Genomic DNA, 1153433 nt, shown 5'->3' on the forward strand with positions numbered 1-1153433 from the left:
ATAGTATATAGTATTTTTATGAAATGATCTGTTTGAGGTCACACAATTGGTGGAGGACTTGGACTTACCCATGGGTCATCCGACTGTAAGTTGAGTTCCCCTTCCTTCAAGAGACAGCTGATATTATGTGAATTGAAGGAGACAGGTAGACAATCACCATTACTTTTCTCTATGCCTGCCTGGGCATTAGAAACCCTTCAGGAGTATGGTAGACTGCCTAGGTTCCCCACAAATGTCCACATATGGCTGTCCATCTATAGACATAGTTCTTAGTCGAGTGACTAAGTCCCTCACCAGGGGCCTGGGAGAAGAAGTGTGGACCACTTCTGTCTGCCCCACTTGCTGATAAGGAGACTGGCTTGAACCTCTACTGTTTACCTTCCCAAGAGCCAGAAAGTGAATATGTCAGTGAGCTCACTTTGACCAATCAAGGGCAACAACCTAGGCATCAAGTTTGTAAAAACACTTCTTGGTTGTAAGCTGGTAGTATGGATGAACAAGAAGGAAGGAAATTGGGATCTTTAATGATTAGGTGGAGTCCAGCTACTCTGCCTATCTGAGTTGCTCATGGTTGACTGCTAAGTGAGAAAGAAATACATTTGTCTCATTTACATTGCTATATTTTGGGTGAGAGTGTGAAAGGGGAGGAGGTGCTCTTTGCTTCAAGAGCTTAATCTTCAAGCCATTTAGAGTTATTTTAAAAATATAAATGTTCAGGCTCATCAGACTTTGAAACCATACGTTTGAGGCTCAGGAATCCATGTTAATAAACTGAACTGATGTACAGCTAGACCTGGAAACTACCAATCTATGTAACAAAGATCCCTGACTCTGGGAGCCTTTACTTTTTGTATAACAGGAAGGATTACAAGGAAAGGAAGGAAAAACTAGAGAGAAAAGTAAAGCAAACGAACAGAGAGAAGCTGATACAAGACAAGCTTCTTGATTTTTCTGGTGGTGTTTCTATTTTTGAATCCAGTCACTTTTTAAGGTGGACTTAGCAGTCCTGCCCTTGAGACACTTATATATCCTTAAAATTGTGAAAAGAAAAAGTATTTATTATTTACAATTTTCCTTGCCTTCCAAAGGTGTGGGTACCTTGCCAACATGGGAGAAGCACATGAGGCTGAGGAATTAGAGACTTCAATTATTCTGCATAAAAAGAAGGGAAGGATTCAGGTCTCAGTTCTAGGGCTTAGCTGGAAATAAATTCTGGACTTGGAGAGGAGAGACACACACTGAGAGATCTTTTGGGGGAAATGATAGAAGTTTGACCATACTGTATGGAATATAAGCCCTTTTTGACATGTCCCCACAAAACCTTCAATAAGACATCTTTATGTGTGTAGCTAGTATGTTGAAGAGCTAGATATATGTCTGGATGCTTGGGATGTTTCAGGGTGCTAAGAGCAGCTTCCAGGTTGGTGTGAAGGGAGATGAACAGTGGCCCATGGGTTCTAACCAATATCACTTTACAAAAATTGGTTTCTGAATTAGCAATCAAAAAGCACCATTTAGGACTCTTTGTACTGAATAGATACAAAATAAGCCTTTCAGTATAATCCTCATGTTAACTTCTATATACCTACCTATTCTATTTTTGACACCTATCTCTATGTTTTTCAATAATGGCTATCCTATGTTTATTCCTTCTGCACCTAATACTCATACTTTAGATAACAAATTGAGTTTAGGAAGAGAGAAATGATGCCAGCATTTGCAACTGGGTAGAGTAGTCATCTTTATCTTCCTGTTTTAGACTGCTACTCATATTATGATGAACAGCCTCATTTCACTTTGCGACAGCTGCATTTTATTGATGTAGCTTGTTATGTTTGTAAAAAACCCATAGGTTACAAGTTGGTTTGAGTGCAATGTGTTCTGATTAATGATCATCTTCAAAATGACAAGTGATAAAGCACTTGAAGATTCAGCGGATGAAGAGACAACCTTGTAGCATTATTGGAGGTTCTAGAATTTCTAGTTAGTGTAAAAATATCTTTATAAAGATGGTCTAACACCCATATCCTCCAAGAGATTACAATTTGGGATAAACACCTCCATCTCTTGTCAAAGAGCTGTTGCCAAATATTATTACACCTTAATCAGATAAAGGAAGAGTGTGTGCATAGCATTTGAAAACTATAGAAGAGTTTCTAGTATAACACATTATTGTTTTTATCTTTTGCAGTCATGTTATAAGCTAATAAAATACAGGATTTCCTTTTATAATCAAAAGATGGTACACTCAGAATTCCAGGAATATCCCAGAAGTATTAATAAAGAGGGCTATGGCAGCTGAGTTGATTTGTTTGTGAACTGTTTTGCTGTTGTTTTGTTTGGCTTCATTTTTATAACTTTTCAGAATAGGACAATAATTGCTTTTACTGTCATAGCATTTCCTCAGGACACCCATATAGGACATATTTTAGATGAAGTGGAGTCTCTTGCTGACAGCAACTCCCTTTCATTTCACTCTATTATTAAGAATCTTTTACTTCAAACCATTTCTTAAAATTTACATCTGGATAAGAAAATAGACGATTCTAAGTATGTCTTGGAAAATTAATATTATAGTAAGTTTTCTTACCATCTAGGGGATTGAAACTTGGCCACAGATTCCCTTTAAGTGGCCTCTCTGGATGCAGAGCAGGATTCCAGTTAGTGAGTAAGAGGAAGAGGGTATTGAAAACAAGGGAATGTTAGTGATGGTAATCAGCAGGCATTAAACAGTTCATGTTTTTAAAAATGAGCTCTGAATCAGAAGTCATAATCACTCCGTCACCTGCTGGGTTCATTTGCCCTTCAGAAATGAGGACATCTCAAAGTGTAGAACATTTTAATAGAATAGTGCCAGACAAGCTAGTTATATAGAATTTTATTTGACAGGCTGAAGCTTGTTTCTAATATTCTTTTTCTGAATTACAGGAAAAACTATATTCTAGGGTACATCGTGGAAAGATAAATTGGAGATGATAGAAAAATAAAAAACAAACTTGTTCTGTTTCTTTACCCATATTATCTTGCTATGGCTGTGACTACTAGATCCCATGATAAGGCGATTAAATAGTAGTTCATTGAATAGAGTTACTCCAATGACAGGCTAGAAAAAGAAAATAACACAAATAGACATACTGTGTGAGCATGTAGTTCAGTAAAATAAACCTGATAGAGGAGTTATCATGAAAATAGCAAGGCATTACAACCCATCATTATTTTTTCTTTTTAAAGTCTTTGTAAAGACCTTCACACAAATTGACTTTCCAGTCTTGTCCTCTAAGAGAAAAACAGCATTAACGTGGTTATTAATAGTTTTTAATCTTTGTTGAAAATTTTAGACACATTTGCTATTTCTGATAAGAGGAAAAGAGTTCATGATCCTGCTGACTATCAACCTATGCTCGTGAATGTATAAAGTTCTACAAATTCATACGTACACAATTTGACCTACAGTTCACAAAGCAAAACAGACTGAATTGCTCTTCCATAATCTATTCTTTTCCTGGTTGGGAACAGTATGTATAAGAGTGACATTTGAACAGTCCATTTTAGGGGTATCCTGGGATTTCAAAATATCATCCAGCCTTGATTCTCTAGCTACGCATTCCCAGTGGTATGTCCTCCATCTTTTTGAAGGGCATCATAAATCAGAGGATCTGGCACTTTATAATTCTTACTGTAGTACTATGTTAATTGTAGAAAATTTAGGAAAGATAAATAAAAATCCCATAATTCTACCTCTCCAGACATAATTAATAATAGCATCTTGGTTTCTTTTCTTTCTTCCTTCTCTCTTTCTCTGCTTTCTATCCTCTTTTCTTCCTTCCTACCTTTCCTGTTAGATTAAATCAAATTGCAAGTAAAAAAGAGAATACTCCATATAATACATGAAGAAATTCATCATTTGGAAGCAGAATCCCTGCTAGACCTTTTTGGTCCTTCGATTCCTCAGGTATGCAATGGATCTACACATGCAAAGACATTTTCTCAATATATAGAGTGCTGCTTATGAGCTATTTAGCTACTTCTCATATAGAGTCTGTTCATAGCATCTTATCTATAGCTCATAACATAGGCCTTAGAGAATTGAATTGCTGTTATGAGAGAAAGCATCTTATCTCGGCTTAAGTATCAACCCAGTTCATGAAGAGCATCTGGGAGAGAATGGTGGGAATTATTTTAATTTCTTCATTCCCGGCCTAGTAAAGAGCCATACAAGGGGAATGGGCTATTTATGAGTAATACAGAAGTAAAAAGATAAAATCTTTTTTAAGATTTTATTTATTTATTCATGAGACACACACACACACAGAGACAGAGACACAGGCAGAGGGAGAAGCAGGCTCCATGCAGGGAGCCCGACGTGGGACTTGATCCCAGGTCTCCAGGATCAGGCCCTGGCCTGAAGGCAGGCGCTAAACCACTGAGCCACCTGGGCTGTTCAAAAGCAAAATACAGGTTCTTGAGTCAGACAGACTTAGCCATGATGAATGACTTTAGAGAAATCTCTAAAATTATCTGAGCTTCTCAGGTCTTCATCTATAAAATATAGACAATGTTAGTGTACAACTTACAGGATTCTGTGAACATCACTTTCTCTTATTTGCTTGGTTCTTATAATATTTTCCTCCAAATAAGTTGCCATATTCACATCAGAATGTTTTAGGTTGAGTTCCCAGAGAAAGACTCTGAGATGTATTTCTGAGCAGGAACTTGACTGACGCATGCTTTCTCACTCAGAACACCACCTGAAGACAGGAATAGGCAGAGGGAAAAGCTGACCTGTGATGCAATTGCATTAAAGGTCTCAAGTGACCTCATAGGCAGATCTGGAACAGGGGTGGCCATTCTGTGGAACATTCTGAATTGTTCCAAATTGAAGCAGGGCCAGGACCTTGCACCCCTGCCCTGAGCAGGCATTGGATAAGGGCTGCCCTAGGGAGGGAACATGAACTTGGATTAGGAGGCTCCCCTTGACTGAAGGTAGTTCCCAGAGGACTTAGTTTTGAGGTGTCAGCATCCAAGACTCCTGGAGCTGATGAAAAACCATTGCCTCAGTCATGAAGGGAAAATTTGAATTTTCTATTCTTCACACATATGTTGCTTAGAACCTTTTGCTTCTTAAAGTAAATTTACCCCTTTTATGAATAGATCCTCCAGGATTGTGATTTTTTAAATCATTTCCTGGGAAACTTACAAGACAAAAGTTAGTGAGAAGAAACTGTACCCCCTACCACTATTGCTGATCTCAGGGATGCAACTGATACTCATCATTTCCCTCTTCTACTATCCCTGAGAAGTCTAAGCTCCGGGTCATCATGCTTTTCTAGGGATGTAGCTACTGCTGCTTTTGTCCATTTACCATCAAAATTTTTCCAGTAAGTACCAAGAGACAGTCAAGTGCCAACTGTATTCTTATTTCCATGTGTAAGAACAGCTACTTCCCAGTGATGGGCAGGGCCATTTACCCCTGTCAGTGTGGTGAGCCCTTTCTTTGGCTCTCATAGCTTTGTGTATGAATCCTGGAATGGTTGGGTAATAGCCAAATCTTACTATGTTCTCTAATGGAAGTATTCAGCCTCTTGGAACCAGAATTTCTACATTGGCAGAGTCCAGATATGTAGGAGTAAAAAATACAAATTCTCCCAGTGGTGTGGGAATGTGGTAAACAGAGCCATTCTAATTTTTGCTCTTGGTTTTTGGGTTCATGTATTTTATTCAGAAGGGGCTCAAAACCATGCAATAGTCATTGCTTTCTGACATATACTGTGTCCTCAATGATGGTGCCCCATCCTCATAAGCATCTCCTCAGCTGTGCCATCAAATGACTGTTGCTTTTCAACCTGGTAGCATCTGGCGGTGTGAAATAGAATCAATGGATACCGTGAACAAATATATACCCATTGCCACACTTACTTTATTATAAAACATGTCCCTCAGTCCAATGAAATGTTAAGAGGAATTCCCATGTCAGTGGATCAAATATTCTTTTAATCCTTTTAGAGTGATTCTGGCCAATGGCTGGAAGGCAAGAAAGACAACACATATTTGGAATATATATTGATTTTGATCAAGAAGGCCTTCTGCCTCTTTGAGAATTAAAGAGATCCAATAAAGTCAAATTGCTACCAAGTACTTGATTTGGTCTTCTCTAGAACTGGTGACATTTCTGGGGCTGCTCCTAGGAAAGGAACAAGGTAGCTCCCTTTATCCAAAGGTAATTTTTGAATTATATGATGCTTTCATCATGCCAACTGGAGGAATGAGTATCTTAGTCCTAAAGGGTATTCTGGGGTAACATACTACTGCATCTACTACATATGGAAAATAAATCTGGTTGGCTTAAGTTAAAAAAATGGGGAGGGGGGAGGGAAATATATCAGAATACTGCTGGATCTGGGGTAATTCATGGAATCCAAACATATGTTAAACAAGGAAAAGGCAGAAATCAGACTGGCTCTATGGACTTCAGATAAAAAGAGTATTGCTGTCAATTTGATTTAGGTCCAGTAACTTATAATATTTGTTTGAATTTCCTGCTCTGAAATTTCATATCCCTAGAATAGTAAAGATGATTAGTCCAGTTTAGACCAGGTGTCCTTTTTCAATCATCAATATGAACAATGAGGTGGAATCATGCTTCAGCGATATAGCTTCTAAGAATTCATACTAAACAGGCTATATTGAGATGAGATGAGTCACTCTGAGTCTAGCAGCCAGTTTAGTAAATATTCAGTCATTTTCCCTCCTTTTTTCACAAAAAGACTAGTTTTTCAACTTTTTGCAACCATAATTTTCCAGATCTTAATATATTATACATATTTATTAAATTATATTTATTATATATTCTGATTTTACACATATATATGTATACATACATATACGTATATATATCCTAAATCAACATTACATAATTTACATAAGCCAAAGGTAGTCGTAGGTAGTCCCACATGAGTTGCAATTAAGGAAATATTTCCTGTAGTCAAGATTTATTCCTAACTGGATAATTAGAAATATCTCTATCTTTACTGTCAGTAATGTTGAAAAATACATACACTGAGGGTATACTAAAGTATATTATACAGCAAAAGTCACCAAAACTCCTTTAAGAAAGCTTTTAAAATTATTCTTGAAAATGCCAAGGGAAATGTAGTCATAATGCTTCAAAAATTTCCTGAAATTTTTCTTTCAACATCTCTCCTGCAGTAGACTGATTACACTGATGGTACCATTATTCTGATTCCTTCCCCTTATCTATCCCCCTAGAAATTTAAAACACTAATGGTCCCCGATAACCACAGCTCCTAGGGCACCTGAGTGACTCAGTGGTTGAGCATTTGTCTTCAGCTCAGAGTATGACCCTGGGGCCTGGGGATCGAGTCCTGCATCGGGTTGCCTGTGAGGGGTCTGCTTTTCCCTCTGCCTATGTCTCTACCTCTCTTTGTGTGTCTCTCATGAATAAATAAAATAAAATAAAATAAAACAAAAATAACTTTTGCTCCCTGTATCCATGCCCTTGTATAACTCCTGTATTGACTCTGAACTTAGCTCTGTGATTTTCTTTGACTGTGGTACTCACTTTGGTTAATGGGACATTAGCAATCATGACACAAAGCACTTGTTCATTGGGGCTTGCTCCCTCTTGCTTTTATAAACTAGTTACCATAAGAAATACTGGTGTAGCCTCATGAAGATACATAGCCCAATGCCAACACCAACTGTCAGACATGGATGAAAGGACATCTTAGATGATGTAGTCTCAGCTAAATTGTTGACTAAGCCCAGGAAAGATCTGCAGAAGAATGACCCCAAATAGCAAAGTAAAAGGTAATGGTTTCATGTTTTTAATAGAATGTTAGATAACTGATATGACACTTTGCCTTATGATTTTGCATTTTCTCCTACTAAAGGGATGGAATCCATTTCACCATCTCTTGATTCTGAGTTCTTCAGAGGACTTGCTTTGGACAATGGGATACATATTAGCAGTTATGATGCAAGGTGCTTGAAAAGCCTGTATGTGGCTTTGTTTTCTCTTTTACTTCTCTTCCCTTTGTCATGAGCAATCCTAGCTTGCTGGAGAAGAGACCCAGTTCAGAATTGCTCAGTTAAAACTGAGGCTATTCAATATCAGGTGTCTTGCAGCCTATTTGCCAGACATGTGAACAAGCTCAGCCAGAATTGCCAAGCCAAAATTGCCAGCCTAAATAGAAGTCTCACAGACTTGTGACTAAATAAATGTCTATTGTTTTCAGCTATGAGTTTTGGATAATTTGTTATGCAGCATTATTGAGAATAGATAACTAATGCATCTCCCTTGCCTAAATGTTATGCATTCACACCAGCTGCTAAAACATTGTCTCATCTATCCTAATCTTTCTGTACGGTCTTCTCACTGCTCTCATTTCTCAGTGTGTATTTCAGCTTCATTACTCAAGCCTATCTTGGTGACTCAGATCTGACCTGTATTTTTTGGTCCAGCTCCCAAAGGGCCTCTAGCCTGATGACCTCAGGCCTCAGACCTGATGACCCTCATAACTCTGAGAATTATGCAGTTCTCACTTTTACTCTAGATTTTTGAATAATTGATGGGTAAAAATCACATTTGTTGGGACTGACCCAATCCATTCTGGTGCTCAGAACTTAGCTTACTGTTCCTGGAGAACTGCTCGCCACAGCAGTCCCTCTACTAGAAACATAAAAATGGAACATTTCAAAAAAAAAAAATGGAACATTTCTCTCCATTTTGATATTTGGTTATGATTTCCATATGCAAATCCTTGCTACTCTTCAGTCTACTATACAAGCTTTCTATGGCAAGGAAACAATCTACTAGGGACATGGAGAATCTGGTGTTTTGAATTCCTTATCTAAACTCAAATGCTGGGTCTTGTACACTCTCACTTAATCCTCCAGCCTTATCTGTTGCCAATACCTACTGCTCTTTATTTTCAGTGCTGTGTGCTAATCATTCTTCAAATGACTCCTGCTGAGATAGTGTAGTTTGGATATTGCTCTTATAATGTTGGTGTAGCCTGTTATCACTTTACAGGCTACTTAGGCCAATTGAAAGACCCACAGCAGCCACCAAGTCTCCCGGGGATCTAGTGAGGAAAACAGAAATATGAATTTGAAATAGTCCAAGCATGTCTGATCAAGGTTTCTCTTGCAAAAAAAAAAAAAATCTAGTTGCTAAAGTATAATGGGCATGCATTGAAACTGAGTTAAAAAAGTATCTATCATGTAACTTTAAGAGTAAATTTTCTATGATTTCTCACTTTAATAAATTCATATAATGCTCTATGATTCTGGTTTCCACCCAGAACATCTATTCCTTAACTACATTTTCTTCTTAAACCACTGTTCTAAACTCAGCATGATCTCGTCAATATCCCTCTGATTTACCAGTTATTCCAAGTACTACTATGACTCAGGTCTGGTTCAATGCCAGCCCTTTATGTGCTTTTCAGTAGACTGTTAGCACTGTGAAAATGAATTCAGAAAAGTAGGATTTTGAATTAATCACACATATCTGTGTGGCTTCAGAAACCTAGGGAAGTTCTCATTTCCTTGTCTCTAAAATGAGATTAATAAAAGAGTAGGAATACTATTATAATAGTAATGTACAATAAAAATGTTTTTATGAGAATTAAATCAGATCATATTTGTAAAGCACTTAGCACCATAAGTAGCATATGATAAATATTCTATAAGTGTCTGTTGTAATTATTAAAAGGAGGTATGAAAAATATCTATTGCTTCAGCCATAGTTCATAGCTTAGTAGATGATGAACAAGACCAAAGGAAATATTTAATCCAGTTGCCATAACAGATTATCAATTAATTCATTTCTTTAATAAGTATTTTCTGTGTACCTACTATATACCAGGAACACTTCAGGAATCCTGCCCTAGTAGAGCACATATTTAGAATTTAGACTGATAGATAATAAACACATAACTACCTAGCTAATTAATTAAAATATTACAGTTGTAGTAAGTCTTGTAAGATATCTTGTGACCATGAGGATGGATGGCAAGGATCCTTACTTGAAGGCCCAGGGGTCCAAGAACAATATAAATGAAGTGACATTTTTTACCCAAGACTTGAAGTTGAGCAGGAGTTAATCAGGTAAAGGGAGAAAGCAGAGTAGCGGAGAGAGTACTCTGTGTTGAGAAAAGAGTACCTATTGCTTTAGAATCTAGTAACAGACTGGTCTATCCTGAGTCTGGAGAATGAGGATGAGAATAGCACTAACAATATTACTGAGATAACAAGGGGCCAAACCGTGAGGGCCTTTCTGGTCACATTGAAGATCTTGAACTTTATTCTGAGAGCAATGAGAAGTCATTGAAGGGGTTTTGTTTTGTTTTGTTTTTGAGTTGAAATTCACAACATAAAATACCATTTTAACATGTACAATTCAGTGTCATTTAGTACATCTACAATATCATGCAACTATTACTTCTGTCTAGTTTCAAAACATTTCATCACTCTCAGAGGAGACCCCAGGCCCCTTAAGTACATTCTTTTCATTCTGCCCTGGCCCTAGTCCCTGACAACCACTAATTTGCTTTTCATCTCTATGGATTTGCTTATTCTGGATATTTCATAGAACTGGAATTGTGTCATGTGTAATCTTTTGTGTGTCTTTTTCCTTTAGCACAATCTTTGGAAGTTCCTCCATGTTGTAGTATATAATGATTTTTCAAGTTGATGATGGCACAGAGCGATGTGTGTTCAGTAGAGGCTATACTTCGAATTTTGAATTTAGATATTTTCTCAGGCTAGTGATATGCTGTATGGTATTCTCCTGGGATGATGAGCAGCAGCAGTGAACCACAGCCCCCCCCCAACCCCAGTTAGCCATGTGATCACAAAGGTAAACAGCTGGTACACTTTCAATTATGTTGCACCCATACGATCATCCTGCTCTCACTTTCAGTACAGTATTCAATAAATTACATGACATATTCAGTGCTCTATTATAAAATAGGCTTTGTATCCAATGATTTTGCCCAACTGTAGGCGACTACAAGTATTCTGAGCATGTTTGGTAGTCTAGGCTAAGCCATGGTGCTCTGTAGGCTGGGATGTGTTAAATACATTTTTGACCTATGATATTTTCAACTTATGATGGGTTTATCAGGACATAACCCCATTTTAAGTTGATAAAGATCCGTACTTCATTTCTTTCTATGGTTAATATTCCATTGTATGAGTATGTCATATTTGTTTACCCATTTATCCTTTGATAGATTTAATGGGATGATGACATGTTAAGAATCCCTTTGTTAAAGTTCCAAGGACACGTAGACAACCAATTCCTACGGGAGAAGGGAACTGAGGAACTTTCCGTCCATGCAGTTGAGCAGTCATAACTATAAGGAAATAAATATGACAATTGCGATAGAAGTTATAATAGACTTTGAAACAACATTTTAAAATATTTTTATATTTGAATAATTTCTTATTTTTAATGGACTCAATTATTTCTTATCTACCAAAAAAAACAAAAAACAAAAAAAACTCATGCCTTACTCATTTTTGGGTTTTGTTCAAATTGTAATTTAGATACTGAAGGTATAGCACTTAGACCTTTTTTATTTGTGATATAATATGCTTTCATATTGTTTTGAAAAATTCTCTAAAAAAATTTATATAAATACTTCACTGTTTTGAGAAGGTGTCTGTTATGAATGAGATTTTTAATAACCTAGGTGGAGATGGTCACAGTATTCTTCTAAAAATTGAGTGAAATAATAATGAGAGAGGCAGAAGGCGGGAACTTATGCTGAAATCTCTATGTGAAAGATCTCTAAGAATTACTACAAAGCCACTCACCTAATATAAATGATTATTAATATGAATGGGGAAATCACTAATTGCAGGGATACTTTTCTCAAAATTCAGAATATAACATATTCATATTCTGCACATATTATTTAACATACCTGTTTTCTGATAAATATTTTTACCCCTGGGATACAACAAATTTGCTGTTTATAAGAATTTGTATCTTAATTCTTTAAGATACAAAAAACACATCATTAAAAGTAGTCATAATTATTATTCACTTTACAGAACCATATTCTACTCTCTCAAAAAGTTTTAAGCTCTGATTATTAACAGTATTGAAAGGCACTGTAAATTTAATGTATTAAGTAGACCATAGTATCCTGTAGATTTTTTAAAGGGTCTTTTTCCAATTCTTGCCAATAAAAGTACACTTCATGGATAACGTTTACTGGCCCAGAAATAGCAGGATTATTTTATAGTAATTGCTGGTATAACTTTCATTATTTAACTGTACTATGATATCTTAAAAAAGGATATTCTTGTTTTGCCTAAATGATGAGATGAGTACTAAGGACAATGTAATACCTGCTTTCTATCCATCATCTTGTATTGTCCTCCCTCCTTATCTCTTATGATTGACCTTTACTTGGCTGTGGCTACGTAAGCTACTTCCCTTACAAGTGGTCTGAGGGATCAGTAAATAAACACTTAGCTGCACCAAGGGAATAGCTTTTTAAAGAAGTCCTTTTGTAATTCAAATAATTACCCCCCCTCGTGTTTTATAAGGGCTTTTCCCAGGGAAGCTTGCTGTTGCACTGTACAGTGTCCCCTGGGGTCAGAGTACTTTCTCCAAAAGATAATGTGAACACAAGTTTAAAGGACATTACATGGTTTGAAGTAATAGGAGGTAGAGGGGAAAGATTATTAAGTTTAAAAATGCAAATACAGGGACTTCAATAATTACTGAAAGATTTCTAATGAGAATTAATATCTCAAGGATTCATAGCATGTCAATTTAACAAGAGGAAGAACAAGTCTATGGGGCAGGGGAGGAGAATCCAACTGACATACACAAGAAAAAAGAGCAAGGAGCAGTTGAATATTTTTTTTAAAAATAAAAGAAAAGCAAGAAGGTAGGATTTTATAGAGTATTCTCGAGTCTCTCTTAATAACTCTGCCTCTTCTCTCCCAAGGGGTCTTCATTTTATACAGTCATTTTAAATGTCAAGTGTTGCAACAAATGGTGATGCCCTTTCCTTGCTCTCAACACCTATTTATGCTGAGCACAGAGAAAGCTTCTCTGATTGGAAATCATTGACAGAGAAGCTCAGCATGGTTTCTTTTGAACAGGCATAAGTAGTTGAAGACAAGTTGTATGCATCAAATTATAATCCCTAATAGTTTCCAACAGAGAAAATATCGTCTTCTATAATTTAGAACTATGTTTGGTCATGCGTTCAAATGCAATATATATTCTGATCCCAAGTAATCACACCAGTCTCCTTTAATTAATATTAAACATAATATTTAAAACACTGGATCAGATTCTCACAGGATCTAATATCTTTTCTAGTTTTTATCTTTGGGGACTACATTTCTTTCATGTAACTTGAAAAGAACCATAGCATCATAACATCTCACAACTGGAAGGTCTTTAGGCCCCATTTTGCTTTGCCTAAGTTAGTGGCAGGGCCACTGCCAGAACCTTCCCAACTGCCATTCCCCAAGGTCTTTCTCCAGCAGCACTATTGCATATTTCAGAATTTCAAATTTTAATACAATTATCCTCCAATAGAGACACGAGGCTGTTATTTACTTATTATTTTCTTAATGGATGCAAAGTTTTGAGTCCTTCTGGCTCTGCTTTTAACCAGATAAGAAGTTTAATCAAGTTATAAAGCTTCTCTGGGCTTAGTTTTTCATCTGTCAAATGATCAGGAAATTAGATTAATCTTTAAGGTCTCTTCAAACACCCAGATTTTGATTTTATGTTATGCTTTTCACTGTGTTTAACATCTGAGAAGAATTTATCTGATGTCTTCCTATTAGTGTGTGATGAGGAAATCAGTCTTCATAGCTCACAGAGCTGGTTAAAATCTAATACCAAAAAGATTTATCATGTGTGATTCCCTTGGACAAAAACTCTGGATTTTTATGGATGTTCAATATCTTTTTGGACAATTATGGAAACATATTCTTGACATTGCTAACTGTGACTTGTCTTTTCTCTCCTGTCCAATGGTATTTCTTCCCTTCCCTGAGTGTCACAAAGCCCATCTTAACCTGATGACATCAAGACAATGGGAAGGGGGCAAGTTTGTAATCCTAACACGTTAAGGAATCAGGTTGAGGTGGTCTCCAGCCTCTAGTGTGTATACACTTCTCTTGTCATTGCCTGACATGTATTTTTTTATCTGTGATAGAAACTAATTTGAAATTCCTAGTCTGTGGTCCCCCTCCCCCGCCCCACAACATGTGCAGATGCTTTCAGAATAATGCTGCATATTAGCTCTATAGATGCTGTAAAGAGTTAGACAAAAGGAGAAGGCATAAGCAACATTTGGATTCTGTAAAGGTGGAGGTCTCTAAGTGGGCCATTGAGTTCTGATATTTGGTGAGGGCCAGGGCGGACAGAGGGGAGTGAAATTTTAGGGAAAGGTGATGGTAAAAAGTGATTCCTGAGCCAGGTAAGTACCATCAAAGTGTTTATAGCACAAGTTGATTTCTCCATTCTTATTTATTTTTCAAGTTTTATTCATTTAAGTAATCTCTACACCCAATGTGGGGGGTCAAAATCACAACCCAACACCAAGAGTTGCATGCTCTTCCAACTGAACCAGCCACATGCCTGTGATGTTCCCATTTCTTACAACTGAAGACCTAGGTTCAGGGAAGTTTAATAATTTATTCAAGGTCATATAATTAGTAATTAGCAGCAGATTAGGATTATTTATTTATTTATTTATTTATGAAAGACATGGAGAGAATCAGAGACATAGGCAGAGGGAGAAGCAGGCTTCTCTCAGGGAGCCCCATGTGGGACTCTATCCTCGGACCTGGGACCACTCCCTGAGCCGACGGCAGTTACTCAACCACTGAGCCACCCAGGGGTCTCCAGATTACCTTTTAAATTCGTGGCTGTGTAATTTTACAAGACATGGTTCCCCTATCCAAATCCCTAGGTGCTGGATATGTTTTAAATATCAGAATTTAGAAGGCGATACTGTATATATATATATATATATATATATATATATATATATATATTATGAACAGTCCCAGCAAGGGTCTGGGGCTCCTTGTAATCAAACATACTTCTATTTTGGCAGAGAAACATGAATTGTTCACCTGAAGTGGGATAAATGAGGTCTTAAATAGCCTCACACTAGTTCAGGTCAGGTTTTCCAGCCAAATGATTCAGGACAGTTTAGTTTTGCTATCAAAAAACTTTTGGGCTTTAGAACTGTGTGAATTTTAGGATTTTTGATATAAGTATTATGTGCTTATCAACCTGCTTGAGTCTGTTGGGCAAAATTTGCATAGGCCCTGGGTTTTCTGACTGTGAAAAGTGTGTCATTATCCCAGGCCCTAGGGCAGTCTTGTCAGAATTGGTGCTAAGCAACAGGGGCTTGAGTCTCTCTGTGGGGATGCAGGGTATATCTTGACTCTGGCCTGAGCAGCAAAAGCCCACAGTCACTGCCACGCAGTACTCCACACCAAGGGGAGTTTCCTTCCCTTTGAATCTCCATGCTGAAAGTTTACAGAGTAAATCTCTTCAATGATACCACTTATTCTATTCTATTTGGGAGGTCATTGAAAAATATAGGACTTATTCTGGATAGATACCCATTGCAGCCAAATGCAGTAAAGCATAACTAATTTGAAAGAGATGGATATCTATCATTAATGTGCTAACGTTGTGTCATAGGGAGGTTATTTGAAACTAGAGGGAGATTGGAAGAGAAAGTGATAGTGATTTTTTTTTTTTTTCCATAGGCCAGGCTACTAAGACTGGGAAAACCGAATATGTACCTGAAATATTTTAAAAACTAATATGTAATCATTATTTTTCACACAGTATTTGAAATATAACTAGTTGATGGCCTTTGTTGCTACTGTCATTCCATAGCCCCTGCTAGTTCTAAATATGAATATGGTATAAGCATTAATAATTTCTAAATTGTGATTGAGTATAAAGTTAATGTTATGAAGCCATTAAGAATTCATGCCATGGCAGTAGTCTGAAATACATAGGTACATTATGTTGTACCCAAAATAAATTTGACCTTGGTGCTTCATATGCATTAATCACTTTCTTCTGGGCACAAGAGCAGAGCACTAACTGGATATGAATAATGGATGCAAAAATTTTAGATTAATTTTTAGCATTTTAGTCTTTGTATTAACACAAAATGAAGTTACATTAGGATTCTGGTTTTCTTTCAAGTGTTCCAATTGTCAGATATCCTTAATTTATTAGGTGTAGAGGTTAGCATTAACTAGCATTAACTTAATAGCTGCCACAAGAAGGATGGACAGTGTCTATAGGTGTATTGTTTTCCTTTATCTCTATAATCAAATTCACATTGATCAGTGTGGATGATAGAAACTCAGTATGCTAGATTCTAACAAAGCACCAAGGATAAAACAGTATGTCTTTATGATAGTAGGTGAGAATGAATTTATACAAATAAGAATCATCAAAGATCTATCTGATAATGGAGCTAATCTGAATACAAAGTTCTTTTTTTTTTTTTTTTTTTTTTGAATACAAAGTTCTAAAGTCAAATTAAGTTATTTCCATAAGTTGACTGAAAAGTATATATGCTAAGAGCTAGTACTATCCTTGGGCTGGAGAAAGGTCTCTAACCTGAGAACCTGAACCAAAGACACTGGTCTTTACCCATTATGTTCTATGTTCTAAGCCTTAGGACATAATTTGAACTTAATTTAACTTGGATATACTCAAGATACTAAAGTAATTTTGTTTCATAAACATTCCCAAATATAGAACCTAAAATATCTTAACATTCCATATATAACAGTTTAGAGTCTACCTCAACATTGTAAAATGAATAGAGGGATAAATATCAATAAATAAATGAAAATACAAGAGCTAAGTCAGTGTCTATGCTTAAGATACAAGACATCCATATTTCTTTTACATTTAGAGAGATAATGTTCAACATCCAGTTCAGTTATTTTTGGGGCATTACTTTTCCTACTAAAGAAAAGTTTGATTATGCAGAAATGTTCAAATGATGTTTACACATAAATTATATTTTTCTTCCTGCTACCAAGATATCTATTTTCAAATTATCCTTAAAGGCTCTTTTGGTTGCATCTTCATTCTTTATGGGGATTATTTCCGTTAAAATAAAATCAGCATGAAATAAATCTTCAATCATATAAGTGACTCAAGTTTGTATTTTGCATTAAAATTAGAGCCTAGAGCTAGCTAAGAATTGCTTTGTAATTAGGTGATGTGTCAGTTTTCTCAGATACATTTTCTCCTGAAGGAATGTGGGAGGATATTCTCTTAGGATGGTTTTAGTATCACACTGGTAGCTGCTGTTCATATATGTCTAAATAGAAACTATTTTTTCTTAATCATTGTGAAATGAGGGTAGCATGTGCTTCAAGTATTGTTTTCATTTTGGGGCTGCACACTCATGATTATTATGACATACTAAATTCAACACAGTCAATTAAATGTTGATATTTCCTAATCCAGTTATTTAAAAAAATAATAAAGAATGTAGGGCATGATATGGCTTCTGGTGAGCATACTATATTCTCCTGGAAGGGAATAGTTGTGGTGATTTACTGTGCAATTTATTGATATCATCAGCAGATAAAACACAATTATAATTACATGATATATCATGAAGAATGGGAAAATTAATCCAGCCACAGAGTCTGGCAATCAAAAGAAATTAATAAAGTTATTTTAAATAAAGGTTTTAAGTAGAGAATATGTCAAATTAAATACTTTCAACATATGCATTGATTGTGAAGTCTTTCTTGAAGAAAGAGCCTTTTTCTTGGAGACTTTAGTCACTCAGTAATCAGTACCAGGATTGTGGCCATGGATTCATGACCAGATCATATTTTCCAGGGAAATGGCTGTATAAATTATTTAAATGACACTATACATGACACTATGTCACATTTTTATGAGCCTCTGAGATCTAATATAAAGCTGGCACATTGCAGTGAAATAAGAGATTTTCTAAGCCTTATTCAGAATGTCCATATGGGAATGTAGGTAATACTTGTCTAGACCTTGACTCCCATGATATGACCATGACAGCAAAATCCTGTTAAGTTTATGTAAGAAACAAAAAATAAAGGAAAAAGGGAGTGACAAGACCACTTTTATTTCATTTTATTTTGTTTTTATTATTTAAATTTTTGGTAGTTAACATACAATGCAGTATTGGTTTCTGGAGTAGAATTCAGTCATTCATCACTTACATACAACACCCAGTGCTCATCATAATAGGTGTCCTCCATAATACCCATCACCCATTTAGCCCATCCCCACCCACCTCTCTCCGTCAACCCTGTTTGTTCTCCATCATTAAGAATCTCTTATGGCTTGTTTTCCTCTCTCCCCCCGCCCCACTTCCCCTATGTTCATCTGTTTTGTTTTTTAAATTCCACATATGAGTGAGATCATATGATAATTGTCTTTCTCTGATTGACTTATTTCACTTAGTATAATACCATCTAGTTCCATCCATGTCATTGCAAATGACAAGATTTCATTTTTTGATAGCTGAGTAGTATTCCATTATATATATATATATAATATATATATATATGACATATATACATACGGTATATACCATTTGTGTGTGTGTATATATATATATATATACCATATCATCTTTATCCATTCATCTGTTGATGGACATCTGAGCTCTTCCCATAGTTTGGCTATTGTGGACATTGCTGCTATAACATCAAAGTGCAGGTACCCCTTCTGATTACTACATTTGTATCTTGGGGGTAAGTATCCAATAATGGAATTGCTGGGTCATAAGGTAACTCTATTTTTAACTTTTTGAGGAACCTCCATACTATTTTCCAGCTGCATTCCCATCAACATTAAGAGAGGTTCCCTTTCTCCACATCCTCACCAACATCTGTCATTTCCTGACTTGTTTGTATTAGCCTGATGCCAAGTGATGTTGAGCATTTTTTCATGTGTCTGTTGGTCATTTGTATGTCTTCTTTGGCAAAATGTCTGTTCATGTCTTCTGCCCACTTATTGATTGGATTATTTATTCTTTGGGTGTTGAATTTGAGAAGTTCTTTATAGATCTTGGATATTAGACCTTTATCTGATATGTCATTTGCTAATATCTTCTCCCATTCTGTTTGTTGTTTTTTGGTCTTGTCAACTGTTTCCTTTGCTGCGCAAAAGCTTTCTATCTTGATGAAGTCCCAATAGTTCATTTTTTGCCTTTGTTTACCTTACTTTCTAAGTTCTTTGATAGTGACAGTTTTGCTTTCCATCACCCCTAGCAAATAGCAAATGGTAGGGTAAGCCTTATTGACACTCAAACACGGAGTAGATATTTAGTTTTTCATTCAATACATATTTTCTAAACAAAAACCATTTGCTCAATTATGTCACAGAAAAAGTTCCTGCCCTCAAGGATCTTTCATGATGGAAGGAAAGGATATATGAATAAATACAGAAGTATATAATATATTGGTTGGTGATAAGTTCTGTGAAGGAAAATATGGCAGGATGGGTGGCAGGATATATTTAGGCAAGGTGGAGGTGGGGTGTCTATTATATATAAAGAAGTCAAGAAGGGTGTCACTAATGCAGTGAAATTTGAGCAGAGAACAGAATGGTTATCTAGGGAGAAACAATCAGGCAGCAGGAGCAAGTGCAAAAGTACTGGGTGGGGCAGCTTGTAACATTTGAAGCAACAAGCCAGTGTGGCAGACTGTGAATAAGGAAGCATGCTAGGGTATGAGTTCAGAGAGATAACAGAAAACCACACAATGCAGATCATTTTAAGAATTTAGGATATTATTTTAAATGATTTAGGAAGCCACTAGAGGATATTGGTCAAATGAATAACCTGATCTAATTTTTATTTCAAAAAGATCAATTGGATTTGTGAAAAGCCTATAGCTAGCATTATATTTAATTGTGAGATTGAACGTTGTCCCCTTAAGATCAGGAATGAGGCAAAGATTTCTGTTCTAATTATTTCTATTCAACATTGTACTGGCAGGCCTATCTAGGACAATAAGGCAAGAAAAAGAAATAAAAGGTTCAAGACTGGAGACAAATAGTCAAAATTACTTATTCTCAAATGGCATTTTTTTTTAAATGGAGAAAATCCTAAGGAATTTAACAAAGAACTGCTAGAATGAATTAAGTGAATTGAGCAAGCTGTAGTTTAGTAGGTCAATAGATGTAATATTGTCAATTATGTAATAGTACATAATATTTCTATGTACTCTCAACTGACAATTGAAAAATGAAGTTAAAAATAGAATTCAGAATAACATACTAAAACCTTAAAATACTTAGGGATAAATGTGACAAGAGATTTGCAAAATCCATACACAGGAAACTAGGATATGTGGTTTGAGTGATGGTAAAGAAGACTTGACTAGATTGGAGATATAGCCCACATTTAAGAATGAGAAGACACAATGGTAAGATGGCAGGTGTCCATGAAATAAGAGCCAGTTTGGTGAAATGAGGACTCAGACTTGGAGAAACAAGTCTGTATGGAGAAAGCCACAGCACTTGGGAAATTTCCCTGAGATTTATAGATACCTGAATGACTAGTCATTAGTCAAAAATTTCTTTCTTCCTGGAAGAAAAACAAAAGACTTACAATTGTTTATAGGAAGTGATGAGTTTTATAAAGCTCTGATCTTTAACTAACACAATATAAAGGTTCACAAAGGTTAGTGCCTAGGAAGACTTAGCTTTTGAAAACCAGTCAGCATGTTTGAAGTCAAAACAAAAAATTTTCTCCTATGGAAGCCACACTTTGGAGGATTCCATATTTAAATAGACAATCTTCCCAGAAAAAGAAAAAAGCAATTTGCTAGTTTCTCCAAATTATAGTTTTATTAATTTGTGGTATATTCCTCCCTGGTTTGCAATTTGCTTGGATGTCTGGGATTCTCAGGCCAGTATTTTATAGAACAGTCAGGTTTTATATATGGCTACTCCACACCTAGTAAATCAGGGACAATATTAGATAATTTGTGGCTTTTATAGATACTCATTCGGAGTCATTAGACTCCTGTGGGATTTAGGGTGGTTAATGACTACTCCCAGGCAGAGGAGTTAGAATTGCTAATGCGTGGTTATGTTTTACCTGCTTCTCATTCTTCTCTGCCCCCTCCCTGTTTTAAATTTATATTTTCATCTTCTAGAGCTACTTTTCGGGGAGCTGGTTGCACATGTTTACTATGAAAGACAGAAAGATAATTTTTGTTTAATGTGCTGACAGCATGACCTTGCTAGTTAATTATTGCCAAAAAAGGACTTCTAATCCTCTTTTCCCAAAACTAAAATTCTTCTGGTTTCCATTCCCTGCTTCTAAACTGGGCAATGAATAGAGATCCCATATAAAACGAGTAGTTACTCAGTTATATTTTTGGATAATCGTTTATTCTGTGACTAATAGGAGGAAATAGCATCACCCAAAGCTCTGCACACTGACGTTGCTTAATTGAGAGTTTGTTTTGTCAAGGCAAAATTCTGGTTGTATTTGCCTTTAAAGTTTTTTGGGCTAAAACTCTTTTGACATCCACTTTAGACGAGAACTTTTAAACTTTGCTCATTCATTTATCTTTGTCCTGGAGGACATTCAGAATAATTTTCTGAGAAGAATCCTGGCTCTGCTAGAGGGTGTTCTCTCTGTTCAGAGAGTAGGTGATATAAGTCAGGCCTTTTGATGCATATCTTTTTTTTTTTCCTTCATAAGGAACAGAGAACCACTCAAATTAGCTCAAATGGAAATGGGTTTTATTGGAAAGTAATAGGGGTTATATTAGTTTGCTAGGCTGCTACAAACTGAATGGTTTAAACAACAGGAATTTATGGTTGCAGTCTGGAGGCCAGAAGTCTGAGATACAGTTGGTTCCTACTAAAGGCTCTGAGGGCAAATATGTTCTAGAATCTCCCCTAGCTTCTGGTGTTTGGCTGGAAGTCTTTGGTATTCCTTGGCTTGTGGAAACTTCACTCCCATCTCTGCCTTTACCTTTAAGTGGTGTTCTTCCTGTGTGTGTGTATGTGTGTGTCTGTGTCCCAATTCCCCCTTTTTATAAGGATACAATCATATTGGAATAAGAGCTTACCCTACTTCAATATCACCTCATTTTACCCAATTCCATCTGCAATGACCCTACTTTCAAATAAGGTCACATTCTGGCTTAGAACTTCAAAATATGAATTTCTTGGGCAAACAACTCAATGGGTTATATAAAACTCCTTTGTACAGTGTATACCTGTACCTCACAGAAACTGGAAATCCCATCAGGCATCTCTGGAATGTCTATCACTTTGCCTCAAGGGTTGTGTTTCTGCTTCTTTCTGCAGGTGGGGTTATATTTTCTTCTCTCTAAATCGTCTACAAGGCTTCTGATTGTGGCTCCTCTTAGCTTTGGCTTGCTATGGTGCTGACTCTGGCTTCTGGGGCTACCATTCTAGCAGCCAGCTCCTTATTGCTAAGTGGTTGATTGACTGTTAATTCTTGAGAGACACTGTGATTGCTTCAGCTCAGCCTTGGGTTGCCTGAATTGGGAGTCAATCTGGGGTTCAAGCAGCTGTGGCTGGAGGTAGGAGTGGGGCTGGATCTGCAGGCCAGTAACTACACACTCCGGGTGAAATTCGTTACTTTGAGAAAGTTTCAGGGATGGAGCATGGAATAAGAAGTGATGTGATTGAAGATAGCCACAAATTCTTTAACCCTCTTCCTTCTGAGAGGTAGAATTTTATGTTAGCAGGAATTCTTGAGAGCTAGAAACCAAGATAACATTAGATGTGCAAGAAGGTTAGTGGAAAGTGATGTCTTCGTGAAAGCAAACAGAGATGAAGACAAGAGAGGCTGGGAGAGACATTAGATAGCAGTGCAAGTCTGATTGAGTGAAGAAGGGAGGGAGATAAGAGTGAAAGCATCCTAGATTGCTGTGTATCCAAGCAATTTTCAGCAGAGCTGTTGGGGAGTCCTTAGGCCAAAGCTGGCTGACAGACAGTCTTATGTCTTTCAGGAACAAGTCTGACATATTATGTCTGACATATTCAATCCCTGGTGGGAGATACAGACTTCAAAGTGCAGTATCTGGGCCCTTGGTCAACTACACTCCTTAGAGTAGGAGAGCTACACATCTATTTCCCCTCCAGTTGAATCTGAGTGGGGCCTTTGGCTGCTTGGAACAATAGAATATGGTAGATGTGAACCTCACCAGTGTTCTAGCCAAGGCCAAAAAATGTCAGCTTTCACTTCCTTTCTCTAACAACACTCTTTAAGAGTCTTCAGCAACCGTGGAAGACTTATGACTACGCCAGGAAAGGCCACATGTAGGTGCTCTGGTTGACATTCCCCACTGAATTCAGCTTTCCAGCCATGTCTGCTGATGTTCTTACACCATAAGAGCAGGTGTATTGGACTCTCTGGAACAGCTGAATACCAGCAGATGACCTTAGTAAATGCCATATGGAGCAGAAGAATCACCAGTGGAATCCTGCCCAAAGCCCTGACTCACAGAATCATAAAAGATAATAAATTGGTTATTGCCTTAAGCTTCTAAGTTTTGGGGGGTAATTTGTTACATGGCAATAAATAACCAGAACAGTAAGTGTCTTATATAGGTTACACTATATCAGATAATTCAATCACAGATGAAAGCTTCCATTTAGTTGGGCCTTCTTAAAGGAATAAGCAGAGGGCAAAATAGCATGATGTTGGGGGAAGCAACTTTGAGACTTGAGTTCTGAAGATTGATTTTTGTTACCCTTTGGAATTCTAATAAGTCCAGAATATCATCCTGTTCAACTTGAGAAGACAAAGAATCAGAGAAGTCATGTTGATGCTACCTGTATTAAGGATCCATAGCAAAGAGTTTAAATAGGCTTCCTTTTCTCTTAGGATTTTGGTAATTTAGAAGGGTTTGGGGGAGGGATTTTAGTGATAATAAGACAGACTAGCAGAGATTGTCTCTCAACTTAAATTCTCAGGTCTAGCCAGCATCAATGTGTCCCCCATTATGAGGGAAGGATGAGAGCAGGTCAATGTACTGGGAGAATCCTAGAACTAAGTGGAGAAAAAGGGTAGAAAAACCAAAGGTAGAAATATGGTAAGAGAGCAGATCATAAAAGGTCTCATCTCAGGGGAAAAAGAATTGCAACTGTGGTGGTGATGGCTGCTATCTAGACTTGTTGAGGTGATCATTTTGCAATATATGCAAATATAGAATTGTTACATTGGACACCTAAAATAACATAATGTTATATGTCATTTATATCTCAATAATAAGACAAAAGATATGACAGGTAAAGAGTGTTAGAAGCAGGGCCTCAGACTCAGGAATGCTAATATTCCTCCGTGAATGCTGGCTAGAAGTTCAACATCAGCTGGTTCCTCTACCAGAGTCAAGATTATAGTTGTAATGTTTTGATGTCCGATTAATGCCCTGTCTATCCTGTGCCATAAATGTGGCATGGCTTGCTCTACATCTGTATATGTTAGCGACCATGGATGTAGAGTACATAGTTTCTCATGAAAATGATAAATTAAGAAAATCGCACTGATCACAGGAGAGTAAGTGTGACATATAGATGGGGAGAATTTTTATCACCTGGTTAGGATCACTAACCTGTGAGCTGCCAAAGATTAAGGCTTGGGGTAAAGGTGGGGATGGCAACAGAGAGATAGATGTTGAGGTAAGGTAAGAGAGGAAAAATAGGGAAAAAGCCTGTAGTTTTTCCTGTTATGATGGACTACCCCCTCTCATCACTTTCTTGACTATAACTTTTTTCAGCCATCGTGAAGACACATCATGAGGGAAAAAATAATTCATGTGTAAGTGGAAGAAGATTTATAGTTAAAATCATAAAAAGGAAGAAAAATCAAGAATTGTTAGAAACAGAGAGTAACAATTATGAACATAATTACGACCAAAAGTTAACCATTTGAAAAACTGAAATACATGAATTATAAATCATTTTGAAACCTCACAAAGTTAGAAATAAGAAGCAGGCTAATATCGGAGAGTTAGAATGTTAAGAACATTATATGGGATGAACGTCAAAGAAAGATTAAGGACAGGCAAAATCAACATATAAAAAGTATTTAATGAAAAAATGACAGAGCAAATAAAATTTTGAAAAAAATCAAGAGATTTAGAGGAAGTAGAAATAAGTACCTTAAGCATAAGAAATTAGAGCACAAAACAAATGACAGAGAATCTAAAGAATAGAAAGAAAAAGCACAGGAAATTATTAATCGTTTTTGATGAGACACACTGGTTCAAGCAAGTATGGGGTTTTAGTAGAGATTTGGAGTTGGATATGTATTCTCGAGGCTTCCTTCTCTGGCCATCTCCATAATATGGTGAGGTCCAGAGCCCAGCAGAGAGCAGCACCCAGCTGGGCCTGGTCATGCCCTCTTTGGTTACCTGTGCCCTACATTGTGGGCACACCTGTGAGACCCAGTTAGAGGTCATGGGCAACATGGGTCTGAACTGGGCTCAGTGCCCAGATCAATTTAGATACTTGGCAGAAACCCATTTTCTAATTATATATTAACAAATTACTTCTATATTTTAATTTTTAATCAAACACACCACTTGTAGCTAGCCTCAAAAAATACAAACATGTAATTATCACTTTGAAGCTTTTTAAAAATCTGGTACAAGGAGTTTATTGTTTTGAATCTTTAAGAGAAAAAATGTGCTATTATTTCTTGCCTACTCTTTTCAATAAGCTTCACTATCAATTGTTCAATTTGTACCAAGTATCCTGTATAGTCATTTGAATCCAGTCTTTGTCACTTACCACATAGTGACTATAGACAAATACTTGACTTCTCTTAACTTCAACTTCCTTGACTGTGAAGAGATTAGAATTTGCTCATAGGATTAGTGATTAAGCAGAAAATGCAATAAAGCCCTTTCCATAATACCTGCCACATAGTAAGCAATAAATGCTATTTATTATCACCATTATTTTACTATCTATGACAACTATAGACATATTGAAATCTTGTCTATATTTAATTTTTCCAACCAGAATTCTAATAGATTGCTTATTCTATTATGTATTAAAAAACCCCAAACCCTTATGACCTAAATTAAATGAATATTCTGGCACTTAAATATCTTGACCTCTATTATAGTGAAATTAATTCTGTTTCTACATTATTCTAATCAGGTATCATTTTTATAAAGAGATGCAATTAAGTTTGGTGGATTTATCTTACAGTCTGGAGCCTTGCTGGATGATTGTCTCTAGTAATAATTTCTTTTTTTTCTTTTTTTCTTTCCAGATGCATATTCATGTCATCTGCAAACATAGTTCATTTATATCTTCATTGTTATGTTTGTAATCCCTATTTTCTTTCCTGCTTGAATGGTAATTACCAATAATACTAAAACATGAATTGCAAGTATTACTCATATATTAAGCAGAAGTGGTAAAAGGGGGGTGGCATTCATTGTCATTTTCTTAAAGGGAATGACTCCAGCAGATTGGTATTAAATATATAAACACAGGACTTGAAATACACATATGATGGTCAGTTAAATTCTCAATGACATTAGTTACTGACTTCGTTATTGGGCTTAGTTATTCGACTTAAAATTTAGAACAAAGATATTAGATTTTGCCAAATGTGTTCTTGGCGCTTACTGAGAAGCTTAGAAGATTTTAGGTTTTTTTTTCCCCCTTGTTAATATGATGAGTCACGTTGGTTGTTTTCTTTGTGCTGCATCAGTTTAAAGTCCTAGGATAAATCACTGGCAGTTTTTATAATATTTGGATGCTTGTATATCATTCTGTAATTGAAATTGGCCTAATAAACCTTCTGTGGTATTTCTTTTTTTAGGTTTTGGAATCCAAACAGTTTTTGCTTCATAGAATTGTTTGGGCTATGTTTTAATTCTAAATATTTCTGGACTGTTACTGTTATCTATGTATGATCCTTTGACATTTTTACAAAGTTTTACAATGAATCTGTAACAATGAAATGCACATTATGTAATGACTCTTCCTATTTTTGTGTCATTGACTTTATTAATGTGAATCTTTTATGAAATGTTCATTTGAATACCTCCTTTTTATTAAATAGTTATCCATGTTACTTTGATTTCTCGAGGAGTTAATGTTATAGTTGAGAATATTTGTCATGATGTAAGTGATTTTTTAAAATAGACTTATTAAATATTTTTTTGAAATGAGCCAGTGGTTGATCATTGATGTTAGGCTTTTCTGTTGATTAATGAGTTCCCAATGCCCAGGGTTGGACTGAAAAACCAGACTCACATGAATCAGAAATCTTACCTAGTAACAAGCTTCACCAAATAAGAGCAAGGATACAAGCAGTCAAAAAGTTCAGAGGCAACAGACAGAGGTTCTTCCAGCCCTGAATATGTTCCTCTGATCTGGAATAGAGAGGTCTCTGTGTGAGGCAGCCAGGAGCACTGCACACTGTGAGAGCGTTTCAGTTCTAAAACTGCTGTATTTTATATCCTGGGTGGCATTGTCCAAGGAGCCACCCCCCTTACATCTTGGATTCTATTTGCTTTAGGCAATCTTTAGCCTGAGATTTCCTGTTTAAGGCATTTTAGAAAGAAGTACTCTCCTTCCTAACAAATATTTATAGTCTATTTACCTGGAGGTCCAGTTGACAGGATGGTCACCTGCCTTTTTCTCTGGGGGTTTCTCCTCCTCCTGAAGGAAGTGAATGACTTCAAGGCCAGTTACTTTAGCCTTTTCTTCCCAGTTAATTACTGTTTTTGGTGCTCAATTTTTATTGATTTTTCTCTCCCCTTCCCCAAACATGCTTATTTCTGCTCTTAAATGCATCATCTCTATCCAACTTATTTTGTTTAATTTGTTTCTTTTTCAAGTCCTAGAATAGTCTCAGTTACCATATATATTCAGAAAAGTATATATTCTTTTGAATATTACTTTGGTAACATGCATTTTGATGTGTTTTCCTTATATTTTTATTGTTCAAATGTTTTGGTATCTTCTCTCTCTCAAATAAATTTTGAAGTAGTAGTTTTACCTTATTACTAGATAACTATGTTTTTGTTTAGTTTTGCTATGAATATAGCAAATGTAGCACAAATTTCTGCCTTTTGGCATCTTCCAAGTAAATACTTGGACTTCAGATTAGCATGTATTTGCAAACACTTACTGAGTCCCAAAAATGTGCCAAGTACTACTAAAATGGAATAAGCATACTTGGATGCTAATTCCTTTCATTTCTTAAGGATTTTACTATTGTGTCCTCTTTCTCTGGCATCATCGTTTTTTCCTTTTTACTGGATTATTTTCTTTAATATACTTGAGTATCTCCCATCTTGAGTGGGACCGAAGGACTTTGGGGGCTCAGTGTGTGTCCTAATACCCCAAACCTATGAATCTATTAACTCACATGGCAAAAAGGACTTTGCAGATGTGAGTAAACTTTAAAATGAGGAAATTATCCCAAATTATCCTGGTTGGTCCAATGTAATCACGAGGGTCCTTATAAGAAGAAAACAGAAGAATCAGAGCCAGGGAAGGAGAATTGATGATAGAGCCAATGATGGGGAGCCATGACCCAAGGAATGCAGGCAGACTCTAGAAACTGGGAAAGGCAAGAAAATAGATTCTTCCATAGATCTTCTACAAAGAACACATCTCTGCCAACCCATTTTAAACTTCTGATCTCCAGAACTGCAGGATAATAATGTATGTCTCTTTAAGGCACTAAATTTATGGTGATTTATTACAGAAGCAATCCCTGTGAGACCAAGTTTCAATATCTTTGCCAGGTAGGCACCTGATGGAAGATTAACTGTGTCTTTTGTTGCCTTTCTGTCAATTACTGTTTCATTATAATGGCTATGCAGATAAAATGATAATAAATTGCTCTGTAGTCTTGAAGGAGTAATACGAGAGCTATGCCCTTTTAAGTTACTAGTATTTTTGGATTTAGGCATACCTGTTATAAGCCACAGCTTGTTACAGTTATTTTTAAATTTAATTAAGGCTAATTTTGTTTTACAGGAAAATTTAGTTTCCTTCCTCATAGTTAACTTTTTACTTCATTCATTTGCATTATTCATTATCTATTCATAAATTAAAATGTAACGATGCCATTCTTTGCTTTCTCTTTTCATTTATATGATATCTCAATAGACATTAAACTTTTCAAACACTGTATTTTGTTTCACACTGATCTGAGAGATTTCAACATATCAATATTAGAATATATATCCCTATGTCCAGAATTTCCATTTACATAAAATATCATAATTATTTAGTTTGCTTTGGTTTCAGTACTTCTATTTCATACATTCTATTCATGATTTCCTTCATTATTCTGCCATTATTCTCTCAAGAAATCCTAAAGAGAAAGAATTGATTTTGTTCTTACTAGTGAATCCCATAAGGATACAATGACTTATATTAAATTAACTACCTCATTCAATAATAAAACAATGCATTTTCACTCCCTGTTTTGAAAAGTAGGAGTTCCTACTCTTGATCTACAATGTTCTTTCCAATCCTTGTAAACTTAATATGATAATAATAATGCTAGAGCTAATGTTTATTGAGTACTTATCATGTGGTAGACACTGTTTTACTTTCTTCATTAATTCATTTCACCCTCACTATAACCATATGAGTCACTATTACTCTTGTCCTAGTTACCGACAGAAAAATTGAGCTGCTGAAAACTTGTATGTGATGAAGCTGGACTTTGAAACCTTAAATTTTGGACTTAAAGCCTATACATGTAACTGCCACATTAAACACTTCTCAGAAAGTTAATAACATATTATTCTGGTTTATTGTACAAATTACATATTTTTCAAGCATTAAAGGAGCATTTGTTAACATGAAATCTTAACTAGCCCCCCCCCAAATCAATAAATTTTAAAAGTAGAAAGTGTACAGAGATTGTTACAATCAATTTGGAATATAATTTGTAGTATCTTTCCAAGTTAAAGATGTGCACAACCCATATACCGTATAAAAATTCTTCTTCATGCTCATAGGGAAAGCTACAGAACATTGTTTATACTTGGAAAAATTGAAGATAACAAGAATAGATGCTGGATCATACATGCAATATAAAGTTTTATATCCGTTCAAATGGATACTCTATGGCTGTTTAAAATCATGAGTGGATCTAAAAAATAGACAATTCAGCTAAAACAGAGGATAAAACGGATACAGTATGATACCATTTATATAAATTAAAAAATATATATTTTGTTAACAGACATAGAATATACACCATAAAATTTTAAAAAATGAAAATGAGGGCTCCCTGGGTGGCTCAGCGGTTTCGCACCTGCCTTTGGCCCAGGGCGTGATCCTGGGATCCCGGGATTGAGTCCCGCATTGGGTTCTTGGCATGGAGCCTGCTACTCTCTCTGCCTGTGTCTCTGCCTCTCTCTCTCTATGTCTATCATAAATAAATAAATAAATCTTAAAAAAATGAAAATGATAAGTATTAAATGCACTATAATGCTCACCTCATAAAAGATAAGAGCCATACAGGCCATATTCCTTGGTTACCTAAAATAAAACTCATTAACAATTTTAATAAAAATTCCTCAATCACTTAAATACTTAAAACATCCCCACAAATTACCATAGGATAAAGAGCAAATAAAAATTCAACAGGTTAACAAAGAAAGATAATATATAAGTCATATCAAAGCTTATGTGATTTAGCCAGATAGACTCAGAAGTAAACACTTTCACATGTTTTGAAAATCAAAAAAGAAAAAAAAAAAGAAATGAGTCAAGCATTCAATTAAAAAAAGATAGAAATAAAAAACAATGAAATTTAGGGAATCCAAGTGGAAGGAGGCTATATATATTAATGTAGAACTTTAAAAATAAAAGACTTATGGGCTCCTGGGTGGCTCAGTTGGTAGAGCAACTGCACTATTGATTTTGGTTCAGGTCCCAATCTCAGGGTCTTGGGAGCAAGCCCCAAGATGAGGCTCCATGTGGAGTCTGCCTGAGATCCTCTCCTTCTACCTTTGCCCTCCCCGCACATAAGTATATCTTAAAAAAAAAAAAAAAGAATTTAAAAAGGAGTTACAGGGATGCCTGGGTAGCTCAGCGGTTGAGTGTCTGCCTTCTGCTCAGGGCATGATCCCACAGAGTCCCAGGATCGAGTCCTGCATCAGGTCCCTGCAGAGAGCCGGCTTCCTCCCTCTGCCTATGTTTCTGCCTCTCTCTGTGTCTTCATGAATAAATAAATAAAACCTTTAAAAAATAAATAAAAATAAAAAGGAGTTGCAGTTAAATTGACAGATATATACAAGAACTAGGGTGGGTTTTTTTTTTTTTGAAGATTTTATTTATTTCTTTGAGAGACAGAGTGATTGAGGGAGAGCACAAGTGGGTAAGGGGCAGAGGGAGAAGCAGAGTCCCTGCTGAGCAGGGAGCCTGACACAGGTCTCAATCCAAGGACCCTGAGATCATGACCTGAGCCGAAGGCAGATGCACAACCACTGAGCCACGCAGGTGTCCCAGAACTAGTTTTTAAAAATAAGCCAAGCCAATGGAAAATCGAAAAAGGAATATACAAACCTAGTTTGTAATGAGAGAGGATTTAACAATAAATGAAAAGTAGATCAAAATCATAAGGGATTTTATGCCTATTAAAGCATACAACTTGAACATTTCAATGACATGAATAACTTTCTGAAGAAAAAGTATTAATATTTACTCAAGATATAGAACACCTTTCTAATGTAGTCATTAGGAAAAAAATTTCAAAACAGCCAATTATTTGAAAATATTGGCTCCAGAGTCGCAAAGTCATTGAAAATCATCTGTTTAAATTTTCAAGGAATACCTCATTTCAGTAAACACTCCAGGGCCCTGACAACCTGTGTGTGCTTTGTGTTCCTGTGCCTCTCAAATTCACTTTCCTTCTCCACCTTGCCCTTTGCAACAGACTGCTACATCAAATGACTGCCCGCCCTCTACTTTTGATCTGGGTTCAGCCAAATGAGAAACCCAGCAGGAGATAGGAGGGAGGGAAGAAAAGAAGGGTACAGTATTTATTCTCTTGGGTCCCCTCCTGAGGAGCTTACTGCTTGAGACCCAAAAGGAAGATCACAGGTTTCCTCAAAATGATCATTTTCAAGTTAATCTCTCATTTTGGTTTCTGATGACTATTCCTTTGTAAGATCTAAGTGTGTTAGCAGTTCTAAAATACTGCAGTACACTTGTGTCTCTCCCTAATTCCTGCTCACCTGTCTGTACTTTGTAACTTTATTAATCTGTTTTGGAATTATCTTTTTTTTTTTTTTTTTTTTGAGAGAGTGTGTGTGCACAAATGGGGAGTTGGGGCAGAGAGAGAGAGAGAGAGAGAGAGAGAATCTTAAGTAGGGTCCATGACCAGTGCAGAGCCCCATTTGGGGCTGGATCCCAGGACCCAGAGATCACGACCTCAGTGGAAATCAAGAGTGGGTAGCTTAATTTACCGAGCCTCCCAGGTGCCCCTGGAATTATCTAAATTTGATTAAATGGTATTTGTTTCTCGCTGGTACTCTAATACAATAAATAAATCACTTAACAAAGTATGACATACGATACCAAAACCTGAAAAAGATGGTGCACAAAAGAATTACCAGCTAATCTCATTTTTCATTAGAAAGAAAATTCTAAATTAAATGTTAACAAATTCATACACTTCACCATGGTGAAAAACATCATGAATAAGTGTTTGTATTAAAAACACACAAGGATGGTTTGATATTAATGCATTTATTTCATATCAATAGACAAAATAAGGAAAAATAATCTGGACACTGGAAAAATATTTAATAAAATCTAACATATCTATTATTAAAAATCAACCAATACTTTAAAAAATTAACAAAAAATTGTCTCAAACTAAAAGCTCCATCTTTTATTTTTTAAGATTATTTATTTATTTATTTGACAGAAGAGAGCACAAGCACAAACAGGAGGAGCAGCAAGCAGAAGAGGGAGAAGCAGGTTCACTGTGGAGCAGGGAGCTGAATTTGGGGCTCAATCCTGAGATTCAGGGATCATGACCTGAGCCAAAACCAGATAGATCCTTAACTGACTGAGCTGCTCAGGTGCTCCTAAAAGCTCCATCATTCTTTTTTTTTTTTTAATTTTTATTTATTTATGATAGTTACAGAGAGAGAGAGAGGGAGGCAGAGACACAGGCAGAGGGAGAAGCAGGCTCCATGCACTGGGTCTCCGGGATCACGCCCTGGGCCAAAGGCCGGCGCCAAACCGATGCGCCACCCAGGGATCCCGCTCCATCATTCTTAATGGTGAAACAAAAGACCTTTTCTTACTATTGAATTATTTTTTTGTAGTATATTATTTAATAGTATTGCAGAAAGCCAATGCAGTAAAACATGTCACAATAAAAGCTAGAGTGTGTTGAAAGAATGAAACAAATTATGATTATTTGTAGATGACATAATTTTTTGTATAGATATCCTAGACTTAAGTAATCTCACTAAAGTTACTGGATTTAAGAAAATTATACGACATTAATAATTATTAATAATGTAACAACCACTTAGACAAAACAACAGGGGAATTTCTTTCACAATTGTAACAGAACAGATAATACAATCAGGAATTAACTTGAGAAATGTAAACAAATATAAAAATGCCCCAGTAACATTTAACTGCTACACATGTAAGGATTCTACAATAGATAGAAGGATATATATATTCAATGAGAAATAAATATTCAATGAGACAGCAGTATATCATGGTAATTAACATCATGGGCTTGGATTCAAACTGGCCTAGGCAAATACCCACCATTAGCTTCAACGTGGATGGAACTGGAGGGTATTATGCTGAGTGAAGTAAGTCAGTCGGAGAAGGACAAACATTATATGTTCTCATTCATTTGGGGAATATAAATAATAGTGAAGGGGAATATAAGGGAAGGGAGAAGAAATGTGTGGGAAATATCAGAAAGGGAGACAGAATGTAAAGACTGCTAACTCTGGGAAACGAACTAGGGGTGGTGGAAGGGGAGGAGGGCGGGGGGTGGGAGTGAATGGGTGACGGGCACTGGGTGTTATTCTGTATGTTAGTAAATTGAACACCAATAAAAAAATAAATTAAAAAAAAAAAAAAACAAAAAAAACCAAACAAACTGGCCTAGGCTTGGATTCTGGCTTCTTCACTTATGACCTGCTTAAAGTTCTTGAACTCAGTTTCACTATTTATAAGTTAGGGACAATAATGATACTTCCTAGGGTTCTTGTGAGTTTATCAGGTCACAAATTTTTATAAAGCTCTCAGCACATGTCTAGAAAATTCTAAGGGCTCTAAATGTCAGAATGACTTAATTTTCCTCAAACTCAGTGATAGGTTTAACAGACTCCCAATCAAAAAATAATTTTTCAAGAGGGAACTTGACAAAGATTCTGATGTTAACCTATAAGAAAACAAGTAGGTAAGAATGGTCAAAAACTTTTTGACAAAGAAGAGTTATGCCAATGTCCTAAGTGACATACTTAAAAATATGTGACAAAGATTTAAGAAAAGGAAAACAGAAAATGGAAGCAGACACAAGTCTATGGGAGGATTTAATATATCAATTAATGAAATAGGCAAGCATATTCACCCAAGTTGCATTGGCACTTTTGGTGGTAAAAAAAAAAAAAAAAGCAGTTTAATAACAATTTTTACACAAATTGGCAAAATAAAATCCACATAGTTAAAATTTTATTTATTTATTTATTTATTTATTTATTTATTTATTTATTTAATTTATGATAGTCACAGAGAGAGAGAGAGAGAGAGGCAGAGACACAGGCAGAGGGAGAAGCAGGCTCCATGCACCGGGAGCCCGATGTGGGATTCGATCCCAGGACTCCGGGATCGTGCCCTGGGCCAAAGGCAGGCGCCAAACTGCTGCGCCACCCAGAGATTCCCATAGTTAAAATTTTAAAGATGTATCATCACACTATCAAATCACAGGGGGAAAATGTATGTAATTTGATTTAAATTCCTTATTAAAGCCTACCTTCCTGTACATTGATAAGTGTACTTTAACTTAATTGATAGATTGTTTAGGTTTTCCAGGTGTTAAAATAACTTATCTCTGCAAGAGCAAATTTACAGGCTTGGAGAGTTCTTGCAATTGCTCCATTTTTCATTTTAAATTTGGACTCATTCTAATCCAAATTTTCTACAGTAGTTGCATGGCCACATGCAAAGTCATTAGTATTTGGTGCTTTAGAATAGTTGCCTCCATTCTTCCAGGCAGATTATCAGATCCAGCCTCGATTTACATTTAAAATCTTGTCCTTATGACATAACAAAGTTTGTATTACAAGCAGTGAATTTGGGTAGTTACAGAGTTTCTCCCATCTCTATATCCCACAGACTTTAAAAATTGGACTTTATAACAGTTTCGGCCCCATTCTGAGAGTAGTCCACTTAGTTAAAGATGGTACTTTTCCCCCTCATAAAGTGTCTGTCTCACCAGTACTAAACAAAAGGGTTTTTTTTTTTTTCTCCTCTAAGAAAACGGTCTGCTATTTCTGTCTTTCAAGCTGCAGAGGTTGACTGTGTTCTACTGCAGGATCACTAAGACCTCTGAGAGAGCTTTGTTATGATGATATATGGTCCATTTCTCACCCAGAATGCTCCGTTTCACTCTCATTACAGTTTTCTTTTCCTGGCTCTGAGGTGACATTTCATAGACTTTGCCTCTTTAATTCTTAAAGTGGCAGAAACTTGGAACAGCGTGGAAAGTCAGATCTGACATTTTCATTTCCACCATAAAGTGATTAATAAAAAGCTGGACTAAAAATTTAACTACAGTGTCTAGAGCCAATGGGGCATGGACCCACTGTATTGGCATTGGTCAAAGTCAGGTCATGTGATGGCTCCTGGGTACCTTTTCATAGTAGGAAACTTGAAAAGTTGGCATGTCAGAAGAAGAAATGAGGATGATGACATGTCTGGAGGACATAGGACACAAAGCATAGATGAAGGAACTGAAGAGATACAGCCTAGAAAATGAAAGGCTTCACTTCTAATTCTAAGGCAATCATATTGTCAAATGCTATATTGAAGAGAACGCTGGGCTTGAATTGAAATCAGGGTTTCGGTAGAGTGTGTTTGCCATTGATCAGCACTATGGTCTTGGCAAAAACCCTTAATCTCTCAGGGCCTCAATGTCTTTTATAAATTGAGGGTGTTGGATGAGATCACCTCTATATTTTTATGATACAATCATTTCACTCTATATTTTGCAATACTAGGATTAATCTATGATTTTTTGACCTTATTTTTTAGAAATGTGGATCTCTTTCTTTCTAAATGATATTTACTGGGATTTCAATTATATAAAAAAGATAAGAAAGCAGAGCTTTTCTGGTTGAATCAATGACAAAGAGCCACAGAGTTTCCTCTCCACATGACGCTAGCTCCTGCCACTCCTCTTGAGTAGCAATGTAGACACGGACAGAACCTCTTTATGGAGAACACAGTCTAAAACCACAGAAAAATTGGATTGAAAATGAACGTTGAGTTTATAGGCTGAAGGATATGGAATTGCCAATTCTGTGCCTCCACAATGGTCAAATGTCAGTAACTTCAGGTGGTTCGTCCCAATATAGAGACTGACTGGAGTTAGAATTTTCCCTTTTCTGACCTTTGTATTTGTTCCTTAAATGAATGTAGGATTTGACACCTACATAGCTGTTCGTTGTAGAAAAATAGAATTCCCAAAACTTCATAATCCTCAATGAAACATCTTCCTCTAACATCAGGTGAGAACAATTCACCTTGCTATAGCAATGAGAAAAATGTATATTTATAGTAGTTAGTCTGCTCTAATGTTGGTAATTATAATAGTTTTCTTTAATTGGCTTCTAATAAATTGAGAAATTTTCATAGTAGGAAATGTTTTTAAGCCCTAGAGGAAGGTTTTCTTGGCTTTCTGACTACAGAAGCAGATCTTAATAATCACTACTACTACTACTACTACTACTACTACTACTATCTATATGTATATATGTTTTACTTTGCAGATAATTTAATCTATTTCATAGTAGGACATTTACAGTTAAGAACTATCCCAAGGGTCTTCAAAACCACTGATATTTGTAGCAGTGATTGATTTCTTTTAAATCTGCTTTAAATAGGTTATGAAATACAAACCCAACTCCAGAGGATGAAATAGCATCTTCTCTCATGGAGAGTACACAGATTAGAACAGTTAATGTTGTTGACGTGACTTCAAACCAACCTTTGGATAAAGAGAAAAATGTTGACAAAAGTTATAATATGCTTAAATGAAAATGAACTTCAAATAGAATCTTAATTATTAAAGTAACTGGACTGGAAAAGACTATGATAGCTGAAACAGTAGTTAATTTTTCAGAAAGTACCATGGAATAAATTTACATCCTCAAGTTAGGCAGGAAAAAATAATAGCGCCAAATATATGAAGCCCTCTTGGTTTTAACATATTACTTTCTGAGAATGTAGATAGAGGAGCAGGAAGGTGACTTTAATACAGATGCACTTGAGGGTTTAATTCATTAACAATCCAAGAAGGAATAATAAATACTTCAAATAAGCTGTGCTTTTCATATCTGCTCACTAATGAAATTTTAATTAACTGTGGAACCAATTATAAGATTTTGTATAAAATGTTGCAAGATTAATTTTTAAAATAGAAATTAAAGCATTCAAGCAGTTTTTCTACTAGGCTTTCTTGAGAAAGACTTTCCTTCTTTCTTTTTCTTCGATTTTTTATCATAATAAATATGAAGAATTTGTAAGTTTTTAGGTTTTAAAAATCAAATCCATTTTTATTTATATTTTTCATATATATATAACAATTAAAAAAATAACATTAGGTATCACATCATTTAGATAAATCTTAACCAAAGAGAGACTTTCGTCTACTTACTAGGTCCTAAATGAATAAATTGGTTCCTTCATTTGGCAGTCCAAGAAGTAGTCAGAAATCTAAGGAGCAGACATCAGCCTAAGTTTTTAAATAAAATTCCTCTTATTTTCCTATCAAAAATATTAAGTAATAAGCAGATATTGCTTGTAGTGGTTTGTAGCTCTACAATCGGAAAGTTGCTTTGCTGGAGTTATTTCAAATGACTGAACAGTGAAGATGTTCCCCTTGTTCTGCCCGAGTAGGTTCCCCATCACCTCACTTGCACCACCCACCCCATCCCATCCTTGTCTCAAAAGGCAAACTCAGGGGTGGCTAGGTGGTATAGCTGGTAGAGGATCTGACTTTTGATCTTGGCTCTGATCTTGATCTCTGGGTCCTGAGTTCAAGCCCCATTTTGGGATCCACACAATAAGTGGAGCCTACTTAAAAAAAAAAAAGAGGTTGGGGATCCCTGGGTGGCTCAGTGGTTTAGCCCTGCCTTTGGCCCAGGGCGCGATCCTGGAGTCCTGGGATCAAGTCCTGCGTCGGGCTCCTGGCATGGAGACTGCTTCTCCCTCCTCCTGTGTCTCTGCCCCTCTCTCTCTATCATAAATAAATAAATAAATCTTTAAAAAAAAAGAGAGGTTAACTCAGTGGAATAGATTGGTGACTACTTACCTGGGAGCAAGGTGACCCTCTTTTTTTTTTAACACCTGAAATGATTGAGAGCAATGACCCTGAGTTACAATTTTTTTGTTTGTGACATAAAGAAGTGAATTCCTTCTGTTTTTTCGTAGAAATATTATACAGAAGCAAGTATACAAAATCTTTGTGAGTAAGACACAAAAACTTTGCCAGATATCTCATGGTTTTTTCATTCTTTCATTATTAGCTTTCTATTTATAGGTGGCTAGAACTCAATGTATAGTCTTATGATGACAGTCTTTCAACTGAGCTAGGAGTACCTATGGGAGTTTGCAAGACAGTTAAGGATATTATTTTCTAGATCCTCAATTTCCATACATATTTTTCTGAAAACATATCTGAAGAGAACCTTCCTGCATATTCAGGCAGATTCTATTTCGCCATCTTCTTTTCGTAACAGCTATACCTCCACTGCATGAAACAGGCATAGCCTTCATCCAAACCATACTATGGTACATTTTCCCAGGATGTAAAATGTTCTAGGGCTCCAAGCAAAAGGACATTTGAGTATTGGTTGAGTGTTGTCATGTTCTGAATTCAGATACATTGTAGAGTGGAATAATGGGAGTGATTTTGCTTCTTCTATTGCCTTGTGAAGTGTGGAAGAACACGGTGTTCTTGAAAGAGAGTGTCTTGAGAACAAGGTTTGCCATTTAAAGAACTGATTCTTTCCAACTATTTTCAATAGTCATCCTCAAGCCAGGCATCAGCTCAAAATGAAGAGCCAAAGGATTAAAAATTGGATGTTAAAAAAAATTGGATTGTTGATTCTTTTCCATATAGCTGGAAATTATTTTGACATTATCAAATTTTTAAGATACTGGATTAACACTGTGAATGTACATTTTATATGATTTCTTTTAGATTGGAGTTAATCATTTTCTAATGTAGTTAAACTTATTTTCTCAAATCATTTAATAAAATATTTATTCTGATTTCAGTCAGACTAATCTTTTTTGCCTATAAAATATTAAATATTTCCTACCTCCTATTAGCAAAAAATACAACTATGCTAATTTTTGGAATAAATAATTTTTAGCAGTACATATCATTTCTTTCATGAAATACATAGGGAATTTTGATTCTGGATTAATGATATTTTGTATACAGGCTTTATTCAATTATATACCAGAAGTACACATTTACCAAAGGAATCCTATACCTGATATCATACTTCTCATTTCTAAATAACTCATGAATTTTCACATAACAGGCTTATAAATTAAGAAATAGAAATGGCATATTATCGTGCTTTCAACTTACTAGAATATGGAAAAAATCTAGTCTTAATCTCTGTTACAAGGTCTGATTCCTAATTAATTTCACAGAAATTTTGTATTTCTAAAAAATATGTAATAACACTTTTATTGGAAGTGAAAACTTGAACTCAGATTTTTTTTTTTCCTGATTTGGCTGATTGGTTTGACAAGGAGGGCTTGTTTTGCTAATTAGGTTGTATGCTAGACATTTTCCATTAATGAAGTGAGTTAACTCTGTAGCTCCCAGACTTTGATAGAATAATACTGTTGAAAAAGATTGTTGCACTAACAAAGATGTATTGAATTTAATATTTCATTTTTCCTCTCCCTATGTGAGTATATTGAATTAATAAAATACCTTTAAGTGAAAGAGTTACAACGTAAGGTTAGTCATTGGATGAGTCTTAGTAAAGCCTCTGTGTTCCTCCAAGAAAACTGAGAGCTTCAGTGCCTACAATAAAGTCCTTGTAAATAAGTTGGTTTTGAATTCTTTGCTTTTAAAATAACAGAAGGGCTACTTGACAAGTTATGAATTGATACAGTATTAAAATATTTTTTGATAATAGATTATTGTGTGATTTTGCTATAAAATTCAGAACAGCTTAAAGAACAGAGTGATATTGTTCATTGTTAGAAAAAAACTCTTTCACACCTATTATTTATCTGATTGTTTGCTCATTGCTTATATTTATGAAATAAAAATAGATTTTGTGCTGAACTCTCTCTCTTTCTAGCAATAAGTAATATTCATTCATAGATATATAAACTAATTGGAGATAAATTAGCTTGATCCATATCATTATGAGGTGAATTTCCAATAAATTTTATTTTTTTCTTTAAAAATTAATCATTCATTTGTAATATATTTATGCTTTTGAATAATTATTTATAGAAGAAATTAAAGAAACTTATAGAGTCCATGGGCACAGGAAAAATTATATACATATTTTTGTAAGAAAGATATATTATACTTCCTGATGTAAAAGACTTCAAGTAAAAGCCTTTCTAGCATAAAAATATATTACATTAGTATAAAATATGCTGGTGAAATGAAATGTGAAAGTTCAAAAAGATAAAGAAACTATATAAAATTAGCCGAGTGTTTGTTCACTTACCTTTTAGAAAAATCCAGAGTATTTAGATTCTACTAAATACTTTTAAAAACTTGATATAAAGATTTTGTTTCAAAATCTCAATATTTACAATATATTTGAAATTACATGCAACTGTTTAAACTTTTTATAAAAAGTCATGAGTGTAACTTATAAATATACAGGTGGATATATAGTTTTACAAAACTCTTGAGGATTTTAAAGATTTGTGAGCTGAAGACCTTGTTTTCTTAATGACATGCTCCCTTGATGACAACTTCTAAAGCCTTTTGGTCTTTTCAGGAACTATTCTCCCCTGGCTAGTGACCAAAACCGTTTACCTTCAGGAAGGACTGTAAAAAGGCCTTTGGAATTCCCACATTAAGGATGAAATGCTTGGTTTAACATGCAAGGGCTTCAGTCTATCCTAGCTGATTGCTATCCACCCTGGCCCTGACCACAAATCTACATTCCTGTCACCTCAAATTCCCAGTGTCTCTTGGACAATACCAGGTCCTTTCATACTTTGGTGACTTTGTTCATTATGTTTCTTGTGCCTGCTGTCATCTCAGTGTCAAAGGCGAGAAACCTAGACATGTAGGAAGATTGACTTTAGAATATTGCAAAAGGAAAACACCCCAGATCTGAGGATCAGGTCTCGGCAGAGTGGTTTTGCCTTAGATTTTGCGGAGAATAGAAAAGTTACAGGTGGAGTAATTTTATAGGTGGGATTGGTCTTTGTAATAAAAAGAAGTCAGTCAGATGAAGAAGCAAAGTTTATTTTTTGTCAGTCTAGCTTTGAGGTTACAAAGAGTTTAGCCAATAATTTAGGAGACAAAAATGAGAATTTTGAGGGTAGGTGTTTGGCCTTGTTCTGTATAAATAAGGGAATCATCTGATACACTTATGGGAGTCAGGAGAAGGAAGAGTGTTTTCTAAGTCAAGCTTGAAAACATGGTTCTTTGTAGTAAGCCCTTTCCTGGAATACAACAGGGTGAGGGGTTTGGAAAACAAAAAGTTGGGAGGATGAACCATCTTTATGTTCTAGGACCACAGAAAAATAGCTTAGGTAAAATCTATATTGTCACCACCTTTGTCTAGCAAACTCTTGGTAAACATTTGAGTCTCAATCACTTCCTTTGTCAAATCATCATAGGCTTTCCAGAAAGCAAACTGAGACAAAGGTTTGCTTGCAGGATGTTCACTGGGAAGTCTCTTTGGAATCAACTGTGGGAAGCAGGCAAGGAAGCAGTTTTGGTTGGAACAGGGTTCAGCAAAGCAAATCTGGCTCACAGACTGTGTATAAGGATGCAGAGTTGTCCTGAATTAGTGCGAGGAGGATAGGCTCGGAGTGGGGTCTCCTGGCGTCTGTCCATGCTCCAATTCTGGTGTGGGGGTGTTGTGTGCCCTGGTTGGGGTGGTGGCAGCATCCACAATCCAAGCCTTCCTTCACTTCCCCAGGGAAAATTTGCTACTCTCATCTGTTCTCTCCCAGTGCATAGTTTATGATTCTGTTTATTATTTACTTAGTTCTTTAAATGCCAGTACCTCTGACTCAGTTGGGACCTACTCAGAAACAAGAAAAGTGTCCTATTTTCTCTTGTGTTTCCTGTGCCTAACACAGGGTTTGTATGAAGAATAGGCTTAATAAATATAACTGAATGAGGGAATATTCTTGCTTTTCCTAAGACTGAAAAATAGAAAATAAGCTGTTCAGCAGATCAGAGAATAATTCATTGGAAAGGTCTTTTCGAATTCATATTTCTTATACGTTAGACCTTATTTTCATGAAATGGATAGAAATGGATTCTTGACACCCAAATACAAGAAAAGTAGGATGTCCAATTTCAATCACATAGTTGGTGCTGGGAGTAATTCCTCCTTTGTTTGCATAAGCAACCCTGCCAGTGTTCCTGACACTTCTTGCCATGTGTGGGAAATAGTATATTTCTGCCAGACTTTCATTTAGCCTCACTTGTCTCTACCTTCAAAATACAAAACCTACCATCTCTTGCCACTCGGGGATAAACCAACTTAATTCACTTTCTCTAGATCTGAATCAGAAAAAAAAAACAAAAAACAAAAACAACCCAAAAAACCCTGTTACTTTTAGGACAAGGGATTCCAGAATTCAAAACTCTGTCTCATAAAAAAATATTACTTTTTCATTCTTTTTATTGTTTGGGTCTATAAGAGCAAAGAGCAAAGGTATCAATTTCTCAATAACAATCTCTGTTAAAATTATCATCTCCAAATGGTGGAAAACTTGAAGTTTCGTCATTAAATACTAATAGCTATCATTCTCTATAAGGACACTAATTATATAACATACAATTATTCCTGTTTCCTCAGCATTGCACCTTCAAGATTTTGGAGAACAACGATCATCACTCATGTTACCTATCTAATTCCACAGGTCCTGGTACAGTAGTATTTTCAGAACAATGACTTGTAGAATAAATTGATGAAAACTAAATTAAATATATGTCATAAATCCAATGCTTTATAAACAATGGTTTATATTTTGTTTCACCAACAGTAGATGAATTCATCTTGATTTAGATATTCCCATGTTCTGTAGATCTTTGGAAAGAGTTTAATGTTGGCATCGTGTGAGTCTTCTCCATGGTTGCTTTCCCAAGAGAGGCTAATAAGGGGGGAATGCAGAAGAGGGGAATAGTTTTACTTGGTGGATAACATACATATATTTCTAACTCTGGATTTGATAGATGGCCATTGCAGACGGGTTGGAAGAGAATCTCTTGCATTCTATTGACTCCATAAGATACTTTCTCAACTGTAGTCATTCCAAACACCTTTTGGCTTTAGTGTGCAAGAGACACATTTTAGTAATATGTTTAAAATGTTAACATATATATTTTAAGCTTAGCTATAGGGATTCCCATAATATTTTCTACTGTACGGTAATTACTTTGGAAATGCACTGTATTCCCCAGAATCACATATCTTGGGGTAGTTGTAAATTGACTGTCTAATATCAAGTCTTGCACTGTCTGTTCTTTGTGCCAGAAACTCCAGGGCATCCCGAGAATACATGTGATTGTGTGGAAGGGCACCAAGCGTCTGCAATACCTATTTGAAAAGTGTCAACTCATTTTCTGTTATACTGTCATTTCCCGGAAAAATATCACTAATAATTTTACAGCTAAATTCCTCTGAATGCAACACTCTGCTTAAAGATAAATGGATTTTAACTTTGTGGTTTTGCTTTTTCTGACATACTCATTGAACTATAATAAGTAAAAATTTAAAAGTGAATAGTTCAGCAACTTCTTTCTGCAAATTTTCTTCACCATCAGGAAATAGGTGAGGCAACAAGATAGAAATGAATACTATTGAGGATCAGAACGTGAGAAACCAGAGAAGCAGGTAATTTATGTACTTTGTAAAGCAGTTTTATTAAACAGAAATTTGTTACAATTTTGTGCAAGTCACAGGAAAGTCATGCTATATTTTTGTGGTCAGATTTTCATAACCTTCTGAGCTGGTAAGAAATACACTGACTTTCCAATTTCCTGGTGGGAACTCTATGCCGGGCACGAATCCTGTACTCTTGCTCTCTTCTGAACAATGCCTTAGTGCCAGTTTGGCAGCTACGAAGCCAAACTCACCTTCCAATCATCTAGACGCAAAACCAGAGATAGAGTTCATTGCCAGTTTCACTTTGTTCTTATCACGAGGAGCTCAACCTCAGACACATGAGGGGCACTGCTGCCTTGATGCAGAGCACAGCCTCACCCATTTCTCAGCTCCAGTCTTACTACTGCTCATCTTTCATGATGACATGAGCTGGCAATGAAGCGCAGTGCCTTTTAACCCCGGAGGAGTAAGGGGAGATGGGGGCACTACTGGAGGATATTTCAGTTCATCTTTGGGGGCTTAACGTTTTCATGCTGCTTCTAGATGAGTGAAAGTGTTTTTACTTCTGTTTATTTTCTCTTCACTTTCCTCTTTTTGTGCTTTAGTTGTTTTCTTATGGTTTATTGTTTTTTCATTTATTTCCTTGGTTCTTTTCTTTTGTTTTTGTTTTGTTTTGTTTTAATTAACCCATGTTATCTATTGATTTTATTCCCCATTGCTTTTTATCTGTCCTGTGTTGGAAATCATTCTAATACACTCGATGTGGGTTTTTTTTTAAGTGTGTTCTTGAAAAATGTGTTTTACTTCTGAACATCTATTTTTAATTTATGCAATTGTTATTGTGATAGACATTGTGTCTTACTCTTTGTTATCCAACAGCATGTTTTTAAGATCCACTCCTACTCTTCTCTGTACATTTGTTCTGTTATTTCCAGCTGTCCATGGTACTCCTTGGTATGCTGTTACACCTTTACCCTTTAATTCATTGGTGGTGGACTTCTAAATTGCTATGAACTTCCTGCCACCACAAACAATGCTGCAATGAACATCCTTGTACATGTTTCCTTTCAGACGAGTGTAAGAATTTTGGAAGGAAGTACTAAGGAATTGCTAAGTCATAGGTTATGCATATGTTTCATTTGACTAAATAGTGGCAGATTGCTCTTAAAGAACAGCAGCTTTTGCTTAACCTCCCATCAGTGTCACATGAAAATTCCTACACATGCACATGCACACATACACATGTACTTACACACATGTATGCACACATGTACGTGTACACAAATGCACATCTTTATCATAACTTACTTAAACTAGTGTCTATTTTTTGCCTTTTTAAATAAGTGTAACATGAAACTAATGGTTGCTTAATTTGCATGTGCTCTTGTCAGAGGCGTTTTGGATTGCCTACTCTGTAAATTACCTATTTACTTTGCCCATTTTTCTGTTAGGATTGCTGTCTTCTTCCAGTTCACTTCTTGTGTCAAACTGTGTGCATGTTATCAGAAGAAAGATAAGATTTACTTCTCTCCATTTTAGGTTCCCACTTAAGGTCTGTATAATTGTGCCATTCATCAACCACATGAAGATAATGTTAAAAGACCTGTTAAAAGTTATGAGTATTAGTGTTAATTTGACTTAGTAGGAGATTGTAGATTATTTCCTTTTTTGATACCATCCACTTGTAAGGAGATTGGCCATGTAAACGGCAATGGAGTTGTTAAGACTCTCTTTGTTAGGACAAATCCCTTCCAATTATTAGAAGGTAAAGGGGAAATAAAATTGTCCTCTAGTCCCACTTCTGTCAGAATGAACAAATAATAAGACTGCTCCATTCCAATGGAGGTGGGAGTGGGTCTTACCAAACATCCTTCCTGAGGTTAGGTGCTGCTTAAGCTCATCGTTTGGGTCCAGCCTCTAATATATACTCTTTTTAATTTTGCTTTGTGGATTTAGGAATCATAGAGAAACTAGAACAAAATGTGACTATAAACTGGACCAGGACTAATGCGTTAATTTGAAAAAAAGTACACAAATTCTTAGGGCCTCATTTCAATTTCCCAATCAAGGAATGAAAAAATAAAGCTGTATGATGGTTGTCTTAGTCAACACCAAAACCAAAACAATAAAGAAACTATGAAGTTCTTCAAACTATTTCCAAGCTTTTTAAGGGCTTGAAGAAGACTTGAACATGAGTTTTTCAAGACAAGGATGGAATCAACTGTAAAGAAATATTCAAAGAAAAGGAGAATTCTTTATAGAAAGTAAAACATATAATGGCTAATGAAAATATATTAACACAGTAGATGTATACTGTCACCTAATTGTCTTGACATATACTGTATAACGGATTTTTGAGCACATGTGTTGTATTTCTACATCAGAATTAAAAAGCTTTTGTATGTGGATAGAAATCTTAATTCTCTGTAGCTATACACAGACTTCTTATGTAAAATGGTAACTTGACAGCCTACATTTGACTTTCCCAAAATGCGTTGTGTGGAACATTAGTAAGTTTTACTTGAAAGAGGGTCCCATGCACAAACATATTTGTTCAGCAAATACTTATTCCCTCTCATGTGCTGGGCATTATTTAGGTTCCAAGGATATTCAGTGAGCAAGAAAAACAAGGTTGTTGCCTTTATGGGGTTTGTATTCCAGGATAGAAGGTCAGAATTTTTAAAAGTTCAAATGATGGTGAGTGCTATGAAGGAAATAACAGTTGGCGATGTGGTGGGTATTGTAACAGGTTGTATGGTGACAGATGGTAGCTGTGCTTGTGGTGAGCATAGCATGATGCAAAGACTTGTTGAATCACTTTGTTGTACACCTGAACCTAAAGTAACATTGTGTGTTAACTGTACTTCAATTAAGAAAAGAAAGAAACAAAGAGTGTTTGAGCTGAGACTTGAAGGCTGAAGAGTAACTGGTAATGAGAAGAGCTGAAGAGTGTAAGTTTTCAGGGAGAGGAAACTTTAAAAGTATAAAGGCCCTCATGCCAGTAAGGAAAAGGCATAAAAGAAAGTTTAAGTGGATTTAAGAGTAGTCAGGGTTGGTGGTTGATCAGTTTGAGTGTGAGGCTTAGGCCAGAGGCCCTAAGACCCTATAAGCCAATATACTTAAGATTAGATTTTAAGAACATTAAACATGTTGGCATGCTTCAGTAAGCAGATGGTTAAAAAAATTTTTTAAGCTTATTTTGGCTACTTTGTTGAAATGGTTTTGAGAAACTAAAAGTGGAAGCAGTGACATCAATTAGGAGGACATTGCAGTGCTCTTTGGTGAAAGGATGTGCCCTGGACTGGAGCGATGGCAACAGTGATGGAGGGAGGTGGGCAGATATTCTTTTGGAGGTCAAACTCACAGACCTTACAGATAGATTAGATGTGAGTGGTGAGCAGAAAAGGGAAGAATCACAGATGACTTCCAGGTAACGCTCAACTAAATTATTTTTTTTAAGTAATATACTGTCTCAAAGCCTTTAATGTGCTAATGTACTTTGAGAATCCAAGTAGGAGCACATATAGCATTTTGAACTTGTTTGTCCATGGAATGGACATTAAACATTAGGACATCTTTTGTGCTTACATTCTCAAATTGGCATTCACCTCTTAATGCTTTAGAAATTAAAATGTTTAGTGGAAAAAGTATCCATTTAAAGGGAATGGTAGTAGGATTGTTGAATCATTGCCTGAAACTAATATAATACTCTATGTTAATTATACTAGAATTGAAAAAAATAAAAGAATAAAATGTAATAAGATAAATAACAAGAAAAAAATGAAAACAAAAGAAAAAGGTAAAAGAAACTGTAGTAGATTTAATTTTTTCCTTTAATGCAGTTATCCATCTAACTCTTCATTTCATATTCAACAAATATCTACCAAACACTCATTATGCTCCAGACTCAGTAATGGGATCACCAAAGTAAATAAGATAGAATCCTTTTCCTCAGAGCATATTTATAAAAAATTATTTTTGAAAATTAATTTAAAAGGAGAAATTGATTAATAAGAAGTTAAAAGGGAAGCAGAGTTAGTTATATTGAAAATATTTTGAAAAGAATTTTGGGAATGAGCTAAATAAATTTGTGGTAGCATAAGGGAGGCTCCTGGGATTCCAATCCCTTAGGAGGAAGCTGCAACTCATGTATGAGTGGGTTGGTAGCAATGTCAAATTGTTCTACTAGGTCTTGAAGTGTTTGATGTGAGGTGTTCTCAGGTAAAACAAACACAGTGAATGTTGGCAAGTGGGTTACAAGTGTATCTTGGCCCAACCTAAGTAAGTTAATGCAGGTTAACTCAAAATTTCCATAAATTCTTCATAAATAGATGTGTGCTGGGAGTCAATTCAGTTCCAAAAAAAGTACTGAATGGTACCACATAATCATAAAAAGCCACTGTCACCAAATTTTCCTTTTCTATTTCTTGAGGTCTAGCCGTTAGAGATCAGGTTACTCCTACTCCTCAAGTATTTCTAGAAATCTGAACAGATCAGTCTGACATATGATCACCAGTGGAGACATAGCTGATTTAATTCCAGAAAAACACTATAAGCCCTTCTTAAACTTTAGGTATTTGTTATGCTCTGATAATAACTTTGCAAAAGAACCCTGATTTTCCTTTATTTTTATGTTTTATAAATCCTATATTTTTTAAAAATCCACAAGATTTTGAGCTGTTGATTGAAGATTGTTGATCCAAAGATGAGGTGGGGAAAGAAGTCCTGAAGTGAACATGAGAGATACTCATTAAAAAACATTACGATACTGTTCGGGTATCTCTGGTAAAAACACATATAATGCTTATGGAATTTTCTCTTTCTTCCATCTCAGGCTTTGACTGTCTCTGAACTGAGGGCTGCATTTGCATGCTATTAGGGTCACAGATCACATTCCTAAGGAATGAAAAAATAAATCTGTCCAATTAGTAAATCCTATTCAGACAATAAATTCTTTTTTATTTGTATGAGTTTGGAACATGAACATGGTGCTTGCAGAGTGAGGGCACTTTACATATTCTAAAATGAGAATAAAAAGTGACTAGGGAGATAAGAAGAGTATGATAAGCATTATATTTATGCAATAAAGTTAATTCAGGAAAGCTGTTGCATTTATAACCTGGTTGTTCTTTTCAAGGCAGTTAAAATGGACTAAAATATTCAGAAAAATTACTTGAAATCCTTCCAAACACATCTTTTATGTAGCTCTATAAAATATATTTATTTATTTAAACTAATGGCATTTCTAAATGAACAAAAGGACAAAATATACTTAGTAAATGCCAGATGTTCATCTTATTAAAATAAAAGCCCTAAAAAAAAAAAAAAAAAAAAAAAAGCCCTATAAAGTGTCAGAAATCACATTCAGATAAATGAATGTGTGTCCGGTATCCTTCATCTAAATCTATCTTCTTTCCTTCCCCGTTCTACTATTGGTTTTAGGAGGCTGATATACATGGTCCATATTAACAGAGTCCCTTGTCCTCTGGCTTTTGATCAGTTTTGACAATGGGGAGCTCTGACAGAAGCTGGAGGTAAAAAAAAAAAAGGAGGGCACTTATACCCTTCTTCCCTTCTTGAGGGGTCTCTTCCTGAGATGTCTCTTTCTTAGAGGCCTCCTCACTCTGGCAATGTCCCTTCACAGATGGTTACAGCCCTCCTTCTTGTGGCTCATTATATTGACCCTTCCCTCCAGGTTAGTGGGCATTTCCTAACTTTCCCCTAAATATGTGAATGGCTTTATTTATTTTATTTTTAAAAAGATTTTCTTTATTTATTCATGAGAGACACAGAGTGAGAATCAGAGATATAGGCAGAGGGAGAAGCAGGCTCCCCATGGGGACTCTGTGGCAGAACTCAATCCTAGGACTCCAGGATCATGACCTGACCTGAAGGCAGATGCTCAACCGCTGAGCCACCCAGGGGTCCCTGTGAATGGCTTTAATGTTATTTTGCTTTCCTCTATATTCCCTTATCTGTGTGGACAATCCCTTCACCATATTTTCTTTGAACAATCCAGTTTGTATTTGTCATCTGTTTTTTGTTGGGGCACGCGCTGGTTAAATTTGTAAAGCAAATCTAGTCCCTGGGGCCTCCTTAAGGTATCTGTGTCCACATGGCATATGGCATATAATATAACATCAATAATGAATTATCAGGGAAACATAGTATGGGAATTGTATTCTTATCATGTGCCAGACACTATGAAAGATCTTTCAAATGCAAAACTATACTTCCAACTCAAAGGCATTTATAAATTACAGTTTCTAAAAGGTAGAGAGTTTGGTGGGATTGATGCTCTTTCTTTTCTTGAACATTTATTTCTTCGCCAATCATTTATTGCCCACACAGTAGGTGTAAAACATAATGCTAAGGATGCATTCAACTTTCACTTAGCAAATGGAACAACTATCAAAGAAGTCATGTATTTTATTTTATTTTATTTTGTGACATTATTTGATGTCACAAAAGTAATAATTGGTAAAATCAAGACTTGAACTTAGATATTCTGATTCAAAGTTTCATAGATTTCTACTGCACTGTATATAAAAGAAACAAAAATCTCTCCTTTTAGTCTATTAAGAAAAGCAGAACAAACACATCTGATATTAAATTTAGAGTAGACAAGTACCAAGGCAGAATTAGATAAAATGTGTTCACATTTAGGAAATGTAGCGAGTACTTCTGGTGAAGCTTCTAAGAGAGGGTTCTTGGAAGAAGTGGTTAAGTCCAGCTTAGCCATACAAGGTCCATGGAAGAGAAAGGGGCACTTAGATCATGAGAACCTTGGAACCCTAAGCCAGAAAATGAAATATATCCCGTAGTTAATAGGTATCTTTTAATGGTGTTTGATGAATATTGTAAGTAACAACTGTGAGTAATCAGTTGAGGTTTATGAAAATTAATTTGGCAGAACTTCATAGAATAGATTGGAGATAAAAAAAAAAGAAAAGAAAAGAAGGCAAACCTGTTAGAAAACTTGATAAGTGTGAAATAAGAGAGATTATGGATTGAGAGAGGGAATAAATAAGAAAAGTACTTTCAGGGATGGACATAAAAAGATTCAATGACTAATTAAATTTTAGGAAATAGTAAAGAAGTTAAGAATGCCTGAAATTTTGACCTTGAGTTATTGGCAAGATAGTGCTGCTGAGAGCAGGAAAAAGAGAGGAGCAGGAAAGAAACAATGATTTGTTTCTTGAAGGAGAGAGGAGCAGGAAAGAGAGAGGAGAGGAAAGAAACAATGATTTTGACACTATAAGGTAGGACTTGTAGATAAAATTGGAAATGAAGCCCAAAGTCAGGTTGATTAGAGTTATCTGTATTATTATTTAGTAGATGCCTTGTTTTCATTTATAGAGCATAGGCAAACTGGGATTGGATGGATGTGGGATGGGAAGGGCAGAGGGAATGGACAGAGGAGAAACATAGAGGAGAAACAGTGCCAACATGGGATATTCTTGGAGGTCAAAGTAAAACTGGGAGATATGTTTATGCAAAGCCATTCTGGCAGAGTGTGGTCAAGGTTGGCTTTCACAATAAATGCAGTGCTTAGTGACAAAAATGAGCAACGAGTTTTGAAGCCAAGAGGGAAGGGAAAAAAAGATCCATATGCTATTAAAAACACTGTTTGGAAGAACTACTTAGTAATAGGCCATGGATTGTGAGTACTGGAGTTTTCTCCAGTCCTGTTGTACTTGATGAATATTGTGATACATATTGTGAAGAATGGGCTGGTTGCTCAAGATCTTATTGATTGAAGGTGATAATGTGAAAAGAAGAGAATGGAAAACTAAAGTCTGGAGAATTGCTTGTGTTTGTGGGGTACAGTAGAAGAGGAGAAATGAAAGGAATTAGAGGAGGGGGAGACTAAAATGCAAGTACAACTGAGGAATTAAATGTTTTTCTGGATGAAGAAATAGTCATGCTCCCATGGTGATAACTGACAAGAGGCAATTGGAATAAACAATTATGATATTGAAAACTTTTGAGAATGGCTTTTTCTTAGACTATTAGCCTGGCAGCCAGAAAGTGCAGAGTTAGGGCAGCATGATATGGTATAAAGAGCAGGAGTTTTGAAGTGTGACAGACCTGATTTGGAATCCCAGTTCTGTCCCTTACCAGCTGTGTCAATTTGGCAAAGCTACTTAAGAACATTCTTAGTTTTCTAAGCTGTAAAAAATAATTCCCACTTGTATGATTCTTATAAGGAATCAATGAGGCAGATGAAATTGCCGGTAGAATGCCTAGAGCATAGCAATCTCTTAATTAAATCCATTCCTTAAGTGGTAAGGATGCAGAAAAAAAGAGTAGGATAATCTTTTGACAAGTTTCATTGTGAAGGGATCTGAGAAACTTTTAGGGAAAATTTTTTAGGCTAGTTGGAACTGAGTCTGCTTGCTGGTGGAAGAGAGGAGCCATGATGGGATGGGGAGATTGAGGAACTAAGAACCAAAAAGGTAGCTCAAGAATTAAGAGCCTGGATAACCAAAGATCAAGGATTTAGGATCACATCTACAGGAGAAGAGTTAGTCTTAGGAAGGAATGTATAGGGATGCCTGGGTGGCTCAGCGGTTAAGCCTCTGCCTTCAGCTCAGGGTGTGATCCTGGAGTCCTGGGATTGGGTCCCACATCGGGTCCCACATTGGGCTCCCTGCATGGAGCCTGCTTCTCCCTCTGTCTGTGTCCCTGCCTCTCTCTCTCTCTCTCTGTGTCTCTCATGAATAAATAAATGAAATCTTTAAAAAAAAGAAAGGAATGTACACTCTGGAAACTACTTGGAAGGAGAAGAAAATAAGTATATTTTTAAGAGTAGAGAAAGGAAGCTGTATAAGCTCTTTTTGAAACCACATGTCTTCTTAGTAAAGGGACAGAGCCATCTAGTAAGCAGAGGAATGATGGAGAAGCAGAGCTTAAGCAGAATAGAGAAATTCAAAAGCATGTCAAGAAGGCTATAGGGATTAATAGAAAAAACTAAGTTGACTGCTTATCAGAAGGGAGGCCAGAGACTGATGTGGAGTTGAGATAGTTTTCACTAGAATATAGGAAGTAGTAGACTAAGAACCCATTCCTTAACAATGGTACGATAGCATAAGAAACTGCTGAAATTATCCAAGTAAAAGGGTCAGGATCTGAGATGTGTCATGATGAGGAGTTTGAAGAGAAGGTGAGATAAATAAAAAATTGGTTGGGTGGCAGTGACCTGAGAGTACTTTCCTTTCCTTTTTTTCTTTTAATTAAAGATTTTATTTATTTGAGAGAAGAGAGAGGGAAAGAGCACAAGGGGTTGGGCAGGAGGAAAGGGAGAAGCAGGCTGAGCAGGGAGTCCGACTCACGGCTCCATCCCAGGACCCCAAGGTCATGACCTGAGCCAAAGGCAGACACTTGACTGAGTCACCCAAGCACCTGAAAGTACTTTTCATATTGATCCACTAAACTCTAATCAACTATGGGACCTTCATAAATATGCAGCACCCAGAAGGAACTCTATTTGATTACTGAAGATCTGAATGATAAGTAGAAAGGAGTTGCTGGGTTTTGTATACTGTGATCAAAGTCCCAACAAAAAAATAAAACTGAAGTCTGCTTTAGTCTCAATGCATGCCTAAGTCTAGGGCACGTCCCAGAATAGCAGGGACTCAGTCTGATGGGGTGGGGAGGTTGGGGGGGTGGTTGGGGTGGATTTGAAGGATCAGTGCCCCTCCTGAATCTCTGTTTGAATAGAACATGATGTAGCCAATATATCCATTGGGTAGCTCTCTGGACCAGACCCCTAAGAGGAAGGGCACAAAGATCTTTGACAGAGGATCATGTAAAATTGAAAGATACATGACTTTTAAAGAATTTGATTTTCTTTTTTTTTATAATTTGATTTTCTTAAACTTGTTGGAGACCAGCAAAAGTTTTCATCAGAGTCGTAGGCAGCCAATGGCAGCTTCAGAATGCAATCACTTGCCTTAGAAGGAAGGGTCAAACATCAGCTTGGGGGAAGTCTGCAAAGGAATATTCAGTTCCTTTTTTTTTAAGTTTTTTTTTTTTATTTTTTTTATTTATGATAGTCACACACAGAGAGAGAGAGAGAGGCAGAGACACAGGCAGAGGGAGAAGCAGGCTCCATGCACCGGGAGCCCGACGTGGGATTCGATCCTGGGTCTCCAGGATCACGCCCTGGGCCAAAGGCAGGCGCCAAACCGCTGCGCCACCCAGGGATCCCGAATATTCAGTTCCTAAAGGGACAGCAAGAATTGATGTCTTACAAAATCTTAAGGCCAACTAAACTTAGCATGTTTCATGTTTTTGTTACCCTTATTCATTTGTTTATTCATTCATTCATTCATTGAGTGACTACCAAATAACAGTCAGTAATGGGCCAGACCCTTGAGATAGACAAGGTCCCCATTCTTAAGGAGCTTATATTCCAGTTGGGAGGGATGGGGAGGAGAAAACACTGGAATATTAAAAAATGATGCATTGAGTCCTCAGGATCTGAAGCATTTTTTGTCTATGTGTGTATATGCCTGGTCATGGGTGTGTATATATGTATACTGCTAGAGAGTAGGTTTAAGTTTGGGGGGGTATTTGTGTGTTTGTGTGTGTATACATGTGTGATAAAGGTACAGAGAGGAGGAGTAGTAAATTTTTCTGGCTATGCCAGCTCCACACAAAGAAAATCACTACCAAATAAAATCAGTGTGGGGAAGTTTTTGGTATAATATACCATAAGTTAGTGAACACCTTTTTAATTCATTTATATTCTTTTAAGGTCTGTTGCCTATCAAAGAAAACATTTGATGTGAGCTAGATATTCTCTTATGATGGGATTATAAATTGTTAAATTTTTCTGGAAAGCAACTTGGCAATATGTATTGAAATCATTAATATGTTCATATCTTTTCAATATGCAATTTTAGAGAATTTATCTTAAGGGACATAATCCACAACGTGGCATAGCTTTATGCATAGAAATGTTCACAATGGCCCAATTAATAACAGATATAAAATGCTAAAAATTTAAATTATGTATGAATAGAGAAATAGTTTTCTTGTTATGGTGCATGAACAGTATGAATATCATGTAAATAATTAAAATTATGTGCTCAAGGAATTTTAATGACATGGGACTATATATATAGGACGTTATAGAAAAAGAATTGGATAAAATTTTTTATATGTCATAAATTCTTAATATTTAAAACAATTCCATAAAATTAAATGGGGGGGGCGGAGGAAAGGCCAAAATGCTTTATACCTCAAGCATTTTTTATGATTTATACATGTGACTTTTTATATCCAGACATACAAATAAATATTATTTTAAAAACCCCATGTTTCAGGGGGAGCTAAATGCTTCTGTGATTGTTCCATAAACCATTAAGTCCTATTCTGGAATGTTCTGGCAAATCAACACTTACATATATAACCATAATCAATTTAAATTTTTGCTAAATAATCTGTCAGATAGGTATATTTTAGTACAATGAGAGCAATTGTCTTTGCTACTTTTCTTTAGAAAGGTTTTCCTTAACTTTTATAACAGATGAAGGTATGTCGTTAGTCTGTGCATGGTGAATCCAGTAAAGTAGCAGACATGACCTTCATTTGACAGTAGTTTTATAAGGAATGATTTTAATTAAGTAAATAGAAAGCATAAGATATGTCACTTTATAACTGGACCAATATTTCTTAGAATTTGGTCCTGGGATCCCTTGCAACAGAGTAATCTCTGATAATTGCCTAAAATAGAGATTTCTGAACCTACAAAATCCGAATCTGAAGATGGGTACTGGGAAGTTGTATTTTTAAAGATATGTTCTAGGTAATTCTCCTGAGATTCTCCAAGAACCACCAGTTGAGGTAGAAAGGTTTGAGATTTAGGAATTCCAATATTGTCTGCTCCAATGTTTCTAAGGCAGAATAAGATATTTTCTCAACAGCATGGATCCAAAATACAGAGTATTTTGCCTACCAGTAATCAGAATAAGGGGATGGGGCCTATCTACTGCTCTATCGCAATCTTATTGGAGAGGTTTAGATTTGGAATTTGAGACCAGAGGCAAGTGGTCAGTAACCTTGCTAGGAATAGTGATAAGGTAAGTGAATAGTAGTCTTGGCTAGAAAACAGCAGTCCACCCATTTCAGTTCCTATGGAAGTGTCTTTTGGGTGAAATACTTGCCTAAATCACTGTAGAGTTCACAATTCTTAATGAAACAAGCCTCCATGGAGAGCAGTCCTACTCTAGAGGTTAAAAGCAGAGTCAGACACACTTGTCACTTACTATGTGCCTAGATGAATTAAACAACTTGAAATCTTAGATTTTTTTTCTCACACAAAATGAAGTTACTACTAGTGCCAGCCTAATCATGAAAAATTATGTGCAAATCACTTAGCACAGGGCCTGGCATGAAATAAACACTCATAAATGTTTATAGTGATGATTTCACAAGATCCTGACTATATAAGCTTGAGAGGTCAGGCTTTTTGAGTTGATTTTTCAAAGACCATGTTAGTTATCAGAAAAGCCCAGAGATTTGAATAATTGCGATTCTTGGAGGACAGGGAAAGGCATGATGGCAGTGGATTCAAGTTTACTAATAGTTCTTCATCTGAGGTAGATTTTTGATATCTTTTGGTTTCATGGAAAATCCAACACTAACATCACTTAGTGAAATCCACTATCTCTGGGTTGGGGTAGGACTCAATTGAATTATATGAAGTATCACTTGCAGAGTGACTTTCATCTCCATACCTTCTCCAGGTACAATGAAAGTCAAAGGTCCTTCCTACAAACACACACACACACACACACACACACACACACACACACCCCACATACATATCCTAGCCACCTTTATAATACTTCTGAGTGCCACATTCTATCAAGTTGTTTTAGGTTCTAATAAACATCTCTGGCTTTATGATGGTTACTACCATGAAACACATTTAAATCATCCTTTTCTTCCCTTATTGGTTAATATTCCCTGAGTAAAATTATTTGTTACACCTTTCCCTAATTTAAATTTGCATTTGTCATATGATAGGCATCTCCAGTGGCTTTTCAACTTTAGGAAAATCCCAACACCCCTCCCAGAAACACAACTACATCAGGTCAAGACAATTACCAGGAGCAATCCTTTATATTATCCAGTTGCATAACACACTTCTTGAATAAATGACATATCCTAATTTAGGATACATCACCAGATTCAAGTCAGAGAGTATCCTTTGCCAGTCAATAAGAGTGCGGGTCACTGGAAGATCTCTTCGTAGAATTTTTCTCAGGGCTTCGTTCGATAACTCCTGTAATTCTTCTAAGACTGCAGCTTGAAATATATTCTCTTGCTCTTCCACAAGCCTTGCAAAATTTAAAGCCAGTTGAGCTTGGTTAACTACTTCCAAGCTTTCTTTCAGGTCCTTGGAGATTTCAATATGAAGGTTGACAGCCCTGAAGAAATGAGCTTGCACAAAAATTCTTCCTGTTACTTGGGTTAGAAATGGATTTATTTGGAAAATCCACTTAGATTTCCAAAGGCCATTCCAGCAATCTCTTGTTTCATAGCTGTGATCCTCAATGCAGGCTATCAAGAACTCCTTATTTTTCACCGATTTTCTCAGCACGTTGCAATTTCCTGTTGGATAGTGGTCATTCACATACAGTTTTAAGGCGCACAGAACAACATTTCTCAGGTATTCTGTCTCATTCCGAATGATACCGTGACTTTGGATGTCTCTTAGCTGGTTTTGAAGCAGGTCGAATTTGAAAGAAAGTTTGCTTTGATAGTCAAAAAATCGGTAGTCACCCACTACGTTGTGGTGAGATAAGAGTACTGGATTTCCATCGATGCAGAGTGGTACAGAGTATTTTTGGCAGTGTTGGTGGCCTGCACACTCACCTTGATGGTGCATGAGTTTTTCATCACGGATAAGCAGACAGAGATCATCAAAAGCATTTACAAATTCTCCTGGAGGAGCTTGTATTAACAGTCTGCGAATTACTCTTTCTTTCTCTTTCCTACTCAGAACACTAAGTGACATGTTTGGTTGCAGCAGAAGCAAGGCTTCTGAAATTAAGAGTGTTCAAAGGATGAGAAAACATTCCATGAGACACCTTTCCCATCAAGGTGTTAAACATTCAAGCTTAAGATTACTATGTCTAACCATGAAAACAGGCTGTCTGGCAAGCTCTGAGTCTCCTGATGAAGTCATAAAGAAGCTTGCTCTATGAAGCATGGAACTTTCGATGATATCACAATGGGTGCTCAGATCCAAAGAAAAACATGACAGTCACCTGACAGCGTGGTACCCAGCCAACAGCTATACATATTTTGAAGATTTTAAGAACTTAACCTCCTGAACAGCTTTCTTCAAAAGTGGTGTGTCTCTGTGTGCATTATATGTTGCCAGGGATCTATAGAAGCAGCCCAGAGTTTCTAGAAACTGTTTGGCAGCCCTTTCACCGTGGGGAACACAGTGGCATTGATTTATTCTCAGGCCCTCAGGGTAGTTGCCCCAAACCCACTGGAAGCACATTATGTTGAAAAATTTCGGCGGGAGGTGAGTCAACAAAATAGTAAAAATAAAACAAGATATGATGGCAGTTGATAGACAAATTCCAAAGAGCAGAGGATGGTGCATTTATAAACATGGAGGGTTTGAAGATGGGCGAAATGTAACAAGAAGCTAGAGATGTTCAAGGGCAGTGAAGTGCAGGGACCAGCCTTGTGTATGGTTTCTGTGGGATTGAAGTGTGAGCGATCTCCAAAGAACACAGTCACAAACCACTCTGTATTTTCTGCTTTCTCTCTAGAAAAAGGGCAGAGGCAACAGCTGATGAATATAAAGAAATTCCTTTACAACAAAAGGGCAGATTTAACTATATTTGGAACCCATGACAACACGTAATGGGGAGAGACTTCTAAGCAAGGAGAAACAGAGCAGGTCATGAAAACATGGAGAACAAATATCCACTCAGAAGTCCTTTCTCTTCCTCTTTCCTCTTCTTTTTATTGATTTATCCCCTTTGCTTGATTCCCCTTTCATTCTTTTTGAAGAGTTCTGAAGTTAAGCCTCTCTCATTTAAGTATAAACTGCTTCCTTCCATCCATCCTAAGCTTTTCTAAGCTTCCTGTGTTTTTCTTATAAGAACATGAGCTTTGCCATATTAAATCATAGCCGTTATATTTAAGGGCTTTTTGTTTTAACGATCTGAATTTGAGTGGGATTTTGAACATTCTTTACCTATACCTTTCATGATTTTATAAACTGTCATATCAATTCTCAACTGTAGTTTTTCAAATTGAAGTGTCCTAATTTTTATAGTTTATCTGTATACAAGAAGTAAGCTCGCTTATTTCAGTTTTCACTTCATACCAAACATACACTCAGCATGGCATTTTTAACCATTTTTGATGGTACTTAAAATGTTGCACTTTTTTTTTGGCATGTGCATAGCTTGACATTTAACTGATGTCATGATGATAATAATTATACCAGACATGGTTATTATTTATTGAACACTTAGTAGCAGAATAGCAGAAACTGGGTATACTAGTATGTTAAGAGCTCATTTAATGCCCCCACCTTCCTAAGTATTAATTTGCCCACTTTTCAGACAAGGGAAGTGAAGCTGAGAGAGGTCAAGAGACAGGGAGATCTGGAAGCCCAGCTGACCCCAGGCCCATTTCTTCAGGAAACAGACTACATTTCCCAAATAACTTGATTTCTCAAATGTTTATTTTTATTCTTTTCCTGTAATTCTTTCATACTTTTAATACGGAATAGTACCTATTTAGTTTTGCTTTAAATATTATTTATCATAGAATTATGTTGTTACTTAAGCACAAGATAGGCTATCCTTTAAGAATAAAATAAAAACGTTAAACTGAAGAGAAATAAAATACTTCTTTAGGCATTTTAAGTACTTCATGATTTTCTGTGAGAATTTCCTTAACTTCTTTTTTTGTGCTTTATACATGGTTTTTGTCAATGATTCGGGATGAATTTAAAGGTGGAAAAATTAACCTAGAAAAAACTCACAGATTACTTGAAAAATTAGATATTCCGTGCAATTATACTCATGTCAAATCTATTTTCAAGGTGAGATGATATCTGCTCCCTGTCTATCCCACCCTAGAAGGACTTAATTCAATATAGGGAGATGTCAATAGCTACTTCTGGATGCTTTCTGCAGAAAATACATATGAAAAAGTAATCTTCTAAGAATTAAAACAATTAATTATGCTAAATATATTTATAATCAAGAAGGAGAGAATTTAGGTAGGTGATAAAATGAGTTATTGATAAAATTTGAAATAATACCAGATTATCAATTTAACACAATTAGGTGAATATATAGGAATATTCACATAAGATTAGGATTGCTCATATGATTAGATCAAAGTCATAAATGATGAACTGGTAAATGGATTGGATCTTAGAAATTTAAAGAAGGAATAAGTAATCTTGAGAGAAATGGCATTTTTCTCACATCAAAGTAGAAAATCATGCCCTAAGTTCTCTGTTTGAAGAAGAACTAGTAGGTAGGGAACCTGGCTCAATTCTCTCACCTGAGGGCAGAGGGAAAGATCATAAATACATGAGAAAAAGTCAAGAGTTCAGCTGATTTTTACACTAGGAAGATGGCAAATTTCTTGGCAAATCAGGCAAGAATTCTAGATTGGTCAATCTAGATATTTAGGAAGATAGAATTCCTGAATATGATAGTGTTTTTAAAAGTGACTACCCAGATAACAATCTATGTTGGTATTGTTACTATTATCACAAACTTCAAAGCTTGTGTTACCTACTAACACGCTAATTAGTTAGCCTGATATAATTTCATGGATGATGGCAGAGGCAGATTTGGGATTCAGGGAAAATAGCTGGTTATTCACAAAAATAGCAGATTGAGAGTATCAGCATTATGATGCCATTTCCTCCAGCCTCAGTTCCCAAAAACATGATGTGAAGAGGGCCAGTTAACATATGCGTATGCAGTGGGTTGTGTTACCAGAGAGAGACCTCAAACTCAAAGAACCCAAATCTTTTGTTATGGGCAGTAAGCCTGTCTGATCTTTGCCTTGGAGAGTGTCATTATCATTATTATCACTCACAGTAAACTTGCTTTTTCCTATGGAAGGAGATACTATCTCTTCATTGTGGTAAACACATATGAAAAGCTAGTTCTGAAGAAAGGGTTGGTGCCTCTTCTCTGAAACTTGCAGACACAGAAGACCATGGAGAGCTGCCCCCATCAAGTACTTCTCTAGTAAGATGTAGTTCCCCCACCCCTGCCATGTTCACAAATCACAAAGAGGAAGTCCAAAATAAAAGCTGTACTTCTCAAGAGATTATGGTAAAAGACTAGTTTCAGGTTGTTTTTATGAATGCAAGAAGTATATGCTGTCATAAGCTATCAGAATTTTAATCAACTCATGTCTAATACTTACCTGAAGAACGCAAGTTTTTGTGAAAGATCTTTACGTTTAGAATTCCCCCTAGTGGTGTCACTCAAAGGGAGAAACAATTATGTACTTTCTAGTTTAATAAAACTCACATTTAACACAATATAGAGGTAATGTATTAAATCTGTATCAAATGTGAAATATGACAGTTCTTATTCAGTGATTATCAGGTTGCTTTGAATTATTTGCAAAAATAAAGATATGTGTCTGAAATGCCCTTGAGTAAAATGCATGCCATATTTAAAAGCATAATGTAGAATGTGCAACAGTTATAACAAGTAAAGAGCTAGCTCATTAATGGAAACTGACAATTATTTGGACAGGGCAGGAAAGAAGGTCTATTTTGTTTAGCAAAACCTTTCTGGAAGGGCTATGAAAACAAAGCGAATTGTAAAAATTAGAGAGACAGAGGTTGCTTAGAATTCTTCAAAAGCCTCTTTTAAATGACCTCAAATAATTTAAAGCATAATTTGCATATAAACAAGGCTGATGATCTGGATAAGTAATTCTTATCTATTAAAATAATTCTCCTAAGCCCTTTAATAGATAATACTCTGCTGTTTTAGGCTAAATTGCCATATATGCCTTAAAATGTTAATTAAATAGAATGTTGGGGAAGGTGTATTGGCTAACTGAATTTTCTGGATAGCTAAAAATTAAGCTTCTTAAACATTGGACTGTTTTGCTTCAACTTCTGTTGTTCATCTTCCACACTTCATGGGTATACCTTATAGTCAGAGTAAATAAAATGAATCATAACGAATCTTATTTTGGTGATCAAAATCTTCCAATGTTTCAAGGCTGTTGTTATTGGCAAGTTCAATGGGCATAGAGATTCTTTACTCCATTAGATCTTAGCCCTGTAGTACTTGGCAAATCAGAAATTTCTAGGGATCCCTGGGTGGCGCCGTGGTTTAGCGCCTGCCTTTGGCCCAGGGTGCGATCCTGGAGACCCGGGATCGAATCCCATGTCGGGCTCCTGGTGCATGGAGCCTGCTTCTGCCTGTGTCTCTGCCTCTCTCTCTCTCTATCTCTGTGTGACAATCATAAAAAAAAAAAAAAATCAGAAATTTCTCTGAGCAAATGTAATCTGCAGAATGAGGATGCTGATATAGTTATCTTGCAGAATTGTGCTGAATACTAAATATTATTTGTGAATGTGTCTAGTATCAGGCTTGGAAAAGAGAAGGCAACTAAATAAATATTAGTTGAAGCTGTAACAATCATAATTGTTAAAAAATATAGAAAATTACATTATATTTATCGATTTCTACGAAACTGACATAAATTCTGATGTGTATTTATTTCCTTATTGGGAGAATATTTACCATGAAATTTAGGTAAAGAAGATGTATCTTTATGACCCTGGCAAAATATTCTAAATTTCACTTTACAAATTAAATTATTGAGTCATTACTTGAGGAACGGTGCCCTAAGGTTTTTTATCCCTTTATTAAAAAAATCTTTATTGATTTTTATCATTGTCTTTAATTTGTAGCATGCAAGTTATTTTATAGGAAATATCATGTGTCATTTCAATACACATTACTAGTCTGAGATTACCTTCTTGATTGTTGGTTGAATATGAAATAGCATCCTACTTAATTTTAAGAATTCATATTATTATTAGACTTAAGTTTTCAAATTCTTGAAGTAGTTAACAACCATGATTAAATCTACTGTATATGCATGGCACTCTGCTAGAAACTGTGAATTGTAAAAAATTAGTAAAGCACTCTTTTTCTCTCATCAGAAGGAAAATAAATACAGAAAATTTATTTAATAAGTAGATTATAATAAATTTCATAGGTAATATATGCAGGGAATCCAAAGAGACAGAGACAAACTTGGGCTTTTATAGAAGATGCCTTTATAGAGATAGCATTTTTGTTGGCCTTGAAGAATAGTAAGCAATATGTGTAGAGTACAGTGTGAGAAGTACTTGGGGAGTAAAAGGTAATGAAGCATGACTTGCATGTAGGATGCATGAAGGGAGTGGTGAGAAATGGTTGCAAGTGCCAGGCATGGCTAGATGTCAAAAATCCTGAGTAGTAGGCTATGGAATTTGGATTTACTTTTATAGGCAATGGGTAGCCATTGAAATTTTTTAAGTAGGGAAATAATGTAAATTATAGGGTAAATTTGGCAACAAGCAGCGTAGAGTGGTTTGAGAGAAGGTAGAGAGAGGAGGGAGAGTATATCTCTGCTGCTCTGCCCTACACATCTTCCTACCTTAGTTCATCTGCCACAGCCTAAGCTTATTTTTTATCTCAAAAATAAATAGCTCCATATCCTTTTCTAAATGTTACACTCTATCTTTTAGCAAATAAACTGAAATAATCCGTTATATTTCTTTCTTCGCTTCTTCAGTGATTCTTGCAATTAATTCTGCCATTAGTAGATCTCTACCTTGAAAACCTCTGTTTTTAAAATGGTAAATAAAGTGGCTAGCCTCTCTGTGCATTTTATTTATTCCTCTTTTCTTAAACTACTCCCCATTCTGACTCCTGTGACATCATTTTCTCTTAGTTTTCTTTTAAAATTTCTGATCATTCCTTTTCCATCTGTCCTATTATTTTTTCTTTTGCTCTCTTCTTAAAATTGAGTTCTTAATTTTCTTTCTTTTTATTTTATATGCTATTCCTGAAAATCTAATTATCCTTTATTTTTGTCCAGTTTTATTTTAGGTGTACAGCATGATGATTTGACATATGTATATATTGAAAAATGATTACCACAATAAATTTAGTAAACATCCATCAGTTCACATAGGTACAAATTTCTTTTTCTTGTCATTAGAACTTTTAAGATAATCTTTGTAGCAACTTTTATTTTTTTATTTAAAAAAATTTTTTGCAACCTTTAAATATACAATATGGTATTGCTAATTTAGTTACCAGACTGTGTTACATCCCTAGAATGTATTATTATACATCCTACATCAGTGTTGGCTATAGTCATCATGTACATTTCATCCTTAGCATTTGTTTATCTTGTAATTGGAAGCTTGTATCTTCACCCATTTCTTTCACCCCTAACCAGCCCTGCCTCTGGCAACCATCAATCTGTTCATCTGTTCTTTGTTTCTATGAGTTCAGTTTTTTTAAGATTCCACATGTAAGTGAGATCATATAGTATTGATTTTTCTCTGACTTATTTCACTTGACATAGTTTTAGGTTTATCCATGATGTCACAAATTATTGCAATTCCTTCTTTTCTATGACAGAATCATATTCATATTTTCTTTGTTGACCTGTTGATATACACTTAACTTGCTTCTACGCCTTGGCTATTGTAAATAATACTGCAAGAAACATGGAAGTACAAGTATCTTTTCAAAATAGTGGTTTTGTTTCTTTGAATCAATATCAATAAGTGGAATTCTTGTATGATATAGTAGTTAGTTCTATTTTTAATTTTTTTGAGAAGTCTTCATATTGTTCAAAACCATTATTTGAATTCTTTTTCAGGTAAATCACTTATCCCTGTTTCAGTAAAGTCTGTTTCTGTATGTTTTATCCTTTTATTTGGAACATAGTCCTCTGTTTCTTCATTTTCTTTTACTCTCTGTGCTAGCTTCTGTGCATTAGATAGAACAGCCACCTCTGCCAGTTTTGAGGGAGTGGTCTCATTTAGAATTAGCTTTATTGTGCATCTCAGCCTTTACTTTTGATTGTCTTTCAACCTTTGTGATTGTCTAAGCAGCATACTTTATTCTTAGTGGTCCCCAGTCATTGAGGCATTGCTAAGACCTATCAATATTCCAAAGGGTAGGATCCCAGTCAGCACCCCGAGATGGGCTGATTAGAAACCTGATCCTCCAGGTGGCAGCATGTAAAATTCACAGGTAAACATCTTCCAGGGAAAGACTGGAAATGGTTTCTCTGTCAACTCCCTCTGCACCAAGCTCCTGGGGGACAAGTAGCCAAGGATTTTCTCTGTTTGCCACAGTTCTGCTGAATCTGTAGGCACAAACCCCATCAGAATCAGGCTGTCAAGGATTTTCATCCCTTGAGTGGCAAAAAGCCAGGGTATCAGATGTGTACACAAACTTTTTTCAGGGAGATACTGGTGATCTGGAGGGAGACAGAGGGAAAGCCCAAATATGGCACCTGCTGGCCTCCCTGGTCTCTGAGGAAGATTGCAGTCTGTCCCTACACCTGTGTTAGATTAGAAGCATGACTTTCAGGCTATAGCTTTTAAGATAACCAAATAGGCCTCTGTTAGAGAAAAACTACTGGTTAGTCTGCTACCTCTGTGCTGAGCCCCTGGGGGATATCCACCATGAGTCCTTGTAAGCTGTTAAAATCTGTTTACTATAATATACAAAAATAAATAAATAAATAAATAAATAATAAGAAACTTAAAAAAAACATCTGTTTACTATAGCTTTGTGGATCTTATGGACATAAGCCCCAGTTGGCTTTCAGAGCTAGATATTTTGAGGGCCTACCTCTCAGGTGGAAGTCTTAAAAGTTGGGGCCCTAGAAGTTGGTTCCAAACTCTTCACTCCTCAGGAAGAAGCTGCGAGTTGTGAGTTCTCTCCCAATTATATGTTGCTATGTTGTGGGTGAATTTTGGGGAAAGATTATGTCTCTGCCTCTCCTGCCCATTTTGATATAGAATTTTTTTTTCATTTACTGGATACACACACACACACACACATACACACACACATATATATATATACATATATATAATTTCACTCAACTGGTTTCTGGATTTCTTTCAGAGGGAATTGTCCCATATGTAGCTGTAGTTTTGTATGTCTATAAGAAAGGTGAGTTCTAGAACTTCTCATGTCACTACTTCATTACCTTTCAATGGCTTCAAATTACCACTTTAATGGGAACAAAGCACAGTTTTTAAAAAAATATTTTATTTATTCATGAGAGACACCCAGAGAAAGGCAGAGACATAGACAGAGGGAAAAGCAGGCTCCCTGTGGGGAGCCTGATGTGGGACATGATCCCAGGACTCCAGGATCATGACCTGAGTCGAAGGTAGATGCTCAACTACTGAGCCACCTGGGCACCCCGAAGCTCAATTTTTCTAATTTAAATAACAAAGCCATGTACACACTACTATTTGTTCATCACTTACCATATTCTAAGCAATGTGTTCGGTTTTTGCATGCATTATTTTAACATCCAAGGAAGTTCTTATTAGCCTCTTTTTACACATAGAGATATTGAGGAAAAGAATGTTGACATGATTTGTTTATATCATATTACTGTGGAAACTCATATCTGAGTCTATCTGCCTGCAAAATCCTTGTGTTTTCTCTTGTAATACACCAGTCCTCATTCCTATTCCAAACAATTGTCTCCTGACTGTCTTGGCTTGGATGAAGATACTTCACATTAGATATGTTTAAAATAAACCATCTTTGCCTTCAAAACTGTCTTTCTCTTTTTTCTTGATTATGGCAGCACCACTCTCTGAGTTATCCAAGCCAGAAACTCAGGAGATTCTCAGACGCTTCCTCTTACCTTACCACTACATCAAATTTTCAAATCTTTTAAGGTCTATTTTATTCCTACACAAAGTCGATTGGTCTCCAACTGCTTGCTACTTACAGCATGCTCTAGCATCTCTGGCATTCCCCTGGGAGCTTGATAGAAATGCAGAATCAGACATTATTGAAGCTGACTCTGCATTTTAACAAGCCCCTCAGTGACTTATATGTCCATTAAAATTTGAATAGCCCTATAAACTGGTTCCTTGCTTTTAATTCTACCTTGTGTACAGCTTCCAGAGTGATCTTTCTAAAACAACATCTATATAATTTTCCTCATTAAAGCTCATCAGTAAGTCACTGGTTGGGAATGAAGTCTGTGAGCCTCAGTGTGGCATCCAAGGGCCTCTAGGCTGCAATTTTGACTTCATCCTTATCTCTCACTGCAGCTTCACTAACATCCTCCCTAATCACACTCCTGTTTTGTACCATCATGTGTTTATTTACTCTGATCCCAACAATTAAAATAACCCTTCTCCTCCCACTTTCAACCATTTTACTTCTCATTGAAAGCTCAGCTCCAGGATCACCTCATCTATAAAGACCTTCTTTTATCTCCAAGAAGAATTGCCCAACTTTCTTTGTGTATTGTGTATAATAATACTTTCACCTCCCCTTTCCTTTTCTAGAATATGAGTTCCCAGAGGGCACTGATAATGTGTTTCTTCTATCTAATTACTACCCAGTTTCATTTCTGATTCATATATTTAGTTAGGAAGAAAGGGAAAACAGAAGACAGAATTGCTAAGCAGTTTAAATTAGTATGTCAGAGTTGGGGGGAAAAGGTGGCAAGTCATGTCGTTTCCTGTGATATATTTTGAATACTTTGTTTTTAGTGTAATTTCAGAGACAAATTTAAAACAACTCAACTTAATTTAAAAGTGAATTCTGTGCTTTGATAGACGAACTTTCTCATGAGGTCAGTTATTTTAAGTGACACCTCATCTTTTTACTAGCAAACTGAGCAATCGTAAATGGTAACATGAAAAAGCTTTATTTCTGTTTTCTGAAAATATACTATCAGAATATCAATAGAATCATTTCAATATGTTCTTTTATCTTCATTTTTTTTTTATCATTAGTTTAAACCTACAGTTGGTTATGTCCTATGCTAGGAAAGGTCCAGTACTAGGCATTGGAAATAAAAAGAATACAATATCTCCCTTCCTGCCATTCATGGTCTTAAGATATGTCATATGTTTTTAAATCATACATAAACATCGAATGGGTTGTTTGGTAAAGTTTGTTTTTCAATGTTTTGTAGAGATTAACCACTTAAGGAATTTTTTATTTATTCATGAGAGACACCAACATATAGGCAAGGGAGAACAGGTCCCTGCAGGGGACCTGATGTGGGACTCCATCCCAGGACCCTGGGAATCACGCCCTGAGTTGAAGGCAGACACTCAACCACTGAGCTACCCAGGCATCCCAATGAATATTTTTTTAAACAAGAGAAAAATGGCTTCGTTACTCTTATTATATGCTGTTTTTATAAGTGATTAATATGTAATATTTCTAAAAGCTGTAGTATTCCCTGTAGTGAGGTCTGAGATTTTGCATATTTTCTGTAATATGTATTTAAAAATATCTTTTCCTATTCTTCCTAGGTTTAGGGATATATTGACTCTTTATCCAATTAAATGCACACATTTCACCAGAATCAAAAAATTGTTTAGGTGATAGATCATGTTCTGAATACATTTAGTCGGGCATTCTTTTATTCTTTTTGGTACTAAGAGTACAAGAAACAAATGGCAAACTTCCTGTCCAAGGCAATTCTAGAAGGGATTTAGGAAAAAAGGCTTTCATTTCAGTGTAATAAATTCTATGAGAGAAGAAGATGCATAGTCTTATAAAAACCCAGAGGTGGGCTATATAATGTGGCTTGTGGGTAGACCCAGAAGTATGTTTGGGAAGATTTCTAGAGGAGGATACTTTTTTCAAGACTTAGTAAAAAATTAGTAGGTTAGGAAGTGACAGAAGGGTTTGAAACAGAAGAAACAACCTCTACAAATAGCAAGATAGTTTGGTGTTTATACTGTAGCTAATTTAGAGCACCAAAAGTGTGAGGTAAAAGGAAGAAAAGCAGACACCATTAATGACATCTTAAGGGACCATGGATGCCACATGATAGAGTTTGAGTTTTGTCTTGAAGACCAAAAAGAATCCTGAGCAATTTAAGAGGTAGTTGAAGGCATCAGATTTGTATTTTACACAATTTATTTCTACTTATATACTGTCAGTATGCATGATGGTATATGGATTTCCTGCTGCTCCTCTGAGTGATTTTGGAGTTAGTTCAAATCCTGGTCTACCATGCCTGTAGTATTGGGGACAATTGACATAAGACTTCTGAGACCCAGTTTCCTCTTACTGGGGATATATTGAATTAATATATCAGCCCTTTATCAGTTTTTCTACTATTATGTGTCTCAGTCTTCAGATTTGAATCCTTCTTGACGATCACTTTCCTTCTTCCAGCTTCCCCTGCTGCTGATTTTGTTACCCAGGCTCCATCCTTACTGATTTCTGTTGCTTTTCCTTTTCCTCTCTCTTTCTACTAAAATTAAAACTGCCCATCTTCAGTAATACAATTTTCACCTATTCTGTGTGGTGCTTATTTTTCAGTGATTTAATTCATTTTTGACTGTTAACTCCTTTGGGGTTGGATTAATTATAGCAATTTTTCGGATTTGTGGCATTTTATATGAATTTTACATCTCCAGTTCTTTCTAGTATCAGATGACCATTTTGATCTTTTGTGAAAAACAAAACAGATCATGTCAGATGGCTAAGCTTAAGCCTGCTCAATAGTAATAAAACTTTCATCAGTTAGTGGATAATCGATTTTATTTTATACTGCTACTTAGTAGGACTGTAATTTTTAATTTACACAATTTTATATAACCAAATTTGCAGGAATTACAGGCATGCTTTGATTTTTATGGGCTTCTTAAAGACCTTATAACAAAATTAGTGGAATGGGGCTAAAATAAAATAAATTTAATTCTATGACATTGACTTATGTGGCCCTCAAAATCCAGAATTTAAAAATAGTAAGTTGAATCTTGTTAGTCTACCAAGATAATGGATAATATGAATTACTTTAAGATTATGCAATTTTAAGGTGCTGTTATTGCTGAATGAGCTCTGGACCCAATTTGACAAGAACAGATCCCAACTTATCTTCATCCCATTCCCACTTGAGGCTTCATCCCAGTCCCTGCTTCTTTAAGTTGCTCCATACACATGGGTTAATCTTTTGTGAACTAACTTGGTGCTCTTCATATTCGATTCCGAGCTCAAATTGCTTCTTGGATCCCTCCTATCAAACTGTCTGGCCTACCACTAAACTTTTGCTGTTGTACTCTAGGGATTCGTTTTATGGGCAAAAGTGCAAAGGATGAGACACTAGGCTGGATGATGTGAGGGAAGCAGAACTTGATAAGACATGACAATATATTGATATCTAGAACTACCATTTATTGTATATCTGCAGTCCTCACAGTGACTTGATGACATAGGTGGTGTTAACTATCTCTATTTTTCAGATGAAGAATATGAACCTCAGAGTTTAATTTATATGTCCAAAGTCCCACATACTTTGGAGCTCAGAATATAATGTTTGCTCTATTTGCTTACAAATTGTCAGATTTTACCACAGTAGAATGGTCCTTCAGCACATGTTCCAGCACTACAAGCTGTTTATAATGTCATGAGAGAGTTAAAATATAAATAAATACCCTCATTTGAAATTAAAGGTCCTTATAAGGTGTACTTTTTACACTCCAAAGATTTTTATTTGTAAATGATTCTACTATTTTTTTAACTCTCTCCAACGCTAGACATTCCTGACTTCTCTGCTTCACACATATCACATTTTAACACATTGAGTCCTCTGACGTCTCTGTTCATAATTTCACTAATAACTGTTCTTTAGTTTCTACTTATTACCCTCCAATCTGGATTGCACTTCTCTGTTCCATCCTGCAGTTCTCTTATCTCTTCCAGTTGGTCATGCACAACTCGTCATTCTAAACTTTTACTTCTGCTAGTCATTTTCCTACTTAGAACCTCACAGTGTTTCTGATACTTTTAATAACTGGACACAGCCCATTGTCTTGTTTCTATTGCATGAAGGTCAAGCATGAACTTTCCAGAAGAGCTAGATGAATCCACTCTTTCCTATCAGAACCTATCTTGTTTGTCCGTGCCCCCAATTCTTCAATGATTATGTACATCCCACTTCCTTAAGATGCTACATAACTACTGCAGTTACTGTAGTACTACTACCACTCCTGCAGCTTCTGTAGCTTACAGTGATCTTGAATGTCTCTGATTTACTCTGATGTTTATGCATATCAAGGAGCATGGGATTGCATATCATTTAGGAGGGTTTTAAGATACTGAAGGAGAGTGGAAGAGAAAAAAATTAAACATGATTGAAAGACAACCTAGAATCCTTATCCTCTTCCACACTTTTTTCTGTTCCTACAGAGGCCACTGGGTTTTAAGTGGTGATTTTCCACTTATCTTTTTCCAACTTTGGCATCTTTAATGCAATTTTAAATATTTTATTTGAGATAAGAATCTAATGAGATTAATTTTATTTCAAGTGTTAGTTGTTATGTATATTATAGAAATGCTCTAACCTAATAATTTTGTGTATTTTTTATATTCACAATGTGAGCCCACCAGTCATTTTTTTTTTAGTAGGATAATGACAGGCTGAAACAAGGACGAATCACCATAGAAGAATTTAGATCAATTTATCGAATTATTGCACACAGAGAAGAAATTGTTGAGATTTTCAACACATATTCTGGAAACCAGAAATTTCTTTTTGAAAAAAACCTCCTCGAATTTTTGAAACAAGAACAGTATGCACTTGACATGAGAAAAAATATTGCTTTTGAGATCATTCAAAAATATGAGCCTATTGAAGAAGGTATGCTTACATTTCAAAGTATTCTCAAATATCTAAATACAAAGTATTTTTTATGAATTACAGTTATTAAATTCAAATTTTTGGATAGGTCAAATTTCTTTTGGATAATGTAAAATATTGGCAGTTTTATTTATGTATTTTATTGACTTTACATATATCTTTCAGAAAACTGCACTAAATAAACAATTACATTCTTTCCTACTTCATTGTCCAGTTTCCTTTTCTTTTCTTTTTTTTTTTTTTTTTTACTGCTTTGGTGTAACTCTTAAGTGTTCAGAGAGGAGCTTAGGCATGCAAAGCAAGATGAGCTTCTGTTACATACACTGTAATGAAAGAAAGTGTCTTCATTTTCATTAATAAGTTAAAAACCAAGTAATACTCTTCTAGTTTTATACATTATACTATTGAAAATATATGGAAGTATTACATTAGCTAAGTGAAAACTATTCTAGGAAAAAATAAAATATTACAAAATCACTACCTTCTTCATTGTACACATAATTGTCTATAACATTCCATAAACATTGAACGTTATTTGCTTTTCCTTATTTTTGAATATAGTCATCTTGTTCATTTGTTTTACTTTTTTAAGATTTTTTTTTTACTTTTTTGAGAGAGAAAGAGAGAGGGAGAGAGCAGGACATTGGGCAGGGGCAGAGGGAGAGGGAGAAGTAGATTCCCTGCTGAGCAGGGAGCCTGACATGGGGCTCAATTCCAAGGACCCCAAGGTCACAACCTGAGCTGAGGGCAGAAGCTTAACCAACTGAGCCATCCAAGTGCCCCTAGTCATCTGGTTTACATTAAATGACAATTTAAGCAAATGATATGTCATATAATTTTTGATCTTTGTCTCACTTTTTAATGTCAAAACATTTTGCATTTTTTCACTTATTCTTATCTTTAAATGAAATCATAAAGACATTATATAATAAAATATTCACATAATTATGGAAAAGTACCACAAAAGAAATGTTTAGCCCTGTACTAATTAATACAATAGCTCAAAATATTTATTTAACAAGGGCAGTATAAAAGTTCAAGTTATGCCTTTGAAAGTTGGTTTATGTACCAATGTTTAATATATGATAATATGGGTTTTAACAAAATCAAACATTTCTTCATTGAGTCATATATTCATAATTGATTCAAATATTTATTTGAGGCAACCAGGTTTGCTTCTGGGGGCTGGGGATACAGTGAAGAATAAGGCAAACTAGATTTTATATTAATGATGGAGGTTTGAGGGAAATTGACAATAAATACATGTATAAAAGGATGATTCCACAGAATGCTGTGTACTGTGAGTGTTAGAGAATAAACAACCCAGGAAGACTTGTATTAGCTCTGGTTGGGAGTTTAGAGTGGTCCACTCTGAGGATGTGACCTTTGAGCTGAGACCGAAATGACGAAAAAGAACTAGTCATGTGACAAAGTGTGAGAAGTTTCTGAGGTCAAGAGAAGTATTGAACTTGAGTTAGAGAATTCAAGGAATAAGAGGAGGATATGGTTAGAACTCAGAAAATGAGGGCAAGAGGAATTTGGGAGACAGGCAAGGATCAAGTCACGTCTGTCTTGCAGGTCATAATTAGGATTTGGGTTCCATGACACGTTCGGTGTCATGAAAAGATTTTGGAGAGTTGTGGTAAGACTGAATGCAGTACTAGTAGGAGTTTGGTGTGACCACTATTACAATTTTTGCAGGTTTGCAACCAGAGAAAGAGCTTGCATCAGCATGTAAAACAACTACATCGCTAAACATGCCTGATGAGTTCAGCTGACTACTTCTTCTTCTTTTTTTTTAATAGCAAAAACTTTCTCTAAAGAAGTGGTGAATTGATTTATGTTCTGGATCAAGTTTTTTATGTCATTGCAAACTTGAAACAACTAGTCTACAGATGAGCTCTTTGAGTAGCACAGATGCAGTGAATATTAAAAAAAATTACTTTGGGACCATTAACTGCAGGTGGTAAATCAAAAAACACAAAAGGATAATGGCATGGTGGCATTGACATTTTGGAATTGTGTTTGCATTTTAACTATGATACTACAACTGTTCATCCATTTCATCATTTGAGCCTCCCTCAGCCTCAGATACTTTCACACACAGCCAAGACCTTGTGTTTCATTTACATGCTTATTGATCACTTATTAAGTCCAATTAGAATTACAATTGGATAGTCCCAAATGCCAGGGGCTCCTCAATCTCATCCCACTTTGGTACACGATGTTTTTAAAAAAATGAGGTTTTTAAATATTCATGAAATTAACTCTCATGTCAATCTGGTAGCTTTTAAGGGCACAAAATTAGTTTGTTTTCTATTCCATTATCAAAGATTTTAACTTAATTATTCAACAATTCAAAAGGGCTATAAACCAGTCACTTCCCTAAAAAAAGAATAAAATCATGCAAATCTTTACTATTACAATATATGATGCATTTACCCCATATGCTCTCATACTCCTAAGTTTGCATGTCTTTGAAACAGAGTTTGCATGCCTATAAACATTTTATGTATTCTCTTCTAGCTTTCATTTTTTAAGCCAGAATTGTAATAGCATTTTGAATGCTGATTTTTTCACTTTTATGAAGTCATAAACATTTTCCTTTGTCACTATATATTTTTTTCTGATACATTATTTTAAATTACTTGGTACTGTATCATATTTTGAGCTTTAATTTGTTTTCTTCCCTCATTTATTTTGCTTTTATAAATAATGCTAATGTAAGCATTCTTACACATCAATCTTTGTCTGAGTCTCTATTTCTGCAATGTCAATTCCCAGAAACAAAATCCTTTGCCAAGGATCACTTTCTAGTTTTTTATTTTATTTTATTTTATTTTATTTTATTTTATTTTATTTTATTTTATTTTATTTTATTTTTAAAAGATTTTATTTATTTTTTCATGAGACACACACACACACACAGAGGGAGAGAGAGAGAGAGAGAGGCAGAGACACAAGCAGAGGGAGAAGCAGGCTCCATGCAGCAAGCCTGAGTGGGATTCGATCCTAGGTCTCCAGGATCACACCCTGGGCCGAAGGCGGCGCTAAACTGCTAAGCTACCAGGGCTACCCTCACTTTCTAGTCACATCAGCTGTTATTTTGAGACAAATTGAATTATGAACAACAAAATAATAACAAATAGCATTTATAGAGCTAATTCATTTAACTAATATGTTGGGATAAGTGCTATGATTACCATCGTTCTAAAGATATGGAGAAGTTAACTAACATGCCTGATGTATAACAAGTAAATAGACTTAACAAAAACTGTCTGATTCTGGAGCCAGTGTTCTGCCTTAATAGGTAATTTTGATAATCTTATGCCAAAAGCATAGAAGTTCAGAGATACTTTACTAAAGATGCTAATATGCAAAAGATCCAGAAATTCCAGTCATAGGCGTGTACCCAGCATAAATGTGTACATATTTGCACCAAAAATCATGTACTGGTTAATTATAGCAGCAATTCTTTGTAAGTGCCTCAAATTGGAAATTATCTAACTGCTCAAGAACAGAACTGATAAATAATTATGGTGTACTCACACAATGGAATATACAAAAATGAGAATAAACATCTAACTATATGCAACTATAAGAATAAATCATAGAAACAACGTTGAACAAAATAAATCAGCCACAAAAAAAGCCTACTGTATGAATTCATTCCTAGAAAGCACAAAAAAAACAGAGAAAACTAATCTAGGTGATTAGAAGCCAGACCACTGAATACACTTGAGTTAGTGGAGAACGAAAAGTTAGCAGAAGGCAGGCTTCTGGGGTGCTGCAATGTTCTGTTCTTTGAGCTGGGTGCTGCTTATCTGGAGGTTTAGTTTATGGAAATTCATTGACCTATGATACATATATTTCTTTATATGTATTTTTAAAACATTTAAAAATCAAAGATTAATTAAATAATATACTCTTTTAGAATGTTGATATAGAAGGACTTAGAGGTACTCATCAGAAAAATTTCATTTCCACAGAAAAATTAGAAATAGTATCAATATTAATTCTAAATGAGTATTTTAGAAACATGCTCTACTACTGAATAAGTATTAAAGTGAAATGTAATTTTTATATAGTTAATGATATTTCTGCATCCTTTTAACTTACATTTTATAGTTAAGAAAGCACACCAGATGTCATTTGAAGGTTTTACAAGATATATGGGTTCACCTGAATGTCTAGTATTTAAAACTGATTGCACAGAAGTTTATCAAGATATGAATCATCCATTAAATGATTATTTTATTTCAAGTTCACATAATACATACTTGATATCTGACCAGTTACTGGGACCAAGTGACATTTGGGGATATGTAAGGTATTTATTTTTATATTTATATTCATTACATTTTACAACATTTGAAAGTTCCAATGAGTGGTAATTTCGAGTAAAAGCAAACTGCACATTGTGTAAAAACATAGAAAAAGAAATTTTGATTTGTGAATATCTTGGAGAGGTAACCTTTGAATGGCTATATAATTATTCTGTATTTTAATATCATACATTTTCCTTCTAATTCTTCCTATTGACCTCCTTTCCCTGGTTATTGGTTATCCCTTGTGAGGTTTCCTAAATAATTTGGATACCTTTTATAGGAAACCATATGAAGAATTTTCTTATCCCCAAAACATCTTAGATTTTAAAAAATATGGTTAAAATTAATTCCCAGTCATCAAGACACCATGCTATAAGTAAATGCAACACATAAGTAGATAAATTATATACTTTGGCATTTATAGATTAGATAGATAGAGATTTATATGTCAAATAATTTACATAAATTAAGTACATCTACATCTCATTAAGTACATGCTACATCTCTAATTTTGCATTCTACAATGTATCACACTGTCAATATTAGGCTTCATCTTAGATAGTCAGCTGAAAATACATTGGTGAACAAGATTTTCAGAGCGCATATGTTCATGAGAATAGACATAATAAGCAGGTAAACAGATTGATATATTTTTTTAATATTTTATTTATTTATTCATGAGAGACGCAGAGAAAGAGGCAAAGACATAGGCAGAGGGAGAAGCAGGCTTGTCGCAGGGAGCCTGATGTGGGACTCGATCCCCAGACTGGGATCACACCCCGAGCCAAAGGCAGATGCCCAACCACTGAGCCACCCAGGCATCCCTCGATTGATATTTTCAAGGACAGATGAGTCCTTGAAATAATTTCTACTCATACTTAATTACTTATGAGTACTATGAGTCCACATAGAGAAGGTAAGCTAGGGTAACATGAGAGAGAGTAACTATGGAATGGAGGGTGTTCCTTTAGTTAAAGGGTCAGGAAAGACTTCTCAAGAGGTGACATAGTTTGGTCTGAGTGATGATAAAGAGGAAGCCTCAGAAATATTTGGGCATGCTAAGCAGAAGAAATAATAAATGCTTAGGCATGTTCAAATGAGAGAAAGCAAGTGTGGCTAGAAACAAGAGAATGGAGGATGAAGGCAGGTGAGTTTAAGGAAGTAGATAGGGTCAGTTTATGAGGGTTTTACAGGCCATGGGAATAAGACTGGATTTTATTTCAGTTGCAGTGGGAAGCCATTGGAGAGATTTTCCATAAAATAATGTCATAATTCAATCTACTTTTTACTGTGCAGGAAGGATTGATGCTTAGGTAGAAGATGATTGGAGAAGATATTGTAGCAATACGCTGACGATCGTTATGTAGATGATGAATTTATGAGGTAGCTGTTGAGATCAGTGGTTGAATTTGAAATACATTAAGGAGGCAGAGCCAAGAAGACTTACCAGGTGGTCTGAAGGGAGGTACAAGGCAAAGAGAGAACTATCAAGATTTTTGGCCTGATAACTTAGCATGTGATGATCCTATTGACAGAGATAGTGAAGTCTGAGAAGACCAGTGTAGGGTGTGAGGCAAAAGCAAGAGTGTAATAATTCCCACATTCCGTTGAGTTACCAAATCATTGTCAAAGGGCTAGGTCAGACAGTCAGTTAAGTATAACTGTCTGGGACTTAGGAGAAATATCTAGACTGGACAAACAGAATTGGAAGTCATCAATATATAAATAATACTCAAAGCTATGTGGTTGGTTGGTGTTAATTAAGGAAATCATGGGTGTAAAAGATATCTCCATGATAATATCAGATTTACAAATAAACATGGCTTCTCCAATATAAAATCTTACATAAACACATGAATCCATGAGCTCAGAAATATATCTAATTAGAATCCATAAAGATAACCCAATTTATAGCTATACTTTCATTATAGAAATTCTACTCATACTTAATTACTTATATATTTTTTTAAAAAAGAGAAAATATGCATTTTCATAAAGTTGATTTAACAATGCGGAAAATTTACTTTTGAATGAAGAAAATGTTCCACCCAAGTAAACATTTAAATTTTAATTTAATTGAATTGTACTTAAATTTAATTGTATTTCTTCCACCCACTTGTGGAAGATACCTTTTTATTAATGCAAATTTTTCAAAATTTCTCTATGCGTGAGAGGTGGTATAATGTAGTGTTGATTGATTAATGCTAAGTTTCTGGTGCTGATCTTTCCTGTCTTTCCCTCCTTTATAAATTATGTGACAGTTACAACCTCTTTGAATCTCAGCTTCCTCATCTCTAAAAGAGGAAGACTAATATTAACTACCTTAGAGTATTAAATATTTTAATCCAAGAAAGGCCCTTAAACTTATGTAAGTGGGACAGATTTTTTTTTTAATGTGACAGAAATTTCTACTATTCATTTTCAAAAGATGAATTAGTGTGAAATAGTAGAACGTGGCTTCCCTAACACCACTGGGGGAGACACAACTTTCTTTTATGTGCCTCTGAATTAAATGAGTTGGCCTGACACAGTGAAATCCACTCAAATCATTTTTGCTGGGGACCAAACCATGTAGTTGAAATAGGCAATTTGGTAAAGGTTGGCTTGATCTAAGGATAAAATCAAAACTATCTAGAGAAGTAGCAAGAACCAGTATTAGTTAGGTTGGCCTTCATGGAAAGTTTTCTTTCACAAGTCAATAGTTTTTTTGTTTTCCCAGAAAAGCGTTCAAGATTAGTCTCTGCTAACAGCACAGAGGACTGATATTCTGTATAAGAAACGGCAAGACAATTTACTTAGACAATCAACTAAGAGAGAGTAACGCAAACATTTTTTAATGGCAATTAATAAAGTTTACACATAAATATTGCTTCTCCAATTTAAAATCTAAATACATAAATAAATCCACAGATGAGAAATACATTTATTTTGAATTCTACAAATATAACCCAGTTTAGGACTTGTACATAAATTAGATAGTCAGCTTATTCACCCTTGGAAAAATTGATGGGAAAACAAAATTTTCTTAGAAGAGCATGCTAGGTCATTTCTCCAATACAAGGACAAACAGACTAAAAAAAAAACTCTTAAATTTTACATTTTAGTGCATCACTATATACCCAAATAAAGTCATGTGCATTTAAAAAAGGAAAACAAAAATGGTCTTAAAAAAACAAACTAATCTCAGAGAAACTAAAAATATATATATATATATATTTATTTTTATATTTTGCATTGTTTTGGTGAAGCATCCAAAATAGATGAAATTTTCTTCCTCCCTAATACTCTACCTCCTGGGGTTCCCTCCCCTTTCATTCATATTATTCCCAAAGGAGCATTAGGTCTCCTTGTTTTCTGAATTCAGCACCTGGATTTTGGGATTATAATTGTTTTATCTTTTCTCAGTTAATACCCCTATCTAAATATTGCTTGAGTCATCTTAGAAAGTTGACTAAATTTGATCCCCCAAGAAGTATTAGATCTAAACGGTTTATTTTCTGATATGGTTTCTTTGATATTCTGTGTTTCTCTTTGGAAGAACTGCTGATTTTCTCTCAAGTACCTGGTGCTGGTACCATGCTCTCTTTTCCTATTATGGCTTAAGGCAGGATTTTTCAAATCTTCACATTTGATGTCAGATCATTCTTTGCTGTGCATGGTAGAATGTTTAGCAGTAACCCTGGCCTCTACCCTCTAGATGCCAGTTGCAAATCTCCTTTCCATTCCCAGTTGTGGCAACCAAAAGTGTCTCCAGACGTTGCCAAACGTGCCCCAGGAGGCAAAATTGTGACTAAAAACTACTGGCCTAGAGACAGGATAAGTTGATATACTTCTTGGAAAACAAATGTTAATTTGGTTTTCTATGGGCAAAATACCTTCAAGTATGGTAGGAGGCTTCTTTGATCTATTCCCTGAAACATAGCTGTCAATTCTAAGGTCCTGATGTCTCAAGTCAGCCCTTTTTTCATTCAGTCTCTCTTCCAAGATTGTATTTTAGGAGATCACATCTGTCTGCCTTCCACTTGTTTTCTTACGTCCCTATAACTCCCATTTTTTTCTAATAAAACATAATAAATGTTTATTGATAGTGAATTATAGATAACAAACATTTTTTATGAGACTGAAATTTTAGTTCCTTCCCTTGTAGAAATTATAGCATAAGGGATAGGGAGAAATTGCAGGATTCAGAGTCCACAGCACTGCACATTGCACTATCTTGGGGATGCTGGAAATGTGGATGGCATAGATTACTTCCATGTCAAGCTGTGCTCAAAGAAAAAAGAAAAGTGTGTTCAGTTCAACACAACAACTTGTCTTCGTTATGGATTTGATAATACATTTATTGCAAAATCACGAATAGTCTTTGGGATATTTTGACACTATAGCATATATTTTTAATGATCCAGAAATGACAATTTATTTTGCTTAAATTTTACTAGTGCCCTTGTGAAAGGATGCCGTTGTCTGGAAATTGACTGCTGGGATGGATCACAAAATGAACCTGTCGTATACCATGGTTATACACTCACCAGCAAGCTTCTGTTTAAAACTGTTATCCAAGCAATACACAAATATGCATTCATAGTACGTGCGTATCTTTGTTAAATTATAGTTATTTAAACACAATATAATTTACTTGCTTCAAAATCCTATAATGCTTGGCTTTAGTTTAGATCAGTGAAATTTCAAATTGTGTGTTATGATATGTAGGATATAATTAAAGGTAGATTTATCAAAGTTAATCTCAAGTAGTAAGATGAATGTTTCAGGGAACTTTCTGTTTAGTTATATAACATATATAGAATGTGTGTGTGTATTTTGTTACAATGCAAAATATATTTCTTACTGTGAGTTACAGCCAAAAACGTTTAAGAATTACTGGTATATATAGTAGTAAATATTTTAGCAATATTCAACTACTTTACTTTCAAGACATACAATAAAATATGTCAAAAGTGTATTATATAGATTGTTGACAGTTTTTATGACTATGATGGCAGCTAGTCATACAACAAAGAATGTTTAGAAGTTTACTTGGATTTTAAAGTTATCGTTGGATTTACTAAAGTCACAGATTCAAAGATCTAGTTCTTTTGAGAGCTTCTAAATTCAGCCTACAAATCCTAGTCTATAAATTGAATGGGTTTTACCATTAAGTTTAGAAAAATACTTGATTCTAGTTACAAATGTGACTTGTAAAGCACTTGTGGACATTTTAAATTGTTTTTGTAAAGTTAGTATGTTTGATTTTTTAAGTATTTCAATCACAGTGGCATTGAAGAGATTTAACAAAATCTCACTGAGTATTTAAACAATGTATATCTAATAAATTAAACATACAAATTTGATAAACCTAAAGTTCTCCTAAGTAGGTCAATACATTATCTATGAATATAAACATAACTTAAAAAATAACAAATTTAAAAAAATAACAAATTTAAATAAGCTGCTCTATTATTTGAGAGTGTAAAATACTAAAATGTATAAAATATACATATAAAATATGAAAAATTTCTTTTAGTATAAAACATTGATATATGGCATTGATTCTCTTAAATATCTAATTTCTGATGATTTCTAAATTTATATCTTGCCCTTGAACTCTATACCAACATAGATAAGGACATATTGGACATCTCCTCTTGCATATTTAACTAGTGTATTTAACTTAACATGTTTAGAACTGAGCTCAAGATACTCCTCTTCCTTGCAGGCCTGCTCTTCCCATGGTCTTCCCCATCTCAGTTATGGGTAACTCCTGTGTTCAAGCTTAAATCGTTGTAGTCAACTTTAACTCTCCTCCCTTTGTTTATCTCCAATCCTTCAATAAGTTCTTTAGCAAATCCTCTTGGGTCTACTTACAAAATATATGCTGAATTTAACCCCTTCTCTCCATGCTCACTGTCACTGTCCTGGGCAACTACCTTCACTTCTCACTCGGGTTTTTGCAATGGCTTCTTATTCAATGTTCCTGTTTCTCTCCTGGTTCCCCTGCAATTTCATCTCAATGTTTCAGCCAGGGTTACCTTTTGGTAAGTCAAATCATGTCATTCCCCTTCTCAAAACCTTCAGTCCCACTAAAAATACAAACTAAAATCCATGTCTAACCTGTTTTCTGTTACCTCCAACTTCTACTCATCTCTCCATTTTTCACATGGCCATTCTGGCCTCTTTACTGTCTTCAGACACATCTCAAAGCCCTTGCCCTCCCTATTCTCTTTATCTGAAATACTCTTACCAAGTATTTGCATAGCAAATCCTTTCACATCATTCAGGATGGATAACTGAGAAAATAGAAGCAATCTTAAAATTCAAAAGCCTTGCAAGGATGGAATCCCTTATAGCTTCTAAGACTTAAAGGGAAAGAGATGAAATGAAAAAAGGTCTTTGAAGCAACAAAGACTCAATGAGACTTCTCAGCTGAACTAGGGGACTCAGTTTTGTAGCAAAGGTTGGACTAAAAGTTGAAATTTCTACTCAAGATAATCACCATTAATTCGGGGAACAGAGCAGTAAAATAAAATAGACATGATAATTATGACTAGGAAAGAACTTTAGATATAGTGACTGGTACATGTAACCTAACTAAAAGGATGCATATAGGGAATCTAACATTTTAAGGGAATTACATTGCCAAAAACACAACACAATACCAACATAGCAAAATAAAACACAAGCATGACTCTTAAGTGAGCCTTAAGACAACCCTTGGTCAAGAAGTGAGCTGCAAAAGTTGCCTAGCATTAAGGAAAGCAAGCCACTCAACACCTACTTTAGTGTGGCAGAGGATAAAAGACAAGTGGACTCCTTCCCTGAAAGTGGGGCCAAGGATCACAGAAGACCAAAAAAAAAAGAGCTTTCCCTAATGAGTGTCAGGGGCTAATTGAGAAATCTGTTTGCTGGCCACCACTTTGTCTAGTCTCAAAATCACTTTTTATATTTGAGAAAGATTTTAACGCTGATTTCTTGATATTAGACTGAGTCTATATATATATATATATATATATATATATATATATATATGTATATATTAGGTTATTATAGTAGGCTGAATAAGGGCCCAGGAAGGTTCTAATTCCTGGAACCTGTAAATATTACTTTATTTGGAAAAAGAGTCTTTGCAGATGGATGAAATCAAGGACCTTGAGATGAGGAGATTATCCTGGATTAGCTGGGTGAGCCCAAATGCCATACAGAAGAGGAGAAAAAATGAAGATGAGGGGTAGAGATTGGAGTGATATGGCCACAAGCTAATGAATGTTGGCAAAGACCAGAAGCTGTAAGAGGCAAGGAATAGATTTCCCTTAGAGCCTGCTGCTCCCTTGATTTTAGCCAGTGAAACTGATCTTCAAAATTTGGCCCCTAGAATTATGAAAGAATAAATTTCTGTTGTTTCAAGCAACCAAGTTTGTGGTCAATTGCTTCAGCAGTCACAAGACACTAATATACTTATACATTAAAAAGGCATAATATTGTATCTCCTATTCGAAGGCTGTAATAATGCACCAGACCTTGGTTTGTTTATAAGTTGGTACATTTGTGCCCTGATAAGTATATAGGAAACAAAATAAAGAAAATAATTTTGAATGAGGCCCTAAAATGAGTGTTGTTTTTCTGTTTTGTGGCATATTTCAAATTTACAGTGGTGACAAAGGACAGAGAATATCTTTGTAAAGCCATCTTTACTTAATAGATTCTTTTTATTATTGTATCTTTATCTTTTTTTCTAATTATAATGCCATGAGTTTTGATTATAGGATTTGGAACTAAAAAATCAGAAAATTAACATCTCCTCTATCTTATCCATGTTAAAGTTTTTCTTTCACATTGAAAAATATTTAAATAAGAATATCTGATAAGCAAATATACATGCTTAAAACATTAAAATGTAGAATTATACTCCTTGGCAACTTGTTTTTTTCCTTATAAGACTATATTATAGATAACTTTCTATAATATAGTAAGATATGTAGCTCTACCTCCTCCTTATCAGGTTTTTATCATTCCTTTAAGTGGACAGAATTTACTTAAACAAATATCTACTGTTGGATGCTTCAGTTGTTTCCTATATTTCTAGTATAAATAGTAATAATCTTCCTTTTTATACAGATTTAATGCTCCCTGTTATGTCAAACTCAAAAGTACTTTCAGTTTAAAGAATACTTATTTTGCAAAAGTACAGAAACATTGAATGTAAGTTTTAAAATAGATTAACTGCTTCTATTAATTGCATTAAAATTATTGAGGAGTTCTGATCAATAACCATAGTAATGGTTAATTTTTTAGGCATCTGACTATCCAGTGGTGCTCTCTTTAGAAAATCACTGCTCTCCTTCCCAACAAGAAGTGATGGCAGACATTTTGCAGTCTGTTTTTGGAGATACCTTGCTTTCTGATATGCTTGATGATTTTCCAGACAAACTACCTTCACCAGAGGTAACATTTTGTCTGAGAGGCTCAGGTTAATAAAAAAAGAAAAGCATGTCACTATTATATTGATCCATAGAAAACTGGGTTACAGATCAATGAAAGTGCTTAGTTTTGATTGTTTATAGAGGTGTGTCTTTGCAATGTGTTGCCTGGGAAATGTTCCCATGAGCATTCGGGTAAATATATTTTGATAAAAAATAATATATAGAGATATATGTAAAAACTTACATTTTTTATTGTGTGTCATGCCCTATGAGTCCAAAATTTTAAGTCAGTTAATATTAAGGCACAGGAATTTGATATGTTTTATAGGCAAAGCCTAAGAAAGATTGTGTCCAATTCCTTAGCATCTGGGTGGTAGGTTTCCCTTTTTTAAAAAAAGACTTATTTATTTATCTATTTATTTATTTGAGTGGGAGAGAGCTGAAGGAGAGGCAGAAGGAGAGGAAGAGAGAATCTTAAGCAGACTGTGCTGAGTAATCTCACAAGCCTGAGTGGAGACCAAGAGTCGGATGCTTAACTAACTGTGTCACCCAGGTGCATCCTCCTCCTTTAAATCTGCTCTTTTTAATTCCTCTATCTCTTATGGGCCTTCCTCCATCTTCAACTTAACTTCAAGTACTTGGTTTAAAAAAGTGCCTGCACCCTAGCCTCATGATTTTGATCTCTCTTCAGCTATTTCTTTATTATTCTCTGTTTCAACCTAAATTTCCACTTTCTCATCTCACAACCTAATGAGCTTTGTCTTCCAGCTGCTCCTCAGTAAGTGTCTCATTCTCATCAGAGGCTTTCCTACTAGTAAATTCTAACAGACTTATTTCTGTCACCATCTGACTTCTTTCCTTCAGAATGTTCAATGCTGGGAAGGCTCCTTCCTTTCCTTGAAACATGGAAATACCACATTTTTTTAGGTTTTCCTCATTCTTCTTGGGCGAGTCCTTAGTTTCCCTGCCAGTCTGTTCTCCTCACCCCAAATTTCATCAGAGGATAGGCAAACTTTTTTTTTTTTGCATGGCATGATGGCATTGTCTAACAACAAATAGTTTAGTTTTGACATGTCATCATTTTGGTATGTAGAGCAGTATTTCTGTAATATTTGAGTATTTTCTTTATCTTATTTAGAAGAGTGGAAAATTTAAAGGTGACAGTTGTAACACTGGCGATAAGAAGTATAGGACTCATGATAGCATTGAAATGTACAAAAAAAATTGAACAGATGGAAAAATTGTGACTCTTTCACCCCGTAAGAATTCTCATGACTAAATGCTCAATTATGATAGAAAATAAATATTAAATAAAGACCTTGTGTAAAGTGCTGGAAACATATCATCAAAGATTTAATCAAAGATGTAATCTAAGGTTTAATCTAATGGCCTAATTCAAGAAATTATGATAATTTTTAGCTTTCTAAGAATAGGACCCGTCCTCCTATTATTTATAAACAACTTTCTAGAATCCAGATATGTAGTTTTCATTAATGTTTTTGTTTCTATACCAAAGTAAGGAGATGCTTTCCAATGAGTAGAGGAATTAGAGATAAGGTCATTTTCTCATATCTCACTCAGTCACTGGAGTAAAAAGGATTGCTTAGAGTCTTGTTAAAGAGGCATAATTCCAGCTCTACAACTCAATATTCTGATTTTTTAATTTGGAAGTAGATCCCAAGAACCTATTTCTTAATAAGAACTCCAGGTGATGCTTTAAAAAAAGAGATATTTATTTATTTATTTATTTTGGAAAGAAGGAGAGATAAAGCAAGTTGGGAGGGACAGAGGGAGAGAGAAAGAGAGAGAATCTCAAGCAGACTCTCTGCTCAGTGTGGAGCCCAACACAGGTCATGGTCTACTACCCAGAGGTCATGATCCTGAAATCAAGAGTCAGATGCTTAACTGATTGAGCCCAGGTGATGCTTTTGATACATGTGTTTGCATAGTGCATTTTGGAAAAACTCTGCATTAGAAAGTAATATAAGGACCATAGTAATAGAAGGTCTAAGGTGATGGAGTAACTTGAATGGGTACCTGGGATAGCAAAGTGAAGGGACAACTCAAAGCTCCTTGAAGAAAAGAACTTTTTTTTCATAATCCAGATTTCTGCAGCATTATACATAAAACATAGCAGATATTTAATAAGTACATTAATAGGGGCTCTTGGCTGCCTCAATCAGTAGAGAGCATGTATCTCTCCACATTGGGGATGGAGCCTTCTTAAAAACAATATACTGATAAATTAATTTAATAGTTGAAAAGGACAGGGATAAATAAGGGGAAGAAGGGAACTGGAAATCTTTGGATTTAGAATGACTGACACTGCTGGTGAATTTTGTTATGCTTTAAGTTTTGATGGACAGGAAATATTAATTTGATGATGCTTGTGGCCAATGCAGTTAAAATATGAAGAAGACTTACAAATATTTAATTTAAATTTAGTCCATTTTAGGTGTCAAACATTAGACATTTTTAAATACCTGATCTCATTTAATATTTTTTAATGTTGGATAACAGAGTGATGATCTGAAGCATTTGCTGCCAGAAGTTGTAACATTCTAACTTTTATAGCATTGCAAACATTTTTACATATATATAAATGTATAAAAATATATAAATTATATAAAATATGTACAGTGTGTGTGTACATATAATTTTCATGTAAGCCAATTTCTTAAAATGGTAGCAATTTGTGGAATGTAAAAGAAATGGAGCCAGAGTAAGTCCCAATCATAACACGCTTATTTTGGGGTGAATTTTGGTCAATACTATAATATAACTGGTTTCTATTAAGGTATTATGGGGTATGGAAAAAGAGGGCGTTCTTACATATTTTACTACTGTGGGCTAACTGAAAACATGGTGAAAGACTTTTCAATGACTGTTAAAATGCAAACTTCCCTGTAAATGTGTAATTGTATCTCTCTTTCAAATCATTTCTGTAGGCATTAAAATTCAAAGTATTAGTTAGAAACAAGAAAATAGGATCCTTAAGGGAAACCCGTGAAAGAAAAGGTTCTGATAAGCATGGTCAGGTAGAGGAATATGAAGAGATAGATCAAGAGGTGGACGAAGAAATCAAAGAATCAAAAGCATTGGCTGTTTTAGAAGACGATTCAGAAAAGGAATCAGAGACAATAAGTGCAGCTGGATTACCACTCTTCAAGAGAAGGAGGGTGAGATGATACTTTGTGAAAATCTTACAAGTGATTGAAAAGTTGTTTTGTTTTTTTACTGGTGGAGAATTAAACATTTTCTTTTTTTTGGAAGGAAAATTCTTTTTCCTCCTTATAAAAATTCTAGTCTATCATTTAAAACTTGTTTGGAAAAAATTAACATGGGAAGAGAAAAATTTAAAGTTATATCTTCTCTTGCATTATCTGTTTTAAAATTCATTAATTTGAGAGAGAGAATGCATGCGTGAATGCACAAGTTGGGGGAAGGACAGAGTGAGAGAGGAGAGAATCTCCAGCAGCCTCTGGCTGAGCACAGAGCACACAGGCACTTGATCTCATGACCCAGGAGATCATGACCCAGGAGATGAAATCGAGTCAGACACCTAATTGATTGAAGCACCCAGGTGCCCTTGGCTGTTTATAATGTTTTCTCAATGGTCCAATATTATGTATTTTTATGTAATAGGCATTATGCAATGTTCAAAATACAAACAAAATATTTCTGCCTTCAAGGAGACCATACTAGCAGAGACAAGAAAATGATTGTTACGATATATAGTATTGTAAGTATACAAGTTGGCATGACAAAAGAAGGTTATCTTGAATTACAAGTGACATAAAACTAATTTAACTGGTTTAAGTAAATCGTGAATTAAGTTAATTGGCCCACATCAATGAAAAGTTCAGGGAAAGGGATTCAAATTTCAAGAATGACATGGTATAATGTCTCAAGCAAAGTCCACAGAACTTTCTTTCTCCAACTTTGGATCCACTTTCTCTACGTTGGTGCAAGACTTCACAAAGCATTAGCTTTATATGCTTTCAGGCTCACATCCAGTGGAAACCTACTTATCTCTCAGATGACCAAGCGAACTTTTATGTGCATTGGCTACAATCCAGGTGTGTGCACATCCCAGAGTCAATTGCTATTGCTATGGGACTGCAAATCTCTGATTATCGAGGTCCGAGCCATATTATCAATACTTAAGCCCATGGATTGAGCTTGATCAAGGAATATTTTCCCAAAAACAAAACTTGGGAAGGTGCTAACAGAAGTGTAGAGGATGTAGATGCTGGCATGTGAAAGATCAAATGTATACTATATAGCAGAAATTATTCCCAGATGTTTGATTACCCTGGGCATTTACTTACTCATGACTAAATATCCTAAAGTTATCAAATTCATGAAAATAAATTGATATCTTTGGGAAAAAAGGAATTAGTAATAATTGTCATCTTCAATACTTATTATATTAGTTGGGATTTTATTTTATTTTATTTTATTTTTTTTAATTTTTATTTATTTATGATAGTCACACAGTGAGAGAGAGAGAGGCAGAGACACAGGCAGAGGGAGAAGCAGGCTCCATGCAACGGGAGCCCGACGTGGGATTCGATCCCGGGTCTCCAGGATCGCGCCCTGGGCCAAAGGCAGGCGCCAAACCGCTGCGCCACCCAGGGATCCCTTAGTTGGGATTTTAGATGTATCCTGTCTCATGTTAACATTAAATACTATCATCATGAAAAATAATTACATTAACACCTTCCAAATGGCTTTTGAGAAGACACTATTATGAAAAGACTAATGTAATTGATCTGAAAGCATGTTTTCTTTACTGGAAAAGGAATTTTTCAGATGATTAGTGCAAAAATATGAAATTCCTGCATTTTATTTTTATACCACAAAGGTAAAAGTGGCTATGGCCCTATCTGATCTTGTCATTTATACCAAAGCTGAGAAGTTCAGAAGCTTTCAGCATTCAAGGCTATATCAGCAATTTAATGAAACTAATTCCATTGGGGAGACAGAGGCTCGAAAACTTTCAAAGTTGAAAGGTAAATAATTCTTATGATTCCAACAGATGAAGTGTTTAAAAAACTTTTATGCACTGCTAAGGTGTCAAGATTGGTCAATGACATTTATAAAAACTATATTCTCATGAAATGCCAACATATTTAATGTAATTTTAAAAAAGACAATATGCCTCAGGTCACAACAAGTGATTTCACCGAACTTGTTTAACTAATTTCTTTAGGTCATGAAATTTTGTTTGAGAATGTCCAGTGTGGAAACTTGGGTGGGCAGGGCTCTGATGAGCAGTTTATAGAGGAGAGTGGTAAGTGACAAAGGTGAGCAGGATTGAAATCTCAGGAGTCATATCATCCCCTATGTGTTTCTGAAGGATGCCTTTGATAGTAGTGTAAAGGCAAGGCCCTGTAGGGAAGAGATGATGAAGGCTCATGGTAGAGAGAACGGAGCCATGGTGAACTTTGTGGACTCAGCATGCACCTGAGGTAGACAATTAAATAGACCTAGAGACTAGATCCAAGGTGGGGGAGAAGGAGGACATGACAGCCAGGTCAGGCTGCTACATGGCTGTGCAGAATGAGCACTGTCCCTGCACGTCTGCAGTTGTACCATTTGTCTCTACATCTTTTAACTGTCTTCTGATTCTGAACCTGAGGTGGATTATCCTGTTTGCTAGAGCCCAGGATGCAGCTAGGCCTTGGAAAGAGAATGGGAAGCAGACCCAACCCTTTTTTCAAACTTGAATGATGGGGAATAACCTCAACTTTAAAAAAAAAGAATGAGTAATTAACTCGGTAGTTAAGGGACTCCCCAAATCCTTCTTTAAAAATGCAACCTACCCCCCCCAAAAAAGCAACCTACCATCCTGTGTCGAAACAACATGGCAAGGAAATCAGTACCTGCAACTGACTCAAAAAAGCTGTTGGCTGCTTGGAAATGTGGATTCTGATGTATTTGATGGTTAACCTCTTAGGGCTGGCCACTGGTGCCCAAGGGTTTTAAGGTATACTTCAGATCATCTCTTCAAACCGACTCTAAATATTTTAGGGTCCTTTTGTTTGTTTTTTAAACTCTAGATTATGACAAAAACCAATTCAGTAGGTCTCAACTACAGTTAAAATAATAGAGTAGAATAGAATGGAATAGACTAGACTGGACTAGACTGGACTAGAATCATAGAGATTCAACTAGAGTATTATATTGTGAAACAAGCATCTGTGTATATTGTGTGTTGGGTGGGATATAAAATATATTTCTTATAGTGAGTATTGTCAACTGAGTTTGAATTTGGATGACCTACTTTGCTAGCCTCTATTCTTTCAAACTATTGAATGGTTATGTTGTTGTTCAAGGTAACAAGACCTCTAGGCACAGCAAAAGTAGTTATAATTCTCTTACTCTTATTGTATTAGACACTTGCTCAAAATTTGTAAAGGGACTGGGCAGTTCTGAGCAGAGGCATAAAATGTAACATCACCATCTCTTTGGAAAGAGTATAGAAATTTTCCTTGCACCAAAAGCCAATTATAAATAATTAATGATGTGGATGAAGTTGTACTCCAAGAATGTCCATCATTATTAAAAACTTAAATGTCACTAAATTTACAATGCATAAGGATCAGAAACGACTTTTCATATGTGTGGATACTTTTCAATCACTTAAAAATAATGTAGTAGGTGAATGTTATTGAAATGGAATGATTTTTTCATGTTATTTTTAAGTAAAGAAATGGAAGTTTAAAAAAAGAAACAACTTATTCAGTTAAAAAAATACACCTATGACAATGGAGTGGAAAGAATATAGCAAGAGGTTACCTGGTTATTAATTGAGTGATGAGATTATATAGTTTTATTTCTTATTTTTTCTTATTTAAATTTCTCATTTATCTAAAATGAACATAAATTGCATTTATAATAATGTAGCATGTTTAATTTCTAAAGGCCAATTTCAGAAGTAACAAGATCATATTACGTTAAGGGTCTTTAGTAATCATTCATGTTTATCACTTTGTAGATAGGAAAAATTAAGATCCAGAGAGTATACATTTTACCAAAAGATTAGCATCTTATTGAGGGCTGGATAAGGAATCATGGTAGCTGGACACACGTGGTGCATTTATACATGAGTAGCTTCAAAATAAACTTTCTCTCAAGGAGTGCATAACTTCTATACTTGAGAGCTGATAAAGTTAATTATAATTATTAACATCAGTAATTTTAAAGTTTTACTTGACGATGCTTCCTAAAGAATAGTATGTGGGATAAGGGTGGCAGCGATTCCATTCCAGTTTGACCAGCAAATATAGTAGGTGACAGGCATTAACCATTTCTCCCAATACTGGTCACCATAGTAGCAGGAGTAGTTATGGGAACAGGATCTGCTTAGTGAAGGAATAAAAGCCTTGGAAAAACATGAAATCTATGTTCAAAAATTTGAAGGGTGTCCAGTGGTAAAGGATATAAATTAGTTTTGAATCTCAAGCAACTTAAATAGAACATATATAAATAGGAACTTATAAAAAATATGTAAGTAGAAACATAAAAAAATAGAAACAGACTCTGTGTAAGTGTATGTGTAGTATACTGTAAGTACAGACCTTATCTCAGTAAAGAAAATATTTGAAATACTCAGAACTACAGTAGTCCTCCTTATCCAGAGGAGATACATTCCAAGACCCCCAGTGGATGCCTGACACTGTGGAGTGCTGAACCCATATATGCTCTGTTTTTCACTATACATACATATCTGTGATAAAGTTGAATTTATAAATTAGGCACAAAGATTCACAACACTAACTAATAATGAAACAGAACAATAATAACAAGATGTTGTAATGAAAGTTATGTGAATATAGTCTCTCTCAAACATCTTATTGTACTGTACGTACCCTTCTTATGATGAGGGGAGATGATAAAATGCCTATGTGATGAGATGAGATGAGGTGAACGATACACACATTGCAATGCATTGTTAAGGTACTAGATACCTTCTGGTGATTTGTCAGAAGTAGGATCATCTGCTTTAGATCCTGGTTGACTGTAGGTCACTTAGATCACTAGAAGCAAAATCACAGATAAGGGGGAACTGTTGTTCTGGGAGTTTGCAAGTTCTCTTTCAATGGAGAGATGCAGAGATTGAAGGAACTTTGAGGGAAGATGCTGTGGTAGTTACGAAGTTAGGCAGCTGAACTGAATGTTTTTAAGGTTGCCTTTCAACCCTGAGAATCTGTTGGCTATTCACTGGGTTAATTTGGATGGCATTATATATCTTTATATGACTTACATATGATTCTGCCCTAATACGAAAACCAAAGTAAAAAAAAAAGACAAAGTGGAGAAAGATACAATTTTTGTTTTAAAAAATGGATGCATTTTATTTTGGAATTTTATATATTCCCAAATATATATTTTTACATATTCTCATATATATTGATGTCAAAGTGAGATTAATTGGGGTGTGAAAAACAGAAATATATTATTTAACCTTTTTTACATCAAGTGAATGTTTGGTATACATTAAATTGTGTAATAAAAAATCATTTGCTTCTCAATAACAGTGTATTATACTGTCAAAGGCATGGATTTATTTTGATTACCATTAATTACAAATATTTTTGCTAAAACATACGTATCAAAAGTATTGAGATGATTATAGAATAATATATAGAAGCATAGCAGTTCATTTAATTTATTTGAAATCTTTTGCAGTGTTCTAATATATATATATATTTTTTTAGCCCACGAGTTTATTCTTCACACCATGAAGTTCATTACCAGAATTTATCCCAAAGCAACAAGAGCAGACTCCTCTAATTTCAATCCTCAAGAATTTTGGAATATAGGTTGTCAAATGGGTATGTTTTATAGAATGTTGAGTTTCTGCAAAAATAAGATAAAATAGGTTCCTTTTTTGAATTAATGAAAGATTTATGAAAAGAGCTTCCCAAGTAGATTATTTGGGGGGCCCTAGGTGTTTTGGGGTCAGGCAATGATGAGTTATTGGTTTCAAGATCTGAAGTTATTCCTAAATGGGTCACAGAGGGTAAATCTAAGGGAGGGTAAGGAGCATGGAGCTTAGGTTCATGAAGAGTTAACATGAGAAATGTAGGAAGGGAAAAAAGAAATCAAAATGGATTTACAATGACAGTGAATATCAATTCCTTTGCTTAAAAGATTTGGTAAGAGCTTCTTTAAATCAAGTGACCTCTACCTTTTATACTTTACACCAGTTTCTGCATTCACAGTATTGAAAAGTGAATGAGAATGCATAGCACTGTTATTTGCCTTTACTAGACTCTCCCTATTCCAAATTGATTAGTTGTTCACAGTACAGACACTGACCAGTCAGCAGGTACCAGGTGTGAACCCCTCTGTCCCTGGATTGTGACCAGGCCCCTTGGAGGGAGGGAGAGAGTGGGGTTAGGATAAGTGGGTGAGGGGATGAGGGGGGAGTGGAGGATATAGTGGCTATTTACCAACCTATATGGAGGGACTTCTATATTTTAAAAGCAATTATTGCTCTGTTTGTCACTTTCAAGTGATAACAATATCTCTTTGGACCTGAAAGTTTTGAAATATACTTGGTGTCTTTTCTTCTGGCATTTTGTGTACTGATTTTCTCTATTCTCATGTTTCTGGAAAATCATCTGACCTGTACATTGCTATTTTGTAATGTATACTGTGTGTCATTTTGATTTTTAACTCAAACTTTAAATTACAAAATAATTTAAAAGTTAGACTTTGAGACTCACCTTCATACAGTAATTTACACATGGCAGGAAGGAATGTCTAAAAATCAGGAATTATTGGCTAATGATACTTGCTCTTAAAATGCTTGGACATATAAAATCCATGGTTATATTTCAGTAAATCTTTGAACTGTGTTTCTTTAGCTGTACCCTCTCTTTCCTGACAATACCAAAATACTTTTTTTCTCACAGTGGCCTTAAATTTCCAGACCCCCGGTCTACCCATGGATCTTCAAAATGGGAAATTTTTGGATAATGGTAGTTCTGGATATATTTTGAAACCACAGTTCCTAAGAGATAGTAAAACACCGTTTAGTCCAAATAAAACACCAAGATACAGTAATCCAGTGACACTTACAATAAGGGTAAGATGAGTAACTTTTTCTTTTTTTTTTTTTTTTTTTTTGGTTATTATGTAAGCTAGAGAGTCAGCATTAATATTTTGAGTTCCACTGATTTCCTGTAATGTCCTTTAAATTTCTGCTATTCTTTTTAGATATTATAGGTGGGTGGTATTTCAGTACCTCTCCATACTGAAAAATCTTTCCATTTACTTTTGCATGAATGATTACCTGCTTATGAATAGAAATATTGAGGATGAAAGCTTCTCTTTCTGAAGTCTATTATTTTTCCATTGTCTTTAGGCCTTTAGTATGTGATAGAGAAGCCGGAGTTCAGTCCACTTGTTACCCTGTGGATATGCTACTCTCTTCCTCCTTAACTTTACAGAATTTTACTAGGAAATTTTAGGAGCTCTTGGATTTTCATTAATCTACAGAATTAGACTTTCACAGTTCAGGACTTTTGCTCCTTGTCTCTGAATATTCTTTGATTAGTACTGAGAAACAAAAAGTTATCCATGTGCTTTTCTTGAGTATCTGCCTGCATGTTTACTAGTTCCTATCAGCCTTATCACTTTCTTTTTTTCCCTGCCATTGGTTTTCCTCTGAATTTAATTTTATTCTTCACTGATTCTAATGTAGATGTGAATTTTTCTCCTGCATTATCAGTTTCTCTCCTCCAGTTTTTATTTACCTCATACTGTTTCCTTTGTACTTCTGTCTCTATCCTACCTTGCACCTTGCCCCTGCCACCACCCCCCTCCCTCCCATCTTATTACATCCTGTGCATTTTTATTAGGATCAAAAGTAGTTGTCTAAAATTTATTGTTTCCCATAGTATGGATATTATGAAAATAAAAGAGATTGTTTCCAATAATATAGATTTTTTGGAAAACTTTCTTATTCTTCTATAACCCACATGCTATATTTATTTCTTTTTTAGAATGCCCCTGAATCTTCTGAAGAGCCTCTGGCTTTTTCTCTCCAATTAGCTATAAGTAATTCTATTTTAGATTGTGTCTGTACCTGTGGTTTGGAATAAATTGGGTAGGTAGGACTCTTTGGTCCCTCTTTTTATTTAGCTCATTGCCCCTAGAACCATATGAACCAACTCAGATTCTGCTCTGGAATTTTGGTACTTGTATGGCTGCGCCTGGTGAAGACTTTTGTGTCTCCAGTTCTGACTAAGGGGAGTGCTGCTGCCTTGCTGGCTGATGAGAGCTTCCCTGCTCTGGTGCCCTGGTGCCCTGGCTATCAGGGTGCAGGAAATGCTACAACCCAGAGTGCACACCCCATAAGTCTTCCTCTCTCAGCTCCTTCCTCTGCTGTGCTGAGGTCATAGGACTTGGGGACCACTTTCATCCTGTACAGGTCCTAGCCTTTTTGTCCCAGCTGAGGATGGAGATTTCAGAGATGTTGCTGTTTTCCAGAGATAAATATGGAGAGGGTAGAGCAAAGTTGAATGAGACAGAAATGTTCCAGGCCACTGCAGAAAATAGTATCAGTGAAATATGTAGCTGACTTTTTTCTTGGTTATTAGGGGTTTTGTGACTCTGAAGTTGTTGTTGTTGTTGTTGTTGTTGTTTTAAGATTTTACTTATTTATTTGAGAGAGATAGAGAGCGCAAGCCAGGGAGTGGGGAGGAAGAGGGAAAAGCAGACTCTATGCTAAGCATAAAGCCCCAGTTGGAGCTTCATGCCACAAAACCAGAGGAGATAGTGATCTGAGCCAAAATCAAGAGTCAGGTGCTTAACCAACTGAGCCACTCAGGCACCCCGGATTTTGTGACTCTAAAAGTAGAGGCATATGGTAGCTAGGTAGACATTGCCTCCTGCTCTGGATGCAGCCCCAAATCAATTAGTTGGCACTCTTTCTAGGATCCAGCAAAATATTGACCATTAAGCTTACCTTGCAAATATTATTATAACTTTGGTATTCTTTTTGTATTTTTAATACAAAAATTTAAAAGATTAGTAACTTGTTCTTTTACTTTTTGGTTATAACATAAGCTAGAAAGTATACATTAATATTTTAAGTTCCAGTGATGTTCTTTGGTACCTTTTAAATTTCTGTTGATCTCTTCAGCCATTATAAGGTGGGTAGTATTTCAACATCTTTCTACATCAGAACCAGTGTCTCCCTGTTGCCTTTTTGCATGAATGAAAAAATGCAAAAGGCTGCATTGTTCTAAACTCCTCATCTTGTCATTGTAGTTGCTGTTCTAGTGAGATAAAGGGATGAATCAGCCACTTTGTATGGTCCTCTCCTATTCCTCACAAATCTCCTTGTGTCTGGGGCTTTCCTCTCTTTTTTTCCCCTTTCCTCCTAGGTGATTCTTTCTCTCACAAATTTATGGGCTCCTTTTTCTCTACCTGCTTCTGAAGTATTTATATTGTTAAGGGATTTCCTTTATAAAAAAAGTTTTAAATTTAAATTCAATTTAGTTAATATATAGTGTATTATTAGTTTCAGGTGTAGAATTCAGTTGCATGTAACACCCAGTGTTCATTACATCATGTGCCCTCCTTAGTGCCCATCACCCAGTCACCTCATCCCCCTACCCAATCTCCCTCCAGCAGCTCTCAGTTTGTTGCCTATAGTTAAGAGTCTTTTATGGTTTGCCTCCCTCTTTGTTTTTATCTTATTTTATTTTTCCTTCTCTTCTCCTATGTTCATCTGTTTTGCTTCTTAAATTCCACATGAGGGAAATCATATGGCATTTCTCTTTTTTTTAACTGACTTATTTCAGTTAGCAGAATAGCCTCTAGTTCCATCCACATTGTGGCAAATGACAAGATTTCATTCTTTTTGATGGCTGAGTAATATTCCATTATATCTATCATCTATCTATCTATCTATCATCTATCACCTATCACCTCTTCTTTTTCCATTCATCTCTCGATGGACATCTGGACTCTTCCATATTTTGGCTATTGTGGACATTGCTGCTATAAACATTGGGGGTTTAAATCAAATCAGTGTTTTTGTATCCTTTGGATAAATATCTAGTAGTGTGATTACTGGATTGTAGGGAAGTTACTTTTAACTTTTTGAGGAACTTCCCTACTGTTTTCCAGAGTGGCTGCACCAGCTTGCATTCCCACCAACAGTGTAAGAGGGTTCCCTTTTCTCTGCATCCTCACCAACATCTGTTGTTTCCTGACTTGTTAATTGTAGCCATTCTGACCAGTGTGAGGTGATATCTCATCATGGTTTTGATTTGTATTTCCTTGATGCTGAGTGATATGGAGTATTTTTTCATTTGTCTGTTAGGCTAAGGTTTTGTTTGATTCTCATCTCAAACTAAATATTCTCCTTGTGTCCTTTTATATACATTCATCATTTCAACTACCAAGAATGCTCAAAACTTTAATCTGACTTCATTTCTGAAATGTAATGGCATATTTTAAATATCCTACTTAGCATCCTTACCTGTTTAATACCTATACTGTCAAGCTTAACATTTTAAAGGCTGAACATCCCTTCCTAGTCTTATCTTATTTTCTTTAAAGGTCAATGAACTCCATCGAATTCTTTATGCCAATTAACTCAGGGTAGAAAATTGGGAACATTCCTCTCTTCCACGTCTGTCACTTCCCATGTCCCATCTCTAAATTTTATTGATTCAAAATGTCTTCTTTATCCAATCCCTTGGTCTAATGCCATTTGCCTTAAAAAAAAAAAGTTAGAGGAATTTGTTAGTTGTCATCACATTTCTTCCTTTGGCCTCCTAACAGTTTTTTATATAGTCTGTCTTGGTCCTCCTGATCCATTTTCCACAAGTGACCCAGAGACATTGTGCCCTAGTGCTAAGTCTATTTAATGTTTCTTCAGGCTTCCTGCTTGCTTTCTTAGTTGAGGGTTAGCCTAATTCTCTAGGCCTATCTCTCACCCCTTCCAGTCTGACATCTTGTACTGCTACCATATGACATCTCCATGCATTACATAAACTTTTTCCTTTGACTGGATTATTCTTCCATCCTCCACCTGCCTGTTGCACTCAGACTCATTTTTCAAGATTTAAGGGTCACTTCTTTTTGGAACGTTTTTTCCTAAACTAAATTAGTTATGCTTCTTTTCGTAGTTTTGTTTTTCCGTAACATACATACACTGCGCCACTATATTATACAGGCGTACGTCAGACAAATTGCAAGTTTGGTTTCAGACCACCACAATAAAGTGCATCTCACAATAAAACAAATCAAGTGAATTTTTTGGTTTGCCAGAATATATGAAAGTTATGTTTATACTATACTGTGGTCTATTAAGTGTGCAATAGTATTATGTCTAAAAAAACCAATGTACATACCTTAATTAAAAATACTTTGTTGCTAAAAAATGCTAACCATCATCTGAGCTTTCAGCAAGTCATAATCTCTCTTTGTTGGTGGAGGGTCTTGCCTAGATATTGATGGCTTCTGACTGATCAGGGTGGGTTGCTGAAGGTTGGGGTGGCTGTGGTATTGTTTTGTCAACTAAGTTGATGTAATATTCTAAATCCTTTGTTGTCATTTCAATAATCGTCACAGCCTCTTCACCAGGAGTAGATTCCATCTCAAGAAACTGTTTTCTTTGCTTATCCACCAGAAGCAGTTCCTCATCTGTTCAAGTTTTATCATGAGACTGGAGTAATTCAGTCACATCTTCAGGCTCTACTTCTGATTGTAGTTCTCTTGCTGTCTCCACCACATCTGCAGTCAAAACACATACATGTCTTAGTTTGCTGTCTTTATATGGGCAAGGTTCATTGCACCCCCAGAAATTACAACAATAACATTAAAAATCACTGATCACAGATCACCTTAATAAATATAATAATAATGAAAAAGTTCTAAATATTGTGAGAATTATCAAAATGTGAAACAGAAACACAAAGTAAGCAACTGCTATTAGAAAAATGGTGCCCACAGACTTGCTTAATGCAGAATTGCCACAAACCTTCACTTTGTAAAAAATGCAATATCTGCAAAGTGGAATAAAGCAAAGCTCCATCACATGAACATGCCTGTAATGGTTTATCTACTTGTGCTTGTCTTCTTCCCCCCATTGTCTGAAGGCCCTGTGAGGATAAGACTGTTTTTTGTTCAGGTCTTATCCACAGTGCCTGACACAAAGTATATGATCAATATATGTCAGTTAATTGAATGTTACATCTGTATCTTTCGGGTAAATACCAAATAATGCAATTGCTGAGTCATAGGGTAGTTATATTTTTAACTTCTTGAGGAACCTCCATACTCTTTTCCAGAGTGGCTGCACCAGTTTGCATTCCCAACAGTGTAAGAGGGTTCCCAATCCTCATCAACATCTGTTGCTTCCTGAATTGTTAAGTTTAGCCATTCAGACTGTTGTGAGGTGGTACCCCATTGTAGTTTTGATTTGTATTTCCCTGATGACAAGTGATATTGAGCATTTTTCACATGTCTGTTGGCCATTTGTGTGTCAAACAAAGGGGCACCTGTACTCCAATGTTCATAGCAACAATGTCCACAATAGCCAAACTGTGGAAAAAGCCAAGATGTCTTTGAAAGATGAATGGATAAAGAAGATATGGTATGTATGTATAATGGAATATTACTTAGCCATCAGAAAGGATGAATACCATTTACATCGATGTGAATGGGACTGGAGGGTATTATGCTAAGTGAAATAAGTCAATCAGAGAAACACAATTATCATATGGTTTCATTCATATGCTGAATGTAAGAAATAGTGTAGAGGACCATAAGGGAAGGTAGGGAAAACTGAATGGGAAAAAATCAGAGAGGGAGATAAACCATGAGGGACTTTTAACTCTGGGAAATAAAATGAGGGTTGCTGAAGGGGAGGGATGGGGTAACTGGGTGATAGAAATTAAGGGGGGCATGTGATGTGATGATCAGTGAGTGTTTTACACAACTGATGGTTTATTGAAAACTACATCTGAAACTAATGATGTGCTATATGTTAGCTAATTGAATTCAAATTAAAAAGAAAAATGTTGAACGAATGATTTCTTTTTCAAGTTAAAAATAGTAAAGAGAACATCTGTGCTCTTTTATTGAGGAAGCAAAGATGGAAGATAGTATGCACACATGGTTACAAATGCCACCTGTTTGTTTCTGAAGGGTCTCATATAGAGATGTAAGGGGTATGATATAAAACAGGCAGGATTAATGATTTTCCCAGGAAACTGCTGCCATAGCCATGTGGGTCCTTCTCTCTTGCTTTGATCATCCCAGAGAGTTTTGATTACAACTTGTACAAATTTTGGAAGGCATGCCTTGAGAATCAAAAGACCTAGTTTTGCCCTTAGCTTTATGTCCTTGATGAAGACATTTCAACATTTCTGGTTTAATGTTTGTCATCTGCAAATTGAGAGTTTTGGAATATGTCAGTCATTTTCAACTTATAAAATCTATACAACCATTTTCTAAGTTCAAAATCTTATGCATACGGCCAATAGAGAAAAGCATAGGTACTCTAGTTGACCACTAGGGTTTTCTTTCTGACATCTATTTTCTGTAGTGGCCCTTGGAAGGGCTCTGTGAATCAGAGTGTAAAGATTGTTTGAATAATAGCTTCTAAATTCTCTTTCAGTTCTCATATTCAACTATGATTATTTTTAGTCAGAATTTTTTTTTTTTGACATGAGGTGTGCCAAAGCTGAACCTTCTTCATATCAGTAAGGGTCTATTACCTGAGGAGGAGATTTTCAACTGGTAGGCTCTGGTAGCAGTATACTTGTCTATGGCCAATATTCTGTATAACTACCCTTATAATTTCAGACCCTTAAGTCTAATTAGTTGATTGATCAATGCCCATTCCATAGTAGCTGTTAAATATTTGCATAGTCACTCTGGTTTCCAGCTAATGTTATAATGTAGAAAAGGAAAAATTATACCTTGGCACTTTTATCATTTTTCCCTCTTGCTTTCTTCTTTCCTTCCTCCTTTCTTTTTAAAAAATTAATTATTTATTTGTTCCTCTTTATTTTATTCTTCAGAAATTGAACTTATGCTTCACTTTTTACATTAGTACATTTTACAAACTAGTACACTTGGAATATTGTTTTTTGTTTGGACTTTGTTCCCCATAGTAAGACTAAACTTTGCTTCAGCAGTTAGTTTGACGAATAAAAGTGGAAATAAAACTATTGTTAATTACTTTAAGTGTTTGTAAATTAATTTAAGTGTCCCATATATATATTAGGGACTGATACATATGAAATCATTAATTTTGTCAGACTCACATTGCTCATGATAATATTGACAACAATAAATAATACAAAATTTTGTCATAAATTATCCAAATATATACATTATACTATCAAAAATGCTATCTTAGGAAATTATGCAGTGTTTTTACTCACATTTCAAAAGTAATATTAATATTGTTTAATTTTTGGCTGTTTATATACAATATGAATTTCAAAATAGTTCATGTTATCAGAGTAATTCAGCCTGAGTTACAGTAGACTGTGATTGTAACAATACTTGTAAGCAATGTTTTACAACAACTCTAACAAAGACTTTAAAAATAAGAAAATATTTATGCTGAACTATGAATTCAGACAATATGAATATTTCTATAATTATATATTGGTGAAATAGAATAATGTAGATATATTCCTAGTATTCTGCTACTGATACTTGAAGGTAAAAGAGTTAAATTTTAAAATTTGTGTATATTACACTTTTAACATCTTTGTGGGAATAGAGAGTCTATATTTTTGGGGAATATTTATTTTATTTTGAAATTGTGTGATTATGGAGTTTGATATCCTGCTAAATTTCTGCGTTCAAAAATTTTTGTGCAGCTCATCAGTGGTATTCAGTTACCTCCCAGTAACCATTCATCATCTAACAAAGCTGACACATTAGTGATTCTAGAAACTTTTGGTGTTCCAAATGATCAAATGAAGCAGCAGACTCGTGTAATTAAAAAAAATGGTGAGTTCCTAATATATTTTTATTGAACTTCTACTAGACTTCTTTCTGGAAATCCTAAAATTTATCTACTGATAGAATTTTGATACATCTTTATTATTCGTAAGGCAAGGGCTTTGCATGAGGTTTAAGATGACCAAAGTGTTATATGCAGCAAAAACAATTTGATAATGATTCAATGTGTTGTTTAAATATGTGTTGTTTTTCAGATTACAGAAAAAACATGTATCTGACCTAAAAAATTACTACTTTTTTTTTCACTTTGACCTCCTTTTTTGTGTCTCTTCCCATATTGCTGAATTAAAGGGGGCATTTTGATGGCTGCAAATCTATTTAGCTTCTAGCCTTTGTGTAAAATAAAGAACGTATAATTGTTCTGATACAATATGCTATCCATTTTTATTTCATTCTTTGAATTATTTTAGGTCAAAGGTCTGTGGCTTTTTACTTTGACTAAGGATGCCACAGAAACCTACTCATAATTCAGTCATTTTTTTTCCAGTAGGGAAATGTAGAAATGGAAGAAATGACTTGGGTAAGATTTTCAGTTCCAGTGTACCATGATATTTTATGAAATACACTACTGACATCATCACATCTTCAATGAGGTTGAAATAATTAAGGACATTAAAGTATAGATTCCTAGGATTGACCTGTAGTCAGGATCACTTTGGAGAAAACCTTGGAACTGATTTTTGAGTCTAGAGTCTTCTCTAAGTGGATATTCCAAAGTATAGTGGGGTTCATTTCAGAGTCTGGAAGTATGTGCCAGGTTAAATGGCACCAACAGAAAAACAGTGCAGTTTTAGTGGTCTTTTTTTCTCTTGGGTGATAATCCTCAATAATATCCACCATCTGCCCCTTGCATTGATACCCCGATACTCCTCCATTTCCCCCTAGTGCAAAGGGTATGGAAAAAAATGTGGGGAATTTTGGCTATTTCACCCTAGGTTATCTATGGGAAGGGATATTGGTGATGATTTACTGCCTTATTTGCCTGCCTTAGAGTAGAAGGCATACTACAAGGGCAAAGTCATGAAATGGTAACTGCTTATGTCGGGAAGCTTATAGTAACCTATCTCTTGTTCTCTTCATCCCCTTACTTGAATCTTCATGACAAAATGCACAGAACATTTATTTATTCAGTGTACCTCTTATTATATGATTCTAGCTCCCATTAGAATTTAGATTATATCCGTGGGTTTTATGGAAGTATCCCTGCTGAAATTAAATTTGGTTTATCTAATAATACTGAGCCTGTTATTAGAAGCCTGGTGATAAGTATCAAAAAACTTAAAATCTCTGTTTATTAAATATATTATTATGTATGCCTCAATGAACTCTATTGTAGATAGTTTTCAATTTGCTATGGGTGATGAGATACAATAAAACTATTATGATAGAGTCAGTGTTTTAAGGAAAATACAGAGAATTATAGTGGAAGGTGCAAATTTGGAGATGGTTCCTGGAGAATGAATAGAATTTTTTACAGAGATTGAGGATGAAGGCATTGAAGGCAAAAGGAATAACATGAGTTCTAAAACCTGGAGAAGACTACATTCAAGCATGTTAGGAAAAAGTACAGAGGTTTGAGATGGGTGACATACAGGGTACTTAAGAAAGATCAGTGTGAGATAAAAGGAGAACGTTACATTGGGGATGGTCATGGAAAATTGTGAGAGCCATGGTAAGATGTTAGGTACTTTCTTTTCTGTAGAAAATGAATAAAATTAAAACTCTTAAACAGGAATATATCATTAGCATATTTGGGCTTTAGAGAGGTAGTTTCTGCAGATTTGGTAGGAAGACGTGTATGTGAGGGAAATGGGAAATACAAAGTAGAGTCAGGATATGATTTCATGGCTAGAGGTATGGGGAATTCCCGTCAAAGAAGTCCCGTGGCAACAGAAAAGGAGTGGGGGACATTTGTGAGGAAGACTAGCAAGAATAAAAGTCTAGATAGCTGGATAACAGGGATTCTTTTTTTTTTTAAAAAAAGATTTTATTTGTTTATTCATGAAAGAGAGAGGCAGAGACACAGGCAGAAGGAGATGCAGGCTCCCTGCAGGAAGCCAGATGTAGAACTCGATCCCAGGACCCTGAAATGATGACTGAGCTGAAGGCAGATGCTCAACCATTGAGCCACCTGGGTGCCCGCCCCATCAAGAGGGATTCTAAGATGGCTTAGCTACTATCATAATTGTGGCCTAATAAAAGAAATGAGAGTCTGGAAGGAAAAAGATCACATTTGGATAAGGTGTTAAAGTAATTCTTCGGTTTTGATCATGCCAGAGAAAAACTGTAACTAACAAATTTGGTATCCTGGTTTCCTTCCCTCTTTCCTTTTTTCCTTACCTTCATTTCTTTCTTTCATAACTAAAAGGGCTTTCTCATATAATACATATTATCTGTGTGTGTGTGTGTGTGTGTGTGTGTGTGAGAAAGAGAGTTTATAGTGAATTAGGATTAGAAGAGGAAGATAAATCAGTATAAAAATTTTGTGCAGACATTTTAAAGCGTCCATAAAGAATTGACTCTTAGACCTGCCCCTGTACTCCATGGAATTATTTCTTTTCTTAAGGCAAGGTAATGCATTCATTATACTAGCATCAAGTCAATTGGTTTAATATTTTCATGGGCATAGACTGCATCCTGGATTACTATCTGGTAAATGCGTGCTTGTGACCACTGACACACCACAGAAAACATAAACTCTAATGAGTCACAAATTCTGTAATGCTCTGGAAAGGTAACCCAGAGAACAAAACCTATCGACATAGCAAGCATTACTATCTGTACATGAAAACAATACATATTATACATATTATTTCTCTCTGAACCTAAGTAGATTTGATCTGGATGTGAATTTCTTTTTTTTTTCTTTGCATTTTATTTTATTTATTTTTATTTATTTTTTTAATTTATTTTTTTATTGGTGTTCAATTTACTAACATACAGAATAACCCCCAGTGCCCGTCACCCATTCACTCCCACCCCCCGCCCTCCTCCCCTTCTACCACCCCTAGTTCGTTTCCCAGAGTTAGCAGTCTTTACGTTCTGTCTCCCTTTCTGATATTTCCCACACATTTCTTCTCCCTTCCCTTATATTCCCTTTCACTATTATTTATATTCCCCAAATGAATGAGAACATATAATGTTTGTCCTTCTCCGACTGACTTACTTCACTCAGCATAATACCCTCCAGTTCCATCCACGATGAAGCAAATGGTGGGTATTTGTCATTTCTAATGGCTGAGGAATATTCCATTGTATACATAGACCACATCTTCTTTATCCATTCATCTTTCGTTGGACACCGAGGCTCCTTCCACAGTTTGGCTATCGTGGCCATTGCTGCTATAAACATTGGGGTGCAGGTGTCCCGGCGTTTCATTGATTTGTATCTTTGGGGTAAATCCCCAACAGTGCAATTGCTGGGTCGTAGGGCAGGTCTATTTGTAACTCTTTGAGGAACCTCCACACAGTTTTCCAGAGTGGCTGCACCAGTTCACATTCCCACCAACAGTGTATGAGGGTTCCCTTTTGTCCACATCCTCTCCAACATTTGTTGTTTCCTGCCTTGTAAATTTGCCCCATTCTCACTGGTGTGAGGTGGTATCTGATTGTGGTTTTGATTTGTATTTCCCTGATGGCAAGTGATGCAGAGCATTTTCTCATATGCTTGTTGGCCATGTCTATGTCTTCCTCTATCAGATTTCTCTTCATGTCTTTTGCCCATTTCATTATTGGATTGTTTGTTTCTTTGGTGTTGAGTTTAATAAGTTCTTTATAGATCTTGGAAACTAGCCCTTTATCTGATATGTCATTTGCAAATATCTTCTCCCATTCTGTAGGTTGTCTTTGAGTTTTGTTGACTGTATCCTTTGCTGTGCAAAAGCTTCTTATCTTGATGAAGTCCCAATAGTTCATTTTTGCTTTTGTTTCTTTTGCCTTCGTGGATGTATCTTGCAAGAAGTTACTATGGCCGAGTTCAAAAAGGGTGTTGCCTGTGTTCTTCTCTAGGATTTTGATGGAATCTTGGCTCACATTTAGATCTTTCATCCATTTTGAGTTTATCTTTGTGTATGGTGAAAGAGAGTGGTCTAGTTTCATTCTTCTGCATGTGGATGTCCAATTTTCCCAGCACCATTTATTGAAGAGACTGTCTTTCTTCCAATGGATAGTCTTTCCTCCTTTATCGAATATTAGTTGCCCATAAAGTTCAGGGTCCATTTCTGGATTCTCTATTCTGTTCCACTGATCTATGTGTCTGTTTTTGTGCCAGTACCACACTGTCTTGATGACCACAGCTTTGTAGTAGAACCTGAAATCTGGCATTGTGATGCCCCCAGATATGGTTTTCTTTTTTAAAATTCCCCTGGCTATTCGGGGTCTTTTCTGATTCCACACAAATCTTAAAATAATTTGTTCTAACTCTCTGAAGAAAGTCCATGGTATTTTGATAGGGATTGCATTAAACGTGTATATTGCCCTGGGTAACATTGACATTTTCACAATATTAATTCTGCCAATCCATGAGCATGGAATATTTTTCCATCTCTTTGTGTCTTCCTCCATTTCTTTCAGAAGTGTTCTATAGTTTTGAGGGTATAGATCCTTTACCTCTTTGGTGAGGTTTATTCCTAGGTATCTTATGCTTTTGGGTGCAATTGTAAATGGGATTGACTCCTTAATTTCTCTTTCTTCAGTCTCATTGTTAGTGTATAGAAATGCCACTGATTTCTGGGCATTGATTTTGTATCCCGCCACGCTACCGAATTGCTGTATGAGTTCTAGCAATCTTGGGGTGGAGACTTTTGGGTTTTCTATGTAGAGTATCATGTCATCGGCGAAGAGGGAGAGTTTGACTTCTTCTTTGTCAATTTGAATGCCTTTAATGTCTTTTTGTTGTCTGATTGCTGAGGCTAGGACTTCCAGTACTATGTTGAACAGCAATGGTGAGAGTGGACATCCCTGTCTTGTTCCTGATCTTAGGGGAAAGGCTCCCAGTGCTTCCCCATTGAGAATGATATTTGCTGTGGGCTTTTCATAGATGGCTTTTAAGATGTCGAGGAATGTTCCCTCTATCCCTACACTCTGAAGAGTTTTGATCAGAAATGGATGCTGTATTTTGTCAAATGCTTTCTCTGCATCTAATGAGAGGATCATATGGTTCTTGGTTTTTCTCTTGCTGATATGATGAATCACATTGATTGTTTTACGGGTGTTGAACCAGCCTTGTGTCCTGGGGATAAATCCTACTTGGTCATGGTGAATAATTTTCTTAATGTACTGTTGGATCCTATTGGCCAGTATCTTGTTGAGAATTTTTGCATCCATGTTCATCAGGGATTTGGTCTGTAATTCTCCTTTTTGGTGGGGTCTTTGTCTGGTTTTGGAATTAAGGCGATGCTGGCCTCATAGAACGAATTTGGAAGTACTCCATCTCTTTCTATCTTTCCAAACAGCTTTAGGAGAATAGGTATGGTTTCTTCTTTAAAAGTTTGATAAAATACCCCTGGGAAGCCATCTGGCCCTGGACTCTTGTGTCTTGGGAGGTTTTTGATGACTGCTTCAATTTCCTCCCTGGTTATTGGCCTGTTCAGGTTTTCTATTTCTTCCTGTTCCAGTTTTGGTAGTTTGTGGCTTTCCAGGAATGCGTCCATTTCTTCTAGATTGCCTAATTTATTGGCGTATAGCTGTTCATAATATGTTTTTAAATCGTTTGTATTTCCTTGGTGTTGGTAGTGATCTCTCCTTTCTCATTCACGATTTTATTAATTTGAGTCTTCTCTCTCTTCTTTTTAATAAGGCTGGCTAATGGTTTATCTATCTTATTAATTCTTTCAAAGAACCAACTCCTGGTTCTGTAGATCTGTTCCACAGTTCTTCTGGTCTCGATTTCGTTGAGTTCTGCTCGAATCTTTATTAACTCTCTCCTTCTCCTGGGTGTAGGATCTATTTGCTCTTTTTTCTCTAGCTCCTTTATGTGTAAGGTTAGCTTTTGTATTTGAGTTCGTTCCAGTTTTTGAATGGATGCTTGTATTGCGATGTATTTCCCCCTTAGGACTGCTTTTGCTGCATCCCAAAGATTTTGGATGGTTGTTGTATCTTCATTCTCATTAGTTTCCATGAATCTTTTTAATTCTTCCTTAATTTCCTGGTTGACCCTTTCATCTTTTAGCAGGATGGTCCTTAACCTCCACGTGTTTGAGGTCCTTCCAAACTTCTTGTTGTGATTTAGTTCTAATTTCAAGGCATTATGGTCTGAGAATATGCAGGGGACGATCCCAATCTTTTGGTATCGGTATCGGTATTGTGACCCAATATGTGGTCTATTCTGGAGAAAGTTCCATGTGCACTTGAGAAGAATGTGTATTCAGTTGCGTTTGGATGTAAAGTTCTGTAGATATCTGTGAAATCCATCTGGTCCAGTGTATCATTTAAAGCTCTCGTTTCTTTGGAGATGTTGTGCTTAGAAGACCTATCGAGTATAGAAAGAGCTAGATTGAAGTCACCAAGTATAAGTGTATTATTATCTAAGTATTTCTTCACTTTGGTTATTAATTGGTTTATATATTTGGCAGCTCCCACATTCGGGGCATATATTGAGGATTGTTAAGTCCTCTTGTTGAATAGATCCTTTAAGTATGATATAGTGTCCCTCTTCATCTCTCACTACAGTCTTTGGGGTAAATTTTAGTTTATCTGATATAAGGATGGCTACCCCTGCTTTCTTTTGAGGACCATTCGAATGGTAAATGGTTCTCCAACCTTTTATTTTCAGGCTGTAGGTGTCCTTCTGTCTAAAATGAGTCTCTTGTAGACAGCAAATAGATGGGTCCTGCTTTTTTATCCAGTCTGAAACCCTGCGCCTTTTGATGGGGTCATTAATCCCGTTCACATTCAGAGTTACTATTGAGAGATATGAATTTAGTGTCATCATGATAACTATTCAGTCCTTGTTTCTGTGGAATGTTCCACTGAACTTCTTCTTAAAGGGGAATTTTAAGAGTCCCCCTTAAAATTTCTTGCAGAGCTGGTTTGGAGGTCACATATTCTTTCAGTTGCTGCCTGTCTTGGAAGCTCTTTATCTCTCCTTCCATTTTGAATGAGAGCCTTGCTGGATAAAGTATTCTTGGTTGCATGTTCTTCTCATTTAGGACCCTGAATATATCCTGCCAGCCCTTTCTGGCCTGCCAGGTCTCTGTGGAGAGGTCTGCTGTTACCCTAATACTCCTCCCCATAAAAGTCAGGGATTTCTTGTCTCTTGCTGCTTTAAGGATCTTCTCTTTATCTTTGGCATTTGCAAGCTTCACTATTAGATGTCAAGGGGTTGAACGGTTTTTATTGATTTTAGGGGGGGATCTCTCTATTTCCTGGATCTGAATGCCTGTTTCCCTTCCCAGATTAGGAAAGTTTTCAGCTAGAATTTGTTCAAATACATATTCTGGCCCTCTGGCCCTTTCGGCGCCCTCGGGAACCCCAATTAAACGTAGGTTTTTCTTCCTCAGGCTGTCGTTTATTTCCCTTAATCTATCTTCATGGTCTTTTAATTGTTTGTCTCTTTTTTCCTCAGTTTCCCTCTTTGCTATCAACTTGTCTTCTATGTCACTCACTCGTTCTTCCACCTCGTTAACCCTCGTCGTTAGGGCTTCTAGTTTGGATTGCATCTCATTCAATTGATTTTTAATTTCTGCCTGATTAGCTCTAAATTCTGCAGTCATGAAGTCTCTTGAGTCCTTTATGCTTTTTTCTAGAGCCACCAGTAGCTGTATAATAGTGCTTCTGAATTGGCTTTCTGACATTGAATTGTAATCCAGATTTTGTAACTCTGTGGGAGAGAGGACTGTTTCTGATTCTTTCTTTTGAGGTGAGGTTTTCCTTCTAGTCATTTTGCTCAGTGCAGAGTGGTCAAAAGCAAGTTGTTTTGGGAAAAGGAGAAAAAGAGAGGAGAGAAAGAAGGAAAGAAAAGAGAAAGAGAACAAAAAGGAAGGAAAAAAAAAGAAGAAAAAGAGAAAGAAAAAGAAAGAAAGGAGAAAAAAAGGGGATTGGGGGAAGGAAACAAATCAAAAAGAAAAAAAAAAAAAAGAGAGAGAGAGAGAGAACCACAGGGGAGTATCTTCTGATTCTGTGTTCTTTAAGTCCCTTGGCTTCCCCTGGAAGTTGTCAGTCAGTCTAGCTGGTCTTCTGGGGGAGGGGCCTGCTGTGCTGATTTTCAGGTGTTAGCACTTGGGGAGCTGCTCTGCCCCCTGCCTGGTGCAGGGCTCAGTGGGGGTTGTTTACCCCGTGAGGCTGCAGGAGGAACAGCCCCAGTGGCGGGGCCAGGTCTGCAGCCCTGGAGTCAGCCCCTAGAGTAACCACAGAGCTCTCTGTCTGCAGGGCCTGGAGGCTCCGGGGCGGGGCCGCTGATCTGCTCAGCTGGGGCAGGAGCGTCGTCGCTGTCCTGGGCCCTCCCCGCCTCTGCCTGTCCCAGGGGAGGCCGGATCCTGGGCTGTGTCCGGCGCCCAGTGCTCCGGGGCCTGCGCTGTTGGATTCGTGCTCCCGCCCGGCAGCCCCCTCCGAGCTGCTCCTGCCCCGCAGCCCCCTCCGCGGAGCCGCCCCCGAGCCCCCCGAGCTGCTCCCGGGTCCCGCCGTGCGCGCTGCAGCCCTTAGGGAGCTCGGCGCACTCTCCTGGGTGCGCAGTTGCTGTTACTGTCCCCGGGAGCCCGAGGGCATCCCCGCCCTCCTGGGTCCTGCTCCACCTCCCCGCGAGCCCCTTTCCCCCGGGAAGGTCGGTGCAGCTCCTGCTCCTCCGGGACGGGGCTCTCCTGTCCTGGGGACACTCGCCCCGGCCTCAGCCCGGCTCCTCGCGGGGCCCCTCCCCCTTGGAGGCCTTTTGTTTCATTTCTTTTTCCCCGTCTTCCTACCTTGATAGAAGCACAAACTCTTCTCACTGTAGCTTTCCAGGTGCTCTCTCTTTAATTCTCAGTCCGAATTAATAGATTTTCAGGATAATTTGAAGGTTTTCTAGGTAATTTGGTGGAGACAGGTGATTTGGGGACCCTACTCTTCCGCCATCCTGCCCCTCCCCCCTGGATGTGAATTTCTTGATTCCATTACATTACGCTTAAGTATTGGATTAAGTATTGGATGATTTCAGTCATATTGTGACACAATCTGGATTTCTTATTTGACAAAATTGCTGTTTGGGATGATTATTTTTGCTAAGAACTAAATGACTCATCAACTTGGGACTTTAAAATGAGCACTTATTCAAAAGAAGAAGGATCAAAGGCTAGCTTTGGAGCACTGAGCTCTCAGGCCAACAACTGTCTATGGAACTCTTCCCATAATAGGAGCTGGTAGAGAAAAATGCTATCATTTAATTTCTTTGTTAGGAATCTGCCTAAACATAGAGTCATATTGCCTAATGATTAAATGTTTCTGCTCTGAAATTGGATTCCATTTGCTGGAATTCCTGTCCTGCCCCTTAATGGCTGTGTACGTGAAACCCTGAGGAAGTTACATAACATCTTTCTGGCTCAGTTTTCTCATCTGTAAATGTGGACAGCAATAACCCTGATGGGTTTGTTCTAAGGACGAAATGAGATTAGCTGCTTGAAGTTCTTGTCATATTGCCCAGCAATACTAAACACCCAATAATTATTGTTACTGTCATTATTATCCTTTCTCATTGGATACGTGAAAAATTCAAGAGCTCAAAAAAAAAAATAAAAAAAAAATAAAAAAACAAAAAAAAAAAAGAAAAAAAAATTCAAGAGCTCTAAAGCATCAACTATTAATATTACTAAGTGTTGAAAAGAAAAATTTCAGAGAACAGGTACTATGCTTTATTCCCTAGAGATAGTGTTTATGATTCATTGATGATATCTTCCTTTATATTTCAGCTTTTAGTCCAAAATGGAATGAAACATTCACATTTATTATTCATGTGCCAGAATTGGCGCTGATGCGTTTTGTTGTTGAAAATCAAGGTTTAATAGCCGGAAATGAATTTCTTGGTCAATATACATTACCAGTTCTGTGCATGAACAAAGGTAATATTCCTAAAAGTAAGATGATTGTGCTAACAATTATAACTTATATTTACCAAAGACACACATTAATATGCTAAATAGCTCTATCCACGACAATCAGATGTACAGGAAATTTTAAGCATTGACACATATTTTCTCTCACTGGTATTATAGAAATGTGTTCTCATATAGAAGGTGGGGTTGTGGTTTGGGATTGCTAGGAAGATAAATTAGACAAACTTGGCATGTATGAGCATTTCTTTACATGGATCATCGCTCTTTTGTTTCAATTAAGAGTAGTCATGACTACCACAGAAGAATAAAGCATGGGAATCAAAGAGAAGGGAGAAGCAGTGACTCATTCTTCCGGCCCAAGAAGAGCCTGGGAGCCCAAGACAATCCTTTCTTGACTCTTTTCAGGGCTGCCTTTTTGTTGCAGTCACCTGGCTGAGGTGATTTATAATATGCCAATTACCTTGTCTCAATGTGTTTACTTCTCTAACACCATCTGAGCTGTACCTCGGAAACACAGTCTTTCTGAAGCAGGAGGGTGGCGGCTAATTTAGCACACTGCACTTTGAGGGAGGAGAAGTGTGAGCTGTAGGCTCAGTGTTAGGCAGTAAGAAGTCAGAATAGAAACCAGATATTTTATTTTTTTGTAGGAAATTAATATACAAGAAGAATTTAACTATGCAGCCGTGGTTTTTACTTATGCTTGGTAAAGATAAGAGTCTTAGTAGCACTATGGAGAACACTGCTGATTTATTTTTATTGTCCTAATTAGATATGATTCCTTTTGCAGGTTACCGTCGTGTTCCTCTGTTTTCTAAAATGGGCGAGAGTCTTGAGCCTGCTGCACTGTTTATTTATGTGTGGTACATCAGATAGCAACTAACAGTCCCTGACACATCGTTAGCTATACATCGTAATAAAACAGCCAAAATGAATGTCTGTACCTTTTCTTTTTTCTTTTAAACATAAAACAAAAACAATTATTTACAAAAACAATATAGAGCAAGTTCCCCTTTAATATGCAATATAGAACAGTGGGGAAAAAAGAAAGCAAAAACAGTTCAGAGGATCCACACAATGTTTCATTCTTATGGCCAAGTTCTCTTGCCCCTCTGCTGCTGAAGCTGCTCTTGCAAGTTGCTTGTATCATTTTAAATTACTAGGACTTACAAGCTCTTAAAATATGTCTGATTATGTAAGATATGTCGGAAAATATTTATCAGTAAGGAGAACTGTGAAATCTAAGAGGGTTTTAACTTCTAGACACCCACTGCTGCATGTTGTAGAGAAATGGAATTAGATTCCCAGGTGTTTTGTGCCCTGTTATATCCTAGACAGTAATTAGCCCCTGCCTTCTCGAGCCAGTTCTTAGATGCTGGGCATTGGATTTGATACCCTATAATTACACAGACATTTTTATGAGTTGCTGTGAAATTGATTTGTAGTCAAACGGTATTCAACCTCCATGTCTGTAAAAGAGATCTACTATGCAGACTTCTATGCTTGGATCTCTGAATTCACACTATTTCTGAGTCTGTGCTAACTGTGCTTTGATGATTGTCTTCGGTCAGAGATGAGATTCCCGTGCTATTTCAGATGCTGGGCTCCTCACCATGAGCAGCTCTTTGATATACTAAATGTTATTATGTAGAATAATATGGTTCCTTATTAACTCTTCTTTAAAAATCCACACCTATTAATACTTATTCTAGCACATTGTTGCATGGTAGTGAGACAAATTTTACAGCACCGTTGTTTTTGACTAATTAGGGGACCCTCATAGGTATTTGTTGAAATTAAATCTGAACTTGTAACTAACACGACAAAAATGACTGAGATGTTCACTAATGCATTCTCTCTTGATGGCCAGGAAAATACAAAATAACCCATTTACCATATTTTACTTCTATGATTTACCCTCAGAACCAAATGTTTAAAACAAAGATGCCACTGGGAATTCAAATACCTAAGCTATAGTAAGAAATGTCCCAATGCATCATCATCCAGGTATTACCTCCTGGCCATTCTAGATTTAAGAGTGAGGTCCACTCTTCCTAGTGCAGAGCCACAGCCAGTTCACAGAAGGATATTTTTATTTTGCCAGATAATAGAAAGATCTTATTTAAATCCTCGGTCGTTCAGTCTAATCACAGGTGGGGTTTTCAGCCCATTGACTTGAGGCTTTAACCTTTCTAAATTCCTAAAGTGTTCTGAAGATCTGGCATTTCATGAGATTTAAAGACTCTGATCAGGTGAGTTTTGCAAGAGTTCACTAATTCTATAGCAGGATAAAGTATTTCTTGTTTATACCACCAAGATTTAAAATGAGGGAAAAAGGGATATATATAATTTTTTTCTCACTTTTTCTTCAGGTACTAATCAAATTCAGCTCACTAACTTTGAAGATCAAATCTTTCAGTTTTCAAAATCCCACTCTACATCAGAAATGCACTTTTGAAAGGAAACATTGGATTCTTTTATTTCTTGTCCAATTTTATAATGTCTTTAAACATCTCTGGTTCTATTTATTTGTATGCATTATTTGTCATTTACTTTCCTTTAGGATTGAACTGACATATTACTACTACTTTACTATTATTGTTATTAATTTTCACACAATAGAAACTACTTTAGAAATTCCACAGTCAGGGAATGTTCTCATTTAGAGAAGGTTGGGAATGATGTAAGAAGGCAGCTTTGATTCATGCTGTCTAGGTATAATTTTTTTTTTTTTAAAGATTTTATTTATTTATTTGAGAGAGAGTGAGAGCAAGCATGAACACAGTGAAGGGAGGGGCAGAGAGGGAGGGAGAAGGAGAGAATCTCAAACAGGCTCCATACTGAGCAGAGCCCAAGGCGGGACTCCATCTAATGATCCTGAGATCTTAGATCATGACCTGAGCTGAAATCAAGAATTGGCTGCTTAACAGACTGAGCCACCAAGGCGCCCCTAGGCATAATTCACTTGCAGGAAAAAATAGCATTGGTGAGTGGAAAAAAACTGAAAAAAGGGCTCGATGAACCCCTGGGCTGTGACAGCAAAAGACTTTTTTACCTTTTTGATTCCTAGTTGAAATGTCAGTTCCTGGGGGAGGCCATCCATCATTCCTTAGACCAGGCCATGTTCCTTGGTGTATGTTTCCATACAACTAACAAAATGACAGCTAGGAATTGACATTGCACTACCAGGTGGGCCCTGTCATTGTTAGGAGCTGGTCTGACAGTTGCAGTTAGACCATGGTGTCCTGTTGTACATGACCGGCTTCATAGAACAACACTAGACAAGACCACTCTGACCGTGACTGAACACATGGGTATTGTCCAAACTCAGAAATGCAAAACATTCTCCCATCTTGGCTGACATGAATGACCGTTGATTCTTTACCAATTATACCTTTTATCCTGATTCATTCTTTTTATCTTATGGGTGAGATTTATTTCAATCATAGAATTGCCCCTACTCTTGACATCATCCAGTGCAGAGAAGAACCCTACTTCCTTGAACTTCCCCCCACCCTCCGCAATCATCCAACACAAGCCTAAATCCAATATAAGTGCTTTTCAACATCCTTTTACGGACGTTCCATTCTGTATTATGTATATAGTTCCGTGTTTATGTATCTCCGTATTGCAATGAGTCATAAACCCAACTCTGTGTGTTCCTGGGGGTCTTTGGCTGGAGAGCATTGACCTAAACTTGGCTTTGCTTCTGTAACATGTGTTACCTAATAGTGATCTGTGTAATAGGAAACTTTTGTTATGTTGTTACATTGATCTTTTTTTTTTTCTGCTTGTGGTTGTTTAGGACCTCAGGAAACAAAGAGCACTATCTCCCCATTTAGATTTATTATGACTTTCATTTGGGGGATGGTGACCACTGGAGGCCACTGATGCTGGTTGCTGAGGAATAAAGTTGCCCCATCTCTGAAAGAAGTGTGGAGAAACTCCCTGTAGTCACAAAAAAAGAAGTTGTTATTTTAATTTTGGGTGTGGGGAATGTATAGTGATTTTGAGGGGTGTAGACAATGCACCCAAGATAGTGCCTCTGAGGGTTGCAGTTAAAACCTTTATGCAAATTTCAAGGGATATTTGGGAACCACATGGTAAGAAGCTCATGCTGTGGACTGGTATAGAGAGAATGGAATCACTCTCAGTGAAGCCCCTATGATCTTGGACAATGAACATTTTATTGGGGGAATATGTGAGTTTCATTTTTCAGGAGTTGGTAAGACTCCAGAGTTTAGGTGCTACATAAACATTTATTAAATTGCATTTATTTCAAAGTAATAACCTTCTGGCAATATTTGTACCAACAATGGATTCTTATGATGCATTTTGGATTCTTAGGCCATACATTTGAGCTCTTTGTATAATCAGAGCAAGCATTTTTACCAGCCCCTAGAAATTTCCATTTCACACATCAAAGAGGTGGATTAAAGTGGAATTTGAACTTGATTAGAGGTTGGAATCTATGTGTCTTGTATAGTTACACACCAGCCCAACACCTGGTGGTAGTGAGGGGAGAGTTGATGTTAAATGCTTTACAAACCTACACATTTTCAGCAACCAGTGTCCTCTTTGTACTTTCCATGTATATACAGTTTAACTTTCACACTTTCAGTCATCTTTCCTGTTTTTCTCCCAGGGCAGTTACTTTTCTAATGTGATACATATCTGCAGCGTTAGCAGTACCTAACGTGCTGAATATTAACCTAACTCCTTTCAGCAATCGTCTATTTTATTGTTAATGAGATAGCCCCAGAAACATTGAGTTGCCTAAGATCTACAATAAATGCCAGAATCTAGGTTACTGATCCAGGGCAGTCTGGGAAAAAAATGCTTTGATTACATCACACAATATACAAAAATTAGCTCAAAATGGATTATAGACCCAAGAGTCAAAATATGAAATTAAAACAAAAACTATAAAATTTTTAGAAGAAAGCATATAGAATATCTTTGTAACTTTGGGGTAGGCAAAGGTTTGTTGGAACATTAAAGCATGACATACATAAAAGAGATGGAAGGTGGTAATTTTAAAAAACTTTTGTTTTTTGAAATATGAAAATGAAAAAGCAATCTTCAGAATGGGGGAAAGTATTTTTTAACATATCTATCAAAAGATTTGTATATACACCATGTAAAGAATACTCACAAGTCAATAAGACAACTCAATAAAAATAAGCAAAATATTTGAACATTCACTTCCCAAAGAAAAATATGTAAGTACCCAATAAATGTATAAAAAGATGCTTAACATTCATCCTAGTCATTAGGGAAATGGAAATTAAAAATACCATGAGTCACCAATAGAATGGCTAAAATAGAATAAAAAGGGCCATACAGATGTTGGGAAGGATGTAGAAACTGGATTTTTTATATATTGCTGATGGGAATGTAAAATGGTACAGTCATTTTGGAAACAGTTTGGTAGTGTCTTGTAAAATGGAACATATACTTACACATGACTCAGTTACTCCCTGAGTATATAAACATAGACCCACACATGACTCCTAGATATTTACCCAAGAGAAATGAAAACATATGTCCACACAATACTTTATATGACTGTAGATAGGAGTTTTATTTATAATAGCTACATATTGGAAACTACCCAAATGTCCATTAACAGGTGAATGGAGAGACAGATTGTGTTAGATCCATATGATGGGATACAATTTAACACCACAAAAAGGACTAAACTATTGAAATATGCATAAGTATCAATGAATCTCAAAGTCATTATGATGAATAAAAGAATATAGACAAAATAAGTACATATTGTGTGGTTCTATTTATTTACAATGACAGAAAGGGCAAACTAGAATGACAGCAAACAAATCAGTGAAGGGGGTTTGGGATGGAAGTAAGGCTGGATTAAAAGTCCCAAGGAAACTTTTGGTAGGGATGGATATGTTTTTCTTGATTGTGGTGAGGCTTTAATAAAAGTATATATATATATATATATACACACACACACGTATACATATACATATATACATATATGTCAAAACTGCTGAAATTGTACACTCAAAACGTGAGGTTTATTGAACAAAAAAGTCGAAAAAAATATAGACTCTAGGAAAATCATAGTGTCACCACTAATCTGCACCAGTGGTACATAGAAGGTTTACCTGACTCATCTGTGACACTATGTTCTAACAGTAAAGTTAGCCAATCCTGTAATCAGATCGGGTGATATAAGCTTCCTGAGATTGGGGGACACTAGATGGAGTGGAGTGCTAAGCAGAGAGTGCTATTCTAGATTCTGGGGTGCTGGATGTGAGAGAAGCTTGCATGGAGTTGCTTGTACAATGTTTGTGGCCAGCTCACATATACTGAACACTACTCTTTTAACCAATGAACACTATTTCTAATATCCCTTATGCTAATTGACATACTCTAGCTACAGGCAGGGATATTTGAAGCCCATAAAATAGTCACCTTTGGGATGTATATTCCTCATTAGAGTTTTTTAAATGTTAACTAATCTCTTCAGGAGGTCTATTAAAATTAATTTATGCACACACAAATATACACATGCACCACATATATAAGCACACATACATGTGCACACACACTCATATGTATGTATTATGTTTTTTATTCTGAGGTTAATGAATTATGGATATTTAAAACAAAACAAAGGATAGACTTGTGCTTGAATTTTTTAGATCTATTTGAAATACCCGAATAATTACTTTTGTTCTTAGTCTAGACTAGTGGTTTTCAACCTATCTGCACACTGGAGTCCTTCAGAACATTAAAAAAATATTTTCAGAGATTCTGATAAAATTGGTGTGGCATTGCTTGAGCACTGGGATTTTAAAAAGCTCTTCAGTTTACCTGAATGCAGGGCTTTCTAAGTATGGTCCTCAAACTAGTTCAATAGCATAATCTGAGGACTACTTAGAAATGCAAAGGCTGTGAGGAGAAGTGTGCCAGGGGATCGAAGAGAGAGAAATGAGCTCAGTGTATGTCCTTCTCTGGTTCTTCCCAATGAGGTCACCTTGGAGTGGTGGCGGTCCTCAGTGAGACTTGCTTCTCTGGGTTTCTGGTCTGTAAGGGAGTCAGAGTCAGAAAATAAAATGTCAAAGAATTAAAAGAAATATTCTGATTTTCTTTTATATTCATTCAAGTGTGGAGCATTGTAGGAATAGAAATCAGCTTCCAGCATAGGGAATGTTAAAAGTAAATTAAATGCTACAACATATTTTTTATATAGTCTGTTTACTCGGGATTTATATGTTTCCCTCTTTGTCAAGGTATTTGACCTGATTCCAAATTCTGTATTAAAACTTACATGATCAGAGATAACATATTAAATGATCCATTGAGAAATGAGGGGGCTAGCACACAGCAATAATGAGTAAAAAAGCAAGAGACAATCAATTGAAAGCCTAACTTAATTCAACAAAGTTTTTGGCTAGATGGGCAATGAAGATTGAGCCTCTGAACTAGAAATGGATTGTTACAGGAGAGACAGTAAGTAACAAATGTGCTGAGAACTAAAAACAAGATGCCAGCATTATTTTCTCATTAAAAGACAGTGAATGAAGTGACAGTTGTATTTTCTTATTAAAAGATTGTGACGCAAAAACAGTTTTTTGAAGTGATATATGTTAATTATGTAAAAACTATAAAGTTATAAATCATGATACACCATGGTATCAAATAATCACTTTTATTCTTTTTTTGTATTTTGAAAAATAATCCAAATCTCCTTTCGCTCATTTCTCTAGAGCTGTGCTGTCCCATAGGATTGCTGTGAGAGAATTATTCTGTACCTCTTGCTCAGTAGGGAAGCCACCAGATGAATGGGCTTATTCATCACTGGTGATGAGGCTAGTGTCACAGGGGAACTGAATTTGTAGTTTTGTTCTATTTTAATTAATTTAAATTGATGTAACCTTATGGGTTGGGTCCTACCCCAACCCATGGGTATAGCTCTAGAATGCTGGCCTCACTTCTGCCTTTCTTGGTTTCAACCTTCCTCCATTATGCTGACTCATACACCATCCGTTATTCCACAGAAAGGACATGATGTTAATTATTATGTCATCTTCTCTTATGTGTCTCTTCCCAGCCCTCCTCATTCTATCGTGGTCCAATCCAATAAGACAATGCATATCTTATTTGGATGGCACTTAGCAGTTTATAAAACGTTTTCATACACGTTGTTTAATTTTATCCTTACATATATGTATCTATATAACTATAAAATGTGTTTTTTTAAGTGATTTTCCCATGTGAGAGCTTTCTGATTTGACTGAGTAAAAGAGTACATTTAAAAGAATGTTTGACTGACGATATAAACCTTGGTATTTTGGAGTATTACAGAAAAATATACTTAAAATTGGTCAGTGATAATGTAAAAGAATAGTGGATTGGACGTGAGGAGATCATGTCTACCACCAATGATGATGATGATAATAATGGTGATGATAATAGTAGCAATAAAGACATATATTGTGTACTAACAATACTCCAAGTGTTGTGCTAAATGTTTCATACGCATTAACTAGTTTAACCTTGGTAGCAATCCCTGGAGATTTTGTAGATAAAGACACTAAAAGTTAAAGAGGTTAAGAAATGTGTTCAAAATAATATTTTGAAGTCTTTGGTAGGCCCTTTCCCTCTCATTGCTAATTTACTCCTTTTTAAAAGGAGGTTTCTGGACCAAATAATCTTTAAGTTCACTTCCAGTTCTCAGTAACAAAGACAACTGACCTGTCCAAATCAATAATTTGATTTTTTGGCAGTGTCCATTCTTTGTGTTGAGTGTGTGTGTTTTGTGTGTAAGTTTTGTAATTGTGGAAATGTAGCAATCAGGCATAGGATAACTTTTGAAAAACGTTATTCCCCAAAACACTTTCCTTTTATGTTGATCTTGTTTTAAAGTAGCATATCTCTATTTATTGTTCTGTTATGTACTGAATGTTTGCATCACCCCAAAATTCCCATGTTGAGGCTCTAGCCCCCACTGTGATCGTATTAGGAGGTAGGCCTATGGTAGGTAATGAAGATTAGATGAGGTCATGAGGTCAGAGCCACCATGATGGGATTTGTGCTTTTATAAGAGGAGGAAGGGTCACAAAAGCTGTTCTCTCCACCACATAAGAATGTAAAGAGAAGGTAGTATTCCTCAAGCCAGGAAGAGAGCTCTCACCAGGAATTGAATCTATTGGCACCCTGACCATGGACTTCCCAGCCTCTAGAATTGTGAGAAACAAATGTCTGTTTTTTAAGTCTTTCAGTCTGTGCTATTTTATTCTAGCAGCCTGAGCTAAGACAATATCCTCTAGATCTTGCTGAGAATAGCAGTTATATCTGTGTGTGTGTGTTTGTGTGTGTGCGCCAACCCAGTCTGACCCCCTTTATTTTAATTTTTAAACATTATTTCTATTGAAGAGTAGTAGAAATACAATATTAAAGTAAGTTCAGGTGTGCGATGACATAGTGATTCAACATTTATATACATTAAGCGGTGATCACTGTGATCTGTCACCATACCAAGTTGTTACAATATTGTTACTACATTTCCTATGCTATATATTGTTTATTTTATAACTAGAAGTTTGTACCTTTTAATTCCCTTTCCCTATTTTGCCCATTCTGCTACTTCTCCCCATGAATTAGATTTTTAGAAAATGAGGATAATTTCTACCAAACAGATTTATTATAAAGTTAAATAAAATATGTAACATGTTTACTACTGTCCCTGACACATAATAAGGATGAAAAAAATAGCTGTAAGCATAATTGAAAGGGAATATAGCCCAGTGATTAAGAGGATAAATTCTGGCACTTGGTTTCTTAGGTTTATAGCCTCTGCTACCTACTTGCTGTGGGACCTTGGGCAAATAACTCAACTTTTTTTTTTTTTGCTTTCTAGTTTTCACATCAGGGGAATCAAGATGATGATCATTGTTAGAAGGATTAAATTAACAGATGTATGTGAAGAATTTGAGACAGTGCCTGAAACATAAGTGCCATATATTTATTGGCTATTGTCACTGTGATCATCATGTTTGCATTAGCTTTTTTTTTTTCAAAAGGAGAAGTTGCTCTGATTACTCCCCTGGAGTTTCTCTATTATTATTTTTCTCCTGTGTCAAATGATTTGTTTTTTTTTTGGTCTCTGTTCACATTTGTAATTGAAAATCTATGAAAAAGATTAGTCAGAATTTCTTGCTCGGCCTCCCTCTGCACTTGTGTGTTCTGATGAATGAGTAGATGTGGATCAGAGCAGGGACAGGCCTTCAACACTTGTCTGCCGGCAGCATCCCTGGACAGCAAGCATAGCCTTGGGGTTTGAGCGCTTCTACCCAGAGAGTGACAAATCTCCCTCTGTGGGCTGGTAACGAGTTGATCTGCAGCGAGAAGAGCCTCGCAGAAGGGAGATGACTTACACTAACTAACATCTGTGGGCTTCCCCAGCATGTAGGTCTTGTCTTCAGTGTTTTGGAAGATGGTGGTCCAGTACTCCTGGCTTCCTTGAGGAAGGCTGCAGCCCTGATGTTCCACGAGTGGCAAGTGCTAGTGCTGCTCCTGTCCTGTCCCCCTGGAGTAATTTTGACGCTGTAAGTATGTAGGTCAGGCTCCAACTAGTTCCCAAGAGATGAGCAAGGTTTTCCTCTCAAATGTTCTTCATTTAAATCACCTCAGTTGGTGCTTAGTAAACTGGTAAAGTGGCGAAGATGTTTTCTTAGATTCTCCAACTCTCCAAGGAATTATTATCAGTGGGGAACTTTTTCGTGAATAGAGATCTATTATAGAAACATTTTATGTGTCTTTCTTCTTAAGAAATAACATCTTTAAGGTGATGTTCTGTAGAGGACATTATTGAAGGGTATGGTTGTTGTTCTCTCAAATACCACTATGCACTAGTCCGTGAGAGACATAGGAGGTTACGATAATGAGGAGGTGGAGGGGAAAGTTTCTGATAAAACAGCTTGAGACTGAGAGACAGGATTTTTTGTTGATTTTTTAAAAGCATAATTACCAGTAAAAGATGCTAGATATTAATTTTGATGACATCAGAAATCTGATTCTCTCTTGGGTGTTATCTCCTAAAGGTAGACCTTAGCTAAATACTTTTTCCATCCCTTCTATTCCTCCTCAGGATCCAAGTGCATCCCAGATCCCCACCCAACTCCCCACCATGTACTGTTGGCTAGGACTGTACTGTTCCTTCCTAGGAAAGGAATCTGGTAGACTTGAGGGTGAGTCCCTCATCTTCAAGCAAAGTGGGATGGTAGAAATTGCATGGACTTGAATTCAAGCCAGAACTGGATTTGACTACTGGGTTCAAAAATATGTCTTAGCTTTCTTGAGATTTCTTTCTCTCTCTCTTTTTTAATGGAGATACCATTGCTTATCATGAGTTTTTTGAAGACTAAATCATGTACTATGGTAGAGTAGAGTGCCTTATGCATACAGATCTTCAGCAAATGTTAATTCGTCCCCCCCCCCCCCCCCCCCCCCCCCCCCCCCCCCGTTTCTCACTACAGGAGTTCATGAATAAGGAGGTTGGCGAAAGCAAAGGCAAAGCAAGGCAAAGGCAACAATGTCTGAAGATTAAAAAAAAAAAAAAAAAGCAAACTCTGCCAAATCCTGGTTGTCTGTTTCGTATTATCTCTTTATTGATATTCTTTATTTAGTGAGGTATCCTCCTTATAGTTTCCTTTAGTTCTTTGTATGTGATATCCTTCAGCAACTTGAGCATATTTAAAACCTTTTTTTTTTTTTTTAAGTCTGTCTACTAACTCCAATGACTAGGATTTCTCAGGGACAATTTCTATTACTTTCTTTTTCTTCCCCTGTGTATAGCACATACTTTCTTGTTTATTTGCATTCCTTATAATTTTTTGCTGAAGTTTGGACATCTTGAATATTATAATGTGACAACTCTGGAAACCAGATTTCCCCTTTTCTTTGAAGTTTGTTGCTGCTGCTTCTTGCAGTAGCTGTTTGTTTAGTGAATTTTCTGAACTAGTGTTTAGTAGTTTGTATTCTTTATTGTGTATCTTTACTGAAGTCCCTGTTCTGTATACTTGGTGGTCAATTAATGATTTGCCAGAAATTTCCTCAAACTACTGGGATCCATTTTTTTTAAGTTTAAAAAATCCTTCTGGTCTTGGTATATGGGCTCTGTGTATATGTTAGGAGATGCCTTCAACGCTTAGCAAGAAAGCTAAACTTTGCCTTTGCCTTCACTTCTTGTTGCATGGAGCCTGGAGGTCAGCAAGGGGTGAGACCTTTGTGCCTTTCAGTGGTCTTATCTGAACGCGCTTCTGCTCTGGGCATGTGTGTGGTCTTAGAGGTTTCTAGGGATCTATGAAAGCTTTTAAAAGCCCTTGTTCTCCAAATTATCTCATTCCCTAGCCTTTCTTTCTAGGCATTTCAGTTTGTCTACTGTTTGCCCAATTATTATATCTTATCCCCAGCAGCAGGGCTAAGACATTTGCTCTTGAATGTTTTCAACAAATGTTCCCTGGACAGCCACCTCAGCCCTGGGAGAGTTCTAATTTAGGTGAAATAAAGACAAGCCCTTAGAGCTAGTCCTTCAGGGAACACCAGACAGGTCAAAATAACCACAGTTCATTTAAAACAAGATCTATTCTGCTTCCTCCCACATTAGGAACCTATACCAGGAATGTGAGCTACTGTCTTTAATGGGGCCACTAAACTGGGGAGTGGGGTATAGGACTAGGGTAATTTAAAAGCCACAAAACTCTGTTATCAAAATTTACTTTTCTTTTGATTAAGCATCCTTTTTTTTTTTCTGTAAAGTTTGATTTGTTTCCATAATTCCAATAAAGTTGGTTTTGACAGTTTTTCCACTTTATTTGCTGTTTTTGGGGGGATTTGTGAAGAGATGGATCTTTGGAGTTCCCTACTTCATCATTTTTGCTGCTGTCCCTCTCCACCAATGTTGTTAATATCTTGTATTAGTTGCAATAATGAGCCAGTATTGATTCACTATTATTAACTAAAGTCCATTCTATATTCAAATTTCTTCAGTTTTTTTCCTAATATCATTCTTCTGTTCTAGAGTCCCATCTAGGTTACACATTACATTTACAAGTCATGTCTCCTGAGGCTCCTCTTGGCTGTGACAGTTTGTCAGGCATTCTTTTTTTTTTGATGAACTTGACAGTTTTGAGAATTACCAGTCAAGTATTTGGTACAATATATGTCAATTGGGTTTAACTCATGTTTCTCGTGATTAGACTGAGGCTATGAGTTTTTGGAAGGAAGAACTCAGAGGTCATTTTCATCAAATCTTACACACTGTCAACATAATTTTTCACTGTTGATATTGACCTTCATTACCTTTGAGTTAGTGTTTGTCAAATTTCTCCACTGTAAAGCTATTTTTCTTCCCATTTTCCATACCATCTTCTTTGGAAGGAAGTCACTATGCCCAACCCTCATCTAAAGAAATGGTAGTTAAATTTCACCTTCTAGAAGGCAGAATAACTGGATAAATTATTTAGAATTCTTCTGCATTGGAGATTTGTGTCTTTCCCCCTGTTTATTCATGTAGTCATTCATATCAATACAGACTCATGGGTAACTATTTTATTTTATTTTATTTTTTTTTTTTATTTTTTTATTTTTTAAATTTATTTTTTATTGGTGTTCAATTTACTAACATACAGAATAACCCCCAGTGCCCGTCACCCATTCACTCCCACCCCCCGCCCTCCTCCCCTTCCACCACCCCTAGTTCGTTTCTCATGGGTAACTATTTTAAACTTTGGGCAATTAGATTGTACAATATTTTTTTTTTAAAGATTTGTTTGCTCATGAGAGATACAGAGAGAGGCAGAGACACAGGCAGAGGGAGAAGCAGGCTCCACACAGGGAGCCTGACGCAGGACTCGATCCCGGGTCTCCAGGATCAGGCCCTGGGCTGACGGTGGCACTAAACTGCTGAGCCACCTGGGGATCCCCTACATTATACAATCTAATACTTCTTGCTCAACCTATCCCAACCTTAGTCACTGGGAACTCTTCCAGTTGACTCCATGTCCTAGGGAATATCTTTATCCCCATCACCACATTTATTTCAGCAGGAGGATCCCTGGCCACAGATCCCTTACCTGAGGCTGTGCTTGATGTCTATAAACAATAGGAGTCTAGTGATGATTAATGTTTTTGCCATCTAATCTTGAAAACACTGTCTTTCCTCAGGTTTAAATTTTATGTGTTTTTCTTCGTTCTTTATTTTTTTTAAAAACATTTCTACATTTTTTTTCTTTAAATTTATTTATTCGTGATAGTCACACGGAGAGAGAGAGAGAGACAGAGATACAGGCAGAGGGAGAAGCAGGCTCCAAGCACCGGGAGCCCGATGTGGGATTCGATCCCGAGTCTCCAGGATCATGCCCTGGGCCAAAGGCAGGCGCCAAACCGCTGCGCCACCCAGGGATCCCTTCTTCGTTCTTTAAAAAAAAAACCTTTTTTGGGGGGAGAGAGAGAGCGTGCAAGCGTGGGAGTGAGTGGGGGGAGGGGCAGAGGGAGAAGCAGACTCCCTGGGCAGCAGAGATCTCATCCCAGGACCCTGGGATCATGACCTGAGATGAAGGCAGACGCTTAACTGACTGAGCCACCTTGAATAGTATTTTCTTAGGTTAAAGTCTCTGGTATTGTTTTTCCTTTTCTTGTTTCCATATTCTTATTCTTTTCAGATAGTTTCAGCTGGGTTTGTAACTTTGTATTCAGCTTCTTCTTTTGGCTTCTTTACTTCTCTAGCTCACGGAGGGACAACATTGTTTCCTGAACCCCAGTGCCTTTTTCCCTTTGCCCTCTGGCCCAGATATTTGTATTTCTAACTTTCTACTCTCAAAGTTTTGCCTTGAGAAAGATGAAGTCAGTGAGTTTCCATGTTTGTCACACAACCGCTTCAAATATATCTTGACTATCTTGACCCTTTTGAGTAGGGCAGTCCCACCTATAAGATAATATTCCTCTTAGACCAACATGTGTTCCAGGTCAAGTATTCACCGGTAATCATCTTGTCTGACTTCCTTTTAGTAAGTTCTTCCTTTGCCTAATTTTCCTTTATTAGAGTAGCAGTTCCATAAATTTTCCAAATATGTTTTCCAAATATGCCACCCACTTGGCAATACTTCTATTCTGAATGTCACACAATAGTTCTTGCAGTCATTTGCCCCTATCTTCCTGGGATTTCCCCTTTCAAATCTGATCATATTTTCTTTTTTAAAGATTGATTTATTCATGAGAGACCCAGAGAAGCAGAGACATAGGCAGAGGGAGAAGAAGCAGGCTCCCTGTGGGGTCCAAGCAGGACTTGATCCCAGGACCCCGCTATGATACTCTGAGCCAAAGGCAGATGCTCAACCACTGAACCACCCAGGTGCCCCTGACCAGATTTTCTTAACCACTTTTACTGCTCCATCCTAGCTTTTAAGGGATGATTTGCCAGTTTTTCTTGCAAAACGCTGTTGCTTTAAGAGGAATCTTTTAAAATTTTTTCTGATCTTAGTTCTCTCCAGGATGTCATTATACTGCTCTCTAAGGCATTTCCTCTTTTTATCTGATTGATTTTTTTTTAGGTACCAGTCTTCCTTTCTGAACTGGTAACAACTGAAATATGTTGCCCTTTTCTATCACCTTCCTTCAGAGAAGTTAGACTTGAGCGTTGTCACCTTTTTAACTTTGTAGTTCTTTTTCCCGGCTCTTAGCGTTTCATTTCTCCATCATATCTGCCCAGCCTATGTTTTAAGATCTCAATATTTCTTTTAAGGAAATATCTTTCTCATTACTACTCAGTTTGACATCTTCTATTTTACTTTCCTTCTTCTATTACCCTTGTTCTGATGGTAAGAAATAAGGCACCTATTTAAGCTACTCCAATTTCTTCTTGATTCCTGGGGAAAATCAGAATTTCAGAGCTATAGGCTGACAGGGCCTTTAAATTGCTTTCTCAATTTTGGGGCATTTAATAACATCAGTCAGTTATTTTTCGACCGTAGCCTAGGAAGAGGGCATATTCTCTTTATAAAAAGAGTCCTCAGTCCTTTTGATTTAAATATTAATACAATCAACATTCTTTTGTATGACTGCAGCCATAGTTTGAACCTCTGAGCTCTAATAACCAGAGTTTCTTTAATGATCAAATGCAGAGTCTACCTGAGACTGTTTTGTTGAAGTAATGGAGGTCTAATGGGCACACCACATGAATTTAAGTTTGGTTTTGTCTCCTCCATTGCTCTGTCACTATAAGTTCATTTCAAAATAGTGCACATACACATACAGAAGAACGCAATTTGGGGTAGGTGATATAGTAGGCATATTAGTGTCTGGAGCTAGGAATTTTAAGCTGTAATTCCACTAAAATTTGTAGCACATTTTGAATTCAGCCGCTATTCAAATTTCTGTCCTAGTATTAGAGATCTGGCTAAGAAATCCATTAAAGAAAATAGCCAATCTTCTTCTTCTTCTTCTTTTTTTAGGTTTATTTATTTACTGAGAGAGAGAGAGACAGAGAGAGTTAGAGAGAGAGCATGTGCATGTGTGCACATGTGGGGGAAGAGAGTGAGAGAAGAGGACTGCCTTCTGGGCTCAGTCTTAACAAACCATGAGATCACAACCTGAGCTGAAATCAAGAGTTAGATGCTTAACTAACTCAGGCTCTCTGCCAATGTTCTTTTATCACCTAATGCTTACAAATCTTATTTAAGAAAATTAAAAAAGGTTGCCTTTCCTTATAGTCTGTGTCATTCCAGGGACTAAATCTTCTGTGGTCTGTATTCATGAATGCCTAAGGTTTAATGCTACATCCTTTTAATGTTAAAAACCAGTCATTTGATGCAATATAAGCCATTACAAACTACCAAGATTAATAAATTCACATGGCCTACACCTAACAAAGCCTAAAGTCTAAGCAGTGTGTTTTGGTCCCCTGAAACTTCTCTGTCAATGCACGGATGGCCCCAACATTATTTATGAAGAAAAAACCTTAGATTTAATTATTTCAACTAAAATATTTTCAGAGCATACAAGATCCCATGCTAGGAAATAAAATATATCTTAATTTGTGCCATGTGTGTTGCAATATGAGGGCCGAAATTGCTGAACAATTGCTTTAGTCACTAGCCTTGCTCCCATGTACTTTCAATTCTTCACTTTAGGCCTGGGTAATATATAAATGGTGGAAACCTCCCAATAACCCATTCCCTCTGGGAATCAAATCCAGACCTTGAACTATGCTTGCTGGAAGTGGGTCTCTGCTACCACAGCTACTTAACTGTTATTGGTAACTACATTGTATCTGTGATCTTCAAATTCTTTCTCTTTCTCTTTTTCTTTCTTTCTTTCTTTCTTTCTTTCTTTCTTTCTTTCTTTCTTTCTTTCTTCTTTCTTTTTCTTCTTTCTTTCTTTCTTTCTTTCTTTCTCTTTCTTTCTTTCTTTCTTTCTTTCTTTCTTTCTTTCTTTTTCTTTCTTTCTTTTAGATTTATTTTTATTTGTTTGAGAGAAAGAAAGGAGCATGAGTGGGGGTGGGGGCAGCGGGAAGGGCAGAGGGAGGGTAAAGCAGACTCCCCTGATGAGCAGGGATCCTGATACAGGGCTCAATCCCAGAACCCTGGGATTATCACCTGAGCCGATGGCAGATGCTTAGTCAACTAAGCCACCCAGGCACCTCTGATCTTCAGATTCTTGTAGCTTGTGCTTTTTGAGATGTCTTACTTTTCTGTGGAGGTTTCTTAGGAATTTTTAAGATCAGAATGATGGTTTGGGAGGGGGTTGAGGAGGTGGCCAATTGTCAGGTTCCTCATATCCAATAACAATACCTTTCTTGGGGTGCTTGGGTAGCTCAGTCCGTTAAGTGTCTGATTCGTAATTTTGGCTAGGTCATGATTTCAGCCCTGTGTTGAGCTCTATGCTGGGTGTGGAGCTTGCTTATGATTCTTTCTCTCTGCCCCTCCCCTCCTAAAAAAATATCTCTCTGTTTCTCTCTGTTTCTCACACACATGCACATACACACACATTCCATTTAAAATTTCATTTGCCTAGAAAGTTGATGCTATGATGAGACATTTGAATGTTATTACTCTCTAATGATATAATAATCCCTCCCTTTCCCATCTCATTAGACTTCTTGTAGGGAACAAATAAAGTACATTTATAAAAAAGACTGAAGTAGCCTTAAAACATTATATCGATGAAAATTAACATTAGGGATCTTGTGTTTTTCTTTCTTTCTTTTTTTTTACCTTGTGTTTTTCTTGTTTGCTGGTGTGACATTCAGTCATTTCTTTTGGCAACAATCACAAATACTTATTGGGCATCAATTATGTGCCAGGTATTTGTGGGGCTGAAACAGGAAAATAAAAGAAGACCCAATGTGTTTGGTAGCTAGCGCTGCCATAACAAAGTATCACAAAGTGAGTGACTTAAACAATAGATATTTATATATTTTTTGTCTCATTGTCCTGGAGACTAGGAGGCTGAAGATAGGGGTTGGCAGGGTTGCTTCCTCTTGACAATTTGTTCTATGCCTCTGTCCCAGCTTTGGGGAGTTTTTTTGGCAGTATTTAGTGTTCCTTAGTTTGTGGGTGCATCACCCCAATCTCCACCTTCATGTTCATGTGATGTTCTTTCTGTGTATGAGTTTGTGTCCATATTTCCCTCTTTTATAAGGACATCAGTCATATTGGATTAGGGGCCTACCTTATTCTAGTATGACCTCATCTCAACTAATTACATCTGCAGGGACCCTATTCTAAATAAGGTCACATTCTATGGTGGGAGTTAGGAATTCAGCATATGAATTTTGGGGAGACATGATTCAAGCCATAAAAACTACATACCATCTGCCTAAATTTAAAAGTTATAAATAAAACTAACAAGCTGTTAAATACAATATGCTTTGTTCTCCTATCGTGACAAATGCATCTTCATAAACACCTGGAAAGACAGGTTTTAATTTAGAATTCTTGAACTTCTTAGAGATTGTTGTCAGATTATGGTGGCCTGAAAAGGGCTGGCTCCTCTCCTGGAAACTTTTCTGTGTCCTGCTTTTTCTTCCTGCCCTGATCTGTCTTTTGCTCTGGATGCCTTATGCACATCTGTGGACACTCCAGCTGACACATTCAAGCTGCATCTATATACCCTGCAGGCAGCCTCCCTTTGGCCACCATTAGGGTCTATGAATTGCTCATGCTAGTGATGCAGTAGATGAATGGGCCCTTAGAAGAAGCCTGCAACATCTGTTCAAGCAGGGAGTTCTAGGGTCCTGGTACCAGAGATGTGGTCTAGAATGAGGGTTCTGGGTGTGACACACAACCAGAGGAAGGAAGGTTCTCTATGGTGAGGGCACCAGAGCAAGGATCCTCTTGCTTGAATCTAAGCTTGTACTGTCAGTGAACAAAACTTCTTTATAGTCTTAGGGTTTATTTTTTAGTGAAAGGAGACAAAACATAAATAATAAATAAAAGAAGTAAATTGTATAGCATGTTCAAAGGTGGTAGGTGCATAAGAAAAAAGTAGAGCAGAGGGGAAAGGATCTGGTGTTTATCTGGGCAAAGGGCAGTTTACAACATTACAAAGAGTGGTCAGTGTAGGCCAGACAGAGCTGGAAACATTGGATCAAGACTTGAAAAAGGTCAGAGTTTGGCAAGTGGATTTACGAGACAAAAGCACCTTTTGGAAAGAAGGAGATATCTGATAAAGAATCCAGGGTTCAGGCTCCCTGCATGAAACCTGCTTCTCCCTCTGCCTGTGTCTCTGCCTCTCTCTCTCTTTCTCTCTTTGTGTCTCTCATGAATAAAAACAAACAAACAAACAAACAAAAAAACAACCAACCAAACAGACAAAAAAACAGGGCAGCCCGGGTTGCTCAGCGGTTTAGTGCTGCCTTCAGCCCAGGGCGTGATCCTGGAGTCCCGGGATAGAGTCCACATCAGGCTGTCTGCATGAAGCCTGCATCTCCCTCTGCCTGTGTCTCTGCCTCTCTCTCTCTCTCTCTCTCTCTCTCTCTCTGTGTGTGTGTGTGTGTGTGTGTGTGTGTGTCTCATGAATAAATAAATAAAATTAAAAGAAAAAAAAAAGAATCCAGGGTGGAAGTGTGCCTGGAGTGCTCAGGGAACAGAAAGAAGGCCAGTGTTGCTCGAGTGCTGTGAGAATAGGAGGATGTAATGGGAGTTAAAATCAGAGTAGCTTATGGGAAGCTAGAAAACACAGGGCTTTTTAGGTTATTTTAAAGGTTTGGGCTTTTACTCTGAGATTTGTGGCTCCTGGAGAGTTTTGAGCAGATGAATGACATGATCTCTCTAGCTTCTGTGTTGAGGAAAGAGGACAGGGTAAACATAGAAACAGGGAGACTATTTAGAAGAAGGTGATTGTAGTAATTTGAGGTAAAGATGACAGTGGTAACTTGAATCAGAATAGTAATAGATGGAGAATGATAAGTGGTTGGCTTTGGGATATGTTTTAAGGTAGAGCCAACAGGAATTTCTGATGGACTGAATTTCATTCAGAGAAAGATAGGGGGAGGGTATCAACAATTACTTCACGATTTTTGCTCTTTAAAACAGGTTTGAGGGGAAAAGATCAAAAGTCTAGTTTTGGACATACTGAGTTTGAGATATTAGATATTGAAGGGGAATATTCAATAGGCATTTGGATAAGTAACTCTAGAATGTGGGTAGGGGGATCTGGGCTGGAGTTATAAAACTGGGAATCTTCAGCAAACAATGTTATTTACAGCAATGAGAATAGATGAGATCATTAGTGAAGGATGATGAAGAAGAGGACCCAGGAATGAGCTCTACTCCACGGCATTGGAATTTGTGGAGAAGATGATGCTCCTGTACAGAAAACTGAGGAGTGACCAATGTTATAGAAGAAAAGCACAAGAGGGTGTGGGTGTCCTGGAACCAAGTGAAGAAGGAATACTGAGGAAGACAGAGTTACTGATTGTGTCAAATACTGCTGATAGATACGATCAGATTAGGGCTGAACATTGATTTTGGATTTCAATTTAGCTGTGGGCAAGTCAGTAGAGACCTTGATAAAAGTAGTTCTGGTGAAGTATTGGGGATAAATACCTCCTTGAATGGGTCTGAGAAAAAAATGCAAGCAAAGAAACTGTAGATAGAGTAGAGAGAACTGTTTTTGAAGAGTTTTGCTACAAGAGGAATAGGCAGTGGATAAGTATTTAAAAGAGGAAGAAGGGTGCTGGTAGTTTTTTTTTTTTTTTTATAGCACATAATGATTTGCTGAAGAGAATTATCCTCGGTAACAAATGATGAAATTATGCTTTTAAGCAGAAAGAGAATTCCAGCAACTTTTGTGAATAGGTGGGAGGGGTTGGGAATCACATGTACAAGTTGAGAGGTTGTTTTTGCTCAGGAGCACAGATAGTTTTCCTATGGTAATTTGTAAGAAGGTGGAACACATGATCTGCTAGGTGGGCAGATGCCATAGTGGAATCTGCAGAGGACTTTTGACTGATTCCAGTTTCTAGGTCAAGTAGGAGACATCAGCTGGAAGAGAGGATTAGAGTAAAAAGTGCTAGGGTTTCAGCAGAGAGAAGAGCTTATAATCATTGTCTAGCAGAAAGGGAGAGTGAAGGGACCCGGAACATACAGAGTGATTGCCCAGCAGCATTGATGACTTACTTCACTTGCATGATCATGTATTTTAAATAGGATCACATTGGGACACCTGGGTGGCTCAGCGGCTGAGCATCTACCTTTGGCTCAGGGTGTGATCCTGGAGTCCTGAGATTGAGTCCTGCATTGGGCTGCCTGCATGGAGCCTGCCTCTGCCTATGTCTTTGCCTCTCTCTGTCTTTCATGAATAAAAAAAAAAAAAATTGGGATCACATTAATTCATACCAGGCACTCAAATATTTTTAAGTTTTTATTTTAATTCCAGTTAGTTAATATACAGTATTATATTACTTTCAGGTGTACAATATAGTAATTCAACAATTCCATACATCATTTGGTGCTCATCACAGAGGCACTCCTTAATCTCCATCACCTATTTAAGCCACTCTCTCACCCTGCTCCTCTCTGGTAACCATCAATTTATCCTCTATATTAATAATTTGTTCTTTACAATTAATTGTCTGTTTCTTTATTTATCTGTCTCTTTTTTCCCTTTGCTTGTTTTTTTTCCTAAGTTCTACATATAAGTGAAGACATATTTGTCTTTCTCTCTGCCTGACTCATTTTGCTTAGCATTTTACTCTAGCTCCATCCATGTCATCATAAATAGCAAGAGTTATGAACTCAATAAAATATATATTATATTTATTATATACATGCTGTAAAATATATATTATAATATTGTAATTATATATAATATTGTAAAATATTTAAATATATGTGAATTCATATATATGTATGTATGTATACCACATCTTCTTTATCCATTCATCAATCTATGGACACTTGGGCTATTTCCAAGTCTTGGCTATTAATATAAATAATGCTGCAATAAACATAGAGGTGTATGTATCCCTTTGGATTAGTGTTTTAAATCTTGGGTAAATACCCAATAGGGCAATTGCTGGATCACATGGTAGTTCTATTTTTAACTTTTTGAGGAAATGCCCTACTGGTTTCTACAGTGGCTTATGAGTTCACATTCCCACAAATAGTGGGATTGCAATTCCTCACTAACACCTGCTTGTGTGTATGTGTGTGTGTGTGTTGTGTTGGTTTTAGCCATTCTCATAAGTGGGAGGTGATATCTCATTAGAGTTGTGATTTGTATTTCCCTGATGATGAATGAAGGTGAAAATCTTTTCATGTGTCTGTTGGCCATCTGTTTGTCTCCTTCAGAGAAATGTCTGTTCATATCTTTTGCCCAACTTATAATTGGATTATTTGTTTTGAGGGTATTGAGTTTTATAAGTTCTTTATGTATTTTGGATACCAACCCTTTATCAGATATTTCAATTGCAAATATCTTTTCCCATTCTGTAGGTTGCCTTTTAGTTTTGTTGATTATTTTCTTCATCATGCAAAAGTTTTTATTTTGATGTAGTCCTAATAGTTTAGTTTTGCTTTTGTTTCCCTTGTTTCAGGAGACATCAAGTAAGAAGTTGCTATGGCCAATGTCAAAGAGATTATTTATGGTTTGAGTTCTTTTCTAGGATTTTTATGGCTTCAGGTCTCACAATAGGTCTTTAATCCATTTTTGAATTTATCTTTGTGTATGGTATAAGAAAGTGGTCCAGTTTCATTCTTTGGTATGTAGCTGTCCAGTTTTCCCAGCATCATTTGTTGAAGAGAGTCTCCTTTTCTCATTGGATATGGTATTCTTTCCTGCTTTGTCGAAGATTTGTTGACCATATTGTTGTGGGTTGATTTCTGGGTTTTCTATTCTGTTCTATTGATTTGTGTGTCTACCTTTGTGCCATTACCATATTGTTTAGATTACTACAGCTTTGAAATATAACTTGAAGTCTGGAATTATTATACCTTCAGCTTTTCTTTTCTTTTTCAAGATTGCTTTGGCTATTCAGGGTCTTTTGTGGTTCCATACAAACGTTTGGATTGTTTATTCTAGCTCTGTGAGAAATGCTGGTAGTATTTTTATAGGGATTGCATTGAATATTTAGCTTGCCTTTGATTGCCTAGACACTATAGAATAGTATTTGCTCTTCCAATCCATAAACATGGAATGTTTCCCATTTCTTTGTGTTGTCTTCAATTTCTTTCATCCATGTTTTATAATTTTTAGAGTACGAGTCTTTCACTTCTTAGTTAGGTTTATTCCTAGATATCTTATTATCTTTGGTGCAATCGTAAAAGGGATTTTTAAAAATTTCTCCTTCTGCTGCTTCATTATTGCTGTATAAAAATGCAACAGATTTCTGTATGTTGATTTTGTATCCTATTTTACTGAATTCATTGATCAGTTTTAGCAGTTTTTGGGTGGTCTTTCAGGTTTCCTATAGAGAATCATGTCACCTATAAATAGTGAAAGTTTTACTTCTTCCTTACTGATTTGGATGCATTTTATTTCTTTTTGTTGTGAGTACTAGGACTTCCAGTACTATGTTGGTTGAGTAAAAGTGAAGGTGGACGTCCTAGTCTTGTTCCTGGTCTTAGGGGAAAAGCTCTCAGTTTTTTCTCCATTGAGGATGATGTAGTTATGTGTTTTTCATTTAGGTCCTTTATTATGTTGATGTATGTTCCCTATAAACTTACTTTGTTAAGGGTTTTATCATGAATGGATTGTGAAAAGCTTTATCTGTGTCTTTTGAAATGATCATATGATTCTTATACTTTCTCTTATTGATGTGATATATCATGTTAATTGATTTGCAAATACTGAACCACCCTTGCAACCCAGGACTAATCCCATTTGATCATGGTGAATGATTTTTTATATATATATTGTTGGATTTGGTTTGCTAGTATTTTGTTGAGAATATTTGCATCTATGTACATGAAGGATAATGTCCTCTAGCTCTCTTTTTTTAGTGCTGTCTTTATCTGGCTTTGGAATCAGAGTAATGCTGGCCTCAGAGAATGAATATGAAATTTTTCCTTCCATTTCTATTTTTTGGAATAGTTTCAGAAGAATAGGTATTAACTCTTCTTTAAACATTTGGTAGAATTCACCTGTGAAGCCATTTGGTCCTGGACTTTTGTCCTTGGGGAGTTTTTTGATTCCTGATTCAATTACTTTGCTGGTTATCAATCTGTTCAAAATTTCTATTTCTTCCTGTTTCAGTTTTGGTAGTTTATATGTTCCTAGGAATTTATCCATTTCTTCTAGGTTGTCCAGTTTGTTGGCATATCATTTTTCATAAAATTATCTTATAATTATTTGTATTTCTGTGGTGTTGGTTGCTATTTCTTCTTTCTCATTTGTGATTTATTTGAGCCTTTTTCTTTCTTTCTTCATAAATTTGGTGAGAGACTTATAAATTTTCTTGATTTTTTTTTTTCAAAGAACAGCTCCTGGTTTCATTGATCTGTTCTATTGTTTTTCCAGTTTCTATATCACTTCTGTTCTAGTTTTTATTATTTTCTTTTCCTGATTTTAGATTTTGTTTGTTAATCTTTTTGTATCTCCTGTAAGGATAAGTTGTTTGAGATTTTCTTGCCTTTTGAGGTATTGCTGTATTGCTATAAACTTCTCTCTTAGAACCGCTCGTGCTGCATCCCAAAGGTTTTGGACCATTGTGTTTTCATTTTCATTTGCTTCCATGTATTTTTTTATTTCTTCTTTTATTTCCTGGTTGACCTATTGATTGTTAATAGGGTTTTACTTAATCTCCAAGTGTTTGTGGTTTTTCAAGATTTTTTTCTTGTGGTTGACTTGTAGTTTCATAGTTTTGTGGTCAGAAAAGATGCATAGTATGACTTCAATATTCTTGAATTTGTTGAAGCTTGTTTTATGGGCTAATATGTGATCTCTTCTGGAGAAAGTTCCATGTGAACTTGCAAAGAATGTGTTGTCTGCTGTTTGAGAACGGAACGTTCTGTATATATCTGTTAAATCTATCTGTTCCCATGTGTCATTCAAAGCCATTGTTTCCTTGCTGATTTTCTGTTTAGATGATCTATCCATTGATGGGAGATGTTAAAATCCACTCCTATTATTATATTATTATTGATTAGTTCCTTTGTTATTAATTGTTTTATATATTTGGGTGCTTCTATACTGGTTGCATAAGTATTTACAATGATTACATATTCTTGTTGGATTGTCTGCTCTATTCTATAAAGTACTTCTTTGTCTTTTGTTACAATCTTTTTTTTTTTTTTAATTTTTTATTTATTTATGATAGTCACACACACAGAGAGAGAGAGAGGCAGAGATACAGGCAGAGGGAGAAGCAGGCTCCATGCACCGGGAGCCCGATGTGGGACTCGATCCTGGGTCTCCAGGATCGCGCCCCGGGCCAAAGGCAGGCGCTAAACCGCTGCGCCACCCAGGGATCCCCCAATCTTTGTTTTAAAGTCTATTTTGTCTGATATAAGCATTGGTACTCTGCCTTTCTTTTGATCTCCATTTGCATGATAAATGTTTCACCATCCCCTTAATTTCAAATGCAAGTATCTTTAGGTCTAAAATGAATCTCTTGTAAGCCACATGTAGGGGGATCTTTCTTTTTTTTAAATCCATTCTGTCACCTATGTCTTTTTTTTTTTTCACCTATGTCTTTTGATTGGAGTATTTAGTTGATTTACATTCAAAGTAATTATTGATAGATATATATTTATTGTCATTTTATTATTTGTTTTCTGGTTGTTTCTGGAGATTTTCTCTGATCCTTTCCTGTCTTTCCTCTTTTGTGGTTTGCTGATTTTCTTTAGTGATATATTTGGATTTCTTTCTCTTTATCCTTTGCATACTTATTAGTTTTGATTTATGGTTACCATTATGTTTGTATATAATCTCTTTTGTGCAATATAGTCTATATTAAATTGATGGTGTTTAAGTTTGAACCCATTCTTTACTCTTTTCCTTCCTGTTTTAGGTATGTATTTTATATCCTTTTATTTTGTGAGTTGACTGATTTTTTAAAGAAATATTCATTTTTACTGCTTTTGTGTTTCCTACCTTTATACTGCCCCTTTTGGCCTCTCCCTTTCACTCAGAGTCCCCTTTAATATTTCTTGCCAGGTCGTTTAGTGTTCATGAACCCTTTTGGTTTTGTTTGTTGAGGGAAATTCTTTATCTCTTCTTCTGTTCTGAATATTGGCCTTGCTGGTAGAATATTCTTGGCTGCAGATTTTTCCCATTCAGCACTTTGAATATATCATGCCCCTCTCTTTTGGCTTGCAGTTTCTGTGGAAAAATCTCCTACTAGCTTTAGGGATTTTCCCTTGTAAGTTACTGTTTTCTTTTGTCCTGCTGCTTTCAAAATCTTTTCTTGGTTACTATAATTTGCCTATTTATTTTTTTCTTTTTATTTTATTATTTTTTTTATTTTGCCAATTTAATTACAACTATGTCTTGGTCTGCTTTTGTTGATTTTGATGGGCGTTCTCTGTGCCTCCATGATCTGGATATCTCTTTCTTTCTCCAGGTTTGGGAAATTTTAAGCTATTATTTTTTCAAATAAAATTTCTGCTTCCTTTTCTCTCTCTTCTTCTGAGATTACTATAATATGAATATTATTACATTTGATGGAGTCACTGTGATCCCTAAGCTTATTCTCATTTTGCATAATTCTGTTTTCTTTTTTTTTGTTCAACTTCATTGCTTTTCATTTCTGTCTTCCAGGTCACTAATTTGTTACTTTGCTTCTTCCCTCCTGCTGTTCATTCCATCAAGTGCATTTCTCATTTCGTTTTATTGAGCCCTTTATCTCCACTATGTTATTCCTTATCTCTGTGTTAAGAGTCTCACTCATTTCTTCCATTCTTTTCTCAGGTGCAGTGAATATCCTTTTAATCATTGCTTTAAATTCTCTATCAGCCATTACTTATATCTGTTTTTGCTTAGGTCTAGCTATGGCTTGTATTATCCTTTCATTTTGGATAAATTTCTCGGTCTCCTCATTTTGCCCACATCTCTGTTTCTCTACTTTAAGAAAGTCAGCAATATCTTCTGCTTTTGAAAGTAGTGACTTCATGGTGAAGAGGTCCTGAAGTGCCTTGCAGTGCAGTGTCCCCTGTTCACCAGAACCTGGCACTTCAGTAGAGTATCCTGTGTGTGTTGCTTATGCCCTGCTGTTGTGTCTGAATCACTTTTCCTTTCAGTACAGTTGTCTGCTCTGCCTTTCTGCCTCTTGTAGGCTGGTACTCAAATATTTTCAATGAATAGATTTAGAGTCCTTTACATGTTATATGGTTATGTAGATGATCATATATAAGAGCTTAAGTTACTTTGTAATTTATTCACAGTGAAGCATTAAAAAAAGCAAAAGTTAAACTTTTTTTTTTTTTTTTTTTTAGTCACTTAAATGGCAGGCACTAAAAGAGAACTCCTATTTGAGTTCTCTTAAAGAATGTGGCATAATACTGAGTTGTACTTATTTTTCAGGTGGAAATCTGAAGTATTGTCTATTCCGGTCATGATGGATATGGAAGTAGCTTCAGAATTAAGGGAAATTCTTGATGTGCAAAGAGAAGAGGATTTGATCAGAGGGGAGAGTTTCAGAGTTTGACATTTTGGAGTTAAGGGGTAATGAAATTTAAAATGTGATCATGCCTGTAGTAGGGTGAAATCTAGTGATGATTAATTGATTGACATTGAAAAGAAACTACAAAGAAGTTTCTTCCAAAAATTGGATTTAAGAATTTCAGGCATTTATCCTTTGTTTTTCTGATAAAAAACTTGGGCTTATTAATTTCCTCAATAAATAGGATTATAAGTCAGAATGTAGGTATATATATTTAATTCAAGCTTAAAAATTTGTTAGAGATATAGCTAGGTCTTGAATTAATTGATGAGTCTTATTTATTACTGTATTGGAAACTACAGTAATAGTGTTGCCTTTAACTGTAGGTACACAATTTAAAAATGTGAACACATATTTGATTTAAAAGATAAATTGAAATGTTCTGCTATTATTTTATATATTGAATTTTACACAATAAATTGACATTTTATTAAGAAGATAAGATTCTAAGAAAAGAATGAAACACAAGTAGAGAATATATAACTATAAAGACTAGTTTTTATATCTTTATGTTGTGTCCTTGGTACACTAAGCTATCTTTGACAACAAAAATGTCCTGCTCTTGTGATAGAGAGGCCCAGGAATGGAAAAAGATATAAGTAGCTATTGAATAATGCATTGGTTGATAGAAATGGTCAAATTATACAGTTTCCTAGTGGGTACCATTTTTCTTCATTGAGAGGGACACTATAAAGTTGGATGTTAATTGCTCCCACAAATACAGTTTTGCTCTTCACGATAAGCATTAAGACATGTCCTCGGAGCTCTGTGACTTCATTATACACCACCTAAAAAAGGATAGAATAATGAAAATATAAATCAGATATACTTAAATGCACATTTAAAGATACTATTTTTAATAAAAATATTTAGCTGTTAATATCATTTAGCTTGGAATAGATTGGTTAATGTAGAATCTTTCATTTCTAACTCTAATTCTGGAAAGCTAAAGTTTCTGCTAACATAATGGAGTTTGATCACAGAATATTTCTCTAAGAAGCTTAGAATTTATTCTGATTCCATTAATAATCGTCCATTCCACATTTAATATGACTGTGAATTATTCTCTAGGAAGAAATTTAAATACCCATCGCCTTTAACTGTCCTTGAATTTACTGTGCAACATGGGACCTTGAACACTATCTCTTTTTGTTGAAGACTAATGAGGAGAGTAGATTTCCTTGTGTTAATTTAGTGCAGTATAACAATATTTCCATCTACATCTGAAGAATTCATTCTGTGCTTACTTTATTTAAAATGGTTTAATTTTTAATTATAAAAACACATGCTTATTAAATATGAAAAAAAAGAAGGAAAATCTGTATTTCCACCCCTGGGAGATAATTATAGTTAACATTTCAGTGTTTTTTTTGTTTTACATATATAATTACTTTTTAAGAATCTGAGCTGTAATTTTGCTATATGTAGAGTTTTGTGTCTTGCTCTTTTTCACTTGCTAGGCATGTAAGTAACTAGTTTCTAAAAAGGGATCTGTTCAACTGTGTTTTATAATATCCAGGAAGTAAGCAATGGGCATTACCACCGGGTGCCTACAGTAGTAAAGAAACTTCAAAAGTGTAGTACTATCAAGAAATTAGTTACCCATTATGAAGGGAGGGGAGAGCTGTGTATAAATCCAACATGGTTGCCAGGGAAACTACTTAGAACACATTTAGAAAGGAGTTTCATATGCGGCTACAAACTTGCTTTTTATAGACAAGCTACAAGACAGAAAGAAGAGTTCTCTATATATGTAAAAAAGAAGCAGAGGAAAAACTTGAGAGGGAAGCCCTTTGAGTCAGTTGGAAGGCTCCTCAGTGTATATGGATATGGTTTCTGGTCCATTGCATTGCATCTGTCTGGTATTTATGAACACACAAAGTTATCGGTGAAATTCCATTCAAAATCAGTCTGATAGCTCCTCTGAACAATGATTTACTTATCAAGTAAATAACAATTCAATCAAGAGACATGAGACGCTATATGCCATGTGAATGCAATCTACCCTGCTTCATGTGACAGCTCCTGGCTACCTCCTCTTCTAGCATCCTACTCTCATTCCAGACAGAAGATGATCTTTTCAGTTTCTTAAGAATACTGATTCAAATTATTCCATTTTATTTATTGAGTTCCTCTGGGATAGTAGAAGATTTCAAGGGCTGCCTTAAAAATCTCAAAGCCCTACCACTTTAATTCCTCTTCTTTAACAGCAACAGGATTCTCAGTATGGACTCTGAGCCACATCTCTTCCTGGACTCTTTTTTTTTTTTTTTTTAAGATTTTATTTATTCACTCATGAGACACACACACACACACACACACACACACACACAGAGGCAGAGACACAGGCAGAGAGAGAAGCAGGCTCCATGCAGGGAGCCCGATATGGGACTCGATCCTGGGACTCCAGGATCACTCCCCGGGCAGAAGGCAGGTGCTAAACCGCTGAGCCACCCAGGGATCCCCTCCTCCTGGACTCTTATCTTTCCAAGACTTCAGAGTAAGTTCCTTTTTCTTTTCTGTACAGTGGCTATTTTGAACTATCTAAAATACCCTCCATTTTCCTTCACACAACACTTTCAGCAGACAAACTCATTTATTTTACAGAGTAAATAGATGAAGGGGTCCTCAAAGTGTTACTGTATGTGAAGGAGAAAAATGGAATAACTCTAAGCATTAGGATTTTGTGAAAGTCTGGCTTAAGAACTCTGTGAATCATATAAGTAAGATCTAAAGATATAAATTTCTCTGACACATAATAATTTATATTTATATGATTCTATTGTTAACTATATGTTTTCTCATTTGCATAATGGTGATAATAATATTTGCCTTTTAGCACTGTGGGGAAGAATAGGAGAGATAATGAATGCAAGTTTTACTGCAAAGCCTGGTACATATTGAACACTAATAAATTATAGCTGAAAAAGATCCATCAAATACACAAAGAACAGCTGTTTCTTGGTATTTTGGATTAGTTGTCTGGAGAAAACAGTTCCAGACAGAATTGAATCTCTTTGGTTTTTAGCAAGCTGAAATTCTCAAGAAATGACTTTAAGAATTAATTGCCTTTTGGTTAAAATACAAACTTTTAACACCAGAAGTTATATTACCTTATAGATTTCTTTCCCTGTGCTTTGTTATGCAAAAATTATTTTATGAAAAGTAACTGAAGTGTTATAGACAGGTAATCATCGCACATCATAGATGATACATATTTTAATTGCTTTACTGCATCCATAACATTGTTAAAAAAAATTAGCACTCTTACTTGTGATGAGCACTGAGTGATGTATAGAAGTGTTGACTCACTATATTGTACACCTGAAACTAATCCCACATTGTATGTTAACTAGAATTTAAACAAAAATTTTCTAAAAATAAGTAAAAAAGAAAAAAAGCACTCTTTTCTTATTGTTCAATGAATAATTAGTGGGTAATGCTAAAGAAGTACACAAATGATTATATTCTTTGAGACTTTTTCACCAAAGGCTTTAATATGTATTCTGTTGTCACATAAATAGAACCAAAATGCACAGCTCTTTCAATTTCACTTTATAATACTTTTTACCCATAGACATGCACCAAGTCTTCATTGCCTTCTGATAAATACTGAACTCGTAGGTTTGAAATTATTACATCAAACAGAAAAAACTTCAGGGTACTTAACATCTGTTAACTTGGATATAAGCACTCATTGCATGTTATTTGACATGAGGGTATAGTAAATAATTCTGGAGTGTATTTAGTGTATTTAGAGTGACTTCAGTGGAAGGCTAATAATATGGAAATTGGAATGTGCCTACTGCTGGTGGGAAGGGGAGTGAGGAGGCAGGATAATGGGAAGGAGAGTTCAAAACAAGTGAGAACGGGAGAACTCTGTGGGTGAAGAGGAGGGGCAGCAGCATAACAGTGGGGTCAATATGAGTTTTGAATCTGGCAGTTCTGGATTTGAAAACTAGTTGCTGAGGGGGGCACTTGGCGGGATGAGCACTGGGTGTTATGCTATATGTTGGCAAACTGAACTCCAATTAAAAAAAAAAAAAGAAAAGGGGATCCCTGGGTGGCTCAGCGGTTTGGGGCCTGCCTTCAGCCCAGAGCGTGATCCTTGGGCCCCGTGATCAAGTTCCGCGTCCAGCTCCTGGCATGGAGCCTGCTTCTCCCTCTGCCTGTGTCTCTGCCTCTCTCTCTCTCTCTCTGTCTATCATGAATAAATAAGTAAATCTTTTAAAGAAAAAAAAAAAAAGAAAAAAGAAAGAAAACTAGTTGCTTAACCCTGGTTGAAATGTTTGACATCACGGCTCAATGTCTTTTTTTTTTTTTTACAAATAGAATTTTCATCATGTTATGAATATCAAAATGAGAGGATGATAAGATAACAAAGGCTATGACTTACTGTGTATACCATATACATACTGCTATCCTAAATAATCAGGCACATTCTGCAAGATATTTTAAGGAATGTAAAACACATAGAATATTCCTATTCTAATGTCCTTTTTAATTTTTTCCTTTATATTTTATAATAGAACAGTAAGAAAGGAACACAATGTATAAAATACATTGACTATAACAATATAATCTGTATTTCTAAAGAGTAACTGAAAAAAAAGATAGTTTTTAACCAGATGCCAAAGGCAACAGAGTGGAAAAAGCAATGGCATTGGAGCTAGAATCCCAGCTCTGCTTCTTAAAAGCAGTAGGAGAGTTTTGTGAGCATTCCAAGGGTCAGCTCCACCCTACCTTCAGCCCAATGTCCACAACATGGATTTGTATATGATAGAGGTTTTCAGGGAGACTGCTAACAAAGTCTGTTGGGAATCACTCTGGGAAGTGTCAAGTAGACAAGCTAAATCTTGTATCAAAAAAGTTTAGTATCTGAAGGGTGGATATGAGAGGGACCCTTGGCAGTATCCCTGACTCAGCCTTTCTCAATCTGGGTATTAGGGGGAGAGAGTGAGTGAGAGAGAGAGAGAGAGAGAGAGAGAAAGAAAGAGAGAGAGAGAGAGAGCTCTGAATAAAAATGGAAAGAATTATTTTATGAAAAGCTTTGTAGGACATTGGTGATGCAGTGTAATATGCCCTTTGTATTCCTTTAAGAGATTTATATAAAAAGGAGAGTGAGGTCATTCTCTCCTACTTCCCAGAACATTGCACAGCTTTGGCAGTTTGAGAAATCCCAGTCATACTGAGAGGTTGATGTAGCAGTGCTCAGGAAGCAAAGCAGGGGAGAAGTTAAAAAGGTGGATGCTGGGCAGCCCGGGTGGCTCAACAGTTTAGCGCCGCCTTCAGCCCAGGGTGTGATCCTGGAGACCTGGGATAGAGTCCGACGTGGGGCTCCCTGCATGGAGCCTGCTTCTCCCTCTGCCTACATCTCTGCCTCTCTCTCTCTCTCTCTCTCTGTGTGTCTCTCATGAATAGATAAATGGAGTCTTAAAAAAAAAGGTGGATGCCATGTGATAACTTAGTGGGTTTCCTAAAAAACACATATACATGGTTGCTAAGGGTGCACTGAAATAATTAAAGGGTTTGGCACAGAGAGAGGCCTGTATCACAGAGGGTGAGAGAAAGTAAAACCAGTCTACTTCTTTATTTGCATTTCTTATAAAGATTCTTCTATTGATACAGAACATAGTGGGAGAAAAATTAAAATATCATCTTTTTTAATCTCATGGCTTTCTAAATTCAACCAGCTTCCCCAACAAACTTGTTTATATGATGATTATTACTATTAAAAATAGTCACTTATCTACATATTAATTCACATTTCAGCTTATTTAGGTTATGTATAAATTGGGGTGTAGTAGACATGGATGATGGACTCTTGTTTTTAAAACAGTTTTAAAAGTATAAACAGTGTGTGTCCAAGCTATTAGTATTGGCTGATGAAGAAACTATTACAGTGATTTCTGATCAATGGGCCATGAATGTGGGAGGAGTCAGAATTATTACAAGCCATCAGAAAATGTATGGAAACAACAAGCATTATAATCTCCATGCATGTATATTTACTATTTTTTAAAATAATACAGATAGCTTGAAATAAAACACAAGTTCATTTAAACTCCTGAATTGTTAAGTTGCTTTTTGTCATTACATCCCTCCTGAGATTAGAAATGTTGAAGCATAGCATTAGGTCTGGAAAAATTTCTTGATGTTGATGTAGGGGATCTTGTACTCAGAAGATATAAAAACTAATGATATACTGTTGGGAGGATATATCTCTAGCTATTGACACCATGACAAATAAAATATCAAAAGATCTTTCCTTACTAACTTACAAATATATATATAGTTTTACATTTTTTACATGCATATAAAGTGTCACAAAACTACAGCAAATATTTTTTTCCACAAATTTATTTGGAAACAACTAAGCATTAAAGATACTAAGAAGATAAGGTATTTTCCTCATCCTCAAGAAATTTATAATATACTGGAAGAAAAAGCCTGTAAGACTAAGTAAAAGATGTTAAATGTGGTATAAGAGTCTAGGAGGAGAGAGTGGTTCAGAGTCCACATTTGAGGTGAGCTTCAAAGTTGGCAGAGAAGAGTAGAAAGGGCAAAGGGAATGAGCTCCATCACAGAGGTCAGAAGGACTATTCAGGGAATGACAAGGTGTCTTATGTGACTTGAAAACATGATTAGATATGAGGAAATAAAAGGTCGTGAGCACACAAATATTCCTGACTTATTTTTGACGAAGGTACAGAAGACATTTGTTGCATTGTTTTTCCAATAAATGGTGCTGAAGTAATTGGCATTCACAGGTAAGAAAAAATGAACTCCAACTTAAACCTCATACATTATTCAAAAATTAACTCAAAATGGATAATGGGCTTAAATATAAAATGCAAGACTATAAAACATTTAGAAAAATACAGGAGAAAATCTTTAGGACTTAGTGCTAGGTGAAGAGTTCTTAGACTTGTAGTCTATAAAAGGAAAAATTGATAAATTGTACAAAATGAAAATTAAAAACTTTTAATTTGAAAGACCCTGAGAAGAGAATGAAAAGACAAGCTATAGGCAGGTAGAAAGTATTTGTAAACCAATTATCTGACAAAGGCTACCATCTATAACATACAAAGAACTTTCAAAACTCAGCAGCAAAAATGCAAACTATCCAATTAGTAAATGAGCAAAGACATGAAGAGACATTTTACCAAAGAGGATGATATATAAGTACATGACAAAAAGTTCAGCATCACTAGTTATTAAATAAATGCAAATTAAAACCACAATGAGGTATCATTCTATACCTATCAAAAGAACTAAAATTAAAAATAGTGATAATAACAAATGCTGGCAAAGATTCAGAGAAAACTAGATACATTGCTGGTGGGAGCGTAAAATGGTGTAAAAAGGAGTATGGCATTTTTTTTCAAAACTAAATATGCCACTACCATATATTCCAGTAATTACATCTTAAGCATTTATCTTACAGAAATTACAACTATGTTTACACAAAAACCAATTATACATTACTGTTCACGACAGTTTTGTTTGCAATAGCCCAAGCCAGAAATAACCCAGATGTCCTCTAATGGGTGAACAGCATTATACTTCCATAGCACTACGACTATTCAGAAGTGAAAAGAAACAAACCTACTGATGCATGCAGCTACTTGGATAGATGGCTATGGAATTATGGTGAGTGAAAAAAGCCAATCTTGAAATGTTACAAACTGTATGATTCCCATTTATATAACATTTGCAATGACAAAATTATAAAGATGGAGAACAGATTATTAGTAGCCAGTGATGGGGAGAAGGGGAAGGTAGGCATTAGAGGGAGGGAAATGTCAGTGGTTATAGGGTAGCACCAGGAGTCCTTGTGATGGAATTCTATACCTTGACTGTGGTGATGGTCATACAAACCTACTCATGTGATAAAAATTCATAGAACGAACTGGAATTATAATTAAAATGCATAGGACAGAATACATATGAACACATGTAAAACTAGTGAAATCTCATTAAGGTCAGTGAATTGTACCAGTGTCAATTTCCTGGTGTGATATTGTACTGTTGTCATGCAGGATGTTACCACTGAGGGAAAGTAGCTAAAGGTTATTTGAATTCTCTGTGTATTATTGCTTCCAACTGCATGTGAATCTACAATTATCTCAAACATTTTTTTAAGTATATGAAGACGATATTACTCAGAAAGACAACTCAGGAAAGTTACTGCATCATGTTTCAAGGGCTATATTAATGTCATGTTTAGGATTCTGTACATTATCCAGTAGACAGTGAGGAGTCTTTGAAAAAAATTTTGAATAGTAGAGAAATAAATATGACTGGCTTTTGAAAGACATCTTAGGTAGAAATGTGCATGATTTAATTGAAAAATGCAAGAGGCATAGAGGAGGCTATTATATAGTGGCCAAAGTCACAGGGACTTCAAACAGATAAGCAGTGGTGGGGCAGACAGAAGGTGATGGATTCAAGAAGCAGATGGTTGCACGTGTATCAAACTGTTAAACTGACAAAACTTGGGGATTGGTTGGAAAAATGAGTGAGAGAGAAAGCAGTGTCATTAGAATGTATCTTTTGAGATGGCAAAGGAGGAAAGCCTGGTTGAAAAGTACCTAGGAGACATTCAAACGGAGTTCTCCTGTAATGAGGCAGAAGCGCAGGTCAAAAGGTTAGGATAGAAGCCAGGTCTTGAGGAATAAATTCAGATGCAACCTACATAGAGATGGTAAAGGAAAATCTGTAGGTATATAAGGTAATTTCAAGAGCGTATATATCAAGAGGAAAAATGAGGGTAGATCATGGAGCTCCAGCAAACAACAATATTTTTGAAAGGAAGAATGGCAATGAAGGAAATTGAGTGAGTGGTCAGAGGAGATGGAAGGGAGTTAAGAGAGCCATTAGGAGTCCACGGATGTCACTCTAATACAGCAGCATCAATTAAGTTCAGAATCCACACCACAAAGGACTGAAGGATGAAAAGGAAGCAATGACGTGAGAGCAGGAACTGTGAGTCACTTTTGCAAAACTCTGGGGGTCACAGGGAAAGAAAATATGGATGCTTTAGAAAGGTTGAGTTGAGGAATTTTTTTTTTAAGATTTCTGACCCGAGGATCCAGTGGGTGAGACAGCCTTAAGAAAGGCAAACAAATAATCATCTGAGCAAGGTGCAAAGGAGATGAAAGGAGATGGAATCTAGGGAATAAATGTAGGGTTTGCCTCAGAAAAAAGTAGGGAATTGGATATTCAAATCGTGGAATACAAATGAATTAGAGAGCTACATATAATATAAATTAATTTAATTTGTGCTTTGTACTTGCTTATTTTCTTTTGTTTTCAAAGGAGATTTTATAAAGTTTATGTTATACACAGGATACACTATGATAAAGTTATTAGATAAGGAAGACCAAGTAAAGGAAAATAAGGTTGGAGAAAATAAGATGAAGTCAGGGATGATGTTAGGCAAAAAAAACCAAAAACCAAAAACCAAAAACCAAACCAAACAAAACAAAAAAAAAACCAAAAAAAACAAAAAGCCATCCTGGGCTCTTGCTTGGAAGCTAGCCACAATTTGAAAATTGGTTCATAAGTGCTTTAAAAGCAGAATCTGTATTTTCCAGTTCCCATAGAATCTAGAACAGTGATCAGCACATAGTGGCTATTTTGTGAAATGTCTTCCCTTTATGGAATAATGCTGCCAATTACTGCAAATTTTCCATATTTGGTTGTTAAGCTGAAAAAATGGTAAGAAAAATACAAAGCGACTGGACAAGAGATGAATCATACTTACAATTTCATTATAAGTGGGGTCGGTACATTTTGGAACAGATTTTGTTTTCCTCCTACGAACTTCACTGGGATATGGTAAAAGATAAAATTCAACATGTGCACTGGGCGCAGAGCCATCTGGGAGATGCTGCAAAGGAAAATGGTTATAAATATTAATGCATGTTGCTATCAAAGAAAAAAATACATAGCTACTAAAAACCGAGACCAAAGGCAGGATCAAAATTTATTACAGTACTGTTTATCAGAAAATAAGAGAACAATCAAAAGAAATACATCATTGCTCAAAAATATTCCCAAAGCACAGAGTAAAAGAGTAAAATTGTCCATTTTAAATTAAGTGTTGTGTCAGAGAACTATATTTAAAAGCCTATTAAATATAATTTAGTTTTTTTACAGTAAAAAACACATTTGCATTTTTGACAGAAATGGTCAAGAGATGAATATAAGCCACAACAGAGACAGGAATTAAGTGCCTCGGGATATTGTCCACCACTTGCAAATAAAAAAATGGCAAGTTTAACACATAAAATAAAATGTAGCATTTAATGATGCGTATATGCATATTAAATAATATCACATTTAAGGTAGAATTTAATTAGAATATCAGTTAGACTTGCAACTTTAATATACTTACAAGATTTTAAGACAATTATGATAATTTTATTATCTAAATTACCCTAAAATATATCGGATAATCCTTTTCAAACTATGTACTATGGAACCTCCAAAGTTGCCTAAAGTGCTGCCCGATGGGTAGATCAATATTGTCGATGGCTAGATCTTTGGATCCCCTCTTCTCAGTTTGTCCTAAATGGCCCCCCAAATACCACTCATCCCAGCTTCCCCATTCTGGCTTCAGAACTTCTCTCTTTCTTTTTCTACCTTTCTTTATTGTGGATAAGGATTGTGGATTTTCATTCTTCCTTTTTCTTTCTTTCTTCTCTTTTTTTAAAAAGATTTTATTTATTTCTTTGACAGAGCGAGCATGAGAGAGTGATCCCACAAGCAGGGGAGCAGCAAAAAGAGAGGGAGAAGCAGGCTTCCCAATGAGCTGGGAGCCTGGCTTGGACTTGGGGCTCAATCCTAGGATGCTGGGGTCATGACCTGGGCCTAAGGCAGATGCTTAACTGAGCCCCACCCAGGTGCTGCTGGATATTTTTATGTCTTAATATTCATTTGAGGAATAAATCCACTGTTTCAAAAATTTGGAAACCACTGCACTTCAAAGAAACGTTTCACCTTTGTCATCTTGACCAAGTGGAGAGTAAGTCATACTAAAACTCTGTATATCTAGTTTGATAAAAAGAGAAATGTTTATATAATTTATATTTAAAGAGGATGATTTAAAAGTCAAACTTGAGGAATTAAATGCTTTTTTTGTTGACTTCATTCTAACTATTAAATTAGTAATTTTCAACAAATACATTTTAGTGTTCTGAATCACAGTGACACTTACATGTGAACATCCAGTACCATCTTCAATGTCATTAGCTTTAATTTTGTATCTTTCTTTTAGCACTCAAGAAAGCATAGTGGAAAGTAAGAAAGTATGATATTATTACAGTACTAATTTTTACTCAGTTCTAATTTACATAGTAAAAATTACATTAGGAAAGTTTGGCTTTTTTTTAGTACTCACAAATTAGATACAATACATCTGGATATATCATATGTCAAAATGCTAAGATTGTCAAAACTACTGCTTTGGATAAGAGCTCAAGGTTTCCTCCCCTTCTGAGGCCCTCTTCCAGGACAAAATGCTCAGTATATCAAATATATCAATGGCATAATGGAATACTCAGTGACTCAAAAAGACATTGCTATTAATATTTGCTTTTGTTTTGTCTGATTTGGTTTGGTTTGGTTTGGCTTGGGGAGAAAGATGAAGGGAGTATAATGTTTTGCTCTATATAATTCTCTCTTGTCCACCATGAGGATACTATACCTATAATCACTATATGTTGCAACTTAGTGGTTAGAATCATGGTACTGAAAATGGACTTTTTGATTGCAATCTGGGCCCGCAAACTTGCTAGCTATGTGGCTTTTGGCAGGTATCTTAACTTTTCAGTGCATTGTTTCTTAAGCTGTAAATGAGGATAAAGGTGATATATGCCTTACAGCATTCAAAAGATAAAATACACCATGTAATGTGAGGACAAGGGGTGAAATAGAGTAAGACTTAATAGATGTTTGATACTATTTTTATTTTCTATGAATTAAATTTACATTAAACATAAATATACTATATACACTGATTGGACAAGATACCCCTAATATACTATGGCATTTATGAACAGAGTTTCCTAATACTGACACCATCAACATTTGGTGCCACATAATCTTTGTTGTAGGGGGCTGTTCTACACATTGTGAATATTTTAACAGCATCACTGATCTATAGATTCCAATAGCAACATCTTCCTAGTTGTGACAATCAAAAATGTCTCCAGACATTGCTAAATGTCATTTGGGGGGGCAAAATTAACCCTAATTGAGAACCATTTAGATGGTTCATTCATCCTTTGAATCCCAGCCTAGTGATCTGTATTTCTACCTGAATATCTTCTTGGTGCCCTAATATCAAATCTAACCAACATCTATCTTCTATCCTTCTTTAACCTTTCCAAAACAAAATTTTCTAAGTTGTTCAACCTATATTAAGTTATACTGTTTGTCTTCTCTAGTGTCTCCTTTGTCACTGATTTTCAAATCCAAGTGTGTACTGAGATCAACATCCTCCGTTTGCCCCAGTTCATCTTCCACCACAGATCTTTATTTCCTAACTTACTGTAACTGGATTTTAATGACTTTATATGCCCTAGTTTTCCCATCTCTTTCCTTCATTCATTCCATAGATCACTGTTGTACTTAACTTTTCTATTAAGCTGTTTTGATCATGTCACACCCACTGCCTGAAGAATAAAACCCAAACACAGAGAAAGATATTTTGCATACCAGCCTTCACCAAGCATTTAGCAATGAAAGGTCTGGGTTTCTGTTTCCAAGTTAATGTCCTTGACAAGGTCCTTGAATATCCTGAAGGTTTTAGAATAATAGAACAGCACGGGTTTCAATTTAAAATCAGGGGTACATTATATCTGAGCAGCACTGGGCTTATTCTGTCCTTAACAGATTTCAATGCAGACATTGACTTCTTGGGTCTTTCAGAGAGTCCTTCTTTGTTTTTTGTTTTTGTTTTTTTCCCCCAAAGCAGCTGACTTATGGATGTTATTTTCTTTCTTTCTTACTCTCACCATATCCTGTTACTTAAAGATCACAGCTAATTTATTAAAAAAAAAAAAAAAAACAAAACAACTCTAGCTCTCTTATCAATACTTCTCATTTCATCCTTTGAATTAAATTCAAATTCAAAATGTTTAATAACCCATGCTTGTCTAAATGTTTTAACCTAGGATTTTTACTCTGGTTGCATTTTAGACCTTGACAAAGATTTAACACTTTGACCTGAGGAGTTATAAGGCTTGGAGATGCAGAGCTCTTAGTCTGATGCTCAGTCCAAACAATGGAAAGTTTCCTTGTATCATCCAGAGGGTTTTCTTATTCACAGTAGATTGAAGTCAAACAGCGCTACACTTTCTTCTAGAATTCTGGCTAATATTTTTACTGTACTCAGAAGATGAAGTGAAGTCTTCTAAACCTCATTTTTGTTACTCATCCTAACTTTGAGTTCTATATATTCTAGTTATTGTGTTAAAATGTTTCTCATTTTTTTATGTTTCTAAAAGTTTTATATATGTTATTTCCTTTATGAGCTTAGAAATTCTTTAAAAGACAAATCCGTCTTAATGTTTTACACTTTCCTCCCTTAACAATTCCTTTGGGCTTTGCTCCATTGGTTACTCACTATTCTACTACCCTAACCCCACCTTCAGTTCCTTTGTCCTAATCTTTCAAAGGGTCTCGAATCTCCAATGAAAAATTTAAAATCTTCCTTTGATATTGGGCTTACCTTTATCATATTCTTTCCTTTCCTTTCATAGTTCTGCCTTTCTTTCACAGCATGCCTTTCTTTCCTAGAAATCCTGTTCCTAACAGTGTGTGGCACGCGGTGAATACTAAATAAATAGTTATGTAATGACTGAATGGATGAGCTATATATTTATAGCATATAGCTCTTTGAAAGTACTCCATAGCTATTTATTGAATCATTATTTATAATGCAATATAAAATCTAGCAGTCTTCTTAACTTCCTAAGGCTAAAGTGGATGTGTCTTAGATCTGTTCCCAAGGTTTACTCTGAATGCTTAGCTGTTTGATGGCATCCCTCTGCAGATGGAGCAGATCCTCATATGTGCTTTGTTGGATTTCATGGCTGATGGGGTATTCGTGTTAAGATCCGCTTTTTATGTCTGATATCTCAATAGTTCACTTCTAAAACTTTGATTTTATCTCATCACTCAGATCATATTAAACAATTAGATTCTTACTACCTTTCTTTACCCCTTTTTGTCTGCAACTGGAGCTAGACTGGATTTGTAACATAATTACTTATCACAAAACCAATCCTTAGTCGCCATCCTCACATTCCCCTGAAGACTTGGTCTCTGATTGTTGTCTTCCTTTCCTGACACCTTGTCCAGTCTTCTATGACAGTCTTCTCTATCTCTCTGGACTTTTTCCACTTCACTCCTTAAAAAGAATCTCTTTAACAATAAGTACAACAGGCTATTTAAATCTCCTTCTAGGAGCTAACAATGACCTGACAATTTCTCGGAGGCCAACTAGATGGTAGAGTGTGAACTAAAATAATTTTGTTCTCATGCCCTTACTCAACCTTGTGCAGTTTTCCCCTCTGTATACCCCATTTGTGGAGTACATGAAAGAAACAAAAATAGGCACATTCAATTTAATTAGAGACCTGCCTACTGGAGACCTTTGGGTGGAGGCTAGGTGCTAGATCCACATTTGCACCAAGTATTCCCTACAGAGGAAAGATATATGTCTCTTATATATGTGCTACTATTTTTTCAAATATATGTAGGTCTTTTGTTAACACAATTTTAATATTTTAAAAGCACTACTGAATTTATAGTAGTTTAAATTTTGTTTTACATTTCTTAAATTTATCAGATTTTTTAGGAAAAAAAATTGTAAATTTTTCTAGTTGAAAAGATTGGAAATGAAGGCCTCAGCATATTCTTAGCATCACTGATGCAGACACTTCTTTTTCAATTAAGAATGAAGTATAGGAGATTCTTAGCTTGGTTATTGTTTTTAGGTTATAAAAATTAAGGTGCATATATATATTAGTAAATCATTACTCACAATGTTGACTTCTTAATGGTATTGTCTTAGGTGTATAAATAATTAAATATGCTAATTTCTGCCTCCCTTTCTTGCACTACTTTGCACACAGCATTTTAAATGGTTTTCAATGCTACTGCTGTTGTTTTTATGGTTAATGAAGTTTTATTCATGAATTCATGAATAAAACTATTCATTAACCATAAAACTATATTGAAAAAGAGGTTAATTTATCAAACAGTAGCATATTGCTATAAAAACAAAGCACGATATAAACTGTGTATTAAGTAAATAAAACTATTTCACATTGTAGGGTATGCTAGCAACCCTTTAATATTTTCATGAGTTTATGAAGATGATAGTCACTTTTCATATACAATAATAATAATAACTATCACATAATGAGTATTTATTTAAAACACTCTCATAAAGTAAACTTTGAGCCAGTATTATGGTCTTTATTTTATTGAAAAGGTTTTATTATGACTTGTGCTCTTAACCACTACCCCTATATTGGGCCTCTACAAAGAATGCAAAGGAAACCACCAGATTCAAAGTAAAAGCACTTCTAGATCAAGTTTTATCAGAAATGTGATGAGGGTAGATGCTTTAAAAATAACTTCTGTAGATTAATTCAAAGCTTAATTGTATTTAATAGGCTCTTATCTTTTTGATGAATAATTTATGAGAATTTCCCATCTAGTTCTTTTTTTTTTTTTAACTTAAATGTTTCCAATCATATGATAAGATAGGCTTTGGTAGAAATCAACTGATGATTAAAATATGATAGTGCTATCAAAACCTGAGGTCTATGCCAGAAACAAAATAACAATAAAAAGCATTTTCCTCATCTATGTGCCTGCCAAATTGCAGGTCTGAAATTCAGGCTAGCTAACACAAAGAGGGTCTTTTTATAAAATGACAATGTGCAATAAAAGTGCTTGTGGTATGTAGTTTGCTTAGTCCTTCAGTTAAAGAAATGGGATGATCTTTCCAAACTTTCTGTGTGTGTTTGTTAATATAGAATGGGATGAATTTCAGATCCTCCTGAATTAAATTAGGGTGGTCTTCTGCTTCATTTCACACCAATAAAGGCTTTAAAGAATTATTGTCACTAATAGGTGATTTTCAATAATTTTTTTAAACAATCAACTCCAAAATCAAACCACCATGTGTCTAACACTATGAGAGGTCGCAGAAAAGTTGCTAAACCATTTCTACTTTCAGAAATAAAAAACTCATGGCCATGATCATCTTATTATATACATATTAAAAAAAATTTTAATCCTCAACTTGATGCAGTTAACAATTAGTCAGAAGCCAGTCCAGTAGATAGAATTCCTATATTTTCTGACTCAATGCATAGGAATTGAATTGCTTCTAAAAATCCAGAGTTTTAATTAGAGCTCCAGACTTTGCTACTAAAGTGTCTTGTGAAGTTTGGCAAGTTTTTCCATTTCTCAATCTTAATAAAATGTAAGAAATAAGGCTTTAAACCTCATTTATTTTTTACAATCTGCTCCATAGAAAATGCTGAAGAATTGTTTATGAGTTAAGTGGTAATTAAACTTTTTTTTTTCATAATTGCACCGAACCATTCTAAATGATTTTAAATCCTCTAACCCTCAGCTTCTATCCGCCAATGCTAAGAAAGTTGTACAAATAAAAAATAGACTACATTTTGCTAATGATTATTGAGGAATTGTGAAAAACAGATGAAATACGGGAAGATTAGATTTATGATATTGTTATACTTCATAGTATAGGAAACTTTTTGCAAAAAACCCAGAAACTAGTAATTCAGAGGTAAAGTATTCAGAGTTTTCTACCTATACACCTCAAATATTTGCTTGGATTCTGTCCTACTAAACAGTTTATCATGATTTAAATAAAGATACAGATATATGATGTACAGCTGTCAATAATCTATTCAATCCACTTACATGTAATTATTGATAGCTAAGGACTTTACTAATGTCATCTTATTGTTTTCTGGCTATTTTTTAGTTCCCTGGCCATTTTATTCCTCTTTTGCTGTCTTCTTTTGTGAACTGATGATTTTTTGTAGTGCTATGCTTTAATTTCCCTTCCCTTTATCCTTTGTGATTTTACTACACAGGTTTTTGCTTTGTGGTTACCATGGGGCTTACATAAAATATCTTAAGTATAGGGGCACATGGGTGGTGCAGTTCTTTGGGCATCTGACTCTTGGTTTCAGCTCAGGTCATGATCTCAGGGTGGTGGAATTGAGCCCCGTATCAGGCTCAGAGAGGATTCTGCTTAAGATTTTCTTTCCCTCTCCCTTTGCCCCTCCTGCCCCCTCAAATAAATAATCTTAAAAAAATTTAGGTATAATAGTCTGTTTATGCTGATAAATTTATTTCAATCACATGTGAAAACTCTACCCTTTATTTCCTCATCTTTTATGTTATTGAAGTCACAATTTACCCCTTTTGATACTGTTTGTTCATTAACAAATTATTGTAGCTATAGTTAATTATAATACTCTTGTCCTTTAACCTTTATACTAGAGCTAAGTGGTTAGTACTCCATTGCATTACACTATTTGAGTCTCTGACTTTGTATACTTATTTTTGCCATGGGTTGCATATTTTCATATGTATTTATGCTATTAGTATCCTTTCATTTCAACTTGAAAAGTTTCTTTCAGCATTTCTTATAAGGCAAGCTTAGTGGTGATGAGCTCCTTCAGCTTTATTTGTCTAGAAAAGTCTTTAAAAAAAAAAGAAAAAAAAGAAAAGTCTTTATCTTTCCTTCATTTCTGAAGGACAGCTTTGTCAGGTAAAGTATTCTTGGTTGGTATTTATTTTAGTTCAGTTCTTTGAATATATCATTCCATTCCCTCCTGGCTGGTAAGGTTTTTGCTGAGAAATATGCTGATAACCTTAGGAAGGGCAAATTGTAAGTTACAAGATTTTTTTCCCTCTGACTGCTTTGAAGATTCTCTCTTTGTCTTTGATTTTTGACAGTTTCATTATAGTGTATTGTGAAGAGGACCTCTTGAAGTAGAGTTTGGGAAACTATGAGCTTCCTGAGCTTAGATATCCAAATCTCTCTTCAGATTTGGAAAATACTCGATCATTATGTCTTTAATGTGCTTTCTGTCACTTCTCCCTTTAGTCTTCTGGAACTCCAATAATTCAAAGTTCTTGTTATGGTATCCTAGGATTGCATAGGATATCTTCAATCTTTTTCATTTCTTTTTTCTTTTTTTTTTTTTTGTTCTCCACTTAATGGGTAATTTCAAAGTTCCCATCCTCTATCTCACAGATTCTTCTTCTGCTCGATCCATTCTACTGGTGATGCTCTCTGCTGCATTTTTTTTCACCTTTCATCTATAATATTCATTAGTTCCAAAATTTGTTTGCTTCTTTTTAAAAATTTTCTCTGTGATAAACTCATTTTTTTCATTATTTGCCTGATTTTGTTGAATTGTCATTTTGTGCTTTCTGTAATTTACTGAGTTTCCTTGTAAAGCTATTTGAATTCTTTGTATTATGCAAATCACATATATCAGGTCTTTGAGTTTGGTTAGTGGAAGATGATTGTGATCCTTTGGTGGTATCATGTTACCTTGATTTTTCATGTTCCTTGAAGTTTTGCATTGCTGTCTTCAAATTTGAAGTAGCTATCAGCTCCTCCAGTCTTTACTAACCACCCACTTTAAAGTGTTCAGACTCATGGTTTTTTCTACAATAGTGTGATGAAACTTGTCTGCAAACCTGGACTTCCACAAAGGCTCTTTCATCTGTGGATGACTATTAAAGACAATGCTTTCCAGGAACTCTCTGACCATGCCTAAGAGGAACTGGAACCAATTCATGAGCCACTTCAGGGTCCTCAGCTGGGACTGAGGTCTGTATGTCTATTATCTGGAACATAGGTAAGGGAGAGTCCTCCTGGATCCCTTGGTATATGCTCCCACAAGCATACTTTTGTCTGTGAATGGATGCCAAATTTTTTGTTGTTGGTAAGGTATGTCTTTTGCAACTATGATGCTAATGTGACTCCCAAGTTGATTTCAGAAAAGCCATGAAGAAATCAAATTAAGAGAACCAATGTCAGGATGCTAGCTTATGTTTTGTTTGTTTGTTTGCTTGCTTTTTTGTTTGTTTGATTGAGTTAGAATGTCAAATTGAGGAAGATTTGGATAAAGAATAGCAACTAGGATACAAGCTCGTCAGTAAAGGAGAGTGATTAGATAAAATCTGCATCATGGGATCCCTGGGTGGCGCAGCGGTTTGGCGCCTGCCTTTGGCCCAGGGCGTGATCCTGGAGACCCGGGATCGAATCCCACGTCGGGCTCCCGGTGCATGGAGCCTGCTTCTCCCTCTGCCTGTGTCTCTGCCTCTCTCTCTCTCTCACTGTGTGCCTATCATAAATAAATAAAAGTTTAAAAAAAATTAAAAAAAAAAAAAATCTGCATCATGTGGTGACCTGTACATTGATGGCTATGTCAGCTAGAGATATGGTTAGTATCCAGAGTTGTTGAATATTTAGAGAAATAATCCTCAGCAGGAAATCACTCTATTTTCAAGTAAGACTGATGTGAAGGTCAAATATTTATCATTCTCAGATTAGTATCAAGTATTATAGGCAGCGGAATTCACAGAGAAAAGCTATTCATTTATAAATATAGCTAAAATTAAACTGCCCTGCATTGTGGCTATTTTTCTCAGTGATGTACACTTCAATGAATATTCACTTATTTAACAAACATGTATTAAGGACATAGTATTATGCTAGGCACTGAAGAGTATACAAAATATATTTCTGACAATTTTTACAATCAGTATATTTTCAAATTGAAACTACAAGATGAACCAAAAAGATAAGTTTCAAGAACTGAGATAAGGCATCATTCAGAAAGGATGAGAGGTTTGAGCTGAGCCTGGAAGTTGAAATGGATATAGAAAGTAAACAGAAGGTAAGTAGAAGTATGATATAGGTTGCTAGAAGGACTACAGTGTGTTTGGTAAAAAAAATGAATGAACCATTTCGAACATAATATAAGTTTTGTGTGTGTGTGGTGGATATCAAGGTAGGTATGGCTAAACTGTGTAGTATCTTAAATATTAGGCTAAAGAGTTTGAGTTTTACAAAGGTTCTATTAGCATATTTGTTGATATGTTAAAAATGGAAATTTATTTTATTGATATGTTAAAAATGGAATTTTAGGATGTTTTGTGAAAATGGATTAAAAGAAGTAGAAAACAAGGATAGGAATATAACAATCAATCAAAATAATCCACAAGTGAATTAATAGATAATATAGGATAGGATTTTGGCAATAATAAAAGTAACAGGGAACTAAAATGATTTGCTGATGGGATACCTTGGTGGCTCAGTGGTTAAGCATCTGTCTTTGGCTCAAGGCATGATCCTAGAATCCCTGGATCAAGTCCCACATCAGGCTCCCTGCATGGAGCCTGCTTCTCTCTCTGCCTATGTCTCTGCCTCTCTCTCTCTCTCTCTGTGTCTCTCATGAGTAAATAAATAAAATCTTTAAGAAAAAATAAAAGGATTTGCTGATGATTATACATAGAGGTACTGGAACAAGTTAAAATATAGAAAATAAATAATAGAGAATTTTGATCAAGGTTACTTGAGATTGGTGTAACAATTTTTTGAAATAAGTAGATAAGAGTGAGAGTTGATTTTAGTGAAAAGTAGAGAACTATAATTTAGAAATATTGAGTTTAAAGAGATGGCAAGATATCAGAATGCACATGCCCATCAGGCAGTTGAAAATATGTAAATTGAGTTCAGAGAAATATTTAAAGTAGAGATATAAATTTAGGAGTAATTCACATAATCTTCGAAGCAACAAGACTAAATGGAATTTTTGAGGAAATCAGTTTGAAGAGTTAAAGCTCTGAATACTGGAAACTCTTCTCATTTAAGGACTAAAGGTGAATATGCCAGCATTTATTAAGCCACTACATACATTAACTAGTTTAAATTTATAAGAGCTAAGGAAGCCTAAGAAAGAGTGCTACCAAAGAAGTTTAGAGAATAGATGGACAGTGAGGTTTCATGAAAATTCCGAGAATAGTAAAGTTCACAAAGGAAAGACTAGTTAAAGATACTGATGTTGGAAAGAGATCTATTATCATTAGCATATGATTTATTATAGGTTTAAGAACAATTTATGGTTTGCTTCATTAAGAGATAATTGGTAATCTTTGAGGGTCAGTGTTTCCTTGGTAAAAAAATCAATATCTATATCTAGGTTGGCTAGTTTTCACTATCCACTGCTTTGCATCATATCCTTTAAAATAGGAGACTGATGTCATAATGGGCCAACTCTAGAAAAATAATTTTTCATTAATGAAACATAAGCCAAATACAATCGGGATAATTATTATTGGAAAGTTGCCTTTTATCAAGAAATTGATGTTGGTTTATATTGAAGTGCACCTAGGATGGAACAATGACAAATTTCTGTTAAAAAATCTAGATTAAAAAATTGAATTGGGATAGGCAGAGGACTTAGCTAAGTTAGTTTTAAAAGGATACACAGAACATTGTTGTTTTTATATGTTGAGCATTGCCATCATGTGTGCTTTATTTTCACAGCCTCTTTCTTTTAAAAAAGATTTATTTATTTTATTTGAGAGAGAGAGAGCATGGGCACGAGGGGCAGAGAGAGAGGGAGAGAGAATCTTGACCATATTTCACGCTGAGCATGGAGCCCAAGGCAGGCTTATTTCACAGCTGTGAGATCAGGACTCAAGAGAAAACCAAGAGTCAGCTCCTCAACTGATTGTGCATCCAGGCACCCTTATTTTTTCTTTTTTAGAGGGAGAGCAAATGTGTGAATAGGGGTGGTGAGGGAAGACAGAGGGAGAGGAAATCTCAAGCAGACTCTGCTGATGGGGCTTCAATTAAGGACCATGGGATCATGACCTGAGTTAAAATCTGGAGTCAGCTGCTTAACTGACTGAGCCATTCATGTACCCCTCAAAACCCATTTTTGTTAACTTTACTAAATCTAAGCGTTTTCTCTAATAGGCACCATAATATGCTTATTGTCATGTACCAAACTCATTATATGTAAAGTGCCACTTGTAGGGTATTTAACCACTTGAGAAATGTTTCTCAAAATGTGGTCCATGGACCACTTGTGTCAAAGAGCCTTCTGGAACGCTCATACTTGGGATCAAGAGAGAACAAAACAAGTCTAAGATGGCGGAAGAGTAGGGTCTCCAAATCACCTGTCTCCTCCAAATTACCTAGAAAACCTTCAAATTATCCTGAACATCTATGAATTCGGCCTGAGAATTATAGAGAGACCAGCTGGAATGCTACAGTGAGAAGAGTTCACGCTTCTATCAAGGTAGGAAGACGGGGAAAAAGAAATAAAGAAACAAAAGGCCTCCAAGGAGGAGGGGCCCTGCGAGGAGCCGGGCTGAGGCCGGGGCGAGTGTCCCCAGGACAGGAGAGCCCCGTCCCGGAGAAGCAGGAGCTGCACCGACCTTCCCGGGCGGAAAGGGGCTCGCGGGGAGTTGGAGGAGGACTCAGGAGGGCGAGGATGCCCTCGGGTTCCCGGGGACAGTAACAGAGCAACTGCGCGCCCAGGAGAGTGCGCCGAGCTCCCTAAGGGCTGCAGCGCGCACGGCGGGACCCGGAGCAGCTCGGGGGACTCGGGGGCGGCTCCGCGGAGGGGGCTGCGGGGCGGGAGCAGCTCGGGGGGCTCGGGGGCGGCTCCGCGGAGGGGGCTGTGGGGCGGGAGCAGCTCAGGGGGCTCGGGGGACTCGGGGGCGGCTCCGCGGAGGGGGCTGCGGGGCGGGAGCCCGAATCCAACAGCGCAGGCCCCGGAGCACAGGGCGCCGGGACACAGACCAGGATCTGGGCTCCCCCCGGGACAGGCAGAGGCCGGGAGGGCCCAGGACAGCAAGGACGCTCCTGCCCCAGCTGAGCAGATCAGCGGCCCCGCCCCGGAGCCTCCAGGCCCTGCAGACGGAGAGCTCCGGGGTTACTGCGGGGGCTGAATCCAGGGCTCCAGAGCTGGCCCCGCCACTGGGGCTGTTGCTCCTGGGGCTTCACGGGGTAAACAACCCCCACTGAGCCCTGCACCAGGCAGGGGCACAGCAGCTCCCCCAAGTGCTAACACCTGAAAATCAGCACAACAGGCCCCTCCCCCAGAAGACCAGCTAGACGGACAAGTTCCAGGGGAAGTCAAGAGAATTAAAGTACACAGAATCAGAAGATACTCCCTCGTGGTTGTTTTTTTCTTTTTTTTTTGTTTTGTTTTGCTTTTTGATTTGTTTCCTTCCCCCACCCCCGTTTTTTCCTTTCTTTCTTTTTCTTTCTTTTCTTTTTTTTCGTTTTTTTCTTCCTTTTATTTTCCCTCTTTCTTTATTCTTTCCTTCTTTCTCTCCTCTCTTTTTCTCCTTTTCCCAATACAACTTGTTTTTGGCCACTCTGCACTGAGCAAAAAGACTAGAAGGAAAACCTCACCTCAAAAGAAAGAATCAGAAACAGTCCTCTCTCCCACAGAGTTACAAAATCTGGATTACAATTCAATATCAGAAAGCCAATTCAGAAGCACTATTATACAGCTACTGGTGGCTCTAGAAAAAAGCATAAAGGACTCAAGAGACTTCATGACTGCAGAATTTAGAGCTAATCAGGCAGAAATTAAAAATCAATTGAATGAGATGCAATCCAAACTAGAAGTCCTAATGACGAGGGTTAACAGGGTGGAAGAATGAGTGAGTGACATAGAAGACAAGTTGACAGCAAAGAGGGAAACTGAGGAAAAAAGAGACAAACAATTAAAAGACCATGAAGATAGATTAAGGGAAATAAACGACAGCCTGAGGAAGAAAAACTTACGTTTAATTGGTGTTCCCGAGGGCGCCGAAAGGGACAGAGGGCCAGAATATGTATTTGAACAAATTCTAGCTGAAAACTTTCCTAATCTGGGAAGGGAAACAGGCATTCAGATCCAGGAAATAGAGAGATCACCCCTAAAATCAATAAAAACCGTTCAACACCTCGACATTTAATAGTGAAGCTTGCAAATTCCAAAGATAAAGAGAAGATCCTTAAAGCAGCAAGAGACAAGAAATCCCTGACTTTTATGGGGAGGAGTATTAGGGTAACAGCAGACCTCTCCACAGAGACCTGGCAGGCCAGAAAGGGCTGGCAGGATATTTTCAGGGTCCTAAATGAGAAGAACATGCGACCAAGAATACTTTATCCAGCAAGGCTCTCATTCAAAATGGAAGGAGAGATAAAGAGCTTCCAAGACAGGCAGCAACTGAAAGAATATGTGACCTCCAAACCAGCTCTGCAAGAAATTTTAAGGGGGACTCTTAAAATTCCCCTTTAAGAAGAAGTTCAGTGGAACATTCCACAAAACAAGGACTGAATAGATATCCTGATGACACTAAACTCATATCTCTCAATAGTAACTCTGAACGTGAACGGGCTTAATGACCCCATCAAAAGGCGCAGGGTTTCAGACTGGATAAAAAAGCAGGACCCATCTATTTGCTGTCTACAAGAGATTCATTTTAGACAGAAGGACACCTACAGCCTGAAAATAAAAGGTTGGAGAACCATTTACCTTTCGAATGGTCCTCAAAAGAAAGCAGGGGTAGCCATCCTTATATCAGTAAACGAAAATTTACCCCGAGGACTGTAGTGAGAGATGAAGAGGACACTATATCATACTTAAAGGATCTATCCAACAAGAGGACTTAACAATCCTCAATATATATGCCCCGAATGTGGGAGCTGCCAAATATATAAATCAATTATTAACCAAAGTGAAGAAATACTTACACTTATACTTGGTGACTTCAATCTAGCTCTTTCTATACTCGATAGGTCTTCTAAGCACAACATCTCCAAAGAAACAAGAGCTTTAAATGATACACTGGACCAGATGGATTTCACAGATATCTACAGAACTTTACATCCAAACGCAACTGAATACACATTCTTCTCAAGTGCACATGGAACTTTCTCCAGAATAGACCACATACTGGGTCACAAATCGGGTCTGAACTGATACCAAAAGATTGGGATCATCCCCTGCATATTCTCAGACCATAATGCCTTGAAATTAGAACTAAGTCACAACAAGAAGTTTGGAAGGACCTCAAACACGTGGAGTTTAAGGACCATCCTGCTAAAAGATGAAAGGGTCAACCAGGAAATTAAGGAAGAATTAAAAAGATTCATGGAAACTAATGAGAATGAAGATACAACCGTTCAAAATCTTTGGGATGCAGCAAAAGCAGTCCTAAGGGGGAAATACATCGCAATACAAGCATCCATTCAAAAACTGGAAAGAACTCAAATACAAAAGCTAACCTTACACATAAAGGAGCTAGAGAAAAAAACAGCAAATAGATCCTACACCCAAGAGAAGAAGGGAGTTAATAAAGATTCGAGCAGAACTCAATGAAATCGAGACCAGAAGAACTGTGGAACAGATCAACAGAACCAGGAGTTGGTTCTTTGAAAGAATTAATAAGATAGATAAACCATTAGCCAGCCTTATTAAAAAGAAGAGAGAGAAGACTCAAATTAATAAAATCATGAATGAGAAAGGAGAGATCACTACCAACACCAAGGAAATACAAACGATTTAAAAACATATTATGAACAGCTATACGCCAATAAATTAGGCAATCTTGAAGAAATGGACGCATTCCTGGAAAGCCACAAACTACCAAAACTGGAACAGGAAGAAATAGAAAACCTGAACAGGCCAATAACCAGGGAGGAAATTGAAGCAGTCATCAAAAACCTCCCAAGACACAAGAGTCCAGGGCCAGATGGCTTCCCAGGGGATTTCTATCAAACGTTTAAAGAAGAAACCATACCTATTATCCTAAAACTGTTTGGAAAGATAGAAAGAGATGGAGTACTTCCAAATTCGTTCTATGAGGCCAGCATCACCTTAATTCCAAAACCAGACAAAGACCCCACCAAAAAGGAGAATTACAGACCAATATCCCTGATGAACATGGATGCAAAAATTCTCAACAAGATACTGGCCAATAGGATCCAACAGTACATTAAGAAAATTATTCACCATGACCAAGTAGGATTTATCCCCGGGACACAAGGCTGGTTCAACACCCGTAAAACAATTAATGTGATTCATCATATCAGCAAGAGAAAAATCAAGAACCATATAATCCTCTCATTAGATGCAGAGAAAGCATTTGACAAAATACAGCATCCATTTCTGATCAAAACTCTTCAGAGTGTAGGGATAGAGGGAACATTCCTCAACATCTTAAAAGCCATCTACGAAAAGCCCACAGCAAATATCATTCTCAATGGGGAAGCACTGGGAGCCTTTCCCCTAAGATCAGGAACAAGACAGGGATGTCCACTCTCACCACTGCTATTCAACATAGTACTGGAAGTCCTAGCCTCAGCAATCAGACAACAAAAAGACAATGAAGGCATTTAAATTGGCAAAGAAGAAGTCAAACTCTCCCTCTTCGCCGATGACATGATACTCTACATAGAAAACCCAAAAGTCTCCACCCCAAGATTGCTAGAACTCATACAACAATTTGGTAGCGTGGCAGGATACAAAATCAATGCCCAGAAATCAGTGGCATTTCTATACACTAACAATGAGACTGAAGAAAGAGAAATTAAGGAATCAATCCCATTTACAATTGCACCCAAAACCATAAGATACTTAGGAATAAACCTCACCAAAGAGGTAAAGGATCTATACCCTCAAAACTATAGAACACTTCTGAAAGAAATTGAGGAAGACACAAAGAGATGGAAAAATATTCCATGCTCATGGATTGGCAGAATTAATATTGTGAAAATGTCAATGTTACCCAGGGCAATATACATGTTTAATGCAATCCCTATCAAAATACCATGGACTTTCTTCAGAGAGTTAGAACAAATTATTTTAAGATTTGTGTGGAATCAGAAAGACCCCGAATAGCCAGGGGAATTTTAAAAAAGAAAACCATATCTGGGGGCATCACAATGCCAGATTTCAGGTTGTACTACAAAGCTGTGGTCATCAAGACAGTGTGTTACTGGCACAAAAACAGACACATAGATCAATGGAACAGAATAGAGAACCCAGAAGTGGACCCTCAACTTTATGGTTAACTAATATTCGATAAAGGAGGAAAGACTATCCATTGGAAGAAAGACAGTCTCTTCAATAAATGGTGCTGGGAAAATTGGACATCCACATGCAGAAGAATGAAACTAGACCACTCTCTTTCACCATACACAAAGATAAACTCAAAATGGATGAAAGATCTAAATGTGAGACAAGATTCCATCAAAATCCTAGAGAAGAACACAGGCAACACCCTTTTTGAACTCGGCCACAGTAACTTCTTGCAAGATACATCCACGAAGGCAAAAGAAACAAAAGCAAAAATGAACTATTGGGACTTCATCAAGATAAGAAGCTTTTGCACAGCAAAGGATACAGTCAACAAAACTCAAAGACAACCTACAAAATGGGAGAAGATATTTGCAAATGACATATCAGATAAAGGGCTAGTTTCCAAGATCTATAAAGAACTTATTAAACTCAACAGCAAAGAAACAAACAATCCAATCATGAAATGGGCAAAAGACATGAAGAGAAATCTCACAGAGGAAGACATAGACATGGCCAACATGCACATGAGAAAATGCTCTGCATCACTTGCCATCAGGGAAATACAAATCAAAACCACAATCAGATACCACCTCACACCAGTGAGAATGGGGCAAATTAACAAGGCAGGAAACAACAGATGTTGGAGAGGATGCGGAGAAAAGGGAACCCTCTTACACTGTTGGTGGGAATGTGAACTGGTGCAGCCACTCTGGAAAACTGTGTGGAGGTTCCTCAAAGAGTTACAAATAGACCTGCCCTACGACCCAGCAATTGCACTGTTGGGGATTTACCCCAAAGATACAGATGCAATGAAATGCCGGGACACCTGCACCCCGATGTTTATAGCAGCAATGGCCACGATAGCCAAACTGTGGAAGGAGCCTCGGTGTCCAACGAAAGATGAATGGATAAAGAAGATGTGGTTTATGTATACAATGGAATATTACTCAGCTATTAGAAATGACAAGTACCCACCATTTGCTTCAACGTGGATGGAACTGGAGGGTATTATGCTGAGTGAAGTAAGTCAGTGGGAGAAGGACAAACATTATATGTTCTCATTCATGTGGGGAATATAAATAATAGTGAAAGGGAATATAAGGGAAGGGAGAAGAAATGTGTGGGAAATATCAGAAAGGGAGACATAACGTAAAGACTGCTAACTCTGGGAAATGAACTAGGGGTGGTAGAAGGGGAGGAGGGTGGGGGCTGGGAGTGATTGGGTGACGGGCAGAGGGGGTTATTCTGTATGTTGGTAAATTGAACACCAATAAAAAAATAAAAATAAATAAAATAAAATAAAAAATGAGCAAGTGAGGGATCCCTGGGTGGCTCAGTGATTTGGTACCTGCCTTTGGCCCAGGGCGTGATCCTGGAGTCCCGGGATCGAGTCCCGCGTCCAGCTCCTGCTATAAGGCCTGCTTCTCCCTTGCCTGTGTCTCTGCCTCTCTCTTTCTCTCTCTGTGTGTCCATTATAAATAAATAGATAAATAAATAAATAAAAAGAAAACAAGTCTAGATATGAAAGTACAGAGGGATATATGAGATCAAGAGATGCCTGTAAAACACATAGAAATACCAACCTACAGGTGCCTGAGTGGCTTAGTTGGTTAATTATCCAGCTATTGATTTTGGCTCAGGTCATGATTACAGGGTTGTGAGATGAAGCCCTACATCAGGTTCCACACTGGGCATGGAACCTGCTTGGGATTCTCTCTCTCCCTCTCCTTCCACCCTTCTGCTCCTCCTTACTCATGTACACTCTCTTTCTCTCTCTCTCTCAAAAAGAAGGAATACCAACCAATAGTTACAGAATCAATCACTGGGAATTGCACATAGGAAAGTATATTTTATTTTAAGATTTATTTATTCATTAGAGAGAGAGCAGCAGGCTTCTCGCAGGGAGCCTGATGTGGGACTCCATTCCAGACAGGGAACCATGCCCTGAGCCAAAGGCATATGCTCAACTGCTGAGCCATGCAGGTGTCCCAGGAATGTATATTTTAAAAGTAAGAACCTCCAAGCTACACATATACATTAAAATTGTGAGAAAATTTTTAAATAGAAAATAAAATGTAATGAAATGTGTGTGTGTGTGTGTGTGTGTGTGTGTGTGTGTGTTTAGCCAGGGGTTCTTATCAATGTATTTGAGTCTGCTTCTTTCTCTCCTGTTTCTTTTCTTTTTTTTAATATTTATTTCAGTGCATTAAAGGTCCAAATGTGTGTGTGTTTTAAAATCTAGTACCCGAGCTGCGCTGCTGTGCTGTGGGGAAGAGAGACAGATTTGTAAACCCCGGAGCAAGGTTCTGCCTACCCGAGGCCACTGAGGTGCGGAGACCCTGGGTGAAGCCACCATCACCATGTCTGACCAGGAGGCAAAACCTTCAACTGAGGACTTGGGGGATAAGAAGTAAGGAGAATACATTAAACTCAAAGTCATTGGACAGGTTAGCAGTGAGATTCACTTCAAAGTGAAAATGGCAACACATCTCAAGAAACTCAAAGAATCATACTGTCAAAGACAGGGAGTTCCAATGAATTCACTCAGGTTTCTCTTTGAAGGTCAGAGAATTGCTGATAATCACACTCCAAAAGAACTGGGAATGGAGGAAGATGATGTGATTGAAGTTTATCAGGAAAAAACAGGGGGTCATTCAATGATTTAGATATTCTTTTTATTTTTCTTCTTTACCCTCAATTCTTTTTTATTTTTAAAAATAGTTCTATTGTAAAGTGGTGTTCAAAACGGAATTGAAAACTGGCACCCCATCTCTTTAAAACATCTGGTAATTTGAATTCTAGTGCCCATTACTCATTATCACTTGTTTTCATTGTGCTGATTTTTGGTGATCAAACCTCAGCCCCCTTCATATTGCCCTTTCCTTTTTAAAAATTACATGTGTGCACAGAGAGGCCACCTTTTCCAGGACTGTGCATTTTCAGGCTTGTGATAAATAAGATCGACCAATACAGGTGTTCATGATGACTTTCCAATTGGCCCTGAAGTTCTAGCATGTGATTGCTTCACTCCTGGACTATGACTTTCAGTGGGAGATGGGAGTTTTTCAGAGAACTGAACTGTGGAAAAATGACCTTTCCTTAACTTGAAGCTTCTTTTAAAATTTGAGGGTCTGGACCAAAAGAAGAGAAATATCAGGCTGGAGTCGAGAAGACAGAGATGATGAGGATAAATGACTAACTCCAAAGATGGCTTCACTGAAGAGAAAGCATTTTAAGATAAAAGTCTTGTCAGAAGATCCCAGAAAAGTTCTAATTTTCATTAGCAGTTAATAAAGTTATTCATGCAGAAGTGTATTCAACAGAACACTGCTCTTTTTGATTTTATTTGTACTTTTTGGCCTGGGATATGGATTTTAAATGGACATTGTCTATACCAGCTTCATTAAAATAAACAAAATATTTGTTAAAAAAAATCTAGTACCTGATGTCTATCACCCCAAATGTTTAAGCAAATCCAACAATAAAAAGGACATACTAAATCTGTATTTTTATATTTGTATATTCTGTCCTATAATTAGTAATATTAGTAATATTAGTAATATTAGTTGGAAATAAAAGTGAAAAGAAAAATAAAGGACAAAAAATAGAGGAAGAAAATGGGTAGAGGAGGGAGAAAAGAAATGAGAATAAAGTTTTATCCTTACTGCTTCTGAAGCCAATTCTTTTACTGTTGGAGAACTTGATATGGTCAGAAGATAGATTTAGGGCTATAAATGATGAGATCAAGTTTTTAACCAGTACTATCCCTCTAGATACATATGTCTTCTAATAGAATGAGACAAGTCCCATCATTTCTGCTCCTTCATCCATTTTGAGCCTATAGCTGGAAGATCTAATGCCATGAATATTCATAGCAAGATGAAACAGGCCTTTTAATTAATTACATACGAGTTGCTTATTGGATAATAAGGCTACCTAAATCTTTTTTTTTTAAATTGTAATTGGCTCACAATGTTACATTGGTTTCAGGTGTACAACATAGTCTATATGTTATACTAAGTCAGATTCAACAAGTCTATATGTTATACTAAGCTCACCACAAGTGTAACTAACATTTGTCACCATACCATGCTATTACATTATCGTTGACTATATTCCTTATGGTGTATCTTTTATCCCCAGGATTTTTTCATGTCATAATTGGAAGCCTGCATCTCCCACTTCCCTTTACTCATTTGCCCATTCCCCTACTCCCCTCCCCTCTGGAAAACAATAGTTTGTTCTCTATAGGTCTGTTTCTTCTTCTTCTTTTTTTTTTTTTTTTGTTTCTTCTTTTATTTATTTATTCATTTGTTTTTAGATTCCACCTATAAGTAAAATCATATGTTACTTATTTCACTTAGCATTATACTCTCTAGGTCCATCCATGTTGTCACAAATGGCAAGAATTCATTCTTTTTAATGGCTGAGTAATATGATTATACATACACACACACACACACACACACACTATTTTCCTGATCTATTCATCAGTTGATGGACACATGAGTTGCTTCCATATCTTAGGTACCGTAAGTAATGCTGCCATAAGTATAGGGGTACATATATCCTTTCAAATTAGTGTTTTCATCTTTTTGGGCAAATATCCAGTAGTGAAATTACTGGATCATATGGTATTTCTATTTTTAATTTTTTGAGGAACTTCCACAATGTTTTCCACAGTAGCTACACCAATTTACATTCCCATGAACAATATTGCACAAGGGTTCCCTTTTTTCCACATTCTCATCAACACTTGTTATTTCTTATCTTTTCACCTGTTAATTTTCATATAGCAACTATTCTCTCCTATTTTGTGTCTTACAAAAGGCTTAAACAGCACTCCATTTGAGGTGTGTCCTGCTTCCCTTGTTCCTCATTTGAAATCATATTATTTTGTTACAGTGTATGAGTTTCTGACAGTGTGAGCATATTTAATATCAGAAGAGAGTCTGGAATCCTTATTGATTACTTTTAGAGCCTTTAAGAATGCACATATTCTAGAGCAGGTAAAAGAAAACTCTGGAAGTATCACAGCCTAGGGGAATACAGAGATGAGGAGAGACATTACAGACATTGCAATGCATAGAGAGACATGCAGATGTCAATGGAAGAGGCATTTTATAGTGGGCTACATGGGAAAATGCTAGAAAGATTTTTAAAAATGTTTCAAATCTAAATTATTTTTATATATTTCTTTGTTATATAAACTGAAATATTATTTTAAAAAACCTTGGCCAAACTTCTAAATAACTGAATTACTTTGTCAGTCTCTGTTCACTAGGATAAATCATTTTGGGCTGCTTTAAAAGGGAAAATCTTTTTAGCAATTTTGTTTTAGCTTATGAATTCACAGGAGAGAAGTAATTCTTAGAGCAAATCTTCAAAGATTCAATATAAGATAAACAATTCTTTTCATCACACTTAATATTAAATATAACAGAACTGCAGGCAGAATAATACATTTTAACATTAAAATAAAATGAAGCACAACTTCTTTAGTCTGATTACTTCAGCATATTAAAACACTAAAGGCTCAAAAATAAATAATAATTAGTTAAAACTTGAAATGAGCAAAAAAAAATCTGTGGAGAATTTATAGATAGATTTTCCTGTCATTTATATTACAGTGTTATCTCTGTCTTCAGATAAGCAAAAGAAATAGTCATATAAAGGAAGCTGTGAAAAATACAAGGCATGAGAACTTTGTTGTGATGGGTTCTGCAAGGTGAACAAGATCCTAATTCTTATTTATTCACATCAGAAATTGGACATTCTTTTATTCAATAAAGTATTCATTGAGCACCTGCTATGTACTTGACACTGTTTAAGCCCCTTGGCTTATAGCAATGACACAGGGCAGTGGAGAAAGTAAAGGAGGAAGGGAAGTTTGGAAGTGGCAACAAGTAGTGGCTTTGTGGTTTTACATGTGGGAATCAGAGAGGACCTCACTGAAAAGGTGGTAGTAAGCCATAGTCCTTTAGGACATGTGGGATTGCGCCATGAGCCTGGGGAAGGGCATTCCAGTTAAAGTGAGTAACAGGTACAAATGTTTGTGACAAATGTTTGAGCCATGAGCCTGGGGAAGGGCATTCCAGTTAAAGTGAGTAACAGGTACAAATGTTTGTGATATTTAACTTCAGTAAATGAAGTTACTGAAGCTGGAGTGGAGTGATTGAGGGAGTCTGTGAAGATGGGGTTGGAGAGGTCACGGAGGCCAGATTGGCAGGGCTTCATAGATCATTAATAAGTACTACGGCTTTCATTGTAAGTGATGTAAGGCCTCGCTCTCTGAAGGATATGAGAGAAGAATGACAAGATCTGACTTTTACTCTCAAAGGAATATTCTGACTCCTAGGTTAGGAAGAGATTAGAAAGAAATATAAGCAGAAGCAGGCAGATGCGTTAAGAAATTATGGCAGTGATTCAGGTGGGGGATGATGGTGGCTTGAACCATTTATGGTAGTTGTAGCAGTGAAGGTGCAAAGTTGTGGAATTCTGGATTTATTGTGAAAGCAGGGCTGACAGAATTTGCTGATAAATTGGTTGTAGTTTGTAAGAGATGTCAGAATGGTTCTAAGGACTTAACTTGAGTAAATTGTAGGATAAAGGTGCTGTTTCCTGACATGAGAAAGATTGCAGAGGAAGCAGGTTTAGGGGGCAATAATCAGAAGTTTGATTTGGTGTAGCTTAAGGTTGTGGTGCCTATTCAATTTCTACTAGAGTTGTTGAGTAATCGGTTACATACATGCCTCTGGATTTTAGGGAGAATTCCAAGCTGGAGTTATAAATATGGAAGAGAAAGACACGTAGTGATATTTCAAGCCACAGGGCTGGAAATAGAAGAGAGAAGAGGTGTAGGAATGAATTCCAGGGCAATGCTAAGAGATTAGGGAGAAAAGAAGAACTGGCATTTAGACTGAGAAGTTAGACTGCAAGGAGTATTACTTCATTATTAATAACGTTCTTTCAGAGGACATTGGCAATGTATAGGCTCTCGTGGCCCTAGATGGTTTTTTACCTTTGGTAGGATGTACCTGGTCATTTGCCATTTACCCCTCACTTGATGTAAATCTTGTATTTTTGCTCTTACTCACTTTCCCCCCTCCCTTTATGCTGCATCACTTTTTTTTTGAATATTCTTATTGTCAGCACAACTTCATCTCGCTATAAAATGCATTTTTGAAAACTGTCAAAAGTAATTTGGGGATTTATCTGGTGAATAAAATGGGTGACCAAATTGGTTAATACTGCTTTTGATCAAATATTAGGCATGACTATTGAGTAATATCTCCAAGTTTACTGTGTGGTTTATATGCCAGATTGAAAAGCAATGCCAACAAGAGTGTTCTAAAACATTCTGAGCTATGACACTACTGGAATAAATACATAATTTTCAAGAGGACTATTTTCAACTAATAATCATATACAAATGTAAGTTCTGTTAACTTGATTGACATCATTTCTTAACATTCTTTTACTTTATTACATATATTTATACAGATTATTAAAGTCTATGAATATGTAGACAGCCATAAATAATATCTCATTGAGTCTTCATTTCCCAGACTAAGAATTTCTTAACAACTCCTATTCTCATTTAACATGATAATCTTATCAAAAGCAACTAAAAATAATTACTTTAGTTAGTAAAAGTTTTACAAAACACATCTAATAATATTTGTCCAGATATTACAAAAATTGTTGATTATGAGCATCCTAGATCTATAAACAAGCATTCTTGGCTATCTAGCTAATACTAAGTTTGTAAAGGATGTATCCCCTGCAAATTATGCCAACTATTTGTCTACTGAACAGATATTGATTAAATTCTAGTATGTTCCAGATGCACGTCACAATGAAAAGAGTTTGCTTTTTTAAGTCTTTCCAAGCACATCATGAGAGACATATGTGTGTAAGGGATAGAGCCAAAATAGGGCTACTGACTTTCTATAGAGCAGTATCCTGGGAGTTTTACCAAATGGAGGATCTGTTTTGAGTAGACTAGAGGAAGACTGGACAAGTGGCAAAGCTTAGAGTTACCCCTCTTGGTTTATGTACCCAGACCTGGACCATTAATCAATTACACTGTGATGCAGAAAGCTCCTTCTCTTACTTAATGACAATGCTCCAATTGCTCTCTGTGCCTCTGACTTGACCCATCTTCAGAGACGAATGGGGTATAATGGAAGAGCTTTCAGTTTTCTTTAGAGGCTAACTACCATTGTTGTCCTAGGTTCTGGGATACAAAGATAGGGTTCCTGTCCTCAAAAAAATTATTATTTTGTGAGGGGAAAGGTATATCTTTGAGTAATTACATCAAAACATAACTGTTTTGGTGGTATAAGCTCAAGGTACTCCATGGGTATCTAGGAGGAAAGCCTAAGAGTTCCTGGCTTCACAGAGAAAGTGCTGGCACTATTCAGAGATGAGTTAATGTTCCACTAAGCTCAGTAGGATGAGATAGATGTAAATTCTTGGGACCTAACTTTTTCCCTTTGGATCTTAATACTCCAGTTAGTCCTGCATTTTCAAACCTTTTTCACTAGATTTGGCCTGATGCTTCATTGTGAATAAAGTCTAATTTTCATTCTAGGACTTTGCCTATAAAACATTTTATAGTCTTTACCCCAGAGATCACAGTCATACTGAGGCAGAACATTGTAATTGGCCTACTGTTCCTCACTTAAACTTGGTGGCTGGCCCCATTTCTCTCACTAATGTTGACATTAATTGCTGGAAGGAGGGAAGTGATTTCTAAATGTAGGCTTACATGTTTCTTATTAGAAATAATAAACTTACAATGTTTTTCATGTGTTTCACTAGTATGGTCAGCTTCGCATCCTCATGTGATATCACTAACTGCACCATAGGCATCTTGTCAGGAAACTTCTCACCTGCTAAAGCAATAGAATTTTGGTGGGTTAAATTGGAAGTGGTTCATCACAGTATAAATTAAACATTTAAAGACTAAAATGGAGTCAATGAATAATATGCAAAAGAAACATTCTTCAGGGACGCCTGGGTGGCTCAGCAGTTGAATGTCTACCTTTGGTTCAGGGTGTGATCCCCGGAACCTGGGATCGAGTCCTGCATCGGGCTCCTTGCAGGGAGACTGATTCTCCCTTTGCTTTTCCTTTTGCTTGTGTCTCTGCCTCTCTCTCTCTGTGTCTCTCATGAATAAATAAATTAAATGTTAAAAAAAAAAGAAACATTCTTCAAATCACGCAGAAAACATAATATTCTTTAGGAAACAATTGGTTAAAGATGAGATTTGTGTCTAATCATCCTCAACCAACTCTTTCTCCTCATATCTTGTGTTTCTGATTGATTTTGTGTTTGTTTTGATTGATTATTTTCCCAATTATTTAAGCTTGAAAACTTAGTGCCATTTCTGGCTCTAATTTTCTCAACCTTCAGTACCATTAAGCTTAAGTATTAGCATGAAGTGCTGGCTTTAAAAGTCAGTGAGCCTGGGGTTCAGGTCCCAGAACTATACTTAAGATTGTGTTATGTGTGTATAATTAACTTATGACTAAGATAATTGGCTTCTTTAAAATGGAGATGATAGTTACCTACTGCAGGGTATAGTTGAGATGATCAACTGAGAAATTCAACAGTTTTCACAATGTAACCTCTCAGTTCATTTTGCAATTAGTAATGTCTTCTCCATATATTTGCATTCATCTCTTCCCTTCTATTTCCACAGCTCCTAGTTCAGACTCAGATGAATCTCTTGTCTGAACTACTAGAACATTCTCTTCCCCTCTCCTAGAACCCCAACCGATTTATACACAATTACCAATATATTGCTCCTACAGCAACTTCTATAAAATTATTCTTTTGATCATGGCTTTCCAGTACCTATGAAAAAAATCAGAATTTCTCAGATTTATATTGTTGCTCTTTTTTTAAAAGATTTTTAAACTTATTCATGAGAGACACACACACACACACGGTGGGGGGGTGGTGCAGAGAGAGAAGCAGGCTCCATGCAGGGAGCCCAATGTAGGACTTGATCCTGGGCCCTCCGGATCACACCCTGAGCCAAAGGCAGATGCTCAAACGCTGAGCCACCCAGGTGTCCCAGTATATTGTTGCTTCTTATTGAGTCTTTTTTTTTTTTTTTTAATTTCCCACTGTTATTTATTCCATGCTGTAGTCTGTATGTTCAGTTCTACAAACATGCTCTGCTATTTCCTTCCAGTCATTCATATTATTCTCTTTATTTGAAATGATCTCTTTTACCATTTTTCCTATTGAACCTTTATCTTTCTAGAGGCCTAATTAAGATGCAAAATAGTTTCTGTGGTCACCTCCCTTTGAACTCCCCTAGCACAGCCCTTATCACTTAATAGTTGTATCAAAATTATTATCTGATGTGCCTCAATTTGTTTAGTGGATTATAATCTCCCTCAAGGTTTACTTTTTGCGCTATATACCCAAGGGATATATAAATCAGTGCTTGCTCCATAATGTCACAGTAAACATTTATTTAATAATAAGAGTAGTCTTATTTTTTCTCAAGTTATATCATTCCATCATTGGAATGAAGGCTTTAGTTTTTAATTAAAATTTTTTGTTTTATACAGATTAAGCATAATTTGTAGTTTTTCTGATATTTCCATTGGCTATCTCTGGTTGTATATTCTCTGAGGGAAATTAGAAATTTATTAATAACAGGAATTTGGTAATGTTCTACTATGGGCTCATTGTGGTCCACATTGTTTTCTGAGAGTAAGTTTCAGCTCTCCAATTCTCTCCAACTTTTGATAAGAAAACCTGACTGGTATGTTTCCTTTTCCAAAGATTTTTACATGTTTGTAAGAGTAGTTTATACATTACCTGTAGGTAATATTTACTAATGTTCTTGTTAATGTGGATTATTGACATTGTGATAATTAAAATTGGCATTGTTTCTTATAATTGAAATGGTAATTACATAAAAATAATAATAATATTCTTCCTTAAAATATTTTTATTTGATTACAATGACTGAGAGATATTGTTGAGTTAGAGATACTATGAGATAATTTACTTCAAATAGTACTGAGGTAAATTGAATTCATAGTAAAAAAAATTTAATTGGATTTTTGGTATGAGAATGGCAAAAATGTTGATGACTTTTTGATGCACAACGAACATTATTTTTTAATTAAAGAGTGAAAAGATTACTACATAGAAACTCAATGTATTTAATCAGAGGAGTTTTAATTCAAAAGTAAGAAATTAGCATAAGTTTATGATTGAGTGTCTAAATAGTAACTATAACTGTTAAACTAACCGAAGTGATATTCTACTCTGAAACTCTAGTGACAGATTAGTAAACCAGTATCTGTCAATATAGGCAGAGCTCAGAACTCAGTGAAAATTCAGGCCTCCAGGAAGTTTTAGTAGTCAATGTGGTAATCGTAGAGGTACTTAGCATTTCTAAAACTTTTACTGTATGCGTAACATTGGGCTAAGAGCTTTATGTACGTGAAATAACTCAATCCTCAGCAAATCTATAAAGTTTTTGTTACTTCTGTTTTACACATGAGGAGCCAAAGGCATTTGGTTAAAGGTCATGCAGATAATAAACCATGCAGGGTTAAATGATCTCTAAAGTCTGTGTTCTTAAACACCATGCTGTAAAGGGGCAAAGAAGGGGCAATAATCTAAGGGAAAGAGTTTAAATGAAGAATCCAAAAAGGAAGAATTTTGAGAATCATTTCATATGGACAAGAAGATGCTAGAATATTTTGATTTTCTGCTTCAAGTTAGTCTGGAGAATCTGATTATGTTTAATACAACCATTTATGATAACCTTAAGAGCTGTTGAAATATTATTGATCCAAGGATGATTGTGTTGAAATGTTTGAATGCATGACACTATAGCAGCTAATAGCACTTATGCACAATGTGTCCATGAATGTTAAAAAAAGTAGCATTTCCAAATATTTTTTCAGATGATAATATATTCATATAACTAAAAAATAAAAATGTATTTTAAAAATATACAGTAGTGCCTATTCATTCCTAATACCTATCCATTCCTAATACCTATGCACCCATTTCCTCCACCATTTATCCCTCCAGAGGAACACATCCTTCCATAGTTTCTCCATATAAGCAAATATGAATAAGTACTTTTATTGTCCCCTCCCACTATTCCACAAAAGAAACAGCATATTTACTATTCTGCACAAAGATCTTGGAGAAATTTCTATAATGTACAAAGTTTCTTTATTTTTTAAAAAATACACTTGTATATTATTCCATTATGTGAAATGCCATAATTTATTTAACCACTTCTCCACTGATGGGTATATGGGTTGTTTCTAATATTTTTCAGCTGTTATAAATCATGCTGTAATAAACAGTTTTGTATGCATATCATTTTTGTACCTGTGCACAAATATTATAGGATAAATTTCCAGCAGCAGAATTGCTGGTGGAAGGGTATTAGCATTTGTAATTTTGATTAATGTTGCCAAATCACCTTTCATGGAGGTTGTACTAATTTGCATTACCATCATCAGTGTAGAGCGCTGGCTGATTTGTAACCAAGCTTATTAATTAAATTTTGGAATTTTTGCCAATCTGATGAGTTAAAAATGGTATCAGTGTAATTTTAATTTGCATTTTTATTATGAGTGAGTTTGCGGATCCTTTTTTCTGCTGAAGAGCCTTTGTATTTGTGTGTGCATATCGTCTTTTAAATTCTTTACACAATATTCTATTTGGTTGTTGGTCTTTTTCTTATCAATCTCTAGGAGTTGGTTGTATATTTGATGACCACTGTTTGTGATAAATTGCAAATATCCCACCCATTTTGTAATTTATCTTTGGATTTTTTAAAACTCTGTTATAGTTTTTTATATACAGCAAAATTATTATGGCTTCTGGATTTTTAGTCATAACTATACTAGCTCATCCTCAGACTATAAAGGATTTTTTTCTGTTTTCTTTGTCAAATATATGACTTTGTTATTTACATTTAAAGTCTTTCGTCCATTTGGTATTACACTGGCACATGGTGTGAAATATGCTCTCTCTGCACTATTGACTGAATTTTCCCTTAATGGTCTGGCCACATATTAAATCCCTGACTATATTTGACTCTATTTATGGATATTCTATTATGTTCTATTTATTCATTTTTTTTTGGGCCAACGCCACAGTATTTCAATTATTTGGGGCTTTGTAATATGTTTTATATATATGGTAGGGCTAATCTTACTTCATGCTTTTGTTAAAATTTCCTGGCCTTTGTCTATTTTTGTTTATGAACTGTAGAATTAACTTATCTATTTAAAAATAAATCCATTAATATTTTTAAAAACTATATTCAAAGTTAAATCAGAAATATCTGACATTTTTATGATGTAGAATCTTCCTTTATGAGAGCATACTATGTCTTTTGTCTTTCCATTTGTTCAAGGCATTTTTGAAATTCCTCAATAATGTTTTGAAGTTTTCTTCATTTGATCTTGCACACTTCTGTTAAATTTATTCCTAGGTGTTTTTTTCCCTGCTATTCCAAATAGGATCTTTCTTCTATCTTTCTTTTACTTTTATTCTTTTATCTACATTCTATTGCATATATTTATATGCAATAGATAGCTTTATATCAATTTGGTACCTTCTACCTTTATTAGATCTTCATAATTTGTGATAGATTCTTAATTGATTCTTATTTCTCCAGGCATGTAATGGTATTACTGGTAGACATTGTTCATCTTGTCTTCTAAAGTTTGTTTCTAATTTTTTTAAAGTTTCATACAGTCATTTCATAAATATTTATTGACCTTTTATGGACAAGGCACTGCTCTAAGCCCTTCGAACAGATTAGACAAAATTCCTTTCTTGGCATTTCTATAGTTTTGGGGGAGATACAAAAAAGCAAAACACATAATAAATATGTAAAATTTATGATAACTGAATATGATACATGATCAGAATAAAAACCCAGAACATGACAAGACACTGGAAACTAGCAGAATAAGGGTCAGTTTGCAATTTTAGATGAGACCATCAGGGGATTTCTCATGGAGAAGGTAAATTCTGAGCGAAGACCTGAAGGAGGTTAAAAGAGTGAGTCATCTGTTGGTAATTGTGATGATCATGGGCATAGTGTCTTATTTTATACTTCAGTGGAAATGTTTTCCCACTGTTATCCTGTCATACCTGATGTGGGCTTTGGATAGCCAAGACAGATACATTTTCTCATGTTGAAGCACTTATTTTTATTTCAGCGCTTTGTCAAGAAAGTTTACTGAAATTTATCAAGTGTCTTTTCAGCGTCTGCAGAGACAACCATATCATTTAAAGATGATAACATGTATATTGTATATTACCAATATTGAACCATTTTGCATTTCTGGTCCCGGTGAATTACATATCTGTAGTGTGCTCATGGATTGTTTTGGCAAATATTTTATTTATAATTTTCCATTGATACTCAGAGGTGAGATTAGGTTGCGATTCCTTTTTTGCTATTCTTGTAATCCTTACAGCTACTGGCATAAATACTTATTTGGTTCATAAAAATAATAAAGAAAAATTTCCTTACTTTGCTCTGGAATTGTTTAAATAACAGTGGAATTACCTACTTTTTAAGAGTTTGTAGAATCCCTCTGGAAATCATCTGAACTTGGTGTTGTTCTGAACGTTGCTTTGGAAGCTTTTCTTTTCTATCAAACTTAATCTTTTCTAGGGTAAGTAAATTGGGTTTTCCTAGAACACTATTTCAGACAGATTTACAAATTTAGTTTTGTAGACTTAAAGTAGTCTCTACTATTTTTAGTTTCATCTTTTTCTATGGTTACTTCTTGATTCTCTTTTTGTATTTATTTCATTCATATGTATATACTGTAAATACTATATATTTCTTGTATTTGCATCTGCCCTTACTCTTTTGATTAGTTTAACTACTGCATTCTTTGTTGTTTACTTTTAGCTTCCAGATTTATTTATTCTATTTTCTGTGTTCTAAGTCATTAATCTCTCCTCGAATCTTTTTTTCTTTTTCTTTTTCTTTTTTTTCTTTTTCTCTTTCTTTCTTTCTTTCTTCTTTCTTTCTTTCTTTCTTCTTTCTTTCTTTCTTTCTTTCTTTCTTTCTTTCTTTCTTTCTTCTTTCTTTCTTTCTTTCTTTCTTTCTTTCTTTCTTTCTTTCTTTCTTCTTTCTCTTTTTTGTATGCCTTTGGTTTGTTTTATGGTCTTATTCCAATTATTCCAATTTTTGAGAATTGCTTTATCTTCTCTGATGGTATAGCTATTCTTTAGAAATTTTGCAGTTTTGTTTTTTAAGCCCTTTTGGCCCAAGAGTTGTTCAAGAGAGCTGCCGTTTTTAAATTAAATCTCTAAATAAGAATCTTACAGCTTTCTTAATTTTTAAAATTAATTTCTCACTTTATTTTCTCATGATTAGAAAATGTGTCTGTACTATTTCTACTTTTTAGGATTAATTGAAATTATCTTTGTGACCTAATATATAACCCATTTTCATGATAAAGAGTTTGATATATCAAATTGATAAATTTTGTCTTATTAATTTTACTATTTAGTTTTCTATATATATACTTTTTTCACTGTCTTTCATAAATCAAAAGAAGTAAATTAGAATATCCTATTACCAGTCTGTTGTGTATTTTTCCTTAAATGTTCCATAATTTCTGCTTTATATATGTTGCTGTCATATAATTGAGTATATATACAACCTATATATATACAACCTTTATATATACAATCTATATATATATATGCACACACACGTATATATATGCTTATATCTTTATTGAGAATTGTACTTATTATAAAGTTGCATCCTTTTTTAATTCAATGTTTCTTGGCCTAAATGCCACCTTTTCTTTATTAAGACTGTGACTTCTGGTTTCCATGTCTTTGCATTTGCCTAATATACCTGTGCTTGGAGCTTAATTTTCAATTCCTTTTTTTAAAGATTTTATTTATTTATTTGAGAGAGAGAGAGAGAGAGAGAACAATCAGGGAAAGAGCAGAGGGAGAGGGAGAAGCAGACTGAGCAGGGAGCCCTATGTGGGGCTTGATCTTAGGACCCCTGGAATCATGACTTAAGCAGAAGGCAGATGCTTTAACAAATTGAGCCACTCAGGCGCCCCTAATTTTCAATTTTTAAAAATCATTTTGTCTTAGGTGTGTTTTTACATAAAGCATAGAGTTATGATTTTTACTTTTCTCCAATCAGAATTTTTTTCTTTATGTATGAGTTAAGTCCAGTTATACTTATCAATAGATTATCAATTATCAATAGATTAATTTCTCTTTGTTCTTATTGTTTTATGTTATTAAAGAAACACATTTTTGTTTTTATGATTTTTAAAGAAAGTCTTTTGCTAAGGAATTTGTTTTCATTTTTATGTACTTGTGATACTTAGAAAAAGCTTTTACTTTTGTTCTAGTGGTTACTTTTATTTAATATTCTTAGACTTTTATTTTTTTGACAATATTTGTTTCCTGATAGAAACAGAGATAAAATTAATAAATGCATAATCTTTTGCACTCTGCTTTCATCTACCATTCAATTATATTCAATGTTGTGATCTTAGTGTTTCTCTAACACTAATATTACATGTTGTTTTTTATTGCCTGACTTGTTAGATTTTAGCAATATCCTTTGATACCCAGCTATTAGAAATGAAGTCATTAGAGAAAGTCTTCTAACTCTCATCTTCTTTTCATCTTTTTTTGTCCACATCAGCCACAAGTAAAAGCCTAAAATAATTTTCTAATTGCAAACATGATATTATATGATATAACACAGTAAAATGTACAATATTTTAAAGCTTTCAATTTTCAGAAACAACTTAATGTAAGTTTTTATTTCTAAGTATTTACTTCCCTTTCTGTCCTTCCATATAATTACAATTTACATTGAAAACCTGGGTAACATACTTCAACCAACCTATAGATAATTAATCTGGGCTCTGCTAGAGCAAGTAGTGTAACATTAACTAGAGAGACTCTGCCTTGGAGACTCTGGCTTCAAGTTCCCTTTTAAATTAGCATCTCCAATTAGAAATAGTGATGTGAGGTAATGATTGAAAGCTCTGGTTTGTAACCATTTGTAATTATCAATGGCATTCAAACGCTTGTTGATTCATCCTCTTAACCCTGACAACTGTTATCTTTGATCACTCCATTACCTATGTTATTGTCTCTATACTTTGACAAAAATCTATCTTACATGTCAGTGTTGTGTACAGGTTGAGGATGGATAATTTTATATTTTTATTATATTAATATAGGCTATATTAATATAGCCTTGGGACCTATATTAATTTGAAGGGACTGGAGAGGATCATGTTAGCAGAGAGTTAAAGAATATACAAGATAAAATCCAGCAACTTTCTGGGTAGTGCTTTGGTTGAATGTGGTTGAGTCTATAATCTTAAATGTGATAATGCATAGATTTTTTTTCTAGGTGATACTTCAAGAGAATTGTAGTGATGGGGAGGCAGTGAATTCCTTGTGTCAGGGCACTGCCATAGGAAATAATCAGTGTAGGGGGAGTAGCATGGTTAGGGATTTTAGTTTCTTCTCTCTCTTTTGTCCTTTTCATGAACAAAGCTACCATGACAAGCTACCATGGTAGAGAATATAAATGTGTCTTCCATTGTTTTTTTCCATTATCAATCATTTGTTCAGTAATTATTTATAGAGAATCTAGAGTAGGCTAGACACTGTGTTAAGCCCTGGGGGTACAATGGTGAACAATATAGACATGGATTATGTCTTCACGGATTTCTAGCCTACAAAGAAACACACAAGCCATAAACATGACTGCAATAATTTTGAAGAAAAAACATTTTAGGAGTATATAGCAAAGACAAATAAGATGAGAGCTGAAGGATCAAAAAAAAAAAAAAAAAAAAACATGATGAAGAAGGTAGAATAGGAGTCAAGTGGTCCAGGCAGAGAAGGTGCATCTGTTAAGTGCTGAGGTGTTTGTCTTAGTTGAGGAACTGGAAAAAACACAAGAATCAAGATAAAGAAGGGCCTGATATTAAGGCTGGAAAGGGAAATTGGGGGATGCCAGATTCTGCTGGGATACCATCATGAGGAATTTGGTCTTTATCCCATGGGTAGGGGTAGCTTTATGATTTCTGAGGCTCAGTGATATGAAAATGCAAAATGAAAATGCAGGGTTCCTTTTACAAAAATTATTAAGAATTTCAAGATAGTGACAGCTGAATATTAATCCAAGTGCAGGACCTTTCTAAGCACAGTGCCTAGTGTGACTGCACAGGTTACAAGCCCATTACATTGGCCCAACCTAACGGTAATGAGAAGCCAAGGAAAAAGTGTGAATTAGAGAAGAGTGATGATTGGACTGGCACTTTAAAAAGATAAATTTTTATATTGTTCTACCAAGGCATGGTTAGTTGGTGAGTAAAGGCAAAGGAATATTACTATTTCCCAGAGCCAAGATTACAAAGTATTACCAATATGATCTTTACAAGTCATGTGTCTAGATACAGTTATCTAGAATACCCTCAATTTGTTACTAGAAGTAGTAAATATGGTAAATTCTGAGATTTTTGCTTAAGGTCATCCTATGTCAACCAATATTTTGATACACTTAAATTATTTTGTCCTCTAATCATTTAATAACATAAGCAGAAAGTTTCACCTGACAAGAATAGTGCTTAAAATACAATTCTTTCCTGTTATGAACATGACGAAAAGTATGAAGAATTTGTAATTACGGAACAGAAAATAATTTAAAGAATACAAGAAGGACCAACTTTCTGCTAATCCTTGTTTGATGTAATGATTTGCATATTCTGCTTAGGTGTGTTCTGTTTTATTTACTTATTTATTTATTTTTAAAGATCTTATTTATTTATTCATAAGAGACACACACACAGAGAGAGAGAGAGAGAGGTACAGATGCAGGCAGAGGGAGAAGCAGGGAGTCTGATGTGGGACTCGATCCTGGGGCCTCCAGGATCACACCCTGGGCTGAAGGCAACGCTAAACCGCTGAGCCACCTGGGCTGCCCTGTTCTGTTGTTTTAAAACAATAGGCTATATTTCATATGCAGCCAAATATTGAGACTCAAATCTTGTGTCCATCATTCTACCAAAATGTCTTGCATATTGTAGGATGTAGTAAGAAATAAGTGAATGAGAAAAAAATTCAGATAACCATTTTATTTTTTACAATAATAATCCTAATTTGGCAATGAAATTTTATTACAAATGCTTAAAATTGATGGGATTCGAAGAGAGTCCCTGCCAGTCTAGGAGAGATGTTAGAAAAGTTAATAAGAATTAACACACATCTGGCAGAGAATAGGGTGGATAATTGTGCTGGGCTAGTTTGGGATTCAGGTAATAAAAAGAAGACTTCATGAGGAAGGTAGAGTAATTACTGAGCTTTAAAAGATAAGAGTGAAACTGCTAGATAATTCATAATCACTACTATCGCCTAATATTTATTTTTGTTGCTTCCTAAGATGTTGAGTAAACTAGAAGACTTACCTGCAGGGGAAAACAGGAACTTTGTCTCTGACATGCAATTCCACCTCAATGCACAATTAATTAAAATGAGTTAATAGTGCGACATCATGTAGTTATTATAATTAGACAAATGTATGGCAGTTTAATTTAATTTGAATATATTCTAAGGGATTAAAAAGCTTTGAAAATAGAAAAGATCCTTTAAAAAAAAGAAAAAGAAAAGACCCTTAAAGCTTATTCTTTAAAAAGATTTTAATTTGAAAGTTGAAAAAAATATAGTTGTGATATTTTTTGCACCATTATATTGAAACTCAAAAATTGTACATAATAATACTGATAAAATTACTTGCCTAGGTCCAGAAGGGATGACTCTTCAATTGTTTGTTGCACAGGCTCAGAGAGGAAAAAACTAAGCACACAATCACTCTGAAAAATAGACAAAGGATAATATTTCTTCATGTCTTAGATTTATTTATTGCTCCTATTCACTGGTGGGTGATGTACCCCTAATTAATATGACTGGTGTCCTTATAAAAAGGGGAAATTTAGACACAGATATTCATGTAGGAAAGACAATGTGAAGAGACACAGGCAGATGATGATCTTTTATAAGTCAGGGAGAGAGGCCTGGAATAAATTCCTCCATCACAGCCATTGTAAGGAACCAACCTTTTCCACACCTTGATTTCAGATTCCAAAAATGTGAGACAATGTATTTCTGTTGTTTAAATCACCCAGTGTGGTACTTGGTTATGGTAACCCGAGCTAACTAAGATAGCACCCAGTGGTGATCCCTTCATCTATGCCCTAGACTCTATTCCTTCCTCCTCAAGAACCTTGTGGAATATCTCAATCTATACTTTAGTACCATCATCTTCTTCCTTTCTTCGTCATCAGCATAAAGTAGTCACTCCATTTTAATAATTAGCAAACAGAAGAGACAAACCACATAAGGTATACTCACACATAAATAATACCCTTTCAAATGCCCCTTTCAAATCCTGTGTTATTACCCCCCATGTCGACAAAACTTATGGGAAGAGTTGCCAACATTCATGCTGGTTCCAGTTCTTCAATTTCTACTGATTTTATGATGTACAACACACAGGTTTTTGCCACTGATTGGCCTCCAAAAATGTTACCATTATTTTAAACAACTTTTTCTGTTTGAATGTATTTTTTTTTCAAATCTATTGGGGATTTTCTTGGCCTTTATATAGCTGTTCCATTTTTAGTGAAAAACTCTCTTTCATTTGCTTTTATGATACTAAGTTCTCCCAGTTTTGCTTTCATTTGTTCACCTCTTCTCTTTGAACTGTTTTTCAGGCCTTTTTTTTTTTTTTTTTTTTTTGGCTTATAATTTAAGTTCTACTGTTCCTCACTTTCAGGCTATCTCTCTCATTACTGACCCATTCTTTCTGGGTGATGTTATCCCTTTTGGTGGCTCTTATAATGATGCACAAATCTGAACCTTTATCCCAGATCTATCTCCTGAGCCTCACCCCTCTATACCAAAATACCTATTTGTTGGCTTCCTTAACTGTTTAAAAGACAATTAAAACCAAAAGTGCACCAATAAATGGATTTTCTTTGCCCTCAAATTGCTACTTCTCCCTATGTACAGGCTCAAAAAAGGTGTATCTTTTTAGCCTGTCTGTTCTCCCTTATCGCACACATAATATTTATTGCTAAGTCCTATTGATTTTAATTCCTAAATACCTCAACTATCCATTTCTTCCTTCCAGGTATGCTTCTGACTTCTAGCATCACTACTTCTCACCTAAATTACATCAGCGTTCCCAATCCTTATTGTGTTACCCTTTAATCCAATCTATTCTCCACTTAATTGTCTAACTGATCTTTCAAAATAAAAATCTAACACTTAACTGCTTAAAACATGTCAGCGGCTCCCCACTGCTCTTAAGAAATAGTTCAACTGCTTCACAAGGCTTGGACAACCTTTCTTGGCTGGGATCTTGTTCATTTCCCCTCTTCATCTCTCACTATTTCTCTTCCAGTGCTTTATGCTTAACTATGTTGAATTATATTTATTTCCTCAAGTGTGTTATGCTCTCTCACTAACTTGTCTTCCTACACATTCCGTTATCTCTCTTTTCTACTCCTATCCACCCATTTGCCCACGGCTTATCACATGCTTTCTTTTCTACTCTTTTAGCCTTGACAGTAAGATAATAAGAGTAGGTATTGCCATTTACTCACTCAGATGTAATACAATATTTTTGCTCAACAGATATTTCTTAACTGAGATCTGTCTTTAGATATAGAATACACTGCAAATATTCTTATCTTTGTAGCAGTTTTATGCATCATAGTAAATTAATTACCAATTTTGATCTCTATGTATTGATCTCTTGTGAACTTGCTTAATAAGAATTTATCCTCAAGAAATGTATCCATATTCAGGATGCTGACCAAACCAAGTTTTTTTTTTTCTTTGAAAGCTTGAAGTCAAACTTCAGACTGTGCAGAATTTGTTGAGGAAAATTTGACCTTCTTTTGGTCTTTTGACAACTAGTCAATTATTCTTCTCTGGTGACATTTTGGCCTCACCACCCAATGGCTATTAAACTTCAATAGTAGGCAGAATATCTTCTCAATTACTGTCTGAAATGTCACCACTAGCTAATTATTCCCTTGTGTTTACACTGTCATATCCTTGAAATCCTCATTTGTAATTCTGGTGTGGGTGACATACTAAATACTGATTCCTTATTGTAATAAGATTGTTTTCATCCTCGAGAAGAAACACGACTCCGTGTCAATGCAGGCAGAAATCAATAAAAGAGATAAAGAAGATAAGAAAAGTAACGTTGCTGGATCTCAAAATAATTGATTTTAAAATTTTCTCAGACTTGACTTTACTCATATGCATGCCTCCCACTGCTTTTTCACACAACACCACTGAGTAGTTTTAGTTACAGAAATTTCAGCAACTACAACTGTTCTTACTGATAACATAAATCAATGTTCTCAGTTGGGTTTGTATCGACTCCCAAGCAATGTGGCTACATTTAGCTGTATAAGTTGTACACTGAACAACTCTACGGGTGCCATTTTTACATGGACTACAAGTATAATCCTACTTAGCAGTGTTGCCCATTGGTAGGGCTGGCAGATATAGGAAATAAAAACAGGATATCCATGCAATATTTGCAATGTACTTATTCTAAAAAATATGTATTTGTTTGTCTCAAACTCAAATTTAACCAGGCGGCCTGCATTTTATCTCACTACCTTACAATATGAAATGTCTAGAAAATGTGTGAGCACACTTTTGGTTGCCTCAGAGGATACAATTGGCAGTTAATGGGCAAGGTCATTTGTCCTAAATGTCCTGCAATACACCTAGGATATTCTCACATGAGGACTGTTGCTTTTCTGCTTAATTCTTCAACAGGTATTAGTTTCCCAGGTTAAAAAAATAAATAAAAAATAAATTTAAAAAAGCACAAACCTCTGATTTTGATTACTTTATTCCATAAGTGAGAAAACTGAATACTATATAGTATAAGTGATTCACTGATTGAAATTAGTACCAAAAGAAAAAAAAAAGGACTGTTGCTTTTCTGCTTAATTCTTCAACAGGTATTAGTTTCCCAGGTTAAAAAAATAAATAAAAAATAAATTTAAAAAAGCACAAACCTCTGATTTTGATTACTTTATTCCATAAGTGAGAAAACTGAATACTATATAGTATAAGTGATTCACTGATTGAAATTAGTACCAAAAGAAAAAAAAAAGGTCCCCAAAACAAAGACTGGTAGAGTGTAGTCAGTAAGCCCAGGCCCACCTGTATTACCACTGCTAAAGGCCTATAGATGTGAAGAATGCATATGGGGGACAGATAGGAAATGTGGCCAGAGCTTTGTAGGAGTCCTAGAGCATGCTAGCTCTACACAAGCTTGAAACTACTGTAGCCTGTTGATGAATTTTAAGCAGACAAGCAGATATTTTTTAGAAAGAGGACTGGGCAGCATTGTGGAGGAAAGAAAAAACAGTGGCCAGTTTTGGAGAATATTATCAGCAAAACTGCTCAATATATTGTATTTTCTGAGCATTCCATTCTGTTTCCTACTAAATCTCTAAAATTGCATTTGTGTTCTTTCCCATTCCCTTTATAACCTTGGTCCTGGTTGTGAGGTAGCTATCCTCCTTGCATCTCCTTGGTCTTCTAACTTCCATTCATTCTTATTTTCTAAAAATACACTGCCTTGAAGATTATATCTGCTGACTATACTGCCATCCCAGCTTTCTGTTGCACTTATCTACTGATCTCTTGGTCCTTCACCTTCCTCTGTTGAACATTTTCCACCTTGAATATTGTCATTGTTTTCAATAGTACTTGTCATAATTCATGCTTATTATAATATTCACAGAAATTATCCTTCCCTATTGTACATTCTTTGTTTTTGAACTCTTTTCATCCATTGATCTCGTTCTGCATCCCATCAGCCACTCCTGTTCCCTTAATCTTGTCTTGATCAGTGAAGAAACCTCTTCCATTATCTTGATTTTTAGCTGCCTAGTCTACCATCACCATCTTCTTCCTTTCCAGCTCATTCCCTCTAGTTATACAACTCAAACAATCTGTTGACTCTAAGACCTTTTTATTGGCCTTAACTCCTTTCATATTCTTCTGTCCTTTTTTGGCCAATTTGGATCCCATGGTTGATACTAATAACTCTATTGCATATTTCTTTCAACTGTTTTGGCCCTTTCTCCTTTTATTATACTATATACTTGTCAAAAAAAAGAAAAACCCAACTTGGGTTATTCTCTGCCAACTCTGCAACTGTAGCAGGCCTGCTGAATGTTCCTGGAGAAAAGGGCTAAACCACACTTACTGGTCTTACTATCACCTAATGCCCACTACCCTCAAGTTGGTGTTTAAGATTTTCTGGCGAGTCTGTACATGTCACGAGTCCATTTATCCTTCTACTAATCTATAGGTTTATTTAATACCTTATCCTTATTCCTCAACATGCCAACACACTTTCCTCCTCTTTTAGTCTTCTCAAGGCTGTCTTCTTGTTAACAGAAAAAATAGAAACAGCAAAGAATTTCTGCGAGCTCCCACCAACTCATCTATCATCTTACCTTACTTCTGCCCTTTCTTCTATTACATGGGAGGACTGTCTGTGCTTTAATGTAAGACTGATTTGGGCACTAGATCCCATGCCCTGTTTTCTACTCAAGGTCAACATTTTGGTCTCTGGCTAAGTTCTCATTTCTCTCATCATCAATTTTTGCTTCTTTAATTGATCTTCCTAGCAGCATACATATATGCTGTAACTTATTTCAATAAACAAAATTCCTTACCTACATTTCCCTGTACAGTGTCTTATTCCTGTTCATCCTTAGAGAAAAGCACCTTCAACAATATTTTACTTTCTATCCCAAATTCCTTCATAATCTCTTTTGAACCTATCTTAATCAGGGTTTTGTTCCTAACACTCCCATCAAACTGCTCTTGTTAGGTTCACAAATGACACCCATTTTGCCAAATGCAGTGGCCAATTGCCAAATTTTGACCTATCAGTAGGACTTGAAACGGCTGTTTTTTTCCTTCTTTGAAATAGATTTTTCTCTTGGGTTCTGGGCATAAAATCCTTCTGGTCTCCAACAGGTTGCTTTTTCTCAGCCTCTCTTGATGGTTCTCTCTCATCTTCTCAAATTTTAAAACTGGTGTGTTGCATAGTCAGTCTTCTTCAGGTATATATATATTTTTTTTTCACTCTAATTTCATCCAATCTCATGGCTTTAAAAACCAATTACTTGCTGACAACCCCAATATTTCTATTCCAGCCTCTCTTTTTCCCTCAACTCAAGACATCCAATTTACCATTTAACATCTCTGATTAGAAATTTCATGTGGAGGGGTGCTTGGGTAGCTGGCAGTTAAGTATCTGCTTTTGGCTCAGGTAATGATCCCAGAGCCCTGGGATCAAGTCCTGCATCAGGCTCCCTGCTCAGTGGGGAGACTACTTCTCCTTCTCCCTTTGTCCCTTCCCCTGTTCATGTTTGCTCTCACTATCACTCTCTCGCTCTCACTATCACTCTCTCTCTCAAATAAATAAAATCTTTTAACTAAAAGAAATCTCCTATGGAACTCAAACTTAGTGTGTTTTGATTTAAACTCCTGTTTGCCCCCACTCTCCACTGCTCCTAGTTTTCTTCATCTCAGCAAATATTTAATCAATACAAGCTTGTATGGACATAACGGTGGGTTTAATGTCACTTATCCTGACTGGTTAGTGCCCTAACACTTGTTAAATATTTGGAACATCCTTCCTATGTGGAATGATATATACTTAGTGAATAAATTATTAAAAGGTTGGTATTTGTTCAGGGACTCTAAAGTTACTGGTTTTTGATATATCAATGGTTCAGGTAAATGCATTAGGCTATATTAAATGCTTTATGGGGTTATATATATATGTATATATATGACGTTCATCTAATAAGGGGTTTTAAAAGTCTAATAATGTACTTTAAAGTTAGAAATGCAGTCAATAAAGAACAAATTTGAAAGCCAATTGAACAATTTTAAAATTAAAATCTGTATCAGCTTATTTTTTTGTTAAGTTCAGAGCTCTAATTAATATAGTGTTTACCAATTATATTATTAAGCCATTTGCAATTTAAAATGATTGATTTTTGAGGTCGATCAATTCAAAGTTGCTCAAAACTTTAGTGTTTTTCTTATGTCATATGAACATATTCTTGCTCTCAAAGACTACAGAGACAAAGTATTTGCAAGCATCAGAAGTAATGTAATATAACGCTGAGAACAATTTTTCTTTCTTTAAAATAACACATTAAGAATTTCCATTTATTAACTGGCCAGCCAACATCTAAAATTGGCTGCAAGATTTAGTTTCAGTGAGTTAAAACAATAAGCTAAATCTCTCTCTCTCAAACACTGAAAGTCTCTAAAAATGTGAATTTAAAAATGAATTCCCATAAGAGTTTTAAATCAAAGTTGAACAGTAATTGTATTTTATTGCCTTTTTCATAAAGCAGCTTGTCAGAATGTCCAGTCTTTAATGTAGTTCAACCCACTATATTTGTATTAGAGCTACATAGAATGATACTATGAAGAACGGTGAACTTCTAAAGAATCTTTCATAATTCTGATTCTAAAATGTCATCAGTATTTCACTAGACTCTGAAAAATAATCTTGGTTTTACTGATGGTACACATATGACATTTATCCTGCCTGCAGTGTTATCTCAGCCAGCTCTAAATAGGAAAAGAGCAATGTAGTGACAAATGTAGCAATTAACATCTGGGTTTAGCAAGGAGGGAACAAGAAACATATGTTCATTATTAAGCTAGGATTTACCCATTTGGATTTATTTTGACATTTGATTTCTGCTTAAAAAAATAACATTGCTTAAACCATAAGTGATATTATTTCTTATTTTAAGAGGCTTTTAGAAATTAACAGCAACATTACAAAGAGCTAGACATGACAATTAATATGGCTTTAAAATTTTAAAAAAACAACAGCTGTTTATATATCTCAGCTGAATCAAATGTGGGTACATGTGTGTTTAGGTACTGTAATCATTTGCTATAACTTTTATTTTATGTTTATATTGTTTTTTATAAAGATCTTATTTAGTTTGCAACAAAATTCCACCAAAACAGAGCAAAATTTAAGGCAAGAAATTCCTGTTACCACAACTATTGTTTGCTTGTGGAATGAAATTACATTGAAAGAAAAGAAGTTTCTATTAGCTTGAGAGAAGAAAGTAAAGCTAAACAAACAAAAGCCAGATAGATATAGGACTAGGATGTCTAAACTGATGCTTCCAACTTCATTAGAAGAGATAATGGGGTACTATGTAATTATAGTTTTCATTTATGTCTATTTTCTTTTATCAACAGATTACATGTATGTGTGAGAGAGAAAGAGGCAGACAGATAGACATGGTCTCAGAGATTTACAGAAATCCCTCTATCTGGGTTGCTCTTGTGTCTTTAGACTAAAGCCCCAGAGATGTCTTTCCCATCTAAACTTAGATACCTGATACTGGACTTTTTATCTCATTTCCTTGACAAAAAGCAAGACTGCTTAGAATCGCAAATGACCCTAGAAGGGAATGTAACAGTTGATTTTATCAAGATAAAGTTGTCCCGTTTTATATTCCAGCTGCATCTTCTACTTCCTTTCTCCCCTTTTTCCATTTACTATCATATATTTCCTAATGCTCATGTCTGTATTTATCACCATATTATAAACTCATTGAGAATAAAGTTTATATGGCATTAGTCGAATCTCTCCAATTTGTTCTCTACAACCAATTTAAGCTCTTAATCTAGAGTGTTAATACATAGTAATGTTATAGTTTACATGCCCAATAAAAATTTAAAAATCTTTACTAAGTTATATATGTGATATAAAATATTTTGGTTATAAATAAATGTACTAAATGTACTTTAATAATAAATATACTAATGTAACTAAAAAAGTATGAGTTTTAGTGTATAAGCATAGTAGGATTATTTGCCTTTGCTACACTGCCAAATGACAAGCAGCTATGAAGGAATAAAACTGTTTTTTTGTGGGTTTTTTAGATTTATTTATTTGAGAGAGAATGATATATATCTCTATATATATGATCTCTCTCTCTCTCTCTCTCTCTATATATATATATATATATATATAGAGAGAGATAGAACAAGTGGTAGGGAGGGGTAGAGGGAGAGAGAGTCTTAAGCAGACTCCGCACTGAGAGAGGAGCCTCATATGGGGTTCAATCTCACACAGATGAAATAAAATTTCTTATTTTATTAGAAAAGGAAAGGAAACTTGTGTGCGCATAAAAATTTCCTCTAAGTCATTCACATCATTAAAATAATTAAAATATTCAAGTTACATTTATGACTTTATAGATTTTGATGTCTGTGTGGATAACTTTGTTGTTATGTAGATAACTTACACAGATAACTTTTGGTGTTTATGTAGATAACTATGTTTACAGAGAAAAACTGTATCAATAATACAAAATTAAAAAAAAATCTCAACATGACTTAACTTTGAAATGATTTATGTGATTTCTAGGCCAAAAATGTTTTATTTAGTTGATCTTAAAAATAAATTTTCATTTCCAGAACATAAAAAAATAACTGAATCAGAGAAGTGTCCACCAACATATGGAGACCCATAAAGCTTTCACCGTGATGAATCCATTTGAAGATAATTGAAAACTGACCACATTATGCATTATGCACAAAGAACCTGAATGATTAGGCAGGTCACACTGCTTATTAATGCTAATCAGCATCTGATGATAGCCCTGTCAAATTATTATTGTTCTATTACCATGTAATCCACATAATGAGTATTATATCAAGACCCATAAAGTTCCTTAGGAATAAGGGGGAAAAATCCAAATGAAAAAAGTTATGAAAGTCTTTATGTGGCCACTGGCACTTATCACCATAGACAACTGACAAAGACTATAAGCTCCTTAGAGTACTAACTTAGCTTTCGACATTCTAGGATAGAATTTCTTAAATCTGCCTGAGCATCTAAATCACAAGTGATACCTAGATACAGTAGTGTTTCAAAGTGGCTAGTGTCCACATGTAATTTTTATTGATTTGATTTTTATTAATATAGCATAACCTTACTTATTTTGTAGGACAGACATGACAACTAATGAATAGATATAGGATTTACATCTCAGGAAGGTATTTTAATGTACTCATTGTACAAAATTCAATTAAATTATTAGGGGAGGTGTTACTTTGGGAGAAGGCACGCCTATAATATTGGCTTCCTTTTGTATGAGATAAATCGGATTCTCCTTTTTGGAAGTCCAGTGTTAGAAGATGGCTGACTTATTCTCACTTGGAGCATTTCCAGGATCTGTGATTTTACAATAGTGCCTCATGTTTGATGATATAAATACCTTCTTTTCTTTTTCTTCCTTTTATTTTTCTCATTCAACTCCCAGACCTTAATTCCACCAAGAAAAAAAGTATGGTGCCTGAAATTTGCTTAGCCTTCCTTTTCCTAAATACTGACCAACAGAGATTAAAAACAACACAAAGCAAAATAGAAACATCTCTTCCTGGGGGTATCTATAGTAGCACTTTAGTAAGCACATTAGCAAAGGTGAACATGATGAAACCTGTGAGCTACATATTTGGTGGTTTTGTTCATCTATGCATATGCACTGATTGTGATGGGCAACAATATTCACTGAGCCTTGCTATGTTAAGCTGCACTTTTGCAAGTCTTCCCTACTTGTTATGGGTGACTCCTTTGCTTTCCCCTCTCATAACAGTCCTCCGTTAGCACTTCTATATGAACTTATCCTGTGAGCAGCTACATTTAAGAATTCCCTAATGAAAGCCTGCTGCCATATGAAAACAGATCTCAGTATTTGTCTTATTCACACTAGGGCCAGAAATCATAAGCCTCTCCACTTTGCACTTACTTGTCTCTGCCTAAACAAGCTAAAGCCTGGCACCTTCCATGGTTACTAGATATTTTGTCAGTTTATCCGGAAAAGGCATTGCCTTTAAAACAGCTTTAGTATAACCAATGAGGCAGCCTCTGGAGGTCATACAAAGATGACAATCCCATCCACTATCCCCTCAGCATTTTCCGTTATAGACACCTGCCATATCCATGAGGTCCTTTGACTATAGTGTAAGTTAATGGACATGGCCTTCAGAGAATGTCAGAGTAAGGAAAGGACATTAAGATGTCAACATTCTAAAAGGAAGCACCTGGCTAGCTCAATTGGTAGATCATGTGACCCTTGAGTTCAAGTCCCATGTTGGGCATAAAGTTTATTTAAAAAGATGTCAACATTCTATATTCTTAAATATACAAAAAGCACTTGAAATCCAATGAAATAAATTAAGTTGCTTTGATCCTATAGGGCAGAAGTCTCTGCTATACCTTATTTCCCATTACTTACTGATTTAAGACATAAAACCAAATATATTCAAAAGATTGGATACAATTTATATTGAATATGCAAGGACAATAGTCTAAATTCATGCATATGTAATATATCTACACTTAACCATTTATTATAGTATAGCCTTACTATCATCTAATACTGTTTTCAATAATTATTTTACATCTTTGTTTTAGTTTCCTTATCATATAGTTCTATTTCCATGATGAACACACACTGTTTACTTCTTTCTCTTTGATAACAGACCTATTAAAAATGTGCTTTGAGCAGTCTTTCTGAAAGGTACAATCATGACTCAGTGCACTCTTAATGCTCATTCTTTATAAGCATGACCAGGTAGTATTCCAGGGCTTGGTACTAGGTAACCAGTGGAATCTGTCTCTAAGTTAGCAGCTAGTAGGACTCCCAACATTATTCTCTAGCAAACCAGAAGTCTCTATCATGTGGTTCATGTGGGATTATATGCTGGGGTGAGGAAAAATATCAAAATTACATTAATTTTTATTTTGTAACATCATCCAAATTTTCAATTTTTCTACAACTGTTATTTATTTATTATTTTTTCAGATTCCAAACATTCTCTTATTATGTGTTTGATCCAGAGGAGAAACTAAGTGTGGGTGGGGGAGGGGAGGGGAGGGACCACTTTGCCTGGAAGTCCCATCTTTTTTTTTTTTTTTTTACAAATTTTAAAACATTTATTACTTATTAGGTAGTATTTTCTGTGTAAAACATAAATGAATAACATATTCTGGAACCATGAGCTAATTTCTTAAAAAATCTGAAATTTGTAGGATAGAAGAATAAAATAAGAGACCACTACTAGGTACTTTTCAGATGCAAATTTCCAATCTTTTAGGTTTTGAAAAGCAATATAAACCCTATGGTTAGTATATGCTAATGATTCTGTTATTCATTTAAAATATCTATTAAATATTGATAAGTTTCTAATTGTGCTATATACATGGGTAAAAATTGAATGAATATAGTCATTGAGTTCTTTAAGCCTCAAAACAAGAGAAAAGCATATAACTATAGTTGATGCTGTGTCTTTAGAGTTCCCTTTATCTGGCACAACTTTCTCCCAATTTCTATTTACTAACTCCTATTTGCCCTTTAAAAATAACTTGAATGTCCTACTCTCTGAGATGTCTTCTCTAACTCACTTGGAATTGAGTTAAATATACCTATATAAGTGCTCAGCCACTTGTCCTTTGATACCAAACAGCATCTCCAGCTGAGTCTACCAGCCTGGAAATAATAGTGTAGCAGAACCTCCTTGAGTCCACATTTACTGAAAGTCAATAATACAATAAAATACATGAGTATCTACTCTATTGAAGGCCGAATGTCTGACCATCTCCAAACTGAAATAAAAGGGAAAGAAGTAAAAAAAAAAAAGTGTGAAGTAATTTTTCTTAAACAATAGTGTGCATTGGAATGTCTTGCAAGGCTTGTTAAAATATAGACTGCTGGGCCTCATCTCCAAAATTTCTGATATTGGGTCCCTGGCTGGCTTAGTCAATAGAGCATGAGACTCTTGGTCATGAATCTGAGCTCCATTCTGGGTAGAGAGATTCCTAAAAATAAAAAATAAACTAAAAAAATAATCAATGACCAAAATTTCTGATTTAGTCTGTCTAGGAAGCGGTCAAAAATTTTTGTTCCTCTAAATTTGCAAGTGAGATTCCTAGCACAATCCAGAAACTGTGTTTGAGAACAACTGAACAACTAGTCTTAGAAAATAGGAATTCAAAAGTTTTACCTCTTGCTCCTGACTATATGGAATCTAATGTAGTCATTATTGACAATTTTGTTTTTGTTTTTTTTCCCTAATAGCCATAAGACCCTTATTGCTGAATTGTGGGATTTTCTTCTGTTAAGTGAGTCTATTAATCATCAAACCACAATATTACTCAATTGGGAAGTATAGCAGTAAGCTAATATCCTAAATCACTGAGCCTACAGTTGAGACAGAATTTTTAATACATTCATTAATCCACTGTATTTTCCAATTCCAGTAAGGTTTTCTTAATATACACTGATTTACTCTATGACACAGCATGTTATTTTAAAAAATTCAAACCATGGCTGTACAAGTAGTCTCATCTAATGTCTTTCCCAAGCTACAAGCAGAGAAGAAAGATTGTTGAAGTAACAGCTGAGAAAAACAGGATTCTTTGACCCTTTATTGAGTCCCAGTTGTGGGATCTAGTGCAGTTCTCCTATTATAATGCCTGTGACTTACTGAAGCTTTTATCTGCATATACAGCATGATATTATGTACTGTATACATAGTATAACCCACATGCTTCTGGCATTTAATTAAGACTGCAGAAGGGTCTGTTAATGTCCAAACCAAGGCTGTGCTAAGAGAGACACCTGGATGGGGGAGGAGAGCCATATGCATACTAGGGGCTATTATTATAAGTGCTTCTGTCAATCATTCACAACTCCATAAACAATGGGCATTTTATTAATTAGCATCTCGAATGTCAGAGATAGATTTTTAAAATAAAAATGGTAGCTTGTTGGCCAGCATAATAAATATTAAAAATGGGCTCCCATTGGCAACATTAAAGTTATTCCAGATATGTGGATTACTTAAAAATATTCCATAAATAGTTTCTATTTTTTAAAAGGCAAAAAACCCTTAGAGGCTTGCCCTCTATACCCTTAGTGATAGTGTTCTAGATAAATCCCTAAAGGGTCTTATATCTGTCCTAGAACTCTGGAGGATTCTATTAGTTTGGTACTTGCCTCTGAAACCTTTTGTACAAATGGTGATACGAACACCTAATAGTAAAGAGAGCTAGTGCTCCCTTGAACATTCAAGATGAGTTGTAACATCTGTATGCACGTATAGCTTATATACATAGATGTGGGTATATGGGGGGGGGAATCTAAGAAAGCTTTTTTTTACTCGTATGAGAGAGAGGAGCAGAATTGGGGTCTGTTATTTCTTTTCAATTTTCTACGCTATTTTCATAATCACTGGTGAGTACTAAATACTTCACCAAGAAATTCTTAAATATTTTTTTCAGATGGGAAGTGTCAATAGACCTAGGCCCTCCAAAATGACTACCTATGAGAGAAAAGGTATATTTGAGCATAGGATGGGGGTTAGGAGACAGAATGGTAGATAACTCTGAAAGCTGAAGGGTGGTATGGTTGAAATTGCAGGTCTAGACTCTTATTTTTGATGATAGTAGATTAAGTCATTTAGTGCAAACCTCCTGCTGAGGATAATTGGATTACTACTCAATTTGTTTCTTAAACTTTGCTTGGAAGCATCAGAGAGATAACAAGATAGTGAAGAATTACCAGGCAAGGATCTGGGGCAAGAATTTGGAGATGTGAACTGGGGTTTTGGCACTACTTGTTTTTTGTTGTGGGTGTTTATTGATATAGGTTGAGGCAGTGGAAGGGCTGAGAGATTGAGCTGTACTTTTGACCACTTTGCAGAGATAAGAGGAAAGGAAATGAAATTCAAAGCTGCCAACTAGGCTTTTGGTGAATCTGCCTTATTTTGGGTTTAGATTCAAAATGGCTACATCTAAGGAACAAAGATCAGCTAGAAATAGACTCTCATAAACGCTACAGCTTGGGTTTGAAAAATGTGAATCCCTGCAATTGAATGTCAGCAATCAATCCTAGATTGTTAATGTCCTCAGATATTACAGTTCTTTAGGCTAATATAACGACAACATAGGCCTCCAATTATTTCTGCAAAGGACATTGCAGTACAATATCTGGCCACAATAAAAAGGAAAATAACCAGGCTTACAAAGGAATAAGACTGAATGATTAAAGATGGGTAGAAACCCTAGACAATAGAAATATATATGCAGTGGGCCCCCATATTGAAGTGTGTAGAAAGATTTAAAAATAACTATGCTTAGGAGCACCTGGGTGGTTCAGTCAGTTGAACATCCCACTCTTGATTTCAGCTCAGGTCATGATCTCAGGGTCCTAGGATCAAGTGCCATGTCTGATTCCCAACTCAGCAGAAAGTCTGCTTGAGATTCTCATCTCTTTCTCTCTCCCTCTTTGTCTGCCCTTCCACTCTTCTCTTTCAAATAAATAAATCTTAAAAAAAAGTTTATTATTTTCAAAGAAATAAAAAAAGGAGAGATTTTCAGCAAAGAACCAGAAACTGAAAAAAGGAAATTCTAAAACTGAAAAATAATTGAAATTAATAATTCAAAGGATGGATCTAATGGTACATTAAACACAGATTAGTAGAGAAGAAGTAACGCAGAAGATAAGTCAGAAGAAAATATTGAGAATAAGTTTGGAGAACAAAGGGATAAGAAATATTGGAGTGGAGGTATGAGACATGGAAGATACAGCACGAAGGATCAACTTATATGTGATTATAGCTTCAGAAAAAACAAAGAGAGAAGAAAAATATTAACAATATTTGAAGCAATAATGACAGAACTTTCCAAAACTGATGAATAACATCAGGGAAGAAATTTCAGAAGAGCTAACAAGCATGATAAATAGAAACAAACTTCTATCTGAGCAATTAAAATTGTGAAAGCCAACAGTAAAAAGAGAAGCTTTAAAAGTTGATAAAAAATAAAGAAAAAAATAGTTTAAAAGAAAGAACAATTATAATAGGTGGATTTTAAACAGAATCAGTGGAAGCTAAAAGACAGTGAACTGATAGCTTTAAAGATTTCAAAATAATCATTGCTATCCAAATACTATAGTTAGTTAAACTGTCTTCTGAATGTAGACAAAAACTTTTCAAATACAAATTCAGATTTTTCTATTAGCAAATTCATATTAAAGGAAATAATAACTGGTGTTCGTCAGGTATAGGGGAAAGCAATGTCACATATAAAATCAGAGTTATAGCAATAGAAATGAGATATAAGGGTAATATTAAACATACTGATTGTATAAAACAATGATAAGTACTTATTACATTTATGGGATACATTATTAGTATAACATATAAAACTCAAGTGGGTTAAATAGACTTAATCCATGATCATGGGAAAATCATAGTAAACATTCATAAATATTTTAGAAGAATGATAAAGAATATCATATGTAAAAATCTATGGGGTGCAATTAAATCTTGATTGGGAGGGGAGATTTAGAATTTTAAATGTGAGGACAGGTTGAAAATAAACAAATAATTATTTGAGAATGTAATAAATAGAACAACAAATTATAACCAAAGGAAGCAGAAGAAAGGAAATAATAAAAATCAAATGAAATAGAAAAATAATACAATAGAGACAATAACTCCCACATTTCATTCTTTGCAAAGACTGGTAAAATTCATAATCCTCTGGAAAGACTGACTAGGAAATGACATATGTAAGGAATAGAAAACACCTTTTCAGATTCTATAAATGTTAAAAAGATTGTGAGAAGATGCTTTGAATAATTTTATGCCAATAAATAAGCACAAATTTCTAGAGAGCTATAACTTAGACCCAGGAAGAAATAGAAAATGTGGATTGTCCTATAATTCTTAAATAAATTCAATCTCCGGACCTAAATGGCTTTCCAAATTAAAGAAATAAAACCAATTTTATACAAACTCTTCTAGAGAAAATAAGAAAAACAAGAAGTCTTTGCAACTAATATTATGAGGCCAGCATACCCTCCATTCTAAACTGGTAAGGGCATTATAAGATAGAATATCTTTGTCATAAATAAAGGTGAAAATGAATGCTAAAGAAATTGTTAAATTCAGCAATACATAAAAAGGATAATACATTAGACCATGTAGGTTTTATCCTGGTAATGCAAATTTGTTTAAAATCAGAAAATCTATCAGTGCAACTCACCACATTAATGGAATAAAGGAGAAAAAACATTTATTATTAGGTAATCATTGATCAGTGCAATAGAGTCAGAAAAAAATTCGATAAATTAAATTTTCTGTATTGTCAAAACTTTTACAACAGAAAGAAACTTTCTTAAAATAACAAAGGGTACCCACAAAAACCTGTGTACTAAATGAGAAACTTGAGACAGTTCTTCCCTGAATCTAAGAATAACACAAGCATGTCTGCCATCATCATTTGGAGTCTATGGAGTACAAAATAGCCAGAAAAAGAAATATAAAATATAAATATTGTAAAGAAAAGTAAAACTTCTGCTACTTACAGACGATATGATAAGCAGAATATTTTAAAAACACAATTAAATCATTAAAATTAAAAGTGAAGTTAGTAAGTTCGTTGAGAAAATCTCAATATACAAAATCAGTTGTATATATATACTAGTAAAAGAAAAAGAAACACAAAAATTTTAAAAAGGTACCATAATATATCAAGTAAAATAAAGTGCTTTTAAGATCTCTATGCATATAACAATATACTTATTGAGAAAAAAAACTTTTTAAGGTTTAAATAAGTACATGAAAATGGATTGGAAGATATTAAGCTTCATTTTCAACTAAAATCCCAGTTGGCTTTTGCATGGAATTAACAAGAAAAATTTGAAATTTTTTGGGTGCCTGTATGGCTCAGTTGGTTAAGAAGTTGCATTTTGGCTCAGGTCATGATCTCTGGGTCCCAGTATCAAGTCCCGCATTGCATTGGGCTCCCTGCTCAGCTTCTCTCTCTCTCTCTCTCTCTCTGCCCCCCCCCCGCCCTTCTTCCCCCCACTAGTTCTCTCTCTCTCAAATAAATAAAATCTTTTTTTTAAAGAAAAATTTTAAATTTACATGGAAATGCAGAAGTCCACGAAGAGACAAAATATTCTTTAAGTATAAGGGTAAAATGGGTGCCTTTGGCTCAGGTCATGATCCTGGAATCCTGGGATCAAGTCCCGCATCGGGCTCCCAGCAAGGAGCCTGCCTCTTCCTCTGCCTGTGTCTCTGCTTCTCTGTGTCTCTCATGAATACATAAATAAAATCTTAAAAAAAAAAAAGAAAAAGAATAAAGATAAAATAGGAGAACTTACTCTGTTAGATTTCAGACTTATTATAAAGCTACAATAATTAAGACTGTTGGCACAAGGGTAGACAAAGAGATTAGTGGCATAGAAAAAAGAGGCCTGAAGTAGACACATACCTAGATGGATATTTAAATTATCACAAAGGTGGCACAGCAGAATAACAAGAAAAGGAAAGTCTTTTAAATAGAATTGGAACAATTCAAAATCTACATGAAAAAAAAAATAAGATGACTTTTATTTCATGCCATGCTCTAAAAGGTCTATTCTAGATAGATTGTAGGCTTAAATGTGAAAAGCAAAACAACAAAGCTTCTAGAAGATAATACAGGAAACTGTCTTTATGACATTGAGGTAGGGCATGTTCTAATGTAAGAAAATATCAATACATTTTACTATATTAAAATGAAGAGTTTTTGTTTATCAGAACACATAATAAAAAGAACAAGGGGACAAAACATAGAGTGAAAGAAAATCATTACAACATATTTAATTAACAAAGAACTTCTATCCACAATATATGAAAAGTACTATAAATCAGTAAGAGGATGTCATATAATTTAATAGAAAAAGGGCAAGAGACATAAACTGGCACTTCACCAAACAGAATATCCAAATGGCCAAACAACATACGAAAAGATATTCCAGCTCATTAGTAGTTAGGAAAATACAGACTAAAATGCAGTGAGATGTACCCTCACCAGAATAGCTAAAATTAGAAAGAGTTGGCAACACCAAGTATAGACAAGGTTGTGGGAAATGGTAACACTATTCATTACAAGTAGGAGAGTAAATTGGTCATTGTCTATAATGTTGAAAATAAGCATATCTAGGGCAGCCTGGGGCGGGGGCTCAGCAGTTTAGTGCCACCTTCAGCCCACGGCCTGATCCTGGAGACCCGGGATCAAGTTCCACGTCGGGCTCCCCGCATGGAGGCTGCTTCTCCCTCTGCCTGTGTCTCTACCTCTCTCTGTCTCTGTATCTCTCATGAATAAATAAATGAAATCTTAAAAAAAAAGAAAATAAGCGTATCTTAAAATCCAGAAATTCTGTTCATAAGTGAATGAAATCCATGGGCATGAAGAGACATACAAGTAAAAGAATATTCATAGCAGTATTATTTGTAATAATCCCAACTTGGAAGCATTCCAAATGTCTACGTAGAGAGGATTCTACAAATTGCAATACATTCATGTAACAGAATGCTATAGAACAATGAAAATCCATGTAACTTGGATGTGGTCTATCCCTGTGTTGCTGGTTTAAACAATCATTTTGTCACTGTCTCTCAGTCCTGGGGTTTGGCTGAGCTCACCTATGGTATTCTTGCTTGAGGTCTCTAATAAATAGTTATTTGGTGATTGGAGCTGGAGTCATCATCCACTCAAAATACATGATGTTGATGTTAGCTGTTGGCTGGAACCTCAGCTGGGCTCTGGCAGAGTGGTATCCCTTGGGCATCTCTCTATTTGATCTCTCTATAATTGTTTCTCCATGTGGTGGACCCAAGGGAGCTCAACTTATTATAGGGCAGCTGGAGGTGCCCATAGTGAATATCCTGAGAGAAACTGGCAGAAAGAAGCCCCTTGGCTTTTTTCTAACTTGAAAGCCATGCAGTGCACTTCTACCAAATGTTTTGTAGACTCTCCTAGATACATGATGTACAATTTAAAAAGCTAAAAATTGAAAAGAACATAGCTCCAGTCTAGTAAGGAGGCCAGGATCTGGAATAATAGGTTATTGAGGAAAATATCAATGTATCTGGGATAATAGTATTGTTTTTATTTTCTCACTACCCTCTAAGGTTTAGCTCTAGCTCTTGACAACCTGGCCCTGACCTCCTTGGTGGTTTTAGTCTTCCTTTCATAGATATTTCACAAGAATGCTGAGATTCAACTGAATTGTGTTCTTGCACTTTTTCATGTTATCTCTGTGACAGAATAATGGCCCTCCAAAGATGTTCACCTTCTAATCCCCAGAGCTTGTGAACATGTTACCTTCCCTGGCAAAAGGGGTTTTGCAGATAAAATACTGAAGCATACTGAAATGGTGAGATTACCCTGGATTATTCAGATAGGCCTAGTGTAAACACAAGGAGAGTCAGAGTAAGAATCTGAGAAGGAGATGTGGTGACAGAAGCGGAGGTCAGAGTGTGCAATTGCTGGAAAGGGCACAATCCAAGGGATGCAGGAAATATTTAGAAATTGAAAAGGCAAAGAAATGAATTTTTTTCCTCTACTATCTCCAGAAAGATCCAATCTACCAACACCTTGAGTTTGGTCCCTTAAGACCCATTATCTGACCTTTAGAACTGAAAGAAAATAGACTTGTGTTGTTTTAAACTGCCAAATTTGTGGTAATTTATCACAAAAGCAATAGAATCTAATGATATCTCTCCTCCTCCACCTTCTTTTCACTTTTGACATTTATAGGAAATTGTTTGGTTCTACTTGAAATACTTCCCTAGGCCAATGCTTTTTAAAATCCTACCTGGTGGGGATGCCTGGGTGGCTCAGCGGTTGAGCATCTGTTTTTTGCTCAGGGTGTGATCCTGGAGTTCCTAGATGGAGTCCCATATCGAGCTCCATGTAGGGAGCCTGCTTCTCCCTCAACTTAGGCCTCTGCCTCTCTTTCTTATCTCTCTTAATGAATAAAATCTTAAAAAAAAATTCTACCCAGTGTTAAAGATTCAGCTCAGATGTTCTCTTCTCCTCAAATCCTTTCTACCATCAAAGTCAGAAATGATTCTTAATTTTCTAAACGCCAGGGCACTTACTATCCTGATGGCCCACTAATCACATATTATTTCAAGTTATTTGATATCAAGGTGCTATACCTTTTTTGCTGTTTCAGTTTCCTCTACAGGAATTTCACACATATTAGGCATGCACATTTGAATGAATATAGGAATAAAGCAATGTTATCAATTATTTAAAAATATTTCTAGTAATAATACATAAAATCATCAATATTTTATGTAAAAAAATATAAAAGTAAATTGTAACATACGTTTGCAACTTCATATGATCCATTTAATATCTGTTCCATGTAATGATTTAGATCTCTGAATCTTTTGTGGTTTGAATTTGTAAAAGGTAAGTGCCACCAATGAGGAAACCTGTTTTAAAGAAAAAAGTGTATATTTATTAGTTTGAAAATTGGCTTCTGCATCTTAGGGCTGTTCATGAATTTATACCATCAGATTGAAAGGCCAATGAAAATATTTTTTAAAAAATGAAACACATGAATAATCCTGAGGGTTTCATTAACATAGTTGTGGTACTTGCACTGTTTTAACTTTCATTAATATTAATACTAATTTAATTTAATTTACCACATTAATATATATGTTGTTTCTTACTGTTTATAGAAGACCACACATTTTATCCTTTAAATATATATGGAGGCTTGATAAATGCTTTCTGAAATTTAATGATTCATAATTTTCAAAAACGGTTAGATTGTATTGTTTCTTTTAGGTTCACTAGAGATATTTCTTCACCAACTAAATTAAACATTTTACCAAGTGGCATATGTTTCCATCTGGTATTAGTCTTTTGGAACAAAGTATCACTTTCCTCAAGAGTTAAACTTGCGGAATTTCCTCTGCTCTATCTAATGATTCCTCTTGTTGGGGTAGATGTGATTAAGACCAATTACTAAGTGGAATGATCTGTTAATGGTTAGCATTTGGTAACATATTTTGCTGGATAAATATATCTTTTTAGGAACTCTAGCATATTCCTCTGACTGCAATCTTGCTGCTGCCTCCTTCATACCTTTGCTTCTTTGGTGTAGATATTTCCCTGGTGTAAGGGGCATGAAGGGATAGTGAAATGCTGTCAGCAAATACAGAAGTGTATAACTGTGAGCCATCTAAACTATTCATGGCTTCCTGTTGGAAATGTTAAGGAAGTCCAAATCATGTTTGTGTACTTAAATAATTGACATTTTATTTTGTAAAGGTTTTCCTGCAGTTCTAAGGCCTACGGTATTAAAATTTTTCATCCAGATTTAATTATCACAACAATTAGTACCATATACAATTAACCAAAACATAGAAATGCATTTGATAAACAGATTGGGCAGGTTTTACATATTCATTTGTATATCTGTAGGTGAATTCTCCTTATGTTAAAATAAAATGGAGTTCGGTATCAATTTTATTCCTTTGCTGATGTTTTTACAGAGGTATGTACTTAAAAAATCTTGTATATAATTAAGTATCAGAGAATTGAAGAATTTAGCCAAAATAAAGTTGTTCAATTGTTTGAAATGTTTTTGTTATATGCCAAATATAGCAACATTTTGTGAAAATGATTTTTTATGATCTTTTATCTGACAATGCCATCATGTCCTCCCTCCATTTTGTTCAGGCCAAAGATTGGGACTGTCAGCACCCAAATATTGTCAAGGGCACACAGGAACTATATGCCTTGCTTTTCCCCACCCTGCGCCCTCCCCCACCCCTGCCCGTACACAAATACACATTGCTGGAATGGTTTTTAAATCAATTTAAATACCAGGTGGTAGTTGTTGAGCAAGGCATAATCCTAACTAAAGCTGAAAATTGAGAAGAGGCATATGGAGAGAGATTACTAACACTTTTAAGGTTTTACAAGTTGTATTAATACGTAGTACAGAGATTAAAGTGTAGAACAGAGAAGTTTTTGAAACCAATAACGGCAGCCACTTAACAATGACAAACATATTTTAAATCATTAATTAGTAGAGTACAATGGCAACCACTGATGTTGAATTTGATATTTGCAGTCAAACTTGGATTTTTTTTTCTTTTTTTTTTTTTTGCTAGCACATCTTTTTCCGTTACTCTATCAGATGTTTTTTTGGTAATTCTTAAAGCTGGTGCTGCCTTTAAGTTTCCATAATGACATTCCTTCCCTCTCAATCTCTTGAACATACTCTAAGTTGTTGACTTCCTGATTCTTAAAGCATCTGCATTTCAAAATTTCTGTGACATCTGCAAGCACACTTTTTCATAAACATGAACTACTTTGCTCTTCAATATTGCACAGTATCTCTCCATCCATTGATAACTTTACTTAGATTCAAATTTGGAAAGTGACTAAATCCTGAAAGCCTAGTGAAAATCCACATGTATAAAGTATGTCAGGTTAGATATGGGCCTTCACATTGTTAAAGGACCATTTACTTAAAAATCTCAGTATAAATAAAATAACATTTGATTTCCCTACATGCCAATATAATCTCTGGCAAGGTCATTTTTTTTAAAGTCAAGATACTCCTTTGGTATACACTGAAATCTATGACCTAAATTTGGCTAGTTCTAAGTGATGAGTTTTAAAAAGTCTTTTGAATGGAAGTAATTTTCAGTTATTCTTAATGTGTTTATGTTTAGTATTTTTAAAATTATAACATGAACAAAAGCAATGGTTGTCGAGATTGTTTGACAATGAACATAACAATAAATTAAATTTAGATTATCCAAGTAAAAGTTGACAATTCACAACAAAAGTGAGTTGGAATTAGTAAATTTTACTTATATACTAAATAATACTAATGAATTGTTTTCTGGTATAGGAAATAATTATATCAGAGCTTTTTATTGCAATTATTTGTTGAAAGAGTAGATATATCCAATTTAGTTCTGCATTTTCAATTTCAATCTTATTTTTATAGAAAAAACTAAAAAATATATTAAATATAAAAATGGGCAAATAAAACAATTTTTCTTAGAACTGATGAAAAATGAAATGGCTTCTGAATTTTCAATCTACAAAATCAATGGCTAGAAGCAAACAGAGAAATTGCAAACCTTGTCCTGTTTTTATGAGACAAAGGTTCTTTACTCTGGGAGCAATACAGACTCTGCTGGGATAGTTTCAATGGCATTTGAGTCAGAATGCTGTGTTGCTTACAAATAGAAAATCCCATAACCGTAATTTTTCCTTATGTTCAAGGACAAGTACTTCAGGCAAAACACTGGGGAGGACAGTGCCTTACTCTGGGAGAGTCAGTGATGCAAACTGCTTCTGAAGTTCGCTGTGAAGTTTGGAAAACTGGTCAAATGATTTTTCTGAAAAGCTTGTTTCATTGTTACTGTGTGTCACCTGGATTAGATACAGCTGCAGAAAATAAATAGACAAAAATCAAAAGATGGCATTATCAACCTGTGATACATTTTAAAAATCTGTTTTCATGTAAGCTAAATAAAGCAAGAACTTTCTGCAAAAAGTCATCACAAGAGCTAAAAGATGCAATTTGTAAAGGCAAAATTACCTATAAACACACTATATGAAAATATCATAATCTTATGTGCTGGGAACAGACTGCCTAATTTCTGCTCTTTTTTCATGTGGACACTTTAATTAGCTTTTGATTTATAGTCTACCAAAGGGTAGGAACTGTTCTCTTTGATGGTTCTCTACTAATAGCTCTGGTTGTTATGATTTCTCCTTAGAACATTCTCTTTTAATGGTACTTCTGCTCAAATTGTAACTGATTTATCATTTGCATAGTAAAAAAAAATCATGATATAAAGGAGGATGTGTAGCATAGTGAAGGGAAGTCTGAGACGAAGTCAAATGAAATTTAAGTCAAATTGACAGACTTGAGACTTACATGACTAGTTTTCTTGCTGAACCCTAAAATTGTCGCTCTTTGAATTGACCTGGTTGCATTCAGCATACAGGATTCCTGGGAAAAATTCTGTGAAGCAGATTTAGCAGGATTTATGGATGTCATTTGTGCAAGTGTATGGATCAGGTTATTTAATTTAACAGGGAAGCATTCCAGACTTTCCTTTATTTTCCTAGAGAAACAAAAAAGAAAAGATAGTGAGTAACATTTCTCTGAGTTGACTCATTTCATTTAAAATTTGTTTTCTTGTGTTTGTTAGATGTTGAGGAAAAAGTCAAGAACCATGTCTGTTTATTTATAAAATGTTATTTTTATAAACCCCAAGTTCACATCTTGAGTTGTTAGAATATAAAAGAAACCTTCTTGGTGAAATATAAAACTAACTATAATTTTGTATTTTGACTTATTTTAGGTTTGTTTTAGAAATAATTCATTTAAAATTCAATTTTAGTTTAAAATTATTTAAAATATTTAAATAATTCCAGAAGTTAAAAACTATAGAACAATGCATATTCCATGAAGCTGAGCATCTATCCTTGTACTCTATATTATTCCTTCTCTCTCCATATTTAAATATTTAAAAAGTTATGGTTCAAGTCTTACTGCTTTATTTTATTTTTGTATATATTTGTGTTCTCTCAACTATGTTGCAAAAGTGTTGCATATTATATACTATGTTTAATATACAGTATTCTCTATGAAATATTTTTCACTCTGTGGTCTTAGTTTTTGGTGTGTTTCTGCTTTTTAAAGTTTTGGGTTTTTTTATATTTGAAGTTTGCAGTTGTGTTCTAATGATATAAATATCTTCATATAATGTTCTTCATCTTATCTGTACCATCTTCTCTAGTATCTGATTTGGAGTGTTGTCCTTTTTATCCTGGTTAATACTATAAAGCAAATGGTGTGCTTATTCTGTTCATATGTACTTCCTATTCCATCATCATTATGATTAACATCATTAGGGAAATACAAATCAAAACCACAATGAGATACTATCTTACATCTGTCAGGATGGCTAAAATTAACAACAACAAAAAAAACCAAGTTTTTGGCAAGGATGTGGAAAAAAGGGGAACCCTCCTGCACTGTTGTTGGAAATGCAAAATGATGCAACCACTGTGGAAATCAGTATGGAGCCTCCTTAAAAAGTTAAAAATAGAACTACCCTACAGTCCAGGAATTACACTATGGGTACTTACTCAAAGAGTACAAAAATAATACTAATTAAAAGTGATAGGGCACCCCAATATTTATAGCAACATTATCTACAATAACCAAATTATGGAAAGAGCCCATATGTCCATTGACTGATGAATGGATAAAGATGTGGTATGTGTATACACACACACACACACACACACACACACATATATATATATATATAATGGAATATTATTTAGCCACAAAAAGAATGAAATCTTGTCAATTGCACTGACATGGATGGAGCTAGAAACTATTAAGCTAAGCAAAATAAGTCAATCAGAGAAAGACAGGTACCACATAATTTGACTCATATGTGGAATTTAAGAAACAAAACAAATGAGCAAAGGGGAAAAAAGAGAGAGAGAGAAAGAGAGAGAGGCATTCCAAGAAACAGAGTCTTAATTATAAACAATCTGATGGTGACCAAGAAGGAGCTGGGTGGGGGATGGGTTAAAGTGATGACAGTAAGGTGTGCACTTCTGATGAGCACCAGGTGTTGTATGGAAGTGTTGATTCACTATAAATTAACTACTAATACACTGTATGACTTGCAACTAATATTGCATGTTAACTGATATTTAAATAAAAACAAAAAATGCAATAAAAGTGTTTTATTTTCTTTCTTGAATTCAATCACCTTATTTCTGAGTTTTTCTAATTGTGATACATATTGTTCTGTCATGTCTTTATCATTGTGTTAATTTCTTTTAGCTCAATTTGAAATAGAAGGATACAATTTCTTTTGTGGGAATGTCTTTCTGGCATACTTCACTGTAGGAATTTTGTTTTACATTTTACTTCTTTATTGATTAATATAATTTTGTATGATGTTCAAACAAGATCCATTTTGTTTGCTCATTTGAATATGAAATTAGCATTCCTGAACTTTTAGGAAGGAGTAGAAGATTTTTGAGGGCCTGAAGCTCCTTTTTCTGTTGCTATTACACAGTGATAAAAACTGTTTAATATTTTCTGAGATATGCTTCTTTTGCTTATTCCCTCACCCCAAATTTTTTTTCTAGACTTTGGTTTTATTTTTCTCCTATGATCTTTCTCCTCTCTCATGTTGGAATATACACCTAGCAGTTTCTCTTCGGTGTAGAACTTTTTCCTGGAAGGGAGCTCCAGTTACTTTTGAAAGCTCATAAAGTTCTCTGACCTTTTCAGATCTGCCACAGAACCCTGGTCCTTCCCAGTGAATTGAAGTGTGTAAAAATTCTTTCCAGTTTTAGCTGCTGTTATCAAAGTGGTCTGCTCAGCTTTCCAATGAGTACCTGTGTCGTCTTTGGAGTCTTGTTCTCAGATCAGATGACCTATTGCTTCTTTAGTTTCTTCCCATGATATGCTGATACATAGGTCTTAAAGCTGAATGGTTTGTCCTACTTGCTCATATTTTAGTGTTCTTGGGAAGACTTTGTTGCCTAGTTTTGTTGTAGATATTGTTCATAGTTATTGGGTTTTGTTACTCTATTTGATAGGTCTGCTTATTTGGAAGAGATTCAGGGATATTAAAAAACTTGACTTTATATAATAGATAAAACTCAAGCAACACAGCAAAACATGAAGAAAAACAGGAATTCCCTTCATTCTTCCTCCAACAACAACCAAAATTTCTCCTTTTACAGAGTTTATATAATGTGAAATTCAGACAATAATGAAATAAACATTTAAAGATTAAGGATTTGAGAAAGAAACATACACTAGTGCTAAAAAACACTGAAATAGAAATTGTAGAGATAGACTATGAGGTAGGTAACAGTGTTGCAATTTTAAATAGGATGGTCAGAAGTAATGTCACTGAAAAGAGAGTTGAGTGATTTGACACAGATCTTAATTTGTCAAGAGTGTAGGCCATGGGGATTTCTGATAGAGGACATTCAAAGTGGAAACAACAGGTAATCCAGAAACTCAGAGGTAGTTGGGTGACTGGTGTTTGGCAGATGGCAAAAACAGCAGTGTGGCTGACAGAGTGAGGAGGGAGAGAAAGGAATTAGACAAATAGAGCACTGTTTTGTACGGATTGTGATGTTGTGTGATATAAAAGTAAAATAGACAGGAGTAAAAAAAAACACAACTCTATGCAATGTTGTAATCTGCTATTTTAACTTAGTAATATATCACAGTACCTGAAAGTATACATACAGTCATAAATTTAACCAATATTTTTTATTACAAAGACTATTCTTTCCTTGGTGATTCAATTTTGTCCAATACTAAGCCTCTATATATGCCTGGGGCTGCTTCTAGCCTCTTCACTGTGTTGCACTTGTCATTTGTCCATTTCTGTGTCAATATTACCCTTCCTCAAAATCTGGAACTTACAAGTTTTGAAATCCACAAGCTCTTTTACTCTCTTCTTCTTTAGATATTTTTTCACTGTTTTAGGTCCTCTAGTCTCCCAAATATATTCTGTTTGTATTTTATTTTTTTAATTTAAATTCAAGTTAGTTAACATATAGTTTAGTATTGGATTCAGGAGTAGAATTTAGTGATTCATCACTTACATATATAACCCTTAGTGCTCATCAAATGCCCTGAACAAATGCCCTCCTTAATGCCCATTACCCATTTAGCCCATTCCCCTATCCACCTTGCATCTCCAGCAACCCTGTTTGTTCTTTATATTTAAGTGTCTCTTAGGATTTGCCTCCCTCTCTGTTTTTATTATATTTTATTTTTCCTTCCCTTCCTCTATGTTTTCTGTTTTTTTTGTTTGTTTTCTGTTTTTAAATTCCACATGAGTGAGATTATATATTTGTCTTTCTCTGACTGACTTATTTTGCTTAGCCTAATACACTCTAGTTCCACCCATATTGTGGCAAATGGCAAGATTTCATTCTTTTTGATTGCAGAGTAATATTCAATCCTATATATATCTACCACATCTTTATCCATTCATCAGGTGATGGACATTTGGATTTGGACTCTTCCCATAATTGAGCTATTATTGATAAAGCTGCTGTAAACACTAGAGTCCACGTGCCACTCTGAATCAGCATTTTTATACCCTTTGGGTAAGTATCTAGTAGTGTAATTGCTGGGTTGTAGGGTAGTTCTATTTTTAACTTTTTGGGGAACCTCCATACTGTTTTTTAGAGTGGCTGCACAAGTTTGCATTCCCATCAAGAGTGCAAGAGGATTCCCCTTTCTCTGCATCCTCACCAACATCTGTTGTTTCCTGAGTTGTTCACTTTAGCCGTTCTGACAGGTTTGAGATGGTATCTCGTTATGGTTTTGATTTTTATTTCCCTGATGATGAGTGATGTTGAGCATCTTTTCAGGTGTCTGTTAGCCCTCTGGATGCCTTCTCTGGAAATGTGTCTATTCGTGTCTTCTGCCTATTTTTTACCTGGATTATTTGTTTTTTGGGTGTTGAGTTTGATAAGTTCTTTATAGATTTTGGATACTAACCCTTTATCTGTTATGTCATTTGCAAATATCTTCTCCCATTAGAATCAGCCTATCAGGCTCACCCATACAAAAAATAAATGTGTAAGTATTTGAGTGGTATTGCATTGAAACTATAAATCAATTTGGGGAGAATTAATATCTTTACTGTATTAAGACATGCGGAGTGCTGAGTGGCTCAGTCGGTTAAGTGGCTGCCTTTGGCTCAGGTGATGATCCTGGGGTTCTGGAATGGAGTCCCAAGTCAGGCTCCTGGTCAAGCAGGAAGCCTGCTTCTCTCTCCTCCTCGCTCATGCTCTCCTTATCTCTGTTGCTATCTCGGTCTATTTAAAAAAAATAAATAAAATCTTAAAAAATATATATTAAGATACGCAACTGGCAAACATGATAGATTTCTCCATTTACTTAAGTCTTGTTTTACATTTCTCTGTATGAGCTTAGATATTTTTTTCCTATGAAAGATTTGCATTATCTTTTGTTGGATTTATTCTCCAGTTGAACATGTTTTTGTTAATGGCAAATTGTGCATGCTATCTTTTCCTAAATTTTAAATAATATTTGATAATATGTAAATGGTTTTAAACTTTTATTGATTTAAACAATATTTCTGTATAATCTTTTGAAATTTGTATAGACATAGTCATGTAATCTGTAAAAATGATAGAGTTTTTGTTATCTTTGCACTGCTAAGACCCAGTTCAATATTAAATGGAAGTGATGATAGCATTTTTGGTTTGTTCCTGATTACAATATTTCACCATTAAGAATAATGTTTTCTATTCAGTTTTAGCTAAGGCATTCCTTTCTATTCTGGATTTTATTTTTTAAAAAAGAGTGATTCTAAACTTTATTAACTGCATTTTCTGTATCAATTGAAGTGATCATATAACGTTTCCCCTTTAACCTCTTTTACTACGGAGTCTTGGTTGTTTATCTTGTAACTGCTTACTTTACTGAACTCTTGTTATTCCAATTTTTAAAATTCTCTAGATTATTTTATTTGTTGTCTTATTCAAAAAGAAAATAATAATATATAAACTTAAACATAGAGCTTTACTTATCAATATAAAGACATTATTATCTTTTCCTGACATTAATGGGAATGCTTGCAATTTTTCACTTTTAAAAGTATGATGTTTATCTAAGTTTCCTTCTATTCTGAACTTCCTAAAATTTTCTAAGAGGAATGGATATTGAATATAATTAAATACTACTTTTCTGGGTTGGCATCTATCAAAGTTATCATGCAATGCCTTCTTTAGACTAATCTGCCATGTCCTCAGTGTTAACAATGTAGTTCAATAATGTTTAATAATTTTCCCCTCAATTTTACAAAACTTCAAACCCATTTATCTTGTTCTAGTATTAGACTCTTTAAAATAAATTCCAAAATTTTCCATTATTATACATCAATCTAGGTCAAAATTCACTTAAAAAGTTAAAATATGGCTCTGATCATTATTCATTTCCACAGTGTTCATATTTCTAAAGATATTCTTTGACTTTATGAATTTATGGGTATATTGTACAGTATAAAACATTCATTTCTTTTCTCATTCATAGTTTAAAGAATTAAGATAATAATAGTAGTATTAGTACAATGCTAATTATGATTTATGGAGAGCCAACCATTCATTCATTTCTTCAACAAATATTTACTGAACATATTTTATGTGTTGGGGTGGAAAGCTTGAGGGTGACAGCATGTACTCACTTCTCATAAAGATAGGCTATGAATCATAAATCATAAGTTATGATCTATTCACCTTCACAAAATCTCAAACACATCCATGTCTTACTTTTACATTGCCCAAAAGTCAATATGTACGAAGACTCAAGGTGACAGATGAACTTTTATGATAAGCCTATAGTTTTAGGGTAAACTTTGACCTAAATCCATCTCCTATCTCACAGGTGGCAGATTTAACAGCTCAGATAAAATAGCACTGTTTGGGATTGGGGCCCTGATAGTAGTAGGTTTCAGGCTTCTGCAAAGATCTGATTTATGCAAGTGGCAGCCCTACAACTTATTTTGTTTAATGGCAGCATCAGCAGGATTATACTTTGGAGTATCCTCATATTACAGGTTCAAAGTAGCAGCTGGAAGGAACTAGTTCTTAAATTTCTTAGAGGAAACCTCCAGATCATCCTGATAAACACTTCTAACTCCCTGCCAGGCACTGTTTTATGTGCTGGGACATAGAGATAGAAAGAAATCAGATATCTGTCCTCAGGGAGTATATATCCTTTGGCAGGCGCTGCACTAAATGCCTTATGTTAATTTTTTCATCCTTATAGGAAAGCAGTAAAATTATTTTAGCAATAGATTAAAAAAAAAAAAAAAAAAGGACCAAGGATGGTTAAATGAAGACCAAAGGTGACATCATTTAGAAAGTGGTATTCAAAAATTTCAGCTGATGTTTACCTGATTCCCAAGTCTTTGCTCTCATTATTTATAACAAGCAGCCTTTCAACTTTGTCTTTAAGACTAGCCAATGGGGATCCCTGGGTGGCGCAGCGGTTTGGTGCCTGCCTTTGGCCCAGGGCGCGATCCTGGAGACCCGGGATCGAATCCCATGTCGAGCTCCCGGTGCATGGAGCCTGCTTCTCCCTCTCCCTCTGCCTATGTCTCTGCCTCTCTCTCTCTCTCTGTGTGACTATCATACATAAATAAAAATTAAAAAAAAGACTAGCCAATAAATATGTTTAACATGGAACTCTTAGGTGGAATAAAGGCACTAAAATAACGATATTTCAGTTTTTACATAAAAATAACCCTTGGAAAAACACTTAAAAATATTTCTTATAGCCAGGGAACATAGTCCAAGTGGTTATATAATAACCATAAAATTAAGCCTTAGATCCTATCTTAAAATGTATACAAAATCTATTGTATTTCATAATATATTCACCTTTTTTATGACATAAACATTTTAAATTGCTTATCAGTAGAAACAACTGCTGCTAACAGGTTTCCTAGCTATGAGCGTGTGAAAGAGCAACTGAGTTTATTAGTCTCAGAAGACTGGGTTGAATCTAGGAGGTCTGATCTTCCATGCCAGGTTCAACATACAGACAGAGAGCAGTAGTTGTCTTTTTTTTTTTTTCTCAGATTAAATTTTGTAATATTTTTGAACTCATATTTATATTAATATGTGACTGTTAAGGGGCAAAAGTTTTTCACTGTTTTATGAGCCATAACAGAATAACCACTGAGGAGAGGTGTCTATAATGCTGTGGAATGAATGGCAGTTGAGTGAAGCTTTTGAGGCAATAGGATAGAAATTTCAAGAGCATATTTCTATTGCTGAAGTTGTTTATATTGCTTTGTGGTTTGATAGAATACCTGTTGTACCAGTCAGTCTCTTTAATAGTCTCAGAGAAATATTTCTCAAAAAATTTATCTGTGGAGGAATTTGCATAAGAACATTCTTATTTGCCACTGACTCTGTAATTTTATCATATATAAATACAAGAGTTTCAAGTGACTCATACTTCCCATGAATGAATTTCTTCATCTAACCTCCAAACTTCATTTTCATTGCATTGGCTTTGGCATGTGTGATAAACACAGTTTTTTTTCCCTTTCTGTATTCAAGTTACTGATGGAGTGTCCAGCTTTGTGAGTCTTTCTTAACAATTCAGAGGGAACAATGGCTTAATACAACTTTGTCACAATTTCTTTTATTCTGTGAAGAAAAATAATAGTTCAACGTTGAATTTGTAATCTCTAAAATATCTGACCAACACTTTCTCATTCTTAAGCTTGTAAAGTGTGCTATCGAGATAATTCTTACTTTGTTACAAGTTTATAACTGGAACAATAAGTATTCAAACCCACATATTTTAACCAAAAAAATTACCATTCTGAAATGAATTCAGTGAGTAATTATTGCTGATGAATTCTTGATACACAATAAAGAAAGTTCTTCTCTATGCATTTTTAGTTTTAAACATTCAAGATTAAAAAATAATAAAAAAAATAAAAATTCAAGATTGTCTGGCATGACAAAGAGATGATTTTGGCTGCACAGGTATGCACACATGTATGAACACAAACCTTTAACCTTCATGTTCTAACCTTTTAAATAAAATAGATACTATGAAAGAATATCTCATGCTAATCCTTGTGGCTTCAATGCCCTGGTACCCTAATTTAAGATACATAGATTATAAGCATGTAGACATTTTCTTATTAAACATTTAGATGTTTGGATATTTTCTTACCATATTCACCCAATCTGAAGACACTAAAGTTAAAAAATATCTATATTTATCTGAGACTATCAGAGCATTAGAAGTTTCACATGTAGGATTTTTCACCATTTGAAAAAAATCACTGTGTGATTTTGCTTAAAGTCCTGGAAGAGGATCCATTATGTAAGAAATCAATTTTGCTCTATTCTGAACTCACTTATTAGTTCTGCCCGTGATCTCAAGAAAGTCAATTGCTTCCAGGAGACTCAATTGTTTCATTTATAAAACACAGATGATGACTAAACCATGCCGTTCCCCCAAGACCATTGATAAAATTGAATTAGGTAACATATGAAAAGTAATTGGAAATAGAAAAATATTACACAAATATTATTTCAGAAAGCTTACTACCAAATAAGTAAAGAAATGAATATATATGAGCCCAAAAGGTAGTAAACTACATACAGAGGGATACAAAAGAAAACAAAAGTGGAGATTTATGGTTTTATGGAAAATGACTTGAGGTAAACTGAAATCCTACAAAAGAGAAATTAGATAATGGTTAAAACAAGGGGCAGCTTTAGGTTTATCTTTCTTTCTTCTCCTTTTTTTTTTTTTTTTTCTTCTTCATTCTTTGGAACTTGGCTTACAAAAAAAAAAAAAAAGAAAGAAAGAAAAGGAGAGAAAAAATTGCTGTTTTCCAAGTTAAAGTTTGAAGTCTTCAAAATTTACCTACAAGGTTAGGGAGCCTTATGTAAATGTCATCACAAGCACTTAGCTCTGCATATAAACAGGAATTCTAGGTTCCATGGTCTGACTATCAATAAGTAATTCTTACACTTAGGGATGCTATTTAGAAAAACCAGCCAAATCAGAGCAAATGGAAGAAGGGGATTAGAAAAAAGGTTGATGGACTGGTTTTATTATGTAGAAGTTTTATGCCAGTGAAATGATATCCCAGGCTTCTATTCCCACCAACCCCCCACCAAAGCCAGCTTATTTTATTGATAATAAGCAGGAAAATAAATCTTAACATGCAATAATATAGAAAAATCAATAGCCATAAATGGTGCTGTAATTAAGGTAATAAAAATCTTTAAAATGTGAAAAAATACATTTTAAAATAGTAAATTAGTCTAGTTGTGTGCAACTCACGGAGTCAGGAATAGCAGTGAGGATAGGCTGATGCATGTAGCTAGCTGTTCTGGGGGTTAGCAGCTGTTGTGAAACAGCGCCACCTGGGCTATTCATCTTTTTAAACTAATGACTTTTGGCATTCTTGGTGGGTATGTTGAACTTTCCAAAGGCTCTTAACCTTCAGCCTGATAGTCACCTAAAGAGTTAAAATATCTTTTTTAAAAAGCTAATAGCTGGGATCCCTGGGTGGCGCAGCGGTTTAGCGCCTGCCTTTGGCCCAGGGTGCGATCCTAGAGACCTGGGATCGAATCCCACGTCAGGCTCCCGGTGCATAGAGCCTGCTTCTCCCTCTGCCTCTGTCTCTGCCCAACCCCCCCCTCTCTCTCTCACTGTGTGCCTATCATAAATAAATAAAATAAAAATAGCTAAGGTGTATCATGACTTGATATTTAGGGAAACTGGGCAAATTCTCAGTTTAGCATATATAATTCAAAAACTGAGGCTTTCCTATTGCAGAATTTTAGAACAGTAGCCAAGCCATCAAACATTGTAATGAGTGTGACTGGGTCGTGCAACTTAGGAAATACAGCATTGTAAAAAAGTGTACCTGCGATTAAAAAAGTAGTTTATCAAATGAATTTAGTTCAGATTTATTTTAATAATTTATTTCTTTTAAATGAGAGACTTTCACAATTAAAGGGAAACTTCCACCTGGTTTAATTTGCATTTCTCTTTGTTTTCCTAATTTAGGGAAAGTTGGATATCATCATTGTTAATTCCTCTAGGTTCTGTTTTTTGTTTTGTTTTGTTTTGCTTTCTTATGGTTATACATTTTATTTCTGTGGGTATCAATGGTTAATCTAAGGCAAAGGAAGACTTTGACTCATATTTGTGGAATTACAACAATCCATGAGATAACAACTTGCCAAGTACTAAAAAAGCATCAAGAAAATTTAATGAGAGCATGTGGGTGGCTCAGTCAGTTAAGGGTCTGCATTCAACTCAGGTCATGATCCCAGGGTCCAGGGACTGAGGGGCACACATCAGGCTCCCTGCTCTGCCGGGAGTCTGCCCCTCCCCTGGCTTGTGCGCATGCTCTCTTTCTCTCTCTTTATCAAATAAATAAATAAAGTTAAATTAAAAAGAAAATTTAATGATAAAAGAATCCAGGATTCTGCATCCCTCTCCCATATTTTATTTCTCAATTCTGAGGATAAACTAGACAAAAGGTCATTGAATTATGTTTTGAGACATTTGAGCACAAAGGGTCTCATCTCACCCTGTAGGCATGAATAATCTCAGGAGGAATGACATAAACACTGGGAGTTGCTAGTATTATGTCTACACACGCTCGGTGGCTCACAGATTCTGGCTGTTATGAGGAGTCCAGGAGTACTCTTTCCAGAGGTCATCGACATTTCTAGTAGTTTCATAGTTGTACTTGTTGAAACAGTCATTGTGCCTGTCCAGAGGCCTCTCATAACTACTAAAACTCTTCTCTCTAAAGCTCAAAGTTCAGAGAAGAAACTCTAGGCTGTCCTTTGTAAGGAGTGGCCCATGATAGGTGAAAGAATAGGCAACAGAATCCATGATGACTGCGTGAAGGGTTCTATCCATTTGGAACAAAGGCAACTAGGTAAGTCAACTAGACCATCTTTCTCTGGAATTTAGACTAGAGAAAACTGGCCAATGGGCAAAGAGGTAAAATATGATAGGTAGAGTAAACAGAGTAGAAGGTACGTGTCTACTGGAAACTAGCCAGGTCCTATTGGTTTCTGGGATTTGTTAGGTTACAGTTTGAGTACATATATGTACCCTTTTCTCTAAGGATATCAGATAGTATTTTTGGTTCTTGCTACCAAAATACTTCACTAATACAAATAATTTTTTTTTTTAAGTTTGGAGTTTCAAGCTGCCTTCAGTTTTAGCCAAAGGGCAGGCGATCTTACACTTACTAAACCAAAGAATCTGTGGCAGGTCAAATGGAATATCTGGGAATACATGGAAAATTTCCTCTCACAATTTTGGAGCAGAAAATGGATGAAGTGAAAAAGCATGATCTGTATGTGGGAGGGGAGGTAGGCAGGGAAGTTTATGTTTAATGATCTCAGTCTGGTCTGTGAAATAGGTTATCTGTTTCTAAGGACAGCTAACCTGAGGTTTGAAAGTGATTGAAATTTCTAAAATAACCCATTTGGACGGCATTTTAATGGATCGTTGCCTTTGTTGCCTAGCAGTGGGCTCGGCAGAGATATTACATGAGAGCATCAATTTGCAGGAACTGAGTCATGAGACTTTCTTGATTCTATTCAACAGCACTCAGCTGTAAGGTGAGTGGGAAAAAAAGTAAGGGAAGCAGAGAGGAGTTGGCAGTGCTGTGAAAAATCTTTGTGGCCAGTAAACCAATTTTATTCTCATTTTCATCTAAATGCCATTAATTGTAATACAATTTTTAATGCTATGTGGAGCACAGCATTTTCTGAAACTTTTATGATCAGCTCTTAACCCTGAATGTGAATATCCAAGAATGAGGTAGGATCTTGTTCATAAATAGCGTACTCTCTTGGAGAGGAAGGAAAGCCATTTCTTTCTTTGGAGTCTCAAACAATGTCAAGAGGACAGCCTCTTAATGCTAATACTGTAGTCAGCAGTAAGGTGCTTAAAGTAGCCACACATGCTATGTCTCAGATGGTTTAGTCCTCATTCACGACCCAGATCTGTGAGCCTGGCAGTGGTAAAGGGTGGATTTTCTTATTTTTATTTCTATCTTAGTGGTAATATTAGAATAACCAGTAGCATAAAGCACTTTTAGCCTGTCAGAACAAGGAGAAAAAGGACTTTAAATATACAAGAGCTCTCATAAGTATATTGGAGTTAATGTCACTCATTGAAGTACCAAGACCAATGCTGGATCTATCATATAACTTCATTTCTTTTTTGGTAAGTTATGTGCACTGACGTCTACACTTCAAGTACCTCCTTAAGTTTTGAAATCCATGTGATGTCAGAGAACACAGCTTAAGATAATATTATTTACACAGAAAAGTAAATAAGTGCACATAATTTTTAACATTTATTTTAACCATATGGATCATGTCATTTAAAGCTCCACTCTTGTTTTTAATTATTCAGGCTACTTTTATATAGTCACTCTATACATTAAGTGTTGACAAAAGAAATATTCTATAATCAGTTGTAAGAACTGTAAATATGTAAATAATAGAGAGATCTTAAGTAACTTTTTAAAATGGTTAAGAATCACAGCCACAATTAATTGAGGCTTCTCAAATCTCCCTAACAGGGTCTTGACAGTGCTGTGTGATAGAAAAGATCCTCAATGCTTGACCTACATTTGTTTACCAAGGAACTTAGAGAACAGGAAAGGCAAACTCAAAATACATTAAACCATATCTAAAAATAAAGATATGTAATTGAGATTATAGGAAAAAATATACTATTGAGACAGGCTCTTGGAATTTAAAAGGAGAGTGAGTCTCATGCTCCCATGAGAGAAATCTCCTTTTTCAGCAGAAAAGGGTAAAATTAGAGAGGTTTAAGGCATCTGGTAAAGAGTCAAAACACAGAAAGGAAAGAGGTGACTATCTTGGAGTCACCAGTCAAATTATCCCATGGTGGTCCCCCAAGGCAGCAATTATAGCAGCTCTTAAACGGAACATCCAGGGAACACCTAGTGATGGCACAGAGATCATGCTCCTGGGAAGGGACACCTGTCCTCCATCAAGGCTTGGGATATTCAGGATATGAGGATTATTGCCTGAGAAAAGATCTACTTTGTTCAAACTGTAGCCAAAGTGGGCTATAAGGAACCTTGGGAAAAACTATGGTCTGATTTATGAAGCAGCATATCCCAAAAGCCTGCATGTGAGAGAGATGGTTTTGAGCACACAGGGTAGAGGTTAAGACCTCATATTCTACAGTATAACCCCCTGGATATACATTGTGGTTCTGTCTACAGCTGGCTATGTCCTTTGGTAAATTAACCCCTCTGGGGTCTCAATGTCTTAATCTAAAAATTTACATTAAAATGATAATATCTCGGGTGGCCCCGGTGGCTCAGCAGTTTAGCACCGCCTTCAATCTAGGGCATGATCCCAGGGATCTGGGATCGAGTCCCATGTTGGGCTCCCTGCATGGAGCCTGCTTCTCCCTCTGCCTCTGTCTCTGTCTCTCTCTCTCTCTTTCTCTCTCTCCCTGTGTCTCTATGAATAAATAAAATCTTTAAAAAAAAAAAGCACTTAGAACAGTGCCTAACCCGTAAAAAGTACTATATTAAATGTTAGCCATTGTTTCATAACTTTCATAAACTTAATGTCTGATGTTTACATAGCATTTTCTGTTAAACTTTTAAATATATTTCAAGGGGAATAAAAAGTTGTTTCACATTCAGATATTTTTGAAAGTGGAAAAATGGGAATATGTCCCCTGTTTTCATTGGGAGAAACTGGTATAACCAACTAGTATATTAAGGTGATATACTAGACAGCATGTAATTTAGTAATAAATTAAGTATAGCATGAAATAGTACATGTTCTATAGAATTATAGAAAAAAAGACTAGTCACTACTAAAATAATCTGAGAAGGCTTCATGGATGAGGTACTAGTTGTCCCGCATCTCAAGAGACAGGTAGAACTGAAAGTTAGATCAGACTCCCTCCTCTATTCCAGTAATTTTATGATTCTTTGGAAGCATTTCTGATGCTTTAAATAGACAAAAGAGGGATGGATATATTAAGAAAGTTATGTACCCAGAAGAAGATTCATTTGGGAATTATAGAGGTGGGGTAAGGAAACCTTGATAAAGATAACCAGATCATAAGGTCCTGAAAAGTAAGAGGTCGGAAATGGCAAGTCAAAGACAATTATTGAACAGAGAAATTATGTGCCCTCATTTAGTTGACTAGATGCTTTTAGGTCTGCAATGGAGAACAAGTTTCTTTTACCATAAAGTTGTAGAAAGAAGTTTAATTAACAGGACATAGTATATAACATCTGAAAGTGAGAAAATTAGACTGGCAGAGATATGCGGGTGAGACAATGAGGTCTAGCTCACTGCCAGGAGATTAGTGGCTTCAGATCTACTTCCCATATTAGTTCACAATCACTTGAATAGGAAGAGGAGATAAGTCAACATAGGCAAGCTCACCCATACCTAAAATTATTCTCTTTATAGATCTGGATGTCAGGAAATGTGAAGGGATGGAATTCTGGTGAACAAATAAAGTCTATCTACATTTTTCCTGTGACCAGGGCCTGAAGGAGCTTTTCTTCATCCAATATGTAGGGGTTTTTTTTTTTTTCTTTGCTTTAAATGGTAGTAGGGATTATTTTATAAACTGCCTAAACAATGACACATCAAACACACGCTTTAGCCCAATCACATGTTTCCAATCTCTACCTTTTCTGGACCTTTTCATCCTCCTCCTTTAGCTCCCCACCTGCTTCCACTGACACATCATTGTACCTGTTGTGCAGCTGCCCACTTTAAAGAAAGGTATCCCACTCAGATCCTAATGGAATAGGCCGAAGGGGCTATTTTTGGTACCATGTGAACTTAGGATGGAGTTAACTGGACGGGGGGTGAGCAAATAGAGTGAAAGGCTCTTTCCTGTTGATGGGATCCCAGAGCTGTCTTGGACTCTGAAGGACCTTCCAGCCTCTGGGACAGAAGACCTCCTGCTTTTCCTGATGCAGGTTGTTAGCTTTTCCTTGGGATTTCTCACACAAATCCTCTGTCCCTGTTAGTTGAGGCAACTTCAAAGTCCCTTATCCATAAAACCAGGGATCTGAAATATTTATGAAAATCCTCAGGACACCTGGGTGGCTCAGTGGTTTATCACTTGCCTTCAGCCTAGGGCATGATCCTGGAGACCGGGGATCGAGTCCCGCATCAGGCTCCCTGCATAGAGCCTGCTTCTCCCTCTGCCTGTGTCTCTGCCTCTCTCTCTCTCTCTCTCTCTCTCTCTCTTTCTGTCTCTCATGAATAAATAAATAAAATCTTAAAAAAAATCTTCAAGCTAGTGTCTTTGGTCACAAATGATAGTCAACTAATATTTGAAGCTTTCTAAATGGACATAAATCCTTCTTTCAGAGATAACTTCTACTATTAAAGGGCATTTTTTTTTTCAGGACTCAAAAAACCTACCAGACTCTACTAAAGAATCCCTAATGGTAGAATTTCAGAAACAAATTAGGTAGCAGGAAGGTATAGTTTTGGCAAGGGCTCTGCCTGGTGTTCCTTAACGGCATCATATAGTTTCCAATGTGAATGTTGAAAAACCCTAGACCAGGGGATTACAGTCCTAGCTATGGGCCCTAATCTTAGCTCTGTTTCTTATTACTTTTTTTTTTTTTAAAGATTTTATTTATTTAACATGAGAGACACACAGAGAGAGAGAGAGAGAGAGAGAGAGAGGGAGAGGCACAGACACAGAGGGAGAAGCAGGCTCCATGCAGGGAGCCCAATGTGGGACTCGATCCCGGGGCCCCAGGATCAGGCCTTGGGCTGAAACACTGAGCCACCCAGGGATGCCTGTTTCTTACTACTTCTTTAATTGTGGGCAAGGCCTTTGTTCTTTGAATCTTAGTTTCTCCATTTGCGTATTTATTGTCAGAATAAATAAAGTGTAAGGGCTTTTCCAGCTCTAGTTTTCTATAATTCTGCCATATTGCTACTCAACTCCTAGGGCAGCCTATCCTTGAAAGTTCACAAAACAGAGATTCTGTGCGAAAGTGAAATTTATCAAGTATGAGGATGTCCCAATTAACTCTCATTATTCCCGTGTAATAGAGAGTCCTCATTGTACATTGTGGAAGGTGGGGGGAGAAAAAGCAATAATTGGGGGGTAAATACTATTTTCATCAGAAGGACAAAACATACATTCATTAAAAAGAGTATTATCTGGGGATGCCTGGGTGGCTCAGCGGTTGAGCACCTGCCTTCGGCCCAGAATGTAATCCTGGGGTCCAGGGATCAAGTACCATGTCGGGCTCCCTGCATGGATCCTGCTTCTCCCTCTGCCTGTGTCTCTGCCTCTCTCTCTGTGTCTCTCATGAATAAATAAATACAATTAAAAAAAAGTATAATCTGTGTTTACAAATTTCTGGTTAAAAGTATCAGAACAATTAAAAAGTAGACTAATAAGATTCGATATTAAGAAGTTACAGGAAAGAGCACTGTATTTCTCTACTTAAACTGTTTACTATGATAATAATTATGGCTAACACTTATTGAGCACCCAAAATTTGCTAGCAATTATGTGATCCATTCAAGTATCGAAGTTCAAAGGAACCTTCTATTATAAAATGTATTATCCTTTTGACAATGATTTTGAGTCCAATTAATATTCACTGTATTCTGCTCAGACTCTTACTTTGATGTGTATTAGTGTTTTCCCAGACTTGCTTAATAAAAAATAGATTAAAAATAGGATAGTTACCAAATATTCCAATATTTGTATTGTCTTAGAGATGAAAGTAGCAAATCCATATCTCATCATAAATCTCTTTTTCCAAATTGTTTTCCTGGACATAGTTCAAGTAGAACAACCAATCTATTTATGTCAGCCTTGCTCTTTTTAGTGACCTCTTATTGAGCAATGTATTAGATGAAGAGGCTGGGTAGCAAACAATAACATGCTACAGAAACATGGACTAAGGCCTTCTGCTAGACATACACATTGCTCCCTTTCTGTCCCTTGGGAAAGAAGACATAGTCTGGTTCTAGAAATGACAGTTTTATACCAATGATCATTCACCCTGAAATCATCTCAAATGTGAAACACGTCTGTACACATGAGTAAATGCACACTCATATATTCATAGCTAATCTTACTTGGTAAAATGACTTGTTGCTTCCAGGTCTGTGTCTTGTGGACGAAGATTATTATACACATATTTCAGGTCTTGGATTCCACCCAGCTCAGGCAATCCTGCATGTAGCATCTTACCAAAACAAACAAAACAAAATTAAAAAAAAACTCAGAATAAACGTAAAACAAATCTTACTTAGTTAAGTTTGGTTAAGTTTACTTGGTTAATTCTATAAATGCATATAAAAGTTATATAGCAATGCCTTTCAGTTTGTAAACGTGAATGGATTTTTTAACTTCCTATATTTACTAACCGAAGCAACAAAACAATAAGAAGAAGAAGAACCAAAGAGTTGTTGAAGTGCTTGCAGATTAATAATTTAATTTTATCTTCATCATAGTCCAGTGAAGTAAGCATAGTCCAGTGAAGTATGATTATCCCCACCTCATCTTCTTGTAGAAGAGGCATATTTAGCACTGGACAGTAGAATAATAGAACGATGGACACTAGTTCTAGTGTCAGAATTTCTGGACCCACTATTTAGAATCTGAATAATCATGAAAAAAATCTCTATAACCTCTTTGAATCTCCATTTTCTTTTTTAAAGTAGAGATGAGAATACCCAATATGTTCTGGGGCAACCAAATTGCTAATGAATAAGAAAAGGCTTTATATACTATAAATTATTACACAAAAATTATATCATAATACCCATTTTAAAGAAGAAAAACTTAATCTCCCTAAAAGTGTAAGTAAGTGTCCAGATCAAATGGTGTGTAAGCACAAAGAATAAAACTCATCCCTCTGGTTCTTAATCTTACATTCTTTCATGACTCTATGAATCATACTCTAAAAACACAATTTTCCTTAGTTAAGTGGTGATTCTATTTACTAAAGATGATTTTAAAAAAAGATTTTATTTATTTATTCATGAGAGACACAAAGAAAGGAAGAGACATAGGCAGAAGGAGAAGAGGTTCCCTGAAGGGACCCCAATGTGGGATTTGATCCTGGAACCCCAGGATATGCCCTGGGCTGAAGGCAGATAGATGCTCAGCCCCTGAGCTACCCAGCTTCCCCATTTATTAAAGATTATTAAAACAATAAAGTAATTAAAGATAAAATTGTACAAAGGCTCAGATATTCTTTCTGCCCACCTTTGGAAACATACTATGTTAATATTATAAAGTAGACTGAAGGGATAATATTCTTTTTCATTATAGGCAAAAACAAAGAATTTTTTTGAGAGAAAGTAGATCTTTTCTGAAATAAATTTAAACTTTGAAAAAAAAAGGAGGAGGAGGAGGAGCACAAGGAGGAGGAGGAGGAGAAGGAGAATTTCAACAGTACCTCTATGACTAAGATGATAAATTATTTCCTGCTCTGGAATAGAGGCAACTTAGTGGGAAGTTAAGAACAATGCTGCTAATGCCAAACATAAAGGATAAAATGAGAATATGGTTAGGAAGGATAGGTGAGATTGTGATTGACTTGATGAAGTTCAAGTGAGAAAAAAATGGATTTGAAACTTTTCTCCTTTTCTACTGTGCCTATCCAGGCAGAGCGAGCAGCCTTTAGAGATATACTGAGGGAAGCAAGACATCTTTCATAAGTTCACAGAAAGAACTCCAGGAGAGCTTCCGGAACATAAGATATTTTGTGGGTGGGCGACAAGAAATGGGGCTAAAGAGGTAAGTAGGGCAGGATTTTTCAGCAATGTAAAAGTTTTGAACTTTATCCTAAAGGCAAGAGAAAGCTCTTTTAGTAATTTTAAACAGTCATTAAAATAACTAGTGTTTTGAGATCGTCATTATTTGTGGAAAGTGGATTAAAGTGAGGCCAAATAAAAAGCTAAACTAGGAGAATGTTTAAGAATAAAGAAAAAAGTTAAGTTATTTAATTTTAAATATATGTAAGTAAGAAGTAGAGTTGAGAAAACTGGGTGATTAACTGGCTATATTTGGAAGGCTGGGTGGGATCTAAAATGTATAGCTGTAAATATAGATTTGGGAGTCATTAACACATAGATAGTAATTAAAACCATGAAATGGCTCGGGTAGTCCTGGAAAGGTGTTAACTACTTCTCCCTATGGGTGATCAAAATTCGTGCTATCTAAATTTAAGCAAATTCTCTTCTCCCATAACCTTTTCCTCTTTTTTCCTGTTTTATAGCTCCATTTACACTGCCACCATTATCCAGCTAATAAGAACTGTGTATGTTCTTTGATTCTCTCTTCCTGATTCTCAATGCCAGTTATATTCTATTCTAACAACCACCTCAACGGTCTCCTGTATTCACTCCCCTTGCCATTGCAATTACTGTCCTAGTTCAGCTCCTCACCTTCAATTGCTTAGGTAACTTGAGTAGCCTTTTTCTAGTTCTCTAATCTCTCTTCTAATTACATAATTTCTGAGTTATCTTTTTAAAATCCAAGCTAGAGGATGGTACTCTCTTCATCAGAAGCAAAGAAACTTCTGAGTTCTCAGGTATCTATATATCAAAGTCCAAAATCCTCATCCTGTTCATAAATGTCTTTTATAATCTAACTATGACCTTTTACTTCATCTATTGTCTATATAGATCTTCCTTTCTACCACAATCTAGGTACATTTAATTACCTCTATTTCCAATACATATCATGTACATGCTCTTTGAGCCTCTATCCATATGTGTATTTTTCTCTCAGCCAGGCTTCTTTTTCTCTCCCTCCTTATCTATTGAAATTATTTTTGAAATCTCAGCTTAAATATGTTTTTCTTCTAGAAGCACTATAGGGCCTCTTAATAAGATTTAATTACTGCTTTCTCTGTACAGCAATCTTATCTTGGTCACCCCTCTTTCACACTTATTGCTGCCTCACTTTTACTATGTTCTGTTCACATGTTTGTTACATTTGATTTTAACTTCTTTGAAGACAGGAACTGAGTTTTTATTTGATGTTAAATTGTTTATGTCACCAAGCATTGTGCCTTGTAAATAGAACTCAATGAATATCTGTAAAATAATGCATGCGTGCATGCATGCATGAATGAATGAATGAAAAAAATGCCTGGCCTTGTTAGGCACTGAAAGCCTGTAAGTAGCAAGTTCAACTCTGACTACTAAACTTAAAATCAACCATAGAGAGGAATATTCCTGAAAGCAACTAAAGTCTAGATTAGGCTTTATCTTTTTGGTTCTGTACTTAGAGTTTTAAAGACATCTGTGTACTTATTGAGAAAGTTTCTCCTTTATCTGACTGTGGTTGTCCATTTGCTAAGAACAGACTTCTTCCCTAAATCTGAATTGCTTTCTGGTTTCTCTAGATGCTCAGAATTCACATCTGCTTGCTTAGAACTCTGTCAAACATTTTCTTGGGAAGTACACCCTATGCTTACTCCTTCTCCCCCCCGCCCCCATTATACACCAACTGCCAAATGCAGATGGCTTCAAAGTAGGTGAACCAAGCACTCTCCTTGTTATGTAGTTGATTAAAGAAAACAAGTACAACTTTACTTTTCTTTGTTGATGTGCTCTGTTCCTCAGAGAGGAGGCTTTGAGTATCATGACTCTGCCATTGGAGTAAGAATAACCTCACACCAGGGTCCATCTAGACCTCTCTGTTCTCTGACTGACAGAGATATGGTTCAAGTACCGCTTAGCCTAGATTACATGGGTAATAGCTTGAATTGGGGCAATAGGAAAGGGAAAGGGTGGCTAGGCTTGTATAAGTAATGAACAGATATAGGTGATAAAAAGGTAAGTCCCTTTTAAAGGACAGGGACACTTTTAAATTTTCACTTCTGTTCTCCTCCTAAGTCCAAATCTATTTTGATAGTTATGCTTAGGGAAGCAGATACTCTGCCACCACATAGAGCAGTTAGAAAGATTTCTTCTGGGAAATATCTGATATAATAATGGGTGTGATAAACATTTTAAACTGGGTGAATGGTCCTTGTGTTCTTTGGGAGCCTTCCATAATAGCTGATATTGATTTTTTAATGAGAGAAAAGCTGATGAAATACAGGCTTTTATGTTAGTGAATTCAGCCAGCAACACTCTTGGGTCTCCTACAGATGTTTTGCTTTTAAGCAAGATGAGAATTTCATGGATTATTTTTTCCCTGCTTCTCCCAGGAGTAAATAAAAAGGACTGTGGATATCTGGAAATATGCTGCTCTCAAGAAGGGATGAGGCATTAACCCCGTAGTAGACATGACAACCACTTGTGACTCATAATCCTGGATATTGACCATTCACAGAAGGTAGAATTTATGACCCATGTCAATTATTTCTCAAGTTATAATTGGGTCATGGAGTAGTAAGTTGAGTTCTTTTAAATGAAGTTAATACAGCAAAAGTCAATTTGAAAGAGAATTTGAGGGAAATATTGATTATCCACATGGGTAGAAAGTAATCTTTCACAAATTTATATTCGGTTTTTATTTTATAGGAATCTATCCCAGAAAAAAGCATGGTTCTGAAACCTTTACTGATGCTTTGATTATCTACAGAATCCCATAAGAAAGAAACTTCAGAAGCAGAGACTGGAGAGGTAAATGACCAGAAACAGAGGGAATAACATACTACTGTTTGATATGTGTTTCTTCATTGGCCTAATTGGTCCACATTGCTTCTGGTCTATTTCGATTTCTGTGAGACTCTAAATCTAAGATTATTTGCTTAATCTGAATTAGTGCTCTTTACTGCCAAAATTTCCTCCTTAGTCTAAAAGTCAAGACTTGAATAATTAGAACACAGGGAGATTTTCTGGGCATATGATGTAACAGAAACCTTCAATCTTTGATTTTAATATTATTTTATGAAAAATTACTTCAGTACTTGATTAAAACACCATCTACTTCTTTAAACAAAATAACATTATATAAATTCTTTATAGTTTTGTTTTGTTTTGTTTTGTTTTAGGGAGAGAGCACGTGGATGTAAATGAGTGGGGAGGGGCAGAAGGAGAGGGAGAGAGGATCTTAAGCAGGCATCCTGCTCAATGTGGAGTCTGCATGGGGCTTAATCTCATGATCCTGAGATCATGACCATTGAGCCGAAATCAAGAGTCAGATTTTTAACCGACTGAGCCACCCGATGCCCCTAAACTCTTTACTTTAATAATTATCTTATATGATGCATGTGCTAAAAGTTTTGTGTCTAGGTAGGTAGAAAAGTTTATTAAACAAGAAAAAAAAAAAGCCCACCAATAGCTTTCTCAATCAAGTTTTTTTTTTTAATTTTTATTTATTTATGATAGTCACAGAGAGAGAGAGAGAGAGAGAGGCAGAGACATAGGCAGAGGGAGAAACAGGCTCCATGCACCAGGAGCCTGATGTGGGATTCGATCCCGGGTCTCCAGGATCGCGCCCTGGGCCAAAGGCAGGTGCCAAACCGCTGCGCCACCCAGGGATCCCATCAATCAAGTTTTTTCAAAAAGCTGTCCTTTCACATTATTTTGATATGTTCACTTTTGTTATTCAGCATAATTTTAGTGTCTCCTGAGAAATAGCATAATCTGTAGTTGTGCTTTTCTACTATGGGTTTATTTTTATAATGTCTGTGACTGGTTCAAGTAGTTGTTAGAATATGGCACTTACTCCTTATATGCTGTTATTTATAACATTACAGACATTTAGAAATGCTGAATACCTCATTTTACTGTGTACACGAATTTTATCTTCCTTATCATATTGAAAATTTTAAGGCTGCCTGGGTCATATAAGTTAATGTATCCTCACAGTTTCTGGCATACAGTTAAGTACTCATGAACTCATGGATTCATGATTTAGAGCCTGTTAAAGCCCAAGAGATTATTGGAATGATACTACCTAGATATTTATATGTAAATAGAGTAAAGGTCACAGAGTTAGTCCTTATAGAGTTTCCTTTGTGGTATGAACACAGATTATGAACCATAAGCCATCTCATAATTGCAGTATGGCTTAAAAAATTGAGAGATAGAATGCAAATCTACCAATGTGAATCATCATTGGCTATTATTGGAATAGCCAACTTGAAAATTCTGGAGATGGGCAAAACTTTATATATCCAGTAAACACATAAACCAAAGTATCCTTATATATGAAAGACTACATGTTTATAATTTTGAAAATATCTATTTTTTAAGACAGGGTAAGGTGCATATGTTGTTTGAAAGTTAAAATAAGGATCTAATCTTCATTGTAACAAGGTCAACATTTGTTCAGCACTACCCAATAGAACTTTTCTGTAACGTTGTAAATGTTTTATATTTGTGTTGTCCAATATGGTATCACAAGCCACATGTGGCTACTGAACACTTGAAATGTGGCTAGTGAGAGTGAGGAGCTATATTTTAAAGTCTAGTTAATACTAATTAATATAAATTTAAATAATCACACATGAGTAGAGGATACTCTATTGGAGAGTGCTCTTTTGGATTAATAAGGATCTAATTATCTAATTGGGTTATTATGAAATATAAATCAATTAATACACATAAGGCACTTAGTATAATGTTCATGCAAAACAATCACTATTAGGCCATTTATTCACCAATCCTATAAGGTAGATGCTATTATTTCCATTTGATAGATGAGATTTGATAGATAAGCAGCATTGTCTTATTAGAGTTAAGAAGTCTGTGCCCTTAATAGCATCTAGGAGAATTATTGTCATCTGAAGGTTCGAAACCAGCTAATTTTTATGATGGCATTGACTCCATGGTATACTGATTTACCAAAGGTGTGTTTCTCTCCTACATTTTGCTTCAATTACTAGTGTGTATGTATGTTACCTAAAGGCATCACCTCATCCTTCTCCCAGAAGATATTTCTATCAGATCTCTCTCCTCTCACCCTGTCTACCTGGTCTCCATCTCTTTAACATTAGACAGTGGAATGAAACTTGAATTTTCTACTGTAAGTCAACAGAGAGCATGTGGGAGCATGACTCAGTAGACCCAATGTACATCACTAAATGTACTACTCTCGAGTTGAGTTGCTAGGAAGCTGTCTTATATTTTTGAGCCCATTTCTAAATCTGGAAAAAGGCAGAGACTTGAAGGGGAGCCAGGAAAAATCCTTACCTGGTGTCTACATCATTGGATTGCTATAATGTGTAAATGAGACAGTGTTTTTTAAAGTACTTTTGCACAATACAACTCATACAATATTCTAAATTACTGTCCTTAATCTTTAAACAAAATATACTGAGATAACCCCTGAATACATCAATATTATTGTGAATAGAAATGTTTGAGACGATAACTGTGAACTAATGGGATGAATTATTAAGAAATGTGTTTATAAGCTGTACAATGGTACTTTTAGTTTGTTCATTCCTTTCTGGTTTGAATAGCTCTTTGGGGAATGCCAAGCCATTAGCAAAAATAGACTACTGAAAGAGAGACATAAATGAAGTTTATTACTTTTGTTATTTCCCCAAGGGACTTACCATTTCTAACAGGTTCAAGAGCAGTCGACTGTGCCTTCTGACAATATTATAAGCTTGACAACAAAGCTCCACAAAATCTTGGAAATGCTGTGGATTTTTCCCACCCTCTGTAATAAAGTATTCCATCTCTGAAGTAAAAATAAAAGGTGCTCGGTCCCTACAAACCACAAACAATAGCAGCCATAAGCAGGAGGAGAAATGGTGTGCAGATTCAATTAGGCAGTTACAATAACTTATTTTCATTTGGATATTTTATGTTATTTACTCTCTGCTCTAAGGAATGGAACCACCTCCTTTATGGAATAGCTGAAGAAACTTGCTAATTGTAGGTTTTGAATACCCTAGCTGGGCTGCAACAGAGAAGGAAGAACAAGTTACTTTACATAGATTTATATGGTCTCAAACATTTAATTCCAAGTTATATTTGATAAAAATATTATCCATTAAAAATTAATGTAAGATCAATTAATAGCAAAGGTGATTTTACAGAAACCATTTTACTAAATTACTCCTAAATTTTAAAATGATAGAACAGATCATGTATTTGACCTTATGCTGTTTTTTTTTTTTTATTAAGTTTTTTCTTTTTTCCTTTTTTTCTTAGAAGGTATTGACTCTAGGGAAAAAGTTTCCAGTAATAGCTAAGATACGTAATGACAAATTCAGAAGGCAATCTATGAAAAAAAAATTAAATTCACTTTCATAGCTTTGTAAGGGAAAAAAGAGGCAGCTGTATTTCATTTCATACATGCGCAATAAAAATATTGATCAGAAAGAAGGAAATATGAGCAAACCACGTTGGTACGTAAATAATATTGCCTTCCATAGTCCCAAGTTTGAAAAAATTAGGAAAACAAAGGACCAGAGAAATGATCCTGTTTTCTCTATTTTTGTCATTTTCTTTTATGTTCTTTGAGACATGAAGAGACTCAATGTGAAGCAAGAGCATTTCTAAGAGATTAGCAGAAGAAAGACTGAAAACACTTTGCTGTGATGTGAAGAATAACGATGAGACAAAGTGTTGATACTGATTTGGATTAAGGTCCTCTAGAAACATTTGAAATAGGAATACAGTTTTGGGTAAAACATTGGTTTAAAAGTAAAGATTTTTGAAAGAATTGAAATAAAACATTTTAAAAGTTGAGCCTAGCAACCTAGATATAATTAAGTTTAGACTAAGCAATAATTGAAAGAAGTCATGGACTATTGAGAAAGCTTCTTAATGATTTATTTTTTAAATAAAAAATGATTGTGTTCGTTATTGTTATATGCTTAGCATCTGAATAAAAATATAATAAAGTGGAAAATCTTGCTAATCTGACTAAGACCTCGCAGAAGGATATTCAAATCAGAAAGCTACAACCCAGGCATTTTGTAGCTGATCTGGAGCAGTAGAATCTGATTATAGGCAAGTATTTTGAAGAAAATAAATAATCTGCATCTGTTTGATTGTGATTATGTCATTTTATTTTTATTTTATTTTAATTTTTATCTTAGTGATCCATACTACTATTGCCTGGAGGGGAAGCTAGTGTAACAATATCGTTATATTCATTCATTCAGTCATTCATTCATTCAGCAAAGTTTATTGAGCACCTCAGTACTTAGGAATGATCCTAAGAATCAGTTCCAAATTTTAAAATTTTTGCCTCAAATTCTTTTATCTTTGGCCTTCATTGATTTATTCAATCTATATTCTATGAGTTTACTTTACAGCCCTTTATTTTAGCCAAGCTGAAATCAGGAAAACAGGAAATACACCATGGGTTCTAATCCTGGACCTGCTGTTTTTTAATTTCCTCATTTCTGAGGTGGTAAGTAATACATAGTTCTTAGAATTGCTGTGAAGATTAACTAAAAAATGTGCACAAATGCCTGACACATAGAGACGGCTACAAGTTTGTGAATTGCTATGATTACAAACTCTATGCAGAAGGCAGAGAGTGCAGGCCCTTGCCTGCCATGTTTCAATCATGTTCTAGCACTTACTACGTTTGTGATCCTGGGCAAGTTACTTGTCCTCTCCATGCCTTAATTTCCTCCTCGGTAAAAAGGAGCCAAGGGCCCTTGATCTGAGACTTTTAAGAAGATTATGTGGGTGAAAGCCTATGAAAGTGTTAGAATACAGTCAGGCACATAGTGAGCCTTCAACAAATGTTAAATACTAGTATTAGTCCTCAAACTAATAACAAATAAATGGGTTCTCAGAGCTGAATCTTGTCATAGTTGAATCTCCGTCTCTCTTCAAAAGTGCTGCCAGTAAATTTCCTTCCTTCCTTCAAGGTTTAATTTGCTCCCAGCAACTCCATGTAAACTCTTTGCAAGAATCCTTAAGTGGACCTTTGAATTTGGTAGCACTTTTTATATAACATTCACACACGATAGTCATCACTATCGCTAACATTTTAGTAGAGTTTTAGCAATATCCCAGACTTCCATAATCATAAAAAAATATTTTTTACATACAAAAATTTCCTAATTTTTTCCTACTCTTTATACTAATTTACTATATTGAATGGAACTTTTGAAATAATTTTGAGGGTCTTAAATTGTACAACTTCCTAAAAATTTTCTTTCTAAATATGATAGACCGGCGTTTTTCTTCCATATGCTTGACAAACTGGATTTCTTTTAGAGAGTTATTGTAATTTTGCTCAAGTTCATGTGGTAATACATTTCCTCCTTCCATGAAGAAATACCATAGCAGAAAATCAAATACACAAAAGAAAATATATCTAAGTTAGAGAAAACATAAACTAATAATAATATCGAAGGACTCAATCTTAGCTATGTTTAAATATTATCATAATCTAAATTTTCAGTGGGTCCAAAAAAATAAAATGCTACATTTTTTCTATATGATTTGCATGACTCACTTCTCACCCACTTTTAAAATGATTTAGACTAAAATTTTTTGTAAATGGAAAGAAGCTATACATGTGAAACAGAATCCTATCCCATTCCTACAAGCTGTAGGAGTCGTAACTGGGATGTGCTTTATCAGTTCACTCAAATGAGAACCTAATCCAAGGTCACAGAAGTAATGTATTATAGACTGTGTCTGAAGTTTAAGCATTACTTATAAATTTGAGATAAAAATTAGTTGTGGCAAGAGAGAAGATTGGGAACTATTTGATCTCTTGGAGTCCATACTGTTTTTGCATTCTGAATTATATGCTGAAAATCCCTCACTTATAGCTGAACACATTTACCAGAAATTTCTTGTTGTGATTATCCTGTTGCTTTTATTTATAGTTTAGTGGTGTTACCATTATTTGCCTAAGTTCTACCTGTTCTTGCTTCTGTACATTTTACCTGTATCGTTTCCTGCTTCTGGCTATGTTTCTCTCTTTGTCTCTCACCTAATACCCTATTTTTTTCTAATAAGTCTTCTCTAATTCACCTAGCCTTTGCTGATTTCTCTCTTACTTTGCCTTTTTACTTAGCCTTACAGCTAATATATTTCATTCTTTAGAGTCTTTTATTTGTCTTACATTCCCCCCCCCCCAATCATCTGTGTAATTTTCAAGGGAAGAGACATTATTTTATCTTTCCTTTATATATATTCTTAATGTCTCAAACAATATTTTGATAGTACTCTGCAATGGATGCAGCGGTAAATATACATAGCTTATGCAGTGAAAAACTTGGGATAATTTAACATTTATGTGGGAAGGAAGTGTGAACAATCTTATTTATTATAATTCTGTCATTTTGTTGTGAAAGTTAATCTTTTTATTGCCTTATAATCAGTCCTTCTTTGAAAGTATTATTCTGTAAAAATACAGATAATGTTTTATAGATTTCCAATATAGGTGAGAAGTAAGTAGTACTTTAAGAATGCATAAATACTTGAGAAATTTAAGAATATTACTGTTATAAATGAATCCTAATTATTAAGGAGACAAATAACTTCACTTGATATGGGAAACAGCAGGAGAATTAATAATTTGCTGTTCATTATTACTTGTGCATAAACTTCCCCTTTACATAAGGAGGTAATATCCTTGTATAAAGTCACTAGAATGCTAAACTCATCGTCATTAAACATTTACACATTGCCATTGCACTAAGGGTGCATAAAATTTCAAGATATGTCTCTCCATTAGGTGACTTCAATCTAGCTAGGGAGGCATGTACTCAAAATGTTAGAGTACTATAGTTATTTATCAACATTTATTGAGCATCTACAATAGTTATATGTAAGGCTTATAGGTGAGGTTAACATTTTAAAAGTAAATATCCTAAAAGCAATAAAAATATATTGATAATAATGATAGTGTTTTGAAAAGGTCCCTCCAGTTCTAACATGGAGAAGGACTTGAAACAGGCAGGGTGTATGTGAGAAAGGTCTTGGAAACCTTGCTTCTAGACAAGACTTCTGCAGAAGATTTTGATTAGATATCAGCATAGCTCAGATTAGATTGTGGCATGCAAACAGAGAAGTGGGAAGACAAAAAATATTCTGAATCAAAAATCAGGAGGAATTCATATGGTTCAAAATGAAAAAGGAGAAGAGTGTGAAGAATAGCCTTAAATTTTTGTCTTGTGCGATTTGATTATAGTGCAACATTCAGAGTGGGTTCAGCTTTGAACAAGTTACATTTGAGGTATCTTTGAGACATACAGAAGCAGATGACAATGAAGTATTGTGATACTTATTTCCAAACCGCAAAGAAAAGGTCTAGCCAGGAGGTAAAATTTGTGAGTCACATTTCTACTTTGACTACATAAGGACCTCAGGACTCAAGAAACAACATGGTGGTGAATTCTCTGGGTTTTCTTTTGCTACATGTGTTCCAAACATAGAGTTTAAGAAGCTGGCAACCTGGAAATGCCAGTGGGTGCAGACAAAAAAATGTGCCAAGAAAAGCCTGCTCTTTCTAGCCAAAGGCCCAGGAAGGGGGTGGCCTAATGAGACAGAAAATGTTTAGACAATAACCATTTTACTCCAGCCAAATATTGCAGAAAATAAAATGTGACTTCACTCTCCCACCCACCAGCGAAGGCTTCAAAGGGAGACTAAAGTTCCATTCTCACCAAGCTAAAATGAGGGACCTCAATCCCATGTATGGTGTTAGATAGTTGAGTAAGGAACTAATGTTGATGGAGGGATAGATACATAGAACATTTGACTAGGATAAATAACAGAAATAAACTCACACAAATATGCCCAACTGATTTTTGTGTGAAGGTGCAAAAGTATAGATAGGATACAGGCTTTGGATCAGATGATACTGGAACAACTAGACATTCATAGGCAAAAATAGACCTAAATTTCATACCTAATATAAAAGTTACCTTAAAGTGGATTATAAACTTAAAGATAAAATGTAAAACTATAAAACTTCTAGAAAAAATGTAGAAGAAAATCTAGGGCTATGCAGAGAATTTTTAAGAGGATAAAAAGACAAGTTATAGACTGGGAGACAATAGTTGCAAACCACATAGCTAGCAGAAGACTAGTACCTATAAAGAGTTCTCAAATTTTAACTATAAAAGAAAATCAAGCAATACAATTAGAAAATGGGCAGAAGACATGAAGAGACATCAAAAGAGGATATGCAGATGGTAAATTAGCACATGAAAGAATGTTCAACATAATTAGCTATTAGGGAAATGCATATTAAAACCAAAATGAGATATCACTACATACCTATCAGAATGGCTAAAGTAAAATGTTAATGACAATACCAAATGCTGGCAAAGATACGGAGAAACTGGATCACTCATACATTGATGGTGGAAATATAAAATGCTATATAGCTACTTGGGAAGACTACTTGGCAGTTTCTTAAACAACAACATGCAACTGATATAGAAAATGGTTGGAGTACGGAGAATTTTCGAGATGTCTTTGGTGCAAAACTGTGGTTTTATTAAAATATGGGGATGGGACCTGTGGGCAGAAAGAGCTGCCCTGTGGTCATGAAGAATGGCCGATTATATACTTTCAAGTTAGGAGGGGGTCAGGGATAGAGTAAGTCTCTAAGGGATTTTGGAAGCCAGGCTTCCAGGACCTTAAGGGGGTTGGTTTTGTTAGGAAAAGGTCACTTATTACTATCTAGTAAGACCCTAGTCATGAGATCCTTTAGATGTATATCAGTGGGCCATATGCTGGAGAGTTGATTACCAATGTATATCTTAGAGGGTAAAGATAAAGGAAGTTTCCAAAGGAATTTTTATATGTTAAAAGTAGACTTACAGGATCCTAGGGTATCAGGATACTGTTAACCTAAATTGCTTTTTGCCCTTAGCAAAGTATTAACATCAAGGCAGCTGAGCTGCTAGAGGAATGTCACCCTGCCTGTTTCAAGGACTTGTCAAAGGGCTGTAAGTAGTTAGAAAATTTAATTTTTCTTTTGCTTTTGTTTCCCACAGCACAATTACCATGCAACCCAGCAATTATGCTTTTGGAATTTGTCTCAGAGAAATGAAAATTTCTATTCACAGAGAAGCCTATACATGACTGTTTATAGAAGCTTTTTTTTTTTTAAGATCTCGTTTATTTATTTGAAAGAGAGCATGAATGGTAGGGGGATAGGAGCAGAGGGAGAGAGAGAGGGAGAAGACTCCACACTGAGCAGGAAAACCAGTGCGAGGCTCCATTGCAGGATCCTGAGATCAAGACCTGAGCTGAAGGCAGATGCTTAACTGATTGAGCCACCCACGCACCCCCATAGCAGCTTTATTTGTAATACCTAGAAACTGGAAATAATCCAGATGTCCTTCAATCAGTGAATAATTAAACTGTGGTTTATCCATACTATGGACCATTATTTGTCAATAATAGGAACAAACTATTGATACACAGAACAGCTTGGGTGATTCTCCAAAAGTTTATGCTGTGTGAGAAAGGCAATCCCAAAAGGGTACATACTGTATGATTCCATTTACATAATATTCTTGAAATGACAAAATTATAGAAATGGAGAACAAATTAGTGGTTGTTAAGAGATAAGGATGGAGGGGGACAAGGGCGAGAAGAAAGTGGATATGACCATAAAAAGGCAACAAAGGATACTAGGGGCTTTAAAACTCCTCTGCATCTGGACTCTATCAATCTCAATATCCTGGTCATGATACTGTGATACTTATCATAAGATGCTACTGTTGGGGGAACTGGCAAAGGGTACATGGGATTTCTTTGTATTATTTCTTACAACTGCATGTGAATCTACAATTATCTCAAAATAAAATGTTTAATTAAAATTTGTATGGGTCGTCTAAATATTGATATTGATAGAAACCTTGAGTGTGACTGATACCAGTTTGGTGGAGACTGCAGAAGGTTAAGAGGAGAGGGATAAGATGAGTCTTGTGGAATTTAAAATTTAGTGGCATGGCAAAAGGGAACCTCCTGCACTGGATACTGAGAAGGGGAGAAAAACCAGAGAGTAACGATCTATTCCAGAAGGCAAATGGAAAGGTATTTTGAGGAAGGAGAGAGATGTCAACACCATTGAAATCTGCTGATAAATCAGGTGAAATGAGGAATGGATATCGTTGAATTAAATGATACATAGGTCGCTGTTCACCTTACCAGTTTTTAAAAGACTTATTTATATATTAGAGAGAGAGAGCTAGGAGAAGGGGCAAAAAGAGAGAGAGAATCTCGAGCAGACTCCCTGATGCTCAATGCCAGAGCCCTGAAATCTAGACCTGAGTCAAAATCAAGGGTCAGTCGTTTGACTAACAAAGCTACCCAGATGCCTCTGATCTTATCATCTAATAAAGAATAAAGTCAGATCGAAGTGGTTATGGAATGAATGCTAAGGAAAAGATGTCAAGAATTTAGACAACTCTTTCAGGAAGTTTGTGATCAGCAAAGTGGCATGGAAACTGGGCATTTGAAGCAAGGTTATTTAAACTTTGGAGAGACAAGGGTATTTAAAAGGATTATTTAAGGAGAGAGGATAAATATACAAGGAAAAATGAATTATTGATAGTATAATGTATGATAGAAGGTGAGAGGAAATGGCTGCAAAGCACAGCTGGAGGGATTGGCTTTAGAAGGAAAAAAATCTAACAGGAAGGAAGAAGTTTACATAATTAAGATGTAATTAAGTTTGTAAGTATTTTATTTTATTTTATTTTATTTTATTTTATTTTATTATTTTATTTTATTTTATTTTTTTAGTTTGTAAGTTTTGTATTGAGTAGAAAATCTGGCCCTATTACTGTTTCTATTTCCCCAGTAAAGTAGGAGCTGTGATTGTATATCTAAATAAAGTAGGGAGAGAGGAATAATGGATAGGAGGGATCTGAGGTTCATCCTACAAGAATAAAGTACATATTGTTGTGGAACATGAAATGGTAAGATGGCCACAGAAGTGTTGTGGGATTGCTGGGCTGTGAGGACAGCCTATTTGAAAATGGGGACAACGCTTGTCCTGTAGTGTCGATGGTTTCTTATAGCCCTTGGATGCTGTGGTGTGGCACAGAGAAAGATGAGTGCGTTATTGCACACGCTTATCTTCTGCCTTTGCACTTTTATTCACAGAACTCTACAGTTAGATACAGGCTTTTTCTTTCTTTTTCCTGCTAATCTCACCCCTTCTTCAAAGTCCTGCTATTGTTGTACTTCCTCTTGAAATCTTGAAATCTTCTCAATATCACTGGTGCTCACAGGGGAGACTGCCCTATTCTGAAATATATCTTATAAGGAAAAAGACCAAGTGTCCTAATTGTAATGGATGCACTCTGAAATAGCTGAGGTGCTATATCCTTAAAATGAGAGGTCCTCCATTTATTGTTCTGTTCCTTAAGCAAATATGTATGTACTTTAAAAATGAATGATGTTCAATTTTAAAGTATTGAGCACATAAGCTATTTAAGGACATCATAATTCACAGAAGTAACTTCCTCAAATGTGAATTATACAATCCAGATAATATCACTGGGCTTCATCCCAACAGTTCGGGGTGGTCTTGGCCATCTGACATTCAATAAAACAGTCCTTGGTGGGCTCTGAAAACTAGTCACATCCCATAAGCATTTAACATCTCTTAGTTATTCCTATTAGATGGCTTTTTTTATTTTTATTTTTTTAAAGGCTTTCTTTATTTTTTTATTTATGATAGTCGCAGAGAGAGAGAGAGAGGGGCAGAGACACAGGCAGAGACACAGGCAGAGGGAGGAGCAGGCTCCATGCACCGGGAGCCCGACGTGGGATTCGATCCCGGGTCTCCAGGATAGCGCCCTGGTCCAAAGGCAGGCGCTAAACCGCTGCGCCACCCAGGGATCCCCTAGATGGCTTTTTTTAAATGTAAGAAAAAAATGTTAAAAGAATGACAATTGTGCCTGTGTTTTCACCCATAAGAGAGCACACTGCCCATAGATGGGAGAGTGGCCCTGCTACTTTAACATGTGGTCTTAGTTTGTGAATGCCTCTCACAGTGCAATCATTTTGCAACATATTTGATTGTAGTTGTTAAAGATACTAATTTAATATATATCATGGCCTTAAATGCAGGATTATTGAGAAATGAGAGTATTGGTTTCCCACATGGCATCTTCCCAAGGGTCCCACCACCTACTGCACATGATTTTGGACAGGTTATAACAACTAAGACTTCTCTCTGTCTTTCTTGATCTATAAATTAAAGAAAATAACAACAGCTACCTCAAAAAGTTCCTGGGGGATGAATTAGCTGATGCATATCAAGTATTTATGAGGCTTAAAAGGGTAATTTTGACTATTTCTTTTAGAATCTGATCCCCTAACCCAGATGAGGCAGCATCACACTAAGGAGTGCTTACTTTCTGCCAGTCCCAATGATAATCCAGTGTAAGGTGAGAAGAGCTACCTATTTCAATGTTGCTGTTGGAGGGAGGGGATCTGGAGAGTGAAATGGAAAGATAGAGAACACTATGAAGTATTCACAACAGAATCTGTCTGCTGGGCTCTGTGAACATATATATTTCTTCTTTTTATAGTAATTTTTCATTTGGTATTCATTTGTGCAACTGATAATGTTAGTAAATGGACATAAACTTTAGTCCCAAACTTTGGACTCAAGTGTTTGAATATGTATTTGTACCCTGAATTGAAATGTGGGACTCAGTAAGGAGGTACATTTTATTTTTACTATTGAAATTATTATTATTAAGTTCATGAATTTCAGATGGTTTTATCCTCAGGAAATATAGTAACATAAAATATATTGCTTTGGAGAGTTAAAAAGTTGCAGACTTTGACATACTGAATGGTGATATTAGTATACAAATAAATGAATGCAGACAGAGTACACTGGGGAATGGTTAAGCCTACACTTTTCCTGATATCACAAACGACCTACATTTCAGAGAACACATTTTGCTGTCCAACAGAAACAACACAAGTCTCTTGTCTAATATCCATGAGTTAATTGAGAAGGCAAATTTAGAATCTCCATTGGATAGGATAGAACATTGTATAATTAGGCAACACAGGAAACCTCCTATGTCCAATATAGAGAAAACATTAGGGTGCACGTACTATTGCAAAAAGAACATTTAATGCCCTGTGAGATCCTCAAGCTCTCAGCAATTATTAACCAAGGGGACTCTCACCAATAATCTGTTAAGTGTAAAATATGTTGTTTTTTTCTCCCAGTCTAGCCTCTTATAGAGGCAGTGTGGGTCCATGGATAGACTCTGAGAGGTCTCTGATCTTAAACTGCTTTGAAACTTTAGATACTAACTCTGGAGTTCCTGTCAGACTCAGATACATTATCTCTTTATTTGAAGAGGGTAGTTAAAATAGCTACCTCTTCAAAATGATCAGTCATACTTTCTTAAGTCTGACATTTTGGGTGTGAGTTTATAGTAGGTCAGGATTTTACGAGGACAAGAAGAGGCTGGTCAGCTCCTCTAAAATCTCATGTCTCTTCCCTTGAGTTTGAGTTCAAGAAAAAGTAAGAGTACAGTTATACTTTGCATGGAATTCCAGTGTATGCTTAGAACAGATGTTAGTCTATGAGGAAAAGATTATCAATGCTTGTGTGAAATTGGATTGCGGTATCACATTTTAAATAGGATTAGGTTCTCAAATCAAGTTGGAAGTGAAAATCAAGAATAGTCCATATTACCTCTGAAAACATTTAAATTATCCATTAAGCTATCATTTGCATGACCAAAATTTATGAATCATGCTTGAAATGGACATCTAATCTCTTACTAGGTTGAGAAAGATGAAATGGATATTTTATCTCTTATATCATAAGTCAAACTCCGCATAGGAGCAGGTACTGTTTCTTCAGTTGGACACCAAGTGGAAGTCCTTATATTAGGCTCATGTTTAGGAGACACATGTAACCTTCCTTTACAAACTAGATTCAGAGTCAACACTATAAGATGCTTATATTGGCAGGTACATTGTACCTTAGACTAAACAAGGAGAGTACGTGGGTCTTCCATGTCAAGCATGCTTTTTCACAATGGGGCAGATTTGTTGAGGGCCAGAAGGCAGAATCCTCCCACTATTTAAGTTGTTCTCTTGGGGATCCCTGGGTGGCTCAGCGGTTTAGCGCCACCTTCAGCCCAGGGCGTGATCCTGGAGTCCCGGGATTGGGTCCCACATCGGGCTCCCTGCATGGAGCCTGCTTCTCCCTCTGCCTTTGTCTCTGCCTCTCTCTCTGTGTGTGTGTGTGTGTCTCATGAATAAATAAGTAAAATCTTTAAGAAAATAAAAATAAATTGTTCTCTCTTCCTCTGTTCTACTCTCTCTCATTTCCTTCCTTTTATTCCCTCTTTCCCATACACTTCATCCTTAATTATCCTTCACTCTTCATCTTAAAACTTACAAGTCTCTCTCTGAAGAAAAGTCATGATTTGTTTATTTTTTTAATTGGAGGAACTGTTTTCTACATATACTGGGAAGGGGGGTAGATATAAAAGATACTCAGAAGAAACCAAATAATCAAACATAGTGGAATGATAAGGGGGGTGGGAAAAGGATAAATGATAGTGTGTAGATGAAAATGACAGAACAGACTTTATTTCTGGAAATAAGTTTCTGTGAGAGTACTTTGAACATCAAATCACTATTCAGATGTTAGGTGCCTGGGACTGGCTTTGTGATTAGTAAAAGCCTTAGTGAAACAGAGTACCAACTTTTTTCAATTATTTCATTGTGGTAAAATACATATTACATAAAATGTATCATCTGAACAATTTTTACGTGTATAGTTGTGTATTAAGTGTATAGTTCATACAATATATTTAATATAGTCCATACGATATATTTAAATATATTCATAATATTGGGCAACCATCACTGTCATCTGTCTCCGTAGTTCTTTTCATCTTACAAAACTGGAACACTATACTCATTAAACAATAATTCCCATCTGCCCTCCACCCAGATGCTGGCCACCACTATTTGGCTTTCTGTTTCTATGATTGTGATTACCCTAAGTACCTCATATAAGTGAATTGTTTTTTTGTGACTGGTTTACTTCACTTAACATAGTGTCCTCAAGGTTTATCCATGTTGTTAGTATGTGTTAGCATTTCCTTCAAGACTGAATAATATTCTATTATAAAATATGTCACATTCTGCTTATCCATTCACCTGATGTACTCTTGGGTTGCTTCCACATTTTGGTTATTGTAAATAATGCTGTACAAAGATCTCTTTGAGACCCTGCTTTAGAAACTTCTGAATATATATTCAGAAGTAGAATTGCTGGATCATATGGTAATTTTTTAAAATTTTTATTTATTTATGATAGTCACAGAGAGAGAGAGAGAGAGAGAGAGAGAGAGGCAGAGACACAGGCAGAGGGAGAAGCAGGCTCCATGCACCGGGAGCCCGACGTGGGACTCGAACCCGGGACTCCAGGATCGCGCCCTGGGCCAAAGGCAGGCGCCAAACTGCTGCGCCACCCAGGGATCCCCATATGGTAATTTTTTAATAAAATTTTGAGAAACATATTTTTTGAGGCCATACTATTTCCCATAGCAGCCAGACAATTTTACATTTCCACTACCACTGCACAGGGGGGTCCAATTTCTTCTCATTCTCACCAGTACTTGTTCTCTGTTTTTTAATATTATCTATCTTAATGGGTATGAGGTAACGATGATCAAATTTTGAGTCTCATTCCCCAGATTCCCATATTAGACTGACCATTAAGTAAAAATCCCTTGATAAATTTCTAATTAGAATAACAGAATATGGCAAGTTCTTAATAATTTTATCTTCAGAAAAATTGTACTGTTTCAGGTCCAGAGTGGTAAATTTTATGACATTTTTGTAGTGGTCCTTCAATCAACCAAAATTGAGCCTCTGCTAAGTGTCAGGAACTAGCTGATACAAAGATGCCCTTAAGGCACTCACAGTTGGAGAGGTTTTGAAAAGTATGCTTCTTTCAGATACTGAGGCCTACTTTGAGTAAAAAGAACCACAATGTTTATTAATAAACAATTGTGTGAATAATAGACCAAGGAGACTTACCTAATTTCAAAATACATTAAGGTAGTAACTAAAGCATGTGGGAGATCACTAATGCCTATATAGCACTTGTATTACTATGAATATAACATTAAACCAGAATGATTGGAGCAAGACAAAAAATCTTAATCTGCTAAAGGAGTTTCTTTTTTAAGGATAGTTTTAAATTGAGTTTATTTGGAATATAAACATGACAATACTCAAATTGGATTAAACAAATTTTTAAATCAGTGGTAATTAACTATTGAAGATAATTGGCTGTAGATACAGGAATTTTTATGACTAATATTGAAATGAAAAATTTGAGATTAATTATATTCGGTGATTGGTGATTTATTGAGATAAAACTTGAAAAGGGTATAAAACCATGCTATAAAAAGATAGATATGTAATATTTTGGTTATGTTCATGTAAATATTTTAATAGGAAAAGAAAAGAGTGCTCGCTTCGGCAGCACATATACTGAAATAGGAAAAGAGTTTGAATTTTGTTTGTGTTCTGGAATGATTTTTCATTTGTTTTAAATGAATTTATGTCCTCTGGTGTGGTGGTATATAGTTAATAACCAGCTCACTTTTTTATGTAGAAAAAAAAAGCAGCTCTTATTTGTGACATTTGCCAATTTTCATGGTGTATATATTTCCATTATGGCTGATTTCAGGTTACCAAAGTAATGTCATTGAACACGGAGTTGAGAAAGAATACAAACAATACACTCTTGCAAGCTAGCATGAACAAGGCCCAGCACACGTTTCCTTATGTCTGAAATGATATCAGAAGTCAGGAATGATTTGGTAAAATTCCTTATAGTCTAAATAAATCTGAAGAATCCTGCAATGCAATCCAATCTGTCAGTCAACAAGCCTCAGAATCAGAGAACTTTAAAGACTAATTGTTCAACTCATGAATTTCAGAGTGCATATTTTTAAAAAGTACCAAAATAAGACATTTAGATCATTTTAAACACACAAAAAAACGATAATCACCTAGAGATACAGTCTTATTTCTTGTCACTTCCTTTGGAATGCTTAAACTACAGTTAATTATAACAACATTTCTAGAGCCTTTACTCAATGCTAGGCACTCTTCTAAGCACTTTACATTATCAGTTAATCTTCAAAAAATCTGTTTCATAAAAAATCTAAATTGAATCACAGAGAAGTCATTTTTTTCAAGGTCACATCAATAGTACATTGTAGTATGGGATAAAAAAAAAGAATCATACAGTCTATCTCCAGGGTATCTGACCTTGACCACCATTCATATAACTTCTCAAATTAAAGACTTCGTGCAAGTCTAGTGTTACTGAAGTGAAAGACCATATAGACTGAAAATATGGTTTGAAAAAATAAAAGTATGAAACAATGAGTTAGAAGATCAATAAACATCACTAATAAAAGGAGTTCCTTAATTTCTTCTCCTCTGTAAGAGAAAGTTACCATCAAGAAATTATTAAGTTGAAATTTACAGTATATTACAATAATGTCTTTTATGTAATGAAAAAATGCTATATAGAAATCATTATTACAGGGGAACTTTGAGTGAAAAATTGTGGATGTATAATTTGCTAACCACTTTAATTTGAGTCTTTGTGAGAGAAAATAGAGAAAGAAGATAATAATTAAGCAATATTTCAAAAGAAAACCCAATTGGTTTCAGAAATTGGTGAAATTCTTCATTGTTTCCATTGTAAGGATTAGCTAGAAATTTTCCTCAGAATCATTAAGGAATGCTAGGGCTGAATTGCCCTGTGATTTAATCCAATGGTATAAATCCTCTTTTTCTAATCTTATAATTAAAACCAGTAAGGAAGGATTGTTTGTTTATACACAGTATCTGAAATTCTTCATATTCATAACTGAGAAAACTTTTTTTCTTTCTTCAAAGTTAGAAAGTCTACAGGAACCTCCAATTCAGTCTAAGCATGGGCTTTCCAGATTTCTGGGAAAGTGAATTCAGAGGAATGGTTCAGGGATATCTGGACAAGAATTCCAAATGAGGATGCTGCTGAGCTGACTCAATATAATCCAAGAATCAGGAGGGCCAATGTCTATGGATATTTTTCCTAACAGAATCACATAGATGGTTAGTATGAATGGTGATGTAAGCATTACTATAAAGGGACAATGGCCCAGCAAGAAATCAGTTTTCTCTTCTTCTTAAGGAAACCAAGGATCAAAAGAAAATCTATCCCCAGATATACTACATCTGGTTCTGCTGTGTTGGCCTGCCAATATCCATTATCAAATGCTATATCCTTGGCTACAGGGTATCTCTACAACTTAGAGGGCATCTTCAGTGTGTATGTGATTTCTTTTTTGCCAACCCATAAACCAACTACTGGAAACTACTACTACTTATGTGCAGTTGAGCAAAGATTTAGACAAGTGTATTATGAAATGAAATTAGTTGATATGTGTTAGTAATCTTTTGTAAACTTTTTAAGTTTGTATAAACTTTGTTTGTATAAGTTTGTATTTGTATAACTTTTTAAGTTATACAAATACTTTCCTCCTCCATGTTTCTAAGGAGTAGACAATAGTAGAAACACATGTACTTTCTTATCCCAGTGGGTGTAGCATTTTATGTTAAGAGTATTATCTTGGGCTATTACTGGTTATTACCAGAGCATGATATGGCCTTGCTAGACTGTGAGAGATTTGGATAGCCCTAGGGTATGATTTAATACCTGGCTTCGTCCATTACGGGTAGGTTATTAATATTTCTACTATGTGTTTAGAAGAAGCTAGGTGAAGCTAGGCTTTTCCCCAAAGATCAGGTGTATAAGGTAAAAAATGTAGTATAACTAAGAATGTTCATGTATTCTAGGGGAATACAGGGGTTCAATTTATAAGAAGCCCACTGCCAACCTAGCAACCAATAAGAACAACCAATGGTACTAGAACAAAAGAAGTCATCTATCTTATGAAACAACACATTCAAATGAACTCTTGAAACAGCCAAAAGAGACTTGGAAGAAAATTATTAGAATACAATTCAAAAGATAGAGTGAGAAATAATGAGTAGAAATAGTTCAGTTTAACTGTTAAACTCAGGGAAGAAGTATCAGTGTCAATAGAGAAATCTAAGGAGACACTGCTAACGAGCCTTACATGACCACTGTAGAGATACAATCTTGCAAATGATAATCCAAATGGATCATAATGCTGCATTTGGCCCCCTTAGCTGATGAACAGTAATCAACAATCTCAAGGGAAGTCAGTGCCAACTTCATTTACATTCATAGAATTAATAATTATTGAATGATTGAGGGCTTCCCTATGAGTGATTTATTACCTGATAAGCAATATTAAGAATCTACTATGAGTGAAGCTCTGTGTGGGGTACATTTTCATGTACCTTAGATATTACATAAAAAAAGATTTAAAATTGCCAAAAAAAGAGAACCTGAATAGACATTTTTTTCAAAGAAGGCATATAGATGGCCAACAGATATATGTAAAGATACTGAAACCATTAATCATCAGGGAAGTGCAAATCAAAACCACAATGAGATATCACCTTACACCTGTTAGAATGGTTAGTATCAAAAAGACAAGAAATAACGAATGTTGTTTAGGATGTAGAGAAAACGAAACTCTTATGCACTGTTGGTGAGAATATAAATTGGTGTAGCCACTACGAAAAGTGATATGGAAGTTCCTCAAAAAATTAAAAACAGAAATACCACACAACTCACTAATTCCACTTCTGGGTATTTACATGAAGATAATGCAAACATTAATTTGAAAATATATATGCACCTCTATTTTTATGTCCATCAATAGATGAATGGATAAAGATGTGGCATATATGAAACGGAATATTGGCACAATGTAATATTACTTGGCTATAAAAAAGAATGAATTCTTTCCATTCATGACAGCATGAATGAATCTGGAGAGTATTACACCAGGTGAAATAAATCAGACAGGGAAAGACAAATATCATATGATTTCACTTACATGTGGAATCTAAAAACCCAAATGAAACAAACAAAGAAAAAGTCAGAGACAAACTCATAAATACCCAGAATGGTAGTTACCAGAAGGGAGAAAAGTAGGAGGTAACAAAATAGATGAAAAGGAATAAGAGGTACAAACTTCCAGTTATAAAATAAATAAGACACAGGATGAAATGTACAGCATAGGGAATATAGTTATAGTTAATAATATAACTGTGTGGTCACAGATGGTGACTACACTTGTGGTATTTTTAAATATATTATGTTGTATCACTATATTGTACACCTGAAACTAATATAATATGTCATAAAACCCTGCCAAATGTAGAAGCAGTTGTAACTGTTTAATATTAATAATAAACAAACAAATTGGGATCTACCTTTTCTATCAGCTCTGGTACATATCTCCATTACAGCACTTACCATTTTGTTTAGTAACTTGTTCTTTACTTTTTATGTCTCCCTCAACATTTTCTGTGGGACTGAAATATCTTTATTCCTTTTTTAACCACCCCATGGTCAACACTGTTGCTGTTTAAATAAATAAGAGTTAACCCAAATTTCCAGTGGACCATAAATAAGGAAAGATGTCAAAATTGTAATCTAATCTTTAAATTTCTGGGATAGAGTGGATTCTAGGGAAAACAAGTTATATGAGGAAGTAATATGCTCATGTATGTTAATTAACATTTGTCTTTCATAAACTAGGTATCCTGCCTCTATGGATGTTCTGATAGTCCATACAACTCTTTATTTCTGCTCTTTCCACATTTTATGTGATTATTTATGTGTTGTCTTCCAGTATTCTAAGGAAGTGCAAGCCCCATTGAGGTAGTAAATGTGGACTATTAACCTCTGTGTCCCCGAGGTCATAATAGTCCTCGGCACACAGACCATCCTCGGTAGATTTTTTTAAGGAATTAATGCAGATGTGGTGAATTTTCTCAAGGCAGTCAGTATAGAAGGCAATATATTGAAAAGAATAGCAAGTTAAAAGATTCCATTTGTATGTCTCTACAAAATAGGAGATATTATGTAGTTTATGCTGGCATTTTAATGCCAGATAATGGTCATCTAATGAAAGTTCATCATGCTATATTGTAGGAGTCATTATTATTTCTTCTATGGGGAAGTTACTTTTAGCTAAAAGTGATTGATTACTCTTTAGAATGGTTTGATCTCATTTCTACTTTAAGGTAAATTATCTTTTTAAAGCAAGGGACATTTAGTCTTAAACTTTAGGTCTCCTTGCCCCAGTTCAAATAAAGGAAAACAAAAACTTACTCATCCATCAGTCTTTTAGGTTTCAGTAAATGATATAATTATTTGTTAAGACCAAAAATCCAGGAGTCATCCTTGAATGTTTTCCATTCTTCTTCTACCTGTTAAACCCCTGCCCCTGCCCATTAGTCATGGCCAGATGTCTGATCAATCAGCAAGTTCTATGGCTCTTGCTCCAAAATACATTCTCAATCTGTCCGTTTTTACCACCTCCTTTCCATTAAGGTCTTGCCCTAATCATCAATAATGAACTAGTTTCATTATTTCATAGGACAGAAGGAAAGAGTTTTGAAATCCACTGAAATCCATCAATGGTTTGCCCCTGAGCCCAAAACAAAAGCCAACTTCTGTACTATGTCCTCAGTGCCCTACCTGATCTGGTTTCCACTGAACTCTTCACCTTTACCCCTACTGGTTGCCCTTTCCATCTACCTCTAGGCCCAGACCTCCTTGTTATTGGAACATACCAGGCTTATTTCCATGCTCACGACTGTTATTTTTGCTATTCTCTTTTCTTAGAATATTATTCTCATGGATTTACACAGGAAGATCATTAATTACACAATTGTCTCTCATCTCCTTAGAGGCTTCTTTAAAATAGCATCCCTGCTCCACTCTCTACCCCATTTCTTTGTGTCAGTTTCTTATTAACAAGTTAAACTCCTCATTTCTTCATATTATTTCCTTGCATGCTAACTTGTTTAATGTCTGTCATCTCTATTACAAAGAAATCAGGATTTGTGTCTGCCTTGTTTACTGTTATAACCTTAGAGCCTTAAATGGTAGTTGCTCACTAGGTATTTTTTGAATGATTCAAGGCTATTTCAGTGTAGGAAATGTGCTAGTTTTATGATATGTAGACTAGGGGTGGTGATTGCTCTGGGCAATATAGCAGATGTATTGAGAGCATGAATTCATGCCTCATTGTTCATTCAAGGTTTATAAGAAAATGAATATACTGTATTTCAGACAATTCCAACTGGAACTGGATTACTATCTCATGGGAGAAGTCCATTAAGAATTTGAGGAAACTTAATTTTTTCCATTAACAATTTATTAAAAAATATTTCCTTCAATCTTCTATAAACATGTTTATGTCATCTAGAGGGATGTAAGAGATGGGGAGCAAGTCATTTGCTGGGTTTCTATGCCATTGCATGTTATATATCACTCTAGGATATTGCTTCATTACTGTAATAAACATTATTTGCACACTGACCTTTTTATCCCTCCAAATGTTTGTGCATGACCTAGGAATTTTCCAAAGTCAATATGAAACATGTGGCCTGACTTTGTCAGCATGATGTTGTCGTTATGTCGGTCACAGACTCCCAGGATGAACGTTACCACACACCAGCCAGCACAGGAATAGAAGAAGTTCCTCAAGGCCTAATCAGTTGAAAAACAATAACACAAAGATAACACACAGACAAAATAAGCAAATGCAGGAGCATCAGAGCTAATGGTAAAAAGTATCATAAAAAGCAAAATTACATAATCGAGAGTCACTTCTACATCTCAGTGAAGAGAAGATTATGATCAAATGACTAGTTCTTGATATGCTACAGAAGAACATCTATTCTTTGGCCCTAATAGATGAATGTTTTTGTTGAAATTGTGCAAAATATCTCTTTTACTCAGTTGGATCTAATTTTCATAGTTTATTGAGGAGGATTCCTGGTGGTTTTTTTTTTATGTCTCAAATATACAATATTGAATGATTTTTTTTCAAAGTAAAAGAAGGAGCAATATGGCTCAATATTGCCTATCCCCAAAGAAATGTAAAATATCAATTTCGGTGGCACCTGGGTTGGTACAGTCAGTTGTGTCTGATTTTGGCTCAGGTCATGATCCTGGGGTTCTGGGATTAAGTCTCCCAACAGGCTCCCTGCTCAATGGGGAGCTTGCTCCTTCCTCTCTCTCTGCTTGCTGCTCCTCTTGCTTGTGTTCTCTCTCTCTCTCTTTCTTTCAAATGAATAAATAAAATATTTTTTTAAAAATAAAATACCAATTTTGGATATTTGAATTTTTAACACAAAAAAGCCATACTGAGATATACGTAATATTTTATGTTTATCCTTACAAATAGGTCATCCAGTTGATGTCCAAAAACATTTTGGTACAGTATATATCAGTGAATGTCTATGTGGGTGAAAGCAGATTGGCGCCACACTGAGTCAATCATGGCTTCTGTTTCTTTAAGAAATAGAGATTTCTTGCCAAAATTACTCTTTATTTTCAAAATGGTCTCCTGGGTATACATCATTTTCAACAATGATGCAACTTTAACTGTAACCATGGTGTAAGCATGAGTGATTGGTTGGGTCATAGTAATAGGACTACTGGAATGGTGTGGCTGACATGCTGGAGTAGAAATCTGTGTCACTGAATTTCATGTCTTATTCTAGATATCCCAAGTGCCTGAACAAGTCATTTAATTAGTCTCTCTAGACATTTTTCACTTATAAAGTGAAGATAATAAAAGATGCCTTTACATGGTAGTTGTGAAGAACAAATGTGTATGAAGACATCTCAAATAATATAGCCCCAGAGATTTGTGCAAAACTCAAGTTATAATCTCCAAAATGGCTAAAAATAGATTTCAAGATAATATCATCTTATCTTTGTTATTTGACCTCCCAAAAGCCTGCATTTTGTTCTATTCCAACATCATAGAAATCTGTAGTAGATGACCTCTTGTGTTTCTCTATCATGGCCTGTGCTAACTAGGATGACCAATCATCTCAGTTTCCTCAAGACTGAGGGATTTCCTAGGATGAGGGAATTTCAGTGCTCTGAATAGTTCTGAGCAAATTCAATGCTAGCCCACCTTGTATCTTTGTGTGAATTAGTATAAAGGTGCCTCTGCCTCTGGGCAGACCTTGTTGTACCAGTTCATGCCTCGATGCCTCGGCAAGTGGAACAAAGACTATCTGTAACCAACTCATCTTCTTAGCTGTGAGCCCTGGGATGGGCAGAATTAGCACAATGGTACACAGCAGGCTAGATGCCAGCATGAAAGTGGGAAAAAGTGTTTGCAGTCAAATAAAACACTACATTTTGTTAAGTTCTGAGATATTAAAAAAAAACAATTATGCATTCTGCAAATATTGAAAGAATAAGGCATGAAAAAGTAGAGCTCAGCAGAAGAAATGCATTGCAAAGGAAGGAGGTGGATTTATAGAAATCAGACATTGTGTACAGACAGAAGAATTTGAAAGAGATAGTTTCAAGAAGCATCATCTCAAAAGAGATAGTTATTAGAAGTAAAACCAAATATAGAAATTTTATCTAGGTAATAATGCCACTTAAACTGGATCATTATTACTAAGCTGATGATTGAGTGAATTAGAACTCAAGGTGTACTTAATTTACTTTTTCAGAAATCACAATAGCTGAGGATCCAGAGCATTATTTTTATTTAAGTACATTACTTAAAATTAGCTGCAGCAAGACAAACCTTTTCATAATCTGCCTTTAAATGGTTGTGTTGACTGAACCACTTTTTGATTGTGTTTTCTTTCAACGGTCCTATCAGTCCAGAATGGCGATGGATCTTTGCTAGGGTTATGGCATCGGGTACCATCTGCACCAATCCTGGTTGATAAAAAAGAGATTATTGAAATAATTCTTTCTTCCCAAGATGAGGAATACGTAGGAAACACATCTTGAAATACATAGCAACAATAGTTGCCAGCACTAGTTGATTGATCCTTTTCTTTGTAAACCTTCTTCTCTGAAGGAACCTTATCTAGACTGCCTTCCTTCTAAGTTTTCCTAAATTCTGGGGAGCAATGGGTTACTTATAGTGTTTGGATTAGATCTATCAGAAGCTTTACTATTTTTTCTTGAACTACTTAGAGAGCCAATCTAGCTAGTCTCACAGAGTTCCCACTGAGTCAATAAAGTAGTGGGTTAATTAATGTATGACTTATGCATTCATTTACAGCTTAAGGGAGGGCAAACTTGTAATAACAAGCATATTTATGATGAAAGAGAACCAAATGCAATTGCTATAACAAACTTTTCAAATATATTATAAAAATCAATGTTCAGGTTAATAAAGGCTTCACTGTTAAGTGTCCCATTCCTAGGAGTGAACAGATTAACTGTAGTAAACATGTAGAGAGCTGCCTGCTTCTTCCTTCTTAGTCAACATTAAAGAGAAACTATGGTAATAATTTTTTAAGGAGGGCATATATTGTTTGAACTTGAATAGGACCTTTGCCCTACTGACCATGTATCCAACAAGGCTTCTTTCATTGTATTTCTAAGGTTATTGAAATGTAAATATTTTCTAAAATCTTTTTAAAAAATGGGCCCCTGAGTGGCTCTGTCAGTTGAGTCTGCCTTTAGCTCAAGTCATGATCCCAGGATCCTGGAATTGAGTTCTGCGTTGGACTCCCCACTCAGTGGGGAATTTGCTTCTGCCTCTCCCTGCCCCTCATGTTCTCTCTCTCTCAAATAAATAAAATCTTAAAAAAAAATTTTAATGTAAATATTATCAAATCTTCTGATTTTATTCTGTACAGAATAGCAATTTAGACCAAGTATTTAAAACTGTCCCAGGACTAATGTCCACAAAGAAATCTGTAATATGCAGTTCTATAAATAAAAGCATTGAAAGAAATAAAAGTCTAGAATTTCTGATTTCCACAATCTTGGCAATTCAAGAGTTGAAAACTTAAATGTCCTAAGAGACCAAAGAACCAAATATAACTATATAAAAAGAGAGGTGCTTGAATTTTAAAAACTATTTCATGATCTATCTTTAAAAGTATTTAAATTAAACAAAAAGCAAGCAAATCACCATATTGGTAAATGAAACACTCTCTGTGCTGGATTTGGCCAGTAGTAACTGGTTGCAGCATTAACCTCTCTTGTTATTTAATAGCCCAGTTGTGACCTTTAGGCATCTGCACTGCTGGATCAGAAGAAACTTAAACATGGGGAGTGGGAATAGAATATTGAATGGCTACAGAAATACCTATAAAATATATTTAAAGAAAGAGAAACCAACAACACTGCAGAGGTAAATCTTGGGCATATCCTCAGAATTACAGCCAACGTATTTGGCTCTTGTGCAGATTTTCTCATGTGTATTAACTGAGATAGCAAATGTAAACATTCCATTTATTTATTTATTTTAAAATATTTAATTTATTTATTCATGAGAGATACGCAGAGAGAGGCAGAGACATAGGCAGAGGGAGAAGCAGGTTTCATGTTGGAAGCCTGATGTGGACTCCATCCCAGAATCCTGAGATCATGACCTGAGCAGAAGGTAGATGCTCAAACACAGAGCGACCTAGGCATCTCAACATTACATTTAGTAGTAACATTTCCCTCTTCATTTTTCCAATTCCTTCACTTGATACTTCCTAAAGGGAAATCACCTACTATCCGGGTCCTTAATGCTTCAGTGCCTCACATTTGACCATGACCAAAATTAAGACTTTGATTATTAGCACAGTTTAGATACTATGCTGTGGCAATGTCAATTACTTTTCAGATCACATTTGTCTTCAGGGAATTAATCTTTGCTAAATCCCAAGCCATTTATCATAATACTTACATTGCTGACTACTCTGAAAACCTTGCCCCTAATTTATAATAATCATGGTGGCTAAGTTTTGTCTATCAATTAAAGCCATAAATTACATTTTATACGTTTAAGCTAGAATGTATCATACATCTTTTAAATACTTATAACAATTCTGTGTGCATTGAGTAATATGAGTAGTTCTATTTTTACTGTCCTTTAATGCATAATTTCTCCAATTTTAGGGCATATATGTATCACTTGGGGTTAAAATGTAGGTTCTGACTCTTTAGGGTGGGGGTGAGGCCTGAGATTCTGCACTGCTAACATGCTCTCAGGTGATGTCAATGCTGCTGGTTCATGGATCATATTTTAAATAGCAGCATTCTTAGGGACAAAACTTTTTTTTTTAAATTTATTTTTTATTGGTGTTCAATTTCCTAACATACAGAATAACCCCCAGTGCCCGTCACCCATTCACTCCCACCCCCGGCCCTCCTCCCCTTCTACCACCCCTAGTTCGTTTCCCAGAGTTAGCAGTCTTTACGTTCTATCTCCCTTTCTGATATTTCCCACAAATTTCTTCTCCCTTCCCTTATATTCCCTTTCACTATTATTTATAGTCCCCACATGAATGAGAACATATAATGTTTGTCCTTCTCCGACTGACTTACTTCACTCAGCATAATACCCTCCAGTTCCATCCACGTTGAAGCAAATGGTGGGTATTTGTCATTTCTAATAGCTGAGTAATATTCCATTGTATACATAAACCACATCTTCTTTATCCATTCATCTTTCGTTGGACACCGAGGCTCCTTCCACAGTTTGGCTATCGTGGCCATTGCTGCTATAAACACCGGGGTGCAGGTGTCCCAGCGTTTCATTGCATTTGTATCTTTGGGGTAAATCCCCAACAGTGCAATTGCTGGGTCGTAGGGCAGGTATATTTTTAACTGTTTGAGGAACCTCCACACAGTTTTCCAGAGTGGCTGTACCAGTTCACATTCCCACCAACAGTGTATGAGGGTTCCCTTTTCTCCGCATCCTCTCCAACATTTGTTGTTTCCTGCCTTGTTAATTTTCCCCATTCTCACTGGTGTGAGGTGGTATCTCATTGTGGTTTTGATTTGTATTTCCCTGATGGCAAGTGATGCAGAGCATTTTCTCATATGCATGTTGGCCATGTCTATGTCTTCCTCTGTGAGATTTCTGTTCATGTCTTTTGCCCATTTCATGATTGGATTGTTTGTTTCTTTGGTGTTGAGTTTAATAAGTTCTTTATAGATCTTGGAAACTAGCCCTTTATCTGATATGTCATTTGCAAATCTCTTCTCCCATTCTGTAGGTTGTCTTTGAGTTTTGTTGACTGTATCCTTTGCTGTGCAAAAGCTTCTTATCTTGATGAAGTCCCAATAGTTCATTTTTGCTTTTGTTTCTTTTGCCTTCGTGGATGTATCTTGCAAGAAGTTACTGTGGCCGAGTTCAAAAAGGCTGTTGCCTGTGTTCTTCTCTAGGATTTTGATGGAATCTTGTCTCACATTTAGATCTTTCATCCATTTTGAGTTTATCTTTGTGTATGGTGAAAGAGAATGGTCTAGTTTCATTCTTCTGCATGTGGATGTCCAATTTTCCCAGCACCATTTATTGAAGAGACTGTCTTTCTTCCAATGGATAGTCTTTCCTCCTTTATCAAATATTAGTTGCCCATAAAGTTCAGGGTCCACTTCTGGGTTCTCTATTCTGTTCCACTGATCTACGAGTCTGTTTTTGTGCCAGTAACACACTGTCTTGATGACCACAGCTTTGTAGTACAACCTGAAATCTGGCATTGTGATGCCCCCAGATATGGTTTTCTTTTTTAAAATTCCCCTGGCTATTCGGGGTCTTTTCTGATTCCACACAAATCTTAAAATAATTTGTTCTAGCTCTCTGAAGAAAGTCCATGGTATTTTGATAGGGATTGCATTAAACGTGTATATTGCCCTGGGTAACATTGACATTTTCACAATATTAATTCTGCCAATCCATGAGCATGGAATATTTTTCCATCTCTTTGTGTCTTCCTCAATTTCTTTCAGAAGTGTTCTATAGTTTTGAGGGTATAGATCCTTTACATCTTTGGTGAGGTTTATTCCTAGGTATCTTATGCTTTTGGGTGCAATTGTAAATGGGATTGACTCCTTAATTTCTCTTTCTTCAGTCTCATTGTTAGTGTATAGAAATGCCACTGATTTCTGGGCATTGATTTTGTATCCTGCCACGCTACTGAATTGCTGTATGAGTTCTAGCAATCTTGGGGTGGAGACTTTTGGGTTTTCTATGTAGAGTATCATGTCATTGGCGAAGAGGGAGAGTTTGACTTCTTCTTTGCCAATTTGAATGCCTTTAATGTCTTTTTGTTGTCTGATTGCTGAGGCTAGGACTTCCAGTACTATGTTGAACAGCAGTGGTGAGAGAGGACATCCCTGTCTTGTTCCTGATCTTAGGGGAAAGGCTCCCAGTGCTTCCCCATATTTGCTGTGGGCTTTTCGTAGATGGCTTTTAAGATGTCGAGGAATGTTCCCTCTATCCCTACACTCTGAAGAGTTTTGATCAGAAATGGATGCTGTATTTTGTCAAATGCTTTCTCTGCATCCAATGAGAGGATCATATGGTTCTTGGTTTTTCTCTTGCTGATATGATGAATCACATTGATTGTTTTACGGGTGTTGAACCAGCCTTGTGTCCCAGGGATAAATCCTACTTGGTCATGGTGAATAATTTTCTTAATGTATTGTTGGATCCTATTGGCCAGTATCTTGTTGAGAATTTTTGCATCCATGTTCATCAGGGATATTGGTCTGTAATTCTCCTTTTTGGTGGGGTCTTTGTCTTGTTTTGGAATTAAGGTGATGCTGGCCTCATAGAACGAATTTGGAAGTACTCCATCTCTTTCTATCTTTCCAAACAGCTTTAGGAGAATAGGTATGGTTTCTTCTTTAAACGTTTGTTAGAATTCCCCTGGGAAGCCATCTGGCCCTGGACTCTTGTGTCTTGGGAGGTTTTTGATGACTGCTTCAATTTCCTCCCTGGTTATTGGCCTGTTCAGGTTTTCTATTTCTTCCTGTTCCAGTTTTGGTAGTTTGTGGCTTTCCAGGAATGAGTCCATTTCTTCTAGATTGCCTAATTTATTGGCGTATAGCTGTTCATAATATGTTTTTAAAATCGTTTGTATTTCCTTGGTGTTGGTAGTGATCTCTCCTTTCTCATTAATGATTTTATTAATTTGAGTCTTCTCTCTCTTCTTTTTAATAAGGCTGGCTAATGGTTTATCTATCTTATTAATTCTTTCAAAGAACCAACTCCTGGTTCTGTTGATCTGTTCCACAGTTCTTCTGGTCTCGATTTCGTTGAGTTCTGCTCGAATCTTTATTAACTCCCTTCTTCTCTTGGGTGTAGGATCTATTTGCTGTTTTTTCTCTAGCTCCTTTAGGTGTAAGGTTAGCTTTTGTATTTGAGTTCTTTCCAGTTTTTGAATGGATGCTTGTATTGCGATGTATTTCCCCCTTAGGACTGCTTTTGCTGCATCCCAAAGATTTTGAATGGTTGTATCTTCATTCTCGTTAGTTTCCATGAATCTTTTTAATTCTTCCTTAATTTCCTGGTTGACCCTTTTATCTTTTAGCAGGATGGTCCTTAACCTCCACGTGTTTGAGGTCCTTCCAAACTTCTTGTTGTGATTTAGTTCTAGTTTCAAGGCATTATGGTCTGAGAATATGCAGGGGACAATCCCAATCTTTTGGTATCGGTTCAGACCCGATTTGTGACCCAATATGTGGTCTATTCTGGAGAAAGTTCCATGTGCGCTTGAGAAGAATGTGTATTCAGTTGAGTTTGGATGTAAAGTTCTGTAGATATCTGTGAAATCCATCTGGTCCAGTGTATCATTTAAAGCTCTCGTTTCTTTGGAGATGTTGTGCTTAGAAGACCTATCGAGTATAGAAAGAGCTAGATTGAAGTCACCAAGTATAAGTGTATTATTATCTAAGTATTTCTTCACTTTGGTTATTAATTGGTTTATATATTTGGCAGCTCCCACATTCGGGGCATATATATTGAGGATTGTTAAGTCCTCTTGTTGAATAGATCCTTTAAGTATGATATAGTGTCCCTCTTCATCTCTCACTACAGTCCTCAGGGTAAATTTTAGTTTATCTGATATAAGGATGGCTACCCCTGCTTTCTTTTGAGGACCATTCGAATGGTAAATGGTTCTCCAACCTTTTATTTTCAGGCTGTAGGTGTCCTTCTGTCTAAAATGAGTCTCTTGTAGACAGCAAATAGATGGGTCCTGCTTTTTTATCCAGTCTGAAACCCTGCGCCTTTTGATGGGGTCATTAAGCCCGTTCACATTCAGAGTTACTATTGAGAGATATGAGTTTAGTGTCATCATGATATCTATTCAGTCCTTGTTTTTGTGGACTGTTCCACTGAACTTCTTCTTAAAGGGGAATTTTAAGAGTCCCCCTTAAAATTTCTTGCAGAGCTGGTTTGGAGGTCACATATTCTTTCAGTTGCTGCCTGTCTTGGAAGCTCTTTATCTCTCCTTCCATTTTGAATGAGAGCCTTGCTGGATAAAGTATTCTTGGTTGCATGTTCTTCTCATTTAGGACCCTGAATATATCCTGCCAGCCCTTTCTGGCCTGCCAGGTCTCTGTGGAGAGGTCTGCTGTTACCCTAATACTCCTCCCCATAAAAGTCAGGGATTTCTTGTCTCTTGCTGCTTTAAGGATCTTCTCTTTATCTTTGGCATTTGCAAGCTTCACTATTAAATGTCGAGGTGTTGAACGGTTTTTATTGATTTTAGGGGGGGATCTCTCTATTTCCTGGATCTGAATGCCTGTTTCCCTTCCCAGATTAGGAAAGTTTTCAGCTAGAATTTGTTCTAATACATATTCTGGCCCTCTGTCCCTTTCGGCGCCCTCGGGAACCCCAATTAAACGTAGGTTTTTCTTTCTCAGGCTGTCGTTTATTTCCCTTAATCTATCTTCATGGTCTTTTAATTGTTTGTCTCTTTTTTCCTCAGTTTCCCTCTTTGCTATCAACTTGTCTTCTATGTCACTCACTCGTTCTTCCACCTCGTTAACCCTCGTCGTTAGGACTTCTAGTTTGGATTGCATCTCATTCAATTGATTTTTAATTTCTGCCTGATTAGCTCTAAATTCTGCAGTCATGAAGTCTCTTGAGTCCTTTATACTTTTTTCTAGAGCCACCAGTAGCTGTATAATAGTGCTTCTGAATTGGCTTTCTGACATTGAATTGTAATCCAGATTTTGTAACTCTGTGGGAGAGAGGACTGTTTCTGATTCTTTCTTTTGAGGTGAGGTTTTCCTTCTAGTCATTTTGCTCAGTGCAGAGTGGCCAAAAGCAAGTTGTATTGGGAAAAAGAGAAAAAGAGAGGAGAGAAAGAAGGAAAGAAAAGAGAAAGAGAAAAAAAAGGGAAGAAAAAAAAAAAGAAAAAGAAAGAAAAAAAAAAGAAGAAAAAGAGAAAGAAAAAGAAAGGAGAAAAAAAGGGGGTGGATGAAGGAAACAAATCAAAAAGCAAAACAAAACAAAACAAAAAGAACCCCGGGGGAGTATCTTCTGATTCTGTGTACTTTAAGTCCCTTGGCTTCTCCTGGAAGTTGTCAGTCTAGCTGGTCTTCTGGGGGAGGGGCCTGTTGTGCTGATTTTCAGGTGTTAGCAGTTGGGGGAGCTGCTGTGCCCCTGCCTGCTGCAGGGCTCGGTGGGGGTTGTTTACCCGGTGAGGCCGCAGGAGGAACAGCCCCAGTGGCGGGGCAGCTCTGGAAACCTGGATTCAGCTCCGGCAGGAACTCCGTCTGCAGGGCCTGGAGGCTCCGGGGCGGGGCCGCTGATCTGCTCAGCTGGGGCAGGAGCGTCCTCGCTGTCCTGGGCCCTCCCGGCCTCTGCCTGTCCCGGGGGAGGCGGGATCCTGGGCTGTGTCCCGGCGCCCTGTGCTCCGGAGCCTGCGCTGGTGGATTCGCGCTCCCGGGCCGCCGCCGCGTAGCCCTCTCCGCCCCTCCGAGCTGCTCCTGGAACCGCGCAGCCCCCTCCGCACGGAGCCTCTTCCTCTGCCCGAGCCCCTCCGAGCTGCTCCCGCCCCGCAGCCCCCTCCGCGGAGCCGCCCCCGAGCCCCCCCGAGCTGCTCCGGGTCCCGCCGTGCGCGCTGCAGCCCTTAGGGAGCTCGGCGCACTCTCCCGGGGCGCAGGTGCCTGTTAGTGTCCCCGGAGCCCGAGGGCATCCCCGCCCTCCTGGGTCCTGCTCCACCTCCCCACGAGCCCCTTTCCGCCCGGGAAGGTCGGTGCAGCTCCTGCGTCTCCGGGACGGGGCTCTCCTGTCCTGGGGACACTCGCCCCGGCCTCAGCCCGGCTCCTCGCGGGCCCCTCCCCCTGGAGGCCTTTTGTTTCTTTATTTCTTTTTCCCCCGTCTTCCTACCTTGATAGATGCGCGAACTCTTCTCACTGTAGCATTCCAGCTGGTCTCTCTTTAAATCTCAGGCCGAATTGATAGATTTTCTGGATAATTTGAGGGTTTTCTAGGTAATTTGGTGGCGCCATCTTGCCCCTCCCCCAGGGACAAAACTTTTTAAGGTGGTATCATATAAGGCAGTAACTCTCAAAGTGGGGTGCATAACAAACACTGGATCAGCTTTTTACAGTCACAGAGACTTGATTTTGACTTCAATGCCTAAGTAGAAAACCTGATTTAGTACCTGGATGGAGCCTACTTATATCTACTCCTCCAATTTCCCTAAGTAATTTTTATGTCCATCGAATTTGGAGAGCCAATGATAAAATAAATCTTAAAGAATTTTTATTTTCCCTGATGGTCTCCCTCATGATATCCTAGGATATCATCTGCAAAGTAGTCAGAATTATAATAAACAATAATGCTGATAAAGTCATACAAACTTCCAGCCTGGAATATACTCTCCTTTATGGGCAGCAACTCTGTTTAGCTTATTTTAGTATTCCTTACCTTACATTTGTGATATTTCTTGAAATAATAGATATATTTTTTCAAAGAATTATTTATTTATTTATTCATGAGAGAGAGAGAGAGAGAGAGAGAGAGAGGCAGAGACACAGGCAGAGGAAGAAGCAGGCTCCATGCCGGGAGCCCGACGTGGGACTCGAAAGGCAGGCGGCAGGCGCTAAACCACTGAGCCACCCAGGGATCCCCAAAACAATAGATATTTAATAAGCCTTGGAAGCATGTTAAAAATGGAACCTGACCTCCCAAAAATGATGTTTGCTTTAATGATCTCTATTTTTCTCAAAGAAGTATTTTGTCAGTGCAATGCCCTTTCAAATCTTAACAACTATAGAAGATTGTTGGTAGATAGCTGGGAATAATAGCTTGTTTGTCTTATGACATCTACAACTTTGGGCAGATCTACATTCATTTTTGCTGAATCATTTTATTAACTTTAAAAGATCTAGCCTGTGTTACATTCTATAGTTTTAAACTGAGAAATAAGTAGATGCAATTGAAGAATTCCACTTGAGGTCAGTGATGTATTCAATTTCTGAAGAAAAGGTTATCCATGTGACATCAAGAAGTTCAGCTTGGTTCATCCAGCTTTATTTTTACTCTTGCAATACATTAGGATTTGAAAGAATTAAGTTACTTTACATAAGAAAAAGGAGAGAAGGGATCCCTGGGTGGCGCAGCGGTTTGGCGCCTGCCTTTGGCCCAGGGCGCGATCCTGGAGACCCGGGATCGAATCCCACATCAGGCTCCCAGTGCATGGAGCCTGCTTCTCCCTCTGCCTGTGTCTCTGCCTCTCTCTCTCTCTCTCTCTCTGTGTGTGACTATCATAAATAAATAAAAATAAAAAAAAAAAAAAAAAAAGAAAAAAAAAAAAAAAAGAAAAAGGAGAGAAAATACAAGGAATTACAATCTCAGAGTAACAATGATAAAGACTCTTCTAGGAAATAGAGATTTAGAAAGGGTTCCGAGGTGGCCACTTGCCATGGAAGAAAAGCCCTATTACCAGAATCAAAAGAATTGGGTAGCATGACTTGTAACAGACTAATCCTGAAGTATCAGGTTGCAAGTTAAGCTAATGCAGAGGTGCTTCCATACTGAGTTTCTACAATCTCAAATCACAGTTGGCTGGGGTACTGAGCCTATTGATGGGACCTCAGGAACTGGGGGGCAGACAGTGCTAGTTTTTCTGTTAGGTTTAAATTGCAGTCCTGCCTGAATAACAACTACAACAACATGGTTCTAGTCCCTTTTATAGTTCTCTGGGTTTTTATCCTTTTTAAAATACAGATTTATCTGCTATAATTCCTACCAATTAGTTTAATGAAATCCTGGGTGGTAGTGAGCACATTTTAAAAAGATTATAAGGTATCTTAGGAATTATTTCAATTCAGGGTGATTGTAATTAAGTACAGCTTTTACCTGTAATGGTAATAATTTGGGTGGACTATCAATATTATTTTCTTTGAAAATGTATATAAATGTAATTATATTTCCATATTAACATTTGGCTTTTATAAAGGAAAAGAATTACATTCAAAATTTGCATGTTTGGTCATCTTTGACTACTGATATTATGGTTTATTCAAAAGTCTTTTAGAAATTAAATGCATATTTGTAATGTATTTATACTCTTCAGAACCCCTTTAAGCATTTGCAACTTTGTAAATTTTGTGTTAATAGGCAACAATTGAATTTTTTTGAATAAGTTAGCTTTTCTGTTATCTTACAGAGAAAAGAACACACAAAAGACACACAAAGGGACACCACAGTTAACATCTAGATTGTCAAAATCCTAATTAATATCAAAAAAGACATTATATTCTATGTAAATTACTTGGCTTACCACTTTCGAAAATAATTCTTTTTAAGAAAAAGGAATGGCTTTGTATAGTTCTGTTGACTTTAAAATTTATAGTCTAAAATGAAGGCTGTGTAAAGTCTGGTGTCATGTTACCAGCGAATGTTTGAGATAAATAATGTAAGTCAAATCACTTTCTAATCTATACTGACCTTGACCTTTTCCTGTGGATAGACATCTATAAATGATCATTTGCATATCCAGGCCCTCCTGCAGCCAAATATTGTCCATCACTTGAATAATCTGCAGAACAAGCATATCCTGACGAAGATCATCTCCGGCCTGTTAAACACAAAATCATAGACTCTGGATTTCTCCTTGAATTCCATTAAAAGCCTTCAAATATGGATATGTCATTTCTTTCCTCGAATAAATTTCCAGCTTGACTTAAGGTGATTTCAATTATTCTATTCTAAGAACACCTTGTGTTTCTAAGAGAAGATCAAAGAAGTAAGAATTTTTCTTTAAATGATTACAGAAGCTTCAGCCATTAAATTAGAAGTTGCTTGGAATGTTGTTCGCTGATAATAATCTTTTAATTTATCATTGTGCAATGTCTCAGGTTCAAAGTCTAGTGAAGAGAGGCTCCATGAATGTTTATTCAAATTTCAAACTCAGCCAAGAGAGATCCCTTTCTAACTGAAACATTATTTGGTATGCCATAAATGTATATACTGATATACAGTTAGAATACCAAGAACTTCTTGACTAGGAGTATAAATAGCACACATAAGATTCATCAGACTTTAAATCATTGACTTCTCATATTATGAAGGTGGTTAAAAAGTTTTCAGAGTACACAGCCTTTGATAATAAGAAATGATTAAGAGATAATTTTCTAGCATAGGTGAAGGAAGTGGCATATGTCCAAAGGGGAAGGATAGTTTTCTGCTTTTAAACTAAGAGGTTTGGTTTTGAAAATGCTTTCTAAATTATATGCAAAGAAATACTGCAAGATGAACTTTTGTGGTATTTTTTTTCTTCACCCAAAATCCAGTGTTTCATGACCATTCATGCTTCAGGTTACACAGGTCAAAGCCAAAGTATGGGTGTGTTAAAAATTATACTCAAAAATAGTCAAAATTCACCAAATAATTCACTCTGAGACCTGGTTGTCTGGTTTGGCTGAATGATTGATTAGATTAACTGAATGACTCCAAATTTTTCCTTTCTACTCATAGCTTCTTCTTTGGCCCCTCTTTCCTACTTGTCTATACCTCTATCACTACCATTTACTCTACTTTCCTATGAAATTCATGATAAAGACTGGCCTATATTTAATTGAAAAGAAAATAACCCAAATTACTAAAATAAGCTAGTGCCTGAAGATAAGAATTTTATGTTGCATTAACATATCATTTGAATTTCAGATAATATTGATTCTAATTTAGTACCTAAACCAAAAGAAAACTCTCCTATTGGGGGTTCATCATACATTCCATTTTCTGTGCTACTCAAAAGTGTTTAATTTCATTTATTGAAACAAATCTTCTTAAGTTTTCCATTGAAGGTTCACTAGCTTGAGCCAGTAATGATCAATTTATTGTCAATCATTGCTTGACATGTACTATAATTCTGTAAAAATGCAGAATCAAAAATAACTGGAATCCTCTTTGTTGCCAGAGGAAAACAAGTAAAATAATTTCTTTTTGTGAGAAATCAATAATTCTACCTGTGAAATCAATTTGATGTTTTAGGAGGGCTACTGTACCTTAAAAATGATGCTGATGTTTTTGCCCATTGGGTTAGCATTGATGAAAGTAATCTTCAGTGGCAAAGCATGAGATGTGAAATATGAACACGCCTACCGAAAGAGAAGAGAAAAATGGTGAGCAAAATAAAGCCAAAAGAACACTTACCCTGAAATCATGGGCCTCTTGCATAATTTGTTATATGAGTAAGTGTAACACATATAAATAATTTTTACACTTTGGAACAAAGAAATTATGTTTATTAAAAACAAAAATAAGCCAACTCTAGTTTATTAGCCAAAGACTTTTACTTAGAAACTGAAAATCCAGCTTCTTGGCAGGTTGTAAACCTTCAACTACATTTTTTTCTCACTGAACAGTGGTGATATGTTGGGAGTTTAGATAAACAAAGTAGTATGTAAATATTGTGTTTATGCTAGATGGTTAATATCTGAAAGATAAAATTGCTATTCAAAAATCTATTTTCTTTTAATTATTTTTCCCCTGCAGCACACTTTAAGGAAATATAGAGTTAAGAAATACCTAAATTTAAATTAGAACTCTGTAACTAAATTTAAATTAGAACTCTGTAACTTAGCTGCAAGGTCTCGGGCAAGTTACTTAAATGGGGATAACAGTCCCTATCTCAAACATATTTGTAATAGATATATGGGCTAATAGATATAAAAGACCTTCTACAGTGCAGTGCCTGGCATTAATTAGGTACTTCAAATAAAATAATGCATTATTTTTCTCTTTTTGTTAACATTTTTTTATCTTTACAAATAATAGTACAACATATGTTTCCTCCTTTCTTTTCTTTCAGTTACACTTTGCATTTCCATTTCAGCTTTATAATATTGACAACTTTCCATTACACTTTCATTGTTGGTTATTTTCCTTTTATGTTCTAACAGTTGTCTGAATGCTAAAAGGTTGTATGTCTTTAGGCTATTAGAGACTTCATGTTGACAGTGAAGAGTTAAATCAATACTAAATAAAGGAAAAGAACTTGATGGTTTCAATTTATCAACTTAGTAAAATATGACATCAATACATGTTGAAGGATCAGTTTAAATATCATTGTTCCTGAGAAGTCTGAAATCAGTAGACTTAGAAGGGAAAGGATATGTTGTTTAACTTAACCTATCAACAGAAAACTAACCTAATCCCTAAGCAAACAGAAACCCTTGCTTACTGAATCAATTGGAGGTTTATAGTAAATGGGTGAGACTGCTTGTTAAGTAATGAATTCTTGCTTCAAGAATCAATCAGGGAACATATGACCTTCTGTCATGGTATCAAATTAGGAAGTCCTGTATTAGGTTAGAAATGAGTCTAGATCAGTGGTTTTCAAACTATGCTCAACCTATTCTTGGAGGTCTCTTCGAAGCATCTCAAGTTCAGGGAAGAGGAAAAGGGCGAAGGGTGGCTGAAGATAAGACTTAGCCCTTCTTAATTATGTCACTCAGAGCTATTTTGTTTTCATTGTTTTATATTTTGGTTTTCACATGCAGTATACTTTTTGAGAGTCATGTCAAAAATATTTTGTATTTGACAGTTAGTATGCACAAACCACTATCCATATGATATCAGAGACACAGTATCTATTCTCCAAGAGCCTACAGAAAGTTGGTATGAACACATACACATACGCATTAGGTTGAAAATAATTGACAAGGCCATTTATCATGGTTGAATGAAGAAGCACTTAAAGAAGAGAAATCTTTCAGAGATGGGCTGGATTTGAAGATTGTGCCAGAGATTAGCTAACAGCTTTTAAAATAAAAGGGGGGTTCTAGGTAGGGAAAGGCAAACAATGAGAACTTATATTAGATGTGAAAAGTACATTGCAAGGGCCACAACCAAGAGAAGGGAAAGGATGAGTAGGAATCTTGGAAGATAATTTTATGTAAATAATGAGATAAAAGAGCTGGAATAGAAATAAGAAAATAAGAAGAGCTGGAATAGAGAAAGGAAGATATGACCCCTGTTCTTGAGAAGCACACACTAATGATATAGACTTAAAATAGTTTCTAAAAAAAGGAAAGAAATCTATTAGTAAATGAAGTGTGTGGTCCTTACTTTCCCAGGAGTGGAAAAGGATTACATTAAGTTAAAACCACTCTCCCAAATGCTGGATCCATTCCCTAGTGACCCAAAGGAAAATAGGAAATGATCCATTGTAATTAGTGGTTCCAAGGAGAGACAAGGGTGAAAATTCTTTGAAAGAAGGCTTAATTCAAAGCTAAGACCTTTGTCCTCCATCTTGGAGAGCCACACTTTAAAAAATAGATTGAGCCAGGCTTGAGTGCTTCTCCCCAGTGTAGTTTACTGATGACTACAGTCAACATTAAAATAGAAATGTTGACTGTACGCTTTCCTGTACTCACTACATTCATAGGGCTTCTTTCCCATGTGAACTCTCTGATGCATAATAAACTGTGAACTATCACTAATGGCTTTCCCACAATCATTTCATTTATAAACTTTCTCCCCAGATGGGTTCTCTGACATCATAAAATTCATGCTATCACCAAAGAAACTTCCCATACTTATTACATTCATAGGATTTTTCACCAATGTGAGTTCTCTGTTATATAACAAGATGTGGGTCTCCATTCTGCATTCTTCTGGAGCTTTTCATTTGTGTGAAGTCAGATGATGTAAAATAAGACATTTACTCTCACTGAATATCTTGCCACACTGCATTCCAAACGCTTTTCTGTGGTAGGAATTTGCTCATAGCTAACAAGTTGAGAGTTCTTTTTGTTTTTGTTTTTGTTTTTTTAAAGAAGATTTTGTTCATTTGAGAGAAACAGAGATAGCAAGAGAGATCACAAGTAGGGAGGAGAGGAGCAGGTTCCCACTGAGCTGGAAGTCTAACATGGGGCTGGATCCCAGGACCTTGAGATCATGACCCCAGCAGAAGGCAGACGCTTAACTGACTGAACCACCCAGGTGCCCCAAATTGAGAGTTCTGATTGAAGTCTTTTCCATACTGCCTACATTTATTGTACTCATTCCCCAGTGTGGAGGCTCTAACATCAAATAAGACATTTATTCTGACAGGCCTTACTATGCTCATTATACTTGCAGGGCTTCTCTGCAGTATGGATTCTCTGATGACCAAAATGCTTTTTATTGGAACAGAGAGCTTGCTCACACTCATTCAACTGTAATGTTTCTCACTAGCGTGACATACTTGGTGTTAGAAAAGGATTTTACTCTGAATGCAGGCCTCCTACACTTATGAAATTTAGGTCTCCCCAGGATGAGTTATTTGAAGGTCAATGAGTAGGGAACTCTGAGTGAAGGTTTTTACGCATAAAGCACATTTGTAAGGTTTTTCCTAATTATGGAATCTCTGATATTGAATAAGTGGGAGTAGTGATGACAGCTCTTCCCATGCTTGCTGCATTCATAGGGCTTCCCTCCTTAGTAGATTCTCAAATGAACCATTAGCTGAGAGGTCTCTCTAAATGTCTTATCATACTCATTACACTCTTAGAGGTTCTTTTCCGGTATGGATCCTCTGATGCAGGCTCTGATTGAAAATTTGCCACATTTACCACATCTTCAGATGTGATGTGTTTTCCTTCAGACCTCCTTGTTTGGCAGGACTGTAGGATGGACTAATATGTTCCCCAAGGGAGAGTGTCACCTGGCTGCATCTGCCCTGTTTATTGCTCTATGCACAGGTGCCCAGCATTGTGCCAGGCACAGCTGACCAGAGCAAATGGAGCAAGGGGCAGCTTACTTGGCATACTTTCCAGACTCAGGGAAAGTACTACTGTCTGCAGGTAGGTATAGGAAAGCAGTGTGGTCCCAGCTAGAGTGCTAGGGGTGGTAACTCCTGGGCTGATGACCCTTAGCCTGACCATCTCACATCGACACCCACAGCAGTCACCATTTAGAACTGATATCCCATATCACCAAGGCCCACAAAAAAATAAGACTGGGGATGCCTGGGTGTTTCAGCAGTTGAGTGTCTGCCTTTGGCTCAGAGCATGATCCCGGGGTCCGGGATCGAGTATTGGGCTCTGTGCATGGAGCCTCCTTCTCCCTATGTCTGTGTCTGTATTGGGCTCTCTACATGGAGCCTGCTTCTCCCTCTGCCTGTGTCTCTGGCTTTCTCTCTGTGTCTATCATGAATAAATAAATAATTAAAAATTTAAAAACAAACAGAAAACCAAGACTCATATGGAAATTTAACTAAGAAAATTGTTCTACTCCTTAAACAACAATAAACCAAGAAAGCAGAAACAAAAAATCAACATCTGGATTCAATGATTCATACTGTTCTTTCTACTTTCAGATACCGTGTCTTGAAATGCTGCATTTCCCTGTATTTTCAGCATTAATCAGTGGATATCGCCGATGATTAAGAAGTTACAAATTTTTAAAAAGTAGCAACGATTCAGATTTTCACCCAAATAGACATATCTCAGTTTATGGAATTTGATGCCTTATTTTGTTATTTTAAAAAATATGCTATGTAGCATATTAGGAAGGGTTCTAAGGCTCCTGTGAAACAGCAAAGTTGTAAAGGTAACAGTGCCAACTTTTTAACAGAAGTTTTAAATTTCATACTAATAATGGTCTGATTTTTCTCCTAATCATTGGATTTGTTTTCTTTATTGTATTATGACTTCAGTCAAGTAACATTTATTGTTCATGCATGATAATTTAACCTCTTTTCTTCTAAGTCTCACTTATTGATCCTACCTCTATTAGTGTTTTCTACTCTTAGGCTTTTGAGAAGGAGGCTAATCAAGTTAATGGAGATAAAAGGAGAAAGAATAATTCTAAGTTAGAGAAGTGTGACTTGTAGAGGCATAAAAGAGAAAGAAATTGTTTCTGATGGCAGGAAGGTCACTCCAGGCATAAGTAAAATCACAAAATATATGGTACACTGACACATGAGTTTCAGTGAATTTTAAATTAAATAAAACTGAGGTGTTGTAGCTAATAATAGTGTACTAGGCATGGGTATGCACATAATCTAAATAGCATGAAATTAAAGCCAAGCCTGCATAAGGTCACCAAATCAACCATTTTGAATAAATTGAGAAATCAATTTAGTGAGAAATATCTTTTTTTAATTTATTTTTACTGAACTGATAGTTTATTTCTAAATCAACAAATCATGTGATGAGGCCAATACAATCTCAGCCTTACACAGTGCATCAAATGTGGCACATAGTTTGGATTGAATTCAATTACTTTTTTTTAAATACTTGCAATGACAATTCATAAATCGTTTTTGCCATTTCAAAAACATACAGTGAACTAAACAATACGAAACAAAAATACTCAATTTATCTACTGAATAAACTGACTTACATCACGATCAATACCCTTTATACACAGGGCAGGGTTCAGAGGAAGGTGACAAGTCTTTATACACTGAAAGAATTCTTCTAGTCTGCCAATCTCTTTCTTCAGTACCTCCTGTGTAAAAATCATTTGAAAAGCATTTTAGAAACTGTAAAGAACTTGCTTTTCTTTCAAGTTATAATTTTCTTCTATTGATTAAATAAACTCTTTAATTCAGGGGTTGCACACTTGTAAGCTTTGGGGTCAGGTAGGTGTTGTAGACACATATTAGGAGGCAGCAGGCTAAAGACAATATGGAGTGTTGAGGGAAATGGGGAACTAAAGAGTTCATGCCTTTTCTACAGGATTTTAATTTCAATTAAAAACAAAACCAAAACAAAGAACTATTTTATTTTTTAAAGATTTCTTTGTTTATTCATGAGAGACACAGAGAAATAGGCAGAGTTCCGAGAAGCAGGCTCCCCACAGGGAGCCCGATGCGGGACTCAATCTTGGATCCCACGATCACGCCCTGAGCCAAAGGCAGATGCTCAACTGCTGAGCCACCCAAGCATCCTAACAAGGAACTATTCTGTTCAAACAAACACAATGGGTTAGATTTGACCTGTGGCCTGCCATCTTGCAATACCTGCTTTAAGTAATTATTAACACGATCCATTTCTGAAAATTTCCTGGAATTTTAATTTGTAACTCTCAAGATTCATACTTAATAGTGATTTACATTTTAGAAAAAAAATTCACATGGATTAAGGGCAATAATGGCAAAAAAATGACAATTGCAGACAATTGATAATAGTAATAGTAACATGTTTGAACAAATGGTTCACTAAATGCCAATGAGTATATTTCTGATACAAAAGGGGGAGGAACAATAATCCAAAATATAAAAAAACTCCTTTTAGCCCATTTTCAAAAACTCTTTAAGTCCAATTCTAAAAATGAAGGTATCAGATTACTAATGTTTAATTAACTCCCAAGAGTTTCTTGGCTTTTACTCCTGGGTCATTGGCAAATAATAGAAAATACTGCTTTCAGAATCCAGAAGAGCAAGGTGGAAAAATGAGGCAGATTCCACCATGGCACTCTTTCTGTATGTCCTCCTTTGTCCTATCTACACCTGGATTTCCCTAAGGAATATCATGGAGGGGAATCTCTACTTTCTTTAACTAAAATATCTTCTTTACAGAGTTAATTAGTACTTTTAAAAAATTTAATTTAATTTAATTTTATTTTATTTTCAATGAGATGACATGCTTTAATAGTAAACAGCAGAGAAAAACAACCTGTAAAGAAATAACCTCTAGGAATCTGAGGAAAACTAATAGAGGAGACAATTTTAATATATTAAAAGTCTAGCCTTTATCAGAATAAGCAGACATAAATTTATAAGTAGGTTTGCAGAATTATGAATTATCTATTAAAGAGGTTTTTCACAGCTTTTATTTAAATTCCAGTTAATTAACATACAGTGTAATATCAGTTTCAGGTGCACAATATAGTGATTCGACACTTCCATACAATACTAATTAGTACTTTTTAAAAAAAGAGCTAAAAAAATAGCTAACAATAACTTGAATTGTGCAAAATTATAAATGCTTCTTCCATCTCTTTATTTTTATTTTCTTATTTTTATGTTAAGAAATGTTATCACAAAATCAGTGTAGGTGAGCAAAGTAATTTGAGAGAATAATGTCATATCACTTTGGAATTTAATGCAAATGGTCAAAAAAGGCATCAGATTTATTTAACTGTAGTATGCATCTCAAATATGTGTGGAATCTTAAAATGTAAGAAACAAAGACTACTCTCATACACTAATTTTGTAAATTTTATTTCATTTTTTAAAAAATTTTATTTATTCATGAGAGACACAAAGAGAGAGAGAGGCAGAGACACAGGCAGAGGGAGAAGCAGGCTCCATGCAGGGAGCCTGATGTGGGACTCGATCCTGGAACTCCAGGAACCACTCCCTGAGCCAAAGGCAGATGTTCAACTGCTGAGCCAACCCACCAGCCAACCTCCCAAATTTGGGAGCCACCCAGGCGTCCCAAATTTTATAAATTTTAAACCAGTTTATTTTACTTACTTTCAACTTTTTGTCTATCACCAGATAATAATTAGTAAGTCTGCAGTAATATGAAGAAATTATAGAATTTTTTTTTGCATTGCTCATCATGTTCTTTATCTTAAGTTTTTCTGTCAATTTAGAGTTTATATATGTTTCCCATTTAAGAATAAATCCCATGGTTATGCCTCTTATTTTTTATTTATTCCTATAGAGGTGAAGTGCCAGAGCTTCTGGCATTTCTAAATCAAATGAGTGACTTCCAGCAAGAAAAGTATTGGGGTGGGAAAGAATTCTGGAACATTTTGCCTGTCAATGTTTTTATATTATTGTTGAAAATTCTTTTTGATTTTAGAGAGTGCACTGAGAGAAGCTGTGTGTGCCCTTTGAGGACAAAATTCAAGTTTCAGTCATTTTTCTATCCATAACTCCTGCTCTGTAAGTACTTAATGACTGAACAATGTCATTAATACAATGGGTGGATAACCACTGTCACCCTGCATCCAGAATGTTGAACATAAGAGAACCTACTCAATGCTCTATGTCAGTGAGGGCAATTAGTGATGCATATAATTAAAAAGAGCAAAAATACTTTAATCAGATCAAGAACAAGAAGAGCTAAGTCCATTATTATAATCAGTGATGAAAAAGGCACAATATTTTGACTATCATTCATGGAACTTAGTATAAAAGTTTTACTATCCATACCACCATTGATTTAATTAATTTTATTTGTTATGCCAAAAAAGTGTTTAAAATATGATTTTGAGGGGCACCTGGGGGGCTCAGTGGTTGAGCATCTGCCTTTGGCTCCGGGTGTGGGCCCGTGGTCCTGGGATTGAATTCTGCATCAGGTTCCTCATGGGGAGCCTGCTTCTCCCTCTGCCTATGTCTCTGCCTCTCTCTCTGTGTCTCTCATGAAGAAATAAATGCAATTTAAAAAAATAAATAAATAAAATGTGATTTCGATTAGTGCAGTGTTAGAAAAATCTAGACCTAGATTTTATACCCTGGACAAAGGTGCCCTAAAAAGTCCCCTTTGGACTTCTACTATCCTGAATTGTGCTGCCATTTTGAGGAAATTACTTCATCTGGTCTTTTTAGCTAAACTGCCTTTAAGTTGATTTCTTTTTGTCAGGTACCCTCCTTATGCTGCAAGGCTACTTAAATCAAAAAACCATATTGGAGTGCCTGGGGGTGGCTCAATCAGTTAAGCATCCAAGTCTTGGTATTGGCTCAGGTTATGATTTCAGGGTTGTGAGTGAGCCCTGCACTGGGCTCTGCACTCAGTGCAGACTCTGCTGGAGATTCTCTCTCTCCCCCTCTCATTCCTCTCATCATTCACTCATGCTTTCTTTCTCTCTCTCTCTCAAATAAATAAAACCTTTAAAAAAACATGTTCTCTTAGTAGACATTATCATTAACTTTGAGACTGTAAATTGAAAAAAATCTTGATTAAAGTAATAATTTGGGTGTCTTATACTAAGTATAGGCAAGGAATTTGCTTTCTAAGCTATGAAATTGAAACAATTGAACAAAAGATTAAAGAAAACACTACAGGAAGATTAATTTTTCAACAAACCTGTCTTTGAGGGTCACTGGCAGACTTGACTTTTTCCCCTATGTCTCCCAGAATTTTAATAAGTTTCTTCTCCTTGGAAAACTCATCACTCAAGGCTTTTCCTGAACAGAATTGAAGAGCTGCCAACAGCTTCTGATACCAGCTTTTAAAGTAAGTTTCATTCTGTGCATCCTTTAGCAGCCTGAAGGGAAGAGAGAACAAGAATTCTTGTATCTATAGCTGATTTTTTAACCACCTCCAGCAGGAACAATCAGTGCATTTCAGACTAATCTGTATTTGGTGGCTTTGGGCAGTTTAACAGCCTTGAATCAGGGAAAATGTTGTTTGTTCATTGGCAGTCATCAAATTCCATCTGATAGCTAATGAGATTCCTAGAGTGAAGAATCAATAAGAGACCTGCCTTTTCTCATTTCAATTCACAATACACTTTTTCTTTTTTCAGGCTTCTTAATTCTATCTATAACAAATACTTAACATATTTTGACTTCTTATTAAAATAAGGACAAAGAATTTTAGAAATAGTATTTATAAATGACCACATTATCATCAACCATCAACCCTACCTTTTTCTACTTTTCTTCAAAAGGCTCCCACACTGTCACATACTACATATTTCTCTTTCTTACAGTAACTTCCTTTGATTACTTGGAGGTAGATGTTGTAAAGGCAAGAGAATGGTTTTGTTTTCAGACATTTCTGGATTCAAATCTCAGCCCTACAACTTATAAGTAATTTAGGCAAGTTCTTTAACTAGGCTGAGATTTTATTTATCTATAAAATAAAGTAATAAACTGATTCTGTAGAGCTGTACAGAACACAGATTGAGCTGATGCATTTGAAAGGCCTTAGCACCATGTACCTACTAGTCAACCAACATTAATTAGTCCCTCTGTATTTTGCGGCCTCCCCCAGCCAACTTCTGTCACTGCCTGGTAGTCTGCTCATGTAATGAACAGGGGAAGCATAGCACACAAAGAAATAAGAATACTCTGCTAGATAATGGAGCAGTAACAAATATTTTTTTACTGCTTGTCATGTGACAACTTCTACTGCCTTGAAACGAATTCCAATATGCTCAAACGTTTTCTATTATGTCCCAAACCACTGAAAAAGAATTAAAAAAACTAATTCTTTTGAATGTTAACCTCTCTTTGATTGGTTCTTTTACTCTTAACTGGTCTCCAGTCTTGTCCTTCTCTGTAAAATTGCCATTCAAGAAACTAGGAGAAAGTTATTGTGAAAATGAAATACTAAAAAAGAAAAGATTAAATGCAAAGCAGTTGAAAAATATATAGATGAATTTCATTCTGAATTCTTAATTTTGCACCTCTGCCTAATATGTATTATGGTACAGAGACTATAACATATTATTTCATTTGTTCTATGCTTTTTGTTTCTACATATTTAAAAAAATTAAGTTAAAAAAGTTAAAAAAATTGAGACTTTTTTTTTTAGGTGAGGGCTTGCTCTCTTGTCATTGTTATGAAGCCAACTTAAATTCTAGCACCTCTTTTGCTTTTAAGTTGAGTAACAGTTCTTACCTACCTCTGGAAAGCACTAAAAAAAAAACCCTCAGAGGGTTAAAGATGTATTGATGAAAAAATATAATCCATTGACACCTGCTTATTTTCAATGTAAGAAAAATAGTAGATAATAATGAAATTTTTTATATGTACCCCTATGGTGATATTTTGAAATATCAGATGTAGTAAGTGAAATCTGTCATTATTTGGAAGCTCTGAGAAAATGAATGTTGTGTGAGTATGAACTGGAAGGTCGCAAATGCAGGCATTCACATGTAAAACTTTAAGACATTTAATATAAAATTGTATATCTCTCAGATTCTCTCAGTATTTTGAGGACTTTGGTAATATACCATTTGAGAGTGTACTGGGGTTTCAGTGAGATAGGTACTTGATGGGTAGTGTATTTCTATATCTCTATTGATGTTTGCCAGCATTTTCATACACTTTAAATATTGAGTCACTTGTTTTAAAAATATTTTTAACCAGTTCTTGTACATAAATATAATTCTATAACCTCCTGCTATATACATGATAAAAGGAAAAGTTATTTTGTATAGATGAAGTCAACTTTTTACACTAAAATAATCTTTTTTAAAGATACGTTTAGATATTGTAGGGCTCATGGGAACTGTCTGAATTATATAATTTGTATTCATACTACTCTTAATTTTTTTGTTAGAAATGTATTTGATTTTTTTAAGGAGAAAAAACTCAAATTTTATTCCTTGCTCAAAATAAAACAGAGCAGGGAAGATTTGCAGAAAGAATATGACTGTGTTTTAAAAAAATTATAAAAGCAAAGAATGAAAATTCAGTGTATTCCACTGTCATTATTTTCCTTGTAGAATATGCCTCATTCCAACCCTGCATCTCCGCTAAGATCATATGTTCTCCTGGTGAGATCTGGTTCAAGCTCAACAGTTTTTTGCCTCATGAAGAGTTTGTCTTTACACATTGCAAAACTGAAATCATGGAGTGGTAGAGTGTAGGAGATGACCATGAGAGGTCAAATAACCATTCCTGTGTCCTTAGATATAGTTAAGAAAAATTAACATGTCCTTCATTTTAAACAACTGCAGAGAAAGTTGGACTATACAGCTTGAGGTAGAGGGTTGGACAGTTTTGCATTGATGACTTCTACATAAGGAAGCAGTAAGCCCCTCATTGAGTATTTTGTATCCATTGCCTCTATTTTAAGATTAGCAAAGAGCTGGCCACTCTCTGGAACATTACAGAAACCTTTTTCTATTCTTTTCTTTCTTTCTTTTTTTTTTTTTTTTTAAAGACTTTATTTATTTATTCATGAGCGACACAGAGAAAGAGGCAGAGATAGGCAGAGGGAAAAGCAGGCTCCTTGCAGGAAGCCTGATGCGGAACTCCTTCCCGGAACTCCAGGATCACGCCCTGAGCCGAAGGCATACGCTCAACCACTAAGCCACCCAGGCGTCCCAGCAGAAACTTTTTCAAAAAACACTGTCACCTAAGAGCAGCACTATTGTTTATGCCATTTTTTTTTTAATTTTTAAAGTCAAGGGACTGAGAAATATGAAGATTTAGTTGTGAAAGATCAGACTTTTAAGGTGCATACAATGTGACTGCATATAAACTATGAGGTAAATCTTAAAATGCCAGAGACTTGTTTATCCTAATATCTGAGATCCAGGGATATAATTCAATTTGATATGATTTTGTACACATCTTATGGACTGTAAGTAATGACAACGTTAAAATGAGGATAAATGCATAAAGTCTAGCTGATTAAAGGTTTTGACAGTGTTAAGGATGAGAGGCAGAAGCAAGAATGAGGAGGAAACCCAGGTAATAGCATGCTTGTAAGATGTTATGAAGGTATTTGACTAAATTAAGGGGATCGTGGAAGACTCAGAGAAACTAGCTGTTTTTTAAGATAGAAACCCCAGCTAGCATGATAGGGAGATTTTCCTTGATTATTGAGCTTGTCTCTGTTTCTCCATGCACGTGGCTGCTTCTAATTCTACAGGGAATAACTTGCTTGAGCCACAGGAGACATAGTTCTCACTTCTCAGGCTACCATTAGGACAGAATAGAATCATCACACGATCTCTGCCCTCCTCGCCTCCTAACTCTCTTCAGTGAGGGTCTAATTGTAGTTCTAATAGCAGGGTACTCCCCATCTTAGGAGCTCTCTTAAATTTTGACCCACTTGAGTTATATCCTGTGAGTGAAAAGGGGAAACAACATCTTAGAGCAGAAGAGAACTGAGTTACACAATGAAGATGAGTGACTTCAGGTCAGTCCAGAACCTCCTCTTCCCATTTGGCTGAGCAAGCAAGACAAGGTGTGTGGCTCAGGAGACCAGTTTCTAGTGAGCACAGGAAGATTCTAGAATGTCACTTCTTCAAGTGTATTTATAACTCTAGGATATATAGACTGATATTCAATACTTGATATAAAATTATTAATTTTAAGATTTTAATAGTGTGATTAAAAAGTAAAAAGAATTTGGGATGCCTGGGTGGCTCAGTTGGTTAAGTGAGTGACTCTTGATCTCAGCCCAGGTCTCGATCTCATGGTTGTGGGCTCCATGCTGAGCCTGGGGCCTGCTTAAAAAAAAAAAAAGGGATCCCTGGGTGGCGTAGCGGTTTGGCGCTTGCCTTTGGCTCAGGGCGCGATCCTGGAGACCCGGGATCGAATCCCACGTCGGGCTCCCGGTGCATGGAGCCTGCTTCTCTCTCTGCCTGTGTCTCTGCCTCTCTCTCTCTCTCTCTGTGTGACTATCATAAATAAATAAAAAAAACTTAAAAAAAAAAGAAGAAGAAGAAAAAGAAAAAGCATGTATCTTTTTAGACTTTACAACTTTATTTCACTTCTTAGTGTTTCTTTAGATATTTATTTAATATTTTCCCAGACTGAGGAACTTGTTACATTTTTTTTAAGAGAGACAGAGAAAGAGCACATCAACAGGGGTGGGGTGGGGTGGGGAGAAGGGGCAGAGAGGGAGAGGGAGATAGAGAATCTTAAGCAGGCTCCATGCTCAGCACAGAGCCTTTGTATATTTTATCTCATGACCTTGAGATCATGACCTGAGCTGAAATCAAGAGTCAGATGCTTAACCAACTGAGCCACCCAGGAGCCCCAGGAACTTGATACATTTTATAGTCCTTGCAAAGATAATCATTTCCTAGGACTAGTTTATTCTTAGAATACTAATTTGCTTTTTTCAAAATGTAACACTAAACTTACATTGGATTTTGCATGCAAGGAGCTTTATATTGGCCACGTCTGCAGAAATGTAATTTCCAATCACTAGCTATTTTGCAAAATCTGTCAATACACTATTTTGTAACAATTCTTAAATATAAAACTGTTAAAAGGAAATAAATTCAGAAAGTAATGACATTCATACTCTAGAGATTATATACATTTTTAGAACACTTAAATATATGAGAGGAGGCCCATAAAGTATGTAGCTGAATAATTGCATCACCATAATATAATTTATATATCTAATATTTATTACCACCTCGAAAGTGTTCTCTTTGAAATGTACGTTCAGCCTAATGATATCCCCACTGTGCTGACTCGCTGTGGTAGATCCGATTATTGTTTCCAACTCTATGCTTTCTCTGAAGCATAGGTTTCTCTGAACCTCTGAAGGAGGTTATACATAATCTAGAGTCTTTGTTCTATGACTTCCAGTGCCTTCCCATAGTCAGAGTCTATTTCTCTACCCAGTGTCAGGGTTGGTCATGTGATTCGCTTTGGCCAATAGGATGTGACTGATGTAATGTATGCCCTTGTGCATGCAGATATTTTAAATGTGCTATTATGGATTGGTTTGGCAGCTTGTACTTCTGCTTTCTGCCATGAAAACAGTATATCCCCTCTGGGGGCTGTTCCTCCAGTTGCAGAGTAACAGGACATTGTAAAGCAGAGCTAAGTATTGCTGTGAGGAGTCCAGTGGAGCCCAGCAGAACTAGAGCAAGTCTGCAGCTTATGTATTGAACGAGTGAGAAATTTGTGTTGTAAGCCACTGAAACTTTGGGGCTATTTGTTGCTATAGTAAAAACTAATGAATATGCCAGTTTTCATATTCTTTCTTTTCCCATTTTGTTTTTATTTATTTATTTGTATTGCCTTTAGAATATGCAGCATAATTTTTAAACATCCACCGTGTTAACCCTGAGGATATTTGGGGGCATATCTAATTGCTGAAAATAAACAAAATTCATCTGTAGCCAAGTCTGGTGAATTAGATGAGTGATCAATTTGAGCATACTATTTCAGATTAAAAAAAAAAAAAACCTATAAAATAATAAAAATAGTTTTTTTATGGATCATAAAAAGCCCCAAAGGATTTTAAAAATGATTTGAACAGGCTCATTTGGGCATGTATATTCTGTTACACTGCTGGCATTTTGTTGTTTTATTGCTACTAACATACTTTTTGACCCATTTAAAAGTGTGAATAGGCCCATGTACCATCTGTTGCTTTGTCTAGCCAAGTGTTTGAGTATCTTGTAGGAGATTCTTTCTGAGGAAAAGTGTTGTACTAATGAGTGCGATGGGGCAACAGCAAGATTTTGTTTTTAGGATGTACATAACACAGAACTAGACAAAGGACCTGATGGCTTCAGGCAGTGAGGAAGGCAGTACATGTAGCTGCTCTGGTAAACTAAGAGCTCTGCTTTAATCCTAACATCTGGCAGGCTGGAATGGCTGAATAGGCAAGGGACCAATGGCTTTGGACAGGGAAGTACCCATATCAGTATGTTTAAGAGTCATGGGTCATTGGTCTAGTGAGGAACAGACTAGTTCCTCTATGCCCAGTTCTCTCTGCAAAGTCCAAAGAGGAAAGCCCAAAGAGACATTTATTTAGCTGTGTGCCAGAATTGGAAACTGTTGCCTCATTCCCAGGTTAGATTTCTGTTCTGAAAGAAGGTTTGTTGATTTCCCCTGTTCTTATGTGAACAGGAAGAAAATACTAGGGCAGGATGGAGAGAAAAGATAGGAAAGGAACAGCCCATACTCTTGCACCTCAACTGTTTGGCAAAGCAAGGATGTACAAGTTTTTCAAGGTTCAAATAAATAGCTGAAGATAATTATATATGATCCAATCCTTATGTAGAAAGGGGTTGATCCAAGGCCAGATCTAATGGGAAGCTCCTGTAAGACTGCCCAAAGAATTCACCCATATGAGGTAGCCAGTTTTCACAGTGAAACAACACAGGGCCTTGATGGAAGATCAGAGACCTCAGACAGAGGACTGCAATTATTTGTCCAAGTGTGAAGGTCACATTTCTTTCTTTTCCCTCTATCCTCCCAAGTCAGGAGAAGTAAAAACCAGAAAAGAGAGAGGAGTGAAATATCAGATCATATTCTCTACCCACTGCAAGCTCCCAAACTAAAACTTGGCTGTACTAGAAAATAGGGAGGAGGTGTTTGTCAAATTGGAGAAGAAAATGAAGTTTTAAAATGGACAAAACTAGTAGGAGTTTTTGATCTACAAGTGAGCAGGAAACTGTAGACTCTACTCTTGTTTTAATTAGGGAATATGAAAGAGCAAAGGTAGTATTTTAAGAATAATAAAAACTTTCATTGGAGACTACCAAGATCAGCCAGTCTAGAAAAAACTAGGTGAGATCATTAAAAATCTGTCAGCATAAAAAGACAGCTTCAGGAAATGCACTGATCGCACTGCATGAGAGAAAAAGCCTCAAATGGAGAATAAGAATTGAAGGGATTTTATCTCAAAACTCTTAAGAGGGTTGGCTGAGATTTTTTTCTTTATTCCCTTGCCACTTCTACAAAAACAGTGCCCATTTTGACTTTGTGGGCAATTATTGCTACACACAGAATTCTTTTCAAGAAGTCGAACTTGTTTTTTCAGCAATAGGTTATTAATTCTGCATATATATGGATACATAGGTACGCATTTACTATTATAATTGATAGTTTATCATCATAGCTAAATAAAATCTTTAACAGATATGACCAGTCACATGTTTAATCGTAAAATTAAATGGTATTTTTTTCTGAAGGAAAATTAGCCATTGATGGTATCCAGTTTATGTAAACATTTGTCATCAGGATTACTGTTGTATAGCCATGATGCCCTCTCAGCCTCAGCTGGAAACTATGAAGGGAAAAAAAAGAAACAACAACAACAAAAAAAACTTCCCACAACCCAAAACTATGCTGAGCATTCCCCTGAAGATATTCCCGAATCTATAATAAGGAATTAGAGCCCTTTCCACTCATCTTGTTGATCTACTCACATGTATTCATTCATGTTTACATGTTAAATATACTGAATAATGTGATTTAAAAGCAGCAACTCTGTCCTCCCGATTTCAAAATACACTTGCTGCTTTTAAGATATTTGATTCAAATCACTCTTCTAAATCAAGCACCAAGCTGTGAATAACTCTTAGTGATCCTTCTCAGCCCCCACCATTATACTCCATATGTGCTTTTTTTAAATTCTAAAACAAAACAAAACAGGTGAACACCCTTTGGAAGAAAGCTATCTGTGTGACCCTCCTGAATTGCATTTCTTTTTTTTCACATTGTTTTCTGCTTTCCCAGATCCCTAGGAATTTTTGTGCTCCTGCTGCTCTTTGCTGAAAACGCCACCTAGCTCTGCTGTTTCCTCTCGTTCTGTTGTCCTGGACTCCCAAATAGTCTAGTCTGGACTCCCAACAGTCCTTCTTAGCCTAATCAACCACATTACCTCTCACTGTACATTACTCATATACTCAGAGAATACTACTACTTGAGCATGGGGCTGAACAACGTTTCCAGATAACATCTTCCACCCCTCAAATTTATTAGGTGAGAAAACTGAAAGATTAAAGGACTTGCCTAAGGTCTTATGACTAAGAACCAGAGTTCCTAAACCACTGCTCCAGGCTCTTTCCAAAGAATCACATTCTGTGTTTGTTATGGACTGAGTGTTTGTGTCTCCTCCACCCCCACATTTATATGTTGAAGCCCTAACACCCAATGTGATGATATTTGGAAGTGGGGCCTTTGGAGGGTAATTAGGTTTAGATGAAGTCCCGAGAGCAGGGCCCACTTATGGCATTAATGCTGTTAAAAGAAAAAAAAAAAAAAGAGACTGGAGCTCTCTGCTTTTTCTGCCACGTGAGGACACAGTGAGAAGGATCCAGCATCCATCTATAAGCCGGGAAGCAGGCCCTCCTGGGAAAATGGAATTGGCTGTAGCACCTTGCTCTTGGATTTCCCAGCCTCGAGAACGGTGATAAATAAATTCCTGTTGTTTAAGGCACAATAATTATGTTACTTTTCTTTATTGCAACTTGAGCTAACATAGTGTCCTAACAACTATCAAAATATGATTTGGGAGACATTTTTCTGCCTGTATTACCTCTTGCAAGAAACTTAAATACTCTGGCCCTTCACTTTCCTAGTGTGTACAAGTTGGCATTGATGAGGTTTAGCAAGCTACCTTCCAGCTATAGGGTTCTATAATTTTAATTCTTGATGAATTTACCAAGCATTTACTCTGTGCCAGGCATTTCCCAAGCATTCTACATAGCTGTGTTAGGTAATCTATTTGCTCCAGGTAATGACTCCTTCCATCTTACAGACAAGGATATTATGGTTTATAGAGGTCAAGTAACTTGCACAGTCACCCAATCAGGGATCAGGGATTCAAATTCAAGTTTACCTGACTCCAAAGACTTGGTCATAACCATCATGCTATACCTGAATCCCTGACACTGGTACCAGCTAATGACTTAGCCTGAAACAAATACACAATCCAGGAATCCTTTCTTGCAACTTTCCTACTGTGGTTGTCTTTAATCTCTTTCTCTGGCTTCCTGTTTTCTTACCCTCAGAAGTCTCATGCTCTCCAGACTGCCTTCCTTCTTTTCAAAGTACCTCACTTCATTCCTTCCTGCTATCTATAAACTTGCTGCCCAATCACCAAAATATCTAATAATATTTTCCTTGCTATTTTTAACTTTTTCCTTGAACTTTTGAAGAAAAGCGTGTCAACCGAAGTATACTTTTGTGTGAAAAATTTATAAGCAGGAACACTTTTCTTTCCCTGGCCTAGCCTACCAAAAGAACAGAAGATGGGGACTCAGCTTTATGTGTGGACAATGCCTTAAAATAATTTGTTCTAACTCTCTGAAGGAAGTCCATGGTATTTTGATAGGGATTGCATTAAACGTGTATATTGCCCTGGGTAACATTGACATTTTCACAATATTAATTCTGCCAATCCATGAGCATGGAATATTTTTCCATCTCTTTGTGTCTTCCTCAATTTCTTTCAGAAGTGTTCTATAGTTTTGAGGGTATAGATCCTTTACATCTTTGGTGAGGTTTATTCCTAGGTATCTTATGCTTTTGGGTGCAATTGTAAATGGGATTGACTCCTTAATTTCTCTTTCTTCAGTCTCATTGTTAGTGTATAGAAATGCCACTGATTTCTGGGCATTGATTTTGTATCCTGCCACGCTACTGAATTGCTGTATGAGTTCTAGCAATCTTGGGGTGGAGACTTTTGGGTTTTCTATGTAGAGTATCATGTCATTGGCGAAGAGGGAGAGTTTGACTTCTTCTTTGCCAATTTGAATGCCTTTAATGTCTTTTTGTTGTCTGATTGCTGAGGCTAGGACTTCCAGTACTATGTTGAATAGCAGTGGTGAGAGTGGACATCCCTGTCTTGTTCCTGATCTTAGGGGAAAGGCTCCCAGTGCTTCCCCATTGAGAATGATATTTGCTGTGGGCTTTTCGTAGATGGTTTTTAAGATGTTGAGGAATGTTCCCTCTATCCCTACACTCTGAAGAGTTTTGATCAGAAATGGATGCTGTATTTTGTCAAATGCTTTCTCTGCATCTAATGAGAGGATCATATGGTTCTTGGTTTTTCTCTTGCTGATATGATGAATCACATTGATTGTTTTACGGGTGTTGAACCAGCCTTGCCAAATCATTAACCTGACCCCTTCTTCTCCATCCTTCCTCATTTTCGAAAGTAAGACCAACACCACCGTTTCTAAGGATCTGGCCTCCTGTGGTTTACTTAGGCTAATGATAGTTCTGGGTGGGGCTGAGAGAGTAGAGGGAAAAGATGCTAAATTGAAAGTAACACCCTGACTGCATTTGAGGATCTAAGAAACCAGATGAACCATGCACACACAACAGATGTGCCTTGAGCTACCCACCTTAATTGGGCTTGTGGTTCAAAATGATTTCAAGTTGTGGCAAAAGAGAAGTGGGGAGTCACTAACATCAGCACATGTGCTGTAATAAAGTAATTTCTGCTTGACATATAATTAATGCTGAAATCCATGCTCCTGGAATTTTAAATTAGTCTGATAAATGTCTACATTTTCATTTTCCATTCCTTACTCTTTGAAAATATGGTTCTGAACCGAGCTCCTAACTCAGCGTTTTTTTCTCTCTTTTTTTCCTGAATACATGTATAGTTGCTTTAAAGGCAGTATAAGCATCTTTTTCATAAAGTTTCCTTAACAAATTTCTTTTAACAGCAAGGCAATTCCTCTGCTATATGAATGTTTCATAAGAATAGCAACCTAATAATAAAGATCCTCTTTACCCTCAGCCTTTTGTTCTTGCATAGCACTCTGGTGAAGGCTGGATAATCATCATATTGTGCACTGAACAATTCATGTGTTTGAACACAGCCAGAGGGGCAGGTTTATAGGTGTAAGGCAAAGCTAGCTTTGAAATACCTAGTTTCCCTGGAACCTCAGTTTCAAATCACAGCTGGGGTGGCTGCTTCACCCTTCTTCCCTGAGTTACAAATAGCATGGTTTATTCTGTGAGGATATTAAAGGTTCCCTGGGATGGTATCCATAAGACTCAGAGCTGTGTTTGAGGTCCTGAGAAAATTTCTGGGACATTCTTGCTCACTGTCATGAAATCGCATGTCCCCTGAGGTTGGCTAGCACCATTTAATCCCATTCCTTTTGGAAATTCAATAAAGACTTATCAGTGTTCTATAAGGCCTCTACAATTGACCTGGCTAATTCTCTCTTGATTAATGTGATGGTATTGTCATTGTTCTTGTGCAGATTGAACTTGCCAGTCAGGGATAATTGTCCTGTCCACTAAATCACATGCATGAAAAAAGCGCTCTTTAGATCACTGCCCAAAAAACTTAGCAGCTCACTGCCTACCTCAGTCTCTCCATTTGTAAAAGGATGATGGTATTGTCTGTCCTGTCATCAAATCTATGTTTCTGTTATGGTCGGAATTTTGTCTCCAAAAATTCAAATGTTAAAACCCTAACTTCCAGTGTAACTATTTGAATAGAGGCCTTCAAGGAGGTAATTAAGATTAAATGAGGTTATAAGGGTGGGAACCTAATCCAACCAATCCAGTGTCCATAGAAGAGAGGATGAGAGACCAAAAGAGCATGTACACAGAGAAAAAAGGTCATGGGAGGACCCAGCAAGAAGACAGCTGTCCACAAGACAAGAAGAAAGGTCTAAACAGGAACCACTCCTCCTGACACCTTGATTTAAAACTTCTAGAGAAATTTTCTTCTTCTAAAGAATTGTGAGAAAATAGATATTTATTGTTTTGGCCACCCAGTTCAAGGTATTCTGTTGTGGCAGCCTTAGCTGACTGATGTAGTTTCCAGCCTAGGACTCCCTTTTTTTGTGATCCAGACCTGCATGTTTAACTGTCTATAAGATATCACTTAAATTCTCCTGAGGTATTTCAACCTTAACATGACTAATTTCATTATAATTTCCCCCCAATACCTTCTTTTTCACCTGAATTACCTCCATGAATAGAATCACTGTCTTCCATCACTCTAACTAAAAATGAAGCAGTTGTCCGTGATTCTCTTACCATTAGCTGCATCAAATTTGTTACCATGTCTTAATACATTCACCATCTAAATAGCTCTCAGATCTAATTTCTTCTCTCTGTTCCCACTGACAGAATTTAATTGAGGCTTTGATTTCTTGAAGGAATCTTCTGGTACTTGATTTTTCTACCATCTCCATTTAAATTTTTTTCCCTCCCTCAAATTAGTCCTCTTTACTTAGTCAAGTGAAGTCCTGTTCTTGTGATTACGATCCAGATAGCTTTCAGGATAAAATATAAAGTACTAGTGTAACTTAAAGGGCACTCAAGATTTAGTGTCTTTGCATCCTGAAGCACTGTTTATGTACTCACATTTCAAACATAAAGTCCTACTTATAATAACTGGAATCTTCTCTGCTTTCCCAGGCTACAATACTTTTACATCATCCCGTCCTCTGGGTCTGAAATTATAGTTCAATATGCTAACACCTGTTTATCCCTTAATGTTCAACTTAATTTACACCTTTCCCAAAAAGACTTTCCTGGGCAGGGGTGCAGCATTCCCCGTGTAAAGGTGAAGTACTTCCCTGTATCCATTATTCTTTTAACACTTGTTTTATTGTGTTTTGTTTTGTTTTTTTAGAATTGTGCTTTAATTGCTTTGTTTTGTTTTAATCTCTTCCCTATTTAACTTTAAATTCCTTAAGGGCAGTTCTATGACTCTATGCTTTTTGTGGCCTAAGAGTAGCCAGTCAATTTTGCTGGATAAATGAATTGACTACAGTTAAATCTGGTTTTCCTAAAATTGGTTGCTTCTATTTCTTGATTAAAATTTTAGGGTATGAACCCTAAATTTAATATGATCCTATTAAATTATATTTTCACATGCTATTTCCTTTACTGTCCAAAAATGTAATACTATACATGTATATGCAGATATTTAAAATATTTTTATTAATTACCTATTTAAAAATTTTGACACCTTCCAAGAGACTACTAGAGATGCTCCATCATATTGTGATTTCAGGACTCAGATCATGGGGACAAAATATAGGAGCAATTTTTACTAAGTAAAAATAATTGCCTAATTAAATGAATTTAGTTGACGACGATCAGATGGAAAGTCCATCATTGGCAAAGTTACATTAAAATGTTAGGAAGTTTGAAGAAAAGCTCTTTTCTATCACATAAACCATCTCATTTTAGAATTGAATTTCTTGAATCTCAGAGGGAAAAAATTACAAATATAAGAACAAAGTGATATGTGTTTGTGAGGGAGTATGTCTGTGTGGGAGACTATATCTATTTAGGTGGTAATCAGAGCATTTATTTCCAAAGGATTTCCAGGGCAGTCCTGGTGGCTTAGCAATTTAGTGCCGCTTTCAGAAGAGACCCAGGAGACCCAGGATCGAGTCCCACGTCAGACTCCCTGAATGGAGCCTGCTTCTCCCTCTGCCTGTGTCTCTGCCTCTGTGTGTGTGTGTGTGTGTGTCTCTCATGGATAAATAAAAATCTTGAAAAAAAAAAAAAAAAAAAGGATTTCCAAAAGATAGATTGTAAGATGTTTAAACTCTCTGCTACCAATAATATTGGTTCAAAAAAAAGTCGGACCCTTTAAGATATGAGCAGTTAAAGGTGTATTTATCAAAATAAAAATAGCCTCTAATAATCTATGGGTGAGTCTTATTTCAATGGTTATTTTGTTTTAGGTTCTCTTTAAAAACAAGTCTTTTCCATTTTGAACTACCAAGTTATTTAGTCCTTAATGGAATTATCCCTTCATAATTATCCTTTAAGAAAAGTTTCAGGAGGCTTACTTTAATGAGACTCTTTCTTTGTCTCTAAAATCATCAGTGGAGGTTGGACGATAGTGCTCAAAGAGCAGATAACTGAAAATGCTTTGAAATTCATTGGTTAGCAATTCTCTTTCTTTTTTTTTTCTGAAACACATTAAAAAAACAAGTATTTTACGGTTCACATTTCTAGAAAATGGCATTTATTTTTAGTCAGAATTTGAAAATTATTAATTTGAATTATGAACTAAATAATATTTACATGCTCTGTCTTTCAAGGATGTTCTTCCCTAAAATAGTATTTTTCTCTTTATTAGTATTTTACATTAGTCAAATATAATAATGCTTACATCCTTATTTTCTTATTTTTAACTTTTTTCAGTTTCCCTTTATTTCATTTAGCAACAGAAGAAAATAATTTATTTTAATGCTTTTTCTGATTATAGTGTAATGATTTTTATTTTGACAAACAGGGAAAAAAAGCAGAGTGGTAGGAGGGTATGTTTCTGATAAATATTGCTTGTTTCCTTTCCAAGAATTATGGAAAAGCGTACATAGACAAAGAATCCAGCAAGATAAAGTCTATCATTTTTGCATGGCAAATTCTCCTTCAAAGCACCTCATTTATGGTCTCATTTTTCTCCCTTTGATTGGTCATACCATTGGTAATCAATAAAGTTGGACTTTCAGTTTGAAAGCCTTAAAATATAGGCAATAAATGGACTAAGGAGTCAGATATATTTGAGTTTGTAACATGATTGAGCCGTTTAATTGCTGTGTGACTTTGGCGTCTGACAACTTCTCTGAGCCTGAACAGTATCTAATAATTACAGTGAGGATTAAATTATATAATTTAGGAAAGTACCTAGTGAAAGTCTGACATTAATATCAGCTCAAAAAAGGGATGCCTGGGTGGCTCAGCAGTTGAACGTCTGCCTTTGGCTCAGGGCATGATCCCAGAGTCCCCGGATCGAGTGCCACATTGGGCTTTTTGTGTGGAGCCTGCTTCTCTCTCTGCCTGGTCTCTGCCTCTCTCTCTCTCTCTCTCTGTCTGTCATGGATAAATAAATAAAATCTAATATATATATATATATATATATATATATATATATATATATATATATATATATATCAGCTCAAAAATAATAGGAGTTGTTGTTCCAGCTATTCCTAGATATATGGAGTTTGAATTTTAGCTCATATTTCTTTAGATTTCATAAATATTTTTCATTACAGTGTGGCTCATTTAAAAAAATAATTTCCAAAATATGACTTAATGGAAAACCTAAGTTTTCTCTATCAGAATAAATGCTAAGTTATAGGTATTCCTTATTTGAATGGTATTTAGCTAACATGCTCAGTTTATTAAAAACAAGAAGAATGGTTGAGCTTTCTCCACTGTTCAAGACAATTCTGGCTTCAAGGATATTCAAGCTCAGTACCTTCAGTTTGTTTCATGTCATTGTCAAAAGCACTGGCAAAACAACCACTATAATAATGAACCACACAAATGTATAATAATAATAATAGCAATAGTTGAAGTCAAGGCACAAATGAAAGAACAATAATGTAACTAATTCAGGCACTCTAAAATGATCATGACTATTACTGATAAGACTGAATATATCTGAGTAGTTTTCTTAGTTTCTTAACAAACTCTGAATAGTTGCTCTAAATATATCATTTATACTTGACCCATAGAGCTGAGCTTATTATTTTCAGTACTAATCTGAATTGGTTGAGCAGGCAAAGGAATAACAGTCATCAGAATAAGATGGAAATCGACATTATAAACTTCAATACCATATAAATGGCTAGAGCAGCCCAGAAATACAACAGCATCTTGATTTTTTCATAAAACTCATGTTAATCACTTCTGTTTTAGAGTTTGCATAGTAGTGGAAAGAATAATTATTTCTTTCAGTGTTTGCCCAATAAAAAAATGCCTCAGAAAGATAAGCTGTAAAATAGAAGTGGAGACCATAGATTTATGGAAATAATATTATTTAGAAATTCTTTTTTTTATTGTAAAAATAGTATTTTTTTATTTTTTAAAGACTTTATTTATTCATGAGAGATAGAGAGAGAGAGAGAGAGAGAGAGGCAGAGACACAGGCGGACTCTAGGGTCACGCCCTGAGTCAAAGGCAGACGCTCAACCACTGAGCCACCTAGGCGTCCCAACAGTATACATTTTTAAACAAAATCTTATCTAGAATCATCATCTATTTTTTAAAAAAAGATTTTATTTATTCATGAAAGACATGGAGAGAGAGAGCAAAGACATAGGCTGAAGGAGCCTGATATGGGACTCGATCCCAGGACCCTGGGATCACACCCTAAACCAAAGGCAGATGCTCAATCACTAAGCCACCCAGGCGTCCCTAGAATCATCTTCTTTCTCCTACACCCACCCCCATTAGGACGGAAGATAAAACAAGATTTTCTCAGGTAAGAGTGAGATAGGCACTAGACCATTGTTGGTTTTATTCTACTCTTTCAAATATTAAGATAGCTTGAAGGGAACTCTGTGGTTTGAAGAAGCACATATTTAAAACAAAGCAGAATAGATAAACTTTTCTATATTTAGAGATGCAATGGTTCAGGCAAAAAGAGTAACAGTAACTTGTTCTAGTTTATGCAAGTATTTATTTATTTATTCAAAAGATAGATTCTCAACAAAACTAAAAGATAGCCTACAGAATGGGAGAAGATATTTGCAAATGACATATCTGATAAAGGGTTAGTATCTAAAGTCTACAAAGAACTTCTCAAACTCAACACCCAAAAAACTAATCCAGTTAAGAAATGGGCAGAAGACATGAACAGACACTTTTTCAAAGAAGACATACAGCTGGCTAACAGACACATGAACAGACACATGAACAGACACATGAAAAGATGCTCATCATCAGGGAAATACAAATCAAAACCACAATGAGATACTACCTTATACATGTCAGAATGACTAAAATACACAACACAAGGTGTGTAAAAATACACAACAACCTCAGGTGTTGGTGAGGATGCAGAGAAAAGGGAATCATCTTGCACTATTGGAGAGAATGCAAACTGGTGCATCCACTCTGGAAAACAGTATGAAGTTTCCTCAAAAAGTTAAATATAGGGGCGCCTGGGCAGTTCAGTCAGTTAAATGTCTGACCATTGATTTTAGCTCAGGTCTTACTATCAGAGTCATGAGTTCAAGCCTCACATTGGGCTCCACACTGGGTGTGGAGCCTACTTAAAAAACGTTAAAAATAGACCTACCCTATGATCCAGCAATTGCACCACTAGATATTTACGCAAAGGATACAAAAATACAGATTCAAAGGGGTATAGGCATCCCGATGTTTATGGCAGTATTATCAGCAATACTAACCTCGGAGAGAGCCCAAATGTCCATCGATTGATGAATGGATGAAGAAAATGTGGGGTGTATGCGTGTGTGTGTGTGTGTGTGTAATGGAATATCACTCAGCCATCAAAAAAGAATGAAATCTTGCCATTTGCAATGATGTGGATGTGGCTAGAGGGTATTATGCTAAGTTAAATAAGTCAGTGAGAGAAAGACAAAGACCATATGATTTCACCCATATGTAGAATTTAAGAAACAAAACAGATGAACATATGGGAAAGGGGAAAAAGGGGGAAAGAAAGAGGGAAACAAACCAAAAGAGGCTTTTAAGAAAGATTTTATTTATTTATTCATGAGAGACACAGAGAAAGGCAGAGATATAGGCAGAGGGAGAAGCAGGGTCCCCATGGGAACCTGATGTAGGACTCGATCCCAGGACCCGAGAATCACCTGAGCCAAAGGCAGATCTCAACCACTGAGACACCCAGTTATGCCCCATAAGAGGCTCTTAATTATAGAGAACAAACTGAGGGTGGATGGAGGGAGGTGAGTGGGGCATGGGCTATATGGGTGATGGGTATTAAGGAAGGCATTCGTGATGAGTGCTGGATGTTGTATGTAAGTGATAAATCACTGAGTTCTGCTCCTGAAACCAATATTGCACATACATTAACTAAAATTTAAATCAAAATGTTTAGAAAATCATAAAAAACCCAAAAGATAGATTCTGACTACCTACATAGACCTATTAATATGGCAGTACAGTAGTGACCAAGATACCATGGTGATCTGATGGCCAAAATTCTTGTGGCCTGGTAGTTTACATTATAGTAGGGAGAGAATGGATGCTAAACAAATACGAAGATGAACAATAAGCAAGATAATTTTAAGACATCATATAAAGCAATTGGAATGTGGACCTTTAGATAGCTAAGTAGAGGCAATAAAAGATCATCTTTAGACACAAAGCCAGAGTCCAAAAAATATAATTAAAATATCTACTGATATTTCATTCCTAAGATGTAGATGCATTTTAAAACAAAGTTACTTTAAGCAAAAGAATTAAAAATGTATAATAAAATCACTTGTACTAAATTATGACTGCTTAGGGACACCTGAGTGGCTCAGCAGTTAAGCGTCTGCCTTCGGCTCAGGGTGTGATACTGGAGTCTCAGGATCGAGTCCCATATCAGGCTCCTTGCATGGAGCCTGCTTCTCCCTCTGCCTGTGTTTCTGCCTCTCTCTCTCTCTCTCTCTGTCTCTCATGAATAAATAAATAAAATCTTAAAAAAAATAAATTATGACTGCTTAATAATCAGTTTCTTCTTTTCATGTTTTCATATATTTGAAATTACCTTTTGTTTTTTTATGATTTATTTATTTGAGAGAGAGAGAGAGAGAGAGAGAAAGAGATAGAGTGAGCGAGAGAGAGAGAACATGAGCAGGGGGGATGCCAGAGGGAGAAGCAGACTCCCCACTGAGCAGGGAGCCCGAAGCAGGGCTATATTCCAGGACACTGGGATCATGATCTGAGCAAAAGGCAGGTGCTTAACTGATTGAGCCACCTAAGTGCCCATAAACTTACTTTTTGAATCAAGAAGTGCTGAGTGTCCTTTCAAATTTGAAAATAAAGAGAAGTTGAATTAGCTTCTATTTTGAGTAAGTTAGTGAGGAAGTTCACTGTCTCAGTCTAAAATAATGGAATCACATTTCTCACAATTTTCTAAGGGTCAGCCATTTTGAGTTTTTGGATGAAGCTTTGAATTTGATATAAATACACCCTATTGTGGATTTCTAGATCTTCCATGAATAATTAATACCCAAATATTCATAAATATTTATTACTGACCATGGGTATATATTGTTAGGCATTGTGAGAAAGCCATTGAAGTGACAGAATTTCTAGCCTTACAGGCACATACAACTTCAGTGGAAGAAGTAGAATATACTTAAATACACAAGATCTTAACATTATGAGAATCATCAATGGCTTAAAATTTTTTGTTACAGAAAATTAATTAGGAAGAAATTGCTATTGTTTAGAACGATGACAGAAAGGTCAGATGTACATTAACTCTTAAGAAATAAGTAAGACATGGATGTGGTATGGTTGGAAAAGAAGTAAGTGGTAGGAAGTTTCCAAAAATGAGACTGTCATAAATAAAGGCTCTGTGATGGGAATAAGCAACGGTTATTTAGGCAATAATGACTGAAAAATCTGACAAGAGCAGAGAGCTTACAGAGGGAACTAGTGGAAAAAGAGTTGTGAAGACGGATTTGTGATAGATTATGAAAGATCTTAAATAACCTAGCTAAGAAGATGGGATTTGTTCTATAGCTAGAATTAGGGATAGTAATATGCATTCCAGATTTTTGAGTAGGAAAGAGATGTTAAATTTATATAAGTTGAGATAGATCAAACCCGTGCACTCATTTTGCAAACAAGTAGAGTAAGGTCCATAGAAAGTAATTATCTTGCCTGAGTTAAACTGGTTCTATAACAGACTCTTGGTTTCCAGTGCATATTTATAGCTTCTTGAGATGAGAACAAGTTTCCATTTATTCCTTTTCAGATAATTGCATTGCTCCATGGTACATGGAGGGGCAGAGAAACAATTTAGACCGAGTCTAATAAAATGCCTGAGGCCTCATAAAGGTCCAAATCAGTGTTTCTTGACTTCTTAAAACCTATTCTCTTTTTTGATACATAAAATCAATCTCACTTCTTTAGTACTCTTTGGAAACTTTGAGATCAAGTAAATTATTCTGATGATGAACAACCAAATATTATAATGCTGAACTTGATTTTTCAAGCTACACATACTCCTATTGATGTGAGCTACATCTAACTCTCCTCACTCCTACTGACAATGAGAACCACTAATCTGAAAACAAGTGGTAGCAGGAAGAAAGGAAGATTTGCAAGAGATTCTTTGAAGAAAGAATTCCTGGGACTTACAGAACTTGGTGCCTGAAAAATGAAGCTGAGATAGGAGGCAGTAAGGATGCAACCAAAGCTTAAGTTTCCAGAGTGTTCATTCATGGAATGTCAACAGGTCAGATAGCTTTGGGAAAAGTCACATAAACAAAATTGTTCTACAGGATAGGATTTTTCAGAGCCTACGAAGTACACTGTGACTCTCCATTACTGGAACAATACATCCAGCCCCTTGAAAGTTTACTTTTGACCACTGAGCCCTAACTGCATGGGACTCTGTCTCCTGAAAGACATTTTTGAGATATGCACTTCTAAGTTATCAGGAGGTCTCTTTACCTGACAGCTCTCTGACCAAGTGACAGAGACCTTAGACTCTGTGTCTTCCTACCTTGACCTTATGCCCTAATTTTAACACTTCTACCAACGAGTAACTTTGCCAAATACCCTAACCTTGACTAATTCTCAATCCAAATGTTGATCTGGATCTATGTCTATTATGACCTTAACTGCCCCATGCCAGCCACCTATCTTTACTCATGCTTATGTTATAATTAATAATCTCCCAATTTATAATGCTATCATTAACAATAATTTTCCAAATATTATTACCCCATTTTGCATAAATTGGAAGTCCCCTTCCCACCATGGTCAGAAACAGAAAGATGAGTGGGTTAAAACATGAAATGCAAGAAAGCAAGCATGCTGGGCTTTAACCCTCAGGTCAACTTTATGCAGGGTTCCAAATCGTCTAACAAGGTTGGTAGTAATAAATATCATAAAACCTAAATGGAAAAAAAAAAAAAAGTAGCAGGTGGCTGCTCTTTGTTTTTCCTGACTTGAAATTTTTTAAAGATTTATTTATGTATTTTAGAGAAAGACAGAGAATGTGAGTAGGGGTAGGAACAGAGAGAGAAGGGGAGAGAGAATCCCAAGTAGACTCTACGCTGAGCATAGAGCCCAAGGTGGGGCTTGATCCCAGGACCCTGAGATCATGACCTGAGCCAAAATCAAGAGTCAGACACTTAACTGAGCCATCCAAGTGCACCTGTTTTTCCTCACTTAAAAAATTTTAAGCACATAGGGGAAGATAGCTAGGAAGAAGTGCTGCTACCCAATACTGTGATAACTAGTTTGTTGAATAAGCTTTTTAAAAAAGAAACTCCAAAGGTGAAAGAAAGATGCATGCATCTTGTAAAGAGAAAAATAAATGGAAAGATCAGAAGATAACATAAGAAACAAAATGCGGAGAGGAAAGAGTTGATGGAGAGGAAGAGAATAAAATGGAGAAAATTTGGGAAAGATGGGTTTTTAGAAAATGTTTAAAGGAGCTAAAGTGATAAATATGAGATGAGTATAGTATAAAAGTCAGAGTAATATTTTACAGCTAGTTTAAATAAACTTCATCTATAATTTGAAATATGATTAAATGTCCAGTATAATTTGAGCATATCACGTCTTTGAAGAGGTCATAGTTGAAGTAAGCAATTTACTGCCATTAATTGCCTAGTTTATGAAAATATTTCTGAGGAGACATTCCCCTCTCCCACTTCACGGGGGCTACTCTTATTTCTAATAAAAAATGATCATTTCAATTTTATGCAGAGTCAAAAGCTTCATTGCACTAACATCAAAGAAGTTATAAACTACTTTGCAGGTAAGAGCCTTCTTATCAGAAATGTGCCTTTCAGACAGCTCCAAATTAGGAGCAATAGTTTAGGGATTGAAGGGGCCAGAGGAGGTGCTAGTCACATTTCCATATGAAGCACATTGAACTCTGACTTGGAAAAAAATGTTTGGAAATACAATACCAAGGCTTTATCTGAATAGTTGATTGAAATAACCTATATGCATGAACAAAGAACATATTCAACAATATCTACAGACCCTCTGCTACAAAAGTGGATTACAGGCTTATGATGTTATAATTTCAGAGAAATAAAACCATGTTGAGTTTTTTTTCTTCTCCCTAAGATACATTTCAATTATTGGTTTATCTTGTGCATTATTCACCTTTGACATGAAATTAAGCCGCTCAGTTTCACATCAATACACTGACTCATTTTCTGGTCGTTAAGCACATGCTTTTTTGTTCACTGCAACAAGGGTGAGATTAAAATATTTTTTAAAAAGTAATCCATGTCAGCATTTATATTCATTATGTGTTTTATTAAACTCAATCCTGGAAAAAAAACAATTCTGAATCATAAATGGTCAGAAATTGGTTTTTAATCAAAGAATGTAACTCCTCAAAGACTATAAGATACAACAATTAACGATGATGTATTATTTATAGGCAATAAAGGGAGAAGATGTCACAATAACTATTTGTTCTCTGGAGTATCATGACCTTAAACTGAACTTAAGGCAACTGTGTCAGTCAGATCAATTGAACAATAAAACATAAAGAAGTCCAAGAATTTCCTTTGACACATTTAAAGAATAGGCTCATGAATTCAAAGATGAGGCATTTCTAAAAGCAAGAAGGAAGAATAGTTGGCAGTTGTGAGTTAGTGAGTAGAGCCTGGCAGAAAGATTTATAAGAAAAGGGGCAGTGATCTTTGTAAGAAGGTGACAGCCCAAACATTTGATCATGGAAAGTGAGGTAGATTCCCAGGGAAGGGCCTTATTTATCAAAAGTGAAATATTTATCAGGATTCTCGTCAGGTAAATCTTGTCTTATATTGGTTCCTGATTCATGTCTATTTTGCTTGACATAGTTGAAAAGTTTCTGAAAGATTAACTGTAAATGAAATTTTAGTTAAAGTATTTTAAAGGCTATGTCTAGGGAAAGCATTCAAGAACCAACAAGGAAGCCAATCAAGGATAACATGTGGAAATGAAAAATATTATTGTCTCATTCCTTTGCTTTTTGATTTTGGAAGTCAGCATTCTGTGCATTGGGTTTCTATCAGAATAAATACAATTATACCCAGAACGATTCTAAGAGTAGGAGATGTAGAATCAATTCTCTGAAGCAGTGTCTGTATATTTAAAAGCTGTTTGCCAGCTTGTACCTTGTTTGACTGAATTGGTGAATCTGTAATCATGATTAACCAGTTAGGTAAAAATAGCAAGTACATGGATTCCTATCTTACAGCATTTCAAAAATAGTACACTATGAATAACAAAAGTAAGGTCATTGAGTACTTGTTCTTCTAAAACATGGTAAGCTCCAAAAGTGAGCTCAGTGAAAATAACAATGAAGGGTGAAAATGAAGAATTCTACTGATTGTGTGTGTGTGTGTGTTTTAAGAAGTGTAATTTTGCATTATCCTATTATATTAGGAACATACAAAGTAAAAACATACGTTATTAATTCTATCTGTGTCAAATGTTAATACTTTATTCATGTGTGATTGAATTAAGTTTGCAGCAGATGAAGGTTAGAGAAGGGTAATGGTGATTATCTGACCCTGGAGTCATCTAAACAGAGCTTCCTCTTCCTATGCTGCAGTAAAGTGGTTTGCTATTGACTTTTTCCCATGTGCTAGTTCGTGAAACTTTCAAGCTTCCCTAAATAAATTCATCCATCCATTCAGTTATCATGCCATTCAACAAAGGTTTAAGTTTCATGAAGGCACTAACTTATTTTATATTCTTTAAAATAGTCTTATTACTTAACTGAATAAATTTATTATAAATGTTACAGGCTTGGATTTTTGTAAAACATCTACATGAATAAAATATAATGATGTATTTTATATATTGTGGTATGGTATAAGATTTTATTTTTTAAAAGGGTTCTACAAATAAAAAAACCTGTAAAACCAATATACTAGTACCAACCCCGAAGATGTTTGGGGTAGAAAGCAGAAATCTGAATATTTCAGGATGGAATGTGACAATTATTAAAGACATTATTCCAATTTTTATTGACATTTTGCTTTTTTTTCTAAGTTCATTAAGCTTGCTATTTCTTCTTCTATTGTTGATGGGAATTTTGCATGGTTTCAAGTTCACACCAATCTATATCAATAAATTGTGTTTTTTCTACCTTTAATGCATATCCTGAAACTGATTGCTTTATAACAGTTTCATCACTATTACTTTACTCCAAATTTGGACCACTTGAACCATTCTGCCTATTTTCATCCTTAAATTCCCCACTTGCACACAGACATATATAAAATCTACTTACCACGCAGGAGCCATGAGGCTTTTATATTGTGAATCAGTTCATATCCTTCCCTGCTCAAAATATATTAAAAAAGATTTTCTATCTCATTCATAATTAAAATCCAAAAGTCTTACTATGGCTTATGATAATCTCATCCCTACTTACCACCATGGCCTCACTTCTAACCCCATGGCTCATTCTAGTTCACCACCTGGCGTTTTCTGGTGTACCACATAACCCAGCCCTCAATCCTAAAGGGTTTTTTCCAGGAATTCAAATGTATCTCCCCAGCCCTTCACTTCATTCAGCTATTTGTGTAATATCTTACTATTCCTACCACCAGCATCCTGAACACTGCTCTATTTGTCTAAATAGTGCCTGTTACTACTTGACATTATACATTTATTTGTATATTTTCTTTTTTCCTTCTAGAATATAAGCCCCTAAAAGCACAGATTTTGTTTTTTTGTTTTTTGTTGATACAACCCAACAACTAGAAAGTACTCAATAAAGATTAGATAAATGAATAGATAACTTAGAGAATGTACATGCCTTTTCTCTTACTTATCCTGCTGAGGCTAACGCCAAAGTAAGCCATGGAAATAGTGCTTACTATTTTACATTATTTAATCCTGGAATACCTTCACAACTCTGACATGGTGACTGTTTTTGAGATGTAAACCCAAGGTTAAAGCAATTAAAAATCAGAATTTTAGAAAAATTGACCCATCTAAGATAATTTTCAGTCTGATTCTGTAATAATTTAAATTGTGTAATTCTAAAAAGATAGTCCACTGCAAGTTCTCATGCAGCCACAGTCTTTATCATACTTTATCTGGTCTCAAGTGAGCCTTCATTTCCTTGGGTCTATTATACCAAAGAGACACTAGTAGTTAGGAGTGTCTGGAATCACAATGCTCAAATCCCAGGTTCAGTACTTATTAGCTGAATAACTTTGGGCAAGTTACCTAATGATGTAAGTCTCATTTTCCTTATCTAGAGAATGAGGATATTAACATAGTCTGTTCTACAATAGCATATGTTTCTTTAATGTGAATTACCTAATGTCAGATTAACATACGGAGAATGATGTTAGCATAATGCAGAAGTCACACTGGTTCATAAGCAATTTTTCCCAGTATGTTAATGTTAGGTGCCACTAAGTAGCAGAAGCTGAATGTAAAGTATAGCAAAAGAGTTGAACACAATAAACCATGGAGAAAATCAGCAGTATTCTAATAGTTTCCAGTGGTATCTAAGTCCTTTTGGTTTGAAATAGCCACAAACTCTCTCATGAAATATTCTAATACAAGGGTCCATCTATAAGGTACCTTTATCTTACATTTTTAAATTAAAATCTTGTATTTATTTTATTATTTCTTTATTAGAATGTTTAGATCTTTAATCATTCTGGTATTTACTATTAAGATTTACTATTATTTTGGCTAGTGCTCTAATAACAATGTTGATAGAAATTTTGAATAGTCAGGTTAAACAGTTTTCCCACATAATCCTCATTCCTTCAGCAAATGATTGATTCTACAGAATGTGAGTTTTCTTTAGGAAAAAGAAAAGTTGTGGTGAGGATTACATGAGCTAATCCTTGTATAACTTATTAGAGTGCCTGCCACCCAATAAATATCCAAAAAACAACACCTGTCCCATACTCTTAGTGTGTGTATGTATACATATATAATTTTTTGGAGGACTACTAAAATCAAACACTGTGTTAGTCACTAGAAATACATAGTAAGCAATAAGTCATAATGTGCATATTGCTTCTTACAACAGTTTTGAAAATATATTTTAAATTGATTATTGACTTCTGTTTCCATCAGTACAAGTTTAAATGTTCTGAGTTTCCTGAAGGAAAAATAAAAACTCAAATGCTAGATTATAATTTAAATATTTATTTTTAAATGCATTAAATGCATCAATGAGCCAGGAAGAAAGTAAAGATTTTTCAGATATCAAAAAATTTTAAGATAAGACAGAAATGTGGAGAGGTAAACAAGACTCTGAAGCCAGGTTCTGGTTTACATTTGCTGAACCATAGCAACCTGGAATTTTGTTTTTCACACAGGCGATTAGAAACAAAGATTTTGCCCTCAGAACAGGAAATTTAATAAGAGATCTACACAAAAATCTTGGAGCCCAAGGGGATTGGTCTTTGGTGTAGGAATCAACTAAAATAGGTTGACAACTTCCAAAGCAAAAGGAAAATTAACTTCTTGAAACTTTAGTGCTGAGTGGGGAATTCTTCTAGCTCCTATCTGGGTTTATATCTCACACAGAGTACACCAGTGGTCAAAAAAATCCTTGAGTAAATAACTTAGTTAATATTCTGGATCAAAAGAGCTCTCAGCCACCTGACAGAAACAAAGGCAAACACTCTTTGAAGCAATCTACCCTCTACTGAGCTGCCTCATACCAATAGATATCTTCTACTGAGCTGCCTCATACCGATAGATAAGAATGTCCACAAATATGTTTCCAGAAAATACGAGCTCTTAATCAAATACCTACATTTAGATAAAGAAACAGAGAACCATGAATTATAATTAGCAGCAATAAAAGATGGAGGGATCAGATCCATAAAGACTTCATCTATAAGAATTATCAAATATGTAGCAAAAATATTTATATTTCACATTTAAAGAATTAAAGAAAGAATAAAATGAACAGTAGATAGATAATAATGTAAGATAAATAATAAAAATATCTTTTGGAAACAAAAATGTGATTAATATAAATTTAAAACTTTCTATATATACACACAAACTGCAAAACATTAAAAATAGCTAAAGAGAGAATTAATGAACAGGAGGAAAGATTTGAAAAGAAATATCTAGAATCTAGTACAGGAAGACAAAAAAAACCATGGAAAAGCAAAATAGAATACAATATATATCTAATTGGATTTCAAGAAGAGAGTAAAAGCAAGAATAGAGAAAAAGTATTTGAAAGAATAAAACTTGAAAAACTTTCAGAACCGATGAAAAACATTAATTGTTAAAATCAGAAGGCCAAAGTTCTAACTAAGCAGTATAAATAAAAACAAGTCAACATCTACAAACATCATCATAAATCAAAGAACAAAGAGAAGTACTTAAAAATGACAGAAAGGAAAATAAATATCGACAAAGAAACAATTAAAATGATGAATGATTTTTCAATAACCACAGAAGTCAGAAGAAAGTAGAATATAGTCAAACCACTGAAAGAAAGCAATTGTCAACCTAGAATTGTATGAATATACAGCAATATATCTTTCAAAAATGAAGGTGAACTAAAGTTATTTTAGAAAATTACAGTAGCCAGAATTTGCATCAGCACATCTCTACAGAGAATGTACTTTAGATAGAAGGAAACTGATTCCAGGTGAAAAGTCTAAGATGCAAGAAGGAACAATGAACAAAGAAAGTGGAAAATATACACAGATATTCACTAAATATACAAATAGTAATGATATATTAGAGAACTAAATATAAAACAAAATAAAGCTATAATACATAACAGCAATGCTATATAAACTAGGAGGCAAGTTATTCACAGATGATAAAGTGTGCTGAGATCACGAAGATGTAAATTTCCACAGAATCAAAAAGAAATTTTAATAGGGCAGGGCTTTTGTCTGTGTGTTTTACTGAGATATTCTAAGAGCTATATCAGTGCTCTGAATGGATGAATAAATGAATAATGTTTCTTATTTTTCCATCTTATATTCTGATAAGTATAAATATTATAATTTCTAATGCAGTTATTACCAGATTAGAAAGAGCTGAAAGATGTCACACTAGTAAAGGAGAGATAATAAAATAAATAAATCATTCAAAAGAAAGCAAAAAAGAAGAGAAAAAAACCCCATAAGATAAAGGAACCTAAAAAACACAAAATAAGTGATAAAAATAAATATAAATGTATCAGTATTTATTTATTTATTTATTTATTTATTTATTTATTTATTTATTTATTTATTAAGATTTATTTACTTTAGAGAGAAAGAGAGAGTGTGCACTTGAGAGTTGAGGTGAAAGTAGAGGGAGAGAATTTGCAAACAGATTCCATGATCAGTGAAGAGTCCATTGTGGGGCTTGATCCCACAATACTGAGATCATGACCTGAGCTGAAACCAAGAGGCTGCTTCACAGACTGAGCCACCCAGGTGACCCTAAACATGTCAGTATTTAAATAAATATTCCTAACATCCAAAACAAAATAAATAAGTTGTGATACATTTATTCAAAAGAGTACTACAAAATAATGAAATTTAATAAATTAGAATTACAAACACACATAAATTTCAAGATAATATTTTACCAAAAAAGTAATTTGCAGAATATATACACAATGATTCCATGTACAGAGTATTAAAAACATATACAATTAAATAGTATATTTTTGTAAGGGGATAAAGGTGAATAGCAAAATCACAGAAATGAATCTGAATAACTTAAAAGTCATTCTTTCTTCTAATAGGAAAGATTAAATGGATGTACTTTGGGTAGGTCACACAGGTGTCAAAATTCATATTTTAATATATCTTGAACTTGATGATACGTGTAATGGGTGTTTGTTATATTGTCATTTATAATTTAGACCTGTTTTATATTCTCTTTTGATACCTAGCTAATGAAAACAATTATAAACCAAATCTATACAAAATATTTGTGGGACATCAAACAGCACTGATGTACTCTAAGTGTCTGAGACCAATTCTCTCTCTTTTTAAATATATAACACTACTTAATGGCATAAGGAGCCAGCTTTACACTTAAAAGGCAGTCAATTTTCAAGTTTCACCACCTCATTCATTCACTAATGCCAGACAATTCATTTCATTTTTTAACAGTTTACGATTTGGTGATGTAAATAATTTTGGAGAAGGTAGTAATGGAATCAAGTATACAGTGATGTGTTAAAGTCTGAGATAAGAGCTAAGACTGACTTTGATATGAAGAACAAGGGAAGTACTGAAAACCTTTTAAGAGGTCAGGGAAGAAGTGAGATAAAAAGTAATGGGCAAGGGATACCTGGGTGGCTCAATGGTTGAGCATCTGCCTTTGGGTCAAAGTGTGATCCCAGAGTCCTGGGATGGAGTCCCACATCGGGTTCCCCATGGGGACCCTGCTTCTCCCTCTGCCTATGTCTCTCCTCTCTGTCTCTGTGTCTCTAATGAATAAATAAATAAATAATATTTTTAAAAAAGAGTAATGGGCAGGATGGAGAAGCAAAGAGCCTATATGATCTTTTTAGGTTTGCCTATTGGCAGCTCTGAGGCCATCCATAAACACATTTAGAGCTAACACAAAGGGGTTTGGGTAGGGAGACACTGAGTCTCGTGAGTATCAGCTTCCTCACTTGTAAAATGAGAGAAAGGTCATGAAGACATATAAAGTCTCTTCCATTTTCACATTTTATGCTTCGGTGATCCCACAAATACAAACACCATCTTAATTGCCTTAGTTTGCAATCTAGAATAAAAACTACCAAACAGCCTGTGCTCATTAAATCCCATTGAAATTATGAACACCTGCTCAGAAACACAATTAACACATATTCACCCATGCAGTCCACTGGTGATTAATTAGGGAGCATTCTACCCCTCGTGTAAACATTTAACAGGAATCCTCCATGTTGCTTATGCCCAGTTTGTCTGTGACAGGAGGAACTTGGGTTGAGGCATTGAGGAGGAAAGGGGGAGAGGAGAGGTGGATAACAATTTCTATTTGCAGAATTTTATTTAACTGCTGAACTATCATTGCCAAGGGGAGATAATGTTTTGGTTTGTTGCTGCCTTTATATTTTATTTCCCTTAGATATGTTATGAAAATTGGTATGTTCTACCATAAGTATGCTTAAAAATCATATGGTGAGAGAGACTATTCTGCACGTTATGAAATTTTTTGGTATGTGAGGTATACCACGACAATGAATAGCTCAAGGAAATCTCAAAACTCTACAAGAATGATAGAAATCAGATCACAGCAATCAACGCTGATGATAGTGATTATTAATAATTACATTGAATCAAAATCAAATATATCCTTATCAACTGCTGAATTTTCCTACGCTTTATAGAAAAACTGTAGTTTTAACACAGTGATAAAGGCTGTGGTATCCTTGTGTAAGCAGTGATACTATCTATGCCAAATGAATGCTACATTTCATAAATGACAGCATTCAAAAGTTTTTCCAAACCATTGAAAATGCTGGATAATTTAGTTTTATTAGTAATACAGAGTATAATACTATACTGTTGGTAAGCAAGTTGGTTTTTAGGAAGCAGCCAATATTATGTGTTGAAATGAGGCCAATGTAATCAGTGAGAAGAATTCCTCAGTCAGAAATCCAACTTACAAATAAACTGACATTATTTGGAATAAAACCAGAGCGTCCACATTTAAAACTTCTCTTATAAACTTGGCTCTAAGTTTTTGGACTTTCTCACAGGTTAAAAACATGCAGTTGTCTCATTCAGCTTTCCCATGGGCATTGGACCAGATTTCAGAGTCAATGCCTTTTGGCCTATCCTCTGTCAGTGATGTAAAAAATAGGCCTGAACCAAGGTAGTCATGATAATGAAAATATAAGGAAATGAGAGGAACAAAGACTGCTTACATGATTTCACTATAGTTTATCCTAATATCAGCTATAATATGCATGTATTATCCGTATAAAGGGAAAAAAGCACATTGTGTGTGTGTATGTGTTGCTTCAAAGCGCATTATCTATCTTTTGCAAAAGGATTGTGTTTGAATTTAAACAGTATCCAATATTCTGTATTAGAGTTGAAGCTCTTCAGCCTTTTAAAAATAATTAGCTAATATATTGCAGATTAAAGTGTGGCTATACTGGAAAGAAATGAAGGTAAATTGTGGTAAGCCAAGTAATGCATCCCTTCTCCTCAATATGTCCATGTCCTAATCCCCAAAACCTGTGAATGTATTTCCTTATATGATAAAAGGGACTTATAGATATCATTAAGTAAGGATTTTAAGGTACAGAGTGTCCTGGATTATTTGGGTGGACCCAATGTAACAGTTTCTTTATAAGAAGGAGCTGGAGGGTCAGAGTAAAGAGAAGGGGTTGTGATGGAAGCAGAGAGCAGAGTGATGCCCCTGGTGTAAGAGGGCTATAAGCCGAGGAATGTGGGCAGTCTCTAGAAGCTGAAAAAAGCAAGGAAGTAGATTCTACCCTAGAGCCTCCAGAAAGAATGCAGCTCTGCTACTATGTTGATTTTAGCCTGATAAAACCCATTTTCTGATTTTTGATGTCCAGAACTAAGTTGGTGGTAATTTGTTACAGCAGCACTGGTAAACTAATACATTTATTGGTGGGCCTTACTGAGAAATAGAATTCTTTGTAATACATATTGTACAATAACCCTTTTAAAATAACTATACTATTTGGTTAAAAAATACTAAAGAAAAATTAACAGAAAACCATGTCCAAACTCATTTGTAATTCAATTAATCCAACAATTAAATATTATTATCAAAGCCAGTTAGAGTGCAAGTGTGGGTGATGGTATAGGAAGTAGCCACTCTTGTGTATGCCGTTGGGAATTAAGTCCCTACACATTAAGAGAATGCAGTGTAGATCAATGAAGCATAAACATTTATATTCTCTGTTCCAGCAATTCCACTCTTAGAAAGTAGTCCAAAGATACAAAAATACTGATTATAAGGGGCACATGTACCCTGATGTTTACGGTAGCATTATCAACAATAGTGAAATTATGGAAAGAGCCCACATGTCCATTGACTGATGAATAGACAAAGAAGATATGGTATATAAATACAATGGAATACTACTCAGCCATTAAAAAGAATGAAATCTTGCCATTTGCGTCAACATGGATGGAGCTAGAGTATATTATGCTAAGTGAAATGTGTCAGAGAAAGACAAATACTACATGATTTCACTCAGATGTGGAATTTAAGAAATAAAACAGGAATATAGGGGAAGGAATTTTAAAAAAAGAGAGGGAGGAAAACTCTAACAGAGTATTAACTATAGAAAAAAAACTGAGCATTTTCTAGAGGGGAGGTAGGCAGGGGATGGCTAAATGGGTGGTGGTACAAAGAAGGGGACTTGTGATAAGGACTGACTGTTATATATAAGTGATGAATCATTAAGTTCTACTTTTGAGACTAATATTACATTATATATTAACTAGAATTTAAATAAAAACTTGAAAGAAACAAAAAGAAAATAGTCCAAAGAAATAACAAAAGACCCATGCAAGTATTTAACCACAATATCAATAATATAATCAATATATAATCAATAATAATAACTCAATATGAATGTAATAGAAAGCTATTTAAAACAATGTGAATATCCAATAACAGGAGTTAGCTAATTATATCATAACAAATCATGATATAATAAGTAATGATATTGATTAACAATAGAATATAGGTCAGTTGTAAAAATGATACTTGAAAGTGCAATTACTTTTTGGAAAGATATTGAAGGTAAATTCTTTTTACAAAGCCATGTGCAAGGCAGTATCTACAATATAATACATTTTTGTATTATATATATAATACATACAGATTATATACATACACATAAACACATAGTTTAGAAAAATGTTCATCATTAGGGTTTACTAAAGTCTAATGTATTTATCACAACAGAATTACAGGATTTGTTCTAAGTATTTACATATATGAACTCATTTGATCTTTACATCAAACCTACAGAGTAAGTACTATTACTACTCTCTATTTTATAGCTGAGGAAATTCAGGCCTCAAAAGTTGAAATTTTTTCAAAGTGACCTAAAAAGTGAGTGGGAGATCTAAGAGTCTACCCTTTTAAGTAATGTGCATAATCTGTGTGCCTAATCACTAGTCATACTGCCTTCCTTGACAGGGGCTAAACTTGAATGCTTGGATTAGTGAAATTAAAGAAAAGTTTTATTTATTTATTTATTTTGCTGATCTATATTTTCTAATTTTGATATAAAAACAATAAAATAATAGCTAAGACTAAGATATATTGAGTGGTTTAATTACTCTGGGCATTGTGCTAAGTGCTTTAGAAGCATGATCTCAATCCTAATTAACATCTTATGAAGCAATATATTTTTTTAAAGATTTTATTTATTTATTCATGAGAGACACAGAGAGAGAAAGAGAGAGAGAGAGAGAAAGAGACACAGGCAGAGGGAGAAACAGGCTCCATGCAGGGAGCCTGATGTGGGACTTGATCCTGGGTGTCCAGGATCCTGCTCTGGGCTGAAGGTGTGCTAAACCACTGAGCCCCTGGGGTTGCCTGAGGCAATATTTTCAAACATACTGTTTTACATATTAAGTCACCATATCTCAGAGGGGTTAAGAAACATTTTTACAATCACACAACCACTCAGTGTCAGATTCAAACTCACATTTACCTGAATCTAGGATCATCGTTCTTAACTACTATATCATGCTGACCAAATAAATAGGCCAGCGTACAAGAATTCATTAAAAGAAATAAAACCCTACCATTCCAGCCTTAGGTTCAGAGAGCTTCAGTATAGCATTTAATGTAGAGTAGCATAATAGCAGTGATTCTTTATACAGCACAGACTTGGTTATAGTGAGTATATTTTTATATTTTATTAAAGATTTCAATTTAGGCACAGGTTAAGTACTCAATAGACTAGATATGAATCTCAATATAACTAATGTGTTTCCAATATAAAATCCAAGTAGGAAAATTAGAATTTAATTGTTCATAATAGGAAAGCACTAACTATATAACATAAAGATGTAAAGCAATCTACACATTCATAGGAATTGATATGTAAACAGTAGAAATGAATCTTTCATCTTCTCCTGTGAACATATCCTTGAGGATTTTGTTGTAATAAAAGGAAGTGTTCAACCAAAATAACTGCTTCCTAATGTAGGCAACACTATTAATTGGTTCTTCATATAGGCCAGTCTCTTTTCCTTTTTCTAAATGCCTTAGAATTAGGTGAGTAGCTGCAACAATTCATATTGGATTGACTTCTGCCAAACATCTACTCTTTTATATGAAATTATTTATGGGAATCCATATTCTAATATTGGGGGATGATCTGAGGAATAGTTCTACATTTTTTAAAAAATGGCTGAGGTTTCCAACTCATAAACTTCTTAAAACTCTTTCTCCAAGAAGTTTTTTCTTAGATTTTAATGGAAATGAGAGCTTATAGACTACAAAATGAGTGGCTTGAAACAAAAGCCACTTACAAGGTCACAGTTACATCGGTCAGTGGTCCAGGTATAGCACGGTTGGGTAGTATGCTCAGGGTATCAGAAGGATAAAATCAAGGTACTGGCCAGACTGGGTACTCATCTGGGGGTCCTGGGGGGAAAAATCACTTCTTAGCCCATTCAGATTGTTGGCAGAATTCAGTTCCTTATAGTTGTAGGAATGAGATCTATGTTTCCTTGCTGGGTATTAGCCAAGAGCCCCTCCTAACATCTAGAGGTCATTAATATTTTCATCACATGACTCTCTCCATCTTTAAAGTCAGCACAGAGCATCTTCTTTTACTGATTTCCTTTCACACTTTGAACTGTTTTAGCAAATTCTTCCTCTTCTGCTAGTTGTAGGCAACTCTCTGCTTATAAGGGCTGAACTGACTCTTTAGGCCACTCACGATAATCTCCTGTTTGCCATAAAATATAACACATTGTAGCATTACAGTAATAATAGCTCATCATATTCACAAGTTCTTCCCACTGAAAGACAGGAGATCTCACAAGGATGAGGATCATTGGGGGGTCATCTTAGAATTCTGTCTACTATAGCTACCCAGCACTTATGTCATTGATCTATTTCAAAGATTAACTTAACATTTATATTATATATATAATGAGCATCAACAAAGTGCCAGGTACAGTGGTAAGAATTTGATATAATAAGATCACACAAGCTATTTATTCTTGATGGTTCCATGGATCATCACAAAGGCAAATTGGGATATGGAAATATATTATCTCTAAATAATATAGTGTGCCTGGTCAGCTGTTGATTCATATTGATATTTTTTCATTCCTTAAATTGTGTAATATATTAAAATGTTCAGGGATGCCGAGGTGGCTCAGTGGTTGAGCATCTGCCTTTGGCTCGGGGTGTGATCCCAGTCCAGGTATCAAGTCCTGCATTAGGCTCCCTGTGGGGAGCATGCTTCTCCCTCTGTCTCTCTGCCTCTCTCTCTGTGTCTCTCATGAATAAATGAATAAATAACATTTTTTTAAAAAAAATGTTCAATCCACTTTTGGAAATCAAAAGCAACTGGAAGATCTATTCCTAATTTTTTTCTCACCCTTTCATGTCTATAAAACTAACCTAAGTAATGGTGGATATGACGACAGTAGTTAATAAGAATAGAAAGGGTTAGCCCATAAAATTTCAGATGTTTAAATCTTTTAAAGATTGATGTAAAACAAATAGTTAACACTAAAAAGAAAATTATTAAAAGTAGATGGTATAATTTTTTTGACAAAAAGATCATATTATTTAATATTTAGATTCTAATTAAATAATGCTTATTTTCTGATTAGGTTTAACTCACTGTAAACATGATTAACACAACTCTAAATCCATGTAACAATCTACTTCATCATTTATCATATTTACTACGTATAGAAAGCCCAAAAATTGACAGCTAACTCTCCCATGAGTATCACTGGATTCATACTGATTGAAAGACAGTCTGGAATAAAAGTTGTAATCTTTCATGTGAAAAAAATCAGTGCACCTGATTCTTATTTTGTAGAGATTGAAAAGTTTTTATTTTTATTTTTTAAGGGAGGATAGTGTTTTTTTTTTTTTAAAGATTTTATTTATTTATTTATTCATGAGAGAGAGAGAGATAGAGAGGCAGAGACACAGGCAGAGGGAGAAACAGGCTCGATGCAGGGAGCCTGATGTGGGACTCGATCTTGGGTCTCCAGGATCAGGGCCTGGGCTGAAGGCAGTGCTAAACCGCTGAGCACCTGGACTTCCTGAAAAGTTTTTAAATAAGCACAGATGATTACAATACAAATAAGGAGATTTTGGGAACATGTACTTGCTGGAGAGTTGCAACATAAAGCCCTAGGGAAATTTTTTGGAACAGTCTGAACATACATACATCTTCCAAAATCAGTGATGTGGTTTAGACAGGTAGAAACAGGGTCACTAAGGCCAGTGCTAGTGTTCCTGAAAAATGGGTTATGTTTTTGGTAGCCTACTTAACAGTATAACTTCCTGATGGCCACTAAAAAAGGATTATTAAATTACTTTTCTCTATTGAAGAGATTATGCAGGAATATACTGTATGTATATCCATTTTTCTACTTTTTCAGTTACTGTCATAAATAAAAGAAAATTTAGAGAGAAAGAGATAATATAATTTTTCAGGCTAAAACAAAAGCATCTGACTATTCTCTGATGATATCAACCTTATATTCACATTTATCTAATAATTTCCTATGCACGAACCCCAAAGTACAATATAATATGCATATCATTATCCTACCCACTCTTTGCAGCTCCATTTTGGTTTTATCTCCTTCCAGCCAATTTCTCTACTCCAGTTCACCCTAGAGATTTTTCATTTTTCTAGGTTTCAATTTTATTCTCATTTTATATTAAAATGCTTTGTAAGTAACCACTTTTTGATGGTTTCAAGGGTATTGGTTTTGTCTCTCAGGAATACATAATACCTTATAAACTGAAAACTGTTGTGTAAAGAGGATGGACTGTAAAATAAGACAGGCACATCTCAAATCCAGCTCTGCAAATTACTAGCAGCATGCCCTTGGACAAAACTTTTAACTTTTGGAAAGCTTAACTTATCCCTAAACTTGCGTCTAGATTAATTTAAATCTCTTATTAAACTGACTAGTAAACAGCTGTTCTTGCTGAGTTCTTCTTGAGGGCAAGGACTCTGTGTTACTGCCCTCTAACCCAATAATGGGCACATTTTATACCTTAATAAATAAATGTGGGTCACTTCTGGGCACTCCAGAATGGTGAAGAAAACAAGAGATGGAATAAGGCAAATGTCAGTGACAGATTATGAATGGAGGCAGGTCTTTTAAAAGAAAGTATCATGAAGATTTGGAACTTAAAATCTATCAAATTTTTCAAGGAAGAAAAATTGAAATGTAAACTGACTTTATCAAATAAGATGATTCTATTCACTCTTATTTACAGAGAGCCTTTCTAGCTTTTTTTTTTTCCTTCATACCTCAAGTAGGGAGCATCTTTTGACATGGTTCCCAGTGATCCATCTCTCCTGGTATTCATGCTTTTGTGGAACCCCTCCACTGAGTAGGGGCTGAATCTGGTGACTTGTTTCTACCAGTAGAATATGACAAAGGTGATGGGCTGTCACTTCTATGATTATGTTATAAAAGACTTTTATCTTGCTGGTATTTTCTCTGGCTTTTCTTGCAAGCTTGTTCTGATAAAGGGGGCTTTCTGACAAGAAACTGAATCCTGTCAACAATCACTTTGAACAAATCTGGAAGTAAATCCTGTCGCAGTTGAATCTTGAGGTGACTATGGATTCCAGGTTACCTTGATTATAGCCTCTTGAGTGAGAAACCCTGAAGCAGAGGAACCAGCTAAGCTATGCTTGAATTCCTGATCCACAGAAACAGTGAGATAATAAATATGTGGTTTTTAAGCCACTAAGATTTTAGGGGTAGTTTGTTATGCAGCATTAGGTAATGAATCCACTTCACATTCAATTCAACAGTAAGTCGTCAGCTCTACTTCATACTTAGAATAGAAAATTATAAAATTTTCTGAATTCTAAAATTCAATATTAGAATGTAATCTTAATATCTCACTGTTTCCACCTTCACATAATGCAATATAATTTCTCACTTGATTACTGCATTAGCTTCCTAGAATACATGACATTTCTGCTTTTGCCCTTGCTCCCTTAATGCTATTCACAAAACAGCAGGTAAAGTGATCCTGTTAATGGATTCTATTCTCTTTCACATACTCATCCACCTTACAAAAACCTATAAGGTCCTGTATGATCACTTCCTCTCCTTGTGTATATAACCACACGACTACTACTAGTACGACCACACTAGTTTCTCACACTAATATGCTATCATACTTTGATATCTCTGCACTGTTTTCTTAGCATAGAATTTTTTTACCCAATATTTTCATGGCTGGCTCCCTCCAATATCTTCACTCAGGTGCCTTCTTCTCAGAGGTCCTTTTCCTGGACACCCCACCTAAAATTGCACCTTCTCCCCCCAACACTGTTCCCTGTTTTATTTTTTTAGTATTTATTACAACAGAATATTTTATACACTTCATTCATCTTATTATTTGTCTCTTCCAGAAGAAATTAGTAGAAAAACCCTAGTTTGAAAAGAGGATGTGTATCACATAAGTATGCAATGGCATTCTTAGATCACTTAAAGCCACAAGGAACTTTACATGAATAATATGCTAAGCAGTGGGGTAGAATTAATCCGACTCTTGGCTCTTCCTAACAAACAGGAGTAAACTTTAACATTGAATGCTCTAAACCACAGATAACTGACAACATTCAAATTAGGCGCTGAGTCAGAACACTAATTAAAACTTACATTTAAAAGCTAATGGAGCTGTGTTCACTTACACAAATTATTCAATAGCAAATTACTTCCTCTTTCTCTTATTTTAATTAAAAAGAACAAAACAAAGTTGATGGAGGGTCTCTCTTTGTTGCTTCAAAATTACTATTCAGAATCAACACCTGTAAGAAAATTCCTACAGGCACTTTCCAGTGTGTTTGGTATTGCCATTAACCCCAAGATAAGAGTGTTTCCTTCAACTTTAATGTTGAACCTGAGGCTTATCCTTGACATTCAGGACCTGCAAGTCAGTTATTAAAAGCACAGGTCACCCAACTTTTCATCACATACTTCTCAGAGGAAAAAACTGTGGAGCAACTCTCAGACATACATGCTTTTTCAAGAGTTATATGCATATTCTTTCAAACTAACGTATTGTACTATAAAACATAAAGAAAGGAAAAATTTTAAAAAAACAAAAACAGTAACTAGTATTTAAAAATAATTAAAATTTCATTTGTATGTTTTAACCAAAACGTATTTTTTTGTTCTCTCTCAGCATTATTATTAATACTTCTTAGTGAGAATTATATTATTGAATATTCTGGAATTTATTTAAGATCTTAGTTTCCCATTTTATGGCACAGAAGTCTGGTTTACATATTTGGTTTCTTTGGCATCATTGCTGTGAAAGATTTCACAAAACTGTTGTTGGGAAAATGCAACAGAATCTGTACTGTCATTGATATATTTTTAATAATAATAATAATAGTAATTTTTAATGTTATTATTTAATAGCTAAGCAAACATTTTAAACATTTTGTGAGAAATTTAAGTATTACCTGATAGTTACCAGTTGTTCTCACAAACTAGTGGCAATTGTTGCACTTTTATACATTTTAATTTTTTATATAGAAGAATTTGTAACAGCTTAGAAAGTTTATCCCCAAGTTTTATTTATTTATTTTTTAATTTTTTTATCCCCAAGTTTTAAAAGTATACATATATGAGAGATTTTGCGAGTAATGTTTTTACATAAATTTTTGGTATTGAATCCACTTAGCTATGAAGACATCCAAACATAGCATTTTCAAAATACTCCCTCCATAGTCCATTTAAAAAAATACTTACCTTTCCTACTGTTAAAAATTACCTTTATCTTGAAGGGGCACATGAAATGAGGGGTGTGTGTTTTAAGAGAATATCTGCCAAATAGCATACTACTAGACATTACAAGACAGGCTGCACATTTGGAACTCGTTTTGTAAATGATAGTGCATAACTCATTTTTAGATTTGACAACTTTCTTAAGTGTTCTGTCATGAGGTAACCACTGAACATCTGTCTGGACCAAAACTCCTCATGGTTACTTCCTATAATATTACAAAGTATTGTAATGATTTTGCCATTCAAAATAACATAAATCTATTTGACCAAGCCTAAGTGAAAAGTGCCACTGTTAATTACTATATTTTGTGGAATTCACTCTTCTTTCATGATGTCATGTAGTCATAATGAAAAATGATGAGTGGCACATGAATCAACTGAGGGTACCAATGACTCTCTTCATATTAATAATGAAATAGTTACTACAACATGTAATTCGATGTCTATATTTAATCACCAAGCACCTTGAAAAGAAACTGAAAAGATTTAAGATTTCTTACCTACAAGGAGATATCAGTATGTTTTTCATTCCTTCTAAATGAAGGAATTTCACTGAACTCTTTCTACTCTTTATTCTATAGTAGGTGTACTATTAAATAGTAAAAACATTGAACAATAAAAATTTTCAAAAAGAAGCAAAATAGAAAGCTTGGCCTTTGAAAACCAGGAGACTAGATAGAGTGTACTTTGTTTTGAATACTCTATTTTAACATAGATATTATTTTGATGTAATAGATAACTCTCTAACCATGATATTCTCGTACATGGTTCTTGCCAATGATGAAATACATTCTTTGGCTCCTTGGTATTTCAGTTATAGCCATGACAATCAGCAACAACACAACTTACTTCTTTCACTGTAAGTCAGAGTTCAAATAGGAAATAATGCCCATTTAAATGATTCAGGGAAGATTTAATGAGACGGTTAAAAAAAGGTATGGATGTGGTGGAGGGAAAGCACAATGAACAGGCACTAAACTGAGGACAGTAACAGTGGCTTTGTTAACACTCTCAAACCTGAACTATGGGAATGTTCTGGGACAACCGGAGAGTGTCCTTAACTGAAAGGAGCAGTGAAGACATAGTTCATTGAGAGAGCCTTAAAGAACTTGAGGCAGGGGATGCCCATCCACCCCCTATCCCAGGTAACACTCCAATTGCACTTCCTACTTTCCTTGTAATCTCCTGCTGGGGCTACCCACTGGCTGTATCCAATCATAGCAAAAGAAACTCTGTATGCTATCCATGTAGGTCAGCTGCCCTGGGCAGGGAGCAGAGTGAAGGGAGAGAGTGGTTCTAGAGAGGCAAACAGAAGATATCTGGTGAGATCATCCTTGAGTTTACTCCCTTCTATATGATAAAGTAATAAAATGGACTGGCAGTGCCTAAGTTATGTTTTTTTATAAAAAAGATATGAGGAGATTATACAGTTTATTGCCCTAACACATTGCTAATTATAGTTTTTTTTAATTATCTATTTCTTTTACTTTTTGAATAGGTAATGAATCTATGTTACAAAGTCCAAAAGATGTAAACAGGACTATAGTGAAAGTTAAGTCTCTCCTTTCCTTTCCCTGTGCCAATTTTCCCTTCCTACACAAATCATTGTTACTAGTTTTCTTTGTTTTTTGTTTTAAGATTTTATTTTATTTATTTGAGAGAGCAAGAGAGAATACAGAGGGAGACAAAGAGCTGGAGAAGCAGACTTTCTGCTGAGCAGGGAGCTGGATGCAGGGCTCAATTCCAGGACCCTGGGATCATGACCGGTGCAAAGGTAGACACTTAACCAACTGAGCCACCCGCGCATCCCTCTTTTTTAATTTTTTATCCTTGCCAAAGATTTTCTATGCATTTGCTATCAAGGGAAAGTAGATAAATATATATTTCTTATTTTTTTAATAAGAATAGTAGCATATGACACACAGAGTACACGTTGCTTACAAAATGGAGTAATACATCTTGAGACAGTTTTAAATCAGTATAGAGAGATCCTTCTGAAGTATATAGAGTTTTATCTTTATAGGTGTAATAAAACCTTCACCAGTTCTCTGTTGATGAGTATTTGTTTCCAATTGTTTTCTACAACCAATGCTACAGTGAATATTATCATACATACACCATTTTCACGTGCCCTACTGTATTTGTAATAAATAGTCAAAAGCTAAATGACTTTCTTAAAAGGTACGTGAATTTAAAAATGTAAATTATGAACCAAATAGGTCATGAGATTTAAACTTCCCCTGCACCTGGGAGTCTGTTTCTCCACATTTTCACTAGTAGAATGCCACCAAATTTTTAATTGTTTTTATTATTGCTGCCTGCCAATCTGACAGGTTCAAATGGTATATGTTTGTATTTAATTTCTATTACTATGACTCGGGTTGAACACCAGTTCATGTGTTTCAGGACCAATATATTTGTTTTTTATTAAATTACTCATCAATATCTTTTAGTCATTTTTATGGATTTGTAAAGGTTCTATATTCATTAAGGAAATTAATTCTTTGCCACTAAAAAAACTTTATATATAATATACTTGATTTATTAAAGTTTTTTCTTATTTATAAAAAATTCTTTCTTTTGTTTCTCTAACATTTTTATAATGTTCCTCTCTCTCTCTGTAAGTCTTTGATACATTTGGAATTTAATGTACTGTGTGAGTATGTATCCAGCTTCCCCCACCCTAGTTGATTATCCAAGCACTATTTATTAAATAATCTATCTTTCCTTTACTGATTTGAAATTTTTTAACAGCTAAATTCTTGAACATCATTGGGTATAATTCTGGACTTTGTATTGTGTTTCATGAAACATTTTTTTGGTAGTCTCAGTTTTAATTATGGATAATGATTAGTTTTTGTCACAAATGTACTAAAATTTAAAAAAAAATCCATTGTGCTGGATGATATATTCACGAACATATTAAGCTCAGAACATAATTTGAATGAATTAATTGGGTTTTGTCTGAAACAAACAGGCTCAGAGAAATATTGTTTAACAAAAGCAACAAATAAAAACATTCATATTGTGTTCAATAAAGGATCAAATCAGCTCAAGCACATAGAAAGAAAATAATGAAGGAGAAAATAGTCACTGTTGATATTGTCATACTTGTCATTGTTGATACTGTCAGATTTGTCACTGTCCTCAGTAGCAGCAATGGCACCACCACCTCTTATTGACTATTGTATGCAGAACCTGGTCATCACTACCCCCATTCTCCACAGTGGAAACTGAGGTTCAGAGAGATTAAGATTATACATACAGCTAGAAAATATTGGAACCAAAACCCAAGCTCAGTAAAAATATTGATGAGCATTTGTTACACATATTAAGTGTGAGAATTCGTTAAGATATAGACCTACATACAAGACTGAAATACACATGTAGTAATCCCTCCTTATCTGCAGTCTCATTTTCCATGGCTTCTGTTATTTATGGTCAACCACAATCCAGCAAGTGACCCTCCTTCTGAGGTATGGTGAGCAGGTCAGTGGTAGCCTAATAGACTGTCACAATGCCAACATCATTCAGCTTACTTCATCTCATCACACAGGCATTTTATGTCTCACATTACCACAAAAAGAATTGAATACAGTACAGTAAGATATTTTGAGAGGAAAAGACCATATTCAATTAACTTTTATCATAGTATATTGTTAGAATTGTTCTATTTTATTATTAGTTATTATTGTTAATCTCTTACTATGCCTCATTTATAAATTAAACTTTATCATAGGTATGTTTGCCTAGGAAAAAACATAGCATATATAAGTTTTGGTACTATCTCTGGTTTCAGGCATCCCCTGGCTGGGAGGGGTGGGACAGGTAGACTACTGTGCCAAATGACTTGATGGAGACAATGTGATGTAAGTCTTGGGCAGAGTTAGAAATTCTTAAGATTGAAGTTGTTCAAGTAAGACTTCATATTAGTGATGAAATGGTGAAGATTATGACTCAGGAGATAAAGATTATGACTCAGGAGGTCATTCCAGGAAGAGGGAATGAAGGTCAAATATAATCTTATAGAGAGAGGATGGCTTCTATTGTTCGGAGAATAGTATAGATTTTATTGGGATGGGAGATTTTATATTCATCAGTTCATTTACATATTCATTTTGTAAGAGAATAGTGCTTTGGTACTCTCTGATAGACAAGAAGAAAGCCAATATTTGTTTCTTATCAAATGAAATACATTTAATACCTATGAGAGTTATGAATAGGAGTCAGGCTTGAAGTGCATATTTGCATAGTTATGTAATGCTTCATGAATTGAGAATGCTGAAGTGGCAACTGTGTAAATAAACAGCTCTTAGGTGGTGAGGAGAAGGTCATTACACTCTAAAATGTTTTCCATAAAAACTTTACCAGCCAATACTAAAGAAATCCTTGTACTCTTTCTTATTATGTCTAAATGATTAGAGATGGCATTTAGAAATATTAAAGAATGGGAAGAGATAAGGAATAGGATTTTTAGTTATATATTTTGATTTAGTAATCCATTTTCTTATTAGAATAATAATGTCACTTTTGGCATAAAATATTTTTCTGTTTATTCCATTCTGCCTCAGTTTTGCCTTATTCTTTATTTTTAACCAAAATTTCAACTTTTTGAGGACAGGCAATAATCTTAAATTTTTAAATTGGTCCACTGCATATTTTACAGTACTCCACACTTAGTATCATAAAGTATCTCTGAGGGAGGGGGGGTGCCTGGGTGGTTGGTGAAGCATGGACTTTTGGCTTCAGCTCACGTCCTGATCTGAGGATTGAGAGATCAAGCCCCGCACAGGGCTCCACATGCAAGTGGAATCTCCTTGAGATTCTCTCTCCCTCTGCACCTCCTGCTTGTACTTTCTCTCTCTCTCTCCAATAAATAAATAAATTAAAAAAAAAAAAATAGATAGATAGATAAATATCTCTGAATGAGATGAATACCGTTATTTCTCATAGTTTGGGTGTTAATATTATCAGTTGAAACAAAGTAACAGTGACCATTCATTTCAATATAGCTTTCATTTAAATATGTTATGCAAAAATATAAATTCCAATCTAATGTCTTTAAACTAACAGAGTGCAGATCTTAAATGCTGCTGGTTTTTGGTCAATTTCTTTTCTCCTTAATGGAAACTAATATTCAGTCCCACTACTGAATTAAAATGTTGTTTATTTAAAGTTTAAAGTTTTGCATTTTATAGCTTCATTTGAATAATAATATGCATCGCTAGAACTAAGAGATTAAAAGAAAACAAAGCTTAAAGAACAGTTTAATCAGGGGTTTAAGTAGAACAATCTGCATTGCTGCATTCGGCACTTGTACTTCTGTCTTTAGCACACTGTTATCCTACTTTTGTTGTGCTTTTATCATCTGCTCCACTGGTTTGTTCTTTGCTGTATCATTGGAAAATCTTGGACTTCTATTACTGTAAATAATTTTGAGTTTGTTGCTTATAGAAAAATAAATAGGCCCAATCACAGTATTTTTGCAAATGAGTGATTAAATGGATGAATAAGCCAACTAAACACTTTGGGGAAATAAAAATTTTGAATTCTAGCCTTAGATATAGGCAATTATTTAACATAAAGGTCAGAGGTTCAATTAAAAAAAACAGTAGTGCAACTGGACAAGTGAGCATTCATATATTGACTGAAATAAATGTATCAGGTAGATACTTATGACTCCACCCCAAAGTTTTTTATCCTTGAACAAGCAATGTAGCTTTTTAGAGGCTTTTCTCATGCATAATAATAATAACCCTTACTTTATCCTATCGGGTAGCCATACAATTGCCAGATTCACCAAATAACTAGAGGACACCCAGTTAAATTTTAATTTAAGATAAACAACAATTTTTTAGCTTAAGTATGTCTTAAATATTACATGGGATATACTTATACTAAAAATGATTCATTAAAATGATTCATTGTTCATTTGAAATTCAAATTTAACTACGTATTGTATTTTATCTGGCAACCCAACTTGGAGATGATTTGTTAAGTATTTGGTGCATACCAGACACATGACAAGTCGTGATGAAAGTATTGGTGCTCTAATGTTGTTCATAATGCTAATAACAATACATCCATAACTGTGAGAGGCAATATGGTGTAATTGTTAAGAGTGGGAACTCTGGAGTCAGATGGCCTAATTCAATTCTCATTCTTCCACGAACAGCTTTGTGACCTTGTGTACCTTACTTAATGTCTTGATTTTCTTATCTTTAAGATAGGGATAACAATAGTACCCAGTGGTAGAGTTGTTTTACAGACCAAAAGAATTAATTTCAATAAAATATGAAACACAGTGCCAGAAACCATGAATATAAGTCCTGGATATATGCTCCTTATGATTGTGGTGTAAGGTGAAAAACAGTCCCAGTCTGCCCAGAACTAACGGGTTTCCTTGGATATGAGACTCTGAATGCTAAAACCCAGATAGTCCAGGACAAATTAAGTCATGTAATTTATGTTAGTGAGAGAAACAATTCACATACATGAGAATACATAGCAGTTCATGCTAAGTAATAACAGAAATCAAGCATTAAGGTGCTGATTATATTCTGTATTTATTAACTCTTGACTAAAGTTATTCAAAGAAATTATTGTAGGAGAATTTAAGGAAGTTAGGAGCTTAGGAAAGAGAAAGAGTTTATTTATTATTTATTAAAGCTCATATTTATTTATTCATTAGAGACACACAGAGAAAGGCAGAGACATAGGCAGAGGGAGAAGCAGGCTCCCTGCAGGAAGCCTGATGTGGGACTCATCCTAGGACCCTGGGATCACCACCTGAGTCAAAAGCAAATGCTCAACCACTGAGCCACCCAGTTGCCCCAAGAGAACAGATTTTAAACAATTAATTCCCAAATAATTTGATAAGCAATATAAACAAGAAGTTGGCAATCCAGAGAAAGGCTTAACTGACTCTAGCAAAGAATGGACAAGCTTTAGAGAAGCTATTTAAACTGGGTATTGAGAGATGCCAAGAAGTTTCCCAGGAAAAAAGGGAAGAAGAGTATTTTAGTATCTTTAGCTAGCAGGAAGATGTGAAAGTCAGGATATCACATGCCTTAGCAGTGATAAGTATGATGTTGGTATGGTATGACCATGAGTGTATTGAGGGGACAGTAAAAAATGAAGCTGAAATGCAAATGAGGAACCAAATGTGAAGGATTTATATGGTTTTCTATTTATGTATTTGTTATTTATGTATGCAATGTAGAAAAATAAAATTTAAATTAAATATGGAAATGATGTAAAGGGAAGGTATAGACTGGAAAGGCGAACCCAGGAGACAGGTGAGTATTCAGAATTCATTCTACAAGGTTGTGTTAGAGGTCAGCTAAATTTTTGACGCCAAGCATGTAAGCAGCCAAAGGGAAGCAATGATATGTACTGAATGTTTACTATGTGCCAACCACTGTTCTTAACACTACTAGTCTTCTGGTGTTTTTAAACACTTTGAGCCTAGAAAAGATATTTCAAAAATTATTTTGGCTTTAAAAAGTAACATTCACTTTATTAACTTTTAAATTTAAAAAACACAAATTTCCTTAAACTTTTAAGTTTAATTTACATATCTTATACTCTATAATTGTACTAAATTTCAAAAATGGCTTTCAAGGAGGGACGGTCTTTAATTACTGTTTTCTCAGTTAGAATTCTAATGCTCTTAAATATTTTGAACTTCATTTATAAATTTAGTATATTCAACTATCTTTTTAAGTTATTTAGTGGTCTGTCCTGACAGAAAAAAATTCTTTATTATATGTGGTACATAGTACTGTAAATATAAATGCAATATACTATTTACTTAACTATTTCACATGACTTATAAATGCAGTGCCATTTCAACTTAAAATCACAAGCCTATTTAATTATTTGGTTAATCTATTATTTTAAAGGCCAAATTCTCTTAAATATTAAAAAAAACTAAGATAGCATACATACAAATATAATAATAAATACTATAGTTTAATTCTCTCAAATATTTCTGTACCTAATTATAAATCTAAGAAATAAATGACACTTTCTCAAATGTACCAAAACTTTGATAATTGTTTGAAACTTGTTGACAGTATGTGTCTATAAGGGGGTATGTGGTCATGGTACTATCTTCTCTATTTTTATAGATGTTTGAACATATTTATAATAAAAAAATAAAAATGCTTTGTCATTAAAAAAAGCAAACATGCTATCCCAAATGATCTTCGAAATACCTTTCTGAGCAATTTTTGTGTTGTTTTCTCTGCTTGATTAGGTTTCCTAGCCACCAGAGTGGTTTCTGGGTGGGATGCTGACCGTTGAGACCTATTTTGGTTTTTCTAGGTCAATGCTTTCCAACTGAGGGAATCTTTTAACCCATGTTCCTTAGAGTCATATTAGAAATTGCATAATTTTTCAGACTGACATTAACATTCTGCTATATCCCCTCATATCTGTCTCCAGACCTCATTCCTGCCCTCCTATCTCCCCACCCTCCTGCATGCTGCTATGTCACTCAAATAAGTCTTGTATTTCTCTGAATCTTAAAGTATTTAAAGGGCTTTCCTTCTGGCTCTGTGACCACTAAACTTAAGAGAATTTCTGATTCACATAGATTCTTGCCCTAATTACTTGACCTATTAGTAACATTTGACACAATTAATCATATCACTTTTGCTTTTATACTTTCTTTAGTCTTGTAGGATTCAATACTTATTTGGTTCATCTTTTACATCTCCAACTCCTTCTTTTTAGTCTTCTTTTGTTTCTGCCTTATCTCTTTGGCTTTTAAATGTTGGCTTTACCACCATATATTTGGACTTCTTTGCCTTTGTATCTGTTTTGACTCTTCCACAGTATCACCTACTCTTATACCTTTAAACTGTATCTTTCACTGATATGATGATTGCTTCATTTTTATGTTTAGTTCAGATAAAGCTGTTCAGTAGTTCTTTCAGATTTTAATAGTCCAACTTGATCTCTCTGTATTTTTTTCCTACCCTTAGAACATGCTCTCTTAAAAATCTAACCTTTCAGGCAACAATTTTGGTATCATTATTTAATTGTTTCTCTTATGCCCTTCAGCCAATCCATCATACAATTCTGTTCACTTTATGTTTATAAATAAACCGAGAATATAATGATTTTTCACTCCTTCTACTACTATACCCTGATCTGAGCCACTATACTCTTTCATCTGGATTATTGCATTAGCCTCCTAACTGATTTTCTTGTTTCTGACAACTGATCCTTAACACAACAGCCAGAGTGATTCTTTTAAAATATAAACCAAATCGTGTCTTTTATCTTCTAGAACCTTCTAATGACTTCCTGTTTTAGTCAAATTAAAGCCAATATTCTAATAATGGCATAGAAATTTTTATATAACCTGTCCTCACCTTTCCCCCTTTCCCTCTGACTTCATTTCCTATTATTTTTCCCCTTGTTCAGGTTATACTGGTCTCACTGTAGGCTCAGAAAGCTACACTGCTTTCTCTCTAACATACCTCAGTGCCTTGCATATGCTATTTCCTCTTCCTCATATTCTCTTCCTTAGACACCTAGCCATTCATTCTCTTACTTCATTGAGGCCTTTTTCTTAATGCCACCATTTTAATAAGGCCATTCCTTGCTACTCCATCTTAAAATTACACTTCCTTAACCCTCATATTCCTTATATATCTTAATTGTTTCATTTTTCTCCCTAGCTTTTATCAATATCTTATGAATATATATCTTATTTCTCTTAAAAGCTATATAAGGGGGGAATCCCTGGGTGGCTCAGCAGTTTAGCTCCTGCCTTCTTCCCGGGCCATGATCCTGGAGTCCCAAGATCAAGTCCCACGTCAGGCTCCCTGCGTGGAGCCTGCTTCTCCCTCTGCCTGTGTCTCTGCCTCTCTTTCTGTGTCTCTTATGCATAAATAAATAAAATCTTAAAAAAAAAAAAGCTATATAAAGAAGGGTAGGGATTTTTGTATGTTTTATCCATTGCTGTATCCTTGAAGACCACAACATGATTTTACTCATGGAAGGTGCTTAATAACATTTGTTAAATGAATAAATTCTTCCTATGAGATAGGACCACAACTTGCAACTGCAAGCCTGACACCTGGTTGGATTCTGTGTCATAAGGCTGTCCAACTCTATGGTCCCAAATTCTCAAAACGATGCTGTGAAAGTGAATATTATTATTATCTTCTTTTTAAAAAAATATTTTATTTGTTTATTCATGAGAGATACAGAGAGAGAGGCAGACATAGGCAGAGGGAGAAGCAGGCTCCTGTCAGGGAGCCTGATGTGGGACTCTATCCCTGACCCAGGGGAGATCACGCCCTGAGCCGAAGACAGATGCTCAACTGCTCAGCCACCCAGGCATCCCTATTATCTTCTTTTAAATGACTGACAAAAATTGGTCTTATAAAAGTTAAGTACTGGAGTGTTTGGGTGGCTCAGTTAGTTAAGCGTCTGCCTTCGGCTCTGGTCATGATCTCAGGGTCCTGGGATTGAACCCCACATTGGGCTTCCTGCTCAGCAGGGAGCCTGCTTCTTCCTCTCCCTCTGCCTGCCACTCTCCCTGCTTCTGCTCTCTCTCTCTGTCTCTGTCTCTCTCTCTCTCAAATTAATAAAATAAAAACTTTTAAAAAATTTTAAAAAGCTAAGTACCTTGTGGAAAGTAAATAGCAGAATCAGGGTTTGCATTCAGGTAAACCCTAGACCCTAAACTGGTACTTATTACCCTGCAAGTTAAGAAAACCAACATTTTCATATGTTGAAAACAAACTGGTTGCTTCGGAGAAATATAAGTTTTTCTGACACTGGTAATAAAATTTATTTTGTTGGATATTCTATATAGAACAAGAGTAACGAATTTGATCTTTATGTTTTTAAATTTTTAAATGTATTTTTATTTTTTATGTTTTAAAAGATTTTCGTTACTAGAGAGAGAGAGAGAGAGAGAGAACAAGTGCTGGGGAGGAGAGGGAGAAGCAGATTCCCTGCTGAGCAGGGAGCCTGGAGCAGGCCTTCATCCCAAAACCCTGATATCATGACCTGAGCTGAAAACAGATGCTTAACCAACTGAGCCACCCAGGCACCCCTGGTCTTTATCTTATGAGCATTGCAAAACCATTGAATTGGGTAGATGAAATAATAAACAACAGTAGTATTAATCAGGAAATCAGAATGTCCTGAGTTAAGAGTTTAGTGGAGATGGAGAGGGTAGTACTAACTCATGAGACATTTTATAAGTGACTTGGTAGATACAGAGGGAGACAGAAGAAATTAACAGATATGTAAATCAATAGTTAAGAAAATTGCTAGGAAAGTAAGTCATAGTCTGTGTGGCTGCATGATTCTCAAGAAAGACAGACATTAGGAGTCAAGTGTCTACTGGCAGTGAACTCCAGGTTTAGTATACACAATAAAGTCAAAATGTGATAGGGCTAATATATTATATTTCTGAGTTTAAAACTTTGGATAAAGAGCTATTCCTAGTGATGAAAAGATTTAATATGTAGCCAAGGAAAGTGGTTGCTGAAGTGTGAACAAGCTAAAATTTATTGGTAAAATAGGATGTGAAGAGATCTTGAGGCATTTTTTTAGCTGAATCATCCAAGTAGAAATGAAACTGTCCAGAATAGTGGCAAGATGTGGGATGGTGAGAAATACTAGAAGTGTCCCAGAACTTTTCCCAATTACATGGTTTTCCCATTTACACTTAGACAAAATGTGCACGAATTAGATCACAGAATTGTAGATTTATGCCCACTTATCTGATAACATACTTCAGTTGGGAGTGCTAATTAAAATGTTCCTAAACTATACTCCAACAAATGAAGTGTTATCATTTGATTAAAAAAAGAAGATAAGAAGAAATATTTGTTAAGGCTAGGAGCAGTACAAGGCATATTGCATAATTTTATGTCACTTATCCTTCAAAAAAATTTCAATTCTTCCAATTATTGGTTTATTCAATGTGAATGTACTGAGTAGCTATAGGTGTCAGGTCTCATGCTAAGTACTTTTGGTAAGTATTTTATTCTAGTTTTACAAATAAGAAAATGGAGGCTGAGAAATTTTAAGTTAACCACCCAGAACCAAAAAGCTTGATGTGTCATAGCTGGTATCACTAGTTACCTCCATATAAAACACCAAAACTGGTGGATATAGTGTTATCCAGAGGCTGGAATACCAACTGGTCCTAACTGTAGTGTATGTTCAGAAACAACAAATGACTTCTTCGAGATAATCACTGCTAAGAATCCTGGGTAGAGGAAAGAGAAAAGAGAATCCTGGGTAGAAGAAAGAGAAAAGAGAAATGTGCAATCATTTGTTTATATTTTCTATCCCTTTCTTAAAGAGCTATAAATTATGTATATAATAGGCACTAAATAAAAACTTAGAGAACAGATGAATAAAAGAATGGATGATTAACATAATATTCTTTTCCTTAATATACTTATGCACTTCCCTGTTATCTGCTCACTGAAGTCCACTGGTCTACTTGTGCAATTATTCCCACAACATTTAATTACTGAAGCTCTAGATTAAGTCTTGTGAGATTTTCAGAATCATCAATCAATTCATGTCAACAGTTTGCAGCAGTCTCTCTAAGAGAGAATAAATTTTACTTGGAAGAAAATAATAAAAGTTCCACCCTTTTGGTAAATTAAGGACATTTATAACAACCTAGAAAACATTAAGTGTACAATGGCCTAATTTAAAAAGGAAAGTGACATGTACAATAGGGCTCTTCCCTTTAACAATTTCAGATGACTAAACCCAAGCAAGAGACAATTATGTGGCATATCTGTCAAGAGTGGTTAGTGTTTCAGGCAGACTGTCAACTCTAGAAAAGACTAGAATTATTTGTGCAAGCTGTTCACTTGTCATTGGTCAAAACTGAATCACACATGCCAAAACAAAAACAAGAATTCTGAGTTATTAAACATGACAAGTATTTGATTTGAAATCCAAGGCTGGATTTTGCTGCAATAAAAGCAACACATATGAAGTTCTTTAAAGAACAGCAAAGTAACTTTCTATTGTAACTACAGTAATACAAATGAAATAGAAAACTGAGTTAGAACAAAAGCAAGAAAAACCTCCATTCAACCTTTTCAAAGAGTGATGTTTTGATGGGCAAACAGAGAAAGTAAATTTGAGCCTGAAAATAAAGGACTTACTTACCAATCTTCTGAGAGCCTGGGTGGCACAGTTGTTGAGTTGTCTGCCTTTAGCTCAGGTCATGATCCTGGGGGGTTCAGGGATCGAGTCCCACATCGGGCTCACTGGGAGGAGCCTGCTTCCCCCTCTGCCTCTTTCTCTGCCTCTTTCTCTGTGTCTCTCATGAATGAATGAATGAATGAATGAATGAATGAATAAATAAATAAATAAATAAATAAATAAATATCTTTTAAAAAAGTGTCAATCTTCACAGTCCAAAACAAACAAATCTAAACAACCAAAAAAATAGGATAGGAGCCAGCAAAAATCAGAAACTGCTCAGTAATTCCCCAAAACTCCTAGTTTTAACATAGAAAATTATATTTTAAAATAGAGATTTTTTTAAGGATTTTATTTATTTATTCATGAGACAGAGAGAGAGAGAGAGAGAGAGAGAGAAGCAGAGACACAGGTAGAGGGAGAAGCAGGCTCCATGCAAGGAGCTCGATGTGGGACTTGATCCCGGGACCCCAGGATCACACCCGGAGCCGAAGGCAGACACTCAACTACTGAGCCATGCAGGCATTCCTTAGAAAATTATATTTTAAAAGATAGTAAGTAGCTGCTTACTATCACTTAAGATTTCCCCATAAAACACTTCTTGTCAAATTACTAGGTACAGTCTTTTATTCATTTTTTAAAAAAGATTTTGTTTATTTATTTTTTGAAAGAGAGAGGATAAGCAGGGGGAGATGCAGAGGGACAAGCTAACTCACCACTGAGCATGGAACTCAATGTGGAGCGCAATCCCAGGTCCTTGAGATCATGACCTAACCTGAAGTCAGACGCTTAACAAACTGAGCCACCAGGGCACCTCTATAGCCTTTTATTTTTAATCAGGGTTTTAAGAAACAGCAGAGTTAAGTTTAAGCACCTCATTCTGTAGACCCAATCATTGATAACAACTGATAGCTCTTCAAAAACTTTTATTCCAGAGAATCATATTTATCTGCAAGTCATTTAACTCAACTTTCCCTGATTGCAGAGAGCTAGGGAGTTCTATTTTTTTTAAAAGTAAAAGTGATTATTAGAGTACCAATGGGAACTTATATATTTAATGTAATGACTTCAGTATAATATGGCTTGTTCAGTATAATATGACTTGATTGTCTGCTGTTTTAAGTACAATAGTCAAGATAAGTTAACCTATAGGCAGTATAAATGTATGTGGTATAATTATTTTAATTAATTCAACAGGTATTTATTTATTGAATACTAATTATATGTGCTAGCTGCAATGTTCTGTGTTAAGGATGGATGATTAAGAGAGGGCCTCACAATCTAGAAAGGGGACATAGGGTTTTATCTATAACTAAATCTAGTCTCCCCTTCACAACTGAAGAAAGAATCAGATTTTGTTAAGATATCAAAAGCTTCAGGGAAGATGACCAGTTTAGGGGTATATTCTAACCATTCTAAGCCAATTAAGTAAGTCAGTTCACGTAATTGCCATCTGATCAGGTGATTGGCTCAGGATAATACAAGACCCAATTCTGACAAATGATAAAGGAAGTTATCTTATCATTCTAATGAAGTTTATAAGAAAATTTTTCTTGTCGAAGAAGGATCAGTCCCTTTTCTTTTGCTACATGGTGTCATATGTATGAATGTGATAGAACATGTGGCAGTCTCCTTGTAACCATGATGTAAACTGGACTAAGAGTAAGTAAACACACTGATAGCAGAGCAAAAAGATGCACAGAAACTGGGTTTATGAGAAAATTGGTGAGCTGCTATTAAAAAAAAAAAAAAAAAAAAAAAAAAAAACCTCTGGAACCACTTTACTAATGGACTTCTTGTTACGTGAGATTATTTTTCATATAATCTAAGACAGTTAAATCAGAATTTTCATTACTTACAGTCCGAAGAATGTTAAGGAAAAGGTAAATAGTGAAGTAAACAAATTATGTAATATGCTAAGAACTGTATCAGCAGTGTGTACAACGGCTGAGACATCTTCAAAGAGGAAAAATTTTGAACTGGGTCCTAAAGGACTCTGTGCAAACAACACGGCAACTGCATTTCAAGAAGACAGAAATATGATGTACAAAGCCATCAGGGCATCAAAGATCTCTAGAAATTTGAATAACTACTTGAGAATAGAAAACAGTATGTTTGGATGTGGAAAGTTACACACAATGGAGATGGGAAGCAGGTATAGTTGAAATCATAAAAATCTATTGCAAGGTCATATTAAGGGAGAATTGATTTTTTTTCAACATCTAAAAATTTTATACTCTATCCACAAAAAAGAGCTGATTGGAGTTGTGGAATTTGCTAGCCAGCTGGGGGTTACCTTGGAACTAAAACCTACTTTACGAGTTAGGGATCAAATTGTATTACATAAAGATTATATCAAGAGCAGTGTGGAGGATGTACGGGCTGAAGGTAGGTAAGAAATGAAGTGAAAACAACAACAACAAAACACAACAAAAATAAAAAAAAAATAGAAAGCTGTTGTAATCATCCAAGTAGGAAATACTGAAGGCTTGAAGTAAGGTGCTAGCCCTGGAAATAGAAAAGGGACAAATTTAAGACATATTTATGAGAAGCATTGGTCAGGTCTGAAGGACTGATTGAATGAGGAAGGTTGTTGGGTAAGAATAATGCTTTCCAGATTTTCTGTGTTGGATATCTTGGTAGTGGCAGTTAACCAGGATATTGCATATAAAAAAGGAGGTTTAGACATGGTGAGGGCAAGGATTGAAAGAGAAGGAGAGGCGCCCCTGGGTGGCTCAGTTGTGTCTACCTTCAGCTCAGGTCATGATCCTGAAGTCCCAGAATCAAGCTCCAGTTTGGGCTCCCTGCTCAGTGGGGAGTCTGCTTCTCCTTCTCACTCTGCCCCTCCCTACTTATTTTCTCTCTCTCTCTCTGGCTCAATCTCTCTCAAGTAAATAAAATCCTTAAAAAAAAAAAAAAAAGGAGAGAGAATTAAGGAGAGGGTAGAGATATTTAATTCAGTTTTGGACCTCTTGGGACGAGATACCAGTTGTCCACCATAGCTACATAAATAGCTTAATAATGAGCCATCTAGGTAAAACAGTTTAAAAATATACCTATAAGTTAAATCTCTTGGACATACTTACAGAATTGTTAGACAAAAGACATTTTTAAAGGGTATCTGCCAAAATGACTCTATTCAAGTAGTTAGGCAATAGTCTTTTTTTGTCTATTGAGATCAATATTAGTCTTTAAAAAGAAAGTCAACTAATATATGTGAGAGTGGGTACTGGTTTTCCTTCCATGTCCTCTTTCTCTGCAACTTGATGGTCAAATTTCTTGAGTCATTTACACTGCTTTACCTCTGTGGCAGACACTGCTGTGGATTTACCAGATCAAACAGCATTTTGCTTCTGTATATAGATATACACCTGCTCCTCTTTCCTATTTTCCCTTGCATGTAGATGGGGTCTTGTTACTGACTTTTGACCTACAGAATGTAGGCAAAAGTGGTATGTGCTCCTTCTAGACCTGGCATCCAAAAATACTTTTGACATGATGCTCTGGTTTTCTCTCTTTTTAAAAATAAGATGGAAGCCTGGCAAGTACCATCAATATGCTGATACATTCCCATTCTGTTACCAGTCCAGATGTTTCTTCTGTTCTTTAGGTTTCTGTATCCAATTGCTTCCTGGGTATTTTCACTTAGAAGGGAACCAAAGATGGATTTTGCTTACATTTTTATTGTTGCCAAGTTCTGGCCGGGACTACAGGAATTTATTTTCTAACTCATTTAACTTCATGAAATGGGTTGACTTGAATTTCATTAGCATATTGCTGGCTTAATTAAATAGTGTTTTGGAGAAAACTGAGTCTTGGTTTTATATAATATAAAGTCTTGGTTTTATATAATAAGTATTAAAAGATAATACAAACCTAGTCTACTAAACAAATTACTTAGGAATTGTTTTCTTATCACTCATGGTTTGATAGTAAAACTAAGAGAACAAATTTAGTGTTTTAGGTACGAATCAGAAGCTACAAAAGAAAAATTCTAAGAAAAACCCACTCTTCTCTTCAAAACTCCTTCAAGTACGCAATTTTTTTGGAACTTCTTACACATGCCTATTAATTAATATTATAATTGACAGAACTTGTGGGTTATGCCAACACCTAATGGCAAAAACTTTGAGTATTAGATATAAAGATCTCAATTTGGGATACTGTTTCCTCGTTAGTTTTGCATTCGCGTTAAGGAAAAGCCACCACATTAGTGTACTTGAATTAGTTTCTTATTATTGATAGAAAAACAAAAATTTTATGAATTCTTCAAGTTGTACTTACTTAAAAGTAGGTGTTGAATTGGAAAGAGACCTGAATTGGGCATGAGCTGTCATGAAAAAAATATTTTAATCTCAATTCTTTAGCTAGCTAAATGACTGTCATTGGATGAATCACTTAACTTGTTGAAATCCCTTTCTGGGTGAAAAAGAAAATGCTATAGCAGTTGATTCCTAAGACTATATGGGTAACTATATGGGTATTTATTAGTATATGGGTATTTATTAGTTTGTTTATTTTGGAAGCCAAATTCAAATATTATTAAAAGACAAAGATAATTACTAAGATTAAGGTCATATTAAGGAAGAATAGATTTCCTTTTTGTTGAAGGGCTAAAGTAAAGTAGTCTGGGCTAAAATAAAGTAGTCTGACTGAGAAACAATGAAAATTAAGCAGTATAATGCTGTTTTTCAAGGCCTTTGCCCAAATATCTAGCATAAACTATGACAGAAGACTGATCTTATTATAGGAACATCAGATTCCTATCTAAGGAAGCAGTGATACAATTGCATGTGGCTGTTGTAATGAAAAATTGCTGGAGAGTGGATTAGAAAGTTTAGTTTCCAAAGGCCAGATCTGGTACAAGTTCCAACATTTGAGGTCAGTATGTATGCACAAAATGTTCATATTTATAACTGTTTAATTTTTTTAACAAAATAGAGGAATTTGAAGAGGAAATAATTTAAATTAGGGATAAATTTAAGGTGGAGTTTTGTTCCTGGCTTTTGAATCAGTTTGAGGTAAAACTTTGTATAAGATTGTAAGATTCTATTTAATAAAAGTGTATTTCATGTGTTTTTAATAAAAGTAATAATACAAACAATATAAAATAATATAAAATGCATTGTTTAAAAATACTTTTATGAAAAGAACTATATAAAATCCTTATTACATAAAATAGAAATAAAACAGAAAAAAACCTAGCTGTTCCCCTATGTGCCTTAAACTAGAAAACTAATAGATTTTACAGGTTATTGCATAAAATGTAAAATTCCTTAAAAATATCCATCACTTTTTTCAGGTTGGTTGAATTAGAGAATAGCTAGCTACTGATAGCAAATCGCTTATTGTAGGGATTTTATCTTATGTATGCTTTTCTGAGAACAATAACAAGAAAGATGATTATAAGAGATCAATATCAAATGACAGCGAAACATATCTTTCCTTTATAAAAGAGTGAAGCAATAATTTATTACTCGTTATATTGTAAAGGTAAAAGGTGAGTAATAATGTAATGATTCTAGAAGGTAAAGGATTGAGGCTTTAAACCTTCTATTGATTCTGTATTATGCATGCTCTGTTACACTGTGATAACTCCCTGAAGTACAGCTCTTTACTCTTTCTTTAGAGAGTGTTTCAGATCTCAAAGCGGAGAGAGCATTTACCTCCTTTGTGTATTCATTTGTACACCTTCATCTGTGCATAACTATGGCATATTGGGAGTGCATGTTAGGCATATTTATCTATTTGATGACCAGCCTCGCCCCTCTACCTTGTAGTTATATTTGGGGTGGATCATTGTAAAGTGGACAGGATTTGTTGTCAGTTTTCTCCTTTGCATAGCCAGTGGGCTCTTTCCTGCTGCCTGGATGCTAGCTGTTGTTTAGGTGAGGACTATTCTATTTCTCCTCAATAGTTCAACAGTGTCTAGTATCTCAATGTTTGTCACATAGATATGCAAATGATCATCTAATTCATCATAAGCATTATGTTCTGAATATATATATTTCCACATTAGAAAAAATATTCTGGGAGAAAGCAACACTTAACCTAAAGTTCTGATTCACTGATGACAGAATTTCAGGCATCAGGTGAGGCATATTTAGGAGAAAGTATGAGAAGGAGGCCAGGATGGGCATCTGGTCCAAAGGAAGACCTGTGCCATTGTTGCCTTTACACAGGTTAACTTGGAAGACAAAGGAACTCTGGCTAAGCTGGTGAGACCCATTGGGACCAATTATAATGACAGATATGATGAGATCCACTTCCATTGGGGAAGCAACACCTGGATCTGAAGTCAGTGGCTCACATCACCAAGCTGAAGAAGGCAAAGGCTAAAGAACTGGCCACCAAACTGGGCTGAGGGGACACTGTTGAATTTTCTATACATAAAAATAATAAAAAGTTCTCTTTCAAAAAAGCAAAAAAACAAAGCAAAACAAAAAGGATGAGAGGGACATGTGTGACCTCAAATCACATAATGTAAAATTTTCACATTATCTTGCTTTATTTAGAGTAGTCCCTGATTTGAGAAATTGCCCCAAAATTCTACATAAGAAAATTTTAGGATAGAATGTGTAGAAAATGCATGGGCAGATTTTGCATCATCTCAATTTTATGAGTGGCTTACTAAAGCTCATAGGATTAGATCCTTTAATACCAATGCCATCTTGGAAAGGCTGTGCCATAAATACCATTGCCTTACATCATTCAGGACCGGCGTATACTGCTGCAACAACTTGTTCTTTGGGCCTCAATTCTTGATTTACGTTAATCCCTGACTTCTGCTTACATTCTCTCTCCAGTCCAGTTTTGACTTTACCAGTGATATCAATTGCCTAATACCTGATTAGGTCAATCTCCTGAAATTGCTTTAGCCTCCACAGCTCTCCTTTGGCATCAAGCCTGATAGACTGTTTGAGAAGCCCTCTTCTGCCCCCTTCTGTCACAAGTCTGCATGTGTACAACTGGGCCCTGGTAACTTCTAGTTTTACTGTGAGAGCAGACCACCAGGTGTATCCACTTAAGTTCCCTCAGCAAGGTAGCAGATTGAAAAACTAAGGAGAAGAAGTCCTCATTCAGATCTTGATGAAAGAGTCCATTCAGTGAAGGGCCCAGTGCTAGTCATGTGTCTGATGTCTTCCTACACCAACATGGTAGAGGAAAATATTCTGCTCTTTATATTAGGCATTTGAAATGAAAATGAACATCAAAACAAACACTGGTGCCTAACAATTCCTTGTATATCTACCTTGCTATGAAATGCTTGAGTTATTTTCATGGGAAGAAACATTACTCATATTTCTTGAAGCAGAAAAACATACTCAAAAAAGAGACTGACTTTTTTTTTCCTGTTAATTAAAGTTCTTCACTAGCAATTGAAGCTAGTAGATATTGCCATTCATATGTGAGCATATGCACTCTCTCGCTCTCTTTTAAAAAAATAATATAACTATAGGAAAGGTATCATCTGGACATAAAACTTTGATTGGATTTAAGCAGCAGCAACTGTACAAAAGGAAGACTTTGAAGATGAAGACAGTTAAATTATACTCATAAATTAAAATAACCTTAACAAAGACTTGGATTTGGCTGAATTTTAAGTGGAGGTTTATATCAAATACAAGGTAGGAAATCTCCTGCTTCTTCTAAAGCTGCCCCATAGCGAGAAGATGACAATAAAAAAAAGGCATCCCATCCTATTTTAGTTAATCTTACCAGTAAAGACGATGGGCAATCTGGATGCTTTGCAATGAACGGTGCAATAGGAGTTGGACCAGAGGACTTTCAAGGTTCCATTCAAACTTGACAGCCTGAAGTAAGAGATATAATTACTTTACTCTTCTCAGTAACAAAATTCTAGCAGAATACAAAGAGGCTTAAGTAGCTTATGAAAAGACAAAGGAAAACAGCATAAACATTTTAACAAAATGTTAATATTATATCTGATAACCTTATTAGCTGGTATATAATAACAAAGCACACACACATCATTAATTTGGATTTGTGTAGTCTCTTTATTATTTATACTTTAATATCATAGGATAATAAATAAGAGCAGATGGTTGGTGAGTTCAACCATGCCTAGGAGGAGAATCCTGGCACACACAAAAATACATAATATCAGGATTAGTGTCCTAGATATAAAAAAGGACACTATTAAACAGTAGATATTTCTCCTCTTTTGGAAATAAGATTAATGCACGTTCAAAGCCTTAACTGAAATCATCAATTTATATATCAGTATTAACTGGCAGAACTTGAAACTTTACTTAGAGGTTTCAAAGCTGATTATTGCCACCCTAACCCACCACCCCTCTCCAAATCCTTTCCCTCATCTCCCCTATGAACAGCTCTTTAAGATTTTCTAGGTACCCAACCTAATGGAAAATACAGACAGCAATGGCAGCCACTAATATCCTTATGGACATAATTCAGACCTCCCCCTGTACTCTGCAGGGGCTTCACTGTCAGCAAGCATACCTGGGCTCCATCATCATCCCAGAAATCTGAATATGTTTAAAAATGAAAACCAGGCTCTCTTCAAAAAAATTTCCATCCCTGTTTAAGAAGCAAAGCTTCTATCTTTAGTTGCTCAATAACCATTTAAGTCACACACACAGGCCCCCTCCCCCCCCAGAGTTTAAGCCAGGTTTTATACCACAGCAGATAGTAGACAAAAGTGGGCACAACACGCATTCACATACACACTGAAGAAATACCTCAATATGAGGACCATACTCAAGGATGGGAAAGTTTATGAATTCCTAAGGTACAAGAGTGCCAAAGATAATTTCAGCAAATTTGCATAAACTCTTGATGTTGTATGAATGTATAAAAACCATAATGTATGTTGTCTTAAACTGCAACCATGGCTTGTTTTCACTTACTTGCTAATACTGGGCTGACTAGGTCATAAGTTGTGTTTATGCCCTAATAGCATATCATATGAGCACATGAGCAAGAGAGATGTCTTAGAATTTACTTCCGTGCTGGTCTTTTTAGCTTTCTTTTTAGATTTACCTATTATTTCTTCTTGAATAACTACTTGTTGCTCTTAAATTGCTTCACTTGTTTCCAAATTCCCTGCATCACTCTGTGCTCTGGTACAATTTCCCCCTAAATCCTACTTCACCATCTGGGAGGCAGGCAATATTTCTGGCTCACATTGCATTATTAGGAACTGTTCTTGGAACCTACCCACAGGGTGTTGACCTGTGGTTGCTGTAACCTCTGGATCTGGATCTTAATTACTTTCTGGCTATGAACAATATGTTCTGTTTTTGTTATGGTCTTAGAGTCCTGTCTTATTTATTTAATATAGCTTGCATAATTCTAACAATATAATACATACCAAAATAACATATTTCAAGAAAATAGCAGTAAGGTAGATTTTTTATGTGTTTCAAAAGTTTTTATGTGTTTAAAGCTTTAAAGTCAGGGGAGACCATGGAAATTTAAAGGCAAATTCTATAATAAATGTTTTGAAAATTCTTCCCAGTTTTATTTATTTTTGAGTCATTTCTTTCCATCTCAAAACATTTATAATCTTCATTTTTAATTAGAGAGTAGTTGTAGCACTTCTTAATTTTACTTCTGTGGATTTGCTATGTTGAATTCTGTATGCACCTTGTCATATGAATTTGGATTTGCAGGTATGTGGCTCTCAGTGATATTCCTGGTGCCAACTGTATTGCTTATTTATTCCAGACTGCTATTTCCAATTGGGTTTAATATGTATAAAGTTTTGTAATAACTTAATTTTTTTATTTGGGTTAGTTAGAGCATGCTGCCAATACTCATGAACCATGAGATGAACAGTGTTCCTACAAGTTTGATTTTTTTTTACTTCTACTACACTATTCTGGCAAGTATAGAAAAATCACAATGATAAAAATTGGTAAAAGTACCTATACGGTATAGCTATTTCTGAACCAGCTTTCGCTTTTGGAGTCCTTCAGAGAAGTGCATATTCCATATGCAAAGCAATATGGTATTCCAGTCATTGATAGGGGTTCCCCCCAACTAGTCCTCAGGGCACCTGGATAGCTCAGTTGGCTAAGTGGTTAAGTAGCTGACTTTAGCTCAGATCATGATCTCAGGGTCCTAGGATCAAGCCCCGTGTTGGGTTCCCTGCTTAGCAGGGAGTCTGCTTGTCCCTCTAACTCTTCTCCCTCCACCCTACTTGTGCTCTCTCTCTCAAATAAATAGAATCTTAAAAAAAAAAAGTTCTCAATGTTCAAAAACTGAGGCACTTGACATTTAAAATAGCTTGTAATTACAACCTGATCTTTCAGATAAGAAAACACTGCAGTTAAGAAATAAAACAAAAAACATAAAGACCACTATACTAGAACTACCTATTCAGCCTTCATTACATAATCAATTTAGGAAAAAATATTATTTGTAGTTTGAATATTCAGTCATTTATGTGGTCATATGCAAGATGCATAATTGTTTATTTTTCAAATATTTATATTTCAAAATATTCAGACTAAATCAGTTTTTGCTCATATTTCTATATAAATTTATATGATTTTCTAAAATTACTTCAAAATTGTGATAATTAATGTTGTGATTAAAAACAGTATTTATTGGCAGAATTCAGGTATTATCTTATAAAAAAACCACTTTATAGATTTATGATCAATGTCAGAATGTTCTAAGGGAAAGGCAAAAAATACATACGAGGAGCTGTCCTAGCAAAATACTATTTTCTCTATAACATTCGATTAACTTTTAATTGTTCTACATAGTTAGATGAAAATATTTTATCACCAGTATCTCTATTTTTCTCCCTAATAAGTGAAAGTTTTATTTTGTTGGCGTTTTTTTTTTTTTAACTGTCTATTTCAGCTTTTATAGACCTTTTTTGTAACTACCAGTTTGGGCTAAAGAATGTCTATGTTACCCATGTTGACACATGAGCTATAGTTTACTGTTGACTTATTGGAAACTCTTTTTAGAGGATTATTAGTTAAAATCCGAGAATCCTTTGGCAACTCTGCTGTTCTTACCTGAACTAGCTGTGGGAGATATTCCAGTAGTTCATCATTCAAGAGGTTGTCTAATTGTCGAACTGCCACTTTACGTATTTCTTGATCTGGAAAACTAATACAAAGTAAATATATCTATCAAGCTATTAATGGAATGGAATAATCCATGAAAAATTTCAGGAGAGGATGAATTGTACCCACAGCACATAAGTTAATATCATAATCTCACAATCAATTAAGATGATTATTAGCATCAAATTAATTATTTTCCCACATTCCGTACTCTCATGTAAACTGCAATAAAAAGCCTTTTCAACTAGATTTTGGAAACTTGAGTTTAAGTCAGAAACTGCCAGCTTCCTTGTCTATAAAGGATTGTATGATATCTAAAATATTTTCTAAAGTGCATGAAAATCTTTGCTTATTATTTAGCCATGCATTTGTTAAGTAAGTTATTACCAGCTGGAGACCTGATGATTTATATGATTAAAAATGGGAGATAATATATTTAAATGAGTTTTGGCAGCTCTAATGAAAAACCAGAAATCTAATAAAAATTATTTAATAAAACTAAACCTTACTAGGATATGAAGGGCTTGAGGGTAACTGTGCCTTATTCATTTTTGGACTGCATGTCTGTTGTAAGATTTAGCACCCATTAGACAATTAATAAATGTTTGTTACTGAACTAAATTTATGAAAGTATTTAGCATTTGAATATCTATCCCCAAAACAATTAATCCTCAGATGGGTTCCTCAGGCTGCCATCATCTTGTTTCATCAGAAGAATTAGATTCAATTATCCCCGAGCTTCTGGGAAGTGCCTAGAGATAACTTTTGGCACCATACTGTTTTGACATGCTTTTGACATACTGCTTTGACATGATTAGATATACCTGGGGCTTTGGTAAGAACAATTAATTTTAAATAAGCAAGTTTTCAGAAAAAAAATTGATATAAGGAACTACTTATAGTAACCGATTGAAAAACAAGGAAGTAAATAAACAAAAGTCAAAAATCCTTTTGCATGGAAACAAAATGAATATTTTCAACCAATCAGGTGACAGCTCTAAAGATTGGCCCCCAATATTATGGAGGTCAGGAAACTTTAAAATCTTTAATGTCCAGTCTCTTCAGCATATCATGTTACTGAAGGGTGAAATGAATACTAATGCAGTTACCGTAATGCAGTTACAGTGTCAAGGAAAACTGGTATTACTTAGTATCTCTCAACTGTCCTTGATAGCAGTTTGAAATGCAATGCTTAAATATAATATTTTACATATTTTTTCTTAAATTAAAGTGAGCATTCTAATTGCAACAAAAATTTCACTTCCACGGTTAGTCACTCGACCTGCAAATACTTTTCCAATAATTTTCTCCCTTTGAATGATCTAGCAGTAAGACCTAGTGAGAACTGTAGTCCAGACACATGTCCTAAAGTACTGCTAAGGTCAGAAGATACCAGCATAGCGTCAAGTGCAGGTGGAGAGCAGACAGGGTGCAATAAAAATGCAAAGCTAGAAGGTCAGCTTGTCTTAGCACACTGAGACTACTTTCTCCTAACTAAATGTGATTGATTCTAATTTACTGCTCTCAATTACTAAACCATTTGTCTGGGGCCTGTAGACATCAAGGTCAATTTGAGGACAGTCTGAAGTCTTAGAAGGAATACTTACTTGGAGCATTTTGCTGCTGAAGTGATGACTTAAGTCAGATACTAGTCATCCATGCTTTCTTTTGTGCTTATTTTATCTTACTGATATGAATGAAAACAGAAGAAGAAAAATAGAAACATCCCAATGAAACAAAACTCTTTGGTGAACACTATATCTCTAATTATGTATTTATTTCCAAATATTGGAACATAAACTCCATTAAAGCAGAATATTTTTGCCTGTTTTGTTCATGGATGCGTCCCAGATGCCAGCAGATTGGTGAATAGGCTCTACATATATGTTTGCAGAATGTCTCAAATGAAATATTTTCCCACTTAAAACATCTATATTGCTAGACTTTTCTCTTATGGTCTGTGTTATCTTTCTCCAATCATGTAGGTCTAAAATTTTGAGTCATATTTCCCCCCCTCTTTTGCCCTCTTCATTGAACTCCTCCCACCCCCCTTTCCCATCTGGCAAAATTCAATTCATCTTTAAAGTCAAAAGTCAAGGACTGATTTCCCTGGGAAGCTATTCCAGTTACTTGGTAGCCTCCCCCCCCCCCCCCATAGAGTTTAATCACAGCCTTCTCAGTGGCCTTCTGCAGTACATACTCAGTTGAGAGTAGGCTCATTCATTCTGAATCCCTGATACAAGCACAGCTGAATAATATGTTCCTAGTAGTCTCTTATGTTTATACCTAATCAGTTGCCAAGTTTGGTTGGCTTTTTTATCCTAATGGTACTCTAGCATAATGGCTGTTTTTAGTTTCTTCTGCAACTAGCTAGTCTGGGCCACAATTATCTCATGCTGGTACCAACATTTTTCATAGTAATAATACTTTATAAATTTCCCTGAAGTATTGTAATACTGCATAAACTGCTTGGGCTCACTGGTTATTTTTACCCTGAAAATGTCTTGTGCATTGTCACCTTTGGCAACACTGTAACCCCCCTACTTGGAACAGTTTCTCTTTTCTTCTTAAAGTTCCAGTTCTCCTTCAAAATATGGCTCAAATCCTCTTAAAGATGACTATCCTAATCTTTACTAATCTCTTCTCTGAACTCCAAGAGCATTGACTGGCTGATTCCATTGGACAGTTAGGATATGCTAGTGTTTATTAGAATTTATCTTTTTTTTATATATGTGCCATCATTCCTCAGCTAGTGAATAAATCAATGGAAGATAAGAATTCTTCTATTCCCTTTTTTTTGTAGTTCTTAGGATTTAGCACCATGCTCTGTAAATAGTGGGTCATTAATAAAAATGCATTGATCGTGATGATAATAATGAGAAAAATCATATTATTGAGCCCATTTTATTTTTTCCTGTCCTCTGAGATAATTTACATTGGTAGCAATAGATTTAACTCAAAAATACCACTTACATAAGTCCTATGTTTTTAAAATTTGTTTCCTCTCAGTCAAAAGGGTGAGTGAAAAACAAATCTGAAGGTAATGAAAAAGAAAGATGTATTTTTTTCAGACTCTTCCAGAAATAGGAGAATAAACACTAGTTACATCTGTACAGACCCAAATAAAAATCATATATTTGTATTAATATGTGAAAATGCTGGGAAGAATACTTTTACATGTTAATGGGAAGGAATGTATCTTTTTATTCACTACTCTAGCATGAAGTTAGGAAGAAATTGGAAGAGAAATTGCTAAGAGACTAACCACATGACATCCTGGGATGTGACTAAGAGCTAACAACAGTAATGCATATCCAAATATAACTTTCATTTGATTATTTTAGGAAGAGTTGGCCACATTAAGAGAGATGTTGGCAGTGCTAGAGAAGCTACTGGGAAATGTGTCCCTTCATACATTATGGCAATATATAGCACCATGTATTTTTAAAAAAATCTTTAAAACTTGATTATTCTTTGATCTTTTGGGAAGATCTAAGAAGATAATCAGAGATATGCGTGAGGATATATGTAATTAGAAATAACATAAATGTCCAAAATAAAAGTTAAACAAGCTATAACCATATAATAGAATACATGCAGTCTCAAATATTAAAAGAATATTTAATTATGGGAAAATGTTATGAAAAATATATGAAGTATAATACCATTTAAAATTCTGCATAATTCTCCATAAGCTTGATAAAAAGATGAGAAAAATAAAAATCTTAATACCAAATAATCAAGTGGAAATTTCATGGATGATTTTAGTTTTCTCTTTTAAGCTTAATTTTTAAAGTTTTTCAAACTTTCTATTTGAAAGTTTCATTAGTTACTAAAATGTAATGATTTTTAAAAAGGCTCATTTAACTAATTATATGAATATATATGAACAAGTGCAAGTTCGTTACCAGCCCTAGCAAAAAGCTCCAAATCATAAGTCTCTTTAAGAATAAACATCATGTGTAAAAGAACAAGTATTATGTTTTTTTGGTTGACTTAAAATATTCTTTTAGCCCAATAGATCCAAACAGGGATTTCTGCCTCTAGAGAATTTATGCTAAATATCTTTTCAGGGCCCAGAACTCAGGTAAAGATCAATGGACAAATATGTCCACAAATCTTGGCATTTCTTCCCTGTGATTTTGTCTGAAACTGTTTAAACATTCTCTTGGGATATAGTTATTGGCATTTCGTGCTTGGTAACGCATTCCTCAATGTGAGGGCTACCCATATTTTCTGACTGTCGTGTGATATTTACAGACTAAAATGTCATATGTGACAGAAGAACTGTAACCTATTTTGAATTTTCCACATTCATGTTATTGTACTTTAATGACCTGATTTGCTTGAAAAGTACATACAATTCCTGCCAATAATAAACCAGGAGCCACTCTAGTGATTCTGTTAACCTTGGGACTATTAATTAGTAGAGGCAGGGACATTATACCTTGAGTCTGGGGAAGAAACAAAAGTATCATGAAAAGATTCATTAGGCTAATATTAACAGGTCCTTATTTACTTAAATTCTTTTTTTTATTTATTTTTTATTGGTGTTCAATTTACTAACATACAGAATAACCCCCAGTGCTCGTCACCCATTCACTCCCACCCCCCGCCCTCCTCCCCTTCTACCACCCCTAGTTCGTTTCCCAGAGTTAGCAGTCTTTAAGTTCTGTCTCCCTTTCTGATATTTCCCACACATTTCTTCTCCCTTCCCTTATATTCCCTTTCACTATTATTTATATTCCCCAAATGAATGAGAACATATAATGTTTGTCTTTCTCCGACTGACTTACTTCACTCAGCATAATACCCTCCAGTTCCATCCACGTTGAAGCAAATGGTGGGTATTTGTCATTTCTAATAGCTGAGTAATATTCCATTGTATACATAAACCACATCTTCTTTATCCATTCATCTTTCGTTGGACACCGAGGCTCCTTCCACAGTTTGGCTATCGTGGCCATTGCTGCTATAAACATCGGGGTGCAGGTGTCCCGGCGTTTCACTGCATCTGTATCTTTGGGGTAAATCCCCAACAGTGCAATTGCTGGGTCTTTCTTATAATCATTCAGAAAATAGATCATTTACAACGTAATAAATGGTAATCTATAGGATTTGAGATATTAAAAAGATACAAGGTCAAAAAAATTCTGTGACTTGTTGGAGAGGAGATCATTTAAGGTGAGGAATATTCATTTATTATGAAGTTTTAAAATTAGGTATAACTAAAGTTCATGTGGAATAATCACTTCTTTAAGATTATTCATCATTTTTTTAATTGTCCATTTAAATAACTTTAGGTTATCTAATTTACTTTCCAAGCATGTCTGAATACAGAGCAAAACCAATTTTGGTCAAAAGCAAAGTATCAGACTGGCTTACTATTCAGTTTTATATGAGTTTCATGAGCAGTGATTCTATCTATTCAGGTCTCAGTTCCCTCTAAATTGAGCTAACAATGGAGTCTTTGGCATCTGTAGAAGGACATAATGCCACAGCTAAGATAAATATAACCCTGTACAATAATTGTTAAGAAAATATTTAAAAATTGCACATAGTTCATTGTCCAGTGAGTTCACTCAGATGCAAAGAAAAAACTACTTGAAGACTAGAATTGTAAAATTAATAAAAGGAATCTAAGATATACGGCAAAAAAAAAATCAAAGGTGAAAAAATTAAGTAAAATGAAAGCAATTTCAAGATAAACATTTTCAAAGGAACTTTAGTGAAATATAAACTCTGTATTTTGCCAACAGTGTAAACACAAAGTTTATGGCCAAGCAGAGGATTAAGTTGGAGTGGTAATCCTTACCTGGGCAGGAAAGTAAGAGTATCAAGTACTTAGGTAACTCTTAAGGCTTAAGGTGAAGTAGAAACTACCCAGTGTTTAGGTTGCTGTGCAACAGAAGTTCTCCTATTTTTGGTCTCAAGACAATTTTAACACTCTTAAAAACTATGGAAGATTCCAAAGAGTTTTTGTTTATGTGGGTTATACATATCAAGAATTGCCATGTTAGAAACAAACCCAGGACATTTAAGAAATATTTATCAATTCATTCATTCATTTAAGATAACATCAACTGCCCCTTTATATGTTAACATAAATAATATATTCCTGTGAGAAATAGCTATGCTTTTAAAAACAAAGAAAATATTAATAGAGAAGAATGATACTGTTTTAGATTTTTGCAAGTGTCTGGAATGTCTGGCTTAATAGAAGACAGCTAGATTTCCCTATCTGTTTCTGTATTAAATCTGTTGCATGTCTGAAAACACTCCACACCCATGAGTGAATACACATGACAGATGCAAGTGACATATTAGAGTTATTATGGAAATAATCTTGACCTTGCAACACCCCTGTAAGCATCTTGGGGACTGCAAAATTAGTTTTGGGTTTTGGCATGTGTATTGTTTTGGCATGTGTTATTGTTGTGGGGCCATAAGTTAAGGAATCAGGTTAGTTTTGAAGATAGCAGCACATCAACTTATCTTTTCCCTGAATGACAATTGGCTTTGAAGTCATGTGACCAACACTCAGATTTGGGGATCACCATTCCTCTTCCCTTAATCATTTACAACTCTTCTCAGAGGGCAAAAGGGACATCACCAAAGATCCAGAGAAGCTTCAACAGGGCCAATGGCATCATGAAGTGAAATTTCAACATAATAATACACTTTTCAACTTCTTCCACTTGACTTGTTATTTTGTCATTTCTATTCCTTTCTATTTTCTCCCCACATCATTGTTTTTCTCTTTTGTTCTTCTTTTTCTAGTTTGAAATATGATACAGGGTCAATATCTTACTAAAAAAAAAAAAAAAACTTTTGAAGGGATGGGTAAAAGCCAAATGGCAATGTAACAAATGTCGACCTTTAAAAAAAGCAACTTTGGGTAAAATGGAAAGCAAAGAAATCCGAGATCAAATTTAAGTGTAACAGAAATGTCAGACTTCGGAATACACAGTGAGAATTCATGCAGAATGCCATGAGGCTATTCATAGTTAAAAGCCCCAATGTCAGGTTAGAACTAGAAAACTATCAGAAATGCAGAACAGTTTCTCCAGCAGGTTTTGAGTCTGATGACACATCAGCATCAGCTTGGAATAAAAATGTCAATATGAATATATTTGCTATTTTTCTAGTACTAAAAATGATCAGATATGACATAAGAAATTTTTTTCTAGGGAAAGTGAGGAATAAAGATTCTTTAAGATGATTGTAAACCTCTACCCACTGAATAATTCATGTTACTTCAAGGATTTTCACATGATTACAGAATATTAGAACTCAACTTGGAGACCTGGATCAATCTCCTGATTATACAGATGAAAAAACTAAAAGAGAGTTTGAGCTGTTTGTCCAAGGCCATTTGTTGGTGGCACTGAAACTAGAATCCAAATATCTAGAATACAGACCAACAGGCTTTCTTTCTCCTCTTTTTTTTTTTTAAAGATTTTATTTATTTATTTGAGAGAGAGAGCATGAAAGAGAGAGCACATGAACAGAGAAGAGGGGTAAAGGGAGAAGCAGACTCCCAGCTAGGCAGGGAGTCCAATTCAGGACACAATCCTAGAATCATGACCTGAGCCGAAGACAGACACTTAACCTACTGAACCACCCAAGCACCTAGCCAGCAGGCTTTCTATAGTGCTTCTAGGAGGGCCTTTTTATATTTTGACTAGATATCATCATATAGACTTATATGAAATCCACAAGATGAGCTTGAACTTATTTACTTTACTGTATTATTACTTATTATTTATCCATAGAGACATAATAGTAATGTACTTTGTCTAACTGGACTGGGATATTGGCCCAGTAGAAATAAAAATGATCCAAAGAGACATTAGGAACTGTGCAGAGATACTTTCTGATGGATAGCTCATGGATTTGCATATAGGAATTGAGAATTAACTGTATATTCATGGTATTAATTAGACGTATTTATAAAGAGTAGCTATTGATTTTGTTCTATATGATTATATTTTTGATTTAACATATAGACAAGTTTAGAAAGGCATTCCATAAAGCTAGTGGTGTACTAGAGGCACCACACGGGAATTTTGTGTTTTTTTAAAAAATATTTCATTTATTTGAGAGAAACAGAGAGAGCGTGGGCGCATGAGCAGGGGGGGAGGGACAGAGGGAGAGGAAAAAGCTGACTCCCTGTTGAGCAGAATCATGATATGACATGACGCTTGATCTCAGGACTGCAGGATCATGGCCTAAGCTGAAGGCAGACCCTTAACCAACTGAGCTACCCAGGCATCCCAGAAATTTTGTGTTTGGATGGATTCAACATTACATGCAAAAGCAGCATGATGTTACAAAAAAGAATAAGGGATTTTGAGTTTAAATATGAAAGATCTTTTTTTTCCTATCTTACACTTTCTTTCTAAGGGATTTTGAGTTTAAATATGAAAGATCTTTTTTTTCTTACACTTTCTAAACAAATTTATCTATACCCTTGACTTAATTCTTATCTTTCTGTGGATGATTTCCAAATTGGGATTTCTAGCTTTGATTTCTTGATTGAACCACCACAGCTATCTCAAGCACACATCAAAGCCAATCTACCCCAAACTGAATGGCAGGGTTCTTCTTCTAAAATCTATTTGTCACCCAGAGTGGCCTGTCTTAATGAATATTTCCATTTTCTTCCTTCTTGCATTATACAAAAACCTAGAAGTAATCCTTGACATCCTCTTTTTTCACTGCCCTTCCTCATTCAATCCTGTCACTTTTGCTCTTAAGGGTTCTGATTCTGTTCATTTTATTACATCACCACTACCATACTTCTAAGGCTCATTTCCTATCCTCTAACACTTGCACTATTTCTATAGCTTCCTAACTGTCCCCTCATTTACTTTTGCTTCTCTCTTCAAATTTGTGCTTCACTCAGAAGCCAGAGTGATCTTTAAAAGATTCAAAGTTGTTCAAAATATTCCTTTACTTAGAAACATTTGTGCTTTTCTATTGCTACTAGAATAAAGATCAAGTCGCTTAATATGGTTCTGTTTAGGAGCCCTTAGAAAACCAGTTCTAGCTCCATCTTTTCTCTTTTTTTTTTTAAGATGTTATTTATTTATTTATTCATGACAGACACAGAGAGAAAGCAGAGACATAGGCAGAGAGAAAAACAGGCTCCTCTCAGGGAGCCAGATGTGGAACTCGATCCTGGAACTCTGGGATCATGCCCTGAACCAAAGGCAGATGCTCAACCACTGAGCCACCCAGGCGTCCCAAGTTCCATCTTCTAAACATATCTGTTAATCTTACATCATACATTCCTTCCCTAGACTCCAGGCACACTGGCTCTCTTCTAGTTTCCTAAATGATGTTACTGTTCCAGGGCCCTTGCACAGATTCCCTCTTCCCAGAACACTCTTCTCTTACTCTACCATTTTCACCAATTCATTCCCACTCTTCCTTTGGATTGAGCTCAAACATAACTTCCTCAAGGAAAACTTTTTCCAACTTGAAGAACAGGTTTGGTTCCTTTGTTATACATTTTCATAGAACCATGTACCTTTCATTCAGGGCTGTTAGAACACCTGCCATTTTATATTTATAATATGATATGACCTATTTCTCCCCACCTCCAGTAGACAGCAGTCCACAAAGGCAGGATTATATTTCTTTTTTGTGCATGATGCTAGCTTTAGGGCCAAATGAGGTGCTTTATATGAGTAAGAAATGAGTAAAAATCCATTGAGTAAATGAATAGACAAATTGGGCTTCAATATCTTCATCTGTAAAATGGAGGAAATTGTAAATGTTGGTAATAAGGGACGCCTGAGTGGCTCAGTGGTTGAGGTCTGCCTTTGGCTCAGGGCATGATCCCAGAGTCCTGGGATCAAGTCCTGCATCGGGCTCCCCACGGGAAGGAAACTGCTTCTCTCTTTGCCTCTCTCTCTGTGTCTTTCATGAATAAATAAATAACATCTCTAAAAAAATAAAAATAAAAAATATATGTTGGTAATAATATTAAAGAGGTTGTTTTGTAGAATAAATCATGTATTATGAAAGTGCTTTAAAAGCTATGCCATTATTCAATTGTGAAATATTTATTAGCATCTAAATATTATTAAGATACTAATTCTATCATATAAATTTTAACAAGTGAATTTAACTTATTTAAGCTTAGTTGAAATGAAATTATTCCCAGAAATTTACCAATTTTTATAGTTTGACATAGAAAGAATTGAAAACTCTAAATTCTTCATATAATTATGGAGCAGATAATAGTGATAAGGACGATTGGTAGAATTTTACTGAGCACTCTCATAAGTACCTTATCCTATAAGGTATACAATGTTATTACCCCTGCTTTATAGATAAGGAAATTTGCCTAAGGTCATTCAAGTAATAAGTGGCAGAGCCAGATATGTCTGATTTCAAAACTTATGCTGTCTACTGTGAAATTTGGAAGCAACTCCAAAAACTCTCTAAAGGTACACAAAAGATAAGATATATACTTTTGGGTTTATGCTATTCCACATTTCTCATTCTCAGTATAACAGAAGAATATTGACTCTTTCTTTATAGACAATATTAAAACTTCCACAGTTTTCTCTTGCATAGTCATACTTATCTATAATTGTATTCCTACTCTTCCTTGTCTTGCACCTGGGATGAAGAAGTTACTCTCTTCCTTTCCTTGGATAAAGTTCCCATATGTGCTTTTGTTCTAGGCTATTGGCCATTGATACTGTCTGACTATACCACTTCACCATCTCTCTACTTTCTGATCTTCTCCTCATGCATCCTTTATGTCAATTTGTAAACATGCTTAAAGCATTTTTAAAAATATTTTTATTTATTCATGACGGACACAGAGAGAGGGAAGCAGAGACACAGGCAGAGGGAGAAGCAGGCTCCATGCAGGGAGCCCGACATAGAACTGGATCCCGGGTCTCCAGGATCACACCCTGGGCTGAAGGCGGTGCTAAACCGCTGAGCCATCCGGGCTGCCCCGAAGCATTTTTATTTGAACAAGCATACAAACCCCAAACCTCAAAGCCTTTTCCATAAATCCTATTTCAAGAGTCCTAATTTATTTAATTTATTTTTATTTCCTCTTTAGGATCTTGAAGTATGGCATCCAAATTTACTGCAGTATCATAATTTTCTCACAAATATCATCAGTGACTGCTCTATTCTCAAACCATTTATTTGTCTTTAGACTTAATTCTATTTAATATCTCTCCAAAACCTTTGACAACCTTTTAAAAATATATATATATTTATATATTTATATATTTATTTTAGAGAGAGAAAGAGAGCATGCATGAGAGTGTGCAGAAGCAGAGAGAGAGAGAGAGAGAGAGTTTCAAGCACACACCCCACTGAGCATGGAGCCCAATGTAGAGCACCATCTCAGGACACTAAGATCATGAGCTGAGCTGAAACCAAGAGTCTGATGCCTAACGGACTGAGCTATCCAGGCACATCTTTTGAAAACCTTTTTTATGAATTCTAAATTACCACTCCTTTCTCGATCTTCTCTGACCTCTTGGTCACTCTTCCTATTGCCATTCCTGGCTTTGCTTGCTCTATACTCATCTTAAAATGTTGTCCTCCAGGATTCCATCTTTTGTCTCTTTCTATACTTCCTCTACATATATCCACATAGTCCCTCTATTTCTATGGCTTCAATTACTGCTTTCAAGCCAATAATTCACATATTATTTTTCAAGATTTGTTTTCTCTACTAGGCTTCAAGTCTGAACATATAAATGCATACTGGTCATCTCTTTCTAGGTACCCCCACAGGTTTTTAATTATACAACATGTCCAAAACAGAACCTGTATCTTACATCATCCAAGTTTTCTCTTTCTTCTATAACGCTTGTCTTGATTAATGATACAGTTTTCCATCATTTACCCAAAACAGAAAGCTCCAAGTGATCCTTATCTCCTCTTTTTCCACTTTCCTTTGAAATATGTCTCAGATCTGCTCTGTGGATCTCTACTATTTTCAGGCCCAGACCATTTTTCAAATGGACTATTTCAATACCTGACATCTATTTAATATCCTTGCTCTCATTTTCTTTTTTTAGTCCATCCTTCACATTGATACCAGAATTATTCTTATATAACATAAATCTGATTGTATGACTCTCATTCTTAACAAAATTCCATGGGCTGCAGAAATTTCATAGTACCTACCTGGCTCATGAGGCCTAAAACATCCTATCCTTTTCTGTCTTGTCTCATAGTACAATTCCCTTCTAATATATTAAATTACTCACTATTCTCTGAACCTCTATAACTATGCACATGCTAGTCTTCCTGAAATGCCATTTCCTCTGTTTTCCACATAGGAAATGACTATGAATATTTCAATTCAGAATTCAATTCCCTTGTGAAGATTTCCTTACTTTCTCAGAAAGAATCTGTCCCTCTCTCCTGTGGGCACATATAGCACTTAATACTTTGGTTACAGTATGGGATATCCTATGGGGTGATCTTTAGTATTAGTCTTTTTCTCTAAATTGTTTCTTTAGAGATATTCACTGTGACTTATTATCCAGTCTCTTTGATTCATTGCATGTCAATTTCCACATACACATACTTGTGCCCAATATATAAATGGGAAAGATACACCATTAACCATCACTTAATTATTTAGTCTAATGTGGAAATTATAAATGTCTCCCTTTTCCATGTTCCATACTACCTATTTACAATGCTAGTCAATAATATCTTTAGTATAAATTAATCACAACAATAAAAGATATAGTGGTTTTGTGCAAACATGTTTTTGAAACATGTTTCAAATATGTTTTGAAACATGTTTGAAACTGATCTTGGAAGCTAAGGCACTGTCTGTGAAGTCTTGCTCTTCTTCCTGCAAAATAATAATTTTACATCATGTGGGATGGCAAGTTCTAGTACCTTGTCGAATTTTTATTTAAGCTCCTGATGTAATGCTCTGATGCCAACTCAGAGTTGCTATTTTTAAATGAATACTTTCCTTGAACTGTCTTTTAATTCCTTGGGTAATTTCTGCTTGCTATTAGCAGTTGAATAGTTATGCCCATGCATCAGACTTCAAGAAAATAGCAACCATCTGTCAAGAACCACAGACCTTAGCCCTTGGTCTCTGGTATTCTGACAGCACTGCCTTCTCTAATGGAAATATCAGTACCTGGTGAGCACACGGCTGGCACTCAGTAGTGGAAATATTAACACCCCATGCCCCACACTAGGTAAATTAAATCTCAACATGAGATTGTCAACATGTCAACATGTTGACATGAGACATGAGACCATGTCTCTTGCTAAAAATAAACCAAAAGGAGGGGGTGAATCTTTGGACAGGGTTAAATAAATAGTAATATTAGAAATTCTCTGAGCTAGAAATGGAGCACACCGGTTCTCAAGAGGTTAAAACATTGGAAAAATAGACTATTCAAAGGAGAAAAAAATACAGATCTCTGAAGACCTCACTCTGACAACTCAGTTAACAAGCACAAACTGTTTGTTCTCAGAAAAGTCAGCTTTTGAATTTAGAGAAGTTGAAAGGTTCATTTTTGGAAACAGCTTGTCCTCAAGTTTTTTAGTAGTTCAGTTAAAGAGAGTGGGAGTCATAGAAGGAGTGCAATGGAAATATTTTAACCTTTCCTGTGACCTTCTTTGATGCATGATAAGGAACTGTCCAATGCTCAAATAAATCAAATTTCTACTAAGTTTCCTGAATGATACTTAATAAACAATACTCTACTTTAAAACCAGTCCCTATAATTTCTAAAAATCTTTTCAGGAAAAAAAAATTACACAGTGAATGAAGTAGAAACATCCAAGCATAAGATAATTAAGTACTACTATATACTATAATAAAACCATTTAAGATAGTTTTATTTACATATTTAATATGTATATAGCTTAGAATATTTCTGTAGAAAGGTTGTAAGCATCTTAGTTAAGATTTCAAGCTCTAAATCTCTGGATTTAACTTGAGCTCCTCAATTTACTAGTGTTCCATTGGGTAACTTAATGTCTGTAAGCCTCAAATTCCTCACAGGTACAATTGGGATAATAATAGTATTTGCCTCATAGGATTATTGTGATTATTAAAATTAGATAGTACTATGGGGCACTAAGGAACAATTTGATCTTTATATTTAAAATATTGAGTCAAATAGATTTTCAGCATCTATTTAGGTAGAGGAGGCTCACTATAAACAGAATTAAGCTTATTTATCAGGTATCAGAGAATACTGAAGTCCATCTAGCAAATCCTTTCATTTTCCAAGTAAGAAAATTCAGCAATATTATAGGCTTCATTCTTATAAAGATCTTTGAAAGAGGTTGCCACAACTCTGAGCACAAGCACAGGGGGTTGGGACTCAGAATCCCACTAGAGCAGTGAGCAGCGTGGGACACTTCCACAGGCCATGGTCGATCAAGTACCTATTGCTTGGCTTCAACCAGCTCTTTTGGCTGACCGGGTCAGCTGTCGTTGCTTTTGGACAATGGTTTTGGTTTGGAGGCACCATGACGGATTTATTGTCAGAGGATGAGTCACCAGAGTATTTCTACTGGAGCTCTATGTTCTGTTTGGAGCAGGAACCCTGATAATACGTGTGGGCTTCTTTGGGTGTTAAGAAGCCATGAGGCAGCTGCAGTGTGTGTTTGGCTCTTTCACCTGCCTACTGGTGATATTTGCTGCTGAAGTAACCACTGGAGTATTTGTTTTTATAGGCAAGGGTGTTGCCATATGACATACTCAGACCATGTATGAAGAGTCTTATAACTATTACCTTCCAGATAGGGAAAAAATGAAATAGGACTCTCAGTACTTTCCACTCAACATTTTAGTGCTGTGAAACAAAAGCTCTGAACAGGTCCAACCCACATGCCCAAAGATGCTTCTAGGACACAGATATTGTATTGATGAAATTGAGACCATAATTAGCATTCAGCTTCAGGTCATCAGAACGTGTTGGTATTGGAATTATGGGTCTCACGATCTTTGGCATGATGTTCAACATGGTACTTGGCTGTGCAATGCTAAACTCATGAGATGTGATGTGAAGCCACCTCTACATGAAAATTACAAGTTACAGCTTTTACACAGCTGTCACAAGAGAGGTCTCCTAGCTCATTTCTAATATTGATGGATACTTAGGATCTTAAATAATTTGTTGCTAATTGTACATTGCACATGGATGCAGGTTTGGTTCATTACTGATTTACTCCCTGAATGAATGCCTAGTACCTATGTTAACTGAAAGTATATTCATGTGTGATCTGCATGTTTCCGGTATATGTATTTTACACAGTAAAATCTGTTTGCTGGGAATTCGATTTCTTGTTATGTCAGAACAACCACCTATTTACATCTAAGGGGAAAAAAAAGATCAAAAAGCATTTATAAAGTTTAAAAACTTGAGTATTCAAAACAAAGATTTTTCTAAGATATGTTCCATAAATTCTATAAAAAGGTATTAGTTGACACATTTAAATGTCTTTAAAAAAGATCAAGGTATATCTCAGTAAAACAATAATAGTCCTCCACCTCCCCCAATTAAGCCAGTTTATGCTTTAGGAACTAGGAAGCTGTTATACCGGTGAGAAATTAGGTGAGAAAAATTAGGCTCACCTAAATTAGGCTCAGAAATTAAATTTCTGGTGAGAAAATTAGGCTTTAGAAATCTAGAGATTCAGACTTCTATTTTTACCTTTACAACTAATATTCTTTTTTTTTTTTTTTAGAGATTTTATTTATTTATTCATGAGAGACACACACACACAGAGAAAGAGAGAAGCAGAAACACAGGCAGAGGGAGAAGCAGGTTCCATGCAGGGAGCCTGACGCGGAACTCGATCCTGGGACTCCAGGATCATGCCCTGGGCTGAAGGCAGGCGCTAAACTGCTGAGCCACCCAGGGATCCACTACAACTAATCTTTTAAAATTTTAATAGCTTTATTGAGATGTAATTCAAATACCATACAATTCAAGTGTATAATTCAATGGTTTTTTCATGTTCCCAGAATTGTGTAACTATAACCATAAAAAGAAACTTAATATTCACTAGCAGTCAACCCCCTTTTCTCCCAACCTATTCTAGACCTAGGAAATCACTAATCTACTTTCTATATCTATAGATTTGCCTATTCTGGACATTTCTTATAAGCGGAATCATAAAATATGTGTTCTTTTGTGACTGGCTTCTTTCATTTAGCATGTTTTCCCGGTTTACTCATGTTGTAACATGTATTATTATTTATTCCTGTTTATTATTGAATGATAGCACACTGTATGGATAGATCATATTTATCTATTCTTTAGTTGATGGATACTTGGGTTTTTTCTCCTTTTTTGCTGTTGTGAATACTGCTGCTCTGAATATTCATGTATGAGTTTTTGATTGAACATATATTTTATCTGGGTATATCTTTAAGAGTAGAATTGTTGGGTCATACAGTAACTCAATGTTTAATATTTAACTGAACTGAACTGAAAATTATTTTCCAAAGTGGTTGCACCATTTTACATTCCCACCAGCAATGCATGAGTCTTGCAATTTCTCCATATCCTTGCCAATACTTATTATTATTTGACTTTTTGATTATAACTATATTAATGAGTGTGAAATGGTATCTCATTGTGGTAGAAAAAGGGAACCCCTTCACCTCCTTTTTCATCCCAGAAGTTTTGGAAAGTACCTAATTTCAACATAAACGTAAGTAAATCAGTTTGAAAAGTGCTTTGTGTCACTCTCTTTTCCACATTTCTTCTTCTGTCCGGACCTTGAAAAAGAATCCAGAATAGAACTGGGCTCCACAATTCTTCTCTGATTCTAGAGATTGCAGACTTTATTCATGGCATCAGTGAACTGATGCTATCAAGACAGTTTTAAAATAACTCTTCTTGGCTCTATTAATATAAAATAGAAGCCAAGGAAGAGCTGTTTTCCCAAACCACAGCCAGCTTCCATATTTATTCCCACATGTTTCTCTGTAACTAAAAGAAGACATCATTACTCCATCCCCAACTGCATCCCTGTATGTTTTATTCTGAGAGAAGACCTAGAGAATATACAGGGATAGGTTTTTCCCTCTTATTCTTATCATTATCATTGACATGTTATACACCCACTATAAGTGGGGCGTTTTGTATAAAAGATACAGTCTCAATTATTAAAGACTTTTTTAGAGAGGGGTAAGGAGTATTTTCTTCTCTGTTTATTTTGTTATTTTTGTAAGAGTAACTAAATTCTTCATTTAAGAAACTATGACTATTAATTATACTTCCAGTTTAATACAGAAGATGCAATTATAGCTTAGATCTGTTTAAAATTTATATTCATAGTTTACATTTATATAAATTTATTATCTATAGCTATTGAAATTGGGAACAACCAGAATAATTATTGAATTAATTATATAGTCCTATTTTTTTCCTCTTCAAATTTCTCTCATTAGTAATATCATGCTTGTTATGCAATTCTTACCTAGAAGTCAGAAGTCCAAGTGCCTCCAAAGGGCAAGAAAATTGCCATCTTCTCAAAATGGTATGTATTTCTGAAACAGTTCTTACATCCCATCCAGGAGCACTACCCAGGACCAAAGGAAGGGAGCAGTTTTCATTATTGCAGTAGAAGCGATAAAACCATAAGTATCTTTTCTTTTCCTCAGAGAGTCTGCAAAACCAGAGTGGAAACTGTAATTTATTGGAGTTTGCTACACTAACAAATGTTATAGTACAAAATCTGACTCAGTTCTTTGAATTTCATTTTAGTTCACTTTGGAAAACAAGTCTTTTATTTTCTTGAAACAATTTGATAGGTTATTTTATTGTCTTTTTCCTATTAACTTCATTCTTTTATAGAAAAATAAAGTTCAGTTCAGATAATTCACATTTATTTTATCTTCCTCTCATTCTTGCCACTTTTTTTTTAAAGGCTATTTTGGTTAACAGAATCTCTGTCTCCTTTAGGGCAGAGCAAGTTTTATTTGAATCCCACAACATGTACTAGTTAGGACAGAGATAATCGAAAATTTACTCTTACTTTCTTTATAAATTAATTTAGACTCAAGTGGGCTTGTGAAGAAATGACATATTTTAAAGGTAATATTCCTTCATCTCATAGGGAGTTTCATCAGAGTTCAGAAAACTCTACACTAAACTTCAAAAGATCTCATTTATCCTTGGATTTGGGCTTTAAATTCTCATATTTAGCTGAAAGTTTAGAGTTAAAATGTCAGTGAACAGGATTTCTGTAAATGCCCAAGTGTTTCCCCCTGGAGAATGGTTCCAAACAGAAGATTGAAATCTAGGACTAGGGCCATTGACTTGCTGACAGTTTATCATGTTTTGCTCACACTCCAGCAGAAGCATTCAGAACCACAGTTCAACTGGAGGACAGCATTTCTCACATGACAATGACAGCTTTTGAACACAGTCTCCTCCAAACTGACAGTGTTGCTTAGCTGAAATTAGCTAAAACTTGAGAAAGATAATGAGAAATATTAAAATATTTTAAAGGTTAATATTTCTTTACATTTTCCAAAGCCATCTTTATCTACAAAATGGAAGGGTTGGATTATAGAGATTTTTAAAAGTATGTTTGGGCCCCTGTCCTATTTTCTCACGACCTTCCCCCGCCAGAAAGTCCTCAGAAGAAAAAGTTCCATAATAAAATTATTATTATTACTAAGCCAAGTTATTTTGTTCTGATTAAATTCCTTTTTCCCCAATATTGACAAGATATTTTTCTTTTACTTTCTTTTAGTGAAGCATACATAATTAACATCAAAAGGAATGCACACATTCAGTTCAATACATTTTAACAAATGCATATACTGAATAAAAACTACACTCGTTTCAAGATAAAAGTTTTCTCATGCAAACAGAGATAAAACACTGGCAGGATTTCTTTCACTCTATATTACTATTATCTATTTTAGAACTTGATGTAAATGGAATCAGAATAAATACTTTTATTTATAGTTCCTTTCACTCAGAAATTTGACTGTAATATAGGTGTGTGGGTGTGTCTGTGTGCTTGTTTGGGAGTTGCTAAGTTTCTTATATCTTTATAAGTAAAGTTATTTGGGTTGAAGTTTAAAACAAATTTGTGAAATTTTGACTATTAGCACTTTTTTTTTTTTTTTGGCCTTGATCTTTCTCTCTACTCCTGTGTGTCCAATACACATATTGTCAGTATTGTCTGACAAGTTATAGAGATCTGTCACAATTTTTATGATTATGTTTTTCTGTACTTAAACATGGTGTATTTTATATTGCCCTCTCTTCAAGCTCATTGTTGTTTCTTTATTATGCAATCTAAGCCATTCCTGGGATTTTTAGAAAATTTAGATATTGTGTTTTTCAGCTTTTAAAAATTTCCAATTTTATTTACTGAGACTTCATTTGTTCACTCATATACATTTTTTTTTGTAAAACCACACATGTCTTTATGATAGTTGTATTAAAATCATAATCTGCTAGTTTAAATATATTTGGATTTGTTTCTGTTAACTGCTTCTTCTATTCTGGGCTATGGTTATATATTCCTGAGTCTTCCTATGTCTAACAGTTATTGATTGTATGTTAAATATTTAAGATGCTACACTGCACATTGCCATCTTTTGGGTGTTGAAGGTTTCATTTTTTAGTAGGCAGTTTAAATACTAGCAGATCAGCTTTAGCCTTTTGAGGTTTGTTTTTATGATATGTTAGGTTTGGGCCTAGCATAGTCGTTAATCTTGGGCTACAGAACACTTATTCTTAGTATGCATCTTTCTGGTTTCTTTGTTGAATGGTTGGGGTGTTCTCGGATCTTCTATAATTCTTACTGGTTAATATTTCTTTTTTTTTTAATTTTTATTTATTTATTCATGAGAGACAGAGAGAGAGAGAGAGAGAGAGAAAGAGACAGAGACAGAGACATAGGCAGAGGGAGAAGCAGGCTCCATGCAGAGAGCCCGACGTGGGACTCTATCCGGGGTCTCCAGGATCAGGCCCTGGGCTGAAGGCAGTGCTAAACCAGGGAGCCACCTGGGTTGCCCACTGGTTAATATTTCTATGCCTTCCAGCATTGTGTAATCTGTGGAATCTACATTCATTTCACACCTCCCTGTGGTGGCTCTTTCGTAGGCCTTACAAAATTTTTACCTGCTCATGAGTAACTTAGTACTTAGTTATGTATTTCTGTAGCTCCTATCTGTACTGTTATGGTCTAGAAATTCCAGCTGCCTCAGCATCATTAAACTCTGATCTCTGCCCATTTTTTTTTTTTTTTAATCTCAGCAAGACTACTTTGATAATCTTCTTTGATTATACCTCCCAGAGCCATGATGTAGAAAGTGCCTCCAGGCTAAAAGCCACTTTATTCATGAGTTCACCTCAAACCCCATCCAATTTCTGAAAGCAGTTGTTTCATATATATTTTTCTTGTATCATATTCCTTTAAGTCAGGAGGATTAGTCGAGTAATAAGTGCCTAGCTATTTCCATAGCTAGAAATGGAAGCATTAATTTCTTTCAAAACATGGTTTTCTACCTTTTAGCCTGGAATATTCTTCAAATTAGAAACATTCTTTTAGCTGTTATCAAGAACATATATTTTTAAAATTTTTACAAATACTATACGTACATTTTTATTGAATCTCATTGAGTCTGAATTTCCTGACTCTGATTACATCTGAGAAATTTAAAAAGAATAATTGTCACCGTCTAAATGACAGAGTGTAGTATTTTGAAACAAGTTAATCTGACTTTTTTTTGAAGTTAATCTGATTCTAACACAAATTTTATCACATTGAAGGCCATTCTTCATCTTTTTCACAATCCAGAATGAAATACTACTGTACTGAGCTTAATAATTGTATTGGAGTAAATGAAACAGAGGAAAATTCTGCTTGTTTTATGTATAAATTATTCATTTAAATAGAAACTGAAGGTCTAAACTGAGGTCTAAAACAAGTTGGGATTCATTGGGGTAAACTTAAAAATACAAACTTCTAATATTTTTTTTTAAAAGATTTTATTTATTTATTCATAGAGCTGCAGAGAGAGAGAGAGAGGCAGAGACACAGGCAGAGGGAGAAGCAGGCTCCATGCAGAGAGCCTGACATGGGACTCAATCCAGGGTCTCCAGATCATGCCCTGGGCTGCAGGCGGCGCTAAACTGCTGCACCACCAGGGCTGCCCACAAACTTCTAATATTTAAAGGAAGTTACTATCCTAATTTGTTGCTTTTGATCTTTCTTGTTTGAATATACTTAAATTTTCAAAGCATGGCATCTTCTTCATATTTAAAAAAACATTACAATATGTTAGTCTGATATGTGACATACTTGTTAAATCTAATGTTTTATATTTTTGAGTAAATAATAGAAATAGAGTAAGAAATGCTTCACCTAGTTAATAGTAGTCTAATATAACAATGGATTATCAAAATGTGTCATGAGGACTATGAGTATTCTTGTTCCATCATTTACAATCCTTAAGGCAACTTTTTATATCAGATATTACATGAAGGAACTTTATTTATTTATTTATTTATTTTCATGTATTATTTATCAGCACAGTGTACAATACTGAAAATATAGTGACAAATAAGATAGATGGGTTCCCTGCCCAATTCTTACAAATTTATGAGGAAGAAAAGAAAAAAAAACACATTAACGAACAAGAGGATAATAGATTGTGTTATGTGTGATATTAAAAGGTAATAAGATAAAGAGTAAAGAGAAAAACTTAATTAGATAGAGTAGTCAAAGAAAGCTTCTTCGAGAAGACCACAATTTAGTGAAGACCCGATCTACAGGATAAGATGATTCAGTTATGTGATGAACTGAAGAAGAAGTATTTCAGTTAGAGGGAACACCAAATGAAAAAGTCTTGAGATAGGAGAGGGATCAGAACAATTGAAGTATAAAAAGGAGACTGATTCATTGGCTTGAAGTGAATGAGGAAAAGAGTATTACAAGGTGAAATTAGAGATTACCCAAAACAAAACTCTTGATCATACTCAACACCTCAGTCTGAAATGGCCCAAATTTATTCCTTCTCCAGAAAATGACTCTAACATCTGCCTATTTAATCATTTCAAAACTTTGGATTCTCCATTGACTTCACTTGGTTTCTTGTTTCTCAGTTGGCTTATCCTCTTGTTACTATTAATCAAGTCACGTCTTCTCAATGTCCAAAATAGATCTCCCAAATCCAGACCTTCCCCCAATATCTATTGCCATCCCCCTAGTTTTAGCCACCATGCCCTCTTGCTTAAAAAGTCACATCAACCGTCTTGCATACAGCTTTCATTCTTACTTTCTCAACTTGTGGTACAAGGTATCACTCAAAAAGATTACTTAGATCACATGACTCTCCTGTTCAAAGTATTTAAAAAATTTCTTATTTTTGGAATAAAAGGCTTTATCACATTTTATATCTTCTCACAGTATACACATAAAAACTTATTTCCATAGCTTTATGCTTTTGCATGCATTAATCAGCACAATGAGCTATGGCTTAGATATTACCAAGGAGAAAGTACCAATATCACTAATTCTTTTATAGCTCTTCCTGGGATTTTATTTTATTTTTCAGAGAATTACTATTTGACAAAATTTAAATACTCCTTAGTCGCTAACTTAATGTTAATAAAACATTATTTATAAATTTTCTTTTTAAATCTGCCATGAAAATTAAATTTTGCTTTTTCCTATTTACTAAAACAACTTTTACTCAGTTGAAGGATGGTTGAGCAATGGTTTATCACTGTTAAATGCTGATATACATCTAATCAGTCTCTGTTGTACTGAACTGAATGATTTCCAATATTTTTATTTGTCCTTTGACTGAAGTAAAGTTGCTAAAAGCAATGGGAAAAGTCTTTAAAACCATACAAAATTACTAATTTAGCTCCTAAACATTAATTGATCATCCAGCAGGTGTGACTTCAGGTAACAAAAGGAGTTTTGTTGAAAGGTTCACTCTTCAAAGATATTGGTGCTTCCAGTATGACTGATCACCTCAAAAACAACACGATCTGGGTCACTTACAGTAAGGGAGACTGTTTCTGTGAAAGTCTGGCAATATGTTTTAAACACTCTTTTGGTGGTTCTTCAAGATTACTTCTATTTTCTTCAGAATCGAATTTCATATACTCCAATTCAGTAGCTGGAAAATCAATCTGAAATAAAGAAGTGATTTTTCCATGTATTGAATGCCTCAAAATACACCATTAATTTAATATTCTCTAAGGTTTGTAGAAACTAAAGGAAAATTCCTGTTTTCTGTGCTTTTTACAAAAAATAATTTATAAAAGAATCATTTGGATTGGAGCACCTGGGTGGCTCAGTTGGTTAGGCGTGCAACTCTTCATTTGGGTCAGGGTTGTGGGATTGAGTCCTGCATCAATCAGGCTCTATGCTCAGCACAGAGTCTGCTTCAGATTCTCTCTCTCTTTCGCTTTCTGCCCCTCCCCCCACTTGTGCACATGTGCATGCACATTCTCTCTCAAATAAAGAAATAAATAAAATCTTTAAGAAAAAAAGAATCATTAGGGTTTGGACTTGGTATTTAAATATACATGGCATTTAGCAATTCCTCATTTAGATTCATGGTATAAATTAATCTGTAATGTCTGAGGAAAAGAGAAAAAACATGACATTTTATAAATTTAAATGTTATATTTGTTTAATGCTGAAATTATATCCTTTCTACAGTTCAGTATTAAAATTTCTTTGTATTATTATTATTTTTTAAAGATTTTATTTATTTATTCATGAGAGACACAGAGAGAGAGAGAGAGAGAGAGGCAGAGACACAGGCAGAGGGAGAAGCAGGCTCCATGCAGGGAGCCCAATGTGGGACTCGATCCTGGGTCTCCAGGATCATGCCCTGGGCTGAAGGCATGCACTAAACCACTGAGCCACCCAGGGATCCCTTATTTGTATTATTAAATGATAAAAATTGTAGATGGTAATTACACTTTTCTCAAGTAAATACCTGAGAAAATAAAGAGTTACTCTGTTTATTTCTATTTCAGGAAGTTTACAGGGCTGTGAACCACTCTGTATACATGAAATTTCTGGTAAAAATCTGTTTAAGTGTATAATCAAATACAGAATTGTTGCTCTTGCTCTGTAGTTCAGATTTATAGACAGAGCTAGTATTCAGGCCTCCTTTTTTTTTTTGCACAATGTGCTTTCCATTAAATCATGTTTCAGTAATAATCTGATTCTAGTAAATTTGAAAATCAGTTAACAAAATATATAGTTTCAAACTATGTAAATGAGCTAGATATTTTAGTGCCCCATATGTGTGTTTAAAGTTATCATATATTTTTTCATATTAAAAAATCTAAATAATTTTTTCTCTGCTGACCTATGTTGGTTTGGGGTCTCAGAGAAAATTGAGGAACACTATAAGGTGGACTGTGTGAGTTACAGCTTGAAATACAGTTGAATTTATTTGGGTTATTTGTTTTTAAGATTTTATTTATTTATTCATGAGAGACACAGAGAGAGAGACACACACAGGCAGAGAGAGAAGCAGGCTCCACGCAGGGAACCCAATGTGGGACTTGATCCCGGGACTCCAGGATCACACCCTGGGCCGAAGGCAGGCGCTAAACCACTGAGCCACCAGGGATCCCCTATTTGGGTTCTTTAGTGGAAAAATGTTTTGGCAGTTTCATAACCTCTAAAATTTGTCACATTCGTTTTTGGTATAATTTTTGTTATACTGTATCATTTATTAGTCAAATATGAAAAAAGAACTAAATCATAGAAAAAGCAACATTATAATAAATTTTGCCTTTTCACACAAAGATTAATTTTAGTCCCTTAGGGAGAAGTAACTCCAGTATTAGCAAGAGTAACTACAAGTTACTCTTTGTATGCTCAAATGTTTTTAAACACATGAAACAAAAATAGTAGAAATAGTATTTGATGAGCTAGTTTAATATTATGTTGGTTTTAAGCAAAGAGCAGGGTGGATGAGTAAACTAAAGCTACTGGATGAGAATATAGAAGTATCCCTATGTACAAATATATAATAAATTATTTCATATATTTCACTTATGAATTTTTAATTTCTGATATATGAATGTGGCCCTATACAGATTGCATTATCTCATATGTTATTACTGATTCCTGACCCATTGATAGAAAATATTAGAATTTCTCCCAAAAGCCTCTTATTCTAAGTTTTTCAAAGAAGTGAAGTTCCCCCAAAGTATATGTTATTATATTTGCTCTAGAATTTTTTTGAGTATCATGCATTATGGTAGATATAAAAAGTATCCATCACTTTCAGAGAACTTAAAGCCTAATTAAGGTGAAAAGATATACATTAACAGTTAAAGTATGGTTATGGTACTATATATATATATATCACCCCAAAGTTGGCTTCAAGTCAGTAATGGCAAACGTGATTCTGGTTTTCTCCTTCTATGATCGTGACTAACCAAGCCTGGCTTTGGTCTCAAAAATATTTTTAATAGAGTGTTCCACGAGATCTCCTCAGATGTCTCCATTGTATATGCCATGACATCTATTTATTATATTACATTCCTGTCTCAAGCATTGAGGATTCCTGATTTTTAAGAACAACAAAATTATGAGGCTCTTTCCTCTGGCATACAGGATAATATTCAAACCTGATTACCCTATCCTCTAATTCATACCTCCTTATATGTCTGGATATTGACTTCTTGTGTTCCATTTATGCCTCTTACTTCATTTCATCTCCTCATCTTTCTCCATTTACACTTGACCACCATGGTTCTTACTATGACTTCATGACTTGGAATTCCATGAGAAAGCTTCTCTGAATATCCACAGTGTCCATGACCTACAAACATGCCCATAGGTACCCATGGGCCCAGGTTTGGGCCCTCATGATTCTGTCAACTTGTTCAGAGAACTACCCCCTGGACTGCAGATGTCTTTTGGATATTATAGGGCATGTGAATGTTAGACCATAAGTACTATAGTAGTTCAGGGGAAGGAAGAATGCCTACCAACTAGATGGCAATTATAGTGAGTTCTAAGGAAGGAACTGTAAAAGAGTAAGACATAAGACAGTCCAGGTGTGATGGAAAAGAAAAACAAAAAACAACAACATCTGCAACATTAATTAGGATACAAAATGTACTATGTTCTAAGGACTTGGTATCAATAAGACTGTTGCTTGCCCTAAGATTGTTGATAATAGAGAGTAAATATCTAATAAAATATTAGGTAAAGTAAAATACTTTGGGTGAGTAACTATGAACTGGTTTAAGAAGAAGGCCACTTACATAAAATGAAGAATCAAGCACTCTAGAATCTGGATTCCAATAATTGCAATAAAGTGCTAGGTTGAGAAATATCTGTAAGTTGGGCTATTATAGTGATCAGAGGTATGGACACATAGCACTGATTTTACAAATATATTTCAGGTACTATGCTAGATATTGAGGATAAAATACACAATGCTTTCAGAAATCAAAAAGTCAATGGGCAAAAAGCCAGTGAGAAGGAAATATAATGTCCATGTGTTGACAAAAATCTTATTGGTTATTATGTGAACACAGAGGAATGGCAATTAACCCTGCTTTGGATGGCAAGAGAGGACAGCTGATGGGAGAGATTTCTAGAGGAGGGTCTGTGGATCCTAAAAGATGAATATTAATTACACCAAGTCAGAGAAGAGGTAGGTAGTGGATGATGAAAGGAAGAGGGAGGGCACACTGCAAGCAGGAAAGTGTTTGTAAATGCACATAAGGTAAAAGCAGGACAGTACATGTCAGAAACTACATTTTCAAAGTTGCTGGAGCTTGAAGTGTCAGATAAGGAGTGGTAAGAGAAACAATGGGAGGGGAGTCAAGCTGTAGAGCGTGACCTTAATTCTCTAGGCAGTGCTGAGTTATTGAAGAGTGTAAATAGAAGAGAGGCAGGTTCAAATTTAAGTTTTAGAAGGATCACACTTATGGATTTTGGATTGGAGAATGATAAAACTAAAGGCAAGAAAGCCAGCTAAACTGTTGTTCCTAGGAGGGGATTTCTGAACTAGGGCATATATGGCAAATTGAAAGGATACACTTGGGGAACATATGGGAGATAAATTGGGAGGATATACTACATACTGAATATGGGTAGGGATAAAGTGGGAAGAGGCAAATGAAACAAGTAGGTGTATATGGGGCAAATGAACAGACATAAATAATTCAGAGGGTGAAAGCAGTTTGGAGAGAAAGGTGAGCTCAGTTTGGGATATGTTTTCTTTGAAGCTGTCTATAGAATATTCAGGTGGGAGTTTCAGCAGGTATGTGGCTATATTTGTCTGAAGCTTGTAGTGTGAAGAATCTGAACTAGAAATATATTAAGAAGTGGACCTGGATAGATACTGTGAATAAAACCTTAAAAATGAATGAGATCTAGCAATCTAGTGCTAGATATGTGTGTGTGTGTGTGTGTGTGTGTGTGTGTGTGTATACACATCTCCAAGATAAATGAAAACATATGTCTGCACACAAACTTGTATACAAATGCTCACAGCAGGGCCATTCTTAATAGCCAAAAGGTAGAAACAATCTAAATGCATATCAGCTAATGATAAGAAAAAAAGTGTAGTATATATCCATGCAATATAATTCAACAATAAGAAAGAAATGAATACTGATACATGCTACAATGTAGATGATCTTTTTGAAACATGATGCTAAATGAAAGAAGCCAGTCGCAAAAAAACCCAAACATTTTATGATTTGATCTATATGTAGAATTGGTGAGTCTATAGTGACAGAAAGTAGATTAACAGTTTTTTAGAACTGGGGAAAATGGGGAACAGGAGATGATAGCTAGAGGATATGGTATTTCTATTTGAAGTGATGAAAATGCTACAACATTGATGTTGGTAGTAATTGTAAACATCTTTAAATAAACTTTTAAAAAGCCCCAAAACAATGAATTGCACACTTTAAATGGGAAGGCTGAATGGTATGTAAATTCTATCTTAACAAAGCTTTTTAAGAAATTCTCCCAGGGAGAGTATATATACTGAGAATAGCAATGGGCAGCAGATGGAAACTTTGAGAACTGTCAACAGGGAGAACTAGCAGAAGGGAAGACTAGGAGGAAACAGAGAAAGAATAATGAGAGAAGATAATGGGGAAGAGAGAGTGCCAAAAGTTGCAGAGACAGCTAGTATGAAGAGAACTAAAACCACCACTGGATAGAGCAACTAGGAATAACAAATAAGCCAAAATACAGTGAATTTAGACATGAATGGGGAGGTGGGGAGGTAGAGGAGTATAGATTATTACTAAAACTCTGCTCTTAGTTCTTAAATTGTGATAGAGCCACTCCACTAGATTGTATACAGAGACAGGGAAGAAGTTGAGGGAGATCCAAGCTAATGGAATCATGTAATAATCTGTCCCCATTTCTGAACTCAGATCTACTTCACTCCATCCATTGCTTCTGGTCAGCATTTCAGCCACAGAAACTGAAAAGAAGGGGGGTACTTAAAGGATTCAGGTTCTGTGATATATTATATCCCTTCTCATACTAGGGTAGCTACCATGGGGCTGTAACTGCCTATCTAATAAAGACAACTGGAAAAGTATAGTTCTGAAAGAAGCTGGATAGAAATAGTGGAACCCTTTCATTCTATAGAGGTGACAATACTTTTGGTGACTTGTTCAAGGTCATAAAGTTTTCTGTTAAAAAGCTAAGAATATAATCCAGATTTTCTAACTCTGACGCTGATGTCTTTCCCTGAGACACATCTTAACTCCTTAACACAAATACTGTTTGCAGAACTTGTTAATTTCCACACTATAATCTTTAGGCTGAAAGATTCTGCTCTAAATTTAGCTGTATAGGGCAGTCCAGGTGGCTCAGCAGTTTAGTGCCGCCTTCAGCCCAGGGCCTGATCCTGGAGACCCAGGATCGAGTCCAGCGTTGGGCATCCTGCATGGAGACTGCCTCCCTCTGCCTGTGTCTCTGCCTCTCTTGTCTCTCATGAATAAATAAAATCTTTAAAAAAATTAGCTGTATATAATTAGAGTGATATTGGTTATTAAGGGTTTTAACTTTAATACCCTAATAATTCCTATTTTATTCTGTATATTTTATCACCAATTAAAAATATCCTGAGAAATTTCCTTTTATGTCTATACCATTTGAAATTATTTTGTAAAAATTAGAGATTTAACTTTTTTCATATTGTTGAATGATTTACATGCCCCTCCTTTTTTATAAGATAAATTTGGTTATACCTCCAGATATCTAGTTGGAAATCTATGCTGCTATTGAATACTTGAAATTAATCCTCAGATTCCACTTGCCAGGATCTGTGTTCTAAAGGAACTATTCCTCTCATCAGAGAAGGATCATCTGATAGTCTCCCCTACTTCTTCCACCCCCATCACTGCAGATAAAGACCTCTCAAATCATAACTTCATATCCTCAAAGCTCTGTCAATGGTCACACTCAGAAGATTCTCATTAAGCTGAGGTAGTTTGTATCTGGCAAGCAATAGTCTGCTAAAAAATCCCTTTGTCTTTTTTTTAAATTTTATTTATTGACTGATCACAAGTGGGGGGTGGAGGGGTAGAAGGAGAAAGAGACTCTCAAGTGGACTCCATGCTGAGCATACAGAGTCCAACTCAGAGCTTGATCTCATGACCCTGAAATCATGACCTAAGCCAATGTTAAGAGTCAGATGTTTAACCGAGTGAGCCACCCAGGTGCTCCTGCATTTGTCCTCTTAAAGAAAGGCAGTTGTTCTGTTACAATGGAACAGCTGCTAAATAATAAGTGACTATGATGCTGTGCCAAGATGGAAGCTGAACAAACACTCTTTTTCATCATCATGTCCATGAATTAGAACTAGATCTTTGATTGTTCAGTGAGGGCTTCCTCCTTTGCAATACAAGCCATGTTTTATTGGTATTATTTTTCTCTTCCACTTTGAACGTCTTGCTAAATTTTGTCCCTTGCTCCAAATTTGGAAACTTAAGAACTTAGAGACTCCACTGGCTTTCTCTAGAGCAGCTGTATTAAACTGAGAGCAGTTTTATCCCTAGAGAACATCTGACAATATCTAGAAGCATTTTTTGATTGTCAGAACTAAGCAGGCTACTGGCTCCTTGTAGGTAAAAGCCAAAGATGATGCTAAATATTCCAGAATGCATAAGACAGCCCCTCCAATAGTTTACCTGGTCCAAAATGTCATTAGTGTTGAGGTTGAGAAATCCAGTTCTAGAGAGTGCTGCCCAGATAGCAATTCCCTATAGAGTTTTTCCGTACAGAGATGGAAAGTTCGTATTTCCTGCCTTTGCATATGTGGGAGGGGTCATGCCTCATATATCTGACCAATATGATCATTTATAATCAACACACAAGGAGGACTCAATAAGGACCAAAGCCTGGAATCATTAGCCACCTTTATTAATGATTACAAATCACAGAGAAAAGAAAAAATGTTGGATGGGTTTTGTTTGCAGTTTCTCTTCCTCCTAGACCTAATTGCTAGTCATATAGGAAATGTACTAGATTTGAAAGATTTTAAGGAAACATGATACAGTGCAGAGGCAGATATAAGATACCAAGTTAATAATCTATACCAATGACTATTTTCAGACAATGGAAAGAAAAATGGCAACACTCCATTCTTTCCTTCATGATCATGTTCGATGGAGAATGGCTAGAAATTGCTATTATATAAGCTGGGAGAAAAGTGCTTTAAGAGTACTGAATACAAAAATAAAAGAAATAGAGATTTTACAAATCCCAGCAGGTTAGAGGAAGAGAAGACTATTAAAATGTATGATCCTAGAAGAGAATTGTTTCTATAATTGAGAAGCTACTTATCTACTAGTATTTGCTGTGTATACTTTTTTTTTGCCATGTATACTTTAATTTCATAGCCTGACACTTACCTGCAGGATCACTGAGGATGGCTGGCTTATATCCCACACTCCTGGAACTATCATTTCTATGGGAGGCTCATTCTGTAATGTCATGCTGAATAGCACAGACCCAAGAATGGATTTGCTACAAAAGAAAACACAGACAGACAGACAGGAGTCACTTCAAGAGGGAAGCTATTATTATATATAGACACTTTCTTTTGGAATGTAAACATAACCAGCTATTTCAGTGGCTGCATTCAATAGTTAGAATAGAAATATAATATTCCATGAGCCTAGATATTGATTAGTAGTTAATTCTAATATATAGCACACATGACTATGTTCACAGCTACATTTATTTTCCACATGAAAAAATGATTTCCACAATGGCTTCTGACAGGTATAATTTATTCTTAATATACAACAATATTGATTAAAAGATGGGACTATGAATCTTCGATTTATATTCTTGGACTTATGAGTGCCTCAAGTCAATAAAGATATCATTAACTCTTCAGAACATTTTTGCTCCATGAAGTGACTAAATTCCCTGGGCATTGTTAAAGGTATGAGCTCTAAATTTATAGAAAGAAAAGATTTAAATTAGCATATGATCTGTAGAATCAAAATAGTTGTGGGACTTCACAGAGGAAATGCTTCTAAATAGAAAGATTATTCATAGTCTGAATGTTTAAAAACAGGCTTTAAATTACCATTGTAAATGAGGGTGAATACAGGAAGAATTTAGACAGGAAGAATTCATGGATGGTTTTAACAGTTTCAGTAACATCCAAATCCACAGATCCTCATAGGAATTAAAAGAGAATCTACACTTGACTGTATGTATGAATTAGATTATTGGTAAAATGTTCCAATGATTACTGAGGACAGTCTGACTTTAAAATATCAAAATAAAAATGTAAGCAAGTCAACAAAAATTAAATATAAGTTTATAAAGAGCTTTAAGACAAAAAGTAAGTCTTTTTGAAAATGCTATAGAGGGGGAAGGAACTAAGATGGCAGAGAAGTAGGAGGCCTCTAAGTTTGCTTTGTTTCTCAAACACAGCTATATAAATAACAAATTATTCTGAATACCCACAAAATCAATATGAGGATTTACAGAGCAAACTGTACAAAAAGAGGGAGAGAAGAGGCCACATCATGGAAGGTAGGAGGTGTGGAGATGTGTGGAAGGTGGGAACTCTGGTCACAGAAAAAGAAGAGAGAAAGAGGAGCACACAGGGATTGCACAAGGAAATAATTCCCCAAAACTATTGACTGGGAAAATAAGAGTGGCTGATTTTCACATCTGCAACCAGTAGGGCTCAAAAACTGGAGCTTTAGAGGTCCATAGCATGGCTGGAATAAAGCCCTGAGGGTGCTGCAGTGTTCCTGTAGAGATGGCAGGTAGGTAATCCGGGGGACAGAGGGTGTGAACTGTGGATCCCCTGAGACACACTGGAAGATGATTCCCCCTTCTTGGGGTGCATCTGAGAGTGGAAGCATTGCCTCTCTGGGGACAAAGGAGCTGGTGGGCAGGATTTCCCTCCCTCCACCCCTCAGCATAGATGCAAAGACACGTGCTGAGGGCAGCTAACCTGGACACTAGTTCTTTAGTGTGCTTTGCTCCAAACCTCACACTCCTGCACTCTGGTGTGACTTCCCTTCTGGGTCAAACCTGCACCAGTCCCAGTGCAGTGAGATCCTCCCCCAGAAGACCAGTGCAGGTCCCTGCCACACCAGGTCCCAAAAGTTTGGAGATTGATTGATTGATTTTTAAGTAGGCTCCACCTGGGGCTTGAACTCACAACCCTGAGATCAAGACCTGAGCTGAGGTCAAGAGTCAGACACTTAACCATCTAAGCCACCTAGGTCCTCTTAAAGGTTGGAGTTTTAAAACTCAACTTGCCTGACTGGGCTAGAGCCCAAAGTGTACTGTGCTGCTCCAGACAGGCAAGTAACCTGGATACAGTATGGGAATAGTAATCTGAAAAATACCCATGATGCAGGCGAGCAAATTATTCACTCTTCTAGGAGGGCTTCACTGACAACAGCAAGCACAAACTCTCCTCTGTGGGGACAAAGAAGCTGGCTGGTGCCATTTTCTTTCCCCACCCTTCAGCATAATCCAATTTCAGCCCCAACAATGGTGGCCTAAACTTAAGCCTTGCTCCACTGTGCTCTGAGGATGCATCCTTTCTCCAGCAAGTATGCCTAAGGACCAGCATGGCAGGCCTCTCTATCTAAAAGCTAGCACAAATCCCTGCATGCACCATGTTTACTGACCATAGAGTTCAGCAACATTTCAGTTCTAGTGGAAATAGTTTTAGGTCTCTCTTAACAGGCAGATCAGAGCACACCTAGTTAAAATTGCCACATTCTGGCCACTACAGGCAAGGAAAAACCCCCTGCAGAAGACTGACCTGAGGGATAGAACAGCCATAACACAACAGCAGAGTGGATGTAGCATACACCAGAGACCTGCTCCTACTATCAGGAGCAGGGAACATAATAGGCTTTCCTAACACACAGAAGAAGACATAAACTGAGACAAGATACCAAGACAAAGGAATTCATCCCAAAATAAAGAAAAAGAAAAGGTCATGGCTAGGAATCTTATCAAAACAGATATAAGTAATATGCCAGATCTAGAATTTAAAGCAATAATCATAAGGATACTATCTAGACTTGACAAAAGCATAGAAGATACCAAGGGGTCCCTTACTGCAAAGATAAAAGAGCTTAAAATCAATCAGGCCAAAATGAAAAATGCAATAAACAACTGGATGCAACACTCATAAGGATGGAAGAAGCAGAGGGATGAATAAATGATAAAGATGATAGAATTATGGAAAATAATAAAGGTGATCAAAAGAAGGAAAGATAAATCTTGGATCATGGAATCAGTGATTCCATGAAATGTATTAACATTCATATCATAGGAGTCCCAGAAAAAGAAGAAGAAAGAAAAGGGGGCAGAAGGTTTATTTGAGGAAATTATAGCTTAAAACCTTCCTAATCTGGGGAAAGAAACAGACTTCGAAATGCAGGAAGTATAGAGAACTCCCATCAAAATCAAGAAAAGCAGGCCAACATCAAGACATATTGTAGTTAAATTTGCAAAATATAGAGATAAAGAAAATATCCTAAAAAGAGCAAGACAAAAGATTCCCTAACTTACAAGTGAAGAGAAAAAAGGTTAGTAGCAGATCTATCCATAGAAACTTGGCAGGCCAGAAAAAAGTGGCATAATATATTCAACATGTTGAATGGGAAGAATCTACAACCAAGAATACTCTATCTTGCAAGGCTATCATCACTCAGAATAGAAGAAGACAAACAAAAGTTAAAGGAGTTTGTGTCTACTAACTCAGCCCTGCAAAAAATATTAAAGGGAACTCTTTGAGTGGGGAAAAAAGACTAAAAAGGAATAGAGAAAATCTCCAGAAATAACAACAAAACAAGCAATTAAATGGCACTAAATTGATATCTGTCAATAATTCCTCTGAATGTAAATGGACTAAATGCTCCAATCAAAAGACATAGGCTGTCAGAATGGATAAAAAAGCAAGATCCTTCTATATGTTGTCTACAAGAGATTCATTTTATACCTAAACACACCTAAGATGAAAGTAAGGGGATGGAGAAATATTTTTCATGCAGATAGACATCAAAAGAAAGCCAGAATAGCAAATACTTATATGAGACATTTGGACTTTAAACCAAAGACTGTAACAAAAGGCACTATATCAAAATAAAGGAGTCTATCCAACAGAAATCTAACGATTATATTTTCTCCCCAACTTGGGAGCACCCAAATACATAAAAACAGTTAATAACAAACATAGGACTCATTGATAATAATGCAATAAATAGTAGGGGACTTTAACACCTCACTTACATCAATGGACAGATCATCTAAGCAGAAAATCAACAAGGAAACGATGACTTTGAATGATACAATGGGCCAGATGGGCTTAACAGATATATTCAGAACATTTCATTCTAAAGCAGAAGAATATACATTTTTTTCAAGGACACATGGGCCATTCACCAGAATAGATCAAATACTGGGTCACAAATCAGTTCTCAAGAAGTACAAATAGATCATACCATGCATATTTTCTGACCACAAGGCTATGAAACTTGAAGTCAACCACAAGAAAGAATTTGGAAAGGCCATACATACATGGAGGTTAAAGAACATCCCAATAAAGAATGAATGAGTCAACCAGGAAATTAAAGAATAAATTAAAAAAATATGGAAACAAATGAAAATGAGAGCACAATAGTCTGAAACATTTGGAATGCAGCAAAAGTGTTCCTAGGAGGGACTATATAGCAATTCAGGCCTACCTCAAGAAGCAGGAAAAAATCTCAAATACAATCTAATCTTATACCTAAAGGAGCTGGGAAAGGAACAGCAAATGGAGCCTAAACCCAGCAGCAGAAGGAAAACCATAAACATTAGAACAGAAATAAATGATATAGAAACAAATAAACAAAACCAGTAGAATAGACCAACGAGGCCAGGAGCTGGTTCTTTGAAAAATTTAATAAAACTGATAAACCCCTAGACATAATAATCAAAAATAAAAGGGAAAGGACCCAAATAAATAAAATCACAAATGAGAGAAGGGAGATCACAACCAACACCACAGAAATACAAATAATCAGAATATTATGAAAATTATATGTCAACAAATTGGACAATCTGGACGAAATAAAAATATTATTCACCACGATCAAGTGGGATTTATTTCTAGGTTGCATGGGTGATTTCATATTTGCAAATCAATTAATGTGATACCCTACTTTAATAAAAGAAAGGATAAGAACAATATGATCCTCTCAATAGATGCAGAAAAAGCATGTGACAAAGTACAGCAGCCATTCTTGACAAAAACCTCTCACAAAGTAGAGATAGAGGGAACATACCTCAACATTATAAAGGCCATATACAAAAGATCCACAGCTAATATCATCCTCAATAGGGAAAAAACTGAGAGCTTTTCCTCTGTTGTCAGGAACAAGACAGGGATGTCCACTCTCACCACTGTTATTTAGCACAGTAATGGAAGTCCTAGTGTGAGCAATCAGACAACAAAAAGAACTAAAAGGCATCCAAATAGGCAAGGAAGAAGTTGAGCTTCCACTATTTGCAAAAGATACAATACTGTGAGTAGAAAATCCGAAAGACCACTAAAAATTGCTAGAACTGACACATGAATTCATTAAAGTTACATGATACAAAATCAATGTACAGAAATCTGTTACATTTTTAGACAACAATAATGAAGCACCAGAAAGGGAAATCACGGAATCAATCCCATTTACAATTATACTAAAATCCATAAGATATTTAGGAATAAACCTAACCAAAGAGGTAAAAAATCTGTACTCTGAAAACTATAAAACACTTAAGAAAGAAATTGAAGCTAACACCAAGAAATGGAAAAGCATTCTATGCTCAAGGAATGGAAGAACAAATATTGCTAAAATGTCTATACTACCCAAAGCAATCTACACATTTAATGCCATCCCTATGAAAAAAACCATCAGCATTTTTCACAGAGCTATTGCAAATAATCTTAAAATTTGTATGGAACCACAAAAGACCCCAAATAGTCAAAGCAATTCTGAAAAAGCAAAGCAAAGCTGGAGGCATCACAATTCCGAACTTCAACATAAGCTTCGTTACATAGCTGTAATCATCAAGACAGTATGATACTGGCACAAAAACAGACACTTAAATCAATGGAACAGAATAAAAAATCCAGAAATAGATCCACAATTATATGGTCAGCTAATCTTGACAAAGCAGGAGAGAATTTCCAATGGCAAAAGACAGTTTCTTCAACAAAGGTGTTGGGAAAATGGGGCAGGCATATGCAAAAGAATGAAACTGGACTACTTTCTTACACCATACAAAAATAAATTCAAAATGGATCAAAGACCTAAATGTAAGACAAGAAACCATCAAAATCCTATAGGAGAATCCAGGCAGCAACTTCTTTGACCTCGGTAGCAACTTCTTATTGGACACATTGCCGGGAGGCAAGGGAAACAAAGGGAAAATTGAACTATTGAGACTTCATCAAGATAAAAAAGCTTCTGCACAGTGAAGGAAACAATCAACAAAACTTAAAGTCAGCCTATGGAATGAGAGAAGATATTTTCAAATGACATATCTAGTAAAGGGTTTGTATCCAAAATCTGCAAAGAACTTACCAAACTCAACATCCCCAAAACAAATGATCCAGTTAAGAAATGGGCAGAAGACATGAATAGACATTTTATAAAGAAGACATTCAGATGGGCAACAGACACACAAAAATAAGCTCAACATCACTCATCCTCAAGGAAATACAAATCAAAATCACAATGAGATACCATCTCACACTGGTCAGAATGGCTAAAATTCACAATGCAGGAAGCAAGAGATGTTAGCCAAGATGCAGAGAAAAGGGAACCCTGTTACACTACTGGTGGGAATGTGAACTGGTGCAGCTACTCTGGAAAATAGTATGGATGTTCTTTGAAAAGTTAAAAATAGATCTACCCTACAATCCAGCAATTGTACTACTAGGCATTTACCCAAAGGGTACAAAAATACTGATTCAAAGGGATACATGCACCCCAATGTTTATAGCAGTATTATCAATAATAGACAAATTATGGAAAGAGTCCCAAAAGTCCATTGACTGATGAGTAGATAGAGAAGCGGTGGTAAATACATACAATGGATATTACCCCACCATAAAAAAGAATGAAATCTTGCCATTTGCAATAATGTGGATGGATCTAGAGTAGTATGCTAAGTGAAATGTCAGTCAGAGAAAGACAAATACCACATGATTTCACTCATATATGGAATTTAAGAAACTAAAAATGAACATGAGGGGTAAAAGAGAGGCAAACCATAAAAAGACTCGTAACTATAGAGCACAAACTGAGGGTTGCTGAAGGGAGGTAGTCAGGGGATGGGTTAAATGGGCATTGGGGATTAAGGAGCGCAGTTGCTTTGATGAGCACTGGGTATTGTATCAGTGCAGAATCAGTAAATTATGCTCTTGAAACTAATATCACACTGTATGTTAACTATTATTTAAGTAAAAACTTGAAACTAAAAATAATGCTATCAAATTCCATTATTCCCTTTAGTAGACACTATGCAAAATGTGAAGGAAAAATCCAACAAATAGAGCTGCCTTTAAATCTTTAGCTTTCTGAGGTTTGCTTTTTTATTTTCCATGTCTAAAGATATTGTTAGAAAAACATCTATCCAAGGGAGTGTAATTTGTAAACATTATTGGACAGATATTTTATATGACCTAGGATTATTATTCTAAGCAGGATGAATTTTGAATTTTCTTTATCCCTTTTTTCCATCCCCCCCCCCCCCCTTCAGCTAGCAAAACTTGTTTTTTGGTATAACAATCCAGAGGGGATGGTATTAGCAACCTACAAGTCAGATTAATGCTCTTAGGATTAGAAAATTATTAATTTTTCATGATAGAGTATACAACCTTCCCCCAAATGGCCTGAAGCATCCATCTGCTTGGAAAAAGTTTTGAGTTAGCTTCAGGCAGAATGCAAGAGAATGAAGGAGCACATCTAATACCAACCTTGGAGGGTTTAGACATTAATGTTCTCCATGGTATTCATAGAAAATATTCTGTCCATGGTGAAGGGTTAACAGGAAGGAGGAAGGAAGATGTGGCATATTGAGTGGAGACTGACACCATTTTCTGGCAATTGGAGATGATGGGAAGCAGAAGATAAAGAAAGTGGAAAAAGAATAAGTATGGCAGATGTAAATGTCCCAGTCTACCCCTCTTCTGCCTTTGGAAGGCAAATGCAGAGTAGTGTTAGATAAATGAGCATAGCTCAAGGCAGAGGGTGCTCCTTTAGCACTCCATGTTTCAAAACCTGGAGGAAAATTATATCTTGAGCTACTCCTGTAACTACTTGTGTCATGACCTTAAACTTGGGCCACATGGCAAAGAGACAGAAGGAGTTCCTGAGTTTAGCTTTATTAGGCCTTCTTTGGTTTCTCTATAGAAGGGACGAGATGTAGAAACAGCTAAAAATACTGGGTGAGGGCTACCCCCGAAAAGGGTTCTGTGGTGGGGAAAAGGGGTCTCTGTGATAAGGGCATCTAATTGAACTACCCAAGCTGATGTCTACTGGGAGTCACAGTTAAACCTCAGATGGCTTTATAGTACCTGAGAGAGCCCATTCAGGGAATGCCAGTAAGCCCTAGCCAAGCTACAAGAGCCCCAATCATGAGCTGCACTAGCTGTAACAAGCATCGCCAGCTTAAAATAGACATTTGATTTGGATATCAGAAGTCACCAGGTCAAAGCATCTGTTCCTTTCTTACCCTGTGAATGCAGATACTATCTTAGAAAGGGAATGAGGATGTCAGGTAGCTATTTGAGTGACTGAATGCTTTACCCAAAAGAGACTGTGTATTTCCAAAAGTACTATTTAAATTACTGAATCAACTAATATTTTGTCATTTGTGTAAAGCTTTTTTCTCATTAGTTACAGTGCGGGGGCTCATAAGGAAAAGCGTGATTTATTTATTGAAGTTTACTTCACATTCTAAGTTGTATGATGAATTATATTTATGACCTTACTATACTTATATGTTTTGGCCATACTTCACTTTGAAAATCTCAGTGATCTAAGCTAATTCCTACAATGGATGAGGGGACTCAAGAATACTTGTCAGTATCTGTCATTACTCTCCTTAGAGGAAGTCTGGATTAACCGTTGCCATGGCTCTAACCCTGAGGCATACTGTGCAGAATGAAGTCAGAACATTTAAATCAAGTATGTGTATAAGACTTATCAAGCAATAGAGAATAGTGAGGATAGACTTCAAGGCAATTCAAGGGGGAAAGGATGTTTGGCACCATTCTTTGGGCTCTCTGTATGCTTAATATTAGCTAATTTACTTTCTGATAATGGATTGTACTTAAACATCTTTTGAGATATTGCAAATATCTCTGTAAATAGATATTTTTAATATCTTATACATTATATTAGTATATGTAATATCTAATAAATTCCCAAAGACTTCTATAAATAGAAAGTATGGGGTTATGAAAATAATTAGTGGAATTAAGATGTGAAGGAATGCATCTAAGATGGTGGTCTCAGGAAGAAGATGAAAATAGAACCTGTTAATACCCTGGCCAGTGGGGACCACAGTAATTTTTATATTACTACAGTTAAAAGATTTATTAAGTCAATTTAAAATTAAGCAAACAAATTAAAACATTATGAAGATAGGAAATGAGAAACAGCTTCTTTTGTGAAAAACAAAACAAAACAAAACACCAGAGGACATCTGTACCCTTTAAGTAGCCTGAGTTTAACTTCTTTGAACTTCATGGATAAAATCAGTGGTTTTCAAAGGAGTTTTATATTTCATATGGCTTGATGATAGGAGGTAGACTTTTGAAAGGTGGTAAAGAGATGGCAAATAGGTTGGATGCCAGGATTTTAAATTCTTCCCTCTTCCACTACTCACTCAACAAAACATATGGACTGGTCATCATTCTTATACTCTGAGATTTTTGAATTAGATGCCATTAGAAAGAGGGCCATAGTGCTAAATATAACATTTCAAAATATTTGTTCTGGAATATCTTTAAGGATTTATTTGATTTCAATATTGTGTAAATTCCTATGCCTAGAAAAATCTACTCCAAATCTGTGACAACAGGAGAACAGATGGGTTGGTTTACCTTCTCTGGACTCCTGTTTCCTGTAGGTTCGAATAAAATAATTATTGTCACTTTTAGGTTTAGGATTTTATGTGCATTCATGGTTTGGCATTCTGCAACCAAGAATAGAAAAGACTATCTAGGCAGCCAGCATATCCATAGGACCTGACATTATAAAACTACTTGGGATTCTGCTGATCATAGGTCTAATAGGTTTCATGCCCAAGAGCAGAATGTAGGCAAAGCTGGGGCAGGAACTTCATTATATGTTGGTGAGATTGTCACAGTGTATTCATGGAGCAAGGTGTGACACCTAAGGGCAGGAAGTGAGGCAGCTTAAGATAGTAATACATGGAGAGAGAAGTCAAACCTGCATTCTGGTTCTTGTTCTATTTGCAAGCAGCCTGGTGACTTAGAAAAAGCTCCTTAACCTTACTTTATAATGGAGATCTTCATCTGTAAATGAGATATGTGTACTACTTAAACTCTGTGGGTCTCTCTTGGACAGGAAGGATGCACAATAAAGAATTCTAAAAAAAATAATTCTCATCCACAACTTTTTTATATTTAATTTTGAGGATATATCTGAAATGATAAGATACAGTGGGGTCAGGGTTGGCTACTCAGGCAATAATCTAAGGTATCGTGTTGTTTTGAAATTAGGATTTAATTTTGCTCTCTTTTGAACATCTGAAAATATTCTAATTTTTGTAGGCTTTAACATATCGGGAGAGCTTTGGGAATACCGATACCTGGGCCCCACTGCAGACCAATTAAATCAGAATACTTGGGAGCATTTGGATTTTGGATTTATTTAAAAATCTCCCCAGGAGAATCTATTGTTCAATGTTGAGGATTTTTGTGTTGAAGGAGTTTACCACAATTTAGAAATGCTAAGTAACTACCACACTATTTATGCTGAATTTTAGTAGGGAAGGTAGCTCACAGAAATTGTTGAGATGAGAAAAAACACTTTCTTATTGCAGTGTGGAGGCACTGTGAATATAAATGCAATGGAAGTCCTATCAGCAAAAGAAAGGATTATAAAAACTTCTGTGGCCAAAATTTTACCTTTGTACTTGGGATTTTTTTTATAGACCTGAGGATGAATTTGTGTGCTTCAAAATGTTGAAGTTTATTTGTATTTGTAGACATTCCCGATGTAGCCATAACTGATATATCTGACTTTAATCACTTGTTGGTCCTTCTGCAAACCACTTTTGGAAACCACAAAGAGATAGAAAGCCTTTAATTCTATATAATTTCAGGTTGTGTGTAGGTAGGAAAAAATAAAGATATAAGTGTTTATGACAACTCCACATGGCTAGGTATGGGCAATTCAAACTGTAATAAGTGACAGATTTAATATGAAATGTTTATGGACAGGGGTCATTCTATGAAAGGAAATGAAATTAAGTGGCCTATTTGCTATGATCTGGAAATACCTGCATCAAATAAATAGGGTTAAAATCTCTGTCACTCAGAGCAATGAACACAGTGGGAGTCATCACACTCCCTAGTTGCCCTACATGATGGATTTTTGATGTCTTGAAAAGATCTGGATTTCTTAAAATTGTTTAGCCCAGGAGAGAAGCAGATTTTCATGAGAAACGATCTTCTGGAAATATATTTACAAATGCTTATCGAAATGTTCATTGAAAGAAGTTTTATTTTCTGATGTGATGTCTCATCATTCACAATTTCAATCACTTTCCCTTAGGAAAACACTACCTCGTATCAGTCCTAGATGGCATTTCTTAACGATGAGCATTCACCTAAAAATGTTTACTAATGGTAAGTGATACATGACAAAACAACATGGAGGTAGTATTTTTACTATCATAACTACCTGGAAAAAAAATCTTGAATTTTAGTCTGAAAGACAGATACATTCCAAACTTCTCATATATTTAATGTTTGTTGACTGCCTGTTATGTGCAAAGTATTGTATTAAATTATGGAAGGGAATAAAATGGACTGAATTTTTTTAGTGAATAGCTAGAATTTTTATTCTACAAACAGGCTAGATGTTACAAATACAGCAACTAAAACTTTTAAAAAACTCACTCAAGAGAAGGAAGGGCACTTGTATGGGATCCCTGGGTGGCTCAACGGTTTGGCGCCTGCCTTCGGCCCAGGGCGTGATCCTGGAGACCCGGGATGGGGTCCCATATCAGGCTCCCTGCATGGAGCCTGCTTTTCCCTCTGCCTGTGTCTCTGCCTCTCTCTCTCTCTCTCTCTCTCTCTCTGTGTCTCTCATGAATAAATAAATTTTAAAAATCTTAAAAAAAAAAAAAAAAAGGAAGGGCACTTGTAAAGATGCTCCTAGTAAGAAAATAATGAAAGTTCTTAGCCCACACATCAGATTTTTGAAATATCTTTTAACAGTAGAAGGTATTCCTTTTAGGCTAAACTCACTCTCCTTTCCCTTTCCCTTTCCCTTTCCCTTTCCCTTTCCCTTTCCCTTTTCCTTTTCCTTTTCCTTTCCTTTTCCTTCCCTTTCCCTTTCCTTTCTCCTTTCCTTTCCTTTCTCCTTTCCTTTCCTTTCTCCTTTCCTTTCCTTTCCTTTCCTTTCCTTTCCTTTCCTTTCCTTTCCTTTCCTTTCCTTTCTTTCTCTCTCTCTCTCTCTCTCTCTTTTTTTTTTCATTTTTAAGTAATCTCTACACCCAACATAGGGCTTGAACCTACAACCCTGAGATCAAGAGTCACCTGCTTGGGGCACTTGGATGGTTCAGTTGGTTAAGCATTCAACTCTTGATTTCAGCCCAGGTCATGATCTCAGGGTCGTAAGGTCAAGCCCCACCTTGGGCTCCATGCTCAGTGGGGAGTCGGCCTGAGATTCTCTCTCCCTCAGCCCGCCCCTCCGACATGTTCTCTATTTCTCCAATAAATAGATAAATCTTAAAAAAAAAAAAAAAAAAAAAGTCACATGCTCTACCGACTGAGCCAGCCTGGCACCTCAGCCTAAGTTTCTTACAGACTTTTGAGACTTTATTGTAAATCTCCTATATGATTTGACTTTTTTTTTTTACATTTTTTATATAAATTCAATCTGCCAACATATAGTATAACACCTGATTTTTTTTCTAGTTCATTTTAGTAAAAAAACCTCTACCAATTGCTTATTTATAAGAGTTACAATGTTAGATGATAGCTATCACAAAGATAAATACATTACTTGTCCTCAAGAAAAATATATGCAGAAATGGGCTATTGCCTGATTAATCCAAAAAGATGATCTTAAAGATTTACCTTGATTGTTTTGATGATAATTTACTTATAATGACTAAATTATAAGTTCCCACTAAATGTGGGAATAAAAACTGATAATTTTCTTAGGATTTTTTTATTATTTATATCATACTATCATTTTATATGTTGTAAACATTCTAACAATATTAAAATAGCAATATACATTCTAATTTTTTGAAGGTCCTGTATTTTGTGATTTGGTTGTAAAGCAAGTCCTGCCATGTGAAAAATAACTAAGCTGATTAATTTTAAATATTGTTCCCTTAATTGCACAGGAAACCACGTAATTGACTTTATCAAATAATCTAGTATTAATTGCTCCAAATCGTTATGGTTAAGTCATGAGTTAATTTTGCAACAGCCATTAGTTCTGATAGAGTATCTGAACTTATAGTTGGTTTACTTTTCTGAAAAAATTCATCTTAAAGTTACCAAATATTTTCTTCTTGGCAATGAAAGATCAGAATACCAGTCACATTGTATAATTTAACTTCAGCCAGAATTCCATGACTCACATGGTTTCTAAATGACAGTATTGATCTAAGTCATTTTGAATTACTAATGCCAGAGAAACTGGCTGGTCAGAAAAGGAAAAGCAATTGAAATTGGTCATGCCAATATCTTTTTATTATAAATGACCCAGTTGACAAGTTGAGCATGAGACCTGTTTATAAAGCCATTTCTACATTTTTGCTTTTCAGTTCCACTTTCAATAGTCATGATTTATATTGAGCTACCTCAATTTTGGAACAAAATGTGTTCTTGATTTTTCATTATGCCATATACTGCAAAATAGTCATTTCCAAGGAGGTTTCTATTGACAGAGGAGCTTTCTTAATAAAAAAAACTGATATACTTACTCCTTTGGAAACAATGGAAGACAAGTCCAAGCCAGTAAATTGGCATTATTGGTTGCACAGACAATCCCAAACAATCTTATAGTGAGCATGGATTCCCTTGGGAGTGACTTTATTTCAAGAGGAAAGTTGATCCTTAAAATAAAAGGTAAAAGTAAGATTATCTACCCAGTTACAATGATATTTCCATAGATATTAACTTTTTTTGGTAATATAATGGTATGTGATAAAATAAACTATTTGAATTGAGGGATCCTTTTCAACTTTTGTGTTTGATCTTTTAAAAATGGAAATTTGACAGAAATACACGGAGTAATGAGATTGGTTATCCAATCAATCGGAATTGCTTTAATTATAATTTTGACATGTAAGCTTATTTTAAAAAATTACAATGATTTAAGCATTTACTCTTTGTAAACAGGGAGGAAAAATGACTAACATTGTCTTAGGAAATGCGGGAAGGAAGGAAATAATTTGAAATAGGTCTTAAACAATAAGTTGGCTACAATTAGATACAGATTTGGAAATGAATATTCCAGGAAAAGGAAAGTATACAGACAAATCATTTATGTACAGAAAGATTAAGTGTAGCTGAGAAATGGTGAGTAGCTCATTGTGGCGAATGAGGGATATAGTCAGGTTGGTTGGGGGAAGTTATAGAGGATGTTGTTGAAAAGGTAGGTAGTTGCCAGAATATTTAAGAACTCTGCATACCCAGCAAGGGAATTTAAGCTTTTTCCTAATGGCAAAAGCAAATATTTGAACAAGACAGATACAAGTATAGAGCTGTTTACAATTTTAAATGTGAACCATTTTGGGTAATGATGAGATATCCAGGCATTTGGGGAATTATTGCTAACATGTAATGGACATACCAATTTCTGGATAGGTGAAGGAAATTCAAATACAGACCCTGGACAGATTGTAGATATTGGGCAAAACAGTTGGCCAAGAATAAACACAGGATTGTTAATGGTGAGAAAAACTTGAATTCAGGTACTGAATCCATCAATCTATGAAAGAGAATATCTATAAGTTTCCAAATGACACTATAAAGACTGGGAGGGGTATACTTGGGTGGTGTAAGTACCCAAGAAGAAAAACCTTTGACAGAAAGTTAATAATGTGATTTGAGGTCTCTAATGGTGAGCAGGGAGAAGGATACCTTTCTTTCCTTTCTGGAGTCATCTGTTATATAGAAATGATCATATTCTATTACAAAAATATCAAGATAAATATGGCATTTAGGAGAGATCTATATATGAGACAAGAAAAATGAAAGACATCCAGAAGCTTAGATGGAGCAGTATGTTCACTAGAAAATGAGAATGCTAGGAAGAAATGGAAAAATTGAACAGAGGTTAGCAGATAAGTAAAGAATCGGGGGAACTGTTTCACCAAGGGATAGGAAAAAGAAAAAAAGTGACTGGAAGAGGAAATGGGATAGCTTGTATTGTATGATACCTGATGTATTAGGTATGAGGAATATAAGCAGAGTCCACTGGCTTTGTGATTCCCAGTTGAATTTTGACATCTAATTGTCTAAGCAGTAGGTAATTAGTAGAGGACTGATGATGACCAAAGGCAATGTCCAATTGGAAGGTGCTGACTGAGCCTGGCCCAGTTAAGGACTCAGGTTAATATTGAGCATCTTCTCACATTAGGAGCTGGCTGTCTAATTCAAGTAGGGAGAAGTCCTTATTTGAGGTGTTGATAAGACATTGGTGACCCCCTTTTATGAGTGATGGGCCAGTATCCAGCCTAAGAAATAATGAGGAGTCAATTCAGCCTAGTGACTATACTGACTTTGAGGAAGTACACATCCATCTCTCCAATATGCTCTTCCCTATGATAAAGAGCCCCAGTTCCAGGATGGCAATAAAGCAGCTAACAAGAGGGAAGACAGAAGGGCTATTTTAGAGGTAAAATGAATAACTAATATTTGACTGACAGCATATTAGTAGATTAGGATAATGAAGAATTCAAGATAAATTCTAGGCTTCTATATTACGTTATAGTGGATAACTTTAATACAGAAATATAAAATAAAGAGGAAATTGGGATGGGGTAATATATGTAGAGCATGATATAATTGAATTAATAATAATGCTGAGATGTCAATATGTAACCTGTGTGGAGAGGACAAGTCAGAAGTTTGGATCTGGATATATCCTCATTCAAATATTGACTAATAAGCATCATTTTTCCTTATCCATATAATTGATCAAACATTGTATAAGACAATAGGTGGCAAATGGTAGGTTGTATATCAGCAATACATTCATTTTTCAATCAATGATGTAATAATTTATATTAGCCATTGTAGACAGATGAAATTTAATTCTAATCAAAAGCAGGAAAGGAAAATAAAGGAAACACTATGGTGCTAATCTGTTTTTTCAAGATTAGCAAAATTTATATTACTAAAAAATTAATTTGTTTTACATTAAGATATACAGAAGTCTTTCTTTTCTCTCTCATTCTTTCATACTCATAATATTCACTTAAGATAATGTGGACATGGGGATCCCTGAGTGGCTCAGATTTAGCGCCTACCTTCGGCTTAGTGCCTACCTTCGGCCCAGGGTGCAATCCTGGAGTCCTGGGATCGAGTCCTACATTGGGCTCCCTGCATGGAGCCTGCTTCTCCCTCTGCCTGTGTCTCTGCCTCTCTCTCTCTCTCTCTCTCTCTCATTCTGTGTCTCTCATGAATAAATAAATAAATAATCTTAAAAAAAAAAGATAATGTGGACATACTTCTCAGCTTAAAGGAAGCTCTGAAACTCAACACAAAATGTTAATGATCTTGTGGAATGCAGTTATTTCTTGAATGTCCTCTCTTTTACTTGTAATTGATTTTCTATTCAGTTTTCATATTTCTATGCTAGGATGGAAGCTATAATTTCACTGTATTCCTCACATAATCTACAGTGTTCTTTTTCTCATTGAGTCTTGCTTCTTCATGTATAACTTCACTTATTAGTGAGCTTTCATATCACGAATGACAAAAATTCAATAAGTTACAGTGAATAGTTACTGTCAATCTCCAGTTTGTCATTTTTATTAATAAAAATAAATTATTCTATGGTAGGAATACATGCTCTCTAAATAGTTATTTATTCATTTCTTGAATACATATGGACTTTTAAAGCTAGAATAATCTCTCACTCACTGGGAAATCTTTTTTTTAACTTCTACATAGCTAGTAAAAAAGTCAAATGAATGAACTTTTAGAAAAAAAAAAAGAAGAAAAATACTTTAAGGGACAATTCAATAAGTGGAGTTGAATTCCTTCTTTTTACGTAAGCAGCTGTCATAGACCTTAAGTTTTAACCATATGTTTGCCTTACTCTACTGTTGAAAAGGAATAAATATTAAAAGTTTTCTGAAATGTGTTTTTCTTCTATCTGAGATAGTTTTCCTAAGATTGGAGTAAGTTTTTCATAGTGATAATGGGAAACTTAATAAAGTCACAATGTTTAGAACTCACAATGTTTAATACTGATATATAACAATGAACCACTGTAAGGACTTTGATTTTTGTGAATGAAACAGAGAGCCATTTTAGGATTTTTAAACAGAATAATGACATAGCCTGACTTATATTTTAAAAGAAATCACTTTAGCCACTGTGTGAGAAGAACTATAGGAGCTGCAAGAGAAGTAGGGAGACCATTATATAGCTACTGTGGTAATTCAGGGGAGAGGGAATGGGGGCCTAGACCACTGAAAGTGATGAGAAGTAATAGTTTGGAAATATTTTGAAGGTAGAGCCTGTAGGATTTCCTGTACATGGGGTCTGAGAGAAGGAGATTCAGAGTAAGGATATGACCTGAACAACCGAAACTGAAAAGGATCATCCAGGGTGGCTATCCATGGATGGAACAAGTTTGGAATGTAAGGTTAAGAGTATTGTTTTAGACATGTTAAATGTATATGTATGGAGTCACAGACTGGGTTTGTGATATAATTTTTGGAGATGTTGGCATATAGATGGCATTTTATGCTATGTAATGATAAGAGAGAAATAAAGAAGCAAGGTAAATACAACAGAAAAGAGGCATAGTGCTGAGACCATGATCAGCCTGGGGAAAGAAAATAGATAGAGAAGGAATGTCCAGTATAGCAGAAGGAAAGTGAAAAGAATATGGGAGCCAAGACTGAGGGTGAGATCAACAGTGCTATATGCTCCTAAATAGATCGTGTAAGATGAAGACTGAGAAATCAACACTAGATTCAACTGTGCAGGTCACTAGTGATTCCAATGGGCAATTTCAGTGAAGCAGAGGTGATGAAAGCCTAATTAGAGTATATTTTAGAGCAGAGGGGAAAAAAAAAAAAAAAGACTAAACAAAGTGAATATACACAATTCTCTGGAAGGGTTTTGCCCTAAAGCAGAGGGGGTAAATGAGGTGGCTGCTGGTAAGAGAATGGAATAGAACTTTGTTCTTTAAAATTGAAGATGCAAGAAGTATTTACAAAACATAAATATTCTGTCAAGGATTTTATATGTTTTAAGAAACAGTGTAGAAATCACAGTAAAAATATTAGCTTTGGAGTCAGAGTAGGTCTGAGCAGTAGTTCTGCCATTTACTAATTGTGGAACCCAGGGCAAGTTAATTAAGCTTTATAAACCTCAATATTCTGATCCTTAAAAAAGGATGATAATACCTGATTCATATTTTTATTGTTAAGGTGAGATAATGTATTTGGGATACACTATGATGATTGAAATATGTAGTCAAAATCTATGTCATATATTACTAAACAATAAAGTTTCTGTCCTTAAGTGTACAGTCTAGTAATGAAATGTATAATCAATTATAGTGTAATAGATATATGTTAATAAAATATATAAAAAATACAACAGGCACCTAAAAATGGTAAATAACTATTTTTTAAATGAAAGGAAATAAAATGATTCTAGGTTGAAGTCACTAACTATACTATTGGGGGAAGCAAAAAACCCACAGGAAAGATAATACATGTACAGTCCTGAAGGAAGAGAAGAATAATATATCAGTGTAGTGATTTTCAACTTTTTTGGGGAATTTGGGGGAGGCAGATTTTTTAAAAATTGACCTTAGAATTAGTATGTTTTTTCTTGAATTGTTTAAATCATAGCACATATCCATCAGCTGAAAATTAATCTGATTTTTTGAAATAGCTAGGAATAAGTTTTAATTAAGTCAGAAGAATAATTTTGTCATTGAGCTGATTAATAACATTTTTAAAAGAATCACTTGTTACATGAAATTCACTCATTTGCTGAAGAACACTTACTGAATTCTTACTTTATCTCAATCTGCTTATGCTGCTATTGACAGAATGAACAATTTTAAAAAGAAAATAAAATGACGAAAACAAAGCCAAAAGATCTTTGTATCATATGGCAAAAGCAAACAGAAATATAAGCAAACACATTCAGTAAGGGACCATAAGAGAGGAGACTGAGGTTCACATCAACCAACAAAAATGGCCAATTATTTCGATGATACAAAAAGGAGTTTACAGAGAAGGTGAAAAAGTGTCTTGCAAGATAATTAGGTGTTCTCAAGGTGGGCAGTAAAGGCACTGTGCTCTTCACAGAAGAAGACCCCTAGCAGAGGCATATTTCTCAGTTTAAATTAGGGTAACTAGATCAGATACAGAATGACTAGAGTGGAGCTAACTCAAGAGACAAAGGTGCAGAGGTAGGCAGGGACCAAACCACTGAGAGTCTTGTGTGCTTTGATAAAGGATTTGTATTTTACCTTATGAAAATTGGGGAACCACTGAAGAATTTTACAAGCAGAATTCATTCTGTGCAATAGAAGAGGATTTTGTAATTGAAGAGCAGGTCTTTGGTCAAAGGAATTAAGAATCTAACCAAAGAAGGGAAGATAAATGTCATAGTCCTAGAGGAAAGAGGAACTGCTTTTGCATAGAAGGAAAAAATTGAAGGCCACATGTCATGTGCCCATTGATTGTGGTAACACTAAGATTAGGATAAATGGTGCTATATAATGCCATCCTGAGAGTCCCAGAAATTTCAGCACATATTTCTCAGTGAAAAAGCACAATACCGGGGAGTCCAATCATCTCCCAAGAAAAGCCAGATCTGGTGAAAGGGCTGATGGACAGTGGGTTAGTTTTCTTCTATATGAGGTGGAAAGAAAATTGGCTGTCTGTGTAGTATTAGAAACCCTAGAGAAATGACTGATAGCTAGTGGAACAGTGTCATAGGAACAGCAAGGAAAAGTGGAAGTAATCACGAAGTAGCCATATATAGGGCCTGTGAGCCCCCTGAGATTCTGAGTAAAGTAAGGATTTGAGGAGGTGGGAGGGGGACAGAGGAGAGCAAGAACAAATGAATTGTGTTAAGAAGGTCCTTTTTTCATCTTTATTTAATGCCTCTATACAATGAGAAAGTAGGAGCCAGTCACCCAAAACTAGATGGTAGTTTACACATGCATAGATAATTATTATAAAAAAACTTGCCTGTATTAATAAATTTATAATTGGCTTTCATGGGAAAAGACAGTACATGAGTACATGTTATTAGGTAATTTCTTTCGTCTTTGGTATACCCGGATTCTACTTGTCCCAATCCCCAATAGAGGGTATCTCTTATATCCACAGTCTGTGAAGGATTAATAATTCTGTTTTCTCCAATCTCCTTTTTTGATCAGTTAGGTAATGTGGATTGGACATTTGTCTAGGTTTCTCAATGGACTTTTATCTGTTGACCTCTATGGTCCCGTTATCTATTAGCATGAGTGTATTTGTCCATCACTGAATCACATCAACTTTCAATATTTACAAAAAAAAAAAAACAAAAAAACAAAAAACAAAAAAAAAAACACATACCTTCTACCTAAGAAAAAAAGGGAAAAAATAATCCTTGATCTTTTTTAGATAAATGATACTGCCAAAATAAAGATTAAACTTACGTTTCATTCCAGTTGACCAAGAGAAAAAACAATTTTTTGAATGGAATATTTCTGTAGCTTCTCACTTGACACAACTTCTTTCCAGCATATGTAAGGCAACAGGAAAAAGAAAATGCTTTATAGCTAGAAAAAAAAAAAAAGATTCCATAAGCTAAAAACCATAAAGAAACCAGTTTTGTATATGGGTCAATCATTTTTATAAGTTAAAAGTCAAAAGATAAATTTATACCTACTTGTATAAAGCAAACTTCATCTTTTTAAAAGACTTTATTTATTAGAGAGAGAGAGAGAACATGAGAGTGGGGAGAGGGAGAAGCAGACTCCTCACTGAGTGGGAAGCCCAATGCAGGACTTGATCCTGGGATTTGAGGATTGTGACGTGAGCCAAAGGCAAAGGCTTAACTGACTGAGATACCCAGATGCTGTAAAGCGTGCTTTAAAAATTACTTAAAAAATTTATGTTGGGTGACATCAGCAAGATGGTATAATAGAAAGCCCCAGACTCTCTTTTCCCCATGGAAACAACCCAAGTCAACAATACACAGACTAATTCTCTTTGTGTCAAGTCAACAATACACAGATTAATTCTCTTTGTGAGAAATTCAGAAATTAAAAGCTCTTGCACTCCAGATAAGTAACATAGAAATCAGTGAGAAATTTTGTGGCACTCCTTTTCCAGAATTCCTTCCCTAGCAGAATGCAGTGTAATCAGGAGGAAACTCCCAACTCCCAGCTTTTCCCTGGGGTAGGAAGGAGAAAACTGGAAAATATGTCTAGCATTCAGACTTTTTAAGAGGCTATCCAAGGGACTAGTTTCTGTCCTGTCTAAATCTAAATGCTACATAGGAATAGGTGCCAGTTTGGGAGCCTCTGAGAGCAAAGCCAATGGTTTGAACTGGCACAACACAAATTCAGTTGCCACTGTCCCTTCACTGTGCAAAATGAACAGGAAAAAATCCCCAACTTCTGGCTTCTTTGGGGGGAGAAAAAGAGTTGGAGTATGTGTCTAGTATTCCAGCTCTTTGGATGGTGGCCTGAGGGACTGGTTTCTGTCTTACCCAACTCATAGCATAGTGAAACCTGGCATACTCTAAATGCCATGGAGCTACTGAGAAACAAAAACAGCTGGGGATGGGGCACCTGGGTGGTTCAGTGTGTTCTTTTGAAATCAAATTATCAAATTATCTGCCTTCAGCTCAGGTCATGATCCCCTGCTGGGCTCCCTGCTCAGTGGGGAGTCTCCTTCTCCTTCTGTCCCTCTTGTTCTCATGCTCACTCTCTCAAATACATAAAATCTTAAAACAAACAAACAAACAAACAAACAAAAAAGAGCTGGGAAGCTTACAGCAGCACTTGGGAACTTGTAGTACCATAGACAGACACAAGGGAGAATAAGAAATTATAAATTCCTGAAAAAAGAAGCAAAATCTCCATAATTAGGAATTTACAACACACAAATCCACAGAAGAGAAAAGGTTTGAAAGGCACCCAAATCTCTAGTTGTGCTGATTGGTGACATTCTTTCCCTGTATGAAACCAATCTATAAAGACTGTATTTTTTCAAATGCACAGACTCCAGTACAAAGTAATAAGGCATGCAAAGATAGCGGGAAATATGGCCCAACAAAAGGAATAATATAAATCTCTGGAAACTAGCCTTAAGTAAATCAAAGTATATGAATTATTTGACAGAGAATTCAAAATAATCATCATAAAGATGCTCAATAAGCTCAGGAAAGTGATGAACAAAATAAGATTATAAACAAAGCGGCAGAAAATATTAAAAAGAACCACATAAAAATTTTGGAACTGAAGAATATAATAACTGAATTGAAAAAATAATCACTAGAAAGGTTTAAGGGTAGACCTGATCAAGCAGAAGAAAGAATCAGTGAACTCAAAGATAGGTCAGTTGAAGTTATTCAATCAGAGGAACAAAAAGAAGAATGAAGAATAGTAAAGAAATCTTAGAGGAAAAAAAAAAAAAAGAAAAGAAATCTTAGAGGACTTATGGGACACCATCAACTGAACAAATATACATATTATGTGAGTCCCAGGAAGAGAAGATAGAGAAAAAGAGGCAGAAAGCTTATAAGAAGAAATGATGGATGAAAAGTTTTTAATTGTGTGGAAGGAAATGGACATCTAGATTCAAGAAGCCCCACAAACCAAATTAGGATGAGCCCAAAGAAGATCACACTAGAACACATTAAAATCAAATTATCAAAAGCCAAAGACAAAGAATTTTGAAAGCAGCTAAAAAAAAAAAAAAAAAAATGACCCACCACATAAAAGAGAGATCTTGTAAGATCATCAGCATATGGTTCAGAAGAACCCTTGAAGGCCAGAAGGAGGTAGGGTGATATATATTTAAAATTCTGAAAGAAAATATTGCTAATAGAGAATATTATATCTGGGAAGCCTGGGTGGCACAGCGGTTTAGTGCCGCCTTCAGCCCAGGGCCTGATCCTGGAGACCTGGGATTGAGTCCCACATCAGGCTCCCTGCATGGAGCCTGCTTCTCCCTCTGCCTGAGTTTCTGCTTCTCTCTCTCTCTTTCTCTCTGTGTCTCTCATGAATAAATAAATAAAGTCTTAAATAAAAAATGAAAATAAATAAATAAAAAGAATATTATATCTGGCAAAAGTGTCCTTCAAAAATAAAGGAGAAAGAAATACTTTCCCAGATAAATAAAACCTGAGGAATTTCATCACATTGACTCCTGATTTACAAGAAAGGCTAAAAGCAGTCCTTTAAAGTTGAAATGAAAAGATATTAGCTAGATAGCAACATAAAAGCATACAAAAGGACAAAGGTCACTGGTAAGGATAAATAAATATGTAGATGAATACAGAATACAGTAAAACACTTTAGTAGTGGTGCATGAACAACTAAACTCTGGTATAGAATGTAAAGTACAAAATGTTAAAAAAAACTATAATCATAAAAATATGTAAAAACAGGGGGGGAGGGGCAAGATGGCGGAAGAGTAGGGTCCCCAAATCACCTGTCCCCAAAAAATTACCTAACCTTCAAATCATCCTGAAAATCTACGAATTCGGCCTGAGATTTAAAGAGAGAGCAGCTGGAATGCTATAGTGAGAAGAGTTCGCGCTTCTATGAAGGTAGGAAGACGGGGAAAAAGAAATAAATAAACAAAAGGCATCTAAGGGGGGGGGCCCTGCGAGGAGCCAGGCTAAGGACGGGGCGAGTGTCCCCAGCACAGGAGAGCCCCGTCCGGGAGAAGAGGGAGCTGCACCAATCTTCCCGGGCGGAAAGGGGCTCGCAGGGAGTTAGAGCAGGACCCCAGGAGGGCGGGGATGCCCTCAGGCTCCCTGGGACACTAACAGACACCTGCACCCCGGGGAAAGTGCGCCGCGGAGCTCCCTAAAAGGCTGGAGCGCGCGCCCGGCTGGACGCGGGAGCAGCTCGGAGGGGCTCTGGCGGCGGCTCCGTGGAGGTGGCTGCGGGCCGGGAGCCCAAATCCAACAGCGCAGGCCGGGGAGCACAGGGCACCGGGGACACAGCCCAGGATCCGGCCTCCCCCCGGGACAGGCAGAGGCCGGGAGGGCCCAGGACAGCGAGGACGCTCCTGCCCTGAGCTGAGCAGATCAGCGTCCCGAGCTGAGCAGATCAGCGGCCCGACCAGGAGCATCCAGGCCCCTGCAGAGGGAGAGCTCTGTAGTTACTGGGGGAGCTGAATCCAGGGCTCTAGAGCTGGCCGCCACCACTGTGGTTGTTCCTCCTGGGGCCTCAGTGGGTAAACAACCCCCACTGAGCCCTGCACCAGGCAGGAGGCAGAGTAGCTCCCCCAAGTGCTAACACCTGAAAATCAGCACAACAGGCCCCTCCCCCAGAAGACCAGCTAGAGGGACAACAGAAATATTCCCCGTTTTTTTTTTTTTTTTTACTTTTTGATTTCTGTTTGCTTCCCCCACCCTTTTTTCTTTCTCTTTTTCTTCTTTTTCCTTTTTTTCTTCCTTTTTTTCTTTTTCTCTTTTCTTTCCTTCTTTCTCTCCTCTCTTTTTCTCCTTTTCCCACTACAACTTGTTTTTGGCCACTCTGCACTGAGCAAAATGACTAGAAGGAAAACCTCACCTCAAAAGAAAGAATCAGAAACAGTCCTCTCTCCCACAGAGTTACAAAATTTGGATTACAATTCAATGTCAGAAAGCCAATTCAGAAGCACTATTATAAAGCTACTAGTGGCTCTAGAAAAAAGCATAAAGGACTCAAGAGACTTCATGACTGCAGAATTTAGATCCAATCAGGCAGAAATTAAAAATCACTTGAATGAGATGCAATTCAAGCTACAAGTCCTAACGACGAGGGTTAACGAGGTAGAAGAACGAGTGAGTGACATAGAAGACAAGTGGAGGGCAAAGAGGGAAACTGAGGAAAAAAGAGACAAACAATTAAAAGACCATGAGGATAGATTAAGGGAAATAAATGACAGCCTGAGGAGGAAAACCCTACGTTTAATTGGGGTTCCCGAGGGCGCCCAAAGGGACAGAGGTCCAGAATATGTATTTGAACAAATCATAGCTGAAAACTTTCCTAATCTGGGAAGGGAAACAGGCATTCAGATCCAGGAAATAGAGAGATCCCCCCCTAAAAACAATAAAAATTGTTCAACACCTCGACATTTATAGTTAAGCTTGCAAATTCCAAAGATAAAGAGAAGATCCTTAAAACAGCAAGAGACAAGAAATCCCTGACTTTTATGGGGAGGAGTATTAGGGTAACAGCAGACCTCTCCACAGAGACCTGGCAGGCCAGGAAGGGCTGGCAGGATATAGTCAGTGTCCTAAATGAGAAAAACATGCAACCAAGAATACTTTATCCAGCAAGGCTCTCATTCGGAATGGAAGGAGAGATAGAGCTTCCAAGACAGGCAGGAACTGAAAGAATATGTGACCTCCAAACCAGCTCTGCAAGAAATTTTAAGGGGGACTCTCAAAATTCCCCTTTAAGAAGAAGTCCAGTGGAACAATCCACAAAAACAAGGACTGAATAGATATCATGATGACACTAAACTCATATCTTTCATTAGTAACTCTGAACGTGAATGGGCTTAATGACCTCATCAAACGGTGCAGGGTTTCAGACTGGATAAAAAAAGCAGGACCCATCTATTTGCTGTCTACAAGAGACTCATTTTAGACAGAAGGACACCTACAGCCTGAAAATAAAAGGTTGGAGAACCATTTACCATTCAAATGGTCCTCAAAAGAAAGCAGGGGTAGCCATCCTTATATCAGATAAACTAAAATTTACCCCGAAGACTGTAGTAAAAGATGAAGAGGGACACTATATCATACTTAAAGGATCTATTCAACAAGAGGACTTAACAATCCTCAATATATATGCCCCGAATGTGGGAGCTGCCAAATATATCAATCAATTAATAACTAAAGTCAAGACATACTTAGATAATAATACACTTATACTTGGTGACTTCAATCTAGCGCTTTCTACACTCAATAGGTCTTCTAAACACTACATCTCCAAAGAAACGAGAGCTTTAAATGATACAGTGGACCAGATGGATTTCACAGATATCTACAGAACTTTACATCCAAACTCAACTGAATACACATTCTTCTCAAGTGCACATGGAACTTTCTCCAGAATAGACCACATACTAGGTCACAAATCAGCTCTGAACCGATACCAAAAGATTGGGATCGTCCCCTGCATATTCTCAGACCATAATGCCTTGAAATTAGAACTAAATCACAACAAGAAGTTTGGAAGGACTTCAAACACGTGGAGGTTAAGGACCATCCTGCTAAAAGATGAAAGGGTCAACCAGGAAATTAAGGAAGAATTAAAAAGATTCATGGAAACTAATGAGAATGAAGATACAACCGTTCAAAATCTTTGGGATGCAGCAAAAGCAGTCCTAAGGGGGAAATACATCGCAATACAAGCATCCATTCAAAAACTGGAAAGAACTCAAATACAAAAGCTAACCTTACACCTAAAGGAGCTAGAGAAAAAACAGCAAATAGATCCTACACCCAGCAGAAGAATAGAGTTAATAAAGATTCGAGCAGAACCCAATGAAATCGAGACCAGAAGAACTGTGGAACAGACCAACAAAACCAGGAGTTGGTTCTTTGAAAGAATTAATAAGATAGATAAACCATTAGCCAGCCTTATTAAAAAGAAGAGAGAGAAGACTCAAATTAATAAAATCATGAATGAGAAAGGAGAGATCACTACCAACATCAAGGAAATACAAACGATTTTAAAAACATATTATGAACAGCTATACGCCAATAAATTAGGCAATCTAGAAGAAATGGACGCATTCCTGGAAAGCCACAAACTACCAAAACTGGAACAGGAAGAAATAGAAAACCTGAACAGGCCAATAACCAGGGAGGAAATTGAAGCAATCATCAAAAACCTCCCAAGACACAAAAGTCCAGGGCCAGATGGCTTCCCTGGGGAATTCTATCAAACGTTTAGAAGAAACCATACCTATTCTACTAAAGCTGTTCCAAAAGATAGAAAGAGATGGAGTACTTCCAAACTCGTTCTATGAGGCCAGCATCACCTTAATTCCAAAACCAGACAAAGACCCCACCAAAAAGGAGAATTACAGACCAATATCCCTGATGAACATGGATGCAAAAATTCTCAACAAGATACTAGTCAATAGGATCCAACAGTACATTGAGAAAATTATTCACCATGACCAAGTAGGATTTATCCATGGGATGCAAGGCTGGTTCAACACTCATAAAACAATCAATGTGATTCATCATATCAGCAAGAGAAAAAACAAGAACCATATGATCCTCTCATTAGATGCAGAGAAAGCATTTGACAAAATACAGCATCTATTCCTGATCAAAACTCTTCAGAGTGTAGGGATAGAGGGAACATTCCTCAACATCTTAAAAGCCATCTACAAAAAGCCCACAGCAAGTATCATTCTCAATGGGGAAGCACTGGGAGCCTTTCCCCTAAGATCAGGAACAAGACAGGGATGTCCACTCTCACCACTGCTATTCAACATAGTACTGGAAGTCCTAGCCTCAGCAATCAGGCAACAAAAAGACATTAAAGGCATTCAAATTGGCAAAGAAGAAGTCAAACTCTCCCTCTTCACCGATGACATGATACTCTACATAGAAAACCCAAAAGCCTCCACCCCAAGATTGCTAGAACTCATATAGCAATTTGGCAGCGTGGCAGGATACAAAATCAATGCCCAGAAGTCAGTGGCATTTCTATACACTAACAATGAGACTGAAGAAAGTGAAATGAAGGAGTCAATCCCATTTACATGATCCTGAGATCATGGCTTGATGCAAAGTCACACTCTAAACCGACTGAGACACCAGACACCCCTCATCTCATGGATTTAAAGAAATATGTTTATATGTATATAGGTAGATAGTGTTTTTTACATACAAAGGTAAATTTTTGTTTTTGTTTTTTTTATTTGAAAGACAGAGTGAGCAAGCGAGAGAGAGTAGGAGAGGGGTGAAGGGCAAAGGGAGAAGCAGACTCCCTGCTGAGCCAGGAGCCCGATATGGGGCCTGATCCAGGACTCCAGGATCATGACCTGAGCTGAAGGCAAATGCTTAACCAACTGAGCCACCTAGGCACCCCAAAGGTAAATTTTTCTTTCTAATTAACTTTATAACTGTTTGTACAGGTCAGTTACTTGCAAAAACACATACAGTAATTTTTTTCATTTTACTGAAATGGTTTCAGCTTTTCTTTGAGATGCTAAATGCAGTGGGTACAATAAACCCATTTATAAGTTGCTATTCTCTATTAACTTTAATTGATTTAATCCACATTCTCTTATAGATTAAATCCATAAGGAGTTTAAAATAATGATTATAATATTAATCTAATTATGTTATTCAAAAAAAATACTGCATAATAGAGCCAACCTAAAATCTAGCGATGCTCTACACATAATTGTGGTTAATTTCCATTGTAACTGAAATAACTCTTGGCTAATTCCCACTTTATCAAGGTACTAATTTCACAAAATATCTACCACTCACAACTTGATGGGTATCAAGAGTGATTTTTTTTCTATTAAGTACTTCTCCCTGTGTGTGTGCTTTCTCTCTCTCTGTTCTATTAATTAGCATTGGTCGTTTAAATTCAAATGTAAAAAAAAATATAGGGCAATCACTAAATAGGATGAGCATTTATTGTTTCCATAATGATATACTGGCAATAAGCAGCTATTTTTAATATGGAGAATGGGAAGACTTGAAGACTTGAGAGAAAAGGAATGTGCATTTGGGAATGAACCAGTTTTTAAAAATGGTTTTAAGATAAATCTACAGTGGTTAAATGTCAAAATTTCATGAAATATTTGCTCCTGCAAATAAGAACAAGACAAATTATATTCTAATTAGAAACCATGTGAAAATTAGCATTTTTATGAAAACTTAACCACCACTGACCTGTGCACCCAAGTCTCTGGAATGTTGTGAACTGCATACACTGTGAAGCTAAGGTGGGAATGGAGCCCAGGATTTACATAGGAAATGTCATTGGGCACATTTAGAGGCTGGAAATCTGCATAAAAGCTGCAGCAATAGACACTGATAAGCTGGTAGATGGACCTGGATAGTGCAGTTGTCACTCTCTCTATCAAGCCTAAGGGGGAAAAAAGATAGAAATCAGGTCATCTTTGAAGGGCCATACTTATTATAAGCCATCGATTACAGCTTTGAAATTTCTTACTATAAATTTTAAATAAAATTTAAAAAAATAAAAAAAGATTTATTTATTCATGAGAGACACACAGAGAGAGAGAGAGAGAGACAGAGAGGCAGAAACACAGGGAGAGGGAGAAGCAGTCTCCATGCAGGGAGCCCAATGGAGGCCTCGATCCCAGGACTCCAGGATCACGCCCTGGGCTGAAGGCGGCACCAAACCGCTGAGCCACCCAGGCTGCCCTAAATTTTTTTTTAAAATTGTTTTTTTTTAAATTTTTATTTATTTATGATAGTCACACAGAGAGAGAGAGAGAGGCAGAGACACAGGCAGAGGGAGAAGCAGGCTCCATGCACCGGGAGCCCGACATGGGATTCGATCCCGGGTCTCCAGGATCGCGCCCTGGGCCAAAGGCAGGCGCCAAACCGCTGTACCACCCAGGGATCCCTGCCCTAAATTTTTAATAAAATTTAATTAAAATGACCATCCACTAACTAGAGCCAATTAGCCATCTGTGCCTCTGTATGTAGCCCGAAGCAGCTGATAGTGGTGTAGCTAATCAATAAGCTTTCATATCTTCTGTTGCAGAAATCTTGGCACATGGCCTTTAATCAAAAATCAGACTTTTGGATTATTAATTTGGTATTCTGTCATTTGCAATATTTTTTGTCTAGTTTATGATTGTTTAGGATTAATTTCCCAAGAAGGAACAAGTTTTCTACACGGCTTGTAAGTACATCAAACAAACCCCACTTAAAATTAATCATAATAAATTTGACTATGCTACGGTGTTTACCATTAACTTAACACTAATCATATACATTATGCTGCTGTAAAAAGAGAATAGTAATAGTACCTGGCTGGGATCTGAAATAAGCTTGAAATGAAAGATTTATGATGCTTACTAAAACTCTTCAAAATCAAAGCCTTGCTGAAGTTTTACTATTAGCTATTTAAATGGCGTTTATTGATTATTCCTAAAAGTGACTTGTCACGGAGGAAGAAAAAATGAAAAAAAAAAATAAGACTAAGTACCGGGGCTAATAGCTCTCAAGTGTGTACTAAATGAAGGCATGCCAACTTCTCGTAGACCATATGAAGAAACTTAATCACTAAATTTAAGGTAAACTTTTCCGGCTTTCTTCCAATAAACTCTTTTTCCTGGAAAAACTCCTATCCAAAGATGAAGGAAGTAGAAGAGACTGATGAAATGGGCCAGGTAGCACAAGATAGTGGACTTTGAATCAAAATCAGGAAAGGAAAAAAAAAAAAAAAATCAGGAAAGATGGTGCTATAACAATGGAGAAGCTTAGGAGGAGGATAAATGTTATCCTAGGAGTGGAGTTCAGGGTCAGACCTTTTAACGGGCCAGTGAATAATTCTCACTACTGACATTTTTTGTTGTTGATCTCCCCCAGAAGCGGGAGATCTAGTCAGGAGGCCCGAACCCCGTGTCTCAGAGGTCTTGAGCGCTACTTGGCCAGTGGGCGCGACCACCAAGTGGGCACTGCGGGGGAGGGGTGGAGCCAGGCCGTGGAGGAACTGTGGTGCCAGACACACAAGGTGGCAAAAGATGGCACAGCAGAAGATCTCAGAACTGTTGTGCTACCAGGCATCTGCTGGGTGGACGCGGATTGGGAGAACACCTCTCTCGGGCTCTGCTTCTGTAATATCCTCACTCTCCGGCTTCCAGTGAGATTTGGCAAGCCTGGCTCCTTAGGCTGGATGGCGGAGCCTTCCCTCAGCAAACCTGTGCTGACTGCGCACGTGTCTGCCGATGACGTCAGCGGTTCCTACCGCGCGGGTCACGGGGGAGGAACGTTCGAGTTTAGTAAGCTTCAACCCCAAGCTTAGCCCGTTTGCCGCCTACAGGAGCCGGTGTGCAATCCTTTTTGGAGAAGGCGTCCACGCGGTACTGGGCGCGCTGGATGAGGAAGACGTGCTGCAGGGCCCTGCCTCTGTACTGGTCCAGCCTGGGCCCCGGTTCTCCAGACTCCAGACTCCGCTTGCACCCGAGGACCCGGAAGGACAGTGTTCTCTTCCGTCGGAGATGGCGTCCCAGTCACCCCTGCGGCACGCAGCCCCGCCCTCAGCACGCTTCTGCGCCTGCGCAGAGCTACCCAACGCCTCAGAGAAGAGCCCTATGGCCGAATCCCCAGGCAGCTGAGGAGGCTCAGGAAGCTCAAGTAAGCACATGGTTAGAAATTACGTGCTTAAAACCGGTCGTGATTTGGTTTGATTTGATGTGTGCCCAGTCAAATCACGCACTGCCGTTGTTTGCGCAAACACACGCACTCCCTCCTCAGGTTATTTCTGAAACTTAAATTCCTTGTAGTTTCTAGTTGTTTTGCAAGGAAGATAATACAGAAGACCTAGCTTTTCTCGCCAACAGTCTGCAGCGTTCCAATACCAGACAACTTGGCTAACTCAAAAAACAGACCAATTTCAGCATGGAGCCTCTTCCCACAGCCTGCCTCTCAAGTAGGTCTGTCCATAATGAGGCATTTGTTGTTGTTGTTCAACACATGCTATTAATCACTCATTTATAAATTTGTACAAAATTTATAAAATGGCCAAATTTTACTTAAAATGGCGTCCTTTGTTGAAACAGTCTGAGGGGACAAGCAGCAATGAAAGAGCTCTAATTAAAATTCTCTGAGAAATCAGCAAGTGGCAATTAATAAAACAGAAGACTAAAGCAGCATAGAAATAGTTTTTAAAGAGGACTCATGACACTCTGGAGGCCAACCAACAGGGATTGTACTGAGCAACAGGAGGCAGGGAATTACAAGTTTATAGAAACATGTTTCCCAGTCACCACATTGTGATGTTGGCCCTCCGAAGCAGGAAGTACAAACTTCTTGTTAATAATTCCCAATCTGGTGCAAATGAATACACATCTAAAATAAATCCTAAAGTTGGGTTAGAGATCTTGTTAATTTAAGCCCCAGCACGTATTTTGGGAAATCATAATCATTTGGATAATGACTCAAACTCTACTCTTGACTTTTTGTGCAGAGATACAGTTCTTGGTCATGATTTGCTTCTCTGAGGTAGTATAGAGATGCGTGCTTATGCATTATAGCATTACTTCCAAAACTGGATGAAGAGTCCATTTCAAATGTTAGAAATGTATTAGGGACTCAAGATGGGCTTGGTGGTGAAATACGGAGTAATGCTGTTTATCACACCTGATTTTACTCTGAGGAACCAGTTTACAGTATCATAAAATTGAGAAACAGTGACAAATATATATTTGGCTAAAATACATTAATTAGAACCTGTGATGATTTAGCATTGAATATAAACCTTTGGGAACATTCTTACGCAGTTTTGTGGGATCTTATATCTCATCCCCTGAGGAATATGGGATGAAGAGATTTTTATTCCAACATTCCTAAAAGAAAGGAAGAGAGGTCCAATTCCATATAGGCATACCTCCAGCTTGTTAACTCCTCATTCTGTCACTTAGACTCGGTGTTAGTGATATTGTTAGGGGATATCTATCTTGTCCCTTCCTTAATGGTGTTCTGGAGTTTAGGAATGCCTGGAACAGGGGTTTTTTTGCACTAGCAGTTTGTTTTTTCTCCATGCCTTCTGCCATCCCTTTTCCTTTGTGATGTGAGGTAGAGAATTTCTTCAAATGTTACTGTCTTCGTTTGAGTGGTGGGAATTAGGGTTGAGAGGATAACCCTCTGCATATAGCTCTGTCCTAAAAAGATTAAGGCTTGGAGGGCAGATTGGGGTTATCATTTGCGGTTCACTGTGACCTGTAAACCTAGAGTGTTAGTTGAACATAGGTGAATCCGTTTCCTTGAAGATGCTCACTGTTCATATGCCAAATACCATTTGCTTTTGCAAACAGAACAGCTCTGACCACACCTTGCACATTAAATACTATCATGTCTTCTATGCATATTAGGGAAATTTAGGATCAAAGAATTAAATTTCTAAGATCACAGAGTCAAAAAGTGGCAAAGTTGAAATTAACCAGATTTCAAAAGCCAGGTCTTTTGTTCTGCATCACACTATTACTCCTCCACTATTTTTCTGTAGAGGCAAAGTCCTCCTGTGGCTTGCAATTTTATAGTCTGAGTCTCTGTGAACCGTAATTATTCCAGAACCTAATCCTCCTACATATTATGTTAGATTGGACTTTCAAATAGAGTTTGAATTTAAATCTGAAATTAGTGACTTTAAAGAAAGACAGCTGCTACTTTTCTGACTCTTCTTTTACATCAAAATATAATTAGCTAAATAAAATTTTATAGTTTCTTGGAATGGTTATAAGAATATTTTCTGTATTCCTTTCATTTTTACAGATCTCTTGACTTTTCCCATTTCTTAAAAATGTCAGGCTAAAAGTTCAGAGTGTGAAGTTTTATTCACTTGCAGAATAATCGTTTCCATCAGTAAAAAGTTTTAGCAGTGCATTTTCACTTCAAAAAATATTTCTGTATATGTGTTACCTTAGTATTTGGATGAAAAATTGAAAAGAAATTAAATTATTTGGATTCTGTAACTTGTTTTTTTTTTTTTTTTAATTTGGGTACGTGTATGTTTTACCTTTTGCTGAAGTCTCTGAATTTTGATGAAAATTCTAAAAAAGAAAAACAAGTACAAAGATACAGTTGTTATTTAGAAAACAAACTCAAAAAACAATCAAACTGATAATATCCAGATCTAAACATTGAAATTTCTCTGACACGGTAAAAAGACAAAATGTTTATTGAGGTCATACATCAATTGCTTAATAAACAGGGGGAAGCTAAATTGTAAGATGAAAGAAAAACCTTTTGAATGTTTTAAAAAACAATCTAGTTTTTTTGACGGAAAAAAATTTAGAGTAAGTTCAGCCTGTTTAGTATATTGGAATAGCTTTATATTTATTGGCTAAACTCAATTCCCTTTCCATAGCAGTGAATGATTTTTTGAAATAAGTGCATTTTAATTATTTGTTTAATATGCTAATTCTTATTATTAGCAATCATTCAGTTGTAACCTTTGGACTACAGTGAAAAGAGGGCTGGATGGAAGTAGGCAGAATTATGCAAACTCATAATATAGTTTAATTATTTTTAGGAGATTTTTAAGAACTGATAGTAGAACACTTGCAACCATATCCTAAATTTAAAAAAATGTACTGTCTGAAATTTTATTTTCTGTTGTCATTTCAGTTCACATCCATTAGTATGGTTTTATTTATTTATTTGCTCATTTGTTTATTTGCATTTATTTTTGTAGGAGGTATAGAATTACTTAAGTGGTTTAGAAAGTGCTAGTGATAAATTCATTATCATGAAAATAATATAAGTGATTCACAGATTCACTAAAAATAAAATTTCAGTCCAAAAGCAAACACATTTTCTAATATAATCCATTTTTTAAAAAAGATTTTATTTATTTATTAGAGAGAGCGAGCTAGTGAGAGAAAGAACAAGAACGGGGCAGGGAGGGTAAGAAAGAGAGGGAGAACCCAACTGTCCGCTGAGCTAAGCTGGGAGCCCCATGGTGGGGCTCAATCCCAGGACCCTGAGACCATCACCTGAGCTGAAGGCAGATACTTAAACTTGGTGCCCCAATATGATCCACTTTAATTGACATTAAATTTTTTAAAATTTTTGCTTGGACAAGTTTGCTTTTAATTAATGAAACCCCAGATTCTCAAACCAGCTAAGGAATAATTGTTTTCTTATAACAAAGAACTTTCTACAATATTCCTTTAGAGAGAAAACACTTCTACCATGTTTAAAATGTAATTAAATTTATATACAGCTTTTCACTTAAAAGCATTGTTCACATAAACCTTTTCAGAAGCGTTTCTCTTAGGTATAATATTTCATCTGAGCATAGTTTCAATTACTAGGCTTAACAACTACATGTAAGATCTTTACCCCTTCCATGTGGCTGAGACTATTAAAGATGTTAGCCTGACTTAACTACAATTCAGTTTATTCAGAAATATAAATTTGTATTTTAAAATCACCATGACATCCACCTACAGCACAATGTTTAAGACCATATTTTTCACTTTATGTTTCATTTATTGTGGGAACATGTAATGGAAATATATTATGTGAGATTCTGGAACATAATATTGAAGGATGGAAAATTGTTTCCAATACTGAATGAGAGCATGAACAAGAGTATAACTACATTTGTGATATGATTCATGTAGGTTACATGGGGAGGAGTCTCAAAAACTACCACCAGCACCATCACCATCCCCACTACCTCCAGTAATGATAATGACTCATGCAAGAAACTATCATCTGGACCTTTACTAATGTTATTTATAATGCTCATAGGAACCCTGCAATTTCTGTTATTTATTTATTTATTTAATTTTTTATGCGTGCATGCATACATGCAATGAAGAAAGCTGAAACTCAGAGATGTGAATTAATTTTCCCAAAGATATTCAGCTAAAGACTGGTAGATATTGAGTTCAAATCGTATATTTATGTCCCTAAGCTCTTTGTATTTGATTATCAGCTCTAAGTGCTTATAATGTTTCCCAAATGTGATTATTTAAGAGAAACTAGTTGCTTGTGGAAAATTAACTCTCACTACCCTGTTATCCTGACATAACTTCACCTATTGGAACGCTCTTAGCATCATATAATTCTTAAGTTCTTGAGTTCATCAAAATACTTATTTTTATAACATAACAGCCATTTCCCACTCTGACATAGAATAAAAAATATGACCAGATTAAGTGAAAATTTATTTTCAATTTTTTTTCCTTGTTATCATTTGAGAAGACTATGGATATTAATATGTACATAAAAAAACAGCCTTGGAGACTACATAGTTATTTCATTTTCCACTATAGGTTGGAAGGTATAAGAGTAGATATTTTCCCAGTAAGAAAAATGTAAGGAAATAAAGTTATTAACTTCAGACATCAAATTTTGGTATTTATTGATTATATTATTTAAATTTTGATTTCTTCTTTGCTCTGGGATTTTAGCTTTGAATGAATGTTATCTAGGAAATATTTTGGTGGGATGATTCCACTGCAAATGAGTCATCACTGTCAGTATGTAATACCAACAAGGTATTTTAATTTCTATATTCATTATTACTCTCTAATTACAAAAACAAGTTCTAATTAAGATAATAGAAAATCCAACATTAAGAAATTACTGATTTTTTTCACCTATTTGAAACAATGATGATGATTTATATATACTAATATAATTGTCCACTTTCTAAATCAATCTCTTTGAAATTTCAAGGCTGGCATATTCAGGGTAGTATAATCTGTGCTGTTCCTCTTTGGGCAGATAAAGAATACATGTAATCACTCTCTGTTATGAAAGTTCACATATATTGAGGAAGAGGCTTGGGTTCAAATCTCTTTTTTGCCACTTATTAATCCTTTTTACACAAGCATTCTAGACATCAGATTTTATTTATTTATTTTTAAAGATTTTATTTATCTATTCATTAGAGAGAGAGAGAGAGGCAGAGACACAGGCAGCAGGAGAAGTAGGCTTCCTGCAAGGAGCCCAATGTGGAACTCGATCCCAGATCCCAGGATCATGCCCTGAGTCTAAGGCAGACGCTCAACTGCTGAGCCACCTAGGCGTGCATAGGCATCAGATTTTAATAATAAAATTAACATTAAAATACCAATTTCATGGCATTGATATGAGGATGAGTTAAAATAAAATAAAAGTGGTATAATAAGTGAAACTCTTTTATTATTGCAATGCACTATCAAGTATTAGTTATTATTCTAATCATCATATCTTTCTGCTTCATCATTTGCTAAACTAATAACAAGATTGAATTGATTTATTGTGACCAGATATCCTAATCTTTTTATTGGGCAATAATCACACCTGTAATTCTACATCAGATTTCTGAGATTTTTAAAAAATCACATAATACTTATTTTTTAAACTGAAAAAAAAAAAACAGGCTATTATTGCATCTCTGGGATAATATAAGCAGTGTGCATTGCAAATTCAACCAAAGATAGCACAAAAACTGGTCTTTTCTTTTCTACATGTATGTTTGTCCATATAAGCATGAATACTTACCCCTGCATATACTGGGTGTATGAGAACCATTAATAGTCTATATACACACTAGCCTTTGAATGTTATTATATAAGCATATTCCTCTAGGTAAGATGGTAGGATTGATTTCAGTCTCACTTGGAAGATATATTGCAATTACAAACTTCAAAGATGTAAGAAATTTCCTTTTAATTTAATTAAATCCTTTTGGTATAATAGAATCAAGTTTCCATTAACCCCAAATGATTGAAATATATATGCACAGACACACGCACACACACACAGACGCACAGTATTTATTTAAAATTCTTTCACTCTTCTTAATTAATTATTGAAGTCAGGTCTAAAATAATTACTGTCTAATAAATTGGTATATTTACCTCTGTTTTTCTCTGAAGAATTTGATTTAGTTCATTTACAGCATCTGTAATTTGTTTGGTCTCCACACACCCCAGGACACTGCATATATTTTTTACATCTTCAATAATATTATCTACATGTTGCTATTGATGAAAAATAAGAAGATGCGATTTAATTGGGATACATTTTAAGTCTTTTCCAGATTAAGAAAACACAACTACTCAGTTATAATATGGAGAAGAAAAATTTATAAGTAGTTCATATGGAAAAAGCAGTTGTTTTATTTGTGTGTGAACTCAATTTGAGTCAACATCGTGACATGCTTGATGGATCTACTTCATTATTAAACTGAAAGTCATATACTCTCCGTAACTAGAAAGTTAAACCCACCACATTTTCCATATGTATTATCTGAACTGGAGTTTAGTTTTGGGTACCACATTTGAAACTAGACTTGACAAAGTAGACTTTTCCAAAGAAGAGCAACGCAGCCATTGATATATTCATTCAAAACAATGTAGTAGACTTCGTTTTCAGCTCTCCAGTAGGGTTTTGTGTGTTAAAATCCTGGTTCTGCTCTATTTGTAGCTGTGATTATCAAATTATTTAACTTCTGTGGATCTAAGTTTTCTCTTCTGTAGAATTGGAACCATAATAATTAATTAGAGGGTTGCTATAATGATTAAATAAAATAAAATATGAAAAAGTTCCTGGCAGAGAATAAGGGTTAAATTTTAGCTAATTAATTCATTTTTTATTAATTTTTACTCATTTACATAAATTTTTCAGTTTATATGAGAAATCAGACACTGTATATGTACACATATCTAATAAAATAAAAATTAGAAGGTAATAAAAACTATGAAAAGGATGTATTTGGTGCTATGATTAGTTTCCATTCAGACATTTGAAGTTGATGTATGACATGAATTTGTGGAAATCTCTAAAATATTGCTAATTAAGATGCAAATGCTGAGTTGACTTGGTCAGTTGGTAGCTAATTTATGCCTTCTTTTACTCTAGTCTTGAAGTGCTTTGTATGTGATCTATTTATCTCCTTTAATCTTCCTTAAATTCTGAAAGATAAACATATTCATTACATTCGTAAATCGCTGAGATTGCTAGAATGTTAAGTGAAATGTTGCAATAGTAGAATTAACTTGATGATTTATTGGATGATGTATAGACCAACAGAAGTTTGGATTTAAATGATTCCAAAGTTTTATGCTTGGGAAACCTAGAAGTTAGGATCCCACTAATTATGGCAACAAACAGGCAAAATGGGAAGATTTTTGATGGTATTGTGATGCATATGGTTTTTGATATGCAGAGCTTGACCTTCCCTGGCAACAGTCAAGCAGACACAACCTTCATATATTGGGAAATGCAGTGAGGTTCTAGCTCTGCCAACTATTGGATTGAGAAAAAACACACACACAGAACACGTGCTCATATAAATGCTAGATGAACTATAAGAAAAAAGTGTAAATGTATATATATATAGCTTAGTCCAAAACAAGGATAGGATAAGTTTCTGGGTGATAGAAATTTAAAGAGGAATCTTAAAGCCAGAGCAGTGTCTTCACTGATGTCTTCATTGATGCTGCAATGGACTGTGGGAAATATCAGATTAAATTTAGACCCTCAGGCTTCAAAACTGGTGTTTACTGTTCTCAGTGGGGCAAGTGCTGAGATTTCAGACCTAATTTAGTAGGGGGAAGTAGGGAAAGGAGCAGATCTGGAGCTAAAATCTCTGAATAAACCTCTGACACTGGATAGGCTGTCACCTGCAAAAGGTGGGAGAAGAAAAACAATGCCTACTGACCAAGAGAGTTTTTGAGGAAGCCTCTCTCTACTCAGGAGCTTTGACTGAGTAAAATGATTACCTGAAAAATTGTGTGTGTAGCTGTGGAGCATGGATTTATACTATGGCAGGAATTTATGCCCAAAAAAATGTGCCAGAATATAGTGACTATTTTGGACACAGGCAGAAACAAATGCAAAACTTCTGTATGGAAACACATTTCTACACTCCAAAACCATGGAGTTTCTCCTTATATATACACACATGGGCATATGTTCTCTCTTTTACACACACACACATACACACTCTCCCTGGTAGAAGGGGAATAAATAATCAGCCTAAAAATTACAAATCCTATGATGACTGATCCACCATATGAAAGATTCTACAGATATGAAACATGCATTAGCACCTGATTTTAAGGGATATCAAAGCTAGATTTGAGCGTAATTTTCATAGAGATGATACCTGGCCAAGAATTTAGATATTATTGTCCAAAGAGAGAATATAGAAGAAATAAAAATTGAAAGCGGGATATGTAACATTAGAACATCTCATATTTAGGTATTGGAGAAGGGAATTTGGGTCACAGATGGAGCACAGATGGAGACCTAAACTAGAAAACTATAGTGTAATGGACATAAAGTAAAGGTAGGTGATGGTACAAGGAAATTTTACCTTGGAAGAGAAGAAGGAAAAGGAAACATGGTAACTCTTTCCAAGTATTTGAAGGCTGTTTAAGTGAAAAAGTGATTAGATTTACTGTAAGTAGCTCTGGAATGATAAATTAAAACAAATGATTGCAAATTTAGAGACATTCATTTTCACTTAGTATGGGAAAAATCTTTGTAAAAACTGGCTTGTTCAAAAATTGAGAGACTGTCCCTCTCACACATGTAGAGTTCTCCACATTATAGGCAGGCGAAGAATCAGGAACATTGAGAGATTTTTGCATTACATAGGAGTTTGAACTGGACTACCTCTTAATTCTTCCTATCTCTGTGACTCTTTGGGGTAGTGAATATTGACAATAATGCAGTTTTGATATTTTATATGCTATATTCCAAACCTATCATAGGATATATTTGATGTGTCATAGACTCTGAAGGAGCAGCATTCTAATACTTTAGATATTAAGCATATACTAAAAGTATTTTGAACATTGGCGAAGATTGGTGACAAACTTTTCTGTATCTTTCTGGAAGACAAAACAAAACAAAACAACATATCCTTTCCTCCCCACTTTCATTTAGTTGTGCTGGAGACCAAAGGAACAGCCATGTAAGAGCTTTCCATTTTCCAGGGTTTTTTTTTTTTTTTTTTTTAAGATTTTATTTATTTATTCATGAGAGACACAGAGAGAGGCAGAGACACAGGTAGAGGGAGAAGCAGGCCCCATGCAGGGAACCCTATGTGGGACTTGATCCCGGGTCTCCAAAAATAGGCCCTGGGCAGAAGGTGGCACTGAACTGCTGAGCCACCCAGGCTGCCCCATTTTTTCCCAGGTTTTATATAAACCTTACTGAATTTCAATTTATATATACTCGCTGAAAATTGCCAAATTTAATTAATGAGTTTGGAGACAAATTGAGAATTTAGAATGATTTTTGTTCCAATGAAGTAGTTATTGCTATTATAAATTGTTCTTTAAAGATTAAAAATAGTATTTGGAGGGGTGCCTTGTGGCTTAGTCGGTAAAGCGTATGACTCTTGATCTCAGTCAGGGTTGTGGGCTTGAGCCCCATGTTGGGTGCAAAGATTACTTAAAAATAAACATTTAAAAAAATAGTGGAGTTCAATTTCAGCTTAAAATATGTATCTTTGGTCACAACATTGAAATAAAAAAAGATAGGTAATGTACAAAACCATAGTTTTTCCTGACCCCATTATAGATTTGAGGTTACAAGGTGACCAAGTATACTGGATCCTCTGATGGTGAAATGAGAAAAGGTGAAGTGGTGAAAACTACAAAATACTTTTCTCCAAAGGATACCTCTAATGTAGAGGAAAAGAGATCTAAAGTGGCACAGGGGCAGATCCTATGATACTGGCAATATTTGTTGCTGAACTTATTGTTTGATAAAACTGCCTACTCTAATGTTATTCTTTAATTTGTATATATATATTATTATATGTTCTTCATGTGTCACATAATTCACTGCACAAATCTCAAATAAAATGTCAGATCATATTATTTCTTTGACAAAACTCTTCAGTGCTTTCCAACTTACTTGGAATATAAATTATGTTGGCTAGTGATTATCTTTCTCATTGAAGATCTAGTTTCACTTCTTATTTTTTTTTTCTTCTTTAAGTCTGAGAGTGTTCTATACATAATAGGCTTGACTTTTAGTAGTTTCAGTATGCCCTTTATTTCTGCTAAGGCAGGTTCCAATCCTGCAGCTGTGTTTTATTTTCCTTGTGACCTGACTTTATCTCCTTCATTTCCTTGACTTCTTCTTTTGTAACCTTTAACTGGGTCCTTGTTACCTATTCATTTTATCCTGTTTTCTCTTATGATTTTTTTGTTCCTTTTCCACCTCTTGTATTCCATTGTGAATGCAAATCAGTTTTGTGACATTTTTCTTCTGGATCCTGTACGGTCCTCTATTTTAGTAATAGTGTTAAAGATAGTAACTCTCATAGCAATAAAATACATTTGTATTTACCTTTACTTGAATACTTTTTCATCTTCTAGCTGCTATATTCTATTAAGCACATTACATCCACTTTTTACTAATTTTTAAAAATATCATTGTATTATATTTTATGATATTCACTGTGGTAATGAATAATATGAGTTCTAGGAAGGTTGAATAAAAACTTCCATAGTGGTGGAGGGTTGGCATATACGATATCTGACTTTGGAATCTCTGCTCCTAGATTCTGTCTTTATTGACACTCTGTTTAAATTATATTTGAAATTGAACTTCTAAAAATCCAATAATAAAAAAATAAATAAATAAAATAAAAAATAAAAATCCAATAATAGACCTGCTTGTTACCCAAAGCGCTTCATAAGATCCCTTTGTACCCCCTTTATTTCTACTTGTATATGAAATTTTTGGCCTCTGTCTAGAGGTTGAATGCAGTTGGATTTTGGTCTCATGGAGGGAAAACTGAGATTATTGTTTCAGCCTTACTCACTGAGTTACTCACACCTGAATAATAGAGATGCTATTCTAGTTATCTAGTTGGTAAACTCTCGGAGTCATGAGCTAGAAGGTAAAGTACTTGGAGGTTTTTAGACCAAGGAGATATTTCATGAAGCCAAACCATATTTTGAAGCATGAGTAGATTTTTCTCAATTGACATCCATTCAATTTATAGTTAGTTCATCAACTACTAGATTCTAGTGTAAGTTTACCATCAGTGGTAGGGATTGCTAACTTTCTCTAAAGGGCCTACTTGGCATTGTAATAAAAAATTTTAGAGACAGTGCATCAGAGGCTACTAGGAAGAAGCAACTTTGAGCCAGAAGTTGATTTTTGCACCTAAATTGAAATCTTCTTTTACACTACTTTGTTCTGTATGTATACCACTTTATGTACATTACTTACCAAGTAATCTACTTTCCAACTAGATCATCAGCAACTTTAGAATATGGTTCTGATTTATGTTTCTCTTGATTCCAGTGAGTAAATAGTTCACTAATTTGCACTAAGTAAGCATTAAGTAATTCCTTAAGGGGAAAATTCTCTTTATTCTTAATTTCTCTGAAATATTAGAGATGAATGCAGAATAAAGAATCACTATAGAAAATATTCCTTACCTTTCTGGGTATTAGTGGAATAGGAGAGAGGAAGAAAATGTTCATAGGAATAGTTCTATGTAAGTTACTCACAAAACTATTTATTTAGCAAACATAGTGTCAGGATGTAAACAGTTCTACGTAAATTACTCACGAAACTATTTATTTAGCAAACATAGTGTCAGGATGCCCAATCTGAAGTAAGTCAAATCTAAAATGTGTTAAATGACCATGGCTGGAGAAATAAATATTTGAATATTTATATTTTCCATATTACTCAATAATATTCATGTCATGTTTATTCAGCCTACATGTTTGCTATTTTTAAAAATAATGTTTAATAATCCAAGATTAGGAAATATAAAACAAAACATTGTTTTTCAAATTGGTACTGCTTCCAACATTGATGAAATGCCACTTAATGCAATTGTCAAATAAATAGGAAGCACAAAATTGTGAATTGGTCATATCACAGTCTGTCCTCACTTCTCAGATATTTACCAGTGATACTTCATAGGAAAAATCACATTTAAAAAACTCATTGTCGGGCAGCCCTGGTGGCTCAGTGGTTTAGCGCTGTCTTCAGCCCAGGGCCTGATCCTGGAGACCTGGGATTGAGTCCCACATCCAGCTCCCTGCATGGAGCCTGTGTCTCTGCCTCTCTCTCTCTCTGTATCTCTTATAAATAAATAAATAAATAAATAAATAAATAAATAAATAAATAAATAAATAAAATCTTTAAGAAAAAAAAAAAAGATCATTTTTGAGGTGCCTAGGTGACTCAGTGTTTGAGCATCTGTCTTTGGCTCAGGGCATGATCCTGGTGTCCTGTCATGGAGTTCCACATTGGGCTCCCCACAGGGAGCCTGCTTCTCCTGCCCATGTCTCTGCCTCTCTCTCTGTGTCTCTTATGAATAAGTAAATAAATAGATTGATAGATAGATAAATAAATAAATAAATAATCTTTAAAAACCAACAAAAAAAAACAGCAAAAATTAGGGGACAGTGGCCCTCTGCTTTCAGAAGCTTGTTTGTTAAAAAAAATAAAAATAAAAAGCTCATTGTTTTGGAAGGAGTTCATCTGGAAAATCGCAGACACTGTGGCCTATTTATAAAATAATTCATATGTGGGTGATGATAACTCTTTCCCTGTGTTAATGTAAAGGCAGTATTTATTTGATGTTTTGCCAACTTTTAAGTCATACTGAAAAAGTTTACAATAATCAATGGATTCTTTCAAAGTGGAAATATTGGAGGCTTTATATATGAATAAGATGACCAAACCTCTTGGAAATTAGAACTTTGCAGGTTCTCAACAATTTTTTGCATGCTTGTGTATGTGTATAAAAAGGCATTTGTGGTACATGAGCAGGACCAAGATATTTAGGTAATTACAGTTCATTCATAAGTAGCTTACTATAATCTCATAAATATGTTTACATACAGCCAAGAGACATAAATGATCTATGAATAAAGTCATCATTTGTCTTGGGTACCTGATAAATTTCAATTCTACATTAGAAAGAAGGACTATCATAAAGATGAAGAATCAAGCTGAAAGAAGTACTAATTATGACACTTTTATGAGACTTAAACCAATCCGTGAGTTTTTACATTTTTAAACTTCCAGATTTAAGCCAGACTCAAGAAAGAAATATTGAATATTCAATAATGAATGAATAATGAACGTGAGAGGATTACACTTTGGGACAGAGTATGAGTTGTGTGTTAGTCATCACTGTGTCTTTAAATATGTATATAGAATTCACATGAGTTTGGTATCTTCAAGAAATATTTTTATTATCTTTAGAATCTTTTACTATCAATATTAGGAATAGTTATTAAGGTTCTTTATCTTTTCATTTATATCAGGAGTCAATTATTTAATGGAAAAAGAAATTCTCACGTGTTTTAAAAACAATATCTTGGGGTGCCTGGGTGGTGTAGTTGGTTGGCTGTCCGATCTTGGTTTTGGTTTAGGCCATGATCTCAGGGTTGTAGGATTGAGGCCTATATTGGGTTTGGAGTCTTTGGGATTCTCTCTCCCTTCTCCTTCTACCTCTCCACCCCCATCCCACTCCCGTGTGTGCACATGCACACTCTCTCTCAAAGAAATAAATCTTAAAAAATTAATGAAAACACTGTCTTACACAATTTTCTATAATCATAGGATGTTTCATCTGTGGAAGATTAACCCTAACTGGAAGAATGAGCTGTAAGACATGATCTGTCTAATGGTGACCACAATTTATTTGGATGCCCACTTGCTGATCAAATCTTAGTAGTCTTGGACTAAATCCATCATTTTTCCCTGCCAAGCTAGCTTCTCTCTTTGCTAGTTTAGCAAACTGATGTCTCCATGTCGTCAGGTAGCAGTCGGAATGTGAAGGTATTTCTAGAAACCCTCTTCTTTTTGTTTTATTCATAATCTTTTACCAAATCATGTAAATTGCGCATTTTCAGCTGTTATGAATTTTTCTTCTCCTGTCCACCCCTATTGTAGATTTTTTTGTCAATACTCTCATCATCTCTTTGGGCTAATGAAATGCTCCTCTAATCACCCATCTGTCATTCTACTGCCTTGTATACTGGTTCTATGTTATCAACTGATAAATTAGAAAATCATTAAATTCTCCATAAAGTGTTCTTCAGATCCTATATAACTTGGTCCCTGTGTGCCCCTTTCATATGGTCTCTTTACAGGACTTGAACCCTAACTGTAGCCATTCCAAATTTCATACAGTTTTCTAATCACACCAGGCTGTTTCCTAACTGCTTCTTTTCATGGTGTTCTTCGCTGAAAGTTGTCCCCACTCCCCACCTTCTTTACCATGCCCCTTCCCTAGCTGGCATATTCATTTTTCAGCATTCAGATCAAATAGGTAAAATAGATAACTTTCTTTTGTGTCCTATATACACATAGGTCTCTCATAGTATCTATGACACTTTATTAACACATATCCATTTACTTGTCTGTTTTGTCATGATAGAATGAAAGCTGCTCAAGTACAGACCTACTTTATTCATCCTTGTATCTTCAGAAAATTGCGGTTTTAGAAAAAGAGTATATGGCTAATAAATGCTTATTGGATGATAGATGAAGTAACAAAAGTTAATACCTGGGTTTTCAATAGGCATTTCAGGTGGAAGTCATATTTTTTTATTACTGTTGAGAGGCACTGTCTGGAAAGAAAACAAAAAAACTTTGTTTAAACGTGGGTAAGGAAACATATTAACTTTATAGCATATTTATCATAAGTCGTTTTGTCTGTGATTCTATAGCAGACATGGTTTAAAAAGGATTGCTATTGATACGATCTAAAAACCACTTGATGAATATTTATAGACTTTGTGTAACTTGATAGGCTACAAACATACTTGAAAACTTTAGAACTCAAAAAAAAAAAAAAAATCCGTGACAAACTAACCAAACCACTCAAAGACTGTTCATTGTATCAAATTACTCTTTTTGTTATTTTTTTATTTTTTATTGGAGTTCAATTTGTCAACATATAGCATAACATGCAGTGCTCATCCCATCAAGTGCCCCCCTCAGTGCCTATCACCCCACCCCCTGCCCTCCTCCCTTTCTACCACCCCTTGCATGTTTCCCAGAGTTAGGAGTCTCTCATGTTCTGTCTCCTTTTCTGATATTTCCCACTCATTTTTTCTCCTTTCCCCTTTATTCCCTTTCACTATTTTTTACATTCCCCAAATGAATGAGACCATATAATGTTTGTCCTTCTCTGATTGACTTATTTCACTCAGCATAATACCCTCCAGTTCCATCCATGTCGAAGCAAATGGTGGGTATTTGTCATTTCTAATGGCTGAGTAATATTCCATTGTATACAGAGACCACATCTTCTTTATCCATTCATCTTTCGATGGACACCGAGGCTCCTTCCACAGTTTGGCTCTTGTGGACATTGCTGCTAGAAACATTGGGGTGCAGGTGTCCCGGAGTTTCACTGCATCTGTATCTTTGGGGTAAATCCCCAGCAGTGCAATTGCTGGGTAAACTACTCTTGATTCAAAATTTAAGTTACAAAAGGAATAATGAGCAGAAAATGACAAATACTAACATCAAGAATTGTTAAATATTCAAAACCTTGAAGAGAACTGCTTTGAGAATTAATGACATATATTTATAATAGATAAGGTTGCTTTGAGGGATCCCTGGGTGGCGCAGCGGTTTGGCGCCTGCCTTTGGACCAGGGCGCGATCCTGGAGACCCGGGATCGAATCCCATGTCGGGCTCCCGGTGCATGGAGCCTGCTTCTCCCTCTGCCTGTGTCTCTGCCTCTCTCTCTCTCTCTCTCTCTCTCTCTCTGTGACTATCATTAATTAATTAATTAATTAATTAAAAAAATAAAAAAAACATTTCTTAAAAAAAAAAAAGGTTGCTTTGACATCAAACCTGTGTTTTTTCTTTCCTAAGCTTCTCTTATTGCTCCATATTTATCTATGCTGAGGTGAAATAGATGTGAGATGTATAGAGGTTCTTCTGACTTCACTAATCAAAATTATTTTCCTAAACATTATGATTTTCCCTATCCTATTTGTCCTAAAAACTCCTGAATTGAATTGAACAAATCATACAACACAAAAGGTGTCAAGAAAAACCCACAACATATTTTACAATAGTTGCCTTTTCAACCTTTATTGAATAATCGCTTTAGTTGGATCACATATAACAGTTCAAAGACAAAATGTATAGACTATGTAAAAGTCGGTGGAGGTATAGGAAAAGAATAGTGAAAAATTTGGCTGTTGGAGGGAAGGTTTTTACATAAAATCTGACCCTAAAACTTAAAAGACCCTCAAGAATATATACCCAGTTCAATACCTTGCTATTAAATATCATATTTATTTTATTAAAAAAATACTAATGAAGGTATGTGATTTGCCCAGCTTCTAAGAGGAAGTCAAGTCAGGGAAGAAGAAAACTGAAAACAAAGCTCCTGCCATCTAGTGTTTGATCTTTTAATGACACCATAGAGTGATCTGAGGAGGGCATGCAAAATAGTCTTTTATTTCAGAAAGCGGTCTTGAAGTCACCAAGATGGCAAAGTAGGCAATCCCAGCCTATGTCAAGGTTAGACAACTATCCACGAAAAAAAAAAATTTCTGGGAGAGCTTAGGAAGCCTTCTAAAAAACTCTCACAACGCCGTAGGACAAAACCAAACCAAACCAAAACCAAAACCTGAGAATAACCACACAGAAAGAAAAAGGAAGGCAGTCTCATTTTGCCTGCCTCATCCCATCCTGCAGGCCAGCACAGCTCACTGCCAAAAGGGAAATCCCCTTGCTGGGAAAGGGAGAGTGGGTGAGCGAGCAGCTTCCTCAGCCTTTTGGGCCACTACAAGAAGGATCTGCATTGATTTTACTCCACCCAGGAACCAGCAAAGCTGAGATACATAAAGACAGCTAGCAACAAGAAAGGGCTGTCATTATCAGTCATGCAGTGGGAGTTACCGTGGTGCCCAGTTACCTGCTTTGCTGGGCCTTAGTAGCTTTTATTACTGAAGAACCAACAACCAACAAAGCAGCTGCAGACCCCCTGCAGATTTCACTGCTTTCCCCACACACATGTATTCACATTCACAAACAGCAGCTGCTTGAGTCCCTCCCCTCTCCCTTTCCTACCCCACTGCCACCCCAGGGCTCACCTATAGCTGGTTCTCAAGTTGTGCACCTGCAAGCCTTTGGTCTGACTTCTATACTGGCCTTCACTGCCATGCACATGTGTTAGGGAGACATTGTAGGCACAGGAATGCATACCAACAGCCAAGGCCCCCATAGCTGCTTGTGAGCCTGGTTTTGTCCCTATTTCCTGCTACTGTGGGTTTGCCTGCAATCAGTCTCTATAGCTGTGTACCTGCATCTAACCAGTCTGATTCCCATAGTAGCCTTTACTGCTGCACACATGATCAAGGGCTTTAGCCACAGGAGTTCATACCAACAGCCAGGATCTCCACAGTGCCAGTGCACCTACAGTTCTAGTTCTTCTTGCTGGCCCTGCCCTCCCCACTATATGTATGTCTGCAACCATCCCCTGCCACTACACAGACACCTGAAGCTGGCCCCCACAACTATGTGTGTGCATGCCACCAGCGCTAGCAACAACCACTGCCTGCCCTGGTGTCTAGCTGCTGGACCTGGAAGCACCACTGAAGATGCCCCATAGCACTTGATTTGTCGATGACCACACAACTGTCGATGTTGTGGGGCCCAGTGGCCTGACCTGAGAAGACATCACATTCACCAACCTGGGTATTCCACATGATTCTGCACTTGGTGCCCTGTACCACTAGATCAAGGGTCATATAGCATACGCTAGTGTGCCTCACCTGCAGGTGAAGATCCTATACTGAAGTAAGCCCATAAAGTCTGGAAGATCTGACTGCTTCCTCCCATGCACAGGCACCTATGCAAGGCTCCAGGGATCACAGAGACTCGGGGAAATATGATGCTACCAAAAGAACACAGTAAACTTACAGCAACTGACCTAAAAAAAAATGGTGATACATGGATCGCCTGACAAAAATTTTAAAATAATTGTTCTAAAGATACTCAGAAATATGAGAACACAGAAAGACAATTTAATGAACCAGCAACACAATATCAGAACAAAATGAGTTCAACAAAGGTATAGAAAACATAAAAAAGAACCAGAAGTTTTGGAGCTAAAGAATATAATGGTTGAACTGAAGAATTCAATAAAGATCTTTGGCAGAAGAAGAGACCAAGCAGAAGAAAATATCAGTAAGCTCAAAGACAGATTATTTAAAATTACCTAAACAGAGGAACAAAAAGAAGAAAACAATAAAAAGGAATTAAGAAGACCTATGGGATTCATGGGACACCATAAAAAGAAATGATGTATATGTTATTAGAGTCCTGGAGAGAGAAGAGAGTGAGAAAGAAGCAGAAAGTTTCTTTAAAGGAATAATGGATTTTGAACTTTTAAACCTGGGGAGAGATTTGGACATCCAGATTCATTTAGTAATAGGCCACCTCATTATTTCAGTCCAAAACGATCTTCTCTAAGACATATAACAATAATAAAACTGTCTAAAATGAAAAACAGAATTTCAAAAGCAGCAACAAAGAAAATTTTTTCCCTTTTTAAAAGAGAACTGCCATAAAGCTATCAGTAAGTTTCTCAGCAGAAATCCTACAAGCTAGGAGACAGCAGGATGATAAATTTAAGTTTCTGAAAGAAAAAACAAAAAAATCCTACCACTCAAGAATACTTTACCCAGCAAAACTGTCCTGCAGAACTGAAGGTGTCATAAAAACTTTTACAAACAGACAAAAGGAAAAGGAATTCACCATAAGACATGCCTTAGAAGAAATGCTAGTTCTTCAAGCTGAGTGAAAAAATGCTAATTAGTAACAGGAAAACATGAAAATATGCAACACACCTTACTGGAAAGGTAAGTATATAGTTAATTACAATACTCTAATACAGTAATAGTGATGTGTCAATCACTTAACTCTAGTATAGAGGTTAAAGGAAGAAAAGTATTAAAAATAGTTATAGCTGCGATAATTGTCAATGGGTATATCATATAAAGAGAGATAAATTCTGACATCAAAAGCATAAAATTTTGGGGCAGATAAAAAGGTAGAGTTTTTATTCAAGTATGGTTAAATTGTTATCAGTTTAAAAGACCATTGTATCTCTGATATTTCAAGTAAACCTCAGAATAACTACAAAACAAAAGCCTAATACAGATACTCAAAAGGTAAAGAGAAGGAAATCAAAGTATCCTACAGCAAAGCATCAATTCAGGAAGGAAGGAAGAAAGGCAAGGTGGGTAGAAGGGAGGAAGGAAGGATAAAACAGAAAACAATTATCAAGATGTCAATGATAAGTCATTACCTATCAGTAATTACTTTGAATGTAAAGTTTTCCAGTCAGAAGGCAAAGAATGCCTGAATGGATGAAGACACAACTATGTACTGCCTGCAAGAGACTCCCTTCAGTTTAAAGGACACACACATTCACAGTGAAGGGAAGGAAAAAGGTATTTCATGCATACAGAGACCAAAAAAGAGCAGAGGTAGTTCTACTTACATTATACAAAATAGACTTTAATTTAAAAGCTGTTCCAAGGGATGCCTGGGTGGCTCAGTTGGTTAAGCATCCGCCTTCAGCTCAGGTCATGATCCCAGGGTCCCGGGATCGAGCCCTGAATCTGACTGCCTAATCAGTGGGGAATCTCCTTGTCCCTCTCCTTCTGCTCATGCTTTCTCTCTCTCAAATAAATAAATCTTTTAAAAAAAAACTGTTACAAGAAATAAGGATCAAAAGAGCCTACTATGAACAGTTGTATGCCAAAAAATTGGACAACCTAAAAGAACTGGATAAATTCCTAGAAAATACTACCTACCAAGACTCAATCAGGAAGAACTAGAAAGTCTGAAGAGATCAATAATAAGAAAATTAAATTGGTAGTCAAAAACCTCCCAACAAAGAAGAATTCAAGAGCAGATGCCTTCATGGATAAATCTTACCAAATTTTCAAAGAAAAATTAATGCCAATTCTCAAACTCATTTAAAAACTTGAAGAGGTGAGGACATTGCCAAACTCATTGTATGAGGCCAGAATTGCTCTGAGAGCCAGATAAGGACACTATAAGAAAAGAAAGTTACAGGTCAACATCCTTGATGTTTATAGATGCAAAAATTCCCAACAAAATACTTCCAAACCAAAATCAGCAGCACATTATAAGGATCATATACACCATAATCAAGTAAAATTTACCCCTGGGATGCAAGGATGATTCAACTACACAAATCAATAAATATGATAAGGCACATTTATAAAATGAAAGAAATCATTGATAATCTCAATAGAAGCAGAGAGAAGCATTTGAAAAAATGTAACATCCTCTCATAAAAACTTTCGATAGATTGAGTATAGAAAGAATATATCTCAACAGAATAAAGTTCATGTATGACAACTCACAACTATCATCATACTTAATGTGAGATGTCGTAGATACTTCCTCTAAAATCAGGAACAAAAGGGTTTTCACTCTCATCACTCCTATTCAACATAGTACTAGAAGTCTTAGAGTAATCAGGCAAAATAATGGAATAAAAGGCCTTCAAACTTGAAAGAGAAGTGAAATTGTATCTGATGGTGGTACAATCTTGTATGTAGAAAATCCTGGAGACTCCACCAAAATACTGTTGGAACAAAGGAATGAATTCTGTAAAGTTTCAGGATGCAGGATTAATATATACAAATCAGTTGGGTTTCTATACACTAATGATGAAAGTTTTGAAAAATTAAGAAAAAAATCCCACTTACAATAGTTCAAAAAAAAAAAAAAAAAACTTAGGAATAAATTTAACCAAGGAAGTGAAAGATCTATACACTAGAAACCATAAGACATTGATGAAAGAAATTGAAGAAAATCAAAAGGCTTCCAAGTTTTTACATCAAAAGAGTTAATATTGTTAAAATGTCCATATTGCTGTCATCAATAGATTCAATATATGTGTGTGTACGTATATATTTATTTTATTTTATTTTTTAGTAAGCACTGCACCCAACATGGGGCTTGAACTCAAGACCTTTATTTATTTTTTTTTCAAGACCTTTAGATCAAGAGTCACATGCTCTACTGACTGAGCCAGACAGGCGTCCAATTCAATATAATTTTATCAAAATTCCGATGTCATTTTTCACAGAATTAAAAAAAAATCCTAAAATGAATATAGAACCTCAAGATACCCTGAATAGCCAAAGCAATCTTGAGAAAGAACAAATCTGGAATCATCACACTTCCTGATTTCAAATGATATTACAAAGCTTCAAGAATCAAAAGAATTACAACACTGAAATAAAAAGTCACATAAACCAATTGAACAGACTTGAAGGCCCAGAAATAAACTTACACATATATGGTCAAGTAATATTTGAAAAGGAGCCAAGAATAATCAATGGGGGAAGGATATTCTCTTTAATAAATAGTGTTGAGATAACTGGATGTTCTCATGCAAAATAATGAAATTACACCCCTATCTTAAACTTTAAACCTTGCTCTGCACAGCAAAGGAAAGCATGAACAAAATGAAAGGCAGCCTAGGTTATGGGAGAGAATATTTGCAAACCATATATCTGATAATAGATTGGTATCTAAAATGTATAATTCAGTAGTAAAAAATCAATTTAAAAATGGACAGAGGTCTTGAGTAGACATTTCTCCTAAAAATATACATAGAAACATCTGAATAACAAGTACATGAACAGTATCACTAATATTGGGAAATGCAAATCAAAACTACAATGACATATCACCTCACACCTCTTAGAATGGCTATTTCCTGCCAAGGCTATGGAGAAAAGGGAACCTTGTGTTGGGAACGTAAATTGGTACAACTGCTATGGAAAACAGTATGAAAATTCCTCAAAACATTAAAAAAAAAAATAGAACTAATGTATCATCCATCATTCTCACTTCTAGTATTTTTTTTTAAATTTTATTTATTTATTCATGAGAGACAGAGAGAGAGAGAGAGGCAGAGACACAGGCAGAGGGAGAAGCAGGCTTCATGCAGGGAGCCTGACGTGGAACTCGATCTCGGGCCGGGCCAAAGGTGGTGCTAAACCGCTGAGCCACCCAGGCTACCCATCACTTCTAGTATTCAAAGGAAATGAAATCACTATTTTGAAGAGATAGCTAGCTACACTTCCAAGTTCATTGCACCATTATTTACAATAGCAAGACATAGAAACAACCTAAATGTCCATCAATGAATGAATGGATAAATACACACACACACTTTGTATACACATATAATGCCATTGCATATAAAACAATATATATCAATAATATAAAATACTATATATAAAATATATTCAGTATAAATTTTATATATAAGATTTATATTTATATGTTTATAAAATATATACATTTATATAAAAATATTTTTATATTTATGTACAATATGTACAGTCAAAATGGAATAAGTTCTTACTGAGAGTTAGATATTTGGTTTTAGTCCTGGCTAACATTAATTATCTGTATGATAGTTGACAAATTTTTCAACTTTTCTGTTTGGTAAGCAGCATTATCCTGGGGTTTAAGGAAAGGGGTGGAGGAGTTAGATTTTGAGGCTAGTCTGTCCCTGCCAGGTTTCCTCTAGTCTTCACCGTGGCAGAACTTTTGCTTTGCCCTAATTTAACCCTGTTAACACCTATACTAAACAATAATTGAGGTCACTGTAATTCTGCAAGGGACACAGCAATGACAGAGTGAGGCAGGAACACAAGGAAAACTATGTTGCTCTCACTTTCTTCTCCTAGCCTCCCCTTGTGTCTCTGTGCCTCGGGCAGCAGCTGTCTACATATAAGTCACAACCCCCTACCAAACCAGTTCAAGACAACCCTTTGCTACCAAGAATTTCTCACTTTTTAAAGAATTTGTCAGGGGATCCCTGGGTGGCTCAGCGGTTTAGCGCCTGCCTTCAGCCCGGGGTGTGATCCTGGAGTCCTGGGATCGAGTCCCAAATCGGTCTTCCTTCATGGAGCCTGCTTCTCCCTCTGCCTGTGTTCCTGCACCCCCCGCCCCCCCGCCTCTAATGAATAAATAAATAAAATCTTAAAAAAAAAAAGAATTTGTCAGATTTGATGCTTCTCTGTAGCTTATTTTTTAAATAAATTTATTTTGGAATAAGGAAACTATAGCCTTTGTTAATATGTCATTTTGATTGGAAACTATGTGATCCATGGAATTAGTTGTAAAATATAAATCTGGGTTACATTATATTAAAAATGCTCCATAGTCCTACCCATTCGATTATTTATTGTTTGAGGATGAATATTTTTGAGGAAATAAAGAGTGACACACATGGAAAGACACAGTAGTTTAATAAAAGAATCTGGTCTTTTCAAATTTCAGACAGATGGTCTTTGCAAATTTCAGGCAGACCTAATTTTGGTCATACCACTAATGAACTGAATGGCCTCAGGCAAGTTATTTAACCTTCCAAAACTTTAGTTTCTTTGATTCTGAAGTAAATTTTGTGTCTTACCACAGGGTTGTAGGAGAATTAGATAAGATAATGAATGCAAAATGTACAATAACTCCAGTAACCAATTGATAGCTATTATGAATAGCCATTATTCATAACAGTTTTAACTCATGATTTTATATCAGGCTTTGGTTCAGAGATTAATGTTATATGCCTTCCCTACCCCAACTTTTTGCTCATTCAGCTAAGAACCTTAATTCTAGATAAACCCATAATGTAGCCCTGATATCATCCAGGTTAGCTTCCTGATAGGTCTATTCTTTCAAATAATACACACATACATTTAGATATCAGAATAAATTAGGATATGTTCATTTACTGTCACTTGAGTTTTACAATTTGAATTCACGCTTCTCTGTTTATGATATACCAATTATTTTCAGGGAGTTCATGAAAGAAATTTAAACCAGGAGGTGTTGACTTTCAAAGTATGGAAATTCAGTTTATACAAAAAGCTTAGTGACACATGCACACTCAAATTCACAAAATGAATGAAAAAATCCTTGAAAGTGTAATAACTGGTAGCAGAGATATTTTCAAATGAATGTTAGATTGTTCTGGAAGGTGTTAGCAGCTGTTCAAATGTATCTCAATAGCTGTGAAGAATAGATAATTATTAATAAAATTTGCCAAAGGGAGATATCTATTAAAAGTACAATAGCTTCCACTGTAGTAGTGAAAGGATAGTTTTTACAATCAACTAAAAAATATTGTCATTTGGCACTTGAAAACTCAGTCAAAAAGTAGTCTTGGAACAAAATAAAATATCTTACCTGGATACTTTCCAAATATGCATAAATTCTAGAAGTTGTTTCAGATAAAACTGACTGTGGTCATCTTCATGCTGTAGACAGCAGAATATATTAATATTTATAGTATAGAGTGAATAGGAATGAGTACCAGATAAAAATAGGTCTGTAACTTCCTGCTGTCATTTTATTCACCTCTTTTGATAACCCTCATTCATCATTTTAATACTTTGTTTTAAAGACTTTACAAGACTCGTCTTAACTCTGTAAGCATTCTTTTCAAAAATGAATCAGAAAACTGAGCTTTGGTCAACGATAAACCTCAAGGACAACTGGAAAACATTCTGGCATCATCAAGGTCAAACATTAAGTTCTCCTCACAGGAAGGCAGTTTTGCAGACACTAGTTCTCTCACATACATGCACATTTTCTTTGCATTTAGATTATGGATGCAAAGGGAGTGAGAGACTTGACAGTTTTCCAGATCAGCCAGCAGACTCCGGATGAACTCCATTTTTCAACTTTACCACGTCTTGCCTCCCAAATACTAGTGTAAGAGAACTTTCCATTTCATGAACATTAGACTGTGCTAATGAGGGACAACTACTGATAGGCATAAATTCCAGGAGTTAGCAGGAGGTATGTGTTTTCTCCCAAGATGAGCAGACACTACTCATAAAATAACAGTCCTGTGGTCCATATGCACACACACACACACACACACACACACCATATCTCCTTGATTAGCTCTTCTCCAACAGGCATTTATGAAAATCCTATGCAAGTCTGCAAGGGAGAATGCAATGTACTCCTTCATAATTGCACTATTTCACTACATATAGCTGTTAAGTTGGAGAGCTGAGTCCCTAAATGCCTAGAGTGCTTGCAATCTTGTATGTTAATATACAATCTATTTTTAAAATTGTCTGTGAGAGCTCCTGACAAAACATCAGAAGGAAAACCTTTATATGGCCTCAGATCAAAGGTATATTCATGTTTTTATTCGGTGGTTTTGTGAGAAAGAGTAGGGGGTAGAGAATAAGGTCATCACTATAATACAGTACTTTGCATGCTACAAAAAAGAAAGACTTTCAGAAGAAGAAAAGAAACTTCATTCTTCAGTTAAAACCAAAGCGAGCATATAAATAATTACTTATTTGCATCATTCTGTGTGTAGCATAATCGTATTCATTTTAAAACTGCTTTACTTGGCTGCCAGAGATGGTTTTGGGGGAGAAATTGGCCTTTGTCATATTGTCACTTACAAGAAAAGTATTTTTATTTACAAGAGCTCAAAAGTCTGGAGAACAGGTTTGAGTACTTGTCCATGGAATTTATTGTACACTTTCCTCCAAAGCTGAAGGCCACCCCTTCATCTTTAGGAAAAAGTAAAGGTGTCTTTTTTTGCCTTTTCCATACAAAAATCTGCTATATGTGTTCTGTGAATGTTTCTTTGAGCTAGAATGAAATCTTGATTTTATGATTAATATCAACAATGTTGGCAATACTTATCAAATTTGAGAGAGATAAAGAAAGAACAATTAAAAAAAAGACTTATGCACAATCTAATCAAGATGGGGATTGTAAAATTTTGAAATCTAGAAAGATTTCTATGGACTGTCAACATATTTTTTGAACATCTCATGGAACAAAAATTACCATATCTCAGTATAACACAAACAAGTTTAAAATAGGAAAGGCATCTGAGACAAATTGAGCTTTGCAATATGCCTTATACAATTAGAGACCTCTAAAGTATCTACTGTAAGGCAATGATGTCAATAAATTTGTCAAGGAATGTTCTTGGTATTATATAGAAAGAATATTATAAGCCATTTTATGTTGTTTTACTAGAAAGAAAATAGAATTGTTTATAAATATTTTTATACAGCTAAAATTATGAAAACCATAGAAAATTTTGATACTACTTTAAACAGTATAATCAAGAAAGGAGACCATTCAGAATCTCCTTACCATATAGAATTCTTAATGGTAAAAGGCTAAAATACAATCTAGTCTAACACTCCAATTTTATGACATCAATAATTGATACTTATGTAGTCTAATTAGGCATAGGCACTAATTTACACTATTCATTTATATTTCTCAATTAAGTTCTAATAATAATCATATTAGGTAAGTATTATTATTCACATTTTTCTTAACCAGGAAACCAAGGTGAATATAAGCATTTATCCAAGAGCATATATTTGAATTTGGCAATATGAATCCAGAATCTGTTTTAAACAAGTTGCCACATCTTTAAATTTGATGCTCTATTTTTTATGGTGAAAGCTAGGTCTATATGCTTTGGGATTTATATGTAAAAATAATCACCACCACTAGTCCCTCATATTCACCTGTAACAGGTGTTCCTATTTTAAGCTTTAAAAGCATAGTTATCTTTTCTTTCAAAGCACATATCTCTATCAGATTTTTTTGAAAAAAATTGTTTTATTTTACTTTACAGACAGAATGTATGCACAGGGAGAAAATCTTCAAGCGGACTCCCCAGTGAGAGCAAAGCCCTTTGTGGGGCTTGATCCAGTGACCCATGAGATCATGACCTGAGCCGAAACTAAAAGTTGGGTACTCAGCCAACTGAGCCACCCAGGTGCCTCTATTTCTTTTTTTTTTCTTTTTTTTTTCTATTTCTATCAGACTTTTAAATGTATATTTTTATTGTATGTCTTCTTTACTAGAATGAGAACTCTGCATTCTAGAATAAATACTGAGATGTCTTATTTGTTTCTGTATCTCCAGTATTTAGAAGAGTTCCTGGTATATAGTAGGTGCTCAATTATCATTAGTTCAGTGAATAAATATCAGTATCCGCTATGTTTTCTAAGACATAATTCTGAATTTTAAGTAGGTTCACTAACCTGCTCCTTCACATAGAGATCTTCAAAGGTAAGTAAAAAGTATTCAACAAATATTTGTTGAATTAATTATTTTTAGATTATATGTGTAATGTACTTTTAGCATGGTATCTGAAAGTAAATCCTTATAGATCTTAGTAAAATTGATATCCTCTCTTTTGAAATATGATGCTAAGAAAAATTCTTCAGAGCCAGGATTTGGGGAGATGGCGACTTGGGATGCCTTTCTAAGGTCTATGTGGAAGCCATCACTGCCCTTTAATTGAGAGTCAGAGTGGTTGAATCTCCTGGACACTAAGCCCCTTGAAGGCTGGGATCTTGTTGGTTTTGTTCAGTACTTTACTCATTAGTATTGGACCTAGTCCACAGCAGTTATATAGTTGAGTGAATGGAGAATATATAAACATCTGTGTCATCTAGCATATTATCTATTTTCAAATAACAGTGTTAGTGCTACGAAAAGTGGACAAGAAAAAGCATTTATACTCTTTACCTGTAAATTGTTGAATTAGCCAAGAGATGGTGATATTCACTGTAGGAAGTAAATATTGTGAGTCAAAGTATAAAAAAGCAGCCATATAACTTAATTCCTGCTATTATCCAAATGACACACTGAAAAGCAGGCATTTCTAGAGAAAATTATATACTTTACACCCAGAAGTGACTATATGCCTGTCCCAACAACATGTGACAACATCCCAAAGAAACTAAATTGGCTGGCATTATCATATAGTGAGCTCTGTCACCAGACAAGCTTTGCTCAAATTTTATCTCCCTATTTACTAGCTGTGAGACTTTGGGCTATTCAGTTACTCTTTTGGATTTTTAATACTTTTATTTTAAATAGGAAAATAATAGTAATATTCACTTTTTTGCTCACGCTGTTGTGAGTTAATACATATAAAGCACTGATAACAGATTCTTCTGGCATCTAATATATATTTAATATAGTTAATTATCATGGAACACCTATCATGTCCCAGACTTTGGAGTAAGTGGAATAGCTGTGGAAAACAAAACAAGGGGGGTCTGTGTGCTTCAGTTGGTTAAGTGTCCGACTCTTGATTTTTGGTTTTTTTTTTTGTTTTTTTTGTTTTTTTTGTTTTCGACTCTTGATTTTTGGCTCAGGTCATGGTCTCAGGGTATTGAGATCAAGTCCTGGTCAGTCTTCATGCTGAGGGTGGAGCCTGTTTAAGATTCTCTGTCTCCCTCTCGGCCCTCCCCCACTCTCTCTAAAAAGACAAAAACAAAAACCCACAAAGAATATATGTATTATATATAATGCATATATATCTAGATTTTTTACCAATTGTGCTGAAAGTCACATTTAAACCTTTTGAGTATAGCCCATGAATCCTGTGTGCACTTGCCATATAAACTGATAGCATAAGTTTTGGGCTGTGGAGACTGACTGGGCTCAAACCCAAGCTCTTCTGCTTACCAGTCCCATGAATATGATCTGAGGAAAGTCATGGAGCTGCCTGTGATTCAGTTTCCTTATTTTTAATAGTATTTGCCACATAGAATTATTGTGAAAATTAAATATAATAGAAATGTTAAAGTGTCGGTGTACATTGTATCTGAGTAGTGGTATTAAATGGATGTAAGTATAAGCCTTCATTTACATGAATGTGAAATGTTAGTGATTTGTGAATTACTACCAATGAGATGAGTTATTTTTTAGCAACATGAAAGTTCTCAAGGAGAGGAAAAATTAATCATACATTTTCTCTTCGTCCCCCCATGTTGAAATGAAACGTGATGACTTCAGCTTTTTCAAAACATTGAGGACAATTTGAAGACTCCTAGGTTTATTAATATTGAGAGTATTAGTTGTACTTTATAATGTTTCTCTGTGGAGATTTCAGATGCATAGCCCTAAAGCTGTCAACACTGGCTGAGTTGAGTACCAGTTCCAAAAGATTTTTCTAAACAACTCTCTTTTGGCCTCATTATGTTATATTCCACATAGATATATTGCAACCTAATGCACCACCTGACACTTTTTATGATGAAACACCTCAGACTAGGAAAAAAAAAAGTCAAGCACTGAAAATCTGTTATCTGATGTAAATGACAGGGTGATGGGATTTTTGCTTAAAGCAGGTAATTGGAAGATTCTACAGATAAAGCTGCCAAAATATCAAAGTTCATTGCATACTGTGCAATTTGGGTTTGAAATAACTCAAGACATCACATAGGGAATAAAATTCATATCTAACAGCATGAAATTGTGTCATTAAAGCACAGTAATCCCTTTTGAGGTAGTTTTATTATATATATTATGAATATTAATCTGTCCTGACTTAAATTGTGTTGACACCGACATAAATAGTCTTCAAATAGAACAAGTTATATTTCTTTCTTCAGTGGTTTCCCCTTCACTATTTTTATTCTGTTCACTTCCGAGTGGCTTCATGGATAGTATGAATATAATAACCTTAATAAGTTTCTCATAAATGATTTTTCCAAGAGACCAATTGATTTGGATTATACTAAGGTTGCAGTAATGTGTTCATGTAATTGCTTCAGTCCAAATTGTTAACAGGCATTTAGATAAATATTTCATTATGTTTCAGTAAATATACTCAAATGAACATGTATTCATTAAGCTGTGTAATTCCAAATTGGCAACAATCCCTAAAGATAGGAATATTGCCCTTAAAATGCAATGTTGCCCTTGCAAATTGAAACCAATACTAAGAAAATCTTACCTTTCGGGATAATTTTCCTGGCACTTCCCCATTTTTCTGAAGATTAAGTTGGATAACAGATTTATCTTTCTGAAATATTTTGTGGCACCCCAAAGAGTAATCACTGAAGGAGAAAAAAAAAATGAATACAGTCATTTCCTCTCATAATACCCCCACATGTATGTTTTCCTCTCTGACTTTGTTTCTTTTTTTTTTTTCCTGGAACTTAGTCTGATGAAAGTTTTATATGTAGCCTTAGTTTTATATATTTATTTAAAAATATATCATTATATTCATTTTAGGTGACAATCTAAAATATTATGATTATTAAGATATTATAATTATTTTTAAGTGCATCAAGTTAGAAAATGGTTAGATACCTTTAGAATGGACATAAATTATAGTAAAGAATATTTAAATATTCAAAGTTTGTTTTATCCAGCCATCTCAAAGCTAAGGACAACATGCTTCTGGAAGGTCTGATGCCACAAAGTATATGGGGGACCACAGTATCAAGGCAGTGGAGCAGTGAGGTGGAAGAGTCATGGGCTTTAGAGACAGATTTATTAGCTCCATGACAGGCAGGCCAATTAAACTATCTGAAACTCAATATATATTTTTAGAATTTATATTATTAATATCTACATCAAAAGGTTGATGAGAAGATTAAACAGAAAACATATCCCTACATATTTCAGAAATTTCTAATGGCATAATTTTTTTCTCCCTTCCCTTCCTTCCTTTTCTCTCTTTCCTCCTTTGTAAGAGTCATTAAAAAGGATGAATTTGTCAATGTACTTTGTTTAAGGATCTTAGTGAAATATATGAAGGATTTCAGAAGAAAAAAACCTTGTATGTTAAAACATTTGAAGTTCTTAAGGTGATATGATATATTTATTTATCTGGAAAATTCATTAAATATTTGGGACCACTTATTCTTAACAATGGCAGAAAACTAAAGTATTGCTCTGTTCATAGGTACTAAACTTTTTGTAAATGTTCTTATTTTGACAATTGCTAATTTTTTAAAGAAAATTCAATACCTATCCACTTGTCAAAATGATGAATGTTAGTATTCTCACATGTGTTGTACATGCTATGCACATTCCTCCTATTAGATTCCTGTCCCAGTGCTTTCCACAAGCTGTATATTGCTCCTTGAGTTATTTCTACTGCTAGCCTAAACATAAGGCATGGCATATGTATTCCTTGAGCTCCTGCCTTCCTCATCACCCAAGTTCTGCTCCGGGGGCATTCTCCATATTCTATTACATGGCCTTAAGTTCCTCTCCTTTCACCCTCTCACCCCCATCTCCTCTTTCCGTGCTTAGAGTCCTTCCTTTTTCCTATTCTTATCCTAGGATCAGCTTAAGAGATATGGCCTACCTTGCTTTTAAAATTTCCTTTCCTCAGTGTGTTGAAGTCTGGACCCTGGACCCCAGTCTAGTTTCAGCCACAGATATGGTTACTGCTTTCTTGAACTGGCTTTTTTTTTTTTACTTTACCCACCTGTATGTATACCCCTTACTAAAGTTTCCAGATAAAATAGATGTCCAGTACATTTGAATTCAGATACTAGTGAATGATTTTTTAGTATAAGTATGTGTCCCATAATATTTGATATATAATTTAAAAATCTGGGGTTTTATGAAATTCAAATTTAACTTGGAAGCCTGTTTAAATCTGCTAAATCATTTACTAAATTTGCCAATTCTACCCCTTTCTAAAAGTAGTTCTAATTCTTCCCTTATCTTCGCTTCACTCTGTGTGTGTGTGTGTGTGTGTGTGTGTATGGCAATATCTGAGTAATTATCAGATTTTTGGTCATTATAAGATTTTTTAAGTCTCTTTTTTCCTCTATAATTCATCTCTCTTTTTTAAGTCACATTATGGGAGTGTATTGTCATGGAAAACATCTTAATTGTATTAAACTATAAAAGACAAAAAGATAAAATTCTCCTCTTTCCTTTTTTCCAGAATAATAATTTCTCAGAGTTCATGGCACTTCTTTTGTAAGCCAAAGTAAGCGACCAAGTAAATATATATTTCTGTTAAAAGTGAAATCATTTTATTTTAGTTGTATTTCTATATTCTAGCCTATAGCTAAATATCTTTTAACTCATTTTTTTGAGATTGCTTTATAATCAGAAAATTTAAACTATTTCACTCATAGCAATATCTTTTGCTATGTTATTGTTGACTTCTAAAACTATAATTTTTTATTGTCTTCCTTCATTTGTTAAGATTGTTTGAGTCTTCTTTGAGTTTCTTCTTTATCTTTAGAGGCTTGGGAGACATAAATATATTTTTATCTTATAATGGTTACCTAATTTTTAAATAACATGTATGTTGAGTCTTTTCTATTGTTATCTCAATTTAATTACTGTGTATATCACACTCTCAAATAAGCCTTAGAGCCTAAATATGACTTAAGTTTATTTCTCTTTCCCATTGCCCTCCAATTGCCATTAGTGTAGAGACCATTTTTAATTTTAGTTCTAGATATTTTTATCACTTAACTGATGAAATCAAGAAAAGTGTAAATAAAACAAAGAGATGGGAATTATAAAAAAGACAGACATCTTAGAATATTCTATTTTTAACTAAAAAATATTTAGACCCTCAATCGCCTGTTTTGATAGAGTAAAAGAAGCCTTTGATATAGGATGCAAGGTCTGTTGATCACAATTTTATGCCTTCTTTCTGGCATAAACCAAACCTGTGGTAATTATCTCTAACTTCTAGTTACACCTTCTTTTTAGAGAGCATATACTTACACTTGAAACACAACCTGATTAAAGAATTGATTTAGATTTTTATAATTATTGCTCTAATCTTGTTTCTTCTACATTTAAACAGTAATAATTTTAATAATTGTTATGTATCAATTATCTATAAAGAATTAAACTTAATTTTTTCATAGCAACACTTTCTTTTTTGTTCTTTATACTTATGTCCTTATATAACATCTATCTGGAATGCATTTGTTGAGTAAAAAAGTGATGTATAGCTCCAAGTTTAGACATTTTTACAACATAATGGCAATTTTCCTGGACATCTTAAATGGGGACATCTTTTCATCTCTGACTTATTATATTTGTCATATGACTAGTTTTCATAACTATCTGATCTGTTTCTAGACTCTAAATATTATCATTAATTTATACATCTATTCCTGTGCCAGTACCAAATTGCTTCAAGGATTTAATTTTCTAGCATTTTTTGAAGTGTGGAAATGAAAGTCACTATTTCAAAAAAATTATATCATTTTTGCACAGTTTCTCTTCCAGAACAATTTTAGAATTAGTGTGTTACTGCTATGGAGAAAATGCTAATATAGTATTGATTTATATTTAATTTATGGAATTATGTAAGAATTAGTATTTTTATAATATGGAATCTTCTTTTCGAGGATAACTATTATTACATACACTCTAATTCTCTTTTGTGCCGTTGAGTAATGTATTAGTTTTCTTTCAGATCATCTTTCAGGTCATAATACGTATATTATGCTTTTTTTTGCAAGATATTTTATAGATTCTGTTCTATTATAAGTCAAAGTTATTTTTTCATGATATTTATTAATTGATTTTATGTGTTGACTTAGGAGGTAGAATCCTGCTGAAATACCTAGTGGTTTTTTAGTTGATTATTTTGAATTTTCTAAATAGATAATTATATTCTTCAAAATAATTACAGTTTTATTTACTGCTTTCCAATCCTTTTGTTTCCTGTTGTCTGGAACACTGTTGAATAGTAGTAATGATTGTAGACACACTTCTCATTTTCTCGTTTTTATAGGAAATGCCTCAAATGATTAACAGTTGTATATATTTGCTGTGTAATCCTGCTGTATACTTTTCTTGTTCTATTTTGTTAATGATTTAAAAAATAATAAATGTTTCAAATTTTATCACACAGGTTTGCTTTATCTATTGGGTGCATCATATTGAGAAGTTCATTTTTTTCTTGAATGTGTTAATATACTAATTACATTGATAGAGTTTCCTAATGTATAATTATCTTTACGTCTTTGTATAGATTTGTCCCCACTAGAAGGTTTAATTTGCAGTTTTTAAGGATTTTTTTGTATGTATGTCAAAATTTAGATAGGCCTAAAAATTTAACATTTTCTTACCTTTATTTGTTTTAGGCATCACACTTAGGCCAGCTTTGTAAACTGCGTATACCTTTTCTCTATTCTGTAACAGTTTATACAATTGAGAAATCTCTAGTCCTTGAGGGTTTGGTGCAATTTGCTGAAAACTAACTTTTTACTCCTCACTGCTCATTGTTTTCCTACTTTCATACTTCTCTCCTTGAGCTAAATTGAAAGCTCATCATTCCTGAGGAAATTGTCTGGTTTTTTATAAAGCTGTCAAATGAATGTCCCAAGTCCCCCCTATTTTAAGTATCTTTTGACATTTTATCTAGGAGCTCTACAGTAGTCTTGCAATTGTTTCATTCTTCCCATGCTATCACTCTTCTTATTTCACCAGGAGGTTTTTTAGTAATTTTTCCAGTCATTAGAATTTTGGTGGGCTGGTGGGTAGATTTGCATTTTTTGTATTAATCTAGTCCTGAAGATATAAAATTATTCTAATTATAGGGGTATCATTATGATCTTGCATGAAGAAAAATCTCAAAAACTGGGAATAAGTACAGTTCTGCTCCAAATCTCTCATCTTGTGAATAAAGACACTGGATTTGACGAAATAAGACCAGAGACTAGAACATAAATATTTGGAGTAAAAATAGCACACTTAAAATTTGTGTATAGATTCAGGCATTCCTGGTATAATGTGATACACATGTTTCTTTCTTTCTTTTTTTCCACGTGTTTCTTTTTATATAAGGTGTTTTGCAAATCGTGGGCTATAAAAACCCTTTTTCTTGGGAAAAGAGGTTTGGAAGACACTACTAACATCAATACAGTTCTCTAACCAGAGCACACACACACACACATATACAAATCTTAATAAAAACATCAACACAATTTTAAAGCAACTTCTTGCTAAACATGTCTCCAAAGGCAAGAAAAACAAAAGCAAAAATGAACTATTGGGACTTCATCAAGATAAAAATCTTTTGCACAGCAAAGGAAACAGTTGAAAAAAACAAAAGACAACCTACAGAATGGGAGAAGATATTTGCAAATGACACATCAGATAATAGGGCTAAGCTTTTTTTTTTTTTATGTAAGATAAGTTCTACAAAGAACTTCTGAAATTCAACACCCAGAATATAAGTAATCCAGTCAAGAAGTGAGCAGAAGGCATGGACAAACAATTCTTCTAAGAAGACATACAAATGGCCAACAGACACGTGAAAAAATGTTCAACATCGCTTGGCATCAAGAAATGAAATATAGTGAAATACAATCAGGAAAATACAAATCAAAATCACAATAAGATGCCACCTCACACCAGTCAGAATGGATAAAATCAACAACTCAGGAAATGACAGATGTTAGCAAGGATGCGGAGAAAGGGGAACCCTCTCACACTACTGGTGGGAATGTGAACTGGTACAGCCACTCTGGAAAATAGTATGAAGATTCCTCAAAAAGTTAAAAATATAGCTACCCTAGGACCTGGTAATTGCCTACTAATAGGTATTTACTCAAAGAATATAAACATAGTGATCCAAAGGGGTACCTGCTCCCCTGTGTTTGTAGTAGCAATGTCCAGAATAGGCAAACTATGGAAAGAGCACAGATGTCCATCAACAGATGAATGGACAAAGAAGAGGTGTCATACATATATACAATGGAATATTACTCAACCATCAAAAAACCCCAAATCTTACCATTTGTAATGACATGGATGGGATTAGAGGGTGTTATGCTAAGAGAAATAAGTCAGTCAGAGAAGGACAGTTATATGATTTCACTCATATGTGGAGTTTATAAAACAGAACAGGATCATAGGGGAAGGGAGGTAAAAATAAAATAAGATGAAAGCATAGAGGGAGATAAACCATAAGAGACTTTTCACTACAGGCAAAAAAACTGAGGGTTTCTGGAGGAGATGTGAGTGGGGGATGGGGTAACAGGGTGAGGGCATTAAGAGGGACACCTGATGTAATGAGCACTGGGTGTTATATGCAACTTGAATCGCTGAACTCTACCTCTGAAACTAAAAATGCACTATATGTTAATTAATTGAATTAAAAAAAGATTCACCTCATTTCAAAAAATATAAAAGAAAATTATTATTATAGTAAATAAAAGAATTAGCTTTAAAAAATGTCTCAGTTTTGGGCAGCCCGGGTGGCTCATCAGTTTAGCACCGCCTTCAGCCCAGGGCCTGATCCTGGAGACCCCGGATCGAGTCTCACATCAGGTTCCCTGCATGGAGCCTGCTTCTCCCTCTGCCTGTGTCTCTGCCTCTCTCTCTCTCTCTCTGTGTCTCTAATGAATAAATAAATAAAATCTTTATAAAAAAAGTCTCAGTTTGGCTGGAAGAGGATGTAAGAAACCTTGATGCTTCTAAATACAGAGGCAAGAGCAAAATGCACAAAATTTGTGGAGAATTCTGCAGTAAGTATTTTTAAGCCAGAGTCTTAGGCTGAGTTGAGAAAAAAAAAAAATGTATATTTGGTGAATGGTCACTGGTCACTGTTTACAATACTGTTACTTAGCAATTTCCTGTGTACTTTGCTTTTAGCCGCTGTTATTTAGTGGAACAGAACATTAATATGCCAGAATGTTTTACATGTATTAAGGTAACTACTTCTATAGATAAGCTAATTTATGTTACAGGACATGTTATATTGAGATTTTACTCAGTAACTCATTTTTTTCAGATACGTTTAAAATACTAAAAGTCCTTTTTATATATATTAGCAATAACAAAAATTATTATTGTGCTAGAATTGTCACTTAAGATTAAGTCTCTGATGTTATGGAGTCTCTGATAACCATAACAATTTCTAAGAGCTGTAAACTACTGTTCACCACTTTGCTATCGCTCTAATTGGCAAGACCACCATTTGAATCAGTTTTTTTTTTTTTTGATGACCTAGGGCTATACTATGCAGTATAATAACCACTGGCCACATGTGGCTGTTGAACACTTAAAATGTCACTAGTCTAGGGGATCCCTGGGTGGCTCAGCGGTTTGGCGCCTGCCGTTGGCCCAGGGCGCGATCCTGGAGTCCCGGGATCGAGTCCCACGTTGGGCTCCTGGCATGGAGCCTACTTCTCCCTCTGCCTGTGTCTCTGCCTCTCTCTCTCTCTCTCTCTCTCTCTCTCTCTGTCTATCATGAATGAATGAATGAATGAATGAATGAATAAATAAATAAATAAATCTTTTAAAAATGGCACTAGTCTGGATTAAAACAGACTCTCAGCATAAAATACATACTGAATTTTGAAGACTCAGCATGAGAAGTAATATAAAACATCTCAATATTTTTAAAATTTTGATTACAGGTTGAAATGAAAGAAACTATTTTAGTTAAATAAAATATTTGAGTTAAATATAAATAAATAATGCATCCTATTAAAGTGTATTTCCACCAGCTTCTTTTAATTGTTTTTAAAGTGGCTAGTAGAAAACTTAAAATAATTATGTGGCCCAATTACATTTCCATTGGATGGAGCTGAACTAAAGAGAGAAAAAGAAAACAAAGCATTAAAGAATAGAAAGAAGATTGGTATATAGAATTTAATGAGTAAATGAAGTAAAAATCAATTAGTGTTTGATGACTCCAGGTATCAAAAAAAAAAAAAAAGAAGAAGTAGAAGTAGAAGTAGAAGAAGAAAAAGAAGAAGAAGAAGAAGAAGAAGAAGAAGAAGAAGAAGAAGAAGAAGAAGAAGAAAGCCTACCATACCAGGAGAAAGAGAAACAAAAAAAACCATCACATTAAAATGGGTAATATTGAAGACCTGGCTTTGATGACTAAGAGAAAAGTCCATGTTAGATATTACTATGCTGTTGTGAATTTTCGAATTTATCTATTTCACATTATATACAACAGATGTTTTTCTCAACTGGTAACATCTCAAGTATGTGTGCTTAGTACTTTTTTAGCAATCATGTAAAAAACTTAGAATGTTAATTGAACTGAATATTCAATATATAATGAAAAGTTTAGGGTTTTTTTCTTCATATATACTAGTAAATCAAAATTCTGCACATCCATTTATTTATTCCTTCAACAAATATTTGATTCCAGCTATGTGTTGTTAGCTACTATCTTAAGGAACTGTTATGAGTATACCTGTCATTTAAGATGAACACAAAAAGCTGAATCCTTGCACATAATTACTCCTATTTCCTATTCATAAGTAGCTCATGTTATTTTAAAGTATTTCTATAGCAGTATATATATATAAGGAGAGATTAATTACCTTCACACCACAAAATGATATGCAAATACTTCAAATTTGTCTTATGGGCAAAAAAAGACTTCCTAAGTAATGTTCAGTCTGCAAAATTGATTACCATCAGGCTAGGCATTCCTTATAAACTCACATTTACAAACAATATTTTTATTGGAATAAATACGTATCCTTATTTTATAGGATAACCTAGTTAGGTTTAACTATTCTCCCTTTGTATGTGTAAGAAGTAGCCACAGAAATACATTGTGAAATATTATAGTCATATATAGAAAAGAACTATGTCCATTTGATTTTATAAATATTGAGAGCCAGGATTGCTGAGACCTACTAAAGATAGTTCTTTAAGGAAATTCAGCAATTAAGCTAAGAGATGTAAGGTGAATATAAGAAAATATTAAAATATTAATAATACTGTAGGATCCCAGAGAATATTTTTTTCAAATACTATGTGTGTGTGTTCTGTGCACACACATATTCCTTTCATATTTGCCACTTAAAAATGTTGATGATGTCTATTATAATCTTTAATTCAAGTAAGTTTTTTTTTTATTTTAAAGGTTTTTTTTAAATTTTTATTTATTTATGATAGTCACACACAGAGAGAGAGAGAGAGAGAGAGAGAGAGAGGCAGAGACATAGGCAGAGGGAGAAGCAGGCTCCATGCACCGGGAGCCTGACGTGGGATTCGATCCCGGGTCTCCAAGATTGCGCCCCAGGCCAAAGGCAGGCTCTAAACCGCTGCGCCACTCAGGGATCCCTCAAGTAAGTTTTGTAACCAATGAAAACACCCTGGATTTTATGCTTAAAGATGTTGCTAGTTGCTTCTCAACAAAAGATCAGTGGTACATTGTTTTCCTCAACCAGTGCTCCTCAATTTTATTGTTATTTTGCTTTCAGGGGAACTATGAATAGGAAAAGTTAAACTTCATGATTTGGAGAGACAAGCACAGGTTAAATTCTAAACTAGGACTCACAGCCACAGGGTGGTTAGTAGAGTAGGGTCATGGTTTTGAATAGGGACCCTCTATGGGACAGAAATTGATACCAGCAGCTACTATTCAAGAGAGAACTGCACCTAAGAGACCTAAACCTTTCTTTTCAGATGCTTCCTTTTTTCTTAAGAATGCCCTCCAGCTTGTAAAAAGGCAACTAGCCCTCATGCCTCTTCACTTGAATATGATTGTATTTCTATACAGGCATAGTACACATGCTTTTTTAAATTCAATTTTTTTAATCTAGAGGAAGTGTTTTATAACAACTTTCAAGTTTACAATGCCCTCTCTTAAGCTATGCATTCACAAAACAAATAATAGCACAACAATTTAAATAAATAAAGTTGAGGGCAGCCCAGGTGGCTTAGCGGTTTAGCGCTGCCTTCAGCCCAGGGCATGATCTTGGAGACTGGGGATCAAGTCCCATGTCGGGCTCCCTACGTGGAGCCTGCTTCTCCCTCTGCCTGTGCCTTTGCCTCTCAATCTCTCTCTCTCTCTCTCTGTCTCTCATGAATAAATAAATAATATCTTTAAAATAAATAAATAAGTAATAAAGTTGAAGAAGATAGTAAGGAAGGAAGAAATGTATCAGTGAATGTGGAACTTTGTGTCCTTTGGAAAAATATATACTAAACTCCAGAGAGGTTTTTTTGAGGTATGGTGTGCAAAATTTGTAATATAGTCCCCAACTCAAGAAATCAAAAATACAGATCTTATCCCATTTCAAGGTTTCATTATTTTCCACAAACCTCCAGAAGAGACATATTCTGTAGACTCAAATACAAAACATTTAAGAACTAAGATTAAAATAGCACATTTAAGCCTCATTAAGGTGATACTAATTTAAAACACTATGCAATTCACATAATCACTACCTAATTCCTTTATTTAAGAAAAATAGAACTTTAGTTGATTCAGAATTGGTAGGTGGTGGGATTGGGATTTTTAATTCAGAAGTATACGTTTTTGAGTAAGAAAATAACTTGATAGCTGCCTATTGATTATTATGGTTTTAGGTATAATAAAATTAAATTATATACTTATGTTTACTTCTCATTTTCCTGTCTTCTTGGAAAAGTCATGCAACAGACTTTTATTTTTATCAAGTGATCTTTTTTATCAAGTCTGTTGGTTAGTGATGCATATATAATCATCACAAAGTTTTTTAGAAAACTTGGGTCTGAAATATGCTATAATTCTTAACTGTATATTTTAATAACAAACAACCTTTATTTAGCACAAGCTCTTTGGGGAATTGCTTTCGAATGAAATTAGATGCAGAGTATTTACATACTAAGACATTTGTTCTAGTACAGAATTATTAGTTAAAACCAAATGCTAGTTTATATGGTATATTATTATCAGTATTTTAGTTCACTATTAAAGATAGAAGCCAAAATTAATTTTTAAATGTTAGCACAAGTATTTTGAAGGAGATCTAAAAACTGAATTGAAGTAACTCAACATATTCTTAATAAATGATTTATTACCAGAACACAACTTTTATTATTGTATGTGAGAGCTCTCAGAGTTTTGACATGTTTTTCCCAATGCTCTGACATGGTTTTATGATTTATAAGTGGAAGAGTGAAGGTATGTTAAAGAGGAAAACACCTTAAGCTATTTATTTGACCAAATTAAGTCTAAAAAGCTAAAGAGTCAATCTAGCATTGGTAATCTTAGGCTGTCTTGAATGTGCTGAAAGTAATCAATTTGTTCAAGTTTTCTAAATGGAATCCTTAATTTGATTAAGAAGAGACTCACCCCTCCCCTCCCCAGGAATATATACAACCCAGTTTTTACTGCTAATGAGTATAATCATTATATATAAAGTTTATGCTACATAAAGTTTAAACTTTATATAACTTAGCCTTTTCCTTATTGGTATTTAATAGTCTGATTACTTTGAATAAACCAATTCCAATTTATAATCAAATTTTTAAAGAATAAATTAATACAAATTGTCATGAGATCAGCTAAAATTTTTTTAAATCAAAATTTTTTAAGAAGAGTATTTTAAAATTCTAATTAGATTTAATTTTTAAAGAAGACTTTCTCACTTTAATCAAAGGTTATTCAATATTTTCTCTACTAGGAAAGGTCAGAAAGGAGAAAGGGGAGAAAGACAGATCAATCTAATCAGTGTTGCTGATGAATAAAGAGATAGATACCACCTTTTAAATTTAAGAATGTTGAGGACCTGGGTGGCTCAGTGGTTGAGCGTCTGCCTTTGGCTCAGGTCATGATCCTGGGGTCTTGGGATCGATTCCCATATCTGGCTCCCTGGCCTATGTCTTTGTGTCTCTCATGAATAAATAAACCTTTAAAAAATAAATAAATTTAAGAATGTTAATGACAATTACCAAAAAATATTTTTTAAAAAGATTTTATTTATTTGAGAGAGGGACAAAGAGAATGAATGGGGAGAGAGACAAAGAGAATGAGTGGGGAGAGGGAAAGGGCAAAGCAGACTCTGAGCCTGAAGTGGGGCTCAATCTCAGGATCCCCAAATCATGACCTGTGTGGAAGGCAGATACTTAACTGACTGAGCCACCCAGATGCTCCTCAAAGTAATATTTTTAAATTACAATAGGTTTTGTTTTTCTTTTTTCTTTCTACATATTTTAGCACTCTGTGTTCTAGCATTCCTTGACAAAAGTCTATTAAATAACAGTTTTGTTTCATTTCATTTTGTTTGAATCAAGGATATAAGACCTGGTCATAACTGTAAACAACTGGCCCAAGCAGAATTTTCAAGAAAGATTATTCAGTTTCTTCTTATGCAGCACTTGTAGCTTACTACTGACTATGCTGTCGTGATTTATTCAATAAAAGCTTTTAAGTGCAGTAAATTTTATTTTCACACAGCACCTCAGAAATACTGTTTTTCAGCTGAATTAGAAAGTAAAACACATAGCAACACTTTTGAGATAATATATTACTTAAGTCACATAGGTTAGGAGTAAGAAACCAAAAGCCTGAACTCCCAATAAATGTTAGGCTAGATCCTAAGGGGTACAATTGTGAAGTGACCTTATACCTCATATATTATAAATGTATTTATTTTATTTTTTTTTTAAATTTTATTTATTTATGATAGTCACAGAGAGAGAGAGAGAGAGAGAGAGAGAGAGAGAGGCAGAGACATAGGCAGAGGGAGAAGCAGGTTCCATGCACCGGGAGCCCGACGTGGGATTCGATCCCGGGTCTCCAGGATCGCGCCCTGGGCCAAAGGCAGGCGCCAAACCGCTGCGCCACCCAGGGATCCCCTATAAATGTATTTATGAAGAAAAAGCTCAAATGAGATGGTTACAAGAATAGGTGAAGGTAGGAGTCATGCTATTCCCTGAAAGGAAAGCAGAACCAGGGACACTCTGAGTTTTATATGTGTACTGCATCTAATAGGGAAGAAAAGAGGTAGCGAGTCCTGTCCTCAGGCCTGCCATTGTATTAGTCCAATGGGGTCTGTCTACTGGGTAAGATCATGGGAAAAGGGGAAATGAAATTCCAAGGACATTTCCTACTGTGGTAATTAGTTTGGGGTCTACAGACAAGGAACATGATGGGAGATGTTAATTAATATTTTTTGAATGTACAAGACTACTTTTATGCTTCTGTTATTTCTTTAATTTATTCGAGCTCTAATTTGCAGTTTCAGTATTCCATACTTTATAGTGCTGATCATTTTGTATTAAGCTATCTTGAGCCTATCAGAAAACTGATTATTTTTCTCCTATTTTTTTCTTTTTTCATATTATATCATATTATTTAAAACCATGTATAAAGGAAGCAGTTTTTGAGGAGAATTTTTTTTATAGAGTCAATTTTTTTTCATAGTCTAAATTATTAGGTCAGTAATATCCCTGGGCCTCTAAAGACAGGTAAGTTCAATGAAAGAGCAAAGTACAACTTTAGGAGGAAATATGGAATAGAGCATCATGAATATACTATTAGCAAAGTTACGAGAATGCATATGGACCATTGACATCTTAATTGTGATAACAAAAAGTCTTTGCTACTTTCTCAAAACTTGGTTCATTCATGAGATGATTACTTATTGTGACTATTTTGACAGACAAATGTACTGACCAGAAGAAACCAAGGAGTTTACATTTTAAGGATTTGCTCTTACTTAAAGTAGATGAGAAATTGCAAAAGTAGCAATTAAATATAATTTATCTCTATCTTTTTAATGCAGGACAGATTAAAAAGCATAGTTCTGATAACATAAGAATGTAAAGTGAAAAAAAATTTCTACATCATCCCACAAAAATTATGGGGTTTTTTTGCTGGGGCAATGGGGAAGAGAATACTTCTCTACTTTTTAGTTCACTGTATCTTAACAACCACTTAATTAATTAATTAATTTACTTAGACCTACACTTCACAGGAGCTCAAAGCAATCTATACACCCTGAAAAGATTAGTAGAGGCTTAATAAAATTTTTTACTTTTGGAATTAGAGATTATTAAAATATAATTCTGTGGCTCATTTGTAAAGTGGAACAATACATTAAAAATAAATTTTTTAAAAGATAAAGAAATTGAAGTTAAAGGAAGTTAAACTCATTTTGCTAAAGCAACAGTGATAAAGTAGCATTATCAATAGTGGGCAGAATTTGTTTTGATAATATGTATTTGCTTAAAGAGACTCAAACTTCCAAAAAAAAATTTTATCTCATCAGAAATTTAAGCCCACCTTTAGTGATTATATATATATATATAGTGATTTACCTTTGTTTTAGTCAAATCACTTCTAAATGTTTTTCTGCTTAGATTTTTAAAATTTTAAATCTGTCAGAAAATGAGTGTTCTAGAGGTTGTTTTCCTTACATTTGACCTAAATGCTGAACTATAAACCCATGTTGACAGTCCAAATAAACAGTCATTATCCCTAATGACACATTGTCCTTTAATTTTATATTCAAGTGGCCCTTTGTTATGAAGGAGGTTTTGTTATATATTAGAAAGCTTTGTGCTTCAGAGCCAGATATACCTGTGCTATCCTGACTTTGCTGCTTCCAAATTTCATAATGTTTAGGAAATCATTTAGTTTCTCTTAGCTTCAATTTTCCTATCTGTAAATTGGAAATAACCATGCTTATCTCAAATGACAATGAATCGTACTACATGTGAAGATTCGAGTCCATTAAAGACTTTAAATAAGTAGATTTTGCTGCTGTCTTACTATTATTATTTTTGTCTCCATGAGAGATTTTTTATTAATCTCTTGATAGCAAAAAGGAAGGTTTATCATAGGAGTTTTGTAAATTAAAAATGAAATGAAAAAATATCACTTGTAGTTCTTTTTCTTTTTTTTTTTTTTTTTTTTTTTTTTTTTTTTATAAGATTTTTTTTTTTAATTTTTATTTATTTATGATAGACACACAGAAAGAGAGAGAGAGAGGCAGAGACACAGGCAGAGGGAGAAGCAGGCTCCATGCACCGGGAGCCCGATGTGGGATTCGATCCCGGGTCTCCAGGATCGCGCCCTGGGCCAAAGGCAGGCGCCAAACCGCTGCGCCACCCAGGGATCCCTGTAGTTCTTTTTCAAGCTAGAAATAAGTACTTTAACATTTTAGTGTATATGATTTTTTCTTATTTTATGATTAGAAATATGCTTGTTTTAACAAAAAATAATGTTTAAATGTGATTTGAAAAGATACTCTTTCATCCTTAAAAACTTTGATGCATGTTTTTATTTCAAGACATATGATGCTATAATTTTAATAATTTATAAATTCTGTGTCATATTATAATGAAATTATGTTCAGGTCCTGTTTTACCCCCATTTTGGAGTTCTATTGCAGATTTAGGTTTTTTTTTTCCAGTTTTTGTTCTTGTTGTCATTGTTGTTAATATTAGAAATTATATGTTATGGTAAATATGCTTCATAACTAAGTCTTTTGTATTATTTATGATTGTTACTTCTTTAGCCTGTTTTTTCTTAATACTTATTCTTTAGAAACAAAATTTAAGTGTAATTTATATATCCTATGGTTATTCACATTTTATTATATGGTACTGTTTTCTTTCCTCTAAATAAAGAATGTATTTTTTCTTTAAGCACAGGTTTATCATTAACTTTTCTTTGAACTGTTTCCATATTCTTGCCATTAATCGATCTTTCTGTGATCTGCAAGCAGTTGGTATATAATAATGCTAGTGCTGCCCACGTGGTAGGGCATTGTGAGAAGTAATTACAGGGCTTTCTGAATTTTTACACAAGGCAGAGAGCAAAGATTATATATAACTTATCTCTGGATTCTCAGTGACTAACCAAATGTCTTGTATGTGTGTAGTTCTCAATAGGAGTCGAAGTAGACTCTTAATCTCTGCACCCCATTACAGACACCTACAAATCTCCATATATTTTCCACCCTGTGCTCCAGCATGAATAACCTGTTTGCTATTTCTTGTATATTGTTCAAGAGCTTTTGCATTATTGTTTTGTAGTTTAGACCTAGGGCAAACAGCCAAACCCAGGTTTGAATTCAGGCTGCACTCTACCAGCTACCTAATTGTGTGATCTTAAACAAAGCATCAGAATTCCCATCTGTAAAACAGTAGTTATTACCGTATATATTGTATTGATAATGTCATAAGACTTAGAAGTCTACCCAATATGAGGTAACCAAATAATGAGAATTTGATAAATGACTATTATTATTATTATTGCAACCAAAGCTAGTCAAATGCTCCAGATGAAGTGTAGTACTATAACTATTAGTGTCTAAATTAACACCTGCTGCATTATTGACTTTATTATGTGTTAACCTGTGTTCCCTCTATAGAAGAACATTGTGAAGATTTCCAAGTATTTACAGACATTTTTAAATTGATTTTTTTTTTCCTTTGTGAGAGAGAGTGAGAGAGGAGGGATAGAAGGAGAGAGAGAGAGAGAGAATCTTAAGTAGGCTTCAGGGCCAGCACAAAGCTCGATGCAGGACTTGATCTTACAACCCTGAGATCATGACCTGAGCCGAAATTAAGAGATGCTTAACCAGCTGAGCCACCCAGGTGCCACAAGGACATATATTTTTTTAGATAAGTTGCAAGGGAATAAATAAACTTAAAAAAAACCTGAATGATTTAGATATTAGAAAGAATGATAATGTTATGCTCATTTTAAAAATCAGATCAAACAGGTAGGATATTAAATAGTAAGTAAATCCCCAATATATACATATCTTTCAAATTATAATAAGGAAAGATGACTATAATTAATCTATTAATTATTAATCTATACTAGTACTTTACCACCTTAATAAAAACCCAGGTAAATGAAATTTTGTTAGAAACAAATGACTATAAAAATATTTTAGAAATCTGTTATGTTCACGTTAACAAGAAAAAAGAGCAAAATGGTATATACATTTTTATTAGTCAGTAATTGAACTAATTATGGTTGACTTACACATTTGAAATAGCAAATAAGACAAGGCCCATTATAAAAGTGTTCACGTTACTCTTTTCCAAATTTCTGTCTCTTCCACACTTTTGCTTGTGTGATGATATTTCCTACTGATAATACTAAATACATAAATTTGATAATGTTTCTTATTCTTTGCATCTAATGTTTGACATTAGCTGAAGTTCAGATGTACATTTGAAGACTTATACAGAAGATGAATTTTAATGAGTATTCAATATAAAATAATATTTCTAAAGTATTTCTCCTTGCTCTTTGGATATACTGTCAAAACCATATGTTGGAAGAAGGTAGCAGCTTAATCACTGAGTATGTTAATAGGTTCAAATAGATAATGGAGAAGGGGAGTATTAGTGAGGTTAGTACAACAAAACATCTGTGATTTCATATAAATATTTATTATTGGGATGCCTGGGTGGTTCAGCGGTTGAGCATCTGCCTTCAGCTCAGGTCGTGATCCTGCAGTCCCGGGATCGGGTCCCACATAGAGCTTCCTGCATGGAGCCTGCTTCTCCCTCTGCCTATGTCTCTGCCTCTCTCTCTGTGTGTGTCTCATGAATAAATAAAATATTAAAAAATATATATTTATTATTATTTTGTTATAACTGGGAATACAAAAAGAGTTAGTCTTAAAAGTCATTTACAGTTAACATTGCAGAATAAAGGACTGGATTTGCTGATAATACTGTTAAATTCATCAAATTACCCACAGGGTATTCTCACATACATTTATGATGGTATAATAATGACGGTGACAATGAATATTTGAAAAGAAATATTTTACTTCCATAGGGCTGTTGTCAATCTTTAGACACTTTTGGAAATACAAAGGAAATATGTAAATGACAATCCAGTTTATTGAGTACTTTATTACTTTACTATCTAGAATAACTATGTACCAGCAGAGAAATATCTCCTTTCTTAAAATTGTGTTATATTTTCAAGGTTGGTCTTCAAGGAATTCAGAATAGCCATAATTGTGATACAATAAGAGAAGGTGAGTTTTCTATAAAATAAGTATTTGCAGTTGACCTACATGAAAACAGACCTTTGTAGTTGTTATAAGAGCTACCTGACTGCAGAAATAAAGGCTATTCTTTTATGAAAATGTTATAATGCTCACACTCAAATCCTCTGTAATTTTTAAAAATCAGCATTTAATCAGCATACTAATATTATTCCAAATCAAAAATTACTTTTTGCAAAATAATTTGTTACATTTAAAAAATTGTGATCAGTCCTAGTAAACTTGTTTTCAAAGAAACCAAGAAAATCAAGGTCACTTAAATACATATTGCCATAAATACACAAAATACAGAAGAAAACCAAGAATGGGACTGTCAATGAGTCGTAAAATTTTGAGTTCACCTTAAAAAGGGAAAATTGATTTAATTATATTGGTTATAAGAGTATAGTGTTTGTACAAAGTCTGTTTAAAAGAAAAAAATGAAGTGTGCCTTAACCGATTATAACAATGATACTTAATAAGATACTTACTTCTGTAAAAATTCTTCATAGCCACATACACTTAGAAGATGGTCTTTAGGGAATAACTGGTCATTTGTACAAAAATGTAGGATTTCTGCAATTAGGTCTTTGACAAGGTAATTAGCTAAAAACAAAGATGAATAATAAAAAGTTAATAAGAGCTTATCATATATTGGCTGAAGAAAAGGTTTTGAGCACAAAATAAGATATATACATTATAGCTATTGTAACTGTCTAGCTCCATCAAGAGGAATTAAAATGAGATGCATCTCATATATTAGTCTGGTTAAATTTGAAGATACTTTTGAAAAACAATTACATTTTCTTTAATCAGTCTGTCTTCATATTATTGACAGAGCTAGGTATTGTATTCCTCATGTTAAAACCTTAATACATTGTGGCTCTGCATAAAAAGTATTCTAATGTGGGGGCACCTGCAAAGCTCTGTTGGTTAAGGGTCTGACTTCAGCTCAGCTTGTGATCTTGGGTCCTAAGATCAGGCACCCTACATTGGGCTCTGTGCTCAGCGGGAGTCTGCTTCTCTCTCTGCCCTTCCCCTGCTTGTTCTTTCTCTCTTTCTCTCAAATAAGTAAATAAAATCTTTTTTAAAGAAGTATTCTTGTGGTTACTCCTAGAGACTTAGGAAATGCTGTGAATGGTAAGTGGCAAGCCGAGAGTCTAACCTAAACTGTCAGATTCCAAAGCCTGTGCTCTCAATGATTCTAAATCTCCACAGCTTATTGGTCTTCCTTTCCCACATAGGAATCACTCAGTTTCCATTTTTCTCTACCTTCTCTGGAGTTAAAAATGTAATCATACCATAAGGTAAAGTCCTCTGACTTCACATTCCATAATCACCTCACTAAGATCTTAACATACATATGCCATTTAAGAGGCCAGAACCACATTGACTTGTTTCAGTAATATTTGTCTACAAAATATTTTCCCAATTATAAATGACAAGTAGTACAGGGCTCATTTATTACCATAAATGATAACAGTAGAAAATTTTATATATATATAAATATATATTTTAAAATATATAATAATATATTATTATAATATTATAATATATTATATATTATATTATATATATAAATATACACACACACACACACTCCATGCTTTGGATCTGATCTCACAATCTCAATCAATGAAGCAACTGTAAACAGACAGTACCAATGACCCCTAACCAGTGAGAATTTGAACAGCATACTGCAAACACTCAATTGTATTCATTTGAGTTGTGTTTAGTTTGCAATTATGTGTTTACTTTGCTGTAGCTTCTTTTTTTCCCACACCTTTTTGTTTGGAGAAAAGGGTTTTTGACACAAACTGCCTAACAAAATGTGTGCAATTAATACGCTAGGCCTGCCACAAAAAAGAGGGTGGGGAGAGAATAATGCTGGATTTAAAAATCTGGATTTATGGTAGATCAAGATATTTTCTAAGAAATGGTCAGAGAAACAAATGGTAAAGATCATCATGAAATTAGGGATTGTGGAAATGCTGTGACATGGGAGAGAATATATTAAACACACTGTTGCTTGGGAATAATGATTGAAATGGTATGAGTGAAGCTAGAAGAAAATATTACCAGAGAAAAAATCATGAGTCTAAGAGCTTTGACATTACTAGCATATGATGGCCAAAAGTATCTCCAGAGACACAAGTTCATTTTAATTAATTTGGCTCTCCCATTTCCAGGCTACATCCCCTGTGCTATATGGGGCATGCATGAATTCATTATTTTACTACAATCATCTTTCCATTCTACATGATAGACTCCATAATCCAATTTCTACTATTACTTCTCTTCTGTGCTTCAGTTTAATTATCTCCTACTATTTGTTTTATATTACTCTTTGAATATTTCATTATTAATTCAAATTAAATTAGGCATATCTAAACCTGAAATTATCATCTTACTCCTTGAAGTCAGCCATTAAGTGTCTGTGTAAGTTAAACTTCTCATCCATATTGTATGCCAACAAGTACTATGGATTCTTCTTTTTTTTTTTTTTTAAGATTTTGTCTATTTATTTGACAGAGAGAGTGCACACGCTCAAGAAGGGGGAGTGGCAGGGAGAGAGAGGAAGAAGCAGGGTCCCCATGGAGCAGGGAGCCTGATGCAGGCCTCGATCCCAGAACCCTGGGATAATGACCTGAGCCAAAGTTCAGATGTTTAACTGACTGAGCCCACGCTCCTCATGGCTTCTTCTTCTTCTTCTTTTTTTTTCCTAGGGTCTAAGTCCATTTATTTTTATTTTTTTATATAAATTTATTTTTTATTGGTGTTCAATTTGCCAACGTATAGAATAACACCCAGTGCATCAAGTGCCCACCTCAGTGCCCGTTACCCAGTCCCCCCCGCCCACCGAACCTCCCCTTCCTCCACCCCTAGTTCATTTCCCAGAATTAGGAGTCTTTCATGTTCTGTCTCCCTTTCTGATATTCCCACTCATTTTTTTCTCCTTTCCCCTTGATTCCCTTTCACTATTTTTTATATTCCCCAAATGAATGAGACCATATAATGTTTGTCCTTCTCCTATTGACTTATTTCCCATGGCTTCTTTTAAGTAAATTTTATACTTGTACCTTCAATTTGTCAACTAATAACAATATTTTTCTCCATTTCTTATACTCTTCCACTTTATGCAGTCCTTCTCAATCTGTTGACCATATTGCCTACTATATTGAAGATTCTTTAATTAACTACCCTGTTCATTAAATCTAGTTTTTTTTGCACATCATCCTTTACTTCTTTACTCATCTTTTAAGATATAAGTATCATTGCTTTTTCCTATATCTTCTTAATCTCTGATTTTTCCTACACTAGGTTCCATCTCCATCAGTTGAATCCCCTCTCCTCTCTTTTATATATTCAATACTCTGCTATAAAAATGTTTTTTTTCTTAAAATTTTTGTTTCTGTTTCATCTTCCAGTAAAATCTCCCTTCATCCATTTCATTCTATTAAGATAGTTTTTTTAACCTTCCTATTACTGCCAAACTTCTGTGAGAAGTAGGTAACTTCTGCAAACCGTTCTCAATCACTCTTTAATCTTTGCAAACTGACTTCTACTTCAGACACTTTTCAAGTCACTAATGGCCTCTACTACAGTTTTAACTATACATCATCTAAACCTGAAAGTAAAGACACCCTGGAGCAACTTTGTACTTGGAAATAAGGACAACAGAAATCATCTTCATTAAGTGATGGCTAAAGATTATGAAACAATTCTTTGCTCAGAATACCTATTTCTGTAGAAGGATTCCATTTCCTCACTCTTAGGGAAACTGTTCTCTTTGGATGAAAATGCCTTATTCTCATCCATTTCCTCTTTATTTATCTAGGTTTCATTATTCCCCTAGTTTCTAGCAATAGCATCTATCTTTTATTGAAGTCATTTTTGATATTCTCTTCATATACACTATTTTATTCTTTTTTTAAAAAAAGATTTATTTATTTATTCATGAGAGACACACACACAGAGAGAGGCAGAGACACAGGCAGAAGGAGAAGCAGGCTCCATGCAAGGAGCCTGACATGGGACTTGATCCTGAGACTCCGGGACCACGTCCTGGGCCAAAGGCAGGCGCCAAACCGTTGAGCCACCAAGGGATCCGCCCACTATTTTATTCTTTATAGCACATCTGTATTTACCAGTAGAACACTTATATGAAGTGGTGAAAGGATCAGAGTTTTGGCATAAACAGTATTTCAAAGTAAAAACATTTGAAATCTTATCTGAACTTTGTCTGACTAAAACAGAGACTCCCTAAAATATAGCTTCCATTAACCTTTTCTGAGGGAATTTCCTGCAAATTCCAGGAAGAAGACAGATTGCCCATCCACTACCATAAATACACACACACACACACACACACACACACACACACAGTTCCTACTTTCTTATTTTTTTTCCTGCTTTCTTATTGAAGCTTCAGCAGACACCCTGCACACACGCATATACAGCTTAAACTGGTATATAAAACTTTGCCTCTGGGTATTCAGCAAGTAACCCCTGCATGCATGTGTAAATAACTTTTCTCCTGTTAATGTCTATTGCCAGCTTAGTCACAGCCACCACTCCCACCCCCTTCAAATATATTTTTTTTTGGGGGGGGGGGGATAGGAAAAGTTTTCCTCCCAATAGTGGCATTTGCTGCTCTGTGTTTTCATGGATGTGTCCTTTCTCCTTCACTTCTTCCTCCTTCTTTCCCAATACTTCACTCCCTCCTCCTCCTCTTCCCCTTCTTATAAACATTTTTAATATCTTTGAGAGCAGACATCCTCTTTAATACAATACATTTCTAACACTAGACACGATGACCTAATCACTGAAACTTCTCATAAACGTCAAAAATGGCCTCCAACTTGCCACATTCAACAAAAGAACATCCTGAGAGGGAGAGGGAGAGAGAGAGAGAGAGAGAGAGAGAGAGAGAAAGATGTTGGAAATTAAATACTGTAAACTGGAAAAGAGAAGTGATTTCCCTAGTTCACAGTCATTCCCTGGTCTCCAGCAAGTGAGGCCAACATTACACAGATTGTGATTGGCTGATTGGCTGAGGGTTCAACACCAGTGATTTTGGGTGGGCAATCAGAATCCTGTTTTTAGAAATCTGGAATTAGATCTAATAGAAAAATTGAATTTTCTTTAGGTAGCTGGCCAAATATTATTTAAGCTTGAGAGCTTGACTGTCCATGTGTTCTGGAAAACCAAGGGAAATGAGTCAGTAGAAATCAAGGGAAACCTGAGAAGCAGTTAATCTAAAAGATATGAGGTGAGATGCATACAGGAATTTTGGACTGCTTATTCATCTGTGCCTTTAGTACATTCCTGAATCTGCTGAATTCTTACTCTTAAATTCTGTAAGAAATCTCTATATTCTTTAAGAATGTTTCCTTTCTTCTTAAGGCAGCAGGAGTTGGTTTTTGTTAGTTTCAAACCAGATGGTCCTAACTAAATATTCCAACATAACATTGTTATGTTTGTAGCCATCTGCAGTAACTCAGAATCTTGAGTAAGACAGAAAAAAAAGCAAAATAATAATTATATTAATAACAATCGACGAAAAGATGTTTTTGGGTCATTATTTGTCAAACAGTTTATACGTAGAAACTCATTTAGTAGCAATTAATGTTTGAAGAACTATTTTTGTTTTGCAAAATAGTTGACAATATCAGTGAAATATAATATTAAACAACTTTAAATAGATTCTAAAACTTTAGAAAAATAAGAAATCATCTGATGAGTTGATAAAAATCTGATTCTGGTTCTATCCATCTCCAGAGACTGATTCAATAGATCTATCTGCTCATCATGCTTAATTCTTGTATAGTTTGTATAATAGGAATGAAGACTATGTATCGGTGCCTATTTTATGTCATAATTTATTCACATTTGAATGACATAGTTTCTGATGGGTAGCATTGACATTTTCATATATATGTTCATTCATATTTATTCATTCATTCATATGCTTTATCTATAATCTTTTTGAAATATACCTTTTGTTTTTAATATGCTAAAAACTTGTTATACTTGCCATCAACTATTTTATGAAAGGAAAGTAAAGTGTCCTGGGGTGAGCTTTGTGAAGGGAGTTCTTAAAAACAATAGCTAAACAAAAGTTAACAAAAGGTTTCCAGCTGTTTTCCTCTTAACTCCACTTCAGGGCAAAATACTAGTGTTTAATAATGCTTCTTTTAATGTTTTCAGTCTGTGGACTCAAGGCTGTGCAGCCTATACCAGCTTTATGTAGATTTTTATACTTATTTGCAAGATTGCTTACCATTTGGCATAAAATGAAGTAGTTGCGTTGAGTTATCAATACAAATATTTATATTAAACTTAGTATTAGAAAAAAGCTGATAGGGAAATGCTGTAGTAGTGCTCCAGATCTTCCCTGAATTAGAATTAATGTCAGCTGCATGATACATTTCTCTTATTCTGAAAAATACATGGAAAAAAATACTTAGGAGAAAATTATAAGAAAGTAAGGCACAGTTTTGCTATAGATTTAAAATATGAAAACAATCATCTGCTGATTTGTGGTACAGTGCTGTTAGGCCAGATTGGTAAAGATTACAATAACAACTGTAAAGGACCATTCTTTAGATTTCCATAGGAGCATTTCATTTGAAGCAATTAAGAATACATTGTCATTCATTACACGTGAAAATTCACTTTGAACAATGATTACTTCCTTCATTGCTTTTGAAGCCTGAAAACCTCCCTTTGGTTTACCTTAACTTTCTCAAGCTGGAAGTCAGTCATTTTGATGTAAGGATTTTGGTAAATAAATTACCTTGTGTCCAATTGGCAAATACCATTCTTAGCTGTCAACTTTTGGATTTTACACAAATATCTGGATTTTATATAAATAATTTAGCCCAGAAGTCATTTGTACACTGAACAATTCCTTATTGTGCAAATGAGTCAGAGAATTGCAAATAGTTTTTCCTTCGACCCAGAAGCTTTGAGCTTGAATCCTGACTCTTCTATGTAGTAGTTTTATGGTCAGAGGCAAGTTGTTTGACCAGTTTCTTTGGTTTGTACAAATGAGGATATTTATATCTGCTTCAACAGTTTATTGCAAGGATTAAAAGTAAAAAGGCATGTGAAAGACTTTTGTAGAAAGTAAGCATATACTCATGTGATATAATTATTATTATATATTATTATAGCTAAATCCTTGCTGATCCATATTATTGCCCTCGTTAGAATATAACATAAGATTATTTTCAACTTAGTTGATTAAAATGCCTTTGATGATGAATATGAAATCTGGGGGGTTTTTTTGTTGTTGCTGTTATGTAGACATCTAAATTTTGTAGTGCTATTCTCAGAGAAAGTTATACATTCTGTGTTTAGAATGTATGCTATGCATTCTATGTATTCTACCAATATGAATTACATCCTGGGCATTTATTTTATTTGTGCAGCATTAAAGTAGTGCCAGGCTCAGTGAAGTAGCTTAATCTCCATGTCTGCTCTTAAACTGCGCAGAAACATCCCCTCCTTGAGAGGTCTGACAAATGAAAAAATTCAGGGCTAGAATGCATCAGAATCACCTTTTCTGAGTTCCATCCTCATACTTGATGATTCCATAAATCTCACTTAAATCGTCACATAAATGTAAGGAATCTTCACATTTTCCTTACTAACATTAGTTTCCCAAGTAAGTCATTACAGCTGCTGCTCCAGCACTAGTTTGAGAACCCATTGTTCAGGTTAAAGAGATAGGCCACTTTCCTTTGTTATACCTATGATAAAGGCCTAGACTCCATTGCTGATTGAGGAGCTTTATGATTTAGCAGTCACCATATGATAGGATGCTACTTCATGCATACATGAATTAAACTTCTGCTGTTTGGGGTAAATTTAAAATGCAAATTAATGACTTCTCCTAAATTTTGCTAAGTATCTATTATGGCCAAAAATTTTCATGTGCTCTGCAATCGTATTTTTTTACAAAAATATGAAACATTCTTTGAAAGATGTGACTTAAAAATATGTCACAACAAGAAACCAAATCCAACAAATTAGCCTCTAAAAGGTGTATGACAGGAATATCAATAACTTTTTAAGGTATGGTTATTTAAATATTAGACAAAAAAAAAAACAGATGAAATTGGATACATAAATCCATCCTATTGTGACTCTCTTAATGAAACTTGGCTTTCAAACTCAATTTGGTCTTCTCTTGAGTTATTAAGAGCCTTGGGTGCCTAGAACAGAGTAGATCCTCAGAAATAGTTGTTGAATGAATAGTGTGTTTGTGTACAAAATAATTATGCATCTATAAATTTAATCATTTTATATATATATATATATATATATATATATATCAGAAAATATTATTGAAAACCAAGATAAGTGTGTGTGAATATAACCTATATCTTCCTTTCACTACTATAAAGTTTGTTATTGTTTGGTTGTCTGTTTTAGTTCTCATGGTTTTTTGAAAGGAACCATTGAGAGAAATTACATTTAAGAATTCAGAAAATGCACTATGAGTTACTGAAAAACCATCACATAAAATATTTTATGTCACAATTGCATCCACAAGATTTCAGCTAAGAATATTATGTTTAAAAAAAGAAGTGATGGGAAGGACTAGTAATAAGGGTTTTGTCAATGGATTTATACTGTGTAATATCTTACGATATTAAGAGAGCTATTTTTCATGCTCAGAGGGTAGAAATGATCACATCTTAGATTTAAAGTGTCAGTTCCTTGTCAGTTTGTGACAGTGAGTAGTTTATTCTTAAAAGAATCAATATTGATATCTTTAAAAATCCTAATTTAGGAATCCAAAGAGTCATTTAAATTTTTTTCTGTGAACAAGAGTGAGACATTAATTAAATATTAAATATATTCATGGATTTGAGCTACTCATTTTGTTTTGTTCCTCTGTGTGCCTTTTAATTCTTCCAATGCGGTTACAAGTTTTTTAGGGCAGAGACCTTGCTTTTTATGTTTGTTCCTTTTGAGTATCTCTCACACATGAGCTAGTTATTAGGCATTCAAATAGCCTTTAAATTAATGACTAAATGATTCCTGTTTTTAATAACAAATGATCATTTTTTTTTTTTTTTAACAAATGATCATTTAGTAGTAAACTGCTATAGCTGATAAATAAGTTATAGTTCATTTATATGTATATTATTTTAAAAACAGTTATAAGTAGATAAAAATCAAGAGAATGAAATATAAATGAACTAATTTTTCAAAACTTTCAAGAACCTTAGCAATAGAAGAAATTGTGTTATATAAATTTTAACTGTGAATGAGAAATTGGTCTTTAAAAAAGGCATCTATAATTATAAGTTCATTTAAAACGAGCAGAAAGGGCATCAGTGTTTTTGTAGTATCCCCTAGTGAGCAAATTTTTCAGTGGACAAACACCCATGCATTTGCTCATTTTTTGGTAGTTCATTCAAGGTAAGATTGAACTTTTAAGAAGGCACTCTCATCATTTAAGTAGTATATTCTAGGTAAGAAGGATAAATCTATGCTAATTTAGGACAGAACCAGATAAGTCAGTCAATTAATTATGTATTAAATGAGAAACTAATCCATTGCAAACTAAACAATCAATAAATAGCAAGGGCAAGTCTGAAACTATGAAACATTTAGCTTTAACTGAATTCTCAAGAGAATACAATTATTTGATTAAAAACAACAAAAACAATACCAGAAGTTAATGAACTAATTTGTCATAAATTTATATTTTTCACTATGTTAAACAATTATAAAAACTTTAACATTTTATATTCAAAATTAATCAGTTCAGTGATGTTAAATTAAAATAGACAAATTTATGATGGTACAGAAATTTCAAAGTTTAATGAAATAGAACTCACTTTTTCACTTTGTTGCAGAAGGAGGCCAGATCCTTATTAGTACCTTGAGGTACTTCAACTAGCTGAGAAGAACAACCTGTCAGCTTAAAATAAAAAGTGTTAAATTAAGATAGTTTGATGTGGAGAAAACATTAATACAAGTCTACCATTTTTATTTTATTTTAAAGATTCTGTTGGGAAGGAAACCCTTCCTCTGCACTATGGTCCTGCTAGCTGAACTTAGATTGACACAAGACAAAATAACAGGAGAAAATCAAATTTCACAGGCATATGTAAGGGGAAACTACACAGACAGGAGATTCCAAAGACAATGAGGCAACATGAAGCCTATTTAAGCTAAAAGGAGCTGATAGGGGCCCTAGGATACAAAAGGGAGGAAAGTCCTTAGCAAGAAGGTAAAAGAAGATGTTCGAAAAACAAAGCTTGTTCCTTAAGAAAGGGGAGTCCCTGTCGTTAGCTCTCTTCCTGTTGCAGGCTCTCCTTTCCAATGTAAATTAAAGCAGTTATTGGGGAAGCAGAATTTTTCCTGCATCTGCTGCAAACCTGAAACAATCTTTTTATGCTAAAGTGTCACAATTTGGAGCATCTCATCCTGCATCCCTTCAATTCATTGTTTTTATTTGGATTTTTTAAGTGAAGTAATGTCTATAGAAAAATTTATGAACCTTAAATACATAATTTAAGTTTAAGGAATGTTGACAACCATGCTACCAATATCACAATAAAAATACAGAATATTTCCATTATTTTAGAAAATGCCCCCATACTTCCTTCTCTCAAACTGTACATGCATTTGGTAACCATGTTATTCAGATTTCTAACATCATAGATTAACTATATGTGCCTTTTTCTTTCTGGTTTCGTTCACTTAAATGATATATATATTTTAAAACTTATCTGTGAGGTCACACATCAATGGTTCATTTTTTATTGCCAATTTTTACTATTGATGAATATTTCATGATTTGTTTATCCATCTTCCTGTTGATGAGTATTTGGGTTCATATTTTTTAAAGAAAACTATTAATTTTCATATATAAGTATTTATATGGACCTATGTTTTATTTCTTGTGAATAAATCCATAAATGGCTCAATCAGAAAGTAGGTTTATGATTAAAAGAAGTAATTTTTGCTTTGTATATATTGAATCTGTTATTAGGGTACATAGCAAATTTGAGTTTATTGTGTCTTCCTGATTGATCCTATTGTCATTATGAAATAATGATGATAATAATAATAATACTCTGTCTTCTGCACTTTTTCTGGTACTAAGAATTGACTTTTTGCTTCCTGACTGAATGCTAAATCTTTTTATTCTACTTTCAACTTATTTGTGCCTTTCTAAAGTTTGTCTCTTGTAGATAGTAGTTTAATCTTTCTTTTTTATCTAGTTTGTCAATTTCTCCCTTTTATTTGGAATGGTTAGTCTATTTATATTGAGTGTATTTATTGATATTGTTGGATGTAAGACTGCCATACTCATTTTTGTTTCTATTTGTTTCTATTTTATTCTTCTATTTTTCCTTCCCTGCCTTTTGTTTTGTTTTGTTTTATTTGATATTTTTCTATTTCATTTAATTTCTCTGTTGGATTTTTAGTTTTTCTTCTCAGTATTATTTTTCTAGTGTCTGTACTAGCTTAGAAATGACAATATGCATCCTTAAACATATCACAGTGTACTTAGGGTTAATACTCTACCACTGCATTTACAATGTAAGAATTCATAGTAGCACATAACATTTACCCCTTCCCTCCTTTATGGTATTGTTGTTATATATTTTTTATCTATCGATTGAGAGTTAAAATAACTCTCAATAAAATGCTGTTGCTTTGCTTTAAACAGCTTTCTAATACTGAAAATATAATACCTGAAATGAAAAATCACTGGGTGTACTTAAAAACAAATAGAAGATGACAGGGAGGAAGATAATAAACATTGAAGAAAAAAAGCTGTTTACTAATATATTCACCACTTGAACTGCTCTTCATTCATTTCTAGATACCATCTGGTATCATTCTCCTTGCATCCAAAGCATTTACTTTAGTATTTCTGTGTACATGTTAGCTAACTAATTTCTGTCAATATTTGTTTATATGGGGCAGCCCGGGTGGCTCAGCGGTTTAGCGCCGCCTTCAGCCCAGGGCGTGATCCTGGAGACCCGGATCCTCCCTGCATGGAGCCTGTTTCTCCCTCTGCCTGTGTCTCTGTCTCTCTCTCCTCTGTTTCTCATGACTAAATAAATAAAATCTTTAAATATAAATATATATATATTTATTTATATATTTATATTTTTATATATTTATATATATATTTATATATATTTGTTTATATGATATCTTTATTTCATTTTGAGTTTTGAAGTGTATACTTAATGGATACAAAAGTATATAGAGAGATATATAGGTGTGTAATGGATCTATATATAGATATATCTATATGTTACATAGATATAGGTATGTGTCTTTTAAAATGTCATCCCATTGTTGTCTGGTTCCTTTCTTCTGATAGAAATTTGCTTTAATTCAGATTGTTATTCCACTGTGTGAAATCAGTTTTCCCTCACTGCTGTCTTTTATGATTTTCTGTTTACCTTTTGTTCACAGATGTTTGAGTATAATTTGTCTAAATGTGGTTGTCTTTGTATTTATTGTTTGGGACTTGTTGAACTTCTTTGGATCTGTAATTTGACATTTTATAGCAAATTTGAGAAATAGACCATTATTTCTTCAAGTTAGTTATCCTCCCTAGTTTTCTTCTCCTTTTCTGCTAGCATTCCAGAATTGTCCATATAAGGCTCCTTGCCTCATAAGTTTCTAAGTCCTTGCTCATTTTTATATAATCTTTGTATTTTCTCCTCTTTAGTTTGGATAATTTTTCTTATTTTTCTTTCAAGTTTATTATCTTCCTCCCTGTCATCTTCTGTTTTTAAGTACACCCAATGATTTTTCATTTCAGATATTATATTTTCAGTGCTAGAATTTCCATAGTCTTTGTTTTCTTTGTAGTTTCTAACTTCCTCCTGAGATTCTTCATTGGTCTACTCATTATCTCCATCTTTTACTTTCTCTCTACTTCAACATTCTTTTAGTAACCACCTTAAAGTCTCTATCTGTTAATTTCAACATCTGGACTATGTCAGAATCTGTTTGTATTGACTGGGTTATTTTTTTGATTATGGGTCAAAATTCCTTGCTTCTTCTTATATGTTAAGGATTGTAGATGACATGTTGCAAATTGTGTTGTCTTTTTTAAAAAGTATACAATTTTTCTCTGGCAGGCAGGTAAGATACCTTGGTCTCCTCAGCCTTTGTTTTATTTTTGTTAGGATACATCTATTTTGGTAGTAGCTGCCCATTCATTATAAAGTATTTGTTTTATATTCTTAAGAGATAGCTTTGGGTAATCTCAGTTGAATGCCTGAAATACCCACTCAGTGTCTTTCTAGGTTAGAACTTCAGCGCTACATAACTTACATTTGTGTGTGGTGAATACCATCACTTGGCCAAAAATCTACAGTAAATCTCATGCAGATTTTTGACTCCCACTCATTGAGCAGCTGGAACTGCACTCTGTCATGGAACTGCAGGCTCTGCCTTCTCAAGCTTAGTGATAATGCTGCTCATTTGGGCTCTACTATTCTGCTCTACCAGCAAGAAAGTGTCCCCAACCAGAACCAAGGATGATCATGCAACACTCTGGTGTTTCCCCTCTCTCAGGAATCTGTCCTTTACTGCCTTGTGTTCAGTGCCTGAAATCAGGAGATGTTAATACTAGTTATTCTGCTCTGATCAGAAATAGACGTCCTAAAATTCATTCTTTTAATTCATATCAGTTGACTTGCTACCTCCTCTGCATATGCCTCAGACAGAATTAGGTATTTCTTCTCTTGTGGACTCATTCTATCTGTTATTTTATTCTGTTGCCATTATTTGTTGACAAGTTAATTTGAGCAATATGCTATTTCTGAAATCAAGTATCATGTCTTTTCTTTGCATTCATTATACCTAGTATATCATGTATATTTTAAGAATATGATAGTTCTTGAATAAATGAAGAATCCTTTTGCTTCACCCTGTAAATTATAGCTGCAATAATGTTTTTTTTAAACTGCGTACTTCCAGTTTCACTTGCGTCTAGACTCAGTGTAAGCAAAGAAATATTCAAATATTATACAAGAAACTCTATGGTGACTAAATTGGTTGGAAAACTACTGATGAAACCATTAGGGTAAATTGCACAATGATTGCTTAATTTCCTACTCTTGGAATGATCCCAATAGAAGATGCCTGCCAAAAGTATAATTTAGGAGCTCTGGGCAAAAGGACATTTTTCCTACCATAATGACATAGTTTTAATTTATGACAGTATGACTCAAAATATAGATCTAATGAGATGTATGTGTGTTTCTGTACTTGCATAATAACACAATAAGAACCAAAAGTACTTTTATCAGAGCTTCCAATTATGACGTTTTTATCCAATAAAATGTAAAGACTATAACATTTTACTTAGTTTTGACCAAACTGGAACTTTAAAAATGATATAAAATTTTAATTTTTCTTCTTCAGAAAAAAAGTCATTAATTTAAGAACATAGAATTTATAAATAATAAATTATTTTTTCAAAAATAATATTAATACATTTTCTTATTTAAGATGAGTTACCCTGATTACCAAATTAATCCAATACATTATTGAGTGATTCTTTCAGATTCTTTTTTTTTAGGTCAACATACATGATACATACCTCTATAATCTTTGGCCATGTACTTTCCCTGGCTCTGGGTAAAAAAGAACCTTCAAAAAGCATCAGGGAATGTTGCACAGTGTTCATATTTCTACTTCTTTCATTCTCTTCTTTTGGCATGAAATCAGTTGAGAAAGATGGATACATAGAAGGGATGCTACTTTCAAATCCTATGTGGTAGTTAGGATTTTCATTTTCTAATTCTCTCTGTGAATTAATTTCATGCAAACTAGTGGATGATGAAGCTAAAATATTGAATCTGTAATCATCAGCACCTTGATATTTTCCTATAGGGTTTCCCCAAGAGCTTCCTTTGTTCGTGTTTTCAGGATTTTGTAGCACAGAGCTCCTAAAACCAATTACTGGTGTTTTCCTAATTCGGTGACAGGAGAGTTCTGAGCTTTTAGCAGTTAATTCATTCAACGATATTTGGTGTGTTTCATCTAACGAATGCCTTCTTGAATCCCAGGTTGGTGCACTGGGTACAAAAATAGTGTTTTCTTCAATGTCAGTCTGATAGAGTGGAACTTTATTACTAATCTCATCTACTAGTTGATCAAAACCCAGACTGACTTGGTTAGGAGAAAGGAACTGATTTACAGAGTGAAATTCTTGGTGCTCATGCTGCTCTTGATGTGATTCACTGGTATTTAGATCTGTTTTCCAACAATAGGCCATTTTTTATTTTATGCAAGAGAGGATTGATTCTTCTCCAGATATCTACTTGATGATATTATAAAAGAGGATAGGAATTTTCCTAGAAAAAAACATAAAAAGAAACAAAAATTTTTTTGATTAATTAGAAATAAAAGAACTTGCAAGAAACAAATATATGAATAAATATAAACAGTTGTTTTTGCAGCTATCCTTAACAAAAGAAATGACTCTTGAATAATATAAAACTCCATCAGGGCTCACAACATTAAAGTCTGTTGGGGGAGTATTGACTTAAGATTTGTGAAACTCCTAAAAGAGAAAAATAAGTCCCCTTGAATTATGACAAGAATTTCATGAATCAGTCCGAAGTTAATATTACCCTTTGAACTCCTTTTCCTACTGAAGATCCATTTGCCTATAGCATTATTATCTCCCTCTATATTCAATCATTTATAAGTATGCTAGTATTAAAGTCTCTTGTTAGCTAAACAGTCTCTTCTTGATCAGTAATTACTCCATTCCTAAACATAGTCTCAACTTTTTTTTCCTTTTATGACCAATTGTCTTGCAGGTTGGCTAGACCCTCTCTTTCCCTTCCCAAAACTCTTTCAACAATTGCAAACTTCTTTCATTACTTCTCCAAAATGACTTTCATTAGGTTCACCAATGAGCATGTCAGTAAATTCAGTTGACGTTCATCAGTTTCTATTTTACTTTCTCTCTCTGCAGTACTTGACTCCATTCACCATACTTATCATTTAAAATTTTTTGCTTTTTTACTTTGGCTCCCTATGATACTATACCCTCTGAGTCCTTCTTTGTTTAGAGTCTCAGAGACTCCTTTGCCTATTACTCATTTTCCACCTCACCCTTGTCAGAGCTTCTTTACTTCTCAATTATTCTCTCCTTGTAATTTATTTCATACTTCTTGTGGTTTAAAATACCATTTATATGTTAATGACTCCAACTAGAGTATTCTTGCTATTACCTTCTTGATGTCTCCACTTGTAGATTTTTTAAACCTCCAAGAGAAGGTCCAAAACTTGTATCATAGTTCACCCAAGAACCTGCTCCTGTTCTAGTGTTGTCTGGTACAGAAAATTACTTGACCATCCACTCAGTTGCTCAGACCAGAAGCCAGAGTTTCATCTTTGAATCTTCCCTCATCTTTATTCTATATCAAATAAATTACCAGTTCCTGTAGAAAAATCTTTCTTTTCTTGTCTACCACTGCCACAATCTTAAGTCTTAAGCTTTTATCTTCAACACACACCTAGAATGTGGTGGTGTCTCTGAAACTGTTTCTACATTTTCTGCACCCATTTTTGGGTCCTATAACCCATTTTTTTATATTATAATGATATATATAATATAAAGAGACTAAACAAGTATCTCCTCTGGATATACCTTTTCTGTGGTTTTCCTATTGCCTCAGAATAACATCTGTATATATACATGTATATGTGTTACATATGTAAGATTTCTCTTTCCCATTAGATCATTACACCATGTTAACCTTTCTCACTTATAGCTCAGTACCTAGTATTTTGCTTTACTCGGAGTAGTTACACATTTGTATTTGTTGAACAGATAATTTAATAAATCAAAAATTTCTAATTGAGTTATAAGAAAATGAAATTGAAAAGTATTTATGTCACTTTTGTGAATTTATTAATTCCCTTAACAATTATATGTTTGTGTATTAAAGAATACAAAAAGGATAATTATGATAGTGGTGCACTATAGAATATGAATATCTTTTTTTTAAGATTTTATTTATCCATTCATGAGAGACACAGAGAGAGAATAAGAGAGGCAGAGACACAGGCAGAGAGAGAAGCAGGCTCCATGCAGGGAGCCCGATGTGGCACTCAACATGGTCTCCAGGATCATGCCCTGGGCTGAAGGCAGCACTTAACCGCTGAGCCACCAGGCTGCCCTAGAATATGAATATCCATGTTTTGCGATGGCAATTGATTTTTTATTCTATTGGCACTAAGGTTTACTTAAAACTCATAATAGCCCAAGAAATAAATGAATTAGATTTATTATTCTGCTTTACTCAAGAAATTGAACTAATAAATTTGTCAAAAAATTTCAGTTCAATGCAGTCAAAGATTGAACTGATAGATTTGGAAAATAATTTCAAGAGATGTAAATAAGAAGTGTATAGAATGAAGTGTTAACCAAAAACATTAATCTATAAAATGTTATTCCAAATTGTTCTAATTCATAGGTCACATCTAGACAACAATCTTTTTTTCAGGAATTGCTATTTTAAAAATCTTCATGTTAATAGTAAATACTGTAGTTCATTAAAACAAATGAAACTCAGGGCACCTTGATGGCACAGTCAGTTAATGTAGAACTCTTGGTTTTGGCTCAGGTCGTGATCTCAGAATCATGAGATTGAGGCCCACATTGGACTCCCTGCTGGGCTTACAGCCTGCTCGAGATTCTCTCTCCCTCTCATCCCTTCTGCTCATGCTGTCTCTCAAATAAATAAATAAATATTAAACAAAACAAACCGAGACTCTTTCATCTGACTCTGTCATGAAACTCAGGATTTGTTAGCAGGTGTGACTTTAATTCTGACAACTAGAGTTAATATCCTGTTGCAGTTTTTCTTAGCCCAACCTGCTCTTAGCCCAGCTTGCTCTGTCTTAGCTTAAATATGGTAAAGGTGGCTATATTCAGGTGATTTTAATAAAGTGATAAATAAAACCCAAACCTAGGAAAGGAAGGAAACAAGACAGATTAGACCAGAAAGAAGTGATATATAAACTAAGAAAACAAAACAATAATATAAATCAATGAAACCAAGAGCTAGTTCTTTGTAAAGATCAATAAAATTGATAAACCTCCAGCATGACTTATAAAAAGAAAGAGAGAGAGAGAATGCAGATAAACAAAATCACTAATGAAAGAGGAGAAATAATAACCCTATAGAAACACAAACAGTTGTAACAGAAAGTTATGAAAACCTATGTGCCAAAAAATTGGGCAAATTAGAAGAAATGGATAAAGCCCTAGAAACATATAGCCTACCAAAACTAAAGCAGGAAGAAATAGAAAATTTAGCAGACCAATTACCAGAAATGAAATTGAATCAGTAATCAAAAAAAAAAAAAAAAACAAAACAAAAATCCAGGACCAGATGGCTTCACAGCAAATTCTACTAAACATTCAAAGAGTTAATATCTATTCTCAAGCTATTCCAAAAAATAACAAGAGGAAGGAAAACTTCTATATTCACTCTATGAAGCTAGTATCACCCTGATACCAAAACCAGATAAAGACAACCTGATACCAAAACCAGATAAAGACAACAGCAACAACAACAAAGAGAACTATAGGGTGCCTGGGTCGCTCAGTCTGTTAAGTGTCTGTCTCAATTTCAGCTCAGGTCATGATCTTAGGGTCCTGGGATTGTGCCCTGCAATAGGCTGTATGCTCAGCAAGGAGTCTGCCTGAGGATTCTCTTTTCCCCTTCCTCCATCCCTCCCCTGCTCCTATTCTCTCTCTCTCTCTCAAATAATCTTTTTTTTTTTTTAAAAGAGAACTACAGGCCAATACCTCTTAAGAATATAGATGCAAATATCCTTAACAAAATATTAGCAAACTGATTTTGACAATACATTAAAAAACCATACACCATTATCAAGTGGGATTTATTCCCAGAATACAAGGCTGGTTCATTATTCATAAAACAATCAACATGATATGTCACATCAATAACATAAAGAATAAAAACCATATGGTCATTTCAGTAGATGCAGAAAAAGCATTTGATAAAGTACAACAGTCATTCATGATAAAAAAACCTCTCCAGAGTAGATCTGAAGGTAACATACCTCAACATGATAAAGACCTTATATGAAAAACCCACAGCCAACAGCATACTCAATGAGGAGAAACTGAGAGCTTTCCTCAAAGGTCAGGAACAAGATAAGGATGTCCACTCTCAACATTTTTATTCAACATAGTAGTAGAAGTCCTAGGTACAGCAATTAGACAACATAAAAAAAAAAAAAAAAAGGCATCCCAAATGGTAAGAAAAAGGTAAAACCCTCACTATTTGTAGATTACATGATACTGTATATAGAAAACCCTAAAGACTCCACCAAAAAACTACTAGAACTGATAAATGAATTCAGTGAAGTCACAGGATACAAAGTCAATGTGCAGAAATCCATTGTATTTCTATACACTAAAGATGAAGCAGCAAAAAGTGAAATCAAGAAAACAATCTCACAATTGCACGAAAACCAACAAAATACCTATGAATTGACTTAATTAGATTAAAGACCAGTACTCTAAAAACTATAAAACACCAATGAAAGAAATTCTAGATGATGGAAAGATGTCCATTTCCAAAGAAATGGAAAGATGTTCCATGCTCATGGGTTGAAAGAACAAATATTGTTAAAATGTTTATACTATCCAAAGCAATCTACACATTTAATGTAATTCCTATCAAAATATCAACAGAATTTTTCACAGAACTACAAAAAAATCTTAAAATTTATATGGAACTACAAAAGACCTTGAATAGTCAAAACAATCTTGAAAAAGAAAAAGCTGAAGGTATCAAAATCCCAGTTGTTGTTATGTTACAAAGTGGTAATAATTAAAAGAGTATGGTACTGACATAAAAATAGACACATAGATCAAAGGAATAGAAGAACAAATCCAGAAATAAACCCACAGTTACATGGTCAGGTAATCTATGACAAAGGAGGAATGAATATTCAGTAGGAAAAAGACAGTCTCTTCAACACATGGTGTTGGGGAAACTGGAGCCCATTCTTTTACCATATACAGAAATAAATTCAAAATGGATTAGACACCTAAATGTGAAACAATAAAAATTCTTGAAAAGAACATAGGCAGTAAACCCTGTGACATCAGATATAGCAACATTTTTCTAGATAAGTCTCCTGAGGCAAAGGAAACAAAAGCAAAAAATAAATTATTGGGACAGTGTCAGAAAATTTTTGTACAGAAGGGGACAAACAAAACTAAAAGGCAACCTACAGAATGGGAGAAGATATTTGCAAATGACATATCTGATAAAGGGTTAGTATCAAAAATATATAAAGAACTGATACAAGTTAACAGCCTAAAAACAAATAATTCAATTAAAAAAATGGGTAGAAGGCATGAAAAAACATTTCTCTAAAGAAGACATCCAGATATCTAGATCCAGACAGACATCTAGATCCAGACACTCATCTATTATTAATAACATCACTCATTACCACAGAAATGCAAATCAAAACTACAATGAGATATCACCTCATTCCTGTCAGAATGGCCAAACTCAAAACCGCAAGAAACAAGTATTGACGAAGATGTGGAGAAAAAAAAAAAATCCTCTTGCAGTGTTGGTGGGAGTCCGAACTGGCGCAGCTCTGTGGAAAACAGTATGGAAATTCCTCAGAAGGTAAAAATAGAACTATTCTACGATCCAGCAATTGAACTACCGGGTATTTACCCCCAAAATATGAAAACATAAATTCAAAGGGATAGATGCATCCCCCATTCATAGCGATGCATCTATCCCCCATTTATTGTAGCATTATATACAATACCTAAACTATGAGTGCAGCCCAAGTGTCCATCAGTTGGGGACACTCAACTCATATATTTTGTATGAGTTTTATATTATATATATATATATATATATATCACCTTTTCATATATGTACAGTGGAGTACTATTCAGCCATAAAAAATGAAATCTTGCTATTTGTAACAACATGGATAGAACGAGGGAATATAATGCTAAGCAAAATGAGGCAGAGAAAGACAAATACCACATGATTTCACTCATATGTGGAAGTTAAACAAAACAAGCAAAAGAAAAAAGACAAACCAAGAAACAGATTCTTAACTATAGAGAACTAATTAATGGTTGCCAGAGGAGAGGTTGGTGGGAAGTTGGGGGAAATAGAGGTTGGAAATTAAGGAGTATACTTATCATAATGGAAAAAATGATTTAAAAACAATTAAAAATTTTAAAAAGTGAAAAAAATATTTTTTTCTTTAACATAAAAAATGATTTTATAATTTTTTGTGGCTTGAAAGAACTGATTGGTTTTTTTTTAATTATTTTTTAATTTTGTAGATCCATTAAAGGAGGTCTTTAAAGATCAGTAGTCTGATCCTGAAGTTAAAGATTCCTTTAGGCTGTACCATTTGCTTTTGTTCATAATAATAATGATACTAATATTTTTAAGAGCAACTCTGTGCTACTGCTCTATAAACATGTATTACCTTAACTTGTGATATTATTATTGCCACTTAACAAATGAGAAAGCTGAAACACAGAAAAGTGAATCAACTTACCCATAGTCTCCAAGTTTGTGCTTACAGATTTGTTTTGAGCAAAGATTAAAGAGAGACATATAGATGATTATATCATACTAATATCATATCTGGAGCATGCCTGAATTTAGGCACTGCAACACAGCATTAACTCAATTCAAACTATCTCTACGGAAAAGAGCTGAAAACTTTTAAATTTTTATTAATAACAATATTTTTTCAAGCATTTCTCACAGTACTAAAACTTGAAATGGGTTAGAGGCTTTTCGGAAAAACTTATTATCATGATATAAAGAAGAATGAGAAATACTTATCTATATTGAAAATGTAATAAAAACAAAACTTCCAGATTCACTTTTTTCAATATTAAATTTAGTGATTTTAAGGAATGTCTAGTAATTTTAAATCCTATCCTTACCATCGCAGTCTAGAAGGTAAATTATTTCTTAGTTTATAAACAAATAGAAACATTATTTAGTACCAGCTGGCAAATGTGTACGCTCTGCATTATGAAGTAATGAATAAAATAATTGAAAGTCATATACCTTGACTTTGAAGCAGAACTGTACATACAGATTAGAAGCAATTACAGCATAATTGAGAGGACATGGCTCTCTGTTCCTGATTTAAATAAGACTCTTCAGAACTAAAACACAAAACAAAACAAAACAAAAAACAATGTGTAAGAGGCACAGCAATGCTCTCCCCGCCCCTACAGTTCCATGTCTTAATACATGAAACCCGTGAATATGTTAGGTTATTTGGAAAAGAAGAATTAAAGGTTGCAGATGGATTAGGTTTCCTAATTAGCTGACCTTAAAAGAGGGTTACCTGGGTGGGCTCAACATAATCACAAGAATCTCTAAAAGTGGAAGAGGGAGCAGAAGAGGTCAGAGTGATGTGATTTGAGAAAGACTCAACCTGCTTTTGCTGGCTTTGAAGACAGAAAAAAGGACCCATAAGCCAAAGAATTTGAACAACCTTTAGAAGCTAAAAAGGACAAGGAAACAGATTTTCCCCTAAAAGCCTCCAGAAAGAGACACAGCCCTTCTAACACTTTGATTTTAGTACAGTGAGATCAATGTTGTATTTCTGACCTACAGAGTTGTATGATAAATTGTTTTGTTTTAAGCACTAAGTGTGTAATCATTTGTTACAGTAGCAATATAAAATCAATACAATATGCAAACTGGAAGCTGCTTCCTAAATTGATTGGAAAATTAGAGGCTGGAAGTATAGCTGATGGCACAAAAACAGTCCTCTATTCTTTGTTGGTATGTTCAGTTAAATTCAAATGGGATATTTAAAAGATGTTAATAATGAACTTAGTTTAAGCAAGTGCTTATAACCTTCCATTCAATTCAACTTTTCAGAGATCAATTTTTTTTATTGAGGGTTAATTACTCATCTGCCCTCAGGAGAAAGTACAGACAGAATTTAGGCACCTATCAGAGAAAGGGCAGTCCTTGCCAAGTACTTCCATTTTCTAAATTTACAAAAGTGCAGGTATCATCCAAATAGCCCCTGTATTCAGAATGGGAACAAAAATGTTTATTTTACAAAAGAACAAAGAAAATGTCTGAATATGTCTGTTCTTGATTCCAAAGGTCCTGGCTATATTGCTGAATTAGTGTATCTGCAGGGGAGACATGAGAAAATGGATGAGAGAAATTTATTACAAAGTTGAAGAAAAATGATTTTATATCAGATAGCAAATCGTAGGCATTGAAAATTTACCAGTTTTTAAAAAATATATAAACGTCATAGAAGATAAAGATTGTTCCAACATAAGACGTGTCAAAGTCTAATCAAGCCAAACCATCTGTATTCTCTAAGATGGAAGGAATGTCTATAGACTATGGAGCTAACCTGGTTCCTGAGAAAACTTCCCATCTTTCTTCATCTGCTGAGCCAATTATATACATCACACAGACAGAGACACTCATATTTTAGCTAGACATAAACTTGAACTTTCTCAGCTCAATTTTCTATATGAATATATAGAGAAGATCACAACCAATTTTATTTTATTTTTTAAGATTGTATTTATTTTTTCAAGAGAAACACAGAGAGAGGCAGAAACAGGCAGAGGGAGAAGCAGACTCCATGCAGGAAGCCCGATGTGGGACTTGATCCCAGGATTCTGGGATCATGTCCTCAGCCAAGGGCAGACACTCAACTGCTGAGCCACCCAGCAGTTGTGGCTAGCGTCACACAGTGTAGGCATCCCCACAACCAATTTTGTATATAAATATATATGTATAAAATTATGTATATATATAAAATTTATATTATGTCTAATTAGGAATTGGGTGTTGAGGTAAACGTATTACAATTATTATTATTATTATTAGCCCAGGTATTATTTTCGCCTAAGGGAAGATATGAGGTGCTTGATGAAAACATCAATCTCCAGAAGTCTCTAGGTGCCTTTTTACATAAACAATTGACATTTCCTTATACACATATAATCCAATAGAAGCCTCACTTCTCATTAGACTGCCTAAGCTTCTTATATATGAATATCTGAAACTATTTTTATTTTTATTTGTGGGAGGTATTGACTTAAATGAACTCATTTATTCATACATCTACAGTTGGCCCTTGAATAATGCAATCGCTAGGGACACTGACCTCTCTGGCAGTCAGAAATCCACATTTAAGTTTTGATTCCCCCAAAATATCTACTAATAGCCTACTGTTAGCTGGAAGCCTTGCCAATAATGTAAATGGTCAATTAATACATATTGCTTATCAAGAAAATCATAAGAAAAAGAAAGTACATTAACAGTACTGTACTGTACTTATTGATGTAAAAAGTTTAGGTAGTTTGGTTTAAAAAAAATGAAGCCTCAGGCAGCCTGGGTGGCTCAGCGGTTTAGTGCTGCCTTCAGCCCAGGGTGTGATCCTGGAGTCCTGGGATCGAGTCCCACGTCGGGCTCCCTGCATGGAGCCTGCTTCTCCCTCTACCTGTGTCTCTGCCTCTCCCTCTCTCTCTCTGTCTCTCATGAATAAATAAATAAAATCTTAAAAAAAAAAATGAAGCCTGTCAGAACCTACATCAAATATTGTCTCATGTAATACAAAACACTGTAGATGTTATACATATTCCTAACAATAGATAAAACATAATGTGAAAAACAAATTCATATTTATTTACAGATAAAATGATTCATACATTGGTAACAAAAATGCAGCAATATGATTGCTTTATGATAGCCTAGTATAATCAATATAGTTGCTTCATGGTAGCCTAGCATATATACTGATGAATGAGTCATTATAAAATGTTTATAGCATACAGCATTAAATTCATATAATACAGTATAGGAAACATTGTTACTTTTTAAATCATTACTTTTTAAAGATTTATTTATTTGGGAGAGAGGGAGAGAGAGTGCACACACACACACACACACACACACACGTGAATTGGGGGAGGGGTAGAGGGAGAGAATCCCTAGCTGACTCTATGCTGAGCATGGAGCCCAGTGTTCAGTGACCCATCAGATCATGCCTTAGCTGAAATCATGAGTCAAATGCTTAACTGACTAAGCCACCCAGGTCCTGACTTTCTTTTTTTTTTTTTTTAATTAAGTAGGCTCCACACCTATCATGGAGCCCAATGCAGGGCTTGAACTCACAACCCTGAGATCAAGACCTCAGCTGAGATCAAGAGTCAGACACTTACTTAAACAACTGAGCCACCCAGGTACCCTCATTGTTAAGTTTAAAAAAAAAAAAAAAACCATTCACCTGTGATAATAGGCTAATGCCCAGTTTCTTCAATCACAACAGAGCCTTACTGCATGGTAATGTAATTTTTTGAAAGCAAAGTTATACAATACTAAGAAAACTAATACATGATTATTTTATATTAAATATCATTCACACTCTACCTATGTAAGAACAGGCTACCACTTCCATACAAGTCTTATATACAGTGTTCTACACAATGAATACTTAATGACACAAAAATATCTCATATAGTTTTTGCCATATAGTTATTAGATTTCCACACAAAGACACACACATGCAACAGATAAGTTTATTCCATTGACTGGAATGAATCATCATAGAGATCTTCATCCTCATTGTCTTGATGTTGAGTAGGCTTAAGAGGAGGAGGAGAAAGGAGAAGGGTTGGTCTTCCCATCTCAGGGGTGACAGATGGAACAGGTGAAGGAGGTGGAAGGAGAGGCTGGAGATGCAAGCACACTTGGTGTAATTTTACAGAAGTACATAGTAATTTCTGACTTTTTGTTTTTTCATTTCTCTAAAAATGTTTCTATATAGTACCAATCCTTTCGCCATTTGTTTTGCTTTTAGCACATGTGTTATGGAAGGATCCATGACACAAAAGAAGTTAAAAGCTGTCTTGAATGATTGGAACCCTTCATTAGCTAAATTATCTAATATTAATTTGTTTTCTGGCACTGCTTCTACATCTTCTTACTCATCATCTTGCACTGGTTTGAAAGTACTCATCTCCATCAAGTTGTCTTCTGTTAATGCCTCTGCTGTGGTTATCTATTAGCTCTTGAATTTCTCCAAAATCCATATCTTGAAACCCTTCATCTCCACCTTTGTCATCATATCCACAATCTTATGATATTTGATCGTCATAAATCATTTGAAGTCATGCACAACATCTGGACCCAGTTTTATCCAGCAGGAATTTATTGTTTTGGGTTTCATGGTTTTTATGGCTTTTTCTATAACAGCAATGTCATATTCAGTGGTGTAATCCTTCCAGACTTTCATGATGTTCTCTCTGTTAGGGTTCTCTTCCGTAGCATTGACAGTCCTTTCCATATCTAGTGTGTTATGAGCCTTAAAGGTCCTTATGACCCTCCAATCTAGAGGGTGATTATAGAGACCTTGTGTTTGGTTGCAAGTAGCCCACCTTGATGCCCTCAGTGTTGAGCTCATGGGGTTTTGGGTGTTGAGCTCATGGGGTTCTGGGTGGCCAGAGGCATTGTTCAATATCAGAAGAACTTTAAAAGGCAGTCCCTGAGTGGCCAAGTATTTCTTGATTTCAGAGACAAAGCACTGGTGGAACTAATCCAGAAAACAGAGTTCTTTTCGAGGCCTTCTTGTCATACAAGTAAAAGACTGGAAGCTGGTGTTTATCTTTTCAAAGCATGGGGGTTAACAGCTTTATAGATAAGAGCGGTTCTGATCATAAACCTGACTGTATTTGCACAAAATAGTAGAGTTAGCCTGTTCCCTCCTGCCTTGAATCCTGGGGCTCTCTTCTCTTCCTTACTAATAAATGTCCTTTGTAGCATTATTTTCCCAGAAAAAAAAAGACACTTTCATCTGCATTAAAAGCCTGTTCAGGCAGATATCTTTTCTCCTTAGTGATTTTCTTAATGCCATCTGGGAACTGCTTCCTCTTGATCAGCAGAAGCTGCTTCTCATTATCTTGACATTTTTTAAAGACAGACTTCTTTCTAAAATTATCAAACCATCCTTTGCTGGCGTTAAATTCTCTAGCTTTAGATCCTCCACTTTCCTTTGCCTTAAATTCTCATATAATGATTTTGCTTCATCTTGAGTCGTATTAGAACATAGTCACATAGATTGCCCATGTTAGGCATATAGGTATGCCTTTCTCTTAACAATCCTGCACCCACATAAAAGCTACATTTCCACTGAGATAAAAAAAGATATTTCACAGAAAAGTGCAAAGTTTTTGTGCCTGCTGGCATAGCTACAGTCATGGATTCATAAATTTCCTTTTCTTCTTTTACAATAGTCTGTATGCTGGATTCATTTGTATTGAAATTGTGGGGAACTACATCCATAGACCTCCATCTACAGTACTTATCAAGCAATTCAACTTTTTCTTGTAATGTCTTGGCTTTTCTGTGCTTTTGGGGCAAACTTCCAGCATTGCTAGTGACACTTTGTATGGGTTCCATGGTGTTATTCAAGGCTTATAATATTATACTAACCACTATGAAAAGTATCTGAGAACCTCAGAAATCACTTTTTACTGCAATATGCAGTTTACCAGAGAAACTTAATTGCTCACATGGAAATAACTAGAATCACATGGCATAGTTTGCAACACTTGAGCTCCCCATAATAGCAACAGGAAGTGGCTATGAAATTATTACAGCAATGCAGTATGTACTATAGTTCATTTTAAGCAATTATGATTTAATACTGCATATATACACTTTTTTACATTTCTCTCAATTGAATAGAGCCATGTACAGTCTGTAAGTGTGTGTGTAAATTTTGATAATTTTAACTTATTGTAATAGATTTGTGTATATTTTATGATATTAAACAATAAAAATATCTGTATATATGTATTTTATATAAAATACATATATTTTTTGCATTCATAACATACCTTTTTCTTATTCTTTTCATTGTTTCTAGGTTATATGGTTCAGAATTTTTCCAAATTGTCACAAATATCAAGAAAAATTTCCAATATCTTTATTGAAAAAAGTCTGTGTATAATCCTACAGTTCAAAACCATGTTGTTCAAAGATCAACTGTATTTACTCTTTGTACATTTATTTATTCAGTACCTGTATTCTTAAGTATATTGTTGTGTCTCAGGCACTGTGCAAAACACTTAGAATACAAAAATGACAAAATACAGCTCTTTCTCTCAGGTAGTTCATAGACACAAATTTATATTACCATACAATATGAGAAGTACTTTAATAGACACAGGCTCCGTTTTGTTTGGGGGAATTTTATGTAGAATACTGTTAAGCTTATTTTGCCTCAGAAGAAGCAGAAGTAAAAGTGAATAACATTTAAGATTTACATATTGAGTATGTTTTTGCTCAGTATATGCTATATACATCAGAAATAATTTCTTGCAAGTCATTGAGACCTGGTTTCAAGCATGCTTTGATTCCTAAGTATTGTTAAATTTTTATTCAAACGTGATAAAGCTGTTGAAGTAGTAATTCATTCAGTGCCTCTAAGTCTATCTTAAGAGTAAATAAAAGAATGAAAAGTATATAATAGTGGATAAAACAAATGAATAATTCTAGCATCCCCGGTGCCCTTGAGAATGAGTCTTCTTTCTCTAGTACAGGATCAGAACTGAAAGCATCAGAGTGAACTCATGAAGTTAAAAAAAAAAAAATATCTCCTTCTTTTTCTCTGTCTCTATTTATCTATGGCGTTCTTCCTTGGAAAGGCCTAGAAAAAAATGCCTATCTGAATAGCCATGAGCATCACTAACATCCAGATTGTGACTTTGAAATACTACTCGTTCAAAGCAGGGCTACTTGGAGGACCAACTGAGTTCTGATCTAGAGAAAATAATGTTTAAGGTGAGTTTAAGAGATGCTATAACTGTAGTTAGTAAGGAAGATATCAGAGGATACAAGGGTGCACCAATAGGAAGTGAGAGCCAATATGAAGAGGCTCTGATTGACTAAAAAGTGTAATAACTAAAATGGATGAAAGCATACCGTATGTGTTCAAATGCATTCTTTCATAATGACACATATACACACATACAACTAATTAATTGCCTTTGTACAACACAAGGTTAACAGAATGCACCATAAAGCATTTGTCTTTTTTTTTAATGAAATGAATACTGCATTACTAAGGCAAAATTTCTCTTTGTAGAAGTATTGCAATGAATAAATAAAGAATGATAAATTGGGTTAGCAATAGTTTACAATAAGTGATAAATTATAAAATCTAGGCATCAAGCATTGGTGGCTGCTAACATCACAAAAAAAGAAAGGCACCCAGGTGTTTTGTACTTTCTGATACAGAATTCAAAACTATCATGAAGGAGTCTTGTAGATAATTTAACCTTAATCTATCTGATTAAACTTCTGTGTCCAATCACTACTGCCCAAGGAACAGAGAAGTTAAACTAAAAACAGGATAGAAATAGATACAGGAAAAATAAGCTAGTTTCTTCAACAAATAAATTGCAAGGAAAAAAAAAAGCAATGATGATGAAATACGTTAATTGAAAAAAACCTGTAAAAACATACCCATTCCCCCAGTCTCCTGCCAAGAAAAAAAAAAGGCAAAACAAAGCCATACACTTTATGTATATACATTTGGATGATGAAAGTATATAGAAAAATATAATGTGATACCAGAAGAGTGTTTATTCTTGGAGAAAGGGTATTGTGGTGGGAAGACATATGGGGGCTCTATGGTAGCATCTCTTGACATGGAAGGTGGTTGTTCAATTTATAATAGCACATTAAGCTGTACACTTGCTTTATGTCATTGCTAATAACAAATTTTAAAAAGGGAATAGGTAGCTTGATTTTGTAGACATGTGGAACTTGAGGATTTGTACAAAATATAAGTGAAGATGCTGAGTAAATATTTGCACATATGGTTCTTTAATTCAAGAGATAGGTTTTACAGCTGAATCCATGACCCTTGTTTAAGGAGGGTTTAATTAATTAGGAAGAGATGTAATCTATCTGAAAGTTGAATCCTGATTTGAGAGACAATCCATATTTAAAGAATGGATCCTAAAAGGAGAAGTACAAAATAGTCTGAGAGGTAGGAAGAAAACTGTAAGCCACTATCACCTAACTTGTCCACTTCTGGAACTAGAAAGAGGGAAAGAAGTAAAAGGCAAGTGGCTCCCTTTTAAGGACCTCATTGGGTAGTAGCCTGTATTTCTTCTTCTATCCATTGGCCTGCATATAAAACCACAAGGAAGGCTGGGAAATGTGGTTCCCTATGGTGTTGCCATGAGACCAGAAAAAAAACTTGATATTCTGTTACTAAGATGAAGAAATCATCTTATTTAGAACATTCATGACAGGTTGGTTTTCAAGTTCTCTGGGAGGCCTGGAGTTAGAATGTGAAATGCACACACTGAATCAGGTGCATTAGGAGCAAAAGTCCCTAACAGATGTAGAGGAACCAGGTCAGTGGATATTAGTAAGTAGGAGGGATGTAGGCAATGGAGCAAAATGTCATGGGGTTCTGAAGAGTAGAGTTTAAGTATGAACTGTTGTTTAAGAATAAAGTGTTAGAGGGGTGCCTGGGTGGCTCAATGTGTTGAGCCTCCAATTCTTGGTTTTGGCTCAGGTGATGATCTCAGGGTGGGAGATGGAGCCCCTTGAGGGGCTTCAGGCTCTGCACTCAGTGTGGGGTCAGCTTAAATTCCTCTCTTCCTCTCTGTCTACCCTAACCCCACCCCTCCCCTCAAATTAATAAATAAATAAATAAATAAATAAATAAATAAATCTGAAAAAATATTAAGCGTTAGGAATGCAGGAGGTGGTGGCAATATGGATGAAGATTGGTCTTTGCCTCCTGTTCCTTGCTAGGTGGGTATGGGAGAATGAACAATTTTCACAGGAGGGCTGGAAAGGAGCAGGTCCTGGGTTGAGCCACGTTTCCCTTTAGGAAAAGGAAGTGAAGGAGGGCTAAGGAATTTAACAACACGTCTTGCATAGATTAAATCCCATCTGGAAGAAAGTGCTTCTCCCTATATTTTGCGATTTGAAATTTCTGTCACTCTTCTTACATTGAGAGGGCTTGGAATACAAAACACTAGTTAATTATGATCTAGTTCTGTAAATCAGCTGTTTAATTTAAATATGTAGAAATTGTTAAACAATATATTAGTATGTTTATTGTAATCAATTTCAGGCATATTAAAGTTATATTTTTATAATATGAAATTATCCTTTAAAAGGATTTATATTTATGAAACATTTTACATTTTCATTATAAAGTACTAGCAATAGATTGTTCTCTGTCATTTCAAACTGCCTAGAATTAGAGTAAAACCACAAATAGTTATATGGCCAGGCTAAATGTTATAGTATCCTGGTCCAAAAGTATTTGGACTACTTTATCTGACCCAGGAACTTAACTGTTAAATATTTTCTTGAGAAACAATAATAATTGGAACAATTCCACGGGCTAAATATAATTCTATGAAACTAAAGCAAATTGCTTTTCTACCATATTCTCCAATATATAAATTTTTATCTGTTTTGCCTTTATGAAATGAATCTAGGCATTTTTATTTTATTTATTTATTTATTTATTTTAAGATTTTATTTATTTGAGAGAGTGAGAGAGAGAGACATCATGAGCAGGGGGGAAAGGTAAAGAAACAGACTCCCTCCTGAGCAGGGAGCCCAAATTGGGACTCCATCCCAGGACCCTGAAATCATGACTTGAGCTGAAGGCAGACACTTAACCAACTGAAGCACCCAGGTGCCGTGGGCATTTTTCAATAAATATAAAAATATTGATTGATTGATTGTCATTAATTTCCATCTAGTGTAAGCTTCCTTGCTAAATACTAACATATTTTAGCAAAAATTTTCCACACGTGCAAAAGGTCATCCTTTCTGTAAATGTTTGAAATAGAAGGCAGAAGCAAGTCAATAACAATTTTTTTCTTTGGGGGAACTATAATATGGATTTGAAACTAAAGCACTAAATAGCTTTATCTCACAACTGAAATCTCATTACATGGTAGTAGCTTTTCAGGACACAGTTTGAGAAGAATTGTGTGGCTACGCAAAGCTCAGGGAGTGATTATGCCCCATTACCACCATCTGCCTGGATGCAGAAGAGGGAGCGGAAGCATGCATGCCACATGGTATCCATTAATGTTCTAGTAATTAGAAACATGTCCATGTTTTTCACCAAATACATTCAGACTTATAGGTGAATTAAATGTTCAAAATATTACAGGTATGTAGAGATACCTACTTAACGATATTTAGTTTTAATGTAATCTTTAGCATGATATGAATTCTCAAGAAATCTAGATTTCAACTGAATCTTTGAAAGAGTTATTGCTATAATAAATTTGATTTGAATATCATTTAGAGAGATATCCTGGAAAGTTTTAAAAAGCCAAGTGTAGGAGGGACGCTTGGGTGACTCAGTCAGTTAAGTGTCCATCTAGATTTCAGTTTAGGTAATGATCTCAGGATCCTGAAGTCAAGCCCCATGTGGGCATGGAGTCTGCTTAAGATCTTAAGCTTCTCTCTCTCTCTCTCTTTCTCTCCCCCCCCCCCGCCCCTTCACCACTACCTCCCTCATGCACCCATGCTTTCTCTCTCTCTCTCTTTAAAAAAAAAAAAAAAAAGCCAGGTATAGGAAAAGCCATAATAATATAAGTACAGTGGTAATTTTAATGCTTCTATAGACATGGTTGTTTTACCAACTCATACAACACAAGGCGTTCCTTTAAAATATGTGTGTTCCATTTAAAACATACATCTGAAAAGCATACGTGATATTATTCCCTGCCTAGGAGCTGCAACAATAAGAATGCATTTAAAAATCAACATAGTATAAGAGTTGAGTTAAATAATATTGTTAAAAAAGAAGACCAGAGGCCCCAAATGATGTCACTTAGATCTAGTTTCTGAACCGGGCTTAATACCTAATATAATTGCAGTTTTGGTCTCCTCCAGAAATGCAGTCTTAACTGGTCAGTCCGGAATTTTTTCCAGCAGCACCAATGAGTCTGCTTAGAGCCCTCTCCACTCCCCCTCAATCCTAATAGGAAGATTAGGTAATCTGCATAAGACCCCTAGCCTTTCCCCCAAGGGAAACAGCCTTGCTTGAAACAATCCTTTTCCTTTGCTAATAACTCTCTTGCCCCATCCTCCTTTTATAAAAACCTTCCATTGTGAACTACTCCTTAGAATACCCTTCTGTTTGCTAGATGGGATGCTGACTGATTTATGAATTGTTTAATAAAGCCAATTAGATCTTTAAAATTTACTTGGTTGAATTTTTGTTATTCAACAGTAGGTAAAGGTTAAATAAAACAGTAAGGAAGAATCAGAAAAATTTTAAAACATCCTAGAAAGCTGATAAATTACAAAAATAAAAGTTGGTTGGCAGACTATGGGTTTAGTGAATTCAGTTCCCTGATCTTAGAATAATGATAATAATAAAATAAATTGCGGTTTTCAATAGAAGTTCTGTTGTTATCTTTAGAATGGCATCTGGCTGGTAGTATGTTATTTAAAAAAATAATCCTATATTTAAAAAACGTTTAAAACCAAACTATCTATTCATAGTATGACTATGACATTGCCAGCAACAAAGACTGACAACCATTCATTTGATCATCCCAATTTTCACCATATATGAGTCAAAGTAGATAAAACCGGAATAGAAAGGAAAAAATGGCAGATACTTGCTTTGTTATCTGAGGGAGAATAACTCGCCAACCTGAAAAATGGTAAGGAGATGACTCATTTCCCTGCTACTGCCTGACTTGGATCTAGGGTCTGATCAGTTCCCTCAAAACCCAAAACAGGATAGTGGTAGCTGGGGCTGCTTTACCAATGTCCTCTTTACATGTTTTCTAAGATTAAATTTTGCATTAATGCAAATATCTGGAGTCTACAGTGGCTAAGCTTTTGGTTTACCACATCTGGGAATGAGAGACGAGAAAGTGCCATGAGAAAGTGCAAAAGTAGACTATTTTTGGCAAAAGGGCTATATATTGATTAGAATTACCTAGAAATAATGTTTGTCTTCTCAGAGTGGTCAACTAAACAACAAAAGCAAGACAGATGAAGTTTAGAATTTAGCTAAATTGACTGTTAGTGACCAGTAATTAGACTAAGTCTGTTTGCATTTACTGTTCCTCTAACTGAAAACCTAAGAAACATGTTCTAGCAGCAACCAGGTAAAAAAATGAGAGGAACCAAGGAGAAGCTAATGAGTCATCAGTGGAGAAAATCTTCATTCCTAAAGGATGAGGAATTGAGTAAAAATCAACACAGGAAATATGGAAATATTTTGCAAGAAACAAAATGTTTAACAATAAAGACATGAAAGGAAAAATTACTTTTGAAAAATATGTGCTATAGTATACTAAGTAAATTGTATAAAAACTTAAGCTATATGTTTTTGTTTTTAGAATTTATTTATTTATATGAGAGACAGAGAGCACAAGCAGGAGGAGGAGCAGAAGAGGGTGGAGAGGGAGAAGCAGAATCCCCAATGAGTGGGGGCCAGATGTGGGGCTCATCCCAGGACCCTGAGATCATGACCTGAGCCAAAGTCAGATGCTTAACCAACTGAGCACTCAGGTGCCCCAAGTCATATATTTTTTTATAAAATTAAGGAATCATGTGTTTGATTACATATGATGTAAAAATAAAACAGAAAATAATATAGCAATAAAATGCAGAATAAAAATATAGAAGAAATTGGATGAAAGGGAGATATTAATAAAAACAGAGCTTAATGACCTGTTGAAATGTAAAGAAATTAAAAATTTTGTCACACGTTTAAAATATTCATTAAAGGCAGAATTGGCACAGCAGAAAATGAAATTTTGAGATAAATGCTGAGAAACACTATGAATACCGAGGAAAAGGAGTTAGTGATAGAAATAAATGGGAGGTGCTATTGCAATTGTAACAGAGGAAGCACATCTAACATCATATTGAGATTCTAAAAATAAAATGAAACAAATAGAAATATAACATTGAAGAGTGTAAAAGTAAATCAAACTGGGCTGAGTAAGCTCTGAATATGCATATTAAACCTGCATACATATATGATACATTCACACAAATAGGAAAATTAAGGAAAATACGTAAACTTCTTAAATTTCAAAAATATTTACCCTTTGAAAAGAAGGAGGAGGAGGATAGGAGGTGGGGAAAGGGAGGGAAAAGTAAAAAAAGTTAGCTTGTACATAGACAAGCTTGTACATAGACTTTTAAGACAAGGGAACAATAGATGCATAGTACATTTTGAGTGTTAGTTTTCCATTTTGTGAAACCAGCTAAAACATATTTGGGTGTAAGTATATGCTTCAAAATTTTTGTACCCTTCTAATGGAAAAGGTGTATCAGTTAATAAAAGTTTAATTAAAATAATTCAAGAATAGGGAACTAAGAGTTTTAAGAATTGGTTAACACTGCTTTGTCTTACATAATTTTAAATACAATTTCAAGAATTATTTGGTATTAATAAGCTAGATGAAAAACCATAGACTTTCAACTAAAACTGAAAGGCATGCTAAATTTTCTGTTTTACTAGAGGAAAGGGGATTAAATTCTGCTATTTTTTTTTTCATTGATGATTAAGAAGAAATAAGTTCATGGGCACTGGGGTGGCTCAGTAGTTCAACAACCAACTCTTGGTTTTGGCTAAGATCATGATCTCAGAGTCATGAGATCGAGTGCCATATCAGGTTCTGTGTTCAGTATGCAGTCTCACACTCTAAATAAATAAAATAACAAAATATTTAAAAGAAGAAAAAATAAGTTCATATATATTTTTTAGTATATGTAATTGTTATGTATCAGAGAGTCTTATTAGTTGAAGACAAATGGCGTGTATAGTTTCCAGAATACTGTAAGAATCAAAATTTGATGACATGTATATTGTAATCATCAAGGAAATTGGAACTTAAAAATATATATTAAGAATAGAAAACAAAATGACTCAGGTAGGATCAATTGCATCTCTAATGACAGTAAATACAAGCAGCTAATTGGATTAAAAATCATTATTCAAAAATATATTCTCAATTGTGTAGTTTTTGCAACAGAAACATAAAAAGTATCAAAGCAAAGTTACAAGTTTTGTCAAGTATGTTAACTCAAACATACACACATCATGTGCACACATACAAAAGCACACCAAATTAAACAAGATAGTAAACAGTGGTGATAAGTATCAGAAAACAATAGGGGACAAAAAGCATCAAGAACATTTTAGTGCAATTTCTAAAGAAGTTATAACAGATACGGGCATTTGTATGAAATAAGAGTGTGTGTGTTTATGTGTATGTGTATGTGTGTACTTTAAAAAAGTGAATTAATGGGCACTTCTGGGATTTGGTAACAACTCAATTTATTGTAAAATTTTATATTTTATAATTTTTCTTTTTTAATCTGCACAAGATGGTATCCTTTAATAAATAGTTCATTAATAAATTATAGCAGAAAAATAATTATTGGATTTGATATTTTCATCTATTTGTGATTATTTTTAAATGGTGAACCACAAATGAAAAAAAAACCATAATTAAGCAGATTAAAAATAACTTGCACACACTAATAACCAAATTTTATGTAATGGAAAAACACTATGAAATTTCTCCTTCAAATTAAGTATAAGAAAATTATTTCTTCTAAAAAAAAAAAGAAAAAAAAGAAAATTATTTCTTCTGTCAAATTATTTTAGAAGTATAGCCAATGCAACAAAATAAATGAAGGTATAACCATTAGAAAGGAGGATATTATTATTATTTGTAATGATATGATTATGTAAGAAGAATGTGTTAAATCCTTAAAAATGTGGAGACACAAGGCTTAAGGATGAGAACATGTAAAATTAATAAATATAAATGAACTTAGAGGAAGAATTTATACATTTAATTCAAACTGTTATTTGGGAAATGGTTGAGCTTATTCTGACGTACTTTTGGTAAAGAAAAGGATGGAAAAATATTAATAGGGACTTGCATATGAAAAATAATACACATTTTAGAGTCACATAATTAAAACAATGTACTAAGTAAATAGTTACAGATATATGCATCAAAGAAACTAAAAAGAAAATGCATGAATCAACCCTAGCACATATCAATTTTGAAGTTAGACATGAAAGACATATTGAGTTGCTTAATAGATGGAACAGGGCAGACACAATCACCTGGATAAAAAAACTTAACACCATTAAATATAGATTACAATCGTAAAGTAACTTCTATAGGAATAAAGATCTAAAATGTGGAATCATGAGAATTCTCTATCAGTGGTTCTCAAACCACTGTGAAACATCAGGTTGTGCTGTGAAAACAAGTTTGTCATTTGTTATGAGAAATTGTCAGGAAAAATGCCAATATGTTTGAGGAATGCTGACTTACACTAAGGTAAGCATGTTTTTGTTAGTTTGTTTTAATGTGAAAGTATAGAGATTTTACTGTGCTTTGTTAAATGTCCAGAAAGGTTTTGCAGTATTTTAAAACTGGTTTACTCAGGATACTTTTTTTTTCAAGATTTATTTTTTATTTATTTATTTATTTATTTATTTATTTATTTATTTATTTGCAAGAGAGCATAAGCAGGGGGAGTGGCAAAGGGAGAAGTAGACACCCCACTGAGCAGAGAGCCAGACTTCAGGACTCCACTTGGGGCTCAATCCCAGGACCCTGGGATCATGACCTGAGCTGAAAGCAGATGCTTAACCAACTGAGCCATCCAGGTAGCCCACAGGATACTTTTTTGAGAGCACTTTTGTTTTGGTCAGGACTCTTGGTCACAAGTGGCAGAAAATCCAAAAGAATATGATGTGAACTAGGAACATGAACACTGCCACAACTAAGCCTCTCTTTCTCTTTCTTGAAGTTCTTTCTCTCTAATTCACTAGCTTCTGTATTTTCCACAGCGAAATGGACTTTTTTTCAGGAAGGGAAATATGGGTAGAGACTTTTGGGAAACATGCTTTTCCTGCATAGTATATGACATCAGTTTGAAAACTTAGAGCAGGAATCCGGTTGACCTGGCTTCGCTCATATGCACATCTTTGGGTAAATCACTGGGGTCAGTGGTAGGCAGAGAGTGAAGTACTAGGATTAGTTCAGACTGGACCATGAACCTAACTCTATGTTCTGGATAGATAGACAGGATAATGAAAACCTAGACATGGCCATACCCCTTCTAACTATGCTCATTAATATTTTTTGGAAGATTGTCTGTCAGAATATATTCTGGAAAATGCCGCTTAAAAATATAATTTAGTAATTACAATCATTGCAAACATTTATTGAGTGCTAATTTAGAATATGTAAAGCAGTATTCTAAATGCATTCTGTTTTTAACTTATTTAATACTAATACAAAATTTAAGCCTCATGAAGGTCCATCAAATAGACATCATCAATTTCTTCATTTTAAAGGAAATTAAGGCACAAAGCATGTAAGCATCTTTAGAGCTCATATAGCTAGGAAATGGAAGAGTTGGAATCAACTCTTACAATTAAAAAAAAGATTACTATATTTTAAGAGATCAACTGAATAACCCACTATTGATGCCAGTGATTTTGATATCATCTTTCAGAAAATTAGTATTATAAGAAATTATTGATTGGTAGTAAAATAAACTATAAGTATGAGGTTAAAAAATAATTACACAGTATTGTATAAAGATTAGAAAGCCAAGTACTATAATTTATTTTATTTTTTTCAAGTACTATAATTTTAAAATACGTATCAGAAAGGTTTTTAGTCTTCATTTTTAATTTTGGACTCAACTTATGGTTTTATGATTTTAAGGACTAGTATATGTATTCTTCATTTGTTATATTTAGCAATAGAAAACTATTTGGTAACTCTCAAGTAAAAGTTTTTTTTTTTTTTTCAAGTAAAAGTTTAAAACGATTTGAAATAGCAAAAAAATATGGTTGGCAAAGTAATTGGAAATTGACATAAATTCATGAAAATTAGTACAAATAATAAAATGGCAATTTACTAAAGTGAATAACTTTACCACCAAAAAGGCCAGTAGTAAAAATGAAAATTAAGATAAGTTGTTTGAAAGACATGGGGAAGGCCTCTATCCTGTACTATCTTTAAGATCAGAAAAAAAATTATGCCTGTGCTGTGTGAATTCTGCTCTTGGAGGCAATCAGTGTTTATGTCTTCTATTCACAAAATGAAAGTATATTGAACACCTATTCTATGCCAGTCACTGTGATACACACTGGAGATAAGGCCTGGAATAGAGATAAGACCATGGTCTTTATTTTATGGTGCTGAAATTCTTGAGAATGAACTAAGAAAGTAATTTGCAATGTTATATGCATGTCACAAAAAGAGAGTTCTTTTCCCTTCTTCAATTTTCAAACTCCAACCAAGTGAAAATAATGAGCTATAAAGTAGTAGTAGTAGGGGGTGGCTAATACTGAGGAATTACATCAAAGAGCATACAGTGTTCTTGTAGAAAATCACTGTAAGTTTGAAAAAAAAGATTAAAAACATCCTGACAGCAGTTTTTTTTCTCAGGATGTACGTGTTCAAGAGTGTGTGTGGGGATGCCTGCGTGGCTCAGCAGTTGGGCGCCTGCCTTCGGCCCAGGGCATGATCCTGGAGTCCCAGGATCGAGTCCCGCATTGGGCTCCCTGCATTGACCTTGCTCCTCTCTCTGCGTATGTCTCTGCCTCTCTCCCTCTGTCTCTCCTGAATAAAAAAATTAAATCTTAAAAAAAAAGAGTGTGTGTGTGTATGCATGTGTGCATGCATGTGTGTGTGTAATAATGTGTTCAGATAATCTAAAACTAGGTATGGGTGTGTGTAGTTATTTTTAGTTCCTTAGTGTTTGAATAAATTGAAAGCTCATTAGGAACTAGAAAATAGGGCACATCTAAAGGGATTCAGTTAGAGCCTAATTGATCAGAGTACAGATGAAAAGAAAATACACATATCACTAATTTCTCTGGATAAACATTTTCTTCTTAAAGACTGAATACATAGCCATGCATGTGTATAAGCAAACATATGGACATGCACACATGCACACAAACACACAATGAATAAATAACCAATCTGCTGCTTATAGAATGACTTCAATACTGTGGGAGAAGAACATCATCATGAAGATTCTAAGGAAGAGAATTCTTCAAAGAATTGAAGAAAAACATTGCTGAGTAATCAAAGTGTGCAAACATCCCATGTATGCTTTTAGAGAACAGGCTATTAGTCTCGAAAGGTAGAGGAGAATAAAAGTATGACATTGGTTTCAATTAGCTGAAAACAAATACCTTGTCTTGGCCCATCTGACTATGCATTCTGGCCTTCCCCGTGAGGTAGGTAGATGTCTTTCTGTCTCGGAGAATATTTACTCAAAAGGTAGAGTGTAGATGAGAAAATGTCTGGAAAAACAGATCTGAATCCAGGCTGTATGCTCATGTAGATAATTTTCCTGGTTTCCTTCCTATACAGTCTTTCAAAAAGGAGCTGTCTTAGAAAGAATCACTCCTATTCAAAGATGCACAGTTATAAGAAGGTAATCAGAATAAGACCTAAGCAAAAATATCATAACAAAAGAGGGAGCAAACAATGATTGTGAAAAAAGTCAATTGAGGAACATAAGACAATCAATATTCAGCAAAACTGTCTTTCAAGAAGTAGAACAAGATGAAAACATGTTCTCACTAAAGAAATGGTGAGTAAAATTATAGTAAATATGTAGATAATTCTAAACTAGCATTGGCTGTATAAACAATAATAATTGCTAATTTGGAGATCAAAATAAATTAGATATAATTAAATATTAGACCACATGACTATGTAAATTGGGGTTGGGTGATCCAAATTTTAAAAGTTATTTGTGTTTTTTAGGAAGAAGCACAGATATAAGATAACTTTAGACATTTCAGGAATGCATGTTAAATTTTTAGATGTAACCACTAAGATAACGGAAAATGTATCTTTCTACAGCAGGAAGAAGGAAGTGAAAGCAGTAACAACAACAACCCTTGATCAATTTGGAAGAAGGTCCAATGGTGTCAGGAAAATACCGAAAGTTGTAAAAATATAAGCATTCTCTGAAATGGTAGAAATGAAAAAGTTTATCAGAAGCACATAAACTTAAATGGTCTGAATATATTATGTAAAATCTCTAGATTGTGATGTTGTGTTGAAAAGAAAAAAAGCCCATCAGGTGTACTTGAGACGTACTAGATATGCAAGGATAAAGATTTGCTTAAAATGAAAAGGACAGGAAAAGATATCCCAGGCAAACAGTAATAACAACCAGAAAACTGGTGTCATTATGTTAAACCAAACAAGCTACCTGCAAAAAACATGTCTGGAGAAAAAAAGGAGCACTTTATAGATCTAAAAGATTAAATTCACCTTGTAGGTATCTGAGATATGTATGTACTGAAAGTGATTCCTTCAGAATTCATTCCGTTACACATTATAGTGCTACAAGAGAAACTGAAAAAAATGTACCTTCATAATGAAAAGATTGCATAGAAATTTCACATGATTTATAGATCAATAGATAAAATATCATTAGACATATAGAAGATTTGAAAAAATAACAAGCTTGATGTAATGGACATATGTAGAATATTGCATTTAATTAATGGAATTATACATTCTTTTCAAGGACAAGCATTGCTTATGGAAATTGATCATATATTCTGTGACTTTTAACATAATTCAAAGTCAGTATTTCACAGACTCTTCTTTCCGACCCCAGTATTTAGTTAAATATCAATAAAAAGAAGATAATTTACAAAATAACTCATCAATTTCAACTTCAAAGCATTTCTAAATGGAAAATATTTAGAAATACAAAATAAAGTCGAGAAAAGAAATGTATGTATACGTTAGAAGTTCAAGGATACACATCACCCTTATTCTTGTAGAGAAAATAATTTTGAAAATATTCCATCTAACAGAGAAATAACTAATAATTTTAAAATGGAGCAATTGTATCATTAAAAGACTATTGGTAAGAGCTAATAACAATTAAAACAGATTTACGCCTAAATAATTATAAAGATTCATTTTTTGCAATGATTATCTGTATATTATTTTATCAGATCATAAATTTGGAAAAGAAAGTAATAATTTAGTTAGACATCCAATGCAATTTATTTCTAGATAGGAAATTACTATTGTATCAACTTTTCTGTCTAAGCTCCAAGAGAATTATAGTCTGCTGTTTGCTTACTTGAAGAGGGCTTCCTCGCGGCGAAAATGATCCCAGCTCAGAGAGAAAAAAAAAAAAGAAAAGAACAAAAAAAGTGAAATCATGGCCTGGAGGCTGACACTGGCAACATATGAGCTTGTTCATTCAATGAATCAGTTAACTCATCTGCTTAATGTGATTCTTTTACACAGAAGCTGATGCAGCCAACTTGTTCGCCAGCTCAGTCCTGGTACTATTTCCTTATGCTCAATTCACAGCCTTCCTTTCTCTGTGGCCCAGATAGCAAGTAGACATATATGGAATACAAGTAGCATGTCATGGAAAGAGCCCTGAAGTTGGAATAAGAAAACCTGGATTCAAATCTCAGCTCTTCATGACATTACTAATGACCTAGGTGACGTTATTCGTAACGTAAGTGACTTGAGTTCTTTAATCTCTCTGCTGTTACCTGATACACAGTAGGACATTAGATAATGTATTTTAAAAGTTTGACACTAGACACAAGTTATGTACCATAACTACTTTTTTAAAGTAGGGCATATCATTTCTATCTTTAATCCTAAATACCAGAAATCTATTTGTTTGCCAGGTAAGAAAGTAAGGGGGTGATTGGGACACAGATGGGTTCCCATTAGCCTGCAGTGAGCTGCCAGTACAGAGGCAGGCAGACAAGACAGGGCAGGAGCCCAGCATGAGGTGATAGAAAGAAAACAGCTGCTTTTCTCCAGCAGGGACTCCGGTCAGTTTGAAGCCCATGTGTTAAGAGTATCCACCCTTCCTTTAATAAGAATTTCCTTTTGGAGTCATCACCAGCACGCAGTCTATAGACTACTGGCACTATCTTCAAGATACCAAACGAAATGCGCACAAAGAAAAAAATCAACCAGCAGGCATGAATGAAATTGGCGCAAGACTGACAGACATAAAAGTGAGCAGTTAGGAAATGCCATAAAGGATTTACTATCTATGAGGTCTGATGAAGAGAGGGTGGGAAAGAGGGAGAGCGGAGATAAGGCATCATCAGTTCTTCTGGAGAATATTTACAGACTTAGGTTTTAAACTCTTCTGCCATTTAAGTTTTATAATATAATTAAGAAGCTACTTTGCCTCAACAATACTTTTGAATTCAAATACTCTTCAATGTATTTGGTTAAGCCCAGGAAGTTTACTTGTTTCAATGTCTTACCTGAAGCATGCATCTTCCTGAAATGAAACATGATCTCATTTCTTTTTAAGAGTGAAGTATGTTCGTACAAGCTAAAACACTTCTATTTCAAGGGAACATTATGCTTCCACGGAAAGCTTTTATTCCTGTTTGGCAGGTTTGACTTGTTTAGGAATCTATTTTTCATCAAACCCTGGAGGGCTATATGGAAAAAAGGAGTTTACATAATGAATACAGGATTTAAGCACAAAATTTAGCAATGAATTAGCTTCTCTGTGCTAAACAGAATTTGTGCCAAATGATACTGAACAGCAATATGCAAACAAAATACATTTTTGGAAAAATTGGGTAAGGTGAGCATATTTCTCCTCCCCGTTTTTGCTCATATTATTCTGCATTTGAACGAGGGAGTGGATGGGGATGGGGAACAAGTGGTTTCTATTTGCAGAAGCAGAAGTGAACCCTTGAACATGCTCCTCTAGCCATTCTGTGAGTTTGACTATCAAGTTATTTTCTTTATTTAATTAGGATTTAATATGTTCTTTTTTTTCAAGGTTAGGAAAATGTCAATTTTGTTTTCTCAACCTCAGGACCATAGTAAATTTCAATTTTTAAAATATTTCTTATTATCTAATCATATTTCAAAGAAACAAATAAAAGGAATATTTAGAAGGCTAATAAGAAAATGGATGTGAGTAGTTTGTTGTTCTCATTTTGGTATACTACTGTTGAAAATAAGCAATGAGTGGAAATTTTGCAGCAGCCCATAAAATTATCTAATTGGATCCAGGAACTAGGTTCAGCCAGAAGCATGCTTGCTTTATTAGAGAAAGTTTCAGCAACCAAAAATATGTTGGGTCACTTTTTTGTTACCAAAATATATCGTAGGATCTGCACTTTTTTTTCCTTTCTTTTAATTATATATTTATATATACACATACACACAATATTATATTATATATGATATATAGTATACATATATATATATATATTTAAGACTAGATTTCTTGGATGGGAGAATGGAGAGCAGAAAATTGAGAATTTAATTTACTTTCAATGCTGCTTATGGAAAGATATTTATATTATGAAAACTTCAAAATGTATCTCCTTTCTTCATACTCCTTTCCTTACAGAGCAACACAGGTGTGAGAGATTAAGACAAAGTGGAAGCTTCGCTTGGAAATGGAAGGTGAAAATTGTTGTACCTTTATATTTTAATCATAACCTAGGTTGCAATTCTTAACTTTGAGACTCTGGAGAGGGAGAGGGGTTTAAAAACAGCTTTACATGTAATGATCTATTTTAAAACATTATACTACTTTACATTAATTCCTAAAATGAGCCACTCATTAAAAAAAAAAAAATACTCCCTTGAAAAATTGGGCATTTTTGCACCTACAAATCTCTTAACCTATGTATGGTAGACTCATGTACATTTGGGGAGAAGCTGAGAGAGCTGAACTATTTCGAAAAGTAACAATCTAATCTTGGTGGAACTGAAAGAATAAGGTTAGTGCGGTTTGATAGTCATTGTTTGTTAACAAGAATAGGTACCGAACTGTACCTTGTACTTTGTTTTCTTTGTGCGGTTTGATAGTCCTTGTTTGTTAACAAGAATAGGTACCGAACTGTACCTTGTACTTTGTTTTCTTTGAACACCCTTCAATACGACCATCTGTTTCCTTACTTAACATGTATGCTTACTTATTTCAGTAGAACTTTTAATTAAAAATAAAATCAGATGGACAATTGTGCTATTTCTGTGATTCGCTTTTTCATGGTTTTGTTCTGGGCCTACTACTTAAACAGGTTAAACTATGTTTCTTACTGAGTAGTATACTCATTTTTCAGGCAAAGCATTTAAGACAAAATGATCAACCTTCACTGCTGAAATTTTTCCTTTTGGGAAAAAGGCAATCTTTACAGTATCAGTTTCTTCCATTTCCTATGTGTTTGTTAATATTTTTTTTTAATTTTTATTTATTTATGATAGTCACACAGAGAGAGAGAGAGAGGCAGAGACATAGGCAGAGGGAGAAGCAGGCTCCATGCACCGGGAGCCCGACGTGGGACTCGATCCCGGGTCTCCAGGATCGCGCCCTGGGCCAAAGGCAGGCGCCGAACCACTGCGCCACCCAGGGATCCCCGTGTTTGTTAATATTACTTGAGGTTATCTTGTCTGTGCTTTTTATTATAAAATGCAAAGTTAAAAAGTGTTGGAAACAAGAGTTTTAAGTGTCTTGGCGGATAGACTCCTAAAACTTTCCTGCTCAAGGCATTAAGAAATTGATGTCCAAGTACATATAAAATTTTTTCACATATATTTATTTCTCCCACTTTAAAATAAATTTATTTATTCAAATGCTTTCATTTTAATTTTTTAATGTTTTAAATGCCTTCATTTTTAGGAAACACATTCCAAGATAGGTTCCTTGCTAGTCAGCCTGTAGTCTTGCCTCAAACCTGGCAAAGATTCTTCAACCCTAATTTTAACAATAAGAGAGTTTAACAGTAGTCTTGAAATTTTAATACAGAGCATTATGTTCACAACCTTGAGACTGACAACGTGCATGTTTCATATATGCTTAGCAATTTCCCTCTTCCTCATTCCTCTTAATATTATTTGCATAACTCCTTTTGAAAATAGGACCTCACTTATTAAGTCAAGAATTCTGATAGAGTATCTCCTGGGTGCCTAGCACCTGCTTAGTTCCGGGTATAGTCTGATAAATAAGACTGACAAAGACCCCTGCTATCTTGGAGCTTACATTTCCTCCCCCCAGTTCTGTTGCCTACTATGGTGATTTTAACTCAGTTAGTACCTCACTGAAAAACAAATGAACTGGGTGAAGGGCACTGAGGAGGGCACTTGATGGATAAGCACTGGGTGTTATACTTTATGTTGGCAAATTGAGCTTCAATAAAAACAAAAGAAAAAGAAAAAACAAATGATGGCAGTTGCAGATGTGATAAAATTACTTATATATTCCTACTTCAAATATTAGGAAACTGACAAAGAAAGGCTATGTCTTGATCAAGTCATTTTGAAATGAAGTGCTAGTTGCATTGCTGCTATATGAAAAGTAAAGTGTTTGTTCTTTCATTCACTGTAGTCTGGGGGTAAGGAAAAAGTGTATCAATAGAGTATGAAGTCTCTGTAAAGATAAAACTTTCAGACCTTCAGAAATAGTATTTGTTTAAAGTCTAGTATAAAGGAGCAAGAAATTGATATTGACATTTCCAAACCTCATTCAAACTATGTTTTTTTTTACCTTCTTTTTGAAATTAATCCAATAATTTTATTCTAAAGGATTATTCAACTACTAAAGAATAAACACAAATGAAAGGTTCATTAGAGAGTATTCAGTTGAAATAAAACAGTATTTTAATAATACTTGCTCTGCTGGGGTGCCCATTGTTCATCAGTAGCATTAGCGAATGCTGTGGATCGGTTCATTAAACTCCATTCCAACCTTTTCCCTTCTGTATATGTCTGACTGCAGATTCTGAAAAACTTAAAGTGACACTTCCCATGTACCCTGCAGCCAGGAGTCAGGATGAGAAATAGGTTCTACCAATAAAATGTATTCAAACACATTTTAAAAGGTGAAAGCAAAGAATATTCGTGTACCATTGAATTTTCCTTTCTGCTGCCAAGCAAAATCATGGTTTCTAAAGCAATACTCCACTGTCCATTCCTCACTTCCCTGGGTGTTTGGAGGCAGCGGTGGCAAAAGTATTGGTGACAGCTAATTCCTGGCTTTCTGTTTATGGGATTGCTTTTAAAGTGGAATGTTTAAACAGAAAAAAACAGAAAAAAAAAAAAATAAAGTGGAATGTTTGTACTCAGCAGTTCCAGTGGTGGCCTCAATTTCTGGATATGTCTGTTCTGGAGTCGTCTTTTTCCAGTTTAGAGCCCACAACATTGGTTCTTCCTCTCACCATTTTTGAAAGCATTGTATTCTCTGAATTATGTTTTTCTTTCCTGCTTTAGATATCTATATTTGTTCCTGAATAACATAGTAGCATGTCAGACTATGAGATGTTGCCCCATATCTGTCCTTACTCTCTTTCCATAATATAGTTTCGACTGGTCACATATCTATTCAATTTTTTTTTTTAAGATTTTATTTATTTATTCATGATAGTCACACAGAGAGAGAGACAGAGATGCAGAGACACAGGCAGAGGGAGAAGCAGGCTCCATGCACCGGGAGCCCGACGTGGGATTCGATCCCAGGTCTCCAGGATCGTGCCCCGGGCCAAAGGCAGGCGCCAAACCGCTGCGCCACCCAGGGATCCCAACATATCTATTCAATTAAAAACTGCCTTTCTCAGCCTCCCCTACCGAAAGGTATGACCATGTATCTACGTTCTAGAAAGTGGAATTTCAACAAACGCTAGATTTGATATTTCTGGTTCTTACCCTTCAAAGGATACAGCATGCAATATTATGACACCTTTCCCATTTACTGAAGACTGTGTAAAAGCAAAGGTTGAACAACTCCCCTGAAGACACAAAAGTCCAGGGCCAGAAGGCTTCCCAGAGGAATTCTATCAAACGTTTAAAGAAGAAACAATACCTATTCTACTAAAGCTGTTACAAAAGATAGAAAGGGATGGAATACTTCCAAACTCGTTCTATGGGGAGAGATAGAAGTTACATGTCGAGAATGGTAGTTTGCTCTGAATTATTTTACGAGATGTACATCTATCTTGTTTAAAATTCTGGATTTTAGTCTCTTTTTAATGGCATCTTAATCTTAAATAAAATATAACCTGGTTACTATCCATGAAGCTCTACCACACAAAAAATAATGATGCTTTGCTCTAACAGTGAGAAGCAAGAGCACAGATGTTGCAGGCTGGAAAACAAGTGATCCCAATGACACCATGATACAACATTTGGTAAAACTGTCACTTGTCATCCTTAAAAGAGGTAAACTACTTGCTGAAAGGAAAATGTAACTTGTGAACTGTTTGGAAGAACTCAGACCACTGGGGAAAAAAAAACATAGAATGTTTAGATATGTTGGCTGTTTCTTGTTGTGCAAAGTTTGTGACAAGATGTTCTTGGGCTGGTTATAAGAAGTGATTTTTAAAGAAGCTGCTTTAACAGTAAATAGGCCTCTGGTGTCCTCAAATACCCACATTAAAATTCTTGGTTAATAGAGTCCTTCTAGTTTCAAAGGTTGGATTAAGGGTGATGCTTTCCTACCTAAACTAATATTTTCAGATAGTTTCAAAGTAGACACCGTTAAATTGAAGGAAAGCAGAAATGTGCTGAGCAAAGAAACCAGTAAATATAAGAAAGTAGCCTGCAAGCATAGAAACCTTGTCTAGATTAGATCCTTGGTTGTGGTTATTTGCCTGTGGATCTGACGGTCAGTCACTAGACCAAAAGCATACTAAGATTTTTTGGGGACTGTATTGATTTGTAAAAGCCAGTGTGTGTTTGACCTTTAAAGCAACTCCAGAAGCCTCCCAAAGTGGCTTTGCAAAATATAGCCCACAAAATGTATGCAGTCTCCGATGGAATAGCATCCAGTTCTCTTGTAAAGAGATAATTATAGGGTACTCAAAGACTTTTGAGAATGAAAGGGACACATTTAGAACAAAGAATTCATTCAATATTACACCAGGATAATCCATATAAATCAGGATGGTTACAAGAACACCAGTCCCTATGACAATAGAAAATAATGGACAAATACCCTGTAGTAAAATAACAGGAATGATATAAATGACAAGGGGTGAAAGAATTTCTCCCAGATAATATAATCAGGAATTATTCTAATCAGTTTACTGCCAGACAAGGGATTGTTTGAAATTCTTATCCAATAGGATTTGATTATTGCTTTGAAAAGTGACGGTTATGCTTTTCCTAACCTTCATTGTTTTAGAAGGCAGCTGTACCTCTAACACTGTACTCTTCTGTTTTTTTGAATGAGACTTTATAATATTGGGTACACATGTACATGTGTGTAGAGGGAATAGATATGTGAAATGACGTGTAGACCTGGAAATTTGGTTGCAGGCTGAAAGTTGTATCCTTTTCCCTCCTTCTAGTATTGGCCACCCACTGAAAGGCCACATTTCCCAGCCCCCCTTTTAATGAGATGTGGGCAAGTTACTAGTTCTCCTCAGTGAAATGTGAAAAGAAGTGATGTGTGATTCTTCCAGTTGTGCCCTTCCTTTTTTTTTTTTTTTTTTTTTTAGGATTTAATTTATTTATTCATGAGATACACAGAGAGGCAGAGACATAGACAGAGGGAGAAGCAAGCTTCCTGCAGCTTCCCAGGACCCCAGGATCACAACCTGAGCCAAAGGCAGATGCTCAACCGCTGAGCCACCCAGGCACCCCTCAGTTGTGCCCTTCAGAAAAGGATTGTATATGCATTCTCCTTTCTGTAATCCCTCACCCTGCCTCTCTCTCCTCTCTCTCTCTCTCTCTCTCTCTCTCTCTCTCCCCCCCCCCCCCTCTCTCACACACACACATGCACATACATACCTGTGCCACTGGGAGATGGTGATGAGTACAGTAGCCACATTGTTCTGAGTATGGTAAAACTGAATTGCTGGTTTTGTGTGTGTGTGTGTGTGTTTAAGATTTTATTTGTTTAGAGAGAGAAAGTGGGGGAATGGCAGAGGAAGAGGGAGAGAGAAAGAGAATCTCAAACAGATGCCATGCTGAGCAAGAAGCCCAACTCTGGGCTCTGTCAAACAACCCTGAGATCATGACCTGAGCCAAAACCAAGAGTCAAATGTTTAACTGACTGAGCCAGCCAGGACCCCCTGAATTGCTGGTTCTTATTCTTACCTTAGTTATAAAGAAGAGAGAGAAAGCATGAAAGAGAAAATTCTATCCTGCCAAACACTGCTATATTTTGGATATCTTTGCTGCAGAGTTTAAATTAAAACTACATTAACTACTATACATTAATTCAAATGTATATTTTTCTTAAAATTTTGCTGGCATTACTCACAAAAATTAAATCAAATATTAAAACTGACTATTCCAGGCTGGGTGCATGTTTCAAGTAAGAATAGTGCAAAATATTGATATTCCACAAATTTAGAATAAAAATATAATTGTTCTCAAATAATTATTTTCTATAAAAATTAATTCATTGAGTAATGATGCCAGTGATCATTAAAGTAATTCTAATTTCTAATTAATTCTAATTTCCATCCTGGAAAAATAAAACAAATTAAAGCAATAACAATTGAAAAACTCTTAGATCGTTAGGTGTATGTAAAATTAATGTTCAGAATACAAAGTGCACAAAAAGAAACACAGGATTGATTTTAAAATAGGAATACAGACTTTTCTTCTCACTATAAAACATGAGTAAATTCTTCCACATTATCAACAAAATAAAAGCAAAACTAAATGTGTATTCCTCCTTTATCCCAAATTTGCTTATTAAAGCAAATTTCTTGTTTCTCAAATCTAAGGACTATATGCATCTTTTTTTCTCTTGCTCATTTTTGTCTCTTTAGAGGAACCTGAGAAAATCCTCACTGCCTTATGACTAATCGAGTGTCCAGGGTGAGAGCAAACTTGAAATATGAAGCCCATGGAGTGGAGATCAGAAGAAAATATTTGGCTGACTGTTCTCTTGAAAGTGAAAGGAAGTTAGTTGTAGTCACCAGATTGGTTTTGGCTCATGTTATTTACTAATGATTATATTTTACCTTACCATAGATAGTTAGAATTTGAACATAAGGGATAGTGATAATCATACTGGAATTGTATTTTGGACATTTGGGAAATATGTGAATACTTTTAGGCCTTCAAGGATATCATTGCACCAAAGCTGTGAGGTCCAGAGTCCTTGGCAACAGGTCCTTGGAGTCTGTTTTCACCTTTCTGGGTTTAAGTTACCCAGATAAAACCATTCTTAACATCTTTTGTTCTTCTAAAATTGCATTGTTCTTTATCTCAATTTACTTTTGAGACATTTATTACTTTCTGCTTTGTATTATAATGTGTGCATGTGCATTTTTACTATCCTGTGTTTTATTCGTATTCTCTTGCTTTTTGAACATAACAAGCACCAATATACTTATTTTAAGAATTTATTGTCAATAAATCTTGATCCTTATTCTGCACCTTTTTGTATTTCCACACCCTTATTGTATTATTTCTACTAACCACATACATTTGTTTTAAAACGTTTGAAAAATATAATTGACATTTATTCCTTTATTCATCTTGTTGTTCTTTAGAGCCAAAATTAATGCAGTAAGGAAGGAAATTCCTCTTCCATTCCATAAAAATTTTAGCACAACTTTTTAAACTATAACCCCCTCTTTTTTTCTGTTATCTTGTTTGAATGTAATCTTTCTTTTTTGAGACATAATTTACATACAGCGAAATGTATAGATCTTAAGTACACAGTTTGATGTTTGGAAAAAATCCATGGGCCTGACTCAGAGCTCTGTCAAAGTATGGGACATTTCTACCATCCCAGGGAAAGTTGCATCAAACCCCTTCCAAAACAACCCCCTCTCTCGTCCCAGGAACATTTACTGTCTTAAATTCTATCACCACTGATTTCTCCCACCTTTATAGGATCCTCTGGATTCAGAAGATGGTGGAGGGTCTTTAATTTTGCTCTGGCAGGCAAGTGACTTTACTGGTGTTTCAACCTTATCATTTTGAATTCGATTACAGAACAGGGATAGTCCAGTGTTGCACTAAGCCCTGACAATTCTGGAGTTTTGACTTAATTGCTAGGGTGTTCAACACAGTCTCTTCCTTCTGGCTGGTGAGGTCTATAACATTTTTCTAGTACTGCCATGCCCAGATTCTCTTTTGGGTTTATTGCTCTAGGGAACAGTGTGTCATACCTGTGCAGATTGTCTCTCTACGTGCCCAGCTTAGAATTTGCACAAAGACTCAAGATGATTCTTCCCAAGATTTGTAGAGTTCTCTGCCCCGCTGCCATTTTCTGGTACTCTTCCCTGCAAATAACAGGTGTACTTTGGTGGCGCAGAACTCCAATCTTTGTTTCTTCTCCTCAGGGAGATTGCTGTTCTGTGTTTAAGCTCTACTTCTTAAATTGGAAAGTGATCCCTAGCAGAAAGCCAGGATGAAAATAGAGCTCATTTTCCGTATTTGCTTTCTTTCATTGATCACAACCCTGAGTTCTCTGTTTTCCAATTTTGTCCAGTTTTGTAGTTATTTGCAGCAGAATTATAAATCTGGTAAACATTACTCATTTCTGTCAGAACTGAAAGCCCCATAATCAGGTTAATTTTTACTTACATTTTTTTGGACATCCTATCTTGGTTAATATTTGCTTGAGAACTGGAAACAGTGATTAAATCCAAATATTTGGTCTACTTAATTCTAAATGTTAATATTTGAAAGAGTTGTTTCATAGCTTTTTAACTGGGAACAACTCTAAACTCTATTTTAACAAAAATTTGAGGAAAAATAAACTTATTTTGCATATTTTAAAATAATTGATGAGAGTTTATTATATTCAGGGATGGACTGTTAGTAGAAATATTAAAATTGCCCATGTCACATGTAGTTTTGATATGCTCATTCTTCTTCCCTTAATGATAAATTACTGATTTGATTTGCAATCATCCCCCCAAATCCCTATAAGTGGATATGGTATATATATTTCTATAATGCATTGTGAATTGAGGCTGCAGAGAAGTTATAATTTAACCAAGGCCAAAGGACGATTACTTTTGAATAATCCATTCTGGGATTAAATTGATTTTGGAGTAAATGTTTTGGATAAAACATTTTTGCTGTATTTTTCAAGAAAAACAGATTTAATATAACTGCATAAGTATTCAATATGTAAATTGGTTATTATTCTTCACCCCAACAGGTATTTTAGACTATGGAGCACCTTAAAGTTCCACAAAAGTAAGAATGATACTTATTGATGCATTTGTGATAGAAGTGGTACACTAAATACACTTTACCCGATATATTTCAAATATGCTTTAGGCAGCCTGTACTATTGTCACATACTTACAGTATATTAGAGACCCATTTGTGGTTTATATAACATAACTACTGGTAAACAATAATAGTCAAGACAAATAGCTGTCAGGACCTAAATGATTATGACTAAAACTTCCAATTATTTCAGAAAATTATTAGTTGAAGGTGTAAATGGACTTTAACATTCTAAATATAATGTGATTTTGTCCACCAAATAAATTCTTACTGCCAGTAGAAATAAATAAGTGTGCTGAAACTATTCACTACCTCAGCAGTATAACAAATGTTCCCAATTTGTCCCTCATAGTAATGGATCAGTTTACTGTAGCCAAACTCTATTACCTCCATAATGCCACATACTTTTTCACTAGGCAAAGATCTCTAAAAATTCTGCTTAGAAAATTCAGTAATTAACAGAATTCTCCTCTCTTCTCTAAAGAAGAAAGTCTTTTTTTTTTAGAAGAAATTATTTTTATATCTCACCTTACTTTCTACTTCTTTTTCAGCTTTTCCATATGCTTATTACAAACCAAGGTTTTATAATTTCAGCTATATTTTTGAATAATTGCTGATAAGTTACAAATTTCCATAATTATCTGATTTTGCAAATGTAGTGGCTATGTATAATACAATTCTGTGGCATCAGATGTTGTTCAAATACATTTATAAATGAACTTTATTGAAAGTCAAAACAGAAGCTGGTATAGTCTTCTGTAAAACTGGCCTACTTTTCTAACATGTCTTATTATATTTTTGTCTGTTTTATTTTAATGCTGCAATATCTACACTGTTGTGTTTCTAGTTTTTCCAGACAATAAGCCAGGTCAGAGACATAGAAAAATATTTAGTTTTAAATGCTATCAGATAAAAGACAGCTGGTCATTTATTTGGTTTGAGTACACACTCTGTGTCTCCAGAATTTTGGTTAACTGAATGTTAATGAAAGCACTTCTGTTTTAGATGGAAGTAAACCTGGATCCCCAACTATTCTAGAGTGCCACCTTCTGGAAATGAAGTGCTTTTCTAAATATCAAGAAACCGCTCATTGTGATTGTGCCAGATGTAGGACTTGGTACTTAGAAAAATTATGCCTCATGAGAAATATATGCTGCTTTCAAGCAAATATGATATTCCCCACCTCCCCCGTTGGTAGATTGAAGATAAGAAAGACACCAATATGTGGAAAATGCAGAATAATTGCAGGATTTATTGACTGCTGTATTCGGAATAAATTTGTCAATTTTACTTTTTCCCTTTGATAAAACCAAAATACAAAGTTCTTTTGCTTCCCTATACCTAGTAATAGTACATAGCAATATGGAATACTATGGTTAACACAATTAAGGACATACTAAGCCTTAGAAGTGCTAGTTAATAATATATTCTAAGCCTAATTAGTGAATATACATTTCGTTTGCCATCAGACATGAGATAGCCTTTTTCCCTGACTAATTCTGACTACGTTAAGTTAGTTAAACTTATCATTAGCTAGAATTCAGATTTAAGTCCAGGACATCCCACATTTGTGACCTCCAAAAACCAATATTTTAACTTCAATCAAAAGATTTTTAAAGGAACTATTGATATTTCTAAGGTTTTACTTTTTTAATAAAAAAATTAGGTGAAGTGTCAAAAACATTTTTTAAAAAGATTTATCTGTTTATTTTAGAGAGAGAGAATGAGCAGGGGGAGGGACAGAGACAGAGGGAGACAAGAAGACTCCATGCTGAGCAGGGAGCCTGGTGCTGGTCCTGTGGGGCTTATCCCAGAACCCTGAAATCATGAGCTACGCTGAAACCAAGAGTCAGAGGCTTAACCGACTGAGCCACTCAGGTGCCCCTTAGGATTAAAAAAATTAATCCCTGTTTTAATTTCTAAATTTGGTCACATTAAAATTGTAGATATACAGTCTAGTCAAATAACCTTAATGGTATCATGCAAACATTTGGCTTATTTGGAGGAGCAAATTTATTGTACGTGAACAACTATTCCTCCCCATGACAGACACCACTAATTGATCTTGACACTATTTCTTTCTAATCCAGGAAACAGTATATATAATATTTTGCTTCAAACACTTCCAACAGAATAGAGTTTATTTATGAGATGAAGCTTACTCATTATTTAAGGCCTACAATAATCACAATAAAGATAAAAACACCTATACTGGAAGTAGGAAAAAAATGATGAACAAGAATAATACCAATTTTAAGGGAAAGATGGAAAGATAATTACTTTATTGATATCATTTAAATTGGTGAACAGGCTTGATAGTCTCAAACTCTCTTTAAATTTCACCATTAGATACTCATTTTTTTAGAGTAATTGTTCTTATTCAATAGAAAATTACCATCAGCAGGTAAAAAAAGTAATACTATATAATCATTAACAATTTTATCATATTTATTTTCTAAAAATCTCAGTCACCTTAAGAATATATATATGTATATATATACATATATATATATATATATTTTTTTTTTTTTTTGGCAAGGAGTGAGAAAGAGAGAGGCAGACCAAATTTTTCAGTACATGTGCAGCTCAAGCAGGGTGAAAGTCATAGCGAGAGAAAATTGCAGATTAATTACTTTATCTAGGAAGAAATCCAACAACCTTCAAGCCTCTGATGTGCTGGATACTGTTTTGTGTGCTTAGGATACAGAGAATATTTGATAATGTCCTAATAACAAAAAGCACCCTATTAGATCAGAGAGATTTACATAAAAGAAGGTGGTTTGGAACTATTTCACTGAGTTCACAATTATGCCCTGCACATAGTATGGGTGGAAAAAAAAATGAGAACTTATGAATAAAACAAACTCCCTTGAGAAATAAATTTAAAACCAGTACAAAGTTGGTCAGAGCAGAGATAAAATAAATCACCTCAAAGAGATGTAGGATAGGAGCAAAACATGCCCCAAAGTATTATCTTTATGTATAATATGTGACCTTGACATATATATATATATATATATATATATATATATATATATATATAAAGAACATGACAATTTTAAGGGTGATTGGTCAGTAATAGAAACATATAAAAAGCAGCTATGAAATGAAAGTTGAAGGAACCTATCCAGATATCATCCAAGTGAATCAGTAAAGCTCATTTTGGTTGCCAGTTGGTTTTGGGGAGGGGGAGAGTTTATATAATTTATATAATTTAAACAAGTTTACATCATTTAAAAATTAAGAACTATAGTTGACTTCAGACTACTGCCAGATCTAAGAATTCAGTACTATCATCAAGATTTGGTCTTTCTTTCTATCTCACATCTGCTTCTGTGTCTACACCATTCTCAGGTGCCCTTGGCGTCTCTCAGGTACCACTTCCATAGTTTATAGTACAGGAATTTAATCTCTCCTCTCTTCCCCTCCTCTCCCCTGCCCTCTACTCTCCTCTCCTGCCCTGCCTTTCCCTCCCCTCTCCTCTCTTTCTCTTTTCTTTTTAAGCAAAGTGTATTTCATCATGCTGTAAAAGGTTTGCATCTACACTGTGCTCTTATCTCTCCAAATAACTATAAAATATAAATATATATTTATGTTGGTGTATTATTTAAATACTTTATCTCTTTGATTCATTAAATTCTGAGGGACATATATTAAGCAGTATTATTTTCTGCTTCCCACCACTTCTCACTAATTTGAATCTCACTGATTTTGACAGTGTTGGCTCCCTTCCCCTTAGATGTTGGGCATACCACAAAAGAGATGTCCACACATCTTGGGAGGGGAAACTGGAGCCTTTTGAGTATTATAATTATGTGGTCTAAGCCTGGTTTTTTTGGATTCTAGTTCTGGGAGAAATCAGATGTTCAGCTCCCATCCAATGCCAAATTAAAAAGATCTATTTGGAAAATAAGGCTTATTGGATTTCCCTCTGAGACATCAAGAATGAACACTGGGGTGTTAAAAGCTATGAGAAGTCTTGTAATGAAAAAGCACACTTTTAGAATTTGTTGAATACACATTGTTTTACACAACAGATCATTTTTCTTTATCAGCCTATTATAATACGATTTGGGAAATTTGGGGATAGATGATCTCCAACATAAAAATAAATGAATCTCATCCTCTTAGTCCATTGCCATTAAATGTTCAAATTAAAAAATTCCTGTTTTTCTGCTCCAGAGTCTGCAAAGCAAACAATTGTAATTTGAATTTCTATACAAGTCAGCCTATGGGGAGAGGATGTTCTAGTTCTGAACATCAGAGAACTCCAATCTTCATGACAGTCATATGGCTGATGGTAAATGATCAAATTAGACCCTGCTTTATATAGCAATGATGTAAGAGAATGCTGCACAAGTATTAAGACCTACCTTAACAATTTTCTGATATAATATTGAAATGTAAGGAAATCTTTCCCTATGAAATAAGCTTCTTTTCAATATTTAATTATATTACTTAACATCAAAAGTGTAAAATTTACCTTTGAGTTAAAATGGGAATTCATTGGAAATAAACAAAACATAAAGAATAAAGCAGCATGGTTTTTGAGTAAGAAATACTCCCACTGGGGCACCTAGGTGGCTCAGTGGTTGAGCTTCTGCCTTCAGCTCAGGTCATGATCCCGGGGTTCTGGGATCGAGTCCCACATTGGGTTCCTCACAGGGAGCCTGTTTCTCCCTCTGCCTGTGTCTCTGCGTGTCTCTCTGTCTCTCATGAATAAATAATGAAATCTTAAAAAAAAACTCCCATTGAACTGTTACATTGTAGAATATGTCTTTTTTTTCTTTTTCCATAAGTGTTTACTCAAGTTTTTGGATCACAAGCCTCCACTTTAAATATCTTAAAATGCAGATGCCCATTTAATTTCTTATTACACTATTCATTTCTCATCTTTATCATTCGACCCTCACAACAATTCTGTTAAAAAGACTGGGCAAGGGCAACTGAGTGGCACAATCAGTTGACCATCCAACTCTTCATTTCAGCTCAAACCCTGATTTCAGAGTCATGAGATTGGACCCTTCATTGGGGTACAGCCTCAGCACAGAGTTTGCCTAAGACTCTCTCCCTTTCCATCTATCCCTCTGCCCTGCGCTTGTGCTTACTTTTTCTCTCTCAGATAAATAAATCTTAAAATAAACAGACTGGGCAAATAAAAATACATCCCATTTATAGTTGAAAAATTGAGAACCAGAAGAACTACAGGACTATAGGACTTGCCTGAGTACACATAGAAAAATCAGAGAATCTCATCCAAATCTTTGACCTCAACAGGAATCCTGTAATAATCAAGTTTGTCAAATTAATAAAGGAGCTTGTGCTGTTTTCCTTCCCAGATGCCATCAATATTATGTATTATCTATGATACATACTTTGTATTTAACTCCTTATTGTCGTGCATTATTCCTGAATTGTCTTTTAAAATTAATGTTTATTGCTATATATGTACTGTAATTATCCTGAGGACAGGACTGTGTCTTCTCCTTAGTTATTCTCTACAGTTCCAAGCAACTGATAGCATTATAGCAGTGCTAAAGATGTACCTCATCAAATAATGACTAGGAGTCTTAATAATTTACTGATTTGGATAACACTTTAATTTGCTTTAAAATCACTTATAGAAAGATAATGTAATATATCAGAGAAAATAAGGACCTGAGCTTAGAAATACCACCTGGAGAAAGGTGCTTCTCAGAGACCCAGAAATCATGTTTCAGATAAGCCCAGAGCTCCACTAAAGTAACACAAAGTTGTGGCCATCAAATTCTCTTTTTTTAAAAGGCCCTTTTATTGATCCACTAAAAACTTTGAAAATTCCAATTTGTTATACTGCCTAACATATTACAATCTAAAATGTCTATCTACTAAATGTTTGACCAGAGTCAATTGTATTGGAATTATTTTCAGTTTATTGTATTTTATTTTTTTAGGCTTTGTTATTAACTTTTGAGTATCTTGTTATCTCTATTGACTGGCAGTTAGTTTTCTACTTTATTATATAGTATACAATTTTGGGGAAAAGTTCTTTTATTCCACACATTTTCTTTGGCAAATAAATTGATTTTGCTTGATTCTGTATCTTTAATTTACCAAGACCACTTTGACAGCTAATACTCTTTTATCATTATTTTTATGCTGAATCTTTAATAGAGCCTTTGTGTCTCATAGTTATTATCACACTGTACCTTGAGCTATAATTGTCACTTTGTTCTCTCCTACTGAACATTAATCCTTCTTTTTTAAACATTAACTCAACACAGGGATTCAGTCATACATAATCTCTTAAATATTTCTGTTATTTATGAAATATCTAGTACATAAATATATTCAGGATATTTAATACATTAATGAGCTTATGAGTGTCCTTCAGGTAGTATTAAAATATCACATTCAGTGTAAAGTCCACTATTATGTTTAGAATTTCTGAATTTGAAATTCTATTTTAAAATGCAGAACCATGGGAAATGGGTATATGCATTAAAAATGAAAGCTAGTTTCATAAAGTAGAAACTGAAAAAATCCAAAGTGTCTGTAATGAAGACTTTATTATCTTGACACTGGTTTCTTGAAAGTTTAGAGCTCTTTCTAACTAATTGTTCTGTGACTGCACACTCTACTTGTGGCTAAAATGTGCAGTTATCTCTGTGTTTCTAACATTTCTATTTTACCTCTTTTTTATTTTTATTTTGAATTTGTTTTTTGGCACAAGTGGAAGGCAAATACTGACCTTGACCATATCATTTAACCTTTCTGGGTTTTGCAGTCCCATCTCTAAAAGAAGAATTTCAAACCAAGACCTTCAACAGTTAAATGATTATATGAAGTGTTTTTGCTTTACTCTATTCTCTCAATAATTGTTATCCAGAACAACTGTCCCAGAGTTTTTTTTTAAAGGATTTTATTTATTTATTCATGAGAAACACAAAAAGACAGAGACATAGGCAGAGGAAGAAGTAGACTCCCTGCGGGAAGCCCGATGCAGGACTCGATTCCAGGACCCTGGGATCATGACCTGAGCCAAAGGCAGATGCTTAACCACTGAGCCACCCAGGTCCCCCCCAGAATTATTTTTTAAAAATGCACATTGAAGACAATTTTGAAGAAAATTTTTCTTATGGGAATTCAAACTCCACTTATAAACTAATAATTTTTATAATTATTTAGGCATTTTTGTGATTAAATATTTCGTAACACACTGCATGTTAGTATGACTCACCTTATATTTTCTTCTCTAAGTCTTGTTTCTGTCTCCATTAGAAATGCAAACAGGGTGACCTTAGAAGCTTATTACATGTTTAATGATTCGCTACAACAGTGTGAAAGGGTTTTTGTTCACCCTTTATTTTATCTTATCAATTGCTACACTAAAATTGCATGTCCTCGTGCTTTGTTTGAGCACCTTGAGTGACTGGCGTGACAATTATCAAAATCATTTTCTCTAATCTCTTCCATTAGCACTTTCTATTGACACATTTAATTTATACAACAAAACAGTTACCATAATAATCTGGTTGTTTAATCCTCCCTCTTTCACTAGCTTCCAGGGCCTGGACAGGGAAGTCAGGATTCTACAAGGTCTTTATAAACATCTTAGAAACTTGCTTATTGTTTGAAATTGTCAGTCTTTTTTTCTGTCGTCCATATGAAATCTGAAAGTTTTCATTGGTGGTTTAGTGGAGTTGAGATTAAAGGTGTATGTTGTGGCTATAATATACTTCTTCTCTACAAGAAGATTACTAGGTTGATTTGTCTCATTAGAAATGGAGGTAAGTCTAATGGAGCAATTTTAAAAACATTTTGGTCTCAAGAATATTTTATCTTTTTAAAGATAAAAACCACCTAATAGCTTCTGTTCATATAAGTTATATCTTTTAGGATTTACCATATTGGAAATTAAAATTGAAAAACATTTAAAATATATATAAATTAATTTTTTCTGTGTATTTATTTTTTCAGCTTTATTGAGATATAATTGACATCTAACATTGTGCATATTTAAGGTATACAACATATTTGTTTAACATATATTATGAAATGATAGCCACTATCGCATTAGTTAACACCTATAACATCCCACCTAATTACTGTTTATTTTTTATGGTGAAAACATTTAAGATCTACTCTGTTAGCAACTTTCAAGTATATAATACAGAATTATTTTTTTTTTGTTTTAAGATTTTATTTACTTGAGAAAGAGAGAGTACTAGACGAGGGGAGGGAGGGAGAGGGCAAAGCAGATTCCCCTCTCAGCAAAGAACCCAACACAGGGCTTGATCCCAGGACCTTGTGATCATGACCTGAGCTAAAGGTAGACACTTAACTGATTGAACCACCCAAGTGCCCCTTTAACATAGAATTCTTAACTATAATCACTGTGCTGTACATTTGGTCTTTAAAATTCCACATATAGGGATCCCTGGGTGGCGCAGCGGTTTGGCGCCTGCCTTTGGCCCAGGGCGCGATCCTGGAGACCTGGGATTGAATCCCGTGTCAGGCTCCCGGTGCATGGAGCCTGCTTCTCCCTCTGCCTGTGTCTCTGCCTCTCTCTCTCTCTCTGTGTGACTATCATAAATAAATAAATAATTTAAAAAAAAATAAAATTCCACATATAAGTGAGATCATACAGTGTTTGTCTTTCTCTGTCTGACTTATTTCACTTTGCATTATGCCCTCAAGTTCAATCCATCTTGTTGCAAATGGCAGGGTGTCCTTTCTCATGGCTAGGTAGTATTTTGTTGTATGTAAACACCATATTTTCTTTATCCATTCATCCACTGATGGATACTTAGGTTCTTTCCATTTCTTGGCTACAGAATGTGAGGGCAGATTTCTCTTTGAGATTCCATTTTCATTTTCTCTGGATATGTACTTAGAATGGAATTGTTGAATCATATTGTAGCTGTTTTGGGGTTTTTGAGGAAACTCCATTCCATCTCCTTAGTGGCTGTGCCAATATGCATTCCTACCAACAGTACATTCACTTTTCTCAAGATCCGTATTAACATTTGTTATTGCTTGTCCTTTTGATGCTAGCCATTTTAACCGGTATGAGGTGACATTTCATTGTAGTTTTGATTTTCATTTCCCTGATGATTAGCACTGTTGAGTACCTTTTCATGTACCTGTTGGCTTTTTATACATCTTTAGGAAGATGTTTATTCGATTTCTTTACCAACTTTTTAATCAGATTGCTTTTTTTTACTATTGTGTTGTTGTATGACTTCTTTGTGTATTTTTCTTTGTGTGTTAATACCCCATTATCAGATATATGATTTGCAAATGTTTTTTCCCATCTGTTATTATTTATAGTTGTCCTTGCTAGGAAGAAATTTTTTAATTTAATGCAGTCCCACTTGATTATTTTCAACTTTGTTGGCTGTTGTTTCCAAGTCCAGCTTGGAAGGCTCAGGAACTGAAAGTGCAATGTGCGCGCAGAATAAAAGAAGAGACAGACACAAAGTAGTGTGGGGATCAGGGGACCAATGCAAAGCCTGTGAAGATCCCAAGCTCACAAAGGCTGCTGCTTTTATTAGGTGGATTACTTAACCCTACATGTTAGAAAGAGAGATCTCTACATTAGATAAGTCGGGCTGGAAATAACTTCCATCAAACATCCTTCCCATATAGGGTGTACAAGGAAGTTTCAAGTATGATGAACAGTCTACTCTGGTGTTCCAGTTGGTTGCATCCTGTGTTCAGGACTTACTGTTCTACTGTACGTAGAAACTTCTCTTTGTCGCACCATGGGATGCATTTCTCAGGATCATATATTAACACCCTCTTTTCTTATATCTATTTATGATATAGCAGACCGGTTTCCCACAGTTTCCTTTGCTTTTGGTGTTAAATCCAAACAATCATTGGCAAGACTAATGTCAAGGAGATTTACTCCTGTGTTTTCTTCTAGGAGTTTTATGATTTCAGGCCTTACATTCAAGTATTTTATCCATTTTGAGTTGATTCAGTGTATGGTTTAAGATAGTGGTCCAGTTTCATTTTTTTTGCATGTGGCTTTCGAGTTTTCTCAACATCATTCATTGAAGGGACTATCCTTTCTCCATTGTATATTCTTGGCTTATTTATTGTAAATGAATTGATCATATTTGTGTGGATTTGTTTCTGGCTCTCCATTCTGTTTCACTGATCTCTGTGTCTGTTTTTATGCTAATACCAAACTGTTTTCATTACTATAGCTTTGGAATATCATTTGGATACAGGAAATATAATGCCTCAAGCTTTGTTCTTCTTTCTTAAGATTGCTTTAACTATTCAGGATCTTTTGTAATTCCATACAGATTTTAGGATTGTTTATTCTATTTCTATGAAAAATGCCATTAGAATTATGATAGAGTATGATGTTAGCAGTGGGCTTGTCGTTTATGGCCTTTATTATGTTTAAGTGTGTTCCCTCTGTACCCAGTTCATTGAGAGTTTTTACCATGAATGAATGTTGAATTTTGTCAAATGCTTTTTCTGCATCTATTGAGATGATCATATGATTTTATCCTTCATTTTGTTTGTTTTTGTTTTAAAGATTTTATTTATTTATTCATAAGAGACAGAGAGAGAGAGAGAGAGAGAGGCAGAGACTTAGGCAGAGGGAGAAGCAGGCTTCCTATGTGGATACTGATGTGGGCCTAGATCCCAGAACTCTGGGAATATGACCTGAGCCAAAGGCAGATGCTCAACCACTGAGCTATCCAGGTGCCCCATATTCTTCATTATGTTAATGTGATATATCACATAAATTGATTTGTGGATGTTGAATTACTTTGCTTCCTTGGACCAAGTCTCACTTGATCATAGTTTATGATCTTTTCAATGTACTGTTGAATTTGGCTTGCTAATATTGTGTTGAATATTTGCATCTAAGTTTACCAAGGATATTGGCCTATAATTTACTTTTCTTGTGGTGCCTTGTCTGGCTTTGGTATCAAGATAATACTGGTCTCATTAAGTGAATTTTGGAATGCTCCTTTTTCTTCTGTTTCTGGAAGAGTTTGAGAAGTGTTAGGATTAATTTTCTTTAAATGTTTGGTAGAATTCATCAGTGAAGCCATCTGGCAGTGGGCTATTGGGGGGTGGTGGTGGATTTGATTACTGATCCAATCTCTTTAGTGGTAATTGGTTTATTCAGATTCAGATTTCTATTTTTTCCTGATTCAGTCTTGATAACTTGTATGTCTAGGAATTTATTCATGTCTTTTAGATGGTCCACTTTGTTGGCATATAATATTCATAGTGGTCTTTTATGAGCCTTTTATTGGCATGGTATCATTTGTAAATAATAAACTATTATATGACAAATAAATAGAACATTTTAATGAAAAAATAACTATAGTATCCAAAAACAAAAAAGAGAGAAAAGTGGCATTTTTTTTTCATTTTTGCAAAACCTGTTAATGTCTGGTTTAATAAAAGCAGATAGATTCTGATAAACTTATCTGCATTCAGTGTGTTAGGGTATTGTTTTGAATCTTCCCTCATTCAGATATGTAGTTGCAAAGGGAGAAATATTTTACTGTTCTTTTCAAATCAGTGTGGGTATTGTTCATTGATACTACACCATAACTCATTAAATGTTAGTAACACTCATTAAGTGTTAGTACAATATAGAATCTGAAATCCTGTGAACAAATCTTTCACACACTGGTACATCAAAATTCATGGTTTTATCTTGCAATGGATCTTTTATTTATGCATGATCTTATAACACCAAGCATTGTTCATTTGGAAAATACTGACTTACTGAGTTATGTATGCATCTGTTTCAGATGTTGGCTGTTTCATTATAGCATATTAAAAAACAAATCATATTTGTTTATATCACCACTAATCTAGGTTTAAGTACTGACAACATATAGAGTTCAGAGTGGTGGGTAAATTTTTTTCAAAATTCAGGCTTTTGCTTCAAAGATTAAGATTTTTTTTTTATTGGCAACAAATAATTGTTTTCTTTGAAATGACAAGCACATTTCGTTTTTAAGAACTCCATATATTCAAGGGTCTGCCTGGATGGCTCAATTGGTTAAGTGTCAGACTCTAGATTTCTGCTCAAGTCATGATCTCAGGGTCCTGGGAGCAAGCCCCACATAGGGCTCCACACTCAGCAGAGAATTGGCTTGAGGATACTTTCCCTCTACCCACTCCCACCCACCCCACCCCCACTCATACACTTGCATTCTCTCTTTCTCTCTCTCAAATAAATAAACAAATCTTAAAAAAAAGAATACCAAATATTCAATACCCAAGGTGAGTAGTCATAATTTCTCTGTCACTCATTCCTATAAGTAAAAGTTACCAAATATTCAATACCCAAGGTGAGTAGTCATAATTTCTCTGTCACACATTCCTATAAGTAAAAGTGGTGTCCTTTAGAAATGTTCATTTTTCAATTTAAGCAATTGGACCTTTGCGGTACTCATAATAATCATATTTTAACATGTAAGAACCACACTCTGTGTGCAATTCTTATTTAACTACACAAAGTGTTAAAATAACTTGTATTTAAAGTTTGAGATTTTAAACAGATAATGATTATATGACTTCATCAGATTTTATTAAAAAATATTTTTTAACCTCATTCATTCCTAACGATTCCTTTTTTTTTTTTTTTTACTGTCCCTGTGTGCCAGTGAAGAACACAATAACAACTAGAATAACTTAGTTCCATTTTTTGGTTTGTGATTGCAGTTTTATTTATTTATTTATTTATTTACTTACTTACTTACTTACTATTGATAGCAGGTTTACTCACAATTCCTTATGTGCCATCAGTGCAAATGTCAACAAAGTGAAAAAGGAAACTGGGTATTGTATTTTTTGCATTTTGTATTTTTATGAAATTATTTGACCTCATGGCCCTCATAGTGTCTAGGACATGCATGCTTATAGATGACATTTTGAGACTCATTGGTCTTGGTTAAAAAAGCTTCCATCTAGAATTAGGATAGCTAATGGATAGCTCAGGTCTGTTGTAATAATTTTGTAATTTGTGGTAAATTTCTTAAACTTCTAATCTTAGTTTTTTCATCTATAAAGTCTATAAGAATTAAAGAGTTAATATTTACATTCTTCACAATACTAATATATTACAATGTTATTAGAAAATGTCTGAAATGTGTGTGTGTGTGTGTGTGTGTGTATAAAATCTGAGCCTCATTAGAACTAAGTAAATTATTTATCCCAGATTCCACACAGGGATAAAATGTGATAAAATTTCATATGCTTAATTATGAAATTATCCATTTTTGTTAAAACATAATAGTAAGTATGACTAGTAATTCCTAAACATCACTTGAAAGTTGGTACTGTGTTTGTTATATCTACATGGTAACTTTACATTATTTCAATATTAGTAATTAGGAATGGGATTACATTAGGGTAGAGTTCTATCTTTCCCTTTTTTATTTAATTAAAAATTCAATTAGAGAAATCTATTTTGAAAATACACTGAAATCTTGCTTTAAAAAAGTAGTAATAGCATTTTTAAGTTAATTGAATTCTGTTGCTTAGTAAGAATAATTATTAAAAAGAATTCCTAAAACTTCTGTCTTTGTTAACAATGCACCTGGGCCCTTCTCTCTTATAGATCTAGTTAATAATCATCATGTTTCCCTTTGTAGATTATTATAAAACACTCACTGATTCAGCAGCATCCTTTAGAGGCCTTTATATCACTTTATAGATCTATAATTAGTCTCGATAAATGAAATTAGCTTGAATTCCCAATATATGCCTTGTGAATATACAAAACTCTACAATATTTCTGTAAATATTGGTGATATTCTGTGCACTTGTACTTTATAAATTCTGCTGTTATGGTCTTCTCTCTGTTCTGTGCTATGACAGATATCTTTGAATAGCTTCCTAACATTCCATTAAAACTCACTTAGACTGGGCTGCTAGGGTGACTCTGTGGGTTGAGCATCCAATTCTTGATTTTAGTCAGGTCATGATGTGAGTCCTAGGATTGAACCTCATATCAGGCTCTGTACTGAGCACAGTCTGCTTAGTAGTCTCTCTTTCCTTCTGCCCCTCTACCTCCTCATCACCCGCTTATGTGCATGAGTGCTTTCTCTCTCAACACAAACAACTCACACCAAGTATTAGTACTGTAGTAATTTACAGCAACAAAACTATTTCCATAAACCTGATATTTAAACTAATGCAAAATCTACAATTTGAAGTGCTGAATTCTGTGAATTGCTCATCTGAGTTCTTACAAAAGAAACCTCCAGTGACTCACATGTAGAGGGAACAGAAACGAGATTTAAGAGCATAAGCTAACTCTATGATTACTTTGGATATATGAGTTTAAAAAGATTCTTGCAATAAATTTTGAACCTACAAAGGACTTCCCAAGAAGTGAAAGAGGTATTAGACATACTCTGACCACCAGTTTTGGAGAAAAAGAAAACCAAAGCTTTTTCCCTGTTAGATAAGGAAAAATGTCTCCTTGTGAGAAATCAAGACCTGAGATCTGTACCTCAGATAAAATGGGTTTTGGATAAGACACACAGTGTCTGTGGAAGTCCCCCAGTCCAAGAGATTAGCAACAAAGTTGTCCTGGAGCAGAGAGACCCTGAGAAACATGTAACACCACTCTAGAGCCATTCTCTTATAATCCAGGCTGGGTAGAATTCAATACAGAAAAAATACAATCCTCACTAAAGAGGAGCTCACAATTAAAAATAAATTACAACACAAATGAGCAAAGTGTCATGAATATATCATTAGTTTCAACAAAAAAAAGCCTGAATTTTGAGATAATTGAACTAAATCAAAATAATAAAACAAACTAAATATATTTAAAATGATGAAAGCAATAACAGAAAGCATAAAAACTATAAGGCTAGAACAAAATAATGATAGACAAAATATAATTAAATTAGAAAATAGTAAAACATTTTAGAAAAATATATTTTTAAAATTAAAATAAAAAAATAATGGGGCACCTGTGTGGCTCAGTCAATTGAGCATCTAACTCTTGACTTCAGCTCAGGTCATGTTCTCAGGGTCATGAGATAAAGCCCCTCATCGGCTCTATGCTCAACATGGAATCTGCTTGAATTCATTCTCTGCCTCTTCACTTCTCCCCTTCTCTAAAATAAATAAATAAAATATTTAAAAACTAATATAAAAATATAAATACTTATTGAATGGAGTAAATAGCAGATTAAACTCAGCTAAAACAATCATTAATAATCTAGGTGGGAACTGCCCAGAATGGCAGCATAGATGTATAAAAAAAAATGAAAAATTTGAGATAGTTCATTAGATTTTTGAGAGGAATTAGTAGAAAACTTAGTTGTATGCCAAATTAAGTTGCCTTTGAAAAATAAGGGAAATATAAAGGCATTTTCAAGAAAGTGTGAGAGAATATACTATTCAAATATTGTCACCAAAAGAAATACTGCAGGAAGAAGACCAAATACAGGAAGGAGTGGCATGAAAAAAAAAAGTGGAAGAATAAATTAATAATATGCACATGTATATAAATAAACTTTGCTATAAAATAATAATAATGTGACCAACTTTGGGAGATTTAAAGACAATGTAAAGTAATGGATAAAAATTAAATAAAAAATGGAAGAGTGATTAAAGTTTGACATTGAGGTGGAGTAACTGATTCATTGTAGACCTTGTTAAGTCACATACACATGGAAAAAACCTTTTATTGTATTCCTTAATCATACAGAAATAATATGTATGTTTTGAAAAAGGGAAAAAGAAAAATCAGATAAAATACAAGAAGAAAGGAAAAAAGATTAAGAAACAAGACTTTTAAAAAGCATGGTAAATAGCTTTGAAGCATGGAAAGCAAAAAATACAGTGTAGGAATAAATCCAAATATGCTGATATTTACAATAAAAAGGACGAACCTTTAAGTTAAAAGACAGATTCTGGTTTCAACTGGACTATAAAGACATCCATTTAAATGTAATTTATGAAAGACATCATGATATTCATTGAACTAATATCTTTTGAGATCCTATTATGTGCCAGGCATTGTTCTAGATGTTTCAGGACATCATTGAATGAAATATACAAACATTCTTGCCCTCATGAAATTAAATTTCTAATAGGAAAGGGAAAATAAACAATAAATAAGTATATTATACAAAATGTGAAAAATATGAAATACAGAGACATTAAGAAAACAAAGAAGAGGGTGTAATGTAAATTATATAAAAAGATACATCAGGCAAGGGCATCTGGGTGGCTCAGTCGGTTAAGCATCTACTTTCAGCTCAGGTCATGATCCCAAAGTCCTGGGATTGAGTGCCACATTGGGCTCCATGCTCTGAGGGGAGCCTGCTTCTCCCTCTATCTCTGCCTGCCACTCTGCCTACTTGTGCTCTCTGTCAAATAAATAAATAAAATATTTTTAAAAAACATCAAACGCTTATTAAAAGAAAACTGTGATATCTGTATTAGCATGAGAAAAAATATACTAAAGGCAAAACAATCATTAGTGAGTAAAGATATTCAATAGAAACAGAAATTCTTCAATAGAAACAAAAATCTTGAACCTGAATACACCTAACAACATAACTTCAAGATTTACAGAGCAAGTTTAAAATAATTAAAATATTTTAAAAGCCACAATAGTATTTTGAGATATTAATCCAACTCTTGAAAAAATTGCTAAAGCAAACAAGCAAAAAAAGGATATCGAATATTTGAACAATAGTCATGAAAACAAGTTTGATCAAATAGACATGCCTCTAGCGTAGATTATGTTATTTTTCCTTTGTTTTTCTTAATGCATTAAAAAATGATATACAAATCTTGAAGAAACATAATTCATTGTGCATAAGCTTTTTGAAAGAATGGAAAACTTAGTAACTCTTTTCTGAGGTTAATATAACCTGGATACCCAAAAAACCCAAATCCCATTACAGCAGGAAAACAGATAAGGAAAGGAAAAATTATAATCCAAGTTTATTTTTGAACATAGGAACATTAATTCTAAAATAGTATATTAAGAAACAAACAGGAACTTATGAGGGGCACCTGGGTGGCTCAGCTGGTTGAGCTACTGACTGTTATTTTGGCTCAGGTCATGATCTCAGGGTTGTGAGATCCAGTCCTGCATCAGGTTCTATGCTCAGTGTGAAGTCTGCTTGAGATTCTCTTTTCCTCTTCCTTTTCCCCTCCCCTACTGCTTGTGTGCCTGCTTGCTCTCTCTCTGTCTCTGTTTCTCCCAAATAAATAAATAAATAATATCTTATAAAAAAGCAAACAGCTACTTATGAAAATAAATTGAAGCCTCAAACCTAAGTTGATTTTAACCTAGTACTGTCTTACCATTCGAAATCTATTAAGATTTCTTTACAGTCAAGTAGAGGAAAAGTGTATGATTATCTCATTATAAGTAGAATGTTTTTATTTTTATTTTATTTTTTTAAATTTTTATTTATTTATGATAGTCACACACAGAGAGAGAGAGAGAGAGAAGCAGAGACACAGGCGGAGGGAGAAGCAGGCTCCATGCACCGGGAGCCTGACGTGGGATTTGATCCCAGGTCTCCAGGATCACGCCCTGGGCCAAAGGCAGGCGCCAAACCACTGCGCCACCCAGGGATCCCAAGTAGAATGTTTTTAAATTAAAGTTTTATACTAATTCAAGATAAAAATTTTTAGCAAGCATGAAATGGATGGGAATAGCCTCATCTTAATTGTGTCTAACAGAAACATAAAACATCATTTGCAGGGATGCCTGGGTGCTCAGTGGTTAAGCATGTCTGCCTTCAGCTCAGGGTGTGATCCTGGAGTCCCGGGATTGAGTTCTGCACATGGCTCCCTGCATGGAGCCTGCTTCTCCCTCTGCCTATGTCTCTGCCTCTCTCTTTCTGGTGTCTCTCATGAATAAATAAATAAAATCTTTTAAAAAATCATTTGCAATGAAATATGAAATATTAAAAACAATTCTGTTTTCATAATAAATAAAATAAGAACTACCAACATCACTTGTATTCAACATTGCATTAGAGGTCCTAGCTAGTGCAATGGGATTTAAAAAAGAAAAGATAATGATTAGAAAGAAAAATTGTTACTATATTTTAATGATGTAATAGTTTATAGAAAGGCCTAGAGATTTCACAAACTGTTAGAACAAATAAGATAGAGGATCCCTGGGTGGCTCAGCGGTTTAGTGTGTGCCTTTGGCCCAGGGCGTGATCCTGGAGTCCTGGGACCGGGTCCCACATCAGGCTCCCTGCATGGAGCCTGCTTCTCCCTCTGCTTTTGTCTCTGCCTCTCTCTCTCTCTCTCTGTCTCTCATGAATAAATAAATAAAATCTTTTTAAAAAGTAAAATATTAAAAAAAAGATAATTTAGAAAATTTTCTGGCTATAGGATAAATAATTTTAAAAATGCATAGAGTTCCAGTATTTGTAATTAATAATTAAGAATGTGACTTAAGGGATCCCTGGGTGGCGCAGTGGTTTGGTGCCTGCCTTTGGCCCAGGGCGCGATCCTGGAGACCCGGGATGGAATCCCACATCGGGCTCCTGGTGCATGGAGCCTGCCTCTCCCTCTGCCTATGTCTCTGCCTCTCTCTCTTTCTCTCTCTGTGACTATCATAAATAAATAAAAATTTTAAAAAAATTAAAAAAAAGAATGTGACTTAACTACAGATACAATGTATGATAACATGAAAACAATAATATTCCTGAGAAAAATATAGCAAAAGATGGAATCTTTACAGAGTAAGCAATTACTATTCAAGAATAAAATAAAGCATAAGTAACTGGAGAGAGTTATCACTGTCATGGATATAAACGCTCAATATCTTAAAAATAGAAATGTTATTCAATTAAACTATTAAGTGAATGCAATTCTGATTTAAAATCTCAACATGTTCTTTCATGAAACTTGATGAACTTTTCTACAATTCATTTGGAAAGGCAAAGAACAAGTCTGGCTAGGATAATTTGAAAGTAAGAACAATTTAAGAAAAACTTAACCCTCCATGTCTCCAAAATTACTAGAAACTATAGTAACTTAAATGATATGGTATTTGCACAGAGTTTGACAAAGAAGCCAATGACACACACATATGCATATATAATGTGGCATTATTGAAATTCAATTAATTAACATATAGTGTATTATTGGCTTCAGAGATAGAAGTCAGTGATTCATCAGTCTTATATAATACCCGGTGCTCATCACATAATGTGCCCTCCTTAATGCCCATCCACCTAGGAACCCTATCCCCCCACCCCCTCCCCTCCAGCAACCAGTTTGTTCCCTATGATTAAGAGTCTCTTATGGTTTGTCTCCCACTCCTAGTCTTGTTTTATTTTTTCCTCTCTTTCCCTATGATCCTCTGTTTTGTTTCTTAAATTCCACATAGGAGTGAAATCATATGATAATTATCTTTCTCTGATTGACTTATTTTGTTAAGCATAATAACTTTTAGTTCCATCCACATCATTGCAAATGGCAGATTTCATTTTTTTTTTTTTTTTGGTGGCTGAGTAGTATTCCAATATGTATATATATCACATCTTCTTTATATTTAAAGTGGATTTCTTGAGATGCCTGAGTGGCTCAGACATTTGAGTGTCTGACTTTTTTTTTTTTTTTAAGATTTTATTTATTTGTTCATGACAGACACAGAGAGAGAGGCAGAGACATAGGCAGAGGGAGAAGCAGGCGCCATGCAGGAAGCCTGATGTGGGACTCGATCCCAGGTCTCCAAGATCATGCCCCAGGCTTGAAGGTGGCACTAAACCGCTGGGCCACCATGGCTGCCCAGAGTTTCTGACTTTTGATTTTGGCTCAGGTCACAATATATATCAGAATTATGAGATCTAGCCCTAAGCTGCACATGGGGCTCCCTGATCAGAGAGAGTCTGCTTCTCTCCTTCTCCCTCACCTTCTGCCCCTGCCCCTGGTTCAGTGCACTCTCTCTTTCCCTCTAAAATCAATCTGTAAAGTGGATTTCTTTTAGACAACATATAGTTGGACCTTGTTTTTTGATCAGCTCTGACAATCTCTGTTTCTTGAATTGGTGAATTTTAATTGGTGCCATTCAATGTGATTGTTGATATAGTTGGATTGATGTCCATCATATTTGTTGCTGTTTTTATGTTTGTCATTCTTGTTTTTTGGTCTTATTTTTGTCTTCCAGTCATTCTCTTCCTGTCTTGGTTTCTGGTATTAAATTTTAAAAGAAACATTTCACTCTCTTCACAATTATTTTAGTAAATCACTAAGAAGAACTTGCTTTCTGTGCTCCTGCTTTTTCCTCCAAGATTTCAAATGCAGAAAATCATTCTGGTGTTCCTGGCAATGGTGAATGAAGTAAAAAGTGGTAAATTCGTTAAGTATGAATTCCCTTTTCCTAGCTTTGCCTCAGTGCTTAGCATAATGAAATAGCAAAAGCAATGTTGATGATAATGACAATAAATCATCATGTGAAATAATCATTATGCGTTCTCTAAAATTAAGAAAGTATAAATATTTAAATGACAAATATAAGGAGTCTTCTTATTTTTCATTTCATGTATTTATTACCTATTTTACCTATTTTAACCTATTTTAATTGAACATTTTGTGGTGTTAATTGAAACTTGCCATCTATAATCTGGTACTTTGAGCTCCCTTATATTAATTTACTACAAATAATTGTTGGTGATTGTTTATGATTTTGCCTCATTTCAGTGATACAAGAATATAACTCTATTTGCACTAATTTCTAGAAACTTGTAGAAAGAAATACAATGAAGGAAAAGTAAAAATGAAGTCACAAATTTGAATGCCTTAATCTCAGTCCTTTACTGTTTCCTTGAACTAAATTTACTTTAAAATAACGTGAATATTTTAGAATATGCTAATAATATAATAAGTGAGTAGGGATTCACAAATGGCTTAAAATAATAAGAAACATATGCTTGTTGATATTTGTAGTGATGGATATAGTACTGACTCAGCATTAAATTTAAACTAAAGCATGTATTAATTATCTAGGTAAGATTAATATATGGTAATTTATATGTGTATATTTAAATTCATCATTTTCAGGGCCTTTAATTTTCCCTATGCCTTCAAATTCCTGCAAAATTCCTCTGGAGGGCACTATTACCATAACTAATGCAATTAGCTGCAGCTGGCTGTGATCGTTGAGTGGCACTGCATCTTTGTTAGGGCTGCTTACCTATTTCAAGTCTCAATGTTCAGCCCGACTTTAGCTTTTCCGTCTCTTAAGGGGAAAAATTAACTTTTCTGTCTATCCCTTTTGAAAATTACAGAAGTTATCCCTAATCATATTATACGGTATTTAAAAACAAACACCATTTCCACCCTCCTTATTACTTCTTGATAAAATACCCTGGAAAGCTAACAGGTGCTAGTGTGAAACAGGAGTTCTACATGATATTATTTTTCCTAATTGCTTTATTAATAGGTAAGTGGGAGTTTGAGTAGTAGTAATCAGCTAAACATAAAATTATATCCCCATTTAATTTCCTTCAACATAATCTTTTGCTCAGTGAATGAAAATTCAAGGCAAAAAAAGAAAACGTCAAAGTTGCTTTTATGTTTATAGATTATACATATTATTTTAGGAAAGTAAGGCTGCTCAGAAACTGTATGTGCTGACTATAATAATCAGTTCCTTAAATAATTTATGTGATCCCACTTAGAATTCTAATTGAAAAGGAAAGCATTTCATTGAAAGTCAATTGAGATAATTACTTATCTAAATAACACCTGGGTCACTGCACTATTTACCTGTAGTAATCCCTTTTTTGAATCTTTGAATACTTTGAATCTTTTTTCACTTTCTGCTTACATAGCAAATCAAAAGTTATTTGAAGAGTTCATGTTTCTAAATTACAATGAAATTAAATATTGCCTTGTAGATAATAAAAGTTTTCAGAAATATCTCTTTCGTGTTAATGATTTATAACATAATAGAAATGTAGCAACTATAATTTTTGATATTGAGAAGGAAAGAGAAGAAAGTAATAGCATATAAAAGAATGAAATCTTGGGGCACCTGGGTAGTGCAATCCGTTGAGCATCTGACTTGGTTCTGGCTCCAGTGATCTTAGGGTTTTGAGATGGAGTCCTACATGGGCCCTCTCTACTCTCTCTGTCCCTCCCCTCTCTTTCTCTCACTCAAACAAATAAATCTAAAAAAAAAAAAAAAAAAAAAGAAAAGAAAGAAATCTTGCCATTTGCAATGACATAGATGGAGCTACAGCATATTATGCTAAGTGAAATAAGTCAGCGAAAGACAAACATCATATGATTTCACTCATATGTTTAATATGTTTGTTTAAAAAACAAAACACAGGAGCAAAGGGGGGCGGGGAGAGAGAGTGAAGCAAATCAAGAAACGGACTCTTAACTATAGAGAACAAACTGATGGTTACCAGAGGGGAGGTTGGTGGAGGGATGGATCATATAGGTGATGGGGATTAAGGAGAACACTTGTGATGAATTTCAGTGGAAGTGTGGAATCACTATGTTGTACACCTGAAGCTAATATTACACTGTATATTAACTAACTGGGATCTAAATAAAAACTTTTTAAAAAAAGTAATGGCATGTAGAACATAATTAAAAAGGGAGAAAATATTTTAATTTTCCAAAAAGAGTACATTTAACCTATATATTCCATATCCATCCATATTAATTTTGAACTATTAGCAAATATATTAAGATTTATTTTAACACTGGCTCTCTGAAGCAAATCATTGCATATTAATAACATTTATAAGAGATTGAATTTTTTCCCTTCAAAGAAAATAACCTTTTTCTCATCCTCAACAGATTATACAATTGTTTTGATCAATGGCTAATCTTAGCATCGGCCTTTACTCTCAAATAGTGATAAGGAAGGGGGCTCTGGGATTGAGTGTGCTCTTCTTCCTACAATTTTCAAGTAGAGTACTCCTAGTAGCAAATGGATCCCACATAGTGTGAAATGTCTCCAGAGCCTCTTGTTTTCTTAAGAGTTTGCATAATTTTACATTTCACTCCATATAATTCCGTGTTTTAAAGGAAAGAGATTATCCAGAATACTGTGTCGTGTTTATCCATTCTAAAGCCCATTTTTAGAAGCAAGATAAAGAAGATGGCATTTGTAATTAAAAACAGATTCAGTTCTTTATTGTTTACCTATATTGAGCTTTGTACAATTTAATTTCTCTAAACCTCAGGTACCTCCTGTAAATGGAATTAATATCAGACTGAAACACATGAAATTGCTATGTATGCAAGTTAAAAATAATGGAGTATCAAAAATTTCTTATGATTCAAGCTAATAATAGCCTTATCTTCCCATACATACATGAAGTAATGTGTGCAAAGCTCCTAGTAAAGTGCTTCACTATAGTAATTTTAATTATGCTGGGAAAATTGTACAGAACTCTACCTAAAAATATAAATAAAAATACTGTCTATATTACAAACAAAAATAAAATCTATTGTGATAAGGGAGAGGTCCATGCAATTATAAGTCATGGTTACCATGTTACCATTCATTAGCCATGAAAATAAGCATCAACATTATTATTTTTTAAATACTACTTCACAGGGTTGTTAAAATGATTATATGAGAAAATATATATGGGTATGTCTGTCATGTGTATTTATTCATTAAGGAAAGAGAAAAATAGTACAAATAGCTACTATGTAGAAACGGTACAAATATGCCTGGTGCTGTTCTAGATGTTGGGAATACAGCAGTTAATAAGAAAAAAAAAACATTCCTTTTGGGAGCATAGACAATAGTGCAAGGAGACTGATACTAAACAAGGAAATACATTTTAAAGCAAAATAATTGCATATAGAGATATAAAAGAAAAAATTAAAATCTTAGCATATAATAGGTACTTAATACTGATTTTTAAAATTCAGTGATACTCTCATCATTATACATCCATACCATTAAATTATGGCCCATCATTCCCTTTCGTTTGTAGCTTAATTTATATGGATATGTTATAGGAAGGTCTACGTAATTGGAGCATTTAAAGAATTTTGAATTATTAGCTTCTCTGGATAACAAACATCCTGTGAAAAAGTTTCTGTCCTCTTTTCCTTCATTAATGCATTAGCAATAATACTTGGCTCTGGTTAAAAGGTGGTAGCACTATAAAATTTTAAAGCTAAATCCAATCTAGGTTAAGAAATAGGGTGATTGTTATTAGCTATCGCATTGTATTTCCCTAAATAACCAGCCTTCCTAAGTGAAACATTTTTATTTCACCTTCTCTTTTTATAGCTGCATCCCTTTGGAATCTTTAATCACTTTATTGCATTTGAAGCGCTTTCTTTTTTGGGGAAAAAAAAAAAGAACCATTTGAACTTTACAAACAGATATAAATGGAAAGAGAGAAGAGGAAGGTCAAATTTTGGGTCTGCTAACCTTGGCGGTGTCCTTTGAAAGTAGTCCCCAGGTAGCTTTAACTTCTCCAAGCACACGTGAGCCTGAGATCACTCCCGGGCCCAGCCTGCTTGGCAAACTGACAGAGGTCAAATTTTCACACAAATGAACAATTTCCCTGATAAAGTGAAACTGGTACTTAAGCACAAGCTCTAATGAGCAGCCCCCTGTCTTTAGCTCCCACTTTAAAGTATCCCCAAGGTTTCCAGTACAATTTCATTTGACCTTTAGCTAAAGACCATATTTTACTAGATCACCAATTTCCCCTGATCCCTGGAGTGTTTGCTATGTCAGCACTTATAAGAAACCCATACTGCATACAAGGCAAGTGTTTTTTAATCCCTCTTTAAGAGCAACCCATCTCTCTCTCGTCCATCCCCCCGATTTCCTATCTCTTCTTTGACAAGATGATATAATTTTTCAGACTGTTTCTTCAAATTCCCTGAATGGGGGCTCCTGGGTGGTTTAGTGGTTAAGCATCTGCCTTTGGCTCAGGTTGTGATCCTGGGGGTCCTGGATTCGAGTTCTGCATCAGGCTCCATGCGGGGAGCCTCTGCTTAATTCTCTGCCCTCTCTCTGTGTGGCTCATGAGTAAATAAATAAAATCTTAAAAAGAAAAAAAGCCCCAAACAACATGCTTTGGATTGATATATTTTGGCCTGGGAGCAAAACAGGATTATAGGCTATCTAAGCTGCTATTATTTTTTGGACAATCTTAAAGATACACGGACATTCTTAAGGTTGTAGTAAGCACAGATTTTTTTTTTTTTTTTATGATAGGAGCTTTAAAGCATGTATGTCAATTTCCACTTTTCCTAATTGTGGCATAACTAGCATTATATAACACTTAGTGTAAGTAATTGATCATATTGCTATTATGTTGGTTTAGTAACTGCTTTTAATTATATAACATCATTTTTTAGTCAACTATTATAAAAATAATATCTTAGACATTATTAGGGACACTTATTTCCCCACTAATTAATTATATCTGCATAAAGGGAGAAAATTTCCATTCCACTTCCAAGAGGGAATAGCTCAGATGGGACACCTTCATCTTTTCTACACTTTCTCACTTCCTCCTGCCAAGGGAATAACAGGGAGTTATTAATTCCATCCTCTTTGGGTACCGAGAAGACCATGTGATCTCTTTTCCCTGTCATATGATAACCTAATTGCTTTGGGCTTTGTCCTTATGAGAATGAGGCCCACAGTTTGGTAGAGTAAATGAATCCCAGGATGAAGTATAAGAAAGCATGTTGGAGCTATACACAGAAGCCTTGTACACCAATTCAATTTTTATTAAGGAATTTATATCTTGATCTTCATCTATCTCAATCATGTATGTATCTCTCATTCAGTTGCAAATGTGTTAGAGAAAGTAAAGATGGTATTTGCTGGAGCCTTAAATCCACTACATATATAAATATAGCTTTTAGTCTGTAACAGGATACATGTTATGACAATCACCATTGTAGATTTTATCCATTCTAATGAATAAAATTTGAAACAACTAACAGCTTGGTTGGAATCTAAACTGGCTATTTATTTTAGACCTGACAATATATGAAAATAATGCCATTAATGATTTAGATATTTGAAACAGATATGGGAAAACAAACATAGTACACATTTTGTGACTTTTTAGTTATATACACCTATCCCACCATTAGAAATACCAATTCAAATAAAGTGGTAACAGTAACTATTGGAATTTATCAAGGTTAGACTACCTGTTATTTATTGTACTAAATGCTTAATCAGTGGTATCATATGTAGTTCACAGAAACCCAGATAGTTAGATGTTTTTTCCTATTTCATAGCTGAGTAAACTGAACTATAGAGATGATAGAGACATTTCCAAGGGTTACATAGCTTTCAGATTCATATTCATGGAAGGATTATGTCCACAATCCACTATGCTGACTACTCTACTTTCCTGATCTTAGAACAAAGTATGGGAGATGCCTGGGTGGCCAGCTGTTGAGCATCTGCCTATGGCTCAGGGTGTGATCCTGGGGTCCTGGGATCAAGTCCCACATCAGGCTCCCTTCAAGAAGTCTGCTTCTTTTTCTGTCTGTGTCTCTGCCTCCCTCTCTGTGTCTCATGAATAAATAAATAAAATCTTAAAAAAAAAAAAAAAGAACAAAGGATGGAAAATTGCTTCATCCAAAGACTGGTAGAAAAAGATGATTGTGTCTCACTCACAGCTTCAGTCTAACTGTATTTCATTAATATTACAGTTTTTGGCATTCTGAGTTTTATAGATAGTCTTTTACAATATTTTCAAAAAAATTCCTGACATATATTGGAATATATATATTTTTTCTTCAAGTAATCTCTCTGACTGCAGACCTAATGAGCTTATGTCATCAGTAATGGAAAAGCATCTGACAATCTGTATAGATCATGTAAAGAGCATGTTTTTGCAGTAAATACAAAACTTTAATTAAAAATATAATATATATATAGGATTATATAGGAATAAGAAGAATTTATATATGGCTCATATATAAGGATCATTTTAATACATTAGGGCCCAGAGTCTAAAATTTGGGCAACAGTTTTACTGGGCTTAGGTCTGTTCAGGTTTACTCATCCCTATCAATAGCGGGAACCACATACCCAAGTAATTTTCCACTTCATTCTATCTACAAATTAGTTGATGAAGTCCTCTCATAAAATATAAATATTGATTCAACAAGTATGTATTTTTCCAGGCCAATCGCTCATAATTTGGCATTTGGATTCTTCTATGGAGTTCATTTAGTTATATTTTTCTTAAAATTAGGGCACACTTTGGGAATTGAGGGCACAAGAAAGTCCATAAGCAATTGGAAATTGGGGAAACAGACAAATGTTATGCAACACAAAAAAATGTATAAAGTTCTATAAAAGTAAGTGTGAATACTGTACAAAAGGGGCCCAGAGATGGAAATTATTGATTTTATTTGGGGATATTGGTAGGGTGAATGATTATTCTGGTTTTCCTGAGAGTGAGAGATTTCCCTAGATGCAGGGGCTTTCACTGCTAAAATCAGAAGAGTCTGGGAAAACCAGGACCATTGGTCAGTCTAAACTGGAAAAATTTTTAGTAAGATATATTTATGGAAAAATGTTTAATAAATAATAATAATGATTATTACCATATTATTTCTAATTATTGAATTTCTAATTATTTCTAATTATTATTTCACATTATTGTTTCTAAGAATGCTTACCCTTATTGTGTGCAGAACATTTTTCTATGGTAATTTAATATAGTCATCCTAGGTTATAAGGGCTATTATTTATTACATAGACAGAAAGGCATATAAAAGCTTGTCAAGTAATATAAATGTTGGATCAGGATAGAGTAAGAAACTCAGGAATGGTGGGGAATGAGGGTAAAAGCATATCAAAAGGCATTTTAATTTAGTTTTGTTTTTGAACTTTTTCCACTCAAATGAGTAACATCTGTAGACTGTATCTGCTTAACAGCTGCCAGTTTTGAACTTCTGAGGGATTAATGAAGAAGATATACCAGAGTGAACACTTGCAGAAAAAGAGAGTGCTCTGGGCCAAGTAATAACAGTGTCAAAGAAATAGATGCTGAAATGTCCAGTATGGCAGGGGCACTGACTTTTGTGAAAGGAGAAAAGAGAGGTATGGTATTGTTAGTAAAAAAGATTAGAACTAGCTTGACGCAGGTATGTGTCATTTATGTACCGAACAGTGACCCATTATCAGAGGTTCTGAAGTAGGAGTGTGACACTAATTTTTGAAAACCAAGTTTGATGCAGCATTGTCAATAATTTGAAAAGAGGAAAGGGAGAAAAGAGAGTCAAGATGGTATGGCTACTGTCTCCTTAATGACCTGAACAAAGTCAATGACAGTGGAATTGAGGAGAGTAGGGTCAAAGGCATTTAGAAGATAAAATTGAGTACTCTCAGTACATGACTGAGTATGGTAGTCAGGGAGGATGATTAGAATCTGCCTTGTTTGACTGAATAAATAAATTGTGATTCATTTTGAGCGATTTGAAGAGTCAGAAAGTGGAGCAGATTTGAGCTAGGAAGAATTAGGGAATATAGTCATATTTAGTTTAAATATCCATGTGTTTTATGCTCTTCAATGAAACAGTGAGTTGGAAAGTTGTTTTTATCATTCTTAATATTAGAAGTCCTAAGGTAAGCATTCTGGTAGAAATGCTATAAACTTGATAGGATGAGTGTGGCTTCACAAAAATCCAGGTATAGAAGCTAGCAAATAACAAAGTGGAATTCTGATGAATAGGTTAATGATCCTGAAAACCACTTACCCCAAAATGAAAAAGAAATGTGGGGGAATTAATGAACTAGCAGCCTTTACTTTTAACTTTAGAAAAAAAATCATATTTTATAGTCTTATGGGGGTGCTATTTAGGGAACATTTCATCAGGCTAATTCATCCACATTAATTTTTATTTATCTCATATCTATAGTGCAGAACATTTTACTACATAATTTGCCAGATAGGAAGAGACACAATTTCTTTCCCCTAAGGACGTTATTTTGCAAAAGAGATATGCTGAGCACAATTATCAATTATGTATGACTTTTCAAAATAATAATTTATTGATTTTTGCCTGCTATAGTTATAGCACTCCATTGCTGCTTCACACACATAAACTCTCTGTCTTTCTTCAGGTCAAAAGAATTAGGAAATTGTTTCACAGAGTAAGTGAGTGAAACAGTTCAATTCAAAAAAACATTGATTGTATATCCATTGTGTGCAAAATTTTGTTTTAGGTACTGCCTAATGAAAAGTAAGATTAATAACATATCTTTTTGCCTTAAAAAAGCACTTAATAATTTACTAAGATGGAATTTTCATGGCATTTTTGTGCATATTCTCTCATTTGATTTTTCACAAATGTTCTATGGACTTGGTGAGATCTTGTCCCAAGTTTCATGCATGATGCATATTGCCTTGTATATAAAGTAATATCATGTCTTCACATTTTGTGATAAAGTTGTTGTTAGTTATATAAATGAGTCACAAATAGATAATAAAACAGGAAAAGGTTAAACTGAAAAGAGTTTGTAGCCTGTGTGAAAGATTTAAATCAGTATCAGCAAACACACAGCATTCGCACTAGACTCTTGATTCCCTCAACTATAGCAAACATCACTAACCAGCTCCAGAACTCATTTCTATTAAGCTGGAATTGGCCTTAAATCCCCTCTCTGCAGTCTTTCAAACAACCAATATATCTATTGCAAGTGGCATTTGTCATGGAACTTATTTGTCACCAGATTTAGGAAAGAAGATGAGATGACAATTGAAAAGCTAAAAGACACCAATGAGGTACAAAATGCTTGAGAGAAGAGTTCAGATTTTTTTTTTTCAATGCCTGGGTGGCTCAGTAGATTAAGCTTCTGCCTTTAGCTCAGGTCGTGATCTCAGGGTCCTGGAATTGTTGGGCTCCATGCTCAATGGGGAGTCTGATTCTCCCTCTACCCTTTCTTCCCTTGCTTGTGCTCTCTCCCTCCCAAATGAATAAATAGAATCTTTTTTTAAAATTTTTTTTCCTGGAATTGTTTTGAGATGAAGCATATGGTATAAGTAGGGAGATAATTTTTAAAAGAATATTATTTAAGGGATAGTAGAGGGTTTATAGGGAATTAGAACTCTAAAGAGAAGAATATGGTAAAACTGATTAATGATTATCATCTAAGCCAAAACCAAGAATTTGCTGCTTACCCGAACGCACCATCCAGGTACCACTTAGACTTGAGACTTCTCATTTTAAAAAGTTCTCTAAGTGACTCGTGAACTGGATTAGGTAAATATTTCACTAATGGAGAAAACATGAATGTAGCGCTAGGGTTAATGTGTACATGGTAAAAGCTTAAAGAAAGGAAAAACAATTTATATAAAAGTGAGAAAAAAAGTGACATTAAAAAAAATAAAACTTACATGACATAAGAATGGAATAAAGTCTTCAAAATTCTAAATATCAACCTAGAATAATAGACCCAGCCAAATGATTACTAAACTGTAAGGTTAGAATAAAGATGCAGACATTCAAGGACTCCGATATGTACCTTTCCTCTACTTAGGCAATTAGTTATGAAGGTACTAATATAAGGGAAGAAGTAAACAGAAAAAGAGAAAAATAATAATAGCAAACAGTTCAACATAAATCAACCACAAAAAGCTCAGAATTATAGATATGTAGCATGTCCTGAGAATAATCTATCCAGTTTGAAACAGGAAGAAAGAAAAAAATAATAGTTATTTGATGAGTATGAATATTCAGAGGAAATAACTTTGCTCGGTGTGTGCTCAATCTTACCAAGTAATTGGAGAGTTTAGGGATAGGTCTATAGAAAATTAGGCAAGTGAAAAATGAGGGCACTATTAACCTCAGAAAATTAAGTTGTAAAAGAAAGGAAATCATAGAACTCTAGTTGATTCTGTAATGAAAAATTTATAATTCTCTTAGTAGTATAGCACTTATTAAAATTCCAATAAAACTATATTCATTAATGAGAGAGGAAGGTAGGTCTATATGTGGTTAATTTCATCTACAGAAGAAGGAGTCAAAAGATAATATCTAGAATTGTTAATTATATGTTCAGTTATAGAAATACGGAGGGGATAAATAGAAGGAAAAACTGCTATAAGTATTTAAAGTAATTCATAGGGGAAAGGTAGGGCATGGGTCTATACTTTCATTGTAAGCTTTTGGCATCAGGATCCTATCTGTTCTTAAAATATGTCCTCCCAATTGTCAGATGCACTTGGTTAGTCTAAAACCAGCCAAGGACCTGGAAATACCTTCTGATCTTCCTTTTTTTTCCTCATGAAAAGAAATATCTAGAACCCTCTCTGTGTAGTGTAGTCTTTCTTTTTTATGATTATATTGTGAAAATTGTCTATAGAAATTTCTGATGAATAAAATTCTTCATGTCATTAGAGTTTAATCTTCAAACAGCTAGAGCTCTCTGGTAAATCTTCTTAATCTGACCTTATTATCATTAGTGATATACTTTATTCCAGTGTCACATATCCACCATGCATGATTTTTTGCAGACCTTTGTTCAAGCTCTTCACATTGATATGGAATGTGCTTCCTATCCCCAATATTTGTCATAGTTGTCTATCCTACTGAGACCATTAAAGCAGTACTCCCAAGAATCTTTGTAATAGCCCTCCAGTACCAACTGCATTCTTTTTTTTTTCATGAACTTGTTATGCTTTGTAGCTCCACTTTAACATTTATCCCCATATACCTTGTATTAAAATTAAACACAGTCTTTGCATGTTTTTCCTACACTGTATTTAAGTGTGTAGCAGATATGCACATACACAAAAATACACACTGTATTGTGAACTTCTGCAAGGTATGACTAAACCCTATTCATTTTTTTTTTCGAAGATTTTATTTATTTAAGAGAGAGAGCAAGCATAAGCGGGATGAGGAACAGAGAGAGAAACAGGCTCTCTGCTGAGCAGGGAGCCTAATGCAGGGATTGATCCAGGGACTCTGGGATCATGACCTTGAGCTGAAGGCAGACACTTAACTGATTGAGCCACCCAGGTGCCCCTCATTTATTTTATTTTTTATGGTAATTTTTACTGGAAAGCAATGAATAAATGTTAATTAAATCAACCTTTCCATTATCTGTCAGTATATCACATATAAAAGTATATCACATATACTTCAAGGCAAAGACAATTATTAGGGAGATATCTGGTCTATGAAATTCTGATTCCTCTAAAATTATAACACAGTTTATGAGCCCAGACAATTTCTAACTAGCTTTTTTTTTCTTTTCTTTTTTTTATCTATAGAGGATGTCACACAAATGTCCAAAATCATTTTTTCTTTTCAAAGCTTCCTTGCTATCTGTCTGTCTTAGTCCATTCAGGACGCTATAATAAAACACCATAGACTGGGCAGCCTATAAACAATAGAAATTCTCACAGTTCTGAAGGCTGAGAAATCCAAGATCAAGTTGCTAGTAGATTTACTGTCTAATGAAAGCCCAATTTCTGGTACATAGATAATCATATGCACTTTGCAGGCAGACAAACATTTAGATCATAGCACAGTCTTTACTAGAGCAGATGATCTGACCTACAACCTCAACATTTCTATGCTGACTTCTTAGTAAATACATTTATATCTTTTATCTTGGGAGTAATTAATTTCTGATTATAGCAAAAGAAGTAATTATTAAACCAACTCTAGAGAAGCTGGATAGAAAAACTGAAAAATAAAATAAAATGTAAAATGTTTGAAGATAAAGAAATGTAGGTAAAAATTTAAAGAAAAGGGGGAAACAGGAAAAAAATAGTATGGATATTTGAGGCCACTATTCCCAAACAGATCACTGAGAAACTAAAAATATTTTAGTTTCTCAAAACTGAAAACTAAAAAATTCAGGGCTAATGAAAAAGGAAGATAATATGCAGAAAATATTTTTACAGAATTTATATACAGTGTTCTACACTCAAAAACTAAGAGTAATATGAGGAGGTAAGTAAGACAATATTCTTAAAAAGGGATAAGGAATACAAAATATAAGCAGTACCATAGGGGATACAGATCATGGAGTTATTCCACATGGACTACAGAACAATTATAATGAATAAATTCAGGAAGTAAGAGACAAGAGTGAGAATTTGGACAGTGAATTAGAAGCAGTAAAAAAAGAAAATCAATGCAAAGTTTAATTCCTCAAAAAAATAGAACAGTTGGACAGATTAGACAGAGCTGAATAAAATGATTTAGTGGACTGGAATATAGGACAGGAAACATTCAAAATGACACAGACAGACAGAATAATGGAAAATATTGAAGAAAAGATGAAAGTAATGAAGATAAATGAAAAATTTAACATATCTGTCATTGAAATCCAGGAACAAAAAGAAGGATATACTGGGAGCAGAAGCAATATCTGATGAAGCTGGAAGTGTCCTAAAACTTATGAAACCCAAGAAGGACATACATAAAGAAAATTCCACCTATCTACATTATAGTATACCTACTAAAAATCAAGTATGACAGTTTTTACAACAGCTGGGAGAAGAGGATCAATGACAGTCACAAGAGCAATCACAAGATGAACAACTGACTTCTCAAAGAAGCCAGAAGACAACACAATGACATCTTCCAAGTATTGAAAGATTATAATGTAAGCTTAGCATTTCAAACTCAGAAAAAGATCCTTTAAAAAGAAATATGAGACATACTTTCAGACAAGCTAAATCTGAGAATTTGACAGTCCATATTCTTGCTAGAGGTAATACTAAGGGTGCTTTTTAAGAGAAAAAATATTAGAGATGGGAAGTCAGACATAGGACTTAATGAAGAGCAGCAGAGGATATAAATGTCTAGTGCGTAAGTGCATTGTGATAGTATAAAACAATAGTTATAATTTAATTCTCTCTATATATGCACATATATACATATACAAGAAATGGGAATTAAATAGTTCTTTTTTTTTTTTTAAAGATTTTATTTATCCATTCATGAGAGACAGAATGAGAGAGAGAGAGAGAGAGGGGCAGAGACACAGGCAGAGGGAAAAGGAGGCTCCATGCAGGGAGCCTGATGTGAGACTGGATCCCGGGTCTCCAGGATCAGGCCCTGGGCCAAAGGCGGCGCTAAACCACTGAGCCACCCGGGCTGCCCTAAATTGGGTTTCTAAATGCTTTATGTATGTTCAGGATGTTGGTAATTTTTACTTCTTGGATGGCATTTTCATGGATGAGTTTATTTTATAATTAATAACCATAAGCTTTTGATTTATGTACTCTTCTGTATGTCTGTATGTCTACTGGGTTTCAATGGAATAGTTGTAAAAATATTGACAATAAATCTATAAATGCGTAAAGAAATTAGAAAAAACAAGGACATTGCAAATAAATGATGTTAATTTTCATTTTATTTCTTGCTAATTCCCTATTACTCTGTTCTGGTCTCATTAAAATCTATTTTAAAAAACTAATACTGTTTTCTGTTTTCAGCAGCAGTCCAGACCAGATATCCTGACTCTAAATTATAGATCAAATACATATCTTTTTATTGTATTGCTATTCTCACAGCTAAGTAAACTCTAAATAAGAAAGAAACAAAGAAAGAAAGTAGAAGGAAGTGAGGGAGAAAGAAAGAAAGAAAGAAAGAAAGAAAGAAAGAAAGAAAGAAAGAAAGAAAGAAAGAAAGAAAGAAAGAAAGAGAAAGAAAGAAAAAGAAAGAAAGAAAGAAAGAAAGAAAGAAAGAAAGAGAGAGAAAGAAAGAAGAAAAGGAAAAAAGAAAGGAAAGGAGAAAGGAGAAAGGGGAGAGGAGAGGAGAGGAGAGGAGAGGAGAGGAGAGGAGAGGAGAGGAGAGGAGAGAAGGAAAGGAAAGGAAAGGAAAGGAGAAAGGAAAGGAAAGGAAAGGAAAGGAAAGGAAAGGAAAGGAAAGGAAAGGAAAGGAAAGGAAAGGAAAGGAAAGGAAGAAAGAAAGAGAAAGAAAGAAAAAGAAAGAAATGAAAAAGAGAAATATATGGCAATAGAGTTTTCTCTATTTGTTTTCTCTATTGTCTATATTTTTCACTCAGTAAAGGGGACTATGAGAAAAAACCTACCTGTCTGCAAAACAAAGAAATTTGTCCCTTTGGCCTAGATTCTGGGTGGGAGAAAACCATTTGCCATCAACATCACATCACTTTACAAGAACAGCACTTTAAAAGTACATAGGTGTTTCCATATTACAGTTGGAAGTGTATTTATATATGTACTGGAGACTGATTTTACTGAACAGAACTAGTTTTCTAAAATTAGTTTAATTTCATAGTTACATACAAGAAAATAATATAATCTTGTAATATACTTTTAAATATCCCTTATAATTAGTTCTTTCCTTGATTCAGCCCTCAAAAGGTTGCTGTGGGGATTAAATTAGATTATATGCATAAAATTTATTTATTTATTTATTTATTTATTTATTTATTTATTTATTTATTTTTAAAGATTTTATTTATTTATCTATGAGAGACAGAGAGACAGGCCAAGGGAGAATCAGGCTCCCTGCAAGGATAGGGTGAAAGAGAGGGAAGATAATGAACATTGTGGACATTGGACTAGAAACTTTCCCACTTTCAAAGGGAGTAGGCACAAGCATATGATCTTTGCTTCAGTGATTTCTTGCAATGGGCTTTAATTTTGAGGCTGGTTACACAAGCAGTCAGTGCTGGGATTTTTCTTTCTCCCTGTTTCTCTTCCCTCTCTCAAGTAGTAGTACAACTGTTGCTGGTAATAGCAGCAAAGGCTGCAGCAGTAGTAGTCACCGTAAGAGGGTAGAAACTGCAAGATCAATTGCCCAGTGTAAAAGTATTGCTCAGTGTTTAGTGCTCAGTTGATTGGTAGAGGAAGCTTTCTGCACTACAGTTTTGATAACTGTTCCTAGCTCTTTAGTTTTCTGGCCCTTTCAAAAATTGTATTGGACACTTTTTTTTTTAAGATTTTATTTATTTATTCATGAGAGACACAGAGAAAGAGGCAGAGACACAGGCAGAGGGAGAAGCAGGCTCCATGCAGGGAGCCTGACATGGGACTCAATTCCCGGTCTCCAGGATCACGCCCTGGGCTGAAGGCAGCGCTAAACCGCTGAGCCACTCGAGCTGCCCTGTATTGGACACTTAAATGATCTAGAGTCAGTTTCTGTTGCTTGCAACTAGTAATTTTTGCCCAAACTGATAATTTGAATTTGAGTGACTGTAAGATACACAATTAGAAAAGTCAAATAGGAAGTATGGACTCATGGGTCTTGGTTCTTGAAAAAAATTCTGAGCTAGGGATTTGACTGTGATCAGTGTTCCGTTGGCCATTTTAACCTACTAGAACTAAGGTCTCTGAGGTGGCAGGTGATGATGGAATTCCAAATACAGTTGAAGATTGTCCTCAGATGAGTTAATGGACAGACACCTTAATTCTCTAAGACAAGAAAAAAAATACTAGAAGCAATGACAGAAATCGAGCTCTTGCATGCCCACAGAATCATTATTAATCATGATTGATATTCTTTTCTCAAATGCATAAAGTTTTGTAATGACAACATAACTATCTCTTACAACCTAGGATTTGAGTCAAAGAATTTTCTTTTAACCTAAGCTTTTAAATATACTTCAAGTATCTAGTTCATATCAGAGTTACAGTCATACTTCTTCATTCTATCTGAAGTAGGTCTGTATGATGAGAATACTTGATGTTTTCACAGGTCTTAAGCAGCTTTTATGATTAGAGATCTCTTTTTCATACCAAATTTACTGGTATAGTAATACTGGCATAATTAAGTAAAATAGAAAAAGTATTGAATTTTTAACAAATGCAAGAATTGAAGGAACTCAGAAGTTTTCAAACACAATTTTCTTTTCTTTTCCTCTCTTTTAAAGATTTTATTTATTTATTCATGAGAGACACAGAGACAGAGAGAGGCAGAGACATAGGCAGAGGGAGAAGCAGGCTCCATGCAGGAAGCCCGATTCGGGACTCGATCCTGGGACTTCAGGATCATGCCCTGAGCCAAAGGCAGACACTTAAATGCTGAGCCACCCAGGTGCCCCACAAACACAATTTTCAATGTAAGTTCCTTTTAATAGTCTGTTTGACAAAAACAGGAACTGAGATTAATTGAGATAAGTATAAATGATTAAGTAATGGATTACAGTAATTTTTTCCTAGATTCTCATTTTTGTCATCTATTATCCACAATCCTTACTATCTTTAATTGTAAACATTGATTTATCTCTAATAAGTAAGATCTATAAATTTTAAGAGGTCTATCTGCTCTTGCCTTAATAATGATCATTTCTCTTCTTGCATAAAAGTGGAGCAATGAACCATTTGAGATAAGGACCAACATATCATCAGCAATTATTTGGTCTTATGGCTCTTTGCAGATAATTACTTTATTGCTATTATAAGATTATGTTTTTATGATCTGTTTTCAAATGTCTTTGTCCTCCCTAGATTTAAGATACCCTGAAGGGGAGAGAACATGCCTTAATAATTTTTGTATATCCAGAAGCTAACATAGAATCTGAACTGTAGTAGGCTTTCAAACATATTTTTGTAGGAGACACTGAAGAAATCATAAACTAATCAAGAAAAATTTTGCCCATAAGGACATTAAAAGGAGATGCAGTCTATTGAGAAAAGTATTCCATGTATAGAATTTATTTTTAATGGCAGATGTTTATTAAGCCTCTAATAGGGGGATCCCTGGGTAGCTCAGCGGTTTAGCGCCTGTCTTTGGCCCAGGGCGCGATCCTGGAGTCCCAGGATCGAGTCCCACATCAGGCTCCCGGCGTGGAGCCTGCTTCTCCCTCTGTCTGTGTCTCTGCCTCTCTCTCTCTATGTCTATCATGAATAAATAAATAAAATATTTTTTAAAAAGTCTCTAATAAAGTGATTGATATTGTACATACACAAAAGTGATGAACCTTTTTTGTAGCTGCATATTAGGGAAAGGAATATTTGAAAGATTATCAGGGAAATTCAGCCTTTGCACTCACAATACATTTAGATAACTGCACACATTTCTTAGTATTTCAAAAACATTTAATGCCTGTGAGAATGGAATAAGAAAAAAGAAAAGTATTTTCTGACAAGATTTCATTAAATCAATGTTACATTGAGCAATTTAACTTTGGAAGTTATAACTATGGAAGTCTTTGGAAGCGTTCCCAGTCATAAGAACTAAGGCAAAAAAAAAAAAAAAAAAAACGAAAAACAAAAAAAACACCCAACATCATTTTGCATAGCATTCACCTTCTTTGAATTCAAAGTTAATAAACCATAATTCTCCTAATTTCTTTTTGAGAAGTAAGGATCATCTCTTTCAGAACTTTGACTGATTCTGAATGTTGTTACAAGGCTCAAAATGAATTAAGGGTTTGTGTAAGGATGCTTTGAAAAATAATGTCTGTGTATGAGGTCTGTGTGAAATTAGCAGATGACACTAGCATGATTAGATGAAAATGCTAATTTTATGATGCTTGTATCCTGCTGTTTAATGGTTGATTCTGACAATATTGTAATTAATTTTTTGCATCTATTTTGTTGAGTTTTTAAAGCTAAGGGCATAATTTATACAATTAAATAAAACCTTGATGTTTTCAATCAAAAAAGAAAAACACTCAATATAATATGGATCAGACCCTATGAAAAAAGCAAGTTGTTCATAATATAGCCACTTCAGTCTGAACAGTTAGTATCACAGCTCTGAATTTCAATTAATGGTATCCTTCAAAAGGCTCATGCTTTGATAATTAGTTTGGACCCGTGTCAAATTCATTTAAATGAGAAATCAGCTTTCAAAGACAAAAGATGCTTCAATTTAGAGGTCTGCTTTTAACTTTTTGAAAATTTGTCTTTTATTTTGAAAAATTTCAAATGCTCGGGAAAGTTGAGTGAACAATAAAATGAACACCTGTGTATCCATCACTAACACTGACTAGTTGCTAATATCCTATCTACCTGCTCCATTTTCCTTCTCTTTCTAAAAGACTGCTGCAAACATCAAGACATTTTGTTCCTAAGTACTTCAGCACTAACCATCTAAGACAAGGACATTTTCCTTCCTAGCAACAATATATTACATTTTAGAAAATTAGTATGAATTCAAAATCATGACACAACAAGCAAAATTTCCTCAGTTGTAGAGAAAATCTCTGTATAATTTGTTTTTATTCCACTGAGGAGTCAGTCAATATTGATGAACTATCGTTGGTTATGTCTCTTCAATTTCTCACAATCTGTAGAAGTCCTAGAATTGATTCTTTGAAGGGTCCTGCCTTTTGTCTTGCAAAACAACCTGCATTTTGTATTAATAAGTGTTTTTATAACTTGACTTAGATCAAATATTTTTGACAAGACCATAGCATGGGTGATGTTGGATACCTCTTACTATATCATAGCTGGAAGCATATAATGTTGGGTCTTTCCACTAGTGGAAATGCCAGGAGTAACACACAGACCTTTCCATTGTAAAAGCACATTCTCTCCTTTGTAGTTAATAGATAGTCTGTGGAGTGATCTTGTAAATATACTTTTATCCATCATCACAAATTGTTTTAGGCCCTATTGATTATTCTTGTTATAATCATTAAAAACTACATTAGCAGATAGAAAATCATAATTTTTGGATTCTATTATTTTTTAGTACATTCCTCCTAACCCAACATTTCTCCCTTCCTCTTTCTTTTTAATATTACTGTGGATCTATGTGTGTTTGTTTTATTCAGTGTGTTATCTATCAGTCATTAAGTTATTCATTTTGATAAATACTCATTAGGACCCACATTTTGTTAGGGGGAGGTTTCTTCCAACCAGTTTCAACTTCCATGTATCCTGACACCATTAGTCTTTGAGTATTTTTTTCTTGACCAAAAAGATATTCTAGGCTCACTTTTATATTCTGCAGATCTAGAATTAATCATTTCTTCAAAGAATCTTGGTTTTTTAAATGGCAAGTAGTTTCTTCAAAGCAAGATGTGGGTACTAGATCTGTAAAAGTTTTTCAATCCTTATGCATAATTACTTTTCCTCTCCTTATTTTCTAAAATAGGACCTCTGATACAAATCTAGATAAAAGTTATAATAATGAATATCTTTGTCTGGTTCTGACCTAAGGGAAAAGTACATTTTTACCTTTGAGTATGATTTAAAATGTAGGAATTTTGTAAATGCTATTAATCAGATCAGGCAGGTTCCTTTCTATTGCTGTTGTATTGACAATTTTATCCTGAATAGGTGCTGTTTTATCCAATGCCTTTTCTGTACATAACAGAAGAACATATACTTTTTCTGCTCAATGTTTTGGTGAGATTACTGTATTTGATTTTTTAGAAGTTATTTCAAATTTATAGAAAAGTTATAAGAATTAAAAGAACACCTATATGCCCTTTATTCAGAATAGCTTATTGTTAATATTTTATTTCATTTTTAATTATTTGATGCATATGTATTCTCTTCATAATATATACATAGTTTCTTATTGAACCATTTAAAGTAGTTTGAGTACATCATAGTCCTTTGTCCCTGAATGCTCCAGTGTCTATTTCTTAAGAATAGAGATTACCTAATCAAAGTACAGTTACCAAATGCAGTAAATGTAACATCATTTGAAATACTTTCATTTAAGCTATCGTTCCTACTCCAATTTTTTCAATTCACCCATAATGTCATTAGTGCTTTTGTTCCCCTGCAGTACAGTACTAGTCTAGTCATTACGCCATTTCAGCCTTTTAGAATATGGAACATTTTTATAGTCTTATTTCGCCTTTTGTGACATTGAAGAATACAGTTCCCTCACCATTTATTAAGAGAAAGGTTTTTAATTTTTTTTTCTGATTTGAAACAGGTAATGTATTCTTGAATGAAAAATTAGATATATAATGCTGTGTTTTTCTCAGAATATTATACCTGAGGGGTACATATTTTTCATTTGTTCCTCATTGCTGTTATTTATTTTGATCATTTCATTAAGGCCTGATTTTTCCACTGTATAATTACTGCTTTTATTTCTGGCAAACAATAAGCAGTCTGTGGGAAAAAGGTTTAAGACCATACAGTTATTAGATGAAGATGATTTCATTATTGTCAAGGGTAGGTTTTTGACTATGTTAATACTGGTGCACTTCAGCTGTCCTTTATTACCATGGCATAAACCTTCAAGAATCTCAGCTGAAACCTGAGGTCTTTATCAGGTCTCTTAAATTCCAACTGCTGTCTTCTCAGAACTATGAATGTGTTAAAAACTTCTGTTCAGGTCTTTAGCATCCCAGCTGCTGTTTTCTGGTTTTCTTTGTTTTGAGACATGCCCTTCCTCTGAGCATCTTTGAGATCCAAACCGTCAAAAGAAAATTTCATGCCAATTTTTGGATTCACTTTTCAGCGCTTTCTTCTCTTCCATTTCCAGCCACTTGGAAATCATAGATTTCACATCTCTGTTTCCCAGCTCAGTGTGAGTGGAGCCTCCTATTCATACCGTATTGTCCTTCACTGACAATTAGCAGAGTTAGAAGCAAAGGTGACTATGGAACTCATGTCCATGCATTTACCTTCTCTCAAGGATCACAGGCCTCAAGTTCTAACTGTGCTGCTGATCTACAAAACATTCAAATAAGTGTTTCACGTATTTTACATTGTTTTTATAGTTGTTTTGGCAGACAGGTTACTTTTATACAATCCATTCTCTAACAGATTGAAAATCTAAAAGATTGAAAAAAAGAAGAAATATTTATTTATTTATTTATTTATTTATTTATTTATTTATTTGAGAAAGAGAGAGGGAGGAAGAGAGAGGAGTGGGAGGGGCTGAGAGAGGGAGAGAGAGAATCTCAAGCAGAGTCTCCACTCAGTGCAAAACCTGATGGGGACTCGTTCCCACTACCTTGAAATCATGACCTGAGCCAAAATCAAGAGCCAGTCACTTAACCAAACTGACTCACCCAAGTACTCCCTACTTACTATTATTTTCATAACAGTTGAATTATGCATATCCAATTTCTTTTCCTGTAACCTAAACTGTTACCTAATTTTAAAAAATGGAAGTGTCAACTCTGACTGTGACAACTTGAATTGTGACAACTTCTTTACTAGATTTGGTCAAATAGAGAAATCAGTAGTTTTAAAAGTGTCCTGATTGGGGTGTCTAGGTGGCACAGTCACATCCAACTCTGGGTTTCAGCTCAGGTTGTGATCTCAGGGTCATGATTTCAGGGTGGTGGGATCTAGCCCCATACTCAGCACAGAATCTGCTTAATACTTTCTCTCTCTCTCAAATAGATAAATAAATCTTAAGAGTGTCTAGTCTTTGTTTTCCTCTTCTCCCAAACCTAAATCTATTCTCTGCCATTTTAAGCCATATTCTGTGCTCTTAGAGACTGAATTCTATAGATGGCATCATCTGTAATTCCTCCACTTTGATATCTAGTTGGGCCTTGAAACAGGGAGGCTCCTACAGTAGATTGGAAGTGATTAGGATAGACAGAGTGGAAAAAATTTCTGTACTCTTGCTAAGTCCCATGACAGTCTGACAATTCCAGCATTCCTCTGTGACTTTACTTATAGTCCCTACAGACCTTACCTTCTTAGATAGACTCAGTAGGTACTAGTTCCTAAAACCTTTCTCTTCCATTTTTTCTTTAGGTTTAGGGTAGTAATAGTAACAGTGTCCATGATTACTTCTCACTGAGTACTTCACCATTTATTAATTTCTTAGGCATACCCTCATTTCTGAAAATAGCCGATCCATTAAATACTCTTCAGTTAAATCCTTTGGAACAAACCATCACTTTCTTATAGAAATTTTAATTGATTCATTAGATTAGTAATTATTGAGATATCCTCCCAGAGAAAAAAAGATAAAAATATAAATAGAAGATTTAAAAGAGGATAGACTGAAAATTTTTAATGTTTGTTCCATAGGTTTTTTTAAGTCAGATTCTGCTAATACAAAGCTAAATAAAAAATGACTGAAATGTATTACTAACAAAAATAACAAATGTTGAGTTCTTACTTACAAAGCATGTCATGGGGATAGGGGACATGATGCAATCATGTCATTACTATCTTAATGCATCTGCTTAGAATGTGGCACATACCACTCCTACTTGAATTTCATTGGTCAAAGCAAGTCACATGGACAAGCCCAATTATAGCATAGTAGAGATAATCCTTCCAAAAGAATATTGTGAATATTTTGAGCACTAGTGCACTAAAGAATTATAGAAGAAAAAAAATGGAGGATAAAGAGAAAAAGAAATACAGAAATAGACAATGATTTAGAATCGTCCAGAATTGAAAGAACTTATGAATCCCCAAATCAAGTGTTCACTCTGTACTAAGGTAATTAACCTGATATGAAACCATACTCAGAAAATCAAAGTGAATTGTAATATACTAAAGGTGAAACGAAAATATTAAAATATGTGAGAGGAAAATGATATATCTACAAAAGTATGATAACTAGATTAAAAACTTCCTTCTCATTAACAATAATAAATACCAGAGTACTCTCCCAGGATATTGTCTAAGTTCTGAGAAACTTAAACAGCCTAGTATTTTATGATAGCCAAGCTATCATTCACAAGTGGAAACAATGAAGACATTTGTGAGTCATAAAATATTAAGCAAAGTTTCTACTCATAGTGTTTCACAGAAAGAACTCTTCCAGAACATTAATGAGCATGAAGAAAATGAATCAAAGTTGTGGAGTGGAGGGTGAACAGAAAAATGCTAGTCCTCCCCCCAAATTTGATGTTATAGTATTAATGTCAGACAAAAGAGATGAGAGATAGGAATGCAGCTTAGTAATCAATTGAAGAATCTACAAAGAAGATATAGAATAATTGAACTTGCATACATTCAATAACATGGCTTAACATTTATAAAGCAAATCTGAAAAATTAATAGGGAAATTCTGAAATATAGAGTCAATAGAGAGATTTTAATACATTACTAAAGAAAATAAAATATAAAGGAGATTAAGAAATAAAAATAAAGATTTCAAATGGATTTATCTAATAGAAATAGAGTAATTTCTGAAGTCTAATATGGAAAAAATACATTTGTTTTATGTACAAATATACTTACAAAAAAGAACATGTGCCTTTCACAATTATGTCTCTAGAAATTTGAAACAATAAATATTAAAGAGACCTCATTGTTTGACACAATTAGGTTTAGTGAGACATGCAATAATAAATAATATAGTAAAAAAAATACTGTAGGTTGCAAAAGTTTTAAACGTCATGAAAAAAAAAATCCAGGTCTTTGAGAGGGAAAAAATCAATGGACATTACAAAATGGAACTGAATGCACTAATTTTAAAAGATATGACAAGATTTTGGAACATTGTGTTTTCAATCATGAAAAACTGAAATTCTATGAGCTAAGAAGTTAATACAGGAAACTTACAAGGACAAGAATGTAGCTGAAAGAAAAGAAGAATGAACACATTAAGATAACAGAATTAAGAAAAATAATCAAGCATAAATTCTATTAAAGTATGTAAATATTATGATATCTTGTTGGTTTTAACATACAATTCTTTAATGCTATATAGTTTTAAGCATCTTCTTATATGTTTATAAACCATGTGTATATCTTTGAAGACATATCTTTATCTGTTAGATATTTTGCTATTTTTTTATTCTGTTGATTCTTTCTTCATAATTTAGAAATATTAGTTACTAGTTCTTTGTCAAGTATTTGTTATGATTATTTTCTCCCAGTCTGTTTTTTTAATTAATTTTTATTGTATCCTTTATAAACACATTTATTAGCATAGACAAATTTTTACAAATTATTGACCATTTTAATTCTTTTTTGATTGTAGAGTTTGAAAAGTTCTCTGTATATTTTGGATACCAATACTTTCACAGCTGTTTTGCAAATATTTTCTCCCTGTCTATAGTTTGTTTCTCATTCTCTTATCAGTGTCTTTCAATAAGCAAAAGTTTTTATTTTTATTTTTTTTTTAATTTACCAATATCTTTCCTGTAGCTAGTGGTTCTAGTGTTGTATTGAAGAAATCATCACCAAACTCAAGGTCACTTAGTTTTTTAATAATGGAAAAACATATATTTTGACTTTGTGTCAAGACAGGTCTACCAGGCAGAGAAAGCCTTGTTCATCACAAAATAAATAAATAAAATACACATTTCTAAAATTACCTAGTGTCTATTCAGGAATCTATTCTATACTATTGTTACAGTTCTTCAATATAGTTGAAAATATAAATTGTCCGCTGTAATTTACTAATGAAGACTAAACTCTTCTAGCTCCTTATTTACATAGTTTATTTTCTACCAAAAGAGAAACCAGTTTTGAAGGGCAAATAATATTTTATACTTCTTCTTAAGAATACTAGGTAATAGACAAAAATCCCACTGGCATTTCCATCATTCATAAACAAGCTCACTCCCTTCTGGATTTTTTTTGTATGGACTCTGACAATGTAATGGTGTTTGTTAGCCTTTTATTCTTGATCTTGAACAAGAATCCTGGTGTGCCTGCCAGAATTGTAAGGGAAAGTATAAAGAAATTACGCACCATGATGCCAGAAAATGAGAGGCAAATGAGTAATTTGAAATGGGAGATTTTAGAGAGACAGAACAGAATTTGCTCTTCTTAAGAAAATTTACTAAGGCATTTAGGATAAAAAAGAAGATCTGAGTTAATACATTTCTTTAACAGCTGGACCATAAATAAAACTTATTGATCTTTGTATTTTATAACCAATATTTTTTTTATTTTACCTTCAAATACTCTGGAAATTACTAAAGTAGATTATTTGACTGTTATCATCTTTTTTTCAAAATATACTTATTTTGTCAATATAAACTATGTTGTGAGAGTACATCATTCAGGTAGTACAATAAGAATTAAATTCATTTTGACAGTTTCATGAATTTTATGAGTTTTAGGGAAACATTTATGAAAAACTCTAATCCAAAATGAATACCCATTGTGAGTATATTAATATAAATTAATGTATCACCATAAACTATATTACCATACACCATATAACATTAATATTAACATATTAATGTTCCTGTCACATGTCCAACTTTCAAGCAGAGAATCAAAAAATTTTAGATTAAGTATTTCTGGTATCTTAAAATAAAACTTGATTAAAATTTTCCAAAATCAAGCTTACAATTGCTTGAATAATACATATTGTGTTTAAATTGTTATTGTGTTTAGGTGTAAATTTGTCTGACATATATCATTATTTTACATTTTCATATCTTATGCAAATTTGTGAGAGTATTATTTCAGCTAAAAAGACTTATATAATTTCACCTGAGTGATAAATTAGTTTCAGATTTATGATAAGGTTAAGAAGTTTTTCAGGGATCCCTGGGTGGCGCAGCGGTTTAGCGCCTGCCTTTGGCCCAGGGCGCGATCCTGGAGACCCGGGATCGAATCCCAAGTCGGGCTCCCGGTGCATGGAGCCTGCTTCTCCCTCTGCCTATGTCTCTGCCTCTCTCTCTCTCTCTCTCTCTCTCTGTGACTATCATAAAAAAAAAAAAAAATTAAAAAAAAAGAAGTTTTTCAGAAATAAGTCATTTTATTTTGAGACTTGAGTAATAAATGCCATAGAAATTCCTCTTGAAACCATTGTGAAAATATTTCCTTTAAATTATAAGTAATATTTATCTCTTATCCAGATAACATGCAAAACATACATTTTGGGGGATTATATACAAAAATGTATATTTTTTTAGTTCTTTGGCAACTTTGTTAAGCCAAACACCTCGTTTTAAAATTAATTTTCCCTTTGTGTTTTTAGAGACACCTAATTGGCACCAAAAGTATTTCAGATATTGTTTAAATCTAGTTTTGTCTCTATTGTTTCTTCTTTTCTCAAATATAAGAGCTCTTCTGGGGAATAAAAAAGAATATAACAGGACAAATTCAAATTGCCTAAAGTCATAGTCTTGAAAAGAGAATGGGAAAATGTTATATTTGCTTTAAGACTAGCAATGATTAAAGGTGTGCATTTATATTATACATTTATGTTAATAAAGTGCTTTTATGTAAACAATGATGTTATATTTCATTGTGAATTTACTGTATGTCAAGCATTCTGATAAGTAGTTTATCTGCAGTATCAATTGAATACTGAAACAACCCTATGGGTATTTAGGTACCACTATTATTCCTATTAAATTAATGCAATACTGAATTTTAGGTAATATAAAATCACATAGAGAGCAGAGCTAGTGAGTGGCCTGATTACTAGCATTTATCCTGAAATTCTTATCCTTGTTCCTATGTAGGTAAGATGTTTCTGCCCTTCTCACTGATTTCTTCCAATATTTTTTTCTCTGGTTCCTGTAGGTTGAATATAATATACAGACTAACTTTTTTTTTTCTTACTCTCGTTTGTGTTTTCTGAGTTCCCTCAATTTGTGATTTGATGTCTCACATTCATTTTGGAAAATTCTCAACCATTATTACTTCAAAACTTTCTTCAGCTCCCTTTTCTCTTTCTTCTCTTCTCTTCTGTAATTCTAATCACATGTATGCTATAATATTCGATAATACTATAACATATAACACTTCTTATATGTTTTGTTCTGTTTTGTTCATTATTTTCTCTTTTTGTTTTCTATAGTCTTCAGATTAAATCCCAGTGTTTTAGTGGGTCCATTTATGTGGGCTCTGACCTCAGTATTCCTCCAGTGGAGGAATATAACTTTTTTTTTCCTGTCTCTACCTCATTCCCAGACTATAGTCTTTTTAATCTACACCTCAAAGACCTGACTTTCGTTAGATTTTTTTCCATTATAGGTGAGACACCAAACCCAGAAGGCAATATGGTTTGAGGAATGCACTTTCCCACTCTAGAAAAAGGCTCTGGTACAGGTCTTTTTCCTGGAAAGTAGCTTTTATTATGGAGAAGTTTTGAACCTATGTCTGCAGTGGTTGTTAATTCCCCTCTGCCTGCCAGAACCAACCATCAGGAAATCTTTCTTAGATCTTCATAGTGATAAATTGAAGTTTGTAGCTGCTCCCTCCCTCCAAGATTCTAGCTCTTAGGAGTCTCTCACTTCCAAATTAGACTTCACTTAGTCTCCAATAATTTGTAGAATTTACCAGGAAGTTATTCCTACCAGTTAATGATTCCAGCTGTTTCTGCTCAACATATGTAGATGGTGACTGTGACTCTCTAGATTCACCTGTCCCTCCAGATTTCAGTTGGCATTTGCCCTCCAACCTCAGTTTTCTGATGAGTACAGAGGAGTTATTGATTTTTAATTTATCAAGCTTTTACTTGTAAGGATGATAGTGACAACTTTCATCCTCTTTATATGCAGGAGTGGAACCAGGAATCCAAATTCAATCATACACACACACACACACACACACACACATATGCATACATATATGCACACATTTTACAGATGAATTACTGAATTTAGATACTCCTATAAGGAGATATTAATTCAGGGCCTTACATCATAGTCACATAGCTAGCTATAGGATGGTAGTACAAGACCTAAATCTTTAAGTCTTCTTACTCAAATTCAAGATGTTTTCTGCTATAACACAGTGCAGGGCTTCTCATCTCTCTTTCTTTGCCATAATTTCTGTCATCTGGCATAAAATTAACAGCTTCTAGTCTGTGCTTCCTCAGCTCAGAGATATTATATATGTTGCAAACCTAATTTTCCACCCACAAAAATTAATGTATTCAAAGTTGCCTCAGGAAACATTTATGTTTTTAAAAATAGCTCCTAATTTTCCTATATTACTCCACCTAAATGTAGGAAGATCACTTGAATGTTCACAAACACTCAGAATAAATAATTTCTTCAAGCGCTCTACTCTGGAGCTCAACCTCTGTTACTGATGTTTGTCAGTAGCAGAAGTGGATTTAAGCACTGGATGGGGGAGATTTTTTTTTAAATTTTATTATTTTATTTTATTATTTTATATTTTATTTTGTTTTATTTTATTTTATTATTTTATTAAGGTTTATTTATTTATTTGAGAGAGAGACCACAAGCGCAGAGGAGAAAAGCAGAGGAAGAGGTAGAGAAAGTCTTAAGCAGACTCTGGGCTGAGCACAGAGACCAACCCAGGGCTCTATCTCACTACCCCGAGATGATGACCTGAGCCGAAACCAAGGGTCAGATGCTTACCTGAGTGCACCACCCAGGTGCCCCAGGTGGCAAGGGATTTAAAATTTTCATTCCAATGAATAACTCAGTCTTTCTATAAAGAAGGTGAACCTCAAGAATACATTCTGGTTCTGAACAAAACAACAGTACCAAAGAAAATGATTTAATATTGCATCAAATAATTTGAGGATAACATTCTCTTAAATAGTTGTTTGTGCCTATATTGAAACCCTCTTGTGTCTCACTGTGATTTCTGTAGCAACAAACCATATCTTTTCTATTTCCCAATAGTAAGTACTTTACTTATGTAGATGCCAGCACACCGAGTTGAATTGAATATTAATACAAAATATTGTCATGACAATTATGGAGATAACTAATCTTAACATATTAACTTTTTACTTTAACTCAATGTTATAAAAATCTCAATGATAAATGGTTTTTATTTTAGAAAATAACGAAAAATTATAATTAATTTTAATATTCTTTTGTCAAAAGTAAAGTTTCCAGTTTATCTTAATAAACTAGACCAAAAGTTCCTCCAAGGCAAAGAAAGGGAGATTTTTATTTTTAAATGGATTTTGTGGGATGCCTGGGTAGCTCAGTTAGTTAAGCAACTGAGTCTTGATTTCCGCTTGGGTCATGATCTCAGGGTTGTGGGATTGAGCCCCAAGTTAGGCTCTATGCCCAGTAGGGAGTCTGCTTGTTCCTCTCCCTCTACTCCTGCCCCCACTCACTCTCTCAAATAAATAAATAAAATCTCTAAAACAAACAAATAAAGGGGCTTCGAACCAAGAACTGTTCCAAGCACTCTAAATGACTCTATCTCTTATCATTAAATAGTATCATTCCTATTAACCCCAGTTTTTAGTAAAATCAACTGAGGTTTAGAGAATTTAGGTTTAGAGAATTTTCCAAGCGTGAGACTCTGGTGTCTCATGGTTATTTCCTGCCATGTGGGGATGAGTTAGGTTCATCCCTTCTGTAGAAGGAGAACAGGAGGGCAGCCCGGTGGCTCAGTGGTTTAGCGAAGCCTTCAGCCCAGGGCATGATCCTGGAGATCTGGAATCAAGTCCCACGTCAGGCTCCCTGCATAGAGCCTGCTTCTCCCTCTGCCTGTGTCTCTGCCTCTCTCTCTCTCTCTCCTCTCTGTATTCTCATGAATAAATAAATAAAATCTTAAAAAAAAAGAAAAAAAGAAGGAGAACATGCAGAGAGGTGAAGACAAGAGATCGAGAAATAGAGGAGAATATATATAAGCATCTGATTTGGTGAATCGCATCTTTGCCTTTCCCATGGTTTGTGTTTGCATGGATATGTTTACCCTCTATATTTTGGCCAAAGCTAGTATGAAATAGGATTTTGTACCTTATAACTATAGATATGTATTTAATACTTGATCAAATATCTTATAACTGAAAATTATAAATCAAGTTTTATAATGTCATAAAGTTACGAAACTTCTTCTCTTTTTGAATTCCAAAACAAGTAAAATCCTATTGCCTGACCTTTCCATTGCAACCACGCTAATACAGCTTTCTCTGTGTACAGGGGGATGGGGTTAAATGGATGTTAAAACAACCATCAATACATCAATAAATCAATAAATTAATCAATAAATAAAACAACCATCAATTTGGGGCACCTGGGTGGCTCAGTGGTTGAGCATCTGCCTTTGGCTCAGGTCGTGATCCCAGAGTCCTGGGATTGAGTCCCGCATTAGGCTCCTCGCAGGGAGCCTGCTTCTCCCTCTGCCTATGTCTCTGCCTCTCTCTGTGTCTCTCATGAATCAATAAATAAAATCTTAAAAAAAAACCTCACCAATTTAATTCAAGAGACAACTATTGAGTACTAACCATGTGTAAAAAAATGTGTCTATTAATCTCTACTCCTCTAACCCACTTCTGAAAGTAGAGTACTCAAGAATTTATTCCTTGATTCTTTGTAAAAAGGGTGTTTTAAGATTCTATCAGTAGGCCGATGACTGCCAACATTAAATTTAGCACACTGAATGCACATCTAAGCTTCTCACAATTCAATGCAGTTCTTTCCTTGACCTCTTCATTTGTGTCTGCTTGGCATCTCAAACTTCACTTTTTAAAAAACAGAACTTTTAAACCCAGTCTGAAAACCTGTAAAGAATATATTTTCTTCTCCCCATTTCCCTCTGCTGTGACCACTTATACTCAAGCTCCTACCTCCTTTGAAACTAAGTTTCTCTTTTTAATTAATTAATTATTTATTTGTATATTTTGTAATTGAAGTTCGATTTGCCAACATAGAGTATAACACTCAGTGCTCATCCCATCAAGTGCCCGTCCCCCAGTCAGCCCATCCACCCGCCCACCTCCCCTTCCACTACCCCTTGTTCCTTTCTCAGAGTTAGGAGTCTCTCATGTTCTGTCATCCTCACTGATATTTTCAATCATTTTCTCTCCTTTCCCTTTTATTCCCTTTCACTATTTTTCATATTCCCCAAATGAATGAAACCATATAATGTTTGTCCTTCTCCAATTAACTTACTTCATTCAGCATAATACCCTTCAATTCCCTCCATGTCGAAGCAAATGGTGGGGAATTGTCATTTCTAAAGGCTGAGTAATAGTTCATTGTATACATAGACCACATTTTCTTTATATTCATCTTTTGATGGACACCGAGGCTCCTTCCACAGTTTGGCTATTGTGGACATTGCTGCTATAAACATTGGGGTGCAGGTGTCCTGCTGTTTCACTGCATCTGTATCTTTGGGGTTAATCCCCAGCAGTGCAATTGCTGGGTCGTAGGGCAGGTCTATTTTTAACTCTTTGAGGAACCTCCACACAGTTTTCCAGAGTGGCTGCACCAGTTCACATTCCCACCAACAGTGCAAGAGGGTTCCCCTTTCTCCACATCCTCTTCAACATTTGTTGTTTCCTGTCAATTGTCGCCACTCTCACTGGTGTTAGGTGGTATCTCATTGTGGTTTGATTTGTATTTCTCTGATGGCAAGTGATGAGGAGTATTTTCTCATGTGCTTGTTGGCCATGTGTATGTCTTCTTTGGTGAAATTTTTGTTCATGTCTTTTGCCCATTTCATGATTGGATTGTTTGTTTCTTGGGTGTTGAGTTTGATAACTTCTTTATAGATCTTGGATACTAGCCCTTTATCTGATATGTCATTTGCAAATATCTTCTCCCATTCTGTAGGCTGTCTTTTAGTTTTGTTGACTGTTTCTTTTGCTGTGCAGAAGCTTTTTATCTTGATTAAGTCCCAATAGTTCATTTTTGCTTTTGTTTCCCTTGCCTTTAGATGTATCTTGCAAGAAGTTGCTGTGGCCAAGTTCAAAAAGGGTGTTGCCTGTGTTCTCCTGTTGTTCTCCTGTGTTCTCCTGTTGTTCTCCTGTTGTTCCCCTGTTGTTCAAATATGCTTTCTAGGGCAGCCCCGGTGGCGCAGCGGTTTAGCGCCACCTGCAGCCCAGGGTGTGATCCTGGACACCCGGGATCAAGTCCCGCATCGGGATCCCTGCATGGAGCACGCTTCTCCCTCTGCTTGTGTCTCTGCCTATCTCTCTCTCTCTCTGAATGAATAAATAAATACATCTTTTAAAAATATATATGTATATGCTTTCTGGTCCTCTGTCCCTCTCAGCATCTTCTCGAACCCCAATTAAACGTAGATTTTTTCTTCTGAGGCTTTCATTTATTTCCCTTAACCTTTCCTCATGGTCTTTTAATTGTTTTTCTCTTTTTTCCTTAGCTTCCTTCCTTGCCATCAACTTGTCTTCTTTGTCACTCACTCTTTCTTCCACCTCATTAGCCCTCATCATTAGGATGTCCAGTTTGGATTGCATCTCATTTAATTGATTTTTAATTTCGGCCTGATTAGATCTAAATTCTGCAGTCATGAAGTCTCTTGAATCTTTTATGCTTTTTTTTCCAGAGCCACCAGTAGCTTTATAATTGTGCTCCTGAATTGGCTTTCTGACATCGAATTGTATTCCAGATTCTGTAACTCTGAGGCAGAGAGTGCTGTTTCTGATTCTTTCTTTGTGGTGCGTTCTTCCTTCTAGTCATTTTTCTTTGTGCAGAGTGGCTGTTTGAGCAGGCTGAGTCAAGAATATCAACCACAACCTAAGTAAGTTTCACTCTAGATGATTCTGACAAGGTAGAGACTAGAAATGGAAAACAAAGATCAGAATGAAATAAAACAAAAGGACCACTAAAGTGAAAAAAAAATTAAAACAAAGTAGTAAAAAATAAAAGGCCAAGAATCCCAAAGAAGAAGAAGAAAAAAAAAGAAAAGAGCAAAAAAAGAAGAGAACAAAAGCAAAAGTGAAGAGGGAAATAAAAAGAGAAGAAATAAAGGAGGGAGACTAGGAGATGATGGTGGTGACTGAAGTTGTAGTGGAGGGAGAATGTAGTCTACCTGAGGGATCCTAGAGGGTGATCCCCTTGGTTCTGGGTATATTAAGTTCTGTATGCTAGAAGATGCTCAGTCCCAAATTTATATAAATCAGCAATACTTGTAGAGAGCCCCAACATTGACCACCAAAACATAAATGAGATACAAGAGAGGGCCAGAATGGAAATGAAGAGAGAATATAATCTCACAGAATGAACCATCATGGTACACTACTTGGTTCTGGGTGCATGCTGGTGTTAACTTCCGCCATTATAAAACAAAATGAGGCAGAGAAAACAAAAAACACAAAACAAAACAAAAATATATCTCTTATATCTCCCCAAATTAAGTTGAATATGTTGAAGGGCATCTAGAAGTGGAAAATATATCTAGGACCTGTAATTGTAGAAATATGAAGGTCAAAAAGGAAGGAACTTAAAAAAGAAGAGGTGGTAAAATATTGTAGTTAATGTGGGAAAAGAGAAAAAAATTGGAAATTTTTAGTCTGATAAAAAAATTTTAACAGAAAAGGGGGAAAAGGAGGGGTACCCTCTAATTCTATATACTGTAAATCCCTTGACTTCCCCTGGAGCTTTCTAGAGCTGCTTGGTCAAGAACTTGCTCTTCCCCTGTCCTTCCAGCTGGCCTTCTGGGGGAGGGGCTGCTGTGCTGATTCTCAGGTATGTGCACCTGGGGGAGCTTCCCTGCTCCTGCTGGGTGCCGCGCTCAGTGGGAGCTGTTTACCCCACGAGGCCTCGTGGCCTCGCTCCATTCCAGGCACAGGGTGACACAGGAGGAGCAACCACACTGGCGGCGGCCAGGTCTCCAACTCTAGAGTCAGCTCCGCGCAGTAAGTACCGCAGTCTCCCAGTCTGCACTGACCTAGGAGTTCCCTGGATGGCAGGGGGCGCTGACCTGCACAGCTTGGGGGTGCCTGGTGGCAGGAGCATCCTCGCTGTCCTGTGCCCTCCCCGCCTTGGCCTGTCCCGGGGGAGAGGGGGAGCGCAGGATCCTGAGCTGTGTCCCCGGCGCCCTGGGATCCACGGCCTGCGCTGCTGGAATCACGCTCCTGGGGCACAGCCCCCTCTGCCCGGAGCCTCTGCCTGACTCGCAGCTTCTCCCCGAGTTCCCGCCTGTGCACTCCAGCTCTTTACCAAGCTTGGCCCACAGTGTGTGTCCCGCTCTTCCCGGGGCGCCCTTCCCTATTAGTGACCCTGGGAGACTGGAGGCTCCACTGCCCTCCTGAGGTTCTGCCCGATTCCCTGCTGAGCTCCTATCTGTCTGGGAAGAATCCGGTGTGGACTATTAAAGCTCCTGCTTCTCCGGGACTGGGCTTTCCTGTCCTGGAGGCTCCCCCCCCACCCCCACCCCCGCCTTAGCCTGGCTCCTCGCGGGGCCCCTTCCCCACTGGAATCTTTTTTTTTTTTTTAATTTTTATTTATTTATGATAGTCATCAGAGAGAGAGAGAGAGAGAGAGAGGCAGAGACACAGGCAGAGGGAGAAGCAGGCTCCATGCCCCGGGAGCCCGACGTGGGATTCGATCCCGGGTCTCCAGGATCGCGCCCTGGGCCAAAGGCAGGCGCCAAACCGCTGCGCCACCTAGGGATCCCGGAATCTTTTTTTATTTTATTTTTTTCTGACCTTCCTACCCTGTTAGAAGCGAAAACTCTTCTCTCTGTAGCATTCCGGCTGTTCTCTCTTCAATTCTCAGGTCAAATTCATAGGTATTCAGGATGATTTGAAAGTTTTCCGGGTAAGTTGGTGGGACCAGGTGACTTGGGGACTCCTCTGCCATCTTGCCCTGCCCCCAAATTAAGTTTCTCAACAAATTCCTTTCTTCTGCTTTTATTTTCCCACAAGTTGTTTTCCATATCACAACTAGAATGATCTTTTAAACGTAAACTTTCCCTCTCCTTCAATAAAGTCATCCTATAAATTATTTTCAATATTACCCTGGTGGCAAAAAACCATACAGAATCTGGCCTTCACCTTGCGTGTTACAACACTATCATTTTATAGGCTATGCTCTGTGTATACACGCTTTTCCATTCTCAAACATTTTCACCTTAGAATTTTGTACTCACTGTTTTGTGTGCCTAGAATAATGTTTCGAGTGATTTCCTTGCTATTCAACTTAGATTCCATGTTACGTCTTCCTCAGACAAAACCTCTTTTGGCTGCCCAACTGGAAAGAGTCATGTTGTATCCTATTTTGAGTCTATATACCAGACTTAGCGATGTCTAATATTGTATTTTGTTTGTTTTCTTTCTCCTTCCTACTGGGATGTATTTTGCTTAATCATTAGACTTCCAGTATTTAAAGCAGTAGATCATAGTAATATCCAAAATAGCTATTAGATGAATAAATTAAGATTTTCTTTTTCCTCAGATTTTTCATCTAAGTAAATTGTACCCAGTTGCTTCAGATAAAACTCCCCAACCTAATACATTAGCAAGTATTTTGTCCCCATTTCAATTATTAACTCCAAATACTCCACTGCTATATATCTCCACTAATCACTTCTAAACCCAGACCATTACAAACTCTTGTTTGGAATATATCACATTTGGAAAAATGTATCAGATAGATTATATGCGTAAATGGGTATCATGTTACCCATGTTACGCATATAATCTTCAGCAGATCATGAACAGATTTCAAATATAACCTATACTCCTCACCATGGCCTGTAATGTCATCATATTCTAGGCTCTGCTGGATCTTTCCTTCTTGCTCATTCTGATGCAGGCACACTGGCCACCTTTTGGTTTCTTAAACATGAGGCTATGGACATGTTCCTGGTTTCTTACCTTGGGGTCTTTGTCTTTATTTCAGGTTTGACCTGAAAACTATTTTTCTCAGAATTTCACATGATTAATTACTTATTATTCAGCTCTTACCTCAAATATCAGAGTCTGAGAGTGAAATACCAGCAACATTCTAACTAATATTTCCCACTGGCACTAAAATGATTCATTCTTTATTATGTAACCCTACTTGAGTTTCTACATAACATTGTTACTGATTTTTTTTCCTTGTATACTGTCAAACTTTCTTAGTAAAAGTTATCTTAGAGCTTTAAATCATTTTGCTATTTTGAGTAGAACTGAGGGTTTGTGTTGGAGGGTAATAAAAGATAATGCTAGAAGATAGTTTAGAGAGAGAATGAAATGAGCTTTAAATACCAAGATAAAAATATAGACTTGAAAAAAAAATATAGACTTGATCCTATGGATGATAAGAAGATATTGAAAATTTTAGAGCAAGGAATATAATGAAGCAAGTGTTTTATGGAGATTAGTTTGCATTTGTAGTTAGTGCAGTAGATAAATTAGTGGGCTATTTTAATACTCCATTGTATCCATGTGTAGTAAATATGAGAATGAACAAGAAAGGAACTGACAGATAGTAATAATATGGAGCTGCAGAAGGGTTGGATTGAGGAGGAGAGCATGAATATTAAATCACCAGCCATAGAATTTTAGAATTTAAATGATCAAAACATACTTTTTTCCTATGTAAGTTATTCCATTATTGAAAATGTAAACAACTGATCTTCTGAAATCTTTTGTGAGGCTGAATTAATTTTAGCTATATAAAATAAAAAACAAATAACTTTCTATTGAAAACCAAATAAGATGTACTACTATTAATTATTGCTATTTCAATGATATCAGTTGCAATTACCATTTTATTTGCAATAAAATACTACACATGGATAGAAGCCAAAGTAAGAGATTGTAAAAACTAAATCATATATTCTTATAGTGATCTTGGATTTTCATAAGTACCTCATTATCATCAAAACCAGCTCAATAAATTTTTTTGTAAGAGATGAGTAAGCAAAAATTTGATATGTATTATTTCAATATAAGAAATATATTACTATATTTTAAGTCCTGTTTAATTTTATATAAAAATAATTTTAGTGTTCCATTTCTTTGTAATAAATTATAACTTAAGCCAATGATTCTATGAACCAAATTTTTTCTTCCCTTAAAATACTCCAGCTAGAATATTTATGTGGAACCTGACAGCAAATCTATTAGATTTCCAGAAAATTCAACCTAACATTTCTTGAAATTCTTCTAATTCCCACCTGTGAAGAATAGGAGTATAATGCTTCACTATATCAACCATATAGAAGACAATTGATGCCTCCTTTATGAAACCTAGATCACTCAAGAGTTAAAATGGACTTTCAATAACATAAATTTGCAAAAACTCTGTTTAAGTATTCAGTTTATTAAGAAAACATAAACATAACATAAACAATTATAATTTTAAATTAAATTTCATGAGTAAAAATGTCAAATCAACATTAGAAGTACAGCATATTAAGTACTTCTTAACCTATAGTAAATGCCTTTTGTATTGATGTTTATCTTTTTAAACTAAAGTATTTTATCTTGTAATATATTTCTAAATTACTATCTTGAATATTATACATTACAACCATGTAACTGGTAAATAAATACGATTTTATTTTTTCTCTTCAATTATTTATGCCTTGTGTATATTGCTTTAACATAATTACAATGGTGATTATTACAGCAATGATAATCGAAAGTGATGATAGGGTTCATTCTTGTTTTATTTGTGGCCTTAAAGATTTATTTATTTATTTATTTATTTATTTATTTATTTATTTATTTATTTATTTATTTATGATAGACACAGAGAGAGACAGAGAAAGAGAGGCAGAGACACAGGCAGAGGGAGAAGCAGGCTCCTTGCAAGGAGCCCGACGCGGGACTCAATTTCGGGACTCCAGGATTGTGCCCTGGCCAAAGGCAGGTGCTAAACCACTGAGCCACCCAGGGATCCCCTTATTTGTGACTTTAATGAGAATGCTGCAATCTTCTATTATGTGTAAAACTAGTTCCTTAGGTTGTATGTATCTGCATAATGTCATGTATACATTACATTGGTAGAATCTAATTTCAGTTGCTATGCCATACAGACTGCATATATTCATGGATTAAGGAAAATACAAGTTTATGTCTTGATTGACTGTGCGCTGAGAAGTTTTAAGGGTATTGACACGTGTCTTGTTGCAGTTTCACAATCTTGCCCTTGCCTGTCTGATGCAGGATGTTTCACAATCACGTCTACATTTCAGAAATGGAAGGGAAGGAAAGGTTGTATTTGATTTATTGCAAGCATATAGAGTAGAAGCAATCCAAACTCAGGTTTCTATGATCTTAAAAAACCCCAATGTATTCAATATTCCCACACTGAATTGAGCTGTTAAGCACTTAGCTCAATTCCGATAGGAAAAAGGAAAGAAGAGAGCATAACAGGTGGAGTTAACAGTGTAAGCAATGATGCTAACATTTGTATTTCCCAGACACCTATGATTTTTTTTATAAATATGGCTCCTAGAATCCCATACTATTCCAATTCCAACATATGAAGAAGCATAGTGAGAACATATGAGGTAGAGAAAGCAATGTTTAAATTCAGTATCTTCATTAAAAAAACTTACTCTTCCCTAGAGCTGTGTTGCACTACAGTGCTGTAGTGGCTTGTGAATCCAACGATTCACATATTTTAGGTCAGGTGCATATTTCAGCACCTGCTACATATTTTATTCTGCTTGTTTGTAAAAATAAGAAAACAAAAAAACAAATCATCTGAAAGGCTTTCAATGTCTTGTGAAAGTAAACTTGAGGGAGAGAAAATGTAGAACAGTATCTCCGAAATATCTTCGAGTGGTTTGAAAATCAGGAATAGCTTGGAACTCTAGCATGGTTCTGATTTACAACTTAATAACTTCAGTTTTTAGGATTAAAGTGGAGTTCTTATTTAAACACTGAAATACTACCATTTTCTCTGAATACCAGTAATAATTTAAATTCATGACTTCTGTATTCATGCAGCCCAATTTAATATGAACAGTGTTTCTCGTGTTCAGTGTTTATGAAGGGTATGTCTTGGGGGTATACTGAGCTTTATAACAAACAGATGCTAAAAGTAACTACCTAGTGTGCTGCCCATATGAATGGAGTCTGATATATGTTACATTTCTTGGCAACCTGTATACAAAAGAAGGTAATTTTTTTTAATTGAGAAAAACACTGTAGCAAGATGCATACTTCAATAGCAAACATATAAAAGAAGTTATTGTTTATAAAAGATTTTTTTAATAGTGAAAGTCATATTTTGAAATTTGAAGTATATTGATAGTGATTTCTTTGATTTAGGCACTGATATGTTTGCTTATCACAGAGAAACAATATTTTAGAAAATATTACCAACTGAAAATACACTAGAAGAAAATTAAAGCTTTTAAAGATATATAATTCAGCAGGAAAATATAACATGTTGGGAATGCAATTTAAATGTTAACTATTATTTTAGATATAGTACTAAAAAAGCTGTAGGAAGAACAGTGGGCATGGCTGGAGGTATTAAACATCTCTTGCATGAAATTGGAAATTGCTTTATAAAATTATATTTCAGAATATTTATATGAAGACTATTGTTGATTTTTATTTGTATGAATTTGGTACTTTTAAAAGCTTTCCAGATGAATAACATACCACTGTCTTATTAAAATTATATAATTTTCACTTTTGCTACACTGTTCTCCTCATTTTGATTATTAACAAAGTTAACCAGGGGTCTTTGAAGAAATATGAGCTTAAAATTGTTATGGGTGGGTTAGATTTTGTTTAGAATCTGCTAGTAATTATTTTCAAGAGAGAATATTAGTTACTAAATTATTAAGAAGCTTAAAACTATCCTCCAGTATTATTATGAAAACTCTCTTTAGATGTTTTGAAAAACATCAATTCAATATTAGTTTAATCAGATATTCTGACAAAAGTTGAGGAGTAATTATATGAAACATTTCTTATATTTTTCCAAAGGCTGTAAATGTTGGTAAGACTATAGATAAGTCTTTTTGGTCAGCATCTTGTGCTTAAATTCTTTTTATTTTTGACTGAAGGAGTTTGGTCAAGTTATTTACTTCTTTTGAAGTAATCATTTTCAAAACAAAGATAATATCTAAAATAAATAAACATTTTTCATGTAGAATAGATGAGATAATCTGCATAGGGCTTGACTCATCGTAGGAATTCAGAAAATAATTGTTCAATAAATAGGTACTTTAATTTTTTTCCCATTTAAAAAGTGCATTGTGGTAACAGCAAAAACTATTACGGTGGCAGCAAAAAAAGTAACTGTTGAAGTGAAGACTTTGATTGTGGAAGAAAGGTTAAAGATGGAAAAATGGAGAAATGAACCAAATGGGGAGTCTCTGATGAAAGAAATTGAATTTATAGTTTAAACTATGAACAAAGAAAACTTATCACATTGATGGCTTCCCTGAAGGGTTCTTTAAAACACTTTGAATAAGAGGATAGAACTGTTTTCATGTCATGTAATGAAGCTATCTTGCTATCAAAACTGGATAAAAACATTACAAGAAAAGAAAACTACTACAGACTATTATTACTCACAAACATAGAGGTAAAAAACTTCAATGAAATATTAGTATGTCAAATCCAAAATTATTCAAAAAGTATAATATCTTTAGATTTGGATTTGGATTTGAATTTGGGGTTAGTTTTCTTACTCAAATGAGGGTAAATGTCTATGATTAGCTGGGTTGGCCACTATTCCCCTTGTCTTGCAGGAGAGTGCATTCATAACTCTGAGACATTTGCGGCTGCTTAATCTACAAATCATTTATTCATAAATTTTTGACATCTAAAAGATCAGTGGGTGAGGTCTCCATATAATCAATGAGGGGAAGGCCTAAACAGTCCTTTTATATAATCTCTAATGAAATCTCCATACTAATTAACAGATGTAGATTATAAGGGGAAAAGGAATTGGAGATTGAACCAAGAGAGGGCTTCAGATGTCAGTCAAGTGTAACCTGCATTATTCCATTATTCTATGCCCAAGTTTATTCACTGGGCTGGACTCAACTATGCCTCCAATGCTTCCATTGTGTTGGCAAGCACTGAAAGTTCAAAAGCCTATCCCTAGATTTCTTTTTTTTTCTTTTCTTTTAAATGAAAGTGTACAGTACTTGTCTTTCTCTATCTGACTTATTTCACTTAGCATAATACTTTACAGGTCCATGTCTATTGCTGCAAATGATAGGGTTTCATTCTTTTTTATGACTGAATAATATCACACAATACACACACACAGAGACACAATCATACATCTTCTTTATCATTTTTTTCATCAATAGGCACTTAGATTGCTTCCATGCCTTGGCTAATATAAATAATAGTGCAATGGACATAGAGGTATATGTATTTTCTCAAATTAGAGTTCTTCAGAAAAATACTCAGTAGTGGACTTGTTGGATCATTTGTTAGTTTTATTTTGAATATTTTTTGAGGAAGACTCATACTGTTTTCCACAGTGAGTATATCATTTACATTCCCATCAACAGTGTGTGAGGATCCCCTTTTCTTCATCTTCATCAACACTTACTTCTTGTCTTTTTTGATAATGGTCATTCTGACAAGTATGAGGTTGTTTCTCGTTGTGGTTTTGATTTGCATTTCCCCGATGATGAATTATGTTGAACATCTTTTCATGTGCCTGCTGTCCATCCATATGTCTTCTTAAGTCAATAGAATGGAGTAGAGCTTAAAAATAAATAAATAAACCCATGCTTATCAGTTCAATTGATCTACAACAAAGGAGGTAAGAATGGAAAAAGACTATGTCTTTAGCAAATGGTGTTCAGAAAATTGGACAGCTACATGCAAAGGAATGAAACTGGATCATTATCTTATACCATATAAAAATAAACTGAAAATGAATTAAAGACTTGAATGTAAGTCCTGAAACTATAAAACATAAAAGAAGAAAACATAGACAGTAAGCTCTTTGACATTGGTCTTAGCAATATTTTTTGGCTATGGCTCCTCAGACAAGGACAACAAAGCTAGAATAAACAAATGGAACTACACCAAATGAAGAATTTTTTGTACAGCAAAGGAAGCCATCAACAAAACAAAAAAGTAACCTACTGAATAAGAGAAGATACTTGTAAATGGTATATCTGATAAGGGGTTGATATCCAAAATATATAAAAAACTCCTACAACTCAATGACAAAAAACCCAAACAACCTACTTTAAAAATGGGCAGTGGATATGAATAACTAATTTTCCAAAATACTTCCTTACTTTGTAATTTAAGAGTGTGGCTTTTGGAATTAGACATACCTGGGTCTTCCCAAAACATTTATTAATTTATTTAACAAATATTTGTTGAATCTTTACTATGAACAAACTGTGCTAAATTCTGCAGATATAGTGGCCTATAAGTGTTCCTTCCCAAATGGAATTTCAGCTGGTGATGCTGAAAGTTAATATTATATAATATTTTAGAGATTTCCTAATTTTTCTTTTTTTTAAGATTTTTCTAAAAAGATTTTATTTATTTGAGAAAGCAAGTGAGAGAATGAAAGAGAGAGAGAGAAAGTGAGAGCATGAGCAGGAGGGAGGGGCAGAGGGAAAAGGAGAAGCAGACTCCCTGCTAAGCAGGGAGCCCTACCTGGGGCTCAGTCCCGGGACTCTGGGACCAAGATCTGAGCTGAAGACAGATGCTTAACTGACCTCCAAGGTCAGTTTAAGGGCTGGTCTAGGGGACCTCCAGAAGGGGTGGAGGAATTCCTCAAGTTCTGTTATTCTAATATGGGGCTTCCTGCCACTGGCTTGGGCTCTGTTCTCATTCTAATATGGGGCTTTCTAGGATGTTAAGCTGTAAGCTGTTTTCTTCCTGTAACTGAAGTAATGTAAATTGCAGCTATTATTCACAGGGGCCTGGGATGGCTGTACTTGTGCTTAACACTGAACTTAAAGTGGAATGGCCTTAATTTTCTCTGCCTTCACAAGTCCTAAACAGTCATGATCCATCAGGTGGGACACCACTCTGCCTATAGTCACTAACCTAGTAATACTCTATCTTTGCAAAGACACGGGGTCTTTTCTCTGCCTTCAGAGCTCAGATCTGACGTTATCTCATCCAGGAATGCTTCCTGACTTCTACATAAGATAAATTTCTTTGTATTCTGTAGTGATTCCACATACATATTTCAGTTATACTATCCCTTTAAATCTTCAGGTTTTGTTTACTTGCCTCTCTTCCTTACTTGGCCAGGAGTTTTTTGCAACCCTCAGTTTAACTCTGTATCTGTATGTTTCTCCAAGACCTTTCACAATGCCTGGCAGGTAATAGTTTCTTAATAAATGTTTGTTGAATTGAATTCAAAATAACCATGACATTTATATCTGTAACACTTTACATATTGATTAAAAGACATTATGCATCTTTATCTGTGTGGTAAACAGCAAGTCCCTTTCCACATTTAGATAGCTCTCCTTTTTTTCTACATTACATACTTGAGGATATCTTGGTTTATTCATAAGTATCTGTATCTGATAACTTGAAATCCTGACATTTCTTCTTTCCAATATCCTCCCACTCTATCTTTCTGCCTGGTTGGAATTAATAAATCAACCTGTTATCAGTCTTGTTAAGAGCTGATAACTAAAGCAAGAAACTTGTAATTTTATCATGTTGTGCCTTCAATATCTAGTCCATCCATCAAAATAACTTAAACTCTGTGTTGTGAATTTACTTTATGGCATACCATGGGGATTGTATGATACTCATTTACCATAGAAATGCTAATTCCTTATGTTTATTGTATACTAGATTTTGTGTAGAACATGATAGAACAAGAACTTTATATAGTGCCAGTATTTTCACAGACTGGCCTATTTTTCCACCAGTAGGAAAATATCTGTGACATATTTAACTATTTTGAGTTCAGGCCCAATTTAGTTTCTGAAAAGTGCTGATTTCACATTTTAATCTTTTTAATGTATATAAATTTTATTTATTCATGAGAGACATAGAGAGAGAGGCAAACATAGGCAGAGAGAGAAGCAGGCTCCATGCAGGGAGCCTGATGTGGGACTCAATCCCTGGACTCCAGGATCACACCCTGGGCGGAAGGCAGACTCTCAGCCGCTGAGCCACCCAAGCATCCCCAGGTTTCACATTTTAGACTTGACTTTTCCTCCCACTCCCTTACAAACAAATCAATATTAAGATAATCAAAATTTTTTCACAAGAGGGATTTTTCACAACTCTTCTCAATCTTCAATATAATTATGATTCTTATTAGAACTGAAAGAAATAAACTTTCACATATTTAACATACTAACTTTAACTTTAGTCAGCTTTAAATATTGTAGGAGGTGGTATAAAAATATTTTGAATAAAAATTCTGTTTAAAACCATTTGAATTTGTTTTATGTTACAAAATTAAAACATCACTCAAATATATAGATGAATAATTAATAGAGAAATCATCACACATAAGAAACACAGGACAGTTGTATGAGATATCACTTTATCATATGAGCAGATTAAGCATATTTATGAGCAGATTAAGCATAGTTATGTTTTGATTTCCTTAATTAAATAGATGGATATAATTAGTTTATATTTATCATTATTATATATACTGTTGGATTTATTTTGTCTTTTGTATTTACCAGTTTTAATTTTTACCTTTTATTTTTAATTCCTTACTCTCTTTTGTATTATGCACCTGGATAGATAGATAATGTACTCTCTTCATCAGGCTTCTGTTGTTTTAGAAGTAGTAGAGTATATAGAGTAATAGAGTTCCTTTAACAGTTAGCTTTAAATATGTAATATGTATCCTTAACTAATTTTTTCTAACACAGTGTAAAACTAGGTAACATTATCTCTTCAAAAGAAAAAAAATTGTCTTAACCACTCTCTGAATAAACCCTCTCTTGCTGTTATTGATTTAGAATCTTTGTCATTTTTTTCCTCACCAATTGGCTACTAAGTGTCTCACAAATCAATCTAATTCAATCATTTTTCATCTTATTTTGCATACAATAATTCCTCACATCCGGGCTCAATTTTCTTTCAGTTTAAGTATACATTTTACTAAGTCTTTTAGTGTGTTTCTGTGGACTATGAACTCTCATTCTTTTTATGTCTGAAATTATCTTTACTTTACTGATTTTTTGGTTTTAAAAAAATGTATTTATTTTTTTTAAGTACACTCTACACCCAGTGTGGGGCTTGAGCTCACAACCCTGAGATCAAGAGTGGTATGCTCTACCAACTGGGCCAGCGAGCAGCCCCACTGGTATTCTTAAATAATAATGCAGCTAGAAATAACAATTTTAGCTAAATGTTATTTTCCTTTAGCACATCATACCAATGTCATTGGCATTTATTATTGTCAATATTAAGTATTTGTGAGTCTGTCCCTCATTTTTTTTTGTTATCTGATTTTCCTCTCCATTTGCATTTATAATTGTTTATCTTTAATTTCTTGATAACTTGCCATTTCAACATAATATAACTAGGTAAGAATTTATTTTATTTATCCTGCTTGGAGCTCATAATGAAAATTTTCTCTTGGGACTCTGGTCTTTCACTCACTCTTGTTTTCTTAAATGATTTTCTACAATTCACCCATGCTTTTTGGATTTCTACTAGAGGTGGAGCATCTTGATTTATCCTTCAAGTCTCCTAATTCTCTTTTGTAGTTTGTACATTTCATTGTCCCTCAATACTGAATTCTAAGGAAATTCCTCATTATCTGCACTTCACCAAGTCTCTGTTCAGCTAGCTCTCTTCTACTGTACATTTTTCTTCTAGAGATAGCATTTTAGGGATCCCTGGGTGGCGCAGTGGTTTAGCGCCTGCCTTTGGCCCAGGGCGCGATCCTGGAGACCCAGGATCGAATCCCACGTCGGGCTCCCGGTACATGTAGCCTGATTCTCCCTCTGCCTGTGTCTCTGCCTCTCTCTCACTCTCTCTCTGTGACTATCATAAATAAATAAAAAAAAAAAAAAAGAGAGAGAGAGAGAGATAGCATTTTAACTAGTCAGATTTTCAATTTATTTACTTTTTCATGCCTGTTTTTTTTTTTAAGATTTTTAAATAAAATCTTTTTTATTTAAAATAGAGAGAGAGAGAGAGAGAGAGAGAGGCAGAGACACAGGCAGAGGGAGAAGCAGGCTCCATGCCGGGAGCCCGACGTGGGACTCGATCCTGGGACCCCAGGATTGTGCCCTGGGCCAAAGGCAGGTGCTAAACCGCTGAGCCACCAAGGAATCCCCTCATACTTGTTTTTCATATGATTTCTGCCTTTTCCACTTTGGAGAAGATTCTGTAGTGATGCAATTCCTTTATTTAGCTTTCTAAAGACTCCAGGCATTTAAAAAAATCTTTTCAAAAACTTCAATTATTTATATTTCATCTCGAGTGAATCTGTGAATCCAGCTTCTAATTGCTGATATTTTGGGCTTCATTCTCACTGGTGGCTTCAAATACCTTGATTCTTTAATCTCCTATTTCATTTAATAGATGAAACTTTACATGTCATTAAATATTCTACTAGATTTACTTTGTTAATATAAATATTGCACTCTCAGCTCTAACATGTTTAGGAATTTTATTAATATAGGTCACAATGCACATTTTTACACATAAATGTTACAGATAACTTGATTATTTTGCTTATTCATAGAGTTGAAAGGTTTGATTTAAAGAATCTGAACATACTTAGAAATATTTTATTGGGAATAGTTTCAACTTGCCTAGAGAATTGTATTGATTTTCTCTTCTGTATTACAAATTTTATTACAATGTAGTGCAAGTAAAGTAGAACATGATGATAATAAGCATCAACAAGACAAAAGATTTTACTAGAAAATCATTGATAACTTTAGAGAATTTTCCATTTAAAAGCTGAAGCCAAATTGCTATCAAAGAGGTCAATTTAAAAATGAATAAAAGACCTAGGGGTGCCTGGGTGGCTCAGTCAGTTAAACATCCAACTCATGATTTCAGCTCAGGTCATGATCTCATGGGTCATGGAATCAAGCCCTGAGTCAGGCTCCACATTCAGCAGGGAGTCTGCTTGAGATTCTCTCCCTCTCCCTCTGCCCCTCTACCCACTCACAAATTATTTATTTCTCAAATAAATAATTAAGAAAAAAAAGAATAAAGAAAGATGCAGTTGTGGAGTTGTTATCTCATTAAAACCACGAAGAGATACCATCTCATATTTTTCAGAATGGCTGGTTAACAACACAAGAAAAAACAGGTGTCGGTGAGTATGCAGAGATACTTACTAGTAAGTATCAAATAAGACAAAGGTTGGTTTAAGGAAAAACTTGGAAAGACAAAATCTCTGGTTAAAGTGATCAAAAGAAAGAGAAAAAACTTTAATATAAAGAGAGTAATAAAAAAAAAAGAGTAAAAAGGACATATCACCATAGATAGTTCATATATCAAAATATATTGAGAATTTTATGAATGAGTTTAGTCTAAAATATTTAAAAATTTAGATGAAATGGACACATTTTGTTAAAGAACTTGAAAAACACAAATAAGAGGAGAAAATCTCAATCATTTAGAAACTATTAAGAAAATATGAAACCATAATTTAAGGTCTTCAAATATAATAACCCAGTCTTTCCCAGTGAATTTTACTGAAAATTTAAGTGGTGTAAACTTCTTAAAGAGTAGCAAAAGAGAGAAAGATTGAAACTTTTAACTCATTAGTGAAAGCAGCATTGTATATCAAGCAAAATTAGATACAAAAACTTGACAAAGACTTTTCAAGAAAAGATCATTACAAACAAATTTTTACTTAAGAGTAGAAATGTGAGCACCTGGGTGGCTCAGTGGTTTAGCATCTGCCTTTGGCTTAGGTCGTGATCCTGGGGTCTTGGGATCAAGTCCCACATCAGGCTCCCCACAGGGATCCTGCTTCTCCTTCTGTCTGTGTCTGTGTCTCTGTCTCTCTCTCTCTCTGTGTCTCTCATGAATAAATAAATAAAATCTTTTAAAAAAAAGAATAAAATGCAAATCTCCTAGAAAAAATATTAGAAAGAAATATTAGAAAAAACGTTAGAAATTTTTTTTTCCACAAAATGCTATTTTAATGGGGTCTTCACTTTTTTGCTTCTATCACTAACATTTTAGTTTTCTTTTCTGTCACTTTTTTGAGTTTCAGCACACACATTAAGAAGTGGTAACAACATGGGCAGACCAGGTGGCTCTGCAGTTTAGCGCCGCCTTCAGCCCAGGGCATGATCCTGGAGACCAGGCATCTAGTCCCAGGTCGGGCTCCCTGCTTCTCGCTCTGCCTGTGTCTCTGCCTCTCTCTGTCTCTCATGAATAAATAAATAAAATCTTTCTGAAACAGCCTCATCACGATCCCGTGATAAGTTAACTTTCTCATTTGATTTTTCTGAAGGGTCAGAAGTTTCAGAACTCACAGAAGTCTGTCTTTCATCTGGACTGACTGACTCTGGATTCTGATTCAAATTCATGGTCTATGAATTTATAACCTTACAGGCTGTATTACTGGTTAATACATTTGTTTCCAAGAAATTCTTTTGACATTGCAATACTGCTTTAATACGTCTTTGAAGTTTTGATATTTTTGCGAAGAGTTCATCAGCTATTGCTTCATGTTTATTCCTGCACTGTGTCTTCCCAATGCGTTTGGTCAATTCTGTCAGTTTGCTATCAAATAGCTTGTAATTTATACTATAGATCTCCTGTCGAATCAAATTGGCTAATCAAGCCACGTATAAAAAAGCATCAAATATCATGAGAAGGTTGGGCTTATGCTGAGAATTTAAGGATTTTTTTTTTTTTTACATTCTTTGACCAAATAATGTACTTCACTACATTAGTAGAATAAAGAAAAAAAAAAACTGATTTAATTATATCAATAGATTGAGAAAAAGCATTTGAAGAAATTCAATATCTATTACTGATAAAAGCTTATTAGAAAAGTAGGAGCAAAGAGAAATTTCCTTAATATAAAGTATATGTGTGATAACTTATGTCCAACCTCACAATCAGTGATGAAACATTTGGTAGTTTTGAATATAAGTGAGGTTTGGTGGGGTGAAATCCAGATCCAATGGCCAAGAAAGAATTCTTGACACATCTTTGGTGCCAAATGATGGTTTTATTAAAGCATGGGGACGGTCCTTGGGCAGAAAGAGCTGCTGCCCTGGGGTTGTGAGGGTGACTGATTATGTACTTGGTAGTTGGGTAAGGAAAAGGGATGTTTTCAAAACAAATTTTGTATGTTAAAGAGGGCTACAAGATATTGGAGGCCTTGCCATTGTCAAGTTAAGGTTGTTTTTCCCTCTAGTGAAGACAGTTGGGAGTTTCCTTCTGGAGTTAGGTTATTGATAAGAAGGCTTTTTTCTTGTAAATCACTAAGACATTTTGTAAACTGAGGGAGACTCATGTCTTGCTGGACTGTGATCTCTATTAGTTAATTATTTGTTTTTCTTTCCCATAGCTTTAGGGCAGCCAAGAGTGCCTGAGGAATGTCATACATATCCAACCTGGGATGGGGGGTGAGGGTGTCAGCTTGTGCTTTGTCCTCAGCTTGCCTTCTGCTACCTCATTGTATTGATAGTTTTCTCTTTAAACATTGAGAATGAATAAAGGATACATAGTTTCCATTCAATATTGTACTGATGAGTTAGGGACAAGGGGCTAGGCAGGGAAAGAGAAGTGAAAGGCCCAGAGGCAGGGTCCCACAAATCTCTGGGCTTCCATAAATCCCAAGGACACTGAGATGCAACAGAGATAAGACAACAGAAACAGAGATAAGGAAGTAAATCTGGCCCCCTGGGTCCAACATACATACTAGGGAGTATCTCCCTTTGATGACTATCAAATAATCACCAAGATTCAAAACTTAAGCCATATGTCACTCACTCAAGACAGCACAAGAAATCTTATGTCCATCAACTCCTTAGTCAGGTTTTCTATGAAAGGCCAGCCAAAAAAGCCCTCAGTGGCAACCCTGTCAGGACCCCTCTTACTTCTGAGAGCTTTGTCTGTATCTTTGCTTAATAAACTTCTATCACTTTAGTCACTCTCCTTTGTCTGCGAGATTCATTCTTCAACTCTGATTTCAGAACCAAGCTCTTCCACATCACTGAGTATCCCAGGGAGTGATATGAAGAAAACAAAAACAAATAAATTAATAAAAATTAAAGAATAATTATAACAAAAATAATATTGTCAGTATTTAGAAACAACATACTTTGAGTATAGACTCTAAAGATAACTATTATAATTCATAAGAGAGTATAGCAAAGTTTCTGATACCAAGCAATATAAAACTTCAACTATATTTTCATACATAGTTCATATATTTTCATATATTTCAGAATCAGTTCAGAAAAAGCAATTTATTAGAGATATCCTTGCAGTGCTGAAAGATATAATTCCTTCTGTTATTCAAACAGTAAAAGATGCATTTAGAAATGCTCTGAGTAACAAAGAATGACTAAAACAAACTACAAGCAAAATTTAACTCAAGGTTTGTTCAAAAAGTTCTTTATAGTAAAAACTAAATGGATTTGGTCCTAGCAAATGTGGTCCTAGCAAATGTGTTCATTGCAGAAAGTGGCTCAGAACAGAATGACTAAGAGTTTAACTCCCCCAAGAAAGCTAGGTGACTTTAGACAGAGCCTTGTCTTGAAAATCATTGTAGGTTTTGGCCATTGGCACATTAGTGACATTTGATTAATTAGAATAAAATTGACAAAAGGCCAATAGGTGTCCGAGAGCATTATACTGCCGAAGTGCAACTAGCCTGAATTAAGAGCGAGGCTCTTCAAGATGTGCAATGAATGACTTGAGGTTTCCTAAATTTCTATTGGCAAGAAGTGGCTGAGGAGCAAAAAGAAAAAGCAAGGGATACCCAGAGGGTGAAGTCAAAAGAATAAGGATTGAGGAGCTACTTCTAGCAAGCAAGCATAACAAGATTCTAAGAACATTCTTTATCTTCCAGATAAGCTCTCTTGGCAAAACTTGCCAGCAGGAATTCACAGTTGCTATGGATCAGTGGCTGCTATGTTGCCTCCTTTTCTTCTTTCTCAATGGGAGGGCTTGTTGTGATTATTATAACTGTACTTCTGAGGTTGTTATGTCACCTTATGTACTTTAGGCTGGTAATTCAAACATAGATACACACTTTCACATGATCGGTTCTCATTTTATTTCTTTGGAATTTATAGGAGTGTATCAGTGTGGGCTAAGTCAGGAAAACAGATGCCGCTCTATGTTTTACAAGGAATATGGGTTTTATTCTTTATTTTTAAAGAGTTTATTTATTTATTCATGAGAGACACAAAGAGAGAAGGCAGAGACAGAGGCAGAAGGAGAAGCAGTCTCCATGCAGGGAGCCTAATGTGGGACTCGATCCCAGGACTCCAAGATCATGCCCTGGGCTGAAAGCAGACACTCAACTGCTGAACTACCCAGGCGTCCCAGAAATATTGGTTTTAATAGAGGTTACGGGAGGTTTACACATCTGTTGAAATGGACTGGGGAGTAAAGATCAGAAGAATGCTGCTAGAGGTTACAAAAATTACATTGCAGTCAGTAATCTCAGCTACAACCCTCAAATGGGTAATTTGCAGAAGTTCACTTAGAAGTTATCAACTTGAATGATATCAGGAAAACCTGCTTATCCCAGGTGCCTATAGCACTCAGATGGATTATTTATAGGAATTCATTTTGGAAGTGGCTGCATACCTCATATGTGCTGTGTGGAGGCCGAGAAAAATTAAGGCCACCCCATCTAAAGTTTAGCATTAGCACAAGTACAGCCATCTTAGGCCCCTGTGAATAAGAGCTGAACTTTACGGGGGTGAAAAACTGCAGAATGTCCTCAATGTCCTCAGCAGGTAATCCCATATCAGAAAGACAACAGAGCCCACGCCCGCCCGTGGTAGAAAATCCCATCTTAGAATGAGAACAGAGCTCAGTGCCCTTGAAAGCCCCATATCAAAATGTAAACAGAACTTGAGAAATTCTTCCATCCCTTCTGAAAATCCCCTAGACCAGCCTATAAAAAACCCAGCTGTAACCCACTTCGGGTCCAAGTCCCTGCTCCGCTGTGTCGGGCACACCTGGACCCAAGCTCGAGCTTGCTAATAAACCCTTGTGCGCTTGCATCGATGTCGGCTCCTTAGTGGTTTCTCGGATTCGCAATCTTGGGCACAACATGCTGCTTGCCTGTATCTGTTTGCTGGTGCTGTTGGAAAATACTTCTCTTTTTCATCTTTCAGATCTCAAATGAGAGCATCTCATTGGTAGACCTTAACCTAGGAGCACACTGGAAAGGGATTGCCCTGATTCAGAGGAGAATGGATGTAGAGTTGACAACAGGCAATCTGATAAATAGGCAAAAAATAAAAACTTATGTAGAGGGAAGAGGTATATGGTTACTTTAGAGGTTTGGTGCAGATTCTTAGCTTTGACACTTAATAAATATCAGCCTAAAATAAGTCATCTGGGAAGCCTAGGTGGCTCAATGGTTGAATATCTGCCTTTGGCCCAGGGCATGATTCTGGAGTCCCGGGATTGAGTCCTACATCAGGCTCCCTGCATGGATGGAGCTGCTTCTCTCTCTGCCTGTCTCTGCCTCTCTCATGAATAAATAAATAAAATCTTTACAAAAAATAAAAATTAAAAAATTAAAAAATGAAATAAGTCATCTGTTTAATGTAATTAGAAACCATCAATGCATCTCTTTTGATATCAAGATATTTTAAGTGATTTTGACATACTACCTACCATTCCACACTTTGTTATCAAGGACAGCCAAGGAAAGTCCAAGTAGTGAAACTTCACAAGAAAAAGATGTTGTGTGTAAGCATAACAGATGAGCCACAATAACTTTAGGTCAAGAATTTTAAAAGCAAAACTTCAATGTTTGCCAAAGTTCTGGTTGATGCATTATTCATACTGCTATTTAAAATGTCTCATGGATTTTTAAAATATTAATTTGGAAAATCAGTCTTTGATGTGATTTGAACAGTTATGTATTCTTGAAATCCCATCTTTTCTTTCAAAACAGTAAAAAAAGAAAAACTGAAAAACTTCAATTTTTGCTTTAGAAAACTGAATAATGTTCTAGTTGAACCAGACTTGTTCTTACAGAGTAATGTCACCATCTTGTGGTGTTTTAAGATATTGCTGCTGAAGGTATTAGTATTTTTATATCTAATATTATGAAGTTACTACTTTTTTAGTGCTCGTCTCTCAGTATGAAATGTATTTAGCCAATGAATAAGCATTTGTATTTCAATCTTAATATAAGTATCTGCTTCAAAACAGATTTAAAAATTATTTCCTGTATAAAAATGCGGATTACATGGAAGCTTTTTAGTAAATTTAATACCACCTAAAATTTGTTGGTTTGCTTTTTCCAGTTCTTATGTAAGTGTTATGCAAGTTACATAAGACTAGAGACATTGTCTTGTTCACAAATTTATCCCCCAGGCTTACAAAGCAGTGCCTGGCAAGAGTAGGCCCAACAAATGCCTGATGAATGCAAATATGAATGAATGGATGTTTTCCATGTTTTATAAGTATATATTTTTAAGATTTTATTTATTTATTCATGAGAGACACAGAGAGAGGTGGAGACATAGGCAGAGGGAGAAGCATACTCCCTGTGGGGAGCTTGATGTGGGACTGGATTCCAGGACCCTGGGATTGATGAATTTTTGGAATATAGGTGAGGTTTGGTGGAGTGATGTCTGGAGCCAATGACCAAGAAAGAATTCTTGAGATGTCTTTGGTGCAAAATGGTGGTTTCATTAAAGCCCAGGGATAGTACCCGTGGGGAGGAAGAGCTGCTGCCCCAGGCCTGTGAGGGGTGACTGATTATATATCTGGGAATTGGGAGGGGTTTGAGGATAGTGTACTCTCTAAGGAATTTTGGAAGCAAGGTTTCCAGGACCTTGAGGGTGCTAGCTATTGTTGGGAAAAGGTCACTTATTACTGTCTAATAAAACCCGACTCATGAGATCCTTCAGATGTATATCCATGGGCCATGTGCTTGGGGAATGATCGCCAACATGTACCTTGGGGGTTTAGTGATAAAGGAAATTTCTAAAGGAATTTTTATATGTTAAAGTAGACATAGGATCTTGGGGGCTAAGATTGCCTAAGGGCAAAGTACTAACACTGAGGTAGTTGAGTCTGTAGAACAATGTCCCTCTGCCTGTTGTAGGGACTTGTCAATGTGCCGCCCCTGGCCTTGTGCTTTGTCCTCAGCTAGTCCTCTGTTCCCTCATCAGGACCTTGACCTGAGCCAAAGGCAGACACTCAACCACTGAGCCACGCAAGTGTCCCTCTTTATAAATATTTTAAGACAAATTAACTCCAGAGTTTTCCTAGTTTTCTATCATGCAAATCAAAACTTGTTTTTGTTTTTATTTCTAACAACCAAACTCATATGCTCTGAGAGATTTGAGTGGTTTTGTTTTTTTATCAAGGCTTTTGTAAAGTGACTTAGTTCAGAAATATATTGATAAGTTGATTTCATTTTAATTAATTCCATTAGTAAAATATACAGGTATGTTACTGAATTATTTTGGCTCACTATGTGTGATAAAATGTACTTCAAAGAGTACAACCTTTGGAGTCAAGAAGATCAGTTTCTACTTCTGGCTTTACTGGCAGGATGATTTGGGGAAACTAAACTTTCTGAGCTTCAATATTCTTCTGATATTGGAGATAATAATTACCTCGTTCGTAGTACATAGGCAAACTAGAAATGTGAGTTTCTGTTAATTCGAATATTTGACTTTTCAAAACCAACAGACTGCCTCCCCAAAGTGAGACAGTCACCAAACATTTACAAGTGATGTATTTTGTCAGATATCATGCAAAGCTTAAATAAGGGAAGGATAAAGAGAATATGTTCTTTTAATACTTGTTGAAAATTTTTTTATGAAATAGCAAATAAATATTATTTATTCTGGGTTGAAATTCCAGTTAAGTCCAACCCCTGACATTTATTAAAATAAATCCTTCAACAATTATGTCATCTTCATGCTGAATAAGCAAAATTCATGACCTGTTCTTTTTGTCAGCCATCATCCCTTTAAAATGCACTAAATTGAGGTAAAAAATTGCTTGGCTCTGTAGGAGAGCTATGATTGGTCTCCTGTTTCTTCTGTTTGCCTATACGTAAGTCTTTCAAGGCATTTTAATTTTCAAATGCTGTCTTAATCAAGTAGTTGGAATTTCAAGTTCTTTACAAAAATAAAAACCTCAAACCTGACCTGAGGTTTACTCTTCTTGCCTCAGAGTTACTCTAGATTTTCCATGGCTAGCTTAAATTTTGCCTTCAATTTTATTTAAGGTAGAGGGATGGAGGAGATGTAAGGTAATTGAATAATCTCTATTTGTGGATTCTTTCCAGCTTTCCATCCCTGGAAGCTGGGTAAAGCTAACTATCTCCGGGCCTCTTTGGTGGATTTTTGCTGTCTTTCCCCCTTGAGGTTCGCTGATGGATAACCATTTATAACTTCCAAGATATCAGGAATTATCCCTCTAGCTTCTTTGTGGTCCCCAGGTATATGAGACTCTCATCTCTAGAAAACATTTGTGCAACTCGTATCTGAAAACTCCAAATACAAACCTGTCTCATGGCAGTGGTCCTCGCCTTAGATCTGCCACCAGTCTATCAGTTTTTTTTTCTTGGTCTCTAGATTTTCCATGTAGGAGTCATATCCCAGGTCAAAGGTAGCTTTGACTTTATTGGACATTAGGCAGGCCTCAGTGTCTCATGTCTGCACATCTTGGGGAACTTATACCTGGGACCTCCCAGAAAGGCCTCCCATTGCTTGAAGGGAGCAAGTTCTCACATCTCCCATCTAACAAGGGAGATGGCTGAGAGGGAAGCCAAAGCTTTCTTCAAAGAAAATTTCCTTGTGATACTTCCACGTGATTATTTTATATTCTTAAAGTAGGTGAGAGGAGTCAAACATCCTAGACACAGTTTCATAATTATCTTATGGAAGATTATATTTTGGTTTGATGACTTACATTAGAATTTCATATCCATGACAGTTTATGCTTCAGTATAAAATTATACATATATTTTTATACTTGGTTGTACATCTTCTGATTTAAAGTTTCAAACTGTGCTGTGGGAAACTAATACCCTAGTAAGCAAAAAGCTGCTTTAGTATTAACATCTCCAAGATCTGGGCAAAATGAAATCCAAGGGACGTAATTAATTTTTAGCATTATCCTTTAGTAATAGTTATTTCTCAGCATCAGCATATGTGCAACTGAGGTTTGATTTTAAGATAAGTGATTTCACACACCATGTTATACATGTCAGACATGTGAAAAATCACTTCTGTCCATTTGAAAGAAGAGATCGATTGCAAAAGATTATCAAAGGCTAAGTCAAGAAAACATACTTGATGTTTATAAGAGACTATCAACTGCATAAGTAGACATTTAATGATGTGTGAATCGGGTAGCAGAAGTGAGAAAATTCTGTGTGAAATGTAATGATATAAATTAAATTACAGAATAAAAATAAAGGAGCCTAATCAGGAACATTTATAAGTACAATGAGTCATTAAACTGCCCAGTGACTGAAAGAGCCAAGGCTGCAAAGACATCTTTTGCCCTTTTTATAGAATTCTCTAGAGACAGATCTTATTGAAGAGATTTTAGAAGAAAAAAAATCAATAGACATTTAAAATTCTGAAGTGATTATTAGGCTGGATTTATATGGCTGTCTTTTTTAAGAATTTAGGGCAAAAGATAAGGCAACTTAATTAAATGATCACAAACTTTCACAATAATAAATATTAACACATTCTGAGACCATCTTAACTGTCATCATAGGACCATCTCTCTCTCTTTCTCTTTCTCTCTTTTTTTTTTCTGTGATTTTTTTTCATATTGATCGAAATATATTTTAGGACAGGCTGATGATGAGACCAAATTTGTACTAAATTTCTTCCATGTGTATTTTTCTGACAAACCCCAAAGTGTGTCTCAAAGGATGTTGTGTAGTAAGAAATTTTGCAGTGGAGTAAGTCATGTTAGGCAGAATCGACTTATTTCAACAAAACTGAATCCATTACCTTTATTCTCTATTAAATAAGAGGCCCTTTATGCAGTGTTACTATGAAAATTGAAATGTACAATCAAGGTAAACAATCAGCATATTCAGTGGTATAAGTGAGTTTTGATTAGTCGGAGGGCAGCCCTCTCTGAGCTCTTGCAGATGAAAGCTGAACATGAACATTTATAAGTGGGTCATCCGGATCATCATTCCTATTTAAGACAAGGAAAATCTTGAGACGTGTTTAAGATGAAAAAAATTCAAATTGTTCTCTCAGAACTATTCTTAAGGCCAAATCACCCTTTCAAAGAACAAAATTACAATCTGTTAATGAAAGTGAAGACAAGACAGTTATGATTGTTTAATGGTAAATTTTAAAACTGCAGTGCTAGATAATTATATGTTCAACTATTTGTTGCAGAGGATAGCTAGGCAGGCTACATCCTCACTTTACAAAATAGGAGAAAAAGGAGAGGATGTTTCTGGTCTTCTTGATGGCTTGGCCAAGATAAGATAAGGGAAAGGATGGGAAGGGAAGGGAAGGGAAGTTAGAATGTGAATGGGGCCTTGCTCCATGTTCATATGTTACAACCACAGCACACTTTTCCAGTGGTTAGATGAGATAGAAACTCCTGTGACATGTAGAAGAGGTCACTAGGAATAGTCTTCAGCTTATTTTGCTTTGCATAAATTATTTTTAAAGATTTATTTATTTGAGAGAGAGGGAAAGTGCTCATGCGCATGCAAGGGTGAGCAGACTGGGGAATGGGAGGTGAGGAGGAGCAGAAGGAGATGGAGAGAATCTATAAGCAAGCTCCACACCCACCTGACACAAGGCTCATCTCATGATCCTGAGATCAGGACCTGAGCTGAAACCAAGAGTTGGATGCTTAACCCACTGAGCCACCCTGGTGTCTGTCCCTTGCTTTCCAAAAATTTTAAAGTCTATACTTGATAGGACTAAAATGCATGGTAATACTTTCTTGTGATCCTTTGTACTCTACCATCTTTACCCTAGAAAACTAGCCTTCTTAGATAGCTGTCTCACACTCTATAGCCACTTTTTTCTCCTCTATTTCAAAAAAGAAGTTACAGTTTTTCTAGATGTAACTACAACTACACTTTTTTTCTCCTCTGTTTCAAAAAATAAGTTACAGTTTTTCTAGATGTAACTACAACTATCTCAAGTACCTCCCCAAATTCCATCCTCTTCATCAGTGGAATTGCTGCATGGCAGTTACAAAATCTCAATGCTATAATTACAGCACAATCAATGCTTAATATCTGCAGCACAGTTGAGGTAGCTCAGCTGGTCTTGGCTCAGATGGATAGCTGGGTGTTAGGCTGTCTGTCTGCCTAGTTTTGGCTCCTTGTTGCTAACCAAGTTCTGTTCTGCTCTTTATGTGTTCATTCGCTACCCACCTATAAAGGGTCACAAATTTCTTCTCCTCACAATATCAAAATTGCAATAGGGCAAGGTCCATTACACAGGCCCATTTCAAGAATTTTTCTCTGGCCAAAGCAAATCATAAGTCTAAGTCCAATATCAATGAAAGTGAATATTTGCTGAATAATCCAAATGATCACGGCTTTCTTGTTTTAATTACTAATGACACATAAAAAATTACCCCAGAATAAGTGATTAGAAAACCATTTTCTTTTGCTCATGCTTTTGTATGTCACAATTTGGGGCATGCCTTGTTTGTACTGTTTTTATTTGAAGTCGCTCAGGGGTCATAGTGAGATGGTAGCTGGGGCTTCAGTCATTTGAAGATGGATGGATGGGCTGGAGAACCAACAGCTTATTTACATGGTTGGCCACTGACTCTGGCTGTTGGCTAACAGCTCAGCTGGGGCTGTTGTGTGGAGATTTAATGTATGTGGCCCCTCCAGCATGGAGATCACAGGGTAGTGAGATTTTACATGACAGAGTCCAAGCAGGGTCAGAAGAGACCGGAGAATGGAAAAGTAAGGAATAGAAGAAGCCTTACCCATTTGCCTTATTGGTTCATATGTCCCTTGGAATTTTCCTGGGTGAAATGTGAAAAGATCCCTGCTCATGGAGGACAGGGAGAGACAGAAGGAAAAGGCAGGCCACTCTAGATTAGTAAGTGGTGGGTTTGACAAGCAAAGGAACTTACATATGAGGCTTATCTTGGGCAGCAGCAATACAAATAGGTCTCTGCACCCACCCACTGAATCTTAAACGTTTTATATAGAGGCCCTACCTGGGTTCAGTCACATATACTGGCCAGAGGCTTTCAACACCACATCACTGTGTCAAGGCTTTGTCCATGAAGCTTCTGGGAGTGGGGAAGGCAAGCAGAATCCATATTCCAAGGACAGGTAGTGGGTGAGGAGCCTCTAATTGCTGGATTCAGCTCACAGGTCATCCAGCCAGTCACATCCTCTCAATGATCTTCCTTGCGATTAGATATTGGTACCCTTTTGTTTTAGTAAGTGGTTAAAGAATTAGTTCAAGGTGCCCTTATTTATTTATTTATTTATTTATTTATTTATTTATTTTTAAGTTTTATTTATTTATGATAGTCACATCAGAGAGAGAGAGAGAGAGAGGCAGAGACATAGGCAGAGGGAGAAGCAGGCTCCATGCAGCGGGAGCCCGACGTGGGATTTGATCCCGGGTCTCCAGGATTGCACCCTGGGCCAAAGGCAGGCACCAAACCTCTGCGCCACCCAGGGATCCCCAAGGTGCCCTTTTCTGAGACATTTTCAGATTGTTAGGAATACTTCAGTGTTAGAAGATTTCTTTTAAAGGTTTATGATTGTCCTCTGGAAGGCACTTATAATACCCCACTTCCATCACTCAATGTCTACCGAGGATATTGTTCTTTATGCTGAGAATATGTCCCCTATTAGAAAACCCTTCAAAAATGACCTCTTGACAATCTCCCACAAGGTCCAAATAATGAGCAAGGTCTACAGGAAACAAAAACCTGTGACATGCTGCAGGTGGACAGCAGAGATGGCCTCTGTTTCAATCCTGATCACTTTGTGGGGTCCAACAGAGCCTTGACATTTCAGGGATGAGTCAAAAACACTGTTGCCCCAAATACCAAGGTTTTGGTCCTTTTGCCTCAGGACTTTGTCTTCTAGTTAGTTCGTTAGTTTCTTTCTTTCTTTCTTTCTTTCTTTCTTTCTTTCTTTCTTTCTTTCAGATTTTATTTATTTATTTAAGAGAGAGCGAGAGCAAGCATACACAAGCATAGGGAGTGGCAGGCAGAGGGAGAGGGAGAAGCAGACTCCCTGCTGAGCAGGGAGCCCAATGCAGGACTTTACCCCAGGCCCCTGGGATCATGACCTGAGCAGAAGGCAGATGCTTAACCAACTGAACCACCCAGGCACCCTGCCTTCCAATTTCTAAATCTCCTGGCAACTGTGATTTCCAACCTATTATCTTTTCACACCATTAAGACCCAGTCCTTTCTGTTTCAGCTCTATGCCATGGTCCATGCAGCAAACTGGAAAAGTGGCTTTATAGACAAGATTAGGTAAATGCCTACCTTGTACTGTGATTTGAGTTCTTTCAGTCATGACTACACTTGCATATATATTCAATGTTTCTAAACTTTGTGAATATCTTTAAATTCAGAGTGCAGAAATGTAACACATATATTTTATGCCATTTCTTGGTGATTACATCCTAGTGAACTTTTTTTTCAAGTGATACATCTAGTTGATTAGTCCTATGGCAGTTAGCTTTTATTATCTAATTTCTAATTGTGCTTCTCTTTCATCAATATTCTTAATCCATCTTTGTCATTATATTTCCATTTAGTCCCCTAGACTATTTGATTGCTTCCAATACTCATTAGTATCTAATTTATTCTATTGTTACACATAGTACAAGCATTTTTACACATCTTAGAGCTTTAAAAGCTTACTTAGTGATTTTATGCTGAAAATACAAAAAATATGCAGTTACCTTAAGTAGTTACCAATTTTTGTAAATTGAAGGCAAACATTTTATATACGTACATTGATAGGATTGAACAATCATATAAAATACATGCCTACTTATACAAGATAATAGTATTTACAAATCACGATTTAAAAATTTCTGTAACTGTCAGGTTCTCAATTATTTAAGAATTGAAATAAGTGTTTTTTAGTGGTTTTACTTTATTTTGCCTGCAAATGTTTCTCTACTGCATCCAACCCATGCTTCTGCTTGATATTTCATTAAATTAAGATAATATAAAGTAACAGGTGTAGTAAACATGATTATTTTTACCAAAATCTCAATTTCTAAAATGAAAGATGAAGGTAATACTGTTAAACTTTTATTTGCGTCATTATTTGTTTTTCTTTGCTACTCTTTGCTTATATATTTTTACCCTGAAAACCTCATAAAATAAAACCAAACTGTTTACTTACATATAAAGCTATGCAAATAGTCAATAAACATATGGTATCAAACTTGAAATCTTTAAATTTAAAAATTAAAATAAATATAATTTAAGGCACAATGACAAAATTTGGGATGTAAAATTAAAACCAATTAGCTAGTTTTCAGAATTGTAGGTTCACAGACTGTAAGTGATATGGCTTATTTTAGTAGCCGTAAAATAATCATGCAAACCAAAGAAAAATGCGGCTCAGTTAAACTTATTTAATTATAAATTTTGCTTAGCATACTGGAATTGAAAATAAAAAGAAACCATTAACATAAAAGCACAAAATTTGGTATGAACAAATATCAATATTTATAAACAAAATTAGGGTTTAGAAATATGTGGTGAGAAACCAAAATAAATCAGAGATATAAGATACACAATGGACTATTTAGTGAATGCAGGTACATTTTCAGTCAGATTTGATATTAGACCTTTCACTAAATGAGCTGAAACTTTTTCCAGATACATGTTATAAAACAAGTTCATCTGCAAGTAATTTAATTTACTTATGTGAAAAAGCTCAGCAATGCTCTGTGTGACATTAGGTGCCTGAGACATATCACAAAAGCAATTAGATCATACTGGAAACCAGCTGTGCATCAAGTAGATTGCTTTTATCTAAGTGATAAAAACCTTGTAGAGTGTGAACAATATTGGGTATAAAATTGTAACATTTTAATGAGCAACATAAAAGAGGAATAGAACGAACAAGAGAAGTGGCAAATTTGCGCAGGGTATGTGCACCTGGAGGAAAGGAAAGAGAAAGTGATAAAGATATGTATTGGATTGTGATAAATTGTTCACCTATTCTTTTAATCAGAAAAACTTCAACATCATTTAAGTAATTTATCAAATATGTGATCCCAATTTGTAGTTCAGTTACTCTAGGAAAATTCAGAGTTTATAGAATATATTCTGGAAGAAAGCAGACATGATGTTATCAAAATCTGTTCTTTACCAGGGAAGGTTTAGAGGAAAAGAAGAGAGAAAGCAATAAGGAAGGAAGGGAGAAGGCAGTATAGACAGAGTAAGACAGAATGGGGTTATTTTGATGGACATACATGATTAAGAAGAGGGTGGTTCAGAGAGATCAACGCATATCATGCACACTGGGCAGTCATATTAGAGTCACTGAATAAATGTTAGATGAATGAATTAATGAATGGATAGTTTTTCCTGAGTTGGAGATATAAATTTCAAGCCAATGAAAAGACTAGTCAAGAGTACCACAAAGTTTTCGAAGTATTATGAAGGAGGACAGTACTTGTCTTACTTATTAACTTTCTAATGTAACTTTTAACATGTATGAGTCAGTGTCTTACTAATGAGATTTTATATTTTAAATAGTTCCAACTTTGTTGCAATTTAAGAACACAGCTGCAAACTACACCTGATTATGAACAGTCACATATCTGAGGACAATAGAGTATTATTTCCCATTCTAAATTATTTATAATTGTTACCATTTATTGAGCATTTACTATATGCCAAGCTATCTACTAACCATATTATGTTTGTGAGGTTACTTTTTATTAATTCAAGTGACTTTTTAATTTTTTAATTTTTATTTATTTACTTTAAAATATTTATTTATTTATTTGAAGGGGGAAGGACAGAGGAAGAGGGAGAGAGTCTTAAGCAGTCTGTGCTGAGCATGGAGCCCCATGTGGGGCTCGATCTCATGACCCTGAGATCACCACCTGAACTGAAAATCAAGAATCGGATGCTTAACTGACTGAACCACCCAGCTGCCCCTGCCATATATTTAAAAAACTTCTTTGATTTGATTGTGATGTGTATCTATTTTTACCTAGTGATGTGTGGACTGAAGAGCTAATATAAAATGATAAATGGTATTTGAATTGTGTTATTTGGAGACTGGTATTAACTAAATTGAAGTCACTGAAATTTTTGCCTATCAGAACCATACAAAGCAAGAACTGCTCTCTGTGTGTGAATGTGCATGTGTGTGCCTGCATATGTGTCTGAAAGAGAGATTGAAAGAGAGATTTCTTTCAATATTGAGTCATTTCTTGCAGTAAACATAAATTACTGCACTGGAGATTTTTAAAAGGCGAGCATTTTACAATAAAATTGAATAGATCTTCTGTGTTTTTTCCTAGATAGTCCATAATACGTTGCTATTTTCTGAATGACATATTTTACTTTCAGCTTTTCTAACTGGTAATTTCTGATACACATGAAGGATATTTTTCGTAATATACTGACCACTTTTAAGATAATTTTTTTTCTTTTTGTTTCTTAGGTTTCTCAAAATGTGATTATAACATCTGGAAATAATTTTATGTTGCTTTTACTTTCACAGCTATTATAACTCATAATTATAAAATTATTAAAAATTATAAATGTATAATTTTTCCTATTTTCTTGCATTGGCTACTATATCCAGAATTGTCTTTCTGTGGTTCTAAATTAAATGTAAAATCTAGTATTGTATACTTGACAAAGTTATTGATCATTAGTTTCTCATCCTGGTAAGGAAATTTTATTACATTATTAATTTTTAAATAATACTATAAAATTAGATAATAAACCATCAAATATAGATATATTTACCTTTTGACTCACTGATATAATTATTTTTATAGATTTCCGAATATTACTTTCTGAGGATTCTGACTCCCTACTGAAGAAAGAGTAACTTTATTTTTATTATTATTTTTTATTTTTTTAATTTTTATTTATTTATGATAGTCACACAGAGAGAGAGAGAGGCAGAGACATAGGCAGAGGGAGAAGCAGGCTCCATGCACCAGGAGCCCAATGTGGGATTCGATCCCGGGTCTCCAGGATCACGCCCTGGGCCAAAGGCAGGCGCTAAACCGCTGTACCACCCAGGGATCCCGAAAGAGTAACTTTATCCAAAACATTTTTTTCTATTTGATAGGTCATAGCCCATATCTAGTCACAAATGTTTCAAATGTACCTGATATGTTTCCCTAATTTATAAATTGATTCAGGATTTTTTTTTTACCTAGTCTCTTGGTCATCAGAATAGAGAAATAGAAGTAAAAAAAAAAATCTGTATCTTCACTCAAGTCAATTTTTCAACCAAAACCTGAATGTCTGTATTTTTTTTCATAACCTGGTCACATCATCAGAGATGGAAGAAAAATAATATTACAAAAATTAAAATAAGAAATGATCAATATAATTACTGTAATGTACTGCACAAAGCAAAATGGCTAGAAATAAGGAAAACTCAAATCTAGAAAATTTTTGTCATTTACCTTTCTTTCAGGGCCCCAAAGTCACAATCATGAACATACCTACACTGTTTTGTCAGTAAGTTTTACATTACATTTCACTCCAGAAACTAAAATATTTCCAGAATGATTATAGGAAACACAAAGAATATTATTTTTGATATTTTATGTTTTATGTCACTCTTCTTCATCTATTTCACATGCATAGTAGAATGAAACTATTGAGCAAAAATCTAAAAGAATGAATGCTTGTGTGGCTGTGTGTTCGCTAAGAGCAATTACATTTTAAGAAGAATAAGCACAAGTGTATGTATTTGTTTTCTGTATACTTATTTTCTTTCTTCATTTACCAGTTATTCTGGGTTAATGATATACAAGTGTGTTTCCTTATAAGAAGCTCCATAATGGTAGCTACTTGTTCTAGTAAGAATTATATTTTAACTTTGGACAAGCCTAAATTAATATGGATTTGGTTATAAGGAGAACTTATTAATTTCTGCCATCTGGCCTATTTAATTATCCTTAGCTTTCTAGACATTGGGAAAATTATTATTTTTATCAATACCTTCTCACATTTACATAGATTTTGAAGGAACTTTGAAAACAATATATATACTATTATTCATAAGATCACATGACATTGAAATGTAATTATTTTATATGTTGCAATTAAGATTCATTTTAAATCTTAATAGGAGCTGCTGGATGACATGGTTGGTTAAGCATCCAACTCTTGGTTTCAGCTCAGGTCATGATCTCAGGGTTGTGAGATTGAGGCCTGCATTGGGCTCTGTACTGAGTGTGGAGCCTGCTTGAGGTTCTCTTTCTCTCTCCCTTGCCCCCCACCCCAACTTGCATGTTCTCTCTCTCTCAAATAAAAAAATAAGCAAATCTTTAAAAATATGGCAAATTATTTTATTTTATTATTTTATTTTATTTTATTTTATTTTATTTTATTAAGATCTTATTTATTTATTCATGAGAGACACAGAGAGAAAGGTAGAGACATAAGTAGAGGAAGACCTGGTGTGGAACTTGATCCCAGGACTCCAGGATCATGACCTGAGCCACAGGCAGATGCTCAACCACTGAGCCACCCAGGCATCCCCTGGCAAATTATTTTAATATAAAAAACCAACTGCTACAAAAGAAGTCAAGTTATTGGAAACCTATTATCAATAAATTATAATAGGGCTTAAATGAATAGAGTTCAGTATTGCTATAAGAATAGGTGAAAGATAAATGAGATAGAATACAAAGTATGTATGTAAATGTAAGTTACATGCCAGCTGAGGTCATCCCTCTGCTACTCAGTAGCTGTGAGTCCATTGCTGGCCTCTTAATTCCAGTGGCTTATGCTTCATAATCACTTCAGCCTTGGAGTTCCTATCCCTGCTTCTCTTTTTATATGCTGTATTAGTCTATTGAGGAACATAATCCTTGTTGCTTGAAGTATTAGACTTTGTAGTAGAATATATGTTTGAATATAACAGAGTTTTTATGTGACAGCAATAGAAATATTTTAGAAAGTCTTTCTTTCTTTTTTTTTTAAAGATTTTTTATTTATTTATTCATGAGAGACAGAGAGAGAGAGGAAGAGAGAGAGAGACAGAGACACAGGAAGAGGGAGAAGCAGGCTCCATGCAGGGAGCCGATCACACCCCGGGCTGAAGGCAGGCTGAGCCACCCAGGCATCCCTAGAATGTCTTTCTTAACCATCTGCTCCATCTCACTGTCCATATCAAACACATTATGTCATTTACCTTATTTAGTGTTTTACTTTCTAAATATTGGTCTTAGAAATTTTTTTGTCTTTCTTTCCCACCAAAATGTAAAATTTCTAAGAGCTGTTACCTAATATCTACAGAACTCAGATCAACATCTTTGCCATAAGCATTCAATTAATATTTGTTGAATAAAAGAGGGAGAAATCTCCATTTTTCAAAGTTCTTCTGCCACTAGGCCAACTATTCTAATGTTTCCTGGGACTTGCTCTGTTACTTGCCATTCTTTTCTCCCCTTTTTTCTACTACCATCTTCTTTAGGAATTCTGCTCCCTCTTTTTTAGCTTAGGTCTTCAAAGCATATACATCTTGCCTCATGATTTCAAAGAATCATCTTCCATCCCTAAGCAATTGTCAAAATAGTCCTCCTTAAAGAAAATTATGGGTATTCCTGGCTGGCTCAGTCAGTAAAGCATGTGACTCTTGATCTCAGGGCCATGGTTGAAGCCTCACGTGTGGCATATAGTTTACTTTAAATAAAAAATATTTAAAAAGGAGAGAGTTCTGTACTAAAAGGAATTCTGTTGCTAACAGTTGAAATATTAAGCATTTATTTTGCCTCTTATAAACTAAGTTGGTAAATAATGAAGATTATATTTCAAACCATTTGAGAAATCATTCATATGTAATTAAAATTAAATTAAGAATCAATAACAGAATTATTAATTATTAAGGAGGAACATATAAATACCTCAAACTGTATCAAATTTCAAATGGGTTGAAGAGTCGAAGATAAAAATCTCATAAACAATTAGATGGCTATATAGAGGTTATTAAATATCTAAGCTACTGGTGGCAAAATATTTTATCACCACTAAAATACATGAAAAAAACCTGTGAATTAAAATGTTTGACAATAAATTATCTTTTTTTTTTTTGCTAATCAAGGTTTTAATGAGTAAAAACAAAATAATTATATTTAGTGCTTATGATTCAGGATTACTTTCTATCAGTATGTTAGACAAATTTCCTCTGCTGACGAGGTGCCTGAAGCCTGCATATTTATATAGATTGAATACTTTAAAAATTTCCAATGTACCAGTATTCTCATACAAGAAATACTAAGCAGTGCATCAGTGGAATCTTCTAGTTTTCAAGTATGTCTCCTTATCCTTACTGAGTGGCTCAATTTCATCTGAGGACTTAGAGTCCGTCACCACAATGATCTGTTACTTTGCCTTCCTAAACCTGCACGGAGAGCCCAAAATGGCCAGCTGCTATTTCAGCTTCCAATTTAATAGGACCACAACTGTGCCCTCATGGAAACATTTCTCTCTTAAGAACTAGAACCTTCTAACCAACTGATGAAATTTATAGATATGGGAAAGTGGTTTATTTGCTGTGACAGTGGACATTTTCTTTGCTGTTCCTTTGTTACTGGGGTAGATGTTCTAGAGTAGGTGGTCTCATACGTGGCCTCTGCTTTGAGAAATATACTACATCTTATAGGAAAGCATCCCCGATGTACAGTTTGTGTGTCCCAGATGATATAATTGAAAAAAGTAGGTTGTCCTACCATACTTTTGCTTTGAAATGACTTTCTTTCTTTTTTGTTTTTTTTGTTTTTTTTATGAAAGGACTTTCTTGATAATGTGTAGAATGTTAAAATAATAGATGAAGAATGAATGGTGGTGCTGACAAAAATGTTCCAGTTAGGGAAAGCAAATTTGATTTTAATCTGGTATATGAATCTATTACTCTGTAGAAAAATCATTACTTCTTACATGATGCAAGTGTATAGTGGAAACAACCTGTTGCCATGGCTGATACTGCCAGGAAATTGTGACAGATCAAAGATTCCTAGTTTGTTTTTGCTGTTGTCAGTTGGCTCCTTAATAGTCATAGGTGACAGATCAGCCTTGGTGAGGGATGTTCTGTATTTTGAAACCATGCATAGCCTTTCTCCTAGCTGCCATGAACTCTTTGTAAGCATGTAGATAGTGCCTGACTGAATTTCACAAGATAGATCATCTTCATTATTTGGAGTCTCCTCTATATTGGTGCTTTTTGGTCAGCATATTACAGGACACAAATATCTTCAAATACTGTGCTCGGTCCCAGAGATCTATTCATATACTTTTTTCCAAGATCACTTTCTCATCTATCTTCTTAATCTTATAAAGATTATAATTTCATGTATATATATGGATCTTTAATCCAAGACTAAATGTTTGAAGTAAAAGCTTCAGTAGAGTTAAATAAATTCAAAGTAGTAATCAAGGCAGAGTGTAGTTAAATGCTATAAATAAGAATAAACAAAGTATTTTTTTTTAAAGATTTTCTTTATTTATTTATTCATGAGAGACACAGAGACAGGGGCAGAGACATAGGCAGGGGGAGAAGCAGACTCCTTGTGGGAATCCTGATGCAGTACTTGATTCCAGGAACCTGGGATCATGACCTGAGCCAACAGCAGATGCTCAACCACTGACCCACCTAGGTGCTCCTGAAGTCTTTTTTTTTTTTTTTAATATATAACTGACATATAAAATTATGTTAATTTCAGGTATACAATAAAATTTTTGATATTTGTGTATACTGTGAAATGATCACCTCAATAAGTCTAGTTAACATATGTCCCCATACATAGTTACACATTTTTCTTCTTGTGATGAGGGCTTTAAAGATTTATTTTCTTAGTGGTTTTCAAAAATGCACTACAGGGGATCCCTGGGTGGCTCAGCAGTTTAGCACCTGCCTTGGGCCCAGGGCATGATCCTGGAGCTCCAGGATCGAGTCCCGAATCGGGCTCCCTGCATGGAGCCTGCTTCTCCTTCTGCCTGTGTCTTTGCCTCTCTCTCTCTCATGAATAAATAAATCTTTTAAAAAAATACACTACAGGGGGATCCCTGGGTGGTGCAGCAGTTTGGCGCCTGCCTTTGGCCCAGGGCATGATCCTGGAGACCTGGGATCGAGTCCCACATCGGGCTCCCGGTGCATGGAGCCTGCTTCTCCCTCTGCCTGTGTCTCTGCGCCTCTCTCTCTCTCTCTGTGACTATCATAAATAAATAAAAATTAAAAATAAATATACACTACACTATTATTAGCTATAGTCATCATGATGTACATTACATCTCCATGACTTAGTTATTTTATAACTAGAAGTTTGTACCTTTTGATTCCCTTAACCCATTTTGCCCATTCCCTACTCTCGGCTTCTGACAACCACCAGGTTATTCTCTGTATCTGTAGGCTTGGTTGGTTTTAGTTTTTTTAGTTTTTTTGTTTTGTTTTGTTTTTTGTTGAAATCATTAAGCAGCAGAAAGATTAAATATATCTGGATATACCAGGATAATATGAAGGACAAAGTAAATTCGAACAGGGCTGGATGAGTACTAAAATTTCAACAGCAGAAATATTCTTGCTCTTTTTTAAAAGAAGAAATGCATATTCCAACTTCCTAATGTTCTTTCAACACATGCCAGTTTACATAGACAAAGCACTATTCTTTCACATACATTTATTTTTAAGTCTCAAAATCTTAGACAGAGAAGACACACATAGACAAAACAAACATGTAGTGGAAATGATAATTTCTAGGTTAACTAGGATTTGGTTAGCCAGTCTCGTATTTCCATAATAGACATTTTGTATTATTTTTAGAAAAGAACATTCTTTAGAGTTTTTAGCATCAAATAGTCAAAATAACATCAATTTTTATCATAGCCATTCACCATGGCTATAAAGTGAAAAATGTATGGACATCAATCATATCAAACTCAGGGTAAAGTTCCTAATTTTTTAAGTCCCCAAAAGTCATGTGAATGTTTTCTTCAAAACCTATGCCTGAGAAAGGTCAGCTCTGTTCTAAAAGTAGAAACAGTAGAGTCATGAGTAGGTTCAGAACTTTTCAACCTCTATTTTCTCATTATTGGGGAAATGCTGAGGTTTTAGGAAAAATTCTGGTCATACAGTAAGGGCTTCTTTAGGTCAGAAGATAAGAGTCAATATTAGGAAGTCAAGTCACATAACATTTTATTTTTTATTTTTTAATTTTTTTTAATTTTTTATTTATTTATGATAGTCATACAGAGAGAAAGAGAGAGAGAGCCAGAGACACAGGCAGAGGGAGAAGCAGGCTCCATGCACCAGGAGCCCAACATGGGATTTGATCCCGGGTCTCCAGGATCACGCCCTGGGCCAAAGGCAGGCGCCAAACCGCTACACCACCCAGGGATCCCAGTCACATAACATTTTTTAATTGCAATAAAACCTCAAGAATTCTAGAACACTTTTTCGTGGATTTTTAATCATTTTACTTTAGTGAGAATGTCAAGTTTGTAAATAAGATTAGTTTAAAGAATACACTTTTTTAAAAGAAAAAATTTAAGTAATTTAAAATAATCAAATACAGATTAAACTGTTAAAATATTTGCATGTTCTGTAGAATGGTTTAAATTGTGAACCTTCTAAATTGAGAAACATCTTGAGCTGTGAGAAATAGATTGCAACATGTAAAAGATAATGATGAACAATTTGGATTAACAAAGAAACTATTATACCTGTTTCTATGCCGAAAATTTCTTTAAGTCCCTTAATGTTTATTGATTGCAGTTAGTTCAATTGTTGGAAAATACACAATGTATACATTTCAGATTTCTCAAAATGATTCTTTCCTTATGTTTTACCAATGCCTCTAAATATTTAAGATAAAAATGCATATTTCTTATTGTAATAAGACTCTGACTCTATTTCTAATGTTTCACTGATGATAGTTTTCACATTATACCATTCCCTGTCCTTCTACTGCACATCTGGGAAAGTTGAGAGGAAAGCCTGGTGCTTGCACATTTGGTGCCAGCAGAAAGTCTAAACACTATAAGCCCTCTCCATGTGCATTGGAGCCTTCACCCTAGATCCATCCTGTAATCATAATAAAATTCCAGATAGTCTCCTTTTTCTGATCACCAAAAACCATTTTGGATCTGTTTGGAAGCCTCACTGCTCTTCCCAGAAAGCATCATTATGTGAGCCGCAATCCTTCTTAGAACCCCTTGGTGTGTGTGATTGGTTTCAACATCTAAACCAAATTTTTGGTTGGTGGTACATTCTATGCCTATGGAGATGACTAAAACATTTATGAATAAAAACTAAAAAAAATCTATAGCTATTCTTTTTTTTTTAAGATTTTATTTATTCATGAGAGACAGAGAGAGAGGCAGAGACACAGGCAGAGGGAGAAGCAGGCTCCCTGCAGGGAGCCCGATGTGGGACTCGATCCCAGGACTCCAGGATCACACCCTGGGCTGAAGGCAGGCACTAAACCGCTGAGCCACCCAGGGATTCCCAAATCTATAGCTATTTTTAATTTAATTAATCTATAACTCATTTTGATACTTATATTAACTATTCATATACAAAAGAATGGTCATTTAGTTTTATAGTAAAAAGTAGCTTTTAATTTAAAAAGAGTTTTTAATGAAAATGACAATTGTAGAAGTCAAATTACATTATAATATTAAAGAATAATAATAAAATAATTTAGAGAGAACTATACATAGCCCCAAGCATATGGATTTATATTTACATCATGAAACAAAGAAGTTGAAAAGAGTAGTTGAGAAACAACAAGTGGTCTGGAATTAAAGTGATATAAATTCATAACATCAAACAATAAACAGAAAATTCTTTCAAGAGCCCTTCCTGTATTTTATTTATTATTTTTCAAGTTTTTTAATTTAAATTCAAATTAGTTAAATACAGTGTGATATTAATTTCAGGTATAGACTTTCCTGATCACTCAGTGCTCATTACAAGTGCCCGACTTAATCCCTGTCACTCATTTAACCCATTCCTCTGCCCATCTCACCTCCACTAACCCTGTTTGTTCTCTGTGATTTTTGGTTTGCCACCCAAGAGTCACCTTTAAAATATGTGATAGCTAAAAGGGTGACTTAATCTCTAAAATATCCTCAGTTACACAATTTGTGATTCTAGATGAAAAATTGCTCTTACTTTGGTCACTTGCCTTCACTTGCCTGTTGAGGTTCTTCACTTTCCCCTTAAGATACTGTATACAGACATTTATGTATAAATCCTAGATAGGTACTGATAATGTGTAGATGAAGAAAATATTATTCTTGACCTTGATATAGACCATGCACGTCTTGAAGAAAATATTATTCTTGACCTTGATATAGACCATGCACGTCTTTCTTACTGTACCAGTTTGCAAATCCTATTGCATAATTGTGTGTACAGCAGCAGCAGCAGCACACAAATGCATATTAAAGTTTTATTAGAGTTGTTTTAAACCTGTGGAGGCCAGGTCAGAGGTCCCAGCTCCCCATGTATAGTGATAGTAGTGTCTTTCCTTAATTCTTTTTCCTCTTCTCCACCACTCCATAAACTAGAGTGGTACTATCTTACACTTCCATGTGCATATACATGACTTAGGAATTTCATTAAAATATAGATACTAAGTAAGTCAGGCATGGGTCTGCAATTCTATATTTCTAACATGCTCCCAGGTTATGCTGACACTGCTGGTGTAATGGCAAAAAGTTTCTCAGAAAGAAAACTCTCCTTTCAAATGAAATTTTATAAGAAACAATGCATAAACTAGATAAACGGCAATAGTTGTTTCTCAGGCAGTTCAAATCTCTGTGGATTGGCAGAAATGTTTCCTTTTTTATAGATCCTCCATTTTTATGCTGATTCAAAATATACATCTTTATCCAGATATCTTTCTGAGAGGCTGACTCATATCTAACATTCTAAACATTGAGAGATTCAAAATGAAGTTCTTGATTTTCATATCTTCTAAGTTGTTCTAAGATCTCACCAACTTTTTTTTAATCTCAGCAATAATACCACAAATCCTATTTCTTTCAATTCAAAATCCTTAAAGGATCTTGATTTCTTCCTTTACCTTTTTTCATTATTTCAACTTATTTCCAAATTCTTGCTTATTCTCTCTTCATACATCTTGAATCCAAACTCTTCTTTCCATTTCTGTTGCTTCATTTTAATCACACCATCTGAGTAGATTGCTGAATTAACTTACGTCATTTCTCTGCTTCTACTCTTTCCTCTTATAACACATTCACCACACAGTGGCAAAATTGGTCATCTATAAAGGCTTCCTCTAGCTCTCAATATACAATCAAAATTATTACTTGTAGGTTAAAGTTCTGTGATCTTCCCCATGTCTATTTTTACATTATCTAATATAAATTCTTCTCCTTGGCTTACTACATTAAGTATAAATTTTCAGTCCCTCAAACATGCCAAATATGCAAAATGGCTCATCATTCCATAGTGCATGGCTTAAACTTCATGCTCATTCTACAGAATACATCTGAGGAGCATAGGCTCCTCCACCCAGATGCATCATCTTCTATTACAGTGGCCATAGAATATTCTTGGACAGGCATTACTTTGGAATGTGTGAGGGGTTGGCCAATCTCTGACTACAGTGGATTAACTGATGAAGAAGTTCATTAGGTTTCTGTTATGCATCTCATTTACTTGGGGTGTTAGATATAGCACCTTGGAAAGTATTTTCCAACCGTGTTGTAATCAACTATCATCCACCTCAAGATTACTTAAGGTACATGTTAAAACACATTCTCTTGAGGGAGATCTCCAAAGAAATTCTTAGCACGTTTGGTTGTGCCCCTGGAAGCTGCATTTTGACAAGTCTTCAACGATTTTAGGGACACTAGGGTATTAAGACCACTAATTAAGAGGAAATCATCTTTCCATGTATAATCTTGGCTGGAGATTATAACTCAATTGCACAGAAGTTGACAGAGCCTTCATCACAAAAAAGTCAGCAAAAATTACACTTAGTATATACTTCATGTCACCTGGGACAGATAATACAGATGTGTCATCTGCTAGTTTTAATATATGAGTAGATTCTACAGAAATGCTCAGAAACCAGAACCCAGAGTGAATATGTGTTTGTTTATAATTGTGGATTTTGATACAACAAGTTTTTTGCCCTTCGCTAAAAGAATGAAGACAGGAATACTCTATCAGTCTTCCATAGAAACTTGAGGTTTGGAGAATCAAAAAATTCCTAATTAGAAAAGGAACAGTGAAATCACAATGAGGGGGCACTTATTGTGTGTTTATGTATTAACTCATTTATTCCCCCATCACCTACTTGACAGAGTCACTCTAATTATACTTATTTTATAGATGAGAAAACTGCCACACAAAAAAGTTAAAAAAATTTCCAAATTTATATGGTTATATTGGGGGACACTGAGAATTAGGAGTTCAAACTTTAAGCCACTACAATTTTTTGTTGGATCTTCTATTATCTTAGGGGTCATTTTATCACATGTAGGACACTGTCAAGACTGCCCTGCTGTAAAAGTCAACTTTATAAGCATATTCTCTGTAAACTCCTTAACAGGACATTTTCCACCCACAGATAAGATGCTGTCTCTAGAGGAGGCAAATTGTCAATTTGAAATGACATTAATGTTTTAAATTTGTTTTCCAAGCCTTACTGATCTGTGAAATAGAGGGCTTAAAAATGTCAAAAATCTGAGTCTATTAGACTAAAGCTGAGGGAGGTTTTGGTTTTAACATGGTGACCTGTATTCACAAAAGCCTCATTAAAGAGAACTAAGAGAGTTGCCAAAGGTGAAAGTTGATAGGTGGGTTAATTAGGAATTTAGTTCAAATATGAACAAATTTTGAAGAGAGATGAAATATGGGCAAGAAGGTGAAAATTAGGTCAGAAATAACATATACCAGAGCCAGGGCCAGAAGCAGAAATGTTTTAAAAAAAGGTAAGCAGGATTCTGGAAAGAGGAAATGGGAGGCCTGATGTGATATAGGTAGCAGAAAGGGTAAGGTCTGAAGAAGTACAGGATATATTAAAAAAATGAGTATTTGGAACAATGGATCCTGAAATTTGCTGATGTTCTTTGGCTCTTCCACCAAGGTTGGGTGGGGAATTAAAGAGATAGCCTCCTATTAAAAACCATGGAATTTTAATCCACAATTTCTACAAAAATGAAGTTAAATTACTCAAAATTATTTAATATAAATTAAGTGGTAAAAATAAAAAAAATATTTTTTTATCCTATACAGGATATACATCTACTGGATGTATATATATGATATACATCTAATGTATAGGATATACATAGGATATAGGATATACATCTAATATAGGATTACATCTAATAGGATGTTTGGATATACATCTAATGTTAAGCCCATAATGTCCTTTTACTCTCCACAAGTCTTTCAAAATAATTAAATTATTCTTAGGTTCACTTTCCATGGAAAAAATCTACTATAATTGGGAATTTCAAATATTGGAACAACAACATTGACAGACTAATTTTCTGAGCTCTAAGTTTTTGAGAACACTATCAAACTGAATTTAATTGGCATAATTTTCTCTTTACAGATAGATTTAAATTGTTTATTTGGATCAGAGTTAAAAATGATCAGGGAAAGAAGGGAAGAACAATTAGTTTCATGAGTCCAGATTTTTTAGCTTTTTTTGCAACTGAATAGAGACTCTTTAAGGATTATACTTCTAAACTAATAAATTGCCACAAACTAGAATTTAAGTCAGAGGCTAAAATTAATTATCCTAATTTTTTATCTGACATTGTCTAAATTATATTACATGAAAAACATTGAAATGCTTTTCTTAAATTTAAATTCAGCCACAGAGGTTTTGAGAATCATATATATTTTTTAAGATTTTGTTTATTTGTTTGAGAGAGAGTGCATGCACAAGTAGAGAGGGAGGGATATAGGGAGAGGCAGAAGCAGACTCCACACTGAGTGGGGAGCCCTACTTGGGGCATCCCAGGATCCTGAAATCATGATCTGAGCCAAAGTCAGATGTGTAACCAGCTGAGCCACCAAGATGCTGAAGAGTCATATTTTTAATGATGATAACAATGATGAGAAGGGCAACTGAAGGAATGAATAAAAATGAAAATGAAACAGGTGAATATTAGATTTCTATATTTTTGCAAAAGGAAATTTTGCTACATTCACTCCAAGATTGAATGCCTCAATGAATAAGTCTAATATCTACTTTATTCTCAGTACTTTTTTAAAGAAGATTATTTATTTATTTATTTATTTATTTATTTATTTATTTATTTATTTATTTATGAGAGAGAACAAGTGAGCGGGAGGCGAAGAGAGAGGGACAAGCAGATTCCTCGCTGTGCAGGAGTCCAATTGGATGCTCAATCCCCAGGACCCCAAGATCATGACCTGAGCTAAAGTCAGATGATTAACCAAGTAAACCACCTATGCACCCACAGTCTCAGTACTTTAATGACCCTTTTGACTTCAATGGTGAGGGAAAATATTTAGGACTGTATCAGATTTCTGTGCTGAATGACTAGCATATTTCTAAAGAACTTTACCCCAGGACATAGTACAATGGCAGCAGTGATTCTTGTTTTTGTTGTTGTTGTTGTGCCTTTGTAAAGGACAGTTTAAAAAGTAATCATATTTGGGATGCCTGACTGCTCAGTTGGAAGAGCATGGGACACTTGACCTCAGGGTTGTGAGTTCAAGCCTCACATCGGGTATAGAGATTACTTAAAAATAAAATATTTTTTAAAAAGTATAATCACATATAGACCTTTAATTTAAAATATTATATAGACTAAAATGATCATAACATATTCTATTGTTCTGGATATTTTCTCCTTGTCCCTCCACAGAGATATTAACTAGGATGAACTGTATTGGCTTGCCCACCCCCAATTGCCTCCTCACTTATGGTTGGGCCTCTCCAATGGGACCCATTGCAGGAAACTGGAGCGTGGTAAGAAAATGAAGCTGTAAAATTGTTCTTCAGTATCCCTTTCTGCTGGGTCAACTTTGGATTGGCTATATCTTTCTACAAAGATCAGAAATCTTGTTAAGTGCTGCTGTCCAAACAATTTTCTCTCCAGCTTCTTATGACTCTTGCCTCTTCTTATGCCTTCAGGTTCAGGTATAGCAATTGCTCCCAGCTACTGCTTTCTCTAAAGTACTACACAATTCCTTGTTGTTTTCCCTAACTGTAAAAGTAATATATTTATTAATATCTCATGAATCATCCAATTTTAATATTGCATTCATTTTAATAGAACTGGATAAATAGCTGAAGAGAAAATTAATAAACTGGAATAAAGATTGAAGGAACTACACAGAATCCTGCATGTTGGGCAGAGATTGAGAGAGAAATTATATGAAACAGAGATTAAATGCTATAATGTATCTAAGAGAATGTTCACATATATTCAGTTGAGTTCCAGAAGAATAAAATAGAAAGTTGAGAGGCTGTGACTAAGTGGAAATTATGAGAAGACTTTATAAATTGAATAAAAACACAGAAATCTCAAACATAAGAAGTTAAAAAAATGTGCACATAAGCACATTATGCAACTGAAGAACAGCAAATACAAGATAAAGATCCTAGATGAAAAACAAAAGCTGGAGAGAAAATAGAGATTACCCACAAAGATCGACCTTTGAGTAGCAGTAGCAACAAGAAAGGCAGAATAAAATGGTATAATTATTTCAGAGGGCAAAGATTAAATACATACCAACCAATATGTATTCAAAGAAATTATCTCTCAAGAACAAAAGAGAAATAAAGACAATTTCAGACAAAGTCATCATACTTCCAATAGATTGTCAGTAAAGGAATTTATAAGGATGTAATTTCAATAGAAGGAAATTATTCTATAGGGAAAATGTGAAATACAAGAGACAATGGTTAACATTTGTATTTTTTTTTAAGATTTTATTTATTTATTTGAGAGAGAGAGCAGGGGAGGGGCAGAGGGAGAGGGATAGACTCATTGATGAGTGTGGAGCCTGATGTGGACCTCGATCTCACAATCCTGAGATCATGAGCTGATCCAAAATCAAGAGTCAAACACTTAATGGCTTCAGCCACCCAGGTGCCCCTGAATATTTGTATTATGAGGATAAATCTTTTAAAAAATCACCTGGGGGATGCCTGGGTAGCTCAGTGGTTGAGCGTCTGCCTTCGGCTCAGGGCATGATCCCAGGATCCGGGATTGAGTCCCGCATTGGGCTCCCTGCATGGAGCCTGTTTCTCCCTCTGCTTGTGCCTCTGCCTCTCTCCCATGAGTAAATAAATAAATATTTTTTAAAAAGTCACTTGGACAGCAAACACTGATAAACAATGACATATAATTTTGAGGATTAGTAAAAAGAACTGTTATTAATACCATTATTGTGAGGTTTGAATGATCTAGGGTTTGCAAAAGTTGTGTTTTTACCTAACACGATATTTAGTAAGGGTTGAAGTTCTACAATCAGATTCTTTTCAGGATAAGTATATTTATTTTGTTCCCATATGTTTTATTTTTAGCTTGCCTTATAATTTATTTTCAGTTTTATTTTTGGTAATGTATTCCTTTTTCATTTTTGGTTTTCGCTGTGAGATATTTTAGTCCTGGATTTGAACCAATAGTTTAAGGACATAAATTTTGTTTTTTTATGTTTAGGTGCATTCAAAATTATTGGAGATCATAGTCAAATTATGTTTTATATCATGTTAAAAATTGAAAAACTTACAAGATATCCTCCTTATAGGAGGGTTTTAAAAACTCGTAATATGGGGCCCAAGGCCATCTAGAGAATTTTAGTTTGTTATTTGTTCTAATTTTGTATTTGAACACCTCTAAATGGAGTGGGAATTCACTCTTCAGTTAACTGCCATGTTCAGAATTTCCTTTTGTTTTATGTCTATACATTTCATGGCATTTCATACATTCATGTTACCTGCCTAATACTGCTAAATGTATTTGAGTTCTTGATTAGTGACTTACAAGATGACAAGTATCTAAAATATATGTATTCCAGTTTAAAAAATGCTGGAAATTCCATAAACTTGCTTTCACTTCTCTAAGAAAGGCATGTAATATTAATGCCAAGACTTATTTAAAGCATTCATTTACCAGTTGTTGATGTAAAATCATGACCTATTTAATAGCTCTGAATCTGCTTACCATCTGTAAAATAAGAATCATAATAATTACCCTGTCCATTGCAACCAGAGTGCTATGTGTATTTGTTACCACATTCCCCACCCTCCCAAATAAAACATAACTTCCTGTTATATAAGGAGTTTAGAAGTTGTCCCTTACTCCTAACAACAAGTAACAAGTTGAACAAACTGAAAAATTAATGACTTTTCTTAAATTCATCAGAAAAGCGAGGTCACAGGTCACCATTAGACCACAATTGGAGAGACAGACAAGCAAATATGGACAATCACAATTTACCAGGGTAGAAAGCTCTGTGGGAACCAGTACCAGGATAGGAAAACCTGAACTGGAATTGATAAATTGCTGGAGACAAGTGTGAGAGTTAAAAATCTCCAGGGGGAAAAAATAAAAAATAAAAAATAAAAATAAAAATCTCCAGGGGGGCCCAGTTATAGGGAGGTCCTACATTTTTGTGAATTTTACCTTCAGGTACTTTACCAGATAGAGTGTCCATCAGAGGAAAAATATCCTCTTACTTCTGACAAGGGGAGAGGAAAAGGAACCATTTTTAAATACCCCAGAACATTCTTCTTCTTCTTCTTTTGTTTTAAAAATTTCGTTTATTTATTCATGAGAGTCACAGAGAAAGAAGCAGAGACATAGGCATAGAGAGAAACAGGCTTCCAGGACCCCAGGATCACGACCTGAGCCAAAGGCAGATGTTCAACCACTGAGCCACCTAGGTGCCCTCATTCTGTTCTTTTTTTTTTTTTTAAGGTTTTATTTATTTATTTATTTATTTATTTATTTATTTATTTATGATACTCACAGAGAGAGAGAGAGAGAGAGAGGCAGAGACATAGGCAGAGGGAGAAGCAGGCTCCATGCACCGGGAGCCCGACATGGGATTCGATGCCGGGTCTCCAGGATCCCGCCCTGGGCCAAAGGCAGGCGCTAAACTGCTGTGCCACCCAGGGATCCCTGACCTCAGGAGAAAATGATGTTACAGAACCTAACCTGCTGGGACAGAACATCACAGGGTAGTAACTAAGGTTATATGGGCACTATAAGGGGGGTTGTGTTTGAAAGTTTTAAAGTAAACATATCTTAAAAAAAATGAAACAGTTATTTCTCCACATGGACTAAGAGATAGCTGTCAAAATCACATTCAGACACTCTTGTTTTCCCCTTTCTAAAACTAATATCACAGATTCTGGGTAATGTATTTCTTGCTTAACAAGTTTAATAGCTATCTTAATAATAAGCTTACTCTCAAATGTAATATATCCTGAAACTAAAAAATATATTTTCTAGTCTGTTTCTCCACTGCTGTTAATAAGGCAGTTAGTACCCCAGTATTATAGGTCTGAAAACTTTTCATCATCCTTAACCCATTCTGTTTTTGCAAACAAGTTTTCACAGATATTTTTCAGAATTTCTCATTCATTTTCCTTACCACTGATCATCCCCAAAGTTATTAGCATGTATGGCTGGGTTGGACATTTTTGAATATTTTTTTGTTTCTAAGACATACTTAATTTTATTGTACTTCACAGATACTGTGTTTTTACAAATTTAAACTTTGTGGCAACTCTGCCCCAAGCAAGTCCACTGGTGCCATTTTTCCCAACAGCAGATGCTGTTACAAATACTTTGTTTCAAATTTTGGTAATTCTCACAATATTTCAAACTTTATAATTATTAATATTATTATATTTATTATGGTGATTATAACTCTTGAAAGCTCAGATGATGGTTAGCATTTTCAGCAATAAGTATTTTTTAAATAAAGTATGCACAAGGTTTTTAGATATTATGCTATTGTGCACTTGATAGACTATAGTGTAGTGTAAACATAATTTTTAAATGTACCGAGAAACCAAAAATTACTTTGATTTGGGGTACTTGGGTAGCTTGATTGGTTAAGTGTCTGCCTTTGCCTCAGATCATGATCCTGGGAACCTGGGAAATAGCCCCAAGTTCAGCAGGGAATCTGCTCAGCAGGGAATCTGATTCTCCCTCTGCCTCTGCCTCTCCCCCCACTTATGTCCTCTCTCTCTCAAATAAATAAAATCTTTAACAACAACAACAACAATGACTTGACTCACTTCATTGTGATATTTGCTTTATTGTTGTGTTCTGGAACACAACCTATAGTATCTCTGGGGTATGCTTGTATATATTAATTCTGTTTAAGGTTCGGCTTCTCTTGATTGATGTATTAAAGCATATGTGTTATAAATAATCACTAAAGAATAGAACACCTCAGACTGAGAGATATACTGGGTTAGGATAGAGGCAGGCATGTGGAGCCCAACTCTGAAGACGAGTCCCTGAGGAGCAGCTGGCCTGCCCAGGCCTAAAGCCCAGAGGAGCCTGATGCTCAACTTGAATTCCCCAAATGGTCACTATTACAACTTCAAATCTGGTGGACAGGGAATAGTGGGAAGAAATCCAAGTTCTTAGGAACCAAGCTAGTGGTGGAAATGGTTTTTAAATGTGTGTCCATATAGGGCAGAAAACCAACCAAGGCATTGGTGATAGGAAAACAAACCAAACCAAACCAAACAAAAAAAGCATTTTTGAGGAAAAAAGTTGTCAACATTATTTCTTATTCAAATATACTTTTTTATAGTGTATTTTCAAAGGTTCCTAACAAAATACTGTTCCCTTTGCAACTAGAAAAGAACATAGCTAAATATTGTCACCATTGAAGAAGAAAAACAAGTGTAAGAATAAAAACCACAAAATTTAACAGATTTGCAAAAGGAAATTCTACTTCACATTCTAATGGGGAGGTTTCTATTCTCAGCTGGAGTTCCTAGGGGAAGAATTTAATTATTAGAGTGACCGAGACCAAGTCTTTGCTTAGGTAAATGATAATAATAATAATAATAATAATAATAATAATAATAATAATAATAAAACAAGTCTATCAGATACAGAAGATTTCTTTGTAATACAAGGTATAATAATAGTTTGACTTTACACATCTTACCATCTTTTAAAAAGAAAATTTAGGGGATCCCTGGGTGGTGCAGCGGTTTGGCGCCTGCCTTTGGCCCAGGACACGATCCTGGAGACCCGGGATCGAATCCCACGTCGGGCTCCCGGTGCATGGAGCCTGCTTCTCCCTCTGCCTATGTCTCTGCCTCTCTCTCTCTCTGTGACTATCATAAATAAATAAAAAAAAATAAAATAAAAAAAATAAAAGTGTCAGCTGGCTCTTTAAAAAAAAAAAAAAAGAAAATTTAGTAATTTATCTTGGTGTGATTGTATGCAATCAAAATTGTCAGCAAACAATTAATACATGACATTTGGGACACCTACTATATACTGTACTATACTATACTGTACTATACATTATAAGACTGTAATTTGTTTTGAAAATTAATTTTCATAGTATTTTCAGTTTTGTTATATGGTACTACAAACTGATTAAAAAATCAGCTGCTTAAAAAAAATCAGCTGCTTTTTTTTTAATACTTTTTAAAAAAGATTTTATTTATTTATTCATGAGAGAGAGAGAGCAGGCTCCATGCGGAAGCCCGATGTGGGACTCGACCCCCGGACTCCGGGATCACGCTCTGAGCCAAAGGCAGATGCTCCATTGCTGAGCCACCCAGGTGTCCCAAAAAATCAGTTTGAACAAATGCTAGGAATAAAAATCATTTAGCTTTGAGAAAAGATAACAGGATATAGAGGAAAAATATTGTATGTATCAAAGAAACTGTAGCTTAAATTCTGGGTTCTGCTTCCTAAGAGTATTTCTCTGGGTTGCATACTTAAAATCCCTGCTGAGCCTCAGAAGGCATGCCTACAAACTGGGACAAATGTGATCTATAATGCTTATTTATGGAGTCATTAAAATAAGCAGAAATATTTTATTTAGTGTTTCTTTCGAAATTCCAAAATATCTAAGGCATTTTGGCTTAAGAAACCATCTAAAACAAATGTGGAAAAATCTATGTAAATAGCTTTCTCTCTTTTCTAGAGATCAAAGTGGTTCTTTTTTTTTTTTTTCCAGAAAATCACATATCAATTTGCAATCCTTGTCATAAAAACAAGCTTAACTCTGCTCTGAAAGTGTATTGAGAAGATGAACTACTTTTCCCGTCAGTTCTACTTCTTTTCTCATGTTAGACATGTAGAGCCAGCTCACTACTGGACACCCCCAAAGATATCTCAAACCAAACACGTCCAAAACTGGAAGCATTAGCTCCTCCCAACTGCTTCTTGTAGTGAAATGGAACAACAGTAAATATAGTCAATTGACAGCACGATTGACTTAATCATTTTAAGTCAGACTTGGTACTCATCTTAGGTTAAGTCAGAACTTAGGTACTCATGCTTTCATACCACCTCCCTAGACAAATAATCATGAAATCCTGCTGATTTAAACTTTTTTTTTTTTTGGCTATTTCTCAAAACAATATTCCCCTGATCTCATTGCCACTCTAACTCAGTTTCCTTGAAAATATAAAATAGCCTTATAATAGGTGTTGCTGCTTCCACTTATTTAGTTTCTCTTACCTCCTCTATTTCTCTACTTCTAAACTATATTTAATATTACACTCTAGAATGGAGCATTTAATAATAATGCATTACTCTATTTAAAAATTCTTTTTTTAAAAAAGATATATATATATTTTTAATTTTCAAGTAATCTCTAACCCCAAGATCAAGAGTCACATGCTCTGCTAGGCCAGCCAGGCATCCCTGCTGCTTAAAAGTGCTTAGTAACTATTTACATTCTATTGGACAATGTGCTTAGCATGCCACAGAAGGCTGCCATAGTTTCTCTTTGTCTTGTGAATGAGTGCCAATTCCCACCATTTCTACTCATTTCTTGCTCTCAAGTAATAAGAAGTATTTCAGTGTCCAGTATCTATCATCCACTTTCTACCTGCATGACTGTTCAAGCTGTTCTGTGTGTAATCTTCTCTGTTAGTTTCCTATGGCTTCTGTAAAAAAAATCACCACAAAATTTGTGACATAAAACCACATACAAGTATCTTCTATAGTCTCCAAGGTCAAAAGTTAAAAATAAGTTTCACTGGGTTGAAATCAATGTGTCAGCAGGGTCCTGCTTCTTCAGAATCCCTAGGGGATAATCCATTTTTTGTTTCTTTCTGCTTCTGGTGGCTGTCAGCATTCCTTGGCTTGTGGCTGTGTGCCTCCAATTTCTGTCTTTGTATTACATTGTCTTTCTCTTTCGTGTCAAATACTTCTCTGCTTCCTTCTTATAAGGATGTTTGTCTTTACAAGGGTGTTTGTGGTTGCATTTAGGGAGCACTCCGATAATCTAGGATAATCTCCTCATCTAAAGATTCTTAATTACATTTACAAATGCGTTTTTTTTCTACATAATTTAACACTTATAGGTTCCAGATTAATTAAAACCTGATATCTTAAGGGGCCGTTATTCCACCTATGACACCTACCCTTTAGAATTTAACTAGGCTTCTCTTATCTGGGCACCCATGGCACCCTGTGGTTAACTCAATTTATGTTCAATATACAAATATTAAATCTTCCTCACTAAAATGAAAATTCTTCAAGGGCAGAAAATGAATGATTTTATTCATTTTCCTTTCTTACTGTCAATGCCTTAGTATGATGTCTGGCACATAGTAGGCACTCAGTGTGTATCTCTTTATCTTTTGAAATGAAGGCAGCCCTGCTCTTTTATTTTCAAAGTAGAAGACTTACCCAGTGGGAGAGAACAAGAAAGTATATGCTTATTTCACTGTCTGAAGCACTCTTAGCCAGTGTGGCTTGCTTCCTGACCCTATCTAATGAGATAATGCAAATAAAAACACTTCCCAAATGATGGCTTACTGATTCATTTTCTTAGGATAAAAATTCCAAGACAAAAGTGGCCAATGGGATTATACGGAGAGCATGGACTCAGAATTATATGTGACACATTAAACAATGGTTATGTCCACACATGCTTATTTATTAATGTGATATGTTATCTAATCAGCACCAATAATTCTTGCATCTATAAATAAAACAAAATAAAGATATACTTTGTTTAGAACAAGTATCAAATAAAGAGTTGTGGCCCATGACAGACACACCCCACGGTGATCCCCGTGAGTCACATCTTATGTAATTCCCTCCTTTGAGTACATACAGGCAGGGCCTATGATTTGCTTCTACTAGAATATGGAAAAAATGATAGAATATCAGTCCTATAATTAATTATATTACAAGATATACACAAACAAGATCAATTTCTCTTTCTCTCTCTCTCTATCCATCTATCTACAAAGGCATATGGACAAAGCCAAGTGACAAGGAACTATGGGAGGCATCCAAGAATCGAGAGAGGCCTTGGCTGACAACCACTGCCACTACCACCATCAACAACAACAAACAGAAGAATTTGAGTTCTATAGCCACAAAGAGATTGGAAATAGCTTTTACTGGGAGGCTTCAGAGAAGGTCACAGCTCCAGCTGACATCTGGATTGTTGTCTAGTGAGATCCTAAATCAGAAAATCCAGTTGAACAGTACTCCCTGGATCTGGTCTACTGAAGTTCTGAGATAATGAATGTGTGTTAAGTCATAAGTTTGTGGTAATTTGTTGCGCATCAATAGCAAACTGATGTAAGACGTAACTTTCTTTGTAATGCAGAATTGGCAGAAATGTGACAAAGACATTGCAGAATCTCTGAGTAGTAAAAACTGTAGAAAAAAATACTTGGTATAAAGCAAAACTGAAAAAAATTACATTTACTTCAAATGAGAAAGAAAATAGGTATCTTAAAAATTAACCATGGCTTTATGCTTATGAATATAAAGGGATAGTCCTCTAATGGGCTCAACTTTTGAAAAAATAACCAAGGAGATGAAGTAAGAAAAAAAAGTCACGTATAAACATGTATCATAAACCTGTTGGAATAACACCATTGAGGCAAGATTTGCACCAAATCTTGCAAAAAATGTTGAAAAGGGAAAAGTCTGTTTCACATAAGAACAAATGAGCAGGGAAAGGAGGGATTTGTGGTGGATGCTGATGTGTTCTAGTGGAAAGACTCTAGGCTTTAGGCCAGTCTGCTTCACTGTTTACTCTTTGCATAACCCTGAGCAAATTACATTTTGAAATATGCTATTAGAGAAAATAAAATATAATCTTGGAAATTGCATTAGGGTTCTCCACAGAAACAGAACTGATAAGACCTGATATCCATCCATCAAGAAATATGTGTATATATATATATATATATATACACACACACACATGATATAAACATTGTGTATATGTATACAAATATATATAATACATAATTATACATTGTATAAATAATATAGAATATAAAATATTGTTATACTGATTTATATTATATAATATATAATTATATATATAATATATAATAAAGAAATGTATAATGTGTATAAACAAATAATGCACAAATACTATATACATTATAAGAAATTGTCTTATAATGACTATGGAGGCAGAGAAATCCTAAGATCTATAGTCAGCGAGCTGGAGATCCAGGACAATCAGTGGTGTAGTTCCAGTCCAAGTCCGAAGGCCCAAGAACCAGAACTAATGGCCTGATTTCTAGTCCAAAGGCTAGCACATTTGAGGCACAAGAGGAGCTAAAGGGCTGATGTTTCATTTACAATTGAAGTGAAGCACACCTATTCCGGGCTAGCCCACCCAAACCTCCCCCACATGATTTGTCATGCTTTTTCCTTTCCAACTGCCCTGAGGCAGGATGTTTGGAAGCTAGGCATTGAAGATGTTGGAGGAGAGCTGTTTCACTGATCAGGAACACATATTTAGTATTTTATGTGAGCAGGAAATATACTTTTCATCTTTTTGAACCATTACATATTTTTAAGTCTATAACAGTCTTTCAGAGGAATCATACTTTTTATTCATTCAATTCCATTTAATTGTCAGATCAGCTCAAATTCCAAAAATTTTATTTTGGAATATTTCTAAAGGGTAACAAAAGGAGTTGAGAAAATATGAGTAACGTATCCTTCTCACATCTACATTGGTCAGCCTTTGAAGCTCCTATTTCTGCAGAATGTGCACTCTACTGCAGTAAACCATGCATTGCTCACTCAAGCTCCTGTTAGAGCACCTGCATTACAGAGCAAGACTGCTTCCTGAGACCATAGTCTAACTTTTGTCCTACTGACCAACTTCAAGTGATTAGGAAAGAGCTAAGAGCTAACTAAAATTTTAGTCTACTTGCAAACTTTTGACAAAAACTGAAGTAGTTTCGAAGAAAATTACCAGTGTCTACAGGAAGACTGTATACATTTTTAGAGAAGAGAAAGAGGGAGAATAGCTGAGTTGTAATTACAATTAGCTATTATGTTTCAACTATTATAAACATAGCAGGAAATTAAAACCTTATAAAACAATAAACACCTCAAGAATAATTTAAAAGAGTAAAATAAATACTGAATCATTTACCTTGAAAAGATAATTGCAATTATAAGTATACACGCTGAGAAAAATTAGTGAAGGCATTCAATTATTTAGTCTCGCACATGCTTTGAAAACCTTTGCAAATTGATGAGGTATTCATTATTTTTCTTAAAAAAAAAAACAGGCCCATGTAATTTAGTCAATTACTAGCATTACATATTGAATAAAATTTTTCTCTAGAATATGATACCAAAATGAAAGATTATCTTTCAAAACTTGTTCTAAAAGTGATTAAGAATTATAAAGGCGTAACAGTCATAGGTCAATTCTATTCATGATGTCAACTGAGTTTTTAAATTGTTTGGGAATGATATAACCTGTTTACCTTGTTTAATTGAAATTCACACACACATATATATCATATATTAACAATCATGTATTTATTATGTATTATTACACTGTAACCTAGAACAATCCTGGTTCATAAAGGTGGAGTTAATTATGATAGGGATTATATATTCAAGTTCTACCTCAGAATGTATCAAACTTTATCTTTTTCTTTGAATTGAAATTAATGTGTACAGTATTTCAATACAATTGCTAGCAAATAAGAAAGCACTCTTAAGGGCAGCCCTGGTGGCTCAGCAGTTTAGCTCTGCCTTCAGCCCAGGGTGTGATCCTGGAGACCGGGGTTCGAGTCCCACATCGGGCTCCCTGCATGGAGCCTGCTTTTCCCTCTGCCTGAGTCTCTGCCTCTCTCTCTCTCTCTCTCTCTCTCTCTTCTCTCTCTCTCTCTGTATCTCATGAATAAATAAATAAAATCTTTAAAAAAACACTCTTAAAAATTGCGTGTGTATATATTCAAGGTAGAATTATGAACTAAGCTATAAAGGAAAAGTTAAAGATATAGAACAGGTCAATAGGAGAAAAAATGTCAGTTTTTAACAATCAACCTTGTAATTTCAAAATCTGATTAATGTGAGTTTCAACCAGGAAAGTACGTGTAAGAAGAAGTACGCATAAGACAGAGTTTAATAAATTGTTAAAGGATTAATATGAGAATGATTCCTAGAACTGAGAAGCAGGGATCTCTAGATTGAGAGGGCCAAATGAGTGTCTGTACAATGATTGGAAAACAATGACATGCACTGATTGGAAAACAATGACATGCACTAGGAAATAACGTTGTGAAGTTTTAGAACACTGCTGATAAAGAAAAGCACCTAAAAACTCCTAAAAGCAGCCAAAAATAAAGGAAGAAAGCAAGCAAACAAGAGACACATTCACACCAAGGGGGGGGGGGGATGGGGGCAGAAAGGGGAGGAGAGGGAAAAGAAAAGATAAACAAAGATAAACCAAGATTAGTTGCAGTTTGTAGACTAGGTTAGTGTTTGGTATTCAGATATGATTTGTTAAATTTTAAGCAAACACTCAAGAGGCTATATGCCAAGAACTGTAACCATAAATAGGTGTAGACTCTAAAAATAGGCTTCCCAGATCAAATAATGTGGGAGTCATTTTGTTACATAGCAACCTGTTTCATATACTGGTTCAGATAAATAGCCAATCCATTAAAGGAATCACATATACCAAAAAGGAATTTATGTAGGAAAATGTAATGAATAAACTGCTACAATATACATTGATGAACTAAGCAATTATCAGTTCTAGGATACATACATTATAGCCAAAAAAGTATTGGATTGTGAACTAATAGAAGTTTTTTGTGTGCTAGTCACTATTAATAGTAATAGAGATTTTGTATAAGTAGCCACAAGTGCAACAGCTTCGTCATTTGGTTAGGTAAATGTCCAGGTTTGAATAATTTCTTTGCAACAGATTTTGGCGGATCTGCGATTACACAGAAATTGCTTCTAATCTCTGGCTGAGAACGCTATCTGTGATACATGGCATAAAGTGCTTTTGGAACAGAAGAGAGATAGAGCTTAGCAATGAAATGATCTTTTTTTTTTCTGTAAATTTTCCCCTAGATTGCTTACCTAACCCCAACATAATGTGAAAACACCTGAACACTCAATGTAGTTTAAATCTGTTAGCTGTTTGAAAACATGTGCTTTGTGAGATTAGAAGAATACCATTTTCTTCTTTTAAAAAAAGCTACTCTTTCATGAAAAATTTCCATATTATCACACAAAAGGATCCAGAAGTAATTCAATTTTAAAAACATTTGTTTTCTGCTAGAACTTTATTTCCTTCAGTTACATGATGTATATTGAGGTGAAACAAATACCTCAATTCTGATGAAAAGAATCCATTTGTATCTAAATATTTATTTTGCTATTAATAATTCTACAAATTCACACATGTTGGTCAATAATCCCATGGGACTAAATAACCAACATTTGAAGACCAATTATGACATCATTAGATTGTTTTTTTCTGTGTATATTTTTCTTTATATCTTTGGGTTTTTTTCTGAAGAATTTTCCCTCCCCACACTTATTTGGAAGATTGCTAAATATATATTTCAGATTATGTAAACTTTTTTCAGTTTAATTTTCACACTAAGATTTTTAATAGTCACAACTTATTTTTCTGCATGGTATAAGGTACACACATAACATTATTCTATGATTTTTTTCTAATAGCATCAACACAACTTAAAGATAACACATATTAAAAACATTATATTCATAATAAATTTCTGTGTACTCAGTTTCTATAATCAAATTAGTGACCATATCAATCCCATTCTAATAAAATAGTATTTAATTATTTTTTAGTATTATTTGGTTCATGAAAGATATTTTGTCACTCTTTTATCTAAAAATTTCTCAGTTATTCTTGTATATTTTCTTTTCCAAATAAGCTTTCTACATTCAATTAAACCATCTATGTTAGTACTTTAATTATCCTTGCATTTTACTTTTAGATTGATTTGGTAGTAATTACAACATTGGGTCTTTGTATTTATGTTTGTCCATGTAATTTTATAAACGTCAGTAACCTGAGAATTCACCAGGTAAATATTATACATTCCTTTTTAGTTTTATTCTTTTTATTTCTTTTTTTCCTTTGTGAAAAGGACTGGGTTTCTATTACAGTATGTTAATAATATACCTAGCTGAAGTTTCTCAGAGGATTAAACATAGTATATCTGGAAAACATTTTATAAATTATATGTTATACACTGTGTTAAACATGTTAAGCATGTTAGTTGTTATTTTTATTACTTGGAATTACTATTTTTATGTAATTTTATGTTTATCTTTTGTTGACTATCTTACTGAATGTTTTTATGTATGCCAATAATGTAGATAATATAGTTAATGAAAAATAACATTTGTAGATCATTACCATTTGTCTCCCCATTTTCATATGTGCTATTTTTTTTCCTCATTGTATTGAATAGGACTACCAAATTCTGGGCTAAAATTAACAGACAAAATACTTTATAAGGAATATAAGAGTAATAATTCTATAGGTATTTGTTATTTTCTGATATTTGGATTAAAAAATAACCTTAATCAAGTTAAGAAATCTGGATTACAAAGTATTTTATTTTTTAAAGATTTTATTTATTTGAGAGAGAGCACAAGCTTGTGAGTGAGAGAGTTGTGAGGGAAAGAGGAGCAAAGAAGAGAGGGGGAAGGACAAGTTGACTCCACACTGAGTGGGAGCCTGCCACGGAGCTCTATCCGTCAACCTTGAGATCATGACCTGAGCTCAAATCAAGAGTCGGATGCTTGGGGATGCTGGGTTGCACAGTCTGTTAAGGGGCTGGCCCTTGTTTTCAGCTCACATCATGATCTCAGGGTTATGGGATTGAGCCTCATATCCAGCCTCAATCCTCTTCCTCTCCCTTTGCTCCTCCCTTCCCCATGCTCGATTATTTTAAAAAAAATCTTGAAAAAAAAAGTCAGATCCTTAACTGACTGAGTCACCCAGGCACCTCTGTTTATTTTAAGTGTCTATGAAATTTCATGTAATGCTTTTGGATGCATGTAATTCATGTATTTTTTTTCTCCTTTATCTTGGTAATGTACTGGAATATTCTACCAAATTTCCTGTTGTTTCATTGTCATTCTTAGAATAAATTCTACTAGCTCATGACACTTGGCTCTTAAAATAACATTTCTGGATTTGATTTGCTAGTATACTTAGGAACTAGGGTCTATATTAGTTAGCATTGTTTTTTTTTTTTAAGAAAAGATTTATTTATTTATTTATTTATTCATGAGCAATCCAGAGAGAGAGAGAGGTAGAGACCTAGGCAGAGGGAGAAGCTCCAGGGGGAGCCTGCTTCTCCCTCAGGACTCCATTCCAGGACCCCAGGATCACGACCTGAGCCAAAAGAAACAACCACTAAGCCTCCCTAGTGCCCCTTAACCTTGTATTTCTTTGTTTTCTGTTTGTTTATGTACGCCATTCATGTCTGGTTTAGATTATGATAGACACAGAAAATGACATGGAAGTAGCCCATCTTTTCAAGGTTCTAGAATAGTATAATGGAACAAAATAGATATTCTTTCTCTTGAATAAATCAAGTGATTTCTCTTTTTAAATCACTCCACTCTTGTGAATCTGAAACTTTTGGTGGAGAAATTCCGCATCTATTCTCACAGAAATTACAGGGAAATATTAGCTAAGAAGGGGTGGTTAACCTGACCTCAGAGAAATAAATATTAAACAGATAAAATTAAGGCATTAATGAACACTTGATATGTAGTTTCTTATTTTTTAATATTTAATGTCCATCTCCTACGAGCAGAACCTACTTTGTTCATTAATATCTCTCTAACACTGAAAATAGTGCCAGACCCATAGTAAACAATACATTTTTGTTTACATTTGTTCATTCAATAAATGAATAAAGTAATAAAATAATCTTGTTTTGGTTGTGAGAGGATTCTAGATAGTAGAAGTAATATGTCTATCAGAATATAATATTTTAGCATCCTTTACCTGAGGCCAAAAAATATATAAAAATTCTGTTTTTTAGAAAAGTATGTACATAATTATGTTCTCTCCATTCAGGTTTATAGCTTCACTCTATTCCAACACTAGACTGCTTTTTTTACTATATTTATTTTTGGAATTCAGTGGAAGTTAGGAGGAGGAGGATATGGTGTAAGAACACAGGTATTTCGATAACCATCTATATATTATTTTCAATATCATGTATGCTATGAAGTTAAGCTTTTCCTTTCTATCCGTAGGTATACTAAACTTCCTAAAGACAGTGATCAGAACTTTTTTAAGAAGATAAAAATAGAATTTCTCTAAATACAGGGGAAAAGATTCAATTCCATAGTATAGTAAATCAACTGGTACACTTCCTTAATAGAAAAATAATTGCTTGTTACTTTTAATATAAGTGCATGGATTAAAGAGAGAACATAGCTTATTTTTAATTTTTAAAATAATTTGTAATGAAAGGAAAAATTTGTTTCAGCTGTTACTTTGTTGATCTCATAAATTTGCCATACTTTCTCTTGCCTTTTTTTTTCTCTTTACAGTGTCTAAGTCCTTTTTTTTTTTTTTTTAAATTTATTTATTTACGATAGTCACACTCAGAGAGAGAGAGAGAGAGAGGCAGAGACACAGGCAGAGGGAGAAGCAGGCTCCATGCACCGGGAGCCTGACGTGGGATTCGATCCCGGGTCTCCAGGATCGCGCCCTGGGCCAAAGGCAGGCGCCAAACCGCTGCGCCACCCAGGGATCCACCCCCTTTTTTTTTTTTTTTTGGAATAGACACATTTCCCTAACCCCCAATCACTCTTTCCTCTGTAGGGTTCTGCTCATGTTATAAGCTTTACCTACTTTTTGAAGACCTTTCCATTCACTGCTTTGCTTTCCCCAGCCTTTGGTTAGAGCCCTATTTTAGATATGTCATGTTTATTGTCATTCTAATTGATTCAATTTTCATTTTAGTAGACTATAGACTTATTAATGCAGAAGAATTCTTTATTTAATTGTTGATCTTGTATAAACTCAACACAGCTTCAATAAAAAGTGGCAGTTACTCAATGTTGGTTAAATACATGCATTTTTATTTTTTTATTTTTTATTTTTTATTTTTTTTAAATACATGCATTTTTAAAAAGCATATTATACCTGTGATCAACCCAGCTTAGAAATGAAATTCCCTTAACCTGGGCGTCAAAATTTAGTACACAAAGTTGAATTCTTGTATTTGTTGTTGTACTCTTTTCTCAACCTTCCAATATAGGCTTTGACAAATGGGGAGAGAGAAAGGGAAAAAATTAATGTGGCGATTTGTAGTAGGGGAAAATGGTTAAAAGAAATATGAAAGACTCATCATTTTGCATATTAAATTTACATCTTTATGTCATAGCAGGAATGAATTATATCACAATACCCCTTCCAGATATTATTCCTTTTTTGATTTTTTTCCTAATTATAAAGTACTATAGAAGGGAACATGATAGATTTTTGTTTATTGTTCTTTAAGCAACATAAAGCTGCTTGCTTTATTTTTTTTCTCAGAAACCTTACTGTTTTCTATTGGCATAAAATTTTAGAGAGAGAGACAGAGAGATTGCTTTTTAAGAAAGACATTGGAAGGGTAAAACCCTGTAGTGTCCATCCATATATCTCATTGAGAGCCTCACAAGACTTGGAAACATGGGCTGGGTATTTATGTGCCCTGCTGTCAACCCTAAAGTAATACATATGAAAAGCCATCCTCCTCCTTCTCTCATTTCTATTCATGACCAAGTTTACTTATTCCCTTTGTCTTTCACAGGAGAAGCCCAAGAAGATGTAGGCTCAGGTATTAGGAGAAAAATCAAAACTGATCCAATCTAAGAAGGTTTACAGGAATGTATATTCATTCTCTAAAAACTTTCTAAGAGAAATCACTTTTCTAGGTCCTAGGAAAAAGTAGAGTCTGTGTACATAAAAATAGAGGCTTGGGGGCTAAGCTTTCTTAGCTTAGTTAAGAAATTCTGCAAAATTTCTGTGAAATTCTGAACTATTGACTTAAGAACTATTGACTTTATGTCTAAATAGTAACTGCAGTGTTTTTTTTTAATGGAATATATTAAAAAGACTCCAGGAAAACATTTATAAAGTTATTATTGGATGGTAAGAGTGTGGGGCGGAGTTGGCCTTAGAGAAATGATAGCAGCATTATTAAAAAGTATTTTAAAAGCACATGCTGGGCTCAAGTCAGTATAGCTCAAGAAGACAGGAGCAGAAAGACAAGATGAATGATGTGAAGCTTGCTGTCTTGGGTGGTGAAGGAACAGGCAAATCTGGTGAGTTATGTTGTTTCCTATGGCATGGTTCAGAATGCAAAAAGAGTGAGAAGTATATTGATCTCATAGATATAGGTATATAATGTTATTTTTCATTAAGAGTTTTCATTTTTATGAGTAATAATGCAATTAACTGTATATTTATAGAATTTATAAACAGTTTGAGGATGATAACTGAAGTATTAATTTATGCTTTTTAAAAATTCTTTGGAATAATAGTAAATTCCTCCTTCATTGTCCCAACTACTTCTCACTCCACCACACCTGCCCTCACATCCACTAGTGGCAAAACAATAGTCTTGAACTGATTCTTCTGCTCTGAGACTAAGGGCAGAGAAGAATTCATGAAGACCTGTGTATTTTTTTTTTTAAGATTTTTATTTTATTTTATTATTTTATTTTATTTTATTTTATTTTATTTTATTTATTTTATTTTATTTGAGAGAGAGCATGAGCAGGGGTAGGAGCAAAGGGAGAGAGGGAGGGGGACAAGTAGACTTTCCACTGAGTGTAGAGCCTGACACGGGGCTCAATCCCAGGACCCCAAGATCATGACCTGAAGTCAGACGCTTAATTGCCTGAGCCATCCATGTACAACTGTGGATTATTTTTTATTTTTATTTTATTAATTTTAAATTTTTTTGTGGATTACTTTTTAAATGCAGTATTATTGAAGTGAGAAAACTTAGGACAGGCATGGCTTTATAGGTGCTGGAGACTGAGCAACAGGTGCCCTGATTTTTTAAAATTATTATCATTTTTTTTGGTGCCCTGATTTTGAAAGCCATGGTTTTGTTTTATTTTACTGGAATTTGTTTTTGGTTCCATTATGATGGTGGCCAGGATGCCACCAAAGAGCTACCTGAACTTCATGAACCATACAGCTGGCCAGACCCAGGAGCTGCAACTGACCATAGAGATCCTTTTTCTGGTTTCCTGGATTTTGAAGTCCCAATATCCTCACAAACAACTGTAAAAGCTTGATCTTATCTTTGTCATTATTAGCACACAGCACCTTGGAACCAGATTTAATACAATAAAGAATATAAAGAGATGATATAGTTCTTGAGTTTCAAACCTAATGAGAGCTCTGTTTCTGTTAAGTAAGGCAAGCTGCTTTACCTGTTTGCATTCATGAATTAATTACATAGTGATTTGAATAGACAGATCACTTTCTTTCTAGTCTTTTAATCTTTATGGTTGTACGGTGAAAATCTTGCTGACTATTATTTTGACTAGAATTTAATAAAGCTTTAAGGTCTGCATTAATGCTTGGTAATTTTTGAACTGAAAGATAAAACTTCATGTACATAGCTAAGTTATCTATGTCCCAAAACAGAAGAGACCCTAAGTCCAGCATGTTTGTTTTGCAGCCCTTACAGTAAGGTTTCTTACCAAACGATTCATTGGAGAATATGCCTCTAATTTCGGTAAGTCACCACTTGAGACTTTATCACCTTTAAAATGTCAGCATTTTAATTAAACTACAGTTAAGATCACTGAAGCATTTTGATAGAATTTTCTATTGTTGCACTTTTAAGCAACTTATTTATTCAGATTCTGGTTGGAAATGCCAAAATAGGTACTTGAATGTTCTTTTATGATAAAATTCACCCAACTTGATGTTAGGTAAGATGGATTAGAAAGTCAGTTTGTTTCAGGCTAAAATTAGAACATTAAAACTGAGATTCTCCTCCTGCCAATATTATAAAGCATGTATGAATATTTTTGTAAACTATAAAACATTTCTGAAATTAAATAAACATCTGTTAAAAGATAAGGACAAATTAATTATAAAAGCACTAGAACGACAAAATAAAGCTTATGTTAATTGTAAAACTGTGTGAAAATAACGGGACAATTTTACCTGATTAAAGATTATAATTATCTAGGTTGCTTAACTAAGTTTCACAGAAATTCTAAAACAGGTGCCAGAGCACCTTAATATGATCTTAAAATCATTTTACTAACTCTGCTCTAAATTTATTTTGATCAGAATTAGCATAACATATGGGAAATACCACAGTGGGGCATTAATAAAAAGTGAAGAATTTTGGCAGAGTTTTGAGTATATTTTTGGCTCAGCAATTAATCAATATAATGGTACTAATATCTCACCTGATTTAAGGCATGTGGGAAAAGTGTTTTGCTCTTTGTTTTTTAAACAAGAACAATAGATGTCTAAAAAAACATATGAGAATTAGGAGAAAGGGGAATGATTTTTTTTTCAATAATTTCTACTTAGAGTAATAGGAAGTTATCATTACCAGTGTGTTTTTCGATGAGAAATAACTCCCTTCACAAAAAAAAAAAAAAAAAATTTAGCCTCCATTCATGAGGTAGCATTATTGGAGAATTTTAGGAAGTAACTTTAAAGTATTGCATTGTGTTGCTTTCTACATGTTTCTAATATACTATTTCGGTCCATATGACATTGTGAACATTTTAGGGTAAGTTCTTGGAAACTGATTAAAAAAAGAAGAAATACATAGAAAGAGAAATTCTTATTGCTTCATTTCTCAGGTCAAACACTTCAGCCAGAAAAGTCAATATAAAACAAAGTAGGAGCCAGGCAGGAGAAAATGTTTCAGAATAACAAAACATAACATAAAACCACACCCAAAAATAAGAACAACAAATCCCCTTAATCTTTTATAAGAAGTAGTTTTATAAACAAATGAAGTGCACACAATTCTGGCTGGTACATATCCATTAAAAAAAGAAGAGAGAGAGAGAGAAATTTTGAAAAGACAACCGAATGAACAAAAGGTCATCCTTGAATGAGAACAAACTACCAAAAAAATGACTCCATTTTGTAAATGAAGACCAGAAAGGGAAAATAATAAAATTCTAAAAAGTTAAGAGTTAGTGACCCCTGCGGGCAGTTTTTGAGTTTTGAGTAGATATTTTTAAATGTCTAAAAGGAAATTTTATGATTCACAGTCAGTGGTAAATCTATGAAGTTAGAAGGAACTGTCTGAAAATAGACTTTAAGGCTTAATGAAACTTGTTATAGTTTCATTAAATGTAAACTCAAAGGATTTTAAAATTCATCCCCAACCCTCTGCAGTTGGCTCCCAAAAAGCTTGCTACATGTTTTTAACTATGTGCTACATTGCTTGAACGGGGCATGATTTTTTGTCAGTGTGCCATTTTGGAGAGAAGTAGGCCTTTTATTAAACCCCGAGGAAAAGTTACAGAAAGATAGGCCTTTATTCATTTAACAAATATTTATTGAGTACCTACAATGTCTCAGGTACTCTTCTAGGTAAAAAAGCTATAGAAATGAATGAAAACAATAATTATCCAGGCCTCCATAAGATTTATATTCCAGAAGGAACTGTCCATTAAAAAAATTAAGTATAAGTTATATCACATGATGATAAATGCTATGAAGAAAAAGAAAACATCATGGGGGAATGGCACTATTATACTATTTGACCACTTAAAATTGGATAATTAGGGTTGAACAGACACATGCTGGTGGTAAAAACTGAGCCACGAAAATATCTGGAGGATTACATTCCTCACAGCAGGAATAATTACCAAAATTCTGAGGCAGGAAATTTCTGGAAGAGGTGAGGAATGGTATGGAGGATGGTGTAGTTTGAGTACAAATAATTTGAGGAAGAATAGCCAGAGAAGTCATGGAGGACTAGACAATGAGGGCCATTCTCAGGCATTTTGAAGGCTTTGATTTATTCAAGTGAGATGGGGAGCCACTGGAGAGATTTGATCAGACAAGTGATATGGATTTGGCTACAAGGTTCACTTTTGCTCCTGTGTTGAGAATAGAGTATGCACGAAAAGGGAGTTAGGAGAGGGTAAAGCAGAGAGCTGAATTAGGAAGTTTGGTAATAATCTAAACAAAAATAATGATGTGTTAATAATGGAGAAGATAAGAAACAAACTCAAAATATACTTTAAAGAGAATGAAAAAGGAATTTTTAATAGGATAAATATGGGAGGTAAGAGAAAGACAGGATCAAGGATGACTAACAGCTGTTAACCTGATCAACTTGAGTTATCAATATGTCACTTAATGAAATGGAAAATTGTGGAAGATAGAGTATTTTCAGGGAAATTGGGGTTTCAGTTTTAAGTATGTTCAGGTTGAGATATCTATTGGGTGTCCAAAGGGAGATGTACAATAGCAGTAGTTGTTTGCATCTGAAGTTCAAGGAAGGGGTCTAGACTACAGATATAAATTGGGTCCATCAATGCTAATTGTTTTATAAAACTCTGGATGAGATTAACAAGGGAGTATAGATAGAGAAGAGATCCATAAACTGGACCTATGTTTGAAGTGTGAGAATACATGACGGGAAAAATAAAAAAAAGGTTAATACAGAGCAACAAGGAATAAAGAAAAAAGCATGGGAGTATGTTGCCTTGAAAGCCGTGGGAAGGAAACATTTTAAGGAGGCAGGAGTGATTGATTATAGTAATGCTACTGAGGCGAGTAAGATCAAGATATAGAATTAGTCAGTGAATCTAAAATTGTAACCTTGATAAGAACAGTTATTTGAGCTAAAGCTTGATTGGAATAACTCAAAGAACTTGGGGGAGAAAAATTGGACACAGGGGTTATAGATACTCACAAAAAGACCAGCAGAGAAATAGGGCAATTTCTGTAGAGGTTGGGGGGGATCTAAAGGATTGTTAAGTTTGGAGAAATTCAGCTGTTAGTAATGATATAGTGAAGAGGAGCAACGTATGATTCAGAAGAGAGAGGTAGAATTGATGGGGTAATGTCTTTAAGTACATCAGTAGTAAAGGGCAACCAGCTCATAATGAATAGATTGGCCTTAGAAAGAAATATAGATACCTTATCCATAGTTATAGGACAGAAGATATGTATATAAGCACAAAAGCATGTAGTTGAATAGATATGGTGATAAAGTTTATTTGTAAGAAACATATGAGCAAATATAACAAATACATGTATTTAACCACTAATAATTTTTAAAAGCCACTGTAGTATTCTACTAGAAGATGACTAGTTGAATTTGCGAGACTGTCATCCAAATATATGCTAATTTTTTAAGAAAAATTCTGGAGTATTTCCATATTGACAATGAATATATACATTTTTAAATATTTATTTATTTATTTATTTATTTATTTTGCAGAATCTATCTATAGTAAGCATTTGTATTTGGAAGGGAAGCAACTGAATCTAGAAATATATGACCCCTGTTCTCAAGTAAGTAAAACAGATATAATTTTATTTTTTCAGTCATGATTTGAAGAAGATTGGGTAAGAGTAAATGTAAATAAAGTTGCCAGTCTTAAAACCGAAATTTATCTCCAATTCTAATTAAAATTTAAAATTAAATTTTAAGATTATTTTTAATATTATAAATTCCATTATCTAGCTTCTCCATAGAGTTTTGAAAATTGTTATAGTACAAATATCTTTGAAATAGCAATATTAGGCGCATTTATATTTCTAGGAGGTCGCGGTATATAGCTATTAGAAGTTAATAGTTTAATGGCTTCTCAGTTCAGTTTATATTTTTATCAAGTTGCATTTGTAACCATCCACTGTCAATAAACCATGAGTAAGGTAGATTTTTAGTACAAATTCCTTTGTCTATTCAAAGACAAATAAGTTAAAATAAATTATTATTTTTTAATTTTTTTAGTGAAAAGTGAGATAGATAAAAATTTATTATACTTCCTCTGTATTTTAAAAATTTAATCACTTTTAATTAAAGAAAGAGTGACAAGGAAGAGAGAACCAAGGAAACTACCTTTGAGAAAATATCAGTCTTCAGCTTATTAAAGTGTCTTTTAGTGACCCCTGGGTGACTCAGCGGTTGAGCATCTGCCTTTGGCTCAAGTCATGATCCCCAGTACCTGGGATCAAGTCCCGCATCGGGCTCCCTGCATGGAGCCTGCTTCTCCCACTGCCTATGTCTCTGCCTCTCTCTCTGTGTCTCTCATAAACAAGCAAACAAACAAACAAACAAATACATCTTTTTAAGAAGTTCTTTTTAGGTGAAATGGGTTTCCATTAATTAATTGTCTAAAGTATAAAATACACGTGGAATAGTCCACCAATTTCAATTTGCTTGATTCATTTTCAGCCACAGAAAGCAAAATTTTCCCTCACAAGTGAGCTGCATTGGGCAGATGGGTTTGTTATTGTGTATGACATCAGTGACAGGTCCTCATTTGCTTTTGCAAAAGCACTGATCTACAGAATTCGAGAGCCTCAAACTAGTCATTGTAAAAGGTAAGATATTCTTCATTCCTCTCTCCGTTCTTTTTAGTAAATCATCATATAGCTATAAGCATCATTAGGAAGAGTTTAATACAGCCTTCCAATTACAAAATTTAACAGCCCTGAACAATTCACCTTCCATTCCACAGGAGTTACACATGTAGTAAAAGGAATAAGATGAGAATACTTTATATCCTGGCTGACATAAACAGTTACTTGCTCTGAGTAAATGGCTATTTTACAAGACAGCTTCTATTGTTAACATGACACTCACTTGCAAAATAATGGTCCTCTGTACACAAGACAGTTCACTTTCCAACCTTTCCTTTTCATTCCCACAAAAATGTTAAGGATACTAAATAAATCCAAATTTATTACAGTTGGCATCCAATTCCTAGTCATTGGGTTGTTCAATCTATCAAAGCAAAATAGACTGAATAATCAAGCCATTACAAATTCTGAGTATGAGAATACATTTTTCTCTGTTTCACCTCCAAAAATAAGGAGCTGATCAATGATTTCCCGTTGTTAATGGTTTTGACACAAGTAACTATGAAGGAAGACATAACTGTGCCTCAAACCATTCTTGCATTAGCAGATATAAGTTTAACCCTATCAATTTCCCACTTAATTTTCTTATTTTTTACTTTAGCCTTTCGGATTTAAAATATGTATTTTTATTCAACATACTGATATAAAGGATTCTTTGTGCTCTTGATCAGAGTTGCCCTTAGAGTCTGAAATAACATTCTAATATGGGAAGCACAAACACAATGCTAGTACTGAAAATTTGTATGTGTTTTTATATCTATTTTAAATATTAATTATCAAGAAACTATGAGATGATAATTAATAAAGGGTATTTCCCTGGAGTCAATTGATGTAAATTCTTGTTTATATCTGATTGACTTTAGGTAAACCACTTTAATCTCTAGACCTAATTTTTCTGATTATAAAACTACTGGAAACATGGTAGAAGAAAAGGATGTGATTTTGCTAAGGTACCTCACAGCTCTGGTTTCCTCTAATATTACAGGTTTTGTTTTTTTGTTTTGTTTTTTCTGAAATAAATTGTTTTAAGCATTAAATGGCCTCATATTTAAGCAGCATGACTTAGGTAAGAGATAGTAATAAAATTCCTTTGCTATTCCTCCAAATCAAAAGAATCCCTTACGAATATTGAAAAACATAAAAATAAAAACACCTATACTTGACATTTTTCAGGCAATTTTCTTGAAATACTACATAATTTTTAGAGCATTTCCAGTTCTCAATCTGTAGATAGACTCGGGTAGCAAAAATATATGCCTGTTTTATAAAGTTGCATCTGATATCTGTGACTCATACTTCAAAATAGTTCACTTCATCTTCCCCATTAATAATAATTTTATAAACTATATAGAAAAAGATATTAATACCCTCAAAGTCTAACACATACAGTGCTTTTTTTCCCTCACCACTCACACCATCTTGGAAATGAAAACAACTTTGAGCAGAATCTAAAGACAACATCTCTTCAGATTGAGTTGAAGACTGCATTTATCCATTTTTCCTCTAAAGTAGATAACTTGGCAGAGTTCCGTGGCATTTGAGAACTAGTTGTCTTACGACAGCCTTCAAATGAAACTCTGTTTTAGAAATGTGCCACTATAACCAAGGAGAATATATTGATATTTGCTGAAGAAATTATCTTAACAAAGAAGCATATTTCTTAAATACATAGAAAAATTGTACAAGGTCATGAGATCATAACATTTTTCTCTAGAGTATAGTATAATGGATATTAACAAAGAACAAACAGTAGTTAAGTATTGAGTAATATTTTCCTTGGGAAAATTATATCTAAATTGTTCAAGTACAGTTACTGTTCAGTAAAGAGACATTAGTTAGTCCTTCTCTTTCAACTGGTAAGGAAATGAAAAATAATACTTGGTAAGCATCTTTTGTTGCCTGTCACTGTACTAGATATTTTTATATATATATCGTTTAGTTTAATCTCTATAAGAATTCTATGTAATGACTGCTATTTTATTATTGTTTTACATAGAGGAAAATTGAAAGTGGGAAAAGTAACAATCATGCCTTATTAGTAAACAGAGCCAGAATTCAAAAATAGGTTTATATTAATGCAGATCCTCTGCTTTAAGATTCTTGCTGCTACAGTGTCACACATTACATTCTATATAAAATAGTTTTTGTAAGTAAATGGTGATGTGTCATGCACATACATATGACTATAAGGAACACATACATGCACAGTATTTTTTTGGGGGGAGGTCATAATTCATTTTGATATAAACCTACTTAGAAAAAAAAAGAGATGTAAAATAATCATTCCAGAGTTATGTTCTGTATTTCAGAGCTGTGGAATCAGCAGTGATTTTGGTTGGTAACAAGCAAGATCTCTGTCACATACGAGAGGTTGGCTGGGAAGAAGGGCAAAAACTGGCATTGGATAACCGATGCCAGTTCTGTGAATTGTCTGCAGCAGAGCAATCTCTGGAGGTGGAAATGATGTTTATCAGAATTATCAAGGACATCCTGACAAACTTCAAACTCAAAGAAAAGAGAAGACCCAGTGGATCTAAATCAATGGCTAAATTGATCAATAATGTTTTTGGAAAGAGACGGAAATCTGTTTAGCAGACATGTAATCCTAGGGGATTTATTATATTAGACAGTTTCGGATATTTACATGATATTAAATTTACCCTTTGTATGCAATTAAAAAATAATTCTTTTAGAGATATGAAATGACTGAATATAAGCCACAGCTGTGTTTTCAAATACATAGTTTTCCTTTTTGGTTGTTTGTATCTTTGTATCTTGTATTGTGACAAGATACAAACAACCAAAACTATATATTAAACCTTTTTCTTTATTACATGGAATAGCACTCACTATAATTTATTGATGCATTGCTATGCAGTTAGCCTTGCTGAATAAACTCTGCTTAATAATTTTATTAAGCTACCATCCCATAGACCTCAAGCGACCTTTATTTTATTTATTTCTTTTGAATGAAATATGTAGTTATATTTCACATAGTTAATATAGTGCTGAATTTATAAATTTGTGAAAGTTCACAATTTAGTAGAAATGCATGAATTTAATTTTGAAAGTGCCTTTCCAGTAATTCAGTGAGTTCTTGCTTACATCTTGGTATTATTTATTACTCATACTACTTATTTTACTTATAATTTAGGCCATAAGAAGTTAAGTTCCTTGCCTATAAGTGCCGTTTTTTATTTGGTCTGATGATGAAAAATTCTGCCTCTGCTTGTAGTCTTTGCTAAGAAGGGGTAATCCTCACAAATTCACTTACATGGCTTTTTATACAAAAAAGATCAGTTGTTTTTAGTGCATAGAGAGATCCATACATCCCAGGGAAAGAAAAAGAAAAAGTAAAAGCTGGTTGCTAAGTATATATAACCTCGAAGACCTTATTGTCCTTAAAGAAATATTGTATTAGACAAACATTTGGGGCCTTCCCAGATTTCTTTGAGGACAATTTCCTTCAAAAATCAGCTGTTTACCCTCTGGACCTAAGTACCACTGCTGCTGACCTCATTGCATTTCAAGTCACGGTCTAGACCTAACCTCAGCCAAATCACTGATAACTAAGTTTAGGTCTCCAGGAAGTTAAACTGAGAGTACAAGCAATGCTACAGGTGCTGGTTAACATGTATTGGCAAGAACCTGGGGGCCAAGGTGGAAGAAGAGCTTGAGTGGAGGGTGGTAGGCAAATGGGGGGACAGGTGACACAGAACATGAGCCTGAGAATTCGTTGACATGGTGTTCCTCACCATGAGTCATGATTCCACATAATAGGAGCCACACCTAGAGCTCATCCATGTAGCTTTGCTGTTCCCTGGAAGCCTGGCCTTGATACACTACAGTAAAAGTAGTGGAAATAATAACACACTGTATGATAGAATATAAAGGAGCTCGGAACAGTCATAAAGATAGGGGAGTTAGAACTGATATGGCAGGTTGGCCCAAAAACCCACTGTCTGACTGTGTTGCTTGGAACTATTCAGAGGAATTTCCTCTGCTGAGGAGGTGAGGAGGCATAGACAACTTTGAGAAGCTTAACTGTGACTGTGCTGTATAGGTCAGGGTTGGCAGTAGGGATGTTGCCATGAAACTGTGCTTCTCACTATCAGCCCAGTGATAGAATCCTGGAAGAGCAGAATCTGGATGCCAGCATTTAACTTGTTTCCTGTTATCCACCCACGCAGCCCCCAAAGAAGTGCTGCTATATCTGGGGCAGAGGCTCCTTTCCTAATCCTGGCTGGCTGATTGGAAGTGACATACTTAATCAGCTAGATGGAGACAGAGTCCATATAAGCTCATGCATTGCTTCCATCCATGCCACTGTGACCACTGTTATCCTGGATCCATTTTGTAAGCACAAAGATGGCCAAGAAAAGGGGCAAGTTGATATCTGCAGGACAGATCATCCTGTCCATCTGGTTGTATAGTGACTTTTCCTTGGTGGATGCACTCTGATGGGCAGTGACATGATACACAAAGATATGTATATTTTATGCCCTAAGAGATCCATTCATACATTTTTTTTCTCTAGTCTTCCTTGTCACTGTCTTCCAGTTTTACTTTATACTGGTCTCTGTCCAACTGGCAAAACCACTGATTGCTTCCTAGAAATCTGTACCATGTGCCACCTTTCCTAACATACAAAGGGTAGATCACCAAGTATACATCTTGAAGCTCTGGCAAATGGGATAATTTGCTAATGAAGTTCATGGTAGCCTCCATGTAATAAGGCCCAGTCCTCTTATGACTGGGACTAATATCACAAGCTTAGGAAAGCTTTCTGTCAACTAGGGACATTCAGGTTAGATTGCTATGTAAATGGGAAATAAACTCTTATTGTGTGATGTTATGTTAGAAAATTCAGTGATATAGTATTTTTAGTCAACTATTTACAATGATTAAAAAATAATAAAAAACTATTTACAAGGATTTTATTAATCTTTTATAGTCTCAATATTCAATGACATTATATGTATATGTTTATATGTAAATACATACCAGTTTAATCATTATACCTTAATTTTTTTTCCTCATCCTCTTGGATAATCTCAGTTTTAGAGATTTAGTCTTCATTCTTTAGAATTATTTTCCTACTTTAAGAAAGATTCTTTTGGGATGATTTTGTATGAAAAACAATATATTGATTCATGTAATATGCAAGAACTCTTAATGTCAAAATGGTAGGAAAATTTTTTAATAGCTTAATCCAAGCATATGTGTCTGTGATGTTTCAGAGTTCAAAATTCCTGTTAAGGATACTAATGTTCATATATATTTTTAAATTTTATTTATTGTACCTTGATTTTTTTTTGTCAGGATGATTTGGGATAATGCATCTCATTATAAGGAATCAGTGGAACATGGCAATGCAAACAAACATTCTTGTACAGACAAACACAAAAGATAACTATGTGAGGTGATAAATGTGTTAATTGATGGCGGTGATTGTGGTAATAATTTTACAATATATATGTATATTAACCCATCATATTGCAATTTTGTTTTTCAATTTACCTCAACCTGGAAAAAAGCAGTTTTACATTAAAAAAATTTACATTTTAAGTGCAGTGTCTGTGAAGCAACTTTAGAAATGCTTATTATTATTTCCAGAGTGATATTTAAAACTACTGGATTAATTTCCTCTTTTATGATGTGACAGTTTTAAAACATGTTCACACATTTTTGACACTTCTTCTATCAAAAGGTGAAATCTAATTCCCCTCTCCATGATTGTGAATCGCCCTTATTGACTCTCTTTTAAAAAACGGAATAAGGTGGAAGTAATAGATAGGACTTAGGAGACCAGGTTGGGAAAGGTGCTAGAGCTCCCAACTGTTCCTATGTTATCTGTTCTCAAATGTCCCTGGGAATCAGTTTTGGGAGCCATGAGTCAACATGTATGAATCTGGCTTCCCTGAAAGCACCTGACTAGAGACCCAATGTGTCAGCAAATCTTCAGGTGATTCTAGTTTCTAACCTTGGACTAGCTGATGCTGAATAGAGCAGAGATGAGTTAGCCCAGAGAATCTTGCCCCAGTTGCAGATTTGTGAGGATAATTACCATTGTTGCTGTTTGGGTGTTGTTAAACCATTGTCTTGGGGTTGTTATGTGATAATAGATAATTAGAGTAGATAATTTATTAAAACTTTTGGCAATTCAGACAATACAAAATATTTGGCTTTCTTACTGGGGAAAAATGGCGAAAAAAAGGATTCTTCCAACTAGTTTCAAAATAGTCCAGACCTGAAGTTGTCCCAACTATAATTTCCTTGTGACTATAATTCACATGTTTTCTTGTGACTATAATTCTTGTGACTATAATTCACATGTAAAAAAAACTTGCAAAAACCTAAAAAATAATAAATTACAGTTTTCCAAAGTGAGAAAACTACATCTGCTTACAGAGAAACAAATACATCAACATTAGACCATAGAATATTGTAGGTGGAAGATAGCAAGTGTGTCTATAAATCTCTGAGAGAGTTAAGCTGTATCACTAGGCTGGGAATTGCCTATGCTGCTTCTAGTAAAAAAAGATGCTGTCATTCACTTTGGATGAGCTTCAATGAGATAACACAGAATGAGGGGCAACAGCCCAGGAAGGGAATGCCAAAAGGGAGGGGCCTTTAAAATGGCTTTGATTTAATACAAGGTATGCACTATTAATAAAGAGGTTGAATGATACCTGTATGTTTTATAGGTTTATAAATTGGCTGTAGTAAAATATTTTACATCTTAGATCACTAGGTATTGTTTCAGCTTATTATGGGAGATATCTATCTAGAGTTGACTGAATTGTATTAATCTGAACCTAGTTTAATGATGCCTTAACATTTTTATGGGGGAATTTAATGTTTGCAATATCCATGTTCCTTATTTGAAAGCGTGACTTATAGGTTTCTCATCTTCCTTAAATTATGAAATCCTTCAGCTAATAAAGGAAAATGATTATAGTTTGCAAAAAAGGCAAAGTCATTTAATAATCCATATAACTGTCTATTGTAGGACTTTGCATAATAATTGTAATTTAGCTATTAGGGATTCTAAAGGCAGTTATCAGTCATACTCTACAATTCTGGGGGAATCAGGCAAAGCCCAAATTATTTAAAGTATTTTAAATTCCCAAGGAAAAAAAAAGACACACTATAAATTGGAAATATACTTTATAATGACAATATATTATTTCAAAGCAAAGAAAATCATCATAATTTTCAAATGTATAAACTACCAAACAAATTGTTTTTCTTTCTTTTGGATAGAAATACAATTTAAGTTTACTTTTAATAATGGAAATAAATGTAAGTTCCTCTAAGGAGGGAATTAGCAGACGATGAAGTACTAGTTGCAATGTGGAATTTCACCAACATTTAGTAATCCTGGAACCTCTAAGACAAAAAGAATTAAGAAAGAAACAAAAACAAAAAATAAAAACCAGAACACCAAAAACGAGTAAAAGATGAAATTACTTGCCATTTATGGAAGCATGACCATGAGTTACCACTGTAGTATCCAGACCATTTTATAGGACTGAAGATGACTACTTAATAACTAGACACTTGGAAACATTCAAACACATATTAAAGTCTTTTTTTTAAAGATTTTATTTTTTATTTTTTTAATTTTTATTTATTTATGATAGTCACAGAGAGAGAGAGAGAGAGGCAGAGACACAGGCAGAGGGAGAAGCAGGCTCCATGCACCGGAAGCCCGACGTGGGACTCGATTCCGGGTCTCCAGGATCGCGCCCTGGGCCAAAGGCAGGCGCCAAACCACTGCGCCACCCAGGGATCCCACACACATATTAGACTGGTATTTTTCCAGATATAAATTTACTTTCAAGGTAATAAATTAACCAGTTTTGCATAATTTGGGAATAGTTCTATAGACAAACACATCTGTGGGTTAAAATTCTTGGGTTGAGGTGGAAGTAGAATGTGTAAGTTATTCAAATGACAATTATTTTAAAAATAACCAGTTGGTTGACTTTCATCAGAAAGTTTTAAGGCCTAGACTAAAAGAAGTCCATATTTTACTTATACAACATTCTCCACAATAAGAGAGGTTTTGAGCAAAACCTGCTAAGAAGGAGTTTAAAAATTATGGGATTTGATCATTCTAAATTATTTATTATTTTTAATAACATCTTTTTAAAGTTTAACATATTTGTAGAGTAAGACTAACACAATGTGTGTTTGTGAACCTGTGCCTATAGATATATTGCTATACATATCAATATATAACTATGTATATGTGTGTGTGTGTTACTATTTAATCTGATAATAACCCATTCAGTCAGAAGGAATACAAAATATCAAGTGAACTAAAAGCAGGGAAATAATAGAAATAGCAAAATAATAGAAAAATGGAGGACTAATATATGTGATAAAAGTTACATTCAAAATTGTAAAATTGGGGACAGATTCCAGGATGGATCCCTTTAGAAGAGAAAAAAATAGTGCAATTATAAAATGGGGAATGATAGGATACATGTAAGTATTAGAACAATTGGTTTGTAGCTACAAAAAATGAGTAGCTGCTTGTCAATTTAGCATTATAGTTAAAATAAGTGGGCATGAGATAAAAATGACATTAAACAGTTCAGAAGAAACAGAAATATAACTGAAATACTGTGAGATAATATTCCTATTCTTCTCAGCAAACATCACAATTCAAAGAAGAATTGGTGGACCTCTATAAAGTATTTGAAAATTAAATCAAAAAGAAAAGTTCACAAAAGGAGAATTTTGTACAAAAACAAAATATATGCTCTTTGAGTATCTTATTTTATAATAGTGAATAACATGTAACTTTGAAACTATATGTAAAATGAAATAAATATTTTGGAAAAATATTTTTTCTCCTAGTATATTTTCTCTTGTTAAAATAAATGTTAGTTTGTGACACTCAGTATTCTAAAAATCAGGAATAGAGCAGCAAATGCTTGTATTACTTCTTTTTCTTTAACACCTGCTGCTGTGTCAGTTACCTAGTAGAGGACACTCACCAAATACTGTTGATGGAAAATGATGGAAGATAACCACAGAACTTTGATTAATGATGTTCTTTTACTAAATATCTTTTAAAAAACAAATTTCTTCTATAAGGAAAATATAAAACCACGTAGCTTTAGTAATTTTATTTTACCTTTAGAGAACCACGAGTGATATCTAGAAAAAATTTAATTTGAACACATTAGCATATATTTTTTAATCATGAGGGTTTCACTGAGACATTGACTAGTTGGGTTGACTGAATCTGCCACTTCTCAATTTTCTATTAAAATTCTAATTTTAATTTGAATAATGATACTTTATAATAGCATTGAAATTTCATATAACGGAAATCAGTTAGCAGAAACTCTACTTCACTAAGGGAATTGAGAATTGAAATGAGTGGTTAAATCATAGTTTATGTTTGTGCTACCTTCTGGACTGAAAATGCATAGTTTGCCTGGTACCAATAGCTACAACATATTGCCCTTTTCTTAAGAAAGCCTGTACACAGCTTTGCACAGCCAGAAAACTGGCCATCTTTCTTTCCCTCTCATGAGCAAGGTTTTCTGAAATAGCCACATCCCTTAACTTCTATCACTCAGGACCCACTGCCAACACCTTCGCTTTCTTTAAACATTCACAGAAGAATAAGAAAAGTGGCAGTGGCAAACTGTTTCATAGCCGGTACAGTGCTTATAGGTAATAGCAAACACAGAGGAGGTAGAGATTTGGTTGTCGGAAATGTTAGGGCAGGGGCTCAGAGATTTTACTTACTATGATTCATGTGTAGTATTTGTTTAAAAGGAAAAACAAAACAAAACAATTTGTATCGTGTTACTCACTACATATCATTTCTTCCCTGTAATATGAGAATGGCAAGTTTGGGAACCACTTCCACAGCCAATTAAATCCATCTTGATTATGCATAGAAATTATGCTGAGATGGGCTGAGTAGCTAGACTTCTGGAGTTGAGATATGAGAGAGCTACACCATTCCCTTTCCAGAATAACCACTGAGAGAGTGATAAAGATAAGGATTAGACAGGTCCACCATATATTGGCAATCCAGACCATATCACATTTTCTTTTTATGGAGGTCAAGAGACATAAAACAAACAGGTCAATCCCCCTGCCCTACATGCACATTAAAAATATGGATTTTTAAAAATGTTTCTTAAGACAAAAGCATAGCAATATTAATTGGAAAGGGGGAAGTGTATATCTGAAAATAATTTTTTAAATGAAAATCAGAATACAAAGTTTAGAGCAGACTTTAAAATCTACATTTTTGGCGATGAAGAGTCAAATTGACATTGCAGAAAATTGGGTAAATGGCATTCATATAAAACAAGAGAAGATTTTTAAGAACATGAAGAAGGAAAAATAAGTGAATGTATTAAAACACATAATATTCATATTATAGATATATATAAGAATATAATTGGGATCCCTGGGTGGCGCAGTGGTTTAGCGCCTGCCTTTGGCCTAGGGCGCGATCCTGGAGACCCGGGATCGAATCCCACGTCAGGCTCCCGGTGCATGGAGCCTGCTTCTCCCTCTGCCTGTGTCTCTGCCTCTCTCTCTCTCTCTCTGTGACTATCATAAATAAATAAAAATTAAAAAAAATCTTTAAAAAAAAAAAAGAATATAATTAAAATAATAGTAATAATAGTAAATAATACATATTCCTGGACTATAAACTCAGAAATCCACAGAAACAATAATCCCTATCCTGGTAGTGCAAGGAGACACAATTCTACATCTCGAATATGATTACTATGTGAGAGAACCATACATGTAATCTGTTCCTCATCTAAAATTTGCAGTTGCTTGTGTAACTCACTGTCTTCCACCTAGTGCAGCTAATGACCTCTATGTAGAGGTAGTTTTCTAAGGAAGTAGTGAATCTGTTAGGTCCTAGTACCTGTGAAACCTATACATACACTCACTTTAAACACAAATAATGTTGACCGAGAATCTGTTATGGGCTAGGCCTTGTTCTAAGCTTTAGAGATAGAGCAACAAACAAAATATATAAAACTCCACACATAAATAAAGTTCATATTTTAGTGGGTGATGTTTCCATATTTTGTTTATTGATAAACAAAATATGGAAAATATGGAAATTAGGATGCTGGACAATCGTGAATGCATAAAGACTACAGAGGAAAATCAGTCAGCTGAAAAGGACAGGCATGCTGCAGGAGTGGCAGTGGGAGGAAGACCTGTGGCTATTTTAAATGAGGGTTAGGTATGCAATATTTGAGATCTTTTGAGCAAAGATGCAAAGATCCCAAGAGAAGTATTCACGGAACAACAACAACACTTTTCCCCCGGTCCAAAGCCATGTGGATAGTGGGGGACTGAGGCCATGCAGGCTGTGGTGGGTCACAGTCCTCAGGGTTGGGAGTGGTGATTAGCGAGGGATGCAGGCCACCTGGGTTGCAAAGCTTCTGCCGCACTGTCTCTGGCCCACGGGAACTGCGAGGCCCGGCAGCCCTGGGCAGGCACTTAAAGGTGACCTTGGCTGAGTCCAGCTCCAGCTCTACATGTGGCTGGAGTGTCCTCACCATCATCTTCATCTGATCTTCTGTGATTAGGTCCCAGGGCTTCTGCTGTGGTGGGCTGTAGTTCTCCATCTGCTCTTGAAAGTCCATGTGCTTCCTCAGGTGCATCCACCTGCTAGGTAAGCTTACAGACACTCGGTGCACTTGAGCTTCCGCCCCCCATCCCCCTGGCCTTCTGACCTGTGCTTACAGCTTCTCCACTGCTTCAAAGGTCCTCCCATAGGTCTGGCTGAGGTGGGGGACCCTCCCTCGGTGGCCGAGGACCCGTTCTAGGGGAAGGGCTGCTCGCTGAACTCACACCTGTGCTTGCCCGGGTTGGCTTGGGGATGGAAGGTCTTGCCGCAGAGGTGGCACTGGAAGGGCCTCCTGCTCATGTGAACGCGCAGGTGCAGATTGAGATCGGCCTCCTGGGTAGCGGCTGGCTGCAGAATTCACAGACAGAGGCCTCTCTCATCTGCAGGCCGTTTCTGTTCGAGGCTCGTGCGCCCAGTCCTTGCACACAAGCAGCTTCTCCACACGGTGCTTAAAAGCGGCATGCTGCTGCACTTCCCTAGGGACATGAAGCACTTGGCGCTGATGGGACAGACAGCTTGGTGCAGCTTGATCATGTGGCTCTGCAAGTCCCCCTTCGTGAACTGCAGGGTGCGGGGGAAGGACACCTGCTGGGTATCTTTCTTCCGGGTGCAGGGCCTGGTGCAGCTACAGCTCCATCCTCCAGCAGAAGGTCTCCTGGAACCCCCAGCACCTGAAGGCCTGTTCCCAGACGTTCATATAATTTCAGGCTTTATGCTCCAAGAACTGCTTCTGAAAATAACACCTTGCACCTTTGAGACCCTGGAAGGGTTTCTCCCCAGTGTGTTTCCTTTTGAGGACTTTTAGATTGCATTTGCTAAGGTGCTTTTTGACAGAAAAAGGAAGGCCTGACTGTCCTTTTCTCACCTGTTTCTTAAGTGCTTTGAATTCAGAATAATCAATATGCCAAAGTGGCATATTTTGAAGTGACACATTAATTTCCTTCAAAAGAATATTGATATCTTTGAGGATTATAGGGGCTGGGTGCCTATTTCTAAGGTACAGAATATGGTGGAGGAATAGTACCTGGAGAACGTATTTCAAGCCTGGTGAAACAATCCTCTGTGCATCTGAGAGCTGACTGAGAAGTCAGGATAGGATGGCAGTCAGAGGGAAGGTGATGGTACAATGTGTGGAATAGAATGCTTGGCCTCAGTAATTGTGAAAAATATAAAGAAATTCGCAGTGTGCAGGGGATCTGCCTAGAATTACCAAATGAATGTTTAATATACTACTTCTAGCCCAGAATCGTTTATGTTTACAGCTGTTTGATAAATATCTCACCACGAAAACTCCTAATCCATTACCCAATTTTAGGATAAAAGATGTGCGCGTGCATCTGGAATTACGAAGACAGAGTGTATGCACTTTGCAAAGGCAGGCTCAATCTAATGCACAAATGGATGAGAAACCATGTTGGCAGTATGCGTCAGTGGCTCTGTCTCTAGACTTTTTAAGCCTCTTATTTTGTTATTACTTTTGTTTTCGTTTTAAACATTAAAACTGCTTGTGTTTTTACTTCTAAATATCTAATATAAAAGTCATTATCTCACATTGCTCCTTTAAAGCACAGTTATAAAAGCATTTCTTGTATCACCATTAAATTTATTACATTTCAGTGATATTTTGTTCCTTGTACGTTAGGAAGTTAATAGGCCTCATGAACTGCATCTAGAATACAAGTTGTACTGGTAGCATATTCCAACCTCTAAATGCCTTTCATGTCAGCATGAGAGATACCATCAGGCATTTGAAAGCTCCAGCCTATTTATAAAGATACCATCAAAACCTGCCTGATGTAGCTGACTTATGAATCAATTATCTGAACTACACCAAGTGATGTATCTATTCTGAATTTTAGAGTCATATATTTGAAGCTAAACTACAAACAGATAAACTATTCAACAGCCTATCATGATTCTTATCTTCATGTTTATATCTGTCAAATGTGGGGAGAATAAGAGCAACACCATAGAGATTTTACTGGGAAGCATTTTAAAAAAAATAAATCACCCACATACAAATTTTCTCTCCCTCTAACACACATGCACGTACACATGCATGTGTACACAAAACTGGCTATCAAATTACTTATGACTTATGATTTATGGCAAATGAACACACATCAAAAAGTAAAATTTAAATAAAATCAAGGGCACTCTTGTAGTAAAGGGGAAAAATAGCAATAGGTAGAATTTGTTCTCCTAAGTTTTATGTCTAAATGGCTGGGTCTTTCAGTAAACAGAAATGACTTTGTTATAAAAGCTACAAAGCCACTGGATACGGAGAGGGAACGGTCCTGTTTCGTCCCCAGATATTGTTGAAAAGAAGCCAAACGGGATCCCTGGGTGGCTCAGCGGTTTGGCGCCTGCCTTTGGCCCAGGACATGATCCTGGGGTCCTGGGATCGAGTCCCACGTCGGGCTTCCTGAGTGGAGCCTGCTTCTCCCTCTGCCTGTGTCTCTGCCTCTCTCTCTCTCTCTATGTCTATCATAAATAAATAAATAAATAAATAAATAAATAAATAAATAAATCTTAAAAAAAAAAAAAAAGAAAATAAGCCAAACTTAAAGAGCGATGTGTTTCCTCTCTGTTGTTTTTGGAGGTGATACTTCACAAGACATATTCAATTTAAGGAGCTACACTTCATCTGTAAATATTAATTACCTCACTTGTATTGCTTTGCCTGGTAGGATGGAGATTTTAGGGAAGTTTTGTTCATGCTAAACAAACAAACCCATGAGAAATGGAAACATTAAGGTAACCATGTGTTAATATGGATTGAGAAATCTAGTAACTTTGCTTAATGAATTATCTTCTCAATATAGAAACCTGTGTAAGATACCAAATTGATATCAGAAGGTTTGCTTTTTCTGCATAGAATTATAATAAAAAAAAAACCAACAACTTACTGCTTCCTCAAAAGACAGTAACTGCCAAGGTGAGTAAAAAAAAATAAGAGGCAGTTAAGCAAAAATTGCTGATAAAGGCATTTGGAGTTTAATACAACATAAACCAAGATTTCTGAAGTTATGTTCCCTATCGCAGAATCTCCTGGGGGTGGGAGGGTGGTTGTGAGGGGATGGAGTTCATTTAAAATGCAGAATCTTGTGTGTGGAACTCTTGAATCTCTGTGTTGTGCACCTGAAGCTGAGCTTACTCTGTGTGTTAACTAACTGGAAATGAAGTAAAAGCTTAAGAAATGCAGTCTTGGGCCGCACTCTGGATTTACTAAATTAAAATCTGTAGGCATATCCTAGGAATTAGCCTTAATATCTTTTTCAGTATTTCTTAGGCTTCAAGTACTTCCAGCTTGAAAAAACTTTTTGTTAAAGGGAGAGTCAGGAAAGCTGGCACAGTAAGGAAACAGGTCAAGAATAGCCTAGGCATGGGCGCCTGGGTCGCTCAGTTGGTTAAGCATCTGCCTTTAGCTCGGGTCAGGATCCCAGGGTAGTGGGATCGAGTCCCACATCAGGCTCTCTGCTCCGTGGGGAGCCTACTTCTCCCTCTCCTCCTGCTTATGCTCTCTTTCTCTCTCTGTGAAATGAATAAATAAAACCTTAAAACAAAAGAATGGCCTTGGCATCATGATAAGAGGTTTGATATTTATGCTGAACATTGTGAAAGCCACTGACCAGGAGAATGATGTGCACATATTTGTGTTTTTGAGATACCTTCATACCTGCAGTGTAAAGAAGGGCAATGAGAAGAAAAGATTGCAATCGGGGAAACCAGTCAGGAAGTGGTCGTGGTGATCTGGTCCCACAATGGTAGTGGGTTGCACTCATAATAATTAAAATAATATTAAAAGCCATAGCTGACATTAACTGTACCATTATGTGCCATAAAAATGCTTTATAAGCATTTTCTCACTTCAATTTTAAAACTACCCTACAAGGTAGGTGGGAACTTACACAGATAAAAGAGAAAACCTCAACTCAGTAATTAAGTACTATTTATAATTACTAAGTAGGAAGACAAGGATTCTAATCCACATCTCTCTGACTCAGCTGCCCATATTTTTAACTGCTGTGTTACTGTTTAAAAGAGAAGCAGGGGCACATGAGTGGTTCAGTCAGTTAAGCATCCGACTTTGGCTCAGGTCATGATCCCGGGGTCCTTGGATTGAGACCCACATCAGGGTCCCTGCTTAGTGGGAAGTCTGCTTCTCCTTCTGCCTGCCCCCCACCACCCCAAGTTGTGCTTTCTCTGTCTCTCTCTCTCAAATAAACAGAAAACCTTTGAAGAAAAAAGTGAAGCAGCAGATCAGGGAGCCTACAAAGTAGATAGAAATGACAGGATCAATGGTTGTTTATATGACAAAAAAGATAGGGAGGCATGAGATGAGGTGGATTGTGATGCTTTCCACTAACATGAGTACAGTAGGAAGAGAGAGAATATATTCAGTTTTGGATTTTGAGTTTATGATGCTTCTGGAACATCCATGCAGGCATGTCCAATAGGCAGATGAATAGAATAGTTTGGAGTTCAGGATACAAATCTCTGTAGGACTGTAGTTTGAAGAGTCAGATGTACATCTAAGAAACTCAAAGTCTTAAGAAGGGATGCTAATGCCCAGAGGCTTGAAGTGTGTGAGGAGAAGAGAAGGTCTACTACAAGAAAACTTACTTACAAGAAACAGGTAGAGGAGGAAAGGATTAAGAGTGTTACCACAGAATATCGTCTCCAACCTGGGTCTTTCTGAGAATGACACTAGTAATTATTACTAGTGATGAGCATCAATGGGTTCTGACCCAGGCTGGCCAGAACATAAAGCCACTCTCCTCTAAGGAGATTGAGAAACAAACATTTTCCAAGGTGGGAGGAAAACCAGCCAAGTGTTAACATGGAATCTAGGAGCATCTACAGTATCATTGTAAGGTTTCTGTGTGCATAAACGTATTTGCTCTCAGGAAGCCCATAATTTCAGTCACAATTCAGTCTTCACGGTGAGTGCACAATGAGTGAGAACAATCACTTAGAATGTTGCTTTGTCTGGCTCTCCTAAGTGTCATATTACACACAGGGGTAAAACTTCTAACTGGATTTAAATGGCTGTTTCGGTGAAAATGTCACCTCTTTTTTTTTCTGCAGTATTCTTCATTTGTGGTGAAAACTTACATAACACATTTTTTTTTTTTTTTTTTTTTTTTTAGAAGTAGGAGTAGGGAGGGGCAGAGGAAGAGAGAAATGTTTAAGAAGGCTCCATGCCCAGCATGGAGCCCCACGCAGGGCTCCATCTCACAACCCTGAGATGACCTGAGAGGAAACCAAAAGTTGACACTTAACTAAATGAGCCACTCAGGCACCGCCCACATATTATTTTTTTGAAAGATTTTACAGTATCTTCATTCTGGGGACATACTAAGGAAGCATGATAAAGACTAGGCTGCCCCCTTTGTCATCTGCTATCCAGAAATGATCTCACATTTACACCTCCAGGAAGATTTTTACAGATCTAATCTATTATTAATTTTTGCAGTTATTTCAGAGAGTGGTGTTTTTACAATCCTGACCTCAAATTTTGGGTCAAGCCATATTTCATCTTGGTATACTGATATGAACTTGGTGATATGATTTTCTTACAATTAGTGGAGATAATATTCTCAGGTTCAATTATGTCCTTTATTGGAAGAGAAACATCACCAGTTAATAACTCCATTCAATTTCCTCTTCTTCTATAAACATCTCCAGTATATTCTAGCCAAATAAGTTCCTGTTTTTCCCTTCTCCTTCCCTGTAGTATTAGTGGTTAGTTTTTTCCTACACAGAACTTGGGATATTTTATAATCGTCTCTTAACACATGAAATATTCCTGTTCATCATGCTAGTTTGTACTCCATTGTGTATATACTCAGGTTTTCATAAATATAAATGCAGAAAAAAAATCTTTGATATATGTGTTTTTGTCCGTAACAATATTGTGAAGTCCATAATAGTGGAGTACATTAATATGCACAGTTTAAGAGCATAATAAACACTCAAAAAACATTTATTGACGGGATTAAATTTCAGGATTATTCAAGTGCAGAATAGTACCTTGTATAAAGCCGATACAGAAATGTTCAATTGGTCCTGATAACCTACTGTGGGTAGGTTGTAGAACCATGCTTGATATTAAAGTACCCCATTCTTTCTTCTGCATTTGTTATTGTTATTTTAGGGGATTTTCAAAATGGACTGTACCGTCTTAGGTAATTGAGTAAATCTTAGTAAAGAGATAGATAAATTGGTATTATTTATGGAAGCATTAAAAGTACCATGTAAATAAATATACTTTAACAAAACATATGATTAAGTGCTCTAACTTAAAGTTTATTATATCCTTAGAAATATTAAAAAATATAACAAGAGACATTATAATAGGTCTACCTTTGCACAGAGGCTGATCAGAAAGTATTCTTTCAGGGCACCTGGGTGGCTCAGTCAGTTGAGCAACGGACTCTTGGTTTTGGCTCAGATCATGATCTTGGAGTTGTGAAATCAAGCCCTGTGTTGTGCTCCCTGCTGGGCATGGAGCTGCTTAGATTCTCTCTCTCTCCCCCCCCCCCGCCTCTCCCCACCTTCTCCCTCTTTAAAAAAAAGAAAACAAGTATTCTTTCTCACCTATGTATTAAAAACAAAATATAAAAGTCTAGAGTTACAAAAAAAAAAACAATTTAAGATGTGTAAGAATGTAACAAAAATGTAAATATTTGATTTGTGTTATGAAAAAAATGAAATTTGTGACTCTCCAGATCATATTTCTTTGGATGTAATAAGTGTGATATATTCAATACTTAATGTTATCTCATAAATCAAAGGAAATTTAAAACAGTAGTTACTCCATATAAATGAGTAAATGCCACAAAGAAGAAGATATAAATAACCAATGAATAGATAAAAAATTATTCAAGTTTCTAGTAACCAAAAATATTAAAATAAAAATACTAAAATATTTGGCCTGATTTATCATATTGGTAAATATTAAGATGAGAATAATATTCAGTCCCCAAACCAGGATAGCGAGGCTGGCATTTTCTGCACACCTTGCTGGTAGCATACACATTTAGTAAACTTTACAGGAAACTAAATTTGTCAATATGTATCAAGAAAAATCTGGTTTCTCCTATCCATATGCATGGCACTATGTAGACTTTTTAAATTAACAAGTAAAATCAAATTAAATTCATAGAATAATGCTTTGGATAATTCTGCATTATTCATTTCTCCTGACACATTTAATTATCATTAAATTTGTTTTTTTAAGATTTTATTTATTTATTCATGAGAGACACACAGAGAGAGGCACAGACATGGGCATAGGGAGAAGTAGGCTCCTTCAGGAGAGTCCGATGCAGGACTCCATCCCAGGATCCTGGGACACAACCTGAGCCAAAGGCAGATGCTCAACTGCTGACCTACCCAGGTTTATTTATTGTCACTAAATTTAGAGAGGGAGAGCACAAGAATATATATGTGTGTTCCCCTTTTCCACATGTGTATTCAGTTCTGTGAAAGTTATACATGATTTTTCTCTAAGATTTTCAAATTTAGAATAGTCAATGGTATATCAAAACATAGGTTTGTTTACATTTATACAATGTTTTCTTTTAATATTTAGATTATTTCAGTTATGTCTTTATGTGAAAAGTTATGAGAAATAAATTCTAATTTTCTTGTACCATTATATGTCGTTATATTCCACTTGATTACAAAAGACAAATTTACGTGAAAAATTGTTTTTGAAGTTTAAATGATATATTATTGAGTGGGTATATACCTAAAACTAAAGAAAATGTTTTCTTTTTTTCCCATAAGACCCATTGTTTTGACAGACCCATTGCTCTGACCTGGGGCTGAATCGTGGGCAGCATTTTGTTCATTGTGTCTCTAATTTTTAAAAGTATAAAGATAAAAAATCTAATGATCATGTTTACTTCAATGCCTAGTCTAAGCTGACATTTTGGTAAGAGCTCTTACTCCCCCTCGGGTACTCCTTTATTATTTCATTGGCATATTTTAAGGGCTAAATGCACTACTTGAAGGTTTTAAATTTCTAATGAAATTGGAAAGAAAGAGAAATAATTCATAGAGGAGTTATGCTTCTTTAATATAACTCCTTCAAGACACAAAGAGGTTCACACAACTCAGTCTTTTGAAATAATATTTGTATCTTTTTGCCATGACATACTTAGTATTTCACGCTTCATTTTACAAGTTGTTTTTATTTAATGGGACTAGTAGGAAATTTTAAGGTATTCAACTAGTTATTCAATTAATACATATTGCTAATTTTATAGATGTGCATATTTAGCATAAATATAATTCCTTATTTCAGTTTTGTATATTAAAAAAATTCCACAAAGTGAATTATAAAATTTTATTTAATGATTTTAATCATCGATTTGACAAATTGTCTTCACATGATCATCTTAATTTGGTTATTTTGTTTTATAGGTATTACACTTATTTATTGAATGTTCTATAGGTACGTTTATGTTTTTTTTTCAATTTTGTTATAATGTATACTGTTGTTATATGTGTTATAATACACATATTTTTTCATAGAATTATTATATAAATAAGATGATATCCAGAAGAGGAAAAATGTCAAATAATTTTAATGTTCTAAGATTTTTGATACCTATTGCCAAATTACTTTTTAGGAGAGTCTTCCAACTTATACCATCTGGCACAATTGAAAGTATGATAGTACCTTTGCTTATCCAATATTTCTTTTGTTTTTCAGCATCTTCTGCATATAGTCCTTAGGAGATTTTTTCTTGTGGCAAAATACAGCAACTATATTTGAGAATATAGAATATTTCCATTCTGCTATGGAAGAAAGGAAAATGAAAGGAATAACCTACGTGTTAAACTGTGGTGCATGTTAGAAAGATAAAGTGGATCATATATCTGTGAATATAGAAAGGGATGGGAGAAAGTAGAAATACCTAATATTCACACGGCACTAAATATACATGAGGCACCAGGGGCACTAAATATTCATGACTTACTAAATATACATGAGGCATTCAATATTCTTGCAGTCTTAATTCAGCCAACATTTGATGACTGCCATCATGGCCCCATGAGTCCTTTGCCCTTGCAAGGAACTTTCAGATCTCAGTCTTTGTCCTCATGTCCATACCATCATCACACCACGAACCCTGCAAACTCCAAAAATCAGGTAGCATGCTTTCAATTTAATTGCATTCTATCCTCGGCCAGTTAAGCACCCATCTCTTTCAATTGGCTTTGTGCTGTGTGCTCTAAATTAGCTCAAGTCATTCAATTTGTTTTGTGAGCCTTTCGGTTCCCAAATCTCCGGGGTAGTTTGTCTGGTAGCACACTTGTACATGAAGGCTACCTTTGTGTGAAGGTAATTTTTCACATGACACTTTCTTACCTTTGCAACTGTATATTTAAACACTTTTAATAGATTTTTAAGCATTTTTAGGTTTTTTGTTTTTGTTTTGAAAGAGAGTACGCATGGAGTGAGTGGAGGGTGGGGAGGAGTGGAGAAAAGGAGACATAATCCTAAACTGGCTTATTGTCCAACATGGATCCCCACCCAGGGCTGGATCTCACAACTCAGATCAAGACCTGAGCTGAAATCAAGAGTGGGACACTTAATGAAATGAGCCACCCAGGTGCTCCAGTCTTTTAATAACCTTTTAATGGTGCAGTATTAGTAACTAAAAGCACAATATTGGACAGTTGGTCTTTAGAACTTTTTCACCTTGGAGAAGTCACCATCTTTTATATCCCATAAGAGTTCTGGGCATTCAGGAGAACAGTAATGAGAGTATGTTTTGAATGTCGTAACAGGCTATATGTGAGTAAGGAATTTTAGTATTTTGGTTGTCATATTTTTTATTCTTGGCTTTCTGTTGGTGCAGCAGTTTTAAATATTGATAAAATACTTTCTTCCTCATTTTGTAGTAGTATAAATGCTGTAGTGGTGAATGGATAATTGAATTAGTAATAGTTAAAGATAATGGTGTTTGCAGGGAAACTCCTTAAAAAGATAGTTTTATTTTGGATATATCCATACATAAGGCAGAGTACATGATTCTAGAGTTCTTCTTTACTACCGTTGAGTTACCAGAAGCACGTTGCTGCTACTAGAATCATCCATGATATATGCATCATACATGGAGATTGGGAAGCACGTAAGGGAAAGTACTCTCAGCTATGACAAGTGAGGATGACAAGCTATGGGTCTGTGGGTGGCTGTCTCAGCTTGGGAAGAATGATCCTCTGGTATTTAGAGTAACACTTTTCCCTTCCTAGGCACCAAACAGTGTCCTTTCACCCTTTCCAACTGAAACAGGGACCACATACTTAGATAGTAAAATTAAAGTTATAAGACTATTAGATCAAATGAAATACCTTTATAAATATACTCACCGAACACAATCATAAAAGAGATGAACACCTAGTGTGGTTGCCACAAAACAAATGGTATTGGCCAATAATTTAACTGTAGTCTTGAAATAAGAGTGGTTTTATTATCGGTGGAATGTATATTTCTTTAAGAATTGAGAGCTTGGAATTAAAAATAGAACAGATGCCCTGGAACTCATTTAATCCATACATTCACTAGGTTTTAATTAAAATCTTATATACATACTACTCGCAAAAAGTATTTTTGTGGTGGCCATTGTATGTATGTTTGGTAGTTTATGGTTTCACACATACTAGAACCCAACAGATTCACTAGTTCCTTAGAAGAATACCTTGACATAGAGGTCATTAGCTGAGCAAGGTGGAAGACATAGTGAGTTATATAAGCACCTGCAAATTTTAGATAAAGAACAGATTACATGCATGTGCGGTTATCTTACATAGTAGTAAGAAACCCTTGGCAGTCTTAAATTCCTATAGATGGAGGTCATAGTTGGGGCTACCCATGGATATATCTGAGCCTGCAAGAAGGAATTGCATCACTTATAGTATAAGAGAGGAAGGATTAAGAAAATAGGCTTCAGGGCAGCCTGGGTGGCTCAGTGGTTTAGCAGTGCCTTGGACCCAGGGTGTGGTCATGGAGACCTGGGATCGAGTCCTGTTGGGGGCTCCCTGCATGGAGCCTGCTTGTCCCTCTCCCTGTGCCTGTGCCTCTCTCTCTCTGTGTCTCTCATGAATAGATAAATAAAATCTTAAAAAAAAAGAAAAGAAAATAGGCTTCATTACATCTGACACCTTAGATTATCAATGGATTCACTGTCCACGGAAACACATACACCTGATCCTAATGTAATGTCTCTATTGCTGGTGTAGGTGAAGAGCCATCTCGAGATTCATTTCACCACCAAGTGACAAACAGAGTCATCATTTTGGAGTCTCCAGAGCACTGATGATCAATGAATACCTTTATTAAATTTCTCAGGTAAGTTGGCAAGTAAGTTCTGAAATAAAAGAAAGTATGTAACATGTCACAGAGTCAAATGTTAAAAATCCACCTACCTCTGACACTCCCTGAAGTTCTAAATGTTACAGAAGTCCCCAGTCCTGACTAACCTAATTTCATCCAAGACGTCTCTTTCTCTTTCAAAAACACAAATTCCAACTTTATAATATTATCTTATCTCCTGTTTTTTTATATTATTTTGTAGACTGATTTAATTACTCTCTGATGAGGAAAATTCATCATCCATTATCACAAATAACTCAATAGTTTCAGCTAGAAACCTCCATATAAAACAGTGAAAGGGAAATTTTCACTCTTTGTTCATGACATACTAGTGGTATAAAAATGCGTTGGGACTGTAACTTTCTCTTTTTTTGGTTTCCTTTCTTTCTTCCTTTAATCTCCTATTCTTTTTTTTTTTTTCCCTTTCCTTTGTCTACTTTCTTTATGGCCTCTCTTCTTTTCTTTTTTGTTTTTTTCCTTGTGTGGTTCACAAAAGCTTTGACAGAAGTGAAATGGAAATTAGCCATCACTTAAGATAAAGTCAGTAATCCTTACCGTAGCTTGAAATGCTCTCTATACTGGCCACCTGTGTCAACCTATTGGACCTCATCTAGCCACAGGATGCAAAGTCCCTGAGAAGGACTGAAGTTAATTCTTGGTGTTAAGTGATTGTAAATATTGTAGTCATATGAACTCCACCAAATATATCCAAAGCATTCACACACACAGACACCCTCTTTTCTCTGTGTGTGTATATGTGTCTTTTTCTTCCTCTACTCCACTTCTCTTTGTTCATTCCTGATGGATGCTTTTAAGTAAAATGGACCATATATATAAAAACTGAAAGAAAAAAAGGTGAAAAAATAAACAAATGATCATTAGCTTTCTGGGATCTAGTGACCTGCCTCACCAGAGGGTTGTGAAGATAATGAAGCTGTTTTGAGCCTCTCTTTCTTTCTCTTCGTGTTCTTTGACCCTTTCCACCTTCTATTTGTGTCTGTTACTTTCACATTTAATGCTTAGGGGGTGGAAAAATTTAGACACACCTCTTTTCAAATTAGAGCTGTACACTTACTAGCTATGTTACCTTTCTTTGTTGCAGTTGTCCTATCTTGAAAATAAGAATAATGTCGATTTCATAAAATTGGAGGCATTAAATCAGAGAGAATATATAAAGTACTTAATGTACTATAGAGCAAAAAAAACTAGTTGATACATGTTTCTTACATATTCACTTTCTTTTCTTCATTGGAATATACTTTCCTGAAAGGGTCTAATATCAGAAAGCTAAGCTAAAGGGAGAAGTTCTGTTAGTAAGTTGCTTATCCTGAGAGACTTCAAATTTTAAGCTACATATGTAATAGAAAAGTACCAAATTTATTCTATATTAAAGGGCATTCTAGAATGTTTGAGCTGGTAGGATTAAGATATAATTTCTTTCAGTAAATCTTATCTGTTGGAGAGGATAGTATTTGCATAACCGGTTCTATTAGTCACAAATCTTCTTTCATTATATGCTTGTCAATAAAATCATTTAAACATATGAAACATGACAGAAAAGTGAAGCATTATGGTTTCCAAATCTTTACCTGGTTATAGATTATCAACATCTGAATATCACAGTTTTACTTTATTTTATTTTATTTTTTTTACAGTTTTACTTTAAACATAATGATGCTTTATATCCTGTACTCGATACCGTTGGAACCATTAATCTCTATTTCTAATAAAACTTCATAACTAGTTAAGTGCAGTTGTTAAGTAATTTCTTTTTATAGTAAAAGCTTTTACAATTAACAAGCCAGACACTGATTCAAGTCATTATCAATTTCTCTGTGATTATTATAGCTTCCATAATAATCTGCACTCTATTAACATGGATTTGGCTGCACTTTAAAGAGCAGCATCATTAGCTTTGCTTTCACAAAAAAGAAGAGGAGAAAGTAGATTTTCAAATCCATGGACTCTCAGAGTTGCAAACTAACACCAAAGTTCTTGGACCAAAGACACAAATGATGCTGTGTTTCCTTTTGAACTTGACTTATTTTTGGTCTGAAACGGACTTTGGGAGCTTGCAATTAATTAATATATTTTTAACAATTGTCGATGTCTCATTTAAATTTCAAATTTGAACAAAGAAATACCTAGAAATTCATGCAGTTACACAGCAGAAAACTTACTGACTTTATAATTAATGTTTATCATCCAGAGGAAAAAATGGTCCCAGGAGGAAAGCCCAAGATGTAACAGTCATGCATCAGATACATTGTAAATGCAGTTGAATCTAGACAAATAATGACAGTGTAAAGCAATAATGATATTATGTTAATTGAACACATGAAAGTTCAAGACACAACTAAAAATCTAGAAAACAGCATGCTTTTCCAGAAGAAAATGACTAACTTTATACATTGTTGCCCATGCATTTTCAATTTCTATGGTAGGAACTTTCAGCTCTGATGGGGATAGAGTAGTTATTGGTGGGTCAGCATCCCTACCTGGTATAGAGAAATATAAATCAACTTCATATAATTAAATAAATAAAATAAAAATGAATAAAATACATATAACAAATAAAATGCAGAAAAAGTGTTTTTGAAAGGAGTAGACAGTTGCTGGAATAAAAAGAACTAGAGAGAATTTTGAAGGGACAAAAAGACATAAAGAATAGCTTTTTGCACACTTAAAACCTCAGGACATCTGCTAGACCCAGGCATTAGAGGCAGCTGGAAGTCTCCCACAAAGTCCAGAGGAGGGTTACTGAGAAAAGACAGGGAAAACAGAAGAATTATGGATGAAAAATTAGAGACTCGTGTACATAGCTAATTTTCCTTCAGTACATTTGCCAAACTCTGAGGCTACATGGAGTGCAGGCCTAAAATGTTGCAGAAAAGGTCTGAAGAACAGAGGAGAGTGTTACCATTCTCACATAAGGATAGAAATTAGAGGTTTTTACTGATAGAGGAAAACCCACAGAATACATACTATTTTTTAGTTAAAAACAAAAACAAAACAGGAACCTGGGAAGCAGTATAAATCAGAGGCGGTTCAAGTCTTACTAGATCTTTAGCCCAGTTTGATTTATCACCATCTCTGGTAAGATTAAGATGATACCCGTTTCTCTATCTGAGCTGTGAAATGAAGGAGAGTATTTTTCCAGATACAGAAAATAACATGAAAATAGTACGCAAATGTCTATAATATTTTAGAAGCATAGTGTCTGGAATCCCATCAGAGGTTAAAAAACAAAGCAAAAAAAAAAAAAAAACCAGGATCATAAGGAAACAGAAAATATAAATGGACATCTATGTAAATGCAAATACACATATATCGATGGATGACAGATAGAATTAAATAAGTGCTGTATCTAATCTAATGCTAGACACAGCATTAGATTAGATACAGCATAAAATAAGATTATAAATTAAGTGATAGGATGATGGAAAATATTTGAACATTTGCATAGGGGAAAAATTATGAACATTGAAAAAAAAGTGTCACCCAAACAGACTTAGAACATTACTGTGGATGAAGTCCAGAATTAGAAGGCATAGAATGTGGGGCAAAATCAATATTGGAGCTGTCAGGATTCAAACAAAATTAGAATACTTCAGATTGGAAAGATGAGTTGAAACACATTCAAGAAGTACTGAAATACTCAGTTTATGAATTTAATGATAACTATACCTACGTACATTCCAGTAGGAGCACTGAAAATCAAAGATAACAAAAAATAAAAGCAGGCAGAGAAACAGAATCACATTTCCTTCATAGCAGCAATAAGGAAGCTGCTGGCTGACCTTTCCTTGGGCGAGATGAGAACCACAGGAAATTGAACCAAGTCTCCAAAGTGCTGATAGGAATCAGCTCCCAACCTAGGAATCATCTATATGCATTGAAAATATTTTTCAAAAGCAAAGGTGAAATAGTGTTTTTGGACAATTAAAAACTGAAGGATAGTTCACAAGTTTAGAAAAACAAAAATTGAGACCAATTGTCACTAGCTAATCTGTAACAAAAGAAATACTAAATGAAGTAATTCCAGCAAAAAAACTTTCCAACAGAAAACAGAGCTTTGCAAGAAGGGATAAGAGCCCCCAGAAAGGGCATATATCAGGGCAAATACAAATGAACATTGATTGAATACCGATTTATAAAACATCATAATGCCTTATGAATTTTATTATTTTTTTTATTTATTTTTTTTTAATTTTTATTTATTTATGATAGTCACAGAGAGAGAAAGAGAGAGAGGCAGAGACATAGGCAGAGGGAGAAGCAGGCTCCATGCACCGGAAGCCCGATGTGGGATTCGATCCTGGGTCTCCAGGATCGCGCCCTGGGCCAAAGGCAGGCGCCAAACCACTGCGCCACCCAGGGATCCCTGCCTTATGAATTTTAAATCTCCTTGAAATATGACAAAAAATGGTAAATGAAGTTGAAGTTTTCTAGGGTCTAGTATTACTAAGGAAGTGAAAAAAGGAAATAAAATAATTGTATTAGACTATGAAGTGTAAAGTATAAAATATTTTTAAAATCTGCAGTGGCCACTAAACAAAATAAAAAATAAATTGGAAAACTAGCATGATAAATCTAAGTGATAAAAAACATGTGGGATTTACATATAGAGGGCAAGAAAAGAAAGATAAGATCATAAGACAGATGAATTAAATACTACAAAAGTTTGTATGTATTTAAAAACCTAAATAAATCAATACGTATGTCTTATGTAATTGAACCAAAGGTAAAAGACTTAGATTGCCAGACTTCATAAACAAAAGACACCTATATCCTACTTGTAAGAGATATCTATTGAATGTCAGAACACAGAGTGAGTGTAGTAGGATGGAAAGCAACAAATCATGCGAACACTAATCAGAAGAAAGCCAAACACCTGACAAAATGGACAAGAAGGACTTCAATTGTTATATATTTATAACACAGTTTCAAAATATGAAGAATAAAAATTGACAGAAAATGAACAAAAAGAAACAGACAAATGCATAATCATAATGGAAGATTGTAGTAAGCAGATAAAAATGAGAAAATCTACAGAAGACTATTATAATTAAGGCATTCAACCTCTTAGACATATGGAAAATATGTGGATTCTTTTCAAGAGCATATATAGTATTTCTCTAAGTTAGCCGTGTACTGTCACTAAAATTAAAATGATTTATATTACTTAGGGCATGGTCTCTTATGATAGTGAAATTTATCTAAGAGAAAATCAGAAAACTATTAATTGCTCATAAATGAAACAAAATATTAGTAAATAACAGAGGTCAGTGGAGGATATTCGAAGAAAGTTAAAGCAAATGGAATGACTATATGCTTCTTTAAATAACTCTGTCGCACAAACATACTAAGGAACACTTTCTAAGTTTCTGGGGCCAATTAAGCCTGACAAAGGAATTTGAAGAAGAAAGTTACTGACAAATGTTGCTGAACAAAGCAAATGCAAAATAAATCTCAGAAAGAGTAGCAATAAAATTTAGAAATATATATGCATATATTTGAAGTCTGTAAGTACATGCATTTATACGCACTGTATGAATACTTACTTAAAATTTACTATGTATGTGTATACATACACACATGAAAAACTGACAAATTAAGGTTTATTTTAGGCTTAAAGGTTGGTTTAACATTCAAAAAAATAATCCATTATTGGATTATTCATTGCACTTTAAAAGAGGACAAAACTTGTTCAATCAACTTCATAGTTATAGAAAAGAGAGTTGACAAAATTCAGTACGCTTTCCACAGTGTACTATCCCCAAAAGAAAAACATCCACAAAAAACTTTAACAAATCAGGAATAGTAGGGTACTTCTTTAACTTTCTTTCTTGTAGAAAGAAAATTTCTACAAATAACTTGTACAAAACAGAAATATATATATTTGGTGAAGACTTCATGAAAGGAATGGCTCCTGCTCTTGCCATTACTGAATATTGATTGGAACCATGTCTATATAGAAAAAGTCATGAACAAGAATGTTCACAGCAGCAGAGTTCTCAATAGCCACAAACCTGGAATCATTTTCAATGTTCAAACATACTAGAATGTATAAATTCTGGTCTATTCATTCAATGGAATACTGTAATATTCCATAATATTACATGAATATTAATGTATAAATAATAATAATGAATAAACCACATCTACCCACAATGACATGAAGGGATGATTACCCACAATGACACACAGTGGTGACATGATGGATCTCACAAACAGAATTTGAGTGAATGAGATATAACACAAAAGTGTGTACATATATTGTACACATTGTATGCTGTTGTAAGTGAGGAGAGTGTGTACACTTGTGTGATGGAGCTGGAAGACAATAGAAGGAGTTTTGGGAATTTAGATAATCAATTCATTTTTTTCTGGGTGCTGGTTACATTATGGTTTAATTTCTGAAAATTCATCAACCTGTATGCTATTATATTATATACTCTTTCCATGTGACTGTTAAATTAAGTTTATTTAAAATAACATAAAATAAATATTCTGAGGGAATAGACTGTTAAAATTCAAATGCATCAGATTTATAGGCTAATTTCATATTGTAAAGGCTTAAGAGGAAATACAATCAGCACACTTATTTTGTGTAATTATTCTTCATTAAAAGAAATAGCTTCTTTTCATTCTATATCTCTTTGTATGTGTGTATGTATATCTCTTTTTGGTGCACAGATCATTCCTCCTTTCTGTGAAAAAACACCATTTTAAGATGAGGGAAACCCAATTACTTTAATCAAATCATAATTCAAGTTTAGATCTGAAACCTATTTACTCTGGCAAGATGGATGATGCCATTGTGAATTTCAAACTATTTAATATTAGCATCATTACATTTCTCAATAGTTGGGCTTGAAACATGAGGCAATGTTTTCTTCTGCCAGTGCTCACAATAAACTTTTTACAAAATTTAATTAGAAAATTTTAAGGAATTTTCATCCCAAACCATCCTGTTCCTTATTCCTTTTCAATGGAATGTCCTAGCATAGCATATACTAGAAAGTAATATATATATACTTTTTTCTTTTTTCTTTTTTTTTTAAAGATTTTATTTATTTATTCATGAGAGACACAGAGAAAGAGAGAGGCAGAGACACAGGCAGAGGGAGGAGCAGGCTCCATGCAGGGAGCCTGACGTGGGACTCGATCCCGGATCTCCAGGATCACACCCTGGGCTGAAGGCGGTGCTAAACCGCTGAGCCACCTGGGCTGACCTATAAATGTATACTTTTATGTTCAGCAATAGAAAGCATTTTCGTCTGTATTCCAATTGAAAAAAAAAATATGTGTAAAATTAGCCATTAATGTAGTTCTTTATGTTTTTGGAATAATGTGAAAAATACTAGACTTTCAAAAGTATGATGAATAATGGTCTCTGCTTTAATCAAAACATGTATTTAGACAGTTGTTAACCAACCATACTAAATTTTCACCTAATAAAATATTCTAAGCATGTGTAAAAAACTTTAATGATAATGAAATGCTTTTCATCTAAAGCTTCTCCTTAACAATAAGACTAACCATGTAATAAATCTGTTCTACTAATCCTATTCTGTTTTTTGCCTTTTTCTCACATCTCATTAAATTTCTCTATGTATATCATGAATACATACAATAGCTATTAATACAATTTCACATAAGCAAATTAAAAATTACATTCTAGGATATGTCAGATTTTTTTCTAAAGTACTTTTATGTTTTTATAATGACTTTTAAAAGTGAATTGGAATAATGCAAAATTTTGTTATGTCTTCTATAATAAACTATGATTAGCACTTCTGTTATATGTTTTTAAATTATACCAAAGATATATGATTTCTGAATATCAATAGAGCATTCGAGATAGAAGAAGAATAATATGATGACATCTTATAAAGGGTAATCCTGTATATTTTTCCCATACCATCTTTCTCATAAGAAATACTTATTCATAAAATAAGGTAGAAATCACCTTCAGAGAAAATTCTAGCATCAATGCTACTTGTATATGACAAGAACGTACTTATAAAAATGATATGCCATCGAGCTAAAAAAATTAATGTATTTATTTATACAGGTAGGGATTCACAGATTTTTAAGGATGTTTGAACTCTGTCATGAAGACAAGTAGAGATACATTTATGGGTTTTAAACAAGATGCTAAAACAGTAAGTTTGTATTTCTGAAGATTTTTCTCAGACAAGGTGACAAGTTGATTGAAGATCTAGATGATTGAACTAAAATACACTTTAATGGTAATATTTGATAGATTAAATTAAATTTATGTCTGTGGAATAAAGTATTAAAAGTAGTAAATGATATGTTTATACATTGGGAGACTGAATATAGTTAAGTTGTCCCTTCTCTTTTGTTGGTAAAAATACTAAAAGTTTCTATGAAAACTTTTTTTTTAAAGATTTTATTTATTTATTCATGAGAAACACACACACACACACACACACACACACACACACAGAGGCAGCGGCACAGGCAGAGGGAGAAGCAGGCTCCATGCTGGGAGCCTAACGTCTATGAAAACTTAAGCAAGTTTTTTTTTTTTGTAGACATAGGCAAGGCTTTTTGAACATTTATATTGAAAAAGAGGCTCTACAATAGCCAAAGCGATTTTGAAAAAGAGGAATAAAGTGGGAAGAGTGACTTTCCCTGAGGTTGAGGCTTACTAGATACTAGAATAATGAAGACAATGTGGTATTGGCAGAGAGAGACATATAGGTCAGTGCAACATAACAGAGAACACAGAGTAGACCCATATGATGTGTTCAATTGATTTTTGACAAATATGCAAAAGCAAGTCAATGGAGGAAAGAGTCTTTTCAACAAATTATGCTAGAGAAACTGGGCATCCATATAAAAAAGAACAGAACCTCAACATAAACCTCACACCTTATACAAAAATTAACTCATAATGGATCTTGAGTGACCAGGTGGCTCAATCGGTTGAGGGTCTGACTCTTGATCTTGGCTAATGCCTTGATCTCAGAGTCCTGAGTTCAAGTGCCATGTTGGGCTCCACACCCACACCCAGGATGAAGCATACTTAAAAAAAATATAGTGGATCATGAACTTAAATGTACAATAAAAAAAAAGAATAAATTTTCTAAAAATAATTAGGAGAAAATCTTTGGGACCTATGACTAGGCAAAGAGATTTTAGATTTGTTACCAAGTGCACAATCCATAAATGGGAAATCTGATAAATTGGATCTCAGTAAAATTAAAAAGTTTTGCTCTGTAAAACATTATGTCAGAAGAATGAAAGGACAAGATAATATATTTGTAAGTCACATATCTGACAAAAAATCCTTTTAACTATAACATATAAAGAATTCTCAACTGTCAACACTAAAAAAACAAATATCTAATTATAAAGGCAAAAGGTATGTGCAGACATTTCACAGAGAGGATATACCAATGGAAAATAAGCATTTGGAAGTGCGTTCATCATCGGCCATTAGAAAAAGGCAAAACAAAATCACTTAACATTCCACAAGACAGAGAACAAAAGAGAGAACTGCATCAAGAAACTCCTAAAAGGTCTCTAGAGGCAGTCAGCAGAGCACTGATTGATGCACATATGTGGAGAAACTGTTCCTAGAAAGGACAGAAACATATGAAAGCATTAAAGAGCACATGGTGCTCACATGGGGTCAGGAACAGAGCTTATTCCCACCAGCCAGACTAGGAGATCTCATAATTCACAGGACTTTGATAGAGTGTGAAGATGGGCCTTGCCTTAGTAGTGGTGAATAATTCACCCTAAAGTAAATACTGCTCTAGTCTTGTCAAACAGACTTAAAAGGCAAGCCACAAAAAGATCAACTATTTCTCAGTAACACTGCATACCAGCATGGAACTCAAGAATATTTTAAGAATAAAAAACACATCCATTCTGCACCCAACAAGGTAAAATCCAAAAAGTCTGGCACCTAATTAAAGATGATCAAGCATGCAAAGATTCAGGAAAATATAAGCCTTAAAAGGTAAAACAAACAAGCAAACACAATTGATTGAGAACTGACATACATGATGGATTTAGTAGAAAAGGATACAAAACAGTTATGTTAAAATACTTAAGTAGAGACATAGAAGAAATAATAAAAGACCCTAATAGAAACCTCTGAGATGAAAAATACACTGAGTGTAATTGACAGCAGATCTGACACTTACGGAGAAAAGAATTAGAGAGCTTGAAGACATAGCTATAGAAACTTTCTAAAATGGAACACCCAGAGGAAAACAATTAACAAGTAAAAGTATAAAAATGAACTTTGGACAACTTCAAGATATGCATAATGGTGATCCCCAATAGAAAGGAGACAACAGGAAGGCAGAAAAAACACTTGAGAATTAATGAGTGCAGATTTTCCAAATCTGACAAAATATATAAATTTGTGTTTTCCAAGAAGCTTAATAAATCTTAAGCACAGAAACATAAAGAAAATTACATCAGGGTCAAATTTCTCAAAATGAGTGATAGAGAATCTTTTTTTTTATTTTTTAAGATTTTATTTATTTATTTTAGAGGTAAAAAGGAGGGTCAGTTGGAGAGGGAGAGAGAATCTCAAGCAGACCTTGTGCTTAGCATGGAGCCTCACATGGGGCTTGATCCCATAACCCTGACATCATGACCTGAGCCAAAACCAAGAGTCAGAAGCTGAACTGACTGTGCCCTGAGTGATAGAGAATCTTAAAAGCAGCCAAGGAAAAAATATCATATTACTTACAGGAAACAGAGATAAAGATGACAGATTTCTCACTGGAAACAGCAAGCAAGAAGAAATTAAAGCATCTTTAAAACACTGAAAGAAAAAAAAAATTGCCAACATAGAATTCTATATCCAGCAAAAATACATTTTACAAAGGAAGACAAAATAAAATCTGTCAGACATAAAACAGCTAGCACACATGTCAATAAAATGGAGAATGATACCAGGTGGAAATTGTGGATTTACACAAAGGAGTAAAAAGCATTGGAAATAATTACATGGCTAAATATTTGACTTTTTTATTATTTAAATCTCTGTAAAAGGTAATTGTATAAATGAAAATAATAGCAAAGTGTTCTTGAGTTTATAATATATGCAACATTAAAATATATAACAATAGTTATTATATAAGGTCAGGAGAAGAGAAATGGAAGTATACTGATATGAAATCCTTATGTTGCACTTTTGGTAACATAAAAGCACATGAAGGTGGGCTATATTAAGTTAGAGGTGTACACTATAAACCCTAGACCAATCAAGAAAATAACAAAAGAAACAGACACATGGAATCATAAAAAATATGAGTTCAGGGCAGCCCAGGTGGCTCAGTGGTCTAGCACCGCCTTCAGCCCAGGGCCTGATTCTGGAGTCCCAGAATCGAGTCCCACATCGGACTCCCTGCATGGAACCTGCCTCTCCCTCTGCCTGTGTCTCTGCCTTTCTCTCTCTCTGCGTCTCTCATGAATAAATAAATAAAATCTTAAAAAAAAAGAATTAAAAATAGGAGTTCATCCAAAGACAGAAAAAGAAGAAAAGAGAAAGAATGGATGAGGCAAGTAGAAAATAAATAATGAGGTAATATAAATTTACACTAGATAATTACATTAAATTTCAATTATCTACTTTAGTTAAAAGGCAAAGATTGTCAGATTACATAGAAAAGAAGACCCAGCTGTATCTTGTAAAAAAAAAAAAAAATCCCCCCTCCAAAAATAAGATCCCTCCCCCCAAAAATTCACCCGCCCTCAAATAAAAAAAAAAAAAAAAAGACACACTCAGCTACAAGTTAAAAGAGTGGAAAAAGGAATAGGACACTTGCAGTAAATAAAGAAGACTTAGGTTATTGTATTAATGGCAGACAAATACCATTTAGAATACATTCATATACACTGATACATACATACCCCCACCCACACAGGTTTTATTCCTTTCTAACAGAGGCAAGAGTTTTTAAAACAATATTTTGTATGCTTCTGCTTCTCTTGAGCCAGAGAAATTCTTTTGGGATTCCAAAACCTTGGCTTTGGTAATGAAGGACCAAGGTTTGGAGAACCAGAAGCCCAGAGTTTCTAATATCAGCCATTAGGCAGAGAAAAGAGTAAGAAGGTGATGTAAGAGGAGTTTTCCTACCACTAGAAAAGGAGACACTGGTACTTTCAGCTTGTGGTGAAGAAACATATCACAGGGGAAAGAGCTAGGGTGGTGTTTGTTGGAGGAGAGAACAAAGTGTGCTCGCACAGCAATTAGAGGAGAGCTAGAAGCTAATTGCAAATTTGTAAGAACACAGAGATGGCACCTCCTGAGCGCTACAACTAAAGTTTGAAGTGACAAAAGAAAGAGGAAGTGTGTAATAATTAAGTAAAAGGAAACTCTGAGGTAAAAGTATAACCAGTAAGATTATGTCTGGGATATAGTGAGGAGGTGGTCATACATCTCAGTAAACTTTAAATATTTAAATTAAGTTTACAGTTGTCCAGAAGCACTTTCATGCTAAAATTCAGAATTCCTGAAAAATCAATCACTCTGAATGTTTTCCATCAGGAAGCTTATTTAAAATAAGGATATGTGGGGAAAAAATGACTTGCTTTCACTGAGGGAGTGTTATTTTAGGAAGTTTTCTATGTGGTTAGATATTTTTACATGCGCAATAGTAATCATAGTTATTATAGTAACATAATGGTGAACACTTGGAATCGCCAATGAGGCACTGGGGTAGTTAATTTACATGTTTTCCATTTTATCCTTCACCACATGTGTCAAGGGAAGTATTTTTATCTCCATTCCACATATGAAGAAACTGCTACTCAATGACATATCTAAATGGTTTGACTAGAAAGTGGCAAATTAGACTCAAACTATTCTAACTCCAAGCCCTCACCTTTTTAACAGGATGACAGATCATGAGCCTGTAACTAATAAAACTGAAAGAAAATAGCATAGCCAAAACAATAGTTTCCTGCATGAACAGTAGGATCTCTTTTGCATGTGCAGCTGAAGGCAAAATTCATCTAATCTAGTTTCCAGGGACTATATAGGTAGTGAGAGTTCTAGGTAGAATTTCTGAGACTTGAATTCCACCATTAGGCTAACCTTAATTTCAACCTACTACTTTCTCCTCGTTGAGCTGAGACAAACTGATTTTGACTAGCTGGTTCTTTCTAGGTTCCATTTTTCTCATGTTTTTATTTAGTATCACCTTTTCTTTCTTCCTTTTTTTAAAAAATATTTTATTTATTTATTCATGATAGACAGAGAGAGAGAGAGAGAGAGAAACAGAGAGAGACAAGCAGAGGGAGAAGCAGGCTCCGTGCCGGGATCCCAACGCAGGACTCGATCCCGGGTCTCTGGGATTACGCCCTCGGCCAAAGGCAGGGGCTAAACCGCTGGGCCACCCAGGGATCCCCAAGTATCACCTTTTCTTTGCTGATAGTCTCACTCTGATTCTGGCTCCTATTCTGAGCACAAAGGCTGCCTATCTGGTGCCATAGACATCTCTCTTATCCACCATTTGAGATCTAGGTAGGGTCATTTGGTTACAAAAAAAAGAGACTCATTCAAGCTGCTTAAATAAACATGTGATTTATAATTAGGAGTAACATGGGCTGAATTGGGAATTAGAATTCCTTTAGTAAACAGGGGTGCCTGAGTGGCTCAGTCAGTTAAGCATCTGCCTTCAGCTCAGGTCATAATCCTGGGGTCCTGGCGTGGAGTCCTGTGTTAGGTTCCCTGCTCAGTGGGGAGTCTGTTTCTTCCTCTTCCTCTGTCCCTCCATCTTGATCATGTTCTCTCTACTCTGTCAAATAAATAAATAAATAAATAAATAATAAATAAATAAATAAATAAATAAATAAATAAATAAATAATAAAATTTTCAAAGAATCCCTTCAGTAAATGAAGCATCTCTGGAGACCAACTTCACTCAAGAAGAGAGGGTACAGGCTATTAGTGAAGACAGTTTTGATACGGGAGAGCTTGATTCTTATCTCATGGAGTTGAAGAATGAATCTCACGGACAACAGAGAGTGAGCAAAGCAATAGAGGTTTATTAAGCAGAGATACAGAGAAAGCTCTCAAAAGCGAGAGGGGTCCCGACAGGGTTACCACTGAGGGGGGTTATGGTCTGTCTTTTAAAGGAAACTAGCTAGGGAACTTGGTCTATTTCTTATCAATATCAGGGTGGATATTTAGAACAAATACAGTGGACTAATAACTATCATAACAAACAAGATTTTTTAAAAAAGATTTTATTCATCCATTCATGAGAAACACATAGAGGGAAAGAGAGAGAAAGAGAGAGGGGGAGAGAGAGAGAGAGACCCAGGCAGAGGGAGAAGCAGGCTCCATGCAGGGAACCCGAGTGGGACTCAATCCAGGGTCTCCAGGATCATGTCCTGGGCTGAAGGCGGTGCCAAAACGCTGAGCCACGGGGGCTGCCCACAAACAAGATTTTTTTTTTCTTGTAAATAACATGAGCCTAAACAAGGGGTTCCCTTCTCTCTGGTTAATATCTCCTCCATAATATTTCTCTTCATCTGAGATTTCTGTTATTACTTAGTATCCATTAAAGGAGGATGCTCCCTAATATTTTGGAGCTAGAGAGCCAGGTTTATTTTTGTTTTTACTGTCTTATCTCTGTTTGGGATGGGTTGGAGCCTGACTCTGGGGCCTTTCCTATCTTTCCCTGCCTAGCCCCCTCTGCCCCTAACTCGTTCCTATATCAGTTTCACTTCACTCCTCAGGGGAATGACCTATGAGCTATGTGTTCTTGGAAAATTCTCTTGTTTTCCTCTTCTGTAAAATATAGATCATAACAGCACCTACACCATAGGTGTGTGATGGTTAAATGATTATAGCACATGTGAGCTATTATATTTTGGCTGGACCTGGACCACAATACCCCTTAAGTATGTGTGAACTTCACTATTACTTTGAATAAACTGCATAGTCACTTAAAACTTTTTTTGAGGTGAAATTCACATAGTATATATTTAACCATCAAAATTGTGCATTCTTGGGATGCCTGGGTGGCTCAGCAGTTGCTGCCTGCCTTTGGCCCAGGGTATGATCCTGGAGACCCGGGATCGAGTTCCGCATCGGGCTCCTGGCATGGAACCTGCTTCTCCCTCTGCCTGTGTCTCTGCCTCTCTCTCTCTCTGTGTCTCTCACGAATAAATAAATAAAATCTTAAAAAAAAATGTACATTCTCCATGTTGTGTACATATTACCTCTATCTAGTTCCAAAACATATTCATGTCTCCCAAAGAAAACCCCATACCCATTTAAGTAATCTATCTCCTTTCTCATGCCTCCCACCTAGGGCCATTTAAAAAAAATGTGGTACAAACACAACACACAACTAACATACAATTTACATCTTAACCATTTTAAGTGTACCATTCAGTAGCATTAACTGTGTTCACATTGTTGTTCAACGCATCTTTAGACGTTTTCATCTTGAAAACTGAAACTCAATACCCATTGAAGAAAAGCTCCCCATTTCCCCCTTCAACAGCCCTTGGCAACCACCATTGTACTTTCTGGTTCTATAAATTTGACTATATTTGATAACTTATGTAAGTGGAATAATACAGTATCTAATTTTTTGGTGACTAGCTTATTTCACTTACATATATCCTCCATGTGCATCCTTGTTGGAGTATCTGGCAGGGTTTTCTTTTTTTTTTTAAAAATCTGAATAATATTTTACGGCACATAATACCACATTTTCCTTATCCATTTATGAGCCAGTGGACATTCAGGTTGCTACCACCTCTTGGTGATTGTGACTAATGCTACTATGAACATGGGTGTGCTTATAGTCACTTTTGACTTTTTATTTTATCTGCAAGCTTTCATTGTTCTCTTCCTATAACACACTTGCATATTGTTTTTCCAATTCTTACTATCTTTCATTACTTCATAGATTTTGCTTATAGTAATAACTATTTTAAATTAATCAGTATAAGTCTGATTTCATTAGATGACCTGATGAAGTATCAAATTTTTGTGATTGTTTCAGTACCAAAATAAAGAAAAATGTGATTCAACCTGGGATTTGTTCACATGACCAAAGATCATAGAGCAGACGCTCATGAATGAGACTTTTCTGTGAATCTCAGCTTTGCCCTCCAGTTTGAACTGGTTTTATCAACATGGTAAGAAGAGGACTCCTGGGGCAGCCTGGCTGGCTCATTTTTTTTTTTTTTACAACAAATACTTTTATTGCACATTTATAAAATCTGCATAGTTGTATCAAGTGTTCTTCCTGCCTACTATGCTCTCATTCATGTTAAAATTTGGTTGAAACACGATATCCAATCTGGAACCTTTTAAAAATGGTCAACAGGGGATATTTCTCTCTCTACATATACATATATATAGAGATTTTTCTTTTCTTTTTACAAACTCATATCCCTTATCTTTTTGAAGCAAAAAAAGGGGAGGGGTATCCAATTTTTTGGGCCAGCAGCAGCCTTAGACATCTGTTTTTGACGATTTTTGCATGCTACAAGATTTTACTGAAACGGTGAACAACTCTCACAATGCTATCGTGACTCAATCATGCTTCATGGCGCCATTCTGTCTACAGTCCTTAGTGCTTTCCTTTCTTTCACTCAGGCCTGAGTGTGAGGTTTTCTGGTTTAGCGCCACCTTCAGCCCAGGGCCTGATCCTGGAGTCCCATGTCAGACTCCCTGCATGGGGCCTGCTTCTCCCTCTCCCTATGACTCTGCCTCTCTCTCTCTCTCTCTCTTCTCTCTCTCTCTGTCTCTCATGAATAAATAAATAAAATCTTAAAAAAAAAAGGAGGACTCCTGGCAATCCAAAGATAAAGGCTTTCTCCTTCACAGAGAAAGAGATGACTTCTTTATCAACAACAAATGTTGAATATTCTTTTGACTGGTTTGGAGAAGGACAAATATGTTGACCACCCTTGCACTAGTCACTGCAGCAAAGGGGTTTTGACACACTCCAAAGGACATAGACTAGTCAGGGGGCACCCTTGGGAAATCCAGGGCCTTATTAAGAAGAGAGAAGAGAGAAATGGATGTTGGAGAAGCAGCCGAAAATAGTCTCTCTGCTTGGGATTTTTCTCCTCTGAAGATAGCTACTAATGTCTTATTGCTGTCATCTTGTTCCATCGACTATCCTAAGTCCCACAGTAGTCCCAGGACATCATACTTTTATTTCAGGTCATAGTTCTTCAGGAACTATGTATTCAGAATGCTCTAATATTTTACAGGAAAGAAACATCTTGTGTGTAAGTATAAAATAGTATACTCCAATCTTGATATCAGGATTGAGGCAATTTAGGGGAGCCTGGGTGGCTCAGGTGGTTAAGCATTTGCCTTCAGCTCAGATCATTAGCCCGGGGGGTTGATGGGACCCAGCCCACATCAGGCTCACTCTCCACAGAGAGCCTATATCTCCCTCTTCCTTTGTCTGCCGCTCCCCCTACTTGTCTCTATCACTGTCTCTCTCTCAAATAAATTAATAAAATCTTGAAGAAGAAGGAGAAGGAGAAGGAGGAGAAGAAGAAGAAAAGAAGAAGAAGAAGAAGAAGAAGAAGAAGAAGAAGAAGAAGAAGAAGAAGAAGGAGAAGAAGAAGAAGAAGAAGAAGAAGAAGAAGAAGAAGAAGAAGAAGAAGAAGAAGAAGAAGAAGAAGAAGAAGAAGAAGAAGAAGAAGAAGAAAAGGATTGAGGCAATTCATAGACGAAGTAACATTGTCTCCTTCCACCTTGAGCATTTCTGATACCTCCCAAGAACATCTTCATAGGAAAGTGCAGATTGTTTTCTCTCTTAGGATCCAAATTCAGTACATAATTGATCCTCATGTATCTGGGAAGGGAACACATGAGGTTTGCATATAGACTTAAGAAAAGTGAATATACTCAGGTGTGAAGATTAAATTCTAACATAGCTCTTGGGTTACACTCACATCTGTGTTCACTCATACTACTTTGAGCTAAATGATAAATTCTAAGCATGTTTTAGGTTATTATTTTCAACTTATTCATCAAGATACTGAGGCTCAGAGTTAGAACTCCTGATACAAGAAAAAAAAAAAAAACTTAGGTTGCAATAAACGAAGCAGTAATTAGAACTTAAGTCTTTCTGATGTCCAAGTTCTTTTCTTGCATGTTTCAGAGGAATTTCACTCTGGGCTGTCTCTTTGTATCATGTTTCACAGTGAAATTGTATTTATAGTAATCTGTTGTCTTACTTGAACCTGTAGATTACCATTTGGGGAGATATTTTTTCTTTTGGATGCTAGAAACTCCCACAGTGCACTGGGCGTGGACACATTCTCATCACCAGCTATTTTCCATATCTGTCTTTAGTATGCTAACAGAGCATATCAGAAACTAGTTTTTAAAATATTATTGTGGAGAAGATGCCTTAACTAGCTATTGATATCCTTCAACGAGTTAAATTATATAATAAGCATCAATCACTAGAAAACAATTAATCTCAGGATTTTAAATTAATAACTCTAAGTGAATTTTCCTAACCAGAATTTGAAGCTGGAAAAATGAATTCTTGGTTTCAAGTCACAGTCCTTAATTCTGACATTTTAATGTAATGCCGACTTTCATGAGGGAACACAATACAAATATGGCAATCTCTGAACTTAAATTGCTCTCCTTGGGCATCATTTCATCATTACACTCCATAAGAAAGACTAATTTTCTTGTTGGTAAGTTAGAAGACATTTTGAAAATATTTTCTATGGGATAGAAATAGATTTTACATGGTTTTGTTTCAGACAATTTTGTATATGATGATTTTGTTTCTGATTTTGTTGCATACATGTGGTATGCATATACCTGTGTCTTTGATCCTCTATCTTTTTGCCTTTGCCAGGATTTTATTGTATCGTGAATATCGTATTGCTGATTATCTCCAGTTGCAACTTACCATTTATCCATCTGGGATCCAAGCCTATCAAACTTTTCCAACCTATTCTTCCCTTATTTGATAGCCTTTTCCTTATTTACTAATTGGTTCTTTATCACTTTTGTAGCTTCAGTGACTTCATTCCACTAAATAACTTGTTTTCCAATTTAAGACAACAACCGAAAGTTAGAGAATATCTGAAATGAGATGTACTGGTCTCCAGCTTCAGCTAGACTTACACATGTGCACAGTGGTACATACAGTGAAATATATATGGCCACTGACAAGATATAACTTCAATTAGAGAGAATATTAATTAAATGTTCTACAGTCATTGTGTAAATGCACATAATTAAATACCTATGAAACAATTATTCTGCATATGTATGTGTGTGCATGATTCTTAGCTTATTTGAACTGAACATTTAAAAAAAGATTTTATTTATATATTTGAGAGAGAGAGAGAGAGAGAGAGAGAGAGAACAAGCAGAGGGAAGGTGTAAAGGGAGAGGAAGAGAGCAGCAAACTCCCTGCTGAGTAGGAAGCCCAATGTGGGGCTCCATTCCATGACCCAGAGATCATGACCTGAGCAAGGCAGATGCTTTACTGACTGAGCCACCCAGACTCCCATGAACTGAAATTTTTGTATAGTTCTTAACTTATTGTCCATTTTGCAACTTCACTAATTCAAAATATAGCTGAGAATTAAAAGTTAAATGAAGAAATCATTTATGTATCATCAGTTCATTAATAGAAAAGTGTGCCTTCCCATCTAAGCCTATTCTTTAGACACACTCTGTGTTGCTGAGTAGCTGCCATTAATTTAAACAGGTACACTGAAGAGAAATTCAAACAGTAAGGATTGGAGACTATCTGGAAATATATATATATATATATATATAGTGTGTGTGTGTGTGTGTGTGTGTGTGTGTGATTTGTGCACATGAAAGTTATGGACACAAATGGAATGAAAGTATAATTAATTTTAAGAAAAAAAAACCCACTAGCCATGTCAAGGAAATCACCACTGAGTTTAAAAAAAAAAAAAAAAAGATTTTTAGATTTTTCAAGTCTTAAAACCTATTCAGGTTACCCAATTTCTATAAGTTAGAATGAGGCTGCAAAATCTGAGTGACATCTTGTTCAGGTGTGTCTAAGAAGAGAAAAGATGACAAAGAACCCATGAGAAGAGCTGGGGACTCCGTAAATTTCTACCAGAGAGTGAACTCAGTTCTAATCAAGTGACTTTCTCCAGTGATCTCAAAGTTCAGAGCCCCAATAACTCCATGCTGAAATAAAAGACATAACTTGTCTTTTCAAGGTACTGGCCATAGGATTTGCTTCTGAACATGATGGAGAAACCCACACATCATCAAGTGATTTTGAACTTGAGCTACATAGGACTTCAGGTTTTCTCCTTAAAGAGGAGAGTCAGGGATGCCTAGGTGGCTCAGTGGTTAAGCATCTGCCTTTGGCTCAGGTCATGATCATGGAGTCATGGGATCGAGTCCTGCATCAGACTCCCTGCAGGGAGTCTGCTTCTCCTGCCTATGGCTCTGCCTCTCTTTCTGTATCTCTCATGAATAATTAGATAGAATCTTAAAAAAAAAAAGTGAGAGTCAGTGTATTCCAGATATGGGAAGTATTGTACATAGATATATATAGATATATATTTCTATCTAGAAATCTAGAGAGACACAGCATATAACTAGTTTGTATCTCCCAGTTTCTTTTCTACAGGTAGTTGTGGCCATAGAAATGAGCCATTGCTTAAATGCTGGACCACTCGTAGGTCTGACATGCTTTTCCCTTTCTGATTGACTGAAATGATGCCCCAAAGATCTTGGATGTCCCTTACTGAAGAGGAAAAGAAGGCATTAGCTTGGGTTCCTGAAGAACTATAAACAGATCACTGCCCTGAAGTATTAGTTATGAAAGAAAATAAACCGTTTGGTCTTGAAATAATAATTTTGGTCCTGGGGCAGCCTGGGTGGCTCAGTGGTTTGTTTAGTGCCACCTTCAGCCCAGGGCGTGATCCTGGAGACCCAGGCTTGAGTCCCATGTCAGGCTCTCTGCATGGAGCCTGCTTCTCCCTCTGCCTGTGTCTCTGCCTCTCTCTCTGTGTGTCTCCCATGAATAAATAAACAAAATCTTTAAAAAAATAATTTTGGTCCTTAAATGAAACACCTATAATTTTTCAGTAATTTAATTAATTTTGTAACATACTAAGAGCTTATTATCCTATTCAGCTGGCAAAAAAAAAAAAAAAAAAAAAAAAAAAAATGGAGCTTCTGCCTCTCATAGAGTACCACGATCCATAAGATTAAAATCAGTGTTAAATATCATCAGTTCTTACTAAAAAAAAATTCCTAGGTTATTTGAAAATAAAAATACCCAAATTTTACTTCTTCTCTGGTCCCATTAAAATTTGAAAAATGACTCATTTTTCAAAGTGGTAGCTGCATAAGAATTTGGAAAACAAGCTATTTTCCACAGTCTGAAGTTCAACAAAGATAGAGCACATTTCAATATTTCTAATTAAACTGACAGAATAGATGATGATAACATCTGGGGTGTTTTTGGTTATAAAACCTATTGATGTTGCTGACCTGAATGTTTCTTATCTGTAAAAGACAACAAATGAAGATAAGCCGAGTTAAAAAAGAGGAAAATGGGAATAAAGTCACCACTAAATAGCTAATTCTGTAATTTCAACATGAGCTCTCTGTTAGAAATTTTTTTCTTCGGGAAACTTTTATAATAAACATTACATCAATTAGTCAATCTGAGTTTTTCACAGAGTTTAAGAGATATTCGGATATAGAAATGAAAGGTGTTAGAAAAGTCTGCTCATCTCTCAAAAATATATCAGATAAAAATGTAGTCTTCAGAATAGAATGCAACTCTGAAGTCACAAGTAAATAGAAAGTTTAATCATTTGCACTCACTAGAAAAACTTTGAATTTCGTTTTTAGGGCATTCGTAAAAATAAAAATAAGAGCATACGTGAATGGAGATCTAGATAGTACACTGTTAACTTGATGTGCAGTAAGAACAAAGAAATCACTTTGTGTCTAACCCTTAACATTTGACCAGAAAAGTCCACTAAAAGAAGTAAATCTGGCTATAAAAGAAAACAACATGGTTTGCAACATTTGAAATCACAGATTTTTGCAATATGGAAACAAATGTTTCTTTGCACGCAGTCTTATTTCTTTTTTCTTTTTCTTTTCTTTTCTTTTCTTTCTTTTTTTTCTTTTCTTTTCTTTTCTTTTCTTTTCTTTTCTTTTCTTTTCTTCTTTTCTTTTCTTTCTTTTCTTTCTTTCTTTCTTTCTTTCTTTCTTTCTTTCTTTCTTTCTTTCCTTCCTTCCTTCTTTCTTTTTTTTTTTCTTTTTTGGCAGTCTTATTTTTACGCAGGGGATTGACTGTGCAATCATCAACTTCTGTAGTTTACTGTAAGACGGAGGCAGTGTCAACAGATGTGCCTCCACAAAACAAACATACTAAGAATTGGTCCTTTTAAACAGCTCAGAAGTAAATTAAGCATGAACAACATAGTGCTGCTTAACTTGTAATTGTGACAAGCGGAACCAAAAATTATAATACAGGCTGGCCAAGTGGCACGTGTTCTTCCTTTCTTCCTTCTCTGTAATTATGCTGCTTATTTTCTCATTTTAATACTCTTTTAGGAGGGAAGTATTCCATTTAGTAATTGTATTCTTTTTGTTTCTATAAGGCCTGCGTTTTGTTTTCCAAAGTACTTAGTTTGGACATAATATTGTCTTACCTTTTGACCTTCTGAGCGGATTGTTGCAAGTACTTGATAGGAGTAATTTATGCAAAGATAAATGCGGGTGTCTGCCACTAGGGGGAGAGCAAACACAGTTCTGTGAGAGTTGAGAGGGCTAAGGTGTATAGAGAATCTTCGTTCTGCACACCTTGAGGCTGGCCATTTTTACATCTGTTCTACGCAATTATGAAATTCTTAACGAAAGCTTTGAAGGTCGAGTTTCTTTATTTAAGGATAAATAGCCCTTCTGATACTTCCAACTGCTGTGATTGGCCCCAGGCCACAGAGCTAGGAAGCCTGCATTTCAACCAGGCTTGTATCATTTCTTCCTGTGGGGTTGCTGCTATTTTCTAATAGTTGTAGGGAGCAATTGAGAAAAATTACCATGATATTGGGAAGAAAGAGTGTTCTGTTATGTCTACAGCTTTCTGACTCTCCCATAACACACACACACACACACACACACACACACACACACACACACAGACCCCAAAGTTTCTCAGGTTGGACGGTGCAGAAATGAGCAGAGGTGGGAGCAAGGGCACTGTAAACCATGAGCCTGACTGGCTAGAGCTGTGGTACCTCAGCTGTGGTATCTCCTGCTGGAGGGCTGTGTGATCACTGAAGTCAGAGCTGGAGAGGACGAGGGGTAGATGGAAAGACACAATTGTGAGACATGCAGAGGCTTATTTATTTATTTATTTATTTATTTATTTATTTATTTAATAATTGAGAATCTTTACACATTTAGATTCTATTACACCTCCACTTTTTTTTTTAATGTTTGTTACATTATTGTCTCCAATTTTGCTTTAACAAAGGTTATACACCTGTAGTTTTGGGCTAAGATGGCATCTTTTCCTAGTTTTTCTAGGTGGAATTCAATTTTAAGTGAGGTCATCTATCAAATAGTATTATCACCTACTAAAAAGGCTTACATGGATTAAGGTCAGCTTGACAAGGAAATGTCCTAAAACGTTTTGTATTAGCACACGAAGCAGTTTTCTTTTAGTTTTAATGAATGGAGAATATAAGGATGTATCTGACACCTTATTGCTGACACATGATGACTGCCTCAATGGCTAACTTACTTTTCCCTATATTGTATCATGCTGGACTACAAAGGCTTTTTGAGCTATTGCTTTTAACTGGAGTTATTTTTATCATGCATAAATTACAAAAAAACCCAAAACAAAATCCGTAACATGACTGCCATTCCTTAGAGTTCAAAAGCAGATTGACACTTTGCTCAGCTACCTGGAAGTTCAAAGAAAGATATATATTTTTTAAAATTCTGATCTCTTGTTTTTATATATTAAAAATGGAACATCTTTCAGGGAATTCATATGTGACATCACTATTATAAAGCATTATAGAGGCAAAGTTTAAAAAATATGTAGTGTTTGCAATATAATACTTTTAACTTGCATAAGGAAAAAGTTTAATTAAATAGAGAAAAAATAAAGAATGTTTGCTATTTTCTTGTCTCTCTAAACATCTGGAATGTGCATATCAAATTCTGTTACAAAAAGTGTTAATTTAGTGAAAAATTCCTCTGCTAGCAGAACACACATACACACATTTTAAAGAGAACCAAAAGAAAGGTAAGTCTGAGCCAATCTCTTATTTCAAACAATATTTCATGCAAAAATAACTTCAGGATAGTAAGATATTGTAAGCAATGTCTATTACCTCTTGCATAGGATTCAGTCACCATGGTATCGGTTCTCTATCCTCTCTTTATTTGCTGTTAGATAATAGCCCTGACACTTAAACACAGTGTAATATTTAAAAAAAAAAAAAAAAAAGAATAGCCTCTACATCAACTTTATTTTGGAGATTTATTGCTGTTGTTGTGATAATCACATCCTCATAGTCAGGAAGCCCTGTTTGAATACTGCAAGATATGTGCCTCATGAAAGGTAAATAATCTAGCTCAGCACATGTTCCACTGCCTTATGGTCTTCCTTAAGTATATCAGAGGCAAAAAGCTAAAGACTGCATTTCCAGGACTACCTTGTAGCAAGAGTTCTGGATGTCATTTAGGTTCTACTGATCATGTGCACTCAGGTAAGTCTTGACTTTAGAGCTAATCTAAGTGGAGAGAGGAGCCCTACCATTAATAGGTTGGTGTAGCAGAGCCTGGAGCCAGCCATTCTGGCAGAGTCTCTTCAGGCCTGGATAACAGCAGGTGGTAATGTTCCGCAAACCAACAGGTGCAGTGGTTGATCTCTGATCTTCAGACTCCAGCTCACATTCTGTGATGTCACATTCTGAAGTCACAACATAGGGGAACTGTGTTCTTCAGTTTTCTGATTTTGTCTTGGGCAGGTTAGTGGTCATTTTTATGATGTGATTCTGGAATTACTCAAGGATGCCCAAATACTGATTTGTTAGCGTTGAATTCCTTTTAGGTAACTTTTTGCATGAAATAGCCAGAGCAGCTTCTGTTAGCTACAACTGGACCCTGACTGATGTTTTCATAAATGATTCAGTGGTAAAATGAACAAAACATAAGAATTTCTGAAGGCTTTAAAAATTATATGTTCGAAGAATAGGACAGAAAGAGAGAATGCCAGTATACTATATCTGGACTAGAGTAGAGTAGAGCAAGAGATAAATCTGAGACTACTCAAAGACAAGACTAAGTAAGCCTTCGTGGCCTAATTTCAACTACCAGGAAAGGCAAACCTTCTGCCTACTTACTATGTCTTAAAACCTATTATAACAAAAAACCTTGTGTTTTTCTTCTCTACAAAAGGAGAATATTGTTCTAAACAGTCTTTCTTTGTGGGTTATTTATTTATTTTTGCTTGCAGGAGCACTAGAGTGGTTCAGTTGTTTAAGTCTCCAACTCTTGATTTTGGTTTAGGTCATGATCTCAGGGTTGTAGGATCGAGCCTTGAGTGGGGCTCCATGTTGGGCAGGGACCCTGTTTGGGATTCTCTTTCTCCCTCTCCTTCTGCCCTCTGCCCCCCCCCCCCCCGCCTTCTCTCTGCCTGTCTCTCTCCCTTTCTTCCTCTCTAAAAAAAAAATGTTTGCAAATATATGACTTTAAAGTTAATGTTCTTCATCTCAGCATCATAGATTTGCAAGTTCCTTCAGGTGGACTGATGAGATGCTTTTTCTTTCCAGAGATCCATATCTACATTTGAGAAAAATCTAATACTTGATAAAATGGTATATATTCTTAGAATAATAACAGGTCTAAAAGACTAAATTCCTATAGGTGAAATCTCAGCTATTGACTGCAAAAAGGACTACCTAGCCTTTTGTCCTTTTTGCAGTCAATAATGACCCTTTTTTTTTTTTTTTACAAATCTTTTAAATTTAATGATACATACAAACAACTATTAGTTCAAAACAGGATTGAAAGAAATACACCTATCTATGTACAATAAGACCCCTCATTTGTTTATCTTAAAATTATATTTATTTATTTGATGGCATATATTTGAGAGAGAGAGAGAGTGTGCACAAGTAGGGAAAAGGGACAGAGGGAATGGGAAAGGCAGCCTGGACACAGGGCTTGATCCCAGGACCCCTGGATCATGACCTGAGCCAAAGCAGAAGCTTAACCACTGAGCCACCCAGGCACCCATTAGATCCCTTTTAACCACATAATTAGAAACAATCATAAAATCTTCATACAGCTTAATCTACCCTAAGGTGTTTTTCTTCTAAGATGATCACAATTTAATTGAAACTGTATTTGAATATAGATAGTCTTATCTATAAGAACTGCCAATATAATTATATCAAAATCCTGTCAAGTAAGTGCTCTCCATTTATCTTCTACCCATTGCAACCACACTAGTTACTCTTTTAACATTATCATCTGGTGAATGACATAAGCTAATTTGCTTTTCCTATCATTACTAATCAGAATAATTAGCAATCCCAAGTAAACTCTAAGGCACATCATTCCTTTTTATGAAAATGTGATTTTGAATTCAAGTTAATTTCGGAAACCCTGCAACCCAAAACTGACTTTTGAATACTTGCAAGTCACATTGGTATACTAAAAGTTCCAGGAAGTTTTTCAGAAATAACACTTGATTAACTTTCATCACACATTTAAAAAAATGTATCTCCCATCGAAATCTTGTTTCGTGTAACATTTAAGATCCTACTTATGGGCTCTGGCAAAAAACACTTTGAGTAACTAATATAGATCACTGAAGGATCATTACTCACTTTGCTATTTCCCAAACACTGTATAGTGGGGTGCAGGGTTCAGAGCTTCATGTCATTGCATATATCCTCATGTGGCTTTCTTGATCTTATGTTTTTTCTTTCACCTTAAGGCAAAGAAGAAAGTCTCACCTTTTATAGTATGTGTCTAAGTCTTGCATAAATCTTTTCCTTCACCATAAGATCCAATTTCTCTGATAACAAATAATTATGATGATGAAATGAGAGTTTCTACTTAATAATTTTAAAACATAGGCAAATGTATACCTTAGAAATTTTTCTAGTCTTCTTAGTTTTTGCTTCCACTGATATTTTGATGGGAATTCCTCCTTCCTCCGGATACACATCTAAGCTTTCCAATGTATATTTAATATAAACATTGTAGAATTAAGGTATTCTTTTTCAAAACATTTACACTTTTACTTATATTTCTTCTAGCAGTGAATAGAAAAATGGTAGAGTATGTGGGCAAGTATTTAACTACTTACCAGTCAGAGCAGAAAGCAATAGAATTAGGGAGGAAATATAAGCTGTTCAAGGTATTTTAAATGAAACATTTTAAATGAAACTTCATGCTGTCTAATCCAAGGGAGTTTATTCACATTATTTTCTGTGTTCATGTAACCATAATGCAAAGGGCATTAGACTTGTCAGTGTACTGGAAATATTCATAATATTTGAAAGGAAAGATTACCAAAAATATAATAATTCAAAGGAAATATTCATAATATTTTGGGATAGTGTCAAAGAGGAATTTCATAGAATGGAGTGATTAAGACTATGTACCCAATTCTTGGTTCTGAGAATTACTGGTTAGTAGAGGCACTCTGCTTCACTTTTCTGATCTGTGAAAAGATAATAGTAATGGTATTTAAATAAGTTAATGCTAAGTAAATAACTTGATATAATGAATACTATTTTTATTATTTCCAAATGCTTTCTATAGTTACTGATGCTTAGAACATATTTGGGGTTGTAAGATGACTTGATAGCCATTATCTATTCATTAGAATAACAAATGCAAGGTGCTTACAATGTGTTTAGTAAAGTTCTGAGAATTTAAAACACTGCTGTGATCAATATACCAATGCTCTGCTCTCAGACAGTTCACACACTAGTTGGAAGTAGGTAGACAATAAATAATCTGAATGTGATAACAGAATTAAGACCCAAATGATAAGAAAGTGTCTCCCATCCGGGAAAACAGCAAATCTAGAGAAATATCTGATTTTACAATGGAAAGATAGAAAAAGGGAGTATGTGGGGAAGTATTTAACTACTTCTAGCCAGAGAAAGCAGAAAATTACTAACAGGTGTATTTAAGAATCAGGAAGTCCAGTGTAGCTGGGCATTACTGCGCTTAATGAAATGAAGTCATTAGTGAATAGAACAGACATGATTCTATCTTTGTGGATGTCATGGTCTAGTATAATATTAACACTTTAATTTTAGGAAGTTTCATTGGGTTGAAAGAAAGCCAAATGATGCTAACTCATTGGCCTGTGGAGCTATTAAATTAAAGGGTTAAAATATAGTCTGGTAGGGGAAAATTAATACAGGTGTTGTTTATGACATTTAATTTCTTCAAATGTATTTTCTCATTTATAACATGATAGTCACAATTGTCCTGCCTACTTCTTAGGGTTATTGGGAGGACTGAATCTAATATTTCAAGAACATTTCACAAAATAAAAAGTGGTAAGCCATTGGAAGTTATTGTTACAAATGCCTCATTTTTTTCTTATCATGTGGTTTACTACCTTATCTCTTTCTAGTATATTACTATGTCATTGAAGCCTATTCCACTATACTTTTTAACATTAAAAGAAATCCCTAGCAGTCTCCTTCCACCTTACATGATTTTCTATTTTTTTCATAGCGTTTACACACTTATTACCTTCAACAGAATATAGTGAAGATAGAAATTCTTGTCTATATTATCCTCCATATCTAGAACAGTATGTGACATGAAGCTAGTCAATTAATATTTGCTGTAAGAAAGAATTGATGGAAAAAGGGTTTAGTTTACAGATCACCATTAACTTCATTGTAGGATTTTTTTTTTTTTGCATCATTCATTAACATATGTTAAAAGAGGCAAGCAAGACAGAATTATTCTCAAGGTCGAAAGCACACAAAGCAGAGAGGAGAGAGGACTGGCCCAGGGAACACTTCTTTTGATTCTCTTTTCAGGACATCAAAGCAATTTTTTGGATCTCCTCTATCTGTCAATTACATAGAATTATACCTTTTTACTCTACTTTGTGATCAGCTAAGGGGATGCAACTGATATGGAGTATGAAAACTCTTTGAAATTACCCAGCTTATACAAATATGAGAACTGTTGCCATAAATAAAGATAACTAAGCTAAAACAAAAAGTAGATACTGAGATGTCTGTGCTGAGCTGAAGTCCTCTCCTTAACAATTCTCTGCTTAACCTAAGTTAGCCTCAGCACAATTTAACTTCATATGTTTCTTAAAAGAAAGACAAAACTACTTAATTGAAATAGTGATCTTATTTTAAAAATTATTTAGCATATACTGTGTTTCAACTCTAATGATTGGATTTTACTCCTTTAATCAAGATAGTATATATTAAAAGAATGAGCAGGATGTTTTTATGCTAAGCAAATTATACCAGAAACTAGTTTGTAATTTGTGATTGTGCATGATTCTGATAGTGAAGAAATTTCATTACAGGTAGGTTGAAAAACCAGTATGCATGTGCATTTGCATGTCTGGATGCAGGTAAATAAATAGTAAAGCTCATTGATAACAGAGGCCATTATAATTTGAATAAGTTATATTCTCTCTAGGAGAGATAAAGGGTAATGAAAGACAATTCAGAGCTAGTTTGTTATTACTTCATCAAATACCTCAGCCTCAAGCTGATAAAACTCAGTTGTATGGTTCCCTTGAGACATTAACGACGACGATGCTGCCAACCATTTGTAGTGATTTCTAAAATCATTAATATCACCATTAAATGAGTTTGTGATGTAGTATAACACAGGGTAGAGCCAGAGGTGAAACTACTACATACACTTCCATAAAGCCATAAGAAGTGAGTTATGGGAGACAATAAAATGAATTGTGTTCATTCTGGACAGATGCAATGAAAAGATAATTTCCCAGTGAAACTAACAATGGGCCTTAACGACATATTGTTACTTATAAAAACTCAGACTTGTATAGTAACTTAATTTGCTTAAATCTTATTAATCAAATTTTAAAGTAAGTACTTTTGCAAACACTAATTACATTGAACGTTTATAGATTATGTTAATATTTATTGTCTTTATTGCTCCTTAATACATCAATTCATTGTGGATAAACTTTCCTGACCCTAGATCCACAGACAGTTATTTCTTATATAAATGACCTACTCCAAATATGGCATAAAGGGTCATTTTGCATTTTGTCTTGGTCACTTTAATGTAGTATCTGGTAAATAAAAGGGTAGGTTTCATTGGGCCAGCAATCATTTGGATATAATATAAAATATACAACATTTTAAAAAAATGCATAAATAAAGAAATAGTGATGGAACATCTTATTTAAGCAGATATTTAATATTAAACATATTAGCTTGAATCTAACATCCAGATACTACTCTGAAAGTTGTTTTTATTTTAAATTTCCAGCTACTATTATTCAGTAATTTTCTGTACTTTACTGTCATGATAGGTTTTAGCTCTTGATTTCCTTCCTGTTGGCTATTACCTGTGACTATAACTCAATAGAGCATATCACTTAAGAGTGTGGATTTTTGGAGGAGGAGCAAAATACCAAGTGTCTGAAATAGATGAGGGTAGTTGATGGAAAAAATCAGAAGGATATCTGTAAGATAAAATATTCCTATAGAAGATAAATTTTTGTTGTTGGCATCATTTATTTCAATAAAAATACTTAGTCACATGTGAAAATAAGTAGAACTGCTTAACTTTTTACATATGACTACATAAAATAAAATAATATTCTGGATATCTTATGTAGCAGACAGACCTTATCACATAGCTACCAACACTTATTTTGTCATTTTGTCATCTTATTTTTTAAATTTTATTTTTCTGTAGCTCTCATTGTATGTAAAAAAAAAAAATGAAATGACCATGGGTCTACCAAAACCCTCTGCCTCTGCATAGACTGCTCTTGGATGTAGCTGTTCGTGTCTGTGTGTGTGTGTGTGTGTGTGTGTGTGTGTGTTTAATTCATGAGAGACACAGAGAGAGAGAGAGAGGCAGAAACATATGCAAAGGGAGAAGCAGGCTTCTCGCAGGGAGCCCAATGCGGGACTCTATCCCGGGATCATGACCTGAGCGGAAGGCAGGCACCCAACCACTGAGCCAGCCAGGCGTCCCACTGCTTGTGAATCTACAAACCAATCTGTTAAGTTTGGCATTTGACTTTTACTTTACTTTTACTTTTTTGGGTAATTTTTAAAAAATTATTTATTTCTTTTAGAGAGAGAGTGAAAGAGAGAGAGAGAGAGAGAGCAGGGGAAAGGGCAGAGGGAGAGAGAGAATCTCCAGCAGACTCCCTGCTGAGTGGGAAGCCTGACACAGGGTTCAATCTCACGACCCTTAGATCATGACCCTGGAATCATGACCCTGAGATCTTGACCTGAGCTGAAGTCAAGAATCAGAGACTTAACCAACTAAGCAACTGAGGCACTCCAATTTTGGGTAAAATTTAACCTTAGTGAGTGAGCACTCAGTTATTTTGTCTTACCTCTGTCTGCTTCTTTTCTTGTCACTCTTCTGTGGTCAGGAGGAGCTTTTCAATCATATATTTGTCCATTTTATTCACAAATGCTCTCTTCAATGTTCCTTGCCCCAGCTGGGAGTCCTTGATTTTGTTTCTCCTGTGCTTTAGTCCAATTACTTATTGTATCATCAGCTCATTCATAGTGTTTTCAACCTTTAGCCTCTAATGAATTGTTCACCAGATTCCAGCTCTGGTTTGCTGGCTCTGACACCTGACTCACTGGGCCGCTCATACCAGGACATTATTGCAGAACTTGGCAGCCTGTCCCTATTGCCCCACATGTGTCTGGTCCAAACAGGCTCCTGATTATTCCATGCTTCTCTTTAGGCATACACATCATTGCACTGACATCAACATTGCCTGATATTTGTGTCTAAGAAACTCTACTAAAGTTACCTTGCAATTACTTCCACACACGTTATGATCTATTTTATGCTATTCCATCATCAGAGAATACATCCCAGTGTCTTCTTCATTTCTGTGTCTTCACTTATTTGCCTTTATTCTTCTGAATCATATTTAGTATCTAGTTGTTTCCTCCTTGTTTTTCTTCACCATTCAAAACTGATGGTTCTTTTGCTTCCTAAACACCTCTTGAAATGATTTCTTCTCCACAACCCTATCTATGTCACTGCCATTCCGGTCCTTATCGTTTCTCACTTAGATTGTTTCAGGGGTTCCTTACTTGTTTTTATGGCCTCAGACTTACTCCTTTGAATGTCATCTGCCAGAGGTGCCAGATTTGTCTTTGTAAATGGTTTATATACTCAATCAATATTTATAAATAACATCTAAAGGCTCCTTATTATTTGCAATCAATTAATCAATCAATATCAGGAGTCAGTCTTAAATTACAGTGTCCTTTGAATTTATTGTCCAAAATGGGACACATCTGAGCAAAGGGGAATGCTATTTCTAGTTGTACCTGCACAACTGGTAAACCCTGGTAAATGAAAATACATGGTTGCCCAGATTAAGATGTTTTCCATGTTCTGGTATCTGACTTCTGTTCTAGTCTCAACTTTTCTGATTCCAGTCTCAAAATTTAAGTTCTGTATCTCCCTTTACTAGCTCATCTCTCAAAGTAGTCTTTCATGCTGTCCCATCTGCTTGGACCATTCCCCTTCATTCATCCTTTACTTGGTTACTGCCTAATTATTCTTTAACACTGCATTTAAGTGTCACATACACTAGAAACTTCCTTTGACTCCCTCAGGGTATGGTCTCAAATAATAACATCTACTTGTGCTTATTATATTGCTGCTTAATTATTTTTTCTTGTCCATCTTTTCTGCTTTTCTTTGAGATCTTTATCTCCCTAGGGGAACAGACTTTATTTTTCAATTCTGCAAACTTAGAATAACACTTAGTAGTAGCAGCATTTATGTATATGTATGCAATGATTATACAGGCATATTTTGTTTTATTGTGCTCTGTTCTATTGTGCATCTCAGATATTGCATTTTTTTTTTCATATTGAAGATTTGTTACAACCCTGTGTCAAGCAAATCTTTTGGCACCATTTTTCCAACAGCTTTTGTTCACTTGAGTCTCTGTGTCACATTTTGGTAATTTTGGGAATATTTCAAAATTTTCATTATTGTATTTGAGTGGCTGCAATCTCATGATAAAACTTAATTAGATGAGGAGTTCTTACGGATGAGCAAAGTGGTTTCTTGAGTTGGAATCTACTCCTGGTGAAGATGCTGTGAAGATTGTTGAAAGGGTTTAGAATATTCCCTAAACTTAGTTGAAAAAAAAAAAAAAAGAACAGCAGCAGAGTTTGAGAGAACTGCCTCCAACTTTGAGAGAGCTCTGTTGTGCATGAAATGTTATCAAATGGCATCATGTGTATAGAGAAATCACTCATGAAAGGAAGAGTCTATTGATGTGGCAAGCTTCATTGTTGTCTTATTTTAAGAAATTGCCACAGACACCCCACCTTCAGCAACTACCACCCGGATCAGTAGTCATCAACACAGAGGTGAGACCCAACACCAGCGAAAAGATTATGACTTGCTTAAAGTCCAGATGATAGCTAGTATTTTTTAGCAATAAAGTATTTTTCCTTAAAATGTATACTTCCTTTTTAGACATCATGATACTGAACCCTTAATAGACTACAGTATAGTGTAAACATAACTTATATGCACAGGGAAGCAAAAAGTTATTTGCCTTGCTTTATGGTGATATTCATTTTTTGCAGTAATCTGGAACCAACCTCATGATGTCATTGAGTTATGCCTGTATAAATGTGAAAAGGATACCATACTTGAAGTAAGGAAATTTACAGTCAATTGGAGAGACAGATAGATAACAATACAGTATGTATTAGTGGAGAGCATATTCTAAAGCAATCAAAGAAGGTTTAAGAAAATAGGTAGAATCTGTACCTTATCTTGAGGTGGAGCAGGAGTTTGATAGAATAAGTAGAGGAAGGCATCAGGATATGTGTCCTCTAGGCAAGGGATGAAGAGAATCTCCACTTACTTGATCAAATCATCAGACTCACCCCTGGTCACCAATGAGGTTGCACTATGTAGGTATTCTCTGTCAAGTTGAATAATAATGTTTAACAATTTATTTAAAAACAACTTGTCAAAAATTTTTCAATAGAAGGAATTATTGACCCACAAAAACTTGGAACTTGTGAATTTCAAATATATTACATTGCCTATCTTTGCAATCAAAGGGACGAGATGCAGGGACTAGATACAAACTTTTTTCTATCTTTTAGAAAATATCTATGGCAAGAATGTGTGCACAGAGAAACACACACACACTCAGATTCTTGCATATTAAAACCAAACTTGGCTTGTCAATATACCAGATGGAAGTTTAGTCTGCATGTATTATTCACATATCTTAGACAACTTAAAATTTTATTGTGCATATAGCCTATTAAGCATATTTTGTGTTTGGTAATCTTACTATGGAACATGTTTTTATTTTTCTGTGTTGTAAGATTTTTGGATTAGTACAAATCATACAACACTGGCACTTTAAAATGCAGAGCATAATTGCTATTTCTTTTAAAACTGTAGGATTTATATATTATAGTAGAGAACAAGACATTTTACTAATTTAGTAGAATCTTACAGATTCACACACTAGGAAAGATGAACTGGATTTAAAATGGTTAAAAGAAAGAAATTCATCACCATTTATAAAACCCTTGACATTTGTGACATGCACAACTCAAAAAAGAAAATACACACAAAAATGTCTATCCAAAAATAATGCACTAAACTTTGGACATGAAGTGGCACATATGCAGCATTTTATAAAGTTAGAAGAAATACTTTTGATGCACATATATTTTGGTAACCTGGCTTTTGTGGTTTGGGTCTGCATCTAGGTAATATGCATTTATTTCTATTTTTTATCATAACAATATTTTAGGAATAATAGACAATAACAAAAGATTTTTTAGAATTTAGTCAATTACCTTTTTACTTACATGAAAATAAGCTATTTTCTTACTTTAAAAATAATGCCAGCTCTTATGTTCATTGCTGGAAGGACAAATACACAGAGCTGATGGTTATTGCATTGAAGAAGCAAACAATGTTGTAGAAATTGCAGTATATTTTTTCTATAAAACCAAGTTAACCAGCTAATGGCTTCAATAAATATGTGGAGAGTTATCCATTTATTTACACTTTTACCAAACAACTGGTTGTTCTCATGATTGCAAAGTTATTAGTGTAGGTATTGTATAAGCACATCATGTTTCAAAGATCCAGACTCACACCATTCCAGCAGATTTCAGCTTCAAATGATGTAAACATAGAAACATACATATTTTTAGACTTTTCTTGAAGCACAGTCCTATACTCTTATATACAAATTGACTGGCATATAATGTAACACAATCTCTTCTAGCTTTATTTAATTACAAACTATGGATAAGCTTCTTTATAATAAAGTTAGCTTTCCATTTGGAATTAATGCTTTTACCTATTTAATCAATTTGATGTCGAATATCCAAATATTTGGTTTTTACCTATATGGTCTTTGTTTACTGTGTTCTCAGTATTTTTTATCAGGATGTCTTTGGTGACAAATACACAGCACCCAAGGATAGTTAAAGCATAAGACTGAGATTCATAAATCTAACTTCTATCCTTTTCTTTGTCATAACTGGCGGTAACCTTGAGGAAATCACTTAATCTCTTTGTGCCTCCATCACTTCACTATAAAACTTGGATAATGATACTTATCTCACTGGATAAGAGGGAGATGTTAATGTTTGTAAAGCCTTGGAGATCTTTAGATAAAATAAACTAGCACACATTGCTAACATAAAGAAATCACTATTATTATGTTTCTTTCTCTAATCATTTCAAGATATAGATAGATTTATATATCTATGTATATATAAATAGATCATTACAAGTACTTCATCCATGTTACTTTATTTAAATTAGTCACTGGAAAATATAATCTACTAGATGTAGAAGGGTTTTTGTGTAATACATATCATTTGTTTCATTAAAATGTATAAATTTCCATTTTATCTGCCATTCTTTAGGGATGAAATTCTTATGCACAGTAAATACATTTTTATAGAACATACCTTAGTACCTGCCTTACATAGATATAAAGAATCACAACTCTGAATTGTTCTTATTGCTCAATTTCTAGTATTTACAAATAAATCAAATATTAATTATTGAAATATATAAACACCCAGAATCTTTGTACTATACACTTAATATTTTCTCAAATCATGCATAATTTTATTCGGATGACTTCAACTATTCCAAAAAAAAGAGAAGGGTTGTAGGGAGAGCCCTTCAAGGAATACAATGAAAATTGGACAAAGTTTCTGTGCTAAAGGATCTTATACTATAGTGAAAAACACACTGCATCTAATATAGATCCTGAGAAGATATGATGATCTAGTACAAACTAAAAATAAGAAAAACATAAGAGCAACCAATTTGTCTGGGGATCTGAGAGAACTGTATGACAAAGAAGTGAATTTAATGTGGGCATAGAAGGTTAGGTGCTTAGGATGGCTTTGTGGGAAGAAAAGAATGGGGGTTCAAAAGAGGTTATTGCAGGCAGATATAGCAATTTGAATTATACCATCAATGGAGATGATTGGATTCAAGAGTAGCATGCCAGATTGCAGCACATAATTGTCAACAGCAAGGTGTGTGTAATTACTATAATGAGCAGCAAGATTAGAATGGCCAGCAGGAGGCAATCAACACACAGGGATATGTGAGGAGGGTGCATATACCATTATGTTATTAGGTGTAAGGAGATGGCGCAGCCAATGATATCATTATTTGACTAAGTATCAGAAACAATAAACAGTTGGTAAGCAGAATGCTAATGTCAGTTACCACAGTAGAAAATCACAATCCAGTTTCCTGACTTGCAATATATCTTCCAAGGGCTAATAGATGTATTAGGAACTTAAGCAATACTGAGGAACATAAAACACCATTATGGCCCTCCATTAGAGGCAGGGAACACACAGGTCAGATGATAAATGCATTCTTGCCTTAAGTTTGCTTCAGAGTAGATCCAAAGGGTATGAGAACCAACCACCAGTCATTTTTCTAGTCATGGATTTGTAATTAAGATAAACACACTTAGCAGTTGAGGACAATTTCAAGGCAAACATTATGAATTTAGGCATAGATATGTGGAGCTTGAAGAGCCTTTGAGAGATCTAAGTAATACTTTTTAGCAAACAAACAGTAGCTTAAGACAGCTGGAGTTCATAGACGTTTGGCTCAAAGTTCTGAATTTGGAAATCATAAGCAAATGTATTTATAGTTTGTGAAGTCCTATGTGAATTTATGTGGAGAAGACAGGCTATAAGTGAAGTATAGGGTAAAAAAAGTTTACCTTGAAATGATGTCCTGATGTCTTTTCCAGTCACCCCTTCCCTTTTTCATGACTTTATACACTTCTCACTTTCTGTGTACATATTAGCTATTGCTTCTCAAAATGTTTTTCAAGTTTATTTGATACAATTATTGCTGCTGCAAATGATAATGACAAAGGAAAATGTCATGATAATCATAATACAAATAATGGCAGCTAACATATATGACACGTAAAAAATGATTAAAACATTTATATGAGAGAAAAAAAATTTAATCTTTAGAACCACACTATGAGGTAGGTATCTTCATTTTATTTCCATCTCACAAATAGGAAAACTAAGTTACAGTGAGGTTAAGTATTTTTTTTTAATATTTCATTTCTTAGAAAGCAGTAAAGTACAGATGCAAACCCAAGCACCCACCCTCAAGAAACTTTACCATTAACCATTCTGCTGTTCTAGCAAAATATATACTTTTTTTTTTTAGTTTTTTAAAGTTATATTTATTTATTTTTTTAGAGAGAGAGAGCACGAGTGGAAGGGGCCAAGGGAGAGGGAGAAAGAGAATTTCAAGCAGACACCCCACTGAGCGTGGAGCCTGAGGTGGGACTCAAACTTGCAACCCTGAGATCACAACGAAGAGTCAGATGCTTAATTGACTGTGCCTCCCAGGTGCCATAGAATATATACTTTTTTTTTTTTTTGAATATATACTTTTTAAAAGTGTACATCACTCATTTACTAAGATAGATAATATTCTAGGTCATAAGAAAATTCTTAATAAATTTACTTACTTATTTTCGAAAATTATTAATAAATTTAAAAAGATTGAAATCTTCAAAGTGTATTATTTGGCCATAACATAATTAATTATAAATCATTTTTTAGAAAAAGATATCCTGAAGAATCATCAAACATTTGAAAAAGTTTTTGAATCACTATAAAATAATTAATGGACTAAAGCAAAAAGTTCACAGAGAAAATTAGAAAATATTTTGAACTAAAAGAAGAGAGAAAAATACAACATATCAAAGCTAAAATACAGCTAAAATAGTCCCTAGATAGAAATATATTGCATTAGGGGTTCTTGGGTTGCTCAGTAGGTTAAGTATCCAACTCTTGACTTTGACTCAGGTCACAATCTCAGAGTAGTGAGGTAGAGCCCTGGAAGGTGCTCTGGGCTGGACATAGAACCTGCTTAAGATTCTCTCACTCCCTTTCTCTCTGTTTCTCCCCTCAGCTCTATCTCTTTCTTAAAAAAAAAAGAAGGAAGAAAAATATATTGCGTTAAATGCATCTATTTTAAAAACATAAAACAAAATCTGAAATCCATGATCTATGCTTTTAACCTAAGAACCCAAAAGAAGCAAAATGAATTAAATACCAAGTGGGAAGGGAAAATAAATAATTTAAAAATGACCAAAATTTGGGCACATAGCAGGCTCAGTCAGTTAAACATCTGACTCTTATTTCAGCTCAGGTCCTGATCTCAGTGTCCTGGTATGGAGCACTGTGTTGGGCTCCATGCTTAGGGTCTGCTTGGTCCTTGCCTGGCACACACACCCCCTCCACCCCTCCATCCCCTCATTGCATGACTGCACATGTAATCACTGGCTCTTGCTCGAATAAATAAAATTTTAAAATAAATAAATAAAATGATCAAAATTCACTAAAATAGAGAAAGATAGAGACAATTCTTTATCAACACCATACTAGGAGCTTTAGCTAGAACAATGAGACAATTTTGAAAAAGTTTTGCAAAAAATTTCTAATCCTTCCAAAACACTCAGAAAGGATAAACTTAAACTGTCTTTATTCAGAGATGACATTATTGTCTATGTAGAAAAGCTCAAAGAATCTTCAAAAAACTTCTGGAATAAATAAGAATAGCAAAGTGGCAAGATATAAGGTCAATCTATACAAGTCAATGGCTCTTCTGTATCAGAAATGAACAATTGGAATTTGGAATTTTTAAAAATATCATCCATAATAACTCACTCCAAATATGTAGGATTAAATAGAGCAAAATATACAAGATTTGCAGGTAGATACTGCTGATGAAATAAATCAAAGACTTAAATAAATGAAGAGGTATTTTACTTTCATAAATTATACAATACAATATAGTTAGCATGTGAATTCTTCCCAACTTGAACTATATTCAACAGAATTTCAGTCAAAATCCCAGGAGATATTAGGTAGGTAATGAAACACTGCTCTAAAATTTATATGGACAGGCAAAAGGGCCTAGAAGAGCCAATAAAATACTGATGAAGAGGAACAAAGTTGGGACACTCACATTAGCTTATTTTTCAGACTTATTTCAAAGCTACAGTAATCAAGACAGTATGGTATTCATGAAAGCACAGGTTCATAGATCAATGAAATAGAAGACACAGCTCAAAATAGACCTACACAAATATTCCAAATGTATTTCTTGACAAAAATTCAAACGCAGTTCAATGGAAAAAGGATATTATTTTCAACAAATGATGCTAGAGAAATTGGACATCTATATGCTAAAAAATTGAACTTAGACACAATTCATATACTTCCAACAATAGGTAACTCAAAATTGACCTAATATAAATGAAAAGCAACAAAATTTCTATAAGCAAACACTTAGGAGAAAATCTATGTGACCTTAGATTTAATGATAGAATTTTAGATGTAATACCAAAAACATGATCCATGAAAGACATAATAAATACATTTGACTTTATTAAAGCCAATGCTTCTGCTTTGTTAAGATACTAAACATATAAGTCACAAACTGGGAGAGCAAAACAATTATTTAAAAATTATTAAAAGTTAATTACCAAAGGGAATTACCAAAAATTAATATTCCATAAATCAGTACCAGAAAACTACTTTTTTCCTCAATATAATCAAAAGATTTTAGTCCTGTTACAAATCTATTGAGCTAATTTGAAAGTGATCTTTCCTTTTTATTGGATGCTGACATCACCAATGCCTGATCTCATTTGCAAAAGATCAGTGTTTCTACTATTAAAAACAGAAATGAGAATAGTAAATAAAAAAATCATTTTCAGGTTCAAAAGTATTTTTATTACATAATTGCATTTTTGAGGATTGGACTATTATAAATAGGCTCAAAGTAAGCAAAACAAAGGGATATATGGCTGAAGTAAATATATTTTTTGCATAAATGGTAGACAATTCACTTAACCAAGAAATACCAGTAATATTGAATTCTCATTCAAATTTTATACCTGAACATTATTACTTATAACTAAAAAACATGAAAATCAGCAGTGTTTAAATTTGTATAGCACCATAGAAACACAAAGATATTGAAACCTCAGAAATTAGAAGCAATATTTATTTCATATAATATAATGAAGAACAACTAACTCTATACATATAACATGAGATATTTCATTTTAGAATGAAATAAAATGGAATGTTTTATTATAATCTGTATCAAATCTGAAGGAAAGGGTGACAGTATTTGTGAATTAAGAATACAATCTTTTAGAGTACATTCCCTAGAGAAGAGGTTTTAAGATTTGTTTCCCTAGTCATATGCTAACCCTCTTAAAGTCATAGTAGATACAATCAATTTTTGAAATGCCTTTTATAACTGTCAAACTAGATAAGATTACAGATTTGTTGGCTCTTCAAAGTATGATGTCATAAAGTCCCATTTGCTTCAGAAAGAATCATTATTTGTCTTTTTTGATAGGCTGTTTTACATGTCAGTAAAAGAATTGTGGGAATAGTTAAAGGGACACTTAGAAATAATATCTTTGAATATTTCAATAAATATTTCTTTAGTAAGAAACATGAGAATTCAAGAACCAGGCTAAAATATATTTTTGGTAATGCGATAGAGTTTATTTTAAGTATAAAGGTCTTAAAGTACGATCAGAAACACTAAATTTTTATATTCATATATAGGATGTGTCAGCTTTTCATCATGTTTATTCTACATATCTCAGTTGTAGGTTTATCTAAAAGTTTTTGAGTTAAGGGCCACCTGGGTGGCTGAGTCTGTTAAGCCTCTGATCCTTGATTTCAGCTCAAGTCATGATCCCATATTCCCAGAATTTAGTCCGACGTCAGGCTCCATGTTCAGTGGGGAAACTGCTGGAGATTCTCTCTTCCTCTCCTTCTGCTGCTCCCTCAGCTCATGCTCTCTATCTAAAATAAATAAATAAATCTTTAATAAAATAAAAATCTTTGAGTTAAATATTGTAGTTTGTTTAAAGCATTGTGCATGCCATATGTATTCCATCGTAAGAATACATTGAAATATGTTAATTCATTCATTCAGTTGATAATGTCAAACCAATTTGGTCTTTACAAACAATGTTGTTATGGATATTCATATACATTCATTTCAAGATGCAAGCTAGAGAGATTTTATCTAGTGTATACCACTGAGTATGGTAGAAATACTGAGTCATGAGGTGTGTGCCTTTTACTATCAACTGATAATAGTGTTATACAAAGTCACAATAGTATTAAATTTAACACTATCAGAATATAAAAAATTTCCAATTCCTCCACATTATTGCTTGATATTGTTAAACTTTATAAACTTTGCCAATTTTGTCAGTTTATAATAGTGTGTGTGTATCAGAATAGTTTGTATTTTCCTGATTAGTAATGAGACTTAGTGTTAAGCAACCTTTCATATATTATTTGGCCATTTTGTTAGCCTCATTTGTGAAGCTTTTATAAAATTATTTCACCATATATATTTTTTAAAAGTTTTATTTATTTATTCATGAGAGATGCAGAGAGAGAGAGAGAGAGAGGCAGAAACACAGGCAGAGGGAGAAGCAGGCTCCCCGCAGGGAGCCCAACACCAGACTGGATCCTGGATCCTGGGATCACACCCTGAGCCGAAGGCAGGCGCTCAACCACTGAGCCACCCAGGCGCCCCGACCCATATATATATATATGTATATATATGTACCCATATATATATATACATATATATATTTAAAGGTTATATTTATTTATTCATGAGAAACACAGAGAGAGAGAGAGAGGCAGAGACATAGGCAGAGAGAGAAGCAGGTTTCCTACGAGGAGTCTGATGCAGGACTTGATTCTAGGAACAGAGGATCATGACCTGAACCAAAGGCAGACGCTCAACCACTGAGCCACCCAGGCATTGCGTTACCCATATTTCTATTGAGCTTTTAATAAATTGATATAAGTGTTCTTAACATTTTCTAGAGCATGCTAACATTATTATGGCTGTTTATTTGTGTTGGAAATATATTCTTTTATTCTATGCATTCCTTTTCACTCTTTTTTTCTTTTTCTTTTGATTGAAATAAGATTGATATATAATATTATGTAGGTTTCAGGTGTACATCATTATAATTTGATATCTGTATACACTGCACAGTGATCACCATCAAAAGTCTAAATACCACTATCACCATCAATTAATCCTCCTTACCCATTTTTCCTCCCCCAATTCAGTTTTTCAATGAACAGTTTTATTTCAATTAAATTTATAGATATATTTATCCATTATTTAGTTTGGACCATATTTAAGAAATCTTCCCACTGCTGTGCCATCATCTGTGATGAGACCTTGCAGTCATGGGAATGGAGTGCTGCTGACAGCTAGCAGCCCCACAGTTACCTGTTGACTAAATCTGGCCCTGATTCCTGTCTCTGGCATGCACTTCTGGGCTCATTTGCAGCTTCATCCTGCCAGCATAACTCTCATCAATGGCTTCCACTGCTGTGAACACACCTATGGTCAGATCTTGAAGTCACAGGGCTGCATACCAACAACCAAGGCCTTGTAGTTGCTAGTGTGCCCATGTTGTGCCATGTGTCCTGGTCCTTGCTGCTGGTTTTGGTTCTCACTCATATATGTGTGTTTTCAACTGACCCTTGCCACTACACAGGCATAGCTACAGTCCCCTCAGTCAAGTGTATATCCACTATCACCTCCAGCCATCACTGGTGACTGTCCTAGTCCCTAGGTGACAGATCTGGAGGTGCTACTGAGGACTTCAACAGCCCTTGTAGCTGCTGTGGACCATCGCAGTCCTTGGCAAGGACCACAGAATTATCAGTGCTGTAGACCCAGTGGTCTGAGCTGTCAAGACATCATACCCCAAATCAAGTAATAGTCATATTCATAATACTCTAATATTGTAATATGATGTGTTAACCACTTTACTATAAAAGTTTAAGGTAAACATAATAAAAACTATATATGTCTGTATATGTAACTATGGCTACAACAATTCGTTAATGGATATACAATACAAAAAGATATAATATGTGGAAAATGGTGACATTGAAATAAAATGTGTAAGGGAAATGTAAAGAGTAGAATTTTCATGTGCAATCCAAGTTAAATTGTTGGTAGCTTGAAATAGACTATTATGTCTATAAGATATTTCACATAAACCTCAGGATAACCACAAAACGAACACCTATTGTAGATACATACAAGATAAAAAGAATAAAAGTATACCATTAAAGAAAATCATCAATTCAACCAGGAAGAAGACAAGAGAGGAAGAAAGAAGCAAAGAATTAGAACATAGCCAGAAAACAATTAGCAAGATATCAATAGTAAGTTCTTACTTATTAATGATTACTGTAAATATAAATGGATGAAATTCTACAATCAACAGAGTGTGGCTGAATATATGTGTGTGTATATATATTTTCTTTTTTTTTCTAAGGAGAGACCCAGCTATATACTGCCAGCAGGAGACTCGCTTCAGCTTCAAGAACATACAAAGGTTAAAAGTAAGTGGATGGGATATGATTTCACTCATATAAAGAAGGAATTCGAGAATTGTTGAATCATTATATGTACACCTGAAACTAAAAATAAACAAACAAAAAAAAATGAAGGGATGGAAGCAAGTGTAGATATATGTACATCATACAAAACATTAAGTAAAAGATGATAAAAAGTGGCAAAGAAGGCCATTGTATAATGATAAAATGAATCAATTTATCAAAAGAATATAATAATTAGGATGTCTGCTGGCTCAGTCAGTAGAGCACACAACTCTTGATCTGGGTCATGAGTTCAAGCCCCATATTGGGCATGAAGCCTAGTTAATTAAAAAGAAAAAAATATAACAATTGTAAATATATCTTCATACAACATCAGAGCACCTACATTTATTAAGTAAATATTGACCATTCTGAAGGGAGTATTAGACAATAAAACAATAAGGGGACTTCACTATGTCACTTTCAACAATGTATAGATCTTTCAGACAGAAAATCAGTAAGATAACACTAAACTTGAACTATACTTTAGACTAAATGAATCTAATATACAAGAAAATATTCCATCTAACAGCAGCAGAATAGACAACCTTCTAAAGCACACATGAAACATCCTCCAGGACAGGGCATATTTTAGGTGATAAAATAATTCTTAAAAACTTAGAAAGATTGAAATCATACCAAATGTTTTTCTCATCAAAATGGTATGAAACTAGAAATCAATAACAAGAGGAAAACTGGGAAATTCACAAACGTATGGAAATTAAACAGTATGCCACTGAACAATAAATGGATCAAAGATGAAATCTAAAGGAAAAAAAATTTTAAATACCTTGGAAAAAGGAAAATGGGAAAAGAATTTATCAGAAGTATGGAGTGAAGCAAAAGAAGAGAGTAGAGAAGTTTATTGTGATAAATGCATACATTTAAAAAGGAAAGATCTCAACTAAACAACCTAACTTTATACCCTAAAGTACTAGAAAAATAAGAACCAACTAAGTCTAAAGTTAGCAGAAGAAAAGAGATAACAAATATCAAAGCAGAAATAAATGAAATATAAACTGGAAAGGTATAAAAGATCAGTGAAATTAAGAATAGGATTTTTGAAAAGACAAGCAAAATTGACAAACCTTTACCTAGACGTAACAAGGGAAAAAAAAATAAAGAAGACTTAAATAAATTATAAATGAAAAAGGAGATATTACATAATTTCACAAAAATACAAAGAAATTATACACCAAAAAATTAGACGACACAGCATAAGTGGATAGATTTCTAAAAGTGCATAACATACTAAAAAAAAAATCTGAACAGATAATTAATGGAAAGAAAATTGAGTATATAATTTTAAAAAACCTAACAGGGGTGCCTAGATATCACAGTCAGTTGAAAAACTGACTTGATTTTTGTTCAGGTCATGAGCTCAGGGTCCTTGGTTAGGGCCTGCATCAGGCTCTGTGTTCAGCATGGAGCCTGCTTAAGATTCTCTCTCCCTCTCCCTCTACCCCTCCCCACTGTTCTTTTCCTCTCTCAAAATAATTATTTAAATCTTTAAAAAACAAAACAAAACAAAAAACTAACAAAGACAAGCCCAGGACTAGACAGCTTCACACGTGGATTCCACCAAATAATTAAGGGAGAGTCAATATTAATTCTCCGAATCTTTGAAAAAGTTGAAGAGGGAATACTCCAAAACTTATTTTACGAAGCCAGCATTACCCTGATACAAAACCCAGATAAAGACACAAGATAAGCTATAGACCAATACCCGCGATGAATATAAATGAAAAAAATTCTCAATAGAACACTAGCAAACTGAATTCAGCAGTACATTAAAGGGATCATCCACCATGATTAAAGGGGATTTATCTCTGGAATATAGGATAGTTCAACATAAATGAATCTATAAATATGATACATCATGTTAATAGAAGGAAAGACAAAAACTATGTGATCATCTCAGTAGATGCAGAAAAGCATTTGTCAGATATTGACATCCTTTTGTGCTAAAAACTCTCAACAAAGTGGATATAGAAAGAATATATGTCAACATAATATAAGTTATATGTGATAGACCTACAGCAATCATTACACTTGATGAAATGTTGAAAGCTTGTCACCTAAAATCAGGAACAAGACAAGGATACCTACTCTTACAGCTATTATTCCATGTGATATTGGAAGTTATAGCCAGAACGATCAGGAAAGAAGATAGAAAAGGCATAAATATTGGAAAGCAAGAAGTAAAATTTCTCTGTTTTCCGAAGACATCATATTGTATATCCACTCTATTTAAAAACTATTAGAACTAATTTAAAAATTCAGTAAAGTTTCAGAATTCAAAATTAACATACACAAATCAGTTGCTTTTCTATACGCCAACAATTTCTCTGAAAAATAAATATAACAACTCCATTCATAATAACATCAAAACCAATAAAATGCTTAGGTATAAATTAAACCAAAGAAGTAGAAAATCTGTACACTGAAAAGTAGAGGCCATTGAAAGAAATTGAAGAAGGCACAAATAAATGGAAAGATATTCAGTGTTCATGAGTAGAAGTTAATATTGTTAAAATGTTTGTACTACACCAAAACATCTATAGATATAATCCTTGTTGAAATTACAATAGGATTTTTCACAAAAATAGAAAAAAATAGTCTTAAAATTCATATGGAAACAAAAGACCTTGAATAGCCAAAGCAGTTTTGAGAAGGAAGAAAACTGGAGGCATTTTGCTTCCTAACTTCAAGCTATATTACAAAGCTCTAATAATGGAAAAAGTATGATGCTGGCATGAAAACAGACAGATATACCAATGGAGCAGAATTGAGAGCCCAGAAACAAATCCTTGCATGTATGGTGAACCAATATTTGATAAAGGAACCAAGAATACTCAATGGGGAAAGGACAGTCTCTTCAATAAATAGTACTGGGAAAACTGGATATTCACATGCAAAAGAATGAAATTGGACCCCTATCTTACACCAATCACAAAAATGAACTCAAAATGGATTAAACCAATTATAAGACCTGAAATCATAAAATTCCTGGAATAAAACATAAGTAAAATGCTCCCTGATAATGTCTAAGCAGTGATTTCTTGGAAACTGTGCCAAAAGCACAAGCAACAAATGCAAAAATCAAATGCCACTACATCAAATTAAAAGGCTTCTGCACAGCAAAAGAAACAACCAACACAACTAAAAGATAACCTATGGAATAGGATAAAATATAGAAAATTATACCTTTGATAAAGGGTTAACACCCCAAATATATAAGGAACACATGTAACTCAATAGCCAAAAAGCGAATAGCTCAATTTAAAAATAGGTAAAGGACCTGAATAGACATTTTCCCAAAGAAGACATACAGATGGCCAACAAGTACACAAAAAGGTGCTCAGCATTTCTAAACATCAAAGAAATGCAAATCAAAACCACAATGAGATGCTAACTCACATCTGTTAGGATGTGTTAGTATCCAAGAAAGAAGAAATAAATGCTGTCAAGGATTTGTAGTAAAGGATACATTGCTGGTGGTACTGTAAATTGGTACACCTACTATGGACAACAGTATAGAGGTTCTTAGAATAATTAAAAATAAAACTACCATATAATTTAGCAATCTCATTTCTAGGTACAAATGCAAAGAAAATCAGGATCTTGAAGAGATATGTGCGCACCCATGTTTACTTCAGCATTACTCACAATAGCCAATATGTGGAAATGACGTAAATGTCCATTGACAGATGTATGGATAAAGAAAATGTGGGATAGGTGTGTGTGTGTGATGTGTATATGTATACAATTAGAAGGAAATCCTGCCATTTGGAATAATATGGATAAAATCTGAGGGCATTATGCTAAGTGAAATACATGAGGCAAAGAAAAATACTGTATGATGTCACTTATATATAAAGTCTAAAATGTCAAACTCATAGAAACAGAGTATATTGATGGTTTCCAGGGGCCAGAGAGTGGAGGAAATAGAAAGGTATTTATCAAAGGGTACAAACTCAGTTGTAAGAAAAAGAAGTTACAGGGATCAAATAAATAACACACACTTAATCATACTGAATTGTATACTTGAAAGCTACCATGAGATTTTAAATGCTATCACCATAATAACAACACAATAATAATTATGTGAGAGAAGAATGTTTTAACTAATCTTATTGAGGTAAATATTTTGCAACCTATACATGTATCAAACCATCACATTATACAATGGTACCTTAAACTTGTTATGTGTTAATTATATCTCAATAAATCTGGAACAATTAAATAAGTAAGTAAATAAAGGAAAAATAGTTTTTTCTTAATCTGAGTCATGAAGTTGCTGAATTATTTGAAACAGATTTTTGTTGATTGGTGGTAGTGGTCTAAATATTTTATTTTTCTAGTGCAAATTTAATTGTTCAGGCTACTCATTAAATATCTTTCCCTTCTCTACTGATAAACAGTTTTGTTCTGTTATCTATCAAATGTTTGTATATTCCTGGCTTGCTTCAGAAGTAATGCTCTAAGCAGGCATCCATGCTTGTCACCAGCAATAGCCTGGTTTTAGAATGTCAGTACTCAAGAGCCCCATGGTCTACATGCATTGATTAGGTGGAAGAAAAGCAGAGAAATTTTAGGGGTCCTGGGTGGCTCAGTTGGTTAATGTCTGCCTTGGGGTCAGGTCATGATCCCAGGATCCTCCAATTGAGCATCACAATGAGCCCCCTGCTCAGTGGGGAGTCTGCTTCTCTCTCTTCCCCTGCCTTTTCCCTGGCTTGTGTGTGCTCTCTCCCTCTCAAATAAATAAATAAAATATTGAAAAAAAAGCAGAGAAATTTTAATATAATGATTATGAATCAGGTCTACTCTCATTAAAATTGGCCTCAAATTCTGTCTCTAACAAACTGTATGACAAGCTATTTAACCTTCTTAAACTTTAAATTACTTTTCATTGGGATGAGGATAGTAACAGTAATATTAGGTAACATTTGTTACAATTTTGCTTTGCATCAGGTCCTGTTTGAAATTATATACATAAAATTTCAATATATATTTGTGCATCTTTAATCATGAAGAAAAAACTAAACTTTTGTTCTTACTAAAGCTAGGAAATTGCTATTGCCTCATAACCTATCAAAAGTTGATTAATACTTTGATCCTTTTTAATATTTCCTATCTTAGTGAATAATATCACTATATATTTTTTCTTAAAGATTTTTCTATTTATACATTCATGACTTGACAGAAAGAGAGAGAGAGAGAGAGAGGCAGAGACACAGACAGAGGGAGAAGCAGGCTCCCCATAGAGAGCCGGATTGGGGATTCAATCCCCTGATCTGGATTACGCCCTGAGCCAAAGGCAGAAGCTCAACCACTGAGCCACTCAGGTGCCCATAACTATATTTCTCATTGAGTAATCCAGAAATTTGGAAATTATCTTTGTTACCTCCTTCTTCCTCTTCCTTCATACCTATTCCATCACCATCTTCTACCAATTTTAACTACTTTAGAATCATCTTTTCTTCTTCTCCATTGACATTCCTCTAGACAAGTTTACTTTCATCTCTTACCTCTATCACTGCAATCTATTCTTAACAGTTCATCCCATGTGCTCTGTTTTCCCTCCTTTAATCCATGCACCTACCCCCAAATCAGCTGGATCTTTTAAAAATACAAGTATCATCATGGTAGATGTTGTCAGACGATAGTATTTTGGCCCATTCCCATTAATTAGGTGGGAGAATATATGTATATTATAGAACACCATGAGTGCAAATGTTGATGTTGGTAGAAAAAAGGAGAAATTCTGAAGCTGAGCTTGATTGTGAGGAAGAGTATTGACATTTAAACTGATTTTGACCTTCTATTTTGCTACCAATTAGCTATGTGACCCTGGGAAAATCACAAAATCCCATGGAAGTTGTTCATCTTTAAACTGTGCGCTTAAATGAGATAATTTCTAAAACATAATATTGCCCTGAAATTGTCTGATTATATTTCAAAATGACTTAAAGAGAGTAACATAACTTTGGTCCTATAACAATACATAGGTTTGTAACTATATTTTAAACAAATGAACTGATTATTTGATTTTTGAAGTTAAGCATATATATATATATATATATATACACACACACACACACACACAGAGATAAACATTGTCTGAATGGCAGTTTCATATGATGTTGAAAAGTCGAATGAATATTCTAAAACCAGAATCGTAAGAACATCTTTCAACTTAAATAAGATTAGAAATTCAGGCAGCCCCGGTAGTTCAGTGGTTTAGCACCACCTTCAGCCCAGGGCCTGATTCTGGAGACTGGGGATCGAGCCCCACATCGGGCTCCCTTCATGGAGCCTGCTTCTCCCTCTGCCTGTGTCTCTGCCTGTCTCTCTCTGTGTCTCTCATGAATAAATAAATAAAATCTTAAAAAAAAAAGATTAGAAATTCAAAGTTGCTTAATATTTCTCTTAAATTAAAACTCACTGAGTGCTCACCACTCTCCTTTTATCCATTCTTTTGTTCCTTGCTGACATTTACAAGGGTAAATTCTTTTCCCCCCTTTCCTTCCTTCAAAGAAATGGTGGTGACAACAACAAATGTGGGTATTTTTAGATCTGATTTAGAGGATAGTGGTCTATTAGATATTTGCTTCTGACCCTATCTCCAATAAAATTAAATTGATGTCATTGACAAGTAGTAGTATTTGACGGATGTGTTTATCAAGATGGTGAGGAATTATTGTGGGAGGCTCATGGGAATGTAAGCAGAAGTGATGAGACGAACTGAGCCAGTGAAATCACAGCCTGCATATCAGGACAAATGCCCTAACAGTGCTTTGACCTCTTTGGGGAAATTGCAAAAGATGTTTTTTTTTTTTTTTTTTTCCCAGTACATTCAAAACTTATAAGATACCTGGCAACTGAAGTTAAGATTGTGAAAACAGACTTGTGAACTTGCTCTCATAATTGCTGCTTTTCAATTGAAAGGGAGTTATAATTCTGAAGCTCATCTTCCACGATAGGAACTTGGTTTTGGCTTTGATGGCTTTTAGGCTTATAGGCTTATATTTAGTCTGCTGAAATTTTCCTTTTTCCTTTTTTCTTTCTTTTCTTTCTTTCTTTCTTTCTTTCTTTCTTTCTTTCTTTCTTTCTTTCTTTTTTTTTTTAGCAAAGGGACAGTGAAAGTGTCTGTGCACTGGAAGGGGGAGGTATAAAGGGAGAAGGAGATAGAGAATCTTAAGCAGGCTCCAGGCTCAACAGGGAGCACGAGGTTCAATTTCGTGACCCTGAGTTCAGGACCCGAGCTGAAATTAAGAGTCCGACTCCCAACCAACTGAGCCACCAGGCACTCCGCTTGTTTACTTTTTAATTTAACTTTCCTTGATTCCACTTATTCAATTATTTATTTACTTATTTAATTCTTCATCAACTATGAAGACAATATCTTCACTAGATGCATTCCAGTAATGTCTTTACTTGATTGTTACAACTTGCTCTATTACTGACCATCTTTATTTTTATGTATTATTAGTAGTCATTATAACATATGAATGGTATACTTTTATTTATGATAGGCAGAATAATGCCTTCCCTCCCTCACCAAACAAAGATGTCCAGATTCTAACCCCAGGAACCTGTGAATATTTTATCTTCCATGTTGAAAGGGATTTTGCAGATATGGTTAAGGCTGAAGACCTTCAGAAGGAGAGATTATTCTGGATTACCGCAGTGTGCCCAATCTAATCACTTAAATTCTTAAAAGCAGAAAAATCTTGGTTATGGTCAGAGAAAGAAAGGTCAGAGAGGTGAGACCTTGCTATTTTTGAAGATGGAAGAAGGGAACCACACATCAAGGAATGCAGGTAATCTTTAGATGTTGGTAACATATTCTCTCCACAAGTTTACAGAAAGAAATGTAGCCTTGTTTTGGCTTTAGCCCAGTGATGCTCCTGTCAGATTTCTAACCAAAAGAGCCATAAATTTGCACTGTTTGGAGCTACACAGTTTCTGGCAATTTGTTATGGCAACAATAAGAAACTAATCAAATATTAGTTCCTTATTGAACCATTTTGTCCTTTTAATATGCTGTCTATGAAAACATGCCAAAATTGTTCCATTGATCATATAATCCTTTTCAAAATAACTGTATACAGCCAGCATTGTGTTAAGTATAGGAGCTATTAAAACAAATAAGGTAAAGCCCCTGCTAAAAATCTTACATTCAAGCATGGGATTGATAATAAAACAAAATTGGGATGCCTGGGTGGCTCAGCAGTTGAGCATCTGCCTTGGGCTCAGGGCATAATCCCGGAGTCCCGGGATTGAGCCCCACCATGAGGTCCCCACATGGAGACTGCTTCTCCCTCTGCCTATGTCTCTGCCTCTCTCTGTGTGTCTCTCATGAATAAATAAATGAAAAACCTTTAAAAAAGTATTTTAAAAAATGCAATTTGCTTATTAGAATGCATACTAATATGAGAAAAGTTTTGTTCAATACTGAATCCCCAGCACCTAGAACAGTGCTAGCACATAATAACTCTATGTTGTTTGAGTGGGTGCCTTTCTTCTTTAGTGTGCTTTAAAGACATTTATTTAAACATAGGAATATTTTACATATAGCTTAACAGATTTAAAATATACACTTAGATTTGCATTTCATAGTACTTTGGAGGATTATACAGAATCCAATGTGCCAAATTCGGCTAATATATGGTACATGGGAAATAAAACTTGCAAATTGGAAAGCTTATATACAAGTAGATGTGATATTGCAAAATACTTCACGGTCCCTACTGTCACATGTCTTAGTATATGCCAACTTTATTTAAATTTTTCTAAATACTGACACCATCTTTAAATAACATCATTTTTGACAGTACAAATAATACAAAATGCGATTTTTTCCAAGACTGGTATCTATCATCAAGTTTAATTTGCTTGAAATTTTTTGAAGCACCTGATTTTAGATGATCTGAAAGTGAAAATACACTCTGCAACCACTCCAAATTTATTATAACTAGGAACAGATGTTCAGTAATATAAATTAATGAACTCTGCTTTTTATTACACTGATTAGAGTATTTTAAAACCTTTTAATAGATAATTGATTTTTTTGTAATCTTTAATTTTAGTTTATTATAAAAATGGGTATTTGTCTACATCTTATCCTTTTATATTATATATTTAAAAGATTTAAAGCTCATTATTTCATTTAAATAAAAGAAAAAAATCCAAGCATTATTTCAAGTTAAAAAGACTTTATTTCTAATAGCTCATAAAACATTTCAGATTTTACTCACATCCGAACACTCATTGGAAACAGAAGAAACATCCAAAGGACAATTTTTCCATTATTTTCATTTCAGTTGGAGAGCAAAAAAGGCAAAGGTATATGATTTGAGAAGATCAGCAATCTCTACTTTCAAACACTAGATCTTGTGTAAAAGGATATGGACCTTTTCATCTAAAATGGTTTTTACTGAAGTTACTAGTGCAAGATGTAGCTGGAGTTATTGAAGTGTTTTGGATACATTGAGTTAATATGGCAATATATTTTGGTGCATAGAATAATAAACTTCATGAGAAAAAAGAAGTCTTTTCCTTTTTGCTATTCAGGGGTACTTTGTTCTGAAAGAGTTATAGGAGAAAAAAGAAAGGAAGGAAGAATAAGATGTTTTGAGCTCCCAAAAAAAATACAGAGCCCTCTTTTGGGTCCTTTTGAGTCCTGAATGCAGGATGATTCTAAGGTATAGTCTTTTGGTTTCTTTTTTTCTTATTGTAGCATCAATAATGCCTATAGCTGAGATTGAGGAATATGTTTGGCCTAAATGATAAATAATTGAGTCCATGATGCCAAAAGCCAGACATTTGAGAACCAACTACCTAACTACTTAAAGAAAAAGATGAACAAACCTACAAACTTACAAAGTACAAACCTACAAAGGTTATTTTGTATGCTGCCTAATTTTATTATAATGAATCTATTCTTTTAAGTTATGTAGACATATTCAGAATTGCATTTGAGTCTATGTGACAGAAACCTGACTTGGATGACATAAACAAGTAACCAATTTCATGTAATAAGAAGTTCTTGAAATCAGCTGATATTGTGCTTCTAGTGCTGAAAGATCTAGACATTTCCCACCTTTTTGGTCTGCTAACTTTTTTTGAACTCCTTAAAGCTATTTATCCAGTTTTATTGAGAAATAGTTGGCATTCATCACTATGTAAGTTTAAGGCGTACAGCATGATGGTTTGATTTACATATATTGTGAAATTATTACCATAATCAGCTCAGCTAACATCCATCATCTCATATTGAGACAATAAAAAGAAAAAAAGAAGAAAAGAAACAAAAAATTCTCGTTGTGATTAGAACTCAGAATTTGCTCTTTTAAATTTCCTTTATATCATATGGGAGAGTTAACTACAGTCACCGTATTGTTTATTACATCCCTTGTACTTATTTATTTTGTAACTAAGTTTGTACCTTTTAACCAACTTCCTCCAATTCCCCATTTCCCCACCGGATCTGCTAACTAATATATGATAAGCCTTTCTATGCTTATAACAAGGTGTCTATTGAAGCCCAGGGTACTACAACCATGTTTTCCATTTTGAAAAATGGGTCATGAGGAAAGGGAAAAATACATGTCAGTTGATCTCCAACTTTTTATCAGGATATAAAGCAGTGGATTTTCATAGTTTTAAGTGTGTCTGGCGAGGCAAGTGTCCAAAATTATGTGTAGTGTCATTCCCCCAAATTGGAATTCTGCTAACAAAGCAAGAAAGAGAAGGATAGGTTTTAGACAAACAATTAGTGACATCTCTTATTTTGTCTTTGATTTTTTTTATTGTCTAATGTTGCTCATCCAGTTATCATAATGATAATATATTTAGCCAAAATAATCAGTAGGACCTGAATAAATAGCATAATTCAGTCTCTGAGGAAAAAGACTCATAGTTTGGCCTATGGTACTATTCACTATGTATCATAATGATCTGGTGTCTATAAATCAATCTTAAGTTTTATTTTTAAGAAAATTAAAAGATAGTTTAAATGAGATCTCTTCTAATGATTAAAATGATTATGTTACTGGACAGAGAACTGCTTCCAAACTCAAGTTTGGCACTCACCCCCGGAAAATCAATATTAGAGAGACAAGTCATAATGGGAAAGGAAGGTGTCCGTTATTCAGGAAGTAGGTGACTTGGGAAGATGGATTAACGTCCCCAAGGCCATCTTCCCTGTCCAGGTGAAGCCAAAGCCAGAGAAATTTAAGAAGAAGGCCTGGGAAGGGGGGTGGTTGTGGGCGGCAGCCACCCGCGGGAGAAGCAGGTGCCCAGGCAGGTGTGACCCTGAACAGACTTGCTGACATCAGCAGTTTTTTCCAGACATAGTCAGGCCTTATCTTCTAGGAAAATTTGGCCCTAAACTTCTCAAGGCCAGTGAAATCTCAAAGGAGAGTTGGCTAGTTCTGCGACAGACCAAGGGACTCAGGTCAGCAAGCAAGTACTAAAGTTGAAGCAAATTAACCTTGAAAATGGATGGTAGTGCTGCTATAGTTTATCATTCTTTTAGACAATTAAATACACGAAAGAAAAATAATAGCTATGGATTCGGAGAGGAAAGTGGCAAGATTTCCATTAACATAAATTGTTTATTTAAGACATTTAAGAGCATCAACTGAAATATACTCATGGGGGAATTTGGCTAGATGAAAATATAAAAATTCAGTTGTTTCTCCATAAAATATGAAAATAAACAGAAAAAGTATGATGGTGAAAGCCTTTTGCAATAAAACTTTAAACCAAGTAACAACATATGAAATAATATTAACAAAAATTAATGGAAACAATGAAAAAGCATATGTTCCTATTTATGTAGAGATATGTGAGAAGTCTTGGAAAATGGAACAAGATACTCTGTTGCTCCTATGTTAGAGAACTGGATGTTTATAAAAATGTTGATGCTTCCAGAATTTTACCATATATTTAATATAATATCAACATATATCAAATGTATCAGAATTTATCTAAGTATGATATTAAGAGGGACTAAGATAATTTTGAAAACAAGTCAGAAATGAGTGTAGCCCCCCGGGTAAAATAGTCTTATAATGCACTAAATAAAAACATATTGGAAAAATCTATAACTCTGATGAATTGCCAGTAAAGTGGACCTAATACCTAAGGCAATTTAATATGTGATAAGTAAAGTATCATGAATTGGAGGACAAATACTCTTTACTCATGAAGAATTATATTGAAAACTTAGGAAGTCATTATAATGAAAATGTTAAATTTGACTTTAAAATGTTAAACTTCTTATACAAATCTTAAAGCTAAAGTTTAAATTTAGCAATGTAAAATTATATTGTAAAGAAAAAGACACAGGTAAAAATTTCCAGGATGCTTATTTAAGTTTTTTGATGCTATGAATTATATCACTGACAAAATTTTATTAAATGTACTCCTATTATAAAGTTATTTCTGAAAAATAATTTGTTGATTTCTAAATACCATAGTATTTAATAAATATATCTATAAATTATGTTTTCAACTTTAATATTTTATCTATTTGTTACACATATATTTTTGATTATTTATATTGTTCAATTAACTTGGTTGAAATGATAGGGGTTAAAGAGATATGGAATTTGATACTTCACTAATATAATTTAAAATTAAGTAAGGAAGGTATATATGCAAATAAGTATAGAGATTATGCAGAGTTATGTAAATGATATGATTAAAATATTTGTGGTAAATGAGTAATCAATCATTATAATTGTTTTAAGATTTTTCTGTTTCCCATGAAGAGCCATCATTATTTTTAGAGCATATGCTAACTTAATAAAGACCCACTATACATATAATAGGTTTGAGTTTCTATGTTATACGTTACAAATCAATACATCCAAGTAAAAGAAAATTCACATTTAGTTCTACACAGAGACACAGGCAGAAGGACAAGCAGGCTCCATTCAGAGAGCCTGACATGGGACTCGATTCCGGGTCTCCAGGATCATGCCCTGGGCTGAAGGCGGCACTAAACTGCTGAGCCACTGGGGCTGCCCCCTATGGGTTTTTATTAATATTATCATTCTATTAAAGTGTCTAGTAAAAATTGATTTTCCAAAATATGTGTGTTTTGGGTTGTATTGGTTTTAGTAGTTTTGACAGTAAAGGCAAAGAAATGCTATTAAGATAGGACATTCATAAATCAGTAAAATAATTTTTTTTAATTTATTTATGATAGGCACACAGTGAGAGAGAGAGAGGCAGAGACACACACAGGCAGAGGGAGAAGCAGGCTCCATGCACCAGGAGCCCGATGTGGGATTCCATCCCGGGTCTCCAGGATCGTGCCCTGGGCCAAAGACAGGCGCCAAACCGCTGCGCCACCCAGGGATCCCATAAATCAGTAAAATAAAAGACAACTATATTGATTTGAATTACATACCATTAAATTTACCATGTATATGACCATATCTTCTTAAAAAACACATAAGGAAATTAATTTGAGGTCTTTAATAGTATTTATTATTTTAGAACATGCAAATAAGCATATCAGAGCAGCAACTCAATGGCATAAAACTGGTCAAATGAAGAAATATTAATGCTCAGAGTTTAATAAAATTTTCAAGTAAAAAAAAATTTTGGCAGCAGTACATACTTCAGAAAGACAGATATTTTGATAGTAGGAAGATTCCCATTTAAATTCGCACAGACACTTATACATAGCAATTTATTTTAAGAGCAAGGACTCTCTTATTCACTATTATATTTCCAGAACCTAGTCATTAGTGCCCCCCAAAATATTAGTGCTCAATAAACATATGAAAGGAAGAAAGCAAACAAGAAACAAGAGGGAGAAGGGAAAGAGAAGAGGAATGAGAAAAGAAACAAGAGAAAGTGGGAAAGAAAAGAAAGAAAGAAAATGGAGAGAAATGAAAGGAAAGAAAAAAAGAAAGACAGACCAACAGGCATAACCCAGGTTAGTGTCTGAATTAAAGAATGGAATACATTGATACATTAATACACTAAATAAAATAACTTGTTTAATGCATCTAGAAGTTCTAAATCAACCTGCTTTAAAATGTGAGCAGCTCAATATTACTTCTCGAAGGGACTGTGCTTTCACAAATGCTACAAGAAATAATCACTGAGCTATAATTTCCTTTAGTTAATAAGGAGCATATAGTTAATACAGAGCATAAATTGTGCTTAGTGCGCCAAAGAAAAATGTTAATGTGTCTGTGATGTGAGGTCCTATTTATTATGTAGATGACCGTGTGTCCTTCTGTTGGAGCTTCTTTTTATTTTTTTTTTCACAAAACATAAACTATTTAATTCTGATTTTTAAAGAGCAAAATAATTTACTATATTGAAACAGCCCATTCATCATATAAAGCATTTGATTCTGTCACCTCAAGTGCTTGTTAAATCACTTCCAGCTGCTACAATCAAGGGCCAGGTACTTCTAAGGTCTGGCACTTTCTGAGCTCTATTACACCTCTAAGTATGATTCTTCAATCCAATTCTAGCCTTCATAATAATCAAGTGCCCACTCCAGTTAACTTCAAGGCAACTGGGAACTTAGAATTCTCCATATGTGTCTGTATCTGATTTTCAATCAGACCTCTTCATCCAAAACCTGAAAGGTTCTGAATATCTATGAAGTAGTATAGTAACATTTTCACTTAAAGCAGTGTCAAGAGCAGCATCATTGAAATAAAACTTTGGCAAGGAAACTAATCTATAAAAGGGATACTTCTCCAAACCAACAAGGAAGTAAGTTAGCTATAGAACTGAAAAGTAATGTATTCTCTGATTGTATCTACACGAATCCATTGATTAAATAATTTTGTGTCAAGGTGGAATTCAATGTCATTTAAATTACAATAAGAAAAGGCAAAAATCCTTTTTAAAAATCAATATTGAAGCAAGTTCATTTGTTCAACAATATTTATTAAGCATCTGTTAGGACTGTTGATGATATATACATGTATAAAATAAAATATAGTTCAAACATACCATAAAAGTAACAAAATAGAACTCAATGACCTTTATATCCCTAGTTCATTCATTCCCTTCATTCTTTTCTTTGTAACTTTAGAGATATAACTCACATAAAATTGACCATGTTCAAGCATGCAATGCAATGTTTTTTTTTTAGCATATGACAAAGTTGTACAACTATCACCATTATTTAATTTCAGAACATTTTCATCACCTAAAAAGAAATCTCTTAGTCATAATCAATTGCTTCTAATTTTTCTCTGATCCTCCTACTAATAAGCAACCATTAATTTATTTTCTGTCCCTGTGGATTTACCTGTTCTGAACATGTCATATAATTGGAGTCATCAGCCTTTTGTGAGTTTCTTTAACTTAGCCTAATGTTTTCAAGTCTTATCCTTTATTCCTTTTTTATATCTAAATAGTATTCCATTGCATGGATATACCATATTTGGTTTTTTCATTCATTAGTTGGTGGCAATTTGTGCATAGTTTCCACCTTTTGGCTACTATGAATAACCTGCTGTGGACATTCACATATGTTTTTGTGTTATACGTATGTAGTCAATTCTCTTGGATTTGCTAGCTAATTTAGTATGTTTATGGATATGATATTTTAGTTGTAGCCAACATTCTTCCTCACTTCGGAACTAGTTAAATTCTACTAAAAAAATACTAGTTGAACATTTTTAGTGCTGTTGTTAATTTGATAACTTTATTCATTGCCCAATTCTGACATTTGCTTTCTAGGTAAACTAATATTTCTGTATTTCTTTTTTCACCCCCCAGATTTATTGATATATAATTGACATATAATACTGTATATATTTAGGATGTATGTATGGGGATCCCTGGGTGGCTCAGTGGTTTAGCGCCTGCCTACAGCTCAGGGTGTCATCCTGGAGTCCCGGGATCGAGTGCCATGTCGGGCTCCCCATGGGGAGCCTGCTTCTCCCTCTGCCTGTGTCTCTGCCTCTCTCTCTCTGTGTGTCTCTCATGAATAAATAAATAAAATCTTAAGAAAAGTAAGATGTATGTGTGAGTTTGATACCCTTATATACTGTGAATTATTACCAACTGAGATTTGCTAATAGCTCTATCATGTCACATAACTAACATTACTTTTTTGTTGTATAACATTTAAGATTTACTTTTAATAGCTTTCAAGTATGTAATACATTATTACTATAATCACAATTCTGCACCTTGGATCTCCAGAATTTATTTATCTTCTAACTGTAAGTTTGAACCCTTTGGTCAACATATTTCCATTTTTCCCACCATCTCCTAGTCCATGGTAATTACCATTCTAGTCTCTGTTTTTATGAGTTCAGCTTTTTTTTAGATTTCACATATAAATGATACCATATCATACAGTATTTGTATTCCTCTAACTTCTCTCACTTAACAGTATTTCCTCAAGGTCCATCCTTTTGTTGCAAGTGACAGGATTTCCCAGATTTTTCTTACAGCTGAATACTACATTGCCCTTCTTTATCCATTCATTTATTGAAGATTACTTAGTTGTTTCCATTGTGATTGATAAACTGGTATACTTTAGAAGTAAACTCGGCAGAATTCTCTATGGATGAATGTGGAGTATGAGAGACTGAGAATAACTAAAGATGCTACAGGCTTTTTAGTTTGAGCAACTAGAAAGGAATTGCTATGAACTAAGCAAGACATATTAAGAGAAGAGGAAATAGGGACTTTTTTGTGACATGTTAAATTTGAAATGTGTCATGAAATCTAAGATTATCAAAGGGGTGTGTATAAACAGAGGTGAGGTCCAAAGACAGAGGCCTGAATCATTCCAAATTTAACAAATGAGAGTGTTGAGAGGAATCAGCAAAGGAGACAAGGAAGCAATAATCGTTAAGGCAGTATGACAATTAGATGAGTGTTCTCTCTCAGAAATAATATTTCAAGAAGCACAGAATTATAACTGATGTCAAATGGTGATGATTGGCCAATCATGAATTATGGTACTTGAGCATTGGACTTTGCACTAAGACTCATCAGTGTCCATTTGTCAACAAAATGATGTAAGAAGATGAAGCAGATATAGAGTGTTTCCTAAACTATGCTTTTAATTTAAAATAGTGTTAGATTTATAGTACAGAGAGTCTCTGTATGCACCAAATCCGGTTTCTTATATTAATACCTTACATAAGTATTGTACATTTGTCACAATGAGACAGTATTAATACATCATTATCAATTAATGTCTATATACTAGTTAGATTCCTTAATTACTTTTTTTCAGTTCCAGGATCACATTGAAAATACAATATTAGGTTTAGTTAACATGCCTCCTTAGGCTCCTTTTGGCAGTGACAGTTTCTCAGACTTTTCTGTTTTTGATAACTTTGGTCTATAGTTTTCCTATCTTGAAATGTCTTTATCTGGTTTTAATATTAGAGCAATGTTGGCCCTACAGAATGACTTATAACGTATTCCTTTTACTTCTATTTTCTGGAAAACATGGTGAATTTGCCTTATTTCTTTGTTAGAATTCACCAGTGAAATCAACTGGGCTAAATGTTATACTTTTTTTGAAGATCGTTAATATTGGTTAAATTTATTTAATACTTATAGAGCTAGTCTGGTTGTCTATTTCTTCTGTGTGAGTTTTAAAACCTTGTGTCCTTTAAGGACTTGCTTGTCAAATGTGTGGGCATAGAGTTATTGATTTTTTTCAATAGCCATTTCATGGTATCAATTGTGATAGTCCATCATTTGTCTCTGGTAGTGGTAATTTGTGTCTTTTGTCATTTTCCTTGATTAGCCTGACTAGAGATTTATTAGTTTTATCAGTATTTTCAATAATCATCTTTTAGTTTAGTTCAGTTCATTGCAGTATTACTAGTTTTATTTTAAACAGATATCTTTTTAGTTCAGTTAAGAGTAAAAACCAGAGAATTTTTAAATTTTATTAATTCTGTGCAGTTCTTCCTTTGTTTATGTAGATCCAAGTTTCTTCCTATTTTATTTTCTTTTTTTCTGTCTGAAGAACTTTTAACATTTTATGCAGAGCAAGTTTGCTGATGATGAATTTCCTCAATTAATGTTTATCTGAGAAAGTAGTTCTCTTTCATTTTTAAATGATATTTTCACTGGATATAGAATTCTAGGTTGATTTTTATTTTCTTTCGACACTTTAAATGTATTATTCTACTCTTTTTTTGTGGTTTCTGACAAGAATTCCACTGCACTTATATCCTTGTTACTCTGTAAATATGTGGATTTTTAAATTTTATTTATTTATTTATTCATTCATTTATTTAAAAGCTTTATTTATTTATTCATGAGAGACACAGAGAGGCAGAGACATAGGTAAAGGGAGAAGCAGGCTCTCTGTAAGGAGCCTGATGAAGGAGTTGATCCAAGACCCCAGATCAAGCCCTGAGCTGAAAGGCAGGTGCTCAACTACTGACCCACCTAGGCATCCCTGTCTTTTTTTTTTTTTTTTTTTAATCTTATGGCTTTTTAAAAGAAATCTTTGCTTTGTCTTTGGATTTCTGTTATTTGAATATAATATGGGTGGATTTTGGAAGAATTTGTTTGTTTTTCATTTATTTTACTCGATGTTCTCTGAGTTGGGTCTGTGGCTTGATGTCAGTCATGAATTTTGAAAAGTTCTCAAATATTATGACATCAAATATTTATTCTACTCCATTCTTTCTTTCTTCTTTTGATATTCCCGCTGTACATGTATCATCCTTTGAAATTGACCCATAGCTATTGGATATTCTATTATGCTTCTGTTTTTTATTTTTATTATTTTTATCTATGTATTTCAATTTTGCATGGTTTTACTGATACTTTCCTCAGTGTGTTTTTGATTTTCAACATTTGTTTTTTTTTTTTGAGCTTCCTTGTCCCTGCTTACTTTACTCATTCATCTTGTATGTTGTCTGCTTTTTCCATTAGCTCATTTATTAATCAGAGCTATGTTAAATTACCTGTCTGATAATTTCCATAACTGTGTCACATCTGAGTCTGTTCTGACATGACTGTCTTTCAGACTATTTTATTTTATTTCTTTTCTCTTGGTATATGTATATGTCAAACTAGACATGTTGTAGTGGGTTATGGGTACTGAGATGAATAAGCCATTAGTGTGAGGATATATACCAATCTGGTTAAGATTTAGACTGTGTTATGTTTGCTATAGGTATACATGACAGAAACTCTGAATTTCTAGTGTTATTTTTCAATTCCTTTTTTTACTTAGACTTGCCTTTGTCTTCCTCTTCAACTAGAAATATTGTGTCTTGCAACACCTTCAGTTGTATAATCGATTGTTAATATACTGGAGCCCTGTTAGAGTGCTGGCAATGTGTGGAGAAGAGTTATTATTCTACAATTTTCCTATTAAATCTGTTTTAGTGGTCTGTGTCTCAGGGTTGTGACTTTCACAACTGTTCCTGCAGTGGTACAGGCTTTTTTCTCCCCTTGTCCATTACTCCTTATCCGGCCGCAGTGTTCTGAATCTATTTCCATGAAGTGTTGATTCATTTTGACTGTGTTTTGTTTTTTCCTCTCTCAAGGGAGACAGAATGCCTAGAACGTCCTGGAGTGGGAGGAAAGAACTTTGCCTGATATAGGACAAAGCTCTAACCAACTGTTTTTCCCTGGAGAGTATGTCTTTGTTAGAGACTTCTAGGCACATTTCACAATGAACATTCTTCTGCTGTCCTACAAAATCCATGAAAGAACATTCTCACTACCTTACCATAAGAACTGATGAGTTTCTTTCATATAAGCTCATGAAAGTCTGGGGGTCCATAGTATTAAAATCCCTAGGAATTTCTCACTCTTATGCTTGTCCACCCTTAGTCTCAAGCAATTCATCAAAATTACCATTTAAATGTTTCATTAAGTGTCAAGTCATTCACTTTCAGTTTGCCCACCATTTTTCTTGTTAAGGTAGGAGTGACAACTCCCAAGCCCTCTACATGTAGGGCTAAAAGAAGAAGTCTAGAGAGTGATTTTTAAATGTAGCAAATGTTATAAAATGTTTATGTAAATATGGCAATATGTTGGAAAAGGAAAAACTGAATATAAAGAATGGATAGATTTGCCAAAAAAGTGAGGTCTTTAAATAGGTGAGTCGGGTTAGGATCAAGTTCACAGGGAGAAAATTTGGTCTTAGAGAGCATGTCCTGGTTGAATTTTGTCTCCCAAAAAGATGTAGTCCTAACCCTAAGTACCTGCAACTGTGACCTTATTTAAAAATTGAGTCTTTGCAGATGATCAAGTTAAAATGCAGTTATTAAGGTGGGCCCTAACCCAATCTCAACTGTATTTTTACAAAAATGGCAAATTTAGGGACAAATACACAGGGAGAATGTCATGTAAAAATGAAAGCAGAGATTGGGTTGACACATCTATAAGGCAAGGAATAACAAAAATTGCTAGCAAACCATTAGAAGTCAGGAGAGAGGCATGGTAGCAATTATCCCTCACAATCCTCTGAAGGAACTTGACTAAGGAACAGGACATCTTGATCTCAGACCTTTAGTCTTCAGAAATGGGAGAGAATAAAATTCTATTAAGATACACATATTGTGACATTTTGTTATAGCAGCTTACAAAACTGATATAAACAGTAACAGGAAAGAAAATATATGAGCCAGAGTTTGCAGGTGGAATGATCAGAAGGAATAAGTATATTGAAGCTGTCTTCTAATTATTTTCTTAAGGAAGAAGGTAGCAAAGTTATGGCTAGGAGTGAAGATGAAGATGTTTTTAAAGCAAATAATGGGTATGAAATAAACATATGTGAAACTGAGTAGGAATAGACATAGGAAATGTAATTGACAGCCAAGTTGATATTAGTGGTTTGAATTTATAGTAAGAATTTAGTAGTCAAATAAGAAAAAGTGACTCAAATTAAGGAAACTACAATGATGATAGAGGTTAAAGGTTAGATTTTGAAGATATATATATCTATATATCTGTATATATATATTTCATAGTTAAATTTATCTGGTAATTGAAAAAAGTTAATGAGTGAAAATTAAGAATCAAGAAAGATAACTGGACTTTTAACATGATGAATCTATTTACTGAGAAAAGCAAACAGAGGGAAGAAAAACAAAAATGTTTAATTTTTAATGTTTTCATTTTTAACTTTGATGACGTTATACCACATCATTTGCCTTAAATATTTAAATCAATTGCTTGAACAAAATTCATTCATTGGCCAAATTACCAAGTAAGACTTAACAGTACTTGATTAGCAGGATAAGAGAATTTATATCTACTACTTCATTAGTTATGTAAAAATAGTAACACTAATTACTTTGTTTTTATTTTTAAACACTGCCCATAAATGTAAAGGCAGGTCCATCAACACTTTTTGTCAGAAATTGATTTGACTCAGAAAATTTTTTTTTAACTTCCAGTTCATAGGAGTTGAAAATGTTGTCAGCCAAACATTTGATCCAGGAATGTTGTGAAAATTCAAAAAGTCACAAGCACAACTTGTATGTGTGTGGGAGTAAGTGTAACTAAAGGCCCAGCTGCTGTATATAACAATGAATTTATTCTTTTTTTCCAGTGATAAATCTTCTGTATTAATAAGATAGCATCCTGGGCAACATAGCATTACTTAAGGTAAGCTATTTTTCTCCAGTTATTGAATACAAAGGAGAAACATTCTTTGATTATTTGATAATCCTATATAATATTTTGTTTTAGAATTATTCATGCACAATTGAGAAATAGCTCTTCTTTCCATTCTCATTTTCATCTTCCTCAATGTGCTATATTGTATTTTAAAGATAACAAAAGCAGCTTATGTTAAGGTCATTGTTTAATTATTAATCTAAATGTATTTTATCCATTCTTTGCTATGTGTTAGTCTATTTTAAGCAATTTACACTTTCTCCTAAAGATAATAGAAAGCCACTGAAGGATTTAAGTAGAAGAATCAATTAATTAGCTAATACTAAGAAATCACCCCAAACTTAGTAGCTTAAAACAATGACTCTATCTCAAAATTCTACAGGTCAGCAATTTAGTCTACACTAAGTGAGTGGGTTTTTTTTTGTTTGTTTGTTTTTGTTGTTATTGTTCTTGGTCATGCATCTGCTATGAGCTGAGAGTTAGCTTTGCTGATCTGACTTGTCTGGGGCTTTGATTCAGCTATGCCCCACATTTGTTATCCTCTAGTAGGCTGGCCCATATCAGAGGCAGAGGTCTCAAGAGAAGTAGTAGAAATACACAAACACTATTGACACATGGATTCAGAACTGGCTTGTTATCACTTACTCTCTAGCCTGTTGGCCAGAGCAAGTCAAAGTTCAGCTAAAATTCAAAAGGTGAAGAAATAGACTGCTTCTTTGATAGGAAGAGCTGTAATTTCATATTCCAAAGGGTGCAAATATAGGAACATTGAGGAAAAGTGGAGATATTTTTATAAGCAATATACCACAGAGAGTAATATGTTAAGACTCATATTTTAGATAAAATGTTCTAGCTTCAGTAAGGATAGCAGATTGGAAGAAAGCAAGATATTATCTATTATCTCAACCACAGGTATATTTCATGACTTAATATTTAAAGATATTCACTATATGGAAAGAGCTATATTTTTAATGTTTTGTGTGTGTGTGTGTGTGTGTGTGGTTGTTGTTGAATTAAAAATAAGTATTTCCTTGGTGTACCTGGGTGGCTCAGTCAGTTGAGCATCACTTTTTGGTTTCAGCTCAGGTCATGATCTCATGAGTCCTGATATGGAGCCTCACATAGTGGTCAGTGCTCGGGGGGTGGAGGGGCTCTACTTGAAAATTCTTTCCCTCTGCCCTTTCTCATTCTCTCTCTCTGTCTCTCTCTAAAATAAATAAATAAATAAATATTAAAAATATACCCTCAAGAAATATAAGCAAATCAAATTCAACAACATTATTAAAAATATTTATACTATAACCAAATTGGATTTACTCTTGGAATGAGAGGATGGTTCAACATATGAAAATCAATCACTATGATACACTGCATTAACAGAATAAAGGACAAAACCACATGATAATCTCAATGATGCAGAAAAGGATTTTATAAAATTTAAGATCCTTTCATGATAAAGAAAAAGTTCAACAGACTAGGAATGGAAAGAAAATATTTCCATATAATAAGATCTATGTATGATAAATACACAGTTAATATCATACTCAATGCTAAAAACCTGAAATCCTTTCTTCTAAGATTAGAAATAAGACAGAAATGCTGACTTTTTTTCTTTTATTCAACATAGTACTGAAAGTCCTAGCCAGAGCAATTAGGCAAGAAAAATAAATAAAATGCACTCCAATTGGAAAGGAAGCACAATTATATGTTTGCAGATGAAATGATTTTATATGTAGAAAATCCTAAAGTTACACACACACACCAGAAACAAACAAAAACAGTTACAACTAATAAATGAATTCAACAAAGTTGTAGGACACAAAATAATAAAACATTGTTAGCCAAGGAGATAAAAAGATCATACATCCAAAAGTAGAAAGCTTTGTTGAAAGAAATTAAAGAAGATACAGATAAGTGAAATGACATCCATGTTCACCTTAATATTAAGGTATCATTACTATCCAAACCAATCTACAGATTTAATGCAATCCAGCTCAAAATTCCAGCATGTATGCAGGAAGAGAAAAATGCACGCTGTAATTTATATAGGATCTCCAAATAGCCAAAACTATCTTGAAAAGAAAAGTTGGAGGTCTCATGTTTCCTGATTTAAAAAAATTACTACAAAGCCAGACTAGTAGAAACTATGTAATATTGGCAGAAAGCCAGACATACAGATAAATGGAATGTAATATAATGCCAGAATTAAGCCTTGCATATATGATTAAATGACTTTCAATGAGGTTGCCAAGACCATTCAAATAAAAAGGATGTTTTTGGGAAATAGTACTGGGAAGACTGAATATCCACAAGCAAAAAATTAAAGTTAGGATCTTCCCTTACACCATATACAAAAATTAAAATACCAGAGCTAAAATGATACAATTCTTAGAAGAAAACATAGGGGAAAACCTCAACATTGGACTTAGCAATGATTTCTTGGATATGACACCAAAAACAGTAGAGGGAAAAAAGACACAAATCAGACTATGTCAAAATTTAAAACTTTTATGCATCAAAGCATGCTACCAACAAAGTGAAAAGGTACTTCATAGAATGGGGGAGCAAATTTGCAAATCAAATATAGCGTAAAGGGTCAAATTCAGCATAACTAGCGAACTCCTATTACTCACTAACGACAAAAAATATGACTTAAAAATGGAAAAAGTTTGAATAGATATTTCTCTAAGAAAAACATACAAATAACCAGTAAATAGAAGAAAAGATGTTCAACATCATTAATGTTTAGGGAAATTCTAGTCAATATTATAATGAAATACCACTTCACATTCATTACTATGGCTATTAACAACAACAACACAGAAAGTAACAAGTGTTGGCAAGAATGTGGAGAAACTGGGACCCTTGTGCATTACTAGTGGGTCTGTAAATTAGTGTAGCTTCTGTGGAAAATAATGTTAAAACAGAATTCAAGAAATTAAAGTTAAAATAGATTGCCATATGGTCCAGCAATTTCACTTATCTTTATATGTTCAAAGGAATTGAGAGAAGGAACTCATAATTATTTTGCACCTCTATTCATAGCAACATTACTCACAATAGCTAAAAGTTAGAAGCAGCCCCATGTTCACTGACATATAAATAGATAAATAAAATGTAAATATACAGCATTGCCGGGAGAACTCAGTTGGTTGAGCATTCAATTCTTGATTTTGACTCAGGTCATGATCTCAGGGTCATGAGGTCAAGCCCCATCTCCAGCTCCATGCTCAGTGCAAAGTCTGCTTGGTATTTTCTCCCTTTGCCCCCCGCCCTACTCTCCCTCTCACTCAAATAAATGTTAAAAATCTTTGAAGATGTAGCTATACATACGATGGAATATTACTGAACCACAAAAAGAAACATAATTCTGACACATACTACAACATGGATAAACCTTGAAGACATGCTGAGTGAAAGAAGCCAGTTACAAAATGACAAATACCAAATGACAAAGTATGAGTCCACTTAAATTTGGTATCTAGAGTAGTCAAATTCATAGAGACAGAAAGTAGAATTGGGGTCTACCAGGATAAGGGGGAGGGGCTATGGAGAGTTAAAGTTTGATGCGTACAGAATTTTAGTTGGAGATAATAAAAAATGTTCTGGAGATAGATGGTGGTGATGGTTGCACAACATTGTGAGTATGCCTCATACCACTGAACTTAAAAAAGGTTGAAATGGTAAATGTTATGTTATGCATATTTAACTGCAATAAAGCAAAAGTGAAAAAATGCATATTATAACAAAATAGAAATTTTTGCTGATATCAATCAGAGGCAAGTCTTCAATGTTCCAAGATTAAATATGTATCAGGTCTTAGAAAGAGCCTTGAGGTAAATTCGAAATATATTTTCACTTCTGCCTATTGGTCTTGATCTGGAAAGTGAATCACTTTTTTTCCCCCACTCCATTGTTATCTGTCTTGGCAATATGACCTAGTTTATTCCCTGAAATATGAGTGGAGGTTGCAAGTGTTTCTTTTGTACAGAAGAAATAAGGGGAATCATGTAGTTCTGATGACACTTTTCCTGCTACAATGTGACTGTCATGTTCCGGTTAGCAACTAGAGTGTTGGTCCCACTCTGCAGAAAATGTGAAGAACTATATAGTTGACCTGAAATGGATATAATCTTGAGCATGAAATGTTGCTGAAAGGCAGTGAGATTGCAGGGCCATTTGCTACTAGAGCACTGCTGAGATTACACTGACAAATGCAGCTTAATGAATTAGATCTAAGAACCTAGTATATTGCTTTATTAGTCTTCATTTGACTATTTTAACATTTGTGTCAGAAACTAGGGATGCCTAGGTGGCTCAGCGGCTTAGCGCCTGCTTTTGACCCACGGCGTGATCCTTGAGTCCTGGGATCGAGTCCTAAGTCAGGCTCCCTACATGGAACATGCTTTTCCCTCTGCCTGTGTCTCTGCCTCTCTCTCTCCTTCTTCCTGTGTCTCTCATGTATAAGCAAATAAAATCTTTTTAGAAAAAGAAAGCAACTAGAATTTTTTTTTCAGGTTCAATATACCAAAATTCATGTTCTAGGGTTCTAGCCACACATAAGGGATGGCTAGCTCTCTGAATTTGTTTTCCAATTCTGAGAGGGACCATTAGGTAGATCTAAATTGTGCTCAGTATATAAAGCTGGTATAACCCCAGGACAATTGACTGAGTGTGATGCTCCATTTAACATGAATATGTCTGCCAGGTACATGTCTCTGTTCATGGGAAGTGGTAATATTTGTGGACTGGGTAGGCAACCAACTATTGCCCCCTGTACCCCATGTATACCATTTATACAAAGAATTGACAGGATATATAGGAAAACACAAGAATCTAAACATACATGTAGAAATTGATTACATAACTTCAACTAAACAAAGGAAGCCAGAGACCTTAAATATATTACATTCACACATCAATAATTTAAAATGTATATGTGGTTTAGGAAAAACAACTCATAACCTCTTATTAACTGTATATAGCAAACAGAAATACATTGAATCAAGATGCCTAGACTTCCTTCCTACCAAGTAAGACAATCAACAGTGTTTGTTTGATTTTTTTCCCCTTCTGACTATGGTTTGACTGAGATGTTTTGTGAAGATAAATATGTAGAGAGGTATTTACAGTTTTGTTTTTTTTTTTAAGGCCCTAGCAAATTTCTTTTAGATACTACCTATTTGACTTGAAATGTTTTTATGACTTTCACAACTTAATAAAGGGAAATGCTTTTTTTTTTTATCAGAAATATCTGTATTCTTGAATTTAAAAAAAAACTTTAGAGTAGCATAAGATTTAAGTTTTAATGATTTCAATGCTAAAAACTAATGCCCAATAGTTATTGAGTTCTTACTATTATTTTAAAAATAGCCACTTAAAAGTTTATGGATCTTATTTACTTCAACTTGCTGTTGAAAATCTGGTATACCATTAGATTTCTACTAACTTTTCAGATAATATTATTTCATGTATAAATAATCATTACTGCTGTTCAATAGTACTTCTATGATGTTAGAAATAGTCTTCATTTTTAATAGTCTTTCATTTTAACAAGCCACTAGCCACTTGTAGCTACTTAACATTTGAAATGTGTCTACTATGACTGACAAACTAAATTTTAACTAAAAAAATGTAAACAGTTACATACAGTAGGTAGCTATTATATTAACCAGCACAGATCTAGATCTGAAATCTCGATAACTTGGAAAATACAGTGGATTATTTCATATTTTTTTATTTCTGAATATGATCCAAACCAGTGGTCTAAATGACACACCAGTATTGGAGAGGAGAAAAGGAATTATGAATATTTTAAGCCTATACTATAAGATTGATTTTAATGAAAAAGACTGTAGAAAAAGTACTTTTTTAAGGAATGTAGAAATAAGCATTTTCTTAAAGCTTACACATACAGGTATAAAGCAAAGATTATAGTGGGAAAATGTAATTAGAAAAAATGTAAATGCCACAAGGTTTTATTTGATAAAATTAAAGAAATCACAGTGCAAAATTAACATTGTAAAAAAATATATCAGATACATCTAAGTGAATTACAAAGGCAATTATTTAGATCCATATTAGAATATATTTTTGTCTGTATAAAATAGAGATTGAATTACCCGTCTCATATAACCAGCTAGTCATTTTTAGGATCAGAAGAAAACTTACATTTTTTTGATGATGCATTCTGTTTATTTCATATATTTAATTTCTGTAACTAAATTAGTAATGACAGAATAAAATTATATTCTAAGACACAGCATATGTTATCATTCATATTGACTTAAAATCCAGTTTTCATAGGGTTTGTACTTTCTGAAAATTTTCTTCATGAAATACTTGATAATAGGTTTTGAAAAGATAGGAACATTTGATAAATACATATTAAAATCATGAATATTTGGGAAGAAATATATTACTACTCTAAAGATAAGTGAAAGAAACTGTATTCCGACAAATAAATATATTGCAGAAAGTTCTCTCAGAAGTCAGAAATATCAAGTAATTTAAAATTTTCAATATTAAAAAATCACACAAAATGCATATTGAGTTTATAATAATGAAGACACTAACAATTTCAAAGGTAAGCAGTTTCTAACTAAAACTATAATTTTTATTAAATGAATAAAATATAGTTGTTTTTTCAAATCATCTGTTTTTTGTGGAAACTTGTGTCATGCAAAATATTGCTTTCATTCCTTTTGAAGCCATTTTCTTAAGTTATACTGCAAAAGTGACTCTTCTACTAAGCATGCCAGAAATATAGACTTCATAATTGACAAGTTTGTATCATTTTCCTTCAAAGGCCAAAAGATGGTGCTGCTGTGTAGCTGAGTTATTGTTCCTCAATAATCAATTGCCTTCTGCAGTTCGCTTCAGCGGCTAAAATGGCAGAAATACATCTGTCATAAGAGCAAGTAAAACAGGTCTGAAGATGCAGTGAAACGAATCAGGTAACAAATTAACTTACAGTGATACCCAATGATAATTGGACTTAGTGAAAACTGACAGTTGCCTAGTGGCAAAGAGACTGATAGTCTCTTTTTGTGTTACATGTGGACATTGCTGAGAATTTAAGTTAAATACTCCTTGTAAGGAAGGCTTAAGTTAAAGGAGAGGCAGGAAGAAAGAGAGAGAGAGAGACTTTAAAGAAATTGTCATATTATGAGGACAACCTAATGAGTCAAGTGTTCATATTTCCATTTTAATAATATCATAACTTTATAATCTTAGAGTAAACCTTGAAATTATTTTTCCTCCAAACTATTAAAGTTTTGTTACAATTAACATTAAACTATAATACTATTCATTGTAGTCACTACATTATGCAGAGCTAGCCTTTTCCTATTTTAACTCTTTAATTTTAATTTTATACTTCATCACTTCAAAATATGCACATACTCTTAAAAGTCAAATAGTTATGTATGGTTTATAATCGAAATTAAAAAAAAAACTTTATACCTCAACAACACCAAATCTCTGCCCCTCAGAGGAACTTTTACACGCATTTTATTCCTGTATTCTCTTAGTATCTTATTTTAAATAATGTAATTATTTTATTTTTTCTTGATTTTCCTGTATTAGATATATCTGTTGACTTCCTACTGCAGGTTTTCTACTTACCTCCATCATGCATACGTCTTTCTCTATTTTCCCAGTATGGTTATATCCATAGTATTTTTTGTTAAATAGATAATATTGTTTGTGCTATGAAAATGTAAACATTATTCACAGTTGAGCTATGCAATGTACTATGGTTCCATTTAATTTCTGTAAAACTTTGTGTATTCTAGAGGATTATGGTTTATTATGGTTTTCTTAATATGGAGTACCTAGAATTCTGGGCAGTTTATAATTTATTCCCAAACCCTACTGAAGTATTCTTTTCCTCTCCACACACTTCAACACACTATCTGTATAGTTAATATAGTATTAATTATTGTCACCATGCTTTACATTAAATATCTAGAACTTATTCATCTCCATAACTGAAACTTTGTACCTTTTTTTTTTTTTGGAGGAGGTCATTGAGAGGATATGACCACCTGCTTACTCTCAAGTACAATCCAGGCAATTAAAGACTCCTTATCTACTCCCTTGACCTGGACTGTGTGTTCCTCTTGCCTTCCATGCACTAGAAGCTTCCCCAAGGATGTAACTTTGGAACACTATCATATTGTTGAGATATATGTCTGGATTATATTGGTGACTGCACCCAGCTAATGCATCTATATGAACTTTTAAGATACTGGTCAGCAGATGTGGAGATCTTCATCTTGCAGCTGCCTAAGACAAGCCTCCTGAGGAAGTTTCCTTGTTGGTTAAACCTGGCACCTACCTATCTGGAGTGGCCTGCTTTTTTTTTTTTTTTTCAGTCTCTCCATGTACAGGGCCAGTTTGTGCATCAACAATTAATAAGCCAGCCAGGAGACCAAAATATGGGCCTTGGAAAAGAGGCATCTGTGGGGGAAATCCAGCATTGGCCATCAGCCTCTCTGTGGGGAAAAGTTCCTGTAGATCAGAAGCTTGTGGGCTGCCAGCTGCTTCAAAGTACTTGTTTGTGGAACTGCCCAGAGGACAATGTGGCAGAGAAGGAAAGCAAATTGCTGCCCCAGGGGGCTGGCCTCTACTGTAGGCCGTCTGGCTGGCCATCAATGTTCAACTAGAGGCTGAAGCTCAGGTTAGAAAGTTGGAAGGAAAGCTGAGGTGAAAGCTACTACTCTGCTGGCTTCAGGGCAACAGACAAGGTGGGAGAGTAGGATAATCAGTTGGAGACCTCAGTATGCTCTTTTGCTGAGCTAGGAGGGCTCAGGCTGACACAGATGAAGATCTGAGTGCTTGTGACAAAGCCTGATAGGACGCTAAGAGGTGGACTCCCTGGGAGGGTGAGGAGAGTGAAGAGGAGGTGTTGTGCTGATTGACAGTGAAGTGGATGAAAGCCTCCTGCCATCCGACCCCAAACAAAGGAAAGCAAAAGCAAAGCAACTCCAGCCGGCAGGGCAGCTCCAATTCAGGAAACGTTCACTATGAGAGAATATACTCCCATGGAGCTTATTGATACAGCTGCCAAGTTCCAGCAAAAGGCCAGGGAAAGTATCCAGGCGTGGTTAGTGCAGCTAAGGGAATATGGGGAGGGGAGGAAGAGTTGTTGGCATTTTTCTGATCAAGCAAGAGGCAGAGGCAGCCTCACACACACTCAGCTCTCCATTAGTGCATACATAGTGCTTGGAGATTCAAGGTACTCATGTCTTTGGATTATTCTAGCTTGCAGGGAGGTTTGCTCGAACAAGAGGACTTCTCTCGGCATGTGGGGCCCTGGAAATCTATAGAGGATGTACAACAAATTTTTAGGGAGTTGAGAATGAGCTAGGCCATATACATCTGTGTCTCTGAAGATGCTAATCAAGCTACATTCACTGCAGGAATGAAAATTGAGATTCTTGGGCACCTGGTGGCTCAGTTGGTTAAGTGTCTGCCTTCGGCTCCAGTCATGATCTTGGGTTCTTGGGATTAAGTCCTGCAGTGGGCTCCCGGCTCAGTGGGGAGTCTGCTTCCACCTCTACTCTTCCCCCCCCCCCCCCCCCGCTCGTGATCTCTCTCTCTCTCTCACATAAATAAATAAAACCTCTTAAAAAGGAAAAAAAAAATAGAAAACTAAGATTCCCCAGTCCACCCCAGCATCTAGTGTGAGCTGAGCTCAGTCATGGGACAAAATATTTATGTTGTTGGGCAATCCATTGCTGATCTAGGGGAGACTGACAAATCCCAGGAATGAGTATGGGCATGGAAAAGACCTGAGACAGAGGGAGCTGCAAAAGCTAAAAGGCTATACCAATTGGTTCTAAAGGGTCTGGAAGAAATTTAGTTTGACCTCATTGCTTCAGGGATTCCATTTGAATAGATAAACTGGCAACGCTGTGTTGGTTGGTCTATGGAAAGTCTTAAAACCAGAACAATGGTTCAGACCTGCCCCATCTTCTCCTACCATTCCTGATGCCCTGTCTGCTCCAGCAGAGGCCTCAGGGACATAATACTATTAGGGATGGGTGGCTCCCAGGTCCTGAGTACAGGATGCAGATCTAGATTGCCTCCAGGTAAGAGCTATTGAAGGTGATCAGAGCTCTCAAAACAAATTCACCATTCACTGGTCCTCCAGAAGTAAACAAAGGGTGACTGCTCCAGTTGACACTGAATCTGAATGTACTCTAATAAGTGGTAACCCACAGAAGGTGCCCCCACAGCACCATTGAGAGTAATGGAGGGCAAACAGTTATGGTCAGGACATTCTTTGTAGTGTATATTTGATACTACAAATTAGGCATTCTTTCTCATGTGAATATGAGGTTTTGTCTCTATGATAACAGAATGTATTATACATTAATATTATGTCCATATTGCAATGTAGGCACATATGTGCATATTGTGCATTGCAGGTCAAATTGCAAAACTCTATTGGTAAATTCTACCTTTGTGTTAGTAATTAAGCCAGTCCAGGAAAAAAAATGCCAACTGGTAACCAGTAAGCCTGCTGCCTCCATGAGGAGTGGTCACTGTCAATCAATATAAATTCCCTGGAGCATAAGGAGATAGGAGAAACTATGCAGGAACTGCCCTGTGGGCACTGTACTTCCTGCTCCGAGTGCTTTCCATAGCCCGTGTGACCTGTAAATAAGCTTCATGGCAGATGACTATGGACACCTGAGAACTGAACATGGTAATGCCCCCCCATCTGTGTAGCTGTGCCCAACATGGCCACCATCTTACATACCTGGCCCAGGGTCCTAGGAGGGTACTATGCTGAGCTGGACTTAGCAAACACCTTTTTCAGAAAATCCTCAGCACCCAAGTCACAAGAGCAATTTCCCTTCACGTGGAAGGGGCAAAAATGGGGCTTTTGAGGGCTTCCCCAAGGTCACTTGCACAGCCCACCATGTGTCATGCGATGACAGCCCAAGATCCCTGTTATCCTTCCTCACATCAATACAATGGGCCCATTACATTGATGGCCGACTACTAACATGTGAAGATTTGCCTCTGTTGCAGGACATTTGTGAGGGAATGGACGGGCAGTGAACCTACAGAAAAATCCAAAGCCCAGGCACCACCATAAAATTTTTAGGAGTCTTTTAGTCATGTTAAGACATGTTTGGTCCCAGAAGCTGTCATCGATCAGGTATAAACCTATTTAACCCCTAAGAATATGCAAGAGGTACAAGCTGTTATAGGGACTTGAGGGCTTTGGAGGACTTTTATCCCCTTCTGGGAGCAGTGTCTCCATCCCTTATACTCTCAAAAAAAGAAAAAAAAATGGGTACATGTGGAACTTGGAATTAGAAGAGCAAGCACCTTTGAGAAGATGAAAATATGAGTGAGGCTGATGGAAGCTCTAGGCATCTCCCCAGCAGGGCTAACATTTGAATTAGAGGTGTCTGTGACTCCGGGGGGGATGGGTCGGGCACTGTGACAGAGACAACAGAAGGAGAGAGTGTCCTTTAGATTTTGGTTTCAGCTCTGCAAGGAGGGCAGAAACCCCTTAGACTCTCACAGAACTGCAACTCCTAATGGTGTACCCAGCACTCCTCTAGGTAGAGCCATTCATGAAGGAGCAGCACATGGTGGTAACTTCCCTGCTTCTGAAAGGGTGAAGTAGAGAACATGTTCCATGTTCTGCCATGGATCAAACTCCCACTTTGACTAAGTGGCATATGAATTTGCTGCAGGGGATCACCTTTCACCTAGAAATGTGGGTGCCACTAGGTCGTGTAGAGTATGTGGATCCTGCAAATACCTCCGGTCCTATTTCTGTGGCAGCCCCTGTGGTCCATAGAGAGGGAAAAGGGGCCACTTCCACTGATGCCTGATATACGGACCGATCTGGTCTGGTCAATCTATCCACACGGACTGTAGTTGCTAATCAACTCAGCACTGACCCCTTGTGGATGTAAACAGGAGTTAACTGCATCAGTCTGGGGGTGATACATCATCAGTCAGTGAGCCCTGCCTATTAACCATTGGCCCCGATAGTGGAGTATTCTAAAGGGATTAACCCTATGACTTGGACAATGGGAAACCAAGGATTAATAATCACAAATAAGCCCTTGCCCAGGGGTTTAGGGATGAGAATGTGTGGAAAGACATTTGGGTTCACATAGAAACTTCTGAGGTGGTTCTCATCATCTTCCACATCCCAGCTGGTAAGGCTCGAACATCCTCCCCTCCCCCCCAGCAATTGGGAAGCTGATGTCCTAGTTCGTGTACAAGCCCTAGCAACTGAACCTTTCATAGATACAGCAGATTTGGTGCATAAAAAGAATGACCACAGTCATGGCTGGGTGGGACACTATATTGTCAAAGCAGCTGGATTGCCCTTGAAGTACAATGTTGTTACAGCGCAGTAATAGCTTGTCCTCTGTATTCTAAACAATGCCCAAGGCAACTGCCAAAGGAGCCTGGGACCATCCATTGGAGTTCCCAACCTATGAGGGAAGCTTACACTGATTTGACAACTTTCTTCTTCTAATGTGTGTTGCTATAAATTCCCTCTAAATATTGTTGTAGATTTCTCTCATAAATTTTCTTACATTGTGCTTTAATTTTTATTCAAGAGTTACATATATCACTTTTAATTATTTATTTGATCTTTGTGCTCTTTAGAAATGTAGTATTTAGAGTACAATTATTTTGAGGGTGTTTCCAGATATCTTTCAAATGTTGACTTCTAACTTAATTCCATGATTAGAGAATGTACAGTTTAGAGAATATACAGTGCATGAGTTTAAACTATTGGACTTTATTGTATATTTTATGGCTCAGAATATGGTCTCTTTTGGCAAATAGTCTATGTGTAATTGAAAATGTTTCCTACTTCTGTTGGTTAGGGTACCTTATAAAAGATAGAAGATCAAATTGGTTGGTAGTGATGTCCAAATCTTCTATATCCTTACTGACTTTCTGTCTACTTATCCTATTAATTATTGGTAGAAAGGTGTTAAACTCTCTGGTCGTAACTGTGGAGTTGTCTATTTTCTCCTCCGGTTCCCCTGAGTTTTTGCTTCACTTTGAGCTCTGTTATTAGGTGCATAAATGGCTAGGATTTTTATGCTTTCTTAAATTGACCTCAATCATTATGAAGTGACACCATTTAACCCTGGTAATATTTTGTGCTCTAAAATATACTCATCTGATATTAATATGCCCTCCCCACCCTTCTTTTGATTAGCATTAGTATAATATATTCACCCTCCTTTATTTCTAATTTACTCATATTTTTATTTTAAAATAAATGTCTTATAAGAACATAAAATCCAGCCTTGCTTTTTGAAAAATCCAATCTGATAATTTTTACTTTTTGATTCCTGTGTTTATTTTGTTTACATTTAATGTTATTATAAATGTGATTGGATTTGTATCTACCAACTTGCCATTAGTTCTTAATATATCCCATCTGTTCTTTGTTTCTTCTTTTTTTCTTTTTCTATCTTTTGTATTAATAGAAATTTTTTTAGGATTCCATTTTATGTTTTTTTGTTGTTGTTGGCTTATTTGCTATAATTTTTGTTTTATTGTTGATTGCCTATGGGGATTATAGTATACATCTTTAACAATTACAATATATTTTCAATAATACTATATAGCCTCAAGTAGAGCTTAAGAACCATAAGTATTTTTCGAGTTCTCCTTTGCCTGCTTTTTTTCAACTAAACTATTCCTGAGTCTATGTCATCACATTTCTGGTGTTCAACTCAGGGATGAAATTCATTCTTAGCTTTCTTTGACTGCTAAGTCAATTACTTTGGACTATTTTGAGCTTTATTTGTCTAGATTTTGTCACTCGTACCTCCTGTCCATTCATTTTGTTTTTCAGTTATTATGTTCTTTTGAATATTTCCTACCAGTATTTTAATGGGACTTTGGGAGAGGAAATGGTACATGTATCTATTTAATCAACAGAAACCACCATTTCATCTTAATGATAAGCTTATATTCAGATATACTGCCTTGTAGGAAGATAATTTTATAACCTATATGTTGCCTGAATATAATTCCTATACTTCCTCTATTTTTCCTCACTCTGTGTACATCCATTATCAGCCTCTCTACAAGCTTTACTATGTTTTTAGACTGAGAACTGAATTTCATTACCAAATCCTTAGTATTTACCTTATATTTTCTTTCTTTCACAGAAACTTGTTTTTCTTTGGAACTTGTTCATTTCCCAAGCAAGCATTTCAGGTGAATGTGGCTCTTTTTTCATATATTTCTGTTACAGGTAGAGATAGAAGTCAGATTGTTGTCTTCTCTATTGAAGTCCATGTCATTTGGTTATACCACCTTTTCCCAATGCTCAGTACTGTAGTTCATCGACATCTATATTACTCCCATATTATAAGTAATTCAGATCCTGGCACACAGTTTTCTTCTTTATCAATTCATTATTGGTAATGAGAGAGAATCACATTGATATTCAGGTCAGAATCATTAGGGTTGATTTCTAGCTGATATTTACCTAAAAGACATTGTGATAGATTATTTGCATTAACTCATTTAATAGTTCTTATTCAAATATTCTTTGCAATGTGGCTTTTCAGCTCCTTCTATCAATGATGAATTCTACTTTTCTACCTCTTATATCTATACTTGACTTTTGACTTGTGTTTGGTCAATAAATATGGAGGATATGACAGTTTGCCAATTTCTAAGTAAGGCTCAAGGGATCTTTTCCTCAGAACTTGACCTCTGCCATGATAACAAACCCAGTAAGGGAGATAAACTACAAAGACTGGAAATGAATCATCTCAGGTGAGGTCATCTATGACCAACCAGACCGTAGTCTACTAGCCAGTTGGTCACAAATCCACAGGTGAGAGCAGCCAGGATCTATCAAGCTTGGATCAGATCAGCAGGACTGCCTATAAGACCTTCAACATTATTGTGCATTGATTATGGGGTAATTAATTCTATTTGTAGTGCTCTTGAAGTATTACATGAGCTACCCAAAATGCATAGTTTAATTGCTGGCATTTGGTGGGTATTTAATAAATGTACTGCTCATTCTAGATATTGTTATTTATAAACACTGTGATACCAAAGTTGATACTTCTTTTGATACCTTGGCCCAGTTGCCTTCAGTGCTTTGTAACTCCAATAATTTCAATATTTTTTCTTCTTCAACCAGTTTTCAAAGCAACCCTATATTACATTTAATCACCAGTTAAAAAATTCTACCTACAAGACTCAAGATAGAAAATCAATCTTCTGATTACAATCTTCTTTCATTACATAGTTGAATGCCATGAAGTCAATAGCTATGATAGACTTTGATAATCCTCAGTTTAAAATTGAGCTTACCTAAATAATATGGACAAAAAATTTACAAAACAAACAAACAAACAAACAAACCCAGGAGACTGGAGGAAAATTGTCATCTTTGTTAGGTCTGCTTTGAATGACCAAATAACTTTTTCATCGGATTGAATTTTAATGGAAATTTCTCCACAAAGATTCTGATGCTAAATTTATTATAATTAGGTAAGCATAAAACAACAAGACTCCAAGTGCTAATATTAACTACCAAACCAAATATATACAGACCAAATAACTGTGAAGATCACCAAGAAAATAAAAAAGTGGAGTACTAAAATGACCCTTGAACATAGGTCGGTTTAAGAAACACTCATGAGTTTTGTACAATAAAATAGAAACTCCCTGGAGAACTCTTCAAAGCAACTCCACAGCTCTGGAAATTTAGTAGCCCTGATCTTTTCTGAGTTTACAAACCAACTTTAGGTCAAGAGAAATTACTTCTGAAGAAGGCTATGTGTCAATTTCTGACTTAAGCTTAGGAAATCTTGCTTAGTTCTATGTTCTGTTTCTCCCATAATTGTTCATTTCAGTATGATTTTAGTGAATAAAACCTTAAGGTGAATAATTGCTGATTTATCTTGTATCTTCATGATATCTAAAAGTAGGAAAGATATAATTTGTCTTAATATCTTGTTCTTTTCTTCTCTCTTGTTTGTGATGAGCATTTTCTTTATTCTCATTACAATTTACAGATGTTCAATAATTCCCATTTGTTCAGCCAACTCCTTCTCTTTCTCCCTCTCTCTCAGCATTAGTTGCCACACTAGGCAGTTATTTTAACATCATTCGACTTTTTACCTCCTGCTACTTTTGGTCAGTTCTTTCAAATCGCCCAAATTGCCTTCCTGCTATCCTACTTCTCTTTTCTTCCCCTAAATAAACCTTTCAACTCTGATAACCCTGAATTTATGATCTCATCATTTTCCTATATTTATCTTCCAAAATTATTATAAAAGTTTTGTGTTCTGCGATTTCTTTTTATCCAGTCCAACTTATTTTCTTGAGGGCTGCATGCTGCCTTTCACCAGCATCTCATTACTGAAATAGTTATGGTCAGCCAATTTACCTCACTTTCTTTTGCATTGATTGTTTTGATCTCTCCTTAACTGAAATATCTACATAATCATGTCATTATTTTGTCCTCCCTTTGACTTTTTTTTTCATTTGCCACTTTTCCTTTGAAATGTTTTTCTTCCTTGGATTTCTCAGGAGGTCAAAATTTTAATCTACCTTTTAATACCTCAAAGACTTGGAATTCTGTGAATGTTCATTTATTAATTTATTCACTTAACAATAATCTCTTGCATACTTGCTGTATGCCACACGCTATCCCAGCCCGGAGATAAGTAATTTTGAAAGAAAAAAAAGTCTCATATTTCTTTCAGCTATGTCTTATGTGAAATACAAACAACAAAACAGACCATGACAAAACAGTGCACTCTGGTTGATAATAGGGATTTTCAGAGGGCCAGCCATGGGATTGTATGGAGTAAACACATACCCATACTGGAGGAATAGAAGTAATGAGAGGAAAGTGTTTCATTCAAGGCACTACCCTGACATAAACAGCAGTCAGATGACTAAAATTAAAAGGATTTAGGGAGGTGACTGCTTACAAAGATAAAGAAAGATTTTAAGAGACATCCAGAGACCAACAACAGAAAAAAGGTCATTATAACCCATAGGGCTGAAAAAGCCAGGGAGAAATAGTGCTTACTGGAGTCCAGGGGGAGCTGAAGCCTGAAAAAAGGCCAACCGTTTGGGAGCTAGAGTCACAAGAGTCACAGCTGCAGTGCTGAGAGAGAAAATACCCAGAACTCTCCATTTCTCTATCCTTCAAATCCCCCTACCCTTTAATCTACCACTAATGCCTGCCATTTGCCAAATTTAACTAAAAGCAAACTGGGAAGCACCTGGGTGGCTCAGTGACTGAATGTCTGCCTTTGGCTCAGGTCGTGGTCCTGGGGTCCTGGGATCGAGTCCCATATCAGGCTCCCTGCAAGGTCTTATTAGAGCATTCCAGGTGCTTAAACTATGTTAGTTAAGTTTATGAAATTCCACAACCCAGGTGGGTATACCAACAATGGAAAATTTGTTACTATGTGATTTTCAGGTTGTGCTTTCTTTGGTTTAATAACTGTAGAGTCCATTTGAATCCATACTTCTAGTAAGATCTCACAGGTATGTTGGTATGCACTCTATTTCCCCTTATAAAAGACCTTGCAATGCTCCTTCTGTGACATGCTGGTATTTAACTCTGGAAGCAAAGAGAGATGTTGAGGTTGTGTCTTTTGGAAAAGAGACATTATCTCAAGAGATCATATAGTTGTTTGAACAATGAACTCTTTTTTTATGGGTTCACATTGAGTGTATGAACTGGGCCAGAGTTTGCCTAAATTCTCAGTTCTTAGGGATCTGCTTCTTTATAATTATTTGTTTAAGTATAGCATAAGAAGAAACTTGACACAGGGACCCCTGGGTGGCTCAGTGGTTGAGCACCTGCCTTCAGCTCTGGTCGTGATTCCAGGATCCGGGATTGAGTCTCACATCGGGCTCCTTTTTTTTTTTTTTTATTTTTTTATTTTTTTATTGGTGTTCAATTTACTAACATACAGAATAACACCCAGTGCCCGTCACCCATTCACTCCCACCCCCCGCCCTCCTCCCCTTCTACCACCCCTAGTTCGTTTCCCAGAGTTAGCAGTCTTTACGTTCTGTCTCCCTTTCTGATATTTCCCACACATTTCTTCTCCCTTCCCTTATTTTCCCTTTCACTATTATTTATATTCCCCAAATGAATGAGAACATATAATGTTTGTCCTTCTCCGACTGACTTACTTACCTCAGCATAATACCCTCCAGTTCCATCCACGTTGAAGCAAATGGTGGGTATTTGTCATTTCTAATAGCTGAGTAATATTCCATTGTATACATAAACCACATCTTCTTTATCCATTCATCTTTCGATGGACACCGAGGCTCCTTCCACAGTTTGGCTATCGTGGCCATTGCTGCTAGAAACATCGGGGTGCAGGTGTCCCGGCGTTTCATTGCATTTGTATCTTTGGGGTAAATCCCCAACAGTGCAATTGCTGGGTCGTAGGGCAGGTATATTTTTAACTGTTTGAGGAACCTCCACACAGTTTTCCAGAGTGGCTGCACCAGTTCACATTCCCACCAACAGTGTAAGAGGGTTCCCTTTTCTCCGCATCCTCTCCAACATTTGTTGTTTCCTGCCTTGTTAATTTTCCCCATTCTCACTGGTGTGAGGTGGTATCTCATTGTAGTTTTGATTTGTATTTCCCTGATGGCAAGTGATGCAGAGCATTTTCTCATGTGCATGTTGGCCATGTCTATGTCTTCCTCTGTGAGATTTCTGTTCATGTCTTTTGCCCATTTCATGATTGGATTGTTTGTTTCTTTGGTGTTGAGTTTAATAAGTTCTTTATAGATCTTGGAAACTAGCCCTTTATCTGATATGTCATTTGCAAATATCTTCTCCCATTCTGTAGGTTGTCTTTGAGTTTTGTTGACTGTATCCTTTGCTGTACAAAAGCTTCTTATCTTGATGAAGTCCCAATAGTTCATTTTTGCTTTTGTTTCTTTTGCCTTCGTGGATGTATCTTGCAAGAAGTTACTATGGCCGAGTTCAAAAAGGGTGTTGCCTGTGTTCTTCTCTAGGATTTTGATGGAATCTTGTCTCACATTTAGATCTTTCATCCATTTTGAGTTTATCTTTGTGTATGGTGCAAGAGAGTGGTCTAGTTTCATTCTTCTGCATGTGGATGTCCAATTTTCCCAGCACCATTTATTGAAGAGACTGTCTTTCTTCCAATGGATAGTCTTTCCTCCTTTATCGAATATTAGTTGCCCATAAAGTTCAGGGTCCACTTCTGGATTCTCTATTCTGTTCCACTGATCTATGTGTCTGTTTTTGTGCCAGTACCACACTGTCTTGATGACCACAGCTTTGTAGTACAACCTGAAATCTGGCATTGTGATGCCCCCAGATATGGTTTTCTTTTTTAAAATTCCCCTGGCTATTCGGGGTCTTTTCTGATTCCACACAAATCTTAAAATAATTTGTTCTAACTCTCTGAAGAAAGTCCATAGTATTTTGATAGGGATTGCATTAAACGTGTATATTGCCCTGGGTAACATTGACATTTTCACAATATTAATTCTGCCAATCCATGAGCATGGAATATTTTTCCATCTCTTTGTGTCTTCCTCAATTTCTTTCAGAAGTGTTCTATAGTTTTGAGGGTATAGATCCTTTACATCTTTGGTGAGGTTTATTCCTAGGTATCTTATGCTTTTGGGTGCAATTGTAAATGGGATTGACTCCTTAATTTCTCTTTCTTCAGTCTCATTGTTAGTGTATAGAAATGCCACTGACTTCTGGGCATTGATTTTGTATCCTGCCACGCTACCGAATTGCTGTATGAGTTCTAGCAATCTTGGGGTGGAGACTTTTGGGTTTTCTATGTAGAGTATCATGTCATCGGCGAAGAGGGAGAGTTTGACTTCTTCTTTGCCAATTTGAATGCCTTTAATGTCTTTTTGTTGTCTGATTGCTGAGGCTAGGACTTCCAGTACTATGTTGAATAGCAGTGGTGAGAGTGGACATCCCTGTCTTGTTCCTGATCTTAGGGGAAAGGCAAAGGCTCCCAGTGCTTCCCCATTGAGAATGATATTTGCTGTGGGCTTTTCATAGATGGCTTTTAAGATGTCGAGGAATGTTCCCTCTATCCCTACACTCTGAAGAGTTTTGATCAGGAATGGATGCTGTATTTTGTCAAATGCTTTCTCTGCATCCAATGAGAGGATCATATGGTTCTTGGTTTTTCTCTTGCTGATATGATGAATCACATTGATTGTTTTACGGGTGTTGAACCAGCCTTGTGTCCCAGGGATAAATCCTACTTGGTCATGGTGAATAATTTTCTTAATGTACTGTTGGATCCTATTGGCCAGTATCTTGTTGAGAATTTTTGCATCCATGTTCATCAGGGATATTGGTCTGTAATTCTCCTTTTTGGCGGGGTCTTTGTCTGGCTTTGGAATTAAGGTGATGCTGGCTTCATAGAACGAATTTGGAAGTACTCCATCTCTTTCTATCTTTCCAAACAGCTTTAGGAGAATAGGTATGATTTCTTCTTTAAACGTTTGATAAAATTCTCCTGGGAAGCCATCTGGCCCTGGACTCACATCGGGCTCCTTGCGAGGAATCTGTTTCTCCCTCTGCCTGTGTCTCTGCCTCTCTGTCTCTCATGAATAAATAAATAAATCTTTAAAAAAGAAGAAGAAGAAACTTGATACATTGATGTCTTTAATTGGCATAACTGTGCAATCCAAACAATCAGGTTTTGGGTCTAATGCTTAGGCCTGCATCTTATGATTACAGGAGAAAAGATAATTTTTAAAAGGAATACATAGAAACATTTAAGTTCTCATCTCTAGGCTTAAATTAGGTATCTGAATTTGTGGGATTATTTCTTACACTTTTCAGCACTTTCTGAGCTACTGGCCCATTCTATATTCTTTATATGCATCACTGTTGCTATCACAATGAATTACAAGAGCCATATAATCACCCAAGGATTTGTGTTGTATTGGTAATCTGTCCTAAACTACTACCAGTGGTAACCTGGATAAATGTGGATGCAAAGCATGCTACACATGAGTGTGTAATTTTACCCTCACTTAGAGGTCATGTTTCCATCAAATATATGAGCAATCCAGATGCATAACCCCATGTTAATGGTCAGGTTTCTACTCTTGGATACCAATTTCAATATCAATTATGCATTACCAGTGTTGAGAATTCACTCAGATAAGAGACCTCAGTGAATGTGTTCTGTATATAGGGGGTGTATGTTTAATTAAACACTGAAAATTAAGATTCTCAGACACTTGTACCATCAAGGAATGGTTACCTTCCCAGAACTGAAAGGGCAAAGGGTGTAGTCTTATTAGAGCCACAGAATTGGGGCCACTTGATGGAAATTGTTGTTACAGAGAGATGCAACTAACTGTCAGAAAGTGGTGTCAAGGAAAGGTGGAAAGAAGTACTTTGATGTCTTTTTGCTTCTGTCCACTTATTTGTATGTGTCTCCCATTGGACGAGTACCACTCAAAGCCAAATTAGAAAAAGTTCTAGTGATCCAGTCATGAAGTCAGCCTCTTGGCATGGTGAAGATGAGAAATTATTAGAGAGTGAATTGGAGATGTGGAAACAAATGGAATAACCCATTTAGGAAGTTACAGTGATACCAAAGCATTTTAGCACATTCTTGTGTTATGAACATTAAGAATGTTATCTAGAAAAATGTCGAAGAGAATGTTTTATTAACACAAAAAAATCATGTCCAAAAGCTGGGCATTGAAACATTCTACATTTGTGAAATTGAAAGAATTTCAATTGGCATTGTTATGGCTGAAATGCGAAGAGGGAGGTGATGAGATACAGGGCAGACACAGCATAATCTTAGGTAACGCAACATTTTCTAAGCCAAATTGAGAAATTTAGACTTTTTGTCCAGGTGCAATAGAAAGGCACTCAATGGCTTTAAGTAGGAATATGATGCAGTTATTTTCTTTTAAGAAAAAGCATAGATTGGAAGAATAAATTCAAGAAATATTATAAAATAATTGTAGGGCAGCCTGGGTGGCTCAGCGGTTTAGCATTGCCTTCAGCCCAGGGCCTGATCCTGGAGACCCGGGATCTAGTCCCACGTCAGGCTCCTTGCATGGAACCTGCTTCTCCCTCTGCCTGTGTCTCTGCTTCTCTCTCTCTCTCTCTGTGTCTCTCATGAATAAATAAAATCTTTTTAAAAAAGAAAAGAAATGAATTGTAGTGTTTTAGTTGATAAATAATGGGATTCAGAGTAAGAGTAACTGTTGAAACAGAGATGAGACATGGAGAGAAATTTAGAAACTATAAGCACCAGGACTTGGAAGTAGGTGTGTGTTTGTGTGTGTGTGTGTGTGTGTGTGTGTATGTGTGTTTGAGAGAGAGAGAGAGAGAGAGAATTAGTGATAAGTAAAGATGCCTATATAATTTGAATGTGTGCATTTTACAAGGCTCTATCCTTTGAACACTCTTATTTCCTGTAATATATTCCATGCCAAACTTTTTGTAATTACAGACACCTCTATTATATATCTGTTTCCTAGCCTATATATCCAACTAAAATCTTTTTTTATTTTTTTGAAATCCAACTTCAGATTAGCAGTTGTAAGATATTTCCACCTGATATAATATCACACTAGTTTCTGAAACTCAGCATGTTCTAACTGAGCTAATTTGTCTTTCTTTCATTTTACTTATACCCATTTTTCTGATGTCCTGTATTTTTTTTTTAATGGTGCCATCATTCTCCATTCAGTCTTATCTGAAATCTGGGAATCATCTTTCATTTACTCCTCTTTCCTGATTTATCATCATATGCAATCAGACAAGTCTTATCAGATTGAACTTTGTAACTCTTGCACCCGTCCCTTCTTTTCTCTGCACACACTGACTTCATCTCTGCTATAATTTTAGGCCACTATTTCTTTCGAATAGACAACAATGATATCCTCGTAACTGATTTGATAACATTTTCTTTACATTAGGTAAAATTACTATTTCTAACAATATATTGGTTATGCCATTTCCCAGATGCAAAATTATCAAAGTCACTCTTTACAAACTAGTTTAAATCAATATTTGTTACCATTCAATTCCTTACATCTTGTGTTCTTGCTTTTCACTCACATTGGTTAAACATTTCTTTAAAAATCATAAAATTTGTCTTTTAACTGCAGTAAATCTTTTGGTCTTAATTCAATTGCTAACAATCTCCAGTCCTTTATATTAAAACTGTCTAATTGGTTGTGAGTATAAAAACAATTACCTATAGTCAGAAATACAGATTTTCTAAATAATGTTTTTTGACATCAACATTTATCTGTCATAACAGCTATGAATATTAAGCCATCTGGACCATATAGTTAAATTGGTAAAAACTACTTTAAAAGATTGATTCTATACTGCTTCTTCAGACAGAATTTTTCTCAGTGCTTCTTAACAGTAATAGCTTCTTTAAGACAGCATTATTATAAACAAGAAGGAATTAATCATAATTGCTTAGTGAGAAAACATTTGACTTCCTGGAAATGAGATTTTTATATCTGTAAATGGGGACAATAGCACTTGCCCTACATACTTGACAGAATTGTTTTCAAGATGAAAGAGATTTAAGAATGTAGATGATTTTAATATACAAATATATTAGAGAGAGGGAGAAAAGATAGAGATCCTTTATCTGTACTTCAAAATTTCAAACACATATAAGGATGAGAATATACAGTACCTTTTAATGAACTGTTTTAGTAGAAGGACTACCATTAAATATGAATTCTTTCTGAAATTACTCACTGGGATATTGGGCATATTTAAGTAATACTTAAACTCACGAAGTCAGTTTCTATACTTGAAAAATTAGATTAATACCTAATACTCATTTGTAGAGTCACTGCACTGTGTTTGGTGAGTACAATTCTCATTAAGTCTTAGTTTATTCAAATCTCCTTGTTAGGAGATAGACAAAATAGACTAGAACACACAAAATAAATTCCAAGTGTAGTAAAGTTGATTCAGTAGACTCATAATTCATACTCATTAAATATATTTTTCTGTTATTTTGAAAAACGTCACAGAAACATTCTAGGTTCAGTTTCTAAAAAGTTTTCCAACATATTAGGTTAAAATATTAAACAAATAGAGATCAGCTTAGGGGTTCTTAGGTGGCTCAGGTAGGACTCTTGACTTTGGCTCAGGTCATGATTTCAGGGTCATGAGATTGAGCCCCATATCAGGCTCCACACTCATCATGGGGTCTGTTTGAGATTCTCTCTCTCCCTCTGCCTCTGCCATCTCTTGCCCCCAGACAAAATAAATAAATACAATCTTTTAAAAAAGTCAGCTTACAGTAGTCTTCATTTGAATTATAGGGAAAAAATTCAAAGGACATAGTAGAAACCATCTCAAAACATGGGATAAAGCAGGTAGCATTCTTCAAACTGAATTCCTCATACACCAGGGCTACACGAACACACCTGAAAGGCCACTGCAGAGGTAGAGGGAAGCCACACAGCAAACTCTGGAACCTCCACTGCACTTCTAACAAGGAATTTGTTTCTATTCATTTGAGATACAGGGGCTTTTCCCAAAACCTTTTGAGAATAGTTTCTATTGTCATGGGTTGCCTTCTTTGACACTTCCCATAGTGACTCCCCCAAGAAAAATGTTTGAAAAATTCTGTTATAGAGGAAGGCATTTCATTTCTGCAACGGATATCACTCTGTTACATCACAGTGAAGCAGTTGTTTCATATAATGGTGATGTTATAACATTAAGAAAAGTAACCTACGTACACAATTCTCTGTGAGAATGCAACGGAGTTTTAGTGATAGGCTGAATAGTAGCCCTCATATGTCCATTTTTCAGTTCCCAAAACCTATTCATGTTACCTTCTATGGTTAAAAGGATTTTGCATATGTGATTACGTTAAGATCTTGAGAAGAAATATTATTTGAGCACCTTTCTACATGGTAGGCCCAATCTGACCATGCAGAAAGATGCCACAAGCCAAGTGGCATCTTTCTGGCTACTAGAAGCTAGAAAGAGCCAAGAAATGGACTCTAGAAGGAACCAACCTTACTGGCACCTTGACTCAAGTCTAGTGAAACTAATTTTAGGTTGATGATTTTCAGACCTATAAGAGAACAATTCTGTGTTAACTCACTATTTAGTAATTTGTTGCAGCAGTTATAGGAAGCTAATATAAAGAACTAATAAGTAACACATTTATATATCTGTGATTTTAATAGCAATATGTATGTGATTATTATAGCTTTAGGTGACAACATTTTCTATGCAAGTTTCTATGAAGTTTCTCTAAGTCATTCACACATTCACCTATAAACTTAATGCATATCATATATTAGTTGCTGTTTTAAGCTTTACAGATAAATAAATTATTGTTCCATAATCACAGAACTTGAGAGTCTAAGAATCTGGTTGAAGGGATAGGTATTAAAGAACTAATTATGGGAACGTGTTGGATCTTCATGGTATTGTGATTTATAATAAGAAATAAATGTTTGGTCTTTCTTCTCAGTCCCTGACACTCAACTTCTAATACTCTTGTAAATTTCTTTTTAAAAAATATTTTATTTATTTATTCATGAGAGACCCACAGAGAGAGGCAGAGACATAGGTAAAGGGAGAAGCAAGCTCCCTGTATGGATCCCAATGCAGGACTTAATCCCAGGACCCCAGGATCACCACCTGAGCCAAAGGCAGATGCTCAACCACTGAGCCACCCAGGTACCCTATCCTTGTAAATCTCTAAGTGATAATAGAACTAGGAGCATTTTTTATTCAAATGAAGTGACTGTGGGTACACACTCCAGGATGGCTGCTGGATGATGGCTTGTCTGTGGTAAGACCGAGCCATGAATTAGAAACTTGGTATTTTCAGGGTCCCCCCTTCTTTTGAGAAGAAGAAATGGCTAAAAAAATGGAAGTATTAATCAATCATGCCTATATGATGAAGTCTCCATAAAATTTCAATAGTATAGAGTTGGAAGAGCTTCCAAGTTGATGAACATGTTCATGTACCAGGAGGGTGATGCACTTCAACTCCTCATGGACAGAAACTCAGAGCTCAGCACCCTCTCCGACCTCACATTATCTATCTCTTCATCTGGCTCTTTTTCTGTATCATTTATTGTATCTTTTAATGAACTGGTAAATATAAGTGTTTCTCTGAGTTCTGTGAGCTGTTCTAGAAAATTAATCTTTTAATGAACTGGTAAATATAAGTGTTTCTCTGAGTTCTGTGAGCTGTTCTAGAAAATTAATCAAACAAGCAGGAGGTTGTGGGAACCTCAGATTTATAGCCAATCAGTCAGAAGAACAGGTTGCAACCTGTGACATCTGAAATGGAGTGGAAGAGTCTTGTGAGACTGAGCCCTTAACCTGTGGGATCTGGTGCTATCTCCAGGTAGACAGTGTCAGAATAGAGTTACAGCCAGTTGGTATCACAGAAAATCGCTTGGTGTTATGGAAAAAACAAACAACATACAGCTGGTTTTAGAACTATTGTGAATGTGGTAATAGCATGAGAATAAAAGACAATTAGATAGGAGAAAGGCTTGGGATGTTCTAACACAATCCAATAAAGGAGGTATGCATAAAGGAATATTGTAAGAGTCTAAGGGATAACCCAACCCTATCTGGGAAAGGTTAGAAAGGCTTCATGAAAGAGATGATGCTTGGGTTAAGTTGTACAGAATCAGTGGAAACTTCCCAGGAATATTATGTTTGAATAGGAAATTTTTAGCAAAAAAAGAGTAACTACAAAATATAGCAACATGAAGAATTTTAGCCTATCCAAACAACTACCAAAAAAAAAAAAAAAGATTTGGAGATTTGAGAGTAAGCCCAAAGAGGATTGCTATATACATTGATATTGACCTGAGGGATGTATGCGATGGAAAACAACTGTTAAAAAACAAAATCCAGTTGAGTGAACTTTAAAGATCTTACTGGCTTTATTCAATGACTCATGAAATGGGCAGCATCCCATTTAGCAGATAAAAAAGAAGCTCCAAGACAGTATACACAACGAAGTACTTTTATTGGTAGAAGGGTATGGAAACGAGAAAGTTATGCTAGCAAAAAGTGGATTGGTTTTCAAGGTCACTTTCCTTCTTGTGATTGCAGATTCTAGCAGGCAGATTGCCTCACTAGTCTTGACCAGGTAATTCCTGATTGGCCAGTTTAAGACTATTTCTGCGAGAGGCTGAAACTGACATTAAGTTATGGTTTGCTGATGTAGGTCTTAGCATAAGTGACTCCATTTGGGGACTATTAACCTTGCCTTCAACAATACACACTTATTATCTTTCACAAATAACTTAAAGATAAAGAAATCATACATATTAAGTTAAATGAAGGTGGGTGGCTCGGCTAATTTGTTTTATGGTGAAAGAAAACAAGATTTAGGAAATGTGCATTGTGTTTACAAGATGACCGCCAATGTTTTTTCTAGCTTTATGCTTCTATAATTCTGTTAAATCTAAATGAAATGTATTCTAACTTCCTAAACAGACAGAAATAAAGCCTTTGAATACAGTGCAGAAAAAAATATGTGCTTGATAGGAAGGTTGAGTTTTCTTTTATTTTTAAAGGACCTACTATTAGTGTGTGTGTATAGAGCAGACACAAAAAATAAGTTTTTCAAATATTTGTATGTTACCATGTATACAACTATCTGGGTGTTTGAAAAGATTATTTATTGTTATTGTTTGTTTTGTTTTGTTTGTTTTGCATTGCTTTTCATTAGAATGTTCAAGGATTGTGCAGCTGTAGTCAAGGTCTTTATTTATTTTGTTCTATTCAGGATAACCTCTTACTTTAGCAATAGTGATTTCACAATCCTCATTCCTTTCTCCACCACTCTTTTAGCGAAGTATGAATGTCTATTGTTTGCCACTGCTGTGACTCCTGTGATGTGAAGGCCACCTGTCATTGAAAAGAGTTACCATGCTCCAGTGAGGCAGATATGATGTTTTTAAATATATTCTAAGATTTATTTAATAGGTTTGACCTTTCCAGAAATTGTCCTTATCCATCATTATAGTACATGATCAATCATTTCATACTTCGTCATCTATAAAACGAGCATTAACAATAGGAGAAAGAGTTTATATTCTATTTTTCTCAAGAGATTTATATCAAAACAGTTTGGACAGCTCTGCTAATTAAAGATGGAAAAATCAGAAATGTAGGCCAATATGACTACTTTTAAAAGGCTCAGGGTCTTACCTGAACTTTCTCTGAATCTATATTTTACTATAGATTTCAGGAACATAAAAAAGCTGTGTCCAGTAATTTTGAGGGGGGCTTATTACTACGACTAACTTATTTGAAAAAAACAGGCCTTAAATTCTGAGTTCCTCATTTTTATTTTCTCAATATTTTGGTTAGCTTAATTAAGGTAGTATTTATTATTTTTCAAATATATATATATATATATATATATATATATATATATATATAAACAGTTATAGGAATGGTTAATGAATCTCCTGCATGCTATGACCAGATGCTACCAAAAATTTAACTGTTTCAAGGTTGGCTTTATTGTTTTGACTATCACTGCAATCTCACTCCAAGCAATGGATAAACTTTGGAGGTGGTTTACTTACTGAATATGCATTAAAGTTGAGTAATTTGAAATATGTGACTTATGACTTGGGTACTTTACCAAAATTAATTTTTCATAAATTAAATTTTTAAAGAAAAAAATATTTGCATATCCTTAAAACTATAGGGACACTTCCTGAGCAAGATCTGATCTCACCTTTCCAATATCATCTTAACAATGTCTATTGGGATAAAAAGTATTATTTTTTTCTATCAGCTAGTATATGGACTCACTAAACACTAGTTGGATTAATAAATGTCAGAAGAAATTTTAAGGTATTTTATTACAGTCTCTTTCATTCTGATTTTAAATGACCAGAATAGCAATAGATGTAGAAACAGAAGCGAGAGTTCTGTTTTTAAAATTAAAAAAGAAAACTTACAGAAAGCCAAAAGCAAACCCACCTCTTTAATATTCTGTATAATAAAGTCAAATTTAGCAAGGTTAAAAATTGGAAGAAAGACCTGCAGAGGTAGAGACAGCTTATATCAATTCTATCTGGACTATTGAAGAAATACATGAAGATGCTATATTAATAATATTTAAAAAATAATATATATGGTTAGCTATGTAGGTCATCAAATCCAAGTTTAAGGATAGAACCAATCTTATAATAAATTATAGGAATGACCTACATTTGATTATAAAATACATAGCTTGAAAGCAGAGCCAATCCCACTCTTCTGAACATCTGGTAATAAACTCATAGAGCTTTTTTGCTTTTTGTTTTTTTTGTTTGTTTTTTTCTTTTTTAGCTTACCATGTTTTATATAATGAAATTTTATAAGGTTACAGCAATATTTATGATGCCTTTATCAATCTATTTATCTGAACTAAATATTCATTCTGTATCTTCCTTTGTATAAATCAATAGGCTAAAGATTTTTAATATGTAGTAAAGACAACAGTGATTTTAACGTACAAATATATTTTGTATATTTGGCTACTTTGATTGATATCTAGATTATCTCTGTAGTATGCTGGAATATTTGAGGAAGAGCAACAACAGCAATAAGCAGAACAAAATCTTACTCATTCAGGTGTTTTCCCTACATGATAACACATATTTGAAAACCTCTGGATGACTAGATCTTTCACTTTTCATATAGATGTAAAATCAAAGCTATAGTTAGACATGTTAATCTGTCTTTAATTGAATTAATTCTGTAATATATCCACCAGATAGTGAAACATCCTAAAAGATCTCGAAAGTCATTATTTCTTTTTACAGAAAGTCATTTTCTAAGGTCCAAAGTGATTTGTTTGGTAAGCTTTTGACAATTTCTCTGCTTTAAAAATACTCAATTAGACAATGATCTCTCTCTATTTCCACATTTATCTCCACACAAGCTAAATGTGAGGATTTTGCTTTATTAAAAAAACCTACACCAAACTCAGAGAAATAAAAAAGAACAAAGAGAAAGGATGTTATTGATGCTAAACTGATGAAACAGCTGTGAAATGCAGGTTATCCCATTGAGATACATCTGAATTCCATTGATCATGAGTTTTTCCTTCTATATTTGTTTATGTGGAAACAAAAATTCCTCACTTCAGTAGTTTTTCCATTAGCATTGTATTAAACTTGTATATTGTTAATTAAGAACTTTAGCTCTTGCTATAGTGCATGTTCTAGTTTGTGAAGATTTTGTATATTTGAATTTTAGGCATTAGCATTGTATTAAACTTGTATATTGTTAATTAAGAACTTTAGCTCTTGCTATACTGCATGTTCTAGTTTGTGAAGATTTTGTATATTTGAATTTTAGGCAGGGAATACTATTCTATTTTTATACAAGTCAAAACTTGAAGAAGGTCAAATAACTAACTTGAAATCTAGTACCTCAAGAGTCACTTTTCTAATTTTGAAACCAGTTTTTTTTTTATTTATTTTAATTTTTTTGTCTAGGCCTTTACTCTGCACTATGTTAAATTGTAATGCAAAATAGCTGAATATTATCATTTTAAAAGTATATTAATTTACAAAAATAGATCAAAATTTAATTAAAATGATAATATAATTTAGGATTTAAAACATGCATTCAATGAACAAAGATAATACTTTTTATTATAATTGGGTATGAATAGAAAAGACTAACAGAAAAAAATAGATACAATCCAACTGCCTCATTGAGTGTAGGCATTTGTCCCCTTGTAAAATTAGTTACTAAATTAGACACACATAAGTATGATGAATAACTGTAAACTAGTGATCTTTAAGCAAAGTTTATATCATGAAGAATAAGTAGAAATCATCTTAATTTGCTGCATTTAAAACTTCTTTGCATTTTTTTATTTAATCAGTCTTAAAGCCCCCAAGTGAAGACTTCAGAGTAGAACAAAATCTATACAGTTTTGAGACTATGAATACTAATCTTAAATAAATCAAAATATTTTTCAACTATTTTATGGATTCAGACTACTCAGGTCTCAATAATATTGCTTCAGATATGAATGATGGACTGCATGCCTGGCCACCAGAAGAATGTTTCAGCTTAATACAACTAGTTTCTGAAGTAGTAAAACCTGAAGAAGCTCTGGATGGGTAAGCATGCTGAGGAATATCTGAGAAGCCTTACATCTTCAAACTAGCAAAGGCCAGAAGTCCCAGAGGGAAAAAAGTCTGGAGGACAAGCACTTAATGTAGGATGGAAAGAACAAATTTTAGATTAAAATTAAAATGTTAAGTTATAAAAGATAAGGCATCAACAACATAAACTATCCAAGCAAACCAGAAAGAAGAGCAAGATCTAATAAAGATCAATTGTAATAAATACGAAATGAAATTTAAGTGGCTCATAACAGATGATAGAGAAATAAAAAGGACTGCTACTTTTAATAAGTGGATTTTCATTTATAACTTTATTATTTGTTGGTAAATGGTATTTAACCATCAAACAATCATTACATCAATGATCCAGTAGGACAAGTTGGTGACTTTTTATTTTTATTTTATTATTTTTTTAACTGTAGCTCCCAGAATGATCATTTTGAACCCTGATCACCAAGGGCTGGTGATATGGTGATATCTTGGTGGGTTGAATCTTACCCTTCTGTTGCTGATTAAGAACAATTTTTGTCAATAAGATTCCTCTTCTCCCCAGAATTTTAGTAGATGACTAACAACGTTTCTGTAATTTAAACTCATTTTTAAATTTTTAATAACAAGCTCGATTTCTGTTGTCAACATTTCTAGTTCATTTTAATTTTTTAATTAAAAATTTTTAAAGAATCAGACAAGACTGATTACCATAGTGAGCATATCTACCACAGATGGGCCTCTTCTGGGATGGCACAACAGTGATTTGGGACAGTTCAAAACAACAAATGAGAGACGAATCCCAACTCTAAGAGAATCACTGACATATTATGGAAACTTCATTGGAATTTTTCTCAAATGTGAAATAGAAGAAAGCTGATAATTTTGAATACATAATACTCAAAAACTTTCCATTTGAGATCCACTTTGGGATAGTAGAAGAGTAGAAGCTTGAGAATTGGGAAGAACTTGGATCAAATTCAGCTCCTTTAAGTAGGCTGAATTATCTAATTTCTCTGATTCTCAAACATGCCATTTTGATAATTTCTCCCTTGGAGGAATATTGAAAAGATAGAGTTAGATCATTTACTTAAAACTTTAAGCACAATGGTTAGCCTAAAACTTTTAGCACATAGTAGCTGCTGTTCCAAGTAATAGAAAATGTAAGCATGTCTGTGGTTGAATTAAAAAAAAAATATATATATATATTCCTGAAATAGTAGATAGACTCAAATCTCCAAAAATTGCATTCTCAAATCAGATATCCATACCAACTTAATTTAAAATACATAAAGGCATTCCTTAAGATAGAAAAATTTAATTGTATATGCTACAAAATTTAAAATAAACTTAGAGATAATATTCCAGTAACAAATATAGCAATTTCTTTATTGTTCCAAAAATTCATATATTTTATTAAAATACATTTGAAAATAGCATATAAGCACTCATACTGTACTTATACTTTTTATATTTTAAATCAGAATTTTTCAAAACTGTTTTTGCACAAATAGCTCAGTTACACCCACAAATCACTGAATCTATTTAGCATCTTTTGAAGAGGTGTAATTTTTTGAAAAATGTGACATTTGTTTTTGTGCCAGTACATTTGTCAACATTAGTGTAATTAGCTCAAGTTTCATCAACTAGCTGGTGCAATCTGTTCAGAATGCAACTTTGAATTTTGAATAGTCTTATAGACTCCAGTTCGAGTTGAAGCCTAGGGGATTTAATTTTAGTTCTTATATGTGAAAAAAGAAAGGAGAGAATATGTTTTAATAAAGTCAGCATGGTTTTTCAAAATTCAGATTTATAGTATAGGAAGGATCATCAGGATTTTTGTAGTATCAATAGAAACTTTAGGAAAGTATTAAAAATAATCTCCCTGAAATTCCCATTTATCCTGAAAAAGTAATTTTCTTGCATAGCATATAACCACACAATGCACTTTCAATGCATTTATTTTGTATATGAGTGTTCAATATGATTTCAATCAAAAGAAAGGAACAAAGATGCTAACAATTATTATTTCTTATTGATAGGAATTTGTCTCCACCCTGAGGCAGCAAAAGAAAAAGCTTAGAAAACTTTATTTTATCAAGATACTTTTTTTTAGATGGATAAAAGTATGCTTTCCCTTAGTCACATTCATGGCACAGATGCTCTTAATATTAGTAAGAGGAAATTTAGAAAGTTTGAGAGAAAGGTTTGTTTTTTTATGCCAGTATAAAAGATGCTTAAAGTAAAAATCATATTTGAGAAACAAAGGATTGAAGGCAGTACCTTTGAAAGTAAATAATTTTTGCTACTACAATATTCAATCTAACAAATAGGTGGTCCTTTCAGTTCAATGACTAAACCTCAAGAGAACAACAGGAAATAGAAGAGTGAAAATACTCATTTTTATGCTGAACAACCCAGTTTATTGAATTTATTGTCAGCTTCCCTGTAATGATACACATACACACACCCTCCCCATATATTATGGTCCCTGTTTTCAAGGAGCTTATGCTCAGGTTATTTAGAAAGATATGTGAAAGGAAAAAAAAAACTATTTTACTGGCAAGTGAGGTCCAAATAATACTGCATAAAGTATAGCATCATCATAGAGGACATGGCTTTCAAGAATAGGCCAGTTATTTTAATTGGTTGAAATGCATCTTTGGAAAGAATTCCAAGAAAAAGTTATCATGAGAAGTATATGGGTGAGAAATATAAGAGGTTCAGTTCTATAAGTGGAACATACTTTTGGGGACAAGTTAGAGAAAGGTCTTAGATGTATTCATTTATTGATCATTAAATAAACTTTGAAGGCTTGTTAATTGAAGTCCTTATGCTTATTTTAAGCGGTAGAGATGATTGGCACAGCTTTAGCTTTTGAAATACTTAAAATAGCAAGACTTTGAGAGAATGTAAATGTCCACAACTACGCTTATAAGAAAAATTCATTTTAAGAAAGAAGAAAAAAAAAAGAAAGAATAAAAACACAAAACCAGTTGTAGTGTGGTTCTTGAGGTGGTGAAGAAATCTTTGACTTAGGATACCATGATGGACATGGCATTGGGACAACCTTGAAAGATAGGTAGAATTTAAATATGAAGAGATCAGGTGGTGGTGACACATTAGTCTTATAGTTTATCACTGCCTTCCTGACAGAGTTCCAATAATCGGTGTTATTTCCTCAGCCTTCAATACAAGTGTGAGAAAAGAGGAACTTACAGTTGACCCTTGAACAACACAGATTTGAAAAGCATGGGTCCACTTGCAGATGGATTTTTTAAAATAAACACAGTACAGTACTGTAAATGTATTTTTTCTTCCTTATGATTTTCTTAATAACATTTTCTTTTCTCTAGCTTGTTTTATTGTAAGAATACAACATATAATACATATCACATGCAAAATATGTGTTGACTGTATGTGTTCTTGGTAAGGCTTCCAGTCAACAGGAAGCTATTACTAGTTAAGTTTGGGGAAAGTCAAAAGTTATATATGAATTTTTGACTACATTGGCAATATGTGCCCCAACCCCTATGTTTTTCAAGGGTCAGCTGTATTTGTTATTGGAGAGAATAAACTATAAAGAAATTTAGCTACTCCATTGAATTACTGTCTTGGCTTCCATTTAGGAAGTGGCCTGTGGAGATCTTGAACTTACACTGACTCCCTCCTGCAAGCACATGTTCCAGATAACATCTTGCAGTGTCACCAGTAAAAGTAAGTTCCTAATACCCTTGTGATCAACAGTCTTTGCTTCACAGGACGTTACCCTTGTGTGCCCTAGTCAAAACCCCTGATAGTTTACCAAATCCCCACTCTTTTTGGTTTGGATTGTCTAATTCAACCTAAACTGTGGAACCCCAAAGTACTCCACCCATGGAACTGAATAAAGGCATGTGCCCAGGTCTTGCCTCTCTCTCTGTTTGCACTGAGTCCTGTCCTCTCTGTGTGGCTCCTTGAGGAGTACCATGTACTTCCTTCAGGACTTGTGAGTCATAAACTTCTGTTTCAATTTCTTTTGCGGTCTTTTTTTGAACCTCGACTCTCCATCTGGCACCCTATGCTCCACTTAACAAATGTTAATTTAACAAAGTTATAACAAGAACTGAAGTTGTATTTTGTGAAAGCTTTTCTGCATCTGTTGAAATAATCATGTGTTCCTTTCTTCTTTAGATGGATTATATTGATTTATTTTTGAATATTCAATCAGCCTTATATTACTGGGATAAACTCCACTTGGTCATGCTGCAATATTCTTTTTCTGTATTGCTGGATTTAATTTGAGGATGTTTTGTTGAGGATTTGTGCTCCTCTGTTTATGAGAGAAATTGGTCTGTAGTTTTTTGTTTATTTTTTCTTTGTTTTTATACTTCCTTTGTATGGTTTAGGAATCAGGGTAATTCTAGCCTTGTAAAATGAGTTGGGAAGTGTTTCCTCTTCACCTGTTTCTGAAGAGATGCTGTAGAGTTGGTGCTATTTATTTTTCAAATGGTAGAATTCAACAGTAAAATCGTGTGCATGGAGATTTCTTTTCAGAAGATTTTAACTGCACATTCAATTTATTCAATAGTTATAATGATATTCAGAAAACCTGCATCTTTGGTGAGTGTTAGTAGTTTGTGATTTTTGACAATTTGGTCATTTTATCTAATTTGCTGAATTTATGTACACAGGGTTGTTTGCATTATTCCCTTTTTGTCTTTCCAATATTTTTTGAGGGGTCTGTAGTAATATCTTTGTTTCCTTTAAAACAACATTATGTCAGGATCTGTAGTGATATTCCCTCTCTCATTATTGATATTAATCATTTACTACTCTTTTTTCTTTACTGATATTACTAGAGGTTGATTAGTTTCATTGCTCTTTTCAAAGAACTGACTTTAGGTTTTGATGATTTTCTTTTGTTTTCCTGTTTTCAATTTTATTGATCTCTACTCTTTTCTTTATTATTCCTTTTCTTCCAGATTGCTTTTAAGTTATTCTTTATTTTCTAGTTTCTCAAGGTGTAATCTTATAGTATAACCCTTCAATTCTATAAATTTTCTGAGTACCACCCTAGTTGTATCATGTGCAGGTTGGTATATTTAATTTTCATTATCATTCAGTTAAAAATATTTTCTCATTTTCCCTGAGACTTCCTGTTATACCCATGGATGTTTTATAACTATTATTGAATTTCCAAATGATTGGACATTTTCTTATCTTTCTCTTACTTACCTTCAATGTAATTCTAGTATGTTCTAAGAATATATTTTGTATGATTTCAAGTATTTTAATTGTGTTAAACTTTGTTTTATGACTAAGGATATAGTCTATCAGGTTGAATTTTCCATGTGCACTTGAAAAGAATGTATAATCTGAGTGTTGTTGAATGTTCTATCAATGTTAATTTGATTCAGTTAGTTGATAGTGTTGTTCAGCTCTTTGTAAGCTTGTTGATATTTCTTTTTTATCAGTTCTATTACTGAAAGAAGAAATATCCAACTATAATTGTAGATTTATCTATTTCTCCTTTCAGTTTTGTCAGTTTTTGCATCATGTATTTTGAAACTCTATTAACTACATATTTAAGATTGTTATATCTTTTTCGCAAATTCACACTTCATTCGATATACGATCTCCCTATTTCTTTATCCCTGGAAAATGTATTTGCTCTGAAGACTACTTTGATAATAATAGAGCCATTTCAGTTTTCCTGTGATTGTTGTTTGCATAGCATATCTTTTTCCATCATTTTACTTTTAACCTAATCATACCATCTTTTTTGAAGTGACATTCTATGGACACCATATATTTGAGTCATTTTCTTTTTAATTCATTCTGATCTATATTTTAATAGTAGTGTTTAGAACATGTGTGTGCCTAATCTTATTGATATGTTTGAAATTAGGTCTGCCATTTTATTAGCTTTCTGCAGCTCCGAAAGCATAAAAGTGTTGTGTTTATACAATGTTATATGTTATACACCTGAAATTAATATAATACCATATATTAACTAATTGGAATTAAAATAAAAACTTAAAAAAATATATTGCACTAGATGTTGGGCTCCAGAGTTCTAATGGAAAATCTACAGTAATTTTAATTGTTCTACAGGTAGTTTGTCTTTTTTATTTTGCTACTTTTAGGGTTTTTTCTTTCTTTTTTCCTTTTTCAATTGTCTTTAGTTTTCAGCAGTCTGATTGTGATGTATCTGGGAATGGGGGGGTTTACTCACCATTTTAAATCTGTAGGTTTATGTATTTTGTCTAGTTAAAGACATTTTATGTCATTATTTCTTTGAATATTTTTTTCTGAACTGCAGTCATTATTCCTGCTTCCTGGACTACAATCACACTAACGTTAGACTTTTTGGTGTTGTTCCAAAGGTCTTTGAGACTCTGTTCACGTCTTTTCTTTTTTTTTTTTTTTCTATTTTTCATACTGGATAATTTCTATTAATCTATTTATGAGTTTGCTGATCCTTTTTTTTTTTAAAGATTTTATTTATTTGTGAGAGACATACACACACACAGAGAGAGAGAGAGAGAGAGAGAGAGAGGCAGAGACACAGGCAGAGGAGGAGCAGGCTCCACGCAGGGAGCCCGATGTGGGACCCGATCCCGGGACTCCAGGATCAGCCCTGGGCCAAGGCAGGCGCCAAACCGCTGAGCAGAGCCACGCAGGGATCCCCTGATTTTGCGATTCGTTAACTCTGTTACTTCAGTTCGCTATTTCCCACAATCGGGACTTTATTTCAGTTATTGTACATTTCAGCTCTAAAATTTCCACTTGGTTTTTCTTTATGCCTCTGATGAAACTATTTTTAGTATTTGCTTTAAGAATATTTGCAATAGGGCAGCCCCGGTGGCTCAGCGGTTTAGCGCCGCCTTCAGCCCAGGGCGTGACCCCGGGGTCTCGGAATCGAGTCCCACGTCGGGCTCCCTGCATGGAACCTGCTTCTCCCTCTGCCTGGGTCTCTGCCTCCCTCTCTCTCTGTGTCTCTCATTAATAAATAAATTTAAAAAAATAATATTTGCAATCATTTATCAAGGAATTTTATAATAGTTGCTTTTATGTCTTTGTCAGATAATTCCAATATCCTGTCATCTTGTCTTGGACTCTATTAACTATTTCCCATGTTACTTGATAGTTTCACAATTTTTTGTATACTGAGTAACTTTGGATTGTATGCTGGATATTTTTGTTGTAGCAGGCCGTTAATCTTGCTAGGTTTAGGGTAAAAATTTCACTCTACATTCATTGAGCTAATAGTCCATTTTTAGAGCTTTGCAGTGCTATTCAGATATGTCCAATTGTGTCATCCAGTGGTCAGTCTGGAACCTGGGTGGAGATCTGCTCATTAAGTCAGTTGTTTAAAGTCTTTGATATGCTCATTTGTGTTAGACTCACAGGGTTGGTAGTGAGCTTGTTTTCAAGCTTGAGTTGTTTTCCCAAGCTATTCTCTCTCTGCTGTTTATCAAGTTTTTTTTTTTTTTTTCCAAGAGTTCCTTTTTTTGGTGTAGTAGCAGATACTGCCTACTTCTGTGATGACACTGCAGCCACAGCCAACTGACTGAGACAGAGAGCAAGAGAAAGAGACATGAGATAGAAAGAGAGAGAGAAAAGAAAAGCAGTAGGGTTTTCCTCTGTAATCCTTGAGCACCAGTTTTACTGAATGGAGAGAAAGGTTTCCATCCCTCAGAATTGGTTCCTAGAGGCTCTTATTGCCATTGTGGGATTCCTTGGAAGTTGGGGTATGAAAGAGTGGATAAAACAAAACAAGCAGTTCCTTTTCCTACTCTTCAACATAAGATATTCCTATATCTTTCTCCTTGTGCCATATTATATACTTTTGGGTTTTTAGTTGGGTTGACTTTAGGCTGAGAGATGCCCAGAGAAGAAAAATAATGGTAAACTCAGCACAGATGTAGTGGTACATTGGATTCCAGTGTTCTTCCCCAAACTTCTTGTTGCTATTTTGTTCGCAGAAACCTTAAGTAGCTAAGCATATTGTACATATTTTATAATTTTTTTTTGTTGAAAAATAAAGGAAAGCATGTGCTTTTTTTTTTTTTTTTAAGATTTTATTTATTTATTTGAGAAACAGAGAGAGAGGCGGAGACCCAGGCAGAGGGAGAAGCAAGCTCCATACAGGGAGCCAGACGTGGGACTCCATCCTGAGACCCCGGGGTCACGCCCTGGGCTGAAGGCGGCGCTAAACCGCTGAGCCACCGCTGAGCCACCCGGGCTGCCCTTTTTTTTTTTTCTTTTCTTTTCTTTTTTTTTTAAGATTTTACAAAGCATGTGCTTAATTCATCTTACTTGGAACTGGGACCACTCAGTGAGAGTGTGAAAATTTGATTTTTCACCAAAAGAAGGTTTTTACTTCTGACTCCAATTGCAGACTTGATATTAAATGTTTATATAACTGTAAATTCCCTTCCCATGACATCTAATAATGATGTGACTATTTACTCATTTTTTTTGTCATTCATATTCTGTCTGTAAGTAACCCTATATTTGTTTTGTTTTTGGCTTATTATACAGGAGATTTCTTCATTACCATCTCATTATTTCACCCAAGATAAGATGTTTCCAAGGTGACACTGGAGCAGGGCTAGTGTGAAAATTTTACAATCATAAACTTTCATCCACTTCATGTATCAGATGGAGCCTTAAGCTTATCTACAGACACCAACAAGCCTGGAACAGGATTGAAGGTAACCCATGTGTATGTGTTTACTAGTGATGACATGTCGATCATACTTCAGATCAGGACTTATTTGTATATGAGGTGTAGTTAGTATTTTCATGAGAATTTCTAGCCTACCAACTTGAAAGAGAGGGCAGTCTATCTGAGGTTTCAAGAGTCACATAAATTGATATCAAATGGACAGAAACATTCTTACTTGTTTAGGTTGCCTGTTAGGCAGCTGAATGGAAAAATAAATGAGTCAGAACTATGAAATACCTGGAATGTCAGAGTCTGATTGAGACTAATATTGGTGAGCCTTTGAGGTTGTTAAAAGTATCAGCTAAATATTTAAATATGATATTTGTGACAAAAACAAAAGGCAGTAGCAATCTATAGGATTGCAGAATGTAATGAAACACAAAGCAACTTTATGATACATTGGTAGAGTATAAAAATACACATCTAAATTTCACTTACATGTTCAAAAGAACATCAAAGGAAACATTTTAGAATGATAACAAACTTCAGGAATCAATTAGCTTCAATTTAAAAACAAAATTTTTGAAGAGTGTATTTTTTTCATGTTTCTGACAGTTTCTGATAGATGCTAAACTATTGGTTACCTAAAGTATTAGCTACCACTATGCTTACTTATCATAGGTCACTAATACTTGATAAATAGGAATGTACTGATCCTCACAGAAAACTTAAAAGGTATATACAGCTACTCTACATGGTATATGGGGAACACTGAGGCACAGGGAAATGAAAGAGCTTGCCTGGCAACAAAACACTCCCAAAGAAATACAGTTCTTGAAAATTTTTGGCATAATGTCTTGTTTACATACTCTTAGAGCAAAAAAGTAGTATAAGAATTCCATGGGAAAGTAAAATAAAAAATAAAAAGCAGCTCACCCATTAATTGTACTAAACACTTAGAAGATAGTTCATGCATTGACAAAGATGAGAAAGTCCCTTTGTGTGTGAGATAAACACACACAGATACACACGTATATTAGTTTTCAAGCAAGTGAAAGTGGAAAATCTCCCTTAAAATGAGGAAATCGCTGGCAATTGCAAGAGAAAATTTAAAATTCAAAGACAAATGCAAAATTAAAATATGGGGCAAATCTGTATACCTACTCAGATTCCTCAAGCAGAACAAAACTAAACAAACAAACAAACAAACAAAATGCCTCCCAAATCTCTTTTTACTGCTGCGGAAGTGATCTGATATCTGGTAAGAAACTGTTAAACTATTAAAACACATCTACAAACACTAACCAAAGTACTTTATTGATAAGAAATATTCCATTACTTGCTGCCAACTGTGCACCTGTGATTCTCTTCTTCTGTAGATACACTGTCATAAAATTTCTAGATGAATAAAACTATTTAGAACACGCAGGCATGAAAGCTATTATAATCTTCAATTTTAAAAGATTTTATAAGAAAAATGGTTTCTGACCAAATGTCAATACCACATTCAAGTGTTTTTGACATCTTTGGTTTCCACTATTATAATAACATTGTCTAAGTTTTTCATTCCAGAGAGTTATTTATAGACATCTTTATTAGGCAATACAGATCCTCATGCGGACAAAGAAACACTCAACCTCTGCACTGTCAGCCTTAAATGTGCTCTGCGTGAATTTAATTATTTTTCCTTTGTTGTTGACAATAGCTACAACTTTTGCTAGTCAATATTTTTTAAGTTGAAAATGATCAGATGTTTAATGTAAATTTTAACACAAAGCTAGAGGTTTTCAATAAATGTGAGGTGCTTACCTACTTTGTGATAATAAACTATCTAGTTATTTTTCTCATTTCTGAGTTAAATAATAATTTATTTTGCTATAGTGTTCAAATTGATTTATATTTATATTTTATAAATTGTTCTTTCATAATTGCCTTAATTTCCCCTCTCATTATTCATTTACAAGTGTATCTTCTTGTGATTTAACTTGTTTTTTTATTAAATTGTTTGATATTTGGAAGTTTCTTTTTATTAACTTGAGGATCATTTCTTGGATTTACTTATATATTTATCTTGGCTAATTCACTGATTTTTTTACCTTTGTTGATTTTTTTTTTTGGTTTTTAGTTAATTTATTGATTTATTGTTATTTTATTTATTAATATGATTTCTTGAGTTTTAATAAATAACTGTATACGAATTATATTTAATATTTACTGTCCTTAATTTTGTCTTTTTCCTGCACTATCAACTTTGAAGTTTACTGAGTCATCTCTGAAATATTTTCTGAATTTATGACTTTCTTTCTGTGTTGTTTTTTATTATTAAAATGTCATTATTCTGGGGTGGCTGGATGGCTCAGTTGGTTTAGTGTCTGCTTTCAGTTCAGGTCATGATCTCAGGGTCCTGGCTTGGAGCCCTGAGGCAGACTCTCTGCTCAGTGGGGAGTCTGCTACTCCCTCTGTCCCTTCCCCACCCCTGCTTGTGCTTCTCTCTCTCTCTCTCTGTCTCAAATAAACAAAATCTTAAAATAAAATATCATTATTCTGCCAGGTTGGTCTCATATTTATCACACAATAAATTATTTATGATAAAGCTAACATCAGCAAGACACTCATATTTTCTGTTGATGATTAATAACTATTATTTATATTTGTCAAAATGCTTTCCTAGTGCCTTTGCATTTCTTCATTCTGCCCTCTTTCTTCTTACCAAGTTGCACTCTCTACAATTCTTTCAGCTGTGGCCTATGTGTGAATCTTAGTGTTTTTTGTCTGGTTGGTTTTGGTTTTTCAGTTTAGTTTCAGGGATAGAATTTAGTGACTCATCACATACATAAAATACCCAGTGCTCTTCCTTAATACCCATCAGTCCTTTAACCCATCCCGCCACCCACCTCCCCACCCTTGTGCTCTAATTACTATCCAGTTGTTCTCTATAGTTAGGAGTCTGTTTCCTGGTTTGCTTCTCTTTTTCCCTCATATGTTCATCTGTTTTCTTTCTTAAATTCCACATATGAGTGAAATCATATGGTATTTGGCTTTCTCTGACTGACTTATTTTGCTTAGCATTGTACTCTCTAGCTCCATCCATATTGCTGCAAATGGCAAGATTTATTTCTTTTTTAATGATTGAATTCTAATGGTTTATTTTATATATAAATATATATTTTTATATTTTTTATAAAATATATTTTCTATTTATTTATAAAAATAGAATATGTATATTAATTATTCTTTATCCATTCATGAATCGATGGACACTTGGGCTTCTTCCATATCTTGGCTATTGTGGATAATGTTGCTATAAACATCACAGCGCATATATCCCTTCCAATATGTTTTTTTTTTAAAGATTTTATTTATTTATTCATGACAGACACACAGAGGGAGACATAGGCAGAGGGAGAAGCAGGCTCCATGCAGAGATCCCAGTGCGGGACTCCATCCCAGAACCCCAGGATCATGACCTGAACCAAAGGCGGACGCTCAACCAACAAGCCCCCCAGGTGCCCCTGGAATCTGTGTTTTTGTATCCCTTGGGTAAATATCTAGTACTGCTATTGCTGTGTCATAGGGTGGCACTATTCTTAACTTTTTAAGGAACATCCATACTGTTTCCAGACTCGCTGTACAGTTTGCATTCCAACAGTGCAAGAGGGTTTCCCTTTCTCCATATCCTCCATGTATCTGTCCTCTCCTGTGTGGTTAATTTTAACCATTTGACTGGTGTGAGGAGATATCTCACTGTAGTTTTGATTTGTATTTCCATGATGGTAAGTGATATTAAGAATCTTTTCATGTGTCTGTTAGCAATCTGTATGTCTTATTTGGAGAAATATCTATTCATATTTTCTGCCCATTTTTAAACTGGATTATTTGTTTTTTGAGTGTTAAGTTTGATAAGTTTTTTATATATTTTGGATACTAACCCTTTATCAGCTATGTTGTTTGCAAACATCTTCCCATTCCATAGGTTGTCCTTTAGTTTTCATGATTGTTTCCTTCACTGTGCAGAAGCATTTTATTTTGATGAACTTACATATTTTATTTTTGCTCTTTTTGCCCTTTGTCTCAGAAGACATATCTAGTAAGACGTTTCTATGGCTCATGTCAAAGAGGTTATTGTCTGTGTTCTCTTCTAGGATTTTGATGGTTTCCTGTCTCACTTTTAGGTCTTTCATCCATTTTGAATTTATTTTTGAGTGTGGTGTAAAAAAGAGGTCTTTTCATTCTGTTGCATGCAGCTGTCCAGTTTTTCCAACACTGTTTGTTGAAGAGACTGTCTTTTTCCTATGGAATGATCTTTTCTACTTTGTTGAAGATTAGTTCATCATAGAGTTTTGGGTTCATTTCTGGGTTTTCTATTACATTTTATTGATCTATGTGTTTGTTTTTGTGCCAGTACTATGCCGTCTTGATGACTACAGCTTTGTAATATAACTTGAAGTCCAGAATTATGATACCTCCAGCTTTACTTTTCTTTTTCAGAATTGCTTTGGCTATTCAGGGTCTTCTGTGGTTTCATACAAATTTTTGGATTGTTTTTTCTAGCTCTGTGAATAATGCTGGTGGTATTTTGATAGAGATTGCATTAAATATGTAGTTTGCTTTCAGCAGTATAGACATTTTAACAGTATTTGTTCTTCCAATCCATGAGCATGAAATGTCTTTTTCATTTATTTTTGTCATCTTCAATTTATTTCATAAGTGTTTTATAGTTTTCAGAGTGCAGATTTTTTACCTCTCTGGTTAGGTTTATTTGTATGTATCTTTTTTTTTTTTTTTTATTTGTATGTATCTTATGGTTTCTGTTGCAATTGTAAATGGAATCGAATCCTTGATTTCTTTTCCTTCATATCCTGTGAACTTGTCTGTCAGTTCTAGCAATTCTTTGGTGGAGTCTTTTGGGTTTTCTACATAGAGTATCATGTTGTTTGCAAAGAGTAAAAGTTTGACTTCTTCATTGCCAATTTGGATGCTTTTTCTTTCTTTTTGTTGTCTGATTGCCTAAGCTAGAACTTCCAGTACTATGTTAAATAACTGATGAGAGTGGACATCCTTGTCTTGTTCCTGATCATACAGGAAAAGCTTTTAGTTTTTCCCCACTAAGAGTAATATTAGCTGTGATTTTTTCATATATAGCCTATATGAAGTTGAAGTATGTTCCCTCTATCCCCACTTTGTTGATGGTTTTTGTTGTCATTGATGGTTTTTACCATGAATGGATGTTGTACTTTGTCAAATGCTTTTTCTGCATCTATTGAAAAGACCATATGGTTCTTATCCTTTCTTTTATTAATGTGGTGCTTCAAATTGACTGCAATTATTGAACCATCATTTCAACTCAGGAGTAAATCTCACTTGATCGTGGCGAATGATTCTTTAAATGTACAGTTGGATTAGCTTTCCTATTTGTTGAGAATTTTTTCATCTATGTCATAGGGATATTGGCCTATAGTTCTCTTTTGTAGTGGAGTCTTTGTCTGGTTTTGGAAACAGGGTAATGCTGGCCTCATAGAATGAATTTGGATGTTTTCTTTCCATTTCTATTTTTTGGAATAGTTTGAGAAGAGTAAGTGTTAACTCTTCTTTAAATGTTTGGTAGAATTGCCCTGGGAAGCCATCCAACCTTGGATTCTTTGTTGGGAGATTTTTGATTACGGATTCAATTTATTTGCTTGTGATTAGTCTGTTAAAGTTTTCTACTTCTTGTTTCAGTTCTGGTAGTCTATATGTTTCTAGGAATTTGTCCATCTCTTTCAAATTGCTCAATTTGTTGGTATATAATTTTTCATAATAATCTCTTAAAATTGTATTTCTCTGGTTTGGGTTGTTATTTCTCCTCTTTCACTTGTGATTATATTTATTTCTCTTTTCTTTTTGATATATCTAGTGAGGCGTTTATCAATTTTATTATTTTTTCAAAGAACCAGCTCTTGGTTTCATTGATCTGTTCTACTGTTTTAATAGTGTATTATTTATTTCTACTCTAATCTTTATTATTTCCCTTCTGCTGGCTTTAAGCTCCATTTGTTGTTTTTTTTTCTAGCTCCTTTAGGTATAAGGTCACATTGGTTCTTTTTGAGACTTTTCTTGCTTCTGTAAGTAGGCCTGTATTACTATATACTTCCCTCTTTGGGCCTTTTTTACTACATCACAGAGGTCTTGGACTGTTGTGTTTTCATTTCATTTTCATGTGTTTCCATGTATTTTTAAACAATTTTTTCTTTAATTTCCTAGTTGACCCATTAATTTAGTAGCATGTTGTTTAACCTCCAGGTATTTGTGGTCTTTCCAATTTTTTTCTTGTGATTGACTTCAAGTTTCATAGCATTGTGGTCAGAAAATAAATATAGTTTAATCTCGATCTTTCTTTACGTGTTAAGCCTGATTTGTGACCTAGCATGTTATCTGTTCTGGAGAATGTCCTATGTGCACTTGAAAAGAATGTATATTCTGCTGCTTTGAGATGAAATATGCTAAACATATGTATTAAGTTCATCTGGTCCAGGGTAACATTCAGAGCCAATGTTCCCTTATTGATTTTCTTCTTAGATGATCTGTCCACTGCCATAACTGGAGTGTTAAAATCCTCTGCTATTATTGTATTATTATCAGTGAATTTCTTTATATTTGTTATTAATTGATTTATATATTTGGGTGTCCCCAATTTGAGACTACAAATATTTATAATTGTTAGATTTTCTTATTGAATAATCCCCTTTATTATGACATAGTGACCTTCTTCATCTCTTGTTACAGTCTTAGGTTTAAAATCTAGTTTGTTTGATATAAATGTTGCTATTCCAGCTTACTTTTGATGTCCATTTGCATGATAAATGTTCTTCCATCCTCTTACTTCCTATCTTCAGGTGTCTTTAAGTCTAAAATGAGTCTCTTGTAGGCAGACCCACATACATGGATCTTGTTTTTATCCATTCTGACACGCTATGTCTTTTGATTGGAGTGTTTAGTTCATTTGAATTCAGAGTAATTATTGATAGATATGTACTTGGTGCCATTTTATTACATGTTCTGGGGATGTTTCTGGAGATTTTCCCTGCTCCCTTCTTGTTTTTGTCACTTCTGTCTTTCCTTCCCACTCAAAGAGTCCCCTTTAAATATTTCTTACAGGGCTGGTGCGGTGGACACAAACTCTTTTAGTTTCCTTTAGTTTTTGTTTGTATGGGAAGCTCTTTATCTCTCCTTCTATTCTGAATGATAGCCTTGCTGGATAGAATGTTCTTGGCTGCAGATTTTTCTTGTTCAGCACATTGAATATCTCATGCTATTCTCTTTTGGCCTGCCACGTTTCTGTGGAGAGATCTCCTAGCTGGTTTTATGGATCTTTCCCTATAAGTCAGGGACTTCTTTTGTCTTCTTGCTTTTAGGATATTTTTTTATCACTATATTTTGCAAATTTAACTGCAATATATCTTGGTGTTGGCCTGCTTTTGTTGATTTTTATGGAAGTTCTTTGTGCCTCCTGAATGTGGATGTCTGTCTTTCCCCAAATTAGGGAAGTTTTCAGCTATAATTTCCTCAAATAACCTCCTTTCTCTTTTTCTCTTTTATCTTGTGTGAATCCTATGATACAAATGTTATCACATTTGAAAGAGTCATTGAGTTCCATAAGGCTACTTTCATGGTTCTTCTTCCTCTTTTTTGTTCAGCTCCATTATTTTTCATAATTCTATCTTATATGTCACTTATCCATTCCTATACGTCTTCCATGCCTATGATCATTATGTTCAGTTGGTTTTGAATCTCGGTTATTATATTTTTCATTTCTGCCTGATTGTTTTTTTAACTCTTTTATTTGTATGGTAAGGGTCTCCCTGATGTCTTCCATACTTTTCTCAAGCCTGATGAGTATCCTTATGATTGTTATTTTAAATTTTCCATCAGCCATATTACTACTCTTATCTGTTTTGATTAGATCTCCGGATATGATCTTTTGTTGTTCTTTCTTTTCTATGTAATAGAAAAATCTAATGTCTTCTTCCATGTATTAAAAAAGTCTGTTATGTTTCCTGCTCCTGTGAGTAATGGCTTTATGAAGAAAAGGTCTTAAAATGTTTAGGACCTGACACTTCAGGGAGTTTCTCTGATGTGTGCTGCATATGCTCTGCTGTTGTGATTTGGCTGCTCAATCCCTCAGGTCAGTCAGCTGAGGTTCCCCTTGTCTGTAGTGGGCAGTGTTCGGATGTTGGTCAGAGTGTGGCAAGTTTTAATTAAGTGTGCTCTCATTTGCTTGTTAAATGAGACCTGATGCTACTTCCAGTAAAATTGAAGCCTTGTAGAACTCTGGTCGATAGACATAGTGCATGCAGGGGTTTGTGCTGGTCTTCTTGGGGAGGGGTCCCCTGCACTGATTCTTAGGCACACTTGCCTGAGAAATGCAGTACTAGCAGAAGGCAAGGAGGTGGGAATTAGTATAAATGGGTTAGGCAGCCAGTGTTGATGCTGTGCTGTTTACCAAAACTGGTTTATGCTGGGGGGTGGGGGAAGGAAATGCCATAGCCAGCTCCTTTGTTCTCAGAGAGGGGACCCTCTACTTGCTGCTCTTAGAGAAGTACTCCAGAAGAGTGAATAATTTCCTCTCTTGCATCCTAGGCATTTTTCAGATCACTGTTTTCTTGCTGTCTCTGCATTGCTTGTCTGCCTGGAGCAGTGCAGTGCACTTTGGCTCTATCCTTGCCAAGCCTGCTGATTTTTAAAACTCCAAATTTTAGGGAGCTGGTGTGGCAGGGACCAGTGTTGGTCTTCTGGGTGAGGGCCTGACTGTGCTGGGATGGATGAAGGTGTGACTGAGAAGGGAGGTGGCACAGAGCACAGGGGCATGGGACTTGGAGCAAAGTAGACTAAACGGTCAGCATTTGGATAGCCACTTTCAGCAGGTGTCTTTGCACCTATGCTGAGGGGCTGAGGGGTGAAATGACATTCACCGGCTCTTTTGTTCCCAGAGAGGCAATGTCACCTCTCACAGATGTACTCCAAGAAGAATTTAGTCTCTTCCTGTGCACTTCAGGTGATCCCCAATTGCACCATCTGCCCTGGGATTGCTTATGTGCCTGCCTTCTCTCTAGGAGTAGGCCAGAGCCCTCAGTGGCCTATACTAGCCAAGTCTGCAGACTTCTAGAAACCTAGTCTTTGATCCCCACTGGTTGCAAAAATTCACCAAAATCAGCCCTGTTCATTTTCCCAGCCAATGGCTTTGGGGGAAGTGTTCTTGTGTGCATTTTTGTGCACTCTACTCTCTCTTGCCTTTTTTCATGACCAGGGCTCCTTCCCTTCTACATCATGTGTGATCCATTTCTCCCCCAAACCACATCTCTGCACCCTTCCTCGATGTGGCCTCTCCTCTCCATCTAGTTGTGCAGTTTGTTTTGTCAGTCCTCAAGTTGATTTCTCAGGTAGTCAGAATGATTTGATATTTATCTAGCTGTGTTTGAGTGATGAGACAAATCTAGGGTCCTCCTACTACTCTGCCATCCTAGCTGTCTGTGAATTTATGCTTATCTCTCCACATTAATATAAGTCACCGTCATCTCTTATCTAGGCTATCATGTAGCCTCCTAACTTTTAGCACTTTTTGTGCTTCCTTTTCTTGGACCATTACTATATATTCTCTATATAAAAGTCTGACTAATCCTTTTTTTTAAGAACAGAAATTGGACCATGTCACTCATTTGCTTTAAATTGTCAATGGCTTCTTGTACATAGAAGAAACTTTTTTTTTTCTTTACCATGGTCTTCAATGTTCAATATCAAGTAGCTCCATCTGTCTTTCTGTTCTCATTATTTGCCAAATTCAATTACACGCATGTGCATTTACATAAGAAAATATTATTAAACATTTAATGCATTCCAATTACTTTTTTAGGGCTTTGTGATATATATGTTAAAAATTAAACACAAATGAATATATTTATCCTGTGAAATTTACTTTCTGCTAGTTTGAATTAGTTGAAGGTTAATTTTGTTATATAATTTTTACCTCAGGGATACCTGGGTGGCTCAGCAGTTGAGCATCTGCCTTTGGCTTAGGGAGTGATCCCAGGGTCCCAGGATGGAGACCCCGATGGGCTTCCTGAATGAAGCCTGCTTCTCCCTCTGCCTCTGTCCCTGACTCTCTCCCTGTGTCTCTCATGAATAAATAAAATCTTTTAACAACAACAAAAAATAAGTTTTACCTAAATAAAAAAAGAAAGAAAAAAAACCAAGTGCAACATAGAAAACAGGGACAAATATGGTAGATATCAATCCAAATATATTAATAATCATACTAAATGTGCCTGGTTTAAATGCACGAACTAAAAGATGAAGATTGTGAGTGGACAATAAAAATAGGTTCAACTACATATTAACAGAAATCCCAGATATAAAGATGGAGAGATTAAAACTAAAGAGATGGTGAAGAGATACTATCCTAACAACAACAATAACAACAATAATAGTATAATAATAATGAGTAGCTATATTAATTTCAGACAAATCAGACTTCAGAACAAGAAAAATGAAGAGGGATGGAGGGAACATTATATATTGATGAATGAGTCAATTCCTTAAAAACACATAGCAATCCTTAGTTTATATGCATTTAGCAAAACAGTGTCCAAACATCTAAGGCAAAAACTGGTAGACTGCAAGGAAAAATAGGTAAATCTATTATCACAGTTGGAAACTTCAACATATTTCTAATAGAAATGGATAGATCCAGCAGGTAAAAACGACTAAGGATATAGTTGAATGGAACATCATCAATCAATTGGATCTAATTGATCTTTATAAGATACTTCTTCCAACAAGTACAAAATGCCTATTCCTCTCAGGTGCACATGGAACATTCACCAAGATAGACCACATTTGCTAAGGGCCACCTTAGCAGACTTAAAAGATAGAAATGATGCAACATGTGCTCTCAGAATACAATAGAATTACACTGGGAATTAATTACAGAGAGTGAGCAGCTGATAAGTCCTGAAATTCCTGGAGATTAAACAACACACTTCTAAGTAACATATGCATCAAAAAAGAAATCTCAAGGTAAATATAAAATATTTTAGACTAAATGAAAATAAAAATATTATTTACCAAATTTGTTTGATCTAACAGAAGTTATGCATGGAGGGAAATTTATAGCATTTAATATATTTTAGAAAAATAAAATCTAAAATCTGTAATCTAAGTTTCTACTTTAGGAAATTGAAGAAGACAAGGAAATTAAATCCCAAGTATGCAAAAGAGAATAAATTATAGCCACACCATCTTTGGGCTGATCCGTGGTGGGCGTTTTGAGGGCAGCTGACCGGCAGCCTACCTGCTTGGCACCGTCTCCTGCGGAAGCCTGAGCCGGCCGTGCAGCTTTCTCCCTTTGTCTCATAACCATGTCCACCAATGAGAATATTAATTCACCAGCTGCCCGCTTTAACAGATTCAAGAACAAGGAGAAAGACAGTACAAAATGAGGCAGCGCTGAATAGAAGATAATGTGGAGCTGAGGAAAGCTAAGAAGGATGACCAGATGCTGAAAAGGAGAAATGTAAGCTCATTTACTGGTGATGCTACCTCTCCACTGCAGGACAACCGCAACAACAAGGGCACTGTAAATAGGTCTTTTGATGACATTGTCAAAGGCATAAATAACAACAATCTGGAAAGTCACCTCCAGGCTACTCAAGTTGCTAGGAAACTATTTTCTAGGGAAAAACAGCCCCCCATAGACAACATAATCCAGGCTGGTTTGATTTCAAAATTTGTGTCCTTCTTGGGCAGAACTGATTGTAGTCCTATTCACTTTTAATGTGCTTGGGCCCACTAACATTGCTTCTGGGACATCAGAACAGACCAAGGCTGTGGTAGATGGAGGTGCTGTCCCAGCATTCATTTCTCTATTGTCATCTTTCCATGCCCACATTAGTGAACCAGCTGTATGGGCTCTAGGAAACATTACAGGTGATGGTTCAGTTTTTTGAGACTTGATTAGTTATCAAGTATGGTGCAGTTGACCCACTGTTGGCTCTCCTTGTAGTTCCTGATATGTCATATTTAGCATGTGGTTACTTATGTACCCTTACTTGGACCCTTTCAAACCTTTGTCGCAACAAGAATCCTACACCCTGGTAAGATGCAGTTGAGAAGATTCTTCCTACCTTAGTTCATCTCCTGCATCATGATGATCCGGAAGTATTAGCAGATACCTGCTGGGCCATTTCCTATCTTACTGGTGGTCCAAATGAATGGATTGAAATTGTGAAAACAGGAGTCATACCCCAACTTGTGAAGCTTCTAGGAGCTACTGAATTGCCCATTGTGACTCCTGCGCTAAGAGTCATAGGAAATATTATCACTGAGACAAATGAACAGACTCAGGTTGTAACAGATGCAGGAGCACTTGTTGTCTTTCCCAGCTTGTTAATGAACCCCAAAACTAATATTCAGAAGGAAGCTACATGGACGATGTTAAAATCACAGTTGGTCGCCAGGACCAGATACAGCAAGTTGTGAATCATGGATTAGTCCCATTCCTGTTTGGTGTTCTCTCTAAGGCAGACTTTAAAACACAAAAGGAAGTTGTTTGGGCTGTGACCAGCTATACAAGTGGAGGAATGGTTGAACAGATTGTATACCTCATTCATTGTGTTATAATAGAACCACTGATGAACCTCTTAACTGCAAAAGATACCAAAATTATTCTGGTTATTCTGGATACCATTTCAAACATCTTCCAGGCTGCTGAGAAACTAGGTGAAACTGAGACACTTAGTATAATAGTTGAAGAACGTGGAGATTTGGACAAAATTGAAGCTCTACAAAACCATGAAAATTTGTCTGTGTACAAAGCTTCTTTAAACTTAATTGAGAAGTATCTCTCTGTAGAGGAAGAGGAAGATCAGAATGTTGTGCCCGAAACTACATTTGAAGGCTATACATTCCAAGTTCAGGATGGCACTCCTGGGACCTTTAACTTTTAGATTGTACAGCAGAGGCAGAAAGTTATTTGCTGTGTACTCTGTTTGGTACAAGTTTGCCGTACTGTTTCTCTACTAAGAATTCTTTTTAAATGTGTTTTGTTATTGAAGTACTTTTTACAACAAAACTATACTTGACCATTTCCAAACTGTACAAACTGTATAAAGCTCCTCCTCTCAATGGATTTCTTATTTCTATGTGGAATCTCCTATCTTGCAGTGTCCTGTAAATAAAGATTAAATTCCATCCTTTTCTTAAAAAATAAAGGAAAAGAAAATAAATTACAATAATTAGGGCAAGAACTAATGATATTGATAACAATAAATTATTAAAGAATATCAACAAAACCAAAAACAATGACAAAAATCAACTAAGTTGGTGAACTTCTGACTATGCTCCATGAAAAAAAAAGAGAGAGAATACACAAATTATTTAAAATCATAAATGTGAGAAGAGCTAACACTATTGATCCCAGGGACAAAAACACAATAATATATATTATAAATAACCTTATGCTCACAAATTTAATAATTTTGATGAAGTGGATCAATTCCTTGAAAGATACAGCCTACTAAAAATCAGACAAGTAGAAATAGACCTATATCTAGCAAATAAATTGAATCAATAACTAATAATGTTCCACAAAAGGAATGCACTAGGCACAAATAATTTCCCTGGAGAATTCTACCAAACATTTGTCAAATAAATAAGTGAATTCTCTAAAATCTTTTCCAGAAAGTAGAAGCAGAGGGAACACTTCCTAATTCATTTTATGTGGTCAGTATTACTAAAACCAAACAGAAATATTCTAGGATAAAAAAATTAAAGATTAATATCTCTTGATGCAGGAATCCCTGGGTGGCTCAGCGGTTTGGCTCGGGGTGCAATCCTGGAGTCCCGGGATCAAGTCCCACGTCGGGCTCCCGGCATGGAGCCTGCTTCTCCCTCCTCCTGTGTCTCTGCCTGTCTCTCTCTCTCTCTAGGTCTATCATAAATAAATAAATAAATAAATAAATAAATAAATAAATAAATAAATCTTAAAAAAATATCTCTTGATGAGCACTGAGCACTGAACAATGTATAGAATTGTTAAATCATTTTGTACACCCAAAACTAATATAATTATACTGGAATGAGAAAATCTTTTATGAATATGGATGCAAGAATAATCAAGAAAATATTACTGGGATGCCTGAGTGGCTCAGTGGTTGAGTGTCTACTTTTGGCTCAGGTCGTGATCCTGGGATCCTAGGATGGAGTCCTGCATTGGGCTCCTGCAGGGAGCCTGTTTCTCCCCCTGCCTATGTCTCTGCCATTCTTTCTCTCTCTCTCTCTCTCTGTCTCTCATGAATAAATAAATAAAATCTTAAAAAAGAAAATATTAGTAAGTTCAACCCAACGATGTGTAAAAGCAATGATATACAATAACCAAATTGAATACAATCTGAGCATGCTAAGCTTTTTAATATTTGAAAATCAAGTGATATAATCCATGACATCAATAGGCTAAAGAGAAAAAAAAATCATTGATAGATACAGAAAGAGTATTTGCCCAAATCTATTAACATTTCACAGTAAAATCTCTTGAAAACTGGGAATAAAGTGGAACTTCCACAAATTGACAAAGAATATTTATAAAAACCTAAGCTAATATCATTCTTACTGGTAAGAAATTAGGCAAAACGCATGGAGTCTATTTTCACCATTTCTATTTATCTCCATACTAGAAATCCTAGCCTGAAGACAAGAAAATTAAGTAAAAGGTAGAAAAGAAAAATGTAAAACTCTAATTTAAAAACCCAAAGAAAATGTAAGTAAATGGAGAGGTATTCTACGTCAATGGATATGAAGAAAATGTTGCTAAAATGTCGATTCTTCTCAATTTGATATATAGATTCAAAGCAACACAAATCAAAACTCCAGCAAATGATTTTTTGGATATTGAAAACAGATTCTAAAGTTTATACGGAGACTCAAAAAAGACCCAGAATAATGAACACAATACTGAAGAAAAAGAACAAAGTCAGATGACTGATGCTATCTGAACTAAGTTCTTACTATAAATCTACAGTAATTAACAGTGTGGTAATGGAAAATGAAGAGCTATGTTGAAACAGAAAGAAAGCCTAGAAATAGACTCACACAGATATAATCAACTAACTTTTGACAAAGGGCCAAAAGCAATTCAACGGGAAAAGGATCATCTTTTCAACAACGGTGTTGGAACACGTGAACACCAACATACAACAAAAAAATTATCATAGACTTTAAGTCATAGACTTAAAAAAAGTCATAGACTTTTCATGGGAAATAGCTATAGATATTAATATATAATGTAAACTGTAATACATCTAGAAAATAATATAAGAGAAAATTTAGGGGATCTCTGGGTGGCTCAGTGGTTTGGCGCCTGCCTTTGGCCCAGGGCGCGATCCTGGAGTCCCGGGATCGAGTCCCGTGTCAGGCTCCTGGCATGGAGCCTGCTTCTCCCTCCTCCTGTGTCTCTGCCTTTCTCTCTCTCTCTATGTCTATCATAAATAATAAATAAATAAATATTTTAAAAATAAGAGAAAATTTAGCTGAGCTTGGGTTTAGTGATGAGTTTCTATACACATTAAAGCACAACACACAAAAGAAAAAGTTGGCAAATTGTACTCATTACAATGTAAAAACCTCTGTTCTGGAGAAGGCATTGTTAAGAAAATAGAAAGGCAAGCCGTAGACTAGAGGACATTAGCAAAATACATATGTGATAAAGGTCTTTGTCCAAAATATCCAAAAAACCCTCTTAAAACTCAATAAGAAAGCAAACAACCCAATTATAAAAATGGGCAAAAGATCTGAACAGACACCTTATCAAAAATGAACAGATGGCAAATAAGTGTATGAAAAGATGCTTACCATATGTCACTAGAGAATTGCAAATTAAAACACGGAGATACCTCTACACACCTATTAGCCCGAATTAAAAATACGGAGGATACCAAATGCTAGCAGAGATCTGGAGCAACACAAACTCTTATCCTTTGCTGGTGGGAATGTAAAATTGTAAAAGCCTTTTTGAAAAATAGTTTGGTGGTTTCTTACAAAGCTAAACATTCGTATATCATATGATTCAGCAGTCCTGCTCCTTGGTATTTACACAACTGAGTGAAAATGTTTAGTGACACAAAAACCTGCAGAGGAGTATCTGCAACAGTTTTATTCATAATTGCCTAAAACTGGAAACAAGGATATGTCATTCAATGGGTGAATGGATAAACTATGGTACCTCCATTCAACAGAATATTGTTTAAAAAAAAAGTTGTAAATGAACAGGGGACTACTAAAAGACATGCAGAAGCTTAAACACATTGCTCAAAGAAGGCAGTCTGAAAAGGTTACATACTGTAGATTTCAACTATCTGATATTCTGGAATAAGCAAAACTAAACGTGTAGTAAAAAGATCAGTGGTTACCAGTGGCTTGTGGAAGGGGAGAGAAAGAGCATAGGTGTTTATGGTAATGAAACTGTTCTGTAAGATACTGTAATGGTACATACTTGACATGCATTTTTCAAACTCCTCAATCTGTACAACATGGAGAGTGAACCCTAAGGACTTTAGTTAATAATTTATCAATATTGGTTCATTCATTCTAGCAAATATACCACGTTAATACAAAATGTTAATTATAGAGGAAATAGTCTGAGGAGTGATAAGAAGAGTATATGGGGAATTTTTGTATTTTCTATTCAATTTTCTGTGAATCTAAAAATACTCTAAAAATGAAGTCTATTAAATTATGAAAAGTTATAAAACATCAAACACATAAGAATATTTTGTGGAGTGCCTGGGTGTCTGAGTCAGTTAAGCATCCAACTCTTGATTTCGGTTCAGGTCTTGATCTCAGGCTCCCAGGATTGAGCCCATATAGGACTCCTTACTCAGTGGAGAGTCTGCTTTGCTCCCCCTTCTTCTGTCCCTCCCCCCACTCACATTCGTGCTCTCTCTCTCTAAAAAAAAAAATCTTTAAAAAACAAAAATAATAAAAAAGAATATTTTGTAAATATGTAAAGATAAAAATGTATGTATATGCTTATGTATATACATATGTGTTTATGTATATGTGTGCAATTCTAAAATAAGCAGTGAATAAATATAGCTTAACACAGTTGCTGGTTCATATTCTTTGTGTATTTGGGTTTTGTTTGTTTCCATGTATATGCACATACACAAAAAACACTTAATATGTGTATAGGTGCTCATATCTATTCAGAAACATTACACTAATATATAATGTTTAGGAATATTACTTATACACATCCCTATTCATGTGTATAAGTAAGATGTATATACATTTTGATATATGTTGCAACTTTAAAAAATTTACTTAAGGAAAATAGGGCCTGGACTGATTATCTGATACTAATTATCTATTTGTCTAATTTATGTTAATAGCCAACTTAAGGTTATAGTGGATTCATCACTTCTGTGAATGATTAGAAAAATCAGATCTATCTTTATTTCTACCATTTTTTCATTTTCTGTTGTTATTTTCCTTGTTTTAAATCTTCTCTGTCATCTCTCCTTCTAGGTAAACTGGAGAACTTTTAAAATTGGGATTATCAAACTTTTTTTTTTTTTTGAATCTAGTTGGAATAAATCCATATTTATATATGGGTTTTAGTAATGTTGGCATTTTGACAATTATTTTTGTCCAAGAATATGGTATGCTTTTCCATTTTTTTAGCTTTTGCTTATGTCTTTCAATAAAATGTGTTATTTTAAATAGGTTCTTAAGTGTTTATTCTTCTATTTATTTATGAGCAGTTCAGCTTTGTTTTAAAGCCTTTGTGAATAGAATTTTTAAAAAATATTTTAGCTATTTATTCATGAGAGACAGACAGAGAGAGAGAGAGAGAGAGAGCGCGTGAGAGAGAGAGGCAGAGACACAGACGGTGGGAGAAGCAAGTTCCATGCAGGGAACCCAAAGTGGGACACAATCTCAGGTCTCCAGGATCACACCCTCGGCTGAAGGTGTCGCTAAACTGCTGAGCCGCCCAGGCTAACCAGAAAATTTTAATTTCCATTTATTTTGGTCAATTTTGAAGTTACTGGATTTGAATATTTTCTTGTATCAAGATTAATGAATTCTACCATTAGTCAAATTCTAATCTTACGTAAAACTAAAACCTTGTTTTTTTGTTAAGCCATTACTTAACTGAAGAATATTTTTCTATTCTAATATTTGTACCTATTTGAATATTTTTGTTTTTAGTTTGTTTGCTGGAGTTTCCAAAACAAAGCTATGTAATAATGGTAGGTAACCCTGTCTTGTACTAGATATTAATAAATATGGCTTTAAAATGTGTACTATGAAAAAAAATAAAATGTGTACTATGAAACAAAATATTCTTTGTTTTCATCTGTATGGACCTCTTCTCTGCCTTTTAGAATTTTTATTAGGAATGGCTGCTGAATTTTATCTAATTTCCTTTTAAAATCCATTATTTTATATCTCAAGTAGTGAATTTGTTGACCGATCTCATGATTGCTAGTTTCAAAATTAAATGGGCAACTTTTCATTTCTTTCTATGGTGTAACAATTGTTAAAGAGGAACTGTTATTTAAACCTGAAATATAAGTAAAATAAATAGTTTGGAATGATGGCTTTGAAAAGATAGGTCTTTTATCAACATCCAGCACAGAACATGTGTCATATGATAGGGTGAATGAGAAATTTAACAGCTTTCACTTGATGGGGGCCTCAGCAGGAGTGCTGTTTTAAGGGACGACCTAGTTTCCAATTGTGATAAGAATGTATATTGGATATTTAAGGAAAAAGCTGAAACGGTAGTTAATTTAATGGTATTTAATGAGTATTTCAAAGGTAGAGTGCAAAAGTTGTGACTTGGAATTGTGCAAAGGCCATCACTTATTTTACATTTAAGTTTACAATTCCATCTCAAGTTTTTCCATTTTGTCAAAGTACAAGAAACACATAAAAATGCATGTATTCACGAAATATAACCCTTTGATTTACAAATCACATCATGCCTTTGCCAATAAGGTGAGGAAAGCTTGATGTTTAGCTAGAGAGCATCTTCACAATTATCTGCCCATTAGTGTTTAGCATGCAGTAAAAGAGCAACAGGGAGTAAAACTTCATTTCAGCATACTTGGGGTTCCCTAAGATGGCTGGGGGTTGGAGAGACAGTGCATCTGCTAGATGATCTCAGCAGTGACTGCATGAGTGGAAAGCGTGTTTCTGCTTCATCAGATTATCCCAAGGAGACATGCAATGTTTCTATTTTATGATGCTCACTGGACATCACTGTTATTTTAACTATTCATCACTGTGTTTACCCCGATCAATCCAATACACTTAAAATTCAAACTTAAACTTTACAATTTTAGTCTTATGAGCATGTAGTAGTTTAGGCATAGTACTGTAGACCTTTTAAAAATAATTTTATTACTAAATACTGGAGGGGAGATGCTATTTTGATTCTTCTCAAGTTTTCTAAATTATGGTTTAGGTGGTAGAGAAAAGTTTGATAAGGGAAAGGAAATGATATAAATAACATGATATAAATAACAACGTAGCAAAAGCTAAATGCATAGTTGTTTTTTTTTTATTGGATGTTGAAGAAGCATAATGGTGATGTGAAGCATGATGGGTTTAACTGGCCATGAGATTAGAATGATCAACTCCAGAAATCTCTTGTGGGTAGGAGTTCCTTAATTTCTCAATGCTATAGGGATAATGTGATTAGAAACCTAATCTGTTTTGTGATGCAACTCTGAGAGGTGGCATGGATATGGGCAAGAAATAAGGACGAATTATAATAACAGAAACAGAAGGCCAGGACAAAGGCTGAGGAAGTAAGCTAAGCACAGTGACCACAAGCACTCATATGTACAAATTTTCTGGCACCAGTATTTAAAACACCCCATTATGCTCTCAAAATATCCCAGTTCTTAATGATTGATCCCTCTAATTAAGTGCTTATATATTTTACAATAAAGTTTGTTTTTCTCATAAAAAGGATAATTTTGAAGTATTTTAGACAACTTTCTTATGAGTAATTTTAATTATATTAAATGCTATGCAGCCGCTGACATTTATTATTCTAATAGAAACAATATTACATTTTCTGCTCTAAAACATTAATCTTCGAAACTTTATATACTTGAATCAGTCTGTGAGAATATTTTGAAATTTGAATTTGTTTTCCCTTGACTTGTCTATTTTAACAGTGAAGGTAGTTGTTAAGAGTGTGAAATCATGTTAAATCTGCAAACTTTGTAGTCAGAAAGACTTAAGTTTTAATGGCAGTTATACAACTTACTGGGTTTATGACATTTACCAAGTTACCCCTGTGTATCTTGCTGTCACTTTTGCCCCTTTGTTAAACTCCTCCTCAAATTACCCACTTTGAGTATGCCATCTATTTCCCTCTGGGAACCTGACTTTTTCCCTATGTGACTACAATAAATTTCAAAGACCTGCAAAATTTAATACTTGTCACCCTTATTCCTAGAAAAATACTAAATATTGGTTTTCTGTTCATTATACCTATGCGTTAGATTTAGGGAAAACATATTGTAGAAGCCATGCATTTACATATTATTGCACATTAACATTGCATGTAATGATTCCTGAGCCCAACAATGTGATGTTCTTAACAACATAGATCCTTGGTGGCTTTCATCAGAGATTCAAAAGTGTGTTTGCTCCTTCCTGATTATGCTATGCATGTTGTAGAGATTATTTACCCTAAGGGTGAACTGAAAGCATTAAAAAAACTCATCTTGAAATTTCACTGAATTATTAAATGATAGTTGAATTATTGTGATAGCTGAACATGACTAAATTATTAACTAATAGCTAGGAGATGAATGGCTACTTTATTGGCTTAGCTATCGACTGTGAGATCAAGTGATGTTTTTAATGTAAAGACTATAAAAGAAAAGGCTTATTTTGTGATAACTTTAAAATTCTTATTTTACTGCAGCTTTTTTCCTCCACCCATTTGGCTATTTCAGTATTCTAATGCTTTAAATTATATCTCTAAGCTTATCACTCTTATGGACTTCAGATCAATGTCTAATGTTTATAGCCAACTGTCTACTCAATAATTCTACCTGATTGACAGGTAAGCATCTCAGATTTTGAATATCACATCAAATCTTTTATATAACCTCCAAAGCTTGTTCTTTCTAATATCATTAAGTAAGAACTTCATCATTTTACACACACACACACACACACACACACACACACAAAATCCATCTCCTCCGATTTTCAAAATACCTAAAGAATAGAACTTCTTTTCTCTACCTTGCTGACAACATACCCTTGGACAATCTCTTTTTCATAGATTTTTACTAGATTCCTAACTAAACCTCCTAATGTGAAGCAAGCCTTCTTTTTTACTGTGAACACAGCAATGACAGTTCTTGTGTTAACATTCGATCATGACCCTTGTTTGCTCAAAGCCCACCAACAACTTCCCACCTCACTCTGAGTAGATGATACTTGAAACCTTCAAAAGATCTGCTCTCCTGTTAGCTTTCTGACCTTGGCTCCTATGATTCAATCCCTTGCTTACTCACCTTCATCACTCTTGTCTTCCTTAATGTTCCTGAGCTTTCCAGGCATGCTTCCATGATAGAACTGTTGCACATCCTCTTCTTGTGGCAATGATGACTCTTCCTCTGTATATCCACATGACTTCATGGCTGCTTGTTTCACATCTTTAGACTTTTTTTTTCACATCACTTCAATGTGCCCTATTTGACTCCCCCTTTAAAAAATTGCAAACTCTCTTTATCCTATTTACTGTACTTCTTCCTATTTTGTTTATTTTTATAGTCCTTAGCACTCCCTCTTTCATGCTGTATACTTTGCTATACTATACTTAAAAGGAAAAAAAAAGCCCCTCTTGTAAGACACTCTCAGACTTTAAGATGCATTCTAGCAGGGATGATTTGACTCCTATCATATTCCCAATCTTTAGAAGGATGCTTGGCACTTTCCAAAACTCAATAAATATGTGTTGAATGCATAAATAAATATAGAACATCAGCTATAAAAATCCTAATAATAAATAATAACCTCAGCTTTTCATTCTTAATTCTATGCAATTTGTTTTCTGCTTCCTAGTCTTCACTCTATAACCTAACTTTTAACCCCACCAAATGAAGTAATACTGTCTCTTGAAGGTTTTGGCAACATTCTTTTTTTTTTTTTTCTTTTTTTAAAACTGATAAGATGATCATAGCTAGGAGGTCATTGGCTTTGTAATTCTTGCCACTAATTAACAGTAAAGTGCTGGGCCCACCTATTGAGGAAAGTTAGATCTGCCACTAATTCTGATAATAAATTATTCATAGTGGGTTCCTGTGTTCATCAGTAAGGGTATTTCATTTGTCTTCCAGTATGAGGATATGCCCATTCTTGATGGTTTTTAGCACTTCAAAAATGCAATCAGATAAGTTGGAATAGCAGGGTAAAATTCATCTAGAAAATAGGGTTTCTAGCTCTCCAATTAAGAATGAAATTACAAAATCATGCTAAGTTGTTTTTAGTGTTCATAAAGTTTCAGAAAATTATCTTATTCAATGTTCATACAGTGGTATAAATTATGTAACTTAAATTTTTCTCACCAGTCAACATCTTATAGAAACTATAGAAAATGATAACCAAATATAACTATTATCAGTTGTTGGTATGTTCACTTATTTACAGGATTAGCTTACTCACCAGCCTTAGTTTGTTGGATTTCATTAGCTTCAAAATTTCTTTCTGGGATATAATGTTCCTATAATTTTAAGGATTTGTTTTAAAATTGCATACAAGACATTTCAAGTAGATATAAATTAAGGAGATGCTTAATGATGAGAAAATAACATCTAGGTACATACCATTAGCACACAGTGGACAGCAAGAGGTCAAGTTCAATGAATATGTATTTTCTCCACAGTATAAACAACACATGATGCAGAAATATCTTTGTCTATCTGGATTTGGAAAAGAAAAAATGAGAACTAGAAAAGTTCTTATAAATCACCCAGTATCAGTCTTTTTCTGTCATATGGGAGGAAAATGAAGTCTAATTAGAAAGAGATTTAATTTATTGAGAGCAAGACTGCATCATGTTAATATTACTAAAGCAAAATTAATATTACTACACATAAAATAATTCATAACATATTTGTGTGGTTGAATATACAAAGTCACAAGTTAACAATCTAATAGAACTCTGAAATGGTCTTTTACAAGCACAATTAAGCCATCAGCTTGAAGATTACATACTTCTGTATTTATGTGTGTATAAGCCTATTATAAAGCTCTGTGTCCCTGATAGCTAGATTACATAACCCAGAAGCCAAGTGTTGGAGGAAGGAATGATCATTCCCACAATCTTTCCCTCTGTTCCATTTACAGAATATGTGCTTCTCAGCCTGTGCATATTCAGGATCTATATAATTGAATGTTTTGGTTCTTGGGAAATAAGAAACACTTCTATAATAGTATGTGGTTATAAAGATTGGCTTGTATTTGGGGTTCTCCTGCCAGAAAACTTAGTAGGAAAAGAAGGGAGGTAGGTATTTTTATTATCATGAGAATATAAGATTGTTTCTACCTAATCATTACAGGGAGCAGTTTGTCTTGAAATTATTGAATTCATCAGGATTCCCGTTGGTGTTCTTGCCTTGGCAATGGCCTTGTGAGGGAAATTGAAACAGTCAAATTCAGACAAAGACATGATAATAGGAATTCAATTCCTTCAGGAATGAAGGCCTGGTTTAACCCATTGATCAAGCAACCAAATTACTGCTGGAGAACCAACTAATGCACAATAGTCAGAAGAAAGGCAGAGGCAAGGGGCCCTGTCCTAAGAGAAAACTATCCTTAGAAGGAAAATGACCCCATCTTGTTATTTTACCCCACCTTGAAAGGAACCCTTTACTCTTTCCCACTTAAACAACTACCTGATAGGTAGATGAGCATGTAGCCAAAAATGTAGCACTTGGAGAGCTAATTGTATTAAGGCAACCCACCAACAATCTCATAAAAACCCTAGATTTAGAAATTACAATGGCAACTCTCAGATGCCCTCCCTCTTTGGGAGCTTTAAATTAATGCTCAATAAACTTTGCTTGCTGCCCACCACACTTTGTCTGATCTACCTCTTCATTCTTTGAAGCAGCATGATCAAGAACCACAGGCACTAAAGGAAAAGAAATCTGAAACACAACTGCAATAAAAGGGATCTACAACTTTCCCTGGAACATTCCTGTTTTAAAATTTTACTATTTATTTAGAAATTATGACAAACTCTGAGAGTTTCTGGGGCCAAGGCCAAAGTGTGGGAGGATATCACTCCATCTCAATTAACATCAAGCAATTCTGGAACACCAGCTGGGTATCAGAATTCTTTTTTCTTTCTTTCTTTTTCTTTTCTTTCTTTCTTTCTTTCTTTCTTTCTTTCTTTCTTTCTTTCTTTCTTTTTTTTTTTGTATCAGATTTTAACATAATTCTGTTGTTATCTACCCAGAGACAGCATCAGATTCCACAGTTTATAGGTTCAGTCCTATAACACTGCCTCTCACCTCTGCTTCAGATGCCAGTTGCAAGTCCTAGATTGGTACCTGTGCTCCTGACCAACAAGCTAGAGATTGGAGGGTCCAGCAACCTTCTTCTCAAGTTCAATTAATTTGCTAGAACAGCTTACAGAACTCAGGGAAACACTTACTTATGTTTACCAGTTTATTAAGGATATATTAAAGGATACAAGTCAACAGCCAGATGAAAGGATACATCATAGAACAAAGTATAGAGAAAGGGCATGGAATTTCTATCCCTCTCTAGTTACACCACTTTGGCCACATAACCACATGTTTGCTAATCCAGAAGCAATCGATTCCAGTCCTTTTGGACTTTTATGGAGGCTTTATTACATAGTCATGATTGACTAAATCATTGGTCACAGACTGATTCAACCTCCAGCACCTCTTGGGGAGGAAAAGGCCTAGGGGATAGTTGGAACCCAAACTTCCAATCCCCTAGTCACATACTTGATCCTCTAGGCAACTAGCCTCCCCCCTTGAGTGGGGTGCAAAAGTCACATTTATTAACATAACAAAGGATCCTTTAATTGCCCTTATCATATGAAATCCCCAGGATTTTAGGGGTTCTGAATCAGGAACATTGGACAAAGGCCAAATATGTATGAGAAATATATTTTGGTCATCTAAATGACCAAGTACATATTTCTTATAAATCACAATATTGCTGTAACCATCACTTTAAAGAATCAGTGATAGATAAAAATGAATGAACTTAAAGTTGGCAATAAGTAGATCTGAATTATGTGAAAGGTTGAGGGTAGCAGACAATATCAATAGCAAGTGCTTTTTCTATGTGCTCAGGTCTATTGGTTTCTTACTGCAAACACCTTCAACAAATTACCTTAGGGCTTTCTCTGCCTGCTTGGACATATTCTGCATACGCATGCAGAGGGAAAGAACTGCCATAAATGAACTGACAGTTAAATACTCCAGTTGTCTCACAGCTTGTGTAAGGCAACCTATGTATTTTCTTCATAGCTGCCCAGATGTTCTCATGGCAGTTGAGCCCTACTCAACCACAACAGTAATCTGCTCCCTAACACATCCTGCATTGATGACCTTCCCTTCCTTGTTTCACCTCTATTCGTCTACTGCTGCTTTCTAGGAACATTTTCCTAAGAAACTATTCTGTACAATCAAATGCTTTTCTCAGGGTCCACAATTGGAAAAATCTAACCTGAGACCTATTGTATGTCAGATAAGCAAAAACAGGATTGGGTGAGAAGCATTTGAGGTACTGTGGGAATTGCCATTTTAAATAATTTTCTTGGGGGAGCCTAATTGAGAAACTGATATTTAAGCAAAGATCTGAGGGAAGATGTCAATACCCAAAGGAAGAATGAATATGCTAGTAGAGGTTACAGCAAAAATCATGAGACTGAAATGTTTCCAACATTTATCAAAGTAATGAGGTGGCCATAGACTCTGAAGGACAGTAAGAGAAACATAGGATAGTAGGACATGAAATTTAAAGGAGGTGAGACAGTGATAGGACTGGGGGAAACTAGAGTCTCATAGGTCATTGTAAAATCTTTGCTTTTTACTCTGAAAATGAAGGTATACTATAGGAGAGTTTTTGATGACTTGATCTGCCTTAGACTTTAAAATGATTCTTTTGGCTTTTGTGTGAAGAATGGATTTTATTATCATGCCAAAGGTAAAACAGAAAGAAAGTTATTACTAATTCAGGAGAAAAATCATGGCAGATGCACCAAGGTGGTTAACAGTGATAAGTTTTAGGGTCTGTCCATATTTTGGGTGGGCAGAGTCAACTGAATTTGCTTGAGGGTTACAAATAATGTCAGAGAGAGAGGAACCAAGTATAACTTCAGTGCTGTGGACCTGAATAACTAAGTGGAGACAGAAATAGAAGGTGTAAGAAGAAGAATATATTTTGCAAAGAGGAGGTTTGGATTTCCCTTTGGATCTGTTAAATTTGAGATGCTCATTAGACATCCGAGAGAAGATGTAAGTATATAGTTGCATAGGAATATCAAGTTCCAGAAAAATGTTTGGGCTGGAGATATTAAAGTTATTAGTAAATAGTCGTCAGAACACATTATATTTATTTTCTAAGTACCAATTATTAAATAATACAGTGTTTATAAAGGTTATGATTAGAATTTAAATGTTCTTTGATTTGTTTTATACTCTCCTTTAATTCAATGCTGAATATTGATTAGGACTTTAATGATTTAATTAGGACATAAAGTTAATCACTTTTTAGTGGATACAAAAATCACTTTTTAGTGGATATATGTTCAGAGTAATAAGAGATAAGTTCATTGAAAATTTTAAAGTTTATTGAAAGGTTAATATTTTTGATGAGCTAAGAAGGAATAATCCGAGAAGTAAGAAACAACTGAAAATAACATGATGTTTATTCCAAAGTAAATGTTACCTGAATCAAGAAGATTGCCAGAGGAAAAGTCAAAACGCCAGCAACACCTTCTAAATAACCACAGAATTCCAAAGGCAATTCATCATGTTATCCTTTCAAATGGGCAGTGTCTCATTGTATTTGGACAAGTCCTTAGTCCTGTGATTTCAAGTGCTTATGAAAAGATGCTGTCATGGTGGCATAAATATACAGAAAGAGTCAGTACATCCATGAGGGAGTGGATAGTTTATAAGAATTTATTGTGTATCTAATTAACTTGATTATGTAATTCTATCCAACCTATTCATTAGACATATTTTATCCAATATTAAGAAAGGTAATCTAAACATGTTAAAAGTGGTTCAAGATGTATGTTCTTCCAATATGTGAGAAGCATCTTTTCCAATGGCATAGCCTGTTGGCTGCTGCCCACTGCAGCACAGGACTCTGTTGCATGACTCAGATGACTGCAGCTACTCCTGACCCATTTGCACCTGTAAAGTCCAGGGTCTGAACTGTAGGAAACTTCTAACTTAAGAATAATCTCATGTTCAATTTATATCAACACTACAGGAGCAACACAATGAGAAGTTAATAAAGTAGTATCAGACTTCATTCAGAAGAGTTGTTTAAATAGACTCTGAGTTTACCTGCTGTGTAATTCTAAGATACTGGCTCTTTTCTGGCTCTTAGTCTCTGAAGGTAGGAGATAGATTCTGTAAGGGGAAGGACATGACGAGGGACATAATTATTCAAATATTGTTTTGTTCTTTCTCTGCTTATTAATTATTCATGGAGAAAATTGTGGAATAAGGAACAGGTTACTGTGGTTAGTCATGTTGATTTGTAAGGCTCATAAGCTTATCGGCATATTCCCAAAGTTGGCTTCTAGCTCCATTTCTTTTCTATTTGTCCATCATGATGACCCCATGGTAGGTATGTTCTCTTGAAGTCTACTACTAACAACAAGGTAGAGACACGGGGAGGTTTTTCTATCAAACATTTTACCTTGGGTTAGATATATTTGTTATAATATATAATTTTGGGGGGTAATTGTTCTTGTAAGACATACATTTTTTTCCATCTCATGGACCTCCAAATTTCCCAATGAATGTGATTTTCTCATTTTCAGTGGGAAAGACACCATTAGACCTGTCACCTACTCTGGGGTATAAAAAAATGAATATGTCACCAGAACTGTCCCCATTCTCAAGTAAACACATAGGAGAGGCTTATTTTCAGGGTAACTAGGTTAGGTCACACAAATTGGAAAAGTCAATATGCTTTGTGTTTCACTCAGCTTTATTTTATTTAAAAAAAAAAAAGAAACTTTAGGCCAGTATTACTTCGTAATCAATACATTCTTATTTGTTTTTGTAAAAATGTGAAACATGATTTTTGTATTTCTCTTAAACTTATGTCATATGTAACTTCCTTCCTTCACTTGCAGCTGGATCATTAATTCAATTGGTCAAAAAACCTTTTTTGAGGTATAGAAATGCCTAGAAATGTTCATATGCCACCATGCAACTCATATTTTAGTACTAATTCTTATTTTGCCTTTTCTATGATACATTGACATATTTACATTATTACGCATTTAAATGCTCCTCCCCAATAGTGAAACATCTATGGTGCAATTAAAAATAAAATAAATCTATGTTAATTATAGAAAATATGATAAGTAACAAATAGAGAGAGTCTGTTTATTTTTGTTGTTGTTTGATTTATGTTTATTTTTTCAGAGGCACAATCCCACACCATAAACATTTTGGTATATTTCTTTCCTAGTATTTTTTTCCTATTTACATACTTCACATTATTTGAATTATATTCCAGGAGGCGCATATTGAGGTAGCACTACAGATGCTATGATTCCCTCAATGGACATGTTTCTACTCCCTTTAATTTTGAGGAAGGGGTTAGAATTGCACCACTCATAGATCCAAGATACAAATTAAGCCAATTGGAGACTTTCCCTAGGAGAAGTCCTTTCCTTTGTGAATGCAGACATAGTCATATGCTGATTCAAAAATATTGGGGCCATAAGCCCTACTGTGTATAGAATTGGGTCTGTAGAAGGAGTGAGTGAAGACAACATTCAAAAAGAAAACAGGTAAGATATGGAAAATTGGAAGCTCCAGGGTCCTGATTATAATCTTTGGGTTTCCCCATGCTATCCTGAATTCTGCTCTTAAGAAGTCTGATTTTCTTTCTATGAACAATTCTAAACTTTACCAATCGTATCATAAGCTAGTTGATTTGAATCACTCACTTTTATCTAAATGAGTTCTGACCAATAAAAATAGCATGTACACAAATAACATTGTTTTTTTCTTTTTTAAGATTCTATTTATTCATGAGAGAGAGAGAAAGAGAGAGAGAGAGAGAGGCAGAGACACAGGCAGAGGGAGAAGTAGGCTCCATGTAGGGAGCCCAATGTGGCACTTGATCTCAGGACTCCAGGATCATGCCCTGGGCCAAAGGCAGATGCTAAACCGCTGAGCCACCCAGGGATCCCTAACATTCTGTTTTTTAATCTAAGTACCAATTATTCCTGATCACTTATAGCCTCTACATTCAATTGGTTTGAGGAATGTTCAAGATTGGACTGTTGGCGTAAGCATTATGCATAAGTGTTTCCCTTCTTATCAAATTAATGTCTGTGTGATATTAACAATATGGTTATATCATAGCCTAACTAAAAATCTCCATATTGTGAGACAAGTTTTACCAGTTAGAAATAATGCTGATACAGACATTTATTTATATTTTTATTTACATATGTTAGGTTAATATCATTTGATAGATTCCCAAAGGTGGGATTAATGCATCAAAAGGAATACACATTTTAATAGTTTAAATTTCTAATGATGAATTGTTTTTCAAAACAAATGAACTAATTTATTCTTCAACTAGATTTATTTTAACTATTAAGTAGTATTACCTTTTCAATATTTCTAATTTAGAAAGTAAAAATAATAAGTCATTGATGTTTCAATTTGCATTTGATTAACGGTGAGGTTAAATCTCTTTATATATGTTATGCTATTTAATACACCTGACCCATTTGTGTGAAATCAAATACATTATTAATGAGAAAAACTATTCATATATTCACTTTATGTAGATGATACAAATCAGTAGTTACCTTGAGCTTTAAAGCTTAGATGTTAAAATACCAAAGTTATTTCTTTTGTTAACGGCACTAAAATTTTGGACCTGTATTTAAATATTGGTGACAGAGAATCATCATGCAAATTTTGTAAGCATAATACCTATCTATGCTGGAGTTTTGTTTTTTTTTTTAGTGAAAATGCATTATTATAAAATTCTATGACACATGTAGATTAGCCATAGTGGTTATTTATTCAACAGTGAAAAAAACACACATATGTCGGAGCTCTCTCCATTATCATGAGCATCTTAGTACTAAGAAAAGCATTGCTCCCAGTAGCAGGTTTAAAAAAAAAAATCACTCTCCAAACAGCAGCGTGACTTTTGACACTTTCAGGCAGATTAAGAACTGAAGTCACAGTAGGCAGCCATAAGAGTCTAAACACACTGAGCAATGGGTCTCTCCATTGGTGGGAGGAAATTAGTGGCTAAAGCCCTTAAAACCATGGATCAATGGTGGTGATGTGCTACAGGGAATCTATGAACAAGCTTCTTTCTTTTCTATCTCACAGGGGGCATCAGTAGAAAGTGATTCGTTGAAGTCAATAGAGACCATTGTGTAAGTAGAGTGTATGTGTGGATTTAAACTGACCTGAGATATAGCTAAAAGGAAAATAAAATATGTGTCTAAGGCTGTCATAATTACTTCCTACATTGTGGGTCAAAGAAAAATCTCAGATATATAACAAAATGAAAATAACAAAAAATCCACAAGTGTGCAAAATCATATTTTTAATTTCTGAAATGATCTGGTTGTAAAATAATTTCATTTCAAGAATAATAGAGAAGACATATGCTCTCTCTTCTGACTTGATGGAAAATGACAGTCTCCAGTTCAGTATAATTGACATAGTATGCATGATGATATACTAGAATGCCCAAAGCATGGAAGCAAATATGCAGCTGAATGCAAGTCCAGATTGACTACATTAAAATTTATTACAGGTTGGAAGCTTCCATTCTGCTGATAAATAGGTTACTTTGGAATTTTCCTATCTATCTTGAGTTATCCTCCTTGTACCTTCATTTTATGGACAAAAATATGAACAGCACAGTATTCCTATTGTGTTGAAGACAGTGTAAGAGGTAATGCTGATTATAAATCAAGATGAGATAGAAGCTTCACTGAATTGTTCCTGACCACTCTGTCCCTCTGTCCCAGTTCCTTTAGCAGATACATCTATGAGTCACCATCACTTGTGTATAAATAAGTAAGTAAGTAAGTAAGTAAGTAAGTAAATAAATAAATAAATAAATAAATAAATAAATAAATAAATAAATACGCTTTTACTGCTAAATCCTGATCTGTTGGTTTTTGAACATTATCTTTTGACTTTCTTCTACCATTGCTTTTCCCTCATTTTTCATAAACATAGATACACCTGTTTCTAGTTGTCACTAATCAGTGATGACTTAATTGTGATCATGTGAATGCTGTCCTCTGAAAAGCCAGAGGATATAATACAATTACATTTCTTTATGGTATAGGTTTATGTTTCTCCTTGAAAATATAATTAACTTTGTCTTTCCCAAATTAATTGCTTAATTCTACATCATCAACCCTTTTTAAATGTCTCGTTATACTTATCTATTTTTGTACTCCAAGTTCTTTCCTCTAAAAATTTAAGGTTCTCTTGTTCCAAACTGGACTGATTTTTCCCTAGATTCTGCTCAATGCTGTCATCTCAGGCTTATTTTTATTGCTATGTTAGGTTTGATCAACTAACTATAACTATAGCTATATTGGGTTACCCTGATTTTGTAAGGTGCAATGTAAGTGCATTCTTAAAAGACTTGATAATAAAACATGGATAGGAACTAAATTTCCTGAGTTTTTTACATGACTGACAGTATCTATAATCTACCTCATATAATTGATTGGTAATTTGAGTGCACATGGAATTGGATGTTGACCATCTATATTGAGAAGTTCAAAGTAAGTATGATTGTTATTGCTCGTTAGGTGACATATGTAGAAACATTTAAGATTTTTCCATTTATTTGTGTTCTAAATTTCACAATAGTGTTCAAGTTTGTTTTGTTTTGTTTTGAATTTTCCTGGGTGCTTGTAGTAACCCTTGTCTCTGAAGATGTGTGTCTTTCCAGGCCCTGGCTGGTCAGTCAGTAGAACATTCGACTCTTAGTCTTGGGGTTGTGAGTTTGAGTACATAATGGGTGAAGAGATTACTTAAAAATAAAAAATATTTTAAAAATAAAATAAATAAAAAATAAAGATGTAGTCCTGACCTGAGACCTCAAGCTGTATTACTTCTCTGATAATATTCTCTCCTACATCTTGCTGTTTTCATTTAGTAGGAGTTCCTAATGCTGGGGCATTAGAACTTTTGGATTGATGTTCTGCTCTGGTATCTGTTCTTTCATAATTTTGTACAGTTTATTCTAATTTCCAAGAGAATTTATTGGTTTCCTCTCTCATTAAAATAATTCCAAATCTTTTTCTTTTTTTATTTCATCAGTCATAGATTACATTTACATGAGCTAGTTTTTGTTTTTTGATTCTGGATGCGATATCTTCTTCCATCCTTATACACAAATACTTTTTTTTTCTTTTAGTAGTCTACATAGTTTTATCCTCCTTTAAAATTGCATTCTTCTTTTTGTTTAGTGGTCTCTCTACTTCATATTGGAGGCTTTTCTTAAATGTCACATATTCTTTGGTATGTTTAAAGATTGGATGTTTATGTGTTTGGGTGTGGCATGATAGATTTGCTTTAATATAATTGAGTAAGTGCTTGGATATTCTTTAGAGGTTTTTCAAACAAAGGTGTTTTTCTCTTGCTCTTTTATCTAGAAAAAAAAAACTGTAGAACTTCTGCCTAAGGAGATATGTAATCGGACAGTGGGGGAAAAAGTTGTAGTATCTTCCATGTACAAATTTAATCTTAATCCTCTATTTTCAATCCTGTGTTTTTTTCTGGACTCTATTATAGTAAGTATGATTGTAAGTAACAAACTTACTTTCATATTAAGTATGAAGTAACAAACAGACTTCAGAGTTTGTTTATTTTTTGCATTTTTTGGGGGGATAGGGTTGAGGGAGGGAGTCAAATTTGTTCCCTCATGTTAGTAATTCATTCTAAGCTGTGTAGTTACTTTTATCCAGCTATTTCAACTACTTTTCTCTTTAGTTTTTATCCTCCAGAAGCATATTGAAATCTATCATATACACTCCCACTCTTATTTTTTCATTGCTTTGGACTTATGGGCTTTTTATTTCTTTACATTTATTATAGTCATTTTTCTGTAGGGATAAGAGGGGTACATTTGTAGTCAATCTACTGCCTTGTACTAGAAGTCCTTGTACTTTTTTTTTCTTTTAAGTTACCTTTATAATCAAAGAGTGAAGTGACTCTGGGTTAAACTTTAACAAACGTCACCGTGGGAAAGGACAACTTAATCTAGAACCTTGAAGACTTTATTGTCTAAGTGATGTTTTTTTATTTGAATTAGCGTAATGTCCTGGTACTCATAAACCCTTTTACTTTTCTAAAGAATCATCATGTTATTTCACGTTTTTGTGCTTTCTGTTCTTCAAGATGTAGGTTATATAGCACCTCCTAGAAAACCTTCTGATTCTTCAGAATGTATTAAATAATCTTCCCCTGTGATCCAATCACATGCGGTTTTTATTTTATTAAGCTTTAGATGAATTAATGAGTTTCACCAACTATTTTGAAATCCACATTTTATTTGTATCTTCCCAGCACCTAACACAGCTTTCAATCAGAAGTAAAAATAGTAGTAATAGGTACTTTTAAATATTTATCAATTGATAAATGAACAAAATAACTGCCTTTTGTAAGTATGTGTTCAAACTGAGCCAGCAGTAATAATATAGTTGGCAGAAATGTTATTGTAGTCTGAAGTTGACTTAAAGAAAATCAAATTTTTGTAAAAAAAAAAAAAAAGGCAAATTTTGGTATAGGCCCATTACCCTTTTGAAAATCGTACATACTTCTGAAAATTACATTTTAATAGATATATTAATAAATATAATTTTGATATAATAGGAAGTGGGAAAGCATGATATATAGGGGTCTGAAACCATGTTGATGAAACAGCAGTTGAAGGAAATAGAAATTTTTTCATCTGATATTTTAAAGGCTCTAGGACATGATGGATATTCTTAAACATGTGAAGAGTTGTGGTATGATTGTAGAATTATTTTTTCTTTTTGAGTGAGACTCCAAAGAAAAGTCTAGATGAACAAGTAGTAGAATTTTGGTTCAATATGAATAGGAACTCCCCAACCATAATTGCTTATGAGGAAACAGCTTTCTTCTTCTTGAGGGGTTCCAAATTGATTGACCACATCTCTGGAATGTTTTAGGGAGTTTTTCTGCATAAGATCAGAAGTTAGATTATAGGACCTCTAAGGAGCCCTCCAATATCAAGTGTTTGGACTTTTACAGTGGAATAAAAGGACTTAGCTGAACAGAGATGTCATCCAAACAGCAGAATTAGTGAATCATGAATTGGAAGCCATTTATATACAAAGTATATATGGTAAAACTAAAATTATAGTATTCAGAAAAACTTGGTGGTAAAACAATACCAAAATGAACTATAATCAAGATTAAAGTTTAAGGAAACTTTTGACTTATTACTTCATTTTCCATAACCCATAATGTATTCTTTGTTCACAATTGTTATAATTTCACTGATATATCACTTCCAAATATAGGTATTCTCAATTGATTTTAAAAAGCTTTAAAAGCTGAAAAGCTTAAATAAATTAATGACCAAATTAAATAACTTTCATAAACCTGCCCAGGTAATTAATTAAGTATACTACTTAGACTTCATATGCTTGCTTTAAGATGTAACATTAGTATGACTGACATAATGTATAATGGTTATAATCATTACATTTTTCTTTCTAAAAGATTTTATTTATTTATTCATAGACGCACAGAGAGAGAGAGAGAGAGAGAGAGAGAAAGAGAGAGAGAGGCAGAGACACAGGCAGAGGGAGAAGCAGGCTCCATGCAAGGAGCCTGACTAGGACTCCATCCTGGGTCTCCAGGATCACGCCCTGGGCTGAAGGCGACGCTAAACCTGTGAGCCACCCAGGCTGCCCAAAATCATTACATCTTAATATGGAGGCAAAACTGCATGATAAAAGGATAATGATTCAAGTGATTTCCATTTATAATCTTGTAAATCTATGGCAGACAAGCATCAACTTGTTTGTTTTCTTTTACACTCACAAAGATACTACCTACTTTGCATTCATTATTGTATCTGAATATGATTAAGAACACTTTCCTGCTTGTTTGTACTAGTAGAGTGGGCTGTTCACACCTCTCCCAAGTTACTAACAAAATTGAACCACTCTTCTTTCAATTGTCCCTGAAAACATTTACCAAAAAATATGTCGTGATCTATTAAATTGTTTGTTACTTCGAAATGTAAGGTAGAAGTTTCCAAATTCAATTTAAATGATTCATTACAATTAGGATATGCTTGGTATTTTAGTTTTTCTTCTAATTATATATAATATGAGTAACTTATGTGTATTTGACATTTGGATTTTCTTTTGATGACCCATATACTGAGTTCTGCATATAAGAACATTTGGCAAAAAAGGTTTCTCTCTGAATTTTGATTTTTGTGGATAAGAGTCTGCACAAATCCCACAAGGTTACTATGCAGAGGCAGATGTTTGCTATAAACTACAGTTCAATCCTATGCCCTGCCACTGTCTACTTTCCCTTCCATATATCATCACCAAAAAATAACAAGATAATAGAAAACAAGTTTTGATTCCAGAATGATTTTGGTTGATGATGATGAATGAAGCAGAATAGACAGCTTGATTTTCATAAGTTAAATTGAACTTGCAGTGCCAAATGCAGCAACAACAGCAAAAAGATTAGCAGACATGACAAGGGAAAAGAGAAGAATTTATGTGCAAACACATAATGTCATTTGAAAAAAAAGAAGGTGTTATGAAAATGTACAAATGCATAGTTACTGAAATGCTGGCAGAAAAAAAAAACTAAAAATACATTATCCAATGTTGGAAGCAATTGTTAAGAAGAATCAGGGCCAAGTAAACAGAGCAATGTGGTTTCAGGAAATAACTTCATTTTATTTGGACTATACAAGAAACTGTACTCAGATTCTTTGGCGTACAATACAAGTAATTATAAGGGACTACAATCTACCTACTATCCAAAGGAGAAAATGGCCTAGATGACAGCAGTGAATACTTTAGCTAATATAACAAACATTCCCCATCATTCACTTATCATCTTTTATGAAGCAAACAGTTCTGAGGGGCACACTGTCTTGAGGTTATACTGTGAAGAGTAAAATAATATGTTTTGCCATAATAGATCCAAATAATTGTGATATTAATTCCTTCCTCCAGTTTGTGGCTTCTTAAAAGACAAATAGAAAAATTAATCAAACTGACTTTTAAATGCAGATTTTAACCTAAAGATCCTTCATGTTTTGCTGTATTAATAGAATTGTTTAGGATTTTTAATCAAATACTTTGGATTAAAATGAATTCATGGAATTGCCTTTATCTTTATATAAAACAAAACAGCATTTGTCTTAATTAATTCAAGATAAACCAATAATTTTTTGTTTATGCTTTTCCCATATCAACCCCCAGGTCAGTGAAATATTCCAAAGGTCTTTAATTATTGGTATTAAAATGACTTTAAGAGTATTTCTGTTTGTTACCTATAATATCAATTTCCATTGGTAAACTATCAAGTTTTATTTGTAATTGCAAGAATTATGAATTAATCTCAAGAAATGGCCTATTACCTTAAAATCATTATCCTAGATATCCATCGATCATAGCATACAATAGCAAAACCCAAAACAAACCAAAACAGAAACAAGTGATCAAAGATACTTAAATCAGTCTCATTATTGTATATAATGCATTATTGTATATAATGCATTTCAGAAAATGTCTTTTAAACAGTTAAAATTTGATTTAGATCTTAAAAATTAGGGGAGAAAAAAATAGGGGAGGGATATTTTGAGAAAAGTGAAAATGTAATTAATTAATTAATTAAAAAGCCTAAATAAAGTTTAGGGAAATTTTTTTCAAAGACACTTTTTTTTTTTCAAAAATATATTTTCTCCAAAATAATAAAATATGAGTTGACTTTTTTTCTTGATCATAAGAGAGTAATTAACTGGTAATTTAATCTTCCTCACATTGTAAGCTATAAAACTGGACCATATACATGTTTGGATAACAAGCACCATAGGACTATGCTTCCTGAGACAAGGAAAACAGATTAGATTACCCTTCAATTGACTAGAGTCTGCTTAATGGCACTTTCTGGATCACAGCATAGTGAGAGCTCAGGATCACAGTGGCCTTTCTGAGTAGAGGAGGCAGTGATCATACTTTTGTGATGGAAGAGGCAGTTAGAGTTTGAGGGGCAGGGCATGGGAGAGAAGGGAATGCAACAGAAAGATTACAGAGATCTTCATAGAGCCTGTCTGGAAAAATATTAAGCTGATCATGCAGAGGGCAAGACTTCATAAGATTTGTTAGAGAAGTACTGCTAGGAGTAATGAGCTAAGCAGAGATATTGAAGATCACACAGTGCTGAGAGACAGTCCTTGGACCAGCCAGAAAAGAGACTGCTGAAGGCCTTAGGCACTGAGTTGACATCCCTGAAAACTCATGCTTTAGGAGATATGTCTAACAGAAATTACAAATATACTGAAAAAAAAAGCAATAATCTGCCAGTAAGTTAACTACTCAACAAAACAAAAAGCACTATTCTAAACAAGCAAACAAATACTATAGGCTACTGAAAATGTGAGATACATAATATTTAGCATAAAATTAAAAAAAAAACTTCTATAGGTGCAGAGGACCAGAAATGTGATTTGCACAAGGGAAAAGAAGAATCAGTTAGGGGCGCCTGGGTGACTCAATCAGTTAAGCATCTGCCTTCAGCTCAGGTCATGATTCTGGAGTCCAGGGATCAAGCTCCATGTTAGACTCTGCACTCAGTGGGGAACTTGCTTCTCCCTCTCCCTTGGGCCATTCCTTCTCATGCTCTCTCTCTCTCAAATAAATAAATATAACCTTAAAATAAAAGAAGAATCAACTGGAACTAAAACCAAGTTGATCTAGGTGTTGAAATGAGTAGAAAAAGAAAAACAAATTTTAAAAGTTTACATGGGCTAAAAAAAAAAACAGTACAAATTAAAGTTGGATATTATATATTAATAGCAAATGAAACAGACTATGCAAAAAGACATTGCTATAAATAAAGAAGAAAATTTTATAAATCAGTCCTAATAGGCACCAATAGAACACTTAACATGAAAATAGCAGAATACTCATTATTTTCAAGTACATATAAGAGGTTCTCTAGGATAGACTATATGTTAGGTCATAAGATGGACCTCAACAAATTTAAAAGGATGGAAATTATACAAAGTTTGTTCTGTACCCTCAATGAAAGGAAGTTAGGAACAAATAACTAAAAGAAATTGAGTTTACAAATAGAAAATAAACTACAGATTCTTAGTCAATGAATGAAACTATAAACAATTTTAAAATGAATGAAAATGAAAATATAATATATCAAAACTTACAGGTTACAGATAACAATGCTTAGAGAAAAAAGTATAGTTGTAAATGTCTCTACTAAAGAGGAAGAAAGATCTTAAATAAAGAACCTAAACTTGCACCTTAACACATTGGAAAAAGAGTAACAAACTAAACTCAAAGCAGAAGGAAGGATATAATAAAGAATAGACTAGAAATTAATGACTTAAAAAAAAAGAAAAGCAATAGAGGAAAATCAATGTAACCAAAAGTTTGTTTTTTGAAAAGTATAACTAGACTGACAAATCTTCAGGTACATTGATCAAAAAAGAAGTGGAGTGGAGAAAACTTAGGTGACTAAAATCAAGAATTAGAAAAAGGATAATGTTACTGACCTTACAGAAATAAAAAGGTGATTATAATGGAATATTATGGGCAACTACAGTCCCAAACATTAGATGTGGATAATATGAACAGATTCCTTGAAAGAAAAGAAAAACTACTCAACCTGACTAAAGAAGAAATAGAAAATCTACATAGACCTATAACAAGAGATTGAATTATTATTTTAAACATACCCCACAAAAATTCCAAACTCAAAAAAAAAAAATTCCAAACTCAAATTGCTTCACTGATGAATTTTGCCAAAATCTAAAAATAAATTAACACCAATATTCACAAACTCTTAAAAATAAGCAGAATGTAACACTTTTCAACTCATTCCCTCAAGCAAGATTTTTCCTGATACCAAAACCAGCCACATTTTTCTGAAGACTAATTTTTCTTATGAATATAGACTCAAAAATATTCAATAAAGTAAAAGTAGACCAAATCCAGATATTTGTATATATAGAGTATGTAAAAAGAATTATACACCCAGAACCAAGTAGAATTTATTTCAGGAATGCAAGGTTGGTTTAAAATATGAACATCCAGATAGTATACTCTTTCAGTAGAATAAAGGAGAAAAACACATGGTTATCTAAATAGATGCACAAAACGGTTTGACAAAATACGACAAACTTCCAGGATAAGAACTCAACAAACTAGGAATATAAGGGAACCTGATATTCCATTATCATTCTGATAAATTGTTATTTGTATTTATCAACCTGACAACATCTATAAAGAATCTCACATCTAACATCACACTGAACAGTAAAAGAAATAGTGCTCTCTGCTTAAAATCAGGAATAAGACAAGATTGTGTGCTCTTACTCTTACAGTTTTTGGTCATTATTATGCCAGAAGCTCTAACCAGACATTAATAAAAATACCCACTCAGTGGGGAAGTCTGCTTCTCCCTCTCCCTTTGTCCCTCTCCTCTGCTTGTGCTCTCTCTCATGCATGCTCTCTCTTAAATAAATAAAAAAAAATCTTTTTAAAAATCCACTGAAAAATAACTTATTATAAAAAATTTATGTAAAAACTTATTGTAACTGATAAGTTAGTTTAGTCAGGTTGCAGGATAGGATATCAGTATATAAAAACCAACTGTATTTCTACAAACTAGCAATACAAAAGCCATGTTAAATAAATAATTCTATGTATTATTATCTAAATGAATACAATAATTAGGAATATATTTAACATAATGAGTGTGTGGCAGGTTGAATGGTGGCCCTAAAAAAAGATGTGTCAATGTCCAAATTCCTGGAATCTATGATTATTTCCTTATTTGGAAAAAGAGTCTTTGCCAGTATAAGTATGTTAAGGATCTTGGTATGGAATCATCCTGGATTACATACATGGCCTCAAAATATTATAATATAATATAATATAATATAATATAATATAATATAATATAATATATAATATTAGAGAGATGAGGAGACACAGACAAAAGAGGAGGTGGTGATATAGAGAGAAGTAGAGATTGGAGTAGTGTAGCTATAAACTTAGGAATGCTAAGGAGTGCCAAGAGCCACTCAAAGTTAGAGGAGGCATGTTGATGAGGATATGGGGAAATTGGAACCTCAGAGTATTGGTTGCAATGCAAATGGTGCAACTGCTTTAGAAAAAAAGGTCATTTCCTCAAGGAATCTCCCAAAAAAGAAAAGTCAGGGACCTGATTGCCTTGCTGGTTAGTTCTACCAAACAATTTAAAAGCTAACACCAATTCTTTTCAAACTATTCCAAAAAATTGAAGGGAAGGGAACATTCTTCTCATTCTTCTCATTGATTCTATAAGCCAGCACTGCCCTCATAATAAAGCCTGACAGACACGACAAGAAATCATGTCCCTTATGAACATGGAAGCAAAAATCCTTAACAAAATTACATCAAACTGAATTCACCAGAATATTAAAATGTCCATATGTCATGACAAAGAAAAATTTATCCTGGAATAAAATGATGATTCAACATATAAAAATCAATGTAATATATCATATTAACAGAATGATCGACTGAAAAACAATACCAATTGAAAAAGTAATCTCATTGCAGAAAAAAAGAATTAAACAAAATTCAATACCTTTTCACAAAGGGAACTACCTCAACATGATAAAAGCTATAAATGAAAATCCACAATGAACATCAGAATGGTAAAAGATAAAAAATTTTCCACTGAGTACAAGAGCAAGTCAAGAACACTTGCTTTCACTGTATACATTCATCATGGTTCTGAAAGTTCTATTTAGAACAATTAGGCAAGAAAAAGAAATAAGTCATTCAAATTGAAAAGGAAGAAGCAAAATGAACTCTGATCACAGATGATATGACTTTATATGTCAAAAACTCTAAGAATGACCAAAAAGTATTAAAATAAATGAATTCAACAAGATAGCAAGATACAAAGTCAACATACACAAAAAATACCAAACAAAAGAACAAACAAACAAACCAGTATCAATGAGGGTGTGAAGATATTGGAATCTTTGTTGCACTACTGGTGGTCATGTAAAATGATATAGCTGTTGTGGAAATCAATATGGTGATTACTATGGGTTTGTTCAGATTATATATTTTTTATAATTCAGTCTTGACACACTTCATGTTTCTAGGAAAGTTGTCCATACAATCAAGGCTATCCAATTTGTTGGCATACAATTGTTCATAGTATCCTTTTATAATCTTTTTTGTTTCTGCATAACAGAGAGTAATGTTCCCACTTTTGTATCCAATTTAGTAATTCATCTAAAGAAAGTCTCTTGTAGACAGAATAGAGTTGGATCATGTTTTCCTTCATTTGCTTTTTTTTAAATCCATTCTGCCAATCTTTGAGTTTTAACAAGAGAGTTTACATTTAAAGTAATTGCTGATAAAAAACAGGCTTACTTTTGTCATTTTACTATTTGTTTTCTATATATCTTTTTAGTTTTTCTCATTCATTTTCTCATTTTCTGCATTACTGTCTTTAAAACAAACTTTTAGATAGTTTTTTATTTATAGTGAAACAATTTAATTCCCTTCTCATTTGTGTATACGCTATAATATTTTTCTTGATAAACTTGGGGAATTATACTTAACATTCTAAAGATAGAGTGCTCTAATTTGAATTTATAACAACTTAATATAAATAACATACAAAATTTTCTGCCCTCGTAACAGCTCCATCTCTCATCACTTTTAGTTACTGATGTCACAAAATCATATCTTTATACAATGTGTTCAAAAACATAAACATATTTTTAAAACAGATTTGTCTCAAAATTTGTAGAGAACAAAAAAGATTGATCATTCTTACAATACTCGCTTTTATAACTGCCCATGTATTTACTTTTCCTGAAGTTATTAGGCTAGTATTCTTTCATTTCAACTTTCAAGACTCCCTTTAGCTTTTCTTGCTGGATGGGTCTGATATTAATAAACTCTTTCACATTTTTTTTAACCTGGTACTGTCTTAATTTCTCCTTCATTTTGGAAGAAAGATTTTGTTGTATATAGGATTCTTGGTTAAATGGTTTTTGGGTTTTGTTTTTGTTTTTAGTATTTTGAATAAATAAGCCCATAGCTCCTGGTCTTTAAAGTTTCTCATGAGAAACCTGTTGCTAATATTTAAAAGATCCCTTGTATATGATGAATCATTTCTCTCTTGCTGCTTTCAAGAATCTGTCTTTGTCTTTCAACAACTTGGTTATAATTTGTCCCGGTGTGATTCTCTTTGAGTTCACACTACTTGGAGTTTATCAGGCACCTTGGATGTTTTTATTCATGTCTTTCATCAAACTTGGGAAGTTTTCAATTATTATTATTTTTGAATATTCTGTTTCATTTTCATTCCTCCTTTTGAGACTTCCACAGTATATCTATTGGTCCTCTTGATGATGTCCCTCAGGTCCCTTAGGCTCTGTTCACTTTTTCTCAATCTTGCTTTCTTTCCATTTTCCAAATTTGATATTTTTTTCTTTTACCTTCAAGTTCACAGATTCTTTCTTCTACCTGCTTTAATCTGTTTTTGAATCCCTCTAGTGAATTTTTCATTTTAATTACTTTTAAGCTCTAGAATTTGTGGATTCTGTTTTCTGCTGCTTTAATGAATTTCCATTTTGTTCATATGTCATTATTATTCATTTGTTTGTTTTGGATTTTTCCCCTCTCTCTTTCCATGTATTCCTCTTATACTTTGAGCACCTTTAAGAAAGTTGTTTTAAAAATCTTTGCCCAGTACATCTGCCAAGCATTCTAAGATAATTTTTTCTTGGTTTTTGCTTCGTTTGAAAAAAATATATACTTTCCTGTTTCTTCATTTTCCCTGATTTTTTTCTAAATTGCAAATTGTATATATGAATCTAATCATGTGGTAATTCTAAAATTCAGATTCTTCCCTTTCCTTGAATTTGCTAGGTTTTTAAAAATGTGTTTTTGCTTTGTTTTGCTGTTTTTTTAAAAATATTATTATAGGCAGCCTTTCTGCTAAAAGTCATCCTATACTATAAACATGAGGTCTTCCTGGGTCTTGTGTGAGCTTGCACCCTTCCCTAAGCATGAGAAGTGACTTTCTAATTTATCCCATGTATGGAGTTACTTTTGAATTCCATCTTTTTGTCTGGCTCCAAACAGGGAGAAAAGAGATTAATATAGAAAGGAAAAGGTACCTGCCCTTTAAATTCCCTAGAGGTCAATTTAGTTGGAATAAGGGCTTTTAGCAAGAGGACAATACAACAATACTACTTCTGTGTCTCCACCTCCATGATCAGAAGCAGCAATTGCTAACCATAACACAGATCCCTGATTTGGGGAGAACGGTGTCTGCATTGTCCAACCTGACTCCTGAAAGCTGCATACAAGGGACTCCAGGAATAGAAGTCTAGCTGTTGCTACAGGGCTGAGGGTGGAAGATGAGTACTGATGAATTATGAGTTGAAATGGATTAATATTTGCCATCCAAGCCTCCTCTAGAATTTTCAAACCATTACTAGACTCCAGAATTTCAATATAATTACATTGGCCAAATTCTACCAGTGCCATTGTTGTCTAGGTGAGAAAACAGATTCTTGGTTCTTAGTACTCCTCTTAGAATCTCCCCTTTATCATTATTCTGAAGTGTATTTTTTCAGTATGTAAAAATTCTTTTAGCACTTTAAAGATGTCACTCTAATTTCATCTTGTTTCCATTAATCTGAGAAATAAGTACCTGTTTTGTATTGTTCCTTTGAAGATACTATCTTTTTTTCCTCTTTTAAAAAAATTTATTTACTTATTTGAGAGAATGGGTGAGAAAGGGGAGAGCACAAGCTGTTTATCCCTGTCTCTCTACCCTTCCCCTGACTTGACTCTTTCTGTTGTTGTTTTTAAGATACTATTTATTTGTTTGAGAGAGCAAGGGAGAGAGAGAGAGCATGGGGGGAGGTGAAGAAGCAGAGGGAGAATCAGACTCCACACAGAGCATGAAGTCCAGTGTGGGGCTTGATCATAGGATCCTGAGATCATGACCTGAGCAGAAGGCAGATCTTAACCAACAAAGCCATCCAGGCACCCTTTTCCTCTTTCTACTTTCAAGCTTTTCTTATTGTTTTATGTTTCAGCAGTCTTAATCTAACTCTACTTTTTTTTGTTGGTATTTATTCTGTATGTGTTTTCAATAAAACATAAGAATGTCATACATTTTGGAAAATTCTCATTCCTTATATATTTAGAAATTTTTTTCTTGAATCTCTGATTTCTTTATTGAACTTCAGTTTCATATGTGTCATAGTTTTATATGAACCCTCTAACATTTACATTTATTTTATTTTTAAATTTTCTTTTCTCTTAACTTTGGATGATTTATATTCTACTTTCTAGCTTTTCCACTCACAAATTCCAATTTCTATTTCCTCTAATTTATCATTAATATAATTTAATTTATTAATTTCAGAATGTGTCTTTCATTTCTAAATATACTTATTTATTTTTATGAATTATAATTTTCTGGCAAAATTATTCATCTGTTTTCAACGTTTGCCATTTTTTTCATTATACCCTTAAATATTCCAAACATGATTAAAGTTCTTTTCAATCTACTCCAATATTCCAATATCTGAATAAACTGTGTTTTAGTTTCTATTATCTGATTTTTTTTTTTTACTTGTGTTTTAGTCATTTGGTTCTGTTATCTAGTCTGTCATTTTTTTAAATAAATTCTGGTCCTTAAGTGCAATATATATATATATATATATATATATATATATATATATATATATATCATTTGTTCTTCTCCAAACAATTACAATAGATTTGTGGTTGATGACTTACATCCCATTAGCTTCCATACTGAATCAAGGCTTCCTTGGTTAGTGGGTTTCTAGTTTATAATCTTGTGGGTTCTAAACTTAAATTTGATCAGAAAACTGTGAAACAACTTTTCTATTATTCCAGAAGCTCTTGGATAAGGTTTTCAGCCTCTATCCTGTGAAAACTTGTGTTTAACAGGTGTCATGTAAAAGTCAGACTTCTGTTTGAATACCCTATCTGGTTCATCTAAATCTCTATTGGTATCTCAATCTTAGCAGGGACTCTATATGGTTATTTCATGTGTTTTCAAATTGATCATTTTTGAAGAGGCAAACAATATACTTCCAGGAGAATTAGCATAATCATTTATGAGACCAAATTCATTTTGTTGAGATCTTGTTATAAGAAGAAAGAAGCAGTGCATTAAAATTTAAGTGCCAAAAAAAGTCATTGTTCTTTCAATGTTCCTGCTTTATGTAGTGTGTAGTAACAGAACAGCACAGAACCAAGAGACTGTACTCAACCCAATCCAACTTCAAAGAATCCTACATATAGTTGTTTAACCTTAATCAGATTACTTAATCTCATTGGGCCCTACTTTTTTCCATTTGTAGTATTTTGTTATTGGTTTGAATGATTTCTAATTTCCAACAGACATATTTTGTTTTGTCAAATTGCCAGGATACCCTCAGGCCCTGGTCTTTAAAGGTCAAAAGAAATTGACTACCTTTCTTATTTAACAAAATTGTATATAGGCAATATATTTAACCGAGCATGAAGATTATATTAGGATATGTTATCAGAGAAGTTACTGGTATGCTTTTGTAGACCATTTACTATTACTTATCTTAATAAATCATAACCAATCAGGTATGGGGAAATTATTTAAAAGAATGTTGGAATTTTATTATGAAAATAATGTCTAGCTTATATAGATCCTTTTTTTAGATTAAAAAAGTGACCTCAATCTATTTGCATTGCAAGTAGTGTTCACAAGTGAAGACTCACACACATGCACTCAACACATACATGTGCACATAAAAATGTGTTCATATGTATGAATATGGAGAGTATATCATCTCATTTTTAAAGATTTATTTATTTATTTTAAAGAGGGGGTGGAGCAGAGGGAGGAGGAGAGAGAATCCAAGCAGACTCCCCATAGAGTATGGAGCCCAATGTGAGGATTGATCCCAGGACCTCGAGATCATACCTGAGCCAAAACCAAGGTTTGACACTTAATTGATTGTGCTACCCAGGTGCCCCATTCTCATTTTAAATGAAACAGTGTTCTGTATAGTATCTTTACTTTATATACAAATGTCATATATTCATATACCTGTAAATATCATGATGTATAAATAAAAGGCAAAAAGTCATTGCTGATTATTTTGTTTTTTTTGCAGGAGACTTTAAATCTATACCTTACTTCTTTAGTATCACTGTTATCATCAGAGAATACATTCATAAAGAAAGGTCATGATACAAATTATTCTCTACTCCATGGCCCCTTTATCTTCTATTTGCAAAAACTGAAAGCCTCTTGTACTATGTAGAGAGTGCAACTGAAAATTAGGAGATAAATAATTGTAACTCTGTTTTCTTTGGAAAATATGCTAAATCTCTATTTGTCAGTGTTTGTAAGATAGCTTACTCTTAACAATATACAAACTAGTGCTCACTTCGGCAGCACATATACTAAAACAATATACAAACTACATTGAGAAAGGGTGACCTAAACATGTATCTCACCAAAACAATTGATCAGATACTTTTATTATTATTATTATTATTATTATTATTTGTATTTGTATTTAACAGAGTATTGACAGCTGTTTTACACATTGTCAATTAGTAATACTTGATGTAGTAGCATTCATTTCCCCTTGTTATCACCTGTGAGCTGAAATGTTTCAAGATCTTAATAACTAACTTTGGAGTTAGTTAACTAACTATGGAGAATTCCACACATAAACCAAACAGAATAATTTCATATATCCTCCTGTACTCACTATCCAGCTTTTACAATTTTAACATATGGCTAATCAAGTTTCCTCTAACTGCAGCCCTCTTTCTCCCTCTGACATTAATTAGAACCCCAAGCTCAGATAAGTTTAATATTTTTTTTCAAATATATCTTTAAATAAGGAAGACTTTTCTTTAGTATAATCTACACATTATCCCAACAAACTTTTATAATTTTAAATTATATTATCAAATATACAATGTTTACCAGTAGTCCAGTGTGTGTGTGTAGTTCTCAACTCTCTCATCTATTTTTTCCCTTACATTTAGTTTGCTAGAATTAATTTGGTTCAGATCCAATATGCATTTTGTTTTTATATCTCTTAAAGCTTTTGAGGATCTTTATTCCACCATGTATATTTTTTCACTATTTTTGAAAAAACAAATCATTTGTCCTATGGAGTTTCCAATTCTGAATTTTGTTAATTGCATCTTCATGGTGTCTCCATGTGTTTCTTTGATCTATATAGTTCCCATAAACTGAAAGTTGGATCTAGAGGTATGATTAAATTCGTGTTCTGTATTTACATAAACAATTTTTGAAAGACAGTATTCTACGCTTCCAAATTGGGACACACTAGGAAGCACAAGATATCTCATTATTTTTCTTTTTATAATGATAAAATCAAGCACTGGCTTAAAGTTTTGTCAATTTGATCCATCCATTATAAGTTTTCATCCATTTTAGCTTTTCATCTAATGATATAAGTCAGCCATTGGTTACTATTAGCTAGATTTACTATTTGTGGGGCTGCAAAGTGGTGATATTTTAATTGTGCCATTCCATTTCAATCTGATAGCTGAAATTTCTTTATAAACAACTTTCTCCATTAACTTTTTGTTTGAAAATAATTGATAAGAAAAGAGTAGATAACGTGTTTGATTAATTTCCTCTACTGACCTATGAAACTGATTTTTCACATCCAATTTGAATCTATGCAATGTAAAGGAAAAATGCTTTTATACCATATATGGATAAAAATGTATAATTGAAAAAAATTTCATTTAGGGTATGTAATATTCTCAGACTACTTAAACAATTTAAATATGACTTTATTTTATATACTTAAATATAAGCAATTCAGATCAGCAAAAATATTATTTATATACTAAACCAGTTCTAATAGAGCTTGAGCAATTTCTCTTTGATCATAGGCCTTTTAGGATTATATACATGTTCCAAATTGTCTTTATTTTTCATCAAATTGGAAAACTTCATTCTGTTCACAATTTCAAATAAAATTTTTAATTATTATTATTAAATTATTAAATTATTATTATTAATTTTTTAAATATTTAGACAATATATAGTTTATTTCTAGTTTTAGTTAGTATTGTCTTACTTTCCAATTTTAGCTACCTCAAGAAGGAAAGAGCTGAAACTTATGGATGCATCTCTTTCTGGGTTTTTGATAATGTAATTGCTTATTTGAGTTTTGATAAACATAAAAATAAATTAGATTATACTGTATATTATTATTATTATTTTCAAATTATAAACATATTCTGAACATATTTTGAATATCAATGAAATGTAGTTTATGTTTTAAAGATTTAGTATTCCATAATTTTTGTACCAATTTTATAGTTCTTAGGCATTTAGCATGCTTCCAATTGCTAAGTATTTTAACACTGTTTCACTGGATCTCTCTTCAAGGTGGTGTGTGTATGTGTGTGTGAGAGAGAGACAGAGAGAGAGCTCTTCTGGGAGCACCATCTTAGCCTGAGGAATACTGGCTGCTCTTTATATCTGCTATTTCTATGTTCTTTAGAATTCTCCTACATTTTCCTAGCCAATCCTTTGTGGGTCCCCCTCCAATTTCCCACTGAAGCTAATAATTATTTATATTAACTTTTATTTTTCAAACACTGTGTAATTTCTCTTCCCCATTTGGACTAAAACTGATACAACATGCATAATTGTAATTCATTCAATTTTACTTCTATATAGTGTTTCATACTTGACTACTTCATTATATCTTTATCCATTCTTCTGTTGATGGATATTTAGTCTGCTTTTTATTTCTACCACAAGTAATGTTCTCGTGGATATTACTGGTACACAAATAAAAGCATTTTTCTAGAGCATAGAATAATTTCTATGTTGTAAATATATACACATATAGCTTGTACTAGGAAAAATAGTTATTTTCCAACATGATTTATAATTTACACTCCAGCCAGCAGCATATGAAGGTACAGATGCTTCGTATTTCACTGATAGATGATATTTTCAAATATTATATAAAAATATTTGTCAGGGCACCTGGGTGGCTCAGTGGTTGAGCATCTGCTTTTGGCTCAGGTCGTGATCCCAGATTCCCGGGATTGTGTCCTGCATTGGGCTCCCTATAGGGAGCTGCTTCTCTCTCTGCCTATGTCTCTGCCTCTCTCTCTGTATCTCTCATGAATAAATAAAATCTTTAAGAAAAAGTTTGTCAATCCAATAGATGCAAAACGATATTTCATTGATATTTAAATGTTTTCATTAAAAAAAACCTGCTTATTCATTATTGCATTTTATTTATTATATAAAAAAAGAGAGAAGCAAACCAGAAAACAGACTTTTTTTTTGCTGTCTACAAGAGACTCATTTTATTTTATTTTATTTTTTTAATAATAAATTTATTTTTTATTGGTGTTCAATTTGCCAACATACAGAATAACACCCAGTGCTCATCCCGTCAAGTGCCCCCCTCAGTGCCTGTCACCCATTCACCCCCACCCCCCGCCCTCCTCCCCTTCCACCACCCCTAGTTCGTTTCCCAGAGTTAGGAGTCTTCATGTTCTGTGTCCCTTTCTGATATTTCCTACCCATTTCTTCTCCCTTCCCTTCTGTTCCCTTTCGCTATTATTTATATTCCCAAAATGAATGAGAACATATAATGTTTGTCCTTCTCCGACTGACTTACTTCACTCAGCATAATACCCTCCAGTTCCATCCACGTCGAGGCAAATGGTGGGTATTTGTCATTTCTAATGGCTGAGGAATATTCCATTGTATACATAAACCACATCCTCTTTATCCATTCATCTTTCAATGGACACCGAGGCTCCTTCCACAGTTTGGCTATTGTGGACATTGCTGCTAGAAACATCGGGGCTCAGGTGTCCCGGCGTTTCACTGCATCTGTATCTTTGGGGTAAATCCCCAGCAGTGCAATTGCTGGGTCGTAGGGCAAGTCTAGTTTTAAATCTTTGAGGAACCTCCACACAGTTTTCCAGAGTGGCTGCACCAGTTCACATTCCCACCAACAGTGCAGGAGGGTTCCCCTTTCTCCGCATCCTCTCCAACATTTGTGGTTTCCTGCCTTGTTAATTTTCCCCATTCTCACTGGTGTGAGGTGGTATCTGATTGTGGTTTTGATTAGAAAACAGACTTTTAACTATAAAGAACAAACAGGGCTACTGAAGGGGAGGTGAGCAGGATAAATGGGTGATGGGTATTAAGGACTGCACTTGTGATGAGCACTGCTTATGGTATGTAAATGATGAATTACTAAATTCTACACCTGAAACTAATACTACACTATATGTTAACTAAATAGAATTTAAATAACTTGAAAAAGAAAAGAAAAAGAACCTACTTTTGTTTTACTCCTTTTTTTTTTTTTTCTGTTGGGTTTTGGCCTTCTAGTATTTATTTGAGGGAGTTCTTTAGATATTCTAGATATTATTATTTTTTTAAGTTACAGTCATTAATACCTTTTCAGTCTCTCACTTTTTATTTTACTTTCTTTCAAGTATATTTCACTTGATAGGAAGCTGAATTTTTAAAAAATATTTATTTATTTATTCATGAGAGACACAGAGTGAGAGAGGGAGAAACAGACTCTTTGCAGAGACCCTGATGTGGGACTTGATCCTGGATCCCAGGATCACGCCCTGAGCCGAAGGCAGATGCTCAGCCTACCTGACCACCAAGGTATCCCAGAAGCTGAATTTTAAAACAATTAAATTTATTAAAGATTTACTTTAAAGTTTAAGAAAGGTCACAAAGAATATTATTTTTTTTATTGTTTTCTAAAAGGTTTATGTTTTTACATTTAGGCCACATGGATTGATTTGTTTTTAATCTATGTAGCTTCCTGTTAGTGCCTGGTGTGCAGTGGAAACAAAATTTCAGTTTTTTTTCCATGTTGGCAATAATTGTCCCAGTACCAGATATTGCTAATCCTTAATCCTGCAAAGCTATGAAAGCTCTGCCGTTAATAAGCTATCTATATATTTATGGGGCAGGGTTTTGTTTCTCTTTGCTGTTCTCTGATTTGTCTGATGTAATACCTATAATATGCTGTCTTAATTAAGCTTTGAATTTGAAAGGTCAGTGCTCATGTCTTTTACTTCTTTTCAGGAATGCCTTAGTTTTTTTTTTTTTTTTTTTTCCGATTGTTTGCTCTTCAACATAAAAATATGGGTCTTGGTGTGCCTTGGTGGCTCAGTGATTGAGTGTATGCCTTCAGCTCAGTGATCCTGAGGTCTGGGAATTGAGTACACGTTAGGCTCCCTGCTAGGAGACTGCATGTCCCTCTGCCTATGTCTCTGTCTCTCTCTCCATGTCTCTCATGAATAAATAAAATCTTTTTAAAAAAATGGGTCTTCGGAGATCCCTGGGTGGCTCAGCGGTTTAGCACCTGCCTTTGGCCCAGGGCGTGATCCTGGAGTCCCAGGATCAAGTCCCACGTCAGGCTCCCAGCATGGAGCCTGCTTCTCCCTCCTCCTGTGTCTCTGCCTCTCTCTCTCTCTCATAAATAAATATTTTAAAAAAATAAAAAATGGGTCTTCTTTTCAATTTATAGTATAAAATTCACTGGAATTTTCACTTGAATTGTAACATATGTATATAGGTCAATTATTTTTTTTCTATAAGACACTCCATGTTTACAGTTTACAAGTACTGTTTATTGCTATTTAGATATTCTGTAGGTGGAGATTAAGAGTTATTAAAATTTGATTTATGTCTGTTTTTCTAGATTCTTTTAAAGATTATTTATCTTGAACATTAACTCCTCAAAATTTGACTGTATTGTTGACATAGACATGCTCTTTTGTTTCCTCAAAATTCATTTCTCAAATCACAGCTTAAACCCCAAATAATATCACATCTAGTTTTTGCATGTTTCTCCTTCAGGACATTGCCAATATTTTCTCAATGGATTAATAACAATAACAACAACAAAACTCCAAACAAACATTACTGTGCCTTATTTACTTGGACTGAGTTTCCAGCAGAAGTGTAGCTCTTAAGGAACTTTGGAAAGTTGAAAAGTAGACATTGAAACATCCTGTGAGTATTTGTTCTAAGATTCTTTTTTTTGCCAAAATCTGCCTGGAATTCCACTTAGATGTTTTCACCGCAGTCCCAGTGGGATATTGATTCCCTGTGTAGTTCTTCAATGACTGAGCTAATTCAGCTTTTTGTATACCAGGTGAGATTTAAACCCTATATTTGAACAAAACTCATAATTGGAGAATATTAAATAAGCAATAAAAATGTTAAATGATGGAAATATTAGAAAAAAAGTTGAAAAATATTCTTAAACAAATTTAACTACTGCATAATTTTTTAAAGAAAATGTTAGACTAGCAAAATATACATACAATAAGATAGACAGTAGACCAACAAATATAAATAAATAAGAAAATCTCCTTGTGCTAAAAGAATAAAATCAAGAATTACATATCCATACTGTATCATTTCAAAGATCATTGCAACTCACTATTCCTTACTTACCACTACTTAAAAAGTAAATTCAGAATTTATGAAAATATCACAATAATTTTAGCAATAGATGACAACACCCTATAAACCATACTACAATCTTTCCTCTACTCATGTGAAGAATCTGAATCATCTATTAAAAGGTAAATGTATAATTGAGTGGATTATTCTCTCTCTCTCTGTTTAATATTGAGTGGCTGGAAGTGATGCAACATCAGCAATTGACATCCTCACTTATTTGAAATATTCATGAAACATGCTCATTTCCAAGCAAGACATCAAAGATTTAAATGACACTATAAACCTATTTTAATATTAAAGATTATTCTTTTGGCCAAAATCTAAGGACTTTTTTTTTTTTGGTAATTTATGGGCTCTATTATGCATCACATTTATAGAAAAACAGGTTCCTAAAAATGAATTTTGTATTACCTAAAATATTTTATTAATGAAAACTGGAGTATTTATTTGTCAGGGAATCAACTTCTTGCATATTCTGTTCCGTTTTGGGTGACCACTTCTAAACATATTTGTAGGAGTCTGCATTCTATATTCCATTATTTTTTTGTGATAGGAAACCCTTTATTTAAAACTTGGTCTGGGGGATGCCTGGGTGGCTCAGCGATTGAGCATCTGCCTCTGGCTCAGAGCATGATCCCGGAGTTCCCGGTTCAAGTCCCATATTGGGTTCCCTGCATGGAGCCTGCTTCTCCCTCTGCCTATGTCTCTGCCTCTCTCTCTCTCTCTCTCTCTCTCTCTCTTTTAGTGTCTCATGAATAAATAAATAAATAAAATCTTTAAAAAAATAAAAATAAAACTTGGTCTGGACATAGATGGTCTTAGTATGTTTTGTGTGAGTGATTTTAAATCAAGTTGACTGATCTGTATAGTGTAAATTATTTCAGTATCTGAATGTATTTTGTCACCTTACAGTAAATTGGAAAAAGTAAGGATAGTTGGAGTACAAAAGTAGAAACAAAGCAATATAAGTAAAAAGCTTAATTGATTAATCTAATTGTATAGCAACTATAAGACATCCAAAGGTATAATTCTAATCAGTTACAGAAATAAATCAAATTATAGAAACAATACCAGACCTACATATCAGGCTGGAAATTTAGGAATTTATTTGATACACTATGTTTCTTTTGTGATATATTAAACAAGATAAATAAAAGTTAAGCCAGTAATTTTCTTAGAAAAATTTTTTTAAGATTTTATTTATTCATGAGAGACACACAGAGAGAGGCAGAGACATAGAAAGAGGGAGAAGCAGGCTCCCTGCTGGAAGCATGATGAGGGACTCCATCCTAGGACCTTGGGTTCATGATCTGAGTCAAAGGCAGATGCTCAACCACTGAGCTACCCAGGCATAGAATATTTCTTTAGCAACTTTTAATTTTAAACTTAATTTATAATCCCAAAAATATAGTGGAGGAATATTCAATTAATATGATACTTGAGATCAAAATTCATTTTTTATATAAGCTAATATATAATTCAAGTAATTATATTTATTAGTAGGAGGAGAATAAAAAGTAATTTGACTTAGTATTACAAATATTGCTTAATTGTCTTTAATATTGTGAAGTTACTTTCAAGAAGTAACTATCTTTCTTTCATGAACTTTGATACAGATGAAAATTAAAAATTAGAAATTTTAATTTCAATAATTAATATGTGGATTTCATAAGGGTCAAAATTTAAAATTACCTAAGGCTTGGTAGATAGGTTCAAATTATAATGTATGTGTTTTTTTTTTAAGATTTGTCTTTCAAGAGCAGTTTTAGGTTAACAACAAAATTGAGAGGAAGGTGTGGAGATTTCTCATATTTTTCTGTCCCAATATATGCATATCCTCCCCATTCTCATGATCTCACTAGAAGGGTACATTTTCTGACCATGTATGAACCTATACTGATACATCACAATCACATAAAGCTCAAGGTTTACTTTGGGGTTCAATTTGGAGATCTATATTCTATGGATTTGAAATATCATATATCCGTCATTATGATATCATACAGAGAATTTTTGCTTCCCTAAAACTCCAGTCATCCTTGGGAAACTGCTGATATTTTTATTGCCTCCATATTTTTGGCTTTTTCTGAATTTCAAATGACTGGAATCATACAGTATGTAACCTTTTTAAATTGACTTCTTCCAGGCATTTGAGTTTCCTCCATATCTTTTCATGGCTTAATAGTTCTTTTCTTTTTGGAACTGAATGATATTTCATTGTCTGCCTGTACCACAGTTTATTTATCCATTCACCTACTGAAGGACATTTTAGTTGCCTTCAAATTTTGGCCATTATGAATAAAGTTACTATAAATATTTGTGTGCAGGTTTTTCTGTGGATAACAGTTTCCAGTTTGGGTAAATACAGAGGAGGACAACTGCTGGTTCTTGATGTCACTTTTTTTTTTTTTTTTTTTTTTTTTTTTTTATTGGTGTTCAATTTACTAACATACAGAATAATACCCAGTGCCCGTCACCCATTCACTCCCACCCCCCGCCCTCCTCCCCTTCTACCACCCCTAGTTCGTTTCCCAGAGTTAGCAGTCTTTACGTTCTGTCTCCCTTTCTGATATTTCCCACACATTTCTTCTCCCTTCCCTTATATTCCCTTTGACTATTATTTATATTCCCCAAATGAATGAGAACATATAATGTTTGTCCTTCTCCGACTGACTTACTTCACTCAGCATAATACCCTCCAGTTCCATCCACGTTGAAGCAAATGGTGGGTATTTGTCATTTCTAATAGCTGAGTAATATTCCATTGTATACATAAACCACATCTTCTTTATCCATTCATCTTTCGTTGGACACCGAGGCTCCTTCCACAGTTTGGCTATAGTGGCCATTGCTGCTAGAAACATCGGGGTGCAGGTGTCCCGGCGTTTCATTGCATTTGTATCTTTGGGGTAAATCCCCAACAGTGCAATTGCTGGGTCGTAGGGCAGGTATATTTTTAACTGTTTGAGGAACCTCCAAAGCTGTGGTCATCAAGACAGTGTGGTACTGGCACAAAAACAGACACATAGATCAGTGGAACAGAATAGAGAATCCAGAAGTGGACCCTGAACTTTATGGGCAACTAATATTCGATAAAGGAGGAAAGACTATCCATTGGAAGAAAGACAGTCTCTTCAATAAATGGTGCTGGTTCTTATGATAAGAATATATTTAGTTTATCTTCCACAGTATTTGTACTATTTTGCATTCCCATCAGCATTGAGTGAGAGTTCCTTTTGCTACACATCATCATCAGCATTTGGTGTTGTCTATGTTCTGGGTTTTGACCATTTTGATAATTGTAGAGTGATATCTCATTGTTGTTTTAATTTGTATTTCCCTGATGACATAGAATGTGGAACATTTTTTCAAATGATTATTTGCCATCTGTATGTCTTATTTGGTTAGATGTCTGTTAAGAAATTTGGCTCATTTTTTAATCAGGTTAATGGTGTTCCTATTGTTAAGTTTTAGGAATTCTTTGCTTATTTTGTATAATTAGTCCTTTTGTCAGATGTGATTTTTGCAAATGTTTTTTTCCCAGTCTGTGGCTTGTTTTCTCATTCTATTGGTATTGTCTCTTGCAGAGCAGAAATTTTAATTTTTTAAAAATATTTTATTTATTTATTTGAGAGAGAGACTAGAGTGTGCATGAAAGAGAGAGCACAGGAGTTGGGGGAGGTTGTATGGCAGAGGGAGACACAGACTCCTTGCTGAGCAGGGAGCCTGATGAGGGGTTAGATCCTAGGACCCTGGGATCATGATCTGAGCCAAAGGCAGATGCTTAACCAACTGAGCCGCCTAGGTGCCACAGAAGTTTTTAATGTTAATAAAATTCAACTTATTCATTGTGTCTTTTATGGAACATATCTTTAGTGTTGCAACTAAAAAGTCATTGCTCTACCAATGCTCATGTAGGTTTCTTCTATGTTATATTCTAGAAATTTTATAGTTTTGCATCTTACATTTAGGTTTCTGATCCATTTTGAGACAATATTTGTGAAGCAAGTAATGCCCATGTCTAAATTAATTTTTTACAATTGTGTGTCAATTTGTTCTAGCATCATTTGTTGGAAAGAATATCTTTGTTGCACTATATTATCTTTACTCTTTTGTCACAGATCAGATGACTGTATTTATGTGGGTCTATTTCTAAACTATATTTTGTTCTACTGATTTGTTTTCTTTTTTAAAAATATTTTATTTATTTATTCATAAGAGACACAGAGAGAGAGGAGAAACATAGGCAGAGCGAGAAGCAGGCTCCCTGCAGAGAGCTCAAGGTGGGATCCAATGTAGGACCCCGATATCACTCCCTGAGCCAAAGGCGGAAGTCCAACACTGAGCCACCCAGGCGACTTGATTTATTTGTCTCTTCTTTTGGCCAATACTGTGTTGATTATCATAGTTTTACAGTAAATTGTGAAGTTGGGCAATATCAATCCTACAACTTTGATCTCCATTATTATGTTGTCTGTTTTGGATCTTTTGTTTCTTCTTCATATACATTTTTTAGATGGTTTGTTGATTTTTGAGAAATAACTTGTTGATATTCTGAGATTGCATTGAATCTATAAATCAGATTGGGGAGAACTGACATCTTGACAATATTGAGTCTTTCTATCTATGAACATGGAATATTTCCTGTTATTCTTTGATTTTGTTCATTAGAGTTTTATAGTTTCCTCATGTAGGTCTTGTACATATTTTGTTAGATTCATACATAAGTATTTTATTTTGGTGGCTGCTAATGTAAATGATATTGCATTGTTAATTTCAAATTATACCTGTTGATTACTGGTATATAGAAAATAAATTGACTTTTAAATATTAACCTTGTATCCTGAAATGTCTTGTTATAATTGCTTATTAATTCTAGGAGTCTAATATTTTTGTATAGGTGTGTATTTTTTTTGTTTGTGTGTATATCTGTTTTGAGTTTGTTTATGAACATGTTGGCATTGAGAACACCTGCATTAAATTTTTATATTTTATTTTATTTTATTTTATTTTATTTTATTTTATTTTATTTTATAGATTTTATTTATTTGACAGAGAGAGAAAAGAGCAAGCGTGCACAAGCAGAGGGAGCAGCAGAGTGAGAGGGAGAAGAATGCTCTCTGCTGGGAAATCCCTAGTTGGCTCAGTGGTTTAGCACCTGCCTTCCGCCCGGGGCCTGATCCTGGAGTCCCAGAATCGAGTCCCACATCAGGCTCCCTGCATGGAGCCTGCTTCTTCTGCCTGTGTCTCTGCCTCTCTCTCTCTCTCTCTCTCTCTCTCTCTCTTTCTCTGTGTGTTTCTCATGAATAAATAAATAAAATCTTAAAAAAAAAAAGAATGCACTTTGCTGAACAGGGAGCTTGATGTGGGGCTCGATCCCACGAACCTAGGATCATGATCTGAGTCCAAGGCATATGCTTAAGAGACTGAGCCACCTAGCTGCCCAAATTTTTATTCTTTAATTGATAACAATTTGGCTATCTTGTTTCCTCTATAGAAGTGCCAGAAAACTAAAGTTAATTGTATCCAGTAGAAAAAGTGATCCTAATTTCTATATATATAATATGAAATTATGATATCCATTTAATTTTCAGGAATGTTTCTATGCTCTGTAATTTGCTATTACCATATTAAAAATAATTCTGTAGTTTGAGAATTTTTGTCATAGCAAATACAATTAAATAAAAATATTGTCTATGAAATAGATGTGTAAGAAATTTACTATACAGAAAATGTCTATATAAACAGGGAAAAAATAGCAGTTCTTGTTTCCAACATGAAACTGTGAAACTTTATTTCTTGAACTTATTTTCATAGATTAAGCCCCGTGTTTTCTTCTGAGACTTGAATTTATATTAATCCCATAAAGGTCATTGCACATTATTCCATTCAGCATACCCATCACAAGTCTAGTCATAATTCTATTAGGTAGCGTACAAAGATTTAATTAAATTTCCTGAGAAAATTTGCTAGAGTATGATTTCCTGAATTTGAGTGAAAAAAATACAGTTAAAATATTTTAGCACAATTTATGTATTACAGAAGCTGCTTTCATGTTCAAGTGTTCAAATGTTTATGAGTATTTACTTCATCAGGGGTATAGACTTTTTGTGAAAATACAAATATGATAAAGTTATAGTCCTTGTCTTGATGTAGGGCTATAGTAAAATGAAAGCAACAGACTTACAAGCAAATCAAGTCAACATATTGTGTTACATGTTAAATGTTGCTGGAGGTAGGAGTGTTAGTGTGGGAGAAATGGAAGAACTGTTTGTTGTTGTCTGTTTTTTAATATAAAGGAAAAATGTTAAGTACAAATATGAGTATATGGGCACTGAGAATAGACCCTAGAGCAAATTCTCTTGGTTCCAATAAGGATTTTTAGATGACATTGACTCAAAATTTGAAGAGTGAGGAAAGTTAATACTGTTGAATGGAATAAACTACAGGGGAGAAGATTCTGCTTATTTCTTGCTTAGATACCTAATGTATTTTAGAAAATATATTAGATACTTGATAAATATTTATTTTTAAAAGAAGTAATTTGAGTAGAAGGGACAATAAGAGGAAACAATATGAAATAATATAGTGTACTAATTTTACCAGAAGCTTCATATTAATCGTAAAATTTAAGATTGAAAATGGTGACAAATATCACCTATGTGGAAAATCTAGTTCATCCTCACTCTCAATGAATGTCTTCCTTGGAAAAATGTCTATCCATATCCTTTATTTTTTAATCAAAATTTTTTCTCTTGAGTTGTATTAGTTCCTTATATATCTTGAATATTAATCTCTTTTTTTGTTGTGAATATTAATCTCTTATTAGATATATGGCTTGCAAATATTTTCTTTCCTTCCATAACTTGCTCCTCTAATGTACTGTAGCACTCTTCATTTCAGAATGTGGCTATTCATTGTTTTTATTGTTTCTTTGTGAGAACCCAGAAAGATTAATATTTTATTGAAGAAAACTAATCATATGACCAGGGTAATAAAAATATTTACTGCAGATAAGGTAAGTATCCTTAAAATGTAGAGGTAATTAATTAGAGCTCTTAAAAATAACAATTAAAATAATAGTAATAATAATAATGTAGGCTAAAGGAGAGAATGGATACAACTGGAGAATATAGTATTGACTAGAAAATTGGAACATATAAGTCTTCAAAAACATAAATAAAAAATATACTGCCTTAGTGTGATGGTATGTTTTTAAAAATAATATCTGAAATAAATACAAGTATTCAATAGATGATTTTTCAAATTTTGTATGTGTGAGTGAATTACAAAGAGTTACTTAAATGATAAGGCAAAGTCTTAGCTGAAGTACATTGCTGAGAGTGTTTTTGGATGAGATTAGCATTGAATTCTGTGAGTTCTAAGTAAGCAGATTATCCTTCATAGTATGGATGGGCCCCATCCAAACAGTTGAAGGCCCTGAATAAACAGAAAGACTAGCTTCCCTGACAAAAGGAAATTTTCTCATTGCAGCATTATCTCTCCTGAGTCTTGGGTTTAACAATTCTTTTCACAGATTTAGACTTCCAGTCTCCATAATCACATCACCTAAATCTTTTTTTTTTAAGATTTTATTTATTTATCCATGAGAGACACACAGAGAGAGAGAGAGAGAGGCAGAGACACAGGCAGAGAGAGAAACAGGCTCTATGCAGGCAGCCTAATGTGGGACTCAATCCCGGGACTCCAGGGTCACGCCCTGGGATGAAGGCAAATGCTCAATTGCTGAGCCACCTAGGCATCCCACATCACCTAAATATGTACAATAATGCTCTTTCTGTCTATATATACATCCTCTTTTTTTTTTTTTTCGTCTGGAGACCTCTAACTGATCCATTGCTCAAATATAAAGAAAATTGATATCAGGATGAAAATAATAAGATAGGTGATGATAATCTCTTTGGTTTACCTAAAAAGTAAAATTATTCACTCTGGCACTATAATTTGAAATTGCTTTCATTTATTTGTACATGACATCTAAGTATTATTGGTTTTGAAATATAACATAGAAGTAGGCCTAAAATCTGGAATGAATTATAATAGTTATATAACATCATCTATCCACATTCTTTTATTTTAAGATTTTATTTATTTATTCATGAGAGACAGAGAGAGAGAGAGAGGCAGAGACACAGACAGAGGGAGAAGCAGGCTCCATGCAGGGATCCTGACGTGGGACTCAGTCCCGGGTCTCCACGATCACACCCTGGGCTGAAGGCGGCTCAAAGCCACTGAGCCACCCGGGCTGCCCTCTATCCACATTCTTAATGAAAAAGGTTAAAAGATCATAGAAGTTATGGTATACATATAATGTATACAGTATATACATATAATGTTTTATATAAATTACTATATGTTATAAATAAATTATATGGTAATATATGTATATTTAATATGTGTGTATATATACATAGCATATAAATATTATGTAAAATTTATTTAAAAGGTATAAGATAAAATATTAAAAGTTTTGGACAAATTATAATTGCTATTTTAAAATACAAGCCAAATTCACAAGTAAATACAGTTATTGTAAAAATTTTCCACTTTCAGGAAAATAAAAGTATAAAGTAAGAACATTTTTACCTATGAACAAAAAGTGGTTTACTTAGATCAACAGGGCAATTAGAAAAATTCAAGGTAATATCCTAATTATTTTGGTAATCTTTATTGTGCTAACGAGCCAAATGAAGATAAGTATAAAGATACCATTTATTATTTTTTTTCTATCAATGCTTTAGTAAGTCAGGGTCTTATGGTTTCTGGTATTTTAAATAAGTGAGAAACAGAGAAATCAAGAAAGAGGTTGATTTTCTCTAAAAATTTAAACTACCTTAATTCTATATCATATGAACATAGTATTTAAAGTAAACAAAGATTACAGAAGAAACTAAGGGACCCTTTGACATACATCCCCATTGATGTTCATGTTCCCCTTTCATTCTCCTTGAGTGAGAGAATGAAGCTCTCTCTGCTTCTCTCCCTTCTTCTTTCTCTCTTTATCTTTACCCTCTTCTCTCTCTTTTTCCCTCTCCCTCTCTGCCTCTTTCCTTCTGCTCCTCAAATTATCCATGTATGTTGGTTACATACTAATATCTGATTGTAGTTTTTGTCTGCACTGTGAAAGAAAGTGTTATCACACTGGCTTCTGGCACTATTTACCATGGAGAGGTCTAGTCAGAGTCTAATTAGATGTCTCTCGGGATAGTTTTTCTCTCCTTCCTGGATACCCTTAAGATCATCGTGTTGCCTTTCATATCAGCAATTTCACGACAGGACATAGGAGTGAGTTTCTTTTTATTTACAGATAAATGTCTGCAGATATATGTCTTGTATCAGTTCTAAAAAAATAAAAAAAATCCAAACATTGTCTTTTCTCTAGTCTCTGCTATTTCCATTCTCTCTGGAATGTCAAAAACAGAGAAAACTCTTGCCGGAATAAAATGAGCAAACCTTACGTGTATCAGAGAATTGAGGTCATGGAGCCAATTACTGTTGCCGCCCCTCCCCCAACCCAAATTGAAGACTGACAGGTCAATATGAAGAATCACAGCTTATGGGAGCAAAAGTGGAGGAATAGAAACCACCACTGGAGCCAGGACAGGGATAGGCAAACTTAAATTGCAACTGATGAATTGCTGGGGGCTCAATTTGGACAAGTTTGAGAGTTACAAACTCCAGAGACATCCATTATTATGGGGGTGAACAAACTTTTGGGAATTTTACTTCCAGGAGCTTTACCAGGTTCTTACAACAAAGTAGCCATTTTGAAACACACCCAGAGCATTCTGTTCTCCTTAATAGGCCTGCCCTTGAAACTATTTTACCAGAATAAACCAGTTGGAGTTTTACCAGAGCCTACCCAGCCTGGGGAAAAGGAATACAATGTCAGTGTGTTCTAGAATCCCACATGGGGAAGAAAATACCCAGCCTCTGTCCTTTACTTGTAAAATTCACAGCCAAGGCTCAAAGGCTCTCTAAAAGACTGAGAACCTATCATAAGATTACACAACCCTCCCCTTCACCCTCCCCACAAAGTAATACCACACCAATGAGGCTCTGTATAATAAGGGATAACAACTGAAAGAACTGCTGATGACAGATCAAAGAAGTCTCCATGGACAACCAAAGATAAAAGAGGAGACAATAAAACAAGTTACCAGGGGAAAATGTAGACTATGACACCTATAGCTACAGTAAACAGTAACATAGCTGAACTCCTAGTCAAACAAAAACTCACACTATACTTAGGTTTCAGTCTAACAAAACATGTATAAGAACTATATAAGGAAAAATATTTGATAAAAGAAAATAATATTTAAAGAAATGGGAATATATTCCACATACATTAATGGGAAGACTCAATATTGTTAAAATGTCAATTCTTTCCAACTTTATTTATAGATTCAACATAATCCCAATATAAATCCTAGCACATGATTTTATGAATATAAGTAAACTGAATCTGAAGTTTATATGGAAAGGCCACTGATTCAGAATATTCAATATTGATCCAGAATAACCAATACAATTTTGAAGGAGAAGAACAGTTAGAGCATTAACAGTACCTGATTCCTAAAATCACTAAAACGCTACAAAACCAAAAGAGTGAAGTAATGGCAGATTAGACAAATAGATTAATAGAGCAGAATAGAGGATTCAAATTAGGTCCACACAAATATAGTCGACTTATGATTAACAGAGGAACAAAGGCAATTCAGTGGCAAATAGCTAGTCTTTTCAACAAACTATGTTGGAATAACTGCAAAAAAAAAAATTAGACAGAGGTCTTGCAATCTTTCCAAAAAAATTAATTTTAAAAACCCAAAACTTTAGAATTCCTATAACATAGGAGACAGTCTGGTGTTATTGGATTTGTTAATGAATTTTTAGTAAAAACACCAAAATATGATACCTAAAAGAAAAAAATGATTAGACTCCATTAAAATGAAAAACTTTGGTTCTATGAAAGGTAACGATAAGAGACTAAAACACGCCATAGAAAAAAATCTTTCAAACCGCATATTCATTAAAGGACAAGTATCTAAAATATACAAAGGTTTTTAAACTTCAACAATAAGAAAAAAAAAAAAACAAAAAGTGTGAAAAACATCTGGACATTTACTCCAGAAGACATAAAGATGGTAATAAGCATATGAAAAGATGTTCTACATTATATATCATTAGGCAAATTAAAACCCATTGGATACTGCTACACACCTATTGGAATGGCTAAAATCCAAAACACTGACAGTACCAAATGTTTTTGAGAATGTGGAGGAACAGGAATGCTCATTCATTGCTGATGGGAATGCAAAATGGTGTAGCTAATTTGAAGACAATTTGGCAGTTACTTAGAAAACTAAACATTACTCATATCATACCATCTAGCACTGGAGTTTCTTGGTGTTTAGCCAAGACAGTTGAAAACTGATGTTCACACAAAAACCTATACGAATGTTCATAGCAGTTTTATTCATAATTGCCAAAACCTGGAAGCAACCAAGATGCCTTTCAGTAAATGAATGGATAAATAAAGTTGTACATCCAGATAGTGAAGTATTATCTAGAGCTGAAAAGAAATAACTATTGAGTCATGAAAAGACACAGAGGAAACTTAACTGCATCTTACTAAGTGAAAGAAGTCAAACTGCAAAGGCTACATACTGTATGATTCCAACGGTATATCTGGAAAAAGCAGAACTATGGAGACAGTAGAAAGTTCAGCAGTTGCCAGGGATTGTGGGAAGGGAAGGGTGAATAGGTAAATGAAGCATAGGATATTTTAGGGCAGTGAAATTAGTCTGTATGGTACTGTAATAGTGGAAGCGTGCTTTTATACATTTGTTAAAATCCATAGAAGGTACAACACAAAGAGTGAACCCTAATGCAAACTATGCTCTTTAGCTAATAATAATATATAAATATTGGTTCATCAATTAGATATGTGATGTTAGTAATAGGGGAAACTGTATGTATGTGGGAAGGGAGGGGGTGTGTGGAAATTCACTGCATTTAAATGCTTAATTTTTCTATAAACCTAAAACTGCTTTAAAAAATAAAATCTAGACATCCCTGTGGGTCAGCAGTTTAGCTCCTGCTTTCAGCCCAGGGAGTGATCCTGGAGTCTGGGAATCAAGTCCCGCATCAGGCTCCCTGCATGGAGCATGGAGCCTGCCTCTCCCTCTGCCTGTGTCTCTGCCTCTCTCTCTCTCTCTCTCTCTCTGTGTCTCTCATGAATAAATAAATAAAATCTTTTTAAAAATCTATTATTTTAAAAAATGCATTGTAATGTTAAATTTTCTTTGGAGAAATCAAGTTGTTCTTAAGATTCAAATGGAAGTTATTACAAGACTTTTTATAAACAATTTAATTTACCCCATGTCCAGTAACATTTTCTGAAAAATAAAGCCATTTATTTTGAGTTAAATTATTAAACAGATTAAACTTTACAGTGTATTCACAAAAAACCCAAATACTTTAAAACTATTCAATAACTAGAATATAAACTTAAAATTATTTCACTAAATACTAAGTCCTTTTCAACTTTTCCTTTGGACAAATGGCCCTTTTCAAACTTTTGCAAATATTATCTTCTCCAAGTTTTTGATTGATATTGAGATTTATATCCATCAAATTTTAAAATTAAGACTTTAGTATGAATTATTTGTTATAAAGTTGTATGCATGCCTGTCTATTGCAATTGAATGATTATCTTTTACTTCGATATTTAGTTTAGAATGAAAATCAAAATTCTTCAAATTGAAAAAGTCTTAATTTCACAGGAAATAGAACTGTCAACTAAATTATATAGAAGATAATTCAAGCAGAAAAAAATAGTTTTCAGATGGATGTTTGGCATTTGATTGTTTTCAAATAAATGTTGGTCCTTCTGCTTTGATTGTTGGTCATATATTTAATATTGGTGTATATTGTTTGGAATGATCATTCCAAAGTACCTCTAGGATTTCTCACTGGAGGTACATTTTTAGCTTCAGAAATATTTCAAAAATAGTTTTGGTTTGTGTAACTGAAAAGTACTGGAAAATATGAGCCTTAACAAACCAAATCTTATTTCTCACTCTTCACTCCGTGTCCATTTCAGGCTCACAAGGAGGTTTGGGCTCATTGCAGGCCCAGCAGCTCCCAAACTGACAGCTGCTTCATCTGGAAACACACTTCTAGGATGGCCACAGCAGGGAGGAGAGGATGGGGCGAATCATTTCTATTTTCAAGCTTTTGTTCAAAAGTGACACATGTCACTTCCACTCACATTTTGTAGACCAAAGCAAGTCATTTGGCCAAAACTTACTTTAAAGAAGACAGTTCTATCTTATACCCAAAAGTCAGGGTAAGGTATATTCTCGGGTTAGCAGTTATGCTACACCATTTGTGATAGTTTGTTTTGCCAGGAAAAGAAATAGCTTAGTATATTTTCCCCCTCTGGGAAATAGTCTACGTGTTTTAATAGCTTGGTGATGCTAGTAAGTGAATAGACTGTGTGTGTGTGTGTGTGTGTGTGTGTGTGTGTGTTTGTAAATTGTTTTATATTCTTTGGGTCTGAAAGTCATCTTTACGCGTTCCTGTTTGCTCTGAAGGCACAAACATTACTGCCATTCCTGGAAGCCCAATTTTGAGAAAAGAGGCAGAGAAAGGGAGGAAGAAAAGTGTGATAGAATAGTGAAAATAAGCAGGAGAGAAAAAATAGAGGGGGAGAGGAATAAATGAGAACAAAGCAAGAAAATAGAAGACATGGGAGAGGGGGAAGAGATTTTTGGATAGTCTTAAATTTTATTAATTTAAAATCAAACTTCTGTACTTTTGATATAAAGACTACGAAGCCCATTTCAAGAATTCTTTCTCAAAATGCATAATTTTTTCCATCTTGTGATGTTTAATTAGGTTCATTTCTAATACGTGAATACATACAGAATTCTACCTGAGGGTTCTTAAAACCTCTGACCTACCTACCCAATTTTCTGTAGGCATCTTTATCTCATTGTACATACTCTGGGCACCAACTCTTCTTGCTCTGTACTAATTCAGACTTGCAAAAGATGGGAAATACTCTTCAAGTGGAATACTAAATACTAATTGAAACAGCCTGGGAGTTTGAATGGCTGCATCTTACCCAGATGGTGATTTCCTTAAGTAAATTGTTTCATTAGAAAGAACAATACTGGGCGGTGGTTGCAGTCAGCTAAGCTACCCACCCTTGTTTTCAGCTCAGGTTGTGATCTCAGGGTTCTGAGATTAAGCCCCCCAGAATCCGGCTCCATGCTCAGCATGGAATATGCTTAAGACTCTCTCTTCTCCCCTCCTCTGCCCTATGCTCTCTCTCTGTAAAACTAAATAAATGAATCTTTTAAAAGAAGGAAAGAACAATATTGCCACTTGGCTATTATACACAAGATGTATATGCGCTGCATGGAAGAATGGAGTATTTAGACCAAGAGCCATTCCAACTATATTTAGAATGAGAATCCAAGGAAAGAAGTAGATTATCATAAATTTTATAGAGAAAACAATTTCTAAATTTTTGCCTGATAATCTTAAAAATTAGGGGAAAAAGCATTGATTTTAACAAATAGTTGTTTCTAAGTTGGCATAGATATTTCCAACATCTTGAATTTATTTATTTATCATTGAGTTACAATCAATCATTTTCAAGGTGAATTGAAACCTTTAGAAAACTTTTTCAAAAGAAGGACTAAGTAAATAAACTACTCATCTTAGGCCATAATTAAATAAGAATGAAATTATGTTCTCTGTCTCTATCTTGATTAAAACAAAACAAGTATATTTATGTCTTAGTTCATTATACTTCTCTGGTATCATTGTTAAAATATCTGGAAGCTCCTAGATTTAGAACTACTAAAAGATTTTTAAAATAATCGGATGAACAAAGTCACTATATTAGACAATAGGGAAATATTCAATTGTCTTTATCCATTTGGTTAGAAAACTTCTAACTTGCCCTGGCATCTACCTTGTATTGCTTCTTTATTTCCTTTTCCAGACATAGTGCTAACACATTCAGGGTGATTTCTCATCCATTTTTTTCTAGCATTGAAGCCTATGTTTTCTGTTTGATAAAATGACACCTTTGGACTTATGAATTTTGGAATACTTCATTTTCCCAATGAATGAAAGCTCTAAATTACTGAGCGCAGAGAAGTTAATTAATGGAATGTAGAATTCTTAGTATACCAGTATATACTAAGTATATACTTAGTATATCACCGTAGGGATAATAATACTACACCTACCCAGTACATTTTGAGGATTAGAGGAGACAATATATTTAAAGCTTTTACTACATTATCTGGCATATGATAAGTGTTATGTGTTTACTATTATAATTTCTAAATTGTCTCTCTCTACATAGTACATTATTTAAAAAATACTTTTAAACAAATGCAACTCAGAAGATTCTGCATTCTGCAAATGCAACAAATATGTTAGTTAGCTGTCACGCAGTGCATTATTTATCTTGCTTTAACCGTCAATTAAAATACCCCCCAAAATTCTACCACAACTGAAATCAATACCACCATAAAGATGAGAGACAGAAGTGCATTTCTAAGTGAGTGACTTCTCTCCAACTTTAATAGGTCATTGATATTTTTACCCTTTGCCTCTGCCTCTAAGACTTTAAGACTTGTCATCCCACAATACTTTGCATCAGCCAGGCTGCACTGGTACATATGGGAACTGTGGTTTCTGGGCATTGTAGAACTTTGGTCAGGTGAGAAACCTGTTCCCTACAAGTGGGTGTAAGATTTCCAATGAAAGTTAATCATAGAGTTATTGTGAGCACAGAGTTAGGTACACTATTTTCAATATTATCAATAACAATTATAAAGACATGTAAAACTTGTACACATACATTTAAGGTATGTACATACATCTATAACACATGAAAACGAATATAGCAAGAGATAAGCACCTTTAAAATCAAGTGTGTGAGAATAGCGATGTTTTGTATTCTTTTGCATATATGTGTACATCTTAATTTTATGCTCCCAAATCAATAATAATTAAAAGTCAATCCTCCATTTCTGGTTAAAACTCTAGCCTGAAACCTAAAGCTCAACTAAGCTCAACTAAGCTCAGCTAAAGCTTAACTAAGTCCCAAGGTATCATAACTTTTAGTTTAAACTCGAACATACTATCACTCATATTTAGTAACAGCATTTTTTAAGAACTATTAATCCTAACCTAGATTCATTTATCTGATGAAAAATGAAATTTGATTTAAATAGAGAACTATTTTGACAATTAGGGAGAAAAGATTAATTTTTTGTAGCCCCATATTTCATATTATCCTTTGTACCAGACACAGACATTTACTACTTTTTTTTAAAAGTAAGCAATAATTATCAAATGAGCCCAGTGCAGTCAAATTGAATTTATTGAAGACAATGTTTACAATGATTAGTACAACAAAGAAGATTATGATGAAAAATAAAAAGAAATAAAGAAATAAAATAGCGTTCATTCTTCGTGGAAAATTGTTGAATTAGATAGATGGTATTTCCTTTACAAGATAATGAGTTAGCAATAATTCAAACCTGTACTATGCAAGGATAAAGGCGGAAATAACTTAAATTTATTAGAAAATACTACAACTTGTACCCTACTATCTATAAACACTTCTATTTCTATGAGTTACTAAATATTTTTCCCTTATTATGCAACGATTGTTTTCCATCCTCTTTAGAAGATAGATCTTTCCTCGAGGGAAGCTTTAGATATATTTTTTTCTATGTCATTGTTAATGAGTTTATAACATGATGAGGACTGTGATTATTTACCTTTTGAAACACTGGTATTTGCTTGAGAGATGGAGTCCCAAAGATCAGGACTTGAGAACTTCCTTTCTTTTCAGTATTTCCTTGAGCCAACTCTTATGCTGGACTGAGGGCAGCTGGCTGTGTGCTTCTTTCCCAACATCTGGAGCTCCAAGAATTTAACTAAGTTCAATGATAGTTTAACTCTCTATATATTTTCTACAGCATTTTTCCAGTTCCCAGAGAAGCATGGAGAGTTATTCCTAAGACTTTACATTTTTACTTCAATGATTATGTTTTGGCTATATATTAGTATTCTGTCTTCCCACATTTTATTTATACCTTTTTCAGAGCTCTTGTTATTTTGTTTACCTTATTATGTTACCACATGCTTAATAAATGCTCTTTTATCTAACAGACCCTTGTCTATTTTTAAGACTTTATTTATTTATTTGAGGGAAAGCATGAGCAGGAGGAGGCGCAAAGAGAGAGAGAGAGAAGCGGACTCCTCACTGAACAGGGAGCCTGTCACAGGCTTGATCTCAGGACCTCAGGATCATTACCTGAGCCAAAGGCAGACATTTAACCGGCTGAGCCATCCAGGTGCCCCCACCTTATTTTTTTCTTATTGCCTTCTCTTTATATTGTTTTAGGCTAACTTTATTATATATTTAATTTTTTCCCAGTATATCATGTATATTTATAATCTCTGGGCACAAATTTGTTTCTTCTGTAGATTAATGTCCTAAAGACTAATGTCCTTCTGGAATACTAAAAATAATGACTCTAAGGAGTATAGTGAAAAGGAAAAAGGAGGAAATTAGGAAGATAGAATAGGCAGCGCTAATAGTAAACAGTAAGATATTTAAACCTAAATGTATCAGTAATGACATTAATTTGAAAATTGGTTAAATTACCTACTTAAAAGATAATAATTTCAAAATGGTAACAAAGTTTCACTATATGCTTTTTATGGTGTAAGCATAAGGACTCAAAGTTGAAGTAAAAGAAGGAAGAAGAGGTATCGAGGTATCGTGCAAATATCAACACATTAATTCTGTTAAAATGAAAAAAAAAAGTTCAAATCCTTAGAATTTGCAACACCAAGAATGAACCGTTAAGTAAATTTTGGACTTTGATAATGATGTGTTAATATAGGTTCATCCATTGTAATTAATGTAGCTGTCTGATGAGAGATGTTGGTAATGGGGAAGGCTCTGCATGTGTGGGGACAGGTAGTATCTGAAAAATCTCTATATCTTCTCCTAAATTTTGCTGTGACACTGTAACTGCCCTAAAAATATACTCTCAGTAAAAAAAAAAAAAAAAAAAAAAAAAAAAGAAAGAAAGTAAAAGAAAATAAAAATTAAGTGAAAAGGTTTTCCTAGAGATGAACAAGGTTATTTAATAGTAATATAGTTCTCTTTAGTTTTTAAATATTTTATTTATTCATTCATGAAAGGCATAGAGAGAGAGAGAGGCAGAGACACAAGCAAAGGAAGAAGCAGGCTCCATGCAGAGAGCTAGATGTGGGACTCTATGCAGGCATTCTGGGATCACGCCCTGAGCCAAAGGCAGACGCCCAACCACTGAGCCACCCAGGCATCCCAGTAATAGTTTTTATTGACCAATAAATCATTCCAAATTATAGTGAGAAAGCTCAACACAACTTCATCAGTGCTTGATCAATCCAGCATGTAAAAAAATAGTATGTGGGATATTTTAACAATATGACTAGCAAACCTGAAATAATTATCATGTTCAAAATACTACAAGACCAGAACTATACAGTATACAATTATAGAGTATATACAGCATTTTTAATTTTTTTTTAGAGAGAGAGAGAGAAAGAGAGAGAGAGAAAGCATGCCTACAAGAGCTAGGGGTGGAAGAGGCAAAAGAAGGGCGAGAGAGAGGCTCAAGCATGTGATGTGGGGTTCGATCTCACCACCCTGAGATCATGACCCAAGCCAAAATCAAGAGTTGGATGCTTAACTAACTGGGCCACCCAGGTGACCCCTCAAAGATAATTTCTTAACCATAAAACAAATCTCAACAAACTTTAAATGATTGATATCATACACAGTATCTTTTTGATTACAGTGAAATACAACTGAAAATCAGTTTTAAAAACTTTTAAAGTCTACATATCACAGGCAGTTATAAAACACTTTTCCATAGATGCTATTGATTTAAAACTACAATTAATAATAAAAAAGTATTTTGAGCTAAATTGTAAGAAAGCTTGTGGGAAATGGCTAAAGCAAGGCTTAAAGGGCAATACAGAGCCTTAAGTGCAGAAATTAGAAAAGAAAGGCTAAAAATGATTGATAAATCTCAAGAGATAAGATAAAAAAAAGTCTCATCACTCAAAGGACATAAAGACATATAAAAATAAATATATAGCAGTGAAGAACAAGTATGCTTCCTGGGCAAAGAATCTACTAGTGAGTCACAGAGACTTTCCTTCAAGCTATTAAAACAAGGCTCTCTGTACATGGGTGATGCACAGGGAATTCTTGCTCAGTACATAAGACTAGTAGCCTTGTTGATATCAATTTTTTAAGTGTAATTTTCGAAAGTTAAATATGCTGGATTTGATTCCTGCCATACATACATTTGGCACTAGTTATTATTAACTATTTTGGACATGGGGTAAATTACTATTTTTATATTTTGGTTTCCTCATTTGCATAGAAAGAGTAATAGCATCTACTTTATAGAATCCTCAGAAGGCTATACTACTTAGTATCGTACCAGAGATACAATAAACTCTTAAAATACGTTCTTTTTATTTGTATCATTATGTAATTCCAAATCCTCTCTTTCATGATATTTGGGAATTCTGTTATCTGATTGTGTCTACTTTTTGGGGAACACAAAGAGAAATTTTACTGAGCTACATGCTGTCTTCCAAATATAAGTTTGTTTTAAATCCCCAAGGTTTGGCTGGTGCTGTTCTTTTTTCCTCAGCACTTTTAATACCATTGTCAGTTTAGCATCTGCTGCTAACTATTCAAATGAGGCTCAAGAATTGCTTTTTCTATGGAATATTCTTGACCATTTCCCCCGATTATATAAGTCGGAATTCCATATATATTTAATGAATGTAGAATTGATGAAATATCTTGAGGAGGAAATACCTAACAATAAACACAATTGCTAAAACATTACATTTGGTTGATCTCTTTATAGAATTTTATTTTCTTATGTTCCACTCACTTCCCACTTTTCATAATTCAAATAAACATCATGTTTAGCTATTGTTGAATATTAAGTTGACATCTTTATTGAGCTGTTCACAATGGCACCTGGATCTCTTTCCTTAGGAATTAAACAAATTTGCAGCCCATCAATGTCTGGCAGAAGTTTAATTTGTTTCTCTCACATTCATTAGCTCAATCTTTTCTAGGTTGAATTATATCTTCTGTGGAAATTCCCACTAGAAAACAACTAAATACACAATCAAATTCAGAATATATAGCTGTTCTCTTGCTTTAAATTCAATCTCATATTTCACAAATACATGTCATGATATTATGTCTAATAACCACCTATTATAAATATATTGTGGTAGAGGATATTTACAATACAGTCTGCAAAAGATAATGCAGGTTATTTAAGGAATTAAAAAAATCTTAAATTATGGTTAATTTATGGTTCCATCTAATCAAAATAAGATGCCATAATAATAATATACTGTGGCTATCAATGACAATGAGAAATATTAAAGACATCTTATAGATGGACATGTTCAAATCCCATTGCTCCTACCAAAGTAAAAATATTTTATTTTATTTTAAGATTTTATTTATTTGAGAGACAGAGAAAGAGAACAAACAGAGGGGTGGGCAGAAGGAGAAGCAGGGCTTCTGAGCAGGGAGCCCAATGTAAGGCTTGATCCCAGGATCCAGGGATCATGACCTGAACTGATGACAGATAATCTACTGAGCCACCCAGGTGCCCCTCAAAGTAAAAATATTTTTTTAAATTTTTATTTATTTATGATAATCACAGAGAGAGAGAGAGAGAGAGAGAGGCAGAGACATAGGCAGAGGGAGAAGCAGGCTCCATGCACTGGGAGCCCGACGTGGGATTCGATCCCGGGTCTCCCAGGTCTCCAGGATCACGCCCTGGGCCAAAGGCAGGCGCCAAACCGCTGCCTCACCCAGGGATCCCAGTAAAAACATTTTAAGTAAGTGAAGAGGAAGGTAAGAATTTTTGGTTTTTATGGTTTTTACAGTGAATTTAAAATTAGAACTTTAATTTAGTTGACTAAATGTTTTTAACAGATCTCCCTTTACTTTTAAATGTATTTTTTTCTTTTTTAAAAAGATATTTATTTTTTTAAATGTTAATTTTTTAGAGAGAGAGTGTGTGCACATTTGAGCATGGGCATAGAGGCAGAGGGAGAAGGAGAGAGAAACTCAAGCAGACTCTGATTGCAGAGACCCACATGGGACTTGATCTTATGACCCTGAGATTACTACCTGGGCTAGCTGCTTAACGAACTGCACCACCTGGGGCCCCTACTTATTTATTTTGGAGATAGAGAACCCACACATACCTCTGAGCAGGTGTAGGAGCAGAGAAAGAATCTCAAGCAACTCCCTGCTGAGCTTGGAGCCCTATGTGGGCTCAATCAGATGACCGAAATAATGACCTGAGCCAAAATCAAGAATGAGATGATTAACTGACTGAGCCCCTTTTAAATAAAAATTTTAATGCTAAGTGTAACATTAAAAGACTCTCACTCCACCAAGCACTTTGAAGAAACTTATGATGAAAATAGAATAGGTAGGCTTCTTATAATATTGACTACTCAACAGAACTTCTTTTTGCCATATTCTAATTGGGAAGATTCGCACATATAAAATTTGTGCTTTAAATGTTTAAGAGAAAATGTTTAAATAAAGCAGATTAAAGACACCTCAATGCTACAGTTGAATATTTCCGTGCCTAAAATTCTTCTGCCTGTCATAGGTCTATATTAGCTTGATATCTGAGATGTTTTCCCAATCAAATTATAAACCTGTTGATGATGGGAAATGCACTATAATATCTTTTCTGAAAAACATTAAAAGATAGGGGTGTGAGTGAGTCAATCAGTTAAGCATCCAACTCTTGCTTTTCGCTCACGTCAGGATCTCAGGGTGGTGAGATTAATCCCCACATTAGTCTCCTTGCTCAGCAGGGAGTCTGCCTGTAGATTCTATTCTCTTCCTCTCCCTGTCCCTTCTTGTGCAGGCGTGTATAAACACACACACACACACACACACACACACTCTCTCTCTCTCTCTCTCTCTCTCAAACAAATAAATAAATCTTTAAAATATGAAAAACATCAATAGGCATATTAGTACTTCTAGATTTACAGAAAAATTAAGCAGATGGTACAGTGAGTTCCCATATATCCCTTCTTCCTATTAACAGATTCCACTATTATTAACATCTCCCATTGGTGTGGTACATTTGTTACAAGTGGTGAACTAACACCGGTACCTTGTTATTAGCTGAAGTCCATAGTTTACATCAGAGTTTATTCTGTGTTATATAAAATTCTACGGATTTTGGCAAATGGGTAAAGTCAGGTGTCCACCATTATAGTATCATGCAGAATAGATTCAGCACTGTAAGGTTTCCTGTGCTTATCCTATTTATACTCCACTGCATCTTCCAGTTCCTTAAATCCCTAGTGACCACTTGTAATTTTAATATTTTTAGAGTTTTGACTTTTTAGATTTTCTTTGACTTACTAAATTCACTTATTTATATTTCAGTGTCCAGCTGTTCCAGTAACATTAGCTAAAAAACTGACCTTTCTCTGTTCATTTAATTACCTTTGCTCTTTTTCAAAGAGTAACTGCCTGTATTTGTGTGGATCTATATCTAGGCTTTTTATTTTATTCCAATAATCTATTTTTCCACTCTTTCACCATATCATATTGTCTTTACTCCCTAAACTTTATAGTAGTTTTTGATGTCAGCAAGTATCATTCCTCTGAAATTGCTTTTCCTCTTTGGGATTGTGTTGGCTATTTTCAGTCTTTTCTCTTTCTTTGAAAAGTTATATACACAAAATGATATGTTGGGATTTTTTTATGTTGGTGCTGAATATACAGATTAATGTAGAAGAAGTAGCATATTTATAATGTTGAGTCTTCCTATACTCAACATGGGGTTTATTTCTTTAGATATTCCATGATTTCTTTCAGCTGGATTTTATAGTTTTCCTTACATAGATTTGTATATATTTTGTTAAATTCAAATCTAAGTATTTAATTTTTTGGTACCACTGCTTTCTATTTGTTGTTCTGGTTGCTTGTTTCATTTTTATCTTCTGTTTTTGGTTTGATTGAGCATTTTATATAATCTTATGTTCTCTCTTTTAGCATAACAATTTCCATATATTTGAAAATTTATTGGTTGACATAAGGCTTGAAATATACTTTTACAACTAATATAATTCTTTTTTTAAAAAAAGATTTTATTTACTCATGAGAGACACACAGAGAGAGGCAGAGACTTAGAGGGAGAAGCAGGCTCTTCGCGGGGAGCCCTATGTGTGACTCTATCCCTCCCTGAGCCAAAGGTAGACGCTCAACCACTGAGCCACCAGGCGTCCTGAGTAATATTATTCAAATAACCCTATACTACTTCATTCTTCCCTCATCCCTTATAACACTGCTATAATTCAGTTCACTTAATCTGTAAGCTGTCATCATCAAACACATTGCTGCTATTATTTTGTAGTTGCCCATTACAACAATTAAGAATAAGAAACATAAAAGATTTTATATTATCTTCATTTATTTTTTTTCTATTCTTTCTAAATGCAGATTCAAGTTTCTGAATTGCATAATTTACTTTTCTTTGAAGAACTTATTTTAGCATTTCTTTAAGACAGTTCTTTTTTTTTTTTTTTTTTTTTTTTTTAAGACAGTTCTTTTGGAAAGAAATTTGCCTAGTTTTGGTTTGACTGAGAAAGTTTTATTTGTTTATATTTGTTTATCATTCTTTTTCTCTGTTTATAAAGGAAAATTGGATACAGAATTCTAGGTTGATGATTTTATCATTACACACTTTAAATCTTTTACTTCGTTGTCTCATTTACATGGTTTCTAAAGGGAAGTCCTATACAATTCTTACCCTTGTTCCTCTCCAGATAGTTTTTTCTTTTCCTCTGTTTTCCTCCAAGTTTTCTTTATTATCTTTTATTTTCTGAAGTTTGAGTATGATATCACACACACACACACACACACACATATAGTGTCTGTTACTAAGTTTTTTTTTGTTACTAAAAAAATTCTCAATCATTATTTCTTCAGTTTGTCTCTACTCTTTCTTCTATTGTTTCTACTATGTGTATGTCACATCTCTTGCAATTGGCACATGGTTCATCATTCTGTTCAATTTTTGACCCAATTTTTCCCCCTTGAATTTCAGTTTTGCTAATAATCCTCACTGATATGTCTTCAAGTTCACTAATTTTTTTCCTTAGTTTTGTTTTGTCTACTATGAACCAATCAAAGATACTTTTAATTTTTGTTACAGTGCTTTTGATCTCTAGTGTTTATTGATTCTCTTTTTGTGATCATCTCTCTTGTTCTTATTACCATCTGTTCTTGCATGTTGTCTACTTTTTCCATTAAAGCTCTTAATATATTAATTTAAATTCCCTGTTTGATAATCCCCAAATCTCTGCCATATCTGATGCTTGGTTCTGATGCTTGTTTTGCCTCTTCAAATTCTCTTTTCCTTGACTTTTGGCACACATTATATATATGTATATATATATAAATATATATACACATATATATAAAGATATAATGTCAGGTAATAGAATCTGAGATATATAGGCCTTAGTGTGGGACTTTACGTTTATTGGACTGGGAGTTAATCTGTGTTTAATTTTTTTTTTTTCTGCATGTCAGCAGCTTCAAACACCTCCAGCATCCTTATTTGTTTTCCTACCTTGTCTGTATTTCCCTACAAGGCAGTTTTGAAAATAAATACCTTTACAATATCTTAACCAATACTTTCTATGAAATACATAGAACATGCTATATCAATTCTTCAAAATCAAAATATTAGGACGGAGGATGGTATTTTAAGAGGCATATTCAAGTTTCAAGAAGCTTATAACATGCTAGAATCATGTTCAAAATCTAAGATAAACTTGAGTGGTAAATAGCATACAGGCTTGAACTTAATGTTTATCAATTCTTCAAATATATGATAGACAGGTATCAAAATATTCACAGTTGTTTCAATTATCCATAAGCACATTACCAACCAGGTATACTCAGCTTCTTGGAAAGTAAAATACTATTCTACTCTATATTGATCAGATAATATGAAAAAAAATTCTGTTCAAATTTAAGCTTTCCTTTACATAGTGACATTGTAAAAATAAATAAGAAACTTTCACTCACCCATTATGGAGAAAGCCATTATCATCCTATATGTATGTTTTTTTTCTAAAAAAAAAGAAAAAGAAAAAAAGAAAAAGAAAAAAGAAAGAAATTAGATATGATTTATAGCATAAAGGAAAGTATTATGACATGATCTAAGGAAGCCTAATGAGATCCCAGTTTTGCCATTGCTTATCTTTGAGGTCTGATGCAAATAATTTAACTTCCTGGGTTTTTTACTTCCCTTCAATAACATAATACCTGTTGTAATCAAGGGGCTAGATAAGATGATACCAAAAATTACTTCCAGTGTCAATAGCTTATAATATTTAAATTTATATTTTATTTAATCCTTTAAGGTCTAAGTGAATAAGCAATGTAACAATTAAAGCCTATTTATTGAATAGTGATTTTTTTGTGTTTGAATTTTAAGTTAAAAATGATTGTATGTTATCAATAATGATAAGATATAAGCCCTGAACATAATATCTATCTTAAATTATGAAAACATATAATTTACTGAAAATAGATTAATTTGGGGAGAAAAATTCATTCCTTAAGGATTATTCCCTCAATTGAGGGAATGAAGTAATTTATAACTGAATTATTTTTTATTTAGCATCTAGTTATGAACACACTGGCCTAATTTTATATGTGTAAAACTTTTTTTTTGTCAAAAATTTTTATGAAGGAAGTTGAATAAGGGAAAATAACTGGGCTCATAGATATAGTAAAACTTTTTTCTTTTTTTTTTTAAAGTAGGCTTCACACTCAAAGTGGGGTCTGAACTCATGATCTTGAGATCAAAACCTCAGCTAAGATTAAGGGTTGGATGTTTAACCAACTGATCACCCTAGGTGTCCCACAACAAAAACTATTTCAAAATTAATAGGAAATTTAGAAAACCTTGCGTCCAAATATGTAGTTAAACAGATGATGAAAATGGGGCTGATAGGTTAAGTATCTTGCCTATGATGAAATCGAGTTTGTCATGAGTATATTTATTGGACCATTTTCAAAATTGCAAAGCAAGTAAACGGAGCCATAAATGGAGCCATACTAAGAATAGCAGTGTCTCTGAATAGGAAAGAGAGAAAATGGAGCTTGAGGCTGTTAGGATGGCTAAATTTGTGAAGAACAGTGCTAGAAAAGAAAGAGACAGAGAAGAAGCCCCAGGCAAAAATTGCATTGGAGTTAGTCCAGTCTTTGGCTAACTTCCAAACCACACATCTTCAGGATGAGATTCTGAGGCATATCATGAACATCTCCTGGGAATCTGAAAATTGAACAGAGAATTCCAAGGGAGACATCAGAGCTCTTTCCAATCAGGAAAAGTTGATGTTGGAGAAGAGTATTCAGTTGACATGCCAGAAAGACCAAGGGCTATGCGCTAGGAATAAGGTCTATGCCATAGACTAAGGGAAAATTTGAAACAGATACATAGATACAAATTTTAAAATATCTCAGTAAGATTAACAAAAACTTCCAGTAAATGAACTGCCTGGTAAAAACTCAAAGCTACTTAAGAGAAGATAATATAATCCAGATTCCAAAATATATTATCCACAATGCTTATCAAAGAAGAAAAAAATACAAGAAAAAATTATTATAGATAAAAATAAAAAAATGATAAATGCATATTCACATGATCCTAACAGTGGAATCAACAAGACCTTAAAATAACTATCTTATATGAAGAACTATATTAGATAATTTAGGTGACAAGATGGACAAAATTGAGGAAAGATAGAAAATTTCAATTAAAAAAGGACACCTATAAAACAACTATGTATGAATTCTGGGGGAAAAATCATAAATTGCATTGAAAGACTAATTTGATTGCCTTAGCATTAGACTAAACACAGCAAAAGAAAGATTTAGTGAATTTGAAGCCTGATCAATACATATGAACACAAATAGTAAACTGATAGAAAAAGAGGAAAACTGTTTTTGAGACCTGTGTGACAAGATCAAATTTCTAACATTCATATTATTCAAGAATCAAAAACTTAAACAAGAGAGAAAATAGAAGAGAAAATATTTAAGGCATAATGAACAATTTTTTTCAAGAGCTAGTAAAACATACACACACACACACACACACACACACGCACACATCAATATCCAAAGGGGCATTGGAGGAATCTGGAGAGGTGATAGAACCTGATGATCTATATCCTGATGATAATGGTCATTGCAAGACAGAGTGCATTTGTCAATATTTTCAGAACTGGACATCAAAAGAAAAAGAGACAAATTGTACTGCAGCAAATGTCATCTTAAAAGAAAAAGAGACAAATTGTACTGCAGCAAATGTCATCTTAATTAAAAAAATAAAAGTGAGAGACTTACTTTTATGTTTTTAATGGAATAACTGGGACCATATACTTCCCCTTCCACCATAAATAAATTTCAAAATGGACAAAACTAATAAAATAACTATTTTTAGAGTGGATAACAATAGGAAGGGAATCCCAAAAGGAGTCCCAAAAGTCTTACTAAATTGAGGAAAATGAAGTGGAGGTTTGGAAGGATTAGGACACTGGAATTTGAGAAAGAATACTGGAAATATAGGAACTTCCCAGAAAAAAATTTCAGTATTTGAAAAAGGGCTATGTTGAGTCTTTGAATGTTAAGTTGCATATGCATTGGGTAACAAGCTACAAGTCTGAACAAAGAACAAAGGAAGTGTAAGCTGAACAATTTCAGAGTTCAAGCAGGTTTGGAAAATACCTCAATTCCAGATATTGTCGAGAAAGCTGTATTAGTGATTGTCCAAAGTAAATTCCCTGAACTTTTTCATGTGCAAGATGTCAGATTCAATCAGAAGCAAAGGTAGTCGACTACTCTGATCCACCATAAAGTCCTCTAACTAAAAAAATAAATAAATAAAGAGAGAGAGAGAGAGAGACAGAGAGAGAGAATAAAGACAATGAAATGGAAAGATAAGATGCCAAAATGTTTCATATTTGATAACTTATACAGTAGAGGGGATTTATATAGAAGAATATAGCACTAAATGGCAAGATAAATGATCAAAAACAACTTATAGGTCATAATTAATTGAAATCCATATTTAATTTATCACAAGTACATTTCTACATATTAACTAAAGAAATATGAGTATCATATTAGTGCATAGATTATTTATATGGTTAATAATAATAATATAATTTACTTATGTGCTAAGTAAAATTTTTGAAAACGGACCTGGAAAGTTTCTTTAAAACTCCAGAAGACATCGAAAAAAAAAAAATTCCACAAGATATCTAAAATTTCAAAACCTTAAACCTAGGCATGGATTCACTATTAAGGATTCAGATGTGGAATTTTTTTTTTTTAAGATTTATTTATTTTAGAGAGACAGAGAATATGTGTGTGAGCATGTGTGCGCACTCGAGCAGAGGTGCTCTGTTGCAAGGCTGGATCTCACCATCCTGAAATCATGACCTGACTTAAGACAGAGTCAGATGTTCAAGTGACTGAGACACCCAGGTGACCCAGATGTGGAAATTTTTCTTTTTCTTTATTTTCTCTTAGTAAAATTATTTTGGAAATGCTTTTTATTTTGGAGATGGCTTTGACTCTGAAAAGCTAACCCTTATAACACACTTTGAAAAGTGTTGCTATGTGAGTTTAAATCCCAGATCTACTGTTAATACATGATCTTAAATACTATGCCTTTGTTTCTGTGTGAGTGCAGTGGATACTTGCGAGGATTAATGAAGTAATAAATATAATGTTTTTATACAGCAACCATCATTTTTAATGCTCAATAAATATATTTTATTGATAGGGTGGGTATACCAACAGGAAATAGAAAACCTAAATCTAGCTTCATGTGTTGATATCAAGTCATCTGAATTCTGGACTCTATGGTTTTCCAACAATTAGAGATGCATCCTATTATATTCTTCATATAAATCTACCTGAAATTGTTATTTACCTTCTTTGGTAAGAATACCATGATGATTTGTCAGTCACTTTTACTCTATTAATTTTTGTACTTATATTTCTATTTGGTACATAGCATGCTTTAGGTGGTGAGTTAGACACCTCAATACTTGTGTCTAATTTTAACTTTTTATGATTTTGATATTTTTTTCAGAAGTCCAAAGAGTATTAGTTTGAAATTACATTTGAGTATCTTCCCAGAGAAAAATTCAGAGCATATACATATTTTCTGTAAAACAGTCCTGTTATCACTTGACTCAAGAATATAAACAAATTAAACTCTTTACAAAAATACACTTTATTTTACTACTAAATTTGAAAATTTAACCTGAACAAAGCTAAGATGACATTTCTAATTTTTCTGAACAGAAGGGGGAAATTCAAATTAGAACATTTGAGTCAACTCAAATTTTGGTTTAGAAAATGCAACGTAGTTGACAGAACTGCTGGTAAAAGCAAGCATTGCATATAAATATCCACTGTCTTTATTCCAATTTGTGTATAATATATGGTATCAGATATTGTTTGATCATAAGAACTCACGATTATAATGGTAACTGAAGGTTATGGCTCCTCTCAATGGGTTACATATATATACATTTTTAGAATTCTTGTGGAAAGATATTTTCTGGAACATTTCTTTAGAACTTTTCTCCTTTTTTTAACAAATAGTATATATGAGCACCTATGTATTAGTAAGTGATAAGCAAGTATCTCAGCAATACATGTTGTTTCTGATGTTTAGTTCTTAGATAATGCACGATTTTAATAGTAGCTGGAAAGATTTACTCAGAAACACAAAAATCACTGAAGTGATATCTTAAAAATTTTATCTTTTTGTTTCTAGAGATGAAAAAGTGTCTTACCTTACGGTAAGATCACTAATGGTCAAAATAAAGAAGTCAGATATTTAAGAGAAAAATATATTTTCTGAAATCTCTAATATGAAATCCATGTAGGAAAATGAGGGAGGATGGAAAGGAGAATTATAAGATGGTTCCAAGCTTCCCTGCCCCTGGAGTACATGCTCTGTTCAATCTCTGTGAAAATGATGGAAGAGTAATTAATGTGATGAGGTTAAGTAATATGGCAAAGGTGATGAGGTAGTGATGGTTTTATGTTGTATGAGTAGAGTATGAGACATTCTCTTGTCAGCCTTGAAAAAGCAGTGACATTGTGAAATGCTGATGGAGGTGACGAGGTGGCAAGAATCTGAGAACATTCTCTAAGCAATCTCTAATAGTTAGATAGCAATTATGCCTCAGTAAAGCTAAAAACAAAACAAAACAAAACAAAAACAAGAACAAAAACAAAAAACAACCCTTGTATATGAAGAGGATATTTGAAAAAGAAAATAATAACAGAAGAGCAGAATATCAATTTTGTTAATGATAAAGGTAATACTGGACACATGTGTTTTGCTGCCAGCAAGTGGACTTCCTGATACTGAAATTTTCACAGCCTATGTGTGATCACCACAGATTTCTCCAGTGTAGAACAGAACACATGCTCTCTATAGACAGATTGGATCCCAGGAGAAAGGCCAGAGCTATATACTCCCAGTCTCTTATGCAACTAATGTCACCAATCAAGTAAGATATTTGCCCCTTAAGGAGGCTATAAAGAAAACAGTTAATAGGTCTCCCCCTGCCGAGAGGTGGGGAATAAGTTTTCACCCCTAAAACACCACATTATTCTTTACCTCGTTTTTATTTCCTTATCTAACTCTTGAATTTACTATTTTAAAGATTTATCTGTCCTCTAGGTTGTGAGATCCTGAGAATAGAACTAATGTTATTTTTTGAAACCTCAGCATCTAACAGAGTTCTTTTTCCCCCCAGTGAATAAATAGATAAATATAAACACATTTGATTCCTAGGAAGGTACTGGTACAGCTGAATCAATCATTTACCAACTGTTTATTTTTTTCTTGTATTTGGTGTCTGTATCATAATCATTATTAAATATATTTTATGTTAATGGTGAATGTCAACTCTTAGGAACCAGCCTAGTCATGTATCTAATATTTTTACTTTTTCCAGAATATAAAAGAAAAATAAAATTAAGCAAGCTAAGTTAATATCCAATATTATTTCAGTTGCTTTGGCTTAATTTACACAGGAAAAAAGACTCTAAATATTCCAATTCTTTTAATGCAAGCTGTTTTAAAAAAGATGGTGTATGTTTTGAAAATTTAGTATTTTAGTTTTTTAATTAATTAAAATTAATTTAAACTATGGAATTAATTTTTAATTCCTACCGCACTGAAAGTCGTTTTCCTTTCTGAAATAACAAAAGGTGAAGAAGAGAAAAGCACAGAATCTTAAGATTATTTATTTATTTTTTATTTTAAAGATTTTATTTATTTATTCATGAGAGACACAGAAGGAGAGAGGCAGAGACTTAGGCAGAAGGGGAAGTAGGCTCCATGCAGGGAGCCTGATGTGGGACTCAATTCTAGAACTCCAGGATTAGGCCATGAGCCGAAGACAGTAGCCTGGCTTCTGAGTCACTCAGGCATCCCAGAATCTCAAGATTAGAAATGAATTACAAATCATTTGGAACAAATTTTTCCTGAGCCCATGAATCTCTTCTCTAACAGTGCTGAAAATCTCAAGAACTGAATAGGTCAGTCATTCCACAAGCAAATTATATTATAATTTTTATTTTTAATATATTAATTTTAATTTATATAATTTTAATTTTATATATTATAAAGCAAAGTTCATTATATGGTTCCACATCGAATAGAAAGACACCTCTCTTGTATTTTTAATTTTTAAATTTTTTTTACAAGTCAGTTTCTTTCTTTCTTTTTCTTTCTTTCCTTTCTTTCTTTCTTTCTTTCTTTCTTTCTTTTCTTTCTTTCTTGCTTTCTCTTTCTTTTTCTTTTCTTTCTTTCTTCTTTCCTTTTTCCTTCTTTCTTTCTTTTCTTCTTTCCTTTTTCCTTCTTTCTTTCTTTCTTTCTTTCTTCTTTCTTCTTTCTTTCTTCTTTCTTTCTTTCTTTCTTTCTTTCTTCTTTCTTTCTTTCTTTCTTTCTTTCTTTCTTTCTTTCTTTCTTTCTTCTCTTTCTTTCTTTCTTTCTTTCTTTCTTTCTTTCTTTCTTTCTTTCTTCTTTTCTTTCTTTCTTTTTCTTTCTTTCTTAAAAAGATTTTATATTTTTATTCATGAGAGACACAGAGAGACGCAGAGACATAGTCGGAAGGAGAAGCAGGCTTCCTGTGGGGAGCCGAATGTGGACTCTATCCCAGGACCCCTGGATCACCATTTGAGCCAAAGTCAGATGCTCAACCACTGAGCCACCCAGGCATCTCACTCTCTCTCTTGTATTTTTAAAGATTAACTTTAGTTTTGTGTTTACAAATAGGCCAAATGGTACCATTGGCAAATGATCTCCCTTAAAATGTTTGGAGATAATTGTCATAGCTTTTCGCTCTTCCTTAGGTTTTCTTGTCTGTCATCTAAATTCTTCCAGTTTCTTCTTTTTTTTTTTTAAGATTTATTTATTTATTCATACAGAGAGAGCAAAGAGAGAGGCAAAGACACAGGCAGAGGGAGAAGCAGGCTCCATGCAGGAAGCCTGATGTGGGACTCAATCCTGGGTCTTCAGGATCACAAACCCAGGCTGCAGGCGGCACTAAACCGCTGCGCCACCAGAGCTGCCTCCTTCCAGTTTCTTTAAAAGATTCTCATATACTATAATGAGCCAAACTTTTAGGAACTTATTTTCAGACATGCTAAATACAAGGCAAGCTCAACAGAAGGGAACATGTGGGTCCAAGTCATTCATGCTCTGCCCCTTTGAAAGCCTATAAGACCCTATAATCATTCCCATTTTGCCCACTTGTTCGGAAATATAAGTTTTCAAACTAAGAAAGGGGGCAACTTTTGCAGATTTTTGAGGCAATAAGATTTAAATTTATTTTATTTTAAATCCCTCTTTTTCTCATAAATCATATGCTATGAGAAAAACATGCAGACAAATTCTGACATAGTAAGTGAAGATTGAGCTGCAAAGCATTCTGGAAGTTCAGAACAAAGGGTCAAGAAATGGTACCAATATATGTGGTATGGAGAGTGTGGTGTTTTGCATGTTAAGTATTTTTAAAGTGGCAAAGTACGAAGCAGTGGTTGTGAGCACAGAGATCTGCAGAACTGCCCCAGACCAAGCTTGTGTCTGTACTGGAGTGTAGTTTGGGAACTATGTATATCCATCAAACTTCACATTTTATCAGAGGCAACAATAAAAAACCACATGGCACCAACACTCCCTGAGAGTTTCCTTGATTTGATCATCCAGTTAATTAGGCACATTTTCTAGTTTACACATTACTTCAGATGACTCTGTTGCTAAACTTTCTGCAACTAAATCATTGGTGTTTCCACTCATCTGGTTTCTAAAATCATTTCATCACTCTCCTATAAGCCCCTGCTGGCAGCCTCTTCAGAGTCCTCAGCCTTCTAGTCAACCATTTCAGTCTTTCACTAACTCTCTCATCAGACTCCTTTCAGTTTCTGCTCATTGTCTGAGTCTAAAATCCTCCCCATCACAGTTATTTGTTACAGCAGCTTTTCTCATCTAGCATTCCTAGATCCATATTAGTTATTTATTGCTGAGAAGGTTAATACTCCCAAACACAGCAGTTTAAACCATAAAAATGTATTATTTTATACAGTGTTTTAGGAGGTCAGGAATCAAGTAACAGTCTTTTGGGGTGGTTTCAGGTCAAAGTCTTTCACGAGGTTATAGTCAACATGTTGTTTTAGGCTACAATCATTTGGAAGCACACAGAGGGCTGGAGTGTCTGATCCACATGGCTATGAACAGGAGATTTCAGATCTCACCATGTGGAACCCTCCATAAGGTCCTTGATTATATTCAATGTCTGTTTCATCTGGCTTCCCCCATCAAAAGTTTTCTAAGGGCACCTAGGTGGCTTAGCAGTTGAGCATCTGCTTTGGCTCAGGTGGTGATACCAGGGTCCTAGAATCAAGTCCTGCATTATTCTCCCTGCAGGGATCCTGCTTCTCCCTCTGCCTAAGTCTCTGCCTCTTTCATGAACAAATAAATACATAAATAAATAAATAAATAAATAAATAAATAAATAAATAAATAAATTTTAAAAGGTTTTCTATAAGACAGCAAGATAGAAATCACAATTTCTTTTTGACTCCTGCTTTGAAGTAAAATGCCAGAATTTCTACAAAATCACATTGGTTCCCTAAGTCGTTCCTTTTAGATTGGAAAGGAAAATACATTAAGATGGGGGTACAGGAAAGAAAGAATCCTTGAGGGCCATTTTTGATGCTAGCTTCCATGCTACTATTATTTGTCCTCCCCCTCTTCCTTTCTTTCTCTCCCCTCCTCCACCCTGAAGCTTTATTGAGGTATAATTGACAAAATTGTAAGCTATGTAAAGTGTACAATGTGATAATTTTATATATGTCCATTGTGAAAGGATTCCTTGCATCCAGGTAATTAGCTATCTCTTGTTCAATGTCTCAAAACAGTCACTTCATATAATTTGTAATGTTTTATAGTTGTATACAATGGGAAGGTAAATCCCACAAAATTTATACCTTCTCTGGTAGAAGTAGAACAATGTACCATTTTTTTGATAGAAAGAACAAGTGGTAAATTAGATAATAGAAAGTAGAAATTTTGGACTCATACTTTTGAAATGCTGAACAGGCTTTCAAGTGAATTATTTTTTAAATATTTTAAACATTTCAAATCTATAGTTCATATAAGATGTTTGAATGAAATATATAAATTTTGAGGTCATCAGCATATAAATGACTTTTAAAGTCATGAGGTTAAATGATATCACCTAGGGAAAAAAAGAGAGAGAGAAATCTTGAAGACTCAGACCCATAGCCTTCTATAGTTTAGAACTTCTGAAGATGAAAGAAGTTCCAGAAAAAATGGAAGTAATAGTGAGGTTAGAAAACAAACAAACAAACCCTTCAAATATAGTTCATATAAATGTGAAGAAAAATTTTTAGAAAGTAATCAACTGTGCCAGATGCTGACAATATGATGTCTAAGGATTAGCTATTGATTTTGAGAAGCAGACTCAAAGTCATCTTTTGATCCCAAATCCAGGATCAAAACACACATAAAATAAACAAACAAAAAACTTGCAGATTGATTAAAATCCACTATTTAGTTGCACAATTTAATAGGTTTCTCTCCTTCTTCCTGTCTTTATAATCTCTCATTAAAGGATTACACTTAGTGTCACAGTCCTTAAAACACCTTTTGATTCCAAGTGTTAACTTGGGAGTCCATCTGCTGTCATAGCTCTTTGGTACTCACATGAAACTGGCAGGAAAGCTAACAACCAGAGAGGCATATCCTGTATCCTGTGCTTTTCTTCTAGTTTGGCAAAAATAGGACTTAAATTTTGGCAGACAATGAAAGAAATTTTGCATTTTGGTTATTATTTGTGCTTCTTACCTTAAAATATAAAGTGAGACAATCCCAGGTATATGTTGGAGAATCGAATAGCTTGCAACACAGCTGATATGTTTTAATGCTTTAATTAGAAATAAGGAAAGAATGAATCTGTGATTATTACCTTGTAATGTCATTGACATTAAAGCTAGTGGCATACCCTTATATGAAAAAAGTAATTCAAAATGTTTAAGCTCATATAAATGTGCAATTTGGGAGAGTGCGAAACAGCACTCAAATAGACATAAATTCCTTTTTATTACATAGATCAAGATATATGTTATTTTAAGGGAATTTTCTGAACAACTACAACATAGTTGTAAGTACCATTAGAAATAATTTTGAGAAATTCTGGTTCAAAATGTATCTGAAAGCCCCTGATACAGTCTTCCAAACTTTCATGAAACAACTTATGAGTTAAAAAAGAAAATATTAGAAATTCACAATCATACTTCATACTAAGATTTACAATGTGACATCAAGATGTAGTTAGAAATCCTTACTAAGAAAAATGGAACCAAAGAAATTACCTCTACCTTTGACAGGCCATAATTTCTTGGCTTCTCATGAAACACAAAATTGTATGGAAAGAAATGTACATCTCTTATTGTTCATTCCATTGTTTTTGTTGTTGTTGTCATTGTTTATTTTTGTTTGTTTGTTGGAAAATCAGGGGCTGTAGTAACTGGAAAACCAGATAGCTCTCTATTAGACAGTCTTTTACCAAAAGCCAGGATTAAAGTTGCTGAGAGTGGAAAAAATATATATGCTTTCCTGCTCTCCCCATCTGCCTCTCCTGATGGTTCTGATTTAGTGTATCTGGAGCTGGTTTATACGTATGATTTGGAGGAAAAAGAAAAACTGATTTCCATTGAAATTCTTCTACGTATATCTAGTTTCAACTTCTATGTCATTTAAATGACATGGAAATGAAGGGTAGTCAGAATGCTGGCCCATTCCACCATTTTCTATATTCTCATAGAGACTGCAAATTAAACAAACAAACCAAAAAAAAAGGTCTTCAAAAGAAATGGTATTGCATTTTAATATATTCTGGAGATTGTAGGTTCAATAACACTAAAGGTCAAAAGACAACAAGGCAAACCATTTAGCACACATATTGGCTAATACTGTGCAAGAAAAGAACCTACCTGTCAACCAACAAAAATGGCCTGGTAAAGCTTTGTCAAAATTGTCAGCATCTAGAAGAATCAGGGGAAGAATATTCCTTTGAAAAATTATCTATTGCAAGATTGAGGAGAAATTTCGCAAGAATGTTTGACACCTTTAAAGTGTGTAGGAAGACACAGACTCTCTTCCAGCTACATGATTTATAATGATAAATGAGACAAATGCATGAGATGAAAAGAGATTTGGATAAGGTAAAACAAGATTGCAAAGACAGTAAAAGATGCAATAGCAGAATTGAAATCTATGTCAGGACTTGTAAAAAAGAAAAATTTAAAGCTTTATAATATTAGTAGGATAGGTAATATAAAGGATAACTTGAGATCCCATCTAAGGTCATGGATGAAAATGGCCAGGAAAAAGTATAACGAGTATAAAGTTACTAACTATAGAGAAACGAGAAAATAATAACTATATGATCTAATTGATGTATATAGGAGGTTGGAACAAATGTGACAGCAGCAATAGCCAAATATGTCTCCCATATTTCTTAACTAAATTTACTAATTTTAAACTTTTCCCTTTTTTCAGCACATTCTGTTTTCCTGGGTTACCAATCTTGTATAGAGGCTATGTTGTTTTGCTTTCTTCTAAAGATGTGTAAATTTTTCCAATTTTTTGGTCTAAATCATTTGGTAAGTGATTTTTCAATAATAGTTTAACTACCAAATCTTCAAAATTGATGAAATTTTAATTCAATTTATAGGTAGTCCTATAGACATTATGCTTTTGTCTATTTTTCTGTTGTTTTGCAGTGTATAAATATCTACTCAGAATTACCAATTGTTCACAGATGATATAAGTAGCCATATCTTGCCTCTGTGCACTGCCCACTGTATTTATTGAGTGTCTGTGTTCATGTGTTTGCATGTATGTGTGCATTTACTTAACTATCTTTATCTCTACAAACTTTTTCTTAGGATAAATATGTTTATTTAAACAACTTTGGTATCTATAAAGGTAACCATAAGGATTACTTTTTTGATGTATTCAAATGATAAAGTATATGTCTAATGCTAAATCATCCTCCCAATAATTAAATTTATTCAATCATGTTTTTTAATCAAATTACAAGACTAATTTTACAATTATGAATTTTGGATATTTTAATAGTATCTTCATTATTCACTTATTATTTCTTACTGTTTACTTCTATCTGCATTCATTCTGACAAAGTAACTTTGACATGTACAATCCAGTCCTGACACACCTCTCCACAGTTCACCAGCTCTTTAAGCCCAGGGAATTAGTGGGGTTTAGGTATATATTTTTTCCTTTCTGAAAAGAGGAAGATCATTTGTGCACTTATGATGGATATTCCTCCTTAATCTTGCACCATCTGTGGTGCAATTGTCTGAAGTTCCTTTCTGTAAGAGGTTTTAATAGTTTCTTTTTCCTTAACATATAGGGTAGATGGATACTTCCTGTACTTATAAATACCTTTATTTCTTTCATCATTGTGTCATGCATGTGATTTTGAAGGGAGGAGAAAAACTGGTAAAGTAATGGAGGTAGAATTGATATCCGAAGCTGAAGCTTTTTATTTCAAGAGATTTTTGTTCATTTTTGTGGTAAGGAAATTTTTATTTTTCCACAGAGTAAATTAGATACATTAAATTTCTTTGTATTGTCTATTATGCTTAAAGCATGTTATCTTCACTAAAATTTTAGTTTTGGATTTTAAAGGGTTTCAAATACCAGAGTAAATCACCAAAAAACATTTCATTTTAAAAAATATTTTATTTAAATTCTAGTTAGTTAACATACAGCATAGTATTGATTTCAGGAGTAGAATTCAGTGGTTCATCACTTACATATAACACCCAGGGCTCATCACAAGTGCCCTCCTTGACCCCCATCAGCCATCTAGCTCATCCCCACTTACCTACCTCCATCAACCCTTAGTTTGTTCTCTATTCTTAAGAGTCTCTTATGGTGGAGTGTCTGGGTTGCTCATTGGGTTAAGTGTCTGCCTTTGGCTCAGATCATTATCCCAGGGTCCTGGGATGGAGCCCCACACTGAGCTCCACATCAGGCTTCCTGCTCAGCAAGGAGTCTGTTTGTCCCTCTCCTGCTGCCCTTCACCTCCGATCGTGCTTTCTTCAATAAATAAATTAATTAATTAAAAAAAAGTCTCTTATGGTTTCTCTCTCTCTCTTCCTCTCTCTCTCTTTTCTGTGCCTGGGCCAGTTCTTTCCCCTAGGTTTTAAAGTGACCCAAATAGTTGAAACAGTCCTTCTCTCAGGTATCAATGTTGGGAGACATAAAGATTGGGAGATATTAGTGACATTTTTCCCCATGTGTAGAGCAAAGAGGAAACTACTGTTCAAGGAATAGCAAAGTCTGGACAGCATGCCTAATAGAGGTTGGACCCATGTTCTGTGTGTTCCTGAGATTTAGCACATCCCTGTCTTTTTCCTAGCTTGGTTATTCTATGGGATAGTCTATTATTCTTCAGCTCAGATTTATGTTCACTGATAAAGCTAACTTCTGTATTTTGTTAATTATGACATTCTTTTATAGCTCCATGCTGTCATTGGATTTGCCTTCACCTATCTCCATAGCCAAATTATCTAACCTCTTATACAAATGGTTCCATTCAAACAAGAGACCAATTAACTGAAGCTTTAAGGACACAATTATTCATGGGACACCTGGGTGGCTCAGCGGTTGAGCATCTGCCTTTGGCTCAGGGTGTGATCCCGGAGTCCCAGATCCAGTCCCAGGTCAGGCTCCCTGCATAGAGCCTGCTTCTCCCTCTGCCTATGTCTCTGCCTCTCTCAATCTGTGTCTCTCATGAATAAATAAATAAAAATTTTTAAAAAGGACAGAATTGTTCTAGATTATTTTGGCCTTAATAGTTGATTATCTATATTCTCTTTTCTCCTGTGTAGTCTCTTTTGTATTAGTAAGCTGAACTTAATTTTCTGTGCTTCTTGAAGAAATACATTTATTTCTTCATCTTTACCTCAGTTCAGCTTTTGTTATTTCTATGAAATAGTGACATGTAACTGGCTTTCATTTCTCCAGTCTCAGAGACCTCTAACTACCAGAATAAACTTTCTAAAATGAAGTTCTAGTCATATTACTTCCTATTCAACATGTAACAATAGTTCCCCATTAAATATAGGATAAGTGCTAATTACCTTGGGGTTATTAGGCTCTCCTTCTTAGTATCTACCTTTATTTGATTGGCCAGGAAGACCATTTAGCACCTCTCCCTTCCTCACATCTCATATAACCTATCAAAGTAAATTTCCTAAGGGATCCAGGCTACTACATGCTATCTTTTTCTGTCAGTGTTATGCATTCAGTTTGGAATGCCCTTTCTTTCTCCCTTAAACACTATAGATCTGGTTTTCCTTTAGAACTTGTTTAGGCACTATCTCATAGGTGAAAAGATTCCTACTATCTTCAGTATGGTTAACCACTCTTCCTTATATTCTGTCTCTTTATATAAATCATGTTTAGCCCAAATATCATTCTATTTCTAGACCGAAGAATATAGCTTAAGTATTTGACATTTGAAAGCATGCTGTGTTCACTGATACACATTTGTGCATCATCAGGTGCCTAACTTAGCTTGCTGTCAAAAATATATAAAATATATAAAATATATAATGACTTTGGTCCCGTTAAATTCAGGACATATTTAATTTATAAGCATATAAAATATAATATCTGCCCCTTTTTTTGGCCTATCAGATTTACCACTGAGTCTTAGTAGGAAATTACAATAATGTAACATAAACTATTTTTCTCATTTAAAAATATCTCATTATTGTGCAAGAATCTATACATTTTCTGGTTATAGATAAATAGAGATATCTGTGTTTTTTTTTTAACTTCATGGAAAAGTACATGTGTAACATAGTAAAAAGAGGACATGATTCAAACTTAGAAAAACTGGTTTTAATCATGACTTTCCCATGTATTTGCTTGTACTTCATGACATTTTTATCACTTCCAAAATATTGTAAGGCTGGCTTCATTGCTCTGTTTTGAGATCTTTTGTAACAGTGTGTATGAATGTGTTTTGCATTTTAAACTTTTAGAGAATTTATTTATTCATTTTTTTAAGAGCACACAATCCTTTCATGTTTGTTGAAAATGCTGTTGATGTTTCTGTGATAAACGCATTTTGTTTCTTCATATCCATGTTAATATCCAACAACATTTCACATTTTGACTTACTACCTACTAATTATGTTCTATATGTGTTTCACCTGGTCTGCTTATTAAAGATCAACATAAAGCTCTTCTCACTTGGGATATGTTTCTTTTTTTTAAGTTATATTTCCAATAAAGGAAAATTCTGAGTAGAGTTGAGACTGGATCTGGCTATTTCCTTCTAATATGGTTAGGCATTCCCTAGTAGAATTCTTCTTCTTCCTTCTTCTTCTTCTTCTCCTCCTCCTTCTTTTTGGAGTTTTTTTCCTTATAAGAAGTGATTATTACTCTAGAACTTGCAAGTATCATTTTCCATTTTTGCTGAGTTTTAATTTATTTTTTTAACTTCCTTGGGTTCATTAATAATTCATTGAGCTTTTTCTCACCATTTTCCTTTCGATAAATGCAGATTCCACTGAATTATTTTTATTTTTTTTTTATTTTTTTTTTGTTTTTTTTTTATTTATTTTTAATTTTTTTTTAATTGGTGTTCAATTTACTAACATACAGAATAACACCCAGTGCCCGTCACCCATTCACTCCCACCCCCCGCCCTCCTCCCCTTCCACCACCCCTAGTTCGTTTCCCAGAGTTAGCAGTCTTTACGTTCTGTCTCCCTTTCTGATATTTCCCACACATTTCTTCCCCCTTCCCTTATATTCCCTTTCACTATTATTTATATTCCCCAAATGAATGAGAACATATAATGTTTGTCCTTCTCCGACTGACTTACTTCACTCAGCATAATACCCTCCAGTTCCATCCACGTTGAAGCAAATGGTGGGTATTTGTCATTTCTAATAGCTGAGTAATATTCCATTGTATACATAAACCACATCTTCTTTATCCATTCATCTTTCGTTGGACACCGAGGCTCCTTCCACAGTTTGGCTATCGTGGCCATTGCTGCTATAAACATCGGGGTGCAGGTGTCCCGGCGTTTCATTGCATTTGTATCTTTGGGGTAAATCCCCAATAGTGCAATTGCTGGGTCGTAGGGCAGGTATATTTTTAACTGTTTGAGGAACCTCCACACAGTTTTCCAGAGTGGCTGCACCAGTTCACATTCCCACCAACAGTGTATGAGGGTTCCCTTTTCTCCACATCCTCTCCAACATTTGTTGTTTCCTGCCTTGTTAATTTTCCCCATTCTCACTGGTGTGAGGTGGTATCTCATCGTGGTTTTGATTTGTATTTCCCTGATGGCCAGTGATGCAGAGCATTTTCTCATGTGCATGTTGGCCATGTCTATGTCTTCCTCTGTGAGATTTCTGTTCATGTCTTTTGCCCATTTCATGATTGGATTGTTTGTTTCTTTGGTGTTGAGTTTAAGAAGTTCTTTATAGATCTTGGAAACTAGCCCTTTATCTGATATGTCATTTGCAAATATCTTCTCCCATTCTGTAGGTTGTCTTTGAGTTTTGTTGACTGTATCCTTTGCTGTGCAAAAGCTTCTTATCTTGATGAAGTCCCAATAGTTCATTTTTGCTTTTGTTTCTTTTGCCTTCGTGGATGTATCTTGCAAGAAGTTACTATGGCCGAGTTCAAAAAGGGTGTTGCCTGTGTTCTTCTCTAGGATTTTGATGGAATCTTGTCTCACATTTAGATCTTTCATCCATTTTGAGTTTATCTTTGTGTATGGTGCAAGAGAGTGGTCTAGTTTCATTCTTCTGCATGTGGATGTCCAATTTTCCCAGCACCATTTATTGAAGAGACTGTCTTTCTTCCAATGGATAGTCTTTCCTCCTTTATCGAATATTAGTTGCCCATAAAGTTCAGGGTCCACTTCTGGATTCTCTATTCTGTTCCACTGATCTATGTGTCTGTTTTTGTGCCAGTACCACACTGTCTTGATGACCACAGCTTTGTAGTACAACCTGAAATCTGGCATTGTGATGCCCCCAGATATGGTTTTCTTTTTTAAAATTCCCCTGGCTATTCGGGGTCTTTTCTGATTCCACACAAATCTTAAAATAATTTGTTCTAACTCTCTGAAGAAAGTCCATGGTATTTTGATAGGGATTGCATTAAACGTGTATATTGCCCTGGGTAACATTGACATTTTCACAATATTAATTCTGCCAATCCATGAGCATGGAATATTTTTCCATCTCTTTGTGTCTTCCTCAATTTCTTTCAGAAGTGTTCTATAGTTTTGAGGGTATAGATCCTTTACATCTTTGGTTAGGTTTATTCCTAGGTATCTTATGCTTTTGGGTGCAATTGTAAATGGGATTGACTCCTTAATTTCTCTTTCTTCAGTCTCATTGTTAGTGTATAGAAATGCCACTGACTTCTGGGCATTGATTTTGTATCCTGCCACGCTACCGAATTGCTGTATGAGTTCTAGCAATCTTGGGGTGGAGACTTTTGGGTTTTCTATGTAGAGTATCATGTCATCGGCGAAGAGGGAGAGTTTGACTTCTTCTTTGCCAATTTGGATGCCTTTAATGTCTTTTTGTTGTCTGATTGCTGAGGCTAGGACTTCCAGTACTATGTTGAATAGCAGTGGTGAGAGTGGACATCCCTGTCTTGTTCCTGATCTTAGGGGAAAGGCTCCCAGTGCTTCCCCATTGAGAATGATATTTGCTGTGGGCTTTTCATAGATGGCTTTTAAGATGTCGAGGAATGTTCCCTCTATCCCTACACTCTGAAGAGTTTTGATCAGGAATGGATGCTGTATTTTGTCAAATGCTTTCTCTGCATCCAATGAGAGGATCATATGGTTCTTGGTTTTTCTCTTGCTGATATGATGAATCACATTGATTGTTTTACGGGTGTTGAACCAGCCTTGTGTCCCAGGGATAAATCCTACTTGGTCATGGTGAATAATTTTCTTAATGTACTATTGGATCCTATTGGCCAGTATCTTGTTGAGAATTTTTGCATCCATGTTCATCAGGGATATTGGTCTGTAATTCTCCTTTTTGGCGGGGTCTTTGTCTGGCTTTGGAATTAAGGTGATGCTGGCTTCATAGAACGAATTTGGAAGTACTCCATCTCTTTCTATCTTTCCAAACAGCTTTAGGAGAATAGGTATGATTTCTTCTTTAAACGTTTGATAAAATTCTCCTGGGAAGCCATCTGGCCCTGGACTCTTGTGTCTTGGGAGGTTTTTGATGACTGCTTCAATTTCTTCCCTGATTATTGGCCTGTTCAGGTTTTCTATTTCTTCCTGTTCCAGTTTTGGTAGTTTGTGGCTTTCCAGGAATGCGTCCATTTCTTCTAGATTGCCTAATTTATTGGCGTATAGCTGTTCATAATATGTTTTTAAAATCGTTTGTATTTCCTTGGTGTTGGTAGTGACCTCTCCTTTCTCATTCATGATTTTATTAATTTGAGTCTTCTCTCTCTTCTTTTTAATAAGGCTGGCTAATGGCTTATCTATCTTATTAATTCTTTCAAAGAACCAACTCCTGGTTCTGTTGATCTGTTCCACAGTTCTTCTGGTCTCGATTTCGTTGAGTTCTGCTCGAATCTTTATTAACTCCCTTCTTCTCTTGGGTGTAGGATCTATTTGCTGTTTTTTCTCTAGCTGCTTTATGTGTAAGGTTAGCTTTTGTATTTGAGTTCTTTCCAGTTTTTGAATGGATGCTTGTATTGCGATGTATTTCCCCCTTAGGACTGCTTTTGCTGCATCCCAAAGATTTTGAACGGTTGTATCTTCATTCTCATTAGTTTCCATGAATCTTTTTAATTCTTCCTTAATTTCCTGGTTGACCCTTTTATCTTTTAGCAGGATGGTCCTTAACCTCCATGTGTTTGAGGTCCTTCCAAACTTCTTGTTGTGATTTAGTTCTAATTTCAAGGCATTATGGTCCGAGAATATGCAGGGGACAATCCAATCTTTTGGTATCGGTTCAGACCCGATTTGTGACCCAATATGTGGTCTATTCTGGAGAAAGTTCCATGTGCGCTTGAGAAGAATGTGTATTCAGTTGAGTTTGGATGTAAAGTTCTGTAGATATCTGTGAAATCCATCTGGTCCAGTGTATCATTTAAAGCTCTCGTTTCTTTGGAGATGTTGTGCTTAGAAGACCTATCGAGTATAGAAAGAGCTAGATTGAAGTCACCAAGTATAAGTGTATTATTATCTAAGTATTTCTTCACTTTGGTTAATAATTGATTTATATATTTGGCAGCTCCCACATTCGGAGCATATATATTGAGGATTGTTAAGTCCTCTTGTTGAATAGATCCTTTAAGTATGATATAGTGTCCCTCTTCATCTCTCACTACAGTCTTTGGGGTAAATTTTAGTTTATCTGATATAAGGATGGCTACCCCTGCTTTCTTTTGAGGACCATTCGAATGGTAAATGGTTCTCCAACCTTTTATTTTCAGGCTGCAGGTGTCCTTCTGTCTAAAATGAGTCTCTTGTAGACAGCAAATAGATGGGTCCTGCTTTTTTATCCAGTCTGAAACCCTGTGCCTTTTGATGGGGTCATTAAGCCCGTTTACATTCAGAGTTACTATTGAGAGATATGAGTTTAGTGTCATCATGATATCTATTCAGTCTTTGTTTTTGTGGACTGTTCCACTGAACTTCCTCTTAAAGGGGAATTTTAAGAGGCCCCCTTAAAATTTCTTGCAGAGCTGGTTTGGAGGTCACATATTCTTTTAGTTGCTGCCTGTCTTGGAAGCTCTTTATCTCTCCTTCCATTTTGAATGAGAGCCTTGCTGGATAAAGTATTCTTGGTTGCATGTTCTTCTCATTTAGGACCCTGAATATATCCTGCCAGCCCTTTCTGGCCTGCCAGGTCTCTGTGGAGAGGTCTGCTGTTACCCTAATACTCCTCCCCATAAAAGTCAGGGATTTCTTGTCTCTTGCTGCTTTAAGGATCTTCTCCTTATCTTTGGAATTTGCAAGCTTCACAATTAAATGTCGAGGTGTTGAACGGTTTTTATTGATTTTAGGGGGGGATCTCTCTATTTCCTGGATCTGAATGCCTGTTTCCCTTCCCAGATTAGGAAAGTTTTCAGCTAGAATTTGTTCAAATACATATTCTGGCCCTCTGTCCCTTTCGGCGCCCTCGGGAACCCCAATTAAACGTAGGTTTTTCTTCCTCAGGCTGTCGTTTATTTCCCTTAATCTATCTTCATGGTCTTTTAATTGTTTGTCTCTTTTTTCCTCAGTTTCCCTCTTTGCTATCAACTTGTCTTCTAGGTCACTCACTCGTTCTTCCACCTCGTTAACCCTCGTCGTTAGGACTTCTAGTTTGGATTGCATCTCATTCAATTGATTTTTAATTTCTGCCTGATTAGCTCTAAATTCTGCAGTCATGAAGTCTCTTGAGTCCTTTATACTTTTTTCTAGAGCCACCAGTAGCTGTATAATAGTGCTTCTGAATTGGCTTTCTGACATTGAATTGTAATCCAGATTTTGTAACTCTGTGGGAGAGAGGACTGTTTCTGAATCTTTCTTTTGAGGTGAGGTTTTCCTTCTAGTCATTTTGCTCAGTGCAGAGTGGCCAAAAGCAAGTTGTATTGGGAAAAAGAGAAAAAGAGAGGAGAGAAAGAAGGAAAGAAAAGACAAGCGAAAAAAAAACGAAAAAAAAAAAAGAAGAAAAAGAGAAAGAAAAAGAAAGGAGAAAAAAAGGGGGTGGGGGAAGGAAACAAATCAAAAAGCAAAAAAAAAAAAAAAAAAAAAAAAAAAGAACCACTGGGGAGTATCTTCTGATTCTGTGTACTTTAAGTCCCTTGGCTTCTCCTGGAAGTTGTCAGTCAGTCTAGCTGGTGTTCTGGGGGAGGGGCCTGCTGTGCTGATTTTCAGGTGTTAGCAGTTGGGGGAGCTGCTGTGCCCCTGCCTGGTGCAGGGCTCAGTGGGGGTTGTTTACCCCGTGAGGCCGCAGGAGGAACAGCCCCAGTGGCGGGGCAGCTCTGGAAACCTGGATTCAGCTCCGGCAGGAACTCCGTCTGCAGGGCCTGGAGGCTCCGGGCGGGGCCGCTGATCTGCTCAGCTGGGGCAGGAGCGTCCTCGCTGTCCTGGGCCCTCCCGGCCTCTGCCTGTCCCGGGGGAGGCGGGATCCTGGGCTGTGTCCCGGCGCCCTGTGCTCCGGAGCCTGCGCTGGTGGATTCGCGCTCCCGGGCCGCGCAACCCCCTCCGCGGAGCTGCCGCCCGAGCCCCTCCGAGCTGCTCCTGGAACCGCGCAGCCCCCTCCGCACGGAGCCTCTTCCTCTGCCCGAGCCCCTCCGAGCTGCTCCCGGGGCCGCGCAGCCCCCTCCGCGGAGCCGCCGCCCGAGCCCCTCCAGCTGCTCCGGGTCCCGCCGGGTCCCGCCGTGCGCGCTGCAGCCCTTAGGGAGCTCGGCGCACTCTCCCGGGGCGCAGTTGCTGTTACTGTCCCGGGAGTCCGAGGGCATCCCCGCCCCCCTGGGTCCTGCTCCAACTCCCCGCGAGCCCCTCTCCGCCTGGGAAGGTCGGTGCAGCTCCTGCGTCTCCGGGACGGGGCTCTCCTGTCCTGGGGACACTCGCCCCGGCCTCAGCCCGGCTCCTCGCGGGGCCCCTCCCCCTTGGAGGCCTTTGTTTCTTTATTTCTTTTTCCCCGTCTTCCTACCTTGATAGAAGCGCGAACTCTCCTCACTGTTGCATTCCAGCTGGTCTCTCTTTAAATCTCAGGCCGAATTCATAGATTTTCAGGATAATTTGAAGGTTTTCTAGGTAGTTTGGTGGAGACAGGTGATTTGAAGACCCTACTCTTCCGCCATCTTGCTCCTCCCCCCTATTTTTATACTTTATAGCAAAATATGTGATTTTCTTTCCAAAACCTTTTTTTCCCATGATTGCCCTAAACCTACTAAAATAACCTAGATAAAAAATTTTCTGTGAACTTTTTTCTCCCAGTAATAATGGGTGGATTAAACTGCTAATGGAAAAAAAAACCTAAAGAAATACTATTGGTAAAATTTTTTAAAATTTCAATAACATTGAATGATTGAGCTGAAAATGAAAAGCTGCTAGGCCAAACAAAATCTGAAGGTATCTTTATCCTAGAAAGATGTGAATAATGTCCAAAATACTATTATCTCTTGTTTTGGTATTTGCTCCAGTTCAAATATGAGTATGTGACGTAAAGGTCCAAAATGAGACAAGAATGTGGAATTTAAAGAAAACCGCTTCATAAGAAGTTTGAAATAAAATGACCACTCTCAGCTAAAGATTAACAAAAATTAAACACTCTCACCTTCTCTAAATGTCAGAGCCACCAGCTAATTTTACTTAGAAGTTGAGTATAGAAAGTGAAATAAAAACAAAACCAACCAAAAAACAAAACAAAACAAAACAAACAAACAAACCATACAAATTGAGATTCTATGGTCTTTGCATGGATTTGTGTCCAGATATGCATAGCTTGTGTTATAAGCCAGATAAATTCAAAACTGGAATGGGTCTGAGATAGTCTGCAACTGATAGTGATCTCTGTTCCTAACAGAACTAAATGAAAATCTTTTGTCGGAAAACCATTCATCCTAGATCTCAGGAAATTTCCACCAATAATATTTATCTGGAAAACAACAGTAGGAGATCACCTAACACAAAAGAGAATACAGTGTAAGTATTCCAAATAGGGAATGGTAATAGAAAGTGATTAAAAATACTTATTTGAACCAAAAGAAAGAAAGAGGAGGAAAATAATGAATGAAAGAAAGTTGGAAAACAGTGCAACATGGGACAGTTTAAATCCAAAATGTCAGTTATGATTACATTCAGTGTAAATGGGCTAAATATTTTCCTGTCACACTGGCAGAAATCAACTATATGCTACTAACTGGAGACAAACCTAAAATACAAAATATAAAATAGGTGAAAGTAATGAAATAAAAAAAGAAATACTATGTAAACTTTATTTTGAAGTACAAGATAGAAAATCTACCGAAACTTGAATATTTATAAGGATAAAGAACTACTGAAATTCACATTATCACTCTGGCCTTGATGTGTCCTTGATTCTACCACTTTGGAGAGTAGGTTGACATCAAACACTATATTTGAAGTTATGCACACCCTATGGCTCATTAATTATATTCATAAGTATGTACAGTGGTAAAATTCATTCACGTATACACCTGGAATCCATATACTGGAATATTCATAGCAGCACTGTAATAGCCAAAAACTTTAAATAAAGTCAAATGTTCATCAGCAATAGAATGGAAAAATAAATTATGATGAAAAATTCATGAAATAGAATAGTAAATAACAATGAAAATTAACAAACTATAGCTTCAGTGTATTTATTTTACAAACATAATGTTGAGTGAGAAGAACAAAAGGTAAAAACTAAATATATTGAACTATGATTTTGTTTACATAAAGTCAAAAGGAGGAAGAATCAGAACAGGCTTGAACAACTATGGCCTGTAGGTCAAGTCTGACTTATCATCTGTTTGTTAGTTTAAGTTTTTATTCTAATTCCAGTTAATTAACATACAGTATTATATTAGTTTCAGATGTTATTGGAACATAAACCTGCTTATTCCTTTACATTATCTATGGTTATTTTGTGCTTCAATGGCAGAGCAGTTGCGACAAAGATCCCTGTGGCCTGCAATGACTAAAATATTTGCTATCCAGTCTTTTTAAAAAATATTTTATTTTTATTTATTCATGAGAGACACACAGAGAGAGGAGAGACATAGGCAGAGGGAGAAGCAGGCTCTGTGTAGGGAGCCCGATGTGGGACTCTATCCCAGATCCCAGGAACACGATCTGAGCAAAAGGCGATGCTCAAGCCTGAGCCAACCAGGTGCCCCTACTATCCAGTCTCTACAGAAAATGTTTGCTGATCACTTAACTAAACTTATTCTTTAGGGATGAATACATTAGTGCTAAAACCTTAAGAAACAAACAAAGAACATGAAAATGATAGTAAGCTTAATTTTCCTTCTGAGGTTGGGAGAAAGGGATTGTAATCACAAACTGACATACATATTTACAATTGCACCAAATATAATAAGATACCTAGGAATAAACCTAAAGACTTATACTTTGAAAACTATAAAACAATGGTGAAAGAAATGAAAAATGACATAAAGAAATGGAAAGACACTCCATGCTCATGGATAGGAAGAATAAATTTTATTGAAATATCTATATCCACCAAAGTAATCAATAGATTTAATGCAATTCCTATCAAAATACCAATAGCGTTTTTCACAGAACAATCCTAAAATTTATATGTAATCACAGAAAACCATAAATAGCCAAAGCAATTTTGAAAAAGCAAGGCAAAGATGGAGGTATCACAATTCCAGACTTCATTTTTTTTTTGTTTTTTTAATTTTTATTTATTTATGATAGTCACAGAGAGAGAGAGAGAGAGAGAGAGGCAGAGACTCAGGCAGAGGGAGAAGCAGGCTCCATGCACTGGGAGCCCGATGTGGGATTCGATCCCGAGTCTCCAGGATCGCGCCCTGGGCCAAAGGCAGGCGCCAAACCGCTGCGCCACCCAGGGATCCCACAATTCCAGACTTCAAGTTATATTACAAAGCTGTAATAAACAAAACAGTATGGTACTTGCATAAAAATAGAGACATAGAAAAATGGAACAGAATAGAAAACCTAGAAATAACCTCACAAATGTATGGCCAATTAATCTTAACACAGAAAAGAATATTCAATGGGAAAAAGAGAGTTTCTTCAAAAATGGTATTGGGTAAATTGGTCAGCTACATGCAAAAAAAATGAAACTGGATCCGTTTTTTACACTACACACAAAAAATAAATTCAAAATAGATTAAAGTCCTAAACGTGAGAACTGAAGCCATAAGAATCTTAAAAGAGAGCACAGGCAATAATATCTGACATTAGCCATAGGAATATTTTTCTTCCATATGTCTCCAAAAGTAAGGGAAATAAAAACAAAAGTAAACTACTGGGACTGCATCAAAACAGAAAGCTTCTGCACAGTGAAGGAAACAATCACCAAAACGAAAAGGCAACCTACTGAAAGGGAGAAGATATTTGCAAGTAACATATCAAATAAAGGGTTAATAAATCAAGTATATAAAGAACAGATACAACTCAACACCTCAAATCCAAACAATACAATTTAAAAATGAGCAGAAGACATAAGCAGAAGACATTTCTCCAAAGAAGACATACAGGTGGCCAACAGACACATAAAAAGATGCTCATTATCAGAGAAATGCAAATCAAAACCATAATGATCTATCACCTCATACCTACCAGAATGGTTAAAATAAAAAACACAAGAAACAACAAGTGTTAGTGAGGATGTGGAGAGAAAAGAATCCTCTTGCACTATTAGTGGGAATGCAAACTGGTGAAGCTGCTGTGGAAAACAGTATGGAGGTTCCTCAAAAAGTTAAAAATAGAGCTACTCTATGACCTAGTAATTGCACTACTGGGTATTTACCCCTAAAATACAAACACACTAATTGAAAGGGATATATGCATTCCTATGTTTATAGCAGCATTATTTACAATAGTCAAATTATGGAGGCAGCCCCCATGCCCATTGGTAGATGAATAAAGAACAGGTGGTATATATGAATATTATTGTCCTATATATTAATATTAATATTCAGCCATATATATAATGGGATATTATATATATAATGGAATATTATTCAGCCATAAAGAATGAAATCTTGCCATTTGCAATGACGTGGATGGAGCTAGAGAGTATAATGCTAAGCTAAATTAACCAGTGTGAGAAAAACAAATACCATATGATTTCACTCATATGTGGAATTTAAGAAAGAAAAAAATGATCAAAGACAGGCAAATCAAGAAACAGATTTTTAACTATAAAAAAACAAACTGATGTTTACCAGAGTGGAAGGGAGTAGGGGATCGGTGAAATAGATGATGAGGATTAAGGAGGGCACTTGTGATGAGGACTGGGTGATGTATAGGATTGTTTATGACTATATTGTACAACCTGAAACTAACATAACCTTGTGTATTAATTATACTGGAATTAAAATTAAAAACAAATAAACGGGAGCCTCGGTGGCTCAGGCAGTTAAGCATCTGACTCTTGGTTTTGGCTCAGGTCATCATCTCTGGTGTGAGATGACCTGAGTCTGGCTCCAGGCTCAGCTCAGAGTCGGCTTGGGTTTTTCTGCCTCTCCCTCTCCCTCTTTTTTTTTTTTTTTTAATTTGTTTTTATTGAAGTTCGAATTGCCAACATATAATATAACACCCAGTGCTCATCCCATCAAAGTGCCCTCCTCAGTGCTGGTCACCCAGTTACCCCAACCCCCTGCCCACCTCCCTTTCCGAACCCTTTGTTCGCTTCCCAGAGTTAGGAATCTCTCATGGTTTGTCTCCCTCTCTAATTTTTCCCACTCATTTCCCCTCCTTTTCCTTATAATCCCTTTCACTTATATTCCACGTATGAGTGAAACCATATGATGATTTTCCTTCTCTGATTGACTTACTTCACTCAGCATAATACCCTCCAGTTCCATCTATGTCAAAATAAATGGTGAGCATTCATCCTTTCTGAGTAATATTCCATTGTGTATATATATATATATACATACCACATCTTCTTTATCCATTCATCTGTTGAAGGACATCATGGCTCCTTCCACAATTTGGCTATTGTAGACATGGCTTCTAGAAACATTGGGGTGCAGGTGTTCCGGCATTTCACTACATCTGTATCTTTGGGGTAAATCCCCAGCAGTGCAATTGCTGGGTCGTAGGGCAGGTCTATTTTTAACTCTTTGAGGAACCTCCACACAGTTTTCTGGAGTGGCTGTACCAGTTCACATTCCCACCAACACTGCAGGAGGGTTCCCCTTTTTCCACAACCTCTCCAACATTTGCTATTTTCTGTCTTGTTAATTTTCACCATTCATACTGGTGTGAGGTGATATTTCATTGTGGTTTTGATTTGTGTTTCCTGGATGGCAAGTGGTGCGGAGCATTTTCTCATGTGCTTGTTGGCCATATGTAGGTCTTCTTTGGTGAAATTTCTGTTTATGTCTTTTGCCCATTGCATGATTGGATTGTTTGTTTCTTTGCTGTTGAGTTTAATAAGTTCTTTATAGGTCTTGGATACTAGCCCTTTATCTGATATGTCATTTGCAAATATCTTCTACCATTCTGTGGGTTGTCTTTTAAGTTTGTTGACTGTTTCTTTTGCTGTGCAGAAGCTTTTTATTTTGATGAAATCCCAATAGTTCATTTTTGCTTTTGTTTCCTTTGCCTTCATAGATGTATCGTGCAAGAAGTTACTGTGGCCCCCTCTTCCTCTGCCCCTCCCCCTGCTCATTCTTGCTCTTTCTCTCTTTCTAAAATAAATAAAATCTATAAAAAATTAAAAATGAACAAACAAAGTGACATACAAGGAGCTTCTGCACTGCTACTAGTATTCTATCTTTTTAGCCTATGTTGTTTTTATGTGTATTCAATCAAATGTTCAGTAAACTGTATATGCATTAATGCAAATTATAATACTTTATAATTAAATGTCTTTAATATGGTTTAAAAGAAAACAAAAATGGAAAACAGAAAATAAAGCAACAATATGCTAGGGCTTTCCATAAACACATAACACTGAATTTCTTTTGGTTGTTTTTGATTTTTCTGTTTCCACTATACAAATTCTGCACCTTCCTAATGTTCAAAAAAGATGTCACTTCCAACTAATGCCTTTAACTTCTCATCAAATAAAGTATATACCTAACAGAACTTCAAATCCTCTGCAATCTATTATAGATGTTTATATTTAGTAAAGTCCCTTGAAATCAGAACTCATCTTCTGTTCATTTTCATCTCTCATATTCTGCCTAGAAAATCCCAATAAATCTAAATAACATGTTTGTTATTATAAATAAACATGGCTGTTTATTTCTGTATGTAGAGCCTAACTGTGAAAGAAAACATCATTCACTCATTTCTCATCTAAATAGCTAGGATTTGGAGCACCTGGATGCCTCAGTTGGTTAAATGTCTTCCTTTCATCTCAGGTCATAATCCTAGGGTCCTGGGATTGAGCCTTGAGCAGGCTCCCTGCTCAGCAGAGAATCTGCTTTTCTCTCCCTCTGCCACTCCCCCTGCTTGTTCTCTGTCTAATAAATAAATAAAATCTTTAAGAAAAAAAAAGCTAGAATTCCAAATGCATAACAGACATATCCAGAGAACACTCTGTATGTTCTTTTTTATTCCCTGCAAAATAGGGACAAATAAAGCAAACTAAACTGATAGAGCTCTTTGTTAATAAAAATTATATCATAGTCTATTAGGCATTAGACTATGACCCCCCTTTTATAGACTATAACATAGTCATAATTTTAAAAAAATATTTTCAGAGTGATAAATTTTCCCATTTTTATGCACATTTTTCTCGGAGCCACTAGCATAACATTAGGAAGACACGCTGGGTTGACATAAAGCCTGTTCCAAATTTGGAATCATTTGATGTTCCAAAGTTTTGTGGGAATGCTAACGGGCTGGTTCGGAACTCCAAAACTTACATTTTTCCAGATGGAGCGTTGTTAATATTCTGGATTTGTGGCATTGCACTATTTTGAAACAAATAAAATGAAGCAGTAAAAAGTAAGTTTGTTTGCCATATGGCTGTTTATTTCTGTGTGTAGAGCCTAACTGTGAAATATACGGCTCCTCAATATGGGACAGCTACACATTCACACCGGCACACCTGCTTATAGCATAAAGAATCCTTCTTTTAGATGACATTAAATTCACAGTATCATGATTTGAAGAATTTCTCTCATCATTTATGAGACTCTGGGGAGCAGTCTGGCTTATAAGACACAGAAAATGAGATTATATACCAGTAGCTTTTACCCTTTCAAGTATATGTATTATTTAAATATGAAAAAGAGCTGTTTTAGGTAAGTAAAAGAACATGACAGAGAAGAGTGTGACTCAATACTGTGAAGGAGGCTTGTGTTCCAATTCTACCTGTGACAGAGGTTTCTAATGCAGCCTTGGGCAGGGAATGACATTTCTCTACCTAATCTATTCTACCTTTATAATTGGAATTTAAATAATAGAATCACAGGGTTATTGATTTCCTAAAATTTGATCTAGCTTTGCTTCAGGAAAGATACAATGAGGATACTGAAAGAAACATCAACTCCTTTCTTCTCTCGAAAGAAACAACTTCTGTTCCTAACCAGTACAATGGTGCTTTCAGGGTCAGAGATCAACCTGTTCTTTGGAATCTGCTCTCTCTTTTCCCACTGGAGAGTCAGAGAAAGAGTGACCCCCTTATATATCTATAGAGGATTTTATAGCACTGCTTTCAGGCTGGAATAAGAGGCAAAGACACTACTAGGTTAAGTACCCTGTTTAGCTAAGCTCAACATTCAGACCTATAAACTCTAGGGTAAACTGTTTAGATTTGATGGTGACTTTCAATATTTTCCTAACCATTCAGTCAGTTCTTTTATAGAAATATCATGCTTTATTATATGAGTTTTCAATGTTTTTATAAGATTTCAACTTCTTTGAGCCCAGATAGTATAAAACAACTCTTCAACAAGTATTAGTTTCCTAAGTGCATATGATAAAACCTAGAGACATTCAAATACTTGTTAAATCTATGAACACTGAGTATATGTTACATATTGTTTATCATTAAAGAGAAAGGTAGAACTCAAGTCTTAGAAGTATACAATCTCATTATGTGGTTGGAGAAATATAAATTTATGCTAACAACTCTATTTTTTAATACACCCTTGTAAAAATAAATTATTCTCTCTCTCTCTCTCTCCTGGTGTTATTCATGTTTTGTCCAATTGTTGGGTAAATTCTGTTTTCTTTTGCAACATTTTCAGTATCAGTTAAACTTTCAGGACCCATCTTATCCAAGATGCTGTACTAGAAATGTCATCAACGTGACCATTTCTGAATTTTTTCAGATTTTATTGACAAATTCTGTCACACAAGTGTCTTGTTAAAGCACCTACAGAACTTGTTATTCCTACTCACCAGATCTGATCAGCAGGAGTTATCATACAGTAAATCAGTGTGAAGTGCTGTGAATGTTTTAGATTCTTAGGCTGCCATAACAAAGTGCCACAAAGGAAGTGGCTTAAAGCAACTAGAATCTACTTTTTCTACAGTACCAGAGGCTAAAAAGGTGTCAGTGGGGTTGTTTCTTTTAGAAGTTTCTGAGGAAGAATGTTCCGTGCCACTCTCCTACCTTCTGGTGATGGGCAGCAATCCTTGACATTCCTGGGCTTGTAGATGTATTGAATCTCAGCTCTGTCTTCACCTGGGGCTCTCCCTGGGTGTTGTATCTTCACATGGCCATCCCTTACAAGGGCACCAATCATATCAAATCAAGGACCCACTAGACTCCAGTAAGACCTCACCTTAACTAATGACATCTATAATGAACCTTTCCAAAGAAGGTCACATTCTGAGGTATTGAGGGTTAGAACTTCAACACATCCTTTTGGAAGACACAATTCAACCCATTAATAGGTATACTTTCAGATACATTCAAATAACGTTATGTCACAGAGCAGGAGCAGTGACACTATCTGGAACAAAACTCAATTTATCACTTCACCACTATAAGCCCTTGGTGGTGGTCTGTAAATTATTGGAAGAAGACTTTTACAGTATTTAGCATATATACCCTTTCATTGAGGGAAATGGGTCTCCATTTTAATCAAAGAGCTTCAGGTTGGCAAGAACTGTGGGAACTCTGCAATTGTATTCTGTTTGTAAGCTAACAAGCTAAACTGTCACAGTTTCATAGATGCTGGCAAAAGATGAGAGACTCCTGAGTCAAAGGCAAAAGATGTTATTGCTCAAAGCCCAGTAGATAACAAGCTTCATGTTTGCATTGGTTCCCTTGTTCACAATTTCCACAAGGTCACGTGGATTGACCCAGGAAGATGCTATGTATACACTGGATTAGCATCTCGGATAAAGAACCCCAAGTTTAAGAAACTTCAATCTTCTAGAGCAGGTTACAAACAAACCCGCCTGACCTTTGCCCGAGAACAAGACATAATAAAAAACAAATCTGTCCTCTGCTCCAGGAGGAGGTACTATCTCTATCTTTCGTAGTGGTTGGTTATATAAATATCTTTGTAAAGATAGTCCAAGACAAAAAGTTATTTATCTCTATTTAAAGATTTGCCAAAAAAATGAAAGACCAGTAGAGAATTGTCTCTCAACACAAGTACCAACACAAGTACCTTAAGCTTGGAAGTGAGTAATAGGTAATTACTTCCAATTGAAGTTATCCAAGTCAGGTCTCTGTCAACCAAACTTTGAATTTTTTCCCACAATATGAATTAATACATTTGTAAATTGTTGATACTACCAAAATAATTACTTCTCAATGCATTTTTGAGGGAGAGTCTTCTAGGCCCTCTTGTTGGCAGAGTCAGCAGGAGGTGGTAGTGGGAAAGGATGAAAGGATAGAAATCAAAACAACATTCCTATCTTCTTAGTCCTTTGATTATTTTCTCCGCATAATGATAAGGAGGTTCTGGGATTTTGATTTAACTAAGTATAGGTTATCATTGAACTCAAATTTTATTCAGACTGCTAGGCTCACTTTACACAACTTTAATAAGTTTATTAAGTACAAAATGTCTGATAAGTGCATTCTTAGGGATACAGTGAGCCTGAAATTTCTTTAAAAATTTTTTAGTTCAAGTATAGTTGACATGCAATGTTATATTAATTTCAGCTGTATAATATAATTATTCAACAATTCTATACATTACTCAGTGCTCATCACAATAAATGTAGTCATCACACATCACCATACAATGTTTATTATTGACTATATTACTTATATTGTACATATAATTTCTATGAAATTTACTTTATTGGCCTGATGCTTCTTAAATCATTCTTTAGGATTCATTTCTGCACATAATTCTTGCACTCCTGCTGATCAAAATATGCGAAAATTTTCAATTGTTTTGGCACCTAGGTTATTTTATAAGATCTCCGTAGACATGGTATAATCTCAATTTCTGGATCAGAAGCAATGAAATTTGGGGATGAATCCTGAGGAGAATATACATCCCCTTGCTAAATAACCCTACAGGTGCAGGTTTGGGAATTCATTCAATGTTCTCATATTTATCTAAGTGTAATCAAAGTTTGACAACCCAAATCTTAAGGTCCCCTTTTTTCCAATTCATGCCCTATTCTTAATTTGAGTAATTTGGTCAGGTTATGAATTCAACTTAAAAATAAATTGCTCACTCTACCAGTGTCTAAGCACTCTGGTTTTCTATCCTTGCTTTGAATGTCAAGTTTAAGCCTTTGAATTTATCATATACATTTACTAAACTTTATCCCAGTAAGAGAGGAAAGAATCTTGTTATCTTGTCATCATTATCAACACACTTGAGGATATAATAGCTGCTTGGTTTTCCAAAGCTTTTCTTTCAAATATCACTTATTCCATAGCTAACACACATGATAATTACATGTAATAATTATGCCCCTGGAGGCCATACATACTTGTTATCTTATTTTCTGTTTGCAAGAATGTTATTGCTATATTCCATCTCTAACAGGTAAGCAACTCATTTCCACTCTCCGTTCTTTGAGCTCTATTTCCTAGGACCACCCATGTACCAGAACTCCATAAGTCCAAGTTCAGCCAGGAATATAGAAAGAATTCAGAATTTTAAATAGATGAAATTTAATGCAGGGAATTTTTAAACAAAGATAATAGAATTGCTGAGAACACTAATATGGGATAGGAGGAAAAATAGTGGATGCTGGATATATTGCCCAAGCAAAGGAATATCTGATTCCCCTTTCTTTCTGATCCTCAACATTCTCTCAATGTGAACTACTAGCTGAAACTAACCTGAAAGAATTGTAAGGGAAATTTAGAAATATGGTGACTTAAAAAAAGAAGAAGAAATATGGTGACTAAAAGGCAAAGCAGAGTATGACGGATAAGTCTTCCTCCCACCCGAAAGATGTTTATATCCAAATCCCTAAAACCTATGAAAATGTTATGTTAATTTACAGGGAATTAAGATTGCAGATGGAATTAAGGCTGCCAATCAGTTGACTTTCAAATAAAGAGACTATCCTGGATTATCTGAATGGACCCAGTATAGTCACAAATTTCCTATAAATGAGGAAGAGTTAGGCACAAGAGTTAGAGAAGATGCAGAAAAGAAGCAACATTAGAATGATGTGCTATGCGTTTAATGCAATCCCTATCAAAATACCATGGACTTTCTTCAGAGAGTTGGAACAAATTATTTTAAGATTTGTGTGGAATCAGAAAAGACCCCGAAAAGCCAGGGGAATATTAAAATAGAAAACCAGAGCTGGGGGCATCACAATGCCAGATTTCAGGTTGTACTACAAAGCTGTGGTCATCAAGACAGTGTGGTACTGGCACAAAAACAGACACATAGATCAATGGAACAAAATAGAGAATCCAGAAGTGGACCCTCAACTTTATGGTCAACTAATATTCGACAAAGGAGGAAAGACTATCCACTGGAAAAAAAAAGACGGTCTCTTCAATAAATGGTGCTGGGAAAATTGGACATCCACATGCAGAAGAATGAAACTAGGCCACTCTCTTGCACCATACACAAAGATAAACTCAAAATGGATGAAAGATCTAAATGTGAGACAAGATTCCATCAAAATCCTAGAGGTGAACACAGGCAACACGCTCTTTGAACTCGGCCACAGTAACTTCTTGCAAGATATATCCACGAAGGCAAGAGAAACAAAAGCAAAAATGAACTATTGGGACTTCATCAAGATAAGAAGCTTTTGCACAGCAAAGGATACAGTCAACAAAACTAAAAGACAACCTATAGAATGGGAGAAGATATTTGCAAATGACGTATCGGATAAAGGGCTAGTATCCAAGATTTATAAAGAACTTATTAAACTCAACAGCAAAGAAACAAACAATCCAGTCATGAAATGGGCAAAAGACATGAACAGAAATCTCACAGAGGAAGACATAGACATGGCCAACACACACATGAGAAAATGCTCCGCATCACTTGCCATCAGGGAAATACAAATCAAAACCACAATGAGATACCACCTCACACCAGTGAGAATGGGGAAAATTAACAAGGCAGGAAACCACAAATGTTGGAGAGGATGTGGAGAAAAGGGGACCCTCTTGCACTGTTGGTGGGAATGTGAACTGGTGCAGCCACTCTGGAAAACTGTGTGGACGTTCCTCAAAGAGTTAAAAATAGATCTGCCCTATGACCCAGCAATTGCACTGTTGGGAATTTACCCCAAAGATACAGATTCAATGAAACGCCAGGACACCTGCGCCCCGATGTTTATAGCATCAATGTCCACAAGAGCTAAACTGTGGAAGGAGCCTCAGTGTCCATCGAAAGATGAATGGATAAAGAAGATGTGGTCTATGTATACAATGGAATATTATTCAGGCATTAGAAATGACAAATACCCACCATTTGCTTTGATGTGGATGGAACTGGAGGGTATTATGCTGAGTGAAATAAGTCAATCGGAGAAGGACAAACATCATATGGTCTCATTCATTTGGGGAATATAAAAAATAGTGAAAGGGGATAAAGGGGAAAGGAGAAAAAATGAGTGGGAAATATCATAAAGGGAGACAGAACATGAGAGACTCCTAAGTCTGGGAAAAAAAACAAGGGGTAGTAGAAAGGGAAGTGGGCCGGGGGTGGGGGTGGCTGGATGATGGGCACTGAGGGGGGGCACTTGATGGGATGAACACTGGGTGTTATTCTATATGTCGGCAAATTGAACACCAATAAAACATAAATTTAATTTAAAAAATGATGTGCTATAAAGACTCAATTGACCATTGCTGGCTTTGAACTTGAAGAGGGGCTTCGGCCAAGGAATGTAGGCAGCTTCTGGAATCTTGAAAACGGAAGGACATGGATTTTTTTCTAGACACTTCAAAAGAAACAGAGCCCCACAGACATCCTGATTTTAGCTCAACAGCACCCATTTTGGGATAATGATCTCTAAAATTGCAAGACAAAAATTTTTTTATACTTTTAAGACACTAAAGTTGTAGTAATTTGTAATAGTGTCAATAAGAAATTAATACACAGAGCAAGGTAAGACGTAGAGATGTGAGGAAATTGACCACATCTAATACCCTTAATTCCTAACATAGCAGTTTACAACATCTGAGAAAGTGCCAGATTCTTTAATGAGTAAACTTTAGAATATATATAAACACTAGTGGGTTCAACTTCTTTTTTACCCTTCAGTTAATTATATTATCTTGCAAATGAAATTACATTAATAAATTTGAATGTATTAAAAATCAATACTTAATTTTTTACAATTTATGTTGGATGATTTATATATATGCATAACAGCCCATTTTAGAATGACTTGTCATCAAGAACTTAAGGTCAACTCTCAAAATTGTTATCAGAATCAAATATTGGCTCAGAAAGTCCAGCTGAGCCTGTTGGAAAATTGTGGGATAACACCAAATTAGAGGTCTGCTTCTGTTCCTATATCTTAAGGAATATATGGTTACCTTCTACCTAGGTAGGTGGGTTAGCTGAGAACCTGGGCCATCAAGTGAACCCAGACAGGATAGAGAGGATTTAGTCCTAGGTTGACAAGACACTGTCATCATTCAATTCAAAGATTTCATTTGTGTGGAAAAATGGCTCAAGCCAATGTAGATATTTAACATGTAAGTTAGGAGTTATGTACTCGGAGTATATTATCCAATGTCAGGCCGAAGAAGTCAAAGCCACAGAAGATAGGAGAACTGGAACAGAGTTACACATGACCAGATTTCCTTATTCAGGAGGAGCCAACCACAGAAACAAAAACAAAGAAAAAGCATAAACCCACAACCAACAAGAAGCACACACACACATACACACAAATGAAAAACAAACAAAACAAATCAACAACAGAAAACAAGCAAGGTATTAATAGGAAACAGGAAACAGCAGAAAACCAGACACGGCATTTCAGGATCCCAAGAAGTCAAGCTGTTCCTGTAATCAGCCCAGTTAGAATGATTGCTTTCTTGTACTGCTTTAAAGTAGTCTTGTTCTGGATAAAGTGAATTCACAATACAAGTCGCTACGCAGCATAAGGTAAATGCAGGCATTTATTACAGAAAGAGGGATTTCTTCATCTGGGAAGCAATCAGAGTACTACTAATGATCTATCTCAATTTTTTTCTTTCATTTCTGTAGGCAACAGATATATTTAAATAACTCTGATGCTACAGTCATTATGCTACTCACTGAAAATATAAGAATAACTGCTGTGCTCATGAAATGTATTGTTGATTAACTTCATGTCCGAATTAGTCTTAACCATCCTATAAATTGTTTATGTCTTTTGCGGTCTTAAATTCTAAATTATTCCTCCTAGTTTAGTTTAATTAATTCTTACACTCTGTGAAAATGAGACAGTTGATCATTACTACCAGATCTTTTTCATTAAAAATAGGAGTATTTCAATTTCTCCCAGTAGCAGTCATTATTAGCATATTTTCTATTCTTGATTTTTATTCTTTTTTTTTTTTTAAATCTGGACCATCTCAATGTTTTCCGAGTCTGACTTGGGTTATGATACTGAAAGTTAGACATAGGAAAATCTTCCTTACACATTCGATAATGACAATCAAAATTTCATTTTTAAAAGATTTTATTTATGTATTCATGAGAGGCACAGAGAAAGAGAAGCAGACACATAGGCAGAAGGAGAAGCAGGATCCCTGCAGAGAGCCCAATGAAGGACTCCATAACAGGACCCTGGGTTCACGACCTGAGCCAAAGGCAGATGCTCAACCACTGAGCCACTCAGGCGCCCTGACAATTGAAATTTCTAAATACAGGAAGTTCACAGCCTTCCTGAAAAGTTAAGGAATGTCTCTGGATTTCCACCAATAAAACTTCGGAGTATCTCCTGGAGAACAACCCTGAAAACAAAATCTTGCAAGAGGCCTCAAAGTACATATCTGTAGGATTTCTTAGATGTAACAGGTTAGTTCTAGAGTTAGTACTCCCTTGTGGTATTGTAGCGTTTTAGCATGTTAAAAATAAAACATTTAATGATCACAGGAGATAATGCAATTTTAGAAGCAAGCTCATCTGCACTCTCTTCCTATCCTCTGGTTTAGCTGGAAAACTAGACTAAACACCTGTGTATGTACTGCAATTTTAAAGGTATGGGAAAATGATACTTCTAGGTTAAATGATTCTGGCCCAAACTAGCTAGTCAGGAGCAGCATGGATGCAGAAACTGAAATGTTGAGTGCTTCTGTTGTGCTTGTACTGGGTCATCTGAATAAAATCTGAAGTGCCAATCCTGTCAGAATAATCCAACTTAATCGTATCCCTAATCTGAGATATTATTTTTCTCTGGATTTTTTTTAACTGTTTGCCAAAACAGGATTTTGTTGCCATATAAATATTTTTGACTGCAACACTTATGCTAACATAATGGAATGGTCACATCTTGTCATCTCACTGGATAACACTAAGAAAAGAAATAAATCTCTTCTACTTATAACAAAGGCGCAGGATACTCTAGAAATATGTACTGATATTTACCCCAGAAAAATGTAGAGATCAAAACCTAAATTTGGAGCACTGAGCTAGAAACAGTTGACCTATGAAGTTCATAGCTATGTTTAGGTGATAGATGCAAAATATGTTAGAAGTGAAATCAGTGAAAGCAGAGATGGGGATAGGATGGAATGGGAGATTGGGCAGGTTAGATGTCCAAAACACTGAAGATTGTTTCTAGTAGTTGCATGTTCCTGGAAAAAAAAAATCCCAGGTACTGTATTAAAACAGCCAAAATAATTTGGAATCTTTTTATTTATACTGTGTATATTTAAGCTAGAAAGGTAATTTTGAATGAAAACTCAAACTTGTGAGATGCCTGGGTGGCTCAGTTGTTGAGTGTCTGCCTTTGACCCATGGTGTGATCCCTGGGTCCTGGGATTGAGTTCTGCATCAGGCTCCTTGCATGGAGCCTACTTCTCTCTCTGCCTGTGTCTCTGCCTCTCTCTCTCTCCGTGTGTCTCTCATGAATAAGTAAATAAAATCTTTAAAAAAAGGAAAATTCAAACTTGTGCTGTCATAGAATAACCTCAGTGAATCCTAGAGGCTGTATAGATCTAGAGCAATAGGAAAAGAAAAGTTTCATTATATTTTATCAAATAAGGAACTTAAAAATTTTTGCTAGTTTATGTAAACTCCAAAATTTAATTAATGCTAGTTATTATCTGGAATATATTTACTTAACATACACCATGAAAGGGTTAGAACCGCTAATTTACTAATAATAACATATATTTTTAAGATTTTATTTATTCATTTGAAAGAGAGAGCACAGTGGGAGGGAGGGAAGGACAGAGGGAAAGGGAGAAGCAAACTCCCCACTAAGCAGGGAGCCTCATACAGGGCTCCATCTCAGGACCTTGAGATCATGAGCTGAGCTGAAGGCAGACACTTAACTGACTGAGCTACCCAGGTGCCCCTTAACATAATACTTTTTTAAGGAAAAAATTTCTTAGCACTGTATGTTTCAGCTAGTGCAAGTAACTTCTTTGAATAGCTTTTATGCATTTACTGCATACAATTACCAGGGGATCAACTTTCAAACGTAGTGAAGGGGAAGCATAAAGCTGAGAAGTAGCAATTAAAGATTTGGTCATGGCACCTCAGATCTCAAAAGATAATATAAATTTATCTATAGCTTATAATTACTCCTGACATACATACAGATTTTTTTCACAACTTCTCAATGTATAACGGAGGACCAAGGCATTCATAAATGTTATATTAGAAAACTTTTACTTTACAATGCAAACCATGGCTGTGACCCAAAGCAAGAATATACAATACTTTTCTGTAGGATATTCAGTCACTTTCTTTCCCTTTGATGCTTTCTTCAATTTCTGGAAAGGAGCAGAGGGAGTTCAGGTTTGTGGCCTGCTCCCCTGTTGTCCTTCGTTCTCCAGTCACTGAAAATGAGATGAAACCTCTGCTGCTCACCAGTGCACATACACACATCCCCGGGCTTTCATCAGTAACTTTTCTTCTTTATGGAAGTTTCTATCAGAGAGCAGTACACCTGATTATACAGTCCATCCAGCTCCTCTCACCATGGCTGGGTGTGAAATGGGCAATTGCGGAAAATTTCACAAGATTTTTCTTCCTCTATAGGATTCTTCAACTGAGTTCTTTTTTCCTTAGTGTTGAGGAGCAGCTGAACCAAATGACCCCGTGGATGCACAAGAATTGATAGATCATACAGATTTCTATAGCCCAGGCAACCTCCTTATTTCACTCTACCACAGAACTAACATGGAGTTGAGTCAACATCTCCGTGGCCAAAACAGTTGGGCCTCACCCTGTGTCATTGGATGAGACTTCTTAAGAACAATCAAGAAAGGCTAACTCTTATGAATTGTATTTATTTTTGTCTTTTTCTTTTTAAGATATATATATATTGAATTTTTCCTAAAATTCTTAAAGATAAAAATGCAGATTATTATTATTTTATAGTTATATTCTTTTTGACCTCATAAACATAAGCCTCTTAAAAAAAAAGCTAAGCAATGAAAGGAAATAAACACAATATTACATTACCTGAAGGGGTCATGTAATCAGTTTTCTTACTCTAAAAAGGATTGACTATTAATATATAATGAAAGCTATTAAATCTTCTAGAAAACATTTACCTTTAATACTGAAAAGAAAAATGTAAGACTTTCACTTCCATTTAAAAAATTTGAAATTCAGAAAGAGTAGTTGAAAACCAAAAGAAGTCTGGGTCTAGTTTGTGGTTTCTTTCATAAATTACAATGCTCTTCCTTCTAGACTTTTTATAACTTAAAAACATTTTCACTGATATTATATATATGTATTAATTTAACAACTGCAAATATTTGTTGAGTAGATTCTCTGGGCTAGGCACTCTTTTATGCACTGAGGATACACATATACAATCAGCAGCCACCACCAGACAAAATCCTTACATATAAGACCTTAAAACTTAGAGGGGATTGATATAAATGGAAAATAAATACATCACATAATGATGGATAAGGTAAACGCTATGACGAAAACAGTAGAATAAAAAATAGACAGCAATGGGGGATACTAATTAATAGCCTTTTTAGAGAGATGACAACTGAATAGAGTTCTAGATACAGTGAAAGCACATGCAGGTGTCTATCTGGGGGAAGAGACTACCAGTAAGAGAGAACATTAATGCAGATGTCCTGAGCAGGAGCTGACTCATTATGTTCAAAGAATCATGATCATGCATCATGTACCTGAGCAAACTGGGTTGTCAAGAGAGAAATTGAGGTGGACAAATAACAGATGATACCTGGACTTCAGATTTTATTTTATGCATATTGAAAAAGTTTGTGGTGGAATGGTGGTGAATGTCATAAGCAGATTTGTTTTTTCTTTTTTTTTTTTTTTTTAGCAGATTTGTATTTTAAAAGGATGACTTGTAGCTCTGTAAATGCACTGCAGTCAGGCAAGGGTGAAAGTAGAAAGAGCATCTGGGGTATTGGAAGTCTAGGTGAGACAGCAGTAGTCTAGGTAAAACAGCACCTGGATTGATAATTTTGGAGTTGATAAGAACTAGATAATTAAAAGTACATTTTACCATTCTTATTTTTTAATTTTATTGAGGTAAAATTAACAGAACATAAAATTAACCATTTTATCATTGCTATTTTCTTTTTTTATTTTATTTTAATAAATTTATTTTTTATTGGTGTTCAATTTACCAACATACAGAATAACACCCAGTGCTCATCCCGTCAAGTGCCCCCCTCAGTGCCCGTCACCCATTCACTCCCACCCCCGCCCTCCTCCCCTTCCACCACCCCTAGATCATTTCCCAGAGTTAGGAGTCTTTATGTTCTGTCTCCCTTTCTGATATTTCCCACACATTTCTTCTCCCTTCACTTATATTCCCTTAAAGTGAACAGTTGGATGGTATTTAGTACATTCACAATATTATAAAACTTCTCCTTTATTTAGTCCCAAGACATTTTCATCATCTCAAAAGGAAACCCTGTACCGGTTGAGCAGAAGCTCGCAATTCTCTCCCGCTCCCAGACCTGGCAGTGTCTAGTCTGCATTCTGTCTCTATGGATGCATCTATATACCTCATACGTATATTTCAAAAAGTGAAATAATACCACAGGTGACCTTTTTTGTTTGGCTACTTTTATCTAGCATAATGATTTAGAAATTCATCCATGTTGTAGCGTGTATCAGTACTTCATTCCTTTTAATGGTTAAGTAATATTTTCATTGTGTAGATATACCACAATGTGTTTATCTGGCCATTTGTTAATAGACACTTAACTGTTTCTACCTTTTGGTTATTATGAATAGTGCTGCTATGAACATACACATACATAAATATACTTGTTTACCTGTCTTCAATTCTTTGATGTATACTTAGGAATGGAATATCCGGATCATATGATAATTGTATATTTGATTCTCTGAGGAATCCCAAAATATTTCCTCATGGTGGAGCCATTTCACATGGCTGCCATCATCAATTTTTCCACATCCATGCCAAAATTTGCTACTTTTTGGAGTAGTTTTGTTTTGGTTGTAGCCACCTTGGTGGGTGTGTAGTGCTACTCACTTTATGTAGGGCTTTGATTCACATTTTCTTACTTATGATGTTGAGCAACACTTCATGTACTTTTGGCCATTTGTATATATTCATGAATAAATGTATATTCAAACCTTGGTCCATTTTTAATTGGGTTGTTTGCTTGTTGGTTGTTCAGATATAAGAGTTCTTTATATACTATGGATACTAGACCATTATTAGATATATGATTTGCAAATATTTTCTCTCATTATATAAGCTGTCTTTTCACTTTTTTAATAATGTCCATTCTTAATTTTGAGAAGTTCAATTGATCTATTTTGTTTTCTTTTGTTACTTATTATTTTGGTGTCATATCTAAGAGTTCACTGTCAAATAAAAGGTCATGATTTACCCCCTATGTTATCTAAGGGTCTCATGATTTTAGTTATCTAATTTAGATTGTTGATCCATTTTGAGTTAGTTTTTGCATATGGTATAAGGTAGGGGGACAACTTTGCTTTTTTGCATGCAGATTCCTACCTATTCTAGTATGATTTTGTGAAGAGACTACTGACTACTACTTCCATTATTAAGTGGTCTTAGAACCCTGTTGAAATCATTTGTTTATATATGTGAGGATTTGTCATTGGGCTCTGTTCTATTTGATTGGCTCGTATGTTTGTCTTAATGCAAGTACTACACTGTTTTGATTACTGTAGATTTGTAGTAAATTTTTCAATAAGGAAGATGAGTCCCCCAACTTTGTTCTTTGTCAATATTGTTTTGGTAATTTAGGAACCTTCAAAATTCCATATGAATTTTAAAATCAATTTTTTCTATTTTTGCAAAATAATATCATTAGGATTTTGATAGATATTGTAATGAATCTGTAAGTAAATTTGGGTAGTATGTACATCTTAACAAATATGCCTTCCAAAGCATGAACACAAAATGTCTTTCTATTTTTTTTTTTAGTTTTTCTTTAATTTCTTTCAGCAATGTGTTATCATTTTCAGTCTACAAGTCTTTTATTCCTTTAGTTGCATTTATTCCTAAGTATTTAATTCTTTAAAATATTGTAAATACAATTACTTTCTCTATTTCCTTTTTGAATTGCTCATTGCAGATATGAAGAAACCAAATTGATCATGCATGTTGATTTGTATCATGAAAATTTGATAAATAACTGGTTTATGGTGTATAATTCTTTTAATATACTGTCAAATTCAGTTTGCTAGTAGTTTCTGAGGATTTTGACATCTGTATTCATTAGCGATAATGGTTTTTAGTTTCCCTTTTTTGTACCTTTGGCTTTGATGTCAGAGCAATGCTGGCCTTATAAAATATGTTAGGAAGTGTTTAACCTTCTATTGTTTTCTAAAAATCTGAGAAAGATGAGTAGTTATTCTTTCTTTAGATATATGGTAGATCACCAGTGAAAGTATTAGATTGCAAGAATTCCTTTACTGGAAGATTCTCAATTACTCTTCTGTCTTCTGAAACCTGCTATTAGCACACTATAGTGAGTTTTTCATGCCCATCATTGTACTTTTCAGCTTCAGAATTTTTATTTGATTTCTTTATATAATATTTCTCCCTTTATTAATATTCTCCATTTGTTCATATATTGATCTCCTGGTTTTCTTTAGCACTTTGGCCATGGTTTCTTTAGGTCTGAGCATAATTAAAACAGTTGGTTTAAACTTATTGTATAGCAGAGGTGCCTGGGTGGCTCAGTCAGGTGGCTGACTCTAGCTTTCATTTCAGGTCATGATCTCAGGGTCCTGGGATTAAGCTCCGCATTAGGCTCTGTACACAGTGAAGGGTCTGCTTGAGGATTCTCTCTTTCTCTTTTCCCTTTGTCCCTCTCCCTACTCTCTCTCTGGCTCGCTCTCTCTAAAATAAATGAATAAATCTTAAAAAAAATAAAGCTATTGTCTAGAAAGTCAAAAGTTCGTGCTTATACAGGGGGAAATTTAAGTTAATTTCTTCTGTGAATAGTCAATACTTTCTTATTTCTTTGTTTGCTTTGTAGTATTTTGTTGAATGCTGGACATTTTGAATATTATAACATGGCAACCCTCAAAAATTGATTCCTTACCCTCGTTAAGGTTTGCTTTTGCTGCTTACTGTAGAGTGGAATTGTTTGTTTTCTTGAGTGCTAAGGAGGTGGAGGAGGGAGAAAGGGAGAAGAAGAAGAAGGGAAGAGAGGACAGAAAAAAAAAGTGGAAAGGAAGAAAAAAAGAAACAAATATATAGAAACTTTTCCAGTATTTACAGATGAATCTGTGTATGAGTTTTTGATGTTTGTGTGGCAAGATAAGCATCTGGAGATGCCTCCTCTGCCAATTTTGCTGACATCAACCCTAAATTTTTTCTAAAGTACTTCTAAGAAGTTCTTTATTGGACAAAGTATGGGGTGTGAGGAAAAAAATTAGTAGTAAGTTATATCTCAGTTTATGGCCTGAGTAACTGGGTGAATAATAAGCTGTTTGATAAGATGAGGGTTAAGTAGAGCAAATGTAGGGCAAAATCATAAGTTCAGTTTTGGATATACTCAGTTTCAGTTGGCTTTATACTGCCAAATAGAGAACTTAAGTAGTGTGGTGGTTTACTAGATTTAGCTCAGTCATGGCGTAGAGAGATCTTAGAAGTCATTATTATATGGATGGTAATTCAAAAGAAAAAAGCCACCATGTAAGTTCACTTAGAAACTAGTGTAGTTAAAGAAAAGAATGGGTCTCAGAAGAGAATTTAGGATATTACAGCATCTGGAAATTGGAAATTGAAGGATAATTCAGCCAAAGAGAATAAGAAAGAACAAAAAGTGAGATGGAAAGAAAAATGGGAATGTATAGTGTTTGGAAGCCAAATACAGGAACTATTTAAAGGGAGAAGTGATTGGTTACTTTAAAGGCTGCTGAGAGATCGAGCATAATAATGGATCTTTTTGTGTACTAACATAGAGATCATTGATGTCCTAAAGTTTTGGAGAAATAATCTCAATTTGCTGATTCAAGAGAAATGGAGACTAAAAATAAAGACAGTTATTAGACATAACTCTTCAAAAATATTTTTGCAGAAAATGGGAAGGGACAATGAGAGACTATAAGAAGACAATGAGACTAAAGAGGGGTATGAAGTAAAACATTATTTTTTTATAAGAAGGATATATAATATGATGGAGTAGTAATGGAAATAATGAAATAGAGAAGGAAAATGTGACTCAAGAAAAGTAAATTACCTTAACTTAAAATATTTAAATATCACCAATAATGTAATCATTTTTCATAATCTCTGTTATAGATGTATATTTTAAAAATTTTTTATATAAATGGAACCTATACATTTATGAATTTTAACATATATGGTACATATGTTATATAGTTCTCTTTATAAGTTCATAAAATCCTCATAATTACATTAATGCCTGCATAATAATCTATTGATGTACCAATACTTATTTAATGATTCTTCCTTTTAAGTTGTTTCTATTTAATCTGTTACAGTTACTCTTGTAATGAATATTCTTGTACATACCTGTTTGTGAACATGTGTGAGTAGTACTCTAGAATACATAGATAAATTGCTCGGTCAAAGGATAGAAACAATTAGTAACTGAAGAAAACAACTAAAATTGCAATTCCCCATAAGTGATACTTAATGGCATTCAGTAAAATATTACAACTTCTTTTTAGAGCGAGATATGTGATTATGAAATTCATTTGGAAGAAAAAGAATCTCCTTTGGTTTAAAAATAGCCAAAAAAAAAAATCTCAATTAGAAGAGTAAAGAGGGGTCTATGCCAACTCATGATGACAGTATGGTATCAGTTCCTGGATAGAAAGACTACTGGAACAAAATAGAAAATGCAGAAGTATTCAAGTTCATGTGGAGGTTTAGTATAAGATTTTTAAATATCTTAAATCTATGGGGAGAAGTGGGCTTCTAAAGAACTGATGTTGGAGAACTATGCTAGACAAATGTAAAAAAGATCAAATTAAATTTGTTGCACATGCTGTTGATGAAAGAAACTTTCAAATGATCAGAGATTTAGGTTTTAAAAACATGGAACTTTATAAAGAATCAGGGTAAATAAACAACCCAAGACTAAAAATCTAGAAGCAATAATGGGGATGATTGATAAATGTGACTGTGTAAAAAATTTGCTTAGGAAAAGCACTATAAGCAAAAAAAAAAAAAAAAAAAAAAGACCAATATCCCATTAGGGAAATATTTACAGTTTATGTTAAAAACAAAAGTTTAATATTCCAAATTATAGAGTGTACAAAGACACAGAAAGAGAGGCAGAGACCTAGGCAGGGGGAACCTGATGCAGGACTTGATCCCAGGACCCTGGGATCACATCCTGAGCCAAAGGCAAACGTTCAACCACTGAGCCACCCAGGCATCCCCAAACATTGACAATTATTGGTGACAATCCTATAGCAAAATGGGCAAGAGACATAAACAGACTACCACAGGCAACATCCTCCCCCTCCTCCTTCTTCTGCTCCTTCTCTTCATCTCCTTCCTCTTCCTCATTATCTGGCTTCAGGTATATGAAGAGGCATCTCCTCACACATAATAAAATTAAATTAAATGAAAAAAAATTTCTCAACTCTCAGATTGGCAAAATTCTCATTTTTTAAACAACACAAAGCTTTTATAAAAATGGGGAAATTTAAGATGAAAAGTAGGAATATACAATTATATAACCCTGTTGAGAAAAATTAGCAGTATTTAGCAAAATTATATGTGAATTTTTCTTTTTCTTTTCTTTTAAAGATTTTATGTGTTTATTTGTTTATTTTAGAGGTGGGTGAAGAGGCAAAGGGAGAAGGAAAGAAAGAGTCTCAAGTAGACACCAGTCTGAGTACAGAGTCTGATGCAGGGCATAATGTTATGATCCTGATCCGGAGATCAAGACCTGAGCTGAAATCAACAGTTGGATGCATAACCAACTAAACCACTGATGAATCCAGTGACTTTTTCTTCTATTCAAAACTTCATGTCTAGAATTCTATCCCAAAAATATATTACCAAAAATTTGGGAAAGAAATGTTTGCACACAAATTTTGATAACTACAACTTTTATAGTATTCACAACAAAAACAAAAACCTGGGAACAACTCAAATATCCATTTATAGGAGATTCAGTAATGATGGTATATCCAACAATGAAGTAAATTGAAGCTACAAGACAGAATAAAGAATATTTTTCTGCATAATGACATGGAGGTATCTTCAGGGAAAATAAAGAAAAAAGAAAGATGCGAGAAAGCATATACTGTGTTGTAAATGTGCAATCTAAGAGGCAGAACTATAAATATATGTGTGTTTGGTTACTCTAGAAAAATAGATGGCTAAACTAAAAGAAAAAAAGGATGTTTCCTGTGTGAGACAAAAGGAGCAAAATGGAGGGGACAGGGGCACAATCTAGACTTCTCCAAATATGCCTTAATTTATAGATTTGACTTTGTTGCTATAGAGATGTTAAGATACCTATAAAACAAATCTGAATTTATAAAAGCCTTAAAATCTAAAGCATGACAAAACAAATGAGCCCGCTATGTTTCCAGCTGGTGGTATATCATACAAAGAAAAATTATTTCAAGTGACTCTAAAACAGTTAAGTGACCATTTATTCCTTGCAAGATATGGCTTATGAACAAAATAAACTACCAAACTATTTAAACTACCTTTAATCTTCAAACTATTAGTAATAACATTGGAATGTTATTCTTACTTATATATAAACACATACATATATGAAAAAATTGTTAATGCAATTAAGAAGCAATAATTCCAGCATTAAAAAAAGGCGATTGAAAGAGTCAAAAAAGTTCTGTTAAAAAAAAAATCTTGAGTCTTACATTTGAATTGTAAATATCAGATCTATAAATTCAGGATATATAATATTTTTTAACATCTTACATATTTTCTATCCAGATTCTAAAAAACACAATAGCAATGAGTAACTCAGGTGCCCAGATTGTGGTCTCTAAATGTCATTACTCACTATCAAAAATAGGAGAATGGAAAAATAGTTGATACCATATCTGGCAGAGGATGAATATAAAATGAGTTCACAATTTGTTATAGGGACAAAAACTATTTCCAAGACAATTTGGGATGTGGTAAAGAGAATTAAAGTTAACCCGGTGAGGTTATAATTAGTCAAAGTTTGGAAAATTTAGCCATCAATAACAATGATAACTAAAATGAGTTCACATGTTTCAGGTATGTTAAAACTAATATATTTTTAATGATACTCAAGTAGTAAAACTCTTTTTGGTCAGCTTTAAAGGATGTATAGAAAAAAATTGAAGTCTTTCTTATTCTGCACCCCAAAATCAGAGCACTCAAATATATTAAGCAAATACTAACAGAACTAAAGGGAGAAATAGATAACAAAACAATAATAGAAGGTGACTTCAACACCACTTTCAACAATGGATATAGATCATCCAGACAGAAAATTAATCAGAAACATTGGATTTGAACTATACTTTAGACCAAATGGACCTAACAGACATATACAGAATAGTTCATCTAACAGCATCAGAATATACCTTCTTTTCAAGTGCACATGGGACATTATCCAGAATAGATCATATGTTAGGTCATGAAACGAGTCTTAGAAAATTTAAAAAGATTGAAATCATACCAAGTGTCTTTTCTGAGCACAATGGTATGTGAAAGTAGAAATCAATAACAGGAGGAAAACTGAAAAATCCACAAATATGTGGAAATGAGACAATACACTACTCAACAACCAATGAGTCAGAGAAGAAATCAAAAGGGAAATAAAATATCATGAAATATATGAAAATGGAAGCATGATATGCCAAAACTTATAGGATGCAGTGTAAGCGGCCTAAGAGGGAAGTTTATAGTGATAAATGCCCACATTAAGAGACAAAAAAGATCTCAAATAAATGACCTAACTTTACATTTCAAGGAACTAGAAAAAGAACAAACTTTTTTTAAGGTTAGCAGAAAGAAGGAAATAACAAACACTATTATTTTCCTATTGAAATACACCTCAGTGGAAGCAAATAGTAGATTATAGGAAATTTCTCTGTATTAAGGTATTCCAGCTAATGCATGCAGGAGAAATGAGAGCACTTAAATATCACTATTGCATAATCATTAAAGAAATGCATCTGGGCAATGATTATGAATAGTTACTAACATTCCCCCCAAAAGAAACTATAAATATGTGAATCCTAATACATAAACACTTAGGAAATCTTGTCAAAAACTGACACTGATCAAAACTCCAACTCTAACCAGATTACAGGAAATATAGACAGAAGATATATTTAATAGCACCACAAGAATGCCCTTATCATTCTATACTGGGATTAAAATAAAAAAACAATAAGGAAAAAAAGAATACGTTCGACAAGAGTGTCAGTAGGATATGCTATAAGACTAACCCCCTGGTTTATTCAACTGATAAATTGTAAGTATAAGAAAAAAGAAAAGAGAATGTAAAATCAAAAGGAAATTAAGAGAAATGTCAACCAAATGTGTGGATGGTATTTCATTCCCAATTATGGTAAACCAACTGTAAAAATAATAGGAGACATTTGGGGAAATTTGAACATTGACTCAATAATTGATGATATTAAGGAATCATTTCTACATATTTTAGATATCATAATAAAATCATGGTTATATATTTTTTAGATCTTTAATTTTTTTGTACATTTAAATACCATTTGTTTTGAAATGGTTTCTCTAGTGTCAAGAATTTGCCATAGTACAGTGAGTTCCTGAGTCTACTTCACCCAGCTTCTCCCAATGGTCAGCATCTTATAAAATCAAAGAACATTATCAAAGCCAGATATTGAGTCTGTTACTAATGAAACAAGAGGTCTTATTCATATTTCAAAATTTGTATTTATTTATTTATTTATTTATTTATTTATTTATTTATTTATTTTTACTAAAGTTTATCCTTAAACGTTCAATAGGATCCAAGACAACACTTTATTCTAGCAATAAGTGGTAACAGATGTTATGGCAGGGAATCCAGATGTTTAAACAGAAATGGAATTAAGATTCACCATTGCATCAGGCAGGAGAAACAGCATCTTTTGGCCAGTTTCTTAATTCCACCTAGGCCCAGGGGGCCCTTCCCCACAGTCTTCACTTTTAGCTGCTCAAGTATTTTTCTGCTCTTCTTTATGTTTCAGCTTGAATGCCCCTTCCTCATCCATCTCCTTGGCCTACTTCTTGGGCTGCTTCAGGGATTTTTGCAGCCTTTGTGGCCAGACATGGTGCCTGCTGCCTTCTTCCTCAGACCCTGCCATGAGAAGTGGAGCCATATTTCACAATTTTTATATACTCTCTCTGTTAATGTATGGTCCCACGAAACTTTATCACACTATAATAGGTTTATATAACTACCACAGAAATCAGAGTGTAGAATTTTCCCATCACCAGAAACATATTCTCTGATATTATCCCCGTGAAGTCACACTCTTCTGATCCTAGTCCCTGGCACTGATCTGCTATCACTATAATATTCTCATTTTGGAAAAAAAAAATTCATTTTGAAAATATCAAATAAATAAAGTTATACGGTACATAATACTTTCAGATTGGCATTTTTAACACAGTTGTCAGATTCATACAAGTTGATGTTTGTATCAAATAGTCTGCTCCCCTTTTTACTACAGTATATGCATACAATGAAATAGTACTGAGTACTATTTACTTTTTACTGAGTACTATTTCATTGTATGGATATACCGTAGTTTGTTTATCCATTTGCCCATCAGAAGGTGTTTGATCATTTCCAGTTTTGGCTACTACAAACAAATTGCTATGAATATTTATGTACAGGTTTTTGAGTAAACATAAGGTTTCATTTCTCCAAGGTTAACATCCCAAAGTGTGATTATTGGATTATATGGCAAATGAATATTTTACAGTTTCTTATAAAGTTAATTAACAATAAAACTAGTTTATAAATGTGTTTCTTATAATGTATCTGGACATTTGTAATTCTGAATTACTCTGTTTTAAAAATAACAAATCGTTAAAAAAATAAAAGTCTTGGAAAAACTTGTTCTTTGTTGGTTTCAGTCCCATTTAACATTTTTATTTTGATAAGGTAGAACTAAGTTATCTCTGTCACTTTCAAAGATCACTGCAAATGAAACCACATATAAAGAACTTTTACCTCTTTGGCTTCTATTACTTGTGTATAATTCCAAAGTAATTGAAACTCTTAACTTCCAAAGAGTAATATTCCAAATTTCATTGAAGTAGCATATCTTTGTAAGAGTAAGGGTATCTTTTTATGGTTAATCTCTTGTTTTTATATTGAATGATTGACTGATGCTTCATATGACTTTCAGTATTTATATTCATTACCAGATGTATTTGATTCCATACACACATAATGAAAGCCATGAGTCTGGAAACATATGGTGACTGACACTACCTCAGACCTGTGAAAAAGACAATCCCTATCTTTAAGAAGGTTAAACTCTAATGTCAACAATGTGTGATAATAAGTGTGACAATAAAAGGCACAGCTAAAGCACAGAAGAAGAAATTATTTCTTTTAAAACACAAAAAATAAATATTAATATAACAAAATAAAGTTAGGACTAACTTGGTTGAAAGTAATGAATTTAAAAAACATGCCGATTTAATCATTAAACATATATCAATAAAGATGAAAATTAGTAAAAAAAAAAAAAAGATGAAAATTAGTTTACTTTACTTTTATTTTTTAAAAAGATTTTAATCATTTACTCATGAGAGACACACAGAGAGAGAGAGAGAGAGGGTAGAGGGAGAAGCAGGCTCCATGCAGGGAGCCCAAAGTGGGACTCGATCCCGGATCTCCATGATCATGCCTTGGGCTGACGGCAGGTGCTAAACCACTGAGCCACCTAGGCTGCCCTACTTTTATTTTCTATAGTACTGTATTTCAGCTTTATATAGTTTTTGAAGCTTTAAATTATTTGTAAATAGGCACAATAAAAAGTTATACCATTAATATTTCTTTTATAACTGTAGAAGTACTATAGTTAGCTAGACTTTGTGTTCATAAAGGCCAGCTCAGGGGATGGTTTTATTTCTAAGCCAGATGGACGAATGCCCACCTACTGAGTCATCCAGACCATTTCCTGCAGTAGTTGGTTTTGACTGTAAATATTCTCATGTAAATACCTACAGGGCCAACTCAAATTAGATTGTTAGATGTCAAAACATCACAGTTCAGTAAGATATTTGCAGGACACCTCCCTCATTGTCTCTGTAGACACAGAGGGCATAGACAAAGTGGCAGGTGCCTAAAATAAAAGGATTTATAAATTCAGCAGAAGTGATCTCCCTTGTATGCCTTATCAAAAAAACCACTCATTTTAGCATTAACTCAGGTGATCCATAATCATATTTATTTTATATAAATGAAAGAGGCTTTCAAAGTGTTCATTGACCTGTAACTTTAATGAAATATAGACCCTAGAATAAAAAATTTGTTGTAAATGTGGTTAGTTGAGTATCAAAATGTTCTATATGAAACATTCGATGGTACCATTTCCTCACATTCATATATGTGAGGTTTAAAGTGTTTACTTATGTGTTAAACAAAATGCTTCTGAGGAAGACTTAAAAAAGCAATTCAAGGTTTTAGAAAATTATATAATTCATGCTTGCATCGTTTTTCCATTTAAGATATTATGCAAACAACATCTAAGCTATACATTTTTCTTAATTATTTTTTTTCACCCAGTGGCTACATCATAATCCATATTACGGGTATACCAGAAAGTACTTAATTAATGAATATCTTTGACATTTTAGTTAATACTACCTAAATATTAAGATAATTTCAATTTTTGGTATGATAAACAACACCATAAATATCTTTTACATACATAGTTGTTCATTTGTCAAATTGATCTCTTTAAAAATTTAATTAAATGAAAAGTTAATCAGTTAAAAATCCACTCAAATTTAATACCTTTAATAAATATTGACAAAATGCCTTCAAAAGAGATCTTTTAGTTCTATACTCAAACTAGTAATCAATTAGAGTAAGAATTTCACCATTTTTATGAATATTAGATTTTGTAAATTTTTAAAATATTTGAGCAAAATTTTATTTCATTTTCATTTTTTTGATAACTTATAAAGTGGTACCTCAACTTCATTTATTGTTATTTGTATTTCTTTGTGCAATGACTGGGATGTATTTTGATTCCCTTGAAGAAATTTTTTGCTCCTATTTTTATAACAGTTATCATCAATATTAACTGTCTTTCTTGGGTGTGGCAGGTTGTTTCCACCTTTGCCATTGTGCTAATACATACTATCCAGGATCCTAAAGGTCATAGACATGTGTTCAATTTGTGTACTTTTTGCTTTTTGTTGAGATTATTATTAGGCATTACATTGCTTCAATCACAATTTCTAACTAGATTTCTTTTATGGATGTTGATAAACTACAGAATCTTGCTTTATTTTCTCTACCCACCTCCCATGTTACTATCAATAATGTATTAGGAGACACTCTTAGAATTTGAAGAGAAGATATTTGAAGCAAATATTTTGTCTAATATTTTCAAGTCGGAAAATTTTCTGTATTTTTGTACTTATGTGCAATGTTTCTCCAATTAATTTTTGCCTATTTTTTCAATTTTATCATTCTCTATTTTTTTAAGATTCACTTATTTAGTAGCACTTCAGTAAAAACTGATTAACTTCTCAGTTAAAATAAAATATTTATCTTTGCTAATATTTCTTGTAATACTCAATTTCAGAGCTTTTTCCCTTAAAGAACAGTTTTACTTGAATTGTCTGTTATATAAAGCTATTAATGAACTAATTATAGTTAATTCAATGCTATAAAGTAATGAGTTAAATGATAACTACTTTTTTATGCTTAAAATGGGTGGCACAAAGGGAAGAATAAAGCTGTAATACACAAAATCTATTATAAGAAATGGTGGAACCTCAAATATATATATTTGCTGATATATACATATTATTTGATTAGAACATTATAAAAGACCTACTGTGCAGATACATTATAAAATATAAATGACATACTATACAAATTCATAAGCATGAAAATATTATAAAATAAATATTAATTTTATATGTAAACTGACTTAAATATAATTTATGAAAATAAAATATATAATAGAATGTATTGTATATCTATTTATAATATAATAAATACTTATAAGCATAGACATATATAACTAAAAGATTCTGCATCCCCAATTCTAATGTGTGCACCCGGGTTGTTTCCCCTCACCAACAAGTACTCTGACATCAGCTAAGTATCCTATTGTTCACCTATTCTGATACTATCTACCTGGAGATAGCACCAAATCCCCGGGTTAAGGTCTCAATTCTACCCCTCCACACATCTATACCCCCAACATTTCAGTTGACATCTGGGCCTCTAATTGAACAACTATGGATGGAGTTTTCAACAACCCCTTCCTTGGGTTTAACAAAACTCAGAGAAACATTCTACTTGCCAGATTATCAGTTTATTACAAAGATATATAACTCAGGAACAGCAGGATGGAAGAGAAGCTTCAGACAAGCCATGGGGAAATATCAAGGAGCTTCCATGTTGTCTGAGTGCACACTCTCCCCAAATCTCCATATATTCACCAACCCAGATGCTTTTTGAACCCTGTCCTTTTCGATTATTCTGGAGGCTTCATTACATTGGCATGATTAATTAAATTATTGGCCTTAAGGAGTTGAACTTAATTTCTAGCACCTTTTCCCTTCTCAGAGGTGTTTGTGTTGGGGGAAGGTGGGAGTGAAAGTTCTAACCCTCTAATTACATGGTGACTCCACTGGCCACCAGTCTCCCTTCTTTAGGTGATTTTTGGGTCACTTCAATAACATAATGAACGATACCTTTGTCCTTTCCATCAATTAGGAGATCTCAAGGGTTTTAAGAGCGCTGTGCTAGGAGTAGAGTGAAATACCAAATATATTTTTCTTATTAATCACACTATTATAATAATACACTATTACAATAAATATTTTATAATATTTAACATGTATAGTATAGTTAGAGATAAATATTAATCAAAATACTCAAATCTATGTTTATCTCACTGTTATAATAAAAATATAGAAAAAGTGGAATTAACTTGGTACCTACTTAGCATATTGAGAAGTAGAAATTGAGAAGTTAGAAAAGCAGGGGGCGCCTGGGTGGCTCAAGAGTTGAGCGTCTGCCTTCGGCTCATGTTGTGATCCTGGGATCAGGGATTGAGTCCTGCTTCTTCCTCTGCCTATGTCTCAGCCTCTTTCCCTCTCTGTGCCTCTCATGAATAAATAAATAAATCTTTTAAAAATATTGAGAAAAACAGGGGTTATATGATATTGATATTTATGATAAAAATGTATATATTTGGTCTTTGTCACTGCTCCTAGCACAGAGCTCTGAAAACTCTTATCATTTCCTCAATAACAAGAGTGATAGGAGCATCTTTTATTACAATGTTTGGTCTTTTGTCCTCCATTCCTGAAATAGCTCCAGTACTGTAAAAGTGAAAGGAGTGCCTTTGTTTTTCTTAGCAAGCCCCTTTCAACCACACCTGAGTTTATGTTAATGGGACGGTTTTTGGGGAGTCCCTAGATAACCAATGGGATATAGAGGCTGGTTATCAGAAAAATCAATCATGTGATTAGAGAGTTGGAATTTTAAGTCTTACCCCCTAACCAGTGGGGAGGAGATGGGGGCTAGAGGTTGAATTAATCAATGGTCGATCATTTAATAAACTGTGATCATATAATTAGAGTTCCATAAAAAAATCCCTAAAGTATAGGGTTCTGAGAGCTTCCAGTCTGGTGAAGGTATGAAGGTGCTGGCATGCCTGAAGATGGCTTGGGAGCTCTGCACATTTCCCTTCCTTCCCTTACACCTTGCCTTCTGCATTTCTTCCCCCTGGCTGTTCTTAAATTTTATCTTTTTATAATAAACTGCTAATCTAGTAAGTAAACTGTTTTCTTGTGTTCTCTGAGCCACTTCAGGACATGCTACGCCCAAACATAGCAACTTAGTGTCTTAAATATTTTAAGCTGAAGGAATTTCTTAAATTGGCAGAATCAGAAAGGTCACACTATCTGACCTCTATCCCCTTGCTTTTTTCCCTGAAAGTAGTCCTAACATTACTATGTAAAAGGTACCCTCCCTTTCCCTCTGTACAAACAAATCTCATTAAATTAAACCTTATTTTCCTAGTTTTCCACCATTTATGTCCTGTAGTCTAAATCCCTTTGTCTTGCCAATCCCTCACAAATGTATTTTTCTTTGTTTAAAAAGTGTAAAAGCTTCCTACTCTGGTCCTTCCTCTAGTCTTCATTCTCTTATGAAGGTTCCCATGTACATGTACACATTTAATAAAATTTGTGTGCTTTTCTTTTATTAATCTGTCTCTTTCAGTTTAATTTTCAGACCCAGTCAGGGATCCTAAGAAGGATAAGGACAATTTTTTTCTCTCCTACTGGAGATAGAAGAAATAGTAGTGTTTTACTTTTGTAAATTAATTCATAGATTCCCTGATTTAATTAAGTGTTCCTTCTATGTCCATAGCTGATAGTTACATGGACTTATCTTTAAGGCAGTTTTTAGGATGTAAAGAAAAATTGTGCTCCCAAAATTTAGTAGACCAAAAGATCAGTATTCATGATATTTCTAAATAAATTGAATTTATTTGATCACTGACATGTATCAAAAATTTTTAATTCATGCAAGATTGAAATTAAGAAGCTTTGCAAAAATACAACAGATATCATTTTGAGGACTCTTTCTATTAAGCTATATATCACAAGTATGCACTACTAAGAAGAGTTCTACAAGACACTCTTGGGGTTATAGCCTAACTTATTCTCAAACTTCACTGATTTATTTCTCAGAGGCTTTCACCAAGTTTTGATTGTCAAGAGTAATGGGCTCTCATTTTATTTATTAATTTCAATATCCTTGATGCGCAGATGTTATATACATTTGTCAAAACACCTTGAAATATATACTTTAAGTGAGTGCAGGTAACTGAACACAAATTATTTCTTTATAAAGTGAATATAAACCAAACTTGTGTATATACTCCATATGGATACTGCTATATGAACATCACCTGTCTTCCTTGCATCATCTTAAATCATATATACATTTGTAGTTCACTTTTCTCTTCTATTGAATTTTTAGAGGGAATATTTTATAGCACTGAGCATTTCCTCTTTCTTGATACCCAATTCTCTCTTTATCATCATTTTATAACCTTCTTTTAGATTTCTTCTAAGGTATTAGGATGTGATCTTTCCACTCACATTTAATTGGGATTCCAAATTATTAGTCTCATCTTTCTAAACTTTAAATCCTTTTGTTAGACAATTCATTCAAAATAAATGAACCCAAGTGTTTTAAGATGTATTGGACTAAACTGATTTTATTCAATTTTTGTATAAATACACTTGTGACAAATGCTATGAAGTCATATTAAAAAAAGAGAAAACTCTCAGCAGGTTAAATTAATAGAAGGATAAATCAAATTGACTTGCTAACCTTTAATTTTCATATCTCAGACTAGGAATTTCTGCCTACCTTAGGTTGTTAGGAGGATTAAATGAGATATTATTAAAAGCATTTTGTAAATTATGTAGAAAAGAATGTTTCAATACATCCTTTTCATTCTAATCAGCCCTTCAACACACATCAGATAGCATTTCTATGTAGGAGCCCTCACTTCTTGGCTTGGATTTCCCACACTGATTCCCATCCTGTGTGATTCTCATCCCAATCACACTTGGGCTCCAATATTTTTTGGCAGACTATTTTGTATAGAATGGATGATATCTTTATCCTGTTCAGACTTAGACACCTGTGCAGGGATACACTGATGCAACTACATTAATGTCCATCAACTGTGAACATTCTAACATTCACCCAAGTTCTGGCTGCCCATGCTAGATCACCCAATTATATGAATGCTCTGATAATTCCACTGAGGTCCCAACATCTCCACTAATCATTAGTCCTTCTAATCAGATGTCATTATCACTCTTCTTAGACATCAACATCTGACTCTACAAGACAATTATTGTATACTATATTTACTCAATATCAACATTTTTAGTGTTTTTTTCATTCATTTTGTAGATCCAAATATTCATCTGGTATCATCTTTCTCCTACTTGAAGAGCTTCCTTTAATAATTATTTTAAGTTAGATTGGCCAGATTACATGCAAAAACTCTACTCCTTTAAAACTCCATCCATTGCAGAAAATGAGTTACACACTCGGTGAGATTTCCTGCCATTGGAATGTGGCATTTTCTTGACTGAGCATTTATTAGTTCTCTATAAACCTTTGATTGTTGTGAAATTCCTACAAGTTCAATTAGTTTCTGATTGTTTTTGATGTTTCTTTTGGGGAACTACGATTTGGATTTTCTTAGTTCACTAGTTTATTTGTTTTATTTTTGAATTATAAATTTAGTTTATTTTTATTTAGATTGATGACTAGTGTGAGTGGACTTGTTTTAAGTGGCTTATTAGGTGCTTTCTACTTTGCATTGTTTTATTTCTTCTTTTGTTGTTTTCTGTTGGAATGATTACATTTTACTTACCATCTTCCCCTCCTTTTTGTCTTTTAAAAAGTATTTTATTTATTTATTTGAGAGAGAGAGAGCACAAACAGGAGGTAAGGACAGAAGGAGAGTGAGAAGCAGACTTTCTGCTAAGCAGAGAGCCTGATGCAGGGCTCCATCCCAGGACCCCAAGATCATGACCTGAGCCTGAGCCGAAGACAGATGCTTAACCACCTGAGCCATGTAGGTGTCCCTCCTTTTTGTGTAGAAACTATACATTTTAATTCTGTTATTTTATCAATTATACTTAACTGTGTGATATGTTCATTTACTTAATAATGTCTAACATGAGGCACAATCTTTAAAATTATCCTGAAAAAGGCAAGAAGTTTAGAACTTTTTTCATCCCTCATCATTACTTCCTGATGTATATCAGTGCTACTAATTCAGTTCTACTTTGTTTTTGAAAACCAATTATAAATATTACTTTATATAATCTATGATGTAGATTTACCTAAATGTTTTTTAAGTTAACCAACTAGTTGCTCACATTGTTTCTATTACATAATTTATTTCTTCCGAAAATGTATTCAACAAAAATTTTCTGAAAAAAATGAGTAAGATTCAATCTCTATTTAGCTGAAAATAGCATTATTTTGCTTTCCCTAAGATGATAATTTAGTTAGGCATACAGTTCTCAGCTTACTTCTATATTTCCCTTTATTCAATATTAGTTTGCCTTCTTTCATTCATTATTGAAATATCTATTGTCTACTTTGTATTATGTTATTTTAAGTAAAAAATGGACAAAAGTCGGGATCCCTGGGTGGCGCAGCGGTTTAGCGCCTGCCTTTGGCCCAGGGCGCGATCCTGGAGACCCGGGATCGAATCCCACGTCGGGCTCCCGGTGCATGGAGCCTGCTTCTCCCTCTGCCTGTGTCTCTGCTTCTCTCTCCCTCTCACTGTGTGCCTATCATAAATAAATAAATAAATAAAAATTAAAAAAAAATGGACAAAAGTGAACAAGACACAAAAATGTCAGCTCTTATGAGCATTCCATATGGCAGATAAACATTAGACAAAGAAAATATGACATGTTAGGTCTGCTTGTGAGGGTTAGAAAACTCAAAAGTTTTTGTTTTTAAAATGTGTTTCATTACTATAAACATCAAAAAATTAAGAACATCTGAATAAACAAAATATTTGATCTCTTTTCTTTCTAGAATTCTGTTTATATTTTGAGTTTAATAATTGATCCTTCGGCATCTATTATTATTTAAAATAATGCATGATCTCATTTTAATTTTTTGGAACTACAATTTAGTGTCTGATGGACCTCTTTTTTCTACTAATATTTCTTGATGTCATTTCTATATCCCTTATTTTATGGTCTATTTAAACTATTCACTCTTATATTCCAATTTACTAATTTTTTCTTTAGCTATATCAGTTCATTTTTATACTGCATTTTAATATATATTGATATTTAAATTTTTAAGTAATCATAGTTTTGATATTATTAATTTCAATAGTTTTAGCTATTTTTTGTCTCTCCATGTTGATTTTGTTTTATCTTGTCTTTCAGTTAAAGTTTGTATAAATTTTTAAATGTTTCTTTTTGTTTCAATCATAGCTACAAATTTATTTATTATTTTTTAAAGAATTTATTTATTTATTTGACAGAGCAAGAGAGAGCAAGAGCACGATCAGGGATTAGTGACAGAGGGAGAGGGAGAAGCAGGCTCCCCACTTAGCAAGGAGCCCAATGCTGGAGGACTCTGGGATCATGACCTGAGCCAAAGGCAGATGCTTACCTGACGAAGCTGCCCAGTTGCCCCCATAGTTACATATTTTAAAAAGTTATCCTATTACCTAGGCTCAAGTTGTGACTTTAATCACTTTATATGCTGTGCAGTGTCAAAAGTCTTTCAATCGTGATGAAATATTTATTCCTTTTTAAATAAGGTTTATTTTTGACATAAGGATTTCCAGAATATGCAGATAATGAAGACTCTAAACTGTCTTGAGAATCAAGATTGTGGTTAAGCTTTTCAGGAAAAACATTTTCTTTTCTCACCCAGAATTCTGGCTTAGACTTCTCTTTAACATCTCTTTGAGCTATCAGTTCATCCTTTCACAGATGGCATAGCACTTTGACAGTAATAGATTTATACAGCAGTATTCATTCTAAATCCTTGTCTCATCTGGGCCCAAGGACTTATCATCTGTCTCTGAATGGAAGTAAAAACCAACTGCCTAGGTTACCAAGTTCAACCCTCTTTATCTCCATCCAGGAAACTCCAACAACTGTCTCTTCATGATCTCATTCAAAATTTCTTCTTCATTGTGGGCTTGTGCATATTTTCTTCATTCTTGGTCTTCTTTCTTCATTTTTTATTGTTCTACAGATATACATGTCAAACAAAATTATTTCCTCTCACATCTCCAACATTAGCTATATGTAGTCTTATTTGTGTATCTGTGTATTGATTAATTGATTGATAATTTAATAAGTAAATGCCCATGGATGTACCAATTTAGGATGTGAACAACTTCTGCACATCTCCTAAAGCACTCATGCCATAAGTTCCATGGGATTTGTATCTAAGAGCATGATTACTGGGTTGAATTGAATGTGAATGTTCAATTCTATGTAATGTTAAGCCATTTTCAAAAGTATTATTAATATATAAGATTGTCCTTACCTATATATTTTTTAAAGATTTATTTATTTATTTATGAGAAACAGAGAGAGAGAGAGAGGCAGAGACATAGGCAGAGGGAGAAGTAGGCTCTCCACGGGAGCCTGATGTGGGACTCGATCCTGGATCCTGGTATCACGACGTGAGCCAAAGGTAGACACTCAACCACTGAGCCACTCAGGCATTCCTATATTTACCTATATGGTCTTTTACCTTTCGTATTATCAGAATTTAAATTTTTGCCAATCAAAATGTACATAAAATGCTGCATGTCATTATTATCTTCATTTGTATTTTCCTGATTACAAATAAGTCTGAACATATTTTATACATGTTGTGTGTGTATATATATATATGTATATATGTACATATATATATACACACACACACACACACACAAACATACAATTTTACATATAGTGTGTGGGTAGCTGTAAATGAACATACAGATACAATAACATATATATGTATACATATGTGTGTATGTATTTATTTGGTCTCATGTCTTCCTGTTTCTATCAAATGTATTTTCACTGTCTTCTGTTTATTCTTCCACTTGTATTTTTCCTTACCCGGATGACTTATAGGCATTTTTTATATATTATTGATACTGAGTCTTCATAAGTTTTTGTGTACTGCAAATATCTTTTTATGGTCCCTAATGTGACTTTTCACAATCTTTAAGTTTTCTTATGATGTACAAAAGCTTTTATCTTTAATAGTTAAATTTATCAAACTTTCATATAGCACAAAGTCTTAGAAGTATTTGAATCTAACATGCTACTATTGAGATTCTTGAAAAGATGAGGTTTCAGATTTCTTACCAAAAGTTTTTCAGTTTCTTTCATGACCTGTGGGGGAAAACATACACCATAGCAGTATTCATTTAATTCCACTGTTAAAACAGTTTATTTTTTGTTCCAAAGTGAGTTAATGATGAAGCATTTGCCTGTGTGGGCTTGACAAAGCAATCTGTCTCTGTGGGAAGCTTCCTCAGGACTATCAAGAAACGTGAACCCCTGAAGATGCCTCCTTTTTACAAACCCTATAGTTAGCCTGAATGCTAGACCTAGATTCCTGGATCAATTCCAATTTGGATAATATGCAATGCTTACTAAAATTCCTTCTGCAGTTTGAATGCAATACTGAATATTTCTTCATTTCTCTTCATAAAGCCTCCTTCAATGTGATCCCACGTCTATTAAATTATATTTTAATCTCCAGGGTAGATGTCTTTCAGTGTTGCCCATTATTTCTCATGACATAGTCAAAATAAAAGTTTGTTGTATCAAAAATAAATGTGTAGTTTGAACACATTCTTATCTTGTTTTGCCAATATGGATTTACTATCACAAAGCCTTCAGATAATGTTGCAGATATGATTACTGATGCTGAAAAAATATGATTATATGCTGGCAAAAGCTTCAATTTTAAAGGCTCAGGTCTGGATCAGCACAATTTGTGTATTGTATAAATTGGGTATAAGATTCAGGTTCACATAGTTCTCTAGATTTGACTATCCTCGGACAAGGCAAAGAACATGCAAATACTACTTTCTAAACTGGTTATCTGCATCAGTGTAGATCATCTATAGGACCGAAATTCAATATTAAAATGCATAAATAGCGACTTTATAAAGTACTATCCCACTAAGGTTATATACAGAAAGCCAAAATTGTGGTTTGAAAATATTACAGGGGTTAACTTAACAATTGAATTTGACTGACTTCATGACCAAGTCTACTGAGAACACAGAATAGGATCATTATGGCAGTCAAAACTGGACATTTTATACATTTATTCATACATTGCCTATATTTTGAATTTATCAATAAGTTTTTAACCAGACATATAATATATTCGTCTATGGAGTCTTTAGCAAATGCATAAAGTGGATTCATGCATACTTCACTCACTGTATAAAACTGCTTAGACATGAAAAGAAAAATTTCCTTAAATGTTAAACATTTTAGAAATTAACCCATTTGAAAAATTAGAACCTCTGAAGAAATGAGACAAACGTGTTAAATTTGAGAATCTTCTTATACAATTGGGCAGTACTCAAAATGATTTTCAGATTAATAATAATAATAATAATAGTCTATAATAGGGCTTTTTAAATGTTTTCTGGTACAAGTAGGGCAAGTTTAAACAGTATAAAATATTTCCCTTGCTTGCCTGGAACTATGTAAATCTTAAATAAAACACAGGGAAATAATTTTTAGTCAGGTACCCCTATATTTGGTCAAAAAAACCTGTTACCAATCTTATTCTGATGAACATATCAAAGTGATTGTTGTATGCCCCCATCTTTTCAGAAAGCATATGTTAAACAGGGCAGGCAAAGATAAACTTTAAAAGGATTCACTTGTCCTAACAGCCCATCTGTTTCCTACTCCCCGCAGAGCACATCTCTTTTCTGGGGTCCCTTTCAGGTGTGCTCTTACCTTATGTAACACTCTCTTTATTGTAAGTTCATGCTGTGACCCTGTCAGAATTGCTACAGCAGGGGTGACCTCAGTAATGACCATCCACAGCCTGCCAAGCTAACTTGGTCAGTGTTAGCTGATTAAACTTTTAACAACATCCCCTGTGCGATAAAGGGCAAAATGACAACTTTGCCCATCGTCAAGGTGTCTGTATAATAAACTAATTAGTAAACCACACAGTCTGTGGAGCTTTTAATGAGTGCTATCGGCTGGCCTCTGTAATAAAAACCCAGTCTGCCCCCTTTTGGGATTCAATTAAGGCACAGACTGTCATATGCTTGGTCTAGCTGATCAATGAATCCATTCCGACCTTTGTCGGAGCTGTTTGCAAGGTCAGTGGCAGTAGTGAAGAAAGCCAGCTTGGTAAAGGAGACATACCCAACAGCGGCCGACAGGCTCCAAGTCCAGTTGTTAATATCCTTGTGGTCATTTGACATCAGCAGAAGTTTCTCTCATTCAAAGGTTAGCTGAAAGAGAAGACAGCAATGAAAAAAATATATTGGTTTTTTTTTTTTCACAGAAAGGTCCCTCTGTTATTAAAAAATGATCATTAGTCTGTTAACATCTACTTTTACCTTGCGGTATCTCCTTTTTCTTCACCCAGTGGAATATTCTATCCAATTTTTGTTCTTCCAAATATGCCTATTGATTTAATTCTTTTCCAGATGTGAAAACAAATGTAACCTTTATAAAATGTAGTCCTGTTTTTTATGTTTCAAGATGGTGAAGTTTTAGAAAGGAATTCAATTAGGAAAGATGTTATTACTTATTAAAAGTCCTTGATGTCAGAAAAGTTTTTTTATAATAAATTTTTAATATTCCATATTTCCAGGTACTGCAAGATTCTTCAAGTCTTTATCTCAAATGTAACTTTTTTCTTAGCAATTTGAGCACCTTTGCATTTATATCTACTAAAAAATATTATTCTGAATTTGAAATAGTAATTTTTTTAATACTTAAATGATGATTTAATGAGAACAAGAATATATCTGGCCATTTGAAGTATAGTAAGTTAAAGAGAAACAAAACATGTGTAAATATTATAGATTGGCATATCCAGACTTAATATTTTTGGGTTTAAGAATAATCCAGAAGACCTATGGGAGTTAGCAATCTATAACTTTATTGAGAATCCAAGATTGATAGGCTTTGCTGCCAGGCTGTGAGATGGAAAACCACTGAGCTAGTGAGTGTAGAGAACGATTCGACAACCACAACCCAAAGTGACACTATTGTTGCATATGCAGTGTTGAAAGGCCCTATGGAATGTCACTATTTATAACTTGATATAAGGTCAAATATATTTTATATATGCTTTTTGGGATTTTGAATATTTGCATATTTTTAAAAACCAGAACTCTATATTTTATTATTTTCCATAAAATAGACATTTATGTTCAAATTAGGTTGAGATTCTATTCAAATTGAAAAAATTTTAAATCCAACAATTTTTCTAGAATTTAAATAAAAATTTAAACACATACAACAATTTTTAACAAATGTATATTTGCACAATAAATTGAATGCAATTAAAATTGAAAAATATTGAGTACAGTCTTTAAATATTAAAAATGAACATACCATGAGATCCAAAAATTATCTTATAGTCTATGCTACAGAAATAATTATACGGCTACAGAATATACAATTACTAAAATATTTACCACAGAGGGTTTTTTTTTAATAAGATACAATTGTCTAAAAGCTAAATGCCCAACAACAGGAGATTATGTATAAAGAAACAGCATGTTCACTTAGCAAAATACCATGTAGCCCTTAGAAATCATGATGTAGAGCCTATAGTTATAGTCATAGAAAAGTATTCATAATATCAGTGAAGAAACCAGTGGAAAACAATATGATTCAGTTTTTGTAATATCTATTTCATAGCATATGTATATATAAATATTTCATAATATATGTATATAATGTATAAGTATATTAATATATTCATGCATATACACATACATGAATACATATGTGAATATATGGTACATATGTATATATAGATTCACCAATACATACAAATTATACATATAAAAATACTCTATATTTATAAAAGTACTTTCAGTTTTTATACCTTCAAATATTTTCTGATTTTCTTCTAATGATCTGTCTCTCTTAATGATTTAACCAAAAATGATATTTAATTCTTAAAAATGATGTAGTCAATAAAATCAGAAGATATGCAATTAAAATCTAGGATGTATTTTTTGAAGTTTGTAAAATATATTTCTCTTTTTTTAATATATTTCAATCAATATACTTTCCACCTCATTTTTCCATACCTTTTACTTGATAATATTTTCACATAAAAGGTATGTAGAAGTATATTTAAACCCAAAGTTTAGCTTGAGGATCAATATGTATTTAGATGAAATATTTTCCATATTATAGACTTATATAAAGCACTCAAGGAATCATAGAAAAGTAACCTTTATAACTGAAATGTAAACTGCCCCTAGTCCATCTTATCTATTTGGAAGCTGGGGCTAGAGAGCAATCCTATTTCATTGGGGGTAATAGTCTTAAGTACATTTAGAATCCAGAGTAAAAGTCCTATGGGTTTGTGATATTTGGGGTTGAGGGATGATTATGAAGGAGGAAATTGTGATTAACATAACCTTGATATTTTTGAATTCTATAAAGTTGGCCTGCGAACAACATGGGTTTGAGTTGCATGGATCCACTTATATGTGGATTTGTTTTTCAGTAAATACAGCACAATACTATAAATGTATTTTCTATTCCTTATGATTTTCTTACTAACAGTTTCTCTTTAACTACTTTACTGTAAGAATACAATATATAATACATATGACATACAGAATATGTGTTAATCAGTTGTTTACATTGTGGGTAAGTCTCCCAGTCGAGAGCAGTTAAGTTCTGGGAAGAGTCAAAAGCTATTCCCAGATTTTCAACTGTACAGGGAGTTGGTGCCCAAACCTTTGTGTTGTTTAAGAGTGACTGAGTGATGGGCACTGAGAGGGACACTTGACGGGATGAGCACTGGGTGTTATAGTATATGTTGGCAAATTGAACTCCAATTAAAAAATATACAAAAAAAAAAAAAAAAGCCAAAAGAGTCAATTATATATCCAATTTCTTTCTCATCAAGGCCAACCCTATTTCTTTACACATTTACACCCTATTTCTCATCAAGGCCAACCCTATTTCTTTACACATTTACACCCTATTTCTACTCCACAAAACACACACATTTGCACAAACATACATACATATGTAGAGTGAGCATTATTCAAGGAGATTTGTTTTTTGTTTTGTTATACTTTTGTGTGTGTCTGTGCTCACTCAGAATATAGGCATAAATCTAAACAGACATATTTAAATTCTCCTCAGAGCTCAAATTTTAAAAAATGTTACCAATACAATTCTGAGACATAAGAGCATATGTCCTGTGTCCTTTTTATAACTCATTATGTTTTGTCAGTAAAAACACTGAAGTTTTAAAAAATGAGGATGCTGCATTTTACCAGCCCACTCATGTACCAAATATACATCAAGTCTCCTCATTACAATTATTTTGTAAAGATTTAAGAATTACAGACATTCAGTTTAGGTCAAGAAAGTTAATATTGGGGGCTAAAGAAAGGAAAGGGTAGGTGAATCAATAAGGGAAAAATACTTCTCATGCTGTCTAAACTAAATTTACCACATAACTTGGCATCAAATTTTGAGTTCATAGTCTATTTCCATGTCTTCAAATTCCTGGTTTATCTTGCTAGTCTTGCAGAATTGTGTTTTTGGAATCCATGACCTTAAGTTCAATTTTAACATAAAGAATACACAATTATTTAAATTAATGCAGTGATGTTCTATATTTTAATCTGTATACTATTCAAGCATACACTAAAAACATTTTGCGAAAAAGTAAAAACATTTTACAAAGAAGTATAATGTACGAAGAAATACTCTGTATCTCTTATAGTAGAAGATTGAATGATATAAAATGTTGAACCAAAGCCAAAGAAGAAAAAAACAAAAAAACAAAAAAACAAAAAAACAAAAAAACAAAACAAAAAAAAAAACAAAGCCAAAGAAGGCTGAAAATGAATGGAAAAAAGAATCAAAGAACAAATAAATGATTAGAAACCAATAAAAAACATGTTAAATATGTATTCAGACAAGTTAATCATTATTAACATGAATGATCTAAATACACCAATGAAAATGAAGATATTGTCAGATTAGCTAAAAAAAATATGTTAGGCTCAAAAAACCCACTTGAAATATAAAGACCCAGGTTAAAAGTAAAGGGATAAAGAAAGTTATACCACAATAATACTAATCAAAGAAAGCCAGAGTAGCTATACTAATTTCAGACTTCAGAACAAGGAACATTCTTGGAAATAAAGGGACTCACTACCTAATGATGAAAGGGTTAATTTTCCAAGAAGACATAATAATCTTAAATGTGAATGCATCTTAACAAAAGAGTGTCAAAATTATGAGGCAAAACTGATAAAAAATAAAAGAGAAATCATCAAATCCACTATCATTATTGGGAACTTCAACTCTTTGTTAGTAATTGATAAATCAGACAGAAATCAGTAAGAATATAGATGTCCTTAACAGCTCTATCAATCAACTTTATCTAATTAACATTTATAGAATACTACATTTAACAATAGTAGAATATGCAATCCTTTCAGGCTAATGTAAAATATTAACTAAGATAAAAAATATTAACCAAGATAAATCTTATTCTAGGACATTATATTCTAGGACAATATATATATATATATATATATTATATGTATTTTTATAAATATATAAAATTTCTTAGACCACAATAGAATTAAACTACAAATCAGTTAGCTGAAAAACAATCATGATAATTCCCAAATATTGGGAAATTAGCAACGCACTTCTGAAATACCCATGTGAAAAAGAACCCTCAAGAGAAATTTTTTTCAAAAATTTTCAATTAATTTAAAATGAAAATATATTTATTAAAATATCTGCAGAAAAAGCTCCTTGCAGCAGTGCTTAAAGGGAATTTACAATCCCAGATGTATATATTAGGAAAACAAAAGAACCTACTAAAATTAATAAACTCTTGGGAAAGATAAGAAATTGCATAGCCAGGTTAAGTTGCTGTGGTATTAGCATAAGAATGGACATATAGACCAATAGAATAAAACTTGAGAACTTAGAAATAAACCCTCACATCTAAGGTCAATTGATTTTTTTCACACTTTTCAATTATCTATTTTTTGCATGTTTTATATAATAAAGAATGTATTAGTAGAACAAAATTGTAAAAACTTTACAAGTAAACAGATACATAGATATCAAAAGTACAGGTCAAAAGTTCTTCCTGATAGAAGTGCACAATCAAAAACATTTGGACAATGGTGTTGTTAACAAGGTTGTTTCACAGGAGGAATTCAAGGTTGCTTTGTTTTTATATTGGAAAAAAGAAAAAAAAACAGTGGATATGTGGGATTTGAAATACAAAAAAAAAAAAAAATAGCATTTATAGTAATAATAGCCCTAGTTCCCGAGCCCCACAGAATAACTACTTAGATGTAAATCTAAAAAAAATATAAATAGGAATTTTATGCTGAAACTCAAACATAACAAAACAAAACTCTGATAAAAGAAATCCAAGAAGATCTAAATAAATGAAAAGGTATTACATTTTTATAGATTGGCACTATCAATATTAAGATGTCAATTCCTCCTGACTTTATCTATAATTTCAATGCAATCCCAATTAAGCTCCCAATAAATTATTTTTTAATATCAAAACACTAATTTTAAAATTTATATGGAAAGGCAAAGAATTTAGAATAGCCAACAAAATATTATAGATGAAGAACCCAGTAAGAGGGCTCACATAATCTGTTTTTAAAATTTACTATAAAGCTACCATAAACAAGAGACTCCGCGTTGGCATAAGAGTGAACACAAAGATCAATGGAACAGAATAGAGAGCCTAGATAAATGAAAACAAATATTATAAACTAATTTTTTAAACTATTTTTTTATAAGGCTGCTAAGGCAATTCAGTGGAGGAAGTCTAGTCTTTTCAAAAATGGTGCTGGAAAAATTAGATATCAATATACAACAACTGTGAACCTAGGCACAGACCTTACATCTTATACTATTTTTTATAGATTTATTTATTTATTTGAGAAGAGAGAGAGAAAGAGAATGAGAAGTGGGGAGCAGCAGAGGAACAGAGAGAGAGAGATTGAGAGAGACAGAGAGAGAGAGGAGCAAACTCCTCGCTGAGCAAGAAGCCTTATGTGGGGCTCAGTCTGGGATTGCAGGTCATGACCTGAGTTGATGGCAGAGCTCAACCAACTGAACCATCCAGGCACCCCCATCTTCTACAAATTTCACAAAATATATCATAGAAATATAAAATGCAAAATTATAAAACTTTTAGAAGGCATAGGAAAATATTAAGATGACTTTGGCTTTCATGTTGTTTTTGATACAATACAAAAAGTGACAATTATTTTTTTTTAGATTTTATTTATTTACTTGAGAGAGAGTGCATGAACATGAGCAGAGATGGGAAGAGTGGGGGAAAGAAAGACAGACAGAGAGGGAGAAGCAGGCTCTCTCATGGGTAGGGAGCCTGATGCAGGTCTTGATCCCAGGATTCTGGGATCATGACCTGAGCTGAAGGCACATACTTAACTGACTGAGCCACCCAGGCACTCCAAGCACAATTCTTGAATAAAAAAAAAAAAAAAAAATAGTGCAGTTGGACTTAAAAAATAAAATGACTTTTTTTTTTTTTTTTGCAGATTTTATTCATTTATTCATTAGAGACAGAGAGGTAGAGACACAGGCAGAGGGAGAAACAGGCTTCACACAGGGAGCCCCACGTGGGACTCCATCCTGGGCTCCAGGATCCTGCCCTGGGTTGAAGTCAGCACCAATCTGCTGAGCCACCGGGGCTGCCCTAAAATGACTCTTAAAATGTGAAGAATGCTGTTGAAATATCAACCCCCTCCCCCTACACGAATCCAAGCTACAGGCTAAGAGAATATCTTTGCTAAACACATATCCAACAAAGAACTAGAATCTAAATATGCAAAAAAGTTTCAAAACTCAACTATATAAAACAGCAATTAAAAATGGGCAAAAAATACAAATAGACATCTCACCAAGGAAGATATAAAGATATTAAATAAGCATGTGACAAGATGTGTAACATTTGTTATCAGGAAAATGTAAACTAATACAAGATGAAATATTATAACACATCTATGACAACAGCTAAAATCTCAAACACTGACATACCAAATACTTTGGAGATGTGGATTAATAGGAACATTTATTTATGGTATGAATTTCATAGCTGGTGGGAATGAAAAATGATATAGCTACTTTAGCAGGCTACTTGGCCATTTCTTGCAAAACTAAACCAAGTCTTATCGTATGATCCAGTGCTCACTGAGTATAGGTTACTCAATCGAATTGAAAACGTATTTCCAGGGATCCCTGGGTGGCGCAGCGGTTTGGCGCCTGCCTTTGGCCTAGGGCGCGATCCTGGAGACCCGGGATGGATTCCCACGTCGGGCTCCCGGTGCATGGAGCCTGCTTCTCTGCCTGTGTCTCTGCCTCTCTTTCTCTCTGACTATCATAAATAAATTAAAAAAAAAAAAGAAAACGTATTTCCAGCCAAAACCTGTATGTGAATGTTTATAGAGCCTTTGTTCATAATGGCCCCTAAGTAGAAACAATCAAGCTATCCTTCAATAAATAAATGCATAAATCTGTAAATGAATAAACTGAGGTACAGTCGTACAATGACACACTATTTAGCAATAAAAAGAAATGAATTATCAAGACAAAATAAACAAAAATGAAATTCTAGCAGAGACAAGAATGCAGAGATGGGAAACAGGAATTTGGGGAGAAGATGGATTGAATAGGTAAACACTGGAAATTTAGGATGGTGAAAGTATTCTGTATGTGAATATAATAGTATAGATATAGCACAATGCATTAATCAAAACCCACATGACTTTACAGCACAAGCAGTGGATCTTAATGTATGCAAATTTAAGAAATCATTTAGGAGTTGGATGTCAGGATGCAATGTGGACTGTGATAAAATATCTAAAGAACATATGAAATAACCTCTGTGAAAGTGTTGAGATAAAAGGGTGCTGACCTAAGTAACTTTGGAAATGAGTAGAGTCTGTAGAACTAAAGGCAAAATGAACTGGATATAGCACCTTAGCTGGCAAAGTTGTTTTTCATGGGGATATGGATTAACAATTCTGGACACATTTTACATGTACACTGTACAATTAAGTTAATGACAGGTGTATGGTTGATCTCAGTTTCACTGCTATGATGGCAGGTTACAGAAAAGCAAGGGAAGAAGATTGGAAACATCCAAGAGCACTAGAGTTGAATACATAGTATCAACTCATTTATTTTAATATTTATATACAGATACAAGGAGAAATAGGTACTGATACATGTGCAAACATGAGTTAACATGTCCATGGATTGCATTGTTCTGCCAGTAGAGAAGGCATAGAAATAATGACACCTTGGTAACAATGAGCATACCTAGTACCCAGATCTTGGTTCCCAAAACCATACTCCATCCTCCAATAAGAGTATTAAGGGCTTCATGGAGAAATTGTTGATTCTATGAGTGGTGCAGGGAATACAAAAAATGAGTACTGGAGCATCTTATGGGGCCAGAAGGCAAACAAATGCTAACAACTTCCCCCAAAAAACAAAAGAACATAAAATGATGAGGTGTGTCAAAGGGAGAGTCATTAAAGATGGAACTATATGAGCAACATGATAAAATGGTTTTGAATTAAAACCTCAAATTTAAATATCCATAAATCTATACTATTATGAATGTATTAATGAGAATAGGCAAATATCCCATTAGAAAGAATCCCAAGTAATTTATGTAGATATTCCATACTCAAGGAAGCAGAGCATAATTCTGTATCTCTTCAGTGTGGGATGCATATTATGACTTCCTTTCCAAGAACGCATTATGGAAGTAGGGGGAGCGTAAGATTGCAGTGGGGAGAACTGACAAAAATGATCTTAGTAAAGTCATGAATAGTAGCATCAATAGTGGTTAATTGTGTTGGTATCATGTACCGTTGATGAATTGTGAGATAAGAATCACATGCTATCTGTGTTTTGCTTTGCTTTTTTTTCCCATATGCACACACAGTCGCTGAACATGTTGATGAAAATAATAATATTGCTGTTTCAAGATACAAAGCATTGGTCATAAGTATTATCAGAAAATCAGTTTGGTTTTACATGTTTATCTTTTTTTTGTAAAAAGATCCCTCTGTGGTCTTTCTGTTAAATTTCATGACTTCAGTTTAGTCATGACAAAAGTATCAGAAAAATTCCAACTGAGGGACATCCTTCAATATACCTTACCAATAATCCTTAAACCCATCATGGTCATGTAATCTGAGAAATTATCACATCAGGAGATACATAAAGGGATGTAACAACTAAATGTAATGTAGCATTTAGTTGTATCATATCCAGATGATACCCTAGAGTAAAAAAGTACATTAAGTGAAAACTGAGAACATCTTATTATAGAACTTAATAATAATGTTATCAATATTGGCTCATTAATTATGACAAATATTCCACACTGATGTTAAATGCGAGTGATAGAGGAAATGGGTATAAAATATATGTGAACCGGGTTCCCTGGGTGGCGCAGCGGTTTGGCGCCTGCCTTTGGCCCAGGGCGCGATCCTGGAGACTCGGGATCGAATCCCACGTCGGGCTCCCGGTGCATGGAGCCTGCTTCTCCCTCTGCCTGTGTCTCTGCCTCTCTCTCTCTGTCTCTGTGACTATCATAAATAAATAAAAATTAAAAAAAATTAAAATATATGTGAACCGGGGAGGCCTGGGTGGCTCAGTGGTTGAGCATCTGCCTTTGGCCCAGGGCGTGATCCCAGGATCTGGGATCGAGTCCCACACCAGGCTCCTTGTGGAGAGCCTGCTTCTTCCTCAGCCTGTCTCTACCTCTCTCTCTGTGTGTGTCTCTCGTGAATAAATAAATAAAATCTTTAAAAATATATAATTATTTAACTTTTTATTTTAGAAAAGTTTTAGGTTTACAGAAAAGGTGTGAAAATATCTAGACAGTTCACATAAATTTATTTATTTATTTATTTTTTAATATTTTTTTTATTTATTTATGAAAGTCACAGAGAGAGAAAGAGAGGCAGAGACACAGGCAGAGAGAAGCATCCATGCACCGGGAGCCCGACGTGGGAATCGATCCCGGGTCTCCAGGATCGTGCCCTAGGCCAAAGACAGGCGCCAAACCGCTGCACCACCCAGGGATCCCTAGTTCACATAAATTTAAATGGAAGTCTAAAAGACCCATTTCAGCTAGAAAGTTAAGACCTGAAGTCAGAGAGATAAAGGCCATATCATGGAATATTTTGAAGGCCATATCTTACAAATGATGTGTACTCTTTTGGAAGGATTGGTGATATTTTGATTTGATTTTTATTTAAAAAAATAACTCAGCATCTAAGTAGCATACATATTATAGAATAAAGAGTTAACAAAGAGCTATTTGAAGTCTAATAATATGGTCCAGAAGAAATATATTGTTTATTTGGGAGATAAATAAATAAATATTTATTTGGGAGAGAGAGAGTGTGAGAGCATGAGCAGGGGGAGGGGCATAGGGAGAAGCAGACTCCCTGATAAGCAGGGAGCCTGATGTGGGACTCTATCTCAGGACCCTGGGATCATGGCCGAATGGGTTACCCAGGAACCCCAAGAGCTCTTGTTCTGAGCAGTTTGGTGAAGAGTGGAGACATTTGCTGCTATACAGATATTGAAGAGAATGCCTCTTTGAGCTAGGCATTGCCAGTTACATACATAAAAATCCTGTTACAGCACATGACACTTTTCTTTTAACATACTGGGAAAAGATGGAATAGAGATGTTATGAAAATTACCAAAACTTATACACTTAAAATCACCAGGGCTAGGGATCCCTGGGTGACTCAGTTTAGCGTCAGCCTTAGGCCCAGGGCGTGGTCCTGGAATCCCAGGATCAAGTACAGCATCCGGCTCCCTGCATGGAGCCTGCTTCTCCCTCTGCCTGTGTCTCTGCCTCTCTCTCTCTCTCTCTCTCTCTGTCTCTCATGAATAAATAAATAAAATCTTTAAAAAAAATCACCAGAGCTGAGATATAACATATGAATCCAAAGCATGTGATCTTTGCATATTCCACCTTGCTTCTGAGCAGTATACTGTCCTCTGCAGAGGGGATACATTTGTCTGTTTCTGCAGTTTTCAAGGTAGTAGATCTGTGTCTATTGACCAAAGAACCTTTCAGAAGTAGAATGAAATTTTTTTAAATAAGAAGAAATATAAATAGTATGATTTCAAAACCTCTTCCTACCTTTTGTTTCCTTTTGTTTCTAAGTTTCTCTTAGAAACTCAAAGGTGAAGGGGCTTAGCTTTACTTTTAGCAAAAAGGAGGAGGAAATTTCTCTCCATCTGGTAATAGAATAAGCATGAGACATGGTTTGAATGATTCAATTCAGAGTCCATGGTCACATTATGAATACCTAAGCCCTAAGCACTTTTGCCTTTTGGATTCCTTCTTCCATTAAACACATATTCAGAATTTTATTTTACAATGGGGTTGGTATAATAACATATTCGTATTATACTATAACATTATATCTGACTTACTCTGTCTATCATGTCTAAGGCATAACCGACCTAGTTCATATCTGTATGGAGAAGAATGTTCTTACAGAATTAAGATGTTGACAATAGAAGATATAGTTTCCCCAACCACTTTTTCAAATAAGGATTACTGCAATTCATGAGGATGATAAGTAGAAATCAGTAGTTCATTATAGACTACTAAAGTATGCTTTTTCCCCAAAGTATTTTGCTAATGTATTTTTTTAAAGGAATGTGATTCTTTTGGATTCCAGTAGCAGGTCTTTAAATATATATATATTATTTATTTATTCATGAGAGACAGAGAGAGAGAGAGAGAGAGAGGCAGAGACACAGGCAGAGGGAGAAGCAGGCTCCATGCAGGAAGCCCAATGCGGGACTCCATCCTGGGACTCCAGGACCACACCCTGGGCCGAAGGCAGGTGCTAAACCACTGAGCCACCCAGGGATCCCCCAGTAGCAGCTCTTAAATTAAGACAGAATCTTTCTTTCTTCAAATGGTTATATGACCTTTATATATATTCTGAAGTTTTGAGTCTACTCAACTTACCACTATGAGGAGGGAGAAGAAGAGAGGAAAAGGAGGTGGGAGAAGGAGAGGAGGAGGATGTTTTTCTCTTTAGTTATCCCAGTGTTAAAAGGAAATGGACTTTAAAAAATTATTTTTGTGTGTGTGCATTATTTGTTTCTTGGCCAGGTTTTGTGTCACTGCTTTCTCAATTTTTATCTTATATAGTGTATCTGGGACACATTTCCTGCTCTTTTTAGGCTTGTCATAAGCTAAAATAAGTTTAAATATTTCAAGCATTTGGTCTTTGCCCTAAATATGCTAAAGCAAGAGAAATATTCTTTATTAATAATTCTACCTTTCTAAGCAAGTCATCACACAGGAAGGCCAGCACATTAATTAATTAATACATGCACACAGAGGAAAATTAAACAGTTGAAATAATAAATGTGAACGTGTCTGTGAATATTTGAATTAAATTTTATTATTTAAGTTACTAGCAAATTTTAATCTGCAGTCTGGGAAAGATAATACTTGAAAGTGTTTCATTCTGTAGAACTGAGGATTTTGGATAGCTAAGAGTTGGTACCTTTGTTTCTTAAAATGTATTTTAACCACTTGGGATGGGAATAGTTTTAAAGATGGTAAATTACTGCATTTTTAAATAGAATTAACTTATTGAACTGTTGACATAAGTCATTATTTTGCTCATGTTATTGACATATATTGCTCTCCCTATATATTTTAAGCATCCACAAATGGAGTTTAGTTTATTTTATTCAACTTAAACGGTCCTCAGAAAATTAAGTTTTTTGAAATGTTACAATGCTGCTATTAATAGTGTCAGACAAGCAAGAGGTGGTTTGTGGTAGAAAATGTTGTACTTAGTTTTGTACATGTTGCATTTGGTTGTTAGAAAAGTTGAAAAATTCAACTGAGTTAATAGAAAATAAATAAGATAAAGTTGCCGTAAATCTGTTGACATGTCATCTTACTTATATATAAAAACATTACTTATTCAATTATATATAAGTATATTTTATATAAATATTAAATATAAATATACATAAAACTATATATCTTGCAAATAGGAGTACATCCACCTGTATAAAAAATTTTCAGAAATCATGTTAGGAAATATAGGATAGATTTAATTTTATCAAAGTTCCCAGTAACAACGAGGCAGATAATGTAGACTGTGAATCATCAATAAAAGAATAAATATTTGTAAGTGTATATTTATATTTAATCTATCAATTGAAGTGATCTGGGTTGAGAAAAAGCAGAAATTATAGGTTGTTCATTGAATGACATGGAAAGTGCAAAACTGAGCGTGGCAAGTGTGTGTGTGTGTGTGTGTATACATATTTATATATATTTTTAATGTTTTTTATTTATTTGAGAGAGAGAGAGCAAATGAGCAAGGGGAAGAGCAGAGGGAGAGGGACAAGCAGACTCCACGCTGAGCACAGAGTCAGGCAAGGGACTCAATCCCAGGACCCTGAGATCATGACCTGAGGCAAAATCAAGAGTCATTAGTTTAACAGACTCAGCCACCCAGGCACTGTGGCAAGTATGTATTCTCGAAAGACAAATTTTCTTCTTATTTTCTATTAAATTCATTCTAACCAGGCTATAACTTCTCATCCTCTACTTCACTAAAAATGCTCACAGCAAAGTCACCAATTCTTCCATGTTGATAAATCTAATGGGGGAATTCTTATTCTATATCTTAAGTTGACCTGTAAATAATATTTGAAACAGGGCATGAGAGCCCCTACTCATTGCTTTGGCACCAGAACTTTGAAATGGATTTCTCCAGAGACTTTCTTTGGGCTACTTCTCTTCTTTCTGTTCTTGACTTAATCCGGTCTGATGCTTTTAAATGCCTTTATATGATCCAGTCTGAATTTTTCATTTGACCAGGAGACCCCTCTTTCTATCTGGATACTTGATTTTTCCACTTGATTGTCTCATAGAATTCGTAGACTGGACATGTTGGTAATCGATCTGTTGATCTCTCCAAACTGGTTCTACCTGTAGTGTTCTTTGACTCAATGCAAACCCTCCAGTTGCAGTTATTTAGGTCAAAAGTACCTTGGAGGAAACATGACTTATTTCTCATATCCCATATTCAAATATCAGAATATATTACTGAATCTATAAAATATATCCAGAATCATACTGTAACCCTGGTCCAAGCCATCATCATTTCTTCCTGATATTATTGCAGTAATTTCTGTCTGGTTTCCCTACTTGTGTCCTTGTTCCTGCAATATGTTCTACAGAGAGCAGAAAGACTTTCAAAATTGATGAAACCAGGTCATTATTTGCTTAAAACTCTCCCGTGGGCATATCACACAAATGTCACTCTGCTTAGCACTATCGTCTTAGTTTTACTCATTCATTCATTGCCTGTGCCCTTCCTTACTAGAAAGTAAGTGGCACAAGGGAATGAGTTATTGTTTATGTGTTTTATTGCTGTATGTTTAATATATAGAACACTAGAAAAAGTGCTCAATAGATATAGTTTGGATTTGTTGAATGACTTTATAGATCCAATGGGGTGGAATGACTATTTTGACCAATTATGACAAAATTCTAAGTTTTTATTGGTTGGTATCATCAGAATATGATGAATAATTTAAGGAGGTAATTTGATGAGAATTCATGGTAAAATTATAATTATGATAATTAAAACATCAGGGCAAATTCACGAGTAATCAGTACAAAATGGTTCTGAGCATTAAAAATATTAGATCATTAACTATTTGAAAAAAAATATTAAAAGGTAGGTTCTCTGTTATACTTCCAAATATTCTGGTCTGTAGGAATCTGCATTCTAAACAACATGTGAGGTGATTCTATGTCAACTGTGCAGGGACCATGATTTGAGTAATCAAAACCAGAAAAGGGGATGCAGAAACTGAAAGAAAATAAGAGTTTGAGAAGTTATGCTTCTCTCTTATGCTTCTGAGAGTAGTAAGTTCACATTTTCACTAAGATCCAGCATAAAAGTATGAGATTAAATAGCAGAATTAAAAATTAGATTTAGAATTAGGCAGTCTTTTTCTTCTTGGTCAGGACAGATAAACTAAAGAAGATAGACTGCTTTTTTTTCTGGAAGCATTTAAAAATAGATTCTCATCTTTCTGGAGTGATTTTTATGATAGTCTATTTTAAGATATCAAATTAGCCAAAATGAATTTGCATTGTTCTTTTCAAGTGCTGTGATCATGACTTTTAATCTTTTTAACAGCTATGAAGGGGCAGAGTAAGTATCAAGTTAAGAACATTGATAATAAGGCCAACTTTTCTTTGAGTATCAAATGAATCAAATACAAATATACTTTTAAAGCTACCTTTCTGCCTATATTCTTGATGGCTCCCATTATCTCTTTCTGTCTCCCTTTATCAAGGTATAGACTTTTAGGAAGGTCATATAAAAATATCAAATATTTCCTCCATTTAAAGATCCATGTTTGGTGCAGGGCTTTGTCAATAGGATGTACTCTCAGGAAAGGCACAAATTCTACCACTTTAATAGTATAACATTTTACAATTCTTAGTCAGGGATAATATAGGATATCTATACCTAGCACAGTGTAACAGAGAGGAGAAAAGAAGGAGTAATTGAGAACAGTAATTTCTTTCTTTTTTTTTCCCTAGACATTTACAAAAATTCCTGCATTGTGGTGTTGGATACCCACATAAGAGCTTATTTCAAAATGTCAGGGAGCTAAATATCTCCTTTGTTTTCTTAAATAAGTTCTAAAATAAACAAATATGTAATGGAGAAACAGGTTCATGGATCAGGTTCTAAAATGACTATTTTCCTATTAAAGATCCCTATCTAGAGTGTGAGCACAGTTCTACTTAGCATCTTCAATCCCACATAAATACAAATATATACACTTTCTATCTCCAACTATATATCAAGCTATTTCAGAGACCAGGAATGACAAATCTGTTTGTGTGTAATTGGGACAGGTTTGCCTGCAAGACACTAAACAGTATAAGAAAAGGAACAGTCACAGAATTTGAAGTGATGAAACATTTTAATTTTAAACACTCAACCCTATCTTTAGACTTTGATTTTTAAAAATGAGAACCTGAAAGAAACAAAGACAATATTATGATGCAATGGGTCTTTCTTTATAAAATTCCAGAAACATTATGGGATTACACAACTCAGTTTACAGGAGAATTAGGGGCAAACTACAGAGTTTTATCTTTCAAACTCAAGATTTGTTTATTTCATTTTCTATTCACTTAAAATAAGTGTTTTAAGTATGAACTGAAGACTTGTCTATATATACATGAGGTAGAGCCCTGACTAAATTGCAATCATAATTTATCATTGGTGACCTGGGTGATGATTCAAACTTTCTTTATATTTGTATTTATAGTTAAAGAAATTCAGAGCTGTGGAGAATGTCAAATACACATGGATTTAACTTCAAAAAGCTCTTCAAAAGGCCATAAATGACAGTATAAGAAGAAGAAACAGAAGTTAAACAGAAGTATTCTTTCAATTCAATTTGAGAAAAACAAAATCTTCATATCTTATATAAGACACCAGTAACCTTTGTTAAGACACTAAAATGAGTAAGAAATACACTGTGATCAATTTAAATTTCTATTATTTTTACTATTGATTATCATCTGTGGATGATCTCAGTTTAGTTTATTAAATAAAGTAGATATACTAAGATATACTTACTGGTGGTGTTAAAAAACAAAACCCAACTGAGTAAATTTTAAAGATGTTATTGGCTTTATTCAGTGATTCATGAATGAGGCAGCATCTCACCTAGTAGATACAAAGGAGCACTAAGGAGCTGTACAAAATGGAAGATTTATTGGCAGGAGGGGGTGGGGCGAGGAAGTTAATACAAAGGGTAGATTGTTTGTGGCAAAGTCACCTTCCATTAGGGAAGTGCAGGAGTCTATCATGCAGATTACCTCACTAGTGCTGACCAGGTAACTCCAGATTGACTGGTTAAAATTCTTCTCTGGGGAGAGGTTGAAGCTGCAATTAAGTTAGATATTAAGTCTCAAATTGGTGGAATTAGCACAGGGGACTCCATTTGGGGCCTGTTTCTTTTTCAACAATAAGCATAGAAGTTTTAGCATAACTATATAACTTGCTCTTAAAAAATTATTAACAGAAAGGGCAAAATAGAATGCAATTTGCTGAATTAACTCAAATTATAAGCTTCTTCCGTTGCCAAAGAATACAATTTTGAGCAGCCTAGAGATGTCACAAGGTTTATACTATGAAGGTCTAAATGAAAATAACAACTAACATTTACATAAAACCTTTATTCTTCAACAGTTATTTCACATTTTTTGTTCCTCAAAACAACATGGATTTGTATTATTATTATTTGCATTAAACAAGCTAACACTGAAAGAAGCTGACCTTTCCATATCTGATAAGTTATATGTTTAACAAATGATGGAGGTGAGGTCTGAATGCTACTTTGTTGACAGCAATCCTATACCCTATCTAGTGACCTATTAATATGAATACCTCTAAGGTCTTTATTTCAGACTGATTTATATTCAATTTATGAAAAATAATCAAATATTTTCATATTCAAAACCTATGACAACTACAGAGATACTGAAAAGATTCCCAACTCTGGTAGGTGGGGATGAACCTGACCGGATCCCTCTTTAGAGAAGGATTAGACCCCCTAACTCTGAAGAGCGTCCCATTCCACATCTATAAATGAGCACATGATGAAATAAAAGCATGGTTATTTGCCTCATACAAGGGAATGTTGATGGGGAACACCTTTGTTGGGCATAGGTGGCAATCTGATCCCTCCTGTTCCATCTTGCTTTTTCCCCCTTCCCTTCACAATAGTGAATCCCTAAAAAACCATCTTTTGTCTCAGAATCTGCTTATATGAAACCAAGACTGGTTACATAATTTGTGGGATCAGTGCAAAATAAAATCCTGAAGACCTCTTTTAATAGAGTCTGGCTGCATTATTTATAATTGATCGCTGATGTCTTTCAAGCCTATAAGAAAGCTTGTACTCCCTCCTAAGGCACCAGATGGGAAAGTGCAAGTCAAGCAAACTCCGCTATGCTGTGAAGATTCTCATGCCAGTATATCTCCTTTTTTTTTTTTTTTTTTTTTAATTTTTATTTATTTATTCATGATAGACACAGAGAGAGAGAGGCAGAGACACAGGCAGAGAGAGAAGCAGGCTCCATGCACCGGGAGCCCGACGTGGGATTCGATCCCGGGTCTCCAGGATCGCGCCCTGGGTCAAAGGCAGGCGCTAAACCGCTGCGCCACCCAGGGATCCCCCTTTTTTTTTTTTAATTTAAAATTTTCTTTATTTGTTTGAGAAAGAATGAAAGAGAGAGCAAAAGCAGGGGGAGGGGCTCAGAGAAAGGGAGAGGCAGACCCCCACTGAGCAGGGAGCACAATGTGGGGCTCAATTCCAGGACTCTGGAGTCATGGCCTGAGCCAAAGGCAGACATTTAACTAACTGAGCCACCCAGGCGCCTCCAAAAAAAATCTGTCTCTTAATCACAATAAAAGCCAGTGCCGGGATCCCTGGGTGGCGCAGCGGTGCATGGAGCCTGCTTCTCCCTCTACCTATGTCTCTGCCTCTCTCTCTCACTGTGTGCTTATCATAAATAAATAAAATAAAAAAAACAAACAAACAAACAAAAAAAAACCAGTGCCATTTGCCCCTCATTCATCTAAGCCATTTTGCACCAGCTTGGAAACCTATCCTGCTCTCCTGAAAAAAACATAATTATGTGAGTAACAAAACTTTTCATAGCCTCTTGGTGCATGTGTGGCATCATCAGTTTCAATATCTGAATCAATTTTGGGTTTGGGAGTTGACCTTGCCCTCTGCAGGATACCACAAAAAATCCTTGTACAAAAATTGTTTTAAGTCTCAAGACTGTAATAGCGGAGAATTACACTAAGTACAAGGCTAAAAAATGGGACCCTGTACCCACTACACACATTACACATGCAGAGTCAGCCCTATGTAAAACCCGACCTGTGACATCAACTCTAGTTTGTCTTTGCGTTAATGTTGTAATCTTAATTGGAAAAAAACACATGACACATAGTCTTTGCCTCTCTGGGTAGCCTGTTCTGATACTTAACAGTTGTTCTCCATTTTCCTCTCCTCTTGATGTTAACCACTGTGCTTCCACCTTCAGTTGGATGCATTTCCATAATTACCCCAGTCTTATTACTGGCCTGCTTCTAAGAAAACCCTCCTGCTACAAGAATCACGAAACTATGCATTCTTATGTTCTATTCCCTCAACTATAAGGGAATATCATCACAGATAATTATGATTCTATGTATATGCATCTTCCTACTCTTCCTACCCTCCTAACCCAGTCTAAATTCTACATCCCCATATTATATCTTCTGTGTGTGAACACTGACAACTTTCTTGCACCCTCTTCACTTTGTCACCTTCCCCTCGCCAAACTCTAATCATAGTTAAAGTGTACTTGCACCTGACTTGTAACAGACCCTCTGAGCCTGGACGTGGTTCACGGTCTAAGTTTAAATTCATAACCATTTACTTCAAGTGACCATGAGTTTTAACTCTCCTGGATCACTCCAGTAAGCACAAGCCATATACATCTGCTATAATATCTTCCAGGTTAAAAAGGAAGCCTCCTATACGTCTATGTTCCTCTAGCTGCCACCCCCATTCTTCTGCTCATGTTTAACAGCACAATTCTTATAAAGAGTGGTTTGTATTTCATATCTCTGATTCTTTTTTTCCAATCTTCCCTTAAATGCATTTCATTTAGGCATCCGACTCCACAATATACTGGAATGACTTTTGTCGGGGTTACAAATGAAAGCCACTTTACTAAAGACCAATATTAGAGTCATTATTGACTATTTCCTTTCTCACAGCCCATATCTCATCATCAGTTAACCATGTTCCTTTGCTCTAATTTCAAAGCATACATAATTTGACTCTCCATATCCAGAAGAATCCTCTGATCCAATCCGCTATCACCTTTTGATTGAATGTATTTCTGAAGTTCCTTAACTAGTCTTCCTGCTTCTGTTCTGTATTTCTATTAGCAGATTTTCAATCCAGAAGCCAGGGTTCTCAGTTTTAAACTAAAGTAGACTTATGTGACTTCTTATTTAAAATATTCAAATGGCTTTCATCTCAAACAGAAGAAAAAGTCTAAGTTTCTACTAGAGCCTAAAGATCCTATTACCTGACTCTAACACTTTTTAAAAGAAACCTTTTAATCTTACTTTATTCATTTCCTTCGAAACACAGTCATTTCCAGGCTGTTTTTCAAACAAACCAGGTATGCTCCTGCCTCAGAGCACTTGGGCTTGTTTTTTTATTCTTCCCAGGATATCTGATATACCTGAGTCACTTCCATCAGTCTCTGGTCAACTGTTACTTTCTCAATGACCTTCTAATATTCAAAGTAAAATAGTATCTTTTTTCCTAATCATCACTAATAATCAGTCCCTATCTTTGACTTATGTTTTACTTTTTCTTCTAGTACTTTTAACCTTTTGACATATCATAATATTTATAAATATATATTATAAAATATGTGAAATATTTAATATAAAATATATTTTATATAATATATAAATATTACTTTTATAAACAAATTATAAATTATTATAATTTATTTATTAATAAACTATAAATTATTATATTTATATAATATTTATATATGTATAGTCTGTTTATTGTGTGTCTCACATAAATAAAATAAGTTTCATGATCGTAGAAATCTTTATGCATCCAGTACACAGCAAGTGCTAAATAAATAACTACAAATTAATTAATCAAATATATCTACTGATAGAGGTCATGTAAAATATTCCTAAGTTGTTTTACAAGTTCTAATCACCTAAGAAACATCTAATATATTAGTGAATTGTCTAAATATTTCCTGCAATAACAAATGCAAAGACTGAGAACATATGAATAAGACTGAAGAGATCCAAAAAGAGAGAAGAATACATAGTAATGCAAGAACTCAAAATGCACACATTATGTAAATAGAACCTATGTAATAATTTCAAACCAGATATGCTCAAGTAAATGTACTAATAAATGGAAAAAGTCAAGACAATCTGGGTTTCATAAAAAGTAATGGCCAAAAATCTGATGGGTTTTAGCTAGTCCACTGTGGTTTTGGCTCATCTTGATCCTAGAATATTACTTGAGAGAGTGGCTAGTGACAGTGTTTCAGGCAGCTACTCTAGCTTTTGGGGTCCATATGTATGCAGGTGCATGTGTGTGTGTTTAAATGAGAAGTAAATAATTTATTGTCACGTGAATTGGATAATTCTGCACTTTTATTATTAGGTTAAAGGCAGACAAAATCTAGTTCACTTTTTAAAGAATGTCTTCTTCTTGTTTCAGGTTGTTCAAGCTCTCTTCCTAATGTTTTGGCAGAAGTACCAAAAGGCTGTTATCAATTTTGTCATAGTTTGATATTAAAATATGGGTGCATTAATCTTACAGTGACCTTTTCTCTGAACCTCGTGCTAGAAAAAGGATGCTGCATCTTTTGTAAGTAACTTCAAGGCAAGATATCATACAGCATTCAAATATAAGCTTTTATCCAGTTAATCATCAAGCATTACCTACTTTCATCAATGTTCAGGAGCTTAATTCCTGGATTACTCATCCCCAAAAAAGCTAAATATAAAAATCAGAAGCATAGACCCAAACAATAGAACTTTTATACCATGATAATTAGAAAAGGAACCTATTACCCAGGATTATAATTAGTGACTAACATATTAAATGACCTTTAACATTTACCTTAAGCCCTGGATTTCTGGAAAACCAGCAAGGTTATGAATGCCATATTAGTAATCTTTAATCTTTATTACTGCTGTGGACAGAATTTTAATGATTTTTAAATAGGTAGTGGTCACTAACATATCCCTATTAAAATAAAAAAAAATCTCATAAAAAATTAAATGGATTAAGACTTCAAATGTACCATCATCAAAAGTATTATCTAATTATGGAGTTCAGTGAACAGGCCAAGTGAAATGGTTGGTAATATTAGTTACTTGCCACATGGGAATGCCCAGGATTTATGCACAAATAGATTCTGCTTCTGTTGCAACATAGTAATTAAGAATTTGTCAGGGAAATTTGACCCTCTAGGGTAGAAATTACTTTGTAAAATAAGAATGGCAGAGCACTAGTCTCCTTGCTGCACATAATTTAACTTGATTATTTATACATCAAAGAGAGTCTGCAGTGACTGCAGTATAATATTTAAGTAGAGGGATATTAAAGAAAGAAGCATCTAGTGAAATCTTTTCCCCAAATCTCCGTGAGAAAATAGAAGAAATTTTCATAAAGCATTTCATTTTGCATATAAATTGGGGCCTAGATTGTGCCTGTGAATTTACTGCTGTCAAATTTAATTTTTCTTTAATTCTTCAGGCCCAGATGTGAAAGGCTCTGTGAGCAGGCTGCAATTTTCAATGCTTACAGGTAGCACCCGGATCGATAATGTGTCTTTATGAGAAATTACCGTTAATGTTATTGAGTATGCATTTTGTTTTATAGGATAATAAGGTAATATGAAATGCCAATTCATTCATTAGAAGAGAGCTAAGTGCTTAAATGAAATGGGTGACAGGTCTGAAAAAAGATGTAGTTATGGGCAGGAAGGCAAGAATGGATTTTTAATGACCTAATACTTAAAGGTTTAACCATGTTTTTGCATTTTCTTTTTATAAACAATTTAATTTATAAAATAAAGGAGTTTATTTAAATTAGAGAGTGTGTTTTGGCTGAAAATCCTCTGCAAACAAATAATATTAACAGTTTGGTTTCAGAACATTTTTTCTGATAGGCTACTTTTACTGGGATCTCAACACCAAAATTAACTAAAAACAGACATTTCAATATGAAGTAAATGTTATAAAAATCACCCAGGACATAGTAGAATGTCAGGAAGAAAACCAAATTTAACCTTGTAATAAAAGAAAAATATATTTAGCTCCTAGGTTTTAAAGAAATTTTGAAATTCAATTACAAAAATGTAAATGCGCTAACAAATTTGGGAAACTATGATCCAAGTAATTATATGTCAGGCAAAAGGATTGTCTTTTTAAAAAATTAGTTAAACTGAATGTGAACTTGAGTATTGATATTAATATTGACATTGAGGAAAGCTAGTTTCCACACCTTCATGAGTAAAGGAATTCTGATCCATCCCTACATTATTAAGCTGAGGGGCATTCTAATTATCTAGAAAGTTGGATTGACTCATTAATGGATGTCTGTAATTTTTAAAGATCCAGTATGTATTCTACAAGAAAACCATTTGGGAACTCAGTTAAACAGGATTTTTGGCAAAATATAAATAAAATATCTCTATATTGCATAATTTGAATTAAAATGACTTGCTTTTAACATCTTACTATCTTATAATCACATGTAATTCTGAAAGCAATATAAACCTCATTGGTGTGTTTAGCGCAGTGTCATGAACAAAATGTTTTTAAGCTGCTTCTCCCCAGAATAAAATTGACACTAACATCTCTAAGGCTGTTCCCAAATCAAAGACACAGATTCAAAGGAACCAAGCATGAATATAAACAATTATATACAAAATAAAATAAAGTAATTTGAACAACCAGTTGTGAGAACTGTATTGATTCTTTTGCAAATTAAAACAGTACAAACTTGTATAAGAAAGGTGCATTCCTTGATTTCAGTATTTGCAAAGCCAGATTGTGGAGAATAATGTGGTAAAAATACAGAGGCTCTGGAGTCAGACTGAGAATCAAATCACAGCTCTAATGCCTACTAGTTGTTTCAACTTAGACAAATAGTTCAACCTCTCCAAATGTGTTTTTTATTGTTGTTATAAAATGGGCATGAAAATATGTAACTTATCACAGCTGATGCCATACATTGAAGTGAAACTAAAATTTGTTCACTTCTGAGAGGCAAGCACTACTTGAACTTCAGTCTTTTGCACTTTAACCTTTACAGACACCTAGCTGACAAAATTGCAATCCTGAATTAATCTTCCTTCTCATCTTCTTTACTATAATGCAGGTGCTCAACTTTGCTAGAGAATCAACACAGTTCAAACATTTATATAGCCACAAATTTATTTTCAACCTGTTAGTTCCTCAGATCTTTAGACAATCTTTTGTCTTCATCAGTTTCTGTCTCCACGTCTTTCAACAACTATTTCACCTCTATCTTCAAAGACCCTTGACCCCCACATCTTTACCCTCTACAGCTAAACGTCTAGATTATTAGGAAATGGGAAAAAATAAAAATGAATTATCAGTTCTTTCGATACATACCCTCACCTTCTGAGGGGACTGTATACTTCTCCTCTTCACAGCTGATCATGACCCAGACACCTGTTCTTGATTTCATAAATGTCCTCCAGGATTTTTCTTGACTTTCTCTTGAGCTTTCAAATGTGTCTAATGTTTCTAAGCAACTCCCTTCTCCCACCAAAGAAAGAAGCAATTATGAAGCAATTTAACTGAAACTTAAATCCCCTTATTATAATCTCATTCTTTTTCTCCCTTTACCAGCATGTTTCTTCAAATACACTGTCTCTATCAGACCACTGAAGCTATTTGTCAAAGTAACCAATGACTTTCTAATCATAAGGCTTCTTTTTAAAAAAAAAAATCTTTCTTGATCTACAAGAAGAGTGGTAGTATCGCCATTCTTTTATTTGTATAAAGAAAACCTTTTTCTCTCTTTTTGACTTGCCTTTCTCAATCTTCTATGGGTCTTCTCTTAAGCATCTCTCAACATTGACCTATGGTCATTCTCGCTCCATATACATCCCTGAAGACTTTTTTCCACTTTCATAGTTTTAATTACCAACCAATATTTATGGCTCCCATTTGTGTATTTCTAGTGCCAATATTTATAGTTCAGAGTTATAGATCCGACTGTCTGCTGGATATCTCAAACCTGGAATATCTCTTTCCCTATTATATAGTCCTTGTCTCTGTATACTCTATCTCTGATAGAACAGTTGTCCAAATACAATAAAAAAACAAACAAACAACAATACAGTATGTGGGATACAATTTCAAATTCTTTCTTTTCGTTACCTCAATTTCCAGGAAATTTCCTAATAAATTTATCTATTAAGTGAGTGCCTGGGGAACGCCTGGGTGGCTCAGTGGTTGAATATCTGCCTTTAGCTCAGGGTATGATCCTGGAGTCCAGTGTTCAAGTCCAGCATCGAGCTCTCCATGAGGAGCCTGTCTCTCCCTCCTCCTGTGTCTCTGCCTCTCTTCTGTGTCTCTCATGAATAAATAAATAAAATCTTTTAAAAAACTCCACAACAAACAATGAGTGCCTGCTTCTGCCTTTGCCTGCACTATCTCTTACTTCCAAGCCATTCTCCAAGAAATTACCATTAATATTCTATCTCAAAAATGATCTGATCATGTGACCTGCCCGCTTTAGAACCTTTCGGTAGAATCTTATTGCCTATAAAATCCTCACATTTTACTATTCTGCACTGTATATCTCTCATGACCTATCTAACTCTCTTACCTTCTCTCCTGCCATGTCCTGCCTCTCACTTTATACACTTGGAATCAAATGACTTGCTGTTTTCCTCATACAACATGCTGTTTCACAGCTCTGCGCTTTAAGTCATGCTGTTTAACTGCCCTGAATGAACCTCCCCACATTTTTTGCCTGGCTAACTCTTACTCATCCTTAAAACTTTAGTTCTCACCATGCTGTCTTCTCAGAAAATCTTACTGTATCCGTCCCACAGTCTACATGTAAGTACTCTGAGCTCCCCTGTGGCTAATGCATCCCCGTAGCCTTGCTTTCATATCATGCTGACACTCTTGTCTTTTTCACTCTGCTAGATGTAAGCATCTCATCTGCAAGGACTATCTTTTCCTTTGAGAGGGATTTATTTAGGATTCTCATCTTACTGGAGTGAGACATAATACGGTTTTCGTTTTCCAGTAACTGACCCCAACTCAACACCTCCCCCCTTCTCCTTTGGTCATGAGCACCTTCTGATGAAAACTCTGTTCACTTCTGTAACTTGCCAATAGTTTCAACTGTTAGAAGAACAAACTTCCAGTTCTTAAGACCCAGATATATCTGTTTTAAATGTACTTTTAATATTTAATTAAATGATTAAAAAAAACTTCCTCTTCTCTCCCTACCATGTCATTGTTACTCTTTGTAGCATTGACTAAATATAACTACACTTTGTGGGTGAGTATCCTCATGGTGCACATCTGATATACTTAACAGAGGCTTAAGGGAAATAGGATGCATCCATCTAATTTCCTGTCAAGAGATAGCAGATGGGTTTTAATCAACACCCCTATGTGCATGCGCATACACAAACACACACACACAAACACGCACTGCTATTGAGATGAGTTTTTTCCAAATTTAGCAAATGATGTTTTAGGGGTGGTTAGCATGGAAAGGACAGCTACCTATTGAAGCACTTGCTTACCATTGTAGCTCCAAAGGAGAGCTGCAGCATTGATTACCCTCTCTCAAATCTATCATTTCACTCCTACACCTCCTACATTTCAATCCAGCCCCAGCAGGATTAGGTACTCATTCATCCATCAGTTCAGAAACTTTCAGATGTGAGAGGGCAAATATCCCCAAATTAATGGAGAGGCACACCCATTTTGAGGAGTGACTGTCTTGGGGCTTCTCTCAAATAGAGATGTTGAAGAAATAGTCTCTATTTATTAACACTGCTCTACTCCAAAGTACACACTCTCTTCTGCCATCAAGATGATGGAGATAATTCTGATTGGGATGAAAGGATCCTTCAGCCCCCAAAGTTCATAATTCCCTGAATTTAGATTGTTAAATCTTGTATTCACTTATTTATTCAGCAAATATTCATTGAAGCATACTATATACTAACCAATGGAGTAGATGCTTAGTCTGATCAAGCAGACAAAATCTCAATTGCTAGTATCTAGCATTTTATCAATTGTATGGTTGGTGATCAATAACTATCTGGGAAATGAAAGCAGACAAATTACTTGGTGTATAATGGGATAAAATAGACAGTTTTCTTATTCCTATTAATGAAATTGTTGAGGTATCAATTTAAATTAACTTTCCAACTTCATAGTTAATTTCACTGGGTTGCATTTTCAACTCAAAATGCCCATTTTAAAATTTAACTAACTGCATTTCTCATGATAAACCTAGACTAGGCTGAAATAACACACACTTCATAGTCTCAGTACATTGAAATAAAGATGCCCATCGCCGTCTAGTCTAGTGGACTAGAAACTCCACTAGTTAGAATGTCACTTGTCAGGGCATCTGGGTAAAAATAGAAGTGGGAAGTCATCAGCCAAAAATTAATTGCTACACCCTATGTGCTCACAGACATTTGGGCAAAAAGAGTAGCATGATGCATAAATTTGCAAGGGAAGCAAGGAAGGTAATATTCCCATTTACCATATAAAAAACAAAGAACAGATGCATTGTTAATAAATTAAATTTCCAATAGGCAAACCACCATCCCTGAGTTGTGATCATGACCTTCAATATTTCAGTGACCTCTGTTATAGGCTTCTAATAGTGTTATGAGCTACATTATACTATAGTAAAATCAAACATTAAAAGATCCCACCAAACCAAACCAAAACAAAACAAAAAGTTCCTTTGGCCAAGCCATTCTTTCTGTCTGAATTAATAATTTGTTGGGTAGAATACAAGATACTCTTTGAAAATGATAGGATTTTGAAATCCATATGAGCAGCAGATTCTTAATCTAAGAATTATTAACATTTGACAGTATAATGTGCTGCATGGGGCAGTCTTGTGCATTGTAGGATATTTAGCAGGACCCTTGTTCTCTACTCACTAGATACCAACAGCACCTCTCTCAAGTTCTGCAAATCAAAAATGTATCCAAATATGGACAGATGCCCCCTGATGGGACAAGTTCCCAGGGGGCAAAATCACCTGTGGTTGAGAGCCACTGACCTAGAAAAACTTATTAAAACCTAGTGACCTTCATATCTTTCTCTGTTGCAAACTTGTAATGCCATTAAACAAATCTCTCTAGTCTTTCCATCTCTAAAGAGTCTCATCCCTGAAGAGTTTCTTATGTGTCTGCATCATCAGAGATACCCTTTATTCCACCAGTAGACATTAACTGATATGCTAGGTTCATAACTAGTTTAAATTTCTCAAACAGGTGTAGCTTACAGTGGTCTACAATGGCTATTCTACTGGAGGAAAAGAGGAAAGAATAAAGTTGAGAAGAAGAATTTTTAAAATTAGTACTACGTAAACTGAAAAGAGAAGTAATCTTGACTTAAAATGTCTTAAACCTCATGCACATTTCTAATCTTGGAAAGCAGAAATTCCACAGGTAGGGTAAGCTTAAGACTTGGTACATTGGTCTAGCAATGTTAATAATCCTAGGTTCTCTTCATTTCTCTTGTCTGGCATCCATGAAGTTGGATACATCTTCACACTGGGAATAGGTGGCTACATTAGTTATAGGTAACATAAGGTAGTTAAACAAGATCCAAAGCAAGAACTGAGATTGTCTCTCTGTGGCTCAGCTAGGAGAGAGAAAACTTTTCTAACAATAGAGATTGCTGGACTGGGGAATTAGAAAACCAAGTTTATTCCAAATTACTCCAAACATCGGGGCAGATGTATTATTAACTGTCACCTTCAGCTTTTAGATGAAATTATCTTAAAAACACTTACCCACTTTGTAACTTTATGAACCTCTATCAAGTGTTTATTCTCTTTGGCATAAATATGTAATTGGAATCTGAAAGCTGAATAAGCGCTAAGGTAAGTTCACTTTTCCTTTTGGAGAATGAAATTTATTTCTCTTCAGATGACTTCATTGTTAAGTTTTGTTTTACTCTCCTCTGGAAAGTGAATGACTCTGAGAGCCTGGAGGTTTTGCTGCGTGGAGGGAGGGAATTCTCTCTCAGTCGTTCTCAGGTCCCAGAGGCACTACCCATCTCCAGCTCATCCAATCAATAGCCAGTTAGGGCTGCGGAGAAACAGTGAGTAAAAATTACGGAATCGATCTGTCCTGCCCCACTTGGGCCATCATTCACTCTCTGCACTTCCGAGGTTGTGAAGGGACCACTCAGGTTAATGGAAACACAGTGGCAGACCTGATCCTGCGTTTTCTCATTTCTCCTCTCTTGCCCCAGAGTGAATGTATAGGTCTAAGCATCAGAGAGGCCAGGAGAATCATGATGGAAATTCCCATCTAGACACCTTTCAAAATTCACCAACTCTAATAACACTAATATATTTACTAAACTGGGGGAAAAGAAACATAACTTGGGGAAGTGAGAGGAATTTTATCCTGCCAAATAAATGTGAAGGGCATTAATTAAGGAAAGGGAAATCCACCCTACAGAACATCCCTAAATTGAGATAAGAGTTGTTTTGCAGTGAGTCTAATTGCTGATATTTTCAATGTAATTGAATATTATTTACTTTTAAATGGTCCTCTTAAGAAAGCTGATATTAAAATATTTAACACTTTTTCATTACCGAGAATCACTTGTAACTCTGTACGAATACCAAACACTATGATATAATGGGAAAAGTTTTGTTAAGTAAATTTAGATTCTAATATTAATCAGTTTTATAATGTTAGGCAAGTAATTTAAAAACTGTAGGTCTTTTTCCTTAAATCAAAGATAAAATGAATTGGTTAGTGTAGAGTCTCTCTAAGATCTTTTCTGACTATAAAATTCTTAATCTGTGATTATTTGATTTGCATTTAAAAGGAAAGCTGATTATGCCATTTATCCGCAAAATTAGGCATAATAAAACCCTGGTTAATTCCACATTGTTTTGAGGCCTTCAAGCCAAAAGAATAAAGTGAAATTTAAAATTGTTTTTAATTTATCTTGTAATGATGCACAAATCAATTTAAAAACACCAATAATTTTTCTTAATGTAAAGTTCATGAATTTTTTTTTATTTTTTTTATTTTTTTAGGGATTCAAACAGAATCTGATCAAAGTAGTCATCTGAACAAAGAAAAAAATGGATAACAAAAAGTGAAGAATGAAGTACATGTTATCATATGTTAAAACCAGTTTATTTTAGCCTGATATTCTACTGGGGCCACAGAATGATTGATGTCAACATTCCAAAGAGAGGTGAAAGACAATTGTGCAAAAGGAGGTTTAGAGAAGTGGATGTCTAACTCAGCTTCCTCACTCACAACTAGGGAATAAAACTGGCAGCGTTTTGATTAGATAGAGCTTTCTTTGGAGGATGCTTTCTGTACAAGAGGGACAGTGGTGCTTCTCACTCTACAGTTGAATTGAAACTTTAAGGAGACTACTTATCTTAATGCAACCCCTGCAGTTTGGTAGACACAGTGGATAGCGTCTGACTCATACTCAAGAAAATCTGAAGCATGAGAAACTGGTTGTTTAGCTACTCTGACAGCAGAAGGATTAACCTGTGCTTTCCCAAAACATTAAGGCAGAAGCTGTCTGAATGTTTCACTAGGACCAGATGTGGTCAGGCAAGAGAAAAATATTTGGTCTGAAATACTTGTCTTTGACTCTGTCTAAGGGGATTATCCATAGGAACTAGATGTCCTCAGAGGCAAGAGGGGGTACAAGTGTGTGGAGTAAAATACTATACTTCTTAGGGTTTAAGAAAGAGGTTTTTAAACCATAAACTAGAATATTTAACCTCATAAAGGGAACTTGCAGTGAATGGCAGGTATCTCAGTGCTAATATCTCTTTGAGATCCTGATTTTCAATTCTCTTAGATAAATATCCAGAAGTGGGATTGTTGGATTATATGGTAAATTCTATTTTTACTTTTTTTTAAGGCACCTCCATACCATTTTCCAGAGAGGCTGTACCATTTTGCATTTTCACCAACAGTGAACAAGGGTTCCAGCTTCTCATTCTCATCATCATTTGTATTTTGTGTTCTTGATAATAATTATCCTGATAGGTATGAAGTAATATCTTACTGTTTTGATTTAAATTTCCCTGGTGATTAGTTACATTAAGCATTTTTTTCATATATCTGTTGGCTTTTTGTTTTCTTTTGAGAAAAAAAATCTAAATTCACAGTTCATTTTTAAATCAAATTATTATTTTGTTTTGCTATCGAGTTGTAGGAGTTCGTTATATATTTTGTTGATTAACCCTTTATGAGATATATGATTTGTAAATATTTTGTCCCATTCTGTAGGTTGCTTTTTTCATGCCATTGGAAGTTCTGTTTGCTTTGCAGAAGCTTTTTAGTTTGATGTAGTCCCACTTAATTATTTTTATTTTTATTGCCTGTGTTTTTGATGTCAAACCTGCAAATCATTGCCAAAACCAATGTCATGAAACTTTTCTCCTACATTTTCTTTTAGGAGTTTTATAATTTCAGTCCTTTAATTTTCATGCATTTAGGTGTTAAGTTTTAGGTGTTCAAATCTTTAATTCATTTTGGCATCATGTTTGTGTAAGGTCTAAAATAAAGCTCCAATTTCATTCTTTTGCATGTAGATTCCATTTTACTCAACACTAGTTGTTGAAGAGACTAGTCTTTCTCTGTTGTCTATTTTCACACCTTTGATAAAGGTGAATTGATCATATTTGTGTAGGTTTATTTCTGGGCTATCTTTGGTATTCCTTTGGTCTATATGACTGTCATTATGTTACTAACATACTGTTTTGATTACTATAGCTTGCAATAAATTTTTTAAATCAAGAATTGTGGTGTCTTCAGCTTTATTATTCTTTCTTTGGGATTAACTTGGCTCTTTGCAGTCTTCTGTGGTTCCAATGAATTGTAAAATTGTTCTCTCTACATCTGTATCAGAAGTAGAAAAATGCCATTGAGATTTTTTTCTTTTTAAAAATGTATCTTTTATTCTTTTCCCAATGTATGGGAATAGCATGTTTCATATTTTTTCTCAGCCAAAAATGAAAAAAAAGTTCACATTTCTTATGTTTTTTCTTTGCAAGTCGAAAAATATTTTTAAGACTTCATACTCTTAACATTCGCATTATGTTTAATCATTCGTTGCATTTAAGTCTTTAATTTTAATTCCAGTATAGCTAACATATAGTGTTATATTGGTTTTAGCTGTACAATATAGTGATTCAACAATTTTCAGTGCTCATCATGTTAAGTATACTCTTTACTCCCATCATCTATTTCACCCATCCCTCCACTCACCTACTTTCTGGTAACCACCAGTTTGTTCTTTATGGTTAAGAGTCTGTTTCTTGGTTTGTATCTCTTTTTTTCTTATTTGTTCATCCATTTTGTTTCTTAAATTCCTCATAAGAGTGAAATCACATGGTATTTGTCTTTCTCTGACTTATTTCGCTTAGCATTATACTCTCTGGCTCTATACATGTTGTTGAAAATGGCAAGATTTCATTCTTTTTCGTGACTGAATATTCATATATATATATATGAATTCATATATATACTCATATATACATATATATATCACATCTTTTAGATAGAGATTGCATTGAATCTATTGATTGCTTTGGGTATTATGAGCATTTTAGAAATATTAAGTTTTGCAGTCTATGAATACGGGATAACTTTCCAATTATTTATTTTTAAATGTCTTCCATTAATGTTTTGTAGGCTTTATGTCTTTCACCTGTTTCATGAAATTTATTTCTAAGTAATTTTTTTGGCATTCTTATAAATGGGATTGTTTTCCTAATTTTTCTTTATTTTTATTGCTAATAGAAAAACAGAGAAACACAACTGATATTTACATGTTGATATTCTATCCTGCAATTTTACTGAATTCACTTATTTGGTTTAATAGTTTGTGTTTGTTCTTATAGAACACTAGCACTTTCTATATATAAAATGATGACATCTGTAAATAGGGAGGGACAATCTTATTTTTTTCTCTCTCATTTACCTGCTTTGCATTTCTTTTTCTTGCTGAATTGCTCTGGCTAAAACTTGTAGTACTCTGTTTAAAAGAAGTAGGGTGGACAGTCAAGTAGGATATTGATCATAGAGGAAAAGCTTTTAGTTTTTCACTTTTGAGTGTTATATTCATCCTTTTTCAGTGTTGCAGAGAAGGGTATTTGACAAATCACACTCTGCTGTTTATAGATTCTGCTTGAAGTGATTCAAGTTACACTCAGATTTCATTGGTCAAAGCAAATAATTTGTCACTCCTAACTTCAAAGGTGGAGGATGTTTTTATCATGTGTCCCAGCAAGATAAAGAAAAATCAAAATATTTGTGAATGGGCCTAAGACTAATACAAAGTGAAGATAGAAGACAGGCAATTTTCTTTTTAAGATTACATAATCTTGTAAATAATGTGCAATTTAAATTACTTGATGTACACATTTATTGAAATAGTACACACATTATAATTATGCGTATTTATTAATAATATTATTAAGGCACCATTTATAGCTATAATAATTGTGGCTATAAAACATGATATGGACTAGTGGTATTTGAAAAAGAATCTTCGTGACCCCTGGTGGCTCAGCGGTTTGGCTCCTGCCTTTGGCCCAGGGCATGATCTTGGAGTCCCGGGATCCAGTCGCACATCGGGCTCCTTGCATGGAGCCTGCTTCTCCTTCTGCCTGTCTCTCCCTCTCTCTCTCTATGTCTCTCATGAATAAATAAATAAAATCTTTTTAAAAAAGGAAAAAGAATCTTCACTGTATGTTTGCTCCCAAGGACTTCATCAGTCTCTGGGGCTTTGATGACATCTACATATCAATTTTTTCTAAATCTCTACTTTCAGACTTGATTGCTCCTTCTATCCCCAAACTTGAACACCAAGCCCTGTTCTGATACCATTATGTAGATATCTAAAATACATTTCAAATTTTACTTGGCTCATAATAACTTTTAATCCTCAATTTGAAAATTTACTCTTCCCATGCTAAGGACTCTATAAAAACAAACAAAAACAAATCTTCAGTTTTTTAATGATCATACTAAAAACTTATTCTTGATGATTTTTCTCCTTAAGTCTTGTCCCAGTAGCTCAAACCAATTTTCAAACTTTGTTCACTTTACTCTCCAAAATATATTTCATACCTGACCATATTTTTTCCTCCAATGTAGTTGTTGGGAAAACTACTACATATTCCCAAGTCAATATTATTTCTCATCCTGAACACTGCACCATTATCTCTGATTTCTTTCACTACCCCCACCTTGAGTTATTCACCATAGAAAGCAAAATGATCTTATAAAAATTAGATCATTTCACTGTCTTGCTAAAACCATAAAGACTACCTTCTGCATGTAGAATGAAAGAAACAATTCCTTGCCTTACAAAGCCCTAGACTTTTTATATCCTCTAATTTTGTTCTTTCTCCTGAATTTCTACTTCGTCCACACTGACCTATCTCTTCCTTGAGTATATTAGACTTTTTTGGCCTTAGAACCTCTGCATTAGCTCTTCTGCCTGAATTTCCCATAACTAAGTCTTAGATTAAAATACCATTTTCTTGGGGTACCTGGGTGGCTCAGTGGTTGAGCACCTGCCTTTGGCTCAGGTCGTGATCCTGGGGTCCTGGGATCCAGTCCTGCATCAGGGAGCTCAGCAGGGAGCCTGCTTCTCCCTCTGCCTGTGTCTCTGCCTCTCCTTGTGGGTCTCTCATGAATAAATAAATAGAATCTTTAAAAATAAAAATAAAATAAAATAAATAAAATAAAATAAAATAAAATAAATACCATCTCCTCAAAATTTTTGGATCACCTGAAGAAGGCAACCATCATACCACTGTACCTTAATTATGACCTCTAAATAATATATAATCAAGTTGATTTATTTTTATTACTCTCCTTTGAATTATTATTTGGTTATTTTCTGCCTCTGTTTTATTTATTTAAAAAAATTTTTTTTTTTTTAGTTTTTATTTATATATGATAGTCACAGAGGGAGAGAGAGAGGCAGAGAGGGAAGCAGGCTCCATGCACCGGGAGCCCGACGTGGGATTCGATCCCGCGTCTCCAGGATCGCGCCCTGGGCCAAAGGCAGGCGCCAAACCGCTGCGCCACCCAGGGATCCCCTGCCTCCGTTTTAAATACATATACCTCAAGAATAGAGACTTGGTCTATTGTATTCACACCGGCAGTCCTAGAATTGAGAATACTATCTGTCCCTTAATAAATGTTTAGTGAATACTAGTTGAGTGAAAGAACTGTAAATATATCTTTAGGCATGTCATACTGTATCTTTTAGTAAAGATTGATTTTTAAAGTGAAGAGTTTGAGTTATAGGATTTATAACATTATTTCCATTTTCATCTTACTTCTGAAAATTAGAATAAAATTATTTTCTTTTCCAAAGTGCTTGGAACTAACAATCTTTACTAGCATAGGCAATGATTATAACAAATTATATAACTGATTTAGAACAATTGCTGCTGATGCAAATTGTGAGGATTTACTTTTAATTCTCATCATCTCTAAAATGTCCAACTTCCTGAGCAGATATTCCTATCTGATAATTGGTATGGAGATTTTACTTATTTATTTATTTATTTTGGAGCCAATTTCTCTTCTACTTTACTTTTTTTTTTTTTTTTTTATTCTCATGGATTTACTTTGTCAAGCTTCTAAGTTTTTGCTATTCACAGGTAAATTAAACAGAATTTAGGCATGCTTCCATTCATATCTTGAATGAAGAACATGTGCATAAACATCTTCCATTAGTTTTTAAATTTAACTAAAATAATTTTTATTAAGCACTTGAGAGGGATACTATGGAGGAGACAAAGATACACTTTTAAAAGCTAGTCTTTGTATTTTAAAATCTGTGATTAAAGATGCAAGATGCTGTGGAAGAAATGACTAGTTATGCATTATATTATACCTTCCCATCTCTAAGAACAGAGACTTCTGCTTTTAGGTGGACACCTTGACCACTTCTGCATTCCTTTTTTTTTTTTTTGAATATTTTTTATTGGAGTTCGATTTGCCAACATATAGCATATCACCCAGTGCTCATCCCGCCAAGTGCCCCCCTCAGTGCCCAACACCTAGTCACCCCAACCCCCTGCCCACCTCCCTTTACATTACCTCTTGTTCGTTTCCCAGAGTTAGGAGTCTCTCATGTTCTGTCTCTTTCTCTGATATTTCCCACTCATTTTCTCTCCCTTCCCTTATATTCCCTTTCACTATTATTTATATTCCCCAAATGAATGACACCATATAATGTTTGTCCTTCTCCAATTGACTTAATCACTCAGCATAATACCCTCCAGTTCCATCCACGTTGAAGCAAATGGTGGGGATTTGTTGTTTCTAATGGCTGAGAAATATTCCATTGTATACATAGACCACATCTTCTTTATCCATTCATCTTTCGTTGGACACCGAGGCTCCTTCCACAGTTTGGCTTTGTGGCCATTGCTGCCAGAAACATCGGGGTGCAGGTGTCCCGCCGTTTCATTGCATCTGTATCCTTGGGGTAAATTCCCAACAGTGCAATTGCTGGGTCGTAGGTCTTTTTTAACTCTTTGAGGAACCTCCACACAGTTTTCCAGAGTGGCTGCACCAGTTCACATTCCCACCAAGAGTGCAAGAGGGCTCCCCTTTCTCCACATCCTCTCCAACATTTGTTGTTTCCTGTCTTGTTAATTTTCCCCATTCTTACTGGTGTGAGGTGTTCTCTCATTGTGGTTTTGACTTGTATTTCCCTGATGCAAGTGATGTGGAGCATTTTCTCATGTGCTCGTTGGCCATGTCTATGTCTTCTTCTGTGAAATATCTGTTCATGTCTTTTGCCCATGTCATGATTGGATTGTTTGTTTCTTTGCTGTTGAGTTTAATAAGTTCTTTATAGATCTTGGATACTAGCCCTTTATCTGATATGTCATTTGCCTATATCTTCTCTCATTCTGTAGGTTGTCTTTTAGTTTTGTTGACTGTTACTTTTGCTGTGCAGAAGCTTTTTACCTTGATTAAGTCCCAATAATTCATTTTTGCTTTTGTTTCCCTTGCTTTCATAGATGTATTTTGCAAGATGTTGCTGTGGCCAGGGTCAAAAAGGGTGTTGCCTGTGTTCTCCTCTAGGATTTTGATGGATTCTTGTCTCACATTTAGATCTTTCATCCATTTTGAGTTTATCTTTGTGTATGGAGTAAGGGAATGAATGGTCTAGTTTCATTCTTCTGCACGTGGCTGTCCAATTTTCCCAGCACCATTTATTGAAGAGACTGTCTTTTTTTCCAGTGGATATTCCTTCATCCTTTGTCAAATATTAGTTTGATCATAGAGTTGAGGGCCCATTTCTGGGTTCTCTGTTCTGTTCCATTGATTCATGTGTCTGTTTTTGTGCCAGTACCACACTGTCTTGGTGATCACAGCTTTGTAGTACAAATTGAAATCAGGCATTGTGATGCCCCTTGCTCTGGTTTTATTTTTCAATATTCCCCTGGCTATTCAGGGTGTTTTCTAATTCCACACAAATCTAAAGATTATTTGTTCCAACTCTCTGAAGGAAGTCCATGGTATTTTGATAGGGATTGCATTAAATGTGCAAATTGCCCTGGGTAGCATTGACATTTTCACAATATTAATTCTTCCAATCCATGAGCATGGAATATTTTTCCATCTCTTTGTGTCTTCCTCAATTTCTTTCAGAAGTGTTCTGTAGTTTTTAGGGTATAGATCCTTTACCTCTTTGGTTAGGTTTATTCCTAGATATCTTATGCTTTTGGGTGCAATTGTAAATGGGATTGACTCCTTAATTTCTCTTTCTTCAGTCTCATTGTTAGTGTATAGAAATGCCACTGATTTCTGGGCATTGATTTTGTATCCTGCCACACTGCTGAATTGCTGTATGAGTTCTAGCAATCTTGGGGTGGAGTCTTTTGGGTTTTCTATGTACAGTATCATGTCATCTGCAAAGAGGGTAGTTTGACTTCTTCTTTGCCAATTTTAATGCCTTTTATTTCTTTTTCTTGCCTGATTGCTGAGTCTAGGACTTCTAGTACTATGTTAAATAGCAGTGGTGAGAGTGGACATCCCTGTCGTCCCCCTGATATTAGGGGAAAGGCTCCCAGTGTTTCCCCATTGAGAATGATATTTGCTGTGGGCTTTCCGTAGATGGCTTTTAAGATGTCGAGGAATGTTCCCTCTATCCCTACACTCTCAAGAGTTTTGATCAGGAATGAATGCTGTATTATGTCAAATGTTTTCTCTGCATCTATTGAGAGGATCATATGGTTCTTGTTTTTTCTCTTGTTGATATGATCTATCATGTTGATTGTTTTATGAGTGTTGAACCAGCCTAGCATCCTGGGGATAAATCCCACTTGGTCATTGTGAACAATCTTCTTAATGTACTGTTGGATCCTATTGGCTAGTCTTACATTGAGGATTTTTGCATCCGTGTTCATCAGGGATATTGGTCTATAATTCTCCTTTTGGTGGGGTCTTTGTCTGGTTTTGGAATTAAGGTGATGCTGGCCTCATAAAACGAGTTTGGACATAGTCCATCCCTTTCTACCTTTCTGAACAGCTTTAGTAGAATAGGTATTGTTTCTTCTTTAAACGTTTGATAGAATTCCCCCGGAAAGCCATCTGGCCCTGGACTTTTGTGTCTTGGGAGGTTTTTGATGACTGCTTCAATTTCCCCCTTGGTTATTGGCCTGTTCAAGTTTTCTATTTCTTCCTGTTCCAGTTTTGGTAGTTTGTGGTTTTCCAGAAATGCATCCATTTCTTCTAGATTGTCTAATTTATTGGCATATAGCTGCTCATAATAAGTTTTTAAAATCATTTTTATTTCCTTGGTATTGGTGTGATCTCTCCTTTTTCATTCGTGATTTTATTAATTAGAGTATTTTCTCTTTTGTTTTTAATAAGGCTGGTTAATTGTTTATCTATCTTATTAATTCTTTCAAAGAACCAACTCGTGGTTTTGTTGATTTCTTCTACAGTTCTTCTGGCCTCTATTTCATTGAGTTCTGCTCAAATCTTTACTAACTCTCTCCTTCTGCTGGGTGTAGGTTTTATTTGCTGATCTTTCTTTAGTTCCTTTAGGTGCAAGGTTAGCTTGTGTATTTGAGTTTTTTACAATATTTGAGGGATGCTTGTATTGTGATGTATTTTCCTCTTAGGACTGCTTCTGCTGTATCCCAAAGATTTTGAATGGTTGTATATTCATTCTCATTAGTTTTCTTGAATCTTTTTAATTATTCTCTAATTTCCCAGTTGACCCTTTCATCTTTTAGCAGGATGCTCTTTAACCTCCACATATTTGAGTTTCTTCCAAATTTCTTCTTTTGATTGAGTTCAAGTTTCAAACCATTATGGTCTTAAAATATGCAGGGGACAATCATAATCTTTTGGTATCGGATGAGACCTGATTTGTGACCCAGTATGTGGTCTATTCTGGAGAAAGTTCCATGTGCACTTGAGAAGAATGTGTATTCAGTTGCATTTGGATGTAAAGTTCTGTAAATATCTGTGAAATCCATCTGGTCCAGTGTATCATTTAAAGCTCTTGTTCCTTTGAAGATGTTGTGTTTAGAAAATCTGTCATTTGCAGAAAGTGCCGTGTTGAAGTCTCCCAGTATTAGCGTATTATTATCTAAGTATGTCTTTACTTTGGTTATTAATTGATTGATATACTTAGCAGCTCCAATATTAGGGGCATAAATATTAATGATTGTTAGGTCCTCTTGTTGGATAGACACTTAAAGTATGGTATAGTGTTCCTCTTTATCTCTTACTTCAGTCTTTGGGATAATTTATCTGATACGAGAATTGCTAACCCTCCTTTCTTTTGAGGACCACTTGAATGGTAAATGGTTCTACACCCCTTCATTTTCAGGCTGTAGGTGTCCTTAGGTCTAAAATGAGTCTCTCATAGACAGCAAATAGATGGGTCTTCTTTTATATCTACTCTGAAACTGTGTCTTTTGATGGGATCATTAAGCCCATTCACGTTCAGTTACCTATTCAGTCCCTATTTTTGTGGATTATTACTTTGGGCTTCCTCTTTCTTTTACAGAGTCTCCCTTAATATTTCTTGCAGAGCTGGTTTGATGGTTACATATTCTTTCAGTTTCTGCCTATCTTGGAAGCTCTTTATATCTCCTATTCTGAATAAGAGCCTTGCTGGATAAAGTATTCTTGGCTGCATGTTCTTCTCATTTAGGACCCTGAATACATCTTGCCAGCCCTTTCTGACCTGCCAGGTCTCTTTTGAGAGGTCTGCTGTTAATCTAATATTTCTCCCTATATAAGTTAGGGATCTCTTGTCTCTTGCTGCTTTAAGGATTTTCTCTTTATCTGTAGAGTTTGCCAGTCTCACTATTAAATGTCAAGGTGTTGAATGGTTTTTATTGATTTTAGGGGAAGGCCTCTCTATCTCCTGGATCTGAATGTCTGTTTTCCTCCCCAAATTAAGGAAGTTCTCAGCTATGATTTGTTCAAATATGCTTTCTGGTCCTCTGTCTCTCTTGGCGCCCTCTGGAACCCCAATGATATGTAGATTTTTCCTTCTGAGGCTGTCATTAATTTTCCTTAACCTTTCCTCATGGTCTTTTGTTTTTCTCTTTTTTCCTCAACTTCCTTCCTTGCCATCAACTTATCTTCTATGTCACTCATTCTTTCTTCTACCTCATTGATCCTCATCGTTAGGACCTCCAGTTAGGATTGCAATTCATTTAATTGATTTATAATTTCGGCCTGATTAGACCTAATTTCTACAGTCATGAAGTCTCTTAAATCCTTTATGCTTCTTTTCCAGAGCCACCAGTAGCTTTATAATTGTGCTTCTGAATTGGATTTCTGACATTGAATTGTAATCCAAATTTTGTAACTCTGAGGCAGAGAGTACTGTTACTAATTCTTTCTTTTGTGGTGAGTTCTTCTTTTTAGTCATTTTCCTCAGTGCAGAGTGGCTGTATGAGCAGCCTGCATCAAGATTATCAAACAGGATCTATATAAATTTCACCCTAGATGATTCTGCTGAGGTCAGAGACCAGAAATTGAAAACAAAGATCAGAACGAAATAAAAGGACCACTAAAGTGAAAAATAAATTTAAAACAAAATAGTAAAAAATAAAAGGCCTGGAATCCTACAAAAGAAGAGAAAAGGAAGAAAAGAAACAGAAAAAAAGAAAAAAAAAAGGATAATAAAAAAGGGGGGGGGACTGGGAGATGGTGGTGGTGACGAAGTTGTAGTGGAGTGAAAATGTAGTCTACCTGAGGGGTTCTAGAGGGTGATCCTCTTGTTTCTGAGTATATTAAGTTCTGTATGTTAGAAGATAGCTCAGTGCCAAATTAATATAAACTAGAAATACTTGTAGAGAGCCCCAGCATTGACCACCAAAACATAAATGCAATATAAGAGGGGGACAGAATGGGAATGAGGAATCTCACAGAATGAACCAGCATGGTATGCCACTTGGTTCTGGGTGCATGCTGGTCATGTTTTAGAAGGTGTTAACTTCTGCCATTGTAGAACAAAATGAGGCAGAGAAAACAAAAAAACACAAAATCAAAAAACATTTGTGGTATATCTCCCAAAATTAAGTTCAGTATGTTGAAGGGAATCTACAAGTGGAGAATATATCTAGGACCTATAATTGTAGAAGTATGAAAGTCGAAAAGAAAAAAACTTAAAAATGAAGAGGTGGTAAAATATTGTAGTTAAGGTGGGAAAAGAGAAAAAAAAGGAAATTTACGGTCTGATATAAAAACGAGTTGTACTGGAAACAGGAAGAAAAAAAAAAAGGCGGGGTATCCTCTGTTTCTATATACTGTAAATCCTCGACCTCCCTTGGAGCTTTCCAGCACTGCTCCGTCAAGAACTTGCTCTCCCCCTGTCCTTCCAGCTGGTCTTTTGGAGGAGGGGCTGCTGTGCTGATTCTCAGGTGTGTGCACCTGGGGGCACTGCCCCGCCCCCCCCCCCCCCCCCGCCAGGTGCAGGGCTCAGTGGGAGCTGTTTATCCTGTTCCCTGGCAGCCCCAGTCCGTCCAAGGCACAGGGTGACACAAGGAGAAACACGACCACTGGCGGCGGCCAGCTCTCCAGCCCTGGAGTCAGCTCCCCAGTAACTACCGCAGCTCCCAGTCCACACTGGCCTGGATGCTCCCAGGGCAGGGGCCGGCGGCAGCAGGAGCGTCCTCGCTGTCTTGTGCCTCCTTGCCTCCGCCTGTCCCCGGGTGAGTGTAGGATCCTGAGCTGTGTCCCCCGGCGCCCTGGGCTCCGGGGCCTGCGCTGCTGGAATCGCGTTCCCGGGGCCGCAGCTCCCGAAGGAGGCAGGGCGCAGCCCCCCCGCCCCCCAGAGCCCCCGCCGACCCACCGGCTTCTCCCCAGGCCCCGCGGGTGCGCTCCAGCCCTTTACCGCGCTCTCCCCGGGGCGCCCTTCCCTATTAGTGACCCCGGGAGACTGGAGGCTCCACTGCCCTCCTGCGGTTCTGCCCGATTCCCTGCTGAGCGCCTTTCCGTCCGGGAGGAATCCGGTTGGGTTTTTAAAAGCTCCTGCTTCTCCGGGGCTGGGCTTTCCTGTCCTGGAGGCTCTCGCCCCACAGCCTTAGCCCAGCTCCTCACGGGGCCCCTCCCACACCTCCCTCCCCGTGAACTCAGAGATGGAAGATAACAGATCTCCTCTAGCAGGTTAGTTACCCTTTACCCTAAGAGAAATAAAAACTTTGTCACTCATTAAGATGTTTTACTTTGAAATCTATTATTACTGTTGCTTAGACTATACTCTAAAGACTACAGTTCCCAATAAACATGAGTATTTTTATTTCCAGTTTCAAATATGTGAATACAAATAGAATTTTAGAACAAAGTCTGTAAGTGGAAAATCACCTATAACATTTTGTTATAATTTTTTAAGGGTAAAAAGTAACAAGTAGGAACGGGATGTGACTTAAAATGGGTATGAGATCTTTTGGGGGTGATTTAAATGATGTAAAATTAGATTATGGTGTTACTTCCATAATTTCATAATTTTACTAAAAGTCATTGAATTGTGCCATTAAAACAAGTGAGTTTTTTCTGCCAAGTGAAGTATATTTTAATAAAGTTGCTTAAGAAAACAATGCTATGCTTTATGCTTATATACTAATAAGGAGAGGTGAATTACAGTTTCTTCATGGTTTACTTCACTTTATTTAAATAATATTAACAGTATTCTAATAACTTTTTCCTGTAGTCAATGCATTTAAAAATAAGGAAATAAGTGGGGTCCCTGGGTGGCGCAGCGGTTTAGCGCCTGCCTTTGGCCCAGGGCGCGATCCTGGAGACCGGGGATCGAATCCCACGTCGGGCTCCCGGTGCATGGAGCCTGCTTCTCCCTCTGCCTATGTCTCTGCCTCTCTCTCTCTCTCTCTCTCTCTCTGTGACTATCATAAATAAATAAAAATCTAAAAAAATAAGGAAATAACTGTAAAGTAAAAATTGGAGATGTTATTTCTCCAAAGGATAACACTAATATGGAATCACTATTTGCATGATTTTTCCATTGTAAAAAGCTACTTTTCCTATCACGAATGCAACTGTATCCTATAACTGTATTTGCTTACTCAGAGACTACAATGACTTGGATAAACCACACTGCATTAATTCCTGTATAAATCTATTAGATTGGACATGTTTGGACAAGAAATAAGAGTACGATAATCTGTGACATCAATATGTAAGATGAATAAGAACAACGGGATAAGGTGGGAAGAATAAATGTTATAAAGATACAGTTAGGTCTACCTTCAGACAATGTTGTTTTATATGGATTTCCAGGGAATTACAAGCCAGTAGGAAATTTTACAATCAGGTATAGGTTGGCTTTCTTGAAGTACAAGCTTGAGGTAGGCTGTAATGCAAAGAGAGTCAAGCACATATTCTTTTTGGTCTCATCAGATACACACAAGTGGTGTCATTGCTGATGCTGGCATCTTTGAACACTATGAACTCTGTCATATCCTACCCCAAACTTCCCATAACTCTAAACCCTACCCATATGCTTCCACTGAAACCTATGATTTTATAATTCTTTTCACATTATATTGTAATGATGTGACAACTCATCCACTTCCTAATCATATTATAAGTTCCTAACAGACAAGGAAAAATATGTTTTAATTTTGGAGTCCAATACTTAACATTGTGCATGACAAATGATATGTACTTGGTAAATTCTTGTTGACATTGCATGAGTTTTCAAGACCTTGCCATAGAAATTAGCACCTTTGCAAAGTTGGTATTTCAAGTGAAAATGATTTCAATTTGCCCTACCTAAATGCACAAAAAGCCCTAAATGATATTAAGATTTTTTTCAAATTACAAAAAAATCCCCAAACCTTTGAAAGTTGCACACATGAAGTCACTTACATCTTAAACAAATAATCTTATTTCTTATTAGTTACTCACTATCTATGCCTGCTTTCCAAAAAAAAAAAAAAAAAAAAAAAAAATTCCCCTGCTTTTTATCAGTTAGTAACAGTACTAAAATTTCTTTTTTAAAAATATTTTATTTATTTATTTGTTCATGAGCGACAGAGGGAGAGAAAGAGAGAGAGAGAGGCAGAGACATAGAGGGAGAAGCAGGCTCCATGCAAGAAACCTGATGTGGGACTCTATCCTCAAGACTCCGAGATCACACCCTGAGCCAAAGGCAGATGCTCAACTGCTGAGCCACTCAGGTGTCCCAATACTATTATTTCTTAATGGCTCTAATCAAACTTCGGAAATTGATTTAGCTACAAATAGAATTTCTACCTATCTACTATAATATTTTTACATTTCTATTCTTATTTCATTGAGGGTCTGTATATTCTCTTGCTTGTCTTGATATTGAAAACTTGAACTTACTAATTACACAAGATATTTGAAGTGTGCACGCAGCTGTGTCAGGGACAGGCATAGGTATGTGCTCCCACTTTCCTTATCTGCAAAAGCTAGTGCTTTTGTTATGAAGAAAAGCTGTAGAAAGAGTGTGGATAATTCAATGAATAAAATGACAGTAGCATATATTGATGATGGGTCAGTAACATCATCCATTGTGATGAGTAGAATTTTTATCAATGTTCCTTGTCCCACAGTGGCACTTCAAAAGTAAATCATATCCCTGATTATAGTCTATAAAAAGATTTTGGACTGTTCTAATGGAAGCAATTATTTTTTCCTGGTTCTTCTGTGTAACAGAATCCAGACATACTGATTTTCAGTCATATTAACTTAGAAATAATATATGTTCAGTTAAGTTCTAGCTCTTGATCATGCCACATGAATTCTACATCATAAATTACAGAATATTGGAAAGATTTGCCTCCTGTTTATAAAATTCAATACCAAATTACAGGAAAAAATACATTTTGTTTTCACTGAAAATGTTACAATGTTTGAAACAAACATTTTATTTTATTTTATTTTATGTATTTATTTTTGAAACAAACATTTTAATTTCTATAAGCCCATTGGGACCACAGGACATTTGAAACATTTTATGACCTTGGATTATTCAAAGCAGGTAATTGAATACAAAATCTTTTTTGTTTCTTTTCTTTTTTTTTTTTTTTTAAATCTTTTTTGTTTCGTTTGTTTCTTTAAGTCACTAGGGACACTTTACTTGTTTCTTTGGGTCTTAGTAAAGTCTAAGATTTTAGACTTTAACAACCAGTTTCCCAATTATCAATAACCTACTCAGACTCCAGAGATACTTGTATGTATAGGAGGTTAATTCTAGTTCCTAAGAAATACATGACATGCTAAGAAAAAAGTCATTATGCAAGAATTGGATACAATTAAGCCAAAGAGTATATTCTTACTTTGAAATTAGTTACAGCCAGTTGGAAGAATTTTTCTCTCTCCTGTCAACTTCTGTGGCATTGTAGGAACACTGTCTTGGTTATGAAGGTAACCTTGATGAGAATCCTTAAGAACACTTTTTAAACATTAAATATCAGTAAAAACACTTCAGGTGCCAAGTCATAAGAGCCAATATTTAATAATAAGAAATATGGAATAGCGAATCGTGATTAAATTAAATCGTGCCTAGCTATTCCTCACTCAGAAATGAATTAGACATTAGACAATTAAAAGAGATGTTAGTTCTAAATTTCTATTTTCAGAGGCTATTCATATGAAAGCCCTAGACTTTACAAGTTTAGTCATTTTACATAAAATTTTCCAATTTTAAGTATACATTATAATCAATTCACTTGATATAGATAGTGACTTAGTTCAACCGTGGAGAATATCAGCATGAAACTCAAACTTAAAAGGAGTACTTAAGGAAGTTTCTATAGCATGGATTTCTTGCTTTTCAGCAAGTTCAAGCTCTGTATAAGACTTTGCAACTGACGATCCAAAAACAAATGACAAACCACGGTGAATTAATAATAATATATATATAAATACTCTTTAACAGGAATGTACTCCTTCCAGAGAGAGACAGTTTCAACCCAGCTTTCTAACTGATGTGCAACACTTGCAATAGAAAATGGGTAGTAAGAGCACAGGGAAAGATGTGTTTATTTGGCTTGAAATAGTTTGAATTGCACTTACCAGCAAGCTACTTGTAAATGATTAATGAAGGAGGGGGAAGAAATAGAAAAAGAAAAAAAGAAAAGGGTAAGTGCTATTTCTCAGATAAAAGAGAAAAACAGCAATACTCATTGCCCAGAATAATGTTACTTAAAAATCTCTTGGCATTAAGAAGTCAAACTTGGGATGCCTGGGTGCTCAGCATTGAGCTTCTGTCTTTAGCTCAGGGTGTGATCCCGGGGTCCTGGGATGGAGTCCTGCTTGGGGCTCCTTGCGGGGGGTGGGGGGTGGGAAGGTGCCTGCTTCTCCCTCTGCCTATGTCTCTGCCTCTCTCTCTCTCATGAATAAATAAATAAAATCTTGAAAAAAAAAAAGAAGTCAAACTCCAGAGGCCAATGTTTATTTATTCACAGTATTTAAGTATTTATTTAAATTACTTTTTCTTCCTTTTTGCATTTGAGAGGAACTGCTTTCAGATTAAGGAAAAATATTTTCTCAGTCTAACTGAAATATGAAACTAGTCTTGATATTGTTTTCCCCTACAGAAATTAAAGGAATCTTTACAAGTTTTGTTGCAACACTGAAAATTTAGATTTGAAATTCAAAACCACAGATGTAATCACAGCCAGACACTAATTAAGCATTGGGCCAAATTTGGTCCTAGAAATGTGTATGCATAATTTGTGACTTTAGTGGAAGTTGTCTGTGTGTTTTCAAGGGCAGACTTTAGTCAAACATTTATTGAAGGATCCTAAGAGAAATGCTTCTAAATAAGCATGGTACCTTTATTTGATCATATTTACTGATTTTTAAACCTTTTCTTTCTGATTGAGATAGATTGTTTGTAAAACTGGTCATTTTCTATTTCCCACATTCATGAAAGACAAACATCCTTTGTAATCTTCAAGTTTTTTTTTATGATTGTATTAAAAAGGGGAAACACGAAAGAGAGACATAATCCTTTCCATGAGAGTTTCTACTTTTTAAGTTCTTCATATTTCTAGGATTGTCTCAGGATGGGTTTTGAGTGATGGAGGAATATGTGTGGGAGGGAAGTAAGGAGGGCATTCTGATTCAGCATTGTTTCCCTAAAAAACAACTTCTTAGCAAAGTTGCTCCAAATATTTTATGGGAATTTTTGGTTTTATTTTGTTCTCTATAGATTTTAATTTGCTTTAGTATTTAGTGACATAAAAAGGCGGGGGTGGCTTACTTTAAACTGTGTCTGAATGTGATTTAAGAAATTTCTGTGCTTGAATCTTATTTCCTTTCTCAGAAAAATTCTCCAGTTCCACGTAGGAATCTTGTCTCTGAGCTTGAATCAGTTGCTGCTCTCCATGAGAGTTGCTCTGTAAACTCTGGGAAGGATGTGAGACATTTGACTAATCTTGATAGGCAGATACACATTGTTATTAATGGAATTTGGCAAGTTTCCTTATTGTTCTAAATCTCACTTTCCTTACCTGCAAAATATCCATAGCATTGCTGTAATAACCAAAACAAAACCAAGGTGGGAAATGTATGAAAGTGCCTAGACTACTACTAAGCATGTAATAGCACTTTTAATTACTTTTATTGTTCTTGTTTTGTCTTCTTTTTCTCCTCCTCCTCCTCCTTCCTTCCCCTTCCTGCTTCCCTTCTCTTTCCTTAGCCTATACTTTTCCTCTTCTTCTAATGAGGATGATGACATAAGGATGACAATCTTAGATCAATAGACTATCTCACTTATAAATTCTTTACGTATTTTGATGGAGATACTACACAGAAAACTTTAAAACCATGTTCACAGCCTAAATCTTTAGTATAAGATGATAAGAGTCAAATATTTTTTAGCAATTCCTATGAACCACATATAAAAATGAATTCTTTCCACATTTAAGATTTATTTTACCTGTAAGGGTTTTTATAACTTGCAACCAGTGAGTCCACAATAAATGGGTTCCTACACATTTTCCATTTCTCATTGAAAGAGTAATGGTCATGTGGAATTCCAGGAGTCAGACAGTTGGGTAATATGCTTTCTCAGAGCTCCTGTCCACTTTTCTCAGGGCACCTAAGAATAGATCGAACATGCATAGTAAAAGAATAGGGGAGAAGAGCAAGTTGTGCCCCAAACAAAGGACTTGCCAGTCATATTTGGAATTGGGATTACCTGCTACTGGAAGAGTTTTAGTTGATGAGGGGTCTTTTCTTTTTTATAGACACAATTCTGAATAGTTAGCTCTATTCATTTTCCTTTTTTCTAGTATTTCTTAGTCCCCACACTACCACAACCATCATTGTGCCTACTGTTGTCTACTAGTGAAGAAATCACAATTTTCCTTTCTTTCTCTGATTAAGCACTCCCACTGACGATACTACAAGGTGAAAGCCAGACACTGAAAGGCAATAGTGATTGTATACTTGGCCATCATACTCTATCACCAGCACTCACAAAAAAAAAAAAAAAAAAATTACTGGCTTTGTTATATACTATAACTATTTAACAATGTAAAACTTATACTTGTCCTAGATTATACTTGTCCTAGATCAGTGAAGTAATTTCTCAAAAGGATACACTTTAAATTTGTATTCCAAAAGGATAGAATATCAGAGAAACAGAGAAAAGCAAATTTGATAAGTTATATATTCTGTGTTCCAAGTCAATCATGCCCATTGCAACTAATAAGTGCAGCTTGAAAGTAATTTTTGGTCATAATCAATGTGGCCATGGCTATTTTCTTAAAAATAGTTCTTTCCTATTTAGAAAAAAAAAAAAAAAAGACAAAAAAAAAAAAAAAACAGAAGAAAAAGCAGCTATGATGTGCAAAGTAAAAAGGTTCTCTTTTGCCAAGGTGAAATTTAAAATTATGTCAATCACCAACAGGTATTAATTGAATTAGTGGTCATTGGACCTTAACACTAACTTTACACCATGTCTATAATATCACTTATTTTCTGTTAATGTTATAACACTGGTGATTCAGAAGGATGAAAGTAAGCGAGTGCCTGGCTTCATCCCTAAATGTCAACCGTTTAAGTGGTTTGACTTTTATGTTCTATTTACTTTGGTCAGTGTAAATTTCTATGGGTTTTGCTGGTTAGGGGAAAGGGGATTTGAGGATCTGTAGTTCTTGGTTATTAATATTTGACTTTGTTAGTGCCATCTATTTACTATATGACTTGTGAAAAAAAAAAAAAGAAGAAATCAGATATTCGTTTGCAGCCCTTAAAATGCATGGGGAGTGTGATCACACATTGGGCCTGCAATCTCTATATAATGCTGTTCTATTCAGGCTCACATTTAAGTAACAATGGCCTTTGATTCTTTATATATTTTACTTTTTTTTTACACCACTGTGTTTGTAGAATAGGTAGTTTTTTTCTTAATATATCATCGAGTAAAAGTTTATTAACTTTTTGCTTAAGAAATGTCACAACCTGTCAAAAGCATGATCAGTTCATCCAAGCTTTTGTTTCAGACCATACTACTTACAGATCTATTATAAGATTGAGCATGTGGACCTCCATGCCACCATCCTCTGAGCTAATGGCATGGTCTACATATCCCCTATACTGAACTCAATTTTACCGATGAATACTGCAGAAAGCAATCGTGTGCAGTTAAACAGGATGTTCTAACAGGTATTACTCAGTTAACAGTTGAGAAACTCTCCTACCAAAGGGTCTAATTTAACTATTTGGAATGGGTCATGAGAGGTAGCATGACAGACACAGGTAAGTGGAGCCAGAGGGACACATTTGTGGCTCTTATGCTATTGAGTAGTTCAATTTTACCAAATTACCCTAAATTGCCCCTGTATTTGCTTGGTGATAGCACCAATTCATGGACTACAGTGTATTGAAAGTAGTTAGTATTTCCTCTCTGACCTGAACAGTGCATATTTATTATTTTTCACCATTTCCCTGTGCACAAAGTAGAGAATCTATTTTCTCTCTCAGTGAAAATATCCCCTTTAAACATACCCAAGTGCAATCCAGGACCTTTCAAGAGCTATGGACTTCTTAGTCAATAGGATTCAGCAGTATTCTTAGTTGGGTAATGTGATTTCTACAAATAATTCTACTAGGGCTTATTCTTTAGTAGCAGGATGAGAGATAATCACTGATTTCTCAAGGTTTGAGAAATGTCTTGGGCTGTTTGATCCCCCATAATTTGCTAAAATTTCTTAGAATGGAGCAGATCTTGAATTTGATCTGGAATAATTTGTCAGTCTATATACATCATTTAAGACAATAGTCCTTAACTTCTCTTGCAATGCTTCTTCTGAAGGGCAGTTATGATATTATGAATGTAGTACAGTAAATTATTCTTAATGCTTATCAAGTTCAAAGCTTGTCACATTAAATTCTTATAGTATGTTGATAAATCAAAATACCCATATGAAAAAATTATACAGGCATATAGGTTGCCATTCTTTATTTTATTATTTTATTATTTTATTTTAATTCCAATATAGTTAATATACAGCGTTTTACTAGTTTCAGGTGTACAATATAGTGATTCAACAATACATACATTATTCAGTGCTCATCATAAGTATACTCTTAGTCTCCAGCTATTTCATCATGTTCTCCCCACCTACCTCCCCTCTAGTAACCAACAGTTTGTTCTCTATAGTTAAAAGTCTGTTTTTTAGTTTGTCTCTTCTTTCCCCCTGTGTTTGTTTCTTAAATTCCACATATGAGGGAGTATCCAAAATATTTAAAGAAGTTATACAACTCAACACCCCCCTAACATGAACCTCTAAATGATCCTATTAAAAAATGGGCAGACGATATGAACAGACATTTCTCCAAAGAAGGCATCCAGAGACCCAACAGACACATGAAGGGATGCTCAGCATCACTCATCGACAGGGAAACGCAAATCAAAACCACAATGAGGTATCATCTCACACTTGTCAGAAAGGCTAAAATCAAAACCATAAGAAACAAGTGTTGGTGAGAACGTGGAGAAAAAGGAACCCTCATACACTATTGGTGGGAATGCAAACTGATGCAGCCATTGGGGAAAACAGAATGAAGGTTCCTCAAAAAATTAAAAATAGAATTATCATATAATTCAGCAATTATACTACTGGCTAGTTACCCAAGGAATGACTGTCATTCTTTATCATGCAGATTGTGTCAGGCTGTACTCCAAAATTAGTATAGAAAAGAAGCCTTTAGCTAAATCTGGTATTGTGTTCCAATCCCTTGTGGACAAGCGTTCTTCTACTTTTTGTGTAGTATTTCCCATATTGGTTATAGGCTAAAAAAATAAAGGCAAGCACGTTATTTAATCCCTGACAACGCACTCTTGATCTCCATGAGCAGTCTGCCTTACGTGCTGGCCAGACAGGGCTATTATAAGGGAGTTAGGAATACTCATTCCACTTCATCTACTATCATTTCCTTTATCAGACTAATGACTTCCTTTTTATGACATTCAAGAATTCTATACTGCTTAACATTTAAACCCAAAAAGGGCTTGGGCAATTCCAAAGGATCCATTTTTCAGATCCAATTCAGAGAGAAGGGTTGACTCAGTCAATATCCTATGTGAGTGTGATAAAGGCAGACCCCCTCCCTTACACACAGTATTCATTCCGTTGACAGGGATAAAAATCACAAAATATCTAATATTTTCTTTAATCACATTTTCTTTCTCTCCTCTCTCTCTCTCTCTCTCTCCTTCCTTTTTCCTTTTCCCCTCAGAGTGCCACCTTCTTTTTGGATAGCATGAATCTTTTCCCCCCATTGTTTAGCCCCATTCATGGTCACTGAGCAGATCTCTTCTTGTCTTCTGAATATATTCTTACCCTCCCCTCTCTATCCCCCACTCCAAGAGCATAGTTAATTACATGCTTTGCAACTATCATAGTCTGTGTAATTGGCATTAAATTATGTGTATCTTTCCAATCATCACACAGTCAAACCTGGATGCTTTCCTCTGTTCATTGTTCAGAAGATAGTATTCCATTTGTTGGTCAAAGAGAGTAGAGGGAAATTACTTGTCTTGGTGTAAGCTGCAGAAATTGACCTTTATCCATTGCAACAATTTAGCGATCAAGTCATCTGAAAGTGTCTTTCCACAAAGGTTTTCAGCCACTTGGGGATCAGTCATAAACCAAATAACTCCTTTCATTCAGCTATATATAAAATTAGTGATTTGCTCTCTGATCATTTATTCTGAGAATCCGTGCCAGCAGGAATTCGTCAGGCTTGCGCTCGTATTTCTACATAAAGCCCCCCAATCTTAACAGTCTAACCTCTGGAATTTGAGGTCATCTTGATCGCTATTGACTACAATGTCTTTACTAAATCAAGAAAAACAAATTTTACCAGGACTGCTATTAGCAGCCAGGGAATAGTATGTCTTTATTAACTTTCTTTCTACTTGCATTCTTTATCCATTCACTTACCCAATTTCCCCAGATCTAAAACCTATTACCCTAAATTCCATTGTTAAGACTTTTTCCTATAGTTTGACTAAAGGTTTTTCCCACTTTATATCAAGAATACACAAGTAACTATCCCAGCAACAAATACTGTGTTTTTCAACCCCTCTATTTTTTATTCATTTTCTTATTTCTTTTCTTTTTTTTTTTTTTAAAGATTTTATTTATTTATTTGAGAGAGAGCATAGAGCAAAAGGGAGAGGGAGCAGCAGGCTCCCTGATGAGCAGGGAGCCTGATGCGGGGTTTAATCCCAGGACCGTGAGATCTTGACCTAAGCTGAAGGCAGACATTTAACCAGCTGAGCCACCCAGGTGCCCCTGTATTTCTTTCTTAAAAGCACATAAGTCATTATAATTTATAGGTCTAAAAGTTCATCACACCAACTCTGCCAATCTATGTTACAAAAGGCTAAATGGTCAAATCAGACTAAAGAAAGCCCATGGCTCTTAACCAGCAATGAGATCTACTAATGATTCAAAGGATCTAGGTGAATAGCAGGACATTCCTTCCCTGGAAGAACTCAAAATGTCAAATGTAGCTCCTCATTGCTACGTTCTCCCACATTGATTCACATTTCGATTTAGGATTAACCTACGAGGTTTATGAGTAATATATGCAGGAGTATTGACCATAAAAGTTAGCCATATTTTGGAAAACTCTTGTTTTGTATTCTATTAATTACACAGCTCATGTGACTACTCCCCATTCACCAGTCATCTATGCTCTATAAACAATAAACTCCAGGTTTATCTACAATAAGCAATTCAGACCCACCAACCAGGTATATCCTCCCCAAACATTTTATAGGTAAGAATTCCTGGTGTTTTTGCACTAGTGTGCTCTATTAATAATGTTTTCTCAGAAGACAAAGTCATGCTTCTCTCACCTTGCAACTGCCCAAGAAGGGAAGGAATGAGATATTAGCTATCTCCTACCCATTACTGGATACCAGTAGACAATGGGGTTTGTCTCAGTAGTTTTAAAAGTTTTTATCAAGAGCTACTTTGACCTTCTAAACAGAGGTTTCCATCATTAGAACAATTTCTGGATTAAGTAATAATTTTGTTTAGAATAATCTTTTTAAAAAGATTTATTTATTTGTTTATGAAAGACACACAGAGAGAGGCAGAGACATAGGCAGGGGAGAAGCAGGCTCCCTGTGATGAGCCTGATGCAGGACTCGATCCCAGGACCCCAGGATCATGACCTGAGCCAAAGGCAGATGCTCAACCACTGAGCCACTTAGGGATCCCTCATTCGGAATAATTTTAAATAAATATTGTTACAAATATTTTGGCAACTAAAACCCCTTATTTAATAAGAGACTTTGCCATTTGTTCTTCAGTGAATAAATGAGACTTATTTATAATCATCAGCTTTCTTTTTCCAGATCAAATCTATTATGTTAAAATCCATTAACACTTGATTCTTTTAAACAAACACTTTTCAATTGATGGCACAGTTCCAGCTAATAGATCATAAACTCTGAATTAGTTGAAATCTGAATCAATTATAGCTTACTATAATAGTATTTTTACTTACTTCAGTCTTTAGGGATTAGTTACTTTATGAACATCTAATTCCTCATTCAGTGTGTTAAGTGGCAGGATTTCCCAATTCTTTAGCAATTTTTTCAGAGTGTCTTGTGGCAAAACAAGGGCCCTTGAGAGGCATCACAAACAAACAAATAAATAAATATAAAATCAAATAGAAAAGACTGAAAGCTCTGACATTTCCCAAACTCTTGTGACAATGACACCATTTACATAAGTAAACTCTGTTAGCATCTTCTAGAACTAGCATCCTATATAGCAGTCTTTGGGAAATGCTGGTCTATGGATTGATTTCAAACTTCTCCTTCTAGCAGTCAAGGCTTTCTGACCCTCCAAGCCACACTCTTTTTCAATTGCTTAGTCTTCTCCTCATTGTTTCCTGATTGTACCATTTAGTCTGTTCTGCTTATCCTGCGTCGCATGGTTTGCTGCCATGATAGGCTTTTTTTCTTTCTTTCTCCTCTTCACATTCTATTCTTTCTTCGTGGCTCAGGTTATGCTCTTCTATCTGACCCTCTCACTGACCTTACCTATGCCAGTCCTTGACTGGTTTTGATCTCAAATTCATTCCTTTGTCTTTCTTGGCTCCATCCTGTATTAAGTGCTGATCATTGCAGATTGTGTTCCACGTTCTCATGTGACCCAGGTTTTAACTTTTTTTTTTTCAGTCAGTTAAAGGTTCTATTTTAAGACTGGGGGACAAGTGGAAAGGAGCCAGTAGGGTTTTTCTCTTTGCTTCTCTAGCAATAGTTGCATCGTCCTCATAACTCACTGTTTGAATGAATACACAGGTCTGCCATGGATCAGCTTCTTTTGGGTGGCTTTGGCTTCTTTCTTTGGGTAACACTGACTCTTTCCTTTGATGATCAAGAATAGGAGTGGTAGCAGCTTCTCGTAGTTGCTAATTTTGGGGTTGGAGATTCCCATGTATTTCATCACTTGTGTTATAATCCCTGGCATGAAATTCCCTCTGTTTAAAAACTTGGAGTGATTTCTTTTTTTTTTTTTTAATTTTTATTTATTTATGATAGTCACACAGATTGAGAGAGAGAGAGAAGCAGAGACATAGGCAGAGGGAGAAGCAGGCTCCATGCACCGGGAGCCCGACGTGGGATTCGATCCTGGGTCTCCAGGATCGCGCCCTGGGCCAAAGGCAGGGGCTAAACCACTGCGCCACCCAGGGTTCCCCAACTTGGAGTGATTTCTATTCTCGCTATTGTATCTTGATTGTATAACATCAAGCACCGATTGAATTTCCATTCTATTATTATTATATCCTACCTTTGCATTAATTTTTTAAATGTATGATGTCTGTCTCTTCCTAGTATAGGCTTTTAACACCATATTGTCCGTGACAAAATTTGCAATACAAATTCCATGTGTAGTGTGATATTTTGGGATATTTGCAACATGAATAGCTGACAGTTATTTTCAAATTTTGCAATATGAGGCTGAAAGTGGCCAAAATGCTTTTAGCAATTCTGGTAAACTTTTCAATCATTTTGCCTTAGTATATAACATGCACCAGGTCCTTTGCTTTTCTATTGCCTACAGCACTTCTGTTCTTCCCTTCTGTGTCCAAACATCTACCCTATTTTAAGTTAGTGGTCACTTATTCCTTCAGAAAATTAGTTAATAGAGTAATGCTCACATCAAATTACCTGAGAAGAACAGAAGGGATGTTCTTATTTTGTCTAATCATTTCAAAGGATATTGGCTCATTTCCCCTACTTGATGAATGACTGGCATTCATCTCTTGAATTCTTTTCTGTACGATACAGAAAAAATAAACAGAAAAGCAGAGGGAAAAGCCCACAACAAAAACAATAACCATAATCATCACTTTTAGGACTTAGTAAGCAACGAATTGGAGACAAACTAATTGCTAGTCACAGCTTATCTCTGACTTCTCATCTCCCTTTTCATCCATCTCTTTTTTCCTCCCAATCTTTTACTCTGTGGCAGCCAGTAGATCTACTACCTGAAATACCAATAGAAAATCTTAAATCACAAAAAGGGAGGGTTTGGGAAGTTTGTATATGTAATTTAGATAGTAGTAAGTGTAGTTCCCCAATGCATTCCTTAAAATGTATCAGCTTCTCTGTTCTTGGTTGATGAAGGATTTAGAATTCTTTTGAATGGAATTCATTTTTCTTCTGTTTGCTAAAACTTGTTTCTGGTGAAAGGAGGAATAACGCAGGAGGAGAATCATCGTTGACTGCTTAGCGGTTTGAAAAGCCTCCTGCAGTTTATTCCGCTCAAACCAGTAGATAGCTTTCCAAAGGGAAGCCACGAGGTGGCAGCAGCAATGTTAAAGCTTGACTGCTCATAACTGGTATGTTACGAAGTTTTTAGAGGTTTCTTTGTTGTTGTTTTTTTGCTTGATTATTTTGTTTTGCTTCTTTAGAAGAAAATACACAATGAAAACTTGAATTACGTATAAAAAAAGATGCAAAATGACTTTTGGTTGGATATGTTCTGCTTTTGTGAGCAAGGATGCAACTGAGATCTTAAATCAGGGAATCTCACTGTCTTGATGCTACCAGACAATGAAGAAGAAAGAAGAAAAGCAAGTATGTCTATTTTTCATTCAGACCAACTTTAGCTTAGGATTTAGCACCCTGGTTCTCACATAATGAGGAAATTGGCAAGCAAATCACATCCTTTCATTCTTTTTTTTTTTTCTTTTTACAAAAAGTTCTGTGTTGTTAGAGTCACCACAGAGACTCTCACAACTCCCATTATATTCAGAATGGTCCTGAAGTATTTTACACAACATTAAAAAGCTAGATGGCATACTAATGCTAAGTAAGTTTATTATAGTGAAGTGGGAAATATGAAAAATATATGCAAAATGGAATTTGAAAAGACAAAAGTTTTTCACGTATACAGCAATCCTTTTTACTACGTGAATACATGTATTTTCTTTAAATTTTTTTTAATTTATTTTTTATTTTTTATTTTTTTTATTTATTTATGATAGTCACACACACACAGAGAGAGAGAGAGAGAGAGAGAGAGGCAGAGACATAGGCAGAGGGAGAAGCAGGCTCCATGAACCGGGAGCCCGATGTGGGATTTGATCCTGGGTCTCCAGGATCGCGCCCTGGGCCAAAGGCAGGCGCCAAACCGCTGCGCCACCCAGGGATCCCAATATATGTATTTTCTAAATAAATCTACACAATATAATTATTAAAACATCCTGAGTGATAAGAATCATGTACAATAAATTTAGTTAAACCGAGTTTAAATAAATACCTAAATACCTGATGACTTTTTCAACATAAAAATATAATTAATAAACAATGGACTTTTATGTGATACATGTTTTATTTCTTCAAAGCAAAATGGCTTAGAATTTGTTGAAATCGTTTTGCTATGAATCTGACTGAATAATGGTAATATACACACACACCCTGGTGTAGTGTTTCAAGAGGACTAAACTTTTTTCGAATTTCTACACGGAGATGGACACAATATGTGCAATGGAAATGCTAAATGTGTCACAATTTATCAAAGGCTACATTATAAAGAGTTTATGGTTTGATGAGATGCTTTCTTAGCATTTCATGTTTCATGTGTTTCATAGAATAAATTCATCAGCATAATGTAATTATGAGAACAATAGGCGGGATTACTAAAACATGACTTCTCATCCAAACCATTAAATAACCTCTGTTCAGTTTCTTTTTCTGACAATAGTGTTCTATGGTAACTACAGTTTTGTGGGACCCAGTGAAAATATTAAGATTCAGAGTGCCCGACGTGAAATTCCATATTCTTATTTTAATGAGATCTCCATGTGGATCTGAGGATAGGCCAGTTGTGGATACCAAAACTAAGATACCTTGCAGCAGGACACCTGGGTAGCCCAGTGGTTGAGCATCTGCTTTGGCTCAGGGTGTGATCCCAGGGTTCTGGGATCGAGTCCCACATCAGGGTCCCCACAGGAAACCTGCTTCTCTCTCTGCTTATGTCTCTGCCTCTATGGTTGTCTCTCATGAATAAATAAATAAAACCTTTTAAAAAAATAAGATACCTTGCAGCACAGAAAATCTGATGCAACTCCCCTGGGCTTATGCACGTAGGTCAGATTGACCTACATCTCTTCATTCTTTAGGAGAGTATAAAGGTAAAATATTGGCCACTGCCCCATTGTCTACCTGATATTTCATTGAGTTATGATGGACCCTAGAGTGTCCTATAACAGGATAAATATTCCTTGTCTATCCTTGGAATGTTTCCATTTCTTCCTTCTCTTAAGAGGTATAACAGGTACAGGGGATATAAAGAACATTAGAAGTAAGAATTATTATTTTTTTAGAGATGTGTGTATAAGTAAAATAGGTTTTAATTTCATTTAGGTTTATATTAGATCATCTAAAAAGCAAACATGACTAAAACTGTAATTTAACTTATTCTTGTAAATTTCAAAATATGTTTGTTACATGAGGATAGTTGAGATAACTCTCAAGTTCCTACATACTTGCATAAATCCATGGAACAAAACTACTTAAAATAAGAAGGTTATAGTTGCTTTTATTCTGTAGTTTTCATACTAAATAGGTCGCACAATGAGTGGCAAATATTTTTCTAAACTAAGTTTATTAGAATTACATTTAATTAATATGAAAATATTATTTATTTCACATCTTATTTCACATCTAAATGCATTGCCATCACATTAAGAGTTTTCATTCAAAGAACTGAGACAGAAAGACAGTGAAGTGATGTTGGCAGGGGCTTTGAAATTGGCATACAAGGAACGGCCATGGAAAAACAAGTGATTTTCATGATGGTTGGGAAACTCACATGGGTTCTCATTACCTTGCACATATTCCCTCAATCCTTAATGAAGAGTGCAATATACTTAAGCAGCAGGAGATACTTTTGATATCTATGCTTCTTAAGGCAAAGTTGAATTAGCATAGGTGGGCAGACCTATTGAGATGGAAACCTAACCCAAATTAGGCCAAACTCTTTGAAGAGATATGGAAATGAAAATGCTAAAACATTGTGAGAAAGGTGGATTTTATTTTCTTGCTTCATCCACATCTACTTTTCCTATGTAGATTTTAGATAAATAGCAATGATTTTAAAATTAAATCATCTTAATAACACAAACATCACAGCGTATGGTTTGGTCTTCTGGACACAGGACTGTACGTATGCACTCAGTTTACAGTCTTAAATGGAAGAGAGAAATGAAAACACACACTTTACTCCTATATTATTGTAAAGTTTGCCTTTGAACTAACAGACATGAGTTTTTAAGGTGTTTGGGGAGAATTTAATAGCATAAATTATTATATTGATAGTCACAATTTCTAAAATTCTAAATTTCTTGTAAAATTCTAGAAATATTCTCCCATAGATTTTTAGGATTTGTAATTTTAAAAAGTATTTATGAACTAAGGAACTGAAAGTCATAGAAAGCTATTTAAGGGATGAAAGTTTCCTAACTTCTGAGTCACAAGTGTATATAGTTCACTTATGCTTGGCAGTACTAACCAGTCTCTAGGATTCTCAGTTATAGATGTGAAGGAGGGAAAGATACAAGATGGCTAAACAACTCAAAGCTTTAGGCTGGAACAACTGTAGTAAACATTGCTATAAGGGAGCAGAATACACAGCATATATAAAAAATACGAATAAATATCTATTTGTTGAGTGACATACATGCATAAATAGTATAATAAAAATACTTATACCTGCTCAATGTATAACCTTATTTTTTTTTAAGATTTTATTTATTTATTTGAGAAAGCGAGCACAAACAGAGGGATGGGCAGAGGGAGAGAAAGAAGCAGACTGCCCGTTGAGCAGGGAGTCCGACATGAGGCTCCATCCCAGAACCCTAGGATCATGACCTGAGCCAAAGGCAGATGCTTAACTGACTGAGCCATCCAGGCATCCCTAACCTTATTTATTAAAATAATTGGTGGAAAACCACTTTAAATAGAAATTTATAAACAATAATGCTCATTCTATTTATCACAATTTTAATGCCCCATCTTCCCTATAGTATCTCTATAGGAATATGCTGGAGGGGCACCTGGGTGGGTCAGTGATTGAATGATGTCTGCCTTCGGCCCAGGGCATGATCTTGGAGTCCCAGGATTGAGTCCCACATCGGGTTCCCTGCATGGAACCTGTTTCTCCCTCTACCTGTGTCTCTGTCTCGCTCATGAATAAATAAATAAAATCTTAAAAAAAAGAAAGAATATGCTGGAGTTCTTGAACTTGCAACTTTATGAATAAACAAGACAATTTGTTGAGAGATGCAAATCACATTGTGAACAAGAATTTTATGGATTTCATTTCACATGTGATTATCAAACAAATATAGGTGATATTCCCTGAGTTTAGATACCAGGCTTTTTTTTTTTTTTTCTCTAACTATAACCAGTGTGGTTAACTGCAGTTTTCCCTAATACCTTTTTTGAATAAGATTTAACTGGGATACTTTCAAAATGGTCCCACTATGGAGCACCTGGGTGGCTCAGCCAGTTGGCATCTGCCTTTGGCTTTGGTCACAATCCCAGAGTCCTGGGATAGAACCTCAAATCATCAGGATCCCTGCTCAGTGGGGAGTCTGTTTCTCCCCCTGCCCCCTTATTCTGCCCCTCCCCCACTCGTGTGTGTGTGTGTGTGTGTGTGTGTGTGTGTGTGTGAGCTCTGTCTCTCCCTCTCTTTCAAATAAATAAAAATCTTTAAAAAAAATGGTCCCACTATGAATCCAGTGAATTACAATCTTTAGGATAAGTATCTCAAAAACTGTATATTTAGCAAGTACAGCAGGGAATATTTATTTTCAAAAAGTGCAAAATACTGGCTAAGGGAACAGTTCAGAAAGGCTCTGAGGCCCTTTCTTGTATGCTGTGTTGTTTTTAACCTCCCAGCTGGTAGCAGCTCAGTGCCTTATCCTATCCTTTTCCTAATTTGGGGGCATCAACATTGTGTGTAAAATTGATGAGATGCTATGTCCTGCTTCTGTTTTGGAGGAACATGGGGAGCCCAATGACTCTTCCCATGTTTGCCTTTCCAAAGGACATGGAGAAGACTGGCAGTCACGTATCTGTAGACACTGACGGTTTCAGACTCTCATGCACCAAGCCCACTAGACACTGCTCAACTTAGGCTTTAAAGCTTTTATTTTAACTTATTCATGACACACACAAAGAGAAAGAGAGAGAGAGAGAGAGAGAGGGGCAGAGACACAGGCAGAGGGAGAAGCAGGCTCCATGCAGGGAGCCCAATGTGGGACTTGATCCTGGGACTCCAGGATCACGCCCTGGGTGAAAGGCAGTCGCTAAACCGCTGAGCCACCCAGGGATCCCCTCAGTTTAGGCTTTTCCTGAGACTGGATAATTTGGCTTCCATGGAAGGCTGAACTTTTCTTTGGTATTTATGGGAAAGATCACATCTGCTGCAGTTTCTGGGACTTTTAAGTATTGTGTATCTGTGACTGCATGTACCTGGTATGCTGATCATCTCTTCATGAAGAGAGGAATTGTTTTCCTGTTTCCTTATTAGCTGTAGTTCAAACATCTCCCTCGATGAACAGAAATATGGAGAATTTTCTGCACTTGTAGATGCTGTTTTTGTAGTAATGACAATTATCCTCAGGCCTTCTTAGACTAAATATGCTTTTTCTGTTAAATGCACTGTTCATTTTCTTCCCTTGGTCATTAAAAACAAAACAAAACAAAACAAAAACAAAAGTAAAAACAACTCTATTCATTCTTACTATGACAGATTCCTACTTATAGCTCTCCTAGCAGCTAGCATCTCTGTATTACCCAACAAAATCACAATTTTGTAGGTGTTTGAGTTTATTTAGCTATTGTCTTATCTTAACCACTAGCTCTTAATCTATTAAATGGCGAGGACACCTGGGGGGCTCAGTGTTTGAGTGTCTGCTGTTGGCCCAGGGCATGATCTTGGAGTCCAAGGATAGAGTTCCACGTCAGGCTCCCTGCATGGAGCCTGCTTCTCTCTCTGCCTATGTCTCTGCCTCTTTCTCTCTGTGTCTCTCATGAATAAAAAATAAAATCTTTCTAAAAATCTATACAATGGTAGAAACTATGTCTTTATTACTTTTATAGCTCCAGTGTCTCTTATAGATTCGGGTACATGGAAATATAATTTTTTAAAATGTCATAAGAACAATTAAATGTTTTCAGGGTGTCAGGAGCTCTGCTAAATGCTCGACATGAATTAACTCATTTTATCCTAAAAACAATCCTATGAAATCATTACTATTATTATGTCCATTTGTTTTCATTTTTACTGATTAAAAAATAGACGATCAGAGATATTAAGTACTTGTTCAAAGCCATATACTTGTCATATAAGGATAAACTCAGGCCATCTGATAGTAGAAATATTTACTGGAAAAAATGAATAAATGAATGAGTGGGATTTTCTTCTCACTGACAAAGATTAAATTAGTCTGGATAACATAGGAAATTAGATCTGATGCTTTTCTTCAGTTTCAGTGGATGTTATTAAATTTAATGCTTTTCCTACAAATGTACTATTGGTTTATATATTACTATTCTCTAATTACCATCTAATTTTAGACATGCATAGTAATCTGTTTTACAAAAAGAAATGATAAAAAACCACAAACTTCTAATATTGGAATGGCAATACTACATAACCTCTGAGATGTGTTAATTGTATGTTGCTGAGTGTACAATGAGTGAATCACTCAATAATCCCTCTGATTCCCATAAAAGTTTCATTATTTAGGAGAGGAAACATTGAGGGGATGTTTTTTAGATGTCTTAAACTCAAATGAGTACTCTGTATTTATTCTAGTAGTTTTAAGGAATATGGATGTTATTGTTTTCAGGTTTTTTATTTTTTCTAATTTCCCAATGAATCAATAGGAATAACCCACAATGAAGTGTTAGATGAGTCTTAACTGGTATTTTTGGACTAGATCAACAACCAATATAAATATTTTCAGTGTTTTAAAAGAATTTTTTTGCAAGAAAAACATTTCCAGGTTAATTTCTCTTTTTTAATGGAAGATTGAATCAATTGGCTAATCTAATTATCTTCTTAAAATTCCCTGGAAAATGTCAAATTTTTCAATTATTAATCTGTAAAACCTTAAATGTTTGAAGTGTATGACCACTTAACTCTTAATGAGTTTTACTCTAAAATTATCTTAAAGATTCAGTTAGTGTACACATAAATCCATTTTAGTCTAGTATTCTGAAGCCAAATTATTTAAATAATTTTTGAATAAAAGTTTAATTATGAACTATTCATAATTGAGTAAATTGAATACAAATTGAGATGGTTTAACCTCATTAATTTCCTATGTCACCTTCAATAGTGAAATTCATCAAATAATTTCCAAGTCTCCATTTGATTTTGTGCTACACTGACCTAAAATGTTTTACTTTTCACTAATTATTTTTTTACTGATAGCTGGTTTCCACTTTCTTTGTCTAATGTAGAGCATTCCACTATTCAAGAAAACAGGATGGATCAGATATATAGAGAGTTGCTGTATTATGGAATCTTTATATACAAGCAGTGTCATTCTGAGATTTGTATATTTGCAGATCAGAGATCCATGGTCTAAAACCGTGGTGATCTTGCTAATTTTGTTAATCATGAGTATTAGTCTGATATCCAGAAGTTATCATAGCAAACCACACAGCATCTTTAGCCAATTGTAATCTTTCATCTCTTCTTATATTGCATGGAAAATACTTTCCTGGGGGTGTGTCTTGATAACATTAAGAGTCTAATGAAGTTCAAAAAGCAGAATTTAGTTATACTGAAAATCACTTTCTAAATAGCAAAAAAAATAAAAAGCACATTTTCAGCTTTCCTTAGGATTCAGAAGGTAAATTTATAAATATATCGAAACACTGAACATATTTGATATAGTGTAGGTTACAAACAGCCCACAAAACAACTGTCTGACCAATTCATTTAAGCTGCACTCTGGCAATGGCTGTACACTTACACTTTGCTGACTTGCCATGAAAAATTTTATAAGCAGCTGGTTCAGTGAAAATCTTGCACTGATGAGCTCTCCAGGACTTTTAGTATGACCAAGCACTTTATCAACAGAGAACTCCGAAAGGAAATAGATGGCCTGACATGCAAACTTGTCAGAACAAACAGAATGAAGGGGGACAGCATGGTTTAGTTATAAGGAAAATGCCTGACAACAGGAGGAACATCGCGTACTTTATTTTTCTCAGCTTTATAAGGCATAGCTGTAGGCCATCTTTCCATGACACATCAACTTCTGGCACCAGGGAAATAATATGTATGAGTTTAAAGAGATGTCATGATTTGACTTACAGAGCTGAAAAACTATCATTGTTAAGAATCTGGGGGGAGAAAAGAAGCCAGAGTCATTTAACATTGCTAGCAATCCTGCTCTCATTTGTTCCAGGAAGGGTGTCTTGGTGAGGCAGAAGGCTCAGAAGAAAATCACTGTAAGCACATCTTAACTAGAATTGTGCGGTCCAGGCTGACTACCTATTCTGTGTGGTCCACTGATACAACCCAATACCCACTCTTTATCAAACACAGCCACCTATTTTCTTCACAAATTTCTCCTTTGATTTTCTGGTCCACTCCAATATACAACTACTTCTTCTGAGAGTGAGTCTAATGATTCACCTTAATTTCATTTCTTTCCTTTCATGTTTTCCTTGAGTTTCTCTTCTCTCACTCATTTACATCTCTCCATTTTCTCATTACCTTGTTATATTGCTTTTTCCTTCCAATTAAACTGCCACTTAATTAAACGTTAACAAATTAGGAGTACATTTGTATGTATGTGCATGCATTCCAATTGACTGAACTGAGTTTAGCAAGCAATGTATTCATTATTTAAACATCTTTTACATAAATATAAATAAATGTAATATCCATCAATTCATCCAATATATAGAGATTACCTATTATGTGACAGTAATTATTCTTAGTATTAGGGATATAAAAGTGGATAAAATCCCTCTGCATTCTGGTAAGGAACTCAGACAAGGAACAAATCAATATAAAATATAATGTCAGTCCTAATAATGGCATAACTGTGATGGGGGGTCCCTCCTTTAGATAATCTTGCAAGACTTCTCTGAGGAGGTGATGGTTGATCAAAATAAAAAATGCATTCTTGTGAATATCCAGCAGAAGAGCACTGAAAGTGAGCATTCTGGGTATTTTTGCAGAATAGTGGGGAGAGCAACAGGCCTGGGTCAAAGTAAGACAGGAAATGTGTAATAGGAAATAAAGTTGAAAATGTAACTGAAGTCCAGATCACGTAGGGCCCTGAAAAATACAGTCTTTCGATTTTATAATAAATGAGATGGGAAGCTAAGGGTAGGTTTGGATCAGAGGATTAGTGTGATTTTAATTTTGTCAAAATGGGATAATTCTGGATGCTTGCTTCTGTGATGAATGAAGTCAGGGAGACAAGTTAGGAGGCTATTGTGGTCACTAGCGTGGTTACCAGCTGATGGGGTGGGGCTAGGCTAGCAGCTTGTTCAAGTGCGGGTGAGGTCAGATCCCAGGCTAATTTTGAAAAAGGAACTGCAAGAATTTGTTAATAGATTTCATGTAGAGTGTGAGAGAATGAGAATCCAAGATTTTCAGTTTGAGCAACCAAAAATACACAATTGCTACTTAATAAAATGATGAGAGCTGGATAGAGGAGGCTTGGGATGAAATATCAAGAGTCTGGGTCATTTAAAGTTTGAAAAATCAATAAAATGTTCTAGGCATGCTGTTATGGTCATGGGTAACAGGTTATAAAAAGTTTGCTTCTCAGAGAGGACTCTGGTAATCATTACAAGTAAGCTTGCTTCTCCAGAGCATTAAAGACACATGCTCTTGTGGTCTGTAGAGAAATGAGAGGATTTTTCTCAGCAATCCTGCAAATTCTTACTATTTATTTGTACACACACATATGTAAAGAGAATTTTTCAAATGTTACTTTAAAGTTTTTTTCTCGTTTTATATTATACAACTAAATCATTTTGAAATTACACAACCAGGTCACTCTTACTAGTATTACTGGTGCCTCTTCACATTTTTCTTTCTCCAAAATTTGTGTCTAAATGTCCAAGCAAAATTTATACTAATAAAATAGGAAGCACACTGCTGAAAATTTGATGAGAAAAATCAATATTTGCTTTGGGACTACATTTACTTAACTTGGTAAAATACTTCAGTTCTGGGGATTAAATACATTGTGGAGGATACAGAGTCATATATAGAAAGATTACAGATTGGAAATTAGGAAGTTTGGCCTCTTGAATTCTTGGATTTACCTCCAACAGTCAGATGGGAAGGGTGACACCATTCTTAGTGCTCAGTTTTGTCTTCTGTAATTATAAATAGTATCTACTCTATTCCATTCTATATCTCAGAAAAAATAATGGAATCAATGAAAAATTAAAACCACATAATATATGCTATTAATCATATCACTTGTAACTAAATATAGATGGAAGAACTATTCCCCTTTTTTAAAAAAAAATTATTTATTTGAGAGAGAGAGAGAAAGAACACAGGAGTGAGGGAAAGCAGAGAGAGAGGGAGAGAAAGACTATTGAGCAGAGTCCATATTGAGCACGGAGCCTGATGCAGAGCTAGCTCAGTCGCACAACCCTGAGATCATGACCTGAGCCGAAACCAAGAGTCAGATGCTTAACCAACTGAGCCACCCAGGTGCCCCACTATTGCCTTTTTCTAAGTAACATTTCAGAAGAATGTTAAAATTATCCTTTGAATGTTTCCAATAGCTCAGTCTTTCCCTAAGAGAGAAGAACACGTGGCAATATACCTCCTGATTCCTTATCATATGTAATTCCCTTTATCAGCTACTGGGAAAACATAGGTTGAATATATGTAGTTCTTCCCATTAGAGAGTTAACAATTTAAGAATTTGAGAGATTTGGATATGTGCACAAATATTTGCAACACAAAGTCATATGAGATAAAAGTGGGGCAAACAAAAAATACCAAAAAATAAAAAGCAATTTAATAGCCTCCCTACACCAGCTTATAATTCAGAAGAAAACAAATAAAAACATTATCCAAAATAATGTCTAATAGGCAATCACTTTCCTTCCAGAAGCATGAGATTTGATTACCATCTTTTTAACTTATATGAAGACAAATGTGGCCTCTGGTCATAAAATTGCCTGAATGTTTGAGGAATCCATCCACATTATTCAATGATATTACATTCCGTAGTAGTATATTCCATAGGTTGATTGCACACTTTGTTATACCATTTTAGTTTATTTGTTCCATATTTACTGCCCTTCAAATCTAAGTATCCTTTTCCTCTCTTATTACTATAAAATGGTAATAGGCACAATTGATTCATCGGCTACCATCACTCATTTTAAAATGCTGGTCTTTTTGGCTGTATTGACTTATGTTTTCTCCTCTGTTACAGAAATGAACCACTGCTATACCCTTGGCTAAATTCATGGCCTCACTAGAGTCCTTTGAATGGAAATCTCATATTTAGGGGAGAATAACTGAAATAAAAATATGTCCTTCTTACAAAACCCATTGCAGTAATTCTGCTAGCCTTCAACTCTTCTGAACATATCAAAAACATCTAGAAAGTTGTCCTGTTGTTTGGTTATTGAATACAATGGAAGTTGGTGTTATTTTCTTGATAAATAGTAATAAGTTCTCAGAAACTTTCTCGGTATTTAATGGGGATCAAAAAGATAATAAATCTATTAAGTAGAGTCTGAGAACGGTGTTGGAAATCTATTAGAAAATATGTATATAAACTATTTATTCTGCATTGGTTATTACATCATAAAATTATGCTGGATGCTCCAAGTCTCTATAACTCAGGATTTGAAATCCAAAGGTTTGAGCAGACTGTTATGTTACTACTAATGTGAACTTGGGCAAACTAACCTCTATGTGACTCAGATTCTCTATTTCTAAAATGAAGAAATAGTAACACCTGTTTCCTCGGGTTGTGGTGAGTATTGCATGAGTTATTATGAGTTATTATGAGTTAAGTGACAAATAGATGGCCGCAGGGCATATTGGTTATATTTAATATTACTGAAGTAGAAAGTATCTGCTGGGTATCATGAGAATAAATATGGTTATGTGGTAAGAGATTCATTCATCCACTTAACTGCTTCTAAAGTCATCTTCTAAAGAAGTAATGAGAATGTATATATTTCGGATATAGAGATAAACTCTAGAACTTAAACTAAAAGTTGGATCTAGGAACTAAAGTAAATGTTAAAAATATACATTAAAGTTCATTAAAGGGGGAATCCCTGAGGGGCTCAGTGGTTTAGCTCCTTCCTTTGGCCCAGGGCGTGATCCTAGAGTCTCAGGATCGAGTCCCACATTGGGCTCCCTGCATGGAGCCTGCTTCTCCCTCTGCCTGTGTCTCTGCTTCTCTCTCTCCTCTGTGTCTTTCATGAATAAATAAATGAAATTTAAAAAAAATAAAGTTCATTAAAGGTACTCCATTTTATTTTTTTTTAACATTTTATTTATTTATTTGAGAGAGAGAGTAAGCAAGGGAGAGAGAGAGCAAGCGAAAGAGCACAAGTAGAGGGAGGGGCAGAGGGAGAGGGAGAAGTAGACTCCTTCTTGATAGAGAGCTAGATGCGGGGCCCAATCCTAGGACACTGGGATTATGATCTGAGCTAAAGGCAGATGCTTAACCTACTGAGCCATCCAAGTTCCCCAAAGGTACTCCATTTTAAATGTAGAAAAATATAGAAGAAAGTACAAAAGGAAAGATTTTTTATTACTATACTGTGTGCTATTCAGTCTGCTAAACAACATTTTTTCACTTCTATGTAAGCCATCTAACCTGAAACTACGATCTGAAACATATATAATGTAGATATTACATATCTATATCATATATACATACTACAACCTTAAGAACAACAAAAAATTATCTTCAGTTTTGTTTCTTCAGTAAGATTTAATTACAATTGGCTGAGTACTGCATGGCATACAGATAGAGGTTTTATTTACTGGACTTTTATTAGTTAGACCAAATCCGCCTCCCATCTGTAGAAGAATTGCCAATATACTTGCAGGTTTCCTTGTTGTATGATACACTGTATTTTGGCCTCTGCTTCAACTGTTCTACCTTTCTTACTTGACTTTTTAATCTTGGTCACTCAAATTAAGGGGTACCTCTTCCAGAAGGTCTTTTCCTAACTAAATTACATAGATTGGTTTAGGTGTTCTTCACCTGTTTTACTTTTACAATTTAATGAATATTCCACTTACCAGATTATATTAAAATTATATTGTGTTTGTTCCCCTAATGGGATACAAGCACCTTTAATGCAATGATTGTTTCTTATTCATCTTTTCAACCCAGCATCTAGGAAGATGTTCACACAAGATAGGGAATCAATGAAATGAACGTTTTTGTTTTTGAACTGAACTAATATATTCTAGTTTTAAAATTGCATTTGTGAAGTGAATCCTAAATAAAGTATGAGCATCAGAAATAAGCCCAGTTTTCATGTTTTTTATGTGTTCTGAATAAGAATTCTAAGAAGCTGATGATGGATAAATAAAAACAAGAACTATTTCTGTCCTGCACTTGAGTACCTCTTTAAAGTTACAATGTAGTTGTTTACTTGAGGCATTCTCCTCTTCCCTGCATAATACAAGTCTCACTGTGAAGAGAGGAATATTTTACACGTTAATTTGTACTGGGGTTGTTTTAAATATGAGCACTGGGTGTTATACTATGTTGGTAAATTGAATTTAAATAAAAAAATTTTAAAAAAATATGTGCTTTCTATAGAGATCATCTAAAGACATGCTGCACTGACATTTTTGTGGCCCTTGCAAACTCTCCTTGTGTTGGGTATTTGATATTGCTATTCTCTGTGGTGCTTTTGAGGAACAAAGGGAGGGTCTGCTGTAGAGCTCTCTCCAGGGGGGATAAGATGTTGCCCTGGTTCCCTTATGTCACCTAGAGTTTTATCTTGGTGCTGAACTTTTCCATTGTTCTAGGAAAGCATATTAAATATTAAAACTTCTGTTATTTAACCTATTGTGATTAATGCATTCCTTATGAAATATGTTTTTGATTATAGCATTTACATTACTCTGACTGGGCTGTATGGTAATAAATTTCTCATGAGAGGAGAAAGCTGGAGTCCTTGGATGCTCTTATGTAGAACAAGAAGGTGGAGGTAGAAATTTAATTTTTAAAAATTCCTAGCAGCACATCTCCTTGTTTCTTACTAAAAAATAATTCAAATTTTAGGGGAGTGTTCAACTGACATTTTTCACCTATTAATGATATTCCTAGCATAGCGCAAACACACAAAATACTCAGTAAACATCTATTGAAAGACAATGAAATAATATTAATAACCTTTGAAAAGCTTATGAGAAGTCTTTGGAAATAATCACATATCTAGGAAATATATTAATCTACCCAATAAACAACAATAATTGGATATAAAAATGATATTTTCAAGACATTGTAGTATACTGGATAGAACAGTGCACAGGATAACAAAAGCTCTTCTATTTGATGTAGGACTTTGTCATTTACCTCCTCCGAGGCCTCAGCTTCCTAATGTGTAAAAATCAGAAGATGTGATCAAAACACCATATTATACAGATATGCCATTTATATTTTTAAAAATCTGTGATTTTAGGATGACCTAGGCTTTTCTTGATTAGAATTTATATATGGAAGAAGGAAGATTTTGTATATTTGCTATAGGCAGATATTTAAATTCCCTAAATCCAAAAGATCAAATTAGATGAAGGAAATATGAGTGAAAATATATATACCATGAGGGTAGGGTCCACATAGCTTTTCAAATACATTAAACCTCTATTTCAGTGTGTTTCTAAAAATTTTTATGGCTGAGAATACCTCCTTAGCCAAGTGCAGTGAGAATACAAGCAAATGTTGATTTCATACTCTTGTTCTTTTCATATGCTTTATAAAATTTCACCTTTTTTTCAAAAAAGATAGTTTTAAAATTTTTATTTTTGATGGTTTCTTTATGCAGTTAAGCTCCTTTTTGTTTACTAATGGTTGCTGTGGAATTTTCCCTATACAGAAGCCTAATTGTAGAGTCACTCAATTTTCCAAGAATGATAATAATTACCCATATCATCTCTCTATATCTATCTACCTATCTATGTTTTCTATCTATTTATCTGTCAGTTATCTATATCATTCCCAAATAGAAAAAAAAATCACACTTAGGCAGAATTCCCCAAAGAAAATATTGCTTTTTTTACTCTTTCTTCATCTTAATTTGTGTATTTGGGGCACCATTATTATGATTGTTTTAATGCTGATAATTGGAGTACCAAATACTTCAAAAGGCAGAGAATGAAAGGGTCTGAAAACTGGTGGATTGGATGAAAGATTATATAATAAAAAGATAGACATTCATACTCCTGACCTCACCTTTCAATTTCAGATGACTAATAATATTCTAATATCTTTACTCAATCTGGAAGAGTATATTTATTCACTAAAAAAATTGAAGCAAAGCAGCCCTGAATTTTGAGTATAGCAAGTTCTTCAGCAAATGGAGAAGGCACATTACTGGAAAGAGGAGAACAGTGATAGTAAGACCCTTAATGCTCTTTCCTTTCTTGTGTCCTACAAGGATTCCTCCAATAATACACAAGACATGAACAAGAATCACAATACAACTCCAATGCTGATTAATGAGTTTCCCTTAAATATGAATGGATAGCCAAAATGATACCAAAAAATTAGCAAAACAGAATTGTAAGGGAAATAGATCTAAGCCACAAATAAAATAAAAATCCCAAAATACAATAATTAATTCCCTTAGAAGTATTATAAAATGTAATCTAAACACAAAAATTGAGTTCAAAAAATCCTACTACATTAAATATAATTATTAAAACAATGCAGTAATAAATTCAATTAGAAATGAGTAAATCCTCACAAATGATAATAAATACAGAGAGGTGAAAATAAGAGATATCATTACAAGAACACAAATGCTAAATTAATACAATTTCCAGAAGAGAATAAAGAAAATAAGTGGAAGAAAATTATCAAAAAATACTAAAAACTTCCCTAAAATTTAATGGTCATAACTTTCTAGATTAAAAGTTCCCACTGAACATTTGAGGTAATAACAAAATTTAAAATCTTGGGGCGGGCAGCCCCGGTGGTGCAGTGGTTTAGCGCCACCTGCAGCCCAGGGCGTGATCCTGGAGACCGGGGATCGAGTACCGCGTGGGGCTCCCTGCATGGAGCCTGCTTCTCCCTCTGCCTGTGTCTCTGCCTCTCTCTTTCTGTGTCTCTATGAATAAATAAAATAGAAAATCTTAAAAAAAAATAAATAAGTAAAATAAAATAAAATAAGAGCACCTGGGTGGCTCAGTGGTTGAGCATCTGCCTTTTGGCTCAGGTCGTGATACCAGAGTCCTGGGATGGAGTCCCACATCAGGCTCCCTGTGGGGAGCCTGCTTCTCCCTCTGCCTAGGTCTCTGCCATTCTCTCTTTGTGTTTCTCATGAATAAATAAATAAATAAAATCTTTAAATAAAAAATCAAAATCTTAAAAAAAAAATGTGTATCTTTTCAACGGAGAACACCAAGAACAAAGAAAAGATTTTAAAAGCATATATAGAGGGGATCCCTGGGTGGCTCAGCGGTTTGGTGCCTGCCTTTGGCCCAGGGCGCGATCCTGGAGTCCCCCGTCGGGCTCCCGGCATGGAGCCTGCTTCTCCCTCTGCCTGTTTCTCTGCCTCTCTCTCTCTCTCTCTCTCTGTCTATCATGAATAAATAAAAATAAACAAAAATAAATACAAAAAATAAAAAACAAAAAAAATTAAAAGCATATATAGAGAAGAAGAAATGAATGGAATAGGTCAAGCCAAAAAAAAAAGAAAAAAGAAAAAAATAAAAAGAAAGAGACTAACATTCGATTTTTAGCAGCAAACTGAAACTCACAAAACAAAGGAGTCATACCTTGAAATTTCTAAAGGAAAATTATTTCAAATATAGAATTATCTACCCAGGTAATATTAATCACTAGTTTTTTTTTTTAAAGATATTAAGGGTGTCAAAAATATAACTCTTATGCAACTATTCTAAGGAAGCCATTAGAAAATAAAATTCACCTAAAAAAATTAAAAATCTATGAAAGAGAAAGACATGGGAACCAAGAAAGTGTGATCAAAGGGTGATGAGTAGTAGTGTTGTTGAACATAACCTCCATGATGGATATTTTCTGATAGGCCTTTATATGAATCATAAAGATTCACACACTTCTGTGCCCTTCCCATAGGTCTGTCTACATGCCTCTTCTCTAGACATCTTCATTTTACAATCTTCATAATAAAGCAGCCAAACTTCTGGCTACTGTCCAACATGTCTGTGTATTTTCTTTTACAGTATTGTCCCTCCATTCAAACTTGATAACCAAATATACAACTTGAAGCTCTTCCCACTGGTATGATGGTCACATACAACTGAAATCTAATTTCAGCTTGTATCATTCTTTCAAACTGACCCATGCAAGGATCAAGAACCAAATATTTTTCACCTCCCTCAGTTACTCATAGAAAACTCACTGAGATGCAATAGCTATGAGCTGAGAGAAGCACTCTTTTCCACTCTGGATCTAATTAATGCAGATCTAAAATGTACCACTTTCATCATCATGTGGATTTCTACTATCCCTCCTCAAATTTGGTAAATATTATTTACAAAGCTAATAATGCACAATTATGATTCTAGCATCATATTTCATGTATCCGATCTCTACAAGGGCCCATGAGTGTATTAGAAGATGATTTTTACGTAGTGATTAGTTTTTACTGCAGGAATGGTCTTATTCTACATATTAAGGGGATGTGCTATGATATATATAAAAATATAATATATAGTTAAATATATATATCTGCCACAGATATCTCTAGCACCATTGGCTCTGGTAGATCATATTTTCCAAGTACTGGATCAGCTTTCAGTGAAGAATGAGCTACCTGTCCTGTCATATCACATGATCAAAGGACAGAGCAGAATTAAAAAATCTGGTACATACTAATCTGACATCTAAGAAGACTTGCAAGCATGTGTTTCTTAATTATTGAAGGAGGCAAATTATTGAAACCTTGCTCTTTTCCATAGAGGATATGTTTCAGCATGAACCAAATCATTGGACTCCTATATATTGTATTACTGAGGCAAAATTTTGTAAGGTTTGTTACCTACTATTTGGCATGCATTTGTCCTTTATGGCACCCAAGGAACTTGTCACATCATGTTCATTGACAAAATTACTATGCTGTTATCACTATTGGGAACCAGTGAGACATTCTGAAAATAGCAAGATAAAATCCCTTTTATCTACATTTTCATTGAGAACAGGACATTTTATGGAACTCAGGGCAAAAATGTGAATGTGTACTACTATCCTTTCCATGTAAACATGAAGTAGTACTGATCTTTCTCTCTTTTTTTTTTTTTTTTAAGATTTTATTTATTTACTTTAGAGAGAAAGCATATGAACAGGGGGAGGGGCCGATGGAGAGGGAAAGAGAATCTTAAGCAGACTCCATACTGCCCATGGATCTTGACACAGAGCTCAATCTCACGACCCTGAAATCATGACCTAAACAGAAATCAAGAATTGATGCCTAAAATACTGAGCCACTCAGGCTGATCAAGTACTGACCTTTGTTAATGAAGATTGAAAATAGCATTCACTATGTGGATACTAACCTACCAACTGGCATAGGTTACATTAAATTGCTCTAGTAAATTTAATATATTCAGTTCAACAGTTGAAACTGGGATTTATGGCAGTGCACAGTTATTGGTGATGGTTAATCTGTATTTTTTTTTTGGTAGGGCCCCTATCAAACAGTTAAACAGGAATATAATGACACTCAACACTCTCATTTTAGACTTTAAGGAAGGTGTTAATCTCTTGTTAATCACCTAGGATGTGTACAATTTTGTTATGATTTACTGTCTGGTTAGGATAGAGAAGACTAAGTTTCTATTTTACCCTTCCTAAAATAATGGCAGTCACCCAAAAGATCAAGCACAAATAAATATACAAGATGGAAGAAAGATCAAAAAGTCTTTCTACAGAGCAATTGGAACTATTGTGAAACAGCTTTGAGCCAGGGCTCTATTTATATACTTGTAACATAACAGCCACAACAGCTTAGGAAATTCCTTTATAATGTATGTCAAACCCTTTTATGACAGCCCTCAGAAAATATATTTCCCTTTTCTCAGGTCAGTTAACTCTGATAAGTAGCTGAGATCCATTTGAAAGTAATTCGAGAGAAATTTTTTTAAAAGATATACTTATTTATTTGAGAAGGAGGAAGAGCACATGTGTGAGAGAGAGAAAGAGAGAGAGAGAGCACCCTGGGAGCAGCGGCAGGGGGAGTGGCTGAGGGAGGAGAAGCAGATTAACAGCTGAGCAGGGAGCCTAATGTGGGGCTCAATCCCAGGACCCTGGGATCATGACTTGAGCCAAAGGCAGATGCTTAACTGACAGAGCCACCCAGGCAGCCCTAGAGGCAATTTTTTATGTGTGTGTGTATATATATATATATGTATGTATGTATGTGTGTGCATCTCTCTCTATATATATATATCTGAGGATCCACCTAGGGAATGATGATTAGGGAGAATATTATATGTATGACATATAATTAATAGTTTATATATATATATATATATATATATATATATATATATAATATACATAATATTTGGGCAAGGGCTTTGTTGAATTATTCCTAAGTGGATCTGCCTTCCCTTTCAGTCAATGAGTTTGAGAATAACCTTAGATATGGAAACCGAAGAAAGTATCACAATTTTCCATTGTGGCAGTTGACATCAGCCTTTGTGTCACATCTCTTGATCTTTTTGGTTATATAAGGCAAGCAATACTACCATTGGTTCCCAGCTTTCTTGCCCCTACTGATATGCTGGTCCATTAGTGCCATCACCATAAATATTTACAAGTAAATGTTCTCTGGTTATCATTCAAGCTTGGAATTCATTACATTATGACTTTCACCTTGCCTCTAGTTGTTCATTGCCACCACATGACCTCAGCCACATTTGTATTGACACTAGACAGTCCCATCTAATGGAAGCTTCTCCTACCATAAACCCTTGCTTGCAAAAGATAGCCATTGAAGTGATTGATTGATTGATTGATCGATTGATGGGTTAATGCTATTGTTCATCTTACTAGTCAACTATTTTACTTATGTGAATAGTGTCTTTTTAAACCCTCTCATGGAATATAGCCATAGTGTGATCTCACATCATAAATCCATTCTAACATGTCCACTTGTGATGTCCTTGTGACCTCTTCCCAATACTCTGTCAAAGCAATACAGCATCCCCACCTTATTTACCAAAGATCATTGTTATGCCCATGCTTCAAAGAGTTAGGCCTAGAAGCTCGTTAGGACTAGCTCTAGATATGCTTGCCAGGATGTTAAATCCTGAATGCCTCCATTTCAATGAATTCATTGGTACTTCTCCAACCTTCAATTCTACCTTTCTTTTAACACCCTTAAGATCCATCCCCATTTTGCCACCAATATATATTTTAAAGTTTTGTGGTTCTTTTGATAAATGTGCTTTCTATATTTGGAATGGTCATTCTACATTGATGTTATGCTAAGTTCTGATCGTAGTTATTTGCCCAGTGTTGTTTTTCAAATTTCAGCATGAATCAAAACCATCTGTTGATTAATGGGTTCCACTCCAAGTTTCTGATTCAATAGGGTCTAGGTATCACCAGTTCTCAGATATTGATGATGTTGCTGATTCCACACAGCACAGATGTTTCTGTGTCTTGAAGAACCACTTATCTAAGATCAATAAGAACAGGTGGGTAGATCTGGAGGAGGAAAATTATTTTCTTGAGCCAGTTAGCTCAAGTGGATGGTCTTTAGACAGTGAGAGGATGCTCTCCTCTAAAACAGGGTGAGGTTCACTTCTGTCCAACCAGAGGGTTAAGGTTCAAGGCTCCTAAGCACATAGATGCAAAAGTCCAGAATTTCCAGGGATATATATCAAGGAGATAAGAATACCTTAGAAAATTGCTAATTTTTAGTTTATTTTAATTTAAAAAAATCATAAAGTCTTGTAGGTAAAGATGGCAAAGTGAACATATATTTTTTTTTCTGTCTACTAACGGTCTACTAAAACTCCACTGAGATGGCAGTAAAGGGAATTTCCTAAGACATTAACTAATAAGGACAATGTGAAAAATGTTAGAAAAAAGTAAAATTTTGATGAAAACAAATGTTTGAAGATAACTACTTTAACAGACCCAAGACAGATGAATTCTAAGCTAAGACAACAGAAAACTGAGCACTGACCTGACGCACCATAGAATGCACACAGGGTTAAATACTGGTAGCACTAAACACCACTGGAAGTAGAGGTGAAAACACAATTAAAAAGAAGAGGATTTCTTGGAATCTGAGATTCTCTAATCTCCGTCCTCTCTCGGAATATCAGAGGCTTAATCACTCAATATAGTGGAGCAGAATGATCATCAGTGGAGAACAGAATAGACACATGGACAAGAGTCCCAAATAGAAAACAAGATGATTACATTAATACTACATACTAAATATCGTGGCCTTATCTTACTCCACTTGGCTTTTCTAATGCTGGCCTCCAGATTTTTATCCTCCAGGCAGGATATCTGAGGACTTTTCCTTGTTGAATATGTTCAATCACAAGAAAATTTCTAAAGCTAACAACCCCAATGTCTTTCCCCAAATAAATGATGGACCTAGTCACGAAACAAAAAGCTCACAATCAAAACCATTATATCACATTCTCACTGCTTTCAATCATGTTTATAGAGACCTAAAGATCACGAATCACCTGAAGATGTCTCTAAGAAATAGAAAGAATTACATGTAGAAAGCAGTTATTACACAAGGACAAAAATTTTTAAAATAACAAATATCATCATATAATTCAAAGTTAATATTATATATATTTATAGTGAGCAGCAGGTGAAAGAGGGCTTTTGAAAATTAAAAACATGATAGCAAGTGTGAAAAATACAATAAGAGATTTGGCAGAAGATGTTGAGTAAGTGTCCCAGAATTTAGAGTTAAATGAGAGAAAGAAAAATTGGAAGAAAAGAATAGAGAACCAGTAAAAACATCCAATATCAATAATGCAGTTCCAGAGGAAGAAAAACTATCAGAGGGGAGGAAATTAATGAGAAATGCAGAACTTTTAGGAGAATTAAAAAGTCTGACATTTCCAAATTAAAAGGGCCCACTAAGGGCACAGAACAATTGTCAAAAATTGAGCAGCTGCAAGGAAAATGTTGCAGAATCTCACAACACTGGGACCAAAGAGATGCTATGGACCTCTAGAGAGAGGCCAAAAATCCTCACATCAAAATATAGTGACTATTAACCGCAGTAATGGAAGCAACGTCATATAGAGTGATGACTTCACAACTCTGAAGAAAAATGGCTTCTATGCTTGAATTCTATCAGGTAAAAACCTCAATCAAACATGAAGTATAATTGTGATATTTCAAACATTTTACCTCTCAAAAAATGGGCATCTGGGTTGCTCAACTGGTTAAATGCATGGCTCTTGATTTTGACTCAGGTTTTGGTTTCAGGGTTCTGGTATTGGGCCCTGCATCCAAATCTGAGCTCAGCGGGGAGTCTTCTCCCTTTCTCTCTGCCCCTCCCTCTACTCAATAAATAAATAAACTTAAAAAAAAAAAAAACCCACATTATTTCCCAGGTTTTCTTTCTCTGAGAGAAAGTGAAGAAAGTACTTCACCTAAGTGAAACAATGAACAAAGAGTGAAAACATGGAATGCAGAAAACAAAGGCACAAAATAAGAGAGAAATTAAAGCACTAATATGGAAGATGAGGAAGTTGGGATATCCTATAATGGGGAATTATCCACAGGTGTAAAGCAGACTCTGTACATATTAAAGCAGTTCAGACATCTCTGGGAGAGATTTCACAGATGAGGAAGCTTTGAGAGTAACTGCTGAATGTGAATGTATTGGGATTTAGACAATTAAAAAGTGTCAGGGACTGAGTTAATGAAAATACCTAGGAAATAAGGGGGAAATATAGTGCTTTAATTCTAAAAGAAAAGAAAAAAAAACTATTTAGGACAGAAAATGTACTTATATAGCACACTGTTTTTCTCTGGGAAGAATGTTATTTACATAGCTCAAATAATGTGAACACTGACTCCTGGACTAACTTGTAGAGACCTGTCTTCCTCAACTGTAACCAGTTCTCCTCTTGTTCTGGGCATGAAGGAGAATTGTACTTTCCTGGCTCCTTATAGTTAGAAAAGACCTTATAAGTTCTTTCTGGTGAGTTGCGGATATAAGTTACCAATGTCACTTCTGGTTTGAAGGCTTCAGTTGCCTATGTGAGTCCCATCAGCACTCTCTTCCTCTGCTGAATTGACTAAAGAGGACACAATTCCCGAAAGGATACAAATATTGAATTATGGAGCTTCCATCAGCCTTAAGCACTGAGACGCTGCCTTCATGACACAGGTCCTGGAGAGTTTCCTGGACCAGCATTGGTCTTTGCTAGAGCCAAAAGCATAAAAATTAAACTTTTTAATTTTAATCCAGCGATTTGGAGGCTGTTTGTTACTGCAGCATAATCTATTCTAACTGACAACCCCAAAATTATGATACAGTTTAATGGGAGAATAGGGGGACAGAAGACGTGTTTTGTGTGTATGTGTGCATATGCATGCATGAATACACATTGGAATGACAGTGAAATTGGTGGTTATTAGAAGGTAAAATTAGCCTCTTCCATAGTGGAGGATTAAACCATAAAGAGTAGAAATATAACCATGTTATTTAGATGTGTGGAATTGAGTGTCAAAAGAATCCATTCAAAATCTAGGCAGTCCTTACTTTACAGATTTCCAATATGCACACATTTCAGTAACTACAGTTTAGTTAAAAGATATCAGTTGCCTAAAATGTGGTTCCAATTTCTGATACTCCAATATACTAACTATGAGTAACTGCATAGTGTGAAGACTCTAATGCTAGCTCTTCATTCACAATTATGTAAATAATAGATATGTAATGTAATATGTATTATGTAAATAATAGCATAATGATCAGTGGCCAATCATATGGCACCTTTCAAACTATTGGTGATTGGTCATAGCACACCTGCTAATTCAGCTTATGTGCACAGAAAGAAGTATGTGGTTGTATTGCCTCTTTGTCTACCAGTAATAAGCCAATGTGACATTTTACAAGAATGAATAAACACAAAGGTAATTGGCTAACAAAGATTAAATGGCCAAAGATTAAATTGGTTAACAAGATTAAAATGCACAAATAAAAAGCAAGTGATAAAGCTAGAGATGAACTTTGAAACAAAGATAAATGGATTGGAGCGTTTGGGAGGCTCAGGCAGTTAAGCATCTGACTTTTTTTTTTTTTTTTTAAGCATCTGACTTTTGATTTTTGCTCAGGTCATGATGTCAAGGTTGTGAGGCTGAGTTCCACCTCTTAGTTCCATGCTAAGCATGGATCCTGCTTCAGATTTTCTCTTCCCTCTCCCTCTGTCCCTTCCACCCGCTGCCGCCCCCCCTTGTGCGTGCTCTCTCTCTCAGAAAACAAGAAAAAAAACAAAACAAAACAAAACAAAAAACCAAATCATAAATTGATCCTAGAAAACATAGAGAATGTGAATATTAACACTTGTGTGAGAGACTTTAGACATGTAGCCACAGGAACTTAGCGGAAGAGAATTTATTGACATAAATGAGGAACATGATTGTGATGAAAGAAATGAACCAGAGAAAGAGATACTGGTAAACACTTCACATTAAAGTAACTCTTGGAGATATTTCAAAATATTCAGAGCATGATGGGGAAATGTTTGGGCAACTCGTGGCTCAGTCAGTGAAGCATCATCAACTCTTGATTTTGGCTCAGGTCCTGATCTCTGGGTTTTGAGATCAAACTCTTCATGGGGGCTCTTCTCTGGGTGTGAAGCCTGCTTAAGATTCTCTCCCTCTGCCTCCTGCTCTCTACTCATTTTTTCTCTCTCTTTAAAAAAAAAAAAAAAAAAAAAAAAGGAGGGCCCTGGGTGGTTCAGTCAGTTAAGTAGCAACTCTTGGTTTCGGCCAGGGTCATGATCCCAGAACCCTGGGATCAAGCCCGGCTCTGCACTCAGAAGGTTGGCGTGAGGATTTTCTGCCTCTGTCCCTACCCCAGCTTGCATGCTATCTCTCTACAATAAATAAATAAATCTTAAAAATAAACAGAAAACAGTGAAATGTTCAAAGCCGACCAAGTTTAGAAAAGAGGATGACAATTCAGAAAGGCATAAAAAAAGATGCTCACTCTGTATCATACAGTTTATAAAAAGAAGGGCAACTATTCAAACTACTCTTGAGTTGTTTAAAAAGAAATAAATTATATCTTCAATGTTTCTAGTATTAAATTACAATAATATAAATCAATATTAGCTTTACTTTTTTTTTGCATTTTCCTATATACTTATACCTGACAGTAAGAATCTTTGATGTTTTGAGAGTTTCAAAGGTCACAGAACAATGATCATTTTCCCATTGTTTATTAAGATGACTTTGAATAGTTTCACCTTGCACACTCATTGTTATTGTTCAACACTATGCTATATAAGCACTGCCTATAGTTTAAAATTATTCCCTCCAGAAATTATGGAATTAGCAAGTAAAAGGAATATAAGGTGGCTGTTATTTGCAAAAGTGATTTTTTTGTAGTACACATAGTTTCGATAAAAATCTAAACGTGAAAAAATGAACTATTTTTAAAGATTTTAATGTAAGTCTGGTGTAATAATACTCTTGGGACAACAGAGAAGATAGGATCTTATGAAGGCAGCAATTTTTAAGTGAAAGAATGTATTATTCAGTAGTGTCATAGAATGTATTTCAGATTTGTTTGAGGCTTCTTCAACTTATTTCATAATAATGCTAATATTAATTGTAATAGCTAACCTTTATTGATTTACTTTTAATTGCCAGACAATAAGATACAAACTTTGTGTATGTTATCACATGTGATCCTCATTATTACTCAATGATATGTACTATTATCATACTAATTTTTTCAAACTAGAAATCTGACTTTCTCAAAGTCACAGAGCATTTTTGAGGTAGAGCCAGGATTTGAAGCTAGGAAATCTACCTTCAGAAACCTTGCTGTTAATCTTTTAGGTTATGGTCCCATGCAGTTGCTGCTGCATGGCAATGTTGGCTGTCCTGAAGAGCTAATCTATAGGAGAACAACAATAGTAACAAAGAAATAAAAGAAGAGTATATTGATGGTTAAACCCATCGATATACTTAAAATATTCATTTAGTAGCTCATCCATTTCACTTCATTTATAAAACCTGAGAGTTCCTGGGGTGGAGGGGGAGTGCCTTTCAACTCTTTTTAATGAGGTTGTTTTCTTTAGTTTATAATAAAAATGAATTCTTTTGGGAAAGAGTTACCCAGTTTAGTTTACTGTCACTCTCAGTTTATTTTCCAGCCTAAGAATCAGCAAGTAAAACAGGATGGTAAAAAGGTGGATAATTCTCAATGAAAATGTGATTAAATTCTCTGTAGTTTGTTGCTTAAAATTTATCATGTAGACTCAATATTAATGCTTCAGAAAGGTTTTTATTTTTTTTATTTTTTTTTATTTTATTTTTTTTAATTTTTATTTATTTATGATAGTCACAGAGAGAGAAAGAGAGAGAGGCAGAGACATAGGCAGAGGGATAAGCAGGCTCCATGCACCGGGAGCCTGATGTGGGATTCGATCCCGGGTCTCCAGGATCGCGCCCTGGGCCAAAGGCAGGCGCCAAACCGCTGCGCCACCCAGGGATCCCTAGAAAGGTTGTTAGACTTGCATTTATTTATCCTAGGAATGCATTAAAATCTTGAGGATACAGTTAACTATACAGATTCGTTGGCTATATTCAAGATCTAAAAAATTAGAAACTACAAGGATGAGTTATGGGGGGATTTTTCTTGTTTTTGTTTTAATTAAGCTTTATGGGTAGTATCTGATAACTTTTAAAACTTGATATTAAGGATATCATTTTGAAAACCTGGGAACCATGTTCAACAAACCATGACACTTTAATAAATCCCCAAAGTAATTTCTGAAATATAATTTTAGGAAATTTCATATTACCTGTGGAAAAATTGAAATGCAGTGAGAGTCAAACTCAGACACATTCACCAACTCCCTTTACAAAGGTTAAGTCTGGCAGATGGAGTTTAGTTAATTCATTAGTTATTTAGATTTTTCTTACAGATTGTCATAAAACAATTAAATATGGGGGAAGGAAATTTACATATATAAATTTGTGTGCTGTTTTCTAAAAAATTATTCCTTTGATTTATAAAAAGCACACATTTTAATTCTTGTTATAAAGATAGCTGATTTGTTTGTAAGAAGATTATTGTTTATTTAAAAACTACAGTGTTCAGGGCAGCCCTGGTGGCGCAGCAGTTTAGAGCCGCCTGCAGCCTAGGGTATGATTCTGGAGACCCGGAATCGAGTCCCATATCGGGCTCCCTGCATGGAGCCTGCTTCTCCTTCTGCCCGTATCTCTGCCTCTGTGTGTGTGTGTGTCTCTCATGAATAAATAAATAAAATATTTAAAAAAAATACAGTGTTCAAATATCAGGAAGAAACATTTACCAGTTGAGTAGTTCAGAAGGTCAGTCAGAAACAGACAAATATTGTAGAATCGAAAGTGCTGTATAATAACAACTTGGCATATCACTATCTATATTAATATTTGTATCTAAATTTATATTTATATGTACAAAATATACTAGATTATACAATTAATTTTTAAATTTAGGTGAAGTATAAAACTCTTCAGTAGGGACACCTGGGTGGTTCAGCAGTTGAGCATCTGCTTTTGGCTCAAGGCATGATCCCGGAGTCTGGGAATCAGTCCCACATTGGGCTCCCTGCATGGAGCCTGCTTCTCCCTCTGCCTATGTCTCTGCCTTTCTCTTTCTGTGTCTCTCAAGAATAAATAAATAAAATATTAAAAAAAAAAAGAAAAGAAACTCTTCAGTAATAGAATGGTAAAAGAAAATGATAAAGGAAGATTTTGTATTTTCTAGTTAATTAAAACACATTAAATCTTCACAAACTTCCCAACCTCTTTCAGAATTGAATATATTATAGAGTAAGTGACTTGAAGTTGTATAAAAATGACAAGAAGACCTTAGGAAGAGATTTTGATCGAATATTGACTGTTTAAGCCATTTGCAACTAGAATCTAGACAAGGGAATCATGTGTAAAGAATTACCACTGTAACACAAATTTTAGATTGCTAAGATTTAATGGAAAATTAAAAAAATAAAATAAATAAAATAAAAAAAATGTATCATCATCGCTCTTGTAGGATTTTGAATAAACTAAATTAACCTTTTTATAATGAAAGCCATACTCATTTTTAGTTAATTTTCAAAATATTTCCCTAGGAGATATTTTAACATAACTTTCACCCACATGGACCTATTATAGTTTTCATTGTTCTGTTTTCCACACTTGCTCCTCTGCTTTAACACATCATGATAAAAATTTCCCCATTTGGGAAGAAAGAAAAACTCAATTTTTTTGTAGGTAGGCTTCAATATTGCCAATCTAAAGTTGATTATATTGAATGAAGACAGACATACACATACACACCTATTTAAAAGTATGTTGCAAAGCAGAATCCTAACCTAGGGACTTCTTGAAATATTGCCTACTTATCCCAGAACTGATCAAGTTATTATTTGCTTGTTTTTCTTTTCATCAGTATTGTAGTAAGATAAAACTTAGTGAGAAAATCTGCATTCTAGCAATATTAAACTTGTATAATTGCCCTTGGGCTATTTTAATTTTTTGTCCTAATTATTTGGTTTTGCAGATAGTTACAATGATAATAACAATAATGGATTAAGAATAGCATAATTACAATTATTCAGTGGTCTCAGGACAAAAAAAGAAAATAGAGATGTAAGACATTCCTTCATGTTACTTATAGCTACATTCAAACTTTTGGTATCTGTGGTGACTAGCTCACTAGAGCACCTAATAAGATATGTTACCTTTCATAACAATAGTAGCTAACTTTTATTGGCACAATTTTTATTTTCTCTTTTATCCTCACAACTTCCCTTACAAACTTGTTATACTAATTATTACCATTTTGCTATCAAGTAAAGAGAGGCACAGAAAGCTTAAGGTACTCACCCAAAAATGCACAGTTAAGAAATGTCTGAACCAGGAGTGCCCAGGAGGTGTTTCTCTAGGACTCCTGCTACTTTAATGTACTGGCATATGTATGTATACATAAGCATGGTGCGATGTATTTATTATACAATGTTTGTAAATATTTGTGTCTAAATGAAATAGTAAAAATATTTTACAATAACAAAGTATTTTCATTTCGAATGGGTCAGAAAATAGAAAACACGGAGCCACAAATTAGTTATCCAAGAAACCTGTGGAGGGAATGAAACATTGTACTGCCAGAAGGAATTTCACAAGGATCTATGCTCATTAGGGGAACCGTCATTATTTTCAATCCAGTATTATGTAGTCACAGTATAGTGAATGTTAGTTATGCAAACAAAACACCATTTCATGATAGGAAATAAATGTGTGTTTTTGAATTTCAAAGCTCAAGGAAAAAAGGAATCTTTATCCAATCAATAAGCCATTGCAACCTAGAGAGGTCTGATATTCCAGCCCCAATTTTTTTTTTTTTCCATTATTCAGGAGCTGGTCACAAACATGAGAAATTACTCCAGGACTGGAGTGCAACAGGATATCATGCTCAGATAAAAATTTGCTTTTAAATTTAGCATCATTGTAGAGATAATTCATGGGCAAAATGTATCTCTGTAAGGAAGGCAGGTAGTTATTTCAGATGTGCACATCACTCATTCTCAACAACTGAATGGCACATTATTATTGATTAATCAGAATGTTTGGAAAGTGTTCACATTTATGAGTTGTGATGTGGTGTTAATCCTCCTAATCTCTGAAATTATACTAAATGTGCTTTAATTTCTGTTTCTGTAAGAAGACATTTCAATAATATTATCATAATGACATTGTCATTGTTATAGGAAATGATTTTGATACATACTGATCCTTTCTTTTACTCTAGCTATGTCTTTCTTATGAATAAATTCCTGATGCTCATGTGTCACACAATTAAAATGCATGGATTTTGGAATAAGAATGATTGGATACAAATTTTAATTTCATTACTTTTGAGCCTTGTGATCATATTTTAGCTACTTAACTTTTACAAACCTCAAGATCATATGTAAAATAAAGAAACTATGTCCACCTTTGGCTTATAGAAAAGATTAACGGGAAAACATCTGTAAAACAGATTGTAAAGTATTACATTTGTCATATAGTAGGTGCTTAATAAATATTCTGGCCACTTTTCCTTTAACAATTTTAACAATGATATGAAATGTCAAAAGTGTTAATAATAACTTGTTTACATTTCCACATGATGGGACTAATTTTTTAACTACCAAACCTAAAACCTATCTATAAATCATTATTTCGAAAGCATTAAATTCAATGTCATCGACTTCTTTGCTTTGTGATCAATTTTTCTTCCTGCATTCCATCACCATGGACTTTGAAGAGAGAAAGTAGGCATTGGACCAAAAAATGGGACTTCACAAAGTATTGGATGCACCAGTACTGGGAAAATTAAAAAAAAAAAAAAACAAAAACAAAAAAAACACAGAAAACCTGCTGTGCTAGTGGGGAGTCAGTAGTGTCTTTACACCCAAACCATGGTTAATAAAATAGAAAATACACATAAGCTATTTTGCTTGCAACTTAAACTTTTTGTTCCGTTGACACAGAACTAAATTTCCCTAAAGTTAAACTGTAATCTTACCTCACCACACTTATCAACGATCTAAACTTGTTTTTAAAACAAATGGTGGAAAAAAAATAAAAAATAAAATAAAACAAATGGTGGATTTAGAATTTAATTTGTCTCTTGGTTAGGCAGAGGAAATGCCAGAGGAATGACCAAGTCCCTTTCCAAGTAATGCTAGGCAGCACATAGTCCCTTCAGTAGATTTGCTTCAGAAATCAGCTCTGCCTCATGGGTGGGGAGGTCTGGAACATCATTCTTCCAACTTGGCTGAGCAAGAGAGAATTCTGATGTCCGAGTTCTACTTTCCACCGGCTGGATGAATTTTTCTTATAATTTGTCATTAAGCAATGAATTAACATGTTTTAAAAAAAAATCCAACTACTGCCATCAAAAGGCGACTGCGTTATCTGAAGGCAGCTTTAATTCCCTCACATGCAGGAAACAGAGTAGGACGGAGCTGGGGAAACACTTAAATCCTCATTACCACATATCCCCTCTTCACCCAAAGAGCCCCCAGCCTGCCCATTATTGTCCTGCCTGTACTTTCTGTGGGACTTTGAAAAGAAAAGGTTCAAAGAGCAAGACTTTCAAGCTCCCCTTTCCATGTCAAACACTTTCAACTCCTGATTTCAAAGTGCCACTCCGTTGCTGTTCAAAGGCCTGTGGACTCGTAGGGGGTGAGATTGGAGTTAAAGGTTGAACTACAAAGCTCCTTGCATTCACAGTAATATCCAGCTTGGAGATACAAATGGTAATACAAACTCAAGCACCTATCAATAAAACTGCCAATATATGAAAAGAGGAACAGAAATATTCTAAATGGCCCCTTTTTTATTTTTTATTTTTTTCAACCAGGCTCATGCTGTCATCACTTGGGATGAAAGCCTGGTTGATATTTTGAAGTACTACTTTTCTCTCTGTTCACATTACAACTAGGGTGACTACTGAAGCAGTTGAGAGAGGGGAAAAATAAGAAAGAAAAAACACCCACAAACCCCAAAGAAGTTAGATAAGAATAGCTAAAGAAGTCCCTTCCAACATCTGAAAAAAAAAAAAAAAATCCTGCCGTACTCTAGTTGAGTATTCAAGCTTTTCCCCTTCGCTCTCTCTATCCTTTTTATCTGCCTGCCCACAAGATTTGGAGCACCATTAATTGGTCCTCAGGGAGGCTAACAGGCCTCTGCTTTTATGACTCAGTTCTTTGTATTGTACACATGTGGGCATCTCTCAGGAGATAAACAAAAGAAAAATGTGTGAAAGGGGCCAGAAATTGTACAGGTCTAAACACTGAAGAGGCCATTGTCTTGATTTACTTTTAATGCTTTAAATTACTTGAATAATTCTAAGGTCCCACCCCAGTTGCCCTCCTCAATCTGCTTAAGCTAATGTGCCTTTTCTCATTGCTACAGGGCCATCACTGAGGAATTCTATTTCCTATTTGAAATCACATTCTACCTCCTTCTTGGCCCCCTCCTCTTATCCCTCCCTTCCTCGGCAACAAACGAGAGAGGTGGTCTTATGGGAAGATAAAAAGAATAGTTGATCATAAGAACTAACCTGGAGCCAACACATTGGCCTTTCGTCCCTTCAGCACTTTCTAAGCCCTAAGCACCTGCAGCTAATTCTCCTGACTTCCAGCCCTGGTCTTGGATATACTGAAGTAGAGACTCTCCAGCAGCACTTTTCTTGCCTTATAAAATGTTTACATTTACAGAAGAGAGTGACCTCTCTTATGTGATATCTCATTCCCTTTAATATACAGGTAGTAAAGTAAGTACTCATGGTATTTACAGCAAGTTGTTGTCATATGAGAACTTGCATGGTTTTAATGAAACAAACATTTATATTTGAATTCATCTTAAAAATAAAGTTAGGGTCTAAATTTAACACATGCAAAAAAAGTATTTTGCCTCTTGTATCTGAAATCAAACCCAGAGCAGACAATGGTTATATCCAGGCAATCAGAATAGGGTTCAGGCGATTACATCATAACCCGACATTTACTTTTTGTAAACCTTAGGCTTCTAAAACATTTTGGACAATACACAATTTCCAAAAGAAAGTTTTAAAGTCATGTAATGCCTGAGATTTTGGTGTGTCACTGTAGTCTGTCTTTATACATGTCAGTGTAAGGATTGTATGATGTCCCTTTCCTGGTGTCATATCTGGGTTCTATAAAAATAAAGCATGTAGTCAAAGTGCACATACTAGCATTTTATTGTAGGAAACAAGTCAGAGAAATCACGGTGAGTAAAACAAGAGAAATGAGAAAATGGAAGTAGGCAGGTGAAGAAACACAGTTTATTACTGAGTAAGCCATAGATTCTCCATAAACACAGTGAGTTTCTAAGTGTCTTGAGAGATCTTCATGGAGCCTGTGTAAAATCTCTGCATCTGGAAACATTCCATCAAGAGGAAAGAAGAGCAAGTAGTTTATCTGCTGGTTTCTTACTATCTCCTGACTCTTACTGGTCAACATCACATTCACAAAGTCTTAACTTTATTGCCCATTAGAAATGGATGCTAGAGACTTCAAGAGAACTGCTGGAAAAGGCAGAACTTTCATAAGCCCAATCCAGTCACAAGACAGGCATGATCATCTCTCCTTGACAACCATGGCTGAATCTAGGATATCCTTATTTGTCTCAAACTAGTTGGATCTCTTATGTGGTTGTCTGGCCACTCACAGAGCAAGGTTTTCTTTAGATCCAGGAGGAAGCTGAGAGGCTTTTTAAAAATGAGTTACCGTTAGAAGTCTCATGGAGTCACTTCTGTGCATTGTGTTATTCAAAATAAATCATAGGGCTAGCCCAGAGACAAGGAGATGAGAACTACATACGATGCGAACTCCAGGAGGTATAGTTCATTGAGAGGCTCAATACAGTTAATCTGTATTTTGACTGACTACATTAAGAAGCCATAATAATTCTCTTGACACACAGAAGATTGTCTAATCTGAATAGATTCTAAGTGAAAGTACCATTTTTCAAGGGACAGAGAACTATGAATCTCTTTTAGATTCTTTTGAATAATATTTTATGTTTGTTATATAAAAGCAAATATAAAAACAAATGTGTGTGTGTATATATATATATATTGTACAATATGGATTCAGTCACTCTTCAGAATTTTTATTTCTTCTAACTTACTAGATGAAGGATGCTCTTAGGTATTACATATAAATAGATAATATTAATCCTATGATTATGGTCATAATAAAAGATTCTAGTGCTCAGAAGATAAGAAAGTTCTAACCACAGAGCTACTTAAGGAATTGTGCCATCAGAATAGCCTGTCATTGTTTGGTTGTGCTTCAAGTTGGGCTTTTATGTACAGTATTGAATGAGTTTCTGCACAAATCAATAGATAGATATTTATTCTTATTTTTAGTAGGAGAAACCTCAGAAAGTTTAAATGATTTGTCCCAAATAAGTTAAATAATTTGTTCAATTACAAAGTACTAGTTCTGGGTATTGAACTCCATTCTGATTCATTCCAAATTTCACATATTTTGACTGAATCACATGGTTTTTGGAATTCCAGCAACATAATAAATACATACAGTAAAGATCCAACATCAGCATTACATTTGTCTCATAGACAACTTTATGTGAAAATGTTTTTAACTTTTACCTTTCTGTAAAAGATATGAGTCTTGTACTTAGGAAGACAACAATATGGTAATTCTATATTTTGCACTTTCTCAGTGTTATCCATTATAGATACGTTTACATTGTTTTCATGCATGGTTATGTTTTTAATCCTTTGGCAATATTTTAAATTCTTCTAAGGTGGAGACTATGATTTCTGTTTATCCTGCATCCTAACTTGTATCATCGTGTTTAGTTTTTCTACACATAGTAGGTATTTATCAAATTTTTGCTGTCAAGCCAAATTTATATTTTCATCTGATTATGGGAAGAAAAGCCTTCTCACTAATCATTTAATGCCATTGCATTTAGTTATAGAAAAATTATTATTCCGATTAACCATTCACAAGGAAGCAATTCTCTGGTGGTTATAAGTAGGGAAAGGTCCTGGGGAAAACTACAATTATAAGCAGCTGCAGCATGAATTATATGTAATTATAGTTGATTCCTGTAAATAATTCTTTCTGTAAATTTCCATTCGAAAAGGATTTATTGCTTGGTAACAAAGGGTATTTTGAATTAAAAAATATATTTTCCTAAATTGTTATAAATAAATTTATATCTACCAAAAAGAAGATAGGGAAAGGAAGAACAAGGAATCAAAGAAGAGAATGCTTCCATTTCTAGGTGTGTATCTAACAAGTCACAGACTGCAATTTCTTAGTTCAATTTCAATATGACTCATACGTCTGTTTTTCTTCTTTAGCCTGTCTGTAGACTAAGTGGAAATGAAATACAATCCCCACCCTCCAAAAGAAGAAAAAGAAGAAGAATGTGACATACTCTGTTCTGCAATAATTGTCAACAAAACCTCATAATTCTATTTCAGCAACACAAGAGGCATGTAATGACAGATGGCGTCTGATGTGTCACCAAGGCACTGTTGAATACATTAATATGACTCAATTTTTTGTTGTTGTTGTTGTTTAGAGGGAATGACTATTGGGCATTGAGCATTTCCTGTTCTATTAATAATTTTGCTGTTGTTTCATTACAGTATATATCTTTTCCTATCCAATATGGGCCAATATATGCATTATTTATCATATATATTCTAACAAAAATGACAAGAGAAGAGTTGATATATTATTTAAATCAACCTAATATATTAATATGGGTTTTCTGATTTTAAAATGGCAAAATAAAATGAAAAAAATAGGAGATGCTGAATGGCTACTTAAAAATGGAAAGAGTGTCTGCATTTCTGAATTATACCACAAAATTAGGATAGTTTATGATTTTCAACTCTTTTCTTGCAAGGAGAGTTCATCTTCTTCTGAATTATAGCTTTGTTTCTCCAAACATCTATTCCCTATGCTTTGCATGACTACCACATTAATCTAATGTAGAATAATTCGTATTGTTTAGGAGAAAAGCTGATATGCATATCTTTGTTTGACACTCCACATTTCTAAATCCCACAACTCTCGGGTGTAAGGCAAACTCCATATTTTTCTTCGAAAAAATTGAGCTAAATAATATAGGCCATATTGATTATTAAATATTTTTTTTACCAAAGCTTATATCTCTTAAGAGTCTTTGAGCCCATGAAGGCAATCTTTCTTTTTGTACATAATCAACATTAATCTGATTGTACATGTGAAAGCACACACAGCACATAGTTCTCAAATAATATCTTTTGTGTTTTATGCATAAAATCTTGCAAATAAACCAGGTGCATAAGCAAAACAAAGGGAGAAATATATTGAAACATACAAAGGCTCATATTCACTGCTATATAGGGTCCTTTATTTTGCATCATATATCAAGCAAAAATAATCCACATCTCTGAATATTAAGCAAAAACAATATGGCTCTGATGTACTTCTGCACAATATTGTCTAATTTCCATAAAATGTCTGCAGGGTTTTGCACATCAAGATATCTCTTTCTAAAAATGTTTATGGAAATAGGTCATTATGTGTATTCCTAATAGAGAACAATTTGTTATGTTTAAAAACAGCTTTTGTGTTAATAGTTGTGAATAAGCACTAAGTTATCAAGCATTTTAAATATAAGCAATAGATATGTTTATATTATATTAGTGACATACTTCTCATCAAATGCACAGTGTTAATTTAACCTAATTAGAATAGATATTTTAGGGAAAAAAAGTGAAACATTTAACTTTGATTTCCAGTAGTTATAGGAAGGTGATACAGGGTGTATCAGAATCTGTAAAATGCTATATTGAATATTGAGCTAAAAAATGCAAACAAAAATATTAAACCAATATATGCTAAATATAATATCTTTAGTTCTTGTGTAACATATAATAAAATGCTTTTCTTTTTAAAACACATAATTCTAGCTAGTCTGGCTTTGAAGTCAGTAAAAGTGAAAGAAATGTAAAACATCTATTCAATTATTTCAGTTAATATACAAGCATTAGGCATTCACATTCTTAATTAAGAGACAACATGCCCTGTCAGGCATCTGCATGGGCTATTGAACATTGTCTAGATTGTTCCATAATTATCCCAGCTTAATAGTTCTAAAAACATAAGCAATGTGCATCCATTGAAGGAAAGTATGGCTTATCACATAAGAAGGTGCGGCACACAGAACATGCTCTGGTTCCATGTATTCATGCTGGAGGTTTTTATTGGAACATGTTTTAATTAATCCTTGAACAGAGAGCAACAGCACGCCACCAGCAAAAGTTGTTCAAACATTCTTTATTGAAAAAGAATCACAGCCTGTAGGCAGAAATAGATGTACATTTGTTGTAGGATTTGTATTTTGATATACCCTCCTCACTCCAACTCTTACATATCCTAGAACAGCAGTTAACTGTGCTTAATTTTACATATAAATTTTGGCAAAATGTAAACACAAATGATATGTCATATGTTGAAAAATTTAATCTGACATAGGGTATTTTCATTTGGAAAAACTTGATTTGAGTGTCATGTTACAATGCTTTTAAACCAGCAGTCATTAGCTCAACTTTTTGAACATATAGAACATAAATCACTCCTTTGCAGGTCAAAAATAGTTGGGCTAAATAGACTGACATGGAAGGGAATGTTTATGGTTTATCATCTAGCTTAAATATCTAGCAGGATATAGAGTACAGGAAAATTGTACTAAGTGAGTAGATTTATAAATTAGGAAGTACCTCTGCTTCAGAGGGTAAAAGTAACAAAATTAAAAGAAAGTAGTATTACTTTTTTAAGTTAAAAAAGAAATAACCTCAGCATTCTTTATGATAGTAAGGGGCACTTTCTAGCAGAATATCAGAGATTTATAGAACTTGAATTCAGTAGTAAAGAGAGCATAACATTTATAACTTAATTCTAAAGTTTATCCACTAATAACAGTAATTAACACTAGGCATTTACTTCTTCTTTTATCTCTAAATTCCAATACCATATTTTTCTTTTCTTTTTTTTTTTAATTTTATTTATTTATGATAGTCACAGAGAGAGAGAGAGAGAGAGGCAGAGACACAGGCAGAGGGAGAAGCAGGCTCCATGCACCGGGAGCCCGACGTGGGATTCGATCCCGGGTCTCCAGGATCGCGCCCTGGGCCAAAGGCAGGCGCTAAACCGCTGCGCCACCCAGGGATCCCCCATTACCATATTTTTCTTGTTTAATTTACATGGTCTCTAAAATAAATTTGTTTACTTTTCACATCATTATTATCATAATTATTCAATGTCAGAAGAAAAGGCACAATTTGAATTGTCCCAACCTACTTAGATATACCTAAATTGATAGACATATTTCCTCTCTACTAGTTTCTCTTCTAGTGGCCCTGCTTTATGCAATAAATGTTCTATATGAATATCTGAAACCTTAGTTTTAATAGCAATTTTGAAAACTGAAGAGCCATTTTAAGTTCTTCCCCAAACTTGCCCAAATTCATTATGAAAAATGGCAAAGACTTGTAGAATGTCAGTCTGAGGAATCTTGCAAAACTGCGCCCCAGAAAACAACCATAACTCTTGAAAATTATATTTTACAAACCTAACCTTTTAAAGCCATAAAGCAAAAGGAGAAACACTTCTGAAAAAAAAAAAAAAACTATCAAATCTTGGTAAGAATTCTAAGTCTGTAGCATGTGACCAGTGACTTGCTCCCTCCTCCCTCCTCCCTCCCCACCTCAGTGCCTAGATGCTCAAATCTGATTGGTTATGGCCTAAAAAGTCTGATTTCTCTCCTATCTCCTAGTCATGGGATAAGTTTTTTTTTTTTTTGGAGTTGGACAAGCAAGAAGGTATTTCTTATTCACACCCACTCCAAGTTCCTTTGGAACTTTCCTGGCAAATGCAGCCAAGAATTTGGAGGTCCAAATTCTGAGGTTCATACACTCAGCCCTCATTGATGGGACAGATGTTCATCTAGGCACTGCAGGCTGAGATACTTTGGCTGGATCACACTTGCATCAGCTCACTCATAATTCAGAGTTCCACTGTGGGAGAAGTAAGTTTAAAAAACCAGAGGCTAAGAAAACAAGACCAACTGAAACCAACCAAACAAAAAACAGGCTGCTGCCCCCACTAATCATTGCTCATTATCAGAGGTCTCCACTCAAGGGAAGCAGGTCACTGACATGGCCCAGTTCTGGAGGACAGGCTCAGAGATTTTTGCCCAGAAGAAGAAGCGGTCCATAAGAATAGAGAACTGCAAAGATATCCCTAAAGGAACATATTATGTTTGAAACAGTACAGGAAAAATCAACCTGTGGGTGCTTCAAGTATACCACAGTTCTTGACTATAGTCATTGTGCTAACTAGAAACCCAGATTTATTCATCTTATAACTGAAGACTTGTACTCTGAAAAATATCTCCCAATTTCTCCCATACTACAGATCCTGGTAACAACCATTCTACTCTGTTTCTATGTGTTTGACTTTTTCTTTTCTTTTTTTTTTTTCCATATTCTACATATAAGTGAGATCATACAGTATTTGTCTATCTCTGAATTATTTCAGTTAGGATAACCTCTTTGGTCCATCCATGTTGTTGAAAATGACAAGATTCCCTTCTTTCTGTGGCTGATTAATGTTTTATTATATAAAATAGATATTCGTAAGTGTGATTTCTTGATCATATGGTCGTTTTATTTTAAAATTTTTGAGGAAATTCTATAGTGTTTTTCATAATGGTTATACGAAGTTACATCTCCACTTAACAGTGCATAAAGATTCTCTTTGTTTCTCCACATCTTCACCAACACTTGTTATCTATTGTCTTTTTAATTAAAGCCAATATAATAGGTGTAAAGTGATATCTCATAGTGCTTCCTTAAAATTGTATTCCTTTTATGATTTTTTTCACTGAAATATTGTTGGCACATAATGTTACATTAGTTTCAGGTGTATGTCATAATGATTTGAGAACTATATGTTATCTTATGCTCAACACAAGTGTAGCTACTATCTGTCACCATATAATACTGTTATAATACCATTTATTATATTTCCTCTACTGTACCTTTTATCCCTGTGACTTATTCATTCATAACTGGAAGCCTGTACCTCCCACTCCCCTTCACCCATTTTACCTCATTGTGGTTTTGATTTGCATTTCCCAGATTATTTGTAATACTGTGCATCTTTTGATGTTTTTCTTGGCCATTTGTATGACTTCTTTGGAAATATATTCAGGCCCTTTGTCCATTTTTAACTGGATTATTTGTTTTTTTCTAATATAAGTTGTACACATTTCTTATATATGTTTGACATTAAGGATTTATCAGATAAATGGTTTGCAGATATCTTCTCCCATCCTGGTAAATGCTTTTTCATTTTGCTGATTGTTTGCTTTGCTGTGCAGAAGATAGTTTTAAGTTTGATGTAGTCCCACATGCAGAATTTGCTTTTGTTACCTGTACTTTGGTGTCATATTAAAAAAAAATCATTGCCCAGATCTTAGTGAAGAAGTTTATCCCCTGTTTCATTCTAGGAGTTTTACAGTTTCAGGTCTTACATGTAAGCCTTTAATCCATTTTGAGTTAATATTTGTGAATGGTGTGATATGAGCATCCAGTTTTATTATTTTGCATGTGGCTATCCACTTTGCCCAGTACCATTTATTGAAGATAGTAGGGTTTCCCAATTGTGTGTTGTTGATGCCCTTGTCAAAAATTAGTTGACTATACATGCATGGGTTTATTTCTGGGCTCTCTAGGCTATTCTATTATCCTGTGTGTCTGCTTTTATGATACTATACTGTTTTGATTACTGTAGTTTTATAATATAGCTTGTAATCAGGAAGCATGATGCCTGCAATTATGTTCTTTTTGCTCAGGATTTCTTTCCTCATTTCGAGTTTTCTGTGGTTCCATATGAATTTTAGGATTATTTCTTTTTTTCTATCTGTGAAAAATATTAAATACAGACCATTTTACTGTTTCCTTTATGATTTGGGAACTTTATTTTTCTTGCTTAATTTCCCTGGCTAGGACTTCAATACTATATTGAGTAGAAGTGATGTAAGTGTGTACCCTTGACTTATTCCTGATCTTAGAGGAAAACTTTCTACCTTTCACTGTTGAGCACAACGTTAGTTGTTACCAATATAAAATTTGTTTGTTTGCTTGTTTGTTTATTTTGGTACAAACTGAGGTTATCCTAAAATTTGTAAGGGAATTCAAGGGACCCAGAATAACTAAAACAATATTAAAATAAAAATAGAATTTGAGTACTCACATTTCATGACTTGCAAACATGCCACAAAGCTACTATAATCAAGATAGCTGCTACTGCCATACTTACTGACATATACATCAATGATTATATAATTGAGAAGTCGGATAGAAGCTTCCATTTTTATAGTTAATTGATTTCAACAAAAGTGCCATGATTCAATGGTGGAAATAACAGTATTTTCTAGAAATGCCACTGAGACAACTGTATATCCCCACATACAAAGGAATGAAGTTGAATATACCTCTTAACATCTACAAAAGTTAACTAAAATAGGTCAAAAACTTAAATGCAAGAGCTAGCTATAAAACTTCAGAATAAAAAATAGGTGTAAATTTTAGTACCCTGGAATTAAGCAGCAGTTTCTTAAATATGATATTAAAGGCCAAGCAGCAAAAGAAAAAATAAATTGAACTTCATCAAAATCAAGAATATTTGTGTTGCACAAGAAACCATCAAGAAAATAGGGTAATATATTTGTATATGGTATGTTTGATAAGACACTTGCATCTGAAATTTAAAAAGAACATTTGTAACTCAAAAATACAAAGAACCTTATTAAAAATGGGCAAATGATTTAATATAATTTTATCCAAAGAATATATATAATTATACAATAGGCACATGGAAAGATGCTGAACAGTATTAGCTATCAGAGCTAATAATACATATGTACATATAAATGTGTGTATATATATATATATATATACATACATATATACAAACATATATATTGCATACCAGAATGGCTATAAATGAAAAACACAGATAATAACAAGTGTTGGCACTTATGTGTAGAAACTGGGACCTTCATGTAGTGCTAGTGATAATATAAAATGGCACACTACATTTGGAAAACAGTTCCTCAAACCCAATAATTCTACTCCTAGATATATTCTCAAGAGATGAAAATATATGTTGATACAAAAAGTTGTACTGGTAAGCTCTTAGAGCATTATTAATAATAACCTAATGTGGAAACAATCCAAATGTTCACTAACCAGTGAGAAGATAAACAGACTGGTATTTTCATACAATGGAGTATAATTCTGCAATAAAAAGGATGAAGCAAATTCATGTTTCTGATCCTGTGTATAAGGGGTTTTGAAGTTACCACTCTATCCTAACAACAAGTAAAAAGTTGAACAGACTGAAAAATCAACAAATCTTCTTGGGGCCAGAAGAGGGGGAGGGTATGGGGCCACTCTCTGCCCTATAGCTTGCAGAAATAGATACTTGAATAAAGAGAATAGTGGCTATGCTAGCAGAGGCTCTACCTATACTAGAAACTACAGGTCCTGCTGAAGGAGCCAGTGTGGTGCACAGAAATCTGAACTGTAATCAACAAATTGCTGGAGTCTCAATGTGGACAACTCTGAGGATTAAAATTCCAGGGAATCCAGTCCTAATGAGACCCCCACAATATTGTGAAATTTATTTCAAGGAATCCCACCAGATTCCCACAGTAAATTATTCAGAAAATAATTTATTTGGGCTCCAACAAGGGGAGAGGAATTTTGGACATTTACCATCTTGAAATATTTTAGAGCACTGTATTCGTACTAAGGCCTGTCCTCAGGGGAAGCTAGTTAACCAGAACCTTACTTGCTTTGATATTTCAAAACATAACTGACTAAGGGGAAGGTAAATATGCAACTCCAGCCCCCTCTAGCCATCCTGTCTCACTTAATGGAGGAGAAATACTAAAACAAAACAAAAACCCACTTCTAAAGTTTGCGGGCCTGTGGCATAAGCTCACTAAAAGACTGAAACCTAATGGACTATATAGAGTGCGTCCCCTTCCCTACACCTCACCGTCACATCACTCAAAGCTTATTGATAGCAGTTCCTTTAATCCAATACATCATGTGTAGCTTAACAAGAAAAAATTAGAAGTCATACCAAAATACAAAAAATACAATTTGAAGAGACAGAACAGACACCAGAACCAAATGTGGCAGGGGTGTTGAAATTATCAGACCAGGAATTTAAAAAAATTATGGTTAATATACTAAGGGTCTTTGTGGATAAGGTACATAGCATATAAGAATGGATGGGCAATGTAAGCAGAGATGGAAATCTTGAGAAAGAACCAAAAGGAAATGCTACAGATAAAAACCACTGTAATAGACAGGCACCTGGGTAGCTCAGTGGATTAAGTGTCTGACTGTTGATTTCAACTCAGGTCATGGTTTCATGGTCCTACAATCAAGCCCCACATCAGGTTCAGTGGGGAGACTGATTTAGGATTCTCTCTCTCCCTCTGCTGCTCACCCTACTCTCTTTCTCTCTCTGTCTCTCAAATAAATAAACAAATACTAAAACAACCCCACTGTAACAGAAATGAAGAATGCCTTTGATAGACTTATTAATACTGGGCACACTTTAGTAAGAATCTCTGAGTTAGAGAATATATCAATAGAATCCTCAAGAACCAGAGAAGAAAGAGAACAAAGATCCATCATAGCAGAATGAATGTCCAAGAAATGTGAGAAGACTACAGAAGATATAACATTCATATAATGAGAATACTAGAAAGAGAGAAAGGAACAAAGAAATATTTGAAACAATAATGGCTGAAAATTTCACCAAAATAACATCAAACACCACATCACAGATCTCTAGAAGCTCAAAGAACACCAAGTATGAAATATGCCAAACAAACAAACCCACTAGAGCTAGGAAATCATTATCAAACAACAGAAAATCAAAGGTAAAGAAAAACTCCTGAGAGAAGTCAGGGGATAAAAACAACTTATCTCTAGAGGAACAAAGATTAAAATTACATCTGGTATTCCTTCAGAAACCATGCAACCAAGAAGAAATATTTAAATATGGAGTGAAATATTTAAAATGTTGAGGAAGAAAAACTCACCAATCTAGAATTCTCTACTCTGTGAAATTATCATTTCAAAATGAGGGAGAAATCAAGAATTTTACAGACAACAATTGAGGGAATTTGTGGCTGGCAGGTCTGTCTTGAAAGAAATGTTAGAAGAATTTCTTTGTAGAGAAGAAGAATATAGGTCAGAAATGCAGAGCTACATAAAAAACATAGGTGTATCAAAGAAGGAATAAGTGAAAGTAAATTTAAAGCTTATAATTTTTCTTATTCTTAATTGATCTAACATTAAGAGTTTGTTCACAATAATAGCAACAATGTATCTAAATGCATATATATATGATTATTATATAATAAATGAACACACACATATATATGCTTATGTATGCCTATATATCAGTAAAATGAATGATAGCAATGATACAAGGAATGGGAGGAGGGAATTAGGATTATTTTGTTATCATAAGGTACTCATACCACCTGTGAAGTAATATAGTATTATTTGAAAATGGACTTGGATGAGTTGTAAATATATATTGCAAACTCTAGGGTTACCAACTAAAAAAAGTAAAATAATAATAATAAGTATAAATAATATGCTAAGAAAGGTGAGAAAATGGAATCAGAAAAAAAGTTCTCAATTAAAACCACAAAAGGCGGGAAAATAGGAGAGCACAAAACTAGGGGAAAAGAACAAAGGTAACAATTAAAAACCAGTAAAGACTATGCTAAATATTAATTCAACTATATCAATTATCACACAGTGCATAGGGGCTGGAATGGAAGTGTAGCAGACATTCTGTGATTCAGGCTTCCAAAGCCTAGACCTGACATCAAAGTTAGAGCCAAGAAGTAGATTTGAGCTGAACACTAAAATCAAACTACATTTCAATGCACTATGACCATTTCCTCAACCCTCTGTTTCAATCCAGTAACTAGAGAAAGTCTTCTATCATGAAAAAGGATCAAGTGATTATTTCCTAAGGCTTTATAAGAGATGCTTTATAGGCAAAGGAGAAAGGGCACATAGAACTGTAAGGTAATGTGTAGCTGATCCTAGAATGTGACCCCAAAGGTATAGTGGAAAAAGGCAGCCACTGAAATTAAATGAATTCATCTCTAGAGCCTAAGGGTATGTGGGAATCCAGTATGAAGCAGGAGACACCGACTGCCCTTGACCCCACATGTTTAGGAGAAGGAAGACAAAGAGAAGACTAATGTATATTAAGTACCTAACATATAGCAGTCATGGGGCCAGGTGATATCTTAATTTACAGGACAAGCTACATAATTTGTGGGGCCCAGAACAAAATGAAAATAAGGGGCTCCCATCCAAAAATTTAAAGCGGGCCTTTCCGAGCACAGGGTCCTGTGTCACTGCACAGATTGTGCCCATGAAGATGGCCATACTACTTTGATATTGGTACTTTCTGGAATGCTACATAGTCCATACTGTCATCCCTATTCCATAATTAGGCAACTGAGGCTTAGAAGGGTTTAACTAGATTGCCCACATTCACACACCTTGTAAAAGGACAAAGATGGATATACGTATGACCTGAAATCTCTAGTTGTTTTCATTTTACCATATCATGCATTTGTTAAAGGCTTAGAGATCACAGAAGTAGTATACTCATCATTTTAAAAATACATATTTAAATGTTGATACTGGGACTACTGCGCTGAGGCTTTTCCAAATTAGAGTGGGGTTGCACATCCAATGGCAAGGAGACTGCAATATAGCCTAATAACCACAGCAATCTCAAGAGCTTTTCAGAATGAGTATAGAGCTAGAACTTCACGACTGGCAAAGCCATAGGACTAGAATTGTTGAAGCTGCAAGTTCAATGGTCTGCTTCATGGATGGTTCTCTAACTGCTCATTAATATTGAAGGCCAGGGTAATTACTCTCAAAAACCCATGGCACTTGCAAGCCTTACTTTTTGCCAATTTTTCTTTTCTGGTTTGTGATACAAAGGTGGCTTTTTAGCCACAAGAGTGCACTCCATGAATCACCAGAGCATGTATATTGTTGTGGGAGGAGGCCTGTGTGTGTGTGTGTGTGTGTGTGTGTATATATATATATATATATAATTTTTGAAGGAGGTAGGTGAGAAGAGGGCATGCTGTAAATAGCATGTAACTTCCCTCTGAACAAATTAGGCCCTCTGAATTGTATAAGTGAGCAAATCTAATTTTAGTGAACAAAAGAGGCTGGGAGATGCTGAGTGTAATTTTTATGTAAAAATAGGAAGTCTCCAAAGACATCTTTCTTTAAACAGATGAATGCAAATTACCAAAGTCATCCAAATTGAGAAGGTTGATTTATGCATTTTCCATTGTATCCTTCAACAAAAAAAGCTTTTTCTCTTTCCAAATAGTATGCATTTGGGGTAAAGTTTCACTTTATGCACCAGGAAGGGCTGAGAGAAGAGAGATCCAAAGCAGTCATGTAAAGAAATTGTTTCTGTTTCTTTTCCCCTCCAACATAGCTGCTGCCAAATAGGCTGTCCAACTGTCTACTGTATCCAATTTTAGCGACTTGAATTTTAATTAAAAAATAAAAGTTTCAATGTTATGTATCGGAATATATGATTAATTCTCCATTGGCACCCTATGTCTTCAGCAGAGTGCAGACACAATAAGAAAAAAAAATCAAATGATGCTTGAGCATAGACAGCAGCTCAATTCACAAATCAGCAACAGCCATTTTAGAGGATGGGTTTTAGTCAATGGCTCCCTCACCATTGCCAGTGCTTACAGTTTAGTTGTAGCTTTCAGTACACCAATCTCTTAAAATCAATAGTGAATTATGAGCCACTAGCAATATATGTAAACAATTGTTCTATTTAAGACAGTATTTGTATTTATATGCTTTCCATATGCTTTTACCCACTGGATGTCTTCTTTCTGGTGGTCTCTTTCCAACATGGATGCTTCTAAAACTTTAACACATTGTACAGTAATCTACAGCAAGAGTGAAGGAATTTAACTTCCATCTCCCTTTCTATCTGTGTGTGTGTTCATCCATTAATCCATGCATTCAAGAAGCATTTACAGAATATCAATTACCTACCAGTCAGTATTCTAGCCACTGAGATTCTTTCAAGCAAAATCTCCCTTCCAGAGCTGAAAGACTAGACTAATGTTAATGAAAGAATATTTTCATTAATTGATTGGCAACTTCTGTTGTCTTTCTTTGCTGTTCTTGCACCTTACAATTCAGACTTTCACCGGAAGAAGCTATTTCTTTACAGGTCACAGACTTTCACCTGGCACACACTTTGATTCCTTGGTGCCTCTAAGTCTCTGTTCTATATAGATTGCCTTTCCCTCCTTTTTATTAATTTATTTTTTGTTTTTATTGTGGTAAGAACACATAACATGAGATCTACTCTTTTAAAAAAATACACTACACAGTATTATAGGCACAATATTGTACAGCAGATTTCTAGAATTTACTCATCTCATTTAAGTGCATTTAAAAAAATATTTATTTCAGAGAGTGAGTGAGAGAGAACATGAGCAGGGGGAAGGAGAAACAGGCTCCCCACTGAGTAGGAGTGGGGCTCAATCCCAGGACCCTGGGATCATGACCTGAGCTGAAGGCAGACTCTCAACCACTGAGACATCCAGGTGCCCTGTAAGTGAAATTTTATATCCTTTGAACTGCAACTCCCCATTCCACTCCCCTCCATGCCCCCAGGACCTAATAAATACCTGTCTTTTTCTACAAGTTTGACTATACTAGGCACTTCATGTAAGGAGAATCATAAAGCATCAGGTCTTTTATGGCTGGATATTTCACTTAACATAATATCTTCCATTACATACAGATATAGATATCTAGCAATATCTATCATCTATGTAAATATCATATTTTCTTTATGCATTCATCTTTCAATAGACATTTAGGTTTTTTCCATATCTTGTCTAGTGAAAAATGCCACAATGAACATGGCAGTTCATATATCTTTTTGAGATCTTAATATCAGTTCTTTTGGTATAAAAGAAGTGAGATTGCTGGATTATATGATTAAATTGTTTTTAATTTTTTAATAAATCACCATACAGCTATACCATTTTGTATTCTTACCAACAGTGCACAAGGTTCTAATTTCTGCTCATCCCCATTGACACTTTTTGTATTTTGCTTTTTGATAATAACCATCCTAACAGGTATGAGATGATCTCTCATAATGGTTTGGATTTGCATTTCCCTGATGATTAGTGACATAAAGCATCTTTTCATATACATGTTGGCCATTTGTATGTCTTTTTTGGAGAACTGTCTATTCAAGCTCCTTGCCCATATTTAAATTATTAGTGTTTTTTATTTGTTTACTCTGTTTTTGTTATTGAATTCTAGCAGTTCTTTATATAATATGGATATTAATGCCTTATCAGATATATGCTTGGAAAGCATTTTCTCCCTCTGTAAGTTACTTTATCACCCTATTGATGGATTCCTTTGCTGTGCAGAAGTCTCTTAAGATTAACATAATCTCACCTTTTTTTGCTTTTGTTGCTTGAGCTTTTGGTGTCGTATCTAAGATATCACTGCCAAGCCCAATGTCATGAAAAACTATTCCCTCTTGTTTTCTTCTAGGAGTTTTGCAGTTTAAAGTCTTACCTTTAAATAGTTACTTCACTTTGAGTTGATCTTTGTGTATGGTGTAAGATAAGGATCCAATTTCATTTTATTGTATGTGAATACTACTAGGTCTTGACCCTTGGTCCTAGGCTTAAGCTCTCTCTCACTCTCAACCTGCCCTCCAGGGCTTGTACGTAATAAACTCTTCTTCAAAATTTTCCCAATAGTTATTGCTCAAGGGTGATCTTGCAATTATAGTAAAAACTACAAAGCTGGGTCTAGTCATAACATCGGTTTGTGAAGGCAACTATCTGTGCAAAGTTCACTGGGGACCTGGTGAGTGTCCCTAGGTATTTGTAGCCAATAGCATTGCTATCCATGGGCTAAGACCAGCACAAACCATCTACCGTATTTATTTTTGTATGCTGAACCATCTTTGTATCCCTGAGATAAATCCCACTTGGTTATGGTGTATGATCCTTTTTTTATATCTTGTTAAATTTGGTTTACTAGATTTTGTCCAGGATTTTATCATCTATGTCCATCAGAATTATGGGCTAGTAGTTTTCTTATAGTGTCCTTGTGTGGCTTTGGTATCCGGCTAATGATGGTCCCATAAAATGAGTTTGGTAGTGTTCTCTCTTTTTGAAGAATTTAAGAAGACTTGTAATTAATTCCTCTTTAAATGTCCAGTAGATTTCACCAGTGAAGCCGTCTGGTCCTGGGCTTTTATTTTTTAGAAGGGTTTTGATTACTGATTCAAACCCTTTATTCCTTATTTTTTGTTCAAGTGTTCTATTTCTTCATGATTCATTCTTAGTGGGTTGTATTTTTCTTGGAATTTATCCATTTCTTCTAGGATATCATAATTTATTAGCATATAATTATTTATAATTAGTCTTTTTATTTCTGAGCTATCCATTACAATGCTTCCTCTTTCATTTCCGCTTTTATCTGAAACTTCTAATTTCTTAGTCTAGCTAAGGGTTTATCTTTAAAAAAAAAAGCCCAAATTTTAGTTTCATTGATTTTGTTTCTGCTGTTTATCTATACATTTTATTTATTTATAATCTAATCTTTTGTTTTCTTGCTCTGCAAACTTGGGGCTAGTTTCTTCTTCTTCTGGTTCTTAAAGGTATAAATCTATGTGATTTGAGATTCTACTCCTTTTTAATGTAGATGTTCATTGCGATAAACCTCCTTTTTAGTACCATTTTTGCTGCGTTTCATAAATTTGGGCATGTCATGTTTTTATTTTCATTTGTCTCAACATATTTATCAATTTTCTTTTTGACTTCTACATTGACCAATTTCCATGTATTTGTGAATTTTCTATTAATCATTTAAAAAAATAATTTCTAGTTTCTTTCTATTGTAGTCAGAAAAGATACCTGGTGTGATTTCAGTCTTCTTAAATTTTATAAGTCTTGTTTCATGGCTTATCATCTATTCTGTAGAATGTTCTGCGTGCACCTGAAAAGAGTATGTATTCTATTGCTGTTGGGTGGAATGTTCTGTTTTTATCTGTTAGATCTATCTGGTCTGAAGTTTTGTTCAAGTCCTCTGTTTCCTTATTGATTTGCTATCTGGACATTCTATCCATTGTTGAAAGTGGGTAATGAAGTCTCCCATTATTATTGTATTAGTCTATTTTTCCTTCACTTTGTCATTTTGCTTTATATATTTAGGTGCTGTGATTTAGGGTGCATATATATTTATAATTGTTATATTTTCTTGACGAATTGACACTTTATCATTATATATGGCTTCTTTGTCTCGTGACAGTTTTGATTTAAAGTCTGTTTTGTTAGCTGTAACTATAGCCCCCTCTGCACTATTTTGATTACCTTTTGAATGAAACATTTGTTTCCATCTCTCCACTTTCAGTCTATGTGTGTCTTTAATTCTAAAGCAAATCTCTTATAGACTGTATATAGTTGGATCTTGTTTTGTTAAGCTAACCACTCTATTGATTGAAGAGTTATTTTAAACATTTATGTTTAAAATATTATTGACAGGTAAAGATCTACTAATACTATTTCTTTAATTGTTTCTTTCTGTTTTGTGGATCTTTTCTCCCTCTTTCCCTGTCTTCCTTGTGATTTTCTTTTTCTATTGATATGTTTTTATTCCTTTCTCTCTTCTTTTGCATATGTTTTTCTTTGTGGTTACCATGAGATTTACACAAATCATCTATAATTATAATCATCTCTTTTATTCTCTTTTAAGTTGATAATAGGTTAACAGCCATGTTTTCTTGTTATTCATGTTCCTGGTAGCTTTCCATTGCTATTGGCACATTTGAAGAATGATGAGCTCCTTTTCCTCCTTCTCCCAGTCTTTAATGACTGTCTGACTAGTAAAGACCTTTACCAGTCAGTCTGGCTAAAGATTTGGGCCTTAATTAATAGCTGTCCCAGGCATCTAGCTTTTTAAATTTTTTTTTCAAAAGTTAAAATCTCTTGCTTCCCTAATATATGATTATCTGACTTCCTTCAGAGCCCTTGAGAAAAGGGGCAGAATTTGGTCCATTAGGGAACACACTGAAAGATGGACACAATGGAATCTCATTCTCCTTCCGTCCTTTCGGAAGAAAGATCACAGTTTTGTGCTTTTCCAAGCCTTTTATTTTTTTTATTTATTTTAAAAAATATTTTATTTATTTATTCATAAAAGACACACAGAGAGAAGCAGAGACGTAGGCAGAGGGAGAAGCAGGCTCCCCATGGGTATCTGGATGCAGGACTCCATCCTAGGACCCCAGGATCATGTCCTGTGCCAAAGGCAGACGCTCAACCCCTGAGCCACCCAGGTGCCCCTCTCCAAGACTTTTAGAGCTGTGCCCATCTCCTTAGCTGCCCCCTGACATCCCAAATTTGGCAGTTTGAATTTCTCAGTTCTGCATAACACAATAAAAAGGCCAGTTCCTCAGTCAGTGTACAGAAAGGCCAGGAACATTACATTTATCTCATTCCCTCTTCCTTTTCCATCTCTGACCAGTGAGATGTGATCTCAGTGCTGGGCTGTGCTGGCTGGGGGAAGGGCTGACATGATTGAAATTGCACTTTTTACCTTTGTCAGTGTGGCTGATCTTTGTTTTGTGCTCAATTGAGGTACTGTAACTTCTTAACTGGAATCTGGACCTTTCCTGAGGTATTTTGTTCCTTGTATGGTTGTTAAGCCAATGTTTGTATGTCAGGAGTGTGGGGGAGAGGCCTGAAACTTCCTGTTCCACCATCTTATTGATGTCACTCTTCCTCCTTTTAAATATTTATGTTAAATATCCCAAATTGTCTATCTATACTTAGTTACAATTTTATTTAATGTTAAAATAAGACAATTTCAGTATTTAGTCCTATAGATTGTGTAAAGTCCAGGATGTAACTTTACCCTAAAGATTTTTGAGGATAATTGGAACCTTAAATTCCCATGATTACCTTATGTTTTAGATTTATTTTTCCTCAATTCTCAGTGTATATTTCCACATCAAATTCTATGGCTCTGTCCTCTTTTATTTTCTTAACTTTGCATATAAAATTTATGACTTCTTCATTTCCTAAAGGTTGTTTTAAATAGCAGGCTTTAACTGAAGTTTGTGCATAATGATTAAGGATAACTATAGCACAAGCATAATTCAGAACCAATTAAATATTTTTTGTTACATATCAGTTTTGTAAAGACTGTGCATTGCTACTAAGGAGTGGGTTTGGGGAAGGTTTTCTCTTGGCCCAAAGTTTTATTGATAAATCTGTTTGTTGTCCCTTTCTCCAGATATCTCTTCTAAGCTCTAGGCCAGTATTTTTAGCATACATTAAATCTCCTCTTTGATATTTCAAAGGTTTCCCAAATTCAAATATCTCGACTAAATTCATCATCTCTCTTTCCAAAATAGGACCTCTTTCCTGAGTGAGTAATCATGATAGTTTTGCTACTTGTCCATTGCTTAAAAAACAGTGATCCATTTAGTCAAGCCTTGGAACGGTGTTATATTCGAAGGAGCCCAAAAGCAATAGGAATTCCAATATTTTCATTTTAAATCTCTTTCAGATATTAGATGCTCTTGTTAACTGTTAACTAAAACAGATTTGTAACTGCCTATTTTCACTGAGACTCCTAACTTCAGAAATTCCTGGAAGGTTCTTATTTCTGCCACAAATAAACTTTCTTTCAATCCAGGTGTCCTATTCTTATTCTATTACTTTACCCCATTTTTCTCATCTCTTCCCTGCCCTACATCCCTAATCCCACAGGAGACCTCCAAGTAATCACCTATTCAACACTGTCTTGCTCAGCCCAGTTAGGGAGCATTTTGCTTCTTCTAATATCTACTGTCGGTCATTTTATTACAATGCCAAACCTTGGCAACTTTGTCTTTCCAATCTTAGACAAAGGATGTGTGGAGTGGGGAGAATAAAGTGTAGATTAAAGGGAGAGAATGCTGATGATATTAAGTATACATGGCAAGAATCCCCTCTTCTGGACCCCCACATGATTGATAATCATTTTGCCCTTTTATATGTCTTCATTTTTCTCTCATTGTGTTCATGGTCTTTTAAGTTAAGAATTGTTCTAAAAACTAAGTGATTGAAAAGTTTGCTGAATGAACTAGTGCATGTTTATTAAGTTCTTGCTAATAGGTGCCTTACATTATTAGTTTGTAGCTCTATTATATGTTTTGAGATCAAGAGGATTGCTTTATTTGAATTTTGTCTCATAGGAAAAAAATAGCTTTTTGTGTATTTTGGTTTGAAGGTACTGGAAGGCAACTCTCTACCTCAATGTACCTTCCCCAATACTTGCCAGTTTCTCAAAAAGCTGAGAGGACCGTTTTATGAATTCTCAAGAGTTTTAGAGATTTTAGGTTGTTTTAAGTTATATAAATATAAATTATATGTAAATAAAACTCTAAATGCTTGGGGCATCTGGGTGGCTCATTTGGTTAAGCGGCTGCCTTTCCCCTCAGGTCAGGATCTCAGGGTCCTGGGATCTAGCCCTGTGTCAGGCTCCCTGCTCAGCAGGGAGTCTGCTTCTCCCTCTGCACTCCTCACTCTCCCAGCTCATGCTCTCTTTCTCTCAAATAAATAAATAATCTTAAAAAAAACCTAAATACTTAAAGCATTATATTTTACTTTTTAAATTCCAAATAAGATTATGTTTCTGTTCTTAAATCATTCATAAAAAGATGTTTTAAATATTAATTACTATTCTTAGCTTATATTCTTGACTAAAACTGTAGAGATATTTAATCATATCTACACAAATACATTATATATGGATATGCATAGTAAGTTTTCTAATATTTGATATTTTACAATATATTATTAATTATGTTAGTCTTGTCTTAAAAAATACTACAAAGCAAGGATTAAGATTGACGGGAGAAAAAAGACAGGATATATTATATTTTTCATTTACTCTAATGTGGCTCCATATTGCAAAAGTTTGTGAACAAAAATATTCATATCTTACTGTGTTATATTAAAAAGGCTACATGAAGACATATTAAACATACATCTTAGAAATGGGTGTATAATTCCTTAATGTAATAAGTTCAATAAAGTATCTCATTTGCACTTTTATTTATGTCGTTTTAAAATGTAATAATTTTTTCATTGTGTTAAAATAATATACTACATTTTATTTTGTGACATTAATATGTCTTTTGCTTCTGTCTTCTCTCAAATGTACCAAAGGGCTTTATATCACTATACATAACAAATCACTATTTCTCATTTTTTTTCAAAGCTCTTTGGTTTGTATGAAAATAGATATGTACACTTTTCAGTTTCCATTGTTCTCAGATATCTCTAATATCTCTTATGTTTGAATAAAAAACCATTACTCAATACTATAAGCAGCATTAAAATTACACAAGAGCTTGTCCAAGTGCCAGTATGGCTACTTGTTCTTTTACGGACCTCTGAGTCCTCAGTTCTTCATTTAAAAAAAATGAGATCAGATGCTAATTTTCATCTGAAAATTATCTACTATAAACCTGGAAAATAAATAAAACAAGGACATCCCAATCAGTTACATTTACTGTTGATGTGTTACTTCTACTCCCTTTTCCTAGGGAAAGGTTTAAATTAGATGAAAAGACTAACAGGACATGCTTCCAGGCTGAGACTACCCAAAATTAGGTTAGTGCCTGAGAATAACTTTGTAGTCTTGATATGAGCTGAGTTTCTGATGAACAGTTAGGTAAGATTGTAAATATCAAACATTGTACACAATGGCTTCTACCAATGTCAGCCATCCTAAAAATTATTAGTATTGCCAATACTCTACCATTAATCATTGTACTGCTATATATTTTAAATTGTTTTTTTTGTCAACTTAACTGTCTATTAATGAATTCATTTACTCCACAAATATTTCTTAAACTCCTACTGTGAGGGTGACACTGTGGTAAGCTTTGGAACAAGACTTCTTGCCTCACGTATTTGACATTATAATAGGAAAATGACAGATACTAAATAAAAAAAATAAACACAATAATTATAAAATAAATAAACATAGCATTGAAGTTGAGGGTAGCTGACAAAGCTAATTAGAGCTGACAAGTTGTAGCTTTCACAAAGAAATCATCAAAGATATCAAGTAATGCATTTCAGCTATATCCCCGACCAAGAAAATGAGAAACAGAAAAAACTCCTAAAAATAAAAACAGTGAGTGAGAAAGGAAATACACACACACACATGGCTTTAGGAATATATTTATTCCAAGGAATAAGACACTACAAACAGGAAAGATTATTCTTTTTAAATCAAAACAAATTTGATTAGGAAAACGTTTCAGAGATATGAGTTAATTCTTTAATTGGCTGAGTTGTTTACTGGTGAGTTTGTATATTGTCACCTGAACAATAAAGACCAAAAGAAAGGATTTCATGTATATTTAATTTCAAAGAACACCTTTCAGACAATTTATCATTCTTTATGATGGCTGAAAAAAGGCAAGGAAGATGATGGCATCTTTGAAAATAGCAAAGCTAAAAGCTGGTTTTAGAGAGTTAGGAAATATTCTGAACGTGGATTATGTTCTGAATCTGCTTTTCTTTTTTTTTTCAAATTTAATTATTTCTTGGTATAATATTCTCTTTATTTTTATTTTTGTTCTCTGCCTTACCATGACCACAGGTACTTATAGTCAATAGGATGAATTGGGTGAGTTGTTCTGCTTTTATAGCATTGCCCTTGAGGTCTTTCTTACTGTATAGATGTTAAGTAAATTGCTCCTTCACAGAAACCATTACTTTATTACTTTATTCCTATTTATATCAATCTTGAAATAATCAAATTATTGTATCAAACAGACCAAATTTAATTTGTAAAAAAGGCCTCAGACATGTTCAAGATGAGAAACTGCAATTAGTAAATCTGCAAATCAATGGCATATTTATGTAAAGTTGACTCAAATAGGTTGTTCCATGTTTCACCATTGATTATGTCTATATCTAATCTGGGCTTGTTCTTGCTAGAGCCTCAGGACAGTGACATAAGTTACTAGAGTTCACTGAAGTGCAAGGATCTCTTTTTAAAGATATTGAAAATCATTTTATAACATGAGCATTAAGAAAGACAACAAAATGATCTTTTGAGAGCCAAGCAACATTAGAGATGAATTTTTTGTGTAATTTAAATAATTGATAAAAAGATATGTGATAGAGTAGGTATTCTGGTATTAAATCTCATTTATTTTTCATTAGTTTACTAATAAAAGCTTTTCAAAAAGTTCCTATAATAATGTTCAGATGCTGAGTCTAATCCTGGTCCTGGTTCACTTGTCTTTTTTTCTTTTTTTCTTTTTCTTTCTTTTGTTTGTTTTTTCAAATCTTGTTTCTACCTAAACCTAACAAAATTCTTTTTTTTTTTTAAGATTTTATTTATTTATTCATTAGAGACACAAAGAGAGGCAGAGACACAGACAAAGGAAGAAGCAGGCTCCATGTAGGGAGTCTGATGTGGGACTCCAGATCACACCCTGAGCAGAAGGCAGACGCTCAACCACTGAGCCACCCAGGGATCCCAAACCTAGCAAAATTCTTTTGTTTGTTTTTCCTTTGTTCCATAATGAATTGTCCATCTCTATAGTCGATTCTGTTTATTTTAACAATTTTTTAAAAGATTTTATTTATTTATGCATGAAAGAGGCAAAGACATAGGCAGAGGTAGAAGCAAACTCCCCATGGGGACCCTGACATGGGACTTGATCCCAGGACCCCAAGAGCACATCCTGAGCCTAAGGCAGATGCTCAATCACTGTGCTGACCAGGAGTCCCTCTATAGTCAATTCTAATAAATTGAGATACTTCAATAAACTTCTCTATCCAAAAATATTTATAATACAGAAATATTCTACATATCACTAATTCTTATAATGTTTCTCAGTAAAAGACAATAAAATATTCAAAACTACAATTAATGAAGAGGTGGTGTTGGCCAGTGAAATTAATTCAGTCCAGTTTTCTGAGGATCTAATGATGCAGACAAAGAGTTGACAGCTGGGCAAAATTAATTCGAGCCTTAGCTCTGAGGTGAAAGCCTAGAATTTGATTTTGCATCTTCAAGTACTGCATTGGACAGAACTAAAGTGATCTTAGCAGAATTTTTGTTTGTTTGTTTGTTTGTTTGTTTGTTTTTCTTTCTTGGACTGGGTGGGTATAGTTTTGTTTCTGTTATTGTGCCTGGAAAGCTGAGATCTATCCACAACTGTGTTATAGAATATAGGAAAACGTTTGAACCTGAAGAAGTTAAAGCATAGGTATTACAAAGTTAAATTCTATGGCCATTTAAAGATTTGAGATGACTCTTAGGAAATATCTAATTTTGAGTAAACCTTTCTATCCCAGTTAGATTGCTGGGATATTAGCCAGGTTTATTCAGAGTGACTAGATTAATTGCCCTGCTGCATCCAGTTATTTAATATTATATTTGTCTAAAATAATATATTGTGTTTTTGGCCAAGTTGAGCTCTTCATTCTTATAATATTTGAATAATAGCTGTTCATGTGTTTAAGCTCTTCTCAAACAATGACATCAACAGAAGGATCATATTTAAATTTGTTCATTTAAAATCAGCCAACATGAATTGAGCTTCCCCTTTGTGACAAGCATTGTGCTAAGTATGGCTACATAGATGGAAGAAAAATAATCATATATCCAAGAAACTTACTATAAGGAGTAAGACATTGCATTAGTTATCTATAATTGTTTAACTCTAAAAATATGATGATTTAAAATAGCAATATTCATGTATTATATGTCAAGATTTCTGTGCTTTAGAAATCAGGAGTGGACCTCACTAAGTGCTTTGACATGGAGGGCAGTCATAAGGTCACTCAGATGTTGGCAAAGGTAACTAACAAGGCCCACTCCCAAGGCTGAAGAATTGGTGATGGCTACTGTCTGGGAACTTTGGTTTCTCTCCACTTAGACTTCTCTACTGGGCTGCTTATGTTTCCTCATGACAGTTGGTTTCTTCCATAGCAAGGAATTCAAGAAAACAATACAGAAGCTGCTTTGGCTTTTATGAACCGGCCTAGGAAATCAAATGGTATCATTTACTTTTTATTCATTTTGTCACACAAGAATTACCATGATTCAATAAGGGAATGAACTACACAGGAGGTGAGGACCACTGAGGCCATCTTGAAGCTGACTGACACCCCCAAAAAACAAAAAACAAAAACAAAAACAAAACAAACAAACAAACAAACACACAAAAAAAACAAGAAAACAAATAATTACAAAGCAATATATTAATGCAATAGTGGCATTATATTTAAGGGAGATATATGGTCCAGAAAAGAAAAATAACATCATGATTGTATTTGAAGAGATAATGTAAATTCCAATTTGGAATTTTGCTGGTAAAGCTAATAAATTTCTTCAATAAGATAAAATGAAAGTATATGTGTGGTCAGTTTTTAGAAGTAAATATTATTTGTTTCCTTGTCAGTATATTTTAAATACATAAGTCAGTATTTTCAGTGAAAGAGTATAATATTTTTCACTAGAAAATATGTTAGCCTATACAATATTGCCAGATTTAGACATAAAATTTGAATAATATAATATCTTTCATTATGTTTAATATGTTTATTTGTCAGTTTCTTTATTCTGGATAATGGAAACTTTGCTAACAAATTTTTATGTAACAAAGTGGTGCTGAATAATATTTAAGAGCAAAAAAATTCACATATTCTAAGTTGACACAGAACAAAATGGTGATTGGAATAAATAACTTTCTTACTACCTTGATTAGTGCAAATAAAAATTCCAATTAACCAGTTGTTTGAAGGATCTGAATTTTTGTGACTATCAATGTTGAGTCTAAATAACTCCACTTGTTTATGCTCATCAACACTGGGCATGTTGGTGTATGTATCTTTGTTATGGATTCTACTATTCCAAGTTTGATATTTTTCTGATGTCCAATGACAGCAGTAAAGGTTTGGATAAAAAAATAACATTTAGAATAATTCATTAGTACATTTGTTTTAAACAATATGTATAGTATAAAGATGACAAATTACAATAAAAACAATCATATGTTGGAGCTCCATGTTATTTTTAATTAAGCCCTGTAGCCAAATTGGTAAAATATCTAGCCCAATGTTATATTCTCAGTTTTACAATTACAATGAGACAGGTTTCCTTATTCTCTTATTACTCTTTCAAGAGTCACTTCTAATGAAGATGGCAGCCATCATTTAAATACACATCATTAGGTAAAGAACATAAATGTCAATAAAACATTTTCTATTAAGTAGCAGGCTGATGGCACCATAAAAATGAAAATTTTTCAAGTTGTAAAATATAGTCAAAGTCATAATGGAGTACATTAATATAGTTTGGCATTCTCTCAGTATTCCTTAGTGAACTGAAAAAGAGCTTTAATTAAAAGTGATTTTGATTGCTTCACATTTATACTGCAAAAGACATACAGTGTTTTCCAAGAAGCTGTTCTTCACATGAAATCAAGTTAGATAGATGTACAGTATCTCTCAAGTAGCTTGATTTCATTCCATTAGAAATAAAAAAATTGGTATTTACTTAAATTTATGTCACTCAAAGGGCTTGTATTGGTGCTTGTCTACTAGTGGCATAAGCCCACTTTAGGCCATGTGTGTTAGTCAATGTTTGTAAAAGGTACATTTTCTATAAATGTTTCAAGAGTTTGCCAAATGAGTTAGTATAGGAAGAAGATGCCAACTGTGTTTCTCCTCCGTATATTGCCTCATTTATAACACTAATTAATAAATGATCCTCCAAATTTAATTGAAATTAGCTCAATTTCATTCAACCTGCATTTTCTAAAAGAAAAGAACTTCTGACAATTGTTTTTTTTTTACCTCTATATCCATGTATACTTTTAACTGTATGTTATAAATAACCCCCCCCCAAAAAAAAACCCACCAAACAATTCTAAGAAAATAAATATTGCTACTACAACTCTAACTTTAAGGAAAATGTGTTTAGAATGGCAAGATAATACAGGTGTTTCAGTCCTAAATCAAATAATTTTACCACTCTTAATCTTGACAAAGCATGAATCCCTCATGAAAAATATATATTAGTGCTTATCACTAATTTAGGAGATTTTTTCCAATATGCTGTCAAGAAAATATTCATATTTCAAGGTTCTATGACCAAAAAAGTAATCTAAAATTAAATACATAAAAATGAAATGTAAATCTGGATCAATTTGAGAAAAATTTTAAGACAAGTTTGTACTAGGAAATCTGTCTTTAGAATACTCCATTTTGTTGTTGTTCTTAGGTGTTGGGCATTAATATAGAATTGTGGAGGAAAATCACAAGGAAACTGGAGATTCTTGCCCACAGAGAGGGGTAGAAGTTATAAAGACAGACATGAGGAACTAACTACTAAACTAACCTCATCCTCAAATAAGCAGCTGTTATTTTAAAAAGCACAAGTAGGAGACACCCAGCACTAGGATCTCAAACAGGAGGGAGACCTAAATCGTGCATAGTGAATTAATATACTTAAATCCTTAATAAAAAGAAAAAAAACTTATAAAAGTTATCATGACTAGAGCCTTTAATTGGTGAAAAGCTTGTGTTTATATCTTATCAGATAATTTCCATTTGTGAACTTCCCTTGAATTGAGTTTTCATTCCATTGAATGGAAAGGAAAACCACCAAATTTCAGCAACTCAAAGAATTTCAAATATCCCCTTTGCTTAATCCATCTGTCAGTCCTTGCTTGAAAGGATTACACTCCCACATGTAAGTATGATATACCAAATGCATGCACACACTAATGAAAAGTACTAGGGCTCCTGGGTGGCTCAGTTGGTTAAGACTTTGACTCTTGGTTTCAGCTCAGGGCGTGATCTCATGAGTCCTCAGACTGAGCCCCATGTAGGGCTCTAAGTTCAGCAGAGAGTCTGCTTGAAATTCTTTCCTTCTGCCACTCCCCCAACTTGCGCATGTAGTATGTGTGTGGTCTATCACTAAAATAAATAAATCTAAAAAAAAAAAAAAATCAATAAATGTCAAGTAATGTCATCCATGGGAGAAACACTGCTGCTCATGTACAGAGAATTGTAAAATATATTAATTTATTTTTTCACTTTATAAACATTTCTGGCATAATATGAAGTAAACAAAGAAACAAAACCAACAATTTCTACATGAAACAGAAAGGAATAAACCACGATTTTTCTTTCTAATTTAACATAATAAAATTCTTTCTTTCTTTTTTATTATTTTTTTCTTTTTTTTTTTTTTTTTTTTTTTTCATTTATTTATGATAGTCACACAGAGAGAGAGAGAGAGAGAGGCAGAGACACAGGCAGAGGGAGAAGCAGGCTCCATGCACCGGGAGCCTGACGTGGGATTTGATCCCGGGTCTCCAGGATCGCGCCCTGGGCCAAAGGCAGGCGCTAAACCGCTGCACCACCCAGGGATCCCTCTTTTTTATTATTTTTTAATCTATTAAATTCATCCCTCATCTGCGTATGTGCTCTCATCTGAGAAGAGTAAAGCCTAATCTCTACATGACAATAGCTAAAATAGTAGGAAAATCCCCAAACTATAGTCTGTGAGAAATTTGTCATGGTCAAATTCAGTTCTACATCTTGACATTCTATCCATTATGTTGGGTATTGTTAATTAGCCATTCTAATATGTGGGTTTTTCATTTGTGTAATAGGAATAAAATAATAATATCTAAAGACAGAAGTTCTGAATCATGCACTTTTGTAGCCTTTCCTAGCTTAGGATTTATATTTCTATTTTTAAAAATATTACTCAAATTACAAAAAAAAAAAAAAAAAACAAAAACAAAAAAAAAACAACTTAATTAGAAAGTTTTCTCCAGGAAAAAAAAAAAGTAAGTTTTCTCCAGGTATAAATTTGGTAAATTTGGGCAGCCTGGGTGGCTCAACATTTTAGTGCCGCCTTCAGCCCAGGGCGTGATCCTGGAGACTGGGGATCGAGTCCCACATCAGGCTCCCTATGTGGAGCCTGCTTCTCCCTCTACCTGTGTCTCTGCCTCTCTCTCTCTCTCTCTCTCTCTGTCTCTGTCTCTCATGAATAAATAAAATCTTTTAAAAAATTGGGTAAATTTGATAATCAATAAATCAATCTCTGTTGGGATTGTGTTCAAAGGAAAACCTCGAATGTCAGTTATATATGTATACTATAAGAATAAATACAATATATCAAATTTATCTAATTCAAAAATAGTTTTATTTTTATTTCAGAACAAATAGAATAAATCTCTATTGCAAACAGCTGTTATCCTCTATATTCACTAAGCAAGAGAGGATGATTTTTTTATTCTGGATATATCTTAAAACTGTACAAATCAATAAAATATCTAAAGCAATGATGGGTATTAGTATGTAATCCTTTAGATATTTTATTGATTTGTATTCAAGCTTATAAATTTGAATTGGAAATTCTTGACAGGATCATGTGATCATCCCACTCATTCTAGGGATTCCTACCTCATCCTAACTAAGTTGCTATCAATTGTGAGTCCCCATATGTGATTGGAAGCTCACTGCTTCATGACAGAGGCTGTGGCATTATTAGATAATTCTGTTAGGAAATTTTACTTTAAGTTCATTTCAAATACATCTTTGAATAACTTGCATTCATGAGTTCTATTAATTACCTGTGGAGAAAGAGCCAACAGATTTACTTTTATTTCTACACAATAGCCCTTTAAATATTTGAAGACAACATGCACGTTGCCCTCTAGTTATTCCTTAATTTTTAAAAAAAATTAAATACATTAGATTTGTCTTATTTGGTTTTCTATTGAGTAGCCAATATAAAATTTTCTCTTTATAAGATCAGATATATGTGACTAAAGTGACTTGTTGTTGTTAAGGGAAAAAAGAATTAAGAAAAATAATAAATGTTATAGCTCGAAAAATACTGGTATACTCATTAAAATGTGATTAAATGTCTAAACTTCCAGTACATTAACACTGACATTTTATTTTTTAAACAGTGTCAGGTAATGAAGGTCAACGCAAGCAAGCGTTCTGCTTTTGGCCCTTAGTGAGAAGCGCACTGTACTTGGACTTCACAGCAGGGAACTGTCAGGCGCTGTTCTCCTCTGTGCTGCTTCTCTCTAAGCACTAGCTTGCAGCTGGCTCCAGCATATGCTAGTGTATGGAGATACTTTCTGGGGTCCACCGCCTCAATCACTATTTAATGATTAATTACCACAGTCTGATGTCAGGGTGAGACATTCAATGCTTCAGGTAAAAATCTTAACTATAGAAAATGACAGCAGGCAGAGTTTTGAAAGCTGAGTTAACTTTGTATTTTTTCTGATGAATTACTCCATTTTTCTAACCACTTGTAAAGAGTAAGGTGAAAAAAAGACAAAATCGTCAAGTAGCAAACGCCAACAATGACAGGGGTGATATTCAGCAGAATAGTCTGTGATTGTCACTCACAATGAGAATAGTGCAGACAGATACACAATAAGTAACTCTCTACTGGAAACCAAGCAAACAACTTTCAATTGACATTCCAGGACATAATGGATCTGAGCTGTGAAAAGAGTCTACTAACAATGTTACCTAGTAAGCAAATAAGGGTGAGACCTATTTTCCACCAATATCTGGTTTTGAACTCCCTATATAATGAATAAAGAGGTGACAATATTCTTTAGCTATACTTACCTATATTTATCTTATAGGAAATCAATAAAATATCTTTTTACCAGATTACTTCTGGTAAAAAGTCCAACTTGATGTTAAATTATAGTAGTATAATTGTCTATTTTCAGTTCTCAATAACTGTATACAACTTTGAATCATTTATACTGAAATGTTTTAATTGAAAAAATGAAGCAGCAATTAGAAAGCAAATCTTAATCTAAAACATGCAAGCTCAAAGTGAATTTTTGATTCTGAGAAATTTATATCACAATTTAAAATAATACATGAATTATTAAAATTTTTCAGTGAATTAAATTAACCTGCATTTTTATTCATAAATTTTAATTATTAGTTTTATACAAAGCAAGTAGGAAGTTTAAGGTTTTTTTAACTTAGTGTCCATATTCTTATAGTTAATTTGAAACGAGCTCAAAATATTTGTAGAGAACCAGGAATATTTTTTTAAAAATCTACCAATTAGCTATTGTTCAATGACATTGATCAATACCCTTAGCATATACCTTGTCAGTGGACTCGTAAATGACTGGAAATATTGTAAGGGTATAAAAACAATTCACTGAGATCACTCAAGATTACAATGCCCATTTGTTGAATCAGTTTCAGAATATCACCAATCTGTAAATGAATCATCTTTAAATGGACATTTATAAATTTATTACTTAGAGTACACTTTTTTTCATTGAATGATTTTATAAATTTTGAATAGGTTTCTAGGCTAGGCTGCCAAGATACTTTAACTTAAAATTGAACATCTTAATAAAAATTATAGCAGTAAATGTTAATGTGAGATAATATATGGTATTGCAACTATAAGCTTATTTGCATTTATGTTTACCTTTTTTATGCGTAGATTTAAATTTTGGATGCAGGGACAACATATATACCATTCCATGTCCTCAGCAATGAATAAGGATTTGCCTTTCATGTTCACCTATCTCCTTCAAATTGTTCCACATATGCCTATGACAAACAGGAAGTCCTAATGCTTTTAGTTTTAAATACACAAGGGTCATGTGTAAGTCATACGGTTGGCGTTGAGAAACTTCTCTGTTAGGACAAGGTAAGACAACACTCTCAATTCACTATATATAGAGGAAAAAAAATTTTTAAATAAGGAAGAATTATAATTCCAAAGTTAGTTTTGATTTTCCCTATCATAAGTAGATATAGAAAATTAAAAATTATATATAGTCTCCAGAATACAATAGAAATATAGTCCATTTAGGTAACATTATTGTTCCCAGCATTTTACATGTTATTTAAGTCCATTAAAAATTATAAAAGACAATTTACTTTGTTTATGGACTTTAAATCATTTAAATATTTTGATTTTTGTTGTTGACCACGATTTCTCATTTTGAAACCAATTTAGCAAGTTCCAAGAGAGGTGGAAGAGACAGAACTTAAAAATTCCAAATATTCAGTCAGCAAAATATAGATAATGAGAATTAGATGATTTGTCCTAGTATTATTTCTAGGCTGTTTTGAAATTCCCCACAGTGTTGCCATAGTGTAGCTCTGAAATATTATTACTTGAGTAGGCACAGAACAGTTCATTTTGGGCTTGTGTTAGGTGCACAAGAAAAAAAGGATGACGAGATTGGTGAAGGAAAAAATTTGGGACATCCCTATTTTACAATATCCTCAAAAGAGTCATAGTATAAAGTTGAGTATTACTGATATATGTTAATCTTGATTCTTGTTGAAATGGTCATGCAATCACAAGGTAAGCAAGTGCAGTGTCTAATCACAAATATAAAAAAGGTACCAAGCTCATTCAGCCTACTTTAAACCCTGAAATAGGAGCTTTCTAATTTCATTGGGTTGATCTGGCATATTTATATCCCCTATTTAATGAAGCCTGAAGAGTCAAACTAGTAGTGTTATGATGAGTTAACACCACAGCTTTGATTGCTCACCATCCAAATAGCAAAATTTCCTAATATCTTTTTATGGGACTTAAAAGACATTAAACTAAATATGATTGCTGCTCCATAAAATGGTAGAACAGTTTTCCATATACTGTATATATGCAAATACAATATCCCATCTCAACCTCCAGTGCCCATAGTAAGCTACCATTACAGCTTAGATTGAATAACTATTATTGGTTTACATGCTTCTAAATCTTGCATTTTGTGTAACTAAGACAGAGCTAAGCTTTCAAAAAATAGAACAATGCCTTATACACAAGACCATCTGGTTTAAAAGCTTTGTGTCATTATGCAAAGTACCTTTACCCATTTGAAATAAATTCATAATACACACTGAAGACAATGCATATGACCTGAAAATTACAAGGGAACCTTCTTAATGTCAAATGTTTCATATACCTCTCATTCCTTCAGAGAAATGTTGGTGGAAGTAGAGGATTCAGAAGAAAAGGGAATCATATTCTAAAAGTACAAACTTCAGTGGGTATATACTGTAGGGACACTCAATTTCTAGCTTTTAAGAGTAAATGCAAGAAATGTATAGATCATTATTTTATCAGCCACTCAGGATTACCCAGATTACAAAACTCTTACAGTTATGAATGTTAGTAGATACACCTCAAAATTGCAAGGAATTCTTATGAGGTTCATTTGTTTCCTTCAAGTTGGTTGGTGTGAACAGAATTGTGTAAGGTGAGTTCATGAAATGATCACAAGGTAAGGCTTGAATTTGTTGCTCTAGTATATGCCTTCAGTTTATGAAAGGTTTTCCCCTTTCCCCCTTATGATATGCTCAGTAAACTTTCCTTTATGGCTTTCTCCACATTTTTTCACTGATATGATGACAACCATGATGATCATATTTTATAGAGGTATGCTCTTTAACGCACTGATGTGTAAAATAGGTTTACTGTACTCAAAGCTACACTTTACTGGAGAAGCTATGTCACAATTACTTGACAGTAATGATAGACAAAATTCCAAATAGCCTTACTTTGGGTAAGCATCACAACTTGGGATACCTATCTGGACTATTTTACTTTGCCAACTTCTTCTTCCTTTGTCTCTCAAGTAAATTCTCTGACGAATTTTCTGTGATCATTGATGGGACCTGGGACTCTATTTTTCTTTCCAGTGAAAATAGTGAAAATAGTGAAAATCACTATTTCTTGACTCTTAATTTGAAATAGGAATACTATTTATTTTGGACTTAAGTGAAGTTAAAAACCATAAATCTCTGTCTCCTAAGTCTTAAAATAAGCATCTTCCTGTAGTTAAATGTATTTGTTTTGATTATATTGCATGGTGGAAGAATTTAAATATACTAAATTATTTACATTTAATATAGAAAGCAAGTGTTCAGAAACTCTTGTTTCAAAATTAAAATACGTTTTCATTCAACCATTCAAAAATATAGAGAAAAAGCCAATGAAAATAGGACATGGAAATCCATAGACATGGAAACAAGACAGTTAAGTTCTCAACTGAGTAGTAAAATATACATTTTCCAATTTTCACATGAAATTTCACAACACTTGAAACACTCAACCATATTAAGGACTAAAAAAGGGGTCAGAATATAGACAAAAAATAATTTTGTGTTTGTGTGTGAGGAGGATATCCTTTAAGAAAAGTGATCTGTGAGAAACTTTCACCCAGGCTGATGGAATGTGATGCTTCCAGGAAGTATCCTACCCTGTGTTTAGAACACATGGTATACTAGGGTCTGCCGCTTGCCTGAGAAATTTAGAAACAAGAGATTATCTCTGATAGTGGTGGAGTCAAGAGATTACCTGTACAGTAGTATGGAACTACACTCTTAATTTGCTGGAATAAGGATGCAACTATTCCCAGGCACCAGATGTGGGCCACATGAAAGGGAGTGTTGATTAAGAATCATCTTGGATTCATTTTAAAAAGACTACTCAGAGGACAGAAATACTTAGAAAACACTGGAAGAGAAATCCTAGGGGATGATAAAGGAATCATCTTGCAAAAGGGATCATCAGAGGACAGGGTATCACCAAATCTTAGAGAACCTATAAGAGAATCTTTGCAAAAGAAGAATCAGATTTAAACTTCTGCCAGGTTCAGAGAAACAGACCGCTTACAGGGCACCATCCAAGTAAGACAACTTTTACTTTGCTCTTACCGTTTTTCCTTTTTTTCCCCCCTCTCATCCTTTAAGTATTCCAAACTAGCTAGCAAAGCATAATATGGTTATATAAGGACGAGGGTGGAGAACTGGAGAAAAATGCAACTGATCCTTTACTAATGGAACTTTAATCTGAAATAGTAGGCCCTAGATGGGTAGAGAGGGAAAATATTTAATGCTGAATCAGAGACTTAGAGGATGCAGACTCAACCATAGCATATGTTTGATAGCCCTGTTCTGTGATATGCTTCAAGCTTGAAAATTAGAGCTTTTTTTTTTTTTCAGTTTTCCAGTGAATAACTATTTTTATATTTTCTGACCACCAGAAACACATATGCTAGTTTTGATCTGTATTTAATATGCAGCATATTTTAGCCAGGCAAGGTGTGTGTGGGGGAAATGCCCTAAATAACATATTTTTTTCCCTGGAAACATATTTATTTTTTCCTTCATTGTCAAGAACATTTTGTTTGGTACAGAATTATACACTGGCATTTGTTTTCCCTAGCATTTTTCAGACAGAATTCTGGTGTTCTTTGGTTTAATTGTATCTTTTGAGAACTCAGCTATTATTATTGTTGCTAATAGAAAGCCAATAGACTCCCTTTTCCTTGACTGCTTTCAAAATCATCTCTATGCCACTATTCATTTGTTTGTTTGTTTTTTAAATATTTTATTTTATTTATTTATTTATTTATTTATTTATTTATTTATTTATTTATTTAACAGAGAGAGAGCAGAAGCAGATGGAGAAGCAGGTAGAGGAAGAGGGAGAAGCAGGCTCCCTGCTGAGCAGAGGCCAAGGTGGGGTTCCATCCAGGACTCTGGGATCATGACTTGAGCCGAAGGTGGACACTGAACCTACTGAGCCACCCAGGCACACCACTATGCTGCTTTTTAAATACTAGTTTTGTATTTGGTGCCTTCATGTGGTGTTCTGCGGGTTCTTAGAGTTTCATGAATCTGTGTTTGATGTATCTCATAATTTTGCAAAATTTGGGGCCTTATCTCTTTATTCTTATGTTTTTCTCTTTACTTTCCTTCTGACATATACGATTTTAGATCTCTTCACAAAGTATGTCTTTTGCATTCTTTTTTGTATTATACATTCTTTTATCCCTTCATGCTTCAAACTGAATATTTTGTTCTAATTCTCTCTTCCATTGTCTTTAATGGCTATTAAACCTATTCACAGAGTTCTGAATTTTAGTTATTGTATTTTTCATAAAATTTCCATTTTTTATGGTTTTGAATTATTTGCAAAACTTCTGCATTGTACTGAACACAGTAAGCACATTTTTACTTAAAAGTCTTTAAAAAAAAAGTCTTTGATCTGTTGTTTTTTTTTACTCTTAGTTTTGTATACACCTGGTTGATTTTTTAATTGAATGGTGGCCTTTGAGAATGAAAATATTTAGGGAAAATATAAAGCTCTGGATTATACTATCTTCTTTGACAGATCAAGTTTTAATTTTGGCATTAGGCTAAATTGGAAGCATATCACCTTTACTTAGTCGGATATTGAGCTGATATGAAAACTGGCTTTAGTCCTTGCAAGGACAAGTCTAAGCCCTGTTTATCTTGTTCATTCAAGGTAACCCCTCAGAATCCCATCCTCAAGTCCATAGACTTCATCAGGACCTCACTCCTTGGTGAATCCTGGGCTTCAATTTTTGTATCTCTATCCTCATGAAACTGTCAAAATCTTCTCAATCTCTCTTTTTTTTTCTTCTCAATCTCTTGACTACAAATTTGAAATCAGCAAAAACAAAAACAAAAACCCACAAAAAATAGAAAAAACAAACCATTACAGAAATTGTGGTGCCAATGTATGGCTCTCTATTGGGCTTCTTCCTTTATTTCTATAATTTTATCTTGGCCTGCAGTCGTTGCCACCCAGATAGCTCTCTCTGATGCCTTTAAATATATATATGTAAATCTCAAACATACATACATATGCACATACATACATATTTGCATATACACTTATTTGCACTATATCAGTATATTTGCAAATATATATATAATGTAGCATATATTTTATATAATATATTGCATATATAATTATAGTGTAAATATAGATAATATATAATCATATGTATACATATACACACATTTAATTTAGTAAATTTTATTATTCTCAGTGGAAATGCTATGGGAAGATTGGTGTGGAACAGGTCGCCAACCATAGCTAGAAGTAGAACCAATGAACTACCAGAAGAAAAAGAGAGAATATATAGGCTTTTTGAATTTCTGTTCAATTCCAGTAACACAGTTTGACTCATTTGAGTCCTAGGCATGGGGTGACATAACTGTGGTCAATCAAGTACATGCATTAGAAATTCTGTTAAAATGTTTTAAATAATTTTAACAGATATAAAAATCTTTGCTTGGAAACTCCTGTTATATGTAGCTACCAGGTTCTGATGAGGAAAAATGCCTCTTTCAGGTAATGACAGCTTTGAGATAAGTGTTGCAGACTGTCACTCATATTGATGCTAGGGAATGTTTCTGAGGCAATCCTACATAATTACACATATGGTCACAGCCTCTTGCATTTAACAGAAACAGCAGAGGTTGTAGGCTTTTATGTCTGGTCTACATGACGTTGTGGACACATATTAGTGTAATTTGTTCTTTGGCATATCAAGTTTCTTTACAAATTTCATCCCCTATTAAATCTGGAATAATATTCTTATCAGAGGAATGTCCAGTTTACAAATAAAGGGTAAAATGTTAATGAAAAATAGAAGTTACAGTGGTGGGGTATTAATTATAAATCATAACTGTAATATTTAGATTTATTATTTCTGTATCTGGGATAACTTCAAGTGACCATTCTTAATCTTGTTATTTAACACACAGTAACATAAATCTTTAGGTTATATAATGAATGGAAAATAGTTTAGAATTTAAAAGTAATGGAAAGAGCTCCTATATATGCTTTAAAAAGAAAAATCCAAAGTGGTTAAAAGTTCCAGTAAGAAACTAGGAATTAGATGAATGCAGAGGTTTTAAATGTCAGTGAGGTAGAAGTTAAATTGGGAGAGGTTCTAGTCTTCGTTGATCATACTCTCTCCTATTCAATGTAAAATGATAAAGAAAAATAAACATAGTGTTGGCTTATTTGCATATTTTAAGTGCTTGTTTAGATACTTTTCATCATTTAATACAATAATTATTACTTTGCTATGCTCATACTATGTCTTGGACATTGTTATAACCTCTTTGAAGTCTTCTGAAGAGCATATTATTGCTGCCCATATTTTCTAAATAGGAAAATTAGCACATAGAGAGGTTAGATGGCTCTCCCAGTATGAACATTTGAAGGGGGATCAATGCACTAGACCAAGTTGAAGTAGGCTTAGAGTGTGACTTATGCTCTAAAGTCTAGACTCAAGGCAGTGACTAAGTAAGAAACAAAAAAAGTTATACTATGTAAATAATTTTCTTATATGAAGCATTAATAAAAGTCAAGTTAATAAAAATCTAGTAATGATAATAAAAATCCAAACAGGCTTTCTATGCTAAATTGTCAAATAAGTAATATACAAGTGTGTATAAATAAGAAAATAGACTATAAGAAAAAGTTTACTGGCTACACTGGCCTTTATGTTATTACTTTAATTGTTTTAAAACACCATTTTAAATTATGTGCATTGAATATTTTTCTTGAATGCAAATACAATTTGCACTAAGACACTGTGGTTTTTATAAACTAATTGACTTCAAAGAAAAAAAATAGCACATGGAGACAGGCACTCAGAAATGTTTATTTTTTTTTTTAAGATTTTATTTATTTATTCATGAGAGACAGAGAGAGAGAAAGAGAGAGAGAGGCAGAGACACAAGCAGAGGGAGAAGCAGGCTCATTCAGGGAGCCTGATGTGGGACTTGATCCTGGGTGGGTCTCCAGGATCAGGCCCTGGGCTGAAGGTGGCACTAAACCACTGAGCCACCTGGGCTGCCCTCAGAAATGTTTCTGCACTTGCACCAGAAGTCTTCCAAGTCCAAGTACATAACAAAAGTATTCAATTAAAAAGTATAATTTTCATTGGTAAATTATATAGGAACTGATATTATCAAAGAAATTCATTCACATTACCTAAGTAGGACAGACAATGTTTGGATCAATTTTGGATTAAAACTTAGAATTTTAAAGTGCATAATTTTCAGAGTAATTTATAGTTAATTAGTTAAATGGCATTGAGACACTACTTCAGCGTCTTTATGTTCTCTAGCATCTTTAAGGGAAAACTGATTGAAGGTGGAGACTATGACTTGTGCAAAGACCTTAACCATATTTCAGCTTTTTGAGAAAAAGGGAAATATGACAAAGCATTTAGAAGTGCTAAGAGTTGATCTTAAAAACTCAGTTTTTGCATGAAAAAGAAACTAGGTAGCATAAGACCTACAACAAATACAATTTTGTAAACTAAACAAGCACAAATACATCTAAAACATAAAGCTATTTATTTCACTTTATATACATATACATATCCAAGTGTATATTTAAAATATATTAGAATAAATGTTATTTGGGGAGTGTTAGTGATTCTGTGAAACTGAAGATATAGGGAAAATATTTAAAAATGCAAAAGGCTTGAAAACTGATGAAGTTATCATGCCATGAACTAAAGATGTAATTAACTCAACAATCTGCCTCTGAAGTGTAAAGGGGGAAACAAAGACCCAGTTTTATATATTGAACACAGAAAAATATCCAAGTTATATTATTAATTAAAGAATAATATGCTTTCATTTAGTGTATCTCTGTGTGTGAATTAGCCTTTATCTTTATACTATTCTTTAACCTTACCCTAGTTTCATTTAGACTCATCAATTTTTTTATCCTGTATTTCCTCAATATCATTGAAACTTACTATTAGTTATTAATCTTTAAGACTACCATCACCATTCAATTTTTTACACTAAGACATTGCTTCCCAATACTAGATTTCTTGTTGTATCATCGTCAAAAATTTTCCCATATCCATCACCAACTCCCTTACAAAAAGTACCTTTTTCACTCATTTTTTCTTCACAGCTATTCACAATTATGCCAATACACTTCTTTAAAAACAAAAAAGGTCACTATCATACATAGAAATCCAGTATTATCATAAAATCATAGCCATATGGATGAATACAATTAAGATAATACTGCTATATTCTAGAATTTTTAAATAGAAACTAAACATTTTTAAATCATCATGCTATAAATAAGTTCCTCAATGTCTATCTGGCATCGTAAGAAATGACATAAAAATGATTCCACTCATTGTTAGCATAGTTGGAGAGAACTATGACTTTTTATTAATAAATCACTGGTTTGGGCTTTAATTTTAAGTAATCCTAGGAATCCTAATACAAATATAAATGTAATAAGAAGGATAAAAAAACTCTTCTATCTTTTCTGATAAGACTGGAAACTTAGAATCAATGCCTAACCAAATCATGCAAACATATGGCTTTAATTTTTCAAATTAATTCCCAAACTTTTTATAATTCTTCACCAATAAATCTCTTGTGTATACAGAAAGTTTCTAGATTTCTTTAAAAGATTTATTTATTTGAGAGAGTGAGGGGGGAGAGGAAGAAGAAGAAGAAGAAGAGAGAGAGAGAGAGAGAGAGAGAGAGAGACAGAATCTTAAGCAGGCTCCACACCCAGTGTAGAGCTCAACATGTGGCTCTATCGGGCCACCCTGAGATCATGACCTGAGCTGAAAGAGCCAGACGCTCAAACAACTGAGCCACCAAGGCGCCCCAAAAGTTCCCAGATTCTTAATAATTTATTTCTTTTATAGTAGATGTAGAAAAAGGATTTGACAAATCCAGACTCATTTATGCTAAAAGATTAACAATAAATTAAGAAAGGAGAATTTTTTTCAAGTCAAGAGTCTCTCAAAACCTATAGCTAGCATCATACAGAGGTGATCTTTACCTCTAAGATGGAAAAGTAAATGAATCTCTTCTCTTTACCATTGTACTGGATGCTCAAGTCACTATAGTCTAAAAAGAAAAGGAAATAAAAGAAATCCATGATGGAATGAAAGAATAAAATCTGCATCTATTCACTATATGATTCTCTATGTAGAAAAAAGATATGCACAACTACTATAACTAATAAACTAGTTCATCAGTGTAGTAAGATGCAAGATCAATAAATAAAAATCAATTGCACTTCTGTATACTACCAATGGGCTCTATGAAAATGAAGTTAAGAAAATAATACTCTTTCAGAATGACAAAAAATGAAATATTTAGGAATATCATATTAAATTTAACAAAGCACTGAACTTAACAAAATAAGTTCAATATTGGGATCCCTGGGTGGCGGAGCGGTTTGGCGCCTGCCTTTGGCCCAGGGCGCGATCCTGGAGACCCGGGATCGAATCCCACGTCGGGCTCCCGGTGCATGGAGCCTGCTTCTCCTTCTGCCTGTGTCTCTGCCTCTCTCTCTCTCTCTGTGTGTGACTATCATAAATAAATAAAAATTAAAAAAAAAAAAAAGTTCAATATTTATACACCGACAGCTCCGTATATTATTGAAGGATATCAAAGAACATTTAAACAAAAGGAGAGATAACACATTTTATGGATTAGAAGACTCAATATTTATAAGATGATAATTTCTCTCAAATTGATTTATAGATTCCCAATGCAATCCCTATCATAATTCCAGCAGGCCATTGACAGAAATTGGTAAGATAATTCTAAAACTTATTTGGACATGCCAAAGTATCTAAAATAGCCAAATCAATTGCCAATAAGACAAAATTTGGAGGACTATACATCCTGATTTCAAATATTTTATAGAGCTACAGTAATCAAGACAATGTGGTACAAAGGTAATGATAGACAAATGGCCAATGAAACAGAATCAAAGGTCTCAGTGTAATAAAATAAACCCTTACGTTTATGATTGGTTGGTATTTTACAAGGATACCAAGATGACTCCATGGGAAAAGACAATCTTTTCAACAAATAGTGCTTGTACATTTGGATAAATATATGCAAAAGTATGAATTTATGTTATTAATTTACAGCACTTATAAAGATTAACTCATAGATCTAAATGTAAAAACCTAAAATTATTCAACTTTTAGCATAAAATTTAGGATATCTTCATGATCTTGGGTCAGGCAAAGTTATTAGGTATAATAGAAAAACCATCAATTCAGGACGCCTGGGTGGCTCAGTGGTTGAGCATCTGCCTTTGGCTCAGGGTGTGATCCCTGGTTGTAGGATTGAGTCATGCATCAGGCTCCCCAGTGGGAGCCTGCTTTTCCCTCTGCTATGTCTCTGCACCTCTCTCTCTCTCTCTGTCTTTCTCTTAAAAAAAAAAAAGAAAAGAAAACCAAGATGCATGAAAGAGAAAAACAATGATGATTTATACTTAAGAAAAATTAAAACCTGAATGCTTCAAAAGACAACATATAAAAGCAAAACACAAGCTACAATCTTTGAGAATATATCCACAAATCTTTATATGTGATAAAGGACTTCTATGTAGAAGATATAAGGAACAAAATAGAAGGCAAACAAATTTTTTTTTAATGAGCTAATGATTTGAATGACCATTTAACCAAAGAAGATATACAATGGCTAATAAACACATAAAAAATGCTCAAGTAGTCATTAAGGAAATGAAAAATAACATCACTATGAGACACATCTTTTTATCCAGTAGACTGGCTATATTGAAAAACGTAGTAACAATTGCTGGCAAAGACAAGGAGAAACCAAAACCCTCATACATTGTTGATGGGAATATAAAATGGCATAGACACTTTGGATGGTAGTCTGATAGTACCTTAGAGGACTAAATATAGTAACCATATGACTCAGCAATTTCACTCCCAGGTCTTTACACAAGAGAAATAAATGCTTATACCCACACTAAGACTTGTACATGAATGTTCACAGCATCATTATTTGCCATAGCCAAAAAGTAGAGACAATTTATTTTATTTTTATAAAAAATAATAAGTATATAATAAATATATTCTATTTATTAATATTTTATATCTATATATTTATTATAAATAAATGTAGATTAAATGTAAGCATAAGCATATTAAATATATAACATAAAATAATAGATTATTATATAAATATAATTATATGAATATAAAAATAAATATAATAAATGTTAGAGAGAGAGAGTGAGTGGAGTGAAGAACAGAGGGAGAAGGAGAGAGAGAATCCCAAGGAGACTCCTTGCTGAGCATAGAGCCTGATGTAGGGCTTGATCCCACAACCCTGAGATCATGACCTGAGCTGAAACCGAGTCAGACATTTTATTGACTGAGCCATCCAAGTGCCCCCAAAATAGAAACAGTTTAAATATCCAGCAAAAGGTGAATGGAAAAACATATCTCTACAATTGCCTGTTGTACTAGGATAATGAGAGACATATAGACCAATGGATCAGAAATGAGAGTCCAAAGAATAAACCCTTACAATTTTTTATTGGTTGTTCTACAGTGGTGCCAAGGTGATTCCATGAGAAAATATAGCCTTTTCAACAAATAGGGCTGGTATCATTAAATATTATTCCTCTTGGTCTCTAATAATTTTGTCTTGAAGTATCTTTATTTGATATTAATATAGCTATTACTGCTTTATTTTTTCTTTTCTTTTTATTTTTTTAAGAGTTTTTCTTATCCATTCATGACAGGCACACAGAGAGAGGCAGAGACATAGGCAGAGGGAGAAGTAGGATCCCCACAGGGAGCCTGATGCGGACCTCAATCCCAGGACCCCAGGATCATACCCTGAACCAAAGGCAGATGCTCAAACACTGAGCCACCCAAGCATCCCTAATTTTTTTCTTTTCATTACTGTTTTCTTTCAAATAATGTTTGCATTATATATATATATGAAATTATTTGCATTATATATGTGAACATATATAGTATATCTGTAGTATATAGTATATACAGTACATATAAACTATATATAGTATATATACAACTATATAGTACATATAGTACATATATAAACTATATATATAGTATATAATTTCATCCTTTTACTTTCAGATTGCTCATATCATTATATTTGATTTATTTATAAATAGCACATAGTTGGGTCACACTTTTTGATCTGTTCTGTCAGTTTCTGTCTATTAATTGTATTCAGATCATTTAAATTGAATGTAATTAATGACTATTAGGGCTTAAATGTACAGTTTTATTGTGATAAAATAGATATAATATAAAATTTATCATTTAAGTCATTTTAAAGTGTATGACTCAGTGCCATCTAGGAGGTTCACAATGTTGTGCCGTCATCACATCTACATAATTCCAAAATATTTTTATCACCTCAAAGGGAAATCCCATGCCCATTAGGAAATCTGTCATCATTCTTCCCTCTCTATAGCTGCTGCCAACCGTTGATTTGCTTTCTGACTTTCAGATTTTTCTATTCTGAACACCTAATATAAATGGAATCAAACTATATGTGAATATTTTGTCTGGCTTCTTTTGGTTAGGGTGATGTTTTTAGGGTTTATGAATGTCATAGCATGTATCAGTGCTTGATTCTTCTTTATGGCTAAATAGTATGTTATTGTATGACTATGTTACATTCTGTGTCTCCATTCATTCATTGTTGGGCATTTGGGTTGTTTCCATTTTTTTGTTATTGTGAATAGTGCTGCTCTAAATCTTTGGGTACAAGTTCTTGTCTGACACCCATTTTCAATTCTCACTCTTCACTAGGACTTTTCTGACACCTTGTGAAGAGCAGAGGAAGGATGCCCCATGACTGTGAGCGGGGGTGGAGGCTTCTCGCATGATCTCCACTGATACTATGGGTAGAAAAGAGGACTTTGTAACCACTCAGTAGAGATAAATGTCTTGGCTTCTAACTAGATCTTCTCTGGCATTACCTACATTTCCCCCCCTCTGTGGCAAGAACAGGGTAATTACTGTTTAAAAGTGTTCTGTCTTGCTAGGTTGCCCCTTTTCTAGTCCTTTGGTTAGAGAAAGCAGGCTTTTATTGGAGGTTTAATTTTGTTTTTGTTTTGTTTTGTTTTGTTTTTGTTTTTGTTTTTCTACTCCAGTAATAGTTCCAGGTTGGTAACTTCACCAAATCCAAGTATAGACTTGCTAGCAAGTCATATAAAAATATACTGGTAACATTTATAGTATTGTATCAGTTTGTGACCCAGGCATCCTAACCAGTATCACTTATACTTCACAAATACTTCACAAAAGCACATTTTCAGGATAGAAACTTTGGAAAAATAAAATTACTCAGATACCATACTTAGGTAAATGTGAGCATTTGACCTCAGAAAATGCTTACATAGCACATACGTAGAAACTGTAACATGATGTCTGAGCCAAAGAGGCCTGTCTCCGAGGATTGAACTAGAGCTTTCTGCATCCCTAATTCTGAAGATAGGATTTTTTACTGGTTAAGGCTGGTGTGTGTTAGTCGTTGCCAAAGTTTCCCACCTAACCACTAGCACGGTCAAAATCTGCCTACTAAGTCCACAGCAGCTTTTCTGATTTAGAATTGCGTTTAAAGGTGAAATTTCTCTTTTTTTTTTCTGCAGTTGCCCAAATTAGATCATTTAATGAGGTTACCCTTCCTCATTGCAAAGGAACTTCTATGGCTAAAAAGGTGAAAATTCTTCCTCATGAATTGGTCGATTCGGACAATCCTTTTGTGATTTTTTAAATGATTTTTAAAAATTTATTAATCAAGATAGTCACTGTGCTTGCCCTGGGATACAAAATGAGGGAAAATAGATTGCAGATATAAATCTATGATTATCTATAATTCTTAAATAAGCATCATCGTATGCTTGCATCATTAATAATTTTATCAGGTATCAAAAGTCTGTACTAAATGCATTGTAAATGAATATTAATTATATGCAGCAATTAACTGTTAATTTGAATAATACATGAACATGCTTTCATGCTTTTTAATTTTGAGTGCTTTGATTTTTAAGTACCCATCAAACCATGATATGATTTGAAAATTTTAAAAATTAATCATCCATATTGATAGGTTCAAAAATTAGAGTAAATGTTTTTGTTCTATAATCTTACTTTTTAACTAAATAAAAGTTGCTGCATCAAGTTTTAGTATCATTTTAAAATATGTCCTTGTAGAAGTTGCCATAAATGTCGACATTTTCAGCAGCATAAATTTATAGTGACACTGAATTTTTATGACACTATAAAAGTCCCTACTCATGATGACATCTACAGCTGCATTTTCACAGAAATATAAGAATTTGTATTTTAGACATGCAGTTTATCCTATCTGGTTTTTCAAAGAAAGAAAACTGGGGTAACAAATATTTCTGATATCCCCAAACAAGTCAAATATATGTCACAGGGATTTAAATATCTGGTTTCATTCTTTTAATATTTGGCAGCTGAGGAATCTGTTACTTTTAAATCAAACTGGTTAGAGAAAAGAAAAGAGGGGTTTAGCTGGAAATTGGATGAGCTCATTAATGGAAGAAAGAACAGATTTTTACAAGGATAAATTGGTGACAGAAACAAAACTGTCATTATTTAAGTACCCAGAGACTTCCTGAACTATTTATTGTCTTAATCAGTGTAACAGTTAAGACTGTTGATCTAAAAAAAAACTTAGAGAAAAAAATATTATATATAAGTCAATTTTTAAAAGTTTATTTGAAGTTGAAAAGAGGCAATATTTGTGTCAGGATAAATATAACCAAAATATATATAATTTCCTGATTAGGCCACAATTTTTCCATTTAATGATCTTTAAATTTTTGTACAGTTAAATCTAATCAAATGCTAGCTGCTGCTTCTTGAAGGAATGGCTAGGAATGTCTCAAACAGAAATTTCCAAATGATGTGCATTTTATGAACCATATTGGCTGATCTCAAGCAATCTAGAGGAACAGGAAAGTTGTGTTTCATGTATAGAACAACTTCTGGCAGGTTATTCATTCTAAAGGAAAAGTAACTTTATACACGAAGTATTAGTGTAAAGGGTAAGAAATATTTAATATAGCAGCTGTCCTATCTCACCATTTATCATGAGTAATTTTCTTGTTTTCTGAGTCGTTTTCTTAAAATCGACCAAGTTTGAGGAAAATGTTTACTCTAATTACTACTAAATAACTAAATAGTAGTTGCTAATATTTTTTTAAAGATTTTTATTTATTTATTCATGATAGATTTAGAGAGAGAGAGAGAGGCAGAGACACAGGCAGAGGGAGAAGCAGGCTCCATACCGGGAGCCCGACGCGGGACTCGATCCCAGGACCCCAGGAATGCGCCCTGGGCGGAAGGCAGGCGCTAAACCGCTGAGCCACCCAGGGATCCCGAGTAGTTGCTAATATTGATATGTTTGTCATACATACACATGTAGAGTATAATATAATATAATATAATATAATAATATAATATAATATAATATAATATAATATAATATATAATGCTATATAGATAGAACAATACTATATGATGCATTTATAGCACAGTAATATTGAAATATATATTAGTGCTATGAAACAAATTTAGAGCTTGGCAACTAAAGGTATTATGTGAATGTAAGTATGAATAATAGCTTAATTTCATAAGTAAGCAAAATATCTAATGTCATTGATTATAGTTGGTTTATACTACAATTTTAAACATAATAAATTTTATTTTATGAACCGTTAGAAAACATGAAACAATTTAACTCTAAGATCTTTCTACTATGCTAATGTGATCCTTTATTTGTGGTATGACTTGCCCTTTCCACATTTTTGTTTCTCAATTTCAACATTGTCTCCTTAGTAGGCCTTCTGTTTACATTCTAAGTTCATATTCCCCAACACACAACTATTTATATTTCTTTCTTAGTAGTTTGCACTTATTTGTGAACTTTTTATCATTTTTTATACAATAGACCATAAACTGTCTGGGCATATACTAATTTCTTTTTCATCTATATGTAATATCCAACATATTAGTGCATAATAGGTATAAAGTTAGTATTATAGATAGGGAAAATAAATGAATCTTATCTTGTGAACTAAAGAATAAAAGATCTTGTCTTAAATATCTTAAAGAACTAAAGATCTTTTGAACTAAAATATTTAGATATATTCAAATATTATTTTTTCCTTAAAGCTGCTAATTGTATGATCAATTTTACTATTCTATCATGTAAAGATATTCAATTAAAATGTAAATTTAATTGAATTATAAACCATATGGTTTTTAAAATAAATGACTATATGAGCGCCTGGTGTGCTCAGTTAGTTAAGCATCCAACTCTTGGTTTTAGTTCAGGTTGTGATCTCAGGGTCCTGGGATTGAGCCCCACACTGAGCATGGAGTCTGTTTGAAATTCTCTCTCCCTCTCCCTCCCCAACTACTACTCCCTCATTCACACACTCTCTCTCAAATAAATAAATAAATAAATAAATAAATAAATAAATAAATAAAAAAAATCTTTAAAAAATAAAATAAATGATTCTATCCACATATGTATTACTAATGATAGATAAAATTTATGTAACTGTTACTAAATAAGAGACAGAGTGCTAGTGGTTTTATAATTATTATTGTATGTGATCTCCAAAGCTGTATCATACGGTAGATACTATTTTTCACCTCTTAAATAAAAAAAATTGTATCCTCTCATTGGAGAGTGAAAAGAAAGAATGAACGAGAGAATAAAACAGCATAGAATAGAGTTAAGGAAAGGAGAACAAGAGAGAGAGAAAGAAAAAGAGAGAAAGCAGTGGGAAAGAAATTTTGAGCAGCTACCCTAAACCTTTAAATGAAAACATCATTTGAGTAAGAATATAATTTCAGTCAATGGGGATGCCTGGGTGGCTCAGCAGTTGAGCATCTGCCTTCAGCTCAGGGTGTGATCCTGGAGACCTGGGATTGAGTCCCACATCAGGCTCTTTGCATGGAGCCTGCTTCTCCCCCTGCCTGTGTCTCTGCCTCTCTCTCTGTGTCATGAATAAATAAAATCTTTTTAAAAAAAATCTTCATTTAAAATAATAATAATAATAATTTGAGTCAGTGTACCAGGGTGGATTTGAGATTTTGTTTGTTTTGTTATGAGATTTAATAGTATTTCATTTTCTTTCCATTTCTCTTTGGAAGTGAGTGGATAAATAGGTGTCTACTATTTCTTTTGAATTTAATGCAATGCTGAGATGAACTTCTATGTGTGGGTTACATAGGGGAGCAACTTTTAATTTAAATCACAACACTGGTCAAAAACACATGATTAGTTAAGGGTACATTTTCATTTTAAACAGTTCTTGGAATTATATTTTTAGAAAATAAGTGTTTGACAAGACATGAGTTCTGATTGTCTCTAAAACATTGTAAGTCATATAGAAATTGGCTATATACTCTGCTATAGAACTATTATTTTAGAGACTACCAGATGTAATTGATATACAGCATTATGAATTCACAAAATTAAGAAAGCATAGTAAAATGCTTTATTAATGTGCAAGCTTCATTTTTTTTTATCTTCTATTTTCTAAGAATTTGTGGTAATCTCTAGAAAGGAAAAGGATCTCAGTGGAAGACAGGAATGTACTTATTCAGGGATTTTTGCTTGTTTAGTAGGAAAGATAATTTCCACTGGATCCTGGGATGCCTCAGTAAGGCAAAAAGCAAGCAGCTTTGAATATTGCTGCTTTTAAATTAGTAGAAACTACATGCTCCTTACAAAAATGGAGATATTCTTAGAAAGTGCTGTATTAGAGATGAGGAAAAACTATGCTGTTGATAGAATCTCTTACTGAAATGCAAGAGGTAGCAAATCTTAGAAGCATAAAAATGGTGAAGATTGAGTGTCTGAAATTTCACATTAAAAATAAATTTTGCATATTACATGTCTTTGTTTTATGACAAAATACCTGGCAGCCATTGATTGGTTACGCAATTTGATAGGTAGCTATCTACTGCAGTAAACACATGTTCAATGCATAATAATATGCCATCAGGAAAAAATTCCACATGTGTGTTTAGGTCTGGGGGATTCCTTTGGATGGCTATTTGTCAATGGTAATCGGTAATGTGGAAGGTCAGTTACCCCTGAATCCAATCAATATGGCAGCGATTATAGCCAAAAGCTGAGGGAAAAAATTTAACTGTTGTTTCAAACCCAAGTGACTTCTAAATTTCCTTTTCTTTTCTTTTTTTTTTTTCTAAATGGACCCAGGAAGCTGCGATTTTTTTTGTATATTTTTTTATTGGAGTTCGATTTGCCAACATATAGTATAACAGTCCTCATCCTGTCAAATGCTCCCCTCAATGCCTGTCACTCAGTCACCCCATCCCCCCTGCCCACCTACCCTTCCACTACTCCTTGTTCGTTTCCCAGAGTTAAGAGTCTCACCTCCTCTGATTTTTCCCACTCATTTTCTCTCCTTTCCTCTATGATCCCTTTCACTATTTTTTTTTTTTATATTCCCCACTTCAATATTAGGAAAAACACTTAAGGACAGGAAAGTGATAAAAAGAAACTGAGTCCAAACAGTACATAATGAAGATATCAGGGTGGATTTGGGGAGCAGGAGGTAATACAGATTAAGTTTCCATCTCTTGAAATCAGATCTCTAACAAGCAAGGTTCTTGTACATGGGAATAAAGGAATTCCTCACACTTAATCATGAGGTCCTCAGAGTTTTAAGTCAAGAATCAGACCCTGTTTAATTTTCATTACTGAGTGTAGAATTAACTTTCTTATTGCCTTGTAGACTTCAGAATGCATGGGATAAATTTAGTTAGAAACTGGTGCTAGGCCAGGATTTTTATGTTTAAAGGGGAGAACTGAAATGAAACCAACTGCAGCCACAAAGTTAATTGAGAACTAAGTCTTTTAATACAATTATTTAACTTTTTATACATTTTTTATAGTAAGGCTTTTTATACAATTATTTGACAGTCTTTAGTTTGCATTGACACAAGTTTACTATTCTAGATAGTTTTTCCCCATGGTATTAGTTTCTATTGCTGTTGTAACCGATTACCACAGTTTGTCACTTAACATAACACATATTTATTATCTCACAGTGTTATGGTCACAGAACAAAATATACTAAGGCTCAACTGGTTTCCTTTTAAAGTCTGACAAAACTGAATCAAAGTATCCATATGATTCCATTGCTTTCTGGAGGCTTTGGAGTAAAATGTATTTCTAGATTCATTCAGGTGGTTAGAATTCAGTACCATACAGCTATAAGACTGAGGTCCCCATCATTTCCTTTGTTGTTTCTTTCTCAGCTTCCAGAGAAAGTTCACATTCCATGTTTTATGTGCCTCTTTCTTCCTCTGTCTTTAAAGCCAGCAATGGTGGGTCAAGTCATTCTCATTCTTTAAATTTCTCTGCCCACTCTCTTTGGGTTCATCTCTCCTCTCTCCTATTTTACCACATCTCTCTGACTCTACCTGAAGAAATTTCTGTTTTTTAAGGGCTCATGTCATTCTACTCTGCCCAGTTGGATAATCTGTCCCTCTCTATTTTAATGTTAATAATTTTGTTTATATCTTCAAAGTCCCTTCACAGAAGTACTTAGATTAATGTTTGATTAAATATTCGGGGACAAGATTCTTGGGGAACAGCTTTAGAATTTGGCTACAAAACCCAGAAAGATACAGCCACAAATAATTTGAACATTTTTCTTTTCCAGGAACTTACTGAATATCTATTTATATGAAAAACAGACTTCTCAACTAACCTTCAGAATACTATCCTTATCATAATAGATTGCTCAACTTACTTTATTAAATAGGCCATCTCTTCCAAACTCTGCCCCTGTTGTGTCTATCAAACCTAAACTATTATATCACAACCTTTGTCTTCTTCCAGTTTGACCTCTTCATTGAAAACTAGTCACAAAATCTTATAAATATTCCATCTACCACTGAACTCTGAATTCAGAGACTCCACTAAGACTTTGAGTAGGTAGTGGTCATTTTTGCTTTAGTAAGCAATAAATTTGGTTTTTCTGTATCATCAGGCTATTTTAATGGCCTATTTTTCGAGAAGTCTATAGTCAACTGAGGTATTCTACATGTCTTTCAGTTTTATTGAGATTTGATACCATGAAGAAAGGATTTGGTTATAACATCAGCTTTCTTATCTTACACATTCTCAAATAAGTGGGAATTGAATTCTATCATTTCTGTTTTTGATTCCAAAATAGTTCCAAATTCCAAAATACTTGAAATATAGCTAGATCTCTGGAAGCACACAGGCTGAAAGAAAGCATTGTCCAGGATCTCTCAGAGGAACCAAGTTAGCTGGAGGAGAAGAGACTTTGGCTCAAATTTGAATATGCCTATGATAGGGGAGATTAAACAGACTTTACTAGGAGAAATGGGTTACAGGAGCAAAAACATCTGTCATATATAAGTATGCAGAATCTTCCTCTCATCTGAGTTGTTTTGATTTGTTTAATTAGTATGATGGTGAAGCTAAAATAAATCAGAGAAAATGACTGATTTATTATAATAACATATAAACATAGCACTGCTTATTGTAGACAGAATAGAATAGGAAGCCTGGAAGAAAAGGAGTAACAGGAATTGAGTCAGTAAACCACAAAGAAAATCACTTTTAGAAGTTAGTTTGAAGAGAATACAGGGGAAAGAGATGATAGTTAAGATTTCTGAGGAGATTAAGAGAGTACTCTTGTGTGTGATTGAAAGAACAGAAAAAAAAGTTGTTTTGTGGCATTCAATAAAATGTCTCATCAGTACGTTTTTGAAACAGTTCAGAAGCGGTCTAAATTTCCTCTCAATTTTGCTTTTTTGGATACTGTATCTGAGTTATTTTTGATGTAACATAGTGCTTTCCTGCCATAGTGCTAATATGATAAAAAAAAATAGCTTTTTTCCAAGTTACATAGAAATAAGAACGGTAAAGTTTAGAAAAATTAGGGAACAAGCCCATGACAATCATCTGGTAAGTGATAGTGATGTAACATGAATCAAAATGGGGAGGGTTACACCAGAAGGAGTAATGTTGTGCAGTAGGAGTGGGCAAAATTTTGGTAGGAACCAAACAGGAAATATTTTAGGCTATGCAAATAATATGGTATCAAGTACTGAATTCGGCTATTGGCAGTCCAAGAGCAGCCACAGACAGACAGTACATAAGTAAATGGGCATGGCTGTTTTCCAATAAAATTGTACTTGTGAAAATTTGTGATAGTTCCAATTTAATCCCTGGACCAAAGTTTGTCAAATCTTGGTCTAGAGCATTTGAATGATAAAGAGAAACAAATAACTATAAGGACTGTGGAATTGACAGTTTTGATAAGTATCACTGATTCACTGAAAAGAGAAAATGACAGATACAGATCTACTAATTAACAATTTAAATAAAATTATCAGTGTCAAAGGTCCTGAATGGCAACATATAAAGAGACTCTATTTCAGAGCAGGAGAACACACTCAGCTGATGACTAAATGCATGATTTAATTATAATAGTAGTACAGATTAATGGGAAATCAAATGATCATACACATATACCATAGCCAGGGAGGTGACAGGGAAAAAGTGGGACCATGTGACTTGAGAGGGCATAACTAGGTTGGTGCACTGGAGAACTTTGAATCTTCTGATTCCACTGGACCCACTGGGCATGCTAAAGTATTCTAAATCTCATTTTTATTTATTTTTATTTTTTATTTTTTTAAAGATTTATTTATTTATTTATGATAGTCAGAGAGAGAGAGAGAGAGAGAGAGGCAGAGACACAGGAGGAGGGTGAAGCAGGCTCCATGGTGGGAGCCTGACGCGGGACTCGATCCCGGGACTCCAGGATCGTGCCCTGGACCAAAGACAGGCGCTAAACCGCTGAGCCACCCAGGTATCCCCTCTAAATCTCATTTTTAAAAGAGAGATCCCAACTGCCTTGGTTGGAGACTACTAAGGGACTTCAAATGAAGTGGAGGTTTTATAGGTAAATGTTCACATTCCTCAGGATCTGCCGCCACTTTTCCTTTTGTTCACTAGAACTGTAACTTCTCATATTGTGAAATACCAGCATGTCCAGGCTAGGTAAATGTTAGGCTCCTAAGAAATGTAAAGAAATATAAGTCAATGGAGCTGTAGGACTGAGCTGATATACACCAGTGGAAACCAGGAAACTCCACTTTATTAAAGGTCAGTGTTGAATATAAAGCTGAATAAGTGGGCACTCACCAATGATACAAGATTCAACAACACATGGGAGTGGGCACTTGGGGGTTGTTTGTATTTGTTTGCAAGCTGGGGAAAAAAAAAACATTACCAGACCTACTGTGGTCAATAGTGGAGGAAGGATCAAAAGCTCAGAAAAGTAGAGATGCTAGAATGGGGATGCCAGTCTGTAAAAGACTGGAAAACACAAGAGGTGATGTTCTAGAAGACCCAAGTGACACTCCATTTACAAAGATGTTAAGATTCTAATGAGAAAGTCCCCAGAATTGCCAAGAGTTCTGTAGTGACTGTCCTCTGAAGTTTAGAGAATGCCATTACAGAATTGGGCTATCTGGTGGCAATGCAGAAGACTAAATCTCAGACAGGGAGAGAGAAAGATAGAGAGAGAGAGGGAGGGAGACTAAGAATAACTGACTAGAAGGCTGAGAGCTGAGATCAGGTACCCCAATTAAAAGTCAGAATCTCAATTTCCTGATTCAAATCTGTTTTCAGACCAGACCTCACCAGCTAACTAAAAGGCCACTTCTCTCTAAAGAACCTTGAAACATCACAAAAAACAGAAAACAATTATAGCAATGGTTTTCTTAGTTCTTCCCTAAAAAGACATGTAGGCACTTATTCTGTTGGCCATACAATGATGAAACCAAATCTATTGAATTTTTTTTATACAGAGCTAGGGATTATGGCTGAAGTCTGGAACCTAAATTTCCATCAACAACTTCGCATTATAGCAGGAACAAATGGGGATTGGGTAAGTACGATATATAGGACTAGCCTAGGATTTTTTCATAGGGGGTCTGTTGAATCTCTAACCCACCCATTCCCCAAATTTCTATCTGAAAAGGCATACTTAGAAGTTGTCAAAATGCATCATATTAGTTCCTTGACTTACAAAATAGCAACTACAGTATTATGGTAAAAAGGATGAAGAAAAGCCCTGAAAGAGTTCCTAAACCTACTGGCAGAGATTCATTCACCACCTCTCCAAAACCTTTCAATTTATAGCCTTGACCAACCAGTGTAGTAAGTGATCATATACTGTCTTTATCTGTTCTCTGATTAGCTTCTTCATTATGCTTGATATGCATGTAGATTATTTCATCATTTTCCTGCCACAAATCATCCCATTCTTTATTTTCTATATCTGTTAATTACAACATCATTCAGGCTGAACCAGAAATATCAGAGTCTGTTTTACTCATCTCCCATGTTTAATTCATCACAAGGTCCTAACAATTTTGTTACTGAAATACTGCTCACGCTCCCTTTTATCCATTCCTATTGACAGTGGTCTAATTTACGTCTCTATCACATTTCACTTGATTAGTCTAACCACCCCATTCTTCCTCCTCTTACTTACTCTACTTCATCCTCTATATTGCAGCCAGAACTCTCTAAAATGTTGGCAATTCAGTCATTCCTCCATTTGCAAAATTTTAAGAACTCCCTGAGGCCTACAGGATCAAGTAGAAACACTAAAGTATGAATTCAAAGCTCCTTAAAATCTGGTCTCAGTATGAATTTCCAACTTTACATCCCACTTATTCTCTCCCATCTACTCCAATTATTTCTGCTCTTGTTTCCTTCATCATTATCCAAAATATAATGTTCTTTTCCAACTCCCCTTTTGAGTCTAGTAAATCTTATTTAGACTTCAACTTCCAAAGATCTCATATTATCTCCATTTGAGGACATTTCTATTCCTCCCTTCCTTCCTCATCATTGCTATTCCTGTCTTCTACCAGCCCCATGACACTGCCTTTTCACACCACACTCGCACTTGATACAAATACACACACACAAATCACAAAAATACACACACACAAAATCAAACTTGACTGACTCAGTTAAGTGATTATGGATACAGTGTTTTAGTGTTAGACAGATCTTGTTGAGCCTCTGCTTATGTTTGAGTCATTACGTCTGACTGAACTTTAGGAAGTTTCTAAGCCTCTGTGCCTGCTAGTTTTCTCATCATCAAAATGTGTGTTAAAATACATTACCCTCATAAGAATATTGTAAGGATAACGACATGAGATAATGAAGACCAAGTCATCTTCATTGATGCATAATAATTGTACAACTTAGTTGTTATTGCTGTTTTCCTATACACACATGTAATATTTATCATACACATACATATGTATGCATAAACAGAGTATCTGCTAAATTGTGATCTCTCTGAAAGAAAGTTTTGTATTTCATTCTTATTACTCAGATTTTTAAATGCTTGGAACAAAGTAGTAACTTAATAGATATTTGGCAAAGTAATATTATTTTTTATATCCTATATTATTTTTAAGGTATAGTAGGTGTTTACCAGAAGCTCTTTGACTTTTTTTTTTTTTAATTTTTATTTATTTATGATAGTCACACACAGAGAAAGAGAGAGAGGGGCAGAGACATAGGCCGAGGGAGAAGCAGGCTCCATGCACCGGGAGCCCGACATGGGATTCGATCCCGGGTCTCCAGGATCGTGCCCTGGGCCAAAGGCAGGCGCCAAACCGCTGCGCCACCCAGGGATCCCGCTCTTTGACTTTTTGATGTATGCTTTAGCAACATGTATGACTAAAGTCTAATTCATGCAAGTTAGATAGAATAAAATTCGGAAAGGGTGACATATAATCAAATACTTCAACTTAACAAAATAGAAAGGATGTAAAAACATAGGCTCTACTCACACAGAAATGATGGATATTGTACATTACTTCAGATGTATAGAAGTATGGAATCATGTACTTGAACATACGCTATTAAGAAGTATAAGTATAAGGACACAATATTAATTAAATTATATTGAAAAGAAGCACAAAACTTGTCTTGAATTTTTCTGTAATTTTAAATGCTTGCTCACTATTAGCATGTAAGATATTTTCCAATCTGAAAAGACAGAAAAAAAGTACCTAATTTTTGAATTGTAAATCTGCCTCCCTAATACCTGGCAATAGAGGTAAAAAGTTTTAGATATTATTTTTAAGTTTTCTTAAGTGGGAACAACAATGTTTTGCAATTATAATGACAAAGAAATATATGATTTAAACATCTTAACACTATATCTCCAATGGAAAGAGGAGAATTGTTATTAGGGGCTTGGTCTAGAGTGCATCATAGTGAGATTTCTGCTTTGAACAGCCCTCACCCTTCATATTTATCTTATTGGAGTATTCTGTTAGTGGGTCATCTCATTCTTTCACAAACATTTATAAATTGTCAAGTTGGTCCTCTGATGTCACATTTCTTTTTACTTTCAGTAAATTTTGCCCAAAAAGGATTATTGCTTGGTTCAATATCATAAGACAGGTTTAAGCTAGTATATGCAGGCTCCTAATGCACTCTACATTTTGCAGAAGACTGCACAAAATCTCAAGTGGGATGATGCACACATTTATTGAGCTTTTTGCAGCAAGTCATATACACCTTGCTACTATAAAAAAGCAGGTAATATATATCTATAAATGTGATATTGATGGATATTAACATGGAAAAACCCACTTGCATGATTTATTGAGTAACCATCCCAAATTGGGCATAATCTATACATATTCCCAAACTTGTTCCAGTTGAAGCCTTTTTGTTTTTGTTTTGTTTTGTTTTGTTTTGTTTTTGCTATGGCTATCATAGTCCCAATAGTGATGAATGATTCAATCATTAGAATGGTGAGCAGCTTCACTACAAATGGACACACACACATATTTATATAAACACATATTACTGATTTGGTAAATTTTTAAATTTTGAATAATATCCATTATTCGTGGCTGATCTTGAAAATCTTCATTTTTAATCAAAATATGAAAGAATTATAAAAAATTAGGACTGATATAATTCAAACATTGTGACATCCTATTTAAGAATACAATTCTTATACATTATTATAGCGAAAAAAATTCCTAGCTGGGCTGAACTGACAATATATAACTGTTTAAGTGATTGACTGGTCAGCAATATCCTGGTGTAAAAAGTTTACACTGATCAGAATGGTGGGCAAAGTTGGTGGGAACAGAAAACCAGAAATTTTTTTTTTTTTATTTACTTGTTCCCATTGCTTCCAAGATTCAAAGAACTGAGTGTAATTAAGCCTCATCATGATTTACTGAAGAAAGTGATAAATCTTTTGCAGGGTCATATAAATTTTGGATTACATTGTACAACTCCATCTTTCATCCAGGCCTTTGATAACATTACTATATGCAGGCACTATTCCCTCTCTCTTCTGTTTCTTCTTTCTTTTTATCTATCTATCTCTCTCTATATATAGATACATTCATTTCTATACATACATATATAATATATATTTTATATTTACATATAAATATATATTCATTTAATCTTTCAAAATTTTTATATGGGTTAGGTAATATTTTTTAAATATTTAATTTAATTTAAATATTTAATTTTATTTATTATTTATGAGAGACACAGAGAGAGAAAGAGGCAGAGACATAGGCAGAGGGAGAAGCAGACTCCATGCAGGGAGCCCAATGTGGGACTCAATCCCAACTCCACGACCCAAGCCAAAGACAGACACTCAACCTCTGAGCTACCCAGGCGTCCCGGGCTAGGTAATATTTTTAACAGAAGACACTGAGCCTATAGAGATTAGATAGATTGTTCAAAGCAATAGAGTAAATGGCTTCAAATTCAGCCAGTTTATTTTTTTTTAATTTTATTATTTTTAATTTTTTAATTTTTTAAAGATTTTGTTTATTTATTCACGAGAGACACAGAGAGAGAGGCAGAGACACAGGCAGAGGGAGAAGCAGGCTCCATGCAGGGAGCCCGATGCAGGACTCGATCCTCGGTCTCCAGGATCACGCCCTGAGCTGAAGGCAGATGCTCAACTGCTGAGCCACCCAGGCATCCCTATTACTTTTTTTATTGAAGTTTGATTTGCCAACATATATAGTATGAAACCCAGTGCTCATTCCATCAATTGACCTCCTCAGTGCCCGTCACCCAGTCACCCCTTCCCCTGCCCACGTCCCCTTCCACTACCCCTTGTTCATTTTCCAGAGTTAGAAATCTCTCATGTTTTGTCACCTTCTCTAATTTTTCCCACTCATTTTCCCTCCTTTCTCCTTTAATCCCTTTCACTATTTCTTATATTCCCTGTATGAGTGAAACCATATAATGACTGTTCTTCTCCAACTGACTTACTTCACTCAGCATAATACCCTCCATTTCCATCTACCTCAAAGCAAATGGTTTCATTTAGAGCCTGGACTCTTAACACAACTCAGCTGACAGTGGTAGAAATAATTTTTTTAAAGCGTAGCATTCTGCTTTTACTTTATTTTTTTAAGATTTTATTGATTTATTCATGAGAGACACAGAGAGAGGCAAAGACATAGGCAGAGGGAGAAGCAGGCTCCCTGTGGGGAGCCCGATGCAGAACTTGATCACAGGATCCCAGGATCACATCCTGAGCCAAAGGCAGATGCTCAGCCACTGAGCCACCCAGGTGTCCCTAGCATTCTGCTTTTAAAAGTAGATTTAAAAAATCAGAATAATCTAATGAAAGCCAGGAACTTATTCCTAAGTATCACAGTGAAAAACTTTGTCTGCTAATAATGCAGCATGCCCCAAGAAGGGCAAAACAGAGCCACATATTTCTCTATCTCATAATAGGGAGGAGGTTTACAGCTCACAAAAGCAAGAAGAGACAATTATTCACTTCCTTCAGGATTATACTGGAAGAATTGGTTGGTTGGTTTGTTTTTAAGAGTAAGTCACATTTACAGGAATAGGTGCACCCATGTCTATCCTCTGCACTAGGCTACAGTGCCTAAGGCAGACTTGAAAAGATGCTCACTAATATCCTGAAGAACTACTGGAATTTTCAAAACTGACAAAAGAATCAGAAGGAAAACATTTCCTGTGAGGAGATTAAGATGTTTCTTACAGAGGGTTGAGGTGGTCTCCAGACTGATTGTCTTGAGAAAGATTCAGTGGATTTGGAAGAACAGGAAAGAAAAAGACAAGTCAGGTTCAAAGCACATATACACAGGAGACCTCCACCTTTATAGCAGTCTGTGTTTTCCTTTATGCATCCCAAGGAAAAGTTTAACTTTGCAAGTCAATTGTTAGATCTCCTATATGGTAATATTTGATATGGGAGACTTGAAATTTGTCAAGGCTTCATGTAGAACATCCTGCATCTACATTACAGCTTAGAGTGTTTGGTATGGCAGTGGTGGATGGACAAGCAGGCCACTGAATCTCCTTGTGAGCTTTGGCAAAAAGAGCTGGGCAACTCTTTTCAGTGATAGGATATGGTATTAGGGGATCCCTGGGTGGCCTGCCTTTGGCCCAGGGCGTGACCCTGGAATCCTGGGATCGAGTCCCGCATCAGGCTCCCGGCCTGGAGCCTGCTTCTCTCTCTGCCTGTGTCTCTGCCACCACTGTCCCCCATGTCTATCATGAATAAATAAATAAAATCTTAAAAAAAAAAAAAGGATATGGTATTAGTCAACTTCAGGTGAAAAACCCATTTCTTGGGAAATGTTAGAGAGGTCAGACTCATAAGAGTGAGTCAAGTAATACTTTAAGTATTACGTGGAACATGGGAGACTATGATGCTCCTTGTGGCATAAAGACATAAAGGTTCTTGGGGTGCTTCAGCAGCTCAGTCGATTAAGCATCTGCCTTTGGTTCAGGTCATGATCTCAGGATCCTGGGATCAAGTTCCATATCGTGCTTCCTGTTCATCAGGGAGTCTGCTTCTCCCCCTGTCCCTCCCTCTGCTCAGGCTTTCTCTCTGTCTCTGTCTCTTAAATATATTTATATATATATATAAAATATATATATATATATGTATATATATGTATATATTTATATATGTATATATATGTATATATATATATTTTTTTTAAGGAGAGTGTTCTTGTTATACTCAGTTCAATTAAACAAATAATGTTCTTATACACCATAGATTTCCATTTTTTTGAGGTGGCTTACATGCATTAAGTTTGTACAATCTAGCACTCTCTCAAAGTCTCTCTGAGCTCTGTGCTTCTAATACTGCTCATTAACTTGCCCAGTATTGTCAGACCAACAAAAATCAGAAGTTATCATCCTATGCTCTTGATAACCCTTTATCATGGTCTTGCAGGTTGATTTAGTAGACTAAAGTGACTATCCTTTTCAAAAGAATAATTCTGGAACATTCATCATTTTCATACTAATTTAATATTTCACTTTTATTATATATCAGTGATTGGAAGAAGTGATTAAGTGCCATATTAAAGGCTGAGAAAAATCACAATGGAAAGAAAGAAGGAATGACCCTCAAAGCGCTTCCCAACAGACAATGCTATCTTTATTTCTATAAACAAAGAACTTATCCTCTTCCCATCTACAAAATCTTGTGACTTTTTATTTTATTATTTTGTTATTTTAAAGATTTATTTATTTATAGAGAGAGAGAGGCAGAGACACAGGCAGAGGGAGAAGCAGGCTCCATGCAGGTAGCCCGATGCGGGACTCAATCCAGGGTCTCCAGGATCACACCCCAGGCTGCAGGCAGCACTAAACCACTGCACCACCGGGGCTGCCCTTATCTTGTGACTTTTATGAGTGAATTATAAATGAGGAAATTAGCAGCACACATCAATGTTAGTAATTTTCTGAATGTATGTTTGTGTGTACTTGTTGGGGAGGGTGCAAAATATGAAACACAAGAGTCAAGTGAAGTATATTATGGCACTGATCTGTCCATATAACAAGACTTTAAAAAAGGCATTTACTTCATTTCCACTGCAAGTATTTTAATCAGAATAGTCATTAAAATAGTAGAGATAATCAGCTAAGTAATTGCCCCCACCTTAACTCTAGTTTGTCTTTCTGCTAAAAGTCTCCAACAGATGCTTTCCTAGCCGACAAATTACAATTCATGTTACAGAGTTCATGTCCAGAGTTGTCCTTATTATACCTGACTCAAAAATCAACCTGCCATTTATGGCATAATTAAAAATTAAATGTCTCTTAATCATAGCACTAACTAGCAAGATATAGACAGACATAATTATATATTGAAATTGTCTAGGCTCTGCTAATTCCAATGTTAAGATATTTCAAAGGAAAAACCCAATGTCACGTTATATCTCCAATTCATTAATAAGCATGTTTTCTTACTCACTATTCTTCATGCTGTATTAACATGTGACAGGGGTCAAGATTACATCAAATTATAGAAAAAATTACTATAGTTAACAGTGCCATTTGACAGCTTTATGGGTAACTGCTGTTCTTAAATTTGCCCTGAACAAGTTCTATTTTTCTCTTTATTTCAGTGGCTTTTTTTTTTTTTTTTGACCTAGAAAAGCTAATTTTGCCCAAAATATAAATAATGATAATAATAAAATGTAATATGGTTGCATTTAGTTTCTTTTTAGACTGTATCATCTTTTTAAACTAAGGTAATAATAAGAGAAGGGAAAGGTTACAAATAATGGTTGCAAAAATTCCTCGATTATAAACAAATAACTATTTGAAATAATCTCTTTTTCTTTCAAGGATAACTTTTACAGTGAATAATTTTTGTTGTATAGATGTGTGGTCTAAAGTGAACCCTAGACTATGATATTAAAACAGATACATGCCTAATGCTTGAAGGAAAATATTGAATGTGCAATACTAATAATATTTAGAAGGGTCTTACTAACTTTGTTAGTATAGATTAAGGCTTAAATTGATATTTAAAATAATAGCATAATTGTGTGCTGTACTGAAGAAACTAGTGTATTTGTGTATATATATCTATATAGCTATGTTTATAAGTAGACATACATATATAGGTATATTAAAATAGCTATAACTGCTTTAAAATATATTAGAAGATTATCACAAAGCTCTGGATTTTCATTGTTGTTTATATTGAACACCTGACCATTTTTCATTTGCCATCATTAACTCAGTATAGCTTTTGACCTTAAAAGGGTAGCATTTACATAGGAAATCTCATCTTACCAGGATGCATGATGATATTCCCCTAAAGGAATAATACATATTGCAAATTACTAGAAAAAGGTCATTATTGTATTAAGTAAAATACTGTGTGTTTTTTTTTTCAAAAATTCAGATAGGTATTAGCCTCTGAATGAGATTACTTCAAAATTATATTTTTCAAGCTTTTCCTAATCTACATAAGTATAAGACTGCTTTAGAGCCCATTAAAAATTGAAAGTTTTATTTGCTAGAGTTTAACAATTTTATGTGTTTTTAGGTCTGCGTGTATAAGGCTATTCAACATGAACCTAGTGAGTTATGAACAAAGAATCATAGAATCTTTTTGAAAAGATCCAACAGATTAGTCACTTTTTTAAAAGGTTTGAAACCTTCTTTTCTTGAAGTATTATTATAATAAAATCTCATTGCTATAGTAATAAGAAACAAGCATCACAAATCAGCATTATGTAGCAGTGAAATAAAATATACGAGCAACTCTGATTTTATCTAATGTTACTTTCTCAGTTCTAACAAATATTCTGTAATCATTACATGGAAACTTACAACTAAATTTCGATTTTCAAGCTTTTTGTTTTTGTTGTTAGTTTGGTGATTTCGCATGTATTTTAGTGTAGGAATAAGAGGATTCAATTTTCTTATATATGCAGTGAATATTTGATACCTTTTTCAATAATAATGCACTCAAAAGACTTCATAGTTGAATAACAAATTTCTAAATTGCATAAAGTGTAGAATATTATGCTTAAGAAAAAATAAGAATTTTTTTACAAAGCTGATATAAATGAAATAGCAATAAAAAGGCATTGTAACTTTTATGTTTGATTTCCTGTTCTTAAATTGAATGAAATGAATGACAAATGGGCAGTGCTTTTTTTAAAAAAATAAATCTATAGTAAATTTAAATGTGAATTTCATTAATCACTTTCATTCCTTCAACAAATGTCTATTGGGCACTTTTTGTGTATGAGATGCTGAGTTAGATTGGGAATAAGTGATAAAATCCTCAGGAAACTCATGAACCAGTGGAGGGTCAGATATAAAACCAGGGTATTATGAAACATACATTTTAAGTGTCTTAATATGTGTTTGCATCCAGAATAATGTTAATGACTATAGACAGTATTACAATAATCTTCAGTAACTCATGTACAATGGTGACTCAATTGTTAATACTGGCAAGAGGTGTTTTTTTTTTTTTAACATATAAAAAAAATAGTATGTCGATAATGGGACAAAGTCACCAGCATGCTTTATATGTTGAATTGCCACCTTGAAGACTTCATCCAAGATCTAGGCAAGATCTCTTATTTTGATTCTAAGCATTCAATGACTTCTTGAGTGGAATAGTGAGAGGGGTATTAGAGCAAATGAGGGAATATTAGATTAAATAGGGTAATTTAGAGAAAAGAAGTCATTCCTCTAGGATCTTTGAGAAAAGTAACAAATGATTTGAGAGTTCTAATTCCATTTCATTCTTAATTTCACAACGTGAGAAGCTAAAGATTTCTCTGCATTATGTCTATAAACACCACACACTTTTTCTCTCCTAACCTCTGTCTCTGTCTTCTTTTGCCTGCCTGTGCAATGTTTTCTGGTTTTTTTTTTTTCTGTTTTTAGAGTTTTTGTATGATTCTCAAATACCTAATGCAAATAACTAGGTTGGATTTTAAGTGCAAGTATTAGGACCAAATTAACTTTAACAATAATAAAATGTTTCCACAATAGAAGAAATTAATTCAATTTATGACAAAGATTCTGCTCATGTAAGCAGATGAGATCTTATCTACTCAATCCTCATAGCCATTACTGATTATGTTCATCACATTTGATTTGCAGCCAGTGATCTGAAATATCTTTAATCAATAGGCATTTAACTAGACACCACACATCTAAATATTACTTGTTTACTTTTTGCATAAATCTCTACACGTACAATTCTGAAATTCACTTCAGTTATCACTTAGCAACATCTATATTTTACAGCTCTCTAAAATATTATTTCCCTCTATAGAAGTAATTTTGTTAATGTCTTTGACTTATATCCCTCATTGAGTTTTGACTTGTGTGATTTTCCAGCTCTGTGACTCTTATGCCATTATTTTCATCACTTTAAGTATGTTTATGGGCTGTCTATATATCTATGTTTTAGCTATGATCTACGTGAGCAAAAAAAAGTGAAACCTTTCTGATGTATCTGCATGTGGTACTAATACAGTGGGCATATAAACACAGCTACTCACTAACATCAAAAAGTCAATATAAATGTAGTGCTTTGACTTGCAGACTCAGCTTCTCATTTAGGCATTAGCAGACAGATAGCTATTCTTTAACAACAGATGAGGCAGGTCGATTCAAGTGTGTGAAAAGTCACCTTGCTAGATCTGCTCTGCCAGCGAAGATGTGTAGTTACAGATTCCACTAGTTGTCTTCAAGTTGTTATTCCCCTCATTACCATTTACTCAGCATATGCAGTCAGCTAAACACTATACTTAAAACTTGCCACAAACAGCTTTAAATCTACAGTACAAAGACTCCTAGAAGATACTAGTGTCAATAAATAACTCATCTTTTTGTCATCATAAATGGCAAGGAATTTGGAATGAAAGGAATGAAATGTGCACACGAGAGAGAAAAAAGAGAAAAGAGAAAAAAAAGAGAAAAAGAGAAAAAGAGAGAATTTGGTAAATATAAGGAGCCATAGATCATTCTAAGGAAGTTCTGTGAACAACAAACAAATACAAAACAATTTCATCTGTTCTCTATACTCTATTTCTTATCTAATCTCCCACTCTCACCTAAAAACATGAAATAAAACACTGACTTTAGTGAATAGAGGACTGCTGGCATTAGAAGTCCTGGTAAAATCAATTCCTTTGCACAGTCACTGAGATCCAGAGAAATTGTATAGGTCAGGAAAAGGCAGTGCAAATAGAATGAAGACAAAAGGTGGAAAAGTTCACATTATTCCATCTTGGCTTGGATGCTTAAGTGTTCCTACTCCTCTGTGCAGACTCATGATCCTGTCCAATTGTTTTTTTTAATAATAAATTTATTTTTTATTGGTGTTCAACTTGCCAACATACAGAATAACACCCAGTGCTCATCCCGTCAAGTGCCCCCCTTAGTGCCCGTCACCCATTCATCCCCACCCCCCGCCTTCCTCCCATTCCACCACCCCTAGTTCATTTCCAGAGTTAGGAGTCTTTATGTTCTGTCTCCCTTTCTGATATTTCCCACACATTTCTTCTTTAGTGGTGTCATCAGTGCAATATGAACATAAATACAATGTAAAATGTCTAATACTTCAGGTTATATTATTGGCCATACATTTATGATCTGAAGCTATTGCCCTGTAATACCAAATTTCTGGTATGATGTCTTTTTTTCTTATGTCAAGTATTACACAATATATTGAGTGTCCTCACTCAAATACATCCCAATGAGCAATGTTATTATTGTTTTTATTATTGTTTTCTGAAACACACGTTTTACCTCTTTTATCATTTTGACGCAAAATTGAATTAACAGGAGAAATGTATGTTAACCTGAGGCAATTGTTTGTGTTCCTTTAGCTCCATTATTGATGAAGAAATCTCTGTCAAAATGGGACATCTGGGTTGCTCAGCGGTTGAGCATCTACCTTCATCTCAGGGCGTGATCCTGGAGTTCTGGGATCGAGTCCCACATCGGGCTCCCTGCATGGAGCCTGCTTCTCTCTCTGCCTGTATCTCTGCTTCTCTCTCTCTCATGAATAAATAAATAAAATATTAAAAAAACTCTGTCAAAATGGACATTTTTTAGGAAAAATGTGAAATGGGCACATTTTGAATTACATGAAGAAATTTCATAGTTGTCTCTTGTCTTAAAAATTATGATGCTACCATAAGTCACAAAAAGTAGTATAGAAGAATGTTATTACGTGAATTAGCATTTAAATTGCACGGTATATGTATTATACATATTACACATAATACATGTGTATATCATAAAATGTACATTACACAGAAACCCATTATGACTTCAGTTTGGGAAGAAGGCAGTATTTTTGCATTAGCTCCTTCCTGACTTCCAGAGTTGCTCTTGCATGTGGCTTTGCTGCAGCCATCCTTACTATACCCAGGTCTCTGACTCAGATTTCAACAACAGCACTAGCAGGAATAGGTGGAAGTATGTCAAACTTTTAACATCTACTTATTTGGAACAATCTGAAGTATTAAAATTAAAAGTAAAAGCTTTTTAAGAAGTGTTTGAGACGTACTTCAGAAATTATTATGTACTCTATAATTATATTATAATTATATGTTACTATAATAACTTTATTAACATTTTTCTAAGGATATTTTTATTTGATTCTGTGTTAGAAAAGGTAGAAATTTGGTAGAGATGGTCACATATTTCAGAATGTAGATTACTTTTCAGAATGGATTAGGTGGATTATTTCTGATAAAGAAGACAAGTTTTAAACTTTTACAGCCTATAGGGCAATTTCAATTTTTAGAACAAAACATAAGAGAAATGACCTCTAGATCAACTTGAAGCAACATATAAAGGCTATCCTCATTTTTCTATGATTCCATATTTGTGAATTCTGCTACTTGCTAAAATGTATTTGTAAAGCCCAAATCAATACTAGCAGCGCAGTCATCCATGGACATGAGCAGAGTGGGAAGAAATGTGAGTTGCCTGACGTGCATGTTCTCAGTGGAGGTCGAATAAAGCAACACTCTGCCTTCTTGTTTCAGCTCAGTTCAGCTCTCATACTATAAACAGATATTCCTTTTGCAGTTTATTTTGTGCCATGTTTTTCAAATTTTTGTGTTGTTTTTTCTTTTTTTTAATAATCTAGCTACTTAAAATGTCACCTACTATTAACAAAGTGAAATAAGTCAATCAGAGAAAGACAATTATCATATGATCTCACTCATATGTGGAATTTAAGAAACAAAACAGAAGATCATAGGGGAAGAGAGGAAAAAATAAAATAAGACAAAATCAGAGAGGGAAACAAATCATAAAGGACTCAACTATAGGCAACAAACAGTTGCTGGAGGGGATAAGGATTGGGAGGATAGGGTAACTGGGTGACAGGCATTAAGGAGGGCATGTGATTTAATGAACACTGGATGTTATATGCAAATAATGAATCACTGAACTCTACCTCTGAACCTAATGATACACTATATGTTAATTAATTGAATTTAAATTTTTTTAAATGAAAAAAATTTAATAAAATGTCACCTAAACATACACACATAGTGTTATTGTCTAATGTTCCTAAGTACAAGAAGGCTGTGATGTGCCTCAGAGACAACGTGTATACTTGATAAAGCTTCTTTCAGTTATGAATTATAGTGCTGTTGGCCATGAGTTCAATGTTAATGAATAAATAACATATATTCAAGTTTCTTTAAACAAACACATGCAAAGAAGGGTTATATATTGATTGGTTGATAAAAATGCTGTGACCAGAGGCTCTAAGGAACTTCATTCCTCTACCTTTTCTAGGAGCAATGGCTATATATTTGTTAATTTACTGTTGGTGGTGGCTTTATAGTGCTAACTATAACTACCAAAAATAATGGAAAAATGTGTTTAAAAAACACACGGGTGTCAATAAAATAGAACTGGATTTGAATGCTGACTTTAGCATGTACTAGGCAATTATATTCGAGATCCTTTGTTTCCCTACCTATAAAATGGAAATAGCAAAACTTGCCTTATCTCACAAAGTATTTATGAGGCCCAAATCACATCCCATATCACACCAATTGCTCTCTCTCTCTCTGTCAAATAAATAAAATCTTAAAAAAATAAATATTTATACTGTGATCAAAGAGAAGTTGGAGGGGGTCTTTCATGAGGAGGTGAACTGGGCTGACGTATGGGGGGAGAAGTCAAAACCACAGGTAACCCAGGGAAGAGAAGAACACTGCTGGTTGAGGGAGCTATACTGAGAAGCACTGCCTCAGGGGAAAGGCTACAGAGTAAGTAGGGGTAACTCAAAGAAGAATGCCCTGGTAGAGTTCAGATGGCATAGAGGAGTATGATATGCTAGGCCTAGAGAGGCACAATGAAGTTTGAGATGTTAGAGTCTACAACTAAAATAAAAAATAAAAAAAATAAAAATAAAAAAAAAGGAAAGAAATATCTTCATCTCACAAGCCATGGGAGGCCTTTGAAGGTTTGAATTAGAAGGGCTGGAATGATGAGATTTGGGTTTTGGACAGATTGTTTATATCACAAGATGAGGAATGGATTGGATAATGGCCAGCATGGGGACAGATCGTTGTTTAGAGGTGATAATGGTGGATCAGAGAAGAAATGATAAGGTAAATTCTGGTGGAGATGAAAAGTGGAAGACTTGAGAGATTCAAATATTTGATGATAGCAACTGCTCTGGAAGGCAATTATCACAATTTTGTTGTTGAAGAAATTCAGTCTACAGAGGTTAAATGAGTGTTCTGTGATTACAGAGTGAGACAGAAAAAGAGTAAGAATTAGAACCCAGATATTGTGACTTGATCATTATAAGACTTCTAAATCCCTTCATGGAAGATCCTAAAGTTAGGAAGTAGATGAGAGAGGGTAAATTTACTCTCACCCCCATCTTACCCTCACTCCTTGTGGAGGCCGAGAAAATTAAGGCCATTCCACATTAAATTCAGTGTTAGCACAAGTCCCCTGTGCCCAGGCCCCTGTGAATAAGAGCTGAAATTCACATTACTTCAGTTATAGTAAAAAAAACAGCTTACAGCTTAACCTCCTAGAAAGCCCCATATTAGAATGAGAACAGAGCCCAAGCCAGGGGCAGGAAGCCCCATATTAGAATGAGAACAGAGCTCAATGCCCTTGAAAGCTGCATATCAGAATGTAAACAGAACTTGAGAAATTCCTCCACCCCTCCTGGAGGTCCCCTAGACCAGCCCATAAAACTAAGCTGAAACCCACCCCAGGGTCCAAGTCCCTGCTCCACTCGAGCTTGTAAATAAACCCTCCTGTGTTTGCACCAGTGTCGGCTCATTGGTGGTTTCTCGGATATGTAATCTTGGGCACAAGATTGTTGGCACAACATCCCAACATAGAAAGACCTTACTTACCAATATTTGGAGAGAATTAACCAAGACTCAGTTCAAGACTCAAGTTTTGAATAGCTTCAGTGAATTTTGCATGGCAGAGAAAGTCATTTTTAGCCTGTGTTTGTGTTGTATTTGGTTTTACTTTTTTTTTTTTTTTTTGACAGATTCTGAAGAAATGACAGTAAGGGAAGGTGGCTGAAAACAGAGCATCATGAGATAAGGAAAAGTACATTCAGAGAGAAAAGATTTTTTCAGCTCATGTGAAAATGAAATTTTAGACACAAGAGGAATTTGGGGTTTTAAAAAATGGCGGGACAGGTAATTTCATACATATTTCCATTTAAATTTCTTTTTTATTTTAGACTTCCAGAAATATTGTAAAGGTAGTACAGAAAGTCTCCATATATCCAACACCCATCTTCATCTAATGTTAATAGCCTGCATTATCATGATAATGGTTGTGACCCATCAAAGCTAAGAAATTAACATGGTACAATACTATAAGTAAATGCACACATTGCTTAGATTGGCCCAAATTACACTAATGTTGATTATCTCTTCCAAGATTTAATTGCCCTGTTCTCTTAGTCTTTCCCAGTCTGCGACAGATATTCATGGAGAAAATTGTTTTTCATATCCTTTATACTTTGGAAAAATTCTGGTTAGGGATTTTATAGAATGTCCCTCACTATGGATTTGTTTGATATTTTCTCATCATCTGAATGGAAGTTATAAATTTTGGTAAAAACACCATAGAGATGTTGTTTCCTTCCTATCACAGCAAATTTGGGGTGTATGATAGCACTATGTATCATTACTGGGGATGTTAATGGTAACCTCTTGTTTAAGATGATGTCTACCAGGTTTCTGCAGTGTAAAGTCCAGTGTAAAGTTAGTCTTTTTACTTTTCCATACTCTATACAATGAGTGACTCCAAAGTCTAGCTCACCTTCAAGGAATGAGAAATTAAGCTTTGCCTCTTGGGGCGGGGGGAATTATATATATATTATATACATAATTTAATATATATATATATATGTATATATATATATATATTAAAATCACCAGAGTAGTTAATAAATATTTTGGGGAAAACTTTGAGACTTTACAAATATCTTGTCTCTCTTTAAACTTTCACCCACCATGATTTGTGTTTATCGTGGATCTTGCCTGCAGCAATGCTTGCTGTGGCATTCTAAAAGTGGGTTTTTATTTCCCTTAGTCCTCCCATATTTATTAATTATAATTCTGTTGGGAATACCCATTGGAAGATGCTTTGCTCTCTGATTTACTGTGTAAAAATTGTATGAACAACCTATTATTTTCGGAACTTTTCTAATTGGAATTGATACAGACAAACCTTCCCCTATTGAAATTGATATGGAATAAGCATGGTCCTAGTTTCATTAACAAGGCTGGGCAAAAAAATACTGTCTCCCAAATGGCAAGTGCTAAATTGCTGTTGTTTCTGCAGCGAATGGGTGGGGCGGCAGAGAGAACAAACATACTAATAAAGTGGTGAAATCACCCAAGATGTTGCTTTCCTCTCATTTGTTGCCATTGCATTGTGAAAGGGCATCATGTGGCCAACTTGTGAAAAGCAACTGAAGTGGCATAAGGACAAACTTTAGTGCACTGTACTTGGTTAATGCAGCCAAAGAATTCTTAAGGACAACAATAAAAAGATGAATGCCCAACCCAGGAGGAGAAAAAAGTAGGAAAAAAAGTGGGTTGCTAGTAAAAGAAGCATACAAAAGTAGCAATAACAACAAAGCACAAGAATATATCTAGGTAGGCATGCAATCTCCTGTTTTAATTAAAATTGTTTTTTTCTCTCCACTCTGAATGAATTGGGAAATAGTTGTGTTGGAATAACAATTATTTTTCTCTGAGAATGATGTATTAGGATGAATATTTTTATTCACCAGAATTCTAGAAGGGTTGTTCATTCTGGGGGTGAAGTGAAGGAGTCCCAGAAAGGATTAAGAAGGCCTCTGTGCAGAGTGTACAGGCTTTTATCAGGGCCTATAATGCCTCTATGATGGAATGGATGAGCAGTGTACAGACTGGGATGCCATGGGGTGGGAGTCTATGAAGAGACAGGGGCATAGAAAAGAGGAAGAGATGTCTAAAAAGTCACAAGATTTTCTGATACTCTGTAGAGAATCTATGGGTTTCTTCAAGAAATACTAAAATAAAGCTTTATATTACTTTAGACTTCTCAAGATGGTCTGACCATTTCTTTGAGTGCAACTTTGTTTCAAAGACTTGCTCAGAAAAACCAAACAAACAAACAAACAAAAAATAAAACAAAAAACTCTCCCAAAAAACCGCAAGCAATCCCATTTTATGTGGGCTATACAAAGATGAGTTTTCCCAAGAACCTGATATTGTCCCCAAGAGCTCACAATAAATTGGTCCCATTTTATTTATCCATAATCATTTTCTACTACTTCCCAGTATGGCTATCCAATCCCAATATGTTGGTTTCCTGAGGATTCTTTTACAAATACCATTTCCTTTTTTGAGATACTCTTTTCTGGTTTTTTGGTAATTCAAGTTTTAAATATTCCTCAGAGAGGCTGTAAACATCATAAAAGCAGACCGTTTTCCTTGTCTTTGTAATCTCTTGCAGTGACTAGGAAAAGGCCTGGTGCAGAATGGTAACAATAACCGCATAAATTCAACCCAAACTTAGTTTTCCTCCCGAGGACTGTTTTTTTTTTTTGTTTGTTTTTTGTTTTTTATATATACAATAACCCATGTTGTTTAATTTTACTCTTTGAATTTGCAGAGAATTTGAGTTTGCATGAATTTTTTCTGCCCATATAAATTAATTGATGATTGGAAATATATTGTCTATATCCCATTATAAAGTAAGTAACTAAATAAGTAGTGTTGGATATAGCACCTGTCACCTAATAACTATGTACTTTTTAAAAAATGGCTGAATAAACATAATAGACTCTTAGGCAATACTTGTTTACTTGACTTGGAAAGAACACAGATATGGGATGTGTTCAAATAGGTCATAAAAGAGAAATATTAGGATATCTTAGCATTCAAATGTTAACACAGCTAAGTTCTTTTTTTCTCACTTTGTAGTTCTTCGATATGACAACATTTCTTCTCCTTATATGTAGATTTTGAAACTGTTGCAACAAATTCTATGAGTCATGAAAATTATGAGGCATGACTCCATAAATATCATTAAAGGAAAGCAATTGTGAATCTTAGATACCTTTGCATAATACTGTATAAAGAATGGACTCCTTTCTCTTCCTTTTCTACAACATCTTATTTCTCACAAACTCTGTTAATTCTCCTTCCATGATTTTCCCCCATTCTCTGTTAATTCTCCTTCATTTTTTCCCCATTCCTTCTACCCATGTTTATTTTTGGAGCTCTCATTAGATTACTTAAACAGCACTTTCACTAAATTTTCTGCCTCTAGTCTTATGGATTTTCCTTTCTGGAACCAGACTTTGCCTCCTATAAAGCAAATCTATTCACGTTAACTCCCTGATTATGTTCCCATGTTCACCCATTGTTCTCAGATAAAATCATTCCAAGTCCATGAATATAAGTTCAACATTTACTTAGAGACAGGAAAGATCTCTTTGCTTATTAGTGCAAGAGATATTTACTAAGCAACTACTATATCCCAGGAACTGCCAGGCAAATTAATTTACCTCTATCAGAGGACTTAGAGTCTAATTGTTTGGATCTGAATTGGGATGATTACCACTTATGAGTAATGTGACCTAGGGATAATGTCATCAGTCAGTTTTCTTATAATAGTACTTACCTCATTGTGTAGTTGTGAGGATTAAATGAGAAAATCCATGTGGAATACTTAGTGTCATTCCTGATACATAGGAAGCTATTAATTAATATTACCTATTATTGTTTAAGAAACAGAATTGTCCAAAATCAATTGCAAAGAATGAAGTATACATATACAGGTTTTATTTTGAGTAAACAACAAAAGAGGTGATTGAATTCAACTAAATATTTCCATTTAGTAATCCATAAAGTGATAAAAATAGGAAATATAAAATATTTAAAACTATATGTACCTAAACATAATTTTTATGTATTATATATGCCCCAAAGTGATGAAATATAGAAAATTATTTTCTATCTGCAGAAGTGAGAAAATAAAACAGAACAGAACAAAACGTCCTGACTACGGCTTCACACATTTGATCTTATGAAGAAATAAGAAAGTGTATTTGGCCATATTAAATAGCTATGACCCATTGCTCAAATGAGAGCCAAGACTAACAAACTTCATAGAACCATAGTCTTAGGAGAGCCCAAGCATAATCAATGTAGTACCAACAAACTGTTTCTATAGTTGCTCCCATGGTAATTATTCTCCCTACTCCCATAGAGTTCGGTGGAAGAGACAAGTTGAGTTCTCATCTGATGATGAGAATTTCTCTTATCTCTCCAATATAGTCTCCCTTTTCTTTCTTTTTTTTTTAATTTTTATTTATTTATGATAGTCATAGTCATACAAAGAGAGAGAGAGAGGCAGAAACATAGGCAGAGGGAGAAGCAGTCTCCATGCACCAGGAGCCCGGACGTGGGATTCGATCCCCAGTCTCCAGGATCGCGCCCTGGGCCAAAGGCAGGCGCCAAACCGCTGCGCCACCCAGGGATCCCTAGTCTCCCTTTTCTCTCACCTGCTATTGCATTACCTCACACAGACATTGTTTCTCTCTTGGATTTTTTTACAGAAGTCTTCCCACTGAAGTTTTTGTTTCTTAGTCTCTTCTCTCTGTATTAAACTCTCCATTGATGGCAGGGGGATTTTTTAATGCAGTCCTAAGTCACATGCCTGCTTTAATACCTTCAGGGGCCTTCTACTGTCTTTGGGAGGAAATCTCAGTTCTTCTAATAAAGCATGAGTCACTCATAATTTGGCTCTGATGACTGGCCACCTGCATATCTCACCGCTGCCATTTTGTATTGATGTTACAATCTTTAAATAATTTTCAGGTTGCCAAACTTCCCTTGATATTTGAGATCTTACCCCTCTCTCCTATTCTGTGTTTTCTTTTTTCTCTGCCTGGGAAGAAAAAAAAATTATATATATATACTTGTTTCAAGATTAAACTTTTACAGTGATCTCCTTTTATGACTCCATTCTTAGTTAAAGTGACTATGTGTCTCTAAAGTGTGAGAGGGAAATGTTTTTGAATAGGTTTTATGACTTTATCCCCGCAAGTATAATTGAATTGTCCCTGGGAAAAAGGATATGGGTATGTATGTGTACATATGTACATAAAGTAGGGTTATATTCCCATATTCCCAAGAAATCTTAGGTTGCATTTCCTCATCATTAATATTAAAATGTGTAAATCCAGCCATAGAAAAGATCAAATGAGCCCATGCATCTCAAGTGCTCCGCATAGAACCTGAAACATAGTAGGCTTTTGGCAAATAGCATCTTCCCCCGCACTCAAGCTCTCCACCCAATGGGAAGGTCTTTTGACTAATCTGAATTTAAAATAAAGACAATTAAATAAAGCCATGACCAAGTGGAAATGGCCATGTCTAGTAGCAAAACAAAATAACTTTAATGGGTGCAATTTGAACACATTTTTGCTCACACTAAAGGAAATGTGACTTTATTTTGTATAAATTCCACACTTTAACTTGGTAGACTCATCCTGTGGTCAGTTGTTGGTGGGATTTGGGGACAAAGTACCTTTAAACTTACCCTTTCTGCTTCCTGTTTCCTTCAAGTTTAAATAGTCTCTTTTAAATAAATGCCTTAAGAAGGTATCCAGATGCTTTGGGTTTATGTGGACTCATCATTAGGGGCCAAGTCTCAAGTCCTCATATTGTTCCTATGCTTTTCTCCAGATCTCTGCTTTCTCTATGATAGTCATCTCTAGACTGATCTCTGGTTCTATTACTCTGCTAACTTCTGAAATGCAGCTGATTGATGCGTGGCTTGTTCTCTTGAATCAGAGTGCAGTGGCATTCCCTTACTTTATTAGCCCATCCTTTGCATTTACAGAAGCATCTATTCAGCAAGCTTCTTTTTTCAGGCTATGTCTGGGCTGGCCACAAGTAGCTTTTGTGGCAGGGCCATTTGTTCCTTGCTACAGTAGAGTCATGTTAGGCATGCTAGTTTTTAATTTTTACAATTTATTTCCCCCTATGGCACTCCCATATCACATAGGATTCTTTTCCGTCTCATGAAAGGTGAGAGTGTTGGTTCTCTCTAATGTGCTATGGTGTTACTTTTTACTCCAGTACAGCTACCCTGAATTAACAGAGAACCATCTGCAGGTCAGTCTTCCCTCAGCATTCCAAATGAGGATCCCAACAAAATCATCTTTTGTTTCTGGCTTTTACCATCTCTTATCAAATTACACACACCAAACACACACACACACACACACACACACACACACAATTCTCAGGGATTCTGGTACAGTGAAAGGAGTTGAGAACACTCATGGTAGAGTGCTTGCATTAAATAACTCCATCTCCCATATTCCTCCCATGTTCCATGATACTATCAATCTTCTACTTCCTATAGCTATTAGGTAGGATTACATATCCTTCTCTCTGATGTGGGAAGTAGAAGAGGAAAGTGCTAGGCTTAGCTTCAATGAAGGATGAGATGCAGGAAGATAAATTATTTCATTGATAATGCAACACCGTTGGATGGCATTTGAAATCTATTATCCCTGTTACATACATGTGTAAGGTAGAGGAACAGAGTGCAGGTTATAAAAAGAAGACCATGTGATTGCATAGCAAGCCTTCAGATATTAATGGCATATGGGGAATAGTACTACCATCGGTTTAGTTATTAATCTTCCATCCTAGTTCAAACTGCAAACACTGACGATCTCAAAACCAACCAATCAATAAACAAGCAAGCATATAAACAGTCAACTTAGTATTTTTCCCGATATTTTATAAGATTCTTTTAGCTGGCCTACCAATGGATAAAAAATATAGGCCCATATGAAGAATAAGCCCTTGCATTATTTTACAAGCTACTTTTTATTATGTATGGTACACAGCTACAAAAGGTCACAGAACTAATTAGTGGCAGGTTTATGACAAAAATCCAATGCTCTTGATTCACTAACCTATATTCTTTTATCTAGGTAAATTTGTGACTACCTTCTCTTTATTTTTTTTCAATTTCACTATATATAGGTTAGAATTTAATTTCATTAAATATCAACATACTTGACTGCCTGTACACTGGACTTTATCTATTTGGAACTCTAGTTCCAATTAGATAAGGCTTCTACAGTGAAGTCCTAGAAAATTTTATTTATGTCTTCTCATTTAAAAATAGTAGTGGCAAATAAAACAATATAGTCTTTGTGACTTATATATGTTTGTTCTTTTAAAGAACAATTTAACAAATAATTTAATAATCACCTATCTTCTACAAACTCAGTGACCTTTAGATATTTTTTCATAATTATATAGGACGATAATATGTACTTTCTTTGGATTTTAGCACTGGTATGGCAATTTTAAAAGTTTATTTAATAGCAAATATTATTGAGTTTCGAAACATATGTAGTATATTTATTTTGAAATAAAAACAAGTTATTTGCACATATTTGTATGGACTGATCATAGGTAATAGAAAGTAAAAGGCAATATTCATGTTACCATATGCAGGATCTTATGTGTACAAAAAAGAAAAAAGATGAAAAGAAAGAAAAAGAAAAACTGTCTGATGTTGTTGAATTAAATTAGAATATAATTATTACTTCATGTCTTCACAAAAGACATTTTGTAACATTTAAAATTTCTGCTAATTGCACAAGGTACATTATCATGCAAAAGAATGTTAGTGAAGGTTGAAAAGGACAAACCAACTATTCTCGTACATCACCATAATTATGCAGCCCCATGTTCGAACAATTACATTTATGTAGACCCACTGTTAAAATCAATGTTACTTGTACAGCTAGTCCTTAATCAATGAAATCAGTCAATTTACCATGGTCACATCCTTCTTCTTAATTAAGACAGTGATATCTCTGGAGCGCAGGGTCTCAAAGAGATAAATAAGTACAGAGGTTGAGAAATGTCAAAGAGGTGACTCCCCGATTTTACTCCTGACGAACTTGGAAGGAATTAAGACAGTTCCTTCAGTTCAGGGAAGCAGCACAATCTTCTAAAGAGATGGCTTAGCATTCATTAAGAAAAGAGCAGGTAGTAGTGTCTGACAGAAATAGCACTAATGAGCAAAGAAGGTTTTCAACATGCATATCCTTCATAGTCATACGCTGAATTATGAAGGTTGTGCCACCTAAGCCAATTTTAATTAGAATGAGCATAGACCTCTTTGGACAGTTAGCCTTTCTTTCCAAAATCCATTTCAATATGGTGTCATTTTGTTGTCATAATCAAAATGGCAAAGTGATGGAATAACCTACTTAAAATGTCTGTGGTGTTAAAGCAGATATGGCAAACATCCTCTAATGACACATGTAATAAGGGTATTACCTGGAGGACGTTGACAGTACACTCTGTGTTGTCATTGGAGCAGAATAATGATAGAGGTGACAACAGAGGCCTTCAAAGATCCAGTTTCACCTCTCTGTCCCACCAATGGACTGTAAAAGTATCATTTATTGAGAAAAAAAGAAAAAACAGCTCTATTAAAAATAGCAAATGTAGACATATCAAATTGATTTTTTTTTATTTCACAAGGCATGCTATCTCTGTACTTTCTGGCTGGTATTAGCCATCTCCTGTTAACCTAAGAGAAGCTCTTGTCAGACCATATGAAAATAAATGAAAGAAAAACAATAAATATATAGCATTGGTGCATTTCCTTAAAAATATATATGATAATTTTTCTAACAAATCTAGTATAAGTTTATCTCTATAAATGAGATAATTATTCAAGTATTTATGGAAAAATAATTTAAAATACAAACTTTGTAACCCAGGCATGATTATATAAATATGAACACAAAGAAATGATAATCTGTTTTATGTTTTTCTGGTAGTAAATAACACGTTGCAGAATTATGTGAGACAATTAATGTATAATGATGCCACAAATTTGAACACGTGCTTTCTATCATACTTATCCACCAATATTAACTGAATATATGCTGAAAAATTTTTATCAATAAATATCATTACCATAAGTTTTCTTTCTCTTTGTCTCTCATGTTTCATATTTGAATAAATGCATACATTTTTAAATACATAAAATTGGTTGCTTTTATAAAAGGAAAGATATGCTTACACCAATCAGTCTTTCTATAAAGGCTTTTTCTTTTTAATTTTATAACAAAAAGAAAGTGACTGTAAAATCAGAAAACTTATAAAAATTTTTTTTTATGCTTATGTTAGTTTGGTTTCAAACCAAACTAACTTTGATCAAAAGTTATTTCTTAGATCATGTAAATTTTAATGACAATTCAGTTGTGTGGCATTAAAGGCCTGGGGAAAAAATTACTTAGGAGTGTCATTCTCTCTGCTAGCATCAAAAAACATTCATAGAGAAGGAACCCAACCAGTTAAAAAGTAATGATATCAACATGGATTATATACAAACTCAAACGACCTTGTATATAAAAATCTAAGTAGTGAAAGGGTAGCCAGTGCCTAGGATATTTACCTAGTAGGAGACCCATACTCCTAGGACAACTCTGATAGAAGCTACTAAGAGGCACAAAAAGTAGGAAAGATTTGAGTGCATTCAGTAGAGTGCACGTGAATGGAGAGAAGTAAAAAAAAAAAAAAAAAAAAGCAAAAGATTGAGCGGTTTAAGAGTCAGTGATTAAATAACATAAATTGTGAACATCAGTAAAAGCAATACTTTTTGTAATTTTAATCTAGTTATATTTTTCATTCATTATGATCTTCATTGTAAAGATATGGAGTCAATGATAAAGTAAGCTTTTACATTTAAATTTCTTAATCTCAGCCTGAGTCGAAAAACTTTACTGTCCATTGTCAATTACATATATCAAGTTGGGATCAACTAAATAGGTAGAGCTGGCTCTAAAGACTTTTTCTGTGTAGCCATCAACCATGTGGAAAGAAAAAAAGAAAATTCTAGTCTTAGAACATGCTGAGAGCTGAAAACTTAATTCTGAAAAAGACAAATAAAATATAATTTGTGTTCATATATATGTATATATATGTATATACACACACACTTCTGTACTTAGACTTTTAAAGCTAGACTCTGATAAATAACCCATCTCTACTCACCTTTACCATCTAGCAATGGAGATAGACCCATATTATTTATTAATTTGTAGAAGATGCTAAGAATCTATGAGAGGAAGCATATGAATATGTTGCTCTACAACACAAGGAAAGGCCTATTAAATTGTCAATCAGGCACATTTGTGTTAATAATAAATTCATATTTAAATAAATAGTTAAAATGCATAGTTAAGTAGAGAGTTATATGCTTTTATAAGGTTTAGAGATAGCTTCATATTTAATAGCTAGATTTATAATTTTCACAAAAAGAGATTAGATAAACCAGCTTATGGACTTTGGGCCCTACTGTGCTTATATAATTTCTGAACCCAGTTGAAAATGTAACTTCTGGAATACTTCTTTAGGTTGGCAGGCATTTTAACTTTCTGTAATAGATTTTTCTCCCAATACAAATAGAACCATCATAAAACAAATAGCCAGAAAACTATGATTATTATGTATATATATGTGATATAATTGAAAAATATTTATTTGATTCTATGACTAATCAATCCCATTTACAAAGGAGAAGTTGTTTTAAGGCCACTCAAGAAATGTTTGAGGGAAGACAAAGTCATGTTAGGCAGAAGAGAAGAGAAACACAACCCCTACACTCCACACTAACGAATCATTTTTGGCTAAGAAATGTAGCAATCATGGGCAAAGTTTGTGGCCATGCTGGAAGGGAATACTGTTGGGCCACTGCAATTAAAAAAATGATGCTTTTATTATATAGTATTCCAGCTGCGGGATAAGTCCCCTAAATCTTTCCCACCACAAAAATGACAGTTCCTAAGAAAGCCATGCATTTCTGTTCTGTAGCAGCTTTAGTCCTGGACAGGCAGGAAAATGATATTCTCTCTCTCCCTAAGGAGTCTGCTTAGCAGGACTCCTGCCTGCCAGGAGAAGAGAGCTGATTATTTCCATCCATCTCCTTTCTCTTTTTTCATCCTGTTTTCTTTTTAGTAAATGCACTTGAGGAGTCATTGATTTTTCTTTCTTTCTTTTTTTTTTTTTTTTTTTTTTTTGTGAATGCGGAATACAGTACAATAGCATTGTATCACCTGGTACTTTAACACCAAATTCACTTACATTGTATTTCTCTCTGGATAAACTCTTCTTCCTTCCTCCATTATTACAATGTTGGATGTGTACATTTTTACTGAGGATCTTTATCTAAAGACAATAAGTCAGATTAGAATAATCTAAGGATAATATTGAAACAGATGCTGACAGTACAAAATGGTTAACTAATAATAACATGAACACTTGTTGAGTAATCTCAAATCACTTGATGATAACTCATGGTGACAATGAACCAATTATATGCACAAGTAAAAGGAAACTAATGGTCATACTTTTTTCATTTAAAATCTATTACATGGCAAGAAGTGATTATCAGTAGCAAAGAAATAGAAAAAATTCAGTGGTTCAAAAGCTAATCTATATAAAAATAAAGAGGTAAGAAATGTATTTTATAAATGTATTACCTTTTGTGTGGGGCCATAATACAAAAGAAGGTGAAACTATGGAATTATTTAAGAACAACATTGAAGTAGATTAAACATATCAATTTTGTTCTGTTTTAGAGACAAGTAAACATAAACAGCTTCTTTCTAAATATTCTTTAGTATGGAGAATATTAAAGAGATAATTTTCTAACTGTAAATGTGATGACTTAAGTGAATTAGTGAATCTTTCAAACACATCTTAATCATTAGAAGTAATAAAACTTCACCACAATGTTTTAAGTCTTCCCAAAGCAATCTTCATCACTGGCCTTTATCATGTTTCTCTGAGTTTTCTTATCGGTAATATCTTCCCATTGCTGTCACTAAAGGAATGGTTGTTACACTGATTCTAAAAAATGAATGCAATATTCCTCATTACATATAGAATTTAGAATTTTATATGAATTCTTAATTCAAATAGAAGACACATTAAAATTCATAAGCATTATGATACGATACACTAACATAGATTCAGGGGGTACACAGGTTATGGAATCAAAGAGGTCGAGTTTGGAATGAGGAGCCAGCTTCCTTTTTTACCAGCTTTATGACCTCAAACTCACTTTCACTAGCTCTAAGGTGACTTTCTAGTCTGTGTAGTGGAGATAATGCCTTTCAAGATAGTTGTGAGGGTCAATGAGATGGATGTCAGAAAAATTCATGGTGCAGTAGATGCTCAGTAAAGGGTTGAATCGATTTGCAGGAATGTAGCAAAATTATTGTGAAAAGTCATTGGTTGATGTTAGAGATTTGAACAAGTAAATATTGTTGAATAATTATTCTTCAATAGTTAAATAATGAATATTTATACAATTGGAAGATCTCTTTTAAGTTCTTGTTTGTAGAACCTGTTTACCCAATAAACAGGAAAATATTTTTTATAGATTAACCTGAATTTCTGAATTATCAGAAATCCTGAATTATCAAGAATCAAAACAATGCATTTTAAAACTAAATTCTCATTCAGCTACTTAAGAAGATAGCAAATTAAAGTCATTGTGGAAAGTAAAGAAAAGATCAAAATGTATTTTCAAAGCACTATGGTGTTCAGAATGGTGCCTGAGTGCATTCAGCTATCTTTGGTGAAGATAAAGAATAATACAAATAAAATATATAATACACTTGTTTATATAAAATTCCTATAATGTATTGACAACCTTTTAAAAAATCAAAAATACTCTCTATCATAAAAGATAAAGAATGAAACAGGCTGAATACACTTAAAGATGAGAAAGATTTTTGAGATTCAGATTCAGTATTATGTTTAACTATTCTAAATCTATTTGCTTCGGTATTCAGAAGCTTTTGTGATAGGATCAGAAACTGTGAAATGGAAATTGTAGTGATTTAATATTTGGAAAAATTATAATAAATGTAAAAAATAGTCAGGATATGTTTTCACAGTGCTTTCTGCAAAGAAAGAGAATTAAGAAGAAAAGCCAGAAAGCTTCAGGGATTAGAGAAGATATTTTCTAAGTTTGAAAGCAGATGTTGTACCATATGTGCTTACCTGTTCTCTTTTTATTCACTTTGGCTGGATCATTACCAACCTGTCTTGTTTTTAATCCAGTAGAATCACTGACTGAATAACCAATTATTTCACCTCTTTATAATGCAGCTAACTATGACACAATGTTCTTGGAATAGATTATAGGCAAGAGAAGGAAAAGAATAAATTAAAAACTAAGATAAACACAATAGTGAATTTTCAATTTCATCATATTGTAAGATAATTTTAAAAACAAAAAAACCCGAAATTTTTTGCACTTCTCTATTTTACCTTGTATACACTAAGAGTGATATTTAATTCTTTAAATAAAAGGCCTCACATAAATTGTCTCGTGTACACATGTGATGCACTTATAAGATTTATGTAGACAAGTGTTAAAAATCCAATAAGTGCTTATTAAAAGTATTTGAAAGCAACAGACTTTTTCACTTTTTAAAAACTACTTGTGCTAGAGAATAAGCTCAGGAAATAGTCATGTCACAGTATCCATCTAAAATAGATCTGAACCATTTTGCCAAAAGAGAAATCATTTCAAGGAACTTTACATAAAAAGACCCAAACACAAGCAAAACACTCTGCAGAAAACACATGTGAAACAATTCTTTCAGGTTTTTGTAATAAGTGTTTTTAATAAAAAATAAAATGCATGTATAAAAATAGGCAATAAGTATATAGTTTAATAAGTGCATGTGTAATCAAATTGACCAACAGAACAATAACATCAGCCCATAGTCTCCCTTGAGCTTCTTTCCAGTTACCACCTGCCCCTAATTTAATCTGCTTTTTGAATGTGACAGAAATAGAATCGCAGATTATATACTCTTGGTATCTTTTTTTATTCAAAATTATTATTTTTTAAAGTTAAAATTCTTCCATGATTCCTCCAAATGTCTCAATTCATCAATATTTAAGAAATTAGATTGAAGATTTTGGGGTCTTTAGCAGTTTTGTATATTCAGGAAACTTCCCCTTTTAAAATAATTATCTCATAAATGTAAGTAATTTCAGCCGTTTCTTCAACTTAAAATAAGTATAGATCTTTTACATATAAAATGAAGGCTAATTAATCTGAAGATTCAAACATTTTTTTGAAATATTTCGAATATGAATAAAATATAAAAGCCACATAAGAGATGTTTGAAAACATGAAACAGACCAACTATTAAAATTAGTTGATGATAAAAACAAGGAGAATCAAAAATAATAGATATTTCTCTAGCATGATGGTTCTCAACGTGTGACCCATGGTCCAAGAGCAGCACCTTTACCTGGAACTTGTTAAAAATGGAAAGTTTTTTTTTTTTAAGATTTTATTTATTTATTCATGAGAGACCCATAGAGAGGTAGAGACAGAGGCAGAGGGAGAAACAGGCTCCCTGTGGGGATCCTGATGCGAGACTCAATCCCAGAACCCCGGCATCATGACTTGAGCCAAAGGCAGATGCTCAAACACTGAACCACCCAGGCATCTCAAAAATGGAAAGTTTTGAGTCCCATTCTAAATTCTGAATCTGGGAGTAGCTACTCAGCTTTTCAGGTGTTTCTGGTGCATATTATCATTTTAAGAAGCAAATGCTTCGGGATCCCTGGGTGGCGCAGCGGTTTGGCGCCTGCCTTTGGCCCAGGGCGTGATCCTGGAGACCCGGGATCGAATCCCACGTCGGTCTCCCGGTGCATGGAGCCTGCTTCTCCCTCTGCCTGTGTCTCTGCCTCTCTCTCTCTCTCTCTCTCTGTGACTATCCTAAATAAATAAAATAAAAAAAAAAAAGAAGCAAATGCTTCTATTCTACAGCCTTCAATTCATCAGATATTTTTGCTTCCATCTGCATTTTTTCTTAAAATTATTTCCTTTTTTTTTTTCCTTAAAATTATTTCTAAACAACATTTCCAAAAACTAGACTAGCCTTCTGTGACTATGGGCTCCTTAAACTGACTTTGTGGTATCATGTTTGTTTTTTGTTTTTGTTTTTTTTTTCAGTTATACCTTCAGGTACCATTGTCCTTAGGGTCTTACTTCATTCATCGAATAAGTATGTATTGCTTTCCTTCTATGTGACACTCACTATGTGTATTGTTTTCTATGGCTTTTGTAACAAACTGTAATAAATTTCATGGCTTAAAACAACTCAAAGTCACTCTCTTAAATTTCTGGAAATTCTAAGTCCAAAATCAGTGGGCTGATGTCAAGGTATCAATAGGGCTAGTTTCTTCCGGAGGCTCTGAGGGGAATCTACTTTCTGTCTGTTTCAGGTTCTGAAGGTAGCTTATATTCCTTGTCTTACAGATTCTTTCTTATATCATCTCAACTCTTGCCTCCATCATGCCACATTTCCCATTCATGCTTTGATACTGCTGCACCCCTGGTTTAAGAACCTTTGTGATTTCAGTGAGCCATTAGATAATCCAAGATAATCTGTCCAGCACAAAATCCTTAACTTAATTACACCTGTAAAGCCTCTTTGCCACCTAAGTTTTTACAGGTCCTGGGAATTAGGATATGAACATCTTTGTGGGAGTCACTGTTCTAATCTACCATACTCGCAAGTGAATTTATGTTCTAGAGAGCAAGATGGACCTTGACAGGATATGACAAACTCTCTCCTCTTCAATCCATTATAAAACTTTGCAAAGCAATACTGACAAGTTAATTTTAATGAGGCTAAACTTTAATTAAATTACAATCTTGAGAAGAGCTAGAAAAATTAATACATTTTTAATTCATTTTACTAATATGTGCCAGATATTGTTTGTGTGGTGCTTAAAGTCTAGTGAGGTGAGGTATACAGAGGGAGATTACAATGCGAGTGAAAAATGCCATTCGAGAAAATACAGTGAAGGTACACAAAGCAGTATGTGGTTTTCTATAATACTCAGTGAGCATGAGCCTGGGGGAAGTGAATGCTTAGCTATAATCTGAAACATTAGTATGTGTTGTGGGAGCATTCAAGCAATTGGAACAGTTTGTTGCAGAAGTCTTAATACTGGGAATCAGAGTGTGCTCTAAGAATTTTAAGTGCTTACATGAATGGAAGTTAGTAGATAGAGTGGGAAGTGGGGGAAATGACATGGAAATAAGCAGCTGTCATCAAAAAATGGCCCCAGTAAAATAAATAAAGAAGTGCGAATTAAACTGAGGACTAAGATGCAAATTGAAGCATGGAGATGATATCTGCATTATTGAAGGTAACTTTCACTACTATGTGAAGAGAAGATCGAAATGTGGCAAATCCAGATGTGGATGGACATTGGGGATAATCTAAATGAGAGGTAAAAGAAGTTTGGACTACCATGAGAATGAGGAAAAGAGGACAAAGTTCATGGAAAAGAAATATCCATTGACTACTAGAATTGCCAGCTTTTATGTCGGGTGAACTCTATGAAGAAGAAATGCCAAAGGGAAAGCATAGATTTCTTAAGTGTCTGACTGAATATATGATGATGTTATCGATCAATATATAAGAGCAGGGTGAAGGACAATATTGGGGAGAGAAGACAGCATCATGTATGTTAACTATACAGTTGTACTTGGACAATTGTCTAAGTAAAATACTTTTTAATTATTAGTCCTCCTTAACCTCTCTGCTGGAACTCTTTTATATTTTGTATTTTGAGTACTTTTTCCTTTGTTCTTTCATTTTATTGATTAATTCCTGCATTTTGAAATTTAAGTACAAATACTGAAATATAAGTTTCTTGAGAGCAGTATCCAGCATATTTGTAATTCCACAATCCCTAGCTTAGAATTTTATACCTAATAGGTAATGGATATTTAAGTACATAATCTTATTTTCATGACCAAATGTTATATAAAGTTAAATAATTTACCTGAGAGAATGATTAGACTTTCACCCTGACCTTACATTTATTAACCTTCAGTTTGAGAGGTTTGCTTCCACAAGTAGTCACAGAGACTGCTTTTGAATATTGGAAGTGTTTGAAATCATTATTTTTATTATTGTTTTCATCTGAAATTATTTTGAAACATCAAGATAGTTTCATTTATTACTGTAACAATGATCTTCATTAGTATTTTATGCCTTATACTTGCGGTATAATCTTAGTCTATATACATTAGCATTATAGTCAAATTACTTTCCAATTTCAATTTTGAATGAAGCATAATCAACACATTCTTTGCCTTTATAGTTCATAGACTGCTTCATGTAGGGGAAGAATCATACACTTTGGAGCAAGAGAGAGCTAGGTTTAAAGACTACTTTCCTACTTATTAACAGTATGTTCTTGAATGAGTTCCCTAGTATCTCTGCACCTGTTCCTTCACATGCAAGATGGAGGTAATAGGGTATATTTCATACGGTTCTTATGAGGATTGAAAGCAAAATACATGAAATTCTTAGGACTGTATATCACAGATATCAATAAAATAAATTATTATAATAGGTGTATATTTTTTCAGTACTTGATGCCCTCCTCCCATTAAAAGGCAACAACACACACACAACTTCTCCTAGCTTTATCTGTGGAACACTTAAATTTTTGGTTGAAAAATAGATTTAAATTCATAAAACTTGAACTGGATTCTAATTTATAATTTTCAGGTTATTCTTCCTTGAATGTACAATCTAATAAAAATTTTTGCACCAATGCCTGTGCCATCGGATGGATAAAATCTTGGAAAAGGGAATAGCGTGTTGTTTAAATAAAACATCAGACTTAGAAGAAAAATAACAATACAGGAAGTCATTTTAGAAACCTATCAGGGTATAATTCTCAAAATTTTAGCTAACTTTGCTTCTTTCACTCAAACAGGTTATAATGTTCAAGGCTATAGTGTGATCTATTGCTGAGTTAGTAATGACAGTCAAGTTTGCCAACACAATCACTGCACTACATTATCTAAGTCATTGCTCTGTAAAGTGCTTTGGGATACCTTGAGTATGAAGGGCCATATATCAAGTATATTATATTTTATTCTATATGGTACCTGAGTTTTAGCAATGCATATTCAACTAGCTGAATAAAAAGACTTCTAGATGTACTTTATTAGTGTTTGTATGCATTCACTATAAGTATAGGCTCTACTCTCAACTTGAGCTAAAGAAATTATGTTGGAGAAAGAGAGAGACAGAGAAACAGAGGGAAAATAATCTCTATCTTGCAGGTAGAAACTTCAACTAAATATGCATCTTCCTAGCATTCCTGACCTCCAAATTTACCTTCCTTTCACCTGTCACCCAGAAACCTAAATTGGTTTCCTTTTCATGCAAGAGTGATATATCAGAGCCCGAAGCACATCAGAATCATTTATCATTGTTTCACTCTCAGATCCTAATACTGTGCTTGAATGAGTGAATGAATGAATGAATGGATTTCTGCTGCATTATATCCTTACTAGATTTTTTTCACTGATATATATTTAAAGTAGCACTGTAAATTTTGGTAGACAACTTTGCCACACATTAGGAATGTTCTCAAACTATCGTGGTAAGACTTTTGTGAGGAAGAAACATCCCAGAGGATGGCTATACAGCATTTAGAGTTGTCAGCTCTTGCTATAGGATTGCGTTTCAGAAAAAGTGACATTTTCTTGTGCTATATAAACACATTAAAATATATCCCTAACCTGAAGAGATATTAACTTTTTTATGGTAACTTATCCTTATGAATCAATAAATATGAAGGGATTCTATAGGAGAATTTATACAAACACACATACATGCATAGACAAAAACATACAAACTTGCAAAAAAATAAACTAGCTCATGTATCTTAGAAATTAAGAAATATTCCTTTTATTCCATCTTTTGATTTTGATACATTAGCTTTCTCTCTGTTATGAGTGAAGCATCTGAAAAATAAGATTTGTCATTTATTTGTTCAAAGGTATTTCTTCACTATCTACTATGTATATACTAAGGACCTATGAATATACTAAGTATTATCAATGCTTAACGAATTTAATAGATGCCCAGCAACATGGAAAAAAAAACTAAATTAAAGGATGATTTGTTTTTAGTTATTCGGTTATAAGAATTATTCTAAGTATCAGCTTAATTAGGTGGAATAATAACATGTGGTTTAAGAGTACAAATGGATTTTTTATTCTGAAAATAACAAGCAATTAAAAAATACTAATGTAATAAACAGTGTGTATAACACCATTTATCTCCTGATGACTTTTGCCCTTTGATCAGTGTTGATGATGTACTCAGAAAAAAGTTATAAAACATTGTCATGCTCTTCTGAAGTTTACTATTTAATTGTAGAAATGAGTTGTCTTGATCTTATCTAAATTAGTACTGCACTGAAGATTTAAAAGAATGGTATTTTCAATAACAGGTGCATGTCTATCCATTAAAATAATGAGTCTTGACCCTTACCTCAAATTACGCAGGAAAAGTATTCCAGATAATTTTTATGGCTAACTGTGAATTATAAAGCATTAATTTTTTTACAGTAAAACGTACAGGAAAAATATTTAAGAGCTTGGAGCATGTAGTTTTTTAAACAGTACACAGAATGCTTCTCCAGAAGGAAAAAAATTATATTAATAATACAATTAATTATATTAAAATTAAGGACTTTCACTCATTAAAAGACACCACGGAGAGTAAATAGGCAAAGCACAGTCTGGAAGAGGATGTTTTCAATATCCATATCTTTTCATATTTTACTGGAAGCCTTTGCTCCAACATCCCTCGTATATTACTTATATAATATTAATATATTTTATGTAAAGGTGTACATTGAGAAATAGAAGGCAAAATATGAATAGAAATCCTAAAAATTTTTCTTCTCATGCTCATAGGGGCACATTTATCTCCATTTAAAGACCCCTGACCAATAGCTTTGCAAGAGTATAGGTTAGTCTAGTTTTTATTTATTTATATTTATTTATTTATTTGTTTGTTTATTCATGAGAGTCACGTGAGGGGAAGAGAGAGAGAGAGAGAAACAGAGAGAGAAGCAGGCTCCATGTAGGAATTCCGATGCGGGACTCGATCCCGTGACTCCAGGATCACACCCTGGGCTAAAGGCAGGTGCTAAACTGCTGAGCCACCCAGGGATCCCCTAGTTTTTAGAACATTACGGAAACAGTCTATATTATTTAGGTTTATCCTTAAAGATCCACTTCACCCTATTCTGACCTGCCTCTTTTCAATTCATATACATATACAAACATGTGATCCAGAGTTTCTAGTTTGAATAGCTACTTCAGGACAAGTATACCTAGTTTAAATGCCCCAGATGAGAAATGATTATAGCCAAGAATGAGCATCTTGGGAGAAATGCATTGTATTAGCTCATATCTAAATCATAGATTCATCTCAGCGATGGTTTAGATGAACAAATGTTATATATTTACATATTTTCACTGGATTAAAGTTGAACCACAGGGAAATGCATATATATATATATATATGTATATATATATATGATACATGTATCAGTTATAATTAATAATAAAACCTATTTTGGTGAGCATTTTTTCATGTCTCTGGTACATTCCCATTGGGTTCTGTCTCAGGTTCAGGCAGAAATTGCACCAGGAAAAGTCAGACATCGATCTTGTGCTGCATTAATTGTAAGTTGAGCGGATGGCTGCACATCTTCAGTATCCTTTTTTTAATGTTGTCATGGGTGTCATCTCTGTTTCCAGCTTTTTGGTTTTATTGCAGTTTTATTTTCTGTAATTTTCTTGAAATGCGAAAGATATAGTTCTGCTATGATAAATGAGATGGGGAACCCATAGCTCAGTCACTAGTTTGTTCATAGATTGACCATTGAATGTAAAGTATGTGATGCTAAGAACAATTTTGATGAGATCCATTGTTGAATGTGCAATGATTCATTCCTCTTTGTGAAGTTGCTACCTTTATGTCTTAGTTCTGCATCATTTTTCATGTTTCTCTTTTAATAAGTAACTGGAAGGGCAAAAATCTTCCCAAAATATCACCTGGACTAAATTGAGCATATGTGAGTGATATCCACTAAACATAGCAACAATACTTATATGATTATAAAGATTAAATTTCTCATTTTTAAATAAAAATTTATAACATGATTTTTATACAGAAAAAATTCTATTTAACTTCTGTCTTACTTTGCTCAGTCTTTTTGCCTATACTTAGAGAATTTCTTATCTTTGATAAACAATATGAGGTATAAATCTCAGATATTATCTTATTCACTGTGATTCAGTGCAAAAGGCACTATTTATCTGAAATGCAATATACATGTATTAGTTTATTTGAAAAATTAACTTTCTTCCAAAGACCAAAGTCACTGTTTCTATCCTCTAATTAACATTCTCATATAAATCTGACCTACTGATAATAAGGTATCAAGCCAAGTTCCGCTGTCAGAAAGAAATAAAAAAAGGCCTCCCTCAAGTTCATATAAAGAAAAAGAAGAACATAAGTGTTCACTTTATACACACATACATGCATAAATTCTTTCATTGATATGGCTTTGAGGCAATTAGTAATGCCACTGTAGGCCAGAGGTAAATGAGGAAAAGAATGAAAGAAAACGGAAATGCAGGAAGAATGAGCAGATATACTTTAAAAAGTGGTACCAAAAGAAAGTTTATTAGTACACAAAGTGTTCCAAGAACTCAGAGACTTTTTTTATGTATTGCTTCCTCAATTTTTCTTGCTATGATCCTGTACTTCAATTTCTTTCCTCTTTTTCCTCATTGTTTCCTTTATTTGGAACCTTTTTTATAAACTCCTTGAGCCATTCTTATTTATAGGTGGAGACTTGATTACTTATTTAATTTATAAATTTCTAAGAAATATCTCTCTGAAGATTATCAGCCTAGAAAGTATACGGACATGTTTTCTATGGTGTACAGATTCTCCATAAGAAATTAAAATACCATGGATCATGAGGATGTTAAAATTATGGGGTTTAAACTTAAAATAAAAATCATTAGATTTCAATATAATGTTTCTTAATCATGAAAACCTGCAAATATATTCTCTGGCATTCTATGAGCTCTCACAATTTTGAGAAACATTGGCATAATGGAAATTATGTGAACAAAAATATTTATAAACATAGATACATTCTAAAAAAAAGGTATATCATTACATTTCATTTTTTTTCTTTTTTTTAAAGATTTTATTTATTTATTTATTTTTTTTTAATTTATTTTTTATTGGTGTTCAATTTACTAACATACAGAATAACCCCCAGTGCCCGTCACCCATTCACTCCCACCCCCCGCCCTCCTCCCCTTCCACCACCCCTAGTTCGTTTCCCAGAGTTAGCAGTCTTTACATTCTGTCTCCCTTTCTGATATTTCCCACACATTTCTTCCCCCTTCCCTTATATTCCCTTTCACTATTATTTATATTCCCCAAATGAATGAGAACATATAATGTTTGTCCTTCTCCGACTGGCTTACTTCACTCAGCATTACATTTCAATCATAATCCAAGTTTCCTTGGATGTCCCTTAGGTGTTTTACGTATACAATCTCACTTTTAAAAAAATAAGATAAAAGATAATAATTGACTTTTAACATTATGTAAGTTTAGGATGTGCAAATGTGTTCATTTGATAAGATTATATAATTGTAATATGATTACTCTCCATTATGTTAAATAACATCCCTATCATGTCACACACTTATCATTTCTTTTTTGTGGTAAGAACATTTACCACAAGTCTTTTAGCACCTTGGAAGGTTATAATATAGTATTGTTGATTCTAATGTGCTGTGCATTAGATCTCCACAATGTATTTCTCTTCTAACTGCAAGTTTGTACCCTCTGACTAATATTTCCCCATCTTCCCCAATCCTTACTCTGGTAACATGATTCTACTCCCTGTTTCTGGAAGTTTGGCTTTTTAAGATTCCCAAATATATGATATAATACAATATTTGTCTTTCTCTGTCTTTATTATCTCACTTAGCATAGTGTGCTCAAAGTCAATCCATGTTGTTGCAAATGACAGGATTTCCTTCTTTCTCACTGCTAAATAATATTACTTTGTATCTATAGACCACATCTTCTTTATCCAGTAATTCATTCATGGATACTTAGGTTGTGTTTTGGGTCTTGGCTATTATAAATAATGCTACAGTGAATGTAGGGGTGCAGATATCTTTTCAATATCCTGATGTCATTTGTTTTCGATATAACGCAAGTAAGATTGCTTAAATATATGGTGGTTCTATTTTAATTTTTTGAGTAGCTTCCATACTGTTTTCAATAGTGGCTGAACCAATTTCCATTCCCACCAATAGTGCAAAGGGTTTCCTTTTCTCCACATTTTGCCAATACTTGTTATCTCTTGTCTTTTTGATGATAACCATTTTCACAGGAGTGAGGTGATATCTTGTGGTTTTGATTTGCATTACTCTGATAATTAGTGATGTTGATGATCTCTTCATGTACCTGTTGGCTATTTGGATGTCTTCTTCAGAAAAATGTCTAGTTTGCTCCTGTGGCTCATTTTCAAATTTGATTTTTTAAAAATTATTATTACTGAGTTGTTTTAGTTCTTTAAATATTTTGGATATAAACTGTATCTGATATATAGTTTGCAAATATTGTCTCCCATTCCACATGCCGCCTTTCATTTTGTTGATTACTTCTTTTGTGGTGCAGAAGCTTTTAGGTTTGATGTAGTCCTATGCATTATTTTTTGCTTCTGTTACTTTTTATGCCTTTGTTATCATATCCAAACAACAGCAGCAGCAGCAAAAGTTGTTAAGAATTGGGGATCCCTGGGAGGCTCAGAGGTTTAGCACCTGCCTTCAGCTCAGGGCCTGACCCTAGGGTCCCGGGATCAAGTCCAACATCAGGCTCCCTGCGTGGGGCCTGCTTCTCCCTCTGCCTGTGTCTCTGCCTGTGTCTCTCTCTGTGTGTCTCTCATGAATAAATAAATGAAATCTTTTTTTTTTTTTTTTTAAGTTGTTAAGAATAATGTCAAGAGCTTTTTCCCTACTTTTTCTTCTAGGAGTTTTATAGTTACAGGTCAAGCTAATTTGTGTAAGTGGTGTAAGATATGGGTTCAATTCCATTTTTTCTTCATGTGTTTACCCAGTTTTCTCAACACCATTTATTAAGGAGATTATTCTTCTCCATTGAGTACTCTTGTATCCATTGTCAAATATTAGTTGACCACATATGTGGGAGTTTATTTCTAGGTTTCAATTCTGTTGATTTGGTCTATGTGTCAATTTTTATGCCAGTACTATGTCATTTTGATTAGTATAACTGTAATGAGATTTGAAATTATGAAGTGTGGTGCTCTCAGCTTTGTTTTTCTTAAGAATGCTTTGAATCTTTTGTTTCTTTGTGATATTGTATGTTTCAGGATTTTTTTTTCTATTTCTGTGAAAAATGTCATTGGAATTTTGATATTGATTGCATTGAATCGATATATCACTCAGAGTAGTATGGACAGTTTAATAATATTAATTCTTCTAATACATGAACACAAGATACCTTCCTATTTGTGTCTTCTTCCATTTCTTTCATCAGTCTCATAGTTTTCATTGCACAGATATTTCTCTTTCTTGGTTAAATGTTTTGTTTTTGATGCTATTGTAAATGAGACTGTTTTCTTTATTTTTCAAATATTTCATTAGCTAGTATATAGTATCTTTCATAGTGTTAATGTGGTATATCGCATAATTGACTTTTGTATGTTGAACCATCCTTGCAAACCAAGAATAAATCCCAGTTGAACATGAATTGTGTTGTTGAATTTGGTTTGCTTATATTTTATGGAGAATTTTTGCATCTACATTCATCAGGGATATTGGTTTTTAGTTTTCTTTTATTGTGGTATCCTTATCTGGCTTTGGCATCAGGGTAATGCCAGCCTCATAAAATGAGATTCAGAGTGTTCCCTTCTCTTCAATTTTTTGGAAAAAGGTTGATAAGGATTCACATTAATTCTTTAAATAATTAGTAGAATCAGTAGTGAAACCATCTGGTCCTGGACCTTTGTGTGCTGAGAAGTTCTGATTACTGATTCAATTTCTTTATTCATCACAGGTCTCCTCAGATTTTTTATTTCTTCATGATTCAGTTTTGGCAGATTAAATGTTTTTAGGAAGTTATCCATTTATTCTATATTATCATTTTTTTTTTACATATAGCTGTTAATCTCTATTGATCCTTTGTATCTCTATGGTAATAGATGTAGTGTCTCCTTTCTCATCTCTGATTTTATTTATTTGAATCTCCTCTCCTTGTTTCTAACTTAATCTAGATAAAGTTTTGCCAATTTTATCTTTTCAGAAAACTATCTCTTAGTTTCATTTATCTTTTCTATTATTTTTCTGGTCTCTCTTTCACTTATTTCCTCTGTTATCTCCTTTCTTCTGCTAACTTTAGAGTTAGTTTGTTCTTTTTCAAGATCATTGAGGTATAAAGTTTGTTGTTTGAGACTTTATTTTCTTAATATATATGTTTATCTCTACAAACTTCCCTCTTAGAATTCCTTTTACAGCATCCCATAGGTTTTGGTATGTCATGTTTCCATTTTCATTTGTTTTGAGATGTTTTTATATTCCCTTGAAATATTTTTACTTCTCTTTTAGTTTCTTCTTTGATCATTAATGTTCAGAATGGTTACCATACAGCTCTCATCTGTGTGTGTTTATCTAAATTAGAATTTACAGGTGCTCCTCAACTATGTCCAAGAAAGGCTTAAGCCAGTTCATACTCTCTTGCCATTTCCGCAGCCTATACCAAGGTCTGATTGTCTACTATCTGATGCACAGATGGAAGAGGTTCTACTCTGGTCCTTTGGCATATGGTATGGAGTTACACAACTCCCACAGAGGCATTTTTGTTATTTATTGAATGTCAAATTTAAAAATAGGGACAAAGGGTGCCTGGGTGGCTCAGTCAGTTAAGCAGCTGCCTTCTGATCAGATTATGATCTCAGGATCCTGGGATCAAGCCCCATGTCAGGCTCCCTGTCCTGTGGCATGTCTATTTCTCACTCTCCCTCTGTCCTTCACACAATGCTTGTGCTCTCTTTCTCCACCTCTCTCAAATAAATAAAAAAATCTTAAAAATTTTTAAAAAATGGAGACAAAATGGAAGGATGTCTTATGCCACGAGAATACTGACATAACTTCCATCATTCAAATTGATCAATAAGAATTTATCTGGGACTGTTCTAATTTCTTTTTAATTTTTGAAGGAGTACTTTGCTGGATAAAGAATTCTTTATGGGCAATCATTTTCTTCTAGCACTTTGTTTTTGTTGTCTTATTGCCTTCTGCCTTCTGTTGTTTATGATGAGAAATCAAATCTTAATTTGTTGTGGTTCCTTTATAAGTGACAAGTAATTTTTCTTTTACTGCTTTTAAGATTCTCTCTTTGTATTTGATTTCAACAGTTTGATTAATATTTATCTAGTTCTTGGATGTGTACATTAATGTTTATAATCAACTTTGAGACAATTTCTGCTATTCAAATTTTCTTTCTACTTTTTTTTTCTTTTCTTTTCTTTTCTTTTCTTTTCTTTTCTTTTCTTTTCTTTTCTTTTCTTTTCTTTTCTTTCTTTTCTTTTCTTTTTTTCTTTTTCTTTTTTTTGAGTTTGATGTCCAGAGATTTTATTAAGCTCTTCATCTCGTACACATGATTGAATTCATCCACACTGTCAATAATTTAATCAGTCTGAACTGCCTCCACTCTGCAAGATTGGGCAGGTTCAAAGTCCCAGTGTTCTGATCACATAGCTGGTCTTTCTGGTGATCTGTTTCCAGTCCGAGTCTTCTCACCTTTTTTTTTTTTTTTTTTTGTACGTCACCCAGTCACCCCACACCCCTGCCCACCTCTCCTTCCACTACCAGAGGAAGATGTCTCCCATGTTCATTTCCCAGAGTTAGGTGTCTCCCATGTTCTGTCACCCTCACTGATATTTCCTACTCATTTCCTCTCCTTTCCCCTTTATTCCCATTCACTATTTTTTATATTCCCCAAAACAATGAGACCACATAATGTTTGTCCTTCTCCGATTGATTTATTTCACTCAGCATAATACTCTCCAGTTCCATCCATGTTAAAGCAAATGGTGGGTATTTGTCATTTCTAATGGCTGAGTAATATTCCATTGTATACATAGACCACATCTTCTTTATCCATTCATCTTTCGATGGACACCAGGGCTCCTTCCAGTTTGACGATTGTGGACATTGCTGCTATAAAAATTGGGGTGAAAGTGTCCTGGTGTTCCACTGCATCTGTATCTTTGGGGTAAATCCCCAGCAGTGCAATTGCTGGGTCCTAGGGAAGTTCTATTTTTAACTCTTTGAGGAACCTCCACACAGTTTTCCAGAGTGTCTGTACCAGTTCACATTCCCACCAACAATGCAAGAGGGTTCCCCTTTCTCCACATCCTCTCCAACATTTGTTGTTTCCTGTCTTGTTAATTTTCACCATTCTCACTGGTGTGAGGTGGTATCTCATTGTGGTTTTGATTTGTTTTTACCTAATGGCAAGTGTTGTGAAGCATTTTCTCATGTGCTTGTTGGCCATGTCTATGTCTTCCTCTGTGAGATTTCTGTTCATGTCTTTTGCCCATTGCATGATTGGATTATTTGTTTCTTTGCTGTTGAGTTTAATAAGTTCTTTATAGATCTTGGAAACTAGCCCTTTACCTTATAGGTCATTTGCAAATATCTTCTCCCATTCTGTAGATTGTCATTTAGTTTTGTTGACTGTTTCTTTTACTGTGCAGAAGCTTTTTATCTTGATTAAGTCCCAATAATTCATTTTTGCTTTTGTTTCCCTTGCCTTCACAGATATCTTGCAAGAAGTTGCTGTGGCCAAGTTCAAAAAGGGTGTTTCCTGTGTTCTCCTCTAGGATTTTGATGGATTCTTGTTTCTCATTTAGATCTTTCATCCATTTTGAGTTTATCTTTGTGTGTGGTGTAAGAGAATGGTCCAGTTTCTTCTTCTGAACGTGGCTGTCCAATTTTCTCAGCACCATTTATTGAAGAGACTGTCCTTTTTCCTGTGGATAGTCTTTCCTGCTTTGTTGAATATGAGTTGACCATAGAGTTGAGGGTCCATTTCTGGGTTTTCTATTCTGTTCCATTGATCTATGTGTCTGTTTTTGTGCCAGTACCACACTGTCTTGATGATCACAGCTTTGTAGTACAACCTGAAATCTGGCATTGTGATGCCCCCGGCTCTGGTTTTATTTTTCAATATTACCCTTACTATTCAGGGTCTTTTCTGATTCCACACAAATCTTAAGATAATTTGTTCCAACTCTCTGAAGAAAGTCCATGGTATTTTGATAGGGATTGCATTAAACGTGCAAATTGCCCTTGGTAGCTTTGACATTTTCACAATATTGATTCTTCCAATCCATGAGCATGGAATATTTTTCCATCTCTTTGTGTCTTCCTCAATTTCTTTCAGAAGTGTTCTGTAGTTTTTAGGGTATAGATCCTTTACCTCTTTGGTTCGGTTTATTCTTAGATATCTTATGCTTTTGGATGCAATTGTAAATGGAATTGACTCCTTAATTTCTCTTTCTTCAGTTTCATTATTAGTGTATAGAAGTGCCACTGATTCCTGGGCATTGATTTTGTATCCTGCCACATTGCCAAATTGCTGTATGAGTTCTAGCACTCTTGAGGTGGAGTCTTTTGGGTTTTTTATGTACAATATCATGTCATCTGCAAAGAGGGATAGCTTGACTTCTTCTTTGCCAATTTGAATACCTTTTATTTCTTTTTCTTGCCTGATTGCTGAGTCTAGGACTTCTAGTACTATGTTGAATAGCAGTGGTGAGAGTGGACATCCCTGTCGTGTTGCTGATCTTAGGGGAAAGGCTCCCAGTGTTTCCCCATTGAGAATGATATTTGCTGTGGGCTTTTCGTAGGTGGCTTTTAAGATGCTGAGGAATGTTCCCTCTATCCCTGCACTCTGAAGAATTTTGATCAGGAATGGATGCTGTATTTTGTCAAATGCTTTCTCTGCATCTATTGAAAGGATCATATGGTTCTTGTTTTTCACTTGTTGAATTGGTCTATCACGTTGATTGTTGTAAGAGTGTTGAACCAACCTTGCATCCCAGGAATAAATACCACTTGGTCGTGTACTATTGGATCCTATTGGCTAGTATCTTGTTGAGAATTTTTGCATCTGTGTTCATCAGGAATATTGGTCTATAATTCTTTTAGGTGGGGTCTTTGTCCGTTTTTGGAATTAAGGTGATGCTGCCCTCATAGAACGGGTTTGGAAGTGCCCTTTCTATCTTTCAGAACAGCTTTAGTAGACTTTCTATTCTTTTCTATTCAGAGATTTTCATTATGCAAATGTTAGTATGTTTGATGGCATCCCATAGGTCTCTGAGTTTCTGTTAAATTTTTTTCATTCTTCTTCTTTCTATTCCTTTTTTTGAATAATTCCAATTGTCTTATCTTCAAGTTCCCTGCTTCTTTTTCTATAAGCTCAAATAGGCTGTTGAATTTCCTAGTCAATCTTTTTTTTTTTTATTTTAAGTCATTTGTACTTTTACATATGAGTTACATAAAACAGCAGCCTTATATATTTTGTTGATATTCTCCTCGTGGTGAAGCATCAGTCTCATACTTTCTTTTAATTCTTTGGACGTAGCTTCTTTAGGTCTTTGAAGAGATTTATAATAGCTGACTTAAAGTCTCTGTTTTTAAGTGCAATATCTATGTTTCTTCATTAAAGGGATAATTTTCTTCCTGTCTTTGTGTAAGTCATTATTTTCTGTTTTAAAAATTTATCTCATAATTACTTATGAGAGGTATCAAATAATATATAATGTGGCAACTGTGAGAATCTAATTCCTCCACTCTCACCTAGGATTGGTTTTGTTGTTGGTTTTTATTGTCGTTGACATCATTACTGTTTGTTTAGTGACTTTCCTGAAGTATTTCTCTGATGTCTTTAGTGTTGTATTGCAGTCACTGAAGTCTCTTGTTTATTAGCTTGGTGGACAGCTAATGGTTGGACAAGATACTCTTAAATGCCTTAAATCACTGTATCACCTACTCTTTACCATTCTGTTTTATGTGTGTGTTGAAGCATATATTTTTTTAAAGATTTCTTTCTTTCTTTCTTTCTTTCTTTCTTTCTTTCTTTCTTTCTTTCTTTCTTTGAGAGAGAGTGCTAGAGCACAAATGGGTGGGGTGGTGGAGCAGAGGGCAAAGAAGAGAAGCAGACAGAGCAATCCCAGCTGGATCTCACAACTCTGAGATCATAACCTGAGCCAAAATCAGGTGATGTTTAACTGACTGAGCCACCCAGGAGCCCCTGTTGGAGTATATCTTTCACGGTTCTGAAAAAGTCGATTTTGATAATTTTTTCTAGTGTTCTTTTTGCTTTTATAGTACTGTGTATTTCTTAAGGTCCTTATTCCATCATTCTGGAAGTACATCTTTTCATTTGAATGTTTCTTAGTCTTTAATTTAGGAACATTATGTGATGTATTGAAATTTGCAAGGAATAATAATTTGATAAAATCTTCTGCTTCAAGTGGTTATATTCCTGTTTTACCAGGGGCTGAAGCCCAAGTCATTGAAAAGTCTGTCTACTTTGCTTCAATTTATCTATCATTTAAATATTTTGTGATGTGTACCAAGGCAATTTTATTTGATCCTTCTATATTGAGCTCAAATTTTATGTTCTTAGATTTTTTTTTTAACTCAAATCTTCTTCATTGTTACATAAATGTGCTTATATAAATACATCATTGATAAGAACATTATTTTCAATTTTCTTAAAAGGATAAGATGGTACATGGTCTTTTCTTAAATTTCTATATATTCATTTTCTTAAATTTCTATATATCTTACTGATTGTTTTTATTCTACATATGACAATTATGACAGACAATAAGCCATATTTTTTATCATTTTTTAAAAATTTTTATTTATTTATGATAGTCACACAGAGAGAGAGAGAGAGAGAGAGAGGCAGAGACACAGGCAGAGGGAGAAGCAGGCTCCATGCCCCGGGAGCCCGACGTGGGATTCGATCCCGGGTCTCCAGGATCGCGCCCTGGGCTGAAGGCAGGCGCTAAACCACTGCGCCACCCAGGGATCCCTAGCCATATTTTTTTAAACTTATATTTAGCTTCATATCTCTGATTTTGACTGCATAGGTTAATTACATATATTAGTTACATACATATCAAGAGATTTGAGACTTCTGACAGTGTTTTTTATATAAACTATAATAATAATAATAACTATATATAAACTCACTATATATATATAGTGAGTTTAAGGGTACCAGTGGAACAACTGGTTGAGCTTCTAACTCTTGATTTCAGCTCAGGTCATGATCTCATTCTCCTGGTATTCAGCCCTGTGTTGGGCCCCACCCTCAGCAGGGACTCTGCTTAAGTTCTTTCCCTCTGCCCCTCCCCCTGCTTGTATTCTCTCTCTCTCTCTCTCTCTCTCTCTCTCTCTCTCTGTCTCAAGATAAATAAATCTTTAGGGAAATAAATGAGCTTGGGTGGTAGGAAGGACAAAGAATATTCATATACTTCATATGTTCACTCTAAGGCAAATATGGTGGTATGAGCTTTTATACAGATTACTTTATATATGTGACCTATTCCCCTATGTGCCTTTAGTCTGGAATAGAGACTATAGGAGATATATAGATATAGATATAGATATAGATATAGATATAGATATTGATATATATGATATAGTCTTTAAAATGATCTCCCTTAAAAAATGATCTACTCTATACTCTGTATAATTTTTTGAAACTTCTATTAACCTAGAGAACATGAATTGGTTTTCCTTTCCTTTGAAAATCTTCCATCTACTATTTATAGACTTATTTCTTCTACCTTCAGCATCTCTTTCTTAATGTGAAATATCCTGACACTTTAAATCTATTTTTGCATATAATGTTTACTGGTTGATAATTACTTCATGTTTTTTTTTTTAATATGATTTTATTTATTTATTCATGAGAGACACAGAGAGAGAGAGAGGCAACGACATAGGCAGAGGGAGAAGCAGGCTCCCTGCAAGGAACCCCATGTGGGACTCCAACCCAGACCCCAGGATCACGCTCTGAGCTGAAGGCAGACACTTACTAGTGAGCCACCCAGGCATCCCTACATCCCTACCCAGGCATACCCCACCAGGCAAGCCTACTTCGTGGCTTTTTAAATTCAAATAATTAACTACTCATCTATTAATATTATTATTGGAAAGTGGTACAAGAAAAATTGTGTTTAGCATTAACATTTATTAATCTGTATCAGTTAACTCTTTACTGTTTAAATATTCTTTTTTATTCAGTATTTTTATTATTGATTCATCTTTTTAACAAAGTTAGACTGTCATTTGCTATATGACTAATGTGGTAGTATATTTTATACTCTTATATGTAGTGTAAATGTCCAATACACTTTATATTATTTGTTGCTGAGTTGAAGACATTGGATCATTTCCAACTTATTATTCCTCAGTCAATTGAATACATGGGGAAACTACTACATACATTTTGAATAACATCAATATTATTGAAAGCTTGACCAGGCTGAGGTAAAACTTTAACTTAGTAATAGAAAAATGGCCTATGTGTCAGGTGCAAAAAATTGCTGCTCAGATTCACTCAGTGATAATTGTTGATAAAACAGATGGTAATTTGAGATCTGCATGCATCCAAAGTTGCTGAATGAAAATATCCAAAGAGAATATTCTCATCTGCCAACTTAAACAGAAATAATGGGAGAAATGGCAGGCGTGAAGTGGTTCTCTAAATTGGATGCTAGAGTCACATTCTGGCAAAAAGCCTTAGATAATGGAAGTCCAAGAATACACATGGCAAACACACTTTCGGGCAGCATAAATGCTTGATCTGCCCATTTCATGTGCACTATTCAAAGGAACAGGTACACAAGATCCCTTAATAAATAGCAAATGAAATTTCTAGAATACAAATGAATAGCAAAATTATTAAATACATTACTATTTAAATACAGTTTTTGAAATCAATCAATCTGAGAGACAGAAATGTTCCCCTTAAAAACCAGTAAAATCATTTTCAAAGCAACAGAAGCAATGGAATTGAATTTTTTAAAATTAGAAATTAAATTAAAATAAATAGGAAAACCAACAATGCTTGAAATTTGAAAATCACACACACATACACATGCATGCACACATGCCCATATAACTCTCACAAAAAAACAAAAAACAAAAACAAAACATCAAAAAGTGCCTACATGTTTCTAATGTATATGTATTACAGAAACCTGTTTAATATTGAAAGAAAGTATTTTGGTTTCAGTGAGTACAACATTTAGATATATAAATATTAACCCCCCAAAATAAAATTGTTCATGTGCAAGGTTTGTTGAACACTATAATAAATTCTTTTGTCATTAGTGGGGAACACTGTATTTGTGTACCTTCAAATATTTCTATTTGAATAGAAACACAGCCAAGGCCAAAGTTTATAAAAAAACATTCAAAGGCATATAAAACCCTCAGAATAACTAACTTTGATTTGATTCTAATCTTTTGCTTTGGTGGAAATAAGTCCAGATGCTTTATTTTATATCTCAACGTCTCTGAAACCAAAATATCAGAGTACATTTAGAATACAGTAAGCTCTCATAAAAACTCTACAGGGGCACAAATTGGATCTAATAGTATCACATACTGACTTTGTAATAAATGACTATACTATTTAAAATATGTCACATATTAAAATATGTCATTAGTATTAAGTTAAATAATTCCTTTAAAAGGGTATATTAGAAAGTTGTATTCAAATCTGTTAAAATTAACATAATATTATAAAAGAAAATAGTTAATATATTTATATAGAATTTATTCAATGAGTATTACTCATAAAAAAAAGAACACTGATCAGATTCATTCCACCAGATGCTAGCAGGCATTGTAATTGAACGACTTTTTACCAATAAAGAAATAACTATACAATAATAGTGAACGTGGCTCAGAATGTTCAAAAAACTTTTTGTTTGCTTGAAAATTTTCCATAGTTCCAAACTCATTAGCATGTACAGACATTTCACCAGGTGGACTTTGTCTTCTGTTTACCTTCACCCTCTATCCATATTACAAGCATTCAGACAATCTAGCTACAATCTATGACTTCTGTAGTTCTTCAACACTGCCATGCTCCATCTCACATTCCTACTATTAAGCATGTAATCCTTTGCACTTCTTCTAAAATACAAATCTAGTCATATAACTCCTTGACAGTGACATGTTGAAACACTTCAACAAGCCCCTTATTTCTCCATTACATCTTTGTCCTCTTTCATACACCCTATGTGTCAGGGTTTATTTGCAAGACAATTTCTTCCTGCTTCCAGATATTTACAGTGTTTCTTTTTCCCAGAATAACTCTGCCTTCCATTCAATAGCTAACTGTTATTCATTGCCTTAGTCTGCAAAGACTAAAATTGTTGACCAAAGAAAATTAATGTATTTCATATGTTGAATTATTATTTGGAGGTAACCAAGATATTGACACAAAAAGACAAAGACAGTACAGCTGTTCAAGTTTCAAATAGTGCACATTGTAAGGAAATGATGTAGTACCCCCTAAAGTATCTCTTACTTCAGTCTTGTTTCTATGTAGGAGGCCATTTCCATATTCTTTCAGTCAACATCTTCATTCATCTAAATCAAGATGCAATGTTTGTTTTTCAGAAACTTTTCTTTATCCAGTACTCATAGTTAAGGCCTTCTAACTCTAACTCTAATTCTTCAATATGCACCATCACACTACATAGTAACTGCCTAGTTATTTGAGTCACTCCAGCATTTTATTTTAAATTTCTGGCATTTGAAGTCTGTTTTCTATGTCACCAAAAATTAGCACAATATCTTCCATTCAGATGGTAGCAGATAATGATTTCTGAATAAGTGGTTTTTGTACAGATCTTTTAGCCTTAAATATATGTATATACTCATTAGGTTTGCTTTACCTTTATAATAGACCATTTCCAAACCAATTGTTTGTTTGCATGCTAATAATCAAACTATCACATTTATCTTTTTTCAGATAGCAGTAAGGTAGCTTGGAAGTAAAAAAAAAAAATGTTTATGCTGTAAACTTAATTGGTTCAATAGTATCATATCAGCCACCAACTTCATATCACAAATAGCTGAGATGTCCAAAGTATGCTCAATAAGCCTGAGCATTCTGTAAACCTTTTCCTGGTTCAACATTTTAAATTCAACCAAATTCAACTGCAACATAAATATCTTTTATTGACTGCCCTTACAGGTAATGAGCCAGGCATCTCTTCCAGATAAACCCCATTACAGCTCATTAGTCATATAGACATTGAATTTCTGTATTTCCCTAAATGAATTTCAGTATATATTCCAGTTAATATGCTGTAACTATCACAGACATTTATCCTGAATATTGAAAGAAATATGATAATTGTGTAATTTGTTCCCATCATAAATCATAAATCCTGTTTTTTTTATATTAACCAAGTCTTAAACCAGAGTGTGAGTGGTGCTTAAAAAAGAAGATAGATAATGGAGACATTACATATGCTGAATCAACCATACTTGGCAACTCATGGAATGCATTAAAGAAGAAAGATGGAAGATATGTTTGCAGAGGTTTTGAGACTTTGAGAATAATGGCATATCAGAGAAAGGTAAGATGGGGAATGTACTAATTTGGATGAACAGGAGGTTTTAACGCAGAAGAGTTGATTTGAGTAGCTCCTGAAACATTCAAATTTAGATGACAGCCAGAAATGTAAAACTAGACTTTAGGAGAAAAGTTGGCATGACATTACAGAACTAAATTTGAGAGTCATACTCACAGTTGTGGGTTGATCAAAGCAGTAAAGTGAGAACTTTCAGGCATGTATTTAAGGGACGAAGTTGACACAGCCAAGATGATATTAGGAAAGAAAGTAAAGATCAACATTATTTTTAAAAACAGACTTTCTTTTATTTATCACACTGAATAGCATATATTGACACTCAAAAATGTGTGTAAATGAAAGAATAAATAATAAAATATGGTGATAGAGAGCCCAGAAATAAACCCCAAATATATGATCAACTAATATTTAATAAGAGAGCCAGGAATTTCCAGTGAGGAGAGGATAGTTTCTTCAACAAATGGCATTGGGAAAACTGGCTAACCATATGCAAAAAAAAAAAAAAAAAAATTAAATTGGACCCCTAACTTATACCACTCACAAAAAAATTAACTTGAAAGGGATCAAATCCTTAAACATAAGACCTAAAACCATAAAATCATAAAAGTCGAAGAAAAGATAAGGAAGAAGTTCCCTAACTTTGGTCATAGCAAGAGCACAAACAACAACAAAAATCAACAAATGAGACTACATCAAAATTAACTTATGCACTGCAAAAGAAACAATCAATAAAATTAAAATCAATATACAGGATGGAAGAAAACATCTGCAAACCATAGATTGCATAAAAGTTATATCCAAAGTTTATAAAGAACTCATACAACTCAACAAAACAAAACAAACCAATTTGATTAAAAAATAGGCAGAGGAAAAAAAATAACATTTTTCTAAGACACCCCAATGACGAACAGACACATGAAAAAATGTTCAACATCATGAATCATGAGGGAAATATAATAAATATATAAATATATATATAAATCAAAACTACAATGAGATGTCACTTGTAACTATGACTATCATCAAAAAGCAAAAGATAACAAGTGTTGCTGAGAAAAGGGAGCCCTTGTGCACTGCAGATCGGATTGTAAACTGGTTCAGCCACCAGGAATATTATGGAGGTTCCTCAAGAAGTTAAAAAGTAGAACTACTTTACAATATAGCAATATTATTTCTGGGAATATATCTAAAGAAAATATCTGTACTCCTATATTTATGGCATTATTCACAGTATCCAGATACAGAAACAACGTAAGTGGGTCAATGGATGCATAGCTAAAGAAGATGTAGTGTATATATACAATGGGATACTATTCAGCCATGAGAAAAAAGCAAATTCTGCTATTTGCAACAAGGTGGATGGACCTTGAGGATGTCATGTTGAGATTAAGTCAAATAGTGAAAGACAGATACTATATGTTACCTTTTTATGTGGAATTTAAAACCAAACAAAGCAAAACAAAATTTAAAATAACCCGAAACAAAAACCAAACCAAACAAAACAAAAACAAAAACTTGTAAAAACAGAGAGTAAAATAGTGGACACGAGGGACTTGTGGATAGGAGAGTGGGAAAGATGTTGTTTAAGGATACATACTTACAACTGGTAGATAAATAAGTCTTGGAGGTCTAGTACACATTACAGTGATTATAGAAAAGAAAACTGAATTAAACATTAAACTTGCTAAGAGAACAGATCTTGTTCTAAGAACTAGAAGAAATTCTAAGTATTTGAAATAATAATGTTAGCTAGTACTACAATGGCAATTAAATTGCAGTGTAAATGTATGAAATCAGTATGTTGTACGCCTTAAACTTATATACACAATGTTATATATCAAATATATCTCAATAAATTTTTTAATTTAAAAAATAAAATAAAGTAAGTAGAATAGAATAAAATAAAATAAAATAAAATGGTACTTGGGCAAAGTAGAGATTGAGAAGCCAAGGAAAAAGAAGCAAGCACAAGGATTATCAGAAGAATGGATGGAAAGTGGAAAGAGTTTCTTTACCTTCAGCCATCAACCACTGCTCATGTGCATTTTACCTCAAGATGAACCCATTCCATGGTATTAGAATATAGATATATTTGGACTGGCAGAGCTCAGAGTTTCAGAATTATCCATCTGTGAGCAAAATATTAACACTTTCTTTTTTGTTTATCATTGAGGTATGACCCTGTTTTTATTTTAAGATGTAATTATTTATTTTGAGAGAGAGAGAGAGCAGAAGCAGGAAGGGCAGAGGGAGACAGAATCTAAAGCAGATTCTGCACTGAGTGTCAAGCCCAATTTGGGCTCCATTTTATGAACCTAAGAATCATGACAACCTGAGCAGAAACTAAGAGTCTGAAGCTCAACTGACTGTGCTACCCAGGGGCTCCCTGTTTTGTTTTGTTTCTTAAAGAATAAATTGAAAGCAAATAAAAAAATGAAAAAAAAATATGGTCAATATTACATAGGAGTTTAATATAATGCAAGTTAAAAAAATGTTCATTTTCATCTAAAACCTGAGTTGTATGCCTCTATACTACTCCAGAGGTAGAGAATTTTATTAATCCCCAAAGTTAAATGCTATTAACATTGTCTAAAATTTATTTAAATTTAATAGATAACAAAGAATCTTTTTTGAAAAATATTTTAAGATCTATTACAGTGAGAATTTTTTAATTTGTTTCCTTTTATGGTAAGACTAATATATATATATAATATATATTAAACTTTGAATGAGATTAAATATATATATATATATATATATATATATAAACTCATTCCAACAGATAAAAACATTTTCTTTAATACATAAAATGAAGAAAACCACAAAAAGAACATGCTCGGTAAATAAAATAAATCTATAGTTTATAGAATATTAACATTTCAAGGAGACAAAGGAGCTATAATCATTAATAGCATTATGAAAAAAATTAAGCTGGAGGAAAAGATGTTACCCAATTTTTAAACTTATGATAAAGTGGCCATAATCAAGACATTGTCACGTTGTTGAAAAAATAGACTTTAGATCAATAAAACAGAATAGAAAGCCAGAAATAGATCCACACAAATACAACCAATTAATATTTGACAATGATATAAATGGAAGGGAAAAGGGAGTCTTTTCAACAAATTGTTTTGAAGCAGTAACACATCCAAAAAGAAATAAAATAAGATAAAAAAAAAACTTCAACTCCAGTCTCAAACCTAATTTAAAAACAAACTAAACAAATGTTATAGATTTAAATATAAAACACAAAACTATAAAACTTCTAGAATACATAAGAAAGAATCTTTATGATCTGTGGTTAAGTGAAGAGCTCTTGGTTGTGATATCAAATTCACAATCCATAAAAGGAAATCTATACAAATACTTATCAAAATTAACCAAATACTGTTCTGAAAAAGAAACTATCAAAACAATTTTAAAAATCAATTTAATATAATTCATCACATCAATTGACAAAAAAGAAAAATCATATGATCATTAAAACATACAACTGACATCAAACTTAATGGCAGGAAATTCAATGTTTTTCCACTAAGATCAGGTACAAGGCAAGTACATCCTCAGTTACCAATCCCTTTCAACATCATACTGAAAGTTCTAACTAATGTGATCAAGCCAGAAAAAGGAAATAAAAGGTAGACATATTGGAAAGAAAGAAATATAAACATCTTTGTTCTCAGACAACATGATTGTCTATGTAGAAATTTGAAAGAATAAACAAAAATTTCCAGAGCTAATAAGATATTACAGCACTGTTATAGGATACAAAAATAATGTATAAAACTCAATTGCTTTCCTATATGCTGGCAATGAATGTTACTGCATTTGTAACTAAAAACACAATACCATTTACATTAAACTCAAGTAAATAAAATACTTAGGTATAAACCTAACAAAATATATATAAGATCTATATGGGGCAAACTAAAAAACTCTGATGAATGAATTCAAAGAAGAATTAAATGAATGGAGAGATATTCTGTGTTCCTGGATAGGATAACTCAATATTGTCAAGATGTCAGTTCTTCCCAACCTGCTATATAAATTCAATGCAATCTGAATCAAAATATTAACAAGTTATTTTATGGATATCAACAAACTGGTTATAAAGTTTATATAGAGAAACAAAACAACCAGAATAGTCAACATAACATTGAAAGATAGCAATGCTGGAGTACGGATACTACTCAACTCAAGACTTACTCTGAAGATACAATAACCAAGATAATATGATGGCATTAGCAAAACAATAGATGAATAGTTTGAAAAAACAGAACATAGAGCCCAGAAATAGACTGATATAAATATAGTCACTTGATCTTTGACAAACTAGCAAAGGCAATAAAGTTGAGCAAAGACAGACATTTTAACAAATGGTGTTGGAACAACTGATCATCCACATGAAAAAAAAAAAAAATCTAAGCACAGATCTAATGTCCCTCATTAAAATTAGCTGAAAATGGGGTGCCTGAGTGGCTCAGTCTGGTAAGCATCTGACTATTCATTTCAGCTCAAGTAATAATCTCAGGATTGTGGGATCTCATGTCTGTTACTGGAGATTTTCTCCTTCTTCCTCTTCCCCTCCCCCTTCTCTCTCATTCTCTCTCTCTCTCTCTCTCTCTCTCAAATAAATAAATAAATAAATCTTTAAAAAAATTAACTGAAAATGAGGATGCCTGGGTGGCTCAGTGGTTGAGTGTCTGGCTTGATCTCAGGGCGTGACCCCGGGGTTCCACAATCAAGTCCCCCATCAAGCTTGCAGGGAGCCTGCTTCTCCCTCTGCCTATGTCTCTGCTTCTCTCTGTGTGTTTCTCATGAATAAATAAATCTTTAAAAAATAAAAATAAATAAGTAAAAAATTAACTGAAAATGAATCACACACCTGAATGTAAAATACAAAACTATAAAACTCTTAGAAAATAACAGAGGAGAAAGCCTAGTTGACTCGTTTATTGTGATGAATTTTTAGATACAACATCAAAAGCATGATTCATGAAAGAAATGAGTGATAAGCTGGACTTAAAATTGAAAAGAAATTCTGCTCTGTGAAGGACAACGTCAAGAGAATTAGCAAACCTGTCAAAGACTAAAAGAAAATATGTGCCAAAGACACATCTGAATCTGATAAAGTACTCTTATTCAAAATATGCAAAGTACTCTTTAAGTTCAACAATAAGAAAACAAACAACCCAATGACAAACAGGACAAAGATTTTTACAGACACTTGGCTAGAGAAGATATGCAGATTGCAAATAAGCATATGAAAAGATGTTCCACATCATATGTCATCAGGCAAACACAAATTAAAACAAAATAGCAATGAAATGCCACTATAAACCCATTGGCTATGGCCAAAACTTGGACTATGACAAAACTAAATGTTGACAAGGATGTGGAGTAAAACAACTCTCCTTCATTGTTAGTGAAAACACAGAGTTGGACAGTACTTGGAAGACAATTTAGTGGTTTATTGTAGAACCGAGCATACTCTTATCATACAATCCAGCAATCAGGATCCTTGATATTACCCGCCCCCCCCCCCCGAAAGAAAACTTAAGTCCACACAAAACTTACACATAGATATTTATAGCAGCTTTATTCATAACTGTCAAACAAGATGTCCCTCAATAGGTGTAGATAAATACACTGTGATACATTCAGGTGATGGAATATTATTCAGTAATATGCGAAATAAGCTATCAAACTGGAAAAGACATAGAGGATACTTAAGTGCACCTTACTAAGTGAAATAAATCAATCTGAAAAAGCTATACACTATATTATTCCAACTAATGGCATTCTGAAAAAAAAAAAAAAAAAAAAAAAAAAAAAACAAAGCTACCAAGATAGTAAAAAGTTAAAAAAATAAAAAAGAGGAGAGATAGTAAAACATTGAGAAAAACTCGGTGGTTTTCAAGGGTTGGGGAGGACAAAAAGAGGCTAGCACAAAGGATATTTAGGGCAGTGAAAATACTCTGTATGATAACAAAATTATGGACAATGTCCTTATACATATAGGCAAACCCATAGAATATACAACACCAAGAGTGAATTCTAATGTAAATTACAAACTTTGGGTAATTATTATATGTCAATGTAGGTTCATCAATTGTAACAAATGTATCTCTGGTGGGGAGTACTGATGATGAGCAAGGGTATGTATATTGGAGACAGTGTATGGAAAATCTGTAACTCTCCATTTTACTGGAAACCTAAAACTGCTATAAAGATAGTCTTAAAAAGAAAACGATCAATCAGAATAAAATATTTGCAAGTCAGATGTCTAACAAAGGACTTACTTATATCCCTAATATAATGAGAACCCTAGAAGACCTCAACCATAAAAAGAGAATAATCCAATTAGAAAATGGGCAAATGCCATGAACCAACATACCACTAAGAAGGATATACAGGTGATAAAAACAAACAAAACACTAACAACAACAAAAATCTCAACATCTTTAGTCATTAGGAAAGTAAAATTAAAACCATGATATGAAAAAAAAAAACATGATATGATATAACTCCATGTCCACTAGAATAGGTAATTTTAGAAATTCTGACAGTACCAAATGCTGGTGAGAATTTAAGTGATTCTATCACTCTCACATTGCTAGCGTAAATGCAAAATGATAGAGCTACTCTAGAAATTGATTATAAGTTTATTATAAGGTTAAATACATACACAACATATAACTCAGCATCTCTCTCCTGGCAATCTACCCTAAAGAAATGGAAATTTATTTATTTATTTATTTATTTATTTATTTATTTATTTATTTATTTATATTTTTAAGAAAGATTTTATTTATTTAGTCATGAGAAACAGAGAGGAGAGAGAGACAGAGACACAGGCAGAGGGAGAAGCAGGCTTCATGCAGGGAGCCTGACGTGGCACTCGATCCCAGGTCTCTAGGATCACGCCCCAGGCTGAAGGTGGCGCTAAACCGCTGAGCCACCCGGGCTGCCCTGTAAATTTATTTTTAAAAATCCTCCACATGAGTGTTTATAAAAAGTTTCATTCATAATTGTCCCAAACTGAAACAGCCCAAATATCCTTCAGTGGGTGAATAAATAAACAAACTGTGGCAAATCCAGACAGTGGAGTACTACTCAGAAAATAAAAGTGAACATACTATTTGTGCACATGACAACTTGCATGTATTTCAAGGGCATTATGTTGAGTGAGAGAAACCCATTTTTAAAAGGTTATATGCTGTATAACTCAATTTTTGTGACATTCTCAAGAAGACAGATTTGCCTATCTATATGGATACAGAGAACAGTAGTGATTGCCAGGAACGGCAAAGGATTTACCTGTAGGAGGCAGAATGAGGAGTTTTAGGGTATTAAAAAATTGTTCTATGTCCTGATTATGGTGATGGGTATACAAACATATATGTAATAAAGTGCATAGGACTGCATTTGTAAGAAAAAGACAGTAAATATTACTCCACTAAAATATATATGCAAAGATTCTTCTAAGGGATTGTAGAAATCATCTACTTTAAACCTTTCATTCCATTATATGACCAAATTAAGATTTGATAGTATAAATCAGTTATGAAAAAATTATGCAATCAGAGTTTCTTTAACATTCTGATTGAACACATTTGCTAGAAGAAGCATGAGGCTTCCTGATGTTGGAGTAAGTTATATTTTTCTTGTACTATGTTGCTTTAGGTAATAAAAAACAGTAGTCAAATCTCTATTAAATGATTCTTTTAAAGTTTTTGTTGTAAATAGTATGTCCTCTAATAATCTTTAAGTTAGAAAGTAAAATTATCTTGAGTGGTATTTTTCTTCTACCTGGCAACTCAACCATCTCCTAAAATATGCTATCAGATTTTTTCCCATATTGATCACATTGATAAACAGCAAAAAAAGATTAGGCTTTCTATGAAGTTCTGATAGATCATAAATGCTGGAGCAATCTAAAGAAGGTAGAAGAATGAGACAACTGGAAATATCTCAACATCTCTAGAATTTGCCAAATGCTGAGTCAAAGATTCATGAGGGAAGAAATCATTTGCTTCCTGCTCATGATTTGAGTCATCTTCTGCTCACTCAGCCATTTCAAAGAAGGAATTACAACAACTAGAGCCACAGAGCAGTTGGAAGTCACAGTTTATCTTTGGGTGGTTAAAAATCAATTGTAATGAAAAAGAAACAAAGACAAATAGAAAGCACTGGCCTGGTCAAATAGCAACCACAAATAACAATTTTAAAATATTGTCAAGGGAAGAAAATAATACAAACCAGAGAAAGAAAAAAGACTAATAAAAAGCAGAAATAGATGTAGAGAAAACAAAAATAAGTAAACAAAATATTTAATTATAACTCAATAGCAAATACCCTGGCAGACTTCCAGAGAAGAGACAAGACAAAAATATACCATAAAAGTTCAGAAGAGGTTGGATTTAGGAAAATATCAGATTTTAAAAGAAAGCAAAACTAGGGCAGCCTGGGTTGCTCAACAGTTTAGCACCGCCTTCAGCCTGGGGTATGATCCTGGACACCTGGGATAGAGTCCCACGTCGGACTCCCTGCATGGAGCCTGCTTCTCCCTCTGCCTGTGTCTCTGCCATTCTCTCTCTCTCTTTCTGTGTCTCTCATGAATAAATAAATACAATCTTAAAAAAAAAAAAAGAAAGCAAAACTAAACTATTTAATGAAATTATTTTAACAGCTTAAAAGTAAAAACCATTCTGCAAGCTAAATTAACCAATTTAATTATACTATGAATGAAAGAAGCATGGAGCCCTCATGTAATTGTCTAATAATATTCAAACAAAACTGAAAATAAAAAATTACAATGGGTAGAAAATATTTTTCATTTGCAATTCTCAAAGTAGCACTTAATGTGTTTCCCCAAAGATTAATCTACCTTCCTATATGTATTAGCTTAGAGAGTTTAGTTTCTAAAATACAGAAGTAAGCTAGGACACAAACTCCATGAACATAGAGATATTTCTTCTGTTTATTGAAATATCCCACTTATCTGAAACGGTGTCTGACACATGATACCTGCTTAAAAAATAGATGATAACATATATTTGGTGAACAACAGATGTTCTAAGTTTACATTGCTCAGTAATGACAACACTAGCTTAAATGATGCTTCATTTTCTGGTAATATGTAGCACTAAGTTCTTATAATAAAAATGACTAACAATGGTAGATACAATATTTTAAACATTCTTAAAATTGTTATACACATATAATGGTAAGAATTAGTAAACCAACATCTAGTTAAAGAGAAAAACTGAGAAGAATAAACAGAACACTATGGTCTCTCTTGCCTTGAAAGTATTTGCAACCTATACTGATAAGATTTTAAATTTAATGATGACCAGAGGTACAAAATGCTGAAAATGTCAAGGGAAAGTAATAAGAAACACTTCCTCCATCAAATTGGGACTCCAAAAGAGTCTCATGTTAGGATAAATTAAAAGTAAACTCATATTTACTCCTGTGATAGGCCTTCAGAGCTTATTAAAGACACTGACACCCTATGGAATTCCACTGAATCCCAAGCAACGTGAAAGGCAGAGAAAGGGGCGGGGGGGGGGGGGGGCAGGGGGAGGGGGGAACGGATGACAGGGAAGAAGAAAATAAGAAATTCTCACTTGGTTACACCATAGGGAAATTACAGGAAAATAATGACACACAGATGATGCAGATATCAGCCAGAGGATAAAGAAAAATTAATTTTCATGGAGTAACAGATTAGACAGACACTAACTGCATATAGCAATATGAAAAAATAATGTTATATTTTTATTAAATTAGGCTGAATCTCAGGATCTCAGGAATTCAAGATGCACTTAACCTTAGAAACCAATCAAAGAAAATCATCCTATTAAGAAATTAAAGGATAAAAAACTATAAGATCATTTTAATAAATGCAGAAAAAAATATTTGGCAAAATATGTTTTGATTTTTCTGTTGGAACATGGATGCTTATTTTATAACTGGACTTTATATGCCCCACTAAGAGTTCTGTGTTTTACAAAATAATTGAGACAACCAAGTACATCTATGTTTATATTCTAGCTTTTTAGTTCACTGGGCTACTGTAATAAGAGCAAATACATACTGTTTGAGATGTGTCAGCTCTCTTTTAGGCATTTTCAGTATATTAATTTAATTATCCCCTCCCCAAATGTGAGATAAGTAAATACATTTTACCATTTTTACAGAAGCAAGATCTGAGTTACAGTTTAAATCTTGCCATATTTTACAGAGGTAAATGGTAAAGCTTAGATATAATACATTCTTACCCTACATAAGAAATCTATTGTACTCTTAACTCATTGCCCTAATCAATAGTTATGAAATATTAGGACTGATATTATTTTAGAGGCTAATATGAAATATTTTAGAGGCTAGAATTATTTTAGAGGCTAACATGAAATAGTATTAGTAAAGCATACAGCTCATTCTATAAGCAACATAAACACTAAAAAAGTAAGTACTGGAAACAGAAAAATTATTGACTACTATTGTAGTCTATTGCCTCACTGATTTTCAGCATTTGTCTTTTAGTTGAAATTCAGGATTAGTATACATAATATAATTAGCAAATGAAGTAGATTTCATTTTATGCTTAACTGGCTGACAATCTTAGCATCATAACAATTCTATTTAAGTTTATTTATTTATTTATAAATATTTTATTTATTTATTCATGAGAGACACACACTTGAGACAGAGGAAGAGACACAGGCAGAGGGAGAAGAAGGCTCCATGCAGGAAGCCTGATGTGGGACTCGATCCAGGGACCCTGGGATCATGTCCTGAGCCAAAAGCAGATGCTCAACCGCTGAGCCACCCAGACGTCCCTATGTGTAAATGTGTAAAACTTACACATTCCACCTGCCCTGCTGCCACACCCTAGCCATGCTCAGTGCCCACCACCAGGTGCTCCAGCCCGACATGCTGCCAGTCTAGACAACATCCTGGGCAGCAAGTGGAGTGAGACGCTGGATAAGCACTTGGCTGTGGCTCTCCTCACTGAGGAGGTGGGTCAGCTCTTGCAGCACTGCAGCCAGGAGGAGTTTGAAAGGTGGTACAGCACCCTGTGGGAACTGGCGGACAGCTGGATCGGCCCTTATGAGCAGGTTCAGCTCTGATTACCCTAAATGCCCAGAGATGTTCATACACACGTACACACTCACACCCACCCACCCACACCACACACACACACACACACACACACTATTATACTCCTATGGGCCCTCTTCCCAGGAAAGGACAAGGGTCTTCTACTCTACTACAGTGTGCTACCTAAAATGTGTCTAGTTCCCTAGGACCGGAGTCAGCAAATCTTTTCTGTAAAGGGCCTGGCAGTAAATATTTTAACTTTGCTGACCACACACACACAAAATAATGATAATAATAATAATAATAATAATGTGTAAGTTTTAAAATAAATGTATGTATATTTTCCTATTCAGCTCATTTAATACTTTATATTGCTCCTTTGACATTGTTTTCTACTTCATGTTTATAATTATATATCAAAATACCTGATTTTTTTGGTGAAATTTTAAGCCACATATTTTAAGCCAACTAAAATTTAGGTGGGGGGGATATCTGATCAATTTTGTAAGTTCCAGTGATTCTTAGAATGACAATCTATAAATAATAGGCATGAAGTATATAATAGTTGAATAAAAACATGAGTCAGTCACCAGTAGTACATTAAGAAAAGCACCCTAAAACTTAACTAATAATAGTTTACTGTTGACCAGAGCCTTACTGATAACATAAATTATCAATTAATGTATATTTTGTATGTTATTCACATCATAGTGTATTCTTACAAAAAAGTAAGCCATAGAAAATAATTTGTTATTAGGAAAATCATAAGGAAAGGAAATACATTTACAGTTCAGTATTGTGAAATATACACCTAGAAGAGGACCTGCACAGTTTAAAATGGCGTTGCTCAAGAATCAACTGTAATTTCTTGAAAATATGTGTTCACTAGGTCATGAGAAAATTTCAAACATAGTAATAATGTCATTTGAAAGTGATATAACTTTAAAAAGTTATATTGAAATATTATTGATAAGTTGGGTTCTTTAGGGCTAGGCAAGTTAAGTAAAATAAATTCAAAATATGGTATAAATAAAGTATTAGAAGTTAAAAAAAATAAAGGAAACCAAGATTGTGCCTTTAACTATTTTATAACTTTAGCTAGGCAAAAAGAAAACAAAAAACTTTCCTGATTTTTTCACAGCTATTATGCCAACATTTTTATGAAGAAAATTGAGGGGATTTTAATCCCAGCCATAACAGGTAAGAGGTAAGCAGACTTCTAGATATCTTTTAAATATCCCAGTCTTGGGGCAGCCTGTGTGACTCAGCGGTTTAGTGCTGCTTTCAGCCCAGGGCCTGATTCTGGAGACCCTGGATTGAGTCCCACATCGGGCTCCCTGCCTAGACCCTGCTTTTCCCTCTGCCTGTGTCTCTGCCTCTCTCTCTCTCTCTCTCTCTCTCTCGGTCCCTCATGAGTAAATAAATAAATAAATAAATATCCCAGTCTTACGTTCTTCAAAAACAATGTAAACTGATGTCATGTATTTATATAGACTATGATATTAATGGTCTATTTTCGTATCATTAATAGCAGGAAGAAGGTACAGGTACAGAATGTTTTGTAAGTGGAAGAATAGCCCAAGTTGAAACTATCCTTTAGCTTAAATCACTGGGATTCAAATTCCCTAAGCATTTTCACATTCCCTTAAAAAATATCTAACAGTACTCTTTAAAGCAATGTTGCACCTGTTAATGTCACACTGAATACCATATGCATAAACAGGCTCTCTCTTTAGAGTTCTCTTCTAAAATTGGTGATATTCCACCCTAGACATTGAAAATTCTAGAGAGAGAGAGAGAAAAAAGAATAAGACATTTTCCTTATTTAAAACAGATGTGCTTAAAAAAAAAAAAAAAAACGGTTTCTTTCTCATCATGCCCATAGCTATGCAATTAAATAAAATCTGAGATATCATAAGGGGAGGAGACACCAAAAAATGTTCACATTACAGACACCAAAATGTTTTAGATACCTAGTTAATCTCACAGAAGTACAACTAGAGGCCTCAGTAATCTTTCTATAGAAAGCTAGAGAACAATTTCCCAGGGCTTGACAATAGAGTTAAACGCTGAAGATGTAAGCAACATAAATCTATATGTAATTGAAAATGTTAGTGAGATGCAGAAGTAATCCATTGTGCAAAAAATTCACTGTTTATGTGAAAAAGAGGAAATGAAGAAATAACCAAGTCCAACTAAGATCATTTTACAAGCCTCTACAGTCAATGAACCAAGGAAGTTCTTGTCTGAAGCACCAGAGAACTTGAAATTATAATGCAATTAATATCAATAATTGTTTTCACAACCGATGACTTGAAGTTTACTATTGTGCATCCCTTGTGAATTGAACCAATTTTTAAGATCTTAGGGCACTGAAGATGTTGGAGCTATACTACAAGTTGTTTGCAATCTACAGTGAGGAAAGAATTCACTTAAAAACTACTCAGTCTTGGGATCCCTGGGAGTCTGTGAGCATTTCACTCCACACTCAATGTGGAGTTTGCACACCACATTGGGACACCTCACCATATGCTTCCCCCCACTTCTCCTTCTCAAATAAATAAATAAATAAATAAATAAATAGTCATTTAAATTCCAAACTTGGTAGTAGGGACAAGTAGAAAATAAGTTAGTATATAGTTAAGTTAATCAGCTATAAGAAGGAAGGAAGATGACAATAAGGGAGAGAAAAAATAGGGCAGAAGCTATCAAAAAAATAAGCAAAATTTTCTCTGACGTATTATCTCAGAACCACAGATACTTTCTTTCCTTTTAAAGATAAGTCTTGGGATGCCTGGGTGACTCAGTGGTTGAGCATCTGCCTTTGGCTCAGGGCATGATCCCAGAGTCCTGGGACCGAGTCCTGCATCAGGGTCCCTGTGTGGAGCCTGCTTTTCCCTCTGCCTATGTCTCTGCCTCTCTCTCTCTCTGTCTCCCATGAATAAATAAATAAAATCTTAAAAAAAAGATAACTCTTCATCATTACTGTTTGATCCCATCCCTTTACACTGCCTTTATTATAACCTTCGTCAATTTGTTTTACATCATTACTATTATTATTATCATTAGTAGTATGATATTATTCTTATTTAATGTCTAAAACTTAATACAATGAGAAGGACTTGGAGATAAATGTAAACTTCAAAGAAACTTGAAGTAAAAAAAGTGAGATGTAGATTTGGAAGAAACTGACTCTAATGGAGAAATAAAGATTTTATATTTCGATGAAATGTTAAATCAATATGGGTCTTCAGTCAGCTGATGTGCTGTGCTGACAGATGCTAACAGGTGTCTTGAAATAAGGAAGCTAATAGAAAGGCAATATCAGAGGTGGCGTAGAAGGAGAGTTACCTTACAATAAATGGTTTTGATAAGAATATGGCGGGATGCCTGGATGGCTCAGCAGTTAAGCTCTGTTTTCAGCTCAGGGCATGATCCTGGAGTTCAGGGATCGAGTCCCACATCTGGCTCCCTGATGGAAGGCTGCTTCTCCCTCATGCCTATGTCTCTGCCTCTCTCTCCCTCTGTGCCTCTCATGAATAAATTTTTAAAAAATCTAAAAAAAAAAATGAAGACATGTTCCTATCCAAAATTAAAACTTTAAGGTCCATAGTACAAGTATTTTTTGTGAAAAATTTACATTTTATCAATATGGGATAGATGTCCATGCTCCATTTAATGTTTTATATTGTAACTGAAATTTTTTAATATAAATACCTAGACATTTCCTTATTTTACCTCATATGTGTTTTTTTTACCTTATATGTGTTTACCAAATTACTTTATTCACTATTATCCAGTGAATGTGTACTATGTACTTTTATAATTTGTGAATATCCTTGATTCTCATCATAACTTGAGAATTTAGTCATTTTACATTATTAAGTAAATATTCTTAATACTTTTATATTTCCTTACCTTTTCGTGTCTTTGTCACTGTAGAGCCTTTAATTTTTTTAAGTTAGTTTTTAAAGATTTATTTATTTGAGAAAAAAAAAGTAGAGGAAGGTAGGAACAGAGAGAGAAGGAGAGACTCTCCAGCAAACTCCCACTGAGCATGGAGGGAGCCCCAAACAGGGTTCAATCCCACAACCCCAAGATCATAACTTCAGCCAAAATAGTCAGATGCTTAACTGTGAGCCACCCAGGCACTCCTGCAGAGCTTTTTATTTTTTCTTCTTCTTCAAGTAATAGAGAAAACAACATTTAAACAGCATTTTTATAGCAACATAAAAATTTCTTAAGATATATTACAATTTATATTTTTTTCTAATTTTCAAAATCTAGACTCTCTTTTGGTGACAACTGAGGAAATTAACACAAATTATTTTTTATCTCTTATCAATAACAACAATGGACTCAGGATTAATTGTGGAAACAGATACATAGCATTAACTAAATGTCCTATCTTGCTAGACAATGGAAATTGTTTTTTAAATTATTTCTCAAATATCTTCCTTCCTCTACCATTGTGTATAGGGGTGTATTGTTTTTGGTTCACCTTAGTATTTATTCCATGAATTAGAGAATACCTAAATAAAATCATGAAAGATAAAACAAAAGGAAAGTATATCAATTAAAAGGTCAGTATCTGATGTGCAGATATTTAAGAGACACGATGTTCTGTTGGAAATAAGAGTTATTTTAAAAATACGTAATAAACCCTTTTTTTTCCTTTCTTGATAATATACTTTGGTTGATTTTTACCATCCAGCAACAAAATCTCTCACCTCTCCCACTTTTGGTGCTATTTCCATCTTTAGAGGAAGAGCTTTTCTCTTATTCCATCACAGAAGCTAAAATCACACCCTTCGAATGTAAAGTATGGTTCTAAAATCTATCAATTATATAAACTTGCTCTAGATTTTTATGTGAAGTAGTAGGGATCATAAAAAAAAAAATTCATTCCAGTGAGGGTCACAGAAGTTGGAGAAATAGCTTTTATTTTCAGAGAAAACAGTTGTTGCAGATCTAGCAGCAGTGTTCAATCAACAGTTGCATTCAATAGAAGTCAATTGTATTGCAGAAGGAGTGAAACTATAGGATCTGTTCTTTGTAACAATAATACCAATGGGTTTCCTGGACAATATGTTCAGTGCCTTTCAAAGCACAAGCTAAAACAACTAATGAACAAAGGAAAGTTAATCAATCTAGCTATAGAGAAGAAAAAAATTAAAAATATAAGAAATTATAATTATATAAAATTATAGGAGAATATAGGAGATTACATGAACTATAAACAGAAAGAAGTGATGTCAAGAATAAAATGGATTATTTCAATTTTCTATATAATGTAAATGAGTTAGTTTATAACATTAACAGAGACCATCCCAATTGGTTAAAATAAAACGAGCAACAAATACAAGAAAATTCTAGTATACCTTCTTAAAATAGATTCGAAGTAAATATGTTAAAAGTATCTTTTACTTTCAAATGAAATTTTTTTAAGGTTATTTATTTATTTATTCAGATAGAGAGGCAGAGACACAGGCAGAGAGAAGCAGGCTCATGCAGAGAGCCCGAGGGGGGACTGGATCCCGGGTCTCTAGGATCACAGCCTGGGGCTGAAGGTGGCGCTAAACCGCTGCGCCACGGGGGCTGCCCCCAAATGAATTTTATTAAGGCGGTATATGCATTATTTTCATTCATTTTATCTCTCACTTCATCAGCATTTGATTTTTGCAAGAAATATGCGATAACTTGTATTGCACACCTAGTGATATTATCTCAGAATCAGTATAATGAACCATTTTTTATCCTGTTACATGAACACATGACAAGACATATACAATGAAGATTTTAATATAGAACTCAAAAATGATACAGACCTTTCATGACAATGAAAGTGTATTGCTGTGCCTGTCAGGTGAAAGACAATGGCTCTTTTACCTTTCTTGCTTTTTTTGATACACAGAGGAAAAGCCCTTGACAGCTCAAGAGCTAAATAATAGGTGTCAGAGGCTTTTGTTGTTTTTTTATTTTTTGTTTCCTCTAGTTACATGGCCATATCTGGCACAGAAACCAAAAAATTTGAATTCAATCAGTAATTTAACTTGCAGTAAATCATTGTCATTTTTCTAGATCCGTATGGACTTTAGACTGGTCTAATGTATTCTTTTTTTTTTAATTTTTTAAAAGATTTATTTATTTATTCATGATAGGCACACACAGAGAGAGAGGCAGAGACACAGGAGGAGGGAGAAGCAGGCTCCATGCCAGGAGCCCGACATGAGACTCGATCCCGGGACTCCAGGATCACGCCCAGGGCCAAAGGCAGGGGCCAAACTGCTGCACCACCCAGGGACCCCTATTCTTTTTTTTTTCTTAATTGAACATACACATTATTCAGGTTTTAAGACGTTGTAATTATTTTTTCCTTTCATCCTTACAATAGCTTTAGCAGGTAGATAGTATTTTTATTTGCATTTACTGATAAGGAAATTAAGTCACAAGCAATAAAAAACAATCTGTTCTAGAAAATCCACATAGTACATAATAGACTTAGGATTTGATCTAGGGTAACTGTCTATAGCAACTATGCTCTTAATACCACATGATGTCTCTAAGTGTCATGAGGATGTGCTAAAAATTTGTCTAAACCTGAATAATTGAATAATTAATGTCCTTGATTTCTTTAGAAAGTAATAAAACTTTTTTTTTTAAGCGAGGACCTTTTGGATCTCAATTTGACACTTATTATAATATCTTATATTTCATTACTTAATGAAAATTAATGTAATACATACAGTTTCTAACTTTATCTCTTCCTGCTATCTACATAGGGCTGATAATAAAAAAATCAAGTCTTTTCAGGTTTCCTGAGCCACCTAAATATCCAATAGTTTTCTCTTCCAATAGAGTCCCCTTATGTTTTTCAAACTTATGCTCTAACTGTTGTATATAAATGACTCTAACTGCTGAACAGTAATTGTCATGTTTGGAAAACCATTAAATCAAATTCTAAGTTTTATTTTATCTGACCCTGTAGAAGACAAATTATTTTCTTCCAAATCTTTGAATATCAATTGAGTCAAGAGTTTTTAACTTTTATTTATGTCTGCCATGCAATTAGTAGCCACAACAGTATCCCACAGTATTCGGAATCTTTATTTCCATCATACTGTTTAGTGACAGTGGTTATTGGGTGCTTTATAGCTTTGCCTTCAATGGGCATTTTATCACTGTTGATTAAAAGCACTAATTCTATTACTGATTTTGCCTCTGACCACCTGGGTTGCTTGGATCTCATCCTTTAATACAAGATACAATTTTACTGACAGATTCACATTTTCTGTTGCCTCAATCTGACACCAAATACTACATCAGTTTTTATACTTGCAACAGAATCCACTCCACCTAGTTTAAGAATAAATCTGTTGAAGGATATTCCACAAATCTCTGATATGATCAGAGAGTTAGGCTTGCCAACTGGTCTAGTGAACACACTACTGCTATTCATGGATAATGCAGCTCACACTAGTGAAGCAAAAAGCTCTGTAACTTCTGTCTTCCAAATACCTCCACTGTCCCATCATCAAAAGTTTGAGACTTTTCAGTACCTTTTTTCTCATATTGCTTATTTATTAATTAAAATGTCACTGACTAAAGAGCTCAGCTAGATCACCGTAAAAATAATCAGCTGATTTTTTGACATAGAAGTAAAGATAACAATGGAGCAAAGAGATTTTTCAACAAATGATGCTGGACCAACTACACACCCACACACAAAAATATTAATATAGATAGAGTCTTTATATTCTTCAGAAAAAGTAATTCAAAGTGGATCACAGACCTAAATTTAAAACACCAAACTATGAAATGTCTAGAAGATAACCGAAGAGAAAACCTAGCTGACTTTGAGTATTGCGATAACTTTATAGATATAACACCAAAAGCACAATTCATGAAAGAAATAATGGATAAACTGAACTTTTTAAAACTAAGAACTTCTGCTCTAGAGGTAGTGAATAAGGAAAATAAAACAAAATAAAATTCTTGAAAAGAAGAAATCTCTACTAGATAAATATCTAAAAGCATTACACAGAAGAACGTATTACCAGGTAACATAATCAATTCTAAAACCATAAAAATTAAAACATTCTTGTATTGATTCAAGGATAGACAAATTAATATATTGAAATAAATAGTCCAGTAACAGACCTATGTGCATGTAGAGATAGTATACTTATAAGAAAGTAGTATCAGACAAGAATGAGATGAATTGCTTGTTAGCATGGGAGAAAAATAAAGAAAATTGGCCTCAACCACATTACACACACACACACACACACACACACACACATGCAAATTCTATCTGGATTATAGAAACATATGTAAAAAGTAAAACATTATATATACACACATATATATAAATTAATATACACATATAAATTTTATCTAGATTATAGAAACATATGTAAAAAGTAAAGCAATACATCTTACAGAATATAAAAGAATATGTCAAGGATATTGGAGTAGATGATAATTCCTAACAAACCACAAAACACACTATTATGAAAAAAAAGTTGATAATTTGAAATACATCCATATTTTAAATCTCTTTTTCCTAGCAAAATTCAATGGTGAGAGAATGAAAAGACAGCCTACAGGGTTGGAGAAAATATTTGCAAGACATTAAATCAATAAGGCCCTGTATTCAGAATTTATAAAATAATTTCTGTAACTTAATAAGAAAAATAGAGAAAGCCAAATAGAAAAAAAGGCAAAGCCTGAAAAGCATTTTACAAAACTGGATATCTAAGTGGCCAAGCATAGAACAATATGTTCAGTCTCCTATAATCAGCAATTTGTAAATTAAAACTATATCCATTCAATATCGTTATAGATCTACTAGTGAAAGTTGGCAAGGGTGTAGAGAAACTGGAGTTGTCATAAAATTGTCTACATCATTGTAAATTCATACACTCAGTAAAACTTTTTGGCACTATTAAATTGGAACATATATATGCATATGCATATATATTCTGTGATTCAGCAATTTCACTCCTATCTATACATTGATAGAGTTTATGAACAGAAACAGATACATATTAGAATTGTAGCAGCACTAATCGTAATATCCAAAAATTTAAAACCACCCAAATGCTTAGTAGCAATATAATAGGTATATAATTTTCGGTATTTTCAAAATGGAGTAATAAATAGCAATGGAAATGAAGGTGTGCAAAACATGTATCTCACATATACATTGTTGGCCAAAAAAAAAAAAAAATTAAAATGGCCAGGCACAAAGAATACTTATTCTATATTCCTTTTATAAAAATAAGATAGTGGGGCAGCCCGGGTGGCTCAGCAGTTTAGCGCTGCCTTCGGCCCAGGGTGTGGTCCTGGAGACCTGGGATCGAGTCCCATGTCGGTCTCCCTGCATGGCGCCTGCTTATCCCTCTGCCCGTGTATGTGCCTCTCTCTCTCTCTCTCTCTCTGTCTCTCATGAATAAATAAATAAAATCCTTAAAAAAATAAAAATAAAAAGAAGATAGCAAAAAAAGAAGAAAGAAAGAAAGAAAGAAAGAAAGAAAGAAAGAAAGAAAGAAAGAAGAAAGAAAGAAAGAAAGAAAGAAAGAAAGAAAGAAAGAAAGAAAGAGAGAAAGGAAGGAAAGAAGGAAGGAAGGAAGGAAGGAAGGAAGGAAGGCACCTGGGTGGCTCAATTGGTTACGTGTCAGTTTTAGGACATGACCCAGAAGTCCTGGGATGGAGCGTCGCATCAGACTCCCTGCTCAGAGGGGAGTCTACATCTCCCCCTCCCTCTGCCCCTTCTGCCCTCCCTGCCCTCACTTGTGCCTTCATTTTCACCCACACACATTCTCTCTCTAACAAATAAACAAAATCTTTAAAAGAAAAAAAGAAAATACATGTAAAAAAGTTAATCTAGTAGCTACCTTTGTGTAGAAGGGAAAGGGTGTTGCTTAGGAAGGGTAATGGAGAAAAATGTTAGGTTCTGGTAATGTTAGTTTTTTCCCCCTTTACCCAGGGGTGTAGTTTCTTGAGTGTACTTACTTTGTGAATATTTTCTGAGCTGTGCTCTTATGAGTTATACATTTATTGTATTTGTTATTCAACAAAATACTTCTTTGTTAAAGATAGGAAATCTATGGTGCTTAAGAATGTATAGGTATAGGTATGAAGAAAGATAGTAAAGGAGTAAGTATCTAAGCTTTGGTATAACTGGGATTAATTTCAAGAGATAATTGTTATTTGAGGCTTAAAATATGGGTGATAATTTACCAGGTGAACTTGCTGGAAGAGCCTTTTAAGAGAAAGTTAGTGTTCATTTTCATATTCATGTTCTGCAATACATAAGGACCCTTTTTCCCTCAGAACCAAGTTTTATTCAAAATCATGTTTATATAATTCAATTAGACCAAATAAACTCTATTTAATCAATTATAAATTATGAATTAGTAGAATAAAATTTGTAGAAATCTTTCTATTCTTAGACTTGAAACAGATTTCATTAGTTTAGCTATTTTATAAATGTCCCATAATAAAACAGAAATTGTAATAACTGTTATTTTATTTTTTTATTTTTATTTTTTAAAAGATTTTATTTATTTATTCATGAGAGACAGGCAGAGACACAGGCAGAGGGAGAAGCAGGCTCTTGGCAGGGAGTCCAATGTGGGACTTGACCCCGGGACTCCAGGATGGCTCCCTCAGCCGAGGCAGATGCTCAACTGCTAAGCCACCCAGGAGTCTTGATAACTGTTATTTTAAAATAAAAGTAATAAGTGATTTATTCTTTGAAATCTGACAATCATGTAGATTATGTTTTTAATATTTTTAAGAAAAATATTCTCATCTGGTGTGTTTATGAGAGAGTAATGATGATGATCTTTGCTTTTCTGAATCAAATTGCCAATTCCTCTGTTGATTATCATTCACACTCTTTTCATTTCTTTTAAAAATTAAGAAATTATAAAAATAACTTTTATTTTTTTTTTTAATTTTTATTTATTTATGATAGTTACAGAGAGAGAGAGAGGCAGAGACACAGGCAGAGGGAGAAGCAGGCTCCATGCACCGGGAGCCCGATGTGGGATTCGATCCCGGGTCTCCAGGATCGCGCCCTGGGCCAAAGGCAGGCGCCAAACCGCTGCGCCACCCAGGGATCCCTAAAAATAACTTTTAGAATGTGTATTGACCATGTAGATTTTCTTTAAAATGGGTTCCTATAAATAATGACCTTCATAGAAAAGTATTCCAGAGAGTAATCTCATTAGACTTCAGAAATTAAATAAAATTTTCTGAAAAAAGTTTCTTACAGTCTGATTTTTAAAGAAAACTAGGTATTTATATTGGATTTATGATAGATTTTTATTAAGCAGGTTATATTTTCTAATAAGAACGGTATCTTTGAAGTCATGATCTGATATGTTCAGAATTGAGTCTTATTTGCAAAGAATATGTTTTGCCACAGAATGGATTGTACCCTAATGTCACTTAATTTATGAATATGTAAAGATTATGATTTATATTTAGTATGAGAGTTGATGAATCCAAAGAGTATGTTTAGATTTTTGTAGTTGTTTGCTTTCAAAGATAAGATATGTATTGGGGTTCCTGAGTGGCTTCATTGGTTAAGGCTCTGACTTGATTTTGGCTCAGATACGATCTTGATCCTGGTTGTAAGCCCCATGTTTGGCTCCAGCTTAGTAGGAAGTCTGCTTAAAGATTCTCTCTCCCTTTCCCTCTGCTCCCCACCCCCACTCACATGCATGCTCTCACTCTCTAAAATAAATAAATAAATATTAATGTGTATATATGTATATGTATATATATGTATATACATATATATATATTTCCAGAAAAATTTTATCTGTGATGGAAAGCACCTGATTTTTTTTCTCAATCACAATAAAAGCAGACTGCTAAAATATCAGTGCCAAAGTAAAGGCACTGTTTTCATGACTCTTTCATTATTATCTCAATTATTATTAAATTATCATATTTACTTGACTATTAACTACAAAATGTTGATATGCTAATAAAAAGATGAGCATAAAAATTAAAAGATGATAAAACATAATTCATGTTGATTTTTTTTAATATTGAGTAACCAAGCTTTAGTAAATACTATTTTTTGCTTTTAATTATATCTTAACAAGTAGTGATTATGATGTGTAACTCCTTTTGGAAAATAAATGACTTAAATTGACCTACTTTAATTTTATTCATTATCTCTAACTGTTATTAAAACCTGTATTTGACATATGTGAATATTATTTGATCTTTTCAAACCACATTCATTCTCATTAAGAAAGCCCCAAGACATTTTCTTTCAGAATATTTTTCAAATATTCTGAGATTTTACTAGTTATGTGAAATGTGACAGCACTTTCAAGTTTTTTATTATGGTTTCCTTCTACAGGAAGAACCAATTATTCCACACATATTAGTGCCTGGTTTTGAACTCAATATTTAAGCAATTAGTATCTGTATCTATAAATTAATACATTTATATTCCTAATATAGTTTTAATCATACAAAATGAATAGAAACTGTCTTTTGGGTGTATTCATGTTAAAGGTAGAGACTGTTTATTTGATGTTAGAGCTCAATTAAACTCCAGTTTGGGAAAAGTGAAGGTAAGTTTTTGACACTCTTCTGGCTGATTCTAATTTCTACTTCTTTATGAAAGAGGACAACTAAAGAAACATTCACATTATCTTTCAAAGGAAAAATGTCTATTTTAGACAAATTGTGCTTGTTTTCATATTTTTATAGCCAGTAATTGCTGACAAAGATGTTCACGTAATGACACCTAATCCACTAAAATTATTTGAACTTTAGTATAAGCCCTTTAACTTTGAATTAAATAATACTCAGCTGTGAATGTTTTTTAGCACTGACACATATATTTATATCTATCAGCATAGACAGATTCATACACTTCTGATTATGCTATGATTGATGTAAAAATTATCATTTTAAAATCAATTTGATATCTTTACAATATCAAGAAAGTACTTGTGCTTTGAGATACTCATACTAGTTGAAAAGTAATGCTAGGAGCATCCCAGCTGGCTCAGCGGTTTAGCGCCGCCTTCAGCCCAGGGCATGATCCTGGAGATTCGGGATTGAGTCCCACATCAGGCTTGCTGCATGGAGCCTGTTTCTCCGTCTGTCTGTCTCTACGTCTCTCTCTCTTTCTGTGTCTCTAATGAATAAATAAAATTTAAGAAGTAAAGTAATGCTATTAGATTTTAAATCTATGAAACATCTTTGATTAAGATTAAAATTGATTAATATTATTTTCTATCTGGTTAGCTCATATGTGTACTACAACTGCATGCATGAATCCAAATTTACTTATTTATATATATTTTTAAGATGTTTTATTTAATTTTTCTTGAGAGACACAGAGAAAGAGAGAGAGAGAGGCAGAGACACAGGCAGAGAGAGAAGCAGGCTCCATGCAGGGAGCCTGAAGCGGAACTCGCTCCCAGGTCTCCAGGATCACGCCCTGGGCCGAAAGGAGGCGCTCAACCACTGAGCCACCCAGGCATTCCATAAATCCAAATTTATTATTCCCATGTGTTGTTGATGACAAATTGGGTAGATCCACTTTCACACTAAATGAAAGTAAACATGCTGACGATAGAATCCTAACAGCTAGACAAGATGTAGGGGCATTCTAGAGAGCATGCTTCTATCCACACTTTTCCCAAAGTAATACACTGCTCATAAGATAGGACATAGCTCAATTTCAATGATCTGATGACGCTATGCAGACCCACTGTGTGGGGCAACACTTCCCTTTGGGGAGTAGTAAGTTCTTCCAGCCCATTCAACATTCCAAGGGAAGTAAATGAATATGAAAATTCACAGATATATACTAAGAAGACTGAGCTCACTGTGACACAGATCTGAAGCAAAACTACATTGATAAAAATAAATCTCCACTACCAACAAAGCCTTCACTGACCACATAACTTCCATATACCCCTTCTCTGATCCGAAGATCACAGTGATGCTTTGGGTCTACAGAATTAATGTCCAGTAATCCTTGAGAATTCTGATTATTTTTTCTTCTGTAATCCAGTCAGGTTGCAAGTCATTTAGGAATGAATGGGAAGATGATTAACCGTATACATTTTTGGAAGAGTTGGAAGAACTTGAAGGTACCTGGCCTCTCTTATATTAATGGGGCTCTAGATCTGTGACAGGAGCTCATAAATTTATTTATGGTAACAATGGTGAATGGCTTGTCCCTCTTTTAATCTTACTTGATATTCCTTTTTAGAGTTCCAAACTTCTTAAATCTGCTGATACCTTCCTCTATAATACATAAAGGAATTTTGGGCATTTCAACTTCATAGAGTGTAGACTACCATTGAGTCCATATTTCAGTCAACTGATCAAGAAAACTTATAGAAACATTCTTAGCCCATCAAGCTAAAACACTGAATCCAGGATCTCTGTTTTAGGGGGCTAATACTAATAAATCTAGCCTGATAAAACTTTATATATCCTTTTACCTTGATCCCACAATCATAGAATCTACTTCTACACCAATTCCCAAATATTCTGACTGTATAAATTGACTCAATCATGCAAATATCTTGGTGTTCATCACACCTTCTCACAAATATCTCTTTGAAACTCATTCTTTGGAGGTAGCTGTGTCTTGAATCTGAGTATGGTTCTGAAATGATGGTCAGTGAAATACAGCATGTGGAAGAAAACTTGTTTTTGTAAATAAAGTTCCATTTGTACATATTCACACTCAATTGTTCATATATTATCTATGGTTACTTTTGTACTACCAGAGCAGAGTTGAGCAGTTATGCCAGAAATCACATGACCTTACAAACATAAAATATTTATTTTCTACCCAGTTAAGAACATGTAAAAAGCTTGGGAGTTGTCACTCTTGTACCTACAACAACAAAAATATGGACAAACTGGAATGCAATAACTTTTCTTGTACATACCAGAGAATAGCTTTCATGGTTAAACATCACCATAAAATCAGGAAAGACAGGTGCATTCCAAGAGACATAGCCAAGATTTGCTTATATGGAGCAGAAACTACTAAGCCATAAACTGATAGGAATACTTAAAGGGCAATTATGAATAATTGATGGAATCTAAGTGTAGACTAGTTTGAGAGTAAGAAAATCTTGAAGAGAGAGGCATATTCTTTCATGGGACCCACACTTTCTAGTGCTTTGTTTTCAGGAATCCCACCAGATTCTCCTGGTAAAGATTATTCATAGTTCTATCAGGGGCAGAAGAGGAAATATTGTGAAATATGCTCAGAGTACTTTTCACAACAAAAGTTTAATCTCCAGGAGAAAAGACATTGCCAGAACTTCATCCCAGCTGGGGATAAGGCATTACATCTATACCAGCCATTTTCAGCTTTCTTGTCTCACCAAAAGTGTATATATTGGAGGTCAGGGGGTAGGAAGTAGGTGGCATAGTCAACAGAAGTTAGGGCTTCCAAAAAATACATTTGGAAAAATACAGCCAGTGAAGGGAGTAGGAGGCCAAAGAGGGAAAAAAACAAAAAAAAACAAAAACAAACAAGCAAACAAACAAAAAACCTAGAGAAACATGCATGAAGCATAGTCTTACTAAATAATGAGTTTTAATTATTAGATTATGGACTACTCTCCCTCCCCCTAGTTCTTAATGAAACAAACAGAATAATAATAATAGTGGATTATTGCTGGAGACTTGCTAAACAGATTCTTGGAGGAGAATTGATGGAAGCCCAAACCACAGAAGTGACAAAAATAAGAAAAACAGAGGATGTTTAAGTTTCTAGTACATATAGTTACAGCAAATATTAAATACAATCAACACCTATTTTAGCATAAATCCTCATATAACATACATTTGCTTAGTTTCTAATATTACCCAAAATATTTTTGGCTTTCAACAAAAATTACAAGGCATGTCAAAAGCAACAAAAACAGTCTGCAAGAATAGGAAAAGCACTACAGCTAGACTCAGATATGATATGAATCTTGAAAGTATCATGTAGGATGTTAAAAATACATATAATTGAATGTTAAGAGCTATCATGGAAAATAGTATTGTACATGCAAAAGCAGATGGCTAATGTAAACAAAGAGATGAAACTCTAAGAAGGAAGCAAAAGGTAACATGAGAAATCAAAATACTGTAATTGAATTTAAGAATGTCTTTTCTAGGTTCATTAGTACACTTGACAGGGACAAGGAATGAATCATGGAGTCTGAAGATATGTCAGTAGAACACACTTAACTGAAGTACAAACAGAATAAAGAAAGGATAATTAAAACAAACAAACAAAAAGCTCCAGAACATCCAAGAACTATGGGACCATTTCAAAAGATATAATATACATATATGTAGAACACAAGACAGGGGGAAGAAAGAGAAAGAAGAAAAAAATTTTCTCAAGTAATAATGGCCAAGAATTTTGCAAAATTAATGACAGACATTAAGTACACAGCCAAGAAGCTTAAAACACACCAAGCAGAATAAATACCAAGAAATCTACATCTAAGCATATCATATTTAAACTGCAAAAGGCCAGACTCACAGAAAAAAATCTAAGAAGCCACAAGAGAAACTAATTATATATGAAAAAAATTATTAAAAATTTGTAAAACAAAAAGGCAAAATAAAACAAAACCAAAATCTAAATATATAGAAATATTTTTATGTTCATGAATCAGAACACTCAATATTAAGGTGTTGATTATTTCCAACTTAATCTATAAATCCAATGCAATCCCAATCAACACCCTAGGAAGCAATTTCATACATATTGACAAACTGATTCTAAAGTTTATATGGCAAGGTAATAGATACAAAATAGACAATATAATGCTGAATATAAAAAAATAAAGTTGAAGTACTGACACTATCCAACTTAAGAATTTTCAATAAAGCTACAGTAATCAAGACAGTATGGTAGCTGTGAAATAGACTCATAGATCACTAACAGACTCTGCACAGAGACTCACACTTATATAGTCACTTGATTATTGACAAGAAAGCAAAGAAAATTCAATGGAGAGTGGACAGCAATTTCAACAAATGGGGCTCAAACATTTGGACATTAATATAAAAAAGAATATAGATACAGACACATTTTCACCAAAAACTTAACTCAAAGTTGCTTACTGATGTAATATAAAATGTAAAAACTTCTAGAAAAAATACAGAAAAAAAATTACTTTATAATGATTAGTTATATAAAGGGAGGAAGAGCCAAGTGGAAGAGCTCCAATGGCCAAAATCAGAATGATTTGAACACAATATAAATAAGATGGTAATGAATTTTAACCAAAATTAAATTTGAATAAGTAAATGTATTAAATCAATAAATAAATAGATAAGCAAGATGTCATATTGATAGGATTTGATAAGGATGGCTCTTTACCACTGGGTGGCCTTCCTAACCAAAACTCAACCCCAGTCTAAGCATGAGAGAAATATAAGAGAAGCAAGAAGAGGAGGCAGGGTTAGGTTCTGAAGAGAATCAGCGGTGCTTTTTGAGGCAACTAGTTCATGAGAAACCATTATAGTTTCTTCAGGGAGGAGGAAGTAAACTCAGGCAGGGATGAGATGACTACTTCTACTAGCAAAGAACACTTGCTGAAATTTTAGTGCTTAAGGTTCCCAGCTTCATAAGAATCCAACTTTATGTTCTCATCCCACTTTCCTGGATACTATAGCTCCTTCCATATCCCATTTTCTTTGACCACCTTTATTTCAGAACACTTTAACCAATGAAGCCATTAGCCACAGCTCAGGTGTATATTCATATCTAGGGTTACCTCTCCATCCAAATGAAGTAAATGACCAAAGGTACTACTCATAGGTCCATCTACTGCATGAATTTCTCCTCATAACTTCCCTTCAAAATACTCTTGAGAGGAGCAATAATGCAGTGGTCCACTCTGTTAATCTTGATGCATACTTATTTCTCCTTCTGGCACATCTTTACTAGAGCATATAGGATATGTCCGGCTCACCAGATACAATTAGCATCAAGCAATAAATATAGTGGATAAGTATGATGTTCTGTGGAACTTAAGACAATCAGCGATCCCTATGGACCATATTTTGACAGAGAGCAAGGAAATTAATAGTCCTAGGGATAATGCTACCTGTGGCATGCAAAAGTATAATGTCTTTTATCATCCCAATTGATGAAGATTTTAAATAATAAGTTTGCTTCACCATTGCTTAAGTATCAAGGATCAATCCCAAGGAATCAAGAATTTGGGGAAAGGGGAATGATTTCAAAAGGAAAGTTGGCCCGCACAAAGGAGTCACTTATGATGTCTTTTATGGCTTTGTGACAAGTTGATTTCCTGGTGGTCTCAGAAGATATATGTAAAGAGAATACAACTGGGAATGCCTGTGTGGCTCAGTGGCTGAATGTCTGCCTTCAGCCTGGGGCATGATCCTGGAGTCCCGAGATGGAGTCCCACATCAGGCTCCCTGCATGGAGCCTGCTTCTCTCTCTGCCTGTGTTTCTGCCTCTCTCTGTGTGTCTCTCATGAATAAATAAATAAAATCTTTTAAAAATAAGAAATAAAGAGAATACAACTGTGTTGCATTTTTAAAATGAAATAAACTTGGAGGAGAGAACAATTTATCTACTTGTTTTTGTTTTCAAATGGTCAAATTTAGTGTCTAAAGAATCTACAGTCCTGCATTTCTGAGTTGTATATGTGTGTGTCAAATGGCTCCTATTGTGTCTTGTACCTCAGTGGCAACAGGAAAGACCCAGGAAAGAAGGCAAAGTTTATATTGGTCAGAGGTGAGGCAAAGTACTGTCAGTTCAACCCATAAGTACCACGAGGGCATAAAAGCAGCAGTTGTTGGCTCTTTGCAGTGACAGCATTAGCAACAGTTACTTTCTCTGTGATGACAAGAATAGCTAAGGCTATTCTGGTGAAAGACCAAGACAAGTATGCTTCTTTGTTGTGGTCCATGAGCTGAATCTGGTAATTGAAAAGTTTGGCATCCAACTTGTAAGATGATGAAAACCAATTCTCCCATTTGTCCTCATAATTTTGTCATTGTTACTGTTGTTGTTTTGGCTTAATTGCAATAAGTTAATTTTCAATTCTCAAGTCAGGAAACCAAGTCTTCTTGACTTGCAAACCAAGTCCAAATAAACACCAAGTCCCATTTTTCTTAACTATTTCTGATACAGATCCATTTTTCTCTACCTTCACTGTCTCTGCTAGTAGTCATCACCAAGAGACTCCTGAATCATCTATCCACTCCATATACAAGTTTTTAGAAAATACATGTTAAATTGATTGATTGAAGGAAGACTATACTTATGGTTTTAAACTTTGAGACCTCATTAGTGATTTTCAGTTTATATATGTAATGTTTTATTTCTGAAGGTATCAGTTTATGAGATTGGTAAAGATAAATAGGAAGTGAATACTTATGAGGCCAATATATGCAAAACATTTCTAAAATGTTCAACAGTTGATTTTCAATACAAAAATCAGCTAATAGTTTCTGCTTCTTTAAAGGAACAGTTCAGATTTTTTTCCCTTTAATATATAAAGAACTTGGGACACCTAGGTGGCTCAGTTGGTTAAGCCTCTGACTCTTGGTTTTGGCTCAGGTCATTATGTCATGGGGCCTGAGATGGAGCCTCACATCAGGCTCCACAATTCACAGGGAGTATGCCTAAGGATTCTCTCCCCCCACCCATTCAAACAAACAGATAATTAATTTAAAAAATAAAGAGCTTGATTTTGGCAATGTTCTTTGAAATAGTGTCTAACTATAACTACCCAATCTTGTCACTCAGTTATGAATGTAATAGGACATAGAATATATAGTAAGAGCAAGAGATGACAGGAAAAAAGGAAAAAAGGTGAGATGAGTGACAAAATGATAGTAATGACAATGAAGCAACAACATTAAACATCATTTTGAAATAAGTCTAACTCAGACCCAAAGGGCAACCTTATAAATAGACAAAAGATCACAAAAGGAATTTGGTATATGTACATCTAGTACCTAAACATATTTTTATTAAAGTGATCACTATTCCCAAATGTACTATAAATATTTATTTTAAAAATACATGTTAACCATTAAAAAGAAGGAAATGTTTTTATACAAACAATGTAAAGTAGAAAAGATACCTTTAGCTAAAATTTGATGCAGTATTAACCTAGCAAGCATAAAGCACAATTCAAGCCAAATTTGAAAACCACAGGGCTATAAATTAAGTCACTGGGGGATTCATGTGGCATGCTTGTGAACCTCCAAATAGAAATCCTTTAGGATTCCATTAAGGTCTGCTATAAAATTCATATAGAGCTTCTTTAGATGGAACAAAACTGCCCCCCCCCCCTTTAAGTCTTCACTTTGTTTTATCCGTTTTATGTTCATTTTAAAAAATCCTTTTTGGGATGCCTGGGTGGTTCAGTGATTAAGCCTCTGCCTTCAGGTCAGGGTGTAATCCTGGATCCCCCAGATCGAGTCCCACATCGGGCTCCCTGCATGGAGCCTGCTTCTCCCTCTGCCTGTGTCTTTGCCTCTCTGTCTCTCATGAATAAATAAATAAAATATTTTTTAAAAAGTCCCTTTTTATGATTAGAATTTCACTGAGTATTTTATGTAGTTGATTATTTTCATGACTTTTTATATATCACTTTTCTTCTAAATAATCTCTCACCATTTAGTGAGTAGCAATGTTATATTTACACTTTGTACATATCAAGGTTCTTTTTTTTGAGATTTCTATTCAGATACATAAAAAATGGTATTTCATAGTATTTTAAAAGTTTTCACAAAAGACACTAAAGTTTTTATCATTATCATTTGCATAGAAATAATTTGCTTTCAGCTAGCAAAAATAAGCTTCTGCATTTTAAGTTGCATTCTATAATATTTAATATATAATTCTTCAGAACTAACTTCTATTTACTAAACTTATCAAATGCAATAATTGAAATAAGTGCATGAAGGTGTATTGGGGAAAGAAGGACACAAGATAGGCCGCTTTCCCCACCACTGAACTCCTGTCAATCAAAGCTACCTATTATAGCATTATCTAAGAAATAAAAACCTGGAGAACATCACATTTTTTTCTGTTTCCTCACCTTGTTGGTACTATTTTCCAGAATGATTCTTGTTAACCTACCCCTTATTCTGGTATCACAAAGCCCTCAAACAAAAATAATGATGAAAGCAATAAAAAGTTCTGATTCTGACATCTGCCCATTAGAAGTACCATATATTTTGTAAACCTAGTAGATAGCCACTAAAATTAAGTTTTTATACACGATGAGTGGTTATTATTATTTTTGGCCCCTTTCTAGCTGTTACCTTTAGTCTATTTTTATCTAAGTTACCTTGGCCTGGCCCACAAATAAAAAGTCGTACAAAATAATAAAAGATAAATGATTTTCAACTTCTCAAATAATCAGTAAGCAGACTGCAATTGTCTAAAAATAAAATATGATTTTATACCTACAGTGCACATGTCATCTACCTGAAGAGTTGTCAGTTGACAACTTAGAACATGCATTTTGTGTTTCATTATTTAAATTTGAAGTTTTTGACTTCTACTTGTACTTTTTGACACAAATTGCACTAAATGCCATGCCTTGTAACCACATAACATTCTTTTAGATTTTTTTACTTACAAGTAACTGATTAGCCAAAACAAAACAAAAACCCTTATTTTTATGGTATCTTATAAAATGTGGTCATTTTAGTATACATTTAATGTTCCATCCAAATGTATGCATTTTATTAAGTTTTATTATAAAAATTCTACAATACAATAAATAAAAACTATTCACAAGGATTCATAAGTATCAGACAGATCCATCTTCTTCCTATCTGTGATAGGAATATGGGAAAGGGAGCCTCACCACATAACAGACAATGGATCCATAGAGATTCAATCACTTATGAGAAAATGCTCTGCCTCACTTGCCATCAGAGAACTACAAATCAAAACCACAATGAGATACCACTTCACACCAGTGAGAATGGGGAAAATTAACAAGACAGGAAACAACAAATGTTGGAGAGGATGTGGAGAAAGGGGAACCCTCTTGCACTGTTGGTGGGAATGTGAACTGGTGCAGCCATTCTGGAAAACTGTGGAGGTTCCTCAAAGAGTTAAAAATAGAGCTACTCTATGACCCAGCAATTGCGCTACTGGGGATTTAACCCCAAAGATACAGATGCAGCGAAATGCTGGAACACCTGCACCTCAATGTTTATAGCAGCAATGTCCATAACAGCCAAACTGTGGAAGGAGCCTTGGTGTCCATTGAAAGATGAATGGATAAAGAAGATATGGTAAATATTACTCAGCCATTAGAAACAATGAATACCCACCATTTGTTTTGACATGGATGAAACTGGAGGGTATTATGCTGAGTGAAATAAGTCAATTGGAGAAGGACAATCATTATATGGTCTCATTCATTTGGGTATATAAAAAATAGTGAAAGAGATTATAGGGAAAGGAGAGAAAATAAGTGGGAAAAATCAGAGAGGATGACAAAAACATGAGAGACTCCTAACTCTGGGAAATGAACAAGGGGTAGTGGAAGGAGAAGTGGATGGGGGATGGGGTGACTGGGTGATGGGCACTGAGAGGGACTCTTGATGGGATGAGCACTGGATGTTATACACTATGTTGGCAAATCGAACTCAAATAAAAAACATACATATAAAAATACATATTTTGCCCATGTTGATAATGTAATAAATACATCATGTCTTAAAGAAATTGCTGACTATTTTTTTGTTTTTTTAAGATAATTGTGGATCTATAAGCATTTGTAAGAAATAATACAGAGAAATGCCATGTGCCCTCTTCCCATTTCCCCCTAATGGTAATGTCTTGGAAATCTATGGTACAATATCACAACTGGTTTATTGACATTGTTGTGGTCAAGATACAGAACAATTCCTTCAATACAAGATTCCCTGATGTTGCTTTTTATAGAAATACACACTTCATCCCTGCTCTCAACACTTCCTTGACCCCTGACAACTACTATCCTGTTTTCAATTTCTGTAATTTTATCACCTCAAAAATGTTATATAAGTGAAATCAAACAATATGCAATTTTGGGGATTTTTTTTTTTTTTTACTCAACATTATTCTCTGGCAATTCATCCAGATTGCTATGTGTATCTATGTTCCTTTGTGATAAATACTATTCTATGGCATAAATGTATCAGTGTGTTTACTCATCTGTTAAGGACATTCGAATTGTTTTCAGTTTGGACCAGTATGAATAAAGCTATTATAAAATTTCACATACAGATATCTGTGTAAATATGTCTTCGTGATAAATCTTAGAAGTACAATTGGTGGATTGTGTAGTAATTATATGTGTAGCTTATTAAGAAATTACAAAACTGTTTTTGCAGAATGTCTGTACCATTTTACATTCCAATCAGCAAAATATAAGTGATTAAGTTTCTCTCTATCTTCACCAGCATCAGGAATTGTAACTATTTTTTTTTATTTTAGCCATTTTAAATGATATGCAGTGATATCTGGTTGTGATTTTAATTTGCGTTGACCTAATAGCTAACATAATGAATATTTTTTCACGTGTTCATTTGCCATTCTTATATTCTCTACAGTGATATGTTTCTTCATGTCTTTTGTCAATTTACTAATTAGATTTTTGGAATAACTCTTCAGTTTGAGAGCTCTTTATATATTCTAGACACTAAAATTTTTGTGAAATATATGGTTTGCATTTTTTTCTTCTAGTCTGTAACTTGTATTTTCCTATCCTTAATAAGATGTTTTGCTGAGCAAAAGTTTTTAATTTTGATAAAGTCCAACTTATCTGTTCTCCCTTTTGTGAACAATGTTTTTGGTGTTACGTCTAAAAATTCTTTGAATATTTTCTCCTATGTTTATTTCTAAAGGTTTTATTATTGCTTTACAATTTATGTTTAAGCCTTTGATTCACCTTAATTTTTGTATAAAGCATAAGGCTTGCTATCTTCTAGACTTTTGTACATCTTGTTTCATACATTTGTATCACTCCCTTGACTTTATTGCTATCTAATTTCTACTTGTCTTTCTGGAATCAGTTTGGCAGTCATTTCTCCAGAAAGCCTTCAGTGAATCTCTAAATCAAGATTAGATGCTACTTATCTGTGGTTTACACCCTCCATTCTTCATCTCATCATGCTGTATATTATGCAATATTAAATTATCATCCAGTTTACATGTCTTTTTTTAATATTTTTTTTAATTTATTTATGACAGTCACACACACACACACACAGAGAGAGGCAGAGACACAGGCAGAGGGAGAAGCAGGCTCCATGCACCGGGAGCCTGACTTGGGATTCGATCCCGGGTCTCCAGGATCGCGCCCTGGACCAAAGGCAGGCGCCAAACCGCTGCGCCACCCAGGGATCCCAGTTTACATGTCTTTATTGTTTTGTAAGATCTTTGAGGAAAGGGGACATCTCTGCCTTCTTCATTTATCCCCAGTGCTCAACACAAATTACTACTCAGTAAATATTTATTGAATGAATAGGTGAAAAGAGGTCCTTCTCCTTATACAAATCAAAGAATGCAAATATATGTTTGTGATTGCCTGCTAGTCTCAACCTTCTCCACAGATACCCCCAAATCTTGCTCAATCTTCACTACTACATAGATGATCTAGAGCTATCAATAGTAGTACAATATATTTTCAACATCTACCACCAAATTACATTCTAAGCTATTTATAGGTTACTGTATTGCCCTTTCTTAACTTTATTGAGGTAGCACCAGAAGTGGAAAATAAATTTTATAGACATTGTACTACTTAACTCTTCTTATCTTTTGTATTTCCTTCAAAATAAAAGATCTTTGGTAATAAAAGTCAAAGCCATTTTGACATTTTGATTGCAACTCTCTCAAATCTATCTCTTTTAAAGCAGTTTAGGAAAATTTAGGTCCACTATTGCCTAGTTTCAATTAAAATACTTAACATCCATCAGGAATTCATAGTTTTTCTACTTAATGGTCATCCAGATAAATAGTATATAGTTTGCAGTTATCTTTAAATGATTAATCTTTATTTTCCACATTTTACCATTAAGTTAATGCATAAATCAGTGTAGATTACCCAGGGAAATCCTATTTAACAAGCTTAAGCAAAAATGAAATTTGGTTAACATAAGTAGAAGGCCAAGGGATGACACTGACTTTATTATGAATTTGTGATCCAGAGATCCAAATAATAACACTGGTCATTCTCTCTGTCTCTGTTTCTCTATCTTGAGATTGCTTGCCCAAGTTTACTTTGACTTTTTAAATTGCCTTTCTCTATTAACTTTGTTTTTTGGACACATCTGCCTATGAGATACTAAGGTGGATCTCAGAAATTATAGACTACATACTGCTCATAATCCAGAGACATAGTTCTTTCTTTAAACACTTTAGAGCTAAATGCATAATAGATTTCTCTTCTTTAAGATTTATTTATTTATTCATGATAGAGAGAGAGTGGCAGAGACACAGGCAGAGAGAGAAGTAGATTCCTCACAGGGAGCCCAATGCAGCTCAGGATCACGACCTGAGCTGAAGGCAGGTGACCAACCACTGAGCCACCCAGACATCCCCGTAATAGATTTCTTTATTGTTTGGTAATGTTAGGTGTCTCATGATCAGACAATCTGGAGTCTCATGCTTTTCTCAGTGATCCAACTGGTATCATACCAGGTAGATATTATAATCATTTCAATAGACCTACATAATTCAAAAAGTGTAAGTTTCCCAACAGGAAAACAGGTGCTAGCACACAAACATGAAATAAGTCTAATGCAAAATCTTCTCTCACCAAACTCATATCTCAGTAAATTTGATCAGTATTTTGTGTCTAAATAAGGTATCCATTCTACTTCTTAAATCAGTACATATGTCTAAGCCCTTAATTAAAAAAAAACTTAGCTGATACACATTTTAGCAGATACATACAAAGACTGACATTAAAGAAAATTTTGAGTTGCATATATATCCAATTAAATCCAAACGATTCATTATCTTTAAATAGTGTATTGTTATTATTATGAGATAGTAGTTAGTAATACCAATTATTGATAGAATACAATAAAGTGAAATTAGGCTTTAATTTTCAAGATGCTCAATTATGTCATATATTTAGAATGTAAATTAAATAAATAGACTATCATTCTAATTTATTCAATTGTTCATTTAATTAAAAGGAAGACTGTAATCTCCACATTGCACATGGAATTGGAAATACACAGTCTCCTTTCCATATTAATAATCACTGCCTACATAGAATTCCCATTTCTAACACTTCAGATATTGATCAATATATATATATATATATATACTAGCAAACTGCAAAAGAGGCAATAAAACACATGTCAAATTAAACTATTCCAATAATTTAGAAAGACAAACTAAAGGTATTTGATATTTTCAACATGTTTTTGAATCTAGTCAACATGCTTTTTTTTTTATGTTATATCACACAGAAAATGGATAGGGTTGGCTTTCAATTCACTCCCTCCATTAAGTCAATCAGTTGGACAACACAATATCATTAAAAGTGAGACCCCAAATCTAAGCCACAAACCTAGGAAAAGCCTCAGGTGCTGACAGATTTCCCATCAATTCTTATAAAACCTGATTGTGGCAATTATCTCTAACATCAGAGTCTTTTCAGAATTTTTTAAGACCAGAATTATGTCTCAAGACATGAAAACTCCCTTGATCCCATAATCCTTAAAAAGATGACAAGGTAGGAACAATTGGGGGATTTTCATCCTCTTTTACTCTCCTGAATAGAGAGTACAAGATTGTTTCCAAGGTTTTAGCTACGCACCTCAATGATATCATTCCTGCCCTCATACACTAAGATTAGGAAGGATTCATCCTGGGTAGCTCTAAGAACATAATACCTGAAAGATATTTCCATTTAATCCATCAGTCACATCTCCCCAAAATCATAACACCGATGAATCAGTAACTGTTTTTAAAGGGAAATAAATAAACTTAATAAAAAGCCTTTGGGTGATCTTGTTCACCCCATTAGGTTGATCTGCTCATAGAAAAGATTTAAATCTCTAATTTGCTCATTATGCTTCAATGCTCATCTTACTTCCAGCCAAATTACCACAGCTCTCCTGCCATCTGGTCATCATTCAACTGTTGTTTTTCTGGTGTCAGGGAAATTTTAAACACACAGAAAAAAGGCCCTAAGGGATTCTGAATGGTTAGTGTTCATGCTAAACTCAGATTTCTTAGCTAAAAAAAAAAAAAAAAAAAAAAAAAAAAGAAGAAGAAGAAGAAGAAGAAAGAAAAGAAAAAAAAAAAAACAGTAGTGTGGGAGGATTTGGAATGCTGACCACTATGATTGTTTTTGTCATCAAGATCAATGATCTTACTATTTTGGCCAGTAGTTTGGGTCAGGATTATTTAAACACTAATATCTGTATCATGAGGGGAATTTATTGATTACAACCACTAATCAAATATCTAGTATTAACTCATTTATTCATTCCTTTATTTAATAACCAATTAGAGACTGCTTACCATGACACAGAATAAGGCATTATAGATATAAAGATGAATGAAACACAATCCTGATTCTGAACTAGTGAGGAAGTATAGATTTAAGTCATTACAACTACATTACAGTAGATGACAATTAAAGCCATTATTTCATAAGAAGTATACTTTTCATACCTGTTACCTCCAAAAATTAGTTTTTAGGACCTCAGTCATCCAATTGTTCAGTTAATGTGGAATAAAAAAAAAAACAACCTCATATAGAAACTCCAGCTGAGATAAATTCACTTAAAAACTCTCTCACCTACAACCAATAAAGTTGATACAGCTAGCATGTTTGTAGCCTAAAATTAGACTTGATTGTCTCAAAATGTTTTTGATTTATATAGAAAGAACACCTCTCTCTAAGCTGATCAATATACGTATCTCTAACAGTGACTCACCTGCATAGATTACAAAACTGTACTTAATTTGAAAATGTGTGTTAATTGGATTTTTAACCATTTCTTTCCTACCTATGCCTCCTTTAACACAATAAACTAATCAAGAAATGTAGGGAAGATGAGATTTCCCCAAAAGGCAAAAAACTAGATAGAATACTCAAGGAACTTTCAGTTTGAGCTGGAATGATATAGAGATCATGATGGAGATGTTACTGGAATAAAAGCTGACTGATGAATCTAGGGAAGACAAACATGATGGTTAGTCCCAATGGTCAATGTTAGGGAAGATATTTGGCCAAATAGTACAGTATAGGTCAAAGTTTTGCAATCTGTTTTCTGTGTTGTAGTTGACCAGCATAAGTATTAATGCTCAAGATTTGATATAAAATAGGTGCCTATTTAAGAAGAAATTTTGGTTCCTAAAATCCGTAGTCTGCACCCAAATGCCTGGTAAACAGCCCTATGTTTACTACCCAGTTATTTTTCTTCTAAAATATTCTTTATCTAAAAGTTATCATTTTTATAAGATATTCTTTTCCTATTGTTTTGTATATTCTTCTTTATCCCTATCAACTTCTCAGCTCACAATTCTAGGCCTTTGTATAATCTGGCTTCAACTTCTTTGTCCAGCCATACCTCTTCTTTTTATTGTAAACACTATTACCTTACCAAACTAACTAAAAATAACTCAAATACTATTTAATTTTTATAAACACCAGTTTTCTGCCAAAATATCTCCTCTCGTGACATTTTTGTCCATTTATTTCCTTCACACTGAAGATAATGTACTACACCATGTAGGAAGTTTTTAACAGATTTTCTCTTCCTAAAGAAAGATTTCTTCTCCCATACAAATGACCCAACATGTATTTTTAGGGTACTACTTGCTACTGTAGCAAACAAATTCTAAGATTTCAGTGGCATAATATAGTAAATGTTCTTTCTTATGTCATCTGTCAAATGCAGATGTTCTTCAACAGCTGGCAGTTTTCCCTCCATTAAGTAGTTCCTTTTTTGTATAGCTTCATTATCGCATTTAGTCTTACAGCTCTTTGTAACCAGGGAATGAAAGAAGAGTGCAGATTTTCACCCATCTTTTAAAAACCCTGATTCATAAGTGACACTATCAGTTTCTGTCTCATACCATTAATCAGAACAAGTCATATAACTACATCTGGGTACAAAGGAGACTGAGAGATTCAGCTCCCATTTGGGCACCCATCTTCCAGTGACAACTCCACACCATGGAAGAAAAAGATGAACATTCAGTGGGCAGCTGTCTTTACCATACCACTGTAATAATACTTTTCCCACTCGTGATGCCTATAACACTAAACAATTAATAAACATTATATGAACAAATATTTTATTATTTATAACAGCATATTAGTATATTACTAGATTATGTAATTATCTAACATTATTTCCTATATAATACTTGTTTCATTAATATTAATAATGTTAATAGCTAACACTTTTTGATTATTTATTACAGGATAGAAATTATATCAAGCCTAATTATTCCTCAATTGAATTTTATGGAGTAGGCATTTCATTAGCTTTATTTTATACAAAAAGAATATGATAGCTTAAAAGGCTTGGGCCACTTTCTAGAGGTCACACTTAGTAATCTGTACTTCTAACCTTTTAATACAAGTACTATGACTCAAGAATTCATAGGCTTATGTTGTTTACAAATCTCTTTTGACTCTCTTCCTTACTAGACTATAAATTCTTCAACAGTAGTTGTGATTAAATGGTTTTTGTTTCATAGCTCCCTGCTCTATGCCTGGCCTATAAAAAAGATGTTAAAAGTTTTGAATTAATGAAGATGAGGGATCAAAATGCACATTTCAGTAAGAGGAATACGTAGAGAATTTTGAGAACACAGAGAAAGGCAGCCATGTACAGAGGCTTACAGCAGAGATAGGAGACAGTTAAAATGGAAAAATGACATTACAAAAGTTCAAGTGAGAGACAGTACATGTCATAATGGAAAATGTATTAGAAATCAGGCAAAAATGTAGTCATTATTAAAAGAGATATTGTAAAATTTGGTGACCAATAAGATGTGGGAAGTGAGAAAATGAGAAGAATCAAAGCTGGTAAAATTGAGTTAAGAGTACAATTAACTAAGACAGAAAAAAAAAAAAGGGAAGGTGGAAAGTTTCAAGTTAGATAATCATTTCAATTTGGGATATACTAAGATTTTTCCTGAGATATACTGATGTTTATGTTCTATAGACATGGAGCTTAAGAAATGAAGCCATTTATCTGTGAATATTTAAAAGTAGATGACATAGCCTAAAAATAGCTCTGGGAAGTAGTGGCATTTATAAATAAATGATAAAAGACAAGTTAATAAAAACACAAGACCAGTAAAAGAGGTAGGAAGAAAGTTACAAGTGATTTTTTAAAATACACCTATAGTAGTTGATGTTGCAATGAGAAATGAAGAAAAAGGGTTGAAACTTATCCAGATTTATCCAAAGGTTTGAACACATATGGAAACTTTAAACAGTGTGGTATCTATAGATAGATATGTGAATGAAAGAGCAATAGTTTAAAGTAGGAAATCTTGGAAATATTTTCAAAATGAAGGGAAGAAATGGAGTAGCTGGATGGTACCCAGGAAGTGGAAAGGTATAAATGAAAAATGAAAAAAAAAAAAAAAGAAAAATGAAACACTCAGAGGTGGCTAGAACAAGACCTAGATACAAGAGACTGGTTGTTTGTTTGTTTGTTTGTTTGTCTTTAGAGAGAGAGAGAGAAGAGCGTGCATGCATGCACACACAAGGATGGGGAAAGAGATGGAGGTAGAGCAAGAGAAAGAATTTTAAGCAGGCTTCAGGCTCAGCATGGACTGTGACATGGGGCTTGGTCTCTCAACCCTGAAATCATATCTGAGCAGAAACCGAGAGGCAGATGCTTAACAAACTGAGCCACCCATGGACCTCAAGGCTCTTCTTTTTCATTCGATTCTAACCTAGGAGGAAGGAGGTAGACACAAATCTTCATAGCTATATGCTTGGAAATGGAATGATAGTTTCAGTAAGAGTCTCAGTATTCTTCTCTTTTCTCTCTCAAGTCATACCGGTATTTGCTAAGTAAGGTTGTGTGTCATAGGAGATTGGAAGCAAATTATGGGGATTAAGTAGATCAAAATAGACATGAAGAGTAAGAAAGAAATATAATCACTACCCAACTTTTTAGTTATCAATTGTAAGCACAATTTCCATAGCATGGAAGTCTGTATCTCTTTCTAGAGTTGTCCCAACAAAGTATCACAAACTGGGTGGTTTAAACAACAGCAAATTATTGTCTCACAGTTTGAGAGGCTAAAAATCCAAGATCCAGGTGTTGGCTGAGTTTGTTCCTTTTAAGGGGTGTGAAGAAGGATCAGTTTTCTGCCTCTCTCTGAACCTGTGGTGGTTTGCAGGCAATCTTTGATGTCTCTTGGCTTATAGAAGCATCACTCTGATACCTGGCTCTTTCTCTCATAGTGTCCCTGGGTGCCTGTCTGTATCCAAATTTCTCTTGTTATAGGAACAATAGTCGGATTAGGGGGTATCTTACCCTAGTATGACCTTATCTCAACTAATTACATCAGAGTGACCCTAGTGGGTGTTAAAGCCTTAGCATGAATTTTGGAGGACACAATTCAATAACAGAGTAACACCATGGTGTATTGTGATGGCAACCATGGAGAAAAGCATTTTCTTAGCCTAAGATAAAAATTGTTTTTATGTTATTTTAAATGCTTGAAATTTGAAAATTTTATCAAAACACAACTTAACTGCTCTCATATCAGGAATTTCCAACTGTCACAAGCAAAGACTATTTTCAATTTTCATGATACTCAACTTCCATGTGCCAGTTGACATTCTACTTTTTGAAACCCTATTTCTCCCACTTATAGGATAATATCATTTCTCTCATTCCCCTCTCATTTCTTTTACTCAGAAATTATCAGGAATTTTTTTTCTTCTTAATCTTTGAAACATGCCCAAATAATCTGTTGAAACTCATAGATTTTTTTTTTTTTTAATTCTGTGGACTCCAACATCTTTATCTCTAGGCAAACTTCATTTCTAAGTTCCAAATAGTCACTCCTGATGACTTCTAATCATTAAATTTTAGTATTGAAAACCGAACTCAGAATTATTTTCTCTGATATCCTCTTCCCTCAAACTCTCCAAAAGCATCTACTTTACCATATAATTTTCTTGTTGGTTTTAACAATACTGTCATTATCTAAGTCTCTCACATCTGAAACATCCAGATATCTTTATTTCTCATTCTCCATAATCTAATTAGTTGTGAAGCAAAGTAAATCCTACCACCATAATCTATATCATATTCCTATACTTTGTACTAGACATCATTCTGAGATCCTTATTATTCCCTATGCTTGTTACTAAAACAACTTCATACTAAGTCTACTTATTTTCTAATATTAGCCATTATTTCTTAAACTGAGACCAAATTTAAGCTCTGAAGGAGAGAATAAATCATACTTTTGCTCATAAATAGCCAATGACTTCATATTAGATTCTGAATTAAGATTATTCTTGTCAATATATTTTCATTAGCTACATTATATTGCCTTTTGTTATATATCTGATATTTATTTAATTTCAGCACAATCCTATGAATTTGAATGTGTGTGTTTACATTTTAAGGATGGTTAATGAAGATACTTAATATCCCCAAGGTTCTACATCTATTCGTGAATTTAAAAATGTTTATGTAACACTTACCTAGTGTTGGGTCTTGTGATTAGCACTGAGATTTCAATGATAAAAAGACAAACATTTTCTGTTTTCATGGAGCTTCCATTCTACTGAGGGTGACAGGAGATTAGTGTACCCAAATTAAGTAAAGTGAATACAAATTTGTGTAAGAACCACGAAGAAAAAAATGGCAAAATAAAGCATAGTTTTGGTAGTAATATGGAAAATGAGACATTACAGAGGGTGGGCAGGAAATCACTCTGAACAGGCATAAATAGTATAAAGCCAAAAAAGTGAAAAGTATCATGAAATGGGAACATTAAGGAGAAAGAATATTCCTGCGAAGGAAACGTGCAAATGTCCTGGCAAGGATAGTATTTGATGTTAGAGGAAATGTGAGAATGAGATGGCTGAAGCATGATAAAAATAGATAACACTGGAGATAGTGATAGAACCAAATTCTGCAGAGTTTTGTGGTCAATGGCAATTTGTTAGGATATAGTAGAAATTAAGTATGTATGCTAATTATGTGACATGATGGAAGCATTACCTAATGCTACAGTCATAATGATATTGCAGTATATAAATTCATCACATCAACATGTACACCTCAAACTTGCATGGCAGTATATGTCAATTATATCTGTGTTTTTGTTTGTTTGTTTGTTTGTTTTTAAGAATCTATGCTAAAGGCAGAGAAGTCACTGAATGGTTTTGAAAGATGGTCTGAGATGACCCATTAAATATATCAAGAATGTTACTTCTGTTTCTGTATAGAGAATGGATTTGGAGATGGGAAAGCATAAAAGTAGAATCTCGGCAGTGGTTTGTAGACATTATGGCAGCTTGGAATAAAATGGTGAGTCAACTATTGTAAATCAGCACTCAGCTTAATCTCTGTTCCCTTTTATGCCCTCCTCTGTCTAGACTAGCCTTGGGGGAAGTACATTTTCTTGGAACTTTAACATCAGCGTTCTAATTTGATTATTTAAAAAGAAATACATAAAACTGGGAAGACAAAGGAAAAGAAAGTTCTTTTTTTTTTTTTTTTTTAACAAAAGCGATGGTGACAAGGCTAGCACAGAATTAATCGTGACAATGGTAGAGCTAATGTAGCCTACACAGAATGATTGTGATTTTTTTGAGGTTTCCACAGAATCTATAGTCCCCTATCTCCAGCATGGGCTGTGGGCATCTATGATTTTAGCAACAGGTTTGGGCATTCAACCTCAGTGCCTATGTGACCCTTACTTTCATTCTTCTAGCTTTTCAAAAGCTTTTTGTCATATTAATCATATTGAATTATTTTTCTGATTGCACACTAATTCACATGTTAATAGCAGATGATAAAGATTATTTTATAGTTTTATTACATGTAAAAATTCACAGAAGTTTCTGACTTTAATAGATGTGTGAGATGAAAAAAAGAAAGAAAAAGGAATGCCATCTTAGATATTTACTTACACAGATGGAAGCATAGATTATCTATTTAATAGAATAGAGATAACCTGGAGAATTAGGTTTTACAAAGGTATAGGACAGAAGAGTTAAGCATTTATGTTTCTTTTTTTTTCTTTCAGATTTTCAGACAAGGTGTAAAATAAGTGATTGCATAACAGACATTTGAGGAGACAAATTAATGAGTGACCACCCCAGAAAAAATAAACAGAATACTTGAAGGGAGACTGTTTACTATATACAAAGAAACAAGAGTCAAGTGTGAGAATGTTAGCATAAAATAGCAAAGTGTAAATTTGACATAGGCAATTTTAAAAAAAGAAAGATTTTGTAACAAATGCAAAAGTTAAAATTAAGAATAATTGAAGCATTAAACAAAGGTTGGACAAGGTTAAAGACAGAATTCAAATATCTGTAATTAAGTGTGAAGAGAAAGAAATAGAACCTATTAGGAGTGTGAATATATGCCAGAGAATAGAGGCAGAGGCATAATATATTCAGGCAAAATTTCAAAAGAAGAGTAAAGAGAGAAAAGGACAGAAACCATAACTGAGGAGATGATCAGGGATCATTTTCCCAAAATGGATAATGTACACCAATCCACAGTGCTACATAGCTCAAAGAATTATAATGTAACTTTAAAGAATCTATTATCTATGCAGTGAAATTACAGAGAACTACCCCCACAAAAATAAAGATATATAAAAGGTATCTAGAAGGGGAAAAAAGTTTCTCTCACAATAGCAATTGGCAAACACCTGATTTCTCAATATCTACAATGGACCCAGAAAAAATAACTGCCAATCTAGAACACATTCATGGGCAAAATTATCCTTAAAGAATGAAAGGGAAGCATAAGCTTCTTCATACAAATAATAACTGAAAGAATTTATATCAGCAAACTAATAATAAAAAAAATACAAAAGAATGTTATTTAGGCAAAAGGAAAATGGTCCTAGAGGAAACTTATAGAGGAAGAAAGAAATAAAATATTTTAAACACATTTTTACATGTTCTATATAGAATATATATTTGCATTTTAATGACTTGTTAAAACATATGTTGTACTATGTGTGTATTTTTATTTTTATATAATTGTTTATAATTTCATTTTATATATAAATATCTATATGAATTAATGTATACATTTATTTGTATTTATTTACATATATATTTACATATACATATGTTTTTATAATAATATTTTATATAAATTTATATATTATGTATATATGTATATTTTATGCTTTCTGTTGTCTTATAGCTGGGATTATGATGAGACCTAGAATTAACCTGACAACCTCTTCTAAAGAAGGGTTAGATGTGGGACTAGAAATTGGTTAATGATAAAATACATCATGACTCATCTATCATGACTCAGTTACCCAAGTGCCAGTTGGAAATCTTGGGAAAATGATGATGTGCAAATACTAGAAATTTTACTAGTAAGTTCAAACACTAAATCTAGCCAAACTTATTTGGTTACTGAATGTTGCTAACTAAACATTCATTATAAAGAAGGGATTATACACTTTTTTCATACCATGAAAAATCATCTCAACACATCGTAAGCAATGATATATTAACTGGTAGGAATAGATGCAGGACAAAACCTGAATGAAGAATATAAAAAAATTGTACTCTGGAAAACTCTCATACATACCCACTGAATGATATACAACAGGTAAATTTCTAGGCATTCAGCCAGTGGGAACTTGAGGTATTATAAATTGAATATTTAAGTCCATGAAAATTAATTTTTTAAAATAATTATCCATCTCCCCCTATTCACTGCTAGATACATTCTTCACATTTATCCAGAATGTTTTTTTTTTTAAATACAATTCTAACCCTGTCATGTCTTTGCCTAAAATCTTTCATTTCTATCGTGACTCAAAAATCTTTGAGTTCTCTAGAATAACAAAAAGTCATTTTTCATTTCTAATTCCCTCAATCCTCATCTTTTGCCACAGATTTGTAGGATCTCATGAAATTTAGTCACACTGAAGTACTCATTGTTTCTAAAACTTTTCTTAACTCCTGCAGTGCCTTGGTGTTTCAACAGGTTAAGGGTCTAACTACTTTGGGTCAGATCATGGTCTCAGAATCCTGGGATAGGGCTCCATATGGGGATTCACACTCAGTAGGGAGTCTGGTCAAGGATTCTCTCTCTCCCTCTCCCGCTGCTCCTCCCCTTTGCTATGTCCTTTCGCCCTCTCTCTCAAATAAATAAATAAATCTTTAAAACTTTTCTTACTCTCCTTCCTCCCTTGAGCCTTCGCATTGATTGATCTTTCTTTAACCTCCCTTTCTATCATTTTACTTGGGAAACTACTTTATTCCTTAGTGTTCTGCTAAAACATGGTACCCTCTGTGAAGAAGCTCTATGTGACTTAGTCAAGATGGCTCTCTTACATAGTACAAAAGTATAGTGTGCATAGCTCATAATAATTATCACTTTGTACATCAACTTTCTACTTGAAAGTCTCCCTCCACCACATGTCTATTAATGTATCAAGGTAAGGTATCATAACAGTTTTAAATAGCTGTTAAATAATAAATGGTTGAATAGAAAAAGAATATTGAAGAGAGATGTTAGATATGAAAATAAATTGAAAGGTGTGACCAGGATCCTGGTTTGTATAGAAAATAATGAAATTTAATTAAGTGATTAAAATGTTAACTTATCTGCTTTAATAACATAAAATTTATTTGAAATCTAGAGTATTTTTGTTGAATAATATATATGAAAATATATATTAAAAATAATATATATGAAAAAATATATGTGAAATATATATGAAAATATATTTTGTTCTATATTTTTATATATTAAATTTGTCTTGTTATGCTCCTGATTTATTCTTTCTGAGGATATAAAATAATTATAAAATTTTCTTAATATTCTGTAAAAATATACATAGTATATTAGTAAAATATGTAGTTAGTATATATACATATAGTATACTTAATATACTCTTTTTAATATATATGTGGTAGTTTTTCACATACTTATCTAATAATTCTATCATATGTGCATTTTGGATATGTTTCTAGGGATTGATTGATTTTTTTTTTCCACAGTAAAGGCAAAATTTCCCTTTGTTTGTTTTGTCTGATAATTTCTGGTTGGATGTCAGGCACTGTGTTATTACCTTTTTGAGTCATATTTCTTTAAATCCACCTTAAATTTTAAAAATCTCTTCAAATATTTAAGGCTTTATTAGAACAGTTTGATCTTTGAAGCATGCTTTTAAACTTTATTAAGAGGATTCAGGACAACTTTTAGTCTAAGGCTAATATTCACTACTCTCTATTACTGAGACTAGATATTTCTGAGGCCTTCACTGGATATCCTAAGATTCAGCAGATTTTCACACTCTGGCATGAGAACACAAATATTCCTGGCCTTGTGTGAAGACTGTTCCATTAATTTCTCTTTATGAAATTCAGCAGTATCTTTACGTGCATCTGAAGTTCAAGTGAAAAACCTCATGTCCCTGTAATACTCACTCTGTGTAGCTTTTACATCTATGGTACTCAGCCTTATTAAATAAGGCAGGAAAGACTTTCATTCTTAACTCCAAATTCTGGCTTCTTACTGGAAGGAGATGACAGGATTTTGCTTGGAATATATCTGTGCACCATAGCTTGTAATATGTCTCTAGACCATAAGGTAGGGCAGTTATAGGGCTTATCTCAAATAATTCTTTCTCTCAAACATCACCATGCTTGAGTTCCAATGCTTGAGTTCCAATGTCTATGAACTATTGTTTGACAAAAGATACCAAGTCACAAATTCAAAAATCTCAATAATCTCCAAGTAAGATAACAAAATCATACCTCAGCAAATTAAAGTACATTTTTTTGAAAATCAAAGACAAGGGTAAAATCTTAAAGGATTCTATTAAAAAATGCAGTAGATACTATAAAGAATGAAGCACAAAAGAAAGGTAATCCCATGGATAAATTCAAAGGATATTGGCATTACAGAAAAATAAAACACTTATGCAATTTAAAATGCATGATAGTATTAGGAAATAATTTAGTGGTGGGAATAAACAAAGTTAAAATGCTCTACAATCTATGAGTTTTACTAAAATTAGTAAAATTATAATTGTATTAAGCATTAAAAGGCCAGGGATACAAGTCATATTATCTAGGCTGAGCTCAAAATATGGTAAGAGAATTGATTAACTGGCAAGGTAATAGAAAAAGAAATAATATAATTTGAAATACTAATCCTACAGAAACTAGAAAGGAGAAAATAAGAAACTTAGGTTAGCGGGAAAAAGAAAGCTAATAATAAAATAGTAGACTTAAAGAAAAGTAAAATAAATACAGCATCCAATTAAAGACAAAATTTATCATATTAAATTTAAAAAAACTAAAATCAGTTATGTGTTTTTTTATAATGGACACTCCTTAAATACAAAATAAGAACATGAAAATAAAATAATGGGAAACTGTTTACAATATACATAGTAGGTAAAATAACATAGCAAAATACATAACAAAATACATAACAAAACTTAACTTCACAAAGTAAACTTTATAGCTGGGAGTGTTACTACAATTAAGAGGGGAATTTTATGATAAGAAAAATATGAAATCACAAAAAGTATGAAAATTTCTAAAAATGTCGAGTATCTAATAGGTAGTCTCAATTTATAAAGTAAAAATAAAAGTCTAAAAGGAAAAATAGACAAACTCCAAATTAAAGATAGTGGAAATCTTAACATACCCTTCTTGGCAACTGATAAAAAATCACTGAAGGCTGAGAAACACTTTAAAAAATTGATATTGGAAAATTGTACCAAAAAAGAAAAACCCAAAGAAAAAAAAAAAAGAAAGTGTTCATCTTTCCAAGTATAAACACAATGACAAGATAGGTCATTTGCTGAAACATACCATATATAACAAAGGACTGAAATAATACACATAATCTTTATTATACATATTAAATATACATATTAAATATAACATTGAAATTAATAACTAAATGGTAAGTGGAAAGATTCTGAATGTTTGGAAATTAAGAATATAAGTGAATAATTCATGGGGCAAAAAGGAACCAAAATAGATTTAAACTTTTTGGACTAAATTTAACAACAATATGGCATATAAAAATGTGAGATGCAAGAGTAGCAGCACTTCTAAAGACACAATAGCCTGTAATAAATGCATTAGAATTTAATCAATTTAAATTAAAATAAGCATCTTTCAAAAAAATAGAATTGCAATGTAAGCTAAAGGGAATATAGTAGATAGAAATAATAAACATAATACAATATACAAACAAAATAGGACAAATACAATAGAGAAAATTAATAAATAGTTGACTTTTTAAAAAACTAACACAATACATTCTTCTCAAGACCAACCAAAAAGAATATGAGAGTAAAAAAGTAAAGAGGAACAAATATATAATATCATAAATGGCTTTTACAAAGGGGTATCAATACAAATCTTATAGACATTATATAGATGAGAGAATTTTATAAAACTTATTCAATGATTTGGAAAATTTAGATAAAATATGCGAGTTTTTAGGCAAAAATAACCAAGACTTCTGAAAAAAGAAGACATCTAAATGGTAATATGAGAGAATATTAAAGAAACTAAATGAATAATTTAAAAATCTCCATTGATGTAATCTCCAGATACCATTGATTTACCAATAAATTCCTCCAAGCATTTGATAAAGAAATCACACCCAAGTAACAAGTTTTTCCTGAAAACAAAAGAAAAGAAAACTTTCAAAATAATTTTATGAAGCCAGAATGATCTTGATACTGACAAGGACATTAAGAAAAAGAAAAATTTCAAGCTAATGACTATAATACTAACTATTAATCTATTGATGTATTAACAAAAGCTTAAATATAACATGACCAAGTTGAGTTATCCTAAGAATGTAAGGTTGCCTTGACAATTGAAAAACAGTAAAATTCATTATGTTAAGAATAAAAGAGAAAACATTATGATCATTTTAATTGGTAGTAAAAAGCCAGGTAAAAAATTAACATCTACTCATAGTAAATATTCATAACAAAGCAGGGATAAAATAAAATTTTATTAATTTAATATATTATTTCTATAAAAATTCTATAACAAATACCTAACTTAATAGTAAAATCTTGTAGGGACGCCTGGGTGGCTCAGTGGTTGAGCATCTGCCTTAGGCTCAGGGTGTGACCTTGGAGATCCGGGATCAAGGACCACATCGGGTTCTCTGCATGGAGCCTGCCTCTCCTTCTGCCTATGTTCTGCCTCTCTCTCTGTCTCTCATGAAAAAAAAAAAAAATTTAAATAGTAAAGTCTTGTAAATTTATATGTAAATTTATACTCTGAAGTTGAGGAAAACTTCGCGTATGTCCACTCTTACTATTTCAACATTTTACTGGAGTTGTTAGATTATAAGTCAAAATATTATGAATAAACAGACTAAATTTATAGAGATAGATAAATAAGACAGACTTTGAAGAGGAAAGCAAAAATAAAACTCTCATTATAGGTAGAATCATACCTGACAATACCCAAATATTTATAAGGAAAGAATTATAAAGTATCAGGAAGGTGTGAATTACTCAATAATCTTTATGGAATATTGCTTATTATTTGTTAATGGGCGAAACTAGTGCTGCACCTCGCATTTGAGGAAATAAATTCCAGATAGTTTGGATATGTTAAGTTTTAAATATTGGATATGTTAAATGTTAAAAACTATTTTAAAAGTTCAGTTTCTGGTTCCAGAAGTAAGCAGCTTAGATACTGCCATACTATACTAACAAGTAAAAAGCTGAATAAACTGAAAAACAAAAACAAAAACAAATTTTTTTGGATCCAAAATAGAGAAGAGGACACAGGGCAAACAATTACCCCCATGACTGAAAGACAGACAAATGAATATAGGGAATCACCAGATTCTAAACTCTAAATATAGAGTTTACCAGAGTAGAGATGCACACAAAGAAGCTATGCAAGAACCAATGTCAGGTCAGAAAATTTGAACTGTAATTGAATTGAATTATACAAGGCTCAGTGTGGATTTGTTAAGAATTGAAAACTTCAAGGGGATTCAGTCATAAGGGGGATATCCTCACAACATTATAAGATTTACTTTCAGGATCACAATAGGTTCCTACATTACATATCTGGGAAAAAATGATTTCATGCTTCTAGCAGAGAAAGAAGAAAAGGAAACATTTCCAAATTAATGATACCTGTTCTTAACAAGACCTGCCTTCAGGGGGAACTAGTTAACTAGACCCTCACTGGCTAGGCTATGATCAGTACCTAAATGACCTAGAGGAAGGAAATGCCCAACTCTAGCCTCTTCTATCTATCCTGCCTCACTAATGGGGAAAAAATAGAAAACAAGACAAAACCTTCTAAAGCTCTCAGTCCAGAGGCATAGGCTCACAAAAGATTGAGACCTAATTTTAGGATTATAGAATACTGTTCCTTCACCCACACTTCACAACACATTACCAAAAGCCTATTTATAGCAATTCTTTGTGCTCAGTACATCATGTTGAACTATGAAGAAAAATTTAAAAGGCATACCAAAAGGCAAAAAGTATAATTTGAAGAAAAAAGAGCAAGCATATGAACCAGACATGGCAGGGATACTGGAATTATCAGACTGGGGATTTAAAACAACTATGATGAATATGCTAAGGGCTCAAGGATAAAGTAGACAGCATGCAAGAATAGATGGGCCTTGTAAGCATAGATGTAGAAATCCTAAGAAAGAGCCAAAAAAAGAAATGTTAGAGAGAAAACACTGTAATAGAAGTGAAGAATGTCTTTAATGGTCTGGACAGAGCTGAGGAAGATTTCTGAGCTACAGGATATATCAAAAGAATCCTTGAAAACCAAAAAGTAGGTATGCCCGGGTGGCTTAGCAGTTGAGCGTCTGCCTTTGGCTCAGGGTGTGATCCTGGATTCCCTGGTTCAAGCCCCACTTGGGCTCCTTGCATGGAACCTGCTTCTCCATCTGCCTGTGTCTTTGCCTCTCTTTTTGTGTCCTTCATGAATTAATAAATAAAATCTTAAAAAAAGAAAACCAAAAAGTAAAGGGAACAAAGACTGCAGAAAAAAAAAAATAGAAGAACAGAATATCCAAGGACTGTGGAACAACTACAAAAGGTAATGCACATATATGGACATATAAGAGAAGAAGAAAGAGAAAAGAACAGAAGAAATATTTGAAACAATAATGACTGAGAATTTCCCCAAATTAAAGCCAGACAATAAATTCTGGAAGTACATAAAACATGAAGCAGGATAAATGCCAAAAAAATAAATAAACCTAGGCATATCAATTTCAAATTATTGAAAATGAAAAATAAAGAAAATACTCTGAAATAAGCCAAAGGAGAGAAAAACCTTAACTATACAGAAGCAAAGATAATGTTTCCATCTAATTTCTCTCAGAAACTGTGCAAGCAGGAAGAAAATGAAGTGAAAAATTTAGTGTTGAGAGAAAAAAAGCAAACCTCACCAATGTCAATTTCTCTACCCTAAAAAATTATTCTTCAAAAGTGAAGGGAAAATAAAGACTTATTCAGACAAACAAAAATTGAGGGAATTTGTTGCCAAGAGATATGCCCTGTAAGAAAGATAAGAGAAATTCTTTAGAAATAAATAAAACAATACAGATTTGAACCTCAGGTCTGCATAAGGAAAAGACAACCATAGAAGGAATAAATGAAGCTTAAATAAAAAATTTTAATTTTCTTAATTTTTCTTATTTTTTCCTTTTTAAAAAAGATTTTATTTATTCAACACAGGGAGAAAGAGTGAAAGAGAGCATGAGCTGGGGGAGAGGCAGACTTCCTACAAATAGGGAAACCAATACAGAGCTGGATCCTAGGATTTGGGATCATGACCTGAGCTGAAAGCAGACACTTAATCAACTGAGCCACCCAGGCACCCCTAATTTTCTTACTTTTAACTGACCTAACAGATAAGTTTGTTCAAAATAATAATAACAATGTGTTTTATTATGTTTGCTTATATATATGTCATATGTATTTATATATGCTTATATATAAGTGAAATAAGTTAAAACCTGATACAAAGGATCAAAGGGAGGAATTAAGATTATTTTATTATGAGAGGTATCCACACTAGTCATGAAGTTATATAATGTTATAAGAAAGTGGACTTGGATAATTATGTATATTGGAAACTCTAGTGCAATCACTAAAAAAGTTTTTTAAAAAAGCAACTGATGTAATAAGAAAGGAGGGAAATGGAATTATAAAATTAAATTACAATAATTAAATCACAATTAAAATCATATAAAAATTAAAACCACAAAGGAATAACAAGTATGGAAGATAAAAATAAGAACAAAGAACAACTGCAACAAGTAGAAAATAGTAGTACATATGATAGGTATTAATCCAACTGTATCAATGATCATCAATGATCTCTATGCACCAATTAAAAGACAGAGAAGATAAAAGTGTATCAAAAAAACAAGACTCAACTATATGTTAT

The 1153433-nt window shown here is 34.7% G+C and overlaps 5 protein-coding genes, 3 long non-coding RNA genes and 4 pseudogenes across 47 annotated transcripts; 7 read left to right on the forward strand and 5 right to left on the reverse strand.

The window, feature by feature from the left end:
- Positions 1 to 57506: 57506 nt before the first annotated feature.
- CAPZA3 (capping actin protein of muscle Z-line subunit alpha 3) lies at positions 57507 to 58592 on the reverse strand. Its single transcript, XM_077870897.1, has one exon. It carries the CDS (start codon positions 58421 to 58423, stop codon positions 57524 to 57526), a length of 900 nt encoding a protein of 299 aa, XP_077727023.1. The 5' UTR covers positions 58424 to 58592; the 3' UTR covers positions 57507 to 57523.
- Positions 58593 to 58624: 32 nt separating this feature from the next.
- On the forward strand, positions 58625 to 141337 carry PLCZ1 (phospholipase C zeta 1). 5 transcript variants are annotated; one of them, XR_013364238.1, is made up of 15 exons: positions 58625 to 58761; positions 59196 to 59348; positions 60361 to 60484; positions 72090 to 72321; positions 76450 to 76651; positions 81089 to 81233; positions 84936 to 85085; positions 88012 to 88242; positions 89931 to 90078; positions 93790 to 93906; positions 94993 to 95165; positions 102940 to 103072; positions 112960 to 113109; positions 113384 to 113540; positions 113891 to 114035. XR_013364238.1 is itself a non-coding variant. In XM_077870895.1 (14 exons), exons 2-14 carry the CDS (start codon positions 59338 to 59340, stop codon positions 141109 to 141111), a joined length of 1821 nt encoding a protein of 606 aa, XP_077727021.1. In that variant the 5' UTR covers positions 58625 to 58761; positions 59196 to 59337; the 3' UTR covers positions 141112 to 141337. The 5 variants fall into 5 exon arrangements, 3 of the variants coding, with proteins under 3 accessions (XP_077727021.1, XP_077727020.1, XP_077727022.1); XR_013364237.1 differs by having other exon boundaries at positions 113389 to 113540; XM_077870895.1 differs by lacking the exons at positions 112960 to 113109; positions 113384 to 113540; positions 113891 to 114035 and adding exons at positions 123541 to 123683; positions 141100 to 141337.
- Positions 134988 to 499975, reverse strand: PIK3C2G (phosphatidylinositol-4-phosphate 3-kinase catalytic subunit type 2 gamma). 8 transcript variants are annotated; one of them, XM_077870888.1, is made up of 35 exons: positions 498689 to 498741; positions 478559 to 478659; positions 476983 to 477098; positions 471028 to 471784; positions 466280 to 466362; positions 462703 to 462860; positions 456911 to 457025; positions 438662 to 438764; positions 433093 to 433163; positions 423380 to 423443; positions 414726 to 414848; positions 410882 to 410915; positions 406060 to 406255; positions 397613 to 397735; positions 390684 to 390815; positions 376859 to 376973; positions 368985 to 369115; positions 363426 to 363614; positions 345903 to 345996; positions 342604 to 342698; positions 281415 to 281595; positions 277774 to 277881; positions 272448 to 272540; positions 270889 to 271018; positions 259762 to 259898; positions 257521 to 257690; positions 237619 to 237775; positions 230222 to 230331; positions 212403 to 212592; positions 211785 to 211906; positions 208809 to 208917; positions 188255 to 188330; positions 177223 to 177320; positions 151008 to 151133; positions 134988 to 142026 (listed from the first exon to the last, which is right to left on the reverse strand). In XM_077870888.1, the coding sequence occupies exons 4-35, from the start codon at positions 471703 to 471705 to the stop codon at positions 141874 to 141876; spliced, it is 4464 nt and encodes a 1487-aa protein (XP_077727014.1). In that variant the 5' UTR covers positions 471706 to 471784; positions 476983 to 477098; positions 478559 to 478659; positions 498689 to 498741; the 3' UTR covers positions 134988 to 141873. The 8 variants fall into 8 exon arrangements, 6 of the variants coding, with proteins under 6 accessions (XP_077727014.1, XP_077727017.1, XP_077727018.1 ...); XM_077870891.1 differs by having other exon boundaries at positions 177223 to 177317; positions 498689 to 498740; XM_077870892.1 differs by lacking the exon at positions 363426 to 363614 and having other exon boundaries at positions 498689 to 499117.
- LOC144297145 (small ubiquitin-related modifier 1 pseudogene) lies at positions 170663 to 171745 on the forward strand (annotated as a pseudogene).
- Positions 223821 to 247673, forward strand: LOC144297152 (uncharacterized). Its single transcript, XR_013364250.1, has 3 exons — positions 223821 to 224004; positions 234632 to 234733; positions 247330 to 247673. It is a non-coding gene; the product is annotated as an uncharacterized LOC144297152 (long non-coding RNA).
- Positions 356347 to 361001, forward strand: LOC144297704 (tetraspanin-2 pseudogene; annotated as a pseudogene).
- LOC144297151 (uncharacterized) lies at positions 408119 to 569755 on the forward strand. 24 transcript variants are annotated; one of them, XM_077870905.1, is made up of 9 exons: positions 408119 to 408501; positions 456359 to 456410; positions 496945 to 497008; positions 498925 to 499078; positions 499399 to 500321; positions 500966 to 501021; positions 504670 to 504771; positions 506052 to 509727; positions 510769 to 512213. In XM_077870905.1, the coding sequence occupies exons 1-4, from the start codon at positions 408244 to 408246 to the stop codon at positions 498998 to 499000; spliced, it is 450 nt and encodes a 149-aa protein (XP_077727031.1). In that variant the 5' UTR covers positions 408119 to 408243; the 3' UTR covers positions 499001 to 499078; positions 499399 to 500321; positions 500966 to 501021; positions 504670 to 504771; positions 506052 to 509727; positions 510769 to 512213. The 24 variants fall into 24 exon arrangements, 13 of the variants coding, with proteins under 13 accessions (XP_077727031.1, XP_077727033.1, XP_077727032.1 ...); XR_013364243.1 differs by lacking the exons at positions 499399 to 500321; positions 504670 to 504771; positions 506052 to 509727; positions 510769 to 512213 and adding exons at positions 408708 to 408796; positions 435539 to 435682; positions 485191 to 485326 and having other exon boundaries at positions 408142 to 408501; positions 496945 to 497167; positions 497443 to 499078; positions 500966 to 501587; XR_013364240.1 differs by lacking the exons at positions 499399 to 500321; positions 504670 to 504771; positions 506052 to 509727; positions 510769 to 512213 and adding exons at positions 435539 to 435682; positions 461569 to 461691; positions 485191 to 485326 and having other exon boundaries at positions 408146 to 408501; positions 496945 to 497167; positions 497443 to 499078; positions 500966 to 501587.
- A 1792-nt stretch (positions 569756 to 571547) lies between these two features.
- On the reverse strand, positions 571548 to 580256 carry LOC144297647 (uncharacterized). The gene is made up of 2 exons (XR_013364600.1): positions 580131 to 580256; positions 571548 to 571842 (listed from the first exon to the last, which is right to left on the reverse strand). It is a non-coding gene; the product is annotated as an uncharacterized LOC144297647 (long non-coding RNA).
- A 44676-nt stretch (positions 580257 to 624932) lies between these two features.
- On the forward strand, positions 624933 to 639124 carry RERGL (RERG like). The gene is made up of 5 exons (XM_077870914.1): positions 624933 to 625236; positions 626610 to 626666; positions 630369 to 630442; positions 631329 to 631477; positions 633826 to 639124. The coding sequence occupies exons 1-5, from the start codon at positions 625134 to 625136 to the stop codon at positions 634106 to 634108; spliced, it is 666 nt and encodes a 221-aa protein (XP_077727040.1). The 5' UTR covers positions 624933 to 625133; the 3' UTR covers positions 634109 to 639124.
- A 4228-nt stretch (positions 639125 to 643352) lies between these two features.
- On the reverse strand, positions 643353 to 644073 carry LOC144297502 (uncharacterized; annotated as a pseudogene).
- Positions 644074 to 771646: 127573 nt separating this feature from the next.
- On the forward strand, positions 771647 to 773333 carry LOC144297648 (importin subunit alpha-1 pseudogene; annotated as a pseudogene).
- A 115643-nt stretch (positions 773334 to 888976) lies between these two features.
- Positions 888977 to 1074852, reverse strand: LOC144297649 (uncharacterized). Of its 6 annotated transcripts, XR_013364601.1 has the most exons (6): positions 1074728 to 1074852; positions 1074082 to 1074165; positions 1071265 to 1071374; positions 903172 to 903260; positions 901129 to 901155; positions 888977 to 889318 (listed from the first exon to the last, which is right to left on the reverse strand). It is a non-coding gene; the product is annotated as an uncharacterized LOC144297649 (long non-coding RNA). The 6 variants fall into 6 exon arrangements; XR_013364604.1 differs by lacking the exon at positions 901129 to 901155; XR_013364602.1 differs by lacking the exons at positions 888977 to 889318; positions 901129 to 901155; positions 903172 to 903260 and adding exons at positions 1033385 to 1033540; positions 1049395 to 1049463.
- Between the last annotated feature and the right edge of the window lie 78581 nt (positions 1074853 to 1153433).

The sequence above is a fragment of the Canis aureus genome, chromosome 25 (assembly GCF_053574225.1).
Source record: "Canis aureus isolate CA01 chromosome 25, VMU_Caureus_v.1.0, whole genome shotgun sequence".
Lineage (NCBI taxonomy): Eukaryota > Metazoa > Chordata > Mammalia > Carnivora > Canidae > Canis > Canis aureus.

Coding starts and splice junctions, on each gene's coding strand:
- CAPZA3 (XM_077870897.1), bottom strand. CDS start 58,423: ATGTCACTTAGTGTTCTGAGTAGGAAAGAGAAAGAAAGAGTAATTCGC.
- PLCZ1 (XM_077870894.1), top strand. Junction 85,086..88,011: donor ACAAACTACCTTCACCAGAG/GTAACATTTTGT, acceptor TCATTTCTGTAG/GCATTAAAATTCAAAGTATT. Junction 113,110..113,890: donor AGTTCTGTGCATGAACAAAG/GTAATATTCCTA, acceptor TTCCTTTTGCAG/GTTACCGTCGTGTTCCTCTG.
- LOC144297151 (XM_077870907.1), top strand. CDS start 408,244: ATGAGGAAGACGTGCTGCAGGGCCCTGCCTCTGTACTGGTCCAGCCTG. Junction 408,502..456,358: donor AGGAGGCTCAGGAAGCTCAA/GTAAGCACATGG, acceptor TATATTTTCAAG/GTTGGTCTTCAAGGAATTCA. Junction 456,411..496,944: donor TTGTGATACAATAAGAGAAG/GTGAGTTTTCTA, acceptor CTTCCTATACAG/TCTTTCAAAAAGGAGCTGTC.
- PIK3C2G (XM_077870889.1), bottom strand. CDS start 471,705: ATGGCCTATTGTTGGAAAACAGATCTAAATACCAGTGAATCACATCAA. Junction 281,596..342,603: donor ATTGCCCATCGTCTTTACTG/GTAAGATTAACT, acceptor TCTTCCCTTCAG/GCTGCTAAAGGATGCACAGA. Junction 142,027..151,007: donor ACCCCACTTATAATGAAATT/GTAAGTATGATT, acceptor ATCCTTTTTTAG/GTGGTGTATAATGAAGTCAC.
- RERGL (XM_077870914.1), top strand. CDS start 625,134: ATGCTGGGCTCAAGTCAGTATAGCTCAAGAAGACAGGAGCAGAAAGAC. Junction 626,667..630,368: donor AGAATATGCCTCTAATTTCG/GTAAGTCACCAC, acceptor TTTATTTTGCAG/AATCTATCTATAGTAAGCAT. Junction 630,443..631,328: donor TATATGACCCCTGTTCTCAA/GTAAGTAAAACA, acceptor ATTCATTTTCAG/CCACAGAAAGCAAAATTTTC.